Source organism: Diabrotica virgifera, chromosome 9 (assembly GCF_917563875.1).
Source record: "Diabrotica virgifera virgifera chromosome 9, PGI_DIABVI_V3a".
NCBI classification, from domain to species: Eukaryota; Metazoa; Arthropoda; class Insecta; order Coleoptera; family Chrysomelidae; genus Diabrotica; species Diabrotica virgifera.
The window spans coordinates 194,761,625-195,915,057 of record NC_065451.1 but is presented as its reverse complement, the minus strand read 5'-3'; the positions used below and the strand labels follow the sequence as shown (position 1 = coordinate 195,915,057).

Sequence of the window (1,153,433 nt, the reverse complement as noted above, 5' to 3'; positions counted from 1 at the left end):
CCTATATACTATGGCGCTTTTATCATGGGGGAAGTTCCCACCACTTCTCAGGGGTGAAATATTTTTATTTTCGAATTATATGGAGAAAAAGGAAGATTTTTAAGAAAATTTAAAAATTCATTCTATAATTTGATCACATTTTTTAAAAAAACCATTCATTTTAAACCCGTTTAACTTTTTGAAAGTAGAAATAACACTATATTAAAAGGTATTGAGAAGAAAAACAATGCATTTAAATTATGGTGGATGGGGAGTTAAATGTATATACTTTTCATTTTTCCTTAAAGTACATTAGTCATTATATTTTTTGCACCATATCTCGCTTAGTTTGTAAGTAACCGACATTTAACGGTGCTCGTTTTAAAGGCCTTTTCAAACACTACAAAAGGTGTTGGTAGCATTATACACCTAAAACCTACCGTTCCTCTGTTATTTCAAGTTGAATACACCAATTTGAGCATGCACCAAAAAACAAACTATTTTCACCTACCATATCTCTTTTTGTATTATAAATAGAACATTTACGAAGGAACGAATCTCTTTATTATTTATAATCTAAAAAATGTTTTATATAGAGTTTTTAGTTCGATGCATAGTTTTTAAGGTATTCACAAAAAATCCGTCCGAAAAGGTGTCATTTTTCAATGAAAATGGCCAATTTTCAACTACGCATAACTCAAAAAGTATTGAGTTCTCAAAAAAAAGTATAGACCAGTTTTTGCTTAGAAATAGGTTCTTCAGCCACTTCCGTGCTTATTTTGACCAACAAATTTTCCACCCCCTTGAAGAAGTGGGAACCGCCCCAAGATAAAAAGCGCCATAGTATATATGGTAGATTTTGTTTCTTGAGATATTCCCTACTTACTGTGAAAATATCAAGTACATCAATGTAGTAGGATGGAATTCGGAGCCAAATACCCTCATTGACTGCTCTACAATAATGCTCTGCTATGAACGCGTGAGAGAAGACACACATAAGATTATAGCAAAATTTCTATTTACCGTAACTTTTCGAGTTTTTGAGCTACAGCAATAAATTTTATGTCATTGAAAAGGTAATTTTGCATTCTTTCAAAATGTGTTAAAATATACAGGGCGTATCAAAAAAATTAAGATTTTTTATTCATTTCCGGTTCAACCGGAAGCCATGATTTTGGTAAAATTTATTGTGATAATAGATAATAAAATACCATATATGTCTGCAAAATTTCAAATTTCAGTTTCTATTAAGAAGGAAGTTACGGGCACTCGAATATTTTTTTATAAAAAATTCATAACTCCCCTCCTATGGGGAGTTAAGATATATGACTAATGTCGTTCAATTTAATGATAGGATATCAAAAATATATCAAAAAATAAAAAAATTCCTTGGAGCCATTTTTGAGAAAATCTAGTTCAAATGTATGTCAAAATTTGACCCCTTAAATATAGGCAACCCATATCTTTTTCTGAAAAACGATAACATCTTTCTTATAGCCCCATCTTTAGGCTATATAACGACTTTTTCAAATTAAACTTATCTTCAAAAACTTTTTAGATAGATAGGGAAATGTGTCGGGGGGGCGGTCGGCCATGTTGGCCGCCATTTTGAATTTGGAAATGTCAAATTCCGTACTTTTATTTACCTATCGATGAGCTTACTTTGAGTTGAATTTCATTTATTTCTGTCAAAATTTGCAAAAATGGGCCCTAAATAACCCCCCTATTTCGGCCCCCCTTTGAGAGATTTTTTTTAAAAGCTTAGTTTCTCGACAAAATTCTCTTAAACTTACTCATACCGAATTTCATCAAAATCGGTCCAGTAGTTTTTGCTGGGCGGTGGCGACATACGTACGTACATACGTACGTACGTACGTACGTACATACTTCCGACATGTTTTTTTTATTTGCTTTTTAGACTCAGGGGGACTCAAAACGTCGAAAAAAAGTGAAATCTGAAAAAAAATTTTTTGCACGATCCTATAACTTTATCTATTATACTATACTACGTATACAGGGTGGTGAATCGGAAAACGGGCCATAGGAAACTCAATGTAAAATTTTAAACTGTTGAATTCCTGCTTCCCTAATTAAGTTACATCAAATGTCATGAGAAGTTATTTGTAGAGGACTGAAATCTGCATTAAAAACCGAAGTTACAATTGTTCTACGATTTAAACACATTCCAAAATTTTGAAAAATATAATGTATTTACAGCAGTAGGTATGTGTGGGCATATTAGGCCACACGTTACTATTTAACTGACAGTGAGAACACTATTGACTGAAGAAAATATCTTTATTATTAATACTTTCTCCTTAACTGAGGGTATCTGATCAACTTTATTGTGTTTTAAACAATAAATGATAAAATAAATAAAGAAATTGACAGTTCAAATTGTTAATATAATAAATTCATTGTCACCGAATGCAATTTTATACACATTATTGCACTGTGTGTTGCGTAACTTTGGCGTATTTCTCTGGAAATTGTATTATATTTTTACAAAATTTTGAATAATTATTATTCGTAGAACAATATTAACAGTTGTTTTCAATACAGATTTCAATTCTCTACAAATAGTTTCTTATGACTTTTGATGTAAAATAATTAGGGAAGCATTAATTCAAAAGTTTAGAATTTTACATTGAGTTTCCTATGGCCCGTGTTCCAATTCACCACCCGGTATAGTACGATAAAGTAATAGCTATTTGTATAACAAGGGAGGAAAAGGCACTTTACTCCCATGTTATACATATGGTTTTTCCACCTTCCTCAAATAACAAGTCATTTTTTCATTTTTACTTAATTTATTTATATAACTAACCAACAAAATTTATTAGAACTAAAACTAACAAGTACGTACAATATAACTGTCAACTGTCAAATATAAGTCAAATTAATAATGTAAACATTGTTAAATCAAAATAACAATTTACTGTTTTTTACCATTCTGCAAAATACAGAGTGTTTTATAAATAAACGTTAAAATGTATAGAAACTTACGTAATAGAAAATAGATATTGTACAGGGCGTCAATAAGTTACATTTCATGAATGAAATACCATGACGTCACTTTTACTTTTCCTCCCTAGGGAGGAAAAATATTTTCCTCCCTAGGGAGGAAAAGTACAACTTTGCTCCCTACAATCAGGTCCGGAAAAGTATACTTTCGGTAGAGGTAGGTGGAAAAAATGTTTTTATTAACGTTTCGACGGTTAAATCGGATCCTATTTGGACGTTAATAAAATCATTTTTTTAGTAAAATTGTGGCTTATTTCCCATTAAAAATAGTTAGTTACAAAAATGCCACAAGAAAATAGCTTCAAAACAACATTGTTTAACATATTTTAAAAATTTAAGTATTTCTTACCTTATATACCTAGAATAATATCACCTAAAAGTAACACTAGAACAAAATCAAATCAAAACTAAAAATATGAAATCAATTAAAATTAACACACAAATTATATTATTAATCTATCAAAAATATAGAATTACAATTAATAATTAGGGTACGCTTAAAACTGATTTAGCAACAACTTGTCAAAGCGAAAAGAGGCGTAATTCTGACGTCACTCCATAGCTCACTTACACGGCGCGCGGCGGCGAACGGCACACTCCTAATTTGAGGCTTAGAAATCGAAAAAGCGACCATGGGAGGTGAATGGCAAATTTTTATAATTCTTTATATTTTCGAGGTAGCTGAATCCGAATATGAAGTTTATTTTTATCTAGAATTGGTGGAACATGTTCAAAAATCAAATTTCATGTAAAAATTCAAAAAATCAATTTTGATGATTTTTCAACTTTACCTCACTGTATCTTTGGTCGCTGTAAATATTTCCTTTTGAAAATTTTACTGTGTCATTTTTTAAGTATTTAGATACCAACGAGCTTTGTCTAAAGTGTTTAAACGAATTCAAAAAGGAGTTATTAATTTTTAAACATTTTGTCGTCAGATTTCGTTAGTTTCATGTTTAATTAAAAAAGTTGAGCGACGAAGTTTTTAGCTTATAATTTTAACCAATACAGTATTAAAATATAAGTGATGAAGAAGTTTTCTGAAAAATTTCCAGTCAAAATATTTAATAGGAAAAAAGTTATATGACTTTAAAAATCGCACACCTAGTGTTAGGCAAGCGGCAGCAACCCCTAAAATGATGTTATACCGACCACGAAAATCAACTTTAAGGTGAATGACAAATTTTGATGGTTCTTTATGTTTTCGAGGTCGCTGAATCTAAATATGATGTTTATTTCTATTTAAAATTGGTGGAACATGCTCAAAAATCAAATTTTATGCAAAAATGCAAAGAATCAATTAAGATGGTTTTTCAATTTTAACTAGATTTATCTTTGATTGCTTTCGAAAATGTTACTGTATTATCTTTGAAGTAATTAGACAACAATGAGATTTGTACAATATGTTTAAACTATCCCTTTTAAGCCCCATATTGGCTAACCTTACAACGATGCGATCGACACAAACGCCAGAGGTACGTTTGGTATATTCACCAATGTTATATCTTGATTGGACATAAGCGCCATTTTCTAGTTTTTAATTTATTTCAGACAGTATTTTCAGCTACATTAATGTTCATAAAATATTAAAATTTGAAAAAAAAATCACCAATTTTTTTAGTCACTGTGCAGATAAGCAGAATTGGTAAAAATAAAAATAATCAGTTTTTTGGCTTTCTTGAAAAATCAATTTATTGTCGTTTATGCCGTTTTGGCTTGACAGCGTCGATCTAACGGTGCTCGTTTTAAAGGCCTTTTCAAACACTACAAAAGGCGTTGATAGCATTACACACCTAAAACCTACCGTTCCTCTGTTATTTCAACTTGAATACACCAATTTGAGCATGCACCAAAAAAGCAAACTCTTTTTCACCTACCATATATCTTTTTGTATTATTAACAGAACATTTACGAAGGAACGAATCTCTTTATTATTTATAATCTAAAAAAATGTTTTATACAGTGTTTTTAGTTCGATGTATAGTTTTTAAGGTATTCACAAAAAACCGTCCGAAAAGGTGTAATTTTTCAATGAAAATGGCCAATTTTCAACTACGCATAACTCAAAAAGTATCGAGTTCTCAAAAAAAAAGTATAGACCAGTTTTTGCTTAGAAATAGGTTTTCTAGCCACTTTCGTTATTTTGACCAACAAATTTTTCACCCCCTTGAAGGGGTGGGAACCGCCCCAAGATAAAAAGCGCCATAGTATATAGGGTAGATTTTGTTTCTTGAGCAATTCCCTACCTTCTGTGAAAATATCAAGTACATCGATGTAGTAGGATGGAATTCGGAGCCAAGTACCCTCATTCACTGCCCTATAATAATGCTCTGCTATCATCGCGTGAGAGAGAACACACACAAGATTATAGCAAAATTTCTATTTACTGTAACTTTTCGAGTTTTTGAGCTACAGCAACGAGTTTTATGTCATTGGAAAGGTAATTTTGGATTCTTTCAAAATATGTAAAAATATACAGGGCGTATCTAAAAAAATTAAGATTTTTTTTTCATTTCCGTTTCAACCGGAAGCCATATTTTGGGTAAAATTTATTGTTATAATAGATAATAAAGTATCATGTATATCTGCAAAATTTCAGATTTTAGTTTCTATTACAAAGGAAGTTACGGGCAGCCGAATATTTTTTTATAAAAAATTCATAACTCCCCTCTTATGGGGAGTCTTATCTTAAGAAATCTGGCTGATGTCATTCCATTTACCTAGAGGATATCAAAACTACATCAAAAAATAAACAAATTCCTTGGAGCCATTTTTGAGAAAATCTAGTTCAAAATTATGTCAAATTTTGACCCCTTAAATATAGGCAACCCATAACTTTTTCTGAAAAATAATAATCTTCCTCTTAGAGCCCCATCTTTAGGCTATATAACGACTTTTTCAAATTAAACTTATCTTAAACAAGTTTTTAGATAGGTAGAGAAATGTGTCGGGTGGGCAGTCGGCCATTTTGGCCGCCATTTTGAATTTGGAAATGTCAAATTTCGTATTTAGATTAACCTATCAATGAGCTAACTTTGAGTTAAATTTCATTCGTTTCGGTCAAAATTTGCAAAAATGGACCCTAAATAACCCCCCTATTTCGGCCCCCCTTTGAGAGATTTTTTTTAAAAGCTTAGTTTCTCGACAAAATTCTCTTAAACTTACTCATACCGAATTTCATTGAAATCGGTCCGGTAGTTTTTGCTGGGCGGTGGCGACATACGTACGTACATACGTACGTACATACTTCCGACATGTTTTTTTTATTTGCTTTTTAGACTCAGGGGGACTCAAAACGTAAAAAAAAAGTGAAATGTGAAAAAAAATTTTTTGCACGATCCTATAACTTTATCTATTATACTATACTACGTATATAGTACGATAAAGTAAAATCAACTACATATGAAAATGAGCATAATTGTTTATTTTCCTAACTTTTGACGAGCTGTTTATTTACTCTTCACAAAGAAATATGTGTATAATTTAATAATTAGCAATTATATACATACCTACATAAAATAATTATTTATAAAACGCTATTCATAAACCTATTAATTCTTTAACATCATTAACTATTTTTAATGGGAAATTATAGACAAGGCGAAAACGGCGGGTTCGCCGGAGAAAATATTCCCATGACTTTTTTTGCATAATCACGTTCGTAAGACATCCCAGAATAAGGTTCAAAAAGTCGCCCACGGGAAAAGTGATCCAAATTTTTTTTAACAATTTTTTTTCATCAAACTTTAAAAATCAATATTTTTGGCCCGTACAAATTTTGTTTAGATTTATTGGATCATTCTGGTTAAAAAAGATCTCTTATAATTTTTCTCTAAAGTTGATCGTTTTCGAGGTATAAACAATTTAAAATTGAAAAAAATGAAAAATGGCGATTTTCAAAGCTTAATAACCCTGTTAAACGTTATTGCTATGAAAATCAGAAAGTGACTAAATCAAAGTTTAAAGCACCCCCTACAAGATCCTGGAGAAATTTTTGTCATTATTTTATTACTAAGCTGTATAAGGTTCAAGAAGTCGCCCACGGGAAAAGTGGTCCAAATTTTTTTTAACAATTTTTTTAAACAAATTGAAAAAATCAATATTTTTGGCCCTGACAAATTTTGTTTAGATTTTTTGGACCATTCTGGACAAAAAAGATTTCCCATAATTTTTCTCTAAAGTTGATCGTTTTCGAGGTATAAACAATTTAAAATTGAAAAAAAAAACGAAAAATGACGATTTTCAAGGCTTAATAACTCTATTAAAAGTTATTACTATGAAAATCAGAAAGTGACTAAATCAAAGTAGAGATGGTACAGAATAGCATTTTTCAGTAATAGGTTGGAACTGAACCTATTCCAAACAAATACCTATTCCAGATACCTAATGCGAGTTTCCCATTTCGACGTAAAAAGACGATATATTGATCGCCCTAGCTTGTTCCTAGTTGTGCCACTATTGTCTTGCGCTGCATCAAATTTAAACGATCAAACTAGTGGGTACCTATAATTTTGTATTTTTACTAGAGGATGTATTTAATTTGATTTTTAAATATATTTATATTTCTTACCATGTTTTTCCTACAATTCGTAAATCTTTATAACAACTATTACAAATTTTTCTTACATGTAATTATGGGTTTTTAAATTACCTAAAGTCGCGGTTTATTCAGAAATCATTTATTCAAATAGAAGATGAAGACACTAAGTTATTACAGAAGATAGGATCCATTAGATCAGAGGTCGGCAACGTTTTTAATGTAAAGAGTGAAATACTACATTAAAAACTGATGGCGGGCGACAACTATTTTTTGACCTAACAAATATATAAATATAAAATAAAAATGTATACCATTTTTATTCAGTTGCAATGTGAAGGAAAAACAATCTTACTTTTCAATTAGAATACGGAGTGCAGTCCAGTCCCTTGAATCGCGATTTTCGGCTCTTATTGGAGCCTTCATCGGAAGGAACGTAGGCACTGTTCTCCATATTTTAACTGATTCGTATCGAGAGGTTTTCCCACCCATTGCAACTGAAGTGATGATAGTAGGTGGCTAGCGCCATCTGGCATTGAAAGACGAAGTAGTCACGAAGCTAGCCACCTATTCGTATTCTAATTGAAAAGTAAGATTGTTTTGCCTTCGCATTGCAACTGAATAAGAATGGTATACATTTTTATTTTATAGTCGTATTACTCCGTAGAGTAACTAGGTGCATTTTTCCGTTGGAACTTTACCAGCTGCAGAAGGGGGATGTGAATTGCATAGTGTAGATTTCCTTTCCTCTCGTCTTCACTGCAGCATCCATTTGACTTGCAAATTGTAAAAGTCTTGGACGTGTCACCAGGAAAGTGTACCAATAAGTTTTCAATTTAAAAATCTTTTAGTAATATTTTTAAGATTTTCAATATTAATAATTTACTATTAGGATTGAAAACTACTTCGTCGTTCGTCTATAAACGTATAAAAAATATAAATTTTGAATTTCTTGTCTAAATTAACAATAGTTTAAGGGCGCACTAAAATTTATTGAAGGGCGCAGCGGCCGACCTCTGCATTAGATTATAGTCATATAAATAAAAACATAATGCGAAAGAGTCAAAATTTTAACAGTTTTAAATGACAACTATACCCGCCATAAAATAGAAATCTGTTACAGCCGTATCGACCTGAAATTCTTTTGAACCCATCACATTAAACAGATGTGAGACGTTGGAATCGAAACAGACGCCACCAATTCGTTTCTCTATGGTACCTATTCCGAAAGATCAATTCAAGTTTCATTTCAAATCTTTTGCCCGGTCGTTCCGGAAAGTGTACTCAACTACGGCCGGCGCTGGAATCGAAACCGATGCCGTCAAAGTTTTGTCACTTGTAATATGTGGAATAGTCGATTGAAACATATTCCGAAGTACCCGCTCCAATTCCATCATGCCATCCCTAATCGAAACGAACGTCACCAATGCGTTCCCTGTGGCTTACTACGGTGGCTCTTTCGATGTCTAAATGGCTGCGCTAAAACTTATTCCTAGCGAGCATCCAGTTCGAGTTTATTGTAAATTACGGATTGCGGTCGATGCGGCGCTGCTGGAATCGAAACCGATGCCGTCGACTTTTTGTCACTGGTGCGTGGAATAGACGATTGGAACCTATTTCATGGTACCTGCTCCAGTTCCATCATGCCATCTCTAAATCAAAGTTTACAGCACCCCCTATAAGATCCTGGAGAAATTTTTGTCATTATTTTATTACTAAGCTGTATAAGGTTCAAGAAGTCGCCCACGAGAAAAGTGGTCCAAATTTTTTTTTAATAATTTTTTTTAATCAAATTGCAAAAATCAGGATTTTTGGCCCGGACAAATTTAGTTTAGATTTTTTGGACCATTCTGGACAAATAAGATCTGTTATAATTTTTCTCTAAAGTTGATCGTTTTCGGGGTATAAGGGTCATTCCATTTCAAATCACTCAATTTTGGAGCAAAAAAAATTTCGGACCTCCGATTTGTCTGAAAATTGGTATGTAGCTTCTGAGGGACGTAAAAATAAGATATTTAAGGTCAAAAAATCTTCTTCTTCTTTTTTTCTCAAAATGTTATTTTATGCGATTTTACAGTGATTTGGTGTTTATTTATACAAATTTGCATTTTCTATCGTAAAGTATCAATGGAAAACATAATATTTTAATAGAAGGGACTCAAAAATGTCATTATATGGCATTATAGCAAGTTACTTTAATTCAAAACAAGCTTTTGATTAAATTTTATAGTGTAGAAAACGTTAAAATACCGTTTTTTACATTTTTCTCCATTCCCAAAATACATCACAATCGATTTGGCTGAAAATTTGTCCACAGATAGACAAAACATAGGACTTTAAGTGGTGAGAAGGATTTGAATTATATTACAATACCAAAAATGTTACATACAATATTATAGTCAAAAATATAGGCGTCTACTGTAAGTACAATTAACTCGAAAATATCGACCTCACGACAAAAATTGTTAAAAGAAGTTGTAATAATTGTAAATACAATTTATTTGGAACAATTTCAGTTCCTACCATTTTTGTCGAAAAGTTAAAAAATGGCGGAGATATTATAACATTTATAAAACCAGCGGAAATATAAATATATTAATTTATATAGTTTTTACAATCCTTTTCTAAGTAAATCCAAATATTTTTGTCAGTTCTTTATAGAAATTCAAGTCAAATAAAAATTTATAACCCGCCTATGAACTGTTTCACAATACCTTGTTATATTCTTAGAAGAAATGCGTGTTAGAGGTAATTTTCCAAGCGTTCTTCTTGTATTGGTATAACTGCGTATTTGTCATAATCATATTCTAGAATTATGACAGAACCAGAAAGCAATCATTGGCCAATTCAAATGTCAAGTAAAAATCGTGAGTCGTGATTGGCTGTGACGAACGAAAAACCGAAGTTTAATTCGACATCGATAGAAAGATTTAGAATGTATTGCAAAGAACGCGGAGTCTGAAAATAGTTTTTGACGGATAAACATGTCAAAAAGTTAGATTCTAACCGGCATATATTAGTTCCACAAAAGAATTTCCAAGTTAAATTTGGGATATATTAAAGTTCTTTTGTTGAGGATAATTAATGGGTTGATCATTTAATAGTGTAGCAGTTCTGTTGTTTAGTGAAATTTTGGTTTATACGCTCTTGTAAACTTATGGTATGGCGTATTTAATCCTTTATGAAGCCGGTGAGCTGTTATTACCTTTATAGCTGGTTATAATAATATTGGTTATGGTTACATGGTAATGGATTAAACCTAAGTTTCCTGGATTAGAAAACTAGAGGTAAATTAGCATTTTCCTGTTTGTTATGGTATAATACCTACATAATATCACCATAGCAGTGGAATTTTCCAGTCATCCGTCGAGTGACGTATGAGTGATCTGTCAAAACTTTCCGATGGTGAAGTAATGTTGTGACAGATGAATATTTTCAAAGTTTAAGGTATAGTGACTATTTTAATTAAAAATTTAGATTCAAGGATTAAAGTAATTTTTTTTTGATAAATATTAATAATTTTTTTAATTTAAAAATAAAAATATAACAAGTAAACTTTTGATTGGATGAGAAAGATATTTGCTTCCATCATTATAAAAAGATTGTTAAATCAAAATTGTGAATTAACCATATAAAAATTAATTGAGATAAATATTTTTGGAATGATATTTGACAAGTGACGTAACTGACAGTTGTTATTTTCAAGTTTCAGTAAAAATAAACATTTTTCCTTTTTAATAATATAAATGCAATATTTCAAATGTGTCAGATATCAAGTCAATAAACAATAAATTTGCTTATTTTTTGGTGCACCATATCTATTTTATAGAAAGTAGATATATTTTAGTCACAGGTAAATATCGCCAATGTAACCTATAAAACCTAATGTTTGTTTTGTTTTTTTGACAGGAAAAGTTTTCAATAAATATGTAATTTTATTTGTCCTGTTTATTTATAACTACCTATTAGCAAAAATTTTAACCACACATTTAAAAGTATTTTAGAGTATACATATCAAGAAAATATTGGATTGTATAAAAGAAACTCCTGGTAAGGCGCCCTCAAACAAAATATATCCAGGATCATTTCTATATAAACACCCTAGGATATCTGTGTAAGTACTCTTATTTCATTTGGTAATAGTAGTTGATACTTCCTAGTTCCTTAAACGAACCTATGATCCGCCACCGCACAACCATGAGCTGCCGCAGCAAGTAGCTTTTAGAAATATCCCCTAATTTTTCTCCAGATCCCTTTCTATTTAAGAAATAGTATTCATCCTACTAGAACTCTTCTTCCACCCTATTTCTAACTGTTACAAATGCCGCCCAACGTGTGTGGCTCGACTCATTTTTAGCCTCCTTCCGGCTCCAGTTGTACGCAAACTGTTACAAATGTCGCCCTAGAATGTGGGGCCGATTCATTTTTCTGCCTCTTTCAGTGTCCAGCTACAAAGTGTCGAGCTACAAATAGCACCCAACGTATCAAGCTACAAATCTGTCTCATTTCTTCCCCAGTCCTATCATTAAGTTGTTCCCAAACAGTTTACTTTTTTTAGCTAGTCCCAACTGTTTGTCAACCTAAATTATTTTTTTGCCCCAGATTTGAGATCAATTATACTATCATATCAGTATCCTAACGTAGTTTAGCCCAAAACGCTAAAATTTATGTCGGTAACCTAGAAAGAGCCCCTACATTTTCTTTTAAAGTTACGAAGTGGTATAAATTTTTTAATAGGTATAAATATGTACTCATTGTAGTGTATCAACATTATTTTTATGTATGTATTTATGGTAGATGTTGATACAGTACCCATGGTGAAAGCATTATTTGAATTTTTTCTAAATATTGATGAGTATAATATAGACAGGTAGTCTATATAAGTAGTGTTGAACATTTTGATATTGAAACTATTTAAAAAGTATAACATTATTGTTGTATTTGTGCATTTATTCATAATTGATTGACAATTTTTTACAGAATAACTTGATTTTGTGATATTTTTTGTTCGTCGTTTGAGTATATGTGTATAGTCTGGTAGTTTCCGTTTGAGCTTTTAGTCCCATTATTTTTTTCCCAACTAATCTAGCTTTGTCAGTGTCATAAGGATACCAAAGGTTAGTTGGAGCCTACGTGTAAATTATTTGGAGCCTATCTGTGAATTAGTCCGAGCCTACCCGTGAAGTAAACGAGTTAGTCAGTCCGATTAATACTTTTTTTTCCCTTCTTGTACCAAAATACATCACAAGTGTAATACTCGTGATAGAGGAAGCGTGCTTAGTTGTCTAGGAACACTTCCATTAATTATCGGAACAAGAACCATTGTTGGTGTTTCCTGTGTAAGCTCATTCGAGAAGCAAGTTTCAATATTGTTTGTGTTTGAATATCCCTGTTGTGTCTAAATTTTTTGAGTCTGTTGTTCCCTGTTAGTATGTGAGTGTGAATTTTTGACAAATAGTTCATTGACCCCTCTTTTATTTACTGAATGATTGTAGGCCAAGAGCAGAAGCTGTGACAAGACTGGTGATTTGGGATCCGGTTACGTTGGACAGGTGACGTTTGCTTTCGTTTGATAAATAGAAACGGTCCTTTGTTGAAAATCATATTTTCTACTATTCCCTTCTGTCTTTCCCTTGCGTGTTACTTTCACCCCAGTTTTAAAAATGAAGTCTACCCAGGTAAATGATCTGAAAACAGAAGAGTTATCTTATGAACTGTTCATAAGAGGTTTTAAGGTACAAAATAAAAACGTTGAAGAAAAACGTAAGTTATTGAGAGGTCAGTTAAGTAAAGAGACTACCTCATCTGCAATCGATTTTACTAAAAATGTAGTCGATCCAGATAAAGAGTTACCTGCAATTCAGGCAATACTCAAAGATTTGCAAAATATTGCAAAAACGATGGATGCACAGTCAACAAAGGCTGACTTTGCTCGTTTCAAAACAAGGTCCACTCATCTGGATTTCAGATTAGAAAATTTCCCTGACAATGTAGATGAAAAAGTAAAAGAAGTTATTGAAAACTATAAAATGGATTTATTGATGTTGACAGGAGATGTCTTGGAAAAGGAAGAGACATCCGATAATATGTCCATCCCATCGACTAGTGATACAACTTCAGTCCCTGTTGCCCCTATTAGTTCAGTTTCGGCCCCTATTATACAAGTTTCAACTCCTGTTAGAGTTTCTGATTTAAATATCAAATTTAATGGTGAGAGTAAAGCCCTTCCCACATTTTTAGAAAAAATAAGAGATTCTGCTAGGTCCAGAAATATTTCTCAAGATGTCCTTTTTAGATCAGCTTTTGACTTATTTGACGGAAACGCTGCCATTTGGTATAGAAGTGTTAGAAATACAGTTAACAGTTGGAATGAGTTGATAACCTTACTCAAAACTGCTTTCCTACCCCCAGATTACAATGATAATCTCTACGACGATATTAAAAGTCGAAAACAAAAAAAGTCCGAGTCAATCACTATTTATTCCTCAATCATGGAGAATCTCTTTAGACGTTTGGAAGAGTACCCATCTGAAGCACAACGAGTTAAAATCTTAAGAAAAAATATTTTAGTGGATTATATTCCACTCGTAGCCCTTCAAGATTTTCCCACGGTAGAAATTTTAGTCTCTACTGTTAAACGTTTGGAGCAAAATGTTTTGCCTCTGCTTCAAACTACAAAAGGTCTTGCTGGTATCTCATTAGAAGATACAGAGAAACCCCAAGAGAATTTTCAGGTACTTGATAAACAAGACAAGCCTGAAAACCCCAAAAGAGACAAACCAGAAAAGCAAGATCATCCTTTTAAGAAATCCAATACCAATTCCAGACAGAGAAATGAGAGACCCAATCCTCCAGAAGATACTGATGAAAGACATCAATCTTCTTCTTATCCACCAGAAAGACATCAGTCTTCTTATCCACCAGAAAGACATCAGTCTTCTTATCCACCAGAAAGACATCAGTCTTCTTATCCACCAGAAAGACATCAGTCTTCTTATCCACCAGAAAGACATCAGTCTTCTTCTTCTTATCCACCCCACAGAAATCAGTCTTCTTATCCACCTCCTTTGATGAAATCCCCTCCCTACCAAACACAAAGAAACCCTAAAAAAATTTTTTGTTGTTTTTGTGGTAAGCACAATCATGTTTCTCGCGATTGTAGATACAGAGAAATATTTTGTTCTCATTGTGGTCAGAGAGGTGTGAGCACTTCCTCCTGTAAGTGTCAAAAAAAACTAGGTAGTGTGCAGCCAGTCGGCAGTTGCACTCCAGTTAGAGTTAAGCCCGACAAACCTTCCCGAAGCATACTTAACCCTCTTTTTGAAAAAGATCGTGATAAACGTCCTCACATTAGTATTTCTATCTTTTCTAAAATTTTTATCGCTCTTTTAGATAGTGGTTGCACTACATCCGTAGTAGGTGCCACTGGAATTAAATTTTTGAATTCCCAAGGAATTAGTTATAATTCTACTCCCTGTAAACATGTCTGCTTAGCAGATGGTTCTCATAAATCCGTAGTTGGTAATATTGATCTTCCAATTGAGGCGGATGGTGTTTCCCAAATGGTAAAATTTCTTGTAGTACCCTCCGTTCCCCATAGTTTTATTTTAGGAAGTAACTTTATGCATACATTTTCGGTGTTGTTGAATTTTAGAGATAGAACATGGCATTCTTCCCAAAAGGAAGAGAAAACCGAAACTTTGTATTCTGTAGACTCATTTTCTCCCACCGAAAAGAATTTAGTAAATTCAACAGTCGCTTCTTTTGAGGAAATTTCTAGTTCTAAATATATTGGAAGAACCAATAAGATTGAAATGGTTATTGACACTGGTGATGCAAAACCATTTAAGAAAAGACAATATCCTTTATCCCCATACATGAATAAAATACTACATGAAGAGTTAGACGATATGTTACGATTAGGAGTAATCGAACCAGCCCAATCCCCATGGTCAAGTCCTGTATTATTAGTAAAGAAAAAGTCAGGTGAATATAGGTTTTGTTTTGATGGTCGTTCATTGAATGAAGTCACTGTTCATGATACATATCCTTTGCCCCAAATAGACAGAATTCTTTCGTTACTTAGAGGAGCTAAATGCATTAGTTCCATTGACTTAAGAAAAGCTTTTTGGCAAATCCCGCTGCATCCTGACTCTAGGAAAAAGACAGCCTTTAATGTTTCTGGTAGAGGTTCTTTTCAATTCACTTCTGTTCCCTTTGGTTTGTGTAATAGTGCACAGATTCAACAAAGATTAGTTGATGCTATCTTTGGACCTGAGTTTGAACCCTATATATTCTGTTATTTAGATGACATCATAGTATGTACCCCATCTTTTGAAGAACATATCCAATTGTTGAAAACAATAAGAGATAAACTTAAAGAAGCAAACTTGACCATTAACATCGATAAGTGTGATTTTTTTAAATCTGAATTGAAGTATCTTGGTTATGTAGTTGGTAACAATTCCCTTAAAGCAGATCCTGAAAAAATCTTAGCTATGGTTAATTATCCTAGGCCATCTAATTCTACTGAAATTAAAAGATTTATAGGTATGTGTTCCTGGTATCGTCGTTTCATTAAAGATTTTTCCAGTTTAGCCTCCCCTATTAATGACCTCCTTAAAGGTCATCGAAAGAAAAAACAACCAGTAGTTTGGACTAGTGAAGCTGAAAAAGCTTTTTTGAAAATTAAAGAACTCCTAATTTCTGCCCCTATCTTAGCCCAACCCAATTTCGAACTTCCTTTTGTTGTGCAATGTGATGCATCTGACACCGGTCTTGGTGGTGTCTTGACTCAAACTATTGATGGAGAAGAAAAAGTTATAGCTTATGCTAGTAGGTCCCTTTCCTGAGCTGAAAGAAATTATTCAGTTACAGAGCGAGAATGTCTCGCAGTGATCTTCGCTATCGAGAAATTTCGAGGTTATATTGAAGGAGTTAAGTTTTCGGTCATTACTGACCACCATTCACTTCTCTGGTTGAATAAACTGTCCAATCCTACAGGCAAATTAGCCAGGTGGGCTATGCGCCTTAGACAACATACTTTCGATTTGATTCATAGAAAAGGAACATCCCATTTAGTCCCTGATGCTTTATCCCGAGCCCATACCAATGATACCCAAAATGTTAATTATCTAGAAATAGATATAGATAGAATAGACCCTTGGTTCGATGATTTAAGATCGAAGATACTCCGTTCCCCTGATAATTTTCCACAATGGAAAGTGGAAAATGATTTTATCTACAAGTATGCCCCATCCCCAAATTCTTTCAAGACTAATGATGTTGAATGGAAAATTTTAGTACCCAAACCCCAAAGATTAGAAGTTATGCAATCTTGTCATGAGCCACCTACATGTGCTCACTTTGGATTCTATAAAACTTTGTCCCGTATTCAAGAAAGGTACTATTGGCCAAAAATGCGTTGTGATGTGCTTAAGTTTGTCAGATCATGTAGAGTGTGTGGTGCTCAGAAAACACCAAATCATGCTCCATTAGGTAAAATGGGTAAGCAAAGAGAAGCTCAATTCCCCTGGCAGATAGTTGCCGTTGATCTGATTGGTCCTTTTGTTCGTTCAAAAAAAGGTTATACGTGGTTATTAGTGGTTGCTGATTGGTTTAGTAAATATACCTTAGTCCATCCTTTGAGGAAGGCTACAGCTAAGAGTATAGTTGAATTTTTGGAAGATAATGTCTTCCTGATGTTTGGTGTCCCCCAGTATGTGATTTGTGATAATGCCTCAAATCTGAACAACCCTCTTCTAATTAATCTCTGTAGTAGGTATAATGTTCAGAAAGTATGGTTTAGCCCCGTGTATGCACCACAATGTAATTTTGTGGAAAGGAATAACAAAACAATTGGAACAGCAATCCGTATGTATGTAAAAAACCACGTAGATTGGGACAAGAATTTAGCAAAGATCAGACAAGCTATTAACACTGCAAAGCATGAAGTAACTGGATATACCCCAGCTTTCCTTAATTATGGCCGTCATGTTCCCCTAAGTGGAAATTACTATGGTATTGATCAAAAAGATCAATGGAACCAAGATCTAGAAATTATTCCTGGTAACCGTGATATGTACCGTGAATTTGCATTTTCTATCGTAAAGTATCAATGGAAAACATAATATTTTAATAGAAGGGACTCAAAAATGTCATTATATGGCATTATAGCAAGTTACTTTAATTCAAAACAAGCTTTTGATTAAATTTTATAGTGTAGAAAACGTTAAAATACCGTTTTTTACATTTTTCTCCATTCCCAAAATACATCACAATCGATTTGGCTGAAAATTTGTCCACAGATAGACAAAACATAGGACTTTAAGTGGTGAGAAGGATTTGAATTATATTACAATACCAAAAATGTTACATACAATATTATAGTCAAAAATATAGGCGTCTACTGTAAGTACAATTAACTCGAAAATATCGACCTCACGACAAAAATTGTTAAAAGAAGTTGTAATAATTGTAAATACAATTTATTTGGAACAATTTCAGTTCCTACCATTTTTGTCGAAAAGTTAAAAAATGGCGGAGATATTATAACATTTATAAAACCAGCGGAAATATAAATATATTAATTTATATAGTTTTTACAATCCTTTTCTAAGTAAATCCAAATATTTTTGTCAGTTCTTTATAGAAATTCAAGTCAAATAAAAATTTATAACCCGCCTATGAACTGTTTCACAATACCTTGTTATATTCTTAGAAGAAATGCGTGTTAGAGGTAATTTTCCAAGCGTTCTTCTTGTATTGGTATAACTGCGTATTTGTCATAATCATATTCTAGAATTATGACAGAACCAGAAAGCAATCATTGGCCAATTCAAATGTCAAGTAAAAATCGTGAGTCGTGATTGGCTGTGACGAACGAAAAACCGAAGTTTAATTCGACATCGATAGAAAGATTTAGAATGTATTGCAAAGAACGCGGAGTCTGAAAATAGTTTTTGACGGATAAACATGTCAAAAAGTTAGATTCTAACCGGCATATATTAGTTCCACAAAAGAATTTCCAAGTTAAATTTGGGATATATTAAAGTTCTTTTGTTGAGGATAATTAATGGGTTGATCATTTAATAGTGTAGCAGTTCTGTTGTTTAGTGAAATTTTGGTTTATACGCTCTTGTAAACTTATGGTATGGCGTATTTAATCCTTTATGAAGCCGGTGAGCTGTTATTACCTTTATAGCTGGTTATAATAATATTGGTTATGGTTACATGGTAATGGATTAAACCTAAGTTTCCTGGATTAGAAAACTAGAGGTAAATTAGCATTTTCCTGTTTGTTATGGTATAATACCTACATAATATCACCATAGCAGTGGAATTTTCCAGTCATCCGTCGAGTGACGTATGAGTGATCTGTCAAAACTTTCCGATGGTGAAGTAATGTTGTGACAGATGAATATTTTCAAAGTTTAAGGTATAGTGACTATTTTAATTAAAAATTTAGATTCAAGGATTAAAGTAATTTTTTTTTGATAAATATTAATAATTTTTTTAATTTAAAAATAAAAATATAACAAGTAAACTTTTGATTGGATGAGAAAGATATTTGCTTCCATCATTATAAAAAGATTGTTAAATCAAAATTGTGAATTAACCATATAAAAATTAATTGAGATAAATATTTTTGGAATGATATTTGACAAGTGACGTAACTGACAGTTGTTATTTTCAAGTTTCAGTAAAAATAAACATTTTTCCTTTTTAATAATATAAATGCAATATTTCAAATGTGTCAGATATCAAGTCAATAAACAATAAATTTGCTTATTTTTTGGTGCACCATATCTATTTTATAGAAAGTAGATATATTTTAGTCACAGGTAAATATCGCCAATGTAACCTATAAAACCTAATGTTTGTTTTGTTTTTTTGACAGGAAAAGTTTTCAATAAATATGTAATTTTATTTGTCCTGTTTATTTATAACTACCTATTAGCAAAAATTTTAACCACACATTTAAAAGTATTTTAGAGTATACATATCAAGAAAATATTGGATTGTATAAAAGAAACTCCTGGTAAGGCGCCCTCAAACAAAATATATCCAGGATCATTTCTATATAAACACCCTAGGATATCTGTGTAAGTACTCTTATTTCATTTGGTAATAGTAGTTGATACTCCCTAGTTCCTTAAACGAACCTATGATCCGCCACCGCACAACCATGAGCTGCCGCAGCAAGTAGCTTTTAGAAATATCCCCTAATTTTTCTCCAGATCCCTTTCTATTTAAGAAATAGTATTCATCCTACTAGAACTCTTCTTCCACCCTATTTCTAACTGTTACAATATTGAGCAAAACAGGTTCTCCTTTAAAATCAAGATGGCGGCTAACGTAACGGAGGAATTCATTCATGATTTTAAATTTAGGCTACTATTGACTCCCCTAAAGATCAGAAAAATAAAATTTTGGGCAGCTCGACATTCAAGGTTATATGCTATCCCGACTGATGTATTTTGGGAATGGAGGAAAATGTAAAAAACGGTATTTTAACGTTTTTTACACTATAAAATTTGGTCAAAAACTTGTTTTGAATCAAAATAACTTGTTATAATGCCATATAATGACATTTTTGAGTACTTTCTATTAAAATATTATGTTTTTCATTGATACTTTACGACAGAAAATGCAAATTTGTTTAAATAAACACCAAATCACTGTAAAGTCGCATAAAATAACAATTTTGAGAAAAAAAAGAAGAAGATTTTTTGACCTTAAATATCGTATTTTTACGTCCCTCAGAAGCTATATACCAATTTTCAGACAAATCGGAGATCCAAAATTTTTTGCCTGAGTGATTTGACATGGAATGTACCATAAACCACGGTTATTAGACTTTATTACGGTTGTCTTGTCCGACGGTGGTGGGGAGACTTATATTTTTGACTTTACGTCACAAGAGTTTACATTCCCATATTTTTAAATTATTTTCGATCATTGTATGTGTGTTATTGTGTATATATGTGTATTATTTGTGTTATTATGAAATAATAAGACAAATAGTACACATTTTATCTTATACCTCGTGGTGAATCGTAAAAAGGGCCATAGGAAACCCAATGTAAAATTCTGAATTGTTGAATTCCTGCTTCCCTAATTATTCTACATCAAAAGTCGTGACAGAATATTTGTAGAGAATTAAAATCTGTATTAAAATCAAAAGTTAAAATTGTTCTACGATTTAAATGCATTCCAAAATTTTTTAAAATATGATACATTTGCCACAGTAGGTATGCGTGTAAAAGTATATAAGGCCACACGTTACTATTTAACTGACAGTACTCACACCATTGACTGAATAAAAAAACTTTATTATTAATCCTGTCTCCGCAACTGAGGGTATCTTATTAACTGTATTGTTTTTAAACAATAGAAGATAAAATAAAAATATTGACAGTTCAAAAATGTGAACATTATTGCATTGTGTGTGGCCTAAGTTTGGGCTGAAAACTAAAATGTAAACATTTTTACAAAATTTTGGAATATGTTTAATTACGTAGACCAATTTTAACAGTTATTTCCAATACAGATTTCAATCCTCTTCAAATAGTTTCTAATGTCTTTTGATGTAAAATAATTATTAGGGAAGCTGGAATTCAACAGTTCAGAATTTTACATTGAGTTAATGCAAAACTTTGAGGTATGTCAAAATTCTCAATGTGTTTTAATTGTATTCATTTTTTCGAATCCTGAGAAAACTAATAAATATTTTTTAAAAATTTAAACTCAGAATGAAAGACTACATTATTACCGAGGGCTGAAAGTCCCTGAAAACTTCTATAATGTTTATTTTAATAAGTTACAGGGCTGAAAATAAAAGAGAAGTGTGATATTTAATTTCAAATATTTCATTCAACAGAATCTGTTTGTTTATTCTAAGGGGCTTTCCGCCCTCGGTAATAATGTAATCTTGCATCATGCGTTTAAATTTTTCTAAAATACTTGGTTTTCTCAGGATTCGAAAAAAATCGTATTACGATTCAAATGACAGTAAACTCTCGTGACGTAATCTCACCCTTAATGTTCATTGGTTAGTCGATTTAGGCCACCGTAGTAATGTCTAAGAACCGTGCCATAAACAATTTAAACTTGAAAAAAACTAAAAATGGCGATTTTCAAGGCTTAATAACTCTGTTAAAAGTTATTATTCTTTTTCTCATGATCATCTTTCAGTGCGTCACAGTTTTTCGATTTCTCTCTAACGCATTAAATTGTATGTGACAGAAAAAAAGGCACGTCTGGGAATACTTCGGTAATTATTCTAGTTCGGTGATTATTCTAGTTGTCGATAGATGGCGCCATAATCAAAAAAGAATTATTTATTAAATAAAATAATAATATTATCAATATAATCTGTACAATTTATAAGACTATACAAATGAAAGAAAATACCATTTTATAAATGCAATAGACACAATTGATTTGGTTTTATTCCAAATTGAAAATAAAATTTGACAACTGTCAGATTTAACTAAAATGTCACGTTAGAATAAATGTCATAAATGTGTATTATCACGGACTTACCTTTTTTTCTATAATTTGTGACGCACTGAAAAATGTTCATGAAAAGGAGAATACTATGAAAATCAGAAAGTGACTAAATCAAAGTTTAAAGCACCCCCTACAAGATGCTGGAGAAATTTTTGTCATTATTTAATTAGTAAGCTGTTATTTTTAATCATTAACAATAAGCCGTAATATCGCATTGACGCAACTGTAAATGTGAGTGCGAGTAAGATACACTACCGGAATGGCATCTCTCTTGCACTCACTATAGACGGGCACCTGATACATGCAGGCGCTCATTATTATTACTTAAAAATAACAGCTTAGTAATAAAATAATTACAAAAATTTCTCCAGGATCTTGTAGGGGGTGCTTTAAACTTTGATTTAGTCACTTTCTGATTTTCATAGTAATAACTTTTAATAGAGTTATTAAGCCTTGAAAATCGCCATTTTTCGTTTTTTTCAATTTTAAATTGTTTATATCTCGAAAACGATCAACTTTAGAGAAAAATTATAAGAGATCTTTTTTATCCAGAATGGTCAAAAAAATCTAAACAAAATTTGTCCGGGCCAAAAATATTGATTTTTGCAATTTGATTAAAAAATTTTTTTTTTAATTTGGACCACTTTTCCCTTGGGCGACTTCTTGAACCTTATTCTGGGATGTCTCACGAACGTGATTATGCAAAAAATGTCATGGGAATATTTTCTCCGACGAACCCGCCGTTTTCGGCTTGTCTAATAAGCCACAAATTTACTAAAAAAATGTTTTTATTAACGTTTCGACGGTTAAATCGGATCCTATTTGGACGTTAATAAAATCATTTTTTTAGTAAAATTGTGGCTTATTTCCCATTAAAAATAGTTAGTTACAAAAATGCCACAAGAAAATAGCTTCAAAACAACATTGTTTAACATATTTTAAAAATTTAAGTATTTCTTACCTTATATACCTAGAATAATATCACCTAAAAGTAACACTAGAACAAAATCAAATCAAAACTAAAAATATGAAATCAATTAAAATTAACACACAAATTATATTATTAATCTATCAAAAATATAGAATTACAATTAATAATTAGGGTACGCTTAAAACCCTTAAAACTGATTTAGCAACAACTTGTCAAAGCGAAAAGAGGCGTAATTCTGACGTCACTCCATAGCTCACTTACACGGCGCGCGGCGGCGAACGGCACACTCCTAATTTGAGGCTTAGAAATCGAAAAAGCGACCATGGGAGGTGAATGGCAAATTTTTATAATTCTTTATATTTTCGAGGTAGCTGAATCCGAATATGAAGTTTATTTTTATCTAGAATTGGTGGAACATGTTCAAAAATCAAATTTCATGTAAAAATTCAAAAAATCAATTTTGATGATTTTTCAATTTTACCTCACTGTATCTTTGGTCGCTGTAAATATTTCCTTTTGAAAATTTTACTGTGTCATTTTTTAAGTATTTAGATACCAACGAGCTTTGTCTAAAGTGTTTAAACGAATTCAAAAAGGAGTTATTAATTTTTAAACATTTTGTCGTCAGATTTCGTTAGTTTCATGTTTAATTAAAAAAGTTGAGCGACGAAGTTTTTAGCTTATAATTTTAACCAATACAGTATTAAAATATAAGTGATGAAGAAGTTTTCTGAAAAATTTCCAGTCAAAATATGTAATAGGAAAAAAGTTATATGACTTTAAAAATCGCACACCTAGTGTTAGGCAAGCGGCAGCAACCCCTAAAATGATGTTATACCGACCACGAAAATCAACTTTAAGGTGAATGACAAATTTTGATGGTTCTTTATGTTTTCGAGGTCGCTGAATCTAAATATGATGTTTATTTCTATTTAAAATTGGTGGAACATGCTCAAAAATCAAATTTTATGCAAAAATGCAAAGAATCAATTAAGATGGTTTTTCAATTTTAACTAGATTTATCTTTGATTGCTTTCGAAAATGTTACTGTATTATCTTTGAAGTAATTAGACAACAATGAGATTTGTACAATATGTTTAAACTATCCCTTTTAAGCGCCATATTGGCTAACCTTACAACGATGCGATCGACACAAACGCCAGAGGTACGTTTGGCATATTCACCAATGTTATATCTTGATTGGACATAAGCGCCATTTTCTAGTTTTTAATTTATTTCAGACAGTATTTTCAGCCACATTAATGTTCATAAAATATTAAAATTTGAAAAAAAAATCACCAATTTTTTTAGTCACTGTGCAGATAAGCAGAATTGGTAAAAATAAAAATAATCAGTTTTTTGGCTTTCTTGAAAAATCAATTTATTGTCGTTTATGCCGTTTTGGCTTGACAGCGTCGATCTAACGGTGCTCGTTTTAAAGGCCTTTTCAAACACTACAAAAGGCGTTGATAGCATTACACACCTAAAACCTACCGTTCCTCTGTTATTTCAACTTGAATACACCAATTTGAGCATGCACCAAAAAAGCAAACTCTTTTTCACCTACCATATTTTTTTTTGTATTATTAACAGAACATTTACGAAGGAACGAATCTCTTTATTATTTATAATCTAAAAAAATGTTTTATACAGTGTTTTTAGTTCGATGTATAGTTTTTAAGGTATTCACAAAAAACCGTCCGAAAAGGTGTAATTTTTCAATGAAAATGGCCAATTTTCAACTACGCATAACTCAAAAAGTATCGAGTTCTCAAAAAAAAAGTATAGACCAGTTTTTGCTTAGAAATAGGTTTTCTAGCCACTTTCGTTATTTTGACCAACAAATTTTTCACCCCCTTGAAGGGGTGGGAACCGCCCCAAGATAAAAAGCGCCATAGTATATAGGGTAGATTTTGTTTCTTGAGCAATTCCCTACCTTCTGTGAAAATATCAAGTACATCGATGTAGTAGGATGGAATTCGGAGCCAAGTACCCTCATTCACTGCCCTATAATAATGCTCTGCTATCATCGCGTGAGAGAGAACACACACAAGATTATAGCAAAATTTCTATTTACTGTAACTTTTCGAGTTTTTGAGCTACAGCAACGAGTTTTATGTCATTGGAAAGGTAATTTTGGATTCTTTCAAAATATGTAAAAATATACAGGGCGTATCTAAAAAAATTAAGATTTTTTTTTCATTTCCGTTTCAACCGGAAGCCATATTTTGGGTAAAATTTATTGTTATAATAGATAATAAAGTATCATGTATATCTGCAAAATTTCAGATTTTAGTTTCTATTACAAAGGAAGTTACGGGCAGCCGAATATTTTTTTATAAAAAATTCATAACTCCCCTCTTATGGGGAGTCTTATCTTAAGAAATCTGGCTGATGTCATTCCATTTACCTAGAGGATATCAAAACTACATCAAAAAATAAACAAATTCCTTGGAGCCATTTTTGAGAAAATCTAGTTCAAAATTATGTCAAATTTTGACCCCTTAAATATAGGCAACCCTTAACTTTTTCTGAAAAATAATAATCTTCCTCTTAGAGCCCCATCTTTAGGCTATATAACGACTTTTTCAAATTAAACTTATCTTAAACAAGTTTTTAGATAGGTAGAGAAATGTGTCGGGTGGGCAGTCGGCCATTTTGGCCGCCATTTTGAATTTGGAAATGTCAAATTTCGTATTTAGATTAACCTATCAATGAGCTAACTTTGAGTTAAATTTCATTCGTTTCGGTCAAAATTTGCAAAAATGGACCCTAAATAACCCCCCTATTTCGGCCCCCCTTTGAGAGATTTTTTTTAAAAGCTTAGTTTCTCGACAAAATTCTCTTAAACTTACTCATACCGAATTTCATTGAAATCGGTCCGGTAGTTTTTGCTGGGCGGTGGCGACATACGTACGTACATACGTACGTACATACGTACGTACATACGTACGTACATACTTCCGACATGTTTTTTTTATTTGCTTTTTAGACTCAGGGGGACTCAAAACGTAAAAAAAAAGTGAAATGTGAAAAAAAATTTTTTGCACGATCCTATAACTTTATCTATTATACTATACTACGTATATAGTAGATACGATAAAGTAATGTTATACTATACTACGTATATAGTACGATAAAGTAATATTATACTATACTACGTATATAGTACGATAAAGTAAAAATCACTTAAATCGAACAACAGGTTTAGGAAATTCGAGACATCAAAAATGACCAATTTTTAAGGTGGGCGTTCATTCCTTGGAATAGTATATCTAGTTTTTTTCGGGATTCGAAAAAAATAAATTTATTTAAAATGCATTTAAAATGCAAATCGGCGCCGGAAATCACAAATAAGAATAAAATTAATAAACATTTTATGTAGAAAAGTTAATATAAAAAGCAAATAAATGAAGAAAGCTTACACCAAGTACAAATTCCATTTATTTGTGTTAAGGACCTTCTCATTTATTAAAAATAATAATTACCAATTTTAGTTTACTTTACTATAGACAACCACCATAACACTACTATTCGTTAATAAATTTTCCGGATTGCTCCATCGAGCGCCACCTATTCACTAACAACAGAACTGTGCAGGCGGCGCAACATGATCGGTAACTTATTTTACAGTTTCCATTGAGTATAGTGAGGATCTGCACCACAGACGACCGGTGGCTAATGAATGCAGCATCTCAAACATGTTGATGGATACAACGCTAGATGGCGGAACAGTAGTTAACAGAATTTGTAAAGTTTACCCGTGCGTGTCAATAAAATGTGAAGAATTCATTATAAAACAAAAGAATTACTATGACTAATAAAAGAAAGAAAAAAACATTATAATTGGATATAAAATATGGTATAATTTTTGTTTCAACAACTGATGTGCTCCTTTTTTATTTTAAATGAGTAGGTACCTATGATAGTCATTCTGACTACTCTCATAGACGTAAATAGCACAAATTTAAAAAGAATACAATAATAAATTATTGTACGGTTTATCATTTTCTAATGTATAGAGAAATAAGAAATTATTATTTATAATATTATTTATTATACCGGGTGGTGAATTTGGAAAACGGGCCATAGAAAACTCAATGTAAAATTCTAAACTGTTGAATTCCTGCTTCCCTAATTATTCTACATCAAAAGACATGAGAAACTATTTGTAGAGGATTGAATCTATTGAAAACAATTGTTGAAATTGTTCTACGAATTAAACCCATTCCAAAATTTTGTAAAATATAATAAATTTTATCAAAGTATTTACCAAATTTAGGCTACACATAGTGCAAGAATGTGTATAAGGTGGCGTTCGGTCACAATGAAATTATTATATTAACAATATTTTGAACTGTCAGTATTTTTATTTTATCATTTATTGTTTAAAAAACAATACAGTTGAAAATATGTCCTCAGTTGAGAAGAAAGTAGTAATAATAAAGATGTTTTATTCAGTCAATAGTATGCGTACTGTCAGAAATAATAGTAGTGTGGCCTTACTTTTACGCACTTCCTTACTATGGCAAATGTATTATAATTTTCAAAATTTTGGAATGTGTTTAAATCGTAGAACAGTAGTTTTAACTTTTGTTTTTAATACAGATTTTAATCCCCTATAAATAGTTTCTCATGACTTTTGATGTAAAATAATTAGGGAAGCAGGAATTCAACAATTTAGAATTTTACAATTGAGTTTCCTATATCCCGTTTTCCAATTCACCACCCGGTATAGACAAACCTCTCATTGTTAAGATATGTAAATAAACTCGCATTAATAAGCATTTTAACATAAGAGGGGTGCCAATAGAAAAAGTTAACAAGTTATACAGATATCTTGGTACAATTATTAATGAGAATAACGAATATACCTACTGAAGAAATAAAAATGAGAATTGGACAAGCTAGAGCTGTTATTTAACAAGATGAGAAGAGTATTATGTAGTAGAGACCTTAGTTTGCAACTCAAAATACGAATACTACGTTCATATGTGTTTTCGGTGTTCATATATCAGTTAAATTGTATTGCAGAGACTCACGGCGAAATTAGATCTAGGAGTACGAACATGCCGAAGATACATGGATGAGCGCGATCGTGGTCGAGGTTTACATCGATGATGGGCAGAACTTACCGAAGATACCTTCCTTTCAGTGTTCTTTGCGGTTTCCATATAACCAAAACTTGTCGCAACCTGATTACAACAAGAAAATACACCAACCGTGTCTCCGGCGAATGTCACGTGGTTTAAAAACCACCAATAAACCACGCGATTAGCAGCTCGATCGCGATGTAAAACAAACTATTTTGTTTTGGCATCAACATCGCTGTAAATCGCGATGATAGGTCGCGAGGGTGAGCGGGCGACACATCCTTGGTATGTGCGATCTCATAAGAAAATAAAGGTTTGTTTTGACATCGATGTAGCGACCGCGATCGCGACCTACACCGCGCACATCTATGTATCTTCGACATGTTCGTACCCTTAGGATAGAGCAGGCCAGAGCCGCTTTTAGAAGGATGTCCAAGGTATTATGTAACACAGAGTAACAGAGACCCAAAATGGGCTCTGCCTACTTTGCTGCTAAGTGTTCTCGGTCTTACTTCCCAGGTAACCAAGTGACGTCAATAACGTCGAGGAAACGTCAGTTTTTGGTTGAATATATACACGTGTTTGAACATTACGTCTTATAAACGTCTTTTGTAGGTGATTTTAAATACGTAAGATTAATGACGTTAAAATACGTTTAAAAACACGTTTTCATTTCAGACAGCCCAAGTCTGACGTCACAAAAATGGGAGGAGCTTAAAGAGAATGCTTATAATGTTTAATGTTGTATATTGACATGACTCCAAACTTCATTTATTGTTTACGTGCATTGTGTGGTAAAATAAGACTTTTGGTGTTTTGGTGTTTATTTTCTGTTAATAAACTAATTATTATGTGTTGTTCACGATTCTTTTTTATTTAATGGACAGCGTTACGTTAAATTAAGATATTATACTGGATAATTTGTTAATAAATTATTTATTAGTTTATATGTTGTTTCAGTTTTAACACAGTAAGTTTACCTATATAAAAAGTGAAAATTCTATTATGTTGCATTGAGGATATTTGTAATTTTATTGTAATTCTATGCATTTTTATAAAGTCTTCCATTTGGTTTTACTTTTAGCCTATAAGCTAAATTTAAAACAGTTACCTAAATGAAAAATTGCAATACCAACAATGCCCATACGAATAATTATTATTGTGTATTTTTAAAACCATAAAATTAAAAATAATCTAAAAAAACGACATAAAAACTATGTTTTTGATAACACGTATCTAAAACGTGATAAAAATGACGTCAGTTATGGTGGGACATATTTACGTGACTTTCGATGTCGAAAAAACGTGATAAACTGACGTGGTTTGGTGATAATTATGACGTCCTTTCAACGTTTTGTAAACGTAATTTGGTTGCCTGAGTTTATGGTCTTGATTCCTGGACTGTGAATAAAATCGATCTAAATAGGCTTGAAGCTTTCAAAATGTGGCGCTATAGAAGATTTTAAAAGTTTCTTGGGTGGAGAAGACTCGAAACTTCAGAATACCAGAACGTCTCAGCAAGATCACTGAGATTATAAAAAGCATCAAGAGGAGAAAGAGAAGTATTTAGGACATGTAATGAGAGGTCCCAAATATAGGTTGCTACAAAATATTATGCAAGCGAAAAAGCAGCAAACAGAATCCGGGACGAAGAAGAATGTCATGTTTGAAGAACTTGCGAGATTGGTATTGTGTTGATACAAGCATGCTATTTAGGGTGGCAGTGAATAAAATTAAGATAGCTATGATGTAACCAACGTTCTGATAGGACATGGCACATGAAGATGATGAAGGATTTACTTGGAATCTGAAAAATACCTTTATCTAATTTGTTATCAATATTTTAGTACCTTCTTACAATTACTTCAAGCCAAAAATACTCAGTCGTTAAAAAATCTATTTTAAGCATTTAATGAAAGTACGTACGTACATCATTTAAGGAGGCTGTAAATGAATGATTCATATTTTAATTAAACTTTATATGCCTGTGATACATCTTATTGTATTGGAAATTTAACTGGTTTGGAACGGTTTTTTAAATACATACCGAGAAATTTTAGTTAATACGAAAACAATTAATGCAGCTACAAAATATTAAAGTACCTATATTAGACATGCGAGGTAGAATAGTATATAATCAAATAGATTACAGCTTAATAAATCACCGAAATAATATTACAGATGTAAAGTATGTAATTCACGAAGTGAGAAAACGACGTGGATAGCATATGGGAGCGCATCATAAAATCACCATATATTATGCTATGCCGAGGATGCAGTACTAATTGCTGATAACGAGGATGACCTACAAAGGCAACTCCACACTTTCAAAACACAGAAAACAAATTTAATATGAGAACATCAGTATAAAAAACTAAATGTATAGTGATCAGTAAAGAGCCGCGTAGTTGCAAACTAGAAATAGAAGGCAAAATTGTAGAATAAGTAATGAAATTCAATTACCTAGGAGTAGAGATCACTAGTGACAGGAATATGAGAACAGAGACCACAAGACAAGCAGCAAGAGTAAGTGGTTGCCTCAGAGAAACCATTATGGAGAAACAAATATCTGACCACGAAAAGCAAAAAGAAAGTACCTATACAAGACAAATGTAAGACCAATAACTAACATATGCAGCGGAGACAAGGACCAATACAAGAAAGACGAAAAAACAGACCAACAATGTCGAAATGAAAGTATTAACATCAATAGCGGGCATATCATTAAGAGATAGATAAAGTAACAGAAATATACGACAACAATGCAAAATTCAAAATATTAACAAGTAGATAAAAACAAGAAAAAAAACTGAAACGAATATGTAAACTGAATGGGACCAGATAGATTAGCGAACATCTGTAAAACAACAAGCCGTATAGCAGAAGACCCGTTGGAAGGCCGCCGAAAAGGTGGAAAGTGGAAAGACAATGTACAGTCAACAACAACTGAAACAAAATAAGAGGCAGACAAACAGGAGTAAACCTATAGTCGAACGAAGAAGAAGAAAATGATAAAGTTATCCCGGGGCTGATATAAACTTAAATCATAATTTACTCTACTACAAAATACAAATTAAATTAAAGAAATTAACAAAGACGACTAGGCCTCAGTGGCGGCTCGTGGTCTTGGAGACAGGGTCGGCAAGGTTTTTTTGTCTCCTCATATAGGTATACCATCAAACTAAAAGGCTTAATTCATCATAGGAGATTTTGTTGTTTTTTGCTTTTTTTTTATTTGATGTACTTGACATTCTCTCTTGTTTCATGGTGTTTCGACAATACGTGTTGATTCTTTTGAGACAAGGTAAATCCCGTTTTTTTTAGGCAGAAATTGGTGATGATAAGAAAATTGATAAACAGTTTGTTGTAATAAATTGCAGTACTTACTACATAGAATTATACATACATATTGTGCAACTTATCCCACTTTCTGAAAATATTTGGACCAGCATAATTTTTAAGTACCTAACTTGTAATAATAAATATCTTGGAAATTCTTTGGCGAACGTAACTTTTAAATTTTAAATCGTCAAGAGGTCAAAAATTTGCAAATCTTCAAAATTCGAAAAACGAGTATCTATTTGCATATAATAGTAGGTATCCAAAATTTCAAGATATACTTACTCGTTTTTCGAGATATGTATCATGTCGTTGGCTTTTTTGGGGTGGTTCGGAAATATCAAGCGAATCCAAAACGTCACTGCGTATATATTGGAAACTACTATCATTACGAAAATCTCTGAGATTTTGCACCAGCTTTCGTATTCTATTTTTAGAATAAATAATGTCAGTTGACTGATTTTGAAAAACAAGGAATATCTTGGGCAAACTCTGTCTTAAAAATATTAAAAAAAATATTGAAAGAGTCATTAGTATTTAATAAAGTTCTCAAACCGATTGCTTCACGGATCGAGGTATCGCCACTTTCAAAATCATCGCCTTCGATAATAAAATCAAAAACTTCCAAAAGCTGTTCACGAAAATCTGCTACAGATACTAAAACTATATGAGATAATCTGCTTAGATAAAACTAACCGAGATTTAAAATTTCATCGCGTCTGACAAACTGTTCGCTGTTTTTTTTCGAAACAAATTTGTTCTAAAGCAGTAATCCGTTTAGGTGAGCTAAACTGGCAAGAAAAGTCGATATTCTTTATTTTTTTACACGTATCATGTAAAACTAAATTCATTATATGCGCATAATAGTGAGTAAATAAAGCTTGTGATGCAATAGTTTTAACTTTTGCCTGGAGACTATTCAATTCACCACTCATCACAGCAACGCCGTCATAAGATTGCCCCAGTTTGCCCTACCAATTTATTTTTGGTATAAAAAAATTTGAATCTGTTCTTTAAAACACCAAAAATATATTCTGCCTTATTGCTTTTACTCACATCTCTAAAACCTAAAAACCTCTCATAAATATTACCACGTAACGCGTATCGAACAAAATAATTGATAATAATTGTGAATGACATGATAATCAGAAGTTTCATCTACTTTCAGTGAAAAGCAAATGGTTTTCTAAATCTCAGATTCAACAACGTTATTCAAAATTTAACTATTTGATTATAATATGTATTATGTAGTTCATTCTGTATTACGAATACACTTCGAATCAGAAAGTAAATAGGTATTTCTAAAACAATTTTATTAATTCTCTATAATTACTTTGATTTTTAACACATGCTTCGATCCATCATGTCCACTAAATGATAATTCCTGACAACTTAAAAAAATTACAATATCAATTAAACGACGTAAAACGGCGTGATTATTTTTGACAATTTCTACCGATGCATGCTTCCAAATGAAACACCGACCGGCAGATCGAAATGTGCCGTACTTGGCGCGTAACCTGCCATGCCGTATCTTCTATTGCCCACAGAGAAAAGTAATGTTCGCTTGCTCATCGACTTGTTACGTCGTCGTTGAGTTTTACGTGTAAATTGTCAAGCTACGGATGTTAGGGACGGCTAGCCGAAAAGTCAGATAAATGGCTCGGATCACTGGTTTTTTGAGAAGTCTGTTATGCGCAGGGATCACTTAACGCTCGGATTGATCAAATTCTTTTAAAAACCATGAATAAAATTTAGTCTGTATTATCTGATAGATTTTTTTTTTATTTCAGAGATACAAATATTTAAAAAATCTATATCTATAAATGTGTGGGTCGGCACTGCCGACCCTGCCGACCCTGACCGGCCGCCACTGCTAGGCCTACTAAGATATATCTCGGCCCCTTTAGAAACCTTTAAATACGTGAATACATATCACAGCATATAAATAGAAAAATACACAAAATAACAAATTTGCCAAACGAAAACAGAAGCACCAACGAGTGTTGGTACGACATACAAAAGTCGATTTTAGAAGAAGTAAGAGAGCCTTTGAAAACACCTACAATATGAGTGAATGGCATAAGAAACGGCACCTGGTGGAAATGGCACCTGGTGGAAGTTCGACGGAAACATAAAATTAGAAATATTAAAAAATTCGGTGAAAGCGACAAATTCGTAAAACAAAAAATAATTTTTTAATAATAAATTAATTATTAATCAAGCTAAAGAATCTTGGCTCCATAACTCATGTAAAAAATTAGAGGACCTCAAAAAACACCACAGTTTCAATTTCCACAAGAAACTTAAATATACCCTTGAAATAAGAAAATTGAAAAATGTTCACGTACTTAAAAAAGCAGGCGGAAAAATTTGTGATCACGAACGACAGTGTAAATAATGGGGGAGATACATCAGTGAACTTTTTGACGATGCTTCTCGAGAAAATGTTACACAAACACATACTGCCTGTGACAATCAGTTGGGCAGAGGTCCCAGTATACTGAAATCAGAAGTCGGAAAAGCAATACATCAAGCCAACAATAATACACCACATGGATCAGATTTGCTATTTGCACGAGGAAAAGTTCCTTTAAACTTTTAGACGAGGAAAACTTTTGGATTTATGCTTAAAAATGTGCTTTGGTGCAGATGTGAAATGAACAGTTCCTTTATATTGTCTAAAAGTCTCCTCCAATCTTTACGGCTTCTATAACGATATTGCCTTCTCACGGAGCTTTACTTCTTTTCATTTTCTTTAGAGCGCTCTTTATTTCGTCAGTTCGGGCATTATTTCCGATCCTTAGTTGACTAACCTTTTTCCTGTATTTTCTAACTTTTCTGTTCGTTACTCATCATGGTTTTGTGGACTTGTGTAAAGTTCTGGATAGAAATCTTCAACTACTTTAATTCATATAATCAATGTCTAATTACCTGTGATAATAAATAAGTAGGTATTAAAATTTTGTATCTAATGTACTGAAATGCGGAGATGACAATTAAATTATAGACATTTGGATCTTTGTTACGCTTGGATTGGTAAAAATCATGGTATTATTATATAACTTAACATTGACTGGCTTGTTTATGTATTTTTTAATTAACCATTACTTAAGATTCCTTTATTTATTATAAGAGACTTCCCAATATATTGTGTCACTAGTTTCAGTCTAATAAAAAACATGTCATAAAACTACAATTCGTCAACATATTCTATTTTAACCAGTTAGAAAACGTAATCCAACTTAAGTAAGTTTTCCTATGCACCAAGAATAGTACAGTAAACCCTCAGCTATGAAAGAAAATCAGACAGAATAGCGCTTATCACCCTAAAAAATCTGCAGGAATAAAAAACTCGATGTGAAAAATTGTCGAAGACTTTATGGACTTGCTAAATTAAGCCTCATTGATGCGTGTTACTTAACTTTTAATCCTTGCTAATATTATAAATTTTACAAGACACTTAAGGTCAAATAAGACTCTTAATTCTCATAATTAAAGTAAGAAACAAAAACAAAACAATCAAATCTGCAAAATTGTTACGTAAGTTATGCATTTATTTGCATCGATGAATACATTTAATGTCTGTTTAATATGTGTGAAAAATATGTTCTGTTGTCCTGCATTTATATCTATAGCTAATAGGCCAGGGTAATAAAACAAAAATATACCCTGTTCGTGACACTTCAGCAGCCAGGGTACTGAAGCGTTTTTTCGACAGGTAATACCTATAGGAACAAATTATAACTATTTCCTGCGTAGGATCTGGCGGCCATTTTTAGTTATAAACAATTAACTGTCAAAAAATGGCATTTCCCCCTTTTTTTTCAAATGAACGGAAAACAGTGAAACTTATGATTTTTTTAGTACAAATATCTTCGAGATTATTGAAAAAGCTTTAAAATGACGTATTACAAAGTTTGATATACTCATTTATTGTTAATATAATTGCGAAAAAAGGTCGGAATTGCAAAAAAAAATATTTTCTCAATAACTGTTGTAAAAATTAGTGTACAGCTTTGAAATTTTTGGCAAATGAGGGTTCTTTGGTGCTTAATATGTGATAAAAATTTCAAAGCGATTCATTCAATTGTTTAAATTTTATTCAAATTGTTTATCCCAGAGAGCACTTTTGTTTTGCAATAACATAAGTCAGAAAAAAATTACCTTAGAACCATTCCACAGGTGTCAAATGAAAGAGCATGAGCTACATTTGCGACATGGTTTAAAAAAGTGAATAAAAAATGCATTTATTAGTAATAAATAATTATGCAAAAGTATCGTCAAATTTTCTTTATAAACTTTTTGAATAACTTTTTCCAAAAAAATTAACTTTTTTACCCTGTTTTAAGTGCACAACTACCAAGTAATGTTATCTATATCATAATTGATAAAAAATTGTAATAAATATGTATAATTTCTTATATAACAAAATAAAAAGTTTATAAGGAAAGATTTACGATACTTTTTCATAATTATTTATTACTAATAAATGCATTTTTTATTCACTTTTTTTAAACCAAGTTGAAAATATAGCTCATGTTCTTTCATTTGACACCTGTGAAATGGTTCTAACGTCATTTTCTTCTGACTTATGTTATTGCAAAAAAATGCTCTCTGGGATAAACAATTTGAATAAAATTTAAACAATTGAATGAATCGCTTTGAAATTTTTATCACATATTAAGCACCAAAGAACCCTTATTTGATAAAAATTTCAAAGCTGTACACTAATTTTTACAACAGTAATTGCGAATATTGTTTTTGCAATTCCGACCTTTTTTCGCAATTATATTAACAATAATATTAGTATATCAAACTTTGTAATACGTCATTTTAAAACTTTTTCCATAATCTCGAAGATATTTGTACTAAAAAAACAGTAAGCTTCCCTGTTTTCCATTGATTTGAAAAAAAAAAGTGAAAAATGCCATTTTTGACACTTAATTGTTTATAAATAAAAATGGCCGCCAGATCCTACACAGGAAATAGTTACAATTTGCTCTTATAGGTATTACCTGTCGAAAAAACGCTTCAGTACCCTGGCTGTTCAAGTGTCATGGAAAAAACCTTATTACCCTGGACTATAATGATAATATTTCCTCTTGTTAAACTACTTGAGACATCACAAAACTAAAAAAGCAACTTAAACCACTATCACATTCTATATCTCGGGATCTACTCAATGAATTTTAATTTTTGTTTTTTTTTTAATTTGTATGTATTTTTTGTGTACGTTACAAAGATTTAATTTGTCTAGGCGTGTATTAATTATTAATAAACATTCTAATTTGTTTAAACACTTTTTGAAAAAATAATTTTTTACCAAAAATTTATTTTTTTAATCATATCTACTATTATTATTATTCATAGAAAAAGTTAAAGTAATACCTATACTTTAATCAATAAATTATCTTCAATATAAATAATAGATTAAAATAGGAAGTGGTTAAATCATAGATATAATAACAGAATAGATTAGGCCAGTCCGAAAAATAACGTAACGCGGAACAGTTCGGGTCGGTGGTCTATCTATCTCTCTCTACCGGCGCGGCGCTTAGCTTTCTCTCTCTAGCATGATGGCTGCCGCCTCTGTGTAACTGTCGTTCCATTACTCCCACCTCTTGGTAGATACGCTCACACTCGCACGACAGAAAAAGATAGCTAGACCACCGTACTTGATATCGGCGTTACACCCCGATGCATTGAGTGGCATATGACTAGCCAGATCTATTGTTGACATATCTCTGGGTTAAATGCTCGAATATAAAAATTTTACGGAAATAAAAGGCAGATATCGAGCACTGAGTTTTTTTAAATCTTGCCCAAGTATACTTTCGCTTATAGAGCATCTTCAGGAGCATCTGAAATAAGTCAAGAAAAAACGCCATTGTAAAACGAGAAAAAGTTGGAAAACTTCGAAAAAAAAACTCGAAGATGTGTATAAAAAATTCAATATTGTTCTAGATTTACTTCGTCAAAAAAGGGAGGTATTCTCGAATTTCATTAACATTTGTCTGAATGGTGGCCACTTTTTATGTGTTGTATTTTAACTAATAGACTTCTCAGGAAACTGGAAACCATTGAAATATGGGTGTACTCGTATATGGAAGAATTCTACCTTTTGCCAATAAGTTGGGCAGATAAAGTTCGTGACGAGGTTGTTTTGCAGCGAATGGGGAAATTTACGGAAATTATCAGAACAGTTAAAAATCACAAACTTTAATATATTGCCCATGTTATGCGTCACCCAGACAGATATAATATACTTCATTTCAGAATATAAGGCACGATAGACGGAAGAAGCGGACTAGGACGAAGAAGAACGTCACGGCTTGGAAACCTTAGGGAATTGGTTAATAGATCCTTTTTCATCCCCTTTCCGAGCTCCCGTCAACAAAGTTAATACCTACATAAAGCCAATTTGATAGCCAAATTAAAGAAATGTTGCTTAACAGAAACAATAGCAATAGCAAATATCAACAACAAAAAGAGTCACCATAAACGCATGAATATAGATGTAGAGCCAAGGATATGTCTAAAAGGGCTTGTTTATATGCAGGCGGTTTGCCAACGGCGACTGGGCGGTTTACCTGTTTTACTTGATTTCACCCTAATGCCGCCTGTGAAGTTTCACCCTAATACCAAAAAAAAATAGGGGAAAAACAGGTTAATCGCGACGTTTACGTTGGCAAACCGCCCTATCTGAACAAGGCCTAAGTGCTTGTCCATATGAGCGGTTGACGCCGCCGTTAGCAGACGTTTGTATCGTACATATGAGAGCGATTGACTGACGGTCCCATTCCTCTCGTAGTAAACTTAAAACCGCCGCGGTTTGACGACGAAGCGGTTGCATGTGTACGATTCCATATGTTCCTTGGCAACTTGAATCGCGTTGGTTGGGTTTTTCAGGTAAACCGCGACGTCGACATTGGCAAACCGCCCTCATGTGGACAAGTTGTCACGCTTAGGGCTTGTCCATATGTGGACGGTTTGCCAACGTCGACTGCGCGGTTTACCTGTTTTACTTGACCTCACCCTAATGCCGCCTTTGAAGTTTCACCCTAATACCAAGAAAAACATGGGGAAAACAGGTAAACCGCGCAGTCGACGTTGGCAAACCGCCCGCATATGGACAAGCCCTTAGAGAAATGAAAACGATGACAATAATCTAAACATGTATTTACATTATAAAAGTAACAAATAAAATAAAAAGGTCTGTTCATGCCTCATGCATACTCTAGAATCTAGAACGTGTTGCTTTTGCTTTGATATTATACGTCTATTTGACGTAATGGCATAAAATTATACGCAAATCTTCGTTCTGTTTGCTACAATTAATGACCGTTAAATAACTCTAGTAAAAACGGTTACTCTTGTATGTTTTGCATTCTAAAAATATTCATTTTAAAAGGCGTGTGTGTGTACACATTCCCTGAGATCTTTTTAAAGTATTGTTTTGTATACAATGGCATGGCAACGTTGTGAGAAAGTGTACCTAAATTTACGGTTGAAGGAGTTCTATGAAGGTACTTTGCAGTACAGTGGTGTATGTTATGGAGGATCGAAGTTAGTTTTTAAATAATATGTATAATTAAAAATTTAGTGTTTTGCATGTGAAATGGAGACAAAAAGAGAATTCGAATCCAAAGAAGAACTGGACAGAAAAAGTAGAAAAGATTACATGCAGAATTCAACATTCAATGAAAAATAACATCCCAAAAGAGTATAAGAAGAACAGGGTCTTGTAATTCTAGTCTAGACGATCGAAGAAAAATCATAAAAGAACAGAACACACAAGAACAGCACACCAAAGAACAAGAAGAATCGAATACAAAATCTACGGAAATGAACTATCAGAAGAGATAAGAATCACTCTTCTTCTTTACGTGCCATCTCCGCGACGGAGATTGGCAATCATCATGGCTATTCTGCTGAATAGTTCGGTTGATGTCCATCCGTACCATTCCCTCAAGTTACGCAACCATGAGATCCTTCTCCTTGCTACACTTCTATTGCCCTGGATTTTCCCTTGTATAATTATTAATTGAAGTATATTGTACTTCTCACTACGCATAACATGCACCAGTTATTTCAGCTTTCGTGTCTTGATGGTTTCTAATATTTCCATTCTTTTATTTACTCTTCTCATGACTTCGTTGTTTGTTACATGCTCGGTCCATGATATCTTCTTCTTCAATTGCCATCTTCGTTCCGAAGGTTGGCGATCATCAGGGCTATACGTATTTTCGAAACTTCTGACCGAAACAATTCGTTGTTGCTACAGCTATACCATTCCCGTAGATTCTTTAGCCAGGAGTTTCGTCTTCTTCCTATGGACCTTTTTCCTGCTATCTTCCCCCTGCATAATTATTCGAAGCAGTTCATATCTTTCGCCTCTTGTAATGTGTCCCAAGTATTGCAGTTTTCGTTTTTTGATCGTAAATATGACTTCCTTTTCTTTATTCATTCTTCTCAAGACCTCGACGTTTGTGACTCTCTCCGTCCATGATATTCTCAAGATTCTGCGATACAGCCACAGTTCAAATGCCTCTATTTTTTTGGTATCAATCTTTTTCAGCGTCCATGACTCCATTCCGTAGAACAGCACAGAAAGTACGTAACATCTCATCAGGCGAAGTTTCATTTCAAGGCTCAAATCTCTTCCACAGAACACTCTTCATTTTAGTGAATATGGATCTGGCTTTTTCTATTCTTAGTTTGATTTCTGCTGAGCTATGGTTGTCTTCATGTATTAAAGTGCCTAAATATTTGTATTTGCTAACTCGATCGATAATTTCATTGTGTAAATATAAATTTTGGACATTTCGTGTTGATTTCGATATTACCATAAATTTAGTTTTCTTTATGTTCAAATATAGTCCATATTCTTCGCTGCAGTCTGTTATCTTATTCACCAATATCTGTAGCTCTTCAAGTCTTTCTGCGATCAGAACGGTGTCGTCGGCAAATCTCGGATTGTTGAATCTAACACAATTTATTTTAATACCTATGGATTGCTCAGAGAGTGTTTGTTCTATTCATTACGTCTTCGGAATAGAGATTGAACAGGGTTGGTGACAGTATACACCCTTGTCTCACACCTCGCTTTATTTCAATTTCTTCAGTGGTATTATTCTCTACTTTCACTACTTCTTTTTGATTGTAGTACATATTTGCTATTAGTCGGATGTCTCGTTTATCTAAATTCTTTTCTGGCAGGAGTCTGATTAGATGATCATGCCGCACTTTATCAAAGGCCTTGTTATAATCTATGAAACACATGAATACATCTTGATTTATGTCAAGACATCTTTGAGACATAACGTTCAGTGCAAACAACGCCTCTCTTGTTCCGAGTCCATTTCGGAATCCAAACTGGGTATCATTGATGTCCATTTCCAGTTTTCTGTGTACTCTAGTGTGTATAATTTTCAGGAATATTTTCAGTACATGGCTCATCAAACTGATTGTACGGTAATCACTACATTGTTTGGCATTCATCTTTTTTGGTATAATAACAAAGGTGGATAAAAACCATTCTCGTGGTATTTTTCCTGACGTATAAATGCTATTGAAAAGTTCAACTAAAATGTTGATCGAGTCTTCTTCTATCAGTTTAAGGATTTCCGTTGGTATTTCATCTGGACCTGGGGCTTTACCGTTTCTCATTCTTTTTAGTGCGTACATTACTTCCTCTTCCGTTATTTCTGGACCTTCGTCTCCTTGTATGTTACTTAGTTCAGATTGTTGTCTATCATCTGCAAAGAGTTCTTCAACTCATGATATCTTCAGGATACTTCTATGCACCCACAGTTCAAATTCTTCTAACTTTTTAGTAGTGGACGGGTTAAGTGTCCATGCTTCCATCCCGTAAAGCAGAGTCAAGCAAAATATAACACCTTGCTAGTCTAACCTAAATCACTATGGGAATATAAATGGCATAACTACATCAGAAGAGCAGAACAAAACAGCGGCAACGTGTCGAAATTCTTAAAAACCAAAGGAAGAATGAAATAAAGAGAGTTATCCAGGAATATCAATTCGGTTTCAGAAAAGGAAGAAGTTGTGAACCAAAACTAGCAAAACTGGTCAGTGATGCAAAAGTCAACGACAGAAAGAAAAGAACAGGAATGGTCATACTGGACATAGTAAAAGCCTACCTAGCCCACAACTTGGAAAAAAGCCCTAATCTACAAAACGGAAAGAGCTAAAGCTGTTTAATTACTTAGTCAATATATATGATAGGTACATATTTGACTAATCGAAATTTTCACGTTTCAGCTGAAAAAAATATGTACAGGATGCAAATAGTTCAGAAAGAGATGCTTTAGGGCAGCATTTCATCATCGATATTACATAGTAATTTTTTTTCAGATTTGACAAAAAGATGCCAGAACAAACACAGTCTTATAGGCAGACGACACAGCAGTGACTTGAAAACCACCTAGAGAGAATTGCAGACTCTACAGACAGATGGAAGATAAAGATCAACACCAGGAGGACTCAGTTCATCATTCTTACACAGCAGACTGTACCAACTAGAGAAGAACTAACGATGAGAGGAAAAATGTAAGAAATTGTTCAAGCATGGACATTCATTCTTTATTAAAACAGCTTAAGATAGAGGACAATTTGATGTAATTATTGCCAATCATTACTAATGGAGAAGGTATCTTAGCAGATGAACCAGAACTAGGTATACTTTATGTTATCAAAATAAAACTTTTGTATTTGTTTAAATTAGAAGTTCTTCTGGTACGTCTCTGTCTTGCGAGGAAGGCTTGTCTTACGAGTACGTCACTAAGCAAAATATATTAGGAAGACGTATGTAAATGTGCTTAAAATCCAAGGAAATTAAGCAATTTGCCTTAATTGTTCTTAATTATTAGGCGTGAAGAGATTTTTATAGTCTAACCGTTTTTTAATTGAATCTAACACCGAGCTCTTCTTGCCAAATACATTATTTCCATCCACAAAATATTATTAACCCCGAAAAACCTTGACAAACATGTTGAGGGGGTTTAAAGGTGTTTCGAGAAGTTTTTGAACGTTCTAAAGGAATCATTTACTTCAAATTATATTATATCTCATAAAAAAACCTTGATATGACCTTGATTGTTTTAATAGGACCTTGATTATTTTAAAGTCTATAAAATGTGGAAAATTCTCAAAAACCCCAAAAAAAGTTTTTAGTGTTTTTGAAGGTAGCGCACCTTACGGAAAAATCTGGAAAAAATCAGAAATACATTTTTTGATAAAATATACAAAATAAAACAAAAATAGACATACAGCCATCTCCAAAATAAAGCTATACACTTTTTTTGAAAAAAAAAAAAATCATTTTTAGTTTATGTTCTTCTTCTTATGGTGCCTATCCGTTACGGATGTTGGACACTAACATGGCTATTCTGACTTTGTTGACTGCTGCCCTGAAAAGTCCGGTAGTGGTTAAGTTAAACCATTTTCGCAGGTTATGCAGCCAGGATATTCTTCTTCGTCCTGGACTTCTTTTCCCATGCACTTTACCTTGAAGTATGGTCCGAAGTAGGTCATATCGTTGTTCATTGCGCATTATATGGCCCAGGTATTCCAGTTTGCGACGTTTTATGGTTACGACTAGTTCGCGCTCTTTACCCATTTTATGTAGAACTTCTTCGTTGGTAACTCTGTCTATCCAGGAAATCCTCAACATGCGTCTATAGCACCACATCTCAAATGCTTCGAGTCTCTTCAGTGATGCTTCAGTTAAGGTCCATGACTCCACGCCATATTTATTTCCAATTTTATATCGTGGCTGTTAAAGATTTTTTTCATTTTGACGAAAGCTGATCTTGCCTTCTCGATCCTTATCTTAATTTCCATCGATTGGTCCCACTGTTCATTTAAGTTTGCACCAAAATAACAAAAGTTGGTGATTTTTGTTACAGGTTGTTGGTTAACTAGTAATTGACCAGGTGGTATCCTATTTTTGCTTATAACCATGTATTTGGTTTTTTTGATGTTAAAATCAAGCCCAAACCTGCTACTTACTTCTGCCACCCTGGAGACAAGTATCTGCAGACCTTCAAGACTGTCTGCAAAAATGACAGTATCATCAGTGTATCTTATGTTGTTCAATCGTTCTCCGTTTATAAGTATTCCCTCGTCTATGTTCGTTAGCGCTAGGTTCATAATGTGCATCTGAATATGTATTGAACAATAACGGGGACAATATACATCCCTGTCGCACACCTCTTTTTATCTTTATGTCTTCTGTTAACTGATTCCCTACTCTAACAGCTGCAGTTTGTTCGTAATAGATATTGTTTATTATACGGCGATCTCTGCTGTCTAGACCAATTGAATTTAATATTTTCATCAGTTCGTCATGTTTTATTCTATCGAACGCTTTCTGGTAATCAACAAAACACACATATATATCACAATTCACGTCTCTACATCTTTGAAAGAGAACTTATATTGCAAATAGTTTATGTTCACTTAACCCATAGATATAAACTGCTCGTCAAAAGTTAGGGATATAGAAAATTCTGCTGAATTTTTATAGTAGATTTTTTCGTGAACAGATGAACGGATTCCGCTATTTTTTATTATTGTAGACTTTTCTTTAGTATTTACACAGTTATGCAAAGGTTTACTCAAACTTTTCTTTGTACTTATACCGGGTGGAAGAAAAGAAATGTTTTTCTTTTGTTAAGTTTGAGACGCCCTGTAGGGAGGACGAGGTACAAATGGGAGTATATATCGAAATCGTATTGTAGTCTTATGTTTACATGTTTAGAAACATATTGTTTTTTAAATGTTCCTGATATCTTTAGAAATAAAAAAAATATACCGTTTTGTAATTTAACGTGTGTTTGAACCGAGACAAAAGTTTGAGACACCTTGTAGGGAGAAAAAGGCACAAAGGTGAATATACCTCGATATTTTGTTGTAGTCTCATATTTTGTGAATATTTTATTTTTTTAGTTTCTCTAATATCTTTAATAACAAAGGAACTAGACGATATTACTCTTTAATATGTGTTTTAACTGACGACATGCGTCACATCACACATATGAAACATAGAAAAACATATTAAAGAGCAATACCGTCTAGTTTCTTTGTTATTAAAGATATCAGAGAAATTAAAAAAATAAAATATTCAAAAAATATGAGACTACCACATAATATCGGGGTATACTCACCTTTGTGCCTTTTTCTCCCTATAGGTGTCTCAAACTTTTGTTTCGGTTAAAACACATGTTAAATTACAAAATCGTCTATTTTTTTTGTTTCTAAAGATATCAGGGACATTCAAACAACAGCATGTTCACAAAACACAAGACGACAATATTATTCTGATGTATACTCACATTTGTACCTCGTTCGCTCTACAGGGTGTCTCAAACTTAACACAAGAAAAACATATTTTTTTTCTTCCCCCCGGTATAAGTGCAAAAAATAAGTTTGAGTAAACATTTGCACAACTGTGTAAATACTAAAGAAAAGGCTAAAATAAAAAAAATAGCGGAATCCGTCTGTTCACGAAAAAATCTACTATAAAAATTCAGCAAAATTTTCTATATCCCTAACTTTTGACGAGCAGTTTATTATGTAATACTAAATAGATTAGGCAAGGTATGGGCCGCTCTGTACATCGAGCTTTAACGTGAATATCAAGAACGTCATTGGTCAATATATTCACTTTGAGTGGTCTAGCCATCTAGCCATCTTTGTCTGTCACATGCGCAGGATCGCTTGGTTAACCTTCGGATGACTAAGCGGGGGAAATTGTGACCCCAGCGTATGTTTTTCTTTAATAAATTCAAAAGTATTTTCAATTTTTAACTCATTTTTTTATTTGACTTTAATATCATTCTAGATATCCTCATATTTTGAAATAAAAAAAATTCCCTATACTTTACGAATAAAAAATATATTCTGAAGTTGATGTTTAGTAAAATACCGTCTATTATGTGTAATTCCAACTAGTTTTACGCTAATGACGTCGACTTTGCAAAGTAACAAGACACTTACTCAGCATACACACTACACATGACACTAATACTCATGTTGTGACTAACTGAATAACAAAGTCCATGCCAAAAAAAAAATTCATTTTTTTGTTGTCATTTTTGACAATTTTGACCTGGGGTCATTCCCCCCACCCCTTGGTCATCCGTGTAACAAAAAAAGGTTGGTCATCGGAAGGTTAAAAAAGATAGATAAATCACCGATCGACTGCCTGCGCGTTACGCTTTTTTCCTCAGTATGCATTGTCTATCCTTAATATGTCTATGCTCAACCTACAGGTCTATAAAAAACAGACAACCTTTGTAAAAGCCTAAACCATGTCTTATTAAACCATGCCTAAACCTTTTTCTCCGGCTTCGCCGTGCTTCCCAGCTCATAAATGAGCGGCAAGCTTTAAACGGCGGGATCTCTTAATGACACAATCTGGAAGAACAAACACCTAAGACAAAACACAAAAGCAAGAATATATAAAGCAGCAATTACACGATTACACCTATACCTATTGACATGCACGGCGGAGACAAGACCTGACAGAACTAAAACGAGACGACTACTAGAAACAACAGAGATGAAAATACAATATTGGCAGACCAAGACAAAGATGGTGCGCTAATTTAAACAATTTAAGAGGCTAATATTGAAAAAGAAACAGACTTTAAAGCCTACACTCAAGAAATGAGAAGAAGAAATTACGATAACAAAATTTATTTTTTTTTAACTTTTAAAACCTCTAAACTAACATAACAGACATACTAATTACAGTAAATGACTAAAAGGAGTTGCAGTTTTTTGAGTTTGGAGGCTGTGTGGGTAATTATTTCATAATGTGAAGGCCTGCCTTCATGAATAAAACATCGAACATGCTCATTGCCAATTAACAGGTGCTTTCGATTTACAAACGTTTTAAGTGCACAACCAGTTACTTTTTCCAGAATCAAGAGGAACTTGATTTAATCGTTATAATATCAAGTAGAATAATAATTACAGTTCATGTTGTGAGACCGTTCGCGTATGAAAAAAATTCAGTTTCTGTTTATTTGCGGATTCCTGTTAAAAAATGTCCCCTTTAAGGGCATCAGCGCAAAATGTCGCCTGTCAAAATGTTCAGTGTGTTTTAAATGTATTAATTTTTTTCGAATCCTGAGAAAACTAATAAATATTTTTGAAAAATTTAAAAGCAGAATGAAAAATTACATTATTACTGAGGTGCGAAAGTCCCTGAAAACTTCTGTAAATGTTTATTTTAATAAGTTACAGGCTTGAAAATGAAAGAGAAAATTTAGTGTAATTTTTAATTGCAAATAACTTAATAAACGAATAAACTTTATAACGAATAAATTAATTCAATAACGTAATAACGTAATCTTTCATTCTGCGTTTAAATTTTTCAAAAATACTTATTAGTTTTCTTGGGATTCGAAAAAAAAACACATTTAAAACACATTGAAAATTTTGACAGGCGTCAAAATTTTGCCCTTAAACCTCCTTAAATCCCCTTAAACAAATCAGAAGGGTAGCGGGCGAAACTTTTGGGCAGAAATTGTTTTAACGATTTTTTTAAACAAATAAAAGGTCAACTTTTGTGCTACGGAAAATATTATTTAAGCTTTTTGGGTCATTTTAAACAAAAAAGGTCTGTTGCCATTTTTCTCAAAAGTTGACAGTTTTCGAGATATAATTCGAGTTGCTAAGCAATTTAAAATCTGAAAAAGACGAAAATACAGGTTTTCCTGAAACGATTTTTTTTTCAAAAATTTAATGAAAATCCTTTGTAAAAGGTATAATTTTTTTTATTAAAATCCCTTTAAAAACACAGCCAATTACAGAACGTTTTCGAAAGGTTCCATCTAACTGTCGTCATGTAGAGACACATCAACTCACTTTGCAACCCACGTGATGGGAGAGTCATACTGTGCCCAAGGGCATAATTCTTTATAAATATTAATTAAGCATAATTTTATACCATTCAAAGGGTTCTCACCCTGGTATTTCTTTGGTGGCTCAGCTTGCAATTAACCTGTTCTTAACAATGATGATGATTTTGTGAACAATCGAAAGCGTTCTGTAATGTAGCCGTTAAAGGAATTTTAATAAAAAAATTTATATTGTCGAAGCGAAGATCGGTGGAATATGCGCATTTTATCAATGAAATTCGATATTTTTAAGATATTCCAGAAGCCGCTACAGATAAAATGTTTTAACGACCTATTCATCATTCAGAATTACTCAACGGATATTAGTACAGTTAAAATAATTAAGACGATAACCGGATAACATTGATTTAATGAGTCTAATTTAGTTTTTTTTACTTTAATGACAAAAAAAGCAAGCCCATTAGCAGAACCCAATTAAAAATTATTTTGCACATCATATTTGAAACATTATTTGGTTGAAAAATCCCATTTTTGTTGGCAAAAAAATATATTAATTTGTTTGGACTAAATTACAGTTGTGCTTATCTTAAAAAGGATATGTTACTATCAACATTCGCACAGTGTTGCCAAGCTGAATTTTGTTATTTTGGGTGTAAATTTTTTCCACGGATCTCCGAGGGTACAATACCTTTTACAAAGGATTTTTCATTAAATTTTTTATTAAACATTTAATTTCAAGATTCTCACGAGTAATCGGGGCTTATTTCATATATAATATAGACCGATGTTTTTTAATCGTTAATTATGCGCGGCCACTCGACTTTTAAGATGCTGCGCAGTGGCGGCGTGTGACACGCGTCTCACTATATGGTACGTCTCTATCACACTTAAACGTATTATAGTATTATACGTACTGATGCGAAAAGTTCTCAATAAATCTTCTTCTTTAAGTGCCATCTCCGCGGCGGAGGTCGGCAATCATCATAGCTATTCGTATTTTAGAGATGGCTGCTCTGAAAAGTTCATTTGATGTACATCCGTACCACTCTCTCAGGTTGCGCAGCCACGATATTCTGCGTCGCCCTATGTTTCTCTTTCCTTGAATCTTTCCCTGCATAATCAATTGGAGCAAGCTGTATCTCTCTCCACGTGTAATATGTCCGAGATATTCCAATTTTCTTGTTTTGATGGTATTTAGGATTTCCATTTCTTTATTCATCCTTCTCAGAACCTCTTTGTTTATAACGTGTTCTGTCCACGATATTTTCAGAATTCTTCTGTACACCCACAGCTCGAATGATTCTAGTTTTTTCATTGATGTAGCATTCAAGGTCCAAGCTTCCATTCCATAAAACAGAGTCGAGAAAACGTAGCACCTAGCCAACCTAACTCTTAGCTCCAACTTCAAATCTCTTGTGCAGAGCGCTTTCCTCATTTTGTTAAAATTTGCTCTAGCCTTTTCTATCCTGATTTTGATTTCCTGTAAGTAATCTCCTGTGGAGTTGATCATTGTTCCAAGGTATGCATATTGATCGACTCGTTCGATATTGGATCCGTTTATGACGAGATTTTCGTTATTTCTTTGAGTTTTCGATATTCTCATAAACTTTGTCTTCTTGACATTCATTGTTAGCCCGTATTCTTCTCCAAACTCTGCTATTCTGGTCACCAGCCTCTGAAGATCCCCAATATTTTCAGCTAAGATGACAGTGTCATCCGCATATCTAATGTTGTTAATGGGAACTCCATTTACCTTTATTCCAGCTGTTTCACCCTCAAGAGCTTTTTTCAAGATCTCTCCCGAGTAGGCATTAAAAAGAACCGACGACAACACGCATCCCTGTCTCACTCCACGTCTGATTTCAATTTCCTCTGACAGCTGATCGTTAACAGGTACTTTTGCTCGTTGCTTATAGTATAAATTCGATATAATCCTGAGGTCATTGTAGTCCAGCTTCTTTGATTCCAGGACATGCATTAATTGTTCATGTCGTACTTTGTCGAATGCTTTATTATAGTCAATAAAACAAGCATATATATCTTGATTGACGTCCAGGCACCTTTGTATAAGTTTGTTAAGTGAAAAAAGAGCTTCACGAGTTCCCAGGCCTTTGCGAAACCCAAATTGCGTATCATTAATGTCTATGTCTAGTTTATGATATATTCGGTTATGGATGACTTTCAGTAGCAACTTTAGCACATGCGACTTCAAACTAATGGTGCGTTAGTCGCCGCCTTCTCTTGCGTTTTTCTTTTTAGGGAGGCAAATAAAGATCGACGTCAACCATTCTTTGGGTAATGTGCCTGAGCTATAAATTTTGTTCAAGAGTACCACTAAAACATCAATATGCTGCTCATCTATAATTTTTAAAAGGTCGATAGGAAACATGTCAGGTCCTGGGCTTTTTCTGTTCTTCATTGTTTTTAACGCATGTATTATTTCTTCCGTTGTAATATATGGACCTATTTCTCCTGAAGTAAGTTCTATGTGTTCCAGGTACCCTCTTTCATCATCGAACAGTGCAGCGATGTATTCTGCCCAACGTTGTACTTTCTCATCGGTCTCTGTTATAGCGACCCCGTGTCTATCCAGAAGTGCACCAGTTAGATTTTGCTTTCTTAATCCAGCCATTTCTTTGACTTTCTTATGTAGGTTAAATAGATCGTATCTTTTTTGGAGATCCTCGATCTCTTTGCATTTCTCTTCAAGTGTGAGTGTAATTTTGGCGATAAGTGGGTTGTGGTCTGAGGCCACATCTGCTCCGGGATATGCTTTTACGGCTTTAACAGCATTACGGTATCTTTCGTTTATCATAATGTAGTCTATCTGGTTCCTAACTACTTTCTCCGATGAATCTGCGGGCGATCGCCATGTATACAATCGTCTGTTGGGTAGTTTGAAAACTGTGTTTGTGATAATGAAGTTCTGCTCTTGGCAAAATTGTAGTAGACGATCACCTCTCTCATTGCGATTTCCCAGACCATATTTTCCTACACATTTTCCGCTTTGCCCCTTTCCAATTTTTGCATTGAAATCACTTAGGACTATCGTGATTTCTCTGCTTTTTGTTTTTTTTTCAGTGCTTCTTCTCAATAAATACTTGACATTTATTAAAATTTTATAATTTATTATTAAACGTTTTTTAAAATATTTTATTCAATGAATTATTGCCAATGTGCTAATTAAATTCGCCTTCCATATAGTGCAACAAAGACGCATATTCACAATTAAAAAACAATGTTCTAAATAATTGAAATAAGTCCCAATTACTCGTCAGAATCTTGAAATTGAATTTTTAAACTTCAATTTAGGCACTTTATGCAACCTCAAACATAATAATTTACACATGAGTTTTAAGCTTCAAAAATGCGTATTTTCGCATTTTACTAATTTTAAATCGCTTGCAACTCGAAAACTACCAATTTTTGAGAAAAATGACCAAAAACCTTTTTTGTTTAACATTAACGAAAAAACCTACAAAAAATATTTTCCGGGGCAAATAAAGGTGATCTTTTGAATTTGTTTAAAAAAATTACTCTTACACAATTTCTATCCAAAAATTTCGACCGATACGCTTGTGATTTATTTTAAGAGGACATTTTTGAACAGAAATTCGCAAAAAACCGAATCAGATAATTTTTTCACACGGTAGTGGACTCACAACATGAACTATTACAGAATCAAGAAGAACTTGATTTAATCGTTTTAATATCAAGTAGATTAATTATGCTTAGTTACCGTGCTTGGAAGCTTGATGATGGGTTCGTTAATTTCTTTAAAAAACCTTTTTTTACTTCAGTCGCAAATTTATGATGATGAATATGTAGTTCGAAATTTATTTCAAAATATTTCCGGACTCTTAATTAATGGTCGCATATTTTCTCAGCATTATCACTGTTGACAACGGAGGTATCGAATTAATTAAGCCTTATGGTAACCTAAACCTATAATTTAAAAAATACCATAGAACACAGGACACAGAACCATAATGCAATAAGCCTGTATTTTTACATCTTACAATGGTTGTTTGCCATTCTTGGCTTTGTTTTCAGACTTAACTTGCTCTATCTTCCAATAAGAGATCTTAGTTATTCTGTATAGAGTTCGGCATGCCAGCGTACATTTGCTTCATTAATCTGACGAAGGCGTTTGACAGAGTTCGCCTGAGATACATTCTAAATATATTAATAGAAAATAAAACACCGACCAGCATAACAAGATAGTCCATAACCTAAATAACAAGAACGTAACCAAAGTTAGAGCAGAAGACCAGTTCACTGAAAATATTCCAACACCGGGAGGAATTAGACAAGGAGACAGTTTAAGCCCCTTCTTGTTTAACCTACTCATGGGCAAAATTATAAACAAAGTAACATCTCTTAATCTCGGATATAGAATGGGCAACAAAAGAATTGGTATGGTGTGTTACGCAGATGATGCAGCAATTATTGCTGAATCAGAAGATGATCTTCAGAGACAGCTCTTTCAAGTAAGCCGCCAACTAAATATGAACATTTCTACCAACAAAACTAAATGTATAACAATAGCAAAAGATCCTCTCAGATGTAAGTTAGTGATTGGGAACAACCCCATAGAACAGGTGATGCAATTCAGATATCTGGGCATACATATATCAAGCACTCACGACCCAGTAAAGGACCTGAGGAGTCAGATCAACAAAACATCTGCATTGTCAGGATGTCTGCGGGAGATAGTCTGGTCAAATCCGTATATGCGCACAGATGGTAACATTAGAATCTACAAGACTTGCGTACGACCGATCATGACATATGGCATAGAAGTGCGCGAAGACACCAACAAAACGAAACAGATGCTAAGAGTTGCTAATATGAAAACCGTAAGAACAATAGTGGGGAAAACAAGAAGAGACAGAGTAAGAAATAGACATTAGAGAGCAATGCAAAATTCAAGATATTGTAAGATAGGGAAGGCAGCGCAAGAGGATGTGGTACAACCATGTAAGACGAATGGATGAGAATAGATTCCCAAAAATTGCCCTAGAAAACAACCCGCCCGGTTGTTTTCTAACAAAAAGACCCCCCGGAAGACCACCTAAAAGATGGAGGCATAGTTGGCAATCTACCTCCCAGGAAATTAACCAGAGGCAGCTTCAGAATTAAACAGATCGAAAGATCTTCAAGAAGTAATAGAAGAAGAAGTTATTCTGTGTGTCGAACATCCTCACATAGCGGTCCAGACTTCCGAATCCTTTTTGGAACGTGACTGCCTGTGATTTTTCTGGGTCTACTGCAATATTCTATTAAATACGCCAATCTTCCAACTGATTTAGAGCATCTTGTAGACATCTTCTTGCTAGGTTTGGATCTTGACTTCTTGTTGCTATTGCTGTGTCATCGGCATATAGGCTGAGCATGGTTTGCGCAGTGTATATGACATGGTATTCAGAATGGGTGACAGTACTCCCCCCAGTGGCACTTCTGCCTCGATCATTCCAACTGTAGACAGGACGTATCCTATCTGAATCCTGAATTTTCCATTTGCTAGATAGGACAAAAGAATGCATGTCATTATCTTGCTGTATCCAAGTCGGCACATTTTGTGAATAAACCTTTCGTACCACACTTTGTCAAATGCCTTACTGACATCTAGACATGCAGGTGCAATGTATTTATTCTGGCTGAATCCCTCTGTGATGTATTCGGTCAGCCTTAACACTTAAAGCTCGCTGGAGTGTTCCAATTCTGAAACCAAATTGTGCTTCCGGTATCGTGCCTATTGTTTTAGTATTTTTTTTTTAACCTAGCTAGTATTACCCTCTCTGCAACCTTGCTTATTGATGATATTAGACTGATTGGTCTGTAGATTATCACATGTGCTTCTTTCCATTTCTTAGGAAATCTTCTTAGTCTGAGCATCGCATTTATGATTTAAGATTTTTTAGTGCCTTGTTAATGACCCTGTCTGGTCCTGGAGCTTTTTTGCTTTTAGGTATTTAATTATTCGTTTGACTTCTTTTGGGGAGGAGTGAGTTATTCCTATTTCTCCTGGGTTTCTTGATACTCTTCTGTAACTACATTCTACTTCTTCCATGAAATCTATCCCTTCATTCTGATGATAGTTTAGCATGAATTGTCTTTCAAGCGAATTTTTCATGGCATTTTCTCTTTCTCCTTAAGTTTTTTTAAGTCGTTGTTTATCTCCTGATCCTCCTTTTACAGTTAGTTTTTCTTCAGTTTTTTATTTTCTCTTTCTCTTTAAGTTCTTTTAAGTCGTTGTTTATCTTCTGAAATCTTCCTTTTACAGGTGGTTTTTCTTCAATTTTTGGGCTTCTTTCAACTGCATTTAGTATACACCTTTCTAATTCTGCTACTTTTTCTTCCAGTTTGTTGACAGAGTGGATTGTTGGAATTCTGCCAATGTTTTCACTGACTTCTGGTATCCTTCTGAAGGTTTGTTTTTTTCTTCTGGTATGTATGGAGTGGATTTGTTCCAACCCTTCTATAGTTAATATGATTGGGTTGTGGTTTCCGTTTCCTTCTGGTACTGATTGTACCATATCATACAGTTTTTCTAGGTTGTTCAGAATTGCTATGCCCAATATGTTTAAAGTACGTCTCCCTCGGGGAAGTAAGACCGTTCTTCCGATCCAGTTCCTATTGAGTTGCCTTTATCTTCTAGGTCAGGGGTTCCCAACCTTCTAGCAACTGCGTACCACCTGATACATTTTGAAGATTTTGGCGTACGACCAAACACCGGTGGAGGGGGCATGGAATGGAAAGAAACTATGTTTTTAGAAACATATTTTCTATTAGAAATACGTCCATTGGCTTGATACATTTTATCCAGAAGTCAATTAAGGATTTATGTTTAAAACTGTCTTCTGTGAAATCGATGAATGTTTCCTGTAAATCCTGTAATTCCAACTCATTTGGTGGATGATACTGCAACAGGATTTCTGATTCAGTCAAGTTTTGAATAATTTTCAGAAAAATATTTATTAAAACTTTCTTGAGGTGATTACAAGTGAAGAATTATATGAGCAACCACATCTGGTATTGGAGATATTTGGATTTCGTTACAAAATGGTGACAGCAAAGGAAATGCAGAGAGATCCTTCCCCTGTATTTGAGAACATAAAATAACCAACTTTTTCTTGGAGTTTATTTTCTCATTGACTCTGAAGGGTGTTGTGTTTGCTCCCCGAAAGACTCATGTTCAGTGTGTTGAGTCTTTCAAAAATGTCATCTAGATTCGCCAATCTTGACAACCATTCTCCATCACAGAACAACTTTTTCATGTCACTATTTTTTTTTAATAAAAAGCATTAAAATTTCTGACCTCAGTTTGAAGAGACGGGTGAAAAGACACACTGGCACTTCCTCAGAAAAAGACCCATCGTAATCGCTTGTTTCACCCAAGCGACGCGTACCACCTGAAATCTTACCGCGTACCACCAGTGGTACGCGTACCACCGGTTGGGAATCCCTGTTCTAGGTAGTTACATAGTATTCTATCGTTCGTGTTTGTTGTTCTGTTGTGCCCATTTGGAGATCTGGAGTTTAGGTCACCTATTATTATTGTTTTTTCTTCTCTGTCCATGACGGCATTTATATCTTCGTTTTGGACTGGAACGTATGGAACGAGGAAGCAGAAACAGAAGAAAAAAAGAATGTGTGTGTACTTTGTACGCACGTAAGAAGATATTCTTCTATTATATAATAGGTAATTTAAACGAAGTAAATATACTGAAAAGGTTATTTGTACTTATTTTATTTAAAAATCAAACTAACTTTCTTATCTACCACTTTCAAAAAAGAAGAATATCTTCAAAAATTATATAATAATATAATTACAATCATAAAATCTATAAAAAAAAATAAAAAAATAATAACTTGCTTGGGGCTTGAACCCACTTCACGTCTACCGCGCCGTACGAAAGTTGACGCCATTTCAAACTGCACCAAACTCTCGTATACGTCATGTGGGAATATACACAAACTAAACGTTTACACCATAAATTTATATGAATTTAATAAAATTATTAGTTTGATTTTTGTCGAAATAAAATACAACAAAATATAAAGTAAGAAAACGATATATGAGATGAAGATTTGTAGAAAGTTTGTTCGTAATCAGATTATGTAAATTAAAGCATTGCCTACTAATAGGTAACTACATTATTTTGTTTACATTTTCCAAATAGATAGGTATTTAAACTATTAGGTATTTCCAACTGAAACATTTAGAATTACGTACCTGCGGCTTTTCAAAACTATTTAAAAAGTCACTATAATTATAAATTTGATTTTATTTCTGTCCGCACATCAATAAAAACTAATATTATACAATATTTTTGTTTACCGATAACCTCCATATTGAACAATTATTGACAGATCATTTCAAAATTTCAACACCCAATCAGAGCCCGTATAACAACTAATACCATACTGTCGGTGTGCGCATGCACGCGGATCAATCAAATTTTACCCTCAATCGATTCGCCGCTAAAGAAGAATATCTTCAAAAACGATGGTTTTTCTTATGTTTCTATTTTGACAATAGTTGCTTCCATTGTTTCCAATCCATTAGGTGTGGGCATTCTGTTGTATTTTATTGCTTTTCTGCCTGAGATTGCTGCGCCTGATGAGTTTAGGCTACGGCTCCACGGGCTGGAAATTGACGCTAGCAGTAGCCGCAAAACGAACTTAAGGTTCCACGGAACGGAATAGGAATAGCCGAACTGAACCGACTACGCACAAGTCCTGTAGTCGGTACAGTTCGGCTATTCCTATTCCGTTCTGCGGAACCTTAAGTTCGTTTTGCGGCTACTGCTAGCGTCAATCTCCAGCCCGTGGAGCCGTAGCCTTATTCTAAAGTAGTTGCTGTAGATGTCATATCCTAGAATTTTCTTATGCCTTTGGTATAATAATTTTATATGTTTTTAAAGTGATACCAAAAAAACAACACTACAGCTCTATTAATATACACCCCAAACGCCATAAAATATTTTAAAAGTATGTACTGGAAAACGACACCATATTTACCTAATGTTGATAAACTTATCACAAAACTTCAAGAGAGTCGTTAAATGAGTACATAAATAATATATTTACTGCCAACAGACACTTTTAGACCATGAAAATTTTGTTTTATGGCTGTTGCGTCTCGAATTGACTTAAAATCAGTTCAATAAGTTATGTATTTATGTTATTTAAAATGTAAAATACGTGTTTAAATAGCATGTAACTTATGCGTTCTATTTTCTCGATAATTATTTCAATATATGGAAATAAACTAGTGTGTACTAAAATGGAATCGGTAAAAAGTTGTGAGAATGTCTATGAACGCTACCGATTGAAGAAATTAGAAACGAGGTGAACAGAATGATTACTAAATGAACATAAAGGAACCAGTTTGTAATGGTTCGGCGTTTATATTTATATACAGTGTGTTTACTTTTCAATTAGATATAGGAGTACACCCAACACCCTGGGCAACACTGCTTCCCCATTTCACACACCTGAGTCGCGCGGATTTATTCAATCATTCGTCGATTATACAGTGGCAATGCAACTCATTGTCATAAGCGATGTTGCCGATTTTAGCGTTTCCTTCAGTCGCGTATCTCTAATTGAAAACAAAACGTATGGTATGCGGTGATCTAAAATTATGTATTCATTTCTGATATTTCGTCTGTAACTGCGGAAGATTTTATTAAAGGCTATATAGCAGCAGACGGATAGATACATATGATTTCCTGTCGTCTCTTTAATGATGAATGAGAGCCAGTGACCAAGGTCAAAACCAAAGTCACTGGCTCACAGGACGAACACACATTTGGAGAAGAGGCAATTTCTAGAGGATTCACAAAAAGAAAGGTAAATAATGGAGAAATAACTCAACGTTATGTCTAGGATTGAGGAATCTTATATTTCTGTGGCTTAGTTCTAAAAGGGCCAATGTCAAATTTTTGTTTTTTTGTACAGCTTTCTTTTGAATTTAAATGCAAAAAATTGACACTGGCCCTTTAGCATTAAACCACATTATGTGACTTGGTGTTAAAATGGCCACTTTCAATTTTTTGCATTTTGTTTGGTCAATATTAAATTCAAAAGAAAGCTGTACAAAAAAAAAGAATGTGTGTACTTTGTACGCACGTAAGAAGTTATACTTCTATTATATAATTTCAACGAAGTAAATATACTTAACAGGTCATTTGTATTTTATTTAAATATTAAACTAACTTTCCATCTACCACTTTCAAAAAATTTTTATTAAAACAACCAAAAATAAAAAAAATATGAATCGTCCAGGATTGTAACCAGGGACCTTCCGATCTCTGATCCAACGCTCTACCAACTAGGCTACCGAGCCTCTTGTAAGTGACACGTAAGTTTCGAATATAATTACACAACACGGTGACAAATAGATCGAGTGGAAAATGTTATACCTACATATTTTATTATTTCCTACTACACAGGAAAACAAATCCATAGACACACAAATTATAATAAATAATACACTTACTAAAAACACTAATATATTCTTTTCACACCTTTTCTTGCACTGATATATTTATACATAACTTGAAAGATTCAGCAACTAAACGCCATACTGTCTGTGTGCGCATGCGCGCAGTATTATGAAAATTTACTCTCAATCGCGCCTAAAGAAGTATAACTTCAAAAACAAAAATTTGACATTGGCCCTTTTAGAACCAAGCCACAGATTTATCCGTAGAGCGGCGTAGAGCCAAGTTTAACAGATGCTGTGCTATTCTCTCAGGTTGCCATTATATTTTACGTCTCATTATGCTTCTCTTTCCTTGGATCTTTCCCTGCTCAATCAGTTGGTGTAAGTGCTATCTCTCTCCATGTGTAATTTGTCCAAGATATTCCAATTTCCTTGTTTTGATTGCACTTATTTAAAATTTCTATTTCTTTATTCAACCTTTTCTGATACATCGGCTCTATAAAATTACACTGAAGTACCAAAGTCGAAAAATGTATTTTCCCAAAGTCGAAAAATGTATTTAAAAAGAAAGATTCCGAAAATGTGGAAAACGTAAAATATACATTTTCAACGAAAACTTTTCGTTTATAAATTCGCAAAGTCTGTGTGTTATTGCGTCGCCGCTCCTGCAATACTTAGAGTAGATTTATCGATGGATTCTTATGTAGTTCTGTCTTCTGAATCCAAATCTGAAAACGGCATTTCGATATCTCTAACCGTCTTCGAGATAATCGACCTCAAAATCTAAAATGTGACGTCACAATCCTTTTATTTTCCGCCGACACACTAAACGTCAGCTGAAATCGTTTATAGTAAGTAGGCTAGTTTTTTTAATCTGAATTTGTTAAGCAAAGCATAGGTTATTTACATTTGAGTTTGACATTTCGTGAATGTCAAACTAAATTTTAAATTAAGTATTAATAAAATATCAATGACATTTATAGTGAATTTAATTATTATATAAAATAAATAAGATGTTCAAAAATACAATTTGAGTATATTTTGAAAGCAATAATTTATTAACTTTAAAAAGGTTTATACGAGTATACGGCCTCCCCTTTAATGAGACTACCTAATGATAAATGAATTGCTCCATTTGTTATGAAATGAAAATTGTTATTATAGTCGGTTCGGTAAACTCAGACACAACTGGCTAGTGATTTTAGTAGGTAATTTTTTTTTTGTTTTTTGCCAATTTTACCGAAATTGGCAAAATTACTAATTATTTAGTATTATTAACTATTTAGTAATTATTTTTTTGTCGAATTGGCAAAATTACTGACTAAAATCACTAGCCAGTTGTGTCTGAGTTTAGCGAACCGAATATATGAAATGTTGTTTGGAATAAAAAATTATGGTCTTCATGTGCAATTACATCCTTCTAATGGAAAAAAATATTTGAAGATTTTTCTCAAATTATGGATACTAACAACATTTTCATTTATTTTTAACTTGACGAAGAAAAGTGATTCTTCATAAAAAGCTCTCATGGTCTAAGATTTATGATGCAACCATCATATATCAAATTTTATTAATTTTATACGAGGTATATAAAAAATATGAATTTCGATCAAGAGTAAAGTACCTTTATAATTCACAACATTTAAATTAGAATGATATAATTGCACATTAAAACATAATTTTTAATTCTGAACAACTTTTCATAATAGCAAATTTTCCATATTATGAATTAAAATACGTAAATAAACAAAGTTTTCGTTATGATAATGCTCGCATTTTCAGCTTGTTCCTTAATAACACTCGTACCCATCTGACATTCTTCTACAATTTATTGACTTCATCGTAGACGTTAAATCCCTAAAATATATCTTCAGGGCCCCTAAATTTGGTCGTTCCGGCAATTGATTCCAAATTAAGGTATGAACAGAGGAAGCATTTTTAAAACATTTTTCCTAATTAACATATACAACTTTATAGTACAAACGATAATGTATCGCCGTTGAAGATATGCAAATGCAGTCGTAAATTACGTGGTCTTTGACCTAAATACACATAAAATATAACATATATTTTAAAATACAAAATAATTATGAATAATGATGTTTTTAAACAATTTGGTATATACGAGTACTTACAATACGCACTTTGTAGAAACCGGACAGAAGAACTTTGCTAGCTCAGAAAATACCCGTTAAATACCAAAAAATTAAAATACATTTTTTATACAACATAGAATAATGCAATAAAAGCATCATAGTTACAATTTGGAGAAATGATAAGAAGAAGACAAAATGAGCAGGTCCCACAATTTAAAGAGGGAATTTGGTCCCATGTAGATGAATTTTCTAAATGAACGTTCAAAGCAGTGTTGCCAATCGGCGGATAATTATCCGATTTGCGTACCTTTTTGAGAGTTGTCGTATCTTCTTCGTATGTTTAAATAAATCGGATATTTGCGGATATTTTTCAGTGTATCTACCATCGACTAAAACTTTCTCATCCATATATTCCCAACACCAACAACACATTAATTTTGTTTGGTTCCACCCAAATTTTTATAAATAGCCTACTGGATGAATGTTAGTGACATCCGATACTTTTCATCTTTTGACAAAAGGGACATGTGCCGATTCTTTTGTTTAGAATTTAAATGCACAAGTGCACCCACTTAAAGCATACTAATCCAATTCAAATTTCAAAAACCGTCTGCCCTCCGATGTTATTTATGAGTTTTTAGTTGTTAGTCTTTAAACTTATGAAAGCTAATTCACGCACGATTTAGTTTTATTTTCATTTTATGTAGTGCAGTGCTTAAGTAAACGTTTCCAGATTTCTCGGACATGAGATGTAGTTAAATCTAGTTCTTTTTTGTAAAGTTCTATCAAATCTAATATCTTAAACAAAACCATTTCATCAAAACATGTTATACTTACCTAATTATATTTATGATTTTTTTGAGGAATGTAATGGTACTATGAAGAAAAGGACTTTCCGGCACAGAAACGTCACTTTTCTGCACACTACTGTCAGTTATGCTGTGAGAAAATATTAAGTTTGTTAACATAAAATTGTGCAGAAAAATGCATTTGGAATAGCGGTTGTAGAAAATCTACCTATTTGAAACTAGTAATATCTAGATATCTACTAATTAACTCAAAAATCCTTCAAATTTTTTGCCTATAAAAATTATTTAGTCGGGCATTAACGTTGAACGCACCACGGGTATTATGGATAATAACTTTGATACCTTAATAACTACAAGACTGTCAAATACATCTCTATTTATTTAGTTGTAATAAATCTTTGGTTTTTAAAAGAGCGTAGGCGCAAAATTTCGGACCAATAATCTTTAAACGTATTTATTTTTTTCGAATCCTGAGAAAACTAATAAATATTTTTGAAAAATTTGAACGCAGAATAAAAGATTCCATTATTACCGAGGGCTGAAAGTCCCTTAGAATAAACAAAATGTTTCTTTTGAATGAGATATTTGAAATTAAAAATCACACTTAATATTCTCTTTTCCTTTTACCCCTGTAACATATTAAAATAAAAATTATAGAAATCTTCAGGGACTTTTGGCCCTCGGTAATAATGTAATCTTTCATTCTGCGTTTAAATTTTTAAATAATACTTATTAGCTTTCTCAGGACTCGAAAAAAATAATGCATTTTAAAAGCATTGACCAGAAATTTTGCGCCTATGCTATTAGTGTAGCTGTAGTTTATTTTGTATTGATTTTTGTATTGATATTTATTTAGAATTTAACACTTACGATAATACAAAATACGAATAATATAATAATAGTAAGTAAATAGTATTTTCCACCTACCTCTACCGAAAGTATACTTTTCCGGACCTGATTGTAGGGAGCAAAGTTGTACTTTTCCTCCCTAGGGAGGAAAATATTTTTCCTCCCTAGGGAGGAAAAGTAAAAGTGACGTCATGGTATTTCATTCATGAAATGTAACTTATTGACGCCCTGTACAATATCTATTTTCTATTACGTAAGTTTCTATACATTTTACGTTTATTTATAAAACACTCTGTATTTTACAGAATGGTAAAAAACAGTAAATTGTTATTTTGATTTAACAATGTTTACATTATTAATTTGACTTATATTTGACAGTTGACAGTTATATTGTACGTACTTGTTAGTTTTAGTTCTAATAAATTTTGTTGGTTAGTTACATAAATAAATTAAGTAAAAATGAAAAAATGACTTGTTATTTGAGGAAGGTGGAAAAACCATATGTATAACATGGGAGTAAAGTGCCTTTTCCTCCCTTGAATGATTACTGCCCTCCGCTACGCGTCGGGCAGTAAACTTCATTCTCGGGAGGAAAAGTAGCACTTTCCTCCCTTGTTATACAAATAGCTATTTCCACCTACCTCTACCGAAAGTATACTTTTCCGGACCTGATTGTAGGGAGTTGTACTTTTCCTCCCTAGGGAGGAAAAGTAAAAGTGACGTCATGTTATTTCATTCATGAAATATAACTTATTGACGCCCTGTAAAATATCTATTTTCTATTACGTAAGTATCTATACGTTTTAACGTTTATTTAAAAACACTCTCTATTTTACAGAATGGTAAAAAACAGTAAATTTTTATTCTAATTTAACAATGTTTACATTAATAATTTGACTTATATTTGACAGTTGACAGTTATATTGTACCTACTTCTTAGTTTTAGTTCTAATAAATTTTGTTGGTTAGTTACATAAACAAATTAAGTAAAAATGAAAAAATGACTTGTTATTTGAGGAAGGTGGAAAAACCATATGTATAACATGGGAGTAAAGTGCCTTTTACTCCCTTGAATGATTACTACCCTCCGCTACGTGTCGGGCAGTAAACTTCATTCTCGGGAGGAAAAGTAGCACTTTCCTCCCTTGTTATACAAATAGCTATTACATACAGGAATTAGGCAATAATCAGCTAGGATACGAGATTTTCATCTTTAAACGAAAATTTTTAAACTGTGAAATAGAGAATCCAGTAGATTAAAGGGCCGGTTGTTCGAACGCTAATCAGAAATGGAATCAACTGATCATTATCAAATATTTAATTACTGTCAATGTCAACTTTGATTGGGTTGCTGAAAACATAATTTATTACAATTATGAGATTAATTGGTTAATTAATCAATTATGTTAATAATTGTTACTTTAATTGATAATTAATAATTAATTAATCAATCAATTATGTTAATTATCATAATGATAATTGATTACAATCAACTGATTGGCGTACGAACAACGGATGTTGTTATTTGATGGTTGTTAAGGGGACTAAAAGAATAACATTGGCAACATTGATTTTAATAACAGAATAATTTTTGACCTAGCGTACCTTTTCGTGACAAATCGGAAATTTTTCGAGCGATCATCGGATAATCTAGAGAAATGCGATTGGCAACACTGGTTCAAAGAACATAATGGAGAAATGATAGGGAAGCCTACATCCAAAAATAAATATGTATGTACTATGGCGGGAGGGTATCAGAAGCATAATACGGTTAGCTATTTCTCTCTTTTTTAGAACATTTGAATAACTTCGCTTAATCAAATAATAAAATCGCTTCTAAAAGTAACCAGAAAAAAGAAAATATCAAAGAAAACTTTTATACTTTAATACTATACCCACAACTTTATAAGTGGGCTTTATTACTTGGATGGAGTTCACTGGATACATTCACTGAAGCAATGGAGAAAAAACTTGAAGCCTTCGAGATGTGGCTATACAGGCGAATCCTAAGGATATCATGGACGGACAAGATAACCAACGAGACCGTACTACGATGAATGGGGAAAGAAAGAGAAGTGATGTATACAATTAAAAGGGGAAAGTTAGAATATTTCGGACACAATAATGAGAAGAGGCACTAAATACAGATTACTGAAGGTAATCCTTCAATGTAAAGTATTCGGAAAGCGGGGAGAAGAAGAATATCATGGTTAAAGAACCTGAGGAAATGGTTCTCCATAACAACAACTAATCTATTTAAAGCATCAAGCATAAATAATTATAGCCAGAATGATCGCCAATATTCGAAACGAATAGGCACTAAAAGAAGAAGATTACTTGGATCTGTGCTTGATGAAGCAGCAGGACAATATGTATAGGATAAGAACTAACAAAGAGCTCGAAAAACTTTGCCCAGACGCCAACACAATAAAAGAAATAAAGTCCAGAAGACTCCAATGGACAGGACACCTCAGAAGACATTCTGACCAAAGAGCAGTAAGACTGGTGTGGGAGGAAGTTCCAACTGGAAGAAGACCACGTGGACGTCATCGACTCCGGTGGCGAGATAATATAACAGGAGACCTGAACACTATGGGCGTGGAGAATTGGATAGAGGTTGCTCAAGATAGAGAAGAGTAGAGGCATGTTGTCGAGTCGGCTAAAATCCACGAAGGGTTGTTACGCCACGGAGTAAGTAAGTAAACTTTATTAAAAGTGTATCATCTTCCTTATCATCTTCTTTAGTCTCAGCATCCGTATGGCTTGCAAATTGTAGAAGCCTCGAAGGGGTAACCAGAGAAAGTTCCCATTGTTTTCAGTCAGGTGGGATGTAGACTAACATTACGTTGTTTTATATGCCATTAGAGTAAAAACTTAGTCTTTTGTTAGCAGTTGCCGCTAGAGCATCTATGCCATTTCGTTCGTTGCAATTCGTGACTGCACGCCAGGGTTTGTTTTGGTTGGATCAGAGAGAGCAGCATATGTGCCTCCTGATGAGAGACTAATAAGTTTCGAAACCAATAGAGGTGCTCGCTGCACTCTCTGATTGGACTAGATACAGTAGCGGCTAGTCAGGGTCGGCAGGGTCGGCAGTGCCGACCCACACATTTATGGACACATTATAGATTTTTTTAAATATATAAGTTAATCGTTAAATATATAAGAGTTGATGATATTCGTTTCTGTGAAATAAAAAAAATATCTGTGAGATAATACAGACTAAATTTTATTCATTGTTTTTAAAAGAATTCGAACGATCTGATACGTTAAGTGATCCCTTTGCGCTGTGCGTAAGAGACTTTTCAAATTAAGGATCCTAGCCAGCCATACACCCGACTGCGATTGTGTGAATTCATGGCCCGCTTCGGCTAGCCGTACCCAATTGAGCATTTGCTTGTAATAAGACGCTATGGAATATTAGCCGATAGGCAACCAATTATACATTCCCCGTATTTATTTGAATGACAAGTACGGCAGAAAAACAATCTGCCGAGCACAGCGGTGATCTGCAAACGGCAACAAAACACGTACTTGAACGTTGAGATTTAATTTGGACGTTGAGAGGTGACTCATATTTGTTTGCAGAAATTGCTTGAAAATAACTCATATAATAATATTTGAGTTATCCTCCCACTTAAAAAGGTCCGAAACATTGTTTAAATAATCAAAATATCAAAAAATAAAGGAAAAATTTCTTTTTCTTCATTTTTTGATTATAACTTTAAAAGTATTCATTTTCGAGAAAAGTTGCACTGACATAAAAGTTGCGTAATTAAATTTTCTACAATAAAGGATTAGCTAAAAATTTTAAAAATTGTCACTCTTGTTGCAAAATAGCAATAAATGCGAAAAAATCATAAAAAACAAGTATTCGCATTTTACGTTTTTCAACCGTTTATGCTACACTTCAGACCTTCATAATTTTACCCAGAAAAACTATATCATATAATAAAAAAATACTGTGAATTTCATTAAGATCGGTTCAATAGATTTTGCAAGATAAATTTTGCAATCCAGCTTTCGCAAAAAAATTAATTTTTTCAAAATATTGCAGAACTGAAAATAAAGCAGACAGCAAGTTGAATTTATGTTTACGTATAGAAGAATACGGTACCTTTCTTCTATATGTAAAAAAATTCAACTTGCTATCTGCTTTATTGTCAGTACTACAACATTTTGAAAAAATTAATTTTTTTTGCAAAAGCTAGATTGCAAAATTTATTTTGCAAAATGTTTTGAATCGATCTTAATGAAATTTACAGTATAGTTTTATTATATCATAAAGGTTTTCTGGTTAAAATATGAAGGTCGTAAGTGTTGAATAATAAATGGTTGAAAAACGTAAAATGCGAATACTTATTTTTTATGTTTTTTTCGCAATTATTGCTGTATTGCAACAAGGATGACACTTTTTTAAATTTTTAACCAATCCTATATTGTAGGAAATTTAGTTACCCAACTTTTATGTCAGTGTAACTTTTCTCAGAAGTGAATACTTTGAAAGTTAAAATCAAAAAACGAAGAAAAAAATCGAAGTTTTTCTTAATTTTTTGACAGTTTGATTATTTAAACAATGTTCCGGACCTTTTTGAGCGGACTCAATTATTATTTACAAGGAATTTTCAAAATATCTATTATCATTAAAAATTATCCATCATTCTTTATTCAAATAAAATAAGAAAATGGATTAACAGTTTTATATGCTGATCTAAATATTTTCGGAAGGTGGGATAAGTTACAAAATATGTTTAATTTTATATACTGCAATTCATTAGGTACAACAAACTGTTCCCGAATTTAATACATTATTGTGCTCAAATGTGGGCAAATTCTGCCTCAAATGAACAGGATTTCTCTTGTCTCAAAAAAGTCAAAACGTATTGTCGAAACACCATGAAACAAGAGATAATGTCAAACTTGTCTCAAATGTCAATAGAAAAAACTTTTAAAACCTCTCCAAAACAATAATAAATTTTACAATGACGTTATAACCCATTTTGCTACTTCGAAACAACATGGACTAGAGTTAATTTATAAACAGGCTTACAAAAAAAAAACAAAAAAAAAACAAACAAAAATAAAAAAAAAAATAAAAAAATATAAAAAAAAAAACCAAAAATCTTCTATGAAATTGAAGCCTTTTAATTAGGTGGCATACCTATCTGAGGAGAAAAACCTTGCCGACCCTGTCCCTAAAGCCACGAGCCGCCACTGGACTAGAATATGATGCGGCTGTATTTTCGTTTTGCAACGAAATTGAAAATGGTTATTCATTTTTGATTAACATGTTTACTCTGATTGGACTACGAAGGGAACCATTCTCGTGGAACATTACGTTGTTTTATATGCCATTAGAGTGAAAACTTAGTCTTTTTTAACTTTATTACTGTAAAAGTTACTTAACAGTAAAAGAAAACAGACTAATGCAATATGAAAATGGTTATACTCTATAGAATTTTGACAAGTATCTTAGAAGCGAAAGACATACTCGACTTTAGTACTTCTTGGACAGTAAGGTAAATGTGCAGTAATTTCTGGAACTTACCGAAATGACCAATGTTGTTTTTATTGATAATTTCAACATACCTGAAACAAAAAAAATTATGATAATAAATTTATCTACATTAAAAATTCTAATGCAAGTAATAAACACGGAAGTAAGGTACATTTTTGATTGTTTAGAATATAATTCTTTAATTTTTGTGCAATATTAATAATCAATGGTAAACACGGAAAAATACAGAATTATGTTTCCTGAAACTTTGAAGTCACCTGGCATATTTGATTGTGAATGCAATGGAATTAAAATCCTTCATTATGCATGAGCACAAGCATATTTTTAGTATTTTCTCCAACAAGGCTTGGAGTCGTTATAGGTCATTTCAAAGCAATTGCTCTACAGAGTTCTTTGAGCTGCAGCCGTACCATAGCTCGAGTTTTCAGCCAAGAATTTTGAAATTGTCAGCCAAAGTTTTGAATTGCAATCATATCAATAACTTGAATTTTTTAGCCAAGATTTACGCTTGTTTTTCACACATGTTCTTTTCAGCTGTAATCATACCATTCTCTTGGGTTTTAGGAGGTTAGACTCACACTCACTGTACAAGAAATTGACACATGCAAAGAATCCCATCCAATTCCTAAAACGGGAAACAACATTATCCTCAAAGGCTTGAAAAGCTAAGCTACCAAGTAGGAAATTAGACAGAATTTTTCAGAGATAGACGATTAAATACCACAGGTTTAATTTATTTTCAGGAAAATTCCCAGTTTTTGTAAACTGAGGACGTGAGTAATATTATCATTATAAAAATGTCGATCAACATACCTACGAAAATTTTGACTCCTAAAAATGTTCTGATGATTTTAATAAAATAGAAGACATAAGACATGTGGTTCGCGTGTACCCCTAAACAGTGGCGTAAGCGGATATAAAAAGGGTTATTTTAAACAATTATCGGAATTAAAATATTATAGCATTACAAAATATTTTTAAATTAGTTTATTAGAGATTATTTTAGAAATATTTGAGAAATCAGATAGATTATATTCTAGTAAACACGAGATTTAAGAATGGTGTCAAGAGATCAACGACATATCCTGGTGCAGATATCGGATCAGACCATAACTTTCTAATAGCTGACATCCAAGTGAAGCTCAAAAAAGTCGAAGAAAGCCCCAAAACACCAAAATTACATATATCAGCATCCAACAAAACGCTAATAGAAAATGACCTGAAAAATCAGCTAAAGAATTCAACAAATGAAAACAATACAGAAATATGGAACACGTTTAGAGATCTTACCTGGAAAGTAATGGAAAAATATACAACAACGATGCAGAGGCAAAAAAAACAACAATGGATGACTGATGAAATCCTGGAATTGATGGAGCAGAGAAGAAAACTGAAAGATAATAAAACAGAATACAAAGAAAAACAGAAACTAATTAAACAAAAAATAAAGGTAGCTAAAGAAAAATGGATGGAGGATAAATGCAAGGAATTAGAAAAGTTGAATGAAAAACATGATACGTTTAATATGTTTAAAAAAGTTAGAGAAGTAGCTGGTCTTTATTATAAGAAAACTCCACATACTATAACCGATTCGTCGGGAAAAATGATAATAGACGAACACGAAATTCGAACTACCTGGTATAATTATATAAATGAACTGTATAATGATGATAGACCCGAAGAACTGGACACTTTAGATGAAGGTGAAGGACCAGAAATACTAAAATCAAAAATACAACATGCTATAAAATTGGCAAAAAACAAGAAAGCCGTTGGTCCCGACAACATACCTACAGAAATGTTAAAGCTCATAAATGAGGAAAACATTGGAATACTAGTCAAACTTTTCAATGATGTTTATTCGACTGGTGATATCCCTGAAGATTGGTTAAAGTCCGAATTCATAACCCTACCAAAAAAACAACGTCCGAAAAACTGTAGCGACTATAGAATGATAAGCCTTATGAGCCACACCTTGAAAATCTTTCTACGTATCATCCACAGTAGAATCAGAGATAAATGTGAAGAAGACCAGGATGAAACACAATTTGGCTTCAGAAATGGACTGGGAACCCGGGACGCACTCTTTGCACTAAATGTGTTATTGCAGAAATGCCGAGATCAAAGGAAAGACGTCTTTGCTGTATTTATTGACTATGAGAAGGCCTTTGATCGAGTACAACATCACAAATTAATTAAAATATTAAAGGATAAAGGAGTTGATAGTCAAGATGTGCGAATCATAGAAAAATTATACTGGCGTCAAACAGCGACAGCTTGCATAAATGGAAAATCAACAGAAATATGCAAAATGCAAAGAGGTGTCAGACAGGGTTGTATACTGTCCCCACTGTTGTTTAATTTGTATTCAGATAGAATATTTAAGGAAGCGCTGCATAATTTGGAATGGGGTGTGAAGGTTAATGGAATTCTGATAAATACAATCAGATATGCAGACGATACAGTTATTTTAAGTGATGATATGAATGGATTACAACACCTTTTAAATGCCATTGACACAGTGGGAAGAGAGTTTGGCCTAAATATAAACTGTTCAAAAACAAAATACATGGTATTTAGCCGTTTGGCCCATCAAGATTCACGTTCATATGTTGATGGTCATATAATTCAAAGAGTACCCAGTTTTAAATATCTTGGTTGCCATATTACTGAACAACTAGATCCAGATAAAGAGATAAAATGTAGAATCGAGATAGCCCGCACGACATTTTTAAAAATGAGGTCATTCTTCTGTAATGATACCTTGCAACTTCAACTTCGAAAGTGCATGATTAAATGCTACATTTGGTCAGTGCTCTTGTATGGTGTCGAAGCATGGACATTAAAAATATCCACCATTAACCGTTTGGAGGCTTTTGAAATGTGGCTGCACAGACGTATTCTGAAAATACCATGGACGGCTATGCTGACAAATGTGGCAGTCCTTAAGAGAGCAAATGCTACCCGCGAGCTGCTTGATAACATCAAATATAGAAAGATGGCCTATTTTCGACACGTAGTAAGGGGAGACCAGTATAATATTCTTCAACTTATTATGATGGCTAAAATCGAAGGACGCAGAGAAATTGGTAGAAAGCAGGCCTCTTGGTTGAAGAATATCCGAGAGTGGACAGGAATAAAGAAAGCAGAACAACTATTTAGAATAGCTCGAGACAGAGACAGTTTCGCCATGTTAATCGCCAACGTCAAGGGGACTTGATAGGGCACGTTAAGAAGAAGAAGAGATTATTTTATTTCCACATTCAATTTTAGTCGATATGTACTGCGTAAGCACACATAAGACACACTCAATTGCTTATTTTCCTGAGATCAATAAGGAATCGATTATTTCATGGAGAAGGACCAAACTTACTGTTGGCATTTGCAGACGATATCGATCTAATACAGGGTTGTTTTGTTTTAAACATTTTGTTTTAATCAACTGTTTTAAACATGTTTTAAACGTTTTGCTAACAAAAACTGTTTTAAACACTTCAATTAAACAAGTGCTTTTTTTTTCATTTTCTTTATTAATATAACATCAAAAAAATTCTCAAATATATTATATAAACTTTTTAACATATATATTATTTATTTATTAATAATCTGAACACAAAAAAAAAATTGGATAACTGAAAATATTTTGCAAAGAAGAGTTAATCAATTTCTCAAAACTGTTTCAGACTCATAGTAATCTTGTAATTTAAATCAGTCACGTCATCACTGATGGAATTAAGCTCTTTAAAAATTGAAACCAACTTAGCAGCTTTGACATTGCCTAGTCGATTACGTAGTTTGGAATGGTAAACCTTATGATGAGAAGAGTCTTTCTATGTTGGCTGACGATCCAACAGCTGTGTGAAGCTGTTGAGCAAGTTTCAATGCTGTAGTATACCTATTTATATTTTTCTTAGGACGCCACCATGCCAATGGTTTTACATTCTCAATATAGGTGTTTAGAAAACATATGGAGTAAAGGGTACACACTTTGCCTGGTAATAATAATAATCTAAAATGCTTCTGGAAGATAATTTATAATGGATGGATGATAAGTTTATTTTTAATACAGCGATGATCAATCAAATTTGCCAAAAAATGAGCTGGGGTCACCAAATCATTTGCATGTTTAAAAAAAGCACCACCAGAAACAGCACAAAATAACTGACAATGGACGTTATTGCAATAGCCAACTTGTAATGCGGATTTATAAATAGTAAATAGTCTGGGGTTCCCCAGGCAATAGCTCCTAATTTTGCAATTGGCTTTTTTATCTATTACTTAGTAGAATAATAATAATAGATCAAACACTTTCAATTAATGTTATGTTTAGGAAAATATGATTTAAACAATGTTTTCTTCTAAGTTTTATTTGTTTAAAATATAAAATTTAAAAACAAAAACATTTTTAAAGCAAAAAAAAAAACGTTTAAAACAAAAAAACATGTGTTTTAAACAAGTTTTATTTGTTTAAAACATACAATTTAAAAACAAAAAATAAACATATTTAAAACAAAAAAAAAACGTTTAAAACAAAAAAAAAAAACGTTTGTTTTGTTTAAAATTAAAAAAACATGTTTTTTTGTAACCCTGATCTAATAGAAAACAGAAAATTAAGGATGAAGGAGAATTTTAATTAATTCTCGGGTAGAGAAGATTCGAATCTCCACAATACTAGAACGTCTCAGCAAGAATAGTGAGATTATAAATAGCATTAAGTAGAGAAAGCTGGAGTGTTTTAAACATGTAATGAGTGGTTCGATATATACGTTGTTACAAAATATTATGCAACGGATAATAGCAGACAAACGCAGTCCAGGACGAAGAAGGACTTCATGGTTGAAGATTTGCGATATTGATATGGTATTGATACAAGGGTGCTTTTTAGGGTGACAGTGAATAAAATTAAGATATCTACGATGGTAACCATGGTACACGAAGAAGAAGAATCCAAGAAAAATTTGGAATTCGTTTTAATTTTAAAATACAGTAAAACCTCGATACAACGGACTAATTGGGGGGACGGAATGTCCGTTAAAGCCGAAAGTCCGTTATATAAAAATAGGTTTCAAATCAATCAAATTTTTTGTTGAAAATATCTTCTGCTGTATTTATATACAGTGTAAAACTCTGTAATTGAACAAGGAATAAAGTTTTTTTTGCTACTTTTTTACTTTTCTACTTCATCTATAAACTTTCTGCAATATACTCGTTTGGTTGCCAAAATTATTCACTGATCCCTGGGTTGAATAAACGATGTATTTTTTTGGCAAAAACATAGAAGTTGCCATCTTGTAAATGTCGAAAATTTTCAATGGGGTAAGCAGGGTCGCTGTCTAAAATCAATAAAAATTTCACCTGTTTCGGCGGTATTTCCCGTTTCTTCTCTTGAAATTTTCTCACTGCACATGCAGGTACAAATATCTGTGATGAAACATGCCTTATTAGAGCTATAATATGAAACGGGCAGATAATGCATTATATCTTTGACAGCTCTAGGTTTACGAGATTTGCCAACAATTATAGCAGTCAATCCAAGCGATCCATCGGCGATAGCACAAAGCAGTGCCGAGAACCTTTCCTTGCTGATTTTTTCTTCCAGAATTCGGTTTTCATTTTTTTTTACATTTGATAGGATTTTTTGTCCGTTATATCCGAAGTCCGTTAAATAGAGGTCCGTTCTATCGAGGTTTTACTGTATTTACAATTTCTAAATTGTAGTTAATTCTCAATAAAAAAGTTAAGAAAATAATTAAGAACGAAAAAACATGTATAAGTATAGAAACATACTATTTAAGTTTGCCCTCGTAATAATAATTAATACAATTTCTACATATTATTTTGTCAACACCGGTGTATTTTGTAGAAGCTCATTGTAAAAGTTAAAAAAGCATATTCCTGAATAATGACAGAACGTTATATGGTTGCTATCCTTTTAAAATCTTTTTTGATTTGGTTTTTTAGTTAAAACGCAATTATAGTGAGCAACTATGCAAGGTAAAAAATGCTCATTAAATATGACTACCATATTAGGCCCAAATTGGTAGAAAAAACGCAATACATAAAACATAACCGTATCTTTACGTAAAAGGTAGTTAAAAACGCATGATACACCTCTGAGCTGACTGGTAGCAGCGAAGATTATGGTATAGTCAGTGGCGTAACTATAGGGTGGCAAGACTGGCAAAATACCACGAGCCCCCGGCCCGGCCTGATAGCTCTAATACAAAATATTAATAAAATAAACAAATTTTGTTGCTTATTTAAAAAAATCTAATGCTAATTAAATTTAATTGAATCTGGCTCATTCATATCGGCAATTCAGACATAATATATACATTTTAAAAAAGAAAACTTTAAAATGATATTGCCAATATTTATGAGTTGCGTTCCTGGGACGACTTTACTGAAAGATAGTTCATTCGATTATATGAAATCAACTTTAACTTAGTAAAATTCTCGTGTTAGTGATTCCACAGTAAATCACGAGGAAAAACCAGGAAAAAACCTCATGATATTATCCCGACATGGTAAGTATTTGGTCTTACATTCTGTTTACTGTCAAAGCTAACACCAAACTCCGATTTTATATGTATGTTATTTTAAATTATAAATAATATTAATAATACATGGATATATAAATAATACTAAAATATAAACTATGTACTAATCTCGATATGTTATTGACTTACTAATCGTGGTATTTTCTTTCTATTGACTTCCTCTTTTGGTATGGGTAACCACATCTTACCGCATTCTACCGAGGAATTTGCGACACAATTGTTTTCATTTAGCATAATTAGAGCCGCTTCTTTGATTTTCCTACTCTCTTCTACCTTTTTTACTATCCGTTTCTTTCAGGATTATACTTGAATCTTTCCACTGAACTATGTTCATTGTCCCATGCGTGTTGACATATTTGAGTTCTATAAAATTTTCTATTTTTAATATAAGACTGATGTTCACTTATTCTAACGTTTAACGGTCTTGATGTTGCACCTAATTAAAATTATTCGCAGTCACAAGGTATTTTATAAATACAATTCTTTGTTATTTCTTGTTCATTGTTAGGTTTAGTTTTCGATAAATAGATCTCAATGTGTTTGTTGTTTTGATTGTTGTTGAAATGTTGAATTTATTTCCTATTGCTTTAAGTTTTTCGGATAGTCCTTTTATATGTTATTGATATTTTCCTCGTATTATTTTTTGTGAATGTTATAGGATCCCGTTATAAGTTGTTTTGTTCCATACGATCCAATCTTGACAATTCCTTATTTATAAACGACAAAGGATAATCATTTTTTAATAAAACGGATGTTAACAATTGAAGACACAAGTGCATGAAGGGTCTATGTGACATTAGTAAGTTATTGAGAAAAATGAAGTTAAAGTTTTTATACTAGAACTTTTTTACTATAAGATCTAAATAGACTAAATTTATAGGATAGGTAGTCCTAAAACTAATATATTTATTAACACTATTTAAAAAAAAACTTAAAAAAAATTTATTACAGTAGAGCGTCGATAATCCGAACACTGGTAATCCGAACGATCGCTAATCCGAACGCAAAAAAAAATATAAAATTAAAAATATGCATGATCACGGACCGAGTTTTTGGATTTAATATGACAATATGGGCAAAATATGACCGCGGATTTTTGTTTTGTTTATGCAGAAATACATACAATATATTTGTTTATTATGCAGGTGTTTTATTCCTTGTAACTAAAACGTATGTACATATATGTACTGTTTATGAGCTTTGTATGTATATTTTGAACATATGTTCAATAATCCGAACAGTTTGATAATCCGAACTAACCCTGTACCAATTAGTTCGGATTATCGACGTTCTACTGTATATATTTTTTATATATAAAAAGTGTACATAGACCCTTTATGCACTTACATTTTAAAATTTACTGTGTACATAGATCCTTTACACTCTAGTAACTTACTAGTACTTAACTAATATTAATTTTAAAACGTGTTTGGCTTGTTTGAAAGATTTTTAGGTTCGAACAACTTACGTTTAACATAAAAAACATGTTTTGAAAAATTTGTCACATAGACCCTTCATGCACTTGTGTCTTCAATTGTTTTTCTTCTAAAAATGAATTTTCGTTAGAACAAGTAATTTTGGCTCTATCATATCATAAGGATTTAATGATTCCCTTTTTAACGTTGATGTTGTGATTTGATTTGTAATTTAAATGGGTTTTAAATTTTGTTTAGAAATGATATTAGTTTCGAAATCCTCCGTAAACAAAATGAATATATAGAATAGTAAATTACATAAATGCCACAAAGAAATAGCTTCAGAACAATACAAATATGTATGTAATGTCTATGCTTTTGAAAATTAAATATTTAACTAACATGGACACAAGACACAATATTACTGTTAGGTAACCACCTCAGTGATCTATTAAAATTGGGGCCTTATCCACAGAACTTGCCACGGGCCACGCGCCACATATGGTATGGTTACGCCACTGATCGCTAAGCTGGCTGGTAGCAGCGAATATTATGGTATAGGGTGACCATAACAGGTCATCGGCAGGATGCAGGTACCAGATTCAGCTTTATACACACATACGTCTTTCTCTTCCTCAGATTTAAAGACATATTGCATCCGCTTACGGTTTTATCATCTCCATATGCATATTTTCGACTCACAAAAAATTAAGGTAGGTCGGCGGTAGTCGTTAATATCAACTGACGAATGTCTCAATGTCGCTTTAGGTGAGAAAAAGATGATGCTTTAATTAACTTACCTGACAGTACATTTATATTTATACATTTAAATAGAGACCGGAATATATGCAACGGAAAACAGCAAATATACACAAAATTCGTTTTGTGCAAAAACATTTTTAAAGAAAATACGTAATATTATATGCAAATATTCAGAGGTTAACTATCGTCTTCTTTGTAAACTTTACATTGAGAAACCCATTCATACACTACTCCAAGAAATTAACGCACCACCTTAAAAATGGGTCATTTTTGACGTCGACAATTGCCTAAACCTGTTGTCCGATTTAAGTGATTTTTTTTTAATATGTTATAGCCTTATTCTTTAACAATATCGGTGTAATAATATTGTTCGTAGACAGATAAATTGTCATTGTACACATACCGCGTGTAACAATCAAACTGTGTTTCTTTCTCAAAGTTTGGATCACCCTGTGGAATATTCTAGCATTTATAAAATACTAAAATTAAAACCCAACTATAGCCTCAGATTTTTTAACATTTTGTTTTTTGATTCAATCGCTTATGTTGAATAATAAAAAAGTTAGGTATTGTAACTTCGGAGATCCGTGAAAAAAATTTACACCCAAAATAACAAAGTTCAATTTGGCAACACTGTGTAAATGTTGATAAATACAACTGTAATTTAGTCCAAACAAATTAATATATTTTTTTTGACAACAAAAATGAGATTTTTCAACCAAATAATGTTTCAAATATGATGTGCAAAATAATTTTTAATCGGGTTCTGCTAATGGGCTTGCTCTTTTTGTCATTAAAGAAAAAAACTTCAAATTTCACTCATTAAATCATTATTGTCCGGTTATCCTCTTAATTATTTTAACTGTACTAATATCCGTCGAGTAATGCTGAATGATTAATAGGTCGTTAAAACATTTTATCTGTAGCGGCTCCTGGAATATCTTAAAAATATCGAATTTCATTGATAAAATGCACATATCACACCGATCTTCGCTTCGACCATACTTAAAACTTTTACTTTTACTTTACCATACTTTTACTTTAACAACTAGCCATGTTTTTCATCAATACAGGGTGTGAGACAAACTTTAAAGGGTAATTCTGCATGAGAAAGAAATGACAGTTTGCTTTATACACTTATGTCCACAAATGTTTCGTTTCCGAAATATGAGGTATTTTATAAATTTTTCTTACAAATTGACGATTTATTTATTGTTCTAAAACCGGTTGAGATATGCAAATGAAATTTAGTGGTGATGAACTAGTTGCTGGTATGAGCACATTGTGTAAATGTTTGGATATAACGAGTCTAATGCTCATAATCTTATTGAAGGTTTGTGGGCGACAAAAAAGAATATTTACAACCGTTTGTGGGCGACCGATTTCGGCGTTTACAATTTATATGTCATCATCAGGCCCTTCAACAACTGAACAAAGATATCAGTATAAGAAATATACAGTGTACAATGTGGTGTTAGATTGTAACATTTAGTTACAGTGAAATTTAGTGGGTTTTAAGAGGAAGTTATTGCGCATTTTTTGACATACAATTAAGTATTTTATATTCACCATTGGCGTGCACACGGGTAATATGACCCGTATACGCGCCGATGGATAATATAAAATTCTTAATAGTATGTCAAACAATGCGCAATAACTACCTCTTAAAACGTACCAAATTTCAATTGCATATCTCAACCGGTTTCAGAGCAATAGATAAATCGTCAGTTTGTAAGAAAAACTTCAACATCCCGTATCTCGGAAACGAAGCATTTGCGGACATATCTTTATAAAGCAAACTGCCATTTTTTTTTCATGCAGAATTACCCCTTAAAGTTTGCCGCACTTATTTAGAAACACCCTGTATTGATGAAAAGCATGGCTAGTTGTTGAAGTACCTAGCTTTTTTATTATCCAACATAAACGAATGAATCAAAAAACAGAATGTTATGAAAACCTAAAGCTATAGTTGGGCTTTTATTTCAGTATTTTATAAATGCTAGAATATTCCACAGGTGGTGGTGAACTTTCAGAAAAAAAACACAGTTTGATTGGTACACCCGGTATTCAGTTACAATTTACCTGTCTAGCAACAATTTCATTACAGCGATATTGTTAAAGAATAAGGCTATAACATATTAAAAAAAATCACTTAAATCGGACAACAGGTTTAGGAAATTCGAGACATCAAAAATGACCCAAAAGATGGAAGACATATTAAGTTGTGAGATAGTAAGAGATAAAGCATGTTCTTATACGTGGCTAGTTGACTTGTCATAATTATACGTGTGACGTCAAAAAACATTTTATTTTAATTCCCCATGTCATCTTGATAAGAGTGTATGCGACGTCATAAATCATAGTAGAAATGATTCTTGGTCAATTATTGTATTTTGGATTAAAAAATAACTACTAATTATACTGTTTTTATTTAGATTTACATACATTTACATGTTCGACGTCATACGTATAATGTATAATTATGACCGAAATCAACTAGCTCTTAAACTAACGTCTAAAGGCGGAAACTATTGATAGTGTACATTACAACATGTAATATAAATTTCTAGGTTTGGCCTTAAACTGCCTTAAATTGTTAGTAATTTAAAAATTGTTAATAATTTAAAAAGTTCACCAAATCCAAAGCAAAAAAAAACAGAAGATAAGAAAACATAGATGTTTTGGTTAGGGAGGTCCACAAAACTCGAGGTCACGAGAATATCGTATTTCTTTGGACTACTGATAAAACATTGTCTATTTATGTATTGAGGATTGTCTACGAATATCATGGATTCAAAGAATGTCAAACTTGGAAGTAACTAGAAGGATAGGAAATTAACCGGAAATAATATTAACTATCAAAAGACGAAAACTTGAGTACTTGCGACACGTGATGAGAGGGCAAAAAATTACAACTTCCGAGGAAAGCAAAATGTGGGAAGACGAAGAACATACTGACTTAAGAACTTAAGGGAATGGTTCGAATGCAGTAGTGCAGAGCTATTTAGAGCGGCAGTCAACAGGATAGGCATTGCCATGATGATTTCCAACCTTCGATAGAAGATGGAACTTACAGAAGAATAATATTGAGGAAAATATTAAAAATTGTGTTTTTCCACCTTATGCATTATTAAAAAATTGTAAAATTTACAGAATTCATTTGACACATCTACTTAACTAATGATAGTAATGATGTGTTTCTAATATTCATTTTATCTATTGATTCGCACATTATAACGTTACTATTCTTATTTGCAGTGACTATTAGCATAGGCTTAATTAAAAAATATTTGTAATCGTTATTAGTAGCATAATTTATCATTCTAGATTACTATCCAAAGGGCAATAGGATAAATAGGATGACGCACTATTTTGTTAACAATTTGCACTTAAATTACAACAAATAACGACTATAAATCCAGATGTAATTGTAACTGATGAAAATGTGCAATGATTTGGAACAGTTGTGAGATCATTTACGATAAATAGATTTAACAATATTTCAAGAAAAATTAAATAAAAATGATGAATTTTAATTCACTTCAGAAAGTAAATATTACATAGTAAAATATCACAAGAAAGTTTTTCTTATTGAAGTTATAGGTACTTCTTAGCCGCGATTGAGAAAAATGTATGAAGTTAGTTGATATAAGTTACGTACGTATCAGTGTAAATAAAGTACAAAACAAGCTGAAATTGCGAGCATTATCATAACGAAAACTTTGTTTATATACCTATTTAAATTCATAATATAGAAAATTGCTATTACGAAAAACTGTTTAGAATTAAAAATTATGTTTTAATGTGCAAGTACATCATTCTAATTTAAATGTTGTGAACTATAAAGATACTTTACTCGAAATTCATATTTTTTTACATACCTCGTACAAAATTAATAAAATTTGATTCATCATAAATCTTAGACCAAGAAGAGATTTTTATGAAGAATAACTTTTCTTCGTCAAATTAAAAATACAAGAGTTATAAATGAAAATGATGTTGGTATCCATAATTTGAGAAAATTCGTCAAATATTTTTTTTACTAGAAGGATGTAATTTCATATATCAGAATATACTTTTTTATTCCAAACTACATTTTAAATAACAATTTTCCAATATTGTAAAATAAATAATACATACATGATAAAGATACTTTTTACTGATGAACTTTACTTGGATCTACAGACCTAGCGAGTCTCGTAAATTACACGGCTTTGCGCCACGCTTCACGCAACCGTATTTGCGTACTTGTGTTTTGAGTTGTGTGCGCTGGTCGCTGGTCAAGTGGAGAATTTACCAAATTTAAATATAATCGTTTGTACTGATTCATTATTAATATAGTATAATATGTATTATTGCTTTCAAAATATACTCAAATTGTATTTTTATACATTTATTACATATATTATTATAATAATTAAATTCACTATAAAATGTCATTTATATTTTATTAATAGGGCTTTTCATTCACAGTCATTTGTTTCGAGCTTCTGTCATGTGTCACATAATATTACTATATCTACGTCATACGTTATTGGTATATACCAATGATACAAACCAAAGACGTACGACGTAGATATATTAAAATTATGTGACATATGACAGAAGCTCGAAAAAAATGACAATCGATGAAAAGCTCTATAGCTAAATAATTTAAAATTTAGTTTGACATTAACGAAGTGTCAAACTCAAATATAAATAATAACATTTGCTTTGCTTAACAAATTCAGATTAAAAAAGTAGCCTACTTCCTAATCAAAGATTTTGAGGTACACATTTTAGATTTTGAGGTCGATTATCTCGAAGACGGTTTGAGATATCGAGATGCCGTTTTCAGATTTGGATTCAGAAGACAAAACTACATAAGAATCCATCGATACATCTGCTCTAAGTATTGCAGGAGCGGCGACGCAATAACACACAGACTTTTGCAAATTTATAAACGAAAAGTTTTCGTTGAAAATATATTGGTGTATGTATTTAGTAAATATATTTAAGTATGTATTGTAATTTTTGTAAAATCTTAATATTATTTGTACAATCTGTCAAAATAATTCTTATTAGTATCAATTTTAAGGCCATAGTACACTGACATACACGGTTGCCACCCGATAACCGTAGTCAAGCAGTATTTACTACGGTTATGTTTTGGATGAATGACCGCTTTAGGAACACCTCATGTTGTTGCCTTGCTTTACGTTTTTTCAATTTTTGGTATTGTTTTAATAAAAATGTTTGCAAAGTAGTAAGTATTAAAATTAATTTAATATTTACAAAGTACACACACATTCTTTATTTTTGAGTGTTTTAACCACTTTTATTTTTCCTTTCTTCGTGCATGTACAAACTGCATAATTTACTAATTTCTCTTTTTTGTTCTTCTTGTTGATCATTTGAATTATTCTTGGTTGGGAGAGTGTCACCATTATGTGGCACAGAATGTGACTGCATATGGTAAAGTCCTTTTAGCTTTCTTTATTCGTTGTTCTTATAAATTGTAAAAGTCACAGATTAAGGATGTACCAGAAAGAAGTTTCAACAAGAAAAGTTTTCAGCCATTTTAATTTTTATTATAATGGCGAATTCTGTATCTGAGACGTTTCGCTTTTATTTAAGAGATGTCGCTGATTGCGTCCCAAAGAGGATTTTAAACGATCTTTAAAATTCCACATAAATGAGGCAGTTTGGTCTCGTTTTGCTTCAGAGGCGAGTGCATCACCTCACCTCTGAATCGAAAGGAAACATAAACTGTGTTTTTCAATTATGTTAATCGTTATATTAAAGAACCTTTCAAATGAACTATCGCACAACCCCTATTCTCTTTAAAAATCATCCATTACGTCATCACGCCCAGATGGATGACGTCACTAGTATGACATATATGCCAAAAAATTATAAATGAAAAATAAAAATCGACCTATTTCGGGATTTATCTCCAGAATCTCTCATTCTCGAGAAAATATAATAATCACTATAGGTCTGGATCCCGCGTATGAAAAAAAAGTTGATTAATAGCAAGCTGAAAATTTGTTAATAGCTTAAGGGTGTCTAGTCGGATAAACTTTGATATATGGGTACACTGGAACAGGGGCGGTTTTAATTGTGGAACAGGTTAAAAATTTGGAACGGTCAGACCACAAAAGCGGCACATTTATTTTGTCCGACAGAATAGACTTAAACTCTCCGAACAGAAATTAAACTCTCATGCAAAAATCAGACTGCTATTTATCACCTGTCATAATTACTGTCATTTGACATATGCTACATGTTCCACTCATTAAAACGCCCTTTTGGTGATAAATAACAGTCTGATTTTTGCATGAGAGTTTAATCTCTGTTCGGAGAGTTTAAGTCTATTCTGTCGGACAAAATAAATGTGCCGTTTTTGGTGGTCTGGCCGTTCCAAATTTTTAACCTGTTAAACAATTAAAACTGCCCCTGTTCCAGTGTTCCCATATATCAAAGTTTATCTGACTAGACACCCTTAAGGTATTAACAAATTTTCAGCTTGCTATTAATCAACTTTTTTTTCATACGCGGGATCCAGATCTACTAGTATTGGTCTTTGTTAATCGCCTATATTTAGTAGAGTAAAAATTGCGGTAAACAAGGAAATATGAATTAAAAATTATTTGTAAACTCCAAAGACATATCAACAATAATAGTGTACTCATAAATTATATATATGATACGACTTTAATAACATATTTTGTGCCAAAAACAGGAAATCAAGTTGTAGATTTAAAAATTACGAAGCAAATACTCTTTTATCGTAATTTTGAACACGCAATATTATTGTTACGATTGATTTAATTTTCTTCAAGCTTAGTACCTGCCATTTTTATTGAATTTTTATTATTTTAACCGTTCGCAAGTTATTTGAAAAGGAAACAATTACAAAAGGGGGCATTTACAGAACAGTTGTTTTACTAATATATACACTGCTCAACAATTGAAGTGGATATTCTTATTCTTCGTAATTTCGTTTAAAAAAATATTCCGATTTAATTGTAATGGAGAGGTCCCTAATCCTAAACAAACCGTGGGAATTGACATGAATATCAAACAGGCCTAGGGCTCAATTTATTTATTTTTTTTTTCGAAAATATTATCTATTTATCCGTTGTACAATCACAAATTAGTCCATTAATTAGTAATCTCACATTAATCTTAACTTCCTAAATTTTTATAGTTTCTCCGTGTATAATTGTGAAATATATCGATTAATAGCTTAATTAGAGTTGATTCAACTTCCTGCAAACTGAATAAATTGCCAAATAGTGTTATTTGTAATTGTATTTCCTAGTGTTGCTCGCTTCATCATCATCATTTTCTTTGCCTTATCCCTATGCGGGGTCGGCTTCCCTAATAGGGGAGTGCAATTAGAACGAGAAGATACAATGTTTCGGAAAAAATCAAACAAGGTTATATTTTTCTAAAACTTTTTTTGTTAGTTTATAAATATGTTAAAGTAAAAAGTTCTACTCACAAATTTCGCCGCTAATTGTTTATTAATTGTTTAAACAATAACAATTGTTTTGTATAAATAATGTTAAGAATATGGGTGAATTCAACATTTTATTTTGATAAAAAATGTTTTTATTTTAGTTTTGATTATGCTGAACCCGAATCTGACATTACAATTTGCAAATTCAAAATGGCGGATTCAAAATGGCGGATTTTTTCCTAAAATTCCTTAAAAAGCAGTTGTAAAATCCGATTTTTGTTTATAAAACGTGTTTGTTTACATATATGTGGATATTTTTGAGAGGTTGCTCAACCTGAATCAAATTTTGATAATTTAAATTATAAAATGGCAGATCCAAAATGGCGGATAACTTAAAAAATAGTTGTAAAATCATAATTTCTTTACAAAATGTATTTATTTCTACATATATTTATTTTTGAGAGCTTTGATAAACCTAACTTAAATGTTAACATTATAAACTATAAAATGGCGGATCCAAAATGCGGCTTTTTCTAAAAAGAACATAAAAAAGAACATTTTTCTAAAACATTTATTATCTTTATTTTTAACAGGTTGTTGAATCTGAATTAAATATTAAAAATTTAAATTTCAAAATGGCGGATCCAAAATGGCGGATATTTAAATGAAAAACAAGTAGAATCCAATCAAACAAATATGGAATTTCATTCTTAAAAAAAAAGATAAACAAATAATTTTCACAAAAATATTAAAAATTAAAATGTATTAGAAAGAAAGAACCAATTATTTAAAATCTATCTCTTCAATATTCAAAAAATTGTTGCAATGGAATCATAAATAAAAAGTTATTCTTAGTAAAAAGCTCTGCATATTCTAAAACTTTAAATGCAATCATAAAATATCAATTTTTTTCAATTTTGTACAAGATATGTCAATAAATAAAAATTTCAGTTAGGAGTAAAACACCTATATTTTTCATAATACTGAAAGTTGTTCAGAATTAAAAACGATGTGTCAATATGCAATTACACTTTTATGCAATTTTTTTACATAATAGCTCGTATAATATTGATAAAATATAATACTTTATATTTGCATATTAAGTGTTAGACCATGCACAGCTATTTATGACGAATAACTTTCTTCATAAAATTAATAATAAATCAGTTATCATAAATAATAAGTGAAAATTTAATGATGTTTGGTATAATTAATTTGAAACAATATTAAAAAAAAACAAATTTTCGATTAGAAGGATATAATTACATATTGGAACATAGTTTTTAATTCCAAACAACTTTTCTTTATAAAAATTTTCGATATTGTGAAATATAAAGGTACTTTACTCTTGAGTGAAATTCATATTTTTTGACATACCTCGTACAAAATTAACAAAATTTGATATTTGATGGTTGCATCTTATGTTATATAGGATGCAGAGTATTTTATAAAGAATAACTTTTTCTCGTAAAACTGATATTAAAAAAGTTATCAATAGGTTCCTAGTTACGCAGACATACTGTATAAGAGCTAAAAAAAATTTTTTTTGTTGAACATTTATTATTTTTGAAGCTTATTATTAAATTAATTTTAGGTAAGTTTTACAGAAAAAAGTTTTGATCACTCTGTATATACATTTTTTGAGCTGGTAATTTTCGGTTTTTGTATTACATTTTTGTTATCTTTCTTAGTTTTCTCAAAAAGAAATTGTTTATTTCATTTTTAATCTAAAATAATGCAGTGTTTTTTAAAGATTACATCCTAGGCTTTAAAAAAATATTAAAAAAATTGTATTAGATTTATTCAAACTTGAGTAATACCGTCTTAAAGTGGTGGGAATTCTGTAGAACTACGAAGTTTTCAAAAATTACATTTTTTGAGACAGCGTATTATTTGAATTAAATTTTTGAGATTTTTTTTGAATGAAACATTGTTTAGTAAGATGATTTAGAGGTAAGTTGTGCAAATTTGAGAGCTTTGTAAGTAAAATTGTATTAGTTACACATTTTTAAATCATTTTTAAACAAAATTAATGTAAGTCTCACTTTCCGCCCACACCCTACTTATGTCCATACATTTTATTTCTTTTTATTACAACCATAAGATAGCTTATTTTATCTGCTTTCATGTCCAATTTGTAAAATTTCTTTTGATCCATTAGTTAAAGAATTACATTAAAAAAACTCAACCGTGCACTTCTTCCAACGCTAGTTTACATTGCGCCAATGTGTGTGAGAAGGGTGACTTTAGCGTTATAAATAAAAAATTCCAGAAGCTAGAGATTTAATTTTAGAAAAATCTTTATATAAGATTTTTTTTGTAAAATTTTCTGAATTTTTCAATGGTCAAGTCAGTTTTTTTCTAAAAATTATATTTTCGGAGTTATTTAAAAAAACATCTAACTTCGCTGTTCATTTGTTTAATAAAAAATGTAGCACCCACTTCTCGAGTAGAACTTTTTGATATGTTGTTTATTAAACATTTCTTAATGAAATTACAAAAAGTTTTATCTTGTTTGATTTTTTCCGAAGTGAAAATCTAAATGCACTCCCCTATAATTGCATTTCTCCACACAATTCTATCTTGGGTCATATCAATGTTAATCCCCTTTACCAACATGTCCTGCCTTATCGTCTATCCCCAGGTCTTCTTTGGTCTTTCTCTCCTACTCCTTCCAGGAATCTGCACTTCAGCTATTCTTCGTATTGGGTGATTAACGTCTCGACGTTGAACATGACCAAACCATCTTAACCTATACTCTCTCATTTTGGCATCAATTGGTGCCACACCTAGACTTCCCCTAATATACTCATTTCTAATTTTATCCTTCTTTATCACTCCACTCATCCATCTAAGCATTCTCATTTCCGCCACATGCATTCGTTGTTCCTCTTTCTTTTTCACTGCCCAACATTCAGTTCCGTACATCATAGCCGGTCTTATGGCTGTTTTATAGAATTTTCCCTTCAGCTTCATTGGAATTTTTCTGTCACACAACACACCACTCGCTTCTTTGCATTTCATCCATCCAGCCCTAATTTTACTGCATGCATCTCCATCTATTTCTCCATTACTCTGTAATAGCGATCCTAGGTACTTAAAACTATTGCTTTTCACAATCATTTCACCATCCAAAGATACCATTTTATTTGTAGTTACTCCATCTTTAAATGCACATTCCAAATACTCTGTTTTTGTCATACTAAGTTTTAAACCTTTTTCCTCCAGAGCTTGTGTCCACTGTTCCAGTTGTTGTTCTAAGCCTCTTTCACTATTTCCTACTAACACTACATCAAGTGTGAAAAAGCTGCACAGATGTTGTGTTCTGAAGTTCTGAAATTCTTTATCCAAGATGTTCTTCTTCTTCCTGGAGCTCGCCTCCCAAATATTTTCCTTCCAGGATGACCTGTAGGAGGGCATATCTGAATTCATTTCGCATAATGTGTTCAAAGTATTCCAACTTTCGAGATTTGATGGTAGTTAGTACCTTTAGGTTCTTCCTCAATTATTCTAAGGACCTCCTCAGTTGTGACCCGATCAGTCTACGGGATTTTAAGAATTCTTCGGCACATATCTTCGTTCAAGGTCCACGATTCAACACCATAAAAAAGGAGAGAGAAGAAGTAGCATTCTTACTTTTATACCAAGAGAAAGGTTGTGGCTTTGAAAAAGGCCCCCATAGGGTTGAAGATGAACCTAGCTTTTCCGATGTGCCCTCTTATCTGTTGGTTGTTGGTTTATTCTTCATTTATTATGGTGCCGAGGTGGTTGTAGTGCGTCACTCTTTCTACAGGGGTTTGGTTTCGTGCAAAGCTTCGATAAATATTATTTCAGAACAGAGATTGAAAATTAGAGAGGACAAAATGCTGCCTTGTCTCACTCGCATGATTTTCACATATTCGGTGTGTTCACCTTCAACTCTGATGTTTGCAGTCTGATTCCAGTAAAGGTTTCTAATTATTTTCAGATCTTGGTTGTTAGTTCCTGCTTGTTTCAGTATTTGCGAATCATTTTGGCGTGCTGTATTAGATCAAACGCTTTCTCGTAATCAACCAGACATGCGTATACGTCGCAATTAACGTCTCTGCATCTCTGGAATAAGATTTTTATTGAAAACAAAGCCTCTCTCGTACCAACAGCATTTATGAAGCCGAACTGGTTGGGCGAAATTTGACTTTCTTTTGAGTTGAAATTTGAGTGTTGTAAACCGGGCATATTAGTCCAGGGTAATAAGGTTTTTTCCATGACCCTCGAGCAGCCAGGGTACTGAAGCGTTTTTTCGACAGGCAATACCTATAAGAGCAAATTGTAACTATTTCCTGCGTAGGTTCTGGCGGCCATTTTTATTTATAAACATTTAAGTGTCAAAAAATAGCATTTTTCCCTTTTTTTTTCAAATCAATGGAAAACAGTAAAACTTATGGTTTTTTTTAGTCCGCATATCTTTGAGATTATGGATAAAGCTTTAAAATGACTTATTACAAAGTTTGATATACTCATTTATTGTTAATATAATTGCGAGAAAAGGTCGGAATTGCAAGAAAAATTAATTTCGCAATATCTATTGTATAAATTAGTGTACAGCTTTGAATTTTTTGTCATATAAGGGTTCTTTGGTGCTTAATATGTGATAAAAATTTCAAAGCGATTCATTCAATTGTTTAAATTTTATTCAAATTGTTTATCCCAAAGATCATTTTTTTTTTGCAATAACATAAGTCAGAAAAAAATGACGTTAGAACCATTCCACAGGTGTCAAATGAAAGAAAATGAGTTATGTTTTCAACTTGGTTTAAAAAAAAGCGAATAAAAAATGCATTTATTAGTAATAAATAATTATGCAAAAGGATCTTTCCTTATAAACTTTTTATTTTGTTATATAAGAAATTATACATATTTATTACAATTTTTTATCAATTATGATATAAATAACATTACTTGGTAGTTGTGCACTTAAAACAGGGTAAAAAAGTTAATTTTTTTGGAAAAAGTTATTCAAAAAGCTTATAAGGAAAGATTTACGATACTTTTGCATAATTATTTATTACTAACAAATGCATTTTTTATTCGCTTTTTTTAAAACTAAGTTGAAAATATAGCTCATGCTCTTCCATTTGACACCTGTGGAATGGTTCTAAGGTCATTTTTTTCTGACTTATTGCAAAAAAATGCTCTCTGAGATAAATAATTCGAATAAAATTTAAACAATTGAATAAATTGCTTTGAAATTTTTATCACACATTAAGCACCAAAGAACCCTCATTTGACAAAAATTTCAAACCTGCAAACTAATTTTTACAACAGTTATTGCGAAAATAATTTTTTTTGCAATTCCGACTTTTTCCCAATTATATTAACAATAAATGAGTATATCAAACTTTGTAGTCTATAATTTTATAGCTTTTTCCACAATCTCAAATATATTTGTACTAAAAAAATCGATAAGTTTCACTGTTTTCCATTGATTTGAAAAAAAAAGGGAAAACTGCCATTTTTTGACAGTTAATTGTTTATAAACCAAAATGGCCGCTAGATACTACGCAGGAAATAGTTACAATTTGTTCCTATAGGTATTACTTGTCGAAAAAACACTTCAGTACCCTGGCTGCTGAAGTGTCACGAACAGGGTATATTTTTGTCTTATTACCCTGGCCTATATGTATATGCTGCAGTAGAAGATGAAAGGACTTTGTGGCAGAGGATTTAAACAAGAATACTTTAATTGAAGAAGACACGATCAATAGAAATGAGTTGCGGTGGAAGAAGACCAAGGAACATCGACATGCAACATCGCACAAAGAAAGAAAAAACAGTTGAGGAAGAAAAATAATCAGAATTGCTGGCTAAAATTAGAAAGATTGTACTCAATAACTGAAAGATTTTTAAACAAGTATCTAAATTCTAATTATCTAATTCATGTTCACTAATATTCTACATTAGTACTTTCAACATATTTTAAAAAGTTCTTTTTGGTAGTTCGGAGCAACAGTGGCCTAACCCACAATCCACAATTATTTTACCAAAACGGTTTTATTACATTAAAGTTATCCCTTATTTAAGTAACAATAAAACACTGAAAACGTTTTGTTTTCTATACAAAATTTATTACAACTATGTGACTACAGCTGTTTCGGCAGAGTGCCTTTCTCAAGTGATTTAGATTACTATGGGTTTGTCTTTTTAAAGTCTTTAACTGAAGAGGTTGAGGAGTGGGGAGCTGTTTGTCTCGAGTTGATCATTCAGAATTATATCTGTATTTTTCAATTTATTAATTTCCATAGATTCTAATAAAGATAGTTTAAGGCCTTTATTTTGAATATGCAGAATTTGAAACTGTTCATTAAAAGAATTATTATGATCTAGAATTAGAAGGTGAAGTGCGTATGTTGAAGTGTCTGTTTAATATTGTTGAAAGCCCTTTTGTGTTCTGCTATCAATTTGTCAAAGGTTCTGCCAGTTTGACCGATGTAAGTTTTCGGACAGTCACCACAAGTTAGTTTGTAAACACCACTCTGTAGTTGTTTTCTCTTTCGGCTCTTATTGTTCTTAATATATTTGCTAAGTTGTTGTTAGTTCTGAAAGCTGGTGTTATTCCTTTCTTTTTTTATATATCTGGCTATTTCTGTTGTTATCTTGCCAGTATATGTGATAGAGCAGAAGGTACTGGGTTCTTTCTGTGGTGGTGGATAGACTAAGTTCAGGGCTTTCTTATGGAGTTTTTGGTTTAAAATTTTATTAATTGTTTGTTCGTTATAGCCATTGTTTACTGCTATTTGTTCAATGATGTTCAGTTCTATTTCGAAATTATTTTTTGACATGGGAATTTCTGTCAGTCTATGTATCATGCTATGGTAGGATGCTAATTTGTGTTGTGTAGGATGAGGTGATGAATTATGTATAGTTGTGTCAGTATGGGTAGGTTTATGATATACGGAGAACTCATGTTTGTTGTGTAGTCTGGTAATTGTTATATCTAGAAAATTTATGGACTTATTCTGTTCTGTTTCTATTGTAAACTCAATATTACTATGAAGTGAATTAATGTATGATAGAAATTGGTCAAGTTGCCTGTTAGTTCCTGTAAAGCATACTAGTATATCATCCACGTATCTCCACCAATATAAGAACTGTTTAAATACGGGATGTTTAGAAATTGTTGTTTCAAGCTGGTTCATAAATAGATCTGATAGCAATGGGCTTAGAGGATTACCCACAATAAGTCCTGCACTGTTGTTTGTGTATATTTGATTATTGAATTCAAAATAGTCTTGATTCATGCAAATTTCAAGGTGTAAAATTTCAGATGCAATGATCGGATTTGTATTATTATGGTCTAAAAGATTTTTAACTAAAACAAAAGTTTCTCTAGGAGGAACACTAGGAAATAGCTATTTGTATAACAAGGGAGGAAAGTGCTACTTTTCCTCCCGAGAATAAAGTTTACTGCCCGACGCGTAGCGGAGGGCAGTAGTAGCGGAGGGCAGTAAACATTCGAGGGAGGAAAAGGCACTTTACTCCCATGTTATACATATGGTTTTTCCACCTTCCTCAAATAACAAGTCATTTTTTCATTTTTACTTAATTTATTTATGTAACTAACCAACAAAATTTATGAAAACTAAAACTAACAAGTAGGTACAATATAACTGTCAACTGTCAAATATAAGTCAAATTATTAATGTAAACATTGTTCAATCAAAATAACAATTTAATGTTTTTTATCATTCTGCAAAATACAGGGTGTTTTATAAATAAACGTTAAAATGTATAGATACTTACGTAATAGAAAATAGATATTGTACAGGGCGTCAATAAGTTATATTTCATGAATGAAATACCATGACGTCACTTTTACTTTTCCTCCCTAGGGAGGAAAAGTATAACTTTGCTCCCTACAATCAGGTCCGGAAAACTATACTTTCGGTAGAGGTAGGTGGAAAAAGATTTTTTACGTCAAATGAGATTAGTCTGGAGTTGTTGGGCAATTGAAAATGTTGTATTTTATTAACTAGTTCTAGTGTATTTTTTAAGGTGAATTTAGGTGAAAATTTAGTGTATTGTGTAATAATATCTGACAGTTTTTTTGAAAGTTTATATGACGGAGCTGTATAAAAAGAAACTACCTTATTTAAGTATTTTCAGATGTAAGTGTGGCTCAAGCATTAGTTGCTTCTAATGTAATAAAAATGTTTTTGGTAAAATTCTGGGTTGTGTGTTAGGCCACTGTTGCTCTGAGCGCCTCAAATATACATTTAACTTGAATCAAAAGTTGAGCATTGTTATTGTTGAAAATAAGGGACAGAATTTGTAAAAAAACACGATATTTCAGCAAGCTAAGGCATTTGTCAATGAAAAAACTTTTATTTCTATCCAATAATCAATTTCCGGTATAATGTTTTCAAGAATATTAATTTACCTATTCCGTTTCCGCTGATGTAGTCAAGCATTATAGAGTTAATAATATGAACGTTTTTATACCAAATACCTACCCATCTAGTTATTCTAACGGCATTCAATTCATAAAAAATAGAATTTTTGCTTGACAGATTTAGAAGTAATGCATGGTGATTATAATTTTAAATGAAGCGTCATTAGAGGAGTTCTGTATACATTAATTAATCGTAAAATTCTTCTGCTGTCGAAGATTCTGAACTAATTGCCTGCAGAGGAATTGTTTCTAAACCCTAATTAGAAAATAGTTGCGGCAAATGGCAGATAAAATAGAACAAGTTAATATTAATAAGTAGATACAAAAATAGCCTTTAGTAGTATGCAATAACTGATGGACAGCTTTTAGTAACATGCATTGGTATTTACTTTTCTAGAATTGGATCCAAACAAAAAAATTTCAAATCGAAAAATTTCTAAGTGCTATTTTTCAACTGAACTACCTGGGGAAATTCAATAGGAAAGGCGTACCATGTCGTGGGTATCGAAATTTTTATTGTGTCATATTACGTAATATTTAAGCAAAGAAAGCAACTTTTTTTCGTTAATTTCAATATTGTGAACAAAATACGCATTGTAGTTGAAAACGGTCAATAGACGTTGAAGATACTTCTAAAATGAGATTTTCTAAATTAAAAAAATGTTTGAGAGTTTGAGTGTTATGTTTATATACGTAACGAAGGAAAATGTGTAGCAAACACATCAGCAGAATACAGCAGGCTTTGGTTACCAATACTAAAAGAAGAAGTCAATAACAAGAACATACCAACAATAGCCGAATGAAGAACAGATCACCGAAAATCGTATACCCAATACATATCCAACACACAACACAACCATGGACAAAAATTAAAAATTTAATTTTCAATAAACACAACCATGACTATGATGTTGTTCTGAAGCTATTTCCTTGTGGCATTTTTATGATTAACTATTTAGATGGGAAATAAGCCACAATTAAATTGAAAAAATAATTTTATTAACGTTTCGAAGCCCCAATCGGGTTTCGTTGTCAAAATACAAAATACTACTAAAATAAACAAAAATGTTGTTGCTAAGTAAAAAAACTCAAATAATTTATTTAATCTCTCATTTATATTGGCAATTCAGACGTATATTATACATTTTAAGTAGAAGACTTTAAAATGATATCGCCAATATTTATAAGTTGCGTTCCTGGGACGACTTTACTAAAAGATAGTTCATTCGATTACATGAAATCAATCCCAACTCAAGAATATCCGTCACAAAAAAATCATAGCATGCGATCTGTCTTTAAAAAGACAACCAAATGCAACTATGTCAGTAAAATTCTCGCGTTAAAGATTCCATAGTAAATCACGAGGGAAAAGCAGGAAAAAAACCTCGTGAAATAAATTAAATGTAAGACCAAATACTTACGATGTCCGGATAGTATCACGGGGTTTTTTCCTGGTTTGCCCTCGTGATTTACTATGGAATCTATAACGCGAGAATTGTACTGTCATCGTTGCATTTGGATGTCTTTTTAAAGACAGATCAGATGCTATGATTTTTTTGTGACGGATATTCTTGAGTTGGGATTGATTTCATGTAATCGAATGAACTATCTTTTAGTAAAGTCGTCTCAGGAACGCAACTTATAAATATTGGCGATATCATTTTAAAGTCTTCACTTACTTAAGTAAGTAAACTTACTTTAAAATGTATAATATACCTACGTCTGAATTGCCAATATAAATGAGTCAGATTAAATAAATTATTAGAAGAATTTTTTTACTTAGCAACAACATTTTTGTTTATTTTAGTAGTATTTTCTATTTTGACAACGAATCCCGATTTGGGCTTCGAAACGTTAATAAAATTATTTTTTTCAATTTAATTGTGGCTTATTTCCCATCTAAATATGACTATGATCAAATACTATTGACTGTAATACATCTAACTCCCACAGAAATCTGGAAGCACGTTGCCACTAGCGCCACTGTCGGCTTGAGTTGAACTACGTTTTGACAACGTAAAATTTGAAGTAAACATTCAAATTTAATTTTATAAATTTTTAAAAAACGAGCTAATTTTGCTAAATTAAATTAAAATAAAAATAGTTCAAACACTTATACAAAAACAATAATAAAGCAATTTTATAAATGTAAGGTTAGATTGCTCTGGTTATCCTACTCATACCGCTAGATGGCGCTATTTTTTTGCTTCCTCAAAATTAATGGGAAATATCAAGAGTTGTATGTATTACAGTCAATAGTACTTGCTATGATACACATTACACAAACAAAGTAACACAAAATAACACACAAAAACAGTCAGAATTTGATACCCCTAGGGCACTAATAAACATCATAAACATAAGATCATTTTCAAACAATTTTTGGAACCACACATTACTAAGGTGCAAAATATCCAGACCTAATTTTCTTAAACATAACTTAAAACAATATGGTTATAAAATCCTTCCAGAATTTTTTCAAAATGTTTTTCTTTCTTTTTGAGAACGATTATCAAAATGTCAAACAGTTGTTAGTTAAAAATGTAATTTTCATTACACCAATAATTGTGGCTCCCATATAAACATAATATTAAATTAAACATGCCACAACAAAACAGTTTAAAAAAATGTTTATAAACAAAAAAGTTATTGCAAATTCAAGACGAAAGTAAGCATTTTTTTTCAATTGTTTATAATTATTAAATTAAACAACAAAAACAGATTTCACAATGTGAGTTTTTATGTATTTACTATGTGCACAAGCACGGCCAAGTTGCTATTTATCTCATTTGAGAAAAAAAGGTAATTTTCAAATGGCTTATCCCAATTGAGAAATTGACCTATCCCATTTGACATGTGGTGAGTGCCCAAAAACTTACTTTGGTCAAATTGGCACAACCTCTAACAAACGGATAGAAGAACACAAAAGGGCATTTAATAACAGAAATATTATAGATTCTATGTACGCACTTAAACTTCTAGATCATAATCATTCTTTTAATAAACGGTTTCAAATTCATCACATACAAAATAAAAGCCTTAATAAGCTATCTGTCTTAGAATATATAGAAATTAATAAATTAAAAAAAAATACAGATATATCGTCACCCTAATTAGCAAACCTCGTAACTCCATTTTTACTCAATTTGCGAATATTTGCGCCATATGTTTGTAAATTAATTATTTTTTTAACCAAATTAAGTAATTATGTCTTTTAACCAAATCCTGTAACTCCACTTAAATGTAAAAACTAAATAAAAGCGGAAAAGAAAACCTTGTAACTCGTATCAGCTTTTTTTGCATCTCCTGAACAATTTGTTGTTTTGGAGTTACGAGTTTTGCTAATTAGGGTGACGATATGTAGGTATGTAATTCTGAATGACCAATTTGAGACAAACAGCTTCCCACACCTAAACCTATTCAGCTATGAAACCTATTCAGCTATAAACACTTTAAAGAGCAGACACACAGTAAATATATCACTCGAGAAAGGCAGTCTGCAGAAACAGCTGTAGTGACATTAAGTTATAATAAATTTAGTGGAAATATTGCAAACAAACAGACTTAGGAGGTCTAAGTGTCTGAAGGGCTCACAAGTGGGCCCTGCTCTGAGTTACCATAACCATAATCATAAGAACGATGCCAAGACGCAAATTTCCACGCAATATTAAGGTTGTATGTCCATTTTTACAATAGCTATTATATTAACATTTATTGAAAATTCAGAATTTCTTAGTAGTGCATGTGACTGAAGGTGGATATGAGCTATTACCTCTGATTTCGTTGAACCTCCATCGATTTGCTGAAAAATTGAAAATTGTTTTATTAAAAATAACCCCATAATTCGATAGAGTGGCATATTCCAAGCAAAATTTGTTATGAAAAGTTAATAAAATAAATCAAACCTTTTTGAGTTATTAAAGATCAAAGCTTTTAATATTTCGTGAGAAAAATTCATGTTTTTAACCGATTGTTCATAAATAATTCAAAAACTATGTTTTTTTTAAGTTATTATTAACAAAATTTATACTAATAAAAAATTAAATAAACTCCTTACTAGAAAAACCTTATTATGTTAAACAGAAGTGAGTTATACGTAATTTAATGTATATTTTTTCCGGCGAATACCCAAATCTAAATATTCAAGCTTAAATAACGGGAAAATTTTGCATTTTATAACATAAGCTTATTAAATATTTGTCAAAGTACTTAGAAATGTCTATCAAATGCGTCCCGAACAAGTTGATAGCACTAAAATTTATGCTCCAAATTTTTTTTAAAACTTATATTTAAAAAATTATTCCAAAAATGTTATTGTTTTTTTTAATAACTCCGTTAATTTTTATATTATCAGGTTTACCTAAAAACCATTTGAAAGCCAATTCCAAGGTCTATTAAACAACGTTAAAATTAATCTTTTAAACTCCTAACATTTTTAAAAATTAAAGGTTAAATGTCCCCGATTACAGGGTTCTCGCAGCAAAATTTAAACTTTAAACGTTTCTATCTCGGTTAATTTTTTCCTTAAAGAAATAGTAAAACAGGTAAAATGTTTAATACAGAAAAAATAATAAAATAACTAAATAAAATTTGGTTACAATATATAATTTTTTCCGTATATGTATTGCGTATTTTTGGAGTTATTATCAAAAGGAAACGAAAATTACAATAACTTTAAAGAATATGATTTTTTTAAATTATATCTTTTTTTCAAAAATATGCATTCTAAACCGGTCAAAATTGTTGAAATCATGACTTAGGCTAATATAAAGAAATTCTGGTAAGCAATAATATAAATTTTAATTTTTGTGGAAATGGCGTATCTTTTATTTTTCACTTTTCCTAAAAATTCGAAAAGGTTCTCTTAATTTCATCATAACTTGCTTAATTTTGATGCTATTAACTTCTTCTGGGGCTTAAGTGATAGATAGATATTTCGAAGTACTTTGACAAGTATTTAATAGGTATATTTTATAAAATGTATCGTTTTCCCGTTATTTAATCTTGAATACGTCTTGGGTACTCGTCGAAAAAAATATACATTCAATTACCCATAACTCACTTTGAATTAACATTATTTAGTTCTTTAAGTGGGGAGTGTATTCAATTTTTTATTATCTTCAATTTTGGTAATAATAACTTTTTTTGTAAAAGCTTATTGTTTTTGAGTTATACGTGAAAAACAGCTTTAAAACATGCATTTTTTTTATCTTTAATAACTCAAAAAGTATTCATTTATATTAATAAGTTTATATTAACAAATTTTGCTTAGAATTTGTCTCTCTATCGATTTATGGTATTATTAAAAAAAATAATTTTCACCCCCCAGAAGGGGTGGCATCCACCCCCAGGGTAAAAGCGCAAGTTGGCAGCATGTCACCTTTGTTCCTTGAGGTATCCTTTAACTACTCACCAATTTTCATGAAAATCGGAGGTTCAACGAAATCGGAGGTGAAAACCTTCGGTGACTGCACTATTATAGGTTTTTACAGTTTTCTAAGCAACAAATTAGTAAATCAATATTCTAAAATCGCCGTTTTAAGGCTTTAAACGTATTTTATAAAAATAATTATTATCAAAATACTTTACTTTTTACTGGTAGACAAACGATCTTAAAAGGGTGAATTATTGACCTCACATTGTCAATAATTTAATCTTAATCAGTCCACCGAACTCACTGCAGGAAACTGAGAGGTTTTGCTTATTCAGGTCCATAAAACTCAAAAAACCTTCCCTGGTCAAAGTTCTAACGGGGTATTTTTTATAATCGTTTCCCTGGACTAATATTGTGCACGATAAACTCAATATTATTTTGTAAAATAACATCAAATAATTTTAGGCCTGGATCCCGCGTACCAAAAAAAGTTTATTAATAGCAAGTTGAAAACTTGTTAATAGCTTAACGGTGTCTAGTCGGACAAACTTTGATGTATGGGAACACTGGAAGAGGGGAAGTTTTAATTGTGGAACAGGTTACAGGTTTCGAACGTCAGACTAGGAAAACGTCCCATGTATTTTGTCGGACAGAACTTCCAAGTGATTTGTTACCCTTTCATTAAACTCTCATGCAAAAAACAGACTGCTATTTACAACCAACATAATTCCTGTCATTTGACATGTTCTAAGTGTCCTACTTATTAAAATACCCAACATATTTGTTGAACAAACATTTTTTCATATATTATATACAGTTTGCTATTGAATAAACTTAAAAACAACCTGCTAGTTTTCACAATCATAAACTTGTCAGGATGACACGTTCCACAATTAAAATCACGTTCCACGGTTCCACATTTTAAACTTTCCCTGTTCCAGTGTTTCCTTACATCCAAGTTTGTCCGACTAGACACTGTTAAGATATTAACAAATTTTCAGCTTGCTGTTAATAAACTTTTTTTGGTACTCGCGATCCAGGCCTATTTATTTTTGTCTAATATCTAGTAATTGAGTTTTTTTTTAAGTTCATGTGGCAATAGCAAATAGCCTTAGTAATAGCCCATAACATACTTTTCTATTCCGTATAACGAAGAAACCATAGTCACGTATAAAATTTCTGATTCGCTCTTCTACCCACATTGAGGTTTCAATTTAATCAAAATTTGTACGTGGTACGTGACGACACAAAGCAATTCCGTCTGAAAGGGCCTTCGTGAAGAGCTTGGTAATTGCAAATAAGATACTATCTCATCGTACCAGCATCTTTTCGGAGAGTACTTATCAAACTGGCGGTTTTTGTGTAACGTTTGTCACGCACCCTTATGTTAAGTGAGTTTTGATTAGGAAAGACACCCTTCAAATCTGTGGTTTTAATTAGATTAGGAATTATTGGGGTTGGAATGAGTTTTAAAAGTTGGGGTAGGCACTATATAAATGCCGTGTGCTGCGAGATTGAGTGCTTGTCATGGTGTTTATCAGTGGCGGCTGGTCAGAGGAGGCAAGGGAGGCTTAGCCTCCCCATAAATTTTTTACACACGCTACACTGTTTTGTTTACTTTGCTTCGCGTTAGAGATATCGCAAAAAGTTATTTGAACAAGTTGTTCCAAATAATATTCTAACCCCACATACGAAATTTCAGCACAAAATTCGCACTTTTAGTTTTTTCATTATTTGTAGTCGGGATCCTAAAATCGCAGAGGAGGCTGATGGCCGGAAAATCTCACTTGCTAATGCTCCGCGTAGTCCAGCAGCGTTTAAGCCGATGCCGCACTGCAGGATGCTAGATGGTGGCTTGGAGGGTGGATTTTAAAGGTGGATGGTGGAGGGTCGCTGCATCCTGGACGCAGTGAAAGAGTGAAATGAAGTCAGAAGTCAGTATCCACTGACTGCTGAGGAATCGTTTGTTTCATTTGTTACGTTACATTTGGTTTGTTTTTTAGCATATCGTCATATTAGAGGTAAAACTCACTCACTAAACTTTTCAGAAAGTGGAGAAAAATCGACTTAAAGGCAAAAATTGCTTTTTAAATTCACCTGACTTGAATATTGGATTTTTTTTAATGCAACTGCAAAGAATAAATAAAACATATATTTTAAGCCATGTTTCGTCACATAATGGGTCTGCTGGGTCCCAAATTGCCCTTCTTTTATACACAGCACTTATTACGCTTTCCACCATAGCGAGGCTACCCGGATGGATTATCAAACACGACTGATACTGATATGGGTGGATAGACGCCTGGCGGACGACCGGATGGTTAGATGGTAGTGGGAGGCCACTGCGGCTACTGTCGTTGTATTATTTGTGGTATAAGTAGCTAGATGGTCGCCAGGCAGGTATCTACTATCCACCATCCTACCAAACTTCCTGCAGTGCGGCATCGGCCGGATGGTTTATTAAGGAGACCCGGTCTCCTTAGAGCTGCACATCGCTTAACGCACACGCTGCCCGGAGATCGGGCAAGTGAGATTTTTCGGCCAGCAGCCTCTTCTGCGGATTTTAGGATCCTGACTACAAATAATGAAAAAACTAAAAGTGCGAATTTTGTGATGAAATTTGGTATGTGGGATTAGAATAATATTTGGAACAAGCAAAGCAAAATATCGGTAATTTACCGTGTTTTTGCATTCGCAGAGTAAGCCGCTTTTAGAATTAAAAAAATTCAGTTAGGTATCTTAAACAATGTAAACCTTCAACCTGTATGGACTGCAAAACTTCAAATCTGTATTTATTTTGATATGCATAACTACTTACAGAGATAGAATTGTTAACAAATAAACGACACAAACTTTTAATACACTTTTACTATTATACTAACTATTTTTAAAATGATATGATATTGTAGCGGAAGAGAAATCTTGGCCGATCCCCGTATAACAGTAAACACCTCGAGAATGACGTAATCGGATGTGCTAGGCCTCGCCGGAGAATTCTGGAAGGTACGTCACGTAGGCGGAACAAGCCGATAGCTCGAGATGGGAGTCGATTGTTCCAGAATAACAACTGGGTATAAATACGGGCATATTTTGTGAATAAGTTTAGTGTATAAGATAAATTCGTCTGTAACTTATATAAATAAAGTCGTATATAAATTACGAACTGCTAGTTTTATTGTAATTAGAAGTAATTACACTAATCACGCTACAGTTGGTGTCGGTGTTCGGTAAACTTAGTGCGATATAAATAAGTGAATTACAGAGAGACTTTAAAAGACTTTTGAACTTTATTCGTCGGGAATAACCGGAGTGCGTTGATTGTTCGGTATTCGGAAAGACTTAAAAGACATTGTGAAAAGTACGTGTGTGCCGACTAAAGATGTTGCTAGAAGAACTCTCGCTAAAACAGCTCCGTGAACAATTAGAAGAGTACGAGCAAGATGCCAGTGGGTCCAAGAAAGTCCTGAAAGCACGACTCGAGGAGGTCCTCAAGAAGAATGGAGAGGACCCAAAGACGTTCCACTTCCAGACAGCAGAACAAGCGATCTTATCGAAATTTGAAAGTGTTTCTCAAGTAATTAAAGAAGTTAGTAGACAGAACAACGAGAAACTTGAAGAAGTTAGTAGAAAAAGCGACGAGAAATTCGAAAACGTTGCTAAAAGATTCGACGAGACTTCTCAAAAGATTGATGAAACTTTTAAAGAGGTCTGTAGGCAAAACAACGAAAAACTTGAAGAAGTTTGTAAACAGAACAATGAGAAATTTGAAGAAGTTTCTAGAACATTCGATAAGATACAGAAAAGTGTAGACGACAATAAAGAAATGTTAGAAGAGAAGATCAAACAACTAGAGACTATGGTAACCAATACGAAAGTTCTACCTTCAGTTAATGCAGTAGTTTTGGCCGTAGAAGAGAAGATCAAAGAATTAGAGAGCATGATAACCGATACAAAAGTGCAACCGTCAGTTAATGCAGTAGCTTTAGATCCTGTAGTGAAAGATGAACTACCGAGAGACGAAATGTCGCATAATATGAGATTCAAATTACCACCATTTGATGGAAAGTCCTCTTGGTCCATATATCTTAGACAATTTGAAGCTATTGCGACCGCCAATCATTGGACCGAACAGGAAAAGGCTGTTTCCTTGACTGCTGCTTTGCGAGGTGATGCTGCAGATATATTAAGATCAATTCCTAAGGGTCAAGAAAATTGTTACCAGACCTTGTTCACTCGTCTAGAAAAACGCTATGGAGATGCCCATCTACAACAAGTATACAAAGCACAACTGCGAAGTAGAAGTCAACGAGCAAGTGAGAATCTGCAAGAATTTGAAGCAGATGTGGCTTGTGTGGTGCGGTTGGCTTATCCAGAGGTGCCAGACAGCGTTTTAGAAGAAATTGCAGTAGATACCTTCGTCAATGGGCTGAAAGATAATGAACTACAGAAAGCTTTACGACTAGCAAGGCCGAAAGTTTTAGATGAAGCACTTGCTATTGCATTGGAACACGAAACGGCTAGTCAAACTTCACGAGGCCATAGAGTAAGAACCATTGAAGAAAGTGACGAACACAACGATGAACGTCTGGAGGAAATGATACGGAGAGTATTAAGTAATCAGATGCCAAAGAGACGCGAGCCTAGATGTTGGAATTGTGGAGACGTAGGCCACATTCGTCGTAATTGTAAGAAGATCGTACAGCCGTCGGAAAACTAGAGCGGGTCGACACCAAGGGGCAACTGCCGACCTCGAGAACTAGAGCCCCCATAGTAACTGTCAACCTCACGTCCTCCGGTGGAATCCACAACTTATACATCGAAGGTCGTATCAGTAATAGATGTAGATCATTTTTGGTGGATACAGGTGCAACGAGAACTATCGCACGTCCAGATGTAGTACGAGACCATAATAAATTATCACCTGCAACAGTAAAGCTTAGAACAGCGACTGGTGAGCTAATTAATACATATGGCGAGGCTAATATGTCAGTATCCATTGGCCAGACCACAGTTGAACATCAAGTATTAATTGCCGAGATCTCCGACGAATTCATATTGGGGATGGACGTACTAAGGAAAGTGGGGGCAATATTGGATGTTCAAAATGGAGTTCTCAAGATCAATGGTGAAGAGTTGCCCTTTCACGACGACAAAGAAGATGTCATCCGCTTACTTACTACATGCGACGTAACCATACCCGGTAATAGTGAGAAAATTCTGATGACCATGCTTGATGGACACTGCCGAGAGGGAAGTTTAAGGATGGTCGAAGATGTGGATAATGTCGAGTTCCTAACGGCGAAAACTTTGGTAAAAGTTCGAGATGTGATCCCTGTAAGAGTTATGAATTTAAGGGAAACTGCTATCAAGTTAAGTAGAGGAGCTTTGATCGGGCAGTGTGTTCCCGTGGCTTCAATTTGCTCTGTGAATACCAATGAGAAATCATCGAAGGCGAAGTATCCAAAGGAGCTTGTTGAGATGATCATTGAAAGATGCCAAGATCTTGATCATGAACGAACGGAAAAAGTGACGTCTATGCTGATAGAGTATCAAGATGTTTTTGCTATTGACACGAAGGATAAGGGAAAAACAAGCATAGTGACGCATAAAATAAATACCGGAGACGCTCAGCCAATCAGACAACGGCCTAGACGACTTCCATTTGCGAAAAGAGATGAAGCCGAAGAGATTATCAAGGATATGGACAAACAAGGGGTAATTGAACCATCGAACAGTCCATGGACATCACCAGTAGTTCTGGTAAAGAAGAAAGATGGTTCAACGCGTTTTTGTATCGACTACCGCCAGCTCAATGCGGTAACAAAAAAAGATAGTTATCCTTTGCCCAGAATAGACGATACATTGGATACTCTCTCCGGTTCTCGTTGGTTTTCCACACTCGATTTAAAAAGTGGATATTGGCAAGTAGACATGGAGCCAGCCGATCGGGAGAAAACCGCATTTTCGATAGGATCAGGGCTTTGGCAGTTTACGGCTATGCCGTTTGGTTTATGTAATGCCCCTGCCACATTTGAAAGATTGATGGAGGCAGTTTTAAGAGGTCTAACATGGAAAACATGCCTGGTTTACTTGGATGATGTAATTGTGGTTGGAAGGTCCTTTGATGAACATGCCAAGAATCTAATAGAAGTCTTTCAACGATTGAGGGCAGCGAACTTGAAGTTAAGTCCGAAGAAATGTCACATGTTTCGACGAGAAGTTAAGTATTTGGGACATATTGTATCGAGTAATGGTGTAACAGCTGATCCTGAAAAGATTGAAGCAATTAAAGATTGGCCAGTACCAAAAGATAAACATGAAATTAGAAGTTTCCTTGGCCTATGTACATATTACCGACGATTTGTCAAAGGATTTGCCAATATCTCCAAGCCCCTAACAAAGTTGACGGAGGAGGGCAAAGAATATACATGGAGTGAGGAGTGTCAAAAAGCTTTCGAACAACTACAAAGGGCTCTGATCAGTGCACCGATATTAAGCTACCCGGGACAGGCAGGAAAATTTGTTTTGGATACCGATGCTAGCAACAGTGCCATAGGAGCTGTTCTCTCACAAATCCAGGATGGACAGGAAAAAGTCATCGCTTATTTCAGCAAAGTCCTGTCGAAACCAGAAAGAAACTATTGCGTTACCAGAAGAGAACTGCTGGGTGTAGTGAAGGCTTGCGAACATTTCCATAAATACTTGTACGGCAGAAAGTTCCTTCTTCGAACAGATCACGCTGCTCTAAAATGGCTCATACAATTCCGTAATCCAGAGGGCCAGATGGCAAGATGGTTAGAACGACTGCAAGAATATGATTATGAGATAGAACACAGGGCCGGAAGAGTTCATTCAAATGCTGATGCCCTTTCGAGACGACCATGCAGTGCAAATTGTAATCACTGTGCCAAATTAGAGGAACGATTTTGCCCCGTGAGACGAACCACCGTAGTTAATGAGCAATGGCAGCCCCAACAGTTACAAAACGCCCAAGAAGATGATCCATGTATAAAAAGAGTATTGGATTGGATGCGGCAAGGTGAAAGACCTAGTTGGCAGAACATTAGTGCATGTAGTCCAGAAGTCAAGGCCTACTGGAGCCAATGGAATTGCCTGGTACTAAAAGATGATCTTCTGTACAGAACCTTTGAGAACGATGATGGTACAGAATCTAAGCTTCAGTTAATTGTACCTAAAAGTAAAGTGTCAGAAGTATTGCGTCAGTTGCATGACGGTACATCAGGTGGACACTTTGGTATTACGAAGACTCTGCAAAAGGTTCGAGAGCGGTTCTATTGGGTGAACTGTAAAGATGATGTAAGAAGATGGTGCCGAAAATGTGAACTGTGTGCATCCGGTAATGGTCCGGTTGGTAAAAAGAGAGCACCCATGAGACAGTACAATGTTGGAAGTCCTATGGAAAGAGTAGCTATCGACATTGCAGGTCCATTTCCAGAAACCGATGCTGGAAATAAATACATCCTGGTAGCCATGGATTATTTTACAAAATGGACTGAGGCCTATGCATTACCAAATCAAGAAGCTGCTACCGTTGCAGAGGTACTTGTTAAAGAATTCTTTAGCCGATTTGGTGTTCCCTTGGAGATCCACTCCGACCAAGGGCGAAACTTTGAGTCAGCTCTTTTCCAAAACGTTTGTAAATTGATTGGTGCCAATAAGACCAGAACAACACCCCTGCATCCTCAATCAGATGGGATGGTCGAGAGGATGAACCGAACGATGGGTAAACACTTGTCCAAAGTTGTATCTGAACATCAGCGAGATTGGGACCAACACATTCATTTATTCCTGATGGCCTACCGCTCGGCCGTAAATGAAACTACAGGTCAAACACCAACCTGCCTGATGTTGGGTCGTGAAGTTCGGTTGCCCTGCGACCTAGAGTTTGGCTGCGGACCTTCCGAGGAACATGTTGCAGGCGAAGACTACGTTGACCGCCTGAAATTACGAATGAACAACATTCATGAACTTGCCCGACAACACATCCAGATAGCCAGTGACAGAATGAAAGATCAATATGATTCTCGATGCAAGAATGAAAGCTTCGAAGTAGGTGATCTTGTCTGGCTTTATAATCCGCAACGTCGTCGAGGCTTATGTCCTAAACTGCAAAGACAATGGGAAGGTCCATATGAAGTTAAGAAGAAAATAAATGACGTAATATATAGAATTAAGAAGTTGCCAAACGGTAAACCAAAAGTTATTCACATAAATCGTCTTGCACCATATGCTGGCTCAAATGAAACAGAAGAAGCACGAGTCCTCCAACAGGAGATGAAAGATGTCGCACAGCCAAGTTTTAATCAATTTATGTCAAATTACGCAGCGAGAAAGAGTGCTAGATTCGGCGTGACCACAGAAGTTCAGCAAGATCTGTTTGGTGTTCCAGAAAACGTCTCTCTGGCCCACTGTGTTGCCCAAGACCTCGAGATGACTAAAGGAATATCGTCCGTATTCAATAAAAAGTTCGGCCGCCTGGACGAGTTAAGAAATCAGCAGCCTAAAATTGGAAGAGTACTGCGATTGGAAGATGGTCCTCGATCTTTGCTGTATATGGTGACCAGAAAGTCTTATACGGACACACCAAGCTACGAGAACATATGGCGTGCTCTAACTAATTTGAAGAAAATCGTGTGTAATTATGACATCAAAAATTTGGCTTTACCAAAAATAGGCCATGCAGTAGAAAATCTGGATTGGAAGATTGTGAGAAGCATGCTTGAAGTGGTCTTCAGAGGAACTGGTGTACAAATCACTGTGTGTTGCATGAACCCGAAGATGTCGTACCCTTCAAAGACAGTAGACTGTTATTTCTTCTTGAAGGGTGTATGCAGAGCTGGAGAGTCGTGTAGATTCCGCCATCCTGGGCCTTCATTTAGAGTTGCTGATCGAGACGCTCAGATCTTAAGAGGGGAGCAGTGTAGCGGAAGAGAAATCTTGGCCGATCCCCGTATAACAGTAAACACCTCGAGAATGACGTAATCGGATGTGCTAGGCCTCGCCGGAGAATTCTGGAAGGTACGTCACGTAGGCGGAACAAGCCGATAGCTCGAGATGGGAGTCGATTGTTCCAGAATAACAACTGGGTATAAATACGGGCATATTTTGTGAATAAGTTTAGTGTATAAGATAAATTCGTCTGTAACTTATATAAATAAAGTCGTATATAAATTACGAACCGCTAGTTTTATTGTAATTAGAAGTAATTACACTAATCACGCTACAATATTATGAAATAATTATGAATTATGATGATATTATAAAATGTAAATAAGAAATGGTCAAAAAAATGGGGCCTTAAATTAGATTTTTTGACAGATTTTTTTTTGCTAGTACAAATTTGTCTAGATAATTTACAGTTAGGTATAGCCTCCACTATTGAAAAAATCACGAGCCGCCACTGGTGTTTATTTAATACTAAATACGTATTTAATAGTCTAATGTCTAATAGTCCACAGTACATCGTCCTTTTGGGAAAAGGATTACAAAAGTCTTAAAAATCGTTTCAACTGCTTCCTTTGAGCGAGTCTATAGGCGAAGCAATAAATCACTAAAATCGGCCTTACCTCCGAAGAAAAAAGGATAAGACGGATCTTAATAATTCTTTTTTGCATTCGATTCGTGACTGCGCCAGGAAACTTTGTGACCCCGAGCCATGATATAATATTAAAAAACTGCATACAAAAAATGCATTCTTAAATTGCATCTCAAACAGACAATAAAAAAAATCAGAACTCGTCAATTATCAGCGGAAATGAGTTCAATTTTGTTACTCGGGGGGTTTTTTCGGGTCGCCCAAAACGAATATGACATCGAAAGTGATTTCCGGAGTACCTGGTTCCCAGGGTACCTACTGTTTACCTCGTCTTGTGGAGTTCTCGGCAAATTTATTAAAAAATTAGTCAAAATTCATTTCTTGGAGGGTTTTTGGGGTCTCTTTCGACGAATATGACATCGGAAATGATCTCCGGATTACCTGGTACCCAGGGACTTACTGTTTACCTCGTCTTCTGGAGTTTTCGGCAAATTCATTAAAAAATTAGTCAAAAATCATTAGTCACGAGATAAACAGTAGGTACCCTGGGCACCAGGTACTCCGGAGATCACTTCCGATGTCATATTCGTCGTCAGCGATCCAATAACCCCCAAGTAATGATTTTAGCTAATTTTTTAATGAATTTGCCGAAAACTCCAGAAGAAGTAGGTACCCTGAACACCAGGCATTCCGGAAATCACTTCTCATGTCATATTCGTCGTTAGCGACCCCAAAAACCCCCGAGTAATTATTTTTGACTAAATTTTAAATATTTTTTTGCCGAAAACTCCACAAGACGAGGTAAACAGTAGGCACCAGGTACTCCGGAAATAACTTCCGATGTCATATTCGTCGTTAGCGACCCCAAAGACCGCCCGAGTAATGATTTTTGACTAATTTTTTAATGAATTTGCCGAAGACCCCACAAGAAGAGATAAACAGTAGGTACCCTGGGCACCAGGTACTCCGGAGATCATTTTCGACGTCATATTCGATTTCAGCGACCCCAAAAACCTTCCGAGTAACAAAATTGAACTCATTTTCGTCGATAATTGACGAGTTCTGAATTTTTTTTATTTTCTGTTTGAGATGCACTTTAAGAATGCATTTTTTGTATGCAGTTTTTCAATATTATATCATGGCTCGGTGTCACAAAGTTTCTTGGCGCATTCACGAATCGAATGCAAAAAGAATTACATATTAAGATCCGTCTTGTAGTTTTTTTTAAGAGGTTCAGTGCTTCGACTACTACCACTTTCTGAAAAATTTCAGAGTCCAAGTTGGACGCGTTTCCGCGTCCCGCGTCATTGACATATTTATAGAAATAGAAATAGAAATATGCTTTATTGTCATGAAAAATTATTTAACAATTTTATAGACATAGCAAAGAATCATAAATAAGAACAATAACAAATACAATTTACTAAAATGATATAAATCGTCAATATAAATAAAATATAATGAAGTGAAACAAAAAACAGTAACAATCTATTGCAAAATTTAAAAAATTTGCAAATTGCATAATCTACCTTAAGAAATTTAATAAGTTAAGTTAAGCTGCTGCATATGACACTCAAATATAGATTAAGATTCTACTTATAAATAAGAATAATGTACTTTCTTAGTTATTGGTTAAGAAACTCTGCTATTGAATAATATGGTCTTTCAGATAAATAGGCTTTAGTCATTTTACGGAACTTCGGGAAATATGTTGCAGATTTAAGTTGTAGAGGGAGACGGTTGTAAAGTTTTTTTCAGAATATAATATAGATTTCTTTACTAACTCACTAGACGGGATCGGCAAATAGATGTCAAAGTCAAAGGTAGAATTTCTGGTGGAATAGTCATGTCTAGGTCTTGCTGGAAAGACATGTAGATGTTTACGAATTAAGCAAGCAGTTTCTAAAATATATAAAGAAGGTAGTGTTAGAATCCTGTGATCTTTGAAGTAGCTTCTGCAATGTGTTATTGCTTATTGCTCTTTTTTGTAATTTAAAAATAACATCGGATTGGGCAGCCGTACCAGACCTCAAAAAGGGAGACCATATCGAAGATGGGACTCTAACAAAGAAAAATATGTTATTTTGGAAGAGGCTAAATTCATTTCCTTCGAAACAGATCTTATTGCAAAGCAAGCTGTGGATAGTTTTTGCTTAACACATCAATATGAAGGGACCATTTAAGGTTACTATCTAAAAAACACCAAGAAACTTTACAGAATCAACGATACTGATCTGGCTGTTATGAAGAGGTAAGGGTTGAAGAGCTCCTTTATAGGATAATGCTACTGTCTTATCTACGTTAAAAGAGACTAAATTTGAATCGGAGCAGGATTTTATTGTGAGTAGATCAGAAGTTATAGTAGCATGAAGAGTTGCTCCAAGTGATACTGATATCATCAGCAAAAAGAAAAACTTTTCCCTCGATTTTTAAGCTAGTGATGACATTAATAAAGATAAGGAAAAGTAGAGGACCCAATACTGAACCTTGTGGTACCCCACATACAACATTTTTGAGACTAGAGTCTGTATCATTGGCTCTAACCAGTTGTTTCCTATTATCCCAAATAAGATTGAAACCAGTTCGAAGAAATACCTCGAATTCCATAGAAATCTAATTTTTTATCAAAATGTCGTGATTTACACAATCACACAATCAAAAGCTTTGGCATAATCACAAAAAATAGTGGCAGTGTGCAGATTATTGTTTAATGCTTGACAAACCTCACGTACAGAAAACATGGCATCTGTGGTACATTTATTATTTAAATGTTGTCGAACTAACGAAACGAGGCTGTAAACTTGTCGGACAAGAGATCGATAATCTTTATTAATTAAATATAAGTACATACTTTCAATTGAAAATTAAGAGTTTTGTAATAACAAAACTCAGCCTCGTTTCGTTAGTCCGACAACGTAAATATGTTAATGACGCGGGATGCAGCAATGGGACTAAAAATGTTAACTCATCAAAAACGAAATACATGTATAGATATAGGTGAAGTTCAGAATGATGAATCAAATATTGAAGATGGAAAAATAATTTCATGTTCCGAATATACCTATTTAGGGGCAAAGATGGAAAGAAATGTACGCACTGAAACAGAAATCGGGAAACGAATAATAAAAGGAAAATTTTACAAAATGGTCCTGTCATAATATTAGTTGTCAAACTCGTCCAATACGTCGAAAGGTGGGAAACTATTCATATATGGTAAGTTTATAGGTTTCTATTGATAATTTTCCACCTCTACTAGTCCCATCTCTTTGTTTTATGTTTTCGAATAAATATAGTCTTTTGCGTTATTTTGTCCATTCTTATTTATTATACATATTTATTTTTATACATCCTTATAATAGACCAGGGCGCATCTGTAAAAATATTAGTACATTTGGATGTTGAGAGGTGACTCATATTTTTTTGCAGAAATTGCTTGAAAATAACTCATGTAATAATATTTGAGTTATTCTCCCACTCAAAAAGGTCCGGAACATTGTTTAAATAATCAAAATGTCAAAAAATGAAGGAAAAATCCGATTTTTTTCTTGGTTTTTTTATTATAACTTTAAAAGTATTCATTTTTGAGAAAAGTTGCACCGACATAAAAGTTGCGTAATAAAATTTCCTACAATAGAGGATTAACTGAAAATTTTAAAAATTGTCACCCTTGTTGCAAAATAGCAATAATTTCGAAATTATAAAGAAATAAAAAACAAGTATTCGCATTTTACGTTTTTCAACCATTTATGCTAGACTTAGGACCTTCATATTTTACCCAGAAAAACTTTATATGATAAAATAATACTGTAAATTTCATTAAGATCGGTTTAATACATTTTGCAAAATAAATTTGGCAATCCAGCTTTCGCAAAAAATCGTTTTTTCAAAATGTTGCAGAACTGAAAATAAAGCAGACAGCAAGTTGAATTTTTTTACATATAAAAGAATACTGTACCTTTCATTTGCAATTTTCAAAATTAAAATATGTTAACTACCACGGCGTCAGGAATTTTTTTAAATAAACATTAATTTTTGGTGCTACGCGCAGGACAGCGGATACGTTCACTCTGATTGAGCATTCCAATGACCTTTGATAATGATTGATACATTTTAATTTTTAGTAAATTTCGAAATAAATAAATAAATTTGTTTATTGCAAAATAAATACACATACTCTGTCCTTTGAAATAACACTTTTTTTAGCAAAAACTTTCTTTGTTCATATATTTTAACTTAGAAAATAAACGTGTATTATTTTTAAACATATGCAATTGTTTAAACAATTTTTCACAAACAATAATCAAATTAGTTTGATTTTTGTGGAATTAAAATATGAACATACAAAAAAAAGTAAGAAAATAATAGAATAGATAAAGATTGGAAGACATTTTGGTGGAAATTAACTTGTGTGAATCGAACACCGCTGTCCTGCGCGTAGCACCAAAAATTAATGTTTATTTAAAAAAATTCCTGACGCCGTGGTAGTTAACCGATTTTAATTTTGCAAATTGCAAATGAAAGGTACAGTATTCTTCTATTTGTAAAAAAAAATAACTTGCTATCTGCTTTATTTTCAGTCCTGCAACATTTTGAAAAAAATAATTTTTTTTGCGAAAGCTGGATTGCAAAATTTATTTTGAAAAATCTATTGAACCGAACTTAACTAAATTTACAGTATTGTTTTATCATATCATAAAGTTTTCTGGGTGAAATATGAAGGTCCTAAGTTTAGCAGAAATGGTTGAAAAACGTAAAATGCGAATAGTTGTTTTTTATGTTTTTTTTTCGCAATTATTCCTATTTTGCAACAAGGGTAACAATTTTAAAAAATTTTAACCAATCTTATATTACAGGAAATTTAATTACGCAACTTTTATTTCAGTGTAACTTTTCTCGGAAGTGAATACTTTTAAAGTTATAATCAAAAAACCAAGAAAAAAATCGAATTTTTCATTAATTTTTTGATATTTTGATTATTTAAACAATGTTCCGGACGTTTTTGAGTGGGAGGATAACTCAATTATTATTATATGGGTTAATTCCAAGCCATTTCTGCAAAAAAATTAAGAGTCACCTCTCAACGTCCATCTCAAAACAGATCCGCCCTGGACTATAACCCTTTTAAATGTTCTTATTAAAATTAACCAAACAGGTACCACCCATCAGTATATAATGTTTTCTCGAGCTGTCAACATAAGCACATGCTCTTACAAACCAAATGCAAAATATTAGGTAACAAAACTGTCCACAAAATGCCCTTTGGTATCTGCTCACCTGTCCCCTTTCATGTGTCTCACAGTGATTTTTCTTCTCTTCCGACATTTACAAATAGCAGGTAGAAGCCGACTTACAATACCAATCATGCCATTGAGAAGAATGAAGGCCCAGATAAATTGCGGAGTCGCTCAATACCTTTGGCGATCCATTATATCGATAACATGCACTTTTTTCGTACATTTGAATCCTTTTGTCAATGAAAATGGTGGGTATGTTATACTCGTGGGAGTAAATATGATATATATGGATGCTATTGAGAATTGCAGAACATATTAACATTTAAATCTTAAAAAAGCTTCATTTTTATTTATTTTAGTCAATAGTTATCATTCTCAGAAATATCTAATAACACAGAAACATAAATTTGAAACTGTATCCACCTTTAGCTATCCACGATTTAGCTATCACGATATCCACCTATCATCATTCAACACGTATCTATCCACTGATATAGGTCTCCCACAGTTTTTTCCAAGTATTCCTATTTTGTACTTCTTCTTCTTCAGGTGCCATCTCCGCTACGGAGGTTGGCAATCATCATAGCTATTTTAATTTTTGAGGCAGTAGCTCTAAATAGTTGTTTTGAGCTTCATCCAAACCATTCTCTCAGGTTCTTCAGGCATGAAATTCGTCTTCTTCCGATGCTTCTTCTGCCATCTATCTTTCCTTGCATTATGAGTCGCAGGATGCCATACTTCTCGCCCCGCATCACATGTCCGAGATACTGTAGTTTTCTTTCTTTAATTGTAAGTTCAACTTCCTTCTCTTTACATATTCTTCTCAGTACTTCGTTGTTCGTAACTCTATCTACCCAGGAAACCCTCATAATTCTTCTATAGTTCCACATTTCAAAGGCGTTAAGTCGTCTCATTGTCTCTACATTTAACGTCCATGATTCCACTCCATAGTATAGTACACTGTATACGTAACATTTTGTTTGCTAATGTTAAATCTTTGCTACATAGGACCTTTTTCATTTTCATAAAATTAGAACGTGCTTTTTCGATTCTGACTTTGATTTCTGCAGTGTAGTCATTATTTTCTGTTATAAGTGTTCCTAGGTAAGTGTACTTTTTTACTCTTTCGATCTGCTGGCCCTCTACTATCAAGATTTCGTTAGTATTATAGTTGTTTTTACTAATTTTCATAAACTTCGTTTTTTTGATATTGAGAGAGAGTCCGTACTCCCTACTACACCTTACTATTTTACTCATGAGTCTTTTAAGGTCTTGTAAACTATCGGCTATTATTACTGTATCATCTGCATATCTGATGTTGTAATTTAAGACTCCATTTACTCTTATGCCGACTGTTTCATCTTCCAGAGTTTCTCGCATTACCTCTTCAGAATAAGCGTTAAATAATAGACGTGATAGTATGCAGCCTTGCCGGACTCCTCTCTCTATTTCCATTTCTTCAGATGTTTCTTTTTCAATTCTTACTATTGCGCGCTGATTGTAATAGAGGTGTGTTATTAGTCTTAAATCACTTTCATCTAGGTTTTTAGATTTCAGAATTTCCATGAGTCGATCATGTTTCTCGCATTACCTCTTCAGAATAAGCGATAAATAGTAGACGTGATAGTATGCAGCCTTGCCTACTCCCCTCTTTATTTGAATTTCTTCAGATATTTCTTTTTCAATTCTTAATATTGCTCGCTGATTGTAATAGAGGTGTGTTATTAGTCTTAAATCTCTTTCATCAAGGTTTTTAGTTTTCAGAATTTTTAGATGAGTCGATCATGTTTTACTTTATCAAATGCCTTATTGTAGTCTATAAAACAGACGTAAAGAGGACGGTTAACATCCAAACATATCTGTGTCAGCACGTTGAAGGAGAATAATGCCTCTCTGGTACCCATACCATTGCGGAACCCATATTGAGTGTCACTAATATCCAGCTCCAATTTAGAGTGTATTCTAGCGTGGATAATTTTCAGCAGAATTTTCAAGGTATGTGACATTAAGCTTATGGTTCGGTAGTCATTGCATTTCTTTGGCATTCACTTTCTTTGGCAAACACACAAATGCTAATGTCAACATTTCTCTAGGGATGATTGCCGTAGTATAGATAGCGTTGAACAGTTCTACTATTATGTCCAGGTTTTTCTCGGTGACCAACTTTATCAGCTCGGTAGGTAATTCATCTGGACCAGCAGATTTATTGGTTTTCATAGAGTCTATTGCCTGACTAACCTCTGATTTGGTTATCCAATTTTTGTACTTAGGAGTAACAATAGGGAAAACCCGAAAAGAGAGAACAGAGGAAAGAATTCTGAAAGGCAAAAAAAAATACGTAAAGAATAGAAACCTTCCGTGAGAAGCAAGACTGTAAGTAAGAGAACAAAGATGAACCTCGATAAGACCTGTTGTTACATATGGGATGGAAACAATGACGATTAAAAATAAAGAGGAAGATAGCTTTCTGAAATTTGAAAGACAAATAGTGAGAACAATACTGGGCTACAATGTAACAAGAGGGGGAGAAATACGAATGAAAGCAAATGCCGAAATTGAAGTAGAATTAAAGAGGGAAAATATACTCAGATCCATAAAATCTCGTCGCTTAGAATGAATAGGACATATACAGAGACGCCCACAATCAAATAAGTTGAGAAGAATAACTCACTGGACACCACTATGGCCCAGGTGTAAAGGAATACCTAGAACAAGATGACTGGATGATGAAGAATACATAGGACCAATGGATGTGAAAGACCGGAAAGTTCAGTTCAAGACCAGGAAGAAATGGAAAAGAATCATGACAGCAGCAAAGACACACAGCAAGAGTTATCCAACTCACCCAAGAATAGGATTTTGAACGCCATGGAGTTAGCTATAATCCCTAGGGACAGGCGCGGATACGGGGGGGGGGTCAACGGGCCCTATTGTATTTAGTCTATAAGTATTCTTTATTATTTATTATTTTTTTATGTTAACTCTAAATTTTACGCCATCAGTACAACACTAAATTACACGACAACCGCTTCCAAAGAATTGAAAGAAGCCATAAAATCTAAGAAAACACTCTTCTCTGAAAAATAATCTACAGGCGCATTTGTTTTGGTACCGGTGGAACCATAAACAACGGAAATATTTTTCTCAATTCAAAGAATAACAAAAATGATATTTTAAAATGCAAATACATTACACTGGGTATAAACCTTATCTCATGAAAAGTCACGTTTCAAATTTGCGATACAATAAAGATATAAAAATTTGTATTTTATTAGATAATCCATGCGTACCTTTCAAATTTGCGATACAATAAAGATATAAAAATTTGTATTTTATTAGATAATCCATGCGTACCTACCTATTGATGGTAGAAAGGTTAATCTTTATGGTAAACGACCAGTGAGATTAATAGTCGTGAATTTTCTATCAATCCTTTTGATACCGTAGGTATCTGGGATTATATAGTGTATTTTATCCTTAGAGTAAGTGTGAGCCGTATCGCTAAATCTGGAAAATATAATAGTTGAGCAGTGTTGCCACAGGTCTTGGACAAAATTTCGGGAGACTGCTCCTATTGTTTCGGTAGAAATCGTCAAATTTCGGTAGATTTCATTTCTGCTTCTTTTGCTATCACATTCCAAAAAATGATACTTTAGGTACCAGTATTCAAAAATAAACTACATTCATCATCATATAATGATCAATAATCACCATTCATCATAAAAATCATTCAAAGTTCAAAATCGGTGTACCTTAAAAAAATGTATTTTCTCGACTTTCTAGGTATTATAGAGAAATTTTCTTAATTTTTTTTAATCCAAAGTAACTTGAGTAGAGCCGTCTAACTAACGCAATACTAAATATCAAGGATGCTTTAGTTTTGTTATAAGGAATTAATTTATTTATAATAAAATAAAACTGCATATTTTTTCCTGTTGTAGACTTTTTAAAAAAATTTACCACACGTGTACCTATTAACGTTCAAAATACAAATATTCTTATTTGAAAGCTATATAATTGTTTAAACAAGTTAAACATTTTTGTTATAATAAATAATAGTTATAAGTTATTAACATTTATAAATTACTGCAAAAATAAGGGTCTTTTGCAATTATCTCCAATTGTTTATGTATTTCAAATTAGAAACTATTAAGATTTAGAATATTTATTTGAATCATTTTTCTCTAAAATCTACAAGGAATGTTTTATAGGCAAAAACATGATTTTTTACACTTTATAATCGTTTAAAAACAAAACAATGTCGGATATTGAAGCAATTGAGAACGAGAAAAAAATTTAATGTTCTTTAGTTATGTCGAAATACTGTAAGTTAAAAAGGTGCAAAATAAATTTCTCCTCTTTTAAGATTTTAATATAAATACTATTTTTAGTTTGGAATTATCTTCTATATCAAAATAAGCGACAATCCTTCAGTATTCACTATTCAGATTCAGGTAGATACATTTTACTCCCAAAATCATAATATAAAAGGACAAAGGACTGGTCATAAAATTGATATCGGTAAATCCGTATCTGCTGGTTCGCACATTGTGTCACAAGCTAGTAAAAGCAATTCAAGAATTCTTGAAAATTTACTAAACTCTGTTGCCAAATCTACCCGCTAAAAAAATTTCTAATAATTTTGATTTTTCGGTGGAAAAAAATCGGCAGATTAATTTGAAAATTAAGAATTTTGATTTTTCGGTAGAAAAAAAGGAGAATTAGAGATCGGTAGATTTGACAGGTATTGGGTAGATCTACTGAAAAATATGTAGCTGTGGCATCACTGTATTTGAGGTAAGTCTGCCCCCCCCCCCTATTTCTAGATCCGCGCCTGCCAAGGGATTGCAATGCTTAATGAATGCTCATCAGCTCCACAGGCCTCCGCAGAATCCACAGGCTCATAACGCCTGTGGATGTACGGAACAATAAATAAAAAAAAATTGCAATAACCTTTATAACAACAAATATAGTAAAAGCTGGTTCTTTCATTGACCTTATATAGGTCTATAACCTTTGACTATTTTTAGCCATAAAAGTTGTAAACTTAATATTCAACCGTTGCATGAGATTAGCATCTATTTCGGTTAACTACAATATTTCTCATGTAATTAATCTAAGATCCATTCTGTTTTTAAAAATATTCTAAATCTAAACACTTTAAGAATAATTATTGTAATCAACATTTATTTATCGTTCATAATATTCTTCTTATCATTAACTGCAATAAAAAAACGTCTCATAAAATTTCTAATGACCAATTATCACTCACACTCTGAGTCATTCACTTCTGGACTACGACTACGGTCAAATAAAATATAGTGACGTCATGGCAGCACGCGACCAAGATTTTGGTTTAATCAAAGCAAAACGAAATCGATAAAAAAGGGAGCGCAAAAATGGACATAAATTACACTTGTGTTTGTTGAGTGACAATTGGTTACTCATCACTCATCTATTACGAATTCAGGATTAAAACAATCATGACATATTAATCAAGGGTTTTTACAAAGTATCAACGGTTACTGATTTGTAGAAGTTCAATTATAATTGACATAACAAAGGTTTTTCTAATAGCCTAATAAAATAAAAAAAGTCAAAATGTAAATTCGTACAGGTTAAAACAAATTTTATATCAAAGTTTAGATGGGTACAAAAGATATTTTTAAGAAAGTATCCAAATTATACAAGGGGATCATTGTTTAAATAATTAAAAAGGGGTCATTTTTGCACAAAAAATACTTTTTTAACTGCTGAGGTAATCCACTTATCGATGATGGTCTATGGTATTTTTTTCTGCAAAGTTGAAAAGAAAATCTTTCACATAAGACATACTAAATTAAATTTGGCCCCCTATTTATTTAAATAATTGTATATAAATCTTTAAAAACAAATTTGCAAAAAAATATTTTTAGCGTTTTAAATAAGCACTATAAAATATCTTTTTTTACAGACTAAGTTGCACTATGCTACCAGTATTAAGCAAAAAAAAAAATTGGTCAAAAAATATTTAATATTTTTTGAGATATTGAATTTGTTTATTAAATGTTACTATATTTTCAATTGCAAAAACGCGGTTGTTGCCAAAGAAATATTCACTTACTTAAGATCTCATTATTTTTATTTTTATGTATATTTTCGATAAATGTATTGATAAATTCAAATTTCAATTAAACTCCCCCCTAAAATGGCATTTGAAAATTATTCAAATTTGTTTATAATTTGTTTTTTTTAATAACGTCGCGGGATTAAGTATTTTGAAATGCCGTTTCGATAATTGGGTTCCTGGGAATTTTTTACTAATTAACAAAAATTTTTTGTCGTTTTTTCTTCTTCTTTTTTTTCTTGGAGTTATATTACTACGGGCCCTTTTAGGGTTAAATTTTATTAAGAATGTCGAATCTCTGAGTTGTAGATTCTAGACCTAAAAATATTAAGATTTAACTAAAATCTCTTAAATAAAATGTGGCTACTTACTGAGTTACAGGGTGTTTTATTTAAAAATTTAAAAATTATTTTTACCTATTACTATTAAGTACTTTAAAACTATTTGACGTATCCTTATCATACTTGGCAGAAAGTGTAGCTATTATAAACCCTACTAAATTGTGATTAATAAACGTTTCTAGCTAGTGCCAGAGGCGTACGACAGGGGATAGTGAATGATTGACCCTTCCCAAATTCTACGCCACTGAGTGAATAACTATTTTAGCGAAATTTTTCGATTCTCCAATACTTTGTATGTAAATAACTTTATTGGTATCGATAAAGTCATCAGTTTGAGAGATATTGGAAGTTTAAAATTAATGAATGAATGAATCAAAATAACTATGCCGTTTCATTTTTAACGTCCAATATCTCGAAAACTAATGACTTAATCGTTACCAGTAAAGAGTATATTATTTACATTATAACGATCAGATGGACACGAGGTCATGAAGGCTGAACCAGAAGGATCAGGACGATATTATCCTTGGATGGAATAAGGAATGACCGAAGATGGAAAGGTCCAATCGTTTACATTGACGAAACAAAGGCCACGTTGCTCAGTCGGAAGAGATGTGGGCATGGTTCTTTGGGTTGGGCTTCTGTTACAATGATAGATGTTAAATGAATAAACAATGGTATGCGAATAGAGCTAATGAAACGACGATAAACAAAAGATAAATAGATAACATTAACTGATGGTTTGACACTTGGACTCTAAGGAAACGGAAATACTTAATACTCAAACGAAAATATAGGGCGCCAGGTATTTTGACCAAAAAATACTCAAAGGAACAATAATTAACGAAACATAACACAACAATAATAAATTAGCAAGAATGCTACGATAAGACATCAATGTACTAATCTTGAGCTGTAAAAAAAATTAAATAAAATACGACATCGTAAGTTTCAATGTAACATTTATTAAAATACTCTACCAAATCTCAATATTTACACAATACGTACAGTGTATACGCAGTATAAGATCGCCAACAACAAAATTAAGAAATCAAAAAAATACCTAAACCGTTAATCTATAAGACAAAAGTTGGCGACATAATAACAATCACTGCATATAAATTGGTGTATTCACCAACACAGTAATACTAAAAAAAATGGAATGTAAGTGAACGAATATAACTATTAATTATTAACTCAAAAAAAAAATGAACTGTAGTTACTCAAAAAAATGAAAAATCCATATTCTAAATAAAAACTAGAAATTTTACCGTTCACTTACAACAAAAAAAGAAAGAGCTCTTTGTTTATATTTATACCTATCTAACAATACTTAATAACACTCTAATAATACTCAGAAAAATATCTACATAATGTAAATGTTTATAGTTTAAATGATCACCCATTTAAAAATAAAAAGATAATCATCAACTTCATACTAAAAGTATGACCTACTTTTCAGAATGTCACTATCACAAACTGGGCGAAAACTTTTGGTCATTGAACTTATTTCACGAAAGAACACAAAATTGTCCTTGCCCTGGACATAACAAAGGCGTCTCTACTAATTTCTTCAATAAGTAAAAGATGAGTGACTTACTTAAAACATCTGTTAGAGGGTAGGATGGCCCTTTGTAAGCCGGCAAGCTCTCAAGGTGTGGAAGATGGCCATGAAGAAATTCAACTTTACGACACAGTCGAAAGAATAATAGTATTTAACAGTGTTCATAAAATAGCAGCTGGACAACATAATGCATAGGTGGAAGGTGAAAGGTGAAAGGTGGACCCTTTAAAAAAATAGAAAACGCAATTGTACAATTATTGTACATACCAATAAACAATCATTAATACTCTTACCTGCCTAATCGGCGGGGCCCACAATACACGAACAAACTTGATCTCACATAATGACTATATTAACTCAACTCACAAATGATGCAGAATTTTGAGAATTTGTGGTTTTTATGAACCTTTGGCGTCCTTTGTTTGTGGTGGGGTTTTAACCAATGAAAATTACGGGAAACTGTGAGAGATATTCAAGAACAGATTTCCTTACCACTCGTAAAAGGGCTTAGCAAATCTAATACTTAAGATGACTTATGGGATGCAAGGCCCATATCATTCACCAGAAAGCTATTAAAGTCTAACAGTCGACTCTATCGATAGCACATATGTGTTTCTAAGAAAAACAACGCCGATAGGGACTCTAAGATCTAATCAGTTAAGATAAAAGCGTGAAATGAGGGGGACTAGACCAAAATCTACACTGGGAAAACTTAAACGTTATACAGCTTCCCCCCACGATTTAAACCGTGGTGCAATACCACTGTTTACAATCGGAGTCTGCAGTAAACACCATATTCTGACCATCAAGCAGTAGCCTGACATAGTCGGTAATGATCTAGACACACTAAACTAGGTTTTGGTACTTGAGGTGCTTGAACACAAGTGACCAAATCGGAAAAAGCTAATAAGCAATAAAACTCAAACACCAAACTAAAAAGGGTTATCTCTATGATAGACTAAACTCAAATAAAACACAAAAACTAGGAACTATATATACAAGGACTACTCTAATTCTAAACGACTAAGTCAGCAAACACCTACAGTGTTGCTTAAATCCTTAACATAAAACTAAACACTTAACTCGAAAGTCGACTCAAAGTATGGTTCGTTGACTCGCAAGTACAACAACCAATGACAGATATCTACACCGATGGCTCTAGCCAAACTAAAAGGTGGAACATACCAATGTTGAAGTTTTGGACGCGAAAATCAAAGTTGCTCCAGCTCAACAAAGGCGAGTAGCCAACAAGGTAACGTAGGCAAACTTCGTTATGGTTGTCCCCTCAACCGGTAACTAGGTAAGCGTCAAGCAATGCTAAGATTTTGACTGCAAGATCAAAGCAAAAAAGTCTCGAAATTTTATGACAGGGAAAGAAAACAAGTTGGCCAAAAGTTCCGTAAAAATCTTGTGGGGTTAACCACGGCAGAAAATTTTCAATCGAGAAACTCCCAGAAAAACAAGGAATGTAATCAGGACAAGATATGTCTGAATACATTATAAGATATTATTATAAATAACTTTAATAATATCTACTCAACTCAAATAAAGTCAACTCCATTGGAATTAACTCAAAACCAAACGCAAAATTAGCACAAGCAAACTCAACACAAAAATATTTGTCATAGTACGTCCACTAACAACAAACAAACTCGAGTTCTAACAAACTCGACTATACGCATAGGTGCCTTGGAGTCTCTCATCCAGGACTTTATGAGGCAAACTCAAAAATTGCCACGGAGTCTTGCATCCGGGACTTCATGAGCTAAACTCAAAAATTGCCACGGAGTCTTGCATCCGGGACTTCAATAATAACAGACGCACTAGTTATAGCTAGTGGTTTGTTTATTTGATTTCACTTTGCCGGTCTAGGACAAAGCATTTCGCAATCAAACATTCTCAAAGTAGGTATAATGTTCATAGAACACTAACTCAAAAAAAAATACTGCTATCCCGATAACATGAACCGGAAGAGCCTAAACAAATTCAAACAGCAAGCAAAATACAAAAGCAAATAAACACGAGTAATATATAAAATTACCAAAGCACAATTACTATCTCACGTAACGAATAAATTCGAACTCAAACAAAAGGAATAGAGAAGTTAGTAAAACATGCCAAGGAGTTCTCAACAAAGAAATATAGAAGGAAATGAACAAAGGAAAGTTCAGATAATTGTCGAAATCTACCTTTAATTAGGACCGGAAGTAATTACGCATACTAGACGCCTTATTATTATAATATATATGATAATATTATTATAAAGGTACTTAAATCGTTAGGTTAAATCACAGGCAGCTCACAGGTAGGGAAGCGTCACAATTTAGTAGGGACTGATGTCCTAAATAGATACGACATTTTATCGAAATAGTATTTTATGTAAGCCCCAAGAACAAAATTTATTCTGCAAATACATCTGGGCCTAGTACGTGCCTGTATTTAACAAAAAAATTCAATTCTTAATAGCCGACACAAAATTGCCAAAACATTATCCTAATTCACCCAAGCTATCGACAGAACAATTAAACCATTACTCGAATTATTGTACTCTAAACTCTAAACAAAAATATTTGCATTATCTGCTAACTAAACATCGAAAATTTATATTCACGAGTCAAACTACTTGTGAAATATAAACAAGCAATAATATGCTACTTTTTACATCTCATTAATACCTAAAATAGGGTCATAGCCCTTTAAAAATATCTACTATCAAAATAAGTGTATCTACAAGCTTTTGCGGTTGCAACATATGCTAAATAAAAGCTAATAAAAACATTACGCCTCTTTATCTGAAATTAGGGTCAAAAGACACACTTAAATACCTCTAGCCCTGACAGATGTTATTGGGGGTGGGACAAGAATTTTGAAATGTCAACCACCTTATCGTAGGCTAGTCGAAAAATATTAAGATTACGTAACGGTAAACGAAGACTCTACACTGAAAAAAGGAATATTTTCTGGACTGGAAGTAGTTTTGTACCGAATAGATTTTGGAATGCTGATATTGGAGTGGTAAAACATAATTTCTCAAACATATTTCACAACAGCATGCGCCGAGGTCTTTCACTCGCGACTAATAGCTAATTGTAAAAAAACAATTCCTGGAATGGACAGCTTAACTTCTTTCATTTAAGACTTAAATCACAAACCTAAAACAATATCATGACGGAAAGCTGCAGGACTCTTTCATTCTCCAGACTAACACCACGCCATGACTAGAACTCTCTATAACCACTCAAAACATTCTGGTACCGAAAAACATACGATATCAACCAAATAGGATATCATCAAAAATACATAACCACATTAAAATCCGAAAATATAAGGCAGAGAAATCATTACAACAATACTATTCTACAACGTCAGAAAAGATGGGTCATAAAACCGGACAGAACAATATCGTTGAACGACGAAGAAGCATGTACCCGAAAATTTAGAAGACAACGCAATCATAATAGTGATAATTGCTACTTCTGAAAACAGTTACAAAGCATTTCATAACTCAAAAACGGTACCTAAATGCAATAAAATAAACGCAATACAGTACAAAAAAATAAATATACCGCAACACAATACATATACAAAAATATAAAAAGTAAAATGCACAATAAAACGATATAAAGCAAACTACAATAAATCACAAAAGTTGCAAAGTACGGCACAAAATAAACGTAAAAATCAAAAAGTTAAACAATTACAACTTCTTTGTGATTTGCTACAAAAAATACACAGCTCAAGATCTAGATAGATAACTTTACCTTAATTAGATACATAACAAAAGACGTATCCCTTTGACATAAGGAAAAGTAATAAAAATGCTCAAATTTACTCAACTAAAAACATATCTAAAGAAAAAAGATCGATACTATACTATATACTTTAAAGAATGATACTCTAGAATGCGAAAAGGCAGGAATGAAAGTGTAAGGTACTACACTGACATTTAAATACTAAAAATGGAAATAAACAAACTAAAATGTGTCAAAGTATTATTATCTATTAGCGAAAAATAACTCAAAAATATATTGTCAATAAAAATAGCTGCAAATTAGCCAAACTTGAACAAAAAAAGAAAATCAGGTCTAATAGGAACATGATAAAAAAGAAAATCATGCTTCACGCATAGACATGAAAATTTGTATAGCCCGCGAAAAGGCAATTGACAAAGCTCTACGAAATTATGTATAAAGCAACCATAGGTAACAGAAGAAGTCCCACGTAATTTGTATAAGGCTCCACGAGAGGGCGCCATTTTGTATAACGATCAGATGGACACGAGGTCATGAAGGCTGAACCAGAAGGATCAGGACGATATTATCCTTGGATGGAATAAGGAATGACCGAAGATGGAAAGGTCCAATCGTTTACATTGACGAAACAAAGGCCACGTTGCTCAGTCGGAAGAGATGTGGGCATGGTTCTTTGGGTTGGGCTTCTGTTACAATGATAGATGTTAAATGAATAAACAATGGTATGCGAATAGAGCTAATGAAACGACGATAAACAAAAGATAAATAGATAACATTAACTGATGGTTTGACACTTGGACTCTAAGGAAACGGAAATACTTAATACTCAAACGAAAATATAGGGCGCCAGGTATTTTGACCAAAAAATACTCAAAGGAACAATAATTAACGAAACATAACACAACAATAATAAATTAGCAAGAATGCTACGATAAGACATCAATGTACTAATCTTGAGCTGTAAAAAAAATTAAATAAAATACGACATCGTAAGTTTCAATGTAACATTTATTAAAATACTCTACCAAATCTCAATATTTACACAATACGTACAGTGTATACGCAGTATAAGATCGCCAACAACAAAATTAAGAAATCAAAAAAATACCTAAACCGTTAATCTATAAGACAAAAGTTGGCGACATAATAACAATCACTGCATATAAATTGGTGTATTCACCAACACAGTAATACTAAAAAAAATGGAATGTAAGTGAACGAATATAACTATTAATTATTAACTCAAAAAAAAAATGAACTGTAGTTACTCAAAAAAATGAAAAATCCATATTCTAAATAAAAACTAGAAATTTTACCGTTCACTTACAACAAAAAAAGAAAGAGCTCTTTGTTTATATTTATACCTATCTAACAATACTTAATAACACTCTAATAATACTCAGAAAAATATCTACATAATGTAAATGTTTATAGTTTAAATGATCACCCATTTAAAAATAAAAAGATAATCATCAACTTCATACTAAAAGTATGACCTACTTTTCAGAATGTCACTATCACAAACTGGGCGAAAACTTTTGGTCATTGAACTTATTTCACGAAAGAACACAAAATTGTCCTTGCCCTGGACATAACAAAGGCGTCTCTACTAATTTCTTCAATAAGTAAAAGATGAGTGACTTACTTAAAACATCTGTTAGAGGGTAGGATGGCCCTTTGTAAGCCGGCAAGCTCTCAAGGTGTGGAAGATGGCCATGAAGAAATTCAACTTTACGACACAGTCGAAAGAATAATAGTATTTAACAGTGTTCATAAAATAGCAGCTGGACAACATAATGCATAGGTGGAAGGTGAAAGGTGAAAGGTGGACCCTTTAAAAAAATAGAAAACGCAATTGTACAATTATTGTACATACCAATAAACAATCATTAATACTCTTACCTGCCTAATCGGCGGGGCCCACAATACACGAACAAACTTGATCTCACATAATGACTATATTAACTCAACTCACAAATGATGCAGAATTTTGAGAATTTGTGGTTTTTATGAACCTTTGGCGTCCTTTGTTTGTGGTGGGGTTTTAACCAATGAAAATTATGGGAAACTGTGAGAGATATTCAAGAACAGATTTCCTTACCACTCGTAAAAGGGCTTAGCAAATCTAATACTTAAGATGACTTATGGGATGCAAGGCCCATATCATTCACCAGAAAGCTATTAAAGTCTAACAGTCGACTCTATCGATAGCACATATGTGTTTCTAAGAAAAACAACGCCGATAGGGACTCTAAGATCTAATCAGTTAAGATAAAAGCGTGAAATGAGGGGGACTAGACCAAAATCTACACTGGGAAAACTTAAACGTTATAACATAGAAAGTATTAGAGAATCGAAAAATTTCGCTAAAATCGTAATTCCCTCAGTGGCGTAGAATTAAAGAAGGGTCAACCATTACCTATGCCCTGTCGTACGCCTCTGGTAGCAGCTAGAAACTTTTGTTTATCACAATTTAGTAGACTGTATAGTACTCACACTTTCTGCCAAGTATGATAAGGGTACGTCAAATAGTTTGAAAGTACTTGGTAATAGCTATTTGTATAACAAGGGAGGAAAGTGCTACTTTTCCTCCCGAGAATGAAGTTTACTGCCCGACGCGTAGCGGAGGGCAGTAATCATTCAAGGGAGGAAAAGGCACTTTACTCCCATGTTATACATATGGTTTTTCCACCTTCCTCAAATAACAAGTCATTTTTTCATTTTTACTTAATTTATTTATGTAACTAACCAACAAAATTTATTAGAACTGAAACTAACAAGTAGGTACAATATAACTGTCAACTGTCAAATATAAGTCAAATTATTAATGTAAACATTGTTAAATCAGAATAACAATTTACTGTTTTTTACCATTCTGCAAAATACAGAGTGTTTTTAAATAATCGTTAAAATGTGTAGATACTTACGTAAGAGAAAATAGATATTGTACAGGGCGTCAATAAGTTATATTTCATGAATGAAATACCAAGACGTCACTTTTACTTTTCCTCCCTAGGGAGGAAAAATATTTTCCTCCCTAGGGAGGAAAAGTACAACTTTGCTCCCTACAATCAGGTCCGGAAAATTATACTTTCGGTAGAGGTAGGTGGAAAAAATAATTTTTAAATTTTTAAATAAAACACCCTGTAACTCAGTAAGTAACCACATTTTATTTAAGTGATTTTAGACCAATCTTAATATTTTTAGGTATAGAATCTACAACTTAGAGATTCGACATTCTTAATGAAACTTAACCCTAAAAGGGCCCGTAGTAATATAACTCCAAAAAAAAAAGAAGAGGAAAGAAAGACAAAAAAATTTGTTAATTAGTGAAAAATTCCCAGGAATCCAACTATCGAAACGGTATTTGTAAATGTTTAATCCCCGCCACGTTATTAAAAAAACAAGTTATAAACAAATTGAATAATTTTCAAATGCCATTTTAGGGGGAAGTTTAATTGAAATTTGAATTTATCAATACATTTATCGAACATATACAAAAGAATAAAAATAATAAGATTTAATACACAGGTGAATACTTCTTTGGCAACAACCGCGTTTTTGCAATTGAAAATAGAGTAACATTTAATAAACAAATTCAATATCTCAAAAAATATTAAATATTTTTGGACCAATTTTTTTTTTTGGTTAATACTGATAACATAACGCAACTTCTCCTGTAAAATAAGATATTTTATAGTGCTTATTTAAAACGCTAAAAATAATTTTTTGCAAATTTGTTTTTAAAGTTTTATGTGTAATTATTTAAATAAATAGGGGGTCAAATTTAATTTTGTAAGTATTATGTGAAAAATTTACCCTTCAACTTTGCAGAAAACAATCCTATACACCTTCATTAGTAATTGAATGACCTCAGCAGTTAAAAAAGTAAGGTTTTTGCAAAAATGACCCCTTTTTAATTATTTAAACAATGATTCCCTTGTATGATTTGGATACTTTCTTGAAAATATCTTTTGTACCCACCTAAACTTTAATATAAAATTTGTTTCAACCTGTACGAATTTACATTTTGATTTACATGTAGTGTAATTTTATTTTACTAGACTATAAATAGTCCAAGTAATGAAGCTTAAAATAGGACAAAACCCCGCAATTTTTACAGAATGGATCGATTTGCTTGAAAATTTGAGAAAAAGTAGTGGATAGTCCAAGGATCAAAATGTATATGAGCCCGAAAGGCGCTTTTACCACGGGGGTTCTACCCCCGAGATGGGGTTGTAGAAATTTTTTATTATATCCTGACCGCAAAAATTGGTATACTGAATTCGCTCTACCGAGATTCACTTTGACACATTCGGAATAGGAAACATACAACACAAAAATTTCTACCTCACACTATTAACTGCTAAAATCAACTTAATCTTTCATTAAAAAAAATTATTAGAAATAGTGGGAGTGTCTACTAATCTCATGTAATTTTGTGTAGTTTATTTCTACAAAATATTTTTATTTTGTACAATAAATAATTTTCTTATTTGCTATCAATACATTATAATGGTGCAAATAAATAATTATTGATTGGCGTAAGGTTTATGTTATTTTTATGTCTGTTTACTATTAATAATTTTGGCTATGAGCAGGTGCGTTGGTTGCGTAGTAATTTCCAATCACTTCTGACAACTGAATTTCCCAAAAAAGAAATTACTAACGTCGGTGACAAAGTGAATCTCGATAGAGCGAATTCAGTATAAAAGCATTTATTCTATGCAAAAAACGTTCCATACATTTCTTTTTGATAAACATAATAGTTTTCGATCTATTCGCTACCCAAAATGATTTTCTGCTAATGACTCAAAAAGTTTTCGTTTTATCAAAACAACTTTGCTTAACAAAAATGTACCTACCTTTTGAAAAAATATACAAAACCGTTTTTTCTAATTTTCTCTAAGACCAACAGTATTCGAGCTATACTTTATTATATTATGTCAGCTCTTCTTTGTCAAATGCTAAATATTGTGGTTTCAAAATCAAAAGACGAAAAAACTGTGCATTTTTCGAAGATAACTTCTTTAAACTAATTTAAAGTATATTTAAAAATATCTATTTCCAGAAATAAAAAAGTCTCTACCTCAAAAATTAAGTGACTTATAATAAAAAGAATGTCAGTCCCTTTTTTTTCAGCGAAAAAGTGATCGGAAACCACCCCCTAATCACCACCCTAATTAAAATTAGTTACGGACCTTATTTTGGTCTTCTTTATTTATGTATTATTAATAGGTTCTAGAAGTTTGACCGGCTTAGAATGATTAGTTTTTAAAAAAATGGAGTTAAAAGCGAATAATGATTTTTATTAGTTTGGTAAAAATGCTCTTTTCTTCAGAATAGGAAGATTACCATCAGAGATACGAAAAAATATTTCAATATAAATGTAGCTAATTTGATTCCCAAGAACTTGTTTTGCAAAAATTTTTTCTACGGCAAAAATTGAGTGAGCAATTGACAATTAAAACTTGTAATAACATGCAAAAACCACCTTTACCAACCCTTTCAAAGTCACCTCTTTTTGCGACTGAGGATTTTAAAAGGATTTAATATTAATAGCCATATAGATCCTGTAAAAACCTACAAAATTCTTTTTTACCAATTTTTCTAAGATAAAAAATGAAAAAGTTACGGTTAAAATTCAATATATTTTTTTGAAAAAAAAAAGAGAAATCCAATAGGAAGCATAATAATGTAAGTTAACGGTGTTTTTAGTCATTGGCCTTATTCATTCTTCTTTATTTATGTATTATTAATAGATTCTAGAAGTTTAACTGGCTTAGAATGATTGGTTTTTAAAAAACTGGAGTTAAAAGCGAATAACGAATTTTTTTAGTTTGGTAAAAATGCCATTTTCTTCAGAATAGAAAGATTAGCATCAGAGATACGAAAAAATATTTAAATATGAAATTGTAGGTTATTTAATTCCCAAGAAATTGATTTGAAAACATTTTTTCTACGGCGAAAATTTAGTGAATCGTAAATAAGTATAATAGTATATGGAAAAACATTGATTTTTTTATACAGTGAGCACGTAAAGGTTGTAATAAATTCATTTTCTCGAAAATGGACAATTTTGGAAAAAAATCCCAAAACAGGTCAATTTCTATTTTTAAATTACGACTTATTGGCATTTATATCATACTAGTGACGTCACCCATCTGGGCGTGATGACATCATCGATGATTTTTTTAAATAAGAATAGGGGTCGTGTGATAGCTCATTTGAAAGGTAATTCAATTCTCTATTCAGCAATATAAACATTAACATAATTATTTATACAGGGTGCCCAAAAAAATTTTTTTGAATTAAATTTATTGACATAAAAAGAAGAATGTGTGTAATTTATTTATTTCAAAAACATTTTACTGCTATCAGAAAACAGTAAAAATTGTTTATTTGGCAAATAAATATTGTTTTTTTGCTTAAATTCAATATTAAAGCCTCCACCCACCAGCCTCGTGACAGTTTGAACATCTAATTTAAGCGAAAAGCAATGATTATTTTTCAAATAAACATTTTTTCAGTTTTCTGAGAGCAGTAAAATGTATTTTGAATTAAATAAATTACATACATTCTTCTTTTTATGTCAATAAATTTTATCCAAAAAATTTTTTTTTGACACCCTGTATAAATAATTATGTTAATGTTTATATTACTGAATAGAGAATTGAATTACCTTTCAAATGAGCTATCACACGACCCCTATTCTCATTTAAAAAAATTATCGATTACGTCATCACGCCCACATGGGTGACGTCACTAGTATGATGTATATGCCAAAAAATCGTAATTTAAAAATAAAAATTGACCTGTTTCGGGGTTTTTTTCTAAAATTATCCATTCTCGAGAAAATGAATTTATTCCAACCTTTACGTGCTCACTGTATAAAACTAACACTTTCGATAGCGAATAAAGCGAAAACTATTAATTTTATCAAAAACATGTATAGAAAATTTTTTGCTTAGAATGAATGTTTTTATCAACTTTTGCAGTCAAAAGATAATAAAAATTTCAACCCCCGAGATGGGGTGGCAACCACCCCCATGTTAAAATCGCCTTTCGGCATCATATATATTTTGATCCTTGGACTATCCACCACTTATTCTTAAATTTTCAAGTAAATTGATTCATTCTGTAAAAATTGCGAGGTGAAAAGCTTCGGTTCCTGGACTAATAGGAGGTATTGTCCTTTTCATGATCATTTTTCAGTGCGTCACAAATGATAGGAAAAAGGGTAAGTCCATGATAATGCACATTTATGACATTTATTCTAACATGACATTTTAGTTAAATCTGACAGTTGTCACATTTTATTTTCAATTTAGAATAAAAACAAATCAAATGTGTTTCTTGCATTTATAAAATGGTATTTTCTTTGATTTGTATAGTCTTATAAATTATACAGATTATATTTGTAATATTATTATCTAATTAAAAAAAAATTATTTTTTTTAATTATGGCGCCATCTATCGACAACTAGAATAATCACAGAACTAGAAGTAATCACCGACGTGCCTTTTTTTCTGTCACATACAATTTAATGCGTTAGAAAGAAATCGAAAAACTGTGACGCACTGAAAGATGATCATGAGAAAAAGAATACCTATCGTGTTAAACGTAATGCGTATGTTATACTGTACAGTTTCAAAATGTAAGAACATTTAGAGATCCGTGTGCAGATTTAGATTTACTATATGCTCACAGATTACAGACAGTGTAAGACAAAAAGTTAAAATAAAAATGATACAGAAAAAATGGAATGTCAATAAATTACATAATGCAAATCTGAGAAAGAATATAAAGAGGAAATATCGCCGGCAATAAAAGAGAAGTATAAATCAGGATATTAGAGTATAATATCAGAATCGAAAAACGATCAAAAAGTCGACAGAAAAAGCTGCAAACAAGCAGGTACGCAAAGAGCACTAGAAAACAAGAAACGAAAAACGAATGCAAAATAAAAACAAGAAATCCATAGAGATAAAAGCAAAGATTAACAAGCAAGAGGAACGCAGTGGCGGATATCCAGCGTCGTTAAGAGGGAGGGCCGATTGGCTAAATTTCTATAAAAATAATTAAATTGTTATAATCTTTATATATTTTACAGTTCAAGTTGATTATCCAGTTGGAGTTTTCCAGTTGGTCCACTTTTTGTGTTTTGAACTGTATTCCTGAATAGTATACAATGTGGTTATTCACAGTACATACTTTACCAGATCTGATGAATATGTTACAGTTCAAGTTGATTATCCAGTTGTGAGTTGACTATTCTTAGTTCAAGTCAACTCAAACGGCTGGTTTTAGTAAAAGTTGATTATAATAAATATAAAATGAAGATTTTATTCAACATTTACTAGTAAAAGTAGACTCCAACTAGAAAAAGTATACTCTTCCCAATGCCATTTAGTAAGAGTTAATTCACACAAACAACCGATTCTAGAAATTAAATGTTACTGGAATGTTCAAATCGTGATAAGTACTTGAAACCGTCAAAACAAAGTGTTTTGGCCTCATTAAATTTATTTCATTCGAAGTACCTGGCCTATTTTCTTGCCCAGATATTGTACTAAATTTTTTGTTTTCTCTTTAATTACCTTTCGTTAGTACTAACTAGTCGTGGTCCTCAGTAAGTAAGAACAACTCAAATTGTTAAGTCGTTTCGCATATTTATCCAGTGTCGCCAAAAAACGCCGGTTTCAGTTATAGTAAAAAATAAATTAACCCTTTCTCCCTCCTTCCTTCACCTTACTAATAACTGAAGACTTCTCGACCTAGCAGTTAAAATAAGGTAAGACTTTTTTTGTTAATATTTTCCTACAGTCCGCTTTAAATTTGATTGCGTAATAAACCAGCATCGCCTAATCGCCACCCCACAAAGAGACGGACACTCATCAAAAAAGCACGTGAGATTATACTCGTATAATCTACATTTACTGAATCGATTCAGGAATAATAGTCGAAACTCAAACTATTACTAAGAGTTTATTCTATTTTTCCCGCGATCTACTTTTACTAACAAGGGTTAGGAAGAGTCTACTTCTACTAGCAAAAGTTGAATTAAATTTTTCAAATCAACTCTTATTGCTCGTTTTAGTTGAAGTTGACTCGAACTAGGAATAGTCAACCCCAACTGGATAATCAACGTGAACTGTAACATTATAAATAATAAAATATAAACTGTAAGTCGAATATAAAAATTTATAATTACATAGTTTAAAAATCCGAATCAATATTCCCAGAAGAAAAAGCCTAATTGACCTACATATAACCACAAACATAAACACAAAGCACAAATAAAGATATAATCAGATGAATCTTAAAAAAAGAATACATTCCCATGCAATACGGTCGTAACGCATGCTTGGGAACGTGTTTTTTCATGAAACTCTTGTCATGTGAATATAAAATAAATAGACAGACATTCGTTTAAAATCATAACGTAAACCAGAACCTCTAAATCACGAACAAAAAAGTCGAGTGCCTTTTGGCCTTTTGGAATGGGGTAATACGGTGATGGTGCGACATGGTTCTGAAGTAACAGTGACATTGTTATGGTTCCTTATAGAGGTACTCAATGAAAATAACGATAACGAGAACGAATGTATAAATCCTTAGTTTAACGTTGTGTACGTTTTTAAAACTGTACGTAGATGTTTAACATTTTTCTGTCAATAATTAGTACCCTATATCAGTGGCGGCTCGTACCACTTTAAGAAGGTAGTGCCACAACTCGGGCAACCGCCAAAATTTTTAGTGACGGATTCACGATATTGTCAAAAAAGGGTATACTGACAACAAAAACTAAAAAAAATATGCGCGGATACTTTTATCTTATGTACATATCTTAAGTTTATTGATCTGAGGTGCCAAGCAATTGTCCAACATTGATCAAAACAGTTCCGTAAATTAATTAATAATAAAAACCTCTTAACCTACCACCAGCATTTACTGCTGATAGTGCTTGAAAATTGTTATTACGATTTAGTCTCTATTTACCAAGTTATAAAAATAATACTATTTCATTATTCACACACATGCACAAATTTTTGTAATGTCACTTTTAAAGTTTACGATATATGAAGTTCATTCTTCTATTTTTTGGTTGCAAAGTTTTCAATGACTTTATAATTAAAATTATCAATACAATTTACAAAATGCTTTTCTGCAGATAGCATACCTAAAGCACTAGGTTTCGATGTAAACATCGAAAAACAGCGTTCTGCTTCAGATGTTGATATAGGAATGGTAACTAAAATACTTAAAAGTTTAATAGTTTCTTCAAATGTGCTTTTTGAACCTTCCCTCTACAATAAAACCGATAGCGAAACAGCCCCAGAGGTAGTACTTAATTCGTCTCGCTAATACAGTACCTACTTCTAATTCAGTTTTAAACCGAGTTTTGCTTAAAAATTAAAATTGTCTCCAGTCTCCATGGTTCATTAAGAAATGATTCGGAGAACTGATGCTTATAAGCAGAAAACTTCTCCGACATAAATAAATTAGAAGCAACTAAATGTCCGGAGAAGGTAGACCTTTGAAAGATCTGGTACTTTGAATAATATGAACCTTTAAAAGTCGTTGTCTAATTCGGCGCTAAAATTGACCAGCTCCTTAAATATGCCTCTATTTTCTGAATTTTCTTTTTCGTCGTGACCTCTTAAAGCTAACTCGAAAGCTCCACAACACCTTATAACATTTGTAGTTTTTTTTTTCTAGCGAAAAACCACCCAAAAAAATTTTAAAATACTAATCTTTATTGTCAATTAATAAATTAAACTTAAGAAATAATCAAAATATTATCAAAATACCCACGATCATGATGCACCAAAAGTTTAATTATAAATACAAAAACTTTTTAACAGAAAATATACATAATAAAAGCGACAAACCAGCACGTAAAGAAACTCAAAATAAATAGACCTGGCTTCATACCCTCGTGCCTGGCACAGAGATTCTAATGTTAAGGTATACTTATATAGCTCGTTCTCTGTCACTTACATATAATGCTCGTAAAATCTTTCTCTCTTTACTCGTGCCAGTACTGACTTCGGCGCGAAGGAGATTCTCCTGTCGAATACTCTCCGCTGTCGGCAGGGATTGTATTGCGCCCATAGTTGCCATATTTTATATAATTTATGAAGATCAAAAGAAATACACACAAAAAAATTAATAGGAATTAAAAAGTTTTGAAGATAAAAAATATGTTTATGGATAGTTAGCAAGGTAGTGCCATGGCTCTATGGCACTACCTCACGGGCCGCCACTGCCCTATATTTTAATACTAGAAGCTAGTCTTACCCTTCGTCGATACACCAGTTCCAAAGAGTAATAAGTCTGAATTTTATGCCTAGTTGCACCAACAAATCATAAGCTCCAGCTTAGCCCAGCTTAGCTTATAGATAGGGCCGTTTTAACAGGTTGACTGCCAGGCGGTCGTATACGACCGCCAGTTCAATAAGTACTACATGCCACGGCGGTCGTATACGACCGATTTGATATGGTCTGTGATATAATTCCTGTTTTGTCAGAGGGTGTGTAGAGAAGCTGAATTATTGCAGTATTCGACCGCTATGGCATACAGCCATCACATATACATATCAGTTTTCATTTTGGCAGAATAGGGGAGACTGAAATGATATCAAAATTTTGACATGTCTTTATTTTGAGTAAAAAATATAAAAATGTAAAAACTATTCATTCTAAACTAAATAACATACAAAAGGTAAATAAGAACATGAAAGAAATTAAAAATTATCACTTATTTGGAATGTTTGTTGAAACAATCTAAACAAAGGTGTGGTTGGCCTTCACAAGTAGGTATCACAGTAAGTTACTACTTTATTATAGAATTATAGCTGTGTATCCCAAAATAACACGAGCACTTTGTCTTACTTAACAATGAAACCTTACTGATAAAATATTAGTCAAATCAACCACTCAGCGGAATAATGCACAACAAGTCTCATCATGAATAGTGTGACCAACTAGCCCGAAAAATCCGGGACATGGCCCGAATTACGAAGTCGTGTCCCGGCGTCCCGAGCAAGGCTTCCGGGCCATCCGAATTTTCAACGTTTTGGTAAACTTCTATTTCCAAATTTTGACTACGTTATTCCACTAAGAATTCACATCAAACTGAATTGGTGGGAAGAAAAAAAGTCGATAATTTCTAGAGCTAGATTGTAATCACATCCAAAAGACATGATTTTCTATCGGGGTATTATAGTTCTACGAAAACTAAAACTCTGGACTTTTGTCCGTTTCTGTATTTTAATAGATAATTATTATTGTCTTCTGAAAAGACGATTCGAAAACAGGAATATGTATATTTATAATTTTTTTATAATCATATTTTTATATTAATTTAAGGTTCTATTTATATGGAAGTCCAACATCAGTTAATTTTATAATTTTTCTTTTTTTGAAAACGATTTCGGGATTGGAAGTCGAAACGTCAAAAACTAACAAAATTGTGATTACACAGGCCTACAGAAAAAAAAAATTTGTTTAGGTGCCGTGAATCTTTAAGCTGATTTTTACTATATTAGGGGCGATAAATCGAAATATGGATTTCGTATTTTTGTATCAGCTCTAGTTTTATGGATATGACAAAATCAGAAATTAGAGTTTTAATATTTGAGATAATGAAGAATATGCTATTCAAAGGAATGTACATTGTTAATTAAACTTATTCCTCAGTATATATTTGTTGTTCTCACTGTCTTATGCCTTATTTGTGCAAGAAATAATACTTTAATGTCGTTACATTACTATTTATAAGGAAATAAAACAGCTTGGAGAGTATTCTTAAACTTTTAAAATGATACATTTACCACTTGTAAACCCATTCTGCCTCCACCTAATAATGGCCCATAGCCCATGGACCATGCTTTGCCTACATAGGAAGGAAGCTTCCCCAGATAAGTATGAAAAAACTTAAAGCTGCAATCTTTGATGGACCACAGATCGGACTTCTTACAAAGGATCCGGCTTTTGTGGGGTTAATGAATGAGGAAGAGAAAAAAGCTCGGCTTTCATTTGTGGATATTATGAAAAATTTTCTGGGAAATCACAAAAGTGAAAACTATGCTGAGCTGGTAAACCGTTTGCTGAATAACTTCCAATTACTTGGATAGAATATGAGCATCAAAGTCAACTATCTTCACAGCCACCTGGACCGTTTCCCTGAAAACTTAGGTGACACAAGTGAGGTCTCAAGGTGAGAGACTTCACCAAGAGATAAAGACCATTGACGATCACTACCAAGGAAGATGAGACACCTATATGATGGCAGATTTTTGCTGGGGTTTGAAGAGAGACTATTCAAATGTTCATTCCAGGATATCACGCAAGCGAAGCTTTCGATACGTCAAGTAATTTTTTTTTCTATTTTGTTAGTTTTTTTCTCAAAACTAATTGTATGTATATCTGTTTCATTGTACAAAGGGGTTTATTGTAGTTAAATGGCTTAATTCGCAGACGACATAGTTTTGTTCTCTGACAACCTCAAGGAGATATTATGTGCAATGCTACATGAACTTCAGTTACTGTGTGCCAGTGTAGGTCTTAAAAGAAACATCTCCAAAGCAAAATTCATAACAAACCTATTACCTAGCGGAAATATCAATATTGGAGATAACGAAATAGAGCTAGTGGAAAAATATATAAACCTTGGACACGAAATAAAGAGCACAAGAGACAACCCAACATGCGAACTACGAACAAGAATAAACCTAGCATGGGCAGCCTATGGAAAACTCAAAGACATCTTTAAAAGCGATATACCAATTTCTTTAAAGCGTAAAACATGTGACCAATGTGTGATAGCTACAACTTCTAAAACGCTGCAAATAGCTCAGAGGAAAATGGAAAGGTCAATGCTGAGTACATCTCTTCGTGACCGAGTTGTAAATTAAGAATTAGACTAAGAACATGAGTTACCGATGTAATATCCCGAATTGCCACCCTGAAATGGAACTGGGCCGGACACGTCGCCCGAATCAGTGATGGGAGGTGGACGAAGAGATTACTTGAGTGGAGGCTGAGATTAGACAAAAAAAGTAGAGAAAGACCCCCCACTCGTTGGACTGACGTTCTCAAGAAAATCTCAAGGAATTAGATGCAAAGTGCTCAAAATAGAGCACAATGGACAAAAATGAGGGAGGCCTATGTCCAGCAGTGGACGCAAAGGGCTGGATGATGATGATCCAATGGCTTAAAATATACGTATTTTTTAATTGTGTGGTTTTTATTTCAATTTAGTATATCCATATCAGCATATTCATATTTTAATGCATAAAAGCTGGCATGACCTAAGTTATCTTGAAAACTAGAGCTGATAGCGCAAAACTAAAGCCATATTCGGAATCAGCACCCCAAATATACGTAAAATCAGCTCTAAACACTTTGTCACCAAAAACACTGTAGGCCTGTGTTATCATTACAACCATACCACCAAAAAATTTTAACACAAAAAGAAGAATGTATGGAATTTATTAAATTCAAAATAAAAATACATTCTACTGCTTTCACAAAACAGAAAAAAATGTTTTTTGATAAATAAACATTGCTTTTCGCTTGATTTCAGTGTTCAAACTGCCACCCATCTGTCTCTTGGTAGGTTGAATATTAAATTTAAGCAACAAACAATGTTTATTTACGAAATAAACATTTTTTCTATTTTCTGTCGGCGTTAGAATGTATTTTGAGTTAAATAAATTACATACATTCTTCTTTTTGTGTCAATTAATTTAATTCAAAATAATTTTTCTTGGACACCCTGTAAAAATAATTATGTCAATGTTAATATTACTGAATACAGAATTGAATAAACTTTCAAATGAGCTAGAACATGACCTCTATTCATTTTTTAAAAATAAGGGGTGGGGGAAGTGGAAGGCAGGGGCTGACAAATGACAGATGTATATACCGTAAAAATGTGTCCCCCTTAGATCAAAAATCAACCTGTTTTGGCATTTCCTTAAAATCTAATAACTACTGCCAAATATCGAGGTGTACTGTTTTCTTTGGCCCACACTGTATTAAAAAAATGGCCCGATTTTCATTGAAAAGTCCCGGATTTCAGGTATTTTTTTCAGCCTTGTCCCGAATTCGACTGAATTGGAGTTGGTCACACTAATCATGAACAAAACAACCGCCCGACCGACCGCTTGGCACCACGGGAATAAGTATGCCGCCCTCGCCCCGGCGGTCGTATTCGACCGCTGACATATTTTTCCAAAAATCTGGACTAATAAACAGACTAAGTTTTTACTCTAATGGTATATAAAACAACATAATGCTATTCTACATCCCACCAGAATGAAATTGAAAATGGTTATTCATTTTTAATAAACAAAATTGGTAAAACATTAGTAATGCAAGTATGTATTTCAGTTGGTTGACAGATGAACTTTTTTCAACTTGGCACCAGGGACTTTTTTAAACATTTTTTTGTGGCAGTCAACCTGTAATCTCACTTACGTTGCACCAAAATTTTCGATTCCATGTGGCTATTCATTGTGGAAAGCTGAAAATTAATCTAAGACTCAATGGTGCAACGCATGTGTTTCGTAAACTGAGCTTAATGCAGGTCTTAAGCTTAAGATCTGTTGGTGCAACCAGGCATTAGTGATTTGGAATTAAGTATTGGAAAGTGCTTCAATAATCAATATTTATGAGTTCCAAAACGTAACAACAAAGAAAACAATGCTTAATCGTTTCTAAAGATATAGTCCTGTCGCCAGGGGGGGTACAACGGCCTCCTTTATTCAGATGGACTTACCCAAGTTTTTTTTATGTATTTTGACCCGTAGAACACGAATTTTTTGGGTAACAGCTGATCCGGATGTCGATAAGATTGTTATAAACAAAGAACTTGAGGAATTACATAACAGCGATTTCTCGCAAAACAAAACATTTTTTTGTATTTTTTGGGTCATTCTAAGCAAAAAATGTTCCTACAAGTTTTTTCGTAGGATGCATAGTTTTCGAGATAACCGCTGTTAAAATTTTAAAAAATCGAAAAATTGCTATTTTTGAACCCGAATAACTTTTGATTTAAAAATAAAATAGCAATTCTGCTTACTGTATTTGAAAGTTCAAGTCAAATTATATCGGTTTTGATTATTTGCATTGCTAAAAATTTATTTTTTTATTGGTAAACAAAGCTGTAAACACATAGTGTTTCCCGTACCTAATACATGCGTTTTAATACATCCTACGTAGATATTGCCTCGCTTGCACTTGTACCTACTCTACCTACTTGTTCGATTTTAAATGAGAAATCATTGAAAACATCACTCACGCACTAGGTGTTTATTACTGTTTATAGCTTTGTTTAAGAATAAACAAATTAATTTTTAGCAATGCAAATAATCAAAACCGATATAATTTGACTTGAACTTTCAAATGCGGTAAGCAGAGTTGCTATTTTATTTTTTAATCAAAAGTTATTCTGGTTCAAAAATTGCAGTTTTTCGATTTTTTGGAAGTTCAACCTCGCTTATCTCGAAAACTATGCATCCTACGAAAAAACTTTCCAGAACATTTTTTGCTTAGAATGGCCCAAAAAATACAAAAAAATGTTTTGTTTGCGAGAAATCGCTGTTATGTAATTCCTCAAGTTCTTTGTCTATAACAATCTTATCGACATCCGGATCAACTGTTACCCAAAAAATTCGTATTCTACAGGTCAAAATACATGAAAAAAACTTGGGTAAGTCCATCTGAATAAAGGAGGCCGTTGTACCCCCCCTGGCGACAGGACTAATATGGATATGACTAAAATAAGCTACTTTTCTGCGCTTAACTGTTGTCAATAGTTCCTTATCATTATACATTCTTTCCAACACTAGATCATTTTATACTCCTTCGATCCATGCTATTTTTGATAAGGGCCGATACAACCACTTCTCAAAAGGATCAAGACGTGACATGGTTCTTGCCATAAACGTCCATCCTTCAGCTTCGTAGATCAGTGTAGACCATACGTTGCGTTTAATGACACACCATCGAGTCTTCACATTCAGGACTCTATTGCCGAATAGCGCTTTTATTCTTAAAAACGTACTCCTAACTATTTCGGTTCTAATTTTCCCTTCATCGCCAGGATTTCATTTATGGTTTAGCCATCATCCCAAGTACTTGAATCTCCTTACTCTTTATATATGTCCTGATTTATAATACTATCCGTACTCTGACATTGTCTATATCACGTTTGCTGATGACTATGAATTTTATTTTCTTTATACTAGACAAGGCGAAAACGGCGGGTTCGTTGGAAAAAATATCCCCATGAGATTTTTTTGCATAATCACATTCGTGAGACACCCCAGAATAAGGTTCAAGAAGTCGCCCACGCGAAAAGTGGTCCAATTTTTTTTAACAATTTTCTTTTAATCAAATTGCAAAAATCAATATTTTGGGCCCGGAGAATTTTTTTTAGATTTTTCGGACCATTCCGGACAGAAAAGGTCTCTTGTAATTTTTCTCTAAAGTTGATCGTGTTCGAGTTATAAGCAATTTAAAATTTGAAAAACGCGAAAATGGCCATTTTTAAGACTTAATAACTCGGTTAAAAATGATTACATATTATGAAAGTCAGAAAGTGACTAAATCAAATTTAAAGCCCTCCCTTCATGATCCTGAAGAAATTTGTGTCATTAATTTATTACTAAGCTGTTATTTTTAATTATTAATAATGAGTGGTAAGATCGTATTGACGCGGCTGTAAATGTGAGTGCGAGTGAGATGCGCCATTGGACTGCCTGAATGGCATCTCTTTCGCACTCATCATGGACGGCCGCCTAATAAGTGCATGGCGCTTATTATTTTTACTTAAAAATAACAGCTTAGTAATCAAATAATGACAAAAATTTCTTTAGGATCTTGTAGGGGAGGCTTTAAACTTTGATTTAGTTACTTTCTGACTTTCATAGTAATAACTTTTAACCGAGTTATTAAGCCTTGAAAATCGCCATTTTTCGTTTTTTTTTTTCAATTTTAAAATGCTTTTACCTCGAAAACGATTAACTTTAGAGAAAAATTATAAGAGACCTTTTTTATCCAGAATGGTCCAAAAAAACCTGAAGAAAATTTGTTCCGGCCAAAAACATTGATTTTTGCAATTTGATTAAAAAAAATTGTTAAACAAAATTTGGACCACTTTTCACGTGGGCGACTTCTTGAATCTTATCCTGGAATGTCCCACGAATGTGATTATGCAAAAAAATCTCATGGGAATATTTTCTCCAAAGAACCCGACGTTTTCGCCTTGTCTATACTGATTTTAAGACTGATTTAGTTTTGATTTATGTTTGGACTGTACCTATTTATTAGGAATCATAATATATTTTTTCTCATCATTGACAAGGAGGACCGTGTATATCGGTTGTTATTAATAGATGTATTCCTATTTCTATGTCTTCTAGTGCCACTTAGAAAATGAGTTCAGTATATAAATTGAACAGGAGTCAATAGAGGCGACAGTATACACTCCTGTCTGACTTCTTTGAGAATTTGAATATCCTATGATACCATATTTCCGACTTTTATGTAAACTGACTGATTCCAATACAAGTTCTTGATATTCCTCATGTGTTTACCATCTATCTCGATTCTTTGAGCAGATTTATAAGTTTTTCGTGCTTCACATTGTTACAGCACAGAGCAACACTCCATGGCCTACGATTTTACCATCAACTTCCACTTCCACCTAAACATTTCAATTCCGCCACATGTATTTGTTGTTTGTTCTTATTTTTAACTGCACAATACACAGATCCACAGTTATCATCTTACTTGTAGTAATAACTCCATCTTAGAAGCTCTAAAGTTAACTCTAGGCTAGTGTGGAAATGCCAAGTAGAACTCTACAATTTGTCAGTATGGGTTAGAGGTTAACTTTTCAGAAGAGAATCAGCTACAAAATACTTCGGTCCAGAGTTGGTCATAGGAGTGCCAAGAAGTATCGTCCAACCACATCATCATCATCAATCAGCCCTGATTTGTCCATTGTTGAACATAGACCTCCTTGAGATATTTCCATTTTCTTCTGTTCTGCGCCTCTGCTAACCAATTGGTCTCAATTGTCGTCAGTCCATCGCGTTAAGGGTCTTCCTCGGCTTCAGTTGTCTACTCGTGGTTTCCACTCAAGCAATTGTTTTGTCCATTTGTCGTCTTTCATTCTTGCAACATATCTCGCCCATCTATATGGAGAGAATTGCGCTGGTAGGGCTGAAGTACTTCGAAAAACAAGGAATTAGCTCAAAGTCATAGGACATGCGATAGTCAAGAGACACATGTAGGAACCGATTCGATGCAGCTACTTCATGGAGAGAACCTGAAACAATCAATCATATCATGCATGACTGCGAGGTACTAGATTACTTTTTGGAGCATAGTAGAGCAAGCGTCCCATCTCTAACTGGTAAATACATTTTAATTATACAGGAGCTGTGCGGTAAGCAGTCCTGGCTTCATAAATTGACACAATATCAGGTTCCTATACATCTCTTGGCAATAAGTGGTTGTTTTTATAACTACTGAATGTATTCGTCTTCATTATAAAATAACTGTGGGAATTTTGTATGTTTCATTGCTTGTTAGATTAATTTCTTGTAGACGTTTTTATACTAATTAGAGGGCTGATAGATATATGTGTTTCTTTACGTAACCGTCGACTAATTAATATGTTCTAATTTTTATGGTGTGGCGAAAAACAGTTTTATGGCTCTAAAATTTGAAGTTTGTTGAATATTCTGAAAAGTTTTTACACAGATTCTAGAACATCGCTTCTTCATTCATTTGATGTTTGCCAAATTTTCACAGCCTATTAAACAGACTTTTTGGTAAATTTTTCGTTTTTCCTATCTGTATTTCTCCACTAGAATCTAGTAGGTAGTGCTATACTGTATGTATATTCAGGGCCGCCGAGAGGGATTAGCGGGTCCCGGCAAGAAGTGACGAACGGGCCCCCGGCAAAAAAATTGTTCAACTTTTATAGAAATAAAATTATCAATAGTAAAAATATGTAATAAACATTTCAAGTATAAATTTTATTAAATTTTGTTTATATTTATAATTAGATAGCGGAATATATGCAACACAACATTACCAAAATATGCGCATATATATGCATTACTTTTACTACAAATATGCAGGTATTTTTTCTAAATTTGTCTAAATATGCAAATGCATATTAAAAATACTCAAAAATAAAACAATATATTAAATATAAACATTTATGTTTAAAAAATTCAACCTACATTTATGTTTTAATACATATTTATTTTTCACATAAAAACAAATGAAATGAAAAACAAAAACTGATATAATTAAATTAAGAATCTAAGGGCCGGTTGTTCGAAAGATAATCAACAATGATCATTATCAAATATTTAATTACCGTCACCAACTGTCAATGTCAACTTTGTTTGGATTGCTGAAAACATAATATGAAATTACTTATTCAATTATGTTAATAATTGTTATGTTAATTGATTAACTAATCTCATAATTTTACTCAATTATGTTTTCAGCAACCCAATAAAAGTTGACATTGACAGTTTTGGTGACAGTAATTAAATATTTGATAGTGATCATTGTTGATTAGCGTTCGAACAACCGGCCCTAAATGATAGTATGAATTTATAATCAAATATTTTTCAAAATTTTCAACTAGCAACTTTTGTCTTCTATCACTAAAAACGTGTTTGGACACAGAAAAAGTTCGTTCTACATCTACTGATGTTATAGGACAATATTTTAATTTAGGCAGTAAACTAATTTGCCAAGTCGTAAGATCTTCAGAAAAGTTGCCTTCAAAAATACGTACAACTTTCGGAATTGTCTACAATTCGATGGATTTTTGTATTTTGATGCTTCTCTCTATGTCCGTCTTTATAGAAGTAAAAGCGAATTTGTCGAATAAAAACACTCTTTCCAGAAAAATTTCTTTTGTGGGACATGATGCTTTTGTTTGTCAGTTCCTCATTTAAAAAATGAAATGTGAAAATGAATGTAACTTACGATTTTGGAACAGGCCTTGCAAAATACTTTGTCTCCACTTAGCTTTAACTCGGGAAAACACTTTATCCAAGCACTTTTTTGAATGGTAGACATATTTAAATTTAATATATACCAATCTCTTCAAAAACACTAAATACGATACAACGTTTACTTTAAACAAATGTTGGCCGGAAACTGACAAAATAAATATTAGACCCTTAAAAGCAGGCAGGCTTGCTACGCTAATAAAATAATATTTTTTTGGGAACACCCATAATTGTTAAATTCAGGTAGTAATGGGAAAGTCCAGATAGATAATAATGAGCGATAGATAGATAAATAACGAGCTCGTTCGTATCGAAGTTATAAAATTCCAACTATAAGAGAGGAAAATTTTAAACTTTTATATAATTTATTTTTAAAATATGCAAAATAAATCGTGTTTAGCTTAAATGTGCAATGTTGTGTTTGTTGTCTGAAAATATGCAATATATGCATCTATATGCACTTTGCATATATTCCGCTCTCTATTTATAATAGTGAAAATATTTATAATACAGGTGCTTTTCGAGTTCTCATTGGAAAAGATGTCTATAACTTTCGAAAAATCGCATGCTTTTACCAAATCATTCTCAATGCACAAAGTTGATAGGCGAGTTAACCAATATATCACTGCATTCTTTGGGAAAGAAAACTAAAGAAGCTTTTCGCTTCTGCGACTGTCACCGGCAATGTGCAAAATATTCTTAACGCAATAACGACGTTAGGAAATAATGAATCTAATTTGAGATGTTTAATTTTATTAAGTAAATCTATTAGAGAACTTGCAGGGAAAGATTCAAGGAAGGCGCAGCATAGGTAGAAGAAAAATGTCCTGGCAGAGAAATCTCAGAGAATGGTTTGGATCCAGCTCAACTGAACTCTTTCGGGCTGTAGTGTCAAAAGTTAGAATGGCAATGATGATTGCCAACCTTCGTCGCGGAGATGGCACGTAAAGAAGAAGTTTGGAGAAAGTTGAGATTTATACCAATATTATCCTTGTATATCGCTCTCAAATGAAAAATTTCATCTATCAATTCTTCACTGATGTCTTCTTTATAAAACTAACTATGTAATTTAGATTCTTCAACAATAGAAGACCTGATCACTTTAGATTCTGACCCTTTATATTCTTCAATCGATTTCTGATTTTTTGTAAATCTTCTAGAAGCCCTGATATATTTTTGATCTCCATATCCATAGTTATCTGACTGCACTGCAGCATTTAACTTCTGTGATTTATTGCTGTTAAAATTTTACACCAAATCAACTACAGGTCATGTTAAATATAGCCGAGGATTCATTAAACGTATTATGGACATAAAGTAAAGAGCAAAAACAAACGGGAAAAATTACGCCTTTGGTCTAGTCGACGCCGGGTCCCTTACATCGCCGGGCCCCGGTAAAATGTACCGGCTGTACCGCCCTCTCGGCGGCCCTGTGTATATTACCCTTTTCTTACAAAATCCTCACGTTCTCAACGAGAGCTACTTTTTTATTCAGTAGTAACCACACAACCACATACCTATTTTGACTTACAGTGTTGTTTTGGTAGAATTTCTCTATAATATAGAAGACGGATTACATATTTGAGTCTTACTCTGTCAAATGCTTTCTTTTAAGTCGATCAGAGATAGAAATGCTGATCTAATAAACTCTAGTGATTTATCAGTAATTTGCGTTATAACGAATATTGCATCTGTACATAATCTACCAGCGAAAGAAGAAAATTACTCGTTTAATAAATTGTCAAAGTATTTTTTCATTCCCTTTTGACTTCCCTTTTGTGCACTAATATTTGATTATTTTATCTCGCATTCGTTTAATCTGATTAAAATATTTTTTCAAACATGTCTGCAAATTATGAAATCTCGATCTTATACATAATAAATTGGCACAATTAATTAACGACAAATGCATTCAACCTTTTAGCAATAAATGCGCAATTCCAGGTAGTCCCTGAGCTCCCGAGCTCTCAAACCATATGGCTCATCCTGTTTCTTTTTGTAAGTACATATACCTTTTACCCCTTTTATTTTACAACCCTTATCTGAAGTGCTTTCTAAAAATGTATTTAATAAACAGGACGTTTGCAATGCATCGAGGAAGTAAGGGCTACATCCGTTTAGAGATGGGATGGGGTTCATTTCCGATGTGATAGTGGAGTGGTACAATATAATTTGTTGGGTAAACTTGTTTTTAAAGATAAAAGATCTTATCTTACAGTTTGACATAACCGTGTCAGTGTTTTCTTCAAGTAATCATGTTTAGAGTATCTTGTTTAAAAAAAATTAAAGCATTCAATAATAATCCACAAAGAAGAATTTCCTGTAGCTGGCTGTATCATTGGTATAGTTATTTAAAAAACCCTTAAAAAGGCCACAAATATCACAACAAAACGTTTTAGCTCTGTAAAAAGAGCATCATCAGTGTGACAAGCCTAACATGCTTTTTTGGGTGGATCAGCATGTTAGGCTTGTAACACTGATGATGCTCTTTTTAGAGAGCGAAAACGTTTTGTTGTAATATTTGTTGCCCTTTTAAGTGTTTTTTAAATAAATATACCTTTTACCAAAAAAATATTTTTCATTAAATTTACAATTAATAATCAAGACCACTTTCATCTACCAAGAGATTTAACAGAAAAGTACTGATACAGAGATGCAGAAATATTACTCAAAATGTAGGTATACAGTGCCGGCAAAAAAAATCTTTACATTGCCAAATAAATCACCAAATTTGAAGACAATTTGCATGCGTTCTGTCTGCGCTTGGTTGGGAGGGGAGGAGAGGGGGGAGAGCGTACTTGCGACGACAATTGTCTGTAGTCTACGGACCGCGTAGCTTATTTAGGGTATTTTGCGCGTTTGCACTGTAAACATTTGGCTTTGTGCGGGTAGTCAGTGTTAAACTTCGTCTCATTTACCGCGTAAAGTTTGAGATCGTCAAATTCTATATTGAGCTGACAAATATGGGTTGAAAGAAACTCACAAAAGAGGAGAAGGTACCTGTTTTAACATTACTGGAGAAAGGGGACTCTATAATTACCGTAGCACGTGATATTGGTGCTTCAAGAGAGGCTATTTATCAACTGAAACGCTGCAGCCGAATGTTTCAGTCGATAAATAGCATCTCTTGAAGCACCAATATCACGTGCTACGGTAATTACAGAGTCGCCTTTCTCCAGTAATGTTAAAGCACGAACCTTCTCCTCTTTTGTGAGTTTCTTTCAACCCATATTTGTCAGCTCAATATAGAATTTGACGATCTCAAACTTTACACGGTAAATGAGACGAAGTTTAACACTGACTACCCGCACAAAGACAACTGTTTACAGTGCAAACGCGCAAAATACCCTAAATAAGCTAAGCGATCCGTAAACTTCACACAATTGCCGTCGCAAGTACGCTCTCCCCCCTCTCCTCCCCTCCCAACCAAGCGCAGACAGAACGCATGCAAATTGTCTTCAAATTTGGTGATTTATTCGGCAATGTAAAGATTTTTTTTGCCGGCACTGTACATCTGTGCAATGGATTTTAAAAAGCCTTTTGGCAAAGTCTGACATAATAAAATGTTAAAAGTATTGAAAACAGCTGGATTGGACGATAAAGATTTACTAAGAATTAAATACAAATCTATACTAGCATTAATCGGCAAGAACCAGGATGAACAAGAACTGACGAAATAAATATAAAAAGAGGAGCGAGACAAGGCTGTATACTATGGCCTTTACTCTTTTACTTGTATTCACAGAAAATATTTAATGAAGACTTAATGGAGAAAATAGAAGGTATTTTTCGGTCACATTAGACACCCTGAAAAATACGAATTTATGCATCTAATCATTCAGGGAAAGATCCAAGATGATAGAAGAAGATTATGTTATACATCACGTCATGCTATGTTCATAAGCTCATGATCTTTTTTATAATATTTTCTGTAGGTATCTGTGGCTATGATATCTTTAGCCAAGACGCATCAATTCAATAAAAAAATTGTCTGCTGCGCCTCCACCAGAATGTATACAATACTTATTATTTTTATTATTGTATACGTACTCCCTCATATGAGTCTTCTAAACGAACACCTCATTAGTACCAGGAATGCGGATTATCTGTTGTGTTTTTTTCATTTTCGTTTTATGTTTGTCATATAGAAAAGATATAAAGCCACATAATATGAATAAGTGAGGACTTGGAAACTAAAAAACTCGATAGAAGATACATACCAGGTGGCAGTGTTGCCAATCGCATTTCTCTAGATTATCCGATAATCACTCGAAAAATATCCGATTTGTCACGAAAAGGTACGCTGGGTCAAAAAATATTCTGTTATTAAAATCAATGTTGCCAATGTTATTCTTTTAGTCGCCTTAACAACCATCAAATAACAAAATCCGTTGTTCGTACGCCAATCAGTTGATTGTAATCAATAATGATAAATTATGATAATTACCATAATTGATTGATTAATTAATTATTAATTATTAATTAACGTAACAATTATTAAGATAATTGATTAATTAATCTAATCTCATAATTGTAATCAATTATGTTTTCAGCAACCCAATCAAAGTTGACATTGACAGTAATTAAATATTTGATAATGATCAGTTGATTTCATTTCTGATTAGCGTTCGAACAACCGCAACCGGCCCTTTAATCTACTGGATTCTCTATTTCAAAGTTTAAAAATGTTCGTTTATAGATGAAAATCTCGTATCCTAGCTGATTATTACCTAATTCATGTATGTAAATACTATTTACTTACTATTATTATATTATTCGTATTTTGTATTATCGTAAGTGTTAAATTCTAAATAAATAAATAAATCTAAATATTTCATTATTTGGATCGTTATAGTAATTTATTATAATTATTTAATTTAAAAAAACACTTTTAAATGTTATTTTATTAAAACCTAATAACTACCTAAAACTAGGTACTGGAAAAATAAATAATAAATAAATCAATACAAAATAAACTACAGCTACATTAACAGCATAGACGCAAAATTTCTGGTCAATGCTTTTAAAATGCATTATTTTTTCGAGTACTGAGACAGCTAATAAGTATTATTTAAAAATTTAAACGCAGAATGAAAGATTACATTATTACCGAGGGCCAAAAGTCTCTGAAGATTTCTATAATTTTTATTCTAATATGTTAGAGGGGTAAAAGGAAAACAGAATATTGAGTGTGATTTTTAATTTTAAATATCTCATTCAAAAGAAACATTTTGTTTATTCTAAGGGACTTTCAGCCCTCGATAATAATCTTTCATTCTGCGTTCAAATTTTTCAAAAATATTGATTAGTTTTCTCAGGAATCGAAAAAAATTAATAAGTTTAAAGATTATTGGTCCGAAATTTTGCGCCTACGCCCTTTTAACAACTAAAGATTTATTACAACTAAAACAATAGAAATGTATTTGACAGTCTTGTAGTTATTAAGGTATTAAAGTTATTATCCATAATACCCGTGGTGCGTTCAACGTTAATGCCCGACTAAATAATTTTTATAGGCAAAAAATGTGAAGGATTTTTGAGTTAATTAGTAGATATCTAGATACTACTAGTTTCAAATAAGTAGATTTTTCTACAACCACTATTCCAAATGCATTTTTCTGCACAATTTTATGTTAACAAACTTAATATTTTCTCACAGAATAACTGACAGTAGTGTGCAGAAAAGTGACGTTTCTGTGCCGGAAAGTCCTTTTCTGCATAGTACCATTACATTCCTCAAAAAAATCATAAATATAATTAGGTATAACATTAGCTTCTAATAACACAAAAATATACTGGGTGATTCATTAAAACTAAAGATCATGGACTATGCTAGACTTTCGTGACGCACCCTGTATATTTAAATCTATGTTTATAAAGCGCCCATTTGAATTTAAAAGTTAACGGGTACAGCATTTTTTAATAATTTTCTAAAATAAGTACACAAACAATTTTATTCCATAAGTAGTTTCCATACTTTCTAATTTCAAAATTTCACCCTGTATTATTGTTAATTATATTTCGTTAAAATTGGTTGTTAAGCAGCTTTTAAAAATATAAAAATATATAGGGTGTTCCAATAAAAAAAACATATGGACTCTGCCAGGCTTGCGTCAATCACCCTGTAGATTTAAATTTATATTTAAAAAATGCACATTTATATATAATAAAATCGACGGGTCCCAGCGCTTTTTATAATTCTTTAAAACAAGGACACAAATAATTTTATTCCAAAAGTGCCTTTCACACTGTATAACGGTTTTTGAAACTTGAATTGGATTAGTATGCCTTAAGTGGACGCACTTGTGCATTTAAATTCTAAACAAAAGAATCGGCACATGTCCCTTTTGTCAAAAGATGAAAAGTATCGGATGTCACTAACATTCATCCAGTATAGGCTATTTATAAAAATTTGGGTGGAACCAAACAAAATTAATGTGTTGTTGGTGTTGGGAATATATGAATGAGAAAGTTTTAGTCAATGGTAGATACACTGAAAAATATCCGCAAATATCCGATTTATTTAAAGGTACGAAGAAGATACGACAACTCTCCAAAAGGTACGCAAATCGGATAATTATCCGCAGATTGGCAACACTGCCAGGTGGTGAATTGGAAAACGGACCATAGGAAACTCAATGTAAAATTCTAAATTGTTGAATTCCTGCTTCCCTAATTTTATTTTACATCAAAAGTCATGAGAAACTATTTGTAGAGGATTAAAATTTGTATTAAAAACAAAAGTTAAAATTGTTCTACGATTTAAACATAGTCCAAAATTTTGAAAAATAGAATACATTTGCCATACCTAAGTAAGTGCGTAAAAGTAAGGCCACACGTTACTATTTCTGACAGTACGCAAACTATTCACTGAAAAAACATCTTTATTATTACTACTTTCTCCTCAACTGAGGACATCTTTTCGACTTTATTATTTTTTAAACAATAAAAACGATAAAATAAAAATGCTGACAGTTGAAAATATTGTTAATATAATAATTTCATTGTGACCGAAGGCAACCTTATACACATTCTTGCACTGTGTGTAGCCTAAATTTGGCAAATACTTTGATGAAATTTATTATATTTTACAAAATTTTGAAATATGTTTAATTCCTAGAACAATTTTAACAACCGTTTTCAATAAAGATTTCAATCCTCTACAAATAGTTTCTCGTGTCTTTTGATGTAGAATAATTTAGGGAAGCAGGAATTCAACAGTTTAGAATTTTACATTGAGTTTCCTATGACCCGTTATCCAATTCACCACCCTGTATAGTTGATGTCAAACACAAATCCTATAGGGGTATAATACTACTATGTGACATTAAATAAACTTACCACCTGAATATGCATTAGTACGTACCTGAAACAAATAATACTTGTTAATATTGGTTTGAATATGCGACAAAAAATATTTTTCACTTTTCAATGTAATTACACAATATAAGTATATTAAGCCTCTCTTTCCCTCTATTCTCCAGAATTACGCTGTAAGAGCATGATGCTAATTCCACCAAATAGTGGAAATGAGTTAGATTTAATAGATAATTAAAAAAAATACCAAGTTTTTTGTAAAAGGTATATATTAAAATACCCTAAACAAGGGTCACAATACAAAACGTTTTCGGATTAAGGAATCCATCATCAGTGTTTAAAAGCCAAAAATTACATGCCTGAGCCACCAAAATGTATTGGGTAAAAACCCTTTAAATGTAAATGATATGGTTGTTTTACATATTTATATAAAGATCATCTGATGTTAAAGATATGCCTGGATGTTACCCAGGGCAACACAGGACTCTTCCCACGTGGTTGTTGGCCATTGAAATCCAATATGTGAGGTTTTCTCAAAAAAAAATTACAACCACGTGGGAAGAGTCCTCTGTTGCCCTGGGTAACATCCAGGCATATCTTTAACATCAGATGATCTTTATATAAATATGTAAAACAACCATATCATTTACATTTAAAGGGTTTTTACCCAATACATTTTGGTGGCTCAGGCATGTAATTTTTGGCTTTTAAACACTGATGATGGATTCCTTAATCCGAAAACGTTTTGTATTGTGACCCTTATTTAGGGTATTTTATTATATACCTTTTACTAATAACTTGGTATTTTCGTGATTTATGTAGAGATGGCATGATGGAACTGGAGCAGGTACCTCGGAATAGGTTCCGATCGCCTATTCCACGCACCAGTGACAAAAAGTCAACGGCATCGGTTTCGATTCCAAGGGCGCCGCATCGACCGCAATCTGCAATTTACAGTAAACTCGAACTGGATTCTCGCTCGGAATAGGTCGCTGCAGCACAACCGTAGGGTTAGTTAGTAGGGAATGCATCGGTGACGTTCGTTTCAGTTAAGGGTTGGTATGATGGAACTGGAGCGGGTACGTCGGAATATGTTCGGTTCGACTATTCCACGTATTACAAGTGACAAAACTTTGATGGCATCGGTCTCGATTCCAGCGCTGGCCGTAGTTGAGTAGGTACACTTTCCTTTTCCGAGAGATTTGATCTCGGAATAGGTACCATAGAGAAACGCATCGGTGGCGTCTGTTGACTGTTTCGATTCCAAAATCTCACATCTGTGATGGGTTTAAAAGGATTTCAGGTCGATACGGCTGTAACAGATAGTCATTTAAAACTGTTAAAATTTTGACTCTATTATGTTTTTATTTATTTGACTATAATCTAATCGATCCTATCTTTTGTAGTAAATTAGTGTCTTCATTTTCCATTTGCATAAACAAATTCTGAATAAACCTCCACTTTAGGTAATTTAAAAACCCATAATTACATGTAAGAAAAATTTGTTTTAATAGGTGTTATAATATAGATTTACGAATTGTAGGAAAAACATGGTAAAAAATATAAATATATTTAAAAATCAAATTACATACATCCTCTAGCTAGATTAATAATACAAAATTATGGGTGCCCACTAGTTTGATTGTTTGAATTTGGGGCAGCGGAAGACAATAGCAGCACAACTATTAGGAACGAGCTAGGGCGATCGATATATTGTCTTTTCACGTCGGAATCATAAACTCGCATTAGGTTTCTGGAATAGGTATTTGCTTGGAATAGGTTCAGTTCCAACCTATTACCGAAAAATGCTATTCTGTACCATCTCTAATTTATGGTATACAGCCAGCTACAGGAAGTTTATTTCCTCGTGGATTTTTTAATAGATAATTACCTATTAGTTCTCAATGTCTCAATGGTCGTGAGACCTTGTTTTGGTGGAGGTCCTCTTCATCTTAGGGGCCGTTCAAGTATTACGTAACGCAGGTTGGGGGAGGGGGGGTCAAAAATCTTCAAAAATCGCGTTACGTAATACTTGAACGCCCCCTTATGCTGTGACCGACAGTACATACTGTGAAGTGAACACAACTGAGAGAAAGACAGTTTCTTCAGGCATTTTCGTTAAATTAGAAGAACTCAACCAAAGCAGCCTACAGCAAGGACCACGGTACACAAAGAGCAAGAACCAATAAATTTTCTTGTTAAACACGACTCAATTGTATAAAAATAGAAGATTAAAAGAAACTTTATATGCTAATAGTTTGTATTTACCTATTTATATTAGGTAAGTAAAATTCTTCACAAGCACAATCAAACTGAAAAATATTTTGCTGCTTTTACGTGCAAGTACTTGTAAATACCGCGATTAACATATTATGTGGTACTTGAATAGAGTACCACTATAAACCTTGTAAGAAGACTTTATAGCCAACCTTCATCATTTATTTGTAACACGAATGAGACTACATTAAAAAATAAATAAATCATAAATCCGTATTTCATATGATGATTTCATTCTCTTATGATACATAAGAGAGTATTCATTTTTATAAAACAGTAACAAGCAAAGAGAAAGCTGTATTTCTTCGTCTTCATCCATTTCACTTTTAATGAAATTCTTCTTATTTTCATAATTCTTGTTTCTAACACATCTCTGCTTGTGGTAATTTAGGATAGCCACAGCCAGTAATGAGCAATATTCCAATAAATATCTTCAGGTCTTCTAAATCTTAAGCAAAATTTACGTTGTTATTTTATTTTAAGTTGAATAATAAGTTGTAATTGTAATAAGTTGAAATATATCATTAGGAAGCATGCATTCAAAGATTTCAAATTACTTATCATGCTTTTAATAATTATTGTTGCAGGACAGTTTTGTCCTTTGAAGCTGTTGTAGTGGTCTTAATGAGTTAAAATATTTTGAAAATAACAATCTTTATTTCATTAAGTTCTTCATCACATTTCATAAAGTTCTTCTGAACTTTAATCATTCCCTTCTTTCCGCCCCCTCAAGTTTACCATATTATAAATTCTAACAAATTCAAAAGTCAGAAATCAGAAGCATCTGTTTCGACCCATTCATCTCATTCATTGTGATATCAAATTCCGAAACTTATAAATGGTACAATATCTACAATGGCCCAAACAGTTAGTGTTTATGAGAGTTGTGGTTCTACTGTAAGTACTAATGCGGGATGTCCAGAAACAAGATTGATTGATGGAACTGCCCATTCAAAAAGTCAACAATGGTGGTTCGTAAAAGCGAAAGCGGTATATTCTTCATGGAATTCTTCTGATTTGGTATAAGCATGTGTCTAGACTAGACGGAAGCTTTGACTTCGTTAATAATTTTAAATAAAGATCTTTTTTCTACAAACGTGTTAAAAATGGAACTTTTAGCACTCCATAGGAGCGTTAAAAATGTTACTTTAAAGCACTAGTGCTTTAAAATTTTTAAGGCACTGCAGTTAAAATTGAAATGTCAAATTTTGAAAACAAACGTCAAAAATTTTTTATATTTCATTTATTAACATTAATATTAACAGTACAACTTGCGCAATTTGAAAAAGGCTTTTTAGAAGGTTTTTTAAAATTTAATTTAAACTGTATTATTGCATTTTTAACACGTTTGTAGAAAAAAAACTATTAAAATTTGTTAGAATATACAACAATAAAAGTAGATGTTATTCTATAGTTGTTATGATTTACTTATTGACAGTATAGCCAGTTTTGATGTAATGTCAAGAAAAATATAAAAATGGAATGTCAGTCAAGTTCAAGTAAAAGTTTTTGTAGGTATTGTCCTGTAATTGAGAATGAATAAATTATAATTGTTGATATATAAGACGTTTGTAGAAAAAATATTGTATGATATACGTGTTAAAATTACATTTTTAAGGCACTCATGTGAATTGCAGAATTCGCTTCGCTCATTCTGCAAACCTTTACATGCGTGCCTTAAAATTGCATTTTTAACACATATCATAAATAACTATTAAATGAAGTTTTTTTTTTGGGAATATTTTAGTGTGTCTTTTTTTGTTTGTGAACATTTCTTTATTGTCTTTTTATTTATATAATGTGCATTATTCTATTGGTTAGAAGTATTTACGGAAACCTAGATCATGAAGGTTAATATGATGAACAAATTAGAAGCCTTCAAGATGTGGTCATATCGTAAAAAGCTCAAAATATCATGGGTTCAACGCATTTCAAACATAGAAGTCTTACACAGAATAGGTGAAGGCGAAGGTGACTTGATGAAGATGATAAAAAAGAAAAAACGTGAATATCTGGGGCATATGAGAGGCAGCCAATACTGGATACTGCAGTTAATCTTCTTCTTTTAGGTGCCGTGTCTGTATTCAGACGTTGGCCGTCATCATGTTTACAATTTCCTGAAACCTCTCTCTATCGGCTGCTGCCCGAAATCATTCTTCTACTCTGCAGCCACACCATTGTCTAATATTACGCAGCCATGAAAGTTTCTTTCGACCAATCCATCTCTTTCTCTCCACTTTTCCTTGAATTATAAGGCGAAGCAGATGGTATTTAGGTCCTACAATTATATGACCGAATTATTCCGTTTTTCTCCTCTTTATGATGCTTATGAGCAGACGTTCTGAATTCATCATTTGAAGAACATCTTCATTTGAAGTGTGCGAAACCCACGATATCTTCAGGATTCGTCGATAGCACCACAATTCGAATGCTTCTATTTTGTTTAGCATTGTGGTTTTAACGTCCATGTCTCACAACCATACAATAGGATAGACCACACATAACATTTCAGGACCTTCTTTCGAATATTCATCGACAGGTTTCTGTTAGATAAAACTGGTTTCCAGGTCATAAAAGCCTTCCGTGATATTTCGATCCTAGTTATTATCTCTTCATCAGAGTCACAAGTCACAATTTACATTTAAGCAGCTGCCAAGGTACTTGAAATGCTTCACCCGTTTTAACTCCTCTCCATCAAGAGAAAGCTGACCTTGATCTATATTAATCTTTCCAACTACCATCCAGTTTGCTTTTGAAATGTTGATTTTAAGGCCTCTCCGATAACTTGCTTCACTGACTAGATTTAATAGTGTCTGAAGATATTGTAAATTTTCAGCAAGAGTGGCTGTATCGTCAGCGTATCTAATATTGTTGATTACTTCTCCGCCTAGCCTTACTCCCTCTTGTCTCTCATCCAAAACCTCCCTAAAGATTTCTTCAGAGTACAGATTAAAAAGGATGGGTAATAAAACACAACCTTGTCGTACTCCACGTTTTATCGGTAGTTTTTCAGTACGACGTATAGTTTTTTCCAATTTGGATAGAGGCTACTTGGTTGTAATATAAGTATTTCAGCAGTCTTGTATCGTAGTGGTCAAGTCCTGCTGCCTGCAGGCAATCGAAAAGTGTATCGTGTTGTACTCCGTCGAATGCCTTCTCGAAGTCGATGAAACAAACATAAACGTTCTTTCGGAATTCACTACTTTTTTGTAAGAGAACGCGCATACAAAATGGTGCTTCTCTAGTTCCTAGACCATTTCTAAATCCAAATTGCTTATTACCCATTCTAGTTTCGCATAGAAGGAATACTCGGTTTTGTATAATACGTAAAAGTATCTTGAGTGTGTGACTCATCAAACTGATTAGTCTAAAATCGCTACATTTGGTGGGCCTGCTTTTCTTTGGTAATGTTATAAACAGTGACTCCAACCAATCATCTGGTATTTTTCCTTCGTTGTAAATTTTGTTTTAAGTAGCTCAACAGGGATTTGATATGGTCCAGATGCTTTATTGTTTTTGGCTTGTTGTATTGCTTTTATGACTTCCGACTTCAGTATACTGGCACCTCTGTCTAATTGGTTGTCACAGGTAGTATTTGGAGCATTTTCTTGAGAAGTATCGTCAAAAAGGTCACTGATGTGTCTCTCCCATTCTTTGCACTGTTGTTCGTGATCACAAATTTTTCCGTCTGCGGTTTTAAGTACGTGAGCATTTTTCTGTTTTCTAATTCCGGAGGTATTCTATTTCTTTACATGAATTCTCGTGCCAGGATTCTTTGGCCTGTTTAATTTTTGTTTTTATGAGTTTGTTGATTTCGCGGTATTTGATAATATGTATTTCTATTTTTGTATTTTCGTCGATCAGGTCTAGAATTTCTTGCTTCATCCAGTCATTTTTGCCAGAATTGTAGGTGTTTTTAAAGATTCCCTTACGTCCTCTAAAATCGAGATGTGAATATCGTACCAAAATTCGTTAATAGTTCTGTTTTCGTTTGGTATATTTGATATTCTGTGCATTTTACTATTTATCTGCTGTGATATATGTTCGCGCGTTTGGGGGTTTTTAATACTCAACGGAATTGGTAGAAAGAAGTATTCAGGGCTCTGTAACCTTCGTCAATAGACTGGCTTATCAGTAAATGAATTGTTACATGCCGCGCAAAATCGTGAACGATATTGGCAAATTGTCACTACACCCACTACCCACGCCTAAAATTTGGGCATGGTACTCAAAGAAGAAGAAGACAAGTATTTAATTCTAACATTACTACGGATAGAAGCGAGATCCTCAGGTTGTCGAATCCTTTTATCGTGAAATATATGGGAGTACCAACGAAAGGAAAGATCAGGTCCTGCCCAAATTCACAAACTAGAAATAAGAGCTAACGTCAGAACTAACACCATACGAAGTCAAAACGGTACTTTTGGTAATGAAACATAACAAATCCGATGACGTAGTAGTGATCGAGGTGATCAAACTAGGTGGAATTAAAATTATCCAGGCTTCGGCCTAATTTTTCACCGAACGTATCTACCAAGGAAAACCCCTTCTCGATATACATAAACTTTTCACAAAAAATAGCAAAAAATACAGGAGGCTATTTAGAATTCTATCAGCCTATACGCTGTGAACTCGTACGTAGAGGGGATATTTACAAATTCGCGAACGCCAGTAGTGACAAGTTTGTAAACGTTTACCGGAAATTTGACATAAATGTCAAAGTGATTAATTTAAAATTAAAATTAAAAACATTAATTATAAACAATATTAGTTGGTCAAAGCTGTGGTATATATTTTTACCTTAAATATACTTACTTTTTAAATACTGAATTTACGTTTTTTTAATGTTCCGTAATATCTAATTATAAATAATATATTATAATCTTAGCGCCATCTACACGATTATTGTCAAAGTATCCGAAGTAAGAAATTGATATTTTATCAATAGAACGTCAAAATGATTAGAAAAATCTTAAAAAAATCGATTACAATTTAATTACTTTTTTGCGTTGTAAATATTAAGCGATAACAATTAAATAATAAATTTAAAAATTACCAGTAAAAGTTGAATTAGTAACCGCTAGGAGCGACACCAGCGAAGCTCAGAGCGTATACGCTGTGAGCTCGTACGTAGAAGGGATATTTACAAATTCGCGAGCGCCAGTAGTGACAAGTCTGTAAACGATTACTGGAAATTTGACATAAATGTCAAAGTGATTAATTTAAAATTAAAATTAAAAACATTAATTATAAAAAGTATTAGTTTGTCAAAGCTGTGTTATATATTTTTACCTTAAATATACAATACGTTTTAAATACTGAATTTAAGTTTTTTTAATGTTCCGTAATATCTAATTATAAATTAATATATTAATCTTACCGCCACCTACACGATAATTGTGAAAGTATCCGAAGTAAGAAATTCATATTTTATCAATAGAACGTCAAAATGATTAGCAAAATCTTAAAAAAATCGATTATAATTTAATTACTTTTTTGCGTTGTAAATATTAAGCGATAACAATTAAATAATAAATTTAAAAATTACCAGTGAAAGTTGATCAGTAATCCGCCAGGAGCGACACCAGCGAAGCTCACAGCGTATAGTACAAGCTGGATTTAAATCCGAAAACAGTACTAACGATCACTTACTACTAATAGTTATAAAGAACCTGATGGAGAAGTCTGCCGAATACACCAAACGGCAGACAGCGACAAAGCATTTGATACCACAAGCCAGCAAAAAATGTTGGGCAGAGATAATCAGACATGTAAGCTGTACCACGTCGCATAATATTTGCCTGGGAAGTATTTGGTAAATTAAAATCTGTATATAAATCGGACCTTTGACGAGTGTGGTCAAAGCTATGGAGCGAAAATATTAACACACACAAAAAAGGGGTGTACCGTCAAAAGGACGCGGAAAAAAGGACGCGCGACAAAAGGACGCGGACAAAAGGACGCGGACAAAAGGACGCGTGACAAAAAGACGCCTAGGAAATAAGGACGCGCGACAAAAGGACGCGTACCAAAAATGGACCTGTGGTCAAATACCTCTCTCACTCTAATACCCGAAAGTTAAGTTAGGACCGAAGGGTTAGGTCTTCCTCCTTTCCCTGACCGCTGCGCGCAATAGGGATGTTCACAAAAAATTAAAAAGTCATTTCAAACATGTAAAACGATTAAGAAATACCCTAGGAATAATTGTCCAAAATTTCAACAAAATTGAAAAAGGCTTTCTATAAAAAATCTTTATTAGAAATCTAGCATTATTTTAAATTTCAAGAACGCTTCTCTATTGGCCTGACGTCACTAGTTGCATACCCCAAGCGCGCGCCATTCTCATAGTGTTATTGTTTATCTGTTTGACGTTTCAGGTCATTTTATTTTGTTCTCTTCTTGTTTTCATCAGGGTTAAAGTGGAGTTTTATAGTGAATTTGTTTAGTTTAAAGTGGATAGACTGTTTGTAAGGACATATTTTGGGTGGTACAAAAATAAACAAATAAAATGGAAGAAGGTTTTCAGAAAGCCGATTCGTATCAACTACCGACTGTAGTGTAGATGTAACAATGGTGTATGATTTATTGGCATCTTGTAAAAAATAAATCTACCACAGCTTTACTGAGTGTATATTCCATATAATTTTCCATGTCTTCTTTAAGCTAAAAAAATAAATGCTTAATACTCCACAAAAAATAGAGAAAGTTGTATGCATGCATTGTATGCATGCATTGTATGCATGCATATTGTATACATACATTGGCTGGTTATTACCTTACCTTGGTTAGGTGTATTAAAAATATTTTTATTCTTCTTCATGTGCCTTGTGCGTTGTGGACGTTGGCTATCATCATGGCAATTTTAATTTCATTGCGGCGTTTCTGAATAACTCGATCGATTTTTGTCCAAATCATTGGCGTAAGTTTTTAAGTCATGAGTGTCTTTTCTTCCGGGTCCGCGTTTGCTCTCTATTTTACTTTGCGTTATCAGTTAGAGTATACGATATTTATCATGCCCCATGAGATGACCGAAATATTTAAGATTTCGTTTATTAATTGTAAAAGAGATTTCTTTTTGTTTTCCCATTCGACGCAATACCTGTACGTTGGTGTGGGTCGCCAGGATATTCTGAGGATACTTGAGTACACCCACATCTCGAATGCCTCTAGCTTTTTCATTAATGTTTCCATTATTGTCCAGGCCTCTGCGCCATATAGCAAGACCGGAAATAATAACATTTTAGCAGCCGCATTTTTAGTGAGAGATATTATGTCGCAATGGGTGAAAATATTTCTCATGCATGTTGTTAAATGTTGCTCTGTCCTTTTCAACTCTAGATCCAAGGTAAAAAATATTTTTGAACTTGGGTATTATACATTTTTATTTCAACCAATCTTTTCACTAAATTATTAATGATTTTAATATAATATAAAGTCATATGTACCTACATCCACATGTAGTTATTTCAAGGTTTACTTTTACTGTATGTATTATTAGAATCCCGTTTTTAGGGATATCCCAGTTTAAGGAATACAAATTTGAAGTCCCGAAACTTTTTCATTTACTCCTTAAGGGGGTAGGTGCAAAATCTTGGTCTAATGCTATTTTAATTCATTAATTTTTTTCGAATTCTGAGAAAACTAATAAGTATTTTTGAAAAATGTAAATGCAGAAAGAACAATTACATTATTACCAAGGGCCGAAAGTCTCTGGAAAACTTCTATAATGTTTATTTTATTAAGTTAGTTCTTTAAGTTAGTTATTTTAAGTTCTAGCTGCAACAAACCATTTCTTTTTCTCTTTTAAATTGGCTGGAACGGTCATAAAAATCTTGTCAGATCTGTTTCTGATGTATTTACACACCCAGAAACAAAACACCACTTATTTGGCTTCATTTTTAATAATCAAATACGTAAAAAACTGCGCACATTCAAATACACTTCGTAAATAAGTATACAAAACTAGTCGTCGATCAAAGACGTTACGACTGCTGATGTCACAGACCGTAGCCTCGCTGCAGGGTACCGTTTTTCTAGCCTCCAAGAAAATCAACATTATGAACTCATTTATCTTAAAAAATATACATTTTTAAACAGTTTTATGATTGTTACGTTTTTATATACCTTGTAATCTATTGAATTTAACTATATTTAAAAATTAGTGAACATCCCTATTGCAGTCTGCCCGATATATTATACCCTCGTTATTGTTGTATATCGAGTAAACGACCGAGTCAAGATTTACTATAACCTTCTTGGAAGAAAGTAAATCCTAATTATTGCTGTAATATAATAAGCAACTGGGAGATTTCGGTAGAATTTAAGTTTTTCTATTACATAAGTACTAGTCCTGTCGCCAGGGGGGGTACAACGGCCTCCTTAATTCAGATGGACTTACCCAAGTTTTTTTTATATATTTTGACCCGTAGAATACGAATTTTTTGGGTAACAGTTGATCCGGATGTCGATAAGATTGTTATAGACAAAGAACTTGAGGAATTACATAACAGTGATTTCTCGCAAAACAAAACATATTTTTGTATTTTTTGGGTCATTTTAAGCAAAAAATATTCCTACAAGTTTTTTCGTAGAATGCATAGTTTTCGAGATAATCGCGGTTGAACTTTCAAAAAATCGAAAAATTGCAATTTTTGAACCCGAATAACTTTTGATTAAAAAATAAAGTAGCAATTCTGCTTACCGCATTTGAAAGTTTAAGTCAAATTATATCGGTTTTGATTATTTGCATTGCTAAAAATTAATTTTTTTATTGTTAAACTAATCTATAAACACATAGGTTTCCCGTGCCTAATACATGCGTTTTACCGCATGCTACGTAGAAATTGCCTCGCTTGCACTTGTAGCTACTCTACCTACTCGTTCGATTTTAAATGAGAAATCATAGAAAACATCACTCACATACTAGGTGTTTACTACAGTTTACAGCTTTGTTTAACAATAAAATAATAAATTTTTAGCAATGCAAATAATCAAAACCGATATAATTTGACTTAAACTTTCAAATGCGGTAAGCAGAATTGCTACTTTATTTTTTAATCAAAGTTATTCGGGTTTAAAATTTACAATTTTTCGATTTTTTGAAAGTTTAACCGCGGTTATCTCGAAAACTATGCATTCTACGAAAAAACTTGTAGGAATATTTTTTGCTTAAAATGACCCAAAAAATACAAAAAGATGTTTTGTTTTGCGAGAAATCGCTGTTATGTAATTCCTCAAGTTCTTTGTCTATAACAATCTTATCGACATCCGGATCAACTGTTACCCAAAAAATTCGTATTCTGCGGGTCAAAATATATAAAAAAAACTTGGGTAAGTCCATCTGAATTAAGGAGGCCGTTGTACCCCCCCTGGCGACAGGACTATACATAAATATCCATGCTACATTTACATTTTTGATACGCGTCCTTTTGTCGCGCGTCCTTATTTCATAGGCGTCTTTTTGTCGCGCGTCCTTTTTTCAGCGTCCTTTTGTCGCGCGTCCTTTTTTCCGCGTCCTTTTGACGTACATTCCAAAAAAGGTAGTGAACAAGATTCGGGTATTTAATCTATTTTGTTTTTTCATTTCCAAGACAACCTCGTAGTCATTGCTCGTCCAGGATGTACTGTTCCAATTTCCCAATATATTTGTTAAACCAAAATATTCATTTATCACTTTGGCTAAGTCCCAAATACTTAATTGTCATGATTTCTCACTACAATACACCTGTATGTTTTTATTATCTATCTACGTCTTGCAGTGTATACGACGGTTTTTATAAGCTAGCAAACGAAAGAGGAAATATTCTTCTAAAAAACATATTGAGGAAATGTTCTTCAGAAACCAATTTTCTGTGAGTACTGAGTAACTTGTTGGTCTTGAAAGTGTATCAGCGGAAAAGAAGAGTTTACGACAACTTGCAAATAAACAATCACTTTTATCATGTCAAGGTTACAAAAGATGTAACTATAAATCTATGTATTTTTAATAAAATTAAAATAATATCAAAAATAAAACTTTATTGGCACCAATTTTCTGGTACCACCTTTGTGGTTTCTAAAATTTGTAAACCAACGAATTGACGGAGCAAAGAATTCTGAAAAAAACAAATATAAATAAATAATCTTATCGTTGTAAAACGAAACAGGAGCCGTCTTATTTTTCAGTTACGAGTAACTAATCGTTTACCTTACAATAAGCACATACGTCTTGAAGGAAATTAATGGCATATACAATGTAATGAAACACACAATGCACTATTGAGAGATAAGATATTTAAGTTAGTCAATTAATATCAAATCGCATGAAAAATGTGAAAATTTGTTTGGTTCGGTGACTGCTCACTGTTACGGTCTATGGGATAAGTATGCACTTAAAAAATTGTGTTCGATCTCACATGATAGCCAGTAGAGCGTGATTGAATCTTCGGGTCAAATATATTATGCACCATATGTTGGTTAATGACTGTGCTGTGCATTGTCAGACACGTGTAATAAGAGAAATAACATTTATGTTAGTAATACAAACATAAAATACATGTAAAACTGCTACTGTTATAAAAACAATGTGAAATTCACCATTTAGTCTATTCCAGAGCCAGAGATTTTCTTTACTATTTACATGAAGTAGGTACCTCGACCACAACTGTGGCCATTGCTACAGGAATACTAACATTAGATATAATATATTAAATAACAAAAAATAATTATATTGCTTTAACTAATGTTTATTAAGTTAAAGTCATGTTGTAGAGCTAACTGGTTCTTTGAAACTGTATGGTTTTCAAGATCTCTATATTATGGTTGTTTAACATTTCTTTAAAATTAGGTTTTAAGTCCAATGCTTTATACAGGTTGGTGAATGGTTTGCAGTCGGTGAGGGTGTGTTTCACGGTCAGGCAGTGGCGTGCGGTGACTTTTTCGAAAGGGGAAGCGATTCAATAAGGATATAAAAATATTTTCTTAAGGGTCGAGCCACTTCCCACCTGATAACACTCTGATGCGCAGGGGTTCTTTATCAGCAAAGTACTTAATTATTTGAGACGTCCTGGGTGCAAGGACTCACACACTAAATCCGTGACGCGTGAATGCGTGAGGCACTCTATTCCCGCTATTTCTAGTGACTAGTGACCTATCATTGATCTGTATTGCTAGCTCGGGCCTTGAGTCCTCGCGCCGGGCTGGGTTTTCCTATTTAAAAAAATTTTATACTCCGAGGCATTTTCCACAACACACAACTTTCACTAAAATGACACTTATTTATACTCGAGGTCTATTCTCCTATCAACTTCTGATAATTGTTGAATGCAGTCTTTTTCAATGGATAATAGAGCTAACTTTCAAAGTCTGTCTTCGCTTGTTGAATTTCTTTTAAACTCTTAATTTGAAACTTTTAATGCATGTTAATACTGCAAAACTTCGTTCAACTGATGCACTTGTGGCTGGGATAGTTAGTAGTACTAATTCACACAACTTGACCACTTCACACAGTGACTTGTTTAAACCAGTAGTTATAAAGAAATTCCAGATTTCTGGGTATTTCTTTATCATTAATGTCAGTTGTTTCATAAATGATACTTAACTGAGAATGCAAAGCTGGGATATCAAAAAATTTTCATTATTTAATCGTAGTGAAATAAATTCCTCTGTGGAAAATCTTGATGAATTATAATTAGAAATATTAAGATTATACCTATATAATTCTACAAATTTTAAATCGTTAAAATTTTGAAAGCTAGAATTCATTTGTTGTAGAATATTATCAAAAGGTCTCTTTGTTTCCTATGTTTTCTCTGTCAATCTGTCTCCGAAATTATCAATCTTCATTATTTTTCTTTCATGTTCAAACCCCATATTATGTTCAGTTTTATCCCAAATATTTTTAAACTGCTCTCGTTTTTTTAATTATCGTATTAATAAAGTCATCAATTTGTCTTATACAAAATGCAATACCATTTGATTTCTGTAAAATGTCAAATAAAAGATCAGTAAAAGGAAAAATCTCTGCAAAAAATTTAAATCGAAATATTCTTTAAGCGAATGTATGTAATACCTAAGCACCCCTTAGCAGCAGTAACAGTCGGAGCATCTCACTTTCGGGAAGGCGATATGACGATCGCTTCCAGGGTACCAAAATTCGCGCGACTAGTGGGTGCGGTCATTGAGCCTTGACCAATTTTTAAACGGGACAACTGAATGACAAGCGGCGATTTTGAGATGCGCTTCTGTCGGTCGGGAGTGGACCGAATAGTTGGATTGTGTGCATATTGAGTTCGTTCGTACGCGATTAATTTTTAATATTTTTCAATGCCTATTGCCTAGGTAATATGTAGATTACTTGGATTAGGGAAAAATTTTTGATTATTAAATATTAATTAATAATATATTTTCTTATATCGACGTATAAATAGGGAAGCGGTGCTTCCCCCGCTTCCATGGACCGCACGCCCCTGCGGTCAGGTATGGTATGTTTAACAGTAAATGGTTGAGTTCAATTAGTTACCACTATAAACATCCTGGATTAACCGATAATAGTATAAAAGGCCCGGTTTCAGGTAAAATTTAAATATGTTTTCTGGTAAAATTTATTTGCTTTATTATGGGAGTACCGTTTAGTCGGTGTTAATTGTCAAAAGACCAACTGTGTCTACCTCGGTTGCTTATCGCTCCGGGAGGGTCTTAACAATGGGCCAGGTCAGATAAATTTAATAATATTTACGACCGCACTAATTGAACTCAACCATTTACTGTTGAACAAACCATAAATATTGCAACGGTAGGAAGTTGAACGAGTTCCTGGGGACATCAAGAAACCATAAGTGAGTTTGGTATGGTTAATTCGGAGTCTTCTAATAATCGATGCTTCTCTTCTAGTTAGGAAGTTCAGAGAGAGATGAAGCATAAATGGTTGAAGTTCATGAAGAGCTGTTTTACTCGTATGCCATACGTTTTGCCAGGTATCCTCTACTGACTCTTTAAAAACGAGTTTGAGATCGTTAGCGTGTTGAATAATGGGTATTCTAGTACTGTGGATTATAGCTTCTTTGGCAAAATGATCTGCTGTTTCATTATCAGTATTTCCAGTATGAGAAGGCAGCCATATTATGACAAGAACAAACTGTTACCTCGTGAGCAGATAGATTTTGGAAGATGTCACGACTATGTGGAACTAATGGGTAGTCAGTGAAAATTGTATTGGTTGAATGGATAGATGAAAGGTAATCTGTATAAATGGCAATATGTTTGTTGTGATGTTGTGAAGGGAGATGCATTTAAAAGCCAAGAGAATACTATATAGTTCACCTGTGTAAACGCTGCAATGCTAACCGAGATGATCTTACAAGTTCATGTTTAGTGGTAACTGTACAGTCAACACCAATGGTAAATTTAGAAGCATCGGTAGACAGAATTAAATTCCCTATATGATTTTTTTTATATAATTTTTAAAAATGCTTTCTTTAAAAGAATATCAGGCGATTCATGTTTGCTAAAAATGGTGAGTGGGTTGTCTAATGAAAGAAACGTATTTAACCCAGGGGGAATGAAGGTAGAGGAAATATACAGGGTGCTTGGTAGGTCGATGGAAATTTTTTAAGGGATAATAGGGGACGCCATTTGCAACATTTTTTGCTAATAATGTATCGCTCAAACTGTTAAGATTTCCGAAATAAAGTTAAATTTGTCAATATTCGAAAATAAGGCTGCTTGTCTATTTTATTTTTAAAAATAATTATCTAAGCGAGATACTTCCCTGACATACAAAATGCCTTACGTATTACTTGCTCAGATTGCAAAAACCCTTCGTTGTTAATGCAACACAATTCGGATGTCATAACAGTAAAACGCACCTTTCATACGCATACAATAACCATGTTTATAAACCAAAATAAACCACTTCATAGCAGGTAGATTGTTTGTTAGCATAGCAGGTAGATTGTTTTTTGTTTGTTATGCGTTCGGAGAATGACGATAGCTGATGGAAATTGTATGCGAAGAGTCAGTGTTGTAGGTTTACATTTTTATTCCATTCGTAAAACAGGGAGGTAGTATGCCTAGATAATTTTTAAACGTGAAATAGACGGTTGTCGAATATTGACAAATTTAACTTTATTTCGGGATTATTTATGATACATTATTAGCAAAAAATGTTGCAAATGGCGTCCCCTATTATCCCTTAAAAAATTTCCATCGACCTACCAAACACCCTGTATGGAGGTCAACATTTTTAGGTAGTGGAATAATTAATAATTTTGGTATAGGTTTTATAATAGGATCTTGGATATTGGAAAAAGGGATATTGTAGTAATTAGGGAATGAACGGAATTAAAAGGATTATGCATAAAGGGCCGGGAAACGAAAGGCTCATAGACATAGACGGAGGGCGCTACTGTGAACAAAGATTAATAAATCTACGTCAGGTCTAGAAGGATAGGAATAAATTAAGCTACCGTAGTCGAGCTTAGATCGGATGAGAGGTCTGTAGACTTTTAATAAAGTACATAGTTTATTTTTTTTTCAGCTTTTACAAAAGTTTTTATAATAGCAAATTGTTCTTTCTATAATAAGAAAAGCTGTGGCTGTATCCACATCATCCTTCTAACGGGACAACATAAGCTTTATATGCTAAGTATTTATATATTAATATGCACATAATGTTAACGATAAGATCGAAAGTCTTGTATATTGCCGTAAATTAGTAAAAACAATTGTTTGCGTCCTTGTTAACAGTGAAGGGATCTATAAATTGCAACGTAATTATGACCTGCAGCAATTTTAATATTTCAGATAAATATTAATGGTGATATTTTTCTGCATGCATCTTCCATTCACTGGTTCGCTTAACAGTATATATAGCCCAAGAAATAAATATTTATTACTTAGTTAATAATTACTGGAGATGGCGCTTGTGAATCCAATAAATTCAAGGCTATTTACCAACACAGGTGCAAACGCAACCAAAGCGGTTTTTATTAAGGTCACTTTTTATGACTACTTCAATTAGATAATATTAGAGGTCTATCCTCTCGAGGACTACTTTAATTAGATAATATTAAAGGTATATCCTCTTCCAGTACCTCGAGGTACTACAAGCCGCAGACCAAAGATTCGGGGTATGAAGCTAGACCAGTATGGAAGCGTCATATTTTTAACACATTTAGATGACATCGAGATTCTCACAGTGAAAGTAAACTCCTATATGATAACGTCCATCTACAAACCGCCAAACGCTGGCTTTCCTTTGGAGGAACTGGATAACTATCAATCACAGCAAATAAAATTCGTACTAGGTGACTTCAACTGCCACACTGTCGCGTGGGGTTATAACGAAAAAAACTCCAATGACGAAGAACTAGAAAAATAGGCTTAAAGCATGAACCTAAAACTAATTCATGATACAAAACAACAGCGATACAAGTATCTTTCAACAGCGGAAGATGGCGTAGAGGTTACAACCCCGACAATATATTTGTTAGCGACAGGATTGGAGGAGACCAGGTAATAAAAATCGTTGGAAGCATCCTTCCAAAAATACAGCATAGGCCAATAACTTGCCTTTCCAATGCGGCAATCAGATACGAAATTGTTCCTTTCAAGGTTCCACTTTACTAAAGCAAAATGGGAAAAGTGCTATGAAGTACTGGATGAAGAAGTTTCCCAGTGTGAACCGTGCCATGATTCATACGATAAATTTGTACAAATGAACTGAATGAAGAATCTGAACCCCTACTTTAAAGATATGAGCAGCTATATGAAGACATCCTTTTCGGAATCAACAATACAGGCTGGGCAGGAAGTGCTACATGCGATATCCGCCAACAGAACGGAGAGGTTGTAAAAGGTACTAATAAGTCATGAAACAAAACAACATACGCGATTGGAAGCTTATTCGGAATCTCGCAACGATCCCGCTGACCCGGCACCCAACCTGACAAAATTTACACCCGATCAGATAGCTCATCATCTCCTGATGAATGGTAAGACGACATCAAGGAAAAACAGTGTGAGAGTACAACGAAATATCGAAGAAGAAAGGTATATTCTAGGTACCTCCTTTTGTCTGGAAGAGATGAGACACGCGATCCAACAAATGAAAGATAATAAAGACGATGTAAGAAGAGAACAAATAAAGAACTTTGGATCAAAATCGTAGAGTGGATCGTAAAAATGATGAATTACTTACTGTGTCTGTATCGTTATGATCTGCTTTCTCTTCCTTTTATATTAATTGTTATTTATTTAATTAATTATTGAATTGACGCAAATCATACAAAAAAAATTAAGAAAAAATCTCAGGGTGCCTTTTTGTCGTAAAAAAATAACTAAATTATCTTAGGTTATACTTATCCTTTCTCGTGGCTTCAGTATCTCTTAGTTGATCCTTATCGGGATAAAATAGGAAAAGGAAATAAATAGAAAAACCATAAATAAGCACATACAAATACCTTGATTATCAAAAGCAATGCTATGATAATCTGTCAATTAAATCCTGTGGGCATAATTGTCCAAATGAAACTTTTATCATATAATTAAATTCAAACAAATATTTATCACTTTGTTCCTGATACCATTAATAAATTAAGCTAAACAAACAAATTTAGGTATTTGCAAAACTACTTATACTTCCTATTAAATTTTTGAAATGTTGGAATCTTAATTCATATGCTTTTACGCAAAAATTTTAACTTCTGATTATAAGAACATCTATCACATAAGTTATTGACTGACCTTTTTGATTCACACACAATGATGTCTCCTCTTGACCCAAACAGCTCTTCCTTGTTGATTATGTTAGGCTACCAACCAAAGCCCTCTCCGTTCTCAGCATCAATCCAGCAGCATACCAGCAACTATTTCTCCACAACACAAGCCAGGCCTCTTTTGACCAGTACTCGTTCAATAAACTCCAAAACGCTCTCCTCTCTTTCTTTCAATAATAATCTCCTGAGACCCAAGTATCTTTTTTACTTGGTGTCACAAATAATTTTAATAACTATAGTTCTTGTAACTTACTCTCTTGGATTTTACAGAATCAAAGAGGTTTTTCTTTTCAATTTGATTTGTCTCTCGTTCCACTTTTCAGCTACTCTCCTCTATCAAACAACCACTAGTACTTGCTTCTGAACTATCCGCGAAAACTTTCGACTGCCCTTCTCGGATGCCGGCCACACACTAATCTTTCTTTTCCAAACTGTCTCAACATTCCAACCTCTCTTTCCCCATTCCAAATTGCCAAGCCAATCAGAAACATTTCTCTTTCCACCTTCCTCTTTTTCATTCGAAAAACCCAGGCATTCTTTCAAAGAATACTTCTACTCAAACTAATCACTTTTCGGAAATTATACAAATATTCTTGTGCTTAAACAAAAAGGCTTAAAATTTCAAATCTCTCTACCTTTATTTTTCTAAAAACTAACAATGCCTGTAGATAGCTGTGGATTTTACCTTCCCGTAACAAACAATCTTTTTAAATTAAAATCCGAAATAAATTGTCTTTTCAGTTCACTTTATTTACAAATGTCTTTAAGTCTTCAGGAAAAAACTCATTAAGGGTAAACCCACTGCGTAAAAGCTACCTTCTACTAAATAGTTACAAATCAATATACAGGGTGTATCAAATTTATGTGCCCGCGTTATAATTAAAAAAATAAAATTTTTACTCTATCTTTGATTGATAAAATGATACATAATAGTATATTACGCATCCCCAAAATCTGGGGGGAAACTAGAGTGGGGACCTCTTAAAACCATCCAGCATCCGGCGAATACAAAGAGTTTTAGACTTGTCTCTCTTGTATGTCACCTTTTCAAGGCGTTCGAAAAACTGATACTGAACCGGATGGGTACCGACCCATTGGTCAGAGAAGAAGAGGAAGTACCAGAACTAGGTTCCTTGATAACATCGATGAAAATATGAGAAGCATGGTAATACATGGTGCAGAAAGGGGATGAATAGGGACGACTGCAAAGAAACTCTTGATTAGGCAAGAATGGAAGGCACAGGGTTGTAAAGCCAGAATTATGATGATAAAAAGACGCTCCAGAGCAAAAAGATGTGGTGCACACTTGCACTAAAATCTCCTGCCTTGCGCTAAAATGTCATTCTTCACATGATATTACGTGGCATGTGCCGTATAATGTCGTGTAACTTTCTTAAATGAAATAGGCGTTTGTAGCGTATAAATTCTTGCGTCCATTTCAAAAACTAAACTAAAAATTGTAAAAAAGAGAGTGTAAGATTGATGTATGTATTGAGATTTTCTTGACAAATGTTTCCTGGACTATCATGTGCAAATTTATCACTGATAACTCTTAATTGCATACGAACAGGTTTCGCGAGAAGTTACTCTAATCCTTCTTGGATATTAACACTCAAACTGGTTTGAATACATAGATAAGTGGTACGCGGTTGTTCATTCATGAAGCTCTGCGGCTCAGTAAAATGGCTTAAGGCAGTCTAGTGGTATTTAAATGGCGAAGGTGTGTCAATAACCTCACGATTTTCTACAGTTGTAAATATCAATAATGATGAAAGATATTGTGGATATGTAAAAATGTGTTTAGAAAAGTAAGAGTAAGGGCCGGTATTTCAATAGCTACTCAAGCTTTTGCTTAGCTAAGCCTGTGTCAAAAGTTAAGGAGAAGCTTAAGCCGCATGCCGTATTTCCATCATTTCCTTAACTAAACTGATGCTCAACTGTAAAGTTAGTTGGTTTGGTACCTCTGAATACGTCAAAATGCCAGAACTAACTGTTCTGAGGTAAAAACAACTACTGTTGACGTTTGATTTTATATTGTCATCTTATCAATATCAATGTCAATTACTTCACTTAATTTTGTGTACATGGTACATGTGTTGTTAGTTTATATTTTCTCTGGTTATATTTTATTATTGTTATTTTGCATAAGCAATAGATCCGTCTTTGTAATTTTGTTTATTGGATATATTCCTTAAAATGTCAAATTCGAATGTAAGTTTATTTTTGTAAAATAAATATACCTACCAAGCATTGTAGAAATAAAAAAATTTTATGTGCCTACACCTTCCAAAAGTAGTAAAAATTTTAATAATCGTTATTACGGTTAATAAATTAATAGACTAATAGATTATTATTTAATAATCTACTAATAACGTTATTACTCAAAAGTTGGTTTTCAAAATAACTTTCTAATTCATAATCTATAGAAATAACCTCAAAAAAACAGAAAACAAATTTTAAGTGTGATATACTAGGTTTTAAGTTATTCGTATTTCGCGCGGTGTCACTGCCCATTGTTGACAGCAGTGACAATTCCACTACTCTGTAACAGTATATAAGACAATTGTAACCTGTATTCGACCTCTTGTATGTTACTTCAACTGTACAATAAAAATAGTCCGTTCATGTCCGGCTTTTATTTAAAGTTGCAACGTCTCGAGCACGTGTCAGCTGAATAGCTAGCGCTGATACATTACATTGGCGACGAGGATAAACTCTTACTTAAGCCCAAACGTGTAAAAAATACGTAGGGAAAAACGTGTAAAAAATAGTGAAAAAGTGTAAAAATGGCTGAATCGGCATGTGGTCAATTACGCGAGTTCTGTTTGAAGAGTTCAAACTGGTCAATTTTCAAAGCGCGGCTAGGAAACTATTTCGCAGCAAACGGTATCAAAGTCAATACGGAAGCAGAGAAGATGAGAGCTATTTTATTAAACGCTTTAGACGAGGGCGCATATCAGCTTATTTTCGACCTGGTAAGTCCTGAAAAACCAGAAGAAAAAACGTATAATCAGCTTCTTGCTACATTGGACGGGTATTTCAAACCACAGCAGAGTCCGTTTGCAGCGCGATTTAAATTTTACAGTGCCATAAAAGAGGTGACCGAATCGGCGAGTGAGTGGGCTGCACGCTTAAGAGGATTAGCGGTAGGCTGTGAGTTCGGCAGCGAGTTAAAAGTATGCCTAAGAGACAGATTTTTGTTCGGTTTCGGCAAGGGACCCGTGTTGGACCGACTTATGGAAGAAGAGGTAAGCGCCGATCTCGAAAAAATGGTCAGTTTAGCAGCTTCCAAGATGGCTGCCAGAGAAATACACGAGGAAATGGTAGAGGTTAAGCCAGAACCTCTTAATCACGTCAGTTCTGAAGGCACGGGAAGGTACGAAGGTACGCGAAGGTACGATGCGCAGCGACGTTGGAGCAACGCGCAGACTCCGAGGAAATGGGCAACTACAGAGACGCAGAGATCAGAAAATGAGGAGCAGCACAGAGGTTACACGCATGACATCCAACCTCAACAACGACAACATGGTGCATGTGACAGATGCGGAAGGATGAATCATAATAAAGATAAGTGTATTTATAAAAATTATATTTGCAATTTTTGTAAAAAAATCGGGCATTTGGCCAGAGTTTGTAAAGGTAAAAAGAAATCTTTTTTATCGCATCAAAATTTTTTACAAAATCAAGAACAGGCAAAAAACGTTCCTGATGTAAATAATGATGATGATATTGACCTTTTTAATATATCAGATAGGAATATTTTTGATTTGCAAAGCACGAATACGGATATTTTAGAAGATTTGTTTACGTTAAAGGTATTAGTACACAATCATTATTTAGTATTTCAAATTGATACGGGTAGTAGTGTTTCTTGTTTGTCTAAGCAGTGTTATTTAAAATATTTTCCTGATATTTATATAAAACAAACAAATAGACGTTTTATTTTTTATAATGGGGTACAAGTTGAGCCCCTAGGGGTAATTAATTTGAAAATTTCATATAATAATAAAGAAAATTATTTAGATTTTTTTATTATGGAAAATGGAGGCCCACCATTACTTGGTAGGGATTTTCTGGTAATGTATAATTTAAGCTTATCAGTCATAAATAATATTAAACAAGGTAACTTGAATGACAAACATATTGAAAGTTTAAGAAAGAAATATAATGAGGTTTTTTCGCCTGGATTAGGTAATTTTAAAAAAGGGTTAGTGAAAATTAATTTAAAAAACCCCAATGTAACTCCAAAATTTGTAAAGGCAAGGCCTATACCTTTTGCCATTAGGCAACAAGTTGAACAAGAACTAAATCGTCTTTTGTCTTTAGGTATTATATCACCGACTGATTACAGTCCCTGGGCTACACCAATAGTACCGGTATTCAAGAAAAACGGGCAAATTAGGATCTGCGGTGACTTCAAAGTAACAGTCAACCCTGAAATAGAGATCGATCAGCACTATATGCCAAGAATAGAAGAATTGTTTGCAAAGCTTCAAGGAGGCAGGGAGTTCACCAAGTTAGATTTGTCACAAGATTTTCAGCAAATAAGTCTGGATGAGGGCAGTAAAGTATTATTAACTATTTCTACTCATTTGGGTCTTTTTAAATTTAATCGTTTAACTTTTGGCATAGCATGTGCACCAGCTAAATTTCAAAAAATTATGGATGCATTATTTAATGGTGTTGCAGGTTGTGCAGTTTTTCAAGATGATATTTTAATTACTGGAAGAGATAAAAAAAGTCATTTAGAAAATTTAGACAGAGTTTTATCTATTTTACAAAATGCAGGGTTTAAATTAAATTATGATAAATGTATTTTCTTTTCAAAAAGTGTTGAATATTTAGGATTTGTTATTGATTCTGAGGGGTTACACCCATCTAAAGATAAAACTCTAGCCATTGATAAGGCACCGAGGCCAAGTAAAGTTAAAGAACTCCAATCATTTTTAGGAAGCATTAATTTTTATAGTAAGTTTGTTAAAAATATGTCGACTATTTTAAATCCTCTGTATAGATTGTTACAAAAGAATGTTTCTTGGAATTGGACTGAAGAATGTGAGGTAGCATTCAATAAAATTAAAGAAATATTAAAATCTTCTCAAGTTTTAGTACATTTCGATCCGAATTTGGAGCTTAGACTAACAGTGGATGCTTCTATAGAAGGTGTTGGGGCTGTGTTAAGTCATAAGTTCCCAAATTCGGAAGAAAAACCTATTGCCTTTGCGTCCAGAACGCTATCAACTTCTGAACGTTCCTATTCTCAAATCGAAAAAGAGGGATTAGCAATAATTTTTGGAATTTTAAAATTTAGTCAATATTTATATAATAAAAAATTTATTTTAGTTACTGATATGAGGCCACTCTTAACTATTTTTGGCCCGAAAAAAGCAATACCACAATTTTCAGCAAATCGTCTAAGGCGATGGGCAATTATTTTATCGGGATATCAATACGAGATAGAGTATGTTTCAAGTGGAAAAAACAGTGCAGATTGGCTATCACGTTTACCGATTAAAAATAGTAAAGATTTTTTATTAAGTGATTCAGTTGAATTTGATTACTGTAATTTTGTAGAGTCAAGTCAAGATTTAAAATTAAATTTCGAAAATATTAGGCAAGCTACCAATTCGGATGCTCTGCTTACTAAAGTAAAAAAAATTATTACAAATGGATGGCCTAAGAAAGTAAAGGAGGCTCAGTTGAATCCATTTTTTGTTAAAAGATATGATTTTTGTATTAAACAAGATTGCATTTTTTGGAATCATAGAATTGTTATCCCTTATAAGTTACAAAACGAAATTTTAAAGCAACTTCATAATACACATATGGGTATTGTTAAAATGAAAAATTTTGCTAGAGGTTATGTTTGGTTTCCAAATTTAGACAAAGAAATTGAAAAAATTAGCAAGTCATGCGAAGCTTGTACGCTTCATTCTAACAATCCCCAAAAAGCGGAAATAATACCCTGGTCGTGGCCAAAAGGTCCATGGGAAAGAATACATCTAGATTATTTTGAGCTAAAACGAAAATATTACTTAGTCATTGTAGATGCATTCTCAAAATGGTTGGAAGTTTTCGAAATGTCAAGTATAAATTCTGTGTGCACAATTAAAGTACTTAGAAGTGTATTTGCTAGGTTCGGCCTGCCATTAACGTTAGTTTCAGATAATGGTAGATCTTTAGTTTCTGAAGAATTTGAGTATTTTTTGACACAAAATAACATTAAACACTTAACTAGTCCTCCGTACTCTCCCTCCTCCAACGGAGCTGCAGAAAATTCTGTAAAAACTGTTAAAAACGCGATTAAAAAAGCTCTTGAATCTCGTAACAATGGAGATATTCATTTGGCATTAGTTAGATTTTTGTTTGACTACCGTAATGCACCGCATGTTTCTACTGGTGTTAGCCCAGCGATACTCATGTTCGGTAGACAGTTAAGAAATAGGTTTTCAACTCTTTTGCCATCAGAACACACAATTACAAATAAAGGCTTAAACACTGTTGAAATACGCAGAAGGGTCGAAAACGTACAAAATAAACAGGTAGAATATAAAGGTGGTAAAAATAATATTAATTTTGAAATAGGAGAAACCGTTTTAGTCAAAGATTATAGAAATGTTAATTGTCCTGGTTATATTAAGGGAAAAATTGTAAAAATTTTAGGTAAGCGAACTTACTTAGTTGAAGTGATCGATTTGCAAAAAACTTGGAAAAGGCACACCAATCAAATCAAAAAGTTTGAAGTTGTTAGTAACAAAGTACCACACATTCCAATAAAATCAAACATTTCAGCTAACGACGTTCAAGAAGGCAATAAATCTGACGAATGTCAAAACGTTCAATTAAAAGAAAACCTTGCTGAAAATGTTGCTAAAGACATTCCTCAAATTTCACAGCCTTCTTCAGAAAATAACTTTAATGAACACGACAATCAAAACACGCCAATTTTAAGACGCTCTAAGGGCCGGTTGTTCGAACGCTAATCAGCAATGATCATTATCAAATATTTCATTACTGTCACCAAAACTGTCAATGTCAACTTTGTTTGGGTTGCTGAAAACATAATTAATTACAACTATGAGATTTATTATTAATTATGTTAATAATTATTGTTATATTAATTGATTATAGACTCCACAGACTTTTTAACAACCCAAACAAAGTTGACATTGACAGTAATTAATTATTTGATAATGATCATTGTTGATTAGCGTTCGAACAACCGGCCCTTACGTAATAAAAATAAATGATTGCTGAAACTTATTAAAAATTCTTGATGGTTATATACTTTGTTTTTGTTAAAAAAAGGTACCTAGTTATGTATTATATTAAGCTGATAAAGTTATAGGATAAAAGAAAATTTTTATAGATGAAGGATAGGCATATATTTTTTTTTGTATTTACAGACTCTGAAATTAATATAAAGTGTAACATTATAAAAATTTCATTTCACCCTTATTAAAGAATTAAGTAGGTAATAATTATTTTTTTATGGTATGTTAAAGTATGAAATATTTGCATATTTTTTTTAAGGGGAGGAATGATGTGATATACTAGGTTTTAAGTTATTCGTATTTCGCGCGGTGTCACTGCCCATTGTTGACAGCAGTGACAATTCCACTACTCTGTAACAGTATATAAGACAATTGTAACCTGTATTCGACCTCTTGTATGTTACTTCAACTGTACAATAAAAATAGTCCGTTCATGTCCGGCTTTTATTTAAAGTTGCAACGTCTCGAGCACGTGTCAGCTGAATAGCTAGCGCTGATACATTACATTAAGCAAAGGCTTAAACCAACTCTTGCGCGAGCTTAAAATTATTTCGTTTAAGCCTAGGCTTAAGCCTCAAATTGAACTGGAAATACAGGCATCTAAGCTTAAGCAAAGGCTTAAAGTAAGCTTTGGCTTAAGTGAGGTTGGAAATACCGGCCCTTAATGATTGAACTGCCTTACAAAGCAAAAGCTCTCTAAGGGCCGGTATTTCCAACCTCACTTAAGCCAAAGCTTACTTTAAGCCTTTGCTTAAGCTTAGATGCCTGTATTTCCACTTCAATTTGAGGCTTAACCCTAGGCTTAAACCAAATAATTTTAAGCTCGCGCGGGAGTTGGTTTAAGCCTTTGCTTAAAATGTGTTTTCTGTTTTTTGAGGTTATTTCTATAGATTATTAATTATAGAGTTTTTTTGAAAACCAACTTTTAAGTAATGACGTTATTATTGGATTATTAAATAATAATCTATTAATTTATTAGCCGTAATAGCGGTTATTAAAATTCTTACTACTTTTGGAAGTTGTAGGCACATGAAAATTGTTTATTTCTACAATGCTTTAGGTCTGGATCCCGCGTATGAAAAAAAAGTTGATTAATAGCAAGCTGAAAATTTATTATTAGCTTAAGGGTGTTTAGTCGGACAAACATTAATATACGGGAACACTGGAACAGGGGAAGTTTTAACTGTGGAACAGGTTAAAAATTTGGAACGGTCAGACCACGAAAACGGCACATGTATTTTGTCCGACAGAACAGACTTAAACTCTCCGAACAGAGATTAAACTCTCATGCAAAAATCAGACTGTTATTTATCACCAAATTGGCGTTTTAATGAGTGGAACATGTAGAATATGTCAAATGACAGGAACTATGACAGGTGATAAATAGCAGTCTGATTTTTGCATGAGAGTTTAATCTCTGTTCGGAGAGTTTATGTCTGTTCTGTCGGACAAAATAAATGTGCCATTTTCGTGTTCTGACCGTTCCAAATTTTTAACCTGTTCCACAATTAAAACTGCCCCTATTACAGTGTTCCCATATATCAAAGTTTATCCAACTAGACACCCTTAAGCTATTAACAAATTTTCAGCTTGCTATTAATCAACTTTGTTTTCATACGCGGGATCCAGACCTACTTGGTAGGTATATTTATTTTACAAAAATAAACTTATATTCCAATTTGACATTTTAAGGAATATATCCAATAAACAAAATTACAAAGACGGATCTATTGCTTATGCAAAATAACAATAAAAATATAACCACAGAAAATATAGACAATAAACTAAAAACACATGTACCATGTTTACACAAAATTAAGTGAAGTAAAAATAACATTGATACAGTTGACAAGATAAAATTAAATGTCAACAGTAGTGGTTTTTACCTCAGAACAGTTAGCTCTGGCACTTTGACGTATTCAGAGGTACCAAACCAATTAACTTTACAGCTGATCATCAGTTTAGTTAAGAGAATGATGGAAATACGGCACTCAGCTTAAGCTTCTCCTTAACTTTTGACACAGGCTTAGCTAAGCAAAAGCTTAAGTAGCTATTGAAATACCGGCCCTAAAAGTATATTTCAGTTCTTCCTCTTAAAAATGAAAGACAGTTAATATATATTTCATTCTATTTCAGTGACGACCATCATCCTCTATGTACGTTTCACCCTTTTGAGATCTTCAGAGAGGCCTATGGACTTATCTGAAGATGTCAATATGAGCTGTCATATTACCCGTATGCGCGCCAATGGTGAATATTAATATTCTTAATTGTATGTCAAAAAATGAACAATAACTACTTCTTAAAACCCACCAAATTTGATTTGCATATCTCAACCGGTTTTAAAGCAATAAATAAATCGTCAGTTTGTAAGAAAAATTTCAACACCCCCTATCTCGGAAACGAAGCATTTGCGGACATACCGTTTATAAAGCAAACTGTTATTATTTTTCATGCAGAATTACCCCTTAAAGTTTGCCATACTTATTTAAAAACACCCTGTATTGATGAAAATCATGGCTAGTTGTTGAAGTACCTAACTTTTTTTATGGTCTAATGTAAGCGAATGAATCAAAAACCAAAATGTTGAGAAAACATGAGGCTATTGTTGGATTTTAATTTCAGTATTTTATAAATGCTAGAATACTCCACAGGGTGATGCGAACTTTGAAAAAAAAACACAGTTTGCTTGGTACACCCGGTATACAATAAAAATTTACCTGTTTAGCATAAAGAATACATGTTAAAAGTCACTTAAATCTGACAACAGGTTTAGAAAATTCGAGACATCAAAAATGACCCATTTTTAAGGTGTCCGGTTAATTTTGCACCCCAATGTAGTATAAAACGTTGTATATTTTATTTAAGGAACGTTTCATATAAACACCCTGTAATTCTAAATTGTAATTGTAAAACATCATGTTTTACTTCGTAAATTGCTTCTTAAACATCACATCTTTCCTCCACAATGGCATCTGATCTCCTACCGCCATCATCTCATCTCATTTAAAACCCTTTTTCTTCTGCGGAGTGTTCTTTCTTCGTTTTCTTTTCAACCCGCCCGTTGTTTATGTGAGAAAATTTTAAAATCTCGGTAGGCTGTGGATCTAGATAGAGTTGATCTCTGTGTGCCATGAACCGTGGGATTTATGTTACGTGAGAGTTGTAATCAAACTTACATGTCCCCACAGCGCCAAGGATTATAACCGAACCGACTACAAGCCGATTACAGATCCTAGCTTTTTACGCATACGCGGTACGAATGGATTATTAAACGAATCTCTTTAGTTCAGTCGTTTGAGTCAAATCTTTAGACGTTAATTTGACTGCCTTTTCTTCAATGCAAATTAATGATTTGCAGACATATGCATTCGCGGGAACAATACACGAATAGTCAATAAATTTTTTTTATGTTTATTAATTGTTAAAAAAAACGATTTTAATGGAAAATACTTAAATTCTCTTGTTTTTTACAATGTAGAAACTTGAAACTTTTACAGATTGTAGCTACTTATATGAACTATAAATAATTTTACTTTTTACGTGAATTGTTTACGTTATGCTTCATAAATAAACAATAAAGTTTCAAATGTTTTGCCAATTCTGACCACTTTTCATATTTGTACATCATATTATGTTTTATACATATATTTTAATAAACCAAGACGATGTATTTTATTGTTTGAAAAGTGTAAGACTAAAAAGTAAAAAATAAAAAAATATGAAACAAAATTTTTAAGGAACGCTTTTCTTTAGTTACGCGTGACTAAAATTAAAAATATAAAAAAATCAACTAAAAAGCAAAAAATAAAGAAATCAAACTCTAAGGATTATTCGAAAAAAAAAAACTGTTCGTCGCGAAAAAGCGCGTCTTCATCGAATAAACAGTTTTCGCCCCACGTTTTTCTTTAACGAATGTGTTAGATTTTTTCAATTTTTTAACGAATGTGTGAGATTTTTGTATATTCAATCTGTCTAACAGTTTTTTTCGGATAATCCTTCGAGTTTCAATTTTTTTATTTTTCTCTATTTCTCTATTTTTATGTTTTGCTTTAGTTGATTTTTTTTATAATATTTTTAATTCTAGTCACTGGTAACTGAAGAAAAGCGTTTCTTAAAAAAATTTTTTTCATATTTTTTATTATAAGTTCATGGATATTATATACTTAACACATATAATTTCACCTAAAATACATCAAAATTTTAATAATTTTATATAGGAGGTACATTAACTCCTTCAGTCATAACCGTCGCAGATCTTTACATAATTATATGAAACTTCGTAAAAGTCATGTTAATAGATTGAAATCTTTACAATTTATAAAAACAACTTATTATTTACATGAAATATTGATTAATACTGACAACTAACATTTATAAAAATATTCATTCATCCATTTTAGAGAAAAACTTTTAAATAGAAAGTTGTAGTAAATTAAAAAAGCCTTAATTTGGTAAGTTTAATTTCGTTAATTTGTTGTTGCAAAACAGCACGCGAAAGGTCCAAAATGGCCGTTTTTTTACAATTGAAGCGTTTATTTGAAAAACAACACTTGTCCAAAAACTTAAATTTTGGGAATTCAAGAAAAACTGCCCGGCTTCAATATATTTCAAATATTACTTTCACCAAGGTATTCATTGGAAGGAATGTGCATACACAACTAATTATACAAGTTTATTTCATATTTTTATGGATATTGTTGGAGAACTGTATTCTCCACCCAAATAAATTCTATTTCATAAATAATATTCATACCACGACGCCTCTGAAAAAGTCATAAGTAATTTTATTGAGCAGTGCCTGAAGAAATCTTCCAAGAATGTTACTCTCCGCCTTCTTTTTACCCAAAGCACCCCCAAACGGGATGCAAGAGCGGGGTGCAACAGTCAGTCAACTATCAACACTTCTTAAGAACGCACTTTTTCATTACGCTTGTTCGAAGAGTATTCTTCACGCGGCAATTAGCAAAAAGCCGGTACATAAAGTGTAAAATTATGTGTGGTGGCGTCTTTCACGGATAGTTGTAACTCAATTGTTCACATGTAAAATGCTATTTCTTGCCCTTTTTCAACTTCATTACAGTCATAGCAAAATAGAAAGTGTTTTATTTACATAAACAATTCAACAGGCCAGAATTACAGCATCTTACGGTTCATTAAAAGTTCTCCACTTAGCTATCGAAGGCTTAGCGACACATTGAACTTACTGCAAGTGCAAAACGCTGGAAAGAGACATTGGAACTACTCCAAACTCTCCATGGAGGAATGTTGAACACCGGCGTCCCTCCATTTTGTTCCTTCGAGACCGGATTTTGTTTCTAGGAGCCGAATTTGGCCCTTAGAGCCACATTTGATCCATCGACCGAACTTTTCTGGCCTAAAAACACTCAATTCAAGTTTCTATCTAATTCTATTATTTTGTTAAAAAAAAACATTTCTGGCTAATGCCAACTCTTTCTAAAAGACATTATAAGTGTCGCGTTTTTCGGATATTCTCGTCGAATAGACAATAATTCCAAGAGACAAAGTGATTGCGTTATTTATTCTACGGACAAATAAACATTCTGTGAACAAAAACAGTGATAATAGTTTACTTCAAGAAGTGGTGTTCAAGGACTAGCTGATTCCAGGAAAAGCAGCCCACATTCAAGTACCAAGAGGCCAGGGGTGACGTACAAAATAAACTTTTCTATATATGTAAATTCAAAAAGTTAATTTTCAAAGATCTCTTGCGAAATGATACTCTAATAAAGTTAAACACTATTTAAAGAACTATTCAGGGTTGAATGTTTGGTTTAATATTGCATGCTTGTTAAAATTCAAAAATAAATAATAATTTCATTCAAAAATAAACAAATTAAAGTTATTACAATGAGCAAAAAAGGTTTAAGTAAATTATTAAACAAAAAGCATTCCATTCTAGATTCTGTTAATAGAATTCAAACGTGGCTAGAAGCAAACCATGACTCGGAAAAAGATGTTTTCTCATTCAAAACAAGAGAAGGTCGCTTACAAGACCTGTTCTCTGACTTCAACAACGTACAGGATGAAATTGAATTCCTGGACGATTCTCAAAAATGTGATCGTGCCATATTTGAAGAAAATTATTTTGCGGTTCTGTCAAAAATACAAAGTTCGATTAGAGCATTGGATATTACCAATACAGGGAGCGTCGCTGCCGCTAAGCAAGTGGCGGTAAAATTACCGGAAATAAGCATATGCAAATATTCCGGGCAAATAGGCGACTTCGAAAGTTTTTTTGAGCTCTTTGACACACTGATAATACAAAATCAGTCCCTTTCTGACATCCAAAGGTTTCTTTATTTGAAAAGTTACCTACAGGGTGATTCTCTTAAGTTGGTGGATTCTTTGAAAGTCACAAATGAAAATTTTTCGATTGCTTTAGATATTCTAAAGAACCGCTATCAGAATAAGGTCACAATCATAAATTCTTACTTAACAGAAATTATAGACATTCCTACACTGAGAAACAGCTCACCGCAAGTCCTCAGAAATTTTCTAACTACCGTAACAAAAAATATGCAATTGCTAAAAAATTTGCAATTTTCAAGTGCAGAGCTCACTGATATAATTTTAGTTTTCCTGCTAGAAAGCAAATTAGATTTTTCAACAAGGAGACTTTTTGAAACTGAGCGAAATCATTCAGATGTACCAAAATTGGATGTTTTTCTTAAATTTCTTGAAAAAAGGTGCATTGTTCTGGAAAGCCTGGAAAATACAAATCCTAGGCAAGCCAAAAATGTAAAAGTTTCACATCATGCATCCAGTAATAACACATCAGAGGATTCAGTTAAAAATAATACGTCAAATAATTTAGTTTCTGACTTTTATTGCATTTTCTGCAAAAAGCAAGGTCATAAAATTTACAAATGTCACTTTTTCAAAAACATTCAGCATGATGACAAAATAAAATTCGTGAATTCAAAAGGTCTCTGCGTAAACTGCCTAGGTAGGCATAATTCTAAATATTGTACATCAAAACATGCATGTACCGTTTGTAAAAGGCGCCATAATACAATTTTGCACATTCTGGCACCAAATAATAATTCGGGTAAACATAATACTTTTTCTACGACCCATAAAAATGAAAGTCCGTCCACTTCTACAAATTCAAACAATTACGAACGCGAACATTCGTCAAATTCAAACTTTCAAGGTCCTTCGTTTCAAGGGCAAGAACCTTTTACAAATTCCTTTTCTGCTTTGTCCGTAAAAAATTTAAACATACTTCTAGCTACGGCCAAAGCAACTATTTTCGACAAAAACGGGAAACCTTTAACGGCCCGATTGTTACTCGATACGGGAAGTCAAAATAGCTTTTGTACCCAGTGTCTCGCTGATAGGCTGGGCTACAAGCCATATGACATATCTCTAAACATTTCTGGCATAGGCCAAAGTAATTCGGTTTCAAAAAAGATGGTCAACATAAAAATGCATTCTAACTATAATAAAAAGTCTTTCAAAATTTCATGTGCCATCTTAGAAAATATTACTTGCAATCTTCCACAGTTCCGCATTCTTACAAAAAAATTACCAATTCCAAGGGACGTTTTTCTCGCCGACGATTCATATTACAAACCTAGTCAGGTAGACATCTTGGTTGGGGCTGATTTGTACTACGACTTAATTCTTCCTGACATAATTCCTCTGGGCCCTAGGCTTCCAATTTTGCAGGCTTCTCATCTGGGGTACCTAATAGCCGGCGTGATTGCTCCTCACTTGACGGCACCTACAGTGGCAAACAATGCTTCTGGAGATGTTGCTCTACTTTCTACGTGTAGCACGGACGAGCTGCTCACGAAATTCTGGAACATGGAAGAACTTTCTCAAAAACCTATTCTGTCGGAAGCTGACGAGCTGGCCGAACAAATATTTCAAACTACAACAAAGATCCTTGAAAATGGACGCTTTGAAGTAGATATTCCATTAAAAAGTGCACAAGAACACCAATTACTGGGTGATTCATTTTCTATAGCCAAACGGCGTTTTCTGTCACTCGAAAATAAATTCCAAAAAGATAAAAAATTATTTTTCGAGTACAAAAATTTCATTGACACATATATTTCTTTAGGGCATGCTGAATATGTACCTCTTTCGTTCGTAAATGAAAATTCGGACAAAAAATATTTTATTCCACATTTATGTGTCATCAACGAACAAAATAAAAGTACAACTTTGCGTGTCGTCATGGACGCTAGTTGTAAAAGCTCTACAGGAAAAAGTCTGAACGACATTTCATTAAAAGGGTATCAGGTTCAACCCGATTTATTCGACATTCTGGTTCGTTTCAGGCAATACAAATTCATATTTTCCTGTGACATTCAAAAAATGTTTCGACAGACGTGGATCAACAAAGATCAACGCTTTCTACAAAATATTCTGTGGAGGGACGATACCCACGATTCTATAAAATGTATTCAATTAAATACTATCACATACGGGACGAATAGCGCCCCGTTTCTTGCGACGAGAGTCTTGCAAGAAATTTCAAATAAAAATAAAGTTCAATTCCCATTGGCCTCGCATTTTCTCGAAAACCAATTCTACGTAGATGATGGTTTATGTGGGTCAAATAATATTGAAGAATTGCTCGAAATACTTCAGCAATTAAATTCTGTTCTAAACCGCCATGGGTTTACTTTACATAAATTCCATTCAAATTCATCCATATTCCTACAACAAATCAACCCAGAACATTCAAAAAAGTACTACTCAGGAATATGACCTAAATTTCGATTCCACTTCCAGTAAGGTTCTAGGCCTAAAATGGGACCCTGCGGAAGACCAAATAACAATTTCCGTCCCCGAAAATAATTTCTGCCCACCAATAACAAAAAGAAAAATCCTATCTGCGTTAGCGCAATGTTTCGATCCTCTGAGACTCATCAATCCGTTTATTGTTAAAGGCAAAATGCTTATGCAGAAACTCTATCTGCAAAAAATTCACTGGGATACAGAAATTTCGGACAAAACTATTCTAAACGATTGGAACAACTTTCTACAGGACTTGTCACAATTAAAACAAGTAAAAATTCCTCGTTTCTATTTTTCTGAAAAAATAATTCTGAAGGTTGAGCTTCATGGATTTGCAGACAGCAGCATGGCAGCTTATGGCGCATGCGTATACCTAAGAACTTTCTATTCAGATGAGAACATCTCTTGTGCATTAGTTTCTTCCAAATCAAGGATAACTCCGTTAAAGACGGTAACACTTCCTAGGCTTGAGCTGTGCGCAATGGTTCTTCTTTCAAAACTTGTTGCAAAAATAATTTCTATCTTTGAAAATCAATCTATAAAATTTCATTCAGTCAGCCTCTGGTCAGACCCCCAAGTAGCTCTGTCGTGGTGTAAAAGTCATCCAAGTCGGTGGTCGGTTTTCGTGGCTCACCGGGTAGCTCTTGTCCAAGAGTTGACTCAAAACTTTACATGGCTTCACATAAAGTCTGCGCAAAATGCCGCAGACCTTCTTTCTCGAGGAATGTCTGGTTCTGAAATTCTCAATAGCGACTTCTGGTGGCAAGGTCCCAAATGCTTGCGAGATAAAAATTTCAATGTTTCCAATCTATTAAATGACAAAGTTCTCGAAAACCTGCCCGAGGAAAGAAAAATAAGCCTCGTGGTAAATTCTAATGTGGAAAATGTCTGGAATAAAATTTTCTCACGTTTCTCAAATATTTCACGCTTAAAACGTACAGTAGCGTACGTATTTCGTTTTATTTCTAATTGTAAAAAAACAAAAAATTTCTGAACCTCTTTCTGTTGCGGAGTTAAATTATGCAATGGATTTCATCATCAAGCAAATACAGGGTGATGCATTTTCAAAAGAAATTTCGGCGCTTAAAAATAACAAATTTATTTCAAGTAAAAACATCATTTCACTAAAACCATTTTTAGATTCTTCTAATTTTCTCAGAGTTGGAGGCAGACTTACGAACTGTTCCGACATAGACTATTTGCAAAAACATCCGATACTGCTCCCATCCAATAATCCTATCGTCAATCTTATCATCAAAAATGAACATCTCAGATTGGGACATGCTGGTGCGCAAACAGTTCTCTCAAATCTTCGTTTGAAATTCTGGGCTCTCAATGGTCTAAAGGAAGCAAAACGAATAATTCGCAACTGCACCACATGTTTCCGATTTTCGTGTGCTCCTGCACAACAGCTTATGGGTAATTTACCTGAAGATAGGTTGTCCATTACAACAAGACCCTTTCAAAAAGTGGGTGTAGATTATGGTGGACCCTTTCTGTTAAAATCTTCTTCACTCCGAAAAGCGCCAAAAATCAAGGCATACATAGCCATTTTCGTGTGCATGGTGACCAAAGCTGTGCACATTGAGGTTGTTTCTGATCTAACAACTTCTTCCTTTCTATTAACACTTAAGAGGTTCATTTCCCGACGTGGTAACCCAACTGTCATTTACAGTGACAATGCCACATGTTTTTCTGGTGCAAGAAACCAACTCTATGACTTATACAAATTTTTTCAAAATAAGTCTAATTCTTAAACCATTATGGAATACCTTTCTGAAAATCAAACCTCATGGAAGTTTATCCCCCCTAGATCTCCTCATTGGGCTGGGCTCTGGGAAGCTTCAGTTAAAAGCGCAAAATATCATATGCGTAGGCTAATAGGCTGTTCTTCTTTCACTTTCGAACAGTTTTACACTGTCATTGTTCAAATTGAAGCTGTGATGAATTCAAGGCCTATCTGTTCCATGTCCAGCGACCCTTCAGATTACACCTTTCTCAGTCCTGGGCATTTTATAATTGGCTCCAGCCTGTCAGCGCATCCTGAACAAAACTTACAAAAAATTCCGGAAAATAAACTATCCATGTTTCAGCAAATTGCAAAAATACAACAAAGTTTCTGGAAAAAGTGGTCTGTTGATTACTTGAACCGGTTACAAATTTCTCCAAAATGGTCCCGACCAAGGGAAAACGTAAAAGTCAATGACTTAGTTCTTCTGAGAGAGGATAATGTACCTCCTCTAAAATGGCCTTTAGCACGGGTAGTTGATACAATGCCCGGGCAAGATGGCAAAGTCAGAGTGGTCAAGTTGAAGACCATCGATGGTCAATTCACAAGGGCAATCTCTAAAATTTCGGTTCTCCCTAATCAAGGTAAAGAAGAGTAGGTTAGACCACAAGGCTCTAACGCCGGGATGAATGTTGGAGAACTGTATTCTCCACCCAAATAAATTCTATTTCATAAATAATATTCATACCACGACGCCTCTGAAAAAGTCATAAGTAATTTTATTACGCAGTGCCTGAAGAAATCTTCCAAGAATGTTACTCTCCGCCTTCTTTTTACCCAAAGCACCCCCAAACGGGATGCAAGAGCGGGGTGCAACAGTCAGTCAACTATCAACACTTCTTAAGAACGCACTTTTTCATTACGCTTGTTCGAAGAGTATTCTTCACGCGGCAATTAGCAAAAAGCCGGTACATAAAGTGTAAAATTATGTGTGGTGGCGTCTTTCACGGATAGTTGTAACTCAATTGTTCACATGTAAAATTCTATTTCTTGCCCTTTTTCAACTTCATTACAGTCATAGCAAAATAGAAAGTGTTTTATTTACATAAACAATTCAACAGGAGAGAATTACAGCATCTTACGGTTCATTAAAAGTTCTCCACTTAGCTATCGAAGGCTTAGCGACACATTGAATTTACTGCAAGTGCAAAACGCTGGAAAGAGACATTGGAACTACTCCAAACTCTCCATGGAGGAATGTTGAACACCGGCGTCCCTCCAGATATTTTAAGCAAAAATAGGTACAAGCTTAGGAAAATATATTGGAAAATATAGAGGTATGTATTGCGTTTAGTTTCCGATATGCTAAAATATATCGCATACAAAAGAAATAAACATCACCTAGTAACTAGTACTATCAAAGAATACACACAACTGATAAATTTACGGATAAGTTTATGATGACAAGCTTAAAGATGACTGAGATTTTTACATAACTGAATGTGTGAGATAGATAAAGAAACTACTATTCTATGAGAACAATACATAAAGTCCAATTTTCAAAAAGTGGACATGTGTTGTTTTTCAAATAAACGTTTCAATTGCGTAATTTATCATAAAAATAATGTGGCTTTTTTAATTCACTATAACTTTCTATTTGAAAGTTTTTCTCTAAAATGAATGAATGAATATTTTTATCAATGTTAGTTGTTAGTATAATTAATATATTTCATGTAAAATAATAAGTTATTTTTATAAATCGTCTGTGAAGATTTAGTCCTGTCGCCAGGGGGGGTACAACGGCCTCCTTAATTCAGATGGACTTACCCAAGTTTTTTTATGTATTTTGACCCTTAGAACACGAATTTTTTTGGGTAACAGTTGATCCGGATGTCGATAAGATTGTTATAAACAAAGAACTTGAGGAATTACATAAAAGCGTTGTTATGTTAACAGTTTTGTTTTTTCGCAAAACAAAACATTTTTTTGTATTTTCTTGGTGATTCTCAGCCAAAATAGTGTTTTTCTTACGAAAAAAGCAAGTTTTTCTGTAGGATGTATAGTTTTCGAGATAAACGCGGTTGAACTTTCAAAAAATCGAAAAAGTGCAATTTTTGAACCCGAATAACATTTGATTAAAATATAAAATAGCAACTTTGCTTACTGCATTTGAAAGTTCAAGTCAAACTCTATCGGTTTTGATTATTTGTTAAACAAAGCCATAAACACATAGTGTTTCCCGTGCCCAATGCAGGCGTTTTAATGTACGTAATCTAAGTAGAACTTGTCTGTATGCGCGCCTACTCGTTCGATTTCAAATGAGAAATGCATTGAAAATATCATTCAATCATTAAGTGTTTATAGCTTTGTGTAACAATAAAAAAAATTAATTGTTAGCAATGAAAGTAGTCAAAACCGATAGAATTTGACTCTGACTTTCAAATGCGGTAAGCAGAATTGCTATTTTTCAATCAAAAGTTATTCGGGTTCAAAAATTGCAATTTTTCGATTTTTTGAAAGTTCAACCGCGTTTATGTCGAAAACTATGCATCCTACGAAAAAACTTGTAAAAACAATTTTTGCTTAGAATGACACAAAAAATACAAAAAATGTTTTGTTTTGCGAAAAATCGCTGTTATGTGATTCCTCAAGTTCTTTGTTTATACCAATCTTATCGACATCCGGATCGACTGTTAACCAAAAAATTCGTGTTCTACGGGTCAAAATACATAAAAAAAAACTTGGGCAAGTCCATCTGCATTAAGGAGGCCGTTGTACCCCCACTGGCGACAGGACTAATATTTGTGACTGAAGGAGTTTAGAGGGAGTTACGTCTATTCACCTATCTATATTATTCAAATTATTAAAATTTTGATGTATTTTAGATGAAATTATATGTTTCAAGTACATATCCATAAACGTATAATAATCTATTCGTACCGGGTATGCGTAGAAAGCTAGGATCTACAATCGGCTTGTGCTTGTAGTCGGTTGAGTCGGTTCGGTTGTAATCCTTGGCGTTGTGCGGACATGTAAGTTTTAATCACGGCCGGAGATTGGTCCATCAGATCACGAAGATTTGATGATTGCACTCTTGTAAAATTTCTCAGAAGAGTCAATTTCTTTTAAATGTGTAAAATATTGATCAAGTTGTTTTAAATTTGTTTTATATTAAATAGCTTGATAGCCAATGTGATGTAACAATAAAAAAAAACATTGTGTGGTCAACGAACTATGTATATAGTTAAAATGCGTCATATTTGGTTCTGGTTAAAGGAACACAAAAAAAGATTAGTAATGTCGTACCTGACGCTATTGCGGCAGAAGTAGGTATACTTAAACATATTAAATAATCATTCTAGAGGTATTGTTACAGTCTGTGTAAAAAATGAGTAATGGGCAAAAAAACATTTAATTTGTTTTTTTTTTTTTGAGATAAAGTCTTTTATGTTTAAGAGAAAGACTCAAAATCAAACCGATACTCGACTCAATCAAGGAGAAAAAATTGGCACGGTTGGACATCTAACCCGGATGGACAATAATAGACATGTAAAAAGAGTGTGGGAAACAAAACCAATAGGGAAGAACAGAAGAGGACGACCCATTAAAGAATGGAATAGTGACATCTCGCAGATACTACAGAGTAAGGGTAAGACTTGGCAGGAAGCAACATATATGGCATCCAATAGGAAGGAATGGAGAGAGTTCATTGAGAGCTAGGACACCTCAGAAGATTGTAAATTACTGTAATTTAATGAATTGTATTATAAACGGCTTAACACCGAAAGGTAAAAATGGGTCTACTGATTAAGTAAGTAAGTAAGTGTTTCTTTGTCTAAGTTTTTTTTGTCGATAAATTTGGTAGTAATAATAGTCTCCCTTTTTATACCGCTAAAGTAGCTTTGGGATTGTAGCAGGGTAGTCTGTATTTCTATTGCCTACACGGTATACAAGGAAGGTAACAGCACCAACAGGGCCATTGCTACGTTTCAACCGCCTATTATTACCCCTGGTTTTACCCAAGGTACTCATTTTTATTCAGGTTGAGCCGACCTGGGGCCTATAGACATTTTAAAAATGTCTAGATGTTTTTGCCGGCACTGCGTTTCGAACCCCGGCCTACCTGCGTGGAAGTCAGACATGCCTCCGCCTGCGCCTGAGCTATCCGAGTCCACCAATTTGAATTTGGTTCGTATGGTTCATACCACCAACATACGTCTGTTTTGGATTATCGCGACAACGAATATTTCAGTGTGCAACATAATAAGTACGAAAGTAAATGGCTCTAATAATTATTCAAATAAACAGCAATGTAATTTGCAATTTATTTTCGTTCTTCATATTTTGCACAATAACATATTCGTTGTCTAAATAATCCAACACAGTCGTATATTCGTGGAATAGGGTATAGGCGAATTATTGGTGAATTGCCATGAACTTCACTACTGAAACCCGAGCTAATACAAACCTAACACAAAAACTATTAATAAAAGTACATACCTAGCCATAAATTATTATGGTCCATAATTAGTGTGACCAACTAGTCCGAAAAATCCTGGACATGGCCCGAATTCCGAAGTCGTGTGCCGGCGTCCCGGACAAGGCTTCCGGGCTATCCGAATTTTCAACGTTTTGGTAAATTATATTTTGACATTTTGAATACGTTATTCTTCTAAGAATTGGTGGGACGAAAAATATAGACAGCCGAAAATGTGGACAACCGGAAAATTACACATCGAAAATAATACATCGAAACCATAAAAAATATTTTGGTGGTAATATTTTGGTTTTCTTCTCATTTTTAGCAAGTTCAATCATTCGACAAATATGATGGTAAGAAGTAATCACCATAAAAATGTTCTGAAGCTGTTTTCTTGTGGCATTTTTAACAATTATATTTTTAATGGGATTAAGCCACAATTGGTTGTAATGACAATTACATTTTTATATTAACTTAAGATTATATTTATATAGAAATCCAACACCATTTGATTTTATAATTTTTTTTTGAGAACCATTTCCGGATTGGAAGTCGAAACTTTAAAAACTAACAAAAATGTAATTATCATTATAACCAATTATTGTGACTTAATTCCATCAAAAATATCACTGTCAACATAATAATATTAAATATTCTGTTTTATTCGTTCTCTGGATTAACTCTTTATAGAAGTTAAGACTAATTTTAATAGTTTTATTTTAATTAAAATACAGAAATGTATTGTTACAAACTTATCCGTCATTCAAACGTCATAATATCTTATAAAAGTCAATAAGGAACTCTTCTTCTTTTTTATAATCTTGTTTAAGGTAGGTAATACAACATAATCAGTAAAATGATGATATTAAAAAAAATGGCCTGATTTTCATTGAAAAGTCCCGGATTTCACGTATTTTTTGGCCTCGTCCCGAATTCGACTGAATTGGAGTTGATCACACTAACCATAATACATAAATCATTAATGTCGGAATCAGGACATAAATCTAACGACGAAGAATAGAGCAGTCAGAATAGCAAGAGATAAATGAAATCAAATTGGTCAACCTATGGCATTAACGTTAATGGCAAGAAGCTAAATCACCTCAGATTCGCTGACGACATTGTGATTATAGTGAGCTCATTCGAGGAACTGCAAATTATGATAGAGGAACTCACAGGCAGCTCCCAATACGTCGGCCTAAAAATGAACATGAAGAAAACAAAAATAATGACAAACACAGATGACCCCAGACGCATAACTATAAATGGCAGTGAGATAGAAAAAGTCCTGGAATATATCTACCTAGGCCAAATCCTGAAACTTGACAAAGAAAACCAAAGTGCGGAAATTAATAGGAGAGCAAGACTAGCATGGGCAGGATTTGGAAAACTTGGTTGGATACTTAAGAACCGCAAAATACCTCAATATTTGAGGACCAAAGTGTTTAACCAGTGCATCCTTCCTATCATAACATATGGGTGTCAAACCTGGACCCTAAACAAGGCAAATATGAATAAATTAGCCACAACAGAAAGAGCTATGGAAAGAGCAATGTTAGGTATACGACTGTCAGATAAAAAGAGGAACGACTGGGTAAGATCAAAAACAAAAGTCGAGGACATAACAACAAAAGTTGCCAAACTTAAATGGAGCTTTGCAGGCCACACTGTTAGACAAAAAAACCAACGTTGGAATGCCACGATACAACATTGGAGACCTTACCAAAGTAAACGACCGAGACGAAGACCACAGATGAGATGGGTTGATGATATTAAAAGAGTAGCCGGAACGAATTGGAAATATGTTGCTCAGGATAGAGACCGATGGAAGGTGTTGGGAGAGGCCTATGTCCAAACGTGGACGATAGAAGGCTAAGAAGAAGAAGAAGAAATGAAATCAAGAAACCTAAACCCAAGAATAACCTGAATGATGAATAGGTTCCTTCTCTACATAATATATGTAGGTAAAGTTGACACCATCTATCTATCGTCCGTTCGGCAAATTCAAACAAAAATATAACTCCAGACCATCTTTTACCATTTTTAGTCCAGACAAATTAATATATGTATTTAATATATTTTTACCACCAAAAATGAGATGTTTTAATCAAATATTGCTTCAATTATAATCTGCAGAATAATTTTGAATCACGTTCCGCTAATGAACTTACTTTTTTGTCCTTAAAAGTAGAAAAAAGTTTCAATTCTATTGCTTAATATTTCATCTAAATATAATCGTCTATCAATTTTAACTGTACTAATGCCCAAGTATACATTTTCAAGTGTTAAACTGATTGATTTACGATGAGTAACCCGGTTTTAAAAATACCGGCATGTGCCTTAACAAAGGGACATCGGTTTACTCGAATTTCATAACATACAAATGTTATCTGTTTGAATTTGCCGACGGGCGAAATATCTATGGACCCGACTTTATATGTCTTTAAAAATCTGTAATTTATATGAAATATTTCATGAAAAAAAAAGTAATAATATAACATGACATCTTTATAGGTAGTAGATTTTTAAATATAAAGATACTCAAGTTACAAAGTCATTATAAAACGCATCTGATATTTCTTGTTGCCAATACATTTGCCGAGTAAGACGGAACTGTAAAAAAACCCAAACAATATCTTTTTAGACAAACCTTTATTTGCAATGAATTTCCTTTGTCTGTTTTAAACTCAGTCCATCAGCAAATATCCAACTTAGCAAATAACTGTTGCAGCGAATGCATCTTATTATGTTCACGGTGTATGCTATTACATTAACAACGAGGTATGTCAGCGAACTGACTATGCATTTTTCAAGGTTCATTTACGGACTTATATTATTATGTAGGTTGATTTTATTATAATATTCTTTACCTATAGGCAATCTGTAACTCCTTTCAAAATCTTTCCATAGAATTAAGCAAACTATATAGAGATCAATAAAATTATAGACTTACTCTACGTCTACCCAACCCCATACCAATGAATAAAATAGTTTTAATGAGAAAATTAAAAATAATGAAAATCCTTTGTAAAAGGTACAAGAATAAAAACCGCTAAACGCCGTAAAAATGAGTGGCGCATACAATATTCCAGCTACAAAAGAGCTGATATGAATATTACGTGGCGCGAAAATGTATTTTTATTTTGATGCAAAACAAAATTCTAGTTTTATTTTAAAACATTTTTCCATATTTGCTAAATTTGAAGTAAACGCGCCACGAAAGAGTAACTTACATACAGTTTGAATTTTGAAACTCTTTTGTGGCGCGTTTACTTTAAATTTAGTACATATTATGGAAAAATCTTTTAAAATAAAACTATAATTTTGTTTTGCATCGAAATAAAAATACATTTTCGCGCCACGTAATATTCATATCAGATCTTTTGTAGCTGAAATATTGTATGCGTCACTCATTTTTACGGCGTTTAGCGGTTTTTTATTCTTGTATCAGGAGTTTTTCAAAGTTATTTATAAATTATATGTATGAAGTTGAATGCAATGTTCCTCGATTACACGTTAAGCTTTATAAATGGTCACCTTTGTTGCATTATCTCCCAAATGATCTAGTGTCCATCGAATGTACACTAGATTTTTTTCTATTCGAAATAGTTTGAAAAAAAATATTGAGATGGCTGGTAAATGAACTCGGATTGCTCACTGCCAGATCAAATTTAGCGTCGTAACCACTACAACTACATAAACCATTTCGGGAATAATCGTTAATTGGATTATACTTTTGTAGCTTAATAACTTCTAAACGACTTAAACGATTTTGATCAATAAACATGAGTTTGAAACGTATTGACCAGTAGCATCTGATGGATCTAAGGTCAAGTATGATAACTGAAGCTATTACAGGAATTATTAAGCTTTTGTTTAAAGCGTTTTGTCGAAAATTGTCGAAAACCAAAATTTTCAAATTTTAGTTTTTCAGTTTTTCGGCTATACTGAGCCGTGTGTATGTCTGATCCTGACGGCTTAGACAGCATTTGAAAGCTTAACACAACGCTATTGATTTGGTGTATTTGCGGTTCTCCTGTCTCTTCTTGAACCGAAAATATATACCCCCAAAAAATATGCCGTTTTGTACCTACCAAGTCCTATAGCTGGCTTATGGGTGGTCAAAAGTCACAAACTACACCGGTTCCGAATTGGCCCTGACCCACTCTTCAAACACAAAAATAAATTCAAATCGGTTTAACTTTGCCACACACATACATACATACATATCCACAAACATTTTCCCTTTTTTAAATAGAAATTGAGTCATACTTCTGAGCTCGGTAACTTTTGAATGGTATAACCGATTTTCAAAATTAGAGATGCGTTGGAAAGGTAATGATCAGTACTATTAGAAGCCGCAAAGGTCGGACTTAAATTTTTGAAGTTTTTGGGGACGAGAACGAAAAACAGACCCTAAATAGGAAGGGCCGTAAAATCCACACCCTTGGACCAAAATGGATGGTTGACATATGAATGGGTGAGTCTTTTCCTGAACTTTAAGATGAGAGTTGGCCCAATTTTCAATTCAGTCAGATTTAGAAAATCGAAAATTTCAGAACGTTTTTGGATTAATAAATCTATCATCAGTGCTTATTACCTAAAATAAGTGTAACCTATTTAATTATATTGTTTTTAAATTGTTTATATTATGTTCCTACAAAGATGTGACGTTTAAAACATTCCTGGATTTAACCCAGGGCATCACAGGACTCTCCCCACGAAGGTTGCAATGTACAGAGGGTAGGACCTCACATAACGCACTCTAAATGGCAACTAAATTTTAAGGCAATTTTGCCAGTTTTAGTATTTTCCGATCAGGACTACAAATATCAACAAATATCAAATATCATTCCTGATCAATATTAGTATGTCATATATCAATATCATATTGATATATGATATCATATCGATATCATATACCAACATTAGTCCTGATATTTGTTGACTACGAAAAAGCTTTTGACATAATCAGTCATCGAAAAATGCTAAAAGCCTTAACAGAGTGTCGTATATATCATCGCTATATGAACGTGATTAAATACATCTATCAAAATGCGACAGCAAGCGTGAAACTGGCAGATAAAAAGACCAACGCATTTAAAATAAAACGGGGAGTGCGACAGAGAGACACAATTTCGCCAAAATTGTTTAAAACATTATTATAACATATTTATGTTTAAGAACGCAAATCTGAGTGAAAAAGGAATTAATATCAAGGGATAAATAATTTGAGATTCGCTGACGATATTGTTCTTTTTGCTGACAGCATCGATGATGCAGTATCGCAACTGGAGAAACTATACCTAGCCTCCTTACAAGTTGGATTAAAAATCAATCATACAAAAACACAAATCATGACAAATCTTGTTAAGCGAAAAGATTTCAGTAAACGGCATGCCTATTGAAGAAATTACCTCTTATAAGTACTTAAGACATGAGATACTCATAGGAAGAGATAATAATCAAACGTGCGAACTAAGCCGCCGCATAGGACTCACTTGGGTGGCATTCAGCAAGCTGAGCTATGTACTTAAGTCAGAACTGCCTATGTGTCTCAAAAGAAAAGTCTTTGATCAGTGTGTGTTGCCAGTACTTACCTATGGTGCAGAAACTTTAACAATAGCCAAGAAAGTAAGAAATAAAATTTGTGTTACCCAAAGAGCCATGGAACGCTCAATGTTAGACATTTCTCGTCGGGATCGAATTACGAACAGGGAGATAAGACGGAGAACAGGAGTGACGGATGCCATAGAAAGAATTATGACCCTAAAGTGGAACTGGGCTGGACACATAGCTAGAATGTCGGACAAGAGATGGACACAGCGAATAATACACTGGAGACCAAGACAAGAAGCATATCGAAGTAGAGGTCGTCCGCCAACGAGATGCTCTGATGAGATAAAACGGATTGACAAAAATTGGATGCAAACAACGCAAAACAGAAATGCATGGAAAAGACAGAGGGAGACCTATATCCAGCTCGGATAGATCCGGGTTGAATGATGATGATGATTATTTTCCGATGCTGTAGAATATATTATTATGTTAAGAGCTGCTGTTAATTTAAAGATTTGTTATCCTGAAAATATATCTGAAGAAGAATAAATAAGAAAACTGTTTACGTTGGTGAATGATTTTTATAAATTTTATGAAATTTGAGTAACGACAGCCTGTAGAGAATTTGGAATGAGATTTAATACAAAGAAGACAAAAACGATGGTCATCAACAAGCACAATGAACTACTCATGAATTTTCATGAAAATCGATGGAGGTTCAACGAAATTGGAGGTAATAGTTGATTTTTACACTACTTTTAAAAAAGAATGTGTGTGTACTTTGTACGCACGTAAGAAGTTATACTTCTATTATAATATAATTTCAACGAAATAAATATACCTACTTAACAGTTACAATACAAAAAATTAACAATAATTACCAAAAATGAACCAAAACTTAACAATGCCAAATATTAAAAAAAAAAGAAAAAAATATGAATCGTCCGGGATTTGAACCCTCAATCTCGCGATTTTTTTATCTCTGGTCCAATGCTCTACCAACAAGGCCATCAAGCCGCATGCTAGTTACCTTTCAGATATACATAATTATACATCACGGTGACAAGTGAAATATAAAAATAGATGTTTTATTATTTTACGCCCAAGGAAGACAAATCCAAAGACACAAAATTATAATAAAAAACCTTTTAAACCACCTTTTTCAAATTGCGCAGGTTGTATTATTAATATTAATGTTAATAAATGAAATATAAATATTTTGACGTTTCACAATTTGACAATTCACTTTTAACTGCAGTGCCCTAAAATTTTTAAAGCACTAGTGCCTTAAAGTAGCCTTTTTAACGCTCCTATGGAGTCCTAAAAATTGCATTTTTAACACGTTTGTAGAAAAATATATTTAAAAACACTAATATATTCTTTCCACACCTTTTCTGGACTGATACATACATAAATTAAAACATTTTGAAGTATAACTTCAAAAATATATGAAAACTATTTAAAAAATTAACCTTTGTTGTTTCTCTTCCCACAAATTTTAAAACGCAACAACCATACATAACCAAACCGTCAACCGTCCAAACCACAGCTGCGCTACAGCTGCCATATTGGATAATTTTTGACATGTCATTTGAACATCCAATCAGAACAAAGTTATAATGCGCATGCGCCGGGATCGTAGGTTTTAACATATAAAAATTCACCCTCATATCGCGCGTAAAGAAGTATAACTTCAATAAAAAACTTGTCTATATAATAGGTGTCTTTTTTTTAATCTTTTTGTTGCCTATATTTCCGACCGAGCTCTTGTAGCCATACATAGTTTTATTCTTTTTTGCTACATATATTTATTGTCGGTCCTTTTAAAATGCGCATACATAATTAAAAATAGATTTGTTGGGTTCACAATCAACCGAACAAAGCAAATATGAGGTTATTCGTCTGAACGTTGCTCGTTATGGCATTGACATTACATAAAATGCTGCCTGCGGCTTGTCGTTTCGCTCAACACGAATTATATTTTTCTTAGTTTCTACCTCATAAAGTTGTAAGTTCTGAAACGATGCCGCTTCTGAAAAGTTCACGGTAAATTCCAATTTTTCTACTTTACATCTTCGATTTGATACGCTTTTTTGTGTACCTAATATTCAATTTTGTTCTGGGATTAAAAATATAAAAGTGTATTAAAACAACGCGTCCAAAGAAATTGAACTATAATAAAGTAAGATTATGAAGATGATGTGTAATTTTTACTGACTATAAATGACGCCACAAAATTGTTGATATACAAGGCGTACCTATACAGGGTGTAACAAAAATACAGGTCATAAATTTAATTACATATTCTGGGACCAAAAATAATTCGATTAAACCTAACTTACCTTAGTACAAATATGCACATAAAAAAAGTTACAGCCCTTTGGAGTTACAAAATGAAAATCGATTTTTTCCAATATATCGAAAACTATTAGAGGTTTTTTATTAGAAATGGACATGTGGTATTCTTATGGCAGTAGTATCTTAAGAAAAAATTATAGTGAAATTTGGACCCCCCATAAAAATTTTATGGGGGTTTTGTTCCTTTAAACCCCCCCAAACTTTTGTGTACGTTTAAATTAAATTATTTTTGTGATACCATTAGTTGAATTAAATATTTTAAAAACTTTTTTGCCTCCTAGTATTTTTTCGATACGGCGGTTTTTATCGATTTGCAGCTTCTTTTTTAATATGTTTACATAAAAATTTTATGGGGGTTTTGTTCCTTTAAACCCGCAAATGTTTGTGTATGTTCCAATTAAACTATTGCTGCCATACCATTAGTTAAACACAGTATTTTTAAAACTTTTTTGCCTCTGTGTATTTTTTTGATAATACCTGGGCTAATTAGCAAAATTCATGGAAAAGTTAGTTACCAGCAATTTTATTGCTGGAATCGAATTATAAGATCCTATATATTAATAATATAGGTATGCAAAGTCCTCAGATAGTGTGCTACTTTTTTTATAAACAAAATGGCGCACGAAAATCGTGTTTTTTTCAATTATTGCTCTATAACTCCGAAGATTTTAACTTTACAACAAAAACACCCAAATAAAAATTCACCGCAATTAAATTCTGCATAGAGATATGTTTTTCACGATTTGCTCCGACGAAAATTTTCCTCGGAAAATGCGGGTTTTCCTAACAAAAACTCTAATTTTCAAATAAAGTTTTAGGTAAGTAATTATTAATCAATAATTAAATAACTTGGTGACATTAAAGCTTTCTTGGTATAGATTGTAATTGCAGAAGCCGGTAAAAATTAAACGAATATTTTAGCAACAATTGAATTGTTAATTAACAATTTATGATCGCAATAAAAACCAAAATAATCATGATACATTGATCAAACTTATAAAGATTATAAAGATGAGATGCTTATTTAATATTTTATCGACAAAATATAAATTTTTCTTTTTTTTGCATAATCTTTAAATTTTGAAAAAAAAAATAGTTATAATACGCTGGTCTAATTAGTAAAGTACAAAGAAAGGTTATTTACCAGCAATCTCATTGTTGGAATGGAATTATGAGATCCTATGTATTATTAATATAGGTATGCAAAGTCCGCAGATAGTGTGCTACTTTTTTATAAACAAAATGGCGCCGACAAATCGTATTTTTTCAATTATTGCTCTATAACTCCGAAGATTTTAACTTTACACCAAAAACACTCAAATAAAAATTCACCCCAATTTAATTCTACATAGAGGCATGTTTTTTCCGATTTGCTCCGACGAAAATTTTCCTCGAAAAATGTGGGTTTTCCCAACAAAATCTCGAATTTTCAAATAATTTTTTTGGGCCAGTAATTATTTATTAATAATTATATAGCTTAGTGAAATAAAAGCTTTCTTGGTATAGATTATAAATTCAGAAGCCGGTGAAAATGAAACGAATATTTTAGCAACAATTCAATTGTTAATTAACAATTTACAGTCGCAATAACAACCAAAATAATCATGAGACATTGATCAAACTTAGAAAGATTATAAAGGTGTGATGCCTATTTAATATTTTGTCGACAAAATATAAATTTTTCATTTTTTTACATAATCTTTAAATGTTTAAAAAAAAATTTTTATAAACAAATTAACATTTCTCAGAAATTGTTTATTATATTCTAATTTTAAAAAATACTTAAAATGCGTATTTCATAGGTCTTGAAAATGAATGCTTTAAAAAAATTTTCCAACCATTTGTAAAAAAGTTATGAAACAGCAAAGTAAATATACAATATCTCCGTTGTTTATAATTTGTTTTAATTGTTTTAAAGCTTAAAAGTGAGTCTATGGTACAATCTAATTACTCACAAAGAATGTCAAAAATTAGTGCAATGGTTATATTTGAATCAAAGATTAAAATTACTTTTTTTTTGTAATTTTTAGCGCAAAAGTAGGCCTGATACAGAGTCGGAGCTAAAATGACCCGTGTTGAGCTGGCCCCCCCCACTTGCAAAAATTAAAAAACAAATAGCCCTGATTTATGAGCTATTTATGAGCTCTCATATTCCGCAAACTAAAAATTTTGAGCTCGTTCCACTGAGCAGGAATTTAATACCCTAGTGGGGGGGGGGCTGAGTCAGCCCCCCCACTACTTAAAAATAGGAATATTGAATCGGTTTTTGCGGCAGAATTACGAGCTATTTATGAGCTCTTGAAATTATATAGTTTCGATTTTTGAGCTCATCCCTTCACCCCCAAACAACCCTTTAATTGATTTAACTTAAGAGAAAGATGCTGAGAAAACTTAAATTATATCGTATTGCGGATATAATTCATATAGCTTATATACTCTAAGAATAAACTATTAAATCAAGAGCATTTCGATTATTGAGCTACAACCCCTTCGCAAGAAAACCACCCTATCTTCCCGGCTTAAGAGAAAGTTGTACTTAAAATGCATTAAACTAATTATTTGGCGACTACATATCATTTAATAATTTATAAGCTTCCAAATTACGCGCATTTAGATCAGTAGATTGCAATTTATTTTGTATAGTGCAGTCACTGAAGGTAAAAATCAACGATTACCTTCAATTTCGGTGAACCTTCATCGATTTTCACGAAAATTGGTCAGTAGTTAGAGGATACGTCAAGAAACAAAGGTGACATGGTACCACCTTGCGCCTTTACCCTGAGGGTGGATACCGCCCCTTCTCGGGGGTGAAAATTATTTTATAAAAAATAAATGCACAAATCAATAAAAGAACAAATTAAAAACAAAATTTATTATATAAAGTTAATAAAATAAGTCAATACTTTTTAAGTTATTAAAGATCAAAGATTTTAATTATTTGTGAAAAAAATGCATGTTTTGAAAAGGTTTTTTGTAAATCACTGAAAAACTTTAAGTTTTTACAAAAAAGTTAATAGTAGTTTAATTCGTATAGCTTATATTCTAAGAATAAACTCTTAATCACGCGTCTTTCGATTATAGAGCTACAACCCCTTCGCAAGAAAACGACCCCATATTCCCGGCTTAAGAGAGAGTTGTTCTTAAAATAATTTAAATAAATTATTTGGCGACTACATATCGTTTAATAATTTATGAGCTTGCAAAATATACGCATCTCAATTATTGAATTGTCATTTTCTTTCTATAGTGCAGTCACTGAAGGTAAAAATCAACTAGTACCTTCGATTTCGGTAAATCTCCATTTATTTTCACGAATTGACAATAACAACTTGGGGTTTTAGCCTGGGGTATATGTCACCCCTTCTCGGGAGTGAAAATTACTTTATTAAAAATAACCCCACAAATCGAGAGAGGGACAAATTGTAAGCAAAATTTGTTATATAATGTGATTAAAATAAATCAATACTTTTTGAGTTATTAAAGATCAAATATTTTAATTTTTGGAAAGAAAATGCATGCTTTAGAGCGATTTTTCATAAATGACTCAAAAACTGTAAGTTTTTACAAAAAAGTTTTCATCACTAAAATTGAAGCTAATAAAAAATATAATAAATTGCTTACTTGAAAAACCCTTTAATGTTAATTTAAAGTAAGTTATTGGTAATTAAATGTATATTTTTTTCCGCGACTGTTAAAATCTAAGGGTTCAAGCTTAAATAACGGGAAAGAGATGCGTTTTATAACACTTAGGTACTAAATACTTGTCAAAGTACTTAGAAATACCTATGAAAAATAAGATGCAGAAAAAGTTGATAGTATCAAAATCCGCTCACCAATTTTCGTGAAAATTAATGGAGATTTACCGAAATCGAAGGTACTAGTTGATTTTTACCTTCAGTGACTGCACTATAGAAAGAAAATGGCAATTCAATAATTGAGATGCGTATATTTTGCAAGCTCATAAATTATTAAACCATATCTAGTCGCCAAATAATTAATTTAAATTATTTTAAGAACAACTCTCTCTTAAGCCGGGAATATGGGGTCGTTTTCTTGCGAAGGGGTTGTAGCTCTATAATCGAAAGACGCGTGATTTAAGAGTTTATTCTTAGAATATAAGCTATACGAATTAAACTACTATTAACTTTTTTGAAAAAACTTAAAATTTTTCAGTGATTTACAAAAAACCTTTTCAAAACATGCATTTTTTTCACAAATAATTAAAATCTTTGATCTTTAATAACTTAAAAAGTATTGACTTATTTTATTAACTTTATATAATAAATTTTGCTATTAATTTGTTCTTTTATTGATTTGTGCATTTATTTTTTATAAAATAATTTTCACCCCCGAGAAGGGGCGGTATCCACCCTCAGGGTAAAGGCGCAAGGTGGTACCATGTCACCTTTGTTTCTTGACGTATCCTCTAACCACTGACCAATTTTCGTGAAAATCGATGAAGGTTCACCGAAATTGAAGGTAATCGTTGATTTTTACCTTCAGTGACTGCACTATACAAAATAAATTGCAATTTACTGATCTAAATGCGCGTAATTTGGAAGTTTATAAATTATTAAATGATATGTAGTCGCCAAACAATTAGTTTAACGCATTTTAAATACAACTTTCTCTTAAGCCGGGAAGATAGGGTGGTTTTCTGGCGAAGGGGTTGTAGCTCAATAATCGAAATGCTCTTGATTTAATAGTTTATTCTTAGAGTATATAAGCTATAGGAATTATATTCGCAATACGATATATTTTAAGTTTTCTCAGCATCTTTCTCTTAAGTTAAATCAATTAAAGGGTTGTTTGGGGGTGAAGGGGATGAGCTCAAAAATCGAAACTATATAATTTCAAGAGCTCATAAATAGCTCGTAATTCTGCCGCAAAAACCGATTCAATATTCCTATTTTTAAGTAGTGGGGGGGGGGGGGGGGGCTGACTCAGCCCACCACTAGGGTATTAAATTCCTGCTCAGTGGAACGAGCTCAAAATTTTTAGTTTGCGGAATATGAGAGCTCATAAATCAGGGCTATTTGTTTTTTAGTTTTTGCAAGTGGGGGGGGGGGGCAGCTCAACACGGGTGCTAAAATGTTCACTCGAAGCGACTGACACGCAGCATACATTATTTATTAAAAGTGTACGTACCGCGGCCGCCGCGCGCCGGTCGTCGCTCTGAGTGAAAATTTTAGCTACAGTACTGTATATTATTCTACTGTCGCGTGTGTATAAAAAAAAATATATTTATAATATTTAATTAAAATATAACCATTAAAGTTATAATCGATATTTTTTTGTAAATAATTAGCTTATACTTTAAACTCACTTCTACGCTTTGAAATAATTAAAAAAAATTATAAACACCGTAGTAATCGTATGTTTACTTTGCTGTTTCATAACTTTTTTGCAAATGGTTGCAAAAAAGTTTTAAAGCATTCATTTTCAAGATATTTGAAATCCGCATTTTAGTTATTTTTTAAAATTATAATATAATAAAAGCTTTCTGAGAAACGTTAATTTGTTTATAACTATTTTTTTAAAAACATTTAAAGATTATGCAAAAAAATTAAAAATTTATATTTTGTCGAGAAAATGTTAAATAGACATCTCATCTTTATAAGATTTGAAAGTTTGATCAGTGTATCATAATTATTTTGGTTATTATTGCGACCGTAAATTATTAATTAACAATTGAATTGTTGCTAAAATATTCGTTCAATTTTCACCAGCTTCTGGAACTATAATCTAAACCAAGAAGGCTTTTAAGTCACCAAATTATTTAATTATCGGTAGATAATTACTTATCTAAAACTTTATTTGAAAATTAAAAATTTTGTTGGGAAAACCCGCATTTTTTAAAGAAAATTTTCGTCGGAGCAGATCGGGAAAAACACGCCTCTATGCAGAATTTAATCACGGTGAATTTTTATTTGGGTGTTTTTGTTGTAAAGTTAAAATCTTCGGAGTTATAGAGCAATAATTGAAAAAAACACGATTTTCGTGCGCCATTTTGTTTATAAAAAAAGTAGCACACTATCTGAGGACTTTGCATACCTATATTATTAATATATAGGATCTTATAATTCGATTCCAGCAATAAAATTGCTGGTAAATAACTTTTCCCAAAAATGGCCTATTCTCCGATAATCAGCCCAGACTATAAGGCATCTTTTATCGAGATGTGGATCCTTTTTTAATATGGTTCAAAATATACCTAAAAATGTAAATCAAAAATAAATGTTCATATTATTACCAAGTTTCCATAATCGTACATACTTAACCATATACAAATATGTGGTGGATTTGACAAATATTTTTGATAGACAAAGAAATGAAATAGATCTGCTTCACTAAAGGCTTCATTAAAATACGAGATTAACATGTATACAAAGGGGTAGTATAATATGTACTTAAAAACGAACAATAATACAATTTGTACATTTAAATTCATAGATTCAAAGATGCCGCTCACGTCATTTTTGGACCACAATTATTATCGATGTAACATTATACCAAGGGGGTTTTTTGCATACAGAAAAAACTGTAATAAATGTGATAAATGGTGCTAATTTGTATGGAAACACATGTGTTATTTAACGTATTCTATTACCCATGCAAAAACATGCGTGGGGCCAAAGAAAAACATCTGTTATTTAAGTATTAGCCAAATTTTCGCATAGCGTGAGGAGGGTATTATTCTTTAATTATGTAGTTATTATGTTGTAAGTACTAACGCAACGGTATTTTGAAGTATTTACTACCATAGAAAAAATTAGATTCTAGTCATCTAGTCGATGATTGTTATAAAAATTACTATATGATGTCACCTCAGGGGAATGCTGAACTAGAAACTGTCTTTAATAGAACAAAATAATCACACGCTTTCTGTAGCTGATTTTATATATTGAAATGTACTTTATTGTGTTAACTTATTGTCTTTTTATTATTTTTATATATATTTGCCGTTATCTCTATGCATCCTAATTCCATTTCACCGAAAGTCTTGTGTCATCAAAATCCCATTCACAAAATTTGTAATTACAATAATGTCCTTCTTACCGTCTGGCAAACGCCACAAAATTCCAGAAGAACTAAAAGAAATCATAAAAAAATAGAACTAGAAGAGCATACCAAAGAACAAGAAGGATCGAATACAAAATCTACGGAGATGAACTATCAGGGGAGATAAGGATAAGACTTGACCACTTAGGAAAATCAATGGCATCAGAAGAGTGGAAGAAAATAGCGACAATGTATGGAAATTACTAAAAAAACAAAAGAAAAATTAAACAAGAAATGTCACAAATCATCGACAACGAGGCAACGCACTTCGGAACTCAAGCAAAAAAGGAAGAAATAGCAAAAAAAATGACCAAAACTGTCAAAATCAACACATGTCAAACTGACAAACCATAGAGAGGTAAATAACTAAGAAAGGATAAAGAACAGAAACAAATTCATAGTAGAGGAAGAAGTGGGAACAATAATAAGAAAAATTACATGAATTACATGATTTATAAAATTGATTACATGAAGGCCTTTGACTCAGTGCCGCATGAATGGATTATAGAGATATTGAGAATATATAAAGTCGATGATAATATAGTGACCTTTTTAAAGCATATAATGAGAGAGTGGAAGACTAGAATTCACCTTCAAATACCTGGTGAAAATAACATCGAAACTGAAAATATCGCAATCAGCTGGGGCCTGCTTCAAGGAGATTCGTTGAGTCCTCTGTGGTTCTGTCTAGCTATGAACCCACTATCTCAGCTATTGAACTCCACAGACGCAGGTTTTAGCATCAAAAATAACATCAATGTGGTGGCGAAGCTTAATCATCTGTTGAATATGGATGATTTGAAATTAATGGCTTCCACTCGAAACCAACTGATGAAATGCTGAGAACTGTAGAATCCTTTTCTAATGATATTAGTATGCACTTCGGACTAGACAAGTGCCGTGTTTTAAATATAGTCAGGATTCGATATGCAAAATGGCCAGAACATCAAGGCTATGGAAATTTGTTTAAGGCACTAAACACCTACGCATGTTCCGCCCTTAGCTATTCATTTGGCATTGTTAAGTGGACAAAAACGAACATAGAAAATCTTCAGCGAAAAGTAAAAACACACCTCACAAAGGCACAAAAACACCATCCTAAAAGTACAATAGAAAGAACGACATTACCACGGAATTTAAAAGGACGAGGACTTATGGATATAGGTGAGCAATTAGATAAACAAATTGCTAATTTAAGAACTTATTTTCAGATGCAAGCTAAGACATCTACTCTACATCGCGCTATCTGCGCAGTAGATGACACAACACCGATCAAACTAAGGGAACCAGAAATGCGCATAAACCTCCTTACTAAGGACGAAAAAATGCGCACCTGGATGGGTAAACATCTGCACGGGCGACATCCCAATGAGGTCAGCCAAGATTATGTCGACAAAATAGCGTCGAACTACTGGTTGACATCAGGAACGATGTTCCCCGAAACGGAATGTTCATTACTGGTCATTCAGGATCAGGTTATACCTACCAGAAATTACCTGAAATATATCGTCAAAGAAGACCCTCAGGTTCAGAGCGACAGATGCCGATATGGATGTCAAGCCCAAGAAACCATCCAACATATTACCGGGGGCTGCCAGGCATTTGCTGCAACTGAATACAAGGAACGGCACGACTCAGTTGAAAAGATTCTTCATCAAGAGATAGCTATAAAAATGGGACTTCTTCAAACAGACCATCTCGCATATTATCAATATGTTCCTGAGAGTATGCTTGAGAATGGCAACTATAAGCTATACTGGGACCGCACTGTGCTCACAGACCAGACATGGGCACATAATAGACCAGATCTCGTATTAGTCAATAAATTAACGAAAAAACAACCCTCATTGATTTGGCGATTCCTAACAACAATAATCTACGTACAGAGATCTGGAAATTGTCTACTACTGAAGTCATTCCGAAGACCCTCCTCGAAAGCATCAAAAAGCTGGGTCTGAATGAACATCTTTATAAGACCATGCAGAAAGCTGTACTACTCGCGACGGCCAGAAGTGTACGAAAATTTTTGGGAGATACACCTGCATTCCAAGTCACCTAGGGCTCGATAACATGGAAAGAGTCCCACCAGAGCTCAATCCTTTTGATACCGTATCTGGAATGAATGAGTCAATTTTCCCCTTAGAGGGAGTATGAGCCGTATGGCTAAATCTGGAGAAAAATTAACAGAAAATAGAGCACCAGTAATGCAGTAATCGAAGACATCCACAATATTACACTAAATTAACTACCGAAGAAAGTGATAGTGCAACTGTTCTACATAATATGTATACAGATTCCTAGAACACCGATATTTAATAACTAAAAACATGCAAAAATTATTCCTCAACTAAAACCAAAGACGAACGGAAGAAGGCTAGAAAGTTACAGGCCAGTATTACTCCTGGCATCACTTGGAAAATATTGGAAACGATCATATATTACAGCCTATACAAAGATGCAGAAAGAATAGAGCATGTAATCAAGGATTAGAGAACCACAAGGTGAAGGTGAAGAACAAATTGGTTAAGAATGGAATCGTTTGTGTGATGATATATCCAAGGCAGAGGTTCCTAACCTTCTCGCAACTAAGTACCACCTAAAATATTTGAAGATTTTGGCGTACCACCAATCACAGAGGGGGACATGAAATGGAAGGAAGCCCCTCCGATCCTAATTTTTTAGAAATATCTACTAATTATTTCTAATTCTAATACTTCTGGGTATATGAGACGGTACACGACAATAAGACCGAACTCATTAGACCGAAAAGCACTTTACCGAAACCTCACTAGACCGAACAGCATTAGACCGAAATGGTAAATAAATTTAAAAAGTTTGCAGTAAATTATGGTAAGATTTTGTATATCTGTCTTTTTGCTTATTGTATTTTTTTTGTAATATTTTATATATAGACTGTGTAAATTGTTACTCTGTACAGTCTAATATGAAATACTTTTCATCTGTTAAACAAATTAGTTAAGGTAAAAATAAGTTAAGGGTGAGTGACGTTAACACTATTTTAACTGTTTATAATAACTATCCAAATAACATTTAGTTGTAATTACATTGGTCTTATCTCTTTTACTGCGACAAGTAAAAAGAACTACTTTTCGGTCTTCTGCTGTTCGGTCTAATGATTTCGGTCTCTTTACAGTAAACCATATGAGACAATGTGTACTTCGGCATTCAGGAGCAATTTTATTTATTTTTGCTGCTAGCCCTGTCAATTTACCTGACATAATATGAGTTCCTCTGTAGTTTTCGATTTAAGTTGTTTGCAGAACAAAAACTCTTCTATAACCTCTTCATAAAAATCAAATCGTACAAATACGAGTAGCTGTGCTATGTTTGTTACATCGGTGCTTTCGTCTACTTGAAGTGCAAAATATGTGTTTTCTTGAAGTTTTAAACAAAGTTGTTCTTTAATATTGGAAGACATATCAGTAATTCGCCTTTTCAGTGTGTTTTTTGACAATGGTATTTTTTAAATTGCTTTGGTTGCATTTTCTCCTAACACGGTTTGGGCTATTTCCACCACAAAGGCCTATAGTAAAAGGGTCTCACCTATTGTGTGAGCCTTTCCATCATTTGCAATTCTACATCTAGCAAGGTAGGATGCCTTTATTAAGTTAGTATCATATTTACAAAGCTAGTCATGCATTTATTTTCTTTCTTAAAAAAAGTAGTTTCTCTTTTAAAAAAATTCAATCAGCTTACCAACCACATTAGAGTGCTTTGTGTGTTGGTGACGTATCAGCATAGAAGGCTTCATGCTTTGGTTCGAAAGCGTTTCGAAACAAGCAACAAATGGAGGCATAGGATTGTCACTATTTTCTGTACCAGACTTCACTATACAACTATAAAACCACACTGTAAGTAGCTTTTGTGGTATTTCCGATGGCCTTGCGGTTTAGATTTTTCAGCACTATCCTTTGAAGTCCACCAAAGACTGCTTTTGGTTCACCAAAAACTGCTTCATAGCTTAATATGGAAGCACAACAACTGCACTGGCACTTTCGCAGACAGATGCCCAGCGTAATCGCTTGTTTCACCCACGTGACTCGTACCACCTGAAATCTTCCCACGTACCACCAGTGGTACGCGTACCACCGGTTGGGAACGCCTGATCCAAGGTATGTGCAGCATTCTTCCTCAACATCACATCGATTTTTTGCCTTTCTTGTAGTAAAAGAGTCCAATTTTCTGCCGCGTATAGAAAAATTGAGAATACAAGTCCATTCCCCAATCTCATCTTGATTTTTTGAAAGATAAATCTATCTTTCCAAACTTTAGTTACACGACTCATCACATTTTTTTTTTCATACCAATGCGTCTCCGAACTTCTGCTTCGCAGTTGTCATTTTCAGTTATATGTAGTAGAAGTTGTGTACAATCTGGTATTCCTGCAAGTAGTTACTCAGCTGAATAGTGAAAGATGAATCTTTCTATCACTATTATTTTCGTTTTATCTTTATTAATAGTTTCTCTCTTGGTACTTTATCGAAGGCTCTTTCTTGGCCAAAACATTCTGTGCATATTTTCTTTTTCTCTTTTTCAAATCTTGACGTCTGAGTATATTATAACCCATAGTCGGACAACTTAGAAAATGTTAACATAAACATTTTTAATAAGTCCTGCGAGAAAGAATGTACGTCAGCTGTTCTAATACAAAATCAGTTACACGCCAAAAGTACTCGTACTTTTTAACTAGTACTTTTAAATTAATTATATGCGAACTCGAAATACGGCGTATTTTGGTACAGCACAATCAAAATTTTGAGGACAGTTGTTATTCTAGAAAAATGAAAACGCTACAGTATCATCAGTGTTATATTCAGTATACCGTAAAACAATGTAATTCTTACGAATGTATACAATCCGAACTGGTATTTACATCAATAAAGCTCAGTGTTATTTTAACGACAATTACCAAATACCTAATTTTTTTAAAATCTTCTTTCTTCAAACACCATCAACAACAGGAAGAACATTGTCGCAGATGTGCCCGTACTGTATTTTTTATAGCTCTGACCTGACGAGTGGTCAATCCAGTTCAATAAGAATCAGGAAATGGATGATTGCGAAGTGAAGAAACTACATCTTTTTAGTCTTCGAGGAACTCTGAGAAATAAATCAAATACTTAACAGTTAAAATTCTTGAAGACCAGCCAATGCCGACGTATTACTTATGTTATTAGTATAGTAGTCGTAAATATCTACTGGCTGCACGAAGTAATCATTGATAAAAACATTTAATAACCGATATCCGCAATTACTCATCCTGTTTGTTATATCCATCATCAACTTCTAGTGATATTTTATGAAATTTTGTTGAATAATTTGAATATTTATTTTAAAAAGCAAGTTTATACACTGCTGGACACAAAAGACGGAGACTTTGTATTTGGAAATTTAAATGAAATATTACATCACTACCGATGGTAGAAAGTCTCTGAAAACTTCTATAATGTTTATTCTAATAGAAACCCTTTGTTTATTCTAAGGGACTTTCTACCCTCAGTAATAATGTAATCTTTCATTCTGCGTTAAAATTTTTCAAAAATATTTATTATTTTTTCCAGGATTCGAAAAAAATGAACACCATGTCCCTGATGATATTTTCCAAATCGAACATTCGCTATCTTTGTCATACACCGCACTCAGTCGAACAGAATATGTAGTGAGTGGTGACAAGACCACCAAATATTTGACACTGATGACAGTAGTGTGTGTGTGTGTGTGTGTGTGTGTGTGTGTGTGTGTGTGTGTGTGTGTGTGTGTGTGTGTGTGTGTGTGTGTGTGTGTGTGTGTGTGTGTGTGTGTGTGTGTGTGTGTGTGTGTGTGTGTGTGTGTGTGTGTGTGTGTGTGTGTGTGTGTGTGTGTGTGTGTGTGTGTGTGTGTGTGTGTGTGTGTGTGTGTGTGTGTGTGTGTGTGTGTGTGTGTGTGTGTGTGTGTGTGTGTGTGTGTGTGTGTGTGTGTAGTAGATACTGACAGTGATAGTTTTAAAGCTTCCATACCAGTGAGAATTTTAATACACGTAATTTACCGTGTAAAGAATATTTTACTACACGTAATTTACCGTGTAAAGAAAGAAAAAGTAGGAATGGGAGGAGAATAAGTGTTGATTCGCTCGGTAAAATATTTGCGCCAGGCTCTTTATAATCTAATTCACTTCTACCTATAGGGTGTAAGAATAAAATTCACTGCCATTTCAACTGCACACGAATCTCTTCCAGGTCTTCCTATCTTGTGCCGTCACCTGTGCTTTTCTCAATGTCTTCTTTTTCGTCACGCAGTTTGGCTATAACACCGATTTCCTAGGTCTTCATTTCTTCTTTTCCACTTGTGGTTTTAGTTTCCCTTATTTTTTTGAGCGGTATTTCATCTTTTCGTCGCTGTAGATGACCCTACGAACACGATGACTTGTTGGTAGTAGAATATATAAATAAATAAAATGCAAAGCAAAATCGAAATATAGATGGCATAGAACTTTTAGTATTTTACTGTCTAAAGTTCTTGATAAGATCTCGTGTTCCATCATCATTACATACATGAACGAGAGTGTAACATATTTTGATAACGGTGTTTCTATGAACTTTTTGTGTTTTTTGACATCATTCATGCCACATTTTTTAACATATTGTTAATTTATTTATGGTTTTATTTTCATCGATATTGCATCTAACGGTCTTGTAGGCGCTTAGTTAAACGTTATCTTCCTCCACTCTCTTTTATCCATAACGTGCTTCTTTCAATTTTCCATTTTTTTTTAATCTTCCGCAACCTCTCACCATCTTCGCCTGGGAATACCTCTTCTGCTTTTTAGTCAGGTTCTCTCCATGCAATACTTTTAACTTTAATCTGATGGGTAAATGGTTTTGTACAGTTTTTATTTACATCCACTTATCCTCTATTAACCACTTCCCTTCTTTCTTTATTTCTTCGGGTGTGCCCTGTATCTTGTGTTGGCAGCATTAATTCCCGACATCTTTTACATTTTAATTGACCACCCATTTTGTGCATAATATAGCCCAATAAATGACCGTTTTGGAGTGTAATTTCCAGGGGCAACTCCGAATCGCATGAACATTTGAATTTAGGTTCTACTTACCCTCCACTTCAAAGTTGAATTTGTGCCGATTTGGGGGTGACAGTCACCTCTTATCGTGGGGTGAAAAAGGCATGTTTAAAATAATCCCGGAAATGGATAAACTGACAGATTATAAGCAACTTTCGTCCTATAAAGGTTTTTACGTAAGTCAATACTTCTCGAGTTATAAGCGATTGAAAATATTGATTTTTCGACAAAAAAACTACGTTTTCTGACCGTTTTTCGCAAATAACTCAAAAAGTAAATATTTTATCGAAAAAAATATTTTTAGCAAAGGTGTAGATAATAAAAAAAATGAAAAAATGGTGTATCAGTAGTCTATAAATTGAGTAAAAGCAAAGTTGTAGCTCATGAAAAATACGTTCTTATTCGTTTCGTCTAATTCCAAATCGAATAAATTCCACGCGAAATCACCAAAAAATTAAGCACTTTTCGGGAAAAGCCTATTAACATTTTTAAAGCACCTAAAAGAGCTTTATATTTGTTTTTTTTACAAAAGTTTCTAGCATCAAAAATAAACGAGTTACACTGAAAAAAAAGTTGGCCCCTTTATTTGATAAAAAAAATCGTGAAAATCTCCCTCTATTTAGCACCTCAAATAAAATTAATCGTTACCGCTTTACCATTTATTTTAACTATATGTGATTGTTTATATGATCTGTAAGTTTGATTGGTTTGAAGTGCTTATTTTTTAAAAAAATTAGTTTTATAGTAAAAAAAGATTTTCTAAAAATTTTTGAAAAATTTTCTTTTTTCAACATAACTTTAAAAGTATTAGTGATAAGAAAAATGTTAAAAAGTAAAAAATTGTAGGTTTTACTATTATAAATATGCTAGTTTCATTTTGTTTTTCCGTAAGACAAAAATTGGTTAAGATATGGCTGTTCAAAATTTGCATACACTTGTGATTAGTGACCCGTTCAAGCTTTTTCAACTATAACCTTTCAAAAATAAGCACTTTAATGAGACTGACAGATCATATAAAAAATAGAAGTACATTGTTTGTAAAGCGGCAGCGATTAATTTCATTTGGCGAGCTAAACACGGGGAGATTTTCATGATTTTTTTACCAAAAAAAAAGAGGGCCAACTTTATTTTGAGCGTAACTTGCTTATTTTTAATGCTAGAAACTTTTATAAATAATTAAAATAAAGCTTTTTATAAACACTTTAAAAAAGTTGGAATGGGTTTTTCCCGAAAAGTTTTTAATTTTTCGGTGATTTCACCTTGAAATATTCGATTTGGAATTAGACGAATAAGAAAGTATTTTTCATGAGCTACAACTTTGTTTTTACTCGATTGATAGACTTTTCTGATACACCACTTTTTTCGGTTTTTTATAAGCACTTTTGCTAGGGATATTTTTTTCGATCAAATATTTACTTTTTCAGTTATTTGCGAAAAACCGTCTGAAAACGTAGTTTTTTTGTCGAAAAATAAACATTTTCAATCGCAAAAACTCGAAAAGTACTGACTTACATATTATAAAACTCTATAGAACAAAAGTTGCTTAAAATCAGTCAATTTATTCATTTCCGGTCTCATCTTGAACGTATGTCGCCCCCAAGTAAAAGCAACCAACGGCACAATTTCAACTTTGAAGTGGAGGGCAAGTAGAACCTAAATCCAAATTTTTATTCAATTCGGAGTTGCCCCTGAAAATTACACGGTATCGTGTCTCATAAGCAAATCTCAGATATTAAAAAAGGAATACCTTTTGGAAATTTAAGAAAATTTTAGCCTGATAAATAAATAAAAGCTAAATAAATGAAAAGAAGAGTTCAAAAACTCCGTTCATAGTTTATATATAGATACATAGACAGTATATTAAGTGATTTTTTGTAATAAATAAACAGTATATTAACAATAGATTATAAAATTAATTTAAAACGCCATAAATATTATTCAATTTAGATAATACTGCGATAATAACTCATTAAGTTATTAAATCGAGGAGCTTTGGCCTTTGAAGAAATCAATTTGAAAACAATAATTAATGTGCAGCCATTTGACTTGATCAACAGATGTGGAAAACAATCTTGTGAAATGCCACATAAAGAGCAGGAAAGTGCAATACCCTGCTCGACTGTTTCCTAATCTTTTAATCTTATCGGCTTTAAGAACTTATTATGGTTCAATAAAAATAATTAGCCGTTCGGTGTTTGTGTGCATTACAGTGTAATGCGTATTAATTAAGTTAGGTATAAGGTGTCCCAAATCAAATAATTGGATTAAATGTTAATTACAGGGCTTATTTATGTACAACTCAATTTTTGTAGATGTTCGGAAGTTTCTAGTGTTTATCACATCTTTTACTTTATAAATAACTATTTTTAATGGAAAATAAGCCACAATTTTACTAAAAAATGATTTTATTAACTAAAATAAAAATCTATACCATTTTTATTATTCAGTTGCAATGCGAAGGCAAAACAATCTTACTTTTCAATTAGAATACGGAGTGCAATCCAGCTCTCTGAATCGCGATTTTCGATTCTTATTGGAATCTCATCGGAGAGAGCGCAGGCTTGTTCTACGATTTTATTAACGTTTCGACGTCCAAATCGGATGCCGTTGTTAAAACATAAAAAATATTAATGAATTAAACAAAAATGTTGTTGCTTAGTAAAAAATTCTTGTAATAATTTATTTAATCTGACTCATTTATATCAATATGTATACTATTTTACCCATGCTTAAAGAGGAAGTCAATAGAAAGAAAATACCACGATTAGTAAGTCAATAACATATCGAGTTAGTACATATTTTATATTTTAGTATCATTTATGTATCTATGTATTATTAATATTATTTATAATTTAAAATAACATATGTACATATTAAGGTCAGAATTTGGTATTAGTTTTGAGAGTAAACTAAAGTACGACCTAATACTTACGATGTCGGGATAGTATCACGAGGTTTTTTCCTTGCGCGTATCTCTTGCGCGAGAATTTTACTGTCACCGTTGCATGTGGTTGTCTTTTTAAAGACAGATCACATAATATGATTTTTTTGTGGCGGATATTCTTGAGTTGGGGTTGATTTCATGTAATCAAATGAACTATCTTTTAGTAAAGTCGTCCCAGGAACGCAACTCATCAATATTGGCAATATCATTTTAAAGTCTTCTACTTTAAAATGTATAATATGTCTGAATTGCCGATATAAATGAGTCAGATTAAATAAATTATTAAAAGACTTTTTTACTAAGCAACAACATTTTTGTTTAATTCATTAATATTTTTTGTATTTTGACAACGGCATCCGATTTGGACGTCGAAACGTTATTAAAATCATTTTTTAGTAAAATTGTGACTTATTTCCCATTAAAAATTATTAGTTATTTACAAAAATTCCACAAGAAAATAGGTTCAGAACAACATCTTTTACTTTATTTTGTGAACTTACAACTCAGGTGTCGCTGTAATAGGTCGGTACAGGTCTAATACCCTAAAAAAACGAAGTCGAAAAAGTACTTAAAAAATCGAAAAATATCTGAAATATCAAGGGGAAATTAATAAAAAAACTCGTATCATCTTGTGAATATCGCCATTTTTACTTCGTCATGGATTTTATTAACATTTAAGCAAAAACATGACTTCTTTATTTATTTCAATATTGTGAAAAACCTACGTATTGTAGATGAAAACTTTCAACAGACGACTTTCTTGAAAATATTTGCTCTTTAAAATGAGATTTTCTAAAGTAGAAAATGTTTATAAACAAAAAAAGTTATTGCAAATTAAACCCGAAAGTAAGCATTTTTTCATTTGTTTATAATTATTAAAATAAACAATGAAAATATTTAAACCACATTTTCACATTGAGTTTTTTGTTATATGTGCAAAAGATGGTGCTGATTATTTGCATTTAAAATGGCTTAAACTTCAAAATAAAACTCAACGCATCCGTGTAAAAGCTGCTGAATATTGCATTGTTATCGAGTTATGAGCTATTCCGAAAATTTCAAATGTCTAGTTAGTCTGGAAGTATGTTCAAAATAGATTACAAGATTTTTCGTGTCAAGACACAGTGACAAAGATACAGACAAAGAACAAGTGAAGTATATAAAAACGTCTTAAAATAACGAAAATTTTGGCAAGATATAACGTATCGGAATTTTGACAAGTTACAGTACTGGGACTTTATTATTTTTCATCTGTTTAAAGAATACAGATTGATTGATTAGTAGGGTAAAAGCTCAATAGCTCCGCTATAGTAATAGATAGCAATAAAAGTTAATAACAAAAATTTTAGCCAGCTTTGAGCTTCACATTACAAAATTAGTTAGAATGTTACAGGGTGTTCGATAACACAGTGGCAGAACTAACTTATGTTTTTTTAAATGGAACACCCTATATTTTATTTTATATTCGAAATCCTGTTAACTTCTCTATCACAAAAATATAAAGGTTTGTAATGTTATACAGGGTATTTACAAAGTTATAACCAATTTTGTATTAAAATCGTAACAAGTTCAACTCCCTGTATAAATAAAAATAAGCATAACAGCAATGGTTTATTAATGCCATATTTTTTATTTATTGTCAAAATGTTTAGGGATTATTGATATTGCTAATTTTCTTTATATCAAATACAGGGTGAGTCGAAACGCAAGTACATTAGTTTCTCAGTAATGTTAAATGGAACACCCTGTATTTTATATCATTATTGAAAAATAACATTAAGGTACTTTAATTTTTATATAACATTCCCTATGTCCAAATTTATTAGTTTTCGAGATATTTTCATTTTTCAGAGCAAATTATTTTAGGTGTTTAAATTTATCTAAATTTTAAGTAAGCCATGACTGAATTGACAATTGAATATTACCGATTATTAATCCGGTAATCAATGTAACACTGTAGCAAATAAACAAATAAAAATAATTTATTAGTAATACATTTTACAAACAAAAACACAACCACTACATGCAACATTTTTGAAACAATTAAAAACTATCTTTTTATGTAAATGCAACAAATAAACAAAGAAAATTAGTAATAAATTTTACAAAAAAACACACAAACACAAAATACAATATTTTGTGAAGACAATTACACTACTTTTTTATGTAAATGTAACAATGTAACAAATAAAGAACGAAACTTAATTTATCAGTAATACATTTTGCAAAAAACATGTTTGAAAAAATTAGAAGCTACTTTTAATAAAATATTTTTAATATTTAATTACATAAGGTGTTCAAAATTATCTCCTAACACATTTATGTACGCCTAAAAACGATCATTGAATGAGCTACTTACTCTACGGAGCATTTGTAAATTAACACATCGAAATACACTTTGTATTCTATTTTTCATCTCATCCCTTGTTGTTGGAGGTATTTTATAAACTTCATTATTAACCTCACCCCAAAAAAATCAGTCCAATTTATTAAATTCTGGTGATTTGGGTGGCCACGCTACTGGTCCATTGAAAAATGAAAATATCTCGAAAACTAATAAATTTAGACATAGGGAATGTTATGTAAAAATTAAAGTACATTAATGGTACTTTTCAATAGTGATATAAAATACAGGGTGTTCCATTTAAAATTACTGAGAAAATAATGTACTTGCGTTTTGACTCACCCTGTATTTGATATAAAGAAAATTAGCAATACCGACCATTCTTGAAAATTTTGACAATACGTTAAAAAATATGACATTAATAAACCATTGTTGTTTTTCTTATTTTTATTTATACAGGGAGTTGAACTTGTTACGATGTTCATATAAAATTGGTTGTAACTTTGTAAATACCCTGTATAACATAACAAACCTTTATATTTTTGTGATGGAGAAGTTAACAGGATTTCGAATTTAAAATAAAATATAGGGTGTTCCATTTAAAAAAACATAAGTTTGGTCTGCCACTGTGTTATCGAACACCCTGTAACGTTCTAACTAATTTTGTAATGTGAAGCTGAAAGGTGGCTAAAATGTTTGTTATTAACTTTTATTGCTATCTATTACTACGGCGGAGCTATTGAGCTTTACCCTACTAATCAATCACCCTGTATAATGTAAAGCATACAAAAACACATACCCGAGGCATTTGAGGGCGCTATAAGCCTGTGAGTGCATGTCTCACGCCCTAGGTTAATCACTACTACTTCACACCATTTAATCAATTTATTTCTGAGTTTTAGATCATCCAAAAGAAGACAGCATCTTTTTCCGCCCTACAATCTACTCCAGATGAAGCAACAGCGATTCTTGAGCATTGAGACTCTGTACCGTTAGGCACGGGCTTGGAGGCCATACTCTCCGGGTGGTCGACTGGTAAAGAAAGCAAACACCGTTTGCCAAATCGGCAACAATGGTCCAGAAATCTTATTACTTCGTTAGTAATTTCGTTATTATCGAAATCTTAGTATTTCGTTCGCAGAGTAAACACTCTGTATATTGTTGTAGAATTGTTTTTTTTTATATTCAAAAAAATTATAGTTCATCATTTAAAAAGAAAATTAAATTTATATCAAAGACCATTAGATCATAGATTCTCATCCCAATCTAATTTAGCTTTTAAACAGTGTTTCGTGAAAGTGAAAACGATTAGTGATAATGATTCGACGAAGTGCATGGGTACACTAACAAACAATTCGGGATTAGAAAGTGGACATATCGTTTGGCGAGAACAATAATGTTTTTAAAATGTGTCCGGGAAGGTTTGATGATTGTAAACACTTTGTTTTAGTTGCTAGAAGTAAAAGTAGTATGTAGAAAAAAACCAAGTATGATATTTCTTAAAATTTGACAAATTGGAAAGTTATTTAGAAAAATATTTGGTTCAGAAGAAATGGGTATGAAAGGTTTTGAGAGAGGCGTGTTTTTGATTGGGTGGAAAAGATCGGTAGAAGGGATAAGAAGTTGGAGTCTGAATTTGCGAGAGAAAAGAGGGTCACTGTAGAATGGATATCTGGTGAGAGCAATCGAGTTTTCAAAAGTGAGAAATCAGTGTAAAGTGGTGTGATCGGCCTTTGCGAGCAGAATCAAGTTAAAACCAAATTGTCGACTGGTTGAAGAGTTAATTTTCCTGGTCCGAGGGAGATTCCTTTGTTTTGTCTAGAACGAGTAGCTGATTGATATCTATTTGCGCAAGATATCGAGCAAGGAGAAAATTGAGTAAGAGAATTCGTGCAAGTTCCTGTGTGTTGTTTTGGAAGCAGTTTGGACGAGAGGGACCTTTTCGCAACATCCAGAGAGTACGTTGGGAGAATCGAGAACCACGCAATCCAGAAAAAGAGAACCACGCAATCCAGAAAAAGAGGAAGTGAAGAAACAAAAAGGTTAGTCAAATCATTTGTCGGAATGGAGAGAATTTGTTTATATCAAAACCATATTTGCTTATTTGTTTATTGAACATTACTATAACGCAGTTAGTCATTTCAAATTTAAGAATTCATTTCAAATGAATAAAAGTAAATTTGATTAAATTTAGTATAAAAAAAATAATTTATTTAAATAATTTTTTTTGTTAAAACAAAGAGATATCAGAATTAAAGTTTGATTCAGTGGCGGCTCGTGGCCTTGGAGACAGGGTCGGCAAGGTTTTTTTTTGTCTCCTCATATAGGTATACCATCAAACTAAAAGGCTTAAATCATCATAGGAGATATTGTTGTTTTTTTTGGGTTTTTTTTTATTTGATGTACTTGACATTCTCTCTTGTTTCATGGTGTTTCGATAATACGTGTTGATTTTTTTGAGACAAGATAAATCCCGTTTATTTGAGGCAGAAATTGGTGGTAATAAGAAAATTGATGTACAGTTTGTTGTAATGAATTGCAGTACTTACTACATAGAATTATACATTCATATTTTGTAACTTATCCCACTTTCTGAAAATATTTGGATCTTCTTGGAAGTATCTTTAAAATTCTTTGGCAAAGGGAACTTTTAAATTTTGAATCGTAAAAGAGGTCAAAAAATTGCAAATCTTCAAAATTCGAAAAACGAGTATCTATTTGCATATAATTAATAGTAGGTATCCAAAATTTCAAGATATACCTACTCGTTTTTCGAGATATGTATCATGTCGGTGTCTTTTTTGGGATGGTTCGGAAATATCAAGCGAATCCAAAACGTCACTGCGTATATATTGGAAACTACTATCATTACGGAAATCTCTGAGATTTTGCACCAGCTTTCGTATTCTATTTTTGGAATTAATAATGTCAGTTGACTGATTTTGAACAACAATGAATATCTTGGGCCAACTCAGTCTTAAAAATATTTAAAAGGATATTAAAAGAGTAATCATTTAATAAAGTTCTTAAACCGATTGCTTCACGGATCGAGGTATCGCCGCTTTCAAAATCGTCGCCTTCGATAATAAAATCAAAAACTTTCAAAAGCTCTTCACGAAAATCTGCTACAGATACTAAAACAACTAGAGATAATCTGCTTAGATAAAACTAACCGAGATTTAAAATTTCATCGCGTCTGACAGACTGTTCGCTGTTTTTTCGAAACAAATTTGTTCTAAAGCAGTAATCCGTGAGCTAAACTGGCAAGAAAAGACGATATTCTTTATTATTTTACACGTAACAAGCAAAACTAAATTCATTATATGCGCATCATAGTATAGTGAGTAAATAAAGCTTGTGATGCAATAGTTTTAACTTTTGCCTGGAGACCATTCAATTCACCACACATCACAGCAACGCCGTCATAAGATTGCCCCAGTTTGCCCTACCAATTTATTTTTGATATCAAAAAATTTTTTCTACAACCGTGTTAAAAATGCAATTTTTTACACTTTTTTACAATTTTTTAACACTCTATACGAGCGTTAAAAATGCTACTTTAAGGCACTAGTGCTTTAAAATATTTTTAAGGCACTGCAGTTCGTATTGACCGTATAGACAATTTTGATGTAATGTCAAAAAAATATAAAAATGGAATTTCAGTCACGTTCAAGTAAAAGTTTTTGTAGATATTGTCCTGTAATTATGTTTGTAGAAAAATTATTGTATGATATGCGTGTTAAAAAGTACATTTTTAAGGCAATCATGTGAATTGCAGAACTCGCTATCGCTCATTCTGCAAACTTTCACATGCGTGCCTTAAATGTGTACTTTTAACACTGATATCATAAATAACTATTAATCTGTTCTTTAAAACACCAAAAATATATTCTGCCTTATTGCTTTTACTCACGTCTCTAAAACCTAAAAACCTCTCATAAATATTACCACGTAACGCGTATCGAACAACAATAATTGATAATTGTGAATTACATGATAATCAGAAGTTTCATCTACTTCCAGCGAAAAGCAAATGGTTTTCTAAATCTCAGATTCAACAACGTTATTCAAAATGTAGCTATTTGATTATATGTATTAGTTCATTCTGTATTACGAATACACTTCGAATCAGAAAGTAAATATTTCTAAAACAATTTTATTAATTCTCTATAATTACTTTGATTTTTAACAAATGCTTCGATCCATCATGTCGACTAAATGATAATTCCTGACAATTTAAAAAAATTACAATATCAAACGACGTAAAACGGCGTGATTATTTTTGACAATTTCTGCCGATGCGATGCTCCAAATGAAACACCGACCGGCAGATTTAAAAGTGCCGTACCTGGCCGCTTAACCCACGGAGAGAATGTATGTATGTTCGCTTTCGCTTGCTCATCGACTTGTTATTTCGTTGAGTTTTACGTGTAAATCGTCAAGCTATGGAGAGTTGGGTACGGCTAGCCGAAAAGTCAGATGAATGGTTCGGATCATTCATTTTTTGAGAAGTCTTTTATGCGCAGGGATCACTTAACGCTCGGATTGATCAAATCCTTTTAAAAACCATCAATAAAATTTGGTCTGTATTATCTGACAGATTTTTTTTACTTCACAGATACAAATATTAAAAAAATTTATATCTTTAAATGTGTGGGTCGGCACTGCCGACCCTGCCGACCCTGATCGGCCGCACTGGTTTGATTTATTAAGTAAGAAATTGTTGCAACAAAGCTAAATTTAGTATTTTTTGAATCATATGTACACGGCTTATTTGGTAAATGAATAATATATTACAATTATAATATGGTATTGAATGTTTTTAATTTCCCTGTTCCATCCTGGAAGAATTAAGGCAACTAGAAGTACTAGAAGCCACAAATCATAGGTATTGTATCAAATACAAAATTAGCCCTGAGAATTAAATTTATTGGAATATTTAAATCGAATTTAGTTTTGTTTTACATAGGCAGTGATTAAAGTAATTGAATAATTAATTAAATTAAGAATTTGCTAATCAATCTAAATAAAGAGATAAAGTAGAGCATAACAATTAGAGATGCATCAAGTCAAACTAGTTTGATTTTATTCAACAAACTTGACTTGAAAACCAAACGTTTTTTGTAAAAAAGTTTGACTTGACTTGATTTCGACATCTTTAGGTTTGACTTGAAATCAAACTTCTTCAAACAGTTTGAAGTTTGAATATCATATTGCGCAACGTGTTTATTTCCAATTACCGACTGTTTTGACTTATTTGGATAGGTCTGAATCTGTACTCTGCTAATCTGTACTCTGTAAGAGAAAAAAATCTGTAGTGGAAGCAGAATTAATTAAGAAATATAAATATGCTGATTTATTTGAACTAATGTGAACTAATTCTTTAAAATGACATTGCAAAGTCGCAAAAAATTCATTAAACCTACCCTATCAACAATATAATATTTTGTTGTTCCTTCATAAATTTTCGTTAAGGTAGATTAAATAAATACAATTTGTGTGATAAAAAAACCATCCAACGAATTCTTTGTTAATCTACCAACAATTTTTAGTTTGAATATTATTTTCTTTGTGTCGTTTAAATCAGAAATTCTCGTGTATAAATAGAACTCTTTACCTACATTTTTTTATTTCGTAAAAATAGGATATCTTTGAGTGCGATGACACCCGGTCAACATCTGTTGATTTTTTGACCTGGCTGGCCCTTCCCAGACTTGCGTCTGTTAATTAAATACATGCACTGACACCAAATTTAATATTTTTGAAATATCCCTTGCTTGGCAGAGGGATGGTTAGTTTTTTATGCATTATGTAGGGGTAATGTATACAAAGAAATGAATCACTTTCGTCATAATTTATTATCAATAATATTAATCAAGTCAATAATTAAGTCAAATTAAGACTATTATTAATAGCTAATATGCAACAATTACAAAGCAATAACAATTACCTGTTATTATTCTTAGGAAATCTAAATAAACTTATTCCTCTTAATGTCGCAGATGAACATCCCCGAAACACACACGAGTAACCAAACATTTTAACCATAACCGTAATGCTAATACTATATAATTATATAAATGCTCAAATAAACTTGTTAAGTCGAGTATATATGCTTCTTTTCATGAGCATTTTTCAGTGCGTCACAAATGATAGAAAAAAAGGTAAGTCCGTGATAATATACATTTTAGTGACATGACATTTTAGTTAAATCTGACAGTTGTCAAATTTTATTTGCAATTTGGCATAAAAACAAATCAATTGGGTTTTATTGCATTTATAAAATGGTATTTTCTTTGATTTGTATAGTCTTTTAAATTGTTCAGAGTATATTCGTAGATATATTATATAATTCGCAAATTATGTTATTTTCGATTATAGCGCCATCTATTGACAACTAGAATAAATGTTATAAATGTCACCGACGAAATGTAATCACCGACGTGAGTTTTTTTCTGTCACATACCTACAATTTAATGCGTTAGAAAGAAATCGAAAAAATGTGACGCACTGAAAGATCCTCATGAGAAAAAGCATACCATATCCACAATGAAAAAGTTTTCCTGTAGTTGGCTGTATACCATATATTACAAAAAACGACTAAAATCCTTTATAAAAAAGGTATATTTGTTAAAATCCCTAAAAAGGGCTACATCACAGAACTAGTTTTCGATAATTTGATAAACTATAATCGCTTCTTGTATCACGTTACTTTTATATGGCACTCATTGTATTATTAATTTTCGCATCTTAATTGGCAACTAACATATCTATCTCGACAAAAAAGTATATCTACTAAATAAATTATTTTTCAAACTCTTTCAAACTAGTTTGACAAACAGTTTGAATTTTCAAACCTGTACGATTGACCAGTTTGACTTGACTTGAATTATTTGTCAGAAGGATTGACTTGAGTTTGACTTGAAATTAAGTCAAACTCAAGTTCAAGTTCAAACATTCAAGTCAAACTTGTGCAACTCTAATAACAATATATATACTTTAAATATTACTTTTAAATGTCCATTTCAATCGACATTTTTCCATCCGTACTTATGAAACAGTAAAACTACCGATGCAACATAGATAAATTCATAAACTTTTTATGCTTCCTTGGTATATGGGTCAGTTCGATTGACGAGCTACTGTTAGTACTTAGGTCACCATTCTAGAACGAGTCCACTGCAATTGTTTCACCGAAGGCATGCCGTATCACGTAAAAGTATCATATTCTGTGAATGATACAATAATCATAAAGTTTCACTGCACGTTATATTATTTTATGCTGATTGGTATCTACCTGGTTGTTGCATAATTGCTAAATTGTAATCACTCGGTTTGTAATTGTAAATAATATGTTTTGCTTTTATATAAAAATAAGGTTATAATAAAATGCAGTACCAGAATGATAGTCAGAGAAATAAACAAAATTTAGTAATAAAGAAGTTATAAAATGTTTTTGTGTGGCCTGCTTGATTAGTGTTACTTAAAACACGAAGGGCCGGTTGTTCGAACGCTTATCAACATTGATCACTATCAAATACTTAATTACTGTCACAAACATAATTATTGATGACAATTATGAAATTAGTTAATCAATTATGTTAATAATCGTTATGTTGATTGACTAACTAATCTCATAATTATAATTAACTATGTTTTCAGCAACCCAACCAAAGTTGACATTGACAGTTGTGACAGTAATTAAATATTTGATAGTGACCAATGTTGATTAGCGTTCGAACAACCGACCCCTAATCAAAAAAGATTTAATCAAGCTCTCGCTAGAGAATCTTCTTCTTCTTAATGTGCCTTCTACATTACTGAAGGTTGGCTATAACTACAGCAAATTGCTCTCTATTTTGAGCGGTTCTTAGTATCGAATGTGTGTCCAGTCTCCATTCCTGTCCTTTTACGTTCTTCAACCAGCAGCATTTTCTTCTGCCTAGACCTCTTCTTCCTTCCACTTTCCTTTCCATTACGAGTTGTAAAAAGTTGTATTTTCTCCTCTGTAAATACACACACCGGCAAAATTAGCCGAACACCATAAAAATGAGACATGTTTGATGTCCCGAAATTCCTAAACCTGTTGGCCGATTTGAGTGATTCTTTTAGTATGTTATAGCCTTATTAGTTAAGAATACCGGTGTAATAATATTGTTGCTAGACAGTTACATGTCATTTTATACCGGGTGTTACAATCATACTGTGTTTTTTTCTTAAAGTTCGGAACACCCTGTGGAATATATTAGCATATATAAAATATTAAAATTAAAACCCGATTGTAGACTTAGCCTTTCTTAACATTTTCTTTTTTGATTCATTTGCTTATGTTGGAAAATTAAAAAGTTATGTGCTTTAACAACTAGCCATGTTTTTTATCAATAAATCCTCATAGTAGGGGAGGAAAGTATGCTAAATTTGCAGTTACTCGAGCGTTATGGGGACCTATTGGATTGTGAAGAGTGGGTGTTAAAACCAAAAAAAGTTAAATTTTCCATAAAGTGCGGGACTCTCCATTTTTTAATTTAATTGTCCATTTCCACCAATCGTTTTTTCCGATTATAGCGCCACCTATCCATAATTGGAAAAAATGTTGCGAACAAAAATTGCTTATTTTTACGTCAAGGATCCAAATCTGCAATAAAAATTGGGGGCTCCTATTTAAAATTTTAAAGTCGTATTTGGTGCCATTCGGTAGATTTTTGAAAAATATTGAATAGGTGTATTTTGCAGTTTTACGATCTGATGTTCATTCCGCGAAATATCGCAGGGTTCGTATTTAAAATTTTTAATTAACCCCCCACCCCTCTCCGTGGGGTGTCACGAGCCCCACGGAGGTGGGGTGGGGGATTTATTTTAAAATCTTAAATAGGAGCCCCCAATTTTTATTGCCGATTTGGATTCTTTAGGTAAAATTAAGCAACTTTTATTCGACACATTTTTTAGAATTATGGATAGATAGCACTATAATCGGAGAAAAATGATTGTTTCAAGTGGAAAATTAAATTAAAAAAGGAAAAGTCCCCCACTTTATGAAAAACTTAACTTAATCTTTTTCTGATTTTAGCACATACTCTTCACAATCCAATAGGTCCCCATAACGTTCGACTAACTGCAAAAGTATACTTTCCTCCCCTACTATGAGGATTTATTGATGAAAAACATGGATAGTTGTTAACGCACATAACTTTTTCATTATCTCACATAAGTTAATGAATCAAAAAGTAAAATGTTAAGAAAGCCTAAGTCTACAATCGAGTATTAATTTTAATATTTTACATATGCTAGAATATTCCACAGGGTGTTCCAAACTTTAAGAAAAAAACACAGTATGATTGGTACACCCGGTATATAATTATATTTACCTGTCTAGCAACAATGTTATTACAACGATATTCTTCAATAATAGGGCTATAACATACTAAAAGAATCACTCAAATCGGACCAGTGGTTTAGGAAATTCGAGACATCAAACATGTCCCATTTTTATGGTGTTCGGCTAATTTTGCCGGTGTGTGTATGTCCCAGATAACTCATTTTTCAGTTTTTTACAATATTTAGGAGTTCTCTCTCAGGCCACATTCTTCTCAGCACCTCGTTGTTTGTCACGTGCTCTGTTCAAGAGATCTTCAGCAACCTTAACAAAAACCCACATCTCAAAGTCTTCTATATGCCTCATACTTGTAATTCTGAGAGTCCACGTTTCCACTCCGTATAGCAATATGGAACAAATGAATGTTTTTACAAATTGGTATCGCATATCCAACGATAAGGTAGAGTTTTTTTTTGAGAGAATTTTTTTCATTCTTTGAAAAGTGGACGTAGCAACTCGATACCCTAGACTAGAGTCTAGAGAAAACAACGGAAAATCTTTACAGAATGATAGTAGGTAAATGGAATATACAAATCTGCAAAAGAAACTTTAGCTATTACAACAAAAAAGAGAGAAGTTAGAAATAACTGATGGAATTGGTCAGCTAGAAGAAATGCAAAAACATAAACAGGAAGTACATATATTATAAATGCCTAAATGATAAAGAAAACGAAAATAAAAAAATGAATTTGAGCAAGCACGGGCCAAATTCCAAACCGAACTAATAAACGCCAAAAATCAAAAATGGGAAGACAATTAATTGATTGGTTGACTTACCTGTTAAGGAGGGACAATCATAATTGTCCTATCTTACATTTCGAACATTTGTACTTATGGTAGGTAGTGGTCTTTTCGGGCCGCTGATCACAGTTTAAAGAAGCAGAAGAAGAAAAAGAAGATTATTAAGCTTCTTGACAAGTGACGTCCGCGCATCACTGTTTTTTTTTATTTTATTTTTATCGCACAAGACATGGGTGGGTTCAAAAGAATCGATGGGGGGGAGCGTACAAATGTTCGAAATGTAAGATAGGACAATTATGATTGTCCCTCCTTAACAGGTAAGTCAACCAATCAATTAATTGTCCTTCACATAACATTTCGAACATTTGTACTTATGGTAGGCTGTTGAAAGATTAAACAATATTGTGCGATAAATAAACAAAAGTACATTGCAATCAAAAATAAATAGTACTTAACAATTTTTTTTTAGAAACTTTACACAAAATATATACATATGTATACCTAACTAACATATTAGAGCAATTATTAATTAAGATTCATGTTTATATTTTAATTATATGAGATGTGTACCTTCAACCAGGTACAAATAAACATAATAAGAAAATTAATGTTCTTACTAATATTAGTAACCTACACATGTAATATAATTACAATTACATACAATTACATGGACTCACCAGACAATACGGTTTTGCAAAGAGTCCTTAATCTTTTGATAGAGGTTTATTATAAAAAATATTGAATACTTGAGAATTTTCTGTCCATCTCGCCGTCTCTCTAATATCTTCTATAATCCAGTTCTAACTTCCGCTGAGGTAGATGCATGTCTGACACTATACACTTTAAAAATATTAGTGTCTATATTTTTAATTTAAAAAAATGTTATATCCATCTACTCAACGCCTGGGTAGATGTTGCTTTATACGTCTCTTTTTTTTTTTTTTTTTTTTTTTTTTTTTTTTTTTTTTTTTTTTTTTTTTTTTTTTTTTTTTTTTTTTTTTAGGTATAAACAAATTGTCTTCCGATTGAGGACGAATGTTTTAGAAATCTCTAAACACTCACAACTGTGTTTTTTGTTTTAAATAGGTTGATATTTGTTTATTTATTATTATTATTATTTTTTGGGGAAGTCTTTATCCTATCTTATATCAAAATGTCAATTTTATCTTGATCCATGAAAATATTCTGAATTTTTATTAGGTACAGGGTTTGCAACCTCTGAACTGAAGTGAGTGCAATCAACATTACAAGTTTGTAAGTAAGATCTTTCAGGGAAAGGCTTGTGACACGAAATAATGTTTCTAAATAAAGTAATACTGGTAGAGGGTCCCAAGTTAATTAATATTTGGGCAATTAAGGTTTGAGGTTATATATACATTTGTAAAAAAATTTTAAAATGTTTTTATAATATTCTAGGATATCTTCTATCAACGCCAATGCAGCACTGTGAATGTTTATACGAGCTATAATTATAATCCTGTTCTACGATAGATTTAATAAAATTAAAATTTGATAATTCATAAGCAAAATGGTTATTATTTTATACTACACCGTCACCATCTCTTGAAAACTGTATCATACAGATTTAGTGATTTGTTGTAATAGATGGGATGGAATCCTCAGGAATGCCTTTTCTTAAAACGCTTGCCTGACAAGAATATGGAAAACCAAAGGATGTCCTGGATATAAAAGCCCAAAAAAAATTCTAGATTAAATTTTTATCAGGTCCATAATTATCTTTTTGGTTGTGTAAGGTGTGGTGGTCAAAGGTTGTGTACCAAGCCTGAAAAACATAAAATTTAAATCCATGCCAATCTAGAGTTAAGGCATTGGCTTTCTCTGATCCGGGGTCAGGGTTCAAAATTACATACCTTGCACATTTTTTTTAGGATATGTGGCAAACATATCGATTTCTGGAATAAGAAGCTGCTCAAAAATTATAGTAACACAATTATCACTTAAAGAATACCTACTCTGTTTCTATTTTTAAAGATCTTGATTCCGAGTCAGGCAAAAGCATTTTTTTTTACTGTTATAGATGCAAAAATAATTTTTAAATTCCTATTTTCACAGAATTATTAAACTTATCTGCAAATGTTGAGTACTGTACACTACCCATCTTGTTAATGCAAGACACAGCTGTTGCGTTATTTTTTCCTAGCAAAATGTTACAATTCCTATATTCGTTGAAAAAGGATTTCAAGCCACTATATGCTGCTAGTAACTGAAGTACATTTATATGTAGTTGTTGTTCATGACTCCAAAAACCATGAGTTTTGTTATCAATGCAGCATACCCGCCATGCTAAAAGATATATGCATCGCAAAATATTTCAAGTACATAATTGGATTCTTTTATATTTTGCTCACTAATTGGTATGTTATTTAACCACCAATTGTAATCGTTTTTAAGTATTTAGGTATGGTCATTTTAGTGTTATAACTATTAGTTTAAGAAAGAGGCTACTTTTCTTTTTTATTTATTTATATATATTTTTTTTTAGTATAATTTTCCATATTTAACTTCCTTAAATGGACGAACTGTTACAAACTGACCGATTAAGGCTGCAAATGATCTTATTTTACATGTACTTTTATTTTTGATGTTCTGAATACTATTAGATATTTTTTTTTGTTAGCAGGTGCAAAATATATCAGGTTCGAATCAAACGTAAAACCAAGAAAAGTTATATTTTGTGTGGGTGAAAGTATACTTTTTCCTTTTTTTTTATTTATAGTAAATCCCAAGCAGAAAAAACATAGAAAATGTTAAACAATATTTTCTTTACATTTTAAATATGATTTTGAAATTAGTAAATGGTCCTCTAAAAAATTGACAAAAGTAAAGCCTCCTGTTATTAAATTATTTAGGGCTGGTTTTAAAGTTTTTGTAAATATAAAAGCCGAGATATTATTCAAACCAAACGGTAAACAGTTTAATTAATATAAAAAAGTTCTGTACTTAAATTTTAAATATTTTTTAGAATTTTAATGAACAGGAATAGCAAAATAGACAACTCTTAAATCTATTTTTGTCATAACCCTTGAAAATGAGCTTGAGGACTGACCTATTATAGTCTTCCAGCTTAAAATATGTGGCTTCTATAAAGAAATTCAATTGTTTTAAATTCAAAACAAAATCTCTGATTTCCGTCCTTTTTGGGCACAAAAAACTACGAAAAATAAATTGTCCTTTTGTATGTGAAGAAGGAGAAATAGTAATTTTTAATTACTTTAAAAGTAATTTTTTTTTGTCATACGACCAGTTTGGGTCTATGAGAACTTTTGGTGCTCTCTCTTCAGAGGGCGTTGTTTTAAATAAAATATTAAAACCTTAGACCCAACTTAAAACTTTCTTATCTGAAGTAATCCCTTTCCATATTTTAATACAGTTAGCCATATTACCCTATTAATTTTTATTGACCTTTAGTATGACATCCTGGTTGTTCTCATTTGCTTTTGGTACTGCTGTCTGTTCGATTGTTTGTATCTCGATGCTAGTAGAGGGTGATTTGAGTACTGACTTTGTCCAAATCTTGGTCTGCTCAAGGTTGGATTGAAGTTTAAACGCTGCTGATTAAAGTTGCTAGATTCTGAAAAAACTCTTGATGGATGCTGAGTGGAAACAGCAGCTTGGCTTTGTGGTACAGTCTTTGGATAAACAGTGGTCTTTTGTGGTTTCGTAATGACTTCGAGATGACTTAATAAAGCTGATTTTGTATCTTTGTTTAATATTTTTGACAAAACCAAACAAAAATTTATTGTAAGTACACTTACTAACTTTGTAATATCAAGGTAGACGATAAAAATCAATGCAGAATGTGCAAAAAGTAGTTAAATATATTTTATTCTATTCTAAACTTCTGGGCTACCATAAGTAACTCTGCGAAATAGGAGTAGCTCAAAATAAAGATTTTCTGGGCTACTAAAAAAGTACCCTCTTCTAGTTTTATTGTTTGAGGACAAACCAAACAAACATTTAATGTAAGCAGTAAACTTACTACCCTCGTAATATGAAATCTAGGCAAAATGTGCACAAAGTAGTTGAATAAATACATTTTATTGTATTCTAAACTTCTGGGCTACATTAAAGTACCTCGGAGAAATAGAAGCAGATAAAATAATCATAAAGATTGTCTGGGCTGCTAAAAAGTACCCTCTGCTGTAATTTTATTGTTTGAAGACAAACCAAACAAAAAACTTGGTGTAATTAAACTTGCTTGTAATCTTAAATCGAAGTAGAATTTACAAAAGTAGTGAAATAAATATAATTCTATTGTATTCCAAACTCCTGGGCTACTGTAAAAATACCTCTGAGAAATAGAAGCAGATAAAATGATCATAAAGATTGTCTAGGCTACTAAAAAATACCTCTGCTCTAGTTTTATTGTTTGAACACAAAACCAAACAAATAATTTAGTGCAAGTAAACTTGCTTGTAACGTGAAATCGAAGTAAAATTTACAAAAGCAGTTAAACTAATATATTTTGTTCTATTCTAAACTTCTGGACTACTGTAGAGTACCTCTGAGAAATAGAGGCAGGTCAAATAATCATAAAGATTTTTTGGGCTGCTTAAAAGCACCCCTGCTCTAATTTTATTGGTAAACCCTTTATTTTGTTCTATTTTAAACCTTTGGGCTATAATTTTATTGTTAAACCCCTAATAATTTAGTCTGTATTACTTTGGGCTACCTTAAGTTATCCTTATTGACACAAACAATATACATAAATTTTTGCATAATATCATGTCTGTCGGACATTTTGCTACAAAATAAACATTAATAGGAAAACCAGTGCAGTGTGGCAACATAGCGCCTGTTACATCTCTGTGTGTTTTGACAAATACTATTGACGTTTTGAGTATTTCGAATAGGGAAGAAGGCGAGATATAGTAACTATGACAACAGAGAAAATATATTGATAACAACAAAAAAGGACCCCAAGTTTGAATTTGATTAAAATTGTCATTTCGTAAATATTATATAAATACCTTAACTCTACCAGTTTCTGTTGCAAATTTTCATATTTCCGCCTCTTTCGGGATACATAATTATTCTCTGATGACTTTTGTGGTATTTTAAACACTTTCTAATAATTTTTATAAAACTATTTGGAAAACACTTGTGATCAGTACACGCACAGAAAAAAAAAACAGTGATGCGAGGAAGTCACTTGTCAAGAAGCTTAATAATCTTCTTTTTCTTCTTCTGCTTCTTTAAACTGTGATCAGCGGCCCGAAAAGACCACTACCTACCATAAGTACAAATGTTCGAAATGTTATGTGAAGGACAATTAATGTCAGGAGCTGGACAAGTACACCGGGGGGCGAAAATCTAGAGAAGCCTGGAGATTTGTAAACAATGTATGAACCAGCAAAAAAAAAGAAGAGAAACTGTGATAAACCCCATAACAAAAACGAAATGGAAATAACATTACAAAACACTATTGGTAGAAAAAAAGACCAAAATATAGTACGGCATCACACATCATAATCGAGGTCACCGGGCAGCCAATCAATAGAAACGAGGAACAGACCAAAAAAAGCAATACCCGCAGAACTACTACTTGGGGGTTAGGTGGAAGAGTACATTGCTATGCTGCAGTGATGCGCAAGCTGAACCTCGCCCTACAGACCCATTAATATATTTTTTGTTGTATACTTCTTGGAATACATATTATTATTAAAAAAGACATTTATTATTATTAACATGGCACTTACAAATTAACAAAAATAATAACAATATTATTAACAGATTTTTAAATGGAGACTGGTACCATAGACATGGCAAAAAGGATGAATAACATCTATACATAAGGAAGGTACCACCTAAACAAGAGCCAAATAACTACGGAGGTATATTACCGTAACTATCAAACTAAGTCTAGTGTGAAGTTACTATGTGACTTTACACATATGTTACCATCCATTCGAATCAGAGAAACAAATAAGGAAGTAGCAGGAAAATAAACTATTCATGATGACACAAACGATAATGAAAGAAAATTATGCCACCTAGCAGCAACAACAAACTGTCATAGCATAAGCACAAACTTCAAACACATAAGAGAACATAACATAGAGGATACCTGGCACAACAGATGGCAATTAGATAGACCACATATTAATATCCAAAAAATGGAAAACACTAGTGCATCAGGTCACATCATATAGAGAGGAACAAACGCGGACACGGACCATTTTCTAGTAATATGAGAAAAAAATGAAGATAATTAAATAAGAGAGAACACGACAAAACAAACGAAGATGTAACATGTAGAAGTTAAGACTATAGGATCTAAAAAGACTATATGAGACCACTAAAGGAAAATCTAACTGAAACAAATAACACAGAGGAAATGTGAAAAAATATAAAATACTCCACTTTGAATTCAGCTGAAAAACTACTAGGGTAGAGGGAAATAAAAGGAAGGAAAGAATATGATACAGAATACGAAACCAAAATCAAAAATAAAAGCCAATAAAGAAATAAATGAATATGCAGATGACATTGTTTTTATTGGAAGAGATAAGGAAAGATTAAAAGAAGCATTCCTGGTTTTGACAAATGAATCATGGAAACGTGATCTAAAAATTAAGAAAGAAAAAACAAAATATATAATTTGCTGTAGAAGAGAAGATAATAAGACGAGAGAAATGAAGATAGAAAACTACACTTTTGAAAAAGTTCAACAACTTACATATTTGGGAATAATTGTGAATTCCAAACATAAGAGAAGTAAAGAAGAAACGGAACGAATACTTCTTCTTCTTAGCCTTCTATCGTCCATGTTTGGGCATAGGCCTCTACCAACTCCTTCCATCGGTCTCTATCCTGAGCAACATATTTCCCCAAGGCAAAACGGAGAAATGAGAAGAAGAATTAATCATGAAATAAAAGACATAATGATGGGAGAAGATATAGTTAGATTTATTATAACGCAAAGACTGAGATAGCTTGGACACATAGAGAGAGGAAAAATGACCTACTGATTAAGAAAGTCACCAGATGGAATCCAGAAACTAAAACACCAAGGGGAAGATCTACAAAGAGGTGGAAGGATCAGGTCATGAGAAATATCAAAACCCTGAAAATGATAAACTCGAGGAACCTATGCACAGATCGAAATAAATGCAAGTAAATTGTAAGGAAAACCAAAGTCATACAACTTTGACAATACATAAGAAGAATGCAATGTATTTAAAAATTAGTAGTTTATTCTGACAAAAGAGATAAAAATTATGGCTCCACAGCATAGAAATAGACATAAAATAAAAATATATTTTATATCATTCCTACACCTGCCCTAAAGAACATATATTTTTAAATCTTAAAAGCTCGTGTTATTTTTCTCATTTCAATTATTAAGATTGCGCAACTGACAGTCTTACTTAATGTACCTAAATTGTTTTCTGTTTGCTTTAAACGATGTACTGTTTCTGACAGCAAAAACAAACAGAGCTTAGAAAATTTGATTCAATTTGTTTTCTCAATAGTCGTTCGCAGATGAAATGAGACTGGCTATTTATTTATTCCGCTTGATTGGGTTTTATTATTAACGTTAGATAATAATACATAATCTTTTTTTTTTCATTTTCTACATGCAATCAATAAAGTATAAAAATTGTTATGAGCACGTTTTTGGCAAGCCCCAAAAATGTTGGATTGTTATTCAGTGATAACAATAGACCCCTAGTTTCTTGTATGAATTAATTTTATAGAGTAATTATACAGTACAATACTGCTGTAAATCTACAACCCCTATAGAATCTCTGTAGTTTGTCTCTTCAAGTCTGCTCAAGATTGTCCAACAGATTTAGCAAAATTGTTAAGTATTGGCTAATAGACCAGGGCCTTAAGCACTAAAAACACCGCAATAAATCGATTTTTAAATACAGCACCTAGAAACTTACAACTTGTAACGTTACAAACGTCACATGTTTGATATTTTATTTTTAAATAATTATTTTACTTTATTTTCTTTAATAATTCATTAACAATAATTTTCTTCTATTTGTTTTACCTGTTTTCTTCGTTAAAAACTCGTTGTCGCCCTCTTTTATTATTCTCTTTTATCATCCTCTTTTATTATCTTCTATTTACTGTATCTCTTTTCATCTAAAATCTAAATCATCAATTGGACATACTGAACGTACCCTGTATATTCTTACTTTGTAAATATCTGTTTTTCAATACGGAACATGCCTGCTATTTCTATTCATTTCAAATGTCGTTTTCAATGACAGTGTCACTTCATCCCTACCCGAAAAGACACAAAATGGAAGGGAAAAATTATTTCTTAAAAGTCATGTAAAGTGAAAAATAAATCATTTTTATTCAAATCATCTTTCTCTTGGGGTAAGAATTCATTATTATTTTTTTTTGTAATTACATTTCTACATCTAGCAATTTCTTCTAATATTTTTTATACCTAACCTTCAAATGTTCAACCATGTGTTTGGTTTTTGTATTTCATTTTATCTATTGATATGCTTTTAGTAATCAAATTTTATTTAGTAGTATCAATCTTAATTCCATTTAATTATTCCTTTGCCAATAACTACTTTTTACGATTGTTTGGCAAATGCTCGTTTTTTGGTTTTTCTTCTTGATGTTTGATATGTGTTTTTATCTTATAGTTTTTGGATAAGATCTACTTTTCTTCTTTCGGGAGAATGAAGCCCATCGCCGGCGATGCATCACTACAAGGCTGAAAACTGCAACCAAATCGTCTAGACTACAGCACCCAACATCTTCAGCTGCAGGGGCCTAGGGCCGAACATCCGCCCAGGCCTAGAAGAAGTCTACAGCAGTACCATTCGACATCAAGAAGTTACCATTAAATACCAGCTACCAAAAGCCATAAGTATAATCTACAAATTGTTAGTTTTTGGCAAGAATTTGAATATATTTGTTAATGCACTTAATAAGTCATATTTTTATTATATCTTTATCGAACAATAAACATGATTAGTTAAAAATATTGTTTTGTTTGCTTCCATTCTAAATTTTCAGAGTTCATTTCTCAGATTAGGACAAGACGAACACACACCTTGAGAGACTGAGTTAAGCTGAGGGTGTAGCGATGTCTATCTTGGATGATTGGAGTAATATTTTCGAATATTAGTAGTCCATCGCTTATTTCGTTTCAAACTTTTTGCATTGGGTTCAGGATGATGTCAAGAAAAATGGGTGGAAATGCATAGTTGCATTTTAAGGTGCATCAAAGGCATCCAAAAGTGCATAAACATGTCAAAATAAGCATATTAAGCAAATTTTGTTCCTCGGGTGTTTTTGGAGTCGCTGAAGACGAATACGCCATCAGAATGGACCCCCTGGAACACCAGCGGCACTGCTAAGGCACGTCATCTGGAGGTTCGAGGATTATCAGCACTAAATTGATGCAAACAGATTACTTGGAGGTTTTTTGAGTCACTGAACACAAATACGCCGTCAGAAACGCCCCCACAGCACCTGGTGTCCAGTGTCACTGCTAAGACACGTCATCTTCTGAAGTTACTAGAGATTTTGGTATTAAATTGATGCAACCAGATTACTTGGAGGGTTTTAGGGGATGCTAAAAACGAATATGCCATCAGAAGAACACCCAGAGCACCTAATGTCTAGGTTCACGTCATCTTCTGGAGTTACGAGTGATTTCGGCACCAAATTGATGCAAACAGATTACCCGGGGGTTTGTGGGATTGTTGAATACGAATACGCTATCAGAATCGACTCCCGGAGCACCTGGTCCTCACGGCCACTGCTAAGGAATCTCATCTTCTGGAGTTTCGAAGGTTTTTGGTACTAATTTCATGCAAATAGATAACTAGGCGGTTTTTGGAGTCGCTGAATACGAATACGCCATCAGAATGGACCCCCGAAACACCGGTGCCTAAGGTCATTGATAAGGCATGTTATATTCTGGAGTTTGGAGGGTGTTTGGGCACCAGATGCAGCGGGTGTTAGTTCTGATGGTGTATTCTTGTTCAGCATTCTTAAAAAACCCCCGAGTAAACCGTCAGATGACGTGCCTTAGCAGTGAACCTGGGTACCAGGTACTCCGGTGGTCGGTTCTGATGGCGTATTCGTCTTCAGTGACCCCAAAACCCCCCGAGTAACAAAATCTGGCCCTTAATACACTTATTTTTACATGTTTAGGCAGTTTTGGATGCATTGTATGCACTTCAAAATGCAACTATGCATTTCCACCCATTTTTTCTTGACATTATCCTGAACATAATGCAAAAAGGTGTTGTCCCTAAAGTTTGAGGCTTGTGGTTGGGGGCTTGGTATTATGGGGTCAGAGCTAGATGGGTAGCTGCGGCTAGCCCATCATCTATGGAGGTTCTGGCTACTGGTATCAAGTCGAGCCATCTGCAGGTGTGATGGTGTTTGATGTTGGACAGTACTGAGTTGAAGAACAACCTGTCATAAGTTTTAGTCTTTTTATGATGTATGGATAATGGTGAAGCCATACGTCTTTTACTTTGGGATCACATTTTGATTGTGTATGACCCTGTTGTGTGTGTGTTCACCCATACACATCACAAAATGATGATTCCCAATTTTAGGTAGGTAGGTTAGGTTAATTTTATATATGGATACTGGTGAAGCCGTATGTTCCTCAAGTTTGCGTATAACCATCATATTGTGAGTGTTTACGTATACACGTCTGAACAAAATGATGTTTTCAACTTTCTTTCGAATGTTTTTTTTAACTAGGCGTTGGACCACGGACAGCCACGAGCCCCAAGTGGTGTCCTCAGGAAATTGGCCTACCAAGGACAGAAAAGACACTGTCAGTAGGGACAAGACAGGAGAAACACAAGAGACTATACGCTTAGTAATGGCTTTAAAGATATTTACCTGTGATGGTATGTGGCCAACGAATAGGGGTTGTTACCAGGACCTTCCCTTAGCGTCGAGCGATGAAAGACAGCCTAGGAAAGACACAGGGCATTAGTCCAAGCATACCATAACGACCAACACTATTGATTATAGTATAATATAGTATAATCTTGTAAGATACTCACGTGTCTCAAGCTGAGGTTATGTCACAGTAACTAAACCGAAATTATTCATCCACACACAAAATTTATAGGTTTAAATCCGTCTTAGACGATGGTTTTTCGTAAAACCAACCTATGTTATGGCGGATGAATCTGGATCAGCAAAACACAACTTAAATTTTGTAATCCTAGCACTGTCGTCAAGACAAGAATCAAAATGGACAGACCGGATGTCATCCGTCTTTGCTTAATATCATTCCATCCGAGTTCCAACTCAGACGAACCATTCAAGCACGGAACCACTGATTGATTCAGTTACGTGACAAGAACCTATGCACAACTTGTGAACGAGAGAAAGACAGCCTATTTCTAGAATCGCTAACTATTCCTAAACAAATCAACAGAACAGAACCTTTTTGCGAACGAAGGAACTGTTTTTAAAAGAACTACCATAGACGTAACCAGGGGGGTTTAAAGTATTTAAATATCTTTCAGTTTAACATACCTGAATGAATTGTGAATGTTTAAAAAAAAACCGTAATAAAGTTTCTAGGTATTGTATTTAAAAATCGATTTATTTCGTTTATTTATAACAGCAAATCTACTAATATGTAAATTAAACGGCTGGATGGTCAGACAATGGAACAAGTCACGGAGTTTAAATATCTAGGCATCACACTATCTTGCTATGGAAAGCTCGAAATAGAAGTGGAAAATCAAATGAATAAAGCCAACAGAGCGGTAGGTTGACTGAATGAAATAATATGGAGAAATAAAAATATCAGAACAGAAATGAAAGACAGAATTTACAAAAAGGTCATCAATCAGACCAATAATGACATATACGACAGAAACAGGACCTGATACAGACAGAACAAAAATAATGCTAAAAACAACAGAGATGAAAACCCTTCGAAATATCGATGGTAATATACTATGGGACAGAGTTAGAAGTGCAGATATACCACGGAGATTCCAGGTGGACAACACTAATAACTGGGTAAAAAACAGAAGAGTAGAATGGAACGACCACATAAGCCGAATGACAACAAATAGGATAGTAAGGACGGGCAGAGACGGTTCCCAATAAATAGGAATACAATCAGTCAGTGGGAAGACCACGAAAACGATGGAACGAGAACTTACTGGAGGCACATTGAAAACAGAGAGTCATGTGTACACAAAAAGAAGAAGAAATTCGATCGCGAAGTTTACTCGTTCTTTTAAACAAGTAATTTTTACTCTTTTCAACAAATATTTCATCACATATCGTTCGATGCGATCAGCTATATATTTCTCGGAACGCGAATAACAGAAAAAAATGAAAGAAGTACCAATTATCTTGTCAAACATTTAGCCCCCTACAGGTAAATCTAGTTTCCTTACCGAGTTGTCATTTATTTCAAGCTGCACAATCGAAGATCCAAGACCGTATTCTGAACAGTTCACAACCCAACATATCTCGTTATCTCAGACATCAAGTTATTATAATGAAAGCTTGGGCCTTATTTGGATAGAACTTCTTTTACATGTCAAGTAGTTTATCTTTATATAGACGGCAGTACCTCTCAACGGCATTGCGGTTGATTTATGGACAAAATGAATGATTTGCTGTAGATCAAAATTATAAAAGTGACTACACTGCTCTAGAAAGTTATTGCTGCAGCTGTTGCTGCTTGATATCGCAATCTTCACGCCGCTAAAAATACCGCAAATATTAGTTCGTTTGGTGTTAAACCTTTATAGATATTTACATTGTATCTTTCAGTGCCGAATATCATAGAATCTATCGCTCTAATACGCTAATTAACAGTAACAAACGTGTAATAACTTCAAGTGAATTCGCGCCTTTTTTATTTCGCTAAAGCAATGTTGCCAGTATTCATCGTAGCATAGAACATTCCTTTCAGCAGCAACCTTTATCGTTGTAATAGCTATACTGTGATACAAGTGAAGTGAAGTGACATTCCAAAGTCAGTGTTACTGACATTACCATCATTGCAGTTTTCACTATTTGTCCTACAATAAATAATATAGTTGCGTTTAAACCGCTTTTCTTTCCAGACCATGGCTGGTGGTCCTTCAGTCTATTTTTACCATACGCTCTTTCTCAACCAATACACAACAATGTTCAATTATAGAGCCATACAGGGTCTACTTAGTTACACCATGAATATATGGAAGCGAGTAATTGATAGACGAAGACACGCAGAAACCGAAATATTCGATAATCCATTTGACTTTATGCAGAGCAGATCAACAACAGACGCAATTTTTATTAGTTAGTTGATGGAAAAATGGATGAATAAAGAATCACCCGCTCATATGGTATTCTTGATCTTGAGAAAGGATATGATAGAGTTCCTCGAGCAATTCTGTAATGGGCACTCAATAAGAAAGCAGTTCCAGGTGAATATGTAAGGATTGTTAGAGACATGTATCAGAAAGTAACAACTAGTGATAAGACAGGTGTGGGAGAGACTGATCATGTGAAATTAGGATTACACCAAGGCTAGGTGCTTAGTCCTTATTTATTCTCATTAGTTTTGGATCAAACAACAGTGAAACTACAGGATAACATTCACTGTTGCTTAATATATGCTGATGGCTGAGTATTAGTAGGAAATAGTGAAAGCTTAAACTTGGAACAAAAACTGAAACAGTGCAGATAAGTTCTCGAGGAAAAAGATATACCTATGTATATAATGTTTATTCAAAGATGATGGACTTACTACAAATTTAATAAATTGATATCTTTGGTTGGTGAAATAATAATTGTGAAAAGTAATAGTAATAGGAAAACGATTACAGGAGATTTACACGGTAAATTATGATGCTACAATTTCTTGGAGCAGTTTATTTGGAGTTAAGGAATGTTGCAATTGTAGACAGGTGTTTGATTTCTGCTTAACAAATGGTTATTAAATGTAATCGAGTAGGTATTGTCGACTAAGTAAGTATTAATACACTTGGAAATTTACATAAGTTAATTGACTCGGCATTAAAAAATAAACTGTTATTTACCTGTATGTTGAAGGTTTTAAATATACAGTAAAGAATAAAATTTAAAAAGCACAACACGCAACCTAAATAATTATAAATACTGTTGAAAGGCTATAGCGAGAAAGGATGGTAAAATCTGCGCTCGGCTGGATTCTTATTTTAGACCTGGATCCCGCGTACCAAAAAAAAGTTGATTAATATCAAGCTGGAAATTTGTTAATAGCTTAACGGTGTCTAGTCGGACAAACTTTGATGTACGGGAACACAAGAATAGGGGAAGATTTAATTGTGAAACAGTTTAAAAATTTGTAACGTCAGATTACGAACACCTCCCATGTATTTTGTCGGACGGAACATCCAATTGATTTGTTACCATTTCATTAAACTCTCATGCCAAAATCAGACTGCTATTACTAACCAACATGATTCCTGTCATTTGACATGTTCTTCGTGTTCCACTCATTAAAATGCCCAGTTGGTGATAAACACCAATCTGATTTTTGCATGAGAGTTTAATGAAATGGTAACAAATCAATTGGAAGGTCTGTCCAACAAAATACATGGAACGTTTTCGTAGTCTGATGTTCCAAATTTTTAACCTGTTCCACAATTAAAACTTCCCCTGTTCCAGTGTTCCCATACATCCAAGTTTGTCCGACTAGACACCGTTAAATTAAGCTATTAACAAATTTTCAGCTTGCTATTAATCACTTTTTTTTGCTACGCGGGATCCAGGTCTATTTGGGATTGGGCACTCTAAAGTACACATTTAAAAACCACTTTAGCCAACTTTTTAGCTCCCTAGGTCCCCTATCGTAAAAAATGTGCAAATAAAAATTGAAAAAACTTCTAATATGAAATTAAATATAATTATTTCATTAATTTAATCCATAAAAATAATATTTAAATGGTCATCACTACTGGAATGAAGGGGGGAAACAAAAATCGTTATTTGTCACATTTAAATAAGGTTACATGCTTAAAATATGAAACAAAAAATCACTGAAAAATGAATTTTTTTTGGAATTAAGAATGTTTCGGTCCCTAAATGGCCAACATGACCCTGCTATAAACAAAAAAACAAAATAGAATTTCTACTAGAAATAACAAAAACATGTATCAAAAATCGTTATTTGTCGATATGCAGTTGAGCTTATATTCTAAAAATATGGGAGGAAACACAAAAACTAAGTTTTTTCGAATATTGACGATGTTCCGGAGAGAAAATGACAAATCTAACCCCGGCATTGACTCAAAAGAACTGAAGAAAAAAAATACACGAAATATAAATGTTTAGATGTTTGCCAAAAATTATCTACATTACCTATTTTTTTTTGTTGAAAAATTCAAATATTTTTCCAGAGCTCAATTTTGATCCAAAAAAATCTGAAAAAGGTCAGGATTGTTTATGGGCATACGGATGTAAGTTCACGCATTTTCCATATTTTTCAGAGCAAAAGGTTTCCCAGGAAAATTTTCTTCGAAAAACACATTTTTTGCGATAGGGGACAAGTGAGGCCACGTAGCGAGCTCAAAATTTGGATAAAGGGGTTTTTAAACGTGTACTTTCGAATGCCCAATCCCAAATAAGAATCCAGCCAGGTGTATATTTTAGCATGTTATCCTACTATAGCCTTTGGCGTTATTTATTAGCTCTGTAGTCAAATCATTTTCAAAATAAAAGGTTTGAAAAATTAAGCCGTAAGGAGTAAGATATCACCTTTGAAAATATCTCGTAACATACATCATAGGTACATATTGTGCTCTGAGATTTGCAAGTTTTTGTAAATCAGTTGTCTATACATTTTATTCTTATCATTATACCATCGAATTAAAAATAGTTTTGTCTTTCCAATCAAGATACCTAAAGTCTGAAGTGTTTCTCAGAGTTAAACCGTTGTTTATGTATGCACACTACACATTTGCGACGTGACTTGTAACTGACAAAGAAGTATGTTGAATTTTTCAACTGATTCTCATAATATACGGGACTTCAAAATGCCTTGTTTAACGTATGTTGATGGTCTTTTTTATTTTAGCGTAGGTGGTTATTCAAAGAAGGTAATATTGAATAATTGTTCTGTTGATTTTTGGCCAATATAACTGTAGATATAAAGGATCTATAACGTGTACGAATGCCGAGGTTACCAAACTTCATCAGTTAGCTATATGTATATTGTGTAAATATATGTACAGTTTCATGATGTATCAGACACACATATAAATAGAAATAACTCTCAAGATAAACCTCAAATATGAAGCCATCTGCATTTATTAAAATTAATACAGAAAAATGTAGTTTACACAAAAAAAAATAATTAATTTTTGAAGCAATTACTCTTTCATTTCGATATGCAACAGTAAGATTACTGATCCCTCCTATTTTTTTTTCATTGATAACTTTCAGAAGACTGGATAGCTCTAACGATAGAATGTTAGCCCATTATTCTGTTATATTCCACTGCTATCTTAAAGAAGTAACGTGTTCAGTTAGCAGTAACAAGAGCTCAAAGAATTAGATGGCTGGGTCACGTCCAAAAAATGAGTTAAGCGAGAGTTTCAAAAATGATAATATCTAGTGCGTTGGCAGGAAAAAGGAGAAGGGAAAGACCGAAGTCACGATGGAGCAATAAGATAAGCGAGAATGGAAGAGAATACAGTGCATCAAGCCATGGGAATGTGGAATAGTGCATCAAGCCATGGGCCTGCTAAGCCTGTAGTGCTCATATATTATTAATATTAACGTGTTCAGTTCTCTGGAGTGTTCAGATGTGAAACCAAATTGTGCTGTCGGCATCGTGTCTATTGTTTCAGACTCTGGTGTTGGTAGTTTTGACGGAATCTTCTATTTTCCTGCTTTCCGAAGCAATATCACTTATGGTTCTTTCCATTTCTTAGAAAATCTTAGTCTAAGCATCACTTTTATTATTTGAGTGAGTACCTAAATGATTGTTTTTCTTGGAAGATATTGTACTGCCCTTAATGATTGTATGGTGGCAAGTCACTTGCCACCATACAGTCATGATGTGAACAAGTCAGATTGCATGAAACATTGGATATTTTAAACATCCATGTTTAATTTCACATTTTATTTCTATGTTCCTATGACGGATCAATTGTAAAGGGCTTTTACCCATATATTTTTTACTTTGGTGGTTAGCATGTTAGATTCAGGTAAACACTGATGATGATCGGTCATCTGATCGAAAACTAGTTCTGTTCTGTGATGTAGCCCTGTATAGGGATTTTAACAAATATACCTTTTATAAACGATTTTATCGTTTTTTTTTTCTTTAATTTTTAGTCTGCTTTTATAAAAAAAAACAGTTGTTTTTAAAACTCTAGCAACGTTAATACGTGTAATATAATATTTATGGATTACCGTAGAAGGCCGATATGACCAACCAAAAAAGAATATGTATTTGGTGATTTTTCTAGTGACATTATTGTGTGTGAATCAGTCTTTTGAGTTTACTCCTCCTGGTTTAAAAATCTGGTATAGTTGCATAAAATATGCAAAATATTCTCTGTATAAGTATAACTGTGCATATTTGTCATATTTGCATAAGACTGGTTAATAAATACAAATAATGTGAATGTTTGGCAACACCGCACTATCACTTTTACAAGTTTGGAATTCCAGGGTAAATGCACATTCACTTAATTTTCGTGAAGTATCTGTCCACTGACTACATCAATTATATAGTATATCTATCCTTCCACTTCGAAGGATAAATTCCAGTAATCCCATAATAACCAAATTGTATAAATCTTTCAAAACCAAAATTTTTCAAGAAAGCACCGAAGTCTCGGCGTCGCTGGTAGTTAATCTATCACTATGAGCTGATAATGAAGACATAAAACAGACGTAGGTAGTTTATAATCCAAACAAGACACACTTGGGCCTAGACGTAGGAGTAGTAAAGCCGTTTTATTTGGATTTAAAACATATTGACATGTGGAAAGAAAATGCTCTACTTAATACTAAAAATTTGTGACTTAAATGTTGTTGGGTAAATGTTGTTTGGTGGGAATATGGATATTATTAAAAAATGTGATCAAAAAGAAGTCTCGCAAAACTATTGATAAAATCCAACTACAAAACGAGAAAGTTAACTGTTCAAAGACACCTGAACGAATATTTAGTTGGGGAAAATATTGGTGAGAATGTCGATGAGCGCTTAAATAAAATTATAACAACAATAGAGAAAATCTGTGACAGGTATTTAAAAAGCAGCTCAAAGCTAAAAAGGAAGGCTTGGATGACAGAAAACATATTGGATTTGATGGAGCATCGGCGACTGCGACTAGCAAAAAGTAACGAGAAACTTCATGAAATTATCTTTTTAACGCCCTCTTGGCGATTAACATGGCGAAACTGTCTCTGTCTCGAGCTATTCTATGCTAAATAGTTGCTCTGCTTTCTTTATTCCTCTCCTCTCCCGGATATTCTTCAACCAAGAGGCCTGTTTTCTACCAATTCCTCTGCGTCAGATATGAAATTATGCAGAAAGAAATTCGACATAAAATACAAGAAGCAAAGAGTCAAAAATCAGGCAAATAGTAACATGAAATTGAACAACTCGAGAATAGATACGACATATTTAACATGGAGGCATAAAAAAGTGAAAGAACCGGCCGGTATCTTCAATAAGAGACAAACTGCACTGCTAGCTGATGAACATGTAAAGTTCATCATAAATATTTGAAGTAGAGGACACACTTAAAGATTGGGAAAACTATTTTACGAATCTATTCGAAGACGATAGGATTAGTTGACCTCCGGATATTGCTAACTGCGACGGACCCCTAATAACACGCTCTGAGGTAAAATATGAGCCATACAATTATCAAAAATGGCAAGGTGACAGATCTTGATAAAACAACAAGTGAAATATACAAGCTTATAAAATTATAGCAATGTTTTAGAGGCTGCAACTTTGTTTTTTAATACCATTTATAGCTGCAGACACCTATTTAATGGTTGGTCCAATTTAATGTTCATATCTCTACCTGAAGAAGACAACAGCAAAAACCTGTGTTGATTATGGAACCATCAGTTTGTTAAGTCATTACATAGTACATATCTATAATAGACAAGACGAGAACGGCGGGTTCGTTGGAAAAAATATTCCCATGAGATTTTTTTGCATAATCACATTCGTGAGACACCCCAGTTCAAGAAGTCGCCTATGCGAAATGTGGACCAATTTTTTTTATTCAAATTGCAAAAATCAATATTTTCGGCCAGGAGAAATTTTTTTTAGATTTTTCGGACCATTCCGGACAGAAAAGGTCTCTTATAATTTTTATTTAAAGTTGATCGTGTCCGAGTTATAAGCAATTTAAAATTTGAAAAACGTCAAAAAGTCATAAAGTGACTAAATCAAATTTAAAGCCCCTCCTTCATGATCCTGAAGAAATTTGTGTCCATTAATTTATTACTAAGCTGTTATTTTTAATTATGAGTGGTAAGATCGTATTGACGCGGCTGTAAATGTGAGTGCGAGTGAGATGCACGATTGGACTGCCGGAATGACATCTTTTTCGCACTCATCATGGACGACCGCCTAACACGTGCATGCCGCTCATTTTTTATACTTAAAAATAACAGCTTTGTAATCAAATATTGACAAATTTCTTCAGGATCTTGTAGGGGGGGGGGGGCTTTAAACTTTGATTTAGTTACTTTCTGACTTTCATAGTAATACCTTTTAACCGAGTTATTAAGCCTTGAAAATCGCCATTTTTGGTTTTTTTCAATTTTAAAATGCTTTTACCTCGAAAACGATTAACTTTAGAGAAAAATTATAAGAGACCTTTTTATCCAGAATGGTCCAAAAAACCTAAAAAATTGTTCCAGCCAAAAATACTGATTTTTTGTAATTTGATTTAAAAAATTGTCAAAAAAAATTTGGACCACTTTTCGCGTGGGCGACTTCTTGAACCTTATTCTGGGGTGTCTCACGAATGTGAATATGAAAAAAATCTCATGGGAATATTTTCTTCAAAGAACCCGCCGTTTTCGCCTTGTCTATAATAAAATCTATAATATCTATAATAAATGCCTAAAATTTGTGGTTGTTGTGTTCAACCACGTACGTAGATATTTCAGCCAGGAAATCCTTCTCCTTCCTGGTCCCCGCTTTCCTTCAACTTTTCCTTGCAAGATTAGTTTGGAATAAGTTGCTCTAATATTAAAAGAGGAGAACGGCAGGGATGCAGCTTATGCCCCTTGCCCTTCAACGTTTACTCCGAAAGAATGTTCAGAAATGCACTCTTCGAAAAACAAGAACTATTACTGTGAACGGTGAAGTTTTTAATAATTTGTGATATAAGTATCAACGAATTAATAAAAATATGTGGAGAATTTTTAAAACCAATTCCGATCTGGAATATCAATACATAGAGGAGACATTTGATAAAAACATTATCACACCTCGTAACTCTAAGGTTTTTACACGAATCAACACCATATAAATAATAAATAACACATTTAAAATCAAAATAACTTTCTGCAATATATTCCTAACATCACCTCAAATATTTAACAAACACATGTTCGTATCATTCATTACGCACATCCTCCATCCCTTCGAAGACAGGAAGATGAAGCAGCAACTTAAATAAAGAATCTCAGGTATTTAAATGAAACTTCCGTTTTCTTGTTTAAAAACAAAACGAACATTTTATCGATGCATGTGTTCAGATAAACACCTTTTTACAGCCGGTAAATCTACATACGTGAGGATTTGATGTGCTTTTGGATTACCATGTACCATTCAATTGGTTACAAATAGACGCTTTGTTTGGGTCCCTTGTACTAACAGATATCACAGATTCGAATCGGGTGTAAGTAAATTACAGTTTTAAGCTGAGTTTTATTGGATAGGTTCTAAGACACATTTAGGGCTATTAACGAGGCAATAAAATTATTTGAATAGAGACGTTAAAAGATATGTCTTAATTCTTGTTCTTAAGTCATCACCTTCCAACAAACGCAGACGGTGGCAGTTTTATTGGTTATTTTAATAATTGTTGATGAATTAATCAAAAATAAAACAGCACATAGACAATTATGGCGAAGAACGACCGAATTCCGAAAAGCCAAATCATGTCTAGATAATTATATTCATCATGAGACAAGTGATAAAAAAGAACAAAGAGAAAAATATTGAAACACATAATATGACGTTTATCGACTTGGAAAAAGTATATGGTAGCGTGCCTAAAAAAACTGTGGGAAGCAATGAGAAGAATACACGTTAGAGAGGACTGGGTGAATATAACATAAGGGCTGTATAAAAAAACACAGGTGCAAATAAAGTTAGACAATAATACTACTTATAATAACAGCTATCATCGCAACAAAAGGTATTAAATAGGGATGTGGTCTATTACATATATACATACACCTTTGAACATACAGTGATGAGTGCGCCAAGAACCGGCAAAATAACGCAAAAGATGAAAAACATAATACGTTGTGAAATAAAAAGAGTCAATAATTTTACACCTCTACTAGTTTCATCTCTTTTTATTTCACAACTATTGCCCAGTTCCAGTTGCACCAACAGACTGTAAAACAACTGATTTGCTAAGCGTCAATTCGACGATTTAAATCAATGATCAATGATTTTTGTTTATTTAGCTAATGCCTCGACAACTAATGGCCATTGGCATGGTAGGTACGGTGAATTTTTGCAGTTAGGTACCTAGTGTCATGTGTAGTGTGTGTTGAGTAAGTGACTTGTTACTTTGCAAAGTCGACGTCATTGTCTTTGCAAAGAGACGCTAATTGTATCCGAACGTCTGCGGTCCCTCTGGTGAGTACCGATCCCACAAGGACAGAAACTATTTTCATTTACACCACAGAATCTCTCGTGGAACTCTATCATATGCTTTCTCAAGATCAATGAATACCATATGAGCGTTGGTCTCTTTATTCCTGTATTTTTCCATCAGTTGCCTTACAATGAAAATGGCATCTGTTATGCATTATTAAATGGCATCGGATATTTCGGTTTCTTCACGTATCCGTCTATCAATTACTCTCTCCCATATTTTCAAGGTGTAGCTAAGTAGTTTTATGGCCCTGTAGTTTGTACATTGTTGTATGTCTCCCTTGTTTTTGTAGACAGGTACTAATATACTGCTTCTCCATTCGTCTGGCATTTGTCCAACTTCCATAATTCTATTCTTGATGACGATTATTATTAAGGCTAATTGATTTACTTCGAACTAACTAGGTCGTTGTATTTGAGAGATCATTTTGGGAAATTGATCTCGTAAATTGATGAACATAGGAAACTACTTACCATATAAGCTATTTGTTTTTCTGAATAAACATATGATATGGAAAACTGATAGTTTACATACCTGAAATAAAAAGAAATATATATTAGATGACGGGAAATATGCTTAAAATAATATGATAGCTTTGTACCTAGTACAAAAACTATTTTCTTTTACTTTGCTTGGCTTTTTCGTTTGTGTACTATATTAAAAAAATCATATAAATAGTTTATGAAGCTTATTCTTCGATCTTATAATCGTTGGTTTGTACTTTCTGTTATTCATATTTCTGTAAGTTTTGCTCTCATTATAACAATATTATAAAAGATATAATTAATAAATAATTAAGCAATAACTACATTGATTAAAGAAATAGTTCCTTGTGAACCATTTGCCATTAAATCACTTTCATTTTTCTTGAAAACAATACATAATAAAGAAATTGTACACTTTGAACTGCATACATTATTCTAACGTAACAAACGATTCCAAAGAACTACATATTCCAACGAAACGATTCACTGCCTTTTAGATGAAATCGACATAGAGAGTAGAAAGCTCATAATAATGGCGATTTGCAAATTACCTACAGTAGATGGTAACTTGCAAACCTCAGTGGTTTTTGTAGAATAAATAGAACATTTAATTGATAATTATTTGCGAGATGAATGAAAATAAAGTTTTACTACTATTTTTAGTGCTCTGTTAACTCGACAGAGTGCTATAGGTAATTAATTTTTATGTTTTTTTGTATTACCAGAGAACGGCAGTTCTCGCCAGTGGCGCACATCCACACCCCCCTACACGCTATACAAGAAATTTTCGATTTTCTAAATCTGACGGAATTGAAAATTGTACCAGTTCCCATCTTAAAGTTCAGGAAAAGACTCACCCATTCATATATCAACCATCCATTTTGGTCCAAGGGTGTGGATTTTACGGCCCTTCCTATTTACAGCCTGTTTTTCGTTCTCGTCCCCAAAACTCCCAAAAACTTCGAAAATTTAAGTCCCACCTTTGCGGCTTCTAATAGTACTGATCCAGTGGCGGCTCGTGGCTTTAGGGAAAGGGTCGGCAAGGTTTTGTCTCCTCAGATAGGTATACCATCTAATTAAAAGGCTTCAATTTCATAGAAGATTTTTAGTTTTTGTTTTTTTTTTATTTTTTTAATTTTTTTTTGTTTTTTTTTTGTAAACCTGTTTATAAATTAAATCTGGTCTATGTTGTTTGGAAGTAGCAAAATGGGTTATAACGTCATTGTAAAATTTATTTTTGTTTTGGAGAGGTTTTAAAAGTTTTTTTCTATTGACATTTGAGACAAGAGAAATCCCGTTCATTAGAGGCAGAATTTGCCCACATTTAAGCACAATAATTTATTAAATTCGGGAACAGTTTGTTATACCTAATGAATTGCAGTATATAAAATTAAACATATTTTGTAACTTCTCCCACCTTCCGAAAATATTTAGATCAGCATATAAAACTGTTAATCCATTTTCTTATTTTATTTGATTAAATAATGATGGATAATTTTTAATGAACTTGTCTAATAGATATTTTGAAAATTCTTTGGAAATAATAATTGAGTTATCTTTCCTCTTAAAAAGGCCCGGAACACTATTTAAATAATCAAAATGTCAAAAAATGAAGAAAAACTCGATTTTTTTCTTCGTTTTTTGATTTTAACTTTCAAAGTATTCACTTCTGAGAAAAGTTACACTGACATAAAAGTTGGGTAATTAAATTTCCTACAGTATAGGATTGGTTAAAAATTTTAAAAAGTGTCATCCTTGTTGCAAAACAGCAATAATTGCGAACAAAAAACAGAAAAAATAAGTATTCGCATTTTACGTTTTTCAACCATTTATGCTACACTTACGACCTTCATATTTTAACCAGAAAACCTTTATGATATAATAAAACAATACTGTAAATTTCATTGAGATCGATTCAATACATTTTGAAAAATAAATTTTGCAATCCAGCTTTTGCAAAAAAAAATACTTTTCAAAATGTTGCAGTACTGACAATAAAGCAGATAGCAAGTTGATTTTTTTTACATATAGAAGAAAGGTACAGTATTCTTCTATACGTAAAAATAAATTCAACTTGCTGTCTGCTTTATTTTCAGTTCTGCAACATTTTGAAAAAATGAATTTTTTTGCGAAAGCTGGATTGCAAAATTTATCCTGCAAATCTATTGAACCGATTTTAATGAAATTCACAGTATTGTTTTATTTTATGATATAGTTTTTCTGGGTAAAATTATGAAGGTCCTAAGTGTAGCATAAACGGTTGAAAAACGTAAAATGCGAATACTTGTTTTTTATGATTTTTTCGTATTTATTGCTATTTTGCAACAAGGGTGAAAATTTTTAAAGTTTTTAGCTAATCCAATATTGTAGGAAATTTAATTACGCAACTTTTATGTCAGTGCAACTTTTCTCGAAAATGAATACTTTTAAAGTTATAATCAAAAAATGAAGAAAAAAATCGAATTTTTCCTTAATTTTTTGAAATTTTTATTATTTAAACAATGTTCCGGACCTTTTTGAGTGGGAGGATAACTCAAACATTATTATATGAGTTATTTTCAAGCAATTTCTGCAAACAAATATGAGTCACCTCTCAACGTCCAAATTAATGGTCTATAAGTATAAGTACGTGTCTTGTTGCCGTTTGCAGATCACCGCTGCGCTCGGCAGATTGTTTTTCTGCCGTACTTGTCATTCAAATAAATACGGGGAATGTATAATTGCAATATAAGCAATAATCAAATGGTCAATCTGGGTACGGCATGCCGAAGCGGGCCTTGAATTCACACAATTGCAGTCGGGTGTATGGCTGGCTAGGATCAAAGCTGGCTTTGAAAAGTCTCTTACGCACAGTGCACAGGGATCACTTAACGTATCGGATCGATCGAATTTTTTTAAAAAGAATGAATAAAATTTAGTCTGTATTATCTCACAGATATTTTTTTGTTTCACAGAAACGAATATCATCAACTCTGATTAACTTATATATTTAAAAAAATCTATAATGTGCCCATAAATGTGTGGGTCGGCACTGCCGACCCTGACGAGCCGCCACTGTACTGATCATTACCTTTCCAACGCATCTCTAATTTTGAAAATCAGTTATACCATTCAAAAGTTACCGAGCTCAGAAATATGATTCAATTTCTATTTAAAAAAGGGAAAATGTTTGTGGATTTGTATGTATGTATGTATTGTTATGATCTGCTTCTTATTAATTTTATATTAATTATTATTTATTTGATTAATTATTTAATTGTCGCAAATCATACATAAAAAATGAATAAAAAATCTCAGGGTGCCTTTTTATACTATTAAAAAAAATCCAAATTATCTCACGTTATACTTATCTTCTCTCGTGGGTTCAGTATCTCTTAGTTAATCCTAATCGGGATAAAATAGGGAAAAGAAATAAAGCAAAATATTAAAATAAAAATACAGAATTGTCTTTTATTTATCAAAATCAATACTCTAAAATCTATCAAATCTAAAAACCTGTGGACACAGATGTCCGAATGAAATTTTTACCACTTAAATTTATTATAGTTAAAAAAAACAATTTATCGGTTTGTTCCCGATGACTTTGGTAAAACAAACTAAACAAAACAAATTTATGTATTCGCAAGATTAGCTATACTTCCTATTTACTTTTAGAAATATTGGAATTTTAATTCATATGCTTTTTACTCAAAATTTTAGTTTCCGAACATAAAAATATCTTTCACATAAGTTGACTGACCTTTTGCTTCAATCACTCTGATGTCTTCTCGTGACCCAAAAACAGCTCTCCCTCGTTGACTATGTCAAAGGCTACTCATCAAAGCCCTCTCCGTTCTCCAGCTTCAAAACTATCAGCATACCAGCACCAATTCTCCAACAAGCCGGGCCTCTTTTGACACGTACTCGATTCAAACAAAACTCCAAAAATTCTCTGCTCTCCTTCTCACAATAATACAGAATCAAAGAGGTATTTCGTCTCAATTTGATCTGTCTCTCGTTCCACTTTTCAACACTATTCTCCACTATCAAACAGCCACTGGTACTTGCTAACTATCTATCCACGAAAAACGTCGAACTGCTCCTCAGCGATGCCAAAAACATAATGACTTCTTTTTCAAACTCTCTCAATCATCAAATCCACTTTTCCCCTTCCACATTGCCAAGAATCAGAAACATCGACTTTTCCATTCGACAAACAAACAGTCATTTTCAAAATTATTCCGACCATCCTAATTACTTTCGGAGAACCCTATAATATTTACTCGGGTTGAAACAAAGATATTAACATTCCAAACTTTCTTTTAAACCACCTTTTCTAGAAAGTGATAATTACATCTACCTGTGGATTCTATAGTTCTCGTAATAAACAATCTATTTCCATTTTAAATCTAAATACATCGTCCTTTTCACTTTAATTATTCACAAAAGTTTTTAATGGTTCATCGGAAAGCTCATTAAAAGAGAAATCCACTTACATCCAAACTAAATTCTAATAAATATTTACAGCTCAATATACAGGGTGTATTAAATTTATGTGCCCGCGTTATTTAAAAAAAAAATTTAATTTAATTTTCATTTTGCTTTTGATTGATAAATTGAAAACACAATAGTATGTATGTATGTGACTGGAAAAGCTGAATTTTTTTCTGTGTTTGAAGAGGGGGTCAGGGCTGATTCAGAACCGGTGTAGTTTGTGACTTTTGACCAACCATAAACCAGCTATAGGACTTGGTAGGTACAAAACGGCATATTTTTTGGGGGTACCTATATTACGAAAACGTATGGCAAAAAAGAATGTCTTTTTTGCCATAAAAAATTATCAACAAAATTAAAATTAAATGAATATATTCAAGAAAAACAAATTTTCTTTACACTATTTTACTAAAAAGCCTATCTAAATGGAATTAAATCGATTTAGTATGTAAAGGAGTTTAGAAACTCCAAAGCGTTGATTTATCACACCGTAATTTACGCAATATAAATGATTATTGTTAATTTATTCTAGATTTGATGAGATTTTAAACCCAGTAACGATAAAACGAGAAAAATATTAATTTAACCTGTAAGCGTTATCGTGGGAATAGAGTGACACTGTTTCCATCGGCTTCCTTGGAGAATCGTAGTTTCATTCAGAGTCGTGCACATTTTTCTTGAAGAAGAGATTCTGCGTAGGTGTAGCTTAGTTAAGAAATCTCAACGGAACAGGAAAAAATGAAGAACTATATCATGTAATAAATAAAAACTTGTTGGATTGCGCGTTTGAATATGTTCTATAATATACAGAGAGAGTCTGTAATTTGGAATAAATTCAATATCTCAAATACTAATTGTTTTTTTGAAAAATGCTCAGGCCCGTCGATTAGTATTTCAAAATGTCCTTTTTGACATACAATAATAATGTATACAGGGTGTCCAAATTTAGAGATATAATGTCATCGTTGATTTTCTTAAACGGCAACACTGTCATTTTGATAGCTATTTTGATAGAGTGTGTAAAGTTATACACAACTGCAAAATATCAAATTTTTATTCTCTACCATTTGCAAGATAACAGAAAATAACAAAGCTATGTCTGTAATTTGGAATAAATTCAATAATTAAAATACTAATTAAATTTTTTGAAAAATGCTCAGACTCGTCGATTAGTATTTCAAATTGTCATTTTTGACATACAATAATAATTTATGCAGGGTATCCCAATTTAGAGATATGACGTCATCGTTGATTTTCTTAAATGGCAACACTATCATTTTGATAGCTATTTTGATAGGGTGTGTAAAGTTATACTCAACTGTAAAATTTAAAATTTTTATTCCCTACCATTTAGAAGATAATAAAAAATAACAAAGTTATGAAAAACAAGTAATCAAATAATAATTGAATTTAATTGTTTCAATTAAGCAAATGCTCATAACGTTGCCCATTGACAATTTGACAATAATTGAGGGCAACATTATAAGTATTTGCTTAATTAAAATAATTAAATTCAATTATTATTTGCTTATTTCTTTTTCATAACTTTGTTATTTTTTATTATCTTGTAAATGGTAGGGAATAAAAATTTTAAATTTTGCAGTTGTGTATAACTTTACACACCCTATCAAAATAGCTATCAAAATGACAGTGTTGCTATTTAAGAAAATCAACTATGACGTCATATCTCTAAATTGGGATACCCTGTATACATTATTTTTGTATGTCAAAAATGACAATTTGAAATACTAATCGACGGGTCTGATTATTTTTCAAAAAAACAATTAGTATTTTACAGACATACCTAACTTTGTTATTTTCTATTATCTTGTAAACGTTAGAGAATAAAAATTTGATATTTTGCAGTTGTGTATAACTTTACACACCCTATCAAAATAGCTATCAAAATTACAGTGTTGCCATTTAAGAAAATCAACGATGACGTCATATCTCTAAATTGGGACACTCTGTATACATTATTATTGTATATCAAAAAGGACTATTTGAAATACTAATCGACGGGTCTGAGCATTTTTCAAAAAAACAAGTAGTATTTGACAGTTGATGATAGTTAGTGATAGTTAGTAGAGTATTTGAGATATTGAATTTATTCCAAATTACAGACTCTCTCTGTATAGTGATGAGCACGCTAATATGCTGAATTCGCTCTACCGAGATTCACTTTGACACATTCGAAATAGGGAACATATAACACAAAAATTCCTACCTCCCACTATTAACTGCTCAAATCAACTTAATCTTTCATTAAAAAAAGAAGAATTATTAGAAATAGTGAGAGTGTCTACTAATCTCATAAAATTTTGTAGAGTTTATTTCTACAAAATATTTTTATTTTGTACAATAAATAATTTTCTCATTTGTTATCAATACATTATAATGGTGTAAATAAATAATTATTGATTGGCGTAAGGTTTATGTTATTTTTATGTCTGTTTACTATTAATAATATTGGCTATGAGCAGGTGCGTTGGTTGTGTAGTCATTTCCAGTCACTTCTGACAACTGAACTTCCCAAAAAAGAAATTACTAACGTCAGTGTCAAAGTGAATCTCGATAGAGCGAATTCAGTATAACCGGCAAAATACCTCAAAAGATGGAAAACATAATACATTGCGAAACAAAAAGAGATGAAACTAGTGGAGGTGGAAATTATCGTTAAAAACGTATTACTTAACATTACATTACATAGTCTCCCACCTATAGACGTCTGTGACAGAAGTATTTTATAAAATTCTACTGTCAAAGTGACAGTTGTCATACTCCTCTGATACGTGTAAAGGTGGGAAACTATGTAATGTAATGTAATGTTATTTTAGACGTTTATAACGATAATTTCCGCCTCCACTAGTTACATATCTTTTTGTTTCGTAATGTGTTGTTTTCCATCTTTTTGAGCTATTCTGCCGGTTATTAGCGCGCTCATCACTGTATACGCTTTATTATAGTACAGAAAATGAGCTGAAACATGAAAATCGTTCTATTTAATACAGTTTGGAAAAGTGTAATTAATATGATTACAGATATCTATATGAAGAGTGGCAGAGAAATACGTATAATACCACACAGACTCAAAATTATAAGGCTGCCAAAAAGAAAGCGAAAGTAGCAAGGGCGAATAGGGTTTGGCCTAGGCCAAACTTGTTTCCCCCTTTCAAGAATTTAAATAGTTCCTACCCTCGTACCCGTTATATTACTGAATAGAGAATTGAATAACCTTATAAATGAGCTAGCACACGACCCCTATTCCCGATTTAAAAATTAGGGGTGGGGAAAGTGGAAGGGAGGGGATTGACAAATGACAGATGTATGTACCGTAAAAATATGTCCCCCTTAGATCAAAAATCGACCTGTTTCGTCATTTCCTTAAAATCTAATAAATACTGCCAAATATCGAGGAGGACTGTTTTCTTTGGCCCACTCTAGTAACATTCAGGCAGTAGGTAGTATTTTTAGGTACTTTTCTATTTTTGCTTCCCACTTAAAGTTATAAGCAAAGAAACAAATTAATATTTGAACCGTTTCAATAACGAAACAATCTTATGCACTTCCATCACCTATTCCGCCTTTAAGATGGTATTAATGTGTCAAGACGAGAAACTGCTGGGATGAATCAACTCTAGTACTACTGTTAGAAACGCGAAGATTTATGCAACTTACGGTTTATTGACCGTCGTCACTACGACATTGTATTTCTTGTATGAAGTAGATGCGTTTAGAACGAAAACCAAGAAAAAGTCGTACGTTGATAGTAACAGGTTGACGTGTTTTGAGGAATTTTTAAGGAAATCATGCATACTTTTTATTATGAACGTGGAAGAAACAAAATATTAAATAAACAATAAATAAATAATCGTAAATAATAATTTATGTCGCCAAAGCCCTTACAATATGGAAACGAAAATGCAGTGGAATGGGCATCCAAATCGACGACAACACCTGCATGTACACCCTTCAGTTTGCAGACGATCAGGTAATATGTGCAAACGATAAAGAAGATTTGGAATATATGACTCGCAAATTGAAGGAAGAATATGAAAAATGGAGATTGCAGATGAATGTAGAAAAAACACAATATTTATGCCTAGGTGAGGATTCAACTGATATGATATTGGACAATAATCAGAACATAGCTAGCTGTGATAAATATAAGTATTTGGGCATTAATTTCAACAAGGAAGGTACTGACGATGCAGAAATTAAGAGCAGAATAAATAAAGTAAGAACGATAATTAAATCATTGAACGGAGTTTTGTGGAGTACCGAGATAGGGAAACAAAGAAAAATGCGAATATACAACACCATGATTAAGAGCACATTGGTATACGGATCCGAAACATGGAGAATAAAGGAACACCAAAAACGAAAAATAGAAGCTACTGAGATGGACGCCCTAAGAAGAGCAAGTAGAACATCGAGATTGGACCGGGTTAGAAATGAGGAAATAAAGCGAAGAATGAATTTACAGGAAACGGTTGTAGAATACATTGAGAAGAAACAATTAACGTGGTACGGACATGTTCAGAGAATGGGGGAGGAAAGACTGCCAAAGAAAATTATGAAGTGGATACCTACAGAAAACAGAAAAAGAGGAAGGCCAAGAACAACATGGATACAGGGAGTAAGACGATCAATGAGTGTACGAGGATTAGAAGATGAAAACTGCAATGATAGAAGATATTGGCAACAAGGCATCGGACAACGTCGGAGGACGTTTTGAACCCGAATTTATATATATAAATAAATAATCACAATAAAGTGGAAAACGAAACGTCAAAATTAAACTTATCGCAATATTCACTACGAATTTTTAAATTTTCGATGTGTATAAGTAATGTTATTTTAAAATCAGTCTTAAAGGAATACGCTCATTCAACTCATTGCAGGAGAGATAAACAGACCTGGAAGACGATGGAATTCCTGGCTATAAATCGATCACCATTCATCATCATCCAGCATTCTGCGTCCAAAGTTAAACATAGGAGCCCCCTAATTGCTTGCAGTTTTGTCGGTCGTGAGCCTGCTGCTCACGAAGCTGCCAAAATATACTTGGCTATGGTTCTCTAGATCCGGGATTTTTAAACGATGGGTCGCGACCCCAAATGGGGTTGCGTAGCAAAATTCTCGGGTCGCGAGAGATTGTATTTGCCTTTCTTTTATATTTATATGGGGTCGCCAGGAACCTCACAATCACAAATGGGGGTCATCATCATCATCACGTAGCGCTACAACCCTGGGTGCGTCTTGGCTTACAGTACAACTTTTTTCAATGTGTTCGGTCTTCCATCAACCTAGGGTCAAATGGAATGTTCATTTTCCGGAGATCTGCTGGGATGTTATCTCTCCATCACATTCTGGGACGTCCAAGTGGTCTTTTGCCTGTAGTAATCTCCTCCCGTAAGTACCAGTCTTACAAGTCTCTCGTTATTAAGTCTCTTTGTATCGTTTGAAATAAAAAACGGCCGACTTAAAATCAATCCTGACCTACAAAATATCTATTTCTTCATATCTATTTCTTCATTTTATCATTATCCCCCTACAAGTACTACTGCAAAAGTAGTATTTTCTTTCTATCCTTTATTCTTTATTACTTCGGCTTCTTCAACGTAGAAACCACCTTACTCTCTATTAATTCTTATTCCACTAGTTATCTGCATTTTCCTTACTTCTGTTGGAGTTTATCGACCTCGTTACTTTCACTCCAACAGAAGTTCTTCTCTTTTTGTTACATCATCTGTGAACTCTTGTTCACAGACGAGTCCACATTTTGCCGATTTTCAAATAGTCGTCGAGTACGTATATGGACAAGACCAAGGGTACCAAGAAATCAAGACCGTGTCAGATCCAGTGGCGCACCCAGGGGGTTTTGGGGGTTAAAACCCCTCCCAGGGCGTATAAAAATAGTAGGAAAATTTAATTTGTCTTTCACAAACAATACAAAAAAATTTCGGTGCCCAAGCCAAACCCCTCCCAGAGGAAAATTCTAGGTGCGCCACTGGTCAGATCGTTCAACCATTTGGAGGTGGTGGTGTTATCGTAGACACCACCATCGGCATCACGTAACATTGTCTGCTTTTGTGATGAATCTAGATTTCGTTTGGGTGGCTCTAAGATCAGCTGATTTCTCACCCATCGAACATGTGTGGGATATGGTAGGTCGAAACCTAAATCGATTGCCAGGTCCTCCAGCAAACTTAGAAGACCTATAGAATGCCATAAGAAGAATCTGGATGAGTATTTCGCAATATAATATAGATAGACTATAGACCAATAATTCGACCAATATGCCCCATAGCATAGTCACTGAGGGTATAGAAAATCAAGGAGGACCTTCTTCTTCTTCAGGTGCCATCTCCGCTACGGAGGTTGGCAATCATCAAAGAAATTTTAATTTTTGAGGCAGTAGCATTAAATAGTTGTTTTGAGCTGCATCCAAACCATTCTCTCAGGTTCTTCAGCCATGAAATTCGTCTTCTTCCAATGCTTCTTCTGCCATCTATCTTTCCTTGCATTATGAGTCGCAGGATGCCATACTTTTCGCCCCGCATCACATGTCCGAGATACTGTTGTTTTCTTTCTTTAATTGTAAGTTTAACTTCCTTCTCTTTACCTATTCTTCTCAGTACTTCGTTGTTCGTAACTCTATCTACCCAGGAAACCCTCATAATTCTTCTATAGGTCCACATTTCAAAGGCGTTAAGTCGTCTCATTGTCTCTACATTTAACGTCCATGATTCCACTCCATAGTATAGTATATTGTATACGTAACACTTTGTTAGGCGTACTTTAAGAGCTAATGTTAAATCATTGCTACATAGGACCTTTTTCATTTTCATAAAATTAGAACGTGCTTTTTCGATTCTGACTTTGATTTCTGCAGTGTAGTCATTATTTTCTGTTATAAGTGTTCCAAGGTAAGTGTACTTTTTACTCTTTCGATCTGCTGGCCCCCTACTATCAAGATTTCGTTAGTATTATGGTTGTTTTTACTAATTTTCATAAACTTCGTCTTTTGATATTGAGAGAGAGTCCGTACTCCCTACTACACCTTAATATTTTACTCATGAGTCTTTGCAGGTCTTGTAAACTATCGGCTATTATTACTGTATCATCTGCATCTCTGATATTGTTAACTAAGACTCCATTTACTCTTATGCCGACTGTTTCATCTTCCAGAGTTTCTCGCATTACCTCTTCAGAATAAGTGTTAAATAATAGAGGTGATAGTATGCAGCCTTGCCGGACTCCTCTCTTTATTTCCGTTTCTTCAGATGTTTCTTTTTCAATTCTTACTATTGCTCGCTGATTGTAATAGAGGTGTGTTATTAGTCTTAAATCTCTTTAATCTAGGTTTTTAGTTTTCAGAATTTCCATGAGTCGATCATGTTTTACTTTATCAAACGCTTTATTGTAGTCTATAAAACAGACGTAAAGAGGACGGTTACCATCCAAACATCTCTGTATCAGCAAGTTGAAGGAGAATAATGCCTCTCTGGTACCCATACCATTGCGGAATCCATATTGAGTGTCACTAATATCCAGCTCCAGTTTAGAGTGTATTCTGGCGTGGATAGTTTTCAGCAGAATCTTCAAGGTATGTGACATTAAGCTTATGGTTCGGTAGTCAATGCATTTTCTGGCATTCACTTTCTTTGGCAAACACACAAATGCTGATGTCAACATTTCTCTAGGGATGATTCCCGTAGTACAAATAGCGTTGAACAGTTCTACGATTATGTCCAGGTTTTTCTCGTTGACCAACTTTATCAGATCGCTAGGTAATTCATCTGGACCAGCAGATTTATTAGTTTTTATAGAATCTAATGCCTGACTAACCTCTGATTTGGTTATCTCTGGGCCCACATCTCCGGTTTGGCTATGTATGGATGTACTAGCTTCTCTCTGGTCATGAAATAGTTCCTCGATGTACTCTTTCAGTTTTTCCATCGTCGTAATTTTCGTTCTGTCTCCATTATAATATTTCCATTTTTGTCGAGCAATATATTTGAGGTTCTTCCTATTCCGGCTAGTTCTTTGACTTTTTTATGTAGGTAAGGAGGACCTACTCATAATTAATTTTGTCACAAAAATGACGTTGCAAATTTGTTTATAATGTTATATAATAAGAATATTATAATACATACAAATATTTGCCCTTCTAGGTGTGGTATCTTTTTTCTCCGTTTGTATCGTTTCAGATAAAAAACGGCCGACTTAAAATCAATCCTGACCTACAAAATATCGGCTAATAAGCAACTGCGATGGTCAGATCAAACAATCAAATAATGAAAAGAGAGACACGGTATAAAGTACACGGTGACACGAGTACTAATAGTTCTTAATTGTTTGACAATGCCAGCGGTCTGGACTATTTTCGGTTCCCACGCCAACGACTGGCATCATGGCACTCTCTTCGAAAGACATCTGTTCAACACTACAAGTGGTTGTTCTTTCTTTCTTTCTGCTTTTCTTTGACGCATATGTGAGTGTGTTGATTTCGCCCAAAAAGACTAAAAAATTATAATGGGACTTGGAGGAATGTTACGATACGAGTGTGTGTTTGTGTGTGAGGATATTTTTAGTTCGCTGTTTACACACGGTTACAGTTGTATGCATATTTTAGATTAAAAATATTTGCAATTAAATTCTGTCGTTAAATTGCTGATTTAAAATAAATTTTTTAAGGATTATAAAATACATTCGAATTATTTTAGTTGCTATGGACTGATTCATTCAGCTTCGATAAATTAAGAGCTGTACTATTTGTTACAATATAAAATGTATACAGGAATGTTAAAAAGGAACATTTAAGGTAAACATATTAAATTGACCAGTAGATCCTCTTCATGCAAGGCTTAACTCATCATCATCATGAGTGGCTCGACAATCCGTTGTGAATCTTGGCCTGCTCGCAAAAAAATCGCCACTCCTGTCGATTCCTGCCAAGTTCCCTCCATCTTCTGACCCTTAGAATCTTCAGGTCTTCTTCCACATCATCAATCCATCTTCTTCGTGGTCGTCCTCTACTTCTTGTGCCATCTGGTTTAGAAAATGTTAATTTTTTAGTGTATTCGTGATCTGGCATCCTAGCAATGTGTCCAGCCCATCTCTCTGCACTTCAACGAATTTCACAACATATGGATCGGTGTATAACTGATACAAGAATAAAAACCGCTAAACGCCGTAAAAATGAGTGGCGCATACAATATTCCAGCTACAAAAGATCTGATATGAATATTACGTGGCGCGAAAATGTATTTTCATTTTGATGCAAAACAAAATTCTAGTTTTGTTTTAAAAAATTTTCCATAATATTTGCTCAATTTCAAGTAAACCGCGCCACACAAGAGTAACTTTGATACAGTTTGAATTTTGAAACTCTTTTGTGGCGCGTTTACTTCAAATTTAGCAAATATTATGGAAAAATCTTTTAAAACAAAACTAGAATTTTGTTTTGCATCAAAATGAAAATACATTTTCGCGCCACGTAATATTCATATCAGATCTTTTGTAGCTGGAATATTGTATGCGCCACTTATTTTTACGGCGTTTAGCGGTTTTTATTCTTGTATCAGGAGTTTTTCAAAGTTATTTATAAATTAAATGTATGAAGTTGAATGCAAGGTTTCTCGATTACACGTTAAGCTTTATAAATGGTCGCCTTTGTCGCATTATCTCCCAAATGATCTAGTGTCCATCGAATGTACACTACATTTTTTTTCTATTCGATATAGATTGAAAAAAATATTGGGATGGCCGGTAAATATACTCGGATTGCCCATTTCCAGATCAAATTTAACGTCGTAACCACTACAACTTCATAAACCATTTCGGGAATAATCGTTAACTGGATTATACTTTTGTAGCTTAATAACTTCTAAACGGCTTAACCGATTTTGATCACTAAACATGAGTTTGAAACGCATTGATAAGTAGTATCTGATGCGTCTAAGGTCAAGTATGATAACTAAAGCTACTACAGGAATTATTGAGCTTGAAAAACCGTTTTTTCCCATAGGAAATAGATTTAATCATACTTATGAAGACTATAACTTAAAAATTCGAATTTTCTTGGATATGAGGTATACACCGTTAGATTCGTCTAGAGTCCTTCTACAAACGCTCAGTTATTGGCGCCATTCGTAGGTTGAAATTTTGAGTAATTGTCAAAAAATCAAAATTTTTAAAATTTAGTTTTTCAGTTTTTCGGCTATACTGAGCCGTGTGTATGTCTGATCCCGACGGCTTAAACACCATTTGAAAGCATAACTGAACACTATTGATTTGGTGTATTTGCGGTTTTCCCTCTCTTCTTGAACCGAAGATATATATAGCCCCAAAAAATAAACCGTTTTGTACCTACCAAGTCCTATAGCTTGCTTATGGGTGGTCAAAATATCAAAACTGCACCGGTTCTGAATCGGTCCTGCCCCCTCTTCAAATACGGAAAAATAAGTTCAGATCGGTTTAACTTTTCCACACACATACATATCCACAAACATTTTCCCTTTTTTAAATAGAAATTGAGTCATATTTCTGAGATCGGTAACTTTTGAATGACAACCGATTTTCAAAAATAGACATGCGTTGGAAAGGTACTATTAGAAGCCATAAAGGTCGGACTTAAATTTTCGAAGTTTTTGGGATTCTTGGGAGTTTTGGGGACGAGAAAGAAAAACAGACTCTAAATAGGAAGGGCCGTAAAATCCACACCTTTAGACTAAAATGGATGGTCGACATATGAATGGGTGAGTCTTTTCCTGAACTTAAAGATGGGAGTTGGCCCAATTTTCCATTCAGTCAGATTTAGAAAATCGAAAATTTCGTGTGTATATAGTGTCGCGTGTAGGGGTGTGTGTGTACGCCACTGGCGAGAACTGCCGTTCTCTGGTAACAGTTCAAAGCTGTATCTTCGACGTTATATTTTCATTTCCGGCCCCGAAAATCTTGCTAAGAATTTTTCTCTCAAAAATACCAAGAAGTCTTTCATCATTTTGAGATAAGGTCCACGTTTCAGCCCCATATATTGCGTTAAGCAAGGCTTAACTAGACTTGAATTTACTACAAATAACGAGTTAGGCAGGGAGACTTTTCATGCACCCAATGTAACATGAAAGAATGTAAAGTTCTGTACACCCCAATGTGGGGTTTAGTCGCAAATTTCTTGGGAGGATTAGTCCCTTTTGCTTATGTTTTCTTCTTAACGACACTTTCCATTTTTTCCTGCCTCTAGTTTTCTGTACCAATCTGTTACACCTGATTTTGTCAGTTTACTTCCTTCTTGCAGCCACTTTGACCTTGGTTTTCCATTGTTCTTTCTTCCTCCTGGATTCTATTCTATCATCGCGTATGTCACTGCTCCATCAGTAGCCAGGAGTGACCTAGCTATCTAATTCTACATTGGTTTATTTTGGTCACGATATCTTTTTTAGATACTTTATTAATTTATGCATTTGATTTGTATCTACAATCATTTTGATCTGTTTTGATTTGTTCCAGTTCTGTTCTCATGATCTTTCGTTCCACTAGTTTTCTTAATCCATTTTAGTCATTTTAATTGTTCCTACTGGATATAATATTGGACTAATTATTGTGTTATATTATCATCTTATTTTCTTAGTCAGTATTTTGCTTTTAAGTAATCTTTTATTTACAAAATAAGTTTTATTTACTGCCAATATTTTTTCTTCTGTTTTTGGCATTTTTTCTGCGGTTTTGCTCATTGTCACTCCCAGGTACTTAAAGTGTTCTGCGTCTTCAAATTCTAAACTAGCTATTTTAAATTTTTCTTTTATTTACTTTTTCCCTAACCGTAATTTTTTCTCTTTTCTTGATTTAATCTGAATCCCATTGTCTCCCCTTTCTCTCTTATTTCTTCTAACATTTAATTCATTTTAATTTCTGTTCTTTGCAATAATAATAATATCGCCTACGTAGATAATTATATGCCTACCTCTTGTTGTTAGGTAGGTTCCCTTTGTTTATAGTTCGTAGGACATATTTTAAATCTAGATTAAACAATATTGAGGACAAAGCAGCTCCTTGTTTTACCCCTTTATTTATAATGATTTATAAATAATTTTTATTAATTTTTTGAGCGTAAGTGGGATTTTCAATTTTTCACGTGCTAAAATTATTTCTGTTCTTTTAATCGAATCAAATGCCTGTTTGAAGTCGATAAATAACATGTCCAATTCTAGTTTGTATTTATTTGTTTTTTAAATTATTTTTTCTTTGTTTGTATAGCATCTATTGTTGATCTTTCTTCTGTGAATCAACATTGGTATTGTCCCACTCTATTTTTTGTAATTTTTAACCATCTTCGTATTATTGATGTCATTATTTTATACGTCGTACTTAGTAATGTTATTCCCCTATATGTTTCAAAAATTTGTTGGTCTCCATTTTTATGTAAGTATTGTTTATAATTGCTGACCTGCCCTATCTCCCTGTCCCCTGACATCTTCTTTGCTTTCCATTTATTTTTGAATAGTATTTAGTACTCTTCTTTACCATTTTTCCACGAACTTTTTTATTTTTCCTTCCTTTGTATTACCTACCACCTCCATTTCCTCTATTCTTGGCCTTTTGAGATTTCGATGTCTACTTCGTCAGTTTCTTCTTCGTCCACCGTTTTCTAAACTGGCTTATAATGTCTCAATATCCTCTATTTGCCATTATCTCATGTATAAAAATATTTCGTGTTTCTATTTGTTCTTTCCTGTTCTATTTCTTGCATTTTTTTACTACCATCTTCTTTTATTCAGGGCCGGTTGTTCGTAATCAAGAAGTTGATTATAATTAAGTCCCCTTAACAACCATCAAATAACAACACCCCTCATTCGTACGTCAATCAGTTGATTGTAGTCAATTATGTTAATTATCATTATGATAATTAACATAATTTATTGATTAATTAATTATTAATTATTGATTAACATAACAATTATTAACATAATTGATTAATAAATATGATAATTGTAATCAATTATGTTTTCAGCAACCCAAACAAAGTTGACCTTGACAGTTGGTGACAGTAATTAAATATTTGATAATGATCAGTTGATTCCCCTAAGGGCCGGTTGTTCGAACGCTAATCAACAATGATCACTATCAAATATTTAATTACTGTCAAAACTGTCAATGTCAACTTTGGTTGGGTTGCTAAAAACATAATTGATTACAATTCTGAGAATATAATCAATTAATATAACAATACTTATTAACATAATTGATAATAAATCTCATAATTTTAATTAATTATGTTTTCAGCAACCCAAACAAAGTTGACATTGACAGTTTGGTGACAGTAATTAAATATTTGATAATGATAATTGTTGATTAGCGTTCGAACAACCGGCCCTTAGTCTGATAATTTTCTTAGCGTTATAGATTGTGTACGATTTATATTCAAAATTTAAAATGAAATTCAAAATAAGAGTCAAAGATTAAAAATATTCTAAAAAAAATATGCAAATTCGTCAGATGTAGTAGCGGTGTAAAATTGACAGCAAATAGTATTTCTTGTTTTACTTAGGGCCGGTTGTTCGAACGCTAATCAAAACTGATCATTATCAAATATTTAATTACAATTATATTTGATTAAGCGTACTTCTGACAGATGTCGCATTTTGAGGTTATGTTGACTGATTTATTTTATTATTTTGGTTTTAATTTAAAATAAAACATAATTAAACTCTTTCTGATGTTAATTTGTTGTTTTTACTTACAAATCAATAATAATAATAAGCAATTTTTAATAATTTAAGAGCTGCGGCTATATTTTAATTACTGTTTTACCTACAATCAATAACTGATTAGTGTTTTACATGTATTTTTCATGTCGCGATTTGATTCCCATCAAGAAAATTGATTACAATAAATGATTGATTATAATCAACTTCTTGATTAGCGTTCGAACAACCGGCCCTTAACCATTTTTTCACATAATTATTTCTTCCGATTTTTGAGATATTCATCTATTTCTAAAACAAACCTATCTAAATAAAAATGTCAATTTTTTTTTCTAGCACCGGATGCATAGTTCCAATCAAATCTTGTTTCTAAATAATTTGTAATTTATTAATAGGATTTAGAACTTTCTGATAAGAAAGTAATATTCAGTAATATTTTATCAATAATTTGCCACAAACAGGATGCCCGTTATGAATGAACAAAAATCTATTATATTTGTGTCAGTTTCACCAGATACAGATATAAATAATTTCTTCCGTGAGTTTTAATGTTTATATTAGAAGCAATAAAAGACGGAAATAGCCAAAATAGAAAAGTAATAAAAATATTAATTGGTAGAGCACATGTAAGACGTGAGTTTAAATTTAGCAACAAAATAAATATAATCCAAATAGTATTTTTAAATAGTGTTTTTTTGTGGACAAACATTATTTGAGAAAAATATTACGGAAATGAACTCAAGTTTTTTAATAGTAAATATGTACGTGTATTATTATACAGAGTGGGCCAAAGAAAAGAGTCCACCTCGATATTTGGCAGTATTTATTAGATTTTAAGGAAATTACGAAACAGGTCGATTTTTGATCTAGGGAGGACACATTTTTACGGTACATACATCTGTCATTTGTCAACCCCCTCTCTTCCACATCTCTCACCCCTTATTTTTAAATAGGGAATAGTGGTCGTGTGCTAGCTCATTTGAAAGGTTATTCACTTCTCTATTCAGTAATATTAACATTGACATAATTATTTATACAGGGTGTCCAAGAAAAATTATTTTGAATTAATTAAATTGACACAAAAAATAGAATGTATGTAATTTATTTAAGTCAAAATACATTCTACTGCTGACAGAAAGCAGAAAAAAAATGGTTATTTGATAAATAAACATTGTTTGTTGCTTAAATTCAATATTCAACCTACCAAGAGGCAGATGGGTGCCAGCTTGAACATTGAAATTAAGCAAAAAGCAATGTTTACTTATCAAAAAACATTTTTTTCTGTTTTGTGATAGCAGTAGAATTTATTTTGAATTAAATAAATTACATACATTCTTCTTTTTGTGTCAATTAATTTAATTAAAAACATTTTTTCTTGGACACCTTGTATAAATAATTATGTTAATGTTTATATTACTGAATAGAGAATTGAATAACCTTTCAAATGAGCTAGCACACAACCCCTATTCCCTATTTAAAAATAAGGGGTGAGGGAAGTGGAAGGGAGGGGGTTGACAAATGACAGATGTATGTACCGTAAAAATGTGTCCCCCTTATATCAAAAATCGACCTGTTTCGTAATTTCCTTAAAATCTAATAGGTATGGATCCCGCGTATGAAACAAAAGTTGATTAATAGCAAGCTGAAAATTTGTTAATAGCTTGAGGGTGTCTAGTCGGATAAACTTTGATATATGGGAACACTGGAACAGGGGCAGTTTTAATTGTGGAACAGGCTAAACATTCGGAGTGGTCACACCACGAAAACGGCACATTTATTTTGTCCGACAGAACAGACTTAAACTCTCCGAACAAATATTAAACTCTCATGCAAAAATCAGACTGCTATTTATCACCTGTCATAATTCCTGTCATTTGACATATTCTACATGTTCCACTCATTAAAACGCCCGTTTGGTGATAAATAGCAGTCTAATTTTTGCATGAGAGTTTAATCTCTGTTCGAAGAGTTTAAGTCTGTTCTGTCGGACAAAATAAATGTGCCGTTTTCGAGGTGTGACCGTTCCAAATTTTTAACCTGTTCCACAATTAAATCTGCCCCTGTTCCAGTGTTCCCAAATATCAAAGTTTATCCGACTAGACCACCTTACGCTATTAACAAATTTTCAGCTTGCTATTAATCAACTTTTTTTTCATACGCGGGATCCAGACCTATAATAAATACTGCCAAATATCGAGGTGGACTCTTTTCTTTGGCCCACTCTGTATTTTAGCTAATCAAATTCACAGCCATGCCATAAAAAACATTTTAACTTTATATTATGTTTAAAGGGGTTTAAATAAATAATTATTTTATTACTTATTTTTTTATTTCACGATTTGTTTTTGATTGATTGCTTGCAGATTTTGTACATGCCAATATACATAAAACAGCTGTTAATTATTATCTTTAGATTTTAATAAAAGATGAAAAAGTTTACTTGTGGTATAACGGACTCCCCTCGTCGCGTAAATGGACTCTTCCAAATATTTCGTGATGCTAGTTTCGTGACGATCGCATGATAATTTGACTACAGAGAAAAAGTAATATAACGCCAGTATAGAAGCTTCCCTTCAAAAAGGTATACAATTTCTAATAAAGAACATCAACCATGCTGGCATAATGGGAAACATCGGATTAAATAAAATAAATTACTGTAAACGTCAATATATTGTTTGGTTAAGCTAAATGATGAATATTATTTAGGTATATGCCGCTGCAGCTGACAAACCAGACGACATGAGTGAAGCATTATATAATGAATTATCAAGAACCTTTTAAAAAGCCTTTCCAAAAAGAGTTTAACTTTGATTATGATGGGTGATCTAAATACCAAGATTGGTAGGGGACAATCTGGTTTAGGGTCTTCCTAATGGTGTGTCTGATGCTGGTCTCCATTTGGTGATTTTCCGGAAAACAGCTTCTGGATTTCTCCTTTCTATATGTACTATTCATCTGAGTCGCTGTGCCTTGGTAAATCTGACGATGTGTTCTAGTTTAAAAAGTGCTCTTACTTCGTAGTTCATCAGTTTTCTAAATTCATTATTACCTAAGTTTAGTGGGCCTGTTATTTTCCGAATTATTTTTCTCTCTGGAATCTTTAATTTCTTCATCTTTCTGTGTCACACACACATTAGTTCAGCACCATATATGTGACTATAATACTGTTCAAATTGCTGCTCTGTAAATTTTATTCTGAGTAAACTTCTTATCTTTGAACAAGTTGTTGTACTTCCAGTAATTTCTGTTTCCTGACAGGATTCTTCCATTGATTACTATGATTCTATCATTAGTTCCATTAAATGAGGCCCCAAAATATTTAAAGTGTTCTACCTTTTCAAACTCATATTCACCAATATTTAACCTTGTCACATTAACTCTGTTTTTTGAGCATATTAGGTATTTTGTACATTTAGGATTTATTTATTTATAAGGATTTATAATTTATTTTCATATTTAGAATTGTATCATTTGTTATGTCTTCTACTAATCTCAGTAAATATCTTAAATCAATATAAAACTTCCTCAATTGTTGGTTAATGACCAATAGTATCCAACAAATCTTCGATTAGTATAATCATCGGTCATCAGCCTCTTCTTAATAAAAATAATCATAAATATCCAGCTACCAATTCCTACCAAATCGTTCCGCACTTTTCTCTCTTTCTCTTAAATCTCCAATTTGTTCCGCAGCTGCTCGGGACAAGGATAGAATGGGTAAAGACGGAGTAGCTGACCTTCTGTTCGAAAGGTCAATAAAGCCCCTATGGCCGTTTGCTTAGAATATAACTTTCAATAATAATTTATTATATCGTATTTATAGGCAAATATTGTATAATTTAGGTGATTATTCAAAATGAGGTCAATTAACCAATTCTAAGGGATAAGGAAAGGGATACCACGATTTTCAAAGGAAAAGCAGTGTCCTTAAATAAATCAGTAGTTTCAGTGATATGTGGAATTGCATATTTTGAGAAATGCATAACATTATTACAGTATATACGGGAATGTTTGAAATTAGTTCAATTTTGAAATGAACTACATACAAACAATTTATAGTTTTTTTAAATTTGAGGTTAAATTCAATTCTGAAAATTATTAAAATCTCTAGCAAACCATCACTGGGGAGCTGATGAGAACGCCCTAATTAAGGTGTACAGATCTCTGATTCGCTCTCGTTTAGATTATGGATGCTTTGTATACATGTCAGCATCAAAGTCTTACGTAAGAACTCTTGATACTATTCAGAATACCGCATTACGAATCTGTATTGGAGCTTTCAGATCCAGTCCCACAGAAAGCCTTCGTTGCGAGGCAGGCGAACTTCCTGTTTCACTTCGTAGGCAACAATTGCTTCTGACATACTTTGCTAGGGTGTCTTCGAATCGAAACAACCCTGTATATGAGCTAATTTGCAAACCCTATAACTTCACGCCCAATAATAAATATCAGACACTACCTCAAATTTTACCTCTTTCACGACCTGTTGATTTATCAATAACAGATACTCATATAATATCAATAACTCCTGCCTGGATTAACAATATCCCAAAAATGAACCTTTCGCTTAACAACTATCCCAAAAATGAAAGCAATAGCCAAATTCTGAGATAATGGTTCCTAAAGCTGGTCAACACAAACTCATACGACGAAATTCTCTACACAGATGCATCTAAAACTGCGACAGGGGTTGGATATTCTGTAACAACTGCAAATACTGTTCTTCAGAAGTTCTGCCTTCCAGCAGGGTGCGAGGATATATATCCACTGATATATATCACGATATATATCGTTGATCACGATATTTATATTGTATATATCGTGATATATATCAGTATTTCAAAAAAAATCAAATTAAGAACTTTTATTACAAAAGGAAGAATATGACTCTAGGTTGGCCTCATTTTTTGGCAAACTTACTGGACCATCGCTTTTTGGGAGAAAGACTTACTGCCGAACAAAAAGAACAGGCTTATCAATATTTAAATTCAATCAACACAGATTTTGTTCCGTTTTATAATGGCCCTAACTTCGAAGTCTAAACTTTTTCCGTGTTTCATGTATGGTCCAAATTTCAAAAAAACATCTCCATTATTATGATGGAAGTCTGTTCCAATCACTGAATCTGGTTGGCCTAAAAAAACATATTTCTCGAACAAATTAACCAATTACTTACAGCAGTAGCCTCAACGGTAAGCACTGAAAGGTGCTTTTCAAGCTTTGAACTTGTAATTCCAAATTACGAAACAATTTAGGAACCGAAAAGGCTGCTAAACTTGTATTCATGTTTAAAAATAGTTCTTCATACCAAAAACATGACAATTTGGAATAGATTTGGCCAGAACAAGAAACTGAAAGAAGGGAAAATGAAGAGGCAGAATTAAGTCTTGGGTGCTTTACTGGTTTTGATTCAGACACTGCCGATGTTGAACCATCATCTTAATTAATTTTCTAAATATTGATTTTGTTTTTTAAATGTTTAGAATTTTAAGTTATTTTGGAAAAATAGAAATACAATACCTATATATGTTTAAGTTAATGTTTTCAATATTTTTAGTTAATTTAGTTGTTATTTGGATACTCGTATCATTTTGTTTTCTGTTTATGTAACATACTACCATACGTACGTTTATATTTTCGTATTTTTTATTTAAAGTAAAAATATATCTTCTATATTGTTACATTCGACATTTAGAGTCTTATTTTGGTCAATTTAGTTTCTCTATTAAAATGTTTTCCAAAATATCATAAATATCATATAAATATCACATTTTGGATATATATCGGATATCTATGATATATATCCGATATTTTGATATTTATATAAATATCATGGATATTTTGTGCCCTGCCTTCCAGCATCCAACTCCATCCATACAGGAGAGCTATATGTCATCATCCAAGCATTAAAATGGTTATCTAGCCAAACTAAAGCCAAAAACATTGCAGTATGTACTGATTCGATGTCTTCCATCGACTCAATTAAAAATATGTACTCCCAACATCCATTAGTTCACGCCATACACGAAGAAACAAACCATCTCATTGCTTCTGGAATAAATATAACGTTAATCTGGACTCCTTCACACGTTGGAATTTCTGGCAATGGGACCGCCGCGCGCCGATACTGCTGCAAAGGAAGCAATTACAGCCAAATCAGACAAACCCATTCAACTAGCATCAGATATAAAACCACTTTTCAGGTCCCAAATCAAAAAATCCTGGCAAAACCAATGGAAGAGATCAACCTCGAAATTATTCAGAATTCAACCTACTGTCGAAACCTTTCAGCTACCTAGCAGAAGAGACAAGTTAATCATTCGCAGGTTGAGAATTGGTCACACACGGTTGACACATGGACACCTCATGGCTTCAGAGACATCAAGTGTTTGTGAAAAGTGCAGTGAATCGCTAACCGTTCAGCATATTCTCACTCAGTGCACCGGGTTCGAACAAGAACAAAAAAAAAATACTCGATACAGGGTCTTACTAATGTGATTCTCAGTGACTTGAAACATGTTCAGAATGTACTTGACTTTCTGCGTGAAACAAATCTGCACTATAAAATTTAATGTTTCTTTTTTAGGTATTTTCTCTCTATTGTAAACAATAATCGAATGTAATAGCTCATGTAACAAAATTGGCCCAGTGTCAATAACCTTGTTGTTGAGTCACAATAAACGAAAAAAAAATTCTGAAAATTGTGCTAAAACAAATGTAATTAAATGAGAAATGTAAATACTCAAAAAGAACAAAAACATTAGTGTTTAGTTAATCCATGTCGATTTAAACATGTTGCAAATAGAGACTGTACAAAATTGTTAATTCAGATTAAATAATAAGAAAAATATAATAAGAAGACGAACGTCCTGGTTACGAAATCTAAGGGAATGGTTTAGTCTGAGCTCTAACCAACTCTTTATAATGGATATACCAACACCAGTGTAAAACTATTTTTGGCTTCTGAAGGACTACCTACCAAGACTGAAGAACTACGAAAAGTTCTTCTAGAATTTAATGATGCCTATGGAATGGGTCCAGCTGAGGTGGAAGCTGATCTTGCTGCTTTTAGGTCCTTTCTAAGTTCAGAAAGAATCATACATCTACAAAAATCAAGGGAATGTCACCGAAATTATTATTCAACTAGCTCTCCAAGACGAAATTTTTAAATAATAGGACGTGTTCTGAGGAACTAGAAACCTCGAATAGTTTTAGTGATGACAACTTTAGAATGGTTCTGATTAATATTCGTTCTATAAGAAATAAAACTGACGAATTATTTTTGTTTCTAGAGGAATTAGGATTTCCCCCGATAGTTGCGGTTACAGAGCACTGGCTTGAAGTCAACGAGCCTTTTTTTGTAGAAAAATATACCACAATTCATAGGTATGAATAGTGTGACCAACTCCAATTCAGTCGAATCCGGGACAATGCTGAAAAAAATACCTAAAATTCGGGACTTTTGAATGAAAATCGGGCCATTTGTTATTTTTTTAAATACAGGACTCTAATATCATCATTTTATTGGTTATTTAACATTTTTATGTTGACAATGATATTTTTGATGGGCTTAATCAAATGATATGCCCAAACATCTTCCCGAGCTGCTGTCTCTAAATCAATGCTCGATGAAGCTGTTGGCTTGAAAAATTGAGTCAGTTTTTTGCTGCTGGAAGCGCAGCAGATACCTCTTCGGTGTTTTTCACTTTTGATGTGACTTAGTATATCCGCTCTACCACTGTGGGCGATCGAAAATTCCGATCCACAAGTATACTTCATGACACTGTTAGAGTTACTTTTTTTTCAAAAATAGAAATTCTTCTTCCAATATTTTATTGAAAGTGCAATATCGTTTTCTGTTTTTACTTTCTTGTGTTGGTTCCATATTCATATTAACAATAATAATATATTGGAATGAAAAAGTCAGGTCAAAAACAGTAATTCCGAGATGGTCACTAATCGATTTTCGGATTCAAATTGATTACTGTAACTGACAATAAAATAAATGTTTAAATATAAAAATCATATTGCAACGCAGCAGATTTGAATTTGGCTCAAAGCATGCAACGGTTTTGAAATTAATCATATTTCGCGAACGAACTCAAGAGGTTTATCTACTTAAAGTGGTTGACAAAACCGAAAAAAAAGATGCATCAGCAATCATTACATCGTTCGATGCTGCCTAGGCATGATTCATTGTGACATGAATTATTATTGTTTTTCAATTGTCTTTTCGGAAGACGATAATTAAAACACACAAATAAAAAAAATTACACAGTTTTCGTTTTCTTTCATAGAACTATTAAAATTTATACCACGACAAAAATTTTTTCTTCGTCTCAACAATTGAATTTGATGTAAATTCTTAGAATAAAAACGAAAATATAGATTTCTACCAAAAAGTTGAAAATTCGGATGGCCCGGAAGCCTTGTCCGGGACGCCGGGACACAACTTCGTAATTCGGACCATGTCCCGGATTTTTCGGGCTAGTTGGTCACACTAGGTATGAACCATACCGTACGATCGTCCAAGTTCAGCTCATGGAGGCACCCTAATTCTTTCTGCAAATAATGATTTTTCTCTGATAACAAAATCTGACTTTCTGTTGAATGAAGCCTTCTTTGAGTTCTCCTTAGTTTATAATAAAAATCTTAATTTTTATATTATTTGCATCTATAGATCACCTGACTCTCCTGTGGAACTATTTTTTCAGAACCTGCTAAATTTGTTAGACGACTTGCCTCATAAAAGCAGAAAAATTATATGCGGGGACTTCAACATTAATTATGATGCTGCTTGTGCTACCCAAATGTTTTTGGTCAACATATTTGAATCGTATGGTCTCTCAATGCACGTTAATTCTCCTACAAGGATTACAAAAACTTCATCTACCATAATTGTCTATATTGTCTCAAGATTTCTCACCCTTTGATGTCTGATCTACAATTATTAATGCGGGATTATCAGATCATGAAGCAGTATTTACGAAGTTTAACATCTTCAGCAAACCCTCCTCGAAAACCCGACGTTTAGATAGGATTTTTTCCGCTCGGAATTTTCATAAATTTCAAAATTTATGCTTAACTTCTGAGTGGCATTTTCCTTCTGCGGACGTGGACTATAATTTCAACGATTTTTTAGAAAAGCTTGTCAGTATTTTCGAAATAGAACTTACGCAGCTCAAACATTTGCCCTTCCAAACCCTGAAAATCTAAACGAATACTTCGTTAATGTATATCTCCCTAATTCAGGAGTGTTCTCGAATTCATTCTCTATAAGACCAATCGATAAATCTGAACTGATCCAAACGATCAATAGTATCAAAAGCAAATCATCCTGTAGTAATGATGGACTGTCTGATGACTTCTCAAATCTCACAGAAAATGTGTTGGAACTCCTCGTCTCACTAATTAATGATTCCTTTGAAAGAGGTAAATTCCCAGAGTGCCTAAAGATAGCCATTATTATTCCTCTTCATAAGGGTGGTGAAAAATCTAATGCTTGCAACTATAGACCTATTGCCTTACTACCGGTACTCTCCAAAATTATTAAAGACTCATAAAAACCCGACTTATGTCCTTTCTCATTGATAACAACATCTTATCCCAAAATCAGTTCGGCTTTTTAACTAATAAATGTACCACTGATGCCATGTTTTTTGTGCTTCATGAGGTTTACCAAGTACTAAACAATAATCTTTATACTGCCACTGTTTTCTGTGACTATGCCAAAGCTTTTGATTGTGTAAATCACGACATTTTGATTCAAAACCTAAATTTCTATGGAATTAGAGGTATTTCTTTGATTTGGTTCCAAACTTACTTGAATAATAGGAAACAATTAGTTAGAGCAAATGATACTGACTCTAGTCTCAAAAACATTGTATGTAGGTAGAGTACCAAAAGGTTCAGTATTGGGACCTCTACTGTTCCTTATCTTTATAAATGACATCACTAATTTAAAAATCGATGGGACAATTTTTCTCTTTGCTGATGATACCAGTATCACTTGGAGCAACTCAACTATTGCATCTCTTCATGCAACTATAACTTATGATTTGCTTACGATAAAAGCCTGGTCTGACTCTAATTTACTCTCTTTTAACGTGAATAAGACAGTAGCATTATCCTATTGCTCTTCAACCACTGCTTGTTAATAACAGCCAGATCTCTACCGTTGATTCTGTAAAATGTCTTGGTATTTTTTTAGACAGCAACCTCAAATAGTCCTTTCATATCGATTTGTTAAGTAAGAAACTCGCCTCAGCCTGCTATGCTATAAGATCTGTTTCGAAGGAACTCAATTTAGCATCTTCTAAACTAATATATTTTTCCTTGTTCGAGTCTCATCTTCGATATGGTCTTCCTTTTTGGGGTTCTAGTACGGCTGCCCAATTAGATGTTATTTTTAAATTACAAAAAAGAGCAATAAGGTATCTGTTTGGCCTCAGAAGAACAACACATTTATGTGTTTTTTTTTTCTTCCTTATTGGCTTTGGATTACTTGATCCATTCAGCCACGATAGATAATAAATTACTGTTTGCTACAATATTCCAAATATAATACATTGCATTACATAATATATTAGGTACATGTGCGCACATATAATACTTATGCACGCACATACATACATACATATGTAGAAGTGGAAACATTTAATTGACCAGTAGGTATACTCCTCATTCATGGCCCTAACCAACTTAAATTAATTTACAAATAATTAAATCGACAAAAAAAAACTACATGCTAATACTAAATACTAATACTAAATGCTAATAAATACATGTTTTTTTTACACAGCGATAAGGCTTCAACCCGGATCAACCCGCGGAGGTTTACACCCTCTTTGTGTTTTTAATTTTTTTTTCTCTTTTTTATTTTTTTATAATTTATTATACTTTTTTTTTATTTATTAATTTTTTTTTTTTTTTGTACATTTTTTTTGTATACATATTTTTTTGTAAAATTTTTTTTTTTTTTAATTTTTTCAATATAAACTTTTATACAATTCTATTCTTATTACCTCCCTGCAAAATCTACTTAATTAACTTTCACAGGGAGACAATATTACATAATAAGGATAAACATAAAAAAACAATAATTATTGCTAAACACATTCAACCGGACTCATTCAGTGCAAGTTAAATTTTCCTCTTAGTCCTTTTTAAAAACTCCCAGATGATTTGTTTAATTTTAGAATTTCTACGAGACAAATATAAAAGAGAAGCATTATTTTGTGGGAAAGGTATTTCTTCTTGAACCAGATTGTGCATCAAAAACTTAATTGCAACATCATTATGTTTGCATCCAAACAACCAATGATTAATATCGTCAACATATCCATTGCAATCGCAAAGATCTGATTCGGATAGGTTAAATCTATAGAGGTATGACTTGACAGTGGCATGATTAAAGAGACATCTAATAAACATGGCATATATATTTCTATTGGGATAACTTCTGATAGCAAAAGGCTCAGTAGGTAAACTAGGATGAATTTTGGTGTAGAGATTGTTGCTTCGATTGCAGAAAGCGTGCCACTCAATATCCCAATTTTGTTTCAAACTTTTCTTGCTAGTAGCTGTTAGATCGCTTCTATCTAGCCAAGTTATTTCCGATCCTTTTAAGATTGCCTCTTTAGCAAAAAAATCTGCTTTTATGTTACCGGAAATACCAATATGTCCTTTTACCCAGACGAAAGTTACAGAAGTCTGTTTTTCCAGTAGCTTTAGTTGGTTTTCTAAAATTTTGACGACAAGGCTATTTTTATATAAATGTTTACGTGTGTTTTCTAGAGCTAATAACGAAGATCTTGAATCTGACATAATTACAACTTGCTTGTTAGAAATTTTTTTGTTGACAGCCCATTCTAGAGCTTGATAAATCGCGAACATTTCTGCAGAGTATATGGAACATTGTTTATCTAACTTGAACATCAAGGATTCTTGGTGATCCGGAATATATACAGCACATCCAACTCCCAATCTTGATTTGGAACCATCCGTGAAAATCCTGCATGGATTATCAAGCTTGGCTATATGTTGCTGAAAGTCAACTGGATTCTCACTGTCAAAATTTGGGAACCAAACATTAACATTGGCATAAGATATATTAAAACTCGATTTAAAGAAAGTTAATTCACCTGGACTGTTTAGGTGCTGAGAAACATTCGAGTATTTATGTGTTGATTATTTAGAATGAGGGAGAAGGAAACGGATACCATGAGTTTCCACGAAAATGCAGTGTCCTTAAATAAACCAGCAGTTTCAGTGATGTGGAATTGCATATTTATAATATATAACAGTAAATAAATGGTGATGTTTGAAATTAAGTACAATTTTGAAATAAAATAGAAACAACTTATGTTTTTTTTATTCTGAGGTGAAAGTCTACTGTGAAAATTGTGCAATTTTCACGTTCTGCTTGTGTGGGTTTTTCTCATCATATCGTTAACTGCTAACTGTTTTTTATCCTTTGCAAATACCACAAACAGGGGTAACTTTTTGGTCCTGCTAGGGTAACTTTGCTTCATTATTAAAAAGTTTCTCTCTTAGATTAAAGTATTCTGCTAAATAAATATAATTTGTAAGTTATCTCTAATTGCTGAGAAATAACCAAATATCTAGAAGCCTTAAAACCGTAGATTAGTTTATTTCATATCTCTTTTATTAATAACGTGTGGTTCCCTTACACATGCTTTTTCTAGATTACATAATCAGAACTCTTAATTTATTACTATTTAGATACGTTCAAAATGCCGCTACTTAAAGACTACTTTGACCAGCAGATGGTTTTTCTCAAGATTTACGCCATATTCGTTCCGTTCACAACATATTAAATTTCAGGGAACCTTGTAAAAAGAATCAGATCCACAGAAGCCGAACTTTGAACAAGGAATTTGGAAAATATCAAGGATTGACGTGTACACAAAGAAAAAGACAACTTAAACAATGCATAGTATTTTTTGGATATAAAGAATATTAGGACATCTTGAATATTAGTGCACCCTAATATGTCTGTGTAGATTTTGGCATTGGATCCGACCATCACTTGTAACACCATTGCCGTATCCTCTATTTTTTCATACTATCACGTTGCAATTTTTTGTGATATTATACACGAGCGGGATACCCTCAAAAAAGCGCTTAGTTTTCGAGATACTGACCACGGAGGGGCGAATGGCTAATTTTATTCATACGTTATATTTTCGAGGGTGCTGAAAACGAAAATCAGGTTTATTTTGAATTTTATGTGGGGGAAGGAACATTGTCAAAATTTTAAACTAAAATAAAAAAAAAATGAAATCACGTTTTTTGCGTTTACCTCGCTACAACTCTGTTCCATTTTAATATGTTTTTTCTGAAATTTTTACAATATATAGCTCTAACATTTCTGAAGGCAAAGGTACCTGCTTCAAGTTTTTATTCTTATCATGATAAAGGTTATGAATTTTTCAAAGAAAAAGATGCGAATTTGTGCATTGCAAAGTTTAACCGCAAAAGTTGTGTGACGAAGTTTAAAATTTAGCTCCTTAATTACGTTTATTTGAAAGTAGAGAGTACAAAGAAGTTTTCTGGTAAGTTTTAGATCAAAATGTTTTATAGAAAAAAAAAAATAGTGCAACTTTTAATGTCGACATTAGAAATCCCCAATATAACGCTTATTTTTTGAGGGACAGACAACCTAGGTCTAATTTCTCACCTTTAGTACTATCCTTGGATTATAAGCTTTCATTTGACACCTCATTTGTCATTCTACCTATTATAATGACGGAGAAGTAAACGTTCTTATTCTATTATTCTTGTAGGTACATTTAACATTGATTGAAATTATGAAAGAAATAGCATGGCAACACTGTGACGCACAAACATAAGATTCAGCTGTGCGTTACTTAGGGTGAACTAATATCCAAGATGTCCGAATATTAGCTCCGGGAAATAAGATTTCTCTTTGGATTGTGACAAATCCAGGGATCTGATTTTTTTAGTTATTATAGGCCTATACAGGGTGTTTCATTAATAATTGTCCATATAGTAACTGGAGAAACCTTAGCACAAAATACAAAGATTTAACCTAAAACACTTAGATTAAAATGTGGTTCCTTACAGGAACCACAGTGTGTTACAGGGTGTTTGATCTAAAAATTTAAAAACTATTTTTGCTCAGCATTTTAAAACTATTCGACGTATCCTTTTCATACTTGGCATGAAGTATAGGTACTGTACAAACTACTAAATTATGTTAAACAAACGTTTCTGGCTATTACCAGAGGCGTACGACGGGGGAAAGTGAATGGTTGACCCCTTCCAAATTCTACACCACTGGCGGAATTACTATTTTAGTTCAATTTTTGGATTCTCCAATACTTTCTATAAAAATAGTATACTCTTCATTCGTAACGATAAAGTCATTAGTTTTCGAAATGTTTTCATTTTATCGTTGCGAATGAAGAGTATCTTATTTACATAAAAAGTGTTGGAAAATAAAAAAATACACTAAAATAGCAATTTCGTCAGTGGCGTAAAATTTGGGAAGGGTCAACCACCCACTATCCCCTGTCGTACGCCTCTGGTAATAGCTAGAAACGTCTATTTATATTAATTTAGTAAGGTGTACAGTACCTACACTTTCTGCCAAGTATGATAAGGATACGCCAAATAGTTTTAAAGTACTGGGTACAAATAATTTTTAAATTTTAATCATATGAATCATATCATAAATTAATCAAAATAACTGTGCCGTTTCATATTTAACTTCAAATATCTCTAAAACTAATGAGTTTACCGTTACCAATGAAGAGAATATTATTTACGTAGAAAGTATTGGAGAATCTAAAAATTACACTAAAATAGCAATTTCGTCAGTGGCATAGAATTTTAGAAGGGTCAACCATTCACTATCCCCTGTCGTACACCCCTGGTAGTATCTCGAAAGGTTTATTTATCATAATTTAGTAAGGTGTATAGTAGTCGCACTTTCTGCCAAGTATGAAAAGGATACGTCGAAAAGATTTAAAATGCTGAGCAAAAATAGTTTTTAAATTTTCAGATAAAACACCATGTAACTCAGTATGGAACCACATTTTATTTAAGTGTTTTAGGTTAAATCTTCGTACTTTATGCTAAGGTTTCTCCAGTTACTATATGGACAATTATTAATGAAACACCCTGTATAAAGAAAACCTATAATACGTCTTCTGCAGAAATTTCGGCGTCTTTTTTTCATTTTTAATAATTTAGTGTAAAAAAAAATAAAAAAATATGATAAAAAATTTTTAAGAAACGCTTTTCTCTAGTTATGAGTGACTAAAATTAAAAATATTATAAAAAAATTAACCAAAAAACAAAAAAAAATAAAAAAACACATTTGTTAAAGAAAAGCGTGTGGAGCGTCTTCATCAAATAAACGGTTCTCGTCCCACGTTTTTCTTTAACGAATGTGTCAGATTTTTTCAATTTTTTAACGAATGTGTGAGATTTTTGTAAATTTAATCTGTCAACAGTTTTTTCGAATAATCCTTTGAGTTTGATTTTTTTTTATTTTTTGCTTTTTAGTTGATTTTTTTATAATATTTTTAATTTTAGTCACTCGTAACTAAAGAAAAGCGTTTCTTAAAAAAATTATTTTTCATATTATTTTTTTATTTTTTACTTTTTAGTCTTACACTTTCCAAACATTAAAATATATCGTCATGTTTATTAACCCTTAAGTACTAACATCTTAAATCAATGACGTAAACACTAACTAACCGCCTGACAGACAGGTTTAACATTTTACTGGTTATTTTTTTTTTTTTGTTAAATAGTTTAATACAAAAAATATTTCGATGACTTACTGAAAGTATTACTTATCTAAAAAACACAGTAATTGATCCAGTTTTTCTGTATTTATTAAAATAAAAAACATTATAACAAGAATGGAAGGATTGTTTGTGTGACTTTTTATTCCTGAAAAAAGTGTGATAAAAATGAAACAAGTTAAACAATCTTGATAAAAATTTATAATCGAGTTAACAAAGAGTAATAAACATGAAAATAAAAAAGTTTTTAAAAAATTTTAAAACAAAAAAAAACTGACAGACACTAAAATTTGTACAGTGTAGCAATGGTAGTCAGTTGCAACATTTTCATCACAAATTGATCCCACTTTGCTTATGTCGTCTTCTACCTCACCAAGTCATTCCAAAAGAGTTTCCTCATAGTATTTATCCGATTATTTGATCTTTTTGACGAACTGGGGCACATTATGTTTTGACGATCTGGGCACAAACACTAACACCCCGTCTATTAGACGGAAATCACACTTTGAGTTTAAATATCTTTCGAATAACAACCTGCCGCAAATTTCCGAATTCAATACTATTAAATAATAAACCAAATTGAAAAATCATAAAAGGGTGACCTTCAAAATTTTCTAGGAAGGGAAATATCCCACTTTCAACAAGAGATGCCGTCTGAGAGACGGTGTGTTAGTACTTAAGGGTTAAAATATAGATATGACATCATTTTATACATTGTATAAAACATATGATGTACAAACATGAAAAGTAGTCGGAATCGGCAAAAAATTTGAAACTTTATTGTTTATTTATGAAGCATAACGTAAAAAATTAACGTAAAAAGTGAAATTATGTATAGTTCATATAATTAGCTACAATCTGTAAAAGTTTCAAGTTTCTTCATTGTCAAAAACAAGAGAATTAAAGCATTTTGCATGAAAATCGTTTTTTTTTATTTAAACAATTAATAAACGTAAAAAATTTTTATTGACTATTCGTTTATTTTTCCCGCAACTAACTGCATATGTCTGCAAATTTTCATTCATTTGCATTGCAGGAAAGGGAGTCAAATTAACGTCTACCGATTTGACCCAAACGATTGAACTAAAGAAAAGCGTCTAATCAATTTTTTTCGATTTTTTGCTTTTCATCAAGAAGCTTTTAATGTTCAAGGTAAAGGTACAAAACTTTATCTTTTAAAACATAAAAAAGTTTTAAAATGACCATTGCTAAAATTTGTAAAATTAATTTTGTACTTCGATCGGTACGTACTCATAGGAGGAACCGCAGACGTTCGGCTACAATTAGCGTCTCTTTGTAAAGACAACGAAGTCAACTTTTCAAAGTTAAAAGACATTTACTCAACACACATAAATTACACATTACACTACGATTTTATTGCGAAATCAACTGTACCATGCCAATGGCCATTAAGGCGAGGTGCTCGATGCATTAAATTAAATAAAAAAATTGGTACTTCCAAAACTGCTATGCAAAATCCTTTTTTGCACGATTGATCATTTTTGACTGTTTACCGTGACAGATTTTACGTCAGTAGGTGACATTTACTCAGTGTTGCCAACCTGAGGGAAATTTCCCTTTTTGCGGGATTTTTTAACAGTAAAAAGGTCGTTTTAAAGTAAAAAGGTAAAAGTAAAAAGGTCTTCTTCTTGTAGTGCCTATCCGTTTCGGATGTTGGCGACCATCATGGCAATCTGCACTTTGCACACTGCTGCTCTGAAAATATTTGTAGTGGTTGTGTTGAACCACGTTCGTAGATTTTTCAGCCAGGAAATCCTTCGCCTTCCTGGTCCTCGCTTTCCCTCTACTTTTCCCTGCAAGACCAGTTGCAGCAGTCCATATCTCTCACTGTTCCTCATGATGTGACCGAGGTATTCGATTTTGGCTGTTTTTATTTTGATTAACAGCTCTTTTTCTTTTTTCATTCTCAGCAAAACACCCTCATTAGTAATGTGGTCGGTATAAGATATCTTCAGGATTCGACGATAAAGCCACATCTCAAAAGCCTCAATTTTCTTGCAGGTGGCGTCTGTGAGAGTCCACGACTCAACTCCGTACAACAGTATAGGAAATATATAACATCGTAGTAACCTGACTTTTATGGGTATCGACAAATCATGACATTTGAACAACTTTGCCATTTTTTGAAATGCAGATCTTGCTTTCTCTATCCTACATTTGATTTCTATAGAATGGTCCCAATTTTCATTGACGTTCGTACCAAGGTAGGTGTATGTTTTTACTCTTTCTATTTGTTGACCATTCACACTGATTCGTCCAAATTGCTGTTCATTCTTAGAGATCATCATACATTTGGTTTTCTTAGTGTTTAGTGAAAGTCCGTATCTCTGACTGACTTCTGCAATTCTGCTCATTAACTCCTGTAGGGCTTCAGAACTGTCAGCGAATACCACAGTGTCGTCTGCGTATCTTATGTTATTGATACATTCCCCGTTAATTCTAATTCCGGCTTCAACATCATCCAATGCTTCTTGAAAGATTTCCTCAGAGTAGATGTTAAACAGCAGTGGGGATAGTATACATCCCTGACGGACCCCACGTTTGATTTTGATATCGTCGGATTCTCCTGCCTCTGTCCGGATAGATGATGTTTGATTCCAGTACAGATTGCTGATAATCCTTAAATCACATGTGTTTATTCCAATATTGGTTAATATCTCCATCAGCTTGTCGTGCTTTACTGTATCGAACGCTTTATGGTAATCAATGAAACATGCATAAATATCGCAATTCACGTCTCTACATCGTTGAAATAGCACTTGTATACTAAAGTAAAAAGGTAAGAAGTAAGAAAGTAAGAAGAGAAAAAATGAACTCAAAAGGGAATTTTTGTTCCAGTCCAAATTCTAAAATATTTAGAAAAAATGAGGGAAATTACCGATTTTGTAAACGGTAGGGAATTTTTTCATAAAAGTGGGAATTTTAGGGTAAGTTGAGGGAAAAAGCTTGCTTGAACGTTGGCAACACTGCATTTACTAGCAACTCGACGGTAAGTAATCCAACTCGACGGTAAGTACTCCAACTCGACGGTAAGTAATTCACTTACCGTCGAGTTAAAAAATCTCTTAACTTTAATTTATTTTTTGAAAGAATAAAGAAAACTAACGAATTGTTTATTAATATTGAAACTTATGGTACAATTTGTTAAATTATTTAATGAAATCCCACTTGTTTGGGCTGTGGTTTCACTTCTAACAGAAACTCCTGCAGAATCGCATACATTAGTAGTATCCAACATTTTTTCTCTTCAAATACGCGATCAAAGTTGAAAACTTGGAAATATCAATGCCATCATAAAGAAAAACGGTGGATTTAATCATTGAATATTCTGCCCAGAGGCTTCCAGGAGCTTTCAACTGCATATGTCTTTGAACGAAATATGCCAATAGAGTCTTTTCTTCGATTCTTAAATTCTTGCCTTCGCACCATTTTTTAAAACTTTGGTAGGTATTTTGATAACGGATTTTGGATTTTTCGGGAATAATTGCGGAACACCCTTCTTCCCAAGCCCGTTCAGTTTCTTCAAATTCACTTTCGCTCATATTTTAATTTATAATAATCAAAATTGTACTTAAAATTATTGACAACTAAATAAAAACTCAATTCTCCATTGTTGTTATGCACCCTAGTTACTACCTAACAACCAAAGTATCTATCTTGATAAAATGAATGAAACTAGTCAATATGACGAAAATGTTTAATGTTATAATTTATAATGGTATCAATCGTGCAAAAAACGTTATATGCATGTCGAACGTTAGGGGTAACCGATCTCAGACAGTAATTGGAGTCGTCGCTCCGCTCCTCCTCCAAACAATTGTCTTCAATCGGTATAAAACCCTTACCGTTCTCCATACTTAATATACTATTATTTCTTTTAAAATTTATATTTATATTACTATATTTATAACGTATTATCTTTTAATAACTCTGTGATCACTTAATGACATAAAATAGACACATGGATTATACAACATTCACGCTTTAACTAGTAAGATATAAAATAAACTATAAAATGTAAAATATTTCAATGCAATGTAAGATAATATATGATCTATAAAATTGCAGTAAAAATTATGTAAGGAATGTAAGGTCGTGAAAAGGCTAGATAATAAATGTTTAAAATCCAATGCAACCAAAGGATTAACTGTCCTCTGTTGGTACTAATCTACAAGTGCACTGAGTCTTAGATAAGTCTCATTAGTAATTCAGTTTTAAAGCCTACAGGTAAATTACTATAGAATATGAATAAGTATCATGCATTATGTTAAGTTTAATTATAATGTATCAGTTCTTATTTATTATTGCTCATTATAAACATTGAAATTTTTTTAATTTCTTCAAATTTTCACCCATTTCTCGCCAAAATTAAGAAGTCTAATATATTTTGTCCCAAATTGTTTTAGAGAATGTATAAATGTGTACATAATACTCAAGGCAGTGTAGAAGCATATACAGCGTAGAACGGCAAAAGCATGAAAACAAAAGGTCAACTTGTACGATGAGAAGTATGTGCACAAGCAACATGCATATATAAGACGAGACAGGATAACAGGAAAGATCAAGACCAGATACTAGAAAGATGGGTAGAAAACTTTGAGAAGTCACTAAATATGGGAAGTGAGATATTAGTAACAATATCTTTTGTTAAACTGTTTTTCACTGCTATTCTTAGCTCTACCCACCATGTCCCCCAAATCAACAGGATTCTTAAAGTCTCTTGGTAACAAATGAAGAAATAACCTTATCTTTCTACCTTATAATGCTTCAGTAGATGAAAAACCATACTCTAGGGAGGTAGTTCTATGAGCTAAAAGAGATTTATGAATGTCATCATTTTTTTATTAATTTTTTTGAAACCATTACTGCAACTTTACGTTTACGTTATTTCAACTCATAATTCAAGGAAAGATCCAAGATAGACGTGGTTCTGGTAAAAATAGAACATCATGACTGAAAAATCTATGATAATGGTACGAAAAATCTACTACATCATTATTTAAAGCTGCTGTCAATAAAGTCACGATAGCGAATATGGTAGGCAACATGTTACCCAACGATCGACAACGATCATGAAACTAGAAGCAGAATAAAAAGAAGAAGTAATAATTTTGCTCATTTACCATTATTTACCAAAAAATGAAATATAGTTTCGTTAAAATGATGTTACTTATATATAAAAATATTTGAAATATTTTTCTCAGTGTAAAGGTCCATTTGGCCTTTAAGAGCTTTGTTGTTTCCAATTTAAGACATTAAGTTTCACATGTAATGTTGTGTAATTAAGCAGCTAATAATAGTTAGTAGTTAGGGATCAAAAAGATAATTAAAAATATCGGGTCGTGCAACCAGCATTTTTTAAATTAAGAATTAGGTGGAAAATGGTTATTAGTAAAGGGACCGATAGTGATACCCAGAATCTGTCCCCAAAAAGATTTTTATCTCTGCGTCTGTAATCGTATAATGGTAATTTATATGTCCAGATAAACATAAGCTACCACTACCTTTGGGCTACCACTCTAGCTTTCCTTCAGATTTTGGGGATTTGTAATGTATACGGATGCAGCAGTTCATCATTTTTACGAGCCACTCTACGGTTTTTAGTTTAAAGTTCTTTATTTGTCCTGTTCGTATGTCGTCTAGGCCAGCCGCTTTATTATCTTTCATTTGGTGGATCGCGCCTCTCATCTCCTCTAGACAAAAAGAGGCACCTAGAACATCTATTTCTTCGTCGATTTTCCGTTGAGCTCTCACCTTGTTCTTTCTTGATGTCGTCTTACCGTTCATAAGAAGACGATGGGCTATCTGATCGCGTGTGACTTCTGTCATGTTGACTGCCGGAGCAGCGGGATCGTTGCCGAGATTCCGAATCAGCTTCCAGACACGTCTGCTGTTTTGTTTCATATCCAGACTCGTGACGAGCTTGCACCACCTTTCCGTTCTATTGGCGGATATCGCATGTAACATTTTCTCCCCAGCCTGTATTGTTGCTTCCGAGAAAGGGTCTTCTTCATACAGCTGTTCATATCTTTTAAGTAGGGGTTTAGATTCTTCATTGAGCCCCGCTATGTACTGAGTTCGACTTCGACAATTCTGTCGCTGACAAAAATATTGTCTGGGTTGTAACCTCTGCGCCATCTTCCACTGTTGAACGACGCAGGCTGCTTTGGATCGTGAATAAGTTTTAGGTTCATGCTTTCAGCCCATTTTTCTAGTTCTTGCCATTGGAATCTGTTTCGTTATAACCCCACGCGACACTGTGACAGTTGAAGTCACCTATGACTGTGATTGAAAGTTACTCGGTTCCTCAAAAGCAAAGTCAGCGTTTGGTGGTTTGTAGATTGACGTTACTGTACAGGAGTTTATCTCCACTGTGAGGATCTCGATGTCATTTTGATCTGTTAGAGATGTGGAAGCTACGTCGATATCTGGTCTGACGAAGACTGCGCTACCATATTGGTCATGTGGTCTCTCCAGTATAAGCTTCATACCCCGAATCCTTGGTCTGCGGCTTGCAGTATCTCTATGGGCTTCTTGAACCAGTAGAACATCGACACCATGTTCTCTGCACATATTAGACAATAGGTCTTCTTTATCTGCAGATAATCCTTCAATATTAATTGAGGTCGTCATCAAAAATGGCCTTGATAAAGACTGTTTTGATTCTGATTGCATCTGTGTTGTTGGTGCACCGGTGTTGAAAAGATTAGCCGACATTACTCGTTTCCAGGGAAGCCCGATTGTATTCACAAGTGATCACAATCTACGTGGACGCTCTTCTCATGTCCCCCAGAATTTAATTAAAAGTTGTCAATAATTTTCCATCCAAAAAGACAAAGATTATGCACTGTTGCATAAAATATAAAAATAGCTGAGCTTAAGTATAAGGCAAAAATGATTGTCTGGTCAAAGTGGATTAATATTGAAAGAGCTGCCTAGCTGATAAGTTTGTTAATCTTTTTATAACATAGAAAATAGCAGCTGTTATGCATTTTTATGAAATTGACTACTTTGGTGATGTAATCCATAACACACATACTTCGTAAAATAAAGTCGGAAATACATTTAGGCCGAACGATTTGTTTGTCTGTGACCTGCGGGAAACGTCTGAAATATCTACTATTAACTACTTTTGCTCCAGATTCATTGGCAAAGCGACAAGTGCATGTTGAAATTGTAACAAAAAATGCGATCTAGTGAATGAAGTTAAATTAAAATGTATATGAGACAGTTGTTTCGTCTACAAAAGTCACAAAACAATTCATTGTTTGGAAATACATTGTAAATAACAAACACAAGTTGTGATCATATAATATACTAGTATGTAATAATTTGTATTTTATTAGGACAAATTTGGTAGTATTTAACAATTAAGTTTTATTTAAAAAATATAATTTAACAATTATTAGACATAATAATAGATAAACTACAGAAGCAAAAAAGTCTTTTGAAAACTTATTAAATAATAGTAATAATTATAGAAACGCAACACACAACAAAAAGTTCAACAACAAATACAAGATAGCGCGAAGACCGAGGAGAATCTGCTTTCTTCTTAGTCATGGTCAGTACTCTTGTTCGCTGCCATGTTTTCGGTCTGCTGTTCAAAATTAATCCAAGTAGAAAATCCCTTTCTACTTGGATAAATTGTCTCCTTTGTCTTCCTTCTATTCTTCTATTTGGACCTTAGCCTCCCATATCTCATATTCCATATCTCTTTGATTCGCTTGTGATGTCCAATCTTCGCAAAAACCCTCACAAACGCAACTATCTTTTTTCTATAAACTTTAAGATCAATTCTATTTGAAAATAGCGCCTTATTTGCTTCTTTTTTCGTTCTTAAATTCGTAAACTAGAAATCTTGAGTCTTTCGTTTCAATATATCATCATCATTAACAGCTATTCCATCTATCGCTGATTGCAAGCCTCCCTAGGTGTGTCCATTTATTTCTGTCTGTTGTTTTTGGCATCCATTCGTGGTCAGCCATTCGCTTGATGTCATCAGTCCATCTTGGAGGTCTGCCTCCACTTCTCTTATTTATTCTTGGTCTCCATTTAATGGTTGTCTTCCATTCTTACTATGTGTCCTGCCCAGTTCCATTTTAGCATGGCAATATTTTGGATTACATACCAATATGTTTGAATATATGGTATTGCTTATTCTCTTCGATTATTTTTGCAATACATTTTGTATCATATTTTCTAATGTAAAATTGTAACATAATTTTTGTGCGTCTTTACTCAACACTTTTTCTTTTATAAGCTCCTTTTTAGAAAAAAAAGATATTTTTGGCGTGTTTTATAGCTGTCGCAATGGGTTCGTGAAGTTTTGTTTGTGTACATTTTGTTTTTGTTCATTTCGTTAATTTTACAATCCAATTACACATAATTTTCCCTTTATATTTATTGTCAGATATAGTTCTAACATCTCTGTACATCTCTGTACTTCTACATTTCGAGAATGCACCAAAAAACTTGATTGTGATATCATCTAAAAGTTCTTTGCTCATCTGAGGCAGAGCTTTTCAAACTCAACATAATTATGTATTTACATCATTAAAATCAATATCTGCTTCTTTCCTTTTTACATGCCACTTACAACGAGCCAATAAAAATATACAGCCATATAATTACGTTTGATGAACAGCCCAAGGCAAACACTTCTTTCAGAGTAATGTTACGGGAATTAAGGCAACTCATTCATATACCTGTGTTGCAAGTTGATGATGTGTGGGAAATTCACCAGGTGAAGGCAATTTTTTACCTGTATCGTTAAAATTACAAGAGACTGACTGTCAATACAGTTTTACAGAAATTTGATACTTTTTAAACCACGAGTAGATAGATTAGCTGTAAGCAGGTGAATGAATTGGTTTTTTTAATGGTAGGTGTAGATTTATAGACCAGACTTTTTGGGAAGGGTCCGTGATTTTTATATACATCAAATTTTATATATAAAGTTTTATTATAAAAATCCATAAAAAACCATTAACTAACCAATAACTGTCAGAATTATTTTGCACTAGAAAAGTTTTTTATCTACTAACTATGATATCAAATTTACTATTTTTATTACGGTAACAACATTTCCAGAATTTAACAAAAATTGTAAACATCTTATCACCAGAAAACCTTATTTTATACTTAAGACGACAGTGATTCAACGGGTTCATGGTTCTTGCTGCTATTGTTTTTCCCTTTTCTGTTATGTGTTCTTTCCTGTATTCCTTAATACTTTATCTAGTTTCTCCGTTTTCTGGATCAAAGTGTTTTTCCCTATCTATACCTTTAGCTGAAGTAGTAGGAATGTCTTTGTTGTTTTTCTTTCGAACTGTTGTTTCGACATCGCCTTTTATACTGATATTTAAATTCACATGACAGGTAAAGTCGGGATCATCTATAATATATTATGCTATTATCACTAAGATTCAATCTTGTTTCAATTTTGACTCTATTTTCAAATGTACTATTAAAAACATAATAAAATAATAACAAAAAAATAATAATAAATAAATAAAAAAAATAGAAACAAAAATAAAAAAGAATAGAAAAATAATAAAAAAAAGTAGTAAAAAAAGTGTTTCGCACAAATTAAAATATATATTAAAAAAACACAAACAAACACAGAAAACAGTAAAATAATTAAAAAAAAACAATAAAAAAACAACACAATGTACCGTGTATACCTACATATATAAAAATATTATTGTAGTATGTACTTATGTTATGAAATAAGAAATATATGACTATGCATCTGCAATCAATCACAAAAAAGTCTGCCTAATTGGCTCTACCAAAGCCATTTAAAAAAAAAGAATGTGTGTGTACTTTGTACGCACGTAAGAAGTTATACTTCTATTATATGATTTAAACGAAATTAATATACTTTTTATTTATATTTTGTTTAAATATTAAACTAATTTATACTTACTACTTCTCAAACATTTTTATTAGAACAGTGCCAAAAATTAAAATAATAAAAGAATAAAACACACACAAACACATTAAACAAGCCACAAATGATGTCTGAACATTAATTGTCGAAATTTTTTTTAACTAAATACGTATTTTCTGAAAATACAATTATATAATAAATATACTTACAATCATACAATGTATTAAAAAAAAACAAAAAAGAAAGTTTCTATTGGGACTCGAACCAGCGCTGATAAGAGCGGTTGGTATTGGAATTCATTCGCCTTCAACGCTTAGCCACGGACACTATGTGTCATTATTTACGAAGATCGACTAACTAAACGGATTAAACTTGTGATATTTTGATATTTTGAAAATTGATCAAATTATTTTAATTTTGAATTGAAATGATTTAGAATTGAAAAAATACAACAAAACATAGAGTAAGAAAACAATATATTAGGTGAATATTGATAGAAATTTTGATGGTAATCAAATTATATAAATAAAAGTATTACATACTATGTATTTTGGCAGATCAAATAGGTAGGTTTATACCCATGATACATTAACAATTATTACGTACCTGTTGCTTTTAACAACTATTTAAAAGTCACTACAATATTATAAACTTTTTTGTTTCTGTCCCCACAACAATAAAACTAATATATTATACATTTGTTTACCTTTACCTTTACCTCCAAACCACAGCTGTCCTACAGCTGCCATATCGGATAATTTTTGACATGTCATTTGAACATCCAATCAGAACAAAGTTATAATGCGCATGCGCCGGGCTGATAGGTTTTAACATATAAAAATTCACCCTCTATCGCCGGTAAAGAAGTATAACTTCAAAAAAAAACTTTTGTGTGTGGTTTTTCGCCCGTATGTATATGCTAAAAAATTTGTCAACTCTTTTGTATTTTTTAAAACATCATCTTCCAGGATGTTAAGGTCTCTACGAAATATCATTCGTTTCTACTGGTTGTGCCGCAATGGTTAAAATGGTTGACATTATTCTCCACATCCGGCCAATTTTGCATTACTTGAAATTGAGTATTTTCTAACAAAATTTCTCTAGTTAATCCATAATAAAGTTCTGGGCAAAGGTGTCTCCTCTGTATCTGAAAAACTCCGTTGAGGTATACATTGGTTTACAACATTATCAATTTTTCAAATGATACCATAAAGATTTCGGCTTAAAAACTAATAAAAATAAAAAATAATATTTTAGTGTTTTCTGAATTTTTTAATTGCAAATAAAGAAAAATAATCATATTATGCTTATTACTTACCAAAGACTGTTTTGATTATTACACAGGCTCAAATCTGATTCATTTTTCTTTATTCATTATTCCTCATTCTCTAATTTATTTTTGGAATAATTGTAAAACAAACTGAAATAGGTACTCAACATAATAATTCCAATTGTTAAACAAATGGAAGGATACCTGCCGTTAAGATAGGCAAAATGTCCTCACTCCCAGAATTGAAATTTTTTCATTTTTTACATTCTATGTGATTAAATAATAATAGTCAGCGCAGTGTTAGCCCACAATTTTCCAGATTCTGCTTGAAAAAAGCACATTTGTCGTCCAACTTGAGACATGCTAAAATCATCCCTCTACTAAAACGAAGAAAGGACGGAAAAAGACCACCTGGAATCCATAGGAAAAATATTGGAGAAGATCATCTACAGAAAACTAATGAAGCACACTGAAAGAAAAAGAATTATTCAAGAAGGCCAGTTCGGATTCAGAACAGGAAAAAACTGTAAACCTCAACTAGCAAGTTCCGTCAGCGACACGAAGATCCGATTCAACGAAAACCAGAAAACAGGAATGCTCATCCTCGACATCGAAAAAGCCTACGACACGGTCTGGAAGAAAGCCCCTATCTACAAGATGGTCATAACTAGGTTGCCTCATTATTTAGTTAATATATGCGACGCATATTTATCTAATAGGATATATATTTCAAGTTTCAGCAGACCAAAAGATGTACAGGATACAAGAAATCCAAAATGGGATACCTCAGGGCAGTATTTTATCGCCCACTTTTGACAACATTTTTGTTTCAGATTTTCCAACAGTTACAATAACAAGTAGGTACAGATCTATACAAAGACGATACGGCAATTTACACAAAAGGAAAAGAAGATAGAAAATTTGACGAGACCCTAGGAAATCGCTTTAAAAGAAGTTCAGGATTCACGGACAAATGGAAAATCAAAATCATTTAGGGAAAAGACGCAATTTATTTTAATGCAGCAGCAAAATCCACCACTAGTTGAACTCACGGTGGGAGGAAACGTAATACAGTCAGAAGCATACGTCAAATACTTATGACTCCACCTCGACAAAAGACTTAATTTTATTAGAAATATAAGATAATAAAAGGTACAAATAAAAGTAAACAAACTATTTATTTTAACCAAGCCGTATTATAACAATAATATATAAACAAAGAAATTAAGATATGTGTTTCTTCTACAAAATATTCTTACAGACTAAATATCAAACACAGAACTAAAATACAGTTCTCCCATTCACATGTCTTGTAACATGATACTTTTATGCAATTTTTACTTAAGAGGGTATCGGCCTAATGGTTCTAAGAAGTGGGCCTCTCATGAAGAAAGACTCCACGTGTTTATTCTAACACTTAACAAAAATATATTATAGTTGAGTATTAAGTAAATTCCAACAAATTTCACGAAGCACACGCAGCAACTCAAGGTAAAAGTGAGTGTAGCAAAAAGACTAATTCAACCTTATATTTTTAGGAACAGTCCTCTAACGGCGAAGAAAATTCGATTGTATCAGGTCTACGTTAGGTCAGTGATACTAGGTATATGCAGTCTCAGTATGTAGTTCCACCTCAGAGACCAACTGGAAGAAATTGGAAAGAACAAACACAGCATGTTACAGACTAATCGTCAAGTGGATATGGGACGACAGTGTAACAAATGTAACCCTCTGAGAAAGGCCTCAGTACACACCACTGCAGGAGGTGGCTGAGACTGGGACCAGATACTTCTTCTACCAGGCTATAAGAACACTCCTTAAAACCAGGGACATCCTCTCTAGAAATCAAATACAGGGAAACAGAGGAAAACACCGACTGATCGACCATCTGATCAGGATCTAGTCAGGTTGTTACTGAAGACAACCCATCAGGGCAGTAGTTACGCTGCCAAAAACAAGTACCTACTGAAAAAGATACTCAGGAGTCTACTGCAGGAATAATAAGGTACCCGAAGAGTACCCGGCTCCCGGCTCAAACTGAAGGCGGTGCAAAAGCGGCACAGTGGAAGAAGGAAGGCTAAAATAGAGAGATTTTGCACCTCTTAAAATAACCGCTGATTTTGGCTCCGCTATGGTTAACTTTATTAAGCATAACGATTACGGCAACGTTAAAAAGCAGAGTTTTTGCAGCCTGTCAAGTAGGTTTTTCGTGTCATCGTTATCGTTATTTAAACATAACCTCACTTCACAACGTTATTGTAATTTTAAGCATTTACTTGAACAGTTTTTTTTTAATGATTTTTTTTACATTCTGGCAACAAAGCAATTTAACCATTATTATAACGATAACGATAAGCACTACTTTAAACCTCCGTAAATTACGGAATCTCTTATGTTTAATAACGATAACGGATCATATATTCGCTACTGCGCAGACGTAGGACGTAGTATAACGATAACCATAACGGAATTGCAAAGTAAGAGGTGCAAAATCTCTCTAATATCTTTTATGTGTGAAAATATAAACAATATTAAGGCAATAAAGTTTTTATTTATTTTATTTTTTTATCTCATGCAGAGACAGGGGAATCACATTTTATTATCAAGTACATAAATTCTTAGTTTGGAAAATTTGTTGACTTATGTGCTTATTACAGGAGCCAGAGATATATTTGATAAAAAAATACCAAACGATGAGTTATAAGCACATCATTATTTACAAATTGCATTCATTGTAACGATAAAAATATCTACAACACCAAATTAATTATCATTAAACTTTCCACAACTACAATTTAACAATATTATCTCCTGCAATAAAATTATTATCGCACGGTCTTCAAGTTCAAACTGAGTTGCTTATCTTTATAAATTCCAAACTTGTTTTTATTGTTGTTGATGAGCCAATTGATTCTCAATTAAGACTCACGATGTAGATACATTTTTTCTATTTTTATTTTGATGCAATGTTAAGAAAGCTTGTAAACTTAGGCATGCTAAAGCCAATTGACTTCTGACCTCACTTGTCTCTATGACCCAGTATATGGTCTCACTGTGAGTATAATATTATGCAGTATTCACGGTAGGGTCTACTGGCTACACTGAGAACTGAGAAGTTACAAATATTTAGCATGACGAATGGCTTCGGACACCTGCTTGGTCGATATTTTTACAGATGTGTTGTTAGTTGTAACAATCAATTTGTATTAATTGACTTTATAGACCAGGGAATTTATCAAAAAATAAATCGATTTTAAAAAACAGCACCTAAAAACTTACCACTTTTTGCATTGTGTTCAGGATGATGTCAAGAAAAAAGTTTACAATATAAAAATGGGTGGAAATGCATAGTTTCATTTTAAAGTTCATGAAATGCATCCAAACACGTCAAAATAAGCATAATAATGTCCAGATTTTGTTACTCTGGTGTTTTTGGGGACGCTAAACACGACTACTCAATCAGAACCGACCTCCAGAGCACCTGGTGCCCAGGATCACTGCTAAGGCACGTCATCTGGAGGGTTGACGGATATCTGCACTAAATTGATGCAAATAAATTACATAAATTACTTGGAAGTTTTTGGAGTTGCTGAACACGAATACGTTATCAGAATTGACCCTCGGAGCACCTGGTGCCCAGTGTCACTGCTATGGCACGTGATCTTCTAGAGCAGCGGTTCTCAATCTGTGGTACATGTACCACTGGTGGTACATAATATCATTATTTGAGGTGGTACACAAAACGCAAAAACAGACAAAATCAGCACCACTATTATACATAATTAGATCACCTAATTAGCTAGATAGGTATTTCAGTTAGGTTGTACCAAAAATAATAAAAAGTATCTGGTGGTACATGACTCAAAAAGATTGAGAACCGCTGTTCTAGAGTTTTGAGGGTTTTCAGCATTAAATTGATGCAAGTCCATAAAATGCATCCAAAAGTGCATAAACTTATCAAAATAACAAAATAAGTGTATTAAGGGACAGGTTTTGTTATTCGGAGGTTTTTGGGGTCGCTGAAGGTGAATACGCCATCAGAACCGACCACCGGAGCACTTGGTGCCTAGGTTCACTTCTAAGGCACGTACTCTAGAGTTTCGAGGGTTTCGGCACTAAATTGATACAAACAGATTACTCGGGAGTTTTTGGGGTTGCTGAAGTAGAATACGTCATCACTACCGATACTCGGGAAGCTGGGACAAATAATCCCCGATAAAAAATCCCCACAAATTATCCCTGGACAAAAAATCCCCGGACAAAAAATCCCAACAAAAAATCCCGGACAAATAATCCCATCCCCAAGAAATATTTGCTCATATTTGAATATATCATCGATGCTGTCAGCAAAAAGAACAAAAACAACAAAAAGAAGCAAGAAGAATATCGTCAGCCAATCTCAAATGACTAAGAATTTCTCCGTTGACATTAATTCCCTTTTCACTCAGATTTGCGTTCTTAAACATAATTTTTGTTAGAGCATATTATGCTCTAATAATGTTGTAAACTGTAAACAACTGTGGCGAAATTGTGTCTCCCTGTCGTACTCCCCGTTTTATTTTAAATGCGTTGGTGATGCACACAGATAATAGGCCATGTTTAGAACCTACTTATTCAAAGCAGAGCCAGCAAAACATTTAAGTAAATAATTACATGATTCCCACAGCCTCAGCTCATTCCCCATATCTTCCATGATTTTTGAAAAAACTAATACTCTTCTGTCATGTAAAATTTGAAGTTTTCGGCATGGGATTGCAATTCGAAATTTAGTAAAATTTCGCGAAAACTTTTAGAGAACTATTCGGCAGCAAATATTTCTTGTGGATTTTTTGTCCAAAAAAATGTGTGGGGATTATTTGTCCGGGATTTTTTGTCCGGGGATTATTTGTCTGGGGATTTTTTGTCCAGGGATAATTTGTGGGAATTATTTGTCCGGGGATTATTTGTCCGGACCCCATACTCGGTGTACCTTGTGCCCAAAAACCCTCCAAACTCCAGAAGATAACATGCTTTAGCAGTGACCTTGGGCACTAGATAATCCGGAGGTCAGATCTGACGGCGTATTCGTTTTCAGCAACCCCAAAAACTGCCTAATAATTTATTTTCATGCATTCAGTGCCGAAAATCTTCAAAACTACAGAAAATGACGTTCCTTAGAAGTGGCCCTGGGCACCACCCTAACAACACAAAACGTTCTAGAAATGTGCTATTAAAGTTCTATTAATGTTTGAATGTCCTGGACATTCAAGGAACATTCGGTGAACATCTGATTAAATTATTGACGAAATGTTACCACAAGACATTCTATGAACATACTACCAATGTCCTATATTTTAAGTGAGGCCATTTACTATTCAATTTGCGTTCATTTTCAAATTTGTCGCTCGTGTTCTATGTAAGTAGGGTCAGGGTCGCGTGCCGCGTGGTCATCACATTTTCACATTTCATGATAACCTAAAAATTTATGATTGAAGGGAAAATGGAAATTATAATTAGTGGCTTTTTTTGCTGTTCTGTATGTTAGTTTTGCTCTGGCTGGATCTCTTTTGTTTAAACAATTATGTAAGTATTACAAAATCCGTTTTCAATTTTCTTTATTCTTTATGAAACGAATTATTTATGCATATTATTACCTGTAAATAGTACCTATTTCTTTTGATTTTTAATTGTAAAGAATAGAAAAATTACCATTCATTTTATTTTTTTTAGAATCAGCTGAAAGTGGTCTACAAAAAAACCAGGAAGGAAACGTATTGTCGATGCATAATAAGTTATTACTTTATAAACACATATTACGACCTGTATGGACTTATGGATGCCCACTATGGGGGTGTACTTACTAGACCAAGTAATATAAAAGTTATACAAAGATTCCAGAACAAAATACTGAGAAATATTGTAGATGCTCCTTGGTATGTGACAAATAGTGATCTCCATAAGGACCTAGAAATGGAACCTGGATATAATCATCAAGAATATGGCAGGAAGTCACCATCAACAACTTCATAAGTACGAGAATATTGAGGAAATCCAGCTCCTCGATAATACTGTCCAAACTAGAAGATTGAAGAGGACAAAGCCTTTTGAACTAGTTTGAGTGATAGGTGATAGTGAAAAGCAGAGCATAGTGCTTGTGTGCCTGTGTATGTTAAAATAGTGCACGATCTTGTTAGAGACGCTATGGGGTAAGCTCTTCATTTTAAGGAACAGTAGTAATTTAGGTTAAATTAAAATTGCTCATTGGTCAATTATGACCAGATTGTAATTGTAATGTACAATTCAATACAATGAATCATCATCGTAGTGATGATTATGGAAAAGAATATATGACAAGATTTTGTGCAATAAAAATGTTTATATTTATCAAGGATGTATTATTTGGTATGGCCACATATACTTCTGGTATATCGTCGGTGATGTGACAATACCTCCTATCTGCTTTTTCATGAATTTAGTAGAAGACGAAAAACCATTTTAAGGGTCATCTCCTGTTTTCACATGAAAATTTTGACATGTTTTGTAGTAAATAGATAGTTGAATTTACTACAAAACGTCAAAAAATATTATATGAAAACAGGAGGTGACTGTAAAAAAAAGTTTTTAGTCTCTCTTACAAAACTCATGAAAAAACAAATCGGAGGTATTATGTCACATTAGCGACTATATCCAGGGAATGTCTAAAAAATATACTGTGAATGTCCAAAGAACATTCGTAGACATTCATGGAATTTTCCAACAAGACATTCAAGGAATGTTTAAAATGCTGACACAGGACTTTCCTGGGGCATTTAGGGGACGTTCTTGTGTTTTTGAGGACATTCCAGGAATGTTTTCAATGTCCTGTGTGTACATTCTAGGAACATACATGGAATGTTTGGTGTTATTAGGGCAGGTGCTCCACGAGTCGGTTCTGATGGCGTATTCGTATTCAGCAACACCAATACCCCTCTGTGTTATCTGTTTGCATCAATTTAGTGCTGAAATCACTCGATAGTCCAGAAGATGGCGTTACCCTAGACACCAGGTCCTCCGGATGTCGTTCTGATGGCATATTCGTTTTCAGCAACCTTAAAAAGCTCCCGAGGAATCTGTTTGCATCAATTTAATGGCGAAACCCCTCGAAACTCCAGAAGATGACGTGCCTTAGTAGTGACATTGACCACCAGGTGCTCCGGGGGTGGGTTCCGATGGCGTATTCGTGTTCAGCGACTCCAAAACCTCCAAGTAATCTGTGTGGCCCCAGCATAAGAATTCCCTAATGCGTTAATCGATAAAGTAACACACTAATAAGAATAGGAAAAAAAGACAAGTTTTAACAAAAAAAAGTATTACAGAGTTAATTAGCAGAGTAACAAAATATTATTTAAATTTAAATATATCAAGGTTTAATTTTACTTCTTTTGAGAACACAAATTAATACTTCCTAGAAAACTAAGCTGACCGTGGTCCTCAATGAAACGTTATTTTGTCTCATCATGAAAATAAACATAATTCGGCTAATATTTTTGAGTATAATGAGTTCTCGTCTGGATTTAACAGTAATGATCTGCCGGGTTCTGAACCACTTTGGTAATCATGCCATCGAGTTGTCCGATGTGTAGTCTGTAGTTGTCCTTGGGTTACAGAAAAGGTAAAAAAGTAATTGATAATAATTCTTCTACTTTTCCAAAGAAGTGATCGACAATAACCAGAGGGTTGTAAGAAGTGGTCGCTTATATCTAGATCTCTTCTTCTTTCCCGTATTATAATTTCCTTGTTTGTCACCTGTAAGACGTATTATATTTTTCCAGAAGAAGTGATCGACAATGACCAGAGGGTGAAGTAAAGGAAGAGGACTAATATTCACCATTCGCATTAAGGCGAATCAGTTGTCTTACAAAAATTATCCTTAAATAATTGTGGAACCATTTCTGTCTATTAGAAGTTTTCCATTGTGCTACTTCACACGCTGCGCGCTGGTTGGCAAAATATTCTCACACTCACAGTAAATTGTTTTTATCGTATAAGCCTAATTACCAATTTGTTTATTTTGTTATTTGATATTTTGTTGTTTTGATTGTACTTACTTACTTACTTTTCCGTCCTCTTGTACCTTACGGTGTCGAGGTAAGTGGAGAAATCAGACGTCTCCTTGCTTTTCGGTCAGTAGCTAGGCTTTCAGCTTCTCTCCACCCAATATTTCTTTTTACGCAAGCCTTTCCAATATTTGCGTTCCACGTTCTTGCTGGCCTGCCTCTTCGTCATTTGTTGTCAGATGCCGCTTTCCATACCCTCTTTACAGTTCTATCTTCACTCATTCTCGCCATATATGTCCGAACCACGATAATTGTTTCGTTTCATGTCTGTCTAAGGTCCTTCCAACACCGCACCTTTCACGTATGTCTTCATTTCTTATACGATCACGTCTGGTCACCCAGGATACCGCACGTAAATATCGCAAACAAAACAATCAAAACACGTGCGATATTTACGTGTTTTGATTGTTTTGTTTTTAAATCAATATTTATCAATCAAGTATCAATTCCAACAAGTGCCATAAATCTTCCTACTATCTAAATACTATCATTTCTCCAATTTATCGGCGTCACTTACATGGTGTGTTTATCTATTGTATTTCTCATGATATCACTGTAATTAATTAGGCTCACCACTCTCTTAATGAGTAAAAATATATCGCAATCTTGGAGTCTCTAATGTTTTAATTTAGGCATCAAATGTCAGCAGATAACTTCTGAAGATAAGAATAACTGATAATGAGAGTATGGGAATGTAGAATATATACAGTTAGCTCCAGAGAGATAATATCTGTCCACAAATTCAAACAGTCTGTCAAACAATAAAATAAGGTTTTTTTTTAATAATAGATACGTTAGACGCAAAATAATTTAAAATTCGCTTCCCCTATTGAACGGTTGTCATTTTTTTCTTTAATATACAGGGTGTTTCATTGGGAAAATAACATACGTTAACTGTAGAAAGAGGACACTTAGGCGGTCTCAAAAATACCATACTTAATGGATACTCTATTACTAACAAAGATACTGGGTGTTTTATCTATTTTGCCATTTTCTTATTTGGTTCATAACTTTTTAACCACACTGTATATTTATTTTATATTTGGCACGCAAATATCTTTTAATGTGTACAATAAATTAATTTATTTACAATTGTAAAAAATTAAGGTCCGGATTAAAAAATATTGGAAAAATGTTCTGACCCAAAAACAACACCCTGTACATTAATTTTTTTTAAAATGGATTTTTCAGTTGAAAAGAGGATGAAAAACTAAATTTACCGGTATACTTTGAATTTTCGGCAAAATGATTTTTCTGGTCAAATTTAGAATTTGAATTCTGAAATTATGTGAATTGCGAGAGCTCTAAGTAGAAAAAATTTAAATATAACTTACAACTTGTTAACCGCACTGTATATTTATTTTATATTTAACACGCGCATATTCTTTTAGGTGTCCAATCAATTAATTTATTTACAATTGTAAAAAATCCAGGTTCAGATTAAAAATATTGTAAAAATGTTCCGACCCAAAAAAACACCCTGTATATTAAATTTTTTTTTAAAATGGATTTTGCATTTGAAATGTGAATGAAAAACTAAATTTAGTGGTATACTTTGAATTTTCGGCAAAATGATTTTTCTGGTAAAATTTTGATTTTGAATTCTGAAATTATGTCATTTGCGAGAGCTCTAAGGGCTTGTTTATATGCAGGCGGTTTGCCAACGTCGACGTCGCGGTTTACCTGTTTTCTCCCTGTTTTACTTGGTATTAGGTTGAAACTTCAAAGGCGGCATTAGGGTGATATCAAGTAAAACAGGTAAACCGCGCAGTCGACGTTGGCAAACCGCCTGCATATAAACAAGCCCTAAGTAGAAAAAATTCAAATGCGACTTAATTTTAATTAATGCCATTATTTAATCTAAATTGGTAAAATGTTAACATTTCAATGTATTTTTATTATGTGTTATGTGTGACAAATAGTTTATAGCAAATATTCATCTTTAAATTATGAATAAATAATAAAGAGTAAATAAAGAATACATCGCTTTAATCAACAAAGTATCTAAAAATTATAAGAAAACAGCGAAAATTTGCAGCATAATTACTATTCAAAACTAAAGCACTTATTCAAAATTACCACCATCAAAAATTATTGTTATGTGTCAAAATGTTAATATTTGACATAATGGTATTAATTAAAATTAAGTCATATTTTAATTTTTTTTACTTTGAGCTTCGCAATTCACATAATTTCAGAATTCAAATTAAAAATTTTACCAGAAAAATTTTTGCCGAAAATTCAAAGTATACTAAATTTAGTTTTTCATATGCTTTTCAAATGCAAAAACCATTTTAAAAAAATTTAATATACAGGGTGATTTTTGAGTCGGAACATTTATACAATATTTTTTAATCCGGATCTCGATTTTTTATAATTGTAAATAAATTAATTGATTGGGCACCTAAAAGAATATTCGCGTATTAAATATAAAATAAATATACAGTGCGGTTGACAAGTTGTAAGCTGTATTTCAATTTTTTTCTACTTAGAGTTCTCGCAGTTCACATAATTTTAGAATTCAAATTTAAAATTTTACCAGAAAAATCATTTTGCCGAAAATTCAAAGTATACCACTAAATTTAGTTTTTCATCCTCTTTTCAACTGAAAAATCCATTTGAAAAAAATTTAATGTACAGGGTGTTGTTATTGGTCGGAATATTTTTTCAATATTTTTAATCCGGACCTGGATTTTTTACAATTGTAAATAAATTAATTTGTTGTACACCTTAAGTGATATTTGCGCGCCAAATATAAAATAAATATACAGTGTGGTTAAAAAGTTATGAACCAATTAAGAAAATGGCAAACTAGATAAAACACCCAGTATTTTTGTTATTAACGGAGTAAGACCCATTAAGTATGGTATTTTTGAGACCGCCTTAGTGTCCTCTTTCTACAGTTAACGTATGTTACTTTCCCAATGAAACACCCTGTATAAAAAAATCCGAAAGATTCAGATTCGGAATTTGGATTATAGGAAAATATTAAAGGGTTGGGAATCACACACGTGATTGAATGAAACCAAACCATCCACAAATTATAAATACCATCTGATACCCTAGTATCGTAAGTAACAGCAGAAAAGAGTTAAAAGACTGGCAGAATTTCTAAATTATCAAGTCATAATAAATTACAAATCGATAAACAAATACTAAGATCAATGGGGGTATATGTATTATGTTAGTCAATTGAAGCTATCCTAAAGCTAGTATTATAGATGTCATCAACAGATTGCCATATAGATGTCATCAAGAAACCGAGGGGAAACTCTCCAACAATTTATCATCAGCATAGCAAATAACTTTTAGGTCAGATTTGCTCATTCTGTATTATTTTGTATTTTTTACATTCCTTCCTTTTTATGAATTTATTTCCTTGTATATGTTTTTTAACATCATGTTTACCGGTACCTATGCTTCTACCTATTGTATAAGTAGGTATATCATATCTTGTATATGCACTCGGTCAAATGATTTTGCTAGATTTATTCGTGGCTTTAGGTTTTTATTCTCTTGTATTCCTCGTAATATTTATTAGCTCTTAGCATCCAGGACATCAGAAATGTTGTCTTTCCCTTATAACATTTTTTCTGTAAGATCATTGGTGATGTTTATACCTTTTAAAACGCCATATGGTGGCTTCCTCCACGAAAGTGTGTAAATAAGAAGCGTTTCATGTGAAAAAACAAGCTAGGATGGACCAGTTGACATCTAGATTACAAACAATTTTTTGGAAAATTAGGTTAAAAAATGCTGATCTTGTAGATTAGATATTCTTCTTGTAAATAAAAACAGTCATCTAAAATCGTATTTAATACGTTTTATAGCACCATACAAGACTCTAGTGTCTAGAGTACCATAAAAATAGGTTAAAGCGAAGAAAACAAATTAATTTTTCAAAACTAAAACAAGTAAAATCCCGTCAAAACTGGTCCAACGAATACTAAATCTGTTCATAAATATTTACTATATTGTTGTTGTATTACGAGTCAGTAATTTCCTTTAGAAAATGTTTGTTACGGTGAAATATACCAGTTTTTGGTCCAGTCCAGTCATTGGCACTGGTGTTCATCTACCGTGAAGTACACGGTAGAGTTTACTTACATGTCCGCACAGCGCCAAGGATTATAACCGAACCTACTCAACCGACTACAAGCACAAGCCGATTGCAGATCCTAGCTTTCTACGCATATGCGGTAAGAATGGATTATTATAAGTTTATGGATATGTACTTTTATATAATATAGGTAGGTACATTAACTCCTTCAGTCATAATCGTCGCTGATCTTTACATAACTATATGAAACTTCATTAAAAGGCATGTTAATAGATTGAAATATTTACCATCTTTGCCAGAATATGAAAATATAAGTCTTTAGAAGGAGACTGGATCTAGGATTAAGTCTCCACGATATTTTTGTGAAAAGTTATAGCCTTCGACATTTGACCTCTCGGGACAAACAATTTATAATATCTAAGCAACAAATTGTGGCTTTTAAATGTTAGTTGTCAGTATTAATCAACATTTCATGTAAATAGTAAGTGGTTTTTATAAATGGTAAAGATTTCAATCTATTAACATGACTTTTTATGAAGTTTCATATAATTATGTAAAGATCTGCGACGATTATGAATTATGACTGAAGGAGTTAATGTACCCACCTATATTTTATAAAATTATTAAAATTTTGACGTATATTAGGTGAAATTAGCAAAGTACATATTCATAAACTTATATATGGTGTATTCCACGAATATACGTCTGTTTTGGATTATCGCGACAACGAATATTTTAGTGTGCAACATAAGAAGTACGAAAGTATTTTGCTCTAATAATTACTCCAATAAACAACAATATAATTTGCAATTTACTTTCGTTCTTCGTATATTCGTGGAATGTGGTATAATAATCCATTCGTACCGCGAATGCGTAGAAAGCTAGGATCTGCAATCGGCATGTGCTTGTAGTCGGTTCGGTTCTATTCCTTGGGCGCGGTGCGGACCCTTAAGTGGTAGAGTTTACCTCAGTTTGAGATTATAACCGGTGGTTAACCACAAGCGAAAGAATGTTAAAAAAACTTATAATATACACGCATATTGACGTCTTGAAGATGTAATTGAGACTCCATTTTGAAGTTGTATGTATAATAGAGGTGGGTCAAAAGTATCGATTGTTTAGGAAAATATTCATTTTTGCACAGAGAAACCAATGCAAAGAATTCTTTTAGCACGTTACGAGACAATTGAATTGTTAGAGTTGCTAATTATAATAACTAGTATTAAGAATACTATGTAATATAATGTTAATTTATACTTTTATACCGATAATTTCCATCATTACTAGTTTCATCTATTTTTATTTCACAATGTATTATGTTTTTCATATTTTGCGGGTTATTAGTGCGCTCATCACTGTATACATAAAACATGCAGTAGAAAAAGTTAGGCCAGGAAATATCACCATAATCTACAACAAAAAAAACGAAGAATTTTTCCACATCTGACTTCAACGCGTAAACACAAACACTGCAAGAAACGTGAAATAAAAGTAGGTACTCCTATTTCCTTTTTGAATTTCTGTTTCCGGCTGATAATGTCCCGGCTCCCATCTGAATTTGGTTCCTTTGGGCACAGATGTCTGTTTTTATTTATTAAGATATAAGATATAGATCTTGTAGGATGTGACTTGAAATGTTGTTTCGAAGGTATCCCTAGGGATTTGTGGGAATTTTCGATTACTGATATAAACAATCTACACTCCTGGTTAAAAAAATTTGGACACTTGCATTTTGTATGCAAGTTTCAATTTTGTCAGTATATACTAACATGTCGTTATGCCGAAGTGGTGTTAAGGGGCCGTCCATTAATCACGTGATGTTTTTTTGGCATTTTTTAAACCCCCTCCTCCTTGGTGATACATTGTGAGGTTTAAGACCCCTTATTTCACGTGTATTGTGACATTTCGTGATTTTTTATAGACCCCTCCCCCCCTTTCGAGCTTAACGGGATTAATGGACGTCCCCTAATGGGGAGCAAGTAAACATTAAGGGGGTAGGCGCAAAATTTCGACTCCAATCCTTTTTAAATGCATTCATTTTTTTCGAATCCTGAGAAAACTAATGAGTATTTTTGAAAAATTTAAACGCAGAATGAAAGATTACGTTATTACAAAGGGCTGAAAGTCCCTGAAAACTTCTATAATGTTTATTTTAATAAATTACAGGGGTGAAAAAAAAAGAGAAAATTTAGTGCGATTTTTAATTTCAAATATCTCATTCAAAAGAAACTTTTTGTTTATTCTAAGGGATCTTCGGCCCTCGGTAATAATGTATTCTTTCATTCTGCGTTTAAATTTTTCAATAATATTTATTAGTTTTCTCAGGATTCGAAAAAAATGAATACATTTAAAAAGCATTGGAGTCGAAATTTTTGCGCCCACGCCCTTAATAATAAAAATCGTTCATTCGTAACAATAAAAACGGTTCTTTTAATGTTTTTAAATAATCGCGTCACCATAGAAACAAAATTTTTACAATTGGCAAAAAATGATACTGTATCTTGTTTACTACCAATAGGGCTTTTCATCGATTGTCATTTGTTTCGAGCTTCTGTCATGTGTTACATAATATTAATATGTCTACGTCATACGTCTTTGGTTTGTATCATTGGCAATACCAATAACGTATGTCGTAGATATATTACAAGCCGACAAGCCAGTGCTGGCGCGTGACCTTGAGCGGAAATACACAGCGACAAATGCAGAATACAAGGTCAGCCGCCACCTCTCGCTTGTCGCTCTTTAATATTATGTGACACATGACAGAAGTTCGAAACAAATAACTGAAGGGTTAAGGGAAAAAACAAGGAATGTCACGTTATATTTTTTTTTTGAGAAAATAGGAAACTTAATGTTTGTGACTACATATCTTTAAACCATTACACTGAAGAAATAGTATTTATGTTTATTTAGTAAACTTAAAGTACATTGTATTTAATACACGAACACATTTCAACCAAATTTTTAAAGAACAGAGATAAAAAAAATTAAACAGTAGCTAACTACAAATAAAAACTGAAAAAAAACAAGGACTGTCCCAACATCACTTTATATTTTACGTTACAAACATTAGTTGCACCAGCTGATAGAAAGCCTGAAAACAAAATTATGACAATAATAATGGCAATAAAAATTATAACAAAAGGAAATACAGTTTTTTTGATAGTTTTAATGCAATGATAGTTTTTGATAGTTTTAATGCCTGATTTTTTTGACTTGAGAGCAGCCTTTTTAAAATTATAGAATGTCTGTGTCTTACGTTTGTGTAACTCATTTTGAATTATTAATTTGCGAATTTATGCAGCAACCTTGTCATAATTTAATGATTTTAATTTCGCCTGGAATTCATCACATGTTGAACATGTGTCTGATCTTGGGTAACCAAAGGACAAACGAAATTTGCTGATAATATGTAACGTAAGAAACTTTAATGGTCGGATGTTTTTCTATGAACAAGTTGAACATTTTTGTAATGTTCAAACTCTCTGGTAAATACTTTTTCTTAGATTCGTGTAAACTGTAATATAGAATATTGTAGTTTTAAAAGACTTTATGTGGTTATATACTGCTTCACGCGATTCTGGATGCAACTTTCTATGCTGGGAACCATGCTTACCATGTTTGTCTTGTCCAGAAGTTCCTGTAGCTTTTAAATTTTTTTGTAAGTGTTCAATTTTGCCCTTAGTTACACCATGTATTGACATGAATGCTTTAAAACACACATTAATTTCTTGGGAAACTCCATTACGCTTAATTCTAACTTTATAGGCCGTGCCGTTTCTAACACTTCAGGTTTTTGAGCTATGGCTGTACAGAAGGATCCTGAAGATACCATGCACAGACAAAGTCACCAATGAAGAAGTAATACAGCTACGGAGGATTAACACAACCGCAGATTTAGTCAACATTGTGAAGGGCCGTAGTTAGGACTTGAGAAATCAAGGCAGATACGAGCTACTCCAATGCAGTTTACAAGGTAAAATTGAAGGGAAAAGGGCCCAGAATGAAGTAGAATATTCTGCCTTGCTAACATAAGAGTATGGTATAGAAAGATCTCAGCACAAGTATTCCGTATAGCAACCAACAAATTCATCATAGCCAGAATGATCACCAACGTTCGGATGGACTGGCACCCTAAGAAGAAGAAGAACTTTCTAACAAACATAAACAAAGGAAACTAAACGATTAAACTCGCAATAAAACGTAGTTAATTTTTGTTTTTTTCAAGTGGACTCTCCTTGTTTTTATCTTTCACGCGTGGACATTTCCAGTTTTTTTTCCTTCGCAGTACTATTTTGAATAAGCATATTTATCGGACGGTCCAAGTTATTATCTACCAGTCTACTGTAAATAGTAAAGACATAAAATATCTGTTAGAAAGTGTAAATATCTCAATTTCTCATAAAATGTGACATTCCCTGTTTTTTTCCTTCACCCTTCAACTGTGAATGAAAAGCCCTATAGATTTTTTGCATTTTTATTGCATTTACGATAAGTTCCGCGTTTATTCTTATAAATTCAGATCACTCATCATTGGTATTTTCAAATCGTGTTACATTACTCCCGAAAATAATGCAAAAGTTGTCACATTATATGTAGTCCAGAGAAATAAGATTTTTCTCGTGACACATCCCCCTTCAGGCCGAAAACAAATTTTTTGAGTAGTATGGACATCTATATTAATAACCTTTATGTTTCCTGGATTGACACACAGTTTGGTTTCCGTAACGGGTTTGGAACGAGAGAGGCATTGTTTGGAATGAACGTACTTGCTCAAATATGTCGAGATATATTCTAGTTTTATTGACTTCCAAAAGGCATTTGATCGTGTTAAGCACTCTATATTGATCGAAGCTCTAAAAGACATAGGCTTGGACGGCAGAGATGTTCTAATAATTGCAAATTTATATTGGAATTAAACAACATCAGTTTTAGTAGATGGTGTGGAATCACAGGCTCTTAATATTAAAAGAGGAGTACGGCAGGGATGCCTCTTGTCACCACTGCTTTTCAACGTTTACTCTGAAAGAATTTTCAGAAAAGCTTTTTCTGAAAACAAGAAGGAATACTTGTGAACGGTGAAGTCATCAATATTTTGCGATATGCGGACGATACAGTACTCCTAGCTTCTAGTCAAAAAGATCTGCAAACACTACTTGATAGTGTCGTTGAGAGTTGTAGGGAGGCAGGTCTGGATCTGAACATACGGAAAACCAAAATACTCGTAATAAGTAAACAGCAGCATATAAAACCGTCTATATATGTAAATAATACCAAACTTAAGCAAGTTGATAAAATCGTTTACCTTGGACAGCAACTAAATTGTAACGCAGAAAGTCACGGCGAAATTAGATCTAGGATAGAGCAGGCTAGAGCCGCTTTTAGAAGGATGTCCAAGGTGTTATGTAACAGAGACCTAAAATTGGCATTGAGGATCCGCCTACTTCGCTGCTACGTGTTCTCGGTCTTACTTTATGGTGTCGAGTCCTGGACTGTGAATAAAATCGATCTAAATCGCCTTGAGGCTTTCGAAATGTGGTGCTATAGAAGAATCTTAAAAGTTTCCTGGGTGGAGAAGATTCGAAACTCCACAATATTAGAACGTCTCAGCAAGACTACTGAGATCATAAAAATGTCACTTCTAAAAAAATGTCACTTCTAAATATTTAAATTGTAAAAATTATGGTACAAGTGGATAAAACGCCTTCAAAATATCATGAAAATTCTCACAGAAAACGAAGTCCCGCCAGAAGAATCCCATCGGAAGTTTTCGCAATCCTTTGTTGAAATTTATTAGAGATTTTTGTAGGCCCGATCAACAAAATTTAACGTTAACTGAATTAGTGAGAAGAGGAGCCCAAATTAAGATAAATTCATGTTGTTTTATAATCTAAATTTAACCCTCACGCACAAGTTGTAGTCCATGTGACTAACAACTTCAGTGAGAAACTGGGTTTATTTATTATGTACTAGGTTGCTACAAATAAACTCTATTATTATTATTATTATTATTATTATATCAAGCAGAGAAAGCTGGAGTACTTCGGACATATAATGAGAGGTCCCAAATATAGGTTGCTACAAAATATTATGCAAGGAAAAATAGCAGGCAAACGCGGTCCAGGACGAAGAAGAACCTCATGGTTGAAGAACTTGCGAGATTGGTATGGTGTTGATAGAAGCATGCTATTTAGGGTGGCAGTGAATAAAATTAAGATAGCTATGATGGTAACCAACGTTCTGAAAGGACATGGTACATGAAGAAGAAGAACTAATGGTGCCGCAATAATAGTGTAATTGGAACGTATACAAACATTTGGGGGGTTTAAAGGAACAAAATCCCCATAAAATTTTTATGTAAACATATTAAAACAGAAGCCGAATCTCGATAAAAAACTGGCTTATCGAAAAAATACTAAGAGGCAAAAAAGTTTTAAAAACATTGTGTTTAACTAATGGTACCACAATAATAATTAAATTGGAACATACACACAAGTTTGGGGGGTTTAAGGAAACAAAACCCACATAAAAATTTTATGGGGTACACAAATTTCACTATAATTTTTTTTAAAGATGTTGCTGCCATAAGACATAGGCGTAACCGGGGGGGGTTTGGGGGGTTGTAACCCCCCCCCCCATTGGGATGTACTTTGAGCTCTATACGCTTAACACCATAGCCGTCAGAGACCTTCCTGGTTACCTTAGGATCATCCTGGTTACGCCTATGCCATAAGAATGCTACTTGTCCATTTTCAATAAAAAACCTTTAATAGTTTTTGATATATTGGAAAAAAACGATTTTCATTTTGTAACTTTAAGGAGCTATAACTTTTTTTAGGTGCACATTTGGACTAAGGTAAGTTAGGTTCAATCGATCTATTTTTGGTCCCAGAATATGTGATTTAATTTATGATCAGTATTTTTGTTACACCCTGTATATTGCAAATAATATAATAAATCCAAGATCTTTTTGTATAAGTATTCAGAACTATTTTTAGATTAAAATTCTTAATTACATAGAAATAACAGAAATTTATAAAACAAAAATAAAACAAGCAAAATTCATAAAAATAAAACACGTGAAATAATCAATTATGATTGGTTAGTTATAAACAACGAGATTAATGAGAAATGGCTGACGTGTGTTTAGATACTAGGAACTGTGAAAATTGAGGAGACAGCAGTTTTTTTCTGTAATTTATTTAAACTGATAAAAGTTAACTGTAGTGTCTGTAGTTCGTGTTATAATATGTAGTTGCACTTTGGCAACATTAATCATTATATTTTTATCTTAAAGTTTCAACTGTATATTTATTGTATCTAACAAAAATAATGTACAGTAAAACCTCGATATAACGGACTACTTGGTGGAACGGGGTGTCCGTTAAAGCCGAAAGTCCGTTATATAAAAATATGTTTAAAATAAATCAAAAAACTTGATTTTGAAAATATGCAAAACACAAACAAAATTATATTAATTTAATTGTCTTCGGACATTCGTCGTGAAGTGACGTTGTTTGATATCGACGCAGGCCTGCTATGAAAAGCGAATCAAGCTTTGTTTGCATTTTTGAAGTTTCCTTAATTTTTTATAATCAACTCTCTAAAATTAATAAATTTCGTATAATACAGTGAACTTCTTTATCTCACGAATAATCAAAATGTTGTTAGATCGTAAATATGCGATCTTACCTCTGAAAACTTCGATTTTGGCAATGTTGTTTTGTCTTCGTTGCTATCTTCACAACCACCCTCGTTTTTAGGTTCAAAACTTCATCTGCTATTTCACTTTCAGTCATGACCCAGGGTCAACTTCAGCTACTTCTAGCCATTGTAAAACATCTTTCTCAGCTACCTACTCCATCTCCGGCATTATTATGTATTGTCCTACAGAAATCAGGAATTTCCAAACCTTCTAAACCTGTTTGCATCATGGCCATTAAACAAATTTTTCTTTTGCAAGGTACGCTGCCCTCTTGTATCTTCTGCATTATCTTCATCATGCAATACAACCATTACTTCATCTAAAAACTTTCTGCGAGATATTCGTTTGGTTTCCAAAACTGTTCCCTGATCCATTGGTTGAATAAGCGATGTTGTATTTTTTGGCAAAGACATACAATTAAAGTTTGTAGGTAGGTGTAGCGTTTGGGGTCCACGCGGACCCCGTTGGTATTCAATGTATCTTGGTATTTGACAGGTTAAGTACAATATTAATAGGACGTTTTTAATTTTTTTATTTTTGACAATATTTTTTGTCCGTTATATCCGAAGTCCGTTAAATAGGGGTCCGTTATATCGAGGTTCTACTGTAGTAAAATAGTATGTAATGTGTACATATGTGTACGATTCTAAGAGCCGGTTGTTCGAACGCTAATCAAAAATGATCATTATCAAATATTTAATTACTGTCACAAACTGTCAATGTTAACTTTGTTTGGGTTGCTGAAAACATAATTATGGATTACAATTATGAAATTATTTAATCAATTATGTTAATAATTGTTATGTTAATTGATTAACTAATCTCATAACTATAATCAATTATGTTTTCAGCAACCCAATCAAAGTTGACATTGACAGTTGGTGACAGTAATTAAATATTTGATAGTGATCATTGTTGATTAGCGTTCGAACAACCGGCCCTTAGAGTATTAAGTAAAGGGTAATTGTTTGATGACTGATAACTTGCTTAGAAGTCGACCCAACATAAATTGGATAATGATGGAAAAAGTGATATGATAATTATAGAAATACTGTTTTGTTTTTTATCTGACTGAAAATGAGACTAGAGTAACTTGATGAAACTAAGTCCTCCAGAGACCTGACATCAAATTGGTTGTAAATAGGTGATCGTAAAATATGGGGGGGAGTTGGAAGGTATGAAAAGTCTGACAGAGTATGTTGTGATATTGGACCATGGAAGATGTGTAGTGTGTTGTTATGATAGGAGAGTTATCTAATCGATAAGCTATGAGATAAGACTAAGAAGAAGAGGTTGGCTGGAATGAGACTCAATCTGATGAATGTGGTGGTATATGTGATGTAGGAGCTAAAAATTTTTTTTGGAAAAGTAAAGCTGGTGTGAAATAATGAGAATGTGGGAGGATGAAGTACAAATGAATATTAAAGAGTTAAAGTAAGATGTTGCTTAACGACAATTGGGAGTGAAATAGATGTAGGTGGAAGTCATGAATGGTGAAGCAAAGAAAAGAGAAAATTGTATCAGATGTGGTTTATGAAAAAAGTTGACGGTGTAGGGGTTGAAAATCTCGGTTAAATGACACATGGCGATTGACACAATTAGGACTTCTTTGCTTCTCTTTAACTATTTCTAAGTCTTCATACAGGTCCAATTTTAGGAAGTTTTTTTGTGAAATATTATGTAATAATGAGACATCTTCTGGGCTATTAAGGGTATGTTTGTTTTGTACAAGATGTTGTGAGAAAGTAGAAGTGTTCTCTCTTTGGGTGTGCTCTAAGGAGCGAGAAGATAGGGATCTACAGGTCCTACCTATATGTAGCGTCACAATCAGAACATTGTAATCTGTACACACCACTACGATCCATGTAGTTGATAGGGTCTTTAGAATTGGTAAAACACTGTCCTAGATTGTTGGGTACTTTGAAAGAAATGTGAGTATTATCAACTGCTCTTTTAAGAATATATCTAATGTCTCCAGAAAGACGTTCATGAAGATATGGTAAGGAAGCATATGAGGGTTTGATGGTCAAGTCCCTAGGCAAAGCAGTCTCTCTCAAGACTCTAAGGTGTCTCTTTTGAATAAGTTTGTAGACAAGATTAGGATCGTAACCGTTGTTAAACGCTATTTGACGAAGAATATTAAGTTCTTTATCATAGTTTGATGGAGATAATGGAATAGTTTCAAGTCTATGGATATAACTATGGAAAGCTGCATATTTATGTGACATAGGGTGATTAGAGGATAAAGGTATGACGTGATCAGTCTGTGTTGGTTTCCTATAGATACTGAAATCGAAATGGTCCTCTAATCTGGTAATAGTGAGATCAAGAAAGTTAATTGATTGGGAAGATTCTAGTTCCATGGTGAACTTGATGTTTGGGTGGATTTGATTGACTTTAGAAAGCAAAAGGTCAGCTGAATTAGAATTACCGGAAATGAAAAGCAAAATATCGTCTACATATCTAAACCAATGGAGTATTTCCGGATTTTTCATGATATGAGTGGATTCTAAATGATCCATGAAAATATCAGCTAAGAGAGGGGATAAACAACTACCCATGGCTAGGCCATCAGGTTGTCTTTTTTTTGTTTCTTTATTGGTTGGGAGAGCCTTCTCTACTTCTGCTAGTAAAATGATCGATTCTGTTTCTTTGCATAGTTCTAGTCTGAGACTGATTTAGCTTTTGTCGTGACTGAGTAGAAATTTTTCCAGGTTTCTGCAATGCTCTCTACACTCAACGAAAAAGGTACGTAATATCAATAAAAATGTTAATTCAGACAACAAACGCAATTCTTAAAATTTGTCCAATTCTTGGTTTTATTGGAACAACAAAGCGATGTTCATCAATTCATTATTTTCGTTAGTTGAGCCAATGTATTACGTTTATTTTATTCATTATGTATACCATAATATCACTTTATTGATATTACGAACTCAGTTCATTGAGTCAACGAACACTATTTATTGAAACAATGAACTTTCATTATGTATACCATAATCTCACTTTATTGATATTACGAACTCTGTTCATTGAGTCAACGAACACTATTTATTGACACAACAACGTCGTTAATTGACCGACGAAGACCATTTGTTGTGCCAATAACAGTGTTATTTCTCCTAACGTATTTCGTTTATTTCTACAATTATTTCCGTTTATTGTTACAATTAATTCCGTTCATTGGCACAATAAATACGGTTATTCTTACAAGCAATTCTGTTCATTCTTACAATCAGTTTCGTTCATTCCTACTATGAACGTATTTTATATTAATAATTACTGAATGCATTAGCCCAATGCATCATATTAATTGATTAATAATAATTTTTTAAATCCCCTTTTTTGTCCTTAACTTTTAGGACTTTACACTGTGTGATTTCTCATAATTATTATATCGCTTATACAGTGCACTGGAATAAGTGTTACACTCCCCCCCCCCCTTATTAACTTATTCATTTTTAGCACATAGGCAAAACGCTCAGACAGGTCGATTTTTAAAATTATCAAAGTATATTATAACATCAATGTTTCGAACTGTACACGATCTATTTTTAATGGGAAAGTACATCATGTGACAGCTCATTTAAAAGTGTTTGAAATGGTGATTTCAAAAATGTATAACACTTTAATCATTTTTGAGAGCGCAGGGGCAAAATTTCGATCGAATTATTTTTAAACGCATTCATTTTTTTGGAATCCTGAGAGAACTAATAAGTATTTTTGAAAAATTTACCCGCAGAATAAAAGATTACATTATTACTGAGGGCTAAAAGTCCCTTAGAATAAACAAAAAGTTTCTTTTGAATAGTATATTTGAAATAAAAAAATCATACTAAATTTTCTCTTTTTCACCCCTGTGACTTATTAAAATAATCATTATAGAAGTTCTCAGGGACGTCAGACCCTCGATAATACTGTAATATTTTATTCTGCGTTTAAATTTTCAAAAATACTAAGTATTTTTTTCATTCAGGATTCGAAAATTCATTTTCAGTTCATCTTATAAATAACATCACAAGACAATATTAAAAGTAAACACTTACAAACAGACACTGACAAGTTTATTTTTAATTAGAATGTTCTCCCGTATTTACCTTATCAGAAAAAACTTACTTTTATTCAAATATAAAAAATAAATAATATCTTATCCTTATCTTCCTTCTGCTACGGACTACACTTGGAAACAAAATGCAATTATTATTCGGCACTTTCAAGGAAAATCCGTTACATTTCAAATGGTCAAGCAAAACATTTATTGTCTCAACAACCACGATTATTGTCACAATTAACGCATTGATTGTGGGAATTAAAGGCAGTAGTAGATTAATTAATGCATTCGTTGGCACAACAATCAGTGTACATCTATTCAATAATCATATATTACTCTATATTAACAACATTTGTACATTGTTTTAATGAAATCTCTACGTTGTCACAATAAACCAAGGTAATTGCTTGTCATCTACGAAATCAAGAACGTGAGTTGCTGCCACAATTAACAGTATTTATTAAATATACGAAACTAAGTTATTGGCTGAATAAATTGAGTGTTATTGATTAATGTACTCTAGTTATTCTCACAATTATTATTCAATCATTGTGACAATAACCAAGTACATTCGTCAATGTCTAAAAGTTCGTTGAAACAACAAATTAAATTGTTGTGAGAACGAAATACTATTCAATAATCACTGTTAATCAATATTACGAACTAAATTTTTTTGAGTGTATGCAAATATTTGACTTTTTTAAATAGTTTATGATTTCATGGTTGTTTGCTTGTTGTTCCAGTTTTTTATACACGTTACTTATATGGTTGTTTTTCTCTGTGATGGACACATATTTTACTTTCTTGCTTAGCTCCGCTATTTCTTGATTGTTGCTTCCTGTTTTTGGGATTTGTTGTAGTTTTTTTAAAATCTTTTTTACTCTTCTTTTTTCCACTAATTCCAAGGTTTCCCCTGCCATCTTATGTTGATTATTTTGGATTTTAGACGATGTGTGGCATGTGTGCTCTTTTTCCGCTGAATGTATCCAGCTTTTTATTTCATTCCTTCTACTATTTGTGGTTTTTTCTTGTTTATTAGTTTCATGATTATATTTCTAGTTTTATAATTTTACTCGTGAAAAATAAAATTTGGAATTATTTTAATCTTCAATTTTCAACCCTTATGAAATATGTACTCATTGATCTTACTGATTTGGACATAACACGTTCACGTATCCTAAAATAACTTTCCATGAAATTTTTTTTCTAAATTGATTTTTGTCGTAATTTTTAACATATCTACCTAGAAATACCTGCAATATAATATGTGTTAATGCAATGACCTAATAACTATTTCCAATATTGATAAACTTATTGAAACTAATTTAGAAATTGTACCTTCAATATTGAATTAAAATAAGTATAATATGCACATGAATATTTCATTACCACGATGTACTACGACTCGATTTATCTATTTACAGTTTTTTTTATATCGAAACTGGAAACTTTTACAAAAAATTATGGTTGTGAAGTTTAACGAAGTTTTTCCACTTTTTTTCTAATAAAGGAACACTTTATAATGTAGGATAACTCACTCATAATAATAATGTAGGATACTCACTAGAAAATAATAATAAGTAGGTACACGGTAAGATTTGAGCTGTGATAATTATTCTTTGTGTCTCACAATCGTGTCCAGGAGATACATAGTACCTACATGTGGAAAGTGTTGTCTTTAGCCAGTGGTTCCCAAAGAACATTGGGACTTAATGGACATTGAGAAAGAAAGAAGAAATCAATAAACTCTTTTGTGTAAGTCGCTTGTGGATGGCACAAGTGATCATTTTTCTCTATTAGCCAACTGTATTTGGCAATGTTATTTAATGGCGAATGAGCTGGGTATGATTAGAAAAGGGAGTCGCCAACTAATTTTTTTGGTCAAAAGGGGTTCCCGATCTAAGAAAGTTTGAGAAACACTAGTCTAAACAATGCCCCAGAGAGCTAGCGACCGCTAGGGGATTCTAGTCTTGGAGCAATATGGGAGTACTTCCGTGCCTAGCAGCATTTCGTTCCAAATCGTGGAAATAAAGTGGATGCGGACACAAAATAAAAAGATATGGCCTAGGAGAAGGTTCAAAATGAGTGACTCTTCCAAGTCTACAAATAGAAAAAAAGGAAATGCAGGGAGACTATCTTGGTCGCGGAATTTGTCTTTGCCCAAAGAGGTCAATCAGAATCTTCTAGACAAACCTTCATCCATGCGACAACCTCTTTCCATAGCAAAGAGATGGAATGGCAATCAATGGCGGCTGGTCAGAGGAGGCAAGGGAGGCTTAGCCTCCCCATAAATTTTTTACACACGCTACACTGTTTTGTTTACTTTGCTTCGCAAAGTTATTCGATATAGAGATATCGCAAAAAGTTATTTGAACAAGTTGTTCCAAATAATATTCTAACCCCACATACGAAATTTCAGCACAAAATTCACACTTTTAGTTTTTTCATTATTTGTAGTCGGGATCCTAAAATCGCAGAGGAGGCTGCTGGCCGGAAAATCTCACTTGCTAATGCTCCGCGTACCCCAGCAGCGTTTAAGCCGATGCCGCACTGCAGGATGCTAGATGGTGGCTTGGAGGGTGGATTTTAAAGGTGGATGGTGGAGGATCGCTGCATCCTGGACGCATTGAAATGAAGTCAGAAGTCAGTATCCACTGACTGCTGAGGAATCGTTTGTTTCATTTGTTACGTTACATCTGGTTTGTTTTTTAGCATATTTGAGGTAAAACTCACTCACTAAACTTTTCAGAAAGTGGAGAAAAATCGACTTAAAGGCAAAAATTGCTTTTTAAATTCACCTGACTTGAATATTGGATTTTTTTTAATGCAACTGCAAAGAATAAATAAAACAGATATTTTAAGCCATGTTTCGTCACATAGTGGGTCTGCTGGGTCCCAAATTGCCCTTCTTTTATACACAGCACTTATTACGCTTTCCTCCATAGCGAGGCTACCCGGATGGATTATCAAACACGACTAATACTGATACTGATATGGGTGGATAGACGCCTGGCGGACGACCGGATAGTTAGATGGTAGTGGGAGGCCACTGCGGCTGCCGTCGTTGTATTTGTATTATTTGTGGTATCTATAAGTAGCTGGATGGTCCGATGGTCGCCAGGCAGGTATCTACCATCCACCATCCTACCAAACTTCCTGCAGTGCGGCATCGGCCGGATGGTTTATTAAGGAGACCCGGTCTCACGCTGCCCGGAGATCGGGCAAGTGAGATTTTTCGGCCAGCAGCCTCTGCGGATTTTAGGATCCTGACTACAAATAATGAAAAAACTAAAAGTGCGAATTTTGTGATGAAATTTGGTATGTGGGATTAGAATAATATTTGGAACTACTTGTTTAAATAACTTTTTCCGATATCTGTAATGCAAAGCAAAATATCGGTAATTTACCGTGTTTTTGCATTCGCATTTGCAAGTCGCTTTTAGAATTAAAAAAATTCAGTTGAGTATCTTAAACAATGTAAACCTTCAACCTGTATGGACTGCAAAACTTCAAATCTGTATTTATTTTGATAAGCATAACTACTTACAAAGATAGAATTGTTAACAAATAAACGACACAAACTTTGGTAATACACTTTTACTATTATACTAACTATTTTTAAAATGATATGATCGAGGATATGATATTATGAAATAATTATGAATTATGATGATATTATAAAATGTAAATAAGAAATGGTCAAAAAAATGGGGCCTTAAATTAGATTTTTTGGGAGATTTTTTTTTTGCTAGTACAAATTTGTCTAGATAATTTACAGTTAGGTATAGCCTCCCCTATTGAAAAAATCACGAGCCGCCACTGCCACTGATGGAAATCTTAGGAGGAAAACAATCGCTTTTTGCAATAATTTAATCATTTATTACTTTTACTCGGAATATCAATCTTATCAGGAATATTTTCTTCTGGGCCTTCTTCTTAAGATGTTCTTCCTTCATTAATAAATATTTTATACAGTTGTGCACCGTTTATTTTTGGGCATGTTATCTGAAGTAGTTTTTTTGTGTTCGTTTTCCCTCCATCCTCCATCCTTCCCTCCATCTTTTTTTGGGGATTGTTTTTCGCCATCTCATAATACCTACTCAAGTCTTCATGTTCTAACTACAACTACAAGCGCTTTCTTGTACTTGAAAGAAAAAACACATTTTAAAAGCTGTAGGTATATATAGTGTTTCTCTTTACTCTATCTCCTTATTAATATCAAAAATTTAACCAAAGGTACTAGATTTAACTAGATAAGTAATTATACTTCTTCTTCTTCTTCCTTCTTGTATGTAGGCTTTAAAGCCTGTTTCTTCTTCAATATTATCCTCCTAAATTGTTTAGGTTATCGCACCACCTTTTTCTTGGTCTGCCAATACTTCTTCGTCCATTTGGTGACTTATCTCGTGCTATTCGTACTATCCTATCCTCTGCCATTCTACTGATGTGTTCGTTCCACTCCTGTTTCCGTTTTGTCACCCATCCATTTATGTCTTCTATATTGCATGATCTTCTTATGTTTTCGCTCCTCTCCCTATCCAACAGACTTTTCCCTGATATTCGTCGGAGTATTTTCATCTCTGTTGTTTCTAGTAGTCGTCTCGTTTTAGATGTGTCAGGCCTTGTCTCCGCCGTGTATGTTAATATAGGTCTAATTGCTGCTTTATAGATTCTTGCTTTTGTGTCTTGTCTTAAGTGTTTGTTCTTCCAGATTCTGTCATTGAGAGATCCCGCCGCTTTACTTGCTTTTAAGCTTTGTTGTCGTACTTCCTCTTCAACATCTCCGTAACTGGTTATATCTATTCCCAGATATCTAAACCTTGCGTCCTGCTTTATTATTTTCCCATCAGTTTCGATTTTACATCGTAGTGGGTATTTAGATGTTGTCATACATTTGGTTTTTTCTGCTGATATTATCATATTGTATTTCTTAGCTGTTGTATTAAAGATGTGTGTTAATCTTTGGAGATCGTCTTCTGTCTCGGCGATTAATGCGGCGTCGTCTGCATAACACAATACTTTGATTTCTTTATTCCCCATTCTGTAACCATGACCTTTACGTACTGCTTCTATTATTTCGTCCATTATTATATTAAAGAGCAGTGGGCTTAATGAGTCACCTTGTCTGACTCCACTTTGTACTGGTATAAACTGCGTTAGTTTTCCATTTATCTTTGCCTGTATTCGATTATGAAAGTAGATGTTTTCGATGGTTTGTATAATATTGATTGGTATGTTTCTTCTATACAGTAAATGTAAGACGTCTTCGACTTGGATGCGATCGAAAGCCTTTGTCAGGTCTATAAAACATAGATATGCTGGTTTATTGTACTCAATGGCCTTTTCTGTGATTTGTCTCAGTACAAATACGGCGTCTACGCAGGATCTTCCGGATCTGAATCCTTGTTGTTCATCTGATAAAGTTGTTAGTTTATTGATTTTGTTGGTTAGGACTTTTGTGGTTAGCTTAAGTGCGGTGTTTAGTAGATTTATACCTCTATAATTGTTGGGGTCTTCTTTGTCTCCTTTTTTGAACATTGGTATCATTATGCTGTTTCTCCATGCGTCTGGTATCTTGCAGTGCAATATTAGTTTTTGTATAAGTTTTGTCATCTCTAGGGTTATACTTTCTCCTCCGTATTTTAGAAGCTCGTTGGTTATTCCGTCTGGTCCTGGTGACTTCCTATTTTTGAGTGAATTTATGGCTACCCCTACTTCCTGAAAACTGATTTTAATTTCGTGTCTTAATTCAGGTAGGTTATTATTTTGATTATGATTTTCCTTTCCTTTAAACAGTTCCGTCAAGTATCTTTCCCATTCGTTTGCTGGTGTGTTATTGTATTCCTTCAATTCTGCCATTTCTTTCCGTTGGTTTCTTATGAATCTCCATATTTGTTTTTGTGTTCCGTAGAAGTCGCTTTCCATCCTTTTTGTAAACTGTTCCCAGTGTTCATTTTTTGTTCTTCTTACCAAATGCTTTGTTTCATTTCGTATTCTTCTATAGGTGTCTCTGGATTCTGGAGTGTTTGATGTTTTATACTTCATGTATAATTAAGTAATTCAGTAATTATACAATGTTAAAAATTTCATAAACATGTTTGTTAGCAAAAACCGATGTTAGAAAATCTTTGACAATCTTGGTGAAATATTACTACGGTCAAAGAGGTTCTATAATAAGAAAATCTTTGGTAATCTTGGTGAAATATTACTACGTTCAAAGAGGTTCTATAATAATATAATAGTGGGCTTGCAAACACAAAAGACACATAGGACAATGATGAGTGTCGTTGTCTATATGAAACGGTGAAAATGAAACAAAAACACTACGTCAGCATTAAACATCCATGGTAGGCAGAAACAATCTTAGATAACAATATAACCTGCGATTTAATAATGCATTATAGGCATTTTTCCGATTATGCTGAGGTTAAACTTACAATTATTATTACGATAAGTCAAAAATTATGATAACTGGATCCTTATCTAAAACGAATTGTGCTGACCATTCAAAACGATGCAGTTAGGAATTTGATACAGAGCAAACATGTTTAAAAAACAGTAGTCAACATATTTGATTTCTCTGTTTGTTAAATAATACAGATAGTCTTGACAGATTTATTCCAAGAATTTTGTTAACAAAGATAATCACAGTACAAAAAATGGATAAACAAATAAAATAAGTATAAAATTATGCAAGCGAAGGAAGAATGGTTAAAATAACATTGCGCAGAAATAGAAGCGTACCAGAAAAGACATGATAGTTTTAACAAACACACAAAAATTAGAGAATTAACTCACAACAATAGAAAAATATGCGGGAAAATACACAAGATGGGAAACCATCAATAAGCTGTCAGTGACAGTAGATGTGTGGTTTTAAAAATGGGGAAATGGCATTAAAAAACAGCAAAAAAGGCAAAACAGTAGGTATTGTACAGACCAAATGCCAGTAGAAATATTAAAATGCATAAATGATGAAAACTAATAGAACATAATAGGGCATAAATATACAAAATATAGGGCATATATACAAAATAGGGCATAAAATATACTGAAACAACGGTTAAGCGCTGGTTTCCTCGAAAGCGGCACCGACAAACAGCGACCGTAGCACTGCGATGAATTACGTCAGATTACGGTGAAAAATTCAAGGTTCTTCACTGCGGCAATGGAATGTGCAAGCTCAGCAAGCGGTGGTGTCCAACGCATCCTTGGATACCAACGCTATTATTTTGCATGGTACAGTTTTTTATGATGTCATTCATCGCAGTGTTACGATCGGAGGTTGTCGGCACCGCTTTCGAGGAAACCAGCGCTTTACTCCCCACCTTTTGCGCTATCCTTAAAAATACAAACGCTAAAGACTACATTGAATATCATCATTAAATATGTCAGGTTCTCAAATTATTCTTGAAAATAATACATCGTCGTATAAATAAAAAACTGAAAGAAGGAATAGATTAATAGATGATAGTCAGTTTGGGTTCAGAAACGGACTAGGAACCAGACAGGCGTCATTTGCTTTTAATGTGATAACTCAAAGATGCATGAAAGTGAATATGGATGTGAGGATGTGCGTGCATATTCGTAACGTTGATTTTGAAAAAACATTTGACAAAGTAGGACATCAAAAATTAGTCCAAATTCTAAAAACAAAAGATAGACACAAAGGCCTTAAGAATAATAAACCTTTACTGCAATCAAAGTGCATAAATTGTAATAGATAACGAACTCAGTTCAGAAATTGAAATCATGAGATGAGTTAAGGCAGAAATGTATTAGGTCTCCATTACAAGTCAATGAATATCGTGAATCCATTTTTGAAGAAGCATTACTATCTTAAAGTGAAGGAATAATAATTAATTGGCGAACTATTAACATACGATATGCAGATGACACCGTAATTATGGCAAGCTCTGCTGAACAACTCAAACTACTACAACGCTAACGCTACTACTAAGCAAGACAAGAAGATTCTGTGAAAAATATGGACTAAAAATGAATATAAAAACAAAGAAAACAGAATATACAAACAAACATACATTTTGGGAGATGAACCTGGATTTCAGAAAATAATAATCAAACAACAGAAAAAAGGGGCCAGGGTATAAAGAGCATGAAATGCGTTTGTTAACACGAAAACAATAATTATCTGCAATAAAGATCTTAGATTAGAACGGAGAGATGGGATGATAAAAATGTTGGATGGAAACTGTAATAACAATATCAAAAAACTAGATAAAGAAGTGGAGCGCAAAAATACACAGTAACTCTACGAGTAGGCAGAGCAGGATTTGAAGATTTGCCGCCCCTGGGCTATCCACAATTTGCCGCCCTCCTCCGCGCCATTTTTTCTTTTTTACCAAAATTTTCCTCCCCTTGAATTCTGCCGCCATGGCTGTAGCCCATTCAGCCCATATGTAAATCCAGCCCTGCTAATACGAAGATCTCCAAGTAATGAAATTATAGATAATTATTCCCAGGAATTATACCTATAAACGAAAATATCTGCTACAATGGACTGAACTTGAACATGTGAATGTGAGGCATGATGACAAAAGTACTTACTCATACATAAGCAACATTACTTACTCATGCCATAAGTGACAAGACAAAAGTATTGACTGAGAAACCACTGAAACCAGTAAAAACATTAAAACATTCTTTAAAGACAAACGAAAAAATATGAAATCTAGGAGAGCGAGAGCATTTAGTCATTCAGACACAAAAATTGTCTATTTCTGCAATTAAGTAGGTATGTATCGTTCTAAACGCTAGGAGATTGTTTTCATTGAAATGAAAATTTTACCATTGTTGAAAATGGCAGTAAAATTTAAGTGTTGGTACTCATCAACAATAATGTAAAACAGTGTCAAACTGACAAATAATGCCAGTATTTGCTAATAAATTTATCAAAAAGTAAGTGAACTTTGTAAAGACTTACTTACCTCTTTCATCAGTAATAACCTGTCCCTGGACCTGCCAGAAACTCCCAAGGATCAGCAATAGTATCCCTACGGTGTGTAACGTATCCATCTTCAAATAAAAATCCATTTGTCAATAAAAACAATCCATTTCACTAGTACACAAACACAAAATTAATAAAACAACCCGCCGATACGTAAAGTCACCCGCGGATTTGTCGAAATTTTCAAAACAAAACTGTCGAAAAATGTTCAAAACAAAACTCACGCACCAAAACAACCTGTTGAATGCGAAATGTTCGAAATGTCTGTTTACGTCGCCTCCCACGATTACTTGATGTGAAATGACAAGCGGCGTTCTGCGATGTGTGTTGAGCTTTCAGTGAGGGACCGAAAGCTGGCCGTGTTGCCGGTTATAGTAATATATCGAAGATTACTATACAAACAAAAAGTTTTATTCTTTTGTATTTGTTATATATTTCGAAAACATTCCAAAACTATTTTTTTTGTGGGATATTCAACATTGATTACTGTATTTTTTTGCAAATTAACCACAAATATTGTAAATAAAATTATATGTTGTATATTTTCTACATGAGATACGTAAAAAATTCAGAAATCGTATTCAAAATATTTTACATAAAATATAAAAAATAATATCATCATCATCGGTACTCGATTGGTGTCTATTGTAGGACTTAGGTCTTCTCTAAATGGTTCCAATTTTCTCTATATTAAAGAGTTTCTGAAACTTTCTTGTGATATGTTTAAGTTAAATATTATTTTACAATATGTGGCATTAAACGTTTCTAAGAAGATATTTTATGTTTGTCGCGACATTTCTAATTCGGAAATCGTTTTCAAAAAATTTTAAAATAAAAATTATTAATGATCTTAACCTGCGAAATTAAAAAAATTACAGGGTCATATTTTATTTACAAATTTTAAAAATTTTAAATTTTTGTACATTGGACTTTGACTGTAGACTCCCAAGTTTTATGTCTGTCTGGGTAATTTTTGAACTTTTTTTGTTTGATTCAATTTTTGAAGTTATACTTCTTTAGGCGCGTTGGGAGTAAATTTGTGTGCGCGAATTCATCAAAAGTCTGTGCGCAGCTCAAACGTTATACGTGCTCTGGTTGGGCAATTACAATGTCCTGTCAACAATTGTTCAATGTGTCGGTTATTTTATTAATACGTCAATGGTTATGGAGTAAACAAATGTTGTGTATATTAGTTTTTATTGTTGTGAGGACACAGACAAAAGCAAGTTTATAATTGTAGTGACTTTTTAAATAGGTTTTAAAAGCAACAGGTACGTAATTGTAAATGTTTCAGTATTGTAATAACAAATTACATAGGTAGGTACTTACCTATTTGGAAAATGGAAAATGTACCTACCTAATAGGTAATGCTTTGATTTACATAATTTGATTACCAACAAAATTTCTACCAATATTCATCTAATATATTGTTTTCTTACTCTATGTTTTGTTGTATTTTAATATTTTAATTCCACAAAAATCTAACTAATTTGATTAAATTCAGAACTGTCAAACAGTAAAATGTTCAGTTGGTCTATCTTCCCACATGACGGATATGTGTAAGTGGGTAAATGAGTAAAGGCTTCGATTACAAATCTAAGCACCCTAACATGCGCGGGTTCGATCCCCAATGCAAGTTTTTATTATTTTTATTTTTTTATACATTTTATAATTGTAAGTATATTTGTTATATAATTGTTGAGAAATCATATCTTTGTGGCATTTTCAACGTGTTTGTGTGTGTTTTATTCTTTTATTTTTTTAATTTTTGGTATTGTTTTAATAAAAATTTTTGGACAGTAGTAAGTAAAAGTATTAAAATTAGTTTAATATTTAAATAAAATATAAATAAACTGTTTAAAGCACATATATCAATTTCGTTGAAATCACATAATAGAAGTATAACTTCTTACGTGCGTACAAAGTACACAGACAATCTTTTTTGTAGGTATATTTTCTTTCAGTTAGTACGTTTTTATTTTCTTTCTTAGTTTCTTTCCTATATTTTCAATAGTTGGCCATATAGATGGCCCCGTCATTTGCTATAATTAGGCATTTTTCTGTGCAGGTCTCTTTTATGCTTGTACATGTTAATAAGTGGTGACCACGCTGAACTGCTCCACAGTCGTCCAATGTGTGGTGGTAGTTATAGCTTTCCATAGGTTTATTCGGCGCATTTGAGGTGCTTGCGGGACACATCTGGATTCTTTTCAGAAAGCTTTTCCAAGATCTTTGTATATTTTGTAGACCACACAAGGGGTCTCGATCCGTGTCTTGCTTCTTCTGGCTATTAGGATAGTAAGACGTGCTAAGACCAGATTGAAGATTTGTTTGGGACCCAAAGATTTAATAGTGCGGTGAACAACTTGGTTGTTTACCGCAACGATATAGCAAACTAACAATCGTAGTAATGGAAAGGAATGGAAAGGATAATGTTAAATATACGACTCTCACATATAAAGAAAAAAAACAACTACATACGATCAAAAAAAGTGGAGGATATCACAACAAATATTACCAAACTCAAATGGAGCTTTGCAGGCCACACCAAAGTTGAAACGCTACAATACTACATTGGAAATCTTATTAGACGAGCAAGAAGAAGATCACAGATAAGATGGATAGATGACATCAAAAAATTGGAAGTACGTTGCTCAGGATAGAGATAAATGGAAGAAGTTGGAGGAGACCGTGTCCAAAAATGGACCATAGAAGGCTAAGAGAAAGAAAAAGAAAAATGCTACACGGGGTGCCGCAGCAACTCCAAATAACTGACGCGGCGCTACGTCGAAATCTGGTCTTTATTTTAAATTTTTCTAGCAGAAATGTTCCAGTGCAGTATACAACGTCTTGAATTCCAAGTATAAGATTGTGTATAGAAATCAAATATATTTTTTTGAAAAAAATAGCGTTTTAAAGGCGAAGGCAAAAACATATAAGTTAAGGGTGGTTAAGCGGTTAAGGGTGACCCATTCAGACAGTATAGGTAATGGCAGAAAATTAGAAAAATCAAATTATAACTGTATTCACTTTTATTATGGATGTATGCTGTTTTTCTTCTTTAGGTGCAAGTGTACCTACATGCTATTATTTTTGGCACCCCACGATTTCAAAATGTAATTTGAAATAAACTGACTATGGAATAAACTGGAATAAACTGGCGTCTGATCGGTTTATCGAGGAACGGTACGGCAAGGGATAAGGGCTTGTGGCTTGGTGATACTCCTCCATGGATCCCTACCGAAGGGCGTTGACACATAAGAACGGTGTATATATATAATTTGAAAATGATATTGTAACAAAATAATTATTGACCTACCCTCGTATACCAGCTCCCGTCTCCGCACAGACAGAACACTATCGATGTTTCGAGATACGCCGATGCAGCGCCGATGACGTCCAAGCGGTCGAGTCACATGGACATAGCTGGAGATATATAGATATTTCTGGAATATCTGTATCGCATATATAAATAGGACATATTTGTAAATAGAGTTAGTCTTAAGCTAAAGTTTGTAAAGTAAACTTGTATAAATAAAAAATAAAGTCGTATATAAATTACGAACCGCTAGTTTTATTGTAATTAGAAGTAATTACACTAATCACGCTACAGTTGGTGTCGGTGTTCGGTTAACTTAGTGCGATATAAATAAGTGAATTACAGAGAGACTTTAAAATACTTTTGAACTTTATTCGTCGGGAATAACCGGAGTGCGTTAATTGTTCGGTATTCGGAAAGACTTTAAAATACTTTTGGACTTTATTCGTCGGGAATAGTTAAAGTGCGTTGATTGTTCGGTATTCGGAAAGACTGTTAAAAGACATTTTGGAAAGTACGTGTGTGCCGACCAAAGATGTTGCTACAAGAACTTACAGTAAAACAGCTCCGTGAACAGCTCGAGGAACGGGATCTGGACAGCAGTGGGCTCAAGATAGTCCTACAAGCACGACTCGAGGATGTCCTCACGAAGAACGGAGAAGACCCAAAGACGTTCCACTTCCAGTCAGCAGAACAAGTAATCTTATCGAAATTAAAAACTGTTTCTCAAAAGATCGATGAAACTTCTAGAAGAAGCGACGAGAAACTTGAAGAAGTTAGTAGACAGAACAACGAGAAATTTGAAAGTGTTTCTCAAAAGATCGATGAAACTTCTAGAAAAAGCGACGAGAAATTTGAAAGTGTTTCTCAAGTAATTAAAGACGTTTGTAGACAGAATGACGAGAAATTTGAAGAAGTTTCTAGAACATTCGATAAGATGCAGAAAAGTGTAGAGACCGTAGAAGAAAAGATCAAACGACTAGAGAGCATGATAACCGATACAAAAGTACAACCATCAGTTAATGCAGCAGCGTTAGATCCGGTAGTGAAAGATGAACTACCGAGAGACGAAACGTCGCATAATATGAGATTCAAATTACCACCATTCGATGGAAAGTCCTCTTGGTCCATATATCTTAGACAATTTGAAGCTATTGCGACCGCCAATCATTGGACCGAACAGGAAAAGGCTGTTTCCTTGACTGCTGCTTTGCGAGGTGATGCTGCAGATATATTAAGATCAATTCCTAAGGGTCAAGAAAATTGTTACCAGACCTTGTTCACTCGTCTAGAAAAACGCTATGGAGATGCCCATCTACAACAAGTATACAAAGCACAACTGCGAAGTAGAAGTCAACGAGCAAGTGAGAATCTGCAAGAATTTGAAGCAGATGTGGCTCGTGTGGTGCGGTTGGCTTATCCAGAGGTGCCAGACAGCGTTTTAGAAGAAATTGCAGTAGATACCTTCGTCAATGGGCTGAAAGATAATGAACTACAGAAAGCTTTACGACTAGCAAGACCGAAAGTTTTAGATGAAGCACTTGCTATTGCATTGGAACACGAAACGGCTAGTCAAACTTCACGAGGCCATAGAGTAAGAACCATTGAAGAAAGTGACGAACACAACGATGAACGTCTGGAGGAAATGATACGGAGAGTATTAAGTAATCAGATGCCAAAGAGACGCGAGCCTAGATGTTGGAATTGTGGAGACGTAGGCCACATTCGTCGTAATTGTAAGAAGATCGTACAGCCGTCGGAAAACTAGAGCGGGTCGACACCAAGGGGCAACTGCCGACCTCGAGAACTAGAGCCCCCATAGTAACTGTCAACCTTACGTCCTCCGGTGGAATCCACAACTTATACATCGAAGGTCGTATCAGTAATAGATGTAGATCATTTTTGGTGGATACAGGTGCAACGAGAACTATCGCACGTCCAGATGTAGTACGAGACCATAATAAATTATCACCTGCAACAGTAAAGCTTAGAACAGCGACTGGTGAGCTAATTAATACATATGGCGAGGCTAATATGTCAGTATCCATTGGCCAGACCACAGTTGAACATCAAGTATTAATTGCCGAGATCTCCGACGAATTCATATTGGGGATGGACGTACTAAGTAAAGTGGGGGCAATATTGGATGTTCAAAATGGAGTTCTCAAGATCAATGGTGAAGAGTTGCCCTTTCACGACGACAAAGAAGATGTCATCCGCTTACTTACTACATGCGACGTAACCATACCCGGTAATAGTGAGAAAATTCTGATGACCATGCTTGATGGACACTGCCGAGAGGGAAGTTTAAGGATGGTCGAAGATGTGGATAATGTCGAGTTCCTAACGGCGAAAACTTTGGTAAAAGTTCGAGATGTGATCCCTGTAAGAGTTATGAATTTAAGGGAAACTGCTATCAAGTTAAGTAGAGGAGCTTTGATCGGGCAGTGTGTTCCCGTGGCTTCAATTTGCTCTGTGAATACCAATGAGAAATCATCGAAGGCGAAGTATCCAAAGGAGCTTGTTGAGATGATCATTGAAAGATGCCAAGATCTTGATCATGAACGAACGGAAAAAGTGACATCTATGCTGATAAAGTATCAAGATGTTTTTGCTATTGACACGAAGGATAAGGGAAAAACAAGCATAGTAACGCATAAAATAAATACCGGAGACGCTCAGCCAATCAGACAACGGCCTAGACGACTTCCATTTGCGAAAAGAGATGAAGCCGAAGAGATTATCAAGGATATGGACAAACAAGGGGTAATTGAACCATCGAACAGTCCATGGACATCACCAGTAGTTCTGGTAAAGAAGAAAGATGGTTCAACGCGTTTTTGTATCGAGTACCGCCAGCTCAATGCGGTAACAAAAAAAGATAGTTATCCTTTGCCCAGAATAGACGATACATTGGATACTCTCTCCGGTTCTCGTTGGTTTTCCACACTCGATTTAAAAAGTGGATATTGGCAAGTAGACATGGAGCCAGCCGATCGGGAGAAAACCGCATTTTCTATAGGATCAGGGCTTTGGCAGTTTACGGCTATGCCGTTTGGTTTATGTAATGCCCCTGCCACATTTGAAAGATTAATGGAGGCAGTTTTAAGAGGTCTAACATGGAAAACATGCCTGGTTTACTTGGATGATGTAATTGTGGTTGGAAGGTCCTTTGATGAACATGCCAAGAATCTAATAGACGTCTTTCAACGATTGAGGGCAGCGAACTTGAAGTTAAGTCCGAAGAAATGTCACATGTTTCGACGAGAAGTTAAGTACTTAGGACATATTGTATCGAGTAATGGTGTAACAGCTGATCCTGAAAAGATTGATGCAATTAAAGATTGGCCAGTACCAAAAGATAAACATGAAATTAGAAGTTTCCTTGGCCTATGTACATATTACCGACGATTTGTCAAAGGATTTGCCAATATCTCCAAGCCCCTAACAAAGTTGACGGAGGAGGGCAAAGAATATACATGGAGTGAGGAGTGTCAAAAAGCTTTCGAACAACTACAAAGGGCTCTGATCAGTGCACCGATATTAAGCTACCCGGGACAGGCAGGAAAATTTGTTTTGGATACCGATGCTAGCAACAGTGCCATAGGAGCTGTTCTCTCACAAATCCAGGATGGACAGGAAAAAGTCATCGCTTATTTCAGCAAAGTCCTGTCGAAACCAGAAAGAAACTATTGCGTTACCAGAAGAGAACTGCTGGGTGTAGTGAAGGCTTGCGAACATTTCCATAAATACTTGTACGGCAGAAAGTTCCTTCTTCGAACAGATCACGCTGCTCTAAAATGGCTCATACAATTCCGTAATCCAGAGGGCCAGATGGCAAGATGGTTAGAACGACTTCAAGAATATGATTATGAGATAGAACACAGGGCCGGAAGAGTTCATTCAAATGCTGATGCCCTTTCGAGACGACCATGCAGTGCAAATTGTAATCACTGTGCCAAATTAGAGGAACGATTTTGCCCCGTGAGACGAACCACCGTCGTTAATGAGCAATGGCAGCCACAACAGTTACAAGAAGCCCAAGAAGACGATCCATGTATAAAAAGAGTATTGGATTGGATGCGTCGAGGTGAGAGACCTAGTTGGCAAAACATTAGTGCATGTAGTCCGGAAGTCAAGGCCTACTGGAGCCAATGGAATTGCCTGATACTAAAAGATGATCTTCTGTACAGAACCTTTGAGAACGATGATGGTACAGAATCTAAGCTTCAGTTGATTGTACCTAAAAGTAAAGTGTCAGAAGTATTGCGTCAGTTGCATGACGGTACATCAGATGGACACTTTGGTATTACGAAGACTCTGCAAAAGGTTCGAGAACGGTTCTATTGGGTGAACTGTAAAGATGATGTAAGAAGATGGTGCCGGAAATGTGAACTGTGTGCATCCGGTAATGGTCCAGTTGGTAAAAAGAGAGCACCCATGAGACAGTACAATGTTGGAAGTCCTATGGAAAGAGTAGCAATCGACATTGCAGGTCCATTTCCAGAAACCGATGCTGGAAATAAATACATTCTGGTAGCCATGGACTATTTTACGAAATGGACCGAGGCCTATGCATTACCGAATCAAGAAGCTGCTACCGTTGCAGAGGTACTTGTTAAAGAATTCTTCAGCCGATTTGGTGTTCCCTTGGAGATCCACTCCGATCAAGGGCGAAACTTTGAGTCAGCTCTTTTCCAAAACGTTTGTAAATTGATTGGTGCCAATAAGACCAGAACCACACCCCTGCATCCTCAATCAGATGGAATGGTCGAGAGGATGAATCGAACGATGGGTAAACACTTGTCCAAAGTTGTATCTGAACATCAGCGAGATTGGGACCAACACATTCATTTATTCCTGATGGCCTACCGCTCGGCCGTGAATGAAACTACAGGTCAAACACCAACCTGCCTGATGTTGGGTCGTGAAGTTCGTTTGCCCTGCGACCTAGAGTTTGGCTGCAGACCTTCCGAGGAATATGTTGCAGGCGAAGAATACGTAGACCGCCTGAAGTTACGAATGAACAACATTCATGAACTTGCCCGACAACACATCCAGATAGCCAGTGACAGAATGAAAGATCAATATGATTCTCGCTGCAAGAATGAAAGCTTCGAAGTAGGTGATCTTGTCTGGCTTTATAATCCACAACGTCGTCGAGGCCTGTGTCCTAAACTGCAAAGACAATGGGAAGGTCCGTATGAAGTTAAGAAGAAAATAAATGACGTAATATACAGAATTAAGAAGTTACCAAACGGTAAACCAAAAGTTATTCACATAAATCGTCTTGCACCATATGCTGGCTCAAATGAAACAGAGGAAGCCCGAGTCCTCCAACAGGAGATGAAAGATGCACCACAGCCAAGTTTTAAGGAATTTATGTCAAATTACGTAGAAAGAAAGAGTGCTAGATTCGGCGTGACCACAGAAGTTCAGCAAGATCTGTTTGGTGTTCCAGAAAACGTCTCTCTAGCCCACTGTGTTGCACAAGACCTCGAGATGACTAAAGGAATCTCGTCCGTATTCAATAGAAAGTTCGGCCGCCTGGACGAGTTAAGGAATCAACAACCTAAAATTGGAAGAGTATTGCGATTGGAAGATGGTCCTCGATCTTTGCTGTATATAGTGACCAGGAAGTCTTATACGGACACGCCAAGCTACGAGAACATATGGCGTGCTCTAACTAATTTGAAGAAAATGGTCTGTAATTATGACATCAAAGATTTGGCTTTACCAAAAATTGGCCATGCAGTAGAAAATCTGGATTGGAAGATTGTGAGAAGCATGCTGGAAGTGATCTTCAGAGAAACTGGCGTACGGATTACTGTGTGTTGCATGAACCCGAAGATGTCATACCCTTCAAAGACAGTAGACTGTTACTTCTTTTCTAGGGGTGTATGCAGAGCTGGAGAATCCTGTAGATTCCGCCATCCTGGGCCATCTAGGGTTGCTGATCGGGACGCTCAGATCTTAAGAGGGGAGCAGTGTAACAAAATAATTATTGACCTACCCTCGTATACCAGCTCCCGTCTCCGCACAGACAGAACACTATCGAGATACGCCGATGCAGCGCCGATGACGTCCAAGCGGTCGAGTCACATGGACATAGCTGGAGATATATAGATATTTCTGGAATATCTGTATCGCATATATAAATAGGACATATTTGTAAATAGAGTTAGTCTTAAGCTAAAGTTTGTAAAGTAAACTTGTATAAATAAAAAATAAAGTCGTATATAAATTACGAACCGCTAGTTTTATTGTAATTAGAAGTAATTACACTAATCACGCTACAATATATTAATGTAGGTAGCAAAAAAATAATTTATAAATTTTTATTTATTATAATTTTTAAAAAGTTAAATGTCATTTATTTTTTTTACAAATATATTTTGTACTATTTTGAACTATTTTTCGATACCTATACCGTTTCTCATATACCTACATAGGTATGCATTAATAATATTTACAAAAATACTTTATAAGGACCATTGTATTGTTATCATTTTTCTCTGCAAGTTTTTTCATTAGTGACAAACAAAAAATATATTAAAAACAGTAAATATTTTTATTACACAAAAAAATTATCATACAAAAAAAAATATAAAAATAATTATTAAAAAAAATAATTCATTGAGAGATTGAGTTTCTAAATGTTTTGCAGAAAGGGGGAAAGTGAACTTAAAAGTTTGGACACCCCCAAAATAAAATCCTGGCTACCTCGCTGGTCCTTATCAAATTAGACACAAAATTATTATAGAATGATTCTATTTTACATTTTGGTGCGCAATTCAGAAATTAGTCTGAAATCCTTATTTAAATTGGAAGAATTTTCGATTCAAGTTCGCTCAAATTTACTCCCAGCTCTGTATTTCGCTAAAATTTACTGGAATATAGCTCATTTATTTAATCCAAAATATAACGCAATATTACATAAACTCTTTTTTTAGTTTATAAGCTCTTATAGTTTGGCAACGTTGCTTTCACTCTTCAGAAGAAATCCTAACCTTACTTCAACAGGTAAGAACAAGGTAAGACATACACATTTAGATTCGGCGAACAAGAGGAAGAATAGTGAGCAGCTCATTTCAATGGTGTTTATTCACTCTAAAAATTGACAAAAAGAAAAAAGCTGGTGAGGTGAAGGCTGAAAGAAAATGCTTCTGAAACAGTGGACTATGCGTATGGTAAACGTAAAGTCTGTGAGAATTGTTATGTTTTCAGTTGGACGATTGGTTCACGTAATTTACAAGTTTTAATAGATTTAAAGCGTGGAATAACTTATGCACGGAGTTAAATGATTACTTTTCAAGTAGTTTTTTTTTTGAAAAAGACGATAATAACTTATACATTACTAGCAAATTATGTTGGGAAGAGTACAAATTCTAAAAACGAACATTTTTATCAAAAAATATTTTCTACTTACATGCTGTATCCATTTTTTCTTGGGCTGCCTCTTTTTCTTTTTACTATGTTCTTTGCTTCGTGCACTTTTCTTGTAATTCTGTTGGGTTGCATCCTCATCAGATGCCCATACCAGTTCATTGTCTCTTTGCTATTTTATTCATTAGGTAGATATTGGTTCAATAATATAGGGTACAATTATTGAGACTCTATTTGAACTAGCATTACCTATAGTCCAGGGCGCATCTGTTTTGAGATGGACGTTGAGAGGTGACTCAATTTTTTTTGCATAAATTGCTTGAAAATAACTCAAATAATAATATTTGAGGTATCCTCCCACTCAAAATGATCCGGAACATTGTTTAAATAATCAAAATATCAAAATAGGAAGGAAAAATTCGATTTTTTATTGGTTTATTGATTATAACTTTAAAACTATTTATTTCTGAGAAAAGTTGTACTGACATAAAGTTGCCCTAAATCAATTATTATTTTTCAAATACACTATCAATACTATTTAATAAACAACTCTTTGATTGATTTTATTATCATCGTAAAAGCGTTAAAAAGCAGTAGCAGAATCAACTGCTATATCAAAATAGCGGGTCGGACACATCTCTACTTGTCACTGTCTTGAGTCTTGTCATAACATTATATTCGAATGAGTGCGTTGTATGACAAAGATAGCGAATGTTCGATTTCCACGGACATGGTGTCCATTTTTTTCGAATCCTGAAAAAACTAATAAATATTTTAAAAAAATTTAAACACAAAATAAAAGACTAAATTATTATCGATGGCCGAAAATCCCTTAGAATATATAAGAAGTTTCTTTCGAATGAGATATTTGAAATTAAAAATCACACTACATTTTCTCTTAGTTTTTTACCCCTGTAACTTATTAAAATAAACATTATAGAAGTTCTCAGGGACTTTCGGCCCTCGCTAATAACGTAATTTTTCATTCTGTGTTTAAATTTTTTAAAAATACTTATTAGTTTTCTCAGGATTCGAAAAAAATGAATCCCCATTTGAATAGCATTGCAGAGGAAAATTCGTACCGATCCTCTTAATAAATAAATTATCTTCAATAAATAATTATCTAATAAAAGTTATTTATTTATTAAAGTTTACTTTAACTTTTTCTATGATCATTAATGATACTATGATTAAAAAAATCTGTTTTTGTAAAAAATATATTTTTTCAAGAATTGTTTAAACAAATTAGACTGTTCATTACTTAATAAATTTGTAAACAATTTGCATATTTGTAATGTACGTAAAATTACATATACATTAAAAAAGAAAGATAAAAATCCATTGAGTTGATCCGGAGATACAGAAAATTATATTCGTTTGAAATTGCTTTTTCGTTATTTTAGCTCGGTGGATTTGTAGGTTCACCCTAGTAATCGTTTGAACTACATTTTTGAACATATGGCTAACTTTGTCCCAAATGAACCCAGGCAAAATTTTTTTATTTGAAAATTAGTGTTAAAATACTATCTTTTCGAATATATAAAAAGATTGTTTCTACGGACAACATTTTTAGAGTTATTCTAAATGTTTATAAACTACAAAATTTCAAAAATTTGGCATTAGGATTTTTGACTATATGTATTAATTTTTTTTATATTTCTTTATTACATTTTGATACTATCACTTTTCTATTTTCATTTGGCATACTCAGAATTGCCCTATCTTCATTATTTTCTGTCTTATCTTATTGCGTAATAAAGGTCTCTGGGATAAACAAATAGAATAACTCTTAAACTAATTAATGGATCGGTCATAAATTTTAAGGGGTTTGTTAAGTACGCCAATACCCAACTTTGGGTGAAACAATAAAGTTCTAAGGTAGTTTTAGTAAAAGTTATTAACAAATAACGATTTTTATTTATTTTACAGTTTGGGTAGCCACAAATTAACTTTTTAACTTTAAAAAATCGGCATTTTGAAGGTTTTTCAATGTTCTAAAAAACTGAATTTTGTAATTTTATGTCATCTATTTAGGTTTTGAATGGAGTGCAAAAAATCGAAAAAATCACGATTTTTGCACTAAATTGTTAATAATTAAAAAACGGACGCGAACTCTAGGCAGAAAACAGGTAGGTTTTCTTCCTATAGGTCTACAACAACTAAAAAAGTAGCCAGCTACCCGGATCTTTGAGTGTCCCGAGAAAATCCTTTTTATCCTGGACTATGTTGACTTCATCTTACCATTATTATATATCATAGTGTAACTAGAGTACAAACGTATACCTACACAGAAGGAACAGAATGCTCCATAGTTGCTGGATATAGCATATTATCATAGTTTCTGGTACTCAGAAAAATGAAATTATTTAATAACAACTCTTTGTTTATTTGTTTGTTTACATAACAGTTTTTATTAACATTGTGTCATTAACAATCGAAGTTATGAAGATAACAACATCTGTAGTCGCAGTAGTAGATTCTTAGAAAAACATCATATTTCAGACACCTTAGGTTACAGGTTGTTACATCAGCTGTTGTTACTGCTGTTACTACCAACAATATCTAGAAAATATACAAGCATCTATACATAATCTACATACTACATACTATAAACAGTGATGAGTGCGCTAAAAACTAAATAGGTAGGTAACGCAAAAGATGGAAAACAATACGTTGTGAAATAAAAAGAGATCAAACTAGTAGATATGGGAAATCATTACATTACATTATCACTAGTCTCGATAGTTTCCACCTTTAGATGTTAGCTTTATTAATCTGGTGGAGGAGGTAGTCAAACCAATGGGCACCGTAAATTATCGCGCCGTAAAAAATCGCCCGTGTGGCTAAAGCCTAAGAGCTAGTTGACATCAGTCACAATTATACGTATAACGTCGATCATTAACATTTTTTAATTTCACATAAAGAGTAGCTTGGATAAGGGCAAGGGTGGCGTTTATTCACAAACCGGGAAAAACAGATTACACCTTCGCAAAATCATACAGGCCTATAATTCTGACCTCATTCATGTTGAAATCCATTAGGTCTGGATCCCGCGTAGGAAAAAAAGTTGATTAATAGCAAGCTGAAAATTTGTTAATAGCTTAAGGGTGTCTAGTCAGACAAACTTTGATATATGGGAACACTGGAACAGGGGCAGTTTTAATTGTGGAACAGGTTAAAAATTTGGAACAGTCAGACCACGAAAACAGCACATTTATTTTGCCCGAGATTAAACTCTCATGCAAAAATCAGACTGCTATTTATCACCTGTCATAATTCCTGTCATTTGAAATATTCTACATGTTTCACTTATTAAAACTTGCGCGATTATTAAACTTGCATGAGAGTTTCATCTCTGTTCGGAGAGTTTAAGTTTATTCTGTCGGACAAAATAAATTTTAACTATTTAGAATGGGAAATAAGCCACAATATTATTAAAAAATGATTTTTATTAACGTTTCGACGCCCAAATCGGGTGCCGTTGTCAAAATACAAAATACTATTAATATATGGACAAAATAAATGTGCCGTTTTCGTGGTCTGACAGTTCCAAATTTTTAACCCGTTCCACAGTTAAAAATGCCCCTGTTCCAGTGTTCCCATATATCAAAGTTTGTCCGACTAGACACCCTTAAGCTATTAACAAATTTTCAGCTTGCTATTAATCAACTTTTTTTTCATAAGCGGGATCCAGCCCTACATGCAAAAAATCTTGAATGAACACATCAAGAAAAACAATCTAAATGAAAATCCACTTCGTCAACGGCAATGGGCGTATCAGGCAGGGAAATCTGGTGAAGCCGCCCTGCACAATCTAGTGTCGGAACTCGAAAGGAGTGTGCATCAGAAAGAAATCGCCCTTGCTGCATTTTTAGATATAGAAGGTGCATTTGATAATACCTCAATCGAGTCTATACAAAGCGCACTGGTGAGAAAGAAAATTAACAACACAACATGCAAGTGGATTATTCAGAAACTTCAGAGCAGAATAATATCCACAGATAAGTAACAAGATGCCATAAATCTGAGGGCAACTAAGGAATGCCCTCAAGGCGGTGTACTGTCACCGTCATTATGGAACATAGTTGTCAATGATCTGATTCATGGGCTAAGCGCCCAAGGAATCTGAGTGTTTGAAAGATAACTTCTCCGTGAACCCTTCTAAAACTAAACTGGTAGCATTTACAAATAAGAGAAAGATTACTGGACTGAGTGAGCTGAAATTATTTGGAGAGGTACTGGAAAGAACCAATGAGGTTAAGGGTAACCCTGGATTCGAAACTCAATTGGAATACTGATATTACCAATATAACAAATAGTGCCAAGCGACTCTTCTGGAACTGCAGACGAGTTGTAGGTAAAACCTGGGGATTGAAACCAAAGGTAATCTGTTGGTTATAAACATCAGTGATACGACCGACAGTCACTTATGGTTCAGTACTCTGGTGGAGAAAGACGGCTTTGCAATCTTGTGTGACCACTCTCGCCATCCTACAAAGACAAGCGCTTCTAAATATAATAGGAGCCTTGAATAGTACGAGAACGGCTTCATTAGAGGCTATCACAGGTCTTCCTCAGCTGGAATTATATATTTCGGCGGTAGCCTTTATGACCATCCTGATACTCAAAGCAAACAATACTTGGAAGCTGAATTATGTATTGAATAGCTGAATAGCCACACAAACACTACTGAATGAATGCAGATATGATACCAGAACTGATCTTCACTAAGAAGATTAACACAATTATAGGTACCATCTAGAGAACAAAAGTCCCAAATATTAATGGGAACTTAATATGGTTCACTGATGGATCTAAAACTGCCCATGGTACTGGATCAGGAGGCTTTGGACAAACATGTAACTATAATAAATCTTACAGCTTAGGTCAACATACAACTGTGTTCCAGGTTGAAGTTTTTGCTTTGGTTGCCTGCAAATCATGGATGAAGACCCTAAAGCTAAGAGAATCAACATTTACACAGACAGTCAATCAGATATTCCGGCTGTAAAGAACCCTCTCACCAAATCCAAACTGGTGAGAAACTGCAAAGTTCTCCTCAAAAATCTGGCAAAAGACAATAAAGTGTCTTTAATATGGGTGCCGGGCCATGACGGGGTGCATGGGAACGAACGAGCAGATATGTTATCGAAACAAGGCTCGATAGAAACTTTTGAAAGCCCAGAACCTTTCTGTGGCATCACTAAAGATGCTCTACGAAAATCGTGGTTCAGAAATGACTGATTAAGAATCATCAAAAGAAATAAAGAGCAACTCAAGGGCAAATCCAGACTCAAAAAATAATCAAGAATATTGATAAAAAATTCTCGAACAGTTTGATGAACCTCAAAAAACGAGAAATCAAAACGATCACTGAAATACTGACTGGACATTGCTGTTTAAGAAATACCTATACAAACTAGGTAAGGTGAATGAACCACGGTGCAGAAAGTGCGAAAGTGGAAGAACAGAGAGACTGTCATACACATACTATGCCATTGCAGTTTGCTAGGTGATATAAGGCAGGGATATAAGGCCGGAATCCGGGTAAACAGATCGCCCAATAATAAATAAAAAAAAATTATTTAACTCTATTTAGCATACTTAAGCATACATATATACTAATAATCCATCTGAAAAAGAGGATTACTTTTGCCAAGGCATTACCATACTTCATTAGGATTGAACGGCTGTGATGATGATGAAATGGTTTTCTCATGTTCGAAAGAAAAAATAATTTAAAAAATGCCTAAATTTTAACTCACCATTACAGTAACAGCTAATGATAATAATGAAAACTTCATGGTAGACTGATAACTGAAGATAAAAATTATTCTATAAAATGAATTTAGTTTGTTTTTGTCTCTTTTATATGTACATAATATATACCAATTTTGAACATAAAATAATTAGTGGGTCTAGTTTAATTTGAATATGATTTACTGTTTTAATTTATAAATTCATAAATAATTATGATTAATAGAATATTACTAAATACTAATAAAGTAATAATTGATTTTTTATCAGAAAAATCCAAACTTTCACGTGCCCTCGAAACTATTTCATTATTTCACTTTTTTCCTTCTTTATATGATATCTTCTACAGTGTAAGTTTCTTTCATGTTGTACTATGTCATCCTTGTCAATTGCGTTACAACTCATCGTGAATCTTTGACGCGTTTACAGCTAATTTCATATTTGTCGACCTTTGCCACTATTTCCAATTGTTTCAATCCCATTTTCTCCAGATCTTCTCTGACTGCATCTTTCCACCTCTTTCCACCTTTTCCCATCTGGTCTTTCCCAAAACACATTGTTTATAAAACGATTGTCGTTACTGCGTATCTATTATATCTATTATCTATTATATTATCTATTATATCGTATTTATTATATGATGTATGGTACATCAGGACAGGGCCATTTATGAGACCTTCAAACATTTAGACCTCCTACGGCGGATCCATTGTATCACCCCTACGGACCAGGTCCAAGAACCTGGTCTTCGTCATTTCTGGGGCACAGGCTGCACCGGACAAAATCAACAGGGTCTGCAAATCTAAATTCATCCTGCCGATACCACCCGAACGTCTAATCCCCAGAAGCCTTAATGGTTTCACAGAAAGCCACAAGTCTCTTAAAAGGCAACACCCTCACCTGGCTCGGCTACATAGATGCCGATCCCACGATCTGCCACCTCTGCTACGCTGCTGATATTACATTACTGCGTATCACATGTTGTGCCCATCGTAGTCTGCATGTGTTGGTAGTAGAAAGAAAATGAGAAATATGAGAGAAGAAACCTTGAGCTTACTATGGCCGAGAGAAGACAGGAAAGAGAAAGGTCAATTAAAAGATGGCAGGAAGAATGGAACAACACGGAGCATGTGGTACAGTGGACAAAGATGCTGCTCCCTAACTTGAAAGATTGGATGGACTGTGGTCACAGGCGACTGGATTATTTACTGGCGCAGGTGCTCACAGGACACGGGTGTTTAGAGCCTACCTCTCTAGGTTTGGAAAGGCTCACACTGATGAATGTCTATACTGCGGACACCCGGACACCGTTACACATACGATGCTAGAGTGCAACAGATGGATAATAGAAAGGAATAAAATGGAAAGAGAAACAGGTGTGAATTTTGTGACAGTGGTTGGACTTACACAACTATATCCGTGTGGTGATCAAGAAGAAAGAAGATGAGGAAAAACAGCTGTACCAACGATAGTGGTGAGAGGGAAATATATTGTAAGTAGAAGGTAGAGGGAATAAGTTTTGATGAGAGGCGAATAGGTGAGTTAGATTGTATGAAACAGACTGTGGTAAAGAAGCTCGTAAAAAAACCATACAAACAAAAACCCAATTTTGGGACCAAAAAAAGGGGGAAACGGGTAAAAGGAAGGGCCTCCTTGCTAACAGTCTGTGGATAAATGAAGGTGCAAAGTACTTCGGAAGCAATGTCGACCTTGCAGCGGTCATTCCGCTTTCGGAGCGCTGGGTGACAGGTGAGTGTCTGGTTTAGCAGGTAGGCATTCGGCGTAGCCTCGGCGACGAGAGAGCGTTTTTAAAGTACCTCGGGAACTATCGCTGGGGCTACGAAGAATGAATCCTGCACTAAGGTCAGTCAGGCGGCGTTCTGGACTGAAATGTCTTTTGAAGATTCCAGACCCCCCTTCTATAAAGATGAAAAAAAAGTCTAATGACCTTTATTTATGTGACTAGATTTTCCTTTTTGAAAAGAGACTAATTCCTTATTGTATCTGCGCATCCATGCTTCCACAATTTACTTCTTTTTTTGTTTCGCTTCCATACGCGACTACAGGTCGTATAGGTCGGAAGTGTTGGCTTCATTAGATGTTAAATTGCAAAGAAAGATCTGTTAACCACTTCGAAGTTATGATCGTGTATAATAATATTTTGCATTATTCGGCCTCATTCTTGTTTTGAAGCAACCACGTATTTTGTTTTTTTTTTCATTTATTTTCAGACTGATATTTAATGCAGCTCCGATATTTAATGCAGACCGATATTTAATCAAGCTCGGGAAAATATTCTTGACTTCTAATTTTGATTGTGCTACTGCATCGACGTCATCGGCAAAGGTAAGTACGATTTTTGCTCTCCGATTAGCTGTGTCATACTAAGTGGATAAGGTTATTGAGTGGCCTATCTTCATACTTTTTTTTACATGATTGTACTAAACTAGAGTTCATAGGAATCGCCCCTCTTTAAACTTTTGACTTGAACTACTCTTTTTTCAGAAACTCTTACTCGGATCAAAAAAGGGAGATACTGTTTGAAAGATAATTTGCGTTAATAACTGCTCTGATACGATTAGGCATAAATCTAATCAAGTTCGCTTTTGTTTCTTGTGAGGTGTTAAGTAAGCCTCTCTTCTATTGCGACAATAAGCTCTGGGATCGAGTTTGGGGTATGAAGTCGTAACTTCTTTGTTTTAGATCATCCCTCATCCTATAAATGTTCTATGGGATTGAGGTCTGCACTGCACGCTTGCCATTCCATGACCCGAAAAGCGACTTTGGTAATGTAAACTTACACGATTTTTGAGGTATGCAATGCAGCCTTGCATTGTCCAGCATAAAAAGAAATTCGTCTCCAATGTAGTCAATGTAAGGTATCACACATGCATTTCTAAAATATCCTCGATCTAACCATTAACTTCTCGCTCGTAAGACGGTCACCCTACGAATGAAAACAATGTCGGTAGGTAACCCTATAGATATTGCACCCCAGATCATTCAGGAACCACCTCCATAAGTCCTCCGCTCTTCAATGCAGAAATATGCAAATTGCTCTCCTCGTCTTCGGTACAGTTTCCTTCTTCGAAGAGAAATATTCTGGTCTTATCTGAGAACAGAACAGATCCCCATAGTTCCAACGTCCAGTTCTGATGATCCTGTGCAAAACGCACGCGTGCTTGACGATCAGCTGCAGTAAGTTTTTAACCAATGGCAGCTATGTACGCCGTTGCTCCCGCTTGGCGGCGCTAGTGTAGTTAAGGGTCAACGTTTTGACAATTCGTGAAGTTTGTATATGGTGTTTTTCTTTAAAATTTAATAAATAATAATTTATGGCAAAAAAATACTGATCTTGGACTGTTTGTACATACGTTGAAAAACTAATTGAGGAGAAGGAATGCGAGAGTTACTGGAAAAAAGGAAGCCCTTTAACAGCCTCCACTGTTTATATAACCATATCTATTTCCTAACTGCCCTGTCCCAGTTGCTTAGTCTCTTGTTGCCACAAGGTCAATTATATTTTTTGGCTTCGTTTACTAGATGCTTCAGTTTTCCTTCCTTGGATGATCCTCTTATATTCCACGTCGCTATTTTAACTAGTTCTTGTTCATTGCCATTATCTCGTTTATTATTTTTCGATTCTCGTTTCCGTTTTCTTTGCCGGGTCATCTTTGTTGGGTCTCCTAATACTGCATTCAATTCTAGTATTTTGCAATGTCTTCCTCTATTCTTTCCATCTGCTCCTTTTCTTTCTTCCATTTCCATAATTCATGGTTTATTGTCAGTCTTTGGTACCTTGTTTTTGTGCTATTCTGATTTTCTCTAACTTAGCAATTCTTCTTATTTTGGCCATTATTTCCCTTTCCGTCCTTCGTCAGATCATCATTTATGTATATTATTTCTCTCAGTTGTTCGAGTTTCATCTTATTTTGCATTACTTTGGTCTTTTCTGTCTTGTTATCTATCTCTACCAAATATATTTTATCTCCCAGCTTTCTTTCTTCATTAACGTTTACTTTTACTCGCATTTCCTTTTCTATGAATTTTTCTACCTAATTCCCTAGCAAAAGTGGTTCATCGGTGTCAATTTGCAGCCCTCGAATCACAATATTTTCCCTTCTTCCCTCTCTTTCAAATTTTTGTATTCGTTCGTTGGAGATCTTTAATTCATTTCGTAATTGATTAATATCTTGAAGCGCCTTTTCATTAATAAGTTTCAGTTCGTCCATTTTCTTTTGATATCCTTATCGAAGAGTAAGCTATAAAATAAAAATATTTGTGTTGATCATTAGAATGTTACATTTTTTAAGTCATACCTTGCATTTGTTAGAGGAGTCAACTTCATTTCTTTAATATATAGGGGGGATCAGTAGAAGCTTAAGTTCAAGTTCTTGGGGTCGCCACCCTTGTCCCCCGGCCGCCATCTTGGAAATGGGGTGCAAAGGCGTTTCGCGCTATATCTCGTAAACTACCAACCCTGCGGAACATCTATAAGGGGATGAGGGTTTAGGGTGTGAGAGTTAGGATATATTATAGGGGTTTTGCTCGTACTCGAACTTCAGCTGTAAATAATGGGAAGCACCTTGCACATCGGGGTTGAATAATAATAAGCACAAACTTTACTGTGAGCGGTATAATCACCGAAAGAAATAGAAACAAACTACATTATTAAAACTAATAGTTCAATGGCTTGGAGTACAATCAGGCACTCTTGAAGCAGTCTCCGCCATGTCAGCTGTCAGCCGTCGGAAGAACCTACGTCACTAGGTCGGCAGGGTTGCCAAGTATAATTCTTGTTACATCCTCCCCCTTTGGATCAGACGTAGAGTATGGCTGATACAAAACGGAATAACTGGTTATTAGCGAGGGCTTGGAACAGACCTCGGGTATCATACATGAGCATCTTGATAGCGCTTAGGAGGGCGCTTGGAACGTCTGGGTCTCTGTATGGAACAATCAATCTGCGTAGGCAACGAGGTACTACTGGAGTCGCTGGTTGTGGTTACAGGTACACCAGAACCTGTAGATTGCTGCGTTGTCTTAGGATGTCGTTTAGGGATAGCCCCTCTGCTTTTGGCTGCGACATCTTTCTGCAACGTGGTTGAAGGTCGACCTCTACTACGTAACTCATGTAGAGGAGTTACAGGCGAATCGGAATCATCTTCCACAAAAGGATGGAGAGCAGACACGTGGTATTTTCCGATCGATACATCTGGGTGCGTTAGAGTTGCTAACTCGTACGAGGTGGGAGAAAGTTGGTTAAGGATAAGGTATGGGCCATCGCGACGCGGCGCAAATTTAGAAGACAGTCCTGCATCACTTTTACTAAGGATGTGAGTCTTTACTAGAACTTTCTGTCCCTTGTTAAACACAACGGTTTCGCGAAAATGTTTATCTGCATACAATTTCGAAGAGTCTTGGCGTAACTCATTATTTTCTCGCGCACTTAATAAAATGTCAGTATGCCTGCGCAAGTAAGGTGTTATCTCGGGAATAACCGTTTCACTCGCGATAATAGCTCGTAAGTCTTTATGTACATCTGTGGGCGTACGTGGCTCACGCGCAAAGTTCAAATAGGCCGGAGAATAACCGGTAGCTAAATTTGGTACGGTATTCATAGAAAAACGTATACTGGGTAGCACTTCATCCCATTTAGTATGGTCCCTTTGAACTAAAATGGAAATCTGAATTTTAAGATCTCGATTTTTACGTTCCTCCGGATTTGAGGCAGGGTGATAAACAGGAATGAGTGATTGCTGAATACCTAGGCAGTATGTAAACTGCTGCATTATTTTACTAACGAATTGGGGTCCGTTGTCACTTATTATTCTACGAGGGGTGCCGTATCGTAAACATATTTCACTTATTAGTACCTTTGTGCACTCCTCCGCAGTAGCTTGTTTTAACGGGAATATTTCTATCCCTTTCGTGGAAGTATCTTCCACTGCAAAAATCCATCTGTTTCCCTTTTCAGTCACAGGTAGTGGACCCACTAAATCAATTGCAACGCATTCAAAGCGTTGTGCTAACACAGGTGTTTGAATTAGACCTGCTGGTTTTAGATTCAAAGGTTTATACCTTTGGCAGTCGATGCATTTCTTTATATGCTTTACAACATCTCGCCTAATGGTAGACCAGTAATAACGAAGAGCAATTCTTTGGATTGTCTTTTCATTTTCTTCCTCCCCCTGGAGGAGACATGCGCCAAGTGCATTACAAGTTTTCAAAAGTGACAAAACATGTTTAGCATTGCGTGGAATAGGCATTTCAGCAATTGCTGATATCTTCCCTGGATCAGGAGCGATCCCATTGGGCGTAAGAAGGTGCCCTAAATACTTTACTGAAGAGCGCACAAAAGTACATTTTGCTCTATTTACACACAATTTGAATACTTGTAATCTTTGAAACACACTAGCTAGATCATTGATATGATTTTCAAATGAGCTAGATAAAATAATAATATCATCTAAATATGCCAAAATAGTAATACCTGGTAATCCGCTACGAAAACGGTCAATAAGCCTTTGAAAAGTAGCAGGCGCGTTTCGTAGACCAAAAGGCATACGATTAAATCTAAAAATACCAAAAGGGGTAATAAAAGAAGTTTTATCTCGATCTGATGGACGAACACTTATTTGATGGTAGCCGCTTTTCAGATCTAGTGTTGTCATAAATAGTGTCTGTGTGGTGGCATGCAACAGATCGTCCATCCTCGGTAGAGGATATCTATCTGGTACAGTTATTTCGTTGAGGCGTCTGTAATCAACGCACATGCGAAAGGTACCGTCTTTTTTAGGAACGAGTACAGTTGGTGCAGCATAAGCTGAGTCGCTTTCATCAATGATTTCCATTTCCAATAAATGATGGATTTCATTTTTGAGTATCTCTGCTTTCTGAGGTGTTGTCCTATAAGGGGGCACAGCGATTGGAATATCACTGGTTAAATTAATACAATGCTCAGCAAATGGTGTAGGTTCATTATGTTCCATAAAAACGTCACCGTACTGATTTATCAAGCACTGTAAAGTACTACGCTCAGAAGTATTTAACTGTGAAGCTTCGTCCTGTCGTAAAGTAAGTTCAAGAAGGTTAATTGAAGCATTGCAGGAGTTAGGTTCCCGTAATAGTTTATGTTGAATATCAGGAGAATCAGCAAATGAGAATTTCATTTGAGAGATATTAATAATAATATCAGCATTTTTTAAGAAGTCTATGCCAAGAAGAGTTTTAGCTGATGTGTGTTCAGGAAATGCCACAAAAGTAGTAGGTATGGATCTATCTAATAGGAGAACCAAACACTCAAAAATATGAGCTGTTACCGTGCGGCTTATACCGTCAGCAAGCACTAAACTCATTTCCTTGGAAATATAGTGTAGACCTTTGTTTAAAAAATGATTGTATAGTCTAATTCCAGCTATAGTACATTTAGCTCCAGTATCAACATATGCGCAACCACTCAAACCTAAGACTTTTATTGGTAAGAGGGGACGATTATTCAAATTGTTAGTTTCTGCTAAAAGAAGCTCTACAGAAGAAGCTGCTTCTGTGGTAATAGGATTTACAGAAATTTTACAGTTAGGACAATTTGTGCGAACATAACCAGGAGTATTGCAACCGTAACAAACTACACTGGAAGAACGTTGAGAAGGTACATTTGAAGTGCTAGGATTCGTATTTGGACGACTAGGAGATACAGAGGTGCTAACTGAATGATTAGAATTAGATTGTTTAAATTTTCTGCATTCCGGCTGAGTATGGCCAAAATTTTTACAAAATGTACACTTCGGTCTGGATTTTGGTTTGACAGAATCCTTTTCTTCATTCGATTGAGGTTTTTGTCGACGATCAGAGTCGGTAGCAACTAAACCTTCCTTTAAGGATGCTTCGATTTCTCGAGATTCCCTTAAAAGTTCCTTAAAGTCTCGAAATTTATTCCTTGGTAACCTTTTTCGTATTTTACGCGCCATTAAGCCATAAACCATATCCAACTGAACCTCTTCGGTTAGGGTATAAGGTAATTGTGCGAGCAAAGCTCGAATACGAGAAACAAACAGTTCGGTAGGTTCCTTAGAATTTTGTTCACGCGAGAATAATTCTCGAAATATTAAATGAGGAGGAAGTTTTCTCGAATAGGCATCTCTCAAGGCTTGTACAGCGTCTGCCCATGTGAGAATGGTATTTTTGACACCTTGCCACCATGTAGCAGCACTAGCATTAAGAAGCATGGATAAACCACGAAGAGCATTTTCATCACTTATTTGGGAACAGTCCTTAAAAGTGATCACATTGTCGAGAAAAGCTTCAACATCAGCGTTAACAGTACCATCAAAGCGAGCAGTACATTTAACGAAGTTTCCTCCTGACGTATGTGTAGGAGTTCTATTAATGTCTCTGATTTGTACCAGAATATCTTCAGATACTTGTTTGTTAGAATTAGCAAGTACCGAAAGTAATGAATCAAATTGATCTTGTGACATTGTTACCATAGCGGGAGCAGAACATTCTCCTGCTGTAGGATTTTTTGAATTACCTTTTGACATTGTACAAAGTATAGCAGATAACCAAATATTACTAAATGTGTAACAGACACAGGCAATAAAAGTGATTTTATTGTAAAAATTAGATAGTTATATGTATATGCAATAAAAGTTATTTTATTGAGAAATCGTAATATAATTACATGCAATAAAGTTATTTTATTGAAAAAGTATATAATTATATGCAATAAAGTTATTTTATTGAAAAGTTATATAATTATATGCAATAAAGTTATTTTATTGAAAAGTTATACAATTATATGCAATAAAGTTATTTTATTGAAAAAGGTATATAATTATATGCAATAAAGTTATTTTATTGAAAAAAGTTATATAATTATATTTTAATTTAAAATCCGAGCAAATTCGGTAAAATTTTAAATTTGGCAACAAAATGTTGAAAAAATTTGAAGAGCTACGAAACAGTGTTAGACATAGGCAACACCGCGCAGAACGACAAGTAAGCGAACATCAATTCGAATAATCGAAATACGAAATCGATTCCCCGTACTCAGATCGTGCATGCAAAATCGATATATACCGGTGAAACATGAAAATCGGCGCAAAATACATGCCACGCCACGATATGAAAAAGTAGGGTTATTGATTTTAAAATACTACTTACAGCGAAATTCTGGTATTAAAAAGCACTTTAACACTTACGAAACAATGTCTATAATTCCTAGCCACAAAGTTGGGACGCCAATATAAGGGGATGAGGGTTTAGGGTGTGAGAGTTAGGATATATTATAGGGGTTTTGCTCGTACTCGAACTTCAGCTGTAAATAATGGGAAGCACCTTGCACATCGGGGTTGAATAATAATAAGCACAAACTTTACTGTGAGCGGTATAATCACCGAAAGAAATAGAAACAAACTACATTATTAAAACTAATAGTTCAATGGCTTGGAGTACAATCAGGCACTCTTGAAGCAGTCTCCGCCATGTCAGCTGTCAGCCGTCGGAAGAACCTACGTCACTAGGTCGGCAGGGTTGCCAAGTATAATTCTTGTTACACATCTAATTAAATATAAAATATAGCAAATTAAATTTTCTACAATTTTTTTTTGTTTCTATTACTTTTAATCGTCAAGTAACCAACAAAAAAGATATAAACAAAAATATCTAAAAAATTTTTATTGAGTTTTCTTTTGGAGGTTATACCTAACTTTTTTTCAGTTCATTTTAAAATAAAATAAGATTATAGCAATTTTGTAGAGGGTTTTTCAGCGAACAATTTCCACTAAAAAGTTGTTTAATTCTATTTATTTATATTGGTTTTACAGCGCTCCAAATTTGACCAGATTCTCGAATGCTCATAGGGATACAATAAAAAAAAAGTTAGGCTACTTTTCCATCTATACATATTTTTTATTCATACAATTTATTATGATTTTAACATTCCTATGCTATTATTAATCTGTTTTTGACCTTTATCCCCACTATAAAACTTATAACCCTAAGCGAAAAGGCCCAAGAAGTTGTTTGCCGGTTCAGAAGAAGAATGACGCAACCGCAAAATGCAAAATTCCTGAGAAGAGCGAAAAACGAATTTTTGATATCAAAATCATAAAGTATGATCAAAATTAGCCTTTCACCACATCGTGGTCAGGATCTCGAGATACAAGCGTTTTTGGGGTGTGCCGCTTGTCTATGAAATAACTTTTTTCCTATTGTATATTTTGACTTAAAATTTGGATAAAATCCCAAAAACTTCTTCATGAATTATATTTTATTGTTGTGTTGGTTAAAATTACAAACTAAAAAATTTGTCACTCAACTTTTTTAAGTAAACATGAAACTAACGAAATATGATGACAAAATGTTTAAAAACTAACAACTCATTTTTTAATGTGATTAAATATTTTGGACAAATTCCATTGTTATTTACATACTTCAAAGATAATACAGTAAAATTTTTAAAAGGAAATATTTACAGCGAGGTAAATTTGAAAAATCATCAAAACTGATTTTCGGCATTTTTGTATAAAATTTGATTTTTGAACATGTCCCACCAAATCTAGATGAAAATAAACTTCATATTCGGATTTAGCGACCTCAAAAACATAAAAATAGACCAAAATTGGTCATTCACCTTAAATTTGATTTACACGGTCGGCATAACGATTGCTGCCGTTCGACTAATATATAAATATTATGTAGATAGAAAAGTATTTTTTTTATTGTATTCCTATGAGAATTCGAGAATCTGGTGAAGATTGGAGCGCTGTAAAACCTAGATAATAAATAAAATTAAACAACTTTATAGTGAAAATTATTAATTGAAAAATTCTCTACAAAATCGCTATGATGTTATTTGATTGTGAAATGTACGGAAAAACAGTTATAACCTCCAAAAGGAAACTTCTTACACAATTTTCTTATATTTTTGTGTATAACTGTTTTTTTGGTCACTTGACGATAAAAAGTAATAGATATAAAATTGTAGAAAATTTAATTTGCTACATTTTATGCATAATGAAATTTTCTGTAGGATTGCTAGTTTAGGAGATACAGCGCGAAAGCCCTTTGCACCCCTTTTTCCAATATGGCGACCGGGGGGACAAGGGTGGCGACCCCAAAAACTTGAACTTAAGCTTCTACTGAACTCCCCTACACATTAAAAAAATAAAATTGACTCCTCTAGGAAATGCAACCTAAATGTAACATTTTAATGGACTCATTTTATAGTGAAGTATTTGATTTTTTTACAGTCGAATCCAGGGGCAATACGTAATCTGTTTAAACAAAATGTTTTTTGCAGATACGTGCATTTATTGTCAGCAGATATTTATCCCTTCTTGTTGCTACAATCCACTTTTTTCTCATCAGAATATCTTTGGGAAACCTGTATCCTGATATTCTCGATAAGCACAAAGGCACAGAACAACATTGAGGCATTTTATTTTCTCAAATTAAATTCAAAGACTCAAATTAAGAGACTGATTTGAATAGTTGACGTAAGTTGACGTGACCTCCAACTACACAAGCGCCACCTATGTTGAGCTTTCCAGATTAGCTGCATTGCAGATTTTCGAGGAGTCAGTCTTTTTCCAGCCTTCGTCTTACTGACTAATATCCATTCCTCTGACTTCACGGAGCTGTTTTTGCACTTAAACGGCATTAAGATGATTAAGGTAAATTAAACAATAACATATTTATTGAACAAATTTTATTAAAATCAAAATAGTGCTTTATTTAAAATCAACTCAGTGAGGCACAATATGCATTTATTTCATCACATCTCCGATAAACTAGTAAAACGATAAAACAATAATTAACCTAAAATGTAAAAAAGCAAAAAGTTAATATCAAAATAATTATGAATAGCATTTACGCATTGTTCAGACTGTATTCTGGACTTCCCACCAATTCGCTAACAAGTAGATTATAATATTATCTAATACGAAATTTGAACTTATTTTTTATATAGACAGTACATATCTGCAAATTGAATTTGATGTACAGTACGCCAAACATAGCTGAAAGTGTGAAATTACCATTACTTGAGCAAACAATGAAGTGAGACCGCACATACAAACGGTCTGGACCGTCAGTACCAGTGCGAGGTCCATCGTATGACGAATGCGCATCATTAGCGTGGTTATTTTCACACTTTTAGCTGGTGGGCTGTATAGTGTTCAAAATACTTTGCAGTTTTGTCAAATTCTCATAATCTAGTCTATAGTCTAACGGACCCTGAACAGTCCAAATGAACAACTCATTCTTCATGCAATGAGCAACTCATTCTTCAGGGAAAGAAAAAGGGTGATTCAGTAAAACTGTACGATTTGACAACGCTGCTGACGATAAAATAGAGGAGCCGCGGGCCTGTGACGTAAACGATGTGAATCTAGAGAGTGAAAAGTTAAATTATCATGGAGCCGTGGTCTGGTGAACAACGCGCATTTGCTGTGAAAGCTTATTACAAAAATGGTGAAAGTTCTGTGCGTGTACAACGAGGATTTCGTTTGCATTACCATTTGCCGCCTTGTTCACAAGAACAAGTTACAAGATTTGGGTTAGGAACTTTGAAAGTAGTGGTACAACATCACAAAAAAGAGGTGGCAATGTCAGAACTGCTCGCCACCACAGAATATTGAAGCGGTGCCAAATTCATTACACGCGAGTCCTCGAAGATCCCTGCGACGACTCGCATGTAATGAATTTGGCACCGCTTCAATGTTCTGTGGTGTGCGAGCAGTTCTGACACTGCCACCTCTTCTCTGTGATATTGAACCACTACTTTCAAAGTTCCTACCCAAGTCTTAATAGCCATGTTAGACGAAACTGCAGTGCGGGGCGGCAAATGGTAGTCTAAACGAAACACTCGTTGTACACGCACAAAACTTTTATTACCACTTTTGTAATAAGCTTTAAGAGCAACTACGCATTGTTCACCCGACCACGTCTTCATGATAACTAAACTTCCCTCTCTCTAGATTCACAACGTTTACGTCTCAAGCCCGCGGCTCCTCTATTTTATAGTCAGCAACGTTGTCAAATCGTACCGTTTCACTGAATCACCTTGTATTTGGAAAGAGAGGAATAGGGAAAAGAAGAATATCTTGGCTTCGAAACCTGAGAAAGTAATTCAATACATCGACAACGAACTATTCCGAATAGCAGCAAGCAAGGTTGAATTCTCTCCGAGAATCGTGAGACCTGATCGCAATACATACATGTACCCAGTAGGTACTAGGCCATACCAGATTTCATTAGTCATTTTCAAGCATGACCAGAAGTGAACCTTCATTCTCTAGTTTCTGGAAGGACAGGAGTGGGCTAGGAACAACCAAATAAAAACTGCAATGAAGCTCATCATAAATAAATAAATAACAGCAGCCGCTAAGGCAGATTTGAAAACTACAAAGGTAGATATAGGGTACAGGGTACAACAAAAATATTCAGTTTGTAGTATTGAAAGGACAAACAACTGCATTATCTATAATCTATAATAATTATTTTAGCGTCACTATATTATTTTGAATACTGTTCAATATGTATTCTACCATGGAATGGAAAACCGTGACACTCACAGAGTTATCAGCCAATAAATTAACAACAACATAGAGGGCCATCGAATGAGCTATGTTAAGAGTTTATTTGAGAGAACATATACAAAATGAGGAAGTGCGAATCAGGATGAAGGTGAAAGATGTAATTGGAAGAATTGCGCAAATGAACTGAAACTGAACTGAGACAAGGATGTTGCGTATCTTTGACCCTGTTTAAAATCTACGTTGCAGTAGCACTTAAAGATTGGAAGAGGAAAGTAAATGGAATGGGCATCGAGCTAAACAATACATGCCTCTACACGCTCCAGTTCGGGAACGATCAGGACAAGCAAACGAGCATAGCAAACGACAGGGAAGACATAGAATACATGATGCGTAAGTTGGTCGAGGAATCTTCAAGATGGGGATTGGACGTCAATATAGATAAAACAAAGTACTTATGTGTTGGTTCAGAAGAGAACGATATTCATCTTACTATGGAAAATAATCAAAAAATTAAAGCCTGCCAAGATTATAAATATCTAAGGGTAACATTTGATAAAACTGGAACTGATGACAAAGAAATTACTTCCAGAATTATACAAGCAAAAAGAGCAATCCAATGTCTCAATAATATTCTTTGGAGTACTCAAATATCGAAAAGAGAAAATTTAATATCTACGAGACTATGATTAAGAGTAGTTTATTATATGATGCAGAAACTTGGAGGCTTACAGAAAAACAAAAACAAAATTGAAGTAGTGGAAATGGATGCAATCAGAAGGTCATTACGTATATCCAGAAGAGAACATATCAGAAATGAAGACATTAAAAAGCGAATGGGAATAGAAGGAACGATAATGAAAGATATCGAGAGAAGACAACTGATCTGGTATGGACACGTAAATAGAATGAATGACGAGAGACTTCCAAAACAATGTCTGGAATGGCAACCTCCTGAACATCGGAAGCGAGGGAGACCGAAAGTTAATTGGACCACCGGCATCCGGAAGGCGATGAGCGCGCGAGACCTCAGGGATGACCTGTGGCAAAATAGGAAGGAATGGAAATTAGGAATCGGGCAACGCCCCAAGACGTTCTAAACCGATCATATATATATATATATATATATATATATATATATATATATATATATATATATATATATATATATATATATATATATATATATATATATAACTGAAACTGAATAGGACACGTGACACGAAAAAATAACGAAAGGGACACGAGAAACATTGTACATTGGAGAACACGCGAGCACAGTCGTAGTAGAGGAAGACGACATATACACGACATAAAAGCAAAAGTGGAGAGAAACTGACATCAAATAGCACAAAACAGAGAAGATTGAAAAACTCATTGGGAGGACTTTGTCCAGAAGTGAATGCAAACACGCTGAAGGAGATCTTCTTTGACTTTCACATATCGCGGGCGATCTCCTTCATTTCAGTTTTCCTTTAAAGTTTAGGTTTCACCTTAAGCGACTTCTTGAGTAAATGGTGTCTTGATTCTCCTGTCAGTTTTAAAAAAATTGTAGGATATGGACCACGTGATGGTTCAAACTCCATTAGCAAATGAAATATTTGCAAAAGTCACTACAAATGTAGCGAATTTAGTGAAGGTCCAGAAAACTCTCCTCAAAAAATCTGTTCGTTAGGCTTTTTAATGAACAACGAAAGCTTGACCTAGGGCCTTAAGTATAAAAACGTTTCTATTTAAGCAGACCTATGTAATTAATGTCAATAACAAGTCTAGGCTTTCGAAATTTCATGATTGGGATTTATTCGATTCTTAGCGAGATTATCGGGTCAGATCGGTATTTTATTTGATTTCCGTCAAAAACCTAGATTTAAATTTTGAAATTACCATAGGAAAGATCGATATTGATCCATTAACACTTTTATCAAATGAAATTCTACAATTATAATCAAGTTATTCAACATATAGTCAAACCAAGTCCAGTTATTATTGACAACAGTACAATCCAGTCTTTTTCATGGTCCTTCGAGCCGGATCATTAAGAACAATTATGCAGCGGCGTCCCTGATCTGTGGTGCCCTTCATTCCTCGACCAAACCAGTAAAAGAACTGTATTCTGTATTACTTCGTAGAATCGATTTTTTATTTAACAGTTTTTTACCTGTGCTCATATTCTTAGTCGTCATCATCATCCAGCTTCTGCTCTTGCCCACTGCAGTACATAAGCCTCCTGAGCACGTCTCTAGAAAGTTCGATCTTGTGCTAATTGCATCCATCTACCATTCATTTTATGTCGTTTGTCCAGCGTGTTGGTAGTCTGCCCCTGCTTCTCTTGTCCATGCGAGGTCTCCCTTCTAACAGTCTTTTTGTCCACCTGTCATCCTGCACCCTCGCTCCATGTAACCATTTTAATCTGGTAATTATTTCTATGATATCTTGCACAACCTGTTTGCATTTCTAAATTTTTCACTCAATCCGTAAGTCTTATTCATAGAATGGATCTTTATATTTTCCGCTATGCTATTCTCAGCTTTGACACCCTTGCTTTGGTTAATGTTAGTGTTTCAGCTCCGTACGTAATGACTGAAAGAACACATTGATTGTATACTTTCCTTTTAAGGCTTAAAGGAATTTCACTGCTGAATATGTCTTTCAATCTGCCATATGCTGCCCAGCCTAGACCAATCCTTCTATCTATCTCTTGGGTCTGATTGTCTCTAGAAATTTTGATGTCGTGTCCGAGATATCGATATTGACTTATTTCTTCTATGATATTGTCTTCGAGTGTTATTGATCCTCCTAACACCAAGTTAGTCATCATTTTGGTTTTGTTTTTATTTATTTGCAAACCAACCTCGTCAGCTCCTTTCGCAAGCTCTGTGAGCATTTCGTTTGTTTCGTTGATGTCGTCAGCGATTACTACAATATCATCAGCGAACCGGAGATTGTGGAGTTGCTTTCCGTCTATGCGTATTCCCTTGTTGGCCCAGTTCAGTTTTTAAACGCCTATTCTAAGACAGCCGTGAAAAGATTCGGTGACATTGTGTCTCCTTGTGTAACACCTCTCTCGATTTTTAATTTGTTAGTTTTTTGATGGAGCTGCATATTCGCTGAACAAATATCGGTACTAGTGGTCGGTTATATTCGACGGTTTTTTCTATCAATACCTTCAGTGATAGTAGGTGATCGTTTGTCCCAACCCCTGACCGAAAGCCAGCCTGTTCTACTGGTTGGTAAGTCCAATTTGCTTTCAAGTCGGTTAGTGATCACCCTGACAAAAAGCTTGTACATGTGTGACAGGAAACTAATGGGTCGGTAGGTTTGAATATTTGTGGGGTCCCCTTTACATCACCATAAGAGCATTGTTTGATTCACTGGGAATTATTCTATGAAAAGCAAAAATTAAATAGGCCTTGAATTTTTTCTAATAGGATACTTCCTCCAATTTTTATGGCCTCCACCACTATGGTGTCGTCTCCTGGTGTCTTCCCGTTCTTCATTTTTTAAGTGCGTTCTTTATTTCCTCTATGGTAATCTCAGGCATGTCTTCAGAGGCCCGGTTCATTACTCCACTCTCCTTCTTTACCTCTTTTGGTGTATTCGACTTGGTCGTATTGCTTGCTGTATTACTTAGTTGGGCTCGATTTTTTAAGCTGAGTGAACTGTGTAAAAGATAGTTGTGCAAAAACAACACACAGCATTGACTACTACGTAGGAATGACACATGAACTTCTCAAGGTGTTGCATCTAATACCGAATGTCTAATTTGTCACAAAGAACATTGTCAAATGGTCCATACCAGTGTATTGTGTGTAATGGCATATAAATTTATTTGACAGTCCTTTACCTGTGCTTATATACTGAGTTATACTGATGTATTCCTAAGTTGGACTTGATTTTTAAGCTGAGTGAACTGTATAAAAGATAGTTGTCCAAAAATCACACAGCATTGGCTATTATTTAAGAGTGAGACACGCCCTTTTCAAGATGGCGCTTCTAATGTCAAATGTCTAATTTGTCAAAAATAAACATATCTCAAATGATCAAAAACACTGTATTATGTATTATGAAATATAAGTTACTTTTATATACATCTTAATTAGGTTTATATATAATGTAATCGATATCATAAACATCAAAATTTAAATCTTGACTTTTGAAGGATTTTCGACAGTATTCTAAAAAAATTCAGATCATGTACTTGTCTAAACTAAAAGATATGTGCTTCTTTGAATAAGAGCGGCAGTGGCCTACGAATTTTTATAATTTCTGTATTGAAATTCATTACAACTCAAATCCTATCAGATGACTTTCCACTATTCTGAACAATATTACTGGTTAATTCTCTTCGACAACATTCGTATTCGACAAATTCTCAGGTGATAACATATAACCATTGTGTCTTTCGAAATAAGCACCAACTACCACACCAAACACCCACCAATTATAGGAAATAGTCCAAAACATTGGCCTGTATTGTAGCGTTTTCATTTTCCTGGTAATAACTGCCCTTTAATATTTTGATTGTGCTGTACCAAGATATGCCTATACTATTTCGTAGACTATTTTATTACGTCTATCTAGGCTGTATTTCGAGATCCCACAAATTAATTTTGTCTGTGTTTAGGCTAGTTAAAAAGTACATAATATTCGCAGACGTACTTTCTTCCTCGAAGTACCTATTAAATGTTTATGTTAACATTTAGCAATTCCTATGACGTACGTTATAAAATGATACAGCACAGTGAATAAATCAAGAGAATCGTATTCTGTATTTTATTATTTCTTGTTAAATTTTGTGATCTCGCTTAGCTATACTCAGTAAGAAGATAAAAGAGGAAGTGTTGCTTTGAGTCAGGTAGTATGGTAGCATCTTGTGGTAAACAAATTATCAGGTGAAATAATCACTTGAGAAAAATGCTTTGACAACCTAACAACTGTATTGTATGGTTGAATCTAGTTGTATGTTACAAGACAATATTCCAACAGATCTATATTAGGATATTCTTGCAGTGTCTCATCTAAGAATTTGTTGACAACATTCAGAATAACTGAACATGAATTTGTAGATAAATGTGTCCAATTTTTAATAATAATACCAAATACACCAGTAATAATATCAGAATATTCACAGCATGTAGTGTCTGCTCTATAACAACAAATAGATATTTGAACAAACTCTGAACGCTCCTGTTAAATAAACTCTATTTTTCTTATCAGCTGTACATATATATTAGACAAAGCTAAAACTTATCTTGTAAGGGTGCGTCTATAGCGCACGCTGGTTTCCGAAGTCAGCACCGAGTGCGTGTGCAAATAATCATTTGCATTTAAACAGGCCTGTCCAAAGTGCACCTGCGCGCTGTTATTAGGATTATTCGCACACGGACTCGGCTTTCTGACTCGGAAAACAGCGTGCAATGGACGCGCCCTATAAAGATACACCAAATGTTGGAGCTTTCAGAGTTTATGCAAGCTCTTGACAGTACTAACAAATAACAAGTAACTTTTTCTAATCCTGTTTTCACATCAACAATCACATACTTTCCAATATTTTGATTTACCTGTTAATAATACATAGATAAAAATATTATCTTCAGCTCTAATTCTATGGATATAGGGTATCAACGTCATCAAAAATGTAGACACACAGTGCGGGGTTTTAGTAAAAAATCGATTCAGTAACAATTGCTTTAAAAAGCAAATATATACGTCTATATTATTTTGATTCACAGCGAAGAAAAAGCGCTCAAACATATTTCGAGCTACGACTCTCCCCCTATTCTCTCTCTCCGGCCAATGAATAAGAGGAGATTCACATGACAAGCGGTTAACGCGCGGTAGGCTTTTGTATAGTGTTCAATATAGGTATGGTGAGTGCTTGTCAGTTGGTAGAAAGCAGGTCTCTTGGTTGAAGAATATCCGGGAGTGAACAGGAATAAAGAAAGCAGAACACCTATTTAGAATAGCTAGAGACAGAGACAGTTTCGCCATGTTAATCGCCAACGTCAAGGGGACTTGATAGGGCACGTTAAGAAGAAGAAGAGTGCTTGTCAGGTGTTGAATGTGCCATGTCTACGGTAAAAACAGTGACTCACCTATATTCATGAAATCTTCGTTCAAAAACTTAACAGAGAGGTCATTAGGCCTACCTGAGATAAAGACATTGTTGTATACAAAACAGATCAACAGTGTTGCCTTACGTGATAGTGGCTGATGAAGCTTTTGTCATGATGGAGAATACAATGCGGCTATATGGGGGATAACGGATCAACTAGATCCAGATATAGAAATAAAACAGAATAGCAATGACCAAATTTTTTGTATTAATCATCTCAGTTTAGAACTAAGACAAAGAAGGGTTAAGTGCTGTGTTTGGTCTGTACTTTTGTATGGTGCAGAAGTATGCACGCTAAAAGTATCGATCATGAACACAACTGAAGCATTGGAAATATGGATTAATAGACGGATGCTGTCGATATCTTGGAGAGCAAGAAAAACGAATGAAGAAGTAGTAAGGAGAGTCAACAAAAATAAAGAACTACTAAAGACTGTTAACACCAGAACATATCTTATCTGGGACATACAGTGAGGGAAAATCAATATAAAATATTACAACTGATCCTTAAAGGCAAAATAGAGGGCAGAAGAGATGTAGGAAGAACACAAGTTTCTTTCGCAATGGTGATCACCAACGTCTGACATTTCTGATATGGCACGTGAAGAAGAAGAAGATATGGGAGGACATGCCAAAAAAATATTTAATCATCGTTTAACATTGGTACGCCGGTATATCGAATGTATATTTGACATCATGTGCAATAAATGGCGTATTTAACATAGGTGTAAGATGTTAACAACGGTTTTGCAGAAAATATCATAAAATTGATGTGTACACTACAGAACTAAGTCATAACAGAGGAAACCAATGATCTCAAAGCACGTGTTGACAACAGTCGATGGCCAAAGCAGCGTTAAAAGCGCGTCAGCATGTGTACGGACTACATGAAATGTATGTAGTTCTAAACGCGCGTTATCAACATGCGTGTTAAGCGCTTGTCATGTGAACCTGTCCTTAACCATCAGGAATATAATCACACGTTGCTTTTTGCGCACTTTTTCTTGGCAGTGCATGTTATATTTAATAACTTCAATAGTTTTACTAAATATCATAATTTTATACATTAAAAGCAGTTGAGATATGGAAGGGAGTGTTTGATACGAATATATAATATTATGTTCTATACATTTTGGAGCACAGATGACAGTATAAACATAACCTATTTTAGACTTATGTATTTCAAAATAGAATGTTTTGGTACCAAAATGCGCATTTTTTTCAAACAAAAAAACGCCACTAAGCAATGGTTTTCAATTTTTCGAAAAAAAAACTAATGTCTTTCATGTTATTACCTGTTGGCTAATAATGTTCATAAACTCCAACTCTTCTAAGCCGATAGAATTAAGTAATTTACGTGACTTATTTGGTACTGAAACAAACTAGTTCCAAGTGTAGAGAGTGTTTTATTAAGTATATACAATATTTAGAAAAGCCTTCACTATGGTTATGACATTTTGTAACGCGACAGTTCATAACCTCACAAATGGTAACGGCCAATTCGTAACGGCGACTCTTCGTAACTATACCTATTCGTAACGTCAACATTTTTTTTAGCAAATTTAGCATTACTGAATGTATACAATGCATGTGTTTTGCATACTTTCCTACACTAAAAGTAGTGGCACTTCTTTTAAGACCACTTCCTTTTAAATATATTTCACACATATTTTTGCATATATTTTTGTAAATATGACAACTAAAGAATATATTTTTTATCCTGACATCAGTTTAAAGTACATAGTAAAATTATTGTTACAGGTAGATTATATTTCTTTTAAAACACAATTTTCAAAATACATTTCTCCACGAAATATGAAATGCGTTAAAAATATTTAGCCTGATGCAACTGTAATAAAAGCTGGTTTCCACGCCAACAAAAATAAACACAATAATTCAACTTTGACGTTACGAAATGTCGCCGTTACGAATTGCCGGCGTTACGAACTGTGACGTTACGAACTGTGGCGTTACGAACTGTGGCGTTACGAGATGTCTCGTCACGCTCCACTATACCGTGTCGATATTTTTGATGAAGTCCTCTTTTGCGTAATTTTAAATTTACAGCCAAAATATTCCACCAATCGCGTCAGTCACAATTATAAATTTCAATACAGTTTGCGGTAACATTTAGCATACGACTGCTGATATAGGATTTTCTGTGATATGAATGATACTTGCAGGCCACTGCCCGGTGGGTGACATCTTTGACTTGAGCAATTCCTCTAGAGAAGCTTTACGAAACATTGCCATTTTGGTTGGAGAAAGAGGAGCGACTGAAAAAATAATCAATTGTTAGTTGTATATAAGAAAACAAAATATTATTACACTTTCTAATACGTTTAACTTATAGTTTATTACAGATCCTTTAGCTAATATATTGTATCGAAAAAGTTACTTTTTACCGACCTCAAATAACGGTTGCAACTAGACTGTCTACAATCGAGGACCCGATAGAATCCAGAGCGCGATGGATAGAGATGATAGAGAAAATTAAATAACAACAAAGAAAATAGCTTTGGTTTGATGAAAAATTTAAACAAGACATACACAAAAGAAATGAACGGTATACTCTAGAAAAGCACTCCAAATTTGCAAAAGAAAGAAGAGGAGATACGAAAACGATCAAATATAAAAATGAATGAGGATTTCAATCAAAGCCACACTAGAGAAACATAAATTCCTGAAACAACTCAGAGAGGGTTATAAACCAAGCACTAATCTTTTTAAAAATAGTGGAGGATAGATTATCAATAATGATGCAGCTAAAAGCAGGCTAGAAAACTGGACCTCTTGAGGGTCTGCTAACACAGCAAATACAAACAAATACAGCCCATACAGTAGGGAGTTGGAGATAACAGAAAACCTCGTAGAAGGGCTAGTGGAACTATTGCGAAGACCAAGAAAGAGATGAATAGGTGAAGTGAGAACCGATGCTAAAAAGATACATATGGTATATAAGAGAAAGAAAGAAGCTAAGGGAAGGAATACTTGAAGGCGGATGTTGGGAAGAACAGGGCTTGAGCTGTCGCGCCATTAGAGAGAGAAAAAAAAGAGAGAGAGAGAGAGAAAGAGAATGAGACAGAGAGAACTTTACTTTGGATGTCTAGATAAAATATATTGGCATTCAAGAGAATGAAAAAGTGGATTACTTGCCAGTGGCAAAAAATCACTTAAACCTATAACCTTTCGTTCGCATAGCAAGAGGCACAGGCAAAAGAACGATATAAGACTAGGTGGAAAGGATAAAACGTAACGACTGATACGAACAAAGGGGTCTCAAACATTTGAAGGCTTTTATAAATGCACCTTCGAAGAAGACATCCAAAGATCTACTAGATGTAAATAGGAAAGACCTGCGAATTACTGTATGTCTCCTAACAAGAGATTGTTGTCTCAAAAGACAAAAAAAATCTGACCGACAGAAAGTGCGAATTGCAAATTTTGTCAGGTTGAAAATGAGAGCACTTTGTTGCACTTTCTGTGCAACTGAGCAACTAAAACCAGGCTCAGTCTTATCCTACATGCACTCTGTCTTGTTGTATGGAGTAGATGCTTGGACTTTCGAAGAGTGGATATACCGACCTATGCTTGTCCTAGCAGCTCGTGTCCCATTTGAATAAATGATGGACAATTTTCATCCTAACATGAATCATGATTGTAACTTACATACCTACATAAGTCTTCTGGTAAAAAGGCATTAAATACTATCAAAAATAAAGATATTTAACATTTTATCTGTTCTACAGTCACTTTCTAACACAGTATAAATTTCTTTAAAAACTACTATACATAATTTCTGGATCTGTTATAAACAATATAAGAAAACATATTAATAGTAACCTCAGGTATTAGGTACTATAAAACCCAAATTTTTAAAATTTTCCGTTTGATAAATAATATCCACTTATATTAATGCACACAGTTCTAAGCACTTGTCTGTCAGCCAATAGGTATATAGTAGTAAGAAAGATAAGAACAAAATTTTAAGCGGTGCTGTTATACATTGAAAGATTTACCAAACGGAAAATAGTTGAAGATATTTCATCATTTTGCAACAGTTCCTGTATTTCCTTTCATAAAATCAGTTACGGTTCTATAAAACCATATTAAATAGAAAAAGGGCCACAGTATCCCAAAGGATGGTAGAGTCGGTCTATTACGTTTCTCCGTCTTTCTCTAGAAATTAACATGGATTCAAGTATCCCCAATAAAAATAATCTCTAGGATTCAAATCAGGTGAACGAGGAGGCCATTCAATACTACCTAATCTACCAATCCATCGTCCGAGAAATGTTTCGATCTAAATAACGCCGAACATTTACACCAAAATGAGTTGGAGCTAAACTTGTTTAAACCATAACTCAATAAGATTGGTTGCGAACTTGTTTTTGAGAGCAGATACAATTTTATTTCTGTAGCATTTCACAATTATAGCTTGTTAAATCCATAAAAAATGCCCCAATTACTGAGTAGTCAAAACACCCGACCACACATTTAGTTTTTGTGGTCTTTAGGTATGGTTTTCACGTATCCAGTGTGGATCTACCTCACTCTAATACCTTAAATTTTGGCGATTTACATTCACACACAGTATAAATATTGCTTCGTCGGAAAAACATATTTTATTAACGAAGTTCTCGTCAGTTACAATTTTACTCTTCGTTACCTCACTAAACTGTAATCTACGATCGTAGTTATCTTCATTTAATTCTTGCAATCACTGGATATTATTGGGTTAAAATGAATTCTTATGTAATCCACGCAAAAAACTGAATAATGTCCTACATATTTGTGCAGCTCTGCGTGCAGATGCAGATGTATGTGGATCTTCAACAAAACTCTGCATTAAGAGGCAACAGTAGCGATCAACAGGTAGCAACGCACGCGGTCCAAGATTGCGGCTGTAATTTTGAATATTTTGTCGAGATATTTGGCACACATATTCGTAATATAATACAGAATGGCGGTACAGAGCCCAATTTGAGAAATATGTTAGTATGTGGAAATTACTCTATAACTAAATAAAATATTGCAAAAAGGAGCCTGTACCGCCATTAAGAAGAACAAAAAAATACACTTTCTTCAAATAAACTTTTTTATCCCATGCCTAGATTTTGTGTCACATTGGATCTACTAAAAATCGAATTTCTATAACAAGAAATATAACGTGACTGACTCGGCAACATTTAGCGCGCCTATGAGTATAAAAATTATTGTTTTTGATAGTATAATGTCACTGTCAGTGTCGAATTACCGACGTACTGTTGCCTCACTGTTGAAAGTTCGCAGAACTTTCGAAAAACAAAAATATTGATGACGCACTACTGTTTACTCTTAAATCTTAAGTTTTGTTGTAATTTGTAACAGTTTTTGGTCTACCTGTTCGAATGCCATCTTTCATTCGTCCAGTTTCCTTAAAGCGCTTTATCTTTTTTTGCCGTCGTCTTATAGATAACAGAATTGTTTTACAAAGTTGGCTACTTCACTATAAGATCTTTTATCGTCATAGCCCCTAATCATTACAACAAGTGCTCCCTTTCATTAAAAGCATCTTTATTATAGAACTTTTAAAAACACATAAAACAACTGTCAGCTTTAGTTTTTAATACAATTTATTTTATAAAAGTTTTCCAGAAATGTCCAGCTATTGTTAGGTATATGAATTACAGCATTGAACTGAATGTCAAAAGCACAACATTCTATAATTTACTAAATACCGTTAAAAATATTTGGCACTGAGGAGTTTTATTTATGTAAGACCTTCGTGACTCGACAAAATGCCAATTTTTATATAAGGCTAAACTCGTATTAAAGTGACGATTCCAAGAATGTTGTATTTAAAAAACCAAAGTGACTAATGGTAGTAATGGTATCAGAAAAAAGTCAAATCTGGCAACATTGCAAGCATATAATTTGAAATCTTCATATTGCATAGTAGGCGTGTCAAAGTTTTTGTACAATTCGAACTATCCATTTAAGAGCCCGTTCACATGACAGTTACAATGACTTCACAATGACTTAAACGCGCGTTAACGTGTAAACGGTAAGCATCTAAACATTCCGTATATGTATTTGGAACCTAGGAGTTTTCTATTGGTTCGTTGCAGCACACGGTCATATTTTAACCAATAGGCGGCGAGGTTCCAAACGCATATACGGAATGTTATTCGGTTCCAATTTCATATACGAAATGTTAAATATTCGTACACCGAAAGAGATAAGTTTTTATTAGAGTCTCTTAAAAGGAGATTGATTTTAAAATACTTGTTACTGTTTAATGAAACAAAAACTATAGTATTTGGAATGTTATTTGGTGCGAAATTCTTATACGGTATGTTAAATATTCGTAGAACAAAAAGACGATTTTTATTAAAGCCAGTTAAAATGAGACTGGTTTTTAATAGTATATTATGCAACGAGCATTTAATGATGGTCATTATGAAGCTCGTATTCTACACGAAACGAGCCGCCTAGCGGCGAGTTTCGTATAGAATGAGCTTCATAATGATAATTAAATGCAAGTTGTATACACGGTTTTTTCTATGATCGTTCACAAAAAAAATATATTCAAATTTATTAATTTTGTAACGCAAACAAATTAAGTAGTTTGGCAGTCTGTTTGTCAGTGACAGTTTTTTTACATATTGAGAACTGTCAAAGCGTATATATTTGACTCGCCATTGGTTACTGCGCGTGTGCCACCTTTATCGCGAATGTCATATCGCGATTCTATTGGTTAAAAAATTGTATGTTATTGAAAATCTGTATCATAATGAAGTTCATTATGATACAGGTAGTGACATCAAAATTGAAATATTATAGTATGAAAATAGAAAAGTTATTGTTACTGTAGTATTAAAGATCCATAGGGAAAAAGGTTTTCCTGTAGTTGGCTGTATACCATATAATACAAAAAAACAAATAAAGTCCTTTATAAAGGGTCTATATTTAAAACCCCTAAAAAGGGCTACATCACAGAACTAGTTTTCGATTGGTTGACCTATCATCGTCAGTGCTTTCCTAAAATGAATATAACCTTATAAAATGGTGCAAAGGTTTTAAAATTTTGACTACGGTTAAAAAAGTTGTACGTTATACTCACGTGATCTTACATGCTAACCACCAAAATATTTGTAAATATGTAATATATGTAAATAAAATTTGTAATATTATATTTTCGTGGTTAGCATGGTAAGGTCACGTGAGTATAACCTACAACTTTTTTTAAACGTAGTCAAAATTTTAAAACCTTTGCATCATTTTATCAAGTTATATTCATTTTAGGAAAGCACTGATGATGATTGGGCAACCAATCGAAAACTAGTTCTGTGATGTAGCCCTTTTCAGGGATTTTAAATATAGACTTTTTATAAAGGGCTTTACTCGTTTTTTGTATTATATGGTATACAGCCAACTACAGGAAAACCTTTTTCCTTGTGGATCTTTAATAATACATTAACAATAATTTTTCTATTCTCATACTATAATATATCAATTATGATGTCACTACCTGTATCATAATGAACTTCATTATGATACAGACTTATAACCAATAGAATCGCGATATGATATTCGCGATAAAGGTGGCACAGGCGCAATAACCAATGGCGAATCAAATACATACTATTTGACAGTTCTCAATATGAAAACAAACTGTCAGACTGACAAACTACTTAATTTGTTTGCGTTACAAAATTAATAAATTTGAATATATTTTTTTGTGAATGATCATAGAAAAAATCGTGTATATAACTTGCATTTAATTATCATTATGAAGCTCGTACTCTATACGAAACTCGCCTCTAGGCGGTTCGTTTCGTATCCCTTATACTCGCTTCATAATGACTATCATTAAATGCTCGTTGCATAATATACTATTAAAAACCAGTCACATTTTAATTGGCTTTAATAAAAATCGTCTTTTTGTTCTACGAATATTTAACAAACCGTATATGAATTTCGCACCAAATAACATTCCAAATACTATAATTGTTTTATTTTTATTTAATAATACAGTAACAAGTATTTTAAAATTAATCTTCTTTTAACAGTCTCTAATAAAAACTTACCTTTTTCGGTGTACGAATATTTAATATTCCGTATATGAATTTGGTACCGAATAACATTCCGTATACAGGGTGAGTCATGAGGAACTGTACATACTCCTACCTCGTATAGAGGCTCCTATGGGGAATAACAAATGACCATTAAAAAGTGTCTGCTCCCATTGTTTAATAATATACAGGGCGAGTTTCGCATTTTGACAGAAATTTGTATTCGTCATAATTTTTGAACGGTCAGATCGATGTGTCTCTTATTTTGGTCAATCGTAACACTACTGCCACCTAATCAACTGATTTATTCAAACTAGAAAAAATCAGGTCCGGCTTTAAAAAAATTAGTTCGTTTGGGTCTTAAAAAAAATTTCACCCTGTATAAGCTTTTTGAAAACTCTAATATGAATTTTACAAATAAGACAAATAGGTAATTAAAATAACATATTTATTTTTTTCCGCACACGATTGCTTAATTTTTTATAAAAAAATCAAATTTGATTATGAATTAAAAGTTTGGTAAAGTGAACCATAGATTTAAGAAAATTAACTTTTATTACCAAAATTAATTTTTTTTTAACAAATATTTATTTTATGTTACCACCAATCAACTGATTTATTCAAACAAGAAAAAAATCAGGCCCGGATTTAAAAAATAAGTTCGTTTTGGTCTTAGAAAAAATTTCACCCTGTATACGCTTTTTGAAAACTCTAATATGATTTTTACAAATTAGACAAATAGGCAATTAAAATGGCATATTTGTTTTTCCCCACACGATTACTTAATTTTTTATAAAAAAAATCAAATTTGACTATGAATAATTAAAAGTTTGGTAAAGTGAACCATAGATTTAAAAAAAAACTTTTATTACAAAAATGAATTTTTTTAACAAATATTTAATTTATGTTATCACCCAATCAACTGATTTATTCAAACTAGAAAAAAATCAGGCCCGGATTTAAAAAATTAGTTTGTTTGGGTCTTAGAAAAAATTTCACCTTGTATACGTTTTTTGAAAACTCTAATATGAATTTTACAAATAAGACAAATAGGCAATTAAAATGGCATATTTATTTTTTCCCCACACGATTACTTATTTTTTTATTAAAAAATCAAATTTGACTATGCATAAAAAGTTTGGCAAAGTTTTTGCATAGATTTAAAAAAATTAACTTTTTTTACAAAAATTAATTTACAAAAACAACGTTTTTCTTAAAATTAAAAGTTTTACCATTTTTTTTTCTATAACACGTCTATATCTAAAACTTCCAATAACATTTCTTTTGGACTCTATAGTTTAACATAGACGTGATCAAATTGATAAATTTTAAATTTTTCCACCTAATTTTTGCGATTTACAAGTTTGCAACTTTTACAAGAAGAAGACTGAAAGTCTACAACAATTTTCATAGTCTTCACAATGGTAAGAGGTATGTGCTGTAAAAATTTCAGAAAAAAAATATTAAAATGGAACAGAGTTGTAGCGAGTTAAACCGTGAGTTAATTTTTTTTTATTTTTAGGTTAAAATTCCGATTTTGACAAATTTGATTTTTTAATAAAAAATTAAGTAATCGTGTGGGGAAAAAATAAATATGCCATTTTAATTGCCTATTTGTCTTATTTGTAAAATTCATATTAGAGTTTTCAAAAAGCGTATACAGGGTGAAATTTTTTCTAAGACCCAAACGAACTAATTTTTTTAAAGCCGAACCTGATTTTTTTCTAGTTTGAATAAATTAGTTGATTAGGTGGTAATAGTGTAACGATTGGCCAAAATAAAAGACACATCGATCTGACCGTTCAAAAATTATGACGAATACAAATTTCTGTCAAAATGCGAAACTCGCCTGTATATTATTAAACAATGGGAGCAGACACTTTTTAATGGTCATTTGTTATTCCCCATAGGAGCCTCTATACGAGGTAGGAGTATGTACAGTTCCTCATGACTCACCCTGTATGCGTTTGGAACCTCGCCGCCTATTGGTTAAAATATGACCGCGTGCTGCAACGAACCAATAGAAAACTCCTAGGTTCCAAATACATATACGGAATGTTTAGATGCAAACGGTAAGTAAAGTGTATGTAGTTGTAATCGCGAGTTATCAAAACGCGTTAAGCGCTTGTCATGTGAACGGGGTCTAAAAAATAATCAGGCGTTTCCAGATTTTTGGTGCACTCTGCATATGGTCAAATTGCGTTGCTTCGTAACTACAGAGTTGCAGATTCTGGATTTATTTTAGAGTCATCTACAAGAAAAATGAAAATAGAAAAAACACAGGCACTGCTAGCAAACTGATGACGTTCGTATACATTAAAATCATTAGTATCTATTTATTGTCTATTCATCATTCTTCAAAGACAACTTAGGTACCTAGCTAATCACTACCCAGGATCTAATCTAACTGTAACTTTAATAAATACCACCGATATTAGCTAGTAATTGTTATCAGAATACTTTATTACATAATAAAAAGGTTGTGTACAGTGTTGAAGGCAAAATAAAAATCAACGGATATCATGCATTGCGTGTGTATGTAACATAGCCAAGATTCAGCAACTCTACTTTCAATTTAGGTTATCAAGATTGTTTATGTTAGTTTACATTGTCTTTTAATAAATATACATTTTTTAAAATCATTTTAGAGGGGGTGTTTCACATAAACTGCATTTATCTTTGCAATTACATTAAATTAAAATTTGAAAATTTGTACTCAGTACCGAGTCAAAATACATCACTCAAATTACGACGCATACACTCTCTTACAAATAAGTGCAAAAAGATTATTAACAACTCTAATCTCCCACCCCACTTACATAGATGCTGCTGACCATGGTTTACTTCCATCCAGACGACCTCCCACAAAATCAGCAAAGTCAACAGTGGAGAAGAATTCAACCTCAGGACCGCATGGACTGAACTATAAAGGTACGATTCCGACAACGACTTCAACTGCAACGTCAAGACGGCAACTGCAGACGTCAGTTGCAGTTGTCGCGGTGACAGACATCACTACTTTGCACTATTAATTTGTATGAGATTGATTCCGACAACTGACTGCAACTGCTGTCCGGCAGAACGTCAGTTGCTAATAATTATAAAAATTAATAGTGCAAAATAAATACGTTTGGACCTCGATTTTTGACCCTTCGCTTCGTTATCAAACGTATTCGCTTCGTATATGTTTAGTGTACAGATAGCGAATGATCGATAACGAAGGGTCAAAAATCGGGGTCCTGTCATGGTGACAACTGTAACTGCCGTCTGCAGTCGTTGTCGGAATCGTACCTTAAAGTGACAACAGGCCTTAACCCAGGCCACAGCAACCAAATTCAGAGTGGACCGAAGCAGAATGGAACGGTTGTTCTCTCAGAGACAGGGTTAGAAACGAGAAAATCAGAAGAAGGATCGCTCTATGACGTCACAGATGTCATAGAGCGAATAGCATGGCTGAAGTGGAACTAGATGAGCCATGTAGCCAGAATGAATGACGGTCTGTGGGCACAAAAAATTACAGTGTGGATATTGTGAGCAGAGATAGACCATCTGCACGATGGTCCGACGAAGTTAAAAAAGTCGCTCGGAATTCGCCGTAGGAAGCTCAAAACTGTCAGAATTGGAAGAAATTGGGGAGGCCTATGATCAAATTTGGGCACAGAAAGCTGGATGATGAAAGATGGTCCATGTCCATGCTGAACAAAATTAGAACCTGATACATCATAGATGTAAGTACATAATGAAAACGACCGTTACCACGATGTGTCTGAGGACAACTACAATCCAGACATATTACTAGATCATATAATGATAGATCAGAGGAGAGAACCTAACCTGTTACACATGTAATAAATATATTGTGTTCTTTATAATGTACGTGTATGTTTCAAGAGCCATAGGATATATAATTATCAATAAACTTGAACAAATATAAAATTTTGATACATAGTAGGTAGATATACGTATATATATTACCTACACAAAATATGTCTAGAATTTTAAGAAGACTCTAAAAATATAATATTAGATAACATTTAGGTTCTATTAAAAGTTATAAGCTAGATGACATCTTCCGGTATTACCAGAAATGCAAATTCTCACATTTCAAATTTGATTGTTTTCACAGATAAATTGGTCTGTGTGAAACACCCTGTATCAAAAAACAATTAACTTTAAGTCTGGACTATATACCATTTATTTCTATACAACTTCCTTCATATTAGTAAATTCAGTAAAGACATTATTAGGAGGTGCTTGAAATATCGCTTGGACATTGCTGAATCCTATGTAACATCCTAACAACATTGTAACATTCGGTAAAAGCGCTAAGCACCAGTACAAGCACTAATAGTAATACATACAAGCAAATAGGCTGTTACAACTTGGCACTCAACCTACCTGTATATTCTTTAAAAACGAAGTATATTTTCACAAACAAATACGATAAGGAACACAAATTACTAATTTTATTGTCAGTTGACTTAGTTCAAAGTTGTTTTGGGGGGTTCGGACAAATAATCCCGGACAAAAAAAATTCCCACAAACTATCCCTGGACAAAAAATACCCAGACAAAAATAATCCCCGGATAAACAATCCCCACAAAAAATCCCGGACAAATAATCCCCACAATTCATCCCCACAATTCTTCCCCATTTCATTTCATTTCACAAATTTCCAACAAAAAGGAACAAGTTTTTTTGCATTACAATCAAGAGTATCGTTTTCAGGACCAGCAGTTAGCATCACGAAGAGGCAATGTTTTGAACATAGTTATTCAAAGCAGAGTGAGCAAAAGATTTAAGCGAATAATATTACAACAAGATTCCCACATACTTAGCTCATTCCCCATATCTTCCACGATTTTTGAAAAAACTCATACTCTTTTATCATGTAAAATTTGAAGTTTTCAACATGGAATTGGAATTCAAAATTTGATAATCGAAATTACAATTCATGCTTAATATTAACTGCTAATCATTATTTTTGTGCGGTTTCATGGCGATTACTATAACTCTCATGCACTGATTCTGAAAAACATTTGAGTCGATTGCATTCACGGGAAAATTTTTAGGGAACTATTCGTCAGCAAATATTTCTTGCCGATTTTTAGTCCGGAATTTTTTGTGGGGATATTTTGTCTAAAAATATTGTGGAGATTTTTGTCCGGGGATTATTTGTCCTAGTTTTTGTATTGGATCTACATAAATAAAAAAGAGACTTCAAATATGTCTAAAATATATAAAACACATTTTTGTTCTCCCTCAAGGGTGCTAAAAGGTTGTATTATTGAAAAGAACTAAATAATCGTAATTTTGGTACAGTAAAATCAACATTATAGATAGTCGGTAGTTGTAATATTTAACTCCTTGATTAAGATTACTCATTTATTATTATTATCAATGTTTTTATTTTCTTTAGCAGCAGTGGCGCATCTAGAATTTTCCTCTGGGGAGGTTGGCTTGGGCACCGAAATTTTTTTTGTATTGTTTGTGAAAAGCAAGTTACATTTTCCTACTATTCTTTATATATTTTTATATGCCCTGGGTTTAAATCCCAAAACCCCCCGTGGGTGCGCCACTGTTTAGCACTAGTCTCCTATACTCGTGCTGTGTATCGATGTCACATCATGGAAAATGCTTCCACGAAGACGACATTGGGTGGAATTTGTTGTTAAAGTTGTGTAGTTTTGAAAAACGTACTTGTGCAATCGAAAAGAAACGACTTTAAACATTTTGGATTGATTGTAATGTGAAAGTTTAAATTCAGCGTTTTTTAGGCATATTTCAAATAGCTCATATTTGAAGTCAAAACTCAAAATTAAAATTTCATGTTATAGGTTCTGAAGATTAGGCTCTAACAATGCAAATTCCACAGTGACCGGTTAATGGAAGTGATAAGTTTTATTGTTCTCATGAGAATCGTAAGAAATCACAAAAAACGCGCAATGTTTGTTTATTTAACAGCTTTATAGAAACTTACTTCATTTGAGGCAAGATCCAAACGAACAACTTCATACGAATGATGCATTTGTCACCTCTACAACGCTCTTTGATTTTTTTGGATAGGACACTCTGATCAAAAGATATCGAATTTTAAACGTCGAGTTGATACAGATTTAAAAATTGATTTCGCGTGCGTAACTGACATTAAAAATCGCCGATCGCTTCAAGCGTTGTTTCTGAGAGAACGGTTCATTCTACACAAAAAGTGCTAGTTAAGTTTGTTTAGCAGTAAATGGTTGACTTCAATTAGTACCGACTATAAACATCCTGGGTTAACCGATAATAGTATAAAAGGCCCGGTTTCAGGTAAAATTTAAATATGTTTCCTGGTAAAATTTGTCAATCTTGATTTCTTAATTTATTTTAAAACTCATTTGAAAACATTAATTTCGGGTTATATAAGGCAAAGCAATATATTTTACATCCGTTTTTTTGTTTTTGTCGTCGTAATTATTGTAAATTTTGTGGATCCTTTGCTTTATTATAGGAGTACCGTCTAGTCAGTGTTAATTGTCAAAAGACCAACTCTGTCTACCTCGTTTGCTTATCGCTCCGGACCGGTCTTAACAATGGGTCAAGTCAGATAAATTTAATAAGATTTACGACCGCACTAATTGAAGTCAACCATTTACTGCTAAACAAACTTTACCTAAATATTTTTGTTCAAAATTATCTCAGCTACATTTCTTGTTTGAAACATTATTTTTTTCGGCATACAGATTCTTGTCAAATTGATTCTCTTACTAGGGGTATCGTTGGGAGAAGTCCGGAGCTATGAGCGTCAAACTTTTTTGCATCTTTTTGGGGTCCCAATATTGACATTCGCAGCAAAATTCAAATTGTGGTTATGACAGTGGAATTTTCGTCTCTGACAACTTAGTCCAGAGAAATAAGATTTTTCTCGTGACACATCCCCCTCCAGGCCGAAACCAAATTTTTTGAGTAGTATGGACATCTATAGTAATAACCTATATGTTTCCTGCAGCCGATTTTGATGATATACATAGTTGTAAACAAATGAAGATCACAAAACGGTAAATTTTCGCTTTTTTCGTCTATTACCAAAAAGTTAAGCATTTTAAACGAATTTGAGAGTAAGAAACTCATAAATCGTATAAAAAACTTCAATATGGCGTTCGTTGAACCTGTCTATCCTTATTTGTTGCTTAGAAAATTGCAAAATAAGTCATACATTTTGAGATTTTATAAATGTTCATAACTTATGTAAAAATTAAGTTAATAGAACCTTCTTATTAAACGGAATGCTGAGACTTCTTGTGCTTAAATTATATTTTAAATTTCAAAGCAATTGGTCAAATAGTTTAATAGTTATTTAATTTGTTTATCCCAAATTAATTTTTTTTGCAGCACTATAAGTCAGAAAATTATGAGGTTACAGTAACACTTCGGACAGTTTATGAAAGAAGATTTAGGGCCGGTACTTTATGTCCCGGTTAAACCTCGGTTAGCTAACCGGGGTTTAATCGGGACAGAAAAGTACCTCATAGGGCCTCTTGCGTTGTAATAAAAGCAATTGTAATTATTATTATAATTATTTATGAACATAATAATAAGTATAATTGCGTGTATGTCTATTTTATGCATATATTTCTGTCCCGATTAAACCCCGGTTAACTAACCGGCTGTTAACGGAGACATAAAGTACCGGCCCTTATACTATTAACTTAATTAAAAAAAAATAACAATAAGTAATTGTAAACAGTGTAAAATTAGTTTGCAAAAACATGTCGATTTTTTGCTTACTTATAAACAATTAGAATAACTTTTTAACCGTTACCCGTAGAAAAATTATTTTTTCATATTTAGAAAGACTAAATTTTTATACATATTTAGAAAGAAAAACAATTGTCCTAGGACAATTAGGGACGAAGTTAGCCCCCCCTTTTTTTAATTCAGATGTTCTTGCAAAATAATTTTGCAATATTTATAATTATTTTTTGTCATTTTTTTTAAATTAAATTAATAGTGTAAATCTTTTTCTTTCATAAACTATCCGAAGTATTACTGTAACTTCATCATTTTCTGACTTACAGTGTTGCAAAAAAAATAATTTGGGAAAAACAAATTAAATAACTTTTAAACTATTTGACCAATTGCTTTGAAATTTAGGGTATCATTTAAGCACCACAATTCTCAGAACTCCATGTAGTAAGAAGGTTCTAAGTCAATTTTTACATAAGTTATGAATATTGATAAAAACTCAAAATTTATGATTTATTTTGCAATTTTCTAAGTAACCAATAAGGATAGACTTATTCAGCGAACGTCATATTGAAATTTTTTATACGATTTATGAGTTTCTTACTCTCAAAGGGCCTAGCCGGGTAAGATGATGAAAAGTGCCCCCAACTCGATTGGAATTCCATATAGGGCACCGTTTAGCATATATAGTGAAACTAACTTTCTGAAATTTTTAGCCCCCTAGGTGGTCATGTGACCCACCTAGAGCATAATTAGGCTTTTTATGTTTTTATTTTTTATCTCAGCCGCATCGAGAACTAGCGAAAAACTTTAAATAAAAAATTTGTAAGATTTAAAAAGTTCTGTGCGAAAATTTTTTTTTTAATTTTTGGCGGGAAATTTAAATTTTAGAACGATTTTAAAACTTTAAATGAGTATAAAAAAATAACTAAGACATTCGTTTTCACGAAAAAAATATATAACGTGTATTTTTGCATAATATTTCACCCTGAATTTTTTCAAATTTTTAAAATTGGTGAAACGCACCTTCAAAAATAAAAAACCGCATTTTTTCGGTTTTTTTTTTCGTTTTTTGATACAATTTTATACATATTTTTCAAAAAAGGTAACACCGTCACTGGAGCAGGTAAAAAATTTAAAAACAATTGGGGTTTGCTTAATAAAAATTGTTTGTAACACCATCCATTTTAAAGATACAGGGCGTTGAAGAAAACAAAATTTTACACATTTTTTACGATTTCTCCGAAATTGCTGGCAACATTGTAATAAAACTTGGCGGGTTTTAAGAGGTAGTTATTGTGCATGTTTTGACATACAATTAAGGATTTGATATTCATCATTGGCGCGCTTAGGGGTAATGGTCTGAACTTTTCAAAGAAAAAAGATAGTACGCCACTGACATATTTCAAATTAACAATCATTTTTAAATTCCTCATTCAATTTGCGATAAAAAAACTATCTTATCATTTTTTCATACGAGGCGCCGTTTTGCTGCAAAAAATAAAATATCTTAACGCTTCCAAAGTATTCGAATTAATTTTTATAATGGACGTACGAGTTTACGTATGTAGATGTAGAAACTACTAATAGAAGTTCGAATACTTTGTAAGGGTTAAGATGTTTTATTTTTTGAATAAAAATGGCGCGTCTTATGAAAAAAATAGGAAGATAGATTTTTTGTCAATAATTAAACGAGGAATTCAAAAAGGATTGTTAATTTGAAATATGTCAGTGGCGTACTATCTTTTTTCTTTAAAAAGTTCAGACTATTACCCGTATACGCGCCAATGATAAATATAAAATTCTTAATTGTATGTCAAAAAATGCACAACAACTACCTCTTAAAACTCGCCAAATTTTATTACAATGCTGCCAGTAGTTTCGGCAAAATCGTAAAAAATGTGTAAAATTTTGTTTTCTTCAACGCCCTGTATATTGAAAATGGATGGGATTACAAAAAATTTTTATTAAGCAAACCCCAATTATTTTTCAGTTTTTCACCTATTCTAGTGACGGTATTACCTTTTTTGAAAAATATGTATAAAATTTATCAAAAAACGAAAAAAAAAAACCGAAAAAATGCGGTTTTTTATTTTTGAAGGTGCGTTTCACCAATTTTAAAAATTTGAAAAAATTCAGGGTGAAATATTATGCAAAAATACACGTTATATATTTTTTTCGTGAAAACGAATGTCTTAGTTATTTTTTTATACTCATTTAAAATTTTAAAATCGTTCTAAAATTTAAATTTCCCGCCAAAAATTAAAAAAAAAAAATTTTCGCACAGAACTTTTTAAATCTTACAAATTTTCTATTTAAAGTTTTTCGCTAGTTCTCGATGCGGCTGAGATAAAAAATAAAAACTTAAAAAGCCTAATTAGGCTCTAGGTGGGTCACATGACCACCTAGGGGGCTAAAAATTTCAGAAAGTTAGTTTCACTATATATGCTAAACGGTGACCTATATGGAATTCGAATCGAGTTGGGGGCACTTTTCATCATCTTACCCGGCTAGGCCCTTTGTCTAAAATGCTTAACTTTTTGGTAATATGTATACGAAAAAAGCGAAAATTAGCCGTTTTTTATCTTCATTTGTTTATAACTATGTATATCATCAAAACCGGCTGCAGGAAACATATAGGTTATTATTATAGATGTCCATACCACTCAAAAAATTTGGTGTTGGCCTGGAGGGGGTTGTGTCACCAACAGGATATTTTTTTCCCTTATTTCTCTGATAGAAACTGGAGTAGTACTCAAAATGGACAATAAAGGCAGAAACGTATTTGTCTGACCCGATGCAATGCGATGCAATACAGCCCGATGTGACGGATATTTGGCATACAGTTTTACATGTAAGTGGTTATATTTACGTCGGGCTGCATCGGTTAGGATGGCATAGCACTGCGTGCGGTCAATATAACCACTTACATGTAAACCTGTGTGCCAGATATCCGTCGCATCGGGCTGCACTGCATCGCGTTGCATCGGGTCAGACAAATATATTTCTGCCTTAACTCTGTTTATAATAGTATTTTATGTTTAAATTAAAATATCAGCACAATACAAACAACATTCATTCGTGCTAAACGAAGGTACATGCAACGAGTGTGAATTTTATATATGATTGTTTTTTTGAAGTGAATTTTTGGTGTGTAAAAAATGATAACCTCCCATGAAAGTACTTCTTGTTTTGTTAAGAATCTCTAATTAACATCATGAATGTTTTAAAAAATAATATGCAAAAAGTATCAAAACTGTGTTCAATGGAAATAAAATTTATTGTACGTTAGATTTTGTAATAGAAAAAATATTAAAATGTATTACTAACTGAAAGTGATGCAGCTGTAGAATTTTTTTTATTTTGTTCCGTAATAATAATAATACGACGAGTGTTCTCGAAATTTTTAGTATCAAGATAACTGTAAAACTTTCGAAAGAACTACCTTTATTACTTGATATCTCATGATACAAAATCTCATTTTTCAAGAAAGTCGTCTGTTGAATGTTTTTATCTATAATGCGCAGTCATTTCACAATATTGAAATAGAATTATTCACTTCTTTTGCTTAAAATTTAATAAAAATCCATGACGCAGTACAAATTTCGATATCCACGTGATGGTATACCTCGGTTATTGACTTCCCCCATACATTCCATTCGAAAGATAAAACTCAGTAATTTTTCGATTCTTAAATGATTCATTTCCATTCTTAACGCATTCAAATTTTTGAAATCTTAGTGCCGAATATTTTGAAATTACAGGGTGATTGATTAGTGGGGTAAAGCTCTTATTTTTATTTATACGGGGAGTTGAACTTGTTACGATTTTCATATAAAATTGGTTATGACTTTGTAACACAAAACTTGTACACAAAAGTGAGTAATATTAAGATAAATAAGAGGGAGAGAGCAAGACTGTTGCGCTATCCCCCTCCCCGGCGGATGAGCAAAAGTATAAAGGACATCTGTACAGAAGATTTCTCGATATCAGAGCTGGAAGCGGCTCTCTCTGACACAAAAACGAAAAAGGCAGCAGGGATTGACGAGTTGTACCCGGAAATGCTTAAATATCTGGGAGCCGCAGCCAAAAACACCATTCTGAACTTGATTAACCTAACATGGAATTCAAGAGTCCCAAGTCCATGGAGGAAGAGTGAGGTCATACCCACCCTAAAGAAACAAAAAGACCCGAGCCTGACTGATAGCTACCGGCCAATATCCCTCACAAGCTCCTTATGCAAAGTAGCCGAAAAAATGGTTCTGGACAGACTGAACCGAGCCATAACCCATCTTGAACTGATTGACGACGCACAAGCTGGCTTCAGGAAACACAGGAACACCATGGACCATGTAGTCGAGTTTGCTCAAAAAGTCAAGGATGCTTTCCACCGTAAGATGTCAACAGTTGCAGTGTTAGTAGACCTCAAAGCTGCATACGACACAGTATGGAGAGGTTTGCTGTTACACAAGATAGCAAAGTCTGGAATTGACGGTAAACTGTTCAATTGGATAAAATCTTTTCTCGGTGAAAGGTATCAGAGAGTCAAATTTCACAACCATTGTTCCAAATTCAGACTACAAAGACGAGGGCTGCCACAAGGAGCTGTCATCAGCTGTCAATTGTTCAACCTAATGATAAACGATGTGCTCACAATGATTAGAAAGACACCTGGTGTTGATGCCCTCCTGTATGCCGATGACCTCCTAATATGGGCATCAAGTAGCAGTCTGAAAGCGCTCGAGGGAGTAATGAACCAGGCTCTCAAAAATCTAGAAAAATGGGCGGATAAAAACTGCCTAACTGTCAGTACAACCAAAACCGTATATCAAGTACTTACCCTTTCAACAAAGCAGACTGCTGTCAAGCTGACATACAAAGGAGTCGACCTGGAAAGAGAGGATGTAACAAAATACCTGGGGGTGTACATAGATAAGAAAATGACGTGGAAACCTCAAATCGACGACATTGCAGAGAAAGCCACAAAGAGATGTCGACTGCTCAAACGTCTCACAGCAACAAAATGGGGCGCCACGCAAGATGTCTTGGTAGCAACATACAAAACCTATGTCCGGCCGATACTAGAATATGGGAGTGAAGTTACAATAACTGCGAGTACAAACACCACCTCCAAGCTTGAAGTCGCCCAGAACACTGCCCTTCGCGTCATCACCGGTGCTCCAAAATCAACACCGATTACATCAATGGAAGCCCAGACCGGTATTGAACCAATACAATGCCGCAGAGAGCAACACGCGTTAACCTTCTGGGAAAGGCAAAGACGAATACTTCCACAAAAATGGGACGAATATAGACAAGCAGCCTCACGTCTTAAAACACAAACCACTCCGCTTACAGTAGCAAATCAAATCATGGAAAAATACCACATTCACCTGTCGAAAGCCGCCCCCTTCCCAGCGCAAACTACACTCGCCCGCTGTCTACCAAACACAGAATTGCGTCTTGAAAACCACAACGACCCGAAGCACTTATCGTCAGACATTGTCCTAAGGAAAGCCGCCCTAGAGACGATACACACCAATTACCCAGCGCATGAGTGGCTCCACATCTACTGCGATGGCTCCTCGATGCCGGACTCGGGAAGAACAGGAGCAGGATATGTCTCAACGTTCTCCAAAGGCTCCATAGCTGTGGGTACCCCTCTCACCAACTATGATGGCGAAATTGCTGCTATACACGAAGCCGCTAAAAGTCTCGAGAATCTCCAACACCCCCAAAAAGTTGCCTTCTTCATCGACTGCCAAGCCGCAATCCTCGCCCTGTCGACAAATCGATATACCGACTGTGCCCAAACAATATCTTGCCGCGTCCAACTATCGAACTTGCTGGAAAAAGGGTAGCTGATTACTTTACAATGGATCCCTAGTCATGTCGGTGTTGAAGGGAATGAAGCGGCGGATGAACTTGCAAAAGAAGGCACTACTCTTCCACAGCCCCCTAGCTTCCAATCGTACACATCAGCAAAGTCCACCATTAAAAGAGGAATCAAAGCGAAGATAAAAGACCAGCAAATACAAGCCGGTGCTGGAAAATCTTGGGCCCACCTAATAGAGTCACCAATCCCTCACAACTTGCCGAGACCCATCAGTGTAGCCGCGTTCAGAACAACTACGGGGCATGACTTCCTGGCCTCCCATCTACATCGCATCGGCGTCCGTGAAAATGACAACTGTCCACTATGTAATCAGCCCCAGATGGATGCTGCTCACCTCCCAGAGTGCCCAGCCCTGATAACAGACCCACCCGAGGAGGATGAAGATCGCCTACGAGAAACGGCTCGTCTATACTGGTCAGCGCGCCGCCAAATGGCTAACATGCCAAGGGTGGGCGTTGGCTAGTAAGTAAGTAAGTACTTTGTAATTACTCTGTATAACATACCAAACCTTTATATTTTTGTAATGGAGAAGTTAAGAAGATTTCGAATATAAAATAAAATGCAGGGTGTTCTATTAAAAAAAATATAAGTTTGGTCTGCCACTATGTTATCGAACACCCTGTAACATTCAAACTAATTTTGTAATGTAAAGCTCAAAGTTGGCTAAAATTTTTGTTATTAACTTTTATCGCTAACTATTACTATAACGGATCTACGGAGCTTTACCCCACTAATCAATCACCCTGTATAGTGAATCACTTTGTGTAAGATTTATATTGCAGGGAGGAAGAGTTATATAAAAATCCACAAGGAAAAATTTCCTGTAGCTGGCTGTGTACCATTAATTACAAGTAAAATTTAATAAAAAATTTTTGGCTTGGTAAAAGGTATATTACTTTAAAAAGCCCCTATAGGGCTACAAACATAGAAACAAATCGTTTTCGCTCTGCAACAAGAGCATCATCAGTCTAGTTGCCTGTCACCTCTTGTAACATAATGACCTAATGTTACCTATTGACCCACTTACCACGTGTGGGAGTCATATGTTGCCCTAGGGCCGTAGCCATAGGAATTTTATCCATCCTTTGGATTTTGCCATGTTGGCATCTATATAAGACTTTTAGTCTGTTTTTGAAAGGCTTTGACGTTTGTATTTGTTGGTTGGCTCACCATGTTCTTGTAACACTGATGATGCTCTTGTTACAGAGCGAAAACGGTTTGTTTCCATGTTTGTAGCCCTATAGGGGCTTTTTAAACTAATATACCTTTTACCAAGCCAAAAATTTTTTATTAAATTTTACTTGAAGAGTTATATGTTTGAGCAAAATAGAAAAACTTGTCTCGACGTTTGTCTCCGCTCACAGTACCTTTGTTGGTAATCCTCATATTTAAATTACCAAATTGTGTATTGTAGTTTAGTTTCGAGATTATAATTTTAATTTTTGATGATCAATATTATTAAAAGTGGTTCCCAAACTTGTCAACCATTTTTAATTTATTATTGCAAAACATAAAAATTTGAGTACTGGTTATCACGTGCCAAAGTAATTGCTACAATAAACTGTCATCATATTGACGTTCTCATGATGAACTCATTGAAAAGGACGGCTTGATACTACAAATTTTGAGAACAATTTTCGTAAATATTAAACAAAAATTTTGTGTTAGTGTTATTTTTTCAAAATGCATTGGCTGTGTATGATCAGATAAAATGCATGAAGACAAAAAGAATAATTTGGAGTTGAATAGGACCCCCTGAAACATAACAGATGTAATTCCAACAAACTTCCAAACAACTTCCTCTCCTCTTATTATGAGGTATATCTCAGCACCTTCATACTTCCCATCACTTTCTCTCTCTATGGTTGATAGCTCCAAGAGTATCTCTTTCTTCGACCACTTTGGACAATTTATGGTCCACAAAACTCTTAATTTGAACATTAATTCCATCATGCGTGTTTATTTTCTCTAGGTTATTAACCGACTTCCTTCGAGTTCAGTTATTTGTTTCACGTACTTGCCATTACCATCCCCATGTGGTGTTCGAACCCTAAAGTAATCCGCTTCACCATCACCATCCTCTAAAATAATGCGCCCAAATCCTCTTCATCATTCAGTACTATCCATTGTTATTAGTCTGCTCTCTCAAAAAACACTATCAGTAACACTCTGTCTTCCTCTGATCTTACCACATGATCTGTCCATCTAATATACTCAAGTATACTGAGAACTTTTCCAATACCAGCAGCTTATTTATTTCCCGCTGATGTAGAGTCCATGTTTCAGTTTCATATGTAACAACAGACTTAATTTTCTATGTGGTTTTCATCCGTGATTACCGCCCCCATATATTTATACTATTTTGCTACTTCGTCATTGTGGTCATTAATAGTTATAAAATATAAATCACACATATATGTTTCTATATTAACCTCTCAGGATTTTTCTATAATTTGACGAATATTAATAATAGGCCTGGATACCGCGTACCAAAAAAAGTTGATTGATAGCAAGCTGAAAATTTGTTAATAGCTTAACGATGTCTAGTCGGACGGACTTTGATGTATGGGAACACTCGAACAGGGGAAGTTTTAATTGTGGAACAAGTTAAAAATTTTTCATATTACGAAAACGTCCCATGTATTTTGTCGGCCAAAAGTTCCAATTGATTGGTCACCCTTTCATTAAACTCTCATGCAAAAATCAGATTGGTATTTATCACCAACTCCATTTTAATTCACATTTTAATAATTCCGACACGTAGAACATGTTAAATGACAGGAATTATGTTGGTGATAATGATAAATAAATAGTAGTCTGATTTTTGCATGAGATTTTAAAGAAATGGTAACAAATCAATTGGAAGTTCTGTCCGACAAAATACATGGGACGTTTTCGTAGTCTGACGTTTCAAATTTTTAACCTGCTCCACAATTAAAACTTCCCCTGTTCCAGTGTTCCCATACATCAAAGTTTGTCCGACTAGACACCGTTAAGCTATAACCTATTCCACGAACATACGCCTGTTTTGGATTACTTCGACAACGAATATTTTACTGAGCAAAATAAGAAGAACGAAAGTAAATTGCAAATTACATTGTTGTTTATTGGAATAATTATTAGCGCCATTTACTTTCATACTTCTTATGTTGCACAGTAAAATATTCGTTGTCGAAGTAATACAAGACAGGCGTATGTTCGTGGAATGGCCCATATTAACAAATTTTTAGCTTGCTATTAATTAACTTTTTTTTGGTACGCGAGATCCAGGCATATAATGTTCTCTTGTTCTCCTATCTGGGAAGAATCTGAATATTTCTTGGAGAATCTGTGGTAAGAGAATTGACATTAGTCTTTCATTCATGATGGTGAGGAGTACTTTGCCCGCATGGGATATTAAGGCTATTGCACATTTGCTGCAATCTTTCGGTGAACTACGTTTATATGGGAATAACGGTGAGCTTACCTCAGTCATTGTTTCCACACCGCTGTGATACCTTAGGGGTTTGTTATGGTCTTCTATGTTATTATCCTTGATGATCTGTGTCTGCGGTTTGATTTCAATTGCTAGATATTTGACTTTTGAGAAAACTCTAGATTCTTGGCGGTCAGCACGCTCTTCTAATTTTGCACATATGTTTTTAATATAATGATTTTGGTCCCTTCTGCATAAGTGTTTTATGGTTATATTTCTGCTTCTTTGTATAGACATTAATCTGTCTGTTTTTTCAATGTTCCTCTAGTGGTCTTCCCACTGATCGTCTTCCTATTGGGGAACCGTCTCTCGCTGTCCTTACTACATACTCTCTTGGTAAGCTATAGTTATATTTATGGTACCTATTTCTATTTCTTTTGTATTGAATTTGATGAGCCTCTTCTAAGTTTAAGAGCTTTTCATGTTCGGTGTCTAATTGTGTGAGGTGAGCTCGATCAACTACATGCTAAGGATGGCTCAAAACAAGTTATCAGGCAACACCCAGGTTTCATTAGCCTCCTTCCGGTAGACGCGACTCTTCAGTGAGTAAGTATCCATTTTATAGACTTTCACAGGATAAGGATGGACCAGGAATAGAAGAATAAACAAAAAAAAAAAAACAAAAAGACTAAAAAAGATACCTGTTGACGTAAAATCTCGATCAAAAGAGGCTGAACAACAGAACTAAAACCTATTCAAAAGCCACAAACACGTACATATGTTGGATATATACGAAATATTTTTAGATCTTTGTGTACCCCTTTACCTAGAATCTAGACGGCTACTCTGATAGAGTTCTACATGGTAAGATGTTTGAAATATGCAAGAAAGATTTCACAGCCTTTTCTTAGCGCTAAATATTTCAATAAATATTGATTAAGTCTTTTTGTTTCCAAGAAATGCATTGTATCTGATCATACCACAAACCTTGGTGTTAGTAAATAAACCATTATCAATTATTATCGTTAAAAGAAAGAGTTGCGTTCGAACTTGTTAGCTACACTTACATGGGAAGAAAAACAGTTATGGCCCTACTTAAGTTAAGTTTTTTAGGCCCATTGCACACGTTTTTAGGATTTACCTTCGACTGATAAACAGCTAGATCTTCGACGCCCGACTTGTACGGCTAAAACAACACGACAGAGACCTTGACTACATCTGCCAAATACTAAGGAATCATGCCCAGTCTTATTGTTAACCGATATATTGATGGTATACTTCAACAAAGTAATAATAGTGAGCATTTTTAATATAAATTGCAAGAAAATAATTTAATAGTAACTGTAATTACTAAAAACAATGCTATAAAACTTCATTTGAAGTGTAAGTAAAAATTTCTGACATGTGGCTCTTGTCGAACACTACTTGTTAACAGTTTTATACGCAAAAAACAAATACATTTCAATTCCTAAAGTACATTTAATTTAATAAAAGGCTAGCACCAAATAACTCTTAGCGCCATCTAGGAAAGAAATCTGAACTACCAACTGACATGTACATACTAAAGTTCTTCTCAGAGCCTTCTTTCAGTACGTCATTAATTTTGACGTCATATACGGTTTTAAGAATGTCGAGAATCATTGCATGATATTTTAGTTAAATCTGACCGTTGTCAGAATCGTAATCAGCCAAATATGAAAAGAATATTGCATATAACCCTTTATTTGCAATTTGGTATAATATCAAATCAATAGGCAACCGAAAATAAGATTGCAGCGCCAAAGTGAGCAATTGTAGAACTATAAATATTGACAATGGTCATTGGCATTTTACATGAGTCTTGTATTTGTTAAATGTTAAAATAATTTTTAATAGTAATAATAAGTAATAATAATTTATAATAAGTTTAATAGTAATAAGTTTTTAATAGTAATAAGTTTAATAGTCTAAGTTTTTAATAGTAATAAGTTTTAATACCTAGTGTATTGTTTGTGTTATATTAATTTATTTTGTAATATTTTTTATCGTGAACGGGTGTATTTTTGTGTATTTATTTTATATCTTAGAAAGACTGTATATTTCTTCTCAATTCAGTGGAACCTTGTTGAAACAATTTGACGTAAGGCTAGATTATTTTAAAAATTTCGAATTATTGGTGCATGTTATAATTATTATGTTAATTATTAAATAAGCATTATTATGTTCATCATATCAAATATTCAGTTTGAATTTCCAAGCTTCCTGTCTATTTTTTAATACTTTACTTCTCAATTTTCCTTCTATTCGTACAGTATATTTGTCCCCAGTTTGGGGGAAAGCGTGGAAAGTAACATTTGAATTTTTCTTTTCCCAGGAGGAACATTGAGGAACGGAACAATACCGATTTGAACGACTCATAGTTATCAAATTACTTTTAAGACGTAAATATATTTATACAAACACACAAACTCAAAGCAAAATGGACGAACAATGTCAATATCTTTAGTTACTCCTATGCTCACCAGGTGGCGTACCGCTTATTTTGATTTGCCTATAGTATTTATTGTATTTAAAAAAGTTCTCTTCTTTGATTTTTATAGTCGCATAGATTGTGTAGATTATAGTCGAATAAATAGATAACAGCTAAATCATATTTGTTGGATTATAGCGCGATCTATCAACAACTAGAATAAATGTTATAAATGTGCATAATAACGAATCGTATTTTTTTCTGTGACTTTTAACTTAATGGGTTAAAAAGAAATCGAAAAACTGTGAAGCGCTAAAAGAAGGCTCTGGAAAGAACCATATACATACTTATTTACAATATGGAACAATGTTCAAGTATTAACATTATGGATACACCGTCACAAGGAAAATTAATCCAAGGAAGCAACAGAATTTTTACTAAAAATTAAATAGTTTTTACAAATGTTTTGTAAGATTGTATATGCAGTGCTATTCCAGGTCAAATCAACACACACAATTATTTTTTTTCCTGACCTATTTAGATTTTGTTAAAATTTAGAGTACTCATAGTGGATGATTAGGTGAAGAAAAATACAAAATTTTAAATTTTTATCTCAAGCTGTTTGTGAAATTGGTTATGCAAAGTTTTCCAAAAAAGTCCAAAACACCGCGACAATACTTTATTGGAATGGTTGTAGAAGCTGACCTGATTGAGCTAAAATGCTGGGAGAGGTGTCATTTTGCAGCACTGTTAAAGCTCTTTACAGTTGATATATACAGCATGATGCTACGATAAACAAGTTTTTCTCAAACAAAAAAAAAAATATATTTTGATTAAGTTTTTTTCCAAAAAGTACATATATTTAAATTTTCATAATATTCCTACAAATACATAGTACTGTTGTTAATAACATATAAAATTTTTATCATGGGATGGTGATGGGTTCAACATAAAAAAATAAATTTCTCACCTACAGCCTGGTGCAAATGAAAGGAATAAATTCGTAATGTCGCAAGCTGGCGATTTTAAGGAAAAATCCCAAAACAGGTCGATTTTTATTTTTAAATTGTAATATTTTGGCATATGTATCATACTAGTGACGTCATCCATCTGGGCGTCATGACGTAATCTATGATTTTTTAAATGAGACTATAGGTCGTGTGTTAGCTCATTTGAAAGGTTATTCAATTCTCTATTCAGTAATATAAACAATAATATAATTATTTATACAGGGTGGCAAACAAAGTTTTTTTAATTAAATTAATTGACAAAAAAAGAAGAATGTATGTAATTTATTTAATTTAAAATAGATTTTACTGTTGCAAGAAACAGATAAATTACATACATTCTTCTTTTTTGTCAATTAATTTAATTAAAAAACGACTTTTTTGCCATCTTGTATAAATAATTATGTTATTGATTATATTACTGAACAGAGAATTAAATAACCTTTCAAATGAGCTAATACACGACCTAGACCTTTAAAAATCATCGATTACGTCATCACGCCCAGATGGATGACGTCACTAGTATAATATCGATGGCAAAAAATTACAATTTAAAAATAAAAATCGACCTGTTTCGGGATTTTTTCCTTAAAGTCGCCAGCTTGTGACATTACGAATTTATTCCTTTCATTTGCACCTTACTGTTTGTGTGAAATTTATTTTTTTTATGTTGAACCCATCACCATCCCATGATAAAATTTTTATATGATATTAACAACAGTACTATGTATTTGTAGGAATATTATAAAAAATTTAAATTATGTACTTTTTGGAAAAAATCTTAATCAAAATATTTTTTTTTGTTTGAGAAAAACTTGTTTATCCTAGCATCATGCTGTATATATCACTGTAAAGAGCTTTATGATGCTGCAAAATGACAGCATTCTAGCTCAATCAGGTCAACTTCTACAACCATTCCAAGAAAGTATGGTCGCGGTATTTTGGACCTTTTTGGAAAACTTTACATAACCATATTTCGGAAACGGCTTGAGATAAAAATTTAAAATGGTGTATTTTTGTTTCCCTTGATAGTCACTATGAGTATTCCAAATTATAACCAAATCTGAAGAGGGGTGGAAATTAGGTGTGTTGAGTTGATATGGAATGACCCTGCAAAATAAACAAGCTATGTGAAGAGAGAATACAGGACACACAGTTTAGATTCATGAAAGGCGTATGTACGAGAGATGCACTGTTTAGTCTACAGGTATTATTCTAAAGATGCAGAGATATGACTTGCGTTATTTACACCTTTTTTGAGGACTACTTTAGGATTTGATACAGTCCAACACCGAAAAATGATGGATGTTCTAACAAAAGCCCAAATGGATGATAAAGACCGGCGTATAATACAAAATGTATACTGAAACCAATCAGCCACAATAAGAACAAATGTTGAGATGAACCGATGGAAGCGATCCAAATTCTGCGAGCTGTTAGAAAAGAATGTATACTTTCACCTATATTATTTAACCTATATTTCTAAATGGATACTCCTAAATGGAGAAGGCCTAAGCAACATCCACATTGAGCAGCATCGACTGAGTAAATAATTTCAATGAGACACTGGAAGGTGCAAGCCTATCTGAAGAACAAATTATACTGCGGCCTATATCTATGTTTATACCTATTAGATGTATTTGTCGTTTATTTTCTAAAATATTTGATTTTTAACTCCCGATTACTTTCTTACCTAAACTACTTACAAATTACTTCATTACCCTAATAATAGTTTAGAAAATCTAAGAATTATTCTATTTAATTTTGTATATTCGAGTAGAACCAATGTTTGTTTCTATTAAGAAAATTTATTGGAAGACTAATTATATTGCAATTTATATATTTTCTTACCTACTTTATATTCTTATTTAAATTAATAACCATATTTCTATAATAATAAATAATTTATGCTACATTAGAAAAAAGATTTTACTATTATTATATTTATTTTGTTAGTCTTATGCCTTTATCTATATTTGAGTTAACTAGAGTAACAAGAGTAAGCAATAGTTGCAAATGTTAACACAAAACACAACCACAAACACAAAAATAAATATGGTTTTAAATTAAAACTAATGTCAAGTTTAATATAGACGAGAATTTTTGTTAGCGCTTAAATCAAGATGTTTCCATTTTTGTAAGGATAATTATGTAATCCAACGTTCCAAAATTCAAACTATTATACTGTACCGATTGTCCTCAAACTAAATTTAACCTATACACCAATTATGACAATAAAATTGCTTTATTTCAGTCCGTTCTACCTTTACTATCTCCTTTAATATCAACCGTGATATGTCGTGTTTGGAACAATGAAAATTTAAAAGCGTTGGTTGTTCTTTAAAGTTAAAATACAACAACTCAAGATAAAACCAAAAGTTAAAGGAGATATTTTTAAAGCCGGGCCAGAAGTGCAAAAGAAGCCCCACGTTGGGCGCCCGGGAAGCCCCAGTTGGGCGCCTATCTCTGATCCCCGAGTATGAAAAGTATATACCTCTGTTGTATCGGATTACTAACATTTTAGCCTAAGAAACGAGAGAAGAGAAGTTCGACCCAATTTTAAGAAAAACGATAATAACAAAACAGTAAACAGACCATTTGGAAATCCTAACTTCGACTGCAGATGCAAGACTTAAGTATTTCTTCAAATTAAGATGGGTGAATTGTAAAAAACATAGCCCAAAAAAGAACACGAAGATTTTCCTCAAGCTAACTTAAAACGTGACGTATGACAGATGACAAATATTCGGTGTCGTTGTGACAGGTGCGTGATTTCTCAATTCTAATTATTTATAGATATCTGAAAACAGGTCAATACATACTCACAATCTTATTTTTATTGATAATAGATGTTATAGAAAGCAACCGGTTTCGGAGCTTACAATATGTGCCCCATCCTCAGGCCCAGTAAAGAGTTTTTTTAACAAACATCTAAATATCTAAAAAAGTAATAGACGGTTTCGCTTGTTTTCGATTCAGAGGGATGCACAAGCGCTGGACAGCTGTTTCTGCCATTGCAGGCTTCCTCAACAGCGCTAACGTGCACACCTCTGAATCGAAAACCAGCTAGCCCATCTATTTAAGGGAAATTTCAAAGATTATTAAAATTCCCATTGGGACGCAATCCAGCGACATCTCTTAAACAAACTGAAAAGTGTCAGATGCAGAATTCACCATTATAATAAAAATTAAAATGGTAAATAGTTATTTAAATCTGAAACTTTTCTTGTTGAAAGTTCTTTCTGGTACATCCTTAATCTGCGATTTTTACAATTTATAAGACAGCAGACGACGAATGCTGAGAGTTTTCAGTTTGTTTAAGAGATGTCGCTGGATTGCGTCCCAATGGGTATTTCAATGATCTTTGAAGTTTCCCTTAAATAGATGGGCTAGCTGGTTTTCGATTCAGAGGTGTGCACGCTAGCGCTGTTGAGGAAGCCTGCAATGGCAGAAACAGCTGTCCAGCGATTGTGCCTCCTTCTGAATCGAAAGCAAGCAAAACCATCTTTTACTTTTCTATATTTACTCAGATTTGAGTACTAGGAAGTTTCTTTCTGTCTAGACGAATGAAAACGGAATGTGACTGCAAATAATAATAATAATATAATAATAATAGAGTTTATTCGTAGTAAATAAATTATACATAACAAAATAAACTCAGTTTCTCACTGAAGTTGTAGGTATTACAACTTGTGCGTGAGAGTTAAATTTTGATTGTATTAAATACTAATTAATTTTAAAATTTACAAAAAGGAATCAAATAAATAAAGTCTTTTTCGTTCATTGGTCTCCAAATTTGGGCTCCTCTTCTTACTAATTTAGTTACTTTTTGATGTTGTGTATCGGGCCTATGAAAATATCTCATACAATTCAGGAAAGTATGGTAAAACATTTCCTATGGGACTCTTCTGGCGAGACTTCGTTTTCTAACTGAATTATCATTACTTTTTAAATGTTTTTATCCATTTTTACAATAATTTTTACAATTTAAATATTTATATGTGACATTTCAAATAAGTCACTTTTGACTTATATAGTAAGTACTTAAATAGTAGAGTACTTTTTGTTTTCTATATTCGTCATCTGCTGTCTTATAAATTGTAAACGTCGCAGATTAAGGATGTACCAGAAAGAACTTTCAACAAGAAAAGTTTCAGATTTAAATAACTATTTACCATTTTAATTTTTATTATAATGGTGAATTCTGCACTCTGACTCGTAGCATTTGAAATGTGGTGTTATAGACGCATGTTAGGGATTTCCTGGATAGACAAAGTTACCAAAGAAGAAGTTCTACACAGAATGGGTTGCCATTTGTAATGGTTAGGCACCATTAGAAGAGGAACATGGCATTCATGATCAGAATCATAAGATTCAGGTGGAAACGAAAAGTTACCAATGGTGATGTCACTACTACCATATTCTCATCTATTAGTGATCGATGAACAGCTTATTAAGAATATATACTTCTTTAAATAGTGTAGTGGTTGGTCTATCTATCTGGATGTCCATGAGATAAACTCTAAGAAAAATACCCAGTCTTTAAACTTGGTTCATATGTTCTTAATTGTCTCAGAAATAAGCCTATTGGATTTGGGGTAGACAGGTCAAAACTCATCAGAGTTACAAATTTGTTGATAACTCCAGATAGAGGGGAAGCAGAGTCTTGAAACTTTTTTCAAAAAAACTTTCGTACTTCAGCTAGTTGGCTTATTGTACATCCTCACAGTACAGTTGGCTTTGTAAGCTAGTACTTAGACACTGAGCTATGGTCGCCACTGGGCCTGACCTTGAAAATTGGTGCACTGTCGCTTTCGAGCATAAATACAAGATGTGTCTAATTTGGAGTCAAACGATACAGTATTTATTACTTAACAATGATAAGAATTCTGTAGATTGCTTGACTACTACAGTCGGAAAAATGAAAGAATACCCATGAACGAACACATAAAACACGCTGTATTTTCCTGTCACTGTGTCACAAAGAAAATTGTCCAGTGCAAGTACATGTAACAATAATTATTACATGTACTTGCGCTGGCCAATTTTTTGTGTGACACGGTGACAGGAAAATACAGCGTGTTTTATATGTTCTTTCATGGGTATTCTTTCATTTTTCCTACTGTATATTATATTGGTTTATTTAAATTACCTTACATAAATGCTAACACCTACTTATGTTAAAAGCTTAAAACTGTTGTTAGTTTGATAATAGCGTATCAACACAAACATACTTTTATAATGCTCTAATTTTTTTCTCGAAACGTTTATCTGTACAGTATCACATATCGGTTAACAAGTACTGGGTCGATGGTAATGTATCGCTGAAAAATAAAATAAACAAATTATAAATATGGTATACGCTTGCGGACGAATAGTATGTGCAACTATTTCAACTATTTATGATTTTAAAAGCCAAAACCGTCAGGGAAACTGTGTTCAGGAATAATGTCATTTTCAAACCAAATTCATAATTACTGAAAAGTCATTGATAATTTATTATGTAATTTTTTCCATATATTTATTTATAGCAAAATACAATTTTTTGCAAATGTAGAAGATAATCCCGCAAAAGAAGTACCGAAAATATCCCGTTATGCGCTACCCCAAAGTTTCCGTTTAAACTAGACCACACACAGAATATCCACACACAGAATGTAGTTGTTCCATTTTATCTTTGCCCAAACGTCATGATTCATTTTCAAACAAGTTAAATCAAAACATTAAGTGAACCGTACCTACGTCGATATGTAATTATCCTTTGTATGCACTGTCAATGTAATAATTAGGAGATAACTATTATCGTTGGACGTATTTTATAAAGTTATCTTGTATATTTATATTTAACTATGTTATAATATATTTCATACAATATAACTTTATAAAATAACCACAATATAAGTTATAAATTCCAATAAACACAACAAATGCGCTAATGTCACTGTCACTGAAAATGATAAAACGTCAAAATTCATAGCAAACATGGTATCAAAGACATGTCGTGTTGTTTATCCTTGTTTAACTTATTGTGATTTCTATGAACACGTGGCTTAATTTTGCGCTACTGGTTTCTGTGAGTAAAAAAGAGGTCTAGTTTAAAAAATAATTCGCGAATAATTTCAGGCATGAGCAAAGATATAGTGGAAGAACTATAACTGTGTTTTCCCTCTGTAAATATTTATCTATAAAAGGAATATCTCTTGATCCAAATTCATTTTCCACTGAGCTAGTATGTAGTTCAATACTACGTGTACATCCATGTCAAGGGTAAGATATTTTTTTCGTATTCCTTTATATTTCTATCCTTTGTTATTTCGCCTATTTGACTTTAGGGTCTAATGTCTAAATATCGAGACCCCCGTGAATTTAGGATTTGACTACATAGAAGGCCAATAACTAGTCGGTCTGTCCTAGCCCAACGTTCTACACATAGTTTCAAAAGTTATGCATCACCCCTCGTATTCACGATGTTTACGCTTTTATAAATCCGTATCTTTATCACATATTTAATGGGCTTTTTTTTATAAAAAATATACCATTTTTGGTATTTTATTTTATTTGGTTACCCATTTAACTGACCTGGTTTTGCCAAGGTGTAAACATTTGAAAAATTTATTCTGGGGAAATTTTTGAAAACGTGATTAAAAATGCATCGTACTTTAATTGCTGAGTTGGACCGTATAAGAGTTATCGATTTAGTTGAAGAAGGCCATTCACAGCGGTTCGTGGCGGAAAGAGTGGGTGTTTCTCAGAGTGATGTTTCACGGATATGGAATAGGTTCCTGGAGAAAAACTCGATATGGAATAGAGCTCGGTCTGGTAGACCCCGAGTTACTAATGATCGACAGAATAGATATATCAGAATTTCCATCTGTAGAAATTCTTCTATGTCTGTACCAGACCTCCAAAGAGAATTCAGGCATGCTACAGGAGTCAGAGTATCGTTGGCTACAATGAGAAGAAGAATTTTAGACTCAGGTTTGAGGAGTCGTCAACCAATAAGAGTTCCTCAGCTACAATCTAGACATGTTTTGGACCGCCTCCAGTGGGCTCAAGAACACATACAGCTCCCCCAACAGTTTTGGAATTTTGTGCTTTTTTCAAACGAGACCAGAATTTGTTTAAATAGTGATAACCGGCTAATTCGTGTGTAGCTAGTTGTGCAGCTCTTGTTGGCTCTCGCCACACACGAATTCGCCGGTTATCACTAGTTAAACAGATTCTGGTCTCGTCTGAAAAAAGCACCAAATTCTAAAACTGTTGGGGGAGTTGTATGTGTTTTTGAGCCCACTGGAGGCGGTCCAAAACATGTCTAGGTTGTAGCTGAGAAACTCTTATTGGTCGGCGTCTCCTCAAACCTGAGTCTAAAATTCTTCTTCTTATTGTAGACAACGATACTCTGACTCCTGTAGCATGCCTGAATTCTCTTTGGAGGGCTGGTCCGGACATAGAAGATTTCTACCGATGGAAATTCTGATATATCTATTCTGTCGATCATTAGTAACTCGGGGTCTACCAGACCAACTATATTCCGTATCGAGTTTCTCTCCAGGAACCTATTCCATATCCGTGAGACATCACTTTGAGAAACACCCACTCTGTCATCCACGAACCGCTGTGAATGGCCTTTTTCAACTAAATCGATAATTCTTATACGGTCCAACTCAGAAATTAAAGTACGATTCATCTTTAATCGCGTTTTCAAAAATTTCACCAGAATAATTTTTTCAAATGTTTACACCTTGGCAAAACCAGGTCAATTAAATGGGTATTCAAATAAAATAAAAAACCAAAGAAGGTATATTTTATAAAAAAAATTGCTCATTAAATATGTGGTAAAGATACGGATTTATAAAAGCGTAAACATCGTGAATTCGAGGGGTGATCTTATATGTATTTGTCATCAGATTCAAGTGGTGACACTTTCAAGCTACACAAAATACGAGAGACTAGATAAAGATATTTTTTTTAAATTGCGTTATATGTATATGTGTAAAAACTTCGTGTCTCCTTATTCACTGCTCTTTTCTACCTTTTCTCTCAGACTTTTTCTAACCAGATATTCATCTTAGAGATGGATTACCAAATGAGTATCGGAAGCTGTGAATATATTTTGAATCATTGTAGAAAAATTATTCAAATCAACAAGTGTCTTCAATTTATCTGATTAATAAAAATATTTAAAATTAATGAAATTAAAACACCACACACATGGTATACATTGCTTTAATTATTTTATTTTAACATCTACAGTATATTTAATGGGAAAATAAAATCAAAAGACTTATGATTAATACTACTTCAGTATTTTTCATCAGAATGTGACAACAAGAATGTATTTCCAATAATTTTTGGCATTTTTGTACTATATATGCAGGCTTGTAACACATGGCGAAAGTGGAAACAAACCGTGACCTCCCAGTTCGCCAGAAATTACTCCTATGAATATCTCAATCTGGAGCATGCTTAAGAACAGATTGCGTTTCATTTAACTAGGGAGCTAGAGTGATTTGGTAAAACTAAAGATAGTCACCGATCACAATTAAAAAGGGGATAGAAAAATTATAGGGCAGCGGGATGTTAAATCTTATAACTGCCCCTTAAGAGGAAAATATTACATATCATGTATTTATTAAAATAAGTGTCAATTGACTGGAAGACTTGGAACACAGATATAATTTTATAGTACTAAAGACTGAATATAAAAACTATCAATAAAGTATCGAAGTAGCACACTAATAAGAATGCCTGTGATACATCTAAGAATGAAGAATATTAAAAATGGAAAATCTGCTTGATCTATATTTACAGAACTCTCTGTGATAATATTTCAATATTTCCAATTTTTTGTCTAAATATAAATTTCATTATTTATTCTTACTTCCTCTGGTTTTAATGCTGTACTCATCATCATAATATGATTGTATAGGGTTGAATATATTATATTCTGATTGTCATATTCCGAGGAATACATTTTGAATAATATTTTTGGTAATATTCTTTTGTGCTTGACAGAAAATAGTCTGCCTAATTCGTTTCTCGCAATTATACAATCACTTTTTTCGTTTTATTTTCATTTTTATGTAAAGCACAATAACTACTCAGATTCAGATATTCAGTTCAGATTCAGTTTTTAAAACGTATATAATTCTAGATTTAAACACAAGGATTATAAGAAAGATTCCTAAATGTATGTAACTAAATGTAAAGGTAGATTTAGCAACGAAATTACAATTGATAATGGTAAAATAAGCTATGCCACAGCTTGCGATGAAGGTTGCAGAAGCATTGGAACAGTGACAGACAGGTAAAAGAATGTTGCTGTTTCGTTTTCTTTTTTCTCTTTTCTTTTTTTCGTTTTCTTCTTCTGTCCCATGTTAAACCAACCTAAAATGTATCTTCACAAGGGTAAGCCTGTATATTAATTACAATTTTAGTTTATAATGTAGTTATTATTTTCAGTATGTTTTTGATAATGACTTTGAAAAAACTTGAAAGTTCAAACAAATCTGAGTTTTACTTAAAGGCCAATTTTCAGGCCTTTAGAGGCTCAAATATACATAGATTGTTGTAGTTCTATTATCTTTTTTTAAATATGTACATTTTCAAAGTCAAAAGCATTGTAAGTTTCTGTAGAATGCTAAGGCTGTAGTGTTTAATTTGTTGGTTTGAACATTATTTTTGTGTGAAACAACCCTTCTATATAGATATTGGTGTGTTTGCCCAATATATATGTTGAGTTACAGTCTCTATAATTCACTTTATAAACAGCATCCGACTGCTGATCTCTATTAACATTGGGTTTAAATTTTATATTTAAGTAATAATTATAATGTGTATCATTAAAGTGCTTATTGAAAATGGCGAAGATAGTCGAAACTTTTAAGCGTTAATAAAGTGTTTTATTTATTATATTTAAAAGAAAGAAAAAGAAATACGTTTTCTGAATACTGAATATCTAAATATGTATATTCATTCGGCAGTGTATGATTCCGTTTTCTAATCTTGAAGCATATATTAATTTATTATTATTACACAATAATGTCTTATTATCAGAAAGATTAACATGGAATAAAAAATCCAATACTTGGATTTAATCTTCACATCGCATTATTTATACAGAGATCTATAAAAATATTCTATATGAATTAAACACCAAAAAGAGTAATTCATCAAAACAATAATAGTATAGGTTGAGTACGTTCTGTGTAAGAAACTTCTGTTGACAGCTCTTATAAGCTCCTTCAGCTAGTTTACACGACGTCACTCCTATCAGATAGCTCAAAGGTGTTCGCCTTTGTATTCCCTAAGTTGCGGCTTCGAAGGTTCTGACTAACCCCAATATAACAACATACCTAGGCTCACTATTGACTAGAGATAACAACGTCAACGAATAAAAAAGAAGAATAGTGCTTGCCACTACGTGTTCCTGTGGCTCGAGAAGACAGATGGCCTCAAAACCTAAACTACCTAGAAAAATTAAAGTGGCCGTCTATAAATACTAATAAGACCAGAGCCAACAAATGGGGTAGAAACCTGGTGCCAATAAGTGTTACTGTGGCTCGAGAAGACAGATGGCCTCAAAACCAAAACTACCCAGAAAAATTAAAGTGGCCGTCTATAAAATACTAATAAGACCAGAGCTAACAAATGGAGCAGAAACCTGGTGCCCTACACAGAAGGACCTTCTTCTTCTACAAGTACCGTGTCTGTATTCAGACGTTGGCCGTCATCATGTTTACAAGTTCCTGAAACCTCTATCGGCTGCTGCGCGAAATAGTTCTTCTACCGTGGAACCACACCATTGTCTATTAATTAGACAGAATTATTATTATTAACATTATTAATGGAAGGTCCATTGCGAAACTCCATTGTGTCCTGCGTCTTTTACTTTGGTTTTGCTTCTAATCCATTTGTTTATTTTTTGTCTACAAGTCTCAGCCCGAGCATTGATCTTTCCATCGCTCTTTGTGCCTTTACTATTTTATCCATATTAGGCTTGGTGAGTGTCCACGTCTGTGAACCATACGTGAGTATAGGGAGGATACACTGATCGTAAACTCTGGTTTTCAAATAGTGTTCTATTTTAGTGTTTTTTAAGATCCAACTCAGTTTTCCAAATCATGCTCACGCTAACCTTATTCTGGTAATTTCTGCAGGTTGATTTTTTTGTTAACTTTCATTATCTGTCTCAGGTAGATGTATTCGCTTACTGTTTTGATGTATTTCGCTGTACTGTAAGAAGAATAAATGGAAGAATAAAAGAGCAAGATTGGAGTTGTATAGAAGTTTCGATGAACCTGTAAAATTCCTTAAGGTAGCACGCTTTAGATGGATAGGGTATGTAATCAGGCGAGAGGAAAGTGCAACAGTCAGAAAAGGTTTTGACCGAAGAGGGCTGATGGGACAACGAGCCAGAGGAAGAACACGACTTAGATATCAAGACATCCTAGAGGACGACTTAAAAATCTATTGGAGGTAGAGCATGGAGACGAGTTGTCAGAGAGATGGGTCAATGGAGGATTGTTCTGATGAAGTCTTTGGCTCATACCAAGCTGTGATGCCAATTATGACAGCTGTCAGCCAGTCTTCTAAGGCTGGATGCATTCAATTAGAAAGACACGTGCCTATAAGTCGAAGGTGCTGAAATAAATGCTGCTAACAAATTTTCCTTACACCAAATCGACTCAACTTCAACTCAACTTAAACAAAGGCCCACATAAGCACAAATTACGTAACATATACTAAATATTCTTTAAATTATCTATACATATTTTTTATAGAAGACATTCTAATTTTAGTCTTAAGTTTTCCGGGTATAAAATTGATTCAAATCATAATAATTATGTGTCGATAACACAGGATTACTGTTATGCCTTGTTGTAGGTTTCTTTTATACATAAAAAATAGGTTAAGGATATAAAGACAGCTAAGTTATGAGTCTACGTGAGTGTTATATATGTTATTTTGAAAGCCAGAACAGCCAGCTAAAGCTTACAAATATAATACAAGAAAAGGTACTAATTTCTTAGTGACACATTGTATTAGTTGTTACATTAGATATATGGTGTCATAAATTTGGAAACAGAAAGTCCAATTTGAACAATTTGGACAAACTCCGAAAACAAACTTCTCCGTACACACAAAGAGAAAGACACACAAATATTGCATGTGTGAATTATAAACAACAAATTATTTTGTGTTCATTTATGTGGATGCCATTGCTTCTTTTGGTCTGTCCAATCTGCGTGTTTTCACAAGTACACAGAACACTCTATTAATTCCGGCTGCTTCGGGTGTATCTCTAAGGTCAAACAAATTTTGAGAAAAACGTGTATATACATGACAGTAAGCGTGAAAATGTATTTATGCTAGGGCAAAAGATACGACTATTTCTATTTCTTGTATTAGTAACTACGTTGAGTCAACCAAGAAATGTTTTTTTCACTCTATTAAACGAATAGTTTTCGAATAGTCAAGTAGATACTACGGCGCTAAAATTAAGGGCAATGAACTCAACATACAATGCCATAGACAAAGAGAGCAACGACAATTTTGTATCCGAGGTTACAGTAGACTAATTTTCAAAAACCCCTTGCCTGAGACTTCTCATTGTTAAAAATGTAGATTTTAGCCACTGTTGTGCTTTTTTTATTTTAGTTAATATTTTCGAGCATAAGTCTGTAAATTGCATTCTTGGCCTTTATTTTCAAGAATTCTTAGTATTAGTCTTACATGCTTTCGTATTTTTTAAGATAGCAAGTACTTTAATAATTGATGGCCTAGTATCATCATTTATGCTCTGTTTGGTGGTGACTACTGTGAGGGGAATATTGGAACAATCGTTTAAATGGAACATACCCTTACATATAGTTTTTGTCTATTTCGAGCGTGCCTTTGACAGCTTATCACATGTTGCTCTATGGAAAATTTTACAGCTAAAAAGCATCCCGCAAAAAATAATTTCCATTATAAAGTTACTGTACACTAAGGCGAAATGCAGCGTGACACACAATGGGATCAACAGTGACGAATTTAACATACTGGAGTCAGACAGGGATGCGTGCTTTCTCCTTTTTTTAACATACCTATAGACTATGTTCTCTCCAAACTAGACTCCGACACAAGAGTTATACAATGGAAATTAACCACACGCCTAAGCGATCTAGAATACGCCAATGATATCTGCCTGCGAGGAGAAAGGTTCCAAGACGTGGCTGACAAATTGGAAACTTTCCACTGAAGCAAATAAAATAGGTTTTAAAATCAATATTAATAAAACCAAACCCGTGAGAATAAATGGAAGAAACAAGATAAGGCTTACTATTAACAACATGCAGATTGAAATTGTGGAAAATTTTACGTATCTTGGAAGTGTCATAACATAAAGCGGAGGCACAGAAAATAATATTCGTATGAGGATACGAAAATCTCAACAAGCATTCAACATGCTCAACCATATTTGGATATCTGACCAGTATACCTCAAAAATCTTTATAGACAAACTGCAGGTTTTTATTGACGAATGTCTGCGAAGAATTTAACGTATTTTCTGGCCTAACATCATCAGAAACGAAGATCTATTACATCTGACCGAACAATAAGAGGTCCAGGAAAGTCTTGAAATGAGGCAAAGACCTTAGCGCAAAATAGAACTCGATAGCGCATTTTCACTGAAGCTCTGTGCTCTACTTAGGAGTTCCACCAAGAACTTCTTTAAAACAATAGAGGAAGAAGTCCCTCTAGATATTAGCCTCGGCGTTGTATAGGTTATAGGAATTTCATTCACATACAAAAGCCTAAAAAATTATGAAAGCGTGAGAAGCCGTTGTTGCACTTAGCTGTCTTTATTTGCTTTAACATCATTACTCATCATTATTCATTAACATTTCAGATTTTTGCTAAAAATAAACAGTCGAATAACATAATTTCAACCGATAGGTAATCAAAAATTTCGTCTAGTATTTCTCCAACACAGGTTCTATCCTTGGACACAGTTTCACTGAACTAGCTGTTAGGACGTGAACAAAAAATTCATGAAAAAAATTAGCGAGACGGGAACGTGGTGTATGACATATGACATAATGACAAATGACGAATAATTTTTTTCAATTAATTTTTTTACCAATACATACCATTCGCGCATATCCAACCAACGCAACGCAAACATTGTAAAAATAAAAGATAACTCAGTGTATGATTTGTGTTTTTTAGATCTACATACTTTTTTAAAGTTGTCGTTGACATAGAAACAACTTTCAATTGACAAACTCCTTTTGAAAATAACCAAAAATCAATTTGGAGATTGTAGTTTGGTAATCATTGAAATGTATCTAGGTACTGATCAACTATTTCTAAGTGTATTCGTTACGTGATCTTTTCATAAATAAAATAATTAATTACTAAAAAAATTTAATTATTATACACTAGATTTGAACTAACAATCTACATCATCACCTGGAGTTTTATGGCGATTCGTTATAAAATTCAACAGTAACAAAAACAGTAAGTTATTTTTATTATACAAATAAATTTTAAATTTATAGTAATTTTAAATAAATAAAAACTTCAGGAGATGACGTAGATACCGGGCACCAGGTGCCTCGTACAATGTCTTCGATGCAATATTCGTGTCCAGGGACCTCAAAAACACCGAGATAATAAATTTCAACTATTTTCATAATGAATTTCGATAAAACTCCTTGAGACGATGTATGTACCGGGCACTGGGTACCCCTTACCGCTCATCGACCCGATATTCGTATTCAGCTACCTCAAAAACCTCGGGATAACAAGTTTAAATGACTTTCATAATGAATTTCCATAAAACTCCAGGAGACGACGTAGATACCGGGCACCAGGTACCTCTTACAGCTTCGCCGGCCCGATATTCATGTTGAACATCCTCAAAAACCCCGGAATAATAAATTTCACTTATTTTCATAACGAATTTTCATAAAACTCCAGGAGACGACTTAGATACCGGGCACCAGCTTTGCCGACACGACATTACTGTTCAGCGACCTCAAAAACCCCCCGAGTATGACAACAGAACTCATTTCCATGATTATTTTTCGAGTTGTCAATTTTTATTTTTTGAACACTTTGAGATAGATACGTTTTGGAAAATGGATTTTCCGCTTACAACAATGCAATTTTCATTTGTCCCTCGTGCCAAGTGGTCAACAGTTTTCCTAAAGCTCTCCCAAATCGAATGCAAAAGGTTTCATAACGTCCCGTCTTACTTTAAAACAGTTACAGGTGAAATGCTTTATTTTCTTGCCTAATAAGGCCATTAAGAATAAGACCCACAGCATCAAAAACAACCTAGGGATCGGGATATAAAAATTAAATGCAATCAAAACTATTTAAGAAATCTCAATGAGTAGGGCAGTCAATGAGAGCAAGAACAGGTTATTACCTCCGAATTCTATCCTACTGCATGTATTTTAATGAAATTTTAGGAATAGCCTGAAAATATCTCCTTATTCAAAGTCTACACTATGCCAATGTGTGCTTTTGTCTTGGGGGCGGTTCCTACCCCTTCTCGGGGTTGGAAAATTTTTTGGTTAAACAACTACGAAAGTTGCTGGAGAACCTAATTCTAAGCAAAAACTGTTCTATAATTTTTTTTCGAAAACTCAATACTTTTTGAGTTATTCGTGGTTGAAAATTGGCCATTTTCATTGAAATATAACACCTTTTCAAACGGTTTTTTGCGAATACCTTAAAAACAATGCATCTAACTAAAAAAATTATATAAAACATTTTTGTAGCTCATAAAAAACAAAGAGATTCGTTCCTTCTTCAATCTTCTAGTTATAACACAAAAAGAGATATGGTAGGTAAAAAGAGTTTGTTTTTGTGGTGACTGCTCAAACCAGTGTATTCAACTTGAAATAACAGAGAAACGGTCGATTTTAGGTGTATAATGCTACCAATACCTTTTATTGTGCTTGAAAAGTCCTTTCAAATAAGCAATATTGAATGTCGATTACATTCAAACTAAGCGAGATATGCTGCAAAAAATTAATTACTAACGAATTTTAAGAAAAAAATTGAGAAGTATATTTAACCCCTCATCTACAAGAATTTAAATGCATCCTTTTCCTTCTACATTACATTTTACTAGAGTGTTATTTTTATGTCCAAAAAGTTGAGCGGGTATAAAATAAATGGTTTTTGAAAAAAATAAGATCAAATTATAGTGCGCATATTTGAATTTCCTTAAAAATCTTCCTTTTTCTCCATGTAACTTGAAAATGATAAGAGATACTGTTATAAAATTAAAATTAAATTATTTATCTAGAAGAAACCTACATTTTTGTATGTTATCTTTTTTTGGTATCTCTTATCATTTTCGAGTTACATAGAGAAATAGGAAGATTTTTAAGAAAATTTAAAAATGCGCTCAATAATTTGATCTTATTTTTTTTCAAAAAACATTCATTTTAAACTCGCCCAACTTTTTGAACATAAAAAGAACACTATAGTAAAATGTATCGTAGAAGGAAAACGATGCATTTAAATTCTTGTGGATGAGGGGTTAAATATACTTCTCATTTTTTTCTTAAAATACGTTAGTTATCAAATTTTTACAGTTTAGCTCGCATAGTTTGAATGTAATCGACATTTAATATTGCTTATTTTAAAGGTCTTTTCAAGCACAACAAAAGTTATTGGTAGCATTATACACCTAAAATCGACCGTTTCTCTGTTAATTCAAGTTAAATACACTGATTTGAGCATGCACCAAGAAAACAAGTTTTTTTCACTTACCATATCTCTTTTTGTGTTATAACTAAAAGATTCATAAAGGAAAGAATCTCTTTGTTATTTTATAAGCTACAAAAATGTTTTTATGGGTTTTTTAGTTACATGCATAGTTTTTAAGGTATTCGCAAAAAACCGTTTGAAAAGGTGTTATGTTTCAATGAAAATGGCCAATTTTCAACCAGGAATAACTCAAAAAGTATTGAGTTTTCGAAAAAAATTATAGAACAGTTTTTGCTTAGTATTAGGTTCTCTAGCAACTTCAGTAGTTATTTAAGCAAAAAATTTTCCACCCCCGAGAAGGGGTGGGAACCGCCACCAAGACAAAAGCACACATCGGCATAGGATAGACTTTGTTTCTTGGGCTATTCCCTACTTGCTGTGAAAATATCACGTAAATCGATATAGTAGGATGGAATTCGGAGCCACATACCCTCATTGACTGCCCTAGAGAGACAGTAAGGAAATGACACAGATAGACTAGACGCGGTTGTATTGCCATTTTAAGAGTCTACCAGAAGTGAAGAAATCATTATCATTATCACCGGCCTTACAGTTCATTACAAAAAGAAATCATTATCATCATCACCGGCGTTACAGTTCGTTACAAACCAAAACCTTTTTGAGAACAAGCCATTCCAGCCTATATCTGGAACTCCTTCTCCAACTATATACATATTTTATATCATCCTCTAAGCTGCCCAGGTACTCAAGTTTCGACATTCCTCTGGCATATTCCGTTAGAAAGCTTTTCTGACTGCAGTTTCTTCTTTTCGCCTGAATACAATATCCAAAACTTCTTTACAACTCAAAGTTGTAACCATGGCAATACAATCATTACTTTATATATTCTTATTAGGAGTTTTCGCTAGAAATTTTCTTGCAACCAGTTCTTTACCATTCTGTGTAAGTATCCATGTTTCTGCTTCATATTTTCTTCTTCTTCTTGATGTACCTATCCGTGAAGAATGTTGACGATCATCATGCCAATCTTTATCTTGTCTGTAACTCGAAAAAGCTGCATATATGTAGTGTTGGCCCAGGTTCTTAGGTATTTTAACCGAGGTGTCCTTCTTCCTGGACCTCGCCTTCAAAATATGTTTCCCTGCAAGATGGCTTGTAGGAGGAGTTGGGCTTAGCACATATGTTCATGCTGGCCTCATTAGGCTTCTTTAGAAGATCAGTTTAATTTTGCTGGACAATTTTGAAAAATAGTAAGACCTATTAGCAAGAACTATTCGTCTTTTAATTTATTCGCTAATGTTGTTAACTTAATTCGGTAGAGATTATTCATATAAGATGGCTATACACTTTCATACCATCAATTATTAGTTTGATTATACATACTTGACTTGAGAGAAGCCTGTATGTTTTGACAAGCCTGTATGTTTTGACCACCAAAAAGCTTTAGTCAGGTGCTCTGAACCAGGCAATGATGTTGGTGTACTTTGTGCGAAACTGAATAAAATTCAGGACGCGCCCTGCTTTAGTCCACTTTTACAATGGTTCTGAATTCTGATTCCGTTATATCTACCTGTGGGCGTTAGCATGGTTAGTTAAACAAGCTGAAACAATTTTTTTATATTGACTGAATCATGCGGTTTTGAAATCCATTAATTTGTGGTGGATCTTCTTCTTCCAGTCCTGTCCAATCATGAATGACCTTTAACGAGGAATACGGCCTACGGCCAAGTCCTCTGTTTTCCTTCTATGATTAGCTTTTTATCTGGATTAATACTAAGATTTCTGTTCTTTCCCATTCTTCTCAAAACTTCATTTGTGACGTGATTATTCTCAAAGCCGATTTGATTTTACATATCTGAGCCTGGTGGTTTTTCTGATGTTGCGGTTGGTGAACAATTTCTCCATCTTGCGACGTTACTCTTGCCATGTTTATCCTTGTTCTTACTTCTACATGAGAGTCTAGTTTGTATGTTATCCAGCACCCCAAGTGTTAATCGCGTTAATACTTGTGGCTATGTGCTGTGTTAGCACATAGCTCTTCTGAGCTTTATTTTAGTCATTCTTGTTGCTCATAATAGATTTATTGTAAGAATATTAAGATGATCTCTTTAAACGAGAATTAAATAAACTTTAACGTGCAAATAATAGTCAAAATTATAACAACAGACCATTCCTAAGTGCTACTCCCCACCATTCTATTTAAAATGCATCGCCATGTTTTTTACGAGGCATGATAGTTCAAACAATTAGAAAAAGTTTCATATTTTCAAAAGGAGTTTGTACACATATATCAAGTATAAATTTTGTAATTCTAAATTGCAAAGCAGTGTAATGAGCGTGTATAATAAGTGGCAATTAAAAGCCATAATATTTTAATCATTACATAATAAATATAAATATATATAAGAAATTAGAAAAATTCTGAAATTTCAAATACTTAGTCTGTTCTTTCTTAACTGATGACTCTACACAATTGGGATTAATAGCTAACATTAACAAATTATTATCGTTTATTATTGCTAATATCCTAGTTTAGTGTTCGTGTCACGATCACTTACCGTATCCTTCGCCCTGTAGGAATAATCTAAATGCTTCGCTAACTTTCGCCGGTTGTTCTTCTAATACCATACCGCAATCAGAAATCTGCAAAAAATATTAAATAAATATTAAAATTGTATAAAAACAGGAAATTCTCAAAATTTCGCAGTCTACGCAGTCGCACTAGATTGAAACGGTACCAAAATCATGATCGTTTCACCCCTTATTTTTTTAATTATAAGACTGTATTTTTTTAAGACATACTTTGTGTGATTGGGAATTAAGATAGGCATATGAATATCTATTGTTTTATATTTTGACTTTGAAATGTTCCAACTTCATCATGTGTGTACATCAGATTGAGCCGACAAAATTTAATTACAGACATGCGTCAGAAAGATGGAGAAGTGTTTATTTTAAACTGGAATTATTTATCAAAGCCTTTAATGCTTTTTAGTCAGCAGTCAACAAACCACAGGTGCAATTTCGTGGACTCAGCATTCTTGTGGGAATCAGAGGTTGAACAAGCTTTCTGATTATCCTTTTTTTTAAATCGTCAAATACTTTAATGGCTACCCAAGTGGGTGCGATTCAGAAAATATTTTAATTTCTTTTATTGGTTTGGAATGAGTAGACAGAATATTTGATTTTCTAAGCGGATAGAGATCCTATATGGTGAAAGAGGAGGTGCAAGTTCTCTGTTGGAATGAGCAGTTGGAACTTAGGTATATGGAATACCAGTCCAGTCAATGGTTGAGCATAAACTATAGGTTATTCTAGTAAGATCTACACCGATTTGACATGGCCTAGAGGAGTAGGTCTAGTAGCCGTCGAGTCATTTACAATAAATAAATTAGGAAAGAAATCTAAGGCTTCTACTAGTATATTACCATCGAAGAAACATGAATTATTGGATGATCCCCATAATCGATTATGTGCTTTAAAATCTCCGGTAATAATACATTATTATTATTAATTTGAGATGGAAGATTAAGGTGATGAAAAGGTTGCAGGTGTGAGTCTATAGTATATGAAAAAAGGGCCAATAGTCACAATATTTATTTTAATAGTTGTTAAAGAAGGCGACCGGTTTCGAAGCTTACATTTTATGCCTCATCTTCAGGCCCAGTGTAAGAGTCCGGTCGCCTTCTTTAACAACTATTAAAATAAAGATTGTGAGTACCATTTTTTTCATATACTATGGTCTCTATTACTATATGGCTGTGAGACCTGGACATTAAAACAGTATGACGTCAACAAACTGAATTCATTCAAAATGTGGATGTACCGCCGAATGCTAAGAATAATAAGAACTACTACTACTGCTGCTAAGCAGAACTACAAATGAAGAAGTACTGGAAATAATGAACACTGGTCATCTGGTCAATACAATCAAAATTAGAAAGACGTCATATCTAGGACACATAATGCGCCATAGGGAATTTGAGCAGCTTCAGGTAATATTAGAAGGCAAAATCGAAGGTAAAAGGGGTATAGGAAGAAAGAAAAAATCCTGGCTCCGAAACATCAGAGATTGGGAACATCACACAACAGGGAATGACTTAATTCTTTAAGCCCAGAACAGAGAGAAATTTGCCATAATAATCGTCAACCTCAATAGAGAAGGAACTTAGGAGGAGGATGGAAGATTAACAAAAATATTAATTAATAAACTAAAATGATATATTTACCTTCATCCAAGATGAGTTAGTTGGATCAAGTCTTCCATTGAACGTGACAGTATCCTCCATGTGAGGACTCATAGAGCCAGTTATATTCATCACAGGCATCGCTAAGCTCGCATTCTTCTTTTTGAGTGGATCCATTTCTCTGTGGATATTGAGATCTGTCCTTCTGACGTAACTGTCGATAAAGAGAGCTAAGTTGGTGGGGTTTACGTTTCGTTCGAAATAACTTTTGTAAACTTGAACTAGGTCATGGTTTCGTTCTTCGGTTTGCTGAAAAATATACATAACCACTCAGTATTGCATATACATAGAAATAATTCTGCAACTGAAATAAATCATACAAACAGTTTTAGATGATGTTGAGATTGGAATTAAACAAGGAAAGGTGACATGAAATACATTGCACTAGCACTAGGCTACGTTTAGAGTGATATCAATAGCGCAATTAATATCACTATAAACAATTCCTACGATAAGCAATTTAGCCGCAAAGAATATTTTGGACAGATTCAACCTACGGTTCTGAGCCGCATTACGATATGGATTAGTCGGTAATGCAGATTCCATGCTTACCGACACTGGTACCTATGACGTCACACTGTCTGGTTCAAGCGTTAGATACTCTATCCCCAGTTTCACACACTAAGAATTTGAACGTGCGATCGCTAGAACCCACGATGACATTCCAATGATGGCTCAGCAATCCCATGGTAACTTACACGTTACACGGCGACTTCACCGAACGTTCCAACCGCTGTGTAATGTGAAAGTTACCATGGGATTGCTTGAGCCATCATTGGAATATCATCGTGCGTTCTAGCGATCGCACGTTCAAATTCTTAGTGTGTGAAACTGGGGATAGAGTATCTAACGCTTGAACCAGACAGTGTGACGTCATAGGTACCAGTGTCGGTAAGCATGGAATCTGCATTACCGACTAATCCATATCGTAATGCGGCTCAGAACCATAGGTTGAATCTGTCCAAAATATTCTTTGCGGCTAAATTGCTTATCGTAGGACGACATACGAGGGCTCGTTGAAAAGTGTGTAAGAATTGGGATTGAATCCACTATACGGGGTATTTTTTGCTGCATGCCAAAAAGACCGGAATGATGTATCTGCCAAATGGTGTTACGCAGAGATCTGAGGTAGGTGTCGTGGGGTAGGCTTTAACAAATAGAATACGATAACATCTAAAAAAACTCATGCTATAAGGTAAATACCGGTTATATGCGCTGCTATTGTATTGTATTGATTTATGACCTTGGTTTGAACCAATTTGGCCAGCTCAAAACCTACAAGGTTTACCGTGTTATGTTAGGGATTGTTGTAGCGGTAAGATAGCGAGAGGTATATTAGGATAGAAAAGCAGTCGATACATATGTTTAAAGGATTTTAAGCTTCTTCTAAATCAAAAACGGGTCTACGTGGAATATTCGAAGCTGATATATGATAGGGAAGTTGGATAATGTGATCAACGATTAAAATAATCAGTTGATATGAGTCGGAATAGATGAGCTGATCTGGTCAAGAAAGGAAAAAAGCTGACATGAAAAAGATCCACTATATTATTCTGGTCATGATCTACAAAATCACTTGAACTACTCAACATAAATAAAACAACGCAAAGGAAAAGCAAGATCAGCGTTGGTAAATATGAAGTCTATTTTCCGAAGTCACTAGTTACCATTTGGTACTAAAATCTCTATCATCAGATGCTTCTTTAAGAAAACTCGAGGCCTTGGAAATGTGATGTTACAGACGAATCTTAAGAATTTCATGGATGTTAAGGTCCTACTTAGAACAAGCAAGGAATCCGAGATTATTAACACAATCAAAGAGTGCAAATTAGTATATCTTGGCCATGTTATGAGAAACGAACAGAGATATATGTTGTTGGAACTTGTTCTTCAGGGCAAGGTATTTATTTGGAAAGAGAGGACCACGAAGAAGAACTTTTTGGCTTCAAAACCTATTCTGTTTGGCTATTCCGAATAGCAGCCAGCAAAGTTAAGATAGCAATGCTGATCGCCAACATCCGGAATGGATAGACACCGTAAGAAGAAGAAGAATAGTTTCCTAAACATCTCATGGTACTTACCCTACCAAAGTGATGCCACATCAAATAATCTAAAACACCTTGGGTCATTCCTTTCGAACGCAGATGTCTAGTATTAAGTTTTTGGTACCCCCACTCTATCCAACCAGCTTGAGTACTAGCGCAGTTGACCAGACACAGCGCCGAAACGTGTTCTGGACGATTCAGGGCGTACCGGCAGAGAATATTCGCACCTGCGCCGACGCCGAATCCTATGAACTGTTTCAGACCGAAATGGGTCATTACGTACGAGACTTGGTTAGCAAGTTCGTCCATCGTTGGGTAAAGGTAGCTGAAACAAACAAAAAAATTAACGCAAACTTAAAACAAAAGGCTTTTCTATTTAGTTAGTTGTTATGTCTGAATGAAAGAAGAGCAAAAAGTGCTCAAAATGTTCTCCGTTGTCCGTTGTTAATTTCAGAGTATCTAGAATGCATCTCTTACATCTCTCCATGTTTCTCTAGAAATTAATATGGATTCATCGATAATTCTTTGGTTTAGCTCTGCAAAAGTACATCACAAACGTTTTCAGTCTTATTAGACAAGCATCAGGTTAAACTTCAGATCCTAGTAGTTGAAACTAGCCACAGAAATTGGTTACGTGACCTTCGAATTACAAAATTTGAGCTATTTGGGGTTAAAAATTTACAACGATGTCACAGACAACAAGCACGTTCACTATGAAGTTTCGAGCAAAGATGAAAACATCATTGCAAATTCTTAATCTATAAACATCGACTTAGTTTCGCTTTTAATTGAGCCCAATAGCTCAAATTTTGTAATACAAAATGTGTCAAATTTTGTCATGTGACCAATTTCTGTGGCTAGTTTCAACTAGTAAGATCTGAAGTTTAATCTGACGATGGTCTGATAAGACCGAAAACGTTTGTGATGTACTTTTATTGCAACTTGGATCTTTTTTAAGAAAAAATTTTATATACCATCCACAAAGGAAGTCATTTTTACTTCTTAAGTAATTTTTACTATGGTATACCGCCAATTAGAGAGATCCCCCCTTTTTATGTAGACATTAGTCATCAATACCATTTGTTTCAAAAGCGTAACTTAATCTTAAGAAAACCAGAAGGTAATCCCTCCAATTACTATTGTTCAATGACTGGAACGTTGTTATTCAGGGTTTATTAGACGAGGTTATTACATGGATAATTTAATATAGATTACACAAACTGGGTGTGTCATGTTCTCGATGTAAAATAATGAATCACAAATTGTTTTATCCTTCCTTAACTTTCTTTTGTATTTATTTAAATCATAATTCTTTTTGTATGTATTTCATATCTAAATCAATACGTTTATCTATTTCTATTCAAACATGTTCAACAAAATAATTGTCTCTCTGTAACTCCTGCAATCGATTATTGCCTTATCATGTGTACTTTCTATTAGGATATGATCTATCTGATTCTTCACTTTTCCATCGGGGAACTCCATGTTACCTTATGAATGTCTTTTTGATCAAAACTTCTTCTTCTTCTTCTTTATAAGCAATTCTGCTTGTTCAATGGCCGATAGATACCTCTATGTAAGGTTGTCACTCCATCTTTTGCACGGTCGGCCGATACTTCTTCTACCGATTGGTGATTTATCTCTTGCTATTTTGAGCACACGTGTCTCCCACATTCTGGTTATGAGGTTATTCCATTCTTTTTTTCTATTTAGCGTTCATTCGTTTATACACTGTACGTTACTGTTGTCTTCTAATGTCTTCACTCCTTTTTCGATCTTTCAGGGTATTTCCTGTAATTCTTCTCAGTACTCTCATATCTGCCGCTTCTAACAGTCTTTGTGTTGTGGCTGTATCGGGTCTTGTTCCTGATGCATATGTCATTATTGGTCTCACACAGGCTTTATAAATTCTTGACTTCATCACAGTGTTAATATGTCCTGGTCCAGGTCTCCGTATATTTGCAAAGAGATTAGTCCAGAGATTTGCAAAAGGTGTGTAAAACGTCGTATACATGTTCCAACAACATGTGAAGATCTTCAAAAGGTTCTCATTGAGGTATGGATCACTTTTTCCAAAAGGACGTCCAAAACGTAATCAGTACTATGCCAAATCAAATGATGAGTGGTATCCAGAATCGTGGTGGCAACACACAATATTAAAACGAGTGATACTTGCCTTTTTCGTGACTTTATAATTAAATTATTGCTATAAGTGCAACTGTAATGGTAAATCGAAATTTTCAATACATTTATTATTTCCTCAATGTTTATCTTGTTTTCCATTTGTTACTAAAGTCCAGGGCGCATCTGTTTTGAGATGGACGATGAGAGGTGACTCATATTTTTTGCAGAAATTGCTTGAAAATAACTCATTCTAATAATATTTGAGTTATCCTCCCACTCAAAAAGGTCCGGAATATTGTTTAAATATTGTTTAAAAAGTATTCACTTCCGAGAAAAGTTGCACTGACAAAAAAGTTGCGTTATTAAATTTCCTACAATATAGGATTGGTTAAACATTTTAAAAATTGTCACCCTTGTTGCAAAATAGCACTAATAGCGAATAAACCATATAAAAACAAGTATTCGCATTTTACGTTTTTCAACCATTTATGCTACACTTAGGACCTTCATATTTTACCCAGAAAAACTTTATGATATAGTAAAACAATACTGTAAATTTCATTAGTTCAACAGATTTTACAAAATAAATTTTGAATGTTGTTCTGAAGCTATTTTCTTGTGGCATTTTTATAATCAAGTATATTCAAATGGGAAATAAGCCACAATTTTACCTAAAAATGATTTTATTAACGTTTCGACGCCCAAGTCGGGTGTCGTTGTCAAAATACAAAATAATACTAAATAAATAAAATGTTGTTGCTTAGTAAAAAATTCTTCTAATAATTTATTTAATCTGACTCATTTATATCGGCAATTCAGACACGTATTATACATTTTAAAGTAGACGACTTTAAAATGATATTGCCAATATTGATGAGTTGCGTTCCTGGGACGACTTTACTAAAAGATAGTTCATTCGATTACATGAAATCAATCCCAACTCAAGAATATCCGCCACAAAAAATCATAGCATGTGATCTGTCTTTAAAAAGACAACCAAATGCAACGGTGGCACTGAAATTCTCGCGTTAGAGATTCCATAGTAAATCACGAGGGAAAACCAGGAAAAACCTCGTGATACTATCCCGACATCGTAAGTATTTGGGTTTACATTTAGTTTACTTTCAAAACTAATACCAAATTCTGACTTGATATTTTAAATTTTAAATAATACTAAAATACTAAATATGTACTAACTCGATATGTTACTGATTTACTAATTGTGGTATTTTCTTTCTATTGACTTCCTCCTTTAATATGGGTAACCACATCCTACTGCATTCTACCGAGGAATTTGCGACACAATTGGTTTCATTTAGCATAATTAGAGCCGCTTCTTTGATTTTTCTCTTTTTACTATCTGCTTCTTTTAGGACTATACTTGAATCTCTCCACTGAACTCTATGTTCATTATTCCATGCGTGTTGACATATTTGAGATCTATCAAATTCTCTATTTTTTATATAAGACTGATGTTCATTTACTCTAACGTCTAATGGTCTTGACGTTTCACCTATATAAAATTGTTCGCATTCACAAGGTATTTTATAAATACAATTCTTTGTTCTTTCTTGTTCACTGTTAGGTTTAGTTTTAGATAGAATAGATCTCAATGTGTTTGTTGTTTTGAATGTTGTTGATATGTTGAATTTATTTCCTATTGTTTTAAGTTTCTCGGATAGTCCTTTTACATATGGTATTGATATTTTCCTCGTATTATTTCTACAACATTCACAAGAAATAATACGAGGAAAATATCAATACCATATGTAAAAGGACTATCCGAGAAACTTAAAACAATAGGAAATAAATTCAACATATCAACAACATTCAAAACAACAAACACATTGAGATCTATTCTATCTAAAACTAAACCTAACAGTGAACAAGAAAGAACAAAGAATTGTATTTATAAAATACCTTGTGAATGCGAACAATTTTATATAGGTGAAACGTCAAGACCATTAGACGTTAGAGTAAATGAACATCAGTCTTATATAAAAAATAGAGAATTTGATAGATCTCAAATATGTCAACACGCATGGAATAATGAACATAGAGTTCAGTGGAGAGATTCAAGTATAGTCCTAAAAGAAGCAGATAGTAAAAAGAGAAAAATCAAAGAAGCGGCTCTAATTATGCTAAATGAAACCAATTGTGTCGCAAATTCCTCGGTAGAATGCAGTAGGATGTGGTTACCCATATTAAAGGAGGAAGTCAATAGAAAGAAAATACCACAATTAGTAAATCAGTAACATATCGAGTTAGTACATATTTAGTATTTTAGTATTATTTAAAATTTAAAATATCAAGTCAGAATTTGGTATTAGTTTTGAAAGTAAACTAAATGTAAACCCAAATACTTACGATGTCGGGATAGTATCACGAGGTTTTTCCTGGTTTTCCCTCGTGATTTACTATGGAATCTCTAACGCGAGAATTTCAGTGCCACCGTTGCATTTGGTTGTCTTTTTAAAGACAGATCACATGCTATGATTTTTTGTGGCGGATATTCTTGAGTTGGGATTGATTTCATGTAATCGAATGAACTATCTTTTAGTAAAGTCGTCCCAGGAACGCAACTCATCAATATTGGCAATATCATTTTAAAGTCGTCTACTTTAAAATGTATAATACGTGTCTGAATTGCCGATATAAATGAGTCAGATTAAATAAATTATTAGAAGAATTTTTTACTAAGCAACAACATTTTATTTATTTAGTATTATTTTGTATTTTGACAACGACACCCGACTTGGGCGTCGAAACGTTAATAAAATCATTTTTAGGTAAAATTGTGGCTTATTTCCCATTTGAATATACTTGATTATAAATTTTGAAATCCAGCTTTCGCAAAAAAATTCAAAATTTCAAAATGTTGCAGGACTGAAAATAAAGCAGATAGCAAGTTGACATTTTTTTAACATATAGAAGAATATTGTACCTTTCATTTGCAATTTGCAAAATTAAAATCGATTAGCTATCACGGCGTCAGGATTTTTTGTAAATAAACAATAATTTTTGGTGCTACGCGCAGGACAGCGGTGTTCGATTCACACAAGTTGATTTCCACCAAAATTTCTGCCAATATTTATTTAATATATTATTTTATTCCTCTATATTTTCTTGTATTTTAATATTTTAATTCCACAAAAATCAAACTAATTTGCTTACTAAGGAAGTAAAACCTCACTTGTAGGTAAATGGTATATAAATTTATTAAAATTTTTATCTAAAATGATCCAAATTGGATTGAAGTAGATACTTTGGATCTAAAGTTTTCTACCTGATGATGGACTGATTGGTCCGAAAACGTTTGTGTGATTTTTGTACCATAGATGTACCCAATGTTCAATCCAATTTGGATCATTTTAGATAAAAATTTTAATAAACTTATATACTATTTACCTACAAGTGAGGTTTTACTTCCTTAGTAAGTTTTTTATTATGGTATACAGCCAATGAGAGCAATCTTTTCCTTTATATCAAACTAATTTGGTTATTGTTTGTGAATATATATTGTTTAAACAATTGCATATGTTTAGAAATAATAAACTTTTATTCTCTAAGTTAAAATAAATGAACAAAGAAAGTTTCTGCTAAAAAAAGTGTTATTTCAAAGGACAGAGTATGTGTTTTTATTTTGCAATAAACAAATTTATTTATTTATATCGAAATTTACTAAAAATTAAAATTCATCAATCATTATCAAAGGTCATTGAAATGCCCAATCAGAGCAAACGTATCCGCTGTCCTGTGCGTAGCACCAAAAATTAATGTTTATTTAAAAAAAATCCTGACGCCGTGGTAGTAAACCGATCTTAATTTTGCAAATTGCAAATGAAATGTACAGTATTCTTCTATATTTAAAAAAAATTCAACTTGCTGCCTGCTTTATTTTCAGTCCTGCAACATTTTGAAAAAATGAATTTTTTTTGCGAAAGCTGGATTGCAAAATTTATTTTGCAAAATCTATTGAACCGATCTTAATGAAATTTACAGTATTGTTTTATTATATTATAAAGTTTTTCTGGGTAAAATATGAAGGTTCTAAGTGTAGCATAAAGGGTTTTTTTTTTCCACTTCCCGTCTACCTGAACAATTTGATTTTTTCTGAAGAGATTAATATATTAAAAACAATTTACGAACATATCAAAAATTGTAAATATAGATTGTAGCAATAAAATTTACCCTGTATTTAAGAAATTTTGTTAAAACAAAGCAGGCATGTTTGTTAAAACAAAACAAACATGTTTGTTTTGTTGTTATTTTGTTTTAAATCCTGTAGATTTAAGTAATTATTGTATATTATAATTGAAAAAAGAAAAGAACAAAAAAAAAGAGAAAAAGAAAAGAAAAAAAAAAAAAAAAAACAAAAAAAAAGAAAAAATGCAAAAAAAACAAAAAAAATAAAAAATGCAAAAAAAAAAACTAAGATGTAAACCTCCGCGAGGATGAATCGGGTTTACGTCTTAGCGTAGTAAAAAAACAATTTATAAAAAATAACAATAAAAAAATTAATAAAAAAAAACAAATTAACAATATAAAAAAAATGCAAAAAAAAATACAAAAAAAAATAAAAATTTACAAAAAAAAATGAACAACCAGAACAGAGTATTATTTAGATAATAATTGTAGATAATAATGTTAGTTTGTTATGTATTTAGAGTTAGAAATACAGAAAAAATTCCTCTGATTGAAAAATCAAATTTGTTTGTTTTTAAAATAACAAAATGTCTGGCTAATTGGCTCGGCCAAGGCCATCAAATTCACTCAAAAAAAAAAATACTTGTTTTATATGGTTTTTTCGCAATTATTGCTATTTTGCAACAAGGGTGACAATTTTTAAAATTTTTAACTAACCCTCTATTGTAGAAAATTTAATTACGCAACTTTTATGTCAGTGCAACTTTTCTCGGAAATGAAAACTTTTAAAGTTATAATCAAAAAACGAAGAAAAAAATCGAATTTTTCCTTAATTTTTTGACATTTTGATTATTTAAACAATGTTCCCGACCTTTTTGAGTGGGAGGATAACTCAAATATTATTATATGACTTATTTTCAAGCAATTTCTGCAAAAAAATATAATGAAATGAGTGAAAATAATTTCGACCACGAGTCAGTAATCTGTTAACCGTGGTACAGTAGTACCAAGCGGCGCCTCTAGGAGAACACTCCAACAATGCGTCGCAGATTACTTTAATTAAACGTGGTCATTTGTACTCTAAAACCGAGTAAGGTAAACAAAAAACAAAATAATCGTTTTGTTTTGATTCAATTCGAGTCTCTTGTCATCCCCTGACACCTGGTGTTTCGGATTCTATCCCTTGTCAAAAAGGCTTTACAAGTAGACTGAATTGAATCATAACTTAACGAAGAATAACTGCAGATATTAGAATATTTGCAGCGGAGTGTGGTTAGACTGCCCTCTAACGGGGAATGACGAAATGAGTGAAAATAATTTCGACCACGAGTCAGTAATCTGTATTATTTATTTTCACTCATTTCGTCATTCCCCGTTAGAGGACAGTCTAACCACACTCCGCTGCAAATATTTTAATATCTGCAGTTATTCTTCGTTAAGTTATGATTCCATTCAGTCTACTTGTAAAGCCTCTTTGACAAGGGATAGATTCCGAAACACCAGGTGTCAGGGGATGACAAGAGACTAGAATTGAATCAAAACAAAACGATTATTTTGTTTTTTGTTTACCTTACTCGGTTTTAGAGTACAACCCACATAACAATGATGTTCGCATCATGTTCAAAGCATATACTACCAACATTCGACAGAGTATATTCCTTTTAGTACATGCGTAGTACAAGCCTAGCATGTACCATAAAAAACATTCCAAATTTCATGTTCCTTGCACATACTTTAAAGAATATTCTCGTTCCGAATATACTGAGCACATTCGTGAACGTGGTATCTCAGAATATTCGTAAAAGTATATTATATATTGGAATATTGGAATATACCTTCATCGAATATACATTAAAAGTATGTGCTTAACACATACTTGTACGTACATATGTACTTTTAAAATAGGTATCTTAAAAGGAATATGTATGTATAGGAAGAATAATGTTAGCCTTATAGATTATCAACTTATTACTTTTAGAATAATTAATAAAATTTATGTATATAGGTATCCCGGACGAATTCATTTCTTAAAATTGATTTAATTGTAGGTATGGTAAAAAAGTTTACAAATTAATTTGTATTAAAGAAAAAAAAATTCGTTTTCATAATTAAAATGAATTTACCATTTTGATTTTACCACGAGTATTTTTACATCGTTGGAATTTATTTGATACATGCAATTGCTGTTTATAAAAGAATACACCATTACCAGATCGTAAAAGATCGGAATAATGCAAACGGAATAACGGAAGTGACCCTTCTCAGTATACCTGCATAGGAATTAACAAAGGTTTTATGAAAATAAAAACGCAAACACTAACAGGCACAGTGCACAGGCATTTGTATTTGTATCCAATCTATGCTTGATGCTGTGTTAGGAGGAAGACGAACGACAAAGTATACTAGGAACTAGGACTATTGTAGGAACATACATAATCTGTTTATTTTGTTTGTGGTGCTTGAAAATATTAAATTCATTTTGGTAACTCAATATTACTTAAATAGTAGGTAAGTACAAAATATATAAATTTTAGTTAAAGTTTAGTTTCACTAAATATTATATAATATTTATATCTAGGTATGGGCCATTCCACGAACATACGCCTGTTTTGGATTACTTCGACAACGAATATTTTACTGTGCAACATAAGAAGTACGAAAGTAAATGGCGCTAATAATTATTCCAATAAACAACAATGTAATTTGCAATTTACTTTTGTTCTTCTTATTTTGCAGAGTAAAATATTCGTTATCGAAGTAATCCAAAACAGGCGTATGTTCGTGGAATAGGGTATATTATATTTATATATTCAGGATGTTTATTTTGATATGCACATAATACCTAAATATAATATATACTTACCTATATAATATTTATACAAATAACTAAAACTTATATGTACCTACTTACTTTTTAAGTAATATTGTAAAGTGTACTAATTACATTCTCGTATGCAATTTGAATATGTAAATATGATACTTGGTAGAACCTAGGATGAGATTAGGTGATGCTGAAAACATACTTCTCAGCAATATAGCACTTGCTTGGAATATTTTTAAAAGTATATTCTTCCCACATACTAAAAAGATGTGCGGTAGTATATTCTAAGCATATAAATAGAAGGTTTATAGCACGTGCTTGGAATATTCTAAAAAGTATATTCTTGGTATATACTGAAAAGAAGTGCGGTAGTACATTCTAAGTATATACATAGAACGTTTAAGTACTGTAATGTAATATATACTCAGCATCTGCTCTGCACATTCGTAATGGTAATTACGCATATTCTCAGTATATACTTTTTCTGAAAAGTATGTTCTATGAATCTACTAAGAACATGAAATTGTTATGTGGGAAATGACCACGTCTAATTAAAGTAATCTGCGACGCATTGTTGGAGTGTTCTCCTAGCGGCGCCGCTTGGTACTACTGTACCTCGGTTAACGGATTACTGACTCGTGGTCGAAATTATTTTCAATCATTTCGTCATTCCCCGTTAGAGGACAGTCTAGCCACACTCCGCTGCAAATATTTTAATATCTGCAGTTATTCTTCGTTAAGTTATGATTCAATTCAGTCTACTTGTAAAGCCTCTTTGACAAGGGATAGATTCCGAAACACCAGGTGTCAGGGGATGACAAGAAACTCGAATTGAATCAAAACAAAACGATTATTTTGTTTTTTAAAAAAATATAAGTCACCTCTCAACATCCAAATGTACTATTTTTTTAACAGATGCGCCCTGGTCTATAATGATAATGTCGGGTTGCGTAAAATTTATAAAATTTTGTGGGTGGCCCGTTTTCTAACTACCCCTGATGACAGACAATATTTCAACAAATCGTCGAAAGATATAGTGTTGAATCGCCTTCCAACATCAGATTTAAAATTGGACAACGTTAATGGTAATCGCTGCACGTATTAGCGAAATTTACGGAGATAACGACCGAAGGGGGCACAAACGAATAATTTTCGGAAACGTTCCATTTTATGTTTATTTTTATGGCGCCATTCGAAAGAAAGTAAATGGCACGGTCGATACGTTGCGAAGACGAAGACAAAAGGTTTTTACAATCGTCCCAGAAACAATATTAATGCAGTTGAATTGTTTGTACTAAAGGAAATTAGTTTCAATGATGCGATATCTACCGCACAAGAAACGAAAATTGTTCTGAAAATATTTAAATGGGATTTATTTTTTTTTCGAATTCTGAGAAAACTAATAAGTATTTTTGAAAAATTTAAACGCAGAATGAAAGATTACCTTCTTACCGAGTAGTCCTGTCGCCAGGGGGGTACAACAGCCTCCTTTATTTAGATGGACTTACCCAAGCTTTTTCAATGTATTTTGATCCGTAGAACGCGAATTTTTTGGGTAACAGCTGATCCGGATGTTGATTAGATTGTTATAAACAAAGAACATGAGGAATTACATAACAGCGATTTCTCGCAAATCAAAACATTTTTTTTTTGTATTTTTTGGATCATTCTAAGCAAAAAATGTTCTTACAAGTTTTTTCGTAGAATGCATAGTTTTCGCGATAAACGCGGTTGACCTTTCAAAAAATCGAAAAATTGCAATTTTTGAACCCGAATAACTTTTGAGTAAAAAATAAAATAGCAATTCTGCTTACCGCATTTGAAAGTTCAAGTCAAATTTTATCGGTTTTGATTATTTGCATTGCTAAAAATTTATTTTTTTATTGTTAAACAAAGCTATAAACAACGCGCCCAATACATACGTTTTAATGCATTCTACGTAGAAATAGCTTCGCTTGCACTTGTACCTGCTCGTTCGATTTTAAATGGGAGATCATTGAAAACATCACTCAAGCACTATGTGTTTATAGCTTTGTTCAACAATAAAAAAATAAATTTTTAGCAATACAAATAATCAAAACAGATATAATTTGACTTGAACTTTTAAATTAGTCCATTCTTTCACGGTTTTTGCTGTAAATTTTAAAGAACCGCTTGGATTGACATGAAATTTGGCATACACATAGCTAACATGTCATAGAAAAAAAGTGATATGGTGTCGATGTGTGCTTTTGCCCTGGGGGTGAGTTTCACCCCATCTCGGGGGTGAAAAAATTTATGTTCAAGATAAGTTCCGAAATGAATAAACTGACTAATTTTAAGCAACTTTTGTTCTATAGAGTTTTTTCACCAAATCAATACTTTTCGAGTTATTTGCAAGTGAATATGTTAATTTTTCAACAAAATAACAACGTTTTTAGAAGGTTTTTCGCAAATAACTCAAAACGGAAGCATTTTGTCGAAAAAAATATTCTTAGCAAAACTATAGCCTACAAAAAAGTGAAAAAAATAGTGTATATATTAGGTCCCTATACCTAGCAAAAGCAGACTTATAGCTAATGAAAAATAGGTTCATATTCGAAAAATTCCAAATAGAATAATTCAATGTGAAATATCCAAATAATGAAGCATTATTGGGAAAAACACATAACAACTTTTTTAAAGTGTTTAAAAAAATCTTTATTTTTGTTAAAAAAAAAAAAAAAAATTCTAGCATCAAATGTAAGAAAGTTACGCTCAAAATAAAGTTGGTCCCTTTTGTTTTGGCAAAAAAAATCAGGAATATCACCCCCTAATTAGCAACTTAAACGAAATGAATCGTTACCGCTTCACAAGTTACTTTACTTATGTTGTGTTTATATGATCTGTAAGTTTCATCGATTCAAAGTGCTTATTTTTGAAAAAACTTGGTTTTATAGTAAAATTTTAAAAATTTTAATTTTGAAAAAAATGCTTTTTTTTCAAAATAACTTAAAAATTGTCAAAGATACCAAAAGTCTTAAACAATAAAAAAAGTCGGCTTTACTTTTCTGAATATTTTGTATTTTTTTTGTTTTTCTGTAAGACAAAAATTGGTCAAGATTCGGTGTTTCTAAATTTGCATACACTCGTGATAAGTGACTCGTTCAATCCCTTTTAACTACAGCTCTTTCAAAAATAAGCACTTTAAACCGATGAAACTTACAGATCGTATGATCAATACAAACGCGAGTAAAAAACTTGTGAAGTGATAACAATTAAGTTCATTTGAAATGCTAATTAGGGGGTGATTTTCCCGATTTCTTAACAAAAAAAAGGGACCAACTTTATTTTGAGCGTAACTTGTTTACTTTTGATGCTAAATTTTTTTTTAAAAAACAAAAATAAGCATTTTTTTAAACACTTTAAAAAAGTTAAAATGAGTTTTCCCCAAAAAAGTGCTTCGTTTTTTTGGTTATGGCACGTTAAAATCGATTTGGAATTTGAAGAATATGAACCTATTTTTCATTAGATATAACTCTGCTTCTACTAGATATAGTGACCTAATATATACACCAAGTTTTTCACTTTTTTACGTGCTATATTTTTGATACGAACTTTTTCTTGACCAAATACTTACTTTTTGAGTTATTTGCGAAAGACCGTCTAAAAACGTGGTTATTTTGAAGAAAAATTAACATATTCACTCGCTAATAACTCGAAAAGTATTAACTTGGTGGAAAAACTTTATAGAACAAAAGTTGCTTAGAATTAGGCATTTTATCCATTTCCGGACTTATTTCGAACATATATTTTTCACCCACAAAAAGGGTTGAAACTCACCCCTAGGCCAAAAGCACACATCGGCACAATATCACTTTTTTTCTTTGACTTATTAGCTATACGTATGCCAAATTTCATGTCAATCCAAGCAGTTCTTTAAAATTTAGAGGTTTTTCAATATTTTACCGTCAAAGAACGTACTAAATGCGGTAAGCAGAATTGCTATTTTATTTTGTAAACAAAAGTTATTCGGGTTCAAAAATTGCAATTTTTCGATTTTTTGAAAGTTCAACCGCGTTTATCGTGAAAACTATGCATCCTACGAAAAAACCTGTAAGAACATTTTTTGCTTATAATGACCCAAAAAATACAAAAAAATGTTTTGTTTTGCGAGAAATCGCTGTTATGTAATTCCTCAAGTTCTTTGTTTATAACAATCTTATCGACATCCGGATCAACTGTTACCCAAAAAATTCGTGTTCTACGGGTCAAAATACATAAAAAAAACTTGGGTTTTTGTCCATCTGATAAAGGCGGACGTTGTACCCCCTGGCGACAGGACTAGAGGAACGAAAGTCCCTGAAAACTTCTGTAATGTTTATTTTAATAAGTTACAGGGGTGAAAAACTAACAGAAAATGTAGTGTGATTTTTAATTTCAAATATCTCATTCAAAAGAAACGTTTTATTTATTCTATGGGTCTTTCGGCCCTCGATAATAATTTAGTCTTTCATTCTGTGTTTACATTTTTTAAAAATATTTAGTAGTTTTATCAGGATTTACGCCTAAAATACTTTTTCCACCTACCTCTACCGAAAGTATACTTTTCCGGACCTGATTGTAGGGAGCAAATTTTCCTCCCCAGGGAGGAAAAGTAAAAGTGACGTCATGGTATTTCATTCATGAAATTTAACTTATTGACGCCCTGTACAATATCTATTTTCTATTACGTAAGTATCTATACATTTTAACGTTTATTTATAAAACACCCTGTATTTTGCAGAATGGTAAAAAACAGTAAATTGTTAATGTAAACAGTAAATTGTTAATTGTAAAATGTTTACATTAATAATTTGACTTATATTTGACAGTTGACAGTTATATTGTATCTACTTGTTAGTTTTAGTATTAATGAATTTTGTTGGTTAGTTACATAAATAAATTAAGTAAAAATGAAAAATGGCTTGTTATTAATTTGAGGAAGGTAGAAAAACCATATCTATAATATGGGAGTAAAGTGCCTTTTCCTCCTTTGAATGATTACTGCCCTCCGCTACGCGTCGGGCAGTAAACTTCATTCTCGGGAGGAAAAGAAGCACTTTCCTCCCTTGTTATACAAATAGCTATTATTACCTAAATTTAATATTTTCCTACTTACTCTTCTGGAAGTGTTTGAGCACCTTCTTCCTGTCCTGGTGCGTTGATGTGATAGACGCAGAAATTTTCCAATAAAGCTCTCATGTCAATGTAATTGAAAAATGCCTGGAAATTGGATACATCTGAAATGGAAAAGAAAATAAATGTGAAGTCCGCTTTTACGGAAACTCTTATATAGATCAAGTTATACAAGTTATCGAGATATACTGATACGATATGTACTTAAAGAACGATTTCTGTTTGACATAACTAATGAAATAGAGTTTCTTAAAACTCCTGATTGATTTAAAAAATATGCACTAATTAATACAGTGCAAATAAAAGTAGCACACTATCTGCGGACTTTGCATACCTATATTATTAATATATAGGATCTTATAATTCGATTCTAGCAATAAAATTGCTGGTAAATAACTTTTCCATGAATTTTGCTAATTAGCCCAGAGTAACATTCGAATACGACTTTATTAGCAACATTTAGAGCGTTTTAGAAAGGCTAAAGAGGATTTTATGCGTCGGTTCATCACAATGTGAAATGATAAAGGAAAACCTGTGGTCATCATTCTCTTTGCCTTATCCCTATGTGGGGTCGGCTTCCCTAATTGCATTTCTCCATACAATTATATCTTGAGTCATATCAATATTAATCCCCTTTACCAACATGTCCTGCCTAATCGTCTCCCCCCACGTACTCCTTTCAGGAATTTGCACTTCAGCAATTCTTCGTATTGGGTGATTAGCGTCTCGACGTTGAACATGACCAAACCATCTCAACCTATGCTCTCTCATTTTTGCATCAATTGGTGCCACACCTAGACTTCCCCTAATATACTCATTTATAATTTTATCCTTTTTTGTCACTCCACTCATCCATCTAAGCATTCTCATTTCCGCCACATGCATTCGTTGTTCCTCTTTCTTTTTCACTGCCCAACATTCAGTTCCGTACATCATAGCCGGTCTTATGGCTGTTTTATAGAATTTTCCCTTCAACTTCATTGGAATTTTCCTGTCACACAGCACACTACTCGCTTCCTTCCACTTCATCCATCCAGCCCTAATTCTACTGCATGCATCTCCATCTATTTCTCCATTACTCTGTAATACCGATCCCAGGTACTTAAAACTATTGCTTTTTACAATCAGTTCACCATCCAAAGATACCATGTTATTTGTAGTAACTCCATCTTTAAACGAACATTGAAAATACTGTCTTTGTCCTACTAAGTTTTAAACCTTTTTCCTCCAGAGCTTGTCTTCACTGTTCCAGTTTTTGTTCTAAGTCTCTTTCACTATTTCCTACTAACACGACATCATCAGCATACATTAAGCACCATGGAATGTTACCCTGTAGTTTCGCTGTTATCTGGTCCAAAACTAATGAGAATAAATACGGACTAAGCACCGAGCCCTGGTGCAATCCTACTTTCACATGAAATTTATCAGTCTCTCCCATACCTGTCCTAACACTAGTCGTTACTCCCTCATACATATCCCTCACAATCTTTACATATTCACCAGGGACTCCTTTCTTATTGAGTGCCCACCACAGACTCTCTCGAGGAACTCTATCATATGCTTTCTCAAGATCAATGAATAGCATATGAGCGTTTGTTTCTTTACTATTGTATTTTTCCATCAACTGCCTTATAATGAAAATTGCATCTGTTGTTGATCTGCCCTGCATAAAGCCAAACTGATTCTCGGATATTTCGGTCTCTTCACGTATCCGTCTATCATTTACTCTTTCCCATATTTTCATGATGTGGCTAAGCAGTTCTATAGCCCTGTAGTTTGTATATTGTTGTATATCTCCCTTGTTTTTGTAGACAGGTACTAGTATACTGCTTCTCCATTCGTCTGGCTGTCCAACTTCCATAATTCTATTAAATAAACCTGCTAGCCACCTTGTTCCTGTCTCTCCCAATGCTCTCATCTGGTCCTACCGCTTTTCCTTTCTTTATTTTTTGAAGCGCTTGAGCCACTTCCTCGTTTGTTATTTTGGTGACCATTGCTGCTACTGTCTCCGTTGACTCTACAGGCTGTCTGTCAAATTCGACATTTAATAAGCTGTCAAAGTACTTTCTCCATCTCTTTTTGACATCCTTTTCGTGAACTAGTATTTTGTTATTTTCATCTCGGATACATCTAATCTGATTAAAATCTTTTGCTTTCTTTGCTCTCTGTTTGGCCATTTTATATATCTTCGTTTCGCCTTCCCTGGTATCAAGTTGATCGTATAGGTTTGAATACGCTTCTGCTTTGGCTTTTGCTACTGCTACTTTCGCTTCCTTTTTCGCCACCATATAGTTTTGCAGGTCTGTGTCGGATCTGGTTTCTTGCCACTTTTTATATAATGTTCTCTTCTCTTTTATTTTTCCTTGTACTTCGTTTGACCACCACCAAGTCTCTTTATCCTCAAACTTTTTTCCTGACTTTTCCCAAGTATTTCAATAGCAGTCTCTCTAATAATGTTGGCCATTTTTCTCCAAATTGTGTTAGGGCTTCCTTTCATGTTCTAACATATTTTTTCTACTATTCTTTCCCTGAATAGACCTTCTTTCTCATCTATTAGCATCCACCACTTGATTTTTTGTGGTCCTCTCCGATATTTTTGTTTAGTTTCGCTTTTTACTTCGATATCCAGAACAAGCAGCTTATGTTGTTGGCTGACTGTCTCACTAACTATTACCTTGCAATCCTTGCATTCACGTATGTCTTCTTTCCTTATGAAGTAGTCTATTTGGAATTGATGTTATCCACTTTTGTAGGTAATAAGTTGAGTTTCTCTCTTTTTAAAGAATGTGTTAACAATCGCCATATCCAATGCTGTTGCTAATTCAAAGCATGTCATCTCCAGCTTCATATCTAGTTCCAAAGCCTAGTCCCCCATGTATTGTTTCATATCCTGTCTTGGCTTGGCCCACATGTGCATTGAAAGCACCTCCTATTATAACTTTCTCCTCTGCTGGAATATCACTCAGTACGTCTCCTAATTGGTCATAGAAAGCTCTTCTTTCATTCTCACCCAGACCTGTTTGAGGAGCATACATACACAACAACATTCAATACCTCTTTATCAATTACAAATTTCACTGACGTCATTCTATCACTCGTTCTTACAACTTCTACTACGTTATCTGTCATTTCACTATCAGCAATTATACCAACTCCATTTCTAGTGTTACTACTCCCTACATACCTACCACAATTAATAATACACAATACCACATACCTACAATAAAGTAAAACCTGTGGTATAAGGTTTTAATCAACATAAAATTGTACATAACGCTAACAAAATGAGTTTGAGCATAACTTGGCAGTGACACTAACTTATGTCAAGCAATGGCAGTATAAAGTTGTCTACACAATATTTAAAGTTACAGCTAATGCAATACAAGTAGGTTAATATCACATCACTATGGATTAGTGTTGGAAAATTCTCGAGTATGAAAAATCTGAGAATATTCTAGAGAATATTCTCGATATGGAGAATTTTCTGAGAATGAACCCCATGACGCACTTAAGAATATTGTTGAAGATGAAAAATAGGGTTTTAAAAATCATGATCTTATATACAAAATGTTGAGACGAAACATCAGTGTTCTTTGTACCGTAAAATGGGGTGAGATTGATCTCCCGGGGTGACATTGATCATTTGTCGTTGTATCACATATATGTAGATACAACCGGCAACAATGTAAAATTGTTTCTGGGGGTGGCACTATTCATTTCTTGGATCTTGACTATGATCAGTTCACGTCGTTGTTAGTTTTCAATTGGCATTGGGAAGAAGTTCTGTGGCTTTGAAATTAACCATAATTTTAGCCTATTTTTATAGTTTGTGTACTTTTGATGGTAGAGAAAGAACAGAGGTAAGTTCGCTATTTCTAGTGTTATACAATTATTTTGTATGGTTCTGTAATAATAATTTTAAGTATCTAGCATTTTAACTAACGCCAGCTTTTTTAAGATGGCGGATAATATTGAATGGGGTGACATTGATCAAGTGATCAATCTAACCCCACGTTACGTACTTTTCAGAAATTAATTTATAATTTTTGTCACAGATTTAAGAATATCAATCAAAATGGGAAGAACGTACAAAAGACAATTAGGCAGTAGAACGTATGGCAATTTTAATGAAGAACAAGTTAATCAGACACTGCACGATGTATTGGAAAATGGATTATCGTTAAGAAAAGCCGCAAAAAAATACAAATTGCCCTACGGAACTTTAAATAACAAGTACCACGGAAGGAAGATTAAGAAAACAGGTGGACAATCTGTATTCACATAATATGAAGAAGAAGCAGCCATTATAGACATTATAGAAGTAGCCATTTTAACGTGTGCAGATTAGGGATATCCTCTAAGTACAATGGATTTGAGAATGTGCGTCAAAAGTTTTTTGGACAAAACTGGTAGAAGTGTATCTAGATTTAAGGAGAATATTCCTGGAATTGACTGGGTAAATAGCTTGTTGAAGAGACACTGAGGTATTGCTGGTAAAAGATTAGCAACTAATATTAAAAAAAGCCGAGCAGAAGTATCTCCGGACCTGATTAAAAAATACTTTGACAATTTACAACAAACGATTGAAAATGTTCCAGTTGAAAATATTTTTAATTACATCGAGTCCAACGTCTCAGATGACCCCAGAAAAAAAATGTGCATCTACCGAAGAGTATCTACCTATGTCTGTCAGGTAAAAGGAGTTGTAGAAGGAGAAGAACTCGAAGTTCAAGGCCTTAAATCAGCAGCATCGAGGAAGATTTTCAAAATAATTAAAAATGACATATCCACTGTTCCCTTCAATGATGTAGTTGCCTTACTACCAGATGCAACACTTGAGACGAGTTCTGATAGGCTACAAAAATATCATTTTCGCGGAGAAATTAATATAAAAGAGTGTTAAATCAAATTTTCTTTTTTTTATAAATTGTTCTGAATTACATTTTTAGTTGTCAAAATATGTTTTTTTTTTGTATAAATAAAGAATAGTACAATAAAAATAGTGTGATCATTCTCACCCCGCATGATCAATCTCACCCCTTTGTAAAAATTCGAAAAACTGTCTGACCGAATTAGTCAGGGTTAAGATTGATCATATTCTATTTAAAAGCACTACTGTTTCATGCTATAAAATCGTCATGATCAATCTCACCCCAGTCACGGGTCTAAGATTGATCACCCTTTTTTTATGAGATAAGTGGATTTTCTTAGTAATTAAAACAAAACTAGTGTTAAATCAGTACTCTTTAGATATTAATATAACACGTGAAATGTTTCAATATAGAACAGTAACAAAAACGTTTAAAATATAAATAAAATAAAGGTAAAATTGATCAATCTCACCCCATTTCACGGTATATAAAAAAATACAAAAACAACAGAAAACACAAAATTTCTTTGATAAAAAAATTAAATTTTCTTCTTAACAGCAAATAATCGATGTGGTATGATAAAAGATGAGACCTCAGATTAAGAATCTACAGTACAACCTGCCATATCCGGACCTGTCATATCCGGACCTCCCTATATCCGGACGGTTCTGCGCCGTCCGGATCTACCGAAATCTACCGAGAAAGGCAGTCCTGCTGTTGGACAACGCACTAAAAGAAGAACTAAAAGATGGCGAAATAATGTATTATAGCATCTATAAAACGTGTCTCTCGACGAAAGCTATTGACGGCGTTGATTACTGGAATGTATGAAGGAGAAAACGTTTCAGAGACTATAAAAGAAGTAGTGGTCTTGATATCCGGATTTTCTCATATCCGGATCGGTCTGTCGCCACATTGATCCGGATATGGCAGGTTTGATTGTATTTCTATCATTAGCTCATCCTAGTCATCTACAATCTGCATTTCAATGTACTGATGAGTTGTGGGATTTTGTTTTTCACGAGTGGCCAGCTCAGTCATGGATTGGTCTACATCCAACAATTTTAAATTGTGAGCAATAAAAGTTACCTTACGAACCCGTTCAGCAGTGAGCCGGTTTCTTTTAGAGGAGTGGATAAAAAAACCGTAAGTACTGAAACTTCTTTCAGTCGCTGCACTGGATGAAGGCATGCTTAATATATCAACTACTATTGTAGTTAATTTTGTTCCGAAACATGTACCTATTCACCCGAGTATTCACCATATGATTAAGTCTAGTTTTTAATTGATTTTACAACGTATGGTTTTCCAAAAAATCCCTCCTTAGACCAATAAAGTGCCAAATCTGCCATTATTTCAGCCGACTCATCACCTTTAAAGTTGCTAAATTATCTACAAACTCAGTTTCCTCAACTTGTTCTTCTCTGCTTAAATGAACACCATTCTAAACATTTGCACGTTAATATTGCACCAAAACAATAAATATTGACACTGTAAACACCCTTGCTAGTGGTTCATGGGATTGGCAAAAACAATATACCTACATATTTTTTAAATTATAGTAATTTGACCCGTATCTAGTTTTTATTTTTGTTTCGGTTTTTGAAAATATAGAAAATTTTTGCCGAGAATATTCTCCAGAGAATTTTCTGGCCGAGAATATTCTCGTTCTCGAGAGTATTCTCTTGAGAATATTCTCTTCTAACATCACTACTATGGATGAGAGTGTCTATCACCATGATCCTGAATTAAAACAAAAGGTTAAAGAGTAGTGTGTAAATTTTTTGTGTGTAATTTTTTTTTGTCATTCAAGATAGAATCCCACTCTCTTTTTGGTGGTACTTTAACCTATTTGACGTACGTTAAATTTTTTAAATCAAAATTCAGTTAATATTAGAGGTTTTTGTTGTAGTACAGCTCTGATCATGGCTTTTTAAGCCGAAAGCACTCAGCTAGAAATTAAAAAAAAACTTTGCACATTTAAAAAATACTTCTCTTTCCCACTCTTTCACTTGTCAGAAGTGTATACAAAAACATATGAGTTTTTTCATTTGTTAAATATTTCCCATGGTTTTCACAACGTACTCAGAAGTTCCCTCTACATTCACTAGCATTTGATCCCTACCACAATAGGGATGTTCACAAAAAATTAAAAAGTCATTTCAAACATGTAAAACGATTAAGAAACACCCTAGGAATAATTGTCCAAAATTTCAACAAAATTGAAAAAGCCTTTCTATAAAAAATCTTTATTAGAAATCTAGCATTATTTCAAATTTCAAGAACGCTTCTCTATTGGCCTGACGTCATTAGTTGCATACCCCAAGCGCGCGCCATTCTCATAGTATTACTGTTTATCTGTTTGATGTTTCAGGTTATTTTATTTTGTCCTCTTCTTGTTTTATCAGGGTTAAAGTGGAGTTTTATAGTGAATTTGTTTAGTTTAAAGTGGATAGACTGTTTGTAAGGACATATTTTGGGTTTTACAAAAATAAACAAATAAAATGGAAGAAGGTTTTCAGAAAGCCGATTCGTATAAACTACCGACTGTAGTGTAGATGTAACAATGGTGTATGATTTATTGGCATCTTGTAAAAAAATAAATCTACCACAGCTTTACTGAGTATATATTCCATATAATTTTCCATGTCTTCTTTAAGCTAAAAAAATAAATGCTTAATACTCCACAAAAAAAAAATAGAGAAAGTTGTATGCATGCATTGTACGCATGCATATTGTATACATACATTGACTGGTTATTACTTTACCTTGGTTAGGTGTATTAAAAATATTTTTATTCTTCTTCATGTGCCTTATCCGTTGTGGACGTTGGCTATCATCATGGCAATTTTAATTTCATTTGAGGCGTTTCTGAATAACTCGATCGATTGTTGTCCAAATCATTGGCGTAAGTTTTTAAGTCATGAGTGTCTTTTCTTCCGGGTCCGCGTTTGCTCTCTATTTTACCTTGCGTTATCAGTTGGAGTATACGATATTTATCATGCATCATGATATGACCGAAATATTTAAGATTTCGTTTCTTAATTGTAAAAGAGATTTCTTTTTGTTTTCACATTCGACGCAATACCCGTACGTTGGTGTGGGTCGCCCAGGATATTTTGAGGATACGTTGGTACACCCACATCTCGAATGCCTCTAGATTTTTCATTAATTTTTCCATTATTGTCCAGGCCTCTGCGCCATATAGCAAGACCGGAAATAATAACATTTTAGCAGCCGCATTTTTAGTGGGAGAGATATTATGTCGCAATGGGTGAAAATATTTCTCATGCATGTTGTTAAATGTTGCTATGTCCTTTTCAACTCTAACTCTAGATCTTATTTCGGTTGTTTCGTATTTCGAGTTGACAACTGTTCCAAGGTAAAAAATATTTTTGAACTTGGGTATTATACATTTTCATTTCAACCAATCTTTTCACTAAATTATTAATGATTTTAATATAATATAAAGTCATACCTACATCCACATGTAGTTATTTCAAGGTTTACTTTTACTGTATGTATTATTAGAATCCCGTTTTTAGGAATATCCCAGTTTAAGGAATACAAATTTGAGGTCCCGAAACTTTTTCATTTACTCTTTAAGGGGGTAGGTGCAAAATCTTGGTCCAATGCTATTTAAATTCATTCATTTTTTTCGAATCCTGAGAAAACTAATAAGTATTTTTGAAAAATGTAAATGCAGAAAGAACAATTACATTATTACCAAGGGCCGAAAGTCTCTGGAAAACTTCTATAATGTTTATTTTATCAAGTTAGTTCTTTAAGTTAGTTATTTTAAGTTCTAGCTGCAACAAACCATTTCTTTTTCTGTTTTAAATTGGCTGGAACGGTAATAAAAATCTTGCCAGAACTGTTTTTTGATGTATTTACACACCCAGGAACAAAACACCACTTATTTGGCTTTATTTTTAATAATTAAATACGTAAAAAACTGCGCACATTCAAATACACTGAGTAAATAAGTATACAAAACTAGTCGTCGATCAAAGACGTTACGACTGCTGACGTCACAGACCGTAGCCTCGCTGCAGGGTACCGTTTTTTCTAGCCTCCAAGAAAATCAACATTATGAACTCATTTATCTTAAAAAATATACATTTTTAAACAGTTTTATGATTGTTACGTTTTTATATACCTTGTAATCTATTGAATTTAACTATATTTAAAAATTAGTGAACATCCCTATTGAGGCCACGAGAGCCAGAGTAACCTGACTGCTAAGAACATTCCTTTACATAACCAAAGAAAATGATCAGAAGCTAACAATGTCCGATTGTTTTTTTAGTAATTGTATGTTGACCAATAATAATTCTTGGTCAACATACAATTACTACCTAAAAGAAGTGGACATTGTTAGCTTCTGATCATTTTCTTTAATTATGTAGTGTTCTTATCAGTTAGGCCACTCTGGTGGCTCTCATGGCCTCAATTATTATTCTATCAAGTAAAAAATGTTAGTCAACTTATTTCTCCTAACGCTTTGTCCACACTTCTCTTGGAATACCAGTCGATCCAACCTCTTTATTGTTACGTATTTACGTTACGTTTTTATAGTTTCCACAATATCATATTACGATTATAAAATTTATATATTCTGACGCGAATTAGAATAGTCTGTTATCGATTTTCTCTATGAATACTACATGTAATCGATCTTTGTAACCTATATAGCGTAATAATACTGTTTGGGTCTATTCCAAAATCAGACAACCTCAAACTACTAAATCAAAAATTCATTTACAGGAAAGAGGTGTAAGCTGTATACACGTAGTAGAGCAATACAGGGTGCTTCATCTTATTCGCCTCGGTCTCTGTACGGAAAACCACTTGATATTTTAAAAAAATTTCTTCACAGAAATATACAGGGTCTTTAATACTACAACCTAAAAATAATGTGAATTATACAGGGTGTTCCAAAAAAGAGTGGTATATCAAAGTTATATTTTTTCTTATGGAATGCCCTATATCTGATAACATTATTAAATTGACCTTAAAAAATAAGCTATACTTTCATAAGGGTTCCCTATACCTAAATACAGGGTGTTTTGATTTATTTCGATTTTTATAAAAATGTAAGGTTTTAGAAAAAAATAAATATCTACGAATCTAAGAAGCAGTAACAAATTCTTTCTTGGATCTTAATAATAGACTATTTAGCATACTTAAACAGATGCTTATTGCAACAAAATTTCTTACAGGGTGGTCAAAATATGAGATTATTCTATTAACAAATTCAAGCTGTAATAACTTATTTATTTTAAATGGAACACCCTGTATCTTACTAGTCTATCGCGTAGAAAATTTAATTGGCTTTCAATTTGTATTAGGGTTTCCTATACCTATCTTTTTACAGGGTGGTCAAAATATTAGATTGTTCTATTAACAAATTCAAGCTGTAATAACTCACTTATTTTAAATAGAACACCCTATATCTTACTAGTCTATCGCGCAGAAAATATACTTAGCTTTCAATTCTTATTAGGGTTTCCTATACCTATCTTTTTACAGGGTGGTCAAAATATTAGATTGTTCTATTAACAAATTCAAGCTGTAATAACTTACTTATTTTAAATGGAACACCCTGTATCATACTAGTCTATCGCGTAGAAAATTTACTTAGCTTTCAATTCTTATTAGGGTTTCCTATACCTATCTTTTTACAGGGTGGTCAAAATATTAGATTGTTCTATTAACAAATTCAAGCTGTAATAACTTACTTATTTTAAATGGAACACACTGTATCTTACTAGTCTATCGCGTAGAAAATTTACTTAGCTTTCAATTCTTATTAGGGTTTCCTATACCTATCTCCCTTCATTTTTTAAATATTTAAAGATTTCCTAATTTGTAAGCTTTAAAAATTAGAATTAAGTACCTATGTCGTGTTTATGTACAACACATCACCAACACCGGCAATATACTTAGACAAGATACTGTCATTAATAAAATTTTCATTGTTATCATGTAATCACACAGAGTGTTGTATTATTTTAGTTGATTTTGGCCTACATGTGACATTGAATAATATGTTTATATTAAACTGCATACCCTATATTAGATGCCGTATTCTGGAAGACATTTAAATTATATTTCATTCCGTATAAATATTTTCCATATCTTAACCCAACGGTTATTAAGTAAATTTAAGAACACCACTTTTTGTTTGAATCTTTGAATCGCAATTACAAACAATTAAATGTAATGGCTACTTTGACGAAAACGAGCCTATTGTACAAAAATATGTAAAAATGGGTATTTACAGAATAACATGGAATTTATATTTACAGAATAACATGTGTATTGAGAATATTTACATGGAATTGTAGAGATTTTAAATATCTTCCATTATAAAGAATAGAATATCGAGTTTGTCATTTAAAATAAGAACACTCTGTGTGATTAAATGATAATAATGTAAATTTTATTAATGAAACTATCTGATATTTAAGTATATTGGCGGTGTTGATGATGTGTTGTACATAACCACGACATAGGTATTTAATTCTAATTTTTAAAGTTTACAAATTAGGAAATCTTTAAATATTTAAAAAATGAAGGGAGATAGGTATAGGAAACCCTAATAAGAATTAAAAGCTAAGTAAATTTTATACGCAATAGACTAATAAGATACAGGGTGTTCCATTTAAAATAAGTAAGTTATTACAGCTTGAATTTGTTAATAGAACAATCTAATATTTTGACCACCCTGTAAAAAATAGGTATAGGAAACCCTAATACAAATTGAAAGCTAAGTACATTTTCTACGCGATAAACTAGTAAGATACAGGGTGTTCTATTTAAAATAAGTAAGTTATTACAGCTTGAATTTGTTAATAGAACAATCTCATATTTTGACCACTCTGTAAGAAATTTTGTTACAATAAGCATCTGTTTAATTATGCTAAATAGTCTGTTATTAAGATCCAAGAAATAATTTGTTACTGCTTCTTAGATTCGTAAATATTTATTTTTTTCTAAAACCTTACATTTTTATAAAAATCTAAATAACAAAACACCCTGTATTTAGGTATAGGAACCCTTATGAAAGTATAGCTTATTTTTTAAGGTTAATTCAATAATGTCATCAGATATAGAGCATTCCATAAGAAAAAATATAACTTTGATATACCACTCTTTCTTGGAGCACCCTGTATAATTCACATAATTTTTAGATTGTAGTATTAAAGGCCGTGTATATTTCTGTGAAGAAATTTTTTTAAAATATCAAGTGGTTTTCCGTACAGAGACCGAGGCGAATAAGATGAACCACCCTGTATAATATACAATTTTTTTTCTGTACGGGAAGTGTAATAAAATGATACATACGGCTCTTGAATAAAATGAAATCTACATAAAACGAAAGAAAGAAAATAAGGAGGGTAATATAATTTACGGAACAAAAAGTTATTTAACGATTATGTTTTTCAAACTGACAGGTGACTTACTTTGGCCTCCATCTTGTAGGCAACTAGCCATGCCTTTAGTTGAAAAATATGAGTGTAGTGTTTTTACCCTCAGGATGATATCACATTCTAATTATTTTGTGTTTGTGTGTTATTTGTTTGTGTTGTATGCGTTTGTGTATTATGTGTTTATTTATTATATTTACGTATTGTGTATAATTGTAGATTATGTGTCTCTGCCTTTCTATATTTTCACTACTTCTTCTTAAGGTGCCTTCTCTATTACTGAAGGTTGGCTATAACTATAGAAAATTGCTCTCTATCTTGAGCTGTTCTTAGTATCGAACGTGTGTCCATACCTGTCCAGTCTCTTACGTTCTTCAACCAGAAGCATTTTCTTCTTCCTGGACCTCTTCTTTCTTCCACTCTTCCTTCTATTATGAGTCGTAAAAATTTGTATCTTTCTCCTCTGTAAATATGTCCCAGATAACTCGTTTTTCTGTTTTTTTTACAATATTTAAGAGTTCTCAGTCCCCATTCTTGTCAGCACCTCGTTGTTGGTCAGGTGCTCTGTCCAAGAGATTTTCATCATCCTTCGAAAAACCCACATTTCAAAGGCTTCTATACGCCTCATACTTATAATTCCGATAGTCCAGGTTTCCATTCCGCATTGCAATATGGAATAAATAAAGAGTACAGGGGAAAAACAAGGAATTTCACTTTTTCAATAATTTTGCCTTTTCTCGCCATGTGGTAGCAAAAAGTGAGTACTATCGACTAGGCTATCGATTCAACACAATAAACATAAAGATCAGTCTATATAAATTTTCTAAGAACTTTTATCAATTCGAAGGACCAGAATTGTCCGCATGCCACTGAACAAAAATAAGGAATGTTAGCAGTTTTTTGGTGCATCATTAAATTAATAAGTTAATATAGATTCATATTATATTAAGATTATAGAATAAGAATTGCTCGAATTGTGCTAAGAATCTCCTAAGTAGTTTTTAGGTATCATAAGAATTAAACCTTTATTGCTGTTTATCTCAATATGTATAAAACGTGACATTCCTTGTATTTCCCCTGTACTCTTCTAAATGAATGTTTTTACAAATTGGTATCGGGTATCCAAGGAGTAGAATAGAGTTTATTAGGAATAGAGTTATTAGGAATTAGGGTAGAGTTTATTAGGAATTTTTCATTCTTTGCGGACCTAGCATTACTCTATACGAGCACCATATTTTTCCACTAATGTTGGTATATTCTTGTTGCTGACTACTTCTTTTACTATTGGTAACCAGAACCCGCTACATTCTTCACATTTTTCTTCATTAAGTATTTTCTTCTTTTCATGTCTGTTTCTTTCATGAGTATTAGTGCGTCTTTACATTGTACTCTCTGCTCATTGTCCAAGGCATATTTGCATATCTGTGATTTGTACAGTCTCTGGTTTTGATGTATGTTCCATGCTTGTTGATCCTGACACTTAGTGGTCTTGCGGTTTCTCCCACATAGAAATTGTTGAATTTACAGGGTACTTTGAAGATGCAGTTCTTTGATCTCACTCGCGTATTGTTAGGTTTAGTTTGCTGCTGTAATGCTCTACTTGTTTCCTATGTTTGGATTGCTTGTGGTGTTTTGGGATCTAGCATAATAATGTGAACAAATATTTTAGCTACTTCGGTTTTATTGGCCATGGCATGCTAACACATAATATAAACATAGTTTTAAACCCTTTTCTAGTACCTAATATTAAAAAATTCGTTTTTACGCAACTTTGTCTGGGTGGACTTATTTTCATCCCTAAAAATCGAGGTATAATTTATGACCAATCTGTTTGTCACACGCTGTATACAATGATGAGCGCGCTAATAACCGGAAAAATAGCTCAAAAGATAGAAAACATAATACATTGCGAAACAAAAAAAGATGAAATTAGTGGAGGTGGAAATTATCGTTATAAACGTATTAATTAACATTACATTACATAGTTTCCCACCTTTAGACGTATCAGAGGAATATGACAACTGTCAATGTGACAGTAGAATTTTATAAAATACTCCTGTCATACGGACGGCTAAAGGTGGGAAACTATGCAATGAAATGTTAATTAATACGTTTATAACGATCATTTCCACCTCCACTAGTTTCATCTCTTTTTGTTTCGCAATGTATTATGTTTTCTATCTTTTGAGCTATTTTGCCGGTTATTAGTGCGCTCATCACTGTATAACAAAGTAGTGCACCTCAAATGTAATAATACCAGGTGACCACTTATATTTTCCCCATTTTAACTGCCTATAACTTCTAAACGGCTCAAGATAGAAATATGCGGTTTTCGCTGAAATGTTTTATTTTAGTAACAGTTTCGTCTTAATGAAGTTTTTGTATCGCTTTTAAATAAAAAATGGCGGATTTTTGAAAAAAAAAATGTTGTTGACTTTGTTTATTGAAACACCCAGTATATTTTTTTTGTAAATTGAACGAACGGTCTTTTACCTATCCAGCGATATAAAGTTTTTTAAAATCGGTTGTCAAATGACTGAGCAATTAATTTTTAAAATGAGAGATGCAATGTGGAAATCACATAATATAATATCAATTATGTGATATCCACGTTGCACCTCTCATTTTAAAAATTAATTGCTGTCATTTGACAACCGATTTAAAAAAACTTTATATCGCTGAATAGGTGTATGACCGTTCTTTCAATTTACCAAAAAATATACTGGGTGTTCCATTAAAAAAAAGTCAACAAATAATTTTTCAAAAATACACCATTTTTTTTGTAATTGAAAGCGATATAAAAAACTTAATCCATTCAGACGAAACTTTTACTAAAATAAAACATTTCAGCGAAAACCGCATATTTCTATCTTGAGCCGTTTAGAAGTTATAGGCAGTTAAAATGGGGGAAAATATAAGTGGACACCCGGTATAACATAATTTACTTCTATAAATACTTACAATTTAATCCAAGATCATGGTACGTCAAAATGGCAGGCTTGTTCCTGGAACCTTGTACAGCAACCACCACGTTTCCACGATCTGTTTCGACGACTTCCTCCATGACAGACGAGTCGTCCCTGGATAATGATCTGGCAGTCGGGAATTGGAGTTGGATGTTCTTCAGCTCAATGTCGTCCATGCTGTCAGAAGGCATAGTACTAAAAAAGGGAGAAACCTAGTTAGTACATTATTGTAAAGTATAATTCTATTATAAATACAGTGTGTCTGAGAAACTTGGAACCATACGGGAAATTTTTTTTATTATCAATTTTACGAAAAAAGGATATTCTTCATAAAATGCTGTGCATGGTCTAACTAAATCCATCAGATATCAAATTTTATCTATTTTATACGGGGTATGTCAAAAAAAATGAATTTCGCTCAAGAGTAAAGTACCTTTATACACTTCTCCAAGAAATTAACGCACCACCTTAAAAACTGGTCATTTTTAATGTCTCGAATTTCTAAACCTGTTGTCCGATTTAAGTGATTTTTTTAACATGTTATAGCCTTATTTTTTAACAATATCGCTGTAATAATATTATTGCTATAGTGTTTTTACTACAAAAGCAAGATTACGTAGGTCAAAATTTTTGACGTATGAGCACTGTCAAAACATTAGAATGTGACTTTTCATCATGGCCACGTTTATGTCATTACTTGTCAGATATTTTTCTTTGTTTTTGTTTACTAGAAAAATAATATCTATAATTATTTTTCTAATTAATGATGTCAATTGGTTTTCATTACTAGCCGAAATATATTAATTAGCAACAATATTATCATAGTGTAGGTATAATCATTAAAATAGATTATTTCACAGCTCACAGCATAATTGACCGCAACCAGCAACACTGAACTGTCATTTGCGTTTGAATGTACAGTAGGAAAAATGAAAGAATACCCATGAACGAACATATAAAACACACCGTATTTTCCTGTCACCGTGTCAGACAAAAAATTGGCCAGCGCAAGTACATGTAATAATTATTGTTACATGCACTTGCACTGGACAATTTTCTTTGTGGCACGGTGACAGGAAAATACAGCGTGTTTTATATGTTCGTTCATGGGTATTCTTTCATTTTTCCGACTGTATGAGTAGTGTACGAGTGTCTAAAATAGTTAACTAAAATTATTATTTTTTGGAATATTGAACTTAAATAATTGTTTTAGAAAATTGATATTATTGATAATAATAAATGTTTTTGGTTATTTAATTAATATAATTCTAAAATTCTCAATGTAATCGCGATTACGTTTTTTTTTATTAAAATACCATGTGGACTCTTTTACAAGATCGGGCAGTTCCGTGTTTGTGTCGTATTTTAGCTGTGCTGCACAAATTTCAATTCTAGAATTGATGTTATGAAATATCATTATTTTCGTTAACATTAACAAATATTTTGGCATATGAATAATATATTTCGGCAATTGATGAAATCCGATTGACATCATTAATTAGAATAAAGAATTATAGATATTATTTTTATAGTAAACAAAAACAAAGAAAAATATCTGACAAGTAATGACATTAACGTGGCCATGATGAAAAGTCATTCTAATGTTTTGACAGTGCTTTTACGTCACAAATTTTGACCTACGTAATCTTGCTTTTGTAATAAAAATACTATAGACAGGTAAATTGTCATTGTACATATACCGGGTGTACCAATCAAACTGTGATTTATTCTAAAAGTTCGCGTCACCCTGTGGAATATTCTAGCATTTCTAAAATACTGAAATTAAAACCATGTTTCTGATTCATGTTTTCTTAACATTCTGATTTTTGATTCATTCGCTTATGTTGGATTTTAAAAAAGTTAGGTACTTTAATAGCTAGCCTTGTTTTTCATCAATACAGGGTGTTTTTAAATAAGTATGGCAAACTTTAAGGGGTAATTCTACATGAAAAATAATGATAGTTTGCTTTATAAACGTAAGTATGTCAGCAAATGCTTCGTTTCCGAGATACGGGACATTGTAATAATTCTTACAAACTGACGATTTATTTATTGCTCTACAACCGGTTGAGATATGCAAATGACATTTGGTGGGTTTTAAGAGGTAGTTATTGCGCATTTTTTGACATACAATAATTAAGAATTTTTTGTTCGCCATTGGCGCACATAAGGGTCATATTACCCGTATGCGCACCAATATTCATTAAATTCCTAATTGTATATAAAAAAATGCACAATAACTACCTCTTAAAACCCACCAAATTTCATTTGCATATCTTAACCGGTTTTAGAGCAATAAATAAATCTTCAGTTTGTAAAAAAAAATTCAACAGCCGGTATCTGGGCAGCGAAGCATTTGCGGACATACGTTTATAAAGCAAACTGTCATTATTTTTTCATGCAGAATTACCCCTTAAAGTTTGCCATACTTATTTAAAACACTCTGTATTGACGAAAAACAAGGCTATTTGTTAAAGTACCTAACTTTTTATAAGCTAATGCATAAAAAACAGAATGTTACGAAAACATGAGGCTATAGTTGGGTTTTAATTTCAGTATTTTATAAATGCTAGAATATTCCACAGGGTCACGCGAACTTTGAGAAAAAATCACAGTATACACACGCCCGGTATACAATGACAATTTACCTGTCTATCAACAATATTATAGCGTTTGTTAAACAACAAGGCTATACGCTCCTAGTGGATTACTATTCAACTTTCACCGGTAATTTTTAAATTGATTATTTAATTGTTATCGCTTAATATTTACAACGCTAAAAACTAATTAAATTGTAATAGATTTTTTTAAGATTTTGCTAATCATTTTGACGTTCTATTAATGAAATATTAATTTCTTACTTCGGATACTTTCACAATTATCGTGTAGATGGCGTTAAGATTAATTTATAATTACATATTAGGGAACATTAAAAAAACCTAAATTCAGTATTTAAAACGTAAGTATATTTAAGATAAAAATATATACCACAGCTTTGACCAACTAATATTTTTTATCTACGACTGATACATAATATATGTATTATACTTGTGGTGTTTGCAATATAATGCCATATAATAATCCCTTAGGGATTAATAGCTATTAATCCCTCTGGCACAACAATCACAAAATTCACCACGGAAACAAAATAATCAACCTCAAAAAGTGTCACTGTCAAACGAATAGTATATTTGACAGTTTGTGTTGAGATGGACGAAAATGAAGAATGAACGAACTTCATCAAATGAATATACAAGACGTGAAGGATCTCCAAACAGATTTATTAATAACAATCCCCAAGTCTAAAACCAAAATTGTACGAAAATTTACCATAAACAGTACGTTTTACAATATTGTGAAGAAATACATCGATCTCCGTCCGTCACATGTGAAAATAAATTCATTCTTTCTAAATTATCAAAAATCTAAATGTACAATACAACGTATAGGAAAGAACAAATTTGCAGATATTGGTAGGCAGATTGCCAAATATTTAAACTTGCCAAATCCTCAAAGTTATATCGGCCATTGTTATCGCAGATCATCTGCCACTCTGTATATTGATGGAGGAGGCGATTTAACTGGATTAAAGCGTCATGGGGGCTGGAAGTCAACACAGGTAGCTGAAGGATACATTGATCAGTCTATGAGAAACAAGGCAACTACAGCAGATACTATCGCTAAAGAGATAAACAGTAATGTACCATCTTCTTGTTCTACAGCAATCGAGATCCCAAATATTTGTATTAAAAACTCTACTAAAGTTAATGATGATTCTCAACCAATTCAGTTTATTAATTGTACTATTACTAATTTTAATGTTTTTAACAAATAAAGTTGTTCATTAAAAATCTTAAATTAATTAATTTGTCGTAGATAAAGTAGAGTATACTACTCGCATAATGGCTCTCATTCTCTCGGAATGTTACTCCCTCGCCGCTAACGCGGCTCGGTTCGTAAATATTCCTCGGGAATAATAGCCATCATTATTGACTCGTGGTATAATCTACTATTATAATTAATTTTTTTAATTTTAATTTTAAATTAATCACTTTGACATTTATGTCAAATTTCCGGTAAACGTTTACAGACTTGTCACTACTGGCGCTCGCGAATTTGTAAATATCCCCTCTACGTACGAGCTCACAGCGTATAGCATATTAAAACAATCACTTAAATCGGACAACAGGTTTAGGAAATTCGAGACATCAAAAATGACCCATTTTCAAGGTGGTGCGTTAATTTCTTGGAAAAGTGTATAATAACACTCTTCCATTCCTAGATGAAAAAAGGGTAATAACACTTCAATGTTCATTAGATTTATATTTTGTTTTGTGAAAATTTGCTATCATATTTTTTATCGGTACGGAAGAGTTTTAATAGTTGTAAAAAATAAAAATTATCTTGTGTTTCGGTAATTTGAGCATTGAAGGATGTAATTGGATATAAAAACATAGTTATTAACTCCAAACGATTTTTTATACCGGGTGTCCACTTATATTTTCCCCCATTTTAACTGCCTATAACTTCTAAACGGCTCAAGATAGAAATATGCGGTTTTTACTGAAATGTTTTATTTTAGTAAAAGTTTTGTCTGAATGGATGGAATTTCTTATATAGCTTTCAAATACGAAATAAAAAATAGCGGATTTTTGAAAAAAACTTTGTTGACTTTTTTTTAATGGAACACCCAGTATATTCTTTTGTAAATTAAAAGAAAGGTCATTCACCTATCTAGTGATATAAAGTTTTTCAAAATCGGTTTTCAAATCACTGAGTAATAAATTTTTAAAATGAGAGGTGCAACGTGGATATCACATACCTAAATAACATAACTAAGCAAGTTATGTGATTTCCACAATGCATCTCTCATTTTAAAAATTAATTGCTCAGTCATTTGACAACCGATTTTAAAATTTTTTATATCGCTGGATAGATAAATGACCGTTTTTTCAAGTTTTTAGGTAAATGACCATTTTTTATATCGGTTTTAAATAAAAAATGGCGGATTTTTGAAAAAAAAAGTTGTTGACTTTTTTTATTAAATCACCCAGTATATTTTTTGTGTCTCGAAAAAACGGTCATTTACCTATCCAGCGATATAAAATTTTTTAAAATCGGTTGCCAAAGTAATTCATTCATTCGGAGTAATTCATTTTTAAAATGAGAGATGCAATGTGGAAATCACATAACATAATATCATTTTGCTCAGTTATGTTATTTAGGTATGTGATATCCACGTTGCACCCCTCATTTTAAAAATTAATTACTCAGTGATTTGACAACCGATTTTGAAAAACTTTATATCGCTGGATAGGTGAATGACCTTTCTTTCAATTTACAAAAAAATATACTGGGTGTTCCATTAAAAAAAAGTCAACAAAGTTTTTTTCAAAAATCCGCCATTTTTTATTTCGTATTTGAAAGCGATATAAAAAATTCAATCCATTCAGACAAAACTTTTACTAAAATAAAACATTTCAGCGAAAACCGCATATTTCTATCTTGAACCGTTTAGAAGTTATAGGCAGTTAAAATGGGGGAAAATAGAAGTGGACACCCAATAACAATTTTCGATATTGTGAAATATAAAGGTATTTTACTCTCAAGCGAAATTCATATTTTTTGACATACCTCGTATAAGATTGTGAAATCTGATGGTTGCACCTCAGGCTTTAGACTTAGATCATGAAGAGATTTATATAGTAATAATTTTTTTTCGTAAAATTAATAATAAAAAAGTTTCCCATATGGTTCCAAGTTACGCAGACACACTTTAAAAACTTGTTACACACAATTTTATTATTATACTATGGATTACACTATAAAAATCTTCTTTCTACTGGTTGCTCTTTTGATTCTGGTTTTGTCAGCTGCGTCTATAACCTTAAATGATATCGCCAACAACTATTCCTAATTTTATATTTAACTTAAAAATCAATTGGAAATTTAAATCATTTCACATTAAGTCATTACATACATACTATAAAATAATCAAATTATATTCACATACAACACAGATTTCTGCGTAAAGTATTAAAACCAATAATCTAATTTTAGCTTCGCAAGAAGTTCGCAGCCAATATGTAGAACAAATAAACACCAATCAGAAGCCTCTGTCTTCTTATGTTATATTCTTCTTCTTCTTGGTTATAATCTTCTTCTCTAGGTACCTTATCCGTATTTAAGAAGTTGGCCGTCATAATGTTTACAATTTTTGAAACCTTTCTCTATCGGCTGCTGCGCGAAATATTCTTCTACTGTGGAACCACACCATTGTCTAATATTACGCAGCCATGAAAGTTTCTTTCGACCAATCCATCTCTTTCCCGCCAATTTTAGTGTATGTATTATAAGCCGAAGTAGATGGTATTTAACTTGGTATAGAACTTTTTTGTCAAAAAGAGATGGAGAAAGTACTTTGACAGCTTATTAAATGAATAATTTGACAGACAGCCTGTAGAGTCAACGGAGGCAGTAGCAGCAATGGTCACCAAAATAACAAACGGGGAAGTGGCTCTAGCGGTTCAAAAAATAAAGAAAGGAAAAGCGGTAGGACCACATGATATTCCTGGGGAAGTATGGAGAGCATTGGGAGAGACCCAGGTGGGGAGGAACAAGGTGGCTAGCAGATCTATTTAATAGAATTATGGAAGTTGGACAAATGCCAGACGAATGGAGAAGCAGTATACTGGTACCTGTTTACAAAAACAAGGGAGATATACAACAATGTACAAACTACAGGGCTATAAAACTGCTTAGCCACACCATGAAAACATGGGAAAGATTAATTGATAGACGGATACGTGAAGAGACCGAAATATCCGAGAATCAGTTTGGCCTTAAGCAGGGCAGATCAACAACAGATGCAATTTTCATTATAAGGCAGTTGATGGAAAAATACAGGAATAAAGAAACAAACGCTCATATGGTATTCATTGATCTTGAGAAAGCATATGATAGAGTTCTTCGAGAGATTCTGTGGTGGGCACTCAATAAGAAAGGAGTCCCTGGTGAATATGTAAAGATTGTGAGGGATATGTATGAGGGTCGCAGAACGTATAGCAAGGCTCAAGTGGCAATGGGTCGGACATGTTGCCCGAGATAATCCCGAAAAATGGACACAGAGACTAACAAACTGGAGACCAAGAGAGAACAGGCGAGGAGTAGGCAGACCGCAGAAGAGGTGGGCAGATAATATCAAACAAGTCGCGGGCAAACAGTGAATGAGAATTGCCAAGAGTAGAAATCGATGGAAGCAAATGGAAGAGGCCTATGTCCAGCAGTGGACGAACACAGGCTGAAGAAGAAGAAGAAGATGTATGAGGGAGTAACGACTAGTGTAAGGACAGGTGTGGGAGAGACTGATAAATTTCATGTGAAAGTAGGATTGCACCAGGGGTAGGTGCTTAGTCCGTATTTATTCTCGTTAGTTTTGGACCAGATAACAGCGAAACTACAGGGTTACATTCCATGGTGCTTAATGTATGCTGATGATGTCGTGTTAGTAGGAAATAGTGAAAGAGACTTAAAACAAAAACTGGAACAGTGGAGACAAGCTCTGGAGGAAAAAGGTTTAAAACTTAGTAGGACAAATACAGAGTAGGTATTCGCAATGTTCAATTAAAGATGGAGTTACTACAAATAACATGGTATCTTTGGATGGTGAACTGATTGTAAAAAGCAATAGTTTTAAGTACCTGGGATCGGTATTACAGAGTAATGGAGAAATATATGGAGATGCATGCAGTAGAATTAGGGCTGGATGGATGAAGTGGAAGGAAGCGAGTGGTGTGCTGTGTGACAGGAAAATTCCAATGAAGTTGAAGGGAAAATTCTATAAAACAGCCATAAGACCGGCTATGATGTACGGAACTGAATGTTGGGCAGTGAAAAAGAAAGAGGAACAACGAATGCATGTGGCGGAAATGAGAATGCTTAGATGGAGTGACAAAGAAGGATAAAATTAGAAATGAGTATATTAGGGGAAGTCTAGGTGTGGCACCAATTGATGCCAAAATGAGAGAGCATATGTTGAGATGGTTTGGTCAGGTTCAACGTCGAGACGCTAATCACCCAATACGAAGAATTGCTGAAGTGCAGATTCCTGGAAGGAGTAGGAGAGGAAGACCAAAGAAGACGTGGGGGGAGGCGATTAGGTAGGACATGTAGGTAAAGGGGATTAATATTGATATGACTCAAGATAGAATTGTATGGAGAAATGAAATTAGGGAAGCCGACCCCGCATAAGGATAAGGCAACGAGAATGATGATGAGAACTTTTTTGCAATCCTTTAAATTGTTAAATCACTTGAATAAAACATCTTTATTATTGCCTCATTCTCATCAACTGAGTACACTTTATCAAAGTTACTGTCTTTGTCGGTTAATGTTGGTCAGACAGCCATGCGAGTCAGACGGACTTCGCTGCGAGGTATTCTAGTGGATGTGAGTTCAATTCCTGGCCCGGTGAACAGAAAAATAAAAAAGGCTAACCCATTAGTTTAAAACAATAATATGAATCTGAGGCTTAGAGTGGAATATGCTGGTGTCTGACCGGCCTATGGGGGAGGAGTACGGTAAGTAATACTCCCCCAGTGATACTCGGCGGCTCAGTGATACTCCCCCATAGATCCCCACCGGAAGGGCGTTGATGCCTAATGCACCGGTGTGTACATAGACCTTGTTTTTAAGACAATAAATCATAAAATGAAAATATTGACAATTCAAATATTGTTAATAGCTAACTTCATTGTGATCAGACGCGACACGACATAAAGATTCCGTAAAATGTGTGGCCTAACTTGGTACATTTGGTATACATACACCAATACTCTCGCAAATATATATTTTTGCAAAATTCCTCCATTGTCCAGTTAATAAAATCCATTCATGGAATGATATACATAATGAATAATGCTACAAGCTGAAAAAGCGGCTGCCCCGCCCTTAGGTATAGCATCACAGTTATATTACAAAATATGAATCAAAAACAAAAGGGAAGTTTTAAATAAAACATATATTATAAAGAAACTATCACAAAGTTAGGTACTATAATATCTCCTTTTGGTTCTTATAACCCTAGGTAACTTTTAGATCCACCAGCACACCAGTGGGAGAAAAGTGTAAACTCATATTTATGTTTTTTACTAACACTGTTACCAACAAAATGATATCCGATTCATCAAAATCTTACACAGTATTGCATATTACCATGAACAAGGCCAAATACTAAGGAATGTGCTGGCAATGCATTAGTATGCACGCCCAAACTGAAGAAAGAAGAAGACGACGTCTGCAAATGTCTCTCTTAATCTTAGGTTATACGTCACAAGATTGTCATAATGACTTAAACATCCAATGCATCAAAATAATCAAATTACATGTATTTACTAAGACCGAACTATCCAAAACTCAAAACAACTCTTCAATTGGCAATATTCAAGGTAAAACTTCTTCAAAGAAAGATATCGGAACAAAATGCCAAGACTAAAAGAGAAGTAGCAACTCTAATTCTCAAAGGAAAAATCCCTAGAGCCAGATTTAAAGTAGAGTTAATCATAAGTGAAAATGACTATATAGATGTATTAGAAACTGTTGAGATATATTGTAATCTGTTACTAGAGCAGTTCCATCTTATTCAAGGACAGAAAGAAATAGACGATAGCCTTAAAGAAGCTATTTCTACTATTATTTGGGTATCTTCACGTCTAACTGATGACGTACAAGAACTAACAGTGTTGGCAAATATTTTGTGCGGAAAGTACGGTCCAGATTTCTCAAAAGAATGCAAAGAGGGCACACACGCAGCTATAAACACCAACATAAAACGAAAACTGGGTGTATATATTCCATCGAAATTACTCATCGAAAATTACATGGCTGAAATTGCGGCAAATTACAATGTATCGTATATTCCAGATCCTAGAATTATGGGCAAAGATTCAGAAGAAGAGATCTTAATACCAGAAACTCAGTCAAGACATTTCGATTTTTCAATAAAGAAAGGAAGTGACTACGCCGCTGCCTATCCTTCAACAAGTTCACCTTTTTCTTCTTTTTTGCTACCAGAAGTAGCAGAGGAACGCACTGCAGTGGTTCACAATGTATCTGTCCTCAATCAACTGCAAGAAAGTCATAAAGATATAAAAACACCAGATTTGAAAGACAAAGACAAAGAAAAACACAAACATGTACCACACAACAAAGAAAAACATAAACATTTACCAACAGACAAAGAAAAACATAAAAACTTGCCAACAGACAAAGAAAAACATAAAAATTTACAAATAGACAAAGAAAAATATAAAGATTTATCTTCAGCAAAAGAATATGATTTACCAAAAGTACCTACTGAACAACAGAATGATCTTTTGGAAGGTAAGTCATTGAGCACGGCATTTTTGGTTATCTTCGAATTTGCGTCTAATTCTATTGCGGAAAATTCTTAGGAAAACCTTAAGAGTGTTGGTCATTAGGGTAATCAATCCATATTCTGAGTATTTTTTAGCATTTTTTTTTTAGGTCTTGAGACAAATATAGACCTGAGCCAGTATGTGGGAATCACTTCAGTGTTGTGTATTGCATTCTACTTTTATGTTATCTATTAGCTTCAGCTGATCTCAGTTGGTGTATCATCTGGACCACAAACTGTCCTAATTTTAGCATTTGTTATAGCGTGTTCTACCTCTGATTTCACAACTTCTACGTTGCCAGTACAATTTTGGAAGAATTCGGTAATACATATTATATCTGTCATATTCAAACAACTCTCGGTATATACAGTTGACATTCTCTTTTTATTTCATTACCATTTACAATAACTTTGTTGATATTGCCAACTAGTACAGAGGGAACTCGTTATTTTAAATATGTTGATTATTTCTTTTACTTTTTTTAGGTAAGTCATTATCACCAGAAAATTGTGGAATAAGAAATATTCCAAAGGAGCAAGCCTGTGGATTGCCAAACTTGTCACCAGTAACTGTAAAAAGAATACGTAGCTCATCCGACGACCTTTTAACGACGTTTGAACACACTGATAAAGAAAAAGACAATGTTGTACAAAAGCAAGATACACAACAGTCGACTCGTATGTCTACGCCCGACAACAATAAGAATACAATTCATAAAACAACAACTAATCAAAATCCGTTAAATACAGAAACATCTAAGAGAGTCAATTTTATAAATACTATTTTTCCACCATTGTCTTTAACCAAACAATCCCTTAAACTATCTATGAGTGCGTCTAACATCTTCCAGAGATGTTCAAATACATGCGAGTCCCTTAAAGAGCCAGATGTAAGTATCCAGATAAAGCAGATGTATTTTGTAATCCCTATATAAATATGTAAAGTGATATTAGTCCAGGAACCGACGCTTTTCATCTCGAAATTTTTACAGAATGGATCGATTTGCTTGAAAATTTGAGAATACGTAGTGGATAGTCCAAGGATCAAAATCTATATGATTCCGAAAGGGGCTTTTACCATGGGGGTGGTTGCCACCCCATCTGGGGGTGGAAATTTTTTTATTATATTTTGACCGCAAAAGTTAATAAAAACTTTCATTTTAAACAAAAAATGTTCTATACATTTTTTTGATAAAATTAATAGTATTTTATTTATTCTATCGATTATTTCTATCGAAAGTGTTAGTTTCTATTCGAAAAAATCAATGTTTTGCGATATTGTACTCATTTACGATTCACTCAATTTTTGCTGTAGAAAATTTTTTTTCAAACCAAGTACTTGGGAATTAGATAACCTACAATTTCATATTTAAACATTTTTTCGTATCTCTGATGCTAATCTTTCTATTCTGAAGAAAATGGCATTTTTTACCAAACTACAAAAATTCCTTATTCGCTTTTAACTCCAGTTTTTTAAAAACTAATCATTGTAATCCAGTCAAACTTCTGTAATCTATTAATAATACTTCTCACTCAATTTTTGACGTAGAAAAAATTCTGGCAAACCAAGTTCTTGGGAATTAAATAAGCTACAATTTTATATTTCAATATTTTTTCGTATCTCTGATGCTAACCTTTCTATTCTGAAGAAAAGGGCATTTTTTACCAAACTTAAGGCAGGCCGCACATCAAAGAAACATGAAACGTAAATTACGTTTCATGGAAATAAACCACTGCTAAACAAATATATGTCGGGCCATTTATTAAACTCTCCGAAAATAAAAATGTGTCATGAGCATGAATCACACTCGTTTCATTGGTAGGCGGACTTTGAGATTTGTTTATCAGTGTTTTCTTTTCATGAAACATGTTTTTCGTTTCATGTTTCATGTTTTTCGCTTCATGTTTCTTTGGTGTGCGGCTTGGCTAAGCCCGACCGCACATCAAAGAAACATGAAACGTAAATTACGTTTCATGGAAATAAACCACTGCTAAACAAATACACGTCCGGCCATTTATGAAACTCTCCGAAAATAAAAATGTGTCATGAGCATGAATCACACTCGTTTCATTGACAGGCGGACTTTGAGATTTGTTTAGCAGTGTTTTAGTTTCATGAAACATGTTTTTCGTTTCATGTTTCTTTGGTGTGCGACTTGGCTAAAAATTCGTTATTCGCTTTTAATTCCATTTTTTTAAAAACTAATCATTCTAAACCGGTCAAACCTCTAGAACCTATTAATAATACCTAAATAAAGAAGGCCAAATAAGTTCAATGACTAATTTTAATTGAGGTGGTAAGTAGGGGGAAGCTTCCGATCATTTTTTCGCTAAAAAAATAGGGACGACATTCTTTTTATTTTAAGTCACTTAATTCTTGAGCTAGAGACTATTTTTTATTCCTGGAGATAGACATTTTTAAATACTTTAAATTAGTTTGAACAAGTTGTCGTCGAAAATACATAGTTTTCCCGTCTTTTGACTTTGAAACTAGAATATTTAGCATTTGACGAAGAATAGCTAACATAATGAAGTATAGCTCGATTACTATTGGTCTTGAAGAAAATAAAAAAAAAAACGGTTTTGTTTATTTTTTCAAAAGGTACATTTTTGTTAATCAAAGTTGTTTTGATAAAACGAAAACTTTTTGAGTTAGCAGAAAACTGATTAAAAATATTGATTTTTTCGATATAAAACTAACACTTTCGATAGCAAATAAATCGAAAACTATTAATTTTATCAAAAAAATGTATGAAACGTTTTTTGCTTAGAATTAATGTTTTTACCAACTTTTGCGGTCAAAATAAAATAATTTCCACCCCCAAGTTGGGGTGGCAACCACCCCCATGGTAAAAGCGCCTTTCGGCATGATATAGATTTTGATCCTTGGACTATCCACTACTTATTCTCAAGTTTTTAAGTAAATCGATCCATTCTGTAAAAATTGCTTTTGGGGCAATGGTTTGGGGCAATAGGCAATGGGGCGAGGTTTTGTTCTATTTTAAGTTTCATTACTTGGACTATATATTTTGAGGAAGTTGTTAATCTTGCTCTTATAGTGTAATGTTCTAGAATCCTAGAATGTCGGCAAATAACTTACACGACCTTCATTTTATCTAGGGCTGCTCCGAATATCAATCGGATGGTCTCTCTTTCTCTTTCTTCAGTTTTGAGCCCCTGGGGGGATTATAGTGGTCATCATGATATCGTGTATTGTCCATCTCCAAAGATATGTCTCTGGTCATTTCTTTTAATTCATTCATGTCTTTTGCATATTCCTGTAATTTTTTTGATCCATATTATTGGTGATCTATCTCGTGATTTCCAGCCTTCTACATTTCCTGGATTGGCCTTTCTACGTTTTCTGTGACTGCTCGCATGATATGTCTAAAGTATCTCAATAGTTGAAGATGGACTGCTGGAGAGCCGTTCGCTGACCTTTAGCTCATTTAAAGTTGAATTATTAGTCCTGTGGTCCAGTTCACGGAATTCGTAGCATTCTTGTCCAACAGAACATTTCAGTGGCATCGATCTATCTTCTCTCGGCTTCTCTTGGGGTCTAAGATTCACAAATGTATATCATAAAAATCCACGAGGAAAATAAAATTCCTGTAGCTGGCTGTATACCATAAATCACAAAAAATACAAGATCCTTTGTAAAAGGTATATTTAAAAGACCCCAATAATACGATTCATATGAATCGTAGTGGAGTCTATAGATTACAATGCTCCAATTGTGATGCTACATATATAGGAAGAACCTGTAGATCACTAGCTCCTCCTTTCTTAGAACATACCAGAAGAGAGAACACTTCAACTTTCTCACAACATCTCATACAAAATAAGCATACTCTCAACATCCCAGAAGACGTCTCATTGTTACATAACATCCCTCAAAAAAACTTCCTAAAATTGGACCTGTATGAGGACTTAGAAATAGTTAAAGAGAAGCAGAAAAGTCCTAATTGTGTTAATCGCCATGTTTCTTTTAATCGAGATTTTCAACCCCTACACCGGCAACTTTTTTCATAACACTATCATCTATACCCTCTCATCTTATGTGTATGATCATACTTTGACTATCATCTACCTTTTTATTTCTATACAAATTTTCTATAAGCAACATCCTACTTCAAACTCTCAATACATTTTATTCACATTTTATCATTCCACATTCTTATTATTTCCATTCTACAGCAATTTAGACATACTTCTACATTATCTGTTTTATTTTCTACATTATTGATTATCTCCACATCCTTCTAACCTGATCCTCGACCCTTCTTCCTTATTCATCCATTCATTTTCGGGCGGTTTGGGATTGACTCTCTTGGGTTATCAATATTATCAAGTGTTTTTAGTCTCATTCTCATTCCCACATAACAACAAAATTTCTTCAGCCAAACGAAATATACCATTACTTTCCAATTTTGTCAAGTTTATCTGTACTCAATCAAAATATCAGTCATCAAAACACTCACACATTAATCAATAACTTAGAATTGTACATTTATGTACATAATTAAACAAATTCTGATATCCTAGACGCATTTCGTAAAAGGCCTTTTTAATGATTCTAAGTCTATTACCACTTCTGTAAGATCCTAATGTGTTGCTGACTGTAACTCCTAGTACCTATTTATCATTTGTCATGTTCATATATTTAATCATCACACATTTCACAATTTTACATTTATGCTCGAATATTTCTAACACCAATATATGGATATTTGATAATGTTTTATTTTCAACATCAACATAAACTTTAAATTCATTGGCTGAAGTAACAAAATAGTTCATAACGTCGCATTGACAATCTGTCACTGGCATACTTCTAAAGTTCTTTCACCTTTCAGTTCAGTTGACACTCAATTTTCAATATGTGAGGTTCATTCCTTGCATATCACATCCACGTGGGTTAGAGTCCTGTGTTGCCCTGGGTTATATCCAGGAATACTTGCAACATCCTTTTGTTCTATTAAAAATATGTAGTATCATTTAAGATCTTGAAACTTTTAAAGGGTTGTTACCCATAACTTTTTGGTGGCTCACGCATGCATGCTATTGTAAGTATGGCCTCTGTCAATTCTTAACCTTAGTCAACTTTTATAACATTATCTACCATTAATTAGGTTATACTTACTATTTTAGGGCTTAACACTGATGATGGATTACCTATTAATCCGAAAACGTTTTGTTATGTAACCCTTATTGGGGTATTTTACATATACCTTTTACAAAGGATCTTGTATTTTTTTTAATATGTATATCAGTATTGAGAATATTAAGCAGTTGATCAACCTCATTTTTAAAGTTCGTGAAGTTTGAGAGTCCTTCCATATTTTGGCCTTCTTTCCTACAGTGAATTTTGCTAGATCACATCTACATTTTATTTCTTCCTGCAGTAACATTGTGTTTGTGATTAATGATCCCAGCTATTTCACATACATTCAGTTATAAGCGAAACTAAGTGATAGTAGTTGCCATTTGACCCTGTTGAAAGATTTGCGATAATCTATAAGACAAATGTATAGTGGGATGTTGAATATAATCTTCATGCCTCTATTCTATTTTCTCTGTTGGTTCTCAGGGCTCCTGTTTGGTCTTCAACGGTTTAAGTTCTGATTTTAAAGTATCTTGATATGTAGCGTATTTTTTGAAAAAGATCTCTCTAATTTCTTTACATATATTGTGATGGCTTATCAGCCTTAGATCTTCGTTTTATTGCTTTGTTGAGGTTTCTCAAACTATCTTTTTCCCTTGAACGCTCTTGATCAACGCTCTTCCTTACTATATGTCCAAATCATCGCAGTGGTCTTCCTTGGGTTCTTTAAAAATTCATATGAACCGTCAATTTGACTATTCAATAATCTATGTATTTCTTACTTCACTCATTAGACATTACTTCATGTGTTTGGTCATACAAAAACTATATTTTCATGGTCTGAGTGCTCTGATTTTGTCGCTATTATTGTTTACAGTTATACCACAATTACCAAATTAGATTACAGTCCCAGAATGTGATCATCATTAATACTTAACACATTTGATAATCGGGATATAGTGATATTTTGATGTTTTCTCTTCTAGATGTACCGAACTACACCGATACAAGCCATAAAAAGTAAGTTCAACGAGCATCAGTTAACAAACATTATCAACCTTTATAATCAAAATACGGATGTCCTAGAGCTACCATGTACGTCAAAAGATACATCTCTACTGTTATTACAAAACGTTCCAAATGCAGAGACTGGACCTTTCCAAACACTGACAGAGGATGTTGACATGTCTCTTCCTACAACATCTGCTTATGTGCTGGACGATTCCCTAGACGAATTGCTCAATTTACCAGATGTACCTGATGATGAAATATACATTCTTCCACAATTGCCCTCGGTACCAGATGTTGACATAAATAAGATACATGATAATAATAAAGATATAGATTTTGATGAGCTTTGTAAACGGTTTTATGCTCTTAAAAGAAAAGATAAATAGTAAAAGTAATTTAAAATCTATTTTAAAGTAAACCACTTAATTATACAAGGTGTTTCCAGAGTAATCGGATATTAAATAAAAATAGACGGTTTCGTTTTGATTCAATTTGAGTCTCTTACCATCCTCTGCCACGTGTTTCTAGGTTTATCCGTTATCAAAGAGGCTTTGCAAAAGCCTGAATTGAACCAAAACCCACCATCCTGCCATCGGCCGACGCTAGGAATCTATTCCACTAAAGCATCAGCACTTTAGCCATCTAAACCGCTATCATTTTGTACTCTGCACCGAGTATAACATGAAACCAAATAAAATAGACGGTTTCGTTTTGATTCAATTGGGAGTCTCGGATATTATTTCTGGTGATTTGTCATTTAATGTGACATATTTATACAGGGTGCAGCATTAAGAGATACGAACAAAATTGTTAAGGTAAAAGTTGGGGTGTATACAGGGTGAGGCAGATAAAGGGCCTATTAGAAATATCTCGAGAACTAAACGTAAGAGAATCATGAAAATTGGAATAAAGGGGTTTTGAGGTGTGAGCTATTTAATGAAAATATTTTGGTCTCTTTGGTACTTCCGGTTATACCGGAAGTTGACTAACTTCGTTTTTTTAGTGGGACACCCTGTATATTTTTACATTTTTGGATTCTCCTTGATTCCTTCTTTCTTAAAATATAAGGTTTTGTAATATTATACAGGGTAGTTTAAAAGATAATTACGTTTTCATATTAATTTCGTAGCAACATTCACACCCTGTAGAATTGTAGTAGTTTGAGATAATAAACTCTATTTACGTTCAAATGATTTTTAATATAGTCTACTATTTTTAAGAATTATTGGTATAGTTAAATTTTTCATTTTAGTATACAGGGTTGGTCGAAACTCGAAATGAGTATTTTCTGAGTTTTCTTAAATGGAACACCCTATATTTTAGTATTGCAATGAAATTATATTTTATGGTACTTTTTAATTGTATAAGCATTCCCTATACCTAACTGCTTTAATTTGTGAGTTATTGGTGATTCTAGCTAAACATTAATTGCAACACAAAATACGTGAAATTTTATTAGGTTGGCCGTGAAAATATTCAATCATAAATAATTTTTCGGAAATAAATACATATTAATCTAGACTGATACTTAAAATTGCCAATAATGGTTGATCTATCAAAATATCTACGTAGTTAAGATTGTTGGTGCGATTAACAATTAAGCACAAATTAAAGCAGTTAGGTATAGGGAATGCTTAAGAAGTAAAAAAGTACCATAAAATATCATTTCATTACAATACTAAAATATAGGGTGTTCCATTTAAGAAAACTCAGAAAATGCTAATTCCGAGTTTCGACCCACCCTGTATACTAAAATTAAAAATTTAGCTATACTAATAATTCTTAACAGCAGTAGACTATATTAAAAATCATTTGAACATAAATAGATATTTTGATCTCAAACTATTACAATTCTACAGGGTGTGAAAGTTGCTACGAAATGAATAAAAAAACGTAATTATCTTTTAAATTACCCTGTATAATATAACAAAAACCATATTTTAGGAAAGAAGAAATCAAGGAGAATCCAAAAGTGAAAAAATATATAGGGTGTCCCATTTAAAAAAAAACGAAGTTATAAGCAACTTCCGGTATAACCGGAAGTACCAAATAGATGAAAATATTTTCATTAAATAGATCAGTCTTCAAAACCCCTTCAATCCAATTTTCATGAATCAGTTGCCTTTAGTTCTCGAGATATTTCTAATAGGCCCTTTATCTGCCTCACCCTATATATACCGTACTTAATGGTATTTTCTAATATACAGGGACACCCATCTAACCAAGTGGAACAAACTTATCTTTTTTTTATTGTTTGAACTTTCTTGTATGGATATATCTGTTCCGTGGTGGTTTACGGAATCAATTACATGAAATTAAAATAAATGTAAACACAACAAACTGTCAATAATATATTTATTTGTGTCGGTAAAATAGCGTGAATATTTCTCGAAAGAGGGTTTGTTATTCTTTTGAGTGTGGTGGTGTGACTGCCCCGGGTGCCCGCTGTGACTATACTGAACTACAAACATTAGTATTACATGTCTGTGGGTTTTAAAGAAGACTTATTTATTGACATGTGGAATTTTTTCCCATAAACTGAACAGACCATTAGCATCTGGTGTTTTAAAAGCTGAGATGGCATTTTACCTGAATACTGATATAAATTTTTTTTGATATATTTCGTTTCTTAACTTAACAGGCCCTAATATGCATATGGTTTGTGTATTACATGTGAATTTTAAATGGGACGTACCTATTACTTCATTTTGAAAAAGTTATTAAAAATTAAAATTAGCAAAATAGTAATTGAAGCGTGTCGCCACAAATCCTTGTTATTTTCAGTGTCTCCTTTGATGTCGACCAAAGAAAAAATAAAATCATTCCCGAATAAAAGAAATTCATTAATATTCAACTAGTTTCATCTTGATGTGGAATTTGGCAAGAACTGTTTCAAATTAATGCCATTTAAAACCAATAATTTCAGAAGAATGTCGGGAAATTTTTCGAGACCTTCTTTTTCTGGATGTGCATATCCGTGACGGATATTGGGATCATCATGGCAATCTTTATCTTGTCTACAGTAGCGCGGAAAAGCTTTACATATGTTGTGTTGAAACAGGTTCTGAGATTCTGTAACCAGGATGTTCTTATTTTTCCTGGACCTCGCTTTTCAAATATTTTTCCTTACAGGGTAACTTGTAGGAGGGCACATCTGGATTCATTTCGCATAATGTGTCCTAAGTATTGTAACTTTCGAGAATTGATGGTGGTTATTATCTCTAGGTTCTTTTTCTGGACTCGGTCAGTCTAGGGATTCACACGTCAAATGCTTCCAGTCCTCTACACGTATCTTCGTTCAAGGAACCACGATTCAACATCATAATAAAGGACAGAGAAGACGTATCATCGCAGCATTCTAACTTTTATAACAAGAGAGAGGTTGTGGCACTTAAAGAAAGTTCCCATCCGATTGAAGGTGGATCCAGGAAGCTAGGACAAATAATCCCGGACAAAAATCCCCACCAATTATTCCCGGACAAAAATCCCCGGACAAATATTCCCAGGACAAAAATCCCCACAAAAAATCCATGACAAATAATCCCCACAATTTTTTTGGACAAAATATTCACACAAAAAATCCCGGACAAAAAATCCCCAAGAAATATTTGCTGCCGAATAGGTCTCTAAAAGTTTTCCCGAAATTTTACCAAATTTCGAATTCCAATTCCATGCTGAAAACTTCAAATTTTACATGACAAAGGAGTGTGAGTTTTTTCAAAAATCGTGGAAGATATGGGGAATGAGCTAAGGCCTCCTTCTCATGACAGACGCTTGATAACGCGCGATTAAAACTACATACATTTTACTTAACTGTTCACTTGCCAACGCGAGTTTTATCGCGCGCGTTAGCATGTGAACGATCTTAAGTAAAATGTATGTAGTTGTACTCGAGCGTTATCAAAATGCGCGTTATCAAGCGTTTGTCAAGACAACGGGGCCTTAGCTCATTCCCCATATCTTCCACGATTTTTGAAAAAAACTCACACTCTTTTGTCATGTAAATTTTGAAGTTTCAGCATGGAATTGGAATTCGAAATTTGGTAAAATTTCGGGAAAACTTTTAGAGAACTATTCGGTAGCAAATATTTCTTGGGGATTTTTTGTCCGGGATTTTTTTGTGGGGATTTTTTGTCCGGAGGTTATTTGTCCGGGGATTTATTGTCCGGGGATTTTTTGTCCAGGGATAATTTATGGGGATTTTTTGTCCGGGATTATTTGTCCGGACCCCTGATCTAGCTTTGCCGATGCGCGTACTAATCGCCTTGTTGTTGATCCATTCTTCATTTATTATGGTGCCGAGGTAGTTGTAGTGCCTCACTCTTTTTACTGGGGTTTGGTTGTCGTTGAGCTAACCTTCTTTTTTCTTTGTCTTGCTAATTATCATGAGCTTTGTCTTCGTTACGTTTATATTAGCTCCATATTGTTGACTGTAATAAGTGATTTTGTTTATAAGGACTTGTAGGTTTTTACATAATTTGTTAATATAACGCTTAAATATGCAGAACATAGAATATATATATCACCCCGAACATAATGAATTTTTCTGTATCTGTTTTTTCTTTTCAGACACTCACAAGTTTTTAGAACTAATATTTTTAATCTAATCAGTGACATTAACTTTAAGTCTGTTCAAGTTCTTTATATGCAGACTTTTCGTAATAAGGGTGCACTTCTGATCAAAGTTAGTAAAGGTGGTACAGGATATTTGCATATTTTAGCGAACCAATTTTTTCTTAAAAAATTATAAGAGACAGAATGTAATAAACATATGAACATAAAAATCAGTTTATAAAAGTAGCTTGATTACCTGCAATAAAAACACTATGGTTAAACATAAAAAACTATGGTTAAACATAAAAAACTATGGTTAAACATTAAAATATTATTTTTATGTAGGTATATGTAAATTATTTTCCTCTTATTCATATTATTGGCAATATATCGGTCTGAGGAATTGTTAAAACATGTTTTGTAAACATGGTAAAAATAATCAGAAAACACACTTCTAGATACAAGCTATATAGTAATAAAAACACTATTTCAAAACTTCATTCACTAGAATTCTATTTTTAAGACAGGGAATTGGCAAACATAAAATAAGTGTGTATACTGTTTTTTAACACAATTCTTAAATAATTTTTTTTGGAAACTATTTCGGAAGTGAAAATCGAAACGTCAGAGTTATTAGTTAAAAATGTAATAAGTGTGATTACAATCAATTGTGGCTTATATTATTTAACTTAAAAACATTAAACTTAACTTATTATGCCACAAAAGCAGTTTCAAGACCTTATTAATAGGGACCATTATTAAGTGAAACATAAATAAAATGATCTAAATTTTAAACTAATAAATTCATGTTAAAAAAAGTTTACATATCAACTATAATTTATTTAATTAAATGTTCAAAATCATATCCACCAACGTCCATACCATTATAAAGTTGCTTATAATTAAATCGGGGAGCTTGCTTGGACATTCAACGAAACCTCTTCGTCCTAGAAATTATTTACCTAGGAAACCGTTCACCTTACGTTAATGCTAAAATTTGGAGATGAGCCGTCTTGTTGGAAAACAAATCATCTTTTGAGTACCTACCTATTATCATTATCGATTATATCTGTCAAAATGGGACAAACTGTGTCCTCCAATAATTCTAGATATGCTTATCCGTTCAAATTTTGTTGAAAAAAGAATGTCACATCATCCCCATAAATTGCTTATACAGTATCAGTGGGGGCAGGGGGGTACAACGGTCTCCTTTATTCAGATGGACTTACCCAAGATTTTTTATGTATTTTGACCCGTAGAACACGAATTTTTTGGGTAACAGTTGATCCGGATGTCCATAAGATTGTTATAAACAAAGAACTTGAGGAAATACATAACAGCGATTTCTCGCAAAACAAAACATTTTTTTGTATTATTTGGGTCATTCTAATAAAACAATAGTCTTACAAATTTTTTCGTAGGATTGCAATTTTCAAAAAATCGAAAAATTGCAATTTTTGAACCCGAATAACTTTTGAATAAGAATTAAAATAGCAATTCTGCTTACCGCATTTGAAAGATCAAGTCAAATTATACCGGTTTTAATTATTTACATTGCTAAAAATTATTTTTTTTATTATCAAACAAAGCTATAAACAAATAGTGTTTCCCGTGCCCAATGCATGCGTTTTAATGAATTCTACATAGAAATAGCCTGTTTGTCGGCGCGCCTACTCGTTCGAGTTTAAATGAGAAATGCATTTGAAACAACACTCAAGCACTATGTGTTTATAGCTTTGTTTAACAATAAAAAAATTAATTTTTAGCAATGCAAATAATCAAAACCGATAGAATTTGACTTGAACTTTCAAATGGGGTAAGCAGAATTGCTATTTTATTTTTTAATCAAAAGATATTCGGGTTCAAAAATTGCAAATTTTCGATTTTTTTAAAGTTCAACCGCGTTTATCTCGAAAACTATGCATCATCCTACGAAAAAACTCGTAAGAACATTTTTTGCTTAGAATGACCTAAACAATACAGAAAATGGTTTTGGTTTGCAAAGAATCACTGTTATGTAATTCCTCAAGTTATTTGTTTATAACAATTTTATCGACATCTGGATCAACTGTTACCCAAAAAATTCGTGTTCTACGGTAAAAAACTTGGGTAAGTCCATCTGACTAAAGGAGGCCGTTGTACCCCCCTGGCGACAGGACTAGTATTACTATTTATTATCTGTCATAATGTCAAACAGCAGTAGTCGGCTATCTGGATCATCTTCATTTATTTCCTGTACAAAATATATTTTCCAGGGATGAAATTTGTAATGTTTCTTGAGCTATTTTTGTAGTGCTTAAAGTAGGTTCCAAATTAACATGGCTTAAAATTGCTACTTCTTCCTCTTTAGTTCTAACACGTTTTTCATACTCCTTATTTTTTCATAGCTACGGATCCCGCCACATAAAATTTTTTTCAGCAGTTTTAACATGTATTGGTTATGAAGTTGCTTATCTTGATTAAATGATTTCGCTGTTATCTTTGCACACTTTCCATTTTCAAAAAATATGGAAATAATTTGAACGTGTTAGAATTGACTATCATTATAATCATCATCAGTAAGTCCTGATTTGTCCATTGTTGAACATAGGCCTCCTCCAGATATTTCCATCTTTTTCTGTTCTGCGCCTCTGATATCCAATTGGTCAGAATTCTTTTGAGGTCCTCGGTCCATCGCGTTGAGGGGTCTTCCTCTATATAGACTTCTTCTATATAGAACAGATTATAGAATAGACTATTTAGCATCATACATCTTAGTACGTTCTTTAACGGTAAAATATTGCAAAACCTCTAAATTTTAAAGAACCGCTTGGATTGACATGAAATTTGGCATACACATAGCTAACAAGTCAAAGAAAAAAAGTAATATTGTGCCGATATGTGCTTTTGCCCCGGGGGTGGTTTTCACCCCCTTTTGGGGGCGAAAAAATATTCGTCCAAAGTAAGTCCGGAAATGGATAAACTGACTAATTTTAAGTAACTTTTGTTCTATAGATTTTTTTCACTAAGTCAATACTTTTCGAGTTATTTGCCAGTGGATATGTTCATTTTTTCAACAAAATAACCACGCTTTAGACGGTTTTTCGCAAATAACTCAAATAATAAGTATTTTGTCGAAAAAACATTTGTAGCAAAAATATAGCCTGTAAAAAATTTAAAAAAATGGTGTAAATATCACGTCTATGTACCTAGTAGAAGCAGAGTTATAGCTAATTAAAAATTGGTTCATATTCGTCAAATTCCAAATGGAATACTTTAACGTGAAGTAACCAAAAATGAAACACATTTCGAGGAAAACTCATTACAACTTAATTAAAGTGTTGAAAAAAAGCTTCATTTTTGTTTTATAAAAAAAAACTCTAGCATCAAAAGTAAACAAGTTACGCTCAAAATAAAGTTAGTCCCTTTTTTTTTGGTAAAAAAATCGGGAAAATCACCCCCTAATTAGTATCTCAAATGAACATAATCGTTACAACTTCACAAGTTTCTTGACTCGTGTATGTATTGTTTATAGGATCTGTAAGTTTCATCGGTTCAAAGTCCTTATTTTTGAAAGGGCTGTAGTTAAAAGGGGTTGAACGAGTCACTAATCACGAATGTATGCAAATTTAGAAACACCAAATCTTAATCAATTTTTGTCTAACAGAAAAACAAAAAAATACATGATATTCAGAAAAGCAATGCTGACTTTTTTTGTTTTTCGAGATTTTTGGTATCTCTAACAATTTTTAAGTTATTTTGAAAAAAAGCATATTTTTCAAAATAAAAATTTTTAAAAATTTTAATTTAAAACCAAATTTTTTTAAAAATAAGCACTTTGAATCGATGAAACTTACAGATCATATAAACATAACATAAGTAAAATAATTTTTGTAGCGGTAACGATTAATTTCATTTAAGTTGCTAATTAGGGGGTGGTCTTCCCGATTTTTCTGCCAAAACAAAAGGGACCAACTTTATTTTGAGCGTAACTTGCTTAAATTTAATGCTAGAAACTTTTTATAAAAACAAAAATAAAGCTTTCGTTAAACACTTAAAAAAAGTTATAATGGGTTTTACCCAAAAATTGCTTAATTTTTTGGATATTTTACTTCGAAATATTCTATTTGAAATTTGGTGAATATGAATCTATTTTTCATTGGCTATAACTCTGGTTCTACGAGGTCCAGAGATCTAACGCGTACACCATGTTTTTTGATTTTTTACATGCTATATTTTTGCTAAGAACGTTTTTTTCGATAACATACTTACTTTTTGAGTTATTTGCGAAAAACCGTCTAAAAATGTGGTTATTTTGTTGAAAAATGAACATATTCACTCGCAAATAACTCCAAAAGTGTTGACTTGGCGAAAAAGCTCTACAGAACAAAAGTTACTTAAAATTAGTCAGTTTATCCATTTCCGGACTTATTTTGGACATATCTTTTTTCACCCCCAAGAGGGGGTGACAGTCACCCCCAGGGGAAAAGCACACATCGGCACAATATCACTTTTTTTCTTTGACATGTAAGCTATGCATATGCCAAATTTCATGTCAATCCAAGTGGTTCTTTAAAATTTAGAGCAAAAACCGTGAAAGAAAGGACTATCTTCGAAAATAAGATTTAGCTTGTGATTAAGAAATAATTAATATGTTAGAAACGTTAAAATTTAGACGTTCGTCAAGGCTATATATCCCGAAACGCAACGGTATATCAATTTGTTTATGATTTTTAAACTAACTTATGCCATATAAAATCAAAATGGAATTACTTACGCATTTTGAAACTACATACTTGACTTCAATTTTTATCTCATATTTGTGTTCGAATTTAAATTTGATGTCCAACCTACTGAAAAATGACCTCGAAAAAAGCTCAAATTTACTTTTTTGGCATTTTTTTTATTGTATTTTACGCTTAAAGTAAGCACTTTACGAAAAAATTACAAGAATAACAAGGGCGTAAGCGCAAAATTTCGACTCCAATGCTTTTTAAATGCATTCATTTTTTCGAATCCTGAGAAAACTAATAAATATTTTTGAAAAATTTAAACGTAGAATGAAAGATTACATTATAACCGAGGGCCGAAAGTCCCTTAGAATAAACAAAAAGTTTCTTGTGAATGAGATACTTGAAATTAAAAAGCACACTATTTCTCTTTTTTTTTCACCCCTGTAACTCATTAAAATAAACATTATAGAAGTTTTCAGGGACTTTCGACCCTAGGTAATAAGGTAATCTTTCATTCTGTGTTTTTCTGCGTATAATTTTTTCTAAAATACTTATTAATTTTCTCAGGATTCGAAAAAAATAAATATATTTAAAAAGGATTGAAGCCGAAATTTTTCGCCTATATCCTTAAAATAACCGAAATTTCTAAAACAAGTTAGTGATTACGAACCGAAAAGAATGTTTTATAATTTGCTTAAAATTTTTTATAAATAAAAGTGGGGTCAGTAAGGGCCAGTATGTTCATTTTTTGATAAATCTATAGGTATTATGTCATAACGATATGATGTCGCTTTAATTTATTTGAGTTGGAATAAATTCATTTTCTCGAGAATGGACGACTCTGGAGATATATTACGAATCAGGTCGATTTTTTTTAATTATATTTTTTTGGCATATATATATCATACTAGTGACGTCATCCATCTGGGCGTGATGATGCAATCGATGATTTTTTTTAAATAAGAATAGGAGTCGTGCGATAGCTGATTTGAAAGATTATTCCATTTTCTATTCAGTAATATAAACATCAACAATTATTTATACAGAGTGCTCAAAAATTTTTTTATTAAATAAATTGAACGAAAAAGAAAAATGTATGTAATTTAGTTAATTCGAAAGACATTTTACTGTTGTCAGAAAACAGGAAAAAATGTTTATTTGAAAAATAAATATTGCTTTTCGCTTAAATTAAATGTTAAAACTATCAAACGGCCGGTTTGTGGCAACTTTCAATATTAAATTTAAGCGAAAAACAATAATTATTTTTCAAATAAACATTTTTCCTGTTTTCTGACAACAGTAAAATGTATTTCGAGTTACATAAATTACATACATTCTTCTTTTTCTCCCAATTAATTTAATTAAAAATTTTTTTTGGACACCCTGTATAAACAATTATATTAATGTTACTACTAATGTATATTACTGAATAGAGAAATGAATAACCTTTCACATGAGATATCGCACGACCCCTATTCTCATTTTAAAAAAATAATCGATTACGCCATCACGCCTAAATGGATGACGTCACTAGTATGATATATATGCCAAAACATTAAAATTTAAAAATACAAATCGACCTGTTTCGGGATTTATCTCCAGAATAGCTCATTCTCGAGAAAATGATTTATTCCAACTCAAACGTCGTCACTGTATATTTTTTAAATGTAAATAAAAGGTTTTTATACAAAATGTCTGACAATGTTTCAAGAAAGTAATTATACCATAAGTTTCTTATATTAAGTCACAATTTTACCTCTTTTATCACTGATGATGGTCTGATAGAACCGAAAACGTTTTGAAAATTTGTAATATTTTTATTTTCAAAATTTTATTAATTTTACAAGTTATACCAATTACAGTAGAAGTAAATATCTTCCAATTTATTTATAATTTGCCAAAACCCTGTCTTAACCATCAAACTAATTAACAACTGTTCAAGCTGGTGTGTCCAGTGTTTCTTACCCCAAAAGGGCCGCCTCTTCAGCTAATCCGGAAGAGGGCATTTTTCTGTTTGTGTTAGTGTTAGCACTATCAGTCCTAAAACAAAAAACCAAACGTAGTACTTCAACTACGGGAAGTTATGCAAGACCAAAACAAAAAAGAATCTATTAGTACTAGTTAACTATAATCATGCTTAAGAATGCCTAAAAAGCTATAGTATGTTGGTTAATATTATGCGCCGCTACTTAAATTCAATTAAAATTTAGACGAAAATATGTTTACTGAAAACTGATTATTTTGTATCTTTTATAAGTTTTACAGAATTTAAAAAATAATTTGCCCAAAAAGTATACTTAATGTATCGTATCAATCACTTAACATCTCTAAAAAATAGAAGTATTATCTATACAGTGATGAGTGTACTAAGAACCGACAAAGTAACGCAAAAGATGGAAAACATAATACGCTGTGGAATAAAAAAATGAAACTAGTAAAGGTGTGAAAGTATTTATAGAAACCTATAAATTTACATTACAATACATAGTTTCCCACCTTTAGACGTCTGTGATAGGAGAATTTTATAAAATTAACTTCAGGTTTCAAAAGGCCTTGAAACGTGAGAATGGTAAATAATGTAAAGACTAGGTATATATTATAATAAATACAAATTAGGAGCTAATGTCAGCACAAAGAATCTACAATAGAGAATCGATAGAAGAAAAATGAGCTAAGTAGAAAAGCACAAATAATAAATTATTAAGTTTTTCGGACATATTAAAAACTTCACAAGTGATATAGTGTAACTAGTAAAAATTATACAGGGTGTCCCGAAAAGATTGGTCATAAATAATACCACAGATTCTGTGCTCAAAAATAGGTTGATTAAACCTCACTTACCTATATACAATAGTGCACACAAAAAAAGTTACAGCTCTTTGAAGTTAGAAAATGAAAATAGATTTTTTTTCATATATCTAAAATTCTCAGAGATTTTTTATTGAAAATGAACATGTGGCATTTTTATGGCAGCAACATCTTAAAAAAAATTAAAGTTAAATTTGTGCACCCATAAAAATTTTATGGGGGTTTTGTTCCCTTAAACCCCCCCAAACTTTTGTGTACGTTCCAATTAAATTATTATTGTAACATCATTAGTTAAACACAATGTTTCTAAAAGTTTTTGCCTCTTAGTACTTTTTCGATAGGCCAGTGTTTATCGAGATATTTTGAATATTTGTCGAATCCACCACATATTTGTATATGGTTACGTACGATTATAGAGACCTGTTAATAATCTAAAAATTTATTTATAATTTACATTTTTAGGTATATTTTGAAAAAGAAGCTACATCTCGATAAAAGGTGACTTATAAAAAAAGACTAAGAGGCAAAAGTTTTAAAAACTTTGTGTTTAACTAATGGTATCACAATAATAGTTTAATTGGAACGTACACACACATTTGGGAGGTTTAAAGGAACAAAACCCCCATAAAAATTTTACGTAAATATATTGAAAACGAAGCCGCATCTCGATAAAACTGGCTTATCGAAAAAATACTAGGAGGCAAAAAAAGTTTTAAAAACGTTACGTTTAACTAATGGTACCACAAAAATGAATTAATTGGAACGTACACAAAAGTTTGGGGGGGTTTAAGGGAACTAAATCCCCATAAATTATTTATGAGGTGGACAAATTTCACTATAATTTTGTTTTAGGACGTTCCTGCCATAAGAATGATACATGTCCATTTACAATAAAAAATCTCTAATAGTTTTCGATATATTGAAAAATATCGATTTTCATTTTGTCACTTTAAAGGGCTGTAACTTTTTTTATGAGCACATTTATACTAAGGTAAGTTAGGTTCAATCGAACTGTTTTTGACCCCAGAATGTGTGGTATAATTTATGACCAATCTTTTCGGGACACCCTGTATAAATAATAATCTTCAATATCTATATAAAAAAGAATAATCTTCAATAAATAGATGATATTCTAACGCTAACGCTACCATTATGATTATTACCTACAGACATACACGGTTTTATTACCTTTAACATAATATGTATATTTGAATATAAATGATTGTTTTCCAGGATTTTCTAAATATTGTTCACTGTAATCTGTAAATTGTAATCACAATACACTCAGTATACTTTTAGGAATTAATCTAAATGTAAATGAATTGTACACTATATTCAAATAATTTTTTAAATAAACCGGAAAGGCTTTAACTAAACGTAGCAATACCTACATCCTTATTGCAAAATTGCACAACAAAAACTAGTCTTAGCCCGATTTCATTAGACGAATCAAATCTTCTTTGTTCCAATTGACGTCACTTTAATAAAACTAATAAAAATAATCGATGAATTGTTGTCGATTGGGCTTTGTTTATAATAATAAATATTACTTAAAAATATTATGCAGAATATGTTAAAGCGTTAGTTCCAAATGCTGAAAGAGATTTAGAGTAAAAATTAGAATAGTGAAAACTTGCTCACGAAGAAAAATATCTAAAACTGAGTAGGATATACAGGGGTGGACGTATTAGTCAGCTGGCGTCTTCGAAGACGACGCATGAGTGAAAGATCGTTGTTACGAACCGAGATTATGCTAAACCAGCATTTTCTTGGATGGATCGGTAGACGTGGAAACGAACTGCAGCCTCCACGGCCGCCAGACATTACTCCTATGGATTTCTCAAATGAAAAATGGACGCAGGGAATATCAAACTGGAGTCGAGGAGAGAACACGGGAGGAGTGGCCAGACCGCAGGTGGGCGGAAGATATTAAACATATCGTAAGCAAGCAATGTATGAGAATTGCTAAGATTAGACATATCAATGAAGGGCTTAGGTCCAGCAGTGAAAGAACATGGAGAAAGGAGAAAAATATATTGTTGTCTTATGCATGTTTTAATTTTAATGGGTTTGCCTTTCTTCGAAGTCTGGTGATACTGCTTTTCTTATTTCCCATGTTGATGTTAAATAAAATAACGTTTAATACAGTGATGAGCGCGCTAATAACCGGCCAAATAGCACAAAAGATGGAAAACGTTTTAAGTTGTGGTAGTATTGTACACCATACACAATGTAGTATTGTACACTAAAATGGCGTTATGAGGTACATCACCCAGCGGTTTCACCTCAGTTTCAGCGAAGATCTATGGGCCATAATCTTCGCAATCTTCTGTTGTTTAGTGGCTGCAGTAATGGTAATATTAATTGGTTGGGGTGCATAGGCGTAACCAGGATGATCCTAAGGGGGGGTTACAACTACTGGAAGGTCTCTGAGGGCTATGGTGTTAAGCGTATAGAGCTCAAAGTACATCCCAATGGGGGGTTGGTTATAACCCCCAAAACCCCCCCCCTGGTTACGCCTATGTTGGGGTGGCCTTCCAATTTCTCGTGGTCTCTGTTGGCTCTTTCTTGAATTACTGTGCTGACTAACGGGATGTTTAGGTCTGTATGAAGGGTTTGGTTGGAAATGTACCACGGGGCATTTGCGATGGTGCGTAGAATTTTTGATTGAGTTCTTTGGATAATTTTTGTGTTTGATTTGCTGACACAACTCCATAGTTCTATACCGTACGTCCATATGGGTTTGATTACTGTTTTATAAATCAGCAGTTTGTTCTCAATTGAGAGTCGAGATTTTCTACCTATAAGCCAATTAATTTCTTTCACTCTCAAGTCAATTTGTTTGTTCTTCTTTAAAATGTGTTGTTTCCAGTTTAATTTAGAATCAAGATGAAGCCCCAGGTATTTGACGATGTTCTCTTGTGGTATGTTGACTTGATTAAGGCTAATATTTGGGCATTGGTCTTTCCTTAGTGTGAAAGTTATATGCGTTGACTTAGTTTCATTAGCTTTTATCTTCCATTTCTTTAACCACTGTCCAATTTGGTCTAGGTGTTCTTGAAGTTTTAATACTGCAGCTCTTGGATCCTCTTCAGTTGCAAATATTGCTGATTGCTGTGTCATCAGCGAAAGTTCCAATGGTGGTTTGTGGAAAGGTTGGTAAATCGGATGTGTACAGTACATAAAGAAGTGGACCCAATATACTACCTTGTGGGACTCCTGATTGAATTTTGTTACGGTTTGATAGTTCATCCTCCAGTTTAGTTTCAAATTCTCTGTGATTTAGATATGATTTTAATAAGTCAAAGTATTTGTAGGGTAGGGATTTTTTGATTTTATTAAGTAATCCTGGGTGCCATACCTTATCAAATGCTTGGCTGATGTCCAGAAAGGCTGCTGTGCAATACTGTTTATTGTCCAAAGCTCTATTAATTACATTTGATATGCGATGGCATTGTTGCACTGTAGAATGACCTTGCCGGAATCCAAATTGGTGTTCTGGGATCCAGTTTTGGAATTCTAGGTCGCTCATAATTCTTTTAAGTAACAGCTTTTCAAGAAGTTTTGACATTATTGGCAGTAGACTTATTGGACGGTATGATGAAACATCCGTTAAAGCTTTACCAGGTTTCGGTATCATAATTACTTGGGCAATTTTTAGTGATATAGGCCAATAATTAAGTCTCAAGATTGCATTTAATATGTACAATAACTTCATTATACCTTTTTCAGGAAGTTGTTTTAGCATTGTTGCTGTTATGAGATCAGTGCCTGGTGCCTTCTTTTCATTCAAATGATTAATTTCATCTTTGATCTCCTTCGGTGTAATTAAAGTTAGTCGCTCTCGTGATTAATTGGTAAGGCTAGTTCCTGCTCTACTTCTTGTACTTGGTCATTGTCGTGTGGCTTGAAGACTTCAGTTAGATGTTCAGCAAATAAATCAGCTTTTTCTTTGTTGCTTTTTGCCCATGGTCCTGGTGGTATTGAGTTTTTTCGAATTGGAGGTGAAGTATTTATTGGTTTATTTTTGTTTTTGATTGGTTTCCAGATAGAGTTATCTTGACGCGAAAGGTTTGATACATAGTTTTCAAATGAGTTGTTTCTCATCTGTTCTAGAGCTGTTTTTAAGTTTTTAGTATTGTTATTATAAATTGTCCTGTCGTCTGGTCTGTGAGTTCTTTGCCAAATTCATCTGGCTTTTCGTTTTTCTGCTACTAGTCTTTTTATTTCAAGAGGAATGTTGGTTGAAATTTTTTTTTGTCCAGGTTGAGGGGTAGACTGTTTGGCAGCATTTTGAAGTAAGTTGATTAGATTATTAGTTTCTGTTTCTATTTGTTCGGGAGTTTGCAATCTCACTAGTAGATTTACTTCCTGTTCTATGATTAGCCGGTATGTGTCCCAGTTTGTTTTGAAGCTATGCAGTCGAGATGTTGGTTTTTTGATTATCACCGTTGTGCTAATTGTGTCAATTATGGGACTATGATCTGATGATAAATCAAAACTTGGTACTACATCTGTATATGATTGAGATATTCCGTTTGTAATAAAGAAATTAAATAGGTCTGGTGTTTTATTTGGATCGGTTGGCCAATATGTCGGTGATCCCGTCGATAGGAATGAGTAGCTTTTATCCTGGATAACTTTTGCTAGCTCTCTGCCTTTAGTGGTTGTTAGGCGTGAACCCCATAGCGTATGTTTACAGTTGTAATCTCAACCTGCTTTTTTTTGTGCAATACTGTTTATTGTCCAAAGCTCTTTACGTGTAAAGGTGGGAAACAATCAAGAGAATGTAAATTTATAGGTTAATATCGCTAAATTTCCCAGCTCGGCTAGTTTCATTTCTTTTTATCTCACAACTTAAATACGTTTTCCATCTTTTGTGCTATTTTGCCGATTATTAGCTCGCTCATCACTGTATATATCTTTGTATTCTAAACAAAAACTTCTTAGTTTGAAATATTGCAGTCACTTCACTTATCTCAGTGGCGACCCACAAGGTAGAAAGTACGAAACGAAAAAGTATGACCAGTAACTTAGATCGTCGAGTGTAGAGAAATAACCCTCTTTGTCTTATAAATGTATGGCAATCCTTTTACACCGGTCTAGTTACTACACAAACTGGAGCATTTCCAGCATTTTATAGAAATAGTTACGAATGTCTTGCCCAGCTACGTTAAACTTTGCTTTGGCATTACCCTAGTAGCGTGAGACACTTACTTACGTAACTACATAGTATCGATCCAAAATTTTTGGCAACATTTCACAACATTCTCTAAGTCTAAATAATCGACTTCCTTCCGTTTGAAAACTTTAAATGAATTTAACGAAACATCAAGATTAATATGCTCTTCTGTCGAGAAAAAAGGGAGGCTAAAATTCTAATTTACAGACACAGCGAACAGAAATGAGTGATTTATTATAATTTAAAAATATTCATTTATAAGCAACCCCAGAGAGCAAAAAGATTACAAAAATATGTAATTCAAAACGCAAAGGAAAAAAACTTAAAGGCAGATAAATTAATCAAGGAAAAATTATGGATACCAGATGAGATCCTGAAGCTGATAAACGAAATAAGAAAAGTCAAGAATCGATTTCGGTTTCGGTCAGCTTAAAATTTATCACTCACGCGCGCGTGGAGAAAAATTTTCCCACATTTTCTATAAATTCATAATTTTTCCAGACGTAACTTATCCGGTTTTCACCGGTTATTACTTTAAAAATAAAAAACCGGTTACAACCGGGACAAAAAAACGGAGAACCAATTATCGGTAAGTAAAAAACCTGTTTTAGGTTATAACCTGTATGTTTTTCCTACCCTTATTATAAAATAAAAATTCTACACATATTTTAAAACAGTATCACCATAATGTAAACATGAAAGCTGGAATTCCTTCGTAATGCAATAAAGATCAAAGACCACGTCGCGCGTCGGCCCGCTTTCATGTAGGTATTTCACGGGCCACGGAGAATATTTTGCCTCATTTTAACATGTACAATTTCATTTACATTTAGATTAATATCGGGACCGAACTAAGGGCTGACCTGCAGCTTAGCTGGTCAGAATATTGATCCAGAGACCTTTTCTTTCTTTAACAAAAGTAGTTCAATCGATATGGAATAAAACAGAGGTGGTGTAATAAGGCCCAGTTCGTTGGCGTTTATAAAATAGACCAGCTAATAAATTTTTGAAAACTTATCATTTGAAACTTAAAATTATACAGTAGATACGTTGTAATTACCAAACCAAGTCAATCTGTTGTGGATTGAATTGATTATATTGCTTTGGATACTGATTGTTGATGGCTTGTTATGTTTAGACCCAATTTGTTTATTAAAAAAATGTGAACCTATTGTGTCGTAATATATTTTTTAAAACAAGTACAAACATCTCCACCTTTGCCTGGTTCCAAGTCCAGGATGAGAAAGGAGGAGGGTTAAGCAAGGGACTAACTATTCCTTTGTCTAAAGAAAACAACCAGTAATGGAAATGAAACAGCTAAGGACGGATCTTTTAAGACGACATACAACTTGAATTCAGAAACATGGGCATAACTGCCTTACAAGAGATTAGATGGACTGTAGAAGGCATATTAAAAACTGATGAATCTCTAGTATTTTTCAGCGAAAGTTTGAAGGGAAGTCTTGTGGGGTCAGTCCTAACCTTCAAACCCGTTGACGAAAGGCTTTGTTAGGTATATCAGACTAAAACAACAACTGCATAACTATTCCCTGACAGAGGAAAAGGAAGAACAAGTAAAAGACAACTTCTTTGAAAAACTACAAGAACTGACAAATAATCTCCCCAAATAAACGTGCATATTTTCTTTCAATGCAAAGATTGGGAAGGAAGCAGCATACAGCCCAATAAAAGGTAACCATAGTCTCAATGATGTCAGTAACGATAATGAAACAAGGTTGACAGACTTTGTAGCATTCCACAAACTACTAATAACATCAACAATTTTCGAACACAAGAAAATACACAAAGAAACGTAGGTCTCCAACGACGGCGTCACAAGAAATCAGATCGATCATGTTCTGGTAGATGCCAGGAGGGGTACTAACTGCCTAGACGTAAGAAGTCTAAGAGGATGAGGGAAGCGGTGAAGACATGGATCATTTACTCATAAAAACGAAGATAAGAACAAGAATAGTTAGACAATCAAATTATACAACAAGTAATGACTTTCAAATATCTGGGAATTAATCTATCAGCCGACAACAATATCGAAGAAGAGGTAAAAGACCAAATAATTAAAGCCAGTAGAACGGCCGGATGCCTAATTTGGAAAAAAACAAACACCTAAGATTGGAAACACAGGCCCGAATATTATATAAGTCAGTTACTAGGCCAGCTATGACTTACACGGCCGAAACAAGACCAGATACAAGCAAAACACGAAGATCTGGAAACCAACGAAATGAAGATCTTAAGAAGGATTGCTGGAAAAGGACTACAGGATAGGGTAAGAAGTGAGAAAATCAGACGCATATGTGGGGTAGACAATATAAATATCTGGGTAAAGAACAGAAAAGAAGAGTAGAATGAGCACATAAGCAGGATGTCTGAATCAAGGATAGTAAAAATAGCCAGGGACAAGTCACCGTTAGGCAGGAGAAGTATAGGATGCCCAAGGAAAATATGGAATGACAACTTAGGGGCAGAATGAAAGGCACCGTTGAAGAAAAACAGGCAGTACTGCCTATATAAAAGAAGAAGAAGAAGAACAAGAATAGCGTCCCAAAAATTCTACAAGAATACGCAAACAACATTATGGACCACCGAAGTTCTGCGGGATAATCAGACGGAGCAAAAATTTTTAAAAGGCTATACACGTATATGTTTCGTCTTCTTCCTTGCACGCTTGCACCCTGGTATCTTACTTAGATGCTCGAAATTTTTGCACATGAAAATATTCACAAAAATTTTAAAGAAGCAGTAGTAATAGAACAATGTTAGAAAAAATAATTTGACAACTGGCCATCAGGGTTCTCCACAAAAAAGACAAAATACTTCTGGCCTAAACAATTTATCAGTAGCAATTATAAAAGTGATCAATAAAGATAAGGTAGATTCATATATATCCATATTTTAATAAAATTTACAAAAATGGTTTAATCCTTTTTCGCTTGCTGGAATCGGTATTGATTCCATTCTCATAAAAATATTTAATAATAAAATAAGCGCTTATCGTCTAGTCAGCACAACAAGTTTGAAGTTGAAAATATATCTCAAGATTATTCATTCAAAATATACCAGAAATGTTGCCAAAATAATCGATAGACAATTTGAATTTGTGATCAAACTAGGCGCATGAGACATATCAGACACTAGGTATATGGCATGAAACGTGTTTTTAAGCTTTGTTGATTATGAAACAGCGTTCGATAAGATCCAATAACGGAAAACTAATTTGAAATCTTAATCAATGTTTATGTTATATCAAACAAAACACATAACATTCAATACCAAAACTATAAAGATGAACATTCTACGTTGGAGAGAAGTAAGCAAATACTGCTCTCTGTCCGTAAATGGCAAATTTCTGATAGTAAATTGAGTACGCTTTAATAATATAAGATGTGCTTACGACCGAAAACTTGTGTCAGACATGTAGAACTAAGACAGAATACAAATGACCCAAAATCAATTTCACAAATACAGTGATGAGCGCGCTAATAACCGGCAAAATAACCGAATTATCGATATAAACGTATAAATTAACATTACATTACATAGTTTCCCACCTTTAGATGTCTGTGACAGGAGTATTTTGTAAAATTCTCCTGTCACAGTGACAGTTGTCATATTCCTCCGATACGTCTAAAGGTGGGAAACTATGTAATGTAATGTTAATTTATACGTTTATATCGATCATTTTCACGTCTACTAGTTTCATTTTTTTTACTTCACAATTATTATGTTTTCCATCTTTTGTGTTATTTTGCCGGTTATTAGCGCGCTCATCGCTGTATAATGCTGGGGCCACAGTAACGTCTAATGACGTTAATTAACGCATTATTTGCCACCTCTGTAATGCAAATAATGCGTTAACAACGGCATTAGACGTTGCTGTGGCCACAGCATAAGAAGCTGCTTACAGGTCATGCCATTATTACGGATATTGAAAAGATGTGAGTGTAAGGAATATAATCAATATATTTTTAATCAGAATCAATGAAAGGCTATGGAAGAAATTAGAACAAAATGCAGATAGCAATTCATTTGGTTTTCAAAAAATGATTAGCAGACAGTCTGTTTCAGTTTGTTTTCAACATGCTCACCTAAAAATATTCAGATATGAATCACCATTCTTATACCTTATTCATTGATTTCACAAAAGCATTTGAGAAAGTACAGCACTAGAACTGAGAGAAAATTAGAAAGAGAAAATCATTGACATACGAGATATACCAATTATACTAGGATAAAAAGCGACTATAATATACCATTATATAAAGATAGAGAATACAACTACAAAAATAAATAGATAAAAAGTAAGTTTTGAGAAGATTGCGTCTTATCACCATTATTGCAAAACTATCGAAAATCTAAGTGGAAATGGGCAGTACACATGGCAAGGGAGAACGAAGAAAAGGGGACAGAGACCAAAACAATGGAGAGACTGGTACCAGATGGGTCAAGACAGGAGAACATGGAAAACACAAGGGACTTTATATGTCCAGGAATGAACCAGAAAAGGCTGCTAAATATGAAGACTTTATCTACAAGATATTTTTATCAGGTATCTACCTCTAACATAACAAGCACATACCATTCTCAAATTAGTGTTTTTGCTTTCCAGCCTCTAGATAACTACCCATTGGTGTAGTTATATGCGATTACTTGCCTAAACAAAAACACCTGCATAACTGAACATAATCAAAATTGTTATGGAAAAACTTAGCACCTTATGGAAATTTCATACGTATGCACTGCATAAATGTTCCTCTTTGTATTACAAACTAAAATTAATTGCTGTGTGTGTGTGTGTGTACAAGAAAAAAACAACAACAACAAACATAGCAAAGTGTATGCTAAGCAAACATTTGAATAAAATTTCATGCTGTCATGCTACTTACCTTCATGTTGACATTTGAAAATTAACAAGTAATAGTAATACTAAAAATAGTAGACATGTTTTTTTTTAGAAACTACATACAATTTTATCTAATATTGTTGTAGATTTAAAAGTAATTGTAAAGTTTAAGGACTTTAAACATTCGTTTAATAGTTAGACTTCGAACGATTTTCTTAATTAGACAACTACTATATTATACAATTTTTATTTTTATTTATTATGTGTGTATGTGATTTTATGCAGCATAGTCTAGTCGCAACATAGGGGGTCCCGTGGGAACTTTTAGGTCGCTGCGATTTGATGGTGGTATTATAGGTTTTTTGGGTCGCTGAATCCAATGGAAGTGGTCTGGATGCCCAAGTGTGGTGCGTTTAATTGTTATTAACAAATTATGGTAAAATTAGGTGTTTTTCAGGAATTATTAGAAGCCCTGTAAATAAATTGATAGTGTTAAGGTCTTCTCTGGTGTATTTTTGGTCGCTGAATCGAATGCGACTAGTCGCAATTACTCAAAATATGTTCTTATTTTGTTAATAACAAAATAATTGTGTATTCGCCGAGAAGCTCGAAATGCGGCATCGACAGCAAGTTTTTTTCATAGTATTTTCATAGCAAGTATGACTTCATAGCAAGTCATTTTCATAGACAGCTTTTTCATAATATTTTTATACGCTAAATCGATTGTCACTAGTCGTGATAGCTTAAACCACGTTCCGACTTTGTTATTAATAAATTATTGCAAAAATAACGGTTTATAGTACGTTCACTCACGATTTTTGCTCTAGATTTTAAAAAACCACTTAGATCGACATGAAATTTGGCATACAAGTAGCTAACATGTCAAACAAAACAAGTGATATTGTGCCGATGTCTTTTTTTACCCTGGGGTGAGTTTCACCTCGTTTCGGGGGTGAAAAAAGAAACCTTTAAAATAAGTCCGGAAGTGGATAAACTGATTAATTCTAAGCAACTTTTGTTCTATACAGTTTTTTCACTAAGTCAATACTTTTCGAGTTGTTTTTGTTTTTTTGTTGAAAATTGAACATATTCACTCGCAAATAACTCGAAAAGTATTAACTTGGTGAAAAAACTGTATAGAACAAAAGTTGCCTAGAATTAATCAATTTATCCAATTCCGGACTTATTTTAAAGGTGTCTTTTTTCACCCCCGAAACGGGGTGAAACTCACCCCCAGGGTAAAAGCACACATCGGCACAATATCACTTGTTTTGTTTGACATGTTAGCTACGTGCATACCAAATTTCATGTCATTCCAGGTGGTTAAATATAGAGCAAAAACCGTGAGTAAACGTATAGTCCAGGGCGGATCTGTTTTGAGATGGACGTTGAGAGGTGACTCAAATTTTTTTGCAGAAATTGCTTGAAAATAAATCAAATAATAATATTTAAGTTATCCTCCCTCTCAAAAAGGTCCGGAACATTGTTTAAATAATCAAAATGTCAAAAATTGAAGGAAAAATTCGATTTTTTTCTTCGTTTTTTGATTATAACTTTAAAAGTATTCATTTCCGAGAAAAGTTGTACTGACATCAAAGTTGCGTATTTAAATTTTCTACAATATAAAATTTGTTAAAAATTTAAAAAATAGTCACCCTAGTTGCAAAATAGCAATAATTGCGAAAAAACCATACAAAAACAAGATTTCGCATTTTACGTTTTTCAACCATTTATGATACACTTAGGACCTTCATATTTCACCCAGAAAAACTTTATGATACAGTAAAACAATACTGTAAATTACTTTAAGATCGGTTTAACAGATTTTGCAAAATAAATTTTGCAATCCAGCTTTCGCAAAAAAAATTAATTTTTTCAAAATGTTACAGGACTGAAAATAAAGCAGATAGCAAGTTAGAAATTTTTTTTGTTATAGAAGTGTACTGTACCTTTCATTTGCAATTTTCAAAATTAACGTCGATTAATTACCACGGCGTCAGAAAATTTTTGAAATAAACAATAATTTTTGGTGCTACGCGCAGCACAGCGGTGTTCGATTCATACAAGTTGATTTCCACCAAAATGTCTTCCAATCTTTATCTAATATATTATTTTCTTACTCTATATTTTGTTGTATTTTATTATTTTAATTCCACAAAAATCAAACTAATTTTATTATTGTTTGTGAAATATTGTTTAAACAATTGCATATGTTTAAAAATAATAAACTTTTATTATTTAAGTTAAAATATATGAACAAAGAAAGTTTTTGCTAATAAAATTGTTATATCAAAGGATAGAGTATGTGTTTTTATTTTGCAATAAACAAATTTATTTATTTATATCGAAATGTAATAAAAATTAAAATGTATCAATAATTATCAAAGGTCATTGGAATGCCCAATCAGAGCAAACTATCCGCTGTCCTGCGCGTAGCACCAATAATTAATGTTTATTTAAAAAAATTCCTGACGCCGTGGTGTTAATCAATTTTAATTTTGTAAAATTGCGAATGAAAGGTACAGTACACTTCTATACGCAAAAAAATTTTCAACTTGCTATCTGCTTTATTTTCAGTCCTGTAACATTTTGAAAAAATGAATTTTTTTTACGAAAGCTGGATTGCAAAATTTATTTTGCAAAATCTATTGAACCGATCTTAATGAAATTTACAGTATTGTTTTATTGAATCATAAAGTTTTTCAGGGTGAAATATGAAGGTCCTAAGTGTAGCATAAATGGTTGAAAAACGTAAAATACGAATACTTGTTTTTGTATGTTTTTTTCACAATAATTGCTATTTTGCAACAAGGGTGACTATTTTTTAAAATTTTAAGTAATTCTATATTGTAGGAAATTTAATTATGCAACTTTTATGTTAGTACAACTTTTCTCGGAAATGAATACTTTTAAAGTTATAATTAAAAAACCAAGAAAAAAATCGAATTTTTCCTTAATTTTTTGACATTTTGATTATTTAAACAATGTTCCGGACCTTTTTGAGAGGGAGGATAACTCAAATATTATTATTTGATTTGTTTTCAAGCAATTTCTGTAAAAAAATTTGAGTCACCTCTCAACGTCCAAATGTACTAATATTTTTACAGATACGCCCTGGTCTAGTACTATAAACCATTATTTTTGCAAGAATTTATTAATAACAAAGTCGGAACGTGGTTTAAGCTATCACGACTAGTGACAATCGATTTTGCGTATAAAAATACTATGAAAAAGACTACAAACTTGCTGTAGATAACGCATTTCGAGCTTTTCGGCAAATAAACAATTATTTTGTTATTAACAAAATAAGAACACATTTTGAGTAATCGCGACTAGTCGCATTCGATTCATCGACCAAAAATACACCCGAGAAGACCTTAACACTATCAATTTATTTACAGGGCTTCTAATAATTCCGGAAAAACAACTAATTTTACCATAATTTGTTAATAACAATTAAACTCACCACATTTGGGCATCCAGACCACTTCCATTGGATTCAACGACCCAAAAAACCTCCAATACCACCACCAAATCATGTCAACCTAAAAGTGCCCACGGGACCCCCTATGCTGCGACTAGGACTAGACTGACATTGGCCCTCAGAATAAGACTACATAATTAAATGTTATGTACACAGTGTGTTTTACTATGGAGCTGAATCATGGACATTAAATCGAGATGCAATAGATCGACTTAACGCGTTTGAAATGTAGACATTTCGAAGAGTGTTAAGGATTTCATGTGTAGATAGAGTCACTAATATAGAAGTGTTAGGCAAGCCGCACATCAAAGAAACATGAAACGTAAATTACGTTTCATGGAAATAAACCACTGCTAAACAAATATACGTCCGGCCATTTATGAAACTCTCCGAAAATAAAAATGTGTCATGAGCATGAATCATACTCGTTTCATTGGTAGGCGGACTTTGAGATTTGTTTAGCAGTGTTTTCTTTTCATGAAACATGTTTTTCGTTTCATGTTTCATGTTTTTCGTTTCATGTTTCTTTGGTGTGCGGCTTGGCTTAAGGAGAATAGGCAGAGACAGGAAAATCGAAAACACAATAAAAGAAAGAAAATTACAATATGTCGGACATGTAATGAGAGGCAAAAGATATAACATCTTGAGAACTCATAATTCAAGGAAAAATAGAGGATAGGACAAGCGTAGGAAGGAGACGCATTTCCTGGTTGAAGAACCTGAGAGAATGGTTTGCAGAACTGTTCAGAGCAGCTGTCTCGAAGGTAAAAATAGCTATGATGATTGCCAACCTTCGTTGCGGAGATGACACTTAGAGAAGAAGAAGCGGAGTAAAGTAAGTCTGAGATAACATACTTACAATCTTATGCACAACACATATGCAACCCACAATACACAAAACACAAATCTATGTTACATGTAACTTACGTTACACAACCACGACTAAGATACATACTATACAACAACATGCTCAACAACTAAATATACATTGCAACGATTATGGACTAAAAATAAATTTTAAGAAAACCAAGTTCATGGTATTTACAAAAGCACAAAACATCAGAGTTAGACTAGTACTGGATAATACAGAAATTGAGCAAATATCTTCGTACAAATACCTTGGAGCATGGATCACAGAAGATACTGATCAGACAAAAGAAATAAGATGCCGCATTGAAATTGCACGATCCATTTTTAACAGAATGAGGAAACTTTTCTGTAATCGCAATATCAATATAACGCTCCGGATAAGAATGCTTCGTTGTTATATTTTCTCCACCCTTTTGTATGGCGTTGAGGCATGGACACTAAAACAATCCAACATTAAAAACCTGGAAGCATTCGAAATGTGGTGTTATAGACGTATTCTGAAAATATCACCCGTGTTGAGCTGGCCCCCCCCACTTGCAAAAATTAAAAAACAAATAGCCCTGATTTATGAGCTATTTATGAGCTCTCATATTCCGCAAACTAAAAATTTTGAGCTCGTTCCACTGAGCAGGAATTTAATACCCTAGTTTTAAGTAGTGGGGGGGGGGCTGACTCAGCCCCCCCCCACTACTTAAAAATAGGAATATTGAATCGGTTTTTGCGGCAGAATTACGAGCTATTTATGAGCTCTTGAAGTTATATAGTTTCGATTTTTGAGCTCATCCCCTTCACCCCAAACAACCCTTTCATTGATTTAACTTAAGAGAAAGATGCTGAGAAAACTTAAAATATATCGTATTGCGGATATAATTCCTATAGCTTATATACTCTAAGAATAAACTATTAAATCAAGGGCATTTCGATTATTGAGCTACAACCCCTTCGCAAGAAAACCACCCTATCTTCCCGGCTTAAGAGAAAGTTGTACTTAAAATGCGTTAAACTAATTATTTGGCGACTACATATCATTTAATAATTTATAAGCTTCCAAATTACGCGCATTTAGATCAGTAAATTGCAATTTATTTTGTATAGTGCAGTCACTGAAGGTAAAAATCAACGATTACCTTCAAGTTCGGTGAACCTTCATCGATTTTCACGAAAATTGGTCAGTGGTTAGAGGATACGTCAAGAAACAAAGGTGACATGGTACCACCTTGCGCCTTTACCCTGAGGGTGGATACCGCCCCTTCTCGTGGGTGAAAATTATTTTATAAAAAATAACTGCACAAATCAATAAAAGAACAAATTAAAAGCAAAATTTATTATATAAAGTTAATAAAATAAGTCAATACTTTTTAAGTTATTAAAGATCAAAGATTTTAATTATTTGTGAAAAAAATGCATGTTTTGAAGAGGTTTTTTGTAAATCACTGAAAAACTGCAAGTCTTTACAAAAAAGTTAATAGTAGTTTAATTCGTATAGCTTATATTCTAAGAATAAACTCTTAAATCACGCACCTTTCAATTATATAGCTACAACCCCTTCGCAAGAAAACGAGCCCATTTTCCCGGCTTAAGAGAGAGTTGTTCTTAAAATAATTTAAATTGATTATTTGGCGACTACATATCGTTTAATAATTTATTAGCTTGCAAAATATACGCATCTCAATTATTGAATTGCCATTTTCTTTCTATAGTGCAGTCAATGAAGGTAAAAATCAACTATTACCTTCGATTTCGGTAAATCTCCATTTATTTTCACGAATTGACAATAACAACTTGGGGTTTTAGCCTGGGGTATATGTCACCCCTTCTCGGGAGTGAAAATTACTTTATTAAAAATAACCCCACAAATCGAGAGAGGGACAAATTGTAAGCAAAATTTGTTATATAATGTGATTAAAATAAATCAATACTTTTTGAGTTATTAAAGATCAAATATTTTAATTTTTGGAAAGAAAATGCATGCTTTATAGCGATTTTTCATAAATGACTCAAAACCTGTAAGTTTGTACAAAAAAGTTTTTATCACTAAAATTGAAGCTAATAAAAAATATAATAAATTGCTTACTTGAAAAACCTTTAATGTTAATTTAAAGTAAGTTATTGGTAATTAAATATATATTTTTTTCCGCGACTGTTCAAATCTAAGGGTTCAGCTTAAATAGCGGGAAAAAGATGCATTTTATAACACTTAGGTACTAAATACTTGTCAAAGTACTTAGAAATACCCATCAAAAATAAGATCCAGAAAAAGTTGATAGTATCAAAATCCGCTCACCAATTTTCGTGAAAATGAATGGAGATTTACCGAAATCGAAGGTCATAGTTGATTTTTACCTTCAGTGACTGCACTATAGAAAGAAAATGGCAATTCAATAATTGAGATGCGTATATTTTGCGAGCTCATAAATTATTAAACAATATATAGTCGACAAATAATTAATTTAAATTATTTTAAGTACAACCCTCTCTTAAGCCGGGAATATGGGATGGTTTTCTTGCGAAGGGGTTGTAGTTCAATAATCGAAAGGCGCGTGATTTTAGAGTTTATTCTTAGAATATAAGCTATACGAATTAAACTACTATTAACTTTTTTGTAAAAACTTACAGTTTTTCAGTGATTTACAAAAAAACCTCTTCAAAACATGAATTTTTTTCACAAATAATTAAAATCTTTGATCTTTAATAACTCAAAAAGTATTGACTTATTTTATTAACTTTATATAATAAACTTTGCTTTTAATTTGTTCTTTTATTGATTTGTGCAGTTATTTTTTATAAAGTAATTTTCACCCCCGAGAAGGGGCGGTATCCACCCTCAGGGTAAAGGCGCAAGGTGGTACCATGTCACCTTTGTTTCTTGAGGTATCCTCTAACCACTGACCAATTTTCGTGAAAATCGATGAAGGTTCACCGAAATTGAAGGTAATCGTTGATTTTTACCTTCAGTGACTGCACTATACAAAATAAATTTCAATTTACTGATCTAAATGCGCGTAATTTGGAAGCTTATAAATTATTAAATGATATGTAGTCGCCAAATAATTAGTTTAACGCATTTTAAGTACAACTTTCTCTTAAGCCGGGAAGATAGGGTGGTTTTCTTGCGAAGGGGTTGTAGCTCAATAATCGAAATGCCCTTGATTTAATAGTTTATTCTTAGAGTATATAAGCTATAGGAATTATATCCGCAATACGATATATTTTAAGTTTTCTCAGCATTTTTCTCTTAAGTTAAATCAATTAAAGGGTTGTTTGGGGGTGAAGGGGATGAGCTCAAAAATCGAAACTATATAATTTCAAGAGCTCATAAATAGCTCGTAATTCTGCCGCAAAAACCGATTCAATATTCCTATTTTTAAGTAGTGGGGGGGGGCTGACTCAGCCCCCCCCCCACGAGGGTATTAAATTCCTGCTCGGTGGAACGAGCTCAAAATTTTTAGTTTGCGGAATATGAGAGCTCATAAATAGCTCATAAATCAGGGCTATTTGTTTTTTAATTTTTGCAAGTGGGGGGGGGGGGCAGCTCAACACGGGTGAAAATATCATGGACAGATCGTAAAACAAACGCACAAGTGCTCGAACAACTAGGAAAACAATGCGAAGTTTTAAATTCCATAAAAATCAGGAAGTTGGAATACTTGGGGCACATCATGAGAGGTGAAAAATACGAACTATTAAGGAATATAATGCAGGGCAAAATCAAAGGCAGAAGAAGCGTAGGAAGACGTAAAATCTCGTGGCTACGCAATCTCCGTGAATGGTTTGGATGCAGCTCAATTGAACTATTCCGGCGCGTAACCAACAAAATTATAATTGCCAGAATTTCCAATCTCCGATAGGAGCGGAATTTTAAGAAGAAGAAGTGTAATGACACGCCTCTCAGATTTTCTTCAACTATACGCATGCTGTGTCCTACACTATCGAGGATTAGTATGTCAATTTTGAAGAGACATAACGTACCTAATAATAACTTGATTACACATCTTCCCAGAATTTAAAAAAAAATTTTTTTGAGAACGTTTTCCGGAGTTGGAGAAACGTCGTTTTTTTAATGGCATAGATTATAGATATTAATCATTTAGGCAGAGTGTCAAACATGAATTATTTAAAACTATAATTTTCATCAATAATTGTGGCTTCATACCGTATAAACCTAATATAATACACTAAGCATCAAAATTAACGCACCACCTTAAAAATGGGACATTTTTGGTGTCTCGTATTTTCTAAAGCTGTTGTCCGATTTAAGTGATTTTTCTAGTATATTATAGCTTTATTCTTTAAGAATATCGGTGTAATAATATAATTGCTGAAGAGGTAAGTGTCATTGTATACCGGGTGTAACAACGATAGTGTGTTTTTTTCGCAAAGTTTGGAACACCCTGTGGAATACTCTACTCTAGCGTATATAAAATGCCTTATGCTTTCTTAACATTTCGCTTTTTGATTCATTCGCTTTTGTGGGATAACAAAAAAGTTAGGTACTTTAACAACTAGCAGTGTTATTCATCAATGCAGGGTGTTTCTAAATAAATGCGACGATCTTTAAGGGGGAATTCTGAATGAAGAAATAATGACCGTTTGCTTTATAAACATATGTCCGCAAATGCTCTGTTTCCGAGACACGGGATGTTGAATTTTTTCTTACAAACTGACGATTTATTTATTGCTCTAAAACTGGTTAAGATATGCAAATGAAATTTGGTAGTTTTAAAGAGGTAGTTATTGCACATTTTTTGACATACAATTAAAAATTTTATATTCACCATTGCCGTGCATACGGGTATAAATATTTTAGATACATCCCGTATGCACGCCAATGGGGAATATAAAATTCTTAATTGTATGTCAAAAAATACATAATAACTACCTCTTAAAACCTACCAAATTTCATTTGCATATCTCAACCGGTTTTAGAGCAATAAATAAATCGTCAGTTTGTAAGAAAAAATTCAACATCCAGTATCTCGGAAACGAAGCATTTGTGAACATATCGTACCATCAATGCAAGACTATCACAACCCAAAAATTGCCATTTTTTGTTTTTTATGAATCTGTAATGGTAATGGGTAGTCTAACATAATGCAAGAGTATTATAACTTAACATTAATATTGTTTAATAATGTCTTATATTAAATTTTGAGTTATCTTCTTGAATAATTTAAATTTTGAGTTATCTAAAATCTTTCATTATGTTAGACTACCCATTACCATTACAGATTTATAAAAAACAAAAAATGGCAATTTTTGAGTTGTGATAGTCTTGCATTGATGGTGCGATATGTTTATAAAGCAAACGGTCATTATTTTTTCATGCAGAATTACCCCTTAAAGTTTGTCGCACTTATTTAGAAACACCCTGTATTGATGAATAACCTGGTTAGTTGTTAAAGTACCTAACTTTTTTATTATCCCAAATAAGCGAATGAAGTAAAAAGCATAATGTTAAGAAAGTTGTAACCTACAGTTGAGTTTTAATTATTTCAATATCTTATATACGCCAGAATATTCCACAGGGTGTTCCAAACTTTGTGGAAAAAACACACTATCATTTTTACACCCGGTATACAATGATACTTACCTGTTTAGTAATAATATTATTACATCGATATTCTTGAAGAATAAAGCTATAATAAACTAAAAAAATCACTAAAATCGGACAACAGGTTTAGGAAATACGAAATATAAAAAATGTCCCATTTTTAAGATGGTGCGTTAATGTTGATGCTTAGTGTATAAAAGAGGCATGCCTATTGTCTTGTCACAAAGCGACCAAGATTAAATGCCCTGCAGATGATAGCAAACGTACGTGAACTTAAAAAATAAGGATATAAAAGAATCATTATTTTAATTTGAATATTACGCCTCATTTAGAACAACTAGCTTGACCGTGATACATGGCACATGGAAGTAGGCTAATAAGCAAGATCCCCCGCACAAAACGATGTTTTCTACGCCCACGAATAACATTTTCTAACATTTCTGTTTACATGCTTTCTTACCTCCGAAAACGAAACATTTCTCCGATATAATATGACAATTACATTTTTTAAACACCAAGAAGTACCTACGTATGTATACAAGAGAAGTCAAAAGTCGAAATGAGAAACATAATTGACTAGATACTATGTAGTTGAAAGCAATATTAGCATCAAAGTAATGGATAAAAAAGATACGACGGCTCCCAAGTTTGGACAAATGAGAATAACGATAAAGTGGCAAAAGCGCAAAGATCGACGGAAAGACAGATGCTGCATATAAAACTTAAAGATCACAAAATAAATCGATAGAAAGAATATACGAGAAGAAATAAAAAGGAAGGAAATTTAAGGAAATGAAAAACCAATTAAGAAAGAGACGACAAAATCGTATAAACTAAGAATCCAAAGAAATGTCTAAAATATTTGCGAAAAATGTAAACGCACAATATAAGAAACAGAAGGCAATAATGATATAAACAATTTATGAAACAACTATAATAGTAGGGGAGCGAAGTATGCTAAATGTGCAGTCACTCGAGCGCTTTGGGGACCTATTGGGTTGTGAAGAGTAGGTCCTAAAACCAAAAAAGTTAAGTAAAGTTTTCCATTTTAGTGGGCGCTTGCCATTTTTTAATTTAATTTTCCATTTCCAACAATCGTGTTTTCCGATTATAGCGCCATCTATCCATAATTTGAAAAAAAGTTTCGAATAAAAGTATCGCGCTCGAGTAACTGCAAAAATCCCCGCTTGGGCTCCCCTACCATAACCTACCATACAATACTGGAGGCAGCTATAGAAATATGTAAGTATGTGGAACAAGTAAACAAGACTCAACAAAGAAACAGAAAGTGCGGTGGTCAGAAGAAATTAAAAAGCAGCAAGGTATTACTAATATAAAAATAATAAATAAAATATAGAAAATATTCCGAAAGATTGGAAAGTGTCACTAGTAGTACCTATACCCATATAAAAGAAGGAGAGAATGTAGTAACTACCCAGAATTGACGCTGCTGTGTACATGTATGAAACTCTTCGAAAAATAATAAACAAATAATTAAGAATAATGACAGAACACACACTATTAGAAACTAACCGAAGCAAAAAGTGGATTTAGAAGTGGTGGAATTAGACTGGCAAGGTGTTATATTTTCTCGACTCTGCTTTACGGGATAGAAGCATGGACACTTAACGCGTCGACTGCTAAAAAGTTGGAAGCATTTGAACTGTGATATAGCAGTGCATGAACTAGAGCATTGATAATGATTCTTGGTCAACATACAATTACTAAAACAGTCGGACATTCTTAGCTTCTAGTCATTTTCTTTGATTATGTAAAGTAACGTTATACTCAGTTAGGCCACTCTGGTTCTCATGGCCTCAATTTATATGCAGAAAAGAAATATCACGTAATACGAAAATAAAAGTTTTCAAAGCAGTTTAATAGACTTCTGACTTTTGTCAGCGAATCATGGGTACTAATGGAACGGAGAAAGAGCGAGATACTGGCTATAGAGATAAAGTTTTTAATACTTAATACTTTAATAAAGTTATATTGACAAACAAAAAAAGGGAAAGGCCAATACAGAAATTGGATGAAGTAATTGGAAAGATATTGAAGAGAAGAGGAGTGATATGGATAGACGCAAGGATGTTGACACGAAACTGCAAAGAATGGAAGAAATTTGGTTTTACACAATTATATGGTAGAAAGGTTTTTGACTGTACCTACACATAGATATAAATATACAGTGTGGATATTAAGTCTTACCCCCCTAGTAAACTCCGTTATTTAAGACACATATGAAAAATGCTCGAACCCGTCAATTTTTATTTTCTTCTTCTTCTTCTTCCTTCTTGTATGTAGGCTTTAAAGCCTGTTTCTTCTTCAATATTATCCTCCTAAATTGTTTAGGTTATCGCACCACCTTTTTCTTGGTCTGCCAATACTTCTTCGTCCATTTGGTGACTTATCTCGTGCTATTCGTACTATCCTATCCTCTGCCATTCTACTAATGTGTTCGTTCCACTCCTGTTTCCGTTTTGTCACCCATCCATTTATGTCTTCTATATTGCATGATCTTCTTATGTTTTCGCTCCTCTCCCTATCCAACAGACTTTTCCCTGATATTCGTCGGAGTATTTTCATCTCTGTTGTTTCTAGTAGTCGTCTCGTTTTAGATGTGTCAGGCCTTGTCTCCGCCGTGTATGTTAATATAGGTCTAATTGCTGCTTTATAGATTCTTGCTTTTGTGTCTTGTCTTAAGTGTTTGTTCTTCCAGATTGTGTCATTAAGAGATCCCGCCGCTTTACTTGCTTTTAAGCTTTGTTGTCGTACTTCCTCTTCAACATCTCCGTAACTGGTTATATCAATTCCCAGATATCTAAACCTTGCTTCCTGCTTTATTATTTTCCCATCAATTTCGATTTTACATCGTAGTGGGTATTTAGATGTTGTCATACATTTGGTTTTTTCTGCTGATATTATCATATTGTATTTCTTGGCTGTTGTATTAAAGATGTGTGTTAATCTTTGGAGATCGTCTTCTGTCTCGGCGATTAATGCGGCGTCGTCTGCATAACACAATACTTTGATTTCTTTATTCCCCATTCTGTAACTACGACCTTTACGTACTGCTTCTATTATTTCGTCCATTATTATATTAAAGAGCAGTGGGCTTAATGAGTCACCTTGTCTGACTCCACTTTGTACTGGTATAAACTGCGTTAGTTTTCCATTTATCTTTGCCTGTATTCGATTATGAAAGTAGATGTTTTCGATGGTTTGTATAATATTGATTGGTATGTTTCTTCCATACAGTAAATGTAAGACGTCTTCGACTTGGATACGATCGAAAGCCTTTGTCAGGTCTATAAAACATAGATATGCTGGTTTATTGTACTCAATGGCCTTTTCTGTGATTTGTCTCAGTACAAATACGGCGTCTACGCAGGATCTTCCGGATCTGAATCCTTGTTGTTCATCTGATAAAGTTGTTAGTTTATTGATTTTGTTGGTTAGGACTTTTGTGGTTAGCTTAAGTGCGGTGTTTAGTAGATTTATACCTCTATAATTGTTGGGGTCTTCTTTGTCTCCTTTTTTGAACATTGGTATCATTATGCTGTTTCTCCATGCGTCTGGTATCTTGCAGTGCAATATTAGTTTTTGTATAAGTTTTGTCATCTCTAGGGTTATACTTTCTCCTCCGTATTTTAGAAGCTCGTTGGTTATTCCGTCTGGTCCTATTTCCAATTCCATATTTCCAATTCCGTTCCAATTTTTATTTTAATAGAGGTATTTTATAACATAAAAAAATGTTACCCCTTTCATCCCCTTCACTTGACAGCTACGCCCTCAGATTTTTTAAATAGCAATGGGGGTCGTGCGATAGTTCGTTGGAAAGGGTTTGAAAAGAAGAATTCAAAAATGTATCACACTTTACTTTAACCTCAAGGATCTGTTTGTTAATAACGATTTATTGTTTGGAGATACACTTTGCGATATAACAATACAAAAGTAGGTACACTGGTTTTGCTTTAATATGGGCATTCGGTATAACAAAATTAACATTCGGTATAACGACACAAAATACTTTTGTGTCGTTTAAAGATATCGTGGTTAGAACAATTTTTTAAATAATCTAGTTGGCGTGTCTAGTTTTTGACAACTGTCATAAAAACCAAGCAATTAGCACTGTTGATTGTAAAGAATATAGACAAGAACTAGAGATTTGATGAGCTTTAGTGGTAACCTGTAAATTTTTAGTATTCAAAAGTCAAAACAATCAAAATGGCACCACCTCGTATATTAGTAGACAAATTTAATGAACGTTTTCCGGATCGTCCAATTGATCGACATTACTATAGACTGCTTGTCACCAAATTTTTTGAAACTGGTTCTGTCGAAAACAAGAAACGGGATGGTAGAAAAAAGATTTCTGAGGAAAAACAAGTAGATATTTTGTCTCAATTTGTAGTAAATCCATCCAGTTCAACTAGAAATGTTGCTCGCGAATGCGAAGTAAGTCACAGGATTGTTTTAAACATTTTAAAAAAGCAAAAAATTTCATCCCTATAAGATGCACGAATTGACAGAGGATTGACAGAGACAATATTGGAAAACTATGGATAATAATATTTCACAAGATCCAAATTATTTAAGACATATTTGTTTTTCCGATGAAGCTACATTCTATTTAAATGGTCATGTACATCGACAAAACGTAAGATATTGGTCTGACGAAAACCCTCGATTGTTTCGAGAGTGTCATACTCAATTTCCAACTAAATTAAATGTTTGGGCAGGTATACTAGAGGATCACATTATAGGCCCTTTTTTATCGAAGGCAATTTAACGGGGGAAAGCTATCTTAATCTGTTGGAGACACAAATAATTCCTGCAATTAATGATGTGCTTAGAAACAATTCAGGCGAATTCACCCAAGATATTGTTTTCCAGCAAGATGGATTGGACGTCGTGGATTCATTGAATGGCCACTAAGATCACCAGATCTTACTCCTCTAGATTTTTGCCTATGGGGTTACCTTAAATCCAAACTGTATGGGAGCCAGTTGACGACACTTGATGAACTCCGTCAAAGAATAATCGAAGAATGTAATAGGATTGATATGCAGACCCTACAAAGGGTTAGGGAGGCAACGAAACAAATAATCTACTTCTGCCAGGAAGTAAATGGAGAACATTTCGAGAATCTCCTGCAGTAATTGAAATTTTCTTTAGGATAATTTGGCAGTTCCTTTAATTTTAAAGATGTAATTTAATACATTATTTTTTGTAATAATTTTAAATAAAACCATACAAAATTTCAAACTTATACATTTTTGAATTCTTCTTTTCAAACCCTTTCCAACGAACTATCGCACGACCCCCATTGCTATTTAAAAAATCTGAGGGCGTAGCTGTCAAGTGAAGGGGTAACAATTTTTTTATGTTATATACCTCTATTAAAATAAACATTGACGGGTCCGAGCATTTTTCATGTTTGTCTTAAATAACGGAGTTTACTAGGGGGGATAAGACTTAATATCCACACTGTATTGATCCCCGAATAGAACGTTGTTTTCTACGCCGAATAATCACATTTTTTAACATATTTGTTTACATGCTTTCTTACCTCCGAAATTGAAACATTTCTCCGATATGAGTAGGTATTATTCACACCACTAGATTAACATATCAAAATTGACCGGATATACATTATCTTTTAATAGAATTATACACTATTTCTGTATTATACGACTTATAAATACCATGGAACTGTTAGAAAAATACACAGTTTTATTGACCCATACTTCAGAGCTTCGAGTTGTGCGTGCTTACTCTGAAGGGGTTGGGGTTTTACGTTTCGTGGAAGTTGTTGGAAGTCGTGGTCAAATGGAATATGTTGAATTAATTAATAAGGAATGAGCTATTAATTTCTAAGGGGTTTTGGTGATAGTCGAGTGAAACGAGAAAAAAAATCAGGAATAGAAAGTATTCTCCCTAATTTCAAATTGGGGTTTAAACTTGCTAGGAATAACCTTTTACTTCAAAACGCATCTACACTTCACCTATAAAAACTTACACAGGTAATACAACTTATGATGAAAAAACTCTTATATTCCTTACGTAGATAAAAGACAACAAAAACCCCAAAAACACAAGAGTAAACCGTTTGCATCAATTTAGTACAGAAAGTTCTCAAAACTCCAGGATATGACGTGCCTTAGGCTTCAGGTCGCCGGTGCCAGCTCCGGTGTATTTGTGTTCAGGAAACTAAAAAACCGATGAGTAATCCATCTGCATCAATTTAATGTCGAAAACTTTCGAAACTCCAGAAGATGACCTGCCTTAGGCACCAGGGGCTCCGTGGGTTGGATCTGATGGCGTATTAGCGTTCAGCAACCCCAAAAGCTTATGGGTAATCCGCTTGTATTAGTTTAGTACCGAAAACTCTCGAAACACAAGAAGATGACGAGCCTTAGGCACCAGGTACTCCAGTGTCTGTTCTGTTGGGGTATCCACGTTCAGCAACACCAAAAACCTATGAGTGATCCATTTGAATCAATGCAGTACCGAAGACCCCGGAAACTCCAGAAATTGACGCCCATTTCAATGACCCTTGGCACCAGGTGCACCGGGAGTCGGTTCTGATGGCATATTCGTATTTAGCGATCCCAAAAACCCTCCAGTAATCCATTTGCATCAATTAAATGCCGGAAACATTCGAAACTCCAGAAGATGACGTCCCTTACAGTGATCCTGGGCACCAGGTGCTCTGGAGGTCGATTCTCATTGTATATTTGTGTTTAGCGACCTCCAAACACTCGAGTAATCCATTTGCATCAATTTAATGCCGAAAACCCTCGAAACGCCAGAAGATGACTTGCCTTAGTAGTAGTTAGTAGTGGGCATCATGTACTCCAAAAGTCAATTCTGATGGCATATTCGTGTTTAGCGACCCCAAAAACCCATGAGTAATCCATTTGCATCAATTTAATGCCGAAAACTCTCGAAACTCCACAAGATGACGCCCCTTGCAGTGACCTTATGCACCAGGTGATCCGGGGGTCGGTTCTGATGGCGTATTCGTGTTCAGTGACCCCAAAAACCTCCCGAATAACAAAATTTGGTCCTTAGTATACTGATTTTGACATGTTTACCTGTACACTTTTGGATGCATTTTATGCACTTTAAAGTGCAATAATTATGCATTTCCACCCATTTTTGATTAGACTTTTTTACTGACGGCATCCTGAACATAATGCATAAAACTGCAAGTCTGTAGGTGCTGTATTTAAAAATCGATTTATTTTGTGTTAAATGCCCTCGTCTATATTCATCCCTGTTGTTTTCTTTTTCTTCTCTGCTCCATCAATATTCAAGAATTTCGTTGCTCACCCATTTAGCTCAATAAATTACCGTTTTGGAGTGTAATTTCCAGGGGCAACTCCGAATTGCATGAAAATTTGGATTTAGGTTCTACTTACGCTCCACTTCAAAGTTGAATTTGTGCCGTTGGTTGCTTTTACTTGGGGGGTGACATTTACCCCTTCTCCGGGAGTGAAAAACGCGTGTTTAAAATAAGGTCGGAAATGGATAAATCGACTTATTTTATGCACCTTTTGTTCTATAAAGTTTTTCACATAAGTCAATACTTTTCGAGTTATTCGCGATTTAAAATGTTGATTTTTCGACAAAAAAAACTACGTTTTCAGACCGTTTTTCCCAAATAACTCAAAAAGTAAATATTTTATCGAAAAAAATATTTTTAGCAAAAGTGTAGCCTATAAAAAAACGAAAAAAATGGTGTACCAGTAAAGTCTACAAATTGAGTAGAAGCAAAGTTGTAGCTCATGAAAAATACGTTCTTATTCGTCTAATTCCAAATCGAATAATTTTCGAAATATAATAATAAATCGAAAGAAGGGGTTTTCGGGAAAACCTTTTTAAAGTATCGAAAAAAGCTTATTATTTGTTTTTTACAAAAGTTTACAGCATCAAAAATAAACGAGTTACACTGAAAAAAAAAGTTGGCCCCTTTTTTGGGTAAAAAAAAATCGTGAAAACCTCCCTCTATTTAGCACCCTAAATGAAATTAATCGTTTGGCTTTATCATCTATTTTAACTGTATGTGTATTGTTTATATGATCTGTAAGTTTGATTGGTTTGAATTGCTTATTTTTGAAAACATATAGTTTTATAGTAAAAAAAAAATTTTCTAAAAATTTTTGAAAAATTTAATTTTTTCAAAATAACTTAAAAAGTATTAGTGATAAGAAAAATCTTAAAGAGTAAAAAAATGTAGGTTTTGCTATTATAAATATACTAGTTTTATTTTGTTTCTCCATAAGACAAAAATTGGTTAAGATATGGCTGTTCAAAATTTGCATACACTCGTGATTAGTGACCCATTCAAGCTTTCTCAATTATAACCCTTTTAAAAATAAACACTTTAAACCGGTGAGACTGACAGATCATATAAAAAATAGATAGGTAAGTAAATTGTTTGTAAAGCGGTAGCGATTACTTTTATTTGGGGAGCTAAACACGGCGAGATTTTCATGATTTTTTACAAAAAAAAAAGAGGTCCAACTTTATTTTGAGCGTAATTCGCTTATTTTTAATGCTAAAACTTTTGTTAACAATTAAGACAAAGCTTTTTATAAACACTTTAAAAAAGGTTAAATGGGTTTTTCCCGAAGAGTGCTTAATTTTTCGGTGATTTCACCTTGAAATATTCGATTTGGAATTAGACGAATAAGAACGTATTTTTCATGAGCTAACACCTTTGTTTTTATTTGATTGATAGACTTTGCTGATACACCATTTTCTTTGGGTTTTTTATAAGCTACACTTTTGCTAAGAATATTTTTTTCGATAAAATATTTACTTTTTGAGTTATTTGCGAAAAACCGTCTGAAAACGTAGTTTTTTTGTCGAAAAATCAACATTTTCAATGGCAAATAACTCGAAAAGTATTGACTTACGTAAAAAACTCTATAGAACAAAAGTTGCTTAAAATCAGTCAATTTATCCATTTCCGGTCTTATCTTGAACGTATGTTTTTTCACCCCCGAGAAGGGGTGACTGTCACCTCCCAAGTAAAAGCAACCAACGGCACAAATTCAACTTTGAAGTGGAGGGTAAGTAGAACCTAAATCCAAATTTTCATGCAATTCGGAGTTGCCCCTGAAAATTACACGGTATCGCCGAATTTCCCGTTCATTTACTGGGCTAATTGTTGTGTTTTGTTGTCATTGGTTCTCTTTAGTATCTTTTTATACTATTTGTGGCATATTATCTTTAAACATTTTCCACATTTCTACAATGTTATGTTCGAAGATTAATCCTTGGTGACTTTGTTCTATTTTCCCTGTCCACTCATGGACTACTATTAAACATTTCCAGAACAAGCTTTGTAATAATTAATTAAAATGCTAACGATGGCTTGTCTAATTCCATTCATCAATTTTATTAGGATTCCCAGCCCTATCTGTCTACATTGCAAACTATATTTTACCGCGGCCATCCATTTTACCGGCATAAAGACCCGATCTCAATAAAGCTGACATTAAATGCTGTTTCCACTGATTTGCGTGCCAGTTTAGATCGAACGTTTATTAATTTCCATATAAAACTACTTTATATTTGGAAAATTTAGAAATCTTTACAGGATATTCTTTCTAATGAAGTTATATCGATACTTAATATTAGTTCAAGGCTCTTGTCAAACGACGTTCCTTCCTGTTATTTTTTTGCTTCGGGCTCGATTTAAATATTTTTTTATCAATCTAATTTCGTGAATGGTTGTGGAAGAATTTATCATGAGCTGAAATACAGGCAGAAAGCTATGAGAAAAACACGCGAACGGTGGTCATGTTCATAGATTTTATCGAGTATAAGGAACAGAAATAAATAAAGCACTACATTTACATCAATAAAGCAGATTTGTACAACCAAACTCTGATAATCTTCACATTCTATACGACAGGAAGTAAAGGTAAAATTAGCAACATCAAAACAGAAATATTCTAACTCAAAGAAAGATGATGAGCTGCCATTGATTTCCTGGGTCAGGGCTGTTTCGGGGCTGATAGTCCATGGAGTCACTGAATATAGCCAGAAGAACGGGGACCATGGAACTATTGGTGGTAGAATTAAAGGTAGAAGGCTGAAGGCCAAGAGGAAGATGGAAGATGTCCAACAAGCTGGATAGAACAAAGAAAGACTCTGATAGGAAAATCCCTACATGATCGCAGCCAATGGAGACAACAAGCTAACAATATTCACATTATCATCACTACAGTACCATCATTACTGACAAGGGCTCAAGGAGGGTTAATGGAGTGCGCGCAGAAGAAGGAGACAAAGTGAGTCGCAGCGAACATTACCACCTAGTTTTATCATTCAAGTATAGCATTCATAAGAAATCCAAATATTATGTTATGCAGACGACGCCGCATTAATCGCCGAGATAGAAGACGATCGCCAAAGATACAACACACATCTTCAATACAACAGCCAAGAAATATAATATGATAATATCAGCAGAAAATACCAAATGTATGACAACATCTAAATACCCACTACGATGTAAAATCGAAATTGATGGGAAAATAATAAAGCAGGAAGCAAGGTTTAGATATCTGGGAATAGATATAACCAGTTACGGAGACGTTGAAGAGGAAGTACGACAACAAAGCTTAAAAGCAAGTAAAGCGGCGGGATCTCTTAATGACACAATCTGGAAGAACAAACACCCAAGACAAGACACAAAAGCAAGAATCTATAAAGCAGCAATAAGACCTCTATTGACATACATGGCGGAGACAAGACCTGAGACATCTAAAACGAGACTAGTACTAGAAACAACAGATGAAAATACTCCGACGAATATCAGGGAAAAGTCTGTTGGATAGGCAGCGAAACGAAAACATAAGAAGATCATGCAATGTAGAAAACATACATGGATGGGTGACAAAACAGAAGCAGGAGTGGAACGAACACATTAGTAGAATGGCAGAGGATAGGATAGTACGAATAGCACGAGATGTCACCAAATGGACGAAGAAGTATTGGCAGACCAAGAAAAAGATATTGAAGAATCAATATAATAGCATCAATAATTTATAATAGCACGAAAGATCAACACAATGTCATAGATAAGATTAAAGGTTAAGAAAAAAGATCCTCCAATAAAAAGAGTGGGAGGATCTTTATTCTTAACGTTTATTCTCATATTCTCATTCGCATATTCTCAATCTCAAAACAGATGTAGAACAGTCGCAATGCTTCAACTATCCACTATTCATAAGCTTCGATAGCAAACTTCGATACACTCACACATATGGCTATATCGAAAGCACTAAAGGAAATGAGAATACCAGAAAAAATAACAAATATCATCAAAGAAAACTATAGTGATACAGAAAATCAAGTTATCCACAATGGAATCTGACCCAGTAGCTGTTCTAAACGGAGTAAAATAGGGATGTGTTTCATCCTCCCTACCATTCAACATTATACTGGACTTCGTATCAACCAAGGTAACATCTAATAGAGAAAACTACTGGGGATTAACAAGCAGACTGAAAGATCTAGGTCTAGATTATGATCTAGGACATGTAACTAAAAATAGACAGATTACAAGAAGAATCAAAGAAAGTCAACCAGTCTGGTGTGATCAACAACCAGGAAATTGAGGGTGTGATGGAACTTGTATAACTGGGCAGCATAATTGATTGTAAGTGTGGTACAGGGTGTACAGGAAATAATTAATAAGGCTCGTAATGCCTACGTACAATATGCTTTATAACATGTGGAAATCCAAAATTTACCCAACTAAGACGAAACTAAAAATCTTCAACGCAAAAAATGTAAAAACTATATTCTGTAAGACTGTGAAACGTGGAAGATATCAGCACCAACAGTACACCAATTACTACTAAGTTTTTATCAATAGAGCGTCACGAAATATTCTTCGTATATTTCTCGAATGAAAATTTATGGAACCAAGCCAACCAATAAAATGTTATAAATGAAATAAGGCGAAGAAAATGGAGATGGCTAAGACCTCCAGATGACATTGTCAGGACTGCGCTGGATTGGAATCCTCAAGGTCGAAAGAAATTAGGCAGACCTTATAAAACTTGGAAATGACAGTGCTGGATAAAGGGAAACAAATTGGAAAATCCTGACTTGAAAGTGGTCAAGACAGATAATTGTGATTAAAAATCAGAGTGATACAATCTTAAATTTAAAGCGTTCTACGTCTTAAGACTACATTGTCATGTATTGTTCTGAAGCTATTTCCTTGTGGCATTTGTATAATCAACTATTTTCAATGGGAAATAAGCCACAATTTTACCAAAAAATGATTTTATTAACGTTTCGACGCCCAAGTCGGGTGTCGTTGTCAAAATACAAAATAATACTAAATTAAACAAAAATGTTGTTGCTTAGTAAAAAATTATTCTAATAATTTATTTAATCTGACTCATTTATATCGGCAATTCAGACAAGTATTATACATTTTACAGTAGAACACTTTAAAATTATATTGCCAATATTGATGAGTAGCGTTCCTGGGACGACTTTACTAAAAGATAGTCCATCTGATTACATGAAATCACGAGGTTTTTCCTGGTTTTCCCTCGTGATTTACTATGGAGTCTGGAGTCTCTAGCGCGAGAATTTTACTGCCACCGTTGCATTTGGTTGTCTTTTTACAGACAGATTACATGCTATGAGTTTTTGTGGCGGATATTCTTGAGTTGGTTTGATTTCATGTAATCAAATGAACTATCTTTTAGTAAAGTCGTCCCAGGAGCGCAACTCATCAATATTGGCAATATCATTTTAAAGTCTTCTACTTTAAAATGTATAATACTTGTCTGAATTGCCGATATAAATGAGTCAGATTAAATAAATTATTAGAAGAATTTTTTACTAAGCAACAACATTTTTGTTTAATTTAGTAGTATTTTGTATTTTGACAACGACACCCGACTTGGGCGTCGAAACGTTAATAAAATCATTTTTTTGGTAAAATTGTGGCTTATTTCCCATTGAAAATAGTTGATTGTCATGTAGTATCCTATGGTGTGTATTTGAAATCAAATTTAAAACTTTGTAAGAGAATAATAATACAGTCTATCCAAGATGAACCACAAATTAATTTATTAAAAATCATTACGAATTTAAAACATTTTGGACGCATTTTGGCCCAACACAAGCCATCATCAGCACTAACAGGTAATAACAGACCAAACAGAAAGGATGAAGAGTCAGTTGGCTCAGTCTAGTTATTAATACGCTACAAAAATCAAAATTTTAAAATTACATTACTTCACATGTTGTGGTTCAAAAGATATTTTAATTCAATCAAATTGTATTTTGACTAGGAAAGTTTTGGGGTAGTTCTGATTTCTTTCATTATATATATGGATTTTGGGCTGCTGAATTTGAATATAAGGGTTGTGGACAAAATTTCGCGACGGAAGATTTAGTAAATCGCGAAAAAAGCTAAAAATTTCTGCTTTTTGCCGCTATTTTTAAAAATCTCGAAAACTAATAAATTTTAATGAATGGTCTGTTAATAGAACTTAAAGTACTTAAAATTCTCTACAAATATCACTATTTACTTTTTTTTTCAAACGAACTTTTGGGTCTAAAGTGCAAGTTGATAATTGCCAATTTTTAATGGTCTCTGCAAAACCCACTTTTTACATTTCAAAACTTTATTATTATTAGAATGCTGTCATTTGATAAATTTACATCCTCCATCCTGTGGAGGATGTTGATATCCTAATTATCACAACAGCTTTTGAGATGGCACCGTTAAATGAACATGTGACAGTGGTGGGGGAAGATATCGATCTTCTGCTCAGTTTGATTTGCCTGTGTAGTCCTAACACAAAAAATATATTTTTTTTTGAAACCAGGAAAAAAAAAGGTTTCGCAAAGCTTCTGCATCCCTCATCTGGCTGCTGAAAAAATCCTAATAGACTATATCTTATTCCTACATGCGATGAGTGGTTGTGATACTACTTCTGCCTTGTTTAATCAGGGGAAACTGAATTTCCTAAAGTCCTGCAGAAGAAGACAGACTTGCAACCTACCATTTAGGCTTTTAAAGATCCCAATGCACACCAGGATGAGGTTGCCACAGCAGGAAACATGTTTCCCATGGCTCTATATGGAAGAAAAAAAGAGACCAGTTTGAACGATTTAAGATACAGACTATAGGTATCTTAATCATACAAAAATAAGACCAACATTGCCTCATTACCCCCTACCGAATCTGCTGCACGAGAACATTCACTTAGAGTTTATTATCAGGTGCAGCAATGGATATCTTTATATCAAGACACACCTACCAGCAACAAAAAGATCCCAAGTGAGTGGAGTTGGAAAAAATTACTAGTGGTCTCGTGCCAGTGCCGAACACTTTGAACCCTGCACCAAACTCACTACTACGGTATATTTCTTGTAAATGTAAAAAAGGGCTGCCAACGCAATTGTGGATGCAGGAAAGCGGACCTCCATTGTTCCTCAATTTGCACATCATGCGAAAGACTGAAGGTCATGCGCACAATGCGGAAGGTATGTTTAATCTCACAATCTATTTTTCAATCGTCATCTCTTCTTTAGAACAGACACCATCTCTTTTATTTCCCGGAACAAGCACTATATAATATATCGGGACCCATCGCCACCGGAGAACCACAGCCAGGACCTTCTAAAAGACAACGTATATATTTTTACAACTTCATATAATTTTATACATATTATAATCCGGTCAACTTAGACATTAAAATGCTTGGCAAATAACAAAAATTGCCGGAGAGCCAAATTTTGGTGGAGAGCTAGGGTATACCATAACAAATAAAGTTTAAAAAGTCCCCATCGATCCCATGTGTGCGTCAAAAGTTATTCGGGGTCAAAGGTCAAAATTTGAGATTTTTTGGATTTTTTTCGAAAACGGTAAGTTTTATCAAAAAAAAAAAAAAACCAAAACCAAACCTTAAACCAAAGTTGTAGATCTTAAAATTCTCTACAAAAATAGTCCTTACTATTTTTTTCCTAAGAGTTGCCATTCCTGAGATATCGCGATTCAAAGAGTCACATTATACATGATATGCACACGTTTCCACACCACCTGTGAGGTAGTGTACTCGGCGCGTTTTTTTACCGTGGTTTCCCTTGTAGGCCTACTCCACTAACTGTTTTGACAATTTTAGGATAATTTAAGGAAACAATACCGGTCAAGTTCTAGAAATTACCTTATTATTGATATTGATTATTGATATTGCTATTGATTATTAGGTTAACTATTGTTTTGATTTTTTTAGATATTTTAATCAGATTCATATTCTTGAAAGTCTACTTCAACAGTCAAGTCTTCTTCGATTTCATCTTCTTCCTCTTCCTCTTGCTGGATGTTCAAAAATTGTTCAAATGTGACTGAGTCATTGGTCTCTTCATTAAAATCACAGGAGTCTTCCTCTGTTGTACTAAACTGGACATTTGAGCAAGACTGACCTTGGCAGTTGGTACACACTAGAGAACACAGCCACCCGACTTTTTTACATCCACATTTGGCACTACAACCTTTTTTGCAATTGCAAAAAATAGTGTTAAGGAGTTTTTCTGGAGCAGGTGGGAGTAAGGTTTTAATCGGTTCCAGAGTAGTATCTATTAATTTCCAACCCCAGTCTTCTGGATTCATTTCATTGCCTAGCCATGTTTGAACTTGATAATATACTCGATACAAATGTTGAAAAGCAGATGCTGATGTTGGAGGAAGACATGATAGTTGTACTTGTTTCTTGTTTCGCGTATTTTTTACAAAAGTTAAGTATCGGTATTTATCAAGACAAATAATTTTTTTTGGAGCTCCATAAACCAAGTTCTGTAAAAACTTTACAGCAGTCAGTCAAATCTTTTTTTTTTCGAATAATTTAAGTACTGACGTTTTGCCCCTTCCGTACATTGCGGACGTTGTGTCGCAGCCGGTTATCGCATGTAAAAATAAAATGTACTTTTGGCATTTGAGATAAGCCGATAAACTATTCGAAGAATATATCTCTGTTCGCTGTTGAGCCTTTCCAGGTTTCAGAAAATAAATAACTTTATCTACTGGAGTCCTTGAAGTAATCAGTACCACCAAATCAACACCTTCACCAACTACAATTGTTGTGTTTGTTGCCTTAAATTGTTCAATTGCTGTCTCAATTATAAGGACATCTGCGTCATTTTTAGCTTGTTTCACTTCAATATTCGCAGCTGTTAATTTGTCAGTTACCATTTCAGTTTTCTTTCAGCTTTCTTCTTGCGGTTTATGGAGCTCCAAAAAAAATTATTTGTATTGATAAATACCGATACTTAACTTATGTAAAAAATACGCGAAACAAGAAATAAGTACAACTATCATGTCTTCCAACATCAGCATCTGCTTTTCAACATTTGTATCGAGTATATTATCAAGTTCAAACATGGCTAGGCAATGAACTGAATCCAGAAGACTGGGGTTGGAAATTAATAGATAATACTCTGGAACCGATTAAAACCTTACTCCCACCTGCTCCAGAAAAACTCCTTAACACTATTTTTTGCAATTGCAAAAAAGGTTTTAGTGCCAAATGTGGATGTAAAAAAGTCGGGTTGCTGTGTTCTCTAGTGTGTACCAACTGCCAAGGTCAGTCTTGCTCAAATGTCTAGTTTAGTACAACAGAGGAAGACTCCTGTGATTTTAATGAAGAGACCAATGGCTCAGTCACATCTGAACAATTTTTGAACATCCAGCAAAAGGAAGAGAAAGAAGACTTGACTGTTGAAGTAGACTTTCAAGAATATGAATCTGATTAAAATATCTAAAGAAATCAAAACAATAGTTAACCTAATAATCAATAGCAATATCAATAATCAATATCAATAATAAGGTAATATCTAGAACTTGACCGGTATTGTTTCCTTAAATTATCCTAAAATTGTCAAAACAGTTAGTGGAGTAGGCCTACAAGGGAAACCACGGTAAAAAAAACGCGCCGAGTACACTACCTCACAGGTGGTGTGGAAACGTGTGCATATCATGTATAATGTGACTCTTTGAATCGCGATATCTCAGGAATGGCAACTTTTAGGAAAAAAATAGTAAGGACTATTTTTGTACAGAATTTTAAGATTTACAACTTTGGTTTAAGGTTTTTTTTTTGATAAAACTTAGCGTTTTCGAAAAAAATCCAAAAAATCTCAAATTTTGACCTTTGACTCCGAATAACTTTTGACGCACACATGGGATCGATGAGGACTTTTTAAACTTTATTTGTTATGGTATACCCTAGCTCTCCACCAAAATTTGGCTCTCCGGCAATTTTTGTTATTTGAAATGTCTATATAGACCGGGTTAATTAAGACAACATTTTGTATTTTAATTTGTTTTGTATTTTAATTTGTAATATTAATAATCACGATATTTTAAGTTTTATTTTGTTAGAGGGGTTAGAGGTCACCTTTTGTGATACTAAATTTGTACAATTTCGACCTTTTTTTTCTTTTTAATTATTTGTGCAGAAAACTAGGAGAAATTTATCAAATGACAGCATTCTAATAAAAAATAAAGTTTTGAAATGTAAAAAGTGAGTTTTGCAGAGACCGTTGAAAATTGGCAATTTTCAATTTGCACTTAAGACCGAAAGGTTCGTTTAAAAAAAAGTAGATAGTGATATTTGTAGAGAATTTTAACTACTTTAATTTCTATTAAATTTACTAAAAATTAATAGTTTTCGAGATTTAAGCAATAAAGCGGGAAAAAGCAGAATTTTTTCGCTTTTTATTTACTCAATGTTCCGTCACGAAATTTTGTCCGCAAACTTCATATTCGGATTCAGCAGCCCAAAATCCGTATATAATGAAAGAAATCAGATTTATAGTAGTTTTACTACAAAAGCGATATTACGTAGGTCAACATTTTTGACGTAAGAGAACTGTCAAAAAATTAGAATGTGACTTTTCATTATTGCCATGTTTATTATAAACATGGCAATAATGAAAAGCCACATTCTAACGTTTTGACAGTTCTCTTACGTCAAAAATTTTGACCTACGTAATATCGCTTTTGTAGTAAAAATACTATACCCCAAAACTTTCCTACTAGGGAGTTTGTAGAGTACAAATTGACTGAATTATTTGGTGAAAAAATCATTTAAGGAAAAAGTACCTACTCTTGTCGAGAGTCCATCTTCTAAATTATTATAGAAGAGGAAATGTCAGAATAATGTGATTTTGATGTGTTTTAACTAGACTGAGCCGACTGATTACTGCTCGTTCCTCTTTGGTTTGTTGTTGTTGATAATGCCTCGTGTCCAAATTTTTTAAATTTGTAATGTTCATTTTTGAGACAATGTATTATTACCTCTAGACCAGATTTGTGAATCATGGATACATCTTTTCCTCATTGTAAGAGATCTCTTATTTTTACATGTTTGCTAAACACACACGAATTCCCCGAAAAAGCCTCCACCAACAAAATAATATAAACGACTTACCTGCCGCTAGCAATGCTCGTCCTCTGTCCACTCCCATCTCCAAGGAGTCTCTCTTCCCTTCCGTCCGGCTCGGCGTTGCTGTAGGTTCCAGAGACAAAGCTAAAAGCTTTCTTGAACCCATCTAGAAGGCCGAGGCCGCCAGAGCCGGACTGGCCCGGCGGCTGCGGCCCGGCGCCGGTCGGCACCATCGTTGTGGACCGGTAAACAGCATTCGAACCGGTCAGGGATCGATAAGTGCCCGTTAGGCTGCCGACGGGCATTGCGCCTCCTGTTGCCCCACGCTGGGTAAGGTACCATTACATCAAAAGTTCATTCGTGACATTAACAGGCAAAATTGGGTCTAGTTTTATCGACTTTGACAACAAAAATAATTTTTCATTACTTCAATATCGTTAAATTCATTTTAGTTTAATTGATTTTAAAATAACAACTTATTCTGTAGGAGATTACTGGATTCCCACTTATAACGAGTATGTAGAAATAAAAAAGGAGTATAATGCAATAAAATTTGTACTGAAACCAAAAGGAGTTAAAATCGAAGGTTCCACGTTCGTTAAAACTTGGACCCTTAAAACATAAACTGAAAATAAACTGGAGGCCTTTGAAATGTGGATCTACCCGAGAATTCTAAAGATTTCATGGACATAGCATACCTCAAGCTCAGAAGTGAACCAAACACAGTGAACCAAATTAGAACAAGTTAGTAAACAAGTTAGAATCTAGGCCATAAACTGAGAAAAAATAAGTACCAATATGCTCAACGAAAAGTAAAAGGAAATATCAAGGGAAAGAGACAACTAGGAAGGAAAAGTCAATCGTGACTAAGAAACATTCGGCAGTAGGCAGGGCTAAATTTTGAATAGCTAATAAGAACAGCTGAAGACAAAGAGAAAGAAAAACAATAGGGAATGAATAAATCTACATACAGGATACTTTTGGGTGACATCCAAAAGCCGTATTTCATCGCAAAAATTCTCAAATCTAGAATATTGAATACTTACAGAACATAATATATTTCTCTTTTGTATACAGTGTGTCTGCGTAACTAGGTACCATATGGGAAACTTTTTTAATATAAATTTTACGAAAAAAAGTTATTCTTTATGAAGTGTTCTGCATAGTAAAAAACCTAAGACGCAATCATCAAATATCAAAGTTTATCAACAGTATACGAGGTATGTCAAAAAAATATGAATTTCGTAAAGTAAAATGCCTTTATATTTTACAATATCGAAAATTGTCATTAAGAAAAGTTCTTTGTAATTAAAAATTATGTTATAATTTGCATTTACACTCTTCTAATTGAAAAAAAAATTTTTGAAAATTTTCCTCAAATCACGGACTCCCAACATCATTTTTATTTATGATAGCTCCGTTATTATTAATTTTATAAAAATTATTCTTTACAAAACGTTCTGCATAGTCTAAAAACTAAGATAAAATTATAAGGTATTAAATTTTGTCAATTTTATACGAGGTATGTCAAAAAATATGAATTTCGCTGAAGAGTAAAGTACCTTTATTTTTCACAATATTGAAATTTTTTATTATAAAATGTTGTTCAGAATTAAAAACTATGTTTCAATATGCAATTGCATTCTTCTAGTTGAAATATTGTGAAATATGAAGGTATTTTACTCTTGAGCGAAATTCATATTTTTTGACATACCTCGTAAAAAATTGAAAACAATTATTGATATCTTATGATTGCATCTTAGTTTTTTGACTATTTTTATAAAGAATAATTTTTTTCGCAAAATTAATAATAACGGAGTTATCTGAAATAAAAATAATGTTGGGTATCCGTAATTTGAGGAAAATTTAATTTTTTTTTTCAATTAGAAGAGTGTAAATGCATATTATAACATCGTTTTTAATTACAAACAATTTTTCTTAATAACAATTTTTGACATTGTGAAATATAAAGGCACTTTACTCTTGAGCGAAATTCATATTTTTTGACACCTCGTATACTGTTGACAAAATTTGATATCTGATGATTGCATCTTAGGTTTTAGACTATGCAGAGCACTTTATGAAGAATAACTTTTTTTCGTCAAATTGATATTAAAAAAGTTTCCCATATGGTTCCAAGTTACGCAGACACACTGTACGTATAATGCGCATAAATCCGGCCTTATTCGGAAACTTTAACGATGTGAGACCATTTTCCTCCTACTTGTCTAAAAAATCATCAAAACTGGGCCATAAATTAAAACGTTACTAAAAAACATTACATGCAATCTTGAGCATTTTAAAGTGGCAGTTTTTATGCACGGATTGTATAAAATGATAATTTTAGTATACAGTGAGCACGTAAAGGTTGAAATAAATTCATTTTTTCATGAATGGGCGTGTGGTATTATAATATCACCCTGTACAAAAGATGTTTGATTGAAAGTAAAGCATATCATAAATTGTCCGCCCTTGACCAAGGCCGACGCGTGAGGTTGCAAAGTTCATTCTAATATATAAGTAAACGCCCGATGATATCATCATCATTATTATTTGTAGTAGTAATGTAAAGGTAGGTCGTTACTGTGATATGTAAACAATTTATTATGGTTAATCGTTGATGGAGTTAAAAGTAAATATAACGTATTTGAACCAAGAAGAGAGTTTTAATTAATTGGGACCTAGAAGGCAGTAACCACACACTTATTTACAACAGGGGATTTTGGAAAAAAATCCCGAAACAGGTCAATTTTTATTTTTGAATTACGACTTTTTGGCATATATATCATACTAGTGACGTCACCCATCTGGGCGTGATGACGTCATCGATAATTTTTTAAATGAGAATAGAGGTTGTGTGATAGCTCATTTGAAAGGTAACTCAATTCTCTATTCAGTAATATAAACATTAACATAATTATTTATACAGGGTGTCAATTTTTTTTTAATTAAATTTATTGACATAAAAAGAAGAATGTATGTAATTTATTTAATTCAAAATACATTTTACTGCTCTCAGAAAACAGAAAAAAAAGTTTATTTGAAAAATAATCATTGCTTTTCGCTTAAATTAAATGTTCAAACTGTCAAGAGGCAGGTGGGTGGCTGATTTAATATTGAATTTAAGCAGAAAACAATGTTTATTTGTCAAATAAACATTTTTTCCTTCTTTTCCGATAGCAGTAAAATGTATTTTGAATTAAATAAATTACACACATTCTTTTTTTGGTCAATTAATTTACTTAAAAATAAATTTTTTTGGACACCCTGTAAAAATAAATATGTTAATATTTATATTGCTGAATAGACAATTGAATAACCTTTTAAATGAGCTATAACACGACCCCTATATTCATTTAAAAAAATCATCGATTACGTCATCACGCCCAGATGAATGACGTCACTAGTATGACATATAGGCCAAAAAATCGCAATTTAAAAATAAAAATCGACCTCTTTTGGAATTTATTTCCAAAATTGCCCATTCACGAAAAAATGAATTTATTCCAACGTTTACGTGCTCACTGTATAATAATCTGATGAATTTATTTCTCGAAAGTTTAAATATAAGGATCTTTATATAGAAAATAATAAGAATTGATTCGATAGTCTAAAAAATCGTAAAATGTACCATTTGAAATTTGAAAAAAAGGTCCTGATGTTACCGGATTGTCGATAATTGCTGAATGCCAAAAGCATGATTATGCTTTTGATCAAACGAATGATCAAATGATGGCCTTTTGAATGATCAAAAAGCCATCAGCATGATCTGTATGACGACATAAATTTTATTGAATATTTTTAATAGAAATTAAGCACAACATTTCAGTTGAATAACATAATAATGAAGCCTGTTCGTGTTCAATGTTTTCAGCCACGTAGGTTGCACTTAGGACCTTCGTAATTCGTCTAATTTCACTACAATCGGTTTAATACATTTCTCATAATAATTTTTCAATCTACAACTTTTTTAAACAAATTCAAATTCGTTAAAATTTTGCCCAACATAAACTAACTAATTAATGTAGAAGTTTGCCATTTTTTTTATACAGGGTGTCCCAAAAGTAGTGGAACGGTCGAATATTTCGCGAACTAAACATCGGATCGAAAAATTGAAAAATACGTGTTCAATCATTTTCAAAAATCTATCCAATGACACCAAACACCAACCCCCACTACACCCCCTGGAGGTGGGGTGGAGGGTAACTTTAAAATCTCAAATAGAAACCCCTAGTTTTTCTTACACATTTGGATTCGTTACGTAAAAGTAAGCAACTTTTATTCAAGACATTTTTTGGAACTGTGGATAGATGGCGCTATAATTGAGAAAAACGATTTATCCTGATACCATAGGTAAATTATAGAAACGGTCTAATATCTCGAGAAATACACTTCCAAATGAGAAACCAAAACAAAAGGTTTTTAATACTTTTCGAAAACCTATCGAATAACATTAAACATGACCCTCCAACCCACCCCCTGGAGGTGGGGTGGGGGGTAACTTTAAAATCTTAAATAGCAACCCCCACTTTTTATTACAGATTCGGATTCGTCATAAAAATTAACATTTTTTAGAATTGTTGATAGATGGCGCTTTAATTGAAAAATACGATTTATTAGCGCCATCTATCAGCAATTTTAAAAAATGTTTCGAATAAATGTTGCTTAATTTTTCATGACGAATTCGAATCTGCAATAAAAAGTGGGGCTTGCTATTTAAGATTTTAAATTTACCCCCACCCCCTCTCAGGGGGTGGGTTGGAGGGTCATTTTTGGTGTTTATCGATAGGTTTTCGAAAAATATTAAAACCCTGTTTTTTGGTTTCTCATTTGGAAGTGTATTTCTCGAGATATTAGACCGTTTCTATAATTTACCTATGGTATCAGGATAAATCGTTTTTCCCAATTATAGCGCCATCTATCCACAGTTCGAAAAAATGTCTTAAATAAAAGTTGCTTACTTTTACGTAACGAATCCAAATCTGCAAGAAAAACTAGGGGTTTCCATTTGAGATTTTAAAGTTACCCCCCACCCCACCTCCAGGGGGTGTAGTGGGGGTTGGTGTTTAGTGTCATTGGATAGATTTTTGAAAATGATTGAACACGTATTTTTCAGTTTTTCGATCCGATGTTTAGTTCGCGAAATATTCGACCGTTCCACTACTTTTGGGACACCCTATATATAAAACAGTACTTCACCTATAAAATATATATATCTGACATACTTTATAGAATTGAAATCTGATTATTTGGGCGGCCTCAGGAATGTTTTAAAGTTATAAATCTCAGTAACTATTAGTTCAAGTTAAATTCAGGAAACTGCGTTGGAAAATACTTAACAAGATGCTTCTTTAAAAAGAAAAAAAGTTGAATTACAAGGAGTGGTTCCTGAGATACAACCAGTCAAAGTTGACAGGCATTTGTGACCAGGTTTTAAACAATAGGATGGTAATCTTTGAACCGTTGCCTTTATTTTTCGGAGCTCTTTCTTGATAAAAATTTTCAGACCTTTAAGATATTCATAACATTTAATAAAGACGATCAATATTGCCCCGTGAAAAATACCAAAAAAACTACGTTGAAGAAAATTGAATTTCTAAGTTCAAAATCGGTATACGTAAAAAAACGTATTTTCTGTGCTTCAAATGGAGCAATTTTCTATTTTTTTTTACTCAGATGACACTCGAGTAAAGACACCTAGATAAGGCATTACGAAAGCTCAATAAGGCTTTAGTTAATTTTGTTATATCTAAATGTGCATTGGTTCAAAGATTACCATCCTATCGTTTATAATTTAGTCAGAAATGCCGGCCAACTTTTCCTCTTGTAACTCAGGAACCACTCCTCGTAATGCAACTTTTTTTCTTTTAAAATGAGAATTTTGCCGAGTTGTTTTCAACGCCGTTTATTGCATTTAATCTAAACTGAAAGTTCCCGAGATATTCTATTTATTTAAAAGCCAACTATTTTTTTCAAAGTCTAAAACATTCCCGATACCGCCCAAATCATCCGATTTCTTCTCTATACACTTAATGTACATTCGATAGGTGGAGTGCTTTTTTTATATGTAAAATAAAAAAAATTGGCTTCTAATATGGTCCATTTTTTGCTGTGCAAGATTTTAAAGAATTTCAATTTAAAAAAAATTAGATTGCAAAGTTATGCGAAATCTATTAAATCGATTTTTATGTTTGGTGGAATGTTTTATTATAGTAGGTATAAATATTTTCTAGGCAAATTACGAAGGTTAAACATTGAATAATAAAAGGCTTGTGCCCCCTTTTTTTCCTATTTATTGCTATATTGCAGCAAGGATAATCAATTAAAACAGTCTCATCTTATAGAAAATTCAAGTATCCTTTTGTTATTTCCTTACGCGTCTCCTCCAAAATGAATCGTTTTAAATAGTTCAGAGAAATAAGGAAAAAAATATCCTGTTGGTGACACAACCCCCTCCAGGCCGAAACAAATTTTTTGAGTAGTATGGACATTGGACATCTACAATAATAACCTATATGTTTCCTGCAGCCGATTTTGATGATATAGGTAATTTTCTTTTTTTTCGTTTATTACCAAAAAGTTGAGCATTTTAAACAAATTTGAGAGTAAAAAATTCCTAAATTGTATAAAAAACTTCAATATGGCGTTCGTTGAATATGTCTATCCTTATTGGTTGCTTAGAAAATTGCAAAATAAATCATAAATTTTGAGTTTTTATAAATATTCATAACTTATGTAAAAATTAACTTAGAACCTTCTTATTACAAACAAAGCTGAGACTTCTGGTGCTTAAATTATATCCTAAATTTTAAAGCAACTGGTCAAATAGTTTAAAAGTTATTTAATTTGTTTATCCCAAATTAATTTTTTTTGCAACGCTATAAGTCAGAAAATGATGAAGTTACAGTAATACTTTGGATAGTTTATGAAAGAAGAAGATTTACACTATTAATTTAATATAAAAAATATGACAAAAAATAATTCTAAATATTGCAAAATTATTTTGCAAAAACATGTGAATTAAAAAAAGGGGGAGACTAACTTCGTCCCTAATAATTGAATGGTGGGCTGCAACAATGTTGTAAGCGACAGAATCGAGATTATGCAGGAGATGAAAAAATCACATTGGCAAGCCATTTATGAACATACGGATACCAACATTGCGGTACGAAAAACTCAGAGAAGGCAAAATATTTTAGCTAGATTGAAAGATGCTCGCATTGGTCTTTGGATATACAATAATATTGCATTAAAACCTCACTTTGACCCAATATGTCGCTTACAACATTGTTGTAGCCCACCATTCAATTGTCCTAGTACAATTGTTTTTCTTTCTAAATGTGTATAAAAATTCAGTCTTTCTAAATATGAAAAAATAATTTTTCTACGGGTAACGGTTAAAAAGTTATTCTAATTGTTTATAAGTAAGCAAAAAATCGATACGTTTTTGCAAAATAATTTTACACTGTTTAAAATTACTTTTTGTCCGAAGTGTTACTGTAACCTCATAATTTTCGGACTTATAGTGTTGCAGAAAAAATGAATTTGGGATAAACAAATTAAGTATCTTTTAAACTATTTGACCAATTGCTTTGAAATTTAAAATATAATTTAAGCACAAGAAGTCTCAGCATTCTGTGTAATAAGAAGGTTCTAAATTAATTTTTACATAGGTTATGAACATTTATAAAATCTCAAAATGTATGACCTATTTTCCAATTTTCTAAGCAACAAATAAGGATAGACATATTCAGCGAACGCCATATTGAAGCTTTTTATGTGATTTGTGAGTTTTTTATTCTCAAATTTGTTTAGAATGCTTTACTTTATAGTAATAGACCAACCGTTTTTTATCTTCATTTGTTTATAACTATGTATATCATCAAAATCGGCTGCGGTTATTATTATAGATGTCCATACTACTCAAAAAATTTGGTTTCGGCCTGGAGGGGGATGTGTCACGAGAAAAATCTTATTTCTCTGGACTAAAAGTAATAAGCAAAGAAAGTACCTAGAAAAATGATGTTTCTAGTAATTTTTAAATATTTCAGTTTTTTGAATAATACTTATTCCCGACCTATCTGAGAGGGAGGATTGAAGTTATCACTCAACTTTTTCTGCAAAAATCAGAATGCCACCTCTCACATCCACTCCAAAACAGATCCGCCTGGTCTAATAGTTACATTAAGGCTATGGGTACATAATTCGCAAATATTTTACGTGTATCCCTACTTTTTCTGTCTTTACACGGCAAATTACGTGTAGTAAAATTCACACTGGTGTGGATATGTAAACATTACTAGAATGTCATTCTACTTGAAAATGTCATAATTAATTTAAAGAGATGGCTTTTGAATGTTCTTGGATAACTGTTATTTTTATAATTGCAAATTATTAATTCAGTTAATAAATGTGATAATTTTTTCACTAACTATGTTTTCAGTGATTGTAATAATTTATTTGTACAACAAAAACTAATAATCAATCGAGAAAAGAGGAAAAGTGTTAAAGTGATTTTTTAATATGTTGTTATTTTGGAACGCTTACAATTTTGAACATCTCTAACAACAAAATACTTGGATCACAGGATATATCTGATGTATTCTCTGCTTGGATCTTCCACAAATAATACACAATAAATAATTTTTTATTAAGTTCACGTCTTAAATCAATTATTTATCAAATACACTATATATGAATAATATTTAATCAATTTCTCAAAATATTCCCGATGCAATGTCAAATATTTAAAATTGTCACTGATTGTCAGTGTCTGACTGACAATATATGCTGACAATATTATATTCGGTTGAGTGCGTTGTAAGACAAAGACAGATTTGGAAAATATTACCACGGCATTGTGTTCATTTTTTTCAAATCCTGAAAAAACCAATAAATATTTTTGAAAAATTTAAACGCAGAATGAAAGACTAAATTATTACCGAGGGCCGAAAGTCCCTTAGAATAAATAAAAAGTTTATTTTGAATGAGATATTTGAAATTAAAAATCACACTAAATTTTCTCTTAGTTTTTTCACCCCTGTAACTTATTAAAATAAACATTATAGAAGTTCTCAGGGACTTTCGGCCCTCGCTAATAACGTAATCTTTCATTCTGCGTTTAAATTTTTCAAAAATACTTATTAGTTTTCTCAGGATTCGAAAAAAATGAATCCCCATTTGAATAGCATTGCAGCCGAAAATACGTACCGATCCTCTTAAGTCGATTAGTCATTTCTGTAAGAATTCGTTTCATAAAGATCTCTAAATTATTTGATTAAATATGGTCCTCCCAGTAATATCTAAAAATCATTCCCATAATTTCATTACTGCTTCATTATTCCCCTATTGATAAAATAATTTCATTGCAAACTGTTTCCCCAAGATATCTTAAATGAATTGCTAAGTAATTGATCATCATTTTAAAGAACTAATAATTTCGCTATATTGATTTTTTTAGATAAAACCTTGACTCCCAACAAATGATTCAAATTCAGATTTTCCCATTGATGTACAACCCTCACCTCCCCTTTGACATTTATGAACTGTTATATAAAACTAGACCCAATTCACAGAAACATGCAAATAAAGCAAAAAGCAGAAATGCTAACAATTAACAAAAAAATAAGAAAACGACTAGTCAAGGCATGCTTGATGAATGTTTTAACATTTTAATTTTGCAAGAATTATTAATTATCTTTATAATATCATCAATTAATGTTTTTTACAGTGTTCGAAATATACATTATAACAACCGCAAAAATTGAAGCAGTTTAGTGAAATAATTGGTAAATTATAAGAAAGATCTGAGTCGCATACCTCTTGGGAATGAGTTAGAGTCTTGATATTGATTTTTCACTTATACTAATAAATTGACAACACCCTATTTTCAAGTGCATTAAAAAATACGATTATACTCTCCCGATTGAAATAACATGATGTTTACTTACCTTGTTAGTTTCACTGTTATTTATTTTAACAATAACAATAAGTAACACAAAACACTAGTCTTTTAACAAATTGTTACTTTGACGTTTACTTGAGAACTGTTGTAATTTAATGCTTAAACCTGTCTTATTGGTCGCTAAGAGACCACGTGACTGGGTTGCTAGATCCATGTCGGGATCAATGGCGTAACATCATTAACAAGCCCTGATTTTGTGTTTTTTAAATGTTTATAATGCACAAATTAATGAATCAGTTAATTTGATTTAAGTTAGAAGATCTTTTACGGCAACTGCAATATTTTAAGAAAGTAAAGATTAAGAATTTATTTAGAATAAACCCTTCGAAACGAGTTGGCTGTATTTTAGGTCTGCAACAAAATTATTGATCTCGAGCCGCTAGTTAGTCAGAGCACGTTGTGCCATCTATGACGCGAGAGCCAAACTATGGTAGCTTAGATGTAGCAGTGATCTAAGAAGGTTAATAGAACAAGGTGTTAGAAGAATTCTTGTAGTAGATGGCAGCACCAGTATAGTTATTAGCAGTTTTGAAAAAAAAATATTATAATCACACCTTTAATTCAAATTATTAACCCCAGAATGACGAAAAAATATCAAATTACCCATAAAATTAAATTAAGTATTTCTTTTAACAAATATTGATAAAGTATGTTATCTCCTGATTTATCCACTTTTGACAACTCTCCTCCCTGTGCCTTCGAAATCCTGTTCTGATTTCTGATTCGATTTTTACTCTTTCAAATTTACTAAATCCACATACCTAAAGAATAATTAGTAAATAATTCCTAATTCTGACTACAGGATATAATATAGACCAGGGCACATCGCACATCTGTAAAAATATTAGGACGTTTTTATGTTGAAAGGTGACTCATATTTTTTGAAGAAATTGCTTGGAAAAAACTCATATAATAATAATTGAGTTATCCTCTCACTCAAAAAGATCCGGAACATTGTTTAAATAATCAAAATGTCAAAAAATGAAGCAAAAATTCGAGTTTTTTCTTCGTTTTTTGATTATAACTTTAAAAGTATCCATTTCCGAGAAAAGTTGCACTGACATAAAAGTTGCGTAATTAAATTTCCTACAATAAAGGATTAGTTAAAAATTTAAAAACTTGTCACCCTTGTTGAAAAATAACAATAATTTCGAAAAAACCATAAAAACCAAGTATTCCCATTTTACGTTTTTCAACCATTTGTGCTACACTTGGATCTTCATATTTCACGCAGAAAAAATGATGAGCAGATTTTCTAAATGCATTTTGTCCACTTTTTGTAATTATGGCAAATAGAGAAAAACTGCTACGCTTTTGGCAAGAAATTAAACGAAAAACTGATATACCTAAAAAATGGATAAAAAATCATTCAAATATCAAAATCTAGTATTAATAATATCCCAAATAACTTGAAAAAACTGTTGGACAAACTGCATTTAGATTGTCATCCTTGGACAAAACTCATTTTGGTTGACTGACTTTTGGTAGTAACGATGTAATAAAGCTCAAGTAACTTTATACAAATAGTATTTTATTTTTAAATACAAAATATTGTTTAAAAATGAATGGAACAATATGGTATTTTACATGTCATAAAGGTCCCCATTGTCATCATCATTGCAATCACAGCACTCAGCTCCTTCGATAACATCATCATCCTGAGTTTCACCAAGGATAGCTTGATTCCCATTTTGCTCACCAGTGTCACCACCAGAAAGAATTGGTTCTAACCATGTTAGCTCAGGATCGTTGACCCAATTCGTCCCTGATAGTTCTGGAGTTTCGAGAAGTTCTCGAGTTTTTTAACTTGGTTTTGAAGTTCTACAGTAGGTAAGTTTAAAGTCGAAAGCTTCTTTCCACGTTTCAATAATGTTTGGAATTGTTTGGATGGATCATTATTTCTGTAGAACAGTTCGGTCTTAAGCAAAATATCGTTGTTGTTTTGTGATCTCTTAATAATGATTCGTTTAGCTGCACTGATTCCTTCAATTTTTTTAAAGTGGTTAACGCACTTTTTATATAATAACTGTCCAGTCTCTACCAAGTTGTTTAACTTCTCCCTTCTTGGAGTAAATGTCATAATATTGTGTAGGAATTTTTATTGTACTGTAGACTGTAGGATAGTGTAACTTTTTCAATTTGTCCGAAAACACGGTCCGCTGGCAAATATGAATATCCGCGTACCAGAAAAATAAGTACCACAGATTTAATATTTTGTGGGGCATCTCTGTACAGCCATAACATGAGCATATGCATCATGTGTGCATTTTTATTCTGAAGCGCACAACCACCTGCTAATAGTCTTAACTGTTTTATATTTGATGCACATTCAGATTTATTAAGAAAATCACGCAGATCAGGACTTGTTTCTGCAGATCCGCTTTTTGATTGATGTTCCATCTACGTGTAGAAAACTGGCTTTTTAATATCCACGTCCGTTACAAAAAAACAATAAAAAAACTGCTGGGCGTAAAATGCATATTGAATAGGCACTTTCGGTAAGACTTGAACCTGCTGAAGGTCAAAACAGTAGGAAACAGTGTGTTCCGGTTTTTCATTCATTAGTTTAAAAAATTGTTTGGCCCTTACTTTATGTAGGTACACGTAGAGAAGTTCTTAGTTTCTCTATTTCAGTTTTGTCTTTGCAAAAGCTAATAGAAGTTTGGGTCCTGACACAAAAGCCACATACGTCAGTAGCAGGGCTTCCAAATGCAATATTAAAATGAGTATTAAAGATCCTACTAAAATACTTGTAATTTGCTTTCAAATTCTCAGCAGTACTCTGATTGTACAGATTCCATAAAATAGTAATATTATTTTCAGATGATAAATAAATGCGCCGAGATTTAGCACGCCCGTAATGACTTTCATGACCTTACAAACTGGCTTTAAATTTTTTAACAGCTTCAAATTTTTCAACATTCTTGAAAGACCGTTTGTCTCCTCCACGCTTCTCAACAATACCACTGCCAGATTGCATTTTTTTTATCAGTTTATTTCTACCAGTTAGATGTCCTTTTCTTTTTTTGCTACCACGGTCCGTATCACCAACTACATGATCCCCTGTCACAACTATATCCATTATTTTATATTGTTTTGTTAAAAATTGGAAAAACAAACACACATAAAACAAACTTAACAGTACAGACACCAACTATACAACGACAATGACTGCCAATGACAAACAAATCGCAATTAGTCCATAGCGCACGGACAAACTTCGGTAAGTTTGTCTACCGTCAATGGACATACAGCACATAGAAAGTCCAAGGTATTTTGTTTATTTAATTTTCAGACAACAGAATGCATTTAGAACCTCTTTCGTGTCACAAAATGGTGGCTCTATACATATAGTTTGCGATGCCATCTTTAGTTGAAAATTTAAAAAAATGGACAAAATCCATATAGAAAGTCTGCTCCTCAAATGTATGATATAATAAAACAATACTGTATTGGGCATTCCGATGACCTTTGATAATGATTGGTAAATTTTAATTTTTAGTACATTTCGATATAGGTAAATAAATCAATTTGTTTTTTGTTCATAAACGTAATCTTTAAGTTTTCTCAACATTACAATATTTGCTCCTCTTAAATTTGGTGCTCCGTCAATTGTTACACTTACTAGGTAGTTACGGGTTAATTACGGGAAACTTTGCGGAAAAATCACCGTCTGCGAAAGTGTTAATTATTAGTTGTATTATCAGTAGTAATTGCACAAGAGCTCTAAAATTATTGAATTTTTCCCGAGTGTCACTTTCGCAGTTTTAATTTCACGAGCCGAAGGCGAGTGAAATTAGGTCAAAGTGTCACGAGGGCAAAAATTCTATATTAATTTTAGAGTTCGAGTGCAATTTGTTGCGATTATTTCATGAACAAAACTGTTCAAAACCGAAATTTTATTGTAATTTATATATGTAAGTACCAATTAGTGAAATTAAACACATAGTTGTTATAAATATGTATTTGACGGTTGAAAGTCATCACTTTTATAATTTTTAAAATATTTGTCATTAATGTCACTGAATGTATTTTTTCGTAGCAACGAAGGGCATCTGACGTAATATGCTTAACGACGGGAGATTATCAAAAATTATCACTAGTAATACCACTAGAGGTCAAATTATTTCCGGAAATTTTTTTGAGATCATGAATATTTTGAAAATTTCCCGAGTCGCAGACGAGGGAAATTTTCTAAAAATATTCATGATCAAAAAAAATTTCCGGATATTAATTTGACTTCGCGTGGTATTCGGTAAGAAAATTCCACACCAAATTTGCATTTGAAAATCCAAAGCTGCATGAACAGATTAATAGCGCGCCATAGCTTTGTCAGCAATTATTTAGGCTTTAAAATTCGTAATTTCTACTCATTGTAGTTGCATGGGAATACCATTTCAAGATAGAAAATAGTATATTCTTCAATTTTACATAAGTTTTGAGTAACTACAAGTGATAGAAAATGAATCAAAACTAAATTATGTAAACAAATAAAAACCAGTCTGTCAAAAATGTTCTGTTATTGTAAACGTCAAAAAATGTCCACTATAATTCGCTGTTGGGTACCCCACGAGCAAAAAATTTCCGATAAAATACCTCCGTTGCCATGGTGATCTGTCAAAATAACGTATTTTGATTGGTTCAAAATTACAGGTGTGGAATTTTCACCTTAATTTGCATGTCTGTAGCTTTCTATTGGTCGGAATCTCCTATGAATGAAATAATCTATATAATTATTAATAAGTATTAGCGATAATTAAAAAAAAATCATAAATGAAAATAATTCACTTTTTTCCGAGGGCCGCAAAAAAGTGTCTAAAGGGCCGCATGCGGCGCGCGTGCCGCACTTTGCCCATCCCTGAATCTAGTTGATGAACTTCCAGCTGCTTAAAATAAACATTCTTTTTCATTAACTTTTTAACATTACCTGTTAATTTCCAAAAGAAAACACTATGCTCTTTGCTTTGACACTTTCTGTCTAGTCTGTCTGTCTCTCTGTCTGACTTTGTTTAATAGCTTTTATGGCCAACCGTCAGTAGTCATTAATTATTGTACTCATTTGCCCTCATTTGCGGCAGTAAAGTAACACTTTATTGTACTGAAAGAAGAATTTTACTTTACCTGCCGCGATTAATCAATATTGAATGTAAGTGGTCGATGGTAGTAATCGATTATTTATTTGAGTTAACTTACAATTTATTTACTTTAATTATTAAAAATATTGTACAAAAATTACGAAATTGTTAATTAAGTTTATGTCAAAAAGTGAAATTCTGTAGTATTTTGTAATTATACTTATTCATATAAAATAAATCAAAACTTTACCGATTTAGTAATTATTAAATATTGATAACTATCGATTAAACATCGAAAGCGGCCATTATGCAAAAGTCATCTGTCATCACTGTCATAAAATTTTAATTACGTCTAAAATTTAAAAAATTCTTACATTGTAAATTGTAAGTAAGTGTTAAAACCAATATCAAATTGTTTGCGATAAAATTTTGTATGCACCACGTCAGTAAAGACTCTTTATCGAACTCGACTGTTATTCGCCTCGCTCGCTATGCTCGCTCTGCTTATAATATCAGATTCGTTCGATATAGAGTAACTTTACTGACTTGGTACATACATAAATAACTATTACTTTACTATCATCAATTGCCGATTTTATCAAAATAAAATATGACGACTTTGTTGGCGAATGCTCCTTATGAAATAAATACTCTTCTTCTATAACCCACATGCATTTTCTTACTTTTACGTTACATTCTTTAATTATCTCATCCATGTATTATAAATAGTGTATAGACTTAATCCTCCTCCTTGTCTCAAACCCTCGTTTGTTGAAAATGGTTTTGATGTTCTGTTTTGACTAATGACATAATTCACATTGTTGTTGTAAATGTTCTTAAATTACCATTATCATTTTAGGTAAGCACTGATGATGACTGGTAAACCAGTCGAAAACTAGTTATGTGATTGTGAAGTAGCCCTTTTTAGAATAGAATAGAATAGAAATATGCTTTATTGTCACTGAAAATTATACAATTTTATGGACAAAGCTTTAACATAGAGTCACGAAAAAGATATACATAACAATAACAAATACAATTTTATAAAATTAGATAAATCGTCAATAAAAAAAAATAAAAACAAGTTAAAAAAGTGAAGTAAAAAAACAAAAACCAATATCTTGCAAAATTACTATAAATTGCAAAATTTAACATCCAACATAATATAATAAAACACAAACAAAGGAACTAATAAGTTTAAGCTGCTGTATGTGACACCCAAATATAAATAAATACACTTTAGTTACTTGTACATTACCGTGATTTCTTAGGTAGTCATGAAGAAACTCTTCTACTGAATAATATGGTCTTTTAGATAAATGAGCTTTTGTCATTTTACGGAACTTGAGAAAGGATGTTGCAGATTTGAGTTGTAAAAGGAGATGGTTGTATAGTTTTTTTGCGGAATATAATATAGATTTCTTTACTAACTCAGAAGACGGGATCGGTAAATAGACATCAAAAGTTGAATTTCTGGTGGAGTAGTCATGATGAGGCCTTGCTGGAAAGACATGCATGTGTTCACGAATTAAGCAAACAGTTTCTAAAATATACAAAGATGGAAGGGTTAATATTTCGTGATCTTTAAAGTAACTTCTGCAATGTGTTGTTCTTCTGAGGCCAAACAGATATCTTATTGCTCTTTTTTGTAATTTGAAAATAACATCAAATTGGGAAGCTGTACTAGACCCCCAAAAAGGAAGACCATATCGAAGATGAGACTCGAATAAAGAAAAATATGTTATTTTAGAAGATGCTAAATTGAGTTCCTTCGAAACAGATCTTATGGCATAGCAGGCTGAGGCGAGTTTCTTACTTAACAAATCGATATGAAGGGACCATTTGAGGTTGCTGTCTAAAAGAATACCAAGAAATTTTACAGAATCAACGGTAGAGATCTGGCTGCTATTCACAAGCAGGGGTTGAAGAGCACCTTTATATGATAATGCTACCGTTTTATCCACGTTAAAGGAGAATAAATTAGAGTTAGACCAGGTTTTTATCGTAAGAAGATCAGAAGTTATAGTTGCATGAAGAGTTGCAATAGTTGAGTTGCTCCAAGTGATACTGGTATCATCAGCAAAAAGAAAAATTTTTCCATCGATTTTTAAATTAGTGATGTCACTTATAGGGATTTTTAGGGATTTTAAATATACCTTTTATAAAGGATTTTACTATTTTCTTTTTTTTTGTATTATCATTTTGTTACTCATCCCTCTTTTTCCTAATATTTCCCATAATTTTTGCCTTGATACCGCGTCAAAAGTCTTTTCAAGATCTATGGACTTTCTGAATCCGCTTTGTGATTCCTCGAGTGTGCTGTCAATTATTCTGATGATTTTTCTATAGCCCTTTTTATAAATCGGCAATATCTATTAATTCTATCATTAAATATCTATCATTAAATATCTTAAGTAATAACTCTGTTGCAGTTTGTCCCATTTTTTCATCATTTCGCTGGTTATTCTGTCATAACCTGGTGCTTTTTTATTTTTGATTTCTGCAATAGCTTTTTACAGTTCATTCATGGTTATAGGATATACATTGTCATGTTATATTCTTTCATTCACCATGTTGTTTTCTTCGTGATAGTAGTGACTTTGTAGCATCTCTTGGAAATATTCTCTCCATCTGTTCATTATTTCATTATCTTCTGTGAGAATTTCGCCATTATTATTCTTTATGTTTTCTATTCTTGAATTTTTTCTGTTCTCGTTGATTTTAAAACTCCATAGAACAGTTTCTGATTCTCTTTACTGTTTGTTTTCATTTTTTCTTCAAATTTTGTTCATTTGTCCTTCTTTGCTTTTGTAACCAATTCTTTTACGAATATCCTGTGTTTTTTATATTCGTCATAGTTTTCTGATGTTTTGTTTTGTAAGTATATTTTCCAAGCATTTTTCTTTCTTTTTAATTTTTCACTTTTAAGTTTGTTAAAACAAAGCAAAATTAGTATAGTCCTGTCGCCAGGGGGGGTACAACGGCCTTCTTAATTTAGATGGACTTACCCAAGTTTTTTTATGTATTTTGACCCGTAGAACACGAATTTTTTGGGTAACAGTTAGTCCGGATGTCGATAAGATTGTTATAAACAAAGAAGTTGAGGAATTACATAACAGCGATTTCTCGCAAAACAAAACATTTTTTTGTATTTTTTGGGTCATTCTAACCAAAAAATGTTCCTACAAATTTTTTCGTAGGATGCATAGTTTTCGAGATAAACGCGGTTGAACTTTCAAAAAATCGAAAAATTGCAATTTTTGAACCCGAATAACGTTTGAATAAAAAATAAAATAGCAATTCTGCTTACCGCCTTTAAAAGTTTAAGTCAAATTATATCTGTTTTGAATATTTGCATTGCTAAAAATTTATTTTTTGATTGTTAAAAAAAGCTATAAACACATAGTGTTTCCCGTGCCTAATACATGCGTTTTAATGCATGCTACTTAGAAATAGCCCCGCTTGCACTTTTACCTCCTCTACGTACTCGTTCGATTTTAAATAAGAAATCATTGAAACATCACTCAAGCACTAGGTGTTTATAGCTTTGTTTTAACAATAAAATGATACATTTTTAGCAATACAAATAATTAAAACCGATATAATTTGACTTGAACTTTCAAATGCGGTAAGCAGAATTGCTATTTTATTTTTTAATCAAAAGTTTTTCGGGTTCAAAAATTCCAATTTTTCGATTTTTTGAAAGTTCAACCGCGTTTCTCTCGAAAACTATGCATCTTACGAAAACATTTGTAGGAACATTTTTTGGTTAGAATGGTCCAAAAAATACAAAAAAATGTTTTGTTTTGCGAGAAATCGCTGTTATGTGATTCCTCAACTTCTTGGTTTATAACAATCTTATCGACATCCGGATCAACTGTTACCCAAAAAATTCGTGTTCTACAGGTCAAAATACATAAAAAAACTTGGGTAAGTCCATCTGAATACAGGAGGCCGTTGTACCCCCCCTGGCGACAGGACTAGTAAGTCTTTACGGATTTTTCATCTGCTACCGCTCATATACTTTTAGAACCTTTAAATATCTGTATAAAATTTTTACGTGAAATCACTGATTTTTTCACAGAAACTGGTGAGTTACAGAGAGCAGTAGAACCATTGTGTAGAATGTAGAACTTACAACTATTTATTATGATGTGGTGATGGGTAATAGTCTACAATATGATATAATTGCACACGTTTTGCTAACGCGGAACATATTTTTCATAAACAAAGTAAAAAATGTTAAACAATTAATCATCATTAGGAACAATTATTATTGTAGTAAATATTCTAATTACCCGTTTTTTATTACTTTAATTTCCCTCTTTATCTAAAACCTGTAATAAGCTTTTTGTTTACTAATGATAACTTTCAATACAAGAAAAAAATAACATTTAAATTTTTTAAACCTAGTCTTTGATTTTTTTTTATTTTTGTGATGTTTTGAACTAGTTAGACAATGCTATCTTTACATTTATTACATCATGCATTCTGGGTTTGAATATTCCTTTCTGATAGGCGGTAGTATGGAATTGTCTATTCCTGGACGTTTTGTTTATAACTATGGTATACATTTTAAACTCTTTTCAAGCACGAATCACTAATTTATGCGACGACCTATAAACCAGGAAAATAATGTATCTATATACAGGGTTGCGAAACACGTTATTTTCTCGGAAACCGCTAGAACGATTTTTATAGATATTGGTTGGTAAGGGTTTTTAATGCGGCCGATATTATAGTGGTAATTACATTGTTGTCAAATCTTCGGTTTTTCTGGAAGTCTAATGAACTTTCTTATTTCAAATGGAACGCCCTATATATATTTTTTTTTGAGTTTTGGAATCCTTAAAGGATACTGATTATTTTTCATATGATATTCCCTATACCTAAATGCCATAATTTTGGAGTTATTGCTACATTTATTAAAAAACTTTTATTAAACAATTTATAAAAATAATTTTTTTCGGCCCCGGTAGACATTATTTTAGGTATTTTGGATCATTGGAAACAAAAAAGGTTTTTTGTGATTTTCCTCTAAAGATAATCGTTTTCGGGTTATAACCAATTTAAAAATGAAAAAAAAAAACGAAAAATGACGATTTTCAAGGTTCAAAAACACAAGTAAAAAAGAGCTAATTTTTAAAATTACAAAGTACATAAATTCCAGATCAAACCTTCTATCAGATACCTATAAGAATTTGTGTCACGTTTTATTCTAAAATATACTTTATATATACTTTATATATACTATATATACTATATAAAATATATATTGCATATCTCTTTTTATTATGGTAGGGGAGCAAAATATACTAAATGTGTAGTCACTCGAGCGCTTTGGGGACCTATTGGGTTGTGAAGAGCAGGTCCTAAAACCAAAAAAAGTTAAGTAAAGTTTTCCATTTTAGTGGGGACTTGTCCATTTTTAATTTAATTTTCCATTTCCAACCATAGTTTTTTTAGATAAAAGTTACATATTTTTACGTAAGAAATCCAAATCTGCAATAACAAATGGGGGCTCCCATTTAAGATTTTAAAGTAACCCCCAACCTCTTTGGGGGGTCGTGTTTGGTGCCTTTCGATAGATTGTTCAAAAATATTGAATAAGTGTATTTTTCAGTTTTTCGATCTGATGTTCATTTCGCGAAATATCGCGGGATTCGTATTTAAAATATTAAATTTATCCGCCACCCCACTCCGTGAGAAGTCGTGTTTGGTACCATTCGATAGATTTTTGAAAAATATTGAGTACATATTTTTTAGTTTTTTGATCTGTCATTCATTGCGCGAAATATTCGCTTTTTTCTTGTGCAACTTTGCGACTCACCCATTTCCTTACGTCCAGCACAAATCGTCAGATTTTTGAAATATACACTGTTATGAATGTACTTAACTTACCTTATCTTAATCTGACGATTTCGAGTTTTTCTAAGGATAGATTTTTTTTCGGCCCCCCTTAACGAACTCCCCTGCATTAAGAGCCACTACATGGTAGAGGTAGATTTTCAGGGTACAAGGTTTCTCCCCATGTAATAATGTGACGCGCTCGAGTAACTGCAAAAATCCTCTCTTGGGCTCCCCTACCATTAAGCTGAAAATTAGTTTTCTCATAAAAACAAAACGTTGTGGATTATTAAATGTATCAAGGAAGTGAAAAAATTGTATATAGACCAGTAAGGATCTGCGAAAAATGTCTATTTTTGGATGTGAGAGGTGGCATTGGATTTTTGCAGATTAAGTTAGGTGACACCTTCAGTAATAATAATTGACTTATGCTCCTTCTCAAATATGCCCGGAACAATAATAAAAAAATTAAAATATTTAAAAATTTCGAAAAATATCGATATTTTTCTGCTTTCTTTGCTTATAATTTTAAAACGATTCCTTTTGGAACAAAGTCGTACCAAAATAAAATAAAGATAATTGAATTTTGTATGATATACGACTGGTAAAAAATGTCTTAAGGTATTATCTTTTCTGCAATATAGCAATAAATACAAAATAAGGGGGCAAAATAAGTCTGTTGTTATTAAATATTTTTTAACCACTTTGGTAGCACTTAGAACCTTAGTAATTCGCTTAGGAAATTCTTTGTAACATACTTAAATCGTGTACTAAATTTTATTAAAATCGACCTGATAAATTTTGCATAATAAATTTGCAATCTAAATGGTTTTAAAAAAGTTCAAATTTTTTAAAATCTTTCTGAACAAAAAGTAGACCATTTAGAAGTTGTCTAATTTTTTTACGTATAAAGAGGTGCCCAGGGCCCCCGCTACCATATGTGCAAAGTGTGCAATGCACACGGGCGCCATCCTTTAGGGGCGCCAAAACCCAAAGTAAAAAATTTAAAAATAATTTGCAAAAAAATAAAAATTATTTTTAAAACAAAAGTTGAGAAATTTAATAGGATTCGGTATAAATACACACGAAACTTATTTAAATTAAGTGACAGAGATCTTTTAAAACGTTGTTTTGTTCTTGAAGAATGACTGACAGATCAGGATAATAAGGGATAGGTATAGACTCAAACGATTTGTTTAACGCAATTAAAAAGTTATTTTCATTACCTGATGATACTGACCCCTTAAGTATTTTACAATATACACACACCCAAACTTATATGGAATCACCACGTATTTCAAAGTAATATTTATTTTTTTTTGAAAAAACTTGTTATTGTTGCGAAGATTAAAGGTTTTTATTAAAAATAAACAAATATATAAGACAATCGCATAGTACAGCCCGGTGCGGTATAGATTATTTGCTTGAGTTGCAAGTTGAACGAAAATAAATAAACTAACTTTTGCGTCCAAAAACGAAAATATGCCTCATGTGGGGTTATACAACTTACAACGAGGAAAGATTATTGGTCTTGTGGAGAAAGTAATGTTCTCAGATGGACACAGCTGCAGAGCTAGGCGTAATACAGGGCGTTCTGTCCAAAACATATTCTAGGTAACAGGAACTAGGAAAGCTCAAAAATAAAGCAAGGGAAAGTCGCCAAAAGTAATAACGGCTCTCCACGATGGTTTAATTGTCCAATCAGCTGGAAGACACCCAACCATTTCTCACCTGCAGCTCCAAAGGCAGCTTTTGGAAGGGTACAGGTGTAACTGTTTCAGTTGAAATGATAAGAAGAAGAGTTCGTACCAAGAAGTATATAGCAGGAGACAGTTATGGGTTCTCGAGTTATCCAGGCAGCACAAGATTGATCCCCTAAATTGGTGTCTTCACCACCAAATCTGGAACATTGGGAATTGACAAAATGTGCTATTTTCAATAACAGTCAGGATTTAATGTAATCAGATGGAAAATCAGATGACCAACGAAATAGTGTACTTAGAGGTCGAGGAAGACAAGCAAGAACGAAAACTGTCAGATCTGTTCACAAATATACAAGGGGATGTGTAATGCTCTGGAGAGGAATTTTGATCCGTAAAAAAACTCCTTTAATTTTCATCCAATCAACTTTAACTGCTCACAGGTATATTGATAAGCTGTAGTCAGGCTCTGCAGAGGTGCAACAGGAGAAAATTTAATTTTATTGCATGATGATGGACCTCTACATACCATTAGAGACTACAGACATCATTGAAGCAGAAGGTATCCCTTGTTTGGAGTGGCCTGCTTGCTCACCCGAGCTTAATCCTATAGATTATTTGTGGGGTATGCTTAAAAGAAAAATTAGAGCTCACCGGGATAATCCACAAAACACCGCACGGCTAGTACAAGCTGCTTTTAAAGGAGGGAGCAACCTACCACAACAAAATGTTGATAATTTGATTAGGAGCGTGTCCACGCAAACTGAAGCTTGCATAAGGACTAGAGGTGATAACATTGACTACCACAAAATACAAAAAAAATAAATAAAAACAATCAAGTATATTCAAATGGGAAATAAGCCACAATTTTACCTAAAAATGATTTTATTAACGTTTCGACGCCCAAGTCGGGTGTCGTTGTCAAAATAGAAAATAACACTAAATAAAAACAAGTTAAACATTATTCGTTTTACATTGAAATTTTATATGCTATTGACTTGAAAACAACTACTTTCAATTTGTTTTAAATAATTGTTATGTATTTGGTATTAAATTACTTTAAATTAAATATTGTTTGACTTCGTGTGTTCGTTTTTTTAAATTCGCACGAAATAGTAAGAAATATCAGATGATTCCATATAAGTTTGGGTGTGTGTACGTGTACTTACATATATTTGAAAACAATTTAATCTTCAACCTTCCAAACGTAAGCATTTCACTAAGAATTCTTTTGATATTACCTGTATCTTTAGCTGCTGACGAGAGATATTTTTCAAAGTTAAAAATCATTTGGACAATGCTTCAAGAACGATTGCCTGGACTAGCAACATTGGCAATTGAACAAGAAATTTTTGATGGTATAAATGTTAAGAGATGTAATTGATGAATTTGCAACAGCAATGTCTCAGAAAATATCGCTACTACAATAGCTATTTTTTATTTTTCTATTGTACCTATAGCCCAGTAAATGGACGTGAAATACGGCGATACCGTGTAATTTTCAGGGTCACCAACAAATTGCACTAAAATTTGGATGTAGGTTCTACCAGAGAACAACAATCACAGTTCTACCCTTATCCTCCACTTCAAAGTTGGACTTTGTCGTTGGTTGCTTTTGCTTTGGAGGTGAATAAAACCCCTTCTCGGTGGTGAAAAAATATAGGTTTAAAAGTTATTTGGTGAGTTATTTGCGAGTAAAAATGTTTATTTCTCAACAAAAAAAAACATGTTTTTAGACGGTTTTTCGTAAATAACTCAAAAACTAAATATTTTATCGAAAAATATTGTTATCAAAAATGTAGCTTATAAAAAAAAACGAAAAAAATGGTGTATTCATGAAGTCTGTCTATAGACCTAGTGAAAGCAAAATTGGAGCTGGTGAGAAAAACGTTCTTATTCGTCAAATTCAAAATCGAATATTTCAACGTGAAATAACCAAAAAAATGAAGCACTTTCGGGGAAAACTCATTATGACTTCTAAACTTCAGTTTTTTGCTTTATTTCAAGCAAATATCGACCTACCTTCTAAAAAATAAATAAATAAACATGAACTAAAATGCCTAAGGGGCGCCAAAATCCTTTTTTGCATACATGCGCCATCAACACTTACGGGGGCCCTGGAGGTGCCCTACCTATCTAATACACTTTACAGAATTTAAATCGGATTATTTAAGGGGCCTCAGCAATGTTTTAAACTTATAAACAATTTTTTGGCTTATAAACAAATAGCTTTGTTTAATAATAAAAAAATTAATTTTTAGCAATGCAAATAATTAATACCGGTATAATTTGACTTAAACTTTCAAATGCTGTCAGCAGAATTGCTATTTTATTTTTTAATCAAACCTTATTCGAGTTCAAAAATTGCAATTTCTCGATTTTTTGAAAGTTCCACCGCGTTTATCTCGAAAACTATGCATCCTACGAAAAAACTTGTAAGAACATTTTTTGCTTAAAATTACCCAAGAAATACAAAAAAATGTTTTATTTTGCGAAAAATTGATTTTATGTAATTCCTTAAGTTCTTTGTTTATAACAATCTTATCGACATCCGGATCAACTGTTACCCAAAAAATTCGTGTTATACGGGTCAAAATAAATAAAAACTTGGGTAAGTCCATCTAAATAAAGGAGCCCGTAGCGCCCCCTCCTGGCCACAGCACTAATTTGTTTATAAGCCAAAAAATTGTTTATAACTTTAAAACATTGCTGAGGCTGCTTAAATAATCCGATTTCAATTCTGTAAAGTGCATTAGATAGGTAGAGTACTTCTTTATAAGTAAAAAAAATTGACAAATCATTGTATGTTCTAGTTTTTGTTGTGCAAGATTTTAAAAAATTTTAATTTTTTAAAAAAAGTTTAGATTGCAAAATTATTATGCAAAATATAGTAAGTTGATTTTAATGAAATTTGGTGTACGGTTTTAGCACATTACAAAAATTTTCTAAGCGAATTAGGAAGGTTCCAAGTGTAACCTAAGTGATGGAAAATCATTGAATAAGGACAGGTTTGTTTTGCCTTTTTATTTTATATTTATTGCTATTTTGAAGCAAGGGTGATAAATTAAGACATTTTTAACCAATCGTATTTAATTATCTTTGTTTTATTTCTATAGGACTTTGTTCTAAAATGAATAGTTTTTTAGTTATTAGCAAAAAAAGTAGAAAAAAAAAAACGAAATTTTTTGAAATTTTTAAATATTTTATTTTTTTTATTAATGTTCCGCGCATATTTGAGCATTAATTATTATTAACGAAGTTATCACCTAACTTTCTGATCTGAATGCCACCTCTCACATCCACCTAAAAACAGATCCTTACTTGTCTAATATGAAAGTGTGTAAAAAGTATTTATTTTCTTAGCTAAGTGCTTTCGACAAAATTGTCATTATCGGACCTAATGGTCAATAGAAAAAGAAGTATTTATCACTACTAGGGTCATGTGCATGTGCATCTTGACTTAATCTATCTGCATTACAATAATAATATACAGTACAGGGTGTCCCAAAAGGAGCGGAACAGTCGAATATTTCGCGAAATGAACATCGGATCGAAAAACTGACAAATACGTGTTGTCATTTTCAAAAATCTATCAAATGACACCAGACACGACCCCTCCCCCCACCCACTCACAGTTTTTATTACAGATTTAAATTACTTACATAAAAGTAAGCAAATTTTATCCGAGACATTTTTTCGAATTGTGGATTGGTGGCGCTATAGAATCGGAAAAAAAGATTTATCATACCACAAGTAAATTATAGAGACGGTCTAATATCTTGAGAAATTCACTTTCAAATGAAAAATTAAAAATACATGTTTAATATTTTTCAAAAACCTATCGAATAACACAAAACATGATTTTCCACCCCACCCCCTGGAGGTGGAATGGGGGATAACTTTAAAATCTTAAATAGGAGTCTCATTTTTTTTTATTGCAGATTTGGATTTCTCATGGAAAAATAAGTAAGATTTATTCGAAATATTTTTTAGAATCCTTAATATTTTGTGCTATAATCGGAAAAACACGATTTTTTAGCACCATCTATCAACAATTCTAAAAAATGTTTCGAATAAATGTTACTTATTCTGTCATGAACAATCCAAAACTGCAATAAAAAACGGGGGTTCCTATTTAAGATTTTAACGTTCCACCTTACCTCCAGGGTGTGGATTGGGGGTCGTGTTTGGTGTCATTCGATATGATTTTGAAAAATATTGAACACGTATTTTTCAGCTATTTTTTGTTTTTCATTTGAAAGCGTATTTCTCGAAATATTAGACCGTTTCTATAATTTACCTATGGTATCACGATAAATCATTTTTTCCGATTGTAGCGCCATTCATCCACAATTCGAAAAAAATCTGTTGAATAAAAGTTGCTTACTTTTACGTAAGGAATCCAAATCTGCAATAAAAACTAAGGGTTTCCATCTAAGGTTTTAAAGATACCACCCACCCCACGTCCAGGGAGTGGAGTGGTGGGTCGTGTTTTTTGTCATTCGATAAATTTTTGAAAAATATTAAATACGTATTTTCAGTTTTTTGATCCGATGTTTATTTCGCGAAATATTCGACCGTTCCGCTACTTTTGGGACACCCTATATGCAGTGGCGGCTCGTGGTTTTAGGGACAGGGTCGGCAAGGTTTTGTCTCCTCAGATAGGTATGCCATCTAATTAAAAGTCTTCAATTTCATAGAAGATTTTTGGTTTTTGTTTTTTTTTTATTTTTTTTTATTTATTTTTTTTTGTAAACCTCTTTATAAATTAACTCTAGTCTATGTTGTTTCGAAGTAGCAAAATGGGTTATAATGTCATTGTAAAATTTATTATTGTTTTGGAGAGGTTTTAAAAGTTTTTTCTATTGACATTTGAGACAAGTTTGACATTTTCTTTTGTTTCATGGTGTTTCGACAATACGTTTTGACTTTTTTGAGACAAGAGAAATCCCGTTCATTTGAGGCAGAATTTGCTCACATTTGAGCACAATAATTTATTAAATTCGGGAACAGTTTGTTGTACCTAATGAATTGCAGTATATAAAATTAAACATATTTTGTAACTTATCCCACCTTCCGAAAATATTTAGATCAGCATATAAAACTGTTAATCCATTTTCTTATTTTATTTGAATAAAGAATGATGGATAATTTTTAATGAAGTTGTCTAATAGATATTTTGAAAATTCCTTGTAAATAATAATTGAGTTATCCTTCCGCTCAAAAAGGTCCGGAACATTGTTTAAATAATCAAAATTTCAAAAAATTAAGAAAAACTTCGATTTTTTTCTTCGTTTTTTGATTTTAACTTTCAAAGTATTCACTTCTGAGAAAAGTTACACTGACATAAAAGTTGGGTAAGTAAATTTCCTACAATATAGGATTGGTTAAAAATTTTAAAAAGTGTCATTCTTGTTGCAATACAGCAATAATTGCGAAAAAAACATAAAAAATAAGTATTCGTATTTTACGTTTTTCAACCATTTATGCTAACACTTACGAGCTTCATATTTTAACCAGAAAACCTTTATGATATAATAAAACAATACTGTAAATTTCATTAAGATCGATTCAAAACATTTTGCAAAATAAATTTTGCAATCTAGCTTTTGCAAAAAAAAATAATTTTTTCAAAATGTTGCAGTACTGACAATAAAGCAGATAGCAAGTTGAATTTTTTTACATATAGAAGAAAGGTACAGTATTCTTCTATACGTAAAAATAAATTCAACTTGCTGTCTGCTTTATTTTCAGTTCTGCAACATTTTGAAAAAATTAATTTTTTTGCGAAAGCTGGATTGCAAAATCTATCTTGCAAAATCTATTGAACCGATCTTAATGAAATTCACAGTATCTTTTTATTATATAATATAGTTTGTCTGGGTAAAATTATGAAGGTCTGAAGTGTAGCATAAACGGTTGAAAAACGTAAAATGCGAATACTTGTTTTTTATGATTTTTTCGCATTTATTGCTATTTTGCAACAAGGGTGACAATTTTTAAAATTTTTAGCTAATCCTTTATTGTAGAAAATTTAATTACACAACTTTATGTAAGCGCAACTTTTCTCGAAAAGAATACTTTTAAAGTTATAATCAAAAAATGAAGAAAAAAATCGAATTTTTCCTTTATTTTTTGACATTTTGATTATTTAAACAATGTTGCGGACCTTTTTGAGTGGGAGGATAACTCAAATATTATTATATGAGTTATTTTCAAGCAATTTCTGCAAACAAATATGAGTCACCTCTCAACGTCCAAATTAAATCTCAACGTCCAAGTACGTGTTTTGTTGCCGTTTGCAGATCACCGCTGTGCTCGGCAGATTGTTTTTCTGCCTTACTTGTCATTCAAATAAATACGGGGAATGTATAATTGGTTGCTTATCGGCTAATATTCCATAGCATCTTATTACAAGCAAATGGTCAACTGGGTACGGCTAGCCGAAGTGGGCCATGAATTCACACAATCGTAGTCGGGTGTATGGCTGGCTAGGATCCTTAATTTGAAAAGTCTTTTTCCACCTACCTCTACCGAAAGTATACTTTTCCGGACCTGATTGTAGGGAGCAAAGTTATACTTTTCCTCCCTAGGGAGGAAAATATTTTTCCTCCCTAGGGAGGAAAAGTAAAAGTGACGTCATTTATGAAATATAACTTATTGACGCCCTGTACAATATCTATTTTCTATTACGTAAGTATCTATACATTTTAACGTTTATTTATAAAACACCCAGTATTTTGCAAAATGGTAAAAAACAGTAAATTGTTATTTTGATTTAACAATGTTTACATTAATAATTTTACTTATATTTGACAGTTGACAGTTATATTGTACCTACTTGCTAGTTTTAGTTTTAATAAATTTTGTTGGTTAGTTACATAAATAAATTAAGTAGAAATGAAAAATGACTTGTTATTAATTTGAGGAAGGTGGAAAAACCATATGTATAACATGGGAGTAAAGTGCCTTTTCCTCCCTTGAATGATTACTGCCCTCCGCTACGCGTCGGGCAGTAAACTTCATTCTCGGGAGGAAAAGTAGCACTTTCCTCCCTTGTTATACAAATAGCTATTACGCACAGCGCACAGGGATCACTTAACGTATCAGATCGTTCGAATTCTTTTAAAAACAATGAATAAAATTTAGTCTGTATTATCTCACAGATATTTTTTTTATTTCACAGAAACGAATATCATCAACTCTGATTAACTTATATATTTAAAAAAATCTATACTGTGTCCATTTTATTTATTTAGCGTATGGCTTAAGTATATCACAGAATATGTGTCCATAAATGTGTGGGTCGGCACTGCTAACCCTGCCGACCCTGACCAGCCGCCACTGCCTATATGTACAATCTTGTATGCATACTTTAGTTGTCCTCCTTGTAACCCCCAAACAGAAAAAACAGAAAAAACATGAAAAAACGGCCGCACAAACGTTACAAACACATTAAAACTTTGTTCATGGCTTGGGCATATCACCTAGTCCTTATGTATGACCGAAGAGAAATAGTTGACTGTTCAATAGCAATGGAAAAAGGACTTAAAAGTGACCGAACGAAGCGGAGACTGAAAATAAGAAAATTTTGGAGAATATTGTAAACATATTTATACGATCATAACAATAATGATATCTATTACGAATCTATGGTAAAATAAATCAACCTTGGCGATGTTAAAAATTTACAATTATTGTTAATTTAGTTCATGTTAAATGTTTAAACGTTGCGTTAATTAATTTACCAAACCTCTTATTTTCTAAACAAAATGGAAATAAATATATATTTAGTATGCTTTTAAATGCAACTGTCAATTTTTTAAAGTGCTGTAGTCAATTACGGTTTTGATAAGAAGATGAGACCCAGTCAGGTGAGACATAAAGTATATGTATATCTTATAATTTTGTTATTGGTTACTTAGGGGAAACCCACTTAAATATTATACATATTACGTACGTACATACAGTGTGAGTCTTTTACAGCTCAAGCCATGTTTCATTTGAGCCTGCGATTTCTGCCAAACCAGTCATTTTGCGCAATTACCTCGCTGCCACTGCTTCTTCTATTTATTCTTTTGTATACACATGACTGTCTGTTTTTTAATGTGCATCTAGTGAGTTATTATTCCATCGTTTTCGTGGTATTCCTACTGATCGTCTTCCTATTGGGATCCGTATCTCGTTATCTTTATTACTGTATTTGTTGTGATTCGGCTTGATCGTACCATTCTACTCTTCTCTTTCTTATCCGGGCCTTGAGGTTCTCCACTTTGCTTCTCCGTTGTATATCTGTACCTCCGACTCTGTTTCGGGTCGTATTTCTGTCGCGCACCTATGTCATTATTGGTCTGATGACTGTTTTGCAAATTCTGCCTTTCATTTCTTTATTTTTGTTTCTCAATATTGTTTCATTCAAGTATCCTGTGTGTTCTATACACGTGGTCTTCCACTTCTGTTTGCAGTTTTCCGTAACTAGATAAAGATGCCTAAATATTTAAACTCCATCACTTATTCTATTATCTGACCCTGCAGCTTCAATTCAGATCTTAGTAAATTTGCTGTTATAACCATGCAATTTGTCTTTTTTGGGGAAATTAACATGTTCAATTTTCTAGAGGTTATGTTAAATTGGTGTAGCATACATTGTAAATTATTTTCACTTTGAGAGATTAGTATTGCGTCGTCTGCAACTAGATTATAAGCTGTTTTCCCCTATTTGGTATTATTTTTTCGTCCGTATTTCTTTTATTATTTAATCCACGATCAGGTTGAACAATAGAGAGCTCAGGGAATCCCCCTGTATTATAATCATTGTCAGCTTAAAATGGATCAGCTAGTTCTTGCTCCACCTGTCCTTGCTCCACCAGTCCATATCATCATCCAGCCTTCTGCATCCAAAGTTGAACATAGGCCTTCCCTAATTTCTTCCAGTTTTGTCGATCTTGAGCTTTCTGCAACCAATTTCCAGCAATCCTTTTGACGTCGTATGTCCATCGTGTAGGTGGTCTACCTCTACTTCTGTCTTCTCTTGGTCTCCACACTGTAATTTTTTGGGTCCACCTCTCGTCCTTCATCAATTCCACTTCAGCCATGCTACTTGCTTTATGACATCTGTGACGCCTGTCCTTCTTCTGATTTCTTTGTTTCTGACCCTGTCTCTGAGAGTCAGTCCAAGTAGTGACCGTTCCATTCTTCTTTGGGCCACTCTAAGTTTCGTTGCTGTGGCCTGGGTTAACAATAATGTTTCGGTGCCGTAAGTCATGACTGGAAGCACACATTGGTTGAACGTCTTCTTTTTCAAATAATTTGGCAAGTTGCTCTTGAAGATGTCTGATGCGGCCCATGCCAAGGTGATTCTTCTCTGTAATTCGGCAGTTTGATTGTCCCTGGCAATTTGGATTTCATGCCCTAAGTATGTATATTTATGGACCAATGCTATTTCGTTGACGTCGACTTTTGGATTTTTGTTTGGTACCAGGTTTGTCATGTATTGTGTCTTTCCAAAATTTATGTTTAAGCCAACTTTTTTACAGGCGGCTCTAACTCAGTAAGCATAGTTCTAACCTCTTTTAAGTTCTCTGTTATAAGAACTATGTCGTAATCGTAGGTGGGAGAGCCTTTTAGCGTCGACATTTATTCCTTTGGCGTCCCACTCCAATTGTTTGAAAGCATGTTCAAGTACTGCCGTAAAGAGTTTAGGAGATAAGTGTCTCCCTGTCTAACTCCTCGTTTGATTTTTATAGATTTGGTATCTTTGTGTAGTCGGACGGTCATGGTTGCATTATTGTATACGTTCGCTATCAGTTTTGGAGTACCGATAATCTATAATCTATACGACTTCCTCCAATGCGCTCATTATGCTGTTAATTCCTATCGTATCAAATGCTTTGCGAAGGTCTACGAAAGCCATGACCAATGGTCGGTTGTATTCAATAGATTTTTCTATAATTCCTTTTATGCAGTGTAGGTGGTCGTTAGTGCCAAAGTTTTTCCTAAAACTCGCCTGTTCTCTAGGTTGGTAAAAATCCAATTTTGTTTCCAGTCTATTTGTTATTATTCTTGGAATAACTTGTAGAGGTGGTCTAATAGGCTTATGGGCCGGTAATTCTCGAGGTCTGTTGGATCATCTTGGTCCTTTTTGTGTAATAAGATGGTAAGTGCACTGTGCCATCTTGTAGGTGTTTCACTTTGGTGCAGACATAAGTTGAACAATTCCTTTATGTTGTTTAAAAGTCTGTCTCCTCCAATATTTACGGCTTCTATAACGATGTTGTCTTCTCCCGGAGGATTCCTTTTCATTTTTCTCAATGCGTTTCTTATTTCGTCTGTTGATATATCAGGCATCAATTCCGATCCTTGGTTGACTAACCTTTTTCCTGAATCTTCTAGTGGCTCGTCATGGTTTTGTTGGCTGTTGTATAGTTCTGTATAGAAGTCTTCTACTACCCTTAATAATTCATCTCTGTTGATGATGATGTTTTCATCTCTATCCTTTAATTTCGTTATTTCTTTCTGGCCGTTTGTTAATTGTCTTCTTAGAACTTTGAGGCTCTTGTTATCTTCAATTGTTTGTTGAATTTGTTCGTTTTTAAATTTTCGGTTGTCCGTCCTAATAGATTTTTGTATTCTTTTACTTATCTCTCTAAGTTCATGGTGTTCTTTACTTCTATTACTTGGCATTTTTCTCCGCTCTTCCATTAATGCTTGTGTTTGGGGGCTTATTCTTTTGTTATGTGATGTCTTTTGACAGTGTATCTTTTGGCTCTCTTCTATAGATTCTATTATAATATCATTAAGGGTGTTAACATTTAGGTCTGTAGTCCTATCGCTTTCGAGAATGCTGTTGATATGTTCTTCAAATGCATTTCTATTTTTAGGTTCGGTCCAGGTAGTTGTGGACTTCTTTTTGATCATGCGGTATCTCTCTTTCGTAAGGTCTATTCCTATCGAGGCTTTTACCATTCTGTGGTCGCTACCTCTTGAAAACTGGTTTAGAACTGTAACGTCTTTAAAGATTTGCTACCAGTCCTAGTTTATAAATTTTATTGTGTTGTCCTGGTAGATATTGTCGATCGTTTTGATGATTCCTAGAGGCATCTATCTTACATACAATTACTAGTTAACGTGCTTTAATTTGTCCTTGTTAAATGTCTTCTTGAGGTCCACGAAACATAAATATGCCGGTGCCGGTTAGTTGTATTATCAAATAACGAACTTAATAAATTGCGATTATTAACTTAACATCCGCGTATCTGATATTATTGATAGGTTTTCCGTTGAGTTTCATTCCAATTGCTATTCCTTTTAGTGTTTCTTAAAATATATCTTCTGAATATAGGTAAAAGAGAAATCGTCTTAAAACCCACCAAATTTCATTTGCATGTCTCAACCAGTTTTAAAGTAATAAATAAATCGTCAGTTTGTCAGAAATATTTCAACACTCCCTATCTCGGAAACGAAGCATTTGCGAACATAAGTTTTGAAAGCAAACTGTCATTATATTTTCATGCAGAATTACCCCTTAAACTTTGCCAACATTTTTTCAAAACACCCTGTATTGATAAAAAGCATGTCTAGTTGTTAAAGCACCTAACTTTTTTATTATCCAACATAAGCAAATCAATCAAACAACACAATGTTGAGAAAGTATGAGGCTATAGTTAGGTTTTAATTTCAGTATTCTACAAATGCTAGAATATTCCACAGGGTGACTTAAACTTAAAAAAAAATCACAGTTTGATTCGTACACCCGGTATACAATGAAAATTTACGTGTTTAGCAACAATATTACTATAACGATACTGTCAAGGAATAAGGCTATAACATATTAAAAAAATCACTTAAATCGGACAACAGGTTTAGGAGATATAAGACATCAAATATGACCCATTTTTAAGGTGGCCGGTTAATTTTGTTCCAGAGTGTATTAGCAAAAAATGAGGATTTTTCTGCCACTTTTTAATAAGAAAACAATACTCCTATAACTTTTAAGTTTCCTGGAGAAACCTAGGATGCAATGTTTTCAAAAAGTTCTCATTGTTCTTTGTTCTAAAGTTTAATGTCAAGACGTCAAATTAAACAATTTAATTACCTTAGTGAATAATTTACATACAGTATAATAAAAGTGTCAAGGGATATAGAAGACAATATTTATAATTTCGGTATTATAGAAAGGATATGTAAACCATTTAAGTATAGCCTAATAAAATAAAAAAAAGTCAAAATGTAAATTCGTACAGGTTAAAATAAATTTTATATCAAAGTTTAGGTGGGTACAAAAGATATTTTCAAGAAAGTATCCAAATCATACAAGGGGATCATTGTTTAAATAATTAAAAAGGGGTCATTTTTGCAAAAAAAAAAAATACTTTTTTAACTGCTGAGGTAATTCACTTATCAATGAAGGTCTATGGGATTTTTTTCTACAAGGGTAAATATTTCACATAAGACTTACTAAATTAAATTTGACCCCCTATTTATTTAAATAATTGTATATAAAACTTAAAAAACAAATTCGCAAATAATTATTTTTAGCGTTTTAAATAAGCACTATAAAATATTTTATTTTACAGACTAAGTTGCGTTATGTTTTCAGTATTAAGCAAAAAAAATTGGTCAAAAAATATTTAATATTTTTTGAGATATTGAAGTTGTTTATTAAATGTTACTATATTTTCAATTGCAAAAACGCGGTTGTTGCCAAAGAAATATTCACCTGCTTAAGATCTCATTATTTTTATTTTTATGTATATTGTCGATAATTGTATGGATATATTCAAATTTCAATTAAACTCCCCCCTAAAATGGCATTTGAAAATCATACAAATTTGTTTATAATTTTTTTTTAATAACGTCGCGGGGATTAAGTATTTTAAAATGCCGTTTCGATAATTGGGTTCCTGGGAATTTTTTACTAATTAATACAATTTTTTTGTCGTTTTTTCTTCTTCTTTTTTTCCTTGGAGTTATATTACTACGGGCCCTTTTAGGGTTAAATTTTATTAAAAATGTCGAGTCTATGAGATCTAGATTGTAGACCTAAAAATATTAAGATTTAACTAAAATTTCTTAAATAAAATATGGCTACTTACTGAGTTATGGGGTGTTTTATTTAAAAATTTAAAAATTATTGTTACCAAGTACTTTAAAACTATCTAACGTATCCTTATCATACTTGACAGAAAGGGTGGCTATTATACACCGTACTAAATTGTGATTAATAAACGTTTCTAGCTAGTGCCAGAGGCGTACGACAGGGGATAGTGAATGATTGACCCTTCCCAAATTCTACGCCACTGAGTGAATTACTATTTTAACGAAATTTTTCGATTCTCCAATACTTTGTATGTAAATAACTTTATTGGTATCGATAAAGTCATCAGTTTGAGAGATATTGGAAGTTTAAAATGAATGAATGAATGAATCAAAATAACTATGCCGTTTCATTTTTAACGTCCAATATCTCGAAAACTAATGACTTAATCGTTACCAGTAAAGAGTATATTATTTACATATAAAGTATTGGAGAATCGAAAAATTTCGCTAAAATAGTAATTCCCTCAGTTGCGTAGAATTTGGAAAGGGTCAACCATTAACTATCCCCTGTCGTACGCCTCTGGTAGTAGCTAGAAACTTTTATTTGTCACAATTTAGTAGACTGTATAGTACCCACACTTTCTGACAAGTATGATAAGGATGCGTCAAATAGTTTGAAAGTACTTGGTAAAAATAATTTTTAATTTTTAAATTAAACACCCTGTAACTCAGTAACCAGCCACATTTTATTTAAGTGATTTTAGACCAATCTTAATATTTTTAGGTCAAGAATCTATAACTTAGAGATTCGACATTCTTAATGAAACTTAACCCTACAAGGGCCCGTAGTAATATAACTCCAAGAAAAAAAAAAGAAGAGGAAAAAAAGACAAAAAAATTTGTTAATTAGTGAAAAATTACCAGAAACCCAATTATCGAAACGGCATTTCAAAATATTTAATCCCCACGACGTTATTAAAAAAAAAAAACAAATTATAAACAAATTTGAATAATTTTCAAATGTCATTTTAGGGGGAAGTTTAATTGTAATTTGAATTTATCAAAACATTTATCGAAAATATACATAAAAATAAAACTAATAAGATTTAATACAGGTGAATATTTCTTTGGCAACAACCGCGTTTTTGCAATTGAAAATAGAGTAACATTTAATAAACAAATTCAATATCTCAAAAAATATTAAATATTTTTGGACTAATTTTTTTTTATTAATGCTGATAACATAGTGCAACTTCTCCTGTAAAATAAGATATTCTATAGTGCTTATTTAAAACGCTAAAAATAATTTTTTGCAAATTTGTTTTTAAAGTTTCATGTATAATTATTTAAATAAATAGGGGGTCAAATTTAATTTAGTAAGTTATATGTGAAAGACTAACCCTTCAACTTTGCAGAAAATAATCCTATAGACCTTCATTAGTAATTGAATGACCTCAGCAGTTAAAAAAGTAATTTTTTTGCAAAAATGACCCCTTTTTAATTATTTAAAGAATGATCCCCTTGTGTGATTTGGATACTTTCTTGAAAATATCTTTTGTACCCACCTAAACTTTGATATAAAATTTGTTTCAACCTGTACGAATTTACATTTTGTTTTACATGTAGTGAAAATTTATTTTACTAGACTAGTATACGAGTCTACAGATATAGCCAAGATAGTCCAGATTGTTATTTTTATTCGACTTATCAACAATGAAAAAATAGTGAATGGATTTTTATTCTAAGGAACTTAAAAAAATAACTACAGGACAAGATGTATTTACTGCAGTAAATTGCTATCTACAAATGCATGAACTAAAGTGAGAATCATGTATGATAGTGGAATTTCTACAGATGGGGCACCCTCCATGGCCGGTTCGATAAAGGGGTTTCTTGTGTTACATTAATATAACAACACATTTATTTTTTATGTTGCTAGTTTTTTAAGAAAAATCATAGTGAATTAAAATCTGTAATGAATACGGTAATAAAAATAATAAGTTTATAAATTTAGTCTAGTGGATAGAGCTGCACGACATTATCAAAGTTAATAAAAGCAAACTGATATGACGAAGATCAATTACTTGTTAACAAGAAGTTACATCTAAACTTAAAAGAGTCAATCCCGAACAAATATGGAACAAAAAAAAATGTGTAAATATAAATGACGATATAAAAAAAAAATCAATTTAGTTTGGAAATAAAAAGATGATGAATATTTAAGATTATTCAACTCCGCTGTACTAGTCCCAAATCTGGGGTCCTCAAGGAGAAAGGAGGAGGTGGAGGAGTAACCGTCTCCTAGAAAAACCAGGATTCGGTTGTCTAAAACTGATAAGGTTCCCTGTCTGGGTTGCAGGCAAAACATGGTGAATGGATTTGAAGGCGGAAGACTATCTAATCTGGCTGATAGAGCAGAGGAACCAAAAAGGGCAAACTGGTCTCTTTAGTTTGTTACAACAGCCAGTATAAGGGAATAAAACTCACCTGGTCCTTTTGGAATGAGATTTGAATCTATGTGCTCATATCTAGACTTGTGAAAAAAAAATTTAAAACCAAATTTCCCAAGCACAAAAGAAACCGGACAGATCAATGAAAATGGACATTGCCAACGAAAAGTGCCTATTATTTTGGAATCTGGAATAACCAGTAAATATACGGAAGTACTACTTCAGACCCCAGAGGTCAAATAATGAAAGACTACTGAATACAATCTTCTGAAAAAGATGAGTTGGTCGCCAAGAAAAAGATGGAAGGATGCAGCAACGAGTGATCTACTTAAGATGAGGATGTAATAATGGGAGATTGCTGCACAACACCAGCAAGAGTGAAGTAAATTGGTAAACGAATAATAAAATAACTAATAAATTTCCTCCATATATACAGCTGAGTTTCTAAAGATATGAGAGCAAAAAAAGCAGTTTTTTTTTAACAAAAACACCAGTAGCTCAGTGCTAGCTCGGAGAAGAATCTTCAACTTATAACGGTAAGAGACTAATGCCTGGTTGCACCAACAGATCTTAAGCTCCACCTTAGCTAAGCTCTACTTATAGATAGGGCCTCCTTGAGTATGACGTATCAACTACGTTGCTCCCTAATTTTAGATTCTTACCTTATTATCAATTATAACGAGCGATCCACAATTATTGGGATCAAAGATATCCGTGCAAAGAAACACGTATGTCTTGTTTTAAAATGAAAGGCCGCCGGAATGTGACGTCACGGCCAACTGCGGCTATATTCAGTGTTGTTATGATGACTTTTCCAAACAAAGAATACAGATTGAAAACACGTTGAAAAGATAAGTATCCAATCTCAAGACCTTTTAATTCGTATAAATCTAAAATCTTGCTTCCTCAGGTACTTTTTATGTTTAATTATAGTGTTTTTTAAGTTGACGTTCGTACACTGACAAGTATCTGTCAAAGTTGACGTAAACTAGAAACTATATCTGAATTTATAATAGACATGCACTGTATAGCTATCTCTGTCGTTCAGAGCCACCTATGGTGACAATAATTTTGGATCACACGTTATCTATTATTATATTATTATGGTAGTCTTATTGTAATATATTATAATTATATTATATTAATTCTCATGATATTCTCGACTTAAGCTTAAGATCTGTAAAAACGGAACACTGGCAGATCTTGTCAAAACATATGGAATACGACTACGAAACACAAGGAGAAATATGGAAAATGATCAGAAAACAAAGAAAAGAGATAAGTGAACTGATTAAAATGAGACACATTCAGAAGAAAACATGGGCAGACTTGCTAAAGGTGAAGATAGTGAACCACCAACACTAGAACTGACAAAGAAAGAAATAAATATTGAGGAAAATGTATCAATACACTGATGATAATGATGACAAATTAGCTATTGTTTTAGTATTAGCATTATGTAATAATTGCTTTAAAAAACTCATTTATGTTATAATAATCTACATATATATAATTAAAACAATTTATTAAAGTACTTATTACTTATCAAACGCTTTAAAACGATTAATCGTTGTAATGCTGTCTTCACGATGTGATGGACAAAACGTTAACACTAAATGCAGTGTTTATAAGTAATTTGTGTTTTTAACCACCTAATGGTAAAAGCATTTTGTTTTACTTCATATCATAATTTGTTTACCTCAAAGATTATGTTAGATTAGGGCTTAGTTAAAACCTTGAGCTACTATCATTGTTCTTCAGAACTAGCTCAGCTTTTCGACTAAACGGTTGAAATATGAAGGTATGTAAGATTACTATTTTTTACTGTAGGGAATTAGTCCATTTTTAACTCTAATTCCGGAAATTTCAAATTACCACAGCCATTTTTAGGTTTTTTTTTCGCAAACATTGTTCCATAAGTATGCAGTTTTAAGTATATGCAATAGTACATTTAGTAGAAAGAAAAATGAATTACCTTTAAAATGATTTACTGTATAACCATAATCTTGCTTAAAATTAATCCTAGAACCTTCTACGATAGACCTAAATTTTAGAAGTGATTAATTGTTCTTTCTACTAAATATTCTACTATCGCATTCTATCTTTTTTTTCATCTTTAAAGAGGGGGTCTGGAATCTTCAAAAGACATCTGAGTCCAGAACGCCGCCTGACTGACCTTAGTGCAGGATTCATTCTTCGTAGCCCCAGCGATAGTTCCCGAGGTACTTTAAAACGCTCTCTCGTCGCCGAGGCTACGCCGAATGCCTACCTGCTAAACTAGACCCTCCTCTGTCATCCAGCGCTCCGAAAGCGGAATGGCCGCTGCAAGGTCGACATCGCTTCCGAAGCACTTTACCTTCATTTATCCACAGACTGTAAGCAAGGAGGTCCTTCACTTTCCCAGTTTCTCCCATTTTTTGGTCCCAAAATTGGGTTTTTGTTTGTATGGTTGTTTTTTTTATTAGAGCTTCTTTATCACAGTCTGTCTCATACAATCTAACTCACCTATTCGCCTCTCGTCAAAACTTATTCCCTCTACCTTCTACTTACAATATATTTCCCTTTCACCCCTACCGTTGGTACAGCTGTTTTTCTTCCTCTTCTTTCTTCCTGATCACTACACGGATATAGTTGTGTATACCAGTCCAACCAGATTTATTTTCAGTCATTCTCTCAATCATTTCTCGCACTGTCACAAAATTCACACCTGTCTCTCTTTCCATTCTGTTCCTTTCTACTATCCATCTGTTACACTCTAGCATCGTATGTATAACGGTGTCTGGGTATCTGCAGTATAGACATTTATCAGTGTCAGCCTTTCCAAACCTAGAGAGGTATGCTCTAAAAGACCCGTGTCCTGTGAGCACCTGCGCCTGGAAATAATCCAGTCGCCTGTGACCACAGTCCATCCAATCTTTCAAGTTAGGGAGCAGCATCTTTGTCCACTGTGCCACATGCTCCGTGTTGTTCCATTCTTCCTGCCATCTTTCAATTTACCTTTCTCTTTCCTGTCTTCTCTCGGCCATAGTGAACTCAAGGTTTCTTTTCTCATATAGTTCTTTTCTTTCTACTACCAACACATGCAGCGGAACACATCCAGTGATGGCCCACAAGACTGCGGCAGACACAGTTCTGTACGCGCATGCCACTCGCAGCAGACTTGTTATATCCACTCGTGTAATGAGCCCCCTGTAGGCCTGTATCTCTACCGCCTCACTCCAGACTGGTGCCGCGTAGAGGACGATCGACTGCACAACACCGTGCAAGGCCCTCCTCCTTTCGGATTTGGGTCCTCCAATGTTGGGCATCACCGCACCACCCTCCCCAACGCAGCTGCACTGTTTGCAGCCTTCCGGGTCACCACCTGCACGTGCTCCCCCCACTTTCCATTCTGGTGCAACGTCACTCCTAGGTATCCTAGGTGTTTTATATATATCTCCTAGGTACTTTACGTGTTTCGTGGGTATTAGACTGCGATGCATTCTACCTAAAACTGTGAAGAAAAAAATTATAGGACAACGTTTGCGAAAAAATAGGCAAAATTGCCCAAAATGGCGTGAGTGGCGAAATTTGAAAAATATTATCTCAGATACTATGAATTCTAAACACATTTATCAAACGTTATGTTGAAAAGGAAGGATACAAGTTTTTTTCTGAGAAACAATGTCTATAGCTATATGCCCTTAGAAAAATATATATGTGACAAAAAAGAGAAATCTTGTTTTTTGTTTTTTGCATCGTTTTTTGAGTATATCTTAAAAAAATATTTTTGACTTAACATTTTGAAGGTAACATTTGAGAGCAAAATTAATTTTAAAACACTTTTCTGTGAATGTGTATGTACGAAAAATGCATAGAATTCGAGTTAAAATTAAAAAAAAATTAAAGGCACTCGTGGGAGTGCCGACAGAAGTGAAAACTTCTTATAGTATATAAATTACGAGCTCAATGCTTTTACCCCATCCTAAAAGAAGTGCTATACCTATATCTTATACGATATACGCGATGCGTATGCCCTATTCTATTTATGTATACATACACATAATTTATATATGTACAAAATTTATTTCAGCGAAGTGATGACGGTCGCAAATTCAATACTTTTTCCCCATCCAAGAAGTGCACAACGTCCCTAAAGAAATTTTCAATTCAAAAATTTATTTCGTCGAAGCGATAACGGTCGCTAATTTACTACTTTTTCCCATCCAAAAAGTGCACAACGTCCCTCAATATGTTTTCACTTCAAATATTTATTTCGTCGAAGCGATGATGGTCGCTGATTTAATACTTTTTTACATCGAAAAAGTGCACAACGTCCCTAAATAAGTTTCACTTCAAATATTTATTTCGTCAAAGCGATTACGGTCCTAATTCAATACTTTTCCTCCATACAAAAAGTGTACAACGTCCCTATAAAAGTTTTCACTTAAAAAATTTATTTCTTCGAAGCGATGACGGTCGCTAATTTAATACTTTTTTACATCGAAAAAGTGCACAACGTCCATAAATAAGTTTTTACTTCAAATATTTATTTCGTCGAAGCGATGACGGTCCTTAATTCAATACTTTTCCCCCATCCAAAAAGTGCACAACGTCCCTAAAGAAGTTTTCACTTCAAAAATTTATTTCGTCGAAGCGATAAAGGTCGCTAATTTATATTTTTCCCCATCCAAAAAGTGCACAACGTCCCGCAAGAAGTTTCCACTTCAAAAATTGATTTCATCGAAGCCATGACGGTCGCTAATTTAATGCTTTTTTCCATCGAAAAAGTGCACAACGTCCCTAAAGAAATTTCACTTCAAATATTTATTTCGTCGAAGCGATGACGGTCCATATTTTAATACTTTTCCCCCATCCAAAAAGTGCACAACGTCCCTTAAGAAGTTTTCACTTCACGAATTTATTTCGTCGAAGCGATGACGGTCGCGATGACGGTCGATAATTTAATACTTTTTTCCATCCAAAAAGAGCACAACGTCCCTAAAGAAGTTTTTACTTCAAATCTTTATTTCGTCGAAGCGATGACGGTCGCTTATTTATTACTTTCTCCCCATCCAAATTTAATAATTTTCCCCATTCAAAAAGTGCACAACATCCCTAAAGAAGTTTTCACTTCAATACATATACGTATAAAATTTATTTCGCCGAAGAGATGACGGTGGCGATGACGGTCGCGAAATAAATCCTTTTTCCCTATCAAAAAATAGGTTTTACATTTATTTTAAATTTAAATACTTCTATACAATTTATGTATAGATACACATAATATAGATATGTACAAAATTTATTTCGTCGAAGAGATGACGGTCGCTATGACGGTCACGAAATAAATCTTTTTTACCCCATCCTAAAATAGGTTTTACATTTATTTTAAATTTAAATACTTCTATACAATTTATATATACATACAAATAATATATAACATAAGCGATGACGGTCGCAATGACGGTCGCGATGACGGTCGCGATGACGGTAGCGATGACGGTCGCAATGACGGTCAAGAATTCAATGCTTTTCCCCTATCCAAAAATCGCACAACGTCCCTAAAGAAGTTTTCACTCCAAAAACTGAAAATGGATTAATTCACTTATTTCTCAAAAACACACCCTTTTAAATTATGATAGTAGCACTCGGCGTTTTTTTCACATTTGGGGTTCATTGACTATTTTTGAAGGAGAGATCTTTTACCTGAACTTTCGGAGAGCTTTATTATTTCACTTCTTATTTCATCAGGTCCCGCAACTTTTCTGGTCTTTGCTAATTATTATATTATACTTCTTCAAATTCAGGAACGAACCCCTTATCAGTAAACAGTTCCTAAATATACTTCTTCCATCTCTCTTTTATACAAATCAGTGATAATCAGTTGGCCGTCTCTATCAACGATGTTATTTTTTGTAATTTTTTTGTACTAACCCGTTACTTCTCTTATTTTTTTATATCTGCATATTAAATGCATCATGTTTTCCCGGTAACGCTTCAATTTCCAAACATTTGTTTTCGAAATATGTTTCTTTTGCATTTAGTCCGTATCTCCAGATTAATTGTTTAATAAATCTTTTTTCGATTATTTACTTTTTTCTATTATCTATTAAGTTTTGAGTTGAACTGCTCATAATCGTTTTGATCTCTCTTCAATGGCCCTTGATGGATTCTTTTGTTCGTTATTCTCAAAGTTGCTTCTTAATAATTGTCTTCAATCATCTGAGGGTCGATCCATGCCAAGTGGTCCAATATAAATTAAGTTGGTTGCTTGACTATTTTTAATATTTTTTATTTTTCTACCTTTTAAACTTCAGTCTATAGAGACTACACAATTCCATTTATTTTATTTTTAAAAAATTTAGTTTTCCGATGACGGCCATTTTTGTTAAAGCGTTTCGATATTTTCACGGAAAACATGGCTTCGCTCTTTAGCCCATCTTTTTATTAAGGTTGGTCCTAGAACAATAAATTAAAAATCAAACTTTTTAGAAAAGTATGCTCTAAAAAAACGGCCTGTGGCATTATTTAATTTCAAACTACCCTTAAGGCCTTAAATGAACCTCAAAGTTTGAAAAGGTAAACTGATAAAATTACATTTTCAGCATTTTTTTAACAGCATAAGGCAAGCTGATAATGGTTTGTATTTTTTTTCTGCAAAATGCATACGTACATACTTTAAGTAAAAAAAGTTTGAGCTTTGAGACTTGAGTAAATTTTTTCAAAAAAATCTCAAAAATGTACTTTTTTGAAAAATCTCAAAGTTTGACCCCTTGTATCTCTTGAAATTTAGCTGAATGTTAGCCCCTAGCAAGTAGAATAAGGAGTAAAAATTTGGGGTTGCAGACTTATCTCCTATAGGAGTTACAGGCCTGAAAAAATGGTCAAAAATCAAAATGGTCAAAATTTGAGCGTTTGCAGGCAGGGTGTAATTAAAATTCAAATAAACTGTCTAATGAAATAAAAATTAATCTATTTTCACCAGATTTCACAATGAATACAAATTTATACAGGGTGGGCCAAAGAAAAGATATTGGTAGAAAAGACCTTGATATTTGGCAGTTATTATATTTTAAGGGAATGCCGAAACAGGTCGATTTTTATTTTTAAATTACTTTTTTTGTATATATATTGCATACGTCTCCATGACGTGTCATCGTCAGTGACGTCATCCAGCTGGGTGTGATGACGTAATCGATGATTTTTTTAATGAGAATAGGGTTTGTATGTTTTCTCATTTGAAAGAGTGTTCATTTCTCTGTTTAGTAGTATAAACAATAATAATATAATTATTTATACAGGGTGGCCAAAAAACAATTTGTGAATTAAAGTAATTGACACAAAAAGAAGAATGTATGTAATTTATTTAACTCAAAATACATTTTATTGCTGTATATTGCTAAATATATTTTTCGCTTAAATTAAATGTTTAAACTGTCAAGAGGTAGGTGGGATGCTGTTTGTGATTTAATTTAAGCGAAAAGAAATGTTTATTATTTGTGAAATAAACATTTTTTCTATTTTCTGATAGCAGTACAATGTATTTTTAGTTGCCACAAGACCCCTATTCCCATTTAAAAAAATCATCGATTACGTCATTATGCTCTGATGGATAACGTCACGTAGTATGAAATATATCCCAAAAAGTTGCGATATAATAAAACTAAAAATGGAGCTATTTCAGCATTTCCTTAAAATCTAATAGGTAACTATTGCCAAATATCGAGGTGGACTCTTTTCTTTGGCCCACCCTGTATAAATTTGTATTCATTGTGAAATCTGGTAAAAATACATTAATTTTTATTTCATTAGACAGTTTATTTGAATTTTAATTACCCTGCCCGCAAACGCTCAAATTTTGACCATTTTGATTTTTGACCATTTTTTCAGGCCTGTAAGTCCTATATGACGTAAGTCTGCAACTCCAAATTTTGACTTCTTATTCTACTTGCTAGGGGCTAACATTAAGCCAAATTTCCAATTTTTTCATCCGTGGCCATCAGGGATATAAGGGATCAAACTTTGAGATTTTTCAAAAAATTACATTTTCGAGATTTTTTTTGAAAAAATTTACTCAAGTCTCAAAGCTTAAACTTTTTTTATTTAAAGTATGTACGTATGTCTTTTCCAGAAAAAAATTACAAGCCATTATCGACTTTTCTTATGCTGTTAAAAAAATGCTGAAAATGGAATTTTATCAGTTTACCTTTTCAAACATTGAGGTTCATTTAAGGCCTTAAGGGTAGTTTGAAATTAAATAATGCTACAGGCCATTTTTTTAGAGCATACTTTTCTTAAAAGTTTGGTTTTTGATTTATTGCACTAGGACAAACCTCAGTAAAAATATTGGCTAAAGAGCGAAGCCATGTTTTCCGTGCAAATGATCGACACGCTTTAACAAAAATGGCCGTAATCGGCAAACTAAATTTTTTAAAAATAAAATGAATGCAATTTTGTACTCTCTATAGACTGAAGTTTAAAAGGTAGAAAAATAAAAAATATTAAAAATAGTCAAGCAACAACCTTTAAACCACTTGGCTTGGATTGACCCCTGAATGTTGTTCAAACAGCAGTCTGTAGTCAGATGGAACATCGGCATCAGGAAAAGTTTTTCCAGATTTCTGCGTTTCTGTAACGTATACTAAGATTCTTTGGTAAAATTTGCGAAAAAGTCTTCCCTTTCATTTTTATCGACCAGTCCAAAATCTCCATTAATGTTACTTTGTCTGCCTTTTCCTATTTTAGCATTAATATCACCCATCTGAATGATAAGATCTCTAGTTTGAATTCGGTCAGTAACAGTCTTCACATCTGCGTAAAACTTTTTATGTTCATCAAGTTCAGTTTTTGCAATCGGTTCGGTTCGCTTATTTTGTTATGACCATTACAATAATGATTGCTGTCTTCTCCTAAGTAATACTTCATGTTTATCCACATTACATTGGCCAGATCTGCCCCACAGTATATAGAGGTTCCCTCTTTATACTGTGTCTGCGCCACCTCATGTCACTAATACCCAGAATTGATATATTATCTAGACTTATCATCTCATCGATTGCATTATGTGCTTTTCTGGGTTTGTAATTCCCCACATAAGCGCACAAAAATAGCTTCAGAACAATCATAAAACAGATGTTTTTCTTTGTTTTTAAGTAAAAAATTCTATATTATCGCAATAATATCCTTTAGTATATTAACCTCTTCTTCCCACGTGAATTACGACTGATTAATTTTATTTCGTTTTAGACTACCTATCTGATTCTTACCGTGATTTTGGCTTTGGTTCTCAAGAGTACAACAGGAGAATTTTATGTATTTGTAGGAAAAGTAATAAGCTTCTTGATAGAATTTGCAAGACTGCAAACTATATTTCTGCCTTTTTATCCAGAAACGAAAATTTTCAGTAAGTATCTACTGTTTCATTTATTTAAATATTTTTTAGCATAAATGTTAGCACTAAGGGGTAAATCGAAACAAAAAGCACTAGTAAAATTAAAAATTATAACATGAAAAAATTGAAAGCAAATAAACCATTATACAAGGAGAAAATTTCACAAATAATGTTCGATTTTATTGTCCAAGTCTGTTTTCCCACTATCTACTTTCTATGTAAATGCTATCCTGGAAAAACATACAGAGCAACTTGAAAAAGCATGCCAAGCAGGATTAAATTTTATGAAAACTATTATTTTAACATATTTTTCTCTAGATAATAAATAGACGAAAATAATAAAAAAAATATTACTTTTCGTTAAAGCTATACGGGCAAAGGCCAAAAATGATTTTAATGCATTTGGTTATCCATTCAAATAAATGGACAGCAGGATCTAAGTTCTACCTGAAGTCCACCTGATGTCACGTCACGTCCATTAGAAGGAATTTTACCTACAAAATTTCAAGCATTAAATATTTAAATATATTATTATTCCCTTCTGTAACGAAGTGAAAAAACTTGTTAACCCCCTTTTCACACTAACAACTAGTAGGATAAAACGTATAGAAAAAGTATTCGACTCATCTGATGGACACTTTCAAAAGAATACAACACAAGCGCTTTCCTTCATCCAAAATTACACCTTGAGATTTTAGATGAAGGATGCCGTATTTTTTATGGACCAGGTTTTACTCTCGAACGATTTAATTTAAGCCAATTAGGAAAAGTTCCGGAATATGGCTTGTGTCAGTCTTCGACACCCGTTCAATCTAAATATCTGTAATAAAAATTTATTGCGTTCCGGATTAAGGTGAATTTAAAATAGTTTTTTTTTGGACCGTAACGTAGTCAGCAAGCTTTTGTTATATACACACCTTTTTAGAGAAAATTTAGTTTCCCGCTAATAAAAATTACTTCATGTTTTTAGCAAAAACGAAACCAGAGTATGATTTCATCGTCATTGGATCTGGTCCATCTGGAGCTGTAGTTGCAAACAGGTTAACAGAAAATCCCGATGTGAATGTACTATTGTTAGAAAATGGATACGAACCAGGCTTAGTTGCCGATATTCCCATCATCGCTGGTGCTTTAGAATTCAGCAGCTATAACTATGGATATAAATCTGAACCACAAGAACAGTTTTGTAGAGGTAGAGTCATCATTCATCATCATTCTCTTTGCCTTATCCCTATGCGGGGTCGGCTTCCCTAATTGCATTTCTCCACACAATTCTGTCTTGGGTCATATCAATGTTAATCCCCTTTACCAACATGTCCTGCCTTATCGCCTCCCCCAGGTCTTCTTTGGTCTTCCTCTCCTACTCCTTCCAGGAATCTGCACTTCAGCTATTCTTCGTATTGGGTGATTAACGTCTCGACGTTGAACATGACCGAACCATCTTAACCTATGCTCTCTCATTTTGGCATCAATTGGTGCCACACCTAGACTTCCCCTAATATACTCATTTCTAATTTTATCCTTCTTTGTCACTCCACTCATCCATCTAAGCATTCTCATTTCCGCCACATGCATTCGTTGTTCCTCTTTCTTTTTCACTGCCCAACATTCAGTTCCGTACATCATAGCCGGTCTTATGGCTGTTTTATAGAATTTTCCCTTCAGCTTCATTGGAATTTTTCTGTCACACAACACACCACTCGCTTCTTTCCACTTCATCCATCCAGCCCTAATTCTACTGCATGCATCTCCATCTATTTCTCCATTACTCTGTAATACCGATCCTAGGTACTTAAAACTATTGCTTTTCACAATCATTTCACCATCCAAAGATACCATTTTATTTGTAGTAGCTCCATCTTTAAATGAACATTCCAAATACTCTGTTTTTGTCCTACTAAGTTTTAAACCTTTTTCCTCCAGAGCTTGTCTCCACTGTTCCAGTTTTTGTTCTAAGTCTCTTTCACTATTTCCTACTAACACGACATCATCAGCATACATTAAGCACCATGGAATGTTACCCTGTAGTTTCGCTGTTATCTGGTCCAAAACTAATGAGAATAAATACGGACTAAGCACAGAGCCTTGGTGTAATCCTACTTTCACATGAAATTTATCAGTCTCTCCCACACCTGTCCTAACACTAGTCGTTACTCCCTCATACATATCCCTCACAATCTTTACATATTCACCAGGGACTCCTTTCTTATTGAGTGCCCACCACAGAATATCTCGAGGAACTCTATCATATGCTTTCTCAAGATCAATGAATACCATATGAGCGTTTGTTTCTTTACTCCTGTATTTTTCCATCAACTGCCTTATAATGAAAATTGCATCTGTTGTTGATCTACCCTGCATAAAGCCAAATTGATTCTCGGATATTTCGGTCTCTTCACGTATCCGTCTGTCAATTACTCTTTCCCATATTTTCATGGTGTGGCTAAGCAGTTTTATAGCCCTGTAGTTTGTACATTGTTGTATATCTCCCTTGTTTTTGTAAACAGGTACCAGTATACTGCTTCTCCATTCGTCTGGCATTTGTCCGACTTCCATAATTCTATTAAATAGACCTGCTAGCCACCTTGTTCCTGTCTCTCCCAATGCTCTCCATACTTCCCCAGGAATATCATCTGGTCCTACCGCTTTTCCTTTCTTTATTTTTTGAAGCGCTTGAGCCACTTCCTCGTTGGTTATTTTGGTGACCATTGCTGCTACTGTCTCCGTTGACTCTACAGGCTGTCTGTCAAATTCTTCATTTAATAAGCTGTCAAAGTACTTTCTCCATCTCTTTTTGACTTCCCTTTCGTGAACTAGTATTTTATTATTTTCATCTCGGATACATCTAATCTGATTAAAATCTTTTGCTTTCCTTGCTCTCTGTTTGGCTATTTTATATATCTTCGTTTCGCCTTCCCTGGTATCAAGTTGATCATATAGGTTTGAATACGCTTCTGCTTTGGCTTTTGCTACTGCTACTTTCGCTTCCTTTTTCGCCACCATATAGTTTTGAAGATCTGTGTCGGATCTGGTTTCTTGCCACTTTTTATATAATTTTCTCTTCTCTTTTATTTTTCCTTGTACTTCGTTTGACCACCACCAAGTCTCTTTATCCTCAAACTTTTTTCCTGACGTTTTCCCAAGTATTTCAATAGCAGTCTCTCTAATACTACTGGCCATTTTTCTCCAAATTGTATTAGGGCTTCCTTTCATGTTCCAACATATTTTTTCTACTATTCTTCTCCTGAATAGACCTTCTTTCTCATCTTTCAGCAGCCACCATTTGATTTTTTGTGGTCCTCTCCGATATTTTTGTTTAGTTTCGCTTTTTACTTCGATGTCCAGAACAAGCAGCTTATGTTGTTGGCTTACTGTCTAACAACATAAGCTGCTTGTTCTGGACAAGGTAGAGTATATTATTATATTTCTAGAATCTTATTTAACTTGTTTTCTCACTTAAAAAAATATAATAAAAATAAACGGTTTCGTTTTGATTTACATCCAGTCTCTTGTCATCCCCTAACACGTGTTTCTAGGTTTACCCGTTATCAAAGAGGCTTTGCAAGAAGACTGATCTGAATCAAAACGCACCGGCTGGTAGGTATAAATAATAAATATTTATACCGTAGTTTCATATTGATATATGTAATGCTTAGTGCTAGATTTGCTAAGGGGTAATAAACTGTCAGTACTTTTTCCACCTCTCTTTCATATCTTCCCTTTTATTTTTTTTAAATTTCGTTGGACCACGAACATCAAGTCTATTTATTACCAGACTTCTTTCCTGACGTTTTTCTAAGTATTTCGATGGAAGTATCTCTAATTATATTGGCCATCTTCTTTAAAATTGTATAAGGACTTTCTTTCATGTTCCAATATATTTTTTCTACTATTATTGTCCTGAATATACCTTATTTCTCATATTTTAACATCCCCACTTGTTTTTGTGATTTGCTCTGATAGTTTGGTTTAGTTGCGCTTGTTACTGCATTCTGTACAAGCAACTGATGTTGGATTATTGGGTGGGATGCATAAAACGTAGAACGTAGTGCCTGCTAATGCTTCAAGTATGTACTACATTTTTGAAGAATTTACTACACTTACAAATGTAATACATACTTGAAGCATTAGCAGGTACCGTTTTATGCATTCCACCCAATGCCTCACTATTACCTTACAGTTCTTACATTCATGTAAGTCTTCTTTTCTTGTTATGAAATAATTTATGCGGAAGTGATTTTGCCCACTTTTCCAATGTCCTCGTCCTCCTATGTATTGCTTGATACATAGGAGCATTGTTCTCTATCGTAACATATGTCTTCGTTCAAGCCTCTTTTCCTAATTTCCCTATGATTTCCCTCTATCCAGCTTTTCCTAGGTCTTCTTCTTTTACGCCATCCTTTTGGTGCCCATCGTAGTACTTGCTTGAATAATCTGTCTTAGTTGCTTTGTTTTTATATCGTCAATTATTCTATGCTTTACATCCATTATCTCCAATATTCTTGTATTTCTGATTTTATCTATTCTTGATATACCAGCAGCTCTTCTCCAGAAGTCCATTTCAGTTTGTTCTTAGCATATTTTCGGATTTTTCTTTAAGTGACCAAACTTCGCTGCTATATGTTATAATGCTCTTATGCTCTTAACAATGCTGTTATGTTATGTTTATTTTCTTTGGAGATACGTTGGTCCCATATTATTTGTGTTCAATTTATTCTCCTACTCGTCCTAATTTCTCTGCAAGCAATTCTGTCGCCAAACATTTCTATTCCTCCCAGCCACATATACTTCGCTTTCGACCTACTAACATTAGGGTCTCCCTCTTCAATAGCCCTTCTCCAAATCTCCAACGTCTTCTACAACATGTCTTTATTCTCCTCTACGAACACAATATCATCAGTAAAGAGCATTAACCAAGAAGCGTTAATGGCTCCTTTACTTTTTCTAGATAACTTAAAGAAAACGTAATAAAGCACCATAAACCTATGTTTCAGCTTGTACAGATAACAGAATGGAATGGCCACACGGTAAGGTTCTAGGTGGAAGCAGTGTCATGAACTACATGATATTCGTTCGAGGAAACGCTCATGATTACGATAAATGGGAAGAAATGGGGAATCCCGGATGGTCCTACAAAAACATGTTACCCTTTTTAAAGAAAATGGAGGATGCTCATGTTGAATATAGTGATACGGAATATAGAGGGACAGGCGGTCATTTGTCAGTTAGCGATGTTCCATATAGAACTGGAATAGTCGACTTATTCGTCAATGCAAGTCAAGAAGCTGGACATAAGTACCTGGATTATAATGGAAGGAAACAATTGGGGGTAAGATAAATATTTTTATTGAGCTAAAAGCATTTACCATAAATTTCTCAGCCATGACAATCTTCTATTTACAATACGTGTTCTCCCTTTTTGAGTGTATTATCACATTCATTGAGGTGCGATCCTGCATGTATCAGCAAAGAGCATGTAATTTCTGGTTTGTAATTTTCTCCAACTTTTCTCCTAATACGTCTTTGCTCTCCTCTACTATCACGGTGTCAACAGCAAAGAGCACTGAGCAAGGAGCCTACTCCCTTGCCTTCTCTGTTAGTACATCCGTAACAAGATTAAACAGATAGAGACTCAGTGAAGAACCGTCACTTAAAAACTTTCGGCAATCCGACACAGGTCCTTACTTTAAAGCATGCTTCCTCATCTTTCACGAGCCTTACGTACTTTCCAGGAACTCATTTCTCTATCACACGTCTTCATAGCTCTTGGCTAGGAACTGTGTCGTACGCCTACTCAAGATCTATAAATACCAAATGTAGCTACCTATCTGTCTTAAAGCAAACAAGACATCTGTTTTCATTCCACCACCAAGGTTCTTTGTCCCTAGGAGATATTTTTATCAGATGATTTTCCTAGCACTTCCTCTCCAAGTGGTACCACAACTTTGCTGTTCACTTCCTACCAGTCATTGACCGTGTCTTTTTCCTCAAGCTCTTTTAGTATCCTACTCTTAAGCACTATTGCCAAATCCAGTGCAACTAACTCAAGCTATATTTGAAGAGTTCCAAACTGATTGTTGTAGCGTAGGCAAGTTGCCAGAAGATTTATGACAATTTAAGACAATTTATGTGATTCACATATTTCAGGTATCGTACATTCAAGCTACTCTACGAAATGGTCTCCGCTGTAGCGCCGAAAAAGCGTACATACGTCCAGCAAGCATAAGAAGCAATTTAAAAATAAAAGTCAACTCGCAAGTCACAAAAATATTAATTAATAAAAAAACGAAGACAGCATTTGGAGTTGAATACCTTTATAGAGGTAAAAGGTACTATGTACAAGCTAAAAAAGAAGTTATTTTATCTGCTGGAGCCTTAAATTCGCCGCAAGTTTTAATGCTGTCCGGAGTTGGGCCTAAAGGTCATTTAAACGAGCTTGGTAAGCGCACATATAATTTATTTTTACGATATGTAGGAGAAATGCGTGTACCTTAAAACGGTTTTGCCTTGGGACATTGTAAAGTTATTAATAACCGTTTTATGATGGCAAAACTGTTTCCATGTTACGTCAAATGTTCGCTTTTTTGCCAGCAGCCATCTGATGATCCTAAACACCAGCTTCAGTAGAAGGGCCTCTTTCAACAAGCCAAAGGGTTAGATTTTTCTCATTATCTCCTAAAAATAAGGTGTTGCTTATTCTCGACAATCACGAAAGTTACCTCTGATTGTCTGCTACACATAGGTAGGGATAATGGCATAGTAATTTTAACTTTTACTTCGCATCTTCTTCTTCTACTTTTGGCATTATAACTCTGGATGAGTCTTTGCCTGTCTGACTATGTCCTTCCATTCAGATCTCTCTTGTGCCCTTCTTCTCCATTGTCTTATGTTCATGGTTTTCAGGACATCTTCCACGTCATCCAACCATCTCGTTCTGAGCCTTCCTTTTTTTTGCCTTCCTATCGGCTTCCATTATAATATTGTTACACTTCTTGTAAAAATATCTTTATTAAACTTGAACAGAAATTACAATACTTTAACAAACTAATAACTGCAAACTTCAAAATCTGAATAACAACTGCACTATAAATGTCAAACACATATGTTTATATAGATTCCTGACGTTCTAGACGTCACTAGACATTTCTGGGTTATTCCATGGCATCCAAAACATTGTCGTACGTGACTACTTCTTCTTTCACGTCGAGGGACTTTTTCTATGTAGGATCAATCTACGGAACTGTCATAACACTGTTCCCTCATTTATAGTTATTCGCCTCGAAGAACTGGTCTATCAGTGTCTGGTTGAAGCCAACAGGGTGGATCAGTTCCATGCTACGGGGCTAATCTCTCGATATGAACTACCTTGGGTTTACTTCTAGCTGAAAACTGAATGCGGTAGATAATATCGTTTATCGTCTGCAGGACAATGTACGGGCCTTCCCAGCTTCGTTGAAGTTTCGGACAAAGTCCTTTCTTACGTGTGGGATTGTATAACCATACTGGGTCACCTCTTTCGAATTTTGTCCCCGTAGCATGCATATCTAGCCTGGACTTGGCTTTATCACTTTGAAGCGTCAAACTTTTACGGGCAAATTCGTAGACCTTTTCTAATTTTTCTCTTAAATTTTCGATGTACGTCAGGGATGAACGTTCTTCTTTGCAGGGAGGCAATCTTCCGAAAATAAGATCTTGAGGAAGCTTCATTTCTCTACCGGTGATCATCATGGATGGAGAATAACCAGTTGCTTCATGTGCAGAACTTCTGTAGGCTAACCGGAATAGAGGAATTAAAGTATAAAGATATTGACAAATAGTTCTATTGTGTCTTTCGATAATGCCGTCTGATTGTGGATGGTGAGGCGTAGTGCGAGTTTTCTTAATACCCAAGGTTTTCATTAATTCTTCCCATAATTCTGATTCAAAATTTCGTCCTTGATTAGAATGAAATTCTAAAGGAACTCCATGTCTTATACGACGTGTGTTATAAATGCTTCGGTTACTGTAGTCGCTTTTTGATTATGAAGGGGTGAAATTTCAGGCCATTTTGAAAAATAATCCATTGCAACGATTAAGTACTTGTTACCTGTCTCCGTCGTTGGAAGTGGAGCGAGAATATCAACTGCAAGTCGTTCAAAAGGCTCTCCGGAAAGATATTGTGCCATTTAACCACGACTTCTTGTTCTAGGGCCTTCTCTACCGTTACATAAATTGCATTTCTTACACCAATCTTCTACATCTCGGCGACAATTTATCCAATAAAATCTGTCTCGAACTCTGGCCAGTGTCCTTCTTACTCAAAAATGTCCTCCAGAAAGGCTGCTATGAAGTTTTTGCAACAAACTTTTAATGTGTGATTTTGGCAGTACCACTTATTGAACTATACGTTCTCCATCGGGACTTTCCCACTTCCGATATAACAAACCATTCAAAAGATACAAGGATTCCCATTGAGCCCAGTACGCCTTTATAGTCCGACTGTATTTAGATATATCCTGCCAAGGAGGTCTTACTCCATTTTTAAGACAATCTCGTATAACTCTTAAGTCGTTATCTTTCTTTTGACTCTTCTTAAGGTTTTCCAGAGAAGTCTGGTCATTATCTTGCTGTTCAACTATCGTCATCTGCAGACTTACTTCTTCGGTTACATTCTCTTTTTGTGCTAGATGACATTGGCTTTGAACTTGTAATTCCTTTAATGCATTTTGGAATTCTTGTAATGGTTTATTTAACATATTTTTCTCTTTCATTAGTTTCTGGCATTTGTTTTCCAGATTGGACTGTGTAGTTATTGCATTTTTTCGAATTACCTTACACTCTTCTTGCAATATTGACATCTGTTCTCTTAACCTTTCCATTTCATTTTTACTAATAGCTAAGTGCTCCTTCAAATGAGTAACTTCAGATTCCAGTGTACTTTCTTCCTTTCTATTGTCACCTGTAGGAAATCTGTTTCTTAGTGATCATCTATCATCATTTCTAGTGGAACTTTGTGACACGCTTCTGGATGTCGAACTAGGCGACCTCCTAATCTCATTATTTGATTCTTCTTTCGTCGTCTGGAATTTATTTTTGCAATTATTTTGCAAATGTCCCATTCTTCCACAATTAAAACATCTTCTGTTTTGATTTTGAGGTGAGGAGACAAATAGGTGGATCATTATCTGCAGTAGTGACTTCTTCATGTTCTCGAAATCTTATGTCTTTTAATTTTGGGCGAGATTTGGAAATGCTTTTCGCCGCTTCAAACTCCTGAGCTGAGATTAATACTCCATTTATGGTGTTGTGGTGTTGTAATCCGAAGAGCTTGTTGCATTTCGATATCATGTAGTCCATCTATAAATGACTGTATACCGATTTGTTCCAGAAAATCTCTAGGTGCCTGAGGGTACGCCAAATGCAATAGTCTTTTAATATCGGCCTCACATTCTTGCAGGCTTTCGTTGTTTTTGATATCGAACTTTCAGTTGACTTTGGAAAACCTGTTTTAGATGTTGCTGGCCATATCTTGTCTCTAAAGCTTGTACGAGAGAGGTATAACTGGGTGCACCCTGGGGAAGAAATTGAAAAACAGTCGCTGCTTGTCCTCGAAGCGACACCACCAAGGAAGCTGCCATTTCGTTTTCATTCCAGCAATTTGCTCTAGCTACAGCTTCGAATTGAAAACGATAAGTTTCCCACGCTATTTGGCCATCGAACGTGGGTGGTTTTAAAATTTTGCTACTTCTAATTGTGCCTGGATCAACGATGGAAGATGAAAGGGCTGTTTGTTCGGATTCGACATTAGTAACTGAAACAATATGAGATAAATAATCTTGGGTATTAATTTTGTTTGCTAACTCGACTATTTGTTTTTCTAAACTATATTTCAAATCGTTTTGTTGCTGCTTTAGATCGTTTTGTTGCTGTTCTATTTTATTTTATAAATTATTTTGTTGTTGGTCTATTTTACTGTCTAAGTAGTTTTGTTTTTCTTCTAATATATCTATTTTATTAGTAATTCGACTTACCTCTAACTAAAAATTTTCGTGAATTTGGGACAAACTATTCATAACTTCTACCTCTGCTTGTCTACGCCTCTCCTCCTTCAGTTCCTCTTCTTGTCTACGCCTCCCCTCCTTCAGTTCCTCTTCTTGTCTACGTCTCTTCTCCTTCTGTTCCTCTTCTTATCTACGCATCTCTTCGACTTCTTGCCTACGCTTTTCCTTCACCTCCCTACGCTGCTCTTTTTCCTCTTTCTCTTCTTGTCTACGCTTTTCTTCATCTTCTTTCATTTTTATAAACCATGCGGGGGGTCCTGACGTATCCATTTCCTTACTAAATTCTGCAGATCGCGTATTAACCATTCAAAAATAATTAAATACTTCTTCTACCCCACCGCTGTCACCAATGTTACACTTCTTGAAAGTAACTTTATTCAAACTCAAATACAATATTACAACTGCACTATAAAATGTCAAACACATATTATGTTTATAAATTCCTGACGTTCTAGACGTCACCAGACATTTCTGGGTTATTCCATGGCATCCAGAACATTCATCCGAAGTTCACCGGTGAACTTCGGTTTTGTTTGGAATGCATTTCTCATTGCACGTTCATGTCAGTACACATTCTACAGCGTTCGAGAAATGCTAATAAATGGCAAACGGTAAAAAACTATCGGCATTTTGTACGACCATTTTTATGCTGTTTTTGAATAAAGTTAAATTTAAGTATTTATAGTCAAATAGTCATTTTAATAATTATAAATAATGTTATAAAAACAAAAATAATGTTATCGTTTATCGTTAGGCTTAATATAATAAAATAGGATATATTTATATTATGACAGCGTTTCGTGTTAATACAACGCATGCGTATCCATGAAATTATCAGAACTGGGTTCTAAAATGGTTGAACGGCCGAATTCCAGCGTTCAAGCATCGTTCGTTTAAACTGCCATCGGTTGAACGTGAATTGAGAAAGACAATTTTGACTTTAAACTGACGTTCACTAAAAGTTCAGGTTAAATTGGAGTTGAACTCGATATAAGAAATTGGCCCTAACTCAGGTATAAGAAATCGACCCTAAACCGTAAATATCTACCTACTAATTATGAAATTATTTTTGTTTTATTTTGTTCTTTTTAGGTATCCCGATAGTAAAAGACTTGCCAGTTGGCGAAAAAATGTATGATCACGCTACATTTCCAGCTATTATGTTTGAGGTAAACCAAAGTATTGTCTTAAATGCTGCTACAGGCTTTTTTAATCCTTTAAATTACATTGGGGTTATCTCAGATTCAGGATTATTCACTTCGATAGGTAAGTAAAATACTTTCTTTAGAAGTTAAAACAAATAGAAGTAGAGTAGTGAGATGCTACGCATTGGAGTTGAAGCCTGGTCAATTATGGACGCAACTGAAAAAAGACTTGCCAGTTTTAAATACCATGGACACAACACGCAATAATCACGGCACCATTAAGAAAGATGAAAAAGGAATAAGAAATATTCAACACCATGAAGGACCGCAGAGTCCTTCCTATTGGAGTTGGGTGCCGACCGCAGACGTGAACACATGTATGTTGTTAAGTATAGTGCGTAAAGTCAGGAAATTTAACAGTTCTGTATTTAAAAGTGAAAAAAGGCCACTCAGTGTGCTGCACTACAAACTGTAAGTTACACTTTTCTTACTACAAGTGAAAACCATTCGAATACCAAAAAGGAAACCTGGATTTAATTTAGCCAAATCAAAATTGTTGACATTTTATACTGATATCAATCATTCATTACCATTATTATCAATTCATGGTCAACCACAATGCCTCCCACTTGTTGTGTTTGCTCGAACTCGATTCTAACAGGCCCCGATGAAGTCTCATGTTCAGTATGTAAAAGCGTCGCCCATAGAAAGTGTACATCGCTTAGCCAAAATCCGTCAAATAAACTCGTACAGGAGCATATTTGCAATCATTGTGAAGTTGATTGTACACAATCACTCAATATATCCCATTTTAATGCACTTATGGGGAGACTTGATGATCTAAAAAAATGGAATTTCGGAATGTAAACAAAATATTAGTGCTTGCCAACAATCTATCTCGAATCTAAATGAACAAATTGCAACACATGCCAGCCAAATTGCTTTATGTATCAATAATATATCTGAATTAAAAATCGAACACGATCATCTAGCTACAAAAGTTGAAAAAATAGCCAATAGTGGTTCTCCCGAGGGGTTTTCTCTGCCTGAAATGTATGCTGAAACTTGTGAAAGGATTAAGCGAGAAAACAACATAATAGTTTTCGGACTACCAGAGCTTAATGCAACTTCACATTCAGATATGGCTAACACTCTAGAAATTTTAAATTTGTTAAATATCGGCAAAGAAGTACAAATTTCATCAGTTAGTAGAATTGGAAAACCAGTGCATGGTAAAAATCGACCAATTCGAGCCGAAATGAGTAAAAAATATATTGTTAGGGACATTCTACGCAATAAAAATAACCTCTGTCGTAAAGCATACCCAAATATATCTATTAAAGCAGACCAAACACCTTTACAAATGCAGGAACTGAACAATTTAAGAAAAGAACTGGATTCTCTCAAGCGAGATGGAAAATCTGTTACCATACGCTACATTAACAATGTTCCAAAAATTGTCGCAGCCAATGAAAACGTTAACAGCTCCAAAAGAAGCAGGGATGAAGAAATATCACCACCAAGAGACCGAGGATCAAAATCATCAAAAAATACCACAACTTCACAGGAAAAATAGCAATCATTACAAATTGCTTTTTGGAATTCTAGTGGCTTTTCCCATATTGAAGATTTCGTGAATTCTAATTTTTCTAGGGACATCTCGGTTTTTTGCATATCTGAAACATGGTTGTTGTATCAGCCATCATCCATATTTTTGGACAATTACAATGTTTGTTTTTCTAACGCCGTTCGTGATAAATCTCGCGGCAGGGCCAGTGGAGGTTTAATAACTTTTGTGAAAAAACCTTTAAATGTGTGTGTTTTAGATAAGTCACTGTACTGGTTAACTTGTTTAATATCCTGTAACAGTTGGGAGATAATTATAAGCAATGTTTACTTTAAGCCTAACTTAGACATTGATAGCATTTTAGAACTTTTCAATTTTTCTTTGCAAGAAGTAAACAATGCGTATCCAAACACTCCTGTTTTGATAGGTGGAGACTTTAATTGCCGAATGGGGTCTTCTGGTGAAGTACCACTAGAACTAATTTCTTACAGTAATATTTTCGCTAATAGAATAAGTAGTGACGGTATTTTTAATCGCAAAGGTGAAATTCTTCTCAACTTTATGGACGAAAATTCATTCACTCTCTTGAATGGGAGAACTAAAGGTGACATACCGGGTCAATTTACTTACTGTGCTTCTGCAGGTAATAGTATTGTCGACTTGCTATGGATGCAAAATATTCAAATTTCTTTAGTAGAAAGTCTCCAGGTTTTGGAATATTTTGCCTCCTCTGGAAGTCACTTCCCTTTAAGGCTGATATTAAATTTACCGTCAGCTATAAATAAAAAATGTACACAGCAGTCCAACAATCCAGAATACACATTAATTCCATCTTGGAATGAAAACTACGCATTAGCATTTTATCATACTTTAAAAAACTCACTAAACTGTATGCTTGAGCCAGACTTGGAAAACTCATACCAAAAGCTTGTTGAAACAATTACTAACACCTCTTTGCTTCTTGGCTTATCGAAAAAATTATTTAATACTCCAAAAAACTCCAGAAAAAATAATAAACCTTGGTTTGATCAGGAATGTTACAACTCAAAAAAGTTTGTTCAGCAAAATTTGAAAATAGCAAAAATCAACAACTTTCTACCAAATTATAAAAATGCTTATTTGGTTAGTAAAAAGCAGTATAAGACAATGATTGATAACAAGAAAAAATCTTATACAAACAATTTTACGCAGGCTTTAAGTAACGTTCGCGATCAAAAAAACTTTTGGAAAACGATCCAGTATTTTAAGGGAAATACAGTTAAAACTAATCTAGATATTCACACGTGGGAATTATTTTTAAATAATATTTCGCAAGAGAAAATTGTCGATAATACTCTTTTTTTTTGACGTTCGTTGTCCTATTTTGGACGCCCCTATATCTCTTGAAGAAATTAGCAATACTCTAAAACAATGCAAAAATGGCAAAGCCCCCGGACTAGATAATATTACATTTGAGTTCTTGAAACACCTCCCAAATAATTGGCTATTATATTTAAATTGCTTGTACAATCGTATTCTAGATACCGAAACTATGCCTTCAGCCTGGTCTAATATTATATTAACAATGTTGCACAAGAAAGGTTCCCGTGAAGATCCAGAGAATTACAGAAGAATTGCTCTAGTAAACTATTTAACTAAACTATTCACGCAGATATTATCTAATCGATTAACGATATGGCTGGACAATACTTCCGTTATTCCAGAATGTCAAAATGGGTTTCGTCAAGGCAGGGGATGTCTAGATAATATATTTACCCTCACTTCAGCTGTTCAGCTACAACTGCGACTTAAGAAAAGAAAAGTCTTCGCTGCTTTTATAGACCTCCAAAGAGCATTTGACTAAGTCGAACATATCTTGTTATGGAACAAACTTTTTCAGTGTGGCATTAGCGCTAAATTTATTAGATTAATTAGATTCCTGTACGCATCGGCTACCTTCCAGGTTCGCTCAAATTCACAATTGTCACGACAATATAAAATAACGGAAGGTGTTCTTCAAGGAGAATGCTTAAGCCCGACTTTGTTCTCAATTTTTCTTTCAGATGTGGAGGCCTTTTTTAGGGAGGCAGGGGCAAAGGGAATTAATATTGATGGTAATACTGATATTCTTCTATTACTCTATGCCGACGATTTGATAATATTAGGAGAATCAGAAGTTGACATGACCCGTAAATTACGAATATTGGAAACCTACACCTCACAGAATAAACTGACTATAAACACTTCCAAAAGCAAAATCTTAGTCTTCTCGAGGGGTGGCCATTTCTCCAAGGAGCGAGGATTCCTACTAAATGGTCAAAAACTTGAAAGCGTTAATAAATTTAATTATCTGGGTGTAACGTTTGGTAGTTCCTCGTTATTTCGAGAGATGGCCGTTACTACGATTGCTAGAGCCAAGCAGTCTATAGGAGCAGTAATGAACCTCTTGTCTAATGCAATAGTAAATTCATGGGAGACGAGAATTACATTATATAATTCCATTATTTTAAACTGTCTTTCTCAGTGTATATCTGTCTGGGGTCTGCGCTACTCAAATACTCTAGAACAAATTCAAACTAATTTCTTTAAGAGACTGCTGCATCTACCAAAAAATACCCCCAATACTTATGTTAGGCTAGAAGTTGGCCAAGTTCACTTAAAATACTTAATTTTTAAAATATCACTTAATTGGCTTGAGAGAATTTTACTTATGGACTCCTCTAGGTATCCAAGAATTTGTTATAACCGTCTTCGTCAGCTATGTAACAATAATGACAATAATGAGAATTATAACTGGGTAGTTCAGCTAAAAAATTATTTTTCTGAAATTGATGCAATAGAAACTTGGAAAAATTTATCATGGGGGTTACTGAGGCATCAAAGAAACGGTTTGTTATTAAAAATGAAAGAAAAACTCTTCCAAGATGACTTATCAGCATTAACAAGTTCTCGCTATTCTTTGTACTATAAACATTTCTCACACAATAGGCAACCGCAAAGCTATTTACAAATAAAAACTCCCATATATATTACAAGACTTTATTCACAAATCAGACTTTGCTCTAAACTTTACATAAAATTTTATTATAAAGGGATTTCGTATCACATCGACCAAACTGAAAATTGTTCAATATGTAATTTACACAAATTAGAGACTCTTTCCCACGTTTTGTTGGAATGTCCATTATACTCGTGTTTTAGATCACCCCTTATTCGATCATTTGTAGAGAATACCGAGAGCTTTTTTCTGTTTTTAAATACAACCCATTCTCCCACTGAGATTAAGGAACTGTGTACATTTTTTATTAATGCACTCAGATTGCGTTCATTTATATTAAATGAATAATTGTAACTAAATCTCCATTAAGCGTCGACTATTTATGTGTAATAATTTGTACTCAACCTCTTGTTATATGATTTTTCATTAGAAACAATAAACATATCTATCTATCTATCTATCTATCTACCATGAAGGAAGGGAAAAAGAGCTACTTTGGTCATATATTAGGAAATGAAAAATTTGAGTTGATGCAATTGGTTATAAAAGGGAAAATGGAAGGAAAAAGAGGACTGGGGAGGCGACGCACGTCTTGGTTGGAAAATTTAAAGCAGGAGAGGAGCATGGTGTGAAAAACAACGATAGAACTCTTCAGAACCACTGCAGATAGAGTAAATAAAATGTACCGTGATAATCGCTAATGTTCTTAAAATATGAGTCATACGAAGAAGAAGAAGAAGAAGAAGAAGAAAAATAAGAAGGAGAAGAAGAAGACACACTGTTCCAATTATTTTAATAGCAAACTGCTGAGAGTATTTAGTATATAATTTTTAATTTGTTATAGGTGGAGTCGAAGCAATCAATTATATAAAAACTAAACATTCAAAAGATCCTGATCCAGGCTATCCTGATGTTGAACTATTAATGATTGGAGGAGCTTTGAGCACAGATTTTGGTTTTGTTTTTAGAAAGATATTCAATATTCCGCCGAAGGTGTATAACAAACTTTTTGCTCCATTGGAAAATAAGTACGTTTATCAGGTAATATTATTAGTTTTTCATAATATATAAAGTAATTTTAACATCAATCATTAGTATAAACTTCTAATCTACATGACCCATCGGCGGTCGTATCTTCTTTGTAACATCAACGATTGCACCCGGTTTGATTCCGGATGTGATGACCATTATTTATTTTATACAGGATATGGAAATTTATCTTCTTCAAGTTCCATCTCCGCGACCATATCGCACCGTCGTTTAAAGAGTGTCATAAGTCAAAAAACAAAGTTTCAAGAAAACGACGTTTAAAGTTTATTCTACAACATTTTCGGGTCTAATTCAAAAACTAATAAAATTAGACTACAATACGGTTTCGATATATACTCCCATTTGTACCTCGTCCTCCCTACAGGGCGTCTCAAACTTAACATAAGAAAAACATTTCTTTTCTTCCACCCGGTATAAGTACGAACAAATCTACTATAAAAATTCAGCAGAATTTTCTATATCCCTAACTTTTGACGAGCAGTTTACTTGACCCATACACGTGACACTTAGTGAGATAGGAGTTTATAGTTTTATTAAACTGTTGGTGCAATAAAACCGACTTTAAAATTTTTTGAGTTATGACACTCTTTGAGTGGAGGTGCGATATTACTATCCGTTAAAATAAAAATTGGTTCCGAAAAGTAAGGAGTATTATTGAAGATCCCCTTTCAGGCCTACGAAAAATCGTACATCGGCTAGACCAATCGAAGAATGGTTAGGCGAAATCAGGGCCGCGCCATGGCTTTCAAGCGCCCCGGGGACAGAAATTTTAGGCGCCCCTTTCCTCCTCCATTTGTAAGTAGTTTTTTGCAACTTAGTGAATCGGTATACCGTATTCGCTCCGTGCGTGACTATGGTGGGGGTACCTTGAAACAATGCCAACGTGAGTACTGGCGAAATATGACAATATTGGAGCTATCTTTGCAATGTCATTGTCATTGTTTGTACAAAAATCTTTGTCAAAAATGGTACATAACTGTTACCTATTTATCATATGCTTAACGTTAAATTGTGAGATCCAAAAATTTCACAAAGCGAAAACCTACAAACTATTTGTTTCATTTTTAATTATTTATAATGGGAAATAAGCCACAATATTATTAAAAAATGATTTTTATTAACGTTTCGACGCCCAAATCGGGTGCCGTTGTCAAAATACAAAATACTACTAACATAAACAAAAATGTTGTTGCTTAGTAAAAAAATTCTTCTAATTTATTTAATTTGACTCATTTATATCGGCAATTCAGATACATATGATGCATTTTAAAGTAGAAGACTTTAAAATGATATTGCCAATATTTATGAGTTGCGTTCCTGGGACGACTTTACTGAAAGATAGTTCATTCGATTACATGAAATCAACTCCAACTCAAGAATATCCGTCACAAAAAAATCATAGCATGTGATCTGTCTTTAAAAAGGCAACCACATGCAACGGTGACATTAAAACTCTCGCGTTAGATCTTTTTTTTTACTTTGTTTCATCATCATTCTCTTTGCCTTTATCTCTATGCGGTGTCAGATTTACTATTTGCATTTCTCCATAAGTTTCTGTCTTGGATTATATCGATATTAATCCCCTTTATCGACATGTCCTGCCTAAGCCTCTCCGCCCAGGTCTTCTTTTGTGTTCCTCTCTTACTCCTTCCAGGTACCTGCAGTTCAAGAATTCTTCGTATTGGGTGACTGACGTCGCGATGTTCAACATGACCAAATCATCTTAACCTATGCTCTCTCATTTTGGCATCTATTGGTGTCAACCCTAGACTTCCCCTAATATACTCATTCCCAATCTCATCCTTCTTTGTCACTCCAGTCATCCATCTAAGCATTATCATTTCTGTCACATGGATTGGGTATTCTTCTTTCTTTTTATCTGTCCAACATTCACTTCCGTACATCATAGCTGGCCTTAAAGGTATTTTACAGAAGTTTCCCTTCAGCTTCACTGGAATTTTTCTGTCACGCAACAAACCACTCGCTTCATTCCACTTCATCCATAATCCATCCATAATCCATCCAACTCTAATTCCACTACATGCATCTCCATCTATTTCTCCATTACTCTGTAATACCGATCGTAGGTAGTTAAAACTATTACTTTTCAAAAAGTTTTAAATCCTTTTCCTCAAGAGCTTGTCTCCACTGTTCCAGTTTTTGTTCTAAGTCGCTTTTACTATTTCATACTAACACTACACCAACAGCATACATTAAGAACCAGGGAATGTTAAACAATTACTAATATACTGCTTCTCCATTCGCCTCGCATTTGTCCAACGTCCATAATTATATTAAATAAACCTGTCAGCCACCTTGTTCCTGTCCCTGGTAACGCTCTCCACACTTCCCCAGAAATATCATCTTTTCCAACTGCTTTTTCTTTAATTATTCTTGAAGTGCTTGACTTCACTTCTTCGTTATTTACAAAAAACAACGATTACACTATCACAGAACAAACATAATATAGTTCAGAATATATAGTTCAACATATAGTTCAGGCAGTATAATAGTTCAAACATATAGTTCAGTTGAGATAAATAAGGTTTCGTACACTTATGGGATCAAAGTAATACTAGCTGCTATTTTTATTTACCTACGATTGGTAAGTTTACAATTTTACAATAAAATATTGCTAATATTTCTGGTTTGATTTCACATATTTTTAAGTGGGTAAAATCCTTCTTGTCCTTAGTCAATGTCATTACTTTTATTTATTGTTACTGGTAATTTCGGTATTGTCAAAAAAATTTTTCGGCACCTACACGCGCCTTTTTAATACGGCGCCGGGGGGCACCGCCCCTCTTCGCCCTTATAGACGGCGCGGCCCTGGACGAAATGAACATAGAAATAAAAAAAGGAAAATGACGTCCCCAGCACAACCCGTCATTAACACAGCAAATAAAATGAACTTAATTGAAACAAAGATGCTAGCTAACATTGAAAATAGAAGCAATAGAAATGGCAAAACACCTAAAAATTTAAATAAAAGAGATGATTAAAGACTCCTAATTGCGCGGAAACTAATTGTACATAAAAACGATAAAAAAATTAGCGACGAAGACTCCCTCCACTAGAGTACATACAGGACCAATCACAAGGAACGCTGCAAGATATTTAAACACAGCATTCAGTAACATCAACAAGAAGCAGAATTAATCTGACTTGGCAATGATGAGAGTGGCATTGCCGAAACGTCGTCAATGCAATGGTTTTCCTAATAGCTTCAGTGTCAGGTGCAAATCCAATATATAGATATATATTTTATATATTGTATATTATTTAAAATAAATGATATAATTATTAATAATAAGGTCGGGATGAACATGAATCGACGCTATATTTATAATGAGGCAGGTTCAAGAGAAATCATTTGATTACAACAAACCAGCATATTTATGTTCGGAAGGCATTAGACAGGGTCAAATTAAAGGACATTATCCATTTATTGTACGCAAGAGAGATGCCTATAGGAATAATTAAAACTGGGAATAGGATAATCTTCCTGACTTCCTGAGTCCTCTATTGTTCAAGCTGATCATGGATAAAATTAAAAAAACTAAGAACTAAAAAGGGATACAAAATGGGAGAAAAGCAACTTAAATAATCTGCTATTATATACAGACGACGCAACAATACTCTCAAAGTGAAGATGATTTTACAACGTATGCTGCACCAATTTAATATAACCGCTAGATTTAACATGTTAATTTTCCCAAAAAGACCAAATGCATGGTTATAACAGCAAATATAATAAGATATAAATTAGAGCTGGAGGGACAGATAGTAGAACAAGTAATGGAGTTTAAATATCTAGGCATCATACTATCTAGCTACGGAAAGCTCGAAACAGAATTGGAAGATCAAGTGAATAAAGCAAACAGAGGTACAGGTTGCCTGAATGAAACAATATGGAGAAATAAAAATATCAGAAGAGAAGTGAAAGGCAGAATTTATAATACAGTCATCAGACCAATAATGACATACGCAGCCGAAACACGACCTGATACAGAAAGGACAAAAAGAATGCTACAAACAGCAGAGATGAAAACCCTTCGAAAAATCGATGGTAAGACACTATGGGATAGAGTTAGAAGTGCAGATATACGACAGAGATGCAAGGTAGACAACATTAATAACTGGGTTAAAAACAGAAGAGTAGAATGGAACGAATACATAAGCCGAATGACAACAAATAGACGGCGAGAGACGGTTCCCCAATAGGAAGATGATCAGTGGGAAAACCAAGAAAACGATAGAATGACAACTTACTCGAGGCACATTGAAAAACAGACAGAGTTATGTCTACACAAAAAAAGAAGAAGGAGAAGACATGATGTAATTTTATTCTAACCTATCAAGAATATTTTATTCATGGTCACCTAAGAAAACTACAACTACATGGTCACTTGTATGTATCTATAGATAGCGAATTACGTAATCTGTAATGAATTCGGAATTATTTTTCTTATTTTATATGTATCGTAGACAGATAATAAGTGCCATTCAGACATTTCGTAATTGGTCTATAAGATAACAACTCATCCATAAGTATCTTTTATGTTAAAATATATTGTATTTTTCCAAATTTGTTTGTTTACAACTCAAATTAGATTGGATTATATTACTTATTACATGTTTATCACTGACCTTCCTATAATAAGATGTTCCTTTTCATAACTAGGACCCATCTTTAATAAGATTTTGTATAAAATAAGTTTCTTCTTTATTTTAGGTGACGCCAGTTTTACTTCATCCGGAATCATACGGTTCTATCAAATTAAATAAATCAAACCCTGAAGGTGCTCCTTTGTTTTATGCTAACTACTTTTCGGATCCAGAAAATCATGATATCAAAACATTCATTGCAGGAATGAGAGAGCTTCAGAGGATCAACCTGATGCCGTCTCTGCAAAAGGTGGGAGCTAAACTAGTTGATATACCAGTGCCCGGTGAGTTTTTAGACATACACACATACACACGCAAAAGACAATGTCTTTAATATGAGTACCGAGTCATGAAGGGGTGCATAGGCATGAACTAACAGATATGTTGGCAAAACAAGACTCAAGAGAAGCTTTTGAAGACTTTCTGTGGCATCATTATCTATATAATAAATCTATTGAAGCTAATTTATTATTATTTACTAATTATATTAATGATGTCATAGTCAACAAGAACCAGGTAGACGTGGTATACACTGATTTCGCCAAAGCCTTCGATAAGGTCAACCATGATATTCTATTAGAAAAATTATTATACTTTGGGCTAAGCAATTCATTGCTAGAACTTTTTGTAACGTAGTTGACCGATAGATGGCAATTTGTATCATATAAAGGAGATAAATCGGAGGTTTTCCTGGTGGAATCAGGTATACCACAAGGTTCAAATTTAAGACCGCTATTATTTTTACTGTTTGTGAATGAATTACCTTCTTTAATTACATCTCGGTGCCTTTTATATGCGGATTATTTAAAAATATTTAGAGAAATTAAAGATTTGAATGATTATTTTCAATTACAGTACGATTTAAACGAGATTTATGATTGGTCAATACGTAATAAACTGTATTTTAATTTGAACAAATGTACGATCATGACATATAGTCGTCAGGCAAACCCTAGTTATTTTAGGTACAATATGGGAAATAATAACTTACATAGGGTCAATGAAGTGACGGATCTTGGTATTACGTTTGTAAATAATTTAAGTTTCAACTTACATGTGCAAAATATTATGTGTTAGTCATACAAAATGATGGGACTTATTAAACGTGTAACATATAAATTTCAAAATATCGACTCAATTAAACGGCTCTTTAATTCATTTGTTAGAATCAAATTAGAATTTGGGAGTATTGTCTGGAGTACCTTATTAAATAGTGGTCATATGCGGCAAATTGAATCAATTCAAAACAAGTTTATTAAATATTTATTTTACAAAAAGCATAAAATATCGCCAGAATATGATTCGTATCAACCATTAAGAAAAGAATTTAATATAAAAAAATTAGAGCAAAGAAGACTTCAATGTTGTTTAATTTTTCTCTATAAACTATGTAATCACTTAATAGACTCGCCTGATCTTTTGGGGCAAATACAATTTTATATCCCGGATCACAGAGCCCGTCCAAGAAACATATTATTTTTTGTAAATACTTCTAGCCCACTTAATAAAATGTGCCAAATTTACAACGATTTAACAACAACCACTTGTCTGGAATTATTTGGAATAAACTTGCAATTATTTAAACGTCTATAGCCTAATAAAATAAAAAAAAGTCAAAATGTAAATTCGTACAGGTTAAAACAAATTTTATATCAAAGTTTAGGTGGGTACAAAAGATATTTTCAAGAAAGTATCCAAATCATACAAGGGGATCATTGTTTAAATAAATAAAAAGGGGTCATTTTTGCAAAAAAAAACTTTTTTAACTGCTGAGGTAATTCACTTATCAATGAAGGTATATGGGATTTTTTTCTACAAAGCTGAAGGGTAAATCTTTCACATAAGACTTACTAAATTAAATTTGACCCCCTATTTATTTAAATAATTGTATATAAAACTTAAAAAACAAATTCGCAAATAATTATTTTTAGCGTTTTAAATAAGCACTATAAAATATCTTATTTTACAGACTAAGTTGCACTATGTTACCAGTATTAAGCAAAAAAAAAAATTGGTCAAAAAATATTTAATATTTTTTGAGATATTGAAGTTGTTTATTAAATGTTACTATATTTTCAATTGCAAAAACGCGGTTGTTGCCAAAGAAATATTCACCTGCTTAAGATCTCATTATTTTTATTTTTATGTATATTGTCGATAATTGTATGGATATATTCAAATTTCAATTAAACTCCCCCCTAAAATGGCATTTGAAAATCATTTGAATTTTTTACTAATTAACACAATTTTTTTGTCGTTTTTTCTTCTTCCTTTTTTCGTTGGAGTTATATTACTACGGGCCCTTTTAGGGTTAAATTTTATTAAGAATGTCGAGTCTATGAGATCTAGATTGTAGACCTAAAAATATTAAGATTTAACTAAAATCTCTTAAATAAAATGTGGCTACTTACTGAGTTACGGGGTGTTTTATTTAAAAATTTAAAAATTATTGTTACCAAGTACTTTAAAACTATTTAACGTATCCTTATCATACTTGGCAGAAAGTGTGGCTATTATACACCCTACTAAATTGTGATTAATAAACGTTTCTAGCTAGTGCCAGAGGCGTACGAGAGGGGATAGTGAATAATTTACCCTTCCCAAATTCTACGCCACTGAGTGAATTACTATTCTAACGAAATTTTTCGATTCTCCAATACTTTGTATGTAAATAACTTTATTGGTATCGATAAAGTCATCAGTTTGAGAGATATTGGAAGTTTAAAATGAATGAATGAATGAATCAAAATAACTATGCCGTTTCATTTTTAACGTCCAATATCTCGAAAACTAATGTCTTAATCGGTACCAGTAAAGAGTATATTATTTACATATAAAGTATTGGAGAATCGAAAAATTTCGCTAAAATAGTAATTCCCTCAGTGGCGTAGAATTTGGAAAGGGTCAACCATTAACTATCCCCTGTCGTACGCCTCTGGTAGTAGCTAGAAACTTTTATTTGTCACAATTTAGTAGACTGTATAGTACCCACACTTTCTGACAAGTATGATAAGGATGCGTCAAATAGTTTGAAAGTACGTGGTAAAAATAATTTTTAATTTTTAAATTAAACACCCTGTAACTCAGTAACCAGCCACATTTTATTTAAGTGATTTTAGACCAATCTTAATATTTTTAGGTCTAGAATCTATAACTTAGAGATTCGACATTCTTAATGAAACTTAACCCTAAAAGGGTCCGAAGTAATACAATTCCAAGAAAAAAAAAGAAGAGGAAAAAAAGACAAAAAAATTTGTTAATTAGTGAAAAATTCCCAGAAATCCATTTATCGAAACGGCATTTCAAAATATTTAATCCCCGCGACGTTATTAAAAAAAAACAAATTATAAACAAATTTGAATAATTTTCAAATGTCATTTTAGGGGGAAGTTTAATTGAAATTTGAATTTATCAATACATTTATCGAAAATATACATAAAAATAAAACTAATAAGATTTAATACAGGTGAATATTTCTTTGGCAACAACCGCGTTTTTACAATTGAAAATAGAGTAACATTTAAAAAACAAATTCAATATCTCAAAAAATATTCAATATTTTTGGACTAGTTTTTTTTTGATTAATACTGATAACATAGTGCAACTTTTTCTGTAAAATAAGATATTTTATAGTGCTTATTTAAAACGGTAAAAATAATTTTTTGCAAATTTGTTTTTAAAGTTTCATGTATAATTATTTAAATAAATAGGGGATCAAATTTAATTTAGTAAGTTATATGTGAAAGATTAACCCTTCAACTTTGCAGAAAATAATCATATAGACCTTCATTAGTAATTGAATGACCTCAGCAGTTAAAAAAGTAATTTTTTTGCAAAAATGACCCCTTTTTAATTATTTAAAGAATGATCCCCTTGTGTGATTTGGATACTTTCTTGAAAATATCTTTTGTACCCACCTAAAATTTGATATAAAATTTGTTTCAACCTGTACGAATTTACATTTTGTTTTACATGTAGTGAAATTTTATTTTACTAGACTACTATTGCATGAATAATATATAAAGAGAGGTTTTTTTTATTATTATTTTTAACGTTTTTGCTGGTAAACAACTGTCGTTTTTGTCTCTATTACCTCGAATTATTACATTATGTGCATGTTGTACTAAACTGGTGTCATTGTAGATACGGATACATGTAAGTAGGGAAACCTGTTTGTATCTGTTATTAATAAATAAATCATTGAATATGCTATAAAAAACGAGGTTCAGAAATATCTGATAAGGAATCATCAAAAGAAATGGAGACCCACTCAAGGGCAAATCCGAAGCTGAATAAATGTTACATGTAGGAACATTTTGGCATACAATTCATTGGGTTGAGGTGTATTGATCCAGGAAGATGAAACACGAATCATTCGAGTCTCAATGGTCTCCAGGCACTCCTGCACAACCCCACCTCTAGCACGCGGATGCGCTATGAAAGGCCACTATCATAATAATGCTTATCATGTGAGAGTATTGGGAAACGAGACTCCCGATTGACGTCTTCACCGCGTGAAGTCCAGGACAGCGTAAGGATTTTTAGTCCCGTGGTTTTTTCCGTTTTTGTGTGTTTTGTAGCCGAGAATCAGTCTGCAGAAGTCTACCAGAGCCTCTTGGCTGAGCAGACCCAGAGTCTCAACACTCGGATGGGAAAATAGATCCCTCTGGCCCGGTTTCTTAACATTTTGTTAGTAATTTTTTGGCCGGCATGGGCTATTTTTTTCGTTAGTTTTTTTTGTTATTTTTGTTGTGTTTTGTATGAATTTTTGGGGAAAGTACCCCGCACAAACCTTATGGAAATTAGGTCCCAGTGGATTTCGTTCATACTTTGGGAAAATACTCTTTGAAGCATCCTGATAAAAAGTTCTCATGGACACAACTCAATCGTATGAAAGATTTTCAAGATATTCTGGCACAAACTTGGAAAATTATAAGATTTACTGGGTATTCCAATTCCCTGAGTTACTGGTTATCTGGCAACATGTAGAAGTTTGGCATTAAATTGATATAAACAAATTACTCATGGGTTTTTGGGATCGCTAAACAGAATATGCCAACAGAATTGACCTCCTGAGGACGTAATGACCAGGGTCACTGCAAGGGACGTCATCTTCTAGAGTTTCGATGGTTTCCGGTATTTAATTGATGCAAATGAATTACTGGAGGGTTTCTTGAGGTCGCTAAACACGAATATGCCACCAGAACCGACTCCCGGAGCACCTGGTTTCCAAGGTCAATGAAAGGGGCTCCTGGAGTTTCGAGGGTCTTTGGTACTACATTAATGCAAACGGATTAGATATAGGTTTTTGGGGTTGCTTAACACGAATACGTGATCAGCATAGACACAGGAGCACCTGGTGCCTAAGACAGGTTATCTTCTGGAATTTCGGAGGAATTAAATGGAGGAATCAAATGGATTACTCATAGGTTTTTATGATGCAAATGAATTACTGGAGGGTTTTTTGAGGTCGCTAAACACGAATTTGCCAGCCGAACCGACTCCCGGAGCACCTGGTTTCCAAGGTCAATGAAAGGGGCTCCTGGAGTTTCGAGGGTCTTTGGTACTACATTAATGCAAACGGATTAGATATAGGTTTTTGGGGTTGCTTAACACGAATACGTGATCAGCATAGACACAGGAGCACCTGGAGCCTAAAACAGGTTATCTTCTGAAATTTCGGAGGAATCAAATGGAGGAATCAAATGGATTACTCATAGGTTTTTAACTTCAGAAGATAACCTGCCTTAGGCACCAGGTGCCCTGTGTCTGTGCTGATCACGTATTCGTGTTAAGCAACCCCAAAAACCTATATCTAATCCGTTTGCATTAATGTAGTACCAAAGACCCTCGAAACTCCAGGAGCGCCTTGGAAACCAGGTGCTCCGGGAGTCGGTTCTGGTGGCATATTCGTGTTTAGCGACCTCAAAAAACCCTCCAGTAATTCATTTGCATCAATTAAATGCCGAAAACCATCGAAACTCTAGAAGATGACGTCCGTTTTAGGTCAAGGCCAAAGTAAAGGTCGCCATTGGATAGCCAGGAAAATATCCTAGACTACTAGTACTTTTTCTTGATCCAAACTTCTACATGTTGCCAGATAACCAGTAACTCAGGGAATTGGAATACCCAGTAAATCTTATAATTTTCAGAGTTTGTGCCTCTATATCTTGAAAATCCGTCATACGATTGAGTTGTGCCCATGAGAACTTTTTATCAGGATGCTTTAAACAGTATTTTCCCAAAGTATGAACGAAATCCACTGGGACCTAATTTCCATAAGGTTTGTGCAGGGTTCTTTAAGATATTGATCTGGCGAGGATGGGAGTTGGTCGACCGTTGCAGTGCTACTTATATGCTATCTCTTCTTAGTCACTGCCAAAGAGTTGCTCTTTGGATCCTCTGTGTTTTCATTGGTAGAAGACGTCATACCATATGATCTGTCGCAGGATGTGTTCGAGATGGTCCTTCAGTTAGGCGAATTTTGTTCTTGCCGTCCATCTTGTCGAAGGTAATAGTCTGATCTGTTGGGTGTCTCTGAAAAGGACTCTTTCCGCTACGCATCGAGGAATGTTCGCTGCTTCTCGTAGTGCTATGTTGTGGACAGCTTGGATCTTCTTTCTGTTCGTCTTGAAAGTTTATCCCCAAGCGAGAAATGCGTATGTTAAGACCGGCAATGTGATTCTGATGATGAGCCTTGTCTTTGTTCTAAATGTTAATTTCCTTTTTCTCCCAGTAAGGTTTCTGATATAGGCTTGTACCATTTTTGATTTCTGTACTCTTATTGTAACATGGAATGTGAACGTGAGACCCTTGTCCATAGTGACCCTGAGGTACTTTGCTTCATTTGACTATCCGATGACAATGTCAAATATCTTTAGTCGTTCGGCTGGTACGCTAAATCTCTTACTAAACATCAATGCTTGGATTTTTTCCGGATTTACTCCAATTTTCTGCTGTATGCACCATTATTCTAGGGCATCTAGTGTTGTCTGAAAGTTTCCAGTTGCAATGTCTTGGTTTATGTGCTAGACCACTATTGCCGTGCCGTTTGCATAAGGACATATCATGGTACCTGGTGGTCTGGGAGCAACAGCGGTGTATGTTATACAACACCCGAGATAGAACAGTTTCTGAACTGTGGTACTCCTCCCTACGGACTTACGACTTTGGATAGGCCTTGCCTATGCGAATCCTGGAGTTTCGTTTTGCTAGGTTCGAGGTCACTAGATCTGTTATAGCATTGCTGTATCCATATTTTTTAATTCTGTAAATTAGTCCTTTGTGATAAACATTGTCAAATGCTTTGCTTAATATTGTAAAAGGGCACTCTATTTACCTCTATTCCAGCTGTTTCACCCTCAAGAGCCTTTTTTAAGATCTTTTTCGAGCAATCATTAAAAATAATTGGCGATAATACGCATCCCTATCTTACTTCCTAGGTCTTCGTAAGACTGCATGCTCCGGAATACTCTCTATCGTTAAAGCTTGCTGCGATGTATTCTGTAAGTCTGAGTATCTGGTGTTCAGTTTAATGTCGGGTTCTAAATCTGAATTGGGCTGCTGGTTAAACCTGTAGTCTTTCTGTTTCCTCTTCGAGCCTTAAGTGTATTACTCATTCAGCACTTTTGCTGACTGCTGGTAGTAAGCTTGTTGGCCTAAAGTTCTGTAGAAAATAATGTTTTTCCCTTGTTTGTGGATTGTAATCACATGGGCTTCCTTCAATCGATTAGGGAATCTTCTCAATAACATCAGTACGTTTATTATGTTGGTCAGATAAACGACTGATTTCACAGGAAGGTATTTCAGAGTCCTGTGGGCTATTGCCTCTAGTCCAGGTGCTTTTTTCGGTGATTTTTTCCGAATCAGACCTACTTCTTTTGGAGAAAATAATAGTAGACTGTCGTTCCTAATCTAAATATACTTAGGATGTTCATTTATGCTCTTGTAAAAATAGGCCGCAGATTGTGTCAATAGGCAATCTACTGGAGTGTGTTTATTTAGTTTACTGGTCAATTTCTTGGTAAATTTTGTTGATAATATGCTGATCTGATGTCCTGCGGATAAGATAGGAAGAGCTGCAAAGACATATCTTTAATAAAATGGTTCTTTTCAGATTTTTTTGTTTGATTTCATCACTTAGTAACTTTCATATTATGAAACGCGTTGAAACGTTCTATAAATACGATTTTTTATTTTGAATTATATATGAATGTCTTTTTTAGGTTGCGAAACCTACGAGTTTAACTCTGACGACTACTGGGAATGTGCTCTACGATCGTTAATAGGAAGTTATTACCATCAAGTAGCCACTTGCAAAATGGGCCCATCATCGGATCCGGAAGCTGTGGTAAATCATCTCTTACAAGTACATGGCATTAAGAACTTGCGGGTTATTGATACGAGTATAATCCCCCACCCACCCTCATCACATAATGTTGGTCCGGCGTATGCTATTGGCGAAAAGGGAGCAGAAATATTAAAGAGCCACTGGAATATTTAGCAAAGAGTTTCTGAACTGTAAACAAAATTTTTTGTTTATAATTAATATAATATAATTTATAATATAATTTATAATGTAATTGTTTTTTAATTTGTTTTTTTAATATTACATTCGTGAAGGCATTAGTGGCAGTGGAGGACACAAAATGAAGGAAGATTTAACGAAGAAAAAAGTGTCGTGAAAGACAAAAAAAGAAATATATGGTAAAAGCAAAACTATACGCTTCTTCAATTATATACGATCTTTGGTCATGTTAGTCTTGGAAACGACAATAATAATTATAATCACTCAACTGACGTTCTTCAATACGTTAAATACAACAGGCTCAAACTAAATATTGTCCAACAAACCAAAAACATGAAAAACTAAGTCAACCTACTAAAACCCTTATAGAACTAAGACGTCAGATGAAGGAAGATAACAGTTCCAGCAAAGAAGCGCTAAATCAAATAAATAAGATGATCACAAAGGCAATAAGAAAAGACATAAGAAACTACAATGTAGAAAAAACAAAACAAGCAATAGAGCAAAATAAGAACATGAAAGTTTTGAAGAGAAGCGTACAAAAAGGAAAAATAGAAATCAACAATCTAAGAAATAGAACTGGAGAAGAAACTACAAACAGAGATGAAATATTAACAATAGTCGAAGAGTTCTACACAGAGTTATACAAATCAAGAAAAAAAGATGACAATACGCAACTTCCAATTACAGTAAAAACTTGGGGTATTAAATCAAGGATCAGATTTAATGCTAGATATAACAAAATCAGAAATCAAAGCGGCTCTGAAGAAAATGAAAAATAATCGAACCCCAGGCGAAGATGGAATAGTATAAGAAGCACTAAAAATTGGAGGAAATATACTACTTGAAAAAATTAAACTACTTTTCAATATCTGCCTTCACAATGCCAATATTCCAACAGACTGGAACAACGCTACTATGATTCTATTACACAAAGCAGGAGACAAAGCCAATTTGGAGAATTACAGACCGATTAGCCTCCTCAGCCATTTATATAAGTTATTTACGCGAATAATAGCTAAGAGAATGGAAAGAAAGTTAGAGACTTATCAACCAAGAGAACAGGCAGGATTCCGAAAAAGTTACGCAACAATTGACCATCTACTAAAAGTAATAAAAACCCTTATAGAGAAAGTAGTGGAATACAATAAACCTCCAGTTCTGGTTTTTATCGATTTTCACAAAGCCTTTGACACAGTTGAGCTGAGCAACATATTACAGGCGCTTAAAGGATGCAGGCTAGATTATAGGTATACAAAATTATTATACAAAATATACTTACAGGCAACAACCACCGTCAAATTACATACTAACAGTAATCGCATAAAAATAGAACGGGGGGTTAGACAAGGAGACCCAATGTAACCTAAACTTTTAAATACGGTCTTAGAACATGCTTTCAAGAGTTTGGATTGGATGACAAAGGGAATAAAAATAGATGGAGAATACCTAAACAACTTAGTTTCGCCGATGATACAGTCATAGTGGCTGAGGATCTAGGTATGGCAAGAGAGATGGTACAGGAACTCGTTGTGGCTACAGAAAATGTAGGTTTACATTTATAAACATCTCGAAAACAAAAATAATGACAACTTTGGTACCTACTCAACCAGAACATCAGTATTAGATGTAGATAGATATAAATAGCTGGGACATGAAAGTACGATTGGCAGGGATAACCAGACTCATGAACTGAAGAGAAGAATCGGCCTTGGGTGGGCAGCATTTGGAAAACTGAGAGAAACTTTTGAAAGTGAGTTGCCCACATGCCTAAAGAGAAAGGTATTTGATCAGTGCGTCCTCCCAGTCTTGACGTATCGATCAGAAACACTTACCTTAACTCAAGCCTCGGCTACCAAACTAAGAGTCACGCAGAGAAGAATGGAGCGGTCAATGTTAGGAATAACTCTGCGAGACAAAATCAGAAACGAAGAAATCAGGAGAAGAACAAAGGTGACTGACGTCATCGAAAGGATAGCCAGGTTGAAGAGGAGATGGGCAGGACACATAGCCAGAATGACAGATGGGCGATGGACAAAGAGGATATTAGAATGGAGGCCAAGAGAAGACAAGAGAAGCGTCGGTCGACCGCCTACAAGATGGACTGACGACATAAGAAAGCTAAATAAAAACTGGATGAGAGCGGCGCAGGATAGATGAGGTTGGAAACGAGGGGAGGAGGCCTATGTTCAGCAGTGGACTTTTGAGACTGGATGAAGAATGACGTTCTGCAATGTTTGTCATGTTGTCACATGTTATCAGTTTCTATCATTTGTGTTTGACTACGATATTAAGCATTGTGGGCTTAGAGAGGAAGTGAAGATAAAATGTGAAAAAAGAAGAAAGCTATTTTACAAGAGAGAACAAAAAAACACAATCGGCATATAACCACTATAAACAAAGTAGAAACGATACGAAAACTTTAGTCGGACAAACAAACAGGGAGTACTGGCAGAGCTTCTCAAAACAGATGGAACACGACTTCTACGGAACATAAAAATAAATATGGAGAATCATCAGAGGACAAAGAAAAACGATGAACAACTAATAAAAACTAAACACATTCAGAAGAAAATATGAGCAGACTATGTACTTTAGATCTCTATTTACTAAAGGTGACGATAATGAACCATCAATACCTGAAGTGACGACAAAAAAGAAACAAACATTGAGGAGGGAGGGAGAAAGGAAGCATCAAGAAAATTAAAGAATAGAAGGTCACCTGGAGAGGACATAATATTGAATTAACTCCTAAAGTATGGAGGACAAGATCTAACCAAAGAACTATTAAAACTAATCCAAAAAATAATAGAACAAAACATAATAACACAAGAAGTGAGATATAGCATCCTCATACCTCTTTTCACAAAAGAAGACAAATCGGACCCGGAGAATTAGAGAGGAATTAATTTATTAAACACAACATTAAAATTAACAACCACAGTGATAACAAACAATCTAAATAAAATTATAACATTAGCAGAAGAACAACAAAATTTTAGGTCGAAAAGAGGGGAATTAGTGAGTTAGATTGTTTGAGATAGACTGGAAAAAAGGAAGGGCCTCCTTGTGTCTGTGGAGGAATGAGGGTAAAGTACTTTTTGAAGCACTGGATGACAGGGGAGACTACGAAGAGACTACGAAGAATGAATCCTGCACTAAGGTCAGTCAGGCGGCGTTCTGGACTGAGATGTCTTTTAAAGATTCCAGACCCCTCCTCTGAAAAACAAGGTCGAGAAGATGGTGCGCCGATGCTGTATTTGTAATGCGGAAAGTGCAAGAGATATAATTAGAATACAACAAACTGACATATTTATGTTTCGTAGACTTTAAGAAGGCATTTGACAGGGTCAATTTAAAGGACATTATCTACTTATTGTAGGCAAGAGAGACACCTCTAGGAATAATTAAAACGATCGAACATACCTACCAGAAAAATACAATAAAAGTCAAAGTATAATAACTAACTGACCCAATTGAAGCTGACAATAGGATAAACCAAGGGGATTCCTCCATGAGCCCTCGATTGTTCAACCTGATCATGGACGAAATAACAAGAAAAGTATAGTATAGTAAGTAGTAAAGAAAAGTACTAAAAAGGATACCAAATGGGAGAAATACAACTTTAATAATCAGCTATGAAGACGATGCAATACTAATCTCTCAGTCAGAAAATAGAGCAAGTGATGGAGTTATCTAGGCATCACATTATCTAGCTACTGAAAGCTTGTGTAGTATTATAATATCACCCTGTACAAAAATATGTTTTTATTGAAAGTTAATAAATAAAGTAAATAATATAATCGATCGACCATGACCGAGGCAGAGCGTGATGTTGCAATAGTTTAATCTATATATAAGTGAACGTCCCATGATATAAATATTGTTATTGTACTCAGTATTTAATTAATGTAAGGTAGGTCGTTTACTGTTATATATGTAAACACGTTGTTATGATGGTGTGGATTGTAAATATAATGTATCTGAACCAAGAAATAGAGTTTTAATTAATTTGGACCTAAAAGGCACTATGGACACTTATTTATGACACTTGAAACAGAAGCGGAAGATCAAGTGAATAGAGGAAACAGAGCCGCAGGTTGCCTGAATGAAACAATATCGAGAAATAAAAATATCGAAAAAAAAAATAGAATTTCAGTATGTATAAAAGAGTCATCAGACCAATAATGACACAGAGAGGACAAAAAGAATGCTAGAAATAACAGAGAAGAAAATCGACGGTAAGACACTATAGCACAGAGCTAGAAGTAAAGATATACGACGGAGATGCAAGGTGGAGAATATCTAGGACTGGGTAAGAAATAGAAGAGTAGAATGGAACGACCACAAGCTGAATAACAACAAGGGGAGGAACAAAGACGGCGAGAGACGGTTCCCTAAAAGAAAGACCAACAGTGGAAAACAGTGGAACAACAACTTAAGGGAAGCAAATTGAAGAAACAGGCAGAGTCATGTCATGCGGTCATATCTATTTGATATCTAGGAGTCTATTTAGAGAGGTTTCCTCAGGGCCAGCATCCTGCAGAATTAGTAGTACTGCGTTGCGTCATCACATATTATCTACTTCAATGTAACTTTATATCATTTAAAGGGTTTTCACCCAGATATTTTTAGTAGCTCAACCATATATACCTTGTAAGCAGCACTGATGATGAGATTGTCATTCCGAAAACGTTGTGGATGTTGCACGAAAGGGTATTTTTAATAAAGATGCCTTTTATAAAGAATTTTTTTATTATGTCTAATGTTCCTGATTTACCTTATTAACCTGATTTAGTGTACTTCCCCATTTAGTTTGTCTTTAACACGACATTTCCGGAATGCCGAGTAGAAAATTTCTGTCTAATAAAACTTACTAATCACATTAGAATCATTTAACCTTTGTCTTAATTACGTGGATATATATATTCTACGTACCTGCACCAAAAATTCAGTTTTATGTTAATGTAAATTTTAGTTCCTGATTTGGATCAAGTCAACTGAAAAACATATTAATTATTGTTAGTTGTGTGGTTTACCTTGGTCTTACACACTTTTATAAACAATTACATAAAATGCAAGAGATCCAAAATAAGTACCACTTCAAGGACCAAATTAATAAAAAGACATCACCAGAAATGGCTTCTTATCACGGAAACTGCCAAAAAACATTTCGCTCAAATTAATACTATATCATTTTATTACACACTATAAATTACGCACATATCATGCGAGAAACAGCTTAAAAAACAATATATCTGGTATTAGAAGAAGCGTGTTGTATATAATTAATGTTATATGGACCCATCAAGAAAATCATAGCGTTGGCTTAGTGTGAAAACCTCGTATCTCATTTTTTTTTTCGAAAATGACATTTTGGTGGTTTTAGTTTGAAAACCTTGTATATCACGATTGACAATTGTTAGAAAAAAATCCAAATACACCAGACTATTTTCCACAGCCGAAAATAGAAACCACGTATATCAATTGCTCTCTTGATTTAGTGTGAATACCACGTATATTTATAACCAAGAATTTGGTACTTAATTTGGAGAGTTTGTTTGAGAGATTCGACTTGAAATGTTTTTTGTGAACAATAAAAGGTAGTCCGGCATATAGAAACATTTTATGAACCTTAAATCTAAAAATTTGTACTGTATCAACCTAGTATTTGGAGGTGTGCAATAAGCTATGAAAATGAAAACCTCGTAAATAATCATAAACATAACCTCATTTTAGATGAAAAATCCGTATATCAAGATATACGAGGCTATCATAGTTACTTGGGCAAAGGCTCTATATACTGCTAGGATATTTTCATAGTTAACTTTCATAGTATAGAATAGAATAGAATAGAAATATGCTTTATTGTCACTGAAAATTATACAAATTTTATGGACAAAGCTTAAATAAAGTCAGAAAAAATAAATAAATAATATCTAACAATAACAATAACAAATACAATTTTCTGAAATTTGATAAATCGTCAATATAAAAAAAATATACATAAATACAAAATATAAGTTAATAAAGTAAAGAAAAAAAACAAAATCGATATATTGCAACAATTTATAGAAATTGCAAAGTGAACATACAACGAAGTAAATTATTTATAGACATAGGAACTAATAAGTTTAAGCTGCTGCATGTGACACCCAAATATAGATAGGTTTGGTTACTTGTACATTACTGTAATTTCTTAGTTAGTCATTAAGAAACTCTTCTACTGAATAATATGGTCTTTTAGATAGATGAGCTTTTGTCATTTTACGGAACTTGGGAAAATATGTTGCAGATTTGAGTTGTAAAGGAAGATGGTTTTATAGTTTTTTTGCGGAATATAATATAGATTTCTTTACTAACTCAGAGGACGGGATCGGTAAATAGACATCAAAATAATTTGAATTTCTGGTGGAGTAGTCATGACGAGGCCTTGCTGGAAAGACATGCATGTGTTTACGAATTAAGCAAACAGTTTCTAAAATATATAAAGATGTAAGGGTTAAAATGCCGTGATCTTTGATCTTTGAAGTAACTTCTGCAAGTAGACTGCGTGTTTTTCATAGTTAATATTTGTATTTCCAATTTAATACCAACATTTAACACTTTCAGCTCTGGGCCAATATCAGATATTTGGCTCAATGTGCTCAAATTAAAAATACGTAACGGTAGTTTTTGTTTTTAGGTTATATTATGCAGAAAATCAGTTTTTTCCCTCTCCTGTTAAATTGTAATTAAATGAGATAAGAGGTTTTCACACTAAGCCATCGATAAATAGGTAGATTGGACTTTAAATTTTAGACGTTTTATTGTACTTTAAAATGGGCTCCAAATAATTAACAGCAAAATTCAAGGTGACTATGTAATAATTATTGTTAAACATTAATTAAAATTGTTAAATGAAATTATTCGATGACTATTCGCAAGAAGGTCCTAAAATGTTACGTGTGGTCTGATTGTATGGTTATGAGACATGGACGTTAAAAACAACAATGCTAAATAAACTGGAAGCATTCGAATTGTTGTGCTATCGTGGGTTTAGTATACTTCCAATGAAGATGTTCTCCAAATGATGAATTTAGAACGTCTGTTCATAAACATCATAAATATTCCAGGGTAATAAGACAAAAATATACCCTGTTCGTGACACTTCAACAGCCAGGGTACTGAAGCGTTTTTTCGACAGGTAGTACCTATAAGAACAAATTGTAACTATTTCCTGCGTAGAATCTGGCGTCCATTTTTATTTATAAACAATTTAGTGTCAAAAAACGGCCTATTTCCCCCCTTTTTACTTTATCGTACTATATACGTAGTATAGTATAATAGATAAAGTTATAGGATCGTGCAAAGAAAATTTTTTCAGATTTCACTTTTTTTCGACGTTTTGAGTCCCCCTGAGTCTAAAAAGCAAATAAAAAAAACATGTCGGAAGTATGTACGTACGTACGTACGTACGTACGTACGTATGTATGTACGTACGTACGTATGTCGCCACCGCCCAGCAAAAACTACTGGACCGATTTTGATGAAATTCGGTATGAGTAAGTTTAAGAGAATTTTGTCAAGAAACTAAGCTTTTCAAAAAAGCCTCTCAAAGGGGGGCCGAAATAGGGGGGTTATTTAGGGCCCATTTTAGCAAATTTTGACCGAAATGAATGAAATTCAACTCAAAGTAAGCTCATCGATAGGTAAATAAAAATACGGAATTTGACATTTCCAAATTCAAAATGGCGGCTAACATGGCCGACCGCCCACCCGACACATTTCCCTATCTATCTAAAAACTTGTTTAAGATAAGTTTAATTTGAAAAAGTCTTTATATAGCCTAAAGATGGGGCTATAGGAAGGATGTTATCGTTTTTCAGAAAAAGTTACGGGTTGCCTATATTTAAGGGGTCAAATTTTGACATAAATTTGAACTAGATTTTCTCAAAAAGGGCTCCAAGGAATTTTTTTATTTTTTGATATATTTTTGATATCCTATCAGTAAATTGAATGACATTAGTCATATATCTTAACTCCCCATAGGAGGGGAGTTATGAATTTTTTATAAAAAAATATTCGAGTGCCCGTAACTTCCTTCTTAATAGAAACTAAAATTTGAAATTTTGCAGACATATATGGTACTTTATTATCTATTATCACAATAAATTTTACCAAAAATATGGCTTCCGGTTGAACCGGAAATGAATAAAAATCTTAATTTTTTTAGATACTCCCTGTATATTTTAACATATTTTGAAAGAATGCAAAATTACCTTTCCAATGACATAAAATTCATTGCTGTAGCTCAAAAACTCGAAAAGTTACGGTAAATAGAAATTTTGCTATAATCTTATGTGTGTCCTCTCTCACGCGTTCATAGCAGAGCATTATTGTAGGGCAGTCAATGAGGGTATTTGGCTCCGAATTCCATCCTACTACATTGATGTACTTGATATTTTCACAGTAAGTAGGGAATAGCTCAAGAAACAAAATCTACCCTATATACTATGGCGCTTTTATCTTGGGGCGGTTCCCACTTCTTCAAGGGGGTGGAAAATTTGTTGGTCAAAATAAGCACGGAAGTGGCTAAAGAACCTATTTCTAAGCAAAAACTGGTCTATACTTTTTTTTGAGAACTCAATACTTTTTGAGTTATGCGTAGTTGAAAATTGGCCATTTTCATTGAAAAATGACACCTTTTCGGACGGATTTTTTGTGAATACCTTAAAAACTATGCATCGAACTAAAAACACTATATAAAACATTTTTTAGATTATAAATAATAAAGAAATTCGTTCCTTCGTAAATGTTCTATTTATAATACAAAAAGAGATATGGTAGGTGAAAATAGTTTGTTTTTTGGTGCATGCTCAAATTGGTGTATTCAACTTGAAATAACAGAGGAACGGTAGTTTTTAGGTGTATAATGCTACCAACACCTTTTGTAGTGTTTGAAAAGGCCTTTAAAACGAGCACCGTTAAATGTCGCTTACTTACAAACTAAGCGAGATATGGTGCAAAAAAATATATGACTAATGTACTTTAAGGAAAAATGAAAAGTATATACATTTAACTCGCCATCCACCATAATTTAAATGCATTGTTTTCCGTCTACAATACCTTTTAATATATATAGTGTTATTTCTACTTTCAAAAAGTTGAACGGGTTTAAAATGAATGGTTTTTGTAAAAAATGTGATCAAATTATAGAATGAATTTTTAAATTTTCTTAAAATCTTCCTTTTTCTCCATGTAATTCGAAAATAAAAATATTTCACCCCTGAGAAGTGGTGGGAACTTCCCCCATGATAGAAGCGCCATAGTATATAGGATATACTTTGAATTAGCAGATTGGGCTACTCCCAAAATTTCATTAAAATCCATGCAGTAGGATAGAATTTGGAGATAATATCTTGTTCTTAATCTCGCGCATTGACTGGCGTAATCGAAATAGAATGAAATGCAAATATTGTAAACTATTAATTTCTCAGAAAAATGAACTAATTTGAAATGAGAGTATGACTATAATATTCTATTGATTTATGCAATAATCTACACATCTATAGTGTGTCCTCGAAATATGGCATCGAACATTTTCTCAAATGCAGGAATTAATGATGCGTAGAACCATAAAATACTTCTAAGTACAGTAGGTGTTTCTAAAATATCAAAATAACGAGTAACTTTGTTATTTTTATAGAATATAGATAAAGACTGGATTATATGCAAAATGCATATGCATATATATGCTGCATATTTCTCATGTTTTTCATAAATGCATATGCCTTGCATATTTGGAGATTTAAGAGCATATAAATGCATATTTTGATGGGAATTTACTCTACCCCATTTAAAAATAAGGTATATATTAGTAACATCAACATCCATTAAAATAAAATGTGAAAGTAAATATTTTGCTGTTAAGCTCCTTTGTTGTTGTACCCATAAACATAATGGGCGTTATTTATAGCTGCAGGTATCATTATCCGGATATTTAAGATTTATAGACTTCTCAGAATTTACAAATTACCTAAGTAAATACCGATTATATTTTGAATAACATTACAAATATTACCTGTACTTTCTGCTGGTGTCGGCCAACTATGAATTATTCTGGGAAAACCAACCAAAACGAAATTTTAAGCATTTTAAGGGTAGGATAGATTATTTTATTTTATGAATGGTTAGTCTTAAATCAATCGCCGATTATTCAACTTTTGTGATTGCAAGTTATTGACTATACTGTGTAAAAAAATCATTTTATTATTATTGTGAAAATGCCTAAAGTAGCAAGGGAAAAATCAAGTCTTCTCAGAAGTTGGATTGGAAGTAACAATCATCTAAAAGTTATCGACAGTGAAAGTATGTTTTGCACCATTTGTGATAAAAAGGTAAGTTCTCCACTTCAATAGATTTTTAAACTTATCAAACTTCTTTGCACATCTATGTGTCTGTCTATTCTAAAATGACAAACCGTCCCATTTCTTCAAAAACTGTTTTTTAAAGTTCGCAACGGTTTGGCTTATACAGAGCGAGGTGTTGAGAGTGGCCCACCCTGTATACTACGGTACACTGACTGTACTTTATTGTTTGACGATTTCAATTTCACTTTGAGAAATAAAAAAAAATTGGGGGAGGTTTAAAAAGTTTGATCATTTTAATGTAGGTATCTATTTACGAAAACATCTAAAACATCATTATCATTATATTCCAGATTCCATGTCAAAAGAAATTCCAAGTAGTTCAACACATAAAAACTTCACTTCACCAAACTAAGCTATCAAAAAATGATAATAAACCTCGCCAGCAGATTCTACAGAACAGTTTGCAGATTCAGAATACGTCAGTTGGGCAAGAAACCTTTGCAAAGGATTTATGCCATTTTTTTTTGAACTGCAATATCCCTCTGCACAAGTTAGAACATAAATCGTGTCAAAACTTTTTAAAAACTTATTGCAAGATTAAAGATAAACCAGCTCAAATACCAAGTTCTTCAACTCTTCGGAAAAAATATGTCAGTGCATGTTACAAAGATGTGATGACGAGTATTAAAAATCAGTTAAAAGCCGAATATCTTTGGATTTCCGTCGACGAAACAACGGATACAAAGGGTCGACAAATTGCGAATCTAATTGTTGGAGTTCTTAACGACTCTGGCGATTTTAAAAACTCATACTTAATTAGTGTAAAATGTTTGGAAAAAACAAACTATGCTACAATAGCTAGATTTGTTAACGAATCCCTAACAAATTTTTTTTTACCTGATCAAGTACCATTTGAAAAAATATTATTAATGCTTAGTGATGCCGCCTCATATATGATGAAAGCTGCATCCAATCTTAAAATCTTTTTCCCTAATTTAATTCACTGTACATGTTTGGCGCACGGCCTAAACAGAGTTGCAGAGAAAGTTAGAATTGAATTTCCCAATGTAAACACCTTAATAAATAATGTAAAAAAAGTATTTCTGAAAGCACCACTACGTGTACAGGTATATAGGGAGATGCTTCCCGATATTCCTTTACCACCAGAACCAGTATTAACCAGATGGGGAACTTGGCTTAAAAGTGCTATATTTTTATCTGAACACTACGACGACATCAAAAGCGTTATTTCAAGTTTTGATCCGACTTGTACCGCTATTGATAACTGTCAAAATATTTTTAAAGAAAAGTCTATTAAAAATCAATTGTTGTATATAAAATCGAATTTCGATATCATTGAAAGTTCAATTACAAAATTAGAGGCTCAAAATTTATGTCTTCACAATAGTATGTCTATTGTTGATTCGGTTAAACAGAAAATAACAAATCTGAATGGGGAAATTGGAGTAAAAATTAAAGATAAACTTGATGACGTTTTAAACAAAAATGAGGGTTTCACTTTATTGCGTTCAATAAATAATATAATCAATTTTGGAAACTTCGATGAAAATATTAATATGGATCCGTCTCTAATAGCAAAGTTTAAATATGCCCCAATTACATCTTGTGACGTTGAGAGATCTTTTTCTGCCTATAAACAAATATTAACAGATAGAAGACATAATATTAGTTTAGAAAATATGAATCAATATATGATTATTTATTGTAACAATAAAAATATGTAAATTTGTTTTATTGTACTCTTTTTATAATATTAGTTTAGAAAATATGAATCAATATTGTAACAATAAAAATATGTACATTTATTTTATTGTACTCTTATTTATCTTGTGGTCAAAATAAAATATTTTGCCGTTTTATTTGTCACAAAACCTGAAGTTAAAAAAATATATTAAGAAATAATAATACAATTTGGTTTAAATTCAAACCTATTTATTTATTTTTATTATTTTTTATTTATTTATGTATTTAACGTAAACCATAAAATTATTCATATAAAAATAAGTGCATATATAAATGCATATTTGCATGTTAATTGTGCATATTCAGCTTGTTTTAAAATGCATATTGCATGCATATTTTAGACATTTTTTAGTGCATATTTTCCAGTCTCTAAATATAGAACAGTATCTAGTACCATAACGATAATAGATCGGTACGATAAAGTTCTCGGGCGGCCCTTCCGTCCAGCGTTTTTTTTAAATGAATGAAAAACAGTAAAAATTATGGTTTTCTTAGTACAGACATCTTCAAGAGAATGGAAAAAGCTTTAAAATAGCGTATTACAAAGTTTAATACACTCATTTATTGTTAATATAATTGCGAAAAACGGTCGAAATTTCAACAAAATGTATTTTTTAATAACTATTGTAAAAATGAGTATAGAGCTTTGAAATTTTTGTCAAATGAGGGTTCTTTGGTGCTTAATATGTGACAAAATTTCAAAGCGATTCATTCAATTGTTTAAATTTTATTCAAATTGTTTATCCCAGAGAGCTTTTTTTTGCAATAACATAAGTTTTGCATAAGAAAAAAGTAATGATAGAACCATTCAACATGTGTCAAATGAAAGAGCATGAACTAAACTTTCAAATTGGTTTAAAAAACTGAATAAAAAATGCATTTATTGGTAATAAATAATTACGCAAAAGTATCGTCAATTTTTTTTTTGATTCATTTAAACTTTCTGAATAACTTTTTTTCAAAAAAATCTATTTTTTACCGTTTTTCAGGTGCATAACTACCAAGTAATGTTAGATAATTGATGAAAAATTGTATTATAATTTATTATATAAAAAAATAAAAAGTTTATAAGGAAAAATTGAACATACTTTTGCATAATTATTTTATACTAATAAATGAATTTTTTATTCACTTTCTTAAACCAATTTGAAAGTTTAGCTCATGCTCTTTCATTTGACACCTGTAGAATGGTTCTAACATTATTTTTTTCTGACTTATGTTATTGCAAAAAGCTCTCTAGAATAAACAATTTGAATAAAATTTAAACAATTGAATGAATCGCTTTGAAATTTTTGTCACATATTGAGCATCAAAGAACCCTCATATGACAAAAATTTTAAAACTCTTTACTTATTTTTACAATAGTTATTGCGAAATTGCGAAATTTTTTTGAAATTTCGACCTTTTTTCGCAATTATATTAACAATAAATGACTGTATTAAACTTTGTAATACGCCATTACCGTCACGCAAACAGGTGATGGTTTGAAAATTCTGATCCTATTGTTTATATATTTGCCGTAAATTCCGGTCAATTTTAACCAATTGTATCTCAGGAACCACTCATCACAATTAAACGTTTTTTCTTTTAAAAGAAGCCTCCTACTGCTTTTTTCTAGTACCGTTTTCATGACTTAATTTAATTTAATATTTCCTATAGATAGATATTCTATTTGTTTATAAGCCAAGAAATTGTTTATAATTTTAAAATATTCCTGAGGCCGCTTAAATAGTCCAATTTCAATTCTGTAAAGTACATTAGATAGGTACAGTGTCTTTTTATACAAAAATCATAGTTATTCATATACAGTGTGTCAATTTTAAAACTTACAATGGCTCTATCTCACGAATAAAAGCTGAAAACGAAAAATGCTTGAAACCGTTTCTAGGATAGTAAGGGGGAACTAAAATGACATGAAAGAGAACTCACCCCCATCAACCCCCTAGGCCCCACCCACCACAACCAAAAAAGTTTAAATTGCAAACCCCTACTTGTGATACATCATTGAAAAGGCTATAAAAAATGCTATCCAATGGAATAAATAATAATTATACAGGGTGAAGCAATAATTGTGAAACTTTGGCTTAAATGAAAAATTTAATGAGGTTTTGTTGAACTACAAATTTGATAAAAATGTCAATTAAGTAAATGTTCAAAGTGGGTTCCGTTGTTTTGTAAACAATAATACAGTCTATTTTCAAATTCTGCACGAAATTTGACAAATGTTTTTCTAGTAATAGGGCGACATGCTTGAGTAATTATTTCTCGCAATTTCCCAAGTGACGCAAGTTTAGTTTTATAAACAACTGATTTAAGGCAAAAATGGCAAATTAAGTTTTAATTAACAAAAAAAAAAGTACGAGCGGACACTTACCATTTAAAATAATAGTCCGGGAGATAGCATTACAAATACAAAAGTCATAGTAAGCCAGCTGATATTAACACCCTGTATAATTATTATTTATACCATTGGATAGTACTTTTTATAGTAGGATAGTATATTACTTTTTTCTATGGTGTTACCCTAAATCAGTTGTTTATAAAACTCAACTTGCTTCACTTGGGGAATTGCGAGAAAGGATTACTCAAGCATGTCGCCCTATTACTACAACATTTTCTAAATTTCGTGCAGAATTTGAAAATAGGCTGTATTATTGTTTACCAAACAACGGAATTCACATTAAATATTTACTTAATTGACATTTTTAATAAATTTGTAATTCAACAAAACCTTATTAAATTTTTCATTTAAGCCAAAGTTTCACAAGTATTGCTTCACCCTGTATAATTATTATTTATACCATTGAATAGAATTTTTTATAGCCTTTTCAATGATGTATCACAAGTAGGGGTTTGCAATTTAAACTTTTTTGGTTGTGATGGGTGGGGCCTAGGGGGTTGATGGGGGTGAGTTCTCTTTCATGTCATTTTAATTCCCCCTTACTATCGTAGAAACGGTTTTAAGCATTTTTCGATATCAGCTTTTGTTCGTGAGATATAGCCATTGTAAGTTTTAAAATTGACACACTGTATATCATAATTATTGTGGTTATGATAGCGACCGTAAATTTTTAATTAACAATTCAATTGTTGCTAAACTGTTCATTAAATTTCCATCGGCTTCTGGAATTATGCTTTATACGAAAAAAAGCTTTTATATTACTAAGTTATTTAATTATTCATAAACAATTACTTATCTAAAATTTTAGTTGAAAATTAAAGGTTTTGTTGGAAATACCCACATTTTCCGGAGAAAATTTTCGTCGAAGTAAATCGGGATAAACACGTCTCTATGCAGAATTTAATTACGGTGAATTTTTGTTTGGATGTTTTTGGTGTAAAGTTAAAATCTTTAGAGTTATAGAGCAAAAATTGAAAAAAACACGATTTTCGGGCGCCATTTTGTTTATAAAAAAGTAGCACACTATCTGCGGACTTTGCATACCTCTATTATTATTATACAGAGTTGGGATAAAGTATGGAACCAAGCAAATATCTTTGAAACGAAAAGAACAATATTTATGAAACTTTGCATGCAAGTACAGTGACGCAAAACGCATTTGATGCCATATTTTTTGTTACTACTCCACTTCCGGTTTCACCGGAAAAACCCTTAACTTATTTACTTTAAATGGGACACCCTGTATATTTTTGCAGATTTTAAAAGAACTTGTTATTTTTAATTTACATACCAAGTTTGGAAGAAAAAACTATTAAAACAAGAAATAAATCTCTTTACAGTTAAAAAATAGGTTAATTTATTTACGTTAGACCAGTGATATTAAAAATAAAAAAAATAATTTCAAATGTTGAAAATGTTTGCTGTTCACCTCCTGACAACGTGCAACCCTATAAATAAATTCGTGAGTTACTTTTTGCAAGATTTCTCCACGTATTAGTTCACATTCATCAATTATTATTATTTGTCTCAAATCCTGCAAGCATGTTGGTCGCCTAACGTAAACACGTAATTTTAGATAACCTAAAGAAAAAAATCTAATGGGTTGAGGCCGGAGAACGAGCGGGCCCCTCTATGAATCCTCTACGTCCAATCCATGGATTTGGAAATTCACTTCCAAAAAATGAAAATTCACCATAACCTATTATCATTAATATTTCAATACGATCTTTTCCACTTAAATGAACTATTTTTAATACAACTTATTTCTGTCAATTAGTTCAGTAACAGTTTTACCTACTATACTAAATTCAAATAAGTCATGCAGTGCATGTAAACAACAATTTTAGTCCACAGTAGAGATGGTACTCGTTTATTTCCTATTACGTTGTATTAATACAAAAAATTATCTACAGACACTTTTTAAGAAATTTTCTCTAACAAATTTGGTATGTATGAATTAAAAATAACAAGTTCTTTTAAAATCCGCAAAAATATATAGGGTGTCCCATTTAACTTAAATAAGTTATGGGTATTTCCGGTGATACCGGAAGTGGAATAGTAACAAAAAATATGGCAACAGATGCCTTTTGCGTCATTGTACTTGCATGCAAAGTTTCATAACTATTGTTCTTTTTGTTTCAAAGATATTTGCTTGGTTCCATACTTTATCCCAACCAAGTATATAATGATAATATTCGATTCCAGCAATAAATTGCCCAGACTATTAAACAACTAAATTGTTTATAACAAATTTCGGCGTAATAGCAGATTGAAATTAGAATTCAGATTCAAAATACATAAAAATACACTCTGAAACTCCATGGACTGGAAACAGTCCTCGCCCCTAGACTAGTATTTCAAAGAGCAGTTTTCAACGAATTCAGCAGTCTATTTATTTAATTAGATGACCTCATTGAAAACAAACAAGTGACTTAAGTTGTAAATAAATGTACATAATTTATAATAATACCAATAATACACTGTTTTGTGGAATATTTTCCATAATAGTATATTAAGTATGGAGAACGGTAAGGCCAGTGATTCTCATCCTGTGGGGCGCGCCCCCCTAGGGGGGCGCGCTTTTAGCAATGGGGTGGCGTGAAAATATCAAAAAAAAAAACCTAAAACATTGACTAATTTACTAAAATCAAAGCAAAACAAAATTCTGACAAGCAAAAAAATAAAATACCCATGAACAAGGAGCTATACATAGTTATGAGCACTGAATACTAAATCAACAAGTTTAATGTAAATTAGTGACTTCCTTGGGCCTGTCTTGCAGAGCAAAGCTTATCGAAACAGGGTGTAATATTAGAAATAGACGCTCTCAGTTCTTTCTCTATATTTAGCTGCGCGATCTATAATTGGCCTTTAAAGCAGCCATCGCGGAAAATACTGTTTCGCAAAGGTAGGATGGTGAAAACGGTAATAGTATACGGAACGCTCTGGTTTTCAGTGCAGAAAACTCATCATTTACCCCTGCCCAAAATTCAAAGAGGGATCTAATATTAAACTGTTTATTGATTTCGGCATTTGCTGTGAAGTCTATGAAGGTTTCTTCTTCTGCAGTAGAGAGCTCTTCGGGTGTAATTTGAAACGGATTCCCGACCCACTCATAACTATTAGGTACGTATTAATTGGTCGTCGGCTAAAAAGTATCTTTTAAAATTTTTTGTCAGCATTGATAAATGATTTTCAATGGTTACAAAAACAACTTTCACGTGTTGTTCTTCAACCTGGTAAGTTTTAAAACATTCATCCTCATTTTCAAATATTTCTAGGTTTTTTGCTTTAAATTTCTGCTCCACAATTTCAATTTTCTACAGAAAGCGTTAACTGTATCATTCGTATCAAATGTATATGTATTGGCCCCTTGAAGTTGTAAGTTTAAAATACTTAGTTTCTCGAATATATCAACCAAGTAACTCAATTTCATCAAAAATAAACCATCGTGAAACATCTTGGGTTGCGGCCTCTTTTCTTCTTCTAGAAAAATGGCGATTTCATGTCTTAATTCAAAACACGTTGTAAAAATTTCCCACGTAATAACCATCTTGCCTCACAATAAAATAATAATGCTGAATGTACCGCATCCATGTCTTTGCAAAGTACAGAAAAGATTCTAGTTTTCAAAGGTCTCATTTTTATGTAGATAATTAACTATTGTTACAACCGTAGTTAGCACAATATTCAAGCCAGAGCTTCTCTGTTGTTCATACAGTGCGTCCATATACACATTGGAGACTTTTGTTTCACAAGCGGGTGTAGACTTACCGGACATACTACGAGCACCATCGGTGCATATTCCAACGCAATTCTTCCACTATATTTTTGCTTCATTTATATAAACATTTAACATAGCAAATATTGCAAGCGACTTTGCTATCAATTCTACTGGTTTGCAGAAAAGTAGTTCTACTACTGATCTGCCATCACAAAATCGAACGTAGGCAATAAAATGAGCATATTTATTGCTACTGTTGCCTCATCAAGCTGAATCGAAAACAACTTTTCACGCAACTTCCTGATTAGCTGATCCTGTACATATTCAGCTATATCACCAATTCGGCGGGCAACAGTATCATTTGATATAGGTATAAACTCCAATTTTTTAGCAAAATTATCTCCAAACTTTCTACAATTTTGATTGCAGTTGGTAATATAAGATCTTCACCACTAGTGTTAGGCTTTTTAGATCTGGCTATTTAATTGATTGGTTGACTTACCTGTTAAGGAGGGACAATCATAATTGTCCTATCTTACATTTCGAACATTTGTACTTATGGTAGTGGTCTTTTCGGGCCGCTGATCACAGTTTAAAGAAGCAGAAGAAGAAAAAGAAGATTATTAAGCTTCTTGACAAGTGACGTCCGCTCATCACTGTTTTTTTTTTATATTTTTATCGCACAAGACATGGGTGGGTTCAAAAGGATCAATGGGGGGGAGCGTACAAATGTTCGAAATGTAAGATAGGACAATTATGATTGTCCCTCCTTAACAGGTAAGTCAACCAATCAATTAATTGTCCTTCACATAACATTTCGAACATTTGTACTTATGGTAGGCTGTTGAAAGATTAAACAATATTGTGCGATAAATAAACAAAAGTACATTGCAATCCAAAAATGAATAGTACTTAGTAATTTTTTTTTTTTTTTAGAAACTTTACACAAAATATATACATATGTATACCTAACTAACATATTAGAGCAATTATTAATTAAGATTCATGTTTATATTTTAATTATATGAGATGTGTACCTTCAACCAGGTACAAATAAACATAATAAGAAAATTAATGTTCTTACTAATATTAGTAACCTACACATGTAATATAATTACAATTACATACAATTACATGGACTCACCAGACAATACGGTTTTGCAAAGAGTCCGTAATCTTTTGCTAGAGGTTTATTATAAAAAATATTGAATACTTGAGAATTTTCTGTCCATCTCGCCGTCTCTCTAATATCTTCTATAATCCAGTTCTAACTCCCGCTGAGGTAGATGCATGTCTGACACTATACACTTCAAAAATATTAGTGTCTATATTTTTAATTTAAAAAAATGTTATATCCATCTACTCAACGCCTGGGTAGATGTTGCTTTCTACGTCTCTTTTTTTTTTGTTTTTAGTTATAAACAAATTGTCTTCCGATTGAGGACGAATGTTTTAGAAATCTCTAAACACTCTCAACTGTGTTTTTTGTTTTAAATAGGTTGCTATTTGTTTATTTATTATTATTATTATTTTTTGGGGAAGTCTTTATCCTATGTTATATCAAAATGTCAATTTTATCTTGATCCATGAAAATATTCTGAATTTTTATTAGGTACAGGATTTGCAACCTCTGAACTGAAGTGAGTGCAATCAACATTACAAGTTTGTAAGTAAGATCTTTCAGGGAAAGACTTGTGAGACGAAATAATGTTTCTAAATAAAGTAATACTGGTAGAGGGTCCCAAGTTAATTAATATTTGGGCAATTAAGGTTTGAGGTTATATATACATTTGTAAAAAAAATTTAAAAATGTTTTTATAATATTCTAGGATATCTTCTATCAACGCCAATGCAGCACTGTGAATGTTTATACGAGCTATAATTATAATCCTGTTCTACGATAGATTTAATAAAATTAAAATTTGATAATTCATAAGCAAAATGGTTACTATTTTATACTAAACCGTCGCCATCTCTTGAAAACTGTATCATACAGATTTAGTGATTTGTTGTAATAGTTGGGATCGAATCCTCAGGAATGCCTTTTCTTAAAAAGCTTGCCTGACAAGAATATGGAAACCCAAAGGATGTCCTGGATATAAAAGCCCAAATAAAAATTCTAGATTAAATTTTTATCAGGTCCATAATTATCTTTTTGGTTGTGTAAGGTGTGGTTGTCAAAGGTTGTGTACCAAGGCTGAAAAACATAAAATTTAAATCCATGCCAATCTAGAGTTAAGGCATTGGCTTTCTCTGATCCGGGGTCAGGGTTCAAAATTACATACCTTGCACATTTTTTTTTTTTTTTTTTTTTTAGGATATGTGGCAGACATATCGATTTCTGGAATAAGAAGCTGCTCAAAAATTATAGTAACACAATTATCACTTAAAGAATACCTACTCTGTTTCAATTTTTAAAGATCTTGATTCCGAGTCAGGCAAAAGCATTTTTTTTTTTTTACTGTTATAGATGCAAAAATAATTTTTAAATTCCTATTTTCACAGAATTATTAAACTTATCTGCAAATGTTGAGTACTGTACACTACCCATCTTGTTATTGCAAGACACAGCTGTTGCGTTATTTATTCCTAGCAAAATGTTACAATTCCTATATTCGTTCAAAAAGGATTCCAAGCCACTATATGCTGCTAGTAACTGAAGTACATTTATATGTAGTTGTTGTTCATGACTCCAAAAACCATGAGTTTTGTTATCAATGCAGCATACCCGCCATGCTAAAAGATATATGCATCGCAAAAGATTTCAAGTACATAATTGGATTATTTTATATTTTGCTCACTAATTGGTTTGTTATTTAACCACCAATTGTAATCGTTTTTAAGTATTTAGGTATGGTCATTTCAGTGTTATAACTATTAGTTTAAGAAAGAGGCTACTTTTCTTTTTTATTTATTTATATATATATATATATATATATATATATATATATATATATATATATATATTTTTAGTATAATTTTCCATATTTAACTTCCATAAATGGACTAACTGTTACAAACTGACCGATTAAGGCTGCAAATGATCATATTTTACATGTACTTTTATTTTTGATGTTCTGAATACTATTAGATATTTTTTTTTTGTCAGCAGGTGCAAAATATATCAGGTTCGAATCAAACGTAAAACCAAGAAAAGTTATATTTTGTGTGGGTGAAAGTATACTTTTCCTTTTTTTTTTATTTATAGTAAATCCCAAGCAGAAAAACATAGAAAATGTTTAAACAATATTTTCTTTACATTTTAAATATGATTTTGAAATTGGTAAATGGTCCTCTAAAAAATTGACAAAAGTAAAGCCTCCTGTTATTAGATTATTTAGGGCTGGTTTTAAAGTTTTTGTAAATATAAAAGCCGAGATATTATTCAAACCAAACGGTAAACAGTTTAATTAATATAAAAAAGTTCTGTACTTAAATTTTAAATATTTTTTAGAATTTTAATGAACAGGAATAGCAAAATAGACAACTTTTAAATCTATTTTTGCCATAACCCTTGAAAATGAGCTTGAGGACTGACCTATTATAGTCTTCCAGCTTAAAATATGTGGCTTCTATAAAGCAATTCAATTGTTTTAAATTCAAAACAAAATCTCTGATTTCCGTCCTTTTTGGGCACAAAAAACTACGAAAAATAAATTGTCCTTTTGTATGTGAAGAAGGAGAAATAGTAATTTTTAATTACTTTTCAAGTATTTTTTTTTTTTTTTTTTTTTGTTTGGGTCAGTTTGGGTCTATGAGAACTTTTGGTGCTCTCTCTTCAGAGGGCGTTGTTTTAAATAAAATATTAAAACCTTAGACCCAACTTAAAACTTTCTTATCTGAAGTAATCCCTTTCCATATTTTAATACAGTTAGCAATATTACCCTATTAATTTTTATTGACCTTTAGTATGACATCCTGGTTGTTCTCATTTGCTTTTGGTACTGCTGTCTGTTCGATTGTTTGTATCTCGATGCTAGTAGAGGGTCATTTGAGTACTGACTTTGTCCAAATCTTGGTCTGCTCAAGGTTGGATTGAAGTTTAAACGCTGCTGATTAAAGTTGCTAGATTCTGAAAGAACTCTTGATGGATGCTGAGTGGAAACAGCAGCTTGGCTTTGTGGTACAGTTTTTGGATAAACAGTGGTCTTTTGTGGCTTCGTAATGACTTCGAGATGACTTAATAAAGCTGATTTTGTATCTTTGTTTAATATTTTTGACAAAACCAAACAAAAATTTATTGTAAGTACACTTACTAACTTTGTAATATCAAGGTAGACGATAAAAATCAATGCAGAATGTGCAAAAAGTAGTTAAATATATTTTATTCTATTCTAAACTTCTGGGCTACTATAAGTAACTCTGCGAAATAGGAGTAGCTCAAAATAAAGATTTTCTGGGCTACTAAAAAAAAGTACCCTCTTCTAGTTTTATTGTTTGAGGACAAACCAAACAAACATTTAATGAAAGCAGTAAACTTACTACCCTCGTAATATGAAATCTAGCCAAAATGTGCACAAAGTAGTTGAATAAATACATTTTATTGTATTCTAAACTTCTGGGCTACATTAGAGTACCTCGGAGAAATAGAAGCAGATAAAATAATCATAAAGATTGTCTGGGCTGCTAAAAAGTACCCTCTGCTGTAATTTTATTGTTTGAAGACAAACCAAACAATAAACTTGGTGTAATTAAACTTGCTTGTAATCTTAAATCGAAGTAGAATTTACAAAAGTAGTGAAATAAATATAATTATATTGTATTCCAAACTGCTGGGCTACTGTAAAAATACCTCTGAGAAATAGAAGCAGATAAAATGATCATAAAGATCGTCTAGGCTACTAAAAAATACCTCTGCTCTAGTTTTATTGTTTGAACACAAAACCAAACAAATAATTTAGTGCAAGTAAACTTGCTTGTAACGTGAAATCGAAGTAAAATTTACAAAAGCAGTTAAACTAATATATTTTGTTCTATTCTAAACTTCTGGACTACTGTAGAGTACCTCTGAAAAATAGAGGCAGGTCAAATAATCATAAAGATTTTTTGGGCTGCTTAAAAACACCCCTGCTCTAATTTTATTGGTAAACCCTTTATTTTGTTCTATTTTAAACCTTTGGGCTATAATTTTATTGTTAAACCCCTAATAATTTAGTCTGTATTACTTTGGGCTACCTTAAGTTATCCTTATTGACACAAACAATATAAATTTTTGCATAATATCATGTCTGTCGGACATTTTGCTACAAAATAAACATTAATAGGAAAATCAGAGCAGTGTGGCAACATAGCGCCTGTTACATCTCTGTGTGTTTTGACAAATACTATTGACGTTTTGAGTATTTCGAATAGGGAAGAAGGCGAGATATAGTAACTATGACAACAGAGAAAATATATTGATAACAACAAAATAGGACCCCAAGTTTGAATTTGATTAAAATTGTCATTTCGTAAATATTAAATATTTATAGTTCGATCTATTCACACATAATTTAATTTATCTAACATAAAATAATTCAAAAATATCTTATAAATAACTTGGTCTTTTGGGATAAAACCCAAAAATGTCATATAAATACCTTAACTCTACCAGTTTCTGTTGCAAATTTTCATATTTCCGCCTCTTTCGGGATACATAATTATTCTGTGATGACTTTTGTTGTATTTTAAACACTTTCTAATAATTTTTATAAAACTATTTGGAAACCACTTGTGATCAGTACAGGCACAGAAAAAAAACAGTGATGAGCGGACGTCACTTGTCAAGAAGCTTAATAATCTTCTTTTTCTTCTTCTGCTTCTTTAAACTGTGATCAGCGGCCCGAAAAGACCACTACCATAAGTACAAATGTTCGAAATGTTATGTGAAGGACAATTAATATCAGACTTTATAAGAGGCAAGCAAAGCTATTTCATTCACAGTCAAAGTTTTTATTAAAACTAATTTTTGCTTTTCACGCCATTTTAATTTTAACTCGAAGAATTCTCGGGGTTTGCTAATGTACTCACTATGAAGCGTTTCCCAATGTCTTTTTAGTTTATTAGGTTTCATGCTGCTCAAGGAATATTATTATTGTATAGATAGATATATTGTTATTGAACGAGGGGGGGGGGGCGCGGTGAAAATAATTATGGAAAATTGGGGCGCAAATGGTAAAACGTTGAGAAACGCTGGTAAGGGTTTTATACCGATCGAAGACAATTGTTTGGAGGAGGAGCGGGGCGACGACTCCAATTATTGTCTGAGATCGGTTACCCTTAACGTTCGACATGCTTATAACGTTTTTTGCACGATTGATACCATTATAAATTATAAAATTAAACATTTTCGTCATATTGACTAGTTTCATTCATTTTATCAAGATAGATACTTTGGTTGTTAGGTAGTAACTAGGGTGCATAACAACAATGAAGAATTGAGTTTTTATTTAGTTGTCAATAATTTTAAGTACAATTTTGATTATAATAAATTAAAATATGAGCGGAAGTGAATTTGAAGAAATTGAACGGGCTTGGGAAGAAGGGTGTTCCGCAATTATTCCCGAAAAATCCAAAATCCGTTATCAAAATACCTACCAAAGTTTTAAAAAATGGTGCGAAGGCAAGAATTTAAGAATCGAAGAAAGGACTCTATTGGCATATTTCGTTCAAAGACATAAGCAGTTGAAAGCTCCTGGAAGCCTCTGGGCAGAATATTCAATAATTAAATCCACCGTTTTTCTTTATGATGGCACTGGTATTTCCAAATTTTCAACTTTGATCGCGTATTTGAAGAGAAAAAATGTTGGCTATAGGCCTAAGAAAGCGAGCATTTTTACACTGGAGCCACTTGAAAAATTTCTGATGGAAGCACCGGATGAAGAATTTCTAGTTCACAAGGTAATATAAGCTAGTTTAGGTAAAAGAAATAGTCTAATGAAGATTTTTTCATAATTTGTAGGTCGCAATGATATTGGGAATATCTGGTGCCTGTAGAAGAGAAGAATTATATAATATTACTATGAATGACATCCAACAAACAGATGGTTTAATGATTGTAAAAGTACCCAATACAAAAACGAACATCCAGCGTACTTTTACAGTCGTTAAGCCCAAACAAGTGGGATTTCATTAAATAATTTAACAAATTGTACCATAAGTTTCAATATTAATAAATAATTCGTTAGTTTTGTTTATTCTTTCAAAAAATAAATTAAAATTAAGAGATTTTGTAACTCGACGGTAAGTGAATTACTTACCGTCGAGTTGGAGTACTTACCGTCGAGTTGGATTACTAACCGTCGAGTTGCTAGTAAATGTCACCTACTGACGTAAAATCTGTCACGGTAAACAGTCAAAAATGATCAATCGTGCAAAAAATAAATAAAAATAATGCTAATAAATCTGTTAAACGAATAACATATAAATAAATGATCCATATAAATGGCTACAAAATACAGTGACCAAAACGAAAAAGGAGATGTTCGTAATTTTGATCTAATTCAATCTATGATTATATAATTGATGGATTCGACCGTTACTTGATGGAAGTTCATTTTATCTAACAATAAAAAACTGAAAACGTTTGTTTTCTATACTTCCACAAAATTTATTATATCTAAGTGACTACAGCTGTTTCGGCGGAGTGCCTTTCTCAAGTAATATAGTTTACAATGTGTTTGCCTTTTTAATCTTCAACTGAAGAGGTTGAGGAGTGGGGAGCTGTTTGTCTCGAGTTGGTCATTCAGAATTATATCTGTATTTTTCAGTTTATTAATTTTCTAAAAAAGATAACTTAAGGCCTTTATTTTGAATATGTAGAATTTTAAACTCTTCATTGAAAGAATGATTATGATTATATTATTTTTATTTTATTATATCTAAGGCTTGTCACTATAAATACAGCAAATTTTTGTTACTGAACCGTAAATTTTCTTGTGAGAAAAATAAATAAAAATTAATAAATGTGAAAAATTCGATTTATTTTTTTAATACCATTTTGCACTATCCTTGCCACGCGCGGTCTCGTATTATCTTGCCGAAGGATAAATTCTGGACCCATATTTTCAGCAACTGGGATAACATGTGGTTCAAGAACTTCGTTAATGTAGGTACTGCTTTGCCATCATCGCTCCTTGTGAATAGCTGCTAGGTCAGAGCGGTCATTTAATGTTACCCACCCCAAACCATAATTGATCCTCCGCCAAAAGCCTGTAGTTCTTGAATTGTTGAATCCAAAACACGCTCGCCTGGTCTTCTCCAGAGTCTAACACGTCCATCAGCATGATTTAAAAGAAATCTGGACTAGCCAGTAAAGATCACGTTACTCCATTGTTGGGCCATGGTTAAATTCATGTGATCTTCTGTAAATAAACGCCTGACTCTACGAGGTTTAGGAGGTACTCTATCTGGCCTTCTTGCATTCAACCCATGTTCGTGGACTAAGACCATAAGCCTAATGAGCCATCTGCTTAAGTTATTTTTAAAAGTCATCCACAATAGAATTTACAGAAAATGCGAAGAACAAATTGCGCCCAATCAGTTTGGATTTCAGATTCTCACTTCAAGGATGAAATTGGAATCTTATTCGAACAAGAAGTGTATTGATGTATGATAAAGAAACTATGACCATACTGAATAATACAATTTATTTCAAACCGTAAAATGGTGTTTATCTACTCTATGTCATATGTATAAGTTTTTAGTTTGTGAAAACTGTCATCACAGATAGCAGTGCGTGAAGTGTTTAAAGGGTGCGTGAAGTAACAATGTATTTTAAATGGGACTTACTTTTTCGAACTGTTTTTGACACACTTTCATATAATCAAATAACCTTAACTTTCGCGTTGTCAAAACAAAAGTTTTGACATTTTGTGGTTTGAAAGAAGTTAGAATTTTTAATGCTCAAAGTTCTAAAAATTGTAGAATAGAAATAAATTCCAGTGACGAAGAATTACAGTTTTTTATTTGTTCATCATAGATAAAATATTGTATGAAACTGTGCGTGAAGTACTTTTTGCGAACTTACGCGATGTATAGCACTCGCTCCGTTGTCGCTCGTGCTCTAAACATCGCGTGCGTTCGCAAAAGGCATACTTCACAAACTGGTTCATAAAAACTATTTTATAATCGAACCGCAAAACTCATTGAAAAGCCTATTATATGTATGAAAGAAAAAGAAGAAGTGAACGAAATCATATTTTATGGTTTTTCCAATTGTTTTCCAATTTTAACAGGCACTTGTAAAAGTAAACAAACAAAATCGTGACTTATAATGTTTTATAACATTTTATATAAGTATTTTGATAACGATTTCCGAAGTGAAAGTCGAATCATGAAATAAATTTTATTTGAAACTTAAATTGTGGCTTATTTATTTAATTATAGCTAATAGACGGAGAGGCAGCGCTGAAAAATCTCTTTGAATTTACTAAAGCTAAATTTTTCACAGTTGATTACTGTGATTGTGTAGAGAAACATACTGCGGTCGGTCAAGCGAAACGTAGAACAGGGGTTAGTGAGAGGGTATCAAAGTTGCTTTCCTACGAAGGGAATTAAATCCATTTACCAAGGCTGAAAATCATTACACACATTCTAAATTGAATATAAATAAAAGTTATTATAGTCGGTCAGCTGTATGACGGGACAGAGCCGGGCGGTCGGCACCAATGAATGTACAGGGTTATTCACTATATTTTGATCCCTTGTAAACTGCTTTATTTACAGAATTAAAAAAAAAATGTAAAATACAAAAGTTATTCGATTTTTTAATTATGATTTTTTGACATATACAGGGTGAGTTTTTAGTGCGGGATCGGTCGATAACTCCATTATGGTATAAAATATCGAGAAAAGTTATTTAAAAAAAATGTAGGCAATGATATTCTCCACGCTTGGAAAATATGTCCATTTCTACAGGGTGATCAGTAACTGCATGGTATATCAAACATATAATTTTTTAAATGGGACACCCTATATATTTTTTTATATTTATATTCCCCTCATAATTCTTGTTCATATAATATATGGTTTTGCATTACTATACAGAGTATTTAACAAGTTATGACCAATTTTATTTCGAAATCACTATGAGATTAACACCCTGTATATAAAGAAGTACTTAGTAGACAATAATTTGTTTTATGTAGTAAGATAAACAATATACTGTAGTTTTTAAATTAAGTCCAATTCACATCATTGACGAATATTTGTATACAGGGTGACCTACAAAACCAAATTACGATTTTCTCTATTTTTTTAAATGGATCACCCTATATTTTATTTTTTAACATTATTGTTTTTAATATACTCTTTCATTTTTATATAGCATTCCCTATATCTAAACTGATTACTTTCCGAGATATTTTTAGTTTTCTTCAAATCTCGGGAATACATTCAATTTTTCTAGTAGAAATAAGTTAGTATTGAGTGATAATTAAACAAAATTATTTTTATTAGATAAATAACTAACACAAAATATAAACCATAGCAATATGCAGTGAATATACCCAAAATGTGATATTAAGAAATTATCATATTTTCCTAATATACAAGAAACGTAAAATTCCTACAAAAAAACTTTGTATTGTATATAATAATATCACAAGATTATTTTTATTCAATAAATAATTTACTTGAAACATAAGTCAAAACAATATACAACTGATGTAACAGTTTTTAGATTGGCATATCAACAGCATTCTAAGCCAATAATTTTTTAGTAGAACATTCATTTTTATAAGCACTTTTAAACTACAAAACAAAATTAAGATTTTCTCAATTTTCTTTTTAATAGATCACCCTATATTTTATTTTTTTTTAAATATTGTATTCATGATACTCTTTCATTTTTATATAGCATCTCCTATACCTAGACTTATTAGTTTCTGAGATATTTTTAGTTTTCTTCATTTGCCGGGAATACATTCAATTCTTATAAATATAAATAACTTAACAAATAAGTATTATGTAATAATATAACAAATATTTTCATTCAATTAATAACTAACAAAAAAATAATAAACCATAACAAAATTTAATGAATGTACCAATTATTAATGTGATGTTAAGGATTTAAGTCTAAAGTAAATGTTGAAAATGACCACTTTCAATGTCTATGCCATTTTGTAACCGATATTCAAATGACCGAGCCACATTTCTAACATTTTTGTAAGTCAATATTATTAAAAGCTTCTTTTATTCTATTTTTCATATCATCAAGCGTTGTTGGATGCTTCTGGTATACAAGGTTTTTTATATAGCCCCACTTGAAAAAAATCAATTTTGGAAGAACTGGAGCACCGTCGTATAAAAACCTCAACTGTCAAAAAATGTGGACCAATCACATAATCTCTAACAATATCACCTTAAACATTTATAGATCACCTAGTTTGAGTGTTAACAAAGTAGGGATTTCTTGATGCATATTAATGAAATTTAATATGAAAATTATATTATTAATAACTGCGGGTCACAATCTGCAATTAGGAATGTGTTACTAAAAACTTCTTGGCTTAGAATGATGTTGATATAATAATCTAAAAACTATTAAATTAGTTGTATATTGTTTTGATTTATGTTTTGTGTGAGTTGTTTATTAAATAAAAATATTCTTGTAATTTTATTATACAGAAGATACCTATATTTTTTTGTAGGAATTGTATGATTCTTGTATATTAGGGAAATATGATAATTCCTTAATATCACATTTATTGATACATTCATTGCATATTGCTATGGTTTAAATTTTGTGTTAGTTATTTACTAAATAAAAATAATTTTGTTTAATTATCATTCAATACCAACTTATTTCTACTAGAAAAATTGAATGTATTCCCGAAAGTTGAAGAAAACTAAAAATATCTCCGAAAGTAATAAGTTTAGATATAGGGAATGCTATATAAATATGAAAGAGTATATTAAATACAATATTTTTGAAAAATAAAATATAGGGTGATCCATTTAAAAAATAGAGAAAATCGTAATTTGGTTTTGTAGTTCACCCTGTATAAAAACATTCGTCAATGATTTTAATTGGACTTAATTTAAAAACTACAGTATTAGTCTAAGAGCTGGGAGCGGATTTTGTGCGTGATAAGTAATATGGAAAAGCTATACGGGGATATGTTGAATTAGTTGTGTACATGACTTTCACCAATGGCCGGAAACCAGAGTTGGGGCCGAGGGTAGTTATAAGGGGTCAAAGTCGCGGATTTTATTATTTTTTTTATGACGCTCATGATCGAGATAGTGCACCAAAATTTGGGAATAAGTAGGTCATGACGTACCTAAGTAGAATCTCTAGGGGCTCAACGTTGCGTGGCCGACAAAGGGGTGGGGGTAGGGGTGAATATAAAAAATATAACGGGTTTTTTGCGACGTTCGTGATTGAGATAGTGCACCAAAATTTGGATATAAGTAGACCATGACATGAATAATTAAAATCCCCAGAGCCGGAAACCAGAGTGGGGAAGGAAAGTAGTTATAAGGGGTCAAAGTTCCGTTCTTTATTATTTTTTTTTTGTGACGCTCATGATCGAGATAGCGCGCCAAAATTTGGGAATACGTAGGTCATGACGTAACTAAGTAAAATCTCCACGAGTGGAACGCTGCGTGGTCGATAAAGGGGTGGGGCAGGGGTGAATATAAAAAAATGTAAGGGGTTTTTGCGACGTTCGTGATTGAGATAGGGCACCAAAATTTGGGAATAAGTAGACCATAACATAACTAAGTAATATCCCCAGAGGCGGAGACCAGAGTGGCGGACGAGGTTAGTTGTAAGGGGTAAAAGTCGCGGTTTTTATTATTTTTTTTGTGGCGCTAAAGACGGAGATAGTGCACCAAAATTTGGGAGTAAGTAGGTTATAACGTAACTAAGTAAAATCTTCAGGGGCGGAATGCTGCTTGGGGTACAAAGGGGTGGTAAGCAGGGGTGAATATAAAAATATATGGGGGTTTTTTTGCCGTTCGTAATCGAGATAGTGCACCAAAATTTGGGAATAAGTAGATCATGACATTACTAAGTAAAATCTCCAGGGGCGGAACGCTGCGTGGAAGACAAATGTTGTGCCGGGTCACAAAAAAATAATACACACTGCGACTTTGACCCCTTAAAACTACCTTCATCCCCAACTCTGGTTTCCGGCTCTGGGGATTTTACTTAGCTAAGTCATGGTCTACTTATTTCCAAATTTTGGTGCACTATCTCAATCTTGCACGTCGCAAAAAACCCCTTATATTTTTTATATTCACACCTACCCCCACCCCTTTATCGGCCACGCAGCGTTCTACCCCTGGAGATTGTACTTAGTTACCTCATGACCTACTTATTTCCAAATTTTGGTGCACTATCTCGATCATGAGCGTCACAAAAAAAATAATAAAAACGGCGATTTTGACCCCTTATAACTACCCTCATGCCTAACTTTGGTTTCCGGCTCTGAGGATTTTACTTAGTTATGTCATGGTCTACTTATTCCCAAATTTTGGTGCACTCTGTCAATCACGAACGTCGCAAAAAACACCTTATATTTTGTGTATTCACCCCTCCCCCACCCCTTTGTCGGCCACGCAGAGTACCACCACTGGAGATTTTACTTAGTTACGTCATGACCTACTTATTCCCAAATTTTGGTGCACTGTCTCGATCATGAGCGTCATAAAAAAAATAAATAAAAACGGCGACTTTGACCCCTTATAACTACCCTCATCCCCAACTCTGGTTTCCGGCTCTGAGGATTTTACTTAGTAATGTTATGATCTACTTATTCCCAAATTTTAGTCCACTATCTCAATCACGAACGTCGCAAAAAACCCTTTATATTTTTTATATTCACCCCTACCCCCACCCCTTTGTCGGCCACGCAGCGTTCCGCCCCTAGAGATTTTACTTAGTTACGTCATGACCTACTTATTCCCAAATTTTGGTGCACTATCTCGATCATGAGCGTCATAAAAAAAATAATAAAATCCGCGACTTTGACCCCTTATAACTACCCTCGGCCCCAACTCTGGTTTCCGGCCGTTGGTGAAAGTCATGTACACAACTAGTTTAACATATCCCCGTATAGTTTTTCCATATTACTTATCACGCACAAAATCCGCTTCTATCTCTCCGACTATATATTGTTTATCTTACTACATAAAACAAATTATTGTCTATGAATTACTTCTTTATATACAGGGTGTTAATCTCATAGAGATTTCGAAATAAAAATGGTCATAACTTGTTAAATACTCTGTATAGTATGAATAAGAATTACGAGGGGAATATAAATATGAAAAAATATATATTTAAAAATTTATATGTTTGATATACCACGCTGTTATTGATCACCCTGTAGAAATGGACATATTTTCCAAGCGTGGCGAAAATGATTGCCTACATTTTTTCTAAATAACTTTTTTCGATATTCTATACCGTAATGGAATTATCGACCGATCCCGCACTAAAAACAAACGTAATCGATTATTTTTTTAAATGAGAATAGGGGTCGTGTGCTAGCTCATTTGAAAGGTTATTCAATTCTCTATACAGTACTATAAACATTAAGATCATTATTTATACAGGGTGTCCAAAACATTTTTTTGAATTATTAATTAAACAATTAATTTAATTGATTTTGGATACCCTGTATATTTAATCATGTTAATGTTTATATTACTGAATAGAGAATTGAATAACCTTTCAAATGAGCCAGCACACGACCCCTATTCTCATTTAAAAAAATAGTCGATTACGTCATCACGCTCAGATGGATGACGTCACTAGTATGATATATAAATCATAATTTAAAAATCGAATAACTTCTGTATTTTACATTTTTTTCTAATTCTGTAAATAAAGCAGTTACAAGGGGGTCAAAATATAGTGAATAACCCTGTACATTCACTAGGGCCGACCGACCGGCTCTGTCCCGTCATACAGCTGACCGACTATAATAACTTTTATTTATATTTAATTTAGAATGTGTGTACTGATTTTCAGCCTTAGTAAATATATTTAATTACCTTCGCAGAAAAGCAACTTCTCAGTAACCCCTGTTCTACGTTTCGCTTGACCGACCGCAGTATGTTTTTCTACACAATTACAGTAATCAACTGTGAAAAATCTAGCTTTAGTAAATTTAAAGAGATTTTTCAGCGCTGCCTCTTGGACTATAATCATTGGTGGCTAGTCGAGATATTTCGGGAACTCAAATTTCTATTCCTTAAACCGGGATATTCCTATAAGCAGTATTCTAATAAGCGGGTTTCACTGCAGTAAATTGCGTAAGCTGCCACAAGGAAATAGATTCAGAACAATATTACAAATGTTGACTCCTCCTAAATGTCTTGCTCAATCATTAAATTAATACCTTTAATTTTTACACTGTTTATAAACGACTCTTATATGCGATTATATAATCTACATAAATCACTGTCAAATAAGGTATTTTTATTTGAAGCAATAATTGTAGGCATTTTTGAATGACCCACAAAATAATAGTCCCACTACCGAATTTTGCTCTGAGGCGCGTATTCACGGACGCATACAATCAAATCAAAAGCTCGTTTTTTTGTTTTATATATGACTTGATGAGATTATGTTTATTATTAAATCGGATAGGCTATATCTTAAACGGTCGGTATTTAAAAATGGTTTAGTTTTGGTAGTGGCGTGCGCGAAAGAGACAGTATGAGAGACTTTAGTTGTTTAGTGTAAAGTGATACAAAAAATTGATACAAAAACAATGGTAAGTTTTTAAAATCATGTTTTCTGTTGAAATGTTAGGGAAGTATTCTATTGTTTGTTTATTTAAACAAGAATAAAAACTGCTAAACGCAGTAAAAATGAGTGGCGCATACAATATTCCAGCTACAAAAGAGCTGATATGAATTTTACGTGGCGCGAAAATGTATTTTCATTTTGATGCAAAACAAAATTCTAGTTTTATTTTAAAAGATTTTTCGATAATGTTTGCTTAATTTGAAGTAAACGCGCCACAAAAGAGTTTCAAAATTCAAACTGTATCAAAGTTACCCTTTTGTGGCGCGTTTTACTTCAAAAAAATCTTTTAACATAGAACTAAAATTTTGTTTTGCATCAAAATGAAAATACATTTTCGCGTCACGTAATATTCATATCAGATATTTTGTAGCTGCAATATTGTATGCGCCACTCATTTTTACGGCGTTTAGCAGTTTATTATTCTTGTATCAGGAGTTTTTTAAAGTTATTTATAAATTAAATGTATGAAGTTAAATGCAATGTTTCTCGATTACACGTTAAGCTTTATAAATAGTCGCCTTTGTCGCATTATCTCCCAAATGATCTAGTGTCCATCGAATGTACACTAGATTCTTTTTCTCTTCGAAATAGATTGAAAAAAAAATATTGAAATGGCCGGTAAATGAACTCAAATTGCCCGTTGCCAGATCAAATTTAGCGTCGTAACTACTACAACTACATAAACCATTTAGGGCAGCGGTTCTCAATCTGTGGTACATGTACCACTGGCGGTACATATCATTATTTGCGGTGGTACACAAAACAAAAAAATTTTTAAGATAGTAGTACCTAGTCAGTCTTGGTAATACAATCTAAAAATATAGGTGCTACCAAAAACAGTAAAAGGAACTGTAGGTGGTACATGACTCAAAAAGTTTGAGAACCGCTGATTTAGGGAATAATCGTTAATTGGATTCTACTTTTGTAGCTTAATAACTTCTAAACGGCTTGACCGATTTTGATCATTAAACATGAGTTTGAAACGTATTGACAAGTAGTATCTGACGAATCTAAGGTTAAGTATGATAACTGAAGCTATTACAGGAATTATTGAGCTTGCAAAACCGTTTTTCCCATAAGAAATAGATTTGATCATACTTATGAAGCCTATAACTTAATAATTCGAATTTTCCCGGATATGAAGTATACACTGTTAGATTCGTCTGGAGGCCTTCTGCAAACGCTCAGTTATTGGCGCAATTCGTAGGTTGAAATTTTGAGTAATTGTCGAAAAACCAAAATTTTTAAAGTTTAGTTTTTTAGTTTTTCGGCTATACTGAGCCGTGTGTATGTCTGATCCTTGCGGCTTAGACACCATTTGAAAACTTAACTCAATACTATTGATTTGGTGTATTTGCGGTTCTCCTGTCTCTTTCTCCAGATCGGTTTAATTTTTCCACATACATACATACATATCGACCAATATTTTCCGTTTTTTAAATAAAAATTGAGTCATATTTCTGAGCTCGGTAACTTTTGAATGGTATAACCGATTTTCAAAATTAGACATGCGTTAGAAATGTAATGATTAGAACTATCAGAAGCCGCAAAGGTCGGAATTAAATTTTCGAAGTTTTTGAGAGTTTTGGGGACGAGAACAAAAACAGACCCTAAATAGGAAGGGCCGTAAAATCCACACCCGTGGACCAAAATGGATGGTTGACGTATGAATGGGTGAGTCTTTTCCTAAACATTAAGATGGGATTTGGCCCAATTTTCAATTCAGTCAGATTTAGAAAATCGAAAATTTCGTGTATATATAGTGTCGCGTGTAGGGGAGTGTGGATGTGCGCCACTGGCGAGAACTGCCGTTCTCTGGTAATACGGTTTTATTTAGACTAATATTCTCCGAAATTTTAGTGTTTTATTAGCCCAGATCATCTGTCGATGGACTGGATTATAATGGACATTTTCCATAGGGGTACCTGTATCATTAATAATATTCAAAAGACGCGGCAGTCGCAAATCCTGCGCTTTTTTTATTAACAACATAAAAAAAATCGAAAGTTTTAATTTTTTTTGTGCCCATATTTTCGCCTAAACTCTGGAGATATTGCTCATATAAAAAAAATTTCGTAATCAGTAAAAGTTTCGTTTTTAATTTTCAAAATATTAGACTACCTAGAAATAAAAAATTTAATATTTAATAAAAGAAAAAAAAAAGATGATTCAGATTTGGTTACAGTACAGAGCCTCTACTATGTGCTTATACGTATTTCGGAATAACCGTTTCCTCACCGGTGCTCATAGTAGAGTACATAGTAGATGGCACATAGTAGAGGCTCTGTACTGTAATCAAATCTGAACCTTCTTTTCTTCTCTTTTAGTTTATACTTTATTCACTTTTGGTGGATATTAAAGGAAATAGTTCGCTAAAATTATTATCATGGTGAATGACAGGACGTGACATGCAATTTAGATTTCCCTTATCGAGTATTTCGCCACTCTGTTATGCTTTATTTTTCCAACTTAAAAAGCTCAGAGGATAAAAAATTTCGAATTTTATTTCTTGACTTATTAGACTTTTGTTTCATAGATGATGCTAGTAGCATCTTTAGTAATTATTTTGATAATTACCCGAAAAGGATGAAAGGATTTGATTTCAGTTCAGTGCCTCAGTGACGGTTTAAGGCATCATGGGGCCCTAGGCGGCCATAAGAAGTAGGCCCCTTTATAGCGACCATTTACTTAAAACAACTTTACAGATATTTATATTGTTTTGGGAAGTAGTTACTTCAAAAATAAATGACGACAATGTAAAAAAGATCATTTTTCTTTTTTTTACATTTCGCAACAACTTCCCATTAATAGTCCATAGCTAATATGCCAAAGAAAAAAAGGTATATTGTGTCGATATGTGATTTTGCCCTGAGTATGAGTGCAACCCTTTGGGGATAAACTGATTAATTCTAAGTAACTTTTGATCTATCGAGTTTTTTCACTAAATCAATACTTTTTGAGTTATTTGCGAGTGAATTTGTTCATTTTTCAACAAAAAAAACACGTTTTTAGACGGTTTTTGCAAATAACTCCAAAATTAAGTATTTTATCGAAAAAATATTCTTAGGAAAAATATAGCGTATACAAAATTTAAAAAAATGATGTATGTATGAAGTATGTAGACTCAGTATAAGCAGAACTGGAGCTAATGAAAAGTAGATTCTTATTCGACAAATTCCAAATCAAATATTTCAACGTAAATAACCAAAAAATGAAGCACTTTTCGGTGAAAAATCATCACAACTTTTTTAAAGTGTTAAAAAAGTTTTATTTTTGCTTTTTTTTAACAAGTTTCAAGTATCAAAATTAAGCAAGTAAAGCTTAAAATAATGTTGATTCCTTTTTTTTTGGCAAAAAAATCTTGAAAATTTGTGAAAATCTTGAAAAACCTTATAAGTATATTATTTATATGATCTGTAAGTTTCACCGGTTCACAGTGCGTATATTTCAAAACAATGGGATTTAAAGTAAAACAATTTTTTTGAAATTTTGAAAAAAAAATGTCCTTTTTTGAAAATAACTTAAAAATTATTAGTGGTACCAAAAATCTTAAAGAGTAAAAAAATGTAGGTTTTGCTTTTCTGACTATTTCAAATTTTTGATTTTTTGAGAGATACAAATTGGTTAAGATATGACTGTTCAACATTTGCATACCCCGGGTAGAGAATTTTTCATTTATTAGAAATTAATAAATGAAAATAGTTTCTATCCTTGTGGGATCGGTACTCACCGGATGGATCGCAGATTTTCGGATACAATTAGCGTCTCTTTGCAAAAACAATAGCGACTTTGCTAAGTAACAAGACATTTATTCAACACACACTACCCATTACACTAGGTACCTAATTGGAAAAATCCACTGTACCATGTCAATGGCCATTAGTTGTTGTCGAGGCATTAATCCAAATAAAAAAAATTGCATACACTCGTGATTATTAACTTGTTCAAGCCCTTTCTGCTACAGCCCTTTTATAAATAAGCACTTTATACCGATAAAACTCACAGAGCATATAAACAATACATAAGTAAAGTAGCTTGTCAAGCGGTAAGGATTAATTTCATTTGGGATGCTAATTAGGGGGTAATTTTCACCAGTTTTTTAACCAAAAAATGGGTTTAACTTTATTCTGAGCGTATCTTGCTTACTTTTTATGCTAGATTTTTTTTAAACAAGAATATTGCTTTTTTAAACATTTAAACCAGTTATGATGAGCTTTCCATGAAAAGTGCTTCATTTTTTGAATATTTCACGTTTAAATATTCGATTTGGAATTTGACGAATAAGAACCTACTTTTCATTAGCTACAACTGTGCTTTTCTACTGGGTCTACAGAGTGCACACATACACCATTTTTCCAATTTTTTAAAAGCTATATTTTTGCTAAGAATATTTTTTCGATAAAATAGTTACTTTTTGAGTTATTGCGGAAAACCGTCTAAAAACGTGTTATTTTTTGTTGAAAAATGAAGATATTCACTTGCAAATAACTCGAAATGTATTGACTTGATGAAAAAACTCTATTGAACAAAAGTTGCTTATAGTTAGTCAGTTTATCTACTTCCGGACGTATTTTGACGGTATATTTTTTCACCCCCGAGAAGGGGTGGACTCAACCGTAGAGCAAAAACACACATTGGCACAATATCACTTTTTTCTTTGACATGTTAGCTATGCTTATACCAAATTTCATGTCAATCAAAGCTCTTGTTTCAAATCCAAAGGTTCTTTAAAATCCGGAGGTTTTGCAATATTTTACCGTGAGTGAATGGACTATAAGGCCCATCGGTGGGTAGAAATTGAAAAAAAAACGTACCATACCAAAATAATTACCAGCTTCTAAGCAAAATTTGCTTGCAAAATTGATTACCAAATTGAGAGAATGATTTGAACATGGAATATAAAAATGCCTTTGAAGATATCTGCTTAATTTGTCTTGAAGTCGGTTGTATTTTCCTGATATTTGACAAAACACAAAACAAAAAACTGAGTTTGATTGGAAATCATAAATTAACCATTCTCTTTTTTTGTCTCAGTTAGCCCTATTATGATTTTTTTAACATTTTAATTTTTTTTAATTACTGCTTAAATAATTCAATATTAATTAATGCATTTGTGCCCGGGCCCTAGGCGGCCGCCTAGTCCGCCTATTGTTAATCCGGCACTGCAGTGCCTCTATCCAGGTGCTCCGATGAGGAAACGGCTATTCCAAAATACGTATAATCACATATTAGAGGCTCTGTACTGTAATCGAATCTGAACCACCTTTTCTTTTCTTTTAGTTTATACTTTATTCACCTTTGGTGGATATTAAAGGAAATAGTTCGCTAAAATTATTATCATGGTGAATGACAGGACGTGAAATGCAATTTAGATTTCCCTTGTCGAGTATTTCGCCACTCTGTTATGCTTTATTTTTCCAACTTAAAAAGCTCAGAGGATAAATAATTTCGAATTTTATTTCTTGACTTATTAGACTTTTGTTTCATAGATGGTGCTAGTAGCATCTTTGGTAATTATTTTGATAATTACCCGGAAAGGACGAAAGGATTTGATTGCAGTTCAGTGCCTCTTTGCTTTTAATGTGTTAGCTCAAAGATGCATGGACATGAATGTGGATGTGCATGTTTGTTACGTTGATTTTGAGAAGGCTTTTGACAAAGTAAGACATGAAAAATTAGTCCAAATTCTAAAGACAAAAAACATAGACAAAAGGGACTTACGAATAATAACAAACCTTTACTGGAATCAAAGAGCACAAATTGTAATAGATAACGAACCCAGTCCAGAAATTGAAATCAGGAGAGGAGTTCGGCAGGGATGTATTATGTCTCCATTACTCTTTAATGCATACAGTGAAGCCATTTTTGAAGAAGCATTGCTATCTCAAAGTGAAGGAATAATAATTAACGGAAGATCTATTAACAACATAAGATATGCAGACGACACCGTGATTATAGCAAGCTCTGCTGAACAACTCCAACTACTACTGAACAAAACAAACAATTTCTGTAAAGAATATGGACTAAAAATAAATATAAAAAAGACCAAATACATGATAATAAGTAAGAAAACAAACATACAAAAAGCATACATTTGGGAAATGTACCGATAGAAAGGGTTGATAAATACAATTCCTAGGAAGCTGGATTTCAGAGAAAAATGACCAATCAACAGAAATAAGGACCAGGATAGAAATGGCAAGAAATGCGTTTGTAAAAATGAAAACAGTTCTCTGCAACAAAGACCTTAGCTTAGAACTGAGAGTAAGAACTTTGAGATGCTACGTGTTCTCGATACTACAATATGGACTTGAAAGCTGGACATTAAAGCAAGAACACATAAATAAGCTACAGTCATTTGAAATGTGGTGTTACAGAAGAATGCTTAGAATAGCATGGACACAGAGAAAAACGAACACGGAAGTACTGCGAGAAATGGGTAAAGAATGCAAAATAATAAACACAATAAAAATAAGAAAGTTACAATATCTGGGACACGTAATGAGGGGACCACGATATGAAATGCTAAGACTGAAAATACAGGGAAAGATAAGAGGCGGAAGGAGTATAGGAAGAAGGAGAGTGTCATGGTTAAAGAATTTAAGGGACTGGTTTAGATGCAGTTCTATAGAACTCTTTAGAGCAGCGGTGGATAGAGTAAAGATAGTGATGATGATATCCAACCTCCGATTAGGAGACGGCACTTGAAAAAGAAGAAGCCTCTACCCAGGTGCTTCGATGAGGAAACGGCTATTCCGAAATACGTATAATCACATATTAGAGGCTCTGTACTGAATCGAATCTGAACCACCTTTTCTTTTCTTTTAGTTTATACTTTATTCACCTTTGGTGGATATTAAAGGAAATAGTTCGCTAAAATTATTATCATGGTGAATGACAGGACGTGAAATGCAATTTAAATTTCCCTTGTTAAGTATTTCGCCACTCTGTTATGCTTTATTCTTCCAACTTAAAAAGCTCAGAGGATAAATAATTTCGAATTTTATTTCCTTACTTATTAGACTTTTGTTTTATAGATGGTGCTAGTAGCATCTTTAGTAATTATTTTGATTATTTCATTCATAGGAGATTCTGACCAATAGAAAGCTGCAGAAATAAAAATTAAACTGATAATTTTTGATAATATGCCGTCGTCAAGTATACTACTTCAGATGCCCTTCGTTGCTACGAAAAAATACATTCAGTGACATTAATGACAATTAATCTTTTAAAAATTATAAAAGTGATGACTTTCAACCGTCAAATATTTATAACAACTGTGTGTTTAATTGTACTAATTTGTACTTTGATAAATAAATTACAATAAAATTTTGGTTTTGAACAGTTTTATTCATGAAATAATCGCAACAAATTGCACTCGATCTCTAAAATTATTATCGAATTTTTGCCCTCCTGACACTTTGACATAATTTCACTCCCCTTCGGGTCGTGAAATTAAAACTGTCAAAGTGTCACTTGGGAAAAATTCGATAATTTTAGATCTCTTGTTCAATTACTACTGATAATTACCCGGAGAGGATGAAAGGATTTGATTTCAGTTCAGTGCCTCTATCCAGGTGCTCCGATGAGGAAACGATTATTCCGAAATACGTATAAGCACATAGTAGAGGCTCTGTACTGTAATCAAGTCTGAACCATCTTTTCTTTTCTTTTAGTTTATACTTCATTCACCTCAAGGGCGGATCCAGGACCGATTTTCGGGAGGGTCCATGAACTTTTTTTGGGGACGGGGACCGTAGGTACGGGGGGGGGATTTAGGGATACAATTGTGAGTTTTAAGGCACTTCTCATACACTTTTACCGTGTGTGAAAAGTGCCTTAAAATTTACCATTCCTGCCGTAGTACCGATTCCTACACATTTCTTCGGATCCAAGTGCAGTTCTTTCAACAAGTTTAATAATACCGTTTTTCCCAATGCTTCTCCTGTCAGGCCTTGTTCTTCCCTCTTTCTTGATTTTCAGTAATTATTTTTAGGTTCTCATAAGCGTCAATGAACTTGACAAAGTCTTCACGAATGTTGTTATTGTATCAAATGTCTGTTGTTGTATATCAAATTTAGGAAAACATTTTCCACTTGGGATACGTCTGTCGTTTCGTCAAATATGACAGAATAATAATTTGCACTTTGAACCTCATCCATTATTTGTTCAATTATTTCTTCACCTTAACATTAATTGATTTTGACTGGTGCTACTAATGTATGTTGCTCAGAAAGATGCTGTGGATAGGTGTTATTTAAAAGTCTTATCTCCTGATGCGATTTTAAACCTTAACAATTCCCCTCAGAAGGCCATCATCACGATAGTCTCTTAGAGGAATAATTTGTCGACCTATAACACGAACACTATAGACCCTACTCTTGGTCATAGTCTTTATTTTTTTGTATCTGTTTAGACCTCTGAGAGTCTATCTGCTTAATGACTGACTTTTGAGAGTTGCGATAACTTTGTAGAAAATCCAGCTCAACCTGAACGCACTCCTTGTGGTATGATGTTTTTTCATAGGTTTGTTGGATCCGTCTTTGCTCATGAGTTTGGCGAAAGATGTTAAAGGTTTAGTTACAAGGCTTTGGGCTGTCATCCCTTTATTGTGACCATCTTTTTCATTAAAAAAAAAACGCATAATTTGTAAAACCATTCCTTTTCACTGTGCGAAATTACCATCCAACTCCTTTGTTCCAGGTGCTAGTGACCCAAGTAATGCTTCATTTCTTTTCTATTCTTTGTGTGTATAGAATATGGAAATTGATACGATTTTGATGGCTGTCAAGGTCGTTCTAACAATTGGCCCTTTGTAAAATTATCAACATTTTGATTTATAAAACATCCTATGTCATTCTTGAAGCTTCCATTACTGCTTTTGTTCAATTCTAGTCCAGAAAACATATTTATCCCGTTTTGTAATATATATGTGTTTGAAATTAAAAACATTTGAACTGCAAATATTTAAGTTTATATTTTTTTAAATTCTCGGAGGGGGCCATGGCCCCCATGGCCCCCTCCCTGGATCCGCCCTTGATTCACCTTTGGTGGATATTAAAGGAAATAGTTCGCTAAAATTTTTATCATGGTGAATGACAGGACGTGAAATGCAATTTAGATTTCCCTTGTCGAGTATTTCGCCACTCTGTTATGCTTTATTTTTCCAACTTAAAAAGCTTAGAGGATAAATAATTTCGAATTTTATTTCCTGACTTATTAGACTTTTGTTAATATTTAAAAGAAATACTGCAAAAAATGGAGTTTTTCTTTCAAAATTTTTCGACCTCATAAGCACGTTGCATTTATTCATTCATTAGGATTGGTTTAATAGTTTAATATCTAACAATTTTAAAATCCAAGGTCCACAAAAAAATTGCAAATTTGCAAAATTTTGCTTGACTCAAAATAAGCACTCTAAATACGAGTAGTCGAAAATTTTTACGCATACAGATTTTATTACGCATAAAGAAGTTAGATCTTTTCGTATAAAGAAATGCTTGAGCTTTCAAAAACACTTTGAAAAATTGAAATCGGTCAACTATGAAAACCTAGTGAATTTTTGAAATTTAATATTTGAAAGATATTATTTTTACAGTTAATATTTAAGTTCTTTTTAAAGTTATAAGGTTTGTTTTCATATTGATTTGATCACCACAACTTCAATTTTCGTGATTCAAGATAAAATTTTATCTAAAAAGCACAATAAAACACAATTTATTTTAGACAATTACAATTTCACAATTCCAGTGTGTTTGAAAGCTTGGGTCTTTTTTTATATTATGTTAAAAAATGTCTACTATTTAAAGTGCTTATTTTGAGCTCAGCAGAATTTTGCAGATTTTTGCTACGTGAAATATGAAGGTTGTATGTTATGTTTAAGGGGTCAAAAAAATTTAAAGGCAGTTGGATGGCAGCTTAAACATAGAATTTCAGCAAAAAGCAATGTTTATTTGTCAAATAAACATTTTTTTTCTGTTTTCCGACAGAAGTAAAATATATTTTGAATTAAGTAAATTACATACATTCTTTTTTTGTACCAATTAATTTAATTAAAAAATATTTTGGGCACCCTGTATAAATAATTATGTTAGTGTTTACATAACTGAATAGAGAATTAAATAACCTTTGAGAATTGAAAATCATTGAATACGTCATCACGCTCAGATGGATGACATCACTAGTTTGATATATATGTCAAAAACTCCTGTCGAAAACTAATTTTTATTTTATTCGAATATCGAATTTATTCCAAACATTTTCACTATTACCAGTGGCGCACAACCCCCCCCCCCACACGCAACACCATATATACACGAAATTTTCGATTTTCTAAATCTGACTGAATTGAAAATTGGGCCAACTTCCATCTTTAAGTTCAGGAAAATATTCACCCATCCCTAGGTCAACCATCCATTTTGATCCAAGGCTGTGGATTTTACGGCCCTTCCTATTTAGGGTCTGTTTTTCGTTCTCGGCCCCAAAACTCCCAAAAATTTTGAAAATTTATGTCCGACCTTTGCGGTTTCTGATAGTACTGATCATTACTCTAAATCTGACTGAATTGAAAATTGGGCCAACTTCCATCTTTAAGTTCAGGAAAATACTCACCCATCCCTAGGTCAACCATCCGTTTTGATCCAAGGCTGTGGATTTTACGGCCCTTCCTATTTAGGGTCTGTTTTTCGTTCTCGGCCCCAAAACTCCCAAAAATTTTGAAAATTTATGTCCGACCTTTGCGGTTTCTGATAGTACTGATCATTACTCTAAATCTGACTGAATTGAAAATTGGGCCAACTTCCATCTTTAAGTTCAGGAAAATACTCACCCATCCCTAGGTCAACCATCCATTTTGATCCAAGGCTGTGGATTTTACGGCCCTTCCTATTTAGGGTCTGTTTTTCGTTCTCGGCCCCAAAACTCCCAAAAATTTTGAAAATTTATGTCCGACCTTTGCGGTTTCTGATAGTACTGATCATTACCTTTCCAACGCATGTCTAATTTTGAAAATCGGTTATACCATTCAAAAATTACCGAGCTCAGAAATATGACTCAATTTTTATTTAAAAAGGGGAAAATGTTTGTGGATATAATGTATGTACAGTCGGAAAAATGAAAGAATACCCATGAACGATCACATCAATCACTTATTTTGTATTTGCTGTCTTTTTCTATAACAAATCGTTTGTTATTTATAGAAAAAGATAGCAAGTACAAAATAAGTGATTGATGTGATCGTTCATGGGTAGTCTTTCATTTTTCCGACTGTATGTATGTATGCATGTGTGTGTGTGTGGAAAAGTTACACCGATTTGTTTTTTTTTCTATGTTTGAAGAGGGGGTGACGGCCGATTCAGAACCGGTGTAGTTTGTGACTTTTGACCACCCATAAGCTTGGTAGGTACAAAAGGGCATATTTTTTGGGGGTATATATATCTTTGGTTCAAGAAGAGACAGGGAAACTGCAAATACACCAAATCAATAGAGTTGAGTTAAACTTTCAAATGGTATCTAAGCTGTCAGGATCAGACATACTTACGGCTCAGCATAGCCGAAAAACTGAAAAACTAAACTTTGAAAATTTTGGTTTTTCGATAATTATTAAAAATTTCAACCTACGAAATGAGCCAATAACTGAGCGTTTGTAGAAGGACTCGAGATGAATCTAACGGTGTATATCTCATATCCGGGAAAGTTCGAATTTTTAAGTTATAGGCTTCAAAAATATGATCAAATCTATTTCCTATGGGAAAAAACGGTTTTTCAAGCTGAATAATTCCTGTAATAGCTCCAGTTATCATACTTGACCTTAGATGCATCAAATACTACTTGTCAATACGTTTCAAACTCATGTTTAGTGATCAAAATCGGTTAAGCCCTTTAGAAGTGCTTAAGCTACAAATGTATAATCCAATTAACGATTATTCCCGAATTGTTTTATCTAGTTGTAGTGATTACGACGCTAAATTTGATCTGGCAACGGGCAATCCGTGTTCATTTACCGGCCATCCCAATATTTTTTTTTCAATCTGTTTGGAATAGAAAAAAAATCTAGTGTACATTCGATAGACACTAGATCATTTGGGAGATAATGCGACAAAGGCGATCATTTATAAAGCTTAACGTGTAATCGACAAACATTGCATTCAACTTCATACATTTAGTTTATAAATAACTTTGAAAAACTCCTGATACAAGAATAAAAAACCGCTAAACGCCGTAAAAATGAGTGGCGCATACAATATTTCAGCTACAAATGATCTGATATGAATATTACGTGGCGTGAAAATATATTTTCATTTTGATGCACAGCAAAATTCTTGTTTTATTTTACAAGATTTTTCCATAATATTAGCTAAATTTGAAGTAAACACGCCACAAAGGAGTTTCAAAATTCAAACTATATCAAAGTTACTCTTTTGTAATTTTCAAATTTAGCAAATATTATGGAAAAATCTTTTAAAATAAAACTAGAAATTTGTTTTGCATCAAAATCTAAATATTGTTCTAAAGCTATTTTCTTGTGGCATTTTTACAATTTTAACTATTTATAATGGGAAATAAGCCACAATATTATTAAAAAATGATTTTTATTAACGTTTCGACGCCCAAATCGGTATTAAAATATTTTGTATTTTGTATAAACCCAAAGTAGTATTTTGTATTTTGACAACGGCACCCGATTTGGGCGTCGAAACGTTAATTTTTTAATAATATTGGGGCTTATTTCCCATTATAAATAGTTAAAATCGAAATACATTTTCCCGCCACGTTATATTCATATCAGATCTTTTGTAGCTGAAATATTGTATGCGCCACTAATTTTTAGGGCGTTTAGCGGTTTTTTATTCTTGTACTGTATAACACGAAGAAAAAGCAATGGGTTAGGGACACGTACTTGTCTAATTTTATGGTACTAAAGTTGACATAATTCTAGTTAATCTTCTCAATGATAGAGAACATACTAACGACAAAGAAACATATACCAAAAAAAACTTAAAAGCAACAGAAAATTGGACCCAAACAAAACGCAATTACAAAAACTTTATTGACGCAAAAATATGTAAATTCTTGTGCGAAGCACCTGACGAAATACGCCTACCAAAGAATGCTAATTTGCCATATCGATTACAGCATATTGCATATATTATTAATATAGATTACAGTGTGGTTGGTAGGTCATTATTTACATTACAGATATCCTTAGGCGTCACGAGCTAGCAACAATGTCAAAATTTTATATTGCAAAGCACACAAAATTTAAACATTTTGTCAAAATCAAATTTTTTTTGAGGAGCCATACTTTTTTAAATATGATGAAAGCATAAAGTTCCATGCTATGAAAACTAATAGTAATTTAAATAATAATAGTAATAAGCTGGGTTTTTCTGGGTTCCATAGAAACTCAGACAATACCAATTATTCTTTCTACTACTGGAGTCACACTTAGAAAGATTGCCAGATAATCGTGTTGTAAAAGTAATCTAGAGATGGAAACCTCTATGAAATGGAACAAGAGGAAGGCCCGTAAAAAATTGATAGACGACGTAGAGGGGGATCTTAAAACCATGAACATCAGGGAGTGGCGAACGGAACTATTCGACAGGTCAGAATGGAAGAACATTGTTAAGCAGGTCAAGACTCACTTAGTCAAGAGCAGGTCAAGAGCTCCCTTAGGGAAAAGGATGGCACCAATTGATGCTAAAATAAGAGAGCATAGGTAAAGAGAGTTTGGTCATTTTCACCGTCGAGATTTTAATCACTCAGTACAAAGAATTGCTGATCTGCGGGTTATTCGAAGAGTTCTACGCACTTGTACAAAAAACACTAAAATATACCAAGAAGAACGAGCTTACCATCATCATGGGTGATTTTAATGCCAAAGTCGGTAAAAACAGAATAGAAGACATTGACGGACAACACGGCTTAGGCGTGAAAAACGAAAAAGGAGACGGACTTATCCAATTTTGCCGGAAAGAAGATTTTACTATTGCTAACACGTGGTTTAGACTTCCCCCGAGACGACTTTACACATGGAAATCACCTGCAGAGACAGCCAACAATATCATCAGAAACCAGATAGACTTTATTCTCATTAACAAAAGGTTCAAGAACAGCTTGACTTCGGTGAAGACCTACCCAGGAGCAGACGTCTATAGAATAGAATAGAATAGAAATATGCTTTATTGTCACTGAAAATTATACAAATTTTATGGACAAAGCTTAATAGTCTCATCGGACCACAACCCATTAGTGGGCCAGGTAGAACTCAAACTAAAGAAAATCATCAAAAGTAAACCTACACAGAACCTGGATTATGACACTCTAAAAAACCCCGTAGTTCGTCAGAACGTAAGAGATGTAAGGAGAGAAAAACTAGAAACCGCTAAACAACAAGAACAGAGTGTAGAACAAAAATGGAGTTATATCAAAAACGTCGTGCTGAATGCGGGAAAAGAACATCTGGGAAAGAAAACAAGAGTAAGAAATAAATAATGGATGACTGATAACATTTTGCAGATGATGGATCAAAGGAGATTAATGAAGAACAGGGACGCGAAGAAATACCAAGAAATCAACCAAACAATTAAAAAGGAAATACGAAGAGCCAAGGAGACATGGATGCACGAAAAATGTAAATTAATCGAGGAGCTCCAAGTGAAACACGATCATATAAATATTCACCGAAAGATTCGAGAAGCCACTGGTCAATACAAGAGGAGAAACACACACCTCCTCATAAACAAAGACGGGAACCTGGCGACGACAGTTAAGGAGAAGCTGGTGACCTGGAAAATGTACATCGAAGAACTCTTCTGGGACTACCGAGGCAACCTTCCAGAAATAAATTGCATGACAGGGCCGTCAATACTAGAAAGCGAAGTGAAAGCGGCTTTAAAACAGTCTAAGAATGGTAAAGCCACAGGTCCGGACGAAATACCCGTCGAACTTATTAAGGTGATGAGTGAAGTAAGCACGAAGGAGTTAACTGAACTGTTCAACGCCATATACGATTCAGGTAATATCCCAGAGGAATGGCTATTGTCAACGTTTGTAACAATACCAAAAAAACGATCTGCGAAAACGTGCGAAGATTTCCGGACTATCAGCCTTATGAGTCATGCACTTAAGATTTTTCTTAAAATCATACATGCCAGAATTTTCAAGAAATGCGAGGAAAATCGGTGAAATGCAATTTGGATTCCGCGATTCCATGGGTACACGTGAGGCACTTTTCACCTTACAAGTTCTGCTTCAGATATGCCGCGATGTTAGTTGTGATGTCTATGCTTGTTTTATTGACTACGCCAAGTCATTTGACCGTTGCCAGCACCAAAAGATGGTCACCGCCCTACAAAGAGTAGGATTAGATTCGGATCATCATGAATTTATACTGGAACCAGCGTGCTCAAGTCAAGGTCGAAGACCAGTTGACCGACCAAGTGAAGATCATGCGAGGAGTAAGGCAGGGCTGTGTGCTCTCGCCGACTCTTTTTAATATATACTCTGAGGAAATTTTTACTGAAGCCCTCACAAACCTAGAGATGGGAATCCGAGTGAACGGTGAATACATCAATAATATCCGCTACGCCGATGACACTGTATTACTAGCAACCAGCCTAAATGATCTACAGGCCTTACTAGACCGTGTGAGAACTGTGAGCGTAACATACGGACTGAACCTTAATATTAAGAAAACTAAATTCATGGTTGTCAGCCGTGTAAATTTAGATCCCGGGGCACTAATGGCAGATAGCGAAGAGATCCAGAGAGTCGACAGATTCACTTACCTTGGAACTACCCTCAACTCACAATGGGACCACGCTCAAGAGATTAGATCCAGAATTGAAATGGCACGGTTTACATTTATCAAGCTGAGATCCTTGCTGTGCTGCAGTGATCTCAGTTTGGGAACAAAGATGCGGATAGTGAGGTGTTACGTTCTTCCGGTGCTACTGTATGGAGTTGAAGCCTGGACACTGACGCAAGCCACTGAAAAGCGGATTGAAGCCTTCGAGATGTGGCTCTACAGGAGGATACTAAAAATATCTTATGTGGACCATGTCACCAACATTGAGGTCCTACAGCGCATGAAAAAAGAAAAAGAAGTGCTTAATTTAGTAAAACAACGCAAGCTTGAGTACCTTGGCCACGTGATGCGGAACAAAGAAAAATATCGAGTTCTTCAACTCGTCATGCAGGGCAAAGTATTTGGCAGGAGGGGACCGGGACGCCGTAGTATCTCGTGGTTGAAAAACCTCCGACAATGGTTTGGGATAACCTCCGCGGAGCTGTTTCGCAGAGCAGTCAACAAAACAATGATAGCCTTGATGATCGCCAAAATCCGGACCGGATAAAGCACTGAAGAAGAAGAAGGGTTATTGGGAAAATTAGGAGAAGAAGACCTGGGGAGACGCTAAATATCAGGACATGTCGTAAAGGTGGTTGGTGGTTTTTTTTTGGCTTGGACTATAGTCATTCAGCCAGTCTCAACAAAAGTAAATGTAAAATGTATTAAAGATATTGCCAATTAGTGAAACATGGTTACTATAATAATATTCATCATCATCCAGCCTTCTGCATCCAAAGCATAATAATATTACAATATTTTATTTCTTATTTTACCTACTCATTACAGCTAATGTACATACTATGTTAATAAATATTATAAATATATTATACTTAATGTTTATCAAGAACACATAGTGTATACATTTTACAAATAAAAATTATTAATGTTAATTATTTAAAATAAATGCATTCTTTTTTGTATTTTTGAAGTGAAAACTTCTTTAGGGACGTTATGCACTTTTTGGATAGGGGAAAAAGCATTGAATTGGCGACCGTCATCGCGACCGTCATTGCGACCGTCATCGATGCTATATATTATGTGAATGTATATATAAATTGTGTAGAGGTATTTACATTTAAAATAAATGTAAAACATATTTTAAGATGGGAAAAAGGATTTGTTTCGCGACCCTCACCGCGACCGTCATCTCTTCGGCTAATAGGCTATTGATTATGTACTATAGAAAGGAACTACAACGTTAACGGGGTTTTATTATTTCATATGGTCAATGAATCTCTATATATGAAAAAACCGTGGAGTGCTACCATTTAAAGGGGTGCGTTTTTGAGTAATGGGTGAATTAGTCCCTGGGCACACGTTACATTAGAGTTCTATGCACTTTTGTTACAAACACGTCTACATAAAAATTGTTCCTGGTTAAATTTCCTATCTAAATATAACTTTTTAAAGTCAAAGATACTTTTTTTTACAAAAATATATTCAAAAGAAAAAGCACAAAGAAACCCAAAAGAAAGGAATTTTGTTTTTTGTCCCATAACTTTTGTCCCCGGGGATATAGGTATAGACATTGTTTCACAGAAAAAGAACTTACATATTTTGTCTTTAAAATGATGTTTGGTAGCGGTCATTACGATTTACAGTTTTCGAAATATGATTTTTCAAAGTTCGCCACTCACAGCAATTTTGGGCAATTTTCCTTGTTATTTCGCAAATATTGTTCTATAACTTTTTTTCTACGTAACTTTAGGCATATGCAATGGTACATGTAAGAGGAATAGAAATCAATTACCTTTAAAATATTCTACTGTATAATGTTGTACGACTTCATTTAAAGAGGTTATCTTTTTCAAGACTTTATACTTTTAACGAGTTTTTATATTTTTTACGATTATTTTTTAAATTTCCCATTATAACTTTTTTTCTCTACATTTAGGTATATATTATATAATAAAAAAGATAGCTTATTCTGTTTACTTTAAAATGGTGTATTATAAAAAATTCTAGGATTATTTTTGAATAAGATATGCTTTTTCAAAATGTAATAAGTACTTGCAACGATTTTTGATTTTAGGATTATTTTTTGAATTCCCCATTATAACTTTTTTATGTGATTGTGTGTTATGATTGAAGCTTATTTTTTATAGGTAATACTTTGGATCCACTTGACTCGGCCGGGTAAACTTCAAAATATGGATTAATTCCAATCTTCTTCTTCAGGTGCCGTCCTCGTTCCGAAGTTTGGCTATCATCAAGGCTATGCGTATTTTTGATACCGTAGATCTAAATAATTGGCAGCTGCTGCACTTGTACCATTCTCTTAAATTCTTCAACCATGAATGTTTTCTTCTGCCAATGGATCTTTTACCTATTATTTTTCCCTGAATAATTAATTGTAGTAGCTGGTACTTTTGTCCCCTCATTATATGTCCCAAGTATTGCAATTTGCGCTTTTTAATAGTAAGCGCAAGTTCTTTTTCTTTCTGCATCCTTCGCAACACTTCCATGTTTGTCACTCTATCTGTCCAAGATATTCTCAGTATCCTGCGGTACATCCACATCTCGAATGCTTCTATTTTCCTTGTATCGATCTTTTTCAGTGTCCAAGCTTCCATTCCATAGAAAAGAACTGACAGCACGTAACATCTCATCAGGCGAATTTTAAGATTTAAACTTAGCTCTCTTCCGCATAAAACTGTTTTCATTTTGGTAAAAGTAGCTCTAGCTTTTTCTATTCTGATCTTGATTTCTTCAGAGTTGTCGTTGTTTTCATTAATCACAGTTCCCAGGTAATTATATTTTCTAACACGCTCAATTCTTTGATCATGTACGGTTATGTCAGAAAAATTTTGTGGAGATTTCGACACCATCATTATTTTTGTTTTTTTGATGTTAAGTGATAAACCGAACTTTTCGCTGCACTCTACTATTCTGTTTATCAGTGTTTGGAGATCTTCCGGGGTTTCTGCTATTAATACTGTGTCATCAGCGTATCTCAAATTGTTTATTAAAGTGCCATTTATTTTAACTCCGATATCTTGGTCAGCAAGGGCTCTGTTTATAATATCTTCTGAATATAAGTTAAACAAGGTTGGTGAAAGTATGCATCCCTGCCTTACGCCTAAGTATATTTACTGTCAAAGCTCCTGCACCACAAGCTTTGCTTGAAAAAATAAAATGTAAATGTACCAAAGGATGTACAAAAAACTGCGGTTGTAGGAAGATAGGAATTAGTTGTTCAATATTCTGCAAAGGGTGCATGTGCATGGGTACTAATTGTGGGAACTCTAAGATAAGTGAGGTGTTAGAGGAAGTTATTGAAGCTAATAATCACGAAGAGATGGACTTTGATTTTGAAAATTTTTTAAATGTCAACGTTTAAATAATTTTAACTAAAGTGATGTTTTCTAGGATTAATGTTTATGTAATGTTTGTAAAAGAAATAATTTTAAATAATACAGTTAAAAAAATATCAAAGAATCACTCGGTTTCCATTACATATTTAAATATAGATGATACACCATTTTAAAGAACAGAAAGTAAGCCCTCTTTATTGAGCTATATATAGTATATTCATGTACAAGAAAAAAAAGTTATAATGACAAATTTCAAAAATTATCGTAAAAAATGTAAAAATAATATTTTTTTGTATTAGGTATTATATAATATATAATATATTAATATATTATATATACTATATATAATATAATATTATATAATATATAATATATTATATAATAATATTATTTTATTTTTATATTATATTATAAAAAATCGTTAAAAATATAAAACTTTGCAAAAACCATAATCTCTTAAAAAAAAGTCGTACGATATACAGTAGACCATTTTAAAGATAATTGATTTCTATTCCTATTACGTGTCCATTGCATATACCTAAAGTTACGTAGAAAATAGTTACAGAACAATATTTAAGAGATAACAAGGAAAATTGCCCAAAATTGCTGTGAGTGGCGAACTTTGAAAAATCATATTTCGAAAACTATAAATTCTAATTAACTCTACTAAACAGAATTTTAAAGAAGAAATATGTAGATTTTTTTTCTGTAAAGCAATGTCTATACCTATATCCTCGTGGGCAAAAGTTATGGGACAAGAAACAAAATTTCTTTCTTTTGGGTTTCTTTGTGCTTTTTCTTTTGAATATATTTTTGTAAAAAAAAGTATCATTGACTTTATAAGGTGATATTTAGATAGGAAATTTAACCAGGAACAATTTTTATGTAGATATGTTTGTACCAAAAGTGCATAGAACTCACCCTAATGTAACCTGTGCCCAGGGACTAATTCACCCATTTCTCAAAAACGCACCCCTTTAAATGGTAGCACTCCGCGGTTTTTTCATACATAGATGTCCATTGACCATATTAAATAATAAAACCCCGTTAACGTTGTAGTTCCTTTTAGCTATCTTATTTTGAATATAATCAATAGCCTATAAATAAATTTTGTACGTATATAAAATATGTGTATGTATATATAAATTCTATAGAAGTATTTAAATTTAAAATAAATGTAAAACCTATTTTTGGATGGGGAAAGAGGATTTATTTGGCGACCGTCATCGCGACCGTCATCTCTTCGGCTAAATAAATTTTGTACGTATGTATATTATGTGTATGTATATATAGATCGTATAGAAATATTTAAATTTAAAATAAATGTAAAACCTATTTTTGGATGGGGAAAAAGAATTTTTTTGGCGACCGTCATCGCGACAGACACCTCTTCGGCGAAATAAATTTTGTACATATATTTATTATATGTATGTATATATAAATTGTGTAGAAGTTTTAAATTTAAAATAAATGTAAAATCTATTTTAGGATGGAGAGAAAGGATTGATTTCACGTCTGTCATCGCGACCGTCATCGCTTCGACGAAATAAATTTTGTACGTATATTATTATAATGTACGTATATTAATAGTAATATTATTAAAGTGAAAACTTCTTTAAGGACGTTGTGCACTTTTTAGATGGGAAAAAAGCATTGAATTCGCGACCGTCATTGCGACCGTCATCGCTTCGCATATCGCGTATGTATATATAAATAGTGTAGAAGGCACGCAACGCGTATATAATATTGGTATAACACCTATTTTTGGATGGGGATAAAGAATTGATTTCGCGACCGTCATCGTTTAGTAGAAATAAATTTTGTATGTATATATGTAAATTATCTTCTTTTTCAGCCTGTTTGCACCCACTCCGGGACAAAGGCCTCCACATGAGTTCTCAATTCTTCTCTGTTTTGTGCTATTTGGTGCCAGTTTCTCCCCATTTTTGCTTTGATGTCGTCTAGCCATCGTTTTTGCGGTCTTCCTCCACTACGACTGTGCTCGCGTGGTCTCCAATGTACAAGGTTTCTCGTCCACGTTTTGATGTTTTGTCGTGCCACATGTCCTACCCAGGTCCGTTTCATTGGCGTTTCAATTCTTTCAATATTCCACTTTCGTCCTGCTTCGCACGTTCTCATTTTGTATAAATATGTTTCCTCAGAGATCTGTGTCGTTCTCAATCTATTGGCTGATACCTCTGTAAGTGTCATGGTCTCCATTCTATACGTCATAATTGGTAGAATACAACTGCTGAATACCCATTTCTTTACATTTATTGGTATCTTTTTGTTCTTCAACACATTACTGAGTCTTGCTACTGCTGCCCAATTCATTCGGATTCTTCTAGTTATTTCTGCCGTTTGATTCTGTTTGCCTAGTTGGACCGTGTGACCTACTTTTCGACACTCTCGATATCACTTCCATCTTAGTCCATTGTGATATATTGATTTGTCATTACTTTTGTTTTATTTGTTTTTGTCCTATGTCTAACTTCTCTCTCCGTTCTTATTTTGCTTATTGCTAGACCTTCTGATACATTTATTTGCATAGTTGTATTGTCGTATATGTATTTGAGGAGTATTCTATATCTAGAATCGAATGCCTTATTGTAATCCACAAATACCAAACGAAGAGGTTCATTGTATTCGTTGAACTTTTCGATATGTGTCGTTATTGTCTGTAGGTGTTCTATGGTCCTATGTCAACAGGCTGGTAACTATCGAATTTATTTGATAGCCGTTTTAGTAATTATTTTGTTAAGCATTCTGTACGGATGTGGCAACAGGCTTATTGGTTTGAAATTTTCGCGTTTGTGGTACCTATATATTAGGTGTATGTATATATAAATAGTATAGGACGCACGCAAAGCGATTATAATATAGGTATAGAACTTCTTTTTGGATTGAGAAAAAGCATTGAATTCGCAACCGTCATCGCTACGGCGAGATATTAGTACCTAATTTATATACTATAGGTTAAATTGCGTATGTATAAGTTCAAACGAAGTTATAATGGTTGGAGGAGGGATAGAGTGTGTACCCGAAGGAGCTTGCGATGCAAGCGCATAAAGGGACACACGGTCCCTACTTCAATCATTATAAGTGAATAGAGTTTAAAGTATTTTTGAAGTGAAAACTTCTGTAGCGATTTTGTACACTTTCTGGATGGGGAAAAAGCATTGAATTCGTGACCGTTATCGGTTATCGCTTCGCCGAAATAAATTCTGTACGTTTATGTATTATGTGTCTGTATATATAAATAGTATAGGATGCACCCAATGGGTATATTATGTAGGTATATCACTTCTCTTTGGACGGGGAAAAAGCATTGAACTCGCGATCGTTATCGACACGGCAGATATTAGTAATTTATATAATATAAGTTGAATTGCGTATAAGTTCGACCGAAGTTATAACGGTTGGAGGAGAGATAGTGTACCCGAAGGGTCTTGCTTCGTAAGAAGTTTTCACTTCTGTCGGCACTCCCACGAGTGCCCTAATTTTTTTTTGTTTTGTTTTTGTTTTGTTTTTTTTGTCACTACGATAAGATATCAACCCGGTTCAACCCCTCGGAGGTTTAAATCCTCTTAAATGACCTTTCTTAAATGTTTAAAGCAGAAAACTGACGGAACGTGGCGCTACATTCTGAGTGAAATAGAAAAATGTAACAGAAAAAGATAAAAACTGAAGACGGGATTCAACCCAACGTGAAAAAGATTAAACGCAACGTGAAATAGAGAAATTTCTGTCAAAGTTTGGTATTTATGACTCTTAAGATAACACCAAATGCTAAAATTTATTGTCCTGTGAAAAGAGACACGCTTCAAGATCTGTTAAATGGCCAACCGAGGGTACGATCAGTGTCGTGGTAATTTTATGGTCAAACTACGTTTTGTTTTAATTTTTATCATTGTGAGAATTAACCAACCTACTAATATTTTTACCGCCACCACTGGGGGTGTAACTTTTTTGGTTGTCTTTATTCTTCGGGACATATGCTTTGACCAATTTTATCACAAAGTAAATATTACTAATTTTACGGTCTTATAGGGTGGTAACTGCGTTCTCTTTCTTTTTTACTATTATATACAGTCCCTGGCCATATTATTATGACCACCTATAAATTTTTATAAAAATCAACTATTCCACTAGGTAAGTTTTGTTTAAAATATGATTTTTAAATTTAATTTTGTTATGTAATGTTAATGTTATACATTAACTGTATTATATTTAATAATAAACACGAATAAAACATTTGAAAATATTACATGTTTATTATATACTTTTTAATAATTTGTTGAACTTCTGACCTTAATCAGATGGAAAATATTTGGGAGCTTTTAAAACGAGAAATTTCCGATGAAAAGGTCACCAACGAAATTGTTTTGATTAAAGGACTTACATATCATTGAAACCACAATGACAAATTGAAGCAAAAAAAATTTAACTGCATTCAAATTATGCCAATACGGATACAAGCGGTAATCAAAGTTAAAGGTGGCTCAACAAAATATTGAAAAAATAAAAATATGTGATATTTTTAAATGTTTTATTGGTGTTTATTATTAAATATAATACATTTAATAATAAACAGCGATAAACCATTTGAAAATATCACATATTTGTATTTTCTTAATATTTTGTTGAGCTCCCTATAACTTTGATTACCGCTAGTACCCGTCTTGGCATACTTTGAATCCAGTTAAATTTTTTTGCTTAAATTTGGCATTGTGATTTCAATGATATATTAGTTCTTTAATCAAAACAATTTCGTTAGTGACCTTTTCATCGGAAATTTCTCGTTTTAAAAGCTCCCAAATATTTTCCATCTGATTAAGGTCAGAAGTTCAACAGAATATTAAAAAAATATAAATATGTAATATTTTCAAATATTTTATTGCTGTTTATTATTAAATATATTTTAGTTAATGCATAAAATCAACATTGCATAACAAAATTAAATTTAAAAATCATATTTTAAACAAAACGTACCTAGTGGAATAGTTGATTTTTGTAAAAATTCATAGGTGGTCACAATAATATGGCCAGGGACTGTATATTCTATCTCTCTTTGCCGACGTCTAAATTTTTAAACACTTGAAGCTCGCATCAACATGCGCTTCAACCTCGTCGTGAGATTTCTACTTAAGAAGTTGAAAAAATTATGGTTTTGTTGGAGTCATTCTGTTTATGTGTCATATTCGATTAGGACTTGTTTTTATCCTTATGTTCGTTACTCTACAGTTTTAAATACTACTAATTGCATAAATCTGTTTCTAGATTCTAATTTTTATTCTTACCGAATTTTACATCATATTTATCTAATACCTAACCACTCGTCCATGTTATTAGTTAATTTATAACCCATAAATTATTTTTATGAATTACAACAAATATCTACTAAAACAACGGTTTTTAAGAATGTCGAACTTATAGTTTATAGACCTTATATTATTTTTTTATATCTATGTAAAAAAGTGATAATTTATTTAAAATAAATCTAGGAAAAAAATAAGTTTTACCCAACTTTATTATTATTTTATCTATACGAAAAATAATTTATTAATTTATTGCGAACGTATATTATAATGTTAACTTCTACATAGAACAATTAGTACCTAGTAATTAAGAATGAGTACAAACATATTTTGATTTAGTATAGGGAAAGCACAGTTGGAAACAAATGTATTATCATCTTTATGTGGATAATTACAATTTCAGTGTTAAAGGTATCCTAACTATCTTCATATACAGTCCGTACAATATAATTACCGTCGCACGTCATTATCTACGTCAGAGATCTAAGTTAACATTGTTGCCCAATTACAAAGAATTCTTGAATTCATTTTAAATCAAATATATCACATCATTTTTGCGGAATTAATATATGTATACAACAAAACAAATTAATATTCAATGTAATTAAATAAAAACTTTGTTTAAACGCTTTTATTTAGTTCAATAGATTGCGTCAAATCTTTGGATGTTAATTTGACTACCTTGTCTTCCATGCAAATGAATGAAAATTTGCAGACATATGCATTCGCGGGAACAATACACGAATATACAACAAAAAATTTTTGTTTATGTTTATTAATTGTTTAAATAAAAAAAACGATTTTAATGGAAAAAGGCCTAAATTCTCTTGTTTTTTACAATGTAGAAACTTGAAACTTTTACGGATTGTAGCTAATGATATAACCTATACATAATTTCATTTTTACGTTAATTGTTTACGGTATGCGTCATAAATAAACAATAAAGTTTTAAATTTTGAACACTCATATATTTGTTTATACAGTACGATGCAAATGAAAGGAATAAATAAATTCATTATTTCGTAAAAAGGCGACTTTAAGGAAAAATCCCGAAAGAGGTCGATTTTTATTTTTAAATTACGCTATTTTGGCATATATGTCATACTAGTGACGTCATCCATCTGGGCGCGATGACGTAATCGATGAATTTTTTAAATGAGAATAGGGGACATGCGATAGCTCATTTGAAAGGTCATTCAGTAATATAACAATTTATATAATTGTTTGTACAGGGTGTCCAAAAATAAATTTTTTAATTAAATTATTTCACAAAAAGAAGAATGTATGTAATCTATTAAACACTTTTCTTTAGTTCAATCGTTTGTGTAAAATATTTAGACGTTAATTTGACTGCCTTTTCTTCAATGAAAATGAATGAAAATTTGCAGACATATGCATTCGCAGGAACAATACACGAATAGTCAATAATTTTTTTTTATTTTTATTAATTGTTTAAATAAAAAAACACGATTTTAATGGAAATTGCTTAAATTCCCTTGTTTTCACAATGAAGAAACTTGAAAGTTTTAGAGATTGTAGCTAGTTATATGAACTATACATAATTTCACTTTTTACGGTAATTGTTTACGTCATACTTCATAAATAAACAATAGAGATTAAAATTTTTTGCCGATTCCGGCTAATTTTCATGTTTGTTAATCATGTTATGTTTTATGCATATATTTTAATAAACATGATGATATATTTTAATGTTTGACAAGTGTAAGACTAAAAAGTAAAAAATAAAAAATATAAAAAAACAATTTTTAGGAAACGCTTTTCTTTAGTTACGAGTCACTAAAATTAAAAATATTATAAAAAGATCAACTAAAAAGCAAAAAATAAAAAAAAATCAAACACATTCGTTAAAGAAAAGCGTGGGGCGCATCTTCATCGAATAAACGGTTTTCGCCCCACGCTTTTCTTTAACGAATGTGTTTGAATTTTTTTTATTTTTTGCTTTTTAGTTGATTTTTTTATAATATTTTTAATTTTAGTGACTCGTAACTGAAGAAAAGCGTTTCCTAAAAATTGTTTTTTTATATTTTTTTATTTAAAGAATGTAAAGAAATAGAAAACAAGAATTAAGTTATAATCTCACGTTAAAATAAATAATAAAAACAATAAATATAATAAAACAAATACTTATAGTAAAGAATAAAAACAAATATGAAGTATCATCACCGCAACTGTCAAATAAATGTTACCAATTTATGCCAAAATCCCTTTGTTCGATCGCAGTTAGAGTGTAATCCGAACAAGTGTGTTTTATAGAAACGCTTTATATTCCACTTATACAAATTAAGTGAAACAAGTTAGGGTATGTTTCTTTAAATATACATTAATAGAAATCTTCCAATAATATTTCAACGCGTATATAATAAAAGATGCCTAGTGGCTGTAACGCCAGTGTACTCGGCAAAGTGATTCTAAAAAAGAACACACCTACCGCCTAAATATTTCGTGTTGGTATCATGTGACGTCACGAGCTATGACGCGGATGACGTGCAACGGTATGTATATTGGACGGACTGTAAATGGTTTCTTATATCAATTAAATTTTGTAAAACCGAAAAAAAAATTGTAGATACTTTTTCCAATGATCATCTCAGTTTATAGTGCAGTATGTGAAGGTGGATATGAGCTATTACCTCCGATTTCGTTCAACCTCCATAGATTTGCATGAAAATTGGTGACTGGTTAGAGGATATTCTAAGGAACAAAGGTGACATGGTGTTAACTTGCTCTTTTACCCTGGGGGTGGATGCTACCCCTTCTCGGGGGTGAAAATTATTTTATTTAAAATAACCCCATAATTCGATAGAGGGACAAATTCTAAGCAAAATTTGTTTTATAAAGTTATTAAAATAAATCAAAACTTTTTGAGTTATTGAAGAACAAAGGTTTTAATTTTTCTTGAGAAAAATGCATGTTTTTAACCGATTTTTCATCAATAACTCAAAAACTATGTTTATGCAAAAAAAAGTTATTATTACGAAAATTGAAGCTAATAAAAAATTAAATAAACCCTTTACTAGAAAAACCTTTTAATGTTAACTAAAAGTGAGTTATAGGTAATTAAATATATATTTTTTTCGGCGAGTAAAAAAATCTTAAGTATTCACGCTGAAATAACGAGAAAATGATATAGGTCTGGATCCCGCGTATGAAAAAAAAGTTGATTAATAGCAAGCTGAAAATGTGTTAATAGCTTAAGGGTGTCTAGTCGGATAAACTTTGATATATGGGAACACTGAAACAGGGGCAGTTTTAATTGTGGAACAGGTTAAAAATTTGGAACAGTGACAACACAAAAACGGCACATTTATTTTTTCCGACAGAACAGACTTTAACTCTACGAACAGAGATTAAACTCTCATGCAAAAATTAGACTGCTATTTATCACCAAATGGGCGTTTTAATGAGTGGAACATGTAGAACATGTCAAATGACAGGAATTATGACAGGTAATAAATAGTAGTCTGATTTTTGCATGAGAGTTTAATCTCTGTTCGGAGAGTTTAAGTCTGTTCTGTCGGACAAAATAAATGTGCCGTTCTCGTGGTGTGACCGTTCCAAATTTTTAACCTGTTCCACAATTAAAACTGCCCCTGTTCCAGCGTTCCCATACATCAAAGTTTATCCGACTAGACACCCTTAAGCTATTAACAAATTTTTAGCTTGCTATTAATCATTTTTTTTTTCATACGCGGGATCCAGACCTAATACATTTTATAACATAAACTTATTAAACATTTGTCAAAGTACTTAAAATTATCTATCAAATGAGCCTCCGAACATGTTGATAGCATTAAAATTTATGCACCAAAATTTTTTCAAAATTTATTTTTTTAAAATTTTTACAAAAAATGTTTATTGTTTTTTTTAATAACTCCGTCTATTTTTAAGATATCAGGTCTATCTAAAAACCGTTTGAAATTTAATTCCAAGGGCTATTTAATCACGTTGAATTAAATTTTTTAGACCCCTTACTTTTTTTTTAAATAAAAGGTTAAATGGCCCCGTTTGCATGGTTTTCACAGCAAAATTTAAGATTTAAACGTTTCTATTTCGGTTTTTTTTACCCTATGAAAATAGTAAAGCAGGCAAAATATTTGACACAGAAAAAACTAAAATTTGGGTATATATAATTTTTTACGTATATTGAGTATTTTTGGAGTTATTATCAAAAGAATATGAAAATTACAATAATTTTAAAAATTATGATTTTTTAAAATTATATCTTTGTTTCAAAATTATGCATTCTAAACCGGTCAAAATTATTGAAATCATTACGGATGCTAATATAAAAAAGTTTTTGTAAGGATTACTATAAATTTTAATTTTTGTGGAAATGGCGTATGTTTTATTTTTCACTTTCTCCTAAAAAATTCGAAAGGGTTCTTTTATTGACATCATAACTTGCTTAATTTTGACGCCATTAACTTGCTCTGAAGCTCATTTAATAGGTATTCCGAAGTACGTTGAGAAATGGGGCATAGGTAAATTGAGTCCCATATACCTGAATGAAGAAGGGTCAAAATATTTAGATGGTCGAATTGAGTCCCGGGCATCGTAATCCTTCTAATGACCTTTTAATAGCGTTCTAATTTGTAAGTACTTTCTAATTTGTACTTAAGCATATTTAGAAATATTGTTATTACCTGGAATAACAATAGAGGAATGAAATTATTTTATTGTTTCATTGGTTATGCATTTATGGTAATCAAATATAAAAAAGCAATATCCTACAAAATATTTAGTATGGTGCGATCTATCTGTATACGATACGGTGTTAAGTTGATTGCCAAAATGAGTTCAGTGAAAATTGTTCTTAGTGAAAAAGGAAACAATTGATTGTGTTAAATGGCTTCAAATATCGTTTTCACAAATCTTTAAAGAATAACGGCAAGCGTTGGATGTGTTGTGCGCAGACGAGAGAAAAATGTAAATCATTTTTAAAAACCCAACGTGACGGAAATTCGGGATGAACACAACCATATCGAATTAAACGAAGATGCACTTAACCGTCAAATGTTAAGTAACTCCTTAAAACGAAAGGCCGTAGAAGACATCGGTGAAAGACCTATGAAAATTTTGCAAAAGGAATTACGAAATGGAGATATTAGTACTAGTGATGTAACGAATATTCGTATTCGCATTTGCATTCGCGAATATTCGCATATTTTTGCATATTCGCATTCGAGAAATTTGTCCGAATGTTTTGCGAATATAAATATCAGAAAAAAAAAATAATTTGAAGATAAGATTAGGTTGACAAAATCAAAACCTGTTAATTTCTTATCTTCTTTATATTAAGAAATGGTAACTTTACCTTGTATAATCGCATTATCAGCCTTCACTTTATTTTATTATTTGGTATTATGTAGTAAAGCTTAAGATTCAGATTGATTTACACTAAATATCAATTAACTTTTCATTATAAATTTAGAAAACATGTCAAAAATTGACAAAATTTAAAAAAACAGAATATTCGCATTCGCATCCGCATTCGCGAATGTCGGTAGCAGATATTCGCATTCGCATTCGTATTCGCGAATGTTCAAAAAATGACATTCGTTGCATCACTAATTAGTACCTTGACTACCAAAGAGGTGGCATTGGTTCGAAAAAATATGTATAACGCCCGACGATCTCTTCTGCCTAAATTACCAAAAAGTATGGAGGAAACTCATGATATATTAAAAATATTTCCATTGAAAACCAACAAAAACGAGAATTTTCTAATGGTGAACGACATAGAAAACCAAATTATTATGTTTTCCTGTAGCAGAAATTTAGAATTTTTAGCAGATTCGGACACCATTTATATAGATGGAACTTTTGAATATTGCCCAAAGTTTTTTAAGCAAATGTTCTCGATCCATGGTCTAAAAGAAGTTCATTATATACTAGTGATGTAATGAATATTCGTATTCGCATTCGCGAATATTCGCATATTTTTGCATATTCGCATTCGCATCCGCATTCGCGAAATTTGTGCGAATGTTTTGCGAATATGAAAACCAGAAAAAAAATAATTTTAAGATAATATTAGGTTAATAAAATCAAAATCTATTCACTTCTCATCTTTTTTTATTAAGAAAAGGTAACTTAACCTCAAACATTCAGCTACTCTCAAATGGAAATATGCAGGACACAACAGCAGACAAAGAGACGGAAGATGGAATGAAGTGATAACTCACTGGAAACCTTGGGACTACAAAAGAGGAAGGGGCAGACCACGGACGAGATGGACGGATGACCTAAAAAGATACGCATGGACCAAATCGACAGCATTAGCGGAGTGGAAAAATAAGGCGGAGGCCTACGTTCAACTTTGGACAAATGAAGGGCAATAGATAGATAGAACTTGACCTTGTATAATCACATTATCAGCCTTCACTTTTTTATTATTTGGTATTATGTAATAAAGCTTAAGATTCAGATTGATTTACACTAAATATCAATTAACTTTTCATTATAAATTTAGGAAACATTAAAAAAATAGAAACAAAACTAAAAAAAACTGGACATTCGCATCCGCATTCGCGAATGTCGGTAGCAGATATTCGCATTCGTATTCGTATTCGCGAATGTTCAAAAAATGACATTCGTTACATCACTATTATATACCTTTGATTTTCTTCTTATTGCCAAATAAACAAAAACATACATATACACTGGCACTTAAATACCTAACAGAACAAGTTGAGAAATGCAATAAAAAACTCGCTTTAAGAACGGTATTTGCAGATTTTGAAGAAGCAATTCAGCAAAGTGTCACTGAAGTTTGGACTAATGTTTCATTGAAGGGCTGCCGATTCCATTTAGGACAATCCTGGTAAGTAGTCATATTTGAATCCTTTTTGAATGATGATGATGTGTATGTGTGCTTTTTGTTTTTTGGTTTTTTTTTGTACTGATTTCCCATATGCCACGCTGTTGTAATTTTCCTGGTCCTGATAAGTAGTCATATTTGACATATTTGAATCTTTTTTTTTGATGATGATGATGTGTATGTAAACTTTTTGTTTTTTGGTGTTTTTTACTGATTTCCCATATGCCACGTTGTTGTAATTTTCCTGGTCCTGATAAGTAGTCATATTTAACATACGAGTATTTGAATTGTATTTTTGATGATGATGATGTGTATATATGCTTTTTGTTTTCCGGTGTTTTTTACTTATTTTCCATATGTCATACTGTTGTAATTCTAATGATGTTTTTTTCTTTTTTCAGGTGGCGCAAAATTCAGGCACTAGGTTTAACATCCTTATACAAAGACAAAGAGAGTGATGTAGGAAAATATTTAACATACTGCTTTGGAATGCCATTTCTCAACCCAGAAGATGTAGGAGATTGTTTTGTTGAATCTTTATCATCAATACAGCCACAAAATCATGTAATAGTAGAATTTTCGGACTATCTGGTCGATAATTATGTCTCAGAATCGGCTAAGTTTCCGCCAGAAATATGGGCGGAGATGTCAAGCAGTTTACAACGGACGACGAACGCATGTGAGAGTTTTCATTCCAGGTTTAACTTGTCATTTTATTTTGCTCATCCTCATATTTTTCAATTTTTAACAGTTTTAATAGACTTTCAAAGTGAAACGTATGTTAAAATTAGAAGTGTACAAAAAAAAGTAAAAAAAAATTTATTCTGCACAAACCCTTACATCAAAAAAATTGTAGATGAAGAAATTTTAAAATTAAATAATAGATTAATATCAAAATTTGATTACCTCAAAAGTGTAGGTGAAAAATTTAGAATAGTTAAATAAATGAATTAGCATGTAATTCTAGCTTATATTGCTTTTTGTAAATATTGTAGGTATACATTTTTGTAATAAAATTATATGCTCTAAAATAAATTATTGTTTTCTAATTCCTAGAAATCATTACGTACACCGACTAAGCCCCAGGTAGACACGGGACTCAATTTACCCATCTTCGGGACTCAACTCGGCTATTGGAAAGACGGATTATAAATTCTGGGACTCAACTAGGTTACTCCGGAGAAATGATTAGCAGGTATATTTTATACATTGCATGGTTTTCCCGTTATTTAAGCTTGAATACTTAGATTTGAGTACTCGTCGAAAAAAATACACATTCAATTGCCGATAACTCACTTTGAACTAACATTAGTTTAGTTCTTTAAGTGAGGAATGTATTCAGTTTTTTATTATCATCCATTTCAGTAAAAATAACTATTTTGTAAAAGCTTATAGTTTTTGAGTTATACGTGAAAAACCGATTTAAAACATGCATTTTTTTACGAAAAAAATAAAATCTTTGGTCTTTTATAACTTTTGCTTATAATTTGTCCCTCTATCGACTTATGGTATTATTTTTAATAAAATAATTTCACCCCCGAGAAGGGGTGGTATCCACCCCTAGGTTAAAAGCGCAAGTTGGCATCATGTCACCTTTGTTCCTTAAGGTATCCTCTAATTGCTCACCAATTTTCATGAAAATCGATGGAGGTTCAACGAAATCGGAGATGAAAACCTTCAGTGACTCCAATATTAGGACTAAGATAAAGAATGGTTAAGTGCTGTGTTTGGTCTGTACATGTCTTTTATATGGTGCAGAAGTGTGGACACTAAAAGTATCGACCATGAACAGAATTTAGCATTAAAAATGTGGATGCATAGACGGATACTGAAGATACCTTGAACAGCAAGAAAAAATAATGAGAAAGTACTAAGAAGGGTCAACAAAGATAGAGAACTGCTAAAGACTGTTAAACACCGGAAAGTGTCTTATTTAAGACTATAAAGAATAGTTGATATACCTTAATATAGCTAATATAATATTAATATGTTTTTTATGATCGACTATTAAAATCTTTTAGTAAAAATAGTACGACACAAAAACAAAATCCAGGTGTGCATTATGGCTTATAGTTTCGTAAATTCAAAGCAATAAAACACTTTATGGTCGGTTATTAAAGCCTTTTAGTGAGAATAGAATATGTAAGTGTGTAAATAATGGGTTAATTAATTGTTTTTAATATAGCCCGACCTAAATTAACTAACTACTAAAATTTGCACTTTCGGTATTGTGTACATAATAAAGGGACTAATTTTTGCAAGTGTCAATGACTACAATAAAAGAAATAAAAGAGAGAAAAAAGACAACAAAAAAGGAAAGAAAAAAGTAAATGTACGAATTTGTTTTACTTTATATTATGACTAATTTTCACTTACTTCATTATTGACTGATTGATTTATAGAAGGAGAATATACACTATTTAAAATATGTACTTATTAAATTGAACGTCAATATGGCAATATTATGTAAAATATGGATCAGCATTAATTATTCGCTTATAAATATTTAATATAATTTATCAACAATTGCAATATAATGTAATAATTTGCATATGTATATTTATTGTTAAACTTTATATGTTACAAATAATGACCTGATTTTTTACGTCAGTAATATTTTGTTTTCAACCTTAACGGTTAGTTACAATGAACTAAATATATTTATTCAAATGTAAAAGTTGGTAATTGTATGTATTTTGCATTAGTAAAGATGGGTTTGTTTACCAAGGCTCTATTTTAATTAGTAATAATTTTCCTGGTAACACCTCCATGGCTTCTAAAAATTGCAAGCCATGGAGGAGTTACCAGGACAATGGTCCAATAAGTTTTACTATTAAATATCTTTTAAAAATATTTTTACATATTGTTATTAGGATGAAAAACTTTGACTTTCAAATATTGAAATCATCATCATCATCATCATCCAACCAATTTACGTCCACTGCTGGACATAGGTCTCCCCCAATTGTTTCCACACTTCACGGTTTTGTGCTGATTTTTGCCAGTTTTTACTAATCCGCCTGATATCATCTGTCCATCGTGTAGGCGGCCTTCCTCTACTTCGTTTATCTTCTCTTGGTCTCCACTCCATCAGCCTTCGTGCCCATCTTGAATCTTTCAGCCTGGCGACGTGTCCTGCCCAGTTCCATTTGAGCCTGGTGATACGTTCTACAACATCTGCGATACCGGTTGTTTGTCTGAGATCTTCATTTCTTATTTTATCCCGTAGAGTTACGCCCAGCATGGATCTTTCCATGCGCCTTTGAGCAACCCGAAAATGCGGGTTGCGGGTTGCTCAATATTGAAATGTTTATGATTATTTAACGCTTTTCTTTAGTTCAATCGTTTGGGTCAAATGTTTAGACGTTAATTTGACTGCCTTTTCTTCAATGCAAATGAATGAAAATTTGCAGACATATGCATTCGCGGGAACAATACACGAATAGTCAATAACATTTTTTATGTTCATTAATAATTGTTTAAAAAAAAACGATTTTAATGGAAAATACTTAAATTCTCTTGATTTTTACAATGTAGAAACTTGAACCTTTTACAGCTTGTAGCTAATTATATGAACTATACATAATTTCACCTTTTACGTTTAACTTGGACCCGAAAGTGTTTGCGAAAGGACAGGCTTAGGACAGATTGAGCCGAGTGCAATCATTAGACGGCTTGCGCATCGAAGAACTGCATTGCGAGAAATTAACAGGGTCTACACCGTGCAATAATAAAGCATTAGAAGAGATGGAAAGACTGCAAAACTGCAATAAGTGCAAATAATGATTTTGATTTAATAAATGTATGAAGAAATTACAGAAAATGTCCATATGTATGTATGAAATGTTGAAATAAATTCAAAAAATGTGTCTATCATATACATCCATTTTTTAAACATGTCGATATATTTTAATGTTCGAAAAGTGTAAGACTAAATAGTAAAAAATAAAAAAAATTGAAAAAAAATGACAAAAAAAAACGATTTTCTTTAGTTACGACTGACTAAAATTAAAAATATTATAAAAAATCAACTAAAAAGCAAAAAATAAAAAGAATTCAAACTCGAAGGATTATTCGAAAAAAACTATAAGACAGGTTATATAATCTTTAGACCTTCTACCCTCTCGGATGTAGGTATTAAATATACAAAAATCTCTCACATTCGTTAAAAATTTGTAAAAATACTTTTTTACTTTCCGCGCCCCACGCTTTTCTTTAACGAATGTGTTAGATTTTTTCAAATTTTTAACGAATGTGTTAGATTTTTGTATATTTAATCAGCCTAACAGATTTTTTCGAATAATCCTTCGAATTTGATTTTTTTTATTTTTGGCTTTTTAGTTGATTTTTTATAATATTTTTAGTTTTAGTCAGGCGTAACTAATAGGTCTGGATCCCGCGTATGAAAAAAAGTTGATTAATAGCAAGCTGAAAATTTGTTAATAGCTTAAGGGTGTCTAGTCGGATAAACTTTGATATATGGGAACACTGTAACAGGGGCAGTTTTAACTGTGGAACAGGTTAAAAATTTGGAACGGTCAGATCACGAAAACGGCACATTTATTTTGTCCGACAGAACAGACTTAAACTCTCCGAACAGAGATTAAACTCTCATGCATAAATCAGACTGCTATTTATCACCTGTCATAATTCCTGTCATTTGACATATTCTACATGTTTCACTCATTAAATCGCCCATTTGGTGATAAATATCAGTCTGATTTTTGCATGAGAGTTTAATCTCTGTTTGGAGAGTTTAAGTCTGTTCTGTCGGACAAAATACATGTGCCGTTTTCGTGGTCTGACCGTTCCAAATTTTTAACCTGTTCCACAATTAAAACTTCCCCTGTTCCAGTGTTCCCATATATCAAAGTTTGTCCGACTAGACACCCTTAAGCTATTAACAAATTTTCAGCTTGCTATTAATCAACTTTTTTTTCATACGCGGGATCCAGACCTATTACGAAAAGCGTTTTTAATTTTTTTTTCATATTTTTGAAGTTATACTTCTTTAGGCGCGATTGAGAGTAAAATTTCATAGTACTGCGCGCATGCGCACACAGACAGTATGGCGTTTAGTTGCTAAATCTTTCTAGTTATGTATAAATATATCATATATCAGTGAAAGAAAAGGTGTGAAAAGGATATATTAGTGTTTTTAGTAAATATATTTATTATAATTTTTGTGTCTTTGGATTTGTCTTCCTCAGTAGTAAGATGAGTATTATTAAAACATTTTATTGTATATTAATTCACCTTGTCTGTTGGTTACCGTGAATTGTCATTAGGTACGTCCGAGCCGATACAGACACAGCCCTCGTAGCCTGTTTGGTATAGCATTCGGCCAGAGATCGAGAGGTCTTGAGTTCGAATCCAGTGCAATCCTATACTTTTTTTTATTTTTTTGAAAGCGGTAAGCACAAAATTAGTTTGGTGTTTAAAAAAAATTAAAACAAACTGTTTAAAGTATATTTATTTTTAAGAAATCATAAAATAGAAGTATAACTTCTTACGTGCGTACAAAGTACACACACACACATTCTTTTTTTATATTGTTATGCTCTACTTTATTTCTTTTATTAGATTGATTAGCAAATTCCTAATTTAATTAATTACTCAATTATTTTAATTTCTGCCTATGTAAAAACAAAACCAAATTCAAATTAAATATTCTAATACATTTTATTCTCAGGGCTAATTTTGTATTCGATGCAATACCCTTGATATGTGGCTTCTAGTATCTCTAGTTGCTTACCCCTTCCAGGATAAAACAGGGAAATTAAACATATTCAATAACATATAAATATAATCTATTATTTATTTATCCAATATGCTGTATAAATAAGATTTGGAAAAAAATACCAAAATCTAAATTTGTTGCAACAATTTCTTACTTAATAAATCAAGCTTTAATTCTGATGTCTCCTTGTTTTAACATAAAGAAAATTATTTAAATAAATTATTGTTTATTCATATTAAATTTAATTTAATTTACTTTTCTCCTTTTGAATTGATTACTTAAAGTTGGAATGACTAACTCAGTTATAGAACTGTTCAATACAAAAAAAATGAGCATATATGGTGTGGATATAAACAAGCTCTCTCCGTTTCGACAAATGATTTGACTAACCTTTTTGTTTCTTCACTCCTTCTTTTCCCAGATTGCGTTGTCCTTGATTCTCCCACACGTACTCTTTTGACGTTGCGAAAAGGTCCCTCTCGTCCAAACTGCTTCAAAACCCAACAAGACAAAAGGAATTTTACTTCTCAACCGGTCAACAACTTCGTTTCAACTTGATTCTGCTCGCAAAGGCCGATTTCACCACTTTACACTGACTTCTCACTTTTCAAAAACTGGACTGCTCTCTCCCGATATTCATCACACAGTGACCATCTTTTCTCTCTCCAATTCCGACTTCCCATTCTCATCCCTTCCATCGATCTTTCTCTATCTATCAAAAACAACCTCTCTACCCACACATCCGTACTTTCCTTTCCTAAGAAAACCAACTTAATTTGTATCCAACTTTCCATTTTGTTAAAATTCTAAGAGACATCAAATTACTATCGTTTTTTCAAAAAACTAAACAAAAGGCCTTACATTCTAAACTCAATAAAATTTGTTTATCGTTTAAACCTTCTACGAATTATTTACAAAAATCCTATTGATATTCACAAAACGAAATAACATGCACTTTCCAATATTTTCGAACCATTGTCTGTAAATCCTTTCAAAAAACCCATTAACGAAAACCACATTAACGATTTCACCTTCCCCGAAAAGTACTGTTTATTAACTAAATTAGATTCTATACAATTTTTGGTCATATACAGGGTGAAGAAAATCTACGATCTCGTGGTCCCTGATATAAATTTATTTTCTGAATTTTTCCAAAAAACCATTCTATAACAATATTTAGTACCTATACTTGATATAGCTTTGCAAATATTATTCACGGCGACGTTCCCGTTAAGACAGATGATAAAGATGCCATCTGCTACAAAAATATATTTAATTCTAGTCCGCAATTCCGGAATGCCAGAGTGTGGATCGGTCTGCCTCCTTCAGCATTCCCATATGTACGCATCAGGCAGCTTTATGGCTGGTGAGTGGCGATCTCGCAAAATGATCACGCAGTGTTCGAAGAGACTCCATGTAGTCTGGGCTGATTATCGGAGAATAGGCCATTTTTGGGAAAAGTTATTTACCAGCAATTTTATTGCTGGAATCGAATCTTATGATTGGATTTACTAATAATATAGGTATGCAAAGTCCGCAGATAGTGTGCTACTTTTTTTATAAACAAAATGGCGCCCGAAAATCGTGTTTTTTTCAATTTTTGCTCTATAACTTCAAAGATTTTAACTTTACACCAAAAACACTCAAATAAAAATTCAGCGCAATTAAATTCTGTATAGAGACGTGTTTTTTTCGATTTACTTCGACGAAAACTTTCCCCGGAAAAAGCGGGTTTTTCCAACAAAATCTTTAATTTTCAACTAAACTTTTAGATAAGTAATTGTAAATCAATAATTAAATAACTTGGTAACACAAAAGCCCTTTTCATGTAGATTATACTCACAGAAGCCGATGAAAATTGAATGAACAGTTTAGCAACAAATGAATTGTTAATTAAAAATTTACGGTCGCTATAATATCGACAATAATTACGATGCATAAGAATAACTATGATTTTTTCATAAAAAGACACTATACCTATCTAATGTACTTTACAGAATTGAAATTGGACTATTTAGGCGGCCTCAGGAATATTTTAAAATTATAAAGAATTTTTTGGCTTATAAACAAATAGAATATCTTGGGAAATATTAAACTAAATTAAATCGTAAAACCGGTATTCGAAAAACAGCGACAGGATGCTTCTTCTAAAAGAAAAAAATGTTTAATTATGATGAGTAGTTCCTGAGATACAACCGGTCAAAGTTGACCGGAATTTACGGCAAAGATATAAACAATAGGATCATAATTTTTAAACTTTTTACATCACCTTTTAAACATCACCTTTTTATTTTTGTCCTCTTTTTCCACACCAATTTTCATATCCTTAAAATACTCATAACATGTCTTATTATAATAGAAACTATCGATAATACGTGTGAAAATTGCCAAAAATAGCAAAATTCCAATCAAAAATTAGGTTAGAGAAAATGTAACCCTCAAAGTTCAAATCGGTATACGTTAAAAAAATGCATTTTCTCGGCTTCCCATGGAGCAATTTCCTTCATTCTTTTTTTGTTCCCAAGTAATTCGAGTAGAACCATCGAACTAACGCACTATTAAATGTCAAACTTGCTTTTATTTTGTTATAATAAATTAATTTATTTATTGTAACACAAAATTTTAATTTGTTTAAATAAAATTTTTTTAAATAATTATACAGCTTTCAAATGAGAATATTTATGTTTCTAACTTTAAAAGGTACACTTGTAGTAAGTTTATCTAAAAAAAGCCTACAACTGGAAAAAATATGTAGTTTTCTGTTCTTATAAATAAATTAATCTATTATAACAAAACAAAAGCAAGCTTGACATTTAATAATACGTTAGTTCGATGGCTCTACTCGAGTTATTAGGGAACAAAAAAAGAATGAAGGAAATTGCTCCATGGGAAGCCGAGAAAATGCATTTTTTTAACGTATACCGATTTTGAACTTTGAGGGTTACATTTTCTCCAACCTAATTTTTGATTGGAATTTTGCTATTTTTGGCAATGTTCACACGTATTATCGATAGTTTTTATTATAATAATATATGTTATGAGTATTTTAAAGATATGAAAATTGGTGTGGAGAAAGAGGACAAAAACAAAAAGGTGATGGTTTGAAAATTATGATCTTATTATTTATATCTTTGCCGTAAATTCCTATCAATTTTGACCGGTTGTATCTCAGGAACCACTCATCATAATTAAACGTTTTTTCTTTTAAAGAAGTGTCGTACCGCTGTTTTTCGAATACCGTTTTCAGAATTTAATTTAGTTTAATATTTGCCGAGATATTCTACTTGTTTATAAGCCAAAAAATTGCTTATAATTTTAAAATATTCCTGAGGCCGCTTTAATAGTCCAATTTCAATTCCGTAAAGTACATTAGATAGGTATAGTGTCTTTTTATAAAAAAATCATAGTTATTCTTATGCATCATAATTATTGTCGTTATTATAGTGATCGTAAATTTTTAATTTACAATTCAATTGTTGCTAAATTGTTCTTTCAATTTCCATCGGCTTCTGGAATTATAATCTATATGAATGGGGCTTTTACATTACCAAGATATTTAATTATTGATTAACAATTACTTATCTAAAATTTTAGTTGAAAATTAAAGATTTTGTTGGAAAAACCCGCATTTTCCAGGGAAAGTTTTCGTCGAAGTGAATCGGGAAAAACACGTCTCTATGCATAATTTAATTGCGGTGAATTTTTATTTGGGTATTTTTGGTGTAAAGTTAAAATCTTTGGAGTTATAGAGCAAAAATTGAAAAAAACACGATTTTCGGGCGCCATTTTGTTTATAAAAAAAGTAGCACACTATCTGCGGACTTTGCATACCTATATTATTAATACATACAATAATAAGATTCGATTCCAGCAAGAAAATTGCTGGTAAATAACTTTTCCTTGTATTTTGCTAATTAGCCCAGAGTAATGACCGTGAGACAGATTGCCCGTCCTCAGGGCCGTAATTACGATGTTACGGGCCCCGGGGCAAAGGTGATCTGGGGGCCCCCTGCCGGGGGGTCTGGGGGTTTACCCCCCAGCGGAAGGCGGGGTCCGGAAAAATGTTTGATATTTAACCCCTTGAAAACGCATTTTAATGGATTCTATGACTTAAGTTTCTTGAACCTACATATTGCTATTTTAGTTGGCCAACACAAAATTTTGAACACAAATTTTGAAATCACCTTATTTTTTATTCGCTTTAAAAAATTTAAAAGAAAAATAACAAAATGAACAGATAGTAAAACAAAATGAGATAATATAATGAAACAATAAAAAAAAATTTTGAAACTTCAAAACCGAATGGAAAGAGATTTAAGATATGAAGGTTTATTTAAAGAAAATGCAGGAAGATGTAAATCAGATTGCTGAGGAGATACAGAAAATTGAAAAGGTGGAAGAAAAATTCAAGAATGCGGTAAAATTTGATATGGAAAAAGAGGAAGAAAAATTGACAGAGATAGTAAAATGTCAAAAAGGAGGAGACCGTCGGGAAGTAATTGTATACAGCTCTAATGAGACCAGAATCCTATTTGACGAGGATATTAGAAAACGATATCCGGTACCTTCAGCAGTGACACTCTCGAAGGCGCATACAGTCACTGCTGTTAGATTTATTATGCTGTGGTACTGGTAGGACTGATTCCAATGTGCTCATTCCATCTTACCCTTACCTTTCTTTTCAATATGTGGTACCATGTGGTTCCGTTCACGTACCAAGATGTGGTTTGGGGTAAATTGGTTAAGACAAAGTAGCTGGGACCGGGGGCCGCTATTCTGGTTGCATTTTAGTTTTTATTTCACCAAAATAACTAATTTCCTAAGTAACAATTATTTATATCTTTACGAAAGGTCTCGGGGGCCCAAGTTTAGTCCGGGCCCCTCTTCCAATGGCATTTTAGGTTTTATTAAGCCGAAATAACTAATTTCCTAAGTATTAATTTAAATTTTTATGTTAAGGTATCGGGAGCCCCAGCTCCGCTCAGGCCTCAGGTGCCCCTTCTAAAGGTTCTGTTCCAATTGCATTTTAGTCGAAAATACTAATTTCTCCAGTGAAAAATTAAAACTTTATGTTCAGTTCTAGGGTGCCCCTGTAAAGTCTTTTTAAAATTGTGTCATTTAAAAATATTTCGTTGGGATCGGCTTTTAAAATACTTATTTTTATTTTACTCGTTAAACTCTATGCACGGTAAAAAAAGGGGAACCTGTCGGGGGCCCCGGGGCACTGCCCCGGTTGCCCCAATTGTAGTTACGGTCCTGCCCTTTTCCGTATGACGGAAAATAGTACTCACTGATAAAACTTTTTTCTGCAAAACTGAGAACCATCCCGAAGCACCCAACAAAGACATTCACAGACGTTGTATCGACGTTTGGAAACCACTCAGTACGTTTTAGTGATGTTGAAAAAATAACTATTCGTCACAAAGTACTCGTTATATACGAATACCGAAAGTAACGATTACTATACAGGGAGGCAAATCGTTACTTTGATTACTCTGATTACTTCGTACCAATGGTATCAGAGCGAGTACCTATTTGAGTATTGAGACATCTTGGATATTAGTGCACCCTATGTAACGCACAGCTGAATCGACGCAGTCGGTCGTTAGTCGTCATGGCGAGTACATGTACTCATTGTAATGACAATTTTATCGTTAATACAAAACGAATTAAATGTATGCGAAAAGTTGTATCATTATCATTGTGTTACAGTTAAGGACGCAGTAATTAAAGCTGTTAATGATCTCCTAATGTTTTCTGGTTTTGTGATGTTTGTGTCATTAGGTTGGAAGAAAGAATTCAAATAATAAGTTATATAAAAAGTGTAGAGACAAAAACTTAATCATTAATAGAAGATACCAAAAGAGTGATGGAAGTTGTAAAAGTTGGTAGTGACCAGAAGAAAAAAGCATCATATTCAGCTGTAGTATCAAGAGGGCAGTCATCGTTGATAATAAAACCTAAAATTAATCAAACCAGTAAAGAAACTAAAAATGAAGTGGCACAAAACATTAAACCGGCAGATATTTCTGTAGCAGTCTCTAAAATTAAACCAGTCAGCCAAGGTAGTTTACTAATTGAATGTTAAGATAAAGAATCATTGCAAAAACTTCAACATGCCGCCGTTAATAAATTATCGGAGAAATATGATATTGAAACGCCACAAATGGTAAACCCAAAAATTCTAATTACGGGAGTTAAACAAAATGAACTGGTTGATGAAACTGTGTTTTTAAATAATATTAAAAAACAAAATTTCTTAGAAACGATGTCGACCAACGAGATAAAAATTATTAAAAAATACGTCCCTAAAAAGAAAAATTATTATAATGTTATTGTTGAAACCTCTGCAGATGTGTTTAAGCACTTAATTAATAAACAGAAGATCTTCATTGGTTGGGAAAGTTGTCGTGTGTACGAACATATTAACGTGTTACGGTGTTTTAAGTGTTGGCGCTTTAACCATAAAGCCGAACACTGTACAGTGTCCCATATTCCTGAGAAAAAGCTGAAACAAAGGGAGGTAAATCATTTAACAAAGCATGCACCCAGAAACAGATGTCTATATGATAAAATACGATTTGTCGAGGTAGATAATTCACAGATGTTTGTTCCTTTGAAAATAAAAATTCAACACATTTTAATAATAAATACACGCTATTCTTATCAGGCCTAGAAAAAAAATACCTAGCTCCAAAAGCCTTTAGATTGACCGGAAAAAATGGAGAAATGATAATATTTCTAGACTGTGATCATCAACTTTAATTTTACATGTAGGTATGCATTGTATTTAGGATGTAACTTTTTGCATTGTATTTAGGATTAGGATGACGTCTGGAAAAAAGTCTACAATAGAAAAATGGGTGGAAATGCATTATTACATTTTAAAGTGTATAAAACGCATCGGTATATTAAGGGCCAGATTTTCTTATTTCGTGATATTTGGGGTCACTGAACACGAATATGCAATCAGAACCGACCTCCGAAGCACCTGGGTGTCCAGGGTTACTGCTAAGGTACGTCATATAGAGCAGGGGTAACCAATTAGTTTCCCTGAGGGTCCGTTTCGAAAACTTATGACACTTCTGGGTTCCGGATTTAATGCTACCTTTGTCTGGTTGTTCTGATTCGGTTTCTTTGCGGATTCTTTTTAAAAAATATACCCTATAAACAAATCAGAAGGATGCTCGGCGAAATTTTTGTGCAGAAATTGTTTATCAATTTTTTAACAAATTCAAAACATCACCTTTTTGCCCCCAAAATATGTTTTTAGAATTTTTGGGTCATCATAAACAAAAAAGATCTGCGATTTTCCCAAAACTTGACAGATTTCCGGTTTTAAGCGATCTAAAATTTGAAAAATGCGAAAATAAGCATTTTTGAAGCTTGAAAACTCATGTTTAAATTATTATTTTTGCGGTGGTCGAGAGCTTAAATTGAAGTTTAAACAATAAATTTCAAGATTCTAATGAGTAATCGGGTCTTATTTCAATTATTTAGAATTTAGAGTCTAAATTGTAGACCGTAAATAAGCCCCGATTACTCATTAGAATCTTGAAATTGAATGAATAAACTTTACTTTAGGTACTTGGCCACCTAAAAACTAATAATTTACATATGAGTTTTCAAGTATCGAAAATGCTTATTTTCGCATTTTTCAGATTTTAGTAGATAGAGCTGATAACTCGAAAACTATCTACTTTTCAGAAATATGACATGAGACATCTTTTGTTTAAAATTACCCAAAAAAGGCAGAAAGGTAATTTTGAATTTGTTTAAAAAATTGTTTCGCCCGGCACCCTTCTGATTTGTAGGGCACATATTTGAACAGGAATCCGCAAAAAACGAATCAGAAAATTTTTATTTTGGACACAGCAACACAGTAATATTTTAAAAGCTAATAATTTATATTGTGAATATTAATGACCCTTTATATCCAGTTATACTCTGGACTAATTAGCAAAATACAAGGAAAAGTTATTTACCAGCAATTTTATTGCTGGGATCGAATCTTATTATTGTATGTATTAATAATATAGATATGCAAAGTCCGCAGATAGTGTGCTACTTTTTTTTATAAACAAAATGGCGCCCGAAAATCGTGTTTTTTTCAATTTTTGCTCTATAACTCCAAAGATTTTAACTTTAGACCAAAAACACGCATATAAAAATTCACCGCAATTAAATTCTGCATAGAGACGTGTTTTTTCCGATTTACTTCGACGAAAACTTTCCCCGGAAAAAGCGGGTTTTTCCAACAACATCTTTAATTTTCAACTAAACTTTTAGATAAGTAGTTGTTCATTAATAATTAAATAACTTGGTAACATAAAAGCCCTTTCTGTGTATATTATAATTCCAGAAGTCTATGGAAATTTAATGAACAGTTTAGCAAGAATTAAAATGTTAATTAAAAATTTACGGTCGCTATAATAACGACAATAATTATGATGCATAAGAATAACAATAATTTTTTCATAAAAAGACACTATACCTATCTAATGTACTTTACAGAATTGAAATTGAACTATTTAAGCGGCCTCAGAAATATTTTAAAATTATAAACAATTTTTTTGTTTATAAACAAATAGAGTATCTCGGGAAATATTAAACTAAATTAAATTGTGAAAACGGTATTCAAAGACGTTTAATTTTGACGAGTGGTTCCTGAGACACAACCGGTCAAAGTTGACCAGAATTTACGGCAAAGATATAAACAATAGGATCATAATTTTCAAACCATCACCTTTTTATTTTTGTCCTCTTTCTCCACACCAATTTTCATATCTTTAAAATCCTCATAACATATATTATTATGATAAAAACTATCGATAATACGTGTGAAAATTGCCAAAAATAGCAAAATTCCAATCAAAAATTAGATTGAAGAAAATGTAACCCTCAATGTTCAAAATCGGTATACGTTAACAAAATTCATTTTCTCGGCTTCCCATGGAGCAATTTCCTTCATTCTTTTTTTGTTGCCTAATAACTCGAGTGGAGCCATCGAACTAACGCATTATTAAATGTCAAACTTGCTTTTGTTTTGTTATAATAGATTAATTTATTTATAAGAACAGAAAATTACATATTTTTTCCAGTTGCAGGCTTTTTTTTTAGATAAACTTACTACAAGTGCACCTTTTAAAGTTAAAAACATAAATATTCTCATTTGAAAGCTGCATAATTATTTAAACAATTTTTATTTAAACAAATTAAAATATTGTGTTATAATAAATTAATTAATTTATTATAACAAAAGAAAAGCAAGTTTGACATTTAATAATGCGTTAGTTCGATGGGTCTACTCGAGTTACTTGGGAACAAAAAAAGAATGAAGGAAATTGCTCCATGGGAAGCCGAGAAAATGCATTTTTTTTAACATATACCGATTTTGAACTTTGAGGGTTACATTTTCTCCAACCTAATTTTTGATTGGAATTTTGCTATTTTTGGCAATTTTCACACGTATTATCGATAGTTTTTATTATAATAATATATGTTATGAGGATTTTAAAGATATGAAAATTGGTATGGAGAAAGAGGACAAAAATAAAAAGGTGATGGTTTGAAAATTATGATCCTATTATTTATATCTTTGCCGTAAATTTCGGTCAACTTTGACCGGTTGTATCTCAGGAACTACTCGTCATAATTAAACGTTTTTTCTTTTAAAAGAAGCATCCTGCCGCTGTCTTTCGAATACCGTTTTCACAATTTAATTTAGTTTAATATTTCCTGAGATATTCTATTTGTTTATAAGCCAAAAAATTGTTTATAATTTTAAAATATTCCCGAGGCCGCTTAAATAGTCCAATTTCAATTCTGTAAAGTACATTAGATAAGTATAGTGTCTTTATGAAAAAATCATGGTTATTCTTATGCATCATAATTATTGTCGTTATTATAGCGACCGTAAATTTTTAATTAACATTTCAATTGTTGCTAAACTGTTCATTTAATTTCCATCGGCTTCTGGAATTATAATATATACGGAAAAGGATTTTACGTTACCAAGTTATTTAAATATTGATTAACAACTACTTATCTAAAAGTTTAGTTGAAATTAAAGATTTTGTTGGAAAAACCCGCTTTTTCCGGGGAAAGTTTTCGTCGAAGTAAACCGGAAAAAACACGTCTCTATGCAGAATTTAATTGCGGTGAATTTTTATTTGAGTGTTTTTGGTCTAAAGTTAAAATCTTTGGAGTTATAGAGCAAAAATTGAAAAAAACACGATTTTCGGGCGCCATTTTGTTTATAAAAAAAGTAGCACATTATCTGCGGACTTTGCATATCTATATTATTAATATATACAATCATAAGATTCGATTCCAGCAATAAAATTGCTGGTAAATAACTTTTCCCAAAAATGGCCTATTCTCCGATAATCAGCCCAGACTATTATTGAAACTGAGAAATTTAAAATAAATAAACATTGTACAAAATGGTAATTAACATGTTCTCTTTTCTACATTATTTTCAATGCAAGCTGTTTGTTGCAAACTTATTAAATCTGAAAACTATTTCAATTAAATGCACAGCCGAAAAGTACTTCCACTTAAATCTACTTATAGTAGAGAGGAAATGAATACAAAAGACGCACGTGACAATTTTTTATACCAGTTTACTTAAATTCAAAATTAATGATTATAATAAATATGAATAACAATAAAGGGAAAACTCTTTACAAAATTAAATTATAAGTGAGAAAAATGACATTTTTTACTATGTACAAGCTGTCTGAAGTTTTGAGTGAGTTTAGTGCAACTGATTCTTATTAGGGAGTTAGATATTCATCTGTTAGCTGAGATCTGTACCGATTTTTAATAAAGTTCATTCTTGATAAAGCGGCTTCGCACACATAAGTTGAGCCAAACAAAGTACACAATTTCATAGCCAAACATTTTCAAAATTGCCAAACACTATATTCTGAAATTCTGAATTCAATCGCGGTCCGCACAAAACTAGCACACGGTCCGGATGCGGACCGCGGTCCGCCAATTGGTGACCCCTGATCTAGAGTTTCGAGGGTTTGTTTTTGGCACTTAATTGATGCAAACAGATTACTCGAGATTACTGATATTGTGGAGCAGCAATGACAGAACAATTAACAACATAATTTAACAAAATCATAAAACACAATAAAATACCGGAAGAATGGAGAACAAGCGAACTAATTCTACTATTAAAAAATGAGATAAAAGCAGCCAGAAAACTACAGAGGTATCAACTTGATAAACACTACCCTAAAACTTACAACTAAATTTTTACAAGACCTAATGAATAAGAGGATAAGTTTAGCAGATGAACAACAGGGTTTTCGTACTGGAAGATCGTGTAACGATGCAATATTCGTCATAAAGCAAATTACTTAGAAATCACTAGAGTATAATAGACCAGCATTTCTATGTCTGATTGACTTGAAGAAAGCATTTGACAGAGTAGAGTTAAGACTCACAGATGTAATCCATCTTCTGTATAATAGAGAATTTCCCTTAGATATCATAACAACTATTGAAAAAATCTACCATAACAACAAAATGGAAGTCAGAATAGATGGACAACTTACAGAATCTACAGATATAGGCAGCGGAATAAGACAGGGAGACTCATTGACCTATGCTCTTCAATTTAATCATGGATGAATGTCTATGTACTTTTCGATGCATTTTATACTGCAATTATGCATTTCCACCCATTTTTCTATTGAAAACTTTTTCCTGTTTCACCATTTCCCTAAAAATCATTTATTTTTTCCTAAATGCCTTGGTCTATGTGTACTTATTTTTATTGTTATGATCCAAAAATCTAAAATAATATCTGCTCGGGCCAAAAAATTAGTGGATTTTATAAAAAAATTCATTTTTAATAATTAATTAGTCTGGAAAAAATTATGTCGTATTATTATTGTTTTTAATAATTTTTAACATAATAGATTACATATCATTTAATTTCTATCCATTAAATAGATCGGTGAAGGTCGTTGTTATATCGGATTTTATACGAATATACTGAGAAATGCAATTCTCGATATGATTACCGGTACTCAAATACAAAAGTAATCATAGTAATCAAAATATCCTACTAATACAAAATATGTACTGAGAAATGCGATTCTCCATATGATTACCGGTACTCAAATACAAAAATAACAAAAGTAATACAATAAAATAGAATAGAATAGAATAGAAATATGCTTTATTGTCATGAAAAATTGTACAATTTTATCGACAAAGCTTATTAAAGTCCAGAAAACAAAACAATAACAATCCAATTTACTAAAATTACATAAATCGTCAAATATTTAAAATAATAATAATAATAATAATAATAATGAAGTTGAATGAATGAATGGGGGATGCTTTCTGGGTATTCGTAGCGCCAATACCTTCGTAGCGCCAATACCCAGAGAGTAGCAGGGATACTTGCCGTGGAACAAAAACTGAAACCTGGCAGTAGGTATAAAATGCACACCCATTAATATGGAGAATTCTGATTTATGTTTAGGATCGCTGCCTGGGGATCGCCAGGGCACGTCTGGAGCCGGCGCTGGACGTGACAGCATGCGGGACGTCGGTGGCAGGGTGTTGAGGAGGCGGGCCCCTGTCACACAACCAGCTACAGCCCAACAACAACAACAACCACAAGCGAGCCAAATAACAGCAAGTGCTCCACTCGCTGAAGGTGCTGCGCTGGAACATCAGCCGGCGCTCACTCAAGCGGGACGACCGAGGCAGCGCATGAAATGGACTGTGTCCATTAACGAAAGCATTTTGCGCTTCTATTATAAGGTGACAAACCTCGGTCAAGAAACGATCGGCTACAGACAACAGCTGTATGCCGAATTTTGCAGGGAGTACCCAGATATTCAAGTATCGGAGCAAAGAGTATCAGATCAATACCGGGTAATCATAAGAAACAACCTTATCCCAGAGGCTAGACGCAATACGATCAAAAGCGAAGTCGAACGGGAGATTAACAACCAAGAGCTAGTTTTAGATCAAGTCCCTAATGAAATCCTTGATGAGCAGATTCCTGAGATTCCCATACCAGAGGCTCAACCTGACAATACACAGCAGGAAAACAACGAGTTGCGCGATAGTCTAGCAAACGAAATGGCTCGTGCCGTACAAGAGTTTAATGGAACAAATTCACTTAGCAGACCACCGCTACCACGAATAAACTCTTGTAAGAAACTAGGTGCGCTGTTACAAATTGTGAACATTGAAGTCCTACCCAACTATGTCGTAGAAGCCCACACATTGGAATATCTGCATATGCTAATCTACTGTGCAGCAACAGCAATTGCTAATGTAATGGGCGTTAAGATCAGAACACGACGGTGTACTAATAACGGAAGGACTGGTAACAGAATTGCACCCTGGGAAAAAAGACTTCTCGGAAAAATTGAATTACTGCGTAGGGATATTGGTCAAGTCACAGAATATATAAGAGGTGTAACAAGTAGAAAAGTCATTAAGAGAGCTGAAGAAATAATGCGGAGCACTGCAAGACACTCAAGATACGATCCAGAAAATAACACAGCCCAACAGTGTCTGGATACATTAAAACAAAAACTATCCGTCTATTCAGGACGATTAAGAAGGTATAAAGTTAGTAACAACCGAAAATGTGACAACACACTTTTTGAGAACTCTGAGAAGGCGTTCTACCGAAAACTCAATTCCACCGTAGAAAGCGTCGACAAGTCTTACCCAAGCCAAGAAGAGATTCATGAGTTTTGGGGAAATCAACTTTCCACACCAGCTGCTTTTAACAACAATGCTGGCTGGATAGAAGATACGACGCACAACTGTCACCACTACGTCACTGCTAACTACGAACCATTCACGACTGAAGAAGTCTCAAATGTCATCAATGAGCTTCATAACTGGAAATCTCCTGGACCAGACGGAGTTCAGAACTTCTGGCTTAAAAAGTTTTGGAGTATTCATGAGTGCTTATCAACATTAATTAATCATGTTATTTCTAATCCGCAGGAATTACCATCATTTCTAACTCAGGGAACTACTTATTTAATACCCAAGGATCAAAATAACACCCAAGATCCATCCAAGTACCGCCCAATTACTTGTCTTCCAACTTTGTATAAATTGGTCACATCCTGTGTAACCCGGCGTATCTACCAACACTGTGCTCTAAACAATATCATAGAGCCTCAACAGAAAGGATGCGCTAAGGGTTCCATGGGTTGCAAAGAACAGCTTATCATCGACTCAGTCATTTCTAACCAGGCATTCACTAAAAAAAGGAACCTTTTTACTGCTTTTATTGACTATAAAAAGGCCTTTGATTCAGTACCGCATGAATGGCTAATAGATATATTGAAAATATACAAAGTCGATGATAACATAGTGACCTTTTTAAGACATATAATGAGAGATTGGAAGACTAAAATTCACCTCCAAATACCTGGTGAAAACAATATCGAAACCGAAAATATCGCAATCAACCGGGGCCTGTTTCAAGGAGACTCGTTGAGTCCACTGTGGTTCTGTTTAGTTTTGAACCCCCTTTCCCAGCTATTAAACTCCACTGACTCAGGTTTTAGCATTAAAAGCAATAATACTGTAGTAGCGTAGCTCAATCATCTGTTGTATATGGATGATTTGAAATTAATGGCTTCCACTCGAGAACACCTAGAAGAGATGTTAAAAACTGTAGAAACATTCTCTAATGATATTAGTATGCAGTTCGGTCTAGACAAGTGCCGTGTTTTGAATATAGTCAGAGGAAAGGTACAGCCCGGTGGATTCGATATGAAAAATGGCCAGAACATCGAGGCCATGAGCGATAACGATATGTACAAATATCTTGGAGTAAAGCAGGCGCGGAAAATTGACCATAAGCAAATGAAAACTGAGATAACTACTGAGTTTATAAGAAGGGTAAAACAGCTGCTTCGTTCACAGCTTAACAGTAAAAATTTGTTTAAGGCACTAAACACCTACGCTTGTTCCGCGCTTAGCTATTCATTTGGTATTGTTAAGTGGACAAAAACGGATATAGAAAATCTTCAGCGAAAAGTACGAACACACCTCACAAAGGCACAAAAACACCACCCTAAAAGTTCAGTAGAACGAACGACATTACCCCGGTATTTAGGAGGAAGAGGACTTATGGATATACGTGAGCAATTAGATAAACAGATTGCTAATTTAAGAACTTATTTTCAGATGCAGGCTGAGACATCTACTCTACACCGCGCAATTTGCGCAGTAGATGACACAACACCGATCAAACTGAGGGAACCAGAAATGCGCATAAACCACCTTACTAAGGACGAAAAACTACGCACCTGGATGGGTAAACCTCTGCACGGGCGACATCCCAATGAGGTCAGCCAAGACTATGTCGACAATAGAGCGTCGAACTATTGGTTGACATCAGGAAAGATGTTCCCTGAAACGGAGGGCTCATTACTAGCCATTCAGGATCAGGTTATACCAACCAGAAATTACCTGAAATATATCATCAAAGACCCTCATGTCAAACGGCATGACGCAGTGGGAAAAATCCTTCATCAGGAGATAGCTATCAAGCTGGGACTTCTCCAAACCGACCATCTCCCATATTATCAATACGTCCCTGAGAGTATGCTTGAGGATGGCAACTACAAGCTATACTGGGATCGCACTGTGCTCACAGACCAAACAGTGGCGCATAATAGACCAGATCTCGTATTAGTCAATAAATTAACGAGACAAACAACCCTCATTGATGTGGTGATTCCTAACAACAATAATCTACGTACTAAATTTACAGAAAAGATCGCCAAGTACAGAGATCTGGAAATTCAAATACGGAGACAATGGAGAATGCAAAGTACCCAGACGATACCGATTATTATGTCTACTACTGGAGTCATTCCGAAGACCCTCCTCGAAAGCATAAAAAAGCTGGGTCTTAATGAACATCTTTATAAGACCATGCAGAAAGCAGTACTACTCGCAACGGCCAGATGCGTACGAAAATTTTTGGGAGATACACCTGCATACCAAGTCACCTAGGGCTCGATAACACGGAAAGAGTCCCACCAGAGCTCAATCCTTTTGATACCGTAGATATCTGGGATGAATCAATTTTCCCCTTAGAGGGAGTGTGAGCCGTATGGCTAAATCTGGATGAAGTTGACTACAAATGAAGGTGAATGAACACAAATAATCAATTGCAAAATTTAAAATAAATTGCAAATGCATAGTCTACCTAGTAATTAATAAAATTTTTTTTAAAAGTTAAGCTGCTGCCAATGACACCCAAATATAGATAAAAAAATAATAAAAATACTACTTGTGCAAAGGGTACTGTAATTTCTTAGGTATTGATTAAGAAAATCTTCTACTGAATAATGTGGTCTTTCAGATAGGTAGGCTTTTGTCAGTTTACGGAATTTGGGGAAAGATGCTGCAGATTTAAGTTGTAGAGGGAGATGGTTGTAAAGTTTTTTGCGGAGTATAATATAGATTTCTTTACTAACTCCGAGGACGGGGTTGGCAAATAGACGTTAAACGTAGAATTTCTCGTGAAGTAGTCATGGTTAGGTCTTGGTGGAAAGACATGTAGATGTTTACGAATTAAGTAAACAGTTTCTAAAATATATAAAGATGGAAGGGTTCAAATTCCGTGATCTTTGAAGTAGCTTCTGCAATGTGTTGTTCTTCTGAGGCCAAACAGACATCTTATTGCTCTTTTTTGTAATTTGAAAATAACATCGAATTGGGCAGCTGTACCAGAACCAGAACCCCAAAAAGGAAGACCATAACGAAGATGCGACTCGAACAAAGGAAAATATGTTATTTTGGAAGATTCTAGAGTTCATTCGAAACAGATCTTATAGCATAGCAAGCTGAAGATAGTTTCTTTCTTAACAAATCGAAATGGAGGGAACATTTAAGGTTGCTGTCTAAAAAAAAAATACCAAGAAATTTTACAGAATCAACGGTACTGATCTGGCTGTTATTAAGAGGTAAGGGTTGAAGAGCTCCTTTATAAGACAATGCTACTGTTTTATCTACGTTAAATGAGAATAAATTAGAGTCAGACCAGGTTTTTATTGTAAGTAGATCAGAAGTTATAGTAGAATGAAGAGTTGCAATGTTTGAGTTGCTCCAAGTGATACTGGTATCATCAGCAAAAAGAAAGATTTTTTCATCGATTTTTAAACTAGTGATGTCATTAATAAAGATAAGGAAAAGTGGAGGACCCAATACTGAACCTTGAGGTACCCCACATACAATGTTTTTGAGACTAGAGACTGTAAAATTTTGTGATTTACACAATCAAAAGCTTTGGCGTAGTCACAAAAAACGGTGGCAGTGTGAAGATTATTGTTCAGTGCTTGATATACCTCATGTAGTACAGAAAACATGGCATCAGTGGTGCATTTATTATTTAAAAAGACGAACTGATTTTGTGAAAAAATGTTTTTTTCAACTAGAAAGGACATAAGTCGGGCTTTTATGAGTCTCTCAATAATTTTGGAGAGTACCGGTAGTAGTGCAATAGGTCTATAATTGCAGGTATTAGATATTTCACCGCCCTTATGAAGGGGAATAATGATGGCTGTCTTCAGGCACTCTGGAAATTTACCTTTCTCAAAAGAATCATTAATTAGTGAGATGAGGACTTCTACCACATTTTCTGGAAGATTAGAAAAAAATTTTATCGATAGACCATCAGTACTACAGGAAGATTTGCTTTTGATACTATTGATTGTTTGGATCAGTTCAGATTTATTGACTGGTTTTATAAAGAATGAATTCGAGACCTGTCTTGAATTAGGGAGATAGGAAATGGGATCTTGTTGTGGCAAAATAGTTGATGTAATATTTTTACTTACATTAACAAAGTATTCATTTAGATTTTCAGGGTCTGGAAGGGAAACTGTTTGAGCAGTGTGAGTTTTCTTTCGAAGATCGTTTATTATGGACCAAGTTTCTTTTGCAACACTTTTTGAGCTTCCCAGACGGTTTTGGTAGTAGACTTTTTTAGCTGATTTTATAAGTTTAAGATAGGTTGCCCTGTACTTGATGATATATTCAGCGATATAGACGTTGGTAGTAAATTTCTTGATATAGAGTAGAGAACGCATATTCTTGGAAGATATTCGGATACATTTAGTAGTACAGGGTTTGCGATGTTTTGGCTTAATTGCAATTAAAGGAAATGCATTATTGAAGATACAGACAAGCTTATCTAAAAAATCACTGAAATTATTATCCACGTCCATAGTAGGAAAGCGTCACTCAGAGGTTAAGCATAAATTTTGGAATTTACGAAAGTTCCGGGTGGAAAAAATCCTGCCTAAACGTCGGGTTTTCGAGGAGGGTTTGCTGAAGATATTAAACTTCGTATAAACTGCTTCATGATCAGATAGTCCAGCATTAATAATTGTAAAGTGGACATCAAGGGGTGAGAAATCTGAGACAGTATAATCAATTATGGTAGATGAAGTTTTTGTAATCCTTGTAGGAGAATCAACGTGCATTGTTAGACCATACGATTCAAATATGTTGACCAAGGATATTTGTGTAGCACAAGCAGCAGCATAATCAATGTTAAAGTCCCCACATAAAATTTTTCTGCTTTTATGGGGCAGGTCATCTAACAAATTTAGCAGGTTCTGAAAAAATAGTTCCACGGAAAAGTCAGGTGATCTACAAATGCAAATAATATAAAGATTAGGATTCTTATTATAAACTAAGGAAAACTCAAAGAAGGCTTCATTTAACAAAAAGTCATATTTTGTTACCAAAGAAAAATCATTACTCGTAGACAGAATTAGTGTCCCCCCATAAGCTGAGCTTGAACGATCATACCTAGCAATTGTGGTGTATTTATCTACAAAAAGGCTCGTTGACTTCAAGCCAGTGCTCTATAACCGCAAGTACCGGGGGAAATCCTAATTCCTCTAGGAACAAAAATAATTCATCAGTTTTGTATCTTATAGAACGAATATTAATCAAAACCATGCTAAAGTTATTATCATTAAAACAATTTGAGGATTCTAGTCCCTCAGAACACGTCGTGATGTTTAAAAATTTCGTTTTGGAGAGGCAGCGGAATAGTAATTTCGGTGACATTCCCTTGATTTTGCAGGTGTATAATTCTTTCAGAAGTAAGAAAGGACCTATAAGCATCAAGATCAGCTTCCATCTCATCTGGACCAATCCCATAGGCATTGTTAAATTCCAGCAGAATTAGTCGTAGATCTTCAGTCTTAGTGGGAATTCCCTCGGAAGCCAAAAAGAGTTTAACGCTTGTGTTGGTAAATCCATCGTAAAACAATGAAGCTGGTTGGTCGTGTAGATAAGCAAGATGAAGTTTAATGGCTTTTAAGATATCCGGTTCCCTTAATCTGGCTAGAAGATAGCGACTATTCGAGTTATTAGTTAATCTAACTCTTGGTGGGGTCAAAGGATCCAGATTTATCGAAGGTTCTAAAGTATCCTTCTTAATGAAATTTATAGGCGAATGGAAAGGATTCTTAGATTTACAAACTTCGATAGCGTGCTTGTCTGTACGCATGTTTGTGTTTTCCATCTTTGTTCTTGCGAGAATTGGTAATTGGATTTTCCAAGGTAGTAGGACTTCTGAGATTCTTCGGATTCTTATGTGACTCAGATGAAAGCGTTGGTTCAGAATATTAAGATTCTATAGACCATTTAATGTTAACACCAGGTGGCCAAATTTCCTTATTAAATAATAAGTTAATAGATGTTTTAGATTTTATACCTATTTTGAACGAAGAACCAGTTGTTGTGTCGGCATCTTTAAGGAGTGCGTAACATCTAATATATTCCTTAATGCCTAGCTTCTCTTTAATATAGTGAACAACTTGTATAGGGGTGTACGTTGGGGTCAAGTTACTAATAATTACAAAGTGACATTTATCATCTGTAATTTTGGCTTTTGCTCTGGACTGGGTTCGAGATGTCGGGTCTCTTCAGTTTGGGTACTTGCGGTGGCATAAGATGTATTTTTCTTCAATATCTCTTTTTTAGTTGGTATAGTAGATAGATTTTTTGTAAGACTGCTCAAAAAAACCCTAACCTAATCAAAGTAGTCAAAGTAATGAACAGTGTAAATGATTACTTTATACAAAAGTAACGATTTGTAACGATTACTCGAAAGTAATGGACCAACGTCGGGAAAACAGTGATATTAAGACACTTGGTTTTTTAATATATTATTCCCTATGCTTCCTTGAACACCTTACCGGCCATCTGGCTACTGAGACAGGTTGCGTTCATTACTGCGCAGCGCACCTGTACCGGTAAATATATCGAATTTAATAGTATATTAAGTATGGAGAACGGTAAGGGTTTTATACCGATCGAAGACAATTGTCTGAGTTCGGTTACCCTTAACGTTCGACATGCTTATAACGTTTTTGCACGATTGATACCATTATAAATTATAAAATTAAACATTTTCGTCATATTGACTAGTTTCATTCATTTTATCAAGATAGATACTTTGGTTGTTAGGTAGTAACTAGGGTGCATAACAACAATGGAGAATTGAGTTTTTATTTAGTTGTCAATAATTTTAAGTACAATTTTGATTATTATAAATTAAAATATGAGCGAAAGTGAATTTGAAGAAATTGAACGGGCTTGGGAAGAAGGGTGTTCCGCAATTATTCCCGAAAAATCCAAAATCCGTTATCAAAATACCTACCAAAGTTTTAAAAAATGGTGCGAAGGCAAGAATTTAAGAATCGAAGAAAAGACTCTATTGGCATATTTCGTTCAAAGACATATGCAGTTGAAAGCTCCTGGAAGCCTCTGGGCAGAATATTCAATGATTAAATCCACCGTTTTTCTTTATGATGGCATTGATATTTCCAAGTTTTCAGCTTTGATCGCGTATTCAAAGAGAAAAAATGTTGGATACTACTAATGTATGCGATTCTTCAGGAGTTTCTGTTAGAAGTGGAACCACAGCCCAAACAAGTGGGATTTCATTAAATAATTTAACAAATTGTACCATAAGTTTCAATATTAATAAATAATTCGTTAGTTTCCTTTATTCTTTCGAAAAATAAATTAAAATTAAGAGATTTTTTAACTCGACGGTAAGTGAATTACTTACCGTCGAGTTGGAGTACTTACCGTCGAGTTGGATTACTTACCGTCGAGTTGCTAGTAAATGTCACCTACTGACGTAAAATCTGTCACGGTAAACAGTCAAAAATGATAAATCGTGCAAAAAATTATTTTAAGACGAAAAATTTTTTTGCCATTACTTTTTAAACATTATTAGAAATATGAATTATAATTGCCAGGCATTTCTGTGGTTGCTAAATATGCGCCAGGCGCTATTTTTTATAAATAATAATTGAAAAATTTAAATCATTTTAGTATGTTTGAAATTTTAATATTATATTATTTACACATAAATAAATCCAAAATTAATTTGCCAGGAATTAATTCGGTTGAATTCATTAGCCAGATGGATTTAAAATCATAAAAATAATGTGTATTTTCAGCAAAACGATCGCTGGTTGGGTTAAGAAACTAGACAAACAAAAGATACGACAATTTCGGGGGTGAATGTTGTCCGCACATGTTATTAACATGGGTCAGTCACAATAAATTCACAGTTTGTTAACGATTCTTGTCGAGTTTCTATTTAGTGAAAAGTAATTGTGATACCAATATAATGGCAAATAAAATACAATGCGTGTTTTGCAAGGAAAAAACGAGAATGTAATAACTTTTGTGGATGAAAAACTATTAAAGTGCAAAGAAGTTTTGAGTGCGCGTATTAAATAATAATATAATTTAAAATATAATAATGTACAGTTACCGGACCAAGTGAATACCACTGATGGATACCATAAAAAATGTTACAATTCTTTTGCAGCCTTAATGGCTAAGTATCGTAACATATCTGACATTAATTCAGTTTAGTCAAATCTTCGTCATACATCAAGTTCTTCGCTGTCAAGTGTGAGTGACACTGTTTTAGATAGTGATGAATTTTCCAATTTATCGTCGACAGGTTTTTCTGATACATCTAGTTCTAAGACATTATTACCAAAAACTTCAATTAGTATAAGTGAAAGAGTGGCATATGACGAGGCTTCTTCAAGTTCATGTACCAATTCAAATTTCCAAGAAACAAACTTTTGTCCTGAAATCCCGCCGATTGATGATCATCAGTCAACAGACACAGGTAATAAAAGAATATGTTTTTATTGTGGAAAAGATCGAAAACAATTTAAGTGTAAGAAACAAATTTTACATTTATGTAATGATGTTAAGATATATGATAAAATAACAGAGTGGGTAAAAAAATTACATTCCTGTCTTTTATTCCTGTCTCTTTCCGCCAGTCTACTCTACCGCTATCTTTCTGTAATAATTAATATATTACTGGAATACCCTACAACTTTAATTTGATCTGGCTGATGACTGCAACCGAGCTAATGTCTGGCAAATTAATTTTGCATTTATTTATGTGTTAAGTTAATAATATTAAAATTACAGACATACTAAAATGATTTAAATTTTTCTATTATTATTTATAATAAATAGCGTCTGGCGCTCATTTAGCAACCAAAGAAATGTCTGGCAATTATAATTCATGTTTCTAATAATGTTTAAAAAGTAATGACAAAAAAATTTTTCGTCTTAAACTAATTTCAAATATATTTACCTGTATCTTTTGTTTGTCTTATTTCTTAATACAGCCAGCGTACGTTTTGATTAAAATATATATCATTTTAAACGATTTTAAATCCATCTGGCTGATGACTAAACCGAGTTAATGTCTGGCAAATTAATTTTGCATTTATTTATGTATTAATAATATAATATTAAAATTACAGACATACTGAAATGATTTAAATTTTTCTATCATTATTTATAATAAATAGCGTCTGGCGCGCATTTAGCAACCACAGAAATGTCTGGCAATTGTAATTCATGTTTCTGATAATGTTTAAAAAGTAATGGCAAAAAAATTTTCGTCTTAAAATAATTTTAAATTCGATATATTTACCTGTACAGGTGTGCTGCGCGGTAATGAACGCAACCTGTTTTAGTAGCCAGATGACCGGGAAGGTGTTCGAGGATTCATAGGGAATAATATATTAAAGAATCAGCTGTCTTAAAATACTTTCTCGAAAACGTTGATAGCCATTTAGACTATAGCGTCTGGCACGCATTTAGCAACCACAGAAATGTCTGGCAATTATAATTCATATTTCTAGGAATGTTTTACAAGTAATGGCAAAAAAATTTTTCGTCTTCAAATAATTTTAAATTCGATATATTTACCTGTATAGGTGCGCTGCGTAGTAATGAACGCAACCTGTCTCAGTAGCCAGATGGCCGGTAAGGTGTTCTAGGATGCATAGGGAATAATATATTAAAGAATCAGCTGTCTTAAAATAGTTGCTCGAAAACGTTGCTAGCTCTTAGACCATAACTATAATCAACATCAACATCACTAGTACGTTTCGGCGAATGACACATACAAACTTGAGGCATACGCATTTCAGTATTGTTTATTTTTCCGCATAGCGTATTTTCAGACATAATTATTTGAAAATACGTTTTCTCTCTCGATAATTTGTCGTTTAGTATGATGACAAACAATCCAAATACCTTAATTGGGGGAAAACAATTCCATTGTATAACAGTTTTTGTAGATTTTAATTTCCGAAATTCCAAAATTTACTAATACAATAAATAATCTAATTTACATTAATAATTACTGGAACAATGTACTAAAATTTTAATATCAATAATTTTCATACGCGCATACGCTTTTTCCTTATCATTCGACACAACCTTCGAAAATAACGAAATAAAAAGAAAAACTATTTAAACAGTAAGCAACGGGTGGCCTATCTTAATGTCTTGAATTTGTGACTGAACCCGTTCAAATTGGGCAAACTAAAAATTAGTTTTATCGTTATTAGTTAGATACCTAGGTTTAGTGTGTTGCATGCAGTATGAAACAAGTAAGAATATTTCATTGAAACCATTTTCTTTTTGGTTAAAAAAACCCTGTTACCACATGGTGGTGTAGGGCGACAGTACATTATATTATCTACAATACAAAAACAGCTTAATATTAATATCCAACTTTATCTTAAACTTAACTAAAATTCTGCTATATATTTATATTACGTACAAATTTTACCCATTCCTTCTTATTTCTGACCAGGGATTCTATCCATGTTGTTCCCCTTTTTTCGAATATTTTTCCTTTTTTTCCTATTTATCCCATGTTTGTCGCGCTCTACCTTTCTTCTTTCTTCTTTGCGTTTTTGCCTGCTACATTTCTTTCATCGGTTTTGTATGATATAATCTCCGAAGATAACCCCACCACCTGAGTTGCCTTCTTTCTATAAATTCTAATATTGATTCTACTTCCAAATATTCTCTTATTTGAGTGTTCCGTAGTCTATCTCTTTTGGTAATTTTAATCTGTATTTTACTCTTTTGTCGTTCTGTTAGTACCCAAGACTCACAACCAAAGGTTAATATAGACCTATATATTGACTTGAATACATTCATTTTTGTTTTTCTTTTTATTTCTTTTTTATTTATTTATGAAATTATTGCTCATTGCATAGTATAGGTTCATCGTTTTTTGAATTCTGTTATTAATTGTTCTTCCGTTGTCTTCTAATTCTACTCCTTTGAAAGGTTTGTGCTTTTTCTATATTTACTTCTTCTATTTTTATGTTTATCTATTCTTCTTCTTCATTTTCTCAAACGACGGTAACGTTTGTTTGATTTTGATTAATTGTCATTACATATTTTTTTACTATTTCATTGCATGTATTTCTTTGTAGTTATTTCTCATTTCCGGCCAATATGATGACATCGTCTACGAATGCTTCTTCTGAAATGTCTACTCTTATTATATTTTCTATAACCCACATGAACTTTTTGCACTTTTACGTGACATTATTTAATTATCTCATCCATATAAATTATCAATAATCTTGGACTTAATCCTCCTCCTTGTCTGAGACCCCCGTTTGTAGTAAATGGTTTTGATGTTCTGCTTTGACTGATGATATAATTCACACTGTTGTAAATGTTCTTAAGTACCCTCATCATTTTGTTACTAATACCTCTCTTCTCAAATATTTCCCACAATTTTTGTCTTGGTACCGTGTCAAAAGCATTTTCAAGATCTATATACACCATATACATATTTTTTCCTGTTGCTGATATTTTTCTACTATTTGTTTGATTGTAAAATGATCATGGGTGCTTCTGATCAAAGAACGCATTGGTGCGTCAAAGTTTTTTAGGTAAACATGTAAATGCCATTACAATTAATTGTGGCTAATCGGCTAATAAGTACAGAAACCAATTTACGTCTGCTTTATAGATTTTGAGAAGGCGTTTGATAGAGTTCAACATGATAGGTTGTTTGAATATCTAGAAATGGTTGGAATAGATGATAAAGATCTGAGACTTTTACAACATCTATATTGGAATCAAGAAGCTTCTATTCTGGTAGACGGCAAAGAAACAGACAAAATTTGCATTCAAAGAGGTGTCAGACAGGGTTGTGTGTTATCCCCAACTTTGTTTAACGTATACTCAGAAATAATTTTTAATGAAGCCTTGGAAGGACAATGTGGAGTTCGAATCGGGGGAGAAACTATTAACAACATCAGATATGCAGACGACACCGCGATCATGGCTGAAAATATCGAAGATCTTCAATTCCTTATTGATCGAGTCACTAGAGAATGCTCCAATAACGGACTTAACATAAATGCAACTAAGACAAAGTTACTTGTGGTTAGTAAACAAGACGTCGGCCCTATGCAACTAATTGTCAGTGATGAATCAATAACAAAAGTTAACCATTTTAAATACCTAGGATGTTGGATAAACGAGACACTAAATCCAGATGAAGAAATTAAAACTCGTATAGAAATTGCAAGAGGAGCATTTATGAAACTTAGATCTATTCTGAGCAACTCTCAGCTGAATTTACAACTAAGAATCAAATTCCTAAAATGTTATGTGTATCCTGTATTACTATATGGATGTGAAACCTGGATCATGAAGGTTAACATGATGAACAAATTAGAAGCCTTTGAGATGTGGTCGTATCGTAGAATGCTCAGAATATCTTGGGTTCAACGCATTTCAAACAGAGAAGTCTTAAACAGAGTAGGTCAAGGCGAAGGTGACTTAATGAAGATGATAAAAAAGAGAAAACTTGAATATCTGGGGCATATAATGAGAGGTAGCAGATACAGGATGCTGCAGTTAATACTCAATGGAAAGATCGGCGGAAAAAGAGGAATTGGTCGAAAGAAATATTCATGGCTCCGAAACGTTCGTCAATGGACTGGCTTATCAGCAGATCAATTGTTACATGCCGCACAAGATCGAGAACGATATCGGCAAATTGTTATGGAAGCTACCCACGCCTAAAAATTTGGGCACGGTACTTAAAGAAGAAGAATCGGCTAATGCTATATTTATCTACTAAACTCGTCTACATTTTTGGTATCAATATCTAAATTCACATCTATGTATAACTAAATAATAGCGTTAACTTAATTGGATTTTAAGTATTATACAATTTCAGTTTTGTTTCCTATTTTATTTTATTATTATTTAAAATAACTTATTTGAATATTGTTACGTGTAAAATAGTAAAATCCTAATATATTACACAACAACAAAATTTGTCACCTTTTATGTTTGTGTGCCAACAAGTTTAGAAAATGTGAATTAATAGTAATTTACGTAACAAGTTCCGAAAGTTATATTTTACGAGACGAGTAGGAAGTTTCCAGGGCGAGCCGTAGGCGAGTCCTGGAATTCTGCGAGTCTCGTATAATTACTTTTGGATCGTGTTATGTACAATATTTTTTCTGCAGCCGTTTTGTATGTTAAAAAGAATATAATATGGGTAAACTTTACTTATGAACTTTTATTAAATAAAAGACTAAGTTTTCACTCTAATGGCATATAAAACAACAAATGCCGAAATGCTATTCTACATCCCACCAGAATGAAAACAATGGGAACCTTCTCTGGTTACACCTCCGAGGCTTCTACAATTTGCAAGCCATACGGATGCTGAGACTAAGGAAGATGAGGATTGGACTCTCTCTCTCTCTCTCTGATTGGACTAGAATATGGTTCGGCTGTGTTTTTGTTTTGCAACGAAATTGAAAATGGTTATTCATTTTTGATTTACATTTACACTGTGCGGAATATGAAGGGAACCATTCTCGTTGGAACTTTACCGCGCTGAGCAGATGGGACGTGAATTGTAAATTGTAGAATTCCCTCATCTTCCTTAGTCTCAGCATCCGTATGGCTTGCAAATTGTAGAAGCCTCGGAGGTGTAACCAGAGAAGGTTCCCATTGTTTTCATTCTGGTGGGATGTAGAATAGCATTATGTTGTTTTATATGCTATTAGAGTGAAAACTTAGTCTTTTTGCAAGCAGTTGCCGCTAGGGCATCTACGCCATTTCGTTCGTTGCAATCCGGGACTGCATGCTAGGGTTTGTTTTGGTTGGATCAGGGAGAGCAGCATATGTGCCTCCTGATGAGAGACTAATAAGTTTCGAAACCGGTAGGGGTGCTTGCAGCACTCTCTGATTGGACTAGAATATGGTTCGGCTGTGTTTTCGTTTTGCAACGAAATTGAAAATGGTTATTCATTTTTGTTTTATTAAATACTTTAAAGTTACTCTCGTGAATTCAACATTAGAAAAATCTACTTACGATTATTAATAACACAATTATAACAATTATTTACATTGATATTGTTAGGAATATTAACAGAAGTGGCAGTATTGAAATTAGTGTTAGACGTCTCAGTACTTTTACTATAAAATCAATGGGAAAATCCCAATAGAAGTTTTTACTTCTGTATAGGGTACTTTTACTATGTTTTGAGATATTAACTTAAATATAAAACACACACGAATCTTAAATGACAAGCGTTGTCGTAATAAAATACAAAGTTGATATTATTATCAAAGCCGTTACCTAGCTACCCAAAATCGTCCCGAAAGTAAAAAAAGCGTCCCGAAAGTGAAAAAATTAATCCCGAAAGTAGCTACTTTCGGTATAGACCAGGGCGCATCTGTAAAGATATTAGTACATTTGGATGTTGAGAGGTGACTCATATTTTTTACAGAAATTGCTTGAAAATAACTCATATAATAATATTTGAGTTATCCTCCCACTCAAAAAGGTCTGGAATATTATTTAAATAATCAAAATGTCAAAAAATGAAGGAAAAATTTGACTTTTTTCTTCGTTTTTTGATTATAACTTTAAAAGTATTCATTTCCGAGAAAAGTTGCATTAACACAAAAGTTGCGTAATTAAATTTTCTACAATATAGGATTAGTTAGAAATTTTAAAAATGGTCACCCTTGTTGGAAAATAGCAATAATTGCGAGAATACCATAAAAAACAAGTATTCGCATTTTACTTTTTTCAACCATTTATGCTACACTTAGGACCTTCATATTTCACCTAAAAAAACTTTATGATATAATAAAACAATACTGTAAATTTCGTTAACATCGATCTAATAAATTTTGCAAAATAAACTTTGCAACCCAGCTTTCGCAAAAAAAATCATTTTTCAAAATGTTACAGGACTGAAAATAAAGCAGATAGCAAGTTGAACTTTTTTACATATATAAAAATAATGTACCTTTCATTTGCAATTTACAAAATTAAAATCGATTAAGTACCGCGCCGTCAGGAATTTTTTTAAATAAACATTAATTTTTGGTACTACGCGCAGGACAGCGGATACGTTTGCTCTGATTGGGCATTCCAATGACCTTTGATAATAATTGATAAATTTTAATTTTTATTACATTTCGATATAAATAAATAAATTTGTTTATTGCAAAATAAAAACATATACTTTGTCCTTTGAAATTACACTTTTTTTAGCAAAAACTTTCGTTGTTCATATATTTTAACTTAGAGAATACAAAATTATTATTCTTAAACATATGCAATTGTTTAAACAATATTTCACAAACAATATTCAAATTAGTTTGATTTTTGTGAAATTAAAATATTAAAATTCAACAAAATATAGAGTAAGAAAATAATATATTAGATAAAGTTTGGAAGAAATTTTGGTGTAAATCAACATGTGTGACTCGAAAACCGCTGTCCTGCGCGTAGTACCAAAAATTAATGTTTATTTAAAAAAAATCCTGACGCCGTGGTAGTTAACCGATTTTAATTTTGCAAATTACAAATGAAAGGTACAGTACTCTTCTATACGTAAAAAAAATTCAACTTGCTATCTGCTTTATTTTCAGTCCTGCAACATTTTGAAAAAATTAATTTTTTTTCCGAAAGCTGGATTTCAAAATTTATTTTGCAAAATCTATTGAACCGATCTTAATTAAATTTACAGTATTGTTTTATCATATCATAAAGTTTTTCTGAGTGAAATATGAACGTCCTAAGTGTAGCATAAATGGTTGAAAAACGTAAAATGCAAATACTTGTTTTTTTTATGGTATTATTGCTATTTTGCAACAAGGGTGACAATTTTCAAAAAATTTTTTTAATCCTATATTATGAAAAATTAATTGCGCAACTTTTATGTCAGTGTAACTTCTCTCGGAAGTGAATACTTTTAAAGGTATAATCAAAAAACGAAGAAAAAAATCGAATTTTTTCTTCATTTTTTGACGTTTTTATTATTTAAACAATGTTTCGGCCCTTTTTGAGTGGTAGGATAACGCAATTATTATCATATGAGTATATTCCATGCAATTTCTGCAAAACAGTATGAGTCACCTCTCAACGTCCATCTCAAAATAGATGCATGCGCCCTGGACTAGTACGAGTTGTGTAAAATGGTCCTTTCGATTTAATAAATCATACGGAAAGTTCTATTTTTGGAACGGCTGCAGAAAAAACATTATTTCAAAACTTCCTAAATTAAAATTAAATCATTATATTGAATAATATCTGACCTATGAGTTTTATTTTACATGGGAAGTATTTTGAATAGCGTTATAAATCAAAAATTATTTCATCACTAGAATATATTTTTAAGTTGTTATGCGTGAGAGAGAAATTAATGTTTAAGGTACTAAACGGTACTAAACTGTAATAGTCCTGGATCCCGCGTACCAAATAAAAGATTATTAATAGCAAGCTGAAAATTTATTTATAGCTTAACGGTGTCTAATCGGATAAACTTTGATGTATTGGAACACTGGTACAGGGAAATCGTTAATTATGGAACGTGATAAACGTGTCATCCTGAAAAGTTTATGATTGTGAAAACTAGCAGGCTCATTTTAAGTTTATTCTATAACCAACGTTATATAATATACGAAAAAAAATGTTTGTCTGACTAAAATATTGGGTATCTTAACCAGTCCGATACGTAGAACATATCAAATGAAAGGAATTATGTTAGTAATAAATAGCAGTCTGATATTTGCATGAGAGTTTCTTTTTCTTCAGGTGCCATCTCCGCTACAGAGGTTGTCAATCATCATAGCTATTTTAATTTTTGAGGCAGTAGCTCTAAATAGTTGTTTTGAGCTGCAACCAAACCAGTCTCTCAGGTTTTTCAGCCTTGAAATTCGTCTTCTTCCGATGCTTCTTCTGCCATCTATCTTTCCTTGCATTATTAGTCGCAGGATGCCATACTTCTCGCCCCGCATCACATGTCCGAGATACTGTAGTTTTCTTTCTTTAATTGTAAGTTCAACTTCCTTCTCTTTACCTATTCTTCTCAGTACTTCGTTGTTCGTAACTCTATCTACCCAGGAAACCCTCATAATTCTTCTATAGGTCCACATTTCAAAGGCGTTAAGTCGTCTCATTGTCTCTACATTTAACGTCCATGATTCCACTCCCTAGTATAGTACACCGTATACGTAACATTTTGTTAGGCGTACTTTAAGAGCTAATGTTAAATCTTTGCTACATAGGACCTTTTTCATTTTCATAAAATTAGAACGTGCTTTTTCGATTCTGACTTTGATTTCTGCAGTGTAGTCATTATTTTCTGTTATAAGTGTTCCTAGGTAAGTGTACTTTTTTACTCTTTCGATCTGCTGGCTCTCTACTATCAACATTTCGTTATTATTATAGTTGATTTTACTAATTTCCATAAACTTCGTCTTTTTGATATTGAGAGAGAGTTCGTACTCCCTACTACACCTTACTATTTTACTCATGAGTCTTTGCAGGTCTTGTAAACTATCGGCTATTATTACTGTATCATCTGCATATCTGATGTTGTTAACTAAGACTCCATTTACTCTTATGCCGACTGTTTCATCTTCCAGATATGCATTACCTCTTCATAATATGCGTTAAATAAAAGAGGTGATAGTATGCAGCCTTTCCTGACTCCTCTCTTTATTTCCATTTCTTCAGATGTTTCTTTTTCAATTCTTACTATTGCTCGCTGATTGTAATAGAGGTGTGTTATTAGTCTTAAATCTCTTTCATCTAGGTTTTTAGTTTTCAGAATTTCCATGAGTCGATCATGTTTTACTTTATCAAACGCTGTATTGTAGTCTATAAAACAGACGTAAAGGGGACGGTTAACATTCAAACATCTCTGTTTCAGCACGTTGAAGGAGAATAATGCCTTTCTGGTACCCATACCATTGCGGAACCCATATTTGTCACTAATATCCAGCTCCAGTTTAGAGTGTATTCTGGCGTGGAGAATTTTCAGCAGAATTTTCAAGGTATGTGACATTAAGCTTATGGTTCGGTAGTCACTGCATTCTTTGGCATTCACTTTCTTTGGCAAACACACAAATGCTGATGTCAACATTTCTCTAGGGATCATTCCCGTAGTATACGTTGAACAGTTCTACGGATAGCGTTGAACAGTTCTACTATTATGTCCAGGTTTTTCTCGTTGACCAACTTTATCAGCTCGCTAGGTAATTCATCTGGACCAGCAGATTTATTGGTTTTCATAGAGTCTATTGTCTGACTAACCTCTGATTTGGTTATCTCTGGGCCCACATGCACATGAGAGTTTACTGAAAGGTTAAAAAATCAATTGGAAGTTCTGTCCGACAAAATTCATGGGAAGTTTTCATAGTCCGACGTTTTAAACTGTCTATATCTGTCAGGTTTCGAACGTCGGCTACGAAAACTTCCCATGAATTTTGTCGGACAGAACTCCCAATTGATTTTTTAACATTCTAATAAACTCTCATGCAAAAATCAGACTGATATTTGTCACCAACATAATTCCTGCCATTTGATATGTTCTACGTGTCAGACTGGTTAAAATACCCAATATTTTTGTTGGACAAACATTTTTTCGTATATTATATAACGTCTGTTATTGAATAAACTTAAAAACAGCCTGTTAGTTTACACAATCATAAACTTGTCAGGATTACACGTTTATCACGTTACACAATTAAAGATTCCACTGTTCCAATGTTCCCATACATCAATGTTTGTCCGACTGGACACCGTTAAGCTGTGAAGCTTGCTATCAATAATTTTTTATTTGGTACGCGGGATCCCGGACTATAGTCAGGGAACATGTCATAGACAAATATTGCTAATCTCCAAGATACCGAGTCTTGTCACTAACTAACAGCCTGTTAGTTTACACAATCATAAACTTGTCAGGATTACACGTTTATCACGTTACACAATTAAAGATTCCACTGTTCCAATGTTCCCATACATCAATGTTTGTCCGACTGGACACCGTTAAGCTGTGAAGCTTGCTATCAATAATTTTTTATTTGGTACGCGGGATCCCGGACTATAGTCAGGGAACATGTCATAGACAAATATTGCTAATTTCCAAGATACCGAGTCTTTAAAGTTTAATTTGGTTTAAATGAATTTTAATTTTCCCAAAATTTTTGTATATTTATAATGTTATCATTATGTATCATAATTTCTATTTAAAAATTGACAATCATAGGTTTTTTGCCATGAGGATTGTTAATTTTTACTCTAAATTAGCATTGCTTATAGAGGGCACTAATGTCTGTCCCACCTTGACTTTACAGTACACGAACATACGGCAATGCAATCCTTATGGGAGTTTTTAGCGCGGTGATGCCGATTTTCTTCAAAAGAATTTTCAATCGAACATTACCAGGGTCCTAAAAATGTAGGGCCCTAAAAATGTTAAATTAATGCTAACTCGTACAGTCAATAGCATTGTAGTAAAACAATATTTTTCATTGTGTTTTTTGAGTGATAGTCATTTTCGGAAAGTAATCAGCAATTTTATAATCGATATAGGTACGTAATAACTTTTTTTAGTTAAGAATGTTAGAATATCCAACATTGAAATGGATGTTGTTCTATGGTTGTTAATTTATGTATTGACAGTATAGACAGTTCTGAAGTAATGTCAAGCAAAATATAAAATATATTGCCAGTCAAGTTTAAAGTTTTATATTGTCCTACAGTTGAGAATAAAAATTACATACATATAATTGTTGATGGTCAATTCACCTAAAATAAATTATAACAAATAATATCAAATAAGCTTACAATTATTACTGATAACATTGTGTTGATTAACTCATTGCTTATAGGTCTGGATCCCGCGTATGGAAAAAAAGTTGATTAATAGCAAGCTGAAAATTTGTTAATAGCTTAAGGGTGTCTAGTCGGACAAACTTTGATATATGGGAACATTGTAACACGAAAACGGCACATGTATTTTGTCCGACAGAACAGACTTAAACTCTCCGAACAGAGATTAAACTCTCATGCAAAAATCAGACTGCTATTTATCACCTGTCATAATTCCTGTCATTTGACATATTCTACATGTTCCACTCATTAAAGCACCCATTTGGTGATAAATAGCAGTCTGACTTTTGCATGAGAGTTTAATCTCTGTTCGGAGAGTTTAAGTCTGTTCTGTCGGACAAAATACATGTGCCGTTTTCGTGGTCTGACCGTTCCAAATTTTTAACCTGTTTCACAATTAAAACTTCCCCTGTTTCAGTGTTCCCATATATCAAAGTTTGTCCGACTAGACACCCTTAAGCTATTAACACATTTTCAGGTTGCTATTAATCAACTTTTTTTCAGGCGCGGGATCTAGACCTATTATTTGGAAAATTTGGATCCTAATTGCATTTTATAGTTATAGTTTGGGCAGATTATCAGAGAATAAGCCATTTTTGGGAAAAGTTATTTACCAGCAATTATATTGTTGGAATCGAATCTTATGATTATATATATTAATAATATAGGTATGCAAAGTCCGCAGATAGTGTGCTACTTTTTTTATAAACAAAATGGCGCCCGAGAATCGTGTTTTTTCAATTTTTGCTCTATAACTCCAAAGATTTTAACTTTACACCAAAAACACCCAAATAAATATTCACCGTAATCAAATTCTGCATAGAGACGTGTTTTTACCGATTTATTTAGACGAAAATTTTCCCCGGAAAATGCGGGTTTTTCTAATAAATTCTTTAATTTTCAATTAAAATTTTAGATAAGTAATTGATTACTAATAATTAAATAACTTGGTAATATAAAAGCTCTTTTCGTATAGATTATAATTTCAGAAGCCGATGGAAATTGAGTGTACAGTTTAGCAACAATTGAATTGGTTTTTTGTATAAAAAGACACTGTATCTATCTAATGTACTTTAAAGAATTGAAATTGGACTATTTAAGCGGCCTCGGGAATATTTTAAAAGTATAAACAATTTTTTTTTTAAAAACAAATTGAATATTTCCGGAAATATTAAATTAAATTAAATCATGAAAACGGTGTTGGAAAAAAATCGGCAGGACGCTTCTTTTAAAAGAAAAAACGTTTAATTGTGATGAGTGGTTCCTGAGAAACAACCGGTCAAAGTTGACCGGCATTTAAGGAAAAGATATAAACAATAGGATCATAATTTTCGAACCATCACCTTTTTATTTAGGTCCCCTTTCTCCACACCAATTTTAATATCTTTAAAATACTCATAACTTATATTATTATAACAAAAACCAAAGGATTTTACGAGTGAAAAATGCCAAAAATAGCAAAATTCCAATAAAAAATTAGGTTGGAGAAAATGTAATCTCAAAGTTCAAAATCGGTATACATTAAAAAACATGGCTTCCCATGGAGAAAATGCCATGGCTTCCCATGGCATTTTCTCGGCTTCCCATGGAGCAATTTTCTTCGTTCTTTTGTTCCCAAGTAACTCGAGTAGAGCCATCTAACTAACGCATTATTAAATGTCAAAATTGCTTTTCTTTCGTTATAATAAATTTATTTATTTATTATAAAAAATATGTTTAATTTGTTTAAATAAAGATTGTTTAAATAATTATACAGCTTTCAAATGAGAATATTTCTGTTTTTAACGTTAAAAGGTAGTAAGTAGTAAGTTTTTTTAAAAAAAGTCTACAACTGGAAAAAATATGTAGTTTTCTTTTCTTATAAATAAATTAATATATTATAACAAAACAAAAGCAAGTTTGACATTTAATAATGGGTTAGTTAGATGGCTCTACTCGAGTTACTTGGGAATAAAAAATAGTGAAGGAAATTGCAACATGGAAAGCCGAGAAAATGCATTTTTGAAGATATTCTTCTTTACGTGCGATTCGATTGAGGGTAAAATTGTACATAAATCTGCGCGCCTGCGCACACAGACAGTATGTAGTTCCTTGCTAATATTTCAAATAAGTCATTAAAAGAATATATTAGTGTTTTTAGTAAATATAGTATTTATTATCATTCTTGTGTTTTTGGATTTGTGTTTCTCTGTAGTAAAATAATAAAATATTTACACTATTTGTCGCCGTGTTGTGTAATTATATCCGAAACTTACATGTCAATTAGAAGGACCTCGCTGGTGTAGTTGCTAGGGCGTTAGCTCCGAGATTGGAATGACGCGGTTTCGAATCCTGGGCGATTCATATTTTTTTTATTTTTGGTTGTTTTAATAAAATTTTTTTGAAAGTGGTAGATATGAAAGTTAGTTTAATTTTTAAATAAAATACAAATAACCTGTTAAGTATATTTACTTCGTTGAAATTACCTATATAATAGAAGAATATCTTCTTACGTGCGTACAAAGTACACACACATTCTTTTTTTTAACGTAGACCGATTTTGAACTTTGAGATTACATTTTCTCCAACCTAATTTTTGATTGGAATTTTGCTATTTTTGTCATTTTTCACTCGTGATATCAATAGTTTTTATTATAATAATATATGTTATGAGTATTTTAAGGATATGAAAATTGGTGTGGAGAAAGAGGAAAAAATAAAAAGGTGATGGTTTGAAAATTATGATCCTATTGTTTATATCTTTGCCGTAAATGACGGTCAACTTCGACCGGTTATATCTCAGGAATCACTCATCACAATTTTAAACGTTTTTTTTTTAAGAAGCGTCCTGTCGCTTTTTTCCCATACCGTTTTCATGATTTATTTTAATTTAATATTTCCCGAGATATTCTATTTGATTATAAGCCAAAAAATTGTTTATAATTTTAAAATATTCCTGAAGCCGCTTAAATAGTCTAATTTCAATTCTGTAAAGTACATTGAATATGTACAGTGCTTTTTATACAAAAATCATAGTAGTTCTTATGTATCATAATTATTGTGGTTATTACAGCGACCGTAAATTTTTAATTAACAATTCAATTGTTAATTGAAAAGAGCTTTTATTTTACCAAGTTATTTAATTATTGATAAACAATTACTTATCTAAAATTTTAATTGAAAATTAAAGATTTTGTTGGAAAAACCCGCATTTTCCGGGGAAAATTTTCGTCGAAGTAAATCGGGAAAAACACGTCTCTATGCATAATTTAATTACGGTGAATTTTTATTTGGGTGTTTTTGGTGTAAAGTTAAAATATTTGGAGTTATAGAGCAAAAATTGAAAAAGAAAACACGGTTTTCGGGCGCCATTTTGTTTATAAAAAAAGTAACACACTATCTGCGGACTTTGCATACCTATAATATTAATATGTACAATCATAAGATTCGATTCCAGCAATAAAATTGCTGGTAAATAATTTTCCTTGTATTTTGCTAATTAGCCCAGAGTATTATTCTTAACCACTGATTTCCAACCTGAAATTAATGTCATTTTAATGTGTTTACACCTTCATTAAAATTTAGTATAAATTCTAAACTTGAAATTAATTTTAGGTATTCCATTTTATTCGTTAAAGTTTATTTATTGTTAGTTAGTTCAGTTAGTTCATTTTTTAGTTAGTTCATTTGATTCGTTGAAGTTCATATCGACTGTAGTTATTATTGTGGTACTTTTGTGTTATAACGATTGCATTTATTAATGGAGAACAGTACTCTGAAACAATCCCCAGTAGTCCAAGCTGTGGGTGAAAAATGGTTCGATTTCAGGATATAATTCAGGAATTTTTCAAACCTATTAGGTGTTGTAAAGGACGATGGCAGGAATAACTTCTACTAAAATGTAACCAAAAATTTTTGTGCGGATTTTTATTTATGACGTTTATTTTAATATTTGCAATTTTTAAAGACTTTTCATTTTGCAGCTTTGAATATTCATTTTAGAAAAAAACTTTTAAATAAAAAATTGTTGTAAATTAAAAAACCTACAATTTGAGCTATGGCAAGTTTAATTTCGTTAATACGTTATTGCAAACAGCCTGCGAAAAGTCCAAAATGGCCGTTTTTTGCAATTGAATTATTTATTGTAAAAATAGCTTTTATGTATTTTTTTAAGGCTTTAAAATGAAGATCTTTCAATACCGAACATAAAAAAATGTATAGCCCGGTTGGTGAACTTGTTGTTTAACTTGTTTATCCCAAGTGGTCAAATGTCCAAGGCTATAACTTTTTGAAAAAAAAATTTTAGATAGTTAATCCAAGATCCACTCTCCTTCTAAAGACTTATATTTTCATATTCTGATGTAAATAAATGCGTATAGCATTTTTCAACCTCCAATTTCGGGTTTGAAAATAACGGGGCAAATATCGGTATAAACATTTAGAACTGAAGCCGCGCCTGTACATCCTATGAGTTTCTAACTTACAGGTTATTGTTGCTGAAGACAAAATAAAGATTAAAAACAAAATACAAATTTTCTACGACTAACTGCAGCCGAGATAATTGTTTTTGTTTTCTTAAATCGTAGTGACTTTATTTATAACAATTAAGAAATTATTTCACAGTCATTGACTAAAGGAAGACTTATATTATCTTAAAATAAAAATTGTTTTAACCGAAAATTACATTTAATTATTAAAAATGATTTTTAAAGTGTAGTGGAGATTTATTTTTCGTTACGAATGTGATATATTGCGTCGGTTGCCCTTAGCAACAGTTAGCAACCTATAATACATTGAATCACGGTTATTGCTTTAAATTTTAAAGCACCGCTTGGATTGTCATGAAATTTGGCAAACACATAGATAACATGTCAAAGAATAAAAATGATATTAGGCCTCTGTGTGCTTTTGTCCTGGGGGTGAGTTTCACCCCTTATAAGGGCTGAAAAAATATATGTTCAAAATTAGTTCGGAAATGGATAAAACGTCTAATTCTAAGCACCTTTTGTTCTATAGCATTTTTTCACCAAGTTAATACTTTTCGACTTATTTTCGAGTAAATACCTTCATTTAAAAAAAAACACGTTTTTAGGCGGTTTTTGAAAAATAGCCCAAAAAGTAAGTGTTTTATTGAAAAAAAATATTTTTGACCAAAATATATCAAATTAAAAATTGAAAAAAAGATGTATACATGAACTCTCTAGACCCAGTAGAAACAAAGTTCTAGCTAATGAAAAATAGGTTTATATCCGTCAAATTTCAAAGTGAATTATTTCAATCTGAAATAACCCAAAAATCAACTTTTACAACATTACAACTTTTTTAAACTGTTAAAAAAATGTATACATATGTATACATATCTATTTTTAAAAAATATTTATAGCATCAAATGTAAGCAAGTTACGCTGTAAAAAAATTGGGCGGAGGTAAATTCCTCACCAACCAGTAAAAACATATAATCCGACAGGTATTTTCCTCACCAAATTTAAAGGTTCCTATTAATCCGGTAGGTATTTTCCTCACCAACTCACTCAGGTAAGAAAATAAAAATATAGGTTTAATTTAAGAATGTCTATGAAAGCATCCGAAATCCGAACACAAGACATTAATTTCCTTACATTATAATAATAGTTTATAATATAGATAATATGCAAGACGTATAAATTATTATTTAATATTTACTATAATAAGACAGACACTTTACAAAATCCATTCTAGTCATTTGATTAGACTGATATCTTATTAATAAATTTACTACATTTTTCAATTTCAGTTTAACTTGTTTATTTTTGATAGGTTTTGCAATATGCAAACTTTAAATTTTAACATACGTATCTACCTGAAATTCTTTAATTTTTTCAAAAATATATATGGATGGATGCGTATTACAAAACGATAAATTAAAATGCGAATGAAAAGATTCGCAAGCATTCGTAATACGAATAACAGAAGAATTTGCCTCTGTTCACAAATATGGGGAGAAAATGGCATTTTCGTCTATATAAGTTTCAACTAAATAATCAACATATCTATCTTAAATTTCATTTTCTGGTTTGCATGACATTAAATCAAACACAAAACAAGCTGATACGTCTTCTGGTTTTATATGTAAGGCCAAAAGTATGTTTGAGCCACTTGCCTCCTACAGAATAATTTTTATATTCTGATTCAGGAAACCAAAACATTTCTATACCAAGCTTGGTGTAGGTGAAATTTACAACCATGTATTTCAGTGTTCGGACACATTTCAATGATTGCATTATGTATTGCCTTTTCAAAATCTTCAAAAATTTTACTAGCATTAAACTCAATTTTGAGATCTTTAAAAATTTCTGATTTTAACGAATAACAAATATTGTAAATTTCTGTTTTTTTGTTTGGCAGTAAACAGTATAATAAAGAAATATAATGCCCATTAATTAGCCCATGAATAGTGAATAATTGCAAATAATATGTGGTACAGTAAGAAAATGTGCCATCCATATAATATAATAATATTCAATGTGGCTAAAAGTCTTATATTTGTTTCACAACTAAATACAATTATCCTACTTTTGACACAGTTTATAAAGAGGAAATTTTCCCTCTTGGTCTTGGTTATTTTTTGAGCACACCTCTTCACAAATTCTTGAACCTCATCAATATTGGAAGTAAGTCGACCAGGCATCATTTTTCGCCGATAATTATATATTTTTTCTTATGTAACTGACAACAATCGTAGTACAGTCGAACCCGCTTATTAGAGTACCGGTTATAGGAATATCCCGGTTTATGGAATATAAATTCGAAGTCCCGAAACGTTTCCATTTACCCTTTAATAAATTTATCCGTTTATTGGAATATGGTTTAGTAACCTCATACCGCTTTTTAGCGGTCAACAATAAATTTTTACGTACAATTTCCTAAACATTTTAAATTTGCCTGATATAATGGTTTGTCGGTAAGAGCTTCGAAAGCCTGCTGTTTTGTATATTATTACGGTTTGTCAGGTACCTAATAAACACTTTATTACTGTGTTATGAGTTAACGCTCCTTTCCCACAGAAAATTCAATCGTATGCAGACAAGGTCATAAAATAATTTCATTTGTCTACAAATTTCTATAGGTACATTTGTTACCAATAGTTGATCGTTTGTTCGGAAGTCTTTTCTAAAACCCAATTCCAATTTACTGTCTAATCGTTTCGTAATTATTTTTGTAAATAGATTATAAATTTTTATTGACCTAAAAAGACCTAAAACCATATGCATATACATATTGACATAGTATGTACTATTATAACGTATATTTGGTACACTTATTTCAGCTAGCCACCAATGATCGGTTATTAGAATATTCCGCTTATAAGAATATTTTTGCTTCGCACGAAGGCTATTCTAATAAGCGGGTTCGACTGTATTTGTTTCAGACAAATTAGCTGCAAGCGCTTGGCGTATAATTTTTGCTGGTTTTTCAATATTCTCTTTGGCTTTACGTTTACAATAGTTAGAAATAATTTTTCGATCTAACTTCTGACAATCTGGTTCATGATTATGTTGTAGGCTACTTCTAGATATTGTAAAAGTTGCACCAATAGTAAAAAATTTCGCACTACAAGTTGTTTTATCCTCCAGAACACTTCTTCACTTTTTAAAACTTTCACTTTATAAAAAATAAAATTTTCAAATGCCAATACCGAGTAAGGTTTACCGCGATCAGTTTCTATTAAACATGCCGTTTTTGTCAAAATTCCAATTGTGACTAAAAATGATATATAATTAATTAATTGTTATAGGTACCTACTGTAATTTAATAGTAGATAAATAATTCAATTGAATGCCTTTTTGTAAAATCTACCTGAAATAATCACTTCGATTTTGGTGAGGAAAATACCTGTGGGATTATGGCATACCCTTCCAAACGCAGGTAAAAGATTATTTTGGTGAGGAAATTACACCCGCCGAAAAAATTTGGTCTCTTTTTTTTTTTGTCAAAAGAACTCGGGAAAGTCACCCCATAATTACCATCTTAAATCAAATTAATCGTTACCGCTTCACAAGTTACTTTGTTCATATATTATTTATATGAACTGTAAGTAGTATCATCGCATCGGTTCAAAGGGCTTATTTAAAAAAATTGGTTTTAAATTAAATCTGTTTTAATTTTTAATTTTGGAAATTTTTTTTTTCAAAATTACTTAAAATTTATTAGTGTGACCAAAAATCACAAAGAGGAAAAAAATGTAGTTTTTGCTTTTCTGAATATTTCGGATTTTTTGCTTTTTTTGCAAGGCAAAAATTGGTTAAGATATGGCTGTTCTAAATTTGCATACACCCGTAATTATTGACTAGTTCAAGTCCTTTTAACTACAGCCCCTTCAAAAATAAGCACTTTGAACAGATGAACCTTACATATATAAACGGCACATACACGAGTAAAACAACATTGAAGTAAAATGGTTTAATTTCATTTTTGATGCTAATTAGGGGGAGACTTTCCCGAGTTTTTTTGACCAAAAAAAAGAGACTAACTTTATTTTCAGCGTAACTTGCTTACTTTTGATGCTATCAACTTTTTAAAAAACCGGATATACATATTTTTTTAAACACTTTAAAAAAGTTGTAATGATTTTTCTTCAAAAAGTGCATGATTTTTTGGTTATTTCACGTTGAAATAATTTACTTTGAAATTTGACGGATATGAACCTATTTTACATTAGCCAGAGCTTTGTTTCTACTGGGTCTAGAGAGTTCATGCATACATCATTTTATAAAATTTTTAATTTGCTATATTTTTGTTTGTTTTTTTCAATAAAATACTTACTTTTTGAGTTATTTGTCAAAAACCGCCTAAAAACGTGTTTTTTTTTGTTGAAAAATGAAGGTATTTACTCTAAAATAACACGAAAAGTATTAACTTGGTGAAAAAATGCTATAGAATAAAAGATGCTTAGAATTAGAGGTTTTACCCATTTCCGAACTTATTCTGAATATATATTTTTTCACCCATTATAAGGGGTGACACTCACCCCCGGGACAAAAGCACACAGAGGCTCAATATCATTTTTATTCGTTGACATTTAAAGCAAAAACCGTGATTCAATGTATTATAAGTTGCTAACCGACAACCGGTAAGGGCAACCGACACAATAAATCACATTCGTAACGAAAAATAAATCTCCACTACAGTTTAAAAATCATTTTTAAAAGTTAAATGTAATTTTCGGTTAAAATAATTTTTATTTTAAGATAACATAAGTCTTTATTTAGTCAATGACTGTGATATAATTCCTTAATTGTTATAAATAAAGTCACTACGATTTAAGAAAACAAAAACAATTATCTCTGCTTCAGTTGGTCGTAGAAAATTTTTATTTTGTTTGAAATGCTTATTTTGTCTTCAGAAACAATAATCTGCAAGTTGGAAACACATAGGATGTATAGGGTCGGCTTCATTTCTAAATGTTTATAACGAAATTTGCCCCCTTATTTTCAAACCCGAAATAAGAAGTTGAAAAAGTTATACGCATTTATTTACTTCACAATATGAAAACATAAGTCTTTAGAAGGAGAGTAGATCTTGGATTAACTCTCTACGATTTTTTTGAAAAAGTTATAGCCTTCGACATTTGCCTCCTTGGGATAAACAAATTATAATATCTAAGCAACAAGTTCACCAATCGGGCTCTATATTTTTTTTATGTTTAGTTTTGAATGGTCTTCATTTCAAAGCCTTAGAAAATACATAAGTATACATAAGTATACACAAGTTATCTTTAAAATAAATAATGCAATTGCAAAAAACAGCCATTTCGGACATTTCGCAGGCTGTTGTGCAATAACGTATTAATGAAATCAAATGTGACATAGCTCAAATTGTAGGTTTTTTAATTTACTACAATTTTCTATTTAAAAGTTTTTTTCTAAAATGAATATTCTAAGCTGCTAAATTAAAAATCTTTAAAAATTGCAAAGTCAACCCCTGGCAGCCACAAAATGTCAATAATATTAATTCCCTAGTTATTTATAGTTATCCTATCAGGGGAGTGAAATTAGAAAGAAAACATGCATTGTTTCGGAAAAATTCAAACAAGCTTATATTTTTCAAAAACTTTTTTTTGTTAGTTTTTATACATGTTAAAGTAAAAAGTTCTATTCGCGGATTTGGCCGCTAATTATTTATTAATTGTTTAAACAATAACATACATACATACATAATCGGTTGCCTCTTTTACCATTAGGTGTCGAGGATTCCTCCTTTATATAATACTCTCTGCAAATTTACGCCACTTCTTCCTATCTGCTGCTAAAACTTTTGCTTCTTGCCATGATGTTCCTCTTTTCTTGAGTATTTCGTTTACACTAGTGTTCCAGCTTTTCCTTGGTCTGCCCCTCGTGCTTTTACCCACTGCTTTGGCCTCCCATGTCATTTTCACTTATCTCTCACCACTCATTCTTATCATGTGTCCAGCCCATTTTAACTTCTTTTCTTCAACTTTTTAGTTGAGCGATTTTACCTGTAATTCATGTCTTATATCTTCGTTTCTTCTTTTGTCTAATCTTCTTGCTCCCACCACTTTTCTTAAGTATCTCATTTCTGTAGCTTGTAATCTTTTTCTTTGTCTGTCATTAAGTACCCAGTTTTCTGCCCCATATATTGTAATTGGCATATATACATTTTTTTATACTGTCATTTTGGTTTTCCTCGATATTTCTTTTTTGTTTAGGAAATTTTTATACAGTGAATAATAAGTTCTCGTTGCAAATTTTATTCTGTTTCCAATTTCATCTTCTTGTGTTCCTTTGTTGTTTAACATTATTCCCAAATACTTAAAGAGGTCTACTTGCTCGATTTTTTGCCCTTCTATTTCAATATTTACAGTTGCTTCTTTGTTGGCTATTGTCATTACTTTAGTTTTCTCCATATTTATTATTAAGTTGTAGTTTTTTAGTTCTTCAGCCTAGATTCTAATGTTACCTGCGAGAGCCTTTTCAGTTCTTGCAACTAATACAATGTCATCAGCAAATGCACAGGCTTTAATTTTTATTTGTTGCAAATCTCTATACCCCATAGCGCATTTTTTAGTTTTTTTCCAACACTTTTTAATAACTTCATCCATAACGGAAATAAATAACAGTGGGCTCAACACTCCACCTTGTCTAACCCCGTCGTTATTAGGAAATTCGCCGGAGATTAAGTTATTTGTCCTGACCTGGTTTTTTGTGTTGGCATACAAACTCTTTATTACACTTACAAGTTCTTCATCTACTTTCTTGTTTATCAGGCTTTGCCATATTCCTTCTCTATTGACCATGTCAAACTCCTTTTTCATATCTAAAAACGCCAGGTACAGTGTATCGTTTTTTAACAGTGTTTTTTCAGTAATTTGCTGTAGTGTGAATATATGATCTTGTACGCTGTGTGATGGTCTAAATCCACTTTGTATATCCGCCAGTCGAGGCTCAACTATTTCTCGTAGTTCCTTTTCTAGGATAATTTCGTAGATTTTCAACGCTGAGCAGAGAAGTGATATACCCCTATAATTACTGCACTCTTCGTGTCTCCCTTTTTGTGTATAGGCAGTATTATTGAAATATTCCAATCCTCTGGGATTTTTTTTGTTTGTCCACGCTAAATTTAGTGGGTCATGTAATTCTTGTTTACCCTGTTGTCCAAGATATTTCAATAATTCAGCATCTGTTCCGTCGATCCCTGCTGCTTTACCAACTTTTAGTTTTTCTAGTGCATCTTCAACTTCTTCCATCTTTATTTTAGTTTCATAAACGTCTTCTTGCCCTCTTTCAGGTGTTTCATCTGTTATCTGTGTGCGATTATCTGCAGTTGTATTTTCATTGTTTAAAAGTTCCTTGAAATATTCTCTCCACCTTTCTATAATGGGCTCATCCTCAGTTATTATATTTCCGTTTCTATCTTTTATCTGCTGTAGTTTAATTTCCGTTTTACTTCTCATATTCATTAATACTCTATAAAATAATTTTGTATTTTGGGTACTAATTTCTTCCATAGTTCTTCCAAATTCTTCCCAGTCGTCCTGATTTTCTTGTTTTATCCTTACTTTAACTTTGTTGCGCTGTTCCTTGTATTTATCGTATGCCTCTTAATTTCTTTTTTGTATGTAAATTTTCCATAGCCTTTTCTTTTCTCTGACTTCTTTTATAATATCGTTGTTCCACCAGCTTGTCTGCTTTTTATGATTATTTCTTCTGGTATATCCGCAACCTTGCCCTGCTGTTTCTAATAGTATTGCCTTAAATCTGATCCACTTTTCTTCCACATTTCTACTTTGTCTTCTCTTTTCAATCCTTGCAAACTGTTTTTCTGTTTTTTCTATATACTATTTTCTATTTCTTGTTTGCAAGTTTCTCAGCTTATAGGTTCTTATTCTTCCGCTATAGTTTTTGTTTTGTATCTGTTTTCGGTCCTCGACTTTGTTGTTATTCTTGAATACTCCTTCTAGTAGACAATGGTCACTACCTATATCATAGCTTCTTTTCACTCTGACATCTTTAACTTTACTCTTTTTTTCTCGAGGAACAATTATGAAGTCTATTATTGATTTTTCATTTCGCTGGGGCATTGCTATTGTTATCTTGTGTATTTCTTTGTGTTCAAAGAAAGTGTTGGCTATAACTAAATCATTATCTACACAAAACTCTAGCAATCTCTTCCCGTTTTTATTAATTGTGTGTTCTCCGTGCCTACCTATAGCTCCTTGCCATTTCATGTTTTCGTTTCCCACTCTAGCATTGAAGTCTCCCAATATTATGAGTGTTCCCTCATAATCTTCTACTGTCTGCTGTAGTTGTTCCCAAAATTGATTTTTGTCGTTTGCTTTGTCACTTTCTCCAGGTGCGTATATTACAATCAAAGTTATAATATCGCTTTTACTACAATTCATTGATACTTTCAATAGTCTCTCATTGATGAACTCCCAATTTCTTATACCTTTTACTTTATCTTTGGGTATCAAACAGGCTACTCCTGCTCTGGCCCATTCAGTTTCCTTTACACCACTGTATATTAATAGATTTCCATCTCCTATTTTTTGTGTCCCAGCTCCCTTTTTTTTGGGGATACAAATACAGATACAGGGGATATTTATTCACTTAAATACATTATTATATAAATGTTTTATACAAAATTATTTTTTATTTTATTCACATAAAGGTATTTTTCGAAAAAAAAATGTTTTAGAACCCCTGACAGCCACAAAATGTCAATATTATTAATTCCCTGGTTATTTATAGTTATCCTATCAGGGGAGTGAAATTAGAAAGAAAACATGCATTGTTTCGGAAAAATTCAAACAATAAAAATTGTTTTGTATTAATAATTTTAAAAATATCGTTAAATTCGTCATTTTACTTTGATCAAATATGTTTCTATTTCGTTTTTGATTATACTGAATCCGAATATGGCATTGCAATTTGAAAATTCTTATACAGAAGCTCTTATACAATATGTCTGCGTAGCTAGGAACCACATGGAAATCTTTTTATGATCAATTTTACGAAAAAAAGTTATTCTTCATAAAATGCTCTGGATAGTCAAAAATCTAAAACCCAACCATCAGATATCAAATTTTATCAATTTTATACGAGTTATGTCAAAAATATGAATTTCGTTAAAGAGTATAAAGTACCTTTATATTTCAGAATATCAAAAAATGCTATTATGAAAAGTTGTTTGAAATTAAAAACTATGCTTATATATACAATTACATTATTCTAATCGAAAATTTTTTTTCAATTTTTTCTCAAATTACGGATACTCATCATCATTTTATTACAATTATGATAACTATTTTATTACCACTTTTACGAAAAAAACTTATTCTTCATAAAATGCTCTCCCTGGTCTGAAATCTAAGATACAACCATCAGATATTAAACTTTTTTGACTTTATACGAGGTATGTAAAAAATATAAATTTTTCTTAAGAGTTAAGTGCCTTTATTATTCACAATATTTTAATTAGAAGGATGTAATTGAACGCTAAAACAAATTTTTTAATTCCAAACAACTTTTCTTAATAACAATTTTCGGTATTGTGAAATTTTACGATACTTTACCCTTGAGTGAAATTCATATTTTTTGACATACCTCGTATAAAATTCATTAAATTTGATATTTGATGATTGCATCTTAGATTATATACGATGCAGAGTATTTTATAAAGAATAACTTTTTTTCGTAAAACTGATAATAAAAAGTTATCAATAGGTTCCAAGTTACGCAGGCATACTGTAGAGCTAAAAAAATTTTTTTGCTGAACATTTATTATTGTTAATAATAATAAGACTCTATCAAATAAATATTTTCTCTTCGAGTAAATTGGCAATTTAATCTCGTTGTAAATATTTATAAGAAAGGAACTTAGATAGTTTACGTTTAATTTATGAAAATTATATTGAAACAAAATAAAAATATAAACGTCTAATAAATTTTATTCGACGAATAAATAAATATTCATTGATTTACTTGTTGGTGGTGAAACCGGACCTTAAACCATTTTTTTTTATTTTCAGAAAGCTGCATTATTTTTGGCTCTATTATTTGTTTTCTGGACCCCTGCAGCTGAAGCACAGCTTTATGTATTCGTAGGAAAATTAATTGATTTTCTTTTAAACGCATCAAGTATACAATCAGTTTTATTTCCATTATATCCCGATCGACAATTGGAAAGTAAGTTTTAGAATATTGTTTTTTTTTTAATTAATTTGATGGCTTTGGTAGGGACAAATTAGCCAGACAAGTTTTTCTTTAACTATAATATTTTTTTTAATTTAAAACTCATTCTTCCTCACGATTACAGTGCTGAAAATGTTAGTAAGGTAAAATTAATGAGTGTGCAAATTTTTATTTTGTGTTCTTTATAATTTAGTTTGTTTTTTACTTCTTATTATTCTTTTTTACTAGTGTTTTTTTGTTTGTTTTTTTTTTGTTTTTTTATTTTTTTTTATTTTTTTATGTTTTGTATTTTTTCGGTGCATACGTAAAAAATATAACTAGTTGCAGAATTGCTAAAGATGTGGTTAGTAATTTACAATTTCATTTCGCACCTCTTGGTGTGATTATATAAAATATAAGGAATACAGTATATTATTATTCGTATTGAAAATTATACAATTTAAATTTATAGGTAAGAAAATTTTGTTATTCATTATTTCATTACACAATTTATCTGTGCTTGCACTATTTAATGAACACCCAATTGTTTTTTAAATTACAAAATGTAATTATTTATAATCTACGCCTTATCAATATGTTTAAAAACAATTACAGTTAGTGATAATGGTTCTACAAAATATAAGCAGTAAATAAAGTTAAAATTAATGCATGAAGAACTGTTTTGTTATTATCCTTTGTTATAGAGTGCGTCCATAAAATAACGCATAAATTCATTATTTCGTAAATCGGGAAAAATCCCGAAACCGATCGATTTTTATTTTTAAATTACAATTTTGGCATATATATCATACTAGTGACGTCATCCATCTGGGCTCGATGACTTAATCGATGATTTTTTAAACGAGAATAGGAACCATATAGCTCATTTGAATGGGTATTCAATTATCTATTTACTAATATAAACATTAACATGAATATTTATACAGGGTGCTCAAACAAAATTTTAATTAAATTTATTGAGACAAAAAGAAGAATGTGTGTAATTTATTTAATTCAAAATACGTTTTACTGTTGTCAGAAAATAGAAAAAATATGTTAATTTGACAAATAAATATTGCTTTTCGCGTAAATTCAATGTTAAAGCTGCCACCCACCTGCCTTTTGGAAATTTGAACATTACGTTTAAGCGAAAATCAATGTTTTTTTTTAAATAAAACATTTTTATGTTTTCTGACAACAGTTAAATGTATTTAGAATTAAACAAATTACATACATTCATCTTTTTGTGTCAATTAATTTAATTTAAAAACATTTTTTTGGACACCCTGTATAAATATTTAGGTTAATGTTTATATTAGTGAATAGAGAAATAAATACCCTTTCAAATGAGCTATCACATAACCCCCATTCTCATTTAAAAAATCATCGATTACGTCATCACGCCCAGATGGATGACGTCACTAGTATGATATATATGCCAAAAAATTTTAATAGAAAAATAAAAATCGACCTGTTTCGGGATTTTCCGTTTAAGTGGCCGGTTTACGAAATAATGAATTTATGCGTTACTTTATGGACGTACTGTGTATTAATTTATATGATACAATCTTCATGGTCCTAAAAATTCACAAGCATATTTTTCCCCAGGGCTAGCAGCCCGGTTAGTTAGGAAACTGCGTTGGCATGATGTAAAATCAAGTTAAATTAAATCAATAACAATATAATACAATATGTAATAACTTTTCATCATTTAAAGGGGTTTCACCTATATATTTTTAGTGGCTCAAACATGTATACCTTGTAAGCAGCACTGATGATGGAATTGTCGTTCCGAAAATGTTCTGTCATGTAGCCCGAAAGATACTTTTAAATAAATATATCTTTTATAAAGGATTTTTTATTAATTTTTTTTTATATATGGCATACAGCCGACTACAGGAAATAACTAACAATAATAGAAAAAGAAAACCGGGAACACTGAAATATCATCATCATCATCATCACGTAGCGCTACAACCCTGGGTGGGTCCTGGCTGACTGTACAACTTTCTTCCAATTTGTCAATAGTCCATTCTTTCACGGATTTTGCTCTAAATTTTAAAGAATCGCTTGGATTGACATGAAATTTGGCATACGCATAGCTTACATAAAGAAAAAAAGTGATATTGTGCCGACGTGTGCTTTTGCCCTGGGGGTGACTTTCACCCCCTCTTGGGGGTGAAAAAATATATGTCCAAAACAACTCCGGAAATGGGTAAACTGATTAATTTTAAGTAACTTTTGTTCTACAGAGCTTTTTCGCCAAGTCAACAATTTTCGAGTTATTTGCGAGTGAATATGTTCATTTTTCAACAAAACCACATTTTTAGACGGTTTTTCGCAAATAACTCAAATAGTAAGTATTTTGTCGAGAAAACCGTTCTTAGCAAAAATGTAGCCTATAAAAAAGTAAAAAAAAATGGTGTACGCGTTAGGTCTCTGGATCTCGTAGAACCAGAGTTATAGCCAATGAAATATAGATTCATATTCACCAAATTTCAAATAGGATATTTCGACGTAAAATATCCAAAAAATTAAGCACTTTTTGGGGAAAACCCATTTTAACTTTTTTAAAGTGTTTAAAAAAAGCTTTATTTCTGTTTTCACGAAAAGTTTTTAGCATTAAATTTAATCAAGTTACGCTCAAATAAAGTTGGTCCCTTTTGTTTTTGCAAAAAAAAAATCGGGAAGACCACCCCCTAATTAGCAACTTAAATGAAATTAATCGTTGCCGCTCCATAAATTATTTTACTTATATTGTGTTTATATGATCTGTAAGTTTCATCGATTCAAAGTGTTTATTTTTGAAAAAATTTGGTTTCAAATTAAAATTTTTAAAAATTTAAATTTTGAAAAATATGCTTTTTTTCAAAATAACTTAAAAATTGTTAGAGATACCAAAAGTCTCGAAATACAAAAAAAGTCTGATTTGCTTTTCTGAATATCATGTATTTTTTTGTTTTTCTGTTAGACAAAAATTGATCAAGATTTGGTGTTTCTAAATTTGCATACATTCGTGATCAGTGACTCGTTCAACCCCTTTTAACTACAGCCGTTTCAATAATAAGGACTTTGAACCGATGAAACTTACAGATCATATAAACAATATATACACGAGTCAAGAGACTTGTGAAGTTGTTACGATTAAGTTCATTTAAGATACTAATTAGGGGGTGATTTTCTCGATTTTTTTACCAAAACCAAAAGGGACTAATTTTATTTTGAGCGTAACTTGTTTAATTTTGATGCTAGAAATTTTTTTTATAAAACAAAAATGAAGCTTTTTTTAAACATTTTAAATAAGTTTAAATGAGTTTTCCCCGAAATGTGCTTCATTTTTGGTTATTTCACGTTAAAGTATTCCACTTGGAATTTGACGAATATGAACCTATATTTCATTAGCTATAACTCTGCTTCTACTAACTAAAAAAACGTGATATATTCACTATTTTTTTAAATTTTTTATAGGCTATATTTTTGCTAAGAATGCTTTTTCGACAAAATACTTACAATTTGAGTTATTTGCGAAAAACCGTCTAAAAGCGTGGTTATTTTGTTGAAAAATGAACATATTCACTCGCAAATAACTCGAAAAGTATTGACTTAGTGAAAAAACTCTATAGAACAAAAGCTACTTTAAATTAGCCAGTTTACCCATTTCCTGACTTTGTTTGGACGAATATTTTTTAACCCCCAAGAGGGGGTGAAAACCACCCCCAGGGCAAAAGCACATATCGGCATAATATCACTTTTTTTCTTTGACTTGTTAGCTGTGTGTATGCCAAATTTCATGTCAATCCAAGCGGTTCTTTAAAATTTAAAGGTTTTGCAATATTTTACCGTTAATGAATGGACTACAATCCAAACATCCATCAGCCAAATTCCATCAGTCATGTCAAACTTCCAATTTGTTTGATTTCCATCAGCCTAGGGTCAAATGGGATGTTCATTTTTCGGAGATCTGCTTGGATGTTATCTCTCCATCGCATTCTGGGACGTCCGAGTGGTCTTTTGCCTGTAGGAATCTCCTCCCATACCAGTTTTACAAGTCTCTCGTTATGAAGTCTGTGCACGTGGCCTGCCCATCTTAGTCGCTGCGATTTAATTTCTTGGACAATATCGGTGTCATTGTAGAGTTCTTTTAATTCGAAGTTGGTTCTGATCCTATACTGGTTTGTGTTAAAGTCGTGGTGAGGTCCGAAAATTCTTCTAAGTATTTTTCGTTCAAAACGTCTGAGCTTTTCTTCGTTTGATTTGGTCATGGTCCACGTTTCGCAACCATATGTTAGTACAGGTCTGACGATGGATTTATAGATTTTGATCTTGGAACTTCTTGTAAGATTTTTTGATTTTATAAACTTATCCAGTGCGAATAGACAGCGATTTGCTAATTGGATTCTGTCTTTTATTTCTTCAGTAACATCGTTGTCAGCTGTGATTACGGCCCTCAGATACTTAAAACGTTGTAATCTTTCGAAATTGAAGGTGTTGACCGTCACATTTTGTCCTATCCTGTCTCTTCATGTCGTTCTATTTATACACATATATTTCGTCTTCTCTTCATTAATCCTCAGCCCTACTTCGCTTGTTGCTCCTTCTACTTTGTTGAAAATGGCTTTTGTGGATAGGATGGAGTCTCCAACGAGATCAATGTCATCTGCGTATGCTAGTTATAACTTGGGACCTTGAACCGATAGCAGTTCTGTTTTTATTTCGGCCGACCTCATGGCTTTCTCTAATACAAGGTTAAAAAGTAGTGGAGATAACGCGTCACCATGTTTGAGTCCACTGTTGATTTCGAAGCTGTCAGACAGTTTATTATTTACACGTACTTTTGATATTCCACCCTCCATACAGACTTTAGTCATCCGAATGAGTTTCTTTGGTATTGAGAATTCCGCCATGGCATTCCATACTTGGCTTCTTTCTACGCTGTCATATGCCTGTCGAAAGTCTATGAAGAGATTGTGTATGGGTATGTTATACTCCCATCCCTTTTCTAGAAGCTGTCTCAGCGTGAATAGTTGATCTATGGGGGATCTGTTTGCCCTAAAACCGGCTTGATATTCTCCCAGGACATTTTCAGCATAAGGGGTTAGTCTACTAAGAATGATGTTTGAGAGGAAAAATTTGCCGTGTTTAAGAGTGAAATTCCTCTGTAATTCGCGCACTTTGTTTTGTCCCCTTTTTTGTGGATGGGCACTATGATCAAAAACATTGAGGTATTCGAGATGTGGTGTTACAGAAGAATGTGGAAAATACCATGGACAGAAAGAGTAACAAATCAAGATGTTTTGCTGAAGATGGGAAAGGAATGCGAAGTCATAAAAACCATACAAACGAAAAAACTGGAGTATCTAGGCCACATAATGAGAGGAGAAAAGTACTCTCTGCTTAGACTCATAATCCAAGGAAAAATCCCGGGAAAAAGAAATGTGGGACGTAGGAGGATTTCCTGGTTGCGAAATTTAAGGGAGTGGTATGGGTGCAGTTCAATACAGTTGTTCAGAGCTGCAGCCAACAAAGTTAAGATTGCTGTGATGGTAGCCAACCTCCGATAAGAGACGGTACTGCAAGAAGAAGACTATGATGTTTTCCTTCCATCTTGATGGTATCCCTTCTTCTAACCATATCTGTGTTATTAATTGGTGGATTTGGCGATGTAGTGTTTCTCCACCATATTTCAGAAATTCAGCTGGTATCTCGCCCGTACCCGGCGCTTTGTGATTTTTCAGCTTATTTAAGGCCTTTCGGGTTTCTTCAAAAGAGGGATTTTCGACGGGCATGTCTGCTGTTATATAGATCTCTTCTTTATGCTGTTCTTCCTGTATGATGTTTAGAAGCTCCCTGAAATACCCTTTGCATTCTTCTGTTAGTTCTTTATCATCGATTATCATATGGCCTTGATTGTCTCTCAGTGTATGAATAGAATTGGTTCTATGTCCTCTTTTCTCTGTGTAGGTTGCTTTATAGAATTCTCTGGAGCCTGGTTTGGGTCGGTCTCTCTCCATAGCTTCATATTTTTGTTGTTCATAGTTTCTTTTCTTTGTGCGTATCATTTTTCTTGTTTCTTTGCAGTCGTCGTATTCCTTTTTACTTTTGTCTGTTTGTAGTTGTATCCATGTCTTCCTTACTGTTTGTCGTTTTTCCAGCTGTTTCCGACATTCATCGTCATACCATGTTTTTGTCCTCTTCTGCCTACTCCTTCCAAAGATCTTGTCAGCTGTTTTGGTTATTATTTCGGCAGTCGTTTCCCTCAGCTGTTCTATATCATTGTAAACTGTTTCAGAGTTCAAGGTTTGTTCAAGTTGTTCTATATATTTTTGATGTTTCTCTGTGTTCTGCATTTCGTCCATGTTCCATTGTGGGTTCATTGTTGTTTTGTTGTATTTATGGCTAGAAATTCTGCATTTGACTTTTGCTTTGACTAAGTAATGATCTGTGTCTCCGTCTATTCCTCTGAGGCTTCTTACGTCTGTGATATTTTTCCCATGTCGGGCATCTACAATGATGTGGTCAATTTGGTTTTGCGTAATATGGTCGTTTGAGATCCATGTTTGCTTATGAATGTCTTTATGCGGAAACATAGTTGACTTTATTAACATATTATTAGCTGCTGCATTTTCTGTGAGTCTTAAGCAATTATCGTTGGATATATTGTGAAGGCTGTGTTTACCGATTGTGGGGTGTAGGCTAGGCTCTTTGCCTATTTTAGCATTAAAATCGCCGCAGAGTATGCGCATATCTTGTTTGGGCATCATATCTATTAATTTTTCTAGGGCGTCGTAGAAGTCATCCTTGATATCTTCATCCATAAAATACTGAAATATACAAATGGGAAACTGGTGTCGAATACTAACGAAAAATTAAAGATATGGACAAAATACAGCAATGAGTTGTTCCAAGACAATAGAGCACGACAGATGGAAGTAGAAGATGGTGTACTTTTAAAGATATTAAAATATGAATTTATAATGGCATTAAAAATCAGCAAATATAGCAAACCAGTAGGTCCTAACCCCTAGTAGAAAGCTTAAAATGCATAAATAATGAAAGCTTACAACCGGGGAGGTAGGGTCAAGTTTGACCGGAGCATTTTAGCATGGGTGTTTTTTTTATAGTTAGTTGTTCCAAAGCTTATTAACACATGATTTGTCAGTTGGCCCAAAACCGGGCTTTTAGGCAAGAAAAGATAAAATATGAAAGTAGATGGAAAAACCCTGCAACTTATATGTCAAATATTTATCTCCGTGAGTTACATCCACAATGGACTAGTGGTTAGAATACCTGACTCCTGGCTTTCACCCAAGGCGAGTCGGGTTCGATTCCCGGCGTCGGAAATCGTTTTTGTTTTTAAAATTGACATTTTGATTTGAAAAATAATAATTGTTTTTATATTTTTTTATATTGTGCCGTATAAATAATAAAAACGTGGTATTATAAAGACAATTATTTTTCAAATCAAAATGCCAATTTTGAAAACACAAAAAAGATAAATATTTGACATATAAGTTGCAGGGTTTTTCCATCTACTTTCATAGTGCGCCTTTCTCAAGTGATTTAGTTTACTATGTGTTTGCCTTTTTAAAGGTTTTAACTGGACAGGTTGAGGAGTAGGGAGCTGTTTGTTTCGAGTTGGTCATTCAGAATTATATCTGTATTTTTTAATTTATTAAGTTCCATAGATTCTAACAAAGATAGCTTAAGGCCTTTATTTTGAATATGCAGAATTTGAAACTTCATTAAAAGAATGATTATGATCTAGAAGGTGAAGTGTGTATGTAGAAGTATCTGTTTTTCTATTGTTGAAAGCCCTTTTGTGTTCTGCTAGCCGTTTGTCAAAGGTTTTGCCAGTTTGACCGATGTAAGTTTTCGGACAGTCACCACAAGTTAGTTTGTAAACACCACTCTGTAGTTGTTTTCTCTTTCGGCTCTTATTGTTCTTTATATATTTGCTTAAGTTGTTGTTAGTTCTGAAAGCTGGTATTATTCCTTTCTTTTTTATGTATCTGGCTATTTTTGTTGTTATTTTGCCAGTATATGTGATAGAGCGGAAGGTACTGGGTTCTTTCTGTGGCGGTGGATAGACTAATTTCAGGACTTTCTTATGGAAAATTTTAAATTTTCCATAATTTTTAATTTGAACTAAATGGAATTTTCGGAATGGGACGTTTCATCGCCGCCGGTTCATCGCCGCCGTTTCGATGCCGCCGGTTCATCGCCAGTCCATTTATCGCCGTCCGTTTCATCGCCGGTCGTTTCATCGCCAGTTAGTCAGTTGATTTTGTATTATGGGAGATGACAAGACACGACGTTAAATTCAGTTCCAAACTTTGACAAATAAAAAGATAAAAAATATTATTATATTAATTTACTGTTCTATTTCTACTTCCCCTAAATTTGATACTAAATAATATTAAATTTGTAGTGTTAAATTATATTTTATATTATAAAGGTTGAAAAGTCTATTAAAAGATTAAGTATGGCAACGGGAATGGTCATATCTCGCATTTCCTAGAATTCCTAATTAATCCTAAAAATAAATAATAAATGTAACTGTCGAAAATTGGTAGAAAATTCGGAAATATATCAATTAACGATTAACTGACTGGCGATGAACCGGTCGGCGATGAATCGGCCGGCAATGAACTGACGGCATCGAAACGGCGGCGATGAACCAGCGGCTATGAAACGTCCTAGACCCTGGAATTTTAAACCAAAAATTCCATAAGAAAGCCCTGAAATTAGTCTATCCACCACCACATAAAGAACCCAGTACCTTCTGCTCTATCACATATACGGGCAAGATAACAACAAAAATAGCCAAATACATAAAAAAGAAAGGAATAACACTAGCTTTCAGAACTAATAACAACTTAAGCAAATATATTAAGAACAATAAGAGCCTATAGAGAAAACAACTACAGAGTGGTGTCTACAAACTAACTTGTGGTGACTGTCCGAAAACTTACATCGGTCAAACTGGCAGAACCTTTAACAAACGGAAAGCAGAACACAAAAGGGCTTTCAACAATAGAAAAACAGACACTTCTACATACGCACTTTACCTTCTATATCATAATCATTCTTTTAATGAAGAGTTTAAAATTCTAAATTCTTAAAAATAATATTCAAAATAAAGGCCTTAAGCTATCTTTAATCGAATCTATGGAAATTAATAAATTAATAAATACAGATTTAATTCTGAATGACCAACTCGAGACCAACAGCTCCTCACTCCTCAACCTCTTCAGTTAAAGACTTAAAAAAGTCAAACACATAGTAAACTAAACAGCTGTAGTCACATAGTTATAATAGATTTTGTGGAAGTATAGAAAACAAACGTTTTCAGTGTTTTATTGCTAGACATTTTTGTTATCAAATAAGTACTATCTACCAAAATAAATTCATAGAATCCATGCTAAAATCGCCGTACAAATTTGACACTACCTCCCAAACTATTATACTTTATATTAGACTTGTTTAACACAATATACACAACAAGACACATACCAAAACAATCGTTACTCTCCACCTTTTGTGCTATCCCTAAAAATACAAACGCTAAAGTCTGCAATGAATACAGCACAATATAAAAGTCATATTCTCAAATTATTCTTGAAAATAATATATGGTCAAATAAATAAAACACTAAAAGAATTAATATATATATAATAAAATGGTAGAAGAAGAACACTAATCGTTTGAAATATTCTAGTCGTTCCATAGCTGGCTACTAGTGCTTACATTTGAACTGCTATATGTATATTCGTCAACCAATTTGAAGAACAGTTCAGAAGAAAGAGGTGGCTTCTAAAAAGTCAGTATTTAACATTTAATGCCGTAAATGTGATAAAGTGTGTAAACGTCAACAGACATAGACGTTTACTTGAAATTAAAGATTTATTAGCCTTTAATTCAGTATTATTTGTTAATTTTGTTTTTAGGGGAGTGCAATTAGAACGAAAACATGCATTGTTTCGGAAAGATTCATACAAGATTATATTTTTCTAAAACTTTTTTTGTTAGTTTATATACATGTTAAAGTAAAAAAGTTCTACTCGCGGATTAGGCCACTAATTGTTTATTAATTGTTTAAACAATAACAATTATTTTGTATTAATAATTTTAAAAATATCGTTAAATTCATCATTTTTTTTTATCAAATATGTTTATATTTTGTTTTTGATTATACTGAATCCGAATATGGCATTGCAATTTGAAAATTCTTATACAGAAGTTCTTATACAGTATGTCTGCGTAGCTAGGAACCACATGGAAAACTTTTTTATTATCAATTTTACGAAAAAAATCTTATTCTTCATAAAATGCTCTGGATAGTCAAAAATCTAAAACTCAACCATCAGATATCAAATTTTATCAATTTAATACGATTTATGTCAAAAATATGAATTTCGTTAAAGAGTAAAGTACCTTCATATTTCAGAATATCAAAAAATGCTATTATGAAAAGTTGTTTGAAATTAAAAACTATGTTTAAATATACAATTAAATTATTCTAGTCGAAATTTTTTCTCAAATTACGGATACTCATCATCATTTTATTACAATTATGATAACTATTTTATTATCACTTTTACGAAAAAAAGTTATTCTTCATAAAATGCTCTCCCTGATCAAAAATCTAAGATACAATCATCAGATATTAAACTTTTTTGACTTTATACGAGGTATGTAAAAAATATGAATTTTTCTTAAGAGTTAAGTGCCTTTATTATTCACAATATTTTAATTAGAAGGATGTAATTGAACCCTAAAACAAATTTTTTAATTCCAAACAACTTTTCTTAATAACAATTTTGGATATTGTGAAATTTAACGATACTTTACTCTTGAGTGAAATTCATATTTTTTGATATACCTCGTATAAAATTCATTAAATTTGATATTTTATGATTGCATCCTAGATCATAATATGATGCAGAGTATTTTATAAAGAATCACTGTTTTTCGTAAAACTGATAATAAAAAGGTTATCAATAGGTTCCAAGTTACGCAGACATACTCTGTGAGCTAAAAAATTTTTTTTGCTGAACATTTATTATTGTTGAAGTTTTTTATTAAATGTATTTTAGGTAAGTTTTACAGAAAAAAGTTTTGATCACTTTATATAAACATTTTTTTAGCTGGTAATTTTCGGTTTTTGTATTACATTTTTGTTATCTTTCTTAATTGTCTCAAAAAGAAATAGTCTATTTCGTTTCTAAAGTAAAATAATTTAGTGCATTCTAAAGATTACATACAAAGCTTTAAAAAAGTGCTTATAAAACAGTAATAGATTTGTTCAAACTTAAGTAATACCGTCTTAAATTGGTGGTAATTGTATAAAACTACGAAGATTTAAAAAATTACATATTTTAAGACGTCAAATAATTTGAATTAAATTTTTGACATTTTTTGTGAATGAAACATCATTTAGTACGATACTTAAAAAGTCAGTTGTGCAAAATCGGGGGTTTTATAAGAAAAATTGTATTAGTTACACAATTTTAAATCGTTTTTAAACAAAATTCATGTAAGGCTCATTTTCCGCCCCCACCGTACTTATGCCCATACATTTTATTTCTTTTTATTATAACCATAAGATAGCTTAATTATTCTTATTATAGGTTCAGTTTGTAAAATTTCATTTGATCCATTAGTTAAAGGATTACATTAAAATAACTCAACCGTGCACTTCGCCGTACGCTAGTTTACAGTGCGCCAATGTTTGTGAGAAGGGTGGCTTTAGCGTTATAAATAAAAAATTATAGAAGATACAGATTTAATTTTAGAAAATTCTTTATATAAGGTTTTTTTTTGTAAAATTTTCTGAATTTTTCCATGGAAGTCAGTTTTGTTCTAAAATTTATATTTACGGAGTTATTTAAAAAAACATCAAACTTCGTAGTTCATTTGTTTAATCAAAAATGAAGTACCCACTTCTCGAGTAGAACTTTTTGATATGTTGTTTATTAAACATTTCTTAATGAAATTACAAAAAGTTCTATCTTGTTTGATTTTTTCCGAAGTGAAAATCTATATGCACTCCCCTATTTACTAAATTTTGATTTTAGTCTAATGATTAAAAAATGTGCCAAGATGTTTTGTTTTAGTTACTTTCAAAAACAAATTCGACTTCATCATAGTTGGATCTGGACCATCCGGATCAGCATTAGCCAGTAGACTGACGGAAAATCCAAATGTTAACGTTCTTCTGTTGGAAAATGGAGAACAAGCTAGTATATTAACTGAAATACCACTTATAGCAGGTGCTTTCGGAAGTACTTTATACCAATGGGGGTATTTGACGGAGCCTCAGCCTGGATTTTGTAGAGGTAGCTAGACCATAAATGATTTCTTAGGTATATTCACAATTGAAAAGCCAAATATATGTTGCATGGAATACAATTCGACAAACCTTCCATACGTTAATCGGTATCAACAGACTATTTTAACTTATTTCTGTATCCCCACTTCGTCAGACACTCTAGCTGATACAAATTCATACACGGAACGGCCAACGAATGTCTCTTGCTATTTCCCACTTTAAGTGGTTAGCTGTAAAAGTCCCGTCTACTTTGATTTCCATAAACTAAAACGATTTACTAGTACCGTTTGTTGTCTTTTGGACTACATATATTTTTGAATGGTCCAGTCGTAGCAACATTACATTCTGTTCACTAATAGAACAATGAGTAACTTACTTCTAACCTAATCTAACTACATTTTTATAAGCTAAAGTCCTACTCAGCAGTATTTCTTTAGTTTATGTCAGTATATGGCCTATTTACACTACAATTAACGTGTACACTACTGCACTATGCGCACTACACTAGCTCATGTGGTTTAGTACCGCACTATGTGCGATATACTAGCTCAAATGGTGTAGTTCTTTCAGAGGTGTAAACAGGATGATCCTAAAGGGGAGGGGGTTACAACTACTTGATGGTCTCTGGGGGGTATGAATTAGTAATGGTGTTATGAGTTATATATATGAGTTACCTGGTTACGCCTATGAGTTTTTTTGAGTCGTCTGGTCTGGCTCGTGTTGTCAAGTAGCTGGAGAGCCTCAACATTCACGTGACGATGGATCTTGTCTTCATGGTTTCTGACAAGTTTAGAGATAGTCTGTCTAACGGTGTCGATCCTCAGATCATTGTGGATGATATTGTTTCTAATGTACCAAGTAGCATCTACGATGCTCCTTAGTATCTTATTCTGGAAGGGTTGAATTATTTGAATATTACTTTCGCTGGGACACCCCCATAGTATGCCAAACCATAACATAATATAACTCCAAACAGGCTTCAGGATTTGATTAAAGAGTAAACTTATTATGAATTGATAATTTGAAGTCACGTCCAGGCAACCAATACATTTTTATATATCTGATTCCAAGCTCTTGTCTTTTTCTTTTTAATGTGTGTTTTCAATCCGAGTCTTACATCACGAGTGATACCTAGATATTTTGCAGTATTCTCATATGGAACCTGGATATTATTTATTCTGATTGGTATGTATTGTATTGTCTCCTTTTATTACTAAAATCAATATGTATCGATTTGGTTTCATTCAACTAGACTCTCCATGCTTGAGGTAATTGCCGTATCATCTGTAAATGTGGCAATAGTATCTTGATGTACCAAGTTGATATAGTTGATATATTGGGATATCTCTGGTGTATAAAATGTACAGAACTGGTCCAAGGACAGTTCCTTGTGGAACACCAGCTTAATCTCTTTTGAACTATATGGAATGGAATTTGTAAAAGTTTAACGATTTCAGCAAAAGCTCTGTTACCGCTTTGTTGATTAAAAAGCCAAATATATGGCGTATGGAACACAATTCCTCACACCTTCCGTGTATGAAACGGTATCAAATGTTATTTCTGAATCTCCACTTTGTCAGACACTCCGGCTGATATAAATTTACACACGGTATGGCCAGCTAATGTCTCCTGATATTTCCTACTTTAAGTGGTTAGCTGTAAAAGCTCCATCTACTTTGATGACCACAAACGAAAACGATTTATGAGTAGCGTTTTCTGTTTTTTGAGCAATACAAATCCACAATAAGACAAAATACAATCTGTCCTCGAATAAACTCATTCTATCTCTTCGTATGCTCGAATTAATTTCTAATTCTAATAACTTATTTTCATCCTACATTTTATTATTGACTATACAGGGTGTTTGGTAAAGAATGGGACATAGCTTAACCTTAGATTCCTGAGCTTAAAATAAGTCGATTTAAGCTAACTTACCTTGGAAAGAAAGTTGATAATAACCGAAATACAGGGTGTCAAAGTTAATCTTTTATTATATTTTATTCTTAAATATTTCCTGACAGGCATGAGCTAATAACACGAAATTTGGTAAGAGGGGTTTTTTTGCGACGAGAAATCTAAATTCGCCCCAAAAATGATGTATTACCCAGCTCATTTAATACATTTAATTTTTTTTATCCCCCCACTCTACATACTTTTTGAATAAACATTTTTATTCTCTTAATATTTTTACTTAAAAAAGATATACTATTTACATTCATCTCGCTAAACTTAACCGTTTTCGAAATAAACATATTTTAATTTTAAATCTGCGATGCAACATATTTTTTTGCACCCGAAAAGTTAGTTACCATTAGTTAACAAAAGTTAGCACCCATTAGTTACACCCGAAAAATAAACTGAAAACCATAATAATAATACAAGTTCTCATATTTATGTCATTGCATCACAAATTCCATTAGAAGAAGTTTGCGATCCATTTTTGGAAATTATTATGGCTTTAAGATTATTTTTCGTGTGTAACTCCAATGATATTATGCAAACAATTATGTTGCATCGCATATTTAAAATGCGTTTATTTAGAAAACGGTTATGTTTAGCGAAATAAATGTAGTATGTATATCTTTTTTAAGTAAAAATATTAAGAGAACAAACATTTTGATTCAAACAGTATGTAGAGTGGGCGATAAAAATAATTGAACGTATTAAATGAGCGCTGAAAGACGTATGTGGCGCCCTCTGAGTAATATACCATTTTGGTGGCGAATTTAGATTTCTCGTCCCAAAAAACACCCGATTAGCAAATTTCGTGTTGTTAGCTCATGCCTGTCAGGAAATATTCAAGAATAAATCAAACGAAAGTTTAACTTTGACACCCTGTATTTCGGTTATTATCAACTTTCGTACAAAGATAAGTTAGCTTAAATCGACCTATTTTAATTTCAGGAATCTAAGGTTAAGCTATGGCCCATTCTTTACCAAACACCCTGTATATTACTTACAGGTTGTACTAACCACCAAATTAAATGGGAACACGGTAATGCTTTGGGAGGCAGTACCATTATAAATTATATGATTTATGTAAGGGGAAATCGTAGAGACTATGACAACTGGGCTGATCAAGGAAATCCTGGATGGGGCTATGATGATCTTTTGCCGTTATTCAAGAAAATTGAAGATGTTCACGTTGCCATTAAGGATGACGCTTATAGAGGCACTGGAGGACCCGTGACTGTGACTGATGTTGCATGGAGGACAAAAGTTTCCGGGGCTTACGTTCAAGCGGCTCAACAGGCTGGTTACAGTTACGTAGATTATAATGGAAAGGAACAACTGGGGGTAAGCTATTAGTTGTGTAGTTGTAATTTTAGTATTTAAAAAAAATACCTAAGCGATCCCTTGGTTACTTACAGCTATATTCACAAAAATTAGACTAACGAGCAAATTTTCTCTATTACCAACCTTAAAACTAATAATGTTTGTTGAGTTCTCCCCAATGGTTTTCATCAAAATTCTTTTAAACCGACTTAAACATAACACTTAACAGGCAGAGGACTTTTAGACATAAACTATGTCATCATCATCATCATCATCATTCAACCCTGATCTATCCACTGCTGGATATAGGTCTCCCTCAGTCTTTTCCATTCATTTCTGTTTTGTTCTGTTTGCATCCAATTTTTGTCGTTCCGTTTTATGTCATCAGACCATCTAGTTGGCGGACGACCTCTACTTCGATATGCTTCTTGTCTTGGTCTCCATTGTATTATTCGCTAATGTCCATCTGTTGTCCGACATTCTAGCTATGTGTCCAGCCCAGTTCCGCTTTAGGGTCATAATTCTTTCTATGGCATCCGCCACTCCTGTTCTCCGTCTTATCCCCCTGTTCGTAATTCGATCCCGACGAGAAATGCCTAACATTGAGCGTTCCATGGCTCTTTGGGTAACACAAATTGTATTTATTACTTTCTTGGTTATTGTTAAGGTTTCTGCACCATAGGTAAGTACTGGCAACACACACTGATCAAAGACTTTTCTTTTGAGACACATAGGCAGTTCTGACTTAGGACATAGTTCAGCTTGCCGAATGCCACCCAAGTGAGTCCTATGCGGCGGCTTAGTTCGCACGTTTGATTATCTCTTCCTATGCGTATCTTATGCCCTAAGTACTTGGCATGTAAAGCTTCAGTAAATGGCATGCCTATTGAAGAAACCACCTGAAGATAAACTATGTGCACTAACATAAAACGTTTTATACTAACTCGAAAAATTTAGTTTTTTTGAATCTTCTCACGATTCCATGCTGATCCAGGAGTTAAATAGCATTTACGTGTATATAGTCTGTCGTAGTCGTTAACGAAGTCTGTTTTTATCCTTATTTGTAAATACATCCTTTAATCACATCTCGTTTATTTCTACACCTAGGTCTCCATGTAGATTGCTACTTTTTATTTAGCAGGGTGCATTTACAGTATCTCTCAGTACTTTATTTTGAAAACTTTGAATCATTTTAATGTTAGTTGCTCATCCCCAAATCTATACACAGGGTGTCCAGAAACTCTATCGACAAACGAAGACAGGAGATTCCTCAGATAATTTTAAGATATTTTAACCCAATTCACCTAGTCCGAAAATGCTTCCTAAAGGAGCTAGAGCTCTTTGAAAATGGCGTCTTGTAAGTAGTTTTTCTTAAATAACTCCGGAACGCTTCTATTGAGAAAAACAAAAATTGGTACACATATTTATCTTCCACAGATAAATCGACTCCATGCATTGCGAATTTCTAGTACCGGTCATAGGCGTCCGTTTTGGGTAGGGCAACAATTATTTTATAGCATAACTTTTTTATCTTTAATTTTTAAGCATTTTTGACTCTGGATTATTAAATTGCGAGATATTCTACAACTAAAAGGTACTCTTGTTTTAGGTCGATAGGATACACCGTTTTCTAGAAAAATCGATTTGAAAATTTTTCTTTTTTTGAATTTCCAAAAAAAAAATTCACAAAAAACCATTTAGAAATCTGAAAACTGGTACGTTTATTTATATTTCAGAGATGAATCGATTTCATTAACTGCGAATTTCTAGTACGGGTCATATGCGTCCGTTTTGGGTAGGTCAACGGTTATTTTATCGCATAATATTTTTGTCTTTCATTTTAAAGCATTTTTGACTCTAGATTATTAAGTTATGAGGTATTCTAGTACTAAAAGTTACTCTTCTCTAGTCTTGCTTTAAGTTGATAAAATACACCGTTTTCTTTTGAAAATTTTTTTTAATTTTTATTCAAATTATAAAAACGAAAAATTTTCAATTCGATTTTTTCTAGAAAACCGTGTGTTCTACGGACTTAAACCAAGAGTACCTTTTAGTACTAGAATACCTCACAATTTAATAATCCAGTGTCAAAAATGCTTAAAAGTTAAATACAAAAAAGTTATGTGATAAAATAACCGTTTCCCTACCCAAAACGGACGCCTATGATCGGTATTAGAAATTGGCAACGTTTGATTATCTCTTCCTATGCGTATCTCATGCCCTAAGTACTTGGCATGTAAAGCTTCAGTAAATGGCATGCCTATTGAAGAAACCACCTGAAGATAAACTATGTGCACTAACATAAAACGTTTTATACTAACTCGAAAAATTTAGTTTTTTTGAATCTTCTCACGATTCCATGCTGATCCAGGAGTTAAATAGCATTTACGTGTATATAGTCTGTCGTAGTCGTTAACGAAGTCTGTTTTTATCCTTATTTGTAAATACATCCTTTAATCACATCTCGTTTATTTCTACACCTAGGTCTCCATGTAGATTGCTACTTTTTATTTACCAGGGTGCATTTACAGTATCTCTCAGTACTTTATTTTGAAAACTTTGAATCATTTTAATGTTAGTTGCTCATCCCCAAATCTATATACAGGGTGTCCAGAAACTCTACCGACAAACGAAGACAGGAGATTCCTCAGATAATTTTAAGATATTTTAACCCAATTCACCTAGTCCGAAAATGCTTCCTAAAGGAGCTAGAGCAGTGGTTCCCAAAGTTTTTTAGTTCGCGGCGCACTTAATAAACTAGAATTTTTCCGCGGCGCCCTGAGTCAAAATATTGATTTAACGTTTAACTTTAACTGTAGTTAATACGGTTTCTGTTGCAGTTGATATGGTTAGGTTAATTTAATAATAATGAAACATACTTTAAATTCACAAACAATTTATTGAAAAAATAATTACAGTAATTAATGGGATAAATGAGCTTGTTCTTGTTCATTACACAACTTTTCAAATCTCGGAATCAAACTGGACACAGCTACCATCATTTCTTGTTCCACGTTAATTTTCGCACGGTATTTACTTTTTATTACAGCGACCGCCGAAAACCCAGCTTCGCACAAATAGGATGTTGCAAATGGAATTAAGATGCGCAGAGCTTTACCACTCAGCAGCTGATATTCATCTTTTACTGATATCCAAAAATCAGTTAGTTCCGTGCAGCCAAACTTTGTCTTCAACGTATTGTCGCAAGCCAAATCAATGAGATTTTCTTCTTCTAAAGAAGTAAATTCAGAAGGAGCTTCCGCTCTAAATGGATCTTGAATCCATGCAAACTGGTCGATATTATCAGCTTGAAAGTATTTTTCGAACCATTTGATAAGCTCTGATAAGTGATCCGCAAAAATAGATTTAATATTGCAAGAGATATTAACTTCATTGGAGATAATAAACTCCTGCAACAAGGAACAACAATCATTGATATTATTATCATTAATTTTTCTATGTACAGTTTGATAGTTTCTATGATAGTTTTAAAATGTGCACGTGCAAAGAGACGATTGTATTTGCCGACCGACAGTGATTTATGGCCTGTCGGTCCGAAGTCAATTAAAGCGTCGTTTAAACACAACGATAAGTCACAGCAACTAGTTGTGATGACAAGTTGAAACGCATTGAATCGCAGCGTCTAAACAGCGTTTCAACTTGTCATCACAACTAGTTGCTGTGACTTATCGTTGTTACAGTAGTGACAGAATTGTTTCGTGGAATTTAAAATATCCAGGATATATATTGTCGGCATCAAATAAAATTACTAATAACTGAACTCGTTTATCATGGGAAACATTTTTATATAGGTATATTTTAAAAGTTAAAAAGTTGTCATAACTTTAGTTTAATGTTTAATACTTGAAGGTAATTATGTGATTATGTCTAATATTGGAAGAAAACTTTCGCGGCGCCCCTATAGTCGAACCACGGCGCCCCAGGGCGCCGCGGCGCACAGTTTGGGAAGCACTGAGCTAGAGCTATTTGAAGATGGCGTCTTGTAAGTAGTTTTTCTTAAATAACTCCAGAACGCTTCTATTGAGAAAAACAAAAATTGGTACACATATTTATCTTCCACAGATAAATCGACTCCATGTATTGCGAATTTCTAGTACCGGTCATAGGCGTCCGTTTTGGGTAGGGCAACAATTATTTTATAGCATAACTTTTTTATCTTTAATTTTTAAGCATTTTTGACTCTGGATTATTAAATTGTGAGATATTCTACAACTAAAAGGTACTCTTGTTTTAGGTCGATAGGATACACCGTTTTCTAGAAAAATCGATTTGAAAATTTTTCTTTTTTTGAATTTCCAAAAAAAAAAAATTCAAAAAAACTATTTAGAAATCTGAAAACTGGTAGGTTTATTTATATTTCAAAAATGAATCGATTTCATTAACTGCGAATTTCTAGTACGGGTCATATGCGTCCATTTTGGGTAGGTCAACGGTTATTTTATCGCATAATATTTTTGTCTTTCATTTTAAAGCATTTTTGACTCTAGATTATTAAGTTATGAGGTATTCTAGTACTAAAAGTTACTCTTGCTTTAAGTTGATAAAATACACCGTTTTCTTTTGAAAATTTTTTTAAATTTTTATTCAAATTAAAAAAGCGAAAAATTTTCAATTCGATTTTTTCTAGAAAACCGTGTGTCCTACGGACTTAAACCAAGAGTACCTTTTAGTACTAGAATACATCTCCGCGGCGGAGGTCGGCAATCATCATAGCTATTCGTATTTTAGAGATGGCTGCTCTGAAAAGTTCATTTGATGTACATCCGTACCACTCTCTCAGGTTGCGCAGCCACGATATTCTGCGTCGCCCTATGCTTCTCTTTCGTTGAATCTTTCCCTGCATAATCAATTGGAGCAAGCTGTATCTCTCTCCACGTGAAATATGTCCGAGATATTCCAATTTTCTTGTTTTGATGGAAGACTTGTTTTTCTTGTTTTGAGAATACCTCACAATTTAATAATCCTGTGTCAAAAATGCTTAAAAGTTAAATACAAAAAAGTTATGTGATAAAATAACCGTTGCCCTACCCAAAACGGACGCCTGTGATCGGTACTAGAAATTGGCAATGGATGGAATCGATTTATCTCTGGAAGATAAATATACGTATCGATTTTCGTTTTTCTAAATTGAAGCGTTCTGGAGGTATTTAAGAAAAACTAATTACAAGAAGCCATCTTCAAAGAGCTCTAGCTCCTTTAGGAAGCATTTTCGGACTTGGCGAATTGAGCTAAATTGTCTTAAAATTATCTGAAGAATCTCCTGTCTTCGTTTGTCGGTAGAGTTTCTGGACACCCTGTATATCTGCAATAAGTTGATAAAGTCCTTTAATACAGGGTGTAACAAAAATAGAGGTCATAAATTAAATCACATGTTGTGGGACCAAAAATAGTTTGATTGAACCTAACTTACCTTTGTACAAATATGCACACAAAAAACTTTATAGCCCCTTGAAGTTACAAAATAAAAATCGATTTTTTTCAATATATTGAAAACTGTTAAAGATTTTCTATTGCAAATGGACATGTGGCATTGATATCGCAGGAATATCTTAAAAAAATTAAAGTGAAATTTGCGCAACCCATAAAAATTTTATGGGGGTTTTGTTCCCTTGTATCCCTCAAATATCTGTGTACGTTCCAATTGAATTATTATTATGGTACCGTTACTTAAACAATAGTTATTTATGATATACGTGTTAAAAGGTACATGTTTAAGGCACGCATGTGAAAGTTTGCAGAATGAGCGATAGCGAGTTCTGCAATTTACATGAGTGCCTTAAAAATGTACTTTTTAACACGCATATCATACAATATTTTTTCTACAAACGTAATTACAGGACAATATCTACAAAAACTTTTACTTGAACTTGTAATGTCAAAAAATATAAAATTGGAATGTCAGTCAAGTTCAAGTAAAAGTTTTTGTAGATATTGTCCTTTTTGTGATATTGTGATGTAATGTCAAAAAATATAAAATTGGAATGTCAGTCATCAAAGTTGCCTATACGGTCAATACGAACTGCAGTGCCTTAAAAATTTTTTAAAGCACTAGTGCCTTAAAGTAGCATTTTTAACGCTCGTATGGAGTGCTAAAAATTGCATTTTTAACACGGTTGTAGAAAAAATCTTTATCTACTCTATGTCATATTATTTAAAAGTTTTTAGTTTGTGAAAACTGTCATTATAGATAGCAGTGCGTGAAGGATTTAAAGTGTGCGTGAAGTAACAATCTGTTTGTAACTTTCGAGTTGTCATGGTGACAATCCTTAACTTTCGCGTTGTCATGGTGATGACAATATGAGCAATGAATTACAACAAAAGTTTTGACAGTTTTGTGGTTTGAAAGTAGTTAGAATTTTTAAATGTGAAAGTTCTAAAAATTGTAGAATAGAAATGAATTCCAGTGACGAAGAGTTACAGCTTTTTCTATTTGTTTATCGTAGATAAAATATTGTATGAAACTGTGCGTGAAGTACTTTTTGCGAACTTACGCGATTTATAGCACTCGCTCCGTTGTCGCTCGTGCTCTAAAAATCGCGCGTTTTCGCAAAAAGCATATTTCACGAACTGTTTCATAAATAACTATTTTAAAACTGTTTTGTCTCTTTGTAATCATTTTTAATCAAACACAAATTTTTATATGGTAAGTAAGATTATAGAGGTAATAATATGAAAATTTATTGTGAATTTACATACATGTTTTAGGTATATTTTGAAACATATTAGGTTTGTTCTAGCATCAGTTTCAAACGGTTTGAAACCATCAGCGAATAGTGGACCAGAGCGAGTAGAGGGGATAGCACTGGTGACTGTATTATGTTCTCTCACTGACCAACTGTTTGCTGACGGTTTCTGACTAGTTTGATTGTTTGCTAGAACAAACCTATTAATATCTGGATAAAAAATCGTTTATCGAAAAAATACTAAGAGGCAAAAACGTTTTAAAAATATTGTGTTTAACTAATGGTACCGGAGCAATAATTTAATTGGAACGTACACAAAAGTTTGGGGGTGTTTAAAGGAACAAAACCCCTATAAAATTTTTATGTGGTGTACAAATTGCACTGTTATTATTCTTTTGAGATATCCCTGCCATAAGAATTATATATGTTCATTTTCAATAAAAAATCTCTAATAGTTTTCGATATATTGGAAAACATCGATTTTCATTTTGTAACTTTAAAGGGCTGTAACTTTTTTTATGTGCACATTTTTTGTACTAAGGTAAGTTAGGTTCAATCTATCTATTTTTGGTCCCAGAATATGTGATTAAATTTATGTCCTGCATTTTTGTTACATCCTGTATAGATATCTCTCTTGCGTGTAATAAGTTGATAAATTCCTTTAATTTGAAAAAAATATATATTTAAAGCCAAAAACATCTAGATCAGCGGTTCTCAATCTTTTTGAGTCATGTACCATCTAAAGTTTCTTTTATTATATTTGTATATTTTTAGATTGTATAATCAAGACTTACTATGTACTACTATTTTAAGTTTTTGTGTGTTTTGTGTACCACCGTAAATAATGATATGTACCACCAGTGGTACATGTACCACAGATTGAGAACCGCTGATCTAGATGATTAAATTGGTACTATTTCCAACAATGGTTCAATCCATAATCCTTTATGCCATCGAACACTAGGCTATAAATAAAACTTAAGAAAATATAATGAATATCTTGGATAGAAAGATACTGAGAACAGTATACGGCCCGGTGCAAGAGAAAGTCACATGGAGAATTATAGACCAAGAGACAGCGCTGAAAAATCTCTTTAAATTTACTAAAGCTAGATTACTGTGAGTGTGTAGAGAAACATACTGCGGTCGGTCAAGCGAAACTTAGAACAGGGGTTACTGAGAAGGTGTCAAAGTAGCTTTCCTACGAAAGTAATTAAATCCATTTACTAAGGCTGAAAATCAGTACACACATTCTAAATTGAATATAAATAAAAGATATTATAGTCGGTCATCTGTATGACGGGACAGAACCGGTCGGTCGGCCCCAATAGTCGATTGAGGAGATGAAGCATTTTGGCTCTCAATTTTTTCGTCCAGAATGGATTTATTTGAAATTTTCACAGAAGGTAGGGAATAGTCCAAGGATCATTTTCTATATCATGCCGCTATCATACGCTAAAACATTGGGGGTGGTTGCTACCCCATCTCGGGGGTGGGAATTTTTTATTACATTTTAACCATACAATTCGATGGAAAAACTGATTCTAAGAAAAAAATGTTTTTTACATTTTCTTCGTAAAACTAATATTTTTCGAGTTATTCTCGCTTGAAAATAATAGTTTTTCGACGAAAAAATCGACTTTTTCGACTTTTTAAAATCGGTTTTTTGAGAATATTTCGAAAAATATTCTATATATTTTTGGTGATAAAAAGTTTCTTCAAAAATAATTTTGTAGGATTTTTAAAAAACTATAAGACTGTGTAAATTAAATTCCGTAAGAGCCCTTAGTTTTTATTTGGGGCGGGTTTAAAGGGCTCGAATAAGGGGATGTTTGCTGGCAAATAGAGGTTTTAAACAGCTATATCTGGCTAACTATTTACTGTAATGAAAATCTATGCACAAGATAATTTTAGTCATTAAAAAAGCTATAATTTAGTAGTTTATAATTTTTTTCGTATCTTCAGTATTTTCGGAGATATTTTGAAGTAAATAGTGAAAAATACCAAATTGCAAAAAATCCAACTTTTCTAAACTCCAATTTTTCCAAAATTAGGCATTTTAAATAAGTCAAGCTCCTTGAGTGTATTTGAGTGTATTGATAATATAAATATAAAAGGAACTACAGAAAGGTGAAGACCAATTTTGAATTAGGAAGGTAGTTAGGGGGTTATTTTCACTGATTTTTTTGTAGAAAAAAGCAGGTACCGATATTTTTTTGATTATAAGATGCTTAATTTTCATGATGAAAACTTTTTATAATTTTTTCTTGAAAGGTCTAATTGTATACTTCAAAAAGGATTATTTAAGTTTTTCTTTAAAAAAGTAAATTTTTCCCATTATTTGGCTTTGAATATTTTAAATTATTCATTTGACGAAAAAAGCTAACCTTTAACATGCCGTATTTCGGTTTGTATTGGTCTTAAGAATATTATTGAAAAAGAATTTGGTTTGTGTTAATTATTGATATAAATTACAATAATTATTGTATTAAATAAACAACTTTAGTAATTTTATTTGCAGTTTATATACGATTAATATTAAAAGTGGGATGCGTCACTTGAATCTAACTTCAGCCCGTGAGTAATGGCCCGTGAGTAACCTCAGCCCGTGAGTAATGAATTATTACTCACGGGTACAGTAATGGGTGCTATTATCTATGAAAAAATAGCGAATAATGAGCATGATATTAAACGGTCGTAGAAAATTAGTATATTATTCAACGAGCATTTAATGATGGTCATTATGAAGCGAGTATGAGGGTTACGAAACGAGCCATATGCGGCGAGTTTCATATAGAGTACGAGCTTCATAATAATAATTAAATGTAAGTTGTATACACTATTTTTTCTATGATAATTCACAACAAAAAATATATTCAAATTTATTAATTTTGTAACACAAATAAATTCAGTAGTTTGTCAGTTTGACGGTTTGTTTACATATTGAGAACTGTCAAAGCGTATGTATTTGACTCGCCATTGGCCACTGCGCGTGTACCACCTTTATCGCGAATACCAAATCGCATTCTATTGGTTAAAAATCTTCATCTTAATGAAAATCTATATCATAATGAAGTTCATTATGATCGGTACAGGTAGTGACATCATAATTGATATTATTATAGTATGAGAATAGAAAAAAAATTTATAACTGTAGGATTTATTAATAGGTTCTCTATAATACTATAAACAGACGTTTGCAATAATGACATAATGTGTAATACTATTTAATATTCTAATATGCATATAAATATTTTTTTAGGTATCTTATGTACAAGCAACAACTAGAAATGGTAGACGAGACAGTGCCGAAAAAGCCTACCTAAGACCAATACGCAACAGAAAAAACCTTAAAATACAAACAAAGTCCAAAGTTACCAAAGTTCTCATTAAAGATAACGCTGCTTACGGCGTTGAATATTCCCATAATGGAATTAGACACAAAGTTTATGCAACAAAGGAAGTTATTTTGTCTGCAGGAGCTTTAAATTCTCCTCAATTACTTATGTTGTCTGGAATAGGACCAAAGGAAGATCTAGAAGCTTTAGGTAAGTATAGTTATGTTTTATTAAAAAAATTATATAGTTTAAATCAGAGGTTCCCAAACTATTTTTTCTCGTAGACCACTTTAAAAAATATACTGGTTTCGGTGGAACCCCTGCTGCTACATTTTTACCATACTTGATGACCAATGACCAACGAAAAACATGGGGGGGAGGGGGCGTAAAAATAAGACATTAAAGGTCTTTTTCGTCTTTTTTCTTTTCTCAAAATATGATTTTAATCGATTTTACAGAGATTTGGAATCTATTTAAACAAATTTACATTTTTTATCGTAAATTATCAATTGAAAAAATAATCAAAAATGAATAATCACCCTTAATTTCGTTGCAAAACGAAAATACAGCCGCATCATATTCTAGTCTAATCAGAGAAATTGTAAAATTCCTTCATCTTCCTTAGTCTCAGCATCCGTATGGCTTGCAAATTGTAGAAGCCTCGGAGGTGTAACCAGAGAAGGTTCCCATTGTTTTCATTCTGGTGGGAAGTAGAGTAACATTATGTTGTTTTATATGCCATTAGAGTGAAAACTTAGTCTTTTGAAAAAATAATGTTTTAATAGAAGGGTTGTCCAAAATGTGATTATTAGGCATTATAACAAGTTTTTTTGTTTTAAAACACGTTGTTGATCAAACGTTAGAAAACGTTAAAATATTGTTTTTTCCATTTTCCTCCATTCCGAAAATACATGTTCTTCTATTTGGCTGAAAATTTGCCCACAGATAGCCAAAACACAGGACTTTAATGGTTAAAAGAATTTGTATAGTTTTACAGTACAAGAAAAGTTACATGCAATAAAGAGTCAAAATTATATAGTACAGTCGGGTTAGCATTTGATCTTGCATGCCGAGTTATCCAAGCAAGATTCTATTTTTCTAATCTTAAGGGGGTCAATAGTGTAAATTTAAACTCGCGAATAAAGGAGAAGCGTTTTTGCTCAATATCTCCGCCTTATTTAACTTTTCGACAACAAGTGTAAGGACTGAAGTTGCGGAAAATATGATTTCGTATAATTTATTCTATTATAAATTTTTTTGTGCCGTCGATATTTTCCGAGTTATGGGGGAAAAAGTGACAGTTACAGCATAATTATTGAATTATCTCGTTTATTATTACTTTTATAACAAAAATGTATGTAGATGTAATGAATGTGTAAATACCTATACAAGCATGGAGAGAATTAAATTTTATACAATTTTGATCTCTTTCATGTTTTTGCTAAAATCAATATTACCTGAAATATTGCATGCAGTACCTACGTATGCAGTAAAGGCGCGAGCATAAGCCCTGATTGATTTGATAGCAGTGGTTTTTGTTCAATATCTCCGCAATTCTCAACTTTTCGACAAAAATGGTAGGAACTGAAATTGATCCAAATACATTGTGTTTACAATAATTATCATAATTTTCTTAACCATTTTTTTCGTATGGTCGATATTTTCCGAATTAATTGTACTTACAGTAGACGCCTATATTTTTGACTCTGATATTATTCCACGTATTTTTTTTTGTATTGTAAAACGATACAAATTCTTTTAACCACTTAAAGTCCTGTGTTTTGGCTATCTGTGGGCAAATTTTCAGTCAAATCGAAAGACAAGTGTTTTGGGAATGGAGGAAAATGTAAAAAACAGTATTTTAACGTTTTCTACGCTAAAATTTGATCAACAACTTGTTTTTAATCAAAATAACTTGTTATGATGGATTATAATAACATTTTTGGGTCACTACTATTAAAATATTATTTTTTCCATTGATATTTTACAATAAAAAAATGCAATTTTTTTTAAATAAATACCAAATTGCTATAAAATTTTCGTGGACCCCCACTTGCAACTTGTGAACCCCCATTTTTAATTCACGCCAACGTAGACCCCCGTTGAGTCCCTCTTGGACCCTTGGGGGTCCACCTGGATCACTTTGGGAATCACTGGTTTAAATTGTTTGGTTCGCTACTTGAATTAATGTTGAAACGTATGAAGAAAAGTGTATTACCAACACGACATACAGAGGACCGGACGCAAAATCTGGCTACTTTATTGTAGAAGCCAGAATGAAACAGATCTTACTAGCTCTGAAGAACGTAATCAAAGAAAAATGAAGAATGAATAGGGCTACAAGATTAATGACAGAAAATGACAAAAGAAATTTTGAACAAGCATTCAACGAGGTGAACAAAACCAACCAAGAAGAAGGGACTCCAGAACAATCGTGGGGAATAATTAAGAGAGCTATTGTAAAGTCAGCCAAAAACAGTAGAGAACAAAGGGCCTAGCCGGGTAAGATGATGAAAAGTGCCCCCAACTCGATTCGAATTCCATATAGGTCACCGTTTAGCATATATAGTGAAACTAACTTTCTGAAATTTTTAGCCCCCTAGGTGGTCATGTGACCCACCTAGAGCCTAATTAGGCTTTTTAAGTTTTTATTTTTTATCTCAGCCGCATCGAGAAATAGCGAAAAACTTTAAATAAAAAAGTTGTAAGCTTTAAAAAGTTCTATCCAAAAAAATTTATTTTTTTAAATTTTGGCGGGAAATTTAAATTTTAGGACGATTTTAAAATTTTAAATGATTATAAAAAAATAACTAAAACATTCGTTTTTACGAAAAAAATATATAACGTGTATTTTTGCATAATATTTTATCCAGAATTTTTTCAAAATTTTAAAATTGGTGAAACTCACCTTTAAAAATAAAAAACCGCATATTTTCGGTTATTTTCCGTTTTTTGATATAATTTTATACATATTTTTAAAAAAAGGTAATACCGTCACTAGAATAGATAAAAAACTGAAAAATAATTGGGGTTTGCTTAATAAAAAATTTTTGTAATGCCATCCATTTTCAAGATACAGGGCGTTGAAGAAAACAAAATTTTACACATTTTTTACGATTTTGCAGAAACTACTGGCAACATTGTAATAAAATTTGGCAAGTTTTAAGAGGTAGTTGTTCTGCACTTTTTGACATACAATTAAGAATTTTATATTTATCATTGGCGCGCATACGGGTAATGGTCTGAACTTTTTAAAGAGAAAAGATAGTACGCCACTGACATTCTTCAAATTAACAATCATTTTTGAATAGTTTGAATAAAAAATTTGTAATATTTAAAAAGTTCCGTGCGAAATTTTTTTTTTAATTTTTGGCGGGAATTTTAAATTTTAGAACTATTTTAAAATTTTAAATGAGTATAAAAAATAACTAAGACATTCGTTTTCACGAAAAAAATATATAACGTGTATTTTTGCATAATATTTCACCCTAAATTTTTTCAAATTTTTAAAATTGGTGAAACGCACCTTTAAAAATAAAAAACCGCATTTTTTCGGTTTTTTTTTCGTTTTTTGATACAATTTTATACATATTTTTCAAAAAAGGTAACTCCGTCACTGGAGTAGGTAAAAAATTTCAAAATAATTGGGGTTTGCAATAAAAATTTTTTGTAACGCCATCCATTTTCAAGATACAGGGCGTTGAAGAAAACAAAATTTTACACATTTTTTACGATTTTGCCGAAACTACTGGCAACATTGTAATAAAACTTAGCGGGTTTTAAGAGGTAGTTATTGTGCATGTTTTGACATACAATTAAGGATTTGATATTCATCATTGGCGCGCTTAGGGGTAATGGTCTGAATTTTTCAAAGAAAAAAAGATAGTACGCCACTGACATATTTCAAAATAACAATCATTTTTGAATTCCTCATTCAATTTGCGATAAAAAGCTATCGTATCATTTTTACGCTTCCAAAGTATTCGAATTAGTTTTTATCATAATGGATGTATGAGTTTATGTATGTAGATGTACGAGTAGAAACTATGTACTAATAGAAGTTCGAATACTTTGTAAGGGTTAAGATGTTTTATTTTTTGAATAAAAATGGCGCATCGTATGAAAAAAGCGGAAGATAGATTATTTGTCACAAATTGAACGAGGAATTGAAAAAGGATTGTTAATTTGAAATATGTCAGTGGCGTACTATTTTTTTTCTTTAAAAAGTTCAGACCATTACCCGTATACGCGCCAATGATAAATATAAAATTCTTAGTTGTATGTCAAAAAGTGCAGAACAACTACCTCTTATAACTTGCCAAATTTTATTACAATGTTGCCAGTAGTTTCGGCAAAATCGTAAAAAATGTGTAAAATTTTGTTTTCTTCAACGCCCTGTATCTTGAAAATGGATGGCATTACAAAAAATTTTTATTAAGAAAAGCCCAATTATTTTTCAGTGTTTTACCTATTCTAGTGACGGTTTTACCTTTTTTGAAAAATATGTATAAAATTGTATCAAAAAACGAAAAAAAAAACCGAAAAAATGCGGTTTTTTATTTTTAAAGGTGCGTTTCACCAAATTTAAAAATTTGAAAAAATTCTGGGTGAAATATAATGCAAAAATACACGTTATATATTTTTTTCGTGAAAACGAATGTCTTAGTTATTTTTTTATAATAATTTAAAATTTTAAAATCGTCGTAAAATTTAAATTTCCCGCCAAAAATTAAAAAAATAAATTTTTTTGGATAGAACTTTTTAAAGCTTACAACTTTTTTATTTAAAGTTTTTCGCTAGTTCTCGATGCGGCTGAGATAAAAAATAAAAACATAAACAGCCTAATTAGGCTCTAGGTGGGTCACATGACCACCTAGGGGGCTAAAATTTTCAGAAAGTTAGTTTCACTATATATGCTAAATGGTGACCTATATGGAATTCGAATCGCGTTGGGGGCACTTTTCATCATCTTACCCGGCTAGGCCCTTTAGCACACATTGAAAACATGGTTCGATAACGAATGTAGAACATATTTGGAGAAGGAAAGTAAATTAAAACTAAGAATGCTGAAATTAGGATCAAAAGACCTGAAAGTGAGTACACTGAACAACGAAAAATAACTAAAGAATATTAAGAGAAAAGCCCAGAAGATATTGAAAACTGGAGGAAATTAAGGAAAATTACCAAAATAGAGATATAAGAAGAAATCTGCATCCAAGGGCAAAAAATGAAAAGGAAGTGTTCCGTTGGTGTGTTGACGGAATCAATTAACTTAAATTAAAATAAGTGTAAAAACAACGAACAGTAATATATTTATTTATTTTGGGTAAACAAGCGTGCTTCGTTTATATCTCGTAAGGATTTGTTATTTTTGCGAGGGTGTGAATGAACTGTCCCGGTTGCCCGCTGTGACTATACTGATCGAGACCACAAAACTATTATGTCATCATGTATGGCTAGAAAAGGCGATAAATGACTAAATCTGGCATTTTAAAAGCTCCTTTCAAGTTGACATAAAGAGCGTGGCCAATCTGGCAATTTGTATTTACCTGAAAAAAACATTAATTTTATACAATCTGGTTTTGTATTTTAGGAACAAAACACATGTGAATTTTAAATAACCCATATTATTTTCGTTTAGAAAAAAAATTAATATTTAAAATTAGCAATTAAAAAAATATTAAATCAAGCGTATCGCCATAGAAGGATATTTTTGTGTTAAAGATCCCATTTCCTATCTCCCTAATTCAGAAATTGTCTCGAATTCATTCTTCATAAGACCAATCTATAAATCTGAATTGATCCAAACGATCAATAGTATCAAAAGCAAATCATTTTGTAGTACTGATGGATTATCCATAAAAATCTTCTCAAATCTCACAGATAATGTGTTAGAACTCCTCGTGTCACTAATTAATGATTCCTTTGAAAACGGTAAATTTCCAGAGTGCCTAAAGACAGCCATTATTATTCCTCTTCATAAAGGTGGCGAAAAATCTAATGCCTGCAACTATAGACCTATTGCCCTACTACCGGTACTCTCCAAAATTATTGAGAGGCTCATAAAAACCCGACTTATGTCCTTTCTCTTTGATAACAATATTTTATCACAAAATCAGTTCGGCTTCTTAACTAATAAATGTACAACTGATGCCATGTTTTCTGTACTTGACGAGGTTTACCAAGCACTAAAAAATAATCTTTGTACTGCCACTGTTTTCTGTGACTATTCCAAAGCTTTTGATTGTGTAAATCACAACATTTTGATTAAAAAACTTAATTACTATGGAATTCGAGGTATTTCTTTGAATTAGTTCAAATCTTACTTAGATAATAGGAAACAACTGGTTAGAGCAAATGATACTGACTCTAGTCTCAAAAACATTGTATGTGGAGTACCACAAGGTTCAGTATTGGGTCCTCTACTTTTCCTTATCTTTATAAATGACATCACTAATTTAAAAATCGATGGAAAAATTTTTCTTTTTGCTGATGATACCAGTATCACTTGGAGCAACTCAACTCAACTATTGCAACTCTTCATGCAACTATAACTTCTGATCTTCTTACGATAAAAACCTGGTCTGACTCTAATTTACTCTCCTTTAACGTGGATAAAACGGTAGCATTATCATATAAAGGTGCTCTTCAACCCCTGCTTGTGAATAGCAGCCAGATCTCTACCGTTGATTCTGTAAAATTTCTTGGTATTCTTTTAGACAGCAACCTCAAATGGTCCCTCCATATCGATTTGTTAAGTAAGAAACTCGCCTCAGCCTGCTATGCCATAAGATCTGTTTCGAAGGAACTCAATTTAGCATCTTCTAAAATAACATATTTTTCTTTATTCGAGTCTTATCTTCGATATGGTCTTCCTTTTTGGGGGTCTAGTACAGCTGCCCAATTTGATGTTATTTTCAAATTACAAAAAAGAGCAATAAGATATCTGTTTGGCCTCAGAAGAACAACCCATTAACCCTTCCATCTTTGTATATTTTAGAAACTGTTTGCTTAATTCGTAAACACATGCATGTCTTTCCAGCAAGGCCTCATCATGACTACTCCACCAGAAATTCAACTTTTGATGTCTATTTACCGATCCCGTCTGTAATGTTATAATGTAACACGTGGTAGGGTTCCTAGGTTAACTTTGGAGGATAGGTTATAATGAAACAACTTGTATCTATCGTGTCTAGATTCAGAATGGTTTTATTTCCGCTTCACTGTCCTTGTCACTGTCACGTCACTCTTACAATATTACCAACTTGAGTGCGTTCCGAATACTACCTATTTGCATACATCACATCCCCTCTTTTTATAATGACAAAATAAACATAACTTTCTTTAACAAATCTTTAAATAAACATTTATAAATTTCCACAATTGTTTCATTCACCCTTTACCCCCTTTTATTTTATAATAAAATTACTTATAAATCTAGTCTATCAGGTTTTTTAACAATTCGACCTGAAGAGGTTTGTGGAGGTAAGTTTATTGGAGAGTGATGATCAGAATGGTTATCAGAGACACTTTCAAAATTTTGTTACTCACTAGTTTCAGATTCGTTATCTGAATGTTCATCGTCAGAAGTTGCAGGAATGCGAACTAAAAATTGTCTATTTCTTGCAATTTCTGACCCAGAATCTCTTAATTTAATCGAGTAGGTTTTGTCTCTTAATTTATGTGTGATAAGACCTTCTCTCAATTTGTTTTTATCTTTAATATAAACTTTTTCATTATTTTTAAGCGGTTTTAAATTTATTGTCCCTCTATCATAATAAGCTTTTTGACTGTTTTGTCTTTTCTGAAAATCGCTGATTACTATTTTAGCATTACATAATTTTGGTTTTAGAATTTTGTCAGTGGTGGGAATCTGAGTTCTAAGTACTCGTGACATTAAAAGTTGAGATGGTGATGGTGATAATTTTCAGTGACAATAAAGCATATTTCTATTCTATTCTATTCTAAAGATCTATTTATGAGGTATCACAATGGAAAAAGTCTAATGAATAAAAAATACATTTTAAAGAGACGGAAGGAACATTTCGAACATTTTCTAAATGGACAAGAAAACCGGGAAGTAAACTTTAATAACGAGGAAGAATATCCAAGTACACAGTCAAATCCAAATCATATCTTTGGAGATGCCTGACACTAGGGAAGACGTTAAACATATTATAGAGTGCTTAACAAATACCAAAAATCTAAGAAACGACCAAAAATTATCCGAGATGTTTAAATATGAAGGAAATAGCATGCATGAAGGAATGCAGATAATAATCGAAAATATATCGAATGAAAAACAATTACCAAAAGAATAGTCAGAAGCAATAATATGTCCCATTCACAAAAAATAAGAGCAAATGCACAAATTAAAGGGGCATAGATAGCATTGTTAAAAGTCGCATACAAAATATTGGCAATGCATATGTTACAGTTCAAGTTGATTATCCAGTTGGAGTTGACTCCAACTAGTTGGAGTCAACTCTAACGTCTGGTTTCAGTAAAAGTTGATTATAAATATAAAATGAAGATTTATATTCAACATTTACTAGTAAAAGTAGACTCCAACTAGGAAAAGTATACTCTTCCCAATGCCATTTAGTAAAAGTTGATTCTGATTCACACAAACAGCCGATTCTAGAAATTAAATGTTACTGAATATGTTCAAATTAGTCTAGATTGTATCGTCACCCCCGTTAGGTAAATTACTCCGATTCGAATTTTTTGCACAAACTTACTCAAAAAGAGGTCCTTATAACAAATCTACTGGGTGCCAGGCAGTACCTTGATCGATAAATTGTTTAAACAATTTTTTTTAGACAAATTTACAAAAATAATTTTTTCACTTCGAACAATTTTTTTTTAGATCATTTGGGTTATACTGAGCAAAAAAAGGTATTTTGTGATTTTTCTCTAAAATTGATTGTTGTCGAGTTATACGCGATTTAAAATTTGAAAAATGCGAAAATAGCCATTTTCAAGGCTTAATAACTCGGTTAAAATCCATTAATATGAAAGTCAGAAAGTGACCAAATCAAAGTTTATAGCCCCCTCTACAAGATCCAGCAGAAATTTTTGTCACTATTTTATTACTAAGCTTTATCTTTAATTATTAACAATGCTAAGTGCGTATTAGGCGGCCGTCAATGGTGAGTGCTAAAGAGTTGCACCATTCCAGCCGTCCAATGGTGAATCTCACTCGCACTCACATTGACGGCCGCCTCAATACACGGTTAGTGCTCATTGTTGACAATTAAAAATAATATCTTATTAATGAAATAATGACAAAAATTTCTTCAGGATCTTATAGAGGTAGTTTTAATCTTTGATTTTTTTTAGTTTCTGACTTTCATAATATATAATATCGTATGGCATTTTTGCCTTTCGGACAGTTCCGGCGCCAATTACATCTTTAACCCTGTTTCAAGTAACTAGTGTCGATGTACACTAAATCTTTGATTTTTTTTAGTTTCAGACTTTCATAATATATAATATCGTATGGCATTTTTGCCTTTCGGACAGTTCCGGCGCCAATTACATCTTTAACCCTGTTTCAAGTAACTAGTGTCGATGTACACTAGCCCAGGCGGACCGACTGCTTAACGAGCTCTCCGAGGCACGGTGAGACAGCTCGTGTCATTATTGAAAATGAAAATGGTTTGTCTTTAGCAGGGCTCGAACCCACGTGCACTGGCGTATGAGGCCAGCGATTATGCCGTTACTCCACGGCCGCTCGCTAGACTTTCACAATAATTATCTTTAACCGAGTTATTAAACCTTGAAAATGGTTATTTTGGCGTTTTTTAAATTTTAAGTCGCTAATAACTCGACAACAGTCAATTTTAGAGAAAAAAGGCCCAACGGATTAAAAAAAAAATTGTACGAAGTGAAAAAATTATGTATTTTTGCGAATTTGTTTAAAATCATTGTTTATCGCCAAACTTCACTAAAATCATTCATTATTGTACTCATTTGCCCTCATTTTCGGCAGTAAAGTAACACTTTGTTGTATTGAAAGAAGAATGTTACTTTACCTGCCGCGATAATTAATCAAATTAACCGAGATTGAATGTAAGTGGTCAATGGCAGCAATCGATTATTTATTTGAGTGAAATTAAAATTTATTTACTTTAATTATTAAAAATATTGTACAAAATTTATCTTATTATTAATAAAATTTATGTCAAAAAGTAAAATTCTGTAGTGTTTCGCAATTATATTCATACAAAATAAATCAAAACTTTACAGATTTAGTAATTAGGTAGGTATACAATATTGATAACTATCGATTAAACATCAAAACCGGCCATCATGCAAAAGTCATCTGTCATTACTCTCATACGAATTTTTTATTTCGTCTAAAATTAAAAAAATTTCCTCAAAGTTGTAAGTAAGTGTTAATGTTTTTTATGATTGACGATACAATTTTGTACGCACCACCTCAATACTCTTTATCGAACGCGTCTGTTCCTCTGCTCGTAATATCAGACTCGTTCGATAAAGAGTCACTTTACTGACTGACTTTACTGAAATTGGTTAAACAATTTTTCGACCGCGGTACCGCGTGACATCCTGTGTATTTGTTATAAGGATTGTTATACGGATGTATTTCTTTGAGTAAGTTTGTGCAAAAAATCGAATCAGAATAATTTACCTAACGGGGGCGACGTTACAGACTATACTAATAAGTAGTTGAAACGGTCAAAACAAAGAAACGCACACTCATCAAAAATGCACTTGAGATTCTCGTATAATCAACATTTACTGAATCGATCCAGGAAGAGTCAACTCCAACTAGTAAAAGTTGATTTAAATTTTTAAAATCAACTTTTACTGCTCGTTTCAGTTGGAGTTGACTCCAACTAGTTGGAGTCAACTCTAACTGAGAATCAACTTGAACTGTAACACATGTTAAGAATGTATAAAAAAAGAATGAAATATTTAATTAATGCATCATTTATTATTTAATATGCTCTACAGGCCTTGTAGGCCTAGAGCTTTACAACTTAACAATTACAATTTTACATAATACATATGACAATATTTACTAATGTCATATAAATTATATAATTTTATTTAATGTCTATGTAAAAATTGCTGCACTGTGTTTCTGTATCCACTGTATCCTATTTTTCGCTTCCTCTTTCCAGTCTGTAATTTCCATCGATCCTATATCTTCCTGAAACTTTTCGTGCCATCTTTTTCTTGGTCTACCTCGTCTCCTTGTCCCAACTGGTCTTCTTAGCAGTACCTTCTTTGGCATTCTTGACCTATCCATCCTCTCGACATGACCTGCCCACCTGATTCTTTGTGCCTTTGTGTATCGTGTTATAGTTGGTTCCTTGTAAAGCATCCTTAATTCTTGATTGGTTCTTCTTTGCCAACTGTCTGCCGTATTCCCCCCCCCCCCCCCAAAATAGTCCTAAGTACCTTGCGTTCCCACCTCTCTATCATTTCTTCTTTTGTTTTGTTTAGTACCCATGTCTCACATCCGTAGGTGACTGTTGCTCTTATTACAGTTTAGTATATCCTGATTTTCATCCTATTTCTCGATACGTACTTTGACTTTAATATTTTTTTTTTAACTGCCGACCTTTCGGTTACCTTTAGCTATCCTGTGCCTTAGTTCATTTTGCTCTTGTCCTTTTTCATCTATTATGACACCTAGATGCTAAAGTGCTTTACTCTTTTAAATTTATATTCTTTTCCATCGAACGCTCTTAACTTTAGCATATCTTCAGGTTCTCTTTCTGTGTTGCCTAGCACCATATACTTCGTCTTTTCTTCATTTATTTCTAGTCCGAAATTTTTTGCCTCTCTGACTAATCTTCTCATGATTTTCATTGATTCGTTATTAGTTTTTGCTAACAGTATAAGGTCGTCGGCGTAGGCCATGCATTGATGCTCGTTACGGTAGATCGTTTCTTGCGTTTCTATTCTGTTGTTCGTTACATTTATTCCCAAAACTAGATTAAATAACTCAGTTGATAAAGGATCACCTTGTCTTTTTTTGACTACAAACTCTTCCGATTTGTGACTGTTTCACACTATTTCGTTGGTTGTCATATTTAAGGTCATTCTTATTAGCTTGATTAGTTGTTCTGGTATTTTCAGTTACCTTTGTGCTTCGTATATTTTTTTTTCAATTAATTTTGTCATAAGCCTGTTTAAAATCTATGAATAGTGCATATAAAATCATTTAATGCATCATATCAAATCATAAAAAGCATTAATGCTTGGCGTTCGCTGATGATATAGCACTACTCTTTTTCATTATGTGCTTATCCGTGATGAATGTTGACGATCATCATGGCAATCTTTATCTTATTTGCAGCAACGCGGAAAAGCTGCACATATGTTGTGTTGAACCACACGTTGAAATATTATGAGGAAAAATGGAGCCCAGCAAGAGTAATAATAAAGGTATAATTGTTTTACAAGTTCATCTGCTATTTGACCTTTTCCTGTAGATTTCCATCCTTTAATTCGTCAATTCCTTCTTTTGCGTTGTTTATAGTAAATTAAGTTGTTTAATTAGCCATTATATTAGAAGTTTCCAATAATACCCATTGGTCGTCTTCTTTTCCTACATAAATTCAACATTATCAAAGTTTAGACCGATAAGAAAAAGAAAATAAATCGCAAAAAGGCGATGAAAAGAAATAAATATTTAAAACGCTTGTTAATCAGAGCCTCCGTTTTTACATTAATTCAAGCTTGAAATGTTCTAAACAACACGAAAACTCAATAAATGAAATTGTTCCCAAGGGCCTACTTTAGAACGCCAGGAAACTTCAGAGAAGCTTGTATCTTTTTCTGATAAAATGAATAGCGGAAAATTGAAGCAGTCTTATCATTAACGGTGCAGTTGCAACTCGTGATTTACAAAAATAGACAACAGCTAAATTTTTAGTTAGTCCTTTGAAAAATTACATTTAGGTTGCATTTTTTTAGAGGACGCAATTTTATTTTTTATGTCTAGGGGGATAGATATTACACTTAAGGTAAAGTTTGTGTACGCGTGTCCCCCAGCCGCCACCCTAAAAAAATTAAGTGATACAGAATTATACAGAATTATATAGAAAGTTTTATAAAACATTATTTGCAGCAAATTAGAGTGTCTACAACTTTATTCTATTTATCTACAAATTACTTTTTATCGTAAAACGGAAAATAAAAAGTTATCAAGAAACAATAACCAAAAGGTTTTGAAAAAATTTTTATTTTGGGCCTTATAACTTTTTTCTTCTGATAATATATATATAAAAAAAAGAAAACATAATAAAATAATAATAACAAAAAAATAAATAATTAAATAAAAGAATAGAAACAAAAAAGAAAGAAAAGAAAAATAACAAAAAAAAAAGTAAAAATAGTGTTACTGTTAAAAATTAAGTTAGGTGAGCTAACTAACTAACCATCAACAATTATAATTCACTGAATTACAGGACAATAGAAAAACATTTTATCTACGACTGATACATAATATATGTAATATACTTGTGGTGTTTGCAATATAATGCCATATAATAATCCCTTAGGGATTAATAATGCGGAATTAATAGCTATTAATCCCTCTGGCACAACAATCACAAAATTCACCACGGAAACAAAATAATCAACCTCAAAAAATGTCACTGTCAAACGAATAGTATATTTGACAGTTTGTGTTGAGAGCGTCATGGGGGCTGGAAGTCAACACAGGTAGCTGAAGGATACATTGATCAGTCTATGAGAAACAAGGCAACTACAGCAGATACTATCGCTAAAGAGATAAACAGTAATGTACCATCTACTTGTTCTACAGCAATCGAGATCCCAAATATTTGTATTAAAAACTCTACTAAAGTTAATGATGATTCTCAACCAATTCAGTTTATTAATTGTACTATTCCTAATTTTAATGTTTTTAACAAATAAAGTTGTTCATTAAAAATCTTAAATTAATTAATTTGTCGTAGATAAAGTAGAGTATACTACTCGCAATAATGGCTCTCATTCCCTCGGAATGTTACTCCCTCACCGCTAACGCGGCTCGGTTCGTAAATATTTCTCGGGAATAATAGCCATCATTATTGACTCGTGGTATAATCTACTATTACTTGAACATGACTGACATTTTTTTCATATTTCTTGACATTACATTTTAACAGTCTATGCTGTCAATATATAAATGACAACAATATCTACTACATATATTCTAACATTTACCACAAATTAAAATATATATTAAAAAAAAACACAGTAAAATAATTAAAAAACAAAATAATAAAAGCAATACAATGTACCTATGTATCTATAAAAATAATATTGTAGTATGTACTTATGTTATGAAATAAGAAATTTATGACTATAAATCTGCAGCAATCAATCACAAACAAGTCTGGCTAATTGGCCCTGCCAAAGCCATTTTTCAGAAAAAAAACTTTTTTGTCATTTTATAATAAAATGACATCATTTTAGAGAAGATTTTCAAAAATAATATCCACTAGAAATTTGTTTAATTTTATTAATTTATCTGGGTATTACAGCGTTCCAAAGTTGACAATGCTTTTGAATACTACTTTGAATTAATGAATAGAGAATTGAATAACCTTTCAAATAAGCTACCACACGTCACGTATTCCCATTTAAAAAAGTCATCGATTACGCCATCACGCGCAGATGGATGACGTTCATAGTATGAAATATACCTATATTAAAAAATTGTAATTTAAAAATAAACATCGATCTATTTCTGGATTTTTCTCCAAAATCGTCCGTTTTAGAGAAAATGAATTTATTCCATAATATTGCCCTTCTCTGTCTATAAAAAATTTATAATATTTTTGATTTTAGGTATAAACGTAATTAAAGACCTACCAGTGGGAAAGAAAATGTACGATCATGCCACTTTCCCGGGTTTAGTTTACACACTAAACACAAGTGTTTCAATAAATACGATCAATGAAATCTTGAATCTGGCCAATTATCCAGGTTTCCTTTTAGGAAGAGGATTTTTCACTTCTATAGGTGAGTATTTTAAATTCACAATAAAAGTTAAAAATAGTGTAGTACTCACAGCTTTTTGATCTATTTTAGACTATAGGTATTAGAATACAAAAAGTTCATTTGGTCTGACAGAACTTTCCACAAACGTCCTGACAGATGCTTTGTGTATCATCATCATCATCCATCCTTCTGCGTCCAAAGTTGAACATAGGCCTCCCTTAATTTTTTCCAGTTTTGTCGATCTTAAGCTTCCTGAAACCAATTCCCAGCTACCCTTTGACGTCGGCTCTCCATCTTGTACCTCTACTTCTTTTATCTGTTTGTGGTCTCCACACTGTAATTTTTTGGATCCACCTACCGTCCTTCATTCTGGATATATGGTCCGCCCAATTCCACTTCCGAGTGGTACTCCAGATAATTCCAGAACCGAGAGGTACTGACCACCATCAAATCTCGAAAGTTGGAATACTTTGGACACATTATGCGAAATGAATCCAGATATGCTCTCCTACAAGCCATTCTGCAAAGAAAAATATTTGGAAAGCGAGGTCCAGGAAGAAGAATACCCTGGTTAAAGAACCTCAGAACCTGGTTCAACACAACATCTGTGCAGCTTTTCCGCGTTGCTGCAGATAAGGTGAAGATTGCCATGATGATCGCCAACATTCGTCACGGATAGACAGATCAAGAAGAAGAATTACACTTCAGGCATGCTATTCCCTCTATGACATCTGTGACGCCTGTCCTTCTGATTTCGTCATTTCTAAGAGTTTTGTCTTTGAGAGTCACTGCAAGTGTGACCATTCCATTCTTCTTTGGTCGACTCTAAGTTTGGTTGCTGTGGTCTTGGTTAACGATAGTGTCTCGACGCCGTAAGTCATGACTTGAAGCAAACACTGGTCAAACGTCTTTTTCAGATAATTTGGCATGTTGCTCTTGAAGATGTCTGATAGAGCTCCATTTTAGGCCGTTTTGTGTATATACTACAAATATTTATATATATTTCAATAGATTCTGGCTTTAAAGTCTATTAAACCTTTGGAAGATACTTTCTTTCCTGGCCAGGTTCTAAAATAACCTGTTGTAGGTATTTACTGCGTTGGCAAAAATTTACCTTGAAAACATATGTTCTGTATTTCTGCTAAATATTCGCAGCATTGTCGTTTCAATAAGACTCAGAGGTATTTGTTCAAATCATTGATATTTTTGCTTTAGTGTATGTGTGCTACGTGATAAAATACATTGGGGAAGAAGGAAACATCTGGTTGTTGGAAATAATGTTGGAGCATGGATAACAACTAAAATGCGAGGTAAATGGGAAGACAACAAGAAATATCTTCTTCTTTATGTGCCTTGTCCGTTCCGAACGTTGGCAATTGACATGGCTATTCTGACTTTGTTTACGGCCAATCTGAATAGTTCGGCAGATGACAATCCGAACCATTGTCGCAAGTTTTGGAGCCACTGGTGTGTCCTCCTCCCTGGACCCCTTCTGCTGTCTCTTTCCCTTGGATGATTAGCTGTGGTACTCTATATTTATTGTGCATCATAACGTGACCCAAGTATTCCAACTTTCTTTTCTTTATAGTTATTCCTACCTCTCTCTCTTTACCTATCTGGTGTAGTACCTTCTCGTTGGTCACATGCTGAGTCCAGGATATACGTAGTAGGTCGGTAAGCCTACATTTCGAAGGCCTCTACTTTTTCATTAGTATAAAATCTTTTATAAAAGGTATATTAGTTAAAATCCCTATACAGGGCTACATCAGACATAAATAGTTTTCAATAGGTTGACCGATCATCATCAGTGTAATCCTAAAATGTGTATAACCAGATAAAATGATGCAAAGTATTTAAAATGTTGACTAAGGTTATAAAAGTTATAGGCTATACTCACTTAGAATCTAATATGCTAACCACCAAAGTAAAAAATATTTGGGTATAAACCCTTTATAATTGATCCGTCATAGGGACATATTATGAAAAAGATGTGATTTATAACATGGATGTATAAATATCCAATGTTTTACGCCCGAGGTACCAATGAACTCAATTTGACTAGTTCACATCATGGCTGTATGGAAGCAAGTGATTTTGATAACGGAAATTCCGAATGATGACATGACAGGAATGACAGTTCCACAGGAAGTTATAATTTCCCTTTTGTTTTGTGATATTTATTGTAAAATTTGTTAAATTAATAACAATAAAAACAGTCTTTCCCACTGTGGTAAATAATCTATTAAAATGGAAATAGACTTGATGTAAATGTTAGAATATTGTAATGAAAGAAGTAGGCAAACCACATTACACGTAAGACAGAAAACTTAATAAACGTTATCAAACCCTTTATATGTGATATGTAGGCCTTAGAAAAGCAATTGTATGTTTATTTAAAGTTATCAGTTATATTAGAATAATTGGAAGTTGTTATAGTATGTGGAAGTACCATAAAAGATCACTGTGTGAGTGACAGAGATGTAGAACTGTTTTCTGATCTGGGAGGGATATATAATACAAGCTAAGATACATGCGACCATTTCTCAAGATCCCTGCATACTGCCTGGAGCTCTAAGGGTTCGACAAAACAGAGCAGTATATGATATAGTTAAACATAGGGGAGCGTGCTGGTGTTAGAGGTTTATGAGATTATAATTAAATTGTAACTTGAACGGGACTCAGAAAGAGTAGTGAGACTAATAAATTTAGTTACAGTATGAATATATGGGATGGAGATAGTCATAGAAAAATTATGGATGAAAATTTAGAAATGAATAGGTATGTATGTGGGTGATGATAACAGATGTTGGTTTGTGTGTATAATTGGATAGATGATAGTGGTTAATGGATAGAGATGAATAAGGAAAGAAAATCATTATGGATTGTGCCAAATCAACTGTAAATGTGACTGTATGAAAGTGACAGTCTCTATCTAACATAGGACAGTCTCTATCTAACACCAAAGATATTATCAACTATATGAATCGTAGTGGTGTTTATAAACTACAATGTTCTGACTGTGATGCCACCTACATAGGAAGAACTTGTAGATCACTTGCTTCTCGCTCTCTTGAACACATCAAGAGAGAGAATACCTCTACCTTTTCACAACATCTTAAAGAGAAAAATCATACTCTGAACATCCCAGATGACGTTTCTCTTCTACACAATATCCCACAGAGAGACTTCTTAAAGTTGGACTTGTACGAGGACCTAGAAATAGTCAAAGAAAAACAAAAAAGTCCAAATTGTGTCAACCGCCATGTTTCGTTCAACCGAGACTTCCATCCACTTCATCTACAACTTTTTTCTTAACACCTCTTTTAATTACAATAGTACTTTTCACCTCTTTATTACTTCTATCACTTTCATACAGTTACCTTTACAATTGATTTGACACAACCCATAATAATTTTCTTTCCTTATTCATCTCTATCCATTAACCACTATCATCTATCCAATTATACACATACACAAACCAACATCTGTTATCATCACCCACATACATACCTATTTATCTCTAAATTTTCATCCATAATTTTTCTATGACTATCTCCACCCCATATATTCATACTGTAACTAAATGTAATAGTCTCACTACTCTTTCTGGGTCCCGTTCATGTTACATTTTAATTATAATCTCATAAACCTCTAACACTAACCCTCTCCCCTATGTTTAACTATATCATATACTGGTCTGTTTTGTCGAACCCTTAGAGTTCCAGGCAGTATGCAGGGATCTTGAGAAATGATCGCATGTATCTTAGCTTGTATTATATATCCCTCCCAGATCAGAAAACAGTTCTACATCTCTGTCACCCACACAGTGATCTTTTATGGTACTTCCACATACTATAACAACTTCCAATTATTCTAATATAACTGATAACTTTAAATAAACATACAATTGCTTTTCTAAGCCCTGGATATCACATATAAATGGTTTGATAACGTTTATTAAGTTTTCTGTCTTACGTGGAATGTGGTTTGCCTACTTTTTTCATTACAATATTCTAACATTTACATCAAGTCTATTTCCATTTTAATAGACTATTTACCACAGTGAGAACGACTGTTTTTATTGTTAATAATTTAACAAATTTTACAATAAATATCAATAAACAAAAGGGAAATTATAACTTCCTGTGGAACTGTCATTCTTGTCGTGTCATCATTCGGAATTTCCGTTATCAAAATCACTTGCTTCCATACAGCCATGATGTGAACTAGTCAAATTGAGCTCATTGGTACCTCGGGCGTAAAACATTGGATATTTATACATCCATGTTATAAATCACATCTTTTTCATAATAATATGTCCCTATGACGGATCAATTATAAAGGGGTTATACCCAATTTTTTTTTACTTTGGTGGTTAGCATGTTAGATTCTAAGTGAGTATAGCCTATAACTTTTTATAAACTTAGTCAGCATTTTAAATACGCATCATTTTATCTGGTTAGGCACATTTTAGGATTACATTGATGATGATCGGTCAACCGATTGAAAACCAGTTATGTCTTTGATGTAGCCCTGTATAGGGATTTTAACTAATATACCTTTTATAAAGGATTTTATGTTTTTGTAATGGTATACAGCCAACTCCACTCTATATGACACAACGGGGAATACATAACATTTCAGAAGTCCGATTTTGAGAGGTAGGGTGAGGCTGTTAGAGGTGAAAACTTGCTTCATACTAGTAAACGACACTCTTGGTTTTTCTATTCCTATTCATATTTCCTTTGCTTGATCCCAATTTAAGTTAACTGTTGTTCCTACTGTAGATTTACGGATCCACGTGTTCAATTATTCTTTGATTGTCTTCTTCTTCTTTAAGTGCCATCTCCGCGGCGGAGGTCGGCAATCATCATAGCTATTCGTATTTTAGAGATGGCTGCTCTGAAAAGTTCATTTGATGTACATCCGTACCACTCAGATTGCGCAGCCACGATATTCTGCGTCGCCCTATGCTTCTCATTCCTTGAATCTTTCCCTGCATAATCAATTGGAGCAAGCTGTATCTCTCTCCACGTGAAATATGTCCGAGATATTCCAATTTTCTTGTTTTGATGGTATTTAGGATTTCCATTTCTTTATTCATCCTTCAAGCTTTAATTGTCTAGTCAGAGGTAATCTAATGATTTGAACAAAAACCTTATCGGAGGTATTTGTTTTATGCCTAGTTGCACCAACAAATCTTAAGCTCCAGCTTAGCTAAGCTCAGTTTATAAATAAGGCTGCTTTGAGTCTGACTTACGTTGCACCATAATTTTCGATTCTTATCTAATCAATCTACGTGGAAATCAATTGTGGCAAGCTAAAAATTGGTCCAGGACTCAATAGTGCAACGCGTATTTTCGTAAGTGAAGCTTAAAGCACGTCTTAAGCTTAAGATCTCTTGGTACAACCAGGCATTAATCATTGATATTTTTGCTTAAGTGAATGTGTGCTACATGATAAGGTACATTGGGACGGAATGGGACGTTTCCATGCCGCCGGTTCATCGCCGGCCGTTTCGATGCCGCCGGTTCATCGCCAGTCCATTTCATCGCCGTCATATCTCGCATTTCCTAGAATTCCTAATTAATAGTAAAAAATAACTAATAATTGTAATTGTCGAAAATTCGGAAATATATCAGATAGCGATTAATTGACTGGCGATGAATCGGCCGGCATCGGCATCGAACTGGCGGCATCGAAACGGCGGCGATGAAACCCACATTGGGAAAGAAGGAAAGATCTGGTTGTTGAAAATAATGGTGGAACATGGATAACAACTAAAATACAGGGTTAATGGAAAGATAACCAGAAATATTTGACTTAATGTTATTTTTTCGCAGGTGGTGTAGAAGCTATCAATTACGTCCATACAAACATAACGGCCGGTTCAGATCCTGAATATCCAGACATGGAATTATTGATTATTGGAGGATCTCTGGCAAATGATTATGGAATTGTTTTTAGAAATATGTTTAACGTACCACCTAAGATTTACGATAAACTATTTAAACCTTTGGAGAACCAGTATACATACCAGGTAAAAAGATAATATGTATATAGTAGTATTTCTGAGTTCTTAATAGATTCAAAAATTGGAGAAAAACTTGCAAACACCCCAAAACCATTTTTCAATGTTTTTAAGGGTTTTTGCAGTCTAAATTATATTTTTTGAGATCGTTGATACAACTTGAATCAATGTTTTCATCTTTTTACATATTTTATGTGGTTAAAAAAATAATAGCGATATTTTACCCCACCACCTTCTCTACCTGTCCCAAAAACATCATTTTTTTAAGTGGGATGAAATCAATTTAAAAATTTCCATAAATTTATAGGCATAGTTCAGGCTTTTACAAAATAAGTTTATTTTTTATATACCCGTAAGTATGTATATCACAAAAAAAAAAGAATGTGTGTGTACTTTGTACGCACGTAAGAAGTTATACTTCTATTATATGATTATATGATTATATGATTATAAACGAAATTAATATACTTTTTATTTATATTTTATTTAAATATTAAATTAATTTATACTTAATACTTCTCAAACATTTTTATTAAAACAGTGCCAAAAATTAAAATAATAAAAAAATAAAACACACACAAACACATTAAAAATGCCACAAATGATTTCTGAACATTAATTGTCGGAAAATTTTTTAACTAAATACGTATTTTCTGAAAATAAAATTATATAATAAATATACTTACAATCATAAAATGTATAAAAAAAAATAAAAAAATAAAAGTTTCTATTGGGATTCGAACCAACTTACCACGCGGCTGGTATTTGTGTTGTATTGGGATTCACCCGCATTAAAACTGCACCACAGAGGCAGCTTGTCATTATGTGCGAAGATCGTCTAACTAAACAGATTAACCTTTTGACATTTTTAACTTATGTAAATCAAATTATTTTGATTTTGAATTGAAATGATTTAGAATTGAAAAAATACAACAAAACATAGGGTAAGAAGACAATATATTAGGTGAATATTGATATAAATTTTGATGGTAATCAAATTATGTAAAAAAAAGTATTACATACTACTTATGTATTTTGGTAGGTTCAAGGTAGGTATCGGAGCCCGTATAACGACTAATACATTTCGCAATCACTTGCGTCGTGCAAAGTGGCTATGTTCAAATATCATAACAAAATTTGATCAACTATTTATAAAACACTTACCAGTGAAAGATTCTTTAGCTTTGAATAAGCGAGATCTGCGGCACTCATACTAGGCACAGTTTGATGAGCTTTCACATTGGCATGCAACAATCATCTCTTCTATGTAAATAAGTCCAAAAATATAATATGAAAACTATTTAAAAAGGCAGTATAACCATTAACTAACTTTTTGTTTGTTGTTTCTCTTCCTACAAATTTTAAAACGCAACAAGCATACATTATAACCAAACACAGTCCCACAGCTGTGCCACAGCTGCCATATTGGATAATTTTTGTCATGTCATTTGAACATCCAATCAGAACAAAGTTATAATGCGCATGCGCCCGGTCGCTAGGTTTTCCCATATAAAATTTCACCGTCATTACGCCCGTAAAGAAGTATAACTTCAAAAATCGGAAAAGGCTGTAGGTGCAATTTTTTTTTATTTTGTGTATTTTATCAAAAACTATATTTATAACTTTATTGGGAATTTTCGTAAGTTGAACCATCTTCAGAAATCCGAAACATTGGTTTTTATGGGGTTTTAGGGATTTTCCCTATTTTATAGACTTCAAAATAGATCAAAACAAGGTTTTTTTAATATGTAGGTTAAATATTATTTGAAGATGGTTTGACCGCTCGTCTGCAGAAATTTTTCGTGCGGCATCGGCAGTTTTCAAAACTACAATTGTCATTTGGATCCAACCTTCAAAAGGACACGGCGTAATAATAAGAAGAAGAATTTAAATTAAGCAAGTCCTTTAGGATATTCAAAAATTTGGCGAAATACGTTTCATCATCATCATCATCATTCTCTTTGCCTTATCCCTATGCGGGGTCGGCTTCCCTAATTGCATTTCTCCACACAATTCTGTCTTGGGTCATATCAATGTTAATCCCCTTTACCAACATGTCCTGCCTTATCGCCTCCCCCCAGGTCTTCTTTGGTCTTCCTCTCCTACTCCTTCCAGGAATCTGCACTTCAGCTATTCTTCGTATTGGGTGATTAACGTCTCGACGTTGAACATGACCGAACCATCTTAACCTATGCTCTCTCATTTTGGCATCAATTGGTGCCACACCTAGACTTCCCCTAATATACTCATTTCTAATTTTATCCTTCTTTGTCACTCCACTCATCCATCTAAGCATTCTCATTTCCGCCACATGCATTCGTTGTTCCTCTTTCTTTTTCACTGCCCAACATTCAGTTCCGTACATCATAGCCGGTCTTATGGCTGTTTTATAGAACTTTCCCTTCAGCTTCATTGGAATTTTTCTGTCACACAACACACCACTCGCTTCTTTCCACTTCATCCATCCAGCCCTAATTCTACTGCATGCATCTCCATCTATTTCTCCATTACTCTGTAATACCGATCCTAGGTACTTAAAACTATTGCTTTTCACAATCATTTCACCATCCAAAGATACCATTTTATTTGTAGTAGCTCCATCTTTAAATGAACATTCCAAATACTCTGTTTTTGTCCTACTAAGTTTTAAACCTTTTTCCTCCAGAGCTTGTCTCCACTGTTCCAGTTTTTGTTCTAAGTCTCTTTCACTATTTCCTACTAACACGACATCATCAGCATACATTAAGCACCATGGAATGTTACCCTGTAGTTTCGCTGTTATCTGGTCCAAAACTAATGAGAATAAATACGGACTAAGCACAGAGCCTTGGTGCAATCCTACTTTCACATGAAATTTATCAGTCTCTCCCACACCTGTCCTAACACTAGTCGTTACTCCCTCATACATATCCCTCACAATCTTTACATATTCACCAGGGACTCCTTTCTTATTGAGTGCCCACCACAGAATCTCTCGAGGAACTCTATCATATGCTTTCTCAAGATCAATGAATACCATATGAGCGTTTGTTTCTTTACTCCTGTATTTTTCCATCAACTGCCTTATAATGAAAATTGCATCTGTTGTTGATCTACCCTGCATAAAGCCAAATTGATTCTCGGATATTTCGGTCTCTTCACGTATCCGTCTGTCAATTACTCTTTCCCATATTTTCATGGTGTGGCTAAGCAGTTTTATAGCCCTGTAGTTTGTACATTGTTGTATATCTCCCTTGTTTTTGTAAACAGGTACCAGTATACTGCTTCTCCATTCGTCTGGCATTTGTCCGACTTCCATAATTCTATTAAATAGACCTGCTAGCCACCTTGTTCCTGTCTCTCCCAATGCTCTCCATACTTCCCCAGGAATATCATCTGGTCCTACCGCTTTTCCTTTCTTTATTTTTTGAAGCGCTTGAGCCACTTCCTCGTTGGTTATTTTGGTGACCATTGCTGCTACGGTCTCCGTTGACTCTACAGGCTGTCTGTCAAATTCTTCATTTAATAAGCTGTCAAAGTACTTTCTCCATCTCTTTTTGACTTCCCTTTCGCGAACTAGTATTTTATTATTTTCATCTCGGATACATCTAATCTGATTAAAATCTTTTGCTTTCCTTGCTCTCTGTTTGGCTATTTTATATATCTTCGTTTCGCCTTCCCTGGTATCAAGTTGATCATATAGATTTGGCGAAATACGTTTAAACCAGCAAAAAAATCCGCAAAAAACGCCCCACGTATGTTAAGGGGTTTGAGCGCGTTTCTCGCATTTTTGAATGTCCTAAACTAAAGGACTCAATTACTTCAAATTATATATAATTTATAAAAAAAACCTTGATTTTATCTATTTTGACGTCTGAAGAAAAATTTAGAAAATTCCCAAAAACTCCTAGAATACAAGTTTTTCGGGTTTTTGAAGGTGACGCACCTTACATAAAAATGTGAAAAAAAATAAAAATATAGATTTTGATAAAATACACAAAATAAAAAAAGACCTGAAGCCATCTCAAAAAAAAATTACGCTTTTTTGTAAAATAAAAAAATGCATTTTGAGGTTATATATAGATACACTCAACCTACTCTACAAAAATAAACATTTATTGTAAAACCTCAATTATGCATATGAATTTTTTTTAGTTTCTAAATTTTTTGCATTCTACCAAAAAATAAAAATAAAAACTAAAAAATCGGAGGGAGAAACGGGGGTAGAGAGGTTTAAAAATGCGCTGTCTTATTTTTAATCACACAGAACGTAAACAAATGAAAAAAATTGACTTCTTTGAGTGAGAGCATTTTGCCTATCAAACGAGAGGTACCCTTTATCATAGTGGCGCCCAAAATCCCGACAGCCAAAATCCCGACAGCCAAAATCCCGACAGCCAAAACACCGACACGCCAGAATCCCGACACGCCAGAATCCCGACAGGCCAAAATCCCGACATGCAACAATACTCGCATAAGTAAAAATTCCGACCACTACATTTTGAATATTTATTGTTTCCTTTTCAAATGCAATAACAAATCATATTATAGAATATTGAAATTGAAAAATTATTACTTACTAATAACTAATTATTATGTATTTTAAAAAAAAAATTATTTAAACACTTCATTTTATAATATAAGGGGTCATCCATAAACTACGTCGTTGAGAAGAGGGAGGGGGTATGAGTGCCCATTCGACGTCGTTTAATATATTGGTATATTTAAATTTCTCGCTATTGTGTCTATAAAAATAATTTTCTACTAGCTTCTACCAGCATTAAAGTATCAGATATTCATATAAAAACGTCTAGTTTTTGATATGAAATTGAAAATAAAACAAAACGTCTACGAATAAATATACCTTTGTTAAAATTAAAAAGAATAATTCTATTATAGACACTTTTATCGCATACTTTTCATTTCGTTTTTATCAGTCACGGCGTTAAAATAATATTAGGTAGCACTTTTGTACAGGACAACAAACAATAAGACATTGTTCTTTGGGTTTAAACAATCGCTTCTATACACAGAACAACGTCTGGAAGCAAAAAAATATTAAATTGTTAGTTCATTTATGTGCTGCATACTGTGTGTGAAACAACAGTTCTGAAAGAACGAATAGAAATAAGATATTGTTTTCTATTTAGTTAGTAAGTCGTATTTATACTTTAGAAGAAATGGCATCGAAATCAGAACAAAATAAATATAAAGATTTATATGATGCAGTTAAGAAAGCATACTCCGCAAAATCTTGGTCCAATGCTATTTAAATGCATTCATTTTTTTTTCGAATACTAAGAAAACCAATAAAGATTTTTGAAAAATTTAAACGCAGATTGAAAGACTGCATTATTGCCGAGGGCCAAAAGTTCCTGAAAACATCTATAATGTTTATTTTAATAAGTTACAGGGCTGAAAAAAAAGAGAAAATTTTGTCTGATTTTTCATTTCAAATATTTCATTCAAAAGAAACCTTTTGTTTATTCTAAGGGACTTTCAACCTTCGGTAATAATGTAATATTTTTTTCTGCGTTTAAATTTTTCAAATATATTTATTAGTTTTCTCAGGATTCGAAAAAAATTAATGCATTTAAATAGCATTGGATCAAGATTTGACGCCTACCCCCTCATAGTTGATTAAAAAAAAGCAGAAATAATATTGATTTTTTTTTAAATTAATGAGAGGGGGGTCGTGAGTTGCAACGACGACGTCGACATGGGGGGAGTCGTCTCTGAACGACGAATTACGACGGAGGGTATTAAAAAGTTCAAATTTTTACGACGTAGTTTATGGATGCTCCCTAAAAGCTATACTTACTGAAATGGAAGGTTGTAAGTGACATGATAATATCTATTATATGAAAGTAAACTTGAATTCAGGATTTGATTATAATATATTATTGGACTATATATTGGCAAAAAAAAATAATTTAATTCATATACCCATGTTAGAAATTTTATTTAGAAAATTAGTTCATATTAAATGGTAACTACTTTTGTTTAGTAACACAAAATAAAAACAGATGGCCATAGCCATAAACAAAAAACAAGAAATAAATGTAATTATATGTTAAAAAGAAACTTGTCAAACCTGTCGGGATTCTGGCCTGTCGGGATTTTGGCCATCGGGATTGTGGCTGTCGGGATTTTGGCTGTCGGGATTTTGGGGTAGACCCCCTTTATGATATATACAAAGGCTTTTTTCTGTTTTAGTGTACTCCAGTATTACTTCATCCAAAATCATACGGTTCGATAAAACTAAGGTCAAGCAATCCGTTTGATCATCCGAAATTTTATGCTAACTTTTTTTCAGATTCAGAAAATGAGGATATTCGCAAGTTTATTGTAGGTATACGGGAGTTCCAAAGGGTTAACTCAATGCCGGCTTTACAAAAATTTGGTGCTCGTTTGGTCGAGACTCCAATACCAGGTAATGTCTTAAAACTAAAGGTGGTAGGTAATCTCTTAAAATTAATAAAGGTACATTTAGACGGTCAGATTAATTCTCCGTTCAGTGTCAGTTTTAGTACAGTTGTCAGTTCAGTTTTTGTTGTCAGACGATCAGTTTAGTTGTCAGTTGTCATTTGTCTTGCACAGTTCAGTGATGAACAAAGATGCCCTAATTGCGGTCGAGTTGTGCTTAGCACTAAAACAACCACGAAAAGAGAACTAGATGGAGTCAAAAATGGCTCCTGAAAAGAAATACACTTTCGCATTTAAATTTTGACTTTCATTCTGAACAACTTCATTTTGAACCTTCTGATTGATCAAACTATTTAAGAATCGGTGAGGATGCATATCTAGAATTGCTGCAGTTACCAGAGAGGCTAACTGACAACGGATCCGATAACTTTTAATATACCCATCGAGCCAAAGGTAAGTTTTTCTTACAGTTTTTTGTGTTACACATAATAATTGACAGTTCGACGTTCGACTAAAACTGAGACTGAACGGAGAACTGATCTGACCGTCTTGAAGTACCTTAAAGGTAGTATGGTAAAAATATTTTTGTAAATATTAAGGTTTTGGATTAGTCACAAGAATGTCGTATAATTGGTCGATAATTGAGTATTCAGGCCGTACACACACGGGTAGTAGTACTATCTAGCCTGGTCATACCAGCCGTAGTAACGTAATACCAACCGCAAAGAGTGCGCATAGTTCAATTTTAAATAAAAAAAATGTTAATCTTAACTAATACATATATCTACAGATTACACCCATGCCTCGCTTTATGGCCTAGATACGTTCTACGAAACATGGCCGCAAAGCGAAATGCCGTATAACGAATCAATTATTCTAATACAAATTCATTAAAATTTAATGGGATCGGTTCCAAATTTGTTAAATATGTTACATGGTTTGTCGTTAAAAATGCATTTTATCTGTTTATTTTATTAAAATCAAAAATATATACAAAGAAAGCACATACACTGGTATATAAAATAATAATAATAGATTCCAAAAACCCAAAACAATCTACAAATTCCAAGCTTTCTTGTTGTATCTGCATATAACGGGTAAATTATTTTTATTTAGTCCTGTAATAGGCCTTGGATTTTTTGACAAATTAGAAGTGGTTTTAGCTTGGAATCACCAGTGGCATTTGCACCAAGTAGCAAAGTTAATCGTCCTTTAGACTATTTATAACCAGGCGGAGATTTTTCGTTTTTTGAAATGTACGTGCGATCAGGCATTTGCTTTCAACAAAGTCCTGTTTTGTCTACGTTAAACACTTGTTCAGGTTTATAACCACCTTTTTCTATAATTCCCTTTAAAATGTTAAGATATTCCTTAGATGCGGCCTCATCTCATTGTATTTTCAAATTATGCATAAACAAGTGGAAATAGAAAAGAGTGTGCATCGAGATTGCGTTTGCTCGAGAATGACAACGTGGGGCCGTTATAGCGAAACATTTTAGGCCGTAAATCGAAACCGTGCCATAATTGAACAGAACCGTTATAGCGAAATGCCGTATACAGAGCGGCCGTATAGTGAGGTATGGGTGTATAAGTTACCTACTTACCTACAAGAACTATTCAGTTAGCATTTAACTACGTAATCCTATACAATTAGTTCATTCGTAAACTCTAAAAACCCTAATAAGCGGGGGGCTTTTTTCGGTTTTTTTAAATTATTATTTTGTATAACACCAGCAGAGAAAAAGCTCATTTTGGCGCCCCTTGAACAGAGGCGCCCGCCTGAAGTGCATCGCTTGCAGACGCGTTATCACCGGCCCTGGTAGAGATGATTGTCTGAGTATATCTTAAAATAAACATACATCATAATATAGTTTAATACAACATCAATGAATATAGTCACTCTTTTCTCGCCTAGGGGCCCATCAAGGCATTTTTTAGACATACAACACTACGCCACGGTAAAAAAGGAATTTTAAACAATTGGGTTGTAAACTTCAAAAAGAGAAACGAAAATTTGGTTCAAAATGGCTAGAAGAAAAATCGGCATCTACTAGAAATACGGAAATGACAAAAATGTCAATACAGCTCTTATAGTTTTTTAATTTTACTGCTCATTGAAAAAAAGAACCTCCTCCTCCTCAGTCGTTTCCTCATTGCTGAGTGTCGTGATTCCCTATAATACGAGCAACTATCTCTTTCCATCGGCTTCTGTCCTGAGCTTCCCTCATGGATTCAGAGAATGTTTTTCCACTGGCTTTCTGTACTTGATCCGTCCATCGAGTAGGTGAGCGACCTCTACTTCTGCGCCCTTCAACGTTTCTCGAAATTATAAGTCTCTCAAAATTGTCATCACTTCTTCTTGCAATATGACCGAAAAATTTTAAGACGGTGGAGAGGCAAATAGAGGAAAGTCGAGTCTGAATATTAAGCTCTTGGAGGATTGAGTGATTTGTTTTGTGTTCCGTCCATGAGATTCGAAGCATTCTTCTCCAGCACCACATTTCAAAGGCGTCAATCCTTTTTCTGTCGCCCGATTTCATTGTCCATGTTTCGGATCCGTAATTAAATATGGGAAAAATTAAGGCACGTACTAATCTTATTTTGGTGTTCTTTGACAAGGAGCGATCTTTCCAGATTTTCGTTTTTGGCCATAGCGTTTTTGGCCATGCCTATTCTCCTACGTATGTCTGTTTCACAAGATCCTGTATTACTGATGTAGGATCCTAGATAATTGAACTCGTTAACCACTTCAAACTGGTCTAAGGCTCCTGTTGTCTGAAGTGAATTTGAATAATCTATCATAATTTTTGTTTTTTGTTTATTGATCTTAAGACCACATCTATTGCTTTTGGCTTCCACTAGCTGCAGAAGGCTGGACATTTCTTCTTCGGATGCAGTTATTAATGTTGTATCATCTGCATATCTGAGATTTGAGATCTTCTTTCCTGCGATAGAAATACCGCCTTTCCATTTGTCGCGTGCTTTTCTCATTATATATTCCCCAGAGAAAATTTAAAAACTTGGAGATAGAATACATCCTTGTCGTACTCCTCTACCTATTTTAAAAGGGTCGGACTTATGGTTTTCAATTCTTATTCTGGTTTCACTGTTCTCATATAGGCTTTTCACCAGAGCTGACAGATGATCAGGAACCCCCATCTCATGTAGAACTTTCCACAAAACTGTCCAGTCTACACAGTCAAATGCCTTCTGATAATCCAGAAAGCAGATGATCATCGGAATTTTGAATTCTCGTGCTTTCTCAATGAGTTGTCGCATATTAAGAATTTGCTCCCTTGTGACTTTACCTTTCACGAAACCTGCCTGTTCTTGTGGTATTTGTCTATCCAGGTATGTCTGCATGCGACACTTGATGATTCTCAACAGAATTTTACTTGGGTGTGAAATTAGTGAGATGGTTCGGTAGTTACTACATTTTGTGGTTACGCCTTTTTTATGAATGGGAGTAAATAGTGCGGTACACCAATCACTGGGCCATTTGCCGATTCTCCATACATGATTGCACAGTCTCCACATTAATTGGAGACCATGTTCACCCATGTTCTGTAAAAGTTCTGCCGTGATGTCATCGCAAACAGGTGATTTATTTCTTTTAAGGTGTTTTATGGCTTCATCGACTTCAGACCTTAGAATATCTGGTTCTGGGGTTGTTGTTAAGACTTGCAGTGCTGTTATATGATTAATGTTAGAAGTTTCAGCTTTATAGAGTTCTGTGCAGTATTTCTTCCAAGTCTCCAGAACCGCATCCATATCGCTTATCATATTTCCTGTATCATCCTCTATAGCGTAATTTCTGGGTTTGAATTCCCGAGCCAGTAACTTTACTTTCTGAAAGAGATCTCTTGTTTCATTTCGATGTAAGTGGATTTCTACTTCCTGGCAAATGTTAGACACATATTTGTCTTTATCTTTCCGGCAATTTCTTTGCATTTCTCTTGATAAGCTTCGATAGTCGTTTAAATCAAAGCTGCCAACTTTAAGTTGCTTTCTTTGTTCTATAATTTTCCATGTTTGGTCACTGATCCATGGTTTACGACTGTTGTTTTTTATGGGTTGGCGACTTTGCTTAGATGTATCTAACATATCTCTTTTAAAACCTCCCCAGAAAGTCTCGATATCATCTATGGGGGTAGTACTTGTCCCAGTCAACACTGGGTTTATTCTTTCTTTGAAATTTAAAAGTTCAGTCTCTGTAAACCCGGGAGTTCTAGGAGTGGGCTTGTGTTTGTTTCTAAAACGTATTCGGAATACAGCTACAAGGAGTTGGTGGTCGCTTCCACAATCTGCACCTGGATAAGTTTTTGCGTTGGTAACTGAGGACTTCCACCTTGAATTGATCATTATGAATTCTGTCTGATTTCTTGTTCTGTCGCCCGGGGATTTCCAAGTGTAGAGTCTTCGTGAGTGGTGTTGGAAGTAGGTATTCATTACAGAAAATTTTCTTTGGCCACAGAACTCTATTAATTTATCGCCTCGTTAATTTCTTTCCCCAAGACCAAAAGGACCCAAGGTGAATCTCATATGATGATTAAGCTGAGTTCTACCAATTTTGGCATTGAAGTCGCCTATTATCATTACAATGTCTTTGTTTGATATTTTGTCGAGTGTTGTCTCCAAAAAAAAAAGAACACTGTCATCATTATCATTATTAAGCCAATCGCTAACATAGGCCTCCCTCAGTTCTTTCCCAGTTCCCTTCTCAAGATTGGTTCCTTAATAATTGTTAAAAAATATGAACTGGAACCTCTTAGATGGGCCTTAAGAAGAGTAACTGACGTCTATTAGGCAGTGAAGGAATAGTGCGTAGTGTAACACTAAAACGAACTCTGGCGTATACAAACGACGTACGATGGTTATGAAGTTATGTGTGCTATCGTACAAAAATCGATTTTAGTTTTTTTGTTTTGATATACTATACAATTTCATCTCTTCCTCAATATTGACTTAAAATGCATATTTACAAGGACCCCGCAACACTCCTTATGGAAAAGTAGTCCCGGTCAAATTTAACGAAACTTTAGTCAATGATACTTCTTAGTGAGTAGATTAAAAAAGTCCATGGTACCTAGGTCTGAAAAACTACTGTTCTCGAGCTACAGCCTTCTGAAGTTCTTAAATTCAGGTACTGGGTTCACGTTAAGTGCACTAATTCACGGTCAAGTGAATGAAAATATCTATTATTGAAAGAAGACAGACTCATTTTCTTTATGCATATTTGCGTGTTGCATATGAATTCGTGGTTAAAAATAGATGCATTGTATTTTTGTCTTCAGAGAACCTCCGAAAAGTCCTCAGAAAACTGAAGAAGTGCGATAGAAAATGTGCTGATAGATTGACATAAGAATTATCATATTTTCATGAATGGTTCACACTTATCCAATAGGGCTTTTCATTCACAGTCATTTGTTTCGAACTTCTGTCATGTGTCGTATAATCCGTGTATATTAATATCATACACAGATTATACAACATATGACAGAAGCTCGAAACAAATGACAATCGATGAAAAGGCCTATACCAGCATAGCTGCAGTTCCACCTTATCTTTAGAAAACTACTGAACAGTGGCGGATCTAGGGGATAGGGAATTCCCCCGTAACACGGTCTAGAAATAAAGAAAAAATTGTTGAAACAAAAAAAAAATATTAGTTGACATAAAACTTACTACAGACAGACAAATTCAACCCAATTAATTCCACAGTTAGGAAAATACAGAGAACTATGGCACCTGTCTTTTAAGCAGTTTGGGTTTACCTTTTTATATGTCTTTTGGTTGGTGTTTCATTGAAAGTTCCCCCAAGGGAAAAAGTCTGGATCCGTCACTGCTAATGAAGCGTGTTTAGAAAACTGAGGAACAACCATAATAAGTGGTGCTAGAGCCGCACAAGACTTCTCACGTTTTCACGTTTGCATCGATGCAGTATTGGTAGATCCATCACAATAAGCAGGCTGCGGTGGCTAGGCCACATAGCGAGAATGAACGAGATGGGGCCGTTCAAACACATTTATAACGAAAGACTGGATACGACAGGTTAGTTAACATGACATATTATGATGCATCTAACCGAAATCAGCAAAATCTTAACGTACAAATAGTCGACGATGACATAAACCCGATTTTTCCGTAGAAGATTGTAATTAATATTTTGCGTTTACTTGCTACCATGTATATACTTTGTTTTTTTTTTCGTGTTGAGATCAAGTCCATGTTCTCTACTCATATCTGATATGCGGAGCATTATTCTTTGCAAACCATCTAGGCTATTTGCAAAAACTTGTTTCGTCGGCATATTTAGAGGCACTCTATTCTGCATGCATGAAAACGTGAGATGTCTTGTGTTGCTCTGGCAGTACTTATTGTGGTTGTTCCTCAGTTTTCTGATGACGCTTCAGTAGCAGTGGCGGAACATTTGCCTTGGGAGAGGGGGCGACTTCCAATAAAATATCAACCCCAAAATACATAAAATAGATAAACCCAAACTACACATTATTATAAAACATAGATAATAACATGTGCAATAAGTTCCCTTAATTTTCCTATAATTAACTGTCGTGCTAATTGTGTTGAATATGTATGTCCGTAGTAAGTATCATGTCAGTTAATAATATAGGTTTTATGTTTCAACAATCTTTTCTTTAATTGTGGACCATGTTACGGGGGAATTTCCCTATCCCCCTATAGCCCAATAAATGACCGTTTTGGAGTGTAATTTCCAGGGGCAACTCCGAATTGCATGAAAAATCTGGATTTAGGTTCTACTTACCCTCCACTTCAAAGTTGAATTTGTGCTGTTGGTTGCTTTTACTTGGGTGGTGACATTTATCCCTTCTTTGGGGTGAAAGACGAGTGTTTAAAATAAGGCCGGAAATAGATAAATTGACTTATTTTAAGCGCCTTTTGTTCTATAAAGTTTTTTACGTAAATCAATACTTTTCGAGTTATTCGCGATTTAAAATGTTGATTTTTCGTCAAAAAACTACGTTTTCGGACCGTTTTTCCCAAATAACTCAAAAAGGAAATATTTTATCGAAAAAAATATTTTTAGCAAAAGTGTAGTCTATAAAAAGTCGAAAAAAAAATGGTGTACCATTAAAGTCTACAAATTGAGTAGAAGCAAAGTTGTAGCTCATGAAAAATACGTTCATATTCGTCTAATTCCAAATCGAATAATTCAACGCGAAATCACCGAAGAAAGAAGCGTTTTTCGGAAAAACCTTATTAACATTTTTAAAGTATCGAAAAAAAGCTTACTATTTGTTTTTACAAAAGTTTACAGCATCAAAAATAAACGAGTTACACTGAAAAAAAGTTGGCCCCTTTTTTTTTGTAACAGAAATCGTGAAAACCTCCCTCTATTTAGCATCCTAAATGAAATTAATCGTTTGGCTTTACCATCTATTTTAACTGTATGTGTATTGATTGGTTTGAAGTGCTTATTTTTAAAAACATTTGGTTTTATAGTAAAAAAAATTTCTAAAAATTTTTGAATCATTTTTTCAAAATAACTTAAAAAGTATTAGTGATAAGAAATATCTTAAAGAGTAAAAAAATGTAGGTTTTGCTATTATAAATATGCTAGTTTCATTTTGTTTCTCCGTAAGACAAACATTGGTTAAGATATGGCTGTTCAAAATTTGCATACACTCGTGATTAGTGACCTATTCAAGCTTTCTCAATTACAACCCTTTCAAAAATAAACACTTTAAACCGGTGCGACTGACAGATCATATAAACAATAGATAGGTAAGTAAATTGTTTGTAAAGCGGCAGCGATTAATTTCATTTGGGGAGCTAAACACGGCGAGATTTTCGTTATTTTTTACAAAAAAAAAGAGGGCCAACTTTATTTTGAGCGTAACTCGCTTATTTTTAATGCAAAACTTTTGTTAACAATTACAACAAAGGTTTTTATAAACACTTTAAAAAAGTTTAAATGGGTTTTTCCCCAAAAGTGCTTAATTTTTCGGTGATTTCACCTTGAAATATTCGATTTGGAATTAGATGAATAAGAACGTATTTTTCATGAGGTATAACTTTGTTTTTATTTGATTAATAGACTTTACTGATACACCATTTTTTGGGCTTTTTGTAGGCTACACTTTTGCTAAGAATATTTTTTTCGATAAAATATTTACTTTTTGAGTTATTTGCGAAAAACCGTCTGAAAACGTAGTTTTTTTGTCGAAAAATCAACATTTTCAATGGCAAATAACTCGAAAAGTATTGACTTACGTAAAAAACTCTATATAACAAAAGTTGCTTAAAAGCAGTCAATTTATCCATTTCTGGTCTTATCTTGAACGTATGTTTTTTCACCCCCGAGAAGGGGCGACTGTCACCCCCCAAGTAAAAGCAACCAACGACACAATTTCAACTTTGAAGTGGAGGGTAAGTAGAACCTAAATCCAAATTTTCATGCAATTCGGAGTTGCCCCTGAAAATTACACGGTATCGCCGAATTTCCCGTTCATTTACTGGGCTACTAGATCCGCCACTGTGGTTTTCTAAAACTTAGGTGGAACTGCAGCTATGCTGGTATTGGATACGCGTGAACCATTCATGAAAACATGATAATTCTTATGTCAATCTAGCAGCACTTTTTCTATCGCACTTCTTCAGTTTTCTGAAGACTTTTCGGAGGTTTTCTGAAGACTACTAATATACGATGTATCTATTTTTGACCACGAATTCATATGAAATACGCAAATAAGCATTAAGAAAATGCGTCTCTCTTCTTTCAAGAATAGATATTTTCATTTACTTGACCGTAAATTAGTGCATTTAACGTAAACCGAGTACCTGAATTTAAGAACTTCAGAATGCTGTAGCTCGAGAACAGTAGTTTTTCAGTTGCTCGAGAACAGTAGTAGTAGACCTAGCTGTCACGGGCTTTTTTAATCTACTCACTGAGAAGTATCATTGATCGAAGTTTCGTTAAATTTGACCGGGACCACTTTTCCATGAGGAGTGTTGCGGGGTCCTTTATAAAGACACAGGCCGATAAATAGCTCTATAGCTCTGGCAATAGATAGTCACGAAGGATTATGCATTCCGACCTATAGAGAATTTTTTCTATCTCTAGATAGATGTCGCTAACGTGTCCCTACTCATTTAATATTTTATTAATTTGCATAGTTGAACAGCCAGAATTAGTTCGCTCCGGGATAGACCACAAACGACTCTAAAGACACTAAAAAGTAGAAACCTGGGTCAGCCGATGGTGATGGCCCTCGAATCGAATTAAATCTAAAGCTGTCTTTCCGTATTTTATTTTACTCATACTTGAGTACTAAGGGTCAGAACAGAACAAGTCTTTCCGTATTTTATTTTACTCATACTTGAGTACTAAGGGTCAGAACAGAACAAGTGGGTCGCGGTGGAGGTGGAGGTGGAGGTCGCGGTCGATGTCGATATCCATGTAAAACAAACACATTGTAGTGAATAGAAGAGAACAGAACAGGTAAGTCGCGGTGGAGGTTTAGCGCGATGCCCTCCAGGAGGTTTACATCGATGCTTTTGAAAATAAAATGAGTTTGTTTTACATGGATGTCTACTGCGCGGCCTACAAGGATGCTTCCCTGTGATTGGTCCGTTCGAAGCCAAGTTGTCATTACCTGCGCTATCTGAGTTGATACTTTTTATATAATCCCTTTTTTGTATTCAGTTTATTTTTGAATTTATAAAGTAATTAAATTTAGTAAATTTTTTAAATATGAAGAAGGATCTGATTATTTACAGCTGACATTTCATCACTAGCATCACTTGACTGACACAACATCGCAAAAGCACAGTCTTTTTGTCATTCAAATTTCATTAAACTACTTCACTTGATAGTGGTCCTATCTCGACTGACAGTGCAGGTGACTTCCTTCCTATGTGCTGTCGACATCGACCGCGACTTAACTAGTAGCATCCACCGCGACCTACACCTCCACCTCGACCTACTTGTTCTGTTCTTACACTAAGGATGCAGAATTCTATTGGAAGTTTATCTAGACCAGCGGGCAGGTGATAAATGTATATTGTAGATTCTCCCATTGTCCGCTATTTATCGGCTTGTGTCTTTATAAATTTGTAAAAAATCAAGTTTGTCTTGACTACAAGCAATAGGTAGTCACCAAGGATAAAACCCCATAGTGCATTTTCCGGCGTTGTCAAATCTTCACTTCTTGAAGGCCAAGACATTGGTAAAGGACATTTTGGAGAAAGTCATCCCATCCATTGCTGCGAAGATTTCATTCACGCGGTTGTTAACAATGAGAGAAAAATGGGCTGTAGCGCCATCTTGTTGAAACTAAATAGTGTCAGCCGTTCACTGAGCTCTCAACTGCTATTCATGCGTCGGAACGCCAACAAACATTGGCGCGGTGTTAAAACATTATTTATTGTTACTTTATCATACTACATACGTACGAGTATTATAAAGATAAAGTTATAGGATCGTGCAGAAAAAAAATTCAGATTTCACTTTTTCTCGACGTTTTGAGTCGCCCCTTTGAGTTTAAAAAGCAAATAAAAAAAACGTGTCGTGAGTATGTACGTATGTAATATGTATGTATGTACGTACGTATGTATGTGGCCACCGCCCCGCAAAAACTACTGGACCGATTTCGATGAAATTCGGTATGAGTAAGTTTAAAAGAATTTTGTCGAGAGACTAAGCTTTTAAAATAAATCTCTCAAAGAGGGGCCGAGATAGGGGGTTATTTAGGGCCCATTTTTGCAAATTTTGACCTAAACGAATGAAACTTGGTGCAATTGAATTTGACATTTCCAAATTCAAAATGACGGTCAATATGGCCGCCCACCCAGCACATTTCCTTACCTATCTAAAAACTTATTTAAGATAAGTTTAATTTGAAAAGGTTGCTATACTATATAGTATAAAGATAAGGTTATAAGGAGAATATTATTGTTTTTCAGAAAAAGTTATGGGTTGCCTATATTTAAGGCGTCAAAATTTGACATAACTTTGAACTAGATTTGATCAAAAATATTTTAGACGCCCTCTCGGTTAATTGAATGACATTAGGACAGATTTCTTAACTCCCCATAGGAGAGGAGTTATGAGTTTTATAAAAAAATATTCGAGTACCCGTAACTCCCTCTGTAATAGAAACTAAAATTTGAAATTTGGCAGACACATATGGTACTTTATTACATATTATTGTATTAAATTCTACCCAAAATATGGCTTTTGGTTTAATCGGAAATGAAAAAAAAATTCCTAATTTTTAGACGTACCCTGTATATTTTTACAATATTTTGAAAGCATACAAAATTACCTTTCCATTGACATAAAACTCGTTGCTGTGGCTTAAAAACTCGAAAAGTTACATAACAGTAAATAGAAGATTTTGTCCTCTCTCACACTGCATAATCGCGATCATAGCAGCTCATAGAAATAGAAAGAAATGCAAGTATCATGTAAACTATTATAGTCTAGGCGCCAAATAGAGGTCACCGTGTCATTTTCAATTCTGATGGATAAACTCAACAGTTTATTATGGACTTTTGGCTGCTGATTACGAATTTCGAGGGGGGATTTCGATCCGAGTGGTCAAAAAATTGTTATAAACAATTTAATTGTTTATAAATTGTTTATAAGGCTCTGGCTCATAAACTAAAAGAGGTAAAAAAATGTTTCAAATAAAATTTGTCCCCTAATAAAAAACGAGGAAACAACTGTTCACTAAACTTAAATCCGACAATTAGAACTCAAGATATTGTAAAATTAGTGCACAATGCATATTGCAATTTGCAAAATAAGTATTTTTCGAAGCTTTACCGAACGTAACTCGGCTTCTGCGCATGCAAATGAGCCTTATAAGGTGTCCTTTTAAAGCTTAATTAAGAGGCTTCCAAACAAAGTTTGTTAAATTAATTGATCTTCATTTGTTTTAAAGTTATACCCGTTTGAAGTTATAATTTTCTTAAAAAAATTGTACATTAATTTGTTTATAAAGGTTTCAAGCAAACTTAAGCTATAAACATTTATACTTTAATTAACAATAATGATAAAACAACTCAAAAGGAACAATTTGAGCTTACGAAAATGTTCGTAAGTTTATTTTTGGCTAAGATGTCGATATTTTAATGGCGCGCTATGAGGCGCAAGATTGGCTCACAGTCAAGTCAGTATGTATTCTTCGACGCTTTATCGATCGTAACTCGGCTTCTACGCATGAAAGTGAGCCAATATGTGATATCCATATAAAAATGGATCGAGTTATTTTGCAGCATCATCATTGCATATAAAACGAGCATTTATGATGTGGCGGCATACACACAATTGACGGGCCTTGATGATGCTGCAAAAGAACTAGATCCACTTTATATGGATATCATATAGATAATTAGACTCTGAAGCCTCAAAAAGTTTTAGCTTTACTGCCTACAAGAACAGACTTGTACCACCATGTAACTGTTAAAATTTCGCTAAGAACTTATGCAGATGTAAAAAAGCTGATATTCCCTGTATATCTCTATGCAGATTTGCAGATGCATGAAAAAAATGTTTGTAAAAATAGTATTAATAAATAATATCAACTTACTTTTTAGTTATACTTCTGAAATATTAGTTTTTAATGTTTTTTTCTCATTTAGTGCAAAAAATAGAAGACAATGTAAATAGAATGAAAGGTGATACGAGGTACAGTATGATGTAAAAATGAAAAATGAAGATAACGTATGTATACATAGAAATTATAATTTGCATCGAGAAGTTAGCGCGTGAACCTTCACGCGGTGAGCCGATCTTGCGCCTCATAGCGCGCGCCATTAAAATATCGACATCTTGGCCAAAAATAAACTTATGAACATTTTCATAACCTTAAATTGTTCCTTTTGAGTTTTTCTATCATTATTGTTCATTAAAGTATAAATGTTTATAGCTCAAATTTGCTTGAAACCCTTATAAACAAATGAATGTACAATATTTTTAAGAAAATTATTAAGAAATTACTTCAAACGGGTATAACTTTAAAACAAATGAAGATCAAGTAATTTAACAAACTTTGTTTGGAAGCCTGTTAATTAAGCTTTAAAACGACACCTTCTAAGACTTATTTGCATGCGTAGAAGCTGAGTTACGATCGATAAAGCTTCGAAAAATACTTATTTTGCAATTTGCAATTTGCATTGTGCACTAATTTTACAATATCATGAGTTCTAATTGTTAAATTTAAGTTTAGTAAACGGTTTTTTCTTCGTTTTTTATTAAGGAACAAATTTTATTTGAAACATTTTTTTTTATATCTTCTAGTTTATGAGCCAGAGCCTTATAAACAATTTATAAACAATTAAATTGTTTATAACAATTTTTTGACCACTCGGATCGAAATTCCCCCTCGAAATTCGTAATCAGCAGCCAAAAATCCATAAGAAACCGTTGAGTTTGTCCATCAGAATTGAATATGACACGGTGACCCCTCTGGCGCCTAGACTATTAATTTTTCGGAAAAAAATGAACTAATTTGAAATAAAAGTATGACTAATATTCTATAAATATTCTATAGATTTATGCAATAATATATAGGGTGTTCCCCGAAATATGGCATCGAACATTTTCTCAAAATCTATTGAAAATTTTACAAAAGAGTTTTTATAAAATTTGCAGGAATTAATGATGCGTAGAACCATAAAATATTTTCAAGTATACAGGGTGTCTCTAAAATATCCAAATAACGAGCAACCTTGTTTTTTTTTTATATAATGCCAGTATCTAGTACTATAACGATAATTGATCGGTACGATAAAGTTCTCGGGCGGCCCTTCCGTCCAGCGTTTTGTATTACTGTTAAGTGACTTTCCGGTATCCTGTAAAAAATCCTGCTCAACTCCTTGCTCTTCCTGATTATGTTTACAGTGGAAACTCGATAAGTCGGATTAATCGGGACCGCGGCCGATCCGGGTTATCTAAAATCCGGATTAGCCGGAGAATATGGTAAAAATTAATAAAATACGGTACACTTACAGATAAACTCCGTTATAATTGAAATAACATGAAATATATATATGCACAGTACTACTACACATCTAAATTATTACAAACACGCAAACACAAACCTAAGCAAACGGAAGCCAACAATACAAGACTGTACTACACACAATACAGTCACAATCGGAACGATGTTTTGAACAGTGACACTAAGACCATTGTTTAAAAAAGAATTTTTTAAATAGTCTTTTAGTCTTTTTTAAACAATGCTAAGACAGTTTGAAATATATAAAGGAATAACAGGTGTCTGTTGTTTCCGATAAATCTGAGACAATGACCGTCGCTCTGCCGCCACCGCCGTGTGCCATGAGTCATTTTTATCGTATACATAGTTCAAATTACACAAATACACATTATCTCTCAAATATTATATTACATACTATCCCTTGTAAGATAATTGGGATGAAATTCCCCAGATTAAGAGACTGGGCCGATATCAAGCACAACATAATCTGGGGAATTCCATCCGAATTATCTTGCAACGGATAGTACATTTTTATTGTTGAAATGTTTGTCTGCTAAAAATCGGTCCGGGTTAGCCGGACTTCCGGGTTATCGGGGGCCGACTTATCGGGGTTCCACTGTATGTTGAAACTGCACTATCGAATTCCATGGCACTTATTTTATTTATCTGCAGTACACATTAATTAAAAACTTATTTGTATTTAAGGCTGTGAAGGCATAGTATTTAATACCGACCAATATTGGGAGTGTGCATTGAGAACTATAATTGGAAGTTATTATCATATGGTAGCAACGTGTAAAATGGGTCCTGAAACGGACAGTGAAGCCGTGGTCGATAGTAACTTAAAAGTTTATGGAATAGACAAACTACGAGTAGTAGATACTAGTGTGATGCCTGTAACACCGTCTGCTCATAATATGGTTCCAGGTTACGTCATTGGAGAAAAAGGAGCGATATTACTTAAAAACTTTTATAATATTTAAGATTAAATTATTTGTGATTTTTTGTTTCTTCGTCGCAATTCCTTAATTTCTTCTACCACATCATATTTCAAAGTTTTGAAATATATACGAAAATTGTACAAACTTATCACACCCTCTATCTGGAAACTTCATCATTAAATATTAAAAATTAGACCAGCTTGTAGATAACACTTAGTGAACCCAATTACTAGGAAGTAGCTAGTAGTAGGTAGTAGCTAGGAAAGACACTGATACATTTCTCGAAGGCACCGTTGCTAAGTTGTTGGAGATAATGAGCCAGTTTGAAGGGGAAGTAGGAAACAAACGTAAGATATAAAATAGTAAAACAAAAGAACAATAAGTTATAAAAGAGGCCATTGATTTTACATATTTTTTTTTATTAAATTTAAACATTTTAATCTCAAAAAGCAGAAATGAGATGATTAAAGTAAACAAAGAAAAACTTTATGGAAAGACTATAAGAGTATAAAAAGGATATATAATATAAGGGTATAAAAAGAAACGACGGCATATATAACTCTAAGATATAGTTATATAAACCCCATATTTAATCATAATTAAAATTACCCCCATATTTTTTACATATTAGGTACGTAAAACCCATATTTAATCATAATTAAAAAATAATAGACCCCATGGACTAAGTACTGGTTGTTGCCCTGAGTCCTTGAGGTCTTCTAATGCTTTTTTGTATATCCTTAACAACTCTTAACGGCTTCATAAAAGCTTCAAATTTTGCCAAAGGAAACATGTTTTACTAAAAAAAAAAAAAACGAAAAAAAATGACAAATTAAAGTAGACAACAAAAGTCACTAAGCAAATATTTATGCATTCGTACTGAACTGTGAAGATCAGAAGATCAACTAGTGACTCATAATAGACTAGATCCATATCATTAATAAACTTACTACACAAACAACACTACTTATTTACACCAGGGAAATAAGGCAAAAATATACCATGTTCGGGACACTTGAGCAGCCAGGTTGCAAATGGGTTTTTTGGGTACTATATACCTAATACATTATAAATACAAAAATACCCGTCACAGTTTGGACGAGAAATTTATTTATTAACAAATAAGGGTCAAAAATGGGAGTTTTTTCGTTTAAATCGCTACAGGTAAAAGTAGGGTAATTAAATGTCTTATTTATAATATTTTTCTTTTAGTAGATGAGCCAAGGTTTAAAATAGCGTTTTTTGAATTTTGGTTCGATTATTTGTTGCTTCGGATATTGCAAAATAAAACTAAAATTTCGAAAATAAAAAATTTGCTACAAATTTTGTGAAAATAAATTTAGGACTTTCATACTGCACGAGAAGTTGAGTCAAATAATTCGTACAATACACAAAAATTTTTAAGACGATGAGTCAATTAGTTTAAATTTTATTCAATTTGTTTATCCCAAAGAGCTTTTTTTCGCAATATTATTGTTCAAAAGGTAATAATGATACAGCAACTCTGTGAAAACAACATGAAAGAATAATAGTCATATTTTTAATGCGTTTAAAAAATCATTAAAAAGTCATTTTTATCACTTAGAAAACATTTGACTTAAATAGAGTCATTTTTAGCTTATAAACAATTTAAATAACATTGTTAGTATTGACTGTAGGCAAAAACTACAATGGAATTTGAAAATTTAGTATTTTTATACGAATTTTCAAAGAAAAACTTTTCGCCTAGGTTAATTACTGTCAAAGTTAGCAGCCACTTTTTTTTGTTTAATTGACGGCTACTTTGTGTATAACAATTAAGCAACCTAACTAGAGCAATGAACTGTCAATACGGATGGAATGGCCCTGTCCTATTCAAATAGTGAAGCGAGATTGCAACCAACATACAAGAGAGAGGTTCTAGAGAGAGACAGACAAGGTGATGGAAATTTTGACAGGCCGTGTAATTTGAGTTGCTTATATAAATGAAGTTTATAATAAAGAATTAAATTCGAAAGAAATAATATTAAATTGTGGCCCAGTGCCCGAGCGTTATTGCACTGTGTGTGGCCTAACTTAACTTTGGCATGTTAACTTTGGCATGAAAACTGAATAAAATTTTTTACAAAATTTTGGAATATGTTTAATTCGTAGAACAATTTTAACAGTTGTTTTTATTATTAATATAGATTTCAATCCTCTACAAAATAGTCTCTCATGTCTTTTGATGTAAAATATTTATTATTACAACCTTCAACTACCGTCTACCACTATCAATTTGTTTGTTTACGAAAGATGGCGATCATCTTCCCTCTTTCCCTGGCTATTGCTCTCATTCTGACCGCATTAAATCCCTTCATTTGTATTTCAGTACGTCAGAACTCTCTTTTTCATTAAAAGAAGTACTGGTGTTAGTCTTTGTTTTTGGCATATTCTATTTTGTAGGTTTTAGAACTGCGCCATAATATATTTAATAAATATACCTAAGTAATTTTATTGTGTATCACTTAATGACAATGACAAAAAGACAGATTAAAACCAGTACTTCTTTTAATGAAGAAGAGAGTTCTGACGTATTTAATACAAAAAAGTATTTAAATTTGGAAATACTGCCCCATCAGCCCATACCAATTTAAAAAAATATGATGTCCATTTCCCCGATTTAAGTTGATATAGGCAACTCAAATTACACGGCCTGTCAAAATTTCCATCACCTTGTCTGTCTCTCTCTAGGACCTCTCTCTTGTATCGTGGCTGCATTAATTTTCTTCGTGCCTATTCCATCCGTATTGTCAGTTCATTGGACTAAAGCTATTTTGAAGTTGAAGATATATAGGTTATGTGCAAAAGTTTGAGTAAACTTTGAACCTTAATAGAGTGGTTAATAAAGCTTTAGAAATAGCGTCCGAACGGAATTAATTCGTGGTCGGTGGAGGGAAATTACTAAAATACGTGGACTCAAACAATGAAACTGATTCTGCAAACATATGCTGCGATTAATATCGCTGGAACTTGTTGATAGATTTTGATCATAATTTTTTTTAATTTGTATGTACTCGTAGTCTTATACAGTACGTTATGTACATACAACCCCACCTAACATTACAAAATGTTAGGGGGAACTCCCGTTATCACTCAGGGATATGAAAAATAGATTACGACCGATTCTAAGATCTACCGAATATACATATATAATTTCATAAAAATCGGTCAAGCGGTCTCGGAGGAGTATGGAAACTAACACTGTGACAGGAGAATTTTATAGATGTAAATATATAGATGGCTATTAACAAATAGGGGTTGGTGATAGAAGAGTAAAAAAGGGTTGTATGTATTTTTTAATTCTACATCATATAAAATTAAAGTAGATAATTTTGTCAAAAAAAAATGTCAGGGTGCCCTTATATCTTATGGGTATAAAAAATAGATTAGAACCCCTTCAACGTCCTCAGGATAAAGGTGTAAAATTTTATAAAAATCAGCCAAGCCGTTTCGGAGTAGTATGGTAACTAACACTGTTACAGGAGAATTTGATGTAAATAGAAGTAACTGCGAATTAAATAATAAAAGTGGCTAACTTTGAACCTAATTAACCTAGGCAAAAAGTTTTTTCTGAAAATTCTTATAAAAATACCAGCTTTTGAAATCCTAAATTAGATTTACTCTATAGTCAATATTAACAAAGTTATTCAAATTTTTTAGAAGCCAAAAATGACCCTATTTTACTAAACTTTTTTTGGAGTGATAAAAACGACTTTTTAATGATTTTTTCAATACCCTAAAAATATAACTATTATTCTTGCATGTGGTTTCCACAAAATTGCTATGTAATTATTATTTTCTGAAAAATAACATTACGAAAAAACAAATTGAATAAAATTTAAACTAATTGACCAATCGTCTTAAAATTTTTTGTGCATTATACGGAATGCTTGACTCAACTTTTCGTGCAATATGAAAGTCTTAAGGCCATTTTCGCAAAAGTTATAGCACATTTTTTATTTTTGAAATTTTATTCTTATTTTGCACTTTCCGAAACAAAAATGGATCGGACCAAAATTCAAAAAGTGCCATTTTAAACCTTGGCTCATCTACAAAAAGAAGAATATTATAAATAAGATATTTAATTGCCCTATTTTTACCTGTAGCGATTTAAACGAAAAAATTGCCATTTTTGAGCCTTATTTGTTAATAACTAAGTTTCTCGTCCGAACTGTGACGGGCATTTTTGTATTTATAATGTATTAGGTATATAGTACCCAAAAATCCATTTGCAACCTGGCTGCTCAAGTGTCTCGACAAAAACCTTATTTCTCTGGACTAATTGGCTGATGTGGTGGCAACTAACAATAATATTCTGCATGTTTAAACACAACGGTAAGGAGAAAACAGACTAGGGAATGTACACTTCGCGTCAAAAAAAACTGGTACACTTTTTTTTCCCAATGTAAACCTGTGTTCAGACTGGACACAATGGCTCGTGAATCACGGCGTTGTTGCCAGCACTGATAATGGAATTGCACTAAATCTAAATACAAAAAATAACGTTCAAAAATCATGGTGGTGAATCGTAAAACGGGCCATAGGTAACTCAGTGTAAAATTCTAAACTGTTAAATTCCTGCTTCCCTAATCATTTTACAACAAAAATCATGAGAAGCTATTTATATGGGATTAAAATCCGTATTAAAAACAAAAGCTAAAATTGTTCTAGGATTTAAACACATTCCAACATTTTGAAAAATACCTACATTTGCCACAGTAGGCATGTGTGTAAAAGTTAGGACCACTTTATTATTTACCTTATTGTTCGCACACTATTGACTGAATAAAACATCTTTATTATTATTACTTTCTCCTCAACTGAGGCTATCTTATCAATTTTATTATTTTTTTAAACAAGAAATGATGAAATAGAAATTTTGACAGTTCAAATTGTCAATATTTATAATAACTTCACTGTGACGGAACGCAACCGATAAACATAATGGTAATGTGTGTTGCCTAACTTTGGCGTATTTCTGTGAAAAATTCTTATTATATTTCTCATGATTCGAAAAAAAAATGAATACATTTAATAAAACACATTGAACATTTTGACAGGCGACATTTTCCACCTATGTGCTTAATATTTCAGCAGTTTCGAATTTTATTGTAATACATAATATTTAAGTTTCACAATTGTTCACTGTAAAAGTTATTCATTTTGTATTAATTTTTCCAGTGTGTTTTATTTATTAGTATCCCACAACTTTACGAGAAAAACTTCACATTTCTCGATTTTAAATTAAACATAATAATTTAATGTCATGTCTAGAGTTATTATCTGTCATTCATGTCATATCTGTCATAAATTATAATAGAACACGAATTAATTTATGGGTACTTAATTGAGATGATGGAACATTACAAAATTAATAAGAGAATTTTTTAGGATGCATGTTTAAATAAACGTGACTGACTAATCGATAATGCTCGATGTTGTTTTAATTTTTAGTAAACCTACTAAAAACTTGCGGTCTGCCGCACTGCTTTTACCTGGTTTGATATAATATTTTAGTTGAACTGGCAACGTTGCCTAGAAATAAGAATGACATATGTGACAAGACCAATTTACACAACTAGAAAAACACGATTTTCGGTTATAAGACTTGTACCAGTTTTTTTTGACGCGAAGTGTACCCAGACGGTTATAATATTATAAAAATAATGCACGAAGTGACTTTTGTATTTTGTACCTTTATTAGAATATAATTTTACATATCTAAACCTGCATCTACCGGCAGACATTGATTTTCTTACATGACATATATCAATTGTCTTCTACTTTTGACTTATATCATAGCTATTTGACTATTATACATTATTGCTATTCAGCCACTTATAAGCTTATATACCGGGTGGTGAATCGTAAAACGGGCTATAGGAAACTCAATGTAAAATTCTAAACTGTTGAATTCCTGCTTCCCTAATTATTTTACATCAAAAGTCATGAGAGAATATTTGTAGAGGATTGAAATCTGCATTAAAATCAAAAGTTAAAATTGTTCTACGATTTAAACGCATTCCAAAATTTTCAAAAATATAATACATAATTTGCACAGTAGATATTTGTGTAAAAGTTGGGCCACACGTTACTATTTAACTGACAGTGCTCACACCATTGACTGAATAAAAAAATCTTTATTATTAATACTTTCTTCGCAACTGAGGGTATCTTATCAACTGTATTGTTTTTAAACAATAAATATAATAAAATAAAAATATTGACAGTTCAAAAATGTGAAAATAATAACTTCATTGTGACACATAATCGCACTGTGTGTGGCCTAATTTTGGGCTGAAAAACTGAAAAATGTATTACATTTTTACAAAATTTTGGATATGTTTAATTCGTAGAACAATTTTAACAGTTGTTTTCAATACAGATTTCAATCCTCTACAAATAGTTTCTAATGTCTTTTGATGTAAAATAATTAGGGAAGCAAAGCAGGAATTCTACAGTTTAGAATTTTATATTGAGTTTCCCATGGCCCGTTTTCAAATTCACCACCCGGTATAAGTTACAGAAAATAACGAAAGAACTTTTTAGAGAAAATCAAATACATAGTAGGTTTTAAGTCAAAATCTATATCAGGTTAGGGTAGGATGAAATGGGGAAAATGTTCTTAAAAATACTTTGACTTATAAAAAGCTGTAATGCCAAAGAAAATAATATTATGATAAAAATCTGAAACCGTAGTGTTGTAAAATATTAAGATGAAACAAACCTTATAAGCGATCATCAATGTTAATTGAGGATATGATTACGGAAATAGCTATTTGTATAACAAGGGAGGAAAGTGCTACTTTTCCTCCCGAGAATGAAGTTTACTGCCGACGCGTAGCGGAGGGTAGTAATCATTCAAGGGAGGAAAAGGCACTTTACTCCCATGTTATACATATGGTTTTTCCACCTTCCTCAAATAACAAGTCATTTTTTCATTTTTAAATAATTTATTTATGTAACTAACTAACAAAATTAATTAGAGAACTAAAACAACAAGTAGGTACAGTAGAACTGTCAACTGTCAAATATACCTCAGTATAAAAGACAATAATAATATATTGAAAAATCATACAGAAGTAAAAACTTCATTTGTACAATGGTATGAAAAGTTTATTAAAAACTATTAAAAGTCATCCAAAAGGATCTGCAAAACGTTTTCGATCTAGATCAGATCATCTTCAGTGCCTAGAACGAAGTATTTCCACGTTAGAATGAATGCAAAAGGTTAAAATTGTGACTAGTTGAAGAAAAAATGTGGTCATACTCACGTTCTGCCTAGTACATGGAACTAGCAACCTTATGAAAATGGTAACATCGAGAAATATGGTTTACATGTTAATTCTATAATATTTATAGCGACTCCAAGTCGATGTTAAAGGATTAATTTATGTGTTATATGTTTACAAACAACCCGATGGTCTAGCTATGGGCAGTTGCTTGTCCCCGTTCCTAGCTGATGTCTTTATGGATCATTTAGAGTCCAATCACATCATTACAATTACTTCTTAAAATTAATCAAATCCACCCTAATATCAAATTCACCATGGAACTAGAATCTTCTCACGCCATTAATTTTCTTGATTTATCTATCACCAGACTTAATGACCAATTCAGCTTTGGTATCTTTCGTAAACCGACCCCAAACTGACCATGTCATTCATTTCTCTTCCAATCACCCACTATCAGATAAATTAGCTGTATTTAGAAGTTTCATACATAGACTTTTTTCCATACCTATGTCAAATGACTCTTTCAATACAGAACTTAACATCATAAAACAAATAGCTGTCAACAATGGTTATGATCCCAATATAATAGACAAACTCATCCGTAAACGAGAATCCGTAAACGAGTATTACATTTTTTCTTCAACTAGTCACAGTTTTAACCTTTTTCATTCATTCTAACGTGGAAATACTTCGTTCTAGGCACTGAAGATGATCTGATCTAGATCGAAAACGTTTTGCAGATCCTTTTGGATGACTTTTAATAGTTTTTAATAAACTTTTTATACCATTGTACAAATGAAGTTTTTTACTTCTGTATGATTTTTTAATTATGGTATACAGCCAGCTACTGGGTATTTTCCCATTGATTTTGTTTTAATAATATATTGGGTAAAAAAATTATAAATGGAAACGCAAAAGGTAATAAAATACAGCTTATTCTATTTCGTGATAATTTTATTTATAAAATATGGAATCACAAATTTAAAAATAAAAATTCACTTTGAACCAATAATAAGCAGTTAAGTATTTACTTGATTTTCAAGTTAGGTAGGTACTGATTTTATTTTAATAAATAAATTTAATAAAACTGTCAAGGATTTAGGATAAAGGACGTTACCGAGTGTTTTATTTTTAAGTGCCTTTAACCTGACGTCAACTATAATATAAACAATTTATTTGCACGGTAGCTCCAACAACTGAAAATAGATATATGATATGTCATATCAGATGAAAGAGAATTAAAAAGGTAAACGAAAAATGTCAAAATATACAGGGTGTCCCATTTAAAAAAACATAACTATGGTTTATATTTCCTTAGAGAGACCCCCTAAAAAAGTTTTTTGTACGCCACTGAATCCGTCCATAATATATATCAAAAGTTCCTATAAAGTTTTTTAAAATTTTTCTTAATAAAATAGATCTGTAACCCTGTCATTTTCGACATTTTTCAATAATCGCCCAGTATCTCGATAATGTGAGGAGCTATTGATGATTTGATTGGGCAATCGTTACTTTAACGAAAAAAGAAGTCATGACATCTTAACTACTCTTTTTTCTATCTCCTCTAGTTCTCGGTATACACTGCAAAATATACCAGTTTGGGACACACTGTACATAAATGTGATAATACATTGCGTAGATGATATCTGATATTTTGAGGCTTTGGGTTATAGGTCTGGATCCCGCGTATGAAAAAAAAGTTGATTAATAGCAAGCTGAAAATTTGTTAATAGCTTAAGGGTGTCTAGTCGGATAAACTTTGATATATGGGAACACTGGAGCAGGGGCAGTTTTAATTGTGGAACAGGTTAAAAATTTGGAACGGTCACACCACGAAAACGGCACATGTATTTTGTCCGACAGAACAGACTTAAACTCTCCGAACAGAGATTAAACTCTCATGCAAAAATCAGACTGCTATTTATCACCTGTCATCATTCCTGGCATTTGACATATTCTACATGTTTCACTCATTAAAACGCCCATTTGGTGATAAATAGCAGTCTGATTTTTGCATGAGAATTTAATCTCTGTTCGAAGAGTTTAAGTCTGTTCTGTCGGACAAAATACATGTGCAGTTTTCGTGGTCTGACCTTTCCAAATTTTTAACCTGTTCCACAATTAAAACTTCCCCTGTTCCAGTGTTCCCATATATCAAAGTTTGTCCGACTAGACACCCTTAAGCTATTAACAAATTTTCAGCTTGCTATTAATCAACTTTTTTTTCATACGCGGAATCCAGACCTATTATTGTGTTTGGGTTCTTGGGTTAATATGAGATTTGACAACTGCAGCATTGAGGTGCGGCTACAAACAATTTTTAAATTTCAAATGATCCTGCGCGAACTTTTTTTCTATAATCATATTTCTCAGAATTCTCAGAATTTCTGTTCGTCTGCTATGATAGATATGTAGATCAAAAATTCTAATAACTTAAGCAACTCAGGTGCTTCTTAATGATAATGTTTTAAAATCGATCATATATTAAGATGTATCGTCATTAATTAGTTTTTTGTATGTATTATTGGTTGAGTATTATCAGATGTCAAAAATGAATAACCATTTTCAATGACGTTGCAACACGAAACTACAGCCGCATCATTATTCCAGTTCAATCAGAGAGTGCCGCAAGCACCTCTACCGGTTTCGAAACTTATTAGTCTCTCATCAGGAGGCATATGCTGCTCTTTCTGGCCCAACTAGGACAAACCCCGGCGTGCAGTCACGGATTGCAACGAACGAAATGGCAGGGATGCCCTAGCGGCAACTACTAGCAAAAAGCTAAGTTTTCAATTTAATAGCACATAAAACAACATCCAAAAATGTTACTGAAAATCCCAGCAGACTGAAAACAATGGGAACCTTCTCTGGTAACACCTCCGAGGCCTCTACAATTTGCAAGCCATAACGGATGCTGAGACTAAGGAAGATGAGGGAATTTTACAATTTATAATTCATGTCCGATCTGCTCAGCGGGGTAAAGTTCCCTTAGTTTTTGTTATTATAGACCAGGGCGCATCTGTAAAAATATTAGTACATTTGGACGTTGAGAGGTGACTCAATTTTTTTTGCAGAAATTGCTCGAAAATAACTGAAATAATAATATTTGGGTTATCCTCCCTCTCAAAAAGGTCCGGAACATTGTTTAAATAATCAAAATGTCAAAAAATGAAGGAAAAATTCGATTTTTTTCTTGGTTTTTTGATTATAACTTTAGTATTCATTTGCGAGAAATGTTGTACTGATATAAAAGTTGCGTAATTAAATTTCCTATAATATAAAATTGGACAAAAAATTTAAAAAATAGTCACCCTTGTTGCAAAATAGTAATAATTGCGAAAAAAACATACAAAAACAAGTATTCGCATTTTACGTTTTTCAACCATTTATGCTACACATAGGACCTTCATATTTTACCCAGAAAAACTTTATGATACAGTAAAACAACGCTGTAAATTTTATTATAATCAGCTTAATAGTTTTTGCATAATAAATTTTGCAATCCAGCTTTCGCAAAAAAATTCATTTTTCAAAATGTTACAGGACTGAAAATGAAGCAGATAGCAAGTTGAAATTTTTTTTACCTATAGAAGTGTACTGTAACTTTCATTTTCAATTCGCAAAACTAAAATCGATTAACTACTACGGCGCCAGGAATTTTTTTAAAAAACATTAATTATTGGTGATACGCGCAGGACAGCGGATAGTTTGCTCTGATTGGGCATTCCAACGACCTTTGATAATTTTAAAATTTTAAAAAACTTTATAGGAACTTTTGATATATATATATTATGGACGGATTCAGTGGCGTACAAAAAACTTTTTTAGGGGGTCTCTCTAAGGAAATATAAACCATAGTTATGTTTTTTTAAATGGGACACCCTGTATATTTTGACATTTTTCGTTTACCTTTTTAATTCTCTTTCATCTGATATGACATATCATATATCTATTTTCAGTTGTTGGAGCTACCGTGCAAATAAATTGTTTATAGTTCTTAGGCCCCCATATAAAATTATTATTTATGACCACACCGTTGAAACTTTTTGTACTTGTTATTTGGGTGAAGTCGGACAAATTTCGAGTTTAGCGCATCATGGCAGTGGGGCGTTTGTCTGTCAAGCGGTCACGAAGTTGTCAATTTTATGCAAGAAAAAAATTTATAACCACATTGGTCATTTTATTTTAATCAATGGTTTTTATCATATAAACAGCGAAAATAATTTTGTCGGACAAAAATATTGGGGCATACGACGCGTCGGACACGCTAAATATGTCAAATTTATGAAAATAATAAATTTATTACCACATTGCTAATTTTATCAGAATATACCATATACCAATATACATTTTAATTTTGATTACATTTCGATATAAATAAATAAATTTGTTTATTGCAAAATAAAAACACATACTCTATCCTTTGAAATAACACTTTTTTTAGCAAAAACTTCCTTTGTTCATATATTTTAACTTGAGAATAAAAGTTTATTATTTTTAAACATACGCAATTGTTAAAACAATATTTCACAAACAATAAAAAAATTAGTTTGTTTTTTATGGAATTAAAATATTAAAATACAACAAACTATAGAGTAAGAAAATAATATATTAGATAAAGATTGGAAGAAATTTTGGTGGAAATCAACTTGTGTGAATCGAACACCGCTGTCCTGCGCGTAGCACCAAAAATTAATGTTTATTTAAAAAATTTCCTGACGCCGTGGTAATTAATCGATTTTAATTTTGCAAATTGCAAATGAAAACTACAGTACACTGTTATAAGCAAAAAAAAAATTCAACTTGCTATCTGCTTTACTTTCAGTCCTGTAACATTTTAAAAAAATGAATTTTTTTTTGCGAAAGCTGGATTACAAAATTTATTCTGCAAAATCTACTAAAACGATCTTAATTAAATTTACAGTGTTATTTTACTATATCATAAAGTTTTTCTGGGTAAAATATGAAGCTCCTAAGTGTAGCATAAATGGCTGAAAAACGTAAAATGCGAATACTTGTTTTTGTATGGTGTTTTTCGAAATTATTGCTATTTTGCAACAAGGGTGACTATTTTTTAAATTTTTAACCAATTTCATATTGTAGGAAAATTAATTACGCAACTTTTATGTCAGTACAACTTTTTTCAGAAGTGAATAGTTTTAAAGTTATAATCAAAAAACCAATAAAAAATCGAATTTTTCCTTCATATTTTGACATTTTGATTATTTAATGTTCCGGGCTATTTTGAGTGGGAGGATAACTCAAATATTATTATTTGAGTTATTTTCAAACAATTTCTGCAAAAAAATTTGAGTCACCTCTCAACGTCCATCTCAAAACAGATGCGCCCTGGACTATTATCAGATGTGTTATAAAAGCTGCGCTATCAGTAACACAGGCCAGCAAAAAACATTTTGGTTGATAACTTTTTTCCTTTTTTGAACCGGAAATTTTCCGGGAAGAAATCAATATGACTGTTCAAAAAGTAAACTTTTCTTCTTCTAAAAGTGCCTATCTTCTGGAGATGTTGGCGACCACATTGACCCATCTTATTCTATTTACGGCAGCTCGAAATAGATCAGTTGACGTTAGACCAGTCCACTTTCTAAGATTGGCCACCCAGGATATACGTCTACGTCCAGGGCCTCTCCTGCCCTCAATCTTGCCTTGTAGAATCAACTGTAGCAGTCGGTATTTTTCATTACGCATCATGTGGCCGAAGTAAGCCAATTTTCTGTTCTTTACGGTGTTAATTATTTCTATGTCTTTTCTTAGCCTCTGGAGAATAGTTATATTAGTTGTGTGGTGTATATATGAGACCCTCAACATACGTCGGCAGCACCACATTTCAAACGCCTCTAACCGTTTTATGGCACCTTTTGTCAGGCTCCAGCTTTCAACTCCGTAGTGAAGGACACTAAAGACGTAGCATCTAAGAATTCTTATGCGTATATTGATACTTAAAGACAAGTTGCACAGAATTTTTTTAAGACTGTTAAAAGAGCTTCTGGCTTTTTCAATACGAGTTTTTATTTCGTAGCTATGATCCCAAGTATCCTTAATGTTGCAGCCGAGATGGCATATTTTCTGTACTCTCTCTAGGGGTGTATTGTTACAATAATTTATATAATATAAATAAAATACATATTATTACAAATGATATGTTTGTGTGGTGGTGGTTGAAACTAAAACTTTAATTACTATACATATTCTACTGATTTCTTTATATTTCAGGTTGTGAAAAAGAAACATTCAATACGGACAAATATTGGGAATGTGCTTTAAGAACAGTGATAGCCAGTTATTACCATATGGTAGCAACATGCAAAATGGGTCCTGAAACGGACAGCGAAGCAGTAGTCGATAGTCAACTCAGGGTTTATGGAATAAAGAAATTAAGAGTGGTTGATACCAGTGTGATACCTATACCACCTTCGACGCATAACATGGCACCAGGTTATCTTATCGGGGAAAAAGGGGCTGTTATACTTAAAAAGTTATATAATATCTAAAATATCATAGTAGTCGGGGAGGTAGCGTCAAGTTTGACCAGAGTATTTTAGCATGGCTGTTTTTTTTATTTAGTTAGGTGTTTTAAAGCTTATTAACAAATGATGTGTCAGCTTGCCCAAAATGGGGTCTTTTAGGCAAGAAAAGATAAAATATGAAAGTAGATGAAAAAACCTTACAACTTATATGTCAAATATTTATCTCCATGCATTACATCCATAATGGCCTAGTGGTTCGAATACCTGGCTCCTGGCTTTCACCCAGGCGAGTCGGGTTCGGTTTTAAAAACCAAAAGGATTTCCGACGCCGGGAATCGAACCCGACTCGCCTGGGTGAAAGCCAGGAACCAAGTATTCGAACCACTAGGCCATTATGGACGTAATGCATGGAGATAAGTACTATCTACCAAAATAAAGTCATAGAATCCGTACTAAAATCATCGTAAAAGTTTGCCACTACCTCCTAGACTATAGTTTAAGACATTGATGTTGTTGCCATTTTATGTAAAAGACGTGTAAAATGACGTAATAAAGAAGTGTAAATATATTTTATATAAAATTGATAGAGCTTTATTATTTCTCTAAAATGAAGATAGAAGAGTGTCTATATTCCAGGAAAATAAGGCAAAAATATACCATGTTCGGGACACCGACTCAGTCAGGTTTCATTTTTTTTGGTAGGTACTATACAGTAAGAGCCACCGTACTAGACACATGAATAGGTACCTAATTGCTATGCTTATGGGCTAATCCGGTCCGTTCTCAGATGTGACTTTCAGCCCTGTCATGTTACTGTCAAGAGACTATTCAAGATAATTGTTTTTTCATATAAAAAATATTTAAAAATGAATAATCATTTTCAATTTCATTGCAAAACGAAAATACAGCCGAACCATATTCTAGTCCAATCAGAGAGTGCTGCAAGCACCTCTACCGGTTTCGAAACTTATTAGTCTCTCATCAGGAGGCACATATGCTGCTCTCCCTGATCCAACCAAAACAAACCCCAGCGTACAGTGCCGGATTGCAACGAACGAAATGGCATAGATGCCCTAGCGGCAACTGCTAGCAAAAAGACTAAGTTTTCACTCTAATGGCATATAAAATAACATAATACTATTCTACATCCCACCAGAATGAAAACAATGGGAACCTTCTCTGGTTACACCTCCGAGGCTTCTACAATTTGCAAGCCATACGGATGCTGAGACTAAGGAAAATGAGGGAATTCTACAATTTACAATTCACGTCCCATCTGCTCAGCGCGGTAAAGTTCCAACGAGAATGGTTTCCTTCATACTCCACACAGAGTAAATGTAAATCAAAAATTAATAACCATTTTCAATTTCGTTGCAAAACGAAAACACAGCCGAACCATATTCTAGTCCAATCAGAGAGTGCTGCAAGCACCCCTACCGGTTTCGAAACTTATTAGTCTCTCATCAGGAGGCACATAGGCTGCTCTCTCTGATCCAACCAAAACAAACCCCAGCGTGCAGTCCCGGATTGCAACGAACGAAATGGCATAGACGCCCTAGCGGCAACTGCTAGCAAAAAGACTAAGTTTTCACTCTAATAGCATATAAAACAACATAATGCTATTCTACATCCCACCAGAATGAAAACAATGGGAACCTTCTCTGGTTATACCTCCGAGGCTTCTACAATTTGCAAGCCATACGGATGCTGAGACTAAGAAAGATGAGGGAATAAAAAATATTTATAAAAATGTATACCATTTTTATTCATTCAGTTGCGGTGCGAAACCAAAACTGTCTTAATTTTTACTCAGATCAGAGAGTGCAGCCAGCACTCTTATCGACGATTTCTCTTATCGAAGATTTTTACCTGGGCCAGAGAAAAGCAGCCTTTGCAGTCTCTGATGAACCTCTAAAAAGAGGTGAAATCGTCGATAAGAGTGCTGGCTGCACTCTCTGATCTGAGTAAAAATTAAGACAGTTTTGGTTTCGCACCGCAACTGAATGAATAAAAATGGTATACATTTTTATTTTTATTAGTATTACTCCTATAGAGTAACTAGGTCCATTTTCCGCTGGAACTTTACCACGCTGCAGACGGGGGTTGTGAAATGCATAGAGTAGAATTCCTTCCCCTTAGTCTTCACTGCAGCATCCATGTGCTTGCATATTGTAGAAGCCTTGGAGGTTGTCACCAGGAAATGGGCCAATAAAGTTTTTCAATTAAAAATCTTTTAAAAATATTTAATTTACAAATATTTTTATTAGGTTGAAAAACTTAGTCTTTTAAAAAATATTTAATTAATAGTATTATTACTCTGCTTTCAAATAACTTTATTCAAACACCAAGAATATTACAACAATTTAAAACTTTTACAAGTTTTACAACAAAATGACAACTATTAACGTCAAAATTAGATCAGCTGTATTTAATACAGCTGATCTATTATTTGTCAACTATCTATGTTAATGTTACTATACATTTTCTGACGTTATAAACGTCGCCAGACATAAAAATAAACATTGCAACAAGTGAAGGGTCCAGGACTGTAATAGCTCAATGTTCCTATGTGTCTAGTATGGTGGCGACTACTGTATAGCTAAGCCATTATAGCTACAGAAATGCTCGACACAGTTCTGATGCATATAATAGTTTTTAACAAATAAGGGACAAAAATGGCAGTTTTTTTCCTTTAAGTCGCTACATGTAACAATAGGGCAATTTAATATATTACTTAGACTTAGAGCATTCCTCTTTTAGTAAATGGGCAAAGGTTTAAAATGGCAGTTTTTGAATTTTGGGCAGATCATTTGTTCCTTTGTCTGTTGCAAAATAAGTCTAAAATTTTGAAAATCAAAAATTTGCTATAGCTTTTTTAAAAATAAACTTAGACTTTGACATAACATGAAAAGTTAAGTCAAGTAGTCCTTATAATGCACAAAAAATTTCAACACGATTCTTTAAGAGCACACAGTAGCGATCAACAGGTAGCAACAAACGCTGTCCAAGATTGCGAAAGTTTTGCGAACTTTCAAAAGTGAGGCAACAGTGCGTCGGTAATTCGACACTGACAGTGACGTTTATACTATCAAAAACAATAATTTTTATACACATAGGCGCGAAATGTTGCCAAGTCAGTGACGTTCGATTTCTTGTTATAAAAAAATCGATTTTTAGTAGTTCCAATGTGACACAAAATCTAGGCACGGGATTAAAAAGTTTATTCGAAGAAAGTGTATTTTTCGTCTTTCTTAATGGCGGTACAGACTCCTTTTTTCAATATTTTATTTAGTTATAGAGTAATTTCCACATACTAACATATTTCTAAAATTGGGCTCTGTACCGCCATTCTTTATTATATTACGAATATGTGTGCCAAATATCTCGACAAAATATTCAAAATTAGAGCCGCAATCTTGGAACACGTTTGTTGCTACCTGTTGATCGCTACTGTTTGCTGTTAATTAGTTTAAATTTTATTCAGTTTTTTTATCCCACAGAGCTTTTTTTGCAATTCTATTGCTAAGAAAACAATAATGATACAGCCAATTTGCGGGTACCAGATGAAAGAGGAATAACCATATTTTCAATATATTTAATAAAAAATCAAAACAGTCTTTTTTAACCATTACAAAAACATTTGAATAAAGTAAAGTCATTTTTGGCTTATAAATAATTTGAATAACTTTGTTAATATTGACTGTAGACTAAATCCACTTTGATGTTTGTAAAGCTGATATTTGTAAACAAATCTTCACAAAAAGAATTTGCCTAGATTAATTAAGGTCAAAGATAGCCACATTTTTTATTTAATTCACAGCTACTTTGTTTATAAAGTTTATAACTGTGTAAAAGATTCTCGCTATTGAATGCATTACACTGATTTCTCCATAGTTATTTTTGTCACAAAAATAGAGGTCATGTACGATAGTTTCCAGTCATCTGGAATCTCCTCTCCTGCTTCAATTTTATTCAACAAACTTCGTATACAAAATAGCCCCGGTCAAGACAGCCCCGGCTAAAACAGCCCTGGCGACAACACCCCCAATAAAAAGTTTTACTTTTTGGAGTACCATTTATTTTAAATCACTATCCTAATTGGGAAATAAGCCTTAATTTAACTTAAAAAAATTATTTTATTAACGTTTCGACTTTCACTTCGGAGGTCGCGTCGCTGTCAAAATACAAAATATTAATAAATTAAACAAAAATGTTGTTGCTTAGTAAAAAAAATTGTTTTAATAATTTAATTTAATCTGACTCATTCATATCGGCAATTCAGACATAGAGTATGGTGCAAATAAAAGGAATAAATTCGTTATTTTGTAAACCCGCGATGTTAAGGAAAATCCTAAAACAGGTCGATTTTTATTTTTAAATTACGATATGTTGGTATATATGTCATACTAGTGACGTCATCCATCTAGGCGTGATGACGTCATCGATGATTTTTTTTTAAATGAGAATAGGGGTTGTGTGCTAGCTACTTTAAAAGCTTATTTAATTCTGTATTCAGTAATATAACCATTTACACAATTATTTTTATACAAGGTGTCCAAAAACTTTTTTTTTATTTAAATTATTTGACAAAAAAAGAAGAATGTATGTAATTCATTTAATTCAAAATACATTTTACTGCTGTCAGAAATCAGACAAAAATGTTTATATCACAAATAAACATTCATTTTCGCTTAAATTAAATGTTCAAACTTCCAAGAAGCAGATGGCTACGGGAGCTGACTTGAACATTGAATTTAATCGAAAAGCAGAACACATTCAATCGAAACAGAAGACAGAGTTCGAGTCTCTGAAAAGACCATTTTTATTTAATGTGGTTAATATAAACAAAACAGACAGAGTCATGTCTATATAAAAAGAAAAAGAAGAAGAAGAAGAAGAAGAAGATAAACATCTGAATAGAGGATAATTACCATTTCCGAAAAAATGTATTTTAAGGGATTATTTCATGATGAATTCTGAAGGGAGCTTTTTTGTCGGGACTATTTTGTCGGAGCTATTTTGTGGGCGAGCTAATATTCCGCGGCTATTTTGTCTGCAGGCTATTTTGGCGGAGCTATTTTGTGTGCGGGATATTATGTCGGGGCTATTTTGTCGGAGCTTTTTCGACGGGTCTATTTTGACGGGGTACCCCATCTATCGACAACTAGAATAAATGTTATAAATGTCTGTAATCACCGACGTGCCTTTTTTTCTGTCACGTACAATTTAATGCGTTAGAAAGAAATCGAAAAACTGTGACGCACTGAAAGATGCTCATGAGAAAAAGAATACCACATTGTAGTCGCAGAAAAATTACGTGACATGTTAGTTCAGAGAAATAAGGAAAAAAATAACCTGTTATTGACACAACCCCCTCCAGGCAGAAACCAAATTTTTTAGTAGTATGGACATCTATATTAATAACCTATATGTTTCCTGCAGACGATTTTGATGATATACATAGTTATAAACAAATGAAGATCAAAAAACGGTAAATTTTCGCTTTTTTCTTCTGTAACTAAAAAGTTAAGTATTTTAAACAAATTTGAGAGTAAGAAACTCATAAATCATATAAAAAAATTCAATATGGCGTTCGCTGTATATGTCTATCCTTATTGGTTGCTTGGAAAAATGCAAGATAAATCATAATTTTTGAGTTTTTATAAATATTCATAACTTATGTAAAAATTAACTTAGAACGTTCTTACTTACTTACTTACTTAATCCAGAACTCGTCTACCTTTCGGTGTGAGTTAATACGGAGTTAGGTTCTCCGTCATTTTCTTCCACATTTCCTTCCATTTCCTTCTATCCATGGCCAATGCTTTTGTTTCCTCCAATTTTATTCCTCTTTTGTCGGCCGCTTCCCTCACTTCTTCTGTCCACGTCTTTCTTGGCCTTCCTCTCTTCTTTCTTCCCATATCTCTCGCTTCATATATCTGTCTTACTATTTTTTCTTCTCCTCTTCTCAGTACATGTCCGAGCCATCTAAGTTGTCCTTGTTCGATTGTTGTTGTAACTGGGTGTATTTTCAGATTTTCTCTAAAGGTTTGATTTCTAATTTTATCTTTCCTTGTTTTTACCTCTATTGTTCTCAAAAATCTCATTTCTGTGCCTATTAGTCTATTCTTTTGCCTTTTTGTTAATGCCCAAGATTCACAGGCATAGGTTAGAGTGGGTTTCACAATCTTTTTTACTATTTCGGTCTTTATATTCTTAGGTATTTCTTTCTTTTTCAAAAAGTTACTCTTAATACTATCGTACAGCTTACCAGTCTTTCCAATTCTTTCATTTATCTCATCTTCTAATTTTCCATTCCGGCTTATGATTGCCCCCAAATACTTATATCTGTCTACCTGTTCAAGTTGCTTGTCATCTACTTCTATTTTGTGTTTTCCGTTTTGTCTTCCAATTATCATTGTTTTTGATTTTTCTTTGTTTATTTTCATGTTTCTGATTTTTAACTCTTCATACAATATGTTTATATTTCCTTGTAATTTTTTTTCTGACTCCCCAATGATCACCAGGTCGTCTGCGTAGCATAGTTCTGTCATTTGTATCATTCTCAACTTCCAATATCCTACATTATATTTTCTCCATTTGTGTTTGCAGTTTTTTATTACGTCATCTAGTACTAGGTTAAAGAGTAGTGGGCTCAGGACACAACCCTGTTTTAATCCAATGTTGCTGTCGAATACTTTTGATTTTTCATTTCTTGTCCTTATAGTCCTGTCGCCAGGGGGGGTACAACGGCCTTCTTAATTCAGATGGACTTACCCAAGTTTTTTTTATGTATTTTGACCCGTAGAACACGAATTTTTTGGGTAACAGTTGATCCGGATGTCGATAAGATTGTTATAAACAAAGAAGTTGAGGAATTACATAACAGCGATTTCTCGCAAAACAAAACATTTTTTTGTATTTTTTGGGTCATTCTAACCAAAAAATGTTCCTACAAGTTTTTTCGTACGATGCATAGTTTTCGAGATAAACGCGGTTGAACTTTCAAAAAAAGGAAAAATTGCAATGTTTGAACCCGAATAACGTTTGAACAAAAAATAAAATAGCAATCCTGCTTACCGCCTTTAAAAGTTTAAGTCAAATTATATCTGTTTTCAATATTTGCATTGCTAAAAATTTATTTTTTGATTGTTAAAAAAAGCTATAAACACATACTGTTTCCCGTGCCTAATACATGCGTTTTAATGCATGTTACTTAGAAATAGCCCCGCTTGCACTTTTACCTGCTCTACGTACTCGTTCGATTTTAAATGAGAAATCATTGAAACATCACTCAAGCACTAGGTGTTTATAGCTTTGTTTTAACAATAAAATAATATATTTTTGGCCATACAAATAATTAAAACCGATATAATTTGACTTGAACTTTCAAATGCGGTAAGCAGAATTGCTATTTTATTTTTTAATCAAAAGTTTTTCGGGTTCAAAAATTCCAATTTTTCGATTTTTTGAAAGTTCAACCGCGTTTATCTCGAAAACTATGCATCCTACGAAAAAATTTGAAGGAACATTTTTTGGTTAAAATGGCCCAAAAAATACAAAAAAATGTTTTGTTTTGCGAGAAATCGCTGTTATGTGATTCCTCAACTTCTTGGTTTATAACAATCTTATCGACATCCGGATCAACTGTTACCCAAAAAATTCGTGTTCTACAGGTCAAAATACATAAAAAAAACTTGGGTAAGTCCATCTGAATACAGGAGGCCGTTGTACCCCCCCTGGCGACAGGACTATTACATAGCTTTTCGTTTTTTCATATAAACTCTGGATCCATCCTATTAGACCTTGTTCAATTTTTCTCTTCTCTAGTATTTTCCAAATATCTTCTCTTTAATTCTGTCGAAAGCTTTTCCCATATCTATGAAACATGCATGTATTTATTTTTCTGTTTTAAGAGCTTTTTCTATTATTTGTCTGATTATGAAAATCTGATCATTCGTCCCTCGTTCTTTTCTGAAACCACTCTGACTCTCCTCAAAGGTGTTCTCTAGTTTTTCTCTTAGCCTGTTTTCTAGTATACTGGCATAAAGTTTTCCTACTGTGCTTTCTAGTGTTATTAATCTATAGTTTGAGCATTCTTTGCTATCTCCTTTTTTATACAATGGTGTTATAATGCCTATCTGCCAGTCTAGTGGTACTTTCCTTTCATTCTTAGCTTGGTTCATGATGTTTAATAATTCTTGTTGTCTTTCTTCATTCATGTATTTGACCATTTCTGCAGTTATATCGTCATGTCCTGGTGCTTTTCCCAGCTTGATTTTCTTGATTGCCTTTGTTAATTCTTTTTGTGTTATATTTTTTATCTGTTCCTGTTGCTCTTGTGGGGTGTGTTGATTTTTGTTTTTTTCTAACTTATTTCCATCTACTTGTTCCACTTCCAAGAGTTCTTCAAAGTATTCTCTCCACCTCTCCATAATCTCATTCTCTTCTGTGAGTATGGTTTCATTCTTATCCTTCACGTTTTTCAATGTATTTGGTTTTGGTTTTCTCATGCTCTTAAGTGTGTTATAGAACAACTTCTGGTTTTCACCGAATGCTTCTGTTGATTTATTTCCAAGTTCTACCCACGTTCTGTCTTTGTTATTTTTAACCATCTGTTTAACTTCTGTTCTTTTCTCTTTGTACTTGTCATAGCTTTCTTGCTTTCTGTCTGTTAAGTATTTTTTCCACAGTTGTTTCTTTTCTTGTACTATTTTTTTTAAGTCTTTTGTCCACCATGCCGTGCGTTTTTTGGGGTTATTAGTTATTTTTGTTACTCCACAGCTCTCTTTTGCAGCTACTAATAGACTATGTTTATAATCTTTCCATCTTTCTTCTATATTTTGGTACTTATTTTCTGTTTTCCTATGTTCCTCTAGACATTTCTGGCATCTCTTTTTAACTTCTATTTCTTACAGTTTGTAGCTTCTGATTTTTTCTTTTATTATTTTTCTCTTTTTGTCATTTTGTATGTCTTTTATTATTCTAAAGCTCATTTTGACTAGATAGTGGTCACTTCCAATCTCTGCGCTTCTTTTTACCTTAATATTTTTTACTGCCTTCCATATCTCGGAGTTAATTAGGAAATAATCAATTATTGATCTCTCGCCTCTACCCCTCTCTTCCCTTGTGTATTTGTGGACGTCTTTGTGTGTAAACGTTAGAACGTTCTTATTACACGAAAGGGTGAGACTTCTGGTGCTTAAACCATACCCTAAATTTCAAAGCAATCTGTCCAATAAATTAAAAGGTATTTAATTTGTTTATCCAATTTTAATTTTTTTTTGCAACTTTATAAGTCAGAAAATGATGAAGTTACGCTAATACTTTGGATAGTTTATGAAAGAAGAAAATTTATACTATTAATTTAATTAAAAAAAATGACAAAAAATAATTCTAAATACTGCAAAATTATTTTGCAAAAACATGTGAATTAAAAAGGGGGGGGGCTAACTTCGTGCCTAATTGTCCTAGTACACTTGTTTTTCTTTCTAAATGTGTATAAAAATTCAGTATTTCCAAATATGAAAAAATAATTTTTCTACGGGTAACGGTTAAAAAGTTATTCTAATTATTTTTAAGTAAGCAAAAAATCGACTTGTTTTTGCAAAATAATTTTACATTGTTTAAAATTCCTTTTTGTATTTTTTTTTAATTAAGTCAATAGCATAAATGTTCTTCTTCCATAAACTGTCAGAAGTCTTACTGTAAAAAATAATTTGGGATAAACAAATTAAATAACTTTTAAACTATTTGACCAATTGCTTTGAAATTTAAAATATAATTTAAGCACCAGAATTCTCAGCAATTCGTGTAATAAGAAGGTTCTAAGTTAATTTTTACATAAGTTATGAATATTTATAAAAACTCAAAATTTATGATTTATTTGGCAATTTTCTAACCAACCAATAAGGATAGACATATTCAGCTAACTCCATATTGAAATTTTTAGACGATTTATGAGTTTCTTACTTTCAAATTTGTTTAAAATGCTTAATTTTTTGGTTATAGACCAAAAAAGCGAAAATATACCGTTTTTTGATTTCCATTTGTTTATAACTATGTATATCATCAAAATCGGCTGCAGGAAACATAAAGGTTATTAATATAGATGTCCATTCTACTCAAAAAATTTGGTTTCGGTCTGGAGGGGGATGTGTCAGGAGAAAAATCTTATTTCTCTGGACTATGTCATTCATCGCGTATTGAAAAGTCAAACTCGATTATTTAGTTCCGGTTTTGATGTCATTGTCAGTTAAAAACTTATAACCGGAAGTTGAGCAAAAATGACTTAAAATTAGTGAAATCGTACATCAATCGACGCAAAGTTGCACGAAGAGTTCAAATATCGAACAGTTCTACTTCTGGTGAAAACCCAGGACTTACGAAGTCCAATTGCCAAGGACATATCCAGGAAGGGGGCCATGGGGGCCATGGCCCCTCCAATAATTTAAAAAATAGAAGTTTAAATATTTGTAGTTTTAAACATATACTTAGATTATATGCACAAAAAGGGGATACAGCTGTCTTCTGAACTATAATTGAACAAAAGCAGTAACGGAAGCTTCAAGAATGACATGATGTTTTGTAAATCAAAATGTTGATAATTTTACAAAGTGACATTTGTTAAAACGACTTTGGCAGCCATCAATCCAATTTTCATATTCTGTACACACAAAGAATAAAAAAGAAATTTAGCGTTACTTGGGTCACCAGCACTTAGAACAAAGGAGTTGGTTGGTACTTTCGCACATTAAAAAAGGGATTGTTTTGCAAGTATTGCGTTTTATTTTTCTAATAAAAAATATGGTTTCAATAAAGGGATGACAGCCAAAAGCCTTGCCACGAAACCTTTAACATTATTCGCCAAACTCATGGGCAAAGACGGAACCATACAAAACCATGAAGTTATCGCAACCCGCAAAAGTCAGACATTAACCAGATAGACTATCAGAGGTCTAGACAGATACAAGAAAATAGAGAAAATCTACGACCAATAGTAGAGTCTATAGTGTTCTTAGGTCGACAAATTATTCCTCTAAGAGGCCATCGTAATGATGGTCTTCTGCTTCTGGAAGAAGATGCTGGACCTAGCAATTAGTGAATTGTTAAGGTTTCAAATAGCATCAGGAGATAAAACTCTTAAACAACATGTATCCATAGCATCTTCCCGAGCAACATACATTAGTAGCACCAATGAAAGCCAATTGCTAACATGTTGTGGTGAATAAATGATTGAATAAATAATGAATCAGGTTCAAAGTGCAAATTTTTACCCTATCATATTTGATGAAACGGCCGACGTATCCTACGTGGAACAGCTTTTTCTAAATTTGAGATACATACACAATAACAACATTCGTGAAGATTGTCAAGTTCATTGACATTATGAGAAGATAAAAATAATTAGTGAAAATCAAGAATGAGTGTAGGAATCGGTACTGACTTTAATAATACTTTAAAAACGTTAAGTTTTGAATGTCTTTATGGCACTCAATAGTGTGTGAAAAGTATCTTAAAACTCACCATTGTAACCCAAATTTTTAAAAATTACCACCAGACCCCCCGAGTCACCCTCCCAAAAAAAAATGCATGGCCCCTCCGGAAAATCGGTCCTGGATCCGCCCTTGTCAATTGTTTGTTTTATATGAGTGTTATTTTTTTCTCGCTAATTTGTCGTTTATGGTAGTATGATAACAAAAACAATTCAAATAGCTTAATTGTGGAAACACAATAACATTGTGTAATATTCATTACAAATTATGTATCGTTTATAGTTTTTTTCCGCCATTCCAAAATTTAACAATAAAATATAATTTAATTTTCATTAAATAATTAATGTCTGGAACAATAATAGTCCTGGATCCCTCGTACCAAAAAAAAGTTACCCGTGTTGAACTGCCCCCCCCCCCACTTGCAAAAATTAAAAAACAAATAGCCCTGATTTATGAGCTATGTATGAGCTTTCATATTCCGCAAATTAAAATTTTGAGCCCGTTCCACTGAGCAGGAATTTAATACTTTAGTGGGAAGTCTGAGTCAGCCCCCCCCACTACTTAAAAATAGGAATATTGAATCGGTTTTTGCAGCAGAATTACGAGCTATTTATAAGCTCTTGAAATTATATAGTTTCGATTTTTGAGCTCATCCCCTTCACCCCCAAACAACCCTTTAATTGATTTAACTTAAGAGAAAAATGCTGAGAAAACTTAAAATATATCGTATTGCGGATATAATTCCTATAGCGTATATACTCTAAAAATAAACTATTAAATCACGTGCATTTCAATTATTGAGCTACAACCCTTTCGCAAGAAAACCACCCTATCTTCCCGGCTTAAGAGAAAGTTGTACTTAAAATGCATTAAATTAATTATTTGGCGACTACATATCATTTAATAATTTATAAGCTTCCAAATTACGCGCATTTAAATCAGTAAATTGCAATTTATTTTGTATAGTGCAGTCACTGAAAGTAAAAATCAACGATTACCTTCAATTTCGGTGAACATTCATCGAAAATTGGTCAGTGGTTAGAGGATACCTCAAGAAACAAAGGTGACATGGTACCACCTTGCGCCTTTACCCTGAGGGTGGATACCGCCCCTTCTCGTGGTGAAAATTATTTTATAAAAAATAATTGCACAAATCTATAAAAGAACAAATTATAAGCAAAATTTATTATATAAATTTATTAAAATAAGTCAATACTTTTTAAGTTATTAAAGATCAAAAATTTTAATTATTCGTGAAAAAAATGCATGTTTTGAAGCGGTTTTTCGTAAATCACTGAAAAACTGTAAGTTTTTACACAAAAGTTAATAGTAGTTTAATTCGTATAGCTTATATTCTAAGAATAAACTCTTAAATCACGCGCCTTTCGATTATTGAGCTACAACCCCTTCGCAAGAAAACCAACCCATATTGCCGGCTTAAGAGAGAGTTGTACTTAAAATAATTTAAATTAATTATTTGGCGACTAGATATCGTTTAATAATTTATGAGCTCGCCAAATATACGCATCTCAATTATTGAATTGCCATTTTCTTTCTATAGTGCAGTCACTGAAGGTAAAAATCAACTATGACCTTCGATTTCGGTAAATCTCCATTCATTTTCACGAAAATTGGTGAGCGGGTTTTGATGCTATCAACTTTTTCTGGAGCTCATTTTTGATAGGTATTTCTAAGTACTTTGACAAGTATTTAGTACCTAAGTGTTATAAAATGCATCTCTTTCCCGTATTTAAACTTGAATCGTTAGATTGGAACAGTCGTAGAAAAAAATATCGCACACATCTTATGGAAAATATAATGTCACTCAAATTCAATAAAATGTATACGAATAGATTCGTTTTAAATTAACGGTCAAATCTGATCATTGCGCCAACTCCATATTTTCAATAATAAGAGCAGAAATTGATATAAATAAATCTGAAATCAAATGGATACGTACATAAGTTAGAGAGAGAAAAAATATTTTATAATACCCAAATTGTCGGTACTCCATAAATCAGCGGATTAGTTTCACTAATCCGCTTAGGCCCAGCGGGGTTTAAGGCTCTTTTGAATAGCACCCAGAGCAATAGTAATTGTAACTGACAGTTTTACTGACTCCAAAAATGTGATTTCGATAAACTTTAATTGCAATTTGCGCCGTAATTAATCATAATTAAGGGTTGGCGCAATGATAAGATTTGACCGTTAATTTAAAACGAATCTATTCGTATAAATTTTATTGAATTTGAGTGACATTATATTTTCCATAAGATGTGTGAGATGTCCTTTAATTACCAATAACTTACTTCAAATTAACATTAAAGGGTTTTTCAAGTAAGCAATTTATTATATTTTTTATTAGCTTCAATTTTAGTGATGAAAACTTTTTTGTAAAAACTTAAGTTTTTGAGTTATTTATGAAAAATCGCTTTAAAGCATGTATTTTCTTTCACAAAAATTAAAATATTTGATCTTTAATAACTCATAAAGTATTGATTTATTTTAATCACGTTATATAACAAATTTTGCTTACAATTTGTCCCTCTCTCGATTTGTGGGGTTATTTTTAATAAAGTAATTTTCACCCCCGAGAAGGGGTGACATGTACCCCAGGTTAAAACCCCAAGCTGTTATTGTCAATTCGTGAAAATGAATGTGATTCAGTGACTGCACTATAGTATGAAAATGGCAATTCAATAATTGAGATATTTATTATATGAGATTGAGATAATAATTAATTTAAATTATTTTAAGTGCAACTCTCTCTTAAGCCGGGAATATGGGATGGTTTCCTTGCGAAGGGGTTGTAGCTCTATAATCGAAAGGCGCGTGATTTAAGAGTTTATTCTTAGAATATAAGCTATACGAATTAGACTACTATTAACTTTTTTGTAAAAACTTACAGTTTTTCAGTGATTTATGAAAAACCGCTTCATAACATGCATTTTTTTCACAAATAATTTAAATCTTTGATCTTTAATAAATTAAAAAGTATTGACTTATTTTAGTAACTTTATATAATAAATTTTGCTTTTAATTTGTTCTTTTATTGATTTGTGCAGTTATTTTTTATAAAATAATTTTCAACCCCGAGAAGGGGCGGTATCCACCCTCAGGGTAAAGGCGCAAGGTGGTACCATGTCACCTTTGTTTCTTGAGATATCCTCTAACCACTGACCAATTTTCGTTTAAATCGATGAAGGTTCACCGAAATTGAAGGTAATCGTTGATTTTTACCTTCAGTGACTGTACTATACACAATAAATTGCAATTTACTGATCTAAATGCGCGTAACTTGGAAGCTTATAAATTATTAAATGATATGTACTCGCCAAATAATTAGTTTAATGCATTTTAAGTACAACTTTCTCTTAAGCTGGGAAGATAGGGTGGTTTTCTTGCGAAGGGGTTGTAGCTCAATAATCGAAATGTACGTGATTTAATAGTTTATTCTTAGAGTATATAAGCTATAGGAACTATATCCGCAATACGATATATTTTAAGTTTTCTCAGCATTTTTCTCTTAAGTTAAATCAATTAAAGGGTTGTTTGGGGGTGAAGGGGATGAGCTCAAAAATCGAAACTATATAATTTCAAAAGCTCATAAATAGCTCGTAATTCTGCCGCAAAAACCGATTTAATATTCCTATTTTTAAGTAGTGGGGGGCTGAGTCAGCCCCCCCCCCTCTAAAGTATTAAATTCCTGCTCAGTGGAACGAGCTCAAAATTTTTAGTTTGCGGAATATGAGAGCTCATAAATAGCTCATAAATCAGGGCTATTTGTTTTTTAATTTTTGCAAGTGGAGGGGGGGCAGCTCAACACGGGTAAAAAAGTTGATTAATAGCAAGCTGAAAATTTGTTCATAGCTAACGGTGTCTAGTCGGACAAACTGTATGTATGGGAATACTGGAACAGGGGAAGTTTTAATTGTGGAACCTGCCATCCTGACAAGTTTATGACTGTGAAAACAAGCAGGTTGTTTTTAAGTTTATTCAATATCGCACTTTACATAATACATCAATTATGTTGGGCATTTTAATAAGACCGACAGGTAGAACATGTCAAATGACCTGAATTATGTTGGTGGTAAATAGCAGTCTGATTTTTGCATGAGAGTTTAATGAAAGGGTAAAAGTTCTGTCCGACAAAATTAATGGGACGTATTCGTAGTCTGACGGTCGAAACCTGTAACCACTTCCACAATGAAAACTTCCCCTGTTACAGTGTTCCCATACATCAAAGCAAGTCCGACTAGACACCGTTAAGCTATTAACAAAATTTCAGCTTGCTATTAATAAACTTTTTTTTGGTACGCGGGATCCAGGACTATAATTAGTGCACTAAAATTTTAATATCAGTTTTAATACACGCATACGCTTTTTCTTATCATTCGACTCAATCGAAAATAACGAAATAAAAAGAAAATATATTCAAATAGTAAGCAAAGGGTTGCCTAATCTAAAAGGTCCTGAATTTGGTGACTGAACCCGTTCAAATTTTACAAACTAAAAATTAGTTTTTATTGATTTTAGTTATATACGTTTAGTGTGCTGCAGTATGAAACAAGTAAGAATATTTTATTGCGAACATATTCTTCTTTGTTGTAAAATATAATAATTTAGAAAAACACTACTATAGTCTATTTTTAAACCAAGAGGAGTAATTCTTTCTCGCGCCGTAAAGCTTGTTTGAAATTGATCCAACCTCAGGCAAGTTTACGCCACCGTTATCAAGTTTTGACACTAATGACATTTATAAAATTTTGACACTATTGGCATTTCATAGGTTAATTAAGTTATATCAGCGATTTTTTGTATTTTCTGCGTTATTCTTTTAATTTTTAGAGTTTTAGTCTGTTAGCGACGTATTAGTATAATATAATATTTATGGAGTACCGTCAAAGGCCATTATGATCAACCAAAAAAGAAGATGTATTTGGTGATATCCTAGTGACTTTCTTGGGTGTGAATCTGTATTTTTAGTTTACTCCTCTTAGTTTAAAAACAAAGTTTAACATTGTGATAATAAGAAATTTCTGACTATAATTGTACAATCAATCAAAAACAAGTCTGACTAATTGGCTCTCATCATCATCATCATCATCATCATCATCAATCAGCCATTTACATCAACTGCTGGACATAGACATCCCTCGGTTATTTCTAGTGTTCTCTACATTGAGTCGCTTGTAGTCAGTTTCCCACTACTCTATTTATGTCGTCGATCCATTTAGTCGTTTTTTTTGGAAGCCATCTGTTGTAAACCGGTTGTACTGCAGCCACTTGGCTTATTGTATATCCTCCATTCGTTTATGAAACTCATTCCAGAATTCTGGAACCCTGTACCAGCTTGTACATTTCTAGTGTGTGGGTGCCATATATATTTGGAGTCACTTCGATGTCTCCGAAAAGTGTTTGCCGCCTCCGATCCAATACCTCACAGTCATTCAAAATATGGCTGACTGTTTCAGGTTCTCTGTTACAGAGTGTGCAGCTCAAGTCTCCATGAAACAGACCCATTGTATGCAGGTGACCCTTAACAGTGAGGAAACCTCTTATGACTCTGAGATGATTCCTGCTTGTTTTCAGCAGTAACTCAGCCCTACTAGCACATGTCCGTCCGATATACATATTGCCATGTGTTTGACCGGGTACACGCTCCCAGTGTGAGTTGTGTTGACTTTGGCTCCAGGCTTTGGCACTCCCACGGCCGGCTCTGGACCCAGGTATTTTGTAGCTGATGCTCTCTTGGCAGGTGCATCAGCTTTTTCATTGCCGTATATGCCCCGATGACGTGGAACCCATACCAGTATAATACTGTTATGTCGTGCCAGTCTGTCAAGTTCTTGTCGACATTCCCACACCAGCCTAGAGTTCACCTTAGGGTTTATAAGAGCCCCAATGGCTGCTTGGCTATCTGTGCATATGTTTTAACCCGCTGCAGTTCGAATGCCCTCAGATTTATTTTCTCTTGCACATTGCAAGATTGCAAAAATCTCTGCCTGAAATACGGAGGTATATTCTCCCAGTGGAATAGAAATGTTGAAATTTCCACCACTACAGAATATTCCTGCGCCCGAACCGTCTGCAGTTTTAGACCCGTCCGTATACCAGGTGTAACCCTGCAGTCTGGGTCGAGAATTTCCTCTGTCCCATTCGTCTCGTGGGCAAATGTCCACTTGAAAAGGTACTTCAGGCTTGTATCTTGATGTCATATGGTCAGAAATCATCATCCATTCGGCATCATTAGTTTCATTCGTTATTCTACTATGTCCTGATTTAACTGGTACGTTGCTCAGGTTTTCTCGCAGTCTATAATATCCCATTCTGGCCACACCTCTTATTGTTATCTGTAAAGGAGGGATATCTAGTAGTGCCTCCATAGCTGCCGTAGGTGTGCCCCTCATAGCCCCCGTGATCCCGTGACAAGTTAGTCTTTGCACCTTGCTTAATTTGATGATGGCACTTTTTTGTTGCACTTTTGGCCACCATACCCCTGATGAATATGTAATTGTGTGTTTTACCATCATGTTATAAGTCCAATATAGCATGTCTGGTCTCAAAGCCCACATTTTTCCATGAGTACGTCTGGCTACCTTTAACGTAGTTACCGCTCTCTTCGTTATTCGTTCTATCTGCTGATTCCAAATAAGTCTTGAGTCTAATATTATCCCTAGATACTTTGCTTCACTCACCAAATTTAAATGTAGACCATTTAGACTAAGAGGACCCAATTCCTCTGAATTCCTCCTTTTAGTAAACGTCATGATTTTTGACTTTAGAGGACTGATGTTAAGCCCTACATTTGAAGTTCATTCTGTAACTACGGTCAGAGCCTGTTGCATTCAATCTCTGACTGTACCCTTAAATTTTCCGTGGGCTAAGATGACTAGGTCATCCGCATAGCCCAGAACATGATGCCTATCGTTGTCGAGTCTAGCTATCAGGCCATCCATGACCAGATTCCATAATAGAGGTGATAAGACTCCCCCCTGTGGGCAGCCTCTGGCTACCTGAGCTGACACTGTATCCCCTAGCAACGAAGCATATATCACACGGCTCCTCAGCATGCAGTCTATCCATCTGCAGCTTGTTTCGTCTATTCCTTTTAGACGGATCGCCCTTGTGATCGCTTCGTAGGGGGTGTTGTCAAATGCTCCCTCAATATCGAGAAATGCACCCAACATCACCTCTTGGTTTTCTAGAACGTACTCCACCTTCTGTCCGAGATGGTGCAGTGGCGTTTCTGTGGAGACTCCCGCTCGATAAGCATATTGTCCCTGATATATCGGACTTTCAACCAATACACCATCCCTGATTTGCCTATCGAGCAGTTTTTCTAAGGTCTTTAGTACGAATGACATCAGACTTATTGGCCGCAGAGACTTGGCCCTTTCCTGTCCGATTTTGCCAGGTTTGGGTATAAAAGGCACCCTTATCAGCCTCCATGCTCCATTTAGTCGGTGGTCGTCCTTGGCTTCTTTTATAGTTTCTGGGCCTCCATTTCATGATTCGTCTTGTCCACCGTCCATCTTTCCATCTGTCAATTGGCTTTGCCAAAGCTATTTTTCAGAACAAAAAAATAAAAGTTTTTAACGTTTTTTTTTTATTTTCAGAAAGCTGCGTTAGTTTTGGCAGTATTATTTGTATTCTGGACCCCTGCAGCTGACGCACAGATATATGTATGGGTAGGAAAATTAATAGATTTGCTTTTAGATGCATCAAGTATACAATCAGTTTTATTTCCTTTATACCCGGATCGACAGTCAGAAAGTAAGTTAAGATTCTTACTTAACACATAGACCTTGGAAGGGCTTTTGACACGGTACTAAGGCAAAATAAGGGAAATAGAGAAGAGAGGTATTAGTAACAAAATGATAAGATTTACAACAACAATATGAATTATATCATGAGTCAAAAAAGAACATCCAAACCATTTATACTACAAATGAGGGTCTGAGACAAGGAGGAGGATTAAAGTCCAATACAATTATTTATTGAAAGACAGGGAGAAGCGTACTTTTGAAGTATGTAAAATATATAAATCCTAGCTGAGCGCTTTAGGCTTATAAAGCCATCTTCAGAGCTATGGTCAATAGTTTCAAAATACCACTATGAAGAGAGAGGGATCCCATGTAAGACTTAAAAAACTTTTACTTCTTATTGGTAGAAAAAACTTTGTCTGACTTTTGGAAAATTGTCTAATGATTTTGCCGGTTGGGGTTGGAACATTGAAAACATCAAATACGGGCACAAAAGAGTCTCACACCCTGTGAAATTTTATTAAGTAAATTTTATAGGGAGGTAATAAGAATAAAATTGAATAAAAATTTATATTGAAAAAATAAAAAAAAAGAAAAAGAAAACAAAAAATAACAAAAAATATTAAAAAACAAAAAAGAAAAAAAAACAAAAAAAAATAAATAAAAAAGTATAATAAATTATAAAATAAAAAAGAGAAAGAGATTAAAAACACAAAGAAGGTCTCCGCGGTGTCGAACCTGGTTGAAGCCTTAGCGCTGTGTTAAAAAAAATTTACATATTTATTAGTATTAAGAATTAGCATTTAGTTTTTTTTTGTCAATTTCATTGTTTGTAAATTAATTTAAGTTGGTTAAGGCCATGAATGAAGGGTATACCTGCCGGTCAATTTAATGTTCCCACCCCATCTATCGTGGCTAAATGGATCAAGTAATCCAAAGCCAATAAGCAAAGGAAAAAAAAGACTCTCACACAAAAAATATATTACAGATTAGAGATTTGATTTACAGAATGCAGCATGGAGAATTCTACATGCTGCCAACATACGCTTAAGATGGTAAGGCTTTTTTGACCTTACCATGATCAAATCTCTGTGATCTGTAATGTATTTTTGTGTAAGAGTCCTTCGTGTCCGTATCTGATGTTTTCAATGTTTCAACCACAACCGACAACACCATTAGACAATTTTTTTCCAAAAGTCAGACAAAGTTTTTACTACCAATAAAAAACTGCATAAGAAGTAGAAGTTTTTTAAATCTTACATGGGATCCCGCTCTCTTCATAGTGGTATTTTTAACTTTTTGACCATAGCCCTGAAGATGGCTTTATAAGCCGAAAGCGCTCAGCTAGGAATTACATATATATTTTACACACTTCAAAAGTACGATTCTCCCTGTCTTTCAATAGTCATAAGTGTGTACAAAACTATTTCAGCCTTTACACAATTATTTATAATTTACATGGATAAGATAATTAGAAATGTAAGAAGAATTAGAATTTAAGAAGAGTAGATATTTCAGAAGAAAAATTTGCTGATGGCGTCTTCATACTGGCCGAAAATGAGAAACAACTACAAAGAAAAAGAAATATAAAAATTAGGAATGAAATAATAAAAAAATATGGAGTAACAATTAATAAAAATAAAACAAGAGTTATGGTCATGGGAGAAAAGAAGAAGAAGAAAAGATAAACATAAAAATAGAAGAAGTAAATATAGAACAAGCACGAACCTTTCAAAAGAGTAGAATTAGAAGACAACGGAAGACAGGAAATAGAAATTAATAATATAATTCAAAAAACGAGGCTAAAAATAATCAAAATTAGTTGACGCAATGATATGCATTGATTGTAATTTTGAGACGAATCTATTCATGTAAATTTTATTTTATTTGAGTGGCAATATATTTTCCATAAGACTTGTAGGGTGTCCTTTTTGATTTTTATTTAGTGATTACCAAAATGCCAAGATGTTCTGTTTTAGTTACTTTGAACGACAAATTCGACTTCATCATAGTTGGATCTAGTCCATCTGGCTCAGCATTAGCCAGTAGACTGACGGAAAATCCAAATGTTAACGTCCTTCTGTTGGAAAATGGAGAAGAAGCAAGTAAATTAACTGAAATACCAATTATAGCGGGTGCTTTCGGAACTACTCTATACTCATGGGGGTATAAGACGGAGCCTCAGCCTGGATTTTGTAGAGGTATATCATAAAAATGAATCTTTATCTTCACTATTAGGCTAAACAAGAATACATTTTTTTTTATTACATTCCCATTGATTTAATACGTCTTGGTGTATCATATATCTCTCCGGCTAGTGTGATTTGCTAAAGTTAGATCAGCAGCCACACTTATTTTTAAAATCTTTAACCTGGCACTTGCCACGTGGGTTGCTACTAGCACCTCATCATCATCATCTTGGTGCTACAGCCCTTAGAGGGCCTCGACCTTCTCAAGCTTTCTACGCCATTCTGTTCTGCCCCTTGCTTGCATTTTCCAGTTGCCGACTCCGATCTTCTCGGCATCTTGTGTTACCCCATCCGTCCACCTCAGCTTTGGCCTACCCCGTCTTCTCATTCCCACGGGTTGCGCAGTTAGAATCTTTTTTATCATGTTCGATTCAGGGGCCCGGGCTACATGTCCTTCCCACTGGTGGCGGTTTCGCTTAATTATAGTGATAATATCTTTTCCACCAAGCGTATGCTTGTAGATATTCTGCAGTTCTAGACTAGCACCTCATAACCCATTTTTATCAAATATTTGGTATTTTAAGTTTGGTAACCGTGCTGTGCGTCATAGTAGCTTTCCATAATATTATATAGCATAGATGTGTTAGCGTTTGAAGTGGTTATTTAGTGTCATTCTGAACTTGTAGCTCTAAACTCGAATTGGGGTGTCATCATCTGGCACTTTAAAGCGGTAAACATACCAACGCGATCTCGACGCGATGGCGTTCACGATGGCGATCGCGATTCAACTCGTCTACTTGTTTGCTTCAGACAGATAGCCATCGTGATCGCTATCGCGCCGTTATCGCTTCGGTGTGTTTTCCGCTTTAGTTTTAATTTTTTTAAATTTTGATAAACAGGCCAAAGTTACATTTTTTATTGAAATAACTGATTTAAATTATTAATATAGACTCTATAATCACTAAATCTTAATTTTTTTTAGGTATTTTACTTCACTTCATTTATTACGGCTTGGTAGTGTCTAATTTGCTCATAACACTTTTTCCATTTTATTTTTGAACTTTTATAACATACTAGTGGCTAATAACTTAATAATAGTACATTGTTTACCGGGTAGGAAAAGCTTAACATTCCTGGACGACTGTGAAGATTGCTAAGTCGAGGCGCAAGCCGAGACTTAGCAACACAGAGTCCAGGAATGTGGCTTTTCCTACGAGGTAAACATACTATTTTTCCGCAAATCGTTTAAAATTCGACAGATATTGATTGATTTAAAAAAAAACGCGATAATTTTATTCCCAAATAAATGGTGCTTTGAAATTCCTAATAAAATTACTTGGGTTACTATGGAAACGTATTGAGATTGAATTGTCAAACTTGACGCTTATAAATTTAATTGCTGGTGTTCTCGAAAGTAAAATGATAAGTGATGATGAAATTTCCATTCCTGGGACTCCTCCAGAGCTGGTTGAGGCAGTGAATACTGCTTCATTAGAATTATTGCCAAAGAAATCAAGAGAAAAGTACGAAAATGCATACAGACGTTTTATGGATTATCGCATAAGTAAAAATACGAGTTCTTTCTCAGAAAATGTTGTAATGGCATACTTCCTAGACCTTTGTTTAAAGATGAAATCTTCAACATTATGGGCCAATTATTCAATGCTGAAGTCAACCCTTGCACTTAAACACAATGTAGATATATCTACATACTCAAAACTTCGTTCTTTATTGAAACGGCAAGCTCAAGGTTATAGGGCAAAGAAATCTAAGATTTTAACGAAGGAAGAAATTGAAAAATTTATCCAGGAAGCTCCAGATAAAGAAAATTTAATGATTAAGGTAATTTACAAGGTTTTAATAGCAATGTGTTTTCTATCATTTATGTAGAACACTAACAACTGTACGGAAATATCATTTCCTTACAGTAAGGAAATGACATTTCCTTACAGTAAGGAAGTCCTGACTTTTTCTTCAAGAAATTTTGACAGGAATGTCAAAATTTCCTGGCGATTTGCGAAAAAACATGTTTTTTATATTCTTGTGTTACTCAACAGCCTTACACCTAAAGGTAGAAAGGCTTAGGACTAAGTAAGTAAGTAAGTAAGTGTTACTCAACACATTATTTTGTTTTTTAAACAAGTAGATCACAGAAAATTTTAAAGGGTGCTGTGATCACCCCACGTGGCAGTTGACGCCTCGCAAAGCCACGTGGCAGGCGCCGGATTAATATTTTAAAATGGCTGATGGTAACATTCCCCTTATAATGATCCTTTCCCAAGTTAATATGCTCTTTTTCTAACTTGGCTACACCGTACTGAATGTGACCAACTAGTCTTAAATACGTATATACGCTAGCCTTCCATCTTTTTATATATTTTCTTTTGTTTTGTATTCACATTGACTTGGCGAGTTTTTGCCAACGATTTTCCTGATATGAAACTTAAAGCTAAAATCAAAAGAATTAGTATTAAAATTAAAATCACCAGGCTTTGCAACTCACGTGGCAACTTTCCAAAACCGAGATTTCGACTTCCTCTCTGACGTCATCTAGAGAGCTTCCAGGGTCTCAGTCTTCTGAGGCTCCAGGCACTACACTCTACACTACTCCTACAAAAGAGTATTGCAGTGAGTAAAACTGATTTTTATCCTATATATTATAATTGACTGTACTACTTCCAGGTTGCACTAACCACCAAATTAAATGGGAACGCGGTAATGCTTTGGGAGGAAGTACCGTAATAAATTATATGATTTGGGTAAGGGGAAATCGTAGAGACTACGACAATTGGGCCGATCTCGGAAATCCTGGGTGGAGCTATGATGACCTTCTGCCTTTATTTAAGAAAATTGAAGATGTTCACGTTGCCATTAAGGATGAAGGTTACAGAGGCACTGGAGGACCTGTAACTGTGACTGATGTTGAATGGAGGACAAAAGTTTCCGGGGCTTACGTTGAAGCCGCACAACAGGCTGGATATAGTTATGTAGATTATAATGGAAAGGAACAACTGGGGGTAAGTTTTTAGTTTTATAACGCAACAAATCATTTAATACAGGGTGTCCAGAAACTCTACCGACAAACGAAGACAGGAGATTCCTCAGATAATTTTGAGACAATTTAACCAAATTAGAACTCTTAGAGCTTCCTAAGGGAGCTAGAACTCTTTGAAGATGGCGTCATTTAACTAGTTTTTCTTAAATACCTCCAGAACGCTTCTAGTTAGAAAAACGGAAATTGGTACACATATTTATCTTCCAGAGTTAAATCCATTCCATCTATTGTAAATTTCTAGTACCAGTCATAGGCGTCCGTTTTGGGTGGGGCAACGGTTATTTTATCGCATAACTTTTTTGTCTTTAACTTTTAAGCATCTTTGATACTAGATTATTAAATTGTGGGGTATTCTAGTACTAAAAGGTACTCTTACTTTAAGTCGGTAGGACACACCGTTTTCTAGAAAAATCGATTTGAAAATTTTTCGTTTCCTGAATTTGATAAAAAAATTGAAAAATATTTTCAAAAAATAACGGTGTATTTTACCATCTTACAGCAAGAGTACCTTTTAGAGCTAGAATACCTCATAATTTTATAATTTAGTTTTAAATAACCGTTGACCTACCCAAAACGGACGCATATGACCGGTATTAGAAATTCGCAATTAATGAAATCGATTCATCTCTGGAATATAAATAAACGTACCAGTTTTCGTTTTTCTAAATAGTTTTTTTTTAATTTTTTTTTGATATTCAAAAAACTAAAAATTTTCAAATCGATTTTTCTAGAAAACGGTGTGCCCTACCGACTTAAAGCAAGAGTACCTTTTAGTACTAGAATACCTTAAAATTTAATAATCCAGTGTCAAAAATGCTTAAAACTTAAAGACAAAAAAGTTATGCGATAAAGCAACCGTTGCCCCACCTAAAACGGACGCCTATGACTGATACTAGAAATTTACAATAGATGGAATCGATTTACCTCTGGAAGATAAATATGTGTACCAATTTTAGTTTTTCTAACTAGAAGCGTTCTGGAGGTATTTAAGAAAAACTAGTTAAATGACGCCATCTTCAAAGAGCTCTAGCGCCCTTAGAGCATTTTCGGACTAGGTAAATTGAGTTAAATTGTCTCAAAATTATCTGAAGAATCTCCTGTCTTCGTTTGTCGGTAGAGTTTCTTGACACCCTGTATATAGTTCAGTTGGGATAGCATTTGACCTTGCATGCCAAGCTGCCTAAAATTTAAATTTTTTAATCTTGCTGGTAGGGGGGCGGGGATCAATAGTAGGACAAATTTAAAATCGCTACTGAATTTCGCCGTTTCTCTCAATATCTCCACCATTTTAAACTTTTCGACAAAAAGTTTAAGGACTGAAATTGTCGAAAATACGATTCTCTATAATTTCCTTTATTACACATTTGTTCGTCCGGTCGATATTATTCCGAGAAGAGGGAAAAGACTGACAGTTAGTGTATAATTCTTGAATTATTTCGTTTGTTATCAGTTTTACGATAAAAATGTATTCAAACAAAAATGGAGAGAATTACATTTTAAATAATTTTGATTTCTTTCATTTTTTTGCTAAAGTTAATATTTAAGGTATTGGTCTGGATCCCGCGTATGAAAAAAAGTTGATTAATAGCAAGCTGAAAATTTGTTAATAGCTTAGGATGGCTAGTTGTCTAGTCGGACAAACGTTGATATATGGGAACACTGGAACAGGGGAACTTTTAATTATTGTGGAACAGATTAAAAATTTGGAACCGTCAGACCACGAAAACGGCACATGTATTTTGTCCGACAGAACAGACTTAAATTCTCCGAACCGAGATTAAACTCTCATGCAAAAATCAGACTGCTATTTATCACCAAATGGGCGTTTTAATGAGTGGAACATGTAGAATATGTAAAAATGACAGGAATTATGACAGGTGATAAATAGCAGTCTGATTATTGCATGAGAGTTGAATCTCTGTTTGGAGAGTTTAAGTCTGTTCTGTCGGAAAAAATAAATGTGCTGTTTTCGTGGTCTGACCGTTCCAAATTTTTAACCTGTTCCACAATTAAAACTGCCTGGTTGAGAAAGGGCGTAGATGCTTATCTCGAAGGACCACCAGCCATGGGCTGGAAAGAAAAGCGGTTTACACGTAACAAACTTTATTGTATGAAGAATGGTGAATAAAAGGCTAGGATAGTAATGTACGTATAACTGATGTATGACACTGACATATGTATAACACTGACGTTAGACTGTCACTTCACTTCACTGTATAATTACTACAACGATAAGGTTTGCTGCATACAATAATGTTCTAGGCTACGAGTAACACTGGCAACGTTGCTTTTGCGTTATTTTTAGCGGCAAGAAAAATGCGATAAAGCGACTGGCGACTGTTCTTTCTGATAGCGAACTTTTCTACTCGAGGACTCGAGGGCTAGTTGCTAACTGAACTTGTTGAAGCTAGAGAAACGCGGTAAACCTTTCGTTTTGGCGGCTTTTTTAAGGGGCTGGTTGAGTGACTTCTGATATCTAGGATCCAGACCTAGTAGTAAGTATGCGGTAAAGACGCGAGCGTAAGACCTGATTGATTTTATAGCAATTCTTTTTGTTCAGTATATCCGCCATTTTCAACTTTTAAACAAAAATGGTAGGAATTAAAATTATTCCAAATTCGATCTTCTACAATTTCTTTTTAACAATTTTTTTCGTGCGGTCGATATTTTCTGACTTAAGAGGGGAAATAATTAAAAGGGGGCATATTTATTCAAAATGGGATCTCGTTTTTGTGCTGCCCAAAATTTTGTAGTTCTAACCTGTAGGGGAGATCAATAGAAGTGTTCATTTAAAATTGCCACTAAATTCCGCTGTTGCGTTAGCCACCACCTTGGTTTTAGAGGAAAACTGTTGTTGCTAAATATCTTCGCCTCTTTCAACTTTTCAACAAGTCACAAGGAGTGAAAAAGTTGAGAATGCGATATCCTAAAATTTCGTTTTTGCAAGCTTGTGCAGATGGCGAAGGGATGTATTATTATTAAATTATCTCGTTCATTATTACTTTAGGACATACATGTATATAAACAAAAATGGAGAGAAGTACATTTTGCACAATTTTTGATATCTTTCATTGTTTCGCTAAAACCCTGTTAACAGGAAACAGTAGCGATCAACAGGTAGCGAAAACGCGTTCCTAGATTGCGGCTGTAATTTTGAATATTTTTTCGGGATATTTGGCACACATATTCGTAATATGATAAAGAATGGCGGTACAGAGCCCAATTTAAAAAATATATTAATATGTGGAAATTACTCTGTAATTAAATACAATATTAAAAAAACGAGCCTGTACCGCCATCAAGAAGAACAAAAAAATACACTTTCTTCAAATAAACTTTTTTATCCGATGCGTAGATTTTGTGTCATTTTAGAACTACTAATGGAATAAAAAATTTTAGTTACAAAAATTACAGCCGCAATCTTGGAACGTGTTTTTGCTACCTGTTGATCGCTACTGTTTCCTCTTAATAACTAATATACAGAGAGGATCTAAATTATGGAATAAATTCATTTTTTCTAAAATGGACGACTTTGGAGAAAAATCCTAAAACAGGTCGATTTTTATTTTTAAATAACAATTGTTTGACATATATTTCATACTAGTGACGTCATCCATCTGAGCGTGATGACGTAATCAATGATTTTTTTTAATGGGAATAGAGGTCGTGTGTCACCTCATTTGAATGGGTGTTCAATTCTCTATTCAATATAAATGATAATATTATTATATACACACGGTGACCAAAAAATAATTTTTAAATTAAATTAATTGACGAAAAAAGAAGAATGTATGTAATTTATTTAACTATAAAGACATTGTACGGCTGTCAGTAAATAGAAAAAAAAAATGTTTATTTTACAAATAAACATTTCTTTTCGCTTAAATTAAATCACAAACAGCCTCCCACCTAATTTAAAAATTATTATTTTGGCCACCCTGTATAAATAATGATATTAATGTTTTTATTATTATATAGAGAATTGAACACCATTTCAAATGAGGTGCCACACGAATCCTATTCCCATTTAAAAAAATCATCGATTACGTCACCACGCTCAGATGAATGACGTCACTAGTATGAAATATATGCCAAAAAATTGTAATTTGAAAATAAAAACCGACCCGTTTCGGGATTTTTCTCTGAAGTCGTCCATTTTAGAAAAAATTAATTTATTCCATAATTTAGATCCTGTCTTTATATGCCTCCGAACTGTGACGAGCAGTGTTGCATTTATAATTTATTAGGGATATAGTATCCAAAAAAACTTATTTTCAACCTGGCTAGGTCAGTGTCTCGACAAAAACCTTATTGGACTATATTATAAGGATGTATGATTTAATATATTAATAAACATAAGAATACAGTGCGTCCATAAAGTAACGCATAAATTCATTATTTCGTAAACCGGCGTCATTAAGGAAAAATCCCGAAACAGGTCGATTTTTATTTTTAAATTCCGATTTTTTGGCATCTATATCATACTAGTGACGTCATACATCTGGGCATGATGACGTAATCGATGATTTTTTTTAATGAGAATAGGGGTCTTGCGATAGCTCATTTGAAAGGGTATTCAATTCTCTATTCACTAATATAAACATTAACATATTTATTCATACAGGGTGTTCAAAAAAACATTTTTTAATTAAAATAATTGAGACAAAAAGAAGGATGTATGTAATTTATTTAATTCAAAATACGTTTTACTGTTGTCAGAAAACAGGATTTGACAAATAAATATTGTTTTTCGCTTAAATTCAATGTTAAAGCTGCCACCCACATGTCTCTTGGCAGTTTGAACATTTCGTTTAAACGAAAATCAAATGTTTATTTGACGTCACGAGGATAATATATATGCCAAAAAATCGTAATTTAAAAATAAAAATCGACCTGTTTCGGGATTTTTCCTTAATGTCGCCAGTTTACGAAATAACGAATTTATGCGTTTTTTATGGACGCACTGTATATTGTTTTAGGTATCTTATGTACAAGCAACAACTAGAAGAGGTAGACGAGATAGCGCCGAAAGAGCCTATCTAAGACCAATACGCAACAGAAGAAACCTTAAAATACAAACAAAATCTAAAGTTACCAAAGTGCTCATTAAAGATAACGCTGCTTATGGCGTTGAGTATTTTCATAATGGAATTAGACATAAAGTTTATGCAACAAAAGAAGTTATTCTGTCTGCAGGAGCTTTAAATTCACCGCAATTACTTATGTTGTCTGGAATAGGGCCAAAAGAAGATCTAGAACCTTTAGGTAAGTATACTTAATTATTCTATACAAAAATTTTTATTTGATTTTTTAGTCGAGTTCATATTAACTATATTGGATTTAGTTGACAATGGCAAGGTGGCAAACGTAATACCGTTATTCTTTTTGTTTTTGCCATCTCGTCAATGACATATTTTTAATAGTACGATATATATATATATTGTTATATTTCTATTTGATATGAAAATTAAATTTTGATAATTATAGACAAAATTCAATTTAATATAAAATATTTTCAATTTTCTCAACCACGGGCATATAAATTTAGAACAACCTGTATACAACAAATTGTTATATTTAATTTTAAGAAGTGATTAAAACGATACTCGGAACAATGCGCTTAAAATAAAACTAAAGTGAAATCGAAAATAGGTCATTATCGTTGTTCGCGGAAGGTTCAATCATTAGCCGATGCTAAAGAAGACTTAGTGAAAGTAGATAATAGATCATTAAATGTTGTAATTAGTAGAAAGTAATTTTAGAATGGGAATTAACTATTTTCTTTGAAATCCATTAAGCATATTTAGAAAGTTTAAAAATTGGTTTTGAGGAATACTGCGAATGAGAGTTGGTGGTGGAATTTTGATTTGTGAATCTGGAAGGGATATTTAGAAAGGAGGGGAATGAATGACAAATAGAGATCAGAATGTTTTGAGCTGTCGAGAAGTGAAGTCGAGTAGTAGACGGTAGTGTTCGAGGAGTGAGAAAGTCGTTGTAGTTCCGTGAGTGTGGAGTATCTATCGTGGAACGAGAAGTAGGCCAGGTCGAGAGTAAAAGAACCTCCTTGAGCCAAGAGTTTCCGGTAGCTGATTGCAGTTTCGAAAAAGGTAGAACACAGCATCACGACAGAAGCAGGAAACGAGAGCTATACGAGCTAGTTTCGGAGGAGAACATTACTGGAAGCCAGGACGAGGTTTTGATTGCAGCCAAGGATAGCAGGAAACGGGTCTTGTGTGAAGACATTCTCAGTGCACCAGAAAAAGGTCAGTCTCATTTGTTTGGACATGAATGTATGGGTTTTTCGTAGTAAATACCACATTTAAAATTGAAAAAACATAATCAATAATATCAGAAAAGCTTCATCAAACTTAAATAGAATTGTTGCTGATAAATCATAATAGTTAAATGTTAATAAAAACTTTCAATTGGAAATCAAAAGAAAATAAGATTCCCATGTATAAATGTTATGTTTAAGAATAATAAGATATAGCAAATATTAAGCAGTGATTGCCATTTAAATAAAATAAACAATATTTTGATTACAATTGTAACCCATATGTGTATTTTTTTTTACTCTTTTCTTTTCTATCCCGATTAGGAACCATTAAGAAATACTAGAAGCCACGAAAGTAAGTAATTAATTTATAATTCGCCCTGAGATTGAAAACATATTGATATGTGATCTGGTTAATTAATTAGATTATTATTAAAGCATTGATTAAATTAAATGACATATAAAATTATTATCTCATATCAATAATCAAGATCACAACAACTGGCGCCCAACGTGGGGCATTGTAAAGTATTTCTGGTGGCAAATTTGAAGGATAGAAAGAGTAAAGCCGGTATTTGAAAATTTATATGCCTGTGGTAAAAAGTGAGATACTTACATTTGATAACATAAAATTTTAGATCTCTTTAGGTACAAATTTTACATAACTGATTTAATATTTTATTTTTACGATATTACATTTGATATATTTATTGACAATTTATAATATTTGGGTGAGAAAAAGTCGTCTTGGTAACATACTAGTAAAATTTCATATTTGGCGGGGACAGTACTTCTTGAAAACAAATGTCTGTGACAAGAAGCCAAAGCAAAGACAACAAAAAACAAAAAGAACATTCAAATCAAGAGAATAATTCAGACCAAGAAGACATTTTAGACACGACAATCATGGCATCAGAACAGCAAGAATTATCAGGAATAGATAAAATATTACAAATGATGCAACTCCAGTCACAAAGAATGGAACAAAAACTGGATGAAAATCAACGTGAAACGAAACAAGCCATGGAAGAAACATCAAAGAAAATGGATAAAGTGGATCAAAAAATGGATGACAACCAAAAGGAAACAAAACAAGCAATAGAAGAGAACAATAAGAAAATAGAGGAACGCATAGAAAAGTATGAAAAGGAAATAAAAGGATGTTTGACAACAATGAAAAACGAGATAGAACAGCAAGAAATGAAAATTAAAGATCACATGCAAGAACAAGAAATTAGAATGAAGGACCACATGAAAGAACAAGAAATGATAATTCAAAACAAAATGGAGGAGTTAACGAATGGCCAGAAAAAGGAACTAGAAAATTTGGAAAATAAGTTAGAAAATGCTATTCAAGTAGACAGAGAAGAAGTGGAAAAAAGAATCACAGAAATAGAAAAACAAGTCACCGAAAACAGGACGCAACAGAATGTCGGAGAAAGAAGAGAAATGGTTATACATAGCACAGATGACGTGAAGATAAGGTTTGGCGGGGATGTAAAAAGATTACACCCAGTGCCGTTCATAAATAGCCTGAAAAAGAAAATACAGCACATCGGAAATTTCGAAACAGCAAAAGAAACTATCAGAAACCATCTCAAATATGAAGCAAGCCTATGGTTCGATAGCAAAGAAGAAGAATTCGGCAATTGGCAACAATTTGAACAAAAATTTTTGAATTATTTCTGGGGAAAGGTCCAACAATTGGAAATTAACAAGGAATTGCAAAATGGGAAATACAATGATAGGATGGGTGTATCAGAAAGGACATATGCTTTGCAAATGTACAATAATGCAAAACATTTACAATATAATTACTCATCGGAACAATTAGTCGAACTGATTGCAAGACATTTCGAGGAAACGCTGGAAGACCATATCACATTGCAAAACTACAAAGACATAGATAGTTTATGCCAATTCCTACAAATAAGAGAATCACGTCTAAGAGAAAGAAAATCAAGAAAGTCGCGAGAAGATTACAGGCCCCGAGAAACACAAGATTACAGAGATAGAAATCAAAATAGGAGGGACTATACAAGACGAGATTTTAATCCCAGAAGGGAAAACGAAAATAGAGACAACGGAAGAGGAAATTATGAACAAAGAAATAGGCAATGGAATGAGGACAGAAATCGAGAATACCAGAATAGAAACACCACACGCTCAAATCAAGAAAACAGAAATAATGGTAGACAAAATGAACAGGGATATCGAGAAAACCGAAACAGATCCGACAGACCAAGAGAAAATAGAAGAGAGGTAAATAATACCCAGACAGAAGAATATGACGGAGAGAGAAATTATGACGAAAATATAAACAACAATGAGCAACCGGCGTCTTTTCACGACGGCGCTCACTAAAAACAAAAAAACAAACAGGAATCTTTTGTCACCCCAAGGAGTTTATTAAATTGGCAGGAAACAACGAAAAGAAAAATGTAATTAATTTAAAATTTGTGGATGGATTTATCAACGAGACACCAATTAAAATTATGATAGATACTGGATCGGAAATAACATTGGTCAACAGAAAACTAATAGAAGAAGTTAACTTAACAAATTTAATTTACAAAATACCTAGGGTAAATTTAGTGGGCGCAAACAAACGGACATTGGCAACTATAAATGAAGGCATACGAGTAATGGTACGACTGGGTAAGAATATGTATGCACTACAATGTGTAATAATGCCAAATCTGTCACATGACATGATAGTAGGAGTTGACGAATTGGCAGAAAAACATGTAGTGATAGATTTTAAAAATAATACGATGAAACTAACAGAAGAAAAAGAAAAGGAACAGGACAAGGAACAGGAGAAACAAAATATGGACGAATCAGGTAAAGAACAGACAGTGGAAATGAATTTGGCAGCGAAGCAAGGACAAAGAAGAAAAAGGAGAAAAGGTCAGAAAAAGATAAAAGAAAATGAAACCTGTGGCTCCTCAAAAGAAGAGTTGAGCCCAGAAGAAGAAAATTTGAGAGTATCAGAAACAAAGGAAACCTGGGATTCCTCAAAAGAAGAGACGGGCTCAGGAGAAGAAGAAATAAAGCTAAAAAATGAAAGTGAAAAGAATATGATTGAAACAGTGGTATTTGAAGAGGAGGTATATGCAAACGAGGATGCAGAATGCACGGTAAACATGTGTGAAGAATCTGAGAAAAAAGACAGAAAATTGATATGTGGAGAAGGGAAAGAAAAAGAATTGCGGTTGATGTTAAGAAACTACGAAAATTTGATCAATGAGGAAAACAGAGTGGCTAAAAAGTACGAACATTCATTTGAGGTGAAAAACTTGGGAAATTTTCGATCAAAAACTTACCCGATTCCATACAAGTATCGACAAGAGGTGAAAGAAGAAATAAATAAAATGTTGGAAACTCAAATCATCGAAAGATGTGATTCACCATATGTTAACCCGATTGTGATAGTAAAGAAAAGCAGTGGAGAATTGAGATTATGTTTAGATGCCAGGAATATCAACCAGCACACTGTATCACAATATGAATCACCTCTAAACATCGAGGCCATTTTTGGAAGAATCACCGGGTCACACATATTTTCGAAAATTGACTTAAAACATAGTTTTTGGTTGATACCGTTAGCTGAAAAGTGTAGAAACTACACCGCTTTTTCTATTGATGGTATTGTCTACCGGTTTAAGGTAGTGCCGTTTGGATTGCAGAGTGCTTGTGCTGCACTCGTCCGAGCTCTACATACCATTTTGAATCGCCACGAAGATTTCATAGTTCATTATATCGATGATTTATTAATTTTTTCACAAGATACTCAGAGTCATCTGAAACACATAGAAATAATTCTGGAAGAATTGGACACAGCGGGATTGAAATTAAACATTGAAAAATGTCAATTTTTTCAAAAAGAAGTCATTTATTTGGGTTTTCAATTGGACACCAAAACAGTAAGATTATCCGAAGATAGAGTCAAGCTCATAGATGAATACCCAAGACCAACGAATTTGAAAACATTGAGAGGTTTTCTTGGCACGATTAATTATTTTAAAAAACTGATTCCCGATTTGAGCCAAAAGGAAATCCCTCTGATAAAGTTGCTTAAAAAAGGAATAAAATGGAATTGGAAAGAAGAACAGGAGGAAGCTTTCGAAACATTAAAACGAGAATTCGCAAAAGGAACGAAAATATACCACCCCATTTACAATTTACCTTTTATACTCCGAACTGATGCGTCCATACAAAAATTTGCAGGAGTTCTGTCTCAAATACAAAACGACCAAGAAGTGCCGATATGTTTCATATCGCGAGTGACTAAAACACATGAGAGAAAATATAGTGTTACAGAATTGGAGTTTGCCAGTGTACTATATTGCGTAAACAAATTGAGGTTTTACTTATTGGGAGCAAAATTCACAATCGAAACAGACCATGCAGCTTTAGTACATATCATGAAGAACAGATTAGTAAATAATAGAATACATAGAGGCATTCTATTATTACAGGAGTATGATTTTGAGTTCCGATATATAAAAGGAAAAGACAACATAATAGCCGACGCTCTAACACGGGATGAGGACACGGGAAAAAAGGAAACAATTACTCTACAGGTGGGACTAAATAGATTAATACAAGAAGAAGGGATATATTCGTTAAATGAGATAAGGACAAACCAAGAAGACCTAGAGGAAAGAGAGAAAAGAAGAGCGGAAGTAGAAAATGACATATATTTTAAGAGAATAGACGGAAAGGAACTATATTTAGTGACACAGACATTGGCCGAAAAGATAATAAAGAAATTACATGAGGACAATGGGCATATCGGTAGCAGAAAAGTTTGGCTCGTTTTTAGGGAAAATTACATCAGCCGACAGGATTACCGCATTGCAAAGGAAATTACCCAGAAGTGCGATGTATGTCAAAAATATAAGAGTCGGAATTTCAAAAACGAAAATGTTGCCAAAAATATTGAAGCCCGAAACAAACTAGACATTGTAGCAATAGATATGTTAAGCGATCTAATTATGACCACTAAAAGGAACAAACATATTCTGGTAATGGTGGATGTGTTTTCAAAATACGTAAAATTATATAGTTGCCGCACCACAAAGGGGGAGGAAATATTAAGAAAAATCGACAATTTTATAGCCATAGTAGGAACACCAAAAAAGATTCTACTGGACAATGCAACGTATTTCCGAAATGATCGTTTCAAGGGACAACTTCGAGAACGAGGAATAGAGACAAATTTTGTCAGCATCAGGCATCCACAGAGTAATCCTTCGGAACGATTCATACAGGAAGTGACGAAATTTCTTCGCATTGCAACAGATGGTCAACATCGCCACTGGGACAGGAAAATGGCGGAAATAGAAAGGTATCTAAATACAATTCCGAGCACAGTAACAAAGGAGACCCCAGAATACATCATGAAGGGTGTAATGCCGATAAGGCCATGGGAAGACCAAGAGCCAAAAGAATATCAACAGGTGATTGAAACCGTACAGAGAAGATTACGGCGAAGCAACGAAAAATATATCCAAAGACAGGAACAAAATAGAAAAAGAAGACCAGTGACTTTCCAAAAGGGTGAAAAAGTACTCGTGAGGGCATTACGAGTATCAAATCTTCCTGGCGGCATTTGCGCAAAGTTGATGCCTGTTTTCGAAGGCCCGTACATCGTGAATAATGAAAATGGGATAAATAGTTATGAGTTGAGGCACAGGAACTCGGAAAAGATCCGAGGAATTTATAATATTCACGATGTATACAAATATCACGAATAAAAGACAGAATTACATGAAGTAGATAGTAAGTTAGGATATAAGACGTAGATTAAAGTAAGGAAATATACAGGGAGTTGGTTTTGCCTCGAGAAAATTTATTTAAAAATGCAGATAAATTTTATCGAATACAAGGCGGGGATTTGTTATATTTCTATTTGATATGAAAATTAAATTTTGATAATTATAGACAAAATTCAATTTAATATAAAATATTTTCAATTTTCTCAACCACGGGCATATAAATTTAGAACAACCTGTATACAACAAATTGTTATATTTAATTTTAAGAAGTGATTAAAACGATACTCGGAACAATGCGCTTAAAATAAAACTAAAGTGAAATCGAAAATAGGTCATTATCGTTGTTCGCGGAAGGTTCAATCATTAGCCGATGCTAAAGAAGACTTAGTGAAAGTAGATAATAGATCATTAAATGTTGTAATTAGTAGAAAGTAATTTTAGAATGGGAATTAACTATTTTCTTTGAAATCCATTAAGCATATTTAGAAAGTTTAAAAATTGGTTTTGAGGAATACTGCGAATGAGAGTTGGTGGTGGAATTTTGATTTGTGAATCTGGAAGGGATATTTAGAAAGGAGGGGAATGAATGACAAATAGAGATCAGAATGTTTTGAGCTGTCGAGAAGTGAAGTCGAGTAGTAGACGGTAGTGTTCGAGGAGTGAGAAAGTCGTTGTAGTTCCGTGAGTGTGGAGTATCTATCGTGGAACGAGAAGTAGGCCAGGTCGAGAGTAAAAGAACCTCCTTGAGCCAAGAGTTTCCGGTAGCTGATTGCAGTTTCGAAAAAGGTAGAACACAGCATCACGACAGAAGCAGGAAACGAGAGCTATACGAGCTAGTTTCGGAGGAGAACATTACTGGAAGCCAGGACGAGGTTTTGATTGCAGCCAAGGATAGCAGGAAACGGGTCTTGTGTGAAGACATTCTCAGTGCACCAGAAAAAGGTCAGTCTCATTTGTTTGGACATGAATGTATGGGTTTTTCGTAGTAAATACCACATTTAAAATTGAAAAAACATAATCAATAATATCAGAAAAGCTTCATCAAACTTAAATAGAATTGTTGCTGATAAATCATAATAGTTAAATGTTAATAAAAACTTTCAATTGGAAATCAAAAGAAAATAAGATTCCCATGTATAAATGTTATGTTTAAGAATAATAAGATATAGCAAATATTAAGCAGTGATTGCCATTTAAATAAAATAAACAATATTTTGATTACAATTGTAACCCATATGTGTATTTTTTTTTACTCTTTTCTTTTCTATCCCGATTAGGAACCATTAAGAAATACTAGAAGCCACGAAAGTAAGTAATTAATTTATAATTCGCCCTGAGATTGAAAACATATTGATATGTGATCTGGTTAATTAATTAGATTATTATTAAAGCATTGATTAAATTAAATGACATATAAAATTATTATCTCATATCAATAATCAAGATCACAACAATATATATATATATATATATATATATATATATATATATATATATATATATATATATATATATATATATATGTTGCCTTGCAGTTCATAATAATTCTGTTTTAAGTTCACAGTTTAAGTTTAAGTTTTAAGTTCATAATAATTCCGCAGCATAGTCTGATCATACGATATTGCTCTGCGTTGGAGCCAGTCAATAATATCTACTTTTGTCCATGAGACCGTCGGTAATTTTTCCAATAATTTTGAGTGATAGCTGGGGTTATCGAAATCAACGATGACAGCGTTATTTGGTAGAAAATTGAATACTGGAAAAGTAATTCACAAATCCATCGGAGTTCATTCATTCCTGGTAATCTTTGGTGGATTTTGAAACGATAAACTATTCTTCACAAACAAATTCTTCCATATGGAAGCGAGTTTGACAAAACTTCGTCTGCAGTAGAGTTAGCGGACAGTATGCCAGTTGTAACCTCATACGGGCGTTAGTTGTCGTGGTGGCGGCATAGGGCTATTGAGCAGTATTGCTTTGAAATGACACACCAAAGCAATTTTGGCATTTGCAGCTACGTTGGATACGACATATTTGTGATAATGCTCGATAACGCACGGCCTTACGTCGCTAGAGTAGTGAATAGTTATTATAGTTTGATGAGGTTCAATTTAAAAATTATATTGGCCACTATATAGCCTATATCAGATTTAATGCCGATTGATAATTTATATGACAGTTTAAAATATTGAATTCAGAAAAAAAAATTCTATGATTCTAGAGGGGGGTGGGTCTAACGATTGCAGCACAAAAAAGTTCACTTCAACATGAGTATTTATACACCGGTTTATTAGGCGACAACGCCGTTTTGGTAGGGATCTATAGAGGAGTATTAGCGAGCCGTAAGCCCTTATCTCTTTCCGTACTGCTCCCTTATCGTCCGCTTAGACAACAGCGTATTTTAGTATAAGCCGTTGATTCATATTAAGAGTTTTAAACTACTGCGTTTGCATTTTTATTTCTCTGTTCACCGGGTCAGGGTTCGAATGCACATCCACTAGATCCACTTCAGCAGCAAAGCATCCAGGGCCCCCGTAAGAACTACTGGCGCCTGTGTACAAAAAAGGATTTTGGCGCCCCTTAAGGCATTTTGATAATGTTTTTTATTTATTTTTTTGAAGGTAGGTAGGTAGGTGCTTGAAATAAAGCAAAACAGGAACAAATAACACCATTGCAACACCATTACAAACCTTAATTGAATAAAGTTTAAGGGGGTTTATTGAATTAATTCTGCTGGACCATCTTGTCACACTTAGGGGTTTAAACTTAACCCGAGAACATTTTTTCTCACAACATCCCACCTTTTTGTGGATGATGAACCCAGCGTAACACGATTTTCAAATTTTGTTCATGTAGACCCCGTCTACATGAACGGGGCGTATCGTCGCCCCCGTTAGCGAAATTATTCCGATTCGATTTTTTGCAAAAACTTACTCAAAAAGAGGTTCTTATAACAAATCCACAAGGCGCCAGGCGGTGCCGTGGTCGAAAGATTGTTTTAAACAATTTTTTTTTAAACAAATTCGCAAATTTTTTTATTTCGCACAATTTTTTTTTAGATAACTTGGATCATTCTGAGTAAAAAGGTCCCTTGTCATTATTTTCTAAAATTGATTGTTGTCGAGTTATACGTGATTCAAGATTTGAAAAATGAAAAAATGGCCATATAACTCGACAATAACCAATATTAGAGAAAAATCACAAGAGACCTTTTTTGTTCAAAATGACCCAAGTTATCTAAAAAAAATTGTTCGAAGTAAAAAAAATATTTTTGTGAATTTGTTTAAAACAAATTATTAAAACATTTTTCGACCAAGGTACCACGCTGGAACCCTGTGGATGTGTTTTAAGGATTTTTTTTTGAGTAAGTCTTTGCAAAAAAAATCTATTCGAAATAATTTCGCTAACGTGGGCAACGATACAGCTGGATTATAGCGCTAATTGTTAATAATTTAAAACAATAGCTTTGTAATAAAATAATGACAAAAATTTCTTCAGCATCTTAGGAGGGGTTTTAAACTTTGATTTGGTCACTTTTTGACTTTCGTAATAATAAATTTTAATCGAGTTATTAAGCCTTGAAAATGGCATTTTCACATTTTTTAAATTCTAATCGCGTATAACTCGACAACAATCAAGTTTAGTGAAAAATGACACTAGACCTTTTTTACTCAGAATGACCCAAGTGATCTAAAAAAATTGTTCGAAATGAAAAAATAATTTTTGTGAATTTGTTTTAAAAAACATTGTCTTAACAATTTTTCGACCACGGCACCGCCTGGCACCATGCGGATTTGTTATAAGGACCTCTTATTGAGTAAGTTTGTGCAAAAAAATCGAATCGGAATAATTTCGCTAGCAGGGGCGACGATACAGCCCGGTCTAATTAGCTATTTGATCGGTATGCGATTTTCAAATTTTGTCGATTCATCATTTGAGCGCCACACACTCGTTCGCTTATCGATGAGATAGAATTACCGCCCACACACTATTGCTCAACCAATGTTTGAAATTTTTCCACGAAATCAGGGCATAGTTAGGTATTTTTTATCTACAGTTTTGTCTACGGAATGGGTGTTTGTTATTTTTATAGCGGGATTTTTTATTTTATATCTATAGAAAGACTAATAATGACATCCAAACAAAGTAAACTGTATTTAATTTCTCAACTTTTCTTTTAAAATTAATTTTTGCTTTTTGATTTTTTTTTGTAAATATTTTTGCAATTTTTGACCCTTGGTTTTGGCGCCCCTAAAGGATGGCGCCCGTGTGCATTGCACACTTTGCACATATGGTAGCGGGGACCCTGAAAGCATCCACCTGTCCCGCTTGGCTGTGACGGACCACTATCAAACTATAAGGTGTTTTATTAATATAAAAAATTTATATATTTTTGATTTCAGGTATCAACGTAATTAAAGACCTACCAGTAGGAAAGAAGATGTATGATCATGCAGCTTTTCCGGGTTTAGTTTACACATTAAACACAAGTGTTTCAATAAATACGATCAATGAAATCTTGAATCTGGCCAATTATGCACGTTTTCTTTTATTTGGAAGAGGATTTTTCACTTCTATAGGTGAGTATCTTAAAGGACACCTCACACATATTATGGAAAATGTAATGTAATGTAATGTCACTCAAATTCTATTGCATTAATAGACTAGTCTTGAAATTACAATTAGTTCATGTCATTGCGCCAACTCTGAATTTTGATTAATAATGGCGTAAATTGTTATAAAATATTACGTAAATTGCTATAAGCACATAAGTTAGAGTTAGAAAAGAGATTTTGTGAATAGGCACTTCATAAATATTTCTGCAGGTACGAAGGTCTCTTATCTTATAGATAATAAATGACAATGCACTTAGATCAATCAATGCACAGCACAATAAGGGTCAGCCTCACGCTGGGTTAAGCTGTTTTCAATGGCGATAATATATTTTAGACTAATAGTATGTATGAATTGAACAGTTTTATGAACTTCAACATCTGGACAACAGCTTTATCGACAAAAATGTGATTTCCATAAACTTTAATTACAATTTACGCGGTTATTAATCAAAATTCAGAGTTGGCGCAATGATGTCAAATTAATGTAATGTCGAGATGAATCTATTCATATAAATTTTAGTGTATTTGTGTGAAATTACATTTTCCATAAGACGTGTAAAATACAATAAAACTGAGTGGCAGGGAAAAGCAAAAATGTTAGTTTTCTACAGGTGGAGTAGAAGTTCTCAACTACCTCCAAACAAACATAACGTCTGGCTCAGATCCTTTACATCCAGACATAGAACTACTGATTCTTGGAGGATCTCTGGCAAATGACTATGGAATTGTTTTTAGAAATATGTTTAATGTATCACCTAAGATTTACAATGCAGTATTTAAGCCTTTGGAGAACAAGTATACATACCAGGTAAAAATATAATAGTTTTTAACCTTTAATGTAGGTTTAACTTTACCAATGCCTGGTTTTATAGAACCGGAGGTTAAGTGTACATAATCTCATCAAAATGCAGTTCTTTTTGTTTTTGAAAAAAGCTTATTATTTCTTTTTGGAGAGCCTGCAGGTCTCTTTTTTATTTTGTGTATTTTATAATTATTTTCATATTTTCCTGTAAGTTGCGCCACCTTAAAAATACACCAAATCAAAAAATAGACCTGCAGCGGTCTCAAAAAAGAAATTGAACGCCTTTTTCAAAAAAAAAAATGCATTTTCAGGTTCTGTACACTCAACCTACGGGTCTATAAAAATAAAAACCAGAAATGACGCTTTGCGTGACGGAGAGGGGAAAAAGGGTTATAATTATGTAAAAATAATTGAATTCTGGAACTGAGGCATTTTGTCTATCTTTACGGGGGGTACCCTTTATTGTATACAAAGGTTTCTTCTGTTTTAGTGTACTCCAGTCTTGCTTCATCCAAAATCATATGGTTCAATAAAACTGAGGTCGAACAATCCGTTTGATCATCCGAAGTTTTATGCTAACTTTTTTTCAGATCCAGAAAATGAAGATATTAGACGATTAATTGTAGGTATACGGGAGTTCCAAAGAATTAACTCAATGCCAGCTTTACAAAAATATGGTGCTACTTTGGTAGAGACTCCAATACCAGGTAATGTCTTCAATTTAAAGGTGGTATGATAAATATATTTTTGTGAATCTTGGCAAGCCGCACACCAAAGAAACATGAAACGTAAAGCACGTTTCATGAAAATAAAACACAGGTAATAACAAATCTTGAAGTCCCTCTACCAATGAAACGAGTGTGATTCATGCTCATAATCACTTTTATTTGCGGAGAGATTCATAAATGGCTGGACGTCTATTTGTTTAGCAGTGTTTTTTTCCATGAAACGTGATTTACGTTTCATGTTTTTTTGATGTGCGGCCTGTCTAAGGTCCACAATTGGAATTTTGTAGGTTGAAAGTTTATGCACCTATTGTCATTTCTTCTATAAATTTTTATAGACTGTAGGTAGCTCAAGATTGCATCACATATAAAATCCTGCTCAATTCCTTGCTCTCCCTGATGATATTTCTATTGAAATCACACTATCGAATTACATGGAACTTACCAGGGTGGTCCAATATGTACTTAGATTGCAAAAAATATCGAAAATTTTGGAAAAATGGCGATTTTGCTTTTAGCCTGATACACTTGACCCATCGATGCTCAAACTCCTTTAACCCGTCTGAAAATTACGTTTTCTCGAGGTCTGCACAGTAGGCTTCCATGAATTCCTCATTCGACAGAGCCTTTTTCGGAGCCGTTAACTAGGTGTAGTCCACTGTATCGACTGTTCCTTGTTTTCTGGTGAGTACAGGTGGATCCAAGTTATGTCGATCGTTATAAAATAACTAAGAAGCTGCTTCAGATTACACTTTAACAGCCTCTGAGACATTGCTCTGAAGTGGTCTCATGGTGACACTTGTTGGCCTGAGTGCGAAAACACGGCACCTATATGGCGCTGATAGGTTTCTTATACTCAATATTTCATGCAGGATATGAATCACGCGATCTTTTGAGATGCATACTGTCCCAACTATCTCGTGAACCTTCAGTCCATGGTCTGCCAATAGGCGATCGTGTCACCGTAGATAGAGATACCGGAGATAGAGTCACCGTTCAGCGTAGCCGTAGCGCATTCAAGCGCTTTTTGATTTCAAACAAAACGACGACTCTGATTCTGTTGAGATTTTCACATAGGCTGTCTACAAGTAAAGAATGTATTGTACGAAAGCAGACTTCTCTTGCAATATTAGCGTCATCAGGTAGAGAAGCTAAGTACTTATCGGACCACCACGTATTTTATCTATCTGAAATACATACTCATTCAACAGTTATTTGTATTTAAGGCTGTGAAGACATAGTATTTAATACCGACCACTATTGGGAATGTGCGTTGAGAACTGTAATTGGAATTTACTACCATATGACAACAACATGCAAGATGGGTCCTGAAAGGGACAGTGAAGCCGTGGTCGATAGTAATTTAAAAGTTTATGGAGTAGACAAACTAAGAGTAGTAGACACCAGTGTGGTACCTATACCCCAGTCGACTCATAATATGGCTCCAGCGTACGTCATCGGAGAAAAGGCAGCAATAATACTTAAAGAGTTTTATAATATTTAAGATTAAATTATTTGTCATTTCTTGTTTCTTCGTCATAATTTTTTAATATCTCCAATCACATCACAAGTTTTTAATTCTATACGAAAGTTATGCAAAATTATCACACCTTATAGAAACTTTAAGACCAGATACTATACACCATTCACCGAATGATTTTCATAGTAATTAATATATTACAACAAAAAAGGGATATAAAAAAATAATTATAATTTAATTAAAAAAATTACATATTTTCATAAAAAAATATTTTTTAAATGAGGCAACATTGCTTAATATATTGCGCTCCAACCATGTGTGCATCCTGCCATAGAGGCCATATTGTGAAATGTCTGTGAAAATATTACATTCTTAAACGAGATAAAAAGAAAAACTAAAGCTGTGTAAGCAAAGCTATGGATGAGTTGTAAGTTGATAAAGAGGAAACGGAGAATCTATATATTAAATTTTCAGATTCGCATAAATTGTCAATATGCTGGAATGTGTTCTGGACAGAAAAGAAAACCAACCTGCCAATTCTAAAAGAGCTTTATATAAAAGACAGGCTATTAAAAAAGTAAACCGATCATACTCAACCTTTAACTACCCCCGCATCAAGTTGTAACATAAATACACGAGTAGCGTACTTTATACACCACAAGAGAATACAAAAAACAGCGGTTTTGTTAATTTTTTTTTTGAAAAAATACACTTAATTGATTTTATACTCCTTATTCGGCATCAGTGAATGCTTGGAGTTCCTTCTCGGTAAAGTCAATTGGAATTTCTAATTGGAATGTGATCCCTTGAAAAATAAAATTACTAATAAACAAATTTTTGAAATGTGTTTTTTACGCGAGAAAAAGTATTATTTATAACGAAAATAGTATATTGTACAACAAGTGAGAAAAAAGGCATATTTCTCACGAGCGCAGAAGTTTGTTGGCACGAGCCGAGGCACGAGGCGAGGGCCGCAAATCAAGCGAGGGAGAAATATGTCATTTTCTCATGTGTAGCAGTACTTTTTCTATGGATGCGGTTTTGTCAAGAGTTCAAACTTGAAAATTCAATAATTTAGGTGCTTTTAGGTATATTATATGCATAAATTGAAATAAAATAAATATACATGTAGGTATTTAATATACTTAAAATTTATATACCTTAGTTTTTAAAATTCTAATTAACAGTTATTTTTGAACAGTTTTGAAAGGTAATTCCTGGTAGGTTTTGCTTTTACACATTTATTTGACAACATGAATTGTGTTTGTATTGTGCATGTTACCATGGAAACGGCGATCATAATATGGAATACCGTAGGAGAACCCGTAAGAAAAAATATTTCTCACTGCAATGGCCGACTTTTCTCACTGCGTCAGGAATTGTTCGTTTGGAATGTATGTAAGTAGTGAGAGAAGTTGCATATTGTATAGCATCCATAGAAAAAAATATATTTTTCTATGGATGCTATTCAATGTGCAAATTTTCTCACTACTTACATACATTCAAAATAAAATATTTCTCACACAGTGAGAAAATTCGTCCATTGCAGTGAGAAATAATTTTTCTCACGGGTTCTCCGCCGATTTCCATAAATATGATCGCGGTTTCCATTGGACTAACAAAACAATGGAAATATGTACTTATATTACTACAATCGTGGCGTATTCTGTACACCACCGGAAACAACAAAAAATAAACTGGTAAATACGACCTTCTTGGAAACGCCGATTATAACACGAAATTTACACGAAACTAAAACCAATTGTAAAGCACATTCCATTGATAGATTAGATAGATAAACAAGGTCAAAAATTAAATTTTTAAACATATTTGCAGTAGAATTCTTATACCTGGCGTACAAAATACGCCAGCGCCTATAGTTAAAGGTTAAATGATTTCGGTTATAGCCAGAAGAGCGGGGACCATGGAACTAGTGGTAGTAGAAAGAAAAGTAGAAGGCCAAAGACCATGAGGGGAATCTTCAACACGATGGTTAAACCAAATGAAGACTCCGATGTGAAAATCTCTACGTGAAGCCGTCCATGTAGCACACGATCGCAACCAATGGAGACAGCAAGCTTACAATATTTAGAGTAATAGTAGTAATACTGGGTAACCTCAATGTCACATTGTCAGTTTGGTTTTGACACCTTTCAGAAACATCACTTAATTTTTATTTAGTTGCCATTAAATTGTTGTAATGTAACCAACTCAATTTACATGCCACGAGTTGGGAAGGTCCATACCTTACCTAAGGGCATTATCCTGTTTAATATGTATCTATCCTATGGAGTTTTATTTAAGTATGCACCTTTAATGCAACTATATAATATTTAAAGGGTTTCTACCCTAATATTTCTTTGGTGGCTCAGCTGGTATCCAACCTATAAGTATGTTAACTTGCTTTAACCTTAGTAAAAATTTAAATGTCACCTTTGCGTTTATTAAAACGGTCATTCCTACTTTTAGGTTTAAACACTGATGATGATTTTTAATAAAATCGAAAACGTTTTGTAATGTAGCCCTTAAAGGGATTTTAATAAAATTTTATTCCTTTTACAAAGGATTTTTTTCCAATTTTTTTAATATTTAGAGTGTCACCATGACCAGGCAATGCAGGCAATAGGGGAAATCTAGGGATGGCGGTTTTCACATTGTATAATTTTAAAATTTCACTCTGAACTACTCATAATAGACCCTATATAATATATTTTTTTATATTAGAACGTTAAGGTGCTTTTAAAAATATAAAAATACCGGGTGGACCCAAAGTCAGTTAACCGGTTTGTATATAAATAAAAGAAAAAATAACTGTAGTAAAAAAACGTTTTTTGTTTATTGTTTATTGTAAGTAAGTAGGTACAAATAAGTGCATGCTTTACATTTTATGTTTAAATTGTAAACCACCTTCATCAATACATTTTTGGCAACGCTTATTTATACAAAGTGAGACAAGTCTTTCTACAGACTTCCAATACAAGTTGGCATGGAGAACTTCAAATTGGCAAAAACTTTATCATTGAGTAAGTACTCCCCACAAGGCAAAATCACGGGGCGTCAAATCTGGCGAACGCGCGGGCCATTCAATTATGTCTCTTCTCCCTATCCAATCAATAACCTGGTCATTTAGAAACTCACGAACTTGCAATCCGTAATGAGGCGGTGCACCATATTGCTGAAAATATCGAATACCTTGTAACTGTGGATTATTTGCAAGGCCCTTCACAGAGCATAATATATTTTCTTCGAGACGCCTCAAACTTGAGCGTGATTTTTTTTTTGATAGGATAGCGTTAACTGACTTTTGGTCCACCCGGTATACATGGTGTTTTATTAAAAATTAAAAATTATGGACTATGATTGAGTTGAGTGAATCACCCTACTGTACATGTATATAAGTTGACGCGTCCTAGCATTTTTATATAATTTTCCAAAATAAAAACACAAACAATGTTATTCCATAAGTGGTTTCCACACTGTACATTATACAGGGTGTTTGGTAAGGAATGGGCCATACCTTAACGTTAGATTCCTGGGGTTAAAATAGGTCCATTTAAGCTAACTTACTTTAGTACGAAAGTTGATAATAACCGAAATACAGGGTGTCACAGTTAAACTTTTATTCTAAATCTAAAATCTAAATTCGTCATCAGAAATGATGTATTACCCAGAGGGCGCCACAAGTCTTTCAGCAATGATTTAATACGTTTTTTTTTATTCCGCACTCTACATATTTTTGAATCAAAAATTTTTGTTATCTTAATATTTTTACTTAAAAAGGGTATACTACTTTCATCTCGCTAAACTCAACTGTTTTAGAGATAAACGTATTATAAATCTGCGATGCAACATAATTTTTTGCATAATATCATCATAGTTACACCCCAAAAATAAACTTAAAACCATAATAATATCCAAAATGTATCGCAAATTCCTTCCAATGGAATTTGCGATACAATAACATAAATATGAGAACTTTCGCAATTATTATGGTTTCAAATTTATTTTTCAGTTCTAACTACATAGTATGGTATAGTTAGACCTAAACCCAGTCATCCAAAGTGAAATTATCCTCCAACACCAAATTGTTCTATATGGCCCACATAATGTTCAGAAAAAAGTCACACCATTTTGAGCGTCGGGTTTGGGAGGGAGAGGGGGGAGAAATCTGCAAATTCGTAGTTTTTTAAGTTTTTCGTCAATATCTCTAAAGTGCTAACCGCTAAGCGGTTTAGCATGAACAACCTTCTACACAAAATTGTTCTACATTAAATTTTAAATAAAAAAGGCCCTATGCATAACCCTTCTAAAATGAACGGTTCCAAAGTTACGGAGGTAGTATAGTATAATTGGTCCAAAAAAAGGCCTAACCCAGACATCCAAAGTAAAAGTTTTCCTTCAACACCAAATTGTTCTATATGGACCACATATTGTTCAGTAAAAAGTTACACTATTTTGAGCGTCCGGTTTGGGGGGGAGATGGGGGAGAAGTCGTTAAATTAGTAGTTTTTTTTAAGTTTTTCGTCAATATTTCTAAAACTGTGCTTTAGCGTAAGGAGTGTTCTATAGAAAAATGTTCTACATAAAATTTAAAACAAAAAAGGTTCTACACATAATTGTTATAAAATCAACGGTTCTAGAGTTACGGAGGGTGAAAATTGGAGGCTTTCGATACTTTTTATATTTATCGATTTCTCCCCCCTCTCCCCCTAAACCCGACGCTCAAAATGGTGTGACTTTTTTCTGAACATTATGTGGACCATATAGAAAAATTTGGTGTTGGAGGATAACTTTCACTTTGGATGGCTGGGTTTTTCGTATAGTTATATCATAAATATCGCCCAAAAAATATAAAAAGTATCGAAAACCTCGCCTTTCACCCTCCGTAACTCTGGAACCGTTAATTTTATAACAATTATGTATAGAACATTTTTTGTTTTAAATTCCATGAGGAACATTTTTGTGTATAACATTGTTTACGCTAAAGCATAGTTTTAGAAATATTGACGAAAAACTTAAAAAAGCTACTAATTTACCGGCTTCTCTCCCATCTCCCTCCCAAACCGGACGCTCAAGATGGTGTAACTTTTTACTGAACAATATGTGGACCATATAGAACATTTTGGTGTTGGAGGAAAACTTTTACTTTGGATGTTTGGGTTAGGCCTTTTTTTGGACCAGTTATACTATACTACCTCCGTAACTTTGGAACCATTCATTTTAGAAAGATTATGCATAGAACCTTTTTTATTTCAAATTTAATGTAGAACAATTTTGTATAGAAGGTTGTTCATGCTAAACCGCATTGTTTTAGAAATATTGGCGAAAAACTTAAAAAACTAAGAATTTACCGATTTCTTCCCCCTCTCCCCCCCAAACCCGACGCTCAAAACGGTGTGACTTTTTTCTGGACATTGTGTGGACCATATAGAATAAACAATTTGGTGTTGAAGGATAACTTTCACTTTGGATGTCTGGGTTATGCCATCTTTTGGATCAACTATACTATACTAACAATGATACATACTATGCATAAAAATGATGTTGCATCGCAGACCTAAAATGCGTTTATCTCAAAAACAGTTGAGTTTAACGAGATGGATGTAGTATACCTTTCTTAAGAAAAATATTAAAAGAACAAAAGTTTTAATTCAAAAAGTATGTAGCGTGGGGGTTAAAAAAAATTAAACGTATTAAATCAGACCTGAAAGACGTATGTGGCGCTCTCTGAGCAATACATCATTTTTGGTGGTGAATTTAGATTTCTCGTCCCAAAAAACCCCCGCCTACCAAATTTCGTGTTGTTGTCCCATGACTGCCAGGAAATATTCAAGAATAAATAAAATTAAATGACACCCTGTATTTCGGTTATTATCAACTTTCGTACTAAGGTAAGTTAGCTTAAATCGACCTATTTTAAGCCCAGGAATTAAAGGTTAAACTATGGCCTTTTCTTTACCAAACACCCTGTACAAACTGTAACTCTTACGTAATAAATTTAAAAAAATTCTCATTCATACAGCATCATAATCGTATTGCTTCTGATCTTTAAACTATGTAACCTATGGTTAAGAAATTTAAGAGAAAGTAATGTGGCCGCCCCGTATTTTGGTTTTGAGTTTACGTAACACTGAGATGCCAATTGATAATTCCTTCCTATATAGAGGAGATAAAGGTATGCAGGAAGTGAATTAATTAATTTTGGTGTATTACATGCAGAATATTTTGGTGTTGGTATTGTGTTAAAGTAGGTTAGTATTGTATATATTTATAATACATTTATTAGTTAAATAACAAGAACCACTTATGTGTGTTACAATTTGTTATATTTTTATAACTTTATACATTCTTATTTTGTCACAATAATCAGTTAAAAGATATAAAAAATTTAACAAAATATAGTGACAGTAGCAGACAAGTATACAGAGGATTAAGCAGTACTATATAGACAATATTGAAAAACAAAACAAAAGAAGAAAATACAAACTCAATGAAACAGATGAAAAATTCCAAAAAAGTAAGTACTTTTTACCAGGGAAATAAACTAGAAAAAATAATACGAAATCCGCAAATGTACTTTACACAACTATACAAAAAAAAACAAAATGTAGAAAAAAGGGAAGCAATAAAAGCCCAGGAATAACAGAAATATCGGCGGAAATGATAAAAACAGGACAAAAAGGATATATATTCTGATAAAATGCACTTGGGAAAAATGCAAAGAGCAAGGATATGCCCAATACACAAGAAAAGAATGTGTGTGTACTTTGTACGCACGTAAGAAGTTATACTTCTATTCTATAATTTCAAAGAAATAAATATACTTAACAGGTTATTTGTATTTTTTTTTAAATATTAAACTAACTTTCTTACCTACCACTTTTAAAATTTTTTTATTAAAACGATACCAAAAATTAAAAAAAAAAGAATATGAATCGTCCGGGATTTGAACCCGGGAACTCTCGATCTCCGGTCACACGCTCTCCCACTGAGCTATATTCCCTTCGCTTTGACAGGTTACAAGCTTTCTCATACATACTGACAAATTTAATAGACCAAGTGAAGTATACAAAAATACTTTAAATATACTTACTATTATTATAAAATATCTTATTCCCGAGAAAGACAAATCCAAAGACACAAAAATTATAATAAATAATACATTTACTAAAAACACTAATATATCCTTTTAATAACTTATTTGCGGTGACAGCGCTGATACATACATATCTTGGAAGATTAGCAACAAACTACATACTGTCTGTGTGCGCATGCGTCCGGTATTATAAAATTTCACTCTCGATCGTAAAGAAGCATAACTTCAAAAAGTGATAAAATGAGACTATCATCGCGTTGCTTGAAGTAGTTTACAAAATATCCTACACCATCATACACTACACATATGAAATACACAATACATAAAACTTACCCCAAAAATTCATTATTACGAATACATACAGACACATAATCACATAACACACAGAATCATTGCACAAATACACAAAATAATGAGAATTTGATATATCACAGAGCACAAAAACATCCATCCTCATACTTTTCAGCCATAGTTAACTGTTGCCTACAAACACCATGGACAAAGTACAATCTTTTGAGGTTGAGGTTGTGTAATACGCCTGTCAACGATAACTATTTGATGGTTATGGTTGCACACACCTTACTAACGAATTATTGTTTTAATAACTTTTGACAACGATTTCCAGAGCAGAAATCAAAACGATAAATATTACAACCTAACTCTGACTAATCCCATATAAACATAATGGTATTTACAATATTTAATCCAAACATGGCACAAGTCAACGGTTTTAGAACCCTATGACATTCGATATCGTCAGTCACTTCAAGTATTGTTTCTGAGAAAACGGTTCGTGTACAGAAATATATTTTGGGGTCCCAAAATTCATATTAAAATTCAGATCGTTCGTCCAATTTTTAGAAATGGAATTTCTGGCGACTGGATTAAAGCATTTATGAATAAACAGGACATTAATGTAAATTCAGATCAAGTAGAAGAAATTATTTACTATGTTTATGAACAATTAAAATATCAAGATAGTTATCCATGATCTTAAAACATTTTCCTAGATCACAGGTTGCTTTCTATGGGGACTTTCACACGAATTTAAATAAGAATTATGAAACAGCTTATTTAAGACCAATGATTTTCACAACATTCTTATAAAAGAATGCTACTCGCATACAGTAATGTATCAATATGAATATGTGTTTTATTTATAACGAGCAGCTATTATGCGTGTTTTACATAATAAGAAATCAATATTTGCAGTATTATTGTTCTAAAGCTATTTTGTTGTGTTATCTTAATGCAATTAACTATTTTGGTTGGGAATCGGTCACAATTTTACTTTAAAATTAAGTTTATTTTATGTTTCGATTTTCACTTCTGAAATTTTAATCTCCCTTTCATTGATGTTCATCGAATTGTCTGAGAGTGTTTTATCAAACTGTCAAAAAAAATCATAGAATGTGATTGGTTTTTAACCATATCTTTAACCGCAACAGTAACATTCACTTGTTAATCCCGTTGTTATTACCTGCGATTAATCTTACTAAGTATCTCAAAGTAAGTACCTTCTAGACCAACGATACTCAACCTTTTTTCCCTGGGCCACATAGCAGCTATTGCCACAGCTTGCGGGCCGCAATCTATGTGAAGTAATGTACAGTATGGTACAAATGAAAGGAATAAATTCATTATTTCGGAAGCCGGCGACTTTGAGGAAAAATTCTGAAACATCGATTTTTAGTTTTAAATTACGATTTTTTGGCATATGTATCATACTAGTGACGTCATCCATCTGGGCGTGATGACGTAATCGATGATTTTTTTAATTAGAATAGGGGTCGTGTACTAGCTCATTTGAAAGGTTATTCACAGGATGCCCAAAAATTTTTTGTTTTGAACTAAATTAATTGACACAAAAAGAAGAATGTAAGTATGTAATTTATTTAATTCAAAATACATTTTACTGCTGTCACAAATCAGAAAAAAAGTTTATTTCACAAATAAACATTGCTTTTTTCGCTTAAATTTATTGTTCACCTGCCTCTTGGCAGTTTGAACTTTGATTTAAGGGAAAAGCAGTGTTTATTTGTCAAATAAACATTTTCATCTGTTTTCTGAAAGCAGTAAAATGAATTTTAAATTAAATAAATTACATACATTTTTCTTTTTTTGTCAATTAATTTAATTCAAAACATAAAAAATCATAAAAAATCATAATTTAAAAATAAAAATCGACCTGATTCAGGATTTAAAGTCGCCCGCTTACAAAATAGTAAAACGTCGTCCAGGTGCGAATCAGTGTCAGAATAGGTAAACATTATTTTGCATATTTCATTTCTGAATATGAGGATTCGCACAGGAATGATGAAGCGAACAACGTGAGGAACAAGTAAGCGCAACTTTTGAAAGTTTTAATAGTTATCCGGTACTAATTTCCAGAATTCTTCATATTGATTTGCGTCTCTTTTTTCTTTAAAAATTGCCTCTTGTATCACTTTTAAAATCAATTAGTTCATGTGACAACTTTTCACTATAAAATCCCAACGGCCGCAAGTTGTATAGTAGCGGCTACTTCTAAGTGCCAGGGATTTTCCATTAATAGAAGACATTTCCTAATCTTTCACAAATCATTAAATCGTTCCTGAATATCATTACTCATCAATAAGTAGATAGTTTTCTGGAAATACATCAATTCCATCTTGTTGAGCTTTCACCAATGTCGGAAACTTATGCAGATTTTTATATTTATTTCCTCGATGTACATCTTTAGCTTGTTCACGAAAGCAAATACTTTATTTGTCAACTACGAAAATAATTTTATGTTTACTTTTTAATATGTGTAAAGGACGATTAATTTCGCCTGATAATTAATTTAATTAATAAGTTTTTCTGTTATTTCGCAAATAAATGCTAAAAGCCGCCACCAACTCTCTTACTTGAGTTCAAAACAATTTGATCATTTACAGGGCCTTTTAGTGAGCCTTTGGGCCGCATAAAAAACGTAGGAGGGCCGCATGCGGCCCGCGGGCAGCTGTTCTAGTTCTAGACCTCGCTGTTCTTAGACTCTAGGCAGACCTTAAAGTAGGGATTTTTGAATATAGACACATGTAGAAAACATTGCACTTTAAATACATTGGTTTTTAATTGTAAGGTATACATCATATTCCAAACAATATTTTCGGACCATAACACTGGAGAGACCACTTAATTAAACCTCTTCATTTTGGTGTCTCCGGGCCAGCATACGAGTTATACTTTTAGCAAAATTAGTACATAATGGAGACTTGCTGAATGTAGTGTGCATGTGCGTTTTTAAGCCCTTCAAGTTGAACCACTTTCTTATTATATAGGGGAGTGTAATTAGAACGAAAATATGCATTGTTTCGGAAAAATTCAAACAAGCCTATTTTACTAAAACTATTTTTGTTAGTTTATATACATGTTAAAGTAAAAAGTTCTACTCGCAGATTTGGCCGCTAATTGTTTATTAATTGTTTAAACAATAACAATTGTTTTGTATAAATAATTTTAAAAATATCGATAAATTCATTATTTTACCTTGATCAAATATGTTTTTATTTTGTTTTTGATTATGCTGAATCCGAATATGGCATTGCAATTTGAAAATTTTTATATAGAAGCTCTTATACAGTGTGTCTGCGTAGCTAGGAACCACATGGAAAACTTTTTTATTATCAATTTTACGAAAAAAAGTTATTCTTAATAAAATGCTCTGGATAGTCAAAAATCTAAAACTCAACCATCAGATATCCAATTTTATCAATTTTATACGAGCTATGTCAAAAATATGAATTTCGTTAAAGAGTAAAGTACCTTTATATTCCAGAATATCAAAAAATGCTATTATGAAAAGTTGTTTGAAATTAAAAATTATGTCTAAATATACAATTACATCATTCTGATCAAAAAAAAAAAAATAAATTTTTTCTCAAATTACGGATACTCATATCATCATTTTATTACAATTATGATAACTATTTTATTATCACTTTTACGAAAAAAAGTTATTCTTCATAAAATGCTCTCCCTGGTCTAAAATCTAAGATAAAATCATCAGATATCAAATTTTTTTTAATTTTATACGAGGTATGTAAAAATATTAATTTTTCTTAAGAGTTAAGTGCCTTTATTATTCACAATATTTTAATTAGAAGGATGTTATTGAACACTAAAACAAATTTTTTAATTCCAAACAACTTTTCTTAATAACAATTTTCGATATTGTGAAATGTAAAGGTACTTTACTCTTGAGTGAAATTCATATTTATTGACATACCTCGTATAACATTAATTAAATTTTCAATTTAATGATTGCATCTTAGATTATATACGATGCAGAGTATTTTATTAGTAATAACTTTTTTTAGTAAAACTGATAATAATAGGTTCCAAGTTAGGCAGACTAAGTATAAGAGCTAAAATAAAATTTTTTGCCGAACATTATTTATCATTGTTGAAGCTTATTATTAAATGTATTTTAGGTAAGTTTTAGAGAAAAAAATTTTGATCACTTTGTATAAACATTTTTTTAGCTGATAATTTTCGGTTTTTGTATTACATGTTTGTTATCTTTCTTAATTTTTTTAAAAAGAAATAGTTTATTTCATTTCCAAAGTAAAATAATTTAGTACATTTTAAATATTACGTCCTAAGCTTTAAAAAAGCACTTATAAAACTGTAATAGATCTGTTCAAACTTGAGTAATACCGTCTTAAAGTGGTAGTAATTCTATAAAACTACGAAAATTTCAAAAATTACAATTTTTGAGACGTCATATCATTTGAATTAAATTTTTGAGATGTTTTTTTTTTAATGAAACATCATTTAGTAAGATGCTTGAAAGGTAAGTTGTGCAAAATTGAGAGTTTTATAAGAAAAATTGTATTAGTTACACATTTTTAAATCATTTTTAAACAAAATTCATGTAAGGCTCATTTTCGCCCACACCGTACTTATGCCCATACATTTTATTTCTTTCTATTATAACCATAAGATAGCTTAATTATTCTTCTTTCATGTTCAATTTGTAAAATTCTATTTGATCAATTAGTTAAAGAATTACATTAAAATAACTCAACCGTGCACTTCGCCGTACGTTAGTTTACAGTGCGCCAATGTTTGTGAGAAGGGCGACTTTAGCGTTATAAATAAAAAATTATAGAAGATACAGATTTAATTTTAGAAAATTCTTTATATAAGGTTTTTTGTAAAATTTTCTGAATTTTTCAACGGTCAAGTCAGTTTTTTTCTAGAATTTATATTTTCGGAGTTATTTAAAAAAAACATCTAATTTCGTAGTTCATTTGTTTAATAAAAAATTAAGCACTCACTTCTCGAGTAGAACTTTTTGATATGTTGTTTATTAAATATTTCTTAATGGAATTACAAAAAGTTCTATCTTGTTTGATTTTTTCCGAAGTGAAAATCTATATGCACTCCCCTACTATAGTGTCACAATGACAATTGCTTTTGTAATAATAATCATAATATATCAGCACTACAGGATTAGTAGGCCCATGGCTTGATGTACTATTAATTGCTTTTGTATATTCAATTGGTTGGCTCCTTCGTCGATTTATGTAACATTCACAGGTTTTCTTCATTTCCTCTGTTATTCCCCCGTTTTAATAAAAAGATTTACTTCGCTTTCTATTTAGTAACTTTAGATCTGTAAGAAGATCAAATTGTTATACTATAATAATAATAGTCTCCCGTTTTCCGTTTTATACCGCTTACGCGGCTTTGGGATATACATGGAAGGTTACAGGGGCAGTGCTACGCTTCAACCGCCTATTATTACCCCTGGTTTTCCAAAGGTACTCATTTTATTCAGGCTGAGTCGACCTGGGGCCTATAGACATTTAAAAATATCTAGATGTTCTCACCGGCGCACATAGGGGTATTTGACCGATCTGGCTGGCCAAAAGTCTATTTTGTCAAACATCTTTTGGGATAACATAAACTACGTGTTCTATTAGCCCGATAGTTGCTATACACTGGGTAAACTCTTTCCCGGTCCCACGATATCGCCTACTCAGGCAATATCCAGTCAAAACTTGACCATCATCGTTCATAGTGTAAACGATTTTCGCTATTAAAGTGTGATCGCTAAGTTTGAGATTAAATACTATTTACTGGGTGATTGTTACAGTGTAAACAATTATGGATCTTGAAAATACAGGTAATATCACATATTAATATGTGTAATTTTATACTATATTTGTACAATGCGGTTTCTAAGCAGCGTATTGAACTTTATCATTTTTTTGTTTAAAATTTGATTTGTTTGTAAAATTCTAAAAGAAATTAGTTTTACTTCACGGTGCTTCCCGGTCATATTTTTTATTGGGATGAATTTGATAGACCTCTTGAAATATGATGGTAGAGAAATCACCTGCTATTTTTTGCTCTTTTTCGTTATATTTACATTTAAATTGAGGTAGTCGTAAGAACCAAATTGCACAAACCTAATTTTTTTTCAGCTTTTAACACAACTCTTGTTTGTCTTAGACATGCCAAGTGGTTCAAATTACAGAGTTTTTTCTAGAAAAAGATTATACGATAAAATGCAAGAACAAAACTTGCCGAATTTGAAGCAAAAATAAATTATTTAGAAAATGACTTTTAACACATGAAAATTACGAGTCAAGACCAAATAAAAGAGTTGAAGCGTAAAAGCGACTTTATAAGATGGTCAAAAAAAAGCTAATAGACAGCCAGCCAAATTCTTAGAAGCCACATAAGCCCGAAATAAACATTTCAGGATGTACCGTAACACAGCTTTGCACGACAATTTTCAAGGGTGGAATGCAATCTAGACTTCTGTTAAGCTCTGATCCTTTAATAACTTGTTTAAGACCAAAACAAACAAAATCCTCAAAATCTTTTTCAAAGGAAACTATCGAAAAGTTCATTCCAGCTGATTTAGACGAAAATGTTAATAAACTCGGACTCCGAAGAACTAGCTAAAGATGAAGCAGATGACTCAGAAGAACCATGGAATTCATCGTCCAGTTGATGTCATTTCAATTTAATTACAATTTTTATTACATTTACAATTGCATTTTTGTTTATTTTTGCTTGTACATAAAAAATATTCTATACCCACTCGTTTTTTTTAATAAACTATCAGAGATAATTTCCTTTCATACAAAATATTAAAAGAAACATTAAAATTAAATAATAACGCGATAAATCATTTTGGCCAGCCAGATTGATGAAATACCCCTATGTGCGGCGCTGGGTTTCGAACTCCTGCCTACCTGCATGAAAGCCAGACATACTATCGCTTGAGCTATCCGGGCCCTCAAATTCTTATATGGCATTCATTCTTATATTATGACAAATTCATTAATTATGTGGCTACATTAGCAAAAAATAAAAAATAGGTCCTCGGAACTATTAAAGCAATAATTAAATGAAATAATCTCACTAAGAATCACAGAACGATCACCCAAATCTTACATTTAATGAGACGATGAATAGAAATTAGAAAAAATTACAAATTTTGTCTATTGGATAGGCAATGATTATATCCTAAATTTAGACCCATTATAACCTACAGACGGACTTGGCAACGTGGCATTGGAACGCAAATAAAGTGTTTAAATTTACTCCTGCATTTTCCCCGAATATCGCGTGGTGTAGTGAAATTTAAATACAAAGCAAGTGCGAAACGTAAATTATAAAAGTGAAGACGTTCTATTGGGACAAAAAAAGTGGAAATAGACAAACATAAACAGAACAGCGTTTTTTTATAAGGTAACGATTGTGGGTGATAAATAATAAACATTGGAACACTACAAAAAGCTAAGCGGTCAAGCAGATAAGAAAACCAGTATACCAGAGGTGAAGTTCTGCTCGAATTTTAAGCAGTGTTGCCGGATTTAAAATAAAAAGAACAATCTACAGTAAATAAAAATAAGAATACTTTCGAAAAATAAGAATATTTTTGGTGCGTGGATAAGTGGACACACCTCCGCGTGGTTGAAACGGGTGTGGCTCATTTTACGCTACGTAACAAAATAGTAAAATTCTAATCTCTGAGATTGGATAAAAGCAAAATCTTACTAACCGTCGAAGTGAGAAAGATTCTAACGCTAGCCTAGAGATTTAGAAAAATAATCCATAGTCGAAAAAAAGATGGAGGAAATGATGAAAAAGATGAGTGAAAAATTAGATTGTATGGATAATAGAGGCATAAGAATAGAACAAAAACTAAATGAAGTGCAAAATGATTTACAGCTCATCAAACTGGAAATCGCAGAATTAAAAGCTGAAAATATAGCATTAAAATCAGAAAATAAAGTACACGGAAAAAGAATAGAAGATCTAGAAAGAGAGGTAAGAAAGAAAAATATTATAGTATACGGTATAACAGAGAAAGAAGGTGAACAAGAAAATGATATGATAAAAAGTATACAAAATATGGCAATTAAAATCCAAGTTCCACTAAATGAACACACAGACATAATAGACATAAAACGCGTTGGTATACAAAGAGATCCCCTAAGACAGTTACCGAGACCTATACTACTGGAACTTAAAAGCGGTTCCAAAAGAACTGAAATATTGAACCAATCGAAAAGACTAAAAGGAACAGACATTTACCTAAGTGAAGATTATTCCAAGGAGATACAAGACCAGAGAAAAATATTGAAACAACACTTAAAGGAAGCAAGAGAAAGGGGTCAGAAGGCATCGCTAAATTATAATAAGCTAAAAATAAACGACAAAACATATACTGTGGAAAGCTTAGGATACAAGAGGACACAAAGCGAAATGATGAATACTAAAACACCTCAAGGAAAACCCTGAGGAAGAACATATACGGAAAGATCACCAGGAGATGACGAAAATGAATCAGAAAATATGGCGAAAATAACCAAGACTGCACATAATTCCGGCACAAAGCCAAAAAACTGAGATTGTATGTAAAAGTAGCACATAGTAAAGAACAAACGACTAGTATCACTAAAACATACCGGCAAACGAATATGGAAAACGCATTTATGGAATGTAAAGAGACTGTAAAGAAAATGAATGAAAACCTGAAAACGAAACTAGCACGGAAAAAGAACAACGAATCAAACATAAGAAAAAGAGATAGAAAAAGAAAAACCAAGAAGAAAAATAGAGTAAAAGTAGGAACCTGGAACGTTCAAACATTATTGAGACCAGGAAAAATGGAAGAGGTAGCAAGAGAAATGCAAAGATACAGAATAGACATACTAGCACTACAAGAAGTACGATGGAAGGGAGAAGGAAATATCAAAAAGAAAAACTACACAATATACTACTCGGGAGAAAACAAGCAAGGAAAAAACGGTACAGCATTCATGGTTAACAGTAAGATTAGGGACAAAGTTATAGAATTTAAAGCGATAAATGGACGAATGTCGTATATAAAAGTAGAAAACAAACAAGCCAATATGACAATCATAAACATATATGCACCCACAGAAAATGCACCAGAAAATGATAAAATTGAATTGTATGAACAACTGGAAGAATTATATGAAAGATTACCCAGAAATGATATAGTACTAATGGTTGGTGACTTCAATGCAAAAGTAGGCAAAGAAAACCAGTATAAGGAAGTAGCAGGGAAAGAAACTATTCATGATGAGACAAACGATAACAGAAGAAAATTATGCCAACTAGCAGCAATAACAAACAGTTACATTATAAGTACAAACTTCATGCACAGAAGAGAGCATAAAGTAACATAGTTGATACCTGGCACAACAGATGGCAATCAGATAGATCACATACTAATATCCAAAAAATGGAAAGCAATAATGCACGATGTCAGATCATATAGAGGAGCAAACGCGGACACAGACCATTTTCTAGTAATAGGAGAAATCAAAATGAAGATAATTAAAGCAGAGAGAACAAGACAAAACAAAAGAAGATGGAATCTGGAGAAGTTAAAAGTACAGGAACTAAGAGAACAATATGAGACAACCCTAAAGGAAAACCTAACACAAGCAAATAACACAGAGGACATATGGAAAAATATAAAAGAATCCATTTTGAATTCAGCTGAAGAGGTGCTAGGACAGAGGGAAATAAAAAGAAGGAAAGAGTGGTTTGATGCAGAATGCGAAAACAAAATCAAACAGAAAAACCAAGCAAGAGATAAATGGATATCAACTAAAGAAGTGCATCATCGAAACGAATATAAAGAAAAAAAGAAAGCAGCCGATAATTGTTGCAAGAACAAAAAAAAACTATGGATCGAAGAGCTGTTAAAGGAACTAGAAATTAATAGTAAAGACAGCGCCAAACTATTTGGATACCTAAAAGTTCAACAAAGAAAAGGCAGACCAGTAGTTAAAATTGACAATAGATCATGGGAAACACACTTCACAGAACTATATAGATGCAAAGAAAGCCCGGAAGAGGAGGTAGACGCAATGGAAGACATTAGAGATAATGAAATAGGGATGCCAACACATGATGAATATTTAGCCATCATTCAAAAAATGAAACAGAAAAGAACACCAGGCCCAGATGAAATTCCCAATGAACTAATTAAAAACGGAGGGGAAAAGTTATTAACAAGCATCTATAACCTAATAGTTAGAATATGGGAAGCAGAAGAAATGCCCGAGGATTGGAAAGAAGGCAGAATTATACCAATATTTAAGAAAGGAGAAGTAACAAACTGTAACAATTATAGAGCAATATCTCTACTGAGTACAACATATAAAATTCTAACAGCCCTCATCAAACAAAAACTTAATCAATTCACAGAGAAAAAAATTGGGGACTACCAGCAAGGATTCAGAGAAGGCAGATCCACTACAGATGCGATCCACATAGTTACACATACAATAGAAAAATGCCACGAACACAACATAGAACTCCACATCCTCTTCGTAGATTTCAGACAAGCCTTTGACTGTATTGGAAGAAACAAATTATTTATTGAAATGAAAAATCAAGATATACCAGCAAAATTAATCAGATTAACAAAAATGACCATGGATGGAGCTCGAGCCAAAGTAACAACAGAAGAAGGTAGCACAAAATCAATTGCAATAGAAACAGGAGTGCGACAAGGCGACTCCCTGTCAACCACATTATTCAACATAGCACTAGAAGGAACAGTCAAGGCCAGCAAAATTAAAGGAACTATAGCCCACTCCTCAACACAAATAGTTGCATATGCAGATGATTTAGTTCTTATGGGAAGAGACAAGGAAAGATTAAAAGAAGCAGTAACAATCCTGGCAAAAGAAGCACGGAAAAGAGGTCTAGAAATTAACGAAGGAAAAACAAAATATCTACTCTGCTCTAGAAGAGAAGATAACAGGATGAGAGAAATCAAAATAGAAAACTACACTTTTGAAAGAGTCCAACAATTTAAATATTTGGGAGTAATAGTGAATGGCCAAAACAAGAGAAGTGAAGAAGTAACGGAACGAATACTAACAGGCAACAAAACATACTGGAGATATCATAGGCTTATGAAGGACAAGAACTTATCCAGAAATACAAAACTGAAAATATACAGAGTTGCAATCAGACCAGTAGTTACGTACGCAGCTGAGACAATGTGCCTCACGGAAAAAGATGAAGAAAAATTGAGAATATTCGAAAGGAAAATCCTCAGACGCATTATGGGCCCGATAAGAATGGACAACGGAGAAATGAGAAGAAGAATGAACTATGAACTAAGAGACATAATGAAGGGAGAAGATATAGTTAGATTTATTAAATCACAGAGGCTGAGATGGCTGGGACACATAGAAAGAAGGAAAAACGACCGACTGATTAAGAAGATCACCAAATGGAAACCGGCAACTGAAAGACCAAGAGGAAGACCCAGAGAGAGATGGGAGGACCAGGTCATGAGAGATATCAAAATTCTGGAAGTGAGAAACTGGCGGGAACTATGCACATATCGAAATGAGTGGAAGAAAATAGTAACGAAAGCCAAGTCATATAACAAACTTTGACAACATACAAGTGGAATGCGGAGTGATTCACCGCAATAAGCGAATCTGAGAGCTCTAAGTAAGAGCGGCAAACATTCCACCTGGAATGAAAAGCCCTGATAATGATGATAACCTACAGACGTGAAACCTGGGTTATGACAAAAAAATGACCAACAACTCAAGATATTTGAGAGAAAGATATTAAGAAAGGTGTATTAGAGAATAAGAAGGAACAACAAGATTAGTGAATTCACTGAATAAGATGATCTTGTTCGATTTGACAAGCATAGGGGTTAAAGAAAGAAAAGCAATCAAACAAGCAATCAAAAGAAAGGAAAGACCTGGAACTAGATATGTCACGATGTAGAGGATAACCAACATTAATTAATACCAAAAAGTGATTTTGCGGTTAAAAAATGCAGTTTAAAAATTGAATAAAATGCTATATTAATCTTTATAGAAAGTACTTAGAAAATATTCTCATTTATCTCAACATTAAGTAGCCCCTTTGAACTAAACAACAAAAGACAAGAAAAATACAAATTTATGTAAATTTTTGATCGAAAATTCTTGTAATAAAACATTTGAGGAATCTAAAAACAAAAAATTCAAATGTTTCATTTTCATAATTAAACCATTACCAATTTGCACTGACCTGATTTTCTTCAAAGGAGTCCATAAATGCATTAGCCAAATTGAAGATTCGTATATACTCACATAAGGGTCGATGATCTGAAAAATACATTGTGGTCGCCTTGAAATTCTTGTTAGTAGTAGAGTAGACTATAATTGCGAATGCTATAAAACATGTCTTCTGTTACAGAATACGAAAAAGAAAAAAAGCGAATCAGTGCCGGTACACAAAAACAAACAAATTCTGTCGAAAAAATTTATACAATTTGATAAACTATTAAAAAAGCAGTTAAAACAAAGTGAAAAAGGAGTAAAAATTGGCAACAACTGTATCCATAGCTTATTGTTTTTGTCGTCAAATAATTATAAAAGAAGACAAATGATAAAAAGTCGGAAGAAGGTTATAGAAGACTAATATATGGTCATTGGAAACACCGCAGAAGACCTGGAGGTTAATAACCCGATAAAACAAACAAATAAATATAAATACTTCAAGTCACTTTAGCAAATATAGGATCAGATGAAACGGGCCTAATAAATAAAATTATGGTAGGAAAGACAATAATACGACTATTATACGACTGTATCTATTTTTCAGCATAAAAGCATCAAACCGATGTTAGAGATATCAGCCATTCAACCCTACTTTAAAAATATTTTTTTTATGCTCGCCCGTTAAAAATAAATAGCATGTCGACGTTTCTCGAGTGGTTGATATTCCATATATCAACATAACATGTTGTGTGGATGTTGGCCCTTTCCAAAAGGATCAGCAATAAGGAGTTAAATCTGAAATATCATACAGTATGGTGCAAATGAAAGGAACAAATGCGTTATTTCGTAAGCCTTTAAAAAAATCCCGAAAGAGGTCGATTTTATCTTATTATGATTTTTTGGCATATATATCATACTAGTAACGTCATTCATCTGGGCGTGATGATGTAATCGATGTTTTCTTAAAATAAAAGTAGGGGTCGTGCGCCACCTCATTTAAAAGGTTATTCAATTCTGTATATATAGTAATATAAGCATTACCATTTATATATTATATATTATATATTATATATTATATATTATATATTATATATTATATATTATATATTATATATTATATATTATATATTATATATTATATATTATATATTATATATTATATATTATATATTATATATTATATATTATATATTATATATATTATTTAATTTTTTATATAGCCTAAACGAAACACAGTACTAACACTCCTATTATTAGGTATGCAACGTGACGGAGAGAGTGAAGGTACGCACATTTCAGCTGCTACTAAACTGAGTCTACTGCTACTAAACTGCGTGGTAATAAATATGGATTCCCAACTTGAGATTACCTGGGATAGACTTGGAACTAGATTGACGTTAACTTTGGATTCCGAACTTAAGATAACCTGGGACCCTAATTAGATGGAGAAAAAATATAGTCAAATATGCGAAGAAATATACGATACTAATATAAAAAGAGATTTTTCAATATTTACTCTGAAAGAATATTTATCGAAGCTTTGCACGAAACTGAAAAAGGTATTCTACTAAACGGGTACCGGCTAAATAATATCAGGTATGCAGATGACACCATAGTATTTGCGGACAACCTAGAAGACCTACAAGTCCTCATGGACAAAATCACGTATTACAGTCAACAATATGAACTCAATATAAACGTAAAGAAAACAAAGCTTATGATCGTCAGCAAGAAAAAAATAACAGAAGGTCAACTCTATATCAACCAAACCCCGGTAGAAAGAGTGAGGCACTACAACTACCTCGGCACCATAATAAATTAAGAATGGACCAACAACCAAGAAATAAGAGCGCGCATCGGAAAAGCTAGATCAATCTTCAACCGTATGGCGTTTTTCAAGAGCCACAACCTTTCTCTTGGTATAAAAGTAAGAATGCTGAGATGTTACGTCTTCTCTGTCCTTTTTTATGGTGTTGAATCATGGACCTTAACGAGAATATGTGCCGAAAATTGAAAGGATTTGAGATGTAGCTATATCGTAGAATCCTTAAAATCCCATGGACTGATCGGGTCACAAATGAGGAGGTTCTTAGAAGAATGGGGAAGAATCGAGAAGTACTAACCACCATCAAATCTCGAAAGTTGGAATACTTTGGACACATTATGCGAAATGTATCCAGATATGCCCTCCTACAAGCCATCCTGCAAGGAAAAATATTTGGAAAGCGAGGTCCAGGAAGAAGAAGAACATCCTGATTAAAGAACCTCAAAACCTGGTTTAACACAACATCTGTGCAGCTTTTCCGCGTTGTTGAAGATAAAGTGAAGATTGTCATGAAGATCGCCAACATTCGTCACGGATATGCATATCAAGAAGAAGAATATAAAAAGAAGTATAAAAAAGATCTTATCCTTAACAAGGGTCTCGAAAACACAAGTCGAACTTCACTTACATATTATAAAAGCGGAAAATGAAATAAAATTAGAAAGATATGCCATTCTATAGAAAAATATTTAAATAGGAAGATACCGTTAGAGTACGTATCGAGAAGGCTGCATTCTTTAAGATGAAGAAGCTGTTATGTGGAAACAATATTACTTTGAGTTTGAAAATTAGATTAGTGAGATGTTATGTGTTCTCTACTCTTTTGTATGGTGTCGAAGGAAAGACTTTAACGGGTACACTTCTCAAGAAACTGGAAGCCTTTGAGATGTGGGTGTATCGGAAAATCCTACGACTAAGTTTGGTGGATAGAGTTCATAACGAAGTTGTTTTGCTTCGGATGGGAAAAGTTACGGAAGTCGTCACAACAGTTAAAAATCGCAAACTTGAATATTTTGACCATGTTATGTGATACCCAGACAGGTATAATAAGTTCTATTTAATAATACAAGTCAAGGTAGACGGAAGAACAGGGACAGGTCGAAGAAGAACGTAATGGCTTAAAAACCTGAGAGATGGTTTAACAGATCCTCTGCATCACTTTTCCGAGCTGCCGTCAACAAAATTACTATAGCCAATTTGATAGCCAACGCTCGATAATCGAGCACGGCACATGAAGAAGAAGATACCGTTACTTGTGTTTCTGGGAGGTCGGGATATTTTTCGGTATATCCTTTAAATGGATTATGTGGCTTTTTTTATAGTCCGTTCTTTAACGGTAAAATATTGCAAAACCTCTAAATTTTAAAGAACCGCTTGGATTGACATGAAATTTGGCATACACATAGCTAACAAGTCAAAGAAATAAACTGATATTGTGCCGATATGTGCTTTTGAGCTGGGGTGGTTTTCACCCCCTCTTGGGGGTGAAGAAATATTTGTCCAAAGAAAGCCAGGAAATGGATAAACTGGCTAATTTTAAGTAACTTTTGTTCTATAGACTTTTTTCACTAAGTCAATACTTTTTAAGTTATTTGGCAGTGAATATGTTCATTTTTTCAACAAAACAACTACGCTTTTAGACGGTTTTTCGCAAATAACTCAAATAGTAAGTATTTTGTCGAAAAAACATTCTTAGCAAAAATATAGCCTGTAAAAAATTTAAAAAAATGGTGTATATATCACGTCTCTACACCTAGTAGAAGCAGAGTTATAGCTAATGAAAAATAGGTTCATATTCGTCAAATTCCAAATGGAATATTTTAACGTGACATAACCAAAAATAAAGCACATTTCGGGGAAAACTTAGTACAACTTATTTAAAGTGTTTAAAAAAAAGCTTCATTTTTGTTTTATAAAAAAAATTCTAGCATCAAAATTAAACAAGTTACGCTCAAAATAAATTTAGTCCCTTTTGGTTTTGGTAAAAAAATCGAGAAAATCACCCCCTAATTAGTATCTTAAATGAACTTGATCGTTACGACTTCACAAGTTTCTTGACTCGTGTATATATTGTTTATATGATCCGTGTGTTTCATCGGTTCAAACTCCTTACTATTGAAAGGGCTGTAGTTAAAAGGGGTTGAACGAGTCACTGATCACGAATGTATGCAACTTTAGAAACACCAAATCTCAATAAATTTTTGTCTAACAGAAAAACAAAAAATACATGATTCAAATTCAGAAAAGCAAATCTGACTTTTTTGTTTTTCGAGATTTTTGGTATCTCTAACAATTTTTAAGTTATTTGAAAAAAAAACATATTTTTCAAAATTTAAATTTTTAAAAATTTTACTTTGAAACCAAATTTTTTCAAAAATAAGCACTTTAAATCGATGAAACTTACAGATCATATAAACACAACATAAGTAAAATAATTTGTGGAGCGGTAACGATTAATTTCATTTAAGTTGCTAATTGGGGGGTGGTCTTCCCGATTTTTTTTTTTGCAAAAACAAAATGGACAACTTTATTTTGAGCGTAACTTGCTTAAATTTAATGCTAGAAACTTTTCGTAAAAACAAAAATAAATCTTTTTTAAATACTTTAAAAAAGTAAAAATGGATTTTTCCAAAAAAGTGCTTAATTTTTTGGATATTTCGCGTCGAAATATTCTATTTGAAATTTGGTGAATATGAATCTATTTTTCATTAGCTATAACTCTGGTTGTACAAGATCCAGATACCTAACGTGTACACCATTTTTTTACTTTTTTATAGGCTATATTTTTGCTAAGAACGTTTTTTTCGACAAAATACTTACTTTTTGAGTTATTTGTGAAAAACCGTATTTTGTTGAAAAATGAACATATTCACTCGCAAATAACTCGAAAAGTGTTGACTTAGCGAAAAAGCTCTATAGAACAAAAGTTATTTAAAATTAGTCAGTTTACCCATTTCCGGACTTATTTTGGACATATATTTTTTCACCCCCAAGAGGGGGTGAAAGTCACCCCCAGGGCAAAAGCACACATCGGCACAATATCACTTTTTTTCTTTGACACGTAAGCTATACGTATGCCAAATTTCATGTCAATCCAAGCGGTTCTTTAAAATTTAGGACAAAAACCATGAAAGAATGGACTATTAATATTTTCAAACAAAACGTAACGGAAATAAATAAATAGATTTAGAGGCAATTTGGTACATTTTTCGGTACCATACCTTTTAATGTATTAGTATAATACTGGCAAAGGAAAAGCCAGCAGCATATAAATCAAAACAATGTAATTTCATGAAAAATACTTGAAAAAACTAGTCATCTACAGATAGAGTGATTTTAAAAAATTTAATAAAATAAAGGAAATTTGAATAATATTCAGTATTATTTGTATAATAAATTTCTTTTATGTCTTGTTTGTATCCCATATGTATTGTTTAAACCATATTTTTGCACGATTGATCATTTTTGACTGTTTACCGTGACAGATTTTACGTCAGTAGGTGACATTTACCAGCAACTCGACGGTAAGTAATCCAACTCGACGGTAAGTACTCCAACTCGACGGTAAGTAATTCACTTACCGTCGAGTTAAAAAATCTCTTAATTTTAATTTATTTTTTGAAAGAATAAAGAAAACTAACGAATTATTTATTAATATTAAAACTTATGGTACAATTTGTTAAATTATTTAATGAAATCCCACTTGTTTGGGCTGTGGTGTCACTTCTAACAGAAACTCCTGCAGAATCGCATACATTAGTAGTATTACTAGTATTAGAATAATTGCGGAACACCCTTCTTCCCAAGCCCGTTCAATTTCTTCAAATTCACTTTCGCTCATATTTTAATTTATAATAATCAAAATTGTACTTAAAATTATTGACAACTAAATAAAAACTCAATTCTCCATTGTTGTTATGCACCCTAGTTACTACCTAACAACCAAAGTATCTATCTTAATAAAATGAATGAAACTAGTCAATATGACGAAAATGTTTAATTTTATAATTTATAATGGTATAAATCGTGCAAAAAACGTTATAAGCATGTCGAACGTTAAGGGTAACCGATCTCAGACAATAATTGGAGTCGTCACCCCGCTCCTCCTCCAAACAATTGTCTTCGATCGGTATAAATCCCTTACCGTTCTCCATACTTAATATACTATATTCTAGCTGTAGTTTTCAATATTTTTTGTCTCTATGTTATTGTATGGTTTTCCAATTTTCTTGTCCTGTGTTTCCATTTTAGTTTCTAGAGCATTACCTACGTGCTTACTATAACAAAACAATATCAACCTAATTCCGATCGCATTGGAGTCTGATGAGATAATTCATCAATCGGCTTCAATTAACACACTTTGTTATGTGAATGACTGTTTTCCTTTCTTTTTTCTAATCAAAATGCCTAAACGAAACATAGTAATAACACTCCTATCATTATGCAACGTACCATAGAGAGTGAAGGTACTCATTACGCACATTTCAGCTGCTAGTCAATGAATAGCGTACCGATAGTACCGAAGACTTGCCACCCGTTTTCATGATGGTTTCCAAAGCAGCGCTACTGGATTTTCGTATGTTAAACCAGTATTTTGTCCATCAAGATCATCAACCGCGATAACTCATATGGTGTAAACAGTTATTTTGGTGTGATTTTTTAGTTTAGAAGTTTGTGATATTAGTTTTAAGTGAATCACAGAGATGTAAGTACAAAAAAAATGAACTTTATTTAAACGCTTCCAGTTTCATATTCAGTAAATTATTTTGTCGTGTTTCTGCAAGCAAAACTACCAATAATGGTTTGCACATTTTTAAAAATAGTTGTACTCTTTGTAGATCTTTTATCGCGATTTACAAGATACTCGAACATTTATTGTGTTACTAAAAGTTTTAAAGTTCTTCTTGATTTATTATTTGTATCTTGGGGCAAATTCCTTGTTTTCTATATGTATAAACTTGCGTGCATATAAATCGAACCACTTAAAAATTTGGTCATTTTTGATGTCTCGAATTTCCTAAACCTGTTGTCCCATTTAAGTGATTTTTTTAATATGTTATAGCCTTATTCTTTATCAATACCGCTGTAATAATATTGTTGCTAAACAGGTAAATTTTCATTGCATACCGGGTGTACGAATCAAACTGTGTTTTTCTCAAAGTTTGCATCACCCTGTGGAATATTCTAGCATTTATAACATACTGAAATTAAAACCCAACTATAGCATCATGTTTTTTCAACATTCTGTTTTTTTATTCATTCGCTTATGTTGGACCATAAAAAAATTAGGTACTTTAACAACTAGCCATGTTTTTCATCAATACACGGTGTTTATCAAATAAGTATGGCAAACTTTAAGGGGTAATTATACATGAAATAATGACAGTTTGTTTTATAACCGTATGTTCGCAAATGCTTCATTTCCGAGATAGGGGGTGTTGAAATTATTCTTACAAACTCACGATTTATTTATTGCTTTAAAACCGGTTGAGATATGTAAATGAAATTTGGTGGGTTTTAAGACGTAATTATTGCACATTTTTTGACATACAATTAAGAGTTTTATATTTACAATCGGCGTGAATACGGGTAATATGATCAGTCATATTACCAAGCAGGTTTAGGAAATTCGAAAAATCAAGAATGACGAAATTTTTAAGTGGGCCGATTTCTATGCCCGCACGTTTAGTTTCGGGGAAATAAACAAAAAATGTACCCTGTTTTAGTTTTAATTAGTTTGGATCACTAGATATAATAAGAACATAATATTATGTTTCCTGTAGTTAATTTTTTGGACTTAATTAGTAATTAATAATTTAAGCTGAAAAAACGGTCAATTTTTGTTTTTTTTTTCATCTATCATCACAAAGCGAAGAATTTGAAACAAATTTCAAAGTAAAGCCGGATCCACATCAATAAAAAATTGTGTATTTGTTGTATTTTAAAATACAAAAAAAATATTTGCGGCACAAATTTATATCTGTTCAAGTATTTTTACGACGTAAATATTTATTTTGTTTGTTGTATCGCCGAATCCACTTAGCGACAAGTGGATAATCAAGTCCACACTAACATCGCTGTGCGGCGAAAATTTCTTTGAAATCGACTGAAAACCCGACAGCACGACGGATAGCGTGTGTTGTTCGTCACGAAAATATTTTTGCATAAATCCATGCCGCGCACAGTCCACATCAACAAATAGATCAACGCACACGATAAAATTTGAGTAAAATACAACGTACAACATAAATTTTTATTGATGTGGATCCGCCTAGGCCTAAAGCAGTGTTTCCCAACCTTTTTGTGCCATGCCCCACCTTAGCAATTTCAAAAAATTTTATGCCCCCCTGTAACATACATAATTTTGAATATTAAAAAATTAAATTGTTTACTTAGAAAATTAAATGATGGGTTTTAGGAAAAATCACTAGGAAATTGTTAACGAAACAGTTAAGTAAATTTTCAAAACATGTATAATGAAAAACTCAAAATCAGATTCCCAACAATTTTAACATAGATTTTATTATATTAGTTTGTTCTTTTAATTTAGTGAGATTCTTGCTCTTGATTCTTGATGCACAGAGATTATATATTAGGTTCCAATTTGGTTAGTTTCGATCTCAAGTGCCATCATTGTGGTATATTCAGCCGATTTCTTTTTTACCAGTAAATAATTTAAAGCAGTAAATCTACATTCAGCTAAATATGAAGATGAACAGGATAGCCATAGTTTTCTTGCACATTTGGTTGAATTTAGGTATTCGATTTATATTTTCCCACAAAGCCATGCCATCGCTTCTTTTATATTAAATAAAGTTTTAACTAATTCATCATTTTGCAATTCTACGAGTCTTTCTTGATACTGCGTATTTGATATATCAGACAAATCCACTATTATTGGCTGCATCATCCATGTTGGAAAATAAAATTATTTTAAATCAGAAAATCTTTGTTTTAAATCAGCCGATAGAATAAGGTGGTTGACAATAAGAAGTAAAGCGGTATCAGTTACTTCACATTTTTGAAGCCAATTAAACTGTCAATCAAAGTTTTTGTGGTTAATAGGTTTCCGACATAATATGGATAATGAAACCAAATATCTTTGATTTTACATCGACAAGAGTTTTATTTGTTCCTTGAAGTTGCTTATTTAATATATTTACTTTTTCAATGATTTCGTCTAAATAACTCACAAAAAGTTACCATCGATTGTTAACAGATACTTAATTGCAGATGTGTGGTATAAAAAATCACTGATAGTATCAGACAGTTCCATAAATTTTTTCAAGCAGTTCTCTTCAGATAGCTATCTTACATCAGTATGAAGTAAAAGTCTCAGGGGGTCTTCATTTTGTTCTTCACAAAATAGCTTGAAGAGATGCTCACATTTGGCATTAGATTTAATAGCATTAACACATTTTCTTACAGAATGTAGTATGTACTTCATATAGAACAGGCGAGATGTTCTTAGCTATCAAGTTTTCCCTATGAATAACACAATGCACAAGAATCATTTATGGATTCGCATCTTTCGTCAATTTTAAGTAAGCATTTTTCTTGCTCAATTTCCCATATTATTAGAAGCATCGTCAGCAGCACAATATTTTATATTTTTCATTATTGTGCTTTCTAACATTTTACAGAACAATATTTCTTCAACAAAATGCCCTGTCTCAATATATCTTACGTAAGTTATCAATACTCCCTCACTGTATCTCAAAGTTGATTTATCCGTTTGCACTAAGAAATTTCTTGTTTTCAGCTTTTCAACAAGTTGTTTTTTAATATCCTTGTTAACCCATTTCGTCGAATCTTCTGCTAACAATATTGTTACTGAGTGGCGTAGTTTTTACATTTTTGTCATATTTTTCAAGAACCGTTTGAAGAAATGCTGATATTGATGTTTTTATTAAATTCTCTCCTATGGTATGTTTTTTTCTTGTTTTAGCGATGAATAAAGATATGTATTTGATAACTCGCCTCAAGAATACGATTATTACCGGAAGTATGAGCAGTAAATAGAGACTTTAATGTTTTTCGCAAAAATCTAGCATTGCATTTAAATGGCTCATATCGTAAGGGTTAAAGTCATGTCGAGCCATATTCGAATTGCCCCCCTTAACAATAAAATTGCCCCCTGTGGAGCGTGGGCCCCACGTTGGGAAACACTGGCCTAGAGTAAGAAATTTGTCACATAAAAACCTTCAAAATGTCGTTTTTTTTAATATTTCCGTCTTTATTTGTTGCTTATAAAATTGCAAAATAAGTAAAAAATTTCGGTTTTTTATAAATGAGCAAATAACTTTTTTATATATATATATCCGGGGTGTCATATCGGCTGACGCCGCATCCCCACACCTAACCGCCATCTATTTCTATCCTGGGCATCTTCCTCTTCCAAATCTCGGTGTTCCATGGCCTTCCTTATCGTGTCATTCCAGGATAGTCTTGGTCTTCCCCTTTTCTTCCTACCTGGGGGTTTCCATTTCAGGAGTTTCTTTGGCCATCGTTGGTCGTCCATTCTAAGTAAGTGACCGAACCATTTTAGGCTTCTTCTCTCGAGCCTGTCTACCGCTGTATCGTGTGCCTGCATCCTTCTTCTTATTTCTTCGTTACGTATTCTGTCCAATCGGGAGATTCCAGCGCTTCTACGTATGTAGTCCATTTCCACAGCATTGATCCTTCTTCTGGACTCTGCTGTTAATGTCCAGACTTCGCTTCCATACATGAGTACCGATTCCACAAATGTCTTCCCTATTCTTAATTTTGTAGTTCTGGATATATTTTTATCCCACCACACGGAATTCAAGCAACCTACTACCTTCCTACTTTGTTCAACTCGCCTTTGAATTTCTTTGTTGCCTAGGCCTTCTCTGTTTATTACAGCTCCCAGATATTTGAATTCTTCAACCTGTTTAATTGATGTGTTCTCTGTAATTAGGATTTCAAAGTGGGCGTCAGAATTCACGACTAGATATTCTGTTTTTTCTATATTTATATTTAATCCCCATTTTTTGTAGGTTGAATACAGGCGGGTTAACATGAATTCCATGTCATACGAATCTTGTGCCAGTACTGCTTGATCGTCAGCAAAGTGGATGTTAAACAGGCAGTCATCTCTGATCATGATTCCCATTAGTCCACAACTTCTTTTCCATTCTTTTAAAGCGACTTCCAAGTATATGTTAAATAGCAACGGTGATAAGCTACACCCTTGCTTCAGTCCTTTTTCTATTTTTATTCCTTCAGATAGTTGTGTGCCAATCTTGACATATCCCACATTATCGCTGTACAATGATTTGATAATATGTATAATAGCCGGACTAACTTTCATTTCAACAAGGGCATGCCACAACTTGTTTCTAGGGACGGAGTCATATGCCTTTTCCAAGTCTATGAAGGCAATGTGAGTTTCTTCATTTACGCTCGTCCTTTTCTCTATAAGTTGTTGGATGACGAAAAGGTTGTCCACACATGAGCGTCCCGCAGTAAAACCACTTTGATCTTCACTTATTCTCCCTCTTGTCTCTACGTCTAATCTGTTCTTTATTATTCTGCTAAATAGTCTACTAATAGTACTGTTAACACTAAGGCCTCTGTAATTAGACGGATTACTATGTTTCCCCTTTTTGTAGATGCTCGAAATGTAGGATATTTTCCATTCTCGAGGAAAATAATTAGTTGCAACACATCTATTCATTAACTTAGTTAAGCGTTCTATAAGCATTTTCCCTCCATATTTAATCATCTCTATCATGATTCCTCCTGGGCCTGGAGCCCTGCCGTTTTTCATCGAATTAAGTGCTTTAACTAGTTCTGCCTCAGTTATTATAAGGCTATCTTCTTCTCTACGTACAACCTGTGTCGCCTGCTTTATAAATTCTTGTCGATCTTCACTAAATAAGGCCTGATAGTATTCTTTCCAGTCTTGAGTTCGGATTGTGGATGGGCGTCTATCTGTTTTATTAGTTTTCATCGTTCGTAATAGTCTCCAGGCTTCTGTCGATTGGGTGCCACCTAATTTGCTTTCTACTTCAGCACACTTCCTAGACCACATTTCATTCTTGCATTTCTTTATTTCATTTCGAACTTGCCTTTGGATGGTTTTGTATTTTATTCGATTTTCTTGTGTACTATTTGATAGCCAAGTATTATAAAGCTTGTTCTTTTCTTTTATTTTATCTTCTATTTCAGGACACATCCAGAGCGGATTGTATTTCGTTTTACTTTTTTGTCCAAAGGCTTCATTGGCGGCTTGATGTAACGCTGTTAACAAATTATTATATTCTTCTTCCACGTCGTCCACCACTTCACGATTCTCCAGCTGCTGTTGAAGTCTATTTTCATATAGCTTTTTAGTAGTCTCGTCTCTAGTGAGGTGTATATTGTATTGTGGGATATTTATATCATTACTTTTTCCTTGAGCATTGCAGGGGTGTAGTTGCCTAAAGAAGGGAAAAGCTATTTCTGACCGTACTAAGAGATGATCAGACCCGCAATTAGCCCCTCTTCTTACCACTGTGTCTTTGACCACTTCCTTCGATACTTGTCTCGTAATAACAAAGTCAATTATAGACTTCTGATTAAGTGATGGCCGTGTCCACGTATATTGATGTATACGCTTATGTGGGAAGAATGTATTGCTAACCTTTAAATTGTACTGCTTACATACATTTATTATTCGTTCACCATTATCATTGAATGCTGGGTCTCCATATTGTCCCACAACATCGTCGTTATCTCGTATACCTACTCTCCCGTTAAAGTCTCCCGCTAGATATAAAGACTGTTCATTTTTTACAGTATCCAATTGGTCGCATAATTCCTGGAAGAAATCGTTTTTTACTTGTATTGAAGCGTCATCGGTAGGCGCGTATATTGAGAAGATTACAATTTGCCTTCCAAATTTCTGTAACACGATTCGTAAAATTCGTAAAAAATAACTTTTTTAAAGAATTAATTTAGAACGTTTATCTTTATATTACATAGAATGTTTTGTTTTGTAGTGTCTAAAATATGCTCAAAATCAAAGTGGTCAGTTATAGTTATAAAGGTACCAAGGGTACTATAAGGATAATAACGCTTGAGGTCAATGGTGTATAGACCGAAGGCCTTCGGCCCGAGTTCCTATATACGTTGACCGAAAGCGTTATTATTATAATACCCATGGTGCCTTCAACGTTTAATGTCCGACTAAATTATTCTTTATATGCAAAAAATTTGAATGCATTTTGAATTAATTAGTTTTCAAATAAGTACATTTACCAGAAATAGTCGTAACGTAATTGTGGTAACCATAGTTTTACTTAGAGTTTTATTTGTCAACTTGACAGTATTTAACTCGTTATTTAAATTTAATAGACCCTAGGGTGTTATTTTTAAAATAATGAACTTACAATAATTATATGGATACGTTATGAAAGAAGGTTTATTCTGTCAGTATTGTTGAAAAAAAGAAAGAAAAAGAATGTGTGTGTACTTTGTACGCACGTAAGACGTTATACCTCTATTGTTATGATTTCAACGAAATTAATATACTTGACAGGTTATTTGTATTTTATTTAAATATTAAACTAACTTTCTTTACCTATCACTTTTAAAAAATTTTATTAATACGATACCAAAAATATAAAAAAAAAAGAATGTGAATCGTCCGTGATTTGAACCCGGGACCTCTTGATCTCCGGTCACACGCTCTACCACTGAGCTATATCCCTTTTGCTTTGACAGGTTACAAGATTTGTCATACATACTGACAAATTTAATAGACCAAGTGGTACACAAAAATACTTGAAATATACTTACTATTATTATAAAATATCTTATTCTCGAGAAAGACAAATCCAAAGACACAAAAATTATAATAAATAATACATTTACTAAGAACACTAATACATCCTTTTATATGATATAATATGACTTATTTGCGCTGAGAGCGCTGATACATACATATCTTGAAAGACTAGCAGCGAAATACATACTGTCTGTGTGCGCATGCGCCCGGCATTATAAAATTTCACTCTCGATCGTAAAGAAGTATAACTTCAAAAACAATTTTAGATATTGAAAAATCGTGACAATTTTTTGCTTTATAAACTTTTAGAATAGCTTTTTAACCATTTCCTGTAGGAAAATTATTTTTCCACCTACCTCTACCGAGAGTATACATATCCTGATCTGATTGTAGGGAGCAAAGTCGTACTTTTCCTCCCTAGGGATAAATAATTAATTTGGGACGAATTTTTTTAAAGGATCTGCAAAATCATTTTCTTGTTCAGGTATGTCGTATGTGTGTATCAGATAGAGGCCTAGACATAATAAGCTTCCTTGAAGGACTCCTGCTTTGATTTCTCCTAGATCTGTGTATCTTGCTTAATTCTGAAATATTTGTTTGATTGCAAATTTTCTAAATATTGTTAAGGTATAAGAATTTCAAGTTTACAGATTAAACCTTTATTCCATACTTTGTCGAAGACGTTAGTTTCGTCTAAAAAATTGTATGCCACACTTACTCACTTTTACATATATTCGAGGTATTTTCTCATCTACCTTGATGAGTTTTTCTAATATTATTTTTAATGAATTTTCGGTTTCCATTTCTTGTTGCGTTTGTTTTGTATCGTTTACTATATCAATAATTTTTTTATTTTCAGTGACTTTTTGCACTTTTGGGTTTGTGGTAATTTTGGAGCACTAGCTTTATTTGTCCACTGATTTCTCAACTTTTGTATTTTTTGACTACATAACATCCGCGTTAGTTTGCAGGATAATTTTCACCATAATAGATGCATTTTGGTTCTTCTTTTAGTGGTTTCTCACAATATTTCGTATAATGATTAACGATTCATACCGTATTACAATATATCCAGGTATTTACGACCATATCCCTGGCATCTTTTGCATTGTGGTACCATTTTTACACTCCTTAGTTGTTGGATTTTACTATAAACTATTGTGATCAATATGTCAGTTATTCCAGGAATTTTGTTATACCGTCATTTTATCTAAACGTCAAGATAAACATATCTAGTTCTTCACTTTAATTTTTTATTACCTTGAATAGCTTTATATTCTCTTCTTTGTATCTGTTTCACTGTATGCTGTGGCTGACAGGTATGATATAATTTTTTAGTCATTACATTGTTAATTTAACACCACCATAAAAATATTTTATTTTTGGAGGAATAGTTTACATATTTTAGACTTTTTTTATATAATTATCTTAACCACAAAATATACATATATATTTAATTGAACTAAAAACAGAAAGTGAGGTCATGATCTTTTTCGTTCCAATTTTAATTTATTCCCAAGTATACCGACACCAACTTTGAAACAATTGTCTTATCCATCATGGTTATTTAAATATTTAATGTAATCCTTTTTGGATGATATCCATAATGCCACTTGCTTACAAATTAAGTAAAATAATACATGTATTCATGCTCTGAATAATATTTTCTACATGCTGACGACAACATAATAATAAGAGAACAGTGTTGGAATTATAATGAAAATTTAGTCTTACATAAATATATGGTTAATGGAGATAATAGTTATTTATGATATAAGTGTTAAAAGTACAGGTTTAAGGCACGCATGTGAAAGTTTGCAGAATGAGCGATAACGAGTTCTGCAATTCACATGAGTGCCTTAAAAATGTACTTTTTAACACGCATATCAGACAATATTTTTTCTACAAACGTAATTACAGGACAATACCTACAAAAACTTTTACTTGAACTTGACTGACATTCCATTTTTATATTTTTTTGACATTATATCAAAATTGCCTATACGGTCAATACGAACTGCAGTGCCTTAAAATTTTTTTAAAGCACTAATGCCTTAAAGTTGCATTTTTAACGCTCATATAGAGTGCTAAAAATTGCATTTTTAACACGGTTGTAGAAAAAAAAATATTACTAGTCGATTCTCTAATCTGAGACACAACTATCTACATTACAATCGCAATAAAAATGCACTATACAGAAATAAACAAACCAAGATACGTTTAATGTTCGAAGAGCACTCCCAAATGGGGAGTGCTCGTGCTTGTTTATTTCTAGTGCATCTTTATTGTGATTGTAGTGTAGACAGTTATGTCTCAGATTAGCGAATCGACAACAATTATCTATTGACGTACATCTGGCTTAATATATTCTTATTTGTCTACGACTATGAAAATTAAAATCCATCTTTTATATTTTCTATGATTTCATGCCATAGCATACAAGAATAAAAAACCGCTAAACGCCGTAAAAATGAGTGGCGCATACAATATTCCAGCTATAAAAGATCTGATATGAATATTACGTGGCGCGAAAATGTATTTCCATTTTGATGCAAAACAAAATTCTAGTTTTATTTTAAAATATTTTTTCATAATATTTGCCCAATTTGAAGTAAAACGCGCCACAAAAGAGTAACTTTGATACAGTTTGAATTTTGAAACTCTTTTGTGGCGCGTTTACTTCAAATTTAGCAAATATTATGAAAAAATCTTTTAAAATAAAACTAGAATTTTGTTTTGCATCAAAATGAAAATACATTTTCGCGCCACGTAATATTCATATCAGATCTTTTGTAGCTGGAATATTGTATGCGCCACTCATTTTTACGGCGTTTAGCGGTTTTTTATTCTTGTATCAGTAGCTTTTCAAATTTATTTATAAATTAAATATATAAAGTTGAATGCAATGTTTCTCGATTACACGTTAAGCTTTATAAATGGTCGCCTTTGTCGTATTATCTCCCACATGATCTAGTGTCCATCGACTGTACACTAGATTTTTTTTCTATTCGAAATAGATTGAAGAAAATATTGGGATGGCTGGTAAATGAACTCGGATTGCCCGTTGCCAGATCAAATTAGCGTCGTAACCACTACAACTACATAAACCATTTAGGGAATAATCGTTAATTGGATTATACTTTAGTAGCTTAATAACTTCTAAACGGCTTAACCGATTTTGTTCACTAAACATGAGTTTGAAACGTATTGACAAGTAGTTTCTTATGCATCTAAGGTCAAGTATGATAACTAAAGCTATTACAGGAATTATTGAGCTTGAAAAACCGTTTTTCCTATAAGAAATAAATTTGATCATATTTATGAAGCCTATAACTTAAAAATTCGAATTTTCCCGGTTATAAGGTATACACCGTTAGATTTGTCTAGAGTCTTTCTACAAACGCTCAGTTATTGGCGTAATTCGTAGGTTGAAATGTTGAGTAATTGGCGAAGAACCAAAATTTTCAATGTTTAGTTTTTTAGTTTTTCGGCTATACTGAGCCGTGTGTATGTCTGATCCTGACAGCTTAGACACCATTTGAAAGCTTAACTCAACGCTATTGATTTGGAGTATTTACTGTTCTCGTGTCTTATCTTGAACCGAAGATATATACCGTCAAAAAATATTCCGTGTTGTACCTACGAAGTCCTATAGCTGGCTTATAGGTAGTCAAAACTCACAAACTACACCGGTTCTGAATCGGCTCTTACCCTTTCTTCAAACACAGAAAAAAAAATTCAGATCTGTTTAATTTTTCCACACATATACATACATACATACATACATACACACATACATACATACATACATATCCACAAACATTTTCCCTTTTTTAAATAAAAATTGACTCATATTTCTGAGCTAGGTAACTTTTGAACGGTATAACCGATTTTCAAAATTAGACATGCGTTGGAAAGATAATGATCGCTTCTATTAGAAGCCGTAAAGGTAGGTTAACTCCGTTTTCGGAGTTTCGTAAAGTTTCGAAGTTTTTGGTAGTTTTGGGGACGAGAACGAAAAACAGACCCTAAATACGAAGGGCCGTAAAATCCACACCCTTGGACCAAAATGGATGGTTGATATATGAAAGGGTGAGTCTTTGCCTAAAATTTAAGATGGGAATTGGCCCAATTTTTAATTCAGTCAGATTTAGAAAATCGAAAATTTCGTGTATATATAGTGTCGCGTGTAGGGGGTGTAGGTGTGCACCACTGGCGAGAACTGCCGTTCTCTGGTAATAGATATTTTGTAACATTTTTAAATGTCCATTCTTTTGCTATTCCTCTTCTTCAAGATTCGCTCCTATCGGAGATTGGAAATCATTCTGGAAATTATAATTGAATATGTTTTAGTTTTTAGTTATTTAATAATGGTTTTACCCCTATTTTGTTTAGTCTTTACGGTCTACAATTCAATACTCTTTTAGTTTATTTACACTAACACAAAAATGTAACTATTTAATTCAGAAAATTTACATATTTACGACTTAACGATGCAAGTTAAATTGAAGAGTACAGGGGAAAAACAAGGAATGCCACATTTTATACATATTGAGATAAACACGAATAAAGTTTAATTCTTATGATATCTAAAAAGTACTTAAGAGATTCTTAGCAGAATTCTAGCAATTCTTATTCTATAATTTGAATATACTATTAATCTATATTAACTTATTAATTTAATAATGCACCAAAAAACTTTTTTTTTCTCTGATTCTGGCCTTGGTTTAGAACTAGAACCTTTGGCCACGTAATTGTATAACTTATCACTAACTCAGGTGTAATGTGTAGTGTGTGTGTGTGTGTGTGTGTGTGTGTTGAGTAAGTGTCTTGTTACTTTGCAAAATCGACGTCAATGTCTTTGCAAAGAGACGCTAATTGTATCCGAACGTCTGCGGTCCCTCCGGTGAGTACCGATCCCACAAGGACAGAAACTTTTTTCATTTATTAATTTATAATAAATGAAAAAATTCCTGACCCTGGTCACCACAAAACTGCTAACATTCCTTATTTTTGTTCAGTGGCGTGCGGACAATCCTGGTTCTTCGCCTGGGTACAAATTCTTAGAAAATTTATATAGATCTTTCTGGGTATTGTCGTAAATCGATAGGCTAGTCGATAGTACTCAGTTTTTGCTGCCACATGGCGAGAAAAGCCAAAATTCATGAAAAAATGACATTCCTTGTTTTTCCCCTGTACTCTTCAATTATTCTGTTTATGCATAATGCACCTTTGGTTCCAGATTTATCTAGAACTTTCGGCGCAGCTATTTCAAACCAGCTGAATCTTCTAGTAGGTCATTGAAGCCAGACTACGCGGCGTCATTTAGATTTTTAGACCATTCTCGAAGTGTATAGAGTCCCTTCGAATAATGGAAGGTCGTCAAACGTCAGTCAGGTATTCTTTGAACAGGTCCGGTTTAACACATAATTCAATTGAACTACAGCCAAACCATTCATGGAGATTGCGGACTTACGAAATTTTACACCTTGCCACGCTTCTGCTTTTGATTTTGCTTTGCATTATATTCCTTGAGAGTTCTTATTTTTCACCTCTCATTATATATGTCCCTAGTATTCCAATTTCTCAGTTTTTATTGAGTTTAAAACTTCACATTGCTTTCCTAGTTGTTAGAGAAATTTTTTTTTAAATTGTTGTAATGTTTAAAATCTGTCCTAAAAACAATAGGTAAATTATTTGACAGAATTTGAAAATTTGACCCATAGAGGGAGATCCAGTGATCACCCTCTTTACATAAATTAAATTAAAACAAGTTATCACAGATTATTCGAATTTTCTTGCTAGGTCCACTATTTTGAATTTCTTCAAGCGTCGTACACCATTATGATCATCAGTGAGGTTGCTCGCTAACTCGTTTGGATGCGATTCTAGTCTCTTGGAATATTTTTTGTAATATTCTGTTATTACTGTTTTATGGAAGGAACATTGAGATCTTGCTCTATCACATAGTTTGGCACGTACCACGAGGCATTCAGCACTGTTCTAAGGACGTTGTTCTGGAATCTCTGCAATATCTCTAGGTTTGTTTAACTGGCTGCCCCCCAAAGTTGGATACCATAGGTCCACACTGGTTTTAAGATAGCTCTATATATCAACTTTCTGTTTTCAAAAGATATTTGAGATTTACGACCGTTGATTGGCGATCCGTTCATGATGTTTTCATAATACGTCAATAATATTGCATTTAGAATGCTTCTAGATTTTAATTCTTCGATTGCCTGAGTATCCAAACCTCAGCTCTCTATAAAAGGGTATATAAAGGGTTGGAATATAAAATATCTATTTTTAACAGTTTGAACAATGTTATGATTGCAATTATAGTAATAATAAGACCCTCAATTGAACCCGGACCAACCCTCAAACTTCAAAAATGTTTTAGCTTCAGCGTGATTACCGTTATTGAACAACTTCACACAAAAGATCAAATTATTGTGAAAGACGGTGAATGGACTCATTTGAGAGCTCCTCGGTGTTACATTCTACACTCGAAGAAGCATTATCTTCTTTAGTACTCACTGTAATTTAGTATATAGCTAATTACAATAATGGAACTGACCAAATCGTGCGATGCGTTTTATGCATTAAACAATCGTTGCTCAGACAATCATCCATTCATTTTTAGTGGGCATCATTCCTGAACAAAAATCAGATACTTGAGTTGTAAAAATCTCAGTCACTAGAAAAGTCGTCGCAAACACAAATTTCTATACTTCTAAAAACACATATTTTAACCAGAAAACAATAATAATTAAACTATAAACACAATTAGTCGAAGCAATAAAGAACTGAACCTCGAAAAAAAAACAACAAGACGGATCTTATTAATTATTTTTTGCATTCGATTCGTGAATGCGCCAAGAAACTTTGTTGTGACCCCTAACCATGATAATAATATAATATTGAAAAACTGCATACAAAAAATGCATTCTTAAAGTGCATCTCAAACAGACAATTAAAAAAATTCAGAACTCGTCAATTATCGGCGGAAATGAGTTCAATTTTGTTACTCTGTGGTTTTTGGGGTCGCTGAAAACGAATATGACGTCATAAGTGATCTCAGGAATACCTGATGCCCAGGGTACCTACTGTTTACCTTGTCTTCGGGAGTATTCGGCAAATTCATTAAAAAATTAGTCAAAAATCATTACTTAGGGGGTTTTTGGGGTCGCTGACGACAAATATGACATCGGAAGTGATCTCCGGAGTACCTGGTGCCCAGGGTACCTAATGTTTATCTCGTGACTAATGATTTTTTTTTAATAATTTTTTAATGAATTTGAGGTATGAGGAATGAGGTAAACAGTAGGTAACCTGAGCATCAGGTACTCCGGAGATCACTTACGATGTCATATTGGTCGTCAGAGGCCCCAAAACCCCCGAGTAATGAATTTTGATTAATTTTTAAATGAATTTGCCCAAAACTCCAAAAAACGAGGTAAACAGCAGGTACCCTGGGTACCAAGTATTCCGTAGATCACTTCCGACATCATATACGTCGTCAGCGACCCAAAAACCCCTAAGTAATGATTTTTGACTAATGTTTTAATGGATTTGCCGAAAACTCCAGAAAACGAGGTACCCTGGGCACCAGATATTCTAGAGATCACTTCCGATCACTTCCTTTCGTCATTAGGGACCTCAAAATCCCCCAAATAATGATTTTAGGTACCCTGGGCACCAGGTACTCCGTAGATCTATTCCGATGCCATATTCGTCGTTAGTGGCCCTATAAACCCCGAGTAATGATTTTTGACTAATTTTTTAATGAATTTTAATGACGAGGAAAACAGTAGGTAGTCTGGACCCCAGGCACTCTTACGAAGGAGATCACTTACGACGTCATATTCGTTTTCAGCGACCCCAAAAACTTCAGAATAACAAAATTGAACTCATTTCCGCCGATAATTAACGAGTTCTGAATTTTTTTAATGTCTGTTTGAGATGAACTTTAAGAATGCATTTTTTGTATGCAGTTTTTCAATATTTTATCATGGCTCGGGGTCACAAAGTTTCCTGGCGCATTCACGAATCGAATGCAAAAATAATTATGAAGATCCGTCTGCTCTTTTTTTTTGCATTGTAAACTTTAAACTTTATTATCATCATTGTAAACGTTACAAACTTCCTACCTTAAACACATCGCATTTTAAATGGCAAATTAATGCATTTGCCAGGTGTAAAGCAGCTTACCTGAAACAAAGTAGTACTAATTAGTAACTGTATACATATAACCACAAATTAAATAATAATGAAGAGTATGGTCGACCAGCGTAACGGCAGTTAGTTTTGGAGTAGAATCTGCTGGAAGAGTGAGTCTTTAAAGTTAGTCCAGTAAAAAAACAGTTGATAAGATATTATATGTAGTGTAGAGGATGTGTAGTTGAAAAGATCTTGTAGGTATATGAGGAATATAGTCCAGGATAAATAGGTTTTTTCCATGACACTTAAACAGCCAGGGTACTGAAGCGTTTTTTCGACAGGTAATACCTATAAGAGCAAATTGTAACTATTACCTGCGTAGGATCTGGCGGCCATTTTTATTTATAAACAATTAAGGGTCAAAAATGGCATTTTTCACTTTTTTTTTCAAATCAATGGAAAACAGGGAAACTTATGGTTTTTTTAGTACAAATATCTTTGAGATTATGGAAAAAGCTTTAAAATGACGTATTACAAGTTTGATATAGTCATTTATTGTTAATATAATTGCAAAAAAAGTCGGAAATGCAAAAAAAATGTTTTCGCAATAACTGTTGTAAAAATTAGTGTGCAGCTTTGAAATTTTTGTCAAATAAGGGTTCTTTGGTGCTTAATATGTCATAAAAATGTCAAAGCGATTTATTCGATTGTTTAAATTTTATTCAAATTGTTTATCCCAGAGAGCAATTTTTTGCAATAACATATTAGGTCTGGATCCCGCGTATGAAAAAAAAGTTGATTAATAGCAAGCTGAAAATTTGTTAATAGCTTAAGGGTGTCTAGTCGAATAAACTTTGATATATGGGAACACTGAAACAGGGGTAGTTTTAATTGTGGAACAGGTTAAAAATTTGGAACGGTTACAGCACGAGAACGGCACATTTATTTTGTCCGACAGAACAGACTTAAACTCTCCGAACAGAGATTAAACTCTCATGAAAAAATCAGACTGCTATTTATTACCTGTCATAATTCCTGTCATTTGACATATTCTACATGTTCCACTCATTAAAACGCCCATTTGGTGATAAATAGCAGTCTGATTTTTGCATGAGGGTTTAATCTCTGTTCGAAGAGTTTAAGTCTGTTCTGTCGGACAAAATAAATGTGCCGTTTTCGTGCTGTGACCGTTCCAAATTTTTAACCTGTTCCACAATTAAAACTACCCCTGTTCCAGTGTTCACACATATCAAAGTTTATTCGAATAGACACCCTTAAGCTATTAACAAATTTTCAGCTTGCTATTAATCAACTTTTTTTTCATACGCGGGATCCAGACCTATATGTAAGTCAGAAAAAAAATAACGTTAAAACCATTACATAGGTGTCAAATGAAAGAGCATGAGCTATATTTTTAACTTGGTTTAAAAAAACTGAATAAAAAATGTATTTATTAGTAATAAATAATTATGCAAAAGTATCGTAAATCTTTCCTTATAAACTTTTTATTTTGTTATATAAGAAATTATATATATTTATTACAATTTTTTATCAATTATGATATAAATAACATTACTTGGTAGTTGGTTTACTTAAACCACGGTAAAAAAGTTAATTTTTTTGGAAAAAGTTATTCAAAAAGTTTATAATGAAAAATTGACAATACTTTTGCATAATTATTTATTACTAATAAATGCATTTTTTATTCACTTTTTAAACCATGTTGAAAATATATCTCATGCTCTTTCATTTGACACCTGTGGAATGGTTCTAACGTCATTTTTTCTGACTTATGTTATTGCAAAAAAATGCTCCCTGGGATAAACAATTTGAATAAAATTTAAACAATTAAATAAATCGCTTTGAAATTTGTATCACATATTATGCACCAAAGAACCCTCATTTGACAAAAATTTCAAAGCTGTACATTAATTTTTACAACAGTTATTGCGAAAATATTTCTTTTTGCAATTCCGACTTTTTTCTTAATTATATTAACAATAAATGAGTATATCAAACTTTGTAATATGTCATTTTAAAGCTTTTTCCATAATATCGAAGATATTTGTACTAAAAAAATCATAAGTTTCACTGTTTTCCGTTGATTTGAAAAAAGGGGAAAATGCCATTTTTTGACAGTTAATTGTTTATAAATAAAAATGGCCGCCAGATTCTACGCAGGAAATAGTTATAATTTGTTCCTATATTACCTGTCGAAAAAACGCTTCAGTACCCTAGGTGCTGAAGTGTGACGAACAGGGTATATTTTTGTCTTATTACCCTGGCCTAATTTGTCATCAATTATCCCTCATAAAATATATCTTTTGGCACCTTTAAAAACCTATATAAGATTTTTACGTTGAATCCATGATTTTTTTACCTTGGGGTACTTGGTCGCAGTCACCGTCACTGAAAAAACAATGGAGTTTCTCGAGATTTAGTAATAAAGCTTGTGTATTGGTGTATAATCTGGTTTTGTGTTTTTAGAACGTTAATTTGTAAATTTGTTTTACGAAGCAATAACACAAGCAAATGAAGAGTTGTAAATACACAGTGTATACAAAACGATTAAACTTATTGATGAAAAGTATATTCATGTTTTGGTAAATTTATTTAACCCAAATAAACTAAGAGTTTTTGTTGATTGACTGAGTGTAGGGCCTTTTCAAAGCCTATAAAGACAAGTATAAACAATTTCTTACACTCAAGGCATTTCTCGATCAGAACTACTCTTACTAAAAGATGGTAATTCTTTCCGTTTCTTGATCTGAAACGAGCCTGTGTTTGCAAGAAAGAAATCAATTTTATTTGTTAATCCTTTGGATATAATCTTAGTAAATAGTTGCAAGCATATACCTAGCTCTAGAATTTGCTAGATCGGTAAGGTCTCCCTTTTTGAGCAATAACAAAATTTTAATTTAACAAATGAGACAAGGTTTTCCATAGAGTAAAAGATAAAAACGTTCGTCCTGTAGGAATTTAACATTTTCTTACCTTTTTTAAGATTCACTTTTCAAAAAAAAAGAATGTGTATGTACTTTGTACGCACGTAAGAAGATATTCTTCTATTATAATATAATGGGTAATTTAAACGAAGTAAATATACTTAACAGGTTATTTGTATTTTATCCCACAATAAAACACTGAAAACTTTTGTTTTCTATACTTCCACAAAATTTATTATTTACATTACAACTATGTGACTACAGCTGTTTCGGCAGAGTGCCTTTCTCAAGTGATATAATTTAGCTGCCGAAACAGCTGTAGTCACATAGTTGTAAATAATAAATTTTGTGGAAGTATAGAAAACAAAAGTTTTCAGTGTTTTATTGTGAGATAAAATGAACTTCCATCAAGTAACGGTCGAATCCATCAATTATTTGTATTTTATTTAAAAATCAAACTAACTTTCTTATCTACCACTTTCAAAAAATTTTTATTAAAACAACCAAAAATAAAAAAAATATGAATCGCCCAGGATTTGAACCCGCGTCATTCCAATCTCAGAGCTAACGCATTACCAACTACTCAGCGATTTCCTTGTAATTGACATGTAAGTTTCGGATATAATTAAACACCACGGCGACATATAGTGTAAAAATGTTATGCTTACATAATATTTTATTATTTTACTACAGAGAAACACAAATCCAAAAACACAAGAATTATAATAAATAATACATTTCCTAAAAACACTAATATATTCTTTTACTATCTTATTTGCACGGTTACAGATACATACATACCTATCTTGAAAGATTAGCAATGAACTACATACTGTCTGTGTACATACTGTCTGCGCAGGCGCGCAGATTTATGTACAATTTTACCCTCAATCGAATCGCGCCTAAAGAAGAATAGCTTCAAAAACAAGTATCCTAAAATCGATTAACAATACAATGCTATATATAACAAAAGTAATTGTTGCTAAATTAAATGCATAACAATGTCATACAAAATATTATTTTGAAGTTGGTTTGAATGTTTTATATCGATAAAGTTAAAAAATTGAAGCCGTGTATATAATTATGACTATATTTGCTTCATTAAAACTGGTTAATCTTCAGAGAAAGTTAATGGTACCTATCTAATTTTTATTTAACACATAATAAGCGAAGAAAAAATGTGTGTTAATTATGTACATATACGCAGTACCAACCTACAAAAACGTACATAACAAATCACTAATTTTTCAGTTGACCATGTGTCATGTAAATGTGCTTCATAGTTCATTTTTTAATCATTACAACAGTAATAATCAAAGAAAAAGTGAGTGTTAATTAAAAACGTAAACACTAATGATACAAATAATAAACCTTCATCACCAGTCAGTTCGCCTAATAGTAATACTCATCTTAAACAAACAAAAACAAAATATTTTATAGCCTCAAAACTTAACTGTATTAAATACTATTCATTATTATCTAAATTAGCTAATCTTTGATTAAGAAAAACATGAATATTTAACAATTTTTTCTTGGTAGGTTCATTGCCCCAGGATGCCAATGACTGTGAATATGTATAATAATATAGTTAAAAGAAGTCATTAGAATTGAAGTTTAATAACATTGATTATAACATAAAAATTTTTTTTAAATCAGATTTTGATTTTTTATTATGATTTTATTTTAGGAGAGAATTCTGTATAATTATAATAGTAGGGGAGGAAAGTATGCTAAATTTGCAGTTACTCGAGCGTTTGTGACTCGACCTATTGGTTTGTGAAGTGCCATCTATCAATAATTCGAAAAAATGTCTCAAATAAAAGTTGCTTATTTTTACGTAAGGAATCCAAATCTGCAATAAAAAATGGGGGTTCCGATTTAACATTTAAAAGTAATCCCACACCCCACCTCTATGGGGTGTTGTGTTTGGTGTCATTCGATAGATTTTTCAAAAATATTGAATACGTTTATTTTTGCAGTTTTTCGAACTGGTGTTTATTTCGCGAAATATCACGGGGTTCCTATTTAAAATTTAAAATTTACTCCCTACCCCTATTTGTTGGGGGTCGTGTTTGGTATCATTCGGTAGATTTTAAAAAAATATTGAATTCGTACCTATGTTTTAGTTTTTCGATCACGTCTATTTCTCGAAATATTCGCTTTTTCCTCGTGAAACTTTGAGACTCCCCTATTTCCTTAAGCCTTGCCCAAACCGTCAGATTTTTGAAATATACACTGTTCTGCATGTACTTAACTTAGCTTATCTTAATCTGACGATTTCGAGTTTGTCTAAGTATAGATTTGTTTTCCGGGCCCCCCTTAACGAAATCCCCTGTATTAAGATCCAATATGTGGTAGGGGTACATTTACAGGGTACATTTCTCCCCATGTCATAATCTGACGCGCTCGAGTAACTGCAAAATCTCCGCTTGGGCTCGCCTGCTATAACTCGTAGTCATCCTGTGAAAGGGTGAAAGGGCTAACTGAAATAAATACAATATTAAACACTACCATAGATAACATTGAATTCGGCATCAATGAAAAAACTTCAACTGAATCATTCGAGTTGTGGGTATATAGAAGAATCCTGAAAATATCGTGGACAGAACACGTCACAAACAAAGAGGTTCTTAGAAAGATGAATAAAGAAATGGAAGTCTTAAATACAATTAAAACCAGAAAATTGGCATATCTCTGACATATTACACGTGGAGAAAGATACAACTTGCTCCAACTCATTATGCAGGGAAAGATTCAAGGAAAAAGAAGCATAGGGAGATGCAGAATATCGTGGCTGCGCAACCTGGTATGGATGTACATCAAATGAACTTTTCAGAGCAGCCGTCTCCAAAGTCCGAATAGCTATGACGATTGCCGACCTCCGTCGCGGAAATGACACTTGAAGAAGATAGATAACATAAATAAGTAATCAAAAAGGAGTGACCTAATGACCATATCCCTTATGATTTCGAAAAGCGTTACAAGAGCGAAGGGTTACAAATCATATACTCCTCCTCCTCAGTCGTTCCCTCATTGCTGAGTGTCGTGATTCCCTATAATGCGAGTAACTATCTCTTTCCATCGGCTTCTGTCCTGAGCTTCCCTCATGGATTCAGAGAATGTTTTTCCGCTGTTTTTCCGAGTAGGTGAGCGACCTCTACTTCTTCGCCCTTCAACGTTTCCCGAAATTATAAATCTCTCAAGATTATCATCACTTTTTCTTGCAATATGGCCGAAAAATTTTAAGACGGTGGAGAGGCAAATAGAGGAAAGTCTAGTCTGAATATTAAGCTCTTGGAGGATTGAGTGATTTGTTCTGTGTTCCGTCCATGAGATCCGAAATATTCTTCTCCAGCACCATATTTCAAAGGCGTCAATCTTTTTTCTGTCGTCCGATTTCTTGGTCCATGTTTCGGATCCGTAATTAAATATGGGAAAAATTAAGGCACGTACTAATCTTATTTTGGGGTTCTTCAACAAGGAGCGATTTTTCCAGATTTTCGATAATCGACTCATAGCGTTTTTGGCCATGCCTATTCTCCTACGTATTTCTGTTTCACAAGATCCTGTATTACTGATGTAGGATCCTAGATAAGTGAACTCGTTAACCACTTCAAACTGGTCTAAGGCTCCTGTTGTCTGAAGTGAATGTGAATAATCTAATGTTGTTCTGAAGCTATTTCCTTGTGGCATTTTTTTATGATTAATTATTTATATAGGAAATAAGCCACAATTAAAATGAAAAAAATAATTTTATTAACGTTTCGACGCCCAAATCGGGTGCCGTTGTCAAAATACAAAATATTACTAATAAACAAAAGTGTTGTTGCTAAGCAAAAAAATTCTTCTAATAATTTATTTAATCTCACTCATTTATATTGGCAATTCAGACATATATTATACATTTTAAAGTAGAAGACTTTAAAATGATATTGCCAATATTTATGAGTTGCGTTCCTGGGACGACTTACTGAAAGATAGTTCATTCGATTACATGAAATTAACCCCAACTCAAGAATATCCGTCATAAAAAATTATAGCATGTGATATTTCTTTAAAAAGACAACCAAATGCAACGACAGTAAAATTCTCGAGTTAGAGACTTCATAGTAAATCACAAGGGAAAACCAGGAAAAAATAAATTATTTATAAATTTTAACGTCGAAACGTTAATAAAATTATTTTTTTCATTTTAATTGTGGCTTATTTCCCATATAAATAATTAATCGTGAATAATCTACTATCATAATTTTTGTTTTTTGTTTATTGATCTTGAGACCACATCTATTGCTTTCGGCTTCCACTAGCTGCAGCAGGCTGGACATTTCTTCTTCGGATGCAGTTATTAACGTTGTATCATCTGCATGTCTGAGATTTGAGTTCTTCTTTCCTGCGATAGAAATACCGCCATTCCATTTGTCGAGTGCTTTTCTCATTATATATTCCCCATAGAAATTAAAAAGACTTGGAGATAGAATACATCCTTGTCGGACTCCTCTACCTATTTTAAAAGGATCGGACTTACGGTTTTCAATTCTTTTTCTGGTTTCACTGTTCTCATATAGGCTTTTCACCAGAGCTGACAGATGATCAGGAACCCCCATCTCATGTAGAACTTGCCACAAAACTGTCCAGTCTACACAGTCAAATGCCTTCTGATAATCCAGAAAGCAGATGATTATCGGAATTTTGAATTCTCGTGCTTTCTCAATGCGTTGTCACATATTAAGAATTTGCTCCCTTGTGCCTTTACCCTTCACGAAGCCTGCCTGTTCTTGTGGTATTTGTCTATCCAGGTATGTCTGCGTGCGACACTTGATGATTCTCAACAGAATTTTACTTGGGTGTGAAATTAGTGAGATGGTTCGGTAGTTACTACATTTTGTGGTTACGCCTTTCTTATGAATGGGAGTAAATAGTGCGGTACAACAATTACTGGGCCATTTGCCGATTCTCCATACATGATTGCACAGTCTCCATATTAATTGGAGACCATGTTCACCCATGTTCTGTAAAAGTTTTTCAACCTAATAAAAATATTTAAAAATATTTTTAAAAGACGTAGTACATATATACTTATCCGTATTACATATTAGCTGGAATTTGTGGGTTTGGTGAAGCAGAATATAAGTTTGCTAGCAGTATATAATTTGAATTAAACCCATGTTAGTGCGCCACGTTTAAGGAGCTCTAGCGTCATTAGAAAATGTTTTTCATTATAGTCAAATAGAAATAGAAGATTTCTAAAATTTGCAATTTTTTTCGTGAAGAGCTTTTTTGCACTGTGCATAACCGAACATATATCTTCTTCTTTTGGCATCATAACCCTGGATGGGCCTTTACTTGGCTGGCTATGTCCTTCCATTCAAATCTCTCTTGTGCTCTTCTCCTTCATTGTCTTATATTCATGGTTTTAGAATATATATAAATTGTAATAATCGCTTATTGTCTAAGATATGTACTATGTAATGTTTGGCAGTAATAATACCATGTTTACAACTGTGACCTGATTTTTTAATTATTAACTTATAAAATCTAATTGATTTAGGTCGACCGTTCTTCTAAAATCAAGGTAAAATGTTTATATTATTCTTGTTTATGCTATGCTGTTAAAAAACCTTGATTATAATGTTAAATATTATTACTAGTCGAGGAAATGAAGCTGAAAAAATGGCAAAACCTCGCAATTTTTTCGTCCAGCATCGATTTTTACAAAAATTTGGGATTAGGCTCATTTCGCCCTCTAGTTCATTTTCTATATTGAGCCGTTGTACGCTTTTAGTTTTTTAGGGGTGAAAACTACCCCTAAAAAAACTACTTGTAAAAAATTATAAATTAACATTTTAAACTTTAATATTGTCAACATATGGTTCTTATTAGTTACGTAATGATTGTTTTATGCTTTAAAATATACTATCATAATATTTCAACCCTTAAAACCACCCTTGTTGGAGCTATATATAAAAAATTGACTTATCCTAAAAGAATAATTTCGGCTTGCATCGATTTACATAAAAATTTGGGATTAGGATCATCTCACCCTGTACTTCATATTCTATAACATGCTCAAGGGCCTCGATTATTTTTAGGGGTGTAACTACCCCTTATTGTCAAAAATTATATAAACATATTTTAACCTTTAATATGGGTAAAATTTGGTTTTGATTGGCTAAAAATAATGATTGTTTTATGCTTTAGGACATAATATCAAAATATTTCAACCCTTAAAAACCACCCTTAAGAACATTACAATTTTTATAAGTAGATAATTTAGTAGACAATTTAATCAAAACCTGAGAAAGTGGTTTAATACATCGACAACCGGACTATTCAGAATAGCAGCAAGCAAAGTTAGGATAGCCATGCTGGTCGCCAACATCCGGAACGGATAGGCACCTTAAGAAGAAGAAGAAGATAATTTAATAGATCTATACAGAAAAAAAAGTAGTATTAAAGAATTACAAAAACATTTATTTAAACAAAAATATAAATTTACAAATATGTAGAAGTACAAAATACAAATAGTTTTTAAGTCATCTTCCAGTATACGAACCAGTTCTGTGGTATTTTACATGCATTGAAAATGTTCCATAAGCGGACTATTCAAATATTTTGAAAAAAAAAATCGTTTTATAAACATAGCTCCTTCATTTTTGGCGATAAAAGTTGTTTTAAAAATGATTTTGTAAGAATTTTTGAAGAGCTATAAGGATGTGTAATTTAAATTCCGTTAGATCCCTTAGTTTTTAATTGGAGTGGGTTTAAAGGGCTCGAATAAGAGGGTGTTTGCTCGTAAATAGATGTTTTAAACAGCTATATCTCACTAACTGTTCACTCTAATGGAAATCTATGTAGAGTGTAATTTGAATCATTAAAATAGCTATAATTTAGTCATGTATCACTTTTTTCATATCTCCACTATTTTCGGAGATATTTTGAAGTAAAAAGTGAAAAATACGAAATTGCAAAAAATCTATTTTTCTTTAAACTCCAATTTTTCTAAATTAGGCCTCTTAAATAGGTCAAACTTCTTGGATGTATTGAAAATACAAATATACAAGCAATTACAGAAAGGTGAAGACCAATTTTTAATTAAGAGGGTAGTTGGGGAGTTATTTTCACTGATTTTTTCGTAGAGAAAAGCAGGTACCGACATTTTTTTGATCATAAGTCGCTCTATTTTCATGCTAGAACTTTTTTATTATTATTATTGGAAAGGATTAATTGTATACTTGAAAAAAGATTATTTAAAGCTAACCTTTAACATGCCGTATCTCGGTTTTTATTGGTCTTGAAGATATTATAGGAAAAGAATTTAGTTTATGTTACTAAAAGATACAATTTTGTTATTTAAAGTTTTTTTGATTAAATGCGTATTTTTCGAGGAATTCTCAAAAAACTCTCTAAAAAAGTCGATTTTTTCGACGAAAAACTGTTACTTTTAAGCGCGAATAACTCGAAAAATATTAGTTTTACGAAGAAAATGCAAAAAACATATTTTTCTTAGAATAACTCTTTACATCGATTTACATGGTTAAAATGTAATAAAAAATTCCCACCCCCGAGATGGGGTAGCAACCACCCCCAAGGTTTTAGCGTACAGCGGCATGATATAGAAAATGATGATTGGACCATTCCCTACCTTCTGTGAAAATTTCAAGTAAATCCATGCTGGACGAAAAAATTGCGAGCCAAAATGCTTCATTTCCTCGACTATACCTAATTAAAGTAGATCTGAATTTTACTATAGTTTTTTAACAGTTAATATATTATGAAGAACTAATCAATATTATGTTAATTGATAAAGACTTAACCTCCGAAAAATGTTTTATATGGGACATACATATTATAGTGAGAGGAAATTGATATAGAATAATACAACTCAGACTGGTTGACAAAATAGAAGGAAAGACAAAATATAAGTAAAATTAACATGAAGTAAAACTCCCTAGTGTAGTTGGTATATTTAATAAAAATTCTAAAAAATTTTTAAAAATCCAAACGGATTACGTTCAAAACGTTTTCGGACTTATCAGTCCATCATCAGTGAACCTAAAAGTAAGTAATCTCACTTAGTAAAATTGAAAAGGGTGAAATTTTGAATGTTAAAAATTGAAAAGTGTGGTTACGATTACTTACCCTCTGTCCTTGCTAAATAGCCACAATGCCAAACACTGGTCAAGATGTATGTTCTAACTACATGGTGAAATCTGATCTACAATTTGGCTTACATTGGATGCCAACGGATTAGTACTAGGTACATGATGCTCTACTCCATTAATTAAGAGATTTTTTTATTATTAGGTCTACATTGAACTACGTTTAGTCTGTCAATGATTTAGAAGGAAGTTGAAATACTTCAAATGTCAGTAACATTGACATCCAGGAAAGGGAATTTTTAAGGTATTAACCAAGGTCAAGATCCAATGTGGTTACGGAAATTTAAGGTTAAGACTGTGTTGGAATTTTAATTTTTAATATTAGAATTTAAATTTACTATTTTTATAAAAATATTACAACCATTACTATAAACCTGACTATAAAATTAAATTTGATCGAACTTATTGTCATAATATGGTAATGAAAACAAAATGTAAGATAGAATTATTGGTTAATGAAAGTTAATAATTTTTGGCCTAAAATAGCCTTGTGGGTGAAAGTTAACTGTAATATTTTTATAAAAATAGTAAATTTAAATTCTAATATTAAAAATTAAAATTCCAACACAGTCTTAACCTTAAATTTCCGTAACCACATTGGATCTTGACCTTGGTTAATACCTTAAAAATTCCCTTTCCTGGATGTCAATGTTACTGACATTTGAAGTATTTCAACTTCCTTCTAAATCATTGACAGACTAAACGTAGTTCAATGTAGACCTAATAATAAAAAAATCTCTTAATTAATGGAGTAGAGCATCATGTACCTAGTACTAATCCGTTGGCATCCAATGTAAGCCAAATTGTAGATCAGATTTCACCATGTAGTTAGAACATACATCTTGACCAGTGTTTGGCATTGTGGCTATTTAGCAAGGACAGAGAGTAAGTAATCGTAACCACACTTTTCAATTTTTAACATTCAAAATTTCACCCTTTTCAATTTTACTAAGTGAGATTACTTACTTTTAGGTTCACTGATGATGGACTGATAAGTCCGAAAACGTTTTGAACGTAATCCGTTTGGATTTTTAAAAATTTTTTAGAATTTTTATTAAATATACCAACTACACTAGGGAGTTTTACTTCATGTTAATTTTATTTAACTAGATGGTATACAGCCAACCCTCGGGTATTATCCCGTTTTATTAACAAAATATAAGGTCGTAGAAGTGTAGGAAGAAAACAAGTTTCTTTGTTAAAAAACATTCGTGAATGGATTCAAATATCAGATTCAGGGCAATTATTCCATGTTGCACAAGATCGAGAAGCCTTTGCAATGGCCTTACAAAACTTACAAAGTCTTTCAAACAAATGTATAGAATGTTGGAAAAAAATCTGTGATTAAATTTGAGATTAGAAACAAAAAAAATAATGATTTACTTAGAAAAAAACAAAACATCTCTCTAACATGTGTGCTCCGTTCCATTCATTCATTAGTTAATAATGTTTTTATTAATGTCTTTAAGCATAGTATCACAAATATGTTCATTAACCCGACTTACGTAGTTGTAACCACATAATCTATATATCTATAACCACACAGGTAATACTGTTTTTTTTATTACAGGTATTATCTGATCATAACAGGAGTACTTTGGCAGATATGTTTTGTTTCTACACTTATTCCTCCATCTTACATTAATGTGCAAATTGACAGTAAGTTCATAAAAACTTAAAATATAACTGATATTTTATTTTACAACTATTTAAATTTATTCAGTCTCTTAACACTAACATTAAAAACATAATTCATGTTGTTCTAAAGCTATTTCATTGTGGCATTTTTGTAATCAACTATTCTAAGTGAGAAATAAGACACACTTAAACTAAAACATTATTTTATTGACGTTTTTTTCATTTTTTTAGGTAAATTGTGGCTTATTTCTCATTTAGAATAGTTGATAACATAATTAATGTATTTTTAATAATTTTATTTACTTCACGCTACAAATATATTTATTGGACTGACTCTTTGCAATTTATATCCTAAATACATTATATATTTTTCCCGTTATTCTTGAATCTCATCGAAGTCTCTTGACGGACGATTGCCTCATTTAACAGGTTTCTAGAACCTTCGTGACGTCAGCACTTCTAGATCTCTGTCAAGACGTGCATCATTTTTGGGCATTGCTGGTACACGGATTCTAATTCATCAGAAAACTCTTCTTTAACTATATGGTAGGGGAGCCCAAGCGGGGATATTTGCAGTTACTCGAGCGCGTCAGATTATTACATGGGGAGAAATCTTGTACCCTGAAAATGTACCTCTACCATATATTGGCCCTTAATACAGGGGAGTTCGTTAAGGGGGACCGAAGAAGAAAATCTATCCTTAGAAAAACTCAAAATCGTCAGATTAAGATAAGGTAAGTTAAGTAGGTACATGCAAAACAGTGTATATTTCAAAAATCTGACGATTTGAGCGGGGCGTAAGGAAATGGGTGAGTCCTAAAGTTTCACAAGAAAAAAGCGAATATTTTTCGAAATGAATGACAGATCGAATGATATCAAACACGACTTTCCACGGAGAGGGGTGGGGGGTAAATTTAATATTTTAAATACGATTCCCGCGATATTTCGCGAAATGAACATCAGATCGAAAAACTAAAAAATACACTTATTCAATATTTTTGAAAAATCTATCGAATGGCACCAAACACGACCCACCACGGTGGTGGGGTGGAGGGTTACTTTAAAATCTTAAACGGGAGCCCCCATTTTTGATTGCAGATTTGGATTCCTTACGTAAAAATAAGTAACTTTTATTCAAGAAATTTTTTGGAATTATGGATAGATGGCGCTATATAACCTAAAAAAACGATTGTTGGAAATGGAAAATAAAATTATGGAAAATCCTCACTAAAATGGAAAACTTTACTTAACTTTTTTTGGTTTTAGGACCTACTCTTTCCAACCCAATAGGTCCCCAAAGCGCTCGAGTGACTGCACATTTAGCATACTTTACTCCCCTACCAATATATTCGTTTTTCTGTCGGGGCATGCGCATAAATGAGACTATAGAATTATATCAATATGTGTGAATAACTAACCAATTCCGTTATAAATAATTTTAGATGCTTTTTCCAAATCCATTACGAACCAAACATTTGATTTCATCGTGATTGGTTCTGGACCTACAGGATCAGTAATCGCCAATAGATTATCAGAGGTACCAGAATGGAACGTACTATTAATCGAAGCGGGTACCATACCAAGTGCAATATCCGACATTCCTGCCATTTGTGGACACTTTCAATTCACTGGATACGACTGGGGTTACAGAACCGAGAGGCAGAATGGATTTTGTAAAGGTAAATTAATTTGTTTTATTTAGCTCGACAACTGAGGCTATTGACGTGGTACGGTTGATTTCAGAATCAGAATATCAGATGCAATGTGTAGTATGTGTGTTGAGTAAATATCAGATTCTGGTTATTTAGTACAGTCGACTTCATTGTCTTTACACAAAGACGCTAATTGTATCTGTACGTCTGTGGTCCCTCCGGTGGGTACCGATCCCACAAGGATATAAAATATTTTTATTTATTAATTTTTAATAAAGAAAACTTTCCTACCCACCTGGATTCGAACTTAGAACCCTTGGATCCAAAGGTATGCTCCCTTACCAGTGAGCCACAGAAGGGGTAAATTAAAATTGAATTTAATTAAGACAAAAAACGTTTGTTTTGTCTCACTTAGCTTTTTTTCTGATTTCATTATTAATCATTTTTATTTGTGATTGTCTTTGTTCTCGGCTTGTCTCAGTTGGTCTATTAGGTCCAATATCACTCGGTGATACATTAACATCCCAGAGATTTTTATTAATAAAAAAAACAAAAAAAAAATAATGGTTTGTGGACTTGTCTTCTATACCTTCCACATTAGTTAGCTCCACAATAAAAAATCTAATGTGGTGAATTTGGTGATCTCGATACCCGTTATATGGGTAAAACGCTTCAAACACATTGTCAGGGAAAACATTTAACGAAATGTTTACCCTAAGTGCATAATGAGACTAAGCCCTGTCTCAAGATAAAAAGACTGTCTTGTTAAAGATCTTGTTTTGGGAATCACTGGCCCAATATCTTCCAACTTTTTTAAAATTCTTTGAAATACTGTAATCCTGGAATTCTATTAGAATATCTTAAGCTAAATAAAGAGCTGGCAGATTCCGCACTATTGGCTGAGTTATTGCAGTTGTTTAACCAAAAGAGTACATTTTATCAACTTCATTGAAAGTTATACTTCTTTAGGCGCGATTTGGCAAAATATTGAGGGTGAATTTTTATACAAACGACAGTATGAAGTACGCGCATGCCGACAGTCTGAAGTTAGTTGCTAAATCTTCCAAGTTGCGTATGTATCAATGCAAATAATGTGCGAAAATAAAATATATTGCTGTTTTTAGTAAAGATATTTACTAAAATTGTTGTGTCTTTGGATTTACGATTAATCAAGGAAAATGTAATTGCGGGGAGGCTACACTCTACAGTTCATAACAAAATGATATATTGACGTTTTTTTTTATTTTTGGTATTATTTTAAGTAATAAACCAGAGAAGGCGAAGCAAAGATATATAAAATAGCCAAACAGAGAGCAAAGAAAGCAAGAGATTTTAATCAGATTAGATGTATCCGAGATGAAAATAATAAAATACTAATTCACGAAAAGGATGTCAAAAAGAGATGGAGAAAGTATTTTGACAGTTTATTAAATGAAGAATTTGACAGACAGCCTGTCGAGTTAACGGAGACAGTAACAGCAATGGTTACCAGAATAACAAACGAGGAAGTGGCTCAAGCGCTTCAAAAAATAAAGAAAGGAAAAGCAGTAGGACCAGATGATATTACCGGGGAAATATGGAGAGCATTGGGAGAGACAGGAATAAGTTAGCTAGCAGGTCTACTTAACAGAATTATGGAAGTTGGACAAATGCCAGACGAATGGAGAAGCAGTATATTAGTACCTGTCTACAAAAACAAGGGAGACATACAACAATTCACAAACTACAGGGCTATAAAACTACTTAGCCACACCATGAAAATATGGGAGAGAGTAATTGATAGACCGATACGTGAAGAAACCGAAATATCCGATAATCAATTTGGCTTTATGCAGGGCAGATCAACAACAGATGCAATTTTCATTGTAAGGCAGCTGATGGAAAAATACAGGAATAAAGAGACCAACTCTCATATAGTATTCATTGATCTTGAGAAAGCATATGATAGAGTTCCTCGAGAGATTCTGTGGTGGGCTCTCAATAAGAAAGGAGTCCCTGGCGAATATGTAAAGATTGTGAGAGATATGTATGAGGGAGTAACGACTAGTGTTAGGACAGGTGTGGGAGAGACTGATAAATTTCAGGTGAAAGTAGGATTGCACCAAGGCTCGGTGCTTAGTCCTTATTTATTCTCATTAGTTTTGGACCAGATAACATCGAAACTACAGGGTAGTATTCCATGGTGCCTAATGTATGCTGATGATGTAGTGTTAATAGGAAATAGTGAAAGAGGCTTAGAACAAAAACTGGAACAGTGGAGACAAGTTCTGGAGGAAAAAGATTTAAAACTTAGTAGGACAAAAACAGAGTATTTGGAATGTTCATTTAAAGATGGAGTTACTACAAATAAAATGGTATCTTTGGATGGTGAAATGATTGTGAAAAGCAACAGTTTTAAGTACCTAGGATCGGTATTACAAAGTAATGGAGAAATAGATGGAGATGCATGCAGTAGAATTAGGGCTGGATAGATGAAGTGGAAAGAAGCGAGTGGTGTGTTGTGTGACAGAAAAATTCCAATGAAGTTGAAGGGAAAATTCTATAAAACAGCCATAAGACCGGCTATGATGCACGGAATTGAATGTTGGGCAGTGAAAAAGAAAGAGGAACAACGAATGCATGTGGCGGAAATGAGAATGCTTAGATGGATGAGTGGAGTGACAAAGAAGGATAAAATTAGAAATGAGTATATTAGGGGAAGTCTAGGTGTGGCACCAATTGATGCCAAAATGAGAGAGCATAGGTTAAGATGGTTTGGTTCTGTTCAACGTCGAGATGTTAATCACCCAATACGAAGAATTGCTGAAGTGCAGATTCCTGGAAGGAGTAGGAGAGGAAGACCAAAGAAGACCTGGGGGGAGACGATAAGGCAGGACATGTTGGTAAAGGGGATTAACATTGATATGAGCCAAGATAGAATTGTGTGGAGAAATGCAATTAGGGAAGCCGACCCCGCATAGGGATAAGGCAAAGAGAATGATGATGATGATGATGATTATTATTTTAAGTAATAAAATTAGTTTCATATTTAAATAAAATTACAGTTGCTGTTTAAAATATATTTATTTTGTTGAAAGCATAATAATAGAAGCATATAATAAAAATATTGACAAATGAAATTCTGTATTACGTGTGGTCTATTTTTTACAACAATACTACTGACAAATTTATAATACGTTTGTTCCAACATAACCAGGCACCGTCCATGTAACGATCACCGTTCTACGCAGTAAACAAAATAACCCATTGAACGCAAGAAATACAGACACAGAATGCATGGAACGTATTATTTTATAATAACGTGATCGTTACGTGACGGTTCTCGTTGTGTTGGAACAAACCCAATATTTTTGAAATGTGTGTATACAATTCTAGAGCAATTTTAAGGCTTCTACAAATAAAGTCTCATGACTTTTGATATAAAATAATTAGGAAAATAAAAAATAACTGTTCCCATTGAGTTTATTACTTATACTTACTTATTCCTCTTCACTCCATGCGGAGCATAGGGCGTCAACTGTCTGCCTCCATTCTGTCCTATCCTTTGCACTAATCTTTATTTCTGTCCAGGTTTTCTCAATACCATTAATTTCTTTGTCCACACTTTTTTCCACGTTTCTACGGGTCTACCTAGTTTTCTCTTGCCATGTGGTGTGTATTCTAGGGCTTGCCTCGCTATGTCTGTATCAGGTCTTCTTAGTGTGTGCCCCATCCAACTCCATTTCCTTTTGCTTATTGTCTTAGATATAGGTACCTGGTTAGTTCTTGTCCATAATTCTTGGTTTGATATGCGATTTGGCCAGTAAATGTTAAGAATCTTCCTTATGCATTTATTTATAAACACTTGCATCTGTCCGATACATTTGCTTGACACTTTCCAAGTTTCTGCTCCGTATAATAACACAGTCTTCATGTTGCTATTGAATAATCTTATCTTGGTTTTACCTGTCATCTGACGTGAAGACCACATTTTCCTTAGCATATTGAATGCGTTTTGAGCTTTTCCTATTCTCCGTCTTACGTCCTCCGTCCCTCCTTTGTTGTTTAAAATACTGCCCAAGTAGTTAAATTTCTCTACCGTTTCTAATTCCGTGCCTCCCAGTGATATTTGAGTTTCATGTACATTATATTTATGTAATCTATATAAATATACATATAAATGTTTTAATCAATTTAGTGATATTTTCGCGACAATCTCAAATTGGATGTATAAAACGAATATCGGTGCATTTCTGTTTGATTTTCACAAAATAAAACAAACAATAGCTTTATTTAAAATGATCAATTAAATAGTGAAATTTACACTATCTGTTAAACTGTTCCAATTAAAATATTATTCGATAATTTATTGGTTTTAGTAGAATTTGATTAAAGATTAGCAATAAACAATTTATCAATTTAAATACTCAATATTTAATTATTATTATTTAAAATATACGAATTATTTAGCTAATCGTTTATAAATCTATTTATTCTCTACAATATATCAATTTACTTAATATTTTTATGTCAAATAAACGTCAAACCGAAAATGCCAGTTGAAATCTGCTCTTAGTAAATTTTACTTTTCGCCAGTTTATAATCTAGAATCTAGAAAAGTTACATACGTGATGTATTTAAAAAACAAATAAGGAACTTGCACACTTTTGTTTTACTGTATACCTAATATTGTTCAGCTTCAAAAATTGAAGAAAACGGTTTATTTTAAAACCCCAATAAAGAGCTACATTAAAAAATAGAACGTTTTCGCTCTAAAGAGATCATCATCAGTGTTCTTTGCCTAAAATAAGTAAAACCATAATTATTTAAAACAAAAGTTAAAAATTTAAGAGGAAACAGTAGCGATCAACAGGTAGCGAAATCGCGTTCTAAGATTGCGGCTGTAATTTTGAATATTTTTTCGAGATATTTGGCACACGTATTCGTAATATAATAAAGAATGGCGGTACAGAGCCCAATTTGAAAAATATATTAATATGTGGAAATTACTCTGTAATTAAACACAATATTAAAAAAACGAGCCTGTACCGCCCTTAAGAGGAAACAGTAGCGATCAACAGGTTGCCAAAACGCGTTCCAAGATTGCGGCTATAATTTTGAATATTTTTTCGTGATATTTGGCACACGTATTCGTAATATAATAAAGAATGGCGGTACAGAGCCCAATTTGAAAAATATATTAATATGTGGAAAGTACTCTGTAATTAAATACAATATTAAAAAAACGAGCCTGTACCGCCATTAAGAAGAACAAAAAAATACACTTTCTTCAAATAAACTTTTTTATCCGATGCCTAGATTTTGTGTCATTTTGGAACTACTAATGAAATAAAAAATTTAATAGTTCCAAAATGACACAAAATCTAGGCATCGGATAAAACAGTTTATTTGAAGAAAGTGTATTTTTTTGTTCTTCTTAATGGCGGTACAGGCTCGTTTTTTTAATATTGTATTAAATTACAGAGTAAATTCCATATATTAATATATTTTTCAAATTGGGCTCTGTACCGCCATTCTTTATTATATTACGAATACGTGTGCCAAATATCTCGAAAAGATATTCAAAATTATAGCCGCAATCTTGGAACGCGTTTTGGCAACCTGTTGATCGCTACTGTATCACCTTAAGAAGAACAAAAAAATACACTTTCTTCAAATAAACTTTTTTATCCGATGCCTAGATTTTGTGTCATTTTGGAACTACTAATGAAATAAAAAATTTTAGTAGTTCCAAAATGACACAAAATCTAGGCATCGGATAAAAAAGTTTATTTGAAGAAAGTGTATTTTTTTGTTCTTCTTAATGGCGATATAGGCTCGTTTTTAATATTGTATTTAATTACAGAGTAATTTCCACATATTAATATATTTTTCAAATTGGGCTCTGTATCGCCATTTTTTATATTACGAATACGTGTGCCAAATATCTCGAAAAAATATTTAAAATTACAGCCGCAATCTTGAAACGCGTTTTTGTTACCTGTTGATCGCTACTGTATCACCTTAAAGGTTGACCAAGGTAAAAAACTAGGTTATACTCACAAGCTCTACATGCTAAGCCACCAAAAATACATTAAAAACTCTTAAAATGTCTACTAAAAGTCTTACATTGACATGTTGTATACTAAATCCTGGCGATGGATGAAATTTAGAGAGGTACCTCAAAGCATTATATGATTATTCCACGAAGCATGTGGGTGGTTGAGTCGATTTCTCTGTCTTCACAAAGAGAAAGGTGAAAGCCAACTGATTACAGGTGACAGGTGTGAAATCGTTTCTGACTAATGACAGTACGAGACGCTAATGACGTTCAGTTTCATTTAAAAATAAGATTTACTATTTTTTGCTTACTTTAGAGTTTATACAGTTTTTGAAGAGATAGTATTCAATTGTGTTTGTATTTACTATGGGAAATAAAAGTAAATACTGTAAGTGTTGTTTAGTACCATTGTATTAAAATACAACCATTAAAACCCCCAATGAAATATTTATTACATTACCAGTCGATAAGAAACCGCGTTTAATAAACTGATGACATGCATGTTGAAAGTAGGTACATTAAAGACATTTTAGTTTCATTCTCAAGGTCTTCATCTTCATGTATGCGAAATAATAATTTTAATGTCTGTAAGTATTTAATGTCTGTTGTCTCCTTAATAGTTTTTTTTAATAAATTAAGTGTATTATGAACAAAAATAAAATATAACTTTTGGTATATTTTGATATATGTACATTACAGATTGAATGCTATTTACTTATACAATATTTTTCTGGAACTGTATTTATTATAAAATAAACTAAACGTAATAATAAAGATTAAAATCTGGCCGCTTTTTTCCTTTAATAGAAAAGTACTACGGAAAGGCCCAAAGTATGATACCTGGGGAAATCAGAGAGAAGAGGTTATGGGACTACTGATGAGGGGTAAAAGACCTTCGACACCGGTATAGACTCTTCCTGCACTTTCCGATTTAACCAGAGTATTATTAGGCTATTGATTATATTCAAAATAAGATAGCTAAAAGGAACTACAACGTTAACGGGGTTTTATTATTTCATATGGTCAATGAACATCTATATATGAAAAAACCGCGGAGTGCTACCATTTAAAGGGGTGCGTTTTTGAGAAATGGCTGAATTAGTCCCTGGGCACAGGTTACATTATGGTGAGTTCTATGCATTTTGGTACAAACATACCTACATAAGAATTGTTACTGGTTAAATTTCCTATCTAAATATCACTTTTTAAAGTCAATGATACTTTTTTTTACAAAAATATATTCAAAAGAAAAAGCACAAAGAAACCCAAAAGAAAGAAGTTTTGTTTTTTGTCCCATAACTTTTGTCCACGAGGATATAGGTATAGACATTGCTTTACAGAAAAAAAAATCTACAAATTTCTTCTTTAAAATGTTGTTTAGTAGAGGTAATTAGGATTTATAGTTTTCGAAATATGATTTTTCAAATTTCGCCACTCACAGCAATTTTGGGCAATTTTCCTTGTTGTTTCGCAAATATTGTTCTGTAACTTTTTTCTACGTAATTTTGGGTATATGCAATGGTACACGTAATAGGAATAGAAATCAATTACCTTCTAATCTAATTCCTATCTTCCTACAACCGCAGCTTTTTGTACATCCTTTGGTACATTTATACGTGCTATTTTTTCAAGCAAAGCTTGTGGTGCAGGAGCTTTGAGAGTAAATATTGGAATTAATCCATATTTTGAAGTTTGCCCGGCCGAGTCAAGTGGATCCAAAGTACAGTGGAACCTCGATAACTCGGATTAATCGGGACCGCGGCCGATCCGGGTTATCGAAAATCCGAGATAGCCGGAGAATATGGTAAAAATTAATAAAATACGGTGGACTTACAGATAAACTCCGTTAGAATTGAAATAACATGAAATATATTTATAAATATGCACAGTACCTACTCATTAAAATTACTAAAAAAAAAACACCAAACACAAACGTAAGCAAACGGAAGCGAACAATACAAGACACACAATACAGTCACAACACTGTAATGTTATTTAAGAACAGTGAAAACTAAAGACCATTGTTTATAAAAGAATTTTTTAAATAGTCTTTCCTAAACAATGCTAAGACAGTTTGAAATAAAAAGGAATTGGTACTACAGACAGGTGGCTGTTGTTTCTGCGGCGTGTGCTATGAGTCATTTTTAACATCGTATAGTTCAAACTACACACATACACATTATCTCTCAAATATTATATTACATACATTTTTATTGTTGAAAGGTTTATTGATAATTAACTATTTTGATGGGAAATAAGCCACAATTAAATTGAAAAATAATTTTATTAACGTTTCGCGACGCCCAAATCGGGTCGTTGTCAAAATACAAAATATTGAAAATCAAAATGTTTATCTGATGAAAATCGGTCCGGGTTAGCCGGACTTCCGGGTTATCGGGGGCCGACTTATCGGGGTCCCACTGTATTACCTATAAAAATAAGATTCAATCATAACACACAAGCACATAAAAAAGTTATAATGAGGAATTTAAAAAATAATCCTAAAATCAAAAATCGTTGCAAGTACTTATTACATTTTGAAAAAGCATATCTTATTCAAAAATAATCCTAGAATTTTTTATAATACACCATTTTAAAGTAAACAGAATAAGCTTTCTTTTTTATTAGATATATAATATATACCTAAATGTAGAAAAAAAAGTTATAATGGGAAATTTAAAAAATAATCGTAAAAAATATAAAAACTCGTTAAAAGTATAAAATCTTGAAAAAGATAACCTCTTTAAAAGAAGTCGTACAACATTATACAGTAGAACATTTTAAAGGTAATTGATTTCTATTCTTCTTACATGTACCATTGCATATGCCTAAAGTTACGTAGAAAAAAGTTACAGAACAATATTTGCGAAATAACAAGTAAAATTGACCAAAATTGCTGTGAGTGGCGAACTTTGAAAAATCATATTTCGAAAACTGTAAATCCTAATGACCTCTACTAAACATCATTATAAAGAGAAAATATGTAAGTTTTTTTTCTGTGAAGCAATGTCTATACCTATGTCCCCGTGGACAAAAGTTATGGGACCAAAAACAAAGTTTCTTTCTTTTGGGTTTCTTTGTGCTTTTTCTTTTGAATATATTTTTGTAAAAAATAGTATCTTTGACTTTAAAAAGTTATATTTAGAAAGGAAATTTAACCAGGAACAATTTTTATGTAGACGTGTTTGTACCAAAAGTGCATAGAGCTCACCCTAATGTAACCTGTGCCCAGGGACTAATTCACTCATTTCTCAAAAACGCACCCCTTTAAATGGTAGCACTCCGCGGTTTTTTCATATACAGCGTGTCTACTTAAGTTGGAAACATATGGGGAACTTTTTTATTATTCATTTTACAAAAAAAAGTTATTCTTTATAAAAAGTTCTGCATGCTCTAAAACCTAAGATTCAATCATCAGATATCAAATTTTGTCAATATTATACGTGGTATGTCAAAAAATATGAACTTCGTTCGAGAGTGAAGTACCTTTATTTCTCTCAATATCGAAAATTCTTATTATGAAAAGTTGTTTGGAAATAAAAACTAAGATCAAATATGCAATTACATGCTTCTAATTAAAAAAAAAATATTTTACAAATTTTTCTCAAATTTAAGGATACTAACTTCGTTTTTATTTATTACACATACGATAACTCTTTTATTATTACTTTTACGAAAAAAAGGTATTCTTTATAAAAAGCTCTGTATGTCCTAGGACCAAAGATGCAACTATCAGATATCATATTTTATTAATTTTATACGAGGTATGTCAAAAATTATGAATTTCACTCAAGAGTAAAGTACCTTTATTTTTCACAATATTGAAAACGGTTATTAAAAAAGTTGTTTAGAATCAAAAACTTTGTTTTAATATGCAATTACATCCTTCTAATTGAAATATTGTGAAATATAAAGGTACTATAACCTTGAGCGAATTTCATATTTTTTGACAAACCTCGTATAAAATTAATAAAAGTCGATATATCATGGTTGTGTCTTTGATTTTAGACCATGCAAAGCTTTTTATGAAGAATAACTTTTTTTCGTAAAATGAATAATAAACGAGTTATCATATTTGTAATAATTAAAAACGATGTTGGGTATCCATAAATTTGAGAAAAATTTTTTTTTTCAATTACAAGCATGTAATTGCATGTTTGATCTTAGATTTTAATTCCAAACAACTTTTTATCATAAGAATTTTCGATATTGAGAGAAATAAAGGTACTTTACCCTTGACCGAAATTCATATTTTTTGACATACCTCGTATAATATTGAGAAAATTTGATATCTGATGATTGAATCTTAGGTTTTGGGGCATGCAGAACTTTTTATAAAGAATAACATTTTTTCGTAAAATTAATAATACAAAAGTATTTCCAACAAAGTAATAAGTGTTTCCAACTTAAGTTGACACGCTGTATAGAGATTCATTGACCATATGAAATAAAACCCCGTTAACGTTGTAGTTCCTTTCTATAGTACATAATCAATAGCCTATATGCAGCTGCTGCATTTTCGTGTTGCGAAGAAATTGAAAATGTTTATACATTTTTATTTCATTTACTCTTTTGGTTGAGTATTAAGGAATCTTTCTTGTTGGAATTTTTACCACGCTGAGCAGATATTTTGGGTTGTGAATTATTTAAAAATCTCTCATCTTAATTTCCTCTGCATCCTGTATGATTTATAAATTTTGAAAATCTCGGGAGGTTGTAACCAAAGAAAGTATTCCACCTGTTGTCAATCTCGTGGTATGGGAACGATATTTATTGTCGTTTTCTGTGCTACTTCGATTGATAACTTACTTTGTTTACTACTTTTCTATTGACTTCCACCCGATACTATAAAAGTTATTGCTCCCAGGTACTACATATTATATACCCCAAGATACTATAAAAAATAGCTGATAATGTTTAAGTGGTTTTTGGGCTTAGTTTCCTGACGTATACGCTATTCCGCTATTACAGAGAGAGTCTGTAAAGTGGAATAAATTCAATATCTCAAATACTAATTGTTTTTTTGGAAAATGCTCAGACCCGTCGATTAGTATTTCAAATTGTCCTTTTTGACATTCAATAAAAATGTATACAGGGTGTCCCAATTTAGAGATATGACGTCATCGTTGATTTTCTTAAATGGCAACACTGTCATTTTGATAGCTAATTTGATAGGGTTTGTAAAGTTATACATAACTGCAAAATATCAAATTTTTATTCTCTACTATTTACAAGATAATAGAAAATAACAAAGTTATATCTGTAATTTGGAATATATTCAATAATTAAAATACTAACTGATTTTTTGAAAAATGCTCAGACCCGTCGATTAGTATATCAAATTGTCATTTTTGACATATAATAATAATGTATACAGGGTGTCCCAATTTAGAGATATGACGTCATCGTTGATTTTCTTAAATGGCAACACTATCATTTTGATAGCTATTTTGATAGCGTGTGTAAAGTTATACACATCTGAAAAATTTCAAAATTTTATTCCCTACCATTTACAAGATAATAAAAAATAACAAAGTTATGAAGAACAAGAAGTAATCAAATAATAATTGAATTTATTTATTTCAATTAAGCAAATGCTCATAACGTTGCCCATTGACAATTTGACAATAATTGAGGGCAACATTATGAGTTTTTGCTTAATTTATTGAAATAATTAAATTCAATTATTAGTTGATTACTTCTTTTTCATAACTTTGTTATTTTTTATTATCATCTAAATGGTAGAGAATACAAATTTGAAATTTTGCAGTTGTGTATAACTTTACACACCCTATCAAAATAGCTATCAAAATGACAGTGTTGCCATTTAAGAAAATCAACGATGACGTCATATCTCTAAATTGGGACACCCTGTATACATTATTATTATATGTCAAAAAGGACAATTTGATATACTAATCGACGGGTCTGAGCATTTTTCAAAAAAACAGTTAGTATTTCAATTATTGAATTACAGATATAACTTTGTTATTTTCTATTATCTTGTAAATGGTAGAGAATAAAAATTTGATATTTTGCAGTTATGTATAACTTTACAGACCCTATCAAATTAGCTATCAAAATGACAGTGTTGCCATTTAAGAAAATCGACGATGACGTCATATCTCTAAATTGGGACACCCTGTATACATTATTATTGAATGTCAAAAAGGACAATTTGAAATACTAATCGACGGGTCTGAGCATTTTCCAAAAAAACAATTAGTATTTGAGATATTGAATTTATTCCACTTTACAGACTCTCTCTGTATATTATGTTAATATAAACTATTTAGAATTTTAAAAATAACATTTAATCAAATTAAAATGCCGAGTTTATCGTTTAGAAATATTTTATGATTCGTGGTTGAAAACTAGTTAAATAGTCTTAGAAATATTATCTAAGTCCAATAAACTAGCTGACGGTCTATCGAATTCTCCCATTTATATCATCAGTAATTCCAAAAACTTTTGACAGGCTTTTATATAATTAGCCATTTTATCGGAATTGGGTCTCTTTATTTACAAACTCAGTATGGATTTTATAAAGGCCAGGATGCAATAAAATCAAGGAGTGATGCAATTACCTACTTATTCAGCTTCAGACTCCCAGCTGTGTTTGTCATGTAATAGATATAATATGTTATATAGGGTTTCCCAAAAGTAGAGGAACGGTCGAATATTTCTCGAAATAAACATCGTACCGAAAAACTGAAAAATACGTGCTCAATAAGTTTCAAAAATCTATCGAATGACACCAAACCCGACCCCCCTCCACCCCAGAGGTGGGGTGGGGGTGTAACTTTGACATATTTAAATGGAAACCATCAGTTTTTATTTTAGATTTGGATTCATTATCTACAAGTAAGCAAATTATATTCGAAATATTTTTTCGAATTGTGGATAGATGGCGCTATAATCGTAAAAAACAATTTTTCCACCTTCCTCTACAAGAGAGTATATATTTCTGGACCTGATTGTAGGGAGCAAAGTTGTACTTTTCCTCCCTAGGGAGGAAAAGTAAAAGTGACGTCATGGTATTTCATTCATGAAATATAACTTATTGACGCCCTGTACAATATCTATTATCTATTACGTAAGTATCTATATATTTTAACGTTTATTTAAAAACACTCTGTATTTTGCAGAATGGTAAAAAACAGTAAATTGTTATTCTGATTTAACAATGTTTAAATTAATAATTTGACTTACATTTGACAGTTGACAGTTATATTGTACCTACTTGTTAGTTTTAATTCTAATAAATTTTGTTGGTTAGTTACATAAATAAAGTAAAAATGAAAAAATTACTTGTTATTTGAGGACGGTGGAAAAATAATATGTATAACATGGGAGTAAATTGCCTTTTCTTCCCTTGAATGATTACTGCCCTCCGCTACGCGTCGGGCAGTAAACTTCATTCTCGTGAGGAAAAGTAGCACTTTCCTCCCTTGTTATACAAGTAGCAATATCGTGATACCATAGGTAAATTATAGAAACGGTCTAATATCTCGAGAAATACACTTCCAAATGAAAAACCAAATATGTATTTCATATTTTTCAAAAACCTATCGAATAACGCTAAACATGACACTCCGCCTCACCCCCTGGTGGTGGGGTGGGGGGTAACTTTAAAACCTAAATATCAACCTCCACTTTTTATTGTAGATTTGGATTCGTCATGAAAAACTAAGCAACATTTATTAGAAACATTTTTAGAACTGTCTATAGATGGCGCTAATAAATCGTTTTTTTAATTATAGTGCCATCTGTTAACAATTCTAAAAAATATTTCAAATAAAATGTTGCTTAGTTTTTTATAACGAATCCAAATCTGAAATAAAAAATGGAGGTTGCTATTTAAGATTTTAAAGTTACCCCCCACCACACCCCTAGGAGATGGGGTGGAGGATAATGTTTAGTGTTGTTCGACAGGTTTTTGAAAAATATTAAACACGCATTTTTGGTTTTTTATTTGGAAGTGTATTTCACGACATATTAGACCGTTTCTTTAATTTACCTATGGTATCACGATAAATGGTTTTTTCCGATTATAGCGCCATCTATCCATAATTCGAAAAATGTCTAGAATAAAAGTTGCATACTTTTACACAAAAAATCCAAATCTGCACTAAAACGTTTCTATTTCTATTTAAGATTTTAAAGTTGCCTCCCACCACACCTCCAAGTGGTGGAGTGGGGATTGTATTCGATGTCATTGGGTAGATTTTTTAAAATTGTTGAAAACGTGCTTTTAGTTTTTCAAGTGTGAGGATTGAAGGAAGCATCATCATTAATAACATAAGATTTGCAGACGATACCGCACTCATGGCAGAGAATATGGACGATTTACAATTTCTCTAGATATCATTAACAGAGAAAGCAAAAAGATGGGATTAACAGTGAATATAAATAAAACCAAATTCATGGTGATCTCAAAAAACCTTGTTAACAACATAACAACATACATCTGACATTGGAGGGTAAACCGATAGAGAGGGTCGAGAAGTATAAATACCTCGGATCAATTATAAACTCACAATTAGATCAAGATGAGGAGATAAAGGTCAGAATAGAAATACATAGCTCAAAAAGGATATTTATAAAATTCAAGTCAATGTTTACAAAAATAAGAAATTGAGTATGTACATTAGATTAAGGTTCGTCGAATGATATGTGTGGTCGCAACTAACATATGGGGTAGAAGCTTGCACTCTACAAGCCCAATCCGTAAAAAATTGGAGGCTTTCGAAATATGGCGATATAGGTGTTTTCTGAAAATTCCTTGGACTGCAAAAGTCTTAAACGAAGAAGTGTTAAGAAGAATTGGACATGGCAGAAATCTTATGAACACAATAATTAAAATAAGAAAAACATCTCATCTGGGTCACACACTTCGTAACGATAGATACCCTCTGCTACATGATATCATGCAAGGAAGAGTAGATGGGAAAAAGGCTTGGGAAGAAAGAACAAAAGTCTTGGCTGAGGAATATCAGAGAGTGGACTAACCTCAGTGTTGAACAGCTATTTCACGTTGCAAAAGATAGAGAATGATTTAAAAAAGTGATCGCCAACCTTCGTTAGAAGACGGCACAAGAAGAAGATATTATTTTAAAATATAAATATTTAAAATATAAATATTAAATTAAAAATATTGGCTTTAGACATTACTATCTATATAAGGCTCAAATTTGACAGGTGGTGCTACAGATTGCTACAGGTCTAAAAAAATGAAATCATGCTTCTGTAACTCAACTTAAACCTAAAATTACGTCAAAGAATGATCAAGTGCTATATTTCTTCAGTGTTCCTACATGGCACCTATGCCTGGACTCTAAAGGCTCCAGCTAGAGGTATTTGAGATGTGTTTGAGTTTGCATCGAAGAATGCTTCGAATACCCTGGATAAAGCGAGGAATCACATCCTGTAGTAAATACACGTAACTGAGAGTAATCTTCGATAGAACGGGAAAAGACGATGAGGAAATAAAGAAAAGGGTAACACAAGCTAGAAGAACAATTGGCTGCCTAAATGGAATACTTTGGAGCTCCGAAATAGGAATACAGCGAAAATACAATACAGTGGAACCCCGATAAGTCGGCCCCCGATAACCCGGAAGTCCGGCTAACCCGGACCGATTTTTATCAGACAAACATTACAACAATAAAAATGTATGTCCTTTATGCTGGATTTTCCAATTTCTTTTCAACATCTTAAAATATTTTCTTTTATCTTTCCTTATAAACATATTGTTCCAATACTATAATATCTTATATTTTTCAGGCTAATTTTATTTATCATAATAAACTTTCTTCGTAAAAATTTGTCGCTTTAGCGAATTCCTATGTAGTTCATTCGTTTCAATTTTCAATGTCAAACACATTATACAATGAGAGATAATGCGTATTTGTGTAATTTGATACATAATATACCTTAGTAAAAATGACTGGCATGGCAGACAACGCTCATTGTCGAAACCAACAGGCATCTGTAGTATCCTTTATTTACTTGAAACTGTCTAGCATTGTTTAGAAAAGACTATTAAAAAATTATTTTTCAAACAATGGTCTTAGTCTTCACTCTTATTAAATAACATAAGTTCGTTCTCGTTGCGAGACGGTATTGTGTGTGTGTAGTAAAGTCGCATTGTTCGTTCCGTTCTGTAATCGTTCGTAAATATATTCAGATTTTGTGTTTGCGTGGATTTTTTGTCTACGTAATGGCAATAAAACTTAAAATGTTGTTTTTGTTTCAAAATGATAACAAAAGACAGTTTGGACAATCGGTGCAAAGCTAAGAAAGCTAAAAATGAGACTCTCGACGACGCTTTGTATGTGTGGAACGCGAACGTGGTTTACAAGTGTCTGTGTGCCAATTATAACGGAGTTTATCTGTAAGCATACCATATTTTAATAATTTTTACCATTTTCTCCGGCTAACCCGAATTTTCGATAAACCGGATCGGCCGCGGTCCCGATTAATCCGAGTTAACGGGGTTCCACTGTACCTATGAAACACTTATTAAAAGCAGCCTGCTTTACGGAACAGAAACTTGGAGAATAACCGATAACAACAGGAAAAAATTAGAAGCTGTAGAAATGGATGTGTTTAGAAAATCGTTAGGTATATCCTGTAAAGAAAGAGTTCGAGATGAGGAAGTAAGACTACGAATTGGAATAGATGGTTACTTAACAACAGACATTGAGAGAAAACAGTTGATTTGGTATGGTCATGTGCAAAGAATGGAAGACACAAGATTGCCCAAAAAGATTATGCAGTGGGTACCACCAAACCGCAAAAAACGAGGAAGACCCAAAAAGACATGGAAAGAAGGGGTAACCAAAGCAATGAGTACAAGGGATCTTATAGAGATGGCCAATGGGATGATAGAAGGACGTGGAAGTTAGGCATCGGACAACGTCGAAAGACGTTCTAAAACCGATACATACATACATATACAGTTCAAAATAAATAAAATGAAATATAACTGTATCTTCTGCAAAGAAAAAATAACATTTTACTTATTACTGTCATCAAAACATAATAACAATATTAGAATAATACAAGACGTTCAAGACGTAGTGAGATGGACAAGAGCGCGACGACGCATGTGGAGAGATCACGTAGATCGGATGGACCCGGAACGTATGGCGCATTGGGCGAAAACACAGAAGCCCAACACCAAGCGACCCATAGGAAGACCCAAAAAACGATGGTACGAGAGTTGGAGCTCCGGATCGCAGCAAAGACTGTAACAGAAGAAACAGGACATAGTCCTATTACAAGAAGAAGAAGAAGAGAATAATACAATACACAACACAATATATACAATAGCAATCACGATACATGGAATTAATCTATGTATCTACACACTCAGACTCGGAGTTTATCACATTTCAATCCAATGCGATAACAATCAAACAGCGACACACAGTCGCCAGTCCATCGTCTGCAGATCAAGATTGGCCACTGACCACTACCGCTCACTGCGGATACGGTCTCGGTGAAACGCCTCTTTAATATGGAGCGCGCTCACCTCGGCAAAGTTCCAATTCAATCCATTGAATCTCTGCCGTTTTGAGTTCTTCTTGGTTCAATACGTCAAGAAGAACTGATTTTATGATTCGCCTTGCTCGTCTTAAATACACTCTCTACGCCATCTCCGGAGTGGTGGTACGTAGGGGGACTGCGTCAATATGGAAACCCGTACGATTCTCTGAGGTTGACCTGCCGAACGCCGGCTGCAGGCATCATATCATTAGAAGACGTTGAATGTTATCATGTTTACAATTTCCTGAAAACCGTCTCTATCGGCTGCTGCACGAAATAATTATTTTCAAAACATAAATTCATATTTCTCATTAGTTTTATTTCTAGGTTGCATAAGAAATTCTTTAAAATATGGCCATGGAAAGGTGCTTGGAGGAACATCTATAATAAACTTCATGATTCACGTCCGAGGAAACCGTCGTGATTACGATCGGTGGGCCAAAATGGGTAATCCCGGTTGGTCGTACCAAGAAGTCCTGCCATATTTTCTTAAGTCTGAAGATGCGCACATTGAGAGGGCTGATGCTGGCTATCATAAGAAAGGTGGATATTTAACAATAAGTGATGTCCCTTTTAGGACTAAAATGATAGATGCTTTGGTTCAAAGTGCGCAAGAATGCGGACATCCGTATGTTGATTATAACGGCAAAGAACAACTGGGGGTAAGTATTTTTTTATTTTTATCTTCTTTCTTTAACGTAGTTTAGTAACTGTTTCGTATTAAACTTTCTCTGTCTTTGTCTCTGTCTCTGCCTCTGTCTCTGTATCTGCCTCTGTCTCTGCCCCCCTCTCTCTCTATCTCTTTTTCTCTCTCTCTCCTATGGACCAAATCGGACCCTAGCTTCTCCCAGCATCCGCATCCAAGCAACCCTTTCCTTGGCTGCTCTCTTCCAGTTATCTACCGTCAATATCCCTGTAGCATCGGTTCTCACTTCGCCTCTTTCTTGGTCTTCTTGGCCTCCTACTGGTCGACAGCCCACCATTAACCTTTTATTAAGTGACTGACGCAATCTTTGTATTTTTGAATATCATTAGGCCACCTTGTGTAACCTTGCTTGACTTCGTTCTACTTTCGAAATCTGCCGGTCTGGCGCGTCCGAGTCAAAGGGATCTTTGTCGGTATCGCACCGCTTGAATGTGTTCCTCGCGAAGTAGAACGAGTGTGTAGAGAGGTACTTCGGACTTCGGTCAACTTTGGCGAAGTAACTTCGCCGAGAGTGTTTAATTCTTTTGCTTTGTAGGAGGCCACGCATGTAACGCCTAATGCTGACATATGCACCTCTCTCTCTCTCTCTAGTTCCATCCCTCTTTGTGAAGTATTGGACGCTTATGCGTTTCTTGGACAAAAATGTAAGATTGCTGTCTGGCCGGGACAGCGCATCTTCTTTTGTTTTTATTCTCTGGCTAAACTGTGTACTAGTTCCTCCCATTCTCTTCCATTTTTTGCCCTTTTTTACTTCTTCCCTTTATCCCAATCGTAGTCCAATTTCTTCTAGTTCTGAATTAGTTATTCTGTTGGGCCAGTATATTTTCAGTATTTTTCTTAGAGATTTGCTTACACAAGTTTGCAGTTTTTTAATTGTAATTTTCGTACTGTTTCCATGTTTCTCCTCCATAGAGTAGTATACTTTTAACGTAACTATTAAAGATTTTAATTTTTGTGGTTTCCGATATTTCTTTTGCTTGCCAAATTATATTTAAAGCGTTGAATGCGTGTTGAGCCTTTATTATTCTCGTCTGTATATCCTTTTTACACCTCCCGCTCCTTTCCATGACTGATCCCAAATATGTGAATTTGTCTACCTCTTCTACTTCCTTACGGTTTATCATTATTCCATTATTTGGCTGGTTATTGTTTTTTAAAAGCTTGGTTTTTTTTGTGCTTATTCGGAGTCCGTTCGTGTCGGAGCACTGTGCCAATTTGTCAATTTTGTTTGGATATGATTTCGGTGTTCAGTTATCAGGCAGATGTCATCTACAAATTCGAGATCTTCTAACTGTTTGAATAGGTTCCACCTGATGCCTGTTCGAACATCTTTTATTTTTCCCATTACCCAATCTGTCATAATAAGGAATAGGGTAGGGGATAGTACACAACCCTGTTTGAATCCACTTTCTATGGATATTTCTTCTGTTACTTCTCCTGAATGTTCCAGTTTGGCTTTGTATCCTTCATAAAAGCGTCTAATAACGTTTATGACTTTTAGAAGTATCCCATATAATCTTAAGATTTTCCTCATCTGTATCCTTCTCTTTTTCTTCTTCTTCTTCTTAATTCAGGCGAGACTCGTTAGTCTCTGGCACTTGGTCATAAGACCTTTGTACCAAACCCTGTTCTTCTCCTTAAACTTTAATAAGTCATGTGGCCTCAACTAAGGCCAACCGTTTTCTTGTTGGTAGTTTTAGGATCTCTTCTGGTTCAAACCTCATTTGACCAGTGAAGTCCTGCCTTACATCACCTAGCACACTGCAATGGCATAGTATGTGTATGGCAGTTTCTTCTTCCATTTCGCACTTTCTGCATCATGGTTCATTCACCTCACCTAGTTTGTATAGGTGATTTCTTAAACGGCAATGTCCAGTCACCATTTTAGTGACCGTTTTGATCTCTCGTTTATTGAGGTTCATCAAACTGTTCGAGAGTTTTTATTAATATTCTTGATTATTTTTTTAGTCTATATTTGCCCTTGAGTGGTTCTCCATTTATTTGATAATTATTTATTAGCCATTCCTGAACCTCGTTTTTCATAGCACCTTTGGTGATGCCACAGAAAGGTTCTGGGCCTTCAAAAGTTTCTCTCGAGCCTTGTTTCGCTAACATATCTGCTCGTTCGTTCCCATACATCCCTTCATGACCCGGCACCCATATTAAAGACACTTTATTTTCTTTTGCCAGGTTATTGAGGAGATCTTTGCAGTTTCTCACCAGTTTTGATTTGGTGAGAGGGTTCTGTACACTTTACAGCCAGAACAGCCGATTGACTATGTGTGTAAATGTTGATTCTCTTAGCTTTAGGGTCTTCATCAATTATTTCATCAATGCATTCCACCAAAGCAAAAACTTCAGCCTGGAACACCGTTGTATGTTGACCTAGGCTGTAAGATTTATTATAGTTACATGTTTGCCCAAAGACTCCTGATCCAGAACCATGGGCAGCTTTAGATCCATCAGTGCCGTCATCTGTACCCTATTTACATGGCCAAGATCTTTTCGCTGATATTCAAGTAGTGTCATTCAAATATTATCGATGCGACGCTATATGACCTACAAGAAAAATCATGGTATCCGACATAATGTGCAACATGTTGCCGTGTCGGCCACATATGTCTGATAGTGCCATATATGACCGGGTCGGACATATATGGCCGTTTTTTCTACACATGTTTAACATCTACACATGTTTTCTTTACAGGTTTCATACGTACAAACACATACAAGGAATGGAAGACGATGTAGTGCCGAGAAGGCATTCCTACGACCAGTTGCGCACAGATCAAATTTGAAAATACTGACAAATAGCAAAGTAGTAAAAATTCTTATTGATCCTACTACAAAGAGCGCTTACGGTGTGCAATATGCCAGAAAGAAGAAATATTACAACGCCTTTGCTAGTAAAGAAGTTATTGTCAGTGCCGGTGGACTGAATTCGCCCCAACTTTTGATGCTCTCTGGTATAGGACCAAAGGAACATTTACAAGAATTTGGTAAGTATTATATACTATCATCAATTTTTTTGATAATTCTAGGCCAAAGAATAAAGTCCCTAAATTTTCGTATAATATGACGTTTAGTTTTTAATTCTTTAATTAACTTATAACTATATTGTATAAAAAGGTACTACACGTTGCTTTCACTCCCGGAACTCAATTTTTTCATTTTTTCTTATGTTTAATGTGATTCAAAAGCTCAACACAGGTAGCGAAAAAGTATGACCCCACGGTAATTTCTCGGAAACAGCTAGAAAGATTTTTAGAGATTTTGGTGGGTAAGGGTCTTCTAATGCGGCCGATATTGTAGTGGTAATTACATTGTTCCCTGTTACAATTCCCTGTATATTTTTTGCGTTTTAATAATAATAATAATAATAATAATAATAATAATAATTGACTATAAAAAGGCCTTTGATTCAGTACCGCATGAATGGCTAATAGATATATTGAAAATATACAAAGTAGATGATAACATAGTGACCTTTTTAAGGCATATAATGAGAGATTGGAAGACTAAAATTCACCTCCAAATACCTGGTGAAAACAATATCGAAACCGAAAATATCGCAATCAACCGGGGCCTATTTCAAGGAGACTCGTTGAGTCCATTGTGGTTCTGTTTAGCTTTGAACCCCCTTTCCCAACTATTAAACTCCACTGACTCAGGTTTTAGCATTAAAAGCAATAATACTGTGGTAGCGAAGCTCAATCATCTGTTGTATATGGATGATTTGAAATTAATGGCTTCCACTCGAGAACACCTAGAAGAGATGCTAAAAACTGTAGAAACATTTTCTAATGATATTAGTATGCAGTTCGGTCTAGACAAGTGCCGTGTTTTGAATATAGTCAGAGGAAAGGTACAGCCCGGTGGATTCGATATGCAAAATGGCCAGAACATCGAGGCCATGGGCGACAACGATATGTACAAATATCTTGGAGTAAAGCAGGCGCGGAAAATTGACCATAAGCAAATGAAAACTGAGATAACTACTGAGTTTATAAGAAGGGTAAAACAGCTGCTTCGTTCACAGCTTAACAGTAAAAATTTGTTTAAGGCACTAAACACCTACGCTTGTTCCGCGCTTAGCTATTCATTTGGTATTGTTAAGTGGACAAAAACGGATATAGAAAATCTTCAGCGAAAAGTACGAACACACCTCACAAAGGCACAAAAACACCACCCTAAAAGTGCAGTAGAACGAACGACATTACCCCGGTATTTAGGAGGAAGAGGACTTATGGATATAGGTGAGCAATTAGATAAACAAATTGCTAATTTAAGAACTTATTTTCAGATGCAGGCTGAGACATCTACTCTACATCGCGCTATCTGCGCAGTAGATGACACAACACCGATCAAACTGAGGGAAGCAGAACTACGCATAAACCACCTTACTAAGGACGAAAAAGTGCGCGCCTGGATGGGTAAACCTTTGCACGGGCGACATCCCAATGAGGTCAGCCAAGATTATGTCGACAATATAGCGTCGAACTACTGGTTGACATCAGGAAAGATGTTCCCTGAAACGGAGGGTTCATTACTGGCCATTCAGGATCAGGTTATACCAACCAGAAACTACCTGAAATATATCATCAAAGACCCTCAGGTTCAAAACGACAGATGCCGATATGGATGTCAAGCCCAAGAAACCATCCAACATCTTACAGGGGGCTGCCAGGCATTTGCTGCAACTGAATACAAGGAACGGCATGACGCAGTGGGAAAAATCCTTCATCAAGAGATAGCTATCAAGCTGGGACTTCTCCAAACGGACCATCTCCCGTATTATCAATACGTCCCTGAGAGTATGCTTGAGGATGGCAACTACAAGCTATACTGGGACCGCACTGTGCTCACAGACCAAACAGTGGCACATAATAGACCAGATCTGGTACTAGTTAATAAATTAACAAGACAAACAACACTAATTGATGTGGCGATACCTAACAACAATAATCTACGTAGTAAATTCACTGAAAAGATCGCCAAGTACAGAGATCTAGAAATTCAAATACGAAGGCAATGGAGAATGCAAAGTACCCAGACGATACCTATTGTTATATCTACTACTGGAGTCATTCCGAAGAACCTCCTCGAAAGCATAAAAAGGCTGGGTCTAAATGAACATCTTTACAAGACCATGCAGAAAGCTGTACTACTCGCAACGGCCAGATGTGTACGAAAATTTTTGGGAGACACACCTGCATACCAAGTCACCTAGGGCTCGATAACACGGAAAGAGTCCCACCAGAGCTCAATCCTTTTGATACCGTAGGTATCTGGGATGAGTCAAATTTCCCCTTAGAGGGAGTGTGAGCCGTATGGCTAAATCTGGATAATAATAATATTTATTGCTTCTTGGAATACAATAAGCCCATAGCAAGAGGTTTATTCGACAATACAATAATAAAAATTTTTGAACAAATACGTATAGTGACATGCAGAGATAGTATAACAAAATAAATAGGTATTAAATGAGTAATAAACACATGACAAAATTACATTACAAAGAGACGAATAATAGTGATACAAAAATTACAAACAAACAAAAATGTAAACATATATATAAATAAACGGTAAATATAGAATTGCACAATGGAACTTATATGAGAAAAATTATTCATTCAAGATAAACGCTCTGAGTTTTAAAATGTTCCATATGTACCCCGCAATGATTTTAGCGTTGTTGGGAAAAATCGCTTTTAAAGTCCTTAAGGAATACTGATTATTTTTCGTGTTATATTCCCTATACCTAAATGCCATAATTTCAGAATTATTGCTACATTTATTAAAAAAGAATTTTAAATAAATTATAAAAATCATTTTTTTGCCCAAGTAGATATTATTTTAGTTTCTTTGTACATACCATTGGGAACAAAAAAAGTCTTTTTTAATTTTCCACAAAAGTTAATCATTTCCCAGTTATAAACAATTTAAAACTGAAAAAATCGAAAAATTTAAGGTTTAAAAACACAAGTAAAAAAATCATTTTTAAAATTAGGAAGTACCTAAATTGAAGCTCGAACCTTCTTCTATCAGATCCCTATAATAATTTTTTGCATGTTTTATTCTAAAACATTTAGTGCAGTCACTGAAGGTTTTCACCTCCGATTTCGTTGAACCTCCATCGATTTTCATGAAGATTGATGAGTAATTAGAGGATACCTCAAGGAACAAAGGTGTTATGATGCCAACTTGCGCTTTTACTTTGGGGGTGGATGCCACCCCTTCTCAGGGGTGAATATTATTTTATTAAAAATAATGCCAGAAGTCGATAGAGGGACAAATTATAAGCAAAATTTGTTATATAAAGTTATTAAAATAAATCAACACTTTTTGAGTTATTAAAGACCAAAGATTTTATTTTTTCGTAAAAAAAATGCATGTTTTAAATCGGTTTTTCACGTATAAATCAAAAACTATAAGCTTTTACAAAAAAGTTATTATTACTAAAATTGAAGATAATAAAAAATTGAATACAAGAACTTCTTTATATTAGCATAATTAATGTTTTCGGTAATTTTGACCGGTTTAGAATGCATATTTTTGAAAATAAGATATAATTTAAAAAATCATAATTTTTAAAATTATTGTAATTCTCATATTCTTTTGATAATAACTCCAAAAATACTCAATATACGTAAAAAAATATATATAACCAAATTTTAGTTTTTTCTGCGCCAAATATTTTACCTGTTTTCCTATTTCTATAGGATAAAATATAACCGAGATAGAAACGTTTAAATCTTAAATTTTGCTGTGGAAACCATGCAACTGGGGTCAGTTAACCTTTTATTTTTAAAAAAGTAAGGGGTTTAAAAGATTAGGTTCAACGTGCATAAATAGCCCTTGAAATTAGCTTTCAAACAGTTTTTAGATGACCCTGATATCATAAACACGAACGGAGTTATTAAAAAAAAAACAATAACATTTTTCGGAAATATTTTTTAAAGATACATTTTGAAAAAATTTTGGAGCATAAATTTTAACGCTATCAACATGTTCGGGGGCTCATTTGATAGATATTTTTAAGTACTTTGACAAATATCAAATAAGTTTATGTTATAAAATGCATCAATTTCCCGTTATTTCAGCTTGAATACTTAGAGTTTTTTACTCGCCGAAAAAAATATACATTCAATTACCTATAACTCATTTTTAGTTAACAATAAAAGGTTTTTCTAGTAAGGGGTTTATCTCATTTTTTATTCGCTTTAATTTTGATAATAATAACTTTTTGGAAAATCTTACACTTTTTGAGTTATTGATGAAAAATTGGTTAAAAACATGCATTTTTCTCAAGAAAAATTAAAATCTTTGATCTTAAATAACTCAAAAAATTTTGATTTATTTTAATAAGTTTATATAACAAGTTTTGCTTGTAATTTGTCCCTCTATCGAATTATGGGGTTAAGTTTAATAAACAAATTTTCACCCACAAGAAGGGGTGGCATCCACCCCCAGCGTAAAAGCGCAAGTTGGCACCATGTCACCTTTGTTTCTTGAGATATCCTCTAACCACTCACCAATTTTCATGCAAATCGATGGAGGTTGAACGAAATCGGAGGTAATAGCTCATATCCACCTTCACTGACTCCACTAATTGTTTTTTTAATTGTTAATGAAGCCCATATATAAGAGATGGGCGACCGGGCTGCATTAACAACGCAGCCAATGCAATGCAGAATGAAAATAAGACAAAATCACTTATCGGTTATCTGATACAATAAGGTTTGATCTTGAATTTGGGAACTTCGTAATTTTAAAAATAATAATTTTTGCTTGTGTTTTTGAAACTAAAAACTCGTCATTTTTCGATTTTTTTCAGTTTTAAATTGTTTGTAACTAGAAAACGATTAACTTTTGAGGAAAATTACACAAGACCTTTTTTTCCCAATGATCCAAAGAACTTAAAATAATGTCTACCCGTGGCGAAAAAATTGATTTTTATAATTTGTTAAAATTTTTTTTAATAAATGTAACAATAATTTCGAAATTATGGAATTATTAGGTATAGGGAATATAACATGAAAAATAATCAGTATTTCTTCTTCTTCTTCTTCAAATGCAAATCCACTAATGGATGTTGGCGATCACATTTTCCATTAACTCTCTGTTTCTTGCAATGTGGATCAGTGATTGTATGTCGGTAATCCCTGTCCATTGACTTATGTTTCGGAGCCAGGACATTTTCTTGCGTCCTATTCCTCTCTTGCTTCAATTTTACCCTGGATTATAAGTTGAAGGAATTGGTATTTTTCGTTTCGCATGATGTGACCCAAATACGCCGTTTTTCTTTTCTTGATGTTTTCGAAAAAAGCTTAAGGACTTCAAAAAGGATGTTCCATTTAAAATAAGAAAGTTCATTAGCTTTCCGGAAAAACGGAAGATTTAACAACAATGCAATTAGCACTATAATATCGGCCGCATTAGAACACCCTTATCCACCAAAATTTATAAAAATCGTTCGAGCGGTTTCCGACAAAATACCGTGTTGCCATACTTTCTCGCTACTCTCTATATTTTTCTTTAACTGAAGCTTAATCAAAAATTTTAAAACAAATATTATTTATTTTTTAGATATACCTGTTATTGCAAATTTACCAGTTGGAAAGAAGATGTACGATCATCCCAGTTTTATGGGTATGGGTTTTGAAATAGACGAAGAGATTGTTTTGAGGCAAGATGAAGTCTTAACCAACGTTACGGAAATTCTCACATTTCTTAAACTGGGAAATGGAACTATGACTAGTATAGGTAAGAAAATTACAAGACATACTTTCAATACAATATAAACAAGCTAAAAATGCGAGCATTATCATAACGAAAACTTTGTTTATTTACGTATTTTAATTCCTAATATGGAAAATTGCTATTATGAAAAGTTGTTTAGAATTAATAATTATGTTTTAATGTGCAATTATATCATTCTAATTTAAATGTTATAAACTATAAAGGAACTTTACTCTTGATCGAAATTCATATCTTTTATATACCTCGTATAAAATTAATAAAATTTTATATATCGTCGTCGACACAAGAAAAACTGGTAACTCCATTTTCCTTAATTTTTCAGGAGAGCCAAAAAACAGTAATTTAGAAGAACATGTAACTCCAAAATGGGTTCATAAAATAAAATATGAAAAACCATGTAACTCCAGCGATAGTTTAAAGCAACAAAAATCCCTATATTTTTAAATCGTACTAAAAACATTTATTACCCAAATCAACTTACTTTATCTTACTTCCTTACAGATGTAAAATTAGAACTTAAAAACCTTTATTTCACTCCAAAATAACAAATCAAATCAACGGCAATAATCACTTAACTGACTTAGCAGAAGGAGTTGCGTGTTTTACTAACATAATTTTTTGACAAGGGAGATACGTGCTTTTCTATTATACATTTTAAAATTAGAAATCTACATTTAAATGACGTATTATTTGTCGGATGGCTAGAATAGGCGATTGGCTAATGGATGGCAGTAACATCTCATTTTAAGTAAAAATTGGAGATACGCGGTTTTCTTGTGTCGACGACGATATGATGGTTGCATCATAAATCTTAGAGTTTAGTTAGAGCATGAAGAGCTTTTTATGAAGAATAACTTTTCTTCGTCAAATTAAAAATAAAAGAGTTATAAATGAAAATGTTTGTTGGTATCCATAATTTGAGGAAAATCTTCAAATATTTTTTTCAATTAGAAGGATGTAATTGCACACATCAGACCATAATTTTTTATTCCAAACAATATTATTTCATATAGTCGGTTCGATAAACTCATACACAACTGGCTAGTGATTTTACACACAAAGTTATTTTACAAAGTCAATAATTTTGCCAATTTGGCAAAAAAAACTAAATAGTTAATAAGTATTAAATAATTAGTAATCTTGCCAATTTTGGCAAAATTGGCAAAAAACAAAAAAATTACCTACTAAAATCACTAGCCAGTTGTGTCGAGTTTAGCGAACCGACTATAATAACAATTTTCATTTCATAACGAACGAAACAGTCCATTTATCATTAAAGGGGAGGCCGTATACTCGTATAAACCTTTTTAAATATACTCAAATTTTAAAATACTTTTACTGTTGATAAATTATTGCTTTTAAAATATACTCAAATTGTATTTTTGAACATCTTATTTATTTTATATAATAATTAAATTCACTATCAAATGTCATTGATATTTTATTAATACTTGATTTAAAATTTAGTTTGACATTCACGAAGTGTCAAACTCAAATGTAAATAACCTATGCTTTGCTTAACAAATCGAGATTAAAAAACTAGCCTACTTACTAGCAACGATTTCAGCTGAGGTGTAGTATGTCGGCAGAAAATAAATGGATTGTGACGTCACATTTTAAACTTTGAGGTCGATTATCTCGAAGACGGTTAGAAATATCGAAATGCCGTTTTCAGATTTGGATTCAGAAGAAAAAACTACATAAGAATCCATCGATAAATCTGATCTGAGTATTGCAGGAGCGGCAACGCAATAACACACAGACTTTTGCTAATTTATAAACGAAAAGGTTTCGTTGAAAATATACAGGGTGTTCTGTTAAAAATAACGCTTATGGACTAAGCTATGCTTGCGTGAATCACCCTGTACATTTACATTTTTATGTTTAAAACGCACATTTACATATAAAAATCGACGAGTCTCAGGCGTTTTTTAAAAGTTTTTAAAACAAGGTCAGAAATAATTTTATTCCATAAATGAGTTCCATCCTTTATATCCATATCTTGTATTTCAGGTGGCGTAGAAGGTTTAATATATATGAAAAGTAAAATATCCACAGATCCAGATCCATTATATCCAGACATGGAATTGATTCTGCTTGGTGGTAATTTAGCAAGTGACAATGGTCACTTATTGAGACGAATGTTTAATATACCACGTGATATATACGAAAAAGTTTGGAAGATTTATGAAAGCAAGCCGATGTACCAAGTAACAAGCAAATACTTACTAAAATATTAATTTTAGTGCTATTCAATAATATTTCTGCATTATTGAATTCTATTTTACATTTTCTGCATCATAAAATATCACTGCAACTAAAATTTATCATATAGCCTTTTAGTCATAATAAGTTCTGAGTTAACACAATTGGATCTTCTGCAAAACTAAATTCGAATTGTTGTTGTATATAATAGGTATTCCTACTCTACCATAACACGTTTTTCAACTTTTGACCACAGCTTCTCCATACAAATTATTCGTAAATAGATGTGGAAACATGCTGCAACCCTGTCTCAACTCCTTTATAATGTTAATATGTATATTGACCATCAATGTTTCTCTAAGAAATCCATCAAGATTTAAGATTTCCCAGAACTTTAATACCAAAACCTTATCGTATAGTAGGTTTTTTTTAAGTTCACAAACGCCAAATGTAATTTCTTTCCTTCATCTATATATAATATACCTTCCCCAATCTGGCTTCATTTCTGTTCTTTAATCATCATCAGCCTGTCCTCGTCCACTGCTGGACATATTGGCTCTCTTTCTTGTACGGTTTCTATATAGTAACTGATAATAATATGATTCACAGTCGTCAGTTCATCTAGTTGATGGGTATCCTCTGCTCCGTAGTGCTTCTTGTCGTGGCTTCTATCGACTCTATCGATAGCGTCTGTTGTTTTTATTGTAATTCTTCGTTTGAGATTCGGCCTCTCAGAGAGACACTGAACATCTGACGCTTCATAGCCCTCTGAGTCAAGCCAATCTTGTTCACTGCCTTTTTTGTGAGTGTTAATGTTTCAGCTCCTTATTCGCTTTTCTATAATAGTCCTCAGGTAAGTAAAATGGTCCACTCTTTCGATGAGAAAGTGGACTGATCATCTTTTTTTGCTGTGGCTTTCTGAGTATCATGTATATTGACTTATCGTAGTTAATTTCTAGGTCAAAATATCTTCCCTGTTCTTTGTAGATTTTACAATACTCTTAATTTTTTTTCTTTTATCTCCTTTAGTGTAGCACGATCATCAGCAAAAACCACGCTTCGATGTTCATTATTGTATATGGATCCGGCCATTTTACACCACTTTTTCTGAAAATGCTTTCAGTGCCAAATTAAAAATCATTGTGAAAGAAGGTCTTTGTCTAAGAGTTCTATTAACTTCAAACTCATCCGATGATTATCCTTTCTATACACCATGATTTCCTATGTTATTTAGTGTCATTCTTATTAACTTAACCAGTTGTGTGGGTATGTCCATGTCCAAGGAGCTTGTTTCATAAATTTTATTACCTTAACTGTTAAACAACAAAGACATGGACATCTTGCTTATTTGATAATTTATTAATAATTTACTTTTAGATAATGCCGATGTTAGTTCATCCAAAATCTGTAGGATACGTAAAGTTAGCTTCTAAGAATCCATTCCACTTTCCCAAATTTTATGCTAACTTTTTCTCAGATCCCGAAAATAAAGATATCAAAACTTTTATAGCGGCTCTAAGAGAAGTTCAACGGATGAGCCAGAGTCCAACCATGAAAAAATTAGGAACGAGGTTAATTCAAACGCCCATACCAGGTAAACATTATTCTGGCTTTACACAACTAATTGACAACCCGGGCTGACACGAATTAAAACTCGGAAGGTCCAACTAATGTCTGCAGAATATTTCCCACTTCAGTGGTTAGCGTGCAGAAGAACCATCTGCTTAAATGGTCATGAACGAAACGATTAAATAAAATCGTTTTTTGTCTTCTGAGCTATAGTCGAGGAAATGAAGCATTTTGGCTCGCAATTTTTTCGTCCAGCATGGATTTACTTGAAATTTTCACAGAAGGTAGGGAATAGTCCAAGGATCATTTTCTATATCATACCGCTGTACGCTAAAACCTTGGGGGTGGTTGCCACCCCATCTCGGGGCGGGAATTTTTTATTACATTTTAACTATGTAAATCGATGTAAAAAGTTATTCTAAGAAAAAAATGTTTTTTACATTTTCTTCGTAAAACTAATATTTTTCGAGTTATTCGCGCTTGAAAGTAACAGTTTTTCGATTAAAAAATCGACTTTTTTAGAGGGTTTTTTGAGAATACCTCGAAAAATATGCATTTAATAAAAAAACTGTGATATCAAAATTGTACCTTTTAGTAACACAAACCAAATTCTTTTTCTATAATACCTTTAAGACCAATACAAACCGAGATACGGCATTTTAAATTTAGCTTTTTTCGTCAAATGCATAATTTGAAATATTCAATGTAAAATAACGGAAAAACTTTGCATTTTTCGAGGAAAGCTTAAATAATCTTTTTCCAAGTACACAGTTAGGCCACTCAAAAAATAATAATAAAAAGTTTCTAGCCTGAAAATTAGGCGACTTATGATCAAAAAAAGGTCGGTACCTGCTTTTCTCTATGAAAAAATCAGTGAAAACAACCCCCTAACTACCCTCCTAATTAAAAATTGGTCTTCACCTTTCTGTAATTCCTTATATATTTGTATTATCAATACACCCAAGATGTTTGATCTTTTTAAAAGGCCTAATTTTAGAAAAATTGGAGTTTAAAGAAAAATAATTTTTTTGAAATATCCCATTTTTCTCCATTTACTTCAAAATATCTCCGAAAATACTGGAGATACGAAAAAAATGATAGATCACTAAATTGTAGCTTTTTTCATATCTAAAATTCTCTTGTGCATAGATTTTTATTACAGTGAAGCAGTTAGCGAGATATAGCTGTTTAAAACCTCTATTTACGAGCAAACACCCCCTTATTCGAGCCCTTTAAACCCACCCTAATTAAAAACTAAGCGATCATACGGAATTTAGTTTACACAGTCTTATTAATCTTTAAAAATCCTACAAATTAATTTTTGAATAAACTTTTTATCGCCAAAAATGAAGGCGCTATGTTTATAAAACGATTTTTTTTTCTAAAAATTCGGACAGTCCACTTATGGATAATTTTCAATGTATGTATAATATCACAGAACCGGTTCGTATACTGGAAGATGACTAAAAAACTATTTGTATTTGTATTTGTACATATTTGTAAATTCTCATTTTTGTGTAAATAAATGTTTTTGTAATTATTTATTTCTACTTTTTTTCTGTATAGATCTATTAAAATATCTACTTATAAAAACTGTAATGTTATGAAGGGTGGTTTTTCAGGGTTGAAATATTATGATATTATATTCTAAAGTATAAAACATTATTTAACCAATAAAAACCAAATTTTACCCATATTAAAGTTTACAATGTTTTTATATAATTTTTGACAATAAGGAGTAGTTTATATATATATATATATATATAGTGGCTAAACACCCCTTTAGGGGTTACGCCGCTTACGCTCTCTAGATCTATGTTTTGAGGTAGATCAGTCCTCATGTTCGTTATTTAATTTTCTCTGTTATTTTTCTCCACTCTTTCCTGTCTCTGGTTTTCCCTTTCCAATGTCGTATGCCCGCATTGTTGAGATCACTTACTACTTCTTGTAACCATGTAGATCTTGGTCTTCCACGTCTTCTTTTGCCAGCTGGTGTCCATTCCAATATTGAGTATATCGTCGTAGTTGATCCGGATCTCCATATGTGTCCTAGCCATTTTGCAAGGAGTAGTTTACACCCCTAAAAAGAATCAACGCCCTTAAGCATGATGTAGAATATGAAGTACAGGGTGAGATGATCCTAATCCCAAATTTTTATGTAAATCGATGCAAGCCGAAATTATTCTTTTAGGATAAGAAATTTTTTTATATACAGCTCCAACAAGGGTGGTTTTAAGGGTTGAAATATTATGATAGTATATCTTAAAGCATAAAATAATCATTATGTAACTAATAAGAACCAAATGTTGACAGTATTAAAGTTTAAAATGTTATTTTATAATTTTTTACAATTAGGGGTAGTTTTCACCCTTAAAAAACCAAAAGCGTACAACGGCTCAATATAGAAAATGAACTAGAGGGTGAAATGAGTCTAATCCCAAATTTTTGTACAAATCGATGCTGGACGAAAAAATTGCGAGGTTTTGCCATTTTTTCAGCTTCATTTCCTCGACTACTATCGAAATGTCCAAAAGATTAAAACTTTTAGCAAAACTATTGCTGCGATGAATTAAAAGCCGTATACAGGGTGTTAGTAAATAAGTATGAAAAACTTTAAGGGGTAATTCTACATGAAAAATAATGAGAGTTTGCTCTATAAACGTATGTCCGCAAATGCTTCGTTTCCAAGATACGGAGTGTTGAAATATTTTTCTCAAACTGAGAATTTGTTTATTGCTCTAAGACCATTTTAGCTATGAAAATTAAATTTGGTGGGTTTTAAGAGGTAGTTATTGCGCATTTTTTATATACAAATAACAATTTTGTATTCATCATTGGCGCGCCTACGGGTAAAGGTTTGCATTTTTTTAAAGAAAAAAATAGTACGCCACTGAGATATTTCAAATTAAAAATTATTTTTGTATTTCACGTTTAATTTACGATAAAGAACTTTTCTTGTCTTTTTTTCATATGGTGCACCATTTTTATGCAAAAAAATAAAACATCTTCGCGCGTATTTTTCATTTCGTAATACATTATCAAGAACTTTCCAATATAATAATGCCAAACTTGAACAATAACAGAAAATATTTCTAAAAAGATTTTAACTATGTGCAAGGCTACAACAAATGTTCAAAATTACCTCCTTTAAAGGTGACATAGTAATTTTATATTCACCATTGGCGCGCGTACGGGTAATGGCCTGAATTTTTTACAGAACAAAATAGTACGCCACTGATATATGTCAAATTAAATCATTTTTGAATTCCTCGTTCTATTGACAATAAAAAATTGTTTTTGCCTTTTTTTCATTTGAGGCGCCGTTTTTATTAAAAAAAAATAAAATATCTTAATGGACTAAGAGCCGCTATAGGTGAAATTTCTTAATCATTTTAGGCACAATGGGACCCTATAACTTAAATAGTAGAACTTAAAAGAAAACGTTTGAACACTGTGCCGTCACTTTTCAGTGGCACATGCGTCGACAGTGGCGCATCAAACTTTCCACTTCTGGACGGGATAAATAAATTAATAGTTACCCTCCCTTACTAACAGAATTATTTTTTTTTATTTTTTTAAGTTCTATGTGATTAACACATAAAATTCAGCGTTATTTTAACCCACAACCCCCTTCCCCCTACCCCCACCATCAAAAACTTCATTTTTCGTTTTTTTTTGGTGGAATTCAATCAATTTTAAAATTTCAAAAAATTCACAAGCATAGCTGAGGATTTTATAAAACATGCCTATTTTTTATAGACCCATAGGCAGAGTGTACATAACCTCAAAAAATTTTAAAAAAAATTTTTTTTCAAAAAAGCGTATAACTTTTTTTGAGGAATAGCTACAGGTCTAATTTTTTCTTAATTTTGTGTGTTTTAGCAAACACTATATTTTTAATTTTTTTCAGATTTTTCTGTAAGGCTCCCTTAAAAATCCGAAAAACTGTTTCTTGGGGGGTTTTGGGGGATTTTCCCTATTTTATAGACTTCATAATATATCAAATCAATTTTGTTTTTATAGGTTATATGTAACTTGAAGTAAGTGAGTCCTTTAGAATATTTAAAAATCAGAAAAACACGTTCAAACCCCCAAAAATCCCCTTAAAAACAGTTTTTTGGATTTTTAAAGGTGACCACCGTTACAGAAAAATCTGAAAAAAATTAGAAATATAGTGTTTTATAAAATACACAAGACTAAGAAAAACTAGATCTGCAGCTGTCCCCAAAAAAAAGTTTATACTTTTTTCCAAAAAAAAAATTAATTAAAATTTTTTTGAGGTTATGTACACTCAACCTACAGGTCTATAAAAAATAGACGTGTTTTATAAAAGCCTTAACTATGCTTGTGAATTTTTTGAAATTTTAAAATTGATTGCATCCCACAAAAAAAAATAAAATCGAAAAATAAAGTTTTTGATGGTGGGGGCAGGGAGAAGGGGGTGGTGGGTTAAAATTACGATGAATCTTATGTCTTAATCACATAGAACTTAAAAAAATGAAAAAAATTAAATTCTGGTAATAATGGAGGGTATTTTTTAATTTATGTATCCCGTCCATAAGTGGAAAGTTTGATGCTGTCGACGCATGTGCCACTGAAAAGTGACGGCACAGTGCTCAAACGTTTTCTTTTAGGTTCTACTATTTAACTTATAGGGTCCCGTCGTGCCTAAAATGATTAAGAAATTTCACCTATAGCGGCTCCTAGTCTATAACGTTTACAAATTATTTGAAATAAGTTTCTATGCATATGGAATCTACCTCAAATAATTTGTAAGCGTTAAGATGTTTTATTTTTTGTATAGAAACGGCGCCGCATATGAAAAAAAGACAGGAATTATTTTTTGTCGTAAATTGAACGGGAAATTCAAAAATGATTTTTAATTTGACGTTTCTCAGTGGCGTACTTTTTTTTTCTTTACAAAATTCAGACCATTACCTGTACGGGCGCCAATGGTAAATATAAAATTATTCTGTCACCTTTAAAGGAGGTAATTTTGAACATTTGTTGTAGCTTTGCACCTAGTTAAAATCTTTTTACTAATATTTTCTGTTATTGTTCTAGTTTAGTATTATTATATTGGACAGTTCTTGATAATGTCGTATTAATAAATGAAAAATACGCTCGAAGATGTTTTATTTTTTCGCATAAAAACGGTGCACCATAGGAAAAAAACAAGAAAGGTTCTTTTTTATAAATTAAACGTGGAATACAAAAATAATTTTTAATTTGAAATATCTCAGTGACGTACCATTTTTTTCTTTAAAAAATTCAGACCATTACCCGTAGGCGCGCCAATGATAAATATAAAATTGTTATTTGTTTGCCAAAAAATGCGCAATAACTACCTCTTGAAACTCACCAAATGTAATTTTCACATCTCAACCAGTCTTAGAGCAATAAAAAAATTGGCAGTTTGAAATAAAAATTTCAATACCCTGCCATTATTTTTCATGTAGAATTATCTCTTGAAGTTTTTCATACTTATTTACAAACACCCTGTATACAATCGTCACAAAAAGTATCGCATAAGTGTATTAAGTCTAGAATTACAGAAGTTTTGATTCGTATACCCTAGTTTTTTTTGATGTTCCAGGGAATGAAACGTAGGAATATTTAACAGTGGTTTATTTCAGTAAAATGAAAAATGAAAGACTAACAGGCCAAAAAATGAAAATAACAATTACTCAACAAAAATTAAAAATACGAATCTATCAAATAAGGAATTTCAAGGTCAAATTGAACATTTTAGTATCTGATATTAGCACTTCTAGTTCTAATGACGACCCTCATTTTCTGTGGACGGTTTCCTATCCGAGACCGTATGTACTCCAAATTCAAATTTTCCCATTCTTCCGTTAAATAATTTTCCAGTTTATGAAGGTTATTTGGAGCGACGACACGAGCTCTTATGCATCTTTCTAGGTGGTCCCAATCATCTCAATAGGGTTTAGGTCTGAGCTGATTGCAGGTCAATCGAGAACTTGAATACCAACCTCTTGAAGATATTCCTTTGTCATTCTAACAATGTGCGGTCGAGCATTGTCTTACAGAACGAAATTATCTCCAATGGACAAAGGGCACGACATTTCCTTCAGGATGCTCTCTTATATACCGATCAGCTGTCAGGAATCTCTTACCAAACGATGTTCATTCTGTGTGACCTGCAAAGCAGATGTCTTCCCATATCACAATCGAGCCCCCTCCAAAATTTCTGGCTAATCTTACGTTACACTGAGCAAATCGCTCACCGATGCCCTGTAAACTGGTATACGTCTGTCGGATCGACAAAGTGCAAATCTTGACTCATTGGTAAAAAGAATATTAGCCTAGTAGTTTTGTCGTTAATTACCACTTAACATGTTTTCTTGCGAACTTACTTTAAACGTGCCATATTGTGTGCCCTCGTTAACAGTGGAGCAGTAACAGGTATTCTGGCTCTGATTCCAAATTCCCTTAATCTGTTTCTAACCAAATTAATACTTATTCGAACATGACGGACTGTGGAAAGATCATTTCGCAGTTGCCTAGCTGCAACATGGTGTGTACGATATATCTAAAATATTTATACCCGTATGCACGCCAATGGTGAATATAAAATTATTAATTGTATGTCAAAAAATGCGCAATAACTACCTCTTAAAACCTAACAAATTTCATTTGCATATCTCAACCGGTTTTAGAGCAATAAATAAATCGTCAGTTAGTAAGAAAAAATTCAACATCCCGTATCTCGGAAACGAAACATTTACGAACCTATTTGTATAAAGCAAACGGCCTTTATTTTTTCATGTAGAATTACCTTTTAAAGTTTGTCGCACTTATTTAGAAACACCCTGTATTGATGAAGAACATTGCTAGTTGTTAACGTACCTAACTTTTTTATTATCCAACATAAGCAAATAAATCAAAAAAGAAAATGTTAAAAAGGCCTAAAATTGAGTTTTAATTTCAGTATTTTATATATGCTAGAATATTCCACAGGGTGTTCTGAACTTTAAGGAAAAAAAGACGGTATGATTGTTACAGCCGGTATAAAATGACATTTGCCTGTCTAGCAACAAGATTATTACAACGACATTCTTAAATAATAAAGCTATAACGTACTTAAAAAATCATTCCAATCGGACAACTGGTTTAGGAAATTCGAGACATCAAACAGGTACCATTTTTAAGGTGTTCATTTAATTTTGCCGGTGTGTGTATAATCGTGTACTTCTTCTACTTCATCTTGTCCAATCCTCATTATGATGTCCTCATCTGTATTCTTTATGATTTTGCTTCTATGTCCAGTTCTTTCATAATTTCAGTGTCTGAAGATATTAGTTGGACCCAGTGTCGGATTCAAGGGGGGTATCAGTTCAGTCATCCCCCCCCCCCCCCCCAGACGAAAATAAATATCATTTCAATGATCCAAAACCGAGAGCCGTCAAAAAAAATTTTAGGCCTATCCAAAAAATAATTTAAAACCCACTTATCCTAGGGGTGGTAAGACTAAGTGACCTTACATTAGAGAAAATAATAAACTCGCCCTCAAGATCCATGATCCCCTTCCCAAAAATTCTGGATCCGCCACTGGTTGGACCTATATTGTTGGTCAAGTATATTCAAATGGGAAATAGTATCACGAGGTTTTTCCTGATTTTCCCTCGTGATTTACTATGGAATCTCTAACGCGAGAATTTCAGTGCCACCGTTGCATTTGGTTGTCTTTTTAAAGACAGATCACATGCTATGATTTTTTGTGGCGGATATTCTTGAGTTGGGATTGATTTCATGTAATCGAATGAACTATCTTTTAGTAAAGTCGTCCCAGGAACGCAACTCATCAATATTGGCAATATCATTTTAAAGTCGTCTACTTTAAAATGTATAATACGTGTATGAATTGCCGATATAAATGAGTCAGATTAAATAAATTATTAGAAGAATTTTTTACTAAGCAACAACATTTTTGTTTATTTAGTATTATTTTGTATTTTGACAACGACACCCGACTTGGGCGTCGAAACGTTAATAAAATCATTTTTAGGTAAAATTGTGGCTTATTTCCCATTTGAATATACTTGATTATAAAAATGCCACAAGAAAATAACTTCAGAACAATATATTGTTGGTCTTGTTGGTTGGTCTTTTCCTTTAATTTAAAAGCACGTTATTTTTTAGGTTGTGAGACAATGCCATTCGACAGCGACGAATACTGGGAGTGCGCTCTTCGATCTCTAACAAGTAGTCTTTGGCACCAAGTAGCTACATGTAAGATGGGTCCAAAATCTGATCCAGAAGCAGTGGTAGATAACACAGGAAAGGTGCATGGTTTAAAGCATCTGCGAGTTGCTGATACAAGTATTATACCGATGCCATTGACTGCGCATACTGCAGGACCATCGTATATGGTCGGAGAAAGGATATCTGATTTTATTAAAGAGGAATGGAGAACTAATAAGTATTTTAAATGATATTAATGATAATTTTTATCGACTGAGTATGATGTAATTAGTTTTGCCATTTAAGAAAGAAAGTAATTTTAAATATAGGTAGTAAAAAATATAAAGGCTCGTCGACCTTTGATACGCAATGTTTAGCTCCAATGGAGTTAAAGCAAATATTTTATTAGTCAATTTTTGTAACGGATTTATTGACGCCAATAAAAGTGTTTAATTTATTTTAAACGATTTTGTGTGTTTTATTTTAGTCAGCCTTGACAATTTTTCTTAGTATATTAAATGAGACGGATCATGTTTTACTGGTGATAGTATTCCGATCAAATTAAAAATATTGCCCAGCTACGATCATATGATATTGTATCCTGACAAACCTTAATACATTAATGGGGGTCCAAACCACGTTGAGACGAAGAAGTGACTGCGATCAAAGACAGAAATAATTCACAATATAAACGAAAAACATTTAAGAGCACACAGTAGCGATCAACAGGTAGCAACAAACGCGGTCCAAGATTGCGAAAGTTCTGCGAACTTTCAAAAGTGAGGCAACAGTGCGTCGGTAATTCGACAATGACAGTGACGTTTATACTATCAAAAACAATAATTTTTTTACACATAGGCGCGAAATGTTGCCAAGTCAGTGACGTTCGATTTCTTGTTATAAAAAAATCGATTTTTAGTAGTTCCAATGTGACACAAAATCTAGGCACGCGATAAAAAGTTTATTTGAAGAAAGTGTATATTTTTGTCTTTCTTAATGGCGGTACAGACTCCTTTTTTCAATATTTTATTTAGTTATAGAGTAATTTCCACATACTAACATATTTCTGAAATTGGGTTCTGTACCGCCATTCTTTATTATATTTCGGATATGTGTGCCAAATACCTCGACAAAATATCCAAAATTAGAGCCAATCTTGGAACGCGTTTGTTACTACCTGTTGATCGCTACTGTTTGCTCTTAAAGGCAGATCAATTAATACAGAAAAAGTCATGGATCACAGTTGAAATCCTAATAGACGAAAGAGGAAAAGCCAAAAATGACCCAGACCGATATAAAACGATAAATATAATAATAAGAAGGCAAGTCAAAGAAGCGAAAGAAAAATAAGGAATAGAAAGATGCGAAGAAAATGAGGCTCTACAGTTAAACTAGTCATACTATAGGAATAGGGCTCGAGTGCTAGCTCATTTGAAAGGTTATTCAATTCCCTATTCAGTAATATTAACATTAAAATGATTAATTATACAGGGTGTCCAAAAAAAAGTTTTGTAATTAAATTAATTGACACACAAAGAAGAATATGTATGTAATTTATATAATTCAAAATAAATTGTACTGCTGTCAGAAAACAGAAATAAATGTTTATTGAACAAATAAACATTACTTTTCACTTAAATTCAATGTTCAAGCTGAAACCCATTTACCTCTTGGCAGATTGAACATTGAATATAAGCAAAATCAATTGTGCAATAAACTTTTATTTCTGTTTTCTAACAGCAGTAAAATGTATTTTAAATTAAATAAATTACATACATTCTTCTTTCTGTGTCAATTAATTTAATTCAAAAAAATTTTTTTGGACACCCTGTATAATTAGTCATGTTAATGTTTATATTACTGAATAGGGAATTGAATAACCTTTCAAATGAGCTAGCACTCGACCCCTATTCCTATTTAAAAAAATAATCGATTACGTCATCACGCCCAAATGAATGACGTCACTAGTTCGATATTTATGTCAAAAAATCATAATTTAAAAATCGAATAACTTTTGTATTTTACATTTTTTTCTAATTCTGTAAACAAAGCAGTTTACAGGGGGGTCAAAATATAGTGAATAACCCTATACATAGGCAAGTTAAAGAACTCAAAGGTGGACTAAGACGAAGACAAAAAGGAAATCTAACTGATTCTGATGAAAACATCACTTTGAACAAATAAAATAAAATAATAACGTAAAAAGCATGCCTATAGAAACAGTTTGAATTCCAAAGAGATTATACCTTTGAGCCAGAAGAGGAATTTTATTCTAATAGGAATTTTATTCTGCAATGACCCAGCTTAAGGATGGTAGAGCTGGTCCCGATAATATACAAGCAAAACAACTGAAATTAATGGACCACGAATAAATAGCAATAATCAAAAATATACTCAACAACATATACAATCTAGAGAAACACCAACAGAATGGCTGAAGTCTAAGTTTATTGCTCTTCCAAAAAAAACCAAGTGTCCAAAAAAATACCGTATGATAAGTCTCATAAGTCATACCTTAAAATTGTTCCTAAATATGACAAGGCGAAAACGGCGGGTTCGTTGGGGAAAATATTCCCATGAGATTTTTTTTGCATAATTTCATTCGTGAAACATCCCAGAATAAGGTTCAAGAAGTCGCCCACGTGAAAAGTGGACCAAATTTTTTTAAAAATTTTTTTTTAATAAAATTGCAAAAATTGCTGTTTTTGGCCCGGAATTTTTTTTAAAGTTTTTTGGACCATTCTGGATAAAAAAGGTTTCTTATAATTTTTCTCTAAAGTTGATTGTTTTCGAGTTATAAGCAATTTAAAATTGAAAAAAACGAAAAATGGCGATTTTCAAGGCTTAATAACTCGGTTAAAAGTTATTATTATAAAAGTCAGAAAGTGACTAGATCAAAGTTTAATGCCCCCTCTACAAGATCCCGGAGAAATTTTTGTCATTATTTTATTACTAAGCTGTTATTTTTAAGTAATAATATTGAGCGCCATGCACGTGGTAGCCGGCCCTAAATGCTGAGTGCAAGTAAGATGCACAATTGGACTGCCGGAGTGGCATCTCTCTCGCACTCAGCATTTATGGCCGGCTACCACGTGCATGGCGCTCAATATTATTACTTAAAAATAACAGCTTAGTAATAAAATAATGACAAAATTTCTTCGGGATCTTGTAGGGGGGGCATTAAACTTTGATTTAGTCACTTTCTGACTTTCATAATAATAACTTTTAACCGAGTTATTAAGCCTTCAAAATCGCCATCTTTCGTTTTTTTTTTAATCTTAAATTGCTTATAACTCGAAAACTATCAACTTTAGAGAAAAATTATAATTTTTTATCCAGATTGTCCAAAACAACCTACAAAAAAATTGTCCCGTCCAAAAATATTGATTTTTGCAATTTGATTAAAAAAAATGTTAAAAAAAATTTGGCCCACTTTTCACGTGAGCGACTTCTTGAAGCTTATTCTGGGATGTCTCACGAATGTAATTATGCAAAAAAATCTCATGGGAATATTTTTCCCAACGAACCCGCCGTTTTAGGCTTGTCTATATAAGAGAATTTACAAACTGTGTGAAAGTCAAAATTCCCCCGACCAATTCGGGTTCATAAATGCTGTTGATACGAGAGGCTTTGTTCTAAGTATAAGTCTGTTCTCTGGTCTCTGTTCCAGAGATGCAAAGACATCAAAATGCGACGCATATGTATGTCTGGTTAAGAAAAGTAGACCTACAAGTCTTTAGGAACAAAATCACGTCTTACAGTCAATATAAACATAAAGAAGACAAAGCTCATGATAATTAGCAAGAAAAAGATAATAGAAGGGGAACTTTACATCAACCGAACCCCAGTAGCAAGAGTGACACTCTATAACTACCTCAGCAGCACAATAAATGCTAGAAAGGCCAAATCCACCTTCAACCGGATAAAGTCTTTCATCAAGAGCCACTGTTTGTCTTATAAATATATGGATGGTGTGATGCTACGCCTTCTCTGTCCTATTTTATGGAATTGAATCATGGACCACGAACAAAGATATGTGCAGAAGATTGGAAACATTTGAAATTTGGCTATATCGGAGAATACTTATGCGTTCGTGGACTGATCATGCTACAAATGAGGTTTTCTCACAAGAATCTAGAACAGAAGAACCGAAGAAAGCTATAATGCTTATATTTGATATAGTTTTGGAAAGCAAGATCCAGGAAGAAGAAATCCATCCTTGTTAAAGAACCTCAGCACCTGGTTCAACCCAATATCTGTGCAGCTGTTCCACGCTGCTGCAGACAAGATAAAGATTGCCATGATGATGGCTAATATACATCACGGATAGGCACATCAAGGAAAAGTTAAATGAATAATCAAGTCTGCGCTAATTGCCATTTATTTTTAAGCTCATTGATAGCATCTCTCTACTATAAGATACGTAGAGGCAGTACTCTATTTGATTTACATAATAAGTATAATATTCTATTTGATTTGAACTGAAATATTTAGTTTTAGTTTGTGTATCAACTATCAAAAGCCTATTTACTACCCTTAATCTATAAAACCTTAATTCGGCCAATAACATGCTATGGCAGTGAAGCCTGGGTCCTGAAAGAAACATCCAAAAACAAACTCGACACATTCGAAAGGAAAGTACTGATGAGAATATTAGGAGCTGTGAGGGAAAACGGAATCTTCAGAAGTCGATACAACAACGAGCTTTATCAACTTTATAAGGAAACACCCCTGTCAGACTTCATTAGAATACAAAGATTGCAATGGGCCGGACATGTGATAAGGATGGGAGAGGATAGGCTACCAAAAATAGCACTGAATGCTAGAATGCAGGGAAAGAGACTGGTTGGAAAGCCAAGAAAGCGCTAGGCAGACACAGTAAACAACGACGCACAAACCCTTTTAGGAGTCCGTGTATGTAGAAGAGCAGCTACATACAAGCAAGGGTGGAGGCAAAAAATAAAGGAGGCCAAGGCTCTCAATTTGGCTGTAGTGCCGTAGATGAAGAAGAAGAATTACTGCCTTTAATAAAATTAATAATGAAAATCAAAAAATTTCAAAATCCATCGAAAAAAAAACGAAAAAAATATAGTTCTAGAGTTATCCACGAAAACTATGTAAGAAAATTCTTCAAATAATGTAAAAATTATGTAACGACAAGATGAAATTTATTATACCTATAAAATTTTAATAATTACTGTTAATGTTAGGTACTAATTCAAAATAAATGTGTAGAAATAAGATTCCTTTACCCCCGTATGTCTTTTAATTACATCTCACCCTAAACAGATACATTTTATGGCAGGAACAACTTCAATAAAAAAAGGGAATTCTTTATTATTGCACTCATGGACCTTGAACAATAATGATCCTTGACGAATTTAAGGCTTCATCAAACGAAGAGGATATTCATAAGACCGATATTGGAATAAAATATCGGTCTTATAGTCGAGGAAACGAAGCATTTTGGCTCGCAATTTTTTCGTCCAGCATGGATTTACTTGAAATTTTCACAGAAGGTAGGGAATAGTCCAAGGATCATTTTCTATATCATGCCGCTGTACGCTAAAACCTTGGGGGTGGTTGCCACCCCATCTCGGGGGCGGGAATTTTTTATTACATTTCAACTATGTAAATCGATGTAAAAAGTGATTATAAGAAAAAAATGTTTTTTACATTTTCTTCGTAAAACTAATATTTTTCGAGTTATTCGCGCTTGAATGTATCAGTTTTTCGACGAAAAAATCGACTTTTTTTAGAGGGTTTTTTGAGAATACCTCGAAAAATATGCATTTAATCAAAATAACTGTAGATATCAAAATTGTATCTATTAGTAACACAAACCAAATTATTTTTCTGTAATATCGCTAAGACCAACACAAACCGAGATACGGCATGTTAAAAGTTAGCTTTTTTCGTCAAATGCATAATTTGAAATATTCAAAGTAAAATAACGGAAAACCTTTGCATTTTTCGAGGAAAACTTAAATAATCTTTTTTCAATTATACAGTTAGGCCTTTAAAAAAAATAATAAAAAGTTTCTAGTCTGAAAAGTATGCGACTTATGATGAAAACAAGGTCGGTACCTGCTTTTCTCTATGAAAAAATCAGTGAAAACAATCCCCTAACTAATTAAAAATTGGTCTTCGCCTTTCTGTAATTCCTTTTATATTTGTATTAATAATACACTCAAGAAGCTTGACCCATTTAAAAGGTCTAATTTTAGAAAAGTTGTGAGTTTAAAGAAACATTAATTTTTTGGAATTTCCCATTTTTCACCTTTTACTTCAAAATATCTCCGAAAATACTGGAGATACGAAAAAAATGATAGATTACCAAATTGTAGCTTCTTTAATATCTAAAATTCCCTTGTACATAGATTTTCATTACAGTGAAGAGTTAGCGAGATATAGCTGTTTAAAACCTCTATTTACGAGCAAACACCCCCTTATTCGAGCCCTTTAAACCCACCCTTATTTAAAACTGAGGGATCTTACGGAATTTAGTGTGCACAGTTTTATAACTCTTCAAAAATACTACAAAGTCATTTTTGAAAAAAATTTTCACCGCCAAAAATGAAGGAGCTATGTTTATAAAACGAATTTTTTTTATCGAAAAATTCGGATAGTCCGCTTATGGAAAATTTTCAATGTATGTATAATACCACAGAACCGGTTCGTATACTGGAGGATGACTAAAAAACTATTTGTATTTGTATTTGTACATATTTGTAAATTCGTATTTTTGTGTAAATAAATGTTTTTGTAATTCCTTAATTCTACTTTTTTTCTGTATAGACCTATTAAAATATCTACTTATAAAAACTGTAATGTTATTAAGGGTGGTTTTTAAGGGTTGAAATATTATGATATTATATCCTAAAGCTAAAGTATAAAACAATCATTATTTAACTAATCAAAACCAATTTTACCCATATTAAATTATACAATATTTTTATTAAATTTTTGACAATAAGGGGTTGTTTACACCCCTAAAAATAATCAACTTCCTTAAGCATGATATAGAATATGAAGTACAGGGTGAGATGATCCTAATCCCAAATTTTTATGTACATCGATGCAAGCCGAAATTATTCTTTTAGGATAAGTACATTTTTTATATATAGCTCCAACAAGGGTGGTTTTAAGGGTTGAAATATTATGATAATATATCTTAAAGCATAAAACATTCATTATGTAACTAATAAGAACCAAATGTTGACAATATTAAAGTTTAAAATGTTATTTTATAATTTTTTACAACTAGGGGTAGTTTTCACCTTTACAAAACCAAAAGCGTACAACGGCTCAATATAGAAAATGAACTAGAGGGTGTAATGAGCCTAATCCCAAATTTTTGTACAAATCGATACTGGACGAAAAAATTGCGAGGTTTTGCCATTTTTTCAGCTTCATTTCCTCGACTATTATGCAGTCCGAATAAGCTATTTTTTAAAAATTGGCCTAAAAATTGTTTAATTACATTTTGAGCCATTTTTGCTTGGACGATATTTCCAACCTTAATCCAAGCATCCGACAAATTATGTGATTATGTAAAACAACAATCAATGAGAATATTGGTTCCAGCGAAGCCGAGGTTTTTGCCTTGTCTTTAGTCCAAGTTCAGTGCCTTTACATAAACACGCACATAACCTTGAAACCGGTCTTCAATGGAGGTGCAAAACATTGATCTTAATAAAGGTAGATCTCATTGAACCCCTTTTGTACGCTTCTTCAGTGGCGTATCACAATAAGATTTTTTTTAATTTTAAATTTATTTATCTGTACTGTTCTTCACTCTCTTCACTATCTACACTGTCAGCTGTTATGTTCTGGATCATCCTCTAGTTCTCGGTCTCCTTATTTCTATTCTTAATGCGATCTTCAGATCACTCGTGTGGTGCATTCACATGGCCAAGTCACCGTATTCGCTGGTATATAGATACTGGACACAGGTCCAGAATTTTCTTTTCAGTTATTTCTTCCCATATTAACAAATTATTTTTTGAATCGTTGTTCAATGTACCGGGTGTCCCAATAAGAATGGCTCTCGGCCATATCTCAGGAACCGCCGATAGTACAGCTTTGAGAAAAAATATTTATAACAAAAGTTGCCTCGGGAAAAGCCTGGAAATTATTTACATAATTGTAGGTCCACCGCTAGAGGGCGTAATTGAATATCAAAAATTAAAAATCAAAATTTTACAAAATTTAATTAATGAAAGGGCACTAGAAATCCAATCATCGTATTCTTCTTAATATTCTGCGCCTATTTGATTTCACAAATTTAAGTCTACCTTTGCAAATAAGAGGTGGGAGTGAGTGGGAACCTTCTTATGAAAAGATGGCTGTAAGTCCGGTTTTGCTAAATCGAATTTTGCATACTTGGTCTTATTGAAAACAGCTCTTTTTCGTCAATGTAAGAGTCTTATTTTCGAAATAGCCTAATAAGTAATGTGCCAGCTAGTAGGCGTTATTTAATTATTTTCGGAAACCTATTTTTCTTTGGAGAATATTAAATACAAGTATGCATTTTTATTCTTGTAGTACAAAAAAATTAGACTAAATTAGCAACATAATACCGAAAACCGCGTGTCGATACCTTTTCTCTATCTCGAGATATCTTAAGAAACGTGTAAATTTTAAAGATAACTGGAACTGTCACCGGTAAACGAAGTTAAAGAAAAGTAGTGTTCTATGAAAAAAAAACAAAGAAACATTTTCCAAATATAATTATTTAATTCAAATAACAATAAGACAAACAACACTATAAAATATAACAAAGAAATAGAAGAAATTACTTACTTGGTGACGGCCTAAATGTTCTAATTGTTGCTTATCATTTTCAATGAAAACATTTACTCTTTCAAGAGTAGATTGAACAGCAGTCTTAATTTCTGTTTTCGCAATGCTTTGAATGGCGTTTCGTATTATCTAGATTCTAGATCATATTTTCTCGCGTAATGCGCCTAGCGGCAAAAACAAGGTCTTTAATCCGTCCCCATAAATAAAAGTCTAAAACAGTTAAATCTGTTGCTATTCAATCTACTTTTGAAAGAGTAAATGCTTGCATCAAAAATGATGGGCAACAATTTGATCATTTAGGCAGTTACTAAGACTGTAAGACCTAAGTAAGTAGTTGCTTTTATTTCTTTGTTATATTTTATAGTGTTGTTTGTCTTATTTTTGTTTTAATTAATTATTTACGTTTACATCTGGAAAATGTTTATTTGTTTTTTCCATAGCACACTACTTTTCCTTAACCTCATTTACAGGTGACAGTAACAGTTATGTTTAGAATTTACACATTTCTTAAGATATCTCGAGATAAAAAAAATGTATCGACATCCGATTTTCGGTATTATGTAGATAATTTGGTCTAATTTTGTAATACGTGATTAAAAATGTATACTTGTATTTAATATTTTCCAAAGAAAACTAGATATCTGAAAATAATTAAATAACGCCTCCTACCTTGCATATTACTCATTAGGCTATTTCTAAAATAAGACACTTACATTGACGAAAAAGAGCTGTTTTCAACAAGACCGAGTATGCAAAATTCGATTTAGTAGAACCGGACTTACAGCAATTTTTCATAACAAGGTTCCCACTCACCCCCACCTCTTATTTGCAAAGGTAGACTTAAACTTGTGAAATCAAATATGCGCAGAATTTTATGAAGAATAGGATGATTGGATTTCCAGTGCGCTTTCATTAGGTAAATTTTGTAAAATTAAGATTTTTCAATTTTTGATATTCAATTACGCCCTCTAGCGGTGGACCTACAATTATGAAAATAATTTCCAGGCTTTTCCCGAGGCAACTTTTGCTATAAATATTTTTTTCTCAAAGCTGTACTATACACGGTTCCTGATATATGGCCGAGAGCCATTCTTATTGGGACACCCGGTACACAATTCACATATGTACAATGTGACCAGTCTTTTGACATTTCTAAAGAGCCTCTCTATTACCTCTCTTTTATTGTCCTTGAGACAGATGTAAAGAAAACATTGACAAATCTATGTGGCTTTAAGAGTGGTTTCGGTAGAAGAGATGCGTTATCCAGATTTCCATACAGAGATGTCCAGCTGTTTATGTACGTGCCTTTTTGTTGACTACAAGAAAGAATTTGACACTTAGGTTCGGGTGGACGGCACACTTGGATAAAGATAGTTTGTACTGGAATTAGACAGATAGTATTAGAGTTAAAGGTCAGACATCCGGAAATGTTCCTATTATGTGAGTATTTCGACAGGGACGTGTGCTAGATCTGCTTTTTTTTTCATTTATATACAGTAAAGGTTTTCGGAGAAGCTGCGGAAGACAAAACAGAAGGTATACTTGGCAAAGGAGTACTGATCGACAACTTAAGATTATTTTCCGATGATGCAGTTTTGCTTGTAAAGAGGATTTATAGGTACTTCTCTCAGCGGTAAAGGCGGAGATACATATGCGCTCTGCTCGGTGTGCGAGCCGCTCGCGCGCAGCGTATTCGTCAGATTAGTACATGTTTTCAACTGACGCACAAACGGCACGCACACGGCGCACCACGATCTAAATTCTGTCGGTTTTTCAACAAACGCTTTGATGGTTCGCAATACGTATTTGGACGGGTTTGCGAGTGGTTTGTTGGTTTTGGCGCGCATGAGTTGAATATTTGTTAGTAATGGAATGGTCGGAACTGTCGGAAGGAAATTGATGTTTACCGTGGAAAATCATTATTGTGGGATCCTCAATAAAGAACCATTTAATTTAAAGAAACAACTTAAATCCGATCTGAACGGAAATAGAAGCTGAAATAAAAAAATGTACATGCGGACCTTTTTAAAAAATGTTAGTTCATTGTTGTACTAAAAATAACATGTATTAAAAATAAGATTTACTATTTTATTTGGGCATAAGCCACAATTCGAGTTTGAAATCAAGTTTACTTGACCTTTCGACTTTCACTTCGGAAATAGTTATCAATATCAAAAAAACATTCATAAGCAGATATATAAATATTATGTGTCACCGGAAATCGAAATAGGTATAACGCACGACTTGGAGAACCTATAGTTTTCTAACTTCGTGTCTGGTGAAGCAACGCAGTTGAAACAAGCGGATATATTATAATTGTGTCACCGGAAAGCGAAAAAGGTAAGGCACAACTTGGAAGACCCAATAGTTTTCTAACTTCGCTTCTGGTGAAGCAACAGAGTTGGAACAAGCAGATATATTATAATTGGGTCACCGGAAAGCCAAAAAGGTAACGCACAACTTGGAAGACCCAATAGTTTTCTAACTTCGCTTCTGGTGAAGCAACGGAGTTGGAACAAGCAGATATATTATAATTGGGTCACCGGAAAACGAAAGAGGTAACGCACAACTTGGAAGACCCAATAGTTTTCTAACTTCGCTTCTGGTGAAGCAACGGAGTTGGAACAAGCAGATATATTATAATTGGGTCACCGGAAAGCCAAAAAGGTAACGCACAACTTGGAAGACCCAGTAGTTTTCTAACTTCGCTTCTGGTGAAGCAACGGAGTTGGAACAAGCAGATATATTATAATTGGGTCACCGGAAAACGAAAAAGGTAAAGCACAACTTGGAAGAGCCTATAGTTTCCTAACTTCGCTTCTGGTGAAGCAACGGAGTTGGAACAAGCAGATATATTATAATTGGGTCACCGGAAAGCCAAAAAGGTAACGCACAACTTGGAAGAGCCTATAGTTTTCTAACTTTGCTTCTGGTGAAGCAACGGAGTTGGAACAAGCAGATATATTATAATTGGGTCACCGGAAAGCCAAAAAGGTAACGCACAACTTGGAAGAGCCTATAGTTTTCTAACTTTGCTTCTGGTGAAGCAACGGAGTTGAAACAAGCAGATACATTACAATTGTGTCACCGGAAAACAAAAAAGGTAACGCACAACGTGGAAGAACCTATAGTTCTCTAATTTTGTTTCTGGTTGTAGGAACAAGCAGATATATTATGGTAGGGGAGCAAAGTATGCTAAATGTGCAGTCACTCGAGCGCTTTGGGGACCTATTGGGCTGTGATTATTAGGTCCTAAAACCAAAAAAAGTTAAGTAAAATTTTCCATTTTAGTGGGGACTTCCCATTTTTTAATTTAATTTTCCATTTCCTACAATCTTTTTTCCGATTACAGCGCCATCTATCCATAATTATAAAAATTGTTTCGAATAAAAGTTGTTTATTTTTATACAAACGATCCAAATCTGCAATAAGAAATGGGGGCTACCACTTAAGATTTTAAAGTAAGCCCCCCACCTCACCTCTGTGGGGTAGTGTTTGGAACCATTCGATAGATTTTTTAAAAATATTGATAAAGTGTATTTTGCAGTTTTTCGATATGATGTTTATTCTGCGGAAGATCGCGGGATTTGTATTTAAAATTTTAAATTTACCCCCCCCCCCCCTCACCGTGGGGGTCATGTTTGGTATTTTTCGATAGATTTTTGAAAACATTGAACACGTAGTTTTTAGTTTTTCAATCTGACGTTCATTTCGCGAAATATTCGCTTTTTTTCTGAAACTTTTTGACTCACCCATTTTCGTACACCCCGCTCAAATCGTCATATTTTTGAAATATAGACTCTTTTGCATGTACTTAACTTACCTAATCTTAATCTGACAATTTCGAGTATTTTTAAGGATAGATTTTTTTTTCGGGCCCCCCTGAACGAACCCCCCTGTGTTAAGAACCAATAGATGGTGGAGCTACATCTGCAGGGTACAACGTTTCTCCCCATATGATAATCTGACGCGCTCGAGTAACTGCAAAAATCCCCGCTTGGGATCCCCTACCATTATATTTGTGTCGCCGGGAAGCGAAAAGGTAGTTCCCGAAATGTTCGCAAACTGTGGCTTATTCCACATAAAATAGTAAATTGCATAAGATGACACAAGAAAATAGTTTCAGAATATGTAATAACAAAATAAGATGTAGTAGAAGTACAGGACAGAGACATGATTATCTACAATTACTAAACGTTCGCATGTTTCCTCTGGGTCGTCAAAATGAAAAATTTTAACGAACAATAACCGCGCCTCAAACGCGCGGCGCTCACACCGCGCGGAGTTCGCGGCGCGGATATGTATTTCCGCCTTTACAGGCCACAATGTACAAATGGGTTTGAAAGAAAATACCAAGAAACCCGAATGGATAGCGGATGGATTTGCTATCCAAAATGGATAGCAAAAACAAAAATGTAGCTAACAATCTAACTGATATCAGGAGAGATGGACACATAGTGGAGAGAATAAAATTATACAAATATTTCGCCTGTCAAATGAATGAAAAATTGTTAGGTTGTTGTTTCTTAACATTTTATTATATGGCATTGAATCATGTACTTTTTAAGGAGAAGAAACCTGTAAATAATTAAGGATTCGAGATGTGATGTTCTCAATACCATAAAAAGAAGAAAATTGGACTACTTTGTGGCCGCAATTAAAATTATTAGCAACCTTGACAATAGGTTCTCGTCTAATCTAGTGGTGACTGGACATTGCCAAAATCTACATCATAGGTTCTGAAAATATCGTAAACAGAACACGTCACAAACAAAGAGGTTCAGAGAAAGATGGATAAAGAAATGGAAATCTTAAATACCATCAAAACAAGAAAATCAGAATACCAAGGACATATTACACGCGGAAAGAAATTCAACTTGCTCCAATTGATTATGCAGGGAAATATTCAAGGAAAAAGAAGCATGTGGAGACGCACAATATCGTGGCTGCGCAAAAATGAACTTTTCAGAGCAGCCGTCTCTAGAGTCCGAATAGCTATGGTGATTGCCGACCTCCGTCGCAGAGATGGCACTTAAAGAAGAAGAAGACATCATAGGTAGGGCGAATGAACTATGATACAGGAAATGCCAAATTGAGGAAAATACTGTCATGTATGTCCTGCGTGAATGTAAAAGGCTTCTTATATGAGGCTGGTATATACCGACAAACCAGAAGCAATAAATATTGGTGGAACTCTGAGATTGAAGAACTGGTTAGAGAAAAGAAGGAGCTATATCTAAAATGGCTAAACACAAAACAAGATGAAGACCTAAGAAAATACAAAGAAAAGAAAAAAGACACAAGGCGAAAGATCATGCAAGGAAAAAGAGAAATATGGGATAAAAAGTGCAAAGAAATAGATACTTATATCGGAGGTAGACAATGCAGTGAAGCATGGAAATTCATTAACAATGTAAAAGTCGATAAAAAATCCTACAACCCAATACAGCTAATATAATATAATACCAACAAAAAAATGGATAGACCATTATAAGAATCTACTTACCGAAGAAAGAACAGAATACAAAGATCAAGCTCAAAATGAAATAAATATAGAAGGCGATCAAGTACTAATTGATGTAGCAGTAGTGACTAAAGCAGTAAAACAGCTTAAAAATGGAATATCTCCCGACCCCGACGGAATATCAGCAGAACATAAAAACGGAACGCAGAAATTGTTTAGATCTCTTGCATACATATTCACAAAGTACGTCAATGGAGAAAGCATCCCAGAAGAATGGAAAACAGCTTTCATAACATCGATATATAAAAAAGGTAACAAATTAGACTGCAATAACTACCGAGGCTATCAGTAACAAGTACGGTAAGTAGGATCTATGGAAGAATAATCAGAGATATGATCGAAGATGAATACAAATACCAAGAGGAAGAGGAGCAGAGCGGGTTTCGAGCTGGTAGATCTTGTACAGACAACGTGTTCTGCTTGAAACAAATTATAGAGAAGAAACTAGCACGGAATAGATCAACACACCTTACATTCATAGATTTAGAAAAAGCATATGATAACATACCCATCTCGAAACTATGGCAGGTACTCCAGGAAACTTCAATCAATCATACACTCATATAGGCTGTTCAGAATATATACAACAACATGGAAGCCCAGATAAAATTAGGCAACAGAATATCGGAACCATTCAGAGTCAATAAAGGCCTACGACAGGGGTGCTGCATATCACCGACACTTTTTAAAATCTACATTGGTAAAGCTCTCCACCAGTGGAAATCGAAATGAAAATGAATGGGCATACAGGTGGACGATGATACTTGATTGTATACCCTCCAATTTGCCGATGATCAGGTAATATGTGCAAATGACAAAGAGGATCTCGAGTACATGACACGAAAATTGAATGAGGAATTTGAAAAATGGGGTTTGATAATGAACATGGAAAAGACGGTGTGCCTCTGCGTAGGAGAGGAATCTACTGACCTGAAACTGGAAAACAATAAAACAATAAAACGATGTGAACACTCTAAATACCTGGGAATAAATTTTAAGAAAGAAACAACGGATGATGCAGAGATAAATAGTAGAATAAATAAAGCTAGACAATTAATTAAATCTCTGAATGGAATTTTATGGGGTACTGAAATAGGAAAACAAAGGAAATTGAGAATATATCACACAATGATAAATGCACACTTCTGTACGGATCTGAAACTTGGCGTCTGAAAGAACATCAAATAAGGAAAATAGAAGCCACAGAAATGGATGCACTAAGAAGAGCAGCTAGAAAAACGAAACTTGATAGGGTTCGAAACAACACAGTTAAGGAAGAAATGGGTCTAAAAGAAACTGTGACCGACTGCATAGATAGAAAACAGCTTATATGGCATGGGCATGTTCAAAGAATGCCAGAAGAAAGACTACCAAAGAAAGTAGCAAAATGGATACCACCGGAACACAGGAAACGAGGAAGACCAAAGAAATCGTGGATGGAAGGAGTTCGAAGATCAATGAGCGAACGAGGATTGACAGAGGACGATTGTAATGATAGGACGCAATGGCAATTGGGCATCGGACAACGTCGAAGGACGTTCTAACCCGAATCTATATAAATATACCGACAAAGCAAGTGATTATATTTTTTAAAAAGAAGATAATCCGGATATTTTATATAATTTCTTATTCAGTGAAAACTACTGGCAATTTTTTCATTTCACTTTATGCTCTGTACTTATTTTTGTACATATATTTAAGGTCTAACAAATGATGTATTCTTAATATAAGATTCGTGTTTCTTGGTCTCACTCGTTTTTTTCTTACAATAATATGAACAAAGTTTGGCCCATTCTTTCAAGGGACGCTACTGAGAGGCTTCCTTCCAACCTGTATTTTATTTGGCTATCAATATAGTAGCGTCTGTACACCTCGGCACTTTACCTTATATTTTTTGTGCAGATAGTGCCATTTGATATTATTTTTTTTGCGGATAGTTAGTGCCTTTTGATATTAATTTATTGGAAATGTAAGTAAACAATTTTGAAAATAGAATACATTTTTAAACGCTTTTCTTCAAAATACTTCAATAGTTTGCATCAGATCTTTAGACGTTAATTTGACTGACTTTGTTCAATGCAAATGAATTAAAATTTGCAGACATATGCATCCGCGGTAACAATACAACAATAGTCGATAAAAAAAATTTATGTTTATTAATTGTTTAAATAAAAAAAAACGATTTTACTGGAAAATGCTTATTGTTTTTTACAATGATGAAACTTGAAACTTTTACGGATTGTAGCTAATGATATGAACTATAGATAATTTCACTTTTTACGTTAATCGTTTGCTTGTTATGCTTCATAAATAAACAATAAAGTTTAAAATTTTGAACGCTCATATATTCGTTTATATATCGGCGTTTATTCGTGTCAAATTTCAATACGATACAAAACAAAACTTTAACCAAAACTCGAATTCAAAAAATTCGTGTTTTTATCGTAGTCTTAGAAAAACCACCGGTAGAGACGTTTTGTGCTACAATTAACATTAGAATTCGTTTTTAGTCTAGGCGCCAAATAGAGGTCACCGTGTCCTTTTCAATTCTGATGGAAAAACTCAACGGTTTCTTATGAATTTTTGGCTGCTGATTACGAATTTCGACGGTGGATTTCGATCCGAGTGGTCAGAAAATTGTTATAAACAATTTAATTGTTTTAAATTGTTTATAAGGCTCTAGCTCATACACTAAAAGAGATAAAAAAATGTTTCAAATAAAATTTGTTCCTTAATAAAAAACAAAGAAAAAAAAACGTTTACTAAATTTAAATCCAACAATTAGAACTTATAGGTCTGGATCCCGCGCATGAAAAAAAAGTTGATTAATAGCAAGCTGAAAATTTGTTAATAGCTTAAGGGTGTCTAGTCGGATAAACTTTAATATATGGGAACACTGTAACAGGGGCAGTTTTAATTGCGGAACAGGTTAAAAATTTGGAACGGTCAGACCACGAAAACGGCACATTTATTTTGTCCGACAGAACAGACTTAAACTCTCCGAACAGAGATTAAACTCTCATGCAAAAATCAGACTGCTATTTATCACCTGTCATAATTCCTGTCATTTGACATATTCTACATGTTCCACTCATTAAAACGCCCATGTGGTGATAAATAGCAGTCTGATTTTTGCATGAGAGTTTAATCTCTGTTCGGAGAGTTTAAGTCTGTTCTGTCGGACAAAATACATGTGCCGTTTTCGTGGTTCTGACCGTTCCAAATTTTTAACCTGTTCCCCAATTAAAACTTCCCCTGTTCCAGTGTTCCCATATATCAAAGTTTGTCCGACTAGACACCCTTAAGCTATTAACAAATTTTTAGCTTGCTATTAATCAACTTTTTTTTCATACGCGGGATCCAGACCTATTAAGATATTGTAAAATTAGCGCACAATGCAAATTGAAAATTGCGAAATAAGTATTTTTCGAAGCTTTATCGATCGTAACTCGGCTGCCACGCAAGCAAATGAACCTTAGAAGGTTTCATTTTGAAGCTTAATTAATAGGCTTCCAAACAAAGTTTGTTAAATTACTTGATCTTCATTTGTTTTAAAGTTATACCAGTTTAAAATTATAATTTTCTTAAAAAAATTGTACAATAATTTGTTTATAAGGGTTTAAAGCAAATTTGAACTACAAACATTTATACTTTAATTAACAATAATGATAGAAAACTCAAAAGGAACATTTGAGCTAATGAAAATGTTCGTAAATTTATTTTTGGCCAAGATGTTATTTTAATGGCGCGCTATGAGACGCAAGATGGACAGATTATAATTTCTATGTATAGTTACAGTTCAAGTTGATTCCAGTATCCATACAAAAAATATGAAAAAAATATTTTTAAGAAACGCTTTTTGCTTTAAATTTAAAATTTTAAATACAAACTCCGCGATATTTCGCAAAATAAACATTAGATCGAAAAACTGCAAAATACATTTTCAAATTTTTTTTTAAATCTATCGAATGATACCAAACACGACCTCCCACGGAGGCGGGGTGGGCGGCTACTTTAAAATCTTAAATGGGACCCCCAAATTTTTATTGCAGATTTGGATTCTTTACGTAAAAATAAGCAACTTTTATTCGAGACATTTTTTCGAATGATGGATAGTTGGCGCTATAATCGGAAAAAACGATTGTTGGAAATGGAAAATTAAATTAAAAAATGGAAAGCGCCCACTAAAATGGAAAATTTTACTTAAATTTTTTTGGTTTTAGGACCTACTCTTCAAAACTCAATAGGTCCCCATAACGCTCGAGTGACTGCAAATTTATCATACTTTGCTCCCCTACCATAAGTAACAGGGATAAAAAAAAAGAGAAAATATAGTGTAATTTTTAATTTAAATTATTTTATTCAAAAGAAACTATTTGTTTATTCTAAGACTTTCGACCTTCGGTAATAAAGTAATCTTTCAATCTACGTTAAAAATTTTCAAAAATATTTATTAGTTTTTTCAGGATTTGAAAAGAAAGATGAATATAATTAAATATTATTGGAGCCGAAAGTTTGCGCCTATCACTTTAATAACAGTTAATAAGAATAAGATAAGATTAAAGATCTATGTGAAACATTAGTAATGTCACAGATATCTCTTTCTTTTTCTTAAATTTTTATCGTTTTCATAGTCTGATTGAATATTTTCTAGGTCTTTTTGAAGTTATACTTATTTACGCGCGATAGAGGGTGAATTTTAATACGATTAAAACCTTTGATCCCGGCGCAGTCGCATTACAACTTTGTTATGATTGGATGTTCAAATGACATGGCAAAAATTATCCAATATGGCGAAACAAAAAAGTTTATAATTGTAGTGATTTTTAAATAGTTTTTAAAGCAACAGGTACGTAATAATTGTAAATGTATCATAGGTACCTACCAAAATACATAGTATGTAATATCATTTGAACTATCATTTGAACCTACCAAAATACATAGTATGTAATACTTTTATTTACATAATATGATTACCATCAAAATTTCTATCAATATTCACCTAATATATTGTTTTCTTACTCTATGTTTTGTTGTATTTTTTCAATTCTAAATCATTTCAATTCAAAATCAAAATAATTTGATTTACATAATGCAAAAATGTCAAAAGTTTAATCCGTTTAGTTAGTCGATCTTCGCACATAATGACACACTGTCTCCGTGGCGAAGCGTAAAATGCGAGTGAACCCCAATACAACGCCAATACCAGCCGCGCTGGTAAGTTGGTTCAAATCCCAATAGAAACTTTTATTTTTGTATTTTTTTTATACATTTTATGATTGTAAGTATATTAATTATATAATTTTATTTTCAGAAAATACGTATTTAGTTAAAAAATTTTCCGACAATTAATGTTCAGAAATCATTTGCGACATTTTTAATGTGTTTGTGTGTGTTTTATTCTTTTATTATTTTAATTTTTGGCACTGTTTTAATAAAAATATTTGAGAAGTAGTAAGTATAAATTAGTTTTATATTTAAATAAAATATAAATAAAAAGTATATTAATTTCGTTTATAATTATATAATCATATAATAGAAGTATAACTTCTTACGTGCGTACAAAGTACACACACATTCTTTTTTTTTAAGTATATGGTCCTGGACCTCGATTTTTGATTCTTCGCTTCGTTATCGAACGTATTCGCTTCGTATCTGTTTAGTATACGAAGCGAATACGTTTAATAACGACGCGAAGGGTCAAAAATCGAGGTCCTGATCACTTGAATTCTAGATTACATTATATGTCTTTTCGTCCCCGAGTATTGTGTCTTTCATATTACTTGAATTTTGTAAACTTATTACAATATTTGAAAATTTGAACAGTTTCCCGAATCCCAATAATTTATAGATCAATGCATTGATGTCCGTGTTCTCTGCAGCCTCATCTATAACTTTCACAAATGGAAGTAAATTTTCTAGTTTGAAAGTTGACTTTATTGTCAATAATTTGTATTGGTGGACCTACAATAGAATCCAACAACAATACAAACAGCTTTTATGTTATACGCATGTAAACACATACCACGCCAGAAAAACACATCATGCGAAAGAACCAAATATCTCTCAAGATACCTCAAAAAATATACCTCAAGGTACCTAAAGAAATATCTCTCAAGAATGATATATTGAGCAAAATACACTTTAAGCCTTGTAACAATTCTATCTTTAATACTAATACAATCAACCAAATTTTTGTTTTAGGTTTCAAAAAGTTTTACTTGGAATATTATGTGCGATTAACGTTATTATAGTAAAATCGATATTCCTAACATCTCTCAATTATAATTCTAATGAAGGTACGTGTACTTTAGAATTTTTATACATAATTACTCGAAGACCAAGTATAATAAATGAAGTTAAGATACCTATAGTCTTACCATATTTCTAAGAGGCTCATTAATATTCACCTTAGTCGTACGCTATTATTCGAGGTGTGAAATTCCATAAACAAGGGATCTACCTGTTTTATGGAATATTTCCTTGTTTATGTAATTTCACACCTCGAACTATAGCACCCTGTTGAGCTGAATCTTAATGATTCTCTTGGAAATCGAGAAATCATTAGCATCGTACGTTACAAGGCAACCGTAAACCATTTGGGTTTAGGCAAGGTTTAGGGACAAGAGAAGCAATAGTAGCAACACAGGTGTTGGTCCAAAATTATTACGATCAGAGGAAGGACGTATTCCTGTGCTTTTTAGATTACGAGAAGGCTTTTGTTCGTGTCCAACATCACAAGTTAATGCAGATCCTCAAGAAGCTTGATATAGACCAAAAAGACATAAGATGCATTGAAAACTTGTACTGGTATCAGGCAGCATAATTAAAGATAGACAATTCTATACCCAAAATACCCAAACCCATACATATAAGAAGGGGTGTTCGGCAGGGATGTGTGCTTTCGCCTCTTTTATTTAACATTTATTCGGAAGCCATATTTCAAGAGTTTTTGGAAGATGCAGAGATTGGAATCAAAGTGAATGGAGTATTGATCAACAACAAACGATATGCTGATGATGCTGTCTTAATTTGTGACAACATAGCAGATCTTCAACAACTTGTCACTATAATCGGAGAATACAGTAAGCGAATGGGATTAGAGATTAATACCAAAAAGACCAAATTCATGATCATCTCCAGAAACTTGGATGCATTTGAAAACTCTACCATAACACTGAATACTAAGTCCATTGAAAGAGTGAGCAAATTTAAAGACCTGGGAACGTGGATTTTTGAAGACTGGGCATCGGACACGGAAGTAAAATGTCGCATTGAGCAAACTCGACAGGCTTTCGTATAATTCAGTAAGGCACTGACCTGTTCAGAGTTTGATCTTACACTGACACTAAGATTTACTACGTGTGGTCGGTGCTGCTATAAGGCATAGAAGGCTGAACACTCAAGACGAGGGATATAAACAGATTAGAAGCCTTCGAAATGTGGCTTTATCGTCGTATACTAAAGATACCATGGACGGCGAAAGTCACAAATGTAGATGTCCTTAAAAGAATCAACTAAGAACGCCAGATTTTCGAAAATATCAAGAAAATAAAAACGGCGTATTTGGGTCACATCATGCGAAACGAAAAATACCATTTCCTTCAACTTATACTCGAGGGTAAAATTGAAGGCAAGAGAGGAATACGACGCAAGAAAATGTCCTGGCTCCGAAACATAAGGCAATGGACAGGGATTAACGGCATAGACAATCTCTGATACACATTGCAAGAAACAGACAGTTAATGGAAAATGTGATCGCTAACATCCATTAGTGGATTTGCATTTGAAGAAGAAGAAGTACGTTACGAGTTCTATATTTCTATGCCAATTCTATGCCAATTTAGCCATTTTGCCAATCATAAACGTACATTACTGACATTGGCAACATCATAGTCAGTCATAATAATCACTCTATTCTTTTGTAGGAGAAACATACTCAAATCAAACCTTCGATTTTATCATAGTTGGTTCAGGTCCAACTGGAGCAGTAATTGCCAACAGATTGTCAGAAGCACCAGAATGGAACGTTCTTTTAGTAGAGGCTGGACCAGTTCCTACCGATCTTACAGATGTTCCCAGTCTTTGCGGAAGTTTCTCGTTTACCGATTATAACTGGGGTTATAGAGCAGAACCGCAGGAACATTTTTGTAGAGGTACAAATTTTTTAGGCGATTTTGTAACATAAGCAAAGTTTTAGGTATTTTTGATACATTTTTCCGACTACTGCTCGTTTTTGAAGATTATTCAGTGACCCCAAATTTCCCAAAATAAGAAAATCTGGCCCTTAGTATACTGATTTTAACATGTTTATGTATTTTTCGATGCGTTTTATACACTTTAAAATGTAATAATGCATTTCCACCCATTTTTCTATTGTAGACTTTTTTCCAGACGTCATTCTAATCCTAAATACAATGCACAAAGTTGCAAGTCTCTAGGTACCTACTATATTTAAAAATAGATTTATTCCTTTGTTTTTAGTGTTAAATGCCTGGTCTAATAAAAACAATGCCATACCTACATGTAAAATTAAAGTCGATGATCATAGTCTAGAAATATTATCATTTCTACATTTTTTCCGGTCAATCTAAGATAAGTATTTTTTTAGGCCCGATAAGAATGGTGTGTATTTATTATTAAAATCTAATGTGTTGCATATTATTTTCAAAGGAACAAACATCTGTGAATTATCTACCTCGACAAATCGTATATTATCGTATAGACATCTGTTTCTGGGTGCATGCTTTGTTAAATGATTTACCTCCCTCTATTTCAGCTACTTCTCAGTGCCATGTAATCCTGTAAAACTCTTCATAGCCTTCACCCTTCATTGATAAAATTGTAGTTAACTGTACTGATACCGAACACTCGTGGAGTACCGGTCCGATTCCGATATCAACCGATTGTAGATATAATACTCAAATAGGTACTCGCTCTGATACGATTGGTACGAAGTAATCAGAGTAATAAAAGTAATCAAAGTAACGATTTGCCTCTCTGTATAGTAATCGTAACTTTCGGTATTCGTAAGTAACGATTACTTTGTAACGAATAGTTACTTTTTCAACATCACTACAGCGTGGTGATTCTTTTAACTGCGTCCAACATTGACCTCTCCATTGCTCTCTGTGCCACTTGTATCTTATTGATTATTTTTCTGCCATTCTTCTTCTTGTAGTGCCTATCCGTTTCTGATGTTGGCGACCATCATGGCAATCTGTACTTTGCACACTGCTGCTCTGAAAAGATTTGTAGTGGTTGTGTTGAACCACGTACGTAAATTTTTCAGCCACGAAATTCTTCGCCTTCCTGGTCCTCGCTTTCCCTCTACTTTTCCCTGTAAGACCAGTTGCAGTAGTCCATATCTTTCACTGTTCCTCATAATGTGACCGAGGTATTCGATTTTGGCTGTTTTTATTTTGATTAACAGCTCTTTTTCTTTTTGCATTCTCAGCAAAACACCCTCATTAGTAATGTGGTCGGTATAAGATATCTTCAGGATTCGACGATAAAGCCACATCTCAAAAGCCTCAATTTTCTTGCAGGTGGCGTCTGTGAGAGTCCACGACTCAACTCCGTACAACAGTATAGGGAAGATATAACATCGTAGTAATCTGACTTTTATGGGTATCGACAAATCATGAGATTTGAACAACTTTGCCATTTTTTGAAATGCAGATCTTGCTTTCTCTATCCTACATTTGATTTCTATAGAATGGTCCCAATTTTCATTGACGTTCGTACCAAGGTAGGTATATGTCTTTACTCTTTCTATTTGTTGACCATTTACACTGATTCGTCCAAATTGCTGTTTGTTCTTAGAGATAATCATACATTTTGTTTTCTTAGTGTTTAGTGAAAGTCCGTATCTCTGACTGACCTTCGCGATTCTGTTCATTAACTCCTGTAGGGCTTCAGAACTGTCAGCGAATACCACAGTGTCGTCTGCGTATCTTATGTTATTGATACATTCTCCGTTAATTAGAATTCCGGCTTCAACATCATCCACTGATTCTTAAAAGATTTCCTCAGAGTAGATGTTAAAAAGCAGGGGGGATAGTATACATCCCTGACGGACCCCACGTTTGATTTTGATATCGATGTCGTGGTTTACTGTATCGAACGCTTTATGGTAATCAATGAAACATGCATAAATATCGCAATTTACGTCTCTACATCGTTGAAATAGCACTTGTATACTAAATAGAGCCTCTCTTGTACCCACTGCATTTCGAAAACCAAACTGTGTTCGTCTGATTTTTTCTTCGCACAGTCTATATATCCTTTGGTGTATAATTTTTAGAAACAGTTTTAAAATATGGCTCATTAAGCTGATGGTTTGGAAATCACTGCAGGATACGGACTTTGTTTTCTTTGGTAAAGCAACAAACGTCGAGTTCAACCATGTTTTTGGTATTACTCCGCTTAAATATATGTCGTTAAATATTTTGGTTAGGCGTTGAGTACCGTCGGTGTTAAATAGTTTTATGAGTTCAGCATATGCATTGTCGGGTCCAGGAGCTTTGCCATCTTTTAGTTGTGATATTGCTCTTTCCACTTCATCTGATGTGATTGGTAAGTGGTCATCACATATGTAGAATGGAGGTTGTTCGGATCTAGTATCAACAAAGAGTTCCTCTATGTATTTTGTTCATATGCAGATTTCTTGATTTTTGTCTGTGATGATATTCCCCTGTTGGTCTCGCAATTTGCTAGCTGTGTTAGATTTCTGAAGACCAGCTGCTTGTTTCACCTTTTTATGCATGTTAAACGTATCATGTTTTTGCTCTAACGACTCTATCTCTTCACATTGTGATTTTAACCAATTTTCTTTGGCCTTTCTTATTTCAGTTCTTATTTGTCTCTGAATCGTGTTGTACATTATTTTGTTTTTTTTTATTTTCTTCTGTCTTCCATAAGTTGTAGTATATTGTCGTTCATCCAACTTTTTCTCATCTCTTTCTTTTCTATTAGATGTTCTTCTCTGATGCTGTTAAAGGTTTCACATATATTTTGGAGTGATTCTTCGGCATTATATGTTTGCTCCATATTAATTAGTTTCTCTGAAAGAATCTGTGCGACTGTCTCTTTTGTTTTCTTATCTTTTAGTATTCTCATATCGCACTTTTTGTTGCTGTTCTTTTTTGCAACCTTCTTGAATCTAAACCTAAAACCAACAACAGGAACATGATCTGATGATACGTCAGCACCGGGGCAACCCTTAACCGATAGACATCCATTACGGAATCTCTTGTTCACCATTATGTACCTAGTCAATTTGATTCCGTATTACGTTTCCTGGTTGATCTTGCGGGGAGACTCAGGTGTACAAGAGTCTTGGTGGTAGTTTGAAGAATGTGTTTAGTATTGCAAATTCTTCTTCTTCTACAAACAGTTTTAATCTGTCTCCCCTTTTATTTCTCTGTCCTAGACCAAAATCACCTATGAATTCACCGCTTCTCCCTTTACCAATTTTCGCATTGAAGTCACCCATAATAATATTTATATCTTCTTTTTTAAGTCGTTTAAGTGACTTTATCAACAACTCATAGAATTGCTCTAGATCTTCTTCTGGTTTATCGCTCGTGGGGGCATACACTTGTAATATATTTAATTTGACGGGGCTAGTATTCAGTTGGATTATTATTAATCTTTCAGAAATAGGTATAACATTTGTAACATATTGACGTAATTGGGGAGACACGATTATTCCAACCCCATATATATGTTGACCATCGTCATTTCCTGAGTGGTATACCATATGGTTGTCAACAATACAAGCACCACTATTTGGCCACCTCATTTCGCTTATGCCCATTATACCGATTCCGAGTCTGGTCATTTCTGGAATGGTATTATGAATTTTTCCAGCCTGATACATTGTCTTCACATTCCAGGTACATATTTTAATAATCAACTCTGCTGTTCTTAGAGACACTTTTCCAGATCTGTCACAGGGTTTTCGCTGGGTTACGACCTGGGAGGCCCTATGGTCTAAAGGTGGATCACCTCCCCTGCCGAAGCTTGGCTTCCGTATTCCATGATTAGTAACTATTTCCACTTCAGCTGGATTTGCCATGATAGCTTTACTAGAGATGTCATCAGGGACCTTTAATGCAGTGGTTTCTCGTTGCCTTCTGCATTCTGATGCCGTTGACCACTTTCTTGGTTCGTCCGCCTTTGAGACCAATTTCCCAGTCTCAGGACAACAGAGTGCACTTCCATTTACCAGCTCGTCCGCCCGAAGCCGTTGGCCAGTAAATGGTGGATTGCTTATCCCGGCAAACACTCGGACGTCAGAGCCTCGTTAGTTGTCTAGCAGGATGTACCAGATGACCATGATCTAGATCACCATACGAGCAGGTGAGGTTGACATTTGAACAGGAGAGGCTATCACTATCCCTTAACATCCCTATTCTGCCATTAGTTCAGATATTTTGAGACAGTACAAAGTTGGTAATTTATTGTGTTTTGCAAAAGTTAATTTTAAGGTCTACTCATTTACAAGAGCCTTGTAGGTCCTGAAGAGGTTGGCGGGTATGATCTATGATCTCTGATGCAATATAATTTTGTAGGTTGTATTAACAAAACGTTAAAATACAGTCATGGCAAAGTGCTCGGAGGAACCTCTATCCTTAATTTCATGCTACACGTTCGAGGAAACAGAAGAGACTACGATAAATGGGCAAAACTAGGCAATCCAGGCTGGTCCTTTAAAGAGGTCCTTCCATATTTCCTAAAGTCTGAAGATTTTAATGTGGACGGAGGTGATGAAGGGTTTCATAATAAAGGAGGATATCTCTCGATCAGTGATGTACCCTTCAGAACGGGGTTGGTCGATGCTTTGGTGAAGAGTGGACAGGAATCTGGTTATCCGTATGTTGATTATAATGGAAAAGAACAAATAGGGGTAAGATTAATTTTAAATTTATACAGAATATACTAGTATACTTTATACTATACCATTGTATAATATTTTAGTATTGTGTAGCAAGTAGCTTTTCGTGGAGCCAACGAAGTTGCCTCATGTCTTCTTCAGCTTGTTAGTCGAAGTCTGACTCTTAAGAAGCTTCTTCTTCTTCAGGTGCCGTGTCCGTATTCAGACGTTGGCTGTCATCATGTTTACAAGTTCCTGAAACCTCTCTCTATCGGCTGCCGAAATAATTCTTCTACCGTGGTACCACACCATTGTCTAATATTACGCAACCATGAGAGTTTCTTTCGACCAATCCATCTCTTTCCCTCCACTTTTCCTTGAATTATAAGGCGAAGTAGATAGTATTTAGGTCCTCTAATTATATGGCCGAAGTATTCTGTTTTTCTCCTCTTTATGATGTTTATGAGCAGACGTTCTGAATTCATCATTTGGAGAACATTTTCATTGGAAGTGTGCGAAACCCATGATATCTTTAGGATTCGTCGATAGCACCACAATTCGAATGCTTCTAATTTATTTAGCATTGTGCTTTTTAACGTCCATGTCTCACAACCATACAATAATATAGAAAACATGTAACATTTTAGGACCTTTTTGCGAATCTTCATCGACAGGCTTCGGTTACATAAAACTGGTTTCCAGGTCATAAAAGCCTTACGTGATATTTCAATCCTGGTTATTATCTCTTCATCACAATCGCAATTTACATTTAACCAACTGCCAAGGTATTTAAAATGGTTTACTCGTTCTATCTCCTCTCCATCAAGAGAAAGCACGCCTTGATCTACATTTATCTTTCCAACTGCCATACACTTTGTCTTTGAAATATTGATTTTTAGGCCTCTCCGAGAACTTGCTTCACCGACTAGATTTACTAATGTCTGGAGATCTTCTAAATTTTCTGCAAGAATGGCCGTGTCGTCAGCACGGTTGATATCTGATATTGTTGATTACTTCTCCGCCCAGTCTTACTCCCTCTTGTCTGTCGTCCAAAGCCTCCCTAAAGATTTCTTCAGAGTATAGATTAAAGAGACTGGGTGACAAAACACAGCCCTGTCGCACACCACGTTTGATGGGTAGTTTTTCAGTACGACTATCTCCAACTTGGGTAGATGCTACTTGATTGTAATATAAGTATTTTAGCAGTCTTATATCGTAGTGGTTAAGTCCTACTGCCTGAAGGCAATTGAAAAGTATATGGTGTTGTACTCGGTCGAATGCCTTCTCGAAGTCGATGAAACAAACATAAACGTTCTTTCGGAATTCACAGCTTTTTTGTAAAAGAACGCGCATACAAAATAGTGCCTCTCTAGTTCCTAGACCATCTCTAAATTCAAATTGCTTATTACCCATTCTACTTTCACACAGAAGGAATACTCGGTTTTGTATAATTCGTAAAAATATCTTAAGTGCGTGACTCATCAAACTGATTAGTCTAAAATCGCTACATTTGGTGGGCCTGCTTTTCTTTGGTAATGTTATAAACAATGACTCCAACCAATCATCTGGTATTTTTCCTTCGTTGTAAATTTTGTTAAAAAAAGTGGTTAAGTAGGTAATGTTTTCCTCATCCAAAAGTTTAAGTAGCTCAGCAGGGATTTGATCTGATCCGGGTGCTTTATTGTTTTTGGCTGGCTGTGTTGCTTTTCTGACTTCAGAATTCAGTATACTGGGACCTGTGTCTAACTGGTTGTCACAGGTAGTATGTGGAGCATTTTCTCGAGAAACATCGTCAAAAAGGTCAGTGATGTATCTATTCCATTCTTTGCACTGTTGTTCGTGATCACAAATTTTTCCGTCTACGTTTTTAAGTACGTGAGCATTTTTTTGTTTTCTATATCCGGAGGTGTATTTAAGTTTCTTGTGAAGGTTGAAAATGTCATGTTTTTTTTTTGGAGGTCTTCTATTTCTTTACAGGAATTCTCGAGCCAGGATTCTTTGGCTTGTTTAATTTTTCTTCTTATGAGTTGATTTCTTACGAAACACGAAAGTAATAACACCGACCTTTGTTGAAAATGTACATGTAAATGTGTTTGAAAATGTGATAACAAAAGGCTTAAAAATGGTTTTGACTGCTTCGTTTGAGCGAGGCTACCACTTTCTGAAACTTCTTTCTGAATGTTGGTTGGACGCATTTCCTCACACACAACACCTAAACCTGTAGCTCTAGCGCTGTACAGTTTTGTTATTACAAAACTCTTAATTTTCAATTGAAAGTAACTACTAATTAATGACAAAATATTGTCGATCTCTTGTCCGGCAAATTTACAGCCTCGTTTTTTTTAGTCAGAAAACGTAAATACAGACAGGTTATGTTTAGCGATTACAAATGTCATATTTTTATTTTTTTAACTTTCAAATAAAACATGTTTATTAAAAAAATAAGTCTCGAAAACTTGTAAAAAACGATTTTTTTTATTTTTTTCTTATTTATGAATTTGGTACCATAGCGCGCGCAACAAGACCAGCCGAAGAATTGCTTAGTAGACAAAGAAAGAAACAGGATAGATAATAGGGTGGGCTGAAAAAAATAAATGTTTTTTTTTTCAAGTGCTATACCGCGAAAAACTTGCATATATACTTCATAAATAAAATGCAACTGAGAAAAAAATTATTTTTTCAATATCACGGTAGCGCAATGCAATTAAAATAGTTCGTTTTTTGAAAAAAACTTGGATTTTTAAAATTTTTTCTCCGGTGTAAAAACTTTAAATAATCAATCGCTATAGTGAAAAAACTGTATAATTTGACTTAGAAAACAGAAATACACAATGAACCAGTTTAAAAAACAATGTTTACGGTAGCGCAAACAGCTTTAAATAACGGATAATTACGCTAAAAGGCGCAGTTTACAACACTGCCGTCCTGCGACAGTTTACTCACAATGCCTTTTAATAAAAAGATTTCTTTTAATTTATTTGTTGTTTAAAGTGTGGGGACTGCAAATTAATAATTCAAATTCCTTTTAACATAGTTTATTAGCATCAACTTAAATCATAGCATTACAAATCTTTCATGAAAATTGTTATTGAAAATTCAAAAAGGAATTTTGATTAGTAGAATATATTTCATCACTAAGTCCATAATCATTCTTGTTTAGGAAGTTTGAAGGCTGATTTGCTTTCAAAGCATGGCATAGCTGCTCTTGACTGTAGTGTAGTTCGGATGAGCCCATCTCTTGCTTCAAAACCAACTACTTTTTGTGAAGCGCTGGTTACAAGTTTGATGCATCGTTCAACCGCTTGCGTATGACAAGGAAATTTGTCGAATCTCCATTCAGCTGCGGTGTCCCCAGTGAAGATTTTTGCACGAATTTCTTCGTCGCTGATTCTTCTTAGTAATGGTGGTGGTGACAATGTGGTGGCAGTCCAGTCAATCAGTTCACTGTACTCTGTGGCTTGAAAATTTAATTTGGGTGGATGGAAAGCTCTAATTGACTTTCTTTTGGGTGCTGATGTCCTGGCCTTTATGATTCGTCTCAATCCCAATTCTCTTATGTGAGTTCTTTTATCTACTATCATACTCAACATCAAGTTTTCTGGGTGGGCAAAGTAAGCGTTCCTTTCAATAACGGGGTCTATTACTTGAAGCAGATTTTCAGGCAGGAATCTTGAGGATTTTACAGTTTGAAATATGTGTTCTGGTCCATCAGTTAAGTACTTGCTTTTTTTGATATTGAACCAAACAGGCATGTATGACTTCAGAATAAAATGAACTACGATTTTATGTTCGTCTGATGGATATTCAACACTCACATACAATCTTAGAATCCTGTTAGCCATTGTTAGCCATCTTGCGTGAGAGAGTGGGCCAGGTTCACGGTGAGATAAATCTATGGGACAGATTCCTGATTGTACAGCAGAACTTATGTCCAGTAAATACTGTTGGTCCTTGCTCAATATGCTTCGGTCAATATCTGGAATTTCACACTCCACACTAGCAAATTTCACCAAGGGGAGTTTTTCGCAGTTATTGAGCTCTGTTCCGATAGGTCCTTTAAATGTTGTAGGCCCTGTAGTGTCTCCATCCAAAAACTGGAACAGGTGTCGGAGTGGTAATTCGTTGAAGTGCAAGAGACAAACTGCCCACTGCATTGGCCTTTTCAATTTTTCTTCAATTGTTCGAATTACGCCCCCTTTCCACCCTGTATTTGTAACGGTGCCGTCACATCCAATGACGTCTAAATCATCAAGGGAAAGTCCAGTTTTTTTCAAATAAGTAATTATACTGTCGGCAATGTTTTGAGCAGATCCAGAACAAGGTGTAACATGACCAACATATACAGATCCAGGTTCTTGAATGATAGAATAATGTTCTTCCTTAATCACTCTCCGAAAATGCTTTGAATTTACCTTCTCAATCACAATGGTGTCATCTTTCCTTCCATCAAAATACAATCCTTGAAATGTGTTGAGCTCAGCCTTATTCTGCACCTGCAGTTCTGTGCGGATAACCTTTTTCCCCCTTCGGATTTTATTTTTATCAATAACATTAGAATGTTCAGTTTCAGTTATAATACCAAAATCTTGCAAAAGGCTAGAAGCAATAGCAGCTGTTGCTCTATCAGAAACTCCAAAACGATCACTTGTTAGCGCAGTATTAGTCAATTTAATTCGCATCTGCCATGGTGACTTTACAACAGGTTCAAACTCTTCTTCATCGCTACTATCCTCATTTCTATTTATTTCAGTTGAGTCAAAGTCTTCTATTTGTGTAGGTTCCATAGTTTTTGAGCACGATGGCTGTGACAATGAGTCAACGTTCGACTGACATCTGCTGTACTCAGACTCAGTGTTTTTTCTTTTTTGTCTTCGAATAATTTTTTTTGACTCCTTCACATCTACGTTACCAATTTTGCCTAAACTATGTTTTCTTTGAAGGTACAAAAACTTAAGTTCAATGACTGGTACTTTTTTTGACTTCTCACATGTACAAACAATCGATACCGGACACTCACACAAGTCAACGGCCTTTCGGCAATTGCAATCTAATGTTATTGTGCATTTGCATGCGGAGATATCAAACAGTCGCAAGGACTTTTGCTTGAAATCTTCAACTTTTTTTTTGAACGAGTCTTTTTCCTTATCTCGTTTGTAGCACTTCATAAGACCTCTGTAACTGTTATTGTAGGCATTGATCATTTGAACAATTCTGTAAAGGGAGACTGTTGGTATTGAGGCTTTATCAAATAATTGCTTAACTTTCGGTGCAACAATATTAGAAATTTGTGAAAAACTGTTGTTGTTCAACAATTTGTTGTTGGTTTCCACAGCTAAATTGTAATGTTCAAGAAAGAAGCACTTTAAAACGTTTTCATAGGAAGGCAGTTTACTTACAGGTAGTTCCTTTGGGTAACCGAATATTGGACAATCAAACTCACTACGCGTAATTTTCTTGGACAAAGCCATGACACTCAACACACACTCAACGTAACAGTAAAAGTAACACAACAAAAGCTTTGACACTGACAAACACTGCCGAGTCACTGACGCGAGCTCACAAAATGGCGAAGCAAGCGTACACAACACAAGGAATTGTGGGTTGGGTACGAGTGGTGGGGGAAACGGTACAGTCACATACAAAACGAATCATTCCGCGCGGGACGGCAGTGTTGTAAACTGCGCCTTTTAGCGTAATTATCCGTTATTTAAAGCTGTTTGCGCTACCGTAAACATTGTTTTTTAAACTGGTTCATTGTGTATTTCTGTTTTCTAAGTCAAATTATACAGTTTTTTCACTATAGCGATTGATTATTTAAAGTTTTTACACCGGAGAAAAAATTTTAAAAATCCAAGTTTTTTTCAAAAAACGAACTATTTTAATTGCATTGCGCTACCGTGATATTGAAAAAATAATTTTTTTCTCAGTTGCATTTTATTTATGAAGTATATATGCAAGTTTTTCGCGGTATAGCACTTGAAAAAAAAAACATTTATTTTTTTCAGCCCACCCTAATAGATAACTCTCATTAATAAACCTTCGCAAAGTGATTTATTTTTTTAATAAAATAATTATTCAATTTATTAGTAATTATTTATCCATAACGTATTTCACATATCTTTTGAACGGTTATACTTATAATAGTGAAATTTGGACCCTCTTTTTAGTCCGACAGAAATAATCTACTTTATTTTAACGTATAATCTTTTGATTCAAATTAAAAATTATAGTTTAGCAATAACAAAACCCAACCGCGCTAGAGGTACAGGTTTATAGACGGAGACGCAGCGCTGAAAAATCTATTTGAATTTACTAAAGCTAGAATTTTCACAGTTGATTACTGTGAGTGTATAGAGAAACATACTGCGTTCGGTCAAGCGAAACGTAGAACAGGGGTTACTGAGAGGGTATCAAAGTTGCTTTCATATGAAAGTAATTATTTCCATTTACTAAGGCTGAAAATCAGTTCACACATTCTAAATTAAATATAAATAAAAGTTATTATAGTCGGTCAGCTGTATAACGGGACAGAGCCGGTCGGTCGGCCCCAATAGTCGATTGAGGAAATGAAGCATTTTGGCTCGCAATTTTTTCGTCCAGCATGGATTTACTTGAAATTTTCACAGAAGGTAGGGAATAGTCCAAGGATCATTTTCTATATCATGCCGCTATTATACGCTAAAACCTTGGGGGTGGTTGCCACCCCATCTCGGGGGTGGGAATTTTTTTATTACATTTTAGCCATGTAATTCGATGGAAAATATGATTCTAAGAAAAAAATGTTTTTTACATTTTCTTCGTAAAACTAATATTTTTCGAGTTATTCGCGCTTGAAAATAACAGTTTTTCGACGAAAAAATCGACTTTTTTATAGGATTTTTTGAGAATATCTCGAAAAATATGCTTAATCAAAAAAACTGTAGATATCAAAATTGTATCTTTTAGTAACACAAACCAAATTATTTTCCAAAAATATCTTTAAGACTAATACAAACCGAGATACGGCATGTTAAAAGTTAGCTTTTTTCGTCAAATGCATAATTTGAAATATTCAAAGCCAAATAATGAGAAAAATTTGCATTTTTCGAGGAAAACTTAAATAATCTTTTTTCAAGTATATCTACAATTAGACCTTTCAAAAACGAAATAATAAAAAGTTTTTAGCGTGAAAATTAAGCGACTTATAATCAAAAAAATTTCGGTACCTGCATTTGTCTACGAAAAAATCAGTGAAAACAATCCCCTAACAACCTTCCTAATTCAAAATTGGTCTTCACCTTTCTGTAGTTCCTTTTATATTTATATTATCAATACACTTAAGGAGTTTGACCTATTTAAAATGCCTAATTTTGGAAAAATATTATATCTCACTGTGTACTGATTTTCAGCCTTAGTAAATGGATTTAATTACTTTCGTAGAAAAGCAACTTTGATACCCTCTCAGTAATGAGACCCCTCAAAAACGATTTTGTAGGATTTTTAAAGAGCTATAAGATTGTGTAAATAAAATTCCGTAAGATGCCTTAGTTTTTCTATGGGGCGGGTTTAAAGGGCTCGAATAAGGGGGTGTTTGCTGGTAAATAGAGGTTTTAAACATCTATATCTGGCTAACTATTCACTGTAATGAAAATATATGGACAGGATAATTTTAGTCATTAAAAAACTACAATTTAGTAAATTATAATTTTTCTATATCTTCAGTATTTTCGGAGATATTTTGAAGTGAAAGGTGAAAAATACCAAATTGCAAAAAATCAATTTTTCTTTAAACTCCAATTTTTCCAAAATTATGCATATTAAATAGGTCAAACTCCTTGAGTGTATTGATAATATAAATATAAGAGAAACTACAGAAAGGTGAGGACCAATTTTGAATTAGGAAGGTTGTTTCCACTGATTTTTTCGTAGAGAAAAGCAGGTACCAACATTTTTTTTGTAAGTCGCTTAATTTCCATGTTTAACTTTTTATTATTATTTTTTGAAAGGTCTAATTGTATATTTGAAAAAAGATTATTTAAGTTTTCCTCGAAAAATTCAAATTTTTCATATTATTTGGCTTTGAATATTTCAAAATATGCATTCGACGAACAAAGCTAAATTTAACATGCCGTATCTCGGTTTGTATTGGTCCTAAAGATATTATAGGAAAAGAATTTGGTTTATGTTACTAAAAGATACAATTTCAATATCTACAGTTTTTTTGATTAAATGCATATTTTTCGAGGTATATAAAAAACCCTCTAAAAAATTCTCGTCGAAAAACTGTTATATTCAAGCGCGAATAACTCGAAAAATATTAGTTTTACGAAGAAAATGTTAAATACATTTTTTTCTGAGAATTACTTTTTCCATCGAATTACATGGTTAAAATGCAATAAAAAAATTCCCACCCCCCGAGATGGGGTGACAACCACCCCCAAGGTTTTAGCGTATGATAGCGGCATGATATATAAAATCATTCTTGGACTATTCCTTACCTTCTGTGAAAATTTCAAGTAAATCCATGCTATACTAAAAAATTGCGAGCCAAAATGCTTCATTTCCTCAATCGACTATTGGGGCCGATCGACCGGCTCTGTCCCGTTATACAGCTGACCGACTATAATAACTTTTATTTATATTTAATTTAGAATGTGTGTACTGATTTTCAGCCTTAGTAAATGGAAATAATTACCTTCGTAGGAAGCAACTTTGATACCCTCTCAGTAACCCCTGTTCTACGTTTCGCTTGACCGGCCGCAGTATGTTTCTCTACACACTCACACCAATCAACTGTGAAAAATCTAGCTTTAGTAAATTCAAATAGATTTTTCAGCGCTGCCTCTTGGTCTATTTGGTGTTGTACGTGTATAAACGGGTCCGACCTGCACTCTCAAAATTTTCTGTAGTGTTTTCTGTGGTAGACTCGCTCAAACGAAGCAAATAAAACCATTTTTAAAAATTGTAATCATTTTCAAAATAAGACGGTGTCCCGAGGACTGATACATTGTTTTTTTTTTATTTAAAAGTCATGTAAATTTGAACATCTCTCCCAGATTTATATGGATATCGAGACCAGAAGCTGGATCAATGTTGTGTATGAAAGCAAAAACTTCTCTTTTAATTAAGTTGTTACGACGAAACATAATGTGTCAAGCTGATATTCCGCGGAAATTAAAAACTGTATTTTGTTTCTGTGTTGTTTGATATTTTTGATTTAACTTCGTACAAATATTCTCGTTTAAAAAATGGTTTAATGGAACATTAAAAGCAGACTTTTCAAAATTATACATATACAATTTTCCATTAAAAAAAATGTTTTTCATGTTTTGAATGAAACTATGCTTTTTCACTCAAAACAAAATCAAATATTAAAGTGGCATGTTAATAGCGAATTCTAGTCACTGTTAATAAACAGAATTTGGCAGTTTAGAAGAACTTGTTTAGTTACATAGTGGAAATAACAATATTTTCTCCCTTATGTTCAAAACCTATTTAACCACACGATTGTTTTGCGAAGGGTAAACAGTTTAAGGGGATAGGTGCAAAATCTTAGTCCAATATTTTATAAATGCATTCATCTTTTTCGAATCCTGAGAAAACTAATAAGTATTTTTGAAAAAGTTAAACGCAGAATGAAAGATAACATTATTACCGAGGGCCAGAAGTCATTGAAAACTTCTATAAGGTTTATTTTAGTTAGTTAAAGGAGTGAAAAAAAAAAGAAAATTTAGTGTTATGTATTTTTAATTTCAAATATTTCATTAAAAGAAACTTTGTGTTTATTCCAGTACTTCTAATTGCAACTCTGGAACCGGAAGTCCGAGGTTAAATTTCTCAACTTTAATACCATCATTGGGCTATAAGCTCTCATTTGACACTTCATTCGTCATTATAACTGTTTTAATAACGTCGGACTTATATTCGCGTTCAGGCAGACGGATGGATAGAAAAGCATGAAACCGGAAGTATGTATTTGTTCTCGACTTGCTAAGGCTCGTCGAATAATATATCGCTTGTAGTATTTCGGCGAATAAAAATAGATGGAGAAATGCTCAATCATCTGCGTTTTGCCGACGATATAGTATTTATAAGAATTAGAAAACGTATCTTCAGCAATAGGTTTAAAAATGAGCATCAATAAGACCATATTTATGACAAATTTAGTTCCCAGCGAACACCTAACCATCCAAAATCAAGTTGTAGAATTGACAGAAAAGTACATAGTCGGTCATAAAATCAGAATACGCATTGATAATCTGGGCCTGGATTCCGTGCACTGTAGATATCTACACGTCGCTTTCTATCGATGTCAATTTTCGTAAAAATATTTGAATTTTTAGCTTTAATTGAATTATTTTCTAGTTTTGCTAGGTTATACTCTAATTGATGCTGAAGTGACACTTAGTAAAATAAGAAAATATTTGAATTAAAACTAAAAATTAAAATATATTGACATCGCGCCGGTCGCTTTCTATCAATGTCAATATATTTGAATTTTTAGTTTTAATTCAAATATTTTCTTGTTTTACTAAGTGTCACTTCAGCATCAATTAGAGTATAACCTAGCAAAACTAGAAAATAATTCAATTAAAGCTAAAAATTCAAATATTTTTACGAAAATTGACATCGATAGAAAGCGACGTGCAGATATCTACAGTGCACGGAATCTAGGCCCTGACCTGTGAATTTTAACGACGAATAACACTTGCTTGAGCGGCGTATGGTTCGCTAAGCGTACGTTCAGAGTGGACGAGCAAAGAGCAAAGAGCAAAGAGCAAAGCGGAGAAATCAAACTCATACTGGCAAACGGAGGTGCACAGAGTGCTAGCAAAGAGCAAAGCGGCGAAACCAAACAAGTTTGATTTCTTTGGTCCATGTAGTGAGACCGCTCCCGTCTGAAAAATTTTTTGATTCGGTTTCTTTGTCAATTCCTATTCAAAAATGTCCCCTTTAAACAAATCTGAAGAGCACCGGGCGGAATTTTTGGGCAGAAATTGTTTAAACAATTTTATCTACTCTATGTTATGTTACGTGTAAGTTTTTAGTTTGTGAAAACTGTCATTATAGATAGCAGTGCGTGAAGTGTTTAAAGTGAGCGTGAAGTAACAATGTATTTTAAATGGGACTTACTTTTTCGCACTGTTTTTAACACACTTTCATATAATCAAATATCCTTAACTTTGACGTTGTCATGGTGATGACATAATGAGCAATAAATTACGACAAAAGTTTTTACAGTTTTGTGTTTTGAAAGAAGTTAGAATTTTTAAATGTCAAAGTTCTAAAAATTGTAGAATAGAAATGAATTCCAGTGACGAAGAGTTACAGTTTTTTTATTTGTTTATGGTAGAGTAGATAAAATATTGTATGAAACTGTGCATGAAGTACTTTTTGAGAACTTACGCGATGTATAGCACTCGCTCCGCTGTCGCTCGTGCTCTAAATATCGCGTGCGTTCGCAAAAAGCATAACTTCACGAACTTTTTCATAAATACCTATTTTTAAACAAATACAAAAGATCACGTTTTTTGCTCCGGAACATATATTTTTAGACGAAGTAGTTTTCAATCCTAATAGTAAATTATTAATATTGAAAATATTAAAAATATTACTAAAAGATTTTTAAATTGAAAACTTATTGGTACACTTTCCTGGTGACACCTCCAAGACCAATTTGCAAGTCAAATGGATGCTGCAGTGAAGACGAGAGGGAAGGAATTCTACACTATGCAATTCACATCCCCCGTCTGCAGCTGGTAAAGTTCCAACGGAAAAATGCACCTAGTTAGGCCGCACCTACATTTGATCCGATTTTCTCCGATCAGATCAGATCCGACGTCGGCCGACGTCGGAATAGAAAATAAACCCATAGTATTAAATGGGGGTGCCTACATTGGATCCGTTTTCTCCGATCCGATCAGATCAGATCAGATCCGACGTCGGCCGACGTCGAAATAAAAAATAAACCCATAGTATTAAATGGGAGTGCCTACATTGGATCCGTTTTTCTCCGATCCGATCAGATCAGATCAGATCAGATCCGATATCGGCCGACGTCGGGAGTAGCTTCTCCTATTCTCATCGAGAAGTGTTTGGTTTCATTCCGATTGGTTGCAAGTTGAGTTGCAATTTTAGTTGCAAGTTGGTTGCAAGTTGGTTGCAAGTTGGTTGCAAGATGGTTGCAAGTTGGTTGCAAATTGGTTGCAAGTTGGTTGCAAACTGGTTGCAAACTGGTTGCAAACTGGTTGCAAACTGGTTGCAAACTGGTTGCAAGTTGGTTGCAAACTGGTTGCAAGTTTGTTGCAAGCTAACATGTTTAAATATATTCAATGTCATCATCTCAACACATCTTCATCGGAACTTATTGTCGGTGGTCGGTGGTCGGAAGATTACTGAACCAATGTAGGCACCCTCGCCGGAAAACCGGTCTGATCGGATCTGATCTGATCGGAGAAAGACGGATCCAATAGGGCTTTTCATCGACTGTCATTTGTTTCGAGCTTCTGTCATGTGTCACATAATATTGATATATCTACGCCATACGTCTTTGGTTTGTATTGTTTATATACCAATAACGTATGACGTACATAAATTAATATTATGTGACACATGACAGAAGCTCGAAACAAATGACTGTGAATGAAAAGCCCTATGTAGGCACCGCCTGTCGGATCGGATCGGATCTGATCTGATCTGATCTGATGTGATCGGAGAAAATCGGATCCAATGTAGGCAATGTAGGTGTTCACTTACTCTACGGAGTAATACGACTATAAAATAAAAATGTATACCATTTTTATTATTATATATTTTTAGGTTTTTTGGGTTATTCTAAACAAAAAAGGTATCTTGTAATTTTTCCCAAAAATTAATAATGTTCGAGTTATAGGCGATTTAAAATCTGAAAAATGCGAAAATACGCATTTTCGAGGCTTAAAAATTCATATTTCAATTAGTATTTTTGAGGTTACCAGATACTTAAATTGATGATTAAACATTCAGCTTCGATTCTGAAGAGTGATCGCGTCTAACTTTAATTTATACCGTTGTTTTTTAATTGTTAAATATGCGTGTATATCAGATTTTTTTGCCGGTGCGGCGCGCTCTATTTCAAAAATCTCCTATTTCCTCCGAAAATTATTTTTTCTAGATTTTTTGGGATATTCTAAATAGAATAAGTTTCTTGACATTTTTCTCAAAAGTTAATAGTTTTAAAGTTATAAGCGATTTAAAATCCAAAAAATGACAAAAAAACTCATTTTTGGATTTTAAATCGCTTATAACTTTAAAACTGTTAACTTTTGAGAAAAATGTCAAGAAACTTATTTTATTTAGAAAATCCCAAAAAATCTAGAAAAAATAATTTTCGGAGGAAAATAGGAGATTTTTGAAATAGAGCGCGCCACACCGGCAAAAAATCGAATAAACACGCATATTTAACAATTAAAAAACAACGATATAAATTAAGGTTAGACGCGATCACTCTTCAGAGTCTTGAGGCTCAATGTTTAAACTTCAATTTAAGTATCTGGCAACCTCAAAAATACTAATTTAAATATGAGTATTTAGGCCTCGAAAATGGGTATTTTCGCATTTTTCAGATTTTAAATTGCCTATAACTCGAAAACTATCAATTTTTGAGAACATTTACAAGATACCTTTGTTGTTTAGATGACCCACAAAACTTAAAAATATATGTTCCAGAGCAAAAAACGTGATCTTTTGTATTTGTTTAAAAAAATTGTTTAAACAATTTCTGCCCAAAAATTCCGCCCGGCACCCTTCAGATTTGTTTAAAGGAAATTTTAAAATATTTTTAAATAGGAATCCACAAAGAGACCGAATCGGAAATTTTTTCAGACGGGAGCGGTCTCACTACATGGACTACTGTGAGAGTAAAGAGCAAATATCCTACCGCTCCTATCCACACTGCCGAGTGGAAAAGAACTAAACTCTCGTCTAGCGTAACTACCCGCTATTAGCACTTCTTTGCTCTTTGCTCTTTGCTCTTTGCTCGTCCACTCTGAACGTGCACTTTTTGCTCTTTGCTCTTTGCTCGTTGCTCTTTGCTCTTTGCTCTTTGCTCTTTGCTCGTCCACTCTGAACGCGGCCTAAGAGACATCATTAAGAGCAATATCCCGATTAGTCCAGGCCGCATCTGTTTTGAGATGGACGTTGAGAGGTGACTCAAACTTTTTTGCAGAAATTGCTTGAAAATAAATCAAATAATAATATTTGAGTTATCCTCCCTCTCAAAAAGGTCCGGAACATTGTTTAAATAATCAAAATGTCAAAAAATGAAGGAAAAATTCGATTTTTTTTTCGTTTTTTGATTATAACTTATAAAGTATTCATTTTCGAGAAAAGTTGTACAAACATAAAAGTTGTCTAATTAAATTTTCTACAATATAGAATTGGTTAAGAATTTAAAAAATAGTCACCCTTGTTGCAAAATAGCAATAACTGCGAATAAACATACAAAAACAAGTATTCGCATTTTACGTTTTTCAACCATTTATGCTACACTCAGGACCTTCATATTTTCACCCAGAAAAACTTTATGATACAGTAAAATAATACTGTAAATTTCGTTAAGATCGGTTTAATAGATTTTGCAAAATAAATTTTGCAATCCAGCTTTCGCAAAAAAAAATCATTTTTTCAAAATGTTACAGGACTGAAATAAAGCAGATAGCAAGTTGATTTTTTTTTGCTTATAGACGTGTACTGTACCTTTCATTTGCAATTTGCAAAATTAAAATCGATTAACTACCACGGCGTCAGGAAATTTATTAAATAAACATTAATTTTTGGTGCTACGCGCAGGACAGCGGTGTTCAATTCACACAAGTTGATTTCCACCAAAATTTCTTCTAATCTTTATCTAATATATTATTTTCTTACTCTATATTTTGTTGTATTTTAATATTTTAATTCCACAAAAATCAAACTAATTTTATTATTGTTTGTGAAATATTGTTTAAACAATTGCATTTATGTTTAAAAATAATAAAATTTTATTATCTAAGTTAAAATATATACAATAAAGTTTTTGCTAATAAAAGTGTTATTTCAAAGGATAGAGTATGTGTTTTTATTTTGCAATAAACAAATTTATTTATTTATACCGAAATGTAATAAAAATCAAAATGTATCAATCATTATCAAAGGTCACTGAAATGCCCAATAAGAGCAAACTATCCGCTGTCCTGCGCGTAGCACCAATAATGAATGTTTATTTAAAAAAATTCCTGACGCCGTGGTAGTTAATGGATTTTAATTTTGCAAAATTGCAAATAAAAGGTACAGTACACTTCTATATGCAAAAAAAAGTTCAACTTGTTATCTGCTTTATTTTCAGTCCTGCAACATTTTGAAATAATGGATTTTTGTTTGCGAAAGCTGGATTGCAAAATTTATTTTGCAAAATCTATTAAACCGATCTTAATGAAATTTACAGTATTATTTTACTGTATCATAAAGTTTTTCTGGGTGAAATATGAAGGTCCTAAGTGTAGCATAAATGGTAGAAAAACGTAAAATGCGAATACTTGTTTTTGTATGTTTTTTTCAAAGTTATTGCTATTTTGCAACAAGGGTGACTATTTTTTAAATTCTTAACCAATTCTATATTGTAGAAAATTAATTAGACAACTTTTATGTTTGTACAACTTTTCTCGAAAATGAATACTTTATAAGTTATAATCAAAAAACGAAAAAAAAATCGAATTTTTCCTTCATTTTTTGACATTTTGATTATTTAAACAATGTTCCTGACCTTTTTGAGAGGGAGGATAACTCAAATATTATTATTTGATTTATTTTCAAGCAATTTCTGCAAAAAAATTTGAGTCACCTCTCAACGTCCAAATGTGCTAATATTTTTACAGATGAGCCCTGGTCTAGATAGCTATGAAATGGAAGATACCTGACCTATGCGTTTTTTCTATTATGACATACGGAGCAGAAATTGTCACGCGCATAAAAAATGAGAGAGACCTATGTCCAGCAGTGGACAGAAGAGGTTGCATGATGATGAATGATCATTTCGGCGACTTTAACAATACTTCCGCTTTTCACATTTTTTTTTTCAAAATAGATGAAAACAATAAGCAAAGAAACAAAGTTTTGTATTACAAAACCCCAAATTATTATTGTATTAAACTATTGTAGTCAGGTATACCAAAAGATAAAAAATATTTTTTAATAGGTCAAAAGATCTCATACGATTGAATGGAAAATAATTAATAAAAGCATTACAGCCATACATTATTTTCCGTTTTTGCATATAATAGTACAATACTTCAATTTCATTTTGATTTAGGTAGAGATTTAATTTGAGTATTTTCAGAATAGCTGCTAATTGAAAATATTTCGTTAAAATTTTATTTTTTATTTTCTACTTTTTATGAAATATTTTTCAGTTAGTTGAAAAACTCGGCCTTGTTTAAAATCATTTTTTAAATTAATGTTTTTTCTGCCAGCAGCACTGATTATTGTTATCATTTATTAGCCTGACACTGCATTTAAACTCATAATATAGTCGATTTGCTGAGTTTGTGGAATATTTTTAACATAATCATTGTCAGAAATGTAGGTACATACAACACAAAATTCCTACAATTCATTTTATTAGAACAATATCTGAAAATTCTGAAATTAGCTAACTGAAAAAACAAAGGCGTAAGGTCATTTGTGTGAACAGATGGATGAAGGGCTGTTTAAAGGATAATATTTTTGTGAGGTTAAAATGTAATTTATCATATTTTTTGTATATTTTTTTGTAGAGATTTTTTTAATGAAGATAGTTAGAAATGAATAAATAATTGTGTTATTTATTAATTTAATCCTTTTTATGTTGATATTTGATCGAGTATTTTATCGATATCGTATCGAAATCAATATCAATTCGATATATTTATAAGAAAGTATTTTGCCGATATCGGTACACGATACGATACTTCATTGGCAGAACCAATACAATACTCCATATTTAAAAAGTATCGATATTGTATCGTATCTCGAGTTGTCGAGTAATTATAGTGTTGAAGATACAGTGGAACCCCGATAAGTCGGCCCCCGATAACCCGGAAGTCCGACTAACCCGGACCAATTTTCATCAGATAAACATTTCAACAATAAAAAGTATGTAACATAATATTTGAGAGATACTGTGTATTTGTGTAATTTGAACTATACGATATAATAGTAAAAAGGACTCATGGCACACGGCGGCAGAGCGCCGTTCATTGTCTCGGATTATAGGAAACAACAGGCACCTGTAGTATTCCTTTATTTATTTCAAACTGTCTTATCATTGTTTAAAAAATATTAAAAGGCTGTTTAAAAAAATCTTTTTTAAAAAATGGTCTTACTTTTCACTGTTCTTAAATAACATAACGTCGCGTCATTCCGATTGTGACTGTATTGTGTGTAGTACAGTCTTGTGTTGTTCGCTTCCGTTTGCTTAGGTTTGTGTTTGCGTGTATTTAGTAATTTAGATGTGTAGGTACTGTGCATATATTTATATATTTCATGTTATTTTAATTATAACGGAGTTTATCTGTAAGTATACCGTATTTTATTAATTTTTACCATTTTCTCCGGCTAACCCGGATTTTTGACAACCCATATCGGCCTCGGTCCCGATTAATCCGAGTTATCGAGATTCCACTGTATTAGAAATATGGTTTATGTTTGCTATAGAGAATATGATCGGGCTATCGGATTACTTAAATACTTTATCTTTTAGGTATCTTATATTCAAGCTCATTTACGGAACGGAAGACGCTGTAGTGCTGAAAAGGCCTTTCTTCGTCCTGCTGCAGCAAGATCCAATCTAAAAATTCTCACTAATAGCAGAGTAGTTCAAATTTTAATCGATCCAATTACCAAAAAGGCTTATGGTGTTCAATATGCCAAAGACAAGAAATACTTTAACGTTTTTGCTAAAAGAGAAGTTATTGTTAGTGCTGGTGGTCTTAATTCGCCACAGCTGCTAATGCTATCTGGAATTGGTCCAAAAGAAGATTTGGAAAAGCTCGGTAGGTATTTTATTCTTCTGGTAGCACTACAACCCGGATTGGATCTTGGATGACTGCACGCACAACTCACTTCCATCTCGAACGGTCGTCCATGATAGTTGGGTCAGTGGGGTGGCCCCATTGTTCTTAGATCTGACCATATATTATCTCTCCTCCCAGATAAGTTTGGTAAGGCGGTTAGTCCCGGCGCATATTGAACCTAAGCGAAACACAAGCTAACCCGACCGTCGGCTGTCGCAGTAACGAATAGAGACGGGCAAAATAAGTGCAAACGTGTAACGGTTACTATTGATACCGGTTCTCAGTGGTACTGAGTAGGTACAAATACTGATTACAAAATACTGATGTATCTGATCCTTGTACTGAATTGAGTAGGCAACTAAAAAACGGTAGTTCCGTACATGTAACTAGTAACGTTTTAAAAATATCTTACACGTCCCTAGTAGTCGTAGCGGTATGACTTTCGAAAACATCGAATTTGCTCATAAGCGGGGTGCATAAAAGGATATCTTACACTGAGTATTCTATTTCTACACACCTTTATAACAACAAGCATAAGTTAAACACTGCATTGATTGTGATTGCAAAAACGGTTCGCATGTTTTAAATAAGATTTTTGCTGATTATGTTTTTGCTAAAATATTAAATAACACAAAAAATACAATTCACAACCATCATTTAATTTTTAACGATAAACAAAAGTCTAATAAATATATGATGACAAGTTCAAAATTGATCGACTTTGTCGATAACAGTGCCATTAATAGATATTTTTTACCATGAATCATTTTCCAATGATTGTGTGGATTTAGAAATACATACTAAACAATTTTTTGATCTGTATAAAGGAGATTATAATTATGACACATTATGGTACTCCTTATTTTTCAAATATGCTCTTGTAAACGCATAACTTTGATTTATTGGCAAAAGCCACACTAACTACAGAGCCGTGCGGTACATCTTTTCAATATGATGCAAGTCTTCGAAATGCCGCCTCTTAAGTATTACAGAAACTTAAATTTTATTTTTATTAAATGAACCTACACAAAATGAAGGACACCTTTTATTTAAAAGCAAAACATACTTTATAGACCTGGATCCGGCAAACTGAAAATTTGTTAGTAGCTTAACGGTGTCTATTTGGACAAACTTTGATGTACAGGAACACTGGAACAGGGGAAGGTTTAATAGTGGAACAGTTTAAAAATTTGGAACGTCACATCACGAAAACGTCCCATGTATTTTGTCGGACAGAACAACCAATCGATTTGTTACCCTATCATTAAACTCTCATTCAAAAATCAGACTGCTATTACTAACCAACATGATTCCTGTTATTTGACATGTTCTTCCTGTTTCACTCATTAAAATGCCCAGTTAGTGATAAAAACCAGTCTAATTTTTCCATGAGAGTTTAATGAAATGGTAACAAATCAATTGGAAGTTCTGTCCGACAGAATATATGGAACGTTTTTGTAGTCTGACGTTCCAAATTTTTAGCCTGTTCTACAATTAAAACTTCCCCTGTTTCAGTGTTCCCGTACATCAAAGTTTGTCTGACGAGACATCGTTAAGCTATTAACAAATTTTCAGCTTGCTATTAATCAACTTTTTGTTGGTACGCGGGATCCAGGCCTAGAAATACAATGTCACAAATGATGGCGTAATCCCTTTTCTATAGGTATAAAAATTTTGTAAATATCATTCATTTCTTAAATCTACACAACATTATCATTAAAAACCGCTAAGCATATCTGTGAATATCGCACAACCCTCAAATAAAATGTGTCATCATACCGGGCTTGTTCATGCTTAAAAATAAAATATGTAGACGAGATATAAATATATGTAATAGGTAAGCAGTTTTTGCAACGACAATCCAATCACAATCAGTGTTGCTTATAATAATAGTAATTCCGAACGAGTTCTATTAGCTTTTCTAAGTCCATCTCGAAAACAAAACCGCAACTGAGAATTGAGTCACGCTTCCCACGACACCAGAAAACTGTACGCCGATGACAAACGTTCGCATGCTAGACCTGGCACTGTATTCACTGATATTAGGATGCGCAGAACTCTCTACGCACCTCGCCGGTGCCAGGTTGTGTTCGCTTAGGATCAATTTGCGCCGGCACTTATTAGGGTGTCTGTGGATATGGCCAGCCCATTTTAGATGCTGAGATTTAATTTCTTGGACTATGTCACTCGCCTTATTCATCTGCTTGACTTCAGCATTTTTGTTCTCATTCGGTATTGGTTGGTATTAGGGTCGTGATAAGGTCCAAAGATTCTTTTGAGGATTTTTCTCTCAAAACATCTAAGTTTTCTTTCAATTGCTTTGGTCAGAGTCCACGTCTCACACCCATACATGAGTACCGCTCTAATCACTGTTTTATATATTCTGATCTTTGATGCTCGTGTTAGGCTCTTAGATTTAGTAGGCTCTTAGATTTAGTAGTATTGTGGAGGCTATACATACATCTGTTTTCTGCCTGAATTCTCCCTTTAATCTCTTCCGTGATATCGCTGTCTGTAGTGATTGTTGCTCCGAGGTATTTAAAACTCTCCACTCTTTCAAAGTTATATGGGTAGGTATTTATTTACATTTATATAGTTCGTATACATTTTTTGATTGAACCATCTTCTCTACTTCTTATTCTCCTTCTTTTTGCCTCCACCTTAATTGAGTTCGACATTTATAATTGGCTATTTCGCTTTGTCTTGAGGCACTTTTATGTGACACTCCTTTAAATTTCTCAACGAGAAAACTTTTTGTTTATATTCCTGTTATTTTTCAAACATTTCTACAATATTAATCGTGAATGAAACACTACAAGGCAAATATGACGACTTCCATGTGGACGAAAAAAAAATGAAGGGGTACACAACACCAGAAAACAACGCAGTACTGACAACAATAAGATACAACAAGAAGACGTATCTACTCCCAGAAAAAAACAAAAACTGTGAAATAATCACGACCTGATGAAGTGTTCAAGTGTATAAGACACTGGTCAGTTCTCAAAAGAGTGGCTACTATCAAGGTTTATTTCACTTCACAAAAAACAAAATGCTAGGAAATATAAAGAACTTAGATTAATTAGTTTGATGAACCATGTTCTTAAATTACTCCTTACTATACAGAGTGGGCCAAAGAAAACAGTCTAGCTCGATATTTGGCAGTATTTGTTGGATTTTAAGGAAATGAAGAAACAGATACGATTTTGACCTAAGGGGGGCACATTTTTACGGTACATACATCTATCATTTGTCAACCTCTCTTCCATTTCCCCAACCCCTTATTTTTAAATAGGGGTCGTGTGCTACTTCATTTGAAAGGTTATTCAATTCTCTATTCAGTAATATTAAAATTGACATAATTATTTCTGCAGGGTGTCAAAGAAAAATTATTTTGAATTAAATTAACTGACACAAAAAGAAGAATGTATGCAACTTATGTAACTCAAAATACATTCTACTACTGACAGAAAACAGATGTTTATTTGACAAATAAATATTGTTTTTCGCTTAAATTCAATATTCAACCTACCAAGAGGCAGATGAGTGGCAGCTTGAACATTGAAATTAAGCGAAAAGCAATGTTTATTTATTAAAAAACATCTTTTTATGTTTTTTTGACAGCAGTAGAATGTATTTTGAATTAAATAAATTACATACATTCTTCTTTTTGTGTCAATTAATTTAATAAACTTAAAGATAAAACCCATAACTAAATTAAAATTCATGGTGACGTTTCAATTATTACTTTAATCGTCGTCAGAATAATAAGTTTCTTAAGCGGATGCTTTAAAATAATTTTAAAGGAACAAACAATAATTCATGAAAACGTAAAAATGACATTGACAATCATTGGGTTAAGTCAATAATTTCAAACACGCCATGTCTTGTTGCGTGTTTAAGGGTGGCTTCAAAAGAAATATGGATAATGCCTCCTTGATGCTGAGTTCCGTTGGAGAACTTGCATGACCAATGATTGAGAAGTCCTTACGACTAATAGGGTGGTCAGAATCAGTCATATGTTGGAATACCGCTGAATTTGGAATTGTTCTTGATCGTCTTCATAAGTGAGGAGTGATACCTAAGTGTTCGCAAGATAATTAACGTCAGATGTTGCGAACACTTAGGTATCACTCCTCACTTAGGAAGACGATCAAGAACAATTCCAAATTCAGCGGTATTCCAACATATGACTGATTCTGACCACTCTATTAGTCGTAAGGACTTCTCAATCATTGGTCATGCAAGTTCTCCAACGGAACTCAGCATCAAGGAGGCATTATCCATATTTGTTTTGAAGCCACCTTTAAACACGCAACAAGACATGGCGTGTTTGAAATTATTGACTTAACCCAATGATTGTCAATGTCATTTTTACGTTTTCATTAATTATTGTTTGTTCCTTTAAAATTATTTTAAAGCATCCGCTCAAGAAACTTATTATTCTGACGATGATTAAAATAATAATTGAAACGTCACCATGAATTTCAATTAATTTAAATAAAATATTTTTTTGTTGGACACCGTGTATAAATAATTATGTTAATGTTTATATTACTGAATAGAGAATTTAATAACCTTTTAAATGAGCTATCACGCGACCCCTATTCCATATTTATAAATAAGGAGCGGGGGAAGTACAAGGGAGGGGGTTGGCAAATGACAAATGTATGTACCGTAAAAATTTATCGCCCTTAGATCAAAAATTGACCTGTTTCGTCATTTCCTTAAAATCTAATAAATACTGCCAAATATCGAGGTGGACTGTTTTTTTTTGCCCACTCAATATACTATAAGTAAGTTCAATTTGGATTCACAGAGCAGAACTCGAGTCGAGGGAAGAACTTTTAAGTTTTAAAGTTCTAGTACAGAGAGCGAGGCATATCAATTAAGATGTTTTAAAAATCCGCATGTTTCATCGACGTTCGGAAGGCATTTGACAAAGTACTGCTTAGGAAACTAATCGATATCCTAAGAACATGACAACTCGATAGTCAGGATATAAGACTAATCTCGAGCCAAAAGAAAGAGTATCTTTGATCTCCAACCAAAAAGAAACAGTGTGATTCAAAAATGAACTGTCCTAGATCTTCAGAGTCTGAAAGGAATTAGAGATCCCCATATTGGATTATGGCAATTAAAATCTCCTAAAATTATTCTCGGACATGAAATCTGATCCAATCTGTATGATCCGTTTCTAAGGTTGTTCCTTTTGAAGAGGAGGGGTAAAAAATGGAGGTCTCACATGTAAATCATTTTTAATTTCACTAATAAAACCTGTTGTTTCAGATATCGATTAAAGCAGCCCTAATACAGACCTCTTTTCAACTTTTTTCTATAGCAAATATACTTTAATTACTTTTTCTTGCCAAGCTAAAATTTAATCCTTAGCGTTTTTCCCAATTTTTTATAATTTTGAATAACTAAGGAATTATTTTTAGATATACCTGTTATCGCAAATTTGCCAGTAGGAGAAAAGATGTACGATCATCCAGCCTTCCTGGGAGTAACGTATGAAATAAATCAAAACATTGTATTGGTTCAAGATGAAGTCTTTGGAAATGTTACGGAAGTAATAAAGTTTTTGAAACTGGGGACAGGAGCTTTAACTTGTACAGGTAACGTAACCTTATTCGTTATTTATTATAATTAGTCCAAGTAATGAAGCTTAAAATAGGACAAAACCTCGCAATTTTTACAGAATGGATCGATTTGCTTGAAAATTTGAGAATGAGTAGTGGATAGTCCAAGGATCAAAATCTATATGAGGCCGAAAGGCGCTTTTACCATGGGGGTGGTTGCCACCCCATCTCGGGGGTGGAAATTTTTTATTTTATTTTGACAGAAAAAGTTGGTAAACACATCCAATCTAAGCAAAAAACGTTCTATACATTTTTTTGATAAAAGTAATAGTTTTCAATTTATTCGCTATCGAAAATGTTGGTTTAAATTGAAAAAATCATTGTTTTTAATCAGTTTTCTGCTAATAACACAAAGAGTTTTCGTTCTATAAAAACAAGTTTGCTTAACAAAAATGTACCTTTTGAAATAATAAACAAAACCGTTTTTTATAATTTGCTTTAAGACCAATAGTAATCGAGCTATACTTTATTATATGTTAGCTCTTCTTCGTAAAATGCTAAATATTGTAGTTTCAAAGTCAAAAGACGGGAAAACTATGCATTTTTCGAGGATAACTTGTTAAAGCTAATTTAAAGTATTTAAAAATATCTATCTCCAGAAATGAAAAAAATAGTCCCTAGCTCAAAAATTAAGTGACTTATAGTAAAAAGAATGTCAGTCCCTATTTTTTTCAGCGAAAAAGTGATCGTAAACTTCCCCCTACTCTCCAGCCTAATTAGAACTGGTCATTAATCTTATTTGGTCTTCTTAATTTATGTATTGTTAATAGGTTCTAGGTGTTTGACCGGCTTAGAATGATTAGTTTAAAAAAAATGAGTTAAAAGCGAATAACGAATTTTTGTAGTTTGGTAAAAAATGCCCATTTCTTCAGAATAGAAAGATTAGCATCAGAGATACGAAAAAATATTTAAATATAAAATTGTAGCTTATTTAGTTCCCAAGAACTTGGTTTGCAAAAATTTTTTCTACGGCAAGAATTGAGTGAGCTATTGGAAATTAAAACTTGTAATAACATGCAAAAACCACCTTTACCAACCCTTTCAAAGTCACCTCTTTTTGCGAATGAGGATTTTAAAATGATATAATATTAATAGTCCTGGAGGTCCTATAAAAAACTACAAAATTCTTTTTTAACAAACTTTTTAGGATAAAAAATAAAAAAGTTATGGTTAAAAAATCAATATATTTTTTTGAAAAAAAAGGAGATATCCAATTGGAAGCATAATAATGTAAGTTAGCGGTGTTCTTAGTCATCGGCCTTATTCATTCCTCTTTATTTATGTATTATTAATAGATTCCAAAAGTTTGACTGGCTTGACTGGCTTAGAATGATTAGTTTTTAAAAAAATGTAGTTAAAAGCGAATAACGAATTTTTGTAGTTTGGTAAAAAATGCCGTTTGCTTCAGAATAGAAAGAGTAGCATCAGAGATACGAAAAAATATTTAAATATAAAATTGTAGCTTATTAAATTCCCAAGAAATTGGATTGCAAAACTTTTTTCTACTGCAAAAATTGAGTGAATAGTAAATGAGTATAATACCGAAAAACATTGATTTTTTCGATATAAAACTAACACTTTCGATAGCGAATAAATCGAACACTATTAATTGTATCAAAAAATGTATGTAGCATTTTTTGCTTAAAATGAATGTTTTTATCAACTTTTGCAGTCAAAATTATAATAAAAAAATGTCCACACCCGAGATGGGGTGGCAACCACCCCCATGGTAAAAGCGCCTTTCGGCATTATATAGATTTTGATCCTTGGACTATCCACTACTTATTCTCAAATTTTCAAGCAAATCGATCCATTCTGTAAAAATTGCGAGGTGAAAAGCTCCGGTTCCTGGACTAAATTATAAACAAAGCTTGCCGATCGGACAGCTCAGTTGGACTAGCGGCTGACTGCCACTTCACTTCGCCGTGAGGTATGTGAGTTCGAGCCCAGCCAGGTCATCGAAAAATAAAAAAGGCTAACGCGTCAGTATAAAATTCTAAATATGAATCTGGCGCTTAGACTGAAATATGCGGGCGTCTGATCGGCCTATTAGACGGAGAGGCAGCGCTGAAAAATCTCTTTGAATTTACTAAAACAGAATTTTTCACAGTTAATTACTGTGATTGTGTAGAGAAACATACTGCGGTAGGTCAAGCGAAACGTAGAACAGGGGTTACTGAGAGGGTATCAAAGTTGCTTTCCTACGAAGGTAATTAAATCCATTTACTAACACTGAAAATCAGTAAACACATTCTAAGTTGAATGTAAATAAAAGTTATTATAGTCGGTCAGCTGTATGACGGGACAGAGCCGGTCGGTCGGCCCCAATGAATGTACAGAGTTATTCACTATATTTTGACCCCCTTGTAAACTGCTTTATTTACAGAATTAGAAAAATATGTAAAATACAAAAGTTATTCGATTTTTTAATTATGATTTTTTGATATATATATATATATATATATATATATATATATATATATATATATATATATATTTTCCCTTGCTTTATTTTTGAGCTTTCCTAGCCCTGTTACCTAGCATAGGTTTTGGATAGAACGCCCTGTTTTACGTCTAGCTCTCCAGCTATGTCCCTCTGAGAAAATTACTTGCTCCACAAGACCAATAATCTTTATTTTCAATCAAAAACTTTATTAACCGCAACAATAACAAGTTTTTTTTTAAGAAATAAATATTACTTTGAAATACATGATGATTCCATATAACAGGGGTGGCCAAACTGCGACTCGCGAGCCACATGTGGCTCTTAGAAGGATTATTTGTGGCTCCCAATAAATTTACCTGAATCACTTTCAATTTTTGTGTTTCAAAATCTCTTAAATCACTGAAACAAATGAAAAAACCTAATTATTAGTCAGTTACAATTATTGTAACAACAGGACTTACACTTAGTGACCCCTTATCACCGTTGCTATTCAATTTGGCCCTAGAATATGTAATAAGTAAAATATCATATGCGCTGGCAGGGGGATTACCGAATCGAGGATCAAAACCATTGTTGGCCTTTGGTGATAATGTAGGTGCAGTCGCTCATTCTACAAGAGACGCGAGAGAGGTGTTTTCACAACTCGAGGAAGAAACAGGTAATTTGAGCCTTTGAATAAATAATGAGAAGACGAAATACATGTTAGTAATCAAGACCAAGAGTTGGGCAGAACATAATTATTAATGACCACAACTTCGAAGTAGTAAAAGAGTTTAAATATCTGGGGCCGGTAATCACATATGAGAACCACATATAAAAAGAGGTCTCAGTATGGATATCTGCGTGGAATAAAGCTAATAGCTAAACTGCTAAATGCTAAATTGCTAATAATGGCTAAATTGCTAAAAAGACAATCTAAATTCAGACTGTACACGCCAATTATTATTCACCCAATTGTTACATATGGAAGTGAAACATGGACTCTACATCAGCGGGAAATAAATATGCTGCTGGGTTTTAAATAAATATGCTGCTGGGTAAAGGAAAGTTCTCAGAATGATATTTGGCCTCAAAGGGATAAACTGACAGGAGAATGTAGAAGGAGCCGCAAAGCTGAGTTGGTGACTGTGTATGGTACTGAAAACCTCTCCAGACATATAAAAGCTAAGGTAAGATGGGCAGGTCATGTGGTACGATCAGAGGAAACAAAGTGTTAAAGAGTTTGAGACAGTGTTTTTGAGAGACAGTAAAAGATCAGTGGACCGTTCCAGAAATAGATGGGAAGATGATGAAAAATCGAAGAAACTTGAATTAGTAAAGACTGCTTGAAGAATTATTTTCATATTTCAAAAATTAAAAAAAAAAGTTTAAATTTTTGAAACTGTTTATTCTTTTTTAATTTTATTTCACTTTAAAATTCGCAAATCCAAGGAGTGAGAGAAAAATGTATTATGTACCTTTTTTTACACTTCTTAAATAATTTTTAATTGCGGCTCGCGAAAAATTTCAAATTTTTAAAAATGGCTCGGACTATCAAGGAGCTTGGCCACCCCTGCCATATAAGTTTTGGTTGTGTGTAGTAGTAGTGTATATTAAAAAGGAGAATTTGTTAAATTTTGTAAATTAAGGCTTTAGGTGGAACCAAATATTCCTGCCTTGCTGTTATTTTACTTCCTTTAACCAGTTAGTAACTCATCTACGATTTTCGTTATCCGCTGCAACTGTGAGATTAACCCCAGAGATGAACGGGGATAGATACTGTATTTGATTTTATCTCGTACTTTTTTTTATTATTTTATTAGTTAACATTATTTTTTACGAATAAAATTTAATAAAAAATTTTGTCCTGGTAAAAGGTATATTAGTTTAAAAAACCCCTATAGGGCTACAAACATATAAACAAAACGTTTTCGCTCTGTAACAAGAGCATCATCAGTGTTAGCTCTTATCATTGCTTGCACAATAAACAACTTTAAATTTTATTGGCTAGTGTAGCCAACATTTCTTAGAACTATATGTTTCATTGACAATTGTCGTCTTGACATCAGACAGATTGCTTTGAAATCTCATCTGCTATTAGTTGCCTGTAACCTTTTATAACACAATGACCTAATTAATTGACCCACTTACCACCTGTGGGAGTCATATGTTGCCCTAAAGCCGCATCCATAGGAATTTTATCCATCCTTTGGATTTTAGGATGTTTATATTTACATAAGACTTTTAGTCTATTTGTAAAAAGTTTCAACCTTTGTATTTTTGGGTGGCTCACCATGTGCTTGTAAGTATAACCAAACTTTTCTTTTACCTTGGTCATTATTTTAACTTTAACATTTTGCTTAATTAATGCGGTTATACTTATTTTTAACACTGATTATTCTCTTGTTACAGAGCCAAAACGTTTTTTTTATATGTTTGTAGCCCTATAGGGACCTTTTAAACTAATATGCCTTTTACCAGGACAAAATTTTTTATTAAATTTTACTTGTAATTTAATGGTATACAGTATAATGGTTTTTTTTATTATTTTTTAGGTGGAGTGGAAGGTCTATTATATTTTAAAAGTGCAGAATCTGATGACCCAGACCCTTTAAACCCTGATGTGGAACTGATATTTTTGGCAGGAACCATTGCAGCTGATAATGGAGATCTATATAGACGATTGTTTAATATACCACGTGATACGTATGACAGAATTTGGCAAAAATACGAAAAGAAGGCAGCATATCAAGTATGTATTCAAAATATCTGTCATAGTTTTAAAGACATCAGATAGAAACGTTGAATGAGTTGCATGTGTGAGTCCATATTAAGAAATTAAATAACAGACGTTCTCACAATCAATTTATTATTCAGAAGATATACAGGGTGTCTTGAAAAGATTGGTCATAAATTATATCATAGATTCTGGGGTCACAAATATGCTGATTGAACCTAACTTACCGTAGTACAAATGTGCACATAAAAAAGTTATAGCCCTTTAAAGTTACAAAATCAAAATAAATTTTTTTCCAATATTTCGAAAACTATTAGAGATTTTTATTGAAAATAGGCATGTGGCATTCTTATGGCAGGAGCATCTTAACAAAAAATTATAGTGAAATTTGTGCACTCCATAAAAATTTTATTGGGTTTTGTTCCCTTAAACCCCTGCCAAACTTTTAAGTACGTTCCAATTAAATTATTATTGTAATACCAACAGTTAGACACAATATTTTTAAAACTTTTTTGCCTCTTAGTCTTTTTTCAATAAACCAGTTTTTATCGAGAAGCGGCTTCTTTTTAATATGCTTACATAAAAATTGTATGGGGGTTTCGTTCCTTTAAACCCCCCAAATGTTTGTGTACGTTCCAATTAAACTTTTATTGCGGTACCATTAGTTAAACATAGTGTTTTTAAAACTTTCTTGCCTCTTAGTATATTTTCATATTATAAAAATGTAAATTTTAAAATTTTCATATTATTACCAGGTCTCTATAATCGCACTTAACCATATACAGCGTGTCTACTTGAGTTGGAAACATATGGGAAACTTTTTTATTATTAATTTTACGAAAAAAAGTTATTCTTTATAAAAAGTTCTGCATGCCCCAAAACCTAAGATTCAATTATCAGATATCAAATTTTCTCAATATTATACGAGCTATGTCAAAAAATATGAATTTCGGCTAAGGGTAAAGTACCTTTATTTCTCTCAATATCGAAAATTCTTATGATAAAAAGTTGTTTGGTATTAAAAACTAAGATGAAATATGCAATTACATGCTTCTTATTGAAAAAAAATATTTTTCTCAAATTTATGGATACCCAACATCGTTTTTAATTATTACAAATATCATAACTCGTTTATTATTCATTTTACGAAAAAAAGTTATTCTTCATAAAAAACTTTGCATGGTCTAAAATCTAAGACACAACCATGATATATCAACTTTTATTAATTTTATACGAGGTGTGTCAAAAAATATGAAATTCGCTCAATATTATAGCACCTTTATATTTCACAGTATTTCAATTAGAAGGATGTAATTGCATATTGACACATAGTTTTTAATTCTAAACAACTTTTTTAATAACCGTTTTCAATATTGTGAAAAATAAAGGTACTTTACTCTTGAGTGAAATTCATATTTTTTGACATAACTCGTATAAAATTAATAAAATGTCATATCTGTTGGTTGAATCTTCGGTCTTAGGACATACAGAGATTTTTATAAAGAATACCTTTTTTTCGTAAAAGTAATAATAAAAGAGTTATCGTATGTGTAATGAATAAAAACGAAGTTAGTATCAATAAATTTGAGAAAAATTTGGAAAATATTTTTTTCCAATTAGAAGCATGTAATTACATATTTGAGCTTGGTTTTTATTTCCAAACAACTTTTCATAATAAGAATTTTCGATATTGAGAGAAATAAAGGTACTTTACCCTTAGCCGAAATTCATATTTTTTGACATACCTCGTATAATATTGAGAAAATTTAATATCTGATAATTGAATCTTAGGTTTTGGGGCATGCAGAACTTTTTATAAAGAATAACTTTTTTTCGTAAAATTAATAATAAAAAAGATTCCCATATGTTTCCAACTCAAGTAGACACGCTGTATAAATAGGTGGTGGATTTGACAAATATTCAAAATATCTCGAAAAAACTGGCTTTTCGAGAAAGTATTAAGAGGCAAAAAAGTTTTAAGAACACTGGGTTTAACTAATACATAATACTTTAACAAAAATTTAATGCGAACTTACACAAAAGTTTAGGGGGGTTTAAGAGAACAAAACCCCCATAAAATTTTTATGGGGTGCACAAATTTCACTATAAATTTTTGTTAAGATTGTAACGAGGTCGTTGCGTTGTTGCTCCAGGTAACTAAATCAGTCGAAGAAAAGAGTTCGCTTTTTAAGACATTTTTATTTGGAATCAAAACATACAAAAGATAAGATCATTACCCTTAATTACTCGTTAATTTCGTTAATAAAATATATTTATAATCTACGCATCGAGCTTTCTGTTCGGGCCGATGTGAGGATATTTTGTACATGAATGAATGAGTTTGACGATCGCGTGAAATAGGAAGTGCTTTTATTAATACGATACGAATGTATAAGGAAAGGGAGAAAAGGGAACCTCGCTCAGCTCGCCAGATGAAAAGACTGATAGATAGGGATATACGATCACCGCTCGTATAAGGATATGTAAAAGGATAGGTAAGAGGAAAACTGTCGGATTCGCTCAGCTCGCCAACACGACAGCGGAAAATGGTCGGCGGAAAAGTTACCTACATAAACTCACTTCTTATACCTCGCTGTTGTTTATTATTCTTCGATCAACGCTCCAAGAATGATAATCAACTAGGCTTTTTGATCCGACTTTTATATCGTCCAAGACGGTAAAAAAACACGTTTTACTTAATTCATTGGCGTACTCTAGACGATAGAATTATATTATTGTCACAAGATGTTCCTGCCATAAGAATGCCACACGTCTATTTTCAATAAAAAATATCTAATAGTTTTCGAAATATTGAAAAAAATTGATTTTCATTTTAATTTCAAAGGGCTATAACTTTTTTATGTGCACATTTGTACTAAGGTAGTTAGGTTTAATCAACATATTTTTGACCCCAGACTCTGTGGTATAATTTATGACCAATCTTTTCGGGACACCCTATATATCTCCAGACGACCGGTTTCGCTATCTACAATATACACAGCATCATCAGGTCCCAGTAACAGTAAACTAAGTGATGCCGGTATAAGAAATGATTTCAGAAGTAAGCATTATCATACTTTTTTGCTGTTATTGCTATTAGGAAACCGCAATCAGTTCTCTAATAGCCATAAGCGAGTAAAAAAAAGTATAATAGTGCTTACTTCTGAAATCATTTCTTATACCGGCATCATTTCGTTTACTATTACTGGGACCTGATAATGCTGTGCATATTGTAGATAGCGAAACCGGTCGTCCAGAGTAGATAATAAATTGATTGTCAAAACGTATTTTATTTCATTTCTTATATCAGATAGAATTGTATCTGTGTGAGGTAATTTGTTACCAGTAATTTGTAAGGTACAAGTTTTTTTATAGCAGCTTCAATGTCTATATCTAACAATATGTCCGGTTCTATTTTAAAGTGTACTATAAGAATACACAGAAATCTCGGACAGTTCATCGGTGTCGGCAGGAGTGAATTGTCCTGTTCTCAGATGTCGTGGTTCACTATTGGAATTTGGACGGGCGATATAAAATCGACCGTCCAAAATGGGTGTGTGTATTTAGCGTAAGGGTGTTGTGATGCCGCCGATATTATGGTGATATTTAGATTGTTTTCAGATCTTCCGTTTTTGAGGTCTTTAAGAAATAATGATTATTTTTCATGTTATTACTACTTGACCGAAAAGCAGCGCTGCAAAATCTCTTTGAATTTATCAAAGCTAGATTTTTCACAGTTGATTACTGTTAGTGTGTAGAGAAACATACTGCGGTCGGTCATGCGAAACATAGAACAGGGGTTACTGAGAGGGTATCAAAATTTACTTCCCTACGAAGGTAATTAAATCCATTTATAAATTAAATATAAATAAAAGTTATTATAGTCGGTCAGCTGTATGACGGGACAGAGCCCGTCAGTCGGCCCCAATAGTCGATTGAGGAAATGAAGCATTTTGGCTCGCAATTTTTTCGTCCAGTATGGATTTACTTGAAATTTTCACAGAAGGAAGGGAATAGTATAAGGATCATTTTCTATATCATGCCGCTATCATACGATAAAACCTTGAGGGTGGTTGCCACCCCATCTCGGGGGGTGGGAATTTTTTATTACATTTTAAAAATGTAATTCGATGGAAAAAGTGATTCTAAGAAAATAGCTATTTGTATAACAAGGGAGGAAAGTGCTACTTTTCCTCCCGAGAATGAAGTTTACTACCCGACGCGTAGCGGAGGGCAGTAATCATTCAAGGGAGGAAAAGGCACTTTACTCCCATGTTATACATATGGTTTTTCCATCTTCCTCAAATAACAAGTAATTTTTTCATTTTTACTTAATTTATTTATGTAACTAACAAACAAAATTTATTAGAACTAAAACTAACAAGTAGGTACAATATAACTGTCAACTGTCAAATATAAGTCGAATTATTAATGTGTAAACATTGTTAAATCAGAATAAAAATTTACTGTTTTTTACCATTCTGCAAAATACAGAGTGTTTTTAAATAAACGTTAAAATGTATAGATACTTACGTAATAGATATTGTACAGGGCGTCAATAAGTTATATTTCATGAATGAAATACCATGACGTCACTTTTACTTTTCCTCCCTAGGGAGCAAAAGTACAACTTTGCTCCCTACAATCAGGTCCGGAAAAGTATACTTTCGATAGAGGTAGGTGGAAAAAATGTTTTTTACATTATCTTCATAAAACTAATATTTTTCGAGTTATTCGCGCTTGAAAATATCAGTTTTTCGACGAAAGAATCGACTTTTTTAGAGGGTTTTTTGAGAATACCTCGAAAAATATGCAGGTAGTAAAAAAAACTGTAGATATTAAAATTGTATCTTTAAGTCACACAAACCAAATTCTTTTCCAAAAATATATTTAAGACCAATACAAACCGAGATACGGCATGTTAAAAGTTAGTTTTTTTTTCGTCAAATGCATAATTTGAAATATTCAAAGCCAAATAATGGGAAAAATTTGCATTTTTCGAGGAAAACTTACATAATCTTTTTTCAAGTATACAATTACACCTTTAAAAAAATAATAAAAAGTCTCTAGCATAAAAATTAAGCGAATAATTATCAAAAAAATGTCGGTACCTGCTTTTCTCTACGAAAAAATTAGTGAAAACAACCCCCTAACTACCTTCCTAATTCAAAATTGATCTTCACCTTTCTGTAGTTCCTTTTATATTTATATTATCAATACAGTCAAGGAATTTGACCTATTTAAAATGCCTAATTTTGGAAAAATTGGAATTTAAAGAAAAATTGATTTTCTGCAATTTGGTATTTTTCACATTTTACTTCAAAATATCTCCGAAAATGCTAAAGATACGGAAAAAATTATGAACTACTAAATTGTAGCCTTTTTAATGACTAAAATTACCCTGTGCATAGATTTTCATTACAGTGAATAGTTAGCCAGATATAGTTGTTTAAAACCTCTATTTACCAGCAAACACCCCCTTATTCGAGCCCTTTAAACCCGCCCCAATTAAAAACTAAGGGATCATACGGAATTTAATTTACACAGTCTTATAGCTCTTTAAAAATCCTACAAAATAACTTTTGAAGAAACTTTTTATCGCCAAAAATATATAGAATATTTTTCGTGGTATTTTTAAAAAACCCTCTAAAAAAGTCGATTTTTTCGTCGAAAAACTGTTATTTTCAAGCGCGAATAACTCAAAAAATATTAGTTTTACGAAGAAAATGTAAAAAACATTTTTAGAATCACTTTTTCCATCGAATTACATGGTTAAAATGTAATAAAAAATTCCCACCCCCAAGGTTTTAGCGTATGATAGAGGCATGATATAGAAAATGATCCTTGGACTATTCCCTACCTTCTGTAAAAATTTTAAGTAAATTCATGCTGGACGAAAAAATTGCGAGCCAAAATTCTTCATTTCCTCAATCGACTATTGGGGCCGACCGACCGGCTGTGTCCTGTCATACAGCTGACCGACTATTCGCGGTGTGCAAGTACTTGGAAGGGAAACGAGAAACGATCGTGCGCGAGTCGCGGAGAAATATTGCAACTATCTTAAATAATTCATATTAAGTGCGTTCGCGGGTGCCTGTCGGCGACTAGTCGGCGACAAATTAGCAGCAAAACGTATGCGCACTTTAAAATGATATAAATAATATCGTTAATAGATAAATATACAAGGTATATTTACCTATTATAATTTAATAATAAGTTAATAATATTAACTAAAAGTAAATATACCTTGTATATTTATCTATTAACGGTATTATTTATATTAAGTGAGGTTAGAAATTGTCGGCGACAATTTGTCAACTGTACCCGCGAACGCACCTATTGTCAATTGAAATTGTCAAATTGACGTATATTTCATACCTTCTGTCATTGAAGCAGAAAAATTATATATTGCTCCACAGTATTGATATGATAAGCAATTATTATATAAAGGTAAATTTAATTAATTATATTTTGCTTGCAGTACTGCATTTTAATAACTAATTTTATTTACTACATACAATTGTTGACGTTTTCATAACATAACCTGAATCTTATTTTTTCTTCTTATTATTTTTTTGGAATATGGCTTTGACAATTATCCAGTAACCAGGACTAATATAATTGGCCAATATAATTAAAAGTGCGAATTTTAGTATAGAGCGTAGAAATAGGGGTCGCTTTGCCGAACTTGCACGGTCCCAATATTAACTTTTATTTATATTTAATTTAGAATGTGTGTAGTGATTTTCAGCCTTGGTAAGTGGATTTAATTCCCTTCGTAGGAAAGCAACTTTGATACCCTCTCACTAACCCCTGTTCTACGTTTCGCTTGACCGACCGCAGTATGTTTCTCTACACAATCACACTAATCAACTGTGAAAAATCTAGCTTTAGTAAATTCAAAGAGATTTTTCAGCGCTGCCTCTCCGTCTATACATGTTGCTCTGTTTTGTTTGAGTAAACTGCCAGCTGCTATTATCCAGTAAGCTGAGATTTGCAGTCAGTCTGTAAATATCTGAATTATTGTGTCTGAATATTTTCTTGTTTTAGATAATGCCAATGCTGACGCATCCAAAATCTTTTGGATTTGTCAAGTTAGCTTCCAAGAACCCTTTTAAGTGGCCAAAATACTACGCAAACTTCTTGTCAGATCCTCAAAATAAGGACATAAAAACATTTATAGCGGCTATCAGAGAAATTCAACGAATTAGCAAGAGTCCCACGTTACAACAATTAGGAGCTACTTTAGTAAGAACCCAAATACCAGGTAAATACGTAAAAGTTTATAGTTAGTATACAGAGAGAACCACAACTGTGGAAACGTCTAATTATCTCTTAAATTACAGATTAGAGCAATGTTTCAAGGAAGTAATGTGTTAACGTTGTCGAAATAGTACAACTATGTATTACTACTATCGGTTTACAGCGTTTTACGACGCCTTCCGCCCTAACCGCCATTTTTCTCTGCTTAACCATAGACGTGAAGGGATTTCTCATTCCTCTAGTTCTAGTTCTTTAATTCCCTCCCTTCAGGTTCTTCTTGGTCTCCCACTTTTCCTTCTCATCCTTCGTGATGTCAACGTCAAAATCTGTTTAGGAACCCTGTCATCTGGCATTCTCTGTACATGGCCGTACTATATTAGTTGTTTTGTTTTTATGTTATCATTATCAATTATTGTAAGGTGACTACCATAATTTCTCGTAGTTTCTCATTTGGTATCCGATCTCTTCTGGATTTGCCTGCTGCTCTTCTCCAGAAATCCATTTCTGTTCCTAATAACGTTTTCTCTGTTCTTTGTTTCATTTGCTGAACTTCACTGCCATATGTGATTACACTTGTCTTGTAAGTATAATACTGTATATGAGCTATTTGTTCGCTTTAGCTATTGTTTGGTCCCACAGAATGCCGTTAATCATAGATATGGCTTTTCTACCCTGTATTCTGACAGCAGCAATTTTGAGTTATCTTCATGTACTTGTATTCATAACAGTGTTTAATTTCTACCCTATTCTCTTTAATCTATCCTACCTATCTATTTCTACCCTAACTAATTGTCCTTCCAATACACATTACTTCAGTTTTGCTAATGTTGACTTCTGTCGCCTTGCAGGGTTGGTATGTCGAGTTGGAAGGAACCGTGTCGATTTGGGTCCTCTATGGACGGAAGGGGAGCCAACTATTGGACCTTAGGAAAACACTGACTCTAACTTATACCTTTATTTACAGTTACAACATCCATCAACGTAAGATTACTAAGATGTTGTTTCGCGGGGTAGTCCTTCAGATACCCATCTCTCACGACTGCACGATAATAATAATACTATATTGCCTATATTAATCCCTCTGTGGGTCTTTTATATCTTCTTATAATTTGGACTTTGAAAGTAAGTGATACGTGAGTCTCCGCGAGGTTACACAAACAAAGTCCGTCAATCAACCTTCGTTTTGTTTGCGATTGTAGAAATAACATCTTTTGTAACAACCTAATTACTTAAATTATATACATTTTTTAGATACATATTATATTAAGGGTTTGTTCCCTTACTGTACACTTCGATACCCCATTTGTTATATTTTTCTATTAGCTTCCGCGTCATGTAACTCAAGTCGTCATGATCCTGGGCAATCAGAATTTGGTTATTAGCGAAACATAAAGTGTACAGTGTTGTATGGTCATTGAGAGGGATTCCCATACCATTACATTTTCTTTTCCACAGCTTGAGTGGCTGATCCAGATAAATTTTAAAAAGGGTACGCGAAATAAAGCAACCCTGCTTCAGTTCTTTCATTACCTTAAATCCTTCGGATATTCTTTATCCTGATCCCGAAATAGTACCAGCGATATATTATTCAATGCGCCTCTAAGCAAGACGTTGTACCGGAAGTTCCACATCGGCTGATTTATGTTAGGACGGGGACGTGGACGACACGGCTGTCTTACGGGGCACGTTGAAAAATCGTTTGATATGAAAAGCAAGGCTAGTTTATCGTACAACGGAACGGGCGGCTCCGGGATCATGCTGTGGTGTGCAGTTTTATTGGTCTATGGCACGTATCGTGCACGCCCCGTCCCAACATAAATCAGCCTTTTTATAGTCGCAGAGATAGTACATGTGATATATTAATCGACACATGTTGAACAGTCAGATTTAAATATCTAGTTTTGGTTTTGATGTCATTTCTGTTTAAAAAGTTATGACGAGAAATCTGACAAAAATAACTAGCCCAGTCGGGATAGCATTTGACCTTGCATTACGAGCTGCCCCAAATTTTATTTTTCTAGTCTTTAGGGGGGTCAATAGTAGTTTAAATTTAAAATCTGGACTAAATTTGACCGTTGCGTTAACCGCCATCCTGATTTTAAACGAGAACCGTTTTTGCTCAATATCTCCGCCATTTTCAACTTTTTGGCAAAAAGTTTATAAACTGAAATTATTGAAAATACGATTTTCTATAATTTCGTTTATTATAATTTTTTTCGTGTGGTCGATATTTTCCAAGTTATGTGGAAAATAGTGACAGTTAGAGCATAATGATTGATTTATTGAATTATCTCGTTTATTATTAGTTTTACAACAAATTTCAACCTATACAAAAATGAAGAGAATAAAATTTTGCACAATTTTGATCTCTTTAATTTTTTTGATAAAATCAATATTTAAGGTAGTACGTATGCGGTAAAGGCGCGAGCGTAAGACCTGATTTATTTTATAGCAATTGTTTTTGTTCAATATCTCCGCCATTTTCAACTTTTCGACAAAAAGTGTAAGAACTGAAATTGTTGCAATTACGATTTATTACAATTTTTCGAGAGAACCAGTGGCGGGTCTACGGGGGGATGGGATAATTCCCCCAACAGGGCTCAAAATTTAAAAGAAATTGTTGAAATATTAAAATATGTTAACTAACATGAAACTTAATTATCGAAAAAAAAATTCAACCAATAAAACCCGCTAGTTTATAAATTTAAGTGAACTTAATGCAGAGGTATAAGTTATTATTTATGTCTTTTATGTACTTAGTTTGGTTGGTGTTTCATGGGTTTCAAAAATTTCAAAAAAGTTTTAAAAATTGTATAAAATATAATTCTCTTTATTTTTGTTTATGTATGTACACTTATGTCGTAAAGTTAATAATAAATGAGACAATTCAATAATTATGCTTCCCCTCGGCTTCCACTATTTCCTCCCTTAACTCGGAGAATATTGATGGTATAAAAAAATTGTGGAAAGAAATTGTAGGAAATTGCGTTTCTAACAATTTTAGTTCCTACCGTTTTTGTCGAGAAGTTGAAAATGGCGGAGATATTAAGCAACAACGGTTCTCCTTTAAAATCGATATGACGGCTAATGCAACCGCGGAATTCGGTTGAGATTTTAAATTTACACTACTATTGATCTCCCCTAAAGGATACAATTATAAAATTTGGGGCAGCTCGAAAACAAGATTCAATTCAGTAGTTATGGTCCCCCCACAACTTTTACAATTTTCCTACTTAACTCGGAAAATATCAACCGCATGAAAAAAATGTTTAAAAAAAATTGTAGGAAATCATATTTGGAACAATTTTAGTTGAAAATGGCGTAGATATTGAACAAAAACAATTGCTACAAAAGCAGGTCTTACGCTCGCACCATTATCGCATACGTACTACCTTAAATATTAACTTTAGCAAAAAAATGAAAGATATTAAAATTGTGTGTAATTTAATTCTCTCTATTTTCATATAGGGGCATTTTTGTCGTAGAACTAATAATAAACCAGATAATTCAATAATTATGCTCTAACTGTCACTATTTTCCGTCATAACTCATAAAATATCGATGGCAGGAAAAAAATTTAAGCGATAGAAATGATAGAAAATCACATTTTCAACAATTTTGGTTATTATACTTTTTATCGAAAAGTTGAAAATGGCTGAGATATTAAGCAAAAACGGTTCTCATTTAAAATCAAGATGGCGGCTAACGCAACGGCGTAATTCAGTCGAGATTTTAAATTTACACTACTATTGACCCCCTAAAGACTAGAAAAATAAAATTTGGGGCAGCTCCTAATGCAAGGTTAGGCCTGTTATTCGTCTAACCCGACTGGACTAAACATGCAAAGTTACACTAAGAGTTCAAATATCGACTTCCGGTTCTACGTCCGATTCTTCATACAAAATATTATGTAAGGAAAAATATCAGGCAAACGCAGTCCAGAACGAAGAAGAACCTCCTGGTTGAAGAACTTGCGAGATTAGTATGGTGTTGATACAAGCATGCTATTTAGGGTGGCAGTGAATAAAATTAAGATAGTTATGATGGTAACCAACGTTCTGAAAGGACATGGTACATGAAGAAGAAGTTCTACGTCCTACATCGTTAGGTGCAAACCCAGATTTGTATTGTGAAAAGAAACAATGTACTTTTAAATATTTTAATAAAGTTTTGTTTTAGGTTGTGAGCATCTGGTATTCGACAGTGATGAATATTGGGAATGTGGTTTAAGATCCCTCACTAGTAGTGTCTGGCATCAAGTATCAACGTGCAAAATGGGTCCAAGAGGAGATCCGGAAGCCGTTGTTAATAATAAAGGAGAAGTTTATGGAATAGACAGTCTTAGAGTGGCCGATACAAGTATAATCCCTTTTCCACTATCTGCACATACAACTGGACCTTCATACATGATCGGGGAACGAATATCTGATTTTATTAAAGAAAAATGGGAATTAAATACTGTATAATAGACAATTGATTAATATTTAATTAAAGTAAAGTTTATTCCACAAAATATCAATTTTATTGTTCTATTTCTTTTTGTATAATCCAAACAAATTGCATGAGAAATTAGCAAAATAAAAGCCGTCTTCGTGACATTTTTTGATACAGGCCTTTAACAATTGCTTTTTATAGATTTGTTGATAACAATATGCAATAGACAATAAAAAAATATGAAAAAAATATTTTTAAGAAACGCTTTTCTTTAGTTATGAGTGACTAAAATTAAACATATTATTATAAAAAAATGCTCGAAACAGCAGATATGAAAACATTGCGAAAAATCGATGGTAACACGATGCATGATAGAACTAGAAGTGCAGATATACGAAGGAGATGCAAGATGGACAACATTAATAACTGGGTGAAAAGCAGAAGAGTCGAATGGAACGACCACATAAGCCGAATGACAACAAATAGAGTAGTAAGGACGGCGAGAGACGGTTCCCCAATAGGAAATAAAAAAAATTTAAAAAATTTAACACATTCGTTAAAGAAAAGCGTCGCGTGTCTTCATCGAATAAACGGTTTTCGCTCCACGCTTTTCTTTAACGAATGTGTTAGATTTTTTCATTTTTTTTTTTATTTTTTGCTTTTTATTTTTTTCATATTTTTTTATTTTTTACTTTTTAGTCCTACACTTTTCAAACATTAAAATATATTGTCATGTTTATTAAAATATGTATAAAACATATGATTTACAAACATGAAAAGTAGTCGGAATCGGCAAAAAATTTGAAATTTTATTGTTTATTCATGAGGCATAACGTAAACAATTAACGTAAAAAGTTAAATTATGTATAGTTCATAATATAAAGCTACAATCTGTAAAAGTTTCAAGTTTCTTAATTGTAAAAAACAAGAGAATTTAAGCATTTTCCGCTAAAATCGTTTTTTTATTTAAACATTTAATAAACAAAAAAATTTTTATAGACTATTCGTGTATTGTTCCCGCGAATGCATATGTCTGCAAATTTTTAGTCATTTGCATTGAAGAAAAGGCAGTCAAATTAACGTCCAAAGATTTGACCCAAACGATTGACCTAAAGAAAAGCGTTTAATTAATTAATACGGCAAAAAGAATTCTAATGTTAATTGTAGCACAAAACGTCTCTATCGGTGTTTTTTCTAAGACTACGGTAAAAACACGAATTTTTTGAATTCCAGTTTTGGTTGAAGTTTTGTTTCGTATCGTATTGAAATTTGACACGAATAAACGCCGATTTATATATAAACAAATATATGAGCGTTCAAAATGTGAAACTTTATTGTTTATTTTTGAAGCATAACGTAAACAATTAAGGTCAAAAGTGAAATTATGTATAGTTCATATCATTGGCTACAATCCGTAAAAGTTTCAAGTTTCTACATTGTAAAAAAACAAGAAAATTTAAGCATTTTCCATTAACATGGTTTTTTTTATTTAAACAATTAATAAACATAAAAAAATATTTTTTTATTGACTATTCGTGTATTTTTCCCGCGAATGCACATGTCTGCAAATTTTCATTCATTTGCATTGAAGAAAAGTCAGTCAAATTAACGTCTAAAAATTTGATGCAAACTATTGAAGTAAAGAAAAGCGTTTAAAAATATGCAAAAGATTAAACGTAATTTTTCGTCATTTCTCGCTATTTGATTTTAAATATTAAAGGTGAAGACAGGTAAATTATAAGGAAGATTGAAACAATTTTACTGAAAAAGTATAAAAAAATCTAAAAAAGATACAAAAAAAAGGAAAAAAAAATATAATTGAATAAAAAGATGAAAAATATAATGAAAACTAAAAGTAAAAAATGTGAATGTAAAATAATAATAATAATAATAATAATGACCTGTGGGAGTTTTTTGTCAGTTCTTCTATCAGGCGCGGCCCCCTGCGAATGGGGGATGCTTTCTGGGTATTCGTAGCGCCAATACCCAGAGAGTAGCAGGGATACTTGCCGTGGAACAAAAACTGACACCTGGCAGTAGGTATAAAATGCACACCCATTAATATGGAGAATATTGATTTATGTTTAGGATCGCTGCCTGGGGATCGCCAGGGCACGTCTGGAGCCGGCGCTGGACGTGACAGCATGCGGGACGTCGGTGGCAGGGTGTTGAGGAGGCGGGCCCCTGTCATACAATCAGCTACAGCCCAACAACAACAACAACCACAAGCGAGCCAAACAACAGCAAGAGCTCCACCCACTGAAGGTGCTGCGCTGGAACATCAGCCGGCGCTCACTCAAGCGGGACGACCGAGGCAGCGCATGAAATGGACTGTGTCCATTAACGAAAGCATTTTGCGCTTCTATTATAAGGTGACAAACCTCGGTCAAGAAACGATCGGCTACAGACAACAGCTTTATGCCGAATTTTGCAGGGAGTACCCAGATATTCAAGTATCGGAGCAAAGAGTATCAGATCAATACCGGGTAATCATAAGAAACAACCTTATCCCAGAGGCTAGACGCAATACGATCAAAAGCGAAGTCGAACGGGAGATTAACAACCAAGGGCTAGTTTTAGATCAAGTCCTAAATGAAATCCTTGATGAGCAGATTCCTGAGATTCCCATACCAGAAACTCAACCTGACAATACACAGCAGGAAAACAACGAGTTGCGCGATAGTCTAGCAAACGAAATGGCTCGTGCCGTACAAGAGTTTAATGGAACAAATCCACTTAGCAGACCACCGCTACCACGAATAAACTCTTGTAAGAAACTAGGTGCGCTGTTACAAATTGTGAACACTGAAGTCCTACCCAATTATGTCGTAGAAGCCCACACATTGGAATATCTGCATATGCTAATCTACTGTGCAGCAACAGCAATTGCTAATGTAATGGGCGTTAAGATTAGAACACGACGGAGTACTAATAACGGAAGGACTGGTAACAGAATTGCACCCTGGGAAAAAAGACTTCTCGGAAAAATTGAATTACTGCGTAGGGATATTGGTCAAGTCACAGAATATATAAGAGGTGTAACAAGTAGAAAAGTCATTAAGAGAGCTGAAGAAATAATACGGAGCACTGCACGACACTCGAGATACGATCCAGAAAATAACACAGCCCAACAGTGTCTGGATACATTAAAACAAAAACTCTCCGTCTATTCAGGACGATTAAGAAGGTATAAAGTTAGTAACAACCGAAAATGTGACAATGCACTTTTTGAGAACTCTGAGAAGGCGTTCTACCGAAAACTGAACTCCACCGTAGAAACTGTAGACAAGTCTTACCCAAGCCAGGAAGAGATTCATGAGTTTTGGGGAAATCAACTTTCCACACCAGCTGCTCTTAACAACAATGCTGGCTGGATAGAAGATACGACGCACAACTGTCACCACTACGTCACAGCTAACTACGAACCATTCACTACTGAAGAGGTCTCAAATATCATCAAAGAGCTTCATAACTGGAAATCTCCTGGACCAGACGGAGTCCAGAACTTCTGGCTTAAGAAGTTTTGGAGCATTCATGATTGCTTATCAACATTAATTAATCATGTTATTTCTAACCCGCAGGAAATACCATCATTTCTAACTCAGGGAACCACTTATTTAATACCGAAGGATCACAATAACACCCAAGATCCAGCCAAGTACCGCCCAATTACTTGTCTTCCAACTTTGTATAAATTGGTCACATCCTGTATAACCCGGCGTATCTACCAACACTGTGCTCTAAACAATATCATAGAGCCTCAACAGAAAGGATGCGCTAAGGGTTCTATGGGTTGTAAAGAACAACTTATCATCGACTCAGTCATTTCTAACCAGGCATTCACCAAAAAAAGGAACCTCTTTACTGCCTTTATTGACTACAAAAAGGCCTTTGATTCAGTGCCGCATGAATGGCTTATAGATATATTAAGAATATACAAAGTCGATGATAACATAGTGATTTTTTTAAGGCATATAATGACAAGTTGGAAGACTAAAATTCACCTCCAAATACCTGGTGAAAACAATATCGAAACGGAAAATATCGCAATCAACCGGGGCCTGTTTCAAGGAGACTCGCTGAGTCCATTGTGGTTCTGTTTGGCTATGAACCCTCTATCACAGCTATTAAACTCCACTGACTCAGGTTTTAGCATTAAAAACAACAATACTGTACTAGCGAAGCTTAATCATCTGTTGTATATGGATGATTTGAAATTAATGGCTTCTACTCGAGACAATCTAGAGCAGATGCTAAAAACAGTAGAAACATTCTCTAATGATATTAATATGCAGTTCGGCCTAGACAAGTGCCGTGTTTTGAATATAGTCAGAGGAAAGGTACAGCCCGGTGGATTCGATATGCAAAATGGCCAGAACATCGAGGCCATGGGTGAAAACGATATATACAAATATCTTGGAGTAAAGCAGGCGCGGAAAATTGACCATAAGCAAATGAAATCTGAAATAACTACTGAGTTTATACGAAGGATAAAACAGCTGCTTCGTTCACAGCTTAACAGTAAAAATTTGTTTAAGGCACTAAACACCTACGCTTGTTCCGCACTTGGCTATTCATTTGGTATTGTTAAGTGGACAAAAACAGATATAGAAAATCTTCAGCGAAAAGTACGAACACACCTCACAAAGGCACAAAAACACCATCCTAAAAGTGCAGTAGAAAGAACAACATTACCACGGAATCTGGGAGGAAGAGGACTTATGGATATAGGTGAGCAATTAGATAAACAAATTGCTAATTTAAGAACTTATTTTCAGATGCAAGCTGAGACATCTACTCTACATCAAGCTATTTGCGCAGTAGATGACACAACACCGATCAAACTGAGGGAACCAGAAATGCGCATAAACCACCTCACTAAAGACGAAAAACTGCGCACCTGGATGGGTAAACCTCTGCACGGGCGACATCCCAATGAGGTCAGCCAAGACTATGTCGACAATACAGCGTCGAACTATTGGTTGACATCAGGAAAGATGTTCCCTGAAACGGAGGGTTCATTACTGGCCATTCAGGATCAGGTTATACCAACCAGAAATTACCTGAAATATATCATCAAAGACCCTCAGGTCCAAAACGACAGATGCCGATACGGATGTCAAGCCCAAGAAACCATCCAACATCTTACAGGGGGCTGCCAGGTATTTGCTGCAACTGAATACAAGGAACGGCATGACGCAGTGGGAAAAATCCTTCATCAAGAGATAGCTATCAAGCTGGGACTTCTCCAAACGGATCATCTCCCGTATTATCAATACGTCCCTGAGAGTATGCTTGAGGATGGCAACTACAAGCTATACTGGGACCGCACTGTGCTCACAGACCAAACAGTGGCACATAATAGACCAGATCTCGTACTAGTTAATAAATTAACAAGACAGACAACACTAATTGATGTGGCGATACCTAACAACAATAATCTACGTAGTAAATTTACTGAAAAGATCGCCAAGTACAGAGATCTGGAAATTCAAATACGAAGGCAATGGAGAATGCAAAACACCCAGACGATACCAATTATTATCTCTACTACTGGAGTCATTCCGAAGACCCTCCTCGAAAGCATAAAAAAGCTGGGTCTAAATGAACAAATTTATAAGACCATGCAGAAAGCTGTACTACTTGCGACGGCCAGATGCGTACGAAAATTTCTGGGAGAAACTCCAGCATACCAAGTCACCTAGGGCTCGAAAACACGGAAAGAGTCCCACCAGAGCTCAATCCTTTTGATACCGTAGGTATCTGGGATGAGTCAATTTTCCCCTTAGAGGGAGTGTGAGCCGTATGGCTAAATCTGGATAATAATGATATGATGATATTGTAATGTATACATAGGGAAGTAAAATAAACATAGAGTAGTTGAAATTAATGTAAAAATGAGCAAACTCGGTTAGATGGGCGAATGGACCCTAAGGTCCGCAGTCATACAAACCCAAGAAAAAAAAAAAAGTATAAAAAAATCCTTTAAAATGAGAGTTTCTAAAGTTATTTTTGTTAATTTGTCGTTTAGTTATTGCAAAAAGAGCTTCAAAATTTGATTTTTAAAACATCATTAATCTCTTCTTCTTTCAGTACACTGTCCGTTTATAGAAACGTTAGCAATCATATTAGCAATAATAACTTTGTTTATGGCAGCTCTAAACACATTAGCGGTGATCTCCTTATACCACTCCCAGAAATTTCGGAGTTAGGATGTTCTTCTTCGGTCTAGGCCTCTTCTTCCGGCGATCTTGTCGTGTATTATGACGTTTAGAAGGTTATACCTCTCTGAATATCTCATTACATGATCGAAGTATTGTAACTTTCCAATCTTTATCGTTTTTGTTATTTCTGCGCTCTTTTTCATTCGATGTAAAACTATTTTATTTCTTATTCGATCAACACAACTTATCCACAATATTCGTCGATAGATCCACATCTCAAATTCATCCAATGTTTTCTTTAGTGTCTCTGTAAGGGTTCAACTCTCCATGCCATGCAGTAATGTGGACAATATGTAACAGCGTATTATTCCGATTTTAAGGTCTAACGTAATATCTCTATTACTCAGAATTTCTTTAATTTATAGAAGGCGGCTCTAACTTTTTCAATAAGTATTATTATTTCTTTATTTACATTCCAGTTATCGTTAACATTGGCGCCCAAATAGGTAATATTGTGGACTCTTTCTAACTTTATTCCATACACTCAAATGTTCATTAGTTGTAATTCTCTTTTGCTGATAACCATAAGTTTTGTCTTAGAAGTATTAAGTGTTAACCCATATTCATCACATGCTTCGGTCATCCTGTTTATAAGTCATTAAAAGTCTTCTTCATTACATGCAAGCAGTAGGTACCGTGTCATCTGTGTATCTGAGTAATCTGAGATTGTTGACAATAATTCTGTTGATTTGAATGCCTGCACCTTCATCTAAAGCTTGTTTCAATATAAATTCGGAGTAGATATGAAAAATTACAGGCGATAAAATACATCCTTGCCTCACTCCACGACCCACGTCGTTCATCGTGTTCTGACCAACATTTATTTGCAAGCTATGTTTGCACATTGATTTTTTTTTTGTTTGATTTTGCCAATACAAATTTTTGATAATACGGACGTGCTGTTTAATAAGATATACGATACTGGTCAAATTCCATCGGACTGGTTGAAATCTACATTTGTGCCCATTCCCAAGAAATCCAATTCTAAGACGTGTAGCGAATATCGCCTTATAAGTTTAATGAGTCACACCCTCCAGAATACGAGCAAAATTAGAACACAGCATAAGTAAAACACAGTTTGGTTTTAGATGCGGTTTTGGAACTCGAGAGTCCCTATTTGCAATACAAGTCTTGATTCAAAAATGCCTGGATCAACAGAAAGATGTTTACGCCTGTTTTATCGTATATGAGAAAGTATTCGATACTATCAAACATGACAAACTCATAGAACTATTACATCTTTCAGGACTTGACACTAAGGACATCCAGATTATAAAAAATCTATATTGGAATCAAACAGCCCTCATAAAGAATGGACATATGGTGAGTAAAAACATCACCATTTCTAGAGGGGTTAGACAGAGCTGTATTCTTTCGCTACTGCTTTTCAACCTGTACACGGAACAAATATTTCTAGAGGCACTGGAAGAGTACAATGAGGGCATCAAGATTAATGGCGTACCAATAAGTAATATCCGATATGCAGATGATACTGTTATACTGGCCGATAACATCGAAGATTTACAGATAATGCTAAATAGAGTAAATACAACTGGCAACCGATTTGGACTGAAGATCAATAGAAAGAAAACTAAATTTATGGTGATCAGTAAAAAGAACATTCAACATGTCGACCTGAATATTGAAGCCGAACGTATTGAAAGAGTACACCGATTTAAATATCTGGGATATACAGTAAATGATAAGTGGGAGACCCAGACGTAGAGATTAGGATATACTGGCCGATAACATCGAAGATTTACAGATGATGCTAAATAGAGTAACTACAACTGGCAACCGATTTGGACTGAAGATCAATAGACAGAAAACTAAATTTATGGTGATCAGTAAAAAGAACATTCAACATGTCGACCTGAATATTGAAGCCGAACGTATTGAAAGAGTACACCGATTTAAATATCTGGGATATACAGTAAATGATAAGTGGGACCCAGACGTAGGGATTAGGATCCGAATTGAAATAGCAAGATCCAAATTCATAAAAATGAGAAAGCTCTTAAGCAACCGCAACCTAAGCGTTAACCTCCGATGGCGCGCCACGAAATGCTACGTACTCTCTACGCTACTTTACGGAGTAGAAGGGTGGACGTTAACAGCAGCAACTATAAAGAAGTTAGCGGCTCGAGAAATGTGGCTGTATCGACGCATACTGAGAATACCTTGGAGAGACAGAGTGACCAACACAGAGGTATTGACACGAATGGGTAAAGAGGTGGAATTGTTAACAACTGTTAAAAGGAGGAAAGCGTCATACTTGGGCCATGTGTTCCGTAATGATAAGTACAGTCTGCTACAGCTTATCGTGGAAGACAAGATTGAAGGTAGAAGAGGTTTGGGCAGAAAGAAGAAATCCTGGCTGAGAAACTTGAGAGAATGGTTTCAAATACCAGAAGCTGCGAACATATACATGCGGCACAAAACAGAGAAACCTATCGTTTAATGGTCGCCAACCTTCAGTAGAAGACGGCACATAAAGAAGAAGAAGCTGGTCATCAATTCCAACCTGCTGCAAGACACCTTTAAGTTGTCAAAGGCCTTTTCGAAGTTGATAAAACACATATACTTATACCAGTTGTTCTATATCCCAAAATCTGTAAACCATGAGCTGCAAACTGAATAACGAACACCCTGTTTATTATGACGTAATTGTTATTCGAGCTCTTTATTATATTTCATAACCATATCACTTGACAACTCCAATTTTGTTACAATTTTTTTTTCTAATTTTTAACTATTTCCTTTGGATAAATTCCTTCATACGAAAGATTTCTGTTTAAAGAGCCATTTGCATTAAGAAAATCCAATTTTAATTCAAATCAGTAGCTATGCTTTATCAGTATCTTACAATTTATAACTTGTGCATCTTATAACATACAATTAAAAATTTTATATTTGTCGGTCGCGCGCATTTCAAGGAGATTTTGGAGATATTTCAAATAAAAAACCATTTTTCAATAATTCCTCGTTGAATTTGTGACAAAAAATCTCTCCTGCTAAATTTTTATAATATAAGGTGCCGTTTTTACGCAAAAAATAATACACCTTAACGCATTAATGATATGAAAATTACGCGTTAAGTTTGTCGCACTTATTAACTAACACCCTGTGTTAATATGAATCGAATTCAGTAATTGTCTTAACTTCGTTTCAAACACACACAATTTTCATTCATTATTTTATTTACGTCTTAATTTAAAATCTTAAATATGTATGTACAAGAACACTTACCCATCGCAATCTACGAATCCAAAATTTACGTGTCCAGCGTCATGTTTAAAGTATGCCAATCGACCTGTCGGCCGCACTAACCTCACCCCTCTGGAATTATTGACCCTTGAGACACCGGGACCAGAAACCGTTGTATCACCACTTGAATTATTCACTGACCTCTTCCCGAAAGTCCCAGGCCGGCACACGGAAGTGTCAATCTTCCTACGGAATAACATATTCACCGAAAATCCTCAAAGAACATTGAAATGCATACCTAATAGCCAAGATATTTTCTACAGTTCCCAATTTTGATGTTTGTGAGGAAGGAAACCGTGAGAGCATTTATGAAATGTTAATATTTTATCTTATAATATACAGAAAACGTAGTTTCAATTAAAATCTCATTTAAGTTTATTTGTTAGTAGTGGTTTTACCTATTTATTAACTAGTTCAAATGAATCATTTATAATAATTAAAAATATGTATAAAAATAAGTAGGTACCCTGGTCCAATCAACCAAAAAATATGCGAAATTTTAATATAAAGTAAAGTTTAAGACAAAACTTACTATCAACGAAATTCAAATAATATTATACAGTAGAACCCCACAAGGGTATGGTGCTGATAGAAAAGGCATTCAGGCATCAAATGTCCAAACAAAATCTTGTCAGGCCATAATAATGAAAAGACCTTCTCCAATTATATAAAAAAAAAACTTATACTGAAATGATGGCATCTCCTGAGGTAAAATGTGCCGGAAGTAAAATGAGCCTCCGTTCGGATTTCCGGGTGAGGACTATCTTAGGGGGAACACCATTGCAAGTTAGAAAAATCAGGATAGGGTCGTGGAATCTTGGTAGTCTTACAGGTAAGAGTCTGGAGTTAGTTGATGCGCTCAAACGAAGAAGAGTTCAAATTGCTTGTATTCAAGAAACTAGGTGGAAAGGACAAAGGGCGAAAGAACTAGGTGAAGGATACAAATTATCGTATGTAGGGAGTAGTAACACTAGAAATGGAGTTGGTATAATTGCTGATAGTGAAATGAAAGATAACGTAGTAGAAGTTGTAAGAACGAGTGATAGAATGATGTCAGTGAAATTTGTAATTGATAAAGAGGTATTAAATGTTGTTTGTGTGTGCTCCCCAAACAGGTCTGGGTGAGAATGAAAGAAGAGCTTTCTATGATCAATTAGGAGACGTACTGAGTGATATTCCAGCAGAGGGGAAAGTTATAATAGGAGGTGATTTCAATACATATGTGGGCCAAACCAAGACATGATATGAAACAATACATGGGGGATTAGGCTTTGGAACTAGAAAGGAAGCTGGAGATGACATGCTTGAATTAGCAACAGCATTGGATATGGCGATTGTTAACACATTCTTTAAAAATAGAGAAACTCAACTTATTACCTACAAAAGTGGACAACATCAATCCAAAATAGACTACTTCATGATAAGGAAAGAAGACATGCGGTAATGCAAGGACTGCAAGGTAATAGTAAGTGAGACAGTAAGCCAACAACATAAGCTGCTTGTTCTGGACATCGAAGTAAAAAGCGAAACTAAACAAAAGTATCGCAGAGGACCACAAAAAATCAAGTGGTGGCTGCTGAAGGATGAGAAAGAAGGTGAAGAACAGTAGAAAAGAGGAAATCAGGAGAGGAACAGTAGAAAAAATATGTTGGAACATGAAAGGAAGTCCTAATACAATTTGGAGAAAAATGGCCAGTAGTATTAGAGAGACTGCTATTGAAATACTTGGGAAAACGTCAGGAAAGAAGTTTGAGGATAAAGAGACTTGGTGGTGGTCAAACGAAGTACAAGGAAAAATAAAAGAGAAGAGAAAATTGTATAAAAAGTGGCAAGAAACCAGATCCGACACAGATCTTCAAAACTATATGGTGCCTGTAGAGCCAACGGAGACAGTAGCAGCAATGGTCACCAAAATAACCAACGAGGAAGTGGCTCAAGCGCTTCAAAAAATAAAGAAAGGAAAAGCGGTAGGACCAGATGATATTCCTGGGGAAGTATGGAGAGCATTGGGAGAGACAGGAACAAGGTGGCTAGCAGGTATATTTAATAGAATTATGGAAGTTGGACAAATGCCAGACGAATGGAGAAGCAGTATACTGGTACCTGTTTACAAAAACAAGGGAGATATACAACAATGTACAAACTACAGGGCTATAAAACTGCTTAGCCACACCATAAAAATATGGGAAAGAGTAATTGATAGACGGATACTTGAAGAGACCGAAATATCCGAGAATCAATTTGGCTTTATGCAGGGTAGATCAACAACAGATGCAATTTTCATTATAAGGCAATTGATGGAAAAATACAGGAGTAAAGAAACAAACGCCCATATGGTATTCATTGATCTTGAGGAAGCATATGATAGAGTTTCTCGAGAGATTCTGTGGTGGGCACTCAATAAGAAAGGAGTACCTGGTGAATATGTAAAGATTGTGAGGGATATGTATGAGGGAGTAACGACTAGTGTTAGGACAGGTGTGGGAGAGACTGATAAATTTAATGTGAAAGTAGGATTGCACCAAGGCACTGTGCTTAGTCCGTATTTATTCTCATTAGTTTTGGACCAGATAACAGCGAAACTACAGGGTAACATTCCATGGTGCTTAATGTATGCCGATGATGTCGTGTTACTAGGAAATAGTGAAAGAGACTTGGAACAAAAACTGGAACAGTGGAGACAAGCTCTGGAGAAAAAAGGTTTAAATCTTAGTAGGACAAAAACAGAGTATTTGGAATGTTCATTTAAAGATGGAGCTACTACAAATAAAATGGTATCTTTGGATGGTGAAATTATTGTGAAAAGCAATAGTTTTAAGTACCTAGGATCGGTATTACAGAGTAATGGAGAAATAGATGGAGATGCATGCAGTAGAATTAGGGCTGGATGGATGTAGTGGAAAGAAGCGAGTGGTGTGTTGTGTGACAGAAAAATTCCAATGAAGCTGAAGGGAAAATTCTATAAAACAACCATAAGACCGGCTATGATGTAAGGAACTGAATGTTGGGCAGTGAAAGAGAAAGAGGAACAACGAATTCATGTGGCGGAAATGAGAATGCTTAGATGGATGAGTGGAGTGACAAAGAAGGATAAAATTAGAAATTAGTATATTAGGGGAAGTCTAGGTGTGGCACCAATTATTGATGCCAAAATGAGACAGCATAGGTTAAGATGGTTTGGTCATGCTCAACGTCGAGACGTTAATCACCCAATACGAAGAATAGCTGAAGTGCAGATTCCTGGAAGGAGTAGGAGAGGAAGACCAAAGAAGACCTGGGGGGAGACGATAAGGCAGGACATGTTGGTAAAGGGGATTAACATTGATATGACCCAAGATAGAATTGTATGGAGAAATGCAATTAGGGAAGCCGACCCCGCATAGGGATAAGGCAAAGAGAATGATGATGATGAGTAGAACCCCGCAAATCCGAACTAATTGGGGAGACAGACGGAAATCCGAAAAGTTCGGATTATCCGAAGGTTAGCATAACTAATAATTCAAAGCTTTCGTTGTCGTTGATTTTGAGTCGCTGCACCTGTCTCACTCTCTTCCTCTTCCACCCATCTCAGATTGATGTCACTGATGCAGAGTCAGTGTCATTGCTTGTGTTTAGTCGCTAACTCGCTGCCTAGATTTACAATTTGAAGAAGCTCCATTTTTCCACGCTCCATTACAAGATGACCTCCAAGAAGTCGTAAACAACAGGATGAGAAAACGAAGAAGAAAGTGCAATTACAGAATGGATTGAAGCTGACGACAATGGGCACCAATAATTTACGGATGAAGACATTGTAGACTTGGTTCAACCTCAAGGCAACCCTAATGAAGATAAAGAAAGCGAGGAAGAAGTTTCCCTGTCATATCGAGTGTCACACGCAGGTAGGGGAGAGTTATCGCAGGCGGTAAGACAGAGGTGGTTATCCTAAAGGGACCTAGGGATAGACCGGACCTGTTGTTCCATTTTGGAAACAGCGAGGTCAAGTCGAGCCTCTGTGCCAAATATCTTGGCGTGGACCTCGACAAAGGGCTGGGATTCACCAAACACCTCGCAAGAGTGGTGAGGAAGGCTGAGGCACAAACTGCAGCTCTCCGGAAAATAACACCAAATATCGGAGGGCCAAGTAGTGCCCGGAGAAAGCTGTACCTACGCGTCGTACAGTCTACCCTTCTCTATGGGATTCCGGTCTGGGTTGAGGTTCTACGTCACAAGAAATACAGAGATATGATAAACAAGGCACAGAGGAAGCCTCTGTTGAATGTAGTAAGCTCATACAAGACTGCATCAACTGTGACTCTACAGGTGATCGCGAGCGCCCCTCCCATACATCTGCTAGCTAAGGAACGCCAGTTCCTATATGAGCACCGCCACGGCCACTTACCCGAGGTAAGATCGGCCGCACGACAACAACTCCTGGCGGACTGGCAGCTGGAATGGGAGGCGGAATCTACCAAAGCCCAGTGGACCAAAAGGCTGATCCCGAACGTAGAGTCGTGGTACGCCTGCAAGTTCAAGAGAGTAAATTTTTACTTTACACAATTTTTGACCGGTTATGGATCAATCAGGGCATTCACCCACAGGATCGGGAAGTCTGACGACGACCTGTGCCGGACCTGTCTCGTGAGGGAAGACGCAGAACACTGCGTTTTCCAGTGCAGCGTCTTTGCTCACGAGCGGGTCAGGCTACGTAGTAGGTTTGGCGACATCGGCCCTAACAATATTGTTAATTTTGCGATCGGAAACAAGGCGGATTTCGAGGCCATAATTGACATTATAACCGGTATAATTAAGACAAAATCCGAGTTGGAACGACTGGAGCAGAATGGGTGAGGCGGGTCAACACAATAGTTGTAAAATAAAAAAATATATATAAAAAATAAGAAAAAAATAAAAAAAGTAAAATAAGAAATAATAAAAAAAAATAATCCGCGTCAGAGAAATATGACCCTAATTCTTCTAGGGCTCATTCTATCCGCCACACTATAGAACAGTCACCCAAGCCCTGCCGTTTTCAGGCAGGGGTTGGCCCACCTTCCTCCGTGTAGGAATCAGACTTTTCTCTATTTAGTCCTACCGTTTCTAGGCTGGAAAATAGACCCTTAAATGATCCAATGCTTCTGGTTACTTTCTTTCAGACAGCTCGGGATGTTCCCATGCATCGCTCCCTAAGGAGCACGTCCAGGGATATTCCGGGTCGGAAGAGGGGGTGGTTTTAGTTGGTAGGCGGCTGGTCATGGGGGGCATGCGGGACGCACGAGCCATATTGTGGCTGGTGCGCCCTAGCGTGTTCTCCTTTCCTGTCCGAGTCCAACAGTACTAGGGACACCTTCCCTAGTCTGCTAAGAGCGTTCCACCTCAGTCCAAAAAAAAAGGTAGGGGAGAGTTGGACAAAACGGGATACCATTCTTGTTTATTTTTATTACGGAAAAAATGTTAAAGAAATTATCATATTATTATTTTTTATATGTATAACATTTATTGAAGCATACAAAAAATTTTTTATGAATGGAAAATAAAAAAAAATTTATTAAAGTCCTGCACATCCCGTTTTAGCATACCACGGTTGGATAAAACGGGATAGGTTCACAATATTTAATTTTTTGCATAAAATTATCTAAAAAGTATATTTAAGTAGATATAAGACTGCAAAGCAAAATTTACCTTTGAAAAAACAATATCTTCAGTAGTCAGAAACTTAAAAATAGGCCTTTTTTATGTTTTATTGCAAAATGGGAAATAAGACCTTTTATTTAGGACTAGGTACGTATATCAGAACCAAAGTCACATAAAAATATGTTGTTCTTTTCTGCAGTATGAGAACACGCTTTATCGCTATTTAAAAAATTAATAGGCCAACAAATAAATAGGTGGATAAAACGGGACCTAAAAAACTGTATCCCATTTTATCAAACTTATAAGTGTCCCGTTTTGTCCAACTCAGACATTTTTAAAAACAAAAATAGCTCCTGCCTAAACGTGAAAGTTAAATTAGATAGACTACACATTGGTAGATGGTATTTTTGAGACCGCCTAAGTGTCCTCTTTCTACAGTTAACGTATGTTACTTTCCCAGTGAAACACCCTGTATAAAGACATAGAATGGAAAATCGCATGCATTTCAATGTCATAAAATGTAGTATCTATCTTATTACAGAAAAATGTTTACTTTATTACATTTATTTTTAAATATTTTGTTTAAATATGTATGAGTAATATTAAAAGTCATAATTGAGATTCAGTTTTTAAATAAATAATTAATTAATAAACAGAGTTTTCGCTATATAGTTTTAACCATCAAACGAATTCAATTTTAAATATTTTTTTAAGGGGTTTATTGTGAAAATTAAATATCTATTATGTAGTAGAGATCTAAGATAAGGTTGATATATCTTAAGATAAAAGGTTGTTGCGCTGCTGCGCTTTTACGACTTTGCTACTTTGCTCTACGGATCTGAGGCCTGGACATTGAAGCAATTAAAGATTAAGAAATTGGAAGCTTTCGATCCTCTGTGTTATCGAAGAATGCTACGAATATCATTGTTAGAGAAAATTGGCGATATTGAAGTTCTTGATAGGGTTAATAAGAGGGAAAAATTATACAATTAAAAGGCGGAAGCTTTAATATTTCGGTCATATAGTAAGAGGTCATAGTTATAGTGTTGCTGCGTTTGATTATAGAGGGCAAAATAAGAAATAAAAGAGATGTAGGAAGAAGACAAATCGCCTGGTTACGGAATCTAAGGAAATGGTTTAATCTGAGCTCTAACCAACTATTTAGAGCTGTTGTAAGTAAAATAATAATTGCCATGTTGATATCCAACCTTCGATAAAAGATGGAACATTAATAAGAAGAAGTAGTATTAATGGGGACTTAATATGGTTCACTGATGGATCTAAAACTGCCCATGGTACTGGATATTGTAGTTATAAATGTGTAACTACAATAAATCTTACAGCCTGGGTCAACATACAACGGTGTTCCACGCGGAAGTTTTTGCTTTGGTGGCCTGCATTGATAAAATTATTGATGAAGACCCTAAAGCTAAGAGAATCAACATTTACACAGATAGGAAATCGGTTATTATAGCCGTAAAGAACCCTCTCACCAAATCAAAACTGGTAAGAAACTGCAAAGATCTCCTCAATAACCTGGCAAAAGACAATAAAATGTCTTTAATATGGGTACCGGGTCATGAAGAGGTGCATGGGAACGAACGAGCAGGTATGTTAGCGAAATAAGGCTCGAGAGAAACTTTTGAAGGCCCAGAACCTTTCTGTGGCATTATTAAAGATGCTACGAAAAACGAGGTTCAGAAATGGCTGATAAAGAATCATCAAAATAAATGGAGAACCACTCAAGGGCAAATCTAGACTAAAAAAAGAATCAAGAATATTGATAAAAAATGCTCGAATAATTTGATGAACCTCAAGAAACGAGAGATCAAAACGGTCACTAAAATGGTGACTGGACATGGCCGTTTAAGAAATCACCTATACAAACTAGGTAAGGTGAATGAACCATGGTGCAGAAAGCGCGAAATGGAAGAAGAGGCTGCCATACACATACTATGCCGTTGGAGCGTGCTAGGTGATGTAAGGCAGGACTTCCAGTGGCGTAGCTGACAGGCCCGCATGGCGGGGGGGCCCGACGTTAGGAGGGGCCCCTTAAAGCCTTCAAGCTTAATACTTGCTTTTTTTAAATTGGGGATCAAAACATATTTTCCTAATAAGCATCAAAATAGGGAATTTGGAAGGAAGTAATGAAACGGGTAATTGACCTAATTCTTATTCTTTCCGGGTGCAATTTAGCATTTCGTGGACATGTTGGTAGTTTAGATAAGTATAAGTGAATTCCAAAAAAGTAATTTTTTGTTGGTGTTTCTTGTACTAGCTAAATATGATCCTGTTTTAACTAAATTAATCGATAGAAACAATACCTTAAAAACAAATTACTTGAGTCCCCAAATACAAAACGAATTTATAAATTTGCTGGCTCAGGAAGCTGAAAATAAATTGATTGTTTTTATTAAAAAAAGTTGTTTTTATTCAATAATTTTTGACACCCCTCAAGATATTTCAGAAAACGATCAGCTTAGTTTATTTTTCGGTATGTAAAAATAACTTGCAATGAAAATAATTTACCTTCCAAAGCAGAAATTGTTGAAAGTTTTTTGGGATTTATTCGCATATTAGACCAAAGTGCAGAAGGTCTTGTAAATGAAATTTTAAAATTTATACAATCAAATCACCTTTCTGTACACAACTGCAGAGGAAAGGGGTATGATGGGGCAAGCGTTATAAGTGGCGTATATTCAGGCGTAAAAAGGCACTGACATTGAAACAACAGCTTCCTATGTTCATTGTGCATTCACAACTGAACCTAGTGTTGAATGACGGCGTTGCTGGTGTACAGGAGTTGGTTTTTTACGATACAATTAAGAGATTATACAGGTATGGAAAAAAAATATCTGACTATAGGGCATTAAGGCAACGCAACGAACTGAGAAAAAATATTATATAGGCTTGTATGTCCGTGAGAATAACATGTAACCGCATGTCTGTGATACAGTATTTCTCTTGATCATCTTTCAGTGCGTCACAGTTTTTCGATTTCTTTCTAACGCATTAAATTGTATGTGACAGAAAAAAAGGCACGTCGGTGATTACATTTCGTCGGTGACATTTTTATAACATTTATTCTAGTTATTCTAGTTGTCGATAGAGGCGCCATAATAAAAAAATATTTTTTTTTTAATTAGATAATAATATTACAAATATAATCTGTATAATTTATAAGACTATACAAATCAAAGAAAATACCATTTTATAAATGCAAGAAACACATTTGATTGGTTTTTATTCCAAATTGAAAATAAAATGTGACAACTGTCAGATTTAACTAAAATGTCATGTTAGAATAAATGTCATAAATGTGTATTATCACGGACTTACCCTTTTTCCTATCTTTGTTACGCACTGAAAAATGATTATGAAAAGGACAATAGACCCGTAAGCACTATGGCCAGTCTTGTCAGTACTTTTTTTGCCGAAAGAAAGTTTATTTTCTAGGTGGTCTGGGGAAATATTTTAAAGATTTTATTACAAGATTATAAAAGCAGGTTCAAATCTTATATTAAATCAACAGTTCCTTTAATTTAAGTTCATGAAAAATAACATTATAAATTCAACGGCGTAAACTTAAACAATTGATTCTAAAAAATAACAATTTTATAATTTCATGTACATATTTAAAATTAAATTTTTCATCACTATCCGTGCATTTTCTATAATTCTGGACACAACCAGTTTTCTCAAATTTAAAAATAATATTGTGAACTGTAGATTTTGGTGTTACAGGGTCTTCGAAAGAAAACAAAAACCTACCGATTATATGGTCGACACTACTTTCAAAATAATGCCAGTTATTAATTTAAATTTTGTGTTCAGTTGTAAAGGTTACCATTTTTATAACTTGAAATATCAATTTCTCAATTCTGTTTTTTTTTGCAAGTAAAACCAGACCTTTAGACCTTTTACCAATGAAAAAATAAACGTTTATTTGGTGTTCCCGTTATCAAAACTGAATGTCACTTTGACAAAACTAGAATTAAATCTAATTATGTCGGTACTAATTTCATGCTATTTTCGGTCTCTCTCAGACTGTTCTTTTCGTACCAATTGTGAGTGTTATATGCAGTTTTCAGATTACCATACATGTATGCTTTTTTTAGTGCAAATATTAAAAGATGGGATCTACTAGTATGTAGGTACATACTATTGCGACTTTGGATTCATCGCGTTTGCCAACACTTACGGCCGGTTTCACAAAGCAAAGTTAACTTGTGGTTAAGAGATAACCAGAAGTTACGTCAAAATATGCGTTGCGAAGTATGGTTAACTCACAGAATTTTTAACCAGAGGTTGGAGTGGGTTACCCTTATGGGTATACCCAGAAGGGTAACAATTATGAAACTGAAACGCATATTTTGGGGTAATTTTGAGGTTATCTCTTAACCACAAGTTAACTTCACTTTGTGAAACCGGTCGTTAAAAGGTTATGTGAAACCCGGTGGCCATCCAGACATGATGCTGTTATTCGGCTTTGCTTCGAGCTTTTCGACAAATAATGAAATCTTTAACGAAAATTTCATTGCTATCTAAAAAACGATGAAAAATGAGAAGCTAATACATTATAAGAGCATATGAATAATTTTGAATTTACCGTTAACATTACTATTCAATCTGAAATACTTAACTTTATTAATCTAACATCAAAATTTTTGCAATCTGAATCGTCATAATCTTCGAGAAATAAGAAATTCGTTTTCTGAAACTTTAGCAAAAGCTGCAGGAATAGCAGAATAGTGGGGTATTATATCGGAATTTAAAAATAAACGGATTAAAACGTATAAAAAATTTTACGATGAGCTCAGCTGCAACGAAAAAATAACTTGTAGAAAAAACAGTTTTGAAGTTAATGTTTTCAATGAAAATTTAGATATACATATATACATAATATTGCAACAACTTACTAAGGGGTTTGTTGCATTAAGAGACATATAGGTTTTCAAGTCTATTTCCAAAAAATCTATTAACACTAACTGACGAAGGCTTATTAAAGAAAGGCCAAATATTGTCATTTACACATAGTTTAGTATTTATACTGATATTAGTTGTTGTCGTTATGTTTATAATACGGGGGCCCACAAAAATTGTCGCGGGGGGCCCCCGAATCTTCAGCTACGCCACTGAGGACTTCACTGGTCAAATGAGGTTTGAACCAGAAGAGATCCTAAAACTACCAATAAGAAAACTGTTGGCCTTCGTTGAGGCCACATGACTTATTAGAGTTTAAGGAGAAGAACAGGGTTTGGTACAAATGTCTTATGGCCATGTGCCAGAAACTAACGAGTCTCGCCTGAGTTAAGAAGAATAGAAGAAGAAGTAAGATTAATGGGAGAGTAATGAATCTTTCTACAAAAAGGTATTGGAATTAATAACGCCGAAGAATAAAAAACGAGACAGACCACTTGCCACTTGGAACAAGAAATCACAAAAGCAATGTCAGAAAGAAATTGTGAAGTGGAAACGACTAGCAGGATAACAGAAAACAGGAAACATGAGACAGGAAAAATTCTGAAAAGCAATTATGTAGGAATTAATAATAGTCCATTGAAATGTTACATTTAGGGTTGCATTTCTTAGAGGAGTCAATTTTATTTTTTTAATGTATAGGGAGGTTCAGTAGAAGCTTAACTTCAAGTTTTTGGGGTCGCCACCCTTGTCCCCCGGCCGCCATCTTGGAAAAAGTGATGCAAAGGGCTTTTGTGCTGTATCTCCTAAACTAGCAGCCCTACAGAAAATTTAATCATATGTTAAATGTAGCAAATTAAATTTTCTACAATTTTATATGTATTACTTTTTATCGTCAAGTGACCAACAAAAAAGTTATAAACAAAAATAAGAGAAAATGTTGTAAGAACTTTCCTTTTGGAAGTTATGAACTTTTTTTCTGTTCATTTCACAATAAAATAACATCATAGCGATTTTGTAGAGGATTTTTCATCGAACAATTTCCACTATAAAGTTGTTTAATTTTATTTATTTATAAAGGTTTTACAGCGCTACAAACTTGACCAGATTCTCGAATTCTTATAGGAATACAACAAAAACAAAACCTTAGGTTTACCTTTCTCTCTATATATTTATTTATCATGATTTTAACATTCCTATGCTATTATTAAGCTATTTTTCACCCTTTTCCCCGCAACCTATGAGGTAGAGTATGGAGGCGGGTTTTTTGTGTTGTATCCCCAATAAGCCTAATCCCCGGACAATTCCTAGGCAAAATAATATTATTTATTATTATATGTTGAAAAAGATCTATCATAGTTTTTATTTTTTAATTTTTTTCGATGGTCCAGGCTGCGAGTCAAGAGCTGAATCAGTATCCGAGGTGAATTTTTGTGGTATAATGAGAGTTAGATTTGGCGTCATTGTCGGTAATTCATCTTCCAATTCATTTTCTTCAGTAATTAATGTTGATATGTCCACGATGTTGCTGCAAATTTCACCAACACAATGTAGGCACACTGCTGAACATTTGAGGTCTGCTTTTCGGCAACCACATGCACTTCCAGTTTCCATTGCATCTGCAAAAGATGAATTTAATAAGCTCGGGGGTACTGGAGGCTTCGAAATTTGGATTGGTATCCAAAATTTTCCATGCTTTTTCTGGCCCCAATCTTCTGGATCACGATGTTTACCGAGCCATGACTGAATCTGGTGATACACTCGGAGTCTGTGGAAACGGGCTACATCTTCTGTTAGAGGAAGTGAGAAGAGATTAAATACATTTTTGTCACTGTTTTCGCGAATCGTTTATATCTCAGGATTTCCAGAGAATCGTCTCTATTTCCGCCATATAAAGAGACGAAAAACGTTGACCGACAACAGTGAGTAAAGATGGCTCGACTTTCCCACTGACAAATAATTTTCCCCAGAGGTTTCTTATAAATAAAATAACCACCACTCATGATGCACGCTTACATAAAACACAAAATGCTTATCTAATTACAAAAATATAAATTTTACCCACAAGACTCTCAATAGTATTATCTATAAAACTCAAGATACTTTTCACAATTTTTAATACGACTTCACGTGGCCAAATAGGTAGCACAACTGAAGAATAAGTTAAGCAGAGGGGGACCGACTTTTTTAAGTACGGCTTTTCCGCGCTTAGCTACTCATTTGTATTATCAAGTGGTCAAAAACCGTCTTCCGTCAAAAACCGTAAAAAGTCTTCATCGGAAAGCAAGAACACTTCTCACAAAGGCACAAAACCATCATCTTCGCAGTGCAGTAGAGAGAACAACATTACCGCGGTATCTAGGAGGAAGAGGACTCATGGACATAGGTGAGCAATTGGATAAACAAGTAGCTAACTTAAGAACTTACTTTCAGGCACAGACTGAATCATCCACTTTACATCGTGCAATATGCGCAATAAATGACTCAACACCGCTTAAACTGAGGGAACAAGAAATGCGCATATACCACCTATCTAAGGACGAAAAAATGCACATCTGGATGGGTAAACCACTGCATGGACGGCATCTTAATGAGGTCAACCAAGAATATGTCGACAGTAGAGCGTCGAACTATTGGTTGGTATCAGGAAAGATGTTTCCCGAGGCAGAAGGTTTCCTACTTGCCATTCAGGATCAGGTTATTCCAAATAGAAATTACCTGAAGTACATTGTAAAAAATCCTCAGGTCCAAAACGACAAATGCCGATATGGATGTCAAGCCCAAGAATCCATCCAACATCTTATCGGGGGCTGCCAAGCGTTTGTCGGAACTGATTATAAAGAACGCCATGACTCAGTAGGAAAGATTATCCACCAAGAACTAGCTAGCAAACTTGGACTTCTCCAAACCGACCATCTCCCATATTATCAATACGTCCCTGATAGAATGCTTGAAAAGGACAACTACAAGCTATACTGGGATCGCATTGTGTTCACAGACCAAACAGTGGCACACAATAGACCGGATCTCATACTAGTTAATAAACTTACTAGGCAAACAACATTAATAGAGGTGGCGATACCTAACAACAATAATCTGCGTGTTAAGCACAACGAAAAGATCCCAAGTATAGAGATATCGAAATACAAATAAGGGGACAATGGAGAATGGAAAGTACCCAGACAATACCTATTATTCTTTCTACTACTGGAGTCATTCCAAAGAACCTCATAGAAAACATCAAAAAGATGGGTCTAAATGAATATATTTAGCAGACTCTTCAGAAAGCTGTGCTACTCTCGACCTCCAGATGCGTGCGAAAATTTTTGGGAGATACTCCGGCGTACCAAATCACCTAGGGCTCGATAACACGGAAAGAGTCCCACCAGAGCTCAATCCTTTTGATACCCTAGGTATCTGGGATGAGTGAATTTTCCCCTTAGAGGGAGTGCGAGCCCTATGGCTAAATCTGGATAAAGTAATAGCAGGCAGATATTTAGTCCAGTACGGAAGAAGAATGATGTAACTGCAAATTTTGTCAATTCCTGTTTATTGTGTAATTAACTTCTTTGTACATATTATGTAAAGATGATACAAAAACTGTAAAAATGTGCTGAGTCACTGTTATAGGGTAGTTGCGGCGTTACTGAAATACGCGCTATGTTAGGCCTTATTTCAGATGCATAATGACACGACTGTAGATAGGGTTGAAAATGGGGCGATTAAATAAAGATAACGAAATTCGAACCAATATTGATGAAAATAAAATCCATCGTTGTCAAAAAACAAACGTCATACCGATGCTCATGGACGATTACTCTTCATTTAATTCCCATTTTAGATATTTAAAAATCGTTTTTTTGCTCTTATGAAGAATTTTGCATTTTGCGGTTGCGTCATTCTTCTTCTGGACCGGCGAATTTGTCGTCAAACTACTCCTTGGGCCTTTTTTTATATATGCTTATGGTTCTAAGTTTTATAGTGGGGAGAAAGGTCAAAAATAGATTAATAATATCATAGGAATGTTAAAATCATAATATATTATATGGATGAAAAAATATATAGATAGAAAAGTAAGACCAACGTTTTGTTTTTATTGTATCCCTATGAGCATTCGAGAATCTGGTCAAGTTTGGAGCGCTGTAAAACCTAGATAAATAATAAACCTTTATAAATAAATAAAATTAAACAACTTTATAGTGGAAATTGTTCGCTGAAAAACCCTCTACAAAATTGCTATAATGCTATTTAATTGTAAAATGAACGGAAATAAAATTATAACCTCCAAAATGAAACTTGTTAAATAGCTATTTGTATAACAAGGGAGGAAAGTGCTACTTTTCCTCCCGAGAATGAAGTTTACTGCCCGACGCGTAGCGGAGGGCAGTAATCATTCAAGGGAGGAAAAGGCACTTTACTCCCATGTTATACATATGGTTTTTCCACCTTCCTCAAATAACAAGTCATTTTTTCATTTTTACTTAATTTATTTATGTAACTAACCAACAAAATTTATTAAAACTAAAACTAACAAGTAGGTACAATATAACTGTCAACTGTCAAATATAAGTAAAATTATTAATGTAAACATTGTTAAATCAAAATAACAATTTACTGTTTTTTACCATTCTGCAAACTACTGGGTGTTTTATAAATAAACGTTAAAATGTATAGATACTTAAGTAATAAAAAAAGATATTGCACAGGGCGTCAATAAGTTATATTTCATGAATGAAATACTATGACGTCACTTTTACTTTTCCTCCCTAGGGAGGAAAAATATTTTCCTCCCTAGGGAGGAAAAGTACAACTTTGCTCCCTACAATCAGGTCCGGAAAAGTATACTTTCGGTAGAGGTGGGTGGAAAAAATTTTTACTTATTTTTGTTTATACCTTTTTGTTGGTCACTAGATGATAAAAAGTAATAAAAACAAAATTGTAGTAAATTTAATTTGCTACATTTTATGTTTATTAGATTTTCCGTGGGGTTGGTAGTTTACGAGATATAGCGCGAAACCCCTTTGCACTCCTTTTCCGGGGCCAGGGGACAAGTATGGTGACCCCAAAAACTTGAACTTAAGCTTCTACTGGTCCCTCCTACACATTAAAAAAATAAAATTGGCTCCTCTAACAAATGCAAGCTATGGCCTAAAAAATGTAACATTTCAATGGATTATAATGACTTTGATACTGTATTTTTTTAACAAATAAAAAATTTTCATTTCATGAAACGGTTTTCATTTCAGTATAAAATACAGTTTTAAAAGTTTTTAAATGCAATTCACTTACAGAAGAACATAAAAGCGTTAAAAGGTACTTACTTTTGAGACTCCTCGTCAATATCTTGACGACTACTGGAAATAACTAACATTTTAGTGCAGTTGCAATTTGTATAAATTAAGTGGTACTTCCGTAGCTCTCTTGTAAAAATTATCGACGCAACTACTTTTTATCTTTCGAATTAGCATTTTAACTAATTCAGCTTTCGTGTATTATTTATAGGCCAGGAAAAGTGTTTAAAATACACATTTTTCCACTTAATGCCCGATTAGTCAACAATAAATTCATCTTTATTTTAGTGTAATATAATTTTATTTATCGAAACAATAAAACAAAAGGTAGAAATAACAATAAACTTAATTAAAATTTTTATCATAACAATGATAAAATTGTTTGGAAAAGTGTTTAGTTGATGGATTCGACCGTTACTTGGTGGAAGTTCATTTTATTTGACAAACGGATAGCAGAACACAAAAGGGCATTCAACAATAGAAAAACAGACACTTCTACATACGCACTTCACCTTCTAGATCATAATCATTCTTTCAATGAAGAGTTTCAAATTCTGCATATTCAAAATAAAGGCCTTAAGCTATCTTTTTTAGAATCTATTGAAATTAATAAACTGAAAAATACAGATATAATTCTGAATGACCAACTCGAGACAAACAGCTCCCCACTCCTCAACCTCTTCAGTTGAAGACTTAAAAAGGCAAACACATTGTAAACTATATCACTTGAGAAAGGCACTCTGCCGAAACAGCTGTAGTCACTTAGTTATAATAAATTTTGTGGAAGTATAGAAAACAAACGTTTTCAGTGTTTTATTGTTACATAAAATGTTTAGTGTTTACTTGAATATTTTTTTTATTTTATTTAATATAAGTGATGAATTTGACAGTTACTTGATAGAAGTTCATTTTATCTAACAATAAAACACCAAAAACTTTAGTTTTCAATACCATAAAATTTTTTACAAGCTAATATCACTACAACTGTTTCGGCAGAGTGCCTTTCTCAAGTGAGGTATTTTACTGCGTGTCTGCGCTTTAAAGTCTCTAACTGAATAGGTTGAGTAGTGGGGAGCTGTTTGCCTCAAAGACAGCTTCCCAGGCCACCAAATAACGTTTACAAAACGTTGAAAAAACGTCATAATTATCACCAAACCACGTCAGTTTATCACGTTTTTTTGACGTCTAAAGTCACGTAATGATAGTGAAGTCCTTAAATACGTGATATCAAAAACGTAGGTTTTATGTCGTTAATTTAATTAAACTTGATAACACATCCAAATCAAATTAAAATATAACCTCAAACAGTTTTCAAGATTAATTATTGTATTAAACTTACTCACTTGAGAAAAACTAATGAAAATCTCTTAATTAACAAGTTTCTTCAACTAAATATCTTAATGAAAAGTCTTATTTTACCACACAAAGCAACTAAACAATAAACGAAACACTTCTTAATGGAAATTTCTTGACGTCATAAGCCTTTAGCTCCTCCCAATTTTGTGACGTCAGACTGTCAGTCTTAGGCTGCCTGAAATGAAAACCTGTTTTTAGGCGTATTTTAACGTCATTAATCGTGTAATCAAACACGTGTATACAGGGGGTGTCCCCGAAAATAGTGCGTTCCTTTAAGGTATGGATATAACACACAATGTAGAACAAAAAAGTCCTATAACATTTTTTTCTAAAGTGGACCGTTTCCAAAAAAAAAATTACATTGTTCTCCATATAAGCGAACTTTTATTTTCATAAAATTAACTAATCTGACATCACTGTACAAGAACTGATTGTGACAGGTTATTGACAACAGCAATTTAGGTCAGACAGTGAACACCTGCAAAATAGTTATACCACCCTATATGTGAAAATCAAACAAAACCAGAATTTGTTTGTTTGTTGAGGAGGAAGACAGGGTTTAATGTAAATACTAAAGGCTCATGGGGCAACTATTTTTGAATTGTGACTGTGTCTATCTTTAGATTTTGTATACATAGTTGTCAGATTTCAATTTGCATACCAAAATGTATTTTCGTTTTTGGGCCAAACGGTTGAGTTTAGAAAAAAATAGTATAAGACTTTTTTGCTCTACATGGTGCCTTCTACCTATACCTTTAAAGAACGCACTATTTTCGGAGACACCCTGTATATTCAACCAAAAACTGACGTTTAATCGACGTTCTTGACGTCACTTGGTTGCCTAAGGCCTTTATTGTGGATATGGAGATTATGAAACTGTTCATTAAATGAATGATTATGATCTAGAAACGAGAAGGTAAAGTACGTACTTAGAATCTGTTTTTCTATTATTAAAAATCATTTTGTGTTATGTTGTACGTTTTTAAAGGTTTTGCCAGTTTGACCGATGTAAGTTTCTGGACAGTCACCAAATATCTGTTTTTATACACCACTCCGTATTTGCTTAAGTTCACCTTTGTTCGATCGAAGTTAGAGTGTAATCCGAACAAATGTGCTATACAGGGTGTCATGAGGAACTGTACATACTCCTACCTCGTATAGAGGCTCATATGGGGAATAACAAATGACCATTAAAAAGTGTCTGCTCCCCTTGTTTAATAATATACAGGGCGAGTTTCGCATTTTGACAGAAATTTATATTCGTCATAATTTTTGAAGGGTCAGATCAATGTGTCTTTTATTTTGGTCAATCGTTACACTATTACCACCTATTTAACTGATTTATTAAAACTAGAAAAATATCAGGTCCGGCTTTAAAAAATTAGTTCGTTTGGTTCTTAGAAAAAATTTCACCCTGTATACGCTTTTTGAAAACTCTAGTATGAATTTTACAAATTAGACAAATAGGCAATTAAAATGGCATATTTATTTTTTTTTCCCACACGATTACTTAATTTTTTATAAAAAAATCAAATTTGACTATGAATTAAAAGTTTGGTAAAGTATACCATAGATTTAAAAAATTAACTTTTATTACAAAAATTAATTTTTTTTAACAAATATTTGATTTATGTTACCACCCAATTAACTGATTTATTCAAACTAGAAAAAAATCAGGTCCGGCTTTAAAAAATTAGTTCGTTTGGGTCTTAGAAAAAATTTCACCCTGTATACGCGTTTTGAAAACTCTAATATGAATTTTACAAATCAGATAAATACGCAATTAAAATGGCATATTTATTTTTTTATCACATGATTACTTAATTTTTTATAAAAAAATCAAATCTGACTATGAATATTAATTAAAAGTTTGGTAAAGTGATCCATAGATTTAAAAAAATTTACTTTTATTACAAAAATTATTTTTTTTAACAAATATTTAATTTATGTTACCACCCAATCAACTGATTTATTCAAACTAGAAAAAAATCAGGCACGGATTTAAAAAATTATTTCGTTTGGGTCTTAGAGAAAATTTCACCCTGTATACGCTTTTTGAAATCTCTAATATGAATTTTACAAATTAGACAAATAGGCAATTAAAATGGCATATTTATTTTTTCCCTACACGATTACTTAACTTTTTACTAAAAAATCAAATTTGTCAAAATCGGAAATTTAACCTAAAAATGAAAAAAAAAGATGAAATCACGGTTTAACTCGCTACAACGTTCCATTTAAAAAAAATTTTCTGAAATTTTTACAGCACATATCTCTTACCGTTGTGAAGACTATGACAATTGTTGTAGGCTTTCAGTCTTCTCGTAAAAGTTTGAATTTTTAAAAATAAAAGGTGCAGATTCGTGAATTGCAAAGTTAAATCGCAAAAATTAAGTGAAAAAATTTAAAATTTATCTATTTGATCACGCCTATGTTAAACTATAGAGTCCAAAGAGAAGTGTTATAGAGTTTTAGATCTAGACGTGTTATAGAAAAAAAAATGGTGAAACTTTTAATTTTAAGAAAAACGTTGTTTAATTTTTTTTTATTTTTATGGTAAAATTGCGATTTTGACAAATTTGATTTTTTAATAAAAAATTGAGTAATCGTGTGGGGAAAAAAATAAATATGCCATTTTAATTGCCTGTTTGTCTAATTTGTAAAATTCATATTAGAGTTTTCAAAAAGCGTATACAGGGTGAAATTTTTTCTAAGACCCAAACGAACTAATTTTTTAAAGCCGGACCTGATTTTTTTCTAGTTTGAATAAATCAGTTGATTGGGTGGTAACATAAATCAAATATTTGTTTAAAAACATATTTTTTGTAACAAAAGTTAATTTTTTTTAAATCTATGGTTCACTTTACCAAATTTTTAATTCATAGTCAAATTTGGTTTTTTTGTAAAAAATTAAGTAATTGTGTGGGGAAAAAAATAAATATGTCATTTTAATTGCCTATTTGTCTAATTTGTAAAATTACTATTAGAGTTTTCAAAAAGCGTATGCAGGGTGAAATTTTTTCTAAGACCAAAACGAACTAATTTTTTAAAGCCGGACCTAATTTTTTTCTAGTTTGAATAAATCAGTTGATTAGGTGGTAATAGTGTAACGATTGACCAAAATAAGAGACACATCGATCTGACCGTTCACAAATTATGACGAATATAAATTTCTGTCAAAATGCGAAACTCGCCCTGTATATTATTAAACAATGGGACCAGACACTTTCTAATGGTCATTTGTTATTCTCCATAGAGGTCTCTATACAAGGTAGGAGTATGTACAGTTCCTCATGACTCACCCTGTATAAAAACGCTTGATATTCTACTTATACAAATTAAATGAAACTAGTTAGGGTATGTTTCTCTATGTTTCTCTATGCCTCTATATTTCTCATGAATGAATAAAATATGTAGTGCCTTTTCTGTAGATGTATTTAAAAATGAAATTGAAGAGTTATTACTATAAAGAGTGATATGTAGGTATTGTAGGTACCTATAACTATGGCTACGCTTGACTTACATAAAACAACGGTTAGATATAAAAATCATAAATTTTAGTAAATTTGGGAAAGTACCATAAATACAAATACCAAATACCAATGTTGAAAAGTATTTAAATACCAAGTATTAAATACTAAAAATGTACCCAAGTTATTGGGTAAATTTTTTTCTTAATCATTCACCCTTTTTGCACATTTCATATTTTTAAATTGGTATCAGAGCTGATGGGCCATATTTCAAAATTTAAATATTTTTTGTAGGTATTTTAATAGTTTAGACTTTAGAGCATTTAAATAGGCACCAAGTAATTATTTATAATTAGAGTAAGTATTATTTATCATAGAATATTTAAATACTCTGAAGTCTAAAGTATATAAATACTTACAAACAAGTATTTAAATTTTGAAATACTGCCCATCAGCTCTGATATCAAGTTAAAAATATGAAATGTGCAAAAAGGGTGGATCATTTTGGAAAAATTACCCAAAAACTTTCCCAAATTTAATAAAATTTGTGATTTTCTTTATAACTAATCGTTGTTTTATTTTAGTCAAGCATATAGCCACAGTTATAGATACAGATCACTCTTTATAGTAATAACTTTTCAGTTTTAAATACATCTACAAAAAAGGTACTACATATTGTTATGCTCTGTATTTTCTCTCTGTTATGAGATTGATCGGCATATTCTTATTTTAATTAATTAATTAATTATTTTAATTACTACTTATGGAAAACAAAACCAAAATTAAATAGAACTTTCCAATAAAATTTATTCTCAGGGCTAATTTATTAAAAATGCCACAATAAAATAGCTTCAGAACAACAAATATACTCACTGTCATATAAATTCTATAAATATTATTTATTTATCCAATATACCATAAATATAAGATTTAAATGTATGCTAAAACTTAATTTTGTTGCAACTATTTCTTATCTAATAAATTATTCTTTAATTATGCTCCTTTTTTTTTACAAAATTTTCATTTAAATAATTCGTTAGACTGTTCTTACTATTATACAGCGTGTCTACTTAAGTTGGAGACATATGGGAAACTTTTTTATTATTAGTTTTACGAAAAAAAGTTATTCTTTATAAAAAGTTCTTCATGCCCCAAAACCTAAGATTCAATCATCAGATATCAAATTTTCTCAATAATATACGAGGTATGTCAAAAAATATGAATTTCGGTCAAGGGTAAAGTACCTTTATTTCTCTCAATAACGAAAATTCTTATCGTAAAAAGTTGTTTGGAATTAAAAACTAAGATCAAATATGCAATTACATGCTTCTAATTGAAAAAAAAAATTCTCAAATTTATGCATACCTAACATCGTTTTTAATTATTACAAATATGATAACCCTTTTATTATTCATTTTACGAAAAAAAGTTATTCTTCATAAAAAGCTCTGCATGGTCTAAAATCTAAGACACAACCATGATATATTAACTTTTATCAATTTTATACGAGGTGTGTCAAAAATACGAAATTCGCTCAAGAACATAGTACCTTTATATTTCACAATATTTCAATTAGAAGGATGTAATTGCATATTAAAACGTAGTTTTTAATCCTAAACAACTTTATTTAATAACCATTTTCAATATTGTCAAAAATAATGGTACTTTACTCTTGAGTGAAATTCATATTTTTTGACTCCCTCGTATAAAATCGTTACTTCTTCGGTCCTAGGATATACAGAGCTTTTTATAGAGCATACCGTTTTTTTGTAAAAGTAATAATAAAAGAGTTATTGTATGTGTAATAAATAAAAACGAAGTTAAGTATCAATAAATTTGAGAAAAATTTGAAAAATATTTTTTTTTAATTACAAGCATGTAATTGCATATTTGATCTTAGTTTTTATTTCCAAATAACTTTTCATAATAAGAATTTTAGATATCGAGAGAAATAAAGGTACTTTATTCTTGAACGAAGTTCATATTTTTTGACATACCTCGTATAATATTGAAAAAATTTGATATCTGATGATTGTATCGTAGGTTTTAGAGCAAGCAGAACTTTTTATAAAGAATAACTTTTTTTCGTAAAATGAATAACAAAAAAGTTTCCCATATGTTTCCAACTTAAGTAGACACGCTGTATAAAAAAAAACAAAATTTACTTTTCACCTTTTGAATAGATTACTTATTTCTTCTTTGAATTAATGAATGACTAAATTATGCTATAGAACTTCTTCTTCTTAAGGTGCCTATCCGTTCCGGATGTTGGCGACCAGCATGGCTATCCTAACTTTGCTTGCTGCTATTCTGAATAGTCCGGTTGTCGATGTATTAAACCACTTTCTCAGGTTTTGAAGCCAAGATATTCTTCTTCTCCCTGGTCCTCTCTTTCCAAATACCTTGCCTTGAAGAATGAGTTGCAACAAGCCATATCTCTGTTCATTCCTCATAACATGGCCAAGATATTCTAGTTTGCGCTCTTTGATTATGTTAATAATCTCGCATTCCTTGCCTATTCTACGTAGAACCTCAATATTAGTCACACGATCCACCCACGAAATTCTCAAAATGCGCCTGTAACACCACATCTCAAATGCCTCGAGTTTTCTCAAAGAAGCCTCGGAAAGTGTCCAGGCCTCTACTCCGTATAATAACGTAGAAAATACATAGCATCTGATGATAGAGATTTTGGTAGCAAGAGGTAAATCGTGGCTTCTGAAAAGAGACTTCATCATTATGAACGCTGATCTCGCTTTTCCTATGCGTTGTTTTATTTCACTTGAGTGGTCCCACTGGCTGTTTATGTTGGTACCAAGGTATGCGTAGCTGTCGACCCTGTCAATTAGTTGTTGGTTAACCAAAAGCTGTGTATTTAATATTTCGCGCTTACTGACTACCATATACTTTGTTTTTTTCGTATTGAGATCAAGTCCGTATTCTCTACTTATATCTGATATGCGCGACATTATTCTTTGCAAACCATCTAGACTGTCTGCAAAAACTACAGAACTGCTATAGAACTGATCAATAAAAATATAAACAAATATGGTGTGTGATATAAAACAACTCTCTCCGTTTCACAAATAATCTGACTAACCTTTTTTCTCTTCTTTACTTCTTATCATGGATTGTGTAGTCCTCGATTCTCCCACACGTGCTCCTAGGATGCTGCGAACGATCCTTCTCGTCCAAACTGATTCACAAACAAACAACAGCACTCGCTCGAAATCTCTCCTCAGTTTTCTCTCTGCTCGATAACTTGTGCAAATTGATACCAACCGGCTACTCGTTCTAGACAGAAACAGGAATCTCTTCGGACACAAGCAGATTTAACTTCTCAACTTGATCAACGATTTCGTTTCAACACGATTCTGCTTACACGGCCGCCAACTTCACCACTTTACACCGACTTCTTACTTTCCAAAAAACTGGACTGCTGTCTCCAGATGTTCATTACACAGTGAAACCTTTTTCCTTAAAACCAGACTCAAACACTCTAATCTCCCTCCAACCGTCTCTCCTGCCAATCACAAAACATCCGCTCTACACATTACATCTCGCCTTTCATTTCTTAAGAACAAATTAATTTTGTATATAACTTTTCCATTTTGTCAAATTCCAGGAGATACCAAAATTACTTTTGTGTATACCGTCTTTCCTTCTAAGAAGCATTTATAAACGTCCTATTGTTCACCTCAATGCGAATAAATGTACTTTCTAATCCGACCGTATTAATTGTATAAACACTGCTTATGACTAACTAATACTATTTACAATTTTTTTTTGGCCATATACAGGGCGATGAAAATCTATGATCTCGTGGTCTTTGACATAAATTAATTTTCTAAATTTGTCCCATAAAAATTATATAACAATATATTTGATTCATTCATGCCTTATAATGTGAATTTTTACAGTGGTTAATATAGCACAACTTTATTATTTATAGGCCCATTTCGCCGATTTAAGTTCATATAGGCAACCCAAACTACACGGCACAAAGTAGTGGGTCGAGCGCTAGACATAACTAATAAAATATGTTTATTGGCTGTAAGTGCAGTGTATTCGGCTAAACGATTCTAAAAAGGAGCAGACCTACGACTTAAATATTTCGTGTTGGCATCATGTGGTGTCACTTGTTATGACTCGGATGGGTATTTATAATGTACGGACCATACCTACATATCTACATATCGCATAATGTTTCGTACTTATTAGTGCACGCATACACCGATAATGTAGTTTGGTTTTTAAATAAAATAATTGATAATAGAAATGGTAACGTCAACGTCCAATCTATTTTAGGTAAAAATGTAATTGTCATTACAATCAACTACGGCTAATCCCATAGTTGAGAACCTTATTAAAATAATTAATAGTTACACTACTATATTAATGACATAAAAAGACATGCAACTACATACAGTACAATTTACATATTATGTTAGTGGCTCAAGATTTTGACGATTTAATCTACATCTGAAAATTAATTAAAGAGTATGGCGTTTAGAAGTCCATTAAAAGAAAGGTGAGTACATACTTGTGCATTGGAGGACAACGAATTTATCTCATGTTAGACTCCATAACTACAATAAAGTATATACTGCTACGACTACAAATACGTAGGTATTATACTCTGGGCTAATTAGCAAAATACAAGTAAAAGTTATTTACCAGCAATTTTATTGCTGGAATCGAATCTTATGAGTGTATATTTTTATAACATAGGTATGTAAAGTCCGCAGATGGTGTGCTACCTTTTTTTATAAACAAAATGGCGCCCGAAAATCCTGTTTTTTTCCATTTTTGCTCTATAACCCCAAAGATTTCAACTTTACACCAAAAACAGTCAAATAAAAATTCACCGCAATTAAATTCTGCATAGAGACGTGTTTTTCCCGATTTACTTCGACGAAAATTTTCCCGGAAAATGCGGGTTTTTCCAACAAAATCTTTAATTTTCAACTAAAATTTTAGATAAGTAATAATTGTTTATCAATAATTAAATAACTTGGTAATATAAAAGCTTTTTCGTAACGATTATAATTACAGAAGCCGATGGAAATTGAATGAACAGTTTAGCAACAATTGAATTGTTAACTAACTTTTTTTCTAATACCGTTTTCATGATTTAATTTAATTTAATATTTCCCGAGATATTCTATTTGTTTATAAGCCAAAAAATTGTTTATAATTGAAAAATATTCCCGAGGCCTCTTAAATAATTAAATTTCAATTCTGTAAAATACATTAGATAGGTACAGTGTCTTTTTATACAAAAATCATAGATATTCTGATGTATCATAATTATTGTGGTTATTATAGCGACCGTAAATTTTTAATTAATAATTCAATTGTTGCCAAACTGTTCATTGAATTTCCATCGGCTTCTGGAATTTTAATCTTTACGAAAAGAGCTTCCATACTACCAAGTTATTTATTTATTGCTAAACAATTACTTATCTAAAATTTTAGTTGAAAATTAAAGATCTTGTTGGAAAAACCCGCATTTTCCGGGGAAAATTTTCATCGAAGTAACTCGGGAAAAGCACGTCTCTATGCAGAATTTAATTACGGTGAATTTTGTTTGGTTGTTTTTTGTGTAAAGTTAAAATCTTTGGTGTTATAGAGCAAAGATTGAAAAAAACACGATTTTTGGACGCCATTTTGTATATAAAAAAAGTAGCACACTATCTGCGGATTTTACATACCTATATTATTAATATATACAATTATAAGATTCGAGTCCAGCAATAAAATTGCTGGTAAATAACTTTTCCCGAAAATGGCCTATTCTCCGATATAATCTACACAAACCACTAATATTTCGCATTATGTACCATTAGAAAAAGCTTTCAGAGAACGAAATACTGAGGTAGAAATAGCCATTAAATGGTTAAGCAGTATATTTTCGGACCAATCCATCAGCAAAGAAAATAAACTGATGATATGTGAGACTAAATATAGTGAGTAGTACCTATCACGCTATACAGCTGCGAGGTACGGCCACTGAAAGAAAGAACACTGGCAGCACTGAGAGCAACGAAAATGGATTTTTGGTGAAGATCTAGAAGATAAAGGAGAACCAACGAACGCATTGGAGAAATAATGGGAAACAAACGAACAATCACATCAAAGGCAACCAAACGATGTTTTTAACGTAGATAACACGTCATAAAAATGATTAATTGACGTGTTTTTATGACGTAGTACCGACGTTGAAAATCACGTGTATTTGTCACATCGATTTGACGTTTAATACTTTCAAAAAGTGACCTCCTTCAGATGTTTCAAAATAGGTAGTATAAAAAATAGGTAACATGAAACCTATAGGTCTACGTCCCATGTGTCGAAGATATTATACTACCATTTTAGTCCAGGGCGGATCTGTTTTGAGATGGACGTTGAGAGGTGACTCAAATTTTTTTGCAGAAATTGCTTGAAAATAAATTAAATAATAATATTTGAGTTATCCTCCCTCTCAAAAAGCTCCGGAACATTGTTTAAATAATCAAAATGTCAAAAATTGAAGGAAAAATTCGATTTTTTTCTTCGTTTTTTGATTATAACTTTAAAAGTATTCATTTCCGAGAAAAGTTGTACTGACATAAAAGTTGCGAATTTAAATTTCCTACAATATAAAATTGGTTAAAAATTTAAAAAATAGTCACCCTAGTTGCAAAATAGCAATAATTGCGAAAAAACCATACAAAAACAAGTATTCGCATTTTACGTTTTTCAACCATTTATGATACACTTAGGACCTTCATATTTCACCCAGAAAAACTTAATAATACAGTAAAACAATACTGTAAATTTCTTTAAGATCGGTTTAACAGATTTTGCAAAATAAATTTTGCAATCCAGCTTTCGCAAAAAAAATTAATTTTTTCAAAATGCTACAGGACTGAAAATAAAGCAGATAGCAAGTTAAAAATTTTTTTGCTTATAGAAGTGTACTGTACCTTTCATTTGCAATTTTCAAAATTAAAATCGATTAATTACCACGGCGTCAGAAAATTTTTGAAATAAACAATAATTTTTGGTGCTACGCGCAGGACAGCGGTGTTCGATTCACACAAGTTGATTTCCACCAAAATGTCTTCCAATCTTTATCTAATATATTATTTTCTTACTCTATATTTTGTTGTATTTTAATATTTTAATTCCACAAAAATCAAACTAATTTTATTGTTGTTTGTGAAATATTGTTTAAACAATTGCATATGTTTAAAAATAATAAACTTTTATTATTTAAGTTAAAATATATGAACAAAGAAAGTTTTTGCTAATAAAATTGTTATATCAAAGGATAGAGTATGTGTTTTTATTTTGCAATAAACAAATTTATTTATTTATATCGAAATGTAATAAAAATTAAAATGTATCAATAATTATCAAAGGTCATTGGAATGCCCAATCAGAGCAAACTATCCGCTGTCCTGCGCGTAGCACCAATAATTAATGTTTATTTAAAAAAATTCCTGACGCCGTGGTGTTAATCGATTTTAATTTTGTAAAATTGCGAATGAAAGGTACAGTACACTTCTATATGCAAAAAAATTTTCAACTTGCTATCTGCTTTATTTTCAGTCCTGTAACATTTTGAAAAAATGAATTTTTTTTACGAAAGCTGGATTGCAAAATTTATTTTGCAAAATCTATTGAACCGATCTTAATGAAATTTACAGTATTGTTTTATTGTATCATAAAGTTTTTCAGGGTGAAATATGAAGGTCCTAAGTGTAGCATAAATGGTTGAAAAACGTAAAATACGAATACTTGTTTTTGTATGTTTTTTTCACAATAATTGCTATTTTGCAACAATGGTGACTATTTTTTAAATTTTTAACCAATTCTATATTATAGGAAATTTAATTACGCAACTTTTATGTTAGTACAACTTTTCTCGGAAATGAATACTTTTAAAGTTATAATTAAAAAACCAAGAAAAAAATCGAATTTTTCCTTAATTTTATGACATTTTGATTATTTAAACAATGTTCCGGACCTTTTTGAGAGGGAGGATAACTCAAATATTATTATTTGATTTATTTTCAAGCAATTTCTGCAAAAAAATTTGAGTCACCTCTCAACGTCCAAATGTACTAATATTTTTACAGATGCGCCCTGGTCTATTTGTTTAAGATCGTTTGTACATTAGAAGCAATCTAACATTGATTCTGCATGATTGTACCGGCCCTAGCATTATAGAATTTTCACTATTTATATAAGTATACCTACCTACTTACTGTGTCAAAACTGAAACAACATATATAAACTAATAAATAATTTATTAACAAATTATCCAGCATACTTAATGTCTTAATTTAACGCTGTCCATTAAATCAAAAAGAATCACGAGCAACTCATTTTGGAATACCTGTATACAGTAGTACATGAGCGTCATTTTTCTTTCCCATCTCATAGCTAAATCTTGTAGACTGCTGAAGCAGTCTTAGAAGGCTAAACATTAATTTAATTAAACTCGATAACACATAATTAGTTCATTAACAGAAAATAAACATAACCTTAAACAGTTGTCAAAAAGCATATTGCATTAAACTAACTCACTGAGCAAAAACGAATACAAATCTCTTAATTAACACGTTTGTTCAACTAAATATCTAAATGAAAAGTCTTATTTTATTACACAAGACACAAACCACGTAAACAGTAAATGAGAAATTTCTTATGAACATTATTTACCGAAATTTTTTGGAGTAATACAAACAAGCTCCTCCCAATTTTGTGACGTCAGATATAAACTGTCTGAAATGAAAAGGTTTTTTAAACGTATTTTAACGTCATTAATCTTGCGTATTTAAAATCACTTACGAAAGACGTCTATATGACGTAATTTTCAAACACGTGTATATATACAACCAAAACTGACGTTTCCTAGACGTTATATGACGTCACTTGTTGCCTGGGATATGACTTATCAACAAAACAACTTATCTGGTTCGGACATATACAAAGAATGAATGAAGAACGAATACCAAAGGAAATACTAAAATGACAACCAGAAGGTAAGAGAAAACAAGGGAGAGCGAGAACAAGTTGGCGCGAAGGAACATACAAGGAGCTGAGAGAAAAACATAGAAGATGACCTATGGAACAACTGGACGAACTGGCGATTAGAAGTCTGAAAACGATTGTAATAATAGTAGATTCAGTAGATAAGATAACATGTGATAGTAGTATATTAAGAGCCCGTTCACATGACAGGCGCTTAACGCGCGTTTTTATAACGCGCGATTACAACTACATACATTTTACTTGAGACCGTTCACATGCTAACGCGCGTTTTAATGACTTAAATGGCTCTAATGCCGGATTTATACTCAGGCTTTGCCACTGCTAATGCCGCAGTCGGAAATATTGCACGAAATACGATATCAACGCGAGTGAAGTGTTCACACCAGTCCTCACCAATGTCGGCAATGTCCTCATGACTAATACTCACTCGCATTCGCGCTGCCTCTCCTTTGACTTCCGTCCCAAAAACCGACTTTTTGGGGAGCGCCGTGCAATGGCAGTAGCATGAGCAGCGGCAGCGCGAGCGAGCTATTTACACATTCACGCTGCCCACTTCCCTTCCCAATTCCCTGTCCAACAGGCCTGAGTGTAAACCCGGTCTAAGAGTCGCTTTCCAATTATACACTTTTATCTTGAATCAACGTTGCTTTTATATAAATTTATTGAATTAAACTTCCTGGCCTAACAGTAACAAATAAATAGAATTCTAAGGTATAATAGAAGGGAGTGGACATGTTAAACAATTTTACTGGATCTGAAATAGCGCAATAAACTTTTTGTTGTTTTGTCAATACTGAAAACGTAATTTGCGTTATTTTGTTAAATAAAAAGGTCACATATACAACTGTTCAGGTATTTATATTGGCATACTTTCAGTTCAAAAGAAAATATATATACTTTCAGAAAAAAATATATTTTTGGTGATACAACAGTGTACACTCAATCACAAATAATCGCATTAGATCTAACGATAAAGTACAAATTCTAGCGAAATACAGGGTGTTTGGTAAAGAATGAGCCATAGCTTAACTTAAGAATACTGAGATTAAAATAGGTTAATTTAAGCTAACTTACCTTAGTACGAAAGTTGATATTAACCGAAATACAGGGTGTCAAAGTTAAACTTTTGTTTTATTTATTCTTGAATATTTACTGACAGGCATGGGATAATAACACGAAATTTGGGGGATTTTTGAGACGAGAAATCTAAATTTGTCACCAAAAATGATGTATTACCCAGAGGGCGCCACATACGCCTTTCAGTGCTCATTTAATAGGTCCAATTTTTTTATTACCCACTCTACATACTTTTTGAATCAAAACTTTTATTCTCTTAATATTTTTACTTAAAAAAGATAAACTAGATTCATCTCGCTAAACTCAACCGTTTTCGAGATAAACGCATTTAAAATCTGCGAGGCAACATAATTTTTTTGCATAATATCATTGTAGTTATACCTGAAAAATAGCTTACAACCACAAAAATTTACAAAAATGTATCGCAAATTTCTTCGCATGGAATTTGCGATGCAATGACATAAATATGAGAACTGGCACAATTATTATGGTTTCAAGTTTATTTTTCGGGTCTAACTACAATGATATTATGCCAAAAATTATGTTGTATCGCAGATTTAAAATGCGTTTATCTCGAAAACAGTTGAGTTTAGCGAGATGAATGTATAGTCGGTTCGCTAAACTTAGACACAATTGGCTAGTGGTTTTAGTAAGTAATTTTGCCAATTTGTTAAAACTGGCAAAAAAATAATTACTAAATAGGTAGTTAATAATTACTAAAGAGTTAGTAATTTTGCCAAGTTTGGCAAAATTGTGAAAAAACAAAAAAATTATCTACTAAAATCACTAGCCAGTTGTGTCTGAGTTTAGCGAACCGACTATAGTATACCTTTTTTAAGTAAAAATATTGGGAGAATAAAAATTTTGATTCAAAAGTATGTAGAGTGGGAGATAAAAAAATGGAAAGTATTAAATGAGCGCTGAAAGAGGTATGTGGCGCCCTCTGGGTAAAACATCATTTTTGGTGGCGAATTTAGATTTCTCATCCCAAAAAACCCCTTCCTTCCAAATTTCGTGTCGTTATCCCATATCTGTCAGGAAGTATTCAAGAATAAATAAAATAAAAAGATAACTTCGACACCCTGTATTTCGGTTATTATCAACTTTGGTACTAAGGTAAGTTAGCTTAAATCGACATATTTTAAGCTTAGGAATTTAAGGTCAAGCTATGGCCCATTCTTTACCAAACACCCTGTATTTACTTAATACATATTAAAAAGATAGTAAATACACAGGGTGTTTCATTAATAATTGGAAATATTTTAGCTGCAGATTCTTGGGCTCAAAATATTAAGATTTAATCCAAATCACTCAGTAAGGAGCCAAATAAAATGTGGCTCCTTACTGAGTTACAGGGTGTTTCATTTAAAAAATTAAAAATTATTCGGACCAGTACTTTAAAACCATGTGACATATATCCTTATCATACTTGGCAGGAAGTTACTACAGCATCCTACGAAATTATGTTAAGCAAATTATGTTAATTATGTTAAGACTTAAGTCCACGGCCTACGAAATCATGAATTCATTCCTTTCATTTGCACCATACTGTATACATCAATGGTGATCTACTATGTAAGAAGTAATAATCAACAACAGTGAAAATGTTAAATCAGCCTGCAACAGAAGAACTGCATGGTATCTTACAATTTTACAAAAGAATGCAACGCTTAGCTATCGAAAAGTTGGACTTTTCTTTAATGCAGCCTATGGAATTTGCTCTCTTAAAACTGTTCTCCAATTACGGATCAAGAACAGGGACTCGAAAATGCTAGTTCTTGTAATGAAATGAAATTATAATGACGATATTATTATTATGTGTTTGTAGGCTTTTGTTTTATCTTTTTAAGATGTTACTGATTATATAAGATCAAGAGTATTGTATATAGTCCATTGAAATGTTACATTTAGGGTTGCATTTCTTAGAGAAGTCAATTTTATTTTTTTAATGTGTAGGGGGGTTCAGTAGAAGCTTAAGTTCAAGTTTTTGGGGTCGCCACCCTGGTCCCCGGCCGCCATATTGGAAAAAGTGGTGCAAAGGGTTTTCGCATTGTATCTCCTAAACTAGCAATCCTACAGAAAATTTAATTACACGTAAAATGTATCAAATTAAATTTTCTACAATTTTATGTCTATTACTTTTTATCGTCAAGTGACCAACAAAAAAGTTATAAACAAAAATAAGAGAAAATTTTGTAAGAAGTTTCTTTTTGGAGGTTATAACTTTTTTTCCGTTCATTTCACAATAAAATAACATCATACCGATTTTGTAGAGAATTTTTCAATGAACAATTTTCACTATAAAGTTGTTTAATTTTATTTATTATCCAGGTTTTAGAGCGCTCCAAACTTGACCAAATTCTCGAATTCTCATAGGAAAACAATAAAAATAAATATTTTTCTATCCATATTAAGGCGAGCGGCATCAACCGTTATGCCGACCACGAAAATCAAATTTAAGGTGAATGACCAATTTTGGTCTATTTCTATGTTTTCGAGGTCGCTGAATCCGAAAATGAAGTTTATTTTTATCTAGAGTTGGTGGAACATGTTCAAAAGTCAAATTTTATACAAAAAATCCAAAAATCAATTATGATGATTTTTCAAATTTACCTCACTGTATCTTTTGTCGCTGTAAATATTTTCTTTTGAAAATTTTACTGTGTCATATCTGAAGTATTTAGATAACAATGAAATTTGTCCATAACGTTTAAACACATTAAAAAAGGAGTTGTTAATTTTTAAACATTTTGTCATCATATTTCGTTAGTTTCATGTTTACTTAAAAAAGTTGAGTGACAAACTTTTTATATTATAATTTTAACCAACACAACAATAAAATATAATTCATAAAGAAGTTTTTTGGAAAATTTTAAGACAAAATATATAATAGAAAAAAAGTTATGTTACTTCAAAAACAAGCGGCACAACCCAAAAAACGCTTAAATCTCGAGATCCTGGCCACTGTGTGGTGAATTACTAATTTTGATCATACTTTATGATATCAAAAATCGTTTTTTTGCTCTTCTTAAGAATTTTGCATTTTGCGGTTGCGTCATTCTTCTTCTGAACCGGCGAATTTGTCCCCAAACAACTTCTTGGACCTTTTCTATACAGGGTGTTTCAAAAAAAGGTAACCCCGTCGCTAGGGTAGGTAAAAAACTGAAAAATAATTGGGGTTTGCTTAGTAAAACATTTTTGTAACGCCATCCGTTTTCAATATACAGGGCGTTGAAGAAAAAAAAATTTTACTCATTTTTTACGATTTTGCCGAAACTACTGGCAACATTGTAATGAAATTTTAAACGAATATGTTTTGGAAGCTGATACATCCCATGAATTTGTTTTTATATCTGATTCTCATAGAGGGCGCTAGTTACACGGATCGTACTAAGTATTAGTCAATATAACTTTTTTAAGATTTTTTTAAGATTTTTTTTAAGATTTATTAATCAAAATTTCAAGTACGGCAGTCGTTAAATCAGTAGTTAGACCAACAATCATGTATAGCAGCGAGACATGGACATTGACGGGGAGACAAAAATCCAGAGTCAATGCTATGGAAATGAGGTTCCTGAGGAAAATAGCAAACAGAAAAAGGACAGACAAAATACGAAACGAAACAATTAGACAAAACCTAAAACTAGAACCAATCAATGAAAAAATAGTAGAAGGACAACTTAGATGGTTCGGGCACGTGTGTAGAATGTCGAACGAGAGGCTAACAAAACGAGTGTTCGAAACGAGAGTGCAGGGGAAAAACAAAAGAGGGAGACCAAGAGTTATGTGGGTAGATGAAATCAGGAAAGAAGTCGAGAAGAAGGGATTGACATTGGAAAGTGCAAGAAACCTAGCGCAAGATCGGAAAGCATGGAGACTACAATGCCAAACTCAACTCCACCAGCCTTACACCTAAAGGTAGAAAGGCTTAGGACTAAGTAAGTAAGTAATTTCAAGTAAACTTAAACATCATTTAATTTTACACGAAAAAGGTACTCTTGGTAAAACTCGATACTGTGTACCCTTTTCGGAATATTTTGATTTGAAAGTTATGAAGTAATAATTGATACTGGTAGTAATGATAAAGTTCTAATAGGTATACCTCTATTTTCTCCAAGTGTGCCATGGAAATCTGACATTTATTGATTTTTATGACGATAAATCAACAATAATTAGAGTTTTGAAACCTTGTTTCAATTCTTCAATTTTCAAAAATGCGTAAAATTTTTTTTCTTCAACGCCCTGTATCTTGAAAACGGATGGCGTTACAAAAATTGTTTACTAAGCAAACCCCAATTATTTTTCAGTTTTTTACCTACCCTAGAGACGGGGTTACCTTCTTTTGACACACCCTGTATATGCTTAGGGTTATAAGTTTTATAGTGGGAAGAAAGGTCAAAAACACACTAATAATAGCATAGAAATGTTAAAATCATAATAAATTGTATGCTACATTTTATGATTTTCCGTAGGGTTGGTAGTTTACGAGATATAGCGCGAAACCCCTTTGCACCCCATTTTTAAGATGGCGACCGTGGGACAAGGGTGGCGACCCCAAAAACTTGAACTTAAGCTTCTACTGATCCCCCTACATATTAAAGAAATAAAATTGACTCCTCTAGCAAATGCAAGGTATGGCTTAAAAAATGTAACATTTTAATGAAGTAATACGGTTGAACTGGTATTGAAGTGCAGATTTCAATAAAGCTTTAATATTACTTATGTATAAGGTTTTTTATTTAAAAACCAAAGTAACTAATGAAATCAGAAAAATAGTAAATTTGGCAACGTTACAAACATCAAATTTTAAATTATACATATAATAGCAAGATTTAAATTACATTCAAATGTTATGAAATTACATGCAGCATTAAATATATGTATACCTACACCTCATAGCCCAAAGTAGTACTTACATGATAACAGCTTGAAACGGAATATAGTCCAAGTCCAACTATACACTCTACACTCTACACTCTTCACGAACAAATCTGTAGACTTAAAAGGTGCTCATTGAACAGAAACAAACACTTTTTTCTGTCAAAATATTTCGTTAAAATACCGGCCTTTAATATAGGTAAAATATAAAACGATTTGGACTCAGCAATATACTGCATTGTTCACTGATTTTTAATTTCTGATTTAGTTTCATTTTTTCTTCAAATTGAGGATTCACTGATTCACAGTTTAGTCCCAAACTGTTTTTAAATTATTATATGTAGATAGGTACACTTTACGCGACACTACTTAGAAGAGAGAATAGTTTATACTATACAAAAAAAAAACCATTTTATTTTATATCTACGATATAATATTCCGTTTCTAATAAACTGAATCCGATTACTTAAAACTATGAATAAAACAATATAAAAATATAATGTATTGTTGTGATCTTGATTATTGATATGAGATGATAATTTTATATGTCATTTAATTTAATCAATGCATTACTAATAATCTAATTAATTTACCAGATCACATATCAATATGTTTTCAATCTCAGGGCTTTTTATAAAATTAATTACTTACATACGTGGCTTCTAAGTATTTCTTAATGGTTCCTAATCGGGATAGGAAAGAAAAGAGTAAAATAATAACACATATGGGTTACAATTGTAATCAAAATATTGTTTATTTTATTCAAATGGCAATCACTGCTTAATATTTGCTGTATCTTATTATTCTTAAACATAACATTTACATATGGAAATCTTATTTTCTTTTGATTTCCAATTGAAAGTTTTTATTAACATTTAACTATTATGATTTATTAGCAATAATTCTATTTAAGTTTGATGAAGCTTTTCTGATATTATTGATTATGTTTCTTCAATTTTAAATGTGGTATTTACTACGAAAAACCCATACATTCATGTCCAAAAAAATGAGACTGACCTTTTTCTGGTGCACTGAGAATGTCTTCACACAAGACCCGTTTCCTGCTATCCTTGGCTGCAATCAAAACCTCGTCCTGGCTTCCAGTAATGTTCTCCTCTGAAACTAGCTCGTATAGCTCTCGTTTCCTGCTTCTGTCGTGATGCTGTCTTCTACCTTTTTCGAAACTGCAATCAGCTACCGGGAACTCTTGGCTCAAGGAGGTTCTTTTACTCTCAACCTGGTCTACCTCTCGTTCTACGATAGATACTCCACACTCACGGAACTACACAGGCTTTCTCACTCTCCGTACACTACCGTCTCTTACTCGACTTCACTTCTCGACAGCTCAAAACATTCCGATCTCTATTTGTCATTCATTCCCCTACTTTCTAAATATCCCTTCCAGATTCACAAATCAAACTTCCACCACCAACTCTCATTCGCAGTATTCCTCAAAACCAATTTTTAAACTTTCTAAATATGCTTAATGGATTTCAAAGAAAATAGTTAATTCCCATTCTAAAATTACTTTCTACTATATACAAATTTTAATGACCTTTTAACGATTTCACTTGAGTCTTATTTAATCACTTCTTAAAATTAAATATAACAATTTGTTGTATACAGGTTGTTCTAAATTTATATGCCCGTGGTTGAGAAAATTGAAAATATTTTATATTAAATTGAATTCTGTTTATAATTATCAAATTTTAATTTTCATATCACACAGAAATATAACAAATCCCCGCCTTGTATTCGATAAAATTTATCTGCATTTTTAAAGAAATTTTCTCGAGGCAAAACCAACTCCCTGTATATTTCCTTACTTTAATCTACGTCTTATACCCCTTCTTCTTGTATTACTCTAATTAGTCCCACCTGTAGAGTAATTGTTTCCTTATTTTCAGTGTCCTCATCCTGTGTTAGAGTGTCGGCTATTATGTTGTCTTTCCCTTTTTCCCATATCAATCTTCTGTCTTTTTCCTCAGATTTTTCACATACTTTTACCGTGCATTCTGCATCCTCGTTTTCATATGCCTCCTCTTCAAATGCCACTGTTTCGATTATATCTTTTTCGCTTTCATTTGTTAGCTTTATTTCTCCTTCTCCTGAGCTCATCTCTTCTTTTGAGGAATCCCAGTTTTCTTTTGCTTTTGATACTCTCAATTTTTCTTCTTCTGGGCTCAACTCTTCTTTTGAGGAGCCACAGGTTTCATTTTCTTTTGTCTTTTTCTGACTTTTTCTCCCTTTTCTTCTTTGTCCTTGCTTCGTTGCCAAATTCATTTCCACTGTTTGGTCTTTACCTGATTCGTCCGTATTTTGTTTCTCCTGTTCCTTGTCCTGTTCTTCTTCTTTTTCTTCTGTTAGATTCATCGTATTATTTTTAAAATCTATCACTACATGTTTTTCTGCCAATTCGTCAACTCCTACTATCATGTCATGTGACATGTTTGGCATTATTACACATTGTAGTGCATACATCTTCTTACCCAGTCGTACCATTACTCGTATGCCTTCATTTATAGTTGCCAATGTCCGTTTGTTTGCGCCCACTAAATTTACCCTAGGTATTTTGTAAATTAAATTTGTTAAGTTAACTTCTTCTATTAGTTTTCTGTTGACCAATGTTATTTCAGATCCAGTGTCTATCATAATTTTAATTGGTTTCTCGTTGATAAATCCATCCACAAATTTTAAATTAACTCCATTTTTCTTTTCGTTGTTCCTTGCCAATTTAATAAACTCCTTGGGGTTACAAAAGATTCCTGTTTGATTTTTGGTTTTTAGTGAGCGCCGTCGTGAAAAAACGCCGGTTGCTCATCGTAGTTTATATTTTCGTCATAATGTCTCTCTCCGTCATATTCATCTGTCTGGGTATTATTTACTTCTCTTCTATTTTCTCTTGGTCTGTCGGATCTGTTTCGGTTTTCTCGATATCCCTGTTCATTTTGTCTACCATTATTTCTGTTTTCTTGATTTGAGCGTGTGGTGTTTCTATTCTGGTATTCTCGATTTCTGTTCTCATTCCATTGCCTATTTCTTTGTTCATAATTTCCTCTTCCGTTGTCTCTATTTTCGTTTTCCCTTCTGGGATTAAAATCTCGTCTTGTATAGTCCCTCCTATTTTGATTTCTATCTCTGTAATCCTGTGTTTCTCGGGGCCTGTAATCTTCTCGCGACCTTCTTGATTTTCTTTCCCTTAAACGTGATTCTCTTATTTGTAGGAATTGGCATAAACTATCTATGTCTTTGTAGTTTTGCAATGTGATATGGTCTTCCAGCGTTTCTTCGAAATGTCTTGCAATCAGTTCGACTAATTGTTCCGATGAGTAATTATATTGTAAATGTTTTGCGTTATAGTAAATTTGTAATGCATATGTCCTTTCTGATATACCCATCCTATCATTGTATTTCCCATTTTGCAATTCCTTGTTAATTTCCAATTGTTGGACTTTTCCCCAGAAATAATTCAAAAATTTTTGTTCAAATTGTTGCCAATTGCCGAATTCTTCTTCTTTACTATCGAACCATAGGCTTGCTTCATATTTGAGATGGTTTCTGATAGTTTCTTTTGCTGTTTCGAAATTTCCGATGTGCTGTATTTTCTTTTTCAGGCTATTTATGAACGGCACTGGGTGTAATCTTCTTACGTCCCCGCCAAACCTTATCTTCACGTCATCTGTGCTATGTATAACCATTTCTCTTCTTTCTCCGACATTTTGTTGAGTATTGATTTCCGCAATCTTTCTTTCCACTTCTTCTATGTCTGCTTGAATAGCGTTTTGCAACTTGTTTTCCAAACTTTCCATTTCTTTTTTCTGGCAATTCGTTATCTCCTTAATTTTATTTTGGATTTTCATTTCTTGTTCTTTCATCTCGTTTTTCATTGTTGTCAAACATCCTTTTACTTCCTTTTCATACTTTCCTATGCGTTCCTCCATTTTCTTGTTGTTCTCTTCTATTGCTTGTTTTGTTTCCTTCTGATTTTCTTGCATTATTCTTTTTGTTTCATCTATTGCTTGTTTTGTTTCTCTTTGATTGTCATCCAGTTTTTGTTGTGTTTCATCCATTTTTTGTTGTGTTTCCTCCTGATTTTTATCCATTGTCCTTTTTGCTTCATCCATTGCTTGTTTTGTTTCTCTTTGATTGTCATCCAGCTTTTGTGACTGGAGTTGCATCAGTTGTAATAGTTTATCTATTCCTGATAATTCTTGCTGTTCTGATGCCATGATTGTCGTGTCTAAAATATCTTCTTGGTCTGAATGTTCTTTTTGTTTTTTGTTGTCCTTGCTTTGGCTTCTTGTCACAGACATTTGTTTTCAAGAAGTATTATCCCCGCCAAATATGAAATTTTACTAGTATGTTACCAAGACGACTTTTTTTTTACCCAAATATTATCAATTGTCAATAAATATATCAAATGTAAATATCGTAAAAATAAAATATTAAATCAGTTATGTAAAATTTGTACCTAAAGAGATCTTAAATTTTATGTTATCAAATGTAAGTATCTCACTTTTTACCACAGGCATATAAATTTTCAAATACCGGCTTTACTCTTTCTATCCTTCAAATTTGCCACTAGAAATACTTATCAATGCCCTCCACGTTGGACGACAGTTGTTGTGATCTTGATTATTGATATGAGATGATAATTTTATATGTCATTTAATTTAATCAATGCATTACTAATAATCTAATTAATTTACCAGATCACATATCAATATGTTTTCAATCTCAGGGCTTTTTATAAAATTAATTACTTACATACGTGGCTTCTAAGTATTTCTTAATGGTTCCTAATCGGGATAGGAAAGAAAAGAGTAAAATAATAACACATATGGGTTACAATTGTAATCAAAATATTGTTTATTTTATTCAAATGGCAATCACTGCTTAATATTTGCTGTATCTTATTATTCTTAAACATAACATTTACATATGGAAATCTTATTTTCTTTTGATTTCCAATTGAAAGTTTTTATTAACATTTAACTATTATGATTTATTAGCAATAATTCTATTTAAGTTTGATGAAGCTTTTCTGATATTATTGATTATGTTTCTTCAATTTTAAATGTGGTATTTACTACGAAAAACCCATACATTCATGTCCAAAAAAATGAGACTGACCTTTTTCTGGTGCACTGAGAATGTCTTCACACAAGACCCGTTTCCTGCTATCCTTGGCTGCAATCAAAACCTCGTCCTGGCTTCCAGTAATGTTCTCCTCTGAAACTAGCTCGTATAGCTCTCGTTTCCTGCTTCTGTCGTGATGCTGTCTTCTACCTTTTTCGAAACTGCAATCAGCTACCGGGAACTCTTGGCTCAAGGAGGTTCTTTTACTCTCAACCTGGTCTACCTCTCGTTCTACGATAGATACTCCACACTCACGGAACTACACAGGCTTTCTCACTCTCCGTACACTACCGTCTCTTACTCGACTTCACTTCTCGACAGCTCAAAACATTCCGATCTCTATTTGTCATTCATTCCCCTACTTTCTAAATATCCCTTCCAGATTCACAAATCAAACTTCCACCACCAACTCTCATTCGCAGTATTCCTCAAAACCAATTTTTAAACTTTCTAAATATGCTTAATGGATTTCAAAGAAAATAGTTAATTCCCATTCTAAAATTACTTTCTACTATATACAAATTTTAATGACCTTTTAACGATTTCACTTGAGTCTTATTTAATCACTTCTTAAAATTAAATATAACAATTTGTTGTATACAGGTTGTTCTAAATTTATATGCCCGTGGTTGAGAAAATTGAAAATATTTTATATTAAATTGAATTCTGTTTATAATTATCAAATTTTAATTTTCATATCACACAGAAATATAACAGTATGTACTTCGGCGTCACTTGTGCCTTGTATAACTATAACCTGTCTTCAATACGTCAAAATAATTTTTGAAGTATTATGCTCTTTTGTTTTGACTGGAACTTGTCTAGAAGGCCATTTTTGGCGTGTCTAATGTACCGTCCGAAGTATTGTTAAAAAAAATAAATTAGATTTTAATTGGTTTAAAGAAAAACTTTTACAAATGTTAACAAAAGTATGTAAATGTTAAGAGCATTTAAATAGCTTTAGTTTTTATTGACTGATTATCATATACAGTGAGGACGTAAAGGTTGGAATAAATTCATTTTCTCGAGAATGGACAATTTTGGAAAAAAATCCCGAAACAAGCCAATTTTTATTTTTAGACTACGACTTTTTGGCATACATATCATACTAGTCACGTCATCCATCTGGGCGCGATGACGTCATCGATGATTTTTTTAAATATGAATAGTGGTCGTGTGATAGCTCATTGAAAGGTACTTTAATTCTCTATTCAGTAATATAATCATTTACATAATTATTTATACAGGGTGTCCAGGAAAAGATTTTTTAAATTTAATTTATTGACATAAAAAGAAGAATGCATGTAATTTATTTAATCTAAAATACATTTTACTGCTCTCAGAAAACAGAAAAAAATGATTATTTGAAAAATATTCATTGCTTTTCGCTTAAACTAAATGTTTAAAAATAAAATAAAAATTTTATTTTTAATTCAGTTGCAATGCGAAGGCAAAACAATCTTACTTTTCAATTAGAATACGGAGCGCAGTCCAGTCCCTTGAATCGCGATTTTCGGCTCTTATTGGAGGCTTCATCGGAAGGAACGTAGGCTTGTTCTCCATGTATTATGCTCTCGAAAATCGCGATTCAAGGGACTGGACTGCGCTCCGTATTCTAATTGAAAAGTAAGATTGTTTTGCCTTCGCATTGCAACTGAATTAAAAATAAAATTTTCATTTTATTTTTATATTGGTCTTTACTCCTTCGAGTAACTAGGTCCATTTTCTGTTGGAATTTACCAGCTGAAAAGACGGGGTCGTGAATTGTAAGTTTTTTGAATTCCTTCTTGTCTTCTTTGCTTCAGCATCCATTTGGCTTGCAAATTTTAGAAGCCTTGGAGGTGTTATCAAGGAAATGGACCAATAAGTTTTCGATTTAAAAATCGTTTAGTAATATTTTAATATTTTCTAAATATTATTAATAATGCTATTAGGATCGAAAACTTCATCTTTTAAATGTTTAAACTGTCCAGAGGAAGGTGGGTGGCGGCTTTGATATTAAATTTAAGCAAAAAACAATATTTATTTGTCAAATAAACATTATTTCCTGTTTTCTGATAGCAGTAAAATGTATTGTGAGTTAAGTAAATTACACACATTCTTCTTTTTATGTCAATAAATTTAACTCAAAAAAAATTTTTTTGGACACTCCGTATACATAAATATGTTAATGTTTATATTACTGAATAGAGAATCAAATTACCTTTCAAATGAGCTATCACACGACCCTTATTCTCATTTAAAAAAATTTAAGATGACGTCATCACGCCCAGATGGGTGACGTCACTAGTATAATACATATGCCAAAAACTCGCAATTTAAAAATAAAAATTGACCTCTTCCGGGTTTTTTGTCCAAAATCGTCTATTCTCCAGAAAATGAATTTATTCCAACCTTTACGTGCTCACTGTATAAAAAATGAGTGCTATTTTTATATTATTTATTGTTTTTATTTTGTGGTTCGTTTTCTTCTTTGTTAATTAACAATATTAGTACTTAGTTTATTTTCTTCAAAAAGATAGTTGTTAATTAAGGAAGAGGGATAGAAGTTTTCAACAAAAATAGTTCTTAATAAAAGAACAGATTTCCTTCGATGAAAGACATATATATTATATACTAAGCATTTTCACAGCTTACCGTATTCCTTCACTCAACCGCTCTCCCAGTTCTTTCTGATTTGCCATTCCCCTTCCTGTAGATTTTTTCTTTCAATTTCATCGTGCATGCCATCTCTGAAAGATCTTCATGGTCTGCCTCTCTTTCGTCTGTCTATAGGGTTCCACTCTGTTATTCTGTTTAACCAACGTTTTGTGTCTCAACTTTTGACATGTCCATACCAGGTTAATCTGTTTTGTTCCAAGTAGTCTATTATACTCGTACATATCTGCGTTCATTCTCATTATTTTCTTAATGTCTTTTATTTATTCTATCTTTTCTTGTTACTCTACAGTTTTTCCTTAAGAAATTCATATCTTTTGCTCTTATCTTGTTATTGGTTTTCTTATTTACTATCGAGTTTTCACATACATAAGTCAGAACACCTTTTTTCATGTTGTGATTATATTCTTATTTTTGTTTTTATGCTGATATTCTCGTCCCACAGTACGGGGTTCAATTTTAGTATGCAGTCTCTTGTTTGTCCTAGTCTATTTTTTATATCTCCTTCAGTGGTCTTTTGTCTTTGACTCTCAGTTTGGTAGCCAAGATTTTTGCTAAGGTAAGTGTTTCTGCTTCTTATGCCAAGACTGGGAGGACGCATTGATAGAATATTCTCTTCATTCATGTGGGCAGCTCAGCTGGAACTCAGCGATGGATTATTCACTAAATGAAAAGAATCCACTACCTTACAAAACATTTTTATAATCATTCCTTTGTTTATAGAAGTTATACTTCTTTAGGCGCGATTAAGAGTAAAATTTCATAATACTGCGCGCATGAGCACACAGCCAGTATAGTCCAGAGAAATAAGATTTTTCTCGTGACACATCCTCCAGGCCGAAACCAAATTTTTTGAGTAATATGGACATCTATATTAATAACCTTTATGTTTCCTGCAGCCGATTTTGATGATATTAAGATATTAAGCAAATGAAGATCAAGAAACGGTAAATTTTCGAAAATGAATAACCATTTTCAATTTCGTTGCAAAACGAAAATACAGCCGAACCATATTCCAGTCTAATCAGAGAGTGCCGCAAGCACCTCTACCGGTTTCGAAACTTATTAGTCTCTCATCAGGAGGCACATATGCTGCTCTCCCTGATCCAACCAAAACAAACCCCAGCGTGCAGTCCCGAATTGCAACGAACGAAATGGCATAGATGCCCTAGCGGCAACTGCTAGCAAAGACTAAGTTTTCACTCTAATGGCATATAGCATATCCCACCAGAATGAAAACAATGGGAACCTTCTCTGGTTACACCTCCGAGGCTTCTACAATTTGCAAGCCATACGGATGCTGAGACTAAGGAAGATGAGGGAATTCTACAATTTACAATTCACGTCCCATCTGCTCAGCGCGGTAAAGTTCCAACGAGACTGGTTCCCTTCATACTCCACACAGAGTAAATGTAAATCAAAAATGAATAACCATTTTCAATTTCGTTGCAAAACGAAAATACAGCCGAACCATATTCCAGTCTACAGTATTAGTGTGCCTTCCGAACAGTAAGGTTGGTTTTGTTACACACGCTTAATTACTTTTTGCTCGAATTTAGGCAGGTAGATATTTTATTTTGGTTTGTTATTTCATAAACCCATAGTTAAGGTAAGTACAAGTTTTTTAATATTATAATGAGTAACTCTTCCGACGGGGGTACTCCTCCGTCTGGAAAAGACCCACCAGATGAGAAAGATATACAAGGCGAAATGGAAATTGATAATAAAATATATAATTTAGACATCAAATATATTTCGACAGACATCGGACCGTACTATGTTATCGTTGAACCGGTTGATCAAAAAAGTCATTTATCGGCTGTTAAAGTTGGGCACTACTTATTTAAAAATACTACTTTTAACACACATGTTATTGACATAAAATTAGTCGGGAGAAATAAAGTAAAAATTATTTTTAAATCTTATAATATTGCTAATGCCATTATAGGACATAAATTAATAAAAGATAACAATTTGATCGCGTATATACCTATTTTTTTCAACCATAAAAAGGCAATTATCAGACAAATTGACACATTTTTGTCAGAAAAGTATATAATGGAGAATATCGAAAGTGAACATAAAGTTGTAGATGTAAAAAGAATGAAACGTAGGATAGTTGATTCTGATAATGAGACACAGTTTGTCCCTAGAGAAATGATCGTCTTGACGTTTTTAGGAAATAGTTTGCAAAAATTTGTTAAAATTGATTTGGTGAGATTTGCTGTAGAGCCCTACATATATCCTGTAGTTCAGTGTTTCAGGTGCCTTCGATATGGCCACACAGCCAAATACTGTAAAAGCACTACAACTAAATGTAAAAAATGTGGTCAAACCCACGATGAAAATGATGATACCGATTGCACTTCTGGCACTTACTGCATATACTGTGAAAAGCATGACCATCAGTCCGTATCAAAAATTTGCCCGAAATACCAGGAACAATTAAAAATTAAAAAGATCATGTCTGAAAAAAATGTATCATTTAAAGAAGCTGAAGTTATTGTAAGAAATCCGTCTTACGCTAAAATAGTAACACATAATAATTTCGATATTTTAAATAATTTAAACAATTTCCCTGAGCTGAATGGTAATATTGACACGAACAATTCCCCCTCCACGAGTAATAAAAATTGGGTACCACGTCCACATTACCAACAGCCGAAAAAGCGCAAAGTAAGTTCGCCCCTTTCAGTTAATAAACCCCCTTCATTTAAACTTAAAAATACCGCTTCAAATCCTATCATTCCTAATCCACATAGAGAAGCTTTCCATTCATACAAAGAAAAATTAGAATCACAGATACTGCAGAAACTTCCTTCTATTTTTGAAAATATGCTTAAAAAATTTAATTTGGTAAACCCAGATCCACTAGTTATCCAGGAAACACAAACAGAACTCAGAACAATCTTAGATACGATACAATACAATGATAGTGATAGTGACGAAAATTATTATTAAGTAGATGATAAATATATTGCAATGGAACTGTAACTCCATTACTAAAAACAAAGCTAATCTTATTAATTTTCTAAACGATCATGCTGTTAAATTTGATTTAATTATGCTTAACGAAACTTGGTTATCTAAAAAGAAAATATTTCATTTACAAACTTACAATATATTACATGTAGATCGAACTGATGGATTCGGAGGCACTGCCATACTTATTAAAGATTCCCTATGCTATCATGAAATTTCAATTCGTAAAAACTTTAATTCCAAAATAGAAGTATGTGCAGCATATATCGATGACCTTAAGATATCCTTAGCCTCCATTTATAAAGCTCCCAACATAAAAGCAACTAAGACTGACTGGAATAATCTTTTTTCACAACTACAGGGTGATGTCATTATATGCGGTGATTTTAACTGTCATCACAGTCTTTGGGGCTCTACAATAGATAACTCACAAGAAAATCGACTTGTAGAAGCTATAGAAGAAACTAACCTAATTATTTTAAACGACGGACGACCTACTAAGATAGTCAGACCTAACGAAAGACCTTCTGCCATAGATCTTACCTTTGTCTCACCTAACCTTTTAAGTTTATCTGAATGGAATCCTCTGAATGATACACTTGGCTCAGATCATCTCCCTATCCATATTACTATATCTCGGGAATATATCCCCACTAACAAAACACCTTCTAGAAAATGGATTGAGTCTTCAGCTGACTGGACGCTTTTTCAAAACCTAATCGAAACACAAATCTATAACAATAACAGTAATAATAACTCCTTTGATTTTTTTATGAAAGTAATAAATGATGCAGCTTCTAAGTCAATGAAATCTCGTTCAGGTAACAGTAAAAAACCTCCAAATCCTATTTGGTGGGATAATGAATGCACTTTAATTGTTAATGATAGAAAAGACGCCTACCATGAATATAAAATGACCACGAATTATGAAAATTACCTCAAGTTTAAGCATATTCAGGCCAAAGCTAAATTACTTTTTAAACAAAAGCAACAACTATGCTGGAAAATTTTTATTAACAAATTAAATAAAAATACCCCAATATCAAAAATTTGGAGTTTTATAAAAAAAATATCGAACAAAAACTCAACTTTTAAAAAACATCCTCTATCTGAAGAACTAATAAACCAAATTTTTGATATTGTAGCACCTAGTTTTGTGCCAAATATGCTTGAAGGTCCGAACGAGAAAATTGGCAGCCACTACATGGATGCACCTTTTGATATAACAGAACTTGAAGCTTCAATTAAGACCTCTAGATGTACTGCTCCGGGTAATGATTATGTTACATATGCCATTATTAAAAATCTTCCCCAAGTTGCTAAAAATTTTATACTAAATATATACAATGCTTGGTGGGTGAATTCAAACTATGTTGAGCATCTCAAACAAATTACCATTTGTTTAATTTTAAAACCTACTAAAGATAGAAATATGCCTTCCTCTTATCGCCCTATATCTTTAATGTCATGTATAACTAAAACGTTCGAAAGAATGATAAAAACAAGACTGGAGTGGTACATCGAGTATAACAATATCTTACCTAATACTCAATACGGTTTTAGAAGGGGATATGGTACTTTGGATGCAGTAACTCATTTAGTAAATGATATCCAGATTGCCTTTTCTGGCAACAAGTATCTAGCTTGTTTATTCCTAGATATAAAAGGGGCTTACGACTCTGTAAATATAAATATACTTAAACAGAAAATGATTAAGATTGGTCTTAGCGAAACAACTGCTCTAAATATATTGCAACTATATTTTTCTAGACATGTCTATATTAGAGACCATAGAAATGTGTTACATGGTCCAAGGGTTGTTTATCATGGGTTGCCACAGGGATCCGTACTTAGTCCTATACTCTTTAATATATATTCTGCCTATATTCATTCACTATTTCATAATTCCGTAAATTGCATACAATATGCAGATGATATCTGTATATACACCATCCAAAATAGTTATGAAGCATGCACTGAGGCTCTTGATAATATTATGCATAAGGTAAGTACATGGACAGAATAAACTGGTATGACCCTTTCAACAGAAAAATGCTCTATTATGTTTTTTACCAGGCATAGACTACGTGCACCAGAGAGATTAACTCTGTGTGGGCGTACCTTGTCGGTAGTTAAAGAGTTTAAGTATTTAGGTATCATTGTTGACACCAAGTTACTATGGTCGAGTCACATACGTCACTTAATAAACAAATGTGAGAAAGGCTATAATTTGCTTAGGTGTGTAACAAATCGAAGTTGGGGCGCAGCTACTGGTATAGCTTTATTGTTTTATAGAGCCTATGTGCGGTCTATCATTGACTATGGATGTTGTTTATACGGATCTGCTTGTAACACCAATCTAAACAAAATAAACAGAGTTCAATATAAATGTCTTAGAACTTGCATAGGTGGAATGATATCATCACCGGTGAAAGCAATACTGGCAGAATGTAATGAATTGCCTTTGGATTTGCGTCGGCAGCTATTATCACAAAAATATCTTTTAAAACTAAAATCCTTAGAGTCAAACATGATCAACAAATTAAGTGATATTGCAAAAGAAGATTTAACAAACCGCTTTTGGAAAATAAAGAATTCTCCTCCACTGGCAGAAGCTTTCGTTGAGACCAATGCTGATCACATTTCTTTTGGTAAAAATAAAACATTGTTTATGTATACCATACCCTATAGATCACTAATAAAACCACACAGAGTCATAATACCCAATTATACAGAATACCATCATATAAATCACACCCTTCTAAAATCCATATTAGGTGGATTAGTCAATAAGCCATTTATATATACAGATGGATCAAAAACAAAACACGGAGTTGGTTGTGGAGTTTTTATCCAAAATACAAAACAATCATTTATGTTTAAATTACCATCAATATGTAGCATATATACTGCTGAACTTATAGCAATTTGGAAGGGCATTACTTGGTTAACATCAAATAATTTACGAGATGGAGTAATACTAACTGATTCTAAGTCTGCATTGGAATCAATAAAAAGCATAAAATTTGAAAGAATGAAATGTCCTATATTATGCAATTTAAAAAATTTGATAGCAGATTTAAATATAACATTTGTATGGGTCAAAGGTCATACAGGTATACTAGGTAATGAAAAAGCTGATAGTTTGGCTAAGGAAGCAGTACTTAACGGAGTTCTTTGTAATATTTATACATTACCAGACGTCTTTCATTTGATAAAAAAATAAAATAAGATTAAAATGGGAACGACAGTGGGAAAATACTGTAGAAAACTCACAAAATACCTACTTTAAAATACATCCTACCCTACCATCCCCACCTCTATATATTTTCAACTACCCTACTTCAAAATTCTTTTCGGCAAGTGTTTTTCGACTTAAAACAAATCATGGGCGATTTCCATCGCACCTTGCTAAGCTGGGCATTATACAGTCCTCGGCCTGTAGTTGTGATCAGAACTCTTACGGAGATCTAAATCATATATTTTTCGGTTGCAAAAAACATTTAAAAAAATCCAATGATTTCATTTGTACACTTATTGAAATGAAATATTTTCTTCCATTAAATCTCACACACATTTTGTTAGCTGCCAATAAAAACACCTTGGAACTTTTAGTAAATTTTATTAAAGAAAATAAAATACAAATTTAAAACGGCATAACCCACATCTCTGTAGTTATACTATAAGAAAATTCCTTTTACAACTTTCTGTGGCAAATGGACTTGATTCCATGCCATTATCTTTCCACACACACACACACACACACACACACACACACACACACACACACACACACACACATATTCCAGTCTAATCAGAGAGTGCCGCAAGCACCTCTACCGGTTTCGAAACTTATTAGTCTCTCATCAGGAGGCACATATGCTGCTCTCCCTGATCCAACCAAAACAAACCCCAGCGTGCAGTCCCGAATTGCAACGAACGAAATGGCATAGATGCCCTAGCGGCAACTGCTAGCAAAAGACTAAGTTTTCACTCTAATGGCATATAGCATATCCCACCAGAATGTTATTAGGTTCCCATTGTTTTCATTCTGGTAAATTTCCGCTTTTTTCGTCTATAACCAAAAAGTTAAGCATTTTAAACAAATTTGAGACTAAGAAACTCATAAATCGTCTAAAAAATTTCAATATGGCGTTCGCTGAATATGTCTATCCTTATTGGTTGCTTAGAAAATTGCAAAATAAATCATAAATTTTGAGTTTTTATAAGTATTCATAACTTATGTAAAAATTATCTTAGAACCTTCTTATTACACGCATTGCTGAGACTCTTGGTGCTTAAATTATATTTTAAATTTCAAAGTAATTGGTCAGATAGTTTAAAAGTAATTTAATTTGTTTATCCCAAATTCATTTTTTTTGCAACACTATAAGTCAGAAAATTATGAGGTTACAGTAGGACTTCTGACAGTTTATGGAAGAAGAACCTTTATACTATTGACTTAATTAAATAAAATTACAAAAATAATTTTAAACAGTGTAAAATTATTTTGCAAAAACACGTCGATTTATTGCTTACTTATAAACAATTGGATAAATTTTAACCGTTACCCGCAGAAAAATTATTTTTTCATATTTGGAAAGACTGAATTTTTATACACATTTAGAAAGAAAATTAATTGTCCTATAGTCTAAGAGCTAGTGAACCCTCCGAATAATGGTCGTTCTGTAAGGCTAGAAATTTTTCTAGTGATAATTCATAGCACACCAAGGCTAAAAACCATGACCTGGCATGCATCAGCGGTGCACGTGTATCTACCAGGTGAATCGAAAAGTGCAAATTTAGGGGGTAAAATAAACTTTCTCCTGTAAGGTTTAAATTTAAGTATGTGTTTGAGTAAGTCGTTTAGAAGAAATGTGTACAATGACAGGCGATTCTGAAGAGCATAAGACCTTGCCAGGCGAGGGGAAAGTTTAGGGGTTTTTCCTAAAATTATTTTTTTTGCATCGAACAATTTTTTTTTAAGTTTTTTGAATCATTCCAAACAGAAAAGGTCTTTAGTGATTTTTCTCTTAAGTTAATAGTTTTCGTTATAGAAGCGATTGAAAATTTTGAAAATTGAGAAAACGGCCATTTTTAACCCTAAATCGGACATTTTTCTAAAAATTTCAAAGTTGCCAAGTTAGGGAGATATTCTTTAAACATTGATTGATGAAACCCCAAAGAGTGTTTTGCAATACGATATCGGAAACCCCTTTGTTTTTTAATTGCTAATCAAGCGGGCGCGACACTGCAGTATAAGTGAGGACGTTTGAGTTGGCATAAATTCATTATCTCGAGAATGGGCAAATTTCAGGAGAAATCCTCAGACAGGTCGATTTTTATTTTTAAATTAGGACTTTTTGGCATATATATATATATATATATATATATATATATATATATATATATATATATATATATATATATATATATATATATATATATATATATATATATATATATATATATATATATATATATATATATATATATATATATATATATATATATATATATAACAAAAGATGTAAATCTTTGAAACACACTCAGTGATCAAAAGATCTAAGTTATTGGTTTACTGATTATTAAAAAAGATATTTGATTTATCTACAAAATATCTACAAAAGATCTTTGATTCTATTAAAAAAATTTTTTCTAATTAATTTATCTACAAAATATCTACAAAAGATCTTTGATTCTATTAAAAAAATTTTTTCCCACCCAGAAATGGTGGATGTGTGAATTGTTCGTAAGGGGATTTTTCCACATTCTCTATTTCATTTGTTTGATATATATATATATATATATATATATATATATATATATATATATATATATATATATATATATATATATATATATATAATTCTAGTGACGTCATCCATCTGAGTATGATGACGTAATCAATTATTTTTTTAAATGAGAGTAGGGATTGTGTGATAGCTCATTTGAAAGGTTATTTAATTCTCTATTCACTAATATAAACATTAACATAATTATTTATACAGGGTGTACAAAATTTTTTTTTTATTAAATTACCTTTGATTACATTTGACAAATAGAAGAAAATTTTTTTTGTACACCCTGTATAAATAATTATGTTAATGTTTATATTACTGAATAGAGAATTAAATAACCTTTCAAATGAGCTATCACACAACCCCTACTCTTATTTAAAAAAATCATCGATTACGTCATCACGCCCAGATGGATGACGTCACTAGTATTATATTATGCCAAAAAGTCATAATTCAAAAATAAAAATCGACCTGTCTGAGGATTTCTCTTGAAATTTGCCCATTCTCAAGATAATGAATTTATGCAAATTCAAACGTCCTCACTTATACTACAGTGTCGCGCCCGCTTGATTAGCAATTAAATCTTGGTTAGTTGAGATAAATTATCTTGGTTAGTTGAGGTAATATTTTCGAATATTGTTTCAATTAGCTGGGGTAGTCCATCGGCTTTTTCGTTACACTGGCGCCGCAACGTTTCTCATGTGTGCTATTTCGTTACACTGGCGCACCAACGCACTTGTCTTATCCGAAGAATCGAGCTGTGAGTGTGTGGTTTGGTAGCAGACAACAAGCATTAATAAATACTATTTTCTTATATTTCATTTTTATATTCAATTTTTGCAGTAAATCTATATATATTATCTATTTTGGTACTTTTTGACTACCTTTTTGACTAATTTTTATATATTTTCACATGTTATGGGTCAAAAAGTATTACCAGTTTCAATAATTTAATTATATATTTCAGCATAATTGATTTAAAATAAATTTACAGTTGCAAATATTGGTATATTTAACATTTGGAACTTTTTACCTACTTTTTTTGGTTAATTTTTATGTTAGGACCTTGATAGTAATGTCCACATGGCATTTTTCCTGTTTTTTTCAATTTAACCAGTTTTTTTTTGGTAGTTCTTCTTTAATTACTCTTATTTTGTCGTAACTTTCCAAAACCCAAGAGAATTTTTCCATTTATTGTCATATTTTCTGTACTTTTTATACGTACTATTTCTTCTACGTTCTTTTTATAGGTACTTCTGTGTACTCTAAAGTGCATTTAAATCTTGTTTTATTACTTATTTTCAATTACTTTCTACTTATTCTTATATTTCCTAGTTGTTTTCATATATTTATTACCAATTTTGTACAACTACCAAAAATTTTGTTGTTTCCGTCGAACTTTCTGTCCGGATGATATATACTACTTTACTTGTATAGTAAAGACTAGGACAATTTTCAAGTTCTTTTCTTTCATTGAGGTATTTTATTCTTATTCTTCTTCTTTTCGTATTCAGAATATTAATTTAAACCATTCTTCTTCTTGTCTTGAATCTCAAAAAAAAAATTTTTGTTCGTAAAGCATGATATTTTACATTTTTCAATTTTTTGCATTAGTGCACTTATTTATGATAAACATCATATTTAACATCTTTTTTATTTAACAATGCCCTATTTATCTATATATTATTGTTTCATTATTTTATTTTGGGTGTTGTAGGTACTGATTTTTGATACAGATTAGCACGAAAGCCTCATCCGGCACTTATAAGTTGTGTATGGCTTATATATAGCTGCATAGACACCTAGTGTTTTTTTTTCTCCTAGGGTACATATAAGTTATCCATAGGGTTGGGCCAGATCTATTGAGTCTGAGTTCCGTTTTTTTGGTCTTAATGACTATTGATATACAGTTTAATGCTGTATATTATTTTTAGGATGATGTCTTTTATAAATTTTTTCTTTTGGAGTTCAAACAATTCTATGCATATCTACTTTTAGAAATCTGGTGTAGAATTGTGGCGCTTTGAAGTATGATTGTAGTTTAGCTACTAGCATTTGTTATTTTCCATCTTTGCAAATCATATTTATGCATTTTTATACATATATTTTGTTCTTTAGTGTAGATCCCTGGTATGCATTTGATGGAAGTAGCATTTGCATTATGTATCATTATCTCTCTCTCTCTCTCTCTCTCTCTCTCTCTCTCTCTCTCTCTCTCTCTCTCTCTCTCTCTCTCTCTCTCTCTCTTTATTAACTTATTGGTTAAGTCTTTTAGGACTGGTTTTATGCAGTTTTTTTTCAATCCCTTTGTTGTAGAACTTTGTCTTATTTGGCTTTCCATGTAGTTGGTACTTATTTTTTTTAATGGTTTATCTATAGTTGCACTTGCATTTCTTTTCATTATATTATACTTATGTTATCTTTATCTACTTATATGCTTTTACTCACCTTATCATATTGCTTATTATATTATTACCTTACTTTAGGTACTTGTTATCCGAGTACTTGTTATTTTGTTCGAGATTCAGTTGTTGTTAGTAGCTCCAATAGCTATTTATTTATTTTATATAGGATGTGATATCCCTTATATTTACTTAAATTTGGTTATATGCCTTTTATTTTATATACCTAAATACCAGAATATTTGCAATGCAATTCATTTTTAATAGGTCAACTTATTTACCTTTAATTATTACTTTCTTGGATTTTTAGTTGAATTTGATTAATACTTACACTTTATATTATAAGTCTTTATAATTTTAAATTAATTACATATTTTTTAAAGTACATTTATTTTTTTTCCAGAGATAGATATTCTCTGATGTCATTTATTTATAATAAATAAATATTTTATAGTGTGATGAATACTACAATTCATTGGGTAATATTTTTATTTTCCCCAGAGTAACATCTGAAAATTATTTTGGTACTTTAAAATTTTTTATGACTAATAATTTAAATTAACTATACACACTGACTTAATATTTACTTTATTATGAGTATTTATTTTTGATTTGTTCTGAACGATTACTACTGCATACATATATTTATTTCTGGTTAGAACTTTCGTTTTCTTGTTTTCCTTGAGAAAAATTTCTCACCTGTGTTCGAAATTTTTCTGATGAGTGGAGGGAGTGTGTAACATTCCTGTTTTCTTTGGGAAAAATTTCTCACGTGTGTTCAAAATTTTTCTGATGGGTGAGAGGAGTGTGTAACGTTACAAACGTCACATCTTTGATATTTTATTTTCAAAATAATTATTTTACCTTATTTTCTTTAATATTTCATTAATCATTATCTTCTTCTATTTGGTTTACCCATTTTCCTCTTTTATTATCTTCTATTTAATATATCTCTTTCATTTAAATCATCATACTGAACATACCTCGTATATTCATACTCTCCAAATATCTGTATTTTCAATACGGAACATGCCGCTACTTCATAGTACCTACTTGGTTGTCATTTTAAATGTCGTTTTCAATGACAGTGTCACTTCATTGACTTGACCCCCTACTCCCTGACATACACTGGAAGGGAAAAATTAATCCTTAAAAAGGCATGTAATTCGAAAAATAAATCATTTCTATTTCAACAAATCATCTTCCTCTTGGGGTGAGCTACAAATAGTTTTTTTTAATAATTTCTTACAGTAATTATATTTCTCCATCTAACAGTTTTTATATTGTTTTTTATCTAACCTAACTTCCAATGTCAGACCATGTGTTCTGATATTTTAGTTTCAAATATAATTATCTTTTAATTTACATGTATGCACGTTTAGTAATCAGAATTTTAACTATTCTCATCTAAATTTCATTTGATTTATTCTTGTCATCTGCTACTCTTTCTGACGATTAGAACGGCAGATGGCACACGTTGGTTTTTCTTCTTGATGATTGATATGTGTCTCTATTTTATAGTTTTTTGGAAAGAAACCACTTTTCTCCCTCCGGGAGTTTCAACAACCCTCAAATCGCCGGCGATACAACAACGAGGACCATGTCATCAGGGCTGCAACCACATAACCAAGACTGCAACGACCAACATCCGTAGGCCTGGTGGAATACAACACCTACAACCCCAGAGCCCGTTGCAGAACCAGCAGCAGTACCATACGACATCAAGAAGATACCATCAGCTACCAAAAGCCATAAGTATAATCCAGAATTGTTAGTTTTTGGCAAGAATTTGAATACATTTGTTAATGCAATTTACTAAGTCATTTTATTTATTATATCTTTATGAACAATAAACATGATTAGTTAAAAACTATGTTTTGTTTGCTTCCATTCCAATTTTCATAGTTCATATCTGAGGTTAGGACAAGACGAACACACACCTGAGTGACTGAGCTAAGCTAAGGGTGTAACGATGGCTATCTTAGTTGATTGGGGTAATATTTTCGAATATTGTTTCAATTAGCTGGGGTAGCCATCGCTTTTTCGTTACAAAACAAAGGGGTTTTCGATATTTTGTTGCAAAAAACTCTTTGGGATTTCATCAATCAATGTTTAAAGAATATCTACATACCTTGACAACATTGAAATTTTTAGATAAATGTCCGATTTAGGGTTAAAAATAGCCGATTTCGCAATTTTCAAAATTTTCAATCGCTTATATAACAAAAACTATTAACTTAAGAGAAAAATCACTAAAGACCTTTTTTGTTTGGAATGATTCAAAAAACCAAAAAAAAAATGGTTAGATGCAAACAGAATAATTTTAGGAAAAGCCCCTAATCTTTCCCCTCGCCTGGCAAGGTCTTATGCTCTTCAGAATCGCCTGCCATTTTACATATTTCTTCTAAATGACTTACTCAAACACATACTTAAATTTAAACCTTACAGGAGAATGTTTATTTTACCCCCTAAATTTGCACTTTTCGATTCAGTTGGTAGATACACGTGCACCGCTGATGCCTGCAGGTCATGGTTTTTAGCCTTGGTCATGAATTATCACTAGACAAATTTCTAGCCTTACGGGACGACCGTTAGTCGGAGGGTTCACTAGCTCTTAGACTACTAGGACAATTAGGGACGAATTAAGCCCCCCCTTTTTTTAATTCACATGTTTTTGCAAAATAATTTTGCAGTATTTAGAATTATTTTTTGTCATTTTTTTTTAATTAAATTATTAGTATAAATCTTCTTCCTTCATAAACTATCCAAAGTATTACTGTAACTTCATCATTTTCTGACTTATAGGCTATAAGTTATAGCGTTGCAAAAAAATTAATTTGGGATAAACAAATTAAATACCTTTTAAACTATTTGACCAATTGCTTTGAAATTGAGGGTATGATTTAAGTACCAGAAGTCTCAGCATTCTGTGCAATAAGAAGGTTCTAAGTTAATTTTTACATAAGTCATGAATATTTATAAAAACTCAAAATTTATGATTTATTTTGCAGTTTTCTAAGCAACCAATAAGGATAGACAAATTCAGCGAACGCCATATTGAAGTTTTTTATACGATTTATAAGTTTCTTACTCTCAAATTTGTTTAAAATACTTAACTTTTTGGTTATTGATAAAAAAAGCGAAAATTTACCGTTTTTTGATCTTCATTTGTTTATAACTATGTATATCTTCAAAATCGGCTGCAGGAAACATATAGATTATTAATATAGATGTCCATACTACTAAAAAAAAATTGGTTTCGGCCTGGAGGGGGTTGTGTCACCAACAGGATATTTTTTTTCCTTATTTCTCTGAACTAGTATGGCGTTTTGTTGCTGAATCTTTCAAGTTATGTATAAATATATCAGTACAAGAAAAGGTGTGAAAAGAATATATTATTGTTTTTAGTAAATATATTTATTATAATTTTTGTGTCTTTGGATTTGTCTTCCTCAGAAGTAAGATGAGTATTATTAAAACATTTTATTGTATATTTATTATACTTCACGTTGTCTGTTTGTTACCGTGAATTGTCATTAGGTACGTCCGAAGCGATACAGACACAGTCCTCGTGGCGTATTTGGTATAGCATTCGGCCAGAGATCGAGAAGTCTTGAGTTCGAGTCCGGAGCAATCCTATACTTTTTTTTATTTATTTTTTTTTTTTTTTGAAAGCGGTAAGCACAAAATTAGTTTGGTGTTTAATAAAATTGAAACAAACTGTTTAAAGTATATTTATTTTTAAGAAATCATATAATAGAAGTATAACTTCTTACGTGCGTACAAAGTACACACACATTCTTTTTTTTTTAATTTTAATATGGTACCTGGTTTAAAGTAATAAACTTTTCGAAAAATATTTATTAATATTTTAAAATGTATAAAAGAAAATTGACATAGCGACAAAATATTTCGTCAAAAAAACTATACTAGATACGTTTAAATATCTAGTTAACAATTTCATAAATACAGTTTTAAAAGTTATTTTACATACAAAATATAAATTGGAAAAAACATACTACAAACACTGTTTTAGAGTGAATGATTGCTAAAGAAGGCCTTACAGTTTGAATATTTGAAATTATTAGGTTTAAACTTAGGAATTTTGATATACTCTCATAACTTTTAAATTGTATTGATAGCATAAATTTTATGGCATAGCTTGAGCTATAAAACTCTTTTTTTTTGTTTGAAAGTCGCACTAATTTTGATACACCAATAATGTGGGTACGTACATAACCTGTTTAGGTATAAAATACCATCTATAGGTATTTATGTTTTAAGTAATAGTAGGTTTAACGGTTTTAGTTTACTTTTTTAGCTGGATCTCTCCTTATAAGAGTTAGTTTTCTAGTTGCATGAAGTGCTATCGCTAATCTCTATTTGATTTCTTTATCACAACGTGCTCTGTTTGTTATTAGAGATCCAAGGTGTTTAAACCTACCCTCTACTTCGAAATCAGCATTCTTCCTGATCTTAAACGGATTGCGGACTAAAATCACGATTTGGGTATTAGTGCTAGAAACAGCAGAGATGAAAACCCAGGATGGTAAGACACTATGGAGCAGAGCTAGAGGTAGATGGAGATGTATGGTTTAAAACATTAATCACTGGGTAAGAAACAGAGAATAGACTGGAGCGACTACATAAACCGAATTACACAACAAATGAGTAGTAAGGATGGCGAAAAACGGTTCCCCAATAGGAAAACGATCAGTGGCAATCAGGGCCCCCGTCACCGGGCGTGCAACGCGTGCGGCGCACGCGGGCGTAACCCCAAATGGGCGCCAAACCGAAGGTTTGGTAAATAAGAAATATTTATTTTAAATGAGATAATCATTTTTTATATACAATTTTAATTATTTCATGAACTTGCTCCATTATTATTCCCGTCCTGAAATGTTGAACTTGCTCCGTCAAAAATATATTACATTTTATTGTTCCTTCCTAATTTTTTTTTCTTTGAAGTAGATTGAATTACGCTTGGCATACCATCCAATTCCAATCGATTTTATGTTGTAAACTAAAGCAACACTCAAAATAGTGAAATAAACATCAAATCACACTCCTTGGCGAGTAGAAACATAAATTAACACCCATAAAACGCAACTTAGCAGTTTTACTCCAACAAAAACACAACTTGCTGGATCAAGCAGTTTTAACTCGTATAAAGTGAATGTTTTACTAGAATTTATGATAAATACCCTTAAGTAAACAAAATACTCTATGAATTATGATTGTGTATTTGAGTTGAGTATCTTTTCCCCTCTCGTCTATGCGTTTATTAGGCACAAACATTATTTACTGTTACTGGCGAACGGGTAGTTTCCTGCAGTGAAAGGTTTAAAATTTTATTTTATTTGGTGTTATTAATTACCTACGACTATTATTGCAATATCCGTTGGGTTTGTTCTGCCCTGATTTTAAACTTTTGTTTTCGTGTAAAAAATATTGGACAATCTTTTTTATTTGTTGTTATTTTAAGTGGTGTGAAAATTAAATTAATTGCGAAAATGGTAAGTATCATAATCATTGCATAGAATAATAATAATATGTAATTCATTTTAAATAGTTATAATCGGGTTTCCTCTAATAAAATCCAAAATTTACAATTTATTAAAAAAAAAGAAAATAATTAAGACATTGTGTCTGCGTAACTTGGAACCATAATATGGAAAACTTTTTTATTATCTATTAATTTTACAGAAAAAATATATTCTTCACAAAATGCTTTGCATAGTCTAAAAACTAAAATGCAACCAAATATAAAATTGTGTCAATCTTATGAGTATCAAAAATATGAATTTTGATCAAGAGTACCTTATATTTCACAATATCGAAAATTATTATTATGAAAAGTTGTTTTGAATTAATAAAAACTATGTTTTAATATGCAATTACATACTTTTAATTTATTTTTTTTTCTCAAATTACAGATACCCAACGCCCTTTTCATTTATTACGAATAATGCGATAATCCTTTAATTGTTATTGATTAATTAATTAATAATAATAAAAGACTTATGACATTATTTCAAATAAATGAGAAGGGCTTTGTTGAAAAGTACAATTAATGTACGATAAAAACTTCTGTCTAAAAAGCTTTGCATAGTCTAAAATCTAAGATGCAACCATCAAATTATATCAATTTTTTTCAAATATTATATGAGATAGATGTAAAAAAATATGAGTTTCGATCAAAAGTAAAGTGCCTTTCTAGATCACAATATATTTCAATTAGAAGGATGTAAATGCATATAGAAACATAATTTTTAATGCTGAACAACTTTTCATAATAAATTTTCAATATTGTGAAAACTAGAGGTACTTTGCTCTTGACCGAAATTCATATTTTGTGACATACCTCGTATAAGATTCATAACATTTGATATTTGATGGTTGCATTCTGAGTTCTAGACAATGTAGAACTTTTTATCAAGAATAATTTTTTCGCGTAAAATTAATAATAAAACAGTTTCCCATATGGTTCCTAGTTATGTAGACATAAAATTTGTTTGGAAACTTTGAAATGACAAAATATTATTGTTTATTTACTGTATCCCGAAATAACCAAAGTACGTGCCTCCTAGCGGCGGGATACGGGCAACAATACATTGGCTTATAGGGCAGTCCTTACAGTAGGGATCCTGGCCTATACAGAAAAATGCAGGCGGGTGTGGGGTAATACTGCACTTTGGTTGCATTGGTGGTGTATTGGCTAAACGTGCAGGGCAGGGTATGGTGCTGATAGAAAAGGCATTCAGGCATCAAATATCCAAAAATCTTTTCAGGCCATAATAATGAAAAGACCTTCTCCAAACGCAGTAAAAACTTATACTGAAATGATGGCATCTCCTGAGGTAAAATGTTCCGGAAGTAAAATGAGCCTCCGTTCGGATCTCCGGGTGAGGACTATCTCAGGGGGAACACCATTGCAGGTTAGAAAAATCAGGATAGGGTCTTGGAATCTTGGTAGTCTTACAGGTAAGAGTCTGGAGTTAGTGGATGCGCTCAAACGAAGAAGAGTTCAAATTGCTTGTATTCAAGAAACTAGGTGGAAAGGACAAAGGGCGAAAGAACTAGGTGAAGGATACAAATTGTGGTATGTAGGGAGTAGTAACACTAGAAATGGAGTTGGTATAATTGCTGATAGTGAAATGAAAGGTAACGTAGTAGAAGTTGTAAGAACGAGTGATAGAATGATGTCAGTGAAATTTGTAATTGATAAAGAGGTATTGAATGTTGTTTGTGTGTATGCTCCCCAAACAGGTCTGGGTGAGAATGAAAGAAGAGCTTTCTATGATCAATTAGGAGACGTACTGAGTGATATTCCAGCAGAGGAGAAAGTTATAATAGGAGGTGATTTCAATGCACATGTGGGCCAAACCAAGACAGGATATGAAACAATACATGGGGGATTAGGCTTTGGAACTAGAAATGAAGCTGGAGATGACATGCTTGAATTAGCAACAGCATTGGATATGGCGATTGTTAACACATTCTTTAAAAAGAGAGAAACTCAACTTATTACCTACAAAAGTGGACAACATAAATCCCAAATAGACTACTTCATGATAAGGAAAGAAGACATACGTGAATGCAAGGACTGCAAGGTAATAGTGAGTGAGACAGTAAGCCAACAACATAAGCTGCTTGTTCTGGACATCGAAGTAAAAAGCGAAACTAAACAAAAATATCGGAGAGGACCACAAAAAATCAAATGGTGGCTGCTGAAAGATGAGAAAGAAGGTCTATTCAGGAGAAGAATAGTAGAAAAAATATGTTGGAACATGAAAGGAAGCCTTAATACAATTTGGAGAAAAATGGCCATTAGTATTAGAGAGATTGCTATTGAAATACTTGGGAAAACGTCAGGAAAAAAGTTTGAGGATAAAGAGACTTGGTGGTGGTCAAACGAAGTACAAGGAAAAATAAAAGAGAAGAGAAAATTATATAAAAAGTGGCAAGAAACCAGATCCGACACAGATCTTCAAAACTATATGGTGGCGAAAAAGGAAGTGAAAGTAGCAGTAGCAAAAGCCAAAGCAGAAGCGTGTTCAAACCTATATGATCAACTTGATACCAGGGAAGGCGAAACGAAGATATATAAAATAGCCAAACAGAGAGCAAGGAAAGCAAAAGATTTTAATCAGATTAGATGTATCCGAGATGAAAATAATAAAATACTAGTTCACGAAAGGGAAGTCAAAAAGAGATGGAGAAAGTACTTTGACAGCTTATTAAATGAAGAATTTGACAGACAGCCTGTAGAGTCAACGGAGACAGTAGCAGCAATGGTCACCAAAATAACCAACGAGGAAGTGGCTCAAGCGCTTCAAAAAATAAAGAAAGGAAAAGCGGTAGGACCAGATGATATTCCTGGGGAAGTATGGAGAGCATTGGGAGAGACAGGAACAAGGTGGCTAGCAGGTCTATTTAATAGAATTATGGAAGTCGGACAAATGCCAGACGAATGGAGAAGCAGTATACTGGTACCTGTTTACAAAAACAAGGGAGATATACAACAATGTACAAACTACAGGGCTATAAAACTGCTTAGCCACACCATGAAAATATGGGAAAGAGTAATTGACAGACGGATACGTGAAGAGACCGAAATATCCGAGAATCAATTTGGCTTTATGCAGGGTAGATCAACAACAGATGCAATTTTCATTATAAGGCAGTTGATGGAAAAATACAGGAGTAAAGAAACAAACGCTCATATGGTATTCATTGATCTTGAGAAAGCATATGATAGAGTTCCTCGAAAGATTCTGTGGTGGGCACTCAATAAGAAAGGAGTCCCTGGTGAATATGTAAAGATTGTGAGGGATATGTATGAGGGAGTAACGACTAGTGTTAGGACAGGTGTGGGAGAGACTGATAAATTTCATGTGAAAGTAGGATTGCACCAAGGCTCTGTGCTTAGTCCGTATTTATTCTCATTAGTTTTGGACCAGATAACAGCGAAACTACAGGGTAACATTCCATGGTGCTTAATGTATGCTGATGATGTCGTGTTAGTAGGAAATAGTGAAAGAGACTTAGAACAAAAACTGGAACAGTGGAGACAAGCTCTGGAGGAAAAAGGTTTAAAACTTAGTAGGACAAAAACAGAGTATTTGGAATGTTCATTTAAAGATGGAGCTACTACAAATAAAATGGTATCTTTGGATGGTGAAATGATTGTGAAAAGCAATAGTTTTAAGTACCTAGGATCGGTATTACAGAGTAATGGAGAAATAGATGGAGATGCATGCAGTAGAATTAGGGCTGGATGGATGAAGTGGAAAGAAGCGAGTGGTGTGTTGTGTGACAGAAAAATTCCAATGAAGCTGAAGGGAAAATTCTATAAAACAGCCATAAGACCGGCTATGATGTACGGAACTGAATGTTGGGCAGTGAAAAAGAAAGAGGAACAACGAATGCATGTGGCGGAAATGAGAATGCTTAGATGGATGAGTGGAGTGACAAAGAAGGATAAAATTAGAAATGAGTATATTAGGGGAAGTCTAGGTGTGGCACCAATTGATGCCAAAATGAGAGAGCATAGGTTAAGATGGTTCGGTCATGTTCAACGTCGAGACGTTAATCACCCAATACGAAGAATAGCTGAAGTGCAGATTCCTGGAAGGAGTAGGAGAGGAAGACCAAAGAAGACCTGGGGGGAGGCGATAAGGCAGGACATGTTGGTAAAGGGGATTAACATTGATATGACCCAAGACAGAATTGTGTGGAGAAATGCAATTAGGGAAGCCGACCCCGCATAGGGATAAGGCAAAGAGAATGATGATGATTTACTTGTATATTTTTAATTTAATATGCAGGGTGCTTCATTAATGTTGCAAAAAATTTAAGGGGAAAGGCGCAAAATGTCGCCTGTCAAAATTTTTAATGTGTTTTAAATGTATTCATTTTTTCGAATCCTGAGAAAACTAATAAGTAAAAATTCACAAGGAAAAAGTTTTCCTGTGGTTGGCTGTATACCATGTAATACAGAAAAAGGAAAATCCTGTATAAAAGGTATATTTAAAAACCCTCAAAAGGGCCACATCGAAATCACATAACTAGTTTTCGACTGGTTTACTAGTCATCATCAGTGCTTACGTACAATGTACATGCTAACCACCAAGATATTAATTAACAAAAATATGTGGGTCAAAGCCCAGTAAAAGAAGTCCGTCAAGGAAACATTGGTTTAAAATGCTACATTGAGTGTGGATGTTTAAAATATTTAGCTAATCTGCCCCAGGTAACATCTGAGCTGTGGATTTGACTTGCTTACATGTTGAAGATATGACGGCAAGTATAACTTGCCGTCAGAAGTTTTCAGGGACTTTCGGCTTCAGTAATAATATAGTCTCATTCTGGATTTAAATTTTTTCAAAAATATTTATTGATTTTATATGTAGAGTAAATTTAAAGGGCGCTAAAATATGTCCCGCACGCAGGCGCCAATCAGCCTTGCGGGGGCCCTGGTGGCAATACCACAAAAAAATATGGAACGAGAACTTACTGGAGGCACATTGAAACAACTAACAGAGTTATGTCTACACGAAAAGGAAAAAGAAGACGACGAGCATATTTTTCGATTTAGAATGCTTCTAAAATAATGAATGATCAAATGCTATATTTGACCATTGTCATTTGTTTTGTTCTTTCCTATAGTTTTGTATATATTTACTCTATTGGATCAGATATTTTCAAGATTTTTCTTAAAAAATTTTTGTAGTTTTGTTCTATTTCCATATTCCTGCTCCGTAAAGTAGTTTACCTTTGATGCAGTTGTTAAAGCTATTATTTTTTTTTTGTTTCCGATGTTTCCTCTGTTTGCCAATTTTTTTAAACATTAAATGCATGCAAGGTTCTGTAACTATTTTCTTGTGGCATGTTTAATTTAGTATTATCTTTATATGGGATTGAGCCACAATTATTCATTAGGCTCATTCATAAAAGACAGCTCAAGGTCTTACGACATGCTGCGTTCCCTAGGGATTTGACAATCAAACCTACTTATGCTTCCATACCTTTCCACGAAGATGGACTGTCTGGGGATAAACTCAACATAAAATTGCTTTTCTACACCCTAGGTATACACACAAGAGGGCTTAATATCGTTTCTCAAACTTTCGATCTAACGTGTAATGTGGTTTGCCTACCACTTTCATTGCTAACATTATAACTATTACATCAAGTTTATTTTCATTTTAACGGATTATTTACCACTGTGGGAGTGACTGTTGTCACTGTTTCGTAATTTAACAAGCTTTACAATAGATTTCACATAACTAACTTCCATGGGAACTGTCATTTCTGTCATGTCGTCCTTCAGAATTTCCGCTATCAGAGCCACTTGCCACCATACAGTCATGATGTGAACAAGTCCGATTCGAGCTCAGTGGTACCTAGAGCATGAAACATTGGATATTTTAAACATCCATGTTTAAACCTTTCGCTACCGAAGGGTCAAGTTGTTTTGTAGTTGACGTTGTAGTTGACATTATGTACCCCATGCATTTTTATAGATTAAATGTTAACATAATGCAATAATTTTAGTTAAAACATAATTAAAACAAATGCAAGTATTTTTTATTGAATATAAGTAACAATAAAAAAATATATGGTGTCTTGACAAAATTAATTATCGTTTTTTTGTTAGCTTTACATTTTGTACATATTATTGTTTGAATTGTTGTGGTTGTTTGATGTTCAGCACAAACAAAGAATTTACAAGAATTGCACGTTTTTCTGCTTTTGCGGTCCTTCTTGCGTGGACAAAGTAAACATCGCCCTGAGGATTTCAAGATGGTGGCGTCGTTTTCGCGATTCTCCCTTGGTGGCGGTGGGCATAATTCGTACATCGCGTTTATAATTCGCTTATGGAATTTTTGTGGACTTTGTAGTCGCCTATCGACATGGGGCTTTATAAGTTCTTGACCCAGGTTTAGTAAAAATTCTCTGCGTCTGTGAGAAGCTTCATACGCACGAATGGAATTCTTTGTCGTCCACAGTACGTATGCATTCAGACCTGCAATGTCTAGAAGATTTTGAAACAAAACAAATGGCCATCTCTTAGAGGCTCTTTTACAAGAATATTCATTTACCATCTTATCCATAGTATCTACGGCACCTTTTGTAGAATTGTAATGCAAGATTATGTCTGGCTTATAGTCCGTCTCTTCTCCGCTAATTTTATCGTCGTTATGTTCTGTACTTAATAAAATTACTGCCTTATTCTTTTTAGGAACGTAAGACGCCAGTATTATTTCCTCAGTGAAGGCAAAAACTGAGGACTTTTCTTGTCTAGAAATATTGGGTAGTAGGGCTGGAGGGATATCCTGCTTGTTTTTTAGAAGTGTTCCACATAATGTTATTTGTCGATCTAGGAGTTGTTTTGCCAAGGGAACACTGGTAAAAAAATTATCAGTAGTGATGCCATAACCAGTTTTTAGAAATGAGACCAAATCAAGTACTACTCTTTTGCCCTGGTCTTTTTCTGGTTTGTTACCATCTTTTCCAGTATAAATCTGAAGGTTAGCAGCATAGGTGATTGTTGCATCAACTAGAGCCCATATTTTGATGCCATACTTGGCTGGTTTTGATTTCATGTAGACTCTAAATGGACACTTACCTCTAAAACTTACAAGTTGTTCATCAACAGTTAGATGAGAGTGGCACTTAAAACTTTCTTTACAGTGTTCTACAAACTTTGTAAACACTTCCCTAAAAGCTGCTAGTTTGTCAGAACTTCTACGTTCTTCTCTAGTGTTCAAATCATCGAATCGCATAAGTGAAATTATATCTAGAAATCGGTCGCGTGACATGGCAGCCGGAAAAATAGATCGACTGTACAAAGGGTTTCGACACCACAAAAAGTGCACTGGTTCCCTATTGGCTTTTAGCGCACCCGCCGTAATCAAGAGTCCCAAGACCGCATAAATTTCCACTGAATCAGTGGGCAACCAGGTTCTTGTTTTATTAGGATTTTTCCCATTCCAATCCTGAATGTATTTCTCCGCTTTCTGGTTTGTACATTTGACGATGATCTCTACAATTTTCTCATCTACAAATAATTTGAAGCAATCACTAATTTTAGCGACATTTTTAGATTTTTCTGTGAGCCCTGGTTTTTCGAGCAAGTTTTTTGTGCGACATTTAGTTTTTCGTAAAGGACGATTTTTCCAAACTGTACAATTCTTGGAAATAAATGTGGAATCTACTGCCCCCAAAACTGGTTTATCAGAATCATTACTGTCGCTCTCAGATGGCTAAAATATAATAAACTCAAGATAGAAATATCGTACATAAAACAAAAATAAAAATTACCTGCAGAATTTCAGGCTCATATTCCGCTACTTCTAAATTATCATCTAATTCTGAATCATCCGATAAACTATCTCTTTCAGAAAGGTAATCATCATCACTTTCCTCTAACCACTGCACTGCAGTTTCACGATCCTGTTCTTTCCGAAGGCCTAACTTTATTTTTTTCGACATATCGGTAAATCGTTTAATCACAAATGGATAAACTAAAACTGTATGTTAGCACTAAGTAATCCACAGAACTGATTTGTGCCTTTTGGTGCCGTGCGCAAAACGTCTGGTTTAGTCAGTGGCGTCGACCGCAATGAACTGTACCGCGGTTGACGGAGGGGGTACAACTTGTACCCCAAGCACAGTGCTCCACTTTTCATAGGTAAAAATATGTCAAATTGAAAACAAATGGTTGGATATGCTTTTACACATCCCAATGAAGAAGTAACTAGAACAGTTAAACAAAATTCCAACATTTTTAAAAATTATTCATGAAAAATCGAATTTGGGGTACAATCTGTACCCCCCTCCGGTAGCGGAAGGTTAATTTCACATTTTATTTATATGTTCCTATGACGGATTAATTGTAAAGGGTTTTTACCCATATATTTTTTACTTTGGTGGTTAGCACGTTAGATTCACGTGAGTATAACCTATAACTTTTAAAATCGTAGTCAAAATTTTAAATACTTTGCATTATCTTATCAGGTTATACACATTTTAGGTAAACACTGATGATGATCGGTCATCCGATCGAAAACTAGTTCTGTTCTGTGATGTAGCCCTGTTTTGGGATTTTAACAAATATACCTTTTATAAAGGATTTTATGGTTTTTTCCACAAATATTGGTGTAATGAAAATTACATTTTTAATTAACTACTATTTGACATTTCGATTTCCACTCCAGAAATCGTTCTCAAAAAAGGATATTATTCTGAAAAAAATGCTAGAAAGATTTTATAACCTGAGTTTTATTTTTTTTTTAACCTAAAAAAACTGTGTTGGCTTGCCTGCTAATTGTGGCCAAATAGCCGGAAAATCTCATCCGCAAATTTCAGATCTTTTGTTTGGTTAAAGTTCAATATATTGCCTTCGATCTTCAGTTACTTTTCTCATTATCCAATCTATCATAATAAGAAATAGGATAGGAGTTAGTACGCAACCCTAATTGACTCCACTTTCTGTGGTTATTTCTTCTGATGTTATCTACTTTATCTGAGTGTTTCAGTTTGGCTCTCTATCCTTCAAAGAGAAGTTTGAAAAAGTTGATCATTTTTAGTGGGATCCCATAATATGTAGACTTAAAATTTTCCATATTTGTACTTTATTTACACGGTCGAAGGCTTTTTAAAAGACAAACAAAGATAAATCTTTCAATTTGCTTGTTCCAAAATAATGTTAGCAATGCAAATGTGGTCAATGGTGGAGTGTTTTCCACAGAGGCCTGCTTGGTTACTTCTCAGTTTCTTGTATGGTTCCGGCTTCAATTTTTCATTATAATTTTAGTCAACAATTTGATTTGGATGTAGTGCTTAGTAGTAACTGCACGCCAATTCTTGCATCGAGTCATATCTCATTTTTTTGGGTATTTTAATTCTCAATCTCCCCTTTTACTTCTTTGGTAATTCTTTATTCGTTCAAAAAAGATTAGCACTGATGAATTCAGCGTTCATAAATTAGGTGTACCCGCCAGATTCACGTATTGAACAACTAGCACAATGTAATAAATACTCATAAATAATTAATAGAAATCTTCTGTACTGGAACATACTTTACAAATTTTTTTCTAGTAATGTGTTTATCTTTCTCGAATATTAGTTCTATAATAATAATCTTGTTAAGACTCTTATGAAATGGTGATCATTTTGGTTGATCAATTACAACTATCGCGGAAATTGCCAAATGTCTCAAAGAAGTACTTGGGAAAAACCTACGGTTGACAGTGGGTTCTTCAACTGGTCATTGCCAACTAAGCAAACACCTCCACACGCGGACGGGCTAGTGGACACGCCTCTATATAGGTGTACAGGAGAAGACGAAACGAGCATGTCCTGTGAGTATCCGTAGGTACCGTCAATAATAGAGTACTCGTTCCGCCAGCCGTGGCCTACACCTGCCCACATAAGGGAGATGTCTGACGACTTGTCCACCTTCGTGTGGAAAAGACAGGATATGCAATGAGCTAGAGACTAAAACTCCCTGGTAGGATGCACAATGGATAAATTGTGGCCCAATTGATATGTGACTTGATTCACTCTCGCTACTCTGCAGATACAGTTACAGGATGATACAAATGTATATATCATTATAAAGAGCTTTTAACTTGTCAAAGCTATCTTTGGCACTCAAACACTCTAATACAATAATAATATTTTATATTAAATTAACTCAGTCTCACTATGGCACACACTTTAAACAAGAGTTTTTAGTTATTATCAGTACTTCCGTGTCCTTCGGGTCCCATTTTTAAAGCTTCTTCGACTATATCGGGATTTACAAAACCCGTACTTCTCCTATTTGATAGCCTATTTTTGGATCTTCGTTTTCTTTGCGTCTCGCTTCTGTCGGCACTAAAAGAAATAATAAACGAATTAGTTTAAACTAAAACAAAAAGAAAAGATGGTTTAGATTTGATTACATTACTTACAGAGCCTCTACTATGTGCTTATACGTTAGGGTGGTGCGAAAAAAGTCAAGTTGATAATCCCGTATCGCTATAGTGCGGAAAAGTTGCGATTGGTAATTACATTGAAGGTAATTACAAAAAAAAACAAAAATTATTAAAATCGGACTTTATCTTCCGATCCCGCAACGGGCCTAAAGATTATGAAAAAAATGAAATTTTACCTTTTCTTCGGAAATTTTTATTTATCCTCCATGTACGTTTTATTTATCGCTATAGTAAAATTTATTTACAGTTTGCATGGTTAAGTAATAAAAACAACAGTTTTACGCATCTAACGAATATCTTCCGATCCCGCAAGGTCCGATCCCAAATCTATAAATATTTGAAATTTCCGATGATTTTGATAAATTAAAAAACATTTAATTATATCATTTTTCTCCTACATTGTGAAGTTTTTCGCTTGTTTATATATTGTATGACAATACTTAAGCAACCCAGAACTCACAACGAGAAGATGGTTGCACTTCTAGCTCCACACACACCCTTCTCTCCAACCAACCAATGAGTGTGATTTTTACATTATTTACATAGCAAATTTCTTTTTCATGCTTGTATCCAGCTTTTAAAGTCAACTTTGTATTGTGATTTGGTGGTAGAATCTGGCAGCATGGACCTTGATTTAAGTGTTGCCCTTATGAATCCATCTCTTGATTGGGACCCACATACATTAGACCAGGGGTGACCAACTTAATCGGACTCGAGATCTACTGTCTGCCTTTCTAATTCTCTGGGATCTACTGACTAGGATTTTTTGCAATATTTAGGACGGGAATAGGTAGGTAGGTTGATAATTTTTTCTTGCCATCGATCGACTGACCTAGGGGTCTCGATCGACGGGTTGGCCACCCCTGCATTAGACTATGCTTCCTTGACTAACTTTAGGCACCTCTCATCAGCTTGCGTTTGTCAGGGATAGTTTTGTACATTCTAGTCTGGTATGTCGCCCGATGTAATGCAAGAACTTATATCTTCATTTGACGCTTCGAAGAAATGGTGGAGAAGATAGTTTTGCAACAGTCTGCAATAGTTTTGCAACATTATATTCCAGTCTATTATTTCAGTTTAGTCCCGTGCTTCAAAATTTCAAGTAGTAGGGAGAAAGGAAACACATTAAAGAGCTAGGGCTAAGGAGAGTGTTAAAAGCCGGATAGACTAAAGCGAAGGGCAAACGTATTAGAAATTTCATCCCTCCTACTTTAAATTTTGAAGCACAGGACTACACTGAAATATTAGATTTGAATGTTGTAAAACTATCTTCTCCACCAGTTCTTCAAAGCGTTTCAAAAAAGATATAAGTTCCTACATTATATCAGGCAACACGCCAGACTGGAATGTACAAAACCATCCCTGTCATACGCAAGCTGTCTAGCGGTACGTAGAGTTGGTCACGGAAGTATCGTCTAATGTATGTGGGACCCAATCAAGAGATGGATTCATCAAGGCAACACTTATATTCAAGGTCCATGCTGCCAGATTTTACCACCAAATCAAAATTCAAAGTTGACGTTTAAAAGCTGGATACAAACAAATGAAAAAGAAATGTACTATGTAAATAATGTAAAAATCACACACTCATTGGTTGTATGGAGAGAAGGGTGTGGATGGAGTAAAAAGTGCAACCACCCTCTTGTTGTGAGTTCTGGGTCGTTTAAATATTATTATACAATATATAAACAAGCGAAGAGCTTCACAGTGTAACAGAAAAATGAGATAACTAAATGTTTTTTAATTTATCAAAATCATCAACAATTTCAAATTTTTATAGATTTTGATTGACCTTGCGGGAAGATCGGAAGATATTCTTTAAGTGCGTAAAACTATTGTTTTTATTACTCAACCATGCAAACTGTAAATAAATTTTTCTATAGCGATAAATAGAATGTACATGGAGAATAAATAAAAATTTCCGAAAAAAAGGTAAAATTTCATTTTTTCATAATCTTTAGGCCCGTTGCGGGATCGGAGGATAAATTCCGATTTGAATAATTTTTGTTTTGTTTTTCTTGTAATTACCAATCGCAACTTTTCCGCACTATAGCGATACTGGATTATCAACTTGACTTTTTTCGCACCACCCTATTATACGTATTTCGGAATAACCGAAGCACCTTTCCTCATCGGAGCACCTGGGTAGAGACACTTAACTGCAATCAAATCCTTTCATCCTTTCGGGGTAATTATCTAAATAATTACCAAAGCTGCTACTAGCACCATCTATGAATCGAAAGTTAAATAAGGCAGGAAATAAATTCGAAATCATTTATCCTCTGAGCTTTTTAAGTTGGAAAAGTAAAGCATAACAGAGTGGCGAAATATTCGACAAGGGAAATCTAAAATTGCATTTCACGTCCTGTCATTCACCGTGAATGACAGGACGTGATTAGTGAATTATTTCCTTTAATATCCACAAAAGTGAATAAAGTTTAAACTAAAACAAAAAAAAAGATGGTTTAGATTTGATTACAGTACAGAGCCTCTACTATGTGCTTACAGGTATTTCGGAATAACCGTTTCCTCATCGGAGAACCTGGGTAGAGGCACTGAACTGAAATCAAATCCTTTCATCCTTTCATCCTTTCCGGGTTTATCAAAATAATTACCAAATATGCTACTAGCACCATCTATGAATCGAAAGTCAAATAAGTCAGGAAATAAAATTCGAAATTATTTATTCTCTGAGCTTTTTAAGTTGGAAAAATAAAGCATAACAGAGTGGCAAAATATTTTTCCTGACTTATTTGACTTTCGAATTAGTTTAAATTTAATTCTTTTTCTATTATTATTATTATCTATCTATTATTATTATTTTTTGAATTTTGGAAGCATATTTAATTTTGATTAATATTTTAATTAGTTTTTTTAATTTTTAAAAAATTTTATTTTTTAACTTTTTCAACAAATATTCATAAACTGCATGCATCCATTTGCTTATACATGCTTATGAGTATCTGTTACTCATAAGTGTGTATTTTGTGCGGTTTTTTATTAATGACGGTTTTTATTTGTTAAATTTACAATTTTTAAAGATTTTTAATTTGGCAGCCTAGGATATTCATTTTAGAGAAAAACTTTTAAATAGAAAATTGTAGTAAATTAAAAAACCTTCAATTTGAGCTATGGCAAGTTTAATTTCGGTAATACGTTATTGCAAAACAGCCTGTCAAAGATCCAAAATGGCCGTTTTTTGCAATTGCCTTATTTATTGTAAACATAACTTTTATGTATTTTTTAAGGCTATAAAATGAAGATCTTTCAATACTAAACATAAAAAGAATTTGTAGTACCCGATTGGTAAACTTGTTTAGATATTATAATTTGTTTATCCCAAGAGGTCAAATGTCCAAGACTATAACTTTTTGAAAAAAAATCGTACAGAGTTAATACAAAATCCACTCTATCAATATTATCTTAAAATAAAAATTATTTTAACCAAAAATTACATTTAATTATTAAAAATGATTTTTAAATTGTAATTGAGATTTATTTTTCGTTACGACTATGATTTATTGTGTCGGTTACCCTTAGCAACGGCTAGCAACTTATAATACATTGTATCACGGTTTTTGCTTTCAATTTTAAAGCACCGCTTGGATTAACATGAAATTTGGCAAACACATAGATAACATGTTAAAGAATAAAAATGATATTGGGCCTGTGTGTGCTGTTGTCCTGGGGTGAGTTTCACCCCTTATGAAGGGTGAAAAAATATATGTTCAAAATAAGTTCGGAAATGGATAAAACGTCTAATTCTAAGCACTTTTCGTTCTATAGCATTTTTTCACCAAAGTAATACCTTTCGAGTTATTTTAGAGTAAATACCTTAATTTTTCAACAACAAAAAAACACGTTTTTAGGCAGTTTTTGACAAATAACTCAAAAAATAAGGGTTTTATTGAAAAAATGGATTTCAACAAAAACATAGAAAATTAAAAATTGAAAAAAATGATGTATGCATGAAATCTCTAGATCCAGTATAAACAAAGTTCTAGCTAATGAAAAATAGGTTAATATCCGTCAAATTTCAAAGTGGATTATTTCAACGTGGAATAATAAAAAAATCATGCATTTTTGGAGAAAAATTATTTTTTAAAGTATTTAAAAAAATATGTATATCTGTTTTTAAAAAATGTTTATAGCATCAAAAGTAAGCAAGTTACTCTTGATCAGTCAACCCCCAATTAGCATCTTAAATAAAATTAATCATTACCGCTTCACAAGTTACTTTGCTCATGTATTATTTATATGATCTGTAAGTATCATCGGTTCAAAGGGCTTATTTAAAATAAAATTGGTTTTGAAATAAATCTGTTTTAATTTTTAATAAAAAAAAATGTTTTTTTCTAAATACCTTAAAATTTATTAATGTGACCAAAAATCACAAAGAGTAAAAAAAATTAGTTTTTGCTGTTACGAATATTTTGGATTTTTTGCTTTTTTTTTGGAAGGCAAAAATTTGTTAAGATATGGCTGTTCTAAATTTGCATACACTCTTGATTATTGACTAGTTCAAGTCCTTTAACTACTGCTCCTTCAAAAATAAGCACTTTGAACCGATGAAACTTACAGACATAAACGACACATACACGAGTAACACAAAATTGAAGTAAAATTGATTAATTTCATTTTTGATGCTAATTAGGGGGTGACTTTCCCGAGTTTTTTGGCCAAAAAAAAAGAGATCAACTTTATTTTTAGCGTAACTTGCTTACTTTTGAGCCCAAAAAAATTTTTTTTAAACAGATATACATATTTTTTAAACACTTTAAAAAGGTTGTAATGATTTTTCTCCAAAAAGTGCATGATTTTTCGGTTATTTCACGTTGAAATAATTCACTTTGAAATTTGACGGATATGAACCTCTTTTTCATTAGCTAGAACATTGTTTTTACTGGGTCTAGAGATTTTACGCGTACACCGTTTGTTTCAATTTTTAATTTGCTATATTTTTTGAGTTATTTGTCAAAAACCGCCTAAAAACGTGTCTTTATTGTTGTTGAAAAATGAAGGTATTTACTCGAAAATAACTCGAAAGGTATTTATTAACTTGGTGAAAAAATCCTATAGAACAAAAAGTGCTTAGAATTAGACGTTTTATCCATTTCCGAACTTATTTTGAACATATATTTTGAACACCCCTTATAAGGGGTGAAACTCACCCCTAGGACAAAAGCACACAGAGGCTCAATATCATTTTTATTCTTTAACATATTATCTATGTGTTTGCCAAATTTCATTGTCAATCCAAGCGGTGCTTTAAAAGTTAAAGCGAAAACCGTGATTCAATGTATTATCAGTTGCTAGCCGTTGCTAAGGGCAACCGACACAATAAATCACAGTCGAAACGAAAAATAAATCTCCACTAAATTTTAAAAATCATTTTTAATAATTAAATGTAACTTTCGGTCAAAATAAATTTTATTTTAAGATAATATTAGTCTTTCTTTAGTCAATGACTGTAAAATAATTTCTTAATTGTTTTAAATAAAGTCACTACGATTTAAAAAACAAAAACAATTATCTCGGCTTCAGTTGGCCGTAGAATATTTTTATTTGGTTTTGAATCTTTATTTTGGCTTCAGCAACAATAATCTGCAAGTTATAAACTCATAGCATGTACAGGGGCGGCTTCAGTTCTAAATGTTTATAACGAAATTTGCCCCCTTATTTTCAAACCCGAAATAAGAGGTTGAAAAATGTTACACACATTTATTTACATCAGAATATGAAAATATAAGTCTTTAGAAGGAGAGTGGATCTTAAATTAACTCTGTACGATTTTTTTTCAAAAAGTTATAGCCTTGGACATTTGACCTCTTGGGATAAACAAATTATAATATCCAAGCAACAAGTTCACAAATCGGGCACTACAATTTTTTTTTATGTTTAGTATTAAAAGATCTTCATTTTAAAGCCTTAAAAAATATATAAAAAAATATTTTTACAATAAATAACGCAATTGCAAAAAACGGCCATTTTGGACCTTTGGCAGGCTGTTTTGCAATAACGTATTAACGAAATTAAACTTGCCATAGCTTAAATTGTAGGTTTTTTAATTTACTACAATTTTCTATTTAAAAGTTTTTCTCTAAAATAAATATCCTAGGCTGCAAAATTAAAAATCTTTAAAAATTGCAAATTTAACAAATGAAAATCGTCATAAATAAAAAACCGCACAAAATTTTTGGTTACATTTTAGTATAAGTTATTCCTGGCATCATCCTTTACAACACCTGATAGGTTTCAAAAATTCCTGAATTATATCCTGAAATTGACCTATTTTTCACCCACAGCTTGGACTATATTTCAAAAAATGTTTTCGAATTTAGCTTTCTATTAACATTTGTGCAACCAGACAATGTTCTAACTCTGGTTTTCTTTAATTGTAGCATTTAACTACTTGTAACGCCGACCTGAAGATGATCTGAATAATGTAGAGATCGAAACCGGTCGTCAAAGTATAATTAAATGATTGTGAGTAAGTCTTTGTTTCATTACTACATTTAATATGGACTCACAGATGCAACCCATTCAATATTTTAATACTTTTTATTAGAATAATATGTGAATTCAAATTTGTTGGTATTCATGTATAATTTGTTATTTAAGAACTAACCAGAGACAGAGACCTTTGGAGACTGACAATACACGACATAACGATAACCACTACTCCTCCGAGGAGGAAGAAAGATGTATAATTCGTTTTGCTACTCTCAACGTTCCTATTTTAGTAAGAAATAGATCTACTTCAGGGAAGCGACCCCTCCCCCGTGAGCCTTAGTTATTCCTTTCCACCCACAGCTAGAAAAAACCATGACCAAAATTTCCCTCTTCCTTTTCACTCGTCAATTCACATTTGGTCAGCATGGCGAGTTATGAGAAGTACTAAGAAGGGTCAACAAAGATAGAGAACTGCTAAAGACTGTTAAACATCGAAAAATGTCTTATCTGGGTCATATAGTAAGAGAAAGTCGATATAAAATGTTACAACTGATCCTTAAAGGCAAAATAGAGAGCCGTAGAGATGTCGGAGAGAAAACTTGGAAGTTTCTTGGTTAAAAACATTCAAGAATGGCCTCAGATACCAAATGCAGGACAATTATTCCATATTGCAGAAGATCCAGAAGCCTTCGCAATGGTGATCGCCAACGTCGGATAATTCTGATATGGCACGTGAAGAGGAAGAAGGCGAGTTATGGCCAATTATCCTAAAGATGAGAGTACCACTTTTCCGAAAAAAATCTCCAGAAATACGGCGGAGGGGGCAAGAACTATTTTATCAAATCACCGAAAAAACCAATAAGATTAAAAATTGCAAGCTGTAGTGTCAGATCCCAGAATCTGAAAGACCGAAGGGAAGTCCTAGAGAGAAATGGGTCCTCCCATGACCTGAGAGGTTACAGATCGAAATGAGTGAAAGAAAATTGTAACGAAAGCCAAGTCATACAACAAACTTTTACAATACACAAGAAGAATGAAGAGTACTTTAACGCGATAAGAAAGAAAGAAAGAACAACGCTTTCATTCCACCAGAAATGAAAGGCCACGAAGATGGTGGTGAATATCAGATCATATCATGACTATTATGAGACAAACTTACTTCCAATCATCCTTGGTAACGGATTTTAGTGCTTCCGTTTTCCAGAGATTCTACAGCTTTTATCATAATATATGTAGTTCGGAACCCTTCTTTAGATGGTTGTATGTATATGTATATCCGTATTTCGATTTTAGAAACTATGTTGTATCATAGCATTTAATTTGCTGGCATTTACTAATTAAATAATATCGTAATAACCTACTAATATGTAGATCTAATGAATTTGATATTGACCATGATTTAATAAAATAAACTTACTTTGATTGATTTCTTAATTTAACAGCAGGATGTTCCTCAGGGTTGTAATTTTCAGGTATACCATACTGCGTTCGGCAATTGTTATTTTCTGTGGTATGAAGTGGTAACCTAACAAAAAATTTAATACATATTAATTTACCAAAAAAATGTATGTGCATATTAATTTGATATAAATTAAAATAAAAAGATAGTTAATAGGAGAGTTTAAACTGTTAATTGAACAGGAATTTTTCATATTCATTACGGATAAACTGTGTGAACATTTTAAGTTATTCATTAAATATTAAATAAGAAAAAATCGACATGCTTTTGCAAAATTATTTTGCCAATATATTTTTCTTCTTGTGGTGGGGGAGGGGGATAATAAAAGAAACATTTAAACACCTATTACAGAAAAATGAAGGATATTTCTTTAGATAAAATTATTTCTATTGATTTCGTGTAAGTTTTAATATAAATCCTCGATCACTAAATAGTTCAAAACATGCTCCAATCAAGCCTCTTACAAGTATATATTATATTCAGATCGATGACATAAGTTTTTGATAGGAACTTTTGAAAAATATTTAATTACTTATTGTTTTTTCGATAGCAGTGATATCATAAGTTAATAAGATCAGTGGTACACGCGCAAAATTAATAAAAAAAATATGTTCATTATTGTTATAAATACCTCTTTTGTATTAGATAGTGGATCAGTATTTTTTTTTATAGAGATCAGTTGAGCCGAATTACATGTAGTAGGCCTGGATGCCCCGTACCAAAAAAAGTTGATTAATAGCAAGCTGAAAATTTGTTAATAGCTTAACGGTGTCTCTTCGGACAAACTTTGATGTACGGGAACATTGGAACAGGGGAAGTTTTAATTGTGGAACAGTTTAAAAATTTAGAACGTCACATTACGAAAACGTCCCATGTATTTTGTCGGACGGAACATCCAATTGATTCGTTACCTTGTCATTAAACTCTCATCCAAAAATCAGACTGCTGTTACTAACCAACATGATTCTTGTCATTTGACATGTTCTTCGTGTTCCACTCATTAAATTGCCCAGTTAGTGATAAATACCAGTCTGATTTTTTGCATAAGAGTTTAATGAAATGGTAACAACTCAATCGGAAGTTCTGTCCGACAAAATACATGGAACGTTTTCGTAGTCTGACGTTCCAAATTTTTAACCTGTTCCACAATTAAAACTTCCCCTGTTCCAGTGTTCCCATACATCAAGGTTTGTCCGACTAGACACCGTTAAGCTATTAACAAATTTTCAGCTTGCTATTAATCAACTTTTTTTTTGTTACGCGGAATCCAGGTCTATAATGCGTATGTCCCGTTTTTATTTGGCTTGTTCTGTATATGCGCAAATTTCCTTAATTTTTTGCGCATATTTTCTCATCTTTACTGATGACCGTTATTTGGTGCAAACAAAAGTGTTTTTCGTAAAATTATATTCTAGTTATTTATTTTACTAAATATGTTCAATCTAAAATTATTATTGGCATATCCTGGTAGTGTTTTTGCATGATACGTAAGTAAATATGCTGCATCATCACTAATATTATAATTTGCAATATTGGAGAGTCAAATCAAACAGATCCCCATTCGAGTCCATAGGTAATAACTATTAATATTTAAACTGATTATGAATCATAACTTGTATATCAACATTACTAGTTTGTTGACAGTTTTCGCTAAATAAGTAATGAAATGCTCGAGCCATTAGGTACAATCTGTACATTATCGATGTTGTTCAAACAACTCGTTTGATATATTATGTCATTACAAATGGGAGGTAAATTTTTGTTACAACAATAATTATCACAACTAGATGGAATTTTCTATATAATTGACATATTACTATTAAATTAACTATGATATATTTTATATTTTTATACAAATTTTACTGAAAATGGCGTATTTGATTTTATACGTAGTGACACAAAAATTTATTGTTTATTGGAATTATCCACTGCAGGCGTATTACATGGTGCTGACCGTTACAAAATATAATTTTATGTACAATTTTTATCTATTTTGTGAGATTTAATCAATACTCAACCATCTCACCAGTTTGGAGCAGTAGTGTTTTTTACTGCAACACTTTTCTACCTTAATCTTCACATAACGTTGAGACCAATCGAGATTGCACTGGACGTGATTTGAAAAATTAACTATTTCCGCCCCATCAGGAACCAATTCTAGATTGGGCAGCATATTTTAACTATGAGTGATTTTCTAAGCAGGATGCAATGGCTGGAACTACAAGTTGGTGTTTTAAATTTTTTTGTGATACTACTTTTGCTGTTTTACCTGTCGTTGCCTTGGATCCATAAATACAAATATTTGTGAAATATTTGCAATCGAGTTGATTTGCTTCAGAAAATATGTTAAGGTGTTAAAGACTCCCTCTTCGTTGTGTTAGTATACAGCGATGAGAACATAAGAAAGTCTTCGTTAAGTAAATATTTATATAGACTTCGCACAATTCCTAACAAGATGGCCAGTCTAGTAACATCAGTACTTTCAAGCGCTGCAGACAGTTCTTGTTTTATGTATCCTATGAGATATCCCGTCGTTATACCTACCCTCCTCGTAACTTACACATTTATGAAATTGACCAATTATCTTCACTTTGCTATATTTCTACACGTCTTTTTTGATAGGTATAATTTTGAATGTATTTTGTGACAAATTAAGTGTCCAATAAGGTATTTAAAGCAGTTCAACGTATTTAAAGCAACTTTATTCAAAAGTATCGTTCAAAGGATATATTTTGAGAAATTCAGTTGAGAAATTTGAGAATTTGATGATTTCATTAAAGTTTTCTTTCAAAATAAAAAAAAGGAATGTACAGAGTCCTGTAATGAGAGCTGTGACAGCTATATCAAAAATACCAAAACTCTCAATTAGTATGATAAAATTGATCCAAATAATGGCATAACCCAGACATTCAAAGTGAAAGTTATCCTCCAACACCAAATTGTTCTATATGGTCCACATAATGTTCAGAAAAAAGTCACACCATTTTGAGCGTCGGGTTTGGGGGGGAGAGGGGGAGAAATTGGTAAATTCGTTGTTTTTTAGGTCTTTCGTCAATATTTTTAAAACTATGCGGTTTAGCATGAACAACTTTCTATACAAAAATGTTCTACGTTAAATTTGAAATAAAAAGGTCCTGTGCATTAATCCTTCTAAAATGAACGGTTCCAAAGTTACGGAGGTAGTATAATGTAATTGGTCCAAAGAAACGCCTAACCCAGACATCCAAAGTAAAAGTTTTTCTCCAACACCAAATTGTTCTATATTGTCCACATATTGTTCAGTAAAAAGTTACATCATTTTAAGCGTCCGGTTTGGGGGGGAGATAAGGGAGAAATCGTTAAGTTAGTAGTTTTTTACGTTTTTCGTCAATAGTTCTAAAACTATGCTTAGCGTAAACAATGTTCTATAAAAAATGTTCTACATAAAATTTAAAACAAAAAAGGTCCTATACATAATTGTTATACAATCAACGGTTCCAGAGTTACGGAGGGTGAAAAACGGAGGTTTTCGATACTTTTTATATTATTTGGACAATTTATGATGATTTTGGGTGGTGAGGTTGACCTTTCTTCAAGGACTTATAACTAACGTACCATCGGCCACTGAAATAGCAAATTTTATTTACAAAAAAAATTCTTTCATCAGTAATAGTATTATAGATTGCCCAAAAAATATAAAAAGTATCGAAAATCTCCACTTTTCACCCTCCGTAACTCTGGAACCGTTGATGTTATAACAATTATGTATTCGACCTTTAACCTTTTTTGTTTTAAATTTTATGTAGAAAATTTGTGTATAGAACATAATTTACGCTAAATCATAGTTTCAGAAATATTGACGAAAAATCTAAAGCAACTACTAATTTACCGACTTCTCCCCCATCTCCACCCCTCCCCCAAATAGAACAATTTTGTATTGGAGAAAAACTTTTACTTTGGATGTCTGGGTTAGGCCTTTTTTTGGACCAATTATAATATACTAACTCCGTAACTTTGGAACCGTTGATTTTAGAAGGATTATGCATAGGGCCTTTTTTATTTCAAATTTAATGTAGAATATTTTTGTATAGAAGGTTGTTCATGCTAAACCGCATAGTTTTAGAAATATTGACGAAAAACCTAAAAACTACGAATTTACCGATTTCTCCCCCCCCCCTACCGCTCCCCCAAACCCGACGCTCGAAATGGTGTGACTTTTTTCTGAACATTATGTGGACCATATAGAACAATTTGGTGTTGGAGGATAACTTTCACTTTGGATGTCTGGGTTTGGGTCTAGTTATACCAAACTAAATCAGTATTATTATAAAAAAAACTACTGTCAAAACTGCCAATCAGAAAATTTTAGGGAAGAAGGCAACAAGATTTGAATAAAAGAAAAAGAAATTCAATCTGTCAACGAAATGGGAACTATGCAGAAGAAAATATGTAGTTTATAAAAAGAGGAAAACATCATTTTCAACAGACGGTGTAGATCTTATTAACTGCCAGAATTATGATATTTCACTCACTCAAGAAAGATTGGAAAATCAGACCACTAGAGAAAGCTACTAAATTTTTATATGGTGTTTTCTAAACTCATAGGTACATAATCAAGGCACAAGAAAGAAGGTTTAAAAACAGGAGGAACAAGGAAATTTAAACTAATAAGAGCACTGATGAGCTGAAAGGGTTTCCTTGATGTAGGAAAGAAAAGTTCTACAATTTTATGAAGAAAAATAATTTCAATGAATCTGGTAATGTAGTAACGTGCATTACAAATAAAAGAATGAAAAACAGAATAAGTGGAATAGAGATTATGTTTTAAAAGAAGCTGCAGATAAATACTAATGGACAAAGTGAGATAAGAACAAATTTGAGAAATACTGAATATGAAAGAGACACTAAAAAACGAATTAGAAAAACGAAAATATCCTTTTTATGGGCATATGCGAAGAATGCCGAAGACAAGCCGAGACAGTAATACCTTGAGAACTTGGAAATGGACACTAAACTGAAATAGGAAAAGAGGACGTGCTTAGTTACAGTGGGACAGACAAGTAAAAACAGCAATGAGAAAAGAAACCTCATTGTAGAGATAATTAGTTGTTCATTGTTAAAAATGTATTACTCGATGAATGTTGATAAAAATAAACCCAACTTTGTTATTCAGAGGTTGTTGAGCTCGCTGAGCATGAATATGACACCGGCCAGAGAATGTTATCAACGCCTTCCTCTGGAGTTGTGTAAAAATTCGTTATACAATTAGCCCAAACTCGCTACTCGCGGAGTTTTCGAAGTCGCTGAACCCGAATATGACACCATCAGGAGACTTTCGAGCATCTGGTGGCCGCTAAGGATGTTATCTACACCTTCTTCTAAAAGTGTTATAATTGGATGGTTTAAAATTAAACTTTAAAAAATATTTTTTAAATTGACAACTATGGTTTGTAGAAATTATTACGAATTGAATGCCCAAAATCGCATTAAAATCCACCTTACTTTACGGAAAGTCGATTATGCAGTTTTTTTCTTCGACTATTATTAAAAAAGTCTCAGTATAATTCATACAAGTATAAAAAACCGCTAAACGCCGTAAAAATGAGCGGCGCATACAATATTCCAGCTACACAAGATCTGATATGAATATTACGTGGCGCGAACATGTATTTTCATTTTGATGCAAAATAAAATTCTAGTTTTATTTTAAAAGATTTTTCCATAATATTTGCTCAATTTGAAGTAAAACGCGCCATAAAAGACAGTTACAGTCTGAATTTTGAAACTCTTTTGTGGCGCGATTACTTCAAATTTAGCAAATATGGAAAATATTTTGAAAACTAGAATTTTCGCGACACGTAATATTCATATCAGGTCTTTTGTAGCTGGAATATTGTATGCGCCACTCATTTTTACGACGTTTAGCGGTTTTTTATACTTGTATCAGGAGTTTTTCTAAGTTATTAATAAATTAAATAGAGGTATGAAGTTGAATGCAATGTTTCTTAATTACACGTTAAGCTTTATAAATGGTCGCCTTTGTCGCATTACCTTCCAAATGATCTAGTGTCCATCGAATGTACACTAGATTTTTTTTCTATTCGAAATAGATTGAAAAAAAAATACTGGGATGGCCGGTAAATAAACTCAGATTGCCCGTTGCCAGATCAAATTTAGTGTCGTAACCACTACAACTACATCAACCATTACGGGAATAATCGTTAATTGGATTATACTTTGTAGCTTAATCACTTCTAAACGGCTTAACCGATTTTGATCACTAAACATGAGTTTCAAACGTATTGACAAGTAGTATCGGATGCTTCTAAAGTCAAGAATGATAACTGAAGCTATTACAGGAATTATTGAGCTCGTTTTTTCCCATAGATAATAGATTTAATCATATTTATAAACCCTATAACTTAAAAATTCGAATTTTCCCGGATATCAGTTATACACTATTAGATTCGTCTAGAGTCCTTCTACAAACGCTTAATTACTGGCGCAATTCGTAGGTTGAAATTTTGAGTAATTGTCGAAAAACCAAAATTTTCAAAGTTTAGTTTTTCAGTTTTTCGGTTATACTGAGCCGTGTCTATGTCTGATTCTGACAGCTTACACACCATTTGAAAGCTTAACTCAACACTATTGATTTGGTGTATTTGCGGTTCTCCTGTCTCTTTTCTTGAACCGAAGATATATACCCCCAAAAAAATATGCCGTTTTGTACCTACCAAGTCCTCTAGCTGGCTTATGGGTGGTCAAAAGTCACAAACTACACCGGTTCCGAATCGGCCCTGACCCCCTGGTCAAACACAGAAAAAAAAATTCAGATCGGTTTAACTTTTCCACATACATACATACATACATACATACATACATACATACATACATATAGTTCGTCCGCTATAACTTTTCCCATGCGGTACGATTCATTTTCAGTCAAATTAAGTCAAAACATAAATTGAAATGAACGGCGTACGTTTCACTTTCTGTTTTGACTTAATTTGATTGAAAATGAATCGTACCGCATGGGAAAAGTTATAGCGGACGGACTGTACTTACATACATACATACATACATACATACATACATACTACATACATACATATCCACAAACATTTTCCCTTTTTTAAATAGAAATTGAGTCATATTTCTGAGCTCGGTAACTTTTGAATGGTATAACCGATTTTCAAAATTAGACATGCGTTGGAAAGGTAATGATCAGTACTATTAGAGACCGTAAAGGTTGGACTTAAATTTTTGAAGTTTTTGGGAGTTTTGGGGACGAGAACGAAAAACATACCCTATATAGGAACGGCCGTAAAATCCACACCCTTGGACCAAAATGGATAGTTGACATATGAATGGGTGAGTCTTTTCCTGAACTTTAAGATGGGAGTTGGCCCAATTTTCAATTCAGTCAGATTTAGAAATTCGAAAATTTCGTGTATATATAGTGTCGCGTGTACGGGGTGTGGGTGTGCGCCACTGGCGTGAACTGCCGTTCTCTGGTAAAAGTTGTTTATTTATCATAAAAGTGTCAAAGTGACAAACCAAAAATATCAACTTTGAAGTAACAAAATATATCTGCCATTATTGTCAAACGTCAAGATTTATTTATGTCTGCCATATTTTGATATGATTTTACCTAATTTTTTAGTTATACTTCTTATATTATATTATACTCAACCTACACGAAGTTACATATACCCAATTACTCAAGATTCAATTCATGAAAATCAAGAATCGTTTTTACCCAAATCCATTGTGACAGAAGATACAGACTTTTTTATGGACTTACTGTTGAGCATCATAGTACCCATCAATAACGGAATATGCAATGTTTGCATCAATTTTCTAGAAGTATATGATTGTATTATTCACAAATACTCCTCTGAAGATAAAAAAGAAATTAAAGAAAAAACGTTTTTTCAAGACGTGTTTTCGTGGTTTGGGTTTGGTAAAGAAGAAGAGGTTCAAAGCAAATGCTCGTATTATTCGATAACTATTGTTACTGGCACTGTTACTATTATTGCAGCTCTGCTATATTCCATGAAGAAGATGTTGGAATATTTCAGAGAAGAGGACTACTTGAAGGAAGAATTTGAAAATAGTTTTAACAGAAGATTTAAAATATGTAATTGTAAACTAAATAGAATGATTAATGAATATTAAGCAGTTGTTTTTAAAGCATCGAAGGCAAAATAAATAATGGACTCAGCGCAAGGGCGGATCCAGGACCGATTTTCGGGAGGGGCCATAACTTTTTTTATTACATAGAGTATAGAGTAATTTTTAAAAATTAGGGATACAATGGTGAGTTTTAAGGCAGTTTTCACACTTTTTTGAGTGCCATAAAGGCATTCAAATCTTATTGTTATTAAAGTATTATTAAAGTCAGTACCGACTCCTACAAATTTCGTCGGAGCCAAGTGCAATTCTTTCAACAAGTTTAATACTATTTTTCTCAATGCCTCTCCTATCAGGCCTTGTTCTTCCCATCTTTCTTGATTTTTACTAATTATTTTTATGTTCTCATAAGTGTCAATGAACTTGACAAAGTCTTCACGAATTGTTATTGTGTATGTATCTTAAATTTAGAGAAAGCTGTTCCACATGGGATACGTCAAATATGACAGAGCAATAACCTGATCACTTTGAACCTGATTCACTATTTGTTCACTTTTCTTCACTACAACATGTTACCAATTGATTTTGACTGGTGCTACTAATGTATGTTGCTCAGGAAGGCGCTGTGGATAGGTGTTGTTTAAGAGTCTTATCTCCTGATGCGATTTTAAATCTTAAAAATTCCTCAAAAAAATAAAACGCAATACTTGTAAAACAATGGCTTCTGACTGTGCGAAAATACCAACCAACTTCCTTGTTCTAAGTGTTGGTGACCCAAGTAACGCTTCATTTTTTTTTATTCTTTGTGTGTAAAGAGTTATATAAAAGAAATAAAAGTTGTTATAGAAAAGTTACAATATTTCGGCCATGTAATGAGACATCCAGAGAAGTATAACCTTCTACACCTCATAATACAGGGCAAGAACGCCCGAAGAAGGGGCCCATGCCAAAGAAGAACATCCTGGCTCGTAATCTATTTAGAGCTACCGTAAACAAAGTTATTATTGCCAATATGATCGCCAAAGTTGGATAATCGGACAGGGTAGTGAAAGAAGAAAAGAAGTGTATATAGAATATGGAAATTGATGCTGAAATCGATGGCTGCCAAGGTCGTTCTAACAATTGGCACTTTGTAAAATGATCAACATTTTGATTTATAAAGCATCCTATCTTATTCTTGAAGCTTTTGTTGCTGCTTTTATTCAATTTTAGCCCAGAAAATATATTTATCCCCTGTTTTGTACATATACAATATGTCCCTGTAAGTTGTATCCATATGGAAAACTTTTTTATTATTAATTTTACGAAAAAAAGTTATTCTTCATAAAAAGCTCTGCATGGTCCAAAACCTAAGATTTAACCATCAAATATCAAATTTTTTTAATATTATACGAGGTATGTCAAAAAGTTTGAATTTAACTCAAGAGTAAAGTAGCATTATTTTTCACAATATTGAAAATTGCTATTATGAAAAGTTGTTTGGAATTAAAAACTACATTCTAGTATGCAATTACATCTTCCTAATTGAATTTTTTTTTTTTTTTTTTTTTAATTATGGATAACTAACATTATTTTCAGTTGTTTCAATTCAGATAACTCTTTTATTATTAATTTTACGAAAAAAAGTGATTCTTAATAAAAAGTTCTCCATGGTCTTAAACCTAAATTACAACCATCTGATGTCAAATTTTATCAATTTTATACGAGGTATGTCAAAAAATATGAATTTCGCTCAAGAGTAAAATACGTTTATTTTTCACAATATCGAAAATTGTTGTTATGAAAATTTATTTAAAATTAAAAACTATGTTTCAGTATGTAATTACATCCTTCTAATTGAAATATTCTGAACTCTAAAGGTACTTTACTTTTGATCTAAATTTATCTTTTTTGACATACCTCGTATAAAATTGATAAAATTTGATATAAGATGGTTGTATTTTAGGTTTTAGACCATCCAGAACTTTTTATTAAGAATCACTATTTTCGTAAAATTAATAATAAAAGAGTTACCTGAATTGAAATAACGGAAAATAATGTTAGTTATCCCTAATTCTTCAAAAAAAATTTTTTTTCAATTAGAAGGATGTAGTTGCATACTAGAATATAGTTTTTAATTCCAAACAACTTTTCATAATAGCAATGTTCAATATTGTGAAAAATAAAGCTACTTTACTCTTGAGTGAAATTCAAACTTTCTGACATACCTCGTATAATATTCAGAAAATTTGATATTTGATGGTTAAATCTTAGGTTTTGGACCATGCAGAGCTTTTTATAAAAAACAACTTTCTTTCGTAAAATTAATAATAAAAAAGTTTTCCATATGGATACAACTTACAGGGACATACTGTATAAGTGTTTGAAACTAAAAACATTTGAACTGCATTTAATTATATTCATATTTTTTTAAATTCTCGGAGGGGGCCATGGCCTTCTTGGCCCCCTCCCTGGATCCGCCCATGACTCAGCGGTAAAAACGGTTCATTTGGTTTAGTATTGTTACAGTATTTTCCACCCTTGGCAGAATTTGCTTCATTATGTCCATACATGTCTCATTCATCTAATTCCAAATCTCTCTGTTATAGACTAAGAGCCGCTATAGGTGAAAATTCTTAATCATTTTAGGCACGACGGGACCCTATAACTTAAATAGTAGAACCTAAAAGAAAACGTTTGAGCACTGTGCCGTCACTTTTCAGTGGCACATGCGTCTACAGTGGCGCATCAAACTTTTCACTTATGGACGGGATACATAAATTAAAAAATACCCTTTCTCATTACCAGAATTTAATTTTTTTCATTTTTTTAAGTTTTATGTGATTAAGACATAAGATTCATCGTAATTTTAACCCACCACCTCCTTCTCCCTGCCCCCACCATCAAAAACTTTATTTTTCGATTATATTTTTTTTGCTGGGATGAAATCAATTTTAAAATTTCAAAAAATTTACACGCATAGTTAAGGCTTTTATAAAACACGTCTATTTTTTATAGACCTGTAGGTTGAATGTACATAACCTCAAAAAAATTTTAAATTTTTTTTTTTTTTTGAAAAAAAGTATATAACTTTTTTTTGGGGATAGCTGCAGATCTAATTTTTTCTTAGTCTTGTGTATTTTATCAAACACTATATTTCTAATTTTTTTCAGATTTTTCTGTAACGTTAGTCACCTTCAAAAATCCAAAAAACTGTTTTTTAAGGGGGTTTTGGGGGGTTTGAACGTGTTTTTCTGATTTTTAAATATTCTAAAGAACTCAGTTACTTCAAGTTACATATAACCTATAAAAAAAAATTTATTTTTATAGATATATTATGAAGTCTATAAAATAGGGAAAATCCCCCAAAACCCCCCAAAAAACAGTTTTTCGGATTTTTGAAGGTGGGGAGACTTACGGAAAAATCTGAAAAAAATTAAAAATATAGTGTTTGATAAAACACACAAGATTAAGAAAAAATTAGACCTGCAGCTATTCCTCAAAAAAAGTTATACGCTTTTTTGAAAAAAAAAATTTCTTTTAATTTTTTGAGGTTATGTACACTCTACCTATGGGTCTATAAAAATAGGCATGTTTTATAAAAGCCTCAACTATGCGTGTGAATTTTTTGAAATTTTAAAATTGATTGCATCCCACCAAAAAAAAAATAAAAACGAAAAATGAAGTTTTTGATGGTGGGGGCAGGGGGAAGGGGGTGATAGGTTAAAATCACGATGAATCCTATGTGTTAATCACATAGAACTTAAAAAAATAAAAAAAATTTAATTCTGTTACTAAGTTCTGTTAACTTTTAATTTATTTATCCCGTCCATAAGTGGAAAGTTTGATGCGCCACTGTCGACGCATGTGCCACTGTAAAGTGACGGCACAGTGTTCAAACGTTTTCTTTTAGGTTCTACTATTTAGGTTATAGGGTCCCATCGTGCCTAAAATGATTAAGAAATTTCACCTATAGCCGCTCTTAGTCTATTATACCCGATAGACACTGTCATTATACTGGAATTTCTATCATCTTCTTCTTTTGCTTTTGGCATTTATAACCCTGGATATCTATTTGCCTGTCTGGCTATGTCCTTACATTTAAACCTCTCTTGTGCCATTCTCCTCCATTGTATTCCATTCCAAGGGCGGATCCAGGGAGGGGGCCATGGCCCCCTCCGAGAATTTAGAAAAATAGAAGTTTTTAGTTTCAACTACATATATATATATATATATATATATATATATATATATATATATATATATATATATAAAACACTTTTGAGTTTCGGTGGGTTGGAGTCAATAAAAAGGGGCTGTTAGAATACTATTTTTTATTACTCGAGCTTTCGAATGTGTTTACATTCATTTTCAAGAGCTAAAAAGTAACTGATAAAGTGGAAACAAAGATCATGTAAAAATATAACTCACCAGATAAATCTAGATTGGTTATTAAAACTTGCTAACATTAATACATATAAATAAGAGGAAAACTATTAATATCCATAAAATGAATTCTTCCCAGACTGCATAATATAAATTAATGGCCAAAAGATTTAAATTTTTGAAATGAATTTTGAATTTGAATGATCGGTAAATTGGAAAAAAATTTTAATACAAAAAGTCAATGTCAGTGAAAAAATCAGCCTACATCGACAAGTAGCTAAAAATAATTTATTTAAATATATTATAACGTGATGATTTGTTAAAAAAAAAGAAAGAAGAAATAAATAAGTAGAGAAAAAAATATTTTAGTAGTTTACAGAAGTACAAAAGAAATGTAATAAGGATGTGAAAAAAGTGAAATATTTATGGTGCTCTGAATATTATTTAAAATTATAAGGAAATGATGTAATTATAAATTTTGCTTCAATTTTGAATTTCTGATCTTTTATTTAAACTATGATCACTTCTACTAATAGATTCCTAAATTTCATTCACTCCCCTACATACCATCATTAACACCTAAGTTAATAAAAATTTTAAAGGTTATTGACAATATAAAAATAACAACAAAAAACATCAAAACCATTACATCTCTGTATTCTAAGACAAAATATCCTATAGAAAAATTAGAGAAAACTAATGTAGTATACGGCATTAGTTGCACTCAGTGTGAGGCTGTATATATTGGTGAGACTGGCAGGAATTTATCTAGTCGCGTAATTTCCCACAAAAGTGATTGCCGAATCAAAAAACCGTCTTGTGCTTTGGCAGAGCATGTGATTGACAAAGATCATATCATGGATTTTGACAACATAAAAATTTTGTGCAATGAAGGTAATAAATTCAAAAGGACTTTTTTGGAAATGGTATCTATTAGTAGAAGTGATCATAGTTTAAATAAAAGATCAGAAATTCAAAATTTAAGCAAAATTTATAATTACATCATTTCCTTATAATTTTAAATAATATTCAGAGCACCATAAATATTTCACTTTTTTCACATCCTTATTACATTTCTTTTGTACTTCTGTAAACTACTAAAATATTTTTTTCTCTACTTATTTATTTCTTCTTTCTTTTTTTTTAACAAATCATCACGTTATAATATATTTAAATAAATTATTTTTAGCTACTTGTCGATGTAGGCTGATTTTTTCACTGACATTGACTTTTTGTATTAAATTTTTTTTCCAATTTACCGATCATTCAAATTCAAAATTCATTTCAAAAATTTAAATCTTTTGGCCATTAATTTATATTATGCAGTCTGGGAAGAATTCATTTTATGGATATTAATAGTTTTCCTCTTATTTATATGTATTAATGTTAGCAAGTTTTAATAACCAATCTAGATTTATCTGGTGAGTTATATTTTTACATGATCTTTGTTTCCACTTTATCAGTTACTTTTTAGCTCTTGAAAATGAATGTAAACACATTCGAAAGCTCGAGTAATAAAAAATAGTATTCTAACAGCCCCTTTTTATTGACTCCAACCCACCGAAACTCAAAAGTGTTTTTTATAAACAAGTCAACAAAGTACTTCTTTTTTCTTTACATATATATATATATATATATATATATATATATACATATATATATATATATATATATATATATATATATATATATATATACATATATATATATATATATATATATATATATATATGTTCGGAAAGATTTCCGCGGTCAGGTAAATGAAAATTACTAAGTTCTCGGGAAGAACCGCGTTGAGAATTTATAACTCGACGTTTCGGCACCCTTTTTGGAGCCATTATCAAGAGGGGTATGGTTCCGTTCGAGTTCGGGGTCTCAATCTGCCTACTCCCCTCACTCGTGACGTACCAGTAGTGTCTTGTTCTCTAGGAGAACGGTCAAGCGGCACTGAGGTCTCAATCTGCCTACTCCTCAGTGTCGAGTGACGACCTGTCTTCGCCTGTGTAGCTCCTTTTATACTCTCAGTGCGCGCGGGAACTGTATGCGCGGGAGAGGCCTGAGTGGGATCGACTGACGTGGGGATTCGCCGAAGCAGCGGTCGCCATGTTGCCGGCAGTCTTTTGGCGTCATCGCGTGTGTTTAGGCTGTGAGGGCGTTTTTCAATTTCGATGGCTTCACGGATGATTCTCGATTTTAAGGAGCGATATATATATATATATATATATATATATATATATATATATATATATATATATATATATATATCATTGTTTATCTACACTGGTCTAGTTATACAATGTATATATTATGTACAAAACAGGGGATAAATATGTCTTCTGGACTAGAATTGAACAAAACCAGTAACAGAAGCTACAAGAATGACATAAAATATGATGTTTTGTAAATCAAAATGTTGATAATTTTACAAAGTACCAATTGCTAGAACGACCTTGGCAATCATCAAAGCCGTATCTATTTTCATATTCTGTACAGACAAAGAATAAAAAAGAAATGAAGCGTTACTTGGGTCATCAGCACTTAGAACAAAGGAGTTGGTTAGTACTTTTGCACATTCAAAAGGGATTGTTTTGCAAGTATTGCATTTTATTTTACTAATAAAAATATGGTCACAATAAAGGGATGACAATGACAGCCCAAAGCCTTGTCACGAAACCTTAAACATATTTCGCCAAACTCATGGGCAAAGATGGAACCATACAAACCCATGAAAAAACATCATACCACAAGGAGTGCTTTCAGGTGGCCTGGATTTTCTATAAAGTGATCGTACTCGCAAAAGTCAGTCATTAAACAGATAGACTCTCATAGGTCTAAATAGATACAAGGAAATAGAGAAAGAATACGACCAATAGTAAAGTCTATATAGTTTTCTTAGGTCGACAAAATATTTCTCTAACAGGCCATCGTGATGTTGGCCTTCTGCTTCTGGACGAAGATGCTGGATCTAGCAACGAGGGGAATTGTTTGTTAAGGTTTAAAATCGCATCAGGAGATAAGGCTTTTAAACCACACCTATCTACAGCATCTTCCCGAGTAACATACATTAGCAGCCTAGTCAAAATCAATTGATAACATGTTGTGGTGAAGAAAGAGGGAAAGAACGTCTGACAGGAGAAGCATTGGGAAAAGTAGTATTAAACTTGTTGAAAGAACTGCACTTGGATCCGAAGAAATGTGTAGAAATTGGTACTGGCTTTAATAATACTTTAATAAGGATAATTTTTGAATGCCTTTTTGGCACTCAAAAGTGTATGAAGATTGCCTAAAACTCACCATTTTAACCCTAATTTTTAAAAATTATGTCCAGACCCCCTGATATCCTTCCCCAAAAAAAGTTCATGGCCCCTCCCGAAAATGGGTCCTGGATCCGCCCTTGTTCCATTCATAGTTTTCAGTTCGTCTTCCATGTTATCCATGTTATCCATGTTATCCATGTTAACCATCTCGTTCTGTGTCTTTCTTTTTTTAGTCTTCCTATCGGCTTCCGTTGTAATATTTTCTTTGTTGATTTTGTATTTTTTTTCTCTGGACATGTCGCAGCCATAGCAGTTTCTGACTTACAATATTGTGCCCTTCATTTAATTCATTAACCTCGTCATTTCTCCTGATTCTCCATGTGCCGTCTTTCTCTTTGCACCGGGTCGTATACTTTTCGTTAAGACTTATGATTCTGGCATTTCCCCTTATCTCATTTTTTATATATTGACTAGGTAAGCCCAACTGCCCATTCCTCCGGCTTTTGCTCCTTGGTCCATATTAATGTTATTAAATAATGAATTTTTTTCCTGAGTTCGGACCCTCCATGTTTTAATAGCTCTGCCGAAATACCATCCATTCCTGGCGCTTTATTGTTTTTTAGTTTCTTTTCAATGTGCTGCTCCGCCATATACTCTGCAATAATTAGCAAAATACCAAGGAAAAAGTTATTTACCAGCAATTTTTTGCTGGAATCGAATCGTATGATTGTATGTATTAATAATATAGGTATGCAAAGTCCGCAGAGAGTGTGCTACTTTTTTTATAAACAAAATGGCGCCCGAAAATCTTGTTTTTCCAATTTTTGCTCTATAACTCCAAAGATTTTAACTTTATACCAAAAACACTCAAATAAAAATTCACCGTAATTAAATTCTTCATCGAGACGTATTTTTCCCGATTTACTTCGACGAAAATTTTCCCCGAAAAATGCGGGTTTTTCCAACAAAATCTTTAATTTTCAACTAAAATTTTAGATAAGTAATTTTTTATCAATAAATAAATAGCTTGGTAATATAAAAGCTCTTTCCTATAGATAATAATTGTGGAAGCCGATAGAAATTGAATTAACAATTTAGCAACAATTGAATTGTTAATTAAAAATTTACTGTCGTTATAATAACCACAATAATCATAATACATAAGAATAACTATGATTTTGGTATAAAAAGACACTGTATCTATAGAATTTACTTTACAGAATTGAAATTGGACTATTTAATCGGCCTCAGGAATATTTTAAAATTATAAACAATTTTTTGGCTTATAAACAATTATAATATCTCGGTAAATATTAAATTAAATTAACAGTATTGGAAAAAAAGCGGCAGGACGCTTCTTTTAAAAGAAAAAACGTTTAATTGTGACGAGTGGTTCCTGGGATACAACCGGTCAAAGTTGACCGAAATTTACGACAAAGATATAAACGATAGGATCATAATTTTCAAACCATCACCTTTTTATTTTTGTCCTTTTTTCTCCACACCGATTTTCATATCTTTAAAATACTCATAACATATATTATTATGATAAAAACTATCGATATTACGAGTGAAAATTGCCAAAAATAGCAAAATTTCAATCATAAATTAGGTTGGAGAAAATGTAATCTCAAAGTTCAAAATCGGTATACCTTACAAAAATGCATTTTCTCGGCTTTCCATGAAGCAATTTTCTTCATTCTTTTTTGTTTCCAAGTAACTCGAGTAGAGCCAGCTAACTAACTCATTATTAAATGTCAGACTTGCTTTTGTTTTGTTATAATAGATTAATTTATTTATACGAAAAGAAAACTACATATTTTTTCCAGTTGTAGACTTTTTTTAGGTAAACTTACTACAAGTGTACCTTTTACCGTTAAACACAAATATTCTCATTTGAGAGGTGTATAATTATTTAAACAATCTTTATTTAAACAAATTAAATTTTTTTGTTATGATCAATAAATTAATCTATTATAACAAACAAAAGCAAGTTTGACATTTAATAATGCGTTAGTTATATGGCTCTACTCGAGTTACTTGGGAACAAAAAAAGAATGAAGAAAATTGCAAAAATACCGATTTTGAACTTTGAGATTACATTTTCTCCAACCTAATTTTTGATTGAAATTTTGCTATTTTTGGCAATTTTCACTCGTAATATCGATAGTTATTATTATAATAATATCTGTTATGGTATTTTAAAGATATGGAAATTGGTGTGGAAAAAGAGGATAAAAATAAAAAGGTGATGGCTTGAAAATTATGATCCTATTGTTTTTATCTTTGCCGTAAATGCCGGTCAACTTTGACCGGTTGTATCTCAGGAACCACTCACCACAATTAAACGATTTTTCTTTTAAAATAAACGTCCTGCCGCTTTTTTTCCAATACCGTTTTCATGATTTAATTTAATATTTCCCGAGATATTCTAATTGTTTATAAGCCAAAAAATTGTTTATAATTTTAAAAAATTCCTGAGGCCGCTTACATAGTCCAAGTTTAATTCTGTAAAGTACATTAGATAGGTACAGTGTATTTTTATATAAAAATCATAGTTATTCGTATATATCATAATTATTGTGGTTATTATGGCGACCGTAAATTTTTAATTTACAATTCAATTGTTGCTAAATTGTTAATTCAATTTCCATCGGCTTCTGGAATTATTATGTATACGAAAAGAGCTTTTATATTACCAAGTCATTTAATTATTGATAAACAATTACTTATCTAAAATTTTAGTTGAAAATTAAAGATTTTGTTGGAAAAACCTTCATTTTCTGGAAAAATTTTCGTCAAAGTAAATTGGGAAAACACGTCTCTATGCAGAATTTAATTACGGTGAATTTTTATTCGGGTGTTTTTGGTGTAAAGTTAAAATCTTTGGAGTTATAGAACAAAAATTGAAAAAAAAACACGATTTTCGGGCGCCATTTTGTTTATAAAAAAAGTAGCACACTATCTGCGGACTTTGCATACCTATATTATTAATATATAGAATCATAAGATTCGATTCCAGCAATAAAATTGCTGGTAAATAACTTTTCCCAAAAATGGCCCATTCTCCGATAATCTGCCCAGACTAATATAAGATGATATATTATCTCCTTGTGTTCATTTTCATTGTGTGCGTTTAAGTTTTTTTCGAAGTATTTTTCCATCTCCTTATAATTTTTTGTTTTTCTGTTAGTAGTTCTCCGTCTTTGTCTTTGCATAGCATCAATTTTTGTCTAAATGACTGTGTGCTTACTTATTTTATTCTTTTACAGAATTCTCTGAGGTAATGCTTATAGCTGAGTTGAGTGGAAGCTAAAGAGCTTATTAAGCTTGATTTTTCCACACTGATTCGAATGCAGTGTTTGTGAGAAAGCTCTTGCTGTAATGCGATATAAGCTAATTAAGAATTCTGTAATGCATTTTTCTTTGTATTGGTAGTTGAATTTTCTTCCATAGATCCAACCCATGCCGAGTGTCTCAAAACCCATTTTTTCAGTTGGCGTTGTTGTCCAATATCTAATGTAGAAATAATCTTGGTTTTCCAAAACGTGTCTTGATTCAGTATCCTTCACACAGAAATATAAACGAAATCTTTTTTCTGCAGACAGTGTCGTCATCCTATATCTGACTATTCCAATAATTTTTAAATACAAGACATTGGTCTACCTCCATAATATCTTAACAGTGGAACTTTACCAGTTCCTACAATGTTTTGTAAGTACACAATGAAGTTTTAAAATTTTTGGTGCTTTGTTACAGATCTGTTTATATTTTTCATCTAACTCTTACTGAAAACTTAAATTTGATACACCTTTCAGCATGTTTAACAGATTTTTGGCCCGTTTCTACGGAGTATCGTTTTCTTTGGCGTTTTTTCTTTATAATGTCACCAGTAACCACTAGTAAAATTTTTGAAAAAAATGTTTTAAAAGTTATAAAGATAGATAGTTGTGTTCTAGGTCATCTACCCATCTCATCTGTGGTCTTACACAGATGATGACCTAAAACACCAAGCAGGCTCAAAATGGATGCACATGGCTCAGGATAGAGAAAGGTGGAGGAGCGAAGGGGAGGCCTATGTCCAATATTGGATGTCGCAAGGCTAATAGAATGATAGATAAAATAATAATTAGTTAATAGTAATATTAAATCATTATTATATTATTATCTACTTTGTTTAGTTTTGACTAAAGTTGTATACAAATTTCTGAAATGAAAATATCTAGGTTATTTACCTAAATAATCAAAATCACCGTCTATAATAAAGTCTGTTTACTTCAATTATACGGCGAAGCTTTGAAGAAAATTGCGAAGTTTATGGTCTAAGTTATCTTTTAGTATTTCACCAATTTCAAAAAACCTGTGCGTTTGTATCAAAATATTTACATGGAAGTCTTAAAAGATTAGATAAACTCCTCAACTTTGACAGATCGGTAATACTGTGATAGTATTAAGATGTATGAATAGGCTGAATATTAGAAGGTTGCTAACATATTTTTGTATAATTTTTATTTTCTTATAAATTTAATTAAATGACTACTCCTGAATAGCAACTAGAAACACTCAACTTATCACAGAGGTTACATACATACCTACAACATGCTCTACACAAGTTTGAAAACTGAAGCATACAGTGAAACATTGTAGTAAATGCTGACACATCCAAGGCCATATTATTCAAAAAGAAGAGAAAATTTTCGAAAATATTAGTCTCCCTAATTGGATGGATCAAGAAAGCACCATATCTGGGATTCACGCTAGACAGGGGAAGAAACATTACACTATATAATTATTGTAAAAAAGGTAAAACCCATCCAAGCCAAACTCAAAGGAATAATTATAAGAAGAAGCCAACTATTATTTAAAACCAAAGCCAGACTGATAATAATTATCATTATTATATCTATGCACATCATAGTCCAAGTAATGAAACTTAAAATAGGAAAAATCTCGCAATTTTTACAGAATGGATCGATTTGCTTGAAAGTTTGATAATAAGTAATGGATAGTCCAAGGATCAAAATCTATATCATGCCAAAAGGCGCTTTTACCATGGGGGTGGTTGCCATCCCATCTCGGGGGTGAAAATTTTTATTATATTTTGACCGCAAGAGTTGGTAAAAACATTCATTATAAGCATAAAACGTGTTATACAGTTTTTTGATAAAATTAATAGTTTTCGATTTATTCACTATCGAAAGTGTAAGTTTTATATCGAAAAAATCAATGTTTTTAATCAGTTTTCTGCTAATTACTCAAAAACTTAACAAACTTTACTTAACAAAAATGTACCTTTTGAAAAAATAAAAAATAAACCGTTTTTTTTATTTTCTTTAAGACCAATAGTAATCGAGATATACTTTATTATATGTTGGCTCTTCTTCGTCAAATGATAAATATTGTAGTTTCAAAGTCAAAGAACGGGAAAACTATGAATTTTTCGAGGATAACTTGTTGAAACTAATTTGAAGTATTTAAAAATATGTATCTCTAGAAATAGAAAAAACCACTAGCTACAAAAATTAAGTGGTTTATAGTGAAAAGAATGTCAGTCCCTATTTTTTTTTTCAGCAAAAAGGTGATCGTAAACAACCCCCTAATCACCACCCTAATTAAAATTTGTCATCGACCTGATTTGGTTTTCTTGATTTATATATTGTTAATAGATTCTAGAAGTTTGATCGGCTTATAATGATTAGTTTTAAAAAATGGAGTTAAAAGCGAATGAGTTTTTGTAGTTTGGTAAAAAATGCCCTTTTATTCAGAAAAAAAAAAGATTAGCATCAGAGATACGAAAAAATATTTAAATATGAAAATGTAGCTTATTTAATTCCCAAGAACATGATTTGCAAATATTTTTTATGGCAAAAATTTAGTGAGCTATTGACAATTAAAACTTGTAATATCATGCAAAAACCACCTTTACCAACCCTTTCAATGCCACCTCTTTTTGTGACTGAAAATTTTAAAAGGATTTAATATTAACAACCTTATAGATCCTATAAAAACCTACAAAATTCCTTTTTAACGAACTTTCTAAGATAAAAAATAAAAAAAGTTACGGTTAAAAAATCAATACATTTTTTTGAAAAAAAAAAAGGAGAAATCTAATTGGAAGCATAATAATGTAAGTTGGCGTTGTTTTTGGTCATTAGCCTTATATATTCTTCTTTACTTATGTATTATTAATAGATTCTAAGAAGTTTGACTGGCTTAGAATTATTAGTTTTTGAAAAACTGAAGATTAAAGCGAATAACAAATGTTTGCAATTTGGTAAAAAATGCATTTTCTTCAGCATAGAAAGATTAGCATCAGAGATACGAAAAAATGTTGAAATATGAAATTGTAGGTAATTTAATTCCCAAGGACTTGGTTTAATATACTTTGTTCTACGGCAAAAATTGAGTGAATCGTAAATGAGTATAACCATCCAAAAACATTGATTTTTTAGATATAAAACTAACACTTTCGATAGCGAATAAATCAAAAACTATTAATGCTATCAAAAAAATGTATAGAACATTTCTTGCTTAAAATGAATGTTTTATTAACTTTTGCGGTCAAAATATAATAAAAAATTTCCACCATAAGATGGGGTGGCAACCACCCCCATGGTAAAAACGCCTGTTGGCATCATATAGATTTTGATCCTTGGACTATCCACTACTTATGCTCAAATTTTCAAGCAAATCGATCCGTTCTGTAAAAATTGCGAGGTGAAAAGCTTTGGTTCCTGGACTATCAATGAAAATTTGGATCACTCCCTAAAAATCAAATGTAGGACGGGAAAGCAAGATCTACATTTCAAAAAATGGCTAAGCTATTCGAATATTGTGATTTATCATTAACCACAAAATTAGGTTACCACGATGTTATATCCTGCTTAACTTGTTGTAGGAAGTTGAGTCGTGCACTCTCATTGACGCCACCTTCAAGAAAATTTGGGCTTTCGACATGTGGCTTTATCGTCGAATCATGTAGATAGCTTATACTGACCACGTTACTTACGATGTCTTATTAAAAACTTCCTCTTAACGTGCCCTATGAAGTCACCTTGACGTTGGCGATTAACAAGGCGAAACTGTCTCTGTCTCTGTCTCGAGCTATTCTAAATAGTTGCTCTACTTTCTTTATGCCTGTCCACTCCCGGATATTCTTTAACCAAGAGGCCTGTTTTCTACCAATTCCTCTGCGTCCTTCGATTTTACCCTTCATAGTAAGAAGAATTGTGGAAGAAGATTGTGGAAGAAGAAGATGCCAGCGCTGTAGAAGAAGATGCCACCACTGTGGGGGAGAAAGATGCCGCCGCTGCGGAAGAAGACGATGCCACGATTGTGGAAGAAGAAGATGCCAGCACTGTGGAAGAAGAAGATGCCACCACTGTGGGAGAGAAAGATGCCGCCGCTGTGGAAGAAGAAGATGCCACCACTGTAGGAGAGAAAGAAGTTTTATATGGCTTGCATCCAGAATCCGGAATCCGCTCTGGCAAAGGGAGCAGTAAATAAGCCAAATATAGGGGACTACGTCATTATCCAATACGAGGGGTCTATGTTTCCAGGAGTGGTCCACTGGAGTGGAAAAGCAAGGTGTGAATGTCAGCGCCATGGAGAAATGTGGAAGATTTTGGAAGTGGCCAGACCGGGAAGACCAGCTTATGTACGAATTTACTGATGTTGTACAAGCCAATATAAATTCACCCGTCCAAATTTCTCGAAGAGCAATTTTTCAAGTGCCTGAAATGGACATTTATGTGAATAATTAGAATTATTACCGATTCAAAATGATTTATTTAACTTCTTTTATTTATTATTTGTGGTTAATTATTAATAAAGCTTTCTTATAATAATTAATAACATTTGTTTTTATTATTAATAAAGCTTTCTGTTCAACTGATGGGGTGATTTTATGACAGACCAACTACATATTGACAGACCAACTACATATGCTCACATGCATATGGGCGGCTTTGTGATAGATCTAATATTCAGATTATAATTACAGGCGATCTCTGTCACATTTCCGACCCATTAAAACGCCGACTTTAGACTTGTATGCAGAATTTACGTTGTCACAATGTCACTTCAATGAAAGGGGCGAAATTGTGACAAATATTTTTTGTAAATTGTTGTATTGTTTGTAAATTTTTCCCAGTGAAATCCAGCTAAGTTAGAAGTTAAAAGTTATAAGTTTTTTAAGTAAATTTTGGAATGTAATAATTCCATAAAAAATATCTTAAAATTTACAAAAACTCCTGAATCTGTCACAAAGTGACCTCGTTTTACGGTAAGTGACTTGCTGTTGCGTTTAGTAAATTTCAATTTCCGACTTATTATTGACTTATTTCGTATGCTTTAAATGATGACGCACGGGTAAAGATTCCCGGACTCAACTGTACCTCTGTCACATCATAAGGAACGTGGGTGACATGGATTTTACAACTAATTTTACAGGTAAAAGTTGAAAGAAAAACGCGTCAAGGCAAATAATTTCTAGCTGAAAAATCTACCTAAGTACGTGATTCAACACAACAACCACAAATATTTTCAGAGCAACAGTGTGCAACGTGAAGATTTCCATGATTGTCACCAACATCCTAAACGGATAGGCACTACGTGAAGAAGATTACACCTACACTAACCTAGGCTTTAGCAGCGTGTGGTCACACATGTAAAACAAATAAAAAAGATCTAAACTACTCAGAACGAATGCCTGAGAACATTAGCAAAGTTGGTACCTACCTAACTCGTATTGGACAGTTTTCTGTATAGACACAAGCAGGGAAAAGTGCAAAGAACAATCAACGACAGAGCATACCACATATTTAAGGAACTGGCCCGCCACCCAAACGGAATACCTACTGAGCTTGTAGGCTACGATATATTTGATAGAAATAAATACTTACGAAGACAAAGACAAAGTAGTTTTCAATCCTAATAGTAAATTATTAATATTGAAAATATTAAAAATATTACTAAAAGATTTTTAAATTGAAAACTTATTGGTACACTTTCCTGGTAACACCTCCAAGACTTCTACAATTTGCAAGTCAAATGGATGCTGCAGTGAAGACGAGAGGGAAGGAATTCTACACTATGCAATTCACATCCCCCGTCTGCAGCTGGTAAAGTTCCAACGGAAAAATGCACCTAGTTACTCTACGGAGAAATATGACTATAAAATAAAAATAAAAATGTATACCATTTTTATTCAGTTGCAATGCGAAGGCAAAACAATCTTACTTTTCAATTAGAATACGGAGTGCAGTCCAGTCCCTTGAACCGCGATTTTCGGCTCGTATTGGAGCCTTCATCGGAAGGAACGTAGGCACTGTTCTCCATATTTTAACTGATTCGTATCGAGAGGTTTTCCCACCCATTGCAACTGAAGTGATGATAGTAGGTGGCTAGCGCCATCTGGCATTGAAAGACAAAGTAGTTTTCAATCCTAATAGTAAATTATTAATATTGAAAATATTAAAAATATTACTAAAAGATTTTTAAATTGAAAAATTATTGGTACACTTTCCTGGTAACACCTCCAAGACTTCTACAATTTGCAAGTCAAATGGATGCTGCAGTGAAGACGAGAGGGAAGGAATTCTACACTATGCAATTCACATCCCCCGTCTGCAGCTGGTAAAGTTCCAACGGAAAAATGCACCTAGTTACTCTACGGAGTAATACGACTATAAAATAAAAATAAAAATGTATACCATTTTTATTTAGTTGCAATGCGAAGGCAAAACAATTTTACTTTTCAATTAGAATACGGAGTGCAGTCCAGTCCCTTGAAACGCGATTTTCGGCTCTTATTGGAGCCTTCATCGGAAGGAACGTAGGCATTGTTCTCCATATTTTAACTGATTCGTATCGAGAGGTTTTCCCTTACGAAGACATTCAAGATAACAAATCTACCAATAAAAAGATAAAAGAGGAAAAAAGAAAGAAACGAGGAAAACCAGTAGAAAGAACAATTCAACAAAACAAAAATATGAGGTGATTGCGACCACAATTGCGCGAAATATAAATAAATTCAATTAAAAATATCCATGTATTAATAAAATCAGCCATCGAGACAAGACAAATAAACCCTGAGCTACAATCTTTGTTGTAAGTTAGATTTCTTCATTTCTGCGCGATTTTTCTATTTATCATTTACTAATCTCTAACTTCTTTTTAACGGTATAGATATTAATCATTCAGCCAGTCACAATCAGACTATACTGTAATAATGTGTAATGTATATGTTCAGTAAATGTCTTGTTACTTAGTAATGTCGACGTCATTGTCTTTAGAAAGAGACGCTTATTGTATCTGAACGTCGGCGGTCCCTCAGGTGAGTACCGATCCCACAAGGATAACTTAAAACATAGACGATCAGCAAAACAAGATCTATAGTTTTAAGTACGTTACTCAAAATATATATTATATTGAAACAGACTTACCTCTCATTTGTATACGATACTTCCCCATTTCCGTTTTCCATATCTTGATATTTCTCCTGTTCTGTTCTGCTTTTATTCTTGAAAAATTCTATCACTAATCAGCACCATTTAACTAAAACAGATTATACGAAATTACATTCCACGAATTATTATCTGTTATCAGTATTAACTAAAAATGAAAGCAATCAACTGATATCATGATTAGAGGCTGACATCGTATTTGGATCCTTAATATCTGTAGCCTATTATTTAAAAAATCATCTCTTCAGTGGCGTTTCTTAATGAGAATATTAATTATATTGCGAGCAAGTTTTGGCGACCTAAATTACGAAGAAAATCAGGAAACTAAAAGAAATCTTGAAGAAAGAAATTAATATAGACATTACAGGAGAGAGTGAAATAGATTATTGGCAAAATAAAAAACAATTTCGAAATTGTTTAGTTCATAAATCTTCTTAAAGTGCCTTCTCCATTACTGAAGGCTGGCTATAACTACAGCAAACTGATCTCTACCTTGAGCGGTTCTTAGTATCGAATGTGTGTCCATACCTGTCCAGACTCTTACGTTCTTCAGCCAGGAGCATTTTCTTCTTCCTTCCACTTTCCCATCCATTATGAGTCGTAAAAAGTTGTATCTTTCTCCCCTATAAATATGTCTTAGATAACTCGTTTTTCTGTTTTTTACCATCTTTAGGAGTTCTCTTTGAGTCCCCATTATTATCAGCACTTCGTTGTTCGTCACGTGCTTTGTCAAGCCATTACTTTTGTTTTATTTGTGTTTATATTCAGCCCCAAGCTATCTCCCTCTCTGGTTATGACATTCAAAAGTCGTTGCAAACCCTCAGCACTGTCCGCAAGAATAACGGTGTCGTCTACATAGATACAATACATAAATACTGTACGATTTTTTTCCTTGGCTCATAAGCTCATTGCAGTAAAAAACCTGTTATGACTTAGAGCTCTGGACTTCTGCTTGATTCTGCTAATTTACGTAGTATCTACTGGTTATACTTTTTCAGTACCTAGAGGTTATGTTATATTCGGATCCATGCTTTCCACTCGTCGTGGACCCTGCTTTCTGGTAATTATATGGCTGGCTCTGACACTGCCAACAAATGGACCTTCCAAGGACCAACTGATAAAAGAACTCGAACCCAGTCTAGGAGTTTTGCCAACTTAGTACAAAAGATATAGACTTAATCCATATCAGAGGCTCTTAAAAACGTTAAGCCAGCAAAAGCACCAGGATTTGATAATATTCACCCTGAATTCCTAATAAATTGTGGCAAGTATACAAAAGTTTGGCTGGCTCGATTTTTCACAGACATCATGGAAACTGGAAATATTCCACAAGAACTAAAGCGCTCTAAGATAATAGCCATACTATAGCCAGGCAAACCCGCCGACAACCTAAAAAACTACAGACCAATTGCGCTTCTCTCTGCCATCTACAAACTATTAGAGAGGCTTATATACATATAATAGAATCAGCACAGAACTGTTGAACCAGAACGAAGCTGCGCGGACCAGGTAATGTCACTCACCACCTACACGGAAGCGGGTTTCCAAAGAAGACTTAAAACTTCAGCGGCATTTATTGATCTCTCGGCAGCTTACGATACAGTATGGAGAGAGGGCCTCATATACAAAATTCTCCGTGCAATCACCTGTAAACCAATAGCACGCCTAATAGATAGCATGCTCAACGACAGAATGTTTCAAGTAGTGATGGGCACAAATATCAGCCCACCAAAGAAACTCAAGAATAGCCTACCACAGGGGTCAGTGCTCTCTCCACAACTATTTAGCTTATATTTAGCAGATATGCCGGAAACACAATCAAGAAAGTTCGGATACGCTGATGACTAGGCCCTCACTACACGATGCAGAACACTAGAAACGTCTGAAGAAGTTCTGACGGTAGACTTATATATATTGGGCAAATATTTTCGCAAGTGGCGACTTCAGCCAAATGCATCCAAAACAGAAGTTAGTTGCTTTCACCTAAACAATAAACTTGCTGGAAAGGAACTCAACATACGGTTTAAAAATACCACACTTATCCACAACAAAACACCTAAGTACCTGGGCGTAACACTAGACAGAACGCTATCATTTAAAGAACATCTAACAAAAACTGCCCAAAAGTTAAGTACAAGAAATAACATTATACAGAAGCTCTGCGGTACCACCTAGAGAGCATCGGCTTCCACTCTCCGCTCTACTGTCTTAGCCCTTGTTTTCTCGACCGCTGAATATTGTGCTCCAGTTTGGCTACACAGCCCACACGTAAAAAAGGTCTACACTCAGCTGCAGAGCACTATGAGGATGATAGCTGGTACAATTAAATCAACTCCCACCCAATGGCTTCCAGTATTAAGTCACCTCCCACCTCCACATTTACGACGAATTGACGCACTTACACGTGAATACAAAAAGATCATGAACAATATAAATCTGCCGATTCACCAAGATACCGAGGATGCACGAAATACCCGTCTCCGCTCTAGAAAACCACCAATAAAAACGGCAAGAATGATACATGAGGAGTTTAACATCACGAATGCATGGTCCCAAGAATGGAACGCATGGCAAAATAACATGCCCTGCATTACCCACAAGCCACCAGGTTTTGATCTTCCACGTAAAACATGATCCACTCTAAATAGGTTCCGAACCAGACATGGCAGATGTGCATACATGCTACATAAATGGGGAAAGAACCCGTCTCCTCAATGTGACTGTGGGGAGAACCAAACCATTGACCACATTATTGAAGAGTGTCCCTCAAGATCCTACAATGGTAGCCCTGAAGACTTCCTGTTTGCAACTGCAGAGTCAATTGATTATATTAATACACTTGATGTTTGTTTGTAACTATTTAAAGTTTGTCATATACCTATATTACTAGTGTTTGTAATTTTGTTCTAAATGTGTTGTAATTGCCATACGATAAATAAATAAATAGACTTAATTAATTATGCATAGATTATTTTCAGAAAACGATATTGATCCGGTCGCAATATAACAGACACATACAGAAAATTAAGTCCATTTGAGCCCAAGAGGAAAAATCCAAGACGATAGAGCCAAGGCTTTATCTACGATAGAGCCTACAATATAGCAACCTACACTTTTCAACAACGGAGGACGATACCTACACTTTTCAACAACTACTACTTGAAGGTGAATCCACAGTGAATCATGGGTTTTCTCGAAAGCGGCACCAACAAACTGCGACCGTAACACTGCGATGAATGAAGTCAGATTACGGTGAAAAATTCAAGGTTATTCACTGCGGCAGTGAAATGTGTAAACTCAGCAAGCGGTGGCATCCAACGCATCCTTGGAAACCACTGCTATTATTTTGCGTGGTACAGTTTTTTATGACGTCATTCATCGCAGTGTTACGGTGGTAGTTTGTCGGTGTCGCTTTCGAGGAAACCAAGGCTTTATGAAATGCGTCGCAATGCTACTAAAAAAATAATTTAATCCTGACTATCTAACATTTCACCTGACATGACGTGACAATGTAGGTTGGACGCCTACGTCGAAATGCACGGCATCTTAAGAAGAAGCAGGATGGTTGTGTGAAACCATATATTCATTATCCGTTTTCTTTGACGTTTTCCCGTCTTTGATTTTTCTATTTTCCGACGCTTTCGATTAAATTTTTTAACAAGTCACATGATTTTATTATTTAAAATTACAAAAGTATTTCACGACTTACCATGTAAAAGTGATTTAGATGAAATATTTCACATTACTATATTTTTACACGTTTAATTTTCTGTAGTTAGATTCTTGATATCGAAAGCACTATATCTTCTCTCACATTGGAACTAATATTGTTTTTATTACACAATGATAAAAATGTTTACCCAAATAATTGACGACATTAGATTCGAGGTTACATCTCCGAATAGAACTTGGATACTAACGATTTTTAGTGAGATTATGTCTTCTACAAAGAATAATTACTAGAAAACGATAAAATCAGAAGTTTTTGTAGCAAGCAAACATTTCGGAGAACTTTGAGTCACATATGAATTTGCGAAGGTCAGAAAATAGCATTCATGTTCATGTTGCTTGTTTAAAAAATAATTCCATACTTATTAGTGCATATTTTACAATAAAAGTATTTTACAACACAAATGGTAATAATATGCAGCTGTTATCAGTACGATAAAATATTCATTTAGTTCCAGACAAAATGTTGATTCTTTTTTATTTCTTGATACATTAATGAATTTTGAGTAGTATTTATCTCATACCATAAAGTGCTGATAGCAGTAATGCAAGTAAAGTTGAAAAAAAAATCATAAGGAAGCAAAATAAGCTAACTCTGAAAAATACATACAAAAGAAACTAAGACAGTTACAGTATACAAAACAAAAAAATTAAAATTAATGATTAACAAAAGCAAATTCAATACGTTATCCAACAGCATAACATATAGCAATAGAAATTTTATCTTGGATCCATCAAGGATCTCCTTCTTCTTAAAGTTCCATTTCCTATCGGAGGTTGGATATCATAATGGCTATGGTCACTTTGTTGGCTGATGCTCTGAACAGTTGTAATGAACTACAGATAAACCATTCTCTAAGGTTCCTTAGCCAGGAGATGCGTCTTCTTCCTATGCTTTTTCTTCCATGGATCCTTTCTTGCATAATAATTCTCAACAACTCATATTTTTCTCCTCTGGTAATGTGACCCAAATATTCCAGTTTTCTTGTTCTTATACGGTTCATAATTTCTAACTCCGTATTTAAACGTCGTAGCACTTCAACATTGGTAATCCTTTGAACCCACTGAATTTTCAATTTTCTTCTTGAATATTGATATTGAATTTTCAATATTCTTCTGTAACACCACATTTCGAACACTTCTATTTTCTTATGTGTTGTCTCTTCAATATCCAAGCTTCCATTTCGTATAGTAATATAGAAAATATGTAGCATCTTAGAGCCCTCAATCTGAGAGACAACTGAAGGTCTTTGTTTGTAAGCAATGTCTACATTTTTATAAATTCTTGCCTTGCAGTTTCAATTCGGAGTTTAATTTCCTTGCTTTGGTTATTTTTGTTATCAACCCAGGTCATCAAGGATCTTAGAAACATAGAAATCTTACATAAAATATTTATTTCTACATGGGATAGGACTAATGAGCAGCTATATGGAGATGGAAAACATGACCTTCTATCCTTCCTATCAAAGCTGGAAGATGCCACTGCAGTACTAAAAAACAACAGTGCAGGAGGTGCACTTTTACAACAGTGCAAATCCCGGAAGACTGGCTGCAGTCGACATTTTTTACAATCCAGAATCAAGCAAATTCCCAGCTCTGTGATAATCACTGAACTTATTTGCTTGATCAATCACATTGCTAAAACTTCCACAAAGATTATCCATAATGTATAATTTGATAAACTATAACTAAACTATATTTGATAAACTATACGCAGCATACAACGAACCCGACGTCATAACATCCATAAAAATCGGACGTCTGCGCTGGATGGGCCATGTTGAACGGATGTTGGAGACCGAAACACCAAAACATATAATGAGGCAAGCACCAGTAGGGAGAAGGTCAAAGGGAAGACCCAAACTTAGATACATGAAACAAGTGGAACAAGATCTGAAAACACTCGAGATTACCCACTGGAAGAACAAAGCAAGGAACAGAACAGAATGGAGGAAAATCCTAGAACAAGCCAGGACCCAAAGAGGGTTGTCGAGCTACTGATGATGATGATGATAATTTGATAAGAGAATTTATGATAAATATGAGCCAAATATTGATAAATCGTAGTTAGGCTTTCGAAAAGCACTTGGAACTAGAGAAGGAGTGCTCGCTCTAAAGATGTTTATACAGCGGTGTACAGACCTTAGTAGGGATATGTATTTGTGCATTGTGGATTTTAGGAAAGCATTTGACAATGTCAATGATGAAAAACTAGTAGATATTTTACGAAAGACATTTATTAACGACAATTGTATTCGAAATTGTGGCAAACCTGTATAGGGGTCACAAAGCTAGAGCAAAAATAGGCAATGAACTTACTGAAAGTTTGGAGACCAAAAACTTCGGGAAAAAATTGGTGCTCGTAAGCAAAAAACAACAACCTACTAGACAGTTTCTAATTTTTCATCAATATTACATGTCAGATATCCCTCTTCAATTTTAGACTATGCATATATATATATTTAATAGCATAAGTTTTTATTATTATTCACATTTATTTTGTTTAACCATGTGTGTGTGTATGTTACGTACCAATACGGTCCTGTAGGCGCCACCCCCAAGCTCAAAGCCACTTAAGAAATAGCTTGGCTTGTCATGGATATACTCGCATTCTTCAGATATGTATAGACATTCAGTGTGAAACGACACAGTTTTATATAGTTTTTACTATTACCGCCACCCAGCCTAGTCGACTAGGAGAAGGAGAAGAAAAGAAGAAGAAGACATCATACAAGGTACCGTACATATACATAACACACAATTTAATGGATTAATTTTGATTTAACCCTTTTTCACCTTTTCACATAAAAACCAGCACCTGTCTTATTTAATGTCTTATTTCTAATTGTTAGAATCTACTAAGAACAAAAGATATATGGGAATCTACAGAGAGGATTTAATTACGTGTCCTTATTTTCTATCCCCCGTTTACTATTTTCTCTTCTATTCGTTTTTGACTGATATCCCCTCTCCGTCGCATTTTTTCATTCATGATTTTAGAGTTTTTTTGTGGATAACTACTTTTTTTATTAAATAAAGATTTTTTCTTCTTGTTTATTCTCATTTTCTCCACTATTGGTATAATTGTATTGATAAAACAATTTTAATAAATCTATTAAAAGATATTTTAATATTCACCCAATTCCCGCCAGATTTTGCCCCATACACAAATACAGGAAATACATTGGTTTTTCTAAAGTAATAAATAATGATGATTTGCTTTATAAACCAAATAAATTTCAACGATATAATTCCAACTATTCCATTTAACAATATTTTAACCAATATAATTAAATTTGTACCCACCACTGTATCATTATTATTTCTGCCATAGAATTTTTAATATAAATTCTTTACCCACAGTGTATCATCAATATACTGAATTAAAAATTAAAAATTGTTGATTACAGTGAAAATCGATAGTAAGTTCGTTTTATTGATAATTCTGATCGTCAATGATAAGCGGTTTTAAGATAAACTCATCCGCTAAAAAATTGCTGATATTATTATAGTAGTTGTATATTCTATTTGAAGTGAGTTTATACCACTTAAACTTTGTCCTAACGCATTGTGATCCTTTTTTAGACATTCTTCTTCCAATTTACTGTTATTTCCATTCAACTAGCTTCTCTATTTTCGTTGCTTTTTTTTAGTTACTTGTTTATTATAATTATATACATACCGGGTGGTGAATTGGAAAACAGGCCATAGGAAACTCAATACAAAATTCTAAACTGTTGAATTTCTGCTTCCCTAATTATTATACATCAAAAGACATGAGAAACTATTTGTAGAGGATTGAAATCTTTATTGAAAACAATTGTTAAAATTGTTCTACGAATTAAACACATTCCCAAATTTTGTAAAATATAATAAATTTTATCAAAGTATTTGCCAAATTTAGGCCACACACAGTACACGAATGTGTATAAGGTTGAGTTCGGTTACAATGAAATTATTATACCGGGTGTCCACTTATATTTTCCTCTATTTTAACTGCCTATAACTTCTAAACGGCTCAAGATAGAAATATGCGGTTTTCGCTGAAATGTTTTATTTTAGTAAAAGTTTTGTCTGAATGGATTGAATTTTTTATATCGCTTTCAAATACGAAAAAAAATGGCGGATTTTTGAAAAAAACGTTGTTGACTTTTTCTAATGGAACACCCAGTATTTTTTTTTGAAAATTTAAAAAAAGGTCATTCACCTATCTAGCGATAAAAAGTTTTTCAAAATCGGTTGTCAAATCGCTGAGTAATTAATTTTTAAAATGAGAGGTGCAAAGTGGATATCACATACCTAAATAACATAACTAAGTAAAATGGTATTACATATGTTATGTGATTTCCACATTGCATCTCTCATTTTAAAAATTAATTGCTCAGTCATTTGACAACCGATTTTGAAAAACTTTTTATCGCTAGATAGGTGAATAACCTTTCTTTCAATTTTCAAAAAATATACTGGGTGTTCTATTAGAAAAAGTCAACAACGTTTTTTTTTAAATCCGCCATTTTTTTTCGTATTTGAAAGCGATATAAAAAATTCAATCCATTCAGACAAAACTTTTACTAAAATAAAACATTTCAGCGAAAACCGCATATTCCTATCTTGAGCCGTTTAGAAGTTATAGGCAGTTAAAATGGGGGAAAATCGCTGGATAGGTAAATGACCGTTTTTTCAAGTTACAAAAAAAATATACTGGGTGTTTTAATAAAAAAAGTCAACAACGTTTTTGCTGTTCAAAAATCCGGCATTTTTATTTAAAAGCGACATAAAAATGGTCATATACCTACAAACTTAAAAAAACGATAATTTACCTATCCAGCGATATAAAATTTTTTAAAATCGGTTGTCAAATGACCGAGCAATTAATTTTTAAAATGAGAGATGCAATGTGGAAATCACATAACAATATCATTTTGCTTAGTTATGTTATGTATGTGATATCCACTTGGCACCTCTCATTTTAAAAATTAATTACTCAGTGATTTGACAACCGATTTTGAAAAACTTTATATCGCTGAATAGGTGAATGACCTTTCTTTCAATTTACAAAAAAATATACTGGGTGTTCCATTAAAAAAAAAGTCAACAACGTTTCTTTCAAAAATCCGCCATTTTTTGTCGTATTTTAAAGCGATATAAAAAATTCAATCCATTCAGACAAAACGTTTACTAAAATAAAACATTTCAGCGAAAACCGCTTATTTCTATCTTGAGCCGTTTAGAAGTTATAGGCAGTTAAAATGGGGGAAAATATAAGTGGACACCCGGTCTTAACAATATTTTGAACTGTCAGTATTTTTATTTTATCATTTATTGTTTAAAAAACAATAAAGTTGAAAAGATGTCCTCAGTTGAGGAGAAAGTAGTAATAATAAAGATGTTTTATTCAGTCAATAGTTTGTGTACTCTCAGAAATAGTAACGTGTGGCCTTACTTTTACGCACTTACTTACTATGGCAAATGTATTATATTTTTCAAAATTTTCGAATATGTTTAAATCGTAGAACAGTTTTAACTTTTGTTTTTAATACAGATTTTAATCCTCTACAAATAGTTTCTCATGACTTTTGATGTAAAATAATTAGGGAAGCAGGAATTCAACAATTTAGAATTTTACATTGAGTTCCCTATGTTCCGTTTTCCAATTCACCACCGGGTATATATAAATGATATTTCGTCTCTATTTATTGTGTATGTCTTTTGAGTTGCGTATTTTCATCCTCGTTTATTTAATATTTTATGAGTTTTAAGGGATCAAAGTCGCAGTTTGTATTATTTTTTTGTGACGCAGCACAACATTTGTCCCCCATGCAGCGTTCCTCCTGGAGATTTTACTTAGTAATGTCATGATCTACTTATTCCCAAATCTCGATCCCATATCTCGATCACGAACGGCAAAAAACCCCTTTTATTTTTATACTCACCCCTGTCCACCACCCCCTTGCCCCTGGAGATTTCACTTAGTTACGTCATGAGTCATGACCTACTTACTCCCAAATTTTGGTGCACTATCTCGATCATGAGCATCCCAAAAAAAAATAATAAAAACCGCGACTTTGACCCCTTATAACTACCCTCGTCCTCCACTTTGGTTTCTGGCTCTGGGGATTTTACTTAGTTATGTCATGGTCATCCCAAATTTTGGTGCACTGAATCATGAAAAACCCAAAAACCCCTTATATTTTTTATATTCACCCCTACCCCCACCCCTTTGTCGCCCACGCAGTGTTTCGCCCCTAGATATTTTACTTAGTTACGTCATGACCTACTTATTCCCAAATGTTGGTGCACTATCTCGATCATGAACGTCACAAAAAAAATAATAAAAACCGCGACTTTGACCCCTTATAACTACCCTCGTCCCCCACTCTGGTTTCCGGCCGTTGGGGAAAGTCATGTACACAACTAATTCAACATATCCCCGTATAGTTCTTCCATATTACTTATCATGCACAAAATCCGCTCCCAGCTCTTAGTCGATAAGCATTGCTGAAAAAATGTTCGTTTATTTTGTAGATATCTTTGTTGATCCAACAAGCAACAATGTACGAACCTATCATTCCCTAATTTGCCACTATTTATATCCAAAATATCGTTTGGCACTAAATCCTCTGGCTTCCAACTTCCGATATTCGATTCTGAACTACTACCCGTCCGCCTGAACTTCAAATTGCAGTTACACCATCACCACCAAAGTTGTTATTAAATTTTATATGAAGTAGGGTTAACTGTCCAATGTTATGGTTGGTACATGGCAACTATTTCGAATTAGCCGATTTTGTCACTTTGCTCGATATATTGTGTTAACTACCGGATGGAATGGGTGACTTGTCGCCTTAGACTTTTATAAGATTAGAAAATTGTTAAATTACAACAAATGATTCATTTCATAATTTACTTAACTTATATTTTAGTCCATGTGGTGAGAACGTTCCCGCTTGAAAAAATTTCTGATTCGGTTTCTTCGGTGGATTCCTATTAAAAAATGTCCCCTTTAAACAAATCTGAAGGGTGCCGGGCGGAATTTTTGGGCAGAAATTGTTTAAACAATTTTTTTAAACAAATACAAAAGATCACCTTTTATTGATCCAGAAAATATTTATTTATGTTTTTTGGTTCATTCTAACCAACAAAATTATTTTGTGATTTTTCTCAAAAATGGATAGTTTTCGAGTTATAGGCGATTAAAAATCTGAAAAATGGGAAAATACGCATTTTCAAGGCTTAAAAACTCATATTTAAGGGTTGAGGTTACCAAGTACTTCAATTGTAGTGTAAACATTCATTTTCAAGATTCTGTAGACTGATCGGGTCTAACTTCAATTTACACCGTTGTTATCTAATTGTTCATTATGCGTGTCCGTCCGATTTTTTGCCGCTGCGAAACGCACTGATTCCAAAATTCTCCTATTTTCCCCCAAAAAATATATTTTATCGCCAACCTTCACTAAAGTCATTCATTATTGTACTCATTTGCCCTCATTTGCAGCAGTAAAGTAACACTTTATTGTACTGAAAGACAGGGGCGGCTCGTGATAGTACAACATGGTGAGGCACACTACACTTGAGGATTATTATTATTATGGTTAGATTTTCTTTAATAGCCGGAAGGTCGATTTTGTGACGTCATAACGTCACAGAACGGCACCGTATTTATTTTAAGGCTTGCAAACGATATTAAATAACAATTTTATTCGCAAAAGAATAGCTACGAAAGTTCTAAGTCTCTAACAGGTTCATACTCATAGTAGCTGTTTTTTTAGCTAAAAATTATAATTAATATGATACCACATATCAAAACAGCATGAATCAGATGTTTCGTCGTTGGCTCATCAGCGTTGAACACTTGAACAGCCATATTAAGCAAAATTTACATTATATACTACATGAAAACAACGGACAACTGATTCCAGTGGCGTAACTGGGGGGGGGTTGGGGGTTATAAGCCTTAAATGCCTTAAATCCTTAAAGCCTTAAATCCATACCCCCAGAGACCCACCAGTTGTAGCCCCCCTTAGGATCATTCTGGTTTGGCCGTTGACTGATTCTGTTATTATTAATCACTTGCCAAAATGAATTTATGGTACGCAAACAATATACCTGCAAACACGTGATAATTTCATTTTAGAACCAATTTTATTATATTGTAAATGTATTGCATATATGCAAATAGAAACAAGCAAGTAAGCAAATTACGGTTATATTATAAGATTGTTTTTTTTATGTTAAATAAACTAAGGGTTAAATTTAATTTTTTTGGTTTTTTATTTATTTTATAAACAGCGTACTTAAAAGTAAATGAATTATTATGAAAGAAATCATAATTTCTAATTTTTTTATTAATTTATTTATTTAATTGACATTGGCAAATGACTTTCAGCCAGTCAGAGCATAATAACATATTCTAAACATCTATTGTATCTCTTATACTAATAGTAAGTACACGTAACTAGAACAAACTGCTCTAACAAACTACCTAAAACCAGTGTTGCCAGATGAAAATTTTTCGTAACAGTAGAATAGGACACAAAAGAACAGGAGAAAACAGGAGATTTTAATAATTTAAACTAAAACAATAAATGTAGTTCAATTGAACAAAATAACTATCTTATGGCTATTTTTAAGGCCATTAATTAAGTAATTAATTATTTAATTAATTAAGCAGTAATTAATAGAAGTGAAGCATGACAGTCCATGACTAGTTTCTGACTGATTCGCATGCGCAGTTCCGTTTTCAAGCGCTTGAAAACGGAACTGCGCATGCGAATCAGTCAGAAACCAGTGATGGACTGTCTCCATGAACAAAGTTTAAATTCAGGTTTCACAAATGTTTAAACTTATTGTCTGATAACGCTAGATAATCTCTCAAATTTAATACCAACAGGAGAAGAAGTATGAAAACAGTAGATCTCCTGCTAAAACAGGAGATCTGGTAACACTGCCTAAAACTGCAAAACCACGCTAGAGGCATATTTTTGCCTGCCTCTGAAAGGATACTTAATCCCGCTTCCAAAAATTATTCTCAGTCATGCTGCCGGCCGATCTCCGTCGGCTTCGTAATATGCTAGACGAGGTACCATCAGAGGCAGTGCCTCTAATGGTACCTTGTAGAGTAGGTATATCGGTGTGTTATGAAGAACGGGTCAGGGCCGTACTAATTTTTTTTTATCATAAAAATAAAGTTAATAAAAAAAGTTTTATAATAAAAATTAAATTATTTAGCAATTTTCAAAAAGTTAAATTGTATTTAAAGAATTATTGATGATGATATAACGAAAATAAAGTTATTTAGCAAATTTCAAACAGTTAAATTGTATTTAAAGAATTGATGATGAAATAACGAAATAACGTAAATAGTCGATTGGTATACTGGTGAGGCACTGCCTCACCTGCCTCATAGGACCAGCCGCCACTGCTGAAAGAAGAATTTTACTTTACCTGCCGCGATTAATCGAGATTGAATAAGTGGCCGTTGGCAATAATGGATTATTTATTTGAGTAGTTTACAATTTATTTACTTTAGTTAGGTATTTAAAAATATTGTACACAATTTGCGATATTATCAATTAAATTTATGTCAAATAGTGAAATTATGTACATAGTATTTTGCAATTATATTCATATAAAATAAATTAAAACTTTACCGATTTAGTAATTATTCAATATTGATAACTACCGACTAAAAATCGAAAGCAGCCATCTTGCAAAAGTTATCTGTCATCACTGTCATGAAATTAGGTACTATGACGTTTAAAATTTAAAAAGTTCTTAAATTGTGAATTGTAAGTAAATGTTAAAACCAATATCAAATGCGATAAAATTTTGTATGCGCCACGTCAGTAAATACTCATTATCGAACTCGTCTGTTACTCGCCTCGCTCGCTAGGCTCGCTCGGCTCATAATATCAGACTCGTTCGATAAAGAGTAACTTTACTGACTTGGTACATAAATAACTATTTTAGATTCTTTGGGACATTCTAAATAAAATAGGTTTCTTTTCATTTGTCTCAAAAGTTAATAGTTTTAAAGTTATAAGCACTAGGGTGATGCAATAAATCACCCATAATTATGAATTACTAGCCCACAGCCCACATTTTCACTTAAATATCCTCCATCCTACCCCACTCCTTGAAAAAATACAGACATTTCTGAGAAACTGAAAACGAAAATCTTTCCGGTTTTGACTCTACAGAAGAGCATTGGTCTAAGAGAATGCACGGTTAACTCTTAGTAATGAGCAATAGTTAACACGCGGAAACACCGCGATTCTTTCTACTGTCTTCTTTGGAAGTGAACAGACGCGAATATCACTTTCCGATTTTGATTCTCAAAGAGAATACACGTATTGTTTTCCTCTTTCAATGATAACTATTAGCTCAGCAAAAATAATACCGCGGAACTCTATGATTCCTCCCCTTGCGATAATTAAATGCTTTTTATCCTTGTAAACTAGCTTAAAGTGGACCAGTGACATGTAGGTACACGTGCATCGACGAAATAAAGACAGACAAAACATCCCGATTCTAACCGCGATAAACCACCGCATGTGAAACCTGCATATAGTCACGATAATATAATTATATCGTCTAGAGTACGCCAATGAATTAAGTAAAACACGTTTTTGTACTGTTTCGAACGATATAAAAATCGGATCGAAAAGCCTAGTTGATTATTATTTCTTGGAGCGTTGATCGAAGAATAATAGACAGCAGCGAGGTACAAGAGGTGAGATTATGTAGGTAGTATTTCCCGATTATTTTCCGTTGTCGTTTTGGCGAGCTGAGCGAATCCGACAGTTTTCTTCTTACCTATCCTTTTACCTATCCTTATATGAGCGGTGATCGTATATCCTTTATATGTCTTTTCAATCCGGCGAGGTGAGTGAGATCTCCTTTCTACCCTTTCCTTACACATTTATGTCGTATTAATATTAATAAAAGCAATTCCTATTTCGCGCGATCGTCAAAATCATTCATTCATGTACAAAAATATCGTCACATCGCACAGTGGTCCAAAATCCCGAAAAGCTGGCCAAAAGTCAAAAATAAAAATTCAACGTTTGGAGAATATTATTACATTTTCTAAAAGAGAATTAAATTCCCTATTCAGTGTTGGCAACCCTAGAGCTATATCTCCTATATCTGAATTTTCAGTTCAGTTCAAAGTTGACCTTCGTACGGAACAGATGCGCAGTTAAGAATAATGAATATTTTATACGCACAGACTTGTGCGTGTATCTCGAAAACGAAGTGCGCAAATTCAATTCTGCAATATGGATGATATTCGTGGAGCCATCCTTAATAAAAGCCGATAATATAAAAGTATTTGTATATGTGTTACATTTAGTAGATTGTTAAGTTGAAGTTAAGTAATAAGAAAGTATATATTTTGAAAAAATTAAATTTTCAGATAGCCAAATAGTTATATATTCCATCGAATTCCAAGATATTACTACAATCATCTTTTAGCTTATATTTCTCTCTTTAAGATTAAAAAAAAAATTAGTTGCCACTATCTGCCCCTTTGGTTTTGCGAGAATTTTTTGTTCAGGCGCTCTGTGCTATGAGTTTCAATATGAATCGTTATCAACGCAGAAAAAACAGATCATGTCGCAGCATGCAGGTAGTTGTTATGACTGTAGATCTTTAGTTATTTCAGTATCGTAGGGTAAAATCGTAGATAAAAGGGTCAGGTACAGTATTGTTGGAAAATAAAGTAAAAATTAGTTGTGACTTTCATATGATTAATAATCGAATTTAACGTTGTAATAAAAATTGGCAGATTGCATCCACCATTTTGTTTTTTGAAATTTCGATTTCGGATTCGTAATCAGCAACTTCAAAAACCCCCGGATATTAAATTTCGACGGTATGACATATATTTAAAATATATAAACCCGCCATATTACATCCGCCATTTTGTTTTTTGCAATTTAGATTTCGGATTCGTAATTAGCGACCTCAAAAACCCTTGAATGTCTAATTTCATGCAAATCAAAACGCTTGCATATTTTGGCCATCTTTCCGGGTTTTTGGACCACTGTGCATCGGCCCGAACAGTAAGCCCGATGAGTAGGAATTATAAATATATTTTATTAACGAACTTAATGAGTAATTAAGGCTACTTATCTGATCTTCTGTTTATTCTGATTCTTCAACTGATAGTTACCTGGAGCAACAAAAACAACGCAACGACCTCGTTACAATATGTGACGATTATCGATGCGCGAGTGAAATAACAGTCATATACCTATAAGCCTTTTTATAAACTTGATTATGTTATTGTCTGTGTAACATTTAATTACCTTTCCTAATTAATTTGAAGAAATTACAATGGGAAGAATATGGAGTCATCCCACCAATACTTAAATCACCTAAGATACGCTGACGATATCGTCCTTATAGCTACAGACAAGGAACAACTACAAAATAATGATACAAAAACTAGACCAAGAAGCCAATAAAGTTGGATTAAATATAAATCACAACAAAACAAAATTGATAACAAATCAATAAGATGGGTTAAGAATCGTAGTTTAACAAAACCAAACAGAAATGAATGAATACATATGTAATTATGTATCGGTTTTAGAACGTCTTTCGACGTTGTCCGATGCCTAATTTCCACGTCCTTCTATCATCCCATTGGCCATCTCTAAGATCCCTTGTACTCATTGCTTTGGTTACCCCTTCTTTCCATGTCTTTTTGGGTCTTCCTCGTTTTTTGCGGTTTGGTGGTACCCACTCCAAGATCTTTTTCTGCAATCTTGTGTCTTCCATTCTTTGAACATGACCATACCAAATCAACTGTTTCCTCTCAATGTCTGTTGTTAAGTAACCATCTATTCCAATTCGTCGTCTTACTTCCTCATTTCGAATTCTTTCCCTACGGGATATACCTAACGATCTTCTAAACACATCCATTTCTACAGCTTCTAATTTTTTCCTGTTGTTCTCGGTTATTCTCCAAGTTTCTGCTCCGTAAAGTAGGCTGCTTTTAATAAGTGTTTCATAGATGTTGTATTTTCGCTGTATTCCTATTTCGGAGCTCCAAAGTATTCCATTTAGGCATCCAATTGTTCTTCTAGCTTGTGTTATCCTTTTCTTTATTTCCTCATCGTCTTTTCCCGTTCTATCGAAGATTACTCCCAGGTACGTGTATTCACTACAGGATGTGATTTGTTCGTTATCCTCTAGTTCGATATTGGATAACTCAGCTCCTATGGATAGGTATTTAGTTTTTTTCACATTAATTTCCAAACCTCACTGTTCATATTCCTCCTCCAGTTTTCTTGCCATATACTGTAGGTCATCTTTATCATTAGCTATGATGACTTGGTCATCAGCAAATTGTAAGGTATACAAACAAACCTCTCCGAGGTCTATACCCATGCCGTGGCATTTACGTTTCCACTGGTTTAGTGCTTTTGCAACATATATCTTGAACAAAGTTGGTGAAATACAGCATCCCTGCTAGTCCATTCTTTCACGGTTTTTGCTCTAAATTTTAAAGAACCGCTTGGATTGACATGAAATTTGGCATACGTATAGCTAACATGTCAAAGAAAAAAAGTGATATTGTGCCGATGTGTGCTTTTGCCCTGGGGGTGACTTTCACCCCCTCTTGGGGTTGAAAAAATATATGTCCAAAATAAGTCCGGAAATGGGTAAACTGACTAATTTTAAGTAACTTTTGTTCTATAGAGCTTTTTCGCCAAGTCAACACTTTTCGAGTTATTTGCGAGTGAATATGTTCATTTTTCAACAAAATAACCACATTTTTAGACGGTTTCTCGCAAATAACTCAAAAAGTATGTATTTTGTCGAAAAAAACGTTCTTAGCAAAAATATAGCTTATAAAAAGTAAAAAAAATGGTGTACGCGTTAGATCTCTGGATCTTGTAGAACCAAAGTTATAGCCAATGAAAAATAGATTCATATTCACCAAATTTCAAATAGAATATTTCGACGTGGAATATCCAAAAAATTTAGCACTTTTTGGAGAAAACCCACTATAAATTTTTTAAAGTGTTTTAAAAAAATCCTTATTTCTGTTTTTACAAAAAGTTTCTAGCATTAAATTTAAGCAAGTTACGCTCAAAATAAAGTTGGTCCCTTTTGTTTTTGCAAAAAAAATCGGGAAGACCAACCCCTAATTAGCAACTTAAATGAAATTAATCGTTACAGCTCCACAAATTATTTTACTTATGTTGTGTTTATAATATGATCTCAAAGTAAAATTTTTAAAAATTTAAATTTTGAAAAATATGCTTTTTTTCAAAATAACTTAAAAATTGTTAGAGATACCAAAAATCTCGGAAAACAAAAAAAGTCAGATTTGCTTTTCTGAATATCATGTATTTTTTTTTGTTTTTCTGTTAGACAAAAATTGATTCAGATTTGGTGTTTCTAAATTTGCATACATTCGTGATCAGTGACTCGTTCAACCCCTTTTAACTACAGCCCTTTCAATAATAAGGACTTTGAACCGATGAAACTTACAGATCATATAAACAATATATACACGAGCCAAGAAACTTGTGAAGTCGTAACGATTAAGTTCATTTAAGATACTAATTAGGGGGTGATTTTCTCGATTTTTTTACCAAAACCAAAAGGGACTAACTTTATTTTGAGCGTAACTTGTTTAATTTTGATGCTAGAAATTTTTTTATAAAACAAAAATGAAGCTTTTTTTAAACACTTTAAATAAATTGTAATGAGTTTTCCCTGAAATGTGCTTCATTGTTGGTTATTTCACGTTAAAGTTTTCCATTTGGAATTTGACGAATATGAACCTATTTTTCATTAGCTATAACTCTGCTTCCGCTAGGTCTAGAAACGTGATGTATACACCATTTTTTTAAATTTTTTACAGGCTATATTTTTCTTAAGAATGTTTTTTCGACAAAATACTTACTATTTGAGTTATTTGCGAAAAACCGTCTAAAAGCGTGGTTATTTTGTTGAAAAAATGAACATATTCACTGCCAAATAACTCGAAAAGTATTGACTTAGTGAAAAAACTCTATTGAACAAAAGTTACTTAAAATTATCCAGTTTATCCATTTCCTTACTTTATTTGGACGAATATTTTTTCACCCCCAAGAGGGGGTGAAAACCACCCCCAGGGCAAAAGCACATATCGGCACAATATCACTTTTTTTCTTTGACTTGTTAGCTATTGTATGCCAAATTTAATGTCAATCCAAGCGGTTCTTTAAAATTTAGAGGTTTTGCAATATTTTACGGTTAAAGAACGGACTATGCCGCAGACCCAGTATATATGAATACATATACCTTGAACAAATAGTAAAATTGAATAGAGACAACCAAACGGCAGAAGCAAAGAAACGAACGATGTGCAGGAAACTGTGTTAGTGGACTGTAGATGATATGTATTTTTACATACTTCGATTGCTTTTTTTTATTTTAATTACGCTACAAGTAAATTATACAAAATACATTGCTAAATTGTCTCTGTCAATAATAATTAATTTATTGTTTCGGGGTAGCAACCCGGTAGATCCATTCACCGTCGGCTGTAATTACTGCTTCATATCCTGAATGTATGTACACGTTGCTGAACGGGATTGGATACGAATGAAATCCCAAATAAACGAAGTTATATTATTATTATTAGCATGGGACTCGTTTGGTAAGCTCAGCTTCATATTGAAGAATAAAAATACCCTCAATATCTAAAAACTAAACTCTACGACCAATATATCCTTCCGGTCCTCACATATGGATGTTAAACATGGACATTCACAAAAGCTAATATGAACATAATTGCAAAAACACAAAGAGCAATGGAAAGACAAATGATCAACACAAAACTGTCAGATAGAAAAAGGAATTCTTGGGTAAGAAATATCACAAAAGTTAAGGATGCTGCTCGTCCAACAGATAGACTAAAATGGAAATTAGCTGGTCATACTATTAGACAAAAACACGAAAGATGGAATAAAATTATTACAGAGTGGAGACCATGGCCATACAAACGAAAGAGAGGGAGAACACAGATGAAATGGGTAGATGAGCTAAAACGCCAAGCCGGCTCAAAATGTATGCACATAGCTCAGGATAGAGAAACATGGAAGAGCGAAGGGAAGGCCTAAGTCCAGTATTGGATGTTGCAAGGCTGATAGATAGATAGAACTCACTTGAAGCACAACTATAAAACAGTCTTAAAATTCTGAAATTATATAAATAATTTGCCATATGTACCGGGTGTCCCAATAAGAATGGCTCTCGTCCATACTCAGGAACCGTTTATAGTACAACTTTGAGAAAAAAATATTTATAACAAAAGTTGCCTCTGGAAAAGCCTGGAAATTATTTTCATAATTGTAGGTTCACAGCTAGAGGGCGTAATTGAATATCAAAAATTAAAAAATAAAAATTATACAAAATTTGCCTAACGAAGGGCACTGTAAATCCGATCATCGTATTCTTCATAAAATTCTGCGCATATTTGATTTCACAAGTTTAAGTCTACCTTTGCAAATAAGAGGTGGGTGTGAGTGGGAACCTTGTTATGAAAAAATGGCTGTAAGTCCGGCTTTGCTAAATCGAATTTTGCAAACTTGGTCTTGTTGAAAACAGCTCTTTTTCGTCAATGTAAGAGTTATAATTTCGAAACAGTCTATTAAGTAATATGCCAGCTAGGAGGCGTTACTTAATTATTTTCAGAAATCTGGTTTTCTTTGGAAAATATTAAATACAAGTATGCATTTTTAATCCTGTATTACAAAATTAGATCAAATTAGCAACAGAATTGCGAAAACCGCATGTCGATACCTTTTTTCTGTCTCGAGATATCTTAAGAAACGGGTAAATTTTAAACCTAACCGTGACTGTCACCGGTAAACAAAGTTAAGGAAAGGTAGTGTGCTGTGGAAAAAACAAAGAAACATTTTCCAGATCTCAACGTATATAATTATGCAATTAAAACAACAATAAGACAAAAAACACTATAAAATATAACAAAGAAATAAAAACAACTCCTTAGTGACGACTTACATATTCAAATCATTGCCCATCAGTTTTGATTGAAGCATTTACTCTTTCAAGAGTAGATTGAACAGCAGTCTTAATTTCTGCTCTCGAAATGCTTTGAATGGGGTTTCGTATTCTCTGGGTAATTTTTTCTCGAGTAGGCCTAGCTGCAAAAACAAGGTCTTTAATCCGTCCCCATACCTAAATAAAAGTGAAATACCAAACCGTCCCCACATGAAACAGTTAAATCTGGTGATAGTCAGATAATTGGACCCTTTCTTTTCGATAATGCTATTATTGGTGAACGCTATCTAATTTTTTTAAGGAATGAATTGCCTCTTCTTCTGGAAGATGTACCGCTAGCAGTTCGTAGGTCAATGTTGTTTCAGAACGATGGTTTTCCCGCGCATTTTTCCAGAGTATTTAGGGGTCGCCAATTTCTTGAAAATTTCAAGATCTTGTCTTGATCTTGTCTTGATTTCAAGACAAAATCAAGACAAGAAGTAATTTTAGATTTAAAGACAAGACAAGAAATTTGATATCAATACCAAGATTTCTTGTCAAGAAATCAAGAAATCTTGAAATATTTTGACTAGATAATAATGAAAATTCTAAAACGTATTTATTTGTGAACAATATAATATATTTTAACATAAAATAACGTACTTTAATGTATTGAACACTTTTTTATTTAAACGATTTACAAAAATATAAATCATGTAAATGTAACATAAATTTTTTAATCGGAATTGATAAGCCATGAATTAAGGCAGATAATACTTCTTATGGAGTCAACGTCTAGCTGATTTTTTGATTTTGAAAAAAAAAGCTGCTCTCGAAACTAGCCTTTCCGCAGGTACAGATGTTGCTAGCGTTCCGAGAAAATCCTTGGCCATTTATCGATAATTACGGGTAGACATCTTCGTGTCTTATATACCAATCAAGTATATTCTCAGCATCTTCTGACCTAGGCTCATTTAAGTATTTTTCGGCTCTGGTATTGGATTCTGTAGGTCATTCTGGAATCTATTAAGCCGTGTTAGCACGCAACGCAATAAAAAGGTCGCCGGGGAATCACCGGACCAGGCAATCAAGAAATTTCAAGATCTTGAAATTTCTTGAGTCAAGATATAAGATATCAAGAAAACGTCAAGACAAGATTTTTTTAAATTTCTTGTTTTTTTCTCAAGATAAGACAAGAAGTTGTTATCAAGACAATAATTATTGTCTTGTCGACCCCTAAGAGTAGTAAGAGATTTCTTAGATGATTCATTCGATGATAGATGGATAGGACGGGGAAGCCTATTTTTTGGCTAGCCAGATCACCAGATTTAACTGTTTTAGACTTTTACTTATGGGGGTGAATTAAAGACCTTGTTTTTGCTGCTACGCCCACTACTCGAGGAAACATGATCCAGAGAGTAGGAAAAGCCATGCAAAGCATTGCGAGAGCAGAAATTGAGACTGTTGTTCAATATATTCTTAAAAAGTAAATATGTACTTGCATCGAAAATTATGGGCCATAATTTGAACATTGAAGTCGTCACTAAGTAGTTGTTTTTATTTCTTTGTTATATTTTATAGTATTGTTTGTCTTATTGCTGTTTTAATTAATACAGTGTGACATCTAAAAAATGTTTCTTTGTTTTTTCCACAGCACACTACCTTTCCTTAACTTTGTTTACCGGTGACAGTAACAGTTATGTTTAAAATTTACACGTTTGTTAAGATATCTCGAGATAGAAAAAAGGTATCGACATGCGGTTTTCACTATTCTGTTGATAATTTGATCTTATTTTGTAATACAGGATTAAAAATGCATACTTGTATTTAATATTTTCCAAAGAAAAATAGATTTCTGAAAATAATTAAATGACGCCTCCTAGATGGTATAATACTTAATAGGCTATTTCGAAATTATAACTCTTACATTGACAAAAAAGAGCTGTTTTCAACAAGAACAAGTTTGCAAAATTCGATTTAGCACAACTGGACTTAAAGCCATTTTTTCATAACAAGGTTCCCACTCATCCCCACCTCTTATTTGCAAAGGTATACTGAATTGTAAAATCAAATATGCGCAGAATTTTATGAAGAATACGATGATCTGATTTTCAGTGCCCTTTCGCTAGGCAAATTTTGTAAAAATTTTATTTTTTAAATTTTGATATTCAATTACGCCCTCTAGAGGTTATAAAAATATTTATAACAAAAGTTGCCTCGGGAAAAGCCTGAAAACTATTTTCATAATTGTAGGTTAATTATGAAAATAATTTCCAGGCTTTTCCCGAGGCAACTTGTGTTATAAATATTTTTTTTCAATGTTGTACTATAGACGGTTCCTGAGATATGGTCGAGAGCCATTCTTATTGGGACACCCGGTACATGTATTAATTACACAATAGGTAGTGACAAGTATTGCTTAAGAAATATTCGTTTACTTTGTAGCTATCTTTGTTAAACCAACAAGTAACAATTTACGAACCTATCGTTCCTCAATTTGCCACTATTTATATCCAAAACATCGTTTGGCACTAAATCCTCCGGCTTCCAGCTTCCGATATTCGATTCTGAACTACTGCCTCGTCCGCCTGAACTTCAAATTGCCGTTACAGCCACCACCACCAGAGCCGTTATTAAATTTTACATGAACTAGGGTGATGCAATAAATCACCCAGAATTAGGAATTACTAGCCCACATTTTCACGTACCGAATATTTTTTAAATTTAATGCAGCTCGAGTGTACATGGCAAAACGGAATGGTTTGGAAAATCGGGAAAGTATCGCTCTTGTAGAGGTTGAGGATCTCGCATATTTTGCCTGATAAATACGTTAGAACTCTATTCTAGGAAACAATAAATTTCGCGGACTTATGTTTTTCTTTTAAACAATACAGGTTGGATTTAGCTCTAATATTTAGTGGGAAGGAGGATTTCAATTCATAAACTGTAACGATCAAAAAATCCTGTAAGTTTTCGTTCACTTATTTCGATTTTTATTCTGTATAAGATTTTAATTCGGCGTAGTATATTTATTATTCGAACGAAAGTTTTTATAAAATTTCAAAACCTTTAAAAGAAAATACATAATGTCTCTTCGATTAGAATAAATAAAATCGAATCGTTTATTTGTAGTGCGAGCTGTCGCTAGCAAAATTAAAATATTTGTTCTAAGTATTTATAACGAAATGGTTTAGAAAATAGAGGTTGAGAGAATTCGTATACTTTTCCTGATAAATATTTGCTCCTACTATCCTTTTTCATAGTAGGTATACAAAATATTGTTTAGTCAAAGCAGTGTCACCTGTAATATTCACTAAACCAGGATATTTGCTTAAGATAAACAAGGCAGCGGATCTCTATCACTTTTACGATAAAATGTAATGTTAGTATCTGGATATAGTAAAATGTTATTCTCAATTATAGCATAAATAAAAACGCGTGTGTCGAAGATACTACCCGTGTTGATGCCCCCCCCCCCCACTTGCAAAAATTAAAAAACAAATAGCCCTGATTTATGAGCTATTTATGAGCTCTCATATTCCGCAAACTAAAAATTTTGAGCTCGTTCCACTGAGCAGGAATTTAATACCCTAGTGGGGGGGGGCTGACTCAGCCCCCCCCCCCCCCACTACTTAAAAATAGGAATATTGAATCGGTTTTTGCGGCAGAATTACGAGCTATTTATGAGCTCTTGAAATTATATAGTTTCGATTTTTGAGCTCATCCCCTTCACCCCCAAACAATCCTTTAATTGATTTAACTGAAGAGAAAGATGCTGAGAAAACTTAAAATATATCGTATTGCGAATATAATTCCTATAGCTTATATACTCTAAGAATAAACTATTAAATCAAGAGCATTTCGATTATTGAGCTACAACCCCTTCGCCAGAAAACCACCCTATCTTCCCGGCTTAAGAGAAAGTTGTACTTAAAATGCGTTAAACTAATTATTTGGCGACTACATATCATTTAATAATTTATAAGCTTCCAAATTACGCGCATTTAGATCAGTAAATTGCAATTTATTTTGTATAGTGCAGTCACTGAAGGTAAAAATAAACGATTACCTTCAATTTCGGTGAACCTTCATCGATTTTCACGAAAATTGGTCAGTGGTTAGAGGATACGTCAAGAAACAAAGGTGACATGGTACCACCTTGCGCCTTTACCCTGAGGGTGGATACCGCCCCTTCTCGGGGGTGAAAATTATTTTATAAAAAATAACTGCACAAATCAATAAAAGAACAAATTAAAAGCAAAATTTATTATATAAAGTTAATAAAATAAGTAAATACTTTTTAAGTTATTAAAGATCCAAAGATTTTAATTATTTGTGAAAAAAATGCATGTTTTGAAGAGGTTTTTTGTAAATCACTAAAAAACTGCAAGTTTTTACAAAAAAGTAAATAGTAGTTTAATTCGTATAGCTTATATTCTAAAAATAAACTCTAAAATCACGCGCCTTTCGATTATTGAACTACAACCCCTTCGCAAGAAAACCATCCCATATTCCCGGCTTAAGAGAGGGTTGTACTTAAAATAATTTAAATTAATTATTTGTCGACTATATGTTGTTTAATAATTTATGAGCTCGCAAAATATAAGCATCTCAATTATTGAATTGCCATTTTCTTTCTATAGTGCAGTCACTGAAGGTAAAAATCAACTATGACCTTCGATTTCGGTAAATTTCCATTCATTTTCACGAAAATTGGTGAGCGGATTTTGATACTATCAACTTTTTCTGGATCTTATTTTTCATAGGTATTTCTAAGTACTTTGACAAGTATTTAGTACCTAAGTGTTATAAAATGCATCTCTTTCCCGTTATTTAAGCTTGAACCCTTAGATTTGAACAGTCGCGGAAAAAAATATACATTTAATTACCAATAACTTACTTTAAATTAACATTAAAGGGTTTTTCAAGTAAGCAATTTATTATATTTTTTATTAGCTTCAATTTTAGTGATGAAAACTTTTTTGTAAATCTTACAGTTTTTTAGTCATTTATGAAAAATCGCTCTAAAGCATGCATTTTTTTTCCAAAAATTAAAATATTTGATCTTTAATAATTCAAAAAGTATTGATTTATTTTAATCACATTATATAACAAATTTTGCTTACAATTTGTCCCTCTCTCGATTTGTGGGGTTATCTTTAATAAAGTAATTTTCACTCCCGAGAAGGGGTGACATATACCCCAGGCTAAAACCCCAAGTTGTTATTGTCAATTCGTGAAAATAAATGGCGATTTACCGAAATCGAAGGTAATAGTTGATTTTTACCTTCAGTGACTGCACTATAGAAAGAAAATGGCAATTCAATAATTGAGATGCGTATATTTTGCAAGCTCATAAATTATTAAACGATATGTAGTCGCCAAATAATTAATTTAAATTATTTTAAGAACAACTCTCTCTTAAGCCGGGAATATGGGGTCGTTTTCTTGCGAAGGGGTTGTAGCTCTATAATCGAAAGACGCGTGATTTAAGAGTTTATTCTTAGAATATAAGCTATACGAATTAAACTACTATTAACTTTTTTGTAAACACTTAAAGTTTTTCAGTGATTTACAAAAAACCTCTCCAAAACATGCATTTTTTTCACAAATAATTAAAATCTTTGATCTTTAATAACTTAAAAAGTATTGACTTATTTTATTAACTTTATATAATGAATTTTGCTTTTAATTTGTTCTTTTATTGATTTGTGCATTTATTTTTTATAAAATAATTTTCACCCCCGAGAAGGGGCGGTATCCACCCTCAGGGTAAAGGCGCAAGGTGGTACCATGTCACCTTTGTTTCTTGACGTATTCTCTAACTACTGACCAATTTTCGTGAAAATCGATGAAGGTTCACCGAAATTGAAGGTAATCGTTGATTTTTACCTTCAGTGACTGCACTATACAAAATAAATTGCAATTTACTGATCTAACTGCGCGTAATTTGGAAGGTTATAAACTATTAAATGATATGTAGTCGCCAAATAATTAGTTTAATGCATTTTAAGTACAACTTTCTCTTAAGCCGGGAAGATAGGGTGGTTTTCTTGCGAAGGGGTTGTAGCTCAATAATCGAAATGCTCTTGATTTAATAGTTGATTCTTAGAGTATATAAGCTATATGAATTATATCCGCAATACGATATATTTTAAGTTTTCTCAGCATCTTTCTCTTAAGTTAAATCAATTAAAGGGTTGTTTGGGGGTGAAGGGGATGAGCTCAAAAATCGAAAGTATATAATTTCAAGAGCTCATAAATAGCTCGTAATTCTGCCGCAAAAATCGATTCAATATTCCTATTTTTAAGTAGTGGGGGGGGGGGCTGACTCAGCCCCCCCCCCCCCACTAGGGTATTAAATTCCTGCTCAGTGGAACGAGCTCAAAATTTTTAGTTTGCGGAATATGAGAGCTCATAAATAGCTCATAAATCAGGGCTCTTTGTTTTTTAATTTTTGCAAGTGGGGGGGGCCAGCTCAACACGGGTGAAGATACTTGCGACCGTTCTGGTTAATTTGCTGGGCGAGCCTATCGGAAGGTTAAATAGATGCAGGTCTATAATAAGCTCATTTTGTTTTACTTGATCAAAAGTTTGGCTCTACCCGGATCTGCCTGGAAATTCTCATCAGATTCTAGGTATTTCTTAAGAACGTAGTTTTGGATATTTTTTCTGGATCTTAGTTAGGAGAGGTCCTCCTTTTTATTGTTTAATTAATGCCTAGAGTATTTCTATCTATATACAGTGTGCTGGAATAAGTGTTACCCCCCCCCCCCTCTCTTATTAACTTATTTATTTTTAGCACATAAGCAAAACGCACGGACAGGTCAATCTTTAAAATTTTCATAGTATATTATAGCGTCAATGTTGCGAACTTTACGTCCTTCTTTTCCTCTTACGCGATGTTTCTTCAGGTGACAGGCATAACTTTGATTTTTTTTAATGGGAAAGTAGGAAAGATATGACACCTCATTTAAAAGCTTTTGAAATACTGATTACAAAAATGTATAATACTTTCGCAAAATTTCGGTCCAATGCTTTTTAAACGCATTCATTTTTTTAATCCTGAGAAAACTAATAGGAATTTTTTAAAAATTTAAACGCAGAATATCATCATCATTATCATCATCATTCTCTTTGCCTTTAATTTAAACGCAGAATAAAGGATTACATTATCACCGAGGGCCTAAAGTCCCTAAAAACTTCTATAATGTGTATTTTAATAAGTTAGAGGGATGAAAACGAAGAGAAAATTTAGTATGATTTTTAATTTCAAATATGTCATTTAAAAAAAAACCTTTTGTTTATTCTAAGGGATTTTCGGTCCTTGGTAATAATGTAATCTTTCATTTTGCGTTTGAATTTTTCAAAAATACTCATTAGTTTTCTCAGGATTCGAAAAAAATTAATGCATTTAAAAATCATTTGACCAAAATTTTGCTCAAGTATCATACATTTTTGTAATCAGTATTTCAAAAGCTTTTAAATGAGGTGTCACATGATGTACTTTCCCCTTAAAAAAAATAATCTCCATATGATGATTTTAACACCCAATCAGATCCCGTATAACGTTTGAGCGACTAATACAATACTGTCGGTGTGCGCATGCGCCAGGGAAAATAAAAATTCACCCTCGTGCCTAAAGAAGTATAACTTCAAAAATCAAATTTATGACTTTCACCTGAAGAGGGATCTCATAAAGTTCGAAACATTGATGCTATAAAATACTATGATTATTTTAAAAATCGACCTATCCGAGCGTATGAGTTAATATAATAATAATATAATAATAATGTTTATTAATTTCACAGTACAAGAATTAAATACATACATTTTAACTTTATATTCTACGTTTTACATTATTACATTCTACATTTTAACTTTACATGTTAATCCTGGAAAATAAAGAAACATTTACTCACTACCCGTTAAAACCTATTGGTCGAACACGGGGATAGTGTGTGACAATGTTTAGTTATTGAATATAGTATGTGTATACTAAATGCCAAGGTACAAACATTCTATTATCTTACATGTATTTATTTATTTTCTTTTATTTTTTTATATTATAAATAAAGGAACTGGGTAAATTTAACAAACCACTGTATTGCAAACATTCTTTTTTTTATCATTTTTTTTTATTTTTTTTAAATTTCATTCACGTGTTAAGTCAATCAAATAACTTATGTACAATATTACGATCAAGGTTCAATACATACTTTTTGAATATAGATTTTACCATACTTAATGAATTAAGAGTATTAAAATATATCTTGTATATGTTCGGCAAGTGATTAAATAATTTTGGAGCAAGATACATGGCAGATCTCTGTCCTATTGATTTTTTAATATTTCCCAATTGTACGTGTTGGTTGGTTTTAGTGCGAGTCTCATAGTGATGAGGTAATGTATGAAGGATATGTTTATGGTTGTATGTGTATAATACCAGGGAATACATATAAAGTTGCCTCGTATCCATTACGTTAGTATCACAGAATAATAAATGAGACGGGTATGTCATTTTTTTGTTAATTATTATTTTCAATATTTTTTTTTGTAAGATGTCGACTTTCTTTAAATAAGTTTTTTGTACACCGCCCCACCCAAGTATTCCATATCTAATTCTAGATTCAACTAGTGCATAATATAATATTTTTAAATATTTTACATCTATTTTAGATTTGAGAAATTTGAACTTTGGAACCAAGGCTCTCAAACACTTTGTTATTTGATCTATGTGGGCATCCCATCTTAAATGAGAGTCGATTTTTACTCCAAGATATTTTATATTGTTACTTGATTTTATAATTATATTTCCTTTCGTGTTTTTAATTGTTATAGCACTATAAGAAGGTAGTGATACTTTGTAACTGCAAAACGGAACAAAAAAGGTTTTTTCATAATTAATTGTTAAACCTTTATAATTAAACCATTTTATTAGTTTGTGCATATCTACATTAATTTTATCCCTTAAATGTTCCCAACTGTCTGCGCTATATAAAATTGCAGTGTCATCGGCAAAACTGATTATCTTTCCCTCAGTATTAAGGTTATATAAATCGTTGACATGGATATTGAATAATAGTGGCCCTAATACTGTACCTTGAGGCACCCCGCATCTTACGTGAAGTTTTTTACTATTGATATTATTTATCCTAACAATTTGTTGTCTATTGTCCAAGTAAGATTTCAGTAGATTATAAGCAGTGCCGCGTATTCCACTATTTTCTAGTGCCTCTAGTAGTTTTGGATGGCTTACAGTATCGAAAGCTTTTGCGAGATCTAGAAACACACAAGCAGTAGGTTGGCTATTGTCAATTCGATTATATATTTCATTGGTGAGTTCTATAATTGCGTCGTTTGTTGAAAAACCTTCACGGAATCCAAACTGAGAAGACGATAATATGTTGTGTTTGTCAAGAAATGATGTTAATCTGATTTTAAGACATTTTTCAAAGATTTTTGTTAAAGTAGTAATTAATGAAATTGGTCTGTAATTTGACAAACTTAGTTTATCTCCTTTCTTGTGTATAGGAATTACTACCGTTTCTTTAAATTTGTCTGGGCATTCACCAGTTTTAAATATTAAATTTATTAGATCCATCAACGGTTTGGTGATTTGTTTATCTATAGTTCTTATTGTTTCTGTTCTAATGTTGTCAATACCGGGTGATTTGTTCGTTTTAAGTGTTTTAATAATTCCCTCAATTTCGCTTTCCGAGACCGGTCTTAAATACATAGAATGCATCACGTTATTATATTTAGAGAGATACGATGTCGGTGGTATTATTTTTTTAGCATAAGATTCTCCAATTTCTGTAAAATAACGAGCAAAAGAATTTGAGATAGCTCCACCATCTGTTACAGTAGTTCCTTCTTGTGTAATTATTTTTGTAATATTTTTTTCCGTTTCTTTACCTGTCAAAGTTTTAACAATATTCCACAAGTTTTTGGAAACATTCTTGTTTTTTTTTCAATTTCATTTCTAAAGTAATTTTTCTTGGCATTTTTTATTAATATATTCAGGTGTTTTCTATAATTTAAATACTCATTTTTTTTGTTAACGTTGTCAAGATCTTTGACATGTTTACGATACAAAAGATTTTTTGTGTTTATGGATTTAACCAGTCCTGCAGTTATCCAACTTTGACGCTTCATTTCCCGTCTTTTGTGTTTTTTTATATAACTGTTTTTTTCTATAAGTTTATTTAGAATTTCACATAATAGATTGCATTTAATATTAACATTAAAAGAGGCATTATATTCGCACCAATCATAACTTTCTAAGTCTTTTTTTAGTTCTTTGTGATTGATTACGTGTTGTTCTCTGACTAGTTTTTTATAACTATTTTTTAGGTTAAGTGGTAAACAAATAACAGTCGCTTTATGATCAGTAACGTAAGTTTCCACTACTGCTGACTTAGATTGTCCATGAATTCCCTGTGCTTTTAAAAAAATATGATCAATGCAACTTTTAGATTTTCCTTGTATTCTTGTATATTTGTTGACCATAGATTCAAATTGGTATTCATACATTAAGTTAAGATATTCGTAAGCATGTTCGTTATTTGTATCCTTAATATTAATATTAATGTCCCCGAGTAGTATATGATTCGTTACCCGTTCTTGTTTTTGTTGTTCTAAATATTGTTTTAAGTATTGAAGGAATTCTTCCACATCACCAGATGGTGAACGATAAAGACAAGTAACTAGGATTTTGTTATTATTTTCTAATTGAATAAGTAATTCGATTGCTTGAGAATGCCCAATCATTACCTTTTTATGCGAAAATGTAATGGTTTCCTTTATATATACTGCCACCCCGTCATTCCTATTGAAGTTTGAATCACTATACAAGAATATGTATTCATTATTATCTTAATATTGTACATCACATAGTTTAAAAGTTTCAGTAAGTACTATCAAATCAAAGTCTGAATTTAGTTGACTTAACACTGTGCTAAACTCATCAATATTTTTTGTTATGCTTCTAATATTTTGGTGAATAATTTTTAAGTTATTTTGATTATTTTCCGGTTTGATAAATTCACTCAGTTGCACTATTTCATTTATTTCGTGAGTATCAAAAGGCTCAAAATCTACATCTCTTATAAATTGATCCATTATAATGGATTACCAACTATTAAATATAATATAAGATAATAATATATAAAAAAATATTAAAATTAACAATATATAATCTATAGATACGATATTTAAAAAGTATATTTAAACAGCGATAACAAAGGGCAAACCTGTTTTACAAATTACAATGTTATTACTAGCAGTAAGTACCTATATGTAATTATTTCCTGGACTGAGACGAAGTTGAATTGTTTCGTATTCTTTGATCTTGAAGACGAGTATAAGGCTTAGTTATGTTTTTCGAAGTAGTTGGTGTCCCTTTTATGTCAGCCTTACCTTCTGGTTTAGAAATTTCTTTCCAAGTAGTTGTTTGTAATGGGTGTGTGAGCTCCACACCGTCGGCGTCGGTTGTTTCTGGTAATGGGGATGGCGGAGCACTGTTTGAACGTCTCTCGTTGTTTTCTTCCTCCTCTTCCGTTAAATCTTTTACTGTATAGGCTTTATTATTTATATACAGTCTACTGTTTTTTATATAGCAATTTTCTTTATTTTGTTGTTTAGCCAAAAATAAGTGTTTTCTTAACGTTTTTGATTCCAATGGCTGTGTCTTAGTTAAAACTGGTGAGATGGAAACCTCTTTTCCTTTTAGTTTATAACAGTTTTGTAAGATTTCGCTCTTCATCCAGTAGTGTAGAAATTCTATTTTTAATGGACTGTAACACTTTTAATGGAATATGGAGGGTAACACTTATTCCAGCGCACTGTATCTATCTAACCAGCCCCAGTCTTCCACTTTTGGATATGGGCCTTCTCTTCCTTCTTTCGGTCAGGAAACATTTTTCAGATTATCAGTCCAACCTACTTTTCTCCCTCTGTTCTGTTTGGAATTCCAGGGTCTTTAGTGTATAAGAATCTTATTCCATTTCTCATCTTTTGTCTTGGTGTATTCCAAAGAATTTTATTTAAGTTTTGCTACTTCCGGATCCAATAATTTCTTTGCAAGTCTGTTAGTTCGATTTAAATATTATGTTTAAATATTAAAAAAGCCACAATAATGAAAATTACATTTTATAACTGTTGTTTGAGTCTTCAATTTCCACACCAGAAATCGTTTTAAAATAAAATTATTTTAAATTAATATTAAATTAATTATATTCTTGAGCCGTACTTTTTGTAGAGAAAACGGCCAACCCTACAAGGAATGGTGAGACCAACTATATGGGCCTTACTGCCGCTACAAGACTTTGAGCAAGCGCCTTGCTTATCTGGAAGTGTCAGCAATCGCAGGCGATCCGCAGAAAGTTGATAAGCCGTGCTTTACACAACAGGTGTACGAAAACGCAGATTTTAACCCTTTCTATGCCAGGCCTCAATCCCAAAGGTTTTGTCATGCTTAAAGTCCAATTGCCTTATATATACGTCGCATATAAATAAACAAATAAATGACCAAAACATGTTTTGAGAGTTTTTTTAACCAACTTAAACGTTTTCTTTTCAAAAGTACTCATCAGAGAGCAAAACCAACTTGAAAAAATGTAACTAACTTAAAAAAATAATGTAATGTAAATTAACATTGAAAGTTTTCTTTTGTGTGGTACTCCTCAAAACATGACACTACGCAAAGGCCGACTCCGCATCTTGCACACATGTATCTCGATTCGCTTCTTTTTTTTTTCTGGTCTTTTCTGTGGCTACAAACGCTTTACCTTCTAGCAGCTATAAGTGTTGCCACCAGTGCTACAATATAGCATATATCTAAAATATGTGCACCAATATATACGGCAATGGGTCCGCATGACCTGTCTTAGGTGCCAACATTTTGAGGCTTTGGGAAGAATAATCTAACATTTTCGGACATATTTTTATGGCATTGGCACACCAATGAGTCTAAAATTTTATAAGCAACGCATATTTTCGGCTTTGGTAAATTGAGACCATAACACCTTGAACGTATATAGGGTGAGGCAGACAACTGGCCTATTAGAAATATCTCGAGAACTAAAGGCAACAGAATCATGAAAATTGCAATAAAGGGGTTTTGAGGGATGATCTATTAAATGAAAATATTTTCATCTCTTTGCAACTTCCGGTTATACCGGAAGTTGCTTATAACTTGGTTTTTTTAAATGGGACACCCTGTATATTTTTACATTTTTTTATTCTCCTCAATATCTTCTTTCTTAAAATATGAGATTTTGTAATATTATACAGGGTATTTTTTATTAATTTCGTAGCAACATTCACACCCTGTAGAATTGTAATAGTTTGACATTAAAAACTCTGCTTACGTTCAAGTGATTTTTAATATAGTCTATTATTGTTAAGAATCATTAGTATAGCTAATTATGAAATATTAGTATACAGGGTTGGTCGAAACTCGGAATGAATATTTTCTGAGTTTTCTTAAATAAAACACCCTGTATTTTAGTATTGTAATGAAATGATATTTCGTAGTACTTTTTTATTTTATAAGTATTCCCTCTACCTAACTGCTTTAATTTGTGAGTTATTGGTGATTCAAGCTAAACATTAATTGCAACAAAAAATACGTAAAATTTTATTAGGTTGGCCATGAAAATATTCAATCACAAACAATTTTTCAGAAATAAATACATATTAATCCAGACCGATCCTTAAAATTACCAAAAATGGTTTAGCTTTCAAAATAGCTACGTAGTTAAGATTGTTGGTGCGACTAACAATTAAGGCGGGTTGACATTACTAGTGAATAACGAACGTGGCTCACGCTTACGTATTTTGCCCGTGCTATTGTTAGATGTTTTATTAACTATTTTCAAACTCGAGCAGTACATTTGTATTTGTATGCAATGTATAAATACAAATGTACTGCTTGAGTTTGAAAATAGATAATAAAATATCTAACAATAGTACGGGCAAAATACGCAAGCGTGAGCCACGTTCGTTATTCACTAGTAATGTCAACCCGCCTTTAAACACAAATTAAAGCAGTTAGGTATAGGGAATGCTTAAGAAATAAAAAAGTACCATAAAATATAATTTCATTACAATACTAAAATACAGGGTGTTCCATTTAAGAAAACTCATTCCGAGTTTCGACCAACCCTGTATACTAAAATTAAAAATTTAGCTATACTAATGATTCTTGACAATAGTAGACTATATTAAAAATCATTTGAACGTAAGTAGAGTTTTAGTTGTCAAACTACTACAATTCTACAGGGTGTGAATATGGCTACGAAATTAATAAACAAACGTAATTATCTTTTAAAATACCCTGTATAACATTACAAATCCTCATATTTTAAGAAAGAAGACATCGAAGAGAATCCAAAAATGTAAAAATATACAGGGTGTCCCATTTAAAAAAAAACGAAGTTATAAGCAACTTCCGGTATAACCGCAAGTTGCAAAGAGATGAAAATATTTTCATTTAATAGACCATCCTTCAAAACCCCTGTATTCCAATTTTTATGAGTCTGTTGCTTTTAGTTCTCGAGATATTTCTAATAGGCCAGTTATCTGCCTCACCCTGTATTTACCGCGGCTGGGAATACAGACCCACTTTTTGACAGATATATGCTGCGTTGGGACAGAAAGGGTTAATGTAAATACAATCGACGGATACCACACTTTTTACGTCATGTGTGGCATTTCTTGTATTGCACCAAAACATGCAATAGATCCTAACCAATCCATTCCTCGGCTAAAAACTAAACCGCACCTGAGGTTTATGGAAATCAGAGAGCTGTTCAACTAATACATTTTGAAAGGACAAATCCTCAAGGTTTATCAGAAATCAAGATCCGAAGGGAATGTCCCCACCAACTGAAACTGTGACTCCATCTGTGCCTGATCTTCTGTGGCTCTAAGGGAAAAGCAGAGACATTCTCGGTATTTTAGGATGGAATGGATTCATGGAAGCTGTGAGAGGAGACATTCCATATTCATATTATGAACGAACATTTATTATTTGTATGGAAAACTAGGAGAAATTTATCAAATGACAGCATTCTAATAAAAACTAAAGTTTTGGAATGTAAAAAGTGGGTTTTGCCAAAACCGTTAAAAATTGGCAATTTTCAACTTGCGCTTTAGACTGAACGGTTCTTCTGAAAAAAAGTAAATAGTGATATTTGTAATTTTTTAATTTTATGTACTTTAATTTTTCTCAACAGACCATTTATTAAATTTAATAGTTTTCGTGATTTGAGCAAAAAAATCGGAAAAAAGCTGAAATTTTTCGCTTTTTTCGCGATTTTTCAATGTTCCGGCAAGAAATTTTGTCCGCAAACCTCATATTCGGGTTCAGCAGCCCAAAATCCATATATAATGAAAGAAATCAGAACTACCCCAAAAGCTTTCCCACTATGGCGCTCGTACAGTACAAATTCACTGAATCAAATAAATAGATAAACTTAAACACGACAAATAAAACACAACAGTAAACTCAATGTTGAGGAAACAAAGTTCGCAGAAATAAAGAAAAAACAAGACAGAAAAAGCAACGAAATAATAATTAGAGAAATCTTACACAATGAACAGAATAAAAAACAGAATAAAAAATTACCTGTACGAGGGAGGAAAATAGGTTGCTCAAAAGAGATAAGTAAAACAAGAAGAAAGGGAAGACCGAGCAAAACTTGGGCACAGCAGATATACGAGATCGAAAATAAAAAAAATCGTGAAGAAATTAAACCTATATCAACAGACAGGAAAATTAAAAAAAAATGATAAACCTAATCTTACAAAATCTTAAAGAAATTAAATATTTGACAAAAATTATACGATGTTCCACATATTAGTCTCACTCTGTACAGAATACGTTATCACATTTCGTTAAAATATTATTTCTGAATTAATAAAAAATAAAAAGATAATAGCATTGCTATATTTGCAGCATTAACATGCTACAGTAATCAACAAACAATTAATTAACACATACCTCATTTAACACTTAAATGTCATGTCATGCGTCGAAAGCATCCATTGAAATCATTACGTGTTCCATTGTCATTCGTCGCTTCACTCTATTTCCAAAATTAATACCGGGAAGCTCAAAATTCACCACTAGCAGGACTATGAAAAACTCTCACTTTTCTCTAATACCATTCTTCTACAAATATAATGAGTCAAGCAGCAAAATAACGAAAGCATAACTAGTAGGTTGATATTTTCAGGATTGGACTCGTTTATATTTATTTTAAACTTTACTAGAAACAGTGTGAACTTCATCAAAAACATTTTAATAAGAGTAAAATGTAGTAATTAGAATAACTTATATTAAGGTCTATATTTCACACCTAAGTAAGAGTAATTTACAATTTAGCTTGTACGACACGAACGTAAGGGTACAAGCGAGCAAGTTCTCAATATGCGATAGCTCATTGAAAAAGCTCGAGAATTCAAAATTGTTATAAGCATCTCCTCTCTGGATTACCTCAAGGTATTTGACTATGTAAAATGTAAACCTTTGTTAAAAGTTATACATAGAATGCACAGAGCACAAACCAAATCACTCAGTCCTCCAAGAGCTTAACATTCAGACTTGACTCGACTCTATTATGTTGTTTTAGTATTGATGAGGAAGAAAATGGAGATCACAACATACAATTGGATTATTAAGATACTTCAGAGTAGAAAAATATCCACAGATATTTATAAAGGTACCATAAACCGGGTGCCAGTACTTTTGTGGATCAGATGTGATATACCCTTCATTACACAGATAATTGGTGTCTGACAGTGAATTCTCCGTAAACCCATCTAAAACTAAACTAGAAACGTTTGCCAATAAGAGGAAGTTTACTGGATTGAGTGAGCTGAAATTATTTGGATAGTAACTAGAAAGAACCAATGAGGTCAAGGATATAGGGATAACTCTAAATTCCAAACTAGAGCACTCATAGCAGTTGTAGGTAAAACCTGCAGATTGAAACCAAAAGTAGTCTGTTGGTTATACCCATCAATGAAACGACAAACAGTTACAGTTAAAGCAAACAACACTTGGAGGCCGAATTATGTATTGAATAGTCGCTCAAATAATACTGAAAATATCCTAGTGGAATCAATCTTTTAGATGAACTCAGATAGTATAACACCATAACTTGGTGACCTCCATTGATGAAATCATGGATTTTTAAAAAGACTGTCAAGCAGCTATTCTTCCATAACTGACTCACCAAATCACAACTGGTGAAGAACTGCGAACATCTGCTTAACATCTGGTAAAAGACAGTAAAAGTGTCTAATAACAAAAAAATAAGGCTCGGGAGAAACTTTTGTAATCCCAGAACCATTGTGTGGCATCACCAAAGGTGCTGAAATTTTGTATCCTTCTTTTGTTCTTATTTTCTTATTGTTTCCTCGATGATCAGGTTGAACAATAGAGGTCTCAGGGAATCCTCCTGTATTATCCCATTACCAGCTTCAGTTGAGTCAGTTAGTGCTTCTTCTACTTTTACAATTATTGTGTTTTTTTGGTATATATTTTCTATCGTTCTTATTATTCGTATAGTATTCTCTTCCGTACAATAAGTGGATAACGTCCATTAATTTAACCCTGTCAAATACCTTCTTAAGGTCCACGAAACATAAATAACTAACTATAATTTGTTTAAACGTTTAAATTTACCAAAAATATTGATAAATATATGCTTAGTGACTTTTTAACGATAATTATATGGCACTTAGAATATCTATAGATTTATGAATTCATTTTGTTATTATTTATTACAAATCAAGAAGAATTTTCATTTGTGAGATGTTAAAATTTGGTTCTTCTTTTATTATAAGCAGTTTTTGTCAAATGAACAAATAATTAAATTAATAGAAATCGTTTTTTGTTTTGTACTTAACCACTTAGTTTCAAATATACATT

At 33.2% G+C, this 1,153,433-nt stretch overlaps 8 protein-coding genes and 1 long non-coding RNA gene across 24 annotated transcripts; 7 read left to right on the top strand and 2 right to left on the bottom strand.

Annotated features, from left to right (window-relative positions):
- The first annotated feature begins 366,279 nt into the window (after positions 1-366,279).
- LOC126891996 (uncharacterized) lies at positions 366,280-368,454 on the top strand. The gene is made up of 2 exons (XR_007700648.1): positions 366,280-366,950; positions 367,120-368,454. It is a non-coding gene; the product is annotated as an uncharacterized LOC126891996 (long non-coding RNA).
- LOC114339236 (protein NDRG3) lies at positions 367,311-1,026,000 on the bottom strand. 13 transcript variants are annotated; one of them, XR_007700646.1, is made up of 11 exons: positions 525,215-525,477; positions 515,310-515,590; positions 476,031-476,105; positions 448,266-448,465; positions 432,984-433,104; positions 418,810-419,098; positions 416,711-416,977; positions 415,040-415,124; positions 400,979-401,068; positions 393,430-393,565; positions 369,221-369,471 (listed from the first exon to the last, which is right to left on the bottom strand). XR_007700646.1 is itself a non-coding variant. In XM_050661373.1 (10 exons), exons 2-10 carry the CDS (start codon positions 515,567-515,569, stop codon positions 369,326-369,328), a joined length of 1,488 nt encoding a protein of 495 aa, XP_050517330.1. In that variant the 5' UTR covers positions 515,570-515,590; positions 525,215-525,478; the 3' UTR covers positions 367,311-369,325. The 13 variants fall into 13 exon arrangements, 8 of the variants coding, with proteins under 8 accessions (XP_050517330.1, XP_050517333.1, XP_050517331.1 ...); XR_007700647.1 differs by having other exon boundaries at positions 369,355-369,471; positions 393,430-393,474; XM_050661373.1 differs by lacking the exon at positions 400,979-401,068 and having other exon boundaries at positions 367,311-369,471; positions 393,430-393,474; positions 525,215-525,478.
- LOC114339235 (uncharacterized) lies at positions 457,615-465,290 on the top strand. The gene is made up of 3 exons (XM_028289855.2): positions 457,615-458,650; positions 459,171-459,574; positions 464,775-465,290. Exons 1-3 carry the CDS (start codon positions 457,654-457,656, stop codon positions 465,183-465,185), a joined length of 1,812 nt encoding a protein of 603 aa, XP_028145656.2. The 5' UTR covers positions 457,615-457,653; the 3' UTR covers positions 465,186-465,290.
- On the top strand, positions 555,090-592,740 carry LOC126891991 (glucose dehydrogenase [FAD, quinone]-like). The gene is made up of 9 exons (XM_050661367.1): positions 555,090-555,139; positions 562,567-562,723; positions 563,682-563,903; positions 567,706-568,040; positions 568,859-569,150; positions 573,844-574,017; positions 579,285-579,481; positions 584,226-584,442; positions 592,384-592,740. Exons 1-9 carry the CDS (start codon positions 555,134-555,136, stop codon positions 592,659-592,661), a joined length of 1,878 nt encoding a protein of 625 aa, XP_050517324.1. The 5' UTR covers positions 555,090-555,133; the 3' UTR covers positions 592,662-592,740.
- Positions 687,582-794,304, top strand: LOC126891992 (glucose dehydrogenase [FAD, quinone]-like). 2 transcript variants are annotated; one of them, XM_050661370.1, is made up of 9 exons: positions 687,582-687,739; positions 711,830-711,986; positions 724,088-724,309; positions 727,265-727,599; positions 737,545-737,830; positions 752,462-752,635; positions 758,458-758,654; positions 764,841-765,057; positions 793,467-794,304. In XM_050661370.1, exons 1-9 carry the CDS (start codon positions 687,731-687,733, stop codon positions 793,742-793,744), a joined length of 1,875 nt encoding a protein of 624 aa, XP_050517327.1. In that variant the 5' UTR covers positions 687,582-687,730; the 3' UTR covers positions 793,745-794,304. The 2 variants fall into 2 exon arrangements, with proteins under 2 accessions (XP_050517327.1, XP_050517326.1); XM_050661369.1 differs by lacking the exon at positions 793,467-794,304 and adding an exon at positions 779,741-780,037.
- LOC126891990 (glucose dehydrogenase [FAD, quinone]-like) lies at positions 809,626-837,948 on the top strand. The gene is made up of 9 exons (XM_050661366.1): positions 809,626-809,785; positions 812,835-812,991; positions 814,961-815,182; positions 817,853-818,187; positions 823,205-823,490; positions 834,686-834,862; positions 835,510-835,706; positions 836,191-836,407; positions 837,652-837,948. The coding sequence occupies exons 1-9, from the start codon at positions 809,777-809,779 to the stop codon at positions 837,927-837,929; spliced, it is 1,878 nt and encodes a 625-aa protein (XP_050517323.1). The 5' UTR covers positions 809,626-809,776; the 3' UTR covers positions 837,930-837,948.
- Positions 863,810-933,233, top strand: LOC126891993 (glucose dehydrogenase [FAD, quinone]-like). The gene is made up of 9 exons (XM_050661371.1): positions 863,810-864,079; positions 892,003-892,091; positions 893,513-893,749; positions 911,643-911,977; positions 914,729-915,020; positions 920,611-920,787; positions 922,798-922,994; positions 924,367-924,583; positions 932,725-933,233. Coding segments are annotated over exons 1-9 (1,839 nt in total). The 5' UTR covers positions 863,810-864,077; the 3' UTR covers positions 933,018-933,233.
- LOC126891994 (glucose dehydrogenase [FAD, quinone]-like) lies at positions 948,969-1,000,602 on the top strand. The gene is made up of 9 exons (XM_050661372.1): positions 948,969-949,064; positions 953,300-953,394; positions 955,024-955,251; positions 959,674-960,008; positions 977,710-978,001; positions 983,464-983,640; positions 988,645-988,841; positions 995,877-996,093; positions 1,000,269-1,000,602. Coding segments are annotated over exons 1-9 (1,830 nt in total). The 5' UTR covers positions 948,969-949,062; the 3' UTR covers positions 1,000,556-1,000,602.
- A 53,340-nt stretch (positions 1,026,001-1,079,340) lies between the features above and the next one.
- Positions 1,079,341-1,151,625, bottom strand: LOC126892183 (uncharacterized). Of its 3 annotated transcripts, none has more exons than XM_050661664.1 (4): positions 1,151,499-1,151,625; positions 1,114,727-1,114,838; positions 1,088,506-1,088,613; positions 1,079,341-1,080,534 (listed from the first exon to the last, which is right to left on the bottom strand). In XM_050661664.1, the coding sequence occupies exons 2-4, from the start codon at positions 1,114,765-1,114,767 to the stop codon at positions 1,080,390-1,080,392; spliced, it is 294 nt and encodes a 97-aa protein (XP_050517621.1). In that variant the 5' UTR covers positions 1,114,768-1,114,838; positions 1,151,499-1,151,625; the 3' UTR covers positions 1,079,341-1,080,389. The 3 variants fall into 3 exon arrangements, with proteins under 3 accessions (XP_050517621.1, XP_050517619.1, XP_050517620.1); XM_050661662.1 differs by lacking the exon at positions 1,151,499-1,151,625 and adding an exon at positions 1,118,457-1,118,688; XM_050661663.1 differs by lacking the exon at positions 1,151,499-1,151,625 and having other exon boundaries at positions 1,114,727-1,114,914.
- Positions 1,151,626-1,153,433: the final 1,808 nt, after the last annotated feature.

Coding starts and splice junctions, on each gene's coding strand:
- LOC114339235 (XM_028289855.2), top strand. CDS start 457,654: ATGTATTTACTAAGACCGAACTATCCAAAACTCAAAACAACTCTTCAA. Junction 458,651..459,170: donor ACAGAATGATCTTTTGGAAG/GTAAGTCATTGA, acceptor TACTTTTTTTAG/GTAAGTCATTATCACCAGAA. Junction 459,575..464,774: donor AGTCCCTTAAAGAGCCAGAT/GTAAGTATCCAG, acceptor TTTCTCTTCTAG/ATGTACCGAACTACACCGAT.
- LOC114339236 (XM_050661373.1), bottom strand. CDS start 515,569: ATGCCCGTCGGCAGCCTAACGGGCACTTATCGATCCCTGACCGGTTCG. Junction 476,106..515,309: donor ACGAGCATTGCTAGCGGCAG/GTAAGTCGTTTA, acceptor TTTTTGTTTTAG/GACTGATAGTGCTAACACTA. Junction 448,466..476,030: donor GAAGAGGCGGCCCTTTTGGG/GTAAGAAACACT, acceptor TCCCTTTTTTAG/TACTATGCCTTCTGACAGCA.
- LOC126891991 (XM_050661367.1), top strand. Junction 569,151..573,843: donor AGGTCATTTAAACGAGCTTG/GTAAGCGCACAT, acceptor TGTTCTTTTTAG/GTATCCCGATAGTAAAAGAC. Junction 574,018..579,284: donor AGGATTATTCACTTCGATAG/GTAAGTAAAATA, acceptor AATTTGTTATAG/GTGGAGTCGAAGCAATCAAT.
- LOC126891992 (XM_050661370.1), top strand. Junction 737,831..752,461: donor GGAAGATCTAGAAGCTTTAG/GTAAGTATAGTT, acceptor TTTTGATTTTAG/GTATAAACGTAATTAAAGAC. Junction 752,636..758,457: donor AGGATTTTTCACTTCTATAG/GTGAGTATTTTA, acceptor ATTTTTTCGCAG/GTGGTGTAGAAGCTATCAAT.
- LOC126891990 (XM_050661366.1), top strand. Junction 823,491..834,685: donor AGAAGATCTAGAACCTTTAG/GTAAGTATACTT, acceptor TTTTGATTTCAG/GTATCAACGTAATTAAAGAC. Junction 836,408..837,651: donor GGTAGAGACTCCAATACCAG/GTAATGTCTTCA, acceptor TTTGTATTTAAG/GCTGTGAAGACATAGTATTT.
- LOC126891993 (XM_050661371.1), top strand. Junction 893,750..911,642: donor GCAGAATGGATTTTGTAAAG/GTAAATTAATTT, acceptor TTTTATTTCTAG/GTTGCATAAGAAATTCTTTA. Junction 924,584..932,724: donor AATTCAAACGCCCATACCAG/GTAAACATTATT, acceptor GTTATTTTTTAG/GTTGTGAGACAATGCCATTC.
- LOC126891994 (XM_050661372.1), top strand. Junction 983,641..988,644: donor AGGAGCTTTAACTTGTACAG/GTAACGTAACCT, acceptor ATTATTTTTTAG/GTGGAGTGGAAGGTCTATTA. Junction 996,094..1,000,268: donor AGTAAGAACCCAAATACCAG/GTAAATACGTAA, acceptor GTTTTGTTTTAG/GTTGTGAGCATCTGGTATTC.
- LOC126892183 (XM_050661664.1), bottom strand. CDS start 1,114,767: ATGGAAAACGGAAATGGGGAAGTATCGTATACAAATGAGAG. Junction 1,088,614..1,114,726: donor GTATCGTATACAAATGAGAG/GTAAGTCTGTTT, acceptor ATTTTTTGTTAG/GTTACCACTTCATACCACAG. Junction 1,080,535..1,088,505: donor AAATTAAGAAATCAATCAAA/GTAAGTTTATTT, acceptor TATTTCTTTTAG/TGCCGACAGAAGCGAGACGC.